Source organism: Ambystoma mexicanum, chromosome 7q (genome assembly GCF_040938575.1).
Source record: "Ambystoma mexicanum isolate Mex_15411 chromosome 7q, UKY_AmexF1_1, whole genome shotgun sequence".
Lineage (NCBI taxonomy): Eukaryota > Metazoa > Chordata > Amphibia > Caudata > Ambystomatidae > Ambystoma > Ambystoma mexicanum.
Genome location: NC_090941.1, coordinates 988,764,713 through 989,918,145, shown reverse-complemented (window position 1 = coordinate 989,918,145; position 1,153,433 = coordinate 988,764,713). Strand labels below are relative to the sequence as shown.

The window sequence follows — 1,153,433 nt, the reverse complement described above, 5'->3', positions numbered from 1 at the left end:
GGTTCACTATGGCTTTCCTCAATCAAATTCACTTTTGGTATTCCCAAATCTCAATGTCTTGTTGAACAGTTCACTGTGGACATCTCTCTGCTGGGTTCACTATTGTCAACAAACTATTCATTGGGACTTCAGACTTCGCCCTGTTTTCCTCTGTTTTTACTATGCAGGATTCACTTCCCTTAGCTTTTCAATCATCTGCTGGTCAAAGACTTTCGACTGTACAAAGGATTTTACTAGACCCCTGTATGACCACTTTGACCTCTTTCTCGCGCCTCTCCCAAGACCTTCTGGTAACTGTAGTTTCAACAATCGGGTAATCGCCCAGAGTTTCCTTTGTGAGCACCCACATGGTGCCTGACTCCTCTGTAGCTGGTTTTCCCCTCTCGTATCAACAGTTCTTTGTTTTTCACAGTTCAATTAGTCATTTGCTACTTTCCTTCAACACAGTTCAGTTTCTTATCGGATCTCCCCTTGACTCACCGTCTGTGAGGAACCGCTTGGCTTTTCTTCTCTCTGGAGTCAAGGTCGGTACCACGGAGGTAAGCGTCTCCCCCCGGCTTGGTTATCAGTGGAGGAGGGCTCTGTGTACCGTTGACATCTGCTTCTATACACACTGGCTATTGTTTGCGGTCTTACGATTCCTTCCACTGAGGTTTCATGTACATGGGTTCAACAGGACAAGGTCGCTTCTCTCCTTATCACCCACTCGATCCTCGCCGTCTTTCTCCTCCTCTTGAACTGCCATTCTGGGTTAGCTATCTCGTTATGCGGTCTGCCTTGCTTGTATTGTGCTCTCATGCCCCACCTTTAATCCCTGTGGGGAAGGGAAAGGGGAAGGGAAAGGGCCGTCAGGTGTGTGTGATTCTGGTCACTTGCCTGAATATTGCTGACCGTTGAATTGGAACATGTCAGGTAAATGGCTTTAGTGTTTGTCCATCATCTTTCGTGATGTGCAAAAGTGTTTGTGTCAGAAAAGGGGAAGGGGGGATAGAGAGGGTGAGTATCCTATGTAGTAGGATAGGGAAGAGGGGTTATGAGAAGGGGAATACCATGTCTGACCCATCAGTGTTCCTGCTCCACTCCCAAAGGAACCCCCATCCAGGTGATCCTCCCGCAATGGTCCACCCACAGCAACTGGATCCAATCGCAATAGCTGTGTCCTGGCCACCTGGATGACAGATCCCCGAGGACTAGTTAAGGAGACACCTTCAGGTTTCTCACAATTTCCTGGAGGACAAGGTCCATAAGGTCTTCAAGGCGGACAAACATGCTGGCCAACTGTGTAGAAAGTGTGCCCCTATCCACAGGAGTTCTGCCGGGACTGTCCTTCACCAGCATGCTCGGCCCGCCCTGTGACTATGAGGAAATGGCTCCCGGGTCCAGTCTCCCCCCTCGCCAGCAAATGTCCTGACGCTGGGCCTGTTGGGGTCCACCTGATATTCTATCGGAAGCAATAGTCCCTGCTCTCAGGGGATGCCTGGGTCAATCGTCTGGTGAGGTGGGTGTACAAGTTGGAATTGGTCTCCCTCCCTGTTCTGTCTGGTCCGGTCTAGATGCCCCTTCCCAGATGCACTGTCAAGAGGTTGGCCATGCAGCAGGTGTTAAAAGAACTTCGCTCCAAGTGGGTCATTCAGTGAGTGCCTCGATCGGAAAGGGGTCTGGAGTTTTACTCCATTGTCTTCCTGGTGCCCAAACCTTCATGGTCCTTCCATCTGATTAAAGACCTCAACATCTTGAACCGGCATATACTGTCTCAGAGGTTCAAGATGGAGTGTCTTCAATGGGTCATTCCTCTGGTAAGGGACTTGGATTTCCTAGTTTGCCTGGATCTTTAGGACACCTACCTGCACATTCCCATTTGGCCTGTCCATCAGAGGTTTCTCTGCTAGCTTTGCAGTGAGCAGTGATCATTTCCAGTTCCGGACCTTGTCCTTCAGTCTCAAGTCGGCCCCCCTGGGTCTTCACCAAGGTTCTGGGACCGGTCATAGCTGCTCTGCACCTCTGGGGGATTCAGGTGTTCCCATACCTCGATGACTGGCTCCTGAAGGCTCGGTCAAGGGATGTTCTACTGCCACACTTGGGTACTAACTGTGCCCTGCTGACCTTGCTGGGGTTTCTCATAAACTGGACAAATTCTCATCTTCAGCCCTTGCAGGATCTTCAGTTCATTTGGGCCAGGTTTTGGACAGCACAGGGGCGTGTTCTTCTTCCCTTTCTCAGAGCTCAGAGACTGCAGGACTTCCTGGTGCATCTTCTGGCTCAGGAGTCAGCCCCGGTCAGGGACTTTCTTCAGGCTCAGAAGGAGTACATGGCAGCGTGTGTCTTCCTCGTTCCCTGGGCTAGACTTCACCTACGTCCCCTGTTGCTCCACATCCACAGGTTCTGGAGGTAGTTGTCTCTGGACTTCGAGGCTCGTATCCTTGTGGGTCACTCAGGGACTGGCTTGGATGGTGGCTGCATCTGCCCAAACTCTTGGTGGGGTTCCCGCTTTGTCCGCCCTCTCCGATCATTGTTACCACGGATGCCAGCCTGGTGAGGTGGGGGTGCGGTGGCACTGGGACGGGAATGTCAGGAGAGGTGGTTCTGGGGGGAAGTGGCCAGGTCCTCCAACTGGAGGGAGCTCTCAGTGGCTTTCAGGGCTCTAGAGTCGTTTGGCCCAGTTTTGAAGGGGCAGGCTGTTCTCTGCTCAGACAATACTGCCACAGTGGTGTGAATCAACCTCCAGGGGAGCTCTCTGTCTCGGTCTTAGTCTTTGAGGACACTTGCTCTTCTCCTCTGTACTTGGGCAGAGTCTCATCTTCAGTCACTGTCTGCTTGTCGCATCAGGGCCCGGGACAATGTGGTGGCAGATCGCCTCAGCAGAGTGTTCCCTCTGAGAAGTGGGTGCTACAGGAGCTGGTCCTTTGGAGGATGTGCAGGGTTCTGGGGACACCTCAGTTGGATTTGTTTGCCTCTCTCCAGTCTGCAAAAGTCCCCTGGTTTTTCTCCAGGTTCCCCTCTACGCAGGCCTTGGGGTGGATGCTCTGACTTCCCCGTGGCCGTCGTGGCTCCTGTATGCTTTTCCGCCCCTCCCTCTCATTCAGAAGGTGTTGCTGCACATCCGGGACGCTCAGGCGGTGGTGATCTTTGTTGCCCTGTTTTGGTCTTGCAGGTGCTGGTTTCCCCTTCTCCTGGATTTGGCTGTGTCCCCCATGCTCCCTCTAGCTGGGAGTCTGGATGGATCCGGTGGTGGGCCCCTTAGGGGTGGAGGGTCCTAGGAACTTGCTCTCAGGGGCTTGGAAACTGAAAGGTTGCTCTTAGTTTTGGGCGGGCTCTCTGATGAGGTGGTTTCTCACATTCAGAGGGATTGGCGTCCTTCTATCTTGCGGGCTTACGAGAGCCACTGGGGACACTTCATGTCCTGGTGTCTGAGTCATGGCATACCTCCTGCTTGGGGTCGGGGGCTCCTGTGCTGCAATTTCTTCAGGATGGGTTTAACTTGGGTCTCTCTGTTGCCCCCTGCCGGCTCAGTGGGCTGCAATCCGCTCCTTTCGGGGGCCAGATGTGGGTGGCCACTCTTTGGTGGGTAGACTTCCCCAGAGTTTTTCTCTGGCCCGGCCTGTCTCTGGTTGCCCTCCTGGGATTTCCCACTGGCCCTTCAGCGTCTTTTGGCTTCTCCGTTTGAGCCTTTGCAGGAGCTTTCCATTAGGGTCCTCAGGTTGAAAGTGTTTTTTCTAGTGACTATAACTTCGGTGAGGCAGTTGGGGGAGCTTGGTGCCCTCTCCTGTGAGGCACCCTACCTGGTGGATTCCCCAATGCATTGTTTCTTAAGTGCCATCCGTCTTTTCTCCCTATGGTAGTTTCTAAGTTTCATGTTATGCATGAGATTGTTCTTCCTTCCTTCTTCCCCTCTCCCTACTCCCTGGAGGAGATTCTTTGGGCCGCTCTGGATGTGTGGCGGGTGGTTCTGCTCTGTTTGGATCACACTAGGGCTTTTCGTTCCTCTCCTAGCCTCTTTGTTACCTTTGGGGGGGGGCGGTCCTCAGGAGGAGGGCGCCTGTGCCCACCATAAGCTGTTGGCTCCGGGATGCTTTCTCTTTGGTTTACTCTTCTGTTGGGTCTCCCCTTCCATCAGGCTTGCAGAGTTGGTCCACGCGGGGGATGGCTGGCTGCGTCCTCAGCTGAAGCCTGTGGTGTTCCTGTCCAGGACAGTTGCTGCGCTGCCACCTGGTCTGATCCACACACTTTCATTAACTACTATCATTTGAATCTTCATCGCCGGTAGGCAGGTGCCTTTGGGCCGGGTGTTTTGAGTGTGGTGCTCTTGTGAAATACTTTGTTGCTACTGTCTGGGTATGTGTATTTCAAGAAATTGGTGTTGGTCGGTTTACAATTTCCATTTGCCTTCTGGTGTTTTTCTTTGTGCTCGGCCCATTCTCTCTGCCGTTGGCACACCTCATTTATAAGTGCTGTGACGAGGAAGAATGGACGTGGAGGTAATGACCATATTATTTACCGGTAATCTTCATTACTCCTAGTCCTACTCTTCCTCGTCCCGGCACGAGTTTCCCACCTCACCCATCCCTGTATTGAATGGGCCTTTTGGGCAGTGTTACGTACTGTTGGGTCTTGGGGAAGGCAGGCTGTTATGTCCGGAGGTGGGAGGCAGTGGGGGCAGAGCCTGATGGAATTAGAAGTAGAAAGAGGGCTCCTGTGCAGAGGTGGGACACCTCATTCATAGCTCTCAACCATTTGTGTTACAAAGGCGGGTGAAATGACCCGATTTTGTTTTTGTTGGGTGAGATGCCAATTGGAATGAATGGGCGTGCAGGAGGCTTGGCGGGTGAGTCAGCCCTTTACAAGGCGGGTGACACCGCCAAAAGCGTGTGAGTTGAGAGCTATGCCTCATTGATAAGTGATGGGACGAGGAAGCGTAATGAAGATTACCGGTAAGTAATCTGTGCATTCTAGGTCCACTCCTTAAGTGTCTGGTTTCATCATGAAGAGGATAGTTAACTGCGTTTAACATTGAAGCGTTACCAAAAAAAGTCTCTTCAGTAAGTTTGGCTCTTACCCACAGTCTCCGAAGTTAGCCCCCTCCCAACCTTTAAAGGGTTAGCCCTCCCCCATGAAGCTTTGCCCTAGTTACACCCTTGACATGATGTATATTCTTACAGATTGAAGAGTGTTCAAACTCAATTCTGCTTGAGATCATCGCAGAGCCACACACTAGGAAAACAGTTCAACAAATATGGCCTGTTGAGTCCGTTTGCTCCATGAAGGGGAGTGGAGTCTTGGGCAGCGCTTCTCGGCAGAAATGGCACTACTAACCGTCAATAAGGAAGGGCGGATTTTGCAGGAATTTAACTTAAATGAACTGGGGCTCGAGTTGAAGCGCAGGCGACCTATCCTACTCTCGGCAGAATGCTCCATTGTGAGGTAGGCTTTCCCTGTTGTGAATGCAAGGTGTGTTCTAAATCAATGGGGCATTTGTTGTGCGGAGAAAGGTCCATAACGCACCTATTGAATGTGCCTGGCGGCTAGATTTCCATCCTACATTCCCAATGTCCCATGCCATCCAAAAGGCAAAAAGAGTCCTGCGTTCCTCTGGAATATTCGTCTCATAAACTCCAAGAATTATTTGCTGCAAATGTCTTGAGCTTTGTGTTTTTGTGGCTGTTTGAAGTGTAAATCTCTTATTATCACAGTAAGTTTTAGAAACAAAACATAAGAAGTCTTCACGGGAGTGTATCGGGAATTTTTAAGACAGGTTTCAGTTTCTTAAAATGTCAGGTTTTTGTTTAATCTAATGCAAGGGGTCGGCCTATAAATGATTTATGAAGATGACGCTACTTTACATTCATTTTCTGCTCTGCCGCATAGTGTATAGCCGCGCAGTGACTTAATACACTCATTGCAGAGTTTATGGGACCAATGAACGGGAAAAATCAGAAGCCCGAAATGTGGTGCTTCAGAAATCATGAATCCTATATAATTAAAGGCCAGAGGTGTGTTTGTCTGATGCAGTCATGCACAGTACAGACTGCTTAATTTGCCTGTTGTCACCGCTAGAGGGAGCTGTTGCCTTAGGAAATATATAATGGTCCTACTATCCTTTCCTTACACAATTTCACCCATGTACACTGGCTTTGACACTAGTACTGTAATCAAAGGTTATGAAACCCCCCCACAAAAATAACAAATCGTGAAGAAAGTGCTACAGGTTCGCCCCAAAAAAATATATCTTCACCGATTGATTCCCCAGAGCTCTTCCACTTGGTTGGGAGAGATGGGCTTCACCCCGCTTCATCCAGTGTTGATCAGGAGGCACAAGAGGCACCTTTTAACTTTGTTTAATCAGGATCCCACCCTTCTTTGCACAGAGAAGACGCGTCAAATTCAAGGCCTACCTAATGAGCGGGAAATATATGCACTAAAAATCCATAGGTTTTAGAAGCAATTTTTGACAGATAACCCTTGAAATAAGGCATTACTGCAAAGTTCACTAAAGTACCCGGGAGCCCCCTTCCATGGCAGCAATAAATCCACTGCTGTGCCCATCATAAAATTGTGTGCCTTGTATATGCGGTTTAAGCACCTTCAATGAAAGTTTATGCCACATTAGCAATCTGGAAGGGGCACTCGCCCATTCTGGCTGTTCCGGGCACTGGCTTTATTAGCTAATGCACCGCCTGAGTTTGGAGCGACCTCCGGAGTGTCGCGCAACCAGGGCTGGTGTTTGGTGAAGAGTGGGGCAAAAAACTTGGTCAGGCTGGCTTGATATTTCTTTTCACTGCCTCAGCCGCCCCGCAAACGAGAGTCGCGAAACCTCTCCCTTTGAGCTTGTGAGGAGGATATATATGCTGATGAGGCCTCCCCCTCCCCCCCCGGATGCAGCGGGACTAAGCTAAAATCTTGCTGTTGGTCCAGTGTGCTTACCATCATAAAGATTTGTGGGGTAAATCTGGAACCAAAAGAATTATATTGGAAGGTTTCGAATTAATCTGAACCACTGGCATTGCTCTAGGCAGCAGTGCTGGTGCTTCAGTGGTTTCCATTCCATGGAGTCCACGGGAATGGGAATTTACCGCCATTGCCAGTGCCTGTAATATCCTCGTAACACTGGGATATCGGGTGCCAGTAACAGTAAGAAGAGTTTGCCGGTAACTTGCCAGTAGCATCGGTGGGTTACCGGCAAACTCCTAATGTGGGCCACAGTCTTAAATAAGTGTTGCTTTTAGTGTGATCGTCTTCACACATGCCTGTATACAAATCATATCCAAATGTTTCTTTGCTTCCTTGAGATGTTCGGAATCTTATTTTATATTGGCATGGCAGAAGCAGAATGAGACTGGGTTATGAATGCATTGGCAGTGACATGATGGCACCTTCACAGCTTGCTGGGAACACAAATCAGAATGCTACCAATCTATAAATTGTATATATAGTGGAGACTTCTCAGTAACTATAAGTACTCCCCATATATAACTCCTGAACATACCACTATCAACTGTCAACTTCTGGCCATTAACCACTTGAGAATAACCTACAAGTAACTTCTCAGGGCACCTTACTCCAGAAACCTAAATAGGACAATTGGGGTGGGGGCCACAGACAGGAGTAAGACCAGAGATCATGCAGGAAACATGATGTCCAGGTCGTTCAAGCAAGTTGCAGAGAGTCCAGGTGGCAGGGAGGTACTCTGTGTGCAGCGCAGAGCCTATAGGGGTACACATGTTGCTTTTTGCACCCTGCCAATGTTGCTGCTGAGGGGGTGATAAGAGGTGTTAATGAAAGCACTTTTCTGGTTTATGCGGGTTTGATACCCTGTGATAAATTGCATGACCTGGTCTAGGATTGCTAGAATAGTGGAAAGGCATTGGCCGTAGAGCCGCTGCAAGGGTAAGGCCTAGGGCGGTTTGCCTCTCCGGCCCCCAACCTCCCACCCCCACTCAAGACAGCCCTGCGTGTCCCTCCTCCTGCTCCCATGCACCTCCAGCACTCCTAGTGCGATGTGAAGGTCATGACCTCTTCCTCTCATCTGAAGCCCATTTTCTGTATTGTTACATCTGTTTAATCAACAGTGAAAGCAGACTACAGTTAAGAGGACGCAGCAGAACGGCTGCGAGGGGGAGTTTTATTTTTCAATTGTGTGTATTGAAACAAGGCTTTATCATTGTGTGCAGGCCGACCCTGTCTGGCAGTAAGTGCCCTAGCAGGCTTACCAACAGAGTCACCTTAGAAGAAAAGGGCCTGATTATTTACACACTTTTTTTCAATGGGATTGCGCCATTGTAAAAGGCTTTTGTAAATCAGGCGAATAGTATCTGATGGATATTGTGTCCCAGAGAAAGAAAATGCTACCATAAATCCTCTGTCATGTGCCGTAACACCTTTTGTTCAGTAACAACAGTCAAATATTGATAGGATTAAAAGACCACTGTACAGCGTATGCTGGGTTTTAACCCCAACAAATCCTTCGGAGATTTAGGGGTAACGTGTGTATTTTCAAGCACATTGGGCCAGTGTAGGATTATCCATTAGGCCAAGTAGGCACTGGCCTAAGGGCCCCACTTCTTTTAGGTGCCCCGCGACAATGGATCAAAATAAAGCGGTGCAGAAACTTAAAAACGTATTAGGAGATCATTTGTGACAGGAGGCTCTGACATTTCGAACGCATTGGGGCCTCCAGAGGGTTTAATCCGGCATTGCATTGGGCTAATAATATTGGTCAGAACTTTAAAGAATTTAAAGAACAATTTGGATGGCGTCTAGAAGCTCTCACACCAAGGAAAGCTGAGAATAATTTGCTGTAATTCACTCCCTAGACATATACCAGCTTTTGCAGCCCCGCAGCGGTGAAGCCCGTGGTGGGGCAAAGGTGCAGTGTTTGGCGCAGCGGGGGCCCAAGGCGAACCCGGGACGGCTTCGAACTCTCCCTGAAGATCTGAGGTGAGAGTAAGGCGAAGATGGAAGTAATTTAGGACTGAGTTGGAGATTGTTGGGAAGAGTGCAGCGGTTATTGTCTGGACAGTATTCCGGTACGTTAATACCTTTGGGTCCCGCTCATGGAGCCTTTGCTCACCTCGCCCTTTCCGCTGCTCCCTTTTTTGCACTCAGCATGCTTTATAAGATGCACAAGATCAATCAGTGCATAAATCCCAGCGCAGGATATTGGCTGTAAGGAGGCAGCGGCAACAGGTGCTGTTACCCAAAGTTGCCACCTCTGACTTTGCTTTTGGGTGATAACTGGGCCACCTGCTAACAAGTCCACTGATCCTGTGTGGGAGGCTCACCTGCTGATAGAAGAGATTCGCCAATTCCTGGGGGACAATCAGGACGCTCTGGGAAGGGCACCACCAGCACCGGATGATTGCCACCAGGGAGTGATGTACAGTAACTTGGGTGGATTGTTTGAGATACGCCTTCGAGTAGGTCACACAGACGGGATCCGTGAAGACTCAGCCATCAATGGAAGTATGTCCACCATTGGAGGGAATATTACATGTATGGATATTGTTAATGACAAAGCCGAAGGATAGGTTGGCACAAACGACCATTCCCCTTAAATTTTAGCTGGCACCCCCCAGCACTGAGACCCCCCCCCTGATTTTATTCTGGCCCCCACCATGCCCAGCCAGCATTCACCATTTGACCTAATATGTTTTGGGCCGGCGAAGCTGTTATTACCAGCGAGGGAGGTTGTTATCTCGGCTCTCCCTTTTAGCTGCACTCCGTCACCAAGTCTTACTTCCGTGACCTCCAGCCTGGTTCCTGATACTGCACCTGTCACTGGCTCTCACAATGACCTGTCTTCGTCTCCCCCTGTTCAATCTTCTCTGGACCTACTGGATACAGTGATCCATGATGCATCTGTACACAAACCCCTTTTTGGCTCCACTAGCAGCACTTGGAGTGAGTATCTGTCATTGTCCTCGGGGTCTAGTTCTTTTCTTTGCTCAACCCCTCTCAGGGCTCCTACGCTCCCAATTTAACACAAGCAACCATGGTATTGATACAAACATTGACCTACCCGCTGAGGACATCCATACAGTCAGTGGGTGTAAGTGTGATCAAGCGCTTGCCAAGTTGGCAGACATCAGAAAATTGCTCCCAGTCTTGATTGCGACCCAGCGGAGGGGAGGAGGGAGGCCACAGGGGGACTTTCGCAGCGCTCCAATTGACGGCAAGGGGTCCAACAATCTACCCTCGGAATGCCCTATTGAGCAGGATCATTTGAGTCCAGTAACCCGTGAAGAAAATGCTGTCTGCCATAATCTGGTACCTGCGAGATCACACTCTGTCAATGCCTCCCAGGAATGTAATGTTATGAACAGGGAGCTCAGTGGGGCGCACACACCTAAGGCAAAACCTACCTTATTGGTGGGCCATGTCTTAGGTTCTGCAGGTATACAATGTTCCAGTATGGAGGAAACGAGAGCGCATGGTCCACAGCATAGCGGGAGTACGTTTAAGTAACATGATCAAGGATGGCCCAGATGCCCCACTGTGTATCTTCATGGGGTACCTAAACTGGCGATGAATAAGTTCGGACCAAGGGATGCCCTTTTGAATAAATGTTTACACTGGTTGCGTTTTTGTTTCCAGGGAAGCCATGGTTAGATGTTGTAGAGTCTCAAGTAAGGGCAAGACCTCCCATGACACTATTAAACTGGATTTCTGGGACTGGAGAGTGGAAAATGGGGTCCTGGAACGAAGTGGGCGGGTCGGTCGGATGACCAAGAGTGGGATTCTAATCAACCTGTACCCTCCCCAGGACTTGATGGCCTATCTGAAAATACTCCATCTAACACTCCCCTAACTGGCGCATACATCATACCTTTGGGACGATGCTTATTGGGGACTAATGTGGATGGGCCCATGGAGTTTGTGGTATCTTGAATGTAATATGATTATGATTATCAAGTATATTATTGTGATAGGATGTGCTTTGATGGTCTAATGGCTGAATAAAGTTATGATGATGATGAATGATCACACCAATGCAGTACTGGTAATTATCCACTGTATTGTAAATCGAAGTTAGTGAATATTAGCAGAAGTGTGTAATCATAGGCAGAGAAGAACAGCAATATATGAAAATCAGAGTGGATTTCTTAATCCAGTAAAAATGCAGGGAAAATATGAGAGTTGGCTAATGACATCAGGCCTTTGGGGTTTTCTGGGGATGGGCTCAAAAGGAACACACTTTGCCTTTTTTCAAACTAGCAGAAATAAGGCAAGGGAGGGAATCACTGTTGCAGACGTAAGGACTTAACAGAGCAGTTATGAAGGTCATATTCTGTGACCCTGGAGTATTGCTTCATCAGGAGCACAACAGGGGGGATATATAGGGTACAATAACATGGACATGATTACAAGGATATACTTTTAAGGGTACACTTTGAAGGACATGTACTGGTCCGCACCTTTAATCTCAGTGAAATCTTCCACGAAGAACAAGGAAGAGACAACATTCTCCCCTGCAACCCCTGTGCCCACTCATCCCAGATTCAGCCACAAATGAATCAGGACTGGGCCCACCCCCCTTGCCCTCTCTGAACTGCATCCCTTGCATTCTCTCCCTACATGTAATGTACAGTGGTGTTATATAGCGCTTTTCTGCCAGTAATGTTGGCATTGCTCTGCATGGCTCTGTAAGAAAGGAGGGCAGGGTGTGTTAGTCAGGTAGCAGGAAGGCAGGTGCAAAAACCTTTGGTGTTGACGGATGCAGGCCGAAGTACCCATTACCCGTGTATCGATATGAAGTTGTTTGTGGCTGGTATCGGCTGGGCAGGTTAGCCATATGGGCAGCCCCTGTGGATTCGTGGAGTGCAAAAATTAACAACATGATTGTCTATAGAAGAAGAGTGGGGCCTGAATCTATTAAGTGTACTAGACCTAGGAGGTCATGTGTAGGAGTGTGGGAGGTGTAAGGATGCAAGATTTTACTAGTGAGGAGTTAGTTGAGGGATGAGTGGGCACGGGAGTTGCAGGGGAGAATATTGTCGCTTCCTTGTTCTTACTGGAAGATTTCACTGAGATTAAAGGTGCGGACCAGTACATGTCCTTCAAAGTGTACCCTTAAAAGTATATCCTTGTAATCATGTCCATGTTATTGTACCCTACATATCCCCTTGTTGCATAGCTCTCTGTTGCTTCACAGCTAGTTTCACGCTATATAAACCCAGCGCGCTACAATGCCTGACAAGGTAGCACAGCTGACTTATGACAGCATCTCTGGGAAGAGAAAACAAACAGTGCCTCATCAGTTTGAGAAACAGGCAGGGACACCAGCTGTATAGTATGTGTGACCCCGCTGCCAACACGAGGTGGCCAAACGGCAAGGCAGACCCCCCCAGCACCAATCCCCCTTCCGCTGCAGTGTTCTTGTGCCACTTCTCGCTTTTCCTACCTGTCTAGTACCTGCCGTGAATTCTCAGCAGCAGCCCCTGCAGTATTTGTTTTCATCCTGTCCCCATTCCCTTTGTCCATCAAAGGCAGGAGGCAGCACCTAGGCCCCTGAGCACTATCTTGAGTGTGATGACTTTTCAAGGCAGCAACCTGCGTAAGATGGCATCAGTGGGGCATTAGAGGTTGTACTCAGCATGTGATGGCAGAAGCTGGGTCAATATCATTCCCCCAGATTGCATTATTCACACCCAATTCCTAGTCAAATGAGCATTCTGGGAATTACGAATTACAAGTATACAACAAACTTTACCTTCATATAAACAGGTTGCTCCCCTCCCCTCAAGTCTGTTAAGCTGTAGCCCACTGCCGGCTGCACAAGCCCACTCACATGTAACTCCTCCAGTCTCCCCTTCCATCATAGTTCAGCATATCAGATACTTTTTATGTTGTTTCCAATAAATACAGTGCTATAAATTACCCTCGCCCATATTGCAACCCACTCAAAAGGCACTTCTATATATTTTTTAAAGAAAGAAAATCAACCAAACAAATAATCACCATTTTTAAAAAAATTATTCAATCCCCTTATAAATAAGAAACCAGATGCACAACACTCTGGCCCAGAATGGGCTCAGAGGGCAAAGCGAGCGGGGTCAAGGCTAGGCAATGCGTAGTGCTTTTACGCTTCCATGTTGTGCTCAAGCTCATTTTCATGCCCTTCCAATGGGTAGGAGGGGCGCAAAGCGGAGGTGGCATCTTTGCTTTGCTCTCCTTCTCTGTCTTGGATGATCACCAGGTTTTACCTGCATGAGATTTTTATCCTGAGGTAAAACCAAACGATTCCAATGGAATCTGCTTTGCATGTCACCTTCTAATGAGCAGGTGGATTCCATAGGAATGCATTAGTAAAGACCACCCGCAAAGCATAATTTGCAGACAGCGTTTACTTTTTTTGCAAAGAAGAGCAAGAAAGGGTAGAGTGAAGGCCATTTCACCTTGTTTTACCCTTCACAATTACACTCCACGTTGCACATATTTAAAATGGCATGCAGGGACCCAACAGCACATAAGAGCTCAAGTTGGCGGTGCCTTGCATGTGATTTGCATTTCATTTAAGGTGACCCCCAAAGAGTCTGCCTCTTGTTAATGAACTCTCTGGAAGCCTGCTTATGCACACCTGATTTCACACCTCACCGAGGAACTCTTCCACACACAGCAAGGGGCACTGAGTACGCGGGGGCTCTGGGGCCCGGGCACCCCCCAGCAGAATGAAGTAGCGGCTGAAAGCCACAGAGAAGAGACGCAGTATGGATGGCCCTTTGTTCCATCCATACTGTGTCTCTCTCTGGCGACCCGGGAGAAAGCCGGGTAAAAAACGATGTTTAAAAATTGAGGGACAGATGCAAAGCAAGAGGCTCTTGCTTTGCATCTGTCCCTCAATTTTTAAAAATCGTTTTGGGTTGGGTATACTTCTACATCTGTGCACCCCTCTTCGCAAGAGGGGTGCACAGATGTAGAGGTACACCCAACCCAAAACGATTTTTAGAAATGGAGGCACATATGCAAAGCAAGTCTGTCCCTCAATTTCTAAAAATCGTTTTGAGTTGGATGTATTTGTACATCTGTGCACCCCTCTTGGCAACAGGGCTTCTATAATTGTAATACTATGCTTTTGTTGAGGCAATGCTATTTCATCTTAGTGGGGCTGCTATACTTTTGATGGAACAGCCTAAGCACTTCTCAGTTGAGCTGCTACACTCTTATTGAAAAGGCCCCAGCACTTCTCTGCAGTTTTATTTATTTAAATTTTAATTGGTTATTTATTATGCACGTAATACCCAGAAGTTTCTAAGCGCAGAACCTGTGTTGCTCCATGTCGTCTTGCTTGAGCTATCCTCCCGAGACTCTGAAGATCTGAAGTACATTTAATAATAGAGAACCAGAACTATTGAGCAAGTCTGATATCATCTTCATCATCATCAGAATAACTCAACACTGTCGTTGTTATACAAGAGCTAATATATTTAAAGGGATGGAATTACTCAGAATGTAGCAGCAGTATTCAATAACCCAAAGTGCTTAAGCATAGTTAATGTGAAAATACTACACTTCTCACCGTTGGGACAGTACTGCCACTTCTCACAAAGGCTACTACACCTTTTATGGGGCAGCACTGATCCAGCCTACTGGACAGCTTCACTTTTAATGGCACGTCTCAATAGGGCTGATATACTTCAATAGGAAATGACCAACACTACCCCGCAGGGAATTGCATACTCTTGATGCCACCAAAGCAGCACTTCCACCCACAACAGCTGCTTTATTTTTAATGGCACAGTGCGTGTACTTCTCAGTTACTCTGCTTTACATTTAAACAGACCAAATTTTCATATCTCAGCAGGACTGCAACACTATACCATTGTGTTCTGTATGTTGAGTGCTTCTTCACCACCAATGTGGGTTCATGGCACTCTCCCACTGTCTAGATAGTAGATCTGGCTACATTCATTTGGCAACAGGCATGTCCCGAGCTGCCTGCTGTACATAAACTGCTGCTCAGAATGTTGGAAGCCGTGATGGGGCAAGGGATAGAAGCTCGATCCTGTAGGATAGCAGAATCAGCAGGGTCTTAAAACCTGCTCACTTATTCTGGAGTGAGGGGCCATGGGGCAAAATGAGCCTGATCCCACATACAGGGGGTTGTTACCCCTTTATCTCGCCTTAATGAAAGAATGAGCTCTCTCAGACACAAGTTATCACCCCTGCACACACAATGAATTAATATGGTATGGATCTATAGATCGAGAAAACTGGAGTGAGAATTCAGAGTGTTTTAACAGAAATATAATTGACTTCCCAGATGGTAGACTGTCTCCATTAATATACATGGGGTCACTGAGATGACCAAGAGTGAAACTGTACATTCAGTTGTGAGATTACCAGCAACGGGTATACTATGCTCCAAGGAGTGAGGTGCCCACTCAATATATCACACTGTTTAAAGGTGTGAGACCCATCCTGAATGCTTGCCCAAAGAGCCTTGACCAGATTTTCACACTGAAGAAGTGAACATGTGATCCGGGGTCTGCAGCCCACACACACGCATGGGATTCCCATGCACCCACTTGCGAGATTTGAACCAAATTAGTGAGATTGTGCTCCAAGGTAGGAGGCACACGTATAGTCTTTGCTCTGAGGTTTGACACACTCACAGGATGGGATGGCATTTCGTTCTCCAATCCTAGTTGTGTTGCTCTGCCTTTTGGAGGGCTGCTACAACCTGGATGATTATAGAGGGGTGGAGTAGGGGCAGTGTTGGCCTACTGGAATGCAACTGGATGGTTTAAACCTCCTTCTTACTTGACTTTAGTATATGCAGTACATGCTAGCCAATATTTCCCCTGTTCAGCGCTGCCCCCCACCCCTCTCGCAACAAGTTGGCGACAACGTGCAAATGCAGTCATATAACCGCTGGTGATGTCACTTCCTATATTTGGGCACCCCCCGGGAATTTCATAAATCGGCTCCTCTGCATACAGCTATATTACAGTATATCAAGGAGTCCTCAAAATGTAGCATGGAGTCCTTGGTACATAATGTAGGATTTAGTGCCCCAAGCGTTCATCCCCAAGCAGATCTCTTCCATGTTCTTTAGAGCTCTGCGAACTCCATTGTGTCACCCTCCGTATGTTCTCTGTATGTTTCTTGGAGCACAGTTTGTCATGCAGCTAGAAAACGGCAGCCACAATCTTCTGTTTAAAATTGTCCATGTCTCTGAACTCGACCTTTGCTAGACCTTTGCTTTGCTGGTCCAGGATGACGATCTGTGTTTCCAAAGTCTCGTCAGTGACGGGGATCAACAGACTAGACTCATCTTAAAGTTTAACATGGTTTCCTGCTGGGCCAAAATAACAAACATGGTGTCACGTTGACGTCTCCACGGACACAGGTGGGCGGGAAGGGAAGTGACGGGAGGGAAGGGAGGTGACGGGTAGGGAAGACGGAAACAAGGCAGAGTTTGTAGAAGTTGAATAAAGGAAGACTTGTATTGCAGAGCTCTGTGTCTGTGCATTATTGTAGGTGCGCCACAGTCCCATTCCAGGTCGAACCACAGCCACAACACTGGCAACGAGGCGGGCAGCCTGGTGGGACTGTCACAGAACGGAGACAATGTGGGGGCAGTCGTCAGGCGGTGACGCATGCAGGCAAGTTGTGCTTGCGCGGCAGCAGTGCTGGGGCACTGGAGCAGCCGTGTCAGGAGTAGCGGAGGGGCAGAAAGCAAGGCCCTGTCACTGCGGTCGGCGGCATCTGTACAACGGAACTACAGTGGTGGAAGAAAGCAGCGCAGGCTGCAGGGAAGTCGCGCAACAGGAGCGATGCGGCAGGCGGTGCCACGACCACGCCCTGGGTCGCAGCGGTGAGAGAGGCAGCAGCGAGGTGAATACATGACGATCCCGGCCAGCGGTGGTGACGGGAGGCAGCCACTCACGATGGGAGAGAGAGCCAAAGTTCTCCCCAAACGTGCCTGGGCCGCAGTGGTGATCGGCATACAGCAGCACGTGGAGGCCCGAAACACGGGTGAGTCACGGGTCAGGCCCCGCCCACAGGGACACACGGCAGGTGGTGCTCGTGCCTGCAGAAGGCGGCCATCATGCCTGTGAAGAAATCACAGGTGTGAGGAGACCCCACCAAGGCCCCATGAGAAGAGCTACATGCAGGAACAAAAGGGGCCTGCTTTGTGACTCTCACAATTGATGGTGCTCGTGCCTGAAGCAGGCAGCCATCTGACCAGTGTGTAAGCCTGCAGGGGACACACACACCACCCAACAAACTCCCTCTTTGGGGCAAGTGACAGGGAAGACAACATGTCAGATCAAGAAGACAATCAAGGGGCACCAGATCAGGGCAAAGGACTGTCAATATCAGGACGCCAGGACATAGACGCCAGACCAAGCGCCTTATCGACTACCAGACACCTTGGCAGCCCAAATGCCAAGGGCATTCGATGTTACCGACACTAGCAACATGGGTCCAAGGTGGACAAAATGGATACGTGACTTCGATCTATACATGGGGGCCACTGGGTCCATTGCAGACGCACAACAAATCTGCCTACTGAAACTTCCGGTGGGCTCTGCCACCCGCGACATCATTGACGAGATGCCCCCTGATTCCATAGACTCCATCCAAGACCTGAAGGATGCACTGGCCGCATACTTCACCCCACACACGAACGTGGATTATGAGAGACATTTATTTCACTGCACCAAGCAAATTTAGGGTGAGACCATGGACAACAATGTGATGCGCCTACGAACAAAAATGAAGCACTGCGATGTTGCCAACTATTCCAACACGGAAGCCCTGTGGTCTCAGATCATAGCAGGGTGCGAGTCACAGTCTTTCCGGAGTAAACTCCTATAGAAATCCCGCACACTTGAAGAGATATTAGCATTGGCCCGAGTCGAAAGAGCCAAAGATTCGCAGGTGGAGAGCTTTGGCAATTCAATATCTGACGAAAACATCCACAGACTCCAGCTCGAGAGAAAGTCAGATGAACTGTTCTGCTACAAATGCGGTTTTGAGTACCCCCATGACAGCATTTGTCCGGCCATTGGCCAACGCTCCGCCACGTGTGGCGAGGAGGGTCACTTCAAATCGGCCTGCAGGCTCTTCCGAGACCAAGGGAGGGACCGAACCAGAGACATGCCTGTCAAATCCAAAGTGAAAAGTGGAGCGTCAGCGGGAACACACCCCAGCGCAAATCCACAGGTGCCGTCAGGGAAGACAGACCCAGAACCAAGGGAGAGAGAGTCGGGAGAGGACAGACCAAGGAGAGAGAGAAGAAGGTGCGTCATGCGCGCGAGGCCGGAGCGCAGATCAAGGTACCATGTGAGGTACCTAGTAGAACAGTCTCTAACAGACTCGGACCCCAGCTCATCAAGAAGTGACCAGAAAAAGAAGGCAAATGTATATGTACTAGGAAATCCCACCGCCACCGCACACAGCCCTACCCTGATTATCAAACTAAATGAGCAACCAACCGAATTTCTGATTGATACAGGAGCCACGGTGAATGTGGTTAGTGAAAACATATTCAAAAAGCTACTACACAAGCCAAAACTTAGACCCACAACAGTGGACATATATGCCTTATGGCGCCAAGGCACCCCTCAAATGCCTGGGACAATTTTATGGTCTATGCCGATACAAAGGGCATGAGAAGAAAATACCCATCCACGTTTTAGCAACGGAAATGGATAGTGGTTACGTCCTAAGCTTCAAGGCGGCAGCGGACATGGGGCTCATCCACATTCTGTACCACATCATGGTACATAAATACATCGACCTAGTTCAGATGATCAACAACCTATACCCGTGCATTTTCAGAGGGATTGGCAAGCTGGAAAACAGACAAATAAAGCTTCACATAGACGAATCGGTGAACCCAGTGGCATAGCACTATAGGGGGATCCCTGTCAACATACAAAAGAAGGTGGAGGACGAGCTGCACAAACTACTCGAACAGGACTTTATTGAACCCACCACTGGCTCCACCACTTGGGTGTCTCCCATAGTGCCCGTTCCCAAGAAGGGGTCGGAAGCCACCCGGCTATGTGTGGACATGAGGTGCCCCAATCAAGCCATACAGAGGGAGAGACACCTGGCTCTGCGCATCACCGGCATGTTCCATCTGTTAAATGGAGCCAAGATGTTCTCTAAGCTGGACCTGCAAAAGGTATACCACTAGCTCGTATTAACCTCAGAAAGCAGGAACATTACCACTTTCGTCACACACCTGGGTCTATTCCGTTACAAGAGGTTAAGTTTTGGTGTGTCCTCGGCTGCAGAAATATTTCAAGCCGAGGTACACAATGTGATCAAGCACATACCGAAATGCCTCAACTACAGTGACGATATCTTGATTTTCGGCATGAATGTTATCAAGCACAACGAGGCACTGATGAAGGTGTGCAAAGCGCTAGAAGCCGCAAACCTCACGCTAAACCGAGAAAAGTGCAAGTTCCTTAAGAGCACTCTGAGGTTCTTTGGACATATCTTTTCAGAGACGGGGATGACACCAGATCCTGAAAAAGTGGCAGTGCTAAATGAAACATCACACCACGGCAAATGTGTCAGAACTGCGCTCTTTCCTAGGTTTGGACATATACTGTTCTCGCTACATCAAGGACTTTGCCTCTGTAAGTGAGCCACTAAGACTTCTGACCCGACAAGATACCACGTATAGTATTATATATATAGAGGACTGCCAGAAAGCCTTCAAATCATCAGGGAAAGAGTCACCAAGGCGGAAAACATGTCATGCTACGACCCAGTCCGCCAAACGGAACTAACGGTGAACGCCAGTCCCGTGGGACTGGTGGCCATTATGGCTCAGGTAGACCCCAGGGATTCGTCCCAGAAGTACGTCGTCGCATATGCAAGCAGGAGCTTATCCGCCGCCAAGCAAGCCTACTCGCAAGCCAAGAAGTAGGGTCTCTCTGTGGCATGGGCGTGCAAACATTTCCACCTCTTCTTGTATGGCAAGCCATTTCGGGTCATCACGGATCACCAAGCTCTCCTATTCCTATGTGGGAATCCACAGGCAAAAATGCCACCTTGAATAGCTAGGGGGGGATTACGGCTACAGGACTAGACCTTTGAGATTGTTCATCGGCCAGGGAAAGGGGAAAACCCTGCTGACCTTTTATCCAGAAGGCCCCGGGAGCAGACAGGCACCTTCGATACTTGATCCATCAAACCACCCGGAAGGTATCGGCACTGAAGTGATATCTCGGGAAACTGAAAATGACACTGCCTGCCAAATCATTTGTGAAGGACTCGCCTCCGGAATGTGGAGGAGGGCCAAGGAGAGAAGGAGAGCAGCCAGAGAGCAGATACACACGGAAGTAGAGCGCCTCACACAAGTGAAAGATGAACTAGCGCTGTCTGACGATCATCTCCTTCTGAAGGGCTGCAAGCTGGTGATCCCATTGTCCCTGAGGGCGAAGATCATCGAGCTAGCCCACGAGAACCACCGGGGAATGGTGTCGACTAAGTGCCTGCTCCACCAAAAGTTCTGGTTCCCTAATATGGACTCCATGGTAGAGGAATCCCTGAAGGCCTGCCCCATATGTAGCCTCATTGCTCCAAAACCACATCCGGAACCCCTGAACATGTCGGAACTCCCACAGGGAATATGGGACGCAGTGGCTGCTGACTTCTTCAGTCCCATCGAAATCGGCAAATACGTACTTGCCCATCAGTTCCCGGCCGCAGAAAGCTCGGAACCAACCTCGCTGGTGGATTGAGGAAATGGGTTAGCACAGCCCACCAGACGGCCACCCGTTGTGAAAGTCTGGTAACTGTTAAAATGGGGGGAGATGTCACGTTGATGTCTCCATGGATACGGGTGGACGGGAAGGGAAGTGACGGGAGGCAGGGGAAGTGATGGGTGGGGGAGGCGGGAAGAAGGCAGAATTTGTTAAAGTTGAGTAAAGGAAGACGTGTATTGCAGAGCTCCGTGTCTGTGCAGTATTGTAGGTGCGTCACGGCCCCATTCGAAGTCGAACCACAGCCACAACACAGGGAAACACATGAACAGTCTCATTTGAAATTGGGTGTGTGGAAATGCCTGTCTTACAAACAAATGTCTGTCACTATGTGTCTATGCATGTATTTGACTGTAGCTTAGTATGCATAATGTTTAGCCCTGGCAGAATGGAATATTCCTGTCTGTACTGGATATATTGATTTGTCATTGTTATGGATTGTGTATATTGCTATTATTGTATTATGTTATAATCCATATACAGTCTGGCATGCTCAGGTCACCCATGCCTGTCTGCCAACCTGGTGTCGGTCCCTGGTTAACCCCTGTGCACTTGACCAGCCTCCCCTCTCCAGTTAAGCCCAATCCTTGGTGCAGCCAACTTTTCATCCCTTCCGAACCTTCAGTAGGGGTCCCAGAGCCCCCTTCATGAGAACCGATGGATTTGGAATGTCCACCACACCGGCTTCCTACTCAAACAGCTGCTGAAGTCCCAGCGGGAGATCCCTGGGGTTCCTGGTCTTTGATCCTGTGTCCATGGTACCCCTCATAAAAGTTATATAGCTAACCAAGGGGTAATTTCACTGTAGCAATAATAATAACTCCCAAGGCGACATCCCATCTGTAAATGTACTGCCAGCAATGGATGCAGGGCCAGAAAGGGAGAAAAATAGTGCCCTTGAGTCCATGGTTAGAGAGAGACTGCTGAGTCATGCTGCCGAGGCGAAGCTCTGCTGGATCGTTGTCCAATTTCATTTCTTGCTCTCTTCCACCCTCTCTCTTTCTCTCCTCCCCCCTCTCTCTCTCTTTCTCTGTGTCTCTCACTTTCTCTCATTCCCCAATCTATCTCTCCTTCCCCGTCTTTTTCCCCCTCTCTATCCCCAGCGAGCACCTCAGCTTCACTGCTCCACTGGCACCCTGAGACCAGGTGCCCCACCCTGAGATCCCAAGCTCCCAAAATAGCACGACACCCTGAGTAATCACTCAGACTGTTACACCCTGGGAACCCAGCGGCCCCTGAGAAACCCAGCATCCCAGAGAAATCCAGCACACCCTGAAACTATTGTGAAGAGTCAGGAATAAAACTCAAACACAAGTTAACCATCATTTTGGTTAAAGACTTTTATTGAAAATGAAAGGGGTTTGGAAAATGCCTCTCTGAACCCGCTCTAAGAGGAATTTCCCTACCTAAACCAAGACTAAGGAGCCGTTTGCGTCAGAATGTCCAAACGAAAAAACTGTCCAGTGTCCAAAGTTCTATTCTGTCCCTCACACTATAAACAAAATTAAGTTGAATAAAGAAATGTTTTTAACTTTGGGTGTTTTAGAAAACTGCTCATAAAAAAAATGGTTCCAACAAAAAGTTCTTCAAGGATAAAGTTCCTTGCTCCAGAGGGTGGTTCCCTTCCCCTGGATTCTTCTTTACTCCTTAAGGTTTTAAAAATACCAGGTCATAGGGCTTCGCTTGGCCTACAACAACACTTGTACACACAACTGTCTGGCTTTATGGTCTTAGTTTCTTTCAGAACATCTGGTATGTCTTTCTGCAAGAGGGTGTTTATCTTTCTTTCTTGATTAATGCATTCTTTTTTCCCAGTCCCGATACTTCTTCTCAGGACTTCTCTGGGCTTAACCAATACAATCCTTTTGCGAATCCTGATCTTCCTTCTCAGGATTTCTTTGGATTTAATCAACACAATCCTTTACTTGCCTGGTATACTCTCCTGCCAGGCCTTCTTGTTCATACACATGAAATTGCCTGGTGTACTTTCCTACCAGGGCTTCTTGTTTATACACTTGAAATTGCCTGGTATACTTTCATGCCAGGGCTTCTTGTTCACACACTTCTGTTTGCCTGGTATACTTTTCGACTAGGGCTCCTGGTAGTCACACACTTGTAATTGCTTGGTATACTCTCCTGCCAGGACTTCTGTTCATTCGGTTCCTTTGTCCTTTCCACAAGGTGTTTATATATTTTGTTGGATATTGTGTCCTCTTGCAATATTACCCTTTCTGTGTTTCCCACGTATTTGCACTGTACGCATTCCCACATTTGAAGAGGGGCTGTTTGTGATTTAATTCCCCCCAATTATAATATGTCCATTCTTGTCCACTCTCTCAGTTACACAGTGCACAGTTAATTGCACTGAGGGTGCTTGCGATATGCCTCGGTGTCCCCGCTGCTTCTGGGTGGAATCGCCAGATTTTGTTGGCGTTCCTGGATTCTCTCGCAGTTCATAGACGAAGGGTTCCTGTCTACTTTCTTCCTGTGACCTCTGTTACTTCGGTTTCTCATCTCCCGCGGTTTCCAGCTGACATGTCTGCTTTCTTCTTGGCTCCAGTAAGTGAAGCGCTGCTTTCTTTCACCAGCAAATGCCCAGTAGTCCCTCGCTGGCTCCTGGCATTCCCGCAGCGTGTCCTGGTGCAGCAGCTTCTTTCTTCTCCATCTATGAGCCGCTTGGCTCCACCACACCAGTCCAAGCCTTTTTGCTTTCTGTCCCTCGTAGAGAGGTGCAACTCTCTATCTCAGCAGAACGTGACTCTCTACTCTGGCTGCCTAAATGTCCCTGGCACATGTGCAAGAGATGAGCCACTAGAGGGCTCGCTGAGCTAGCAGTCTCTTTTGCTCCACATTGCTCGATTCCTCTTCTTCATCCCAGTACTTTGAGAATTCTGGGAAAAGAAGTCCATTGTTGACAAATGACTTGGTTAAGCATTTTCACAAGTTTTTAATAGCAAGTCAGTTCTGGTTGATTTACAGGTCGATTTGAAAATGGTGGTTTCATCAGTTTTGCAAGGCAGACCAAAGTTGGAAATTTGGTCTATAGGTTTGGTGAAAAGGTTTTCCCTATTCTTCAGAGAAAAAGGAGTAGATACATGACAATAGGCCATGAGGGTTTCAGACATGGGAAGGTTATTTTCAAGGGAAATCATTCGATGAAGCCATGACATCTCCTCGGAGGCTGTCTCCTCCGATGTGATTCTCCCTCATGTAGCCACCTCCAGGGTCAGGTTCAGGTAGCGGCTGCCATCCTCTGGCCACATGGGAGGAGGTTACTCCAGGGAAATCAGTGATGACTCCACATCACACTATGTACACCCTGAAGCCTTGCGTACCCAGAGACTCTGTCCGTTCTGAGACCCGGTATACCTTGAGAAGCCTGTAGGGGTACAGTCAGACATCCTCACTCCAAACTCCGCCCCTATGTGGCCTATATGTTGGGAACCTGAGATGACGACATGTGCAGTTCCAGTCAGTGTACCAATACTGCAGAGAACCTTCGAGACAACATATCCATTAAAGAAGCCCTACCTAAATGCACAGAGACACAGTATTCTATTGGATGAAGTACCGGAAGAAATGTGTATTTAAACAAATAAAGGACCTGATGATGTCATATGAAATAAGAGTAGATGTGTCTAGAGGTTGGATGGAGAGAAGGAACGTAACAGTATTCTCTAAAAGAGCTGAAGAACAAATGGAATAGATGAGCAACATTTCAGGCTCGAGATGAAGATGCTCAGGTTACAGAAGCGCTGAAGAATATGTAAATCAGTTTACACGTGTACAGTGCTGAAACACAAGTAGGGAAAAGTATTCATAAGGCTTGCTACGTAGTGAATTAGATTGCAGCAATGCGCCAATGTATATACATAGGAATGTATATAACCTGGATGATTCCACAACGCATGAAACCCGATGAACAAGAAAAAGACTTTCAAATGAGCGGCGCAGTTGAAAATCAGAGAAGATGAGGCTGGCCCAGAACCAAGGGAAAAGACCACAGTGAAACTAAGGCCTGTCAAGAAGGCAACAACGAATGTGAGAAAGGAACACACTTCAGTTCGAAGCAGCATGAAAAAACACTAAAGTTTTCTACAGTTCATCATTTAATAGGATTAAATCAGTGGTTGAATTGTACGAAAAGAAGTAGTGGAACTATGTTCCCTGCTGGCCTGCACCCACTCCCCACAAACCCCATCACCACACCCCCTCCCACACACAATACAAACCCCCAAACACTTGCACCTGCTGTTTAAGGGAACTTTCAGCGTCATACACTGAACATGCAAGTTTTAACCTCTTCCTACACTTTTATTTTAAAATGAAACCATTCTGGAACGGTTTCTTTTTATAATAAAAGTATAGGAACAGTAAAACTTAATTTAAAAAAGTAGAGGAACACCGCTCCCGACTGCTCCCGCTCACTTTGACCACTGGATTAAATGCTGCAAAAGACTCAAAAAGAGTGTCTTCAAGTCACTTTGGCGAGACCGAAAATAGCTTGGGTCAGGCTGTGCCGAAACTAGAAGACACAGTGTGCAAAAATCCACTTGGCTTGAAAATATTGATATTATGTGTGCCCAGGAAACCTGGTTGACTACATGTCCGGTTATAGAAGGTAATAGAAGGTTTTGAGATTGCTTTTAATCCTGCAACAAAGAAAAAACTTGGCAGACCAACTGTAGGATTATTGACTTTGGTTCGAAAAAGTTCAGGCTACAGAATATTCAAATCTTGTAATCACACTCCCTATATTCAGACAACTGTGCTTCAGATTGAAAAACCTGGAAAACAGAAAAAGAATTTCCTGTATAGCCTCAATCTTTATTGGCAACATAAAGTTTCTCCTGCCTCAATCTTCATTGATCAAATAACAAATATTATTGATAACATCTATGAGGTAGATGGGGCAGCAAATATATTGTTGTGCGGCGACCTAAATATAAATTGCTTACCAGTGCCATCAAAAAAATCTAAAACTTTTTTCTTGGAAAAGGTGGCCCAATTATGATTAGGAGAAATGGAAAACAGAAACATGCACATGTTGAACGGTCACACCTACGGGGATATACCACCAAAAGTCACGTGGATGAGGTACGCACAAGAATCCATTTTGGATTATTTTTTTGTATCCGAGAGCGTGCATATCAATGTCTTGGAATTACAGGTTAATCAAATGAAAGAAAGTGACCATAATCTAGTGATGATTACTATTGCGGTTTCATCACAGAACATTTCCGATAAATGGTCTTTTGATTTAACATTGGAATCAAATCGAGTTCGGCTACGTCTTTCGGAAAAAGAGGCTCGGAGCATAACCAATGCATACCAAGAAGACAAAGATAAACTTGAATACTCCAGTATATTGGAAACATATAAGGAAAAAAAACATGGATTGAAAAACCAATGTTTTAAGAACCTGCACGCTTTTGACTTAGAAATCTCCAAACGTAAGCGTAAAATGAGAAGTGACATACGCGCGTGTAGTGGAATGTTTTCTAATGAAACTGTCAAAAAGATCAAAAACATAAAGCAAGCTTACAAAAACTGGCTTAAACAATACAAAAAAATTATGCTGCAATCTGATGCTGAACTCATGTTATCAAAACTTGGAAGTAGTAATACACGCGACTTTTGGAGTCTAATAAATAACCTATCTGGCTCTCAGAGTGCTGTACAGACTAACATGATTAGTGAGATCGCCTGGATAACCTACTATAAAAACTTGTATGGAAAAAAAGGCTCTACTATAGACTCTGGGCTGGCAAAAATGGAGCACTGGGATCTGGAGTTTCAAGAAGAAGATATTTTAGAAACAATTAACAACCTAAGTACCTCACGTGCCCCTGGGCCCGATGTTCTTACCAACTTTACCTTGAAAGAAAACCCACAAATTTGGGCGACCTTTTGTAATACCTTATTCAAGAAAATTGCGACAAGATGTGAGACACCAACATCATGGAAGAGTGCTATTATTGTTCCAGTGTTTAAAAAAGGCGACAGACTAAATCCGGCACACTATCGCCGATTGCGCTTCTCGACGTTTTAAGCAAGGTATATGCTACCATGTTAAAAGATAAATTTCTAAAATGGTCCCAACAAAATCATTTTATTGACCAAAGACAAAGTGGCTTTGTGAAAGGAGTTGGATGCAGCCTGAATCTATTCATTGTTAATACCCTGAAAATGGAGGCTATACGAACTGGGACCAAGATTTACCTGGCAGTAATTGACCTATCCCAAGCCTTCGATAGTATAGATAGGGAAATACTATGGGCAAAACTTGAAAAAACAATGTGTCCTCCAAGCCTTCTTGCTGCAGTAAAAGATCTGCACACAGAGACAAATGTCAGAATACGACTTGATTGCCAAGTGAATTTGTCTACACCAATCCTGACTTTTCGAGGTGTAAAACAAGGATGTCCACTTGCCGCCATTATTTTCAACTTCTTTCTTCATGATATTGACCAAACAATTAACGGAGAGGGATCTTTTCACCAAAAGTTAACAGGTCACATGTGAGTCATCTACTTTATGCAGATGACTTAATTTTGTTAGACCTAACTCCAATTGGTCTACAACGGAAATTAACAGCATTGGTACGTTATGTTGAAAAAAATGAACTATGCATAAATGCTGCAAAATCGGAAATCCTTGTATTAAGAGATCTGTGTGGTCAAAAAACCATCACGCAATCCACCTTTAAATGGCGTATAGGAAAAATACAACTTCACTCTATCACTGATACCAAATATCTAGGTATGAGGATTAGTTCCAGTTTGAACGTCGCTCCATGGGTCGAACAAACAAAACTGAAGAGCCGACAACTGGCTACACAGGCTATGGTTTTACATAAAAAATATGGCCGGTATTCCATGCTTCCAGTTATATCTTTTTTCAAACAAAAAGCTACCCCAGCCTTAATTTATGGGGCAGAATGTGCTTTTGGCTGTTCAGCCGATTTGTGGAACTCGATCAAAAACATCTTTTGGACTAAAGTCCTTGGTTTACCTAGAAGCACTCCCTCTGCATGTATACGGTATGAGCTGAGTTTAACATCTATCAATGCAAGAGTGACCTGGAATACATTGACCTTGTTTCGTAAAATGTCTCTTAAAGATCTCACCTTGCAGTTTAAAATTCTTTCAAATCCAGGAGAAAACAACAAAAACTCTGTACTGTATTTATGGGTGCAACGATGTAAAAACATGCCTACAGAACTAGACACAGACCTCGAAACACTACATATTAATCCTGATCATGTCAAAATCAAACTATGGAGACGTGATTGGTGTGAGACCTGTGATCTTAGACGCACCTATAAACTTATGCAAGATGCTCCTGGTGAAAAACGAGCGTTAAACGAGATACACATTCCTTGGAAACAATTTCCTGATGAAAGGAAAAGAAGACTTTATATGATGTTTCGTCTCAATATCTTTAAAACTCGCGAAAGAACTAACCATTGGGCAAAAAATGAGTCGCATTCCGATCTTTGTCGATTGTGTAACAAAACGAAAGAAACTTTACAACATCTTGTTCTATTCTGTGTGGGTCTCACTGAAGATAGAACTCGTCAATTTGGAAGTATCACGTCGGAAAGATCGACCTATCGTGTAAAAGACTGGTGGCAACTAATGTTCGATGCAACTGATCAAAGACTAATTTTGGCGCTAACTTTTTTCTTGGAAGCAATGGCCTCACGACTTGAATATCTTGAGGATGTAAGAACAAACAACTTAGAAACTTTGATCATGCCTTGTGACTAATCACTGCTCCAAGATTATGCTCATGTGGTCGTATTTGATGTATGAAGTTTGGATCGATCGATTGTGAAGTTTTGTAATCCGCTTGTGTTTGTTTGATGGTTTCTACTTTCCTTTTCTGTTTTTAAAGGTTTATTATAAACCATATAAAAAAATTTTTTTAAAAAAAGAAGACACGGTGTAGCTATACTCCCTTTATTTTCCAGACGAAGTCAACAGTTACAAGGCCAAGTTAAAAAGCCTAATTGTCTGACGGACTGAAGGAGTGTTGATGGATAGTGGGTTAATTGGAGGGGAGGCGTGATCGCGCCGAGCTTCCATGCACCTGGGATGGTAGCCTGCATGCTGCTAGCATGTGGAAGATTTTAGAGGGTTACATGGGTGCCAAACCAATCATAGTGGGCCGTGTAATTAAGAGCTCTATAGTTTGAAGAACCAATTAATTGTTGTGTACTTAGTGACGACAATGATGACCATTTATTGGGGGTGGGATTTTGATACCCACCTGACTTCACTACTTAGCTACCCAATCATAACCAGTGGCTATAATGAAAGGAAAAAATAGATGTTCACTGAGAGCCAACCACAGGTACTCATAAGTTGTGTAGTTTGCCACGTAGTATGACATCAGCAGTGACAAATGTTTGTTATAAAAGAACTGTTTTTTATGAAATGTTTCAAGATCGAGCTGTGCAGTGTCGGATGATGCCGGTTGCACTCCCTGTTTTAGACAATTGATATTAAAACAGGAAGCACTTTGCCAAACTTCCTGAGTGGTCCTGATTATTGATGTATGAGTAACTTCTGCTTCCCCATCCGCCTCTGAGTATTGCTTCATCGTCTTAAAGGGCTCTTAGGAGTAAGAGTTCAGGCCGGTCACCCTGAAATGTCCTGCTTGTAACCTGCAAGCACCTGTAACCCTGATGTCTCCTGAATAAACCTGAAACTCTAACTGAACCGTATACAAGGACTCAGTGCTTCCTTCTTGCATGCTCGGTGGCGCACTCCTTGCTAGAGGGCGGGAGACTCTATCTATCTATCTATCTGCATTCTTGTATGGCGCCACTAACCCATAGGCCTCAGGGCGCACACAAAAGGAAAAAGGAGGCAGACAACAGAAAACAATGTCAGACAGGGAAAACAAAGAGACAGGGAGACTTGGGGAACCCAAACCTCACAAAGACCAGCAGAATGAGAAAATATAGCGGAAAACTGATTTCGATACCGAGAGAGCGATGCTAAAAAAAAACAGATGAGTCCTGTCCTTTGTCAAACAGGAAGGTCTTCAGTTGCTTTTTGAAGATAGGCAGAGACTCACTATTAGCAAGGTATTTAGGGAGTACATTCCAGAGAGCTGGGGCCCAAGAATCAAAGCTAGTACCCCCAAATCTTTTCAGGATAGATGGGGGTTGAACCAGGACAGTATTGCTACTTGAGCGCGAGGAACGGATGACAGGTTTCTTTTTAATCCTAGTAGTGAGGTAAGATGGAGCTTGACCGTGAAGGCCTTTGTGGTGTAAGCGCTGTTTCACTGGCAGCCAATGAAGGCTGCGCCTGGCGTCAGAGACGTGCATGTTGCGCTTAAGGCCCATTACAGCGCGTGCTGCATTATTCTGTATAATCTGCAAAGTTTTAATGTTGGCCTGGGAGGTACCGATCATTAAACTGTTACAATAATCCAGCTTGCAGTTTACAATTGCAGCTGCAATCACTGCAAGGTTCTCTTTAGACAGATAGGGACGAATCTGCCATAAAAGCTGAATATAATAGTAACACAAGGATTTGAGGTAGTTGGCCTGACGGGTGAAGGATAGCTGCGGGTCAAAATAGACTCCCAAGGTTTTTACGGATTTAGATACAGGAATAATATGTTGACCAATCAAAAAGTTGTCATATTTTGTGTCAAGTTTCTTCAGTTTTTGCTGGGTACCTAAAACCAACAGCTTTGTTTTTGCATTGTTGAGGGCCAATGAGTTTAGCTCCATCTACTTCTGGATTTCAGCAAAGATTGAGTTAATGTACTCTACATCTTTTAGATACTCACCAGTGAGTTTAATAACAACCTGCGTGTCGTCAGCATAGTTGGCAAAATAAATGCCTAAGGCTGACAAAAGAGCACAGAGAAGACGAGAGTAAATATTAAAGAGTAGAGGCGAAAGACATGAGCCCTGTGGAACACCACATAATAGTAAAGAAGCCATGGAGTGAGCATTATCCTTAGTAACTCTCATGTTCCGTGGACCCAAAAATGATTTGAACCAGGCAGAGGCTTCAGGGGAACATTTGCCGATTGTGATTAGTCTATCCGCCAATAGTTGATGATCGACTAAATCGAACGCAGCGGATAGATCTAATAATAATAACAGGGCAGTTTGACCTTTTTCAACAAGACCAGCAATATAAAATTTTAGATCTAACAGTGCGGTCTCAGTCCCATGATTGGGGCGAAACCCAGATTGTTGTGAGGCTAGGATATCATGTTCCTCGACAAAAGTTTGGTATTGACAGTAGGCAATTTTGTCTATGATTTTCAGCATAAAGGGAACATTAGTGATTGGGCGATAATTTCCTGCTCTGCAGGATCCAGATTTTTCTCTGAAACACAATGCAAGAGAGTACTATCTGTGGCTAGGCTACTGTGGCACTGTCCGTATCTCCCATCATGGCTACCCTCTCCTGGCATATTTTCAAGCCCACATGTGATGTGGCAAATAGAAGCATAAAAGTTTGGTGTAAATGCTTGTATGCCTCCCCTTCACACTGTTCCCTATTTTGCAGTAGTAACAAGGTGTAGGAGGGCCATAGAGCATAGAAACGATCTCTGCCGGGCATTACCATCTTGTCAGTGCGTTTCATTGTACACCTGCATGAGATTTCCATGCAGGCCGCATACAACAAATGGATTCATATGGAATCTGCCACCGTTTTCAACCTGGTCAGGACCAGGCAGATTCCATAAGAATTCACTAGTAAACGCTGACTGCAAAAAGTATTTAGAGGCACGGATACATTCTGCATGAGACAGAGAAGAAAATGCCAGAGGAAAAGCAAGTTCACCTCGCTTTTACTCTTCCCTTTTTCCCTCTGACTTGTGAAGTTTTAAAATTGTTTGCATGGGACAACACAGCACGTAAGTAAATGCTAACGCTGTTGGGAACCTGCATGCACTTAACAGTTTTTGCAAAATTGGCTTTAAAGTACACCTCAAAGATTTCCTGATGCACCAGCGAATTCGTATTGAAAAATATGGAAAATTAAAGTTCAGAATGTCTCGCGTAGTGGGGCTGGTAACGGGTGTGAACATGGTGCACCAAAAGAAAGTCCCAACCAAACTGTCTCTGCTGTTTTCTGTCAGCTACAAGTTTCCCGGGATTCCTTTAGTTCAACTAATCGGTGTGTGCAAAGATACACTCCCCAAACAACAAAAAGGTTAGTTCCTGTGTTTTAGGGTTTTCCACACCCTGTTGGTATCACTAGGCAGGTCCATCTCCAGTGTGCCGGTTTCACTGCACCCCATCAAGACGTGAGGAGGAGATCTGGATTTGTTCTGCCAGGAGGGTGTCCAGCTGCTGCACCCATATCCTAGCCTCAACAAGTGCCTGGTCTTTTACTGTCTTGCAAGCTATGGAGGAGGGCCCTCTAAACTCCCTGAGGGCTAAGTCATCTAGTCCTCTTTGCCCTTACCTTCCCATATATCACTCTCAGCCCCAGCTCTGCCTTCCTCCCTGTTGGGTGCTTGGTCCTTTTGTCTGCCTCTTTCACCTGATAACCTTCAGTTCCCTTAGGTTCTCCCTTCAACTCCTTCTTATATATTTCAACCTTGTAGCCTCTCGCGCCAACTTCTGATTATTGTCTCCACCAACCTCTTACAACTTCACCATCCACATCCTGATATTCTCAACCTCTCCAGATGGTACTTCCAGATATTTACCAAGCCTTTCCTTACCGTCACCAAACTCCTCCATATCCATCCCAAACTTCTCCGTACTATCACCAACCTCCTTGTCAGTATTTTCAACCTCCTCACCGCTCTCTTCCAGATATTGCCCAACCTCTGTCACTGTACTAGCGACAACCTCTGCCTCAGTGTCAATAGACTCTGAATCTCCTTCACCAGGCTCCTGCAGAATTCTGACATTCTTTCTCTAGAAAACTCCTGATCTTCACTTTCACCAACTTCACATTTGCTGGTGCCCCCTCCCCTGCCCCTCTACCGACTCCCAGTCCACCCTTTCCTGACCTCACCGAGTCTTCTGGGACTCTGCTCTAACCTCCTCCATGAACTCATCCGGCTCACCACTCCCCTCCAAACACCTCTATCCAGATCCAACTCCTTTTCATAACATCATTGTTTGCTCTCTAATCTCCAACCCGCTTCTTCCTCCAAACATCCACACTCACTGCCTGGGGGCTCTGAATGTTATGATGCTGCCCCTCCTCTCCCTAGGTTGGGCTTTGGGTAAGTGTCTGCACCTGCATCCTGTAATTGGGGCACAGTGGGGTATATTGTTTGTTGCTTCTGGGTGCACCTGGATTCACTTTTGGATTAGGAGGCCAGGTGCATCCAAGCCTTCATCAGGCCTTTCCGCCATTGTGGTTTCCATTCCACCCTTCCTACCACGCTCTGGTGATGCCTGTGCAGGACCCTGTTCTCCTGTGTCAGTGGTTTTCTGGAAAATCTCTTGGCAAGCTTTTAATTTCCTCTGGAGGTGAAGACTGCTATCTTGCAGTGGATGTACAACATTGTATCCTTGGTGCTGACACCTCCTTTGTATCACACCTTGTTAAAGCTGAAGTCGGAAAGACCTGAACTTGCATCGTTGCATCCAACACGGTTCTCCAAAGCTTGCAGAGCATCTTGCTGGAGCTTTGAAATGACTGCCCTGGTACAGTGTGGTTTCAAGAGTATCATAACAAATCCAACCATTGGCGTGTGAATAAATTTGACATGATTTAAAGGGACGTTATTTTCCTTCCTTGTGACTTTGGATATGCCTTGCGAGAGCTGCAGGCTTTCAATTGTGGTCAGGGTCCCTATGGTGTCTTTCTGGGACTGCCCCTTGTCTTGGAATGGGGGTGCATGCAGGGTGAATGGAGGATCCTCTCCATGCTGCTCCTTGGAGCACAATGCCCTAGCTTGGGGAGGTACATAATCTCGTTGGTCACACTACCTGGAACCCCCAACAAGAGGCAGGGGATTTCAATTCAATTAAATTTTCTTTATTGCGGCATAAGCCATCAAAGTTTGCAAGCGTCAGTTAAAACACCAGTAATCAAAACAAATTTCCTAAAATAATACAATATTCCACATAAACAATTGTTAAAATTAAATAGTATATAGGATGTTTAAAAGAAGCTAAATGTGGTATCTGGGAGTGTATGCAGAAGCAGGCCTCATGGAATGTGATGAGGTAGGAGTTAATGAAAGGGACCATGAGGTTCCATGGATGTCATTGAGAGGGGACTTAGGTATAATTCATTATAATTGGTTATTTATAATGCGCTTAATACCCAGAGGTTTCTAAGCGCAGACCCGGGATCAAACCTGTGTTGCTCAGCGACGTCTTGCTTCCAAGGCGAGCGTGTTGCCCCTGAGCTATCCTCCGGAGACTTGGAGCTGAGAGAGGAACCTGAATGGATGCATTGGCCCCGCTCTCCCACTGCTTACCTCTATTGCTGTAACAAAGATAAATAAAGCATCCTGTTCTTTTGCACTTACCTGGTGTGGTCTGGTTCCTGCTCCATGTTTTTAATACAAACCCAGACACATCACTAAAACATACAACATCTTTACAAACCATAGCTGCTTAAGAAGTTTCAGGATTTTTATTTAAAACTTCATACCTATTTACCATGCGATTCCAAGAAACCTCATTATTACATTCAGGATATTTTCATCAGAAAAGGGCTCTAAGTAGTCAAAAAGCATAGGATTTCATCACGCAACCTTATTAATGTCCCTCTCGTTCTGGATCACGTGCCAGCCAGCCCCTCAAGCTTCACTTCAGCAGCCTTGACCTCTGCCTCAATATGCTCAAACCTGTGGTTCATATCAGGCCCTACTCATCTGTTGGGGCACTTCAGAAAGCTCCCTCTCACCCTCATGGACTGGGGTCACAGCTTAAAAAGCTTGTTCCTGCTACGTTTTCTTCCCACTTTTCTGCCATGCTTCCAGAAACCCACTCCTTTGGGGTGGGTGTCAAGTGCGTTCAAATGTAATACAGGGATCAGTTTCTGCACACAGATGGTAAAAGAGGGGCAGAGAGTTAATAGCTTGGTGCAGTCCGGGGGGTCCCAGAGTCATGTCTTCATCTGCCGGGTCAATGAAATCCCAGAGACAAATGTCAGCCACCGCTGCAGGCGATCTGTCACCGCTCCGGCTCCCATATTCTCTATTCTGAGCCATTCTGGGGCCTAGTTGCCACCTTCTGATGAAGGCCCAGTCCTCCTCAGGCAACAGCGCTTCAATCCAGGCACCCGTCCTCACGCTGGCACGTCTCCTGATATCTCTGCCACCACAAGTGCCAGTCAAAAAACACCAAACCAGGGAAGGTCTGAAACCTACTACGTTCTCTCCGAATCGCAAGCCATGTTGGTGATCTTGCCAATATCACGGGACTCAGAAGGTCTTTTGCCTTCATTCACTGTACAGTGGCTTCATTGGGTTTCTGGCCAGCTCCAGCGAGTCACAGTATCATTATAATTGTTCTTTTATAACGTGCTTAATACCAGGAAGTGGTTTCTAAGCAGATATAGCTCCCAGTGAGAGCCCAAGATAATGGCTGCCATCTTGGGTCTCGGTCGGCTCCAACATGCCCTCTTTGCATCATGATATAACTGGTTAAAAGTGATAATGTGTCAGCAATTGTGGACCCTCCTCCATTCTACCAAATGGACTGGGAGACCAAATGTGTGCTGTTTCAATGTACACCAACTAAAAGGGTTGCGTAATTCAAATATCTGAGGTTGACTAAATCAGATACCTAATAAACCTTCATGCAGAATTCCCTCAAAGGGGGTGCCACCTGATTGTCATCTGGAGCTAATTCCCAAGTGCCCAAGTGTCCCGTACATTTACCAGACATTTGCAGAATGCTATGATGCTATGTCCACTGCAGTACATTGGTTGCATTTTCCCTTGGCCCCATGGCTGAATTTCACATTATGCTACTTCCAGTCCTATGTTATTCCACCCATTTGCCAGTTTTGCCTTAGTCTTCTGTGTTATTACACACCTATGCTTCTTCCGTATACAGTCTCTTCTAAAGTGTTTATATGAGCCAAACAAATGTCTTGGATTTTTTGGGATGAACAGTTTTAGGACTATCCGCCATTTAACGATACCCTACTATTCTGAATTGTGCTATATGAGACAACTTTATATCATACTACAATCAGTTATTTTATAATCCATTGAGCCTCATTACGAGTGGGACGGTGCGGGTTAAATGTGGTAGTATTACCGTGTACCATTGCATTACTGCACCACCCATCCGAAAGTTGGTGGATTCAACTCCTGCTATTAGCTGGAAATCTGCCAACTTTCCACCCGATTTCGGTGGAATTACCGCCAGCGAAATGACTACGGTGATAATTCCACCAAAAATGCCCCATGGAGTTGTATGGACTCCAACTAAATGGGGACTAACACTAGCACCGCTGACTTGTAATGTGGTGGTAATAACAAGTGGCAGTAACAGTAATTCCATTTGGTGGTATCTCCGCAGATTTACTGCTCGGATACCACCAAACTTGTAATGCGGCCCATTGTCGCCAATCACTAATGGAAAACCAGCAGGACCCGTCAGCAATCAGACAAACCAGATATATGGATATTATAAAGCGCAAACCTAGGAGGGAAGCAATGAATCGCTGTGCAACAAGGGGACACAGTAATCGGATAAAGGAACATCAATACAATTAGATCGGAAATAAAGGCAGCAGTTAAAATGATAGGCCGAGAGGGGCTACAAAGGGCTAGCTGGAGGCGGGGGATACAGGTTAGTCGGGAAGAGTTCGGCCTTGTATGTGCCGGAGCAGTTCCACAGAGGTGCCTTTGTTGAAAGGATCATTTTTGCGAGTTTCCATACATGGAACCTTTCTAGCTGCACTGTTAGATCCGTGGGTCTGCATCAGACATTCTCTCCCTTGCCTTCTACTGTTATGACAAAGGAAGCAAAGGTGTATGGGGGGGGGGTCGCAGGGTGGGCTGTATTCGGTGCAGAGGCCTCGCTAGGAGGGGATGGTGTGGCTATTGCCCCGGGTCTTTTAGTTGTAGCCCCGGATGGAAGCTCAGGGGCTACCACCAAAAGGCTATAGCTAGACCCGAGTCCACACACTCCCTACATTAGCGCATCCCCGGATCTTTTCCAGACCTAGCAACACCCCTGGGGGTGCATCACATGCATGAATCGGCGTGTCATAACATTGCATGCTAACAAAACGCATTTCTTCTGAAGGAAAACAAGGCATCGCCACACTTAGATTTCACCCCTTAAACCGAGAAGGGAAGGTGTGTGGCGGGAGAACGCATAACGAGCAGAAAAAGGGACGGCCTGAGCAGCCCACTCTAGACGGACAAAGGCGGATCCACACTGTCCAGCGGTGGGCAGCCAAAACAGTCAAAGAAAAAATGTCTGTAACCATCGGCTGTTAGCACATGTTGGACTGCAATTCCCACCAGCCCTAGTCAGGATAGTCAAGGGTGAGGGGTAATGTGAGCTCCACTTAAACACATCTGGAGAGCTGCAAATTACAGGTTTAAGCTACACACTTTAGTAGGAGAGGCTGAAGACTCTGCACCTTGAAAGGCTGGGGGGTGGAGGGGGCTGGGGGGTAGTGGAGGAGGACAAGGGAGGGATACGATACCATCACATTCCTATGGAAAGCACATGAGCAGCACATCTTTCAGCAGAATCCTGCCACTGCATGACGGCGGCTAGGGATTATCAATACAAATATTTCTCTCTTAGAAAACGAAATGAGTGCAAGGGATAGTCGCCAAACAGAAGGGATTTGAGAGTTGAGACAGTGGCGTAACACAACATTTGGGGGCCCCCCCTGCAGGCCATGCTGAGGGCCCCCTGCCCCCCCCTCGGCAACAAATCATGGGTTGCGCCACACTCTGGGCCGGCCTAGATTACCACGCTTGCACAATACCCACGAAGTACTGCTGCAGGAGTATGACGAACACTGCACTAGGAGAAAGATATAAATAGGTGTTTTAATGCATGATACAGCACACTTTCTGAGAAAAAAAAATGGCTAAAAGGCCAGAGCATTTGCAATTATTTTGTAAGGTAACACCAATCTAAAAATCCAATATGTACAAATCACCAACAGTGCATAGGAACATTAATGCTTTAATTAATATAATGCTTTGCCATTAAAAATACCAAGCCACAATAAAAATATATCCAACTGGCTGCACAATGTAGACCAATCTAGACATGTAATAACAGATTACAGTAAAGCATGCCAGGCCACATTTAGACACACCTAGACTGGTTGCACCAAAATGCCAGTCGAAGCAATAACACTTATCATGGTTATTTTATCACAGATGCCCAGAAAAATATACAATGCTGCAGTAAAATATGGCTAGACTGGCAACACACGAATGCCAGTCTAGCCAGGTAATTACAATTAGCACGACTGCATTATCAGAGATGCCCAGTAAAGGAAATTCAAGCCAAACTAAGAAATTACTAGACTGGCTGCACCAAAATGCCTCTCTAGCCACTAATATAACATAGCAAGCCTGCTTAGCCTGGACATGGATGACCATTCCGATTTATCACACAATCCCCATCCCACCCGATGCCACACATCCCTTCTTCCTTGCCAAAAATCAGTTTCTCACCAAAGAATTACCTCCACGTCCCTTTTCCTTGTCCCAGTGCTTACGTATGAGGCTCCTTGCCTCATAGGTAAGTACTGGGATGAGGAAGAGTGGCACTGGGAGTAATGAAGATTGCAGGTAACTAAGACAGGAATTACCTCCATAACCCTTCACCTCATCCCAGTACTTGTGTATGAATCAAACTGCTTCATACACAAGTACTGGGACGAGGAAGAATAGGTATATGAGTAATGAAGATTACCAATAAGTAATCAAGGGAGTAAACACAAGTAGTGGTGCAGTACTATTGAGCTGGCTGGGCTTCAGCCCTCCCCCCTTGACATGTTGAACTATGTTGACTCGACCTGGCTGACCTACAGAGCTATTGCCGGACAGAACAGGACCCAGATGTTAAACGGCACCTGAGTTTCCTTTTAGCAAAGGCCCAGCAATTACTAACGTAAAGCATTTCACTGTTAGTACCTGCATTCAAATGCATAATTCTTTAGGCAATTGAAATCTTGATGTGGGTTTAGTACTTGCATGCCAGGGAGGTGATTGCAAGGGTAAAGAGGGGACAGGAGACCACTTATTCTCACAGCAGTCCATACGTGGATGCTTTCAGATTTAAAGGAGAGAGTTAACTGCTTATAACATTGAAGATGCACTAGAATAGTATCCTTAAAATGCATAAAGAAGTTAGATGCCCCACACAAATAAGTTTTCCCCTCCCACACCGCCCGTGAAGTTGGCACCTCTCCCAAGATTTGAAGGGTTAGCACGCCCCACCCCAGAAATGTAGGTTTTGTCGCACCCCTGAACACAAGCACACACACCATTCAACATACACATACATGCATATACAGCCACCCATACGTTTAAGTGGGCACTCTTTCACCATACAGGCACACCCAGGTAGCCACCCATACATTTAAGTGTGCACCCTTTCACCATACAAGCACACACATCCAGGCGTCACCCGTACATTTAGGTGTGCACCCTTTCACTATACACTCGACACGCACACCCAGCCACCCATACATTTAATTGTGCACCCTTTCACCATACACTCACACAGGCAGCCATCTATACATTTAAGTGTGCACCCGTTCACCATACACTCACGCACACAAACGTCATGGGGTTGCGGGGAGCCCTATCACTTAAAAAAGAAATGGTTTCTTTTTGAAGTCACTCCAACTTCATAAAGAAATTATTTCCGTTAAGGAGTGAATGATAATGAAAATAATTTCTTTATGAAGGCAGAGTGACTGAAAAAAAAAACGATTTCTTTTTGAAGTCATAGAGCTCCTCCACCCCATGACATGGTCATGGAAGCCTCCAGCCTAGAGGCTTCCATGTCATGGGGCGGGGGAAGCCCTCGGACTTAAAAAATAAATAGTTTATTTTTGTAGTGACTCTGCCTTCAAAAAGAACAGAAATAATTTCTTTATGAAGGCAGAGTGACAAAATATATATATATATATATATCTTTTTTTTGTCCAACACAGATCTTAAAAAACAATGTAGAATAAATGTCTAATCACATGTAAAAGAAATGCAAAATACATAATATTAGAAACATATGAAAGAGGGAATCCACTCAAAGAATTAGTATTTTGTTTTTTTAGACAAAACTAAAGTGCAAGTGCCTTAGCAGCAATATAAGAAGCAACATAAAAATGCGTGTATCAATGAAGATACTCAAGCAGCATACGACGTAAAGAGCAAGTGCATATGCATATTCAGGACCACATACTGCAAAATTAAGAACGTATGTCAATGTCTAGATCAAAGACATTTCGAGTAAAGTGCAAGTGCCTACAACAAATACAATCGTGCTTAATGAGCATCGACCGTAATAAAGTGCTAATGCATACAGCTGCCATCTAAAGTGCAAATGGATGAAATTGCCTAATTGCTAGCCCTCAATAACAGTAGATCATGATGACAAATGACAATCTACATAGAGCAACAGTGCAAATAACATCACAATGAATAATTCAAATATTCATTTCATAAAAGGGACAATACAACATAATTGTCAAAATCAATAATATATGTTCTCTGAGCCTGCAATTCTGTTGTGACAAAATACCCTGCATTCTAAAAAGAAAACAACCACAACTTCCATGATTTTAGTACGGCTATGGATGTAACAGCGCTGTGTGGGCATTTACAGATGTTAATGTCCCTGCAGTGGGCCCAACTACATAGGCTTTGGGCCCCACTTGTTAGGCAATCCTGGCTACGCCTCTCTTTACACCTCTATAAAAGTATACAATTCTTTGTCTACGTTATACTACTTCGGTATCAAAATCTAAAATGAATTTGGTCTCAAGCTGGTGCTGATGCAGAACCCGGTCTCCCCCTCTGAGGTGCTTGGCTGCATGGGCAATTCACAGAAAGTCAGTAACTGGGAATTGTTGTCATGTTGCTCCTTGAAATGCTTGGCCATAGGATACGATGGATCCAATGTTTTAATGGTTCTCAAATGCTGAAGGATCCTCATCTTTAGTTTACCTGTGGTACTGCCCACGTACCACTTGTGACAAGGACAACAAAGGACGTAGAGAACGAAAGTGGTATCACTTGTAATAAGCTGTTTAATAGCTCATGGTAAGGCTGTGTTGGGATGTGTAAAAGACTTTTGTACAATCGCATAAGGACAAACTTTGCACTTGTGGCATTTGACAAAACCAGCAGAAGGCAGAGGTAGCCAAGCAGTGCTGGTGGAAGACCTGGTAAAGGACTGCAAAAAGCTTGAGACCAACTTGTCCTTTAATGAAGGTGCCTGTCTATATGTTAAAACAGGACGTGATGAAAGAGAGGGAGATAAATCTTTGTCCATTTTAAGAATATGCCAATGCTCCTGGACAATTTTTCTCACATTGAGTGCAGAAGCGTCAAAGGTCACTATCATACGTGAGTCATCATTGATAGTGGGCTTGGTAAGTTTATTTATATTGAGTAAGGCATCCCTATGCAACAATCTAGCCTGTATGTATGCATCTTCAATGACACCCTTGGAATAACCTCTTGATAAAAAGTTATGGGAGGCTTCAGAACAACATTTGTCAAATTGTATGATGTCTGAGTAGTCCTGCGTGTAATGACGAGCCGTCATGCTGAGATGGGTAATAATAGGAATTTATTACCAAGTTACATATGTAAATAAAGACCCCCAACCTTCCTCTTGCAGCTCTCTCTCAGACTGTCCTTCTGCAGCTCCCAGCACATTCCCTTACAGAACACTGGTGTGGTGTTCTAGCATAACATTCGGCTGGTCCTTCTAAGAACAATTCGCAACACTGCGGTAACAGACAAATTCCCCATAAGGAATACTCCTCTTACAACTAAGCAGATGACTACTGGTGGCATGTAATGGGAGACCTGAGCTGGTAGGTTTTTTTATACACAGAAGTGTGTAGCCTCAAAGTGCCCAAAGTTACCATGACATCAAGGTACACAATCTCGCTTAGGCTGTGTTTTTACAAATTCACTCCATTGGTGTTAATACTTTTAACAAAATCCACACAGCCACATTCAGTTCCCTTCCAAATAATGAAAACATCATCAGTGTACCTCCACCAGGCCACAGTCTGTTCCGGGAAACTTTTCAGATACAATGTCAAACAAAAAGGTTGCCTCCCACCAACCGATCATAAGATTTGCATATGGAGGAGCAAAGATACTGCCCATGGCTGTCCCACCTAATTGATGGAAATAAACACCTTCGAAAAGAAACACATTTTTACAAAGGCAAAGTGTCAACATCTCCAAAATCATAGTACTGTGAGACAAAAAGTTAAGAGAACGTGTGTCCAGAAAATACTTGCACGCATTGATGCCCACCACATGATCTTTAGATGCACTGGCACAACATCCAGTGTGACCAAAATCAAACCCTCTTCCCATGGAACCTCATTAATGGGCCTCTTATAACTGTGCCGGTTCGGAAACAACGGTGCTGGTAAGCCTACCGGCACTGTTGTTTCTGGACCGGCACAGTACAACTCTACGGGTGCATGCAGTCCCTCCCGCCAGGGTCAGAGCTGCCGGGTGGGACAGCACCCGCTCGCAGAGTTCTCACGGAAGCACCAGCACCGTTCTTAATGGTGCCGGTGCTCCCGTATCCCCATTCCCATGGAGCCCTATGGGGACTAACAAAATTACTGGCGCCTGACTTTCCGGCCACCAGACTCGAAACAGCCCGGTGGCACCGGGAAGTCAGGCGTCAGTATTATTTTTTTAGGGCTGGTGGCAACCCGCCGGTTTTACCATCGGGGTTACCGCCGGACCCGTAATGAGGCCCAATGTGTTGAAGAAAGTTCTTGCTATCCTGTAAATAAGAGGGTAACACTGATGCACAAGAAATCAAAGTTTCATCAATAAAACATGATAGATTTTCCAACAATGATCCAGATAACATGACAGTTAGTCTCCCAGGTGGGTGGACTGTAGATTTATGGATTTTTGGCAACAAATAGATGGTAGGGATGGTGAAGAAAAAAGGAACCAAAAATGTAAATATGTCATCATCCAAAATTCCATTCTGACACCATTTGGTGACAAGTGCCCTCGATTCCAGCTGCTACTTTTTAGATATTCTGTGTCACTTTATTTGTGTTGTTGTGTTTTTTTGAAATATTGTTTATTTTATTTTATTTAGTTTAATTGTATAATAGTTCAAAACTGAACTTTTACAATACTTACAATTATTATTATTAGCACACATAATTAATTCATACAAATAACAAATTAATTCATATAAATATGTTACATATATATATATGTATATATATATATATATATATAAAATATGAAATATTACACTACTAACATTGAAAATCCAAAAGCCACGTGGTAAAATGGTCCCAGCCTTTGATCCTTTTATGGCCAATGTCCTCCCCGCAAAAAGATTTCCACAGAGAGTGCTATTCTTCTAAGAGCCACACCACAAAGGCTGAGGACCACATTTTATAAAGACCTGTTCCGGAACCCTAGCCCTTGTAAGCACCAATTGCACCTCAACAGCATCATGCTATCCGAAGAGCTGAACAATACTCTTCCAGACCCTATATAAAGTCAAAAAAACTGCCATCAATGGAAGTATTTACACAAAACACCCAAAACTCCTGACTCTTGATTGCATCCAGATTATGCACAAAATGACCCAGTGCTACCATATGAAGGGATCCCAGTATAGGGCATTCGGTCAGGACATGCTTTCGCAGTTTCCAGATTGGTCACCCGCTGGCACAATCTACAGTATATAGCTTCAGGAGGGATTTTCTTTTTTGAGCCACATATCAACAAGATTGGCAGTTGGTTAGTTCGTAATCGTAGATAGAAATCACAGGCTTTCGGATTGGGGCATAACTCCAGGTACCGTTCGGGCTTCATGTAGCAGTGTACAACTTGTGCAACACTTTTGTAACTCTTAAGGGAGGAGAGGTTGTCACAATTACAAAGCCAGTCATATTTGACCAACCTACGTGTGAAAGCTCCTTTCAGAATTTCAAATGTGGAGCATCACCTAAAATCAGGGGACCATCCCATCTCTCCACATAGCTAAAAAAATAATTGTACATAGGGAGATATACTTTTCCCACTTGCTTCCAGCTTGTAGCTTGAGCCCAAAATACCTAGAAGAGTGAAAATTGGATTAGTTTTAGCCTTCAGCATCAGGCAGCCAGTACATGTTAATAGTTGGACTTGAAGGGACAGAAGCCCCAGCTCAAGGCGTATGTATTCTACAGAGACGTCGATCTGGCCAAGCGTAGCACAGTTCTCCAAACTCGAGCCTCCACCTCCTCTAGCCATTTTAGATCTTTCATTTCCAAGGCTTCTAGTCCGTACAAAACCGTCAGACAAAGCCAGAGTCAGCACCCCTACTAGAGAGAAGCCAGAGTGGTCCCCTATAAATTTCCTGCACATGACTGATTTGTCTGGCCTTAGTTAACTTGGAGGCTATGATATCCGCATACCCAGCTAACCTAGAAATCTCAAGCCCCAGGTATTTATAGCAATCTGTACATTCGATGGTCCCCATCGAGGTAACCAGTTTCATCCTGCTAGCATTGCCTTAGTTTTACTAAGGTTTATTGATAATTTAGCTTCATTCGCGTAACTGGCCAGCTCTTCCAACATAGCCTTAATTCCAGTTAGCATGTGATCAAACATGGCTAAATCATCAGCATAGAGCATTCCGCCAATCCCCACATTACCACATTGCCTATCTTTGGGGAGCGCTCTGCCTTAGCCAACAGTCTAGCAAGTAGATTGGCTATGTAAAGAGCAGCCTGGCAAGCATGCACCCATGTCTCACCCCCTATTTATATGCATCTTCTCTGACAGGGTGCCCTGATCTCTCAACCTAATCTGAACGATGTTATTGGTATGCAGTACCACAATAACTTCCAAGAGCCAGCTTGGTCACCCCCATTTCTGCAATTTGGGTCCACATAATGCTGCGGTCCGCCCGATCAAAGGCTGATCGGATGTCCACGAAGGCAATATATATTGACGAGTTTTCAGGAGTTTTCCCCTGGGCAGTAATAAGTGTCCAGAAATCTAAGATTGTGGACAGTACTTGAACCAGGTCGGAAACCTGTCTGGCATGGATGTAGGATATTTGCCAGATTAACCCATGCCTGAAGATGTTCCAGGACATACTCTGCAAATACCTTACCCGCCACATCTAACAAGGACAACAGCCGGTAATTTTTCAGGATCGAGCAATCCCCAATTTTAAAAACTGGTACCAAAATGGCCTTCCTCCATGAGTCGGGGATAATTTTACGTTGACGGACACGTTTTGCGGACACGTCATCATGCCGTGCGGAAGCGATTGGTCACGTGACACTGTCTGAAAAGTTTGCGATGATGTCAGAAGTTTACGAATGTTGACAAACACAGAAACAGTGGAAAAAGCTGCAAAAAGAGTAAAGAAGTGTTAAAAATTATGGTAAAAGGTTGGGAAAGGCCGGGTTTTGAGGTGAAACTTGCAAAAATGTTGCTATATTGGGGTAAGTATGATATTAGTAAATTGTAGGAAATTAAGGGTGCAGTGGTAAAAACCCATGAAATTCACTGAATAAACTTTGTTAAAGGGACGTTATGGTTAAGTTGCACTAGTAAAAACCTATAAAATTCAATGGAAAACTTTGTTACAGGTACATTATCGTTACAGGTAAAACTGAAAAACCTCAGAAATTTGCCAGTTATGGTAAGCTAAGCAACCATAACTCGCACCACCACAGTGCACTGCTAAGACTAACACCCATAACATCAAAGATGACATCACAAATGCCATTGAATTGCCGTCCGCATGTTGTCCACCACCAATCAATGCATGTACGCCTGGACGTTTATGCGTATTGCAAGTACAGGCATGTGTATCTGTTCCTCTGTGTCCCGCGGACATTGCCACTGTGCAGCATATGCAAAGGAACATTAATTAGGTCGGGGCATCCACCCACGTCCTATAAGTAGCTATACAGATAAACATCTCATCTGCTGTACCTTCTAAATATCCAGCGTCTCCCTAAATTGTTGGGGCACGTGTGGCGCACTTTTAGTCAGTAGAGAAAAGGCAACGGTTGTCACGCTCACCTGATTCCCACGGAGGCGCAGGTCTGGCTTCGAGTGCTGATGCTTCTTCAATGGTGAAGCGCAGGACTCTGATGATGGACAGGAAGGGCCCCTCTACTCTGGCTTTTCTGGCTCGCAGGAATATTCCCCTGTGCGTGAAAAGGGAGTATTGCCTACTGACGGAATAATGCTCAAGCCTCCCACTCCCTTCCAACCCTCCTCGATACCCTTCCACGATTCCCTGTGAAGTGTAACCTTAGGGTCTGGAAGGATGAGTTCTCCATCATGCTTCTGATGCAGGGGCGCGTTGAAACCCAGTTACTTCACTGGATTGAGGTTTGATGGGAGTTCAAAATAAGCTTGACTATTCAGGTGAGGCGCTGTAAGAGTTCTGTTGCAAGTTCAAAAGTTCAAGCTTAATAATAATGTTCATTGTCTTATTGCAGCAAGCGCTAATGCTTATGTCTTTTTCCCCTTAGGGGCCGGGGTTCGGAATGCCGGAGATATGGCGCCGACCCGAAGTGTAAGTTCTAGATGAGCGTTCAGGTAATGTCTTTGCATTCGCTCATTCAATGTCTTTGTCTTTTTTCCCCATTGGGGCCGGGGTCCGGAATGCCAGGAAGCGGCAGGACCCGAAATGAAATGGGAATGACCCAACAGGTAAGTCTTAGAAGGAAACTGAGCTTTTCCTATTTCCCTTCCTTCTCTCACCTTGTTTTCTTGTCTTTTCTCTCTAGGCTCTGGGAAGTGGGTGCGGATCCGGATGATCGCTGCTGAAGATGGAGGCGCCCAGGAAAGGTGAGTGAAATGCAGCGCTGCAGCGATCGAAGCGAAATGCTTTTAAAATGATGTCTTCCCTTTCAGGATCGTCGGTGTGATGTCCCCATGATGCAGCTTTAGCAGGTAAGGTCTTCTTTCTCGCCAATTCTCTCTAATCTCCCTTTGCAGGCAACCCAGGATGCTGACAGGCGTGGCTGAAGTCCAGATGCAGGAGCTGACACGGTGAGCGTCCAGCTGCGAGGAGCAGAACAACGCGAAGCGTGAGTTGCTGATCGGGCGTGGTTTAAATAGCTTTGGAAGAAGTTCCAGGCATGTATCCTTCCACCGATCAGGTATGTATCCTTCCCCGACCACACCCAGGTGGAAAGTAGTCCCACAGATAAAGTAGTTCCATTCAGGCCTCAAGAGGGCCTGGATGTAGCAGCATGGTCTGCATCAGGTAAGTGCACATTAAAACACTTGAACACATGTCTAGCTTTATGAGCCTGGCGCCTAAGGCGCCAGGACAGGGGTCCAACATGAGCCTGGCGCCTAAGGCGCCAGGACTGTGTCCAAAGGGCCCCAGCTTGGGCCCGCTGGCACTTCCCTGGGGGGAATGATGCCTGCCTCTGGGGTTGCTGGGTCGGACCTGGCTCCTTGGAGGTAGGCATCATGACAGTACCCCCCCTCAAGGCCCCTCCCAAGGTTGTTCCCTCCGGGGGTTTTGGCTTGTTCGGAAATCTCCGGTGGAACCTTTGTATTAATCGAGGTGCGTGAACATGGTTACTAGGCTCCCACGATCTCTCCTGAGGTCCATATCCCTTCCAGTCAACAAGATAGAAGAGTTTTGACTTTAACACCTTGGAGTCTAAAATGTCTTTAACTTCGAATTCTAATTCCCCTTCAATTTGAACTGGGTCTGGAGGCTTGGACAGTCGGGTCCTGGTTGTACTGGCTTCAAAAGTGATGCATGAAAAACTGGATGAATACGCATGTTAGACGGTAAATCCAGTTTAAAGGCCACGGGATTGATTATAGCCTTGATGGGATAATGTCCTATGAATCTGGGATTGAAGGTTCGCGGGCCCTTGAGGGGTAAATGTTTCGTTGCTAGCCATACCTGGTCTCCTACTTGGTAAGGAGGAGTTTTACTTCGGTGCAAATCAGCATTTTCTTTATACTTTTTCTTGGCTTGCTGTAAATGAGTTGCAGCTTCTTTGAAGGCTCGGGTTATTGTGGAATGCAGATGATTTACTGCGGGCATTTCCAGGGTCAGAGGTGGATCTAGGTCAGAGGTCCGAGGATGGTGACCATACAAAGTATAAAAAGGAGTTTGTCCGGTTCCAGAATGCACTGAATTGTTGTATGCATATTCTGCGATCCAAAGGATGTCTTTCCAATTTAACTCGGATTGGTGTAACATGCACCGAAGATATTGCTCGAGAGTCTGATTGGTTCTCTCGGTTTGTCCGTCGGTCTGGGGGTGGTGGCTGGTGGATAACCGCACATCTATTTGTGCTAGTTGGCAACATTTCTTCCAAAAATGGGAGATAAATTGACTTCCTCGATCCGAGACTAATATGGAAGGAAAACCATGTATGCGAACTATATTCTCCAGAAATTCCTTGGCCAAGGTGGAAGCTGAAGGCAAACCTTTTAAAGGGATAAAGTGGGCCATTTTGGAGAATAGATCCACAATTACAAGGATAGTGTTGTAACCAGCACAAGGAGGCAGGTCAGTTATAAAGTCCCTTGACAAGGTGTGCCATGGTGCCGGTGGAATATCCAAGGGTTGAAGTAGGCCGGCTGGCCTTTTCTTTTGACCCTTGTTTTGGGCACAAATTCCGCAAGACAATACAAAAGACTTTATGTCTTTTCTCCAAGAAGGCCACCAGAAGTGGCGTTTGATTTTTTCCTCCGTTTTAGCGATACCAGGGTGTCCTTCCATTAATGATTCATGATGATGGGCAATAACAAGTTCTTGCAATTCTTTACTTGGCAGAAACAACCGCTCCTGGAAGTAGGGTAAATCATCCTTAACGGTGTATTGAGGACCCTTTTGACTCCATTCCAGTAAGGCTGAAGAGTCTAGAAGTTGTTTTACTTGCGTTTGGATGTCCTCAATAGTTTGCAATGAAGTTAGGCCTAAGATTCTTTGTTCAGGTATGATTGGCACAGGTTCTAAACTCGAATTGGGTTCTTCCATGCCAATCCGGGATAAGGCGTCCGCTTTACCATTCTTGCAGCCAGGGCGATAGGTAATTACGAAATCAAATTCCGCAAAGAATCGAGCCCATCGGAGTTGTCGTGAAGATTGAGCTTTGGCCGTCTTTAAATATTGTAAATTTCTGTGGTCCGTAATTACGGTGATGGTGTGTCTTGCACCGAGAAGGTAGTGACGCCAAGCCTTGAAAGCAGATTTAATAGCCAGTAACTCCTTGTCAGTAATTGCGTAGTTGATTTCAGGAGGAGAACATTTCCTGGACCAAAAGGCCACAGGGTGTAGTTGGTTAGTTTCTGGGTCTCTTTGCGACAGGACAGCTCCCATGGCCGAACTGGATGCGTCGGTTTCCACAATGTAAGGGAGATCTGGGTGCGGGTGCTTCAATACAGGTGCAGAGGTGAATTTGGTTTTCAGGTCCTGAAAGGCTTGTTCGGCCTCAAGAGCCCATTCAAAGCGTTTGTTTTTCTTTAGGAGAGCTGTGATGGGTTGGACTGTTCGGGAAAATTCCGGAATGAATCTTCGGTAGAAATTGGCAAAGCCGAGCATGCTCTGAACTCCCTTCACCAAGCTAGGAGATGGCCATTTGAGGATGGCGTCCACCTTTCGCGAGTCCATTCGGACTCCTTGAGGTGTCAGGATGAATCCGAGAAACTCAACTTCTGTGGTATGAAAAATGCATTTTTCGAGCTTTGCAAATAGTCTGTGCTGGCGCAATTTCTCAAGAACTGCCCTAACATGTTTTCTGTGATCGGATTCTGAAGAAGACTACACCAGGATGTCGTCAATATAAACAATGACACAGACATCGATAAGTTCCTGAAGAACATCATTCATAAAGTACTGAAAGGCGGCAGGTGCATTGCACAAACCGAAGGGCATCACCTGATATTCGAAGAGCCCAAATTTGGTGCGGAATGCAGTCTTCCATTCGTCGCCTTCTTTTATACGCACCAGGTGATAAGCTCCTCGGAGATCTAACTTGGTGTACACACAAGCGTCTTTCACCTGGTCGATAAACTCAGGGATCAGGGGCAGAGGATAACGATTCTTAATCGTTATTTGATTTAGGGCGCGATAGTCTATACATGTTCTAAGGTCGCCCTCTTTTTTCGGCACGAAGAACAGAGCTGAGGAGACAGGAGACTTGGACGGGCGAATAAAACCATTGGCTAGGTACTGATCTAAATACTGACGCAAATGCAGGTTCTCAGGTTCCGTAAGAGCATAAATCCTACTACAAGGTAGTTGAGCATTGGGTACCAGATCGATTTGGCAATCATAAGACCGATGGGGAGGTAACGTGTTAGCCTGTTCCTTCTGAAAAACGTCTTGGAATTCTTGGTATTCTGACGGTAGCTGTACAGGGGTGGATGTTGCTGAGGCTAGACCCATAACTGGATTTTTGGATAACAAGTTGGTTCACAATCAGGAAAACTTATCTTCTTTGCTCGCCAGTCGATTCTGGGATTATGTGTTTCTAACCAAGGAATTCCAAGAATTACTTGAAATTGTGGGGCCTTGATCACATCAAACACGATTGCTTCCCGATGTCCATCCTGACCCACCAGTGTCATTTCAACAGTGGAATGCGTTACAGGCCCTGAGGCTATTTCGGTTCCATCTACTGTAGTAATGACATCTTGGGTTACTTTCGGGCGGAGAGGGAGCTTAATCCTGGAAGCCAATTCACGGTCTATGTAGTTTCCAATAGCTCCACTGTCGATGTATGCTTTTACAGCATGCAACTTCTGAGGCTGTTTTGGGTCCACGAGCACCATTGGCATGACAAAATGCGAGGTCAAAGAGTTTGTTTTCAAGCTCGGCAAGCGGACCCCTACGCTTGTCGGGCTAGGTCGTTTCCTGAATCAGGTGTCAATAAATCGTTATCAGTGGCTCCAACCACCGTCTTAGGTGGTTTAACCGGACAATTTCGAAGAAAGTGACTGGAAGTCCCGCAATACAGACAAAGTTGCATTTGCCGCCTTCTCTCTCGTTCCTTCTGCGTTAATGGTCCTTTAACACCGGCGATTTGCATAGGTTCGGATACGTCGGTACTCTTGGAGTTAGCGTGGGTTTTGATCGGTACTCGGGTTTCGTACTTGAACCGATCTGCTTTTCTATTTTGAAGTCTGTGATCAAGTTGAACCACCAAGTCTATGTAGTCTGCGCAGACCTGGGGTGGATCTACTATCTGAGCTAGAACATCCTTAAGCTCTCCGCGCAGGCCTCGATGAAACAATGTGATCCTTTTGTTTTCTGGCCATCCAGTTTCCACAACCAGTCTATTAAAGGTGGCAACGTAGGACAGGAGATCCTGATTACCTTGTCGTAAGGATAGCAGTTCGTTATCAAGGGCCTGTCCTTGAGAGTGTCGAGCAAACAATCTTTCCATGCTGGCCTGGAAGCCCTGAAAATCCTGGAGAATGGGATCATCCTGATTTACCAATGGAATAGACCAATCGACAGCACTGCCACTGAGGTAAGATAGTATAAAGGCTACTTTGGTCTGGTCGTTAGGGAAGGCCCCGGGTCTGCATAGAAAGTGTAAACGACATTGGTTCATAAAGACGGCATATTTCTTGGGATCCCCCGCAAAACGTTCAGGCGGGGCCAAAAGCATGTGTCCAGGTAGATTGATTTGTACCCGGTTATTCAAACCCATTGATGTGGAAGTACCTCCAGAATTAGGTAAAGGAGTGTGCCCTGCCTGGGCCTGCAATAACCTTTTGGTCAGGTCATCAGTTCTTTCCTTGGATAGGATCAGTTCTCTTTTGAGAGCGTTGGTCTCCTGGCGGGCTGAGTGCACTTCTGCCCGTAATTCCCCCAAAAGCTGGGCCAGCTGATCTGTCTCGGAAGTCTCCATAGCGCCCGGGTGGGAAATTGTGGGTAGGCTTCGCGTTCTGTCACGCCCACCTGATTCCCACGGAGGCGCAGGTCTGGCTTCGAGTGCTGATGCTTCTTCAATGGTGAAGCGCAGGACTCTGATGATGGACAGGAAGGGCCCCTCTACTCTGGCTTTTCTGGCTCGCAGGAATATTCCCCTGTGCGTGAAAAGGGAGTATTACCTACTGACGGAATAATGCTCAAGCCTCCCACTCCCTTCCAACCCTCCTCGATACCCTTCCACGATTCCCCGTGAAGTCTCACCTTAGGGTCTGGAAGGATGAGTTCTCCATCCTGCTTCTGATGCAGGGGCGCGTTGAAACCCAGTTACTTCACTGGATTGAGGTTTGATGGGAGTTCAAAATAAGCTTGACTATTCAGGTGAGGCGCTGTAAGAGTTCTGTTGCAAGTTCAAAAGTTCAAGCTTAATAATAATGTTCATTGTCTTATTGCAGCAAGCGCTAATGCTTATGTCTTTTTCCCCTTAGGGGCCGGGGTTCGGAATGCCGGAGATATGGCTCCGACCCGAAGTGTAAGTTCTGGATGAGCATTCGGGTAATGTCTTTGCATTCGCTCATTCAATGTCTTTGTCTTTTTTCCCCATTGGGGCCGGGGTCCGGAATGCCAGGAAGCGGCAGGACCCGAAATGAAATGGGAATGACCCAACAGGTAAGTCTTAGAAGGAAACTGAGCTTTTCCTATTTCCCTTCCTTCTCTCACCTTGTTTTCTTGTCTTTTCTCTCTAGGCTCTGGGAAGTGGGTGCGGATCCGGATGATCGCTGCTGAAGATGGAGGCGCCCAGGAAAGGTGAGTGAAATGCAGCGCTGCAGCGATCGAAGCGAAATGCTTTTAAAATGATGTCTTCCCTTTCAGGATCGTCGGTGTGATGTCCCCGTGATGCAGCTTTAGCAGGTAAGGTCTTCTTTCTCGCCAATTCTCTCTTATCTCCCTTTGCAGGCAACCCAGGATGCTGACAGGCGTGGCTGAAGTCCAGATGTAGGAGCTGACACGGTGAGCGTCCAGCTGCGAGGAGCAGAACAACGCGAAGCGTGAGTTGCTGATCGGGCGTGGTTTAAATAGCTTTGGAAGAAGTTCCAGGCATGTATCCTTCCACCGATCAGGTATGTATCCTTCCCCGACCACACCCAGGTGGAAAGTAGTCCCACAGGTAAAGTAGTTCCATTCAGGCCTCAAGAGGGCCTGGATGTAGCAGCATGGTCTGCATCAGGTAAGTGCACATTAAAACACTTGAACACATGTCTAGCTTTATGAGCCTGGCGCCTAAGGCGCCAGGACAGGGGTCCAACATGAGCCTGGCGCCTAAGGCGCCAGGACTGTGTCCAAAGGGCACCAGCTTGGGCCCGCTGGCACTTCCCTGGGGGAAATGATGCCTGCCTCTGGGGTTGCTGGGTCGGACCTGGCTCCTTGGAGGTAGGCATCATGACAACGGTGTGCATAGGACACCCATGCACGTGCGCACAACATATTCCACCCAAAACACGTGCAGTGGATAGCCGTCCCAAAGGAGAACAGTGGCGACATCACCATGCGACCGCACCCACTCTGGGCGTGAGCCCTTATTTCGGGGACAGGAGCCAGACTCTCGAACAGTGAGAAAGTGCAGGGTTGAGCAAACTACGGAGTGTTTTTCAGAAAGTACACACTTACAGACACACCACAATGTGCCGTAGCACATGTATGTATGGTTTGGAACAATGCAGGCCTGCTTTCTCAGTGAAAGTTGTCCACAGCAACCCTACAAAAGGGCACACCCCAGAGGTGCTGTGCAATCTGTTTCCAGCTTTGCTGAACAAAGTAGCAGGCCACATACGTTTGCACTGTAAGTAATGCTGCACCAAATCTGATGTGCTACAGTGAGTCTGCAACTAATAGTAACCATGTTAGCCCGGCTGAGTACCCACAGTAATGGACAAAATTATGAACAGATCTTGCTGTGCCATACGCAACCACAGCTGCAATATTCCCCATTATCCCAATCGCATGGGTAGCTAGTGGCAAAGGGGAGTAAGCACACGTGCGTTTCCCCAAGGACAGCGAGGGCCATGTCCCAATGAAGCAGAAACATTCCTTCTTCCCTTTCCAGTTTTTTCTTTGCAACATGCTGTCATTGCGTACTGTTAAAAAGTTCCACACGCTTCCACCAATGACATTGAAGAGCTCTCCATGTAACAGTATCAGTTCTGTACAACACTCCTCTGCGTACACACCCCGCCAAGAAACGTTATTGTGCAATCCTTGTTGCTCCATAGTCCCATTTTATACACTAAATTTCTTTCATTGGAATGATGTACTGATATTCTTTTGATATCATGGAAGGTACATTTGCAAATAGGCCCAGAAATGCAGGCTAATGAATGTCCTTTTAGTCCTGTGTCTTTCCGCAATGCACAAATATCCATATTTTGCAGCACTTTCATTTTACTTTTGTCTTTACCTTTTACATATTGATTGAGGAACTGACATAAATATTTGAAAGCTTTGTTTGGAATGGCACACATTGATGTGCACAGCCATTTGTATACTGGACGGTGTGGTTCTGCTGAATCGAGAGGAAATTCTGAGTTTTCAGGAGATAGTTTTGTAAGCAGTGTTTCTTGTTCCATGATTGTAGTATTGATTTTCTCACACCCTAGTCCACTGCTATGGATGGCAATTCTGTTTGTTTGATTTTGTTTGCATGCTTCTTCATTAAAGTATGGCTCTGTGATTGTTGTGTGACTCCATTCACCACCACAAACATGCAAGAAATTATTTTTGTTCACATTCCGTTTATTGCTGAGTTTCTTTTGTAGTTTGGTACTTAGTTTTGTTAGTGCTTTCATCCTACTTAACACTAATATGAACAACTTCCTTTTGAGAAGGATTGCACTGTCCACAAGTGCTTGTAGAAGTAACTTTCTACGGTACGTTTTAAGGGGTGAGGATGATTTTGGTCCTCTTCTTAGTAGATTCTGAAGGATTCTGTGACGAAACATTTTTGCTCAAATACTTTTTTTTACTATGGGTTTTTCTTACACTATCAGGTTTGTTAGGAACATTGTTAGCTGTACTGGCAGCTGTTTTTTTTTACAACATTTCTGTGTTTTGTGACACTTTTTGATGGAGGAGGTACAGTTTCGGTAGTTGAGACTTCCTTTATTATGTTACCCAACTGCATTACCAAGATTCTCTACAAACTCTACAACAGGTGGATGCTTAAATTGGGCACCTTTATTTGTCTTTGCTGTAATTTTGCGTTCCTTTCTACGGAGTTGCTTTTTGGTAGGCATTCTTTGGTGTCTGTTGAGAAAAAAAATATACTTTGGTCTGTTGGCCAATGTATGTGTGTGCAGTGTGCATGTGTGCATAAATCTGATGGGGAAGCTCTTTGTCATGGTGTGTCAACGTACAGTGAACTCTAACAATAATTTGTTAAGGCATCTTTACTGTTTATTCAATGTGCTTCAGATGAGAGTACAAAGTGGCCTACTTGTGACGAGAACCATTATTAATAACCGAAATGCCAAAAACTGCTACAGCAACTTCTTTTCACAATCTAACCTTCTAAGGATTACCTATGTTATTTCAGTACCAAACACAGAGGTATTTGTCAGCCATTCTGCCTGTTATTCCTTGTTCAATAAATGGATATTTGTAGGTAGAATGGTTAACACATCAATGCTTGCTTTGGTGCCCAAAATAAACAAATAACCCACGCAGCCTCTTTAAGGAGTAGTTACAATATGAAGGTTGTACTGTTCTTACTTTTTTATGCAAGATGACCAGGTTTCGTCTGATATGTCGTCTGCAGTGTAGATGCTGTTGATTCTCAGGAGAGTAGTCTTCACTGCGAATTAAAAAAAATAAAATCAATTACTTTGTGTGTTTGCATCAGTGATGATACTGCAGATATTACTTGTGCTTCTTTCGTCAGAGGATTGAACTTTCATATTTCAACCCAGTGCACGTGCACATTTCACTTCCCTCTGTGCAGTCTTTGCAAAGTACTTGCAATATGGTACTTGAAAGTCCTTCAAAATAACTAAATCTTTTAAGGGTATGGAAATGCCTTGTTCTTCACAAAGTGTAGTATGCATCGGAGAGACGTTTGTAAGCGATAGGGCAAAGTACTAGATGGGGAAACATTTTGTACTTGTTAATGAAAAGCACGATGTCGAAAAATCGGGAGACCCTCAGAAGGAAATGTCAGCTCTACAATCGGGAGCGCTTACTATTCTCATACGATCACATTGCAAGTAGCATTACTGTAGGCCGTACAGAGTACAGAACTCCGACATTTTCACATACAACATTGAGGTCTGCCCTAAATAGGCATGCTTGCAACGTTTGTACAGGTTATGCGGAAGACAGTGAGCAGTCATGCGATTTGTGAATGACAACTCGGCAATGTTGCACTTTAAAGGGGGAGTGTTGTTATTTGTTCCCTATGGACATTTAGCTGCATTATTTCGTCTATTTTAAATCATAAGGCTTCCACATGTTCTCTGATTAAAATATACATACCTGTACTCTATACTGATGCATGTGGACATGTATGGAGCTGTACGTACAAAATCGCAATCCTTGCACAGTAGCTTGTGAAGTAGGTGCTTTGCAATGGTATGCGACTTCCATTCAGATTCATCAACAGTAATTTTGAAGTGCGCAGTGTTGATGACGGAGTTAAAATTAGCAATGTTCTATGTGATTGGTGGATGAATGTGCGACCGCTTAGTTGTGTCCAATGAGGGACTCACTTTGGTACCGCTGTAGAAAGGGTGGAAGGACTGGGTAAGAGTTGCGTGCCGCATGTAGGCAACGCTTGTCCGCTGGTAGGGCATGTCACATACGGGTTTCTACAGCAAATCCTGCATGGAAAGGCGACTGTAGGCATCAGCCAATCAGATGTTCACATTACTCTTTTGTGTCGAAAGACGGTGCGCAAACTGAAGATGGCAGAGGTGGAGAGGGTCAGGGTTTTGATGCTTGGAGACATTTTTGTGCAAGGCTTACAACCCTATGCCGAGAGTAGGCATGTGGCACACCATTTCAATGTGCGAGGAGTGGAGGTGGTGTGGAGCGCTGACACTGATGCCAATGCTGCGGCAATTCTGCAAGTTTGTAGAGACATGCGTAGAATGACCATTCCTCATGTGGTAATTTTGCACTACGGTGCTTGCTATTTGGGATACCTGACTTCACATACTTTTTTGGCAGATTTGGCACAGTTGGTTGAAGCACTCATGACCATCTTCCCAACAACAAAAGTAATTTTTTCTGCATTACTCCTGAGAGTACACTGGAACAACACTTCTGTTTTCTGTCCAGATCAAAGCATCGGGAGGTGTATCATCAATCGCGGCATGCGTGCATTCATGCTACGAGTTGGTATGTTTTTTTGTAGCCACCATAACATTGCTCCAGGCAATGGCGTGCGTGGCATGAGATGGCTGGACTTGGTACCTCTTTGTGTTACTTTACTGACAGAGCGTCCTCCAGATATACTGATCATTCATTGTGGAGGAAACAGTTTAGGCCATGTATCTGGAATTTCTTTGCAATTTGCAATGAAGGAAGGACTCGCGAAGCTCATGAACATGTTTCCAAATTGTCACATACTTTTTTCCTGTATTGCCCAAAGACAAATATGGCTGTGTTCTTTTGCATTTGGTCCACAAATGGAGAAAGCGAGATGCAATGTGAATAAGGCTGTGTGTGCATTTTTAAGAGATGTTGGCATGTCCTCTTTCCACAATGAAAACATTTTGTTTCGCAGCACTTTCATTTTCTGCAGAGATGGAGTCCATCTCACATATGCTGGCAATCAGATTTTTCTTCGCAATGTACAAAATGCATTGCAACCTCTTTTGCAATCATATTAACCTATCTGACAATCAGTTTTCCCCAATCCACTGTTTTTGACCCACACAACACACCACCAAAAGGCTCTTTTCAGAGCCGCCACTTAATCCCAACGTACACTTTATTGCGTTTGCTCTGCTTGCACCCTCCCTTTTCTCCTCTACGACTGTCTGCAAACTTTTTCACAACTCTGCAGGGTCTACGGCCGTCACTTCATAGTTCTATTGTTATACTGAGAAAGGTGACCCTGAAAAGAGCCTTTTCTGTATTTTTTGGTGTTTTTACGTTCATTGCTTAACAGCACACGGCACACTAGGAGAAGAGGCGAAAGGAGGGTAAGGAAGGGACACCAGCCATAGGGATAAAAAAGGGCAACTGAACAGAGAAAGATTTAGGGTGAGCATTATTTAGGTAAGGATCAGATCTTCTGGTGCTCGGTGACTGCAGCCTCAAAAGCACTTTGAAAACTCTCCCCCCTGCAGAATACTGCGTCACAATACGTGCACACTACTGTCACCTTTGAAAGGTAAGGGTCAACAGCATTGCGAATGGCTTGTGAGGCAGCTGGAGGTTGTCGCTCCCCCACAGGAGTGTCTCTTGTGGTGGGAGGATCGGATACCGAGGATGCTGTGGAGGATCTCAAACGACTACGCTCTTGACATGGCGCCACCTTGCGAATGTCCGCAGTGTGCAACGAAGTGAGGTGTCGCTTCATGGTTGTAGTACCAAAACTGTATGCTCCAAATCTCCCGCGACTCAACACCACCTTGCACTGGTTACACTTCACCAGGTTCGCACGTGCTTTTGGTACGTTCCCATAAACGGAAAACAACCGCCACACCCACGACTCCCGCCGAGTGCTCCTAGTACGGACTTCCTCCACTTCATTCTCTTCCTCCTCTTATTCCTCGATCTCTACATCCTCACCCATATATCTCTCTGCAGGCCTTTGGTGAGGTGGTGGTGGCGGGTTTGGGGGTGGTGCAGAGGCTAATGACCCAACAGCAGCTATGGAAGCCATACCGATTAGTTTCCTTTTGGGCACTACAGCAGTAAAGGCAACACACCTCAATCTGCTATAGCTAGAAGGACAATGAAGATGCGCTCAGGGTTGCGGCCTTTTGTAGGGGTGCAGGGGTGTGCCTCGTGACCGTCTTCATCCCTACAAAGCGGTACACAAATTTTACACGGAAAGTCCTGAGGTAGCCTATTGTTTGGGATGTGTGAAATTACATTTTTACACTCTACAATACTTTGCCTTGCGTCTACAAGTTCATTTGTATTGTTGCGGACCACCAACCGCGGAAATTAGTCCCCGCGCTCAGCGTAGGTGCGGTCACATGATGACGTCCTCAACACATCCGCCCCAGAAATGAAAGTCCCGTGGATAGCAAATGCAAAGAACCAAACGTGCGCATGCACACAAGTGTCCTATGGACAGTGTTCAGGTTCTCAAACTATTTCAAAGTGCGACACAAGTGAGATGGACAGTTAGGAACAGGTGCGATGTTCGCAATACTTACGTTTGTACTGCGCATGTGCATGCATGCTATGTTCACTGTACGGACAGTTCCAGTGTCCTTAGGACAACTTCATTTTGTTTGCCTACGAACTTGCCGGCCAACGTGCCTGTTCTACGGACGCCACCATTTTGACTGCGCCCGATACGGACCGTTATACTGTCATTCACACACTCCCATTTTCCTCATTTACACCCATTCCAGACATCTGGTGTGTTCTACGAACATGTATTATCTCGTTTCCAAGCGTTACTCCGAGGTAGTATATCCTTTGGACACCCCCTTCTGTTTATGTACGCACATTTTCAACAGATGGTGCAGTCACACATCACATCCGTCTTACTTGACATTAGACAGCACCCACATTCCATTCCTTGCGGATAGGTTGAACAGGCGCGCTGTTCGCGAACATTTTACGTCTTTTTAAAGATCTCATCTTTGATGTCCTGGGTGTTAGTCTTAGCAATGCACGGTGATGGTTGCTTAGCTTACTATAATGGGGGAATGTGCAGTGGCGTTTGGTTGCACTGTGAAGTATAACATTCCTTTAGTGAATTTTTTTTACTGAATGCACATATACATGTATGGCAGGGAAGGAAAAGAAAGGGGCTAAACAAGTGATGTCGTCATTGAGATGACATCTTTCATGGTCTGGGTGTTAGTGTTAGCAGTGCACATGGGTGGTGGCAGGGTTGGGGGCTTACTTTACCATAACTGGTGAATTTCAAGGGTTGTTCGGTTTTAATTTGAAGCATAAAGGGAAGGAGGAAAGTTTTTTTTTAGTGAAGTGTACAGGTTTTTGTTAGGGCAACTTTACCATAACATCCCCTCAACAACGTTCCTTTTGTAGTGTGTGTATATATATATATCTTTGCTTTCAAACTTTCAATAAATATGCTTAGTTTACCTTTCTTTTGGTGTGCTTCCCTGGAGTCCTTTCCTTTCAGGGTGGCATCCTGGTTTATGCCGACAACTTGGAAGAGCATGACAAAAGACTTGAGGGGGTCTTTCGGAAATTACACAAGGCAGGAATGACACTAAGCAGAGAGAAATGCAAGATTAATAGAGGCGAGATTGAGTACCTTGGGCATGTAATTTCGAGGGAGGGCATCCGTCCGAAGAAGAATTTTTCAGATGCGATTGAGAACAGTTACAGACATTTCTGGGAATGCCCGAATATTATTCATAGTTTGGTAACAATTTAGCTACACACACTGCAGATTTCTGGGAGTTCCTAAGAACAGAGGTGCATTTATTTGGAGTGATACCTGTATGGAGGAATGTGCATTTATAAAGAATTTCCTAGCAGGAGCACCGACATTGCAAAACTAAAAAAAAGGAAGGGTCACTATCATAATGACTGATGCTAGCAACATGGGCCTACGGCAGCAGTGATGACCCAAATGGAAGGTGGTAAGGAATACTTTACAGCCTTTGCCTCTAGATTGTTTAAGCCGAGAAGCACTATGCCACGATCAAAAAGGAGGCTTTGGCAGTTAAATGGCCGGCAGAAAGGTTTCAGAGCTTTGGGTGGAGATCAAATTGGAATTTCAAATGGATCATAAACTGTTGGTCGAAATAATAGCAGCAAAAGTATTGGAGAAGGTGTCCGGCAGGATTAGGTGATGGGTCTCTTGCCTGCTGGAATATGACTGTATTGTGAAGTACATACCGGATGAGGAAAATCACGCCGCCAACTCCAGGATGTCATCTATTGAAGAAAGTGAGGGCAAGGAGGTGGACCTAGAAGTGGTGCTGGAGATCGATGACAGCTCAATTCCCCAGGTGGAAATGGAGAGAGCAATGCGAGATGATGAGTAATTGAGCCAAATAATGAATGCTGTGTCAAAAAGAAGGCTCATCAAGAAGCAGGCGGAAGATCTGGGCCTCAAATGTCTATGCGATGTGAAGGATGAGCTATATATCCAGAATCGTATGCTGAGGTGAGGTGATCAAATCATTCCACCTGAGGGCGTCAGGAAACACCTGGTGGAACTTGGTCACGAGGGACATCAAGGCATTTTCAAAACCAAACAGGATTCAAAATGACTACTGGTCGCTGGCCTGTAACATCCAAATCGAGCGGGCCATCAGAAATTATATCCTTTGTCATAAAAACTATAAAACGTGCATGAGAATGAAATGTCTGATGGTAGTGACGGACATCCCACGGCAGCCGTGGGACAAGATTGGGATGAATGTGATTAGGCCAATTTGGTGTGATGGGGTGCAACAATACTGTCTAATGGTGATAGACCATCCCACTAGGTGGGCGGAAGTGCCTGTGACAACAAGTGTGACCGTGAGGAGGGTGACTGAATTTGCGGAGGAATTGTGTGGTAGAGAAGGCTACCCAGGGTCATCATTATTGATAATGGTACTCAATTCAGATCAAAGGAATTGGGTGATTTCTGCGGCACACACTCCATCACACCAGTGCTATTTATCACCCACAGACGAATGGGGTGGTGGAGCACTTTAACAGAGTGTTGAAAGAAGCGATAAAATGGGCCTGGACAAATGGGAGCGATTGGAGGACTGCTGTGAGGGAGTCTGTGATAGCACATAGATTCACACCGCACAGAGTACAGGAGTGTGATCCTTTAAGCTCAGTAGAGGAAGAAGGGTAAAACTGTTTCCACAGTGGTTGGGATGGCCTGTTTTGGCAGAAGGGAAGTTGGAGAGTGTAAGAGAGAATCTTACAAAGAGTCAGTTAAGAAACAAGGACGTGTATGACCGGAGTGGAGACAGGCTGAGAGTGCCCCCAAATGTAGGGGACATGGTAAGGATCAAACCTCCCCTAGCTCTTTGGGACTGAGTGTGTAGTGGTCCTAGTCCAGTCAGAGTGAAGGATGTTTTCAAGTTTGCTGTTAGAACTGAGGCCAACATGGTTTGAAACCTGGAGAGATTGATGGTTCAGAGAACTGGAAACTCTGACACTGTGGGGGGGTGCTTTGCATCTGGGTTGTTCCATTGGAGGTGGTGAATCTTCCTTGCCGTACACTACAGATAGAGAGCTGTCCAGCTCCAGAAGTAAAAGGTGTTGCAGAGAACACTAGCCTCAGAGATTATGTACAATGAAGTTCAGGGCCACAGGAGATGCTGTAGTAAAAAGGGGAACCAGCACCCTCCCCAGGGGCCAGCCCTTGGTGCAGTAATCACACCTAATCCCTTTCCCACACAAGTAAGTATTTATGCAAAGCACAATGAGCTCAGTCTGGAAGAAAGCCAATCACACAGAAGATTTGATGCTTGCATTTATTACTACAGTGACTAATCAGAATTAAGCAGCAGTTTTCAATAATATGGGAAGGAAAGTGCAAGCTGGATAATACAAATTGCCATTCACAGATGAATATGCAATTATTGATCTTACGCTCCTAGTAATCGTGGATGGAGATACGATTGAATCACACCCAGGACCCCCGCCACTCCATGTGCCCGGCACTCCTTAGAGAGAGGGGACTGGCCTAGCCCCCAGAGGCCTGCACCAGAGCGGGGATGTGATGCTAGGGGCCTCTGCTCTCTAGTGCTGGCTGGTCATCCAGGCGCTGTCTCTCTCTGTGCGCGCGTCTCACAAACAGCCCAGGAAGAGTCCCTCCCTCACCGGCCCAGGTAAAGTTCTCTTATTAGGGGCTGCATGTCAATCATTATGGCGTACTAGCTTTTTGAGAATCTTCTGGGCCCAACCGTTATGCGGCAAAGCATGTTTACGCCTGGAAAGTTACAACTAGAAATGGCCAGTCTTGGCTCCAAGGCCCTGTGTACGTTGTTTTGGGAAGGCTTACTGCATTCCTGTGTTATCAGTGCACCTGACTCGCAGAGCGAAGAAGACCAAGGCTGTGCCTGGCTCCTAAAGGCTGCGCAGGGCTTCTTGCAAAACTAGATGTTTATGTCTTCAAGAAAGGCCTTCGCAGTTAACCCCTCGCAAGCATGCTGGCTCACTCAGTTCAAGAGGCCTGGCTGGTTCAGCCTTTTCCTCCACGCTTTGAATAAGCTCTAAATACATGCAAGATAGCTCAGTAGGTTAACGCAAATGCAGATTACCGCAAGCGCTAGAGGCTTTTCACGACAGATGCCTTTGGGACTTTGTGACGAAGAGGGGATGTGTAGTGCCAGATCCTTGCATCTCATGCTCTCCGCACGAGACACCCTCTCTTGCAAGGTGAGGTGGGAGAATCCTGGAAGCAGGGACAACAGTTGGGTGGAGAGACAGAGCCAGAGCTGTCAGGGCTCCTTCGCTGATATATATATAGATTAAGTTGCGCTACTAAAAACCTGTGAAATTCACTAAAAAAACCTTACAAACGTGACATTATGGTCCAAAGTAAAACCGAAAAACCCCTGAAATTTGCCAGTTATGGTAGGCTAAGCAACCATACCTGCCCGCACCACTGTGCACTGGTAACACTTACACCCAGGACATGAAAGATGGCATCACAAATGTCATTGAGGACATCACTGATGACATCACATGTGTAGCCCCTTTGGTTTTGTTCACTACATTTTCCTCTAGGGAGTAACCCAGAAAAAATTACTTTTGCAGTTGGAAAGTTGTTAATGACTGCTTGCACCAACTGTTCTAAATCTTCCAGTAAAGTATGTGAACTCACGTAGCCCAAATGGCAAGCACCGTAGTCCAAAAGTACCACATGGGGACTGGTCTTCCTGCGCATGTCCCTGCAAACTTGGAGAATTGCCGCAACATTGCGATCAGTCTCAGCGCTCCACACCACCTCCACTCCTCTCACTTTGAAATTGTGTGCCACATGCCTACTTTCGGAATAGTGCTGTAAACCATGGACAAAAATATCTCCAAGCACCAAAACCCTGACTCTCTCCACCTCTGCCATCTTCAGTATTCGCACCATCTTTCGACACAAAAGAGCAATGTGAACATCTAATTGGCTGATGCCTACAGTCCCCTTTCCATGCTGGATTTGCTGTAGAACCCTGTATGTGACACGCCCTACCCGCGGGCAAGCGCTGTCTACATGTGGCATGTAACTTTTAGCCAGTCCTTCTATCCTTTCCACATTACTCGCAAATCCATTCCCTCATTGGACACAGCTAACCAGTCACACAACCATCCACCAATCATATTCAACATCTCTACATCTAACTCCGTCATCAAAATTTCGCACTTCAAATGTACTACTGATCACTCTGAATGCAAGTCGCATATCATTGCAAAGCACCTACTTCAAAAACTACTGTGCAAGTGTCGCGTATTTCTACGTACAGCTCCATGCATGCATACATGCATGAGTATAAAGTACAGGTATGCATATTTTATTCAGAGAACATGTGCAACCTTTATGAGTTCATTTAAACAAATTAATACCACTAAATCTGCATAGCCAATACATACCAACGTTTCCCCTTTAAGAGCAAGACGTCCGATTTTTCATTGACAAACCTCACTACTTCTTACTGTCTCCCACATAACCTATGCATACGTAACAACCATCCATATTTAGCCCGAAACTCGATTTTCCATTAGAAAATGTCACAATTCTTTACTGTGTACCGCCTACAATAATACTACTTCCAATGCGATCGTATGAGAAAAATAAACGCTCCCGATTGCTGTGGTGACATCTCCCTCTGAGGGTCTCCGATTTTTCTGATTCATACTTATAATATGAAAGTAGTGAAATTTTTCCCATCTACTATACTGACCTATCACTTACAAACCTCTCTGCTATGGGTAACACATCTTAAAAAAAACCAAGACATTTTCATAAACTATAAATTGAACTCATTTCCGAATCACGTTCAACTAACATACTGCAAATAACATACAAAGGTAGCACATAGTAAAGTGAAATGCACACATGCACTGTGTTGAGATATCAAAGGAGAATACTCTGACGAAAGATGCAAAATTAACGTGTACAGTAACTTCACTGCTTTAAACACACAAAATTACTAACTTCTTCTTTTTACAATCGCAGTGAAGACTACTCTCCTGAAAATCAACAGCATCTACACTGCAAACGACATATCCGAAGAAACCTGGTCATTCCGCAAAAAAAAGTAAGTACAGTACTACCTTTATATTCTTACTGGTCCTGAAAGAGACTGTGTGGGTTATTTATTTAATTTGTGCACCAAAACAAACATTGATTTCTGAACCATTCTACCCACAAATCCCCATTTATTAAACAAAGAATAACAGGCAGAATGGCTCACAAATCCCTGTGTTTTTGGAACTCAAATGACATACAGAAGCCATAGAATGTTAGTACTAGAAAACAAATAGCTGTTTCAATTTTATACCATTACGTTCACTATTAATGCTTCTCTTCACCACTAGCTCACTTTGTACTCTCATCTGAAGCACAGTGTAATGATCGTGAGGACGAATCATTCCGCTTCTACCTATTCCAAGATGGCCGCACCGGTTTATGGCCGCGGCAGCCCTAGCGGCGGTCTAGTTGTTTCCCTGCCTCGAGCCACGCAGGATGCGGAAGTCGATCTCTCTTCGGCATATCAGCCGGGAAGTCCTGGATACCGGTGCGTTGCTACTCTCATAGGAGTACACGGACGCTCAGTGAGTATAGCTCGTTCAGTCTTTACATCTCATTGTTTTCTCCTTCCTTCTATCCGTACCATGTTTTCTTCCTATTTCTGATACATCTGTTCATTCATAGAATCCGGAATACGATCGGATCAAGAGTATCGTATTGGTAACCATTAAGCCACGCCCCCACAGTCCGCGGCTAATATCGACTTTACTTCGTGCTCCCCTTAAAGGTAGATTTCTTTCTCTTACACTCAGATACTCCGACCCTTGCCACCCGACCTTCATTGATTCTTAAATTCTTTATAACTTGTTTCCGTTTCATACAAAGGAATAGTTCTTGAACGGACTCGGTTCTCAAGGTTCCTCAACTACTAACTCCGGTCTAGATGTTTGGATGGTAACTCTGTTTTCATAATCTCACCATCAGTCCTTATTGTGTTGTTTTCTCACCTTTGAATTGAACCTTGTGTTTTCACCCTTATACCTCACCAGCATTTAACCAACACCTAACGTTATTATCGGAACCCGAGGTCCTTCAGTTTCCTCCTGTCTGCCTCACCTTTACCAACGCTCCCCAGCAGCTCTTCATAGGGTTTTCTCCCCCATGAGGGTTTCCCTGGTTTTCCCACGGTCGCCAAGTACTTAACTGGGCTCCGAGGGAGATGCCAGGGGGATTCCTATTTTCTACTGGGAAATCTTTCCATTCTTTCTTGTGAAACCTGAAACTCCTTGGGAGCCACGAGTTGGACATTCATCTATTACCAGGTAGGAGAATCTACGCTTTCTATGTTGCAATGTCTGAAGACTGATGAATTGCCGGAAACGGTTTGTAGTAAACATTACAGATAGCAACGCCTGAAAACATACTTTGCTCTTTAGTCATTGCAACTGGGAGCCTAGAAGATCCTCATGATGGACTCCCAACAACAACAGCAGATCCAACAGTTGATCGCTGCTGTACAATCCTTGACCACTGAGGTTCAACAACTCCAGCAGGAAAATTCTGCCCTAAAACAGAATCAACAACAGGCAGCTCAGCAGATAGCCCAACAATTAGCACAACATACTGCTGCCTCACGGGTTCCCCATTGCTCAGAGGTCCCTCCAGGGCCTCTTCCGGGAGGCCAATTCGATGGGAATCCCCATAAGGTGAAAGAATTCATAGATTCCTGTTACGTTCAGTTTTCTTTTAAGAACGCCTTTTTCCATACCGATCGGGATCGTGTGGGTTACATGGTGTCCCAAATGACTGGACCAGCTTTAGCCTGGGCCACACCCCTAATCACCAGTAATAACCCTATATTAGACTCTCATCCGGCCTTTTGTAATAGTGTTCGTGCAATGTTTGGCCGGCAGGAGATTCGAGTAGCTTCCCAAGAACACTTGTTGGATTTAAAACAGGGAAATTCAGACATTCTGGCTTATATAACCAGATTTAAACAAATGGCCAGCGAAACTACTTGGTCCGATGACGCACAGATCACCATCTTTAGAAGAGGACTATCTGAAGAATTGAAAGATGAAATATCCAGGGTTCCTCGTTCCTCTTCTTTAACTGAGCTTATCGCACTAGTCCTTCAGATTGATTATCGAATGAAGGAACGCACCAGTGAAAAAAGGAAAGGACGGTTGCCCCGTTTTCCTCCTAATCTGCCTGCTACTCCACGGGTTCCATCCACCGAGGAACCCATGCAACTAGGTGCAACAGGCAGAGGACCTCTATCCTTTGAGGAACGGAGTCGAAGACGATCCCTTGGTTTATGTATGTATTGTGGTTCCAATACCCACACCGTACAGGAGTGTCCAATTGCACCACCAAGGAGATCGGGAAACGCAAACGCCCGACCGTAAGGGGAACCACGGTTCGGGATCCTATGGTTAAACAAGGTTCCTCACAAGTTGTCCATACATCGACTTGTAACAATCCCTCGGATACTACCATGGTGGTTGTAAAGGTATCGCTAACCTTTGGGAAACAGGTCCTACAAGATATCCCGGTCCTTATTGATAGTGGTGCAGCAGGGAATTTTATCGACGATCACTGGGCCTCTTCTCATGGTATCCCACGGTCTTCAAAGATAGAATCCATTCCCGTGGAAAGTGTTGATGGCAGTCCTTTGACATCTGGACCCATTACGGATCATACCGGTCCCCTGCTTATGTCTATCTCTTCTCATCATGAACACATAATTCTAGACATCATCCGAGCAGCACACCATCCTATTATTTTGGGCATACCATGGCTCAGGAAGCATAACCCCTTTATTAATTGGACAGCTGGGTCCTTCTTTTTGGGTTCCGAATTTTGTCTTGGCCACTGCATAAAAGATCAACAAGAGGTTCTGTTGGATACTAGTTCTTCCTCTTCTAAATTTCAGGGAATCACAACTCTCAATCAAATCACAGGGCTGCCCAACATGTACTATCAATATAAAGAAATCTTTTCCTCCTCTGAGTACTCACAGTTACCACCTCATAGACGAGACGATTGTGCCATCGATCTAATACCTGACCAACCGTTACCCTTTGGTCGAATGTACATCCTGTCTCATAACGAAAAAGAGGTGTTACGAGAGTACCTTAGAGTAAATCTTATGAATGGGTTGATTACTGAATCTACTTCACCGGCAGCTGCTTCCCTATTTTTTATATCTAAACTGAACACAACTGAACTTCGCCCTTGCATAGATTTCCGGGGCCTCAATAAAATCACTATACCAGACAAATATCCGATGCCCCTGATACCAGATATTCTGGAAGCAGTCAGGGGGGCAAGATTATACACTAAATTGGATCTCAAGGGAGCATACCATCTGATAAGAATCAAGGCCGGTGATGAATGGAAGACGGCTTTCCGGACACCGTTTGGTCATTACCAATACCATGTTATGCCGTTCGGGCTCTCTAATGCCCCGGCGATATTTCAACGCTTTATGGACCATCTCTTCGCTGATCTACTCTTACATAATGTAATAGTGTATCTGGACGATATTTTGGTCTTCTCCTATACTCTACAGGACCATGTTAAACATGTGGGAGAGGTTCTTCGTCGTCTACATCAAAATCACCTATTCTGCAAATTAGAGAAATGCTCCTTCCACCAACCACAAGTCACTTACCTGGGTTATGTTCTATCGGCAAAAGGGGTAGCTATGGACCCGGAGAAGGTTTCCGCCGTATTGGATTGGCCTGTCCCGACCTCAGGGAAAGACATCCAGCGTTTTATCGGCCTTGCCAATTTTTACCGGCGGTTTATTCCGGGATTCTCAAGCCTGACTAAACCACTGACGAATCTGTTAAAAAAGGGGGTGTCCTTTTCTTGGCCTGAGAGTACTGATCAAGCCTTTAAGAGACTTAAAGATCTGTTCACGTCCGCCCCTGTTCTGCAGACACCTGATCAGAATCGCCAGTTTATCGTGGAGACTGATGCTTCTCAATATGCTTTGGGAGCTGTTCTTCTTCAGTCTGATAATGCCGAACAGGAACATCCGGTGGCATATCTATCTAAGACCTTGGCACCTGCAGAATTAAACTACACGGTATTGGAAAAGGAGCTGTTAGCCATCAAAAGAGCATTCGAAGAGTGGAGACATTTACTACTTGGAGCTAAGTACCCGGTGGAAGTTCGAACGGACCATCACAATCTTCGTATTCTACAGTACGCCCAGACTTGCAATAGTCGTCAGGCCCGGTGGGCTCATTTTTTTTCTCCTTTTAGGATCACTTTCTCCTTCATACCTGGAAAGGATAACGTAATCGCTGACGCTTTATCACGTAAAGAACAGCTCCCTAATGATTCCTTTAGTTCTGAACCGATTTTTCCCAAGATGGCGTTAGGGTTACATACCTCCCAGGACTTCCTGACACGTCTGAGGGGTCAATCCAAATCAGTTGGAAAACCAGGCATGTCACAAGGGACACTACCCACATTGGTCAAGGAGGATGGATGCTATTTCCTAGGTCATCGGGCCTTCATTCCTACAACCTCCCTCCAGAAGGAGGTATTGGATATGTGTCACAAATCTAAGGTAGCGGGACATCGTGGAATCACCTCCACACAAGAAATGGTTTCTCGCTGGTTCTGGTGGCCGACTCAACGGGAAGACATAAAACGATACATTGGATCCTGTCCGGATTGTCTTCAGAATAAGTCTCCCCGAAGGACTCCAGCAGGACTACTGGTCAAGATGCCCATTCCATCACGTCCTTGGCAGATAATCTCAACGGATTTCATCGTGGATCTTCCCCCCTCAAAGGGGTGTTCGGCAATAATGGTGGTGATCGACTCCTTTACAAAAATGGCTCACTTCATACCTCTGGCCAGGATTCCTACAGCGGCCGTTATGGCCCGTATCTTTACCAATAACATCTTTGCGTTACATGGCCTACCGGATACAATCATATCTGATCGTGGAACACAATATACCTCCCTCTACTGGAAGCGCATCTGTCAACATCTCGGGATTTCCCGTGCCCTCAGTTCCGGTTACCACCCTCAATCCAATGGGCAGACGGAACGGCTCAACCAAACGCTAGAGGGATATCTAAGAAATTACATTTCGGCAGCTCAGGATAACTGGAAAGATCTACTTCCATTGGCAGAGTATGCTTACAATAACTCCTATCACTCCTCCATTCGCACTTCTCCTTTTTTTTGCTCCTACGGATTCAGTCCCTCAGCATTTCCGATACTAAAAAGATCGGAACACAAATTTCCTGATGTAGACCATTTAATGAATCAAATCAGACAAGGCCACAAGAGGGCTAAAGATACCCTAGTGCAAACCCAGGATAGAATGAAGAAATTTGCTGATCGTTCTCGTTCTCCTGCACCTATCATCAAATCAGGAGACAGGGTATGGTTGTCTTCACGGTTTCTCCCCAGACGCCTGGTACCGTCCAAACTGTCTCCAAGATACTTTGGTCCTTTCCGGGTGGATAAACCCATTGGCAGTGCTGCCTTTAGACTTATTCTTCCTAAAACCTGGTCCCGAATTCACCCTGTTTTTCATGTTTCTCAATTGAAACCGGACAATCGAAATTCATTTCACCCAACGATAACGACTCGTCCTCCCCCTATTTTGGCCTCATCTGGTCCTGAGTTTGAGGTGAAGGGAATTTGTGATTCCCGTATGCATCGGGGACATTTACAATATTTGATCGATTGGAAGGGTTATTCCCCTTCAGATCGTACCTGGGAGCCGGAAGACGCTGTGCATGCTCCTCGTCTCGTGAAACTATTTCACGCCAAACATCCTGACAAGCCGGGGGGAGAAGGACCTAAGAAGGGGCATACTGTAATGATCGTGAGGACGAATCATTCCGCTTCTACCTATTCCAAGATGGCCGCACCGGTTTATGGCCGCGGCAGCCCTAGCGGCGGTCTAGTTGTTTCCCTGCCTCGAGCCACGCAGGATGCGGAAGTCGATCTCTCTTCGGCATATCAGCCGGGAAGTCCTGGATACCGGTGCGTTGCTACTCTCATAGGAGTACACGGACGCTCAGTGAGTATAGCTCGTTCAGTCTTTACATCTCATTGTTTTCTCCTTCCTTCTATCCGTACCATGTTTTCTTCCTATTTCTGATACATCTGTTCATTCATAGAATCCGGAATACGATCGGATCAAGAGTATCGTATTGGTAACCATTAAGCCACGCCCCCACAGTCCGCGGCTAATATCGACTTTACTTCGTGCTCCCCTTAAAGGTAGATTTCTTTCTCTTACACTCAGATACTCCGACCCTTGCCACCCGACCTTCTTTGATTCTTAAATTCTTTATAACTTGTTTCCGTTTCATACAAAGGAATAGTTCTTGAACGGACTCGGTTCTCAAGGTTCCTCAACTACTAACTCCGGTCTAGATGTTTGGATGGTAACTCTGTTTTCATAATCTCACCATCAGTCCTTATTGTGTTGTTTTCTCACCTTTGAATTGAACCTTGTGTTTTCACCCTTATACCTCTCCAGCATTTAACCAACACCTAACGTTATTATCGGAACCCGAGGTCCTTCAGTTTCCTCCTGTCTGCCTCACCTTTACCAACGCTCCCCAGCAGCTCTTCATAGGGTTTTCTCCCCCATGAGGGTTTCCCTGGTTTTCCCACGGTCGCCAAGTACTTAACTGGGCTCCGAGGGAGATGCCAGGGGGATTCCTATTTTCTACTGGGAAATCTTTCCATTCTTTCTTGTGAAACCTGAAACTCCTTGGGAGCCACGAGTTGGACATTCATCTATTACCAGGTAGGAGAATCTACGCTTTCTATGTTGCAATGTCTGAAGACTGATGAATTGCCGGAAACGGTTTGTAGTAAACATTACACACAGTGTAGTAGTATACAAACAGAAAAATAGCCTTCCCAACTCATTGTAACAGCTCAATGCACTTTCACACACCACCACAAAGAGCTTCCCCTTCAAACTCATGCACGCATGCACACAGCACACATACATTGTACAACAGACCAAACCATGCCTTCATTTTTTTCAACAGACCCCAAAGAATGCCTACCAAAAAGCAAGTCTGTAGAAAGGAATGCAGAAATAGAGCAAATGAAAATAAAAGTGTCCAAAGTAAGCATCCTTCTGTAGCACAGTTTGTAGAGAACGTTGGAACAAAACAGCTAATACAGTCGATTTGCGAAACAAAGGAAGCTTCAACTACCGAAACTTTACCTCGTCTATCAAAATGTGGCACGAAACACAAAACGCATCACAAGAAATCGGCTACCAGTACTGCTAACAATGCTCCTATTAATCCTGGTATAGTAACAAGAACCCATAGTACAAAAAGTATTTTAGCAAAAATGTTTCGCCACAGAGTCCTTCAGAATCAAATAAAAAGAGGACCGAAACCATCCACAACCCTTAAAGCCTATCGTAGAAAAGTAATCCCACAAGCTCTCGTAGATGGTGCATTCCTTCTCAAAAGGAAGTTGTTCATATTAGTGTTAAATAGGATGAAACCACTAACAAAACTAAGTACTAAACTACAAAAGAAACTTATCAATAAACGGAATGTCAACTAAAATAACTTCTTAAATATTTGTGCAGGTGAATGTAGTCACACAACAACCACAGAACCATATTTTAATGAAGAAGCATACAAACAAAATCAAACAAACACAATTGCCATCCATAGCAGTGGACGAGGGTATGAAAAAATCAATAATACCATCATGGAACAAGAAACACTGCTTAGAAAAGTATCCCCTGAAAACTCAGAATTACCTCTCGATTCAACTGAACCAGATCGTCCAGTATACAAAAGGCCGTGCACGTCAATGTGTTACATTCCTAACAAAGCTTTCAAATCTTTACGTCAGTTCCTCAATCAGTATGTGAAAGGTAAAGACAAAATTAAAATGAAAGTACTGCAAAATATGGATATCTGTCCAGTGCGCAAATACACAGGACTACAAGGACATTCATTAGCCTGCATTTCAGGACCTATTTGCAAAAGCACCTTCCATGGTATCAAAAGGATATCGATACATCATTCACTTGTAAGAAATCTAGTGTATGAAATATATTATGCTAAAAGTCCAGCATTAGAATTAACCAATTTAAATAACACTCTTCTGCATGGTACACCAAAATACCTACAAAAAGAAATCGACCGTATCCAGAGAAACATTTTTGGAAGTGAAAGCCACTTACAAAATGCAATAGTTTTAGAACAGACTAGCAACAATTCTGCACATAACAACCTTCTATTACACACATACAAAAAAGAAATGCTAAAATTTAAAAGTGCATTGGCTGAAGTACCGAACCATGTGTGTGTGTGTTGCTGCAGAACGTTTTACAAAAGGAACACAAAAAATATAGACATAGCATACAAAATAGAAGAAAATGAAGATTCCAAATGGTTTGAATTAGCTCTCTACCTTTTAGCAGAAAACAAATACCAAATAAGTGAACCCCTAATATGTTGCAGTTACTGCACTACAAAACTGGACAACAACCAAACTCCTTCATGTGCTATCACAAATAATTTGGAATTGTTCCCACTACCAAAACCCCTGCAACAACTCAATTTGTATGAGAGCATCATAATTCAAACAGTTCACCCATTTCAAGCAATTATACGCCTTCAACCTAAAACAGCAAAATTACCTCCCTCTGAATTGGTGAAAGGCATTTGTGGCAAAGTAGTTTATTTGCCATTAGATCTAACAGAAAATGTACACACTCTAGGAGTGCAACGTTCAATAGAGCATTCTTTAATTGTCTTGGTAAATGGTGTACCAACAAAAGACAAAAAGATTTGGCAACTACTGGTGGACTTACATAAAGTTAAACAACCCTTGCAATATCTAAAAGCCAATAACAAATACTACAAGGAAATAAATATTGAAGAAAGCTTAAGGGAAACAACTGAAATAATTCAAGAGTCATCAGAAACTGGACAATTTGAACTTTTGGATCCTGCTGCAGTATCCACTCTTTTGGACCATTACACAATTCATCCATTGCATTCCAATGAAAGCATAGATGATGCACTAGAAACTTACCAAATGCTACAAACCAAAAGATCACCAATGAGCATATGGGAAAAAAGTATAGAAGCACGTGCTTTTCCACTGCTATTTCCTACACGCAAAGGCGGAAGATACGATGATAGACCCACTCAGATTACGGCATCAGAATACCGCTCATTACAAATGTATTCGCAAGATCCCAGATTTAGACAAAATGTGGAATACATTTTCCACCTACTCTTTGAAAGTGAACTAGCAACCCTATGTTACGGAGTTTCACACATTTTGAAATCTGGAACCCACTTTCAAAATATGTCAGCTATGCAATTTATACAAAAAGTACAAGAAAAAGATGAGGTTTTACAATCAAGTATAACAAATCTGTTTGCAAACATGCATGGTACAAAAGAATACGGGTTCCGACGGCACGGAGACGTACATTGTATGATCAGAAACCTTGGACCACCGACTTTGTTTGTTAGACTAAGTTGTGCAGAATATGCATTGTAATATTTACATCTGTTCCTACGCATATAAAACAACAAAACCAACATACATATATATTAACACCTGGAGAACTTTGCTCTCTAGATCCAGTTAATGTGTCAAGATATTTACATCATCGTTTCATTGCTATGCTACACTTTATTTGCAATAAAACTGTTCCTCCCCTCGGAGAAGTGCAACACTTCTTTTGGAGAAAAGAATACCAAGCGAGAGGAGCACCACATATTCACATGTTTTTATGGATCAAAGGTGCACCTAAATTTGGTCACGACAGTGATGCCACTGTTTTGCAGAAATCCCTTCACAACGGACACATAGTGACCTGCATGGACAGATTTGACAATTTCAAAGACACACATGTGGCAAATATTGTCGTCGCAAATACAAAAGCAAAGGGAAATACTACACCAAATGCCGCTTTGGTTTCCCTAGACCAGTTACAGAAACAGGTGAAGGGAACAACTTCATGACTTCAGTTCGACATAGTGTTAAAAGTAAATCACCTAACAACACATATTACATAAAAAGAACAGAAGAATCAAAATATATCAATGATTACAATGCAACCATTGCCCTCTTATGGAATGCAAACATAGATGTGCAGTACATTGTAGACAATGCCACTGCAGTTGCACGATATGTTACAGCCTACTTAACATAAGCAGAAAAAACAGAGCTTCAAGACCTCTGGAATGACTTATCATCAGACAAAACACTATCTCAGAAATTGTACAGCCTAGGCATAAAAATGCTCTCTCATAGAGAATGTGGTGCCTATGAAGCAGCGGATCGTTTAACCAGTACTGCTTTGTATAGAAAATCAGAGAACATAGTATGGCTAAGTCTTGGTCCTGCTAAATCTAGAAAAAGAGTTCTAAAATCATATGAGGACATAGAAACAATTGCCAGAAATGATCCCAACAGCCAAGACATTTTAAAAAACAATTTACTGGACACATACTATCCGAACAGGAGTAGCACTTTGGAAAGCATGTGTCTATACCACATAGCTCAAAACTTTGAATACAAAAATAATATAAAACCCGATGAAAGCAAAGGTAGATATAGAGTGACAGATTGTGAAGGCAGCTTAGTGAAACTTACCAAACGAAGCTTAATTAATCATGTCAAATTGTCATCAAAAACTCCTCAACAGAAAGAACTATATTACATGTCGCTGCTACAACTTTTTAAACCATGGAGAAAAGAGGAAGAGATACTAGATAACTATGACTGCTATGAAGATGCTTTCAAAGCAAATGAAAGCGCTATCACCGATGTGAACTTTACGCAGTACAAAACAATGTTGCACAATGAACAGCAACACGAAGAAGAACTTCAGGCCCAACTAGATAAGGACACTTCCGACAGTAGTCAACCTTCTGTAACAGGAAGCCAAGAACCACTAGGACAGCCACTAATAGCAAATGAGGCAGAATTAGCTATGACAGAATTGGAAAACACCATGTGTCACTATCAAGAAGATATAGAACACTTAACTGTACAGCAAGCAAAACTTAACAAAGATCAGTGCACCATTTTTGAAGAAGTAACAAAACAAATTGCACATGGTGTACAACACGAAAATAAAGAATGTACCTGCCAAAATTACAAACCTATACTGGTGTACGTCAGTGGTGAAGCTGGTTCAGGAAAAACATTCTTTTTTTAAAAAAACATATTTTATTGATTTTTGAACATTCGTACAATACACCAACAATTTCCCCCCACCCCCCGCTCAACACCCGGGTGGTTCATCAATCCATTCATGTCTTGCCGCTCAGCACTATGCTTTCCGGTTGTACATTCCTCACAGTGTTCCATGTAATGGACATGCTCCTCCCTCTCCCCCTTTGCCAGCAGTTCTCAGGTCACACGTTCTTCCCACTTTCCCAAAATCTTGGTAGCCTTTGCCGGGAACCCCCGTGCTGTGTAGATTCTGTGCTCTTTTGCCGCACATATGTCCATTTCATTAGCCTACTAGGCCACTGTCGGGCATTCCGGGGCTTCCCATTTCTGTGCTATGTCGCGCTTTATCAGGCCCATTGCCGTGGAGAGAAAGACACCCTCCCATTTGTTTGAGATATTTTCATCTGGGGCCCCCAGTAACATTATCCCAGGTTGTAGCTCTATCGTGCGTCCCAGAGTTCCTGTTAGTATTTGGCAGCATTGCGTCCAGAAGGTCTTGATTCTGGGCAGTCCCAGAGGAGATGAAAGAAAGTGCCCTTCTCCCCCTGGCATCTCAGACAGTTGGGGTCCTCTGCCCTTCCCAAACCGAATAGGGCCACTCGGGGGTAGTACACCCTGTGAAGTATCTTAAGCTGTACTAGTCTAATTTTGGAGTCTATTGAAATTTCGTGTGGGTGCATGAGTACTTGGATCCAGTCTTCTGGTTCAATGGTTCCCACGTCTCGTTCCCATCTATTCCTGAGGCTGACCAGTTCCACGGTGGCAAAAGCGTTAATTGCTTTATACAGAATAGTTGTGACCTTGGTGGGAATATGCTGTGTGAGTAAATTGCATTCCAGGGGTGTGTAATCTGGTGCATCGTTAAGCTCTTGCCTGTATGCATTGATGGCGTGTGTTAATTGTGTATAGTGGTAGTGTTCTGCAACCGAGATTCCGAATCTCTGCTGCAGGGTTTCAAACGGGAGGATGGAGCCATCAGCCACCATGTCACTTATTGTAGTTATCCCCGCCTCCATCCACCGGGTCCATGCAGTCAACTTCCTTACCTCCTTCAGCATATAGTTATGCCATAGTGGTTGTGCCATAGTGATCCTGTTCCCCCAGCCTATATGGGTATGTGCCTGCCTCCAGATGACCGCGACATGGGTTGACAATGTTTGTAAGGGGGGCCTGGTTAAGTTCTGGTATAGTGTTTCCAGTGGTGGGGTGTCATGGATGATGGGTTCTTCCGCTCTGATGTGTGGGAGTTCGCGATCCCCTTGGAGGAGGTCATTAACTACATTTAATTGGCAGGCCCAGTAGTAAGACTTAAGGTATGAAACTCCTATACCTCCCTCCCAGATGGATCGCTGCAGCGTGGTCAGCGCTATACGAGGCTGCCCACCCTTCCATATCAGTTTCCTAAGGAGGCTCTCCATTCTAGTAAATTCCAAATTTGGTGTGGCCAGTGGGGCATTTTGCAGTACATAAAGAAAGCGTGGAAGTGCCATCATTTTAAAGAGGGCTGCTCTACCCATGAGTGTAAGAGGGAGGAGCATCCAGTGCTGTACATCCCCAGCGAAGCCGTAAATTAGTGGATGTAGATTATGTGACACATACTCCGAGAGAACCCCAGAGACCCATATGCCCAGGTAGCGGAAGCCCTCTCTTTCTATACGATACGGAACATCCCGGGGGATTGCCAGGTCACCGCCTTTAACTGGGGAAAGGACTGATTTACCCCAGTTGACTCTGAGCCACTGAAGTCCCCAAAGGTCGTCAGCATTCGGGTTATGATTGGGCATGCATGGTCTGGGTTACTTAGATAGAGTAACAGGTCGTCTGCATATAGGGAGACCCTGTCCTCTCGTCCATCTGGCCAGCGGAATCCGGACCATGTAGTGACCTGTCTGAGCCATCGGGCGAGTGGCTCGATCACTAGGCCAAAAAGGAGGGGGGACAGAAGACAGCCCTGCCGGGTGCCTCTGCCCAACGGGAAGGTCCCGGAAGTCCAGCCATTTACCCTGGCCGCGGCCAATGGGGCCTCATATATAAGTTGGACCCTGCTAAGAAAGGCCTCACCAATGCCCATGCATCTCATTGTTGCCCAGAGGCTTTCCCACACCACCGAGTCGAACGTCTTCTCAAAATCAATTGCGAGAAGAGCAAGTGGTGTATCGAGACTTGGGGCCTTTTCCAATAGTAGGTGCCACCGGTGTAGGTTCATTCTGGTCGATCTTTGTGGCATAAAGCTGCACTGGTCTTGATGAACCAATGAGGGTATGACCAGTTGAAGCCTGTTGGCCAGTACTTTGGCCAAAATATTTGCTTCGCTGTTGATAAGCGATATCGGTCTGTACGATGTGCACCGGTCAGGGGGTTTGCCCTGTTTGGGAATAACTACACTGTTGGCCGTTCGCAGGTCCAGTGGAAGGGTGCCCTGTTCTTTGGCTGCCGGGAATAGATCATGGAGGGGGGTCGCCATCTTATTGCTGCCCAGCTTCCTCCAGGTCTCGGCCGGGAACCCATTGGGGCCCAGTGTTTTCCCGGCTTGTAGCTGGGACATGGCCTCCACGATTTCGGCTTCATCTAACTCCCTATCTAAATATGTTCTCTGCTGCTCCGATAGTTACGGGAGCACAATCTCATCCAGGAGGGATGGGTCTATCACTGACGTTGTGGTCGGCATAGAGCGTAGCATAAAAGTTGGCAAAAGCTTCCGCTATCTCTGGGTCTGTTTGGGCCGGTCCGTTGGGGTTATACGTGATCTGCCTGACGTGTCTGCGCCCTTCCTCACGTCGTTCCAGCCAGGCCAATAGTTTGCCAGCTTTATCGCTGTGTTCATAAATTCTGGTCCTTGACTCGCTGTGCACCTGTCTTGCGTTATCTAGCGCTGTATTATGGAGGGTTGCTCTAGCCTTCACGAGGGAGCGATGCGCTTCGGGGGTGGGGTCGGAAATATACCTGGTTTCCCATTTCTCTACAACTTCTTCTGCCTCCGTCACTTTCTTATGATGTTCTTTCCTTTTATTGCATGTCCAGGCAGTCATTTCCCCCCTAAGTACCGCCTTATGTGCCTCCCATAATATCACTGGGTCCTCTACAGAGCCCGTGTTTATTTCAAAGAATTTGTTGGATTTTTCTGTGATGTGTTCCACGAACTCCGGAAGGCCTAGGTAATAACTGTTTAACAGCCAAGTCTTGGGCAGTAAGGGTCTATCCGTGTGGAGCGTCATTTCCAGGGGAGAGTGGTCAGATATGCCGCGGGGAAGGAGTTCTGCCGTCTTTACTCTATATGCTTCGGGAGTTGGGAGGAAAAAAAAATCAAGTCTGGACAAGGATGCGTGGGCTCCCGAGTGGAAGGAGAAACCCTGGTCTGTGGGTTGAAGTTCTCTCCATAGATCACTTAGGCCTAGTGGTGTTGCAAAGGTCGCCAGCCGCATGGGCTTGTTTGGGTTCCGATTCCGGATGTGGGTCCGGTCTCGTGTATTACACATGACATCATTGAAGTCCACCCAGAATCCATAAATCCGGTTGATGTTGTGCCATCAGGGCCCTAACATCCCTCAGAAGACCCTCCCCCAACCCCGGTGGGGAGTATATTGCCAGAATAGCCACCATCTCCCCCCACAGTGTGCCCCTGAGCATCACGAAACGGCCACAGGGGTCCAGTTCCACTGCCGATAATATCAAAGGGAGCTGCTTGTGTAAGAGGATCAGGACTCCCCGGGATCCCATCGTGTACCCCGCATGATATGCTAGTCGGTAGTTGGTCCTACAGAAGAACCGGCAAGTTGAACCCGCTAAATGTGTCTCCGTAAGAAGAGCTATGTCAGGGGAGCGCCTGTTAAAGAATTGCATTATAAACCGGCGTTTAATACTTGAGCCCATACCATTTACGTTTCCGGTGAGGATCTTTAGGGACCTATGGCGTTCATTAGGTATCATTGGGGCCTGCACATCTCCACCGGTAGAACCATTATGGTGTTGTGTGGCCATTTCTGTCTAAAAGTCTGGGGTGTTGTGTCAGGTAGGTGTATGGTATATTTGGCCGTGGCGGTACGGCGGTCGCGCCTGGCGGGGGCATGAGTATTGAGCATAATGTGCTTCGCGGCATCTTGGTGACCATTAGCGTGGTGTAACCTCCCGGAGAATATCTAACATAAAACAACTTCCCTTCCCCCCTCCCCATACTCCTCCCCAACATGAAGTATCTGTCGCCCAAACTCTACTGGCGACTAAGAACTATGTCGCCAGATCAACTTAATGTGAACTGGTATTGACTTTCCCACCAATTTACTACTCCTTTCTGGGTCAAGCATCTTGAGTCGGGCGTGGCATCTGCCGTTGGCATGGTGCGTTGATTGTATCAGCATATGACTCATTTGATCCTTCATGCAGGGGCGAAGGCAACCCTGTGTTGGTGTCAGTCCATGAGTGGTGCATTGTCACTGGTGGTTGCCCAGAGGGAGTTTAGTTAATGAGTACATTGGTGTTTCATTCCAGTTTTTCGTTTGGCCCGTGTCCCTCTTAACCTTGCTCGGGATTGGAGCCTCCGTTCGTTTCAATCAGGTTCTCTGGCGCAGGCTGCTGAGCAGGTCTTTCTCCCCTTGGTCGAGGTCCCGGTCGTCCCCTGCGGTTTTGATTGGATCTGGACCAGTCTTCCGCGATGTGGGTCTCTGCCCAATTCCAGGATTCCTGTGGATTTGTAAAGTGGACTGTCTTGCCTTCATGTTGGATCTTTAACTGGGCTGGCAACAGTAGCCCGTATTTCACGTTCATAGAGTGAAGCTTCCTTTTTAAATGTTCAAAGGATTGTCTGGCCTTCTGGACTTCGCGAGTATAATCCGGAAAGAAGGCAATCCTGGCTCTGTTATATGTCATCTGCCCTTGTGTTCGGGCCATTTGTAGAATGGAGTCTCTATCGCAGTAATTAAGGAGCCTCGCGATGATTGTCCTCGGGGGTGCACCCGGGGTCGGGCGACCTGTAGGTATACGTTGTGCACGTTCCACTGAAAAGAAGTTCAAGAACGTCTTTGGCAGAAAAAGGTCCGCCAGCCACTCCTCCAGGAATAGTTCCATGCTGGATACCTCTGCGCGCTCCAGCAAGCCCAAAATGCGAATGTTATTGCGGCGGGACCTCCTTCTCCCTCTTCAACTCGGGCTTCCAAGACTTTCAGGCAGTTCAATGTTTGTGTGGGTTGTTGGTGCATACTGCCTAGGTCGTCCTCCACGCCAGATATCTGTTTTTCTACCTCCCCTGTCCAGGCTGAGAGTTTCTGGAGGTCATGGCCGAGCGATGGTGTCCATTTTCTGCTCCACCGAGGAGCGCAAGCTGGCGATGGCGGCCATCACATCCTTTAGCGACAGGCACTCGTCTGATGGAGGGGGGGTCACCCCCAAGTCCTCAACTGTTGGTGCTGTGTGTGTGCTTGTGGCGTATTGGTCCATGGTGCTTTGCGTCGTGGCTTTCCTGCTTTTTTCTTTGCCCATGGTGTAGCTTTTAACGGGACAGTAATTGTGGATTTTGGAGGAACACTCCTCTCTCGTGGCGCTATTTAAGCCTCCACTAATGATTGAATTGTCCTTGCTGTGTTGCTTCTGTATTGAGGTTTGGGCAGCCGCGGCCCCACAAAGGCGCAGAGAGGTTATGTTCGCTTGGACTCAGGTGTGGAGTTCCAGCGCCTGTCAGTAAGGAGCACACCTGCGTCACCGGCCCTCCACAAGCCGTCCTATTTAGCCGCCTGGCCCGTAAATCGAGTATGGGCCTGTTCCGTCCACCAGCCACGACTGTAGTGAGGGCTTGTTCGGTGCTGGCTGCGGGCAGTCGTGGCTTGTTGCCGCCAATGTCTTTGTATTGCCTAACCTGGCGTTACAGGCTGGTGGCGCGGCTAGAAATTGCGCCACCGCAGTGCAGCGCCTTGGTATTCATGTCACGGGCTAGTGTCAGCACGTCCCCCACCAAAGCTCCATGGGGAAGGCCGGAGCAACACGTGTTACCCGGCACACCGTCTGCGGCTGTTCATGGACATATATGTGCGGGTGTACTAGGGGATCGATGTGGGTCTTCCTTCCGCTGCGGCGCTATCCGTGTTTCAGCTGCCGCCCCGGGGGGCCCCCCGGCGCTCGTGACCCGGTGGTTGGTGCGGAGTGCTGGATTTGGCGGTGCCGATATACAGGGCCTTTCGGATGATTAGCCCGTTTTAGATTGTGTCTTTCTTTTTTTTTTAACTTTTATTTTTGGCGGCAAAGGTTACGTGGTACATACATCAAGGCAGCAAGCACAAGTAAGAAACAATAGGTGGAGCAGTGCATGAGCAGTTGTACAACATCACAATAATGTCAGACAATAATCATACAAGATACATATGAGTACGAGTTTATGTTGTATCAGTGGACCCTGAAGGGGTGGGGGACGATCCAGAGCCGGGTGTGTCTTCACTACGACTGTTAAGGTACGAATTGAATTCCACCCAGATATTCTTGGGTCGAGAAGTGACGGGGAGCATGGATATAAATTCCTCCTCACAGTTCCGTGCCCAAGTAAGATTGTGTCTTTCTATTCCTTCATTGTGCGTTAATTTACAGGCTACTTGTGTGTGGGCCTGCGCCAGTGTGAGGAGCCCGGTTCTTTCCCCCCAGATCGTTCCCCTCACCTCCCGGGTGGCACTTTCCAGATCACACGCGCCACCAGTGTTATTGTTTCAGCTGTGTAGGATGGGTGGCCTGTGCCCTGATCTATGTCGCCATCAAAATGCTCCTCCTCAGATGCTCCCATTGCTGTGTTGGCAGGGTTGCTGCTGGGACCACCTTCTGTGGCGGCTTACCCATCCCGGGCAGCTGCACGGTGAGTCCGCGACTCCCCCGGGTCGTCGTGCGCAGAGGTGTTGTTCTGGGGGGGGTCTCTCCCCGCCAGTCGCTGGTCTTCGGGGCAGGCCCTCCGCCGGCGCCAGCGCGCATGGGAGGAATCTGCTCCCCGTACCTGCCCAGGCTTCTTGTCAACGGGTGGCACAACGCGGCCTCTGAGATAGCCCTGATTGATGATTCGGGCCAGGCTCTGCAGTAGCACACCGCGGAGCAGGGGAGCGCCGACCCCCCTCGCCTTTTCTCGTCCCAGGGACCACTGCACCCAGGGACAGCAGCGAGTCACAACAGCGGTGTGCCTCCGAACCCCTCTGGGGCACCGGCTCGGAACCAGGCTTAGCAGGTGGGCATCGCAGGCGGCTCCCGCTTGTCTTCTATTATAATTTTAGCGCGTCCCGGAGGCAGCGGCCATCTTAGTTGAAGTCGGGCGTTCTTCTCCACTATCTTCCAATATCTCGCTCTTCACTCGGTGGATTCGCTCCCCTCTGCTGCCATATGCCACAGTGGGATTCCGCTGCACGAAAATGTCTTTTTCATAGGAATCAACTTCCCAAATCACAGGATATCTGCAGGATTTTTTGGGCAGCCACGGGAGCATTGCGTGCTCGCTGGCCACGCCCCTCAGGAAAAACATTCTTAATCAAAATCATCAGCAAGGCCCTTCAACATTTGACAAACAACAAACTGTCAGCTGTTGTAACTGCCCCCACAGGTTTAGCTGCCTACAACATAGGCAGTGTCACTTTACATCGATTACTACTCCTTCCAGTAGAACACCAAAACAAATTAGACTATTACAAACTTTCTGCAGAAGCTGCAATGGAACTACGCAGAGTATTAAAACAAATGAAAATGCTACTAATAGATTAAGGGAGAATGGTCTCCAACCTAATGTTGGCTTTGATTCACCTCAGATTGAAAGAAGTGCTTAAAACAAACTACGAAGAACTCTTTGCAAGGAAACACATTATCGTTTTCGGAGATCTTCTACAATTGACACCAGTGAAAGGTGAACCTATTTTTAAAACCTTAGGACACAAACTTTGGCAACATTTCCAATACAGAGAATTAACAGAAAACATGCGACAATCTGCACATCTCACTTACGGCAACATTTTAAAAAGTATTAGAGTTGGTGCACTATCTCAAGAAGCACAAGCAATATTGAAAAACTGGCACATTCATGCACTTTATGACGATAAAGCATGTGCTACTGATGTTACGGAACAATTAGCGCACAAAAATGTCAATTGTATGGCCTTAATGCCAACTCTGGCAAGCTGTTTCAAATTCAATGAAACAATATTAAAAAAAGAAATGCAACTAATAATGGAAATTTGCGCCACAGACAAACTAGACGTACATGGTATGACACTACCCATGTGTGAGCAAGCCACAACAAGACTAAATACCTTAGAAAATTCAATCTCCAACACAGCTGGGTTGGAGAAAATATTAAAATGATCCTTAAATTGTAGAGTAATGCTTAAGCGTAACCTTGACATGGAGCAAGGGCTAGTTAATGGGGCACTGGGTACAGTTGTTGGCTTTCAAACATACCCACGTGACAACAACATTCAGTTTGTCAATATTCGCTTTGACAAACTTTCAGAAGTGAAAAGGATAGGCCGCTCAACTGCTCGATTCCTTCTCTTCAAAGACATGTAACTCTTGCATATGCATTCACCATTCATAAATCCCAAGGTCTTACCCTAGACAAAGCACTGATAGATATTGGTAACACAGTCTTTAAAGAAGGCATGAGCTACGGAGCACTATCACACTTACGTACACTTGATGGTCTATTTCTAATCTGTCAGGAGTAGAGGATGGGGCAGACGAGGAGTGTTATATTATGCACGATGAAGTGCATTGGAGAGCTGGGGAAGCAAAGACTACATTTCCCAGCAGCATTAGCAGCCGCCTGTAGTCCTGGTTTGCGCGCGCGTTGCCAGCTGTCTCTGATTACTCACAGCTTATTAACCGGCAACAGCGCCAGACAGGTGCAGCTTATTTTGGTTTGCTAGGCGTTATGCTGTCGGAGGAAGCAGGCGTTCGGGGCGCGCACAGCACACTGTTATGTTGACGGTTGGACGACTAGCGTTTTGACAGGAGGACAGACACGCTGCTGGCTCCCCCCTTTCTGTAGAAGTTCTCATTGTCCGGGTAGTCCCGTGGGGCTCCGGACTAACGATAAGTAAAGGAGAGAACTGTGATATACTACAGTCCTTGACAGACAGACTAATGCATTGCCATGGCAGTCTAGGGAGATGGGGTTTATGTCTAGTTGTTGGGTTATAATCACCCTTGATGGAACTTGTGTAATTACAAACGTTGACTGCAAAGGGGCCAGTGCCACGAGTCATTGTTGATTAAGATACAACAGTTCCTGAAATTAGGAAGTTATGTGTGTTAGCAAAACTAGTGCTGTTAAATAGAGTCTGCTACTACATATGTTTTACGTTCTGTTACATGTCGCTTATGCTTGCCCAATCATCCTGGGAAACTTCCCATTTGTTTGCTTCATCTCGCTTATGGCAAAGTGTTCGTGATGTGTTCATGTTGAATTTCCATATACATGTATTAGGCAGGATTAGGAGGCAGGTTGATTAGGAAATATTCGCATTATGTGTGTATGTGTTAGTTCTCCAGGTGTCATGATGCCCGCTCCCGGGAAGCCGGTTCAAGCCCTGCGTCCCCGAAAGCGGACATCCAGTCCCCAAGGAAGGACCCAGCAACCCCATATAGGGGCCCTTTGGACAGTGTCCTGGCGCCTATGGCGCCAGGCATATAAAAGACATCAGTCCTGGCGCCATAGGCGCCAGGCTCATTATGGATGTGCTTGGGTGCACTTACCTGATGCAGACCATGCTGCAGGATCCCGGCCTCCTTGAGGCCTGAAAGGAACTACTTTACCTGTGGGACTAATTTACCACCCGGGCGTGGTCGGGGAAGGATACATACCTGATTGGAGGAAGGATACATACCTGGAACTTCTTCCAAGGCTATTTAAACCCCACCCGAACAGCCACACGTGCTTCGCGTTGTTCTGCATCTAGCAGCTGGACGCTCACTGTGTCTGCTCCTGCATCCTGACTTCTGCCACGCCTGCCAGCATCCTGGATCACCTGCAAAGGAAGAGAAGAAGAGAACAGAAGAAGGAAAAGTCCTTACCTGCTAAATCCGCATCCCGGGGACATCTCGCCGACAATCCTGAAAAGGAAGACTTTTATTTAAAAGCTCATCGCGTCGATCGCTGCAGCGCCGCATTCCACTCACCTTTACTGGGCGCCTCCATGTTCAGCAGCGATCATCCGGATTCGCAGTCACGCCCCAGCGCCTAGGGAGAAAATGACCAGAACAAAAGGTGAGAGAGAGAAGGGAATAAGGAAAGCTAAATCTCCATGTTAATACTTACCTGTTGATTCATTCCCTCTTCATTTCGGGTCCACGCCGCATCCTGGCATTTCCGGACCCCGGCCCCTAAGGGGAAAAAGAGACATCAGCGTTAATGAGCGAATGAAAAGACATTACCAAAAAACGCTCATTAAAGACTTACCTGATTTCTACAAGGATTTCACCTCTCATCTCGGGTCGGTGCCTGTTCCCCGGCATTCCGTACCCCGGCCCCTATGGGGAAAAAGACACTAGCATTAGTACATTAATGCATGGACACAAGGGGAACCTCTTATCAAAAAACCTACTTGGAAGCCAAGCAAGTTTGGTTCTCACCAATCCGAAAATCCAGTGAAGTAACTGGATACCAACGCGCCCCTGCATCAGAAGCAGGATGGAGAGCTCGTCCTTCCAGACCCTAAGGTGAGACGCTATGAGGAATCACAGAAGGGTTTCGAGGAGGGTGAGAGGGGAAAGTGGGAGGCTGATTGCATTACCCCGCAGACAGTTAATCCCCTATTTTCGCCTACAGAAGGCTACTTCTGCGAGCCAGACAAGCCAGATTTGGGGGCCCGGTCCAGTCCGTCTTCCGAACCCTGCGCATCACCTTAGAAGAGGTCACAGCAGCGCGAACCAGGCCTGCGCCTCCGTGGGAGTCAGGTGAGCGTTACACCAGGTATCACGTATCTGAATATGTATGGCATGGTTGTATAGGTCAGGTTTTACCCTGTGTTTCCCCAATCCTATCCAAACTAGGTATTTCCTTACCCTCTATCCGGTGTTCCTCATTCCCCCACCCTATCCACAACCTCTCCCTAATCCCTCTTCCCCCCATTGGCTGCCACGTAGTGTCCTGTGTATATCTATATCAGGTACCTGTGCCAACCACGTTGGGAGGGGTCGACTCATTCGGATTCTGTGGTTCGGGAGAGAGTGTCGAACTCTCTTCCCTTACAAAGTGTGATTGTGACATAATCAACTTTGATGCAAGTAAACTGAACGCTGATATTCCTTGCATTTTAGAATACAATAGACTGCGTTCACTGTACACCCCCCATCTGAAACCATATCTGTTCCAGAAAAAGAAGCTAAAACTTCATTAATTACCACAAGCAAAGAAGAACCTATTAGGGAAAGTAAATCAGGTGCTTCTTCAAAGAAGGAACAGAAACTCAGAAAAAGGACTCGGAGACAGAAGTAGCTGGTCCATTCAAATTTTCAAATGAAACTGGTGTAAGTTGCTATGCAAATGTAGCAATGAATATTCTATTTCAATTGCCACCAATTGTTAACAATATTTACTTACACAGTACAGACCAATTGTGTTTGCAGATGTTAGTCCTTCATAGAAAAGCAACAAACAATCCTGACAACACGTACAGTGTTCACGGAATAAGACAAGAAATGGACTACTGTGCCGGAATGGTGAGATTCACTATAAACTCACAAGAAGGTCCACATGAATTTCTAATGTACTTCATACAAGTACTGGAAAACAAAAACATACCTATAAATGATATCTTCCACATTTCATACATGTGGAAACATACATGCCCTCTCTGCAACAATGTGATACAGGAAGAAATCCCAAAATGACGATTTGTGTATGTATCTATACCTAATTGTGAATCCATTCCATTTTAGCAACTTGTACAGAATGCAAACCATGGCAGATTATGTACTATGTACAATTCAGATAATCGCTCCACCTTACTGATACAAACACATAGTAACTACATAATACTTATGCTTCTACGTTACAATGCAGATGGTACCAAAAACAACTGCAAGCTGACTGGATTCACACATGGGCAAGTGTCACTTGGAAAGAAAACCTTTACAACAATAAGTATAATCTACCAGGCAGTAGCTACAACCAATGCAGGTCACTACACTGCATACATTAAAAAGAAATGTGGATGGGTGGAATCTAATGATAGCACCATTACTCTAAAGCAGAGATTGCCAGCTAATCTTACAAATGCGTATTTAATCTTCTTAAAGCCAAAATTTAATAACTAATGTGTACTTTAACATTACCAAAAATTCAAGTAAAAGACTATAAACAGTTAGAATATGCCAACAGGTATCTAACTGGCCAAGAGTGTATAACAACCACACAGATAATTGAATACCACAGATCCGTAACAACAAATGCACAGTTAGAATACGCCAACAGGTATCTAACTGTTTTTTTTAGAAATCTGCAACAAGGCAACAGACATAATATTAATCATAAAGAACAAGGAAACACTCAAAGAAAACAAAGAAATAGTTTGTAGCATAGCAAAGAAAGGTTTTTTTTTACTCCAACAAGGATTTTATTTTCCCCAGACCCAAGGATTTGAAAAACAAACACAGAAACTGAGAAAAAAGCACAGCACACTTAATATGAGGGTAAAAAAAAGCTAAAATGTCTATTGTACAATGTAATAAGTCTTCATAAAATACAAACACTAACATGCTCTTTTCTTTTATCACAGAAATTAAAAAAGGATATTTCTGCCAAAGTACTAAAGTCATGTAAGAAATATATGGATTCTCAACAAAGTAAACAGTAAGTATAATTACACTCATGTCATACATATTCAAATCTACACGTCTAATCTATGGCAGTAATATGGTGCAGTGGCTGTAGGCTGGGCCTAGCGTCTTGGATGTATAACCTACCACCTACACCCTGCGGCCAAGCAACCAAGACTATAGGTCCTACCCACAACCATCGCAGCATATCAAAACCATGGTGCTTGTAATTTCAGTACTTATAAGTTTACTCTTGGGTGCATGGTCTGCAGCCATGCACCTAAGACGCTAGGTAGTGCACACAACCACCGCACCACAGCACACCCATGTTCACTTATAACCTCACTGCTTATGACTTCAATCTTCAGACTCTCGGTCCTGGCCAGAACCACCACAGCATATCGCACCCATTGTGGGGTCTAACTTTACTACGTATAAAGCTGGGTTTGGGAGCATGGCCTTCGGCCATGCACCCAAAACGCTAGGCCCTCCCCACAACCACCTGAATGATGTTTGATACTACGGGTGTACCTATACCTGTAATATGCTGCAGTAGTTGTGGCCACAGGCTACAGTCTTGGGTGTAAGGCCATAGATTTTTCAATATATGGGTATGCAGTATATTGATTGATTGATTGATTGATTGATTTATATGAAACCCATAGTGGCTTATAACTCCAGTGCTTATAACTTTGTTCTTGGGTGCATGGCCTTTGGCCATGCACCAAAGACTCTACGTCCTGGCCACAACTACCACACCACATCACACCCATTGTGGCTTGTAACTACACTACGTATAAATGTGCTGTTGGCAGGTCCTCCCCACAACCACCTGAGTTGTATTCGATACTACGGGTGTATCTATAGCTGTGATATGCTGCAGTGGTTGTAGCCAGGGCCTAGAGTCTTAGGTGTATGTCCATACATATTTCAATGTATGGGTGTGCAGTGGCTTATAACTCCAATGCTTATGACTTTGTGCTTGGGTGCATGGCCTTTGGCCATGCACCCAAGAATCTACACACACCCCACAACCATCTGATCGATAATCAATACTAAAGGTGTATCCATTGCTGTGACATGCTGCGGTGGTTGTGGCCAGGGCCTATATTCTTGGAAGTATGGCCTACGGCCTACGGCCTATAGCCATGCACCCAACACTCTAGGCCCTGGCCACAACCACTGCAGCATATTACACCCATGGTCGCTTATAAATCATTAGCAAACCCATTGAAGGAAACATTATAACTGTAGCATGTACTCAATTTGTACCCATGACTCTAGGCCCTGCCCACACCTACCACATACATAATCAAATGTATGGGTACGATGTATGAATGTGATATGCTGCAGTGGTTGTAGGCAGGGTCTACACTCTTGGGTGTATGGCCTACAGCCTGCAGCCATGCACCCATAAGTCTATGTTTTGCCCACAACCACCGCACTATATAAAACCCATGTTGGCTTATAACTTCAGAGCTTATAACTTTGTTCTGGGGTGCATGGCCTTTAGCCATGCACTCAAGACTGCAGACCCTCCCCACAACCACCTGAGTGATGTGCGATACTACAGGTGTTTCTATAGCTGTGATATGCTGCAGTGGTTGTGGCCAGAGGCTAGACTCTTAGCTGTATGTCCATAGATATTGCAATGTATGGGTGTGGTGTGGTGTATAGCTCCAGTGCTTATGACTTTGTTCTTGGGTGCATGGCCATTGACCATGCACCCAAGACTCTACACACTCCCCACAACCATCTGATCGATAAGCAATACTACAGGTGTATCCATTGAGGTGACATGATGCAGTGGTTGTGGCCAGGGCCTAGAGTCTTGAAAGTATGGCCTACGGCCTATGGCCATGCATCCAAGACTCTAGGCCCTGGCCACAACCACTGCAGCATGTCACACCCATGGCGACGTATAAATCAATAGCACACCCATTGAAAAAAATAATTTAACTACGGCATGTACTCAATTTCAGTGATCGCTAACACCACGCGTGTCCTTAGTACAGTTTCAAGTTGCCTGCGCACAGCATGGACCGAAGTACTACCCTTATGAGACCCCTCATTTTCTGTACTTACAAACATCCCAAACAAGGTGTGTATAGGGAATACATCATTAACAACTACCGCCTGAACAAATAGTTTTTCACCCATCTCTTACTGTCTGAACCTCCCCAGGCACTCTGACACAGCAAAACAGTTTCCGAAATAGCATTTTGCCGCTGGTCGCCGCTGCGCTGTCGGCGGATCCAAGATGTCGGGCGCATTCAAACAATCTGACGCAGAACACGGCTCACTGCAGCCAATCAGTAAAGACGTTGCGTGTCCGCGGCCATGACGGCAGCTCCTTAGCCAATTGGTATCTTGTCTGCGGAGCTAACAGGGAAGTGTGACCGCGAAGTGGACATAGATATCACTAATTTTTTTAGACCTACTTTTTGGTCATTTTAAAAGAAACTACTGCACGGATTGTCACCAAATTTACAAAAGCACACTTTCAGGACCAAGCCCCTGCCGCAAATTTGGTAAAAATCCATCCAGCGGTTTGGCCTGTAGGCGTGCGCAAAGTTTTTCCCCCATTCAGTCTATGGGAAAAAAAGATGTTTTGGGACCCCCACCTATAACTCCACCCTCTTCACCAAACATCCACAAACTTTGCAGAAATTCAGAGTGGCCCATATACTTTTTTTGCAAAGTTTGGTGAGGATTCGTCCAGGGGGAGCGGAGTTATAGGCCGCCCAAAAAGTTCTATTCCTATGGAAACAGCAATTTAACCATAACTACATATATATATATCCTACATATATACAGCCTGATTCATGGAATTATTTGTGTGAAAAATGCAGATTTGCACGCCTTTCTGCCCGAAAATCCCTGTTTGGAGCATGGGGATTTTCAAGCAGAAAGGCACGCAAATCTGCGTTTTTCACGCACATAATTCCATGACTCAGGAACTTACAGGGTAATTCATAGAATTTTGCAGAAAAGTGTCGCAAGCGGCTGGCGCAGAGTGTCCGCGTGCGATTGTCTGCGCCAGGCACGTGCGCTAAAACCGATTTCCGCGCACAGCGTATTCATGGATTTTAGGCTCCCAAACCAGCCGTGGCGCAGAGTATCGCAGCGACCCTGCAGCAGCGCCAGTAACGCCCCCAAGAACGCCCTCGCGCAAGGAAAAGCCATCAAAATCGCTAAATCATCGCAAAGGGCTGCGCTAACCCTGGACCAGTTTACAGGGCTGCCAAACAAGGAACGCAAAGCGGGTAACGTGCATATCAGGGGTACGCGTGAAGTTATACACGCGATTAGCCAGGCTGCCAGGGTACGTGTATTTCAGGGGTGCGCGGGAAGTTCAACACGCGATAGTCCAGGGAACGTGTATTACAGGGGTACGCGGGAAGTTCAACACGCGATTGTCCAGGGAACGTGTATTACAGGGGTACACGGTAAGTTCAACACGCGATTGTCCAGGGAACGTCTATTACAGGGGTACGCGGGAAGTCTTACATGCGATTAGCCAGGGCACGTGTAATACAGGGGTACGCGTGAAGTTATACACGCGATTAGCCAGGGTACGTGTATTACAGGGGTACGTGGGAATTATCACACGCGATTTGGCTGGGTACGTGTATTACAGGGGTACACGGGAAGTTCTACACGCGAATCGGCTGGGTACGTGTATTACAGGGGTGCGCGGGAATGATCACACGCGATTTGGCTTGGTACGTGTATTACAGGGGTGCGTCGTAATGATCAGACGCGATTTGGCTTGGTACGTGTATTACAGGGGTGCGTGGGAAGTTCTACACGCGATTGGGCAGGGTACGTGTATTACAGGGGTACGTGGGAATTATCACACGCGATTTGGCTGGGTACGTGTATTACAGGGGTACACGGGAAGTTCTACACGCGATTCGGCTGGGTACGTGTATTACAGGGGTGCGCGGGAATTCTCACATGCGATTTGGCCAGGTACGTGTATTACAGGGGTGTGCGGGAATTATCACACGCAATTAGGCTGGGTGGGTCCTCACAGGTGTTCCCTGTACACCCTCCACGGCCCCAGCAGGCAGCCCACAAAACAGGGGACTACCCTGCACACCTGCTCATGTCCCCCTGCACCCCCAGCCCCCAGCACTGCAGGGTCACCCTCCACCAGGCCCCCACTCATGTCTCCCACCACCCCCACCCCCCAGCAGTGCAGGGGCACCCTCCACCAGGCCCCCACTCATGTCTCCCACCACCCCCACCCCCCTGCCACCATGGGCAGCCCCCACCAGGCCCCCACTCATGTCTCCCACCACCCCCACCCCCCAGCAGTGCAGGGTCACCCTCCACCAGGCCCCCACTCATGTCTCCCACCACCCCCAGCCCCCAGCACTGCAGGGTCACCCTCCACCAGGCCCCCACTCATGTCTCCCACCACCCCCAGCCCCAGCAGTGCAGGGGCACCCTCCACCAGGCCCCCACTCATGTCGACCACCACCCCCACCCGCCTGCCACCATGGGCAGCCCCCACCAGGCCCCCACTCATGTCTCCCACCACCCCCACCCCCCAGCAGTGCAGGGTCACCCTCCACCAGGCCCCCACTCATGTCTCCCACCACCCCCACCCCACAGCAGTGCAGGGTCACCCTCCACCAGGCCCCCACTCATGTCTCCCACCACCCCCACCCCCCAGCCACCAGGGGCACCCTACACCAGGCCCCCACTCATGTCTCCCACCACCCCCACACCCCAGCAGTGCAGGGTCACCCTCCACCAGGCCCCCACTCATGTCTCCCACCACCCCCACACCCCAGCCACCAGGGGCACCCTCCACCAGGCCCCCACTCATGTCTCCCACCACCCCCACACCCCAGCAGTGCAGGGGCACCCTCCACCAGGCCCCCAACCATGTCTCCCACCACCCCCACCCCCCTGCCACCATGGGCAGCCCCCACCAGGCCCCCACTCATGTCTCCCACCACCCCCACCCCCCAGCAGTGCAGGGTCAACCACCACCAGGCCCCCACTCATGTCCCCCTGCACCCCCACCCCCCAGCAGTGCAGGGTCACCCTCCACCAGGCCCCCACTCATGTCTCCCACCACCCCCACCCCCCAGCAGTGCAGGGTCACCCTCCACCAGGCACCCACTCATGTCTCCCACCACCCCCACCCCCCAGCAGTGCAGGGGCACCCTCCACCAGGCCCCCACTCATGTCTCCCACCCCCCCCCCACTCCCCAGCAGTGCAGGGTCACCCTCCACCAGGCCCCCACTCATGTCCCCCTGCACCCCCACCCCCCAGCAGTGCAGGGTCACCCTCCACCAGGCCCCCACTCATGTCTCCCACCACCCCCACCCCCCAGCAGTGCAGGGTCACCCTCCACCAGGCCCCCACTCATGTCTCCCACCACCCCCACCCCCCAGCAGTGCAGGGTCACCCTCCACCAGGCCCCCACTCATGTCTCCCACCACCCCCACCCCCCAGCAGTGCAGGGTCACCCTCCACCAGGCCCCCACTCATGTCCCCCTGCACCCCCACCCCCCAGCAGTGCAGGGTCACCCTCCACCAGGCCCCCACTCATGTCTCCCACCAACCCCACCCCCCAGCAGTGCAGGGTCACCCTCCACCAGGCCCCCACTCATGTCTCCCACCACCCCCACCCCCCAGCAGTGCAGGGTCACCCTCCACCAGGCCCCCACTCATGTCTCCCACCACCCCCACCCCCCAGCAGTGCAGGGTCACCCTCCACCAGGCCCCCACTCATGTCTCCCACCACCCCCACCCCCCTGCCACCATGGGCAGCCCCCACCAGGCCCCCACTCATGTCTCCCACCACCCCCACCCCCCAGCAGTGCAGGGTCACCCTCCACCAGGCCCCCACTCATGTCTCCCACCACCCCCACCCCCCAGCAGTGCAGGGTCACCCTCCACCAGGCCCCCACTCATGTCCCCCTGCACCCCCAGCCCCCAGCACTGCAGGGTCACCCTCCACCAGGCCCCCACTCATGTCTCCCACCACCCCCACCCCCCAGCAGTGCAGGGTCACCCTCCACCAGGCCCCCACTCATGTCTCCCACCACCCCCACCCCCCAGCAGTGCAGGGTCACCCTCCACCAGGCCCCCACTCATGTCCCCCTGCACCCCCACCCCCCAGCAGTGCAGGGTCACCCTCCACCAGGCCCCCACTCATGTCTCCCACCACCCCCACCCCCCAGCCACCAGGGGCACCCTCCACCAGGCCCCCACTCATGTCTTCCACCACCCCCACACCCCAGCAGTGCAGGGTCACCCTCCACCAGGCCCCCACTCATGTCTCCCACCACCCCCACCCCCCAGCAGTGCAGGGTCACCCTCCACCAGGCCCCCACTCATGTCTCCCACCACCCCCACCCCCCAGCAGTGCAGGGTCACCCTCCACCAGGCCCCCACTCATGTCCCCCTGCACCCCCAGCCCCCAGCACTGCAGGGTCACCCTCCACCAGGCCCCCACTCATGTCTCCCACCACCCCCACCCCCCAGCAGTGCAGGGTCACCCTCCACCAGGCCCCCACTCATGTCTCCCACCACCCCCACCCCCCAGCAGTGCAGGGTCACCCTCCACCAGGCCCCCACTCAAGTCCCCCTGCACCCCCACCCCCCAGCAGTGCAGGGTCACCCTCCACCAGGCCCCCACTCATGTCTCCCACCACCCCCACCCCCCAGCCACCAGGGGCACCCTCCACCAGGCCCCCACTCATGTCTCCCACCACCCCCACACCCCAGCAGTGCAGGGTCACCCTCCACCAGGCCCCCACTCATGTCTCCCACCACCCCCACCCCCCAGCAGTGCAGGGTCACCCTCCACCAGGCCCCCACTCAAGTCCCCCTGCACCCCCACCCCCCAGCAGTGCAGGGTCACCCTCCACCAGGCCCCCACTCATGTCTCCCACCACCCCCACCCCCCAGCCACCAGGGGCACCCTCCACCAGGCCCCCACTCATGTCTCCCACCACCCCCACACCCCAGCAGTGCAGGGTCACCCTCCACCAGGCCCCCACTCATGTCCCCCTGCACCCCCACCCCCCAACACTGCAGGGTCACCCTCCACCAGGCCCCCACTCATGTCTCCCACCACCCCCACCCCCCAGCAGTGCAGGGTCACCCTCCACCAGGCCCCCACTCATGTCTCCCACCACCCCCACCCCCCAGCAGTGCAGGGTCACCCTCCACCAGGCCCCCACTCATGTCCCCCTGCACCCCCACCCCCCAGCAGTGCAGGGTCACCCTCCACCAGGCCCCCACTCATGTCTCCCACCACCCCCACCCCCCAGCAGTGCAGGGTCACCCTCCACCAGGCCCCCACTCATGTCTCCCACCACCCCCACCCCCCAGCAGTGCAGGGTCACCCTCCACCAGGCCCCCACTCATGTCTCCCACCACCCCCACCCCCCTGCCACCATGGCCAGCCCCCACCAGGCCCCCACTCATGTCTCCCACCACCCCCACCCCCCTGCCACCATGTGCAGCCCCCACCAGGTCCTCACAATCCCCAATCATGTGGTAATGGTCAGCCTCCACAGCCAAAAAGCCCTACCAAGTAACCCATTCACCCACATGGAAATGAAAACACATGTTACACCCCCAATGTTCATGAAGCAAATGAACCCATGTCCGTCACACACTCATTTTCAAATTGAATGGGAAAACACACAACATGACATGCATGAAACCAATGAGATGAAACCACACAGTGAACAATGGAAAAAAAAATGTATTGGACAAAAATACGAATGGTAAAGAAAGAAAAATAACTACAATGTAAATGTGAAAAAATAAGCTGCATGTCCGCATAAAAACACAAAAGTAGAAAATCAAATCCATAAAATTTTGTCCAAAGTGAAATGTAAAAACTCTCCATGCAACAAAGAACTATGTACAAAAATAACAAGGGTCCATCATCACAACTGAACTAAGGAAACCTCCTAAAAAACCTACCTAAATATCAACTATATACAAAAAGTGGAGCAGTACCGTCGACTCCAAATCATAAGAAAAAACAAAGGAAACCTAAAACTAAAGAACTATATACAAAGGCGGCGGGCAAGTCCAGCGGCTCACTCCGTGGTGTTCCGGGCCAGGGCATCATCGAACTCCTGTTCGATGTCCCGGAGGCGGTCCAGTTCCATGGCCCCGAGGGTCCGCAGGGACGACGCCGTGTCCTCTTCCAACCCCCTGCGGATTGCCTCGAGGCACTCGGCCCGCCTCAGGGCCCTCCGCATGGAGTTCTCCGCCCTGACCATTGTGAGCCGCGCCTCTTCCGCCCGCCGCCGCTCCGCACCTATGGCGTGGCCCAACCGCTGCCACACGGAAGACACTCTCTGTCCTGGGTCCTCCTGCCCTCCGGCCGATGCCTGCCCCTCCGATGTCGAAGGCCCCGAGCCTTCATGGCTCCCACCATGTTGCTGCTGCTGCTCTGCCTCTGCCCGTGCACTGCCTCCTGCTGCCTGCACATCCTCCGCCGGCTGGGGTGCAGTTGTTGATGTGGCCACCCCTGCTGGACGTCCGACTCCCGACTGTGGCAGGGATGCCTCCTCCACCAGCCTGGCCGCACTGTCAGAGGCAGCTCCACAGGGCACCCAGGTGACTGATGGGTGGGAAGATGGCACAGAGGACGACTGGCGCGTAGGGGGTCCAGTTGAGGAGGGGGTCGGAACAAGCCCCATCAGACGGAGGAATACGGTCTGGGTGACCTGTCCCAGCAGGCTGACGTGGTCAACGAGCCATTCGAGATGACGTGCAGTCTCTCCATGAAAAGACTGCAGGTCACCTCGCATGGCCCGTTGACGCAACGCCACACCAGCCAGGACAGGCTCAACCCGGACCTGGATAGCCACGTCCGCAGGCAGAGGAAGGCCAGTTGACGTCAGCTCATCCCCTGCCTGGAAACGGGTCTGGACGTAGGCATCCCTGCTGGTGCAAGATGATGCAGGGACAGGATCGGGGACAGGATTGCACACAGGCACCTCCGCGGCGGCCTGTGCTGCCTCCTGTCCCTGGTCCTGGACTGCACCACTAGCACCAGTGGGATCCCCACCTCGAGACCCCGTCTCTGGTGCTTGCACGGCCTCCTCCGCCACCAGACCCCCCACCAACCTGGATGACTCCGTGCCATCTTCCCCTGTTGGGCCCTGTGGGGTCCCAGCTGCCCCTTCTGCTGCCGAGGAGTCCAACTCCAACCTCCGCCTCTTGGACCTCCCCCCGGCAGCTGCGGCCTGGGACGCGTGACCGGACTCCTCACTCCCCGACGAGATGACAACACGGGAGGGGAGCCGGGCCTTGCGTCTCCGGCTGGCGGTCGGATCCCCGCCGCTGTGCTCCACAGCACCTTCTCCGCCCTCTTCATCAGTTGACGCTGCAGACAGGGAGAAACAAAACACAGGCATCAGGGCACTGTACAATGGACACATACACACATGACAGTTGCACATGAGTGGCATTGGCAAACCTCAGACATGTCATCACAATCCCCAGCACACATGTCATTGCAACTCGCACACATGAGCCATACCACAGCCATATCGCAACTGCCACCACCATCCATACACATACAACAGCATGAGCAGCCAAAGGTGACCCAGACATCACATGCAACACAGGAAGTGCACCACACATGTACACACACCACCACACTTGCATGCATGTGTACACCTCTGCCAAGTGTGGCACTGTTCAGACGGGCATCCATGTCACATCTGCCAATCAGGCTTACACATACCGCAGTCACATGCATCCATGTTGCATCACTGTTGCACCCTTGTCAAATACACACACATGCACATGTACACAGTGCTCATACATGCAGCCCAATACAACATTTATGCGTGACATCACGGACATGTATACTTACATACACATACATACAAACATGTGTGCACGCACAACTGCATTTGCCATGCAAGCCTATACACACAAGCACCATCCATGTCTCACACATTACAGCCCTCGCATGTGTCAGCCCCACGGCCATGTACACCCCCACCCATACTCGACCCCATACAAACAGATGTGCAACCTGCACAATACCGAATAATCACCACACGCACTGCTCACAATCAGGATGCATGTACACTCACCGCTCGACTCCAGACGGGGCTGCTTCTCCAGGACCTGGACGTGGAGCGCTGGGGATATGCGTTCCAGGACCCCCATCTGTTCTTCCGACAAGTGGCCCCGGCGCCCCTTGGCATCCGCTGCCTTCAAGAGGCGCCGGGCCTTGTTCAGGGTCCTGGACCTGAAGTCCTCCCAGCGCTTCCTGACATGTTGTAAGTCCCGGACTGCCACCCCCTCCGCGTTGATGGCAGTCACAATGTCAGTCCAGATCCAAGTCCGTCCTTCCTTGTCGGCGCGGGAACTTCCGAAGAGGGCATCATACTGCCCCAGGACTTGCTCCACCAGGACACCAACTTCGGTGGCACTGAAGCTGGTGCCCCTCTGCCTCTCTGGCCGGGGGTTGTCAGTGGTCACAGATGGTGTTTGCCCCGACATGACAACCCCAGAGGCAGGAGTGGGTGGGCAACTGGGTCCTGGGGCTGGGCTGTGGAGCGATGGAATTCCAGTCGGGAGTCTTCGGTACCAGCAGGGGTGGTCACAGCAACAGCACCCCTGGCTGATGTGCAGGCAGCAAATGGCAGTGCACGTGGGCAGCAGGCAGTCAGGCAGCAGCAGATGGTAGGTGGGAGCGTGCTCGGGGCTCTGGGGGGCAGTAGTTCGGCCTTCTGGGCAGGAGCGTGGTCTTCCGTGTGCTTACGCGTGGCCAGCTTGGTACGGAGTGATTTGGCACGTGAAAATCCTGCACGTCAGCGTGAAAATCGAGGAAAGGCCCTTAGCGCGTAAGCGCGTCAGCACGCATACGCGATTCTATTGGACCAAAGGCCCTCAGCGTGTAAGCGCGTCTGTGACGTGACCCGCACTCCCATTGAGGCTGATGTGGCTGACACCATCCATGCTCAGCCCTTGTTGGACCAGCCCATTGTGGCACCAGACCTGGCTGACTCCATGGCTGACTTCCAGGTCAGCAGGGCTACGACACGTGCGCTGGTGCACGTTGATGCCATCATGCCACGTGGATCTGGGGCAGCAAGGTCATCTGCTGCACCAAGGAGGCAGGGCGGAGAGGCTGCAGGGGCAGCTGCGGCTCCATCCACCCCAGCCCTCACACACCCAGCCAGGACAGTGTCGGTCCTAGTCCATGCTGCTGACATTCCCCCTGACACCATCACACTAGAGCCAATGCCTGCACCAACTCCCATGCTGAGTGTGCAATCCCACACTCCTGATACAGAGTCCACCAGGGCTCCTGCCCCTAGTGTCCAGAGCGGCGCAGGACACTCAGGATCACCACCACCTTCCAAGCGGAAGAGGAAGAGTGCTCGTCCGGCACAGGCTGATGCCCCAGACACGGCTACACAGTCCGGCCCGTCCAGGAAGCCCAGCTTCACGGATGACGAACTGAATGCACTTGTCGAGTATGTGTCCGGACATGACAACGAGATGGTCATTGTTGCAGGATCCAAGACCACACCTGCACAACGCCAGGCACACTGGCAGACCGTTGCGGACATCGTAAGTGCCCTTGGAATCGTGAGGCGCACAGCCAATGATTGCTATAAGCGCTGGAATGACCTAAAGCGCAGGGCAAAGAGTAAGCTGGCCTCAAGTCATGCCGCAACTCTAGTGACTGGAGGTGGGTCTCCAGTAGTAGACATGGAACTCACTCCACATGAGTCAGTCGCTGGGACCTACGTCACGGAGGAACAGATCCAAGGCGTGGGAGATCTGGCTGATTACGAGGCATTGTCCGGTGAGTGCACATGCATGTGTGTGTCATACATGTGCATGGTGTGTGTGTGAGGGCTTCTGTTTGTGTGCCAGGTGAGAGTGTGTGCGCCTGAGTCGTATGGGTCAGCCATGTGCTTCATGCAATACTTCCTGCGCAGCTGCATTTGGCCATAGCAGTATCCCTTCTGCCAACAGTAGACATCTAGCCCAACTGCACGCCAGTTGCCCTTGAAGTGTCACCTTGCCACAACATATTTGCTTATTTTTCACTGTTCATTCAGTCAGTTTGTTTGCATTCCACCACTTTCACTAGGCATGTCGCTGTCCACTAGTCACATGTCTGACATGGGTATGGTAAAGTGGAGTGACTTTGTTACCTGGATATCATTTGTACACACATGTCCCTGTGCAATTGGACCATTTCAGACTGGCAGCTCCAGGTGAAAACTCTGACCTGTTAGAATTAGAAAAGCAATTACATGCGGGAACTGGACTGAATGAATAGGTGCTGCCCTCCTCTCCATCTTCACTCAATAGCAATGGTACATGCCATCTGTGTGATGGCATGTGTGTTTCACCTGGCAATCACAGGCCAATGTGTGATGGCACTGCCAGGCAGCATGCAGAAAATGTGTTCATCTTCCATCTTGGTGTCATCAGTGTGTGCCATTTGCCTGCACTTCATACACAGTGAGGGTGCATGCATGGTAGGGTTTTAGTCATGTGGGACATGTGTCAATCAAGTACTGGTTCTCTTGCTTCTCAGCCCTCATTGTGTGCCATGGTGCTAATGCCTGTTTCCATTTCTTTGTTTTCATGTCTTTGCAGGGGAAGACGCACCTGACACTGCTGGGGTTGTGGAGATGGTGCAGACCCAGGAGGGGTCCGAGGGCCGACCAACCACCAGTGAGGGACGTGGTGTGGTGGTGGGGGAGAACCCACAAGTGCTGCAGGTCGTGCTCTCAAGGGGTGTCTCTGGCTGCACCTCCCCCGAGCTGTACTCAGGTGTTGATTCGGATGAGACCTACGTGCCGTCGCAGGTGAGTGTTCCAGGGAGGGATTCTGTTCTGTCTCACCCACCTGCACCAGGGTCAGAACCCTCCATGGGGATGTCAGTGTTGGCAGCTACGCCTTCGGTGGTTACGGATGCAGGGTCACACTCCGCCACATCTGATCCTGTTCCTGGGCCAGCAGATCAGAGGGGGAATGCAGTCCTGCAGCCTCAGGCAGTGCCGGCACAGCAAGGCGCAGTTCGCCTTGCCCCAGACAGGTGTGGTGCCCGCCGACGTGGTGGCCGTACGCCACCCGGCAATACCGCATGGGAGCAATCCATTTACGGTATGGCAACCCAACAGGCTGCATCATCCGAGATGATGGCTCAGGCCATGGATAGGGTGGCCACTTCCATTGTCCCCCCAGAAAGGCTGATGGAGCGACTAGAGCAGGCAACCGACTCCATCTGCCAGTCACACAGGGAGGACATGTTGGGGTCCAACAGGGACAGGCGGGCGGCACTGGCGACTCTGCAGGAGGCCATCTCCATTGAGTCCCAGGGCCACAGGGAAGCCCTGAGGCAGGAGCTCCTTCACCTCAGGACGACTCTTGTTGAGCTTGAGGCTTCAACACACCAAAGGACAGAACAGCAGCTGGAGCGTCTCACCCGTACGCTCTCAGCTGAGATGCAGGCAACGAGGGCGGAGGTCCGGGCATCCCGTGAGTTGTTGCATGGGGACCTCCGCACACTCATCCTCCAGAACCAGACCTACCACACCCGCATGCTTGCAGCCATGGAGGAGCAGACTAGGGCCTTGCGTGGGCTGCCTCCCATAGTGCAACCACCTCCGGATGCAGCTGCACAGGGTGATAATAGCGACAGCAGTGATACTCCCACAATAGGGTAGCCGTGTGGGCAATGAGCCCATGGAGGTGTTTTATCTTCCCAGGATCCACGCAGGTGGGTTCTGGTGTGCATCCTGTCCTCGGACCTCCTGGGTGGCCTCCCCAACCCCCCCGGGCCCATCAATGGCCATTTTTGATTGTTTCTTATTTTTATTTTTATTTTGATTTCTTTTATTCCCAATTTTTTTGGGACGATCTGTTGGCTTCCGTGGTTCCTGTGGGCATACGCTGCATTGTGGCTGGGCACATGCAGGCTTGTAATGTATTTGGTTCAGATGCTTGGGTTTGAGTCACACACACCCCTCCTGCTTCCCGTTTCCATGGGCTTGCAAAGGGTGTGCCCAAGTGACAGTGAATTACAAAGTGACGTTGGACTCCCATGAGCTGTGTGGGCAGTCTGTAGTCAATACTGTGTATACATTCCTAGTGCATATTGCTGTTGTGTTGTACACTGCATGTTGCATTGATGTGTAACTCTTCTTCTGTGTCTACCTCCCAATTTGCAGGTCCCTTCCTCATGTCCACACAAGGACCTCTAGTCTGGAGATGGGGTCCATGTTGGCAGCAGTGCACCTACAACTCTACATGGCGACAACACTGCACAGTTGGTAGTGGTGGGAGTGCAGGCATTTCCAGGTGGTGAGACTACTAATATGTAACATTTGTGATGTCATGTTAATGGTAGTACGTGCTCAAGTATGTTGTTGGTCCGGCATTGCTGTGAGCATTTCAGGTGTTGCAGGTTTCTAATAGTGCCACTGTACATAGTGAGACTGATGTCATGTTGTGGGGATTACTTTGTTTACCTGCAATTAGCATGACATGGCACGGTGTGTCGTGTGGCGGTGCTGGGGTTGGGTTGGCTGACATGGCACTGTCCTCTTGTTGCATTTTGCAAGTGGGTATTCATTTTAGCTGCTTCAATGTGTAACTTCACAAAACTGCATTGGTGGTGTCTGTGTGGGTAGGGATGCACACATTGTGACACTTCCAGGTGAACAATCTCAGGCTGACATGGTATTCCCGGTTCATTCTCCAGACATTCAGGATCAGTGTCAGGTTGAGTCATCATTGATTGTCAGATGGAATGTGCCAGGGCAGTGTGCACTCCACAGGGGTGTGATTTCTATGTGAAGTAATTAGCCACTAGCTGTGTACGGGCTGCCTCCCCCCGTGCCCTTTCCCCTCCCATGCGCAGCGGCTGTGCATGTGGTTGGGGATGTGGGGCCACCACCATGTCCACGGCCAGGCCCCGGCGTGTTGCAACGTTGTGCAGGACACATGCTGCCACTATGATCCTGCACACTACTGGGGGAGCGTATAACAGCTGCCCGCCAGAACGGTCAAGGGAGCGAAAGCGTGACTTTAGCACTCCGAATGTGCGCTCCACTATGCCCCTGGTTGTAATGTGGGCTGTGTTATATCTTACCTGGGGTGGCGTGGTGGGGTTCCGAATTGACGTCATCATGTGTGGGCTGAGAGGGTAGGCACTGTCCCCTGTGGAGGTGGTGATTGGTATCATTGGTGGGGTTGTGACCTTGCTCAGTATCCAACATGCATGCATGTGCAGTGGCATACATACTCACCAAGCAGCCATGTATCGCCATGCCGGCCAGCTTCTAGGTCCCGGCTTAGGGTGGACATTCGGTAAATGAAGCTGTCGTGGGTGGAGCCGGGATAGTTGGCATATACTGAGGTGATGATTCCCTTGGCATTACATGCTACCTGCACGTTGATGGAATGCCAGTGCTTGCGGTTCCTATAGATGTGCTCAGATGCCCTGGGGGGACGTAGAGCCACATGGGTGCAGTCGATGGCACCTAGCACTTTGGGGAATCGTGCCACAGCGTAAAAATCCAGGGCGGCAGCATGCCTTTCTGCAGGTGTTCTGGGCAGGTATATGTGCCTGCGGACTGATGGGCGTGCAGTGATGATGTTCAAGACCTGGTGTAGGCAGCGTGACTGGGTGGCCTGTGACACCCCACCCACTATGGCACTTGTCCGCTGAAATGATCCAGTGGCTAAGAAGTGCAGTACATTGAGGACCTTCTCCAGGGGGCTGAGTGCTTGGGAGCACAGGGTGGGTGATGTGAGGTCATCCTCCCACTCACTCACCAGGTCCAGTATAATGTGTGGTGGAAACCTGTACCTCCCATACACCTGGTCATCAGGCATCCCGAAAAGGCTGGTTCTGGGTGTGAATATTCTGGCCCTGACTATCCTCCTCCTCCTCCTTTGGTAGCCCACTGCCACTGCTGCTAGGAACGGTATGTTCATCCTGGCGTCTGAGCTTGTTATTGTTAAAGTCCGTAAATTTATGCTTTGCGCGTGTTCTAGGCGAACGTGTGACCCGCGCACCCCTGGAATCCAGTTCCCAGTCCAATAGCGTGTGGAAATTCACACGCACCACGGGATACAGCGTGTGACCCGCGCACCCCTGGAATCCAGTTCCCAGTCCAATAGCGTGTGGAAATTCACACGCACCACGGGATACAGCGTGTGACCCGCGCACCCCTGGAATCCAGTTCCCAGTCCAATAGCGTGTGGAAATTCACACGCACCACGGGATACAGGTTCGCTGACGTACTTGCGTGTGTAAGTGCCCGCGCACCCATTAAATACACTTTTGTCCAATTACACGCGATGACACTCTGACGTGCAGTATTTCCACGTGTGCCCCGTCATCACGTGCTGAGTGGGGAACACCCGTGCGGGTCACGTCACAGACGCGCTTACGCGCTGAGGGACTCTGGTCCAATAGCATCGCGTATGCGTGCTGACGCGCTTACGTGCTAAGGGCCTTTCCTCGGATTTCACGCTGACGTGCAGGATTTTCACGTGCCAAATCACTCCGTATCAAGCTGGCCACGCGAAAACACACGGAAGACCACGCTCCTGCCCAGAAGGCCGAGTTACTGCCCCCCAGTGCCCCGAGCAGCCTCCCACGTGCCATCTGCTGCTGCCTGCCTGCCTGCCTGCCTGCTGCCACCGTGCCCTGCCAGCCATCTGCAGGGGTCCAGTTGCTGTGTCCACCCCTGCTGGAACTGAAGACTCCCGACTGGGATTACATCGCTCCACAGCCCAGCCCCAGGACCCAGTTGCCCACCCACACCTGCCTCTGGGGTTGCCATGTCGGGCACTTCCACATCTGGCAGCAGTGGCAACCCCAGGCCAGAGGGGCAGAGGGGCACCAGCTTCACTGTCACCGAAGTTGGTGTCCTGGTGGAGCATGTCCTGGGGCAGTATGATGCCCTCTTTGGATCGTCCCGCGCCAGCAAGGAAGGACGGCAGAGGATCTGGGCCGACTGTGTGGTTGCCATCAACGCGGAGGGGGTGGCAACCCGCGACGTCCTGAAGATCAAGAAGCGCTGGGAGGACTTGAGGTCCAGGACCCTTGTGAAGGCCCGGCGCCTCGTGGAGGGGGGCCGGGGCCGCATGAGTTCCATCCAGATGAGGGTCCTGGAACGCGTACGCCCAGCGCTCCACGCCCAGATCCTTGAGAGGGAGGCCCGTCTGGAGTTGAGCGGTAAGTGTCCAAGCATTACTGTGTGAGACAGGGCATGTTGCGGTGTGCTGGTTCTATGATACTTGCCTGTATGTGTGCCATAGGCCATGTATGCATGTATGTGTGCAGGGACATCATGGTAATGCATGTGCGACCAGTGATGTGTGATCCACATGGTTGTTGCATGTGTTGAAATGCCGCATGGGGAGCCCTATGCAGATTTTGAACATGAGAGCATGCCAGTCTCTGTACCTGGACATGGGTGGGGGTGAGGGATGGGTGCTGATGCCAGGTACATATATGGTAGCCATGTCTGTGTGCCTGACCTGCGTGTCTGTGACTTGTGCATGCCATGGATGCATGACACATGTGTGTGACAATGCACAGATTCAGTGAAGCAGCCAAATTACCCTTGTATCCGCTGTGTTTGGTGTGTTTGGGGCCAGATGGATGTGACTGAGGTGAAGTGTGTGCATGTGATAGGCATGAGCCATGATGCATGTGAGTTACATATCATTGAATGTTTCAAGAGTCCATTGGACATGCATGGAAATGTCCATGGCATGCACCATGCCTGTTACTGTGTGTGTTTTGCCTGGACTGACCCATGTGTTGTGGAGGGACATGATGGAAGTGTACTTTGACAGTGGTGCTCATCTGCTATTGCTTCCTGTCTAGGGGACCATTGTACAGTGCCCTGATGCTTGTGTTCTTTGTCTCCCTCTACGCAGCGGCTAGTGAAGAAGAGGGCGGAGACGGCGCTGTGGAGCAAGGCGGCGGGGATGCCCCCACGGCTGCAGCGGAAGGGGTGGGTGAGCCCCCACAGGGGCCTGCTACGGTGGGAGACGGTGAGGAGCCATCCAGGTTGGTGGTTTGCACAGAGGAGGAGGAGGCCGCCACTTGGGCACACATGGGGCCTGGTGGGGGCATCCCTGCTGGTGCAAGTGGTGCAGTCCAGGGCCAGGGGCAGGAGGCAGCACAGGTCACCGTGGAGGGGCCTGTGCATGTCGCTGTCCCTGACCCTGTGAGTGCACCACCATGCACCAGCAGGGATGCCCCGTCCCAGGCCTGTCCGCAGGTAGAGGGGATGTCCATGTCACCTGACTCCCCTCCACCTGCGGACGTGGGAACCCCTGGCCGTGCGGAGAAGGTCCTGATTGGGGTCGCGATGCGCACGGCTGTGATTCGCGATGCCGTGCGTGCTTCCCGGGAGGAGCACGCACGTCATCACGAAGTGCACCGTGCCGACGTGGCCCAATTGGGATCGGCCATGTTCGGGGGTTTCCTGCATGTGTTGGCCAATGTGGCGGCCCTCTCCTCCTCTGTGCAGGCTATCCACCAGTCGTTCCCCTTGCCGTCTTCCAGCCCAGATGCCACCAGGGCCCCCTGTGGACCTGCCCCGACCAATGCAGCCAGCTCGGTGGGGATCCCATCCCTGCCACAGTTGGGAGTCGGAGGTCCAGCAGGGGTGGACAACACTGGACCCCAGCAGATGGAAGATGTGACAGCATCATCGGGCAGGGCACGTGCACGACGGCGTCGGTGGTTTCCATCAGCCTGGATGCCGTCGTGCTGGCAGAGGCAGTGGCGTCGGAGGCAGCAGCGGGCTCGACGTGGGAGGCATCATGGCTCGGGGCCATCAAGATCAGAGGGGCAGGCATCGGCCGGAGGGCAGGGCAACCCTGGGATGGTGGTGTCTTCCGTGTGGGAGCAGTTGGTCCAGCGGATAGGTGCGGAGCGGCAGCGGGCGGAAGAGGAGCGGCTAGCCATGGTCAGGGCGGAGTTCTCCATGCGTCGGGCGTTGAGGCGGGCTGAGTGCCTCGAGGAAGCTCGCAGGGAGTTTGAGCTGAACATGGGGTTATCCCTGCGAGACCTCGGGGCCAGGACAGAGTCCCGCCTCCAGGACATCGACATGGAGTTCGATGATGCCCTGGCCAGCAACATCAACAAGTGAGCCGCAGGACTTGCCCGCTGCCTTTGTATATAGTTATATAGTTAGTTAGTGTTAGGTTTCCTTTATTTGTTTTTATTATTTTGGACCGCTCGGACAATGGCCACTTTTTTGTATATATTTTTTTCATTAGGTAGTAGTAGGTTTCCTTTATGGTGTTGGGCTCATGGACCCTGGTACATTCCTGTATTTCGTTTGTTTTTTGAAGGAACATTTTCTTTTTTTCATTATTGTGTTCACCATGTGGAAATGGTTTTTCATTCTTTTGCTTCTACTTGATATTGCTTTGGTCAACATTTGTTTTTGGATTCCTTTTTCGTTTTTTGATTTTTACTTTTGTTCTCCAACATGGACCATTTATTTTATCATCCACATAGTTGTATGTTTGATTTGTTTACTTATTTTTAATCTTTAATACATTTTTTATTTTTACTTCCACTTGTCTTATTTTGTCTTTGGTTTCATACATGTCATGATATGGGTTTTGACATTCACTTGCAGCCATTGTGTATGTGTGTGTGACGGACATGTGTTCATTTACATACTTGCCATTGGGGTTGTGTCATGTAATTGCATTCACTATGTGGGTGGATGCAATCCTTGCCTGGGTGTTTGTGCTGGGTATGCTGCCCATCACTGCCATGATTGTGTATCGTCAGGACCTGGGGGCAGGGGGACATGGGTGGGGGCCTGGTGGAGGGTGACCCTGCACTGCTGGGGTGTGGGGGTGGTGGGTGAAATGAGTGGGGGCCTGGTGGAGGCTGCCCCTGCACTGCTGGGGTGTGGGGGTGGTGGGAGACATGAGTGGGGGCCTGGTGGAGGGTGCCCCTGGTGGCTGGGGTGTGGGGGTGGTGGGAGACATGAGTTGGACATGGGTGGGGGCCTGCTGGCAGGTGCCCCACAGTGCTGGGGGGTGGGGGTGGTGGGTGACATGAGTGGGGGCCTGGTGGAGGGTGACCCTGCACTGCTGGGGTGTGGGGGGGTGGGAGACATGAGTTGGACATGGGTGGGGGCCTGCTGGCAGGTGCCCCACAGTGCTGGGGGGTGGGGGTGGTGGGTGACATGAGTGGGGGCCTGGTGGAGGCTGCCCCTGCACTGCTGGGGTGTGGGGGTGGTGGGAGACATGAGTGGGGGCCTGGTGGAGGGTGACCCTGCACTGCTGGGGTGTGGGGGTGGTGGGAGACATGAGTGGGGGCCTGGTGGACGGTGCCCCTGCACTGCTGGGGTGTGGGGGTGGTGGGAGACATGAGTGGGGGCCTGGTGGAGGGTGCCCCTGGTGGCTTGGGGGTGGGGGTGGTGGGTGACATGAGTGGGGGCCTGGTGGAGGGTGCCCCTGCACTGCTGGGGTATGGGGGTGGTGGGAGACATGAGTGGGGGCCTGGTGGAGGGTGCCCCTGGTGGCTGGGGTGTGGGGGTGGTGGGAGACATGAGTTGGACATGGGTGGGGGCCTGCTGGCAGGTGCCCCACAGTGCTGGGGGGTGGTGGTGGTGGGTGACATGAGTGGGGGCCTGGTGGAGGGTGCCCCTGCACTGCTGGGGTGTGGGGGTGGTGGGAGACATGAGTTGGACATGGGTGGGGGCCTGCTGGCAGGTGCCCCACAGTGCTGGGGGGTGGGGGTGGTGGGTGACATGAGTGGGGGCCTGGTGGAGGCTGCCCCTGCACTGCTGGGGTGTGGGGGTGGTGGGAGACATGAGTTGGACATGGGTGGGGGCCTGCTGGCAGGTGCCCCACAGTTCTGGGGGGTGGGGGTGGTGGGTGACATGAGTGGGGGCCTGGTGGAGGGTGCCCCTGCACTGCTGGGGTGTGGGGGTGGTGGGAGACATGAGTTGGACATGGGTGGGGGCCTGCTGGCAGGTGCCCCACAGTGCTGGGGGGTGGGGATGGTGGGTGACATGAGTGGGGGCCTGGTGGAGGCTGCCCCTGCACTGCTGGGGTGTGGGGGTGGTGGGAGACATGAGTGGGGGCCTGGTGGAGGGTGACCCTGCACTGCTGGGGTGTGGGGGTGGTGGGAGACATGAGTGGGGGCCTGGTGGAGGCTGCCCCTGCACTGCTGGGGTGTGGGGGTGGTGGGAGACATGAGTGGGGGCCTGGTGGAGGGTGCCCCTGGTGGCTGGGGTGTGGGGGTGGTGGGAGACATGAGTTGGACATGGGTGGGGGCCTGCTGGCAGGTGCCCCACAGTGCTGGGGGGTGGGGGTGCAAGGGGACATGAGTTGGTGTTCATTAGTTCAAAGAGACATGTGCCTTTGCTGGGGGGCATGCCCATGTTGGGTGGGCTGCCTGCGGGACATGACCAGGGATGCAGGGTAGTCCCCTGTGGTGTGGGCTGCCTGCAGGGGCCGTGGAGGGTGTACAGGGTACACCTGGGAGGACCCACACTGTCAAATCACATGTGGAACTTCCCGCGCACCCCTGAAATACACGCGCCCAGGCTATTCGCGTGTGGAACTTCCCCTGAAATACACGCGCCCAGGCTATTCGCGTGTGGAACTTCCCGCGCACCCCTGAAATACACGCACCCAGGCTATTCGCCGCACCCCTGAAATACACGCGCCCAGGCTATTCGCGTGTGGAACTTCCCGCGCACCCCCTGAAATACACGCGCCCAGGCTATTCGCGTGTGGAACTTCCCGCGCACCCCTGAAATACACGCGCCCAGGCTATTCGCGTGTGGAACTTCCCGCGCACCCCTGAAATACACGCGCCCAGGCTATTCGCGTGTGGAACTTCCCGCGCACCCCTGGAATACACGTAGCCCGCTCCCCCAGGCCCGATCGCGTGAGGAACTTCACGCGAACCCCTGTAATACACGTAGCCCGCTCCCCCAGGCCCGATCGCGTGAGGAACTTCACGCGAACCCCTGTAATACACGTAGCCCGCTCCCCCAGGCCCGATCGCGTGTGAAACTTCACGCGAACCCCTGAAATACACGTAGCACGCTCCCCCAGGCCCGATCACGTGAGTGACTTCACGCGAACCCCTGTAATACACGTAGCCCGCTCCCCCAGACCCGATCGCGTGTGTAACTTCACGCGAACCCCTGAAATACACGTAGCACGCTCCCCCAGGCCCGATCGCGTGAGAAGCTTCACGCGAACCCCTGAAATACACGTAGCCGGCTCCCCCAGGCCCGATCGCGTGAATAACTTCACGCGAACCCCTGTGATGCACGTACCCTGCTGAAATCGCGTGTTAGACTTCCCGCGCACCCCGGTATACACGCACACGTATTTTTTGTCAGCGGGTGTCCGTGTTTGTGGGTACCCCTTTGCACGTCATTTTTCCTGGAGGGCCACAGTATGGGACATTCATCATGGCAGTATATAGGTGCTATTTGTTGGCGCACCTTTTGGCGCACATTTCTTACAGCCGCAGAGACGCTACCGCCTGCTTTCTTGTGGCGGTCGTGTTTGTGCCTGTGCGCTGGTTTGAGAGTGCGCTTTTTTCCCCTATTCTATTCCATGAATACGTGTTGTAGGCGAGCGTGTGGGCGTTCCGCGCACTTGTGCCCTGTACTTCCCCCGTGACGCCCACGTTTTGGCAAGTTGTTCCCCATTCCGAGTGATACGCCCGTGTTCCGCCTACTTTTGTTGCGTGCGCCGCGCTATGTGCGAATTTCGCTGTGGCCTGTGCGATTTTCGCTGTGTCCTGGCGCACGCTGTTAGATGGCCTGTGCGCCAACGTGCGCCGCGCACTTTTTTATCGCACATACGCTGGTTTTCTCGCGCACGGCCTTCCATGAATCGACGTGCGCTGCTTTTCGTGCGATTTTCGCAATTGCACTGCGATTTTCGCTATTCCACTGCGATTCGCACGTTTTTGCCCACTTGCGCCGCGCTAATTATTCCATGAATCGGCCTGTTAATCTTTACTTTCAATATATACGCTTAGTTTACCTTTCTGCTGGCTTCCTCCTTGCTGCACACTACAGGCATGCAGGGGGAAATATGCTCTGTGAATTTCCCTACTATGTGGGAGGAAGCCGATATCATCTCCTCCCGTATTCAGTTATGATGCAGGTGCAAGTACTTGTATCCCATTGAATTCCTGCTTGCTTTCTTTCAACATGTGGAAAAAAGCTGTAGTACTTTCGTGGGATACATTGTGATACATGCAGGGACTGCGCCAGCGCCTTTCAACTTTTTCAAATGAAATGGACCTAGAGCCTCAGGGGTGCCCCCTGAGCAGCTGCCTATATGCTGCCAGTCTTATGACAAATACTTGCACTTTGCAGCGTGCCTTTGCTGGTGCCTTCAATCCATCACCTTCCTCTGGCTTTGCAGTATCCAGCAACGTTCTATTCACCTTGTTGCCTTTTTACTCCGGTTTTAACTATATTAGCACCCTACTGACAAAGAGCACATTCTTTTTTTTCAGTGGACATTTATAGTGTAATTTTAAATGAGAGAGGTGTTTAATGAAGGTGTAAAAGTGAGGCGTGATGCTTTTGCGCCTCCATTTAACATGTCGCCTCATTTTGCAGCACTGACAAGACAGAGGAAAGGCACGGAGCCGAGATAAGAACTCTCCTGTGCTCACCTCCTCTGTCTCATGAGTGCGTGTCATTGTAGGCCTGCATGAGATGTTCATGCAGGCGTACAACGAATGGATTCCTGTGGGATCCACCTCGGTTATGCACCTGGACAAGACCAGGCGGATTCCATACGAATTCATTGTAAACTCCAACTGCAGGGTGCATTTGCATGCAGCGTTTACATTTCCATAAAATGGAGTGGAAAAATGAAAGAGTAAATGTGAGTTTGCCTTGGCTTTATTCTTTCCTTCTCCACTCCGTGTGGTTAACATTTAAAAGTGCATGCAGGGAACCCGACAGCACATAAGTGTTAACGCTGATGGTCCTCAAAAGTTCTTCTTGTTTGTTTGTTTGTTTTATTTATTTGTATAGCGCTCCAAACCCAGAGATAGAAGGGCGCTTAAAGAAGATGGTTACAAAGTGTGACAAAAGCAAATTCAATGTACAGCAGTTTACAGAGTATACCAACATAGTTAAGCAGTGGGGGTACTACAGTTTCAAGATACAACAGTTTATAGAGTTCGCAGAACAGAGTTAAGCAGAGAGAGGTTTGTTTAAGAGCCAACCTATAACGTGTTTCCTGAAGATCTGGAAGGACTCAATAGTTTTTATGTTGAGTGATAGGGTGTTCCAGAGTTGGGAGGAGAGTACTGTGAAGCCCGTCCCTCCTGCTCTTTTTAGGGAGAATCTGGGCACTGTCAAGCATAAGGTGTTGGAGGATCTAGTGCCGTGAGAGGCCATCCATGCCTGAATGACAGAGAATATTTCGTTAATCCGGGTGACGTCTGCATGGTAGTTGCCTGTGATGGTGAGGAGTATCTGGGTGTCATCTGCGTAATTCGTGTAGGTGACACCCAGACGGTCCAATTGGTCAAATAGTGGCTTTGTAAATATGTTATACAAAGTGGGGGAGACACAGGGGCCTTGAGGGACCCCGCATGAGATAGGGATGGGGTCTGCTGCAGCTGTTGTAGAGAAAATGTGCATGGTTCTGTTTGCCAGAAAGGATTGTATCCATGTGACGGCCGAGGGGGAGAAGTGAGCTGCGGTGGCTAAGTGGCTACAGAGGATATTATGGTTGACCAGGTCGAAGGCCGCTGAAAGGTCTAAAAGGAGTAGGATTGCGGCATTACCTTTGTCTTTGATTTCATCGGTTTTTTATTTTCAAAATCTGGTCACCCTATTTATTTCTCTCTCCATTATAAACTAAGCATTATGAGCCTTATACTGTGTTTCCCAGCTGTAGGCAATGGGTTCCCCAAACAAAGATGCCCCCACAATCCTCAACACATCTCCAGCCAGCCTTGGGTTTTGGCCACTGTGCATGTATATGGCTGCTGGCACTACTGCTTATTTCCCGATCAGGGCGGTAAAAGGAACTGTAACGACCCCAGAATCTCATGGCTTCCGCCCTTCCCCAACAGGGAAATGACCAACATCCCCTGGTAGGTACTGTGGGCTTGCTTATGGATTTGGCCCGCTCCGGGGAATATACACCTCATGTGAAATTTGGTTCTAAATCATGAGGTCTGTGACAGAAAGATGGGAATAATGCACTATGATATGGTTATTTATAATGCGCTTAATACCCAGAGGTTCCTGTGCGCGGAGATCGAACCTGTGTTGCTCCGTGTTGTCTTGCTTCCAAGGTGAGCACGTTGCCCCTGAGCTATCCTCCCAAACTCATTGTTAAAGATGCAGACCTTGCAGAGTCTCTGTATCAAGTGTGACATGAGGTGGGCAAACTGTGGGCACCTGGCAGACCTTCCTTGGCCACAGTGAAAAGGGTAAGATCCTATGCATGAGACCATCTTTTAGTGGTGGGACAGCAACCACTACCCCCCAGGTTACTCTTCGTTAGCTCATCTGAGTCCGCCCACCATCATTTACTTTTTAATGATAAACAGAAGTCGTATTGAAAAATTCAGGAAGCTATCAATGCCGTTCACTTCTCATTTCATCCTCAAAATGTCACGCTTGGGCTTTCTTCCCTCACTGGCATACCCAACAAGTCTTTGCAAAGCCAAATGTTTTGGCTTTTATGTAGGCATGGCATTGGCATTTTCCACCAGGCATTACCATAATCTGAACCTCTGGCATTGCTCTGGGCAACCCCGAAGACCATTTTTCGAGATTGGGGAAGATGCCCCCTCTCGGATAAGCAGCGGACCGTCAGGGAGCATCCCACAGCCAGAAAAACAGAAGAGTACTATAATGTGGCAATGATACTGTTTTATTAATAATGCTAAAATAAAACAGAGACAGTGATGGACATCAGGGGATCACCAGCTCTCTCTCGTCCTGGTATAGGCATGCCACAGAGTTTTATTTCAAAATAACGTCACAAACAAATGACATATTGTACAAACCTAGGTGGGATATGATTGGGTGAGTAGAATGCTAAGGTATGGACCCTGTACAGGGTTAGGAACCTAACTGGTCCGGCGCTATTTGGTAAGTCTCCCTGGGACCACTTACACAAGGATACATAGGAAACAGGTCATCAGGGTATTCTATGATTGGCAGGTGCAACACTTTTAAGGTGAGCGTTGGAGGTGGATGGTGATTGGACAAGGATTGCTTTCTCAGCCTTGGCACTTTGGATGGTAACCAGCACAGAGCAACAAATGAAGGTGATGGGAACGGCCCCATGGTTTTGCATGTCCCATTAAAGTGACCATTCCCTGATTCCCTAGGCCTCGAGCCAGGACAGTTAGCTTTCAACTTTGCTCCATGTTGTATCTTTCGTCCCAGTGAGATGGATGGGAACGAAGGTCGCTGTCTGCCCAGATCTGGATCTAATGAATAGGCATTCTTTACCAGCTGCAGGTCACGTGTGCAGAGACCGCATTTCGGATTATCCTGCTCAGTAATTTGTGAGGACTTTCGCTGTTTTTACCATGGGTGTAACTACCTTAATGGCCTCTGGAGACTTGTTTGGGCTACTTTCTCCTCAGTGTCAGGCGTGAGCTGATGAGAACCTGGCCTTCCTGCAATATTTGTTCCCTTGGTCCTTCAGATAGGGTTATGTCCATTTTCTGGGATCTATTTCCTGCCTGTACTTTTCCAATGCTGGTCCAAACCTGCCTTCCCTGCTAACCTTGGCAACCTACGCACATTGTTATCTGCACTGTTCATGCTTTAGCTCTTCTCGCTGGCTCAGCAAAACAGTGGGCCTCATTACGAATGTGACGCTAAGGCAACAACGGCGCCGGTAGTGCTACCTGCGCCGTTGTTACCATACAGCCACATTACGAGTTCTGCTTGCCGGTGGTGCGCTGCACGCCTGGTCAGACCAGGCGTGCAGAGCAGCACCCACGAGCAGAACTAGTGATTGCACCAGCACCGTTGTAAACTGTGCCGGTGCAACCATGCTCTCCACCCCCATTCTGCCCTATGAGGCAGAATGGGGATCGGAGCCCGCCCACACCGGCACCCGCGAATGGGCATTTACCGGCCCATTCATCTCGTAATGGGCTGGTAATGGCCCATTCGCGGGTGCCAGTGCTGGAACTCGTGATGAGGTCCAGGGTCTCTCTGCAGCTTCATGGCTTCTGGATGTTTCCCATTCACCTAACGTGACTGCGTCCTCCATCTTGGTTTACATTGCCACTCATTTCAGTTGCGTTATGTATTTAGCAAGCTTTTATATGTATTCTCGTGCGACTTACGTTTCAGCATAGAAAGGAGAGTATGTGTTTTCTATCGTAATGGATGCAAGCATGTTCTTTGTGTCTAAGTGCAATTTGACCTAGTGTTCGTGTAGCTTCATGTTTGAATGCATATGTGCTTCGTGTCTAATGCACCTACGTGTGTCGGCCTCAGCCGCGCATTTGTCTCTTTCATGGTTGCAGCTCATCCAGGGGCTCCATTGTCTGTAGATGGATTGCTTCTGTGACGTCATCCGGGTAGGGCCTGTACGGTTGTTTCAAGGAATAATGTCTGTTGCATCTGTGATACAATGGTGGTGAGGGTGCAGATGGTATGAGCGAGGTACACAGTTCATGTCTATACCATCGAGACAGGGGAAGGGCCGATGCCATGAGGGACACATTCATTTGTCTCTCTCTATATTGTTCTTTGCCTACCAAGCCACCACAGAAATGGGAAAGGTCATATTCAAATCAGGCTTGGTACCACCCTTAAAAGGGACAGTCCAGCCTGAACTGCTTGGTCACATCCCTTCAGCCCAGAGCTGCGCCGCAGGTACAGATTAATTCGAAAACTTTTTTTTCTTTTTTCTTTATTGTGATTTAGTCAATATACACAAATCTGACTTTTCACAAAACTTCTTAACATTTTGCAAACAACAATCAGATAAAAGAAGAAACAAAACAAAAACACATTTTTCCATCAAGAAATCATCGGAATGCTAAAAAATATGTTAATAAGAATAAAACAACCAGAAGAACTCTCTTAACAACAAAACAGTGGAGAATAAAACAGAAGTAAATCTATCGTTTATGTAGTGCCAGCAAATTCCACTCCCTCAATAGTTGTACAACTTCTACCATTAGGAAAACTTAATTCCCCGAAACTATTCTGTTCTAGAACAAATCTGTTTCCAACCGCCAACCCTGATGGGTATAACGCTCCAACCTTAGAGCTCTCAACTCCCAAGTCCTGGGACATCCACTCAACAAGTGGCTCAAATTCTGAGTACCTATACCCCCAGGCATCAACATTTATTTTAGCTAAATAACTAAACAACAAGCTCAAACTCTGCATCCCTCCCCACCTGTCATAGCCATACTCCAATGTAATAGTAGTTTCAGCTCATAGGTGGTGCATAAGCACCACCCAACAGTCAAACATAAGACGCGCTTTGTCTCCTTACTTAAGACGCGCTTTGTCTCCTTACTTCATCAATTTAGCAATGTCTCCTCTGTTTGTGGCCTTGCCCCTCCCACCTTCCACCCACAATGACATGCCCCTCTTCCCCCCAGACTTCACTCTCTGTGGGTCTGAATATACTAATTGCCAACCCGCCGCTATGATTCTTGGTTTCTTGGCCATGCTTAATTTTATTAACTCACCATTTCAACCACCTAACTCGCGTACCTTGATGTTTTATGAAATTCCATGAAAGGCATTCACCAAATGGGTCGTTCTGCAACTGTTCCATGCACTGGTGCACTGGCAAATGCGATAGCCTATTTGGTTACTTGTTCTCTTAAAGACTCCTCCCTGGCAGGCTCGTGCTGGCCTATAGGGCAATAGGCAATGCCCAAAGCACAGTCCCAACATGCTAGTGTGAGCCCGTCTATGGCCAGTTTGATGAGATACTTCACTGTAGTAGTTTTGAATAGTGTCACTGAACAAATATTCTTTAAAGGCTGTTGCTAGGTCTGGAAAAGATCCGGGGCTAAGCTAATATCGGGTCTGTCGGGACTAGCCCTAAGGATATATCCGGGGCAACAACCAAAAGACCCAGGACTATATCCCCCTCACGCACCTGCCCCCTAGCAACGCCTCTGGGGCCAGTTTTATTCCCCAGTCAACACTGCTCCAGGGAAGCCTTCGTTCATCCTCTGAACACAGCCTGGGGGCTGTGGGGACGAGGGGCCGCCACTGAATGACTCATCAGGTTGTTATAATATGTACATGATTTCTGAAACATCCTGCTCAATTAACACAGCGCTCCTGTCAGACCGGAAAAATAGGTCCTTAATCACCTGTTATTCTTAGCGAGGAAAAAAAGACATGTGCTGCGAGAAATGCTAGCTTGTTAGCGTTAAAACCCTGCAACATCTAACAAGTCCCCTTCATGACTCTGTGAAGCAGTCTGGGGTTGATCGTGTGCACTGGGGCTGCTTCAGCGTGTGCAACCAAGACCCCTCATGTCAGCATTTGCTTTTCAAGTGTCCTTAATGTTCATTCATCTCTGAGCGCTGCACAAGAACCCATGCAGGTCAATTTCAACACAATGCCAGGTGAAAAGGAAGTGATAGCATGCACCCAGTGATATCACATGACATGTCATCACATGGCCTTTGACCCCCAAGACGCGACAGGAAGTGATGCAATAATAGGAGCTTTGGTCCCTAGTGTCATCTCTGGGAATGACATTACAAATTAAAAAAGAACATTCAGTAAGTGTCAGTCAGTTTGATAAATTAACACCTAGCATCACAGCACAGAAAAGTAAGTTTTAGTTGCAGGTGCACTGTGTATCCTCACTGAATCATAGATGCAGACAAGATATGCCAGTGGTGCGCCAATCCGAGCCATCAGAGACTATTATAACTGTGTTAATAAGAATATCAAGGAGAGGGTTAGAACACAGGGAACATAAGTATGCTGCGCTGATCTGATTTGTTACGTGACAATGGCCCTCATTACGACCCTGGCGGAAATCGAAAAACGATGGCGGAAATGCAATACCGCCATCGAATAGCGCTCGGTGCGATTATGACCCGTCACCGTAAAGTACGATGCCATTAGCGACACCGTAGTGAACGCCAACGCTAACTGCACCAAGTACGCGCACGCGCGCCATGCCAAACGTAATTACCACCATGGCGCAACGGTACGCGAATTCCGACCCTAGCGGACATGTACCTAACGCCATCAAGCATGGCGGAAAGTACCATTCCGCCATGGTGAGAAGTACGGCATCGCGAATCAACCGTAAACGGCCCTACTGAGTGCCTGTACACCACTCCCTGGCCACATTGCACAACTCCTCGTAGGTGCAATGAAGTCACACAATGCAACCAGTGAAATGTACAAGTCACCCATGCATGCCAACGAACAAATGAATCCAGGGGCTCCAAGTGCCTTGTGAGTGGGCATCCATATCTGCCATGGCACCATTGCCGCACTGATGCAGCACAGGCATGTGAAGGTCCAAGTACAGCAACATGAGCAGAAAAATGAGACAAACAAAAACAGAATAGAAATTTACTGCACCACAAAACCACCAAGGGCCATACAGCCATTAGGTCATGACTCCAAAATACATTCCAGTATTGTGGGCTGCATCCGCAATAAATGACCAGCTTCTTCTTGTGTGACGCCCTGTTCCTTCATGGTACACAGGGGCTACATTCACGTCCAAAAAGGCAACACGGAAGCGCCTAGAACCGCAGGGCCGTCCCATTAGGTAGGCACTAGTCCAGCAGAAAGGACGATATGTTGCTCCTAGCCACTAGCACTGCGTAAGGGCATGTGGCCCATTGGCGATCGTCCCATAAGATCGTAATGGTGCTCCACTGATTGACATGAAGCAGCAGGTGTCGGGAGTAAAAGCCATCTGCAGGAGTGGCGTACAGATGGCAGCGGCAAAAGGGGAGGAGATACCTGTCACCCAAATGAAATGAAAAAGAATAGTATGGCCATCAGAACTACATTTGTATAACTCACTTCAATGATCACACTAAATCCACAGCCATATGCATGCTAGCCCACTCAAAAGGATTATACCCACCCAAAAATCACTTGCGAATCACAACCATAAAAATCGAGGTGAAAACACCATTACAAACGAGTGTTTGTGTGCATGCGTCTGTGAAGACAGAATCCATTAGATGGGATTAGTAACGTGCATAGACACAAGTGCCTGAAGGGGCGTCGAGACAGGGAGGGTTTAACAAGGGCAGAAAGACGATGGTCCCACTATAGCGCAGGGGAGGTGGATAGATTCCAAAAAGCCCTGTACATGGCAAACTCTCCATCAAATCATCTGTCCATGCATCCATACATCATTCCCTCATCCCGGTATGAAAACGCCTGATTATTTACTCACATCACATTCGAAACTTCCATGGAGTCTGTGCGTAATGCAGTCTGCAAAATCCACTGTTCTCCAGCCCGGAATTCTAGTGTTGTGAAGTAACATGTATTTGGGAACGTCCTGCCTTTTTGTCCACTACGCTATTGCGCATCCCATACTATTCATTTCAATCATAGCATTCTCGCCATGGCCCCTGTCCCAAGGACATTAAACAATAGAACGTTATATTTGCAGTCAGACCTGTGGGCGTCTCCTCGCCGCTAGCTGAAAACCGAAAGCGCTGTCCTTCGAATTCCACATTTGCAACATCACGTCGAAAAGGCATCTGTGACCGCTTGAAATCACAAAATCATCCATGTAGTGCGGCAGTGTGTGAAAATGGCAACTGGCTTCACTCACAAATGGGACGCCCTGCCCGTCGGTGAACCTCGGTACGGTGCTCGCCCAAAGGGGATTGCAGCTGGCACAGGTGGAATGAATCACCACAGGTGGAGGCTATACAGCCTGAAAACACATAAACTGCACACCCAACCCCCTCCCACAACCACACCCACTCCAAAATGCTACCGGCAGGACTAGCGATGTTGGCCCTGGGGGACCTGATAGCACTGCAAGTACTCCAACTTCAAGAAGAAGACGAACACCAACTACTACAACAACCGGCCGCACAGAGGAGACGCAGGAGGAGGAGGAGGGCAAGGCAGGGCCAGCAAGGCCCACCAGCACAGCCACTACCACCACGCAGGCAGCCCGCAATCCCACGCCTCCGAGCTCATCCGTTCAACCTCACTGATGAGCAGATCCACACCCTCTACCGTTTGGACCGGGACACCATAACCGCCATTGTGGACATGACACAGGCTGACCTTGTCAGCATGATAGATAGCCCAACCGCCATCCCACCCCTACTGAAGGTGGTGTCTGTACTCCACTTCCTGGCCACAGGCACCTACCAGCACACAGTCGGACAGTTGCATGGCATTTCACGGACACTATTGCAAGTGCTCGATGCCCTCCTGAAGCACGCAGGCGACTACATCTCTCTACCACGCTCGGAGCAGGAAATTACGAACACAAAAGTGGGATTCCATGCACTTGGCGGCATACCGGGTTGCATTGGTGCCATCGACTGCACCCATGTGGAATTGGTCGTCCCACATGCCATGGAGGCCCAGTACCGCAACCGAAAACAATATCATTCTCTTAATGTACAAATGGTGTGTGACTCCAACAGGATCATTACACATTGTTGTGCCCGATTTCCTGGATCAACCCATGATTCTATGGTCTTGAGGAACTCTACAATACCACGCTACATGGAGCGACACGCAGGGAACAGATCCTGGCTACTCGGTGAGTCTCATTTCATGCATGATAATGTGGGGTATGTGATGCGGCAATGACCTGGCAGGAAGGGGGGGGGGTGCGTACGTAGCAATGTCATTCCACAAACATCCTTTATTGTCCACATACAGGTGATGCCGGGTATCCACTGAAGAGATGGCTCCTTACACCACTCCGGAACCCACAGAACCAGCATGAGGAGAACTACAACCATGCCCACTCACGTACCCGTGTAGTCATAGAACAGGCATTCGGCCTACTGAAGACTCGTTTCCGCTGCCTCAGCAGGTCTGGCGGGGCACTCCTGTACCGCCATGTGAAGGTGGCAAAGATGGTCATGGCATGTGTCATGCTACACAACATGTGCGTACGTAGAAATGTGCCCATGCCCCCTGACGCAGAACTGCAAGCACCTGAAGATGGTCATGATGAGGGTGGGGATGTGGCAGCACCTCAAGGAGTCCGCGAGGCACAGGAGGGCCGTGAAATTCGTCAGAATCTCATAGATGCATGCTTCTAGCACTCACGCCTGGTGGCTGTTACATGGACACGGGACTTGTGGCACTGTGTGTGTCTGGAACATGCACAATATGGACTGTACGCCTATAAAGGCCTCGTACACAAAGATCAATGTCCACACATCTCATTGGATGATTGTGCAATGTTTATAGCATATGTGAAATTATGTTACACACCCCATCGACCCGCCACCCAAACAGGGGGATTGAGACAGGTCATGGATGGATCTTACTTCGACATCCCCGTCTTCTGTGTCGGAGCATGCTGCCATTAATGGAGTGTCACCTATGGTGCTGCTGCCACCAGAGGCAGTGCCTTCTGTGGCATCCATTGGGGGGACCTGTGGTGGTGCTGTTGTGGGCATGCTGGCTGCTGGGGTGCCTGTTGATGTTCCCTCCTGTGTGCTGCCACTTGATTTGTGCTGCTGCCGTGTCTTGATGCGTGCAGCTGAGGTGGAGGGTCTTTGGCCGTTGGTCTTGGCCCTCTTTGCAGGTGTGCTGGTAGGGGTGTCCTGGAGCTCGTCGTTTGAATCGGACCCTGTGGTGGAGTAAAGGAGGGCGAGCGTTATTAATGGGTCTGTTGAAATTGGAATGGCAATGTATCACATGCATTGGGGTGGTACCTTGAAACACTTGTGTATAGGCGCGTTACAAATACCATATCATATCATATCATATCATTTGGGTCGGGGCCTTGGAGGTGGTTCCATTTTTGTGTGGATTGAGGATGCAGTTGTTTTGCAGCCTGCAGTTAGGGTGTGCCTGCTGCACGTGTAGAGGGTGTTTTTAGGGTTTTTAATTATTTATGTATTTAATGTGAGTTTTAAAGTGCGCTGTCAGGCCAATGTATGTGGACGTTCTCCTGGATATGTGTTACTGTTGCACTATGTGGACACATGGTACTTCACATGATTGGACATTGTGGATTTGGCATTGTATTAGTTGGCCCACCTACCGGATTCTTCGGATGTCTGCACTCCTTTCTCCATCCCTCCGACTCCCTCTATACTCTCCATTCCAATGGTGGAGGCACAGATTTCTTCCCAGGGGGTCAACTTGATGGGTGATTCCGATCCTCCCCCGGTAGCTGTGGCAATGTTGCGATTGGCGGATAGTATGCTCCGTACGCGTATCCGCAGGTCGTCCCATCGCTTTCTGCATTGCTGTGGGTTGCGGGGTGCGGTCCCCACCGCACTTACCCGCTGTGCCACCAGGGCCCATATGGCCTTCTTGTTCGCAAGTGCCGTCCTGGTCATTTGCGTGGAGAAGACGACGGCAGCATTCTCCTGGAGGGTCTCTGTAAGCACGGTGAGTTCCTCACGGGAGAAGTGGACCTGCCGCTTGCGGTCGCACGCTTTTTTCGCTAATTTTCCCATTTCTATTGCTTTCACTGGGGTGGATGACGGGTTGGGATGTGTCTCAGGGTAGTATTTTTAATGGTTGTGTGGGAATTCTGATTTTATAGGTGTACGGCGTGCTGTTTCCCGTTCCGGGCCCATGTTTTTACTTCCGTTTCCGTATGTTTACGGTCACCGTACTTTCCGGTTGCCGCTCATTACGGTGACCGCTAAGATGGGTGGCGGAATTGCACCTAGGGCGCCGTACGACAGCGGTGAGGGGCGTTTTGGGGACATTTCCGCCATCGCGGACTTTGCACTTCCGCCATGGCGTAGTGCTCGTGCCCGATGGGTCGGAATTGGCCGCACTTTGCTCCGTCGTGCGATGGCGGAAACGCTATTTACGCTATGGCGGTCAGGTCAGTCACTTTCCGCCAGGGTCGTAATGAGGGCCAATAAGTTTTGCTGCCAAATATGAGATTGCCATGGGACAGTGCTCAAGCGCCCCAAGTGATGAAGAGGAATAAATGGTTGTGAGAATCTTTGGAATTCGGCGCTACGTGTCAGGATTTTCAATAGTCTTGATTGGTTTATATTGTTCAGACACAATAAAGAAGTCATTCTTGTTTCAGGCATTTGTCATTGGGTCTTTATTGTTGCTCGAGGTGCCGACACGTGTTTCGACCCCACAAGGGTCTTCGTCAAGGCAATGTTGTGTTTCGCAGATCCTTGGTAGGTGTGGCCGTAGCCTGGATAGGCTTCTTATAAAGTAGTACTGTATGTTAATCTGTATGGGCCGACTGGCCTAGGTAGTCTGCTCTTCGACGGTTCTGGTGTAGCGCCGAATTCCATAGATTCCCACAACCATTTTTCCCTGTTAATAAGAATGTCCAGCTTCTCGTGCCATATTTATTTAATTTAATGTATTTATTACATTTGTGTAACCCCCAAACCCAAGGGTATCACAGCGTTTGTACATGTGATCATAAGGGTAGGGGATGGGAGGGGGAGGGAGCAGCAGAGGGAATAGATTCAGGCAGGAGCTGAGGGGGCCGACATAACCCCTGTTTGTTAGTCAGTGGTGGCCTGTGATAGCCCATTAGTCATATTTGTTAAAGACCCGTGTCTTAAGTTTTCTGAAGGTCAAGTAGGCAGGTTCGTTTCGGTCAACATATAGTCAACATATGTTATATACATACTCTGACATGCTCAGGGGCTGCCGTAACATGCTTAATGCATCCTCCTATAACTCTGCAATGTTTCATATGCCAGGTCGTACGTACTTCATGTGCCAGGCAGAGTATCAGATCACAGGTAAAGGCTCACATGCACAATTGCTGCTATCACATGCCAAGGCAACATCAAACGTCCCCAGTACTGCCAGGCACAGTTATCATATCTGGATAGAAACCAGAGCTGCATTCCCATAACAGGTGGCATAGTCGCATGACCCAAAGTCAGTTTTTATGCCAGAAGTTACTAATTCACTCACATGGACCAAATCACAGTACTCCTCACCTAACATATAACTTTTTAAGGTAATGCTACAGCACTAGTCCTCACTGCAAAGGCAATTGGTATTTTCTTGCAACGTAATTCATTCTCATAATGTAATATTCAGACAGCAGTCTACTGAACTCCCAAATAACCCACAGCACTTCAAGGCCAAAACTATGGCAGTTAGGCACCATGTAAATAGCAGATACCATAATGTAAACGGTGTCAACAACCCGTTCCTAGGGCTGGAATGGGTGGTAACAGGCCGGCAGCCGAGTTAAAGGTCCAAGCAAAGCAAGGGCGTTTAACTAGGGCACCGGGACGTTACCACCCGTTTCAGCCCTTGGAATGGGTTATTAACAACATTAGCACCTGTTGCAAGGGCTGGGACAGAGCTAATACAAAGCATTCTCTTTCCGTGAATGGGTTGCCTCCCGGCATCTCTTTCACGGAAAGAAAATACTGTTCAAAGATGGCTGCCACGGAATGGGAAGACGGGGCTCTGTAAGGAGCAGCCTGCCCGAGCAGAGCTGAAGGAGCGGGCTGCCGCCGCAATTAAGTAAGTGGAGAGGGGTGAGGGGAAGTAAAAATAAAAAGGGAATGGAGGGTGGGGGAAGATGGCGAGCGAACCAGCAGCCATGTCAACATTCTGGAGCTCCTGAGTGGGAGATTTCACCACAGAAATCGGGAGAATGTAATTTTCCCATAGGATTGTATTAGGGTTATAATTATTTTTAATTGAAAAAATCGGCAGTCTCCCACCGAAATCAGGAGGGTTGGCATGAATGAACCAGATATCAGGCAGCTTGAAACGCGGACTGAGCTAGCCAGTTTCAGCCCACGTTCCTTGCCTCCTGATTGGCCGGCTGCCCCGCCAAAGGTGCTAATGTAAGTTACAGCCTCACATACCCAGGAGCTAACATCATATGCTAAGTGTACGACATTGCCCTAACACTAATTTATGGTGTAAGAAAAACGGCCCCATTGGCAAAAATGTAGCTTGTTTGCAAGAAAATCTTGAGCATTTGCAACTTGACCAATTGTGTTCATCTCACAATACACAATACACAATCTGTTCTGCGTGTCCCATATTACAGTCCTTAACGAGTGCTTGTTAAGAGACTGCTCCTTGTTGCATGGTATTTCGTGCCATTCGGTTTTAAGGGAGGGACTCAAGCTTGTTGGGAAGGCTTCCACTCTGCCACCCTCGGTTCTGGGTAATGCTGCATGGGCATCCCACAAGCGAGGCAGGGTAACTGCTGTTACCATCGGCAGCTGGGAGAGGGGCAGCCCCAACCTCCCCGTGCCTGCTCCTCTCCTCCCCCCAGCTACGGAGACACGCAGTCTCGGCAGCACAAAGCCACGGAAGGGTAAGGTGCGAACAGTCATCTCACCCTTCCTCCAAACAGCAAGGTGCTAAAGCGCCATAAGGAAAACAACCGTCAGGCAGGGCCCAGGTTCAAAAGATCTGCCCCCACCATGGTGGGGGCCAGACAGTCGGCTATCCGGCCGGGGGCTGCGACAACAGCAGCCCCCACCACATACACAACAAAGACCTAGGACCTCCCTGGGTCCTATAAATGAGAGCAGCATGCTCAGAGTAAACACAATCTGTTTGTGGACCCTGAACGGGGACCCAAGCAAACAAGAGGTTCACTGTTTACTCAGTGTCTTCCAAATCTTCTTGCTTCTTTACCACAGAACCCACCCACCCTACAAAAAGGGGAGAAGAACAAAAAGAAGTACAAGGCACTGTACGGTGCCCACAACAAGTCGTGGGACACAAGAAGGCGGCACGGGTCCGAGGGGGTAACCTCAGGACCCGGTGCCCAAAAGTATGATACCATCATGATATGTGATATTGTGATTGCCATAACTCATATCTGTACAATAAAATCCTACTGCCTTTTATTGCCAACACTTGATACAAGTTGTGAGCCTATCATTATGGGAGAGGGTTTGGGGTTCGGCCATTACTAATGCATGCATATGGGTTCAGCAGTTACTAGTGTAATCTATTCCTTTTAGTCAGAACTGCCAGTCTTTTCGCGCTTTCTTTATAGCCTAAAAGCGACTGCGTGGGCGATAGATGTCCTTTCCACCTGGTTGCCTTTTCCCAGGTGCTTGGATCATTATATCCCTCCTTACACAGCACAGAACCGTACATCACATGATGACCGGCAGATGGGAGGGTAAAAAGAAACATTGGGCCTGATTCATGGAATTTTTAAGTGACTTTGCAATGTCAACAAACACCCTGATTCACAGAGTGGTGCAAAGTGCATTTTTGTAGCGCAAAGTCACTTTGCACTGCAAAAAATGCACATTGCATCAGGCCTATAGTTTGAGAAGGACCTGACCTGGCCACGCATAGGTGGCTCCTAGACCACAGAGACTGGAGACGAACCAGAACTGAAGACATGTCCTGCGGGATGGTGGCAGACCCGGGCCAGTACACCATGAAAAGAGCAGGTCCGTAGGCAAATATGTCCTGTACACAGGCGAGCGGAAACAAGACGGAGCAGGTGAACAGTGTCAAACAGGTCTGGTACACGTGTGAGTAGAATCAAGGCAATGCAGCACGGCAGGTAACAAGCAGGTCAAGAGGCATAGCCGCAACATTTCACACTAGGCTACTGTGCCCTGAATGTTGTAGTGCTTAGTTTCCACTTCCACTCGATTTCTCCCCTGTATTCGCCTCCAGCAACATATCCCCCCTTGCCTTGCCCTCTGCCCCCACCCTCCCTGAAAAAACAAGCAGACTCTCATTGTGGGTGGACAGGCCGCAGTTGCTTTATTAGGCAGGAGGTAGCTTACATGCGTTCCGTTTTGGCAATGCAACATCAGGATTCTGCTCTGAGCTGAAAGTCCTTACACTTTCTAACGTGGAGGAGCAGCATCCAGTTTCGTGCGGAGCTGACGCCCTTACACTTTACTAACTTTCAAACATTCCCCAGTTCAGTCAACGGCTTTTTAGGTAGCCACTTCCACTTTACTACTTTTCCCAGGTGCAGGATCGTTCAGCAACACTTTACCCCTGTCGCTTTGGCCCCCTCCCCTACTCCCCTGTTGGCCAGGTGTCCTGCGCTGTTCACCTTTTCATTCACCCCAACCCATTGGTACCCCAACCCTAGTTTTCATGTACCTAACTAATTCCGTGCCCCGGAGTTCTGCAACTGTCTCGCCTCCTAACCCAGCCCCTGGTGCCTTAACCTCTGCCTCTTTTACCCAGTCTCTTGGCCTTCTACACCGTTCCCCGTTGTTGTGTGATTTACCCTCTTACATGCCCCATTCTGGTTTCCTGTCCTCATTCCCTGTTGCACTTGCCCCCTTCCCGTTTCCCCCGGTGACTTCTCCTCTTTTCCCTGGGGTTGAATGCTGGTTACCCAAATGCCCTCGATGTGGTTGCTTCCTCCCCTTGTTCTCCAGGCCAGTTATCCTCTCCTATGCTTCCTTGTGTTCCCGGGTCTCTGGACCTCTCCCCTGTCCCTTAGGTTCCTTCCTTTTTGTCTCCTCCTGCCACCCTTGGTTTCCCTGCTTTCCCTCACTCTCCTCACCCTTTGCTCGACCCATCGTAACCGACCACTAGTCCTCTACTAACTCCCCAAGTTGCTCCGCCGCTTCTTCATACCTTTTCCCTCTACCCCTTTCCCTGACTAACTGGATTCCCCTGCGCCCTGTTTCTTTGTTGCCTGCCAGCCCCTTCTGCCTGTTGCCTTGTCCCCACCATGACTCTTCGACGGCTCACGCCACCGTAGAGTTCCCCCAAATGCCTTTTTCTCTGGCTAGGTACCAGCTCCACCCCGGTCCATCTCCGTCTTCCTTGACAAGTGTCCTTGTGATGCCCCGTCCAAAAGGTGCCCTTACAGTTCAGTTTCTTTGACCCCCCCAGGCATTATCCTCACCCCATTACTTGTCACCCCATGCCGACTACCATGTAGCGGAGTTGACTTAGTTCAAATCGCATCCTGTATGTTCATACCTCTGAAGTTGGCTCGCGGCGAGTTTCTGTCGTCCTTCATTGCCCCTGTGGCTGTTTCCCACCCCGCCCTACTCCCCTTGCCAGCTATCATAGCGGCATCCACCCACACATGACCTCTTACTTCTTGCATCAAGTTCTTGGCTCTTAGTTACTACCCCCATTCCCTTCTCCCCGGTGGTTTGAAATCCTGACTTGGTCCCTTGGGGTGTAGTGCTTATAAACACCTTTTTTGGATGGGCTAACCTTCTTTCCCCTCCATCCCGCCCTTTTCGCACCTTGTGGTTCCCTCCCCATGCCCACTTTCTGGCCTCTGGCGTCGGCCAGTCTGCGTGGGGCTCGCCAGCTGCTCCTAGCTACAGGAATCTGGGGGAGAAGCGGGCCCAAGGAGACCTGCTGGGTGATGCGGCTATGGCAGCATCCTCCCAGACCTCCCTTCACTCGGTGTGTCCCTATGCTAACTGGTTCAGTGTACAGATGAGCAGGGCAAATATTCTGAAATGACAAACAAGAGGCAACTCATTGCTGAGCAGAGCTCCCTGACAGCCAGTGTCAAATTTCCACAAATATAGTCAAGATGCTGGTGCTTCGGCCACGAGGAATTGCCATGCCACGCACTTCAGCATGTAGATGGACACAGTACCCTGGATGCTGGGAGCATTTAGTATTTTGGTCCACTGACTCCTCTATCCTAGGTGTCCCCTAGAGCTAGGTGCTGGGGCACGTGCCACAACCCTTTAGAATATTTAAAGAAGGTGAGTAAGGGGCTGCCATTGACTGGCTTCCTGACATGATGATTTATTAGTGCTTTAAGTGGGGTAAGAAATCGAGAGGATTTGGGGGAGGGGTGTTAAGAGGGTGTGCGGCCTTAATGATGGGCAGGGTCTAAAGGGTGCTGTGCATGTTGGTGCAAGGTGTGAAAATGTTAATATTCTCCAGCACCAATATGCACACATTAACAATCAACTAACAAAATAGCATTAGTCTAACATCGAAAACAAACAATTTAGTGCCCAAATATATCTTCTTACAGAGTAAAAAGATATATTTGGCACTAACTCATAGATTTTTCTATCGCTTTTTTGTAGCTGAACTGCCGTCACTGGCAGGCTATCCCCAGTGGTTAATGTGTAAAAAAAAAGGGGGCGAGGGGGAGAAGTGTTACCAGCTGAAAGAATATGCATTTAAATAAGCACCAGGAGAGAAACATGCTAATGCTATATCGAAAACTCCAATTGGAGAATAAACCAAAACCTTTGGAGCTGGTGAAGAACGAGATGACAATGAACAAGATCCATGCACTAAAAGATTGGAAGCTGAGAAATATGATGTTATTGAAAGATCTAGATGCCTCGGAAGAGTCACTTGAAACAAACCCAGCCAAAATATCAAAAAAACTATTTGAAGCAGATTGGATCAGGACAGAGGACATAGCGCGATCATATAAGCTGATGAAAGACTTCCCAACGGTCCCGAAAAAACTATACGACACAAGAGGTTATCTGAAAAAGTTCCCGGACAAAAGGTTGGCCAGAACATACTTGAGATTTCGATTAAACCAACTACAAACTAACGAAATCCAATTCATAAGGAAATTGTCATCAGATAATAAATGTAGATACTGCAAATCAGAGGAGACAGTAGAAACTAGTCGACATCTTTTACTCGAATGTGAAGGTATCAGTACATCGAGAGCAGTCTATCTAGGGAAAATAATGCAATCGTTTTCCACACTGACAGAGAATAACTGGTGGCAGACCTTTAACGAAGGAGAAAATACTAAAAATGTGATTGCAGTGGCATCCTTCTTTGAAAATATCAAGCTAACAACTAAGTAAAAGTAATAGGAGGAACTTCTTTGTGGCTTAATGTGTCAAAAAATTCCATCGAAGGAGAAGACTTCATATGTGAAAATGTCTGAGTACATGAAGAGATCTAAGGGATTAAATAAATAAATAATGGAAGGAAGTCTGACAACAGAAACTGGTTAAAGACCTTGAGAACAACTAGATTCACGTAAGGAATCCAACAGGTCAGGCAGTGGTATCAACGGTAAGGGTCAAAATGGAGGACATGGAAGGGAGTTTCTTTTCGTGCTTTCTTTAGGAACACTTAATGCTGAAGGGGATCTCATTGGAATTTATGGAAACATTGGACTTTTTTTTTATTTTTACCTTTGAAAAAATTGTTTGTACAATTGAATCAAATAAAAAAAAAAATATAAATAAATAAATAAGCACCATTAGGGTGTCATTTAAATTGCATTTATTTATTTGCATTTGTTAGGCGCTTATACAACAAGTAACTGTGCTTGAAAGTGCCCACGGGGCAACAGGGAGGGAACATGGGATTGAAAAACAATATATATACTGGAGGATAAAGACAAACCTACTATGCCTTGTGAGTATTCAGAACATGCAGATGCAGAGAGAGAAGAGGGGGAAGAGGGAGTGGGGGGTAAGTGCTGGAGTGTCCATGCTCGTGGGTGAGCAGCAGATGTAAGTGCCAAGTAAGTGCTAGGAAGCGTTGAGCTGCAATAAGTAAGTGCAGGCCTACAATGGCGTAGGCCAGTGGGTGCCGAGGCAGGTGCTGTGTGTAAGCAGTAGCTGAGGTGATTGGGTGTGGGAGGCCAGGGACCCGAAGACACATATGGGCCCTCGTCACCAATCACAGTGACTGAGGTTAGCAGATGAGGGAAGAAGGAAGTGAAAAGGAAAGTCTTGATGAGTTTCCGGTATTTAAGGAGGTCCGGCTGAAGACAAAGAGGAAGGGGAAGGTTGTACCACCAGAGGGAGCTACCTGACGTAAGACATCGGCCTCCGTCCCTCTGCTTAGCGAAACATTTCACACACAGAGAGTTGGTTTCAGAGGAAGGTAGAGGTCTAGAGGGAGAATATTTAGTAATAGCAAGTTTAAGATAGCGTGGTCCCCGGTCCCAAACAGCCTTGTAGATGATGCAGAGGGATAATCCATGCAGCAACCGGGAGACAGTGAAGAGTTTTTAGGGCAGGAGAGATGCGGTCTCTGGGCTTGAGGCCAAGAATATGTCTTGCTGCCCTATTCTGGATTAGATGGAGGGGTCGTAGGGAGGAGGAAGGTAGATTTAAGAGAAGGCTATTGCAGTAGTCAAGCATAGAGAGAACCAGAGCTCTGGTAACATTAACCTCCTGGGGAAAAGTGAGAAAAGGGAGAATTCCTTTGAGAAGGAAGAGTTGAAAGTTTGACTACTTCTTGGCAATGTCCTGGCAATGTTCTGGATGTGAGGAAGATGACTCCGAGGTTTCTGGCTTCGGATGAAGGAGTAGGGGATGACCCAAAGAGGATGGCCAGAGTGAGGGGAAGGAAGAGGGAGCAGGGCTCCTAATAGGAAGGATCTCAGTCTTGTTGGCATTGGGGCAAGGATCATTGGAAGTGTACCAGGACTGAATGGCAGAAAGGCAGTCCGGGATGAAGGAAAGAGCAAGAGAGACAGCAGGAAGTTTGAAGAAGAGTTTGTCATCTGCGTAGCACTGGATGTTGGGGGAGAAGGAGGAAATTATGCATGCCAGCGGAGCAAGGTAAGTGGTAAATAGCCAGGGGGAGAGGCTGGATCCGTGGGGACACATCATAGGTGGAAAAGGAGGTAGGCTAAGAGAAAGTGCCCAGAATAAAGTGGGACGGGCGGTCAGTTAGGAAAGAGGTCAGCCAGTCCAATGCTTGCTCTGACATACCCAGGGTGTCATGGAGCCATTTTATGAGGATAGAGTGGCTGATTGTGTCAAAGGCAGAGGAGAGATCAAGTAGAATGAGGACAGCTAAAGAGTTGGAGTGAAGGGATGTGAGCAGTTCTTCACAGGTGTTCAGAAAAGCAGTTTCCGTGCCTCTGGATGCTCGGAATCCAGATTGATGGTCGTGGAGACCTCCAACAAGTTTGGTGTGTGAGGTAAGTTGGGGGAAGGCCAGCTTCTCCAGGAGTTTCCCAAGGAAGCGGGTGATAGAAATAGGGCGGCATTTAGCGGGACACGTAGGGTCTGCTGAAGGTTTTTTCAGGAGGGGGCACACAAGGTAGTGCTTGAGGGAGGAGGGGAAAGTCCAGTAGCAAAAGAGCAGTTGCAGAAATCATCAAGAGCGGGCACAAGAGCGCCTATGTTGTCCTTGATGGTTCTGGAAGAGCAAGGGGAAACCTGTTTGGAGGAGACTTTCATAGAGCGGACAACTCTGGTGACCTCATCAGATATGACAGGGGAGAAGGAGGTGAGAGAGGAAGAAGGAGGGTGGGAGGCCATAGGAGGCAAGGGTGTGGGAGAGGGGTTGGGGGAATAGGTAGCAAGGGGGCTTAGGATGTCCAGAGTTTTAGTGGTGAAGTGTATGGGCAGTGCATTGCAGAGGGCCCTGGTTCGGAAGAGGGGAAGAGGAGACTGTGGAAGGGGTGGCCAGTTCCCTGCAGATTTTAAAGAGTTCAGCCGTGTTGTTGGAAGCACCCAATACCCAAGCCTGGATGTGGGCCCTTTTCTTGGCACGGATGGAGAGTCTGTATTGCCTTTGGAGCAGGCGGCAGGCCAGTTTGTCAAAGGGTGCGCCTGAGGTTTGCCACTTCCGATTCCGCAGCTCTGCACTCACGTTTCAGGTCCGCAAGTTCAGAATCGTACGAGGAATTACGCTTAGAGGCAGGTTTCAGGCGGATCCTCATGACTGGGGCAAGAATGTCCAGAGTGTTAGTAATGGCCAGATGGAGGTTGCTGAGAGTAGAGTCAGAAGTAGAGTCACAGGTGGGGGGAGAATGGGTGATGAAGGTGGATGTGAAGGCAGCAGCTGACACCAGCTTCATCAGACGGATGTTTGTGAACGAGGTTGGCAGGGCTGGAGGAGGTGCAGTCAGAGGGTCGCGGGGACCAAAGTAAGAAGAGAGGAGAAATGCATGTTTCATATGAATCCCCTTCCAATCACCTACCACTCACAGACCGACAGGGAGAAATACCACTTCTTTTTTTTCTTTCCATGCTGGAGATTTTGAACCCGAGCCCTACCAGTGATAAGCATGTATCATATCTCACTGTTCTATTTCGCAGGTCCTGGATTTCTTTTGTTTCATTTAATAGACTGCTTGACACTAAAAGCCAAAACAGGCTTTATGTCAACCAGCCTATTCAATGAAACAAAAGAAATCCAGGACCTACAAAACAGCAGAGTAGAACCCCAACACCTACGAAAGAGCACAGTTCAATGTGACACTGGTTTGTCACCGGCAGAGCTCGGGTTCGAATCCCCAGCACAGTGGTTGTTGGGGTAGCACCCCGACTCGATTGAGGTTTTGAGAGACTGCCCAGACTCAGCTCCGGCCAGGCCCGGCCCACTTGAAGCTGTGCTTTGAGGCACATACTCCCTCCTCCACTGCTATCACTTGTCTATCCTAATCTTTCTGTCCTTTCCTGAAAACATGTTGTAACTTCTATTTTCAACTCCCGCTTTTTCAAACTTTGAACCATGTAAGGCGCTCCGAGACCCTCTTTGTATTGCCAGCATTAAACATAAAATTCAGATAAAATAAATGTAGGGAGGCAGCAGAAAAGGGCTGTCGATTTCTGAATTTCTGTCTGGCATTGTCTTTTTTACATGGGGAAAAGAGATGCAAGTGGGACTAAATAGTTTGTGTATTCATGGATTTATTTGAGCGTTTCATTAAAGTGCTACATGCTGTCATATGACTGACTCATAGCTCTATGGGGATGGATATTACATACTTGCCAACCCTACCGATTTAGATGGTAGGATACCGCTTTTAAGCAGTCCTACTGCCTACCGATTTATTGGCAACAAATACCGATTTTTTTTTATTTTTTAAAAAAGCAATTTTTAAAAAAAACTTTTTTTTGTTGCCCACGCCAGCTCAGGGGAGTCTTTCAAGGGCTCCCCGAGCTGGCATAGCGGGATAAGGCACAGCATGCAGGCTTTTGATGTAAAAGGCGCCCATGGCGGTGGGCTAAATGCACCCCTCTGCCACGGGTGCCTTTGACAAAAGGCACCATTAGCTCCCCACCATGCCAGCTCGGGGAAGTCTTTCAAGGGCTCCCCCAAGCTGGCGTGGTGGCAGAAGGCGTGGCAGGCGCCTCATTGTCATTGAACGCACCTGCAGAGGTATGCTCATTCAATGACAATGGGATGCTGACGTGCCCTATTCCTATCATTACCTCCTTGCCTGACTATTTTTGAAACTTTAAGATTCCTACAGATTTTTGGTCACAGAATGTTGGCATGTATGATATTAAAGGAGGGTGCACAGAAGACAATATCAGTTACAGGAATGTAAGTGATTCAAGCAGCAGGTGGAAGGCTGAGTCTGCCATATAACAGGAAGTATTAGATGATGTGTTCCGTGTCATGCTGCCCCCCCTCCAAGCAACTCAACCAAGCCCACGCCAGCCCCATGACTAGACCATTGTCGCATGGGGCATTTGGGCCTCAAGGGTAGCCAACAGCGGCACTAAGCAAAGGAAGCACCCGCAAGGAGGAGTGTAGCATGGGGGCACACAGAATTCGTAGTCTGTAGGCGAGGGAGGGAATTGGGGAGCCGGGTGGGAAGTGACGTGGGGAAGGGAAGGAAGTTCAGCTGAAGTTGTGTAAGGAATAAAGAAGGTGCGTGCATGACAGAGTCCGCCTCTTTATTTATTAGATGCAGTGCGGGCCGGTGGCAGAGGCAGTCCCTGTGCCCTCCGACAGTACCGAAGAGGAAGCCAACTTGAACCCTGTGAGGAAAACCCAGCACCCAGAAATGGTGGACCGGGAATTAGCCGATCTTAGCACAAATACCCATAGAACAAATACCCATAAACCGCCACGCACCCTCTGTCTGCCTCGTCAGGCCCTGCCAAGAGCCCGCCGGGAACTCTGCAAGGTTTCTGAGAGGTTTTGCAAAGTTTGCGATTTCTGCAGGCAATAAGGATCCTTTACAGTAGATGCATCTGCATCCTGGCACGTGCTTCAATTCTCCGGCTCTCAGCCATTCCTGCCCCACAGGGGACGAGCCTTCCATATGTTCAACCTCCCTGGGACATCACGTCTGAGAGAACAAAGAACAAAACAGGACCACACCACTCAACAGAGGGAGCACGTGCCCATGACGTGGATCAACGTGTCGAGCGCATTTAGCCTAAGTGAACAGGTCCTATGTGCAGCATTATGGAGCCGATACCTGCACCATAATATAACCATTGAACCGTGAACCCAGGACATCCTTGCTCATACCCACACGGGCAGCAGGCTTATCCAACATCCAGAAGGAACCAAGGCCTAACACTAATCCACATACTAGACAGCACTGTCTACCATTCAACACTGCTCGAAAGTGGCCCGGAAGTACCTTAGTCATGTCACAGACACAAAGCTTGCTCTTGTGTGTTGCAGGCCTTCGGTATGAGCGAACCATCTCCTGGAGCTTTGGGAAGGACCCTTCTCACGAAGGAGACCATCCAATCAGCTGTTATTCCACTCCCCTCACCAGTTTTCCCATTGGTAGCTGTCAGGCAGGCCGACTTGACATCTGACACACAAGTCAGCTTGTGAACGGCTATACGAATTCCACATTGCTCCACCACAGATGAGGTAGACCCTCGAAATCCAGCCGGCGGCTGCCACCCTCTTCTTTCCAGCTGCATCAATGGTAAAGTCTTGGGGTAGGAAGATCCACTGAGTACCAAAGGCAGAGATAGGCGGAGTAGTGTTTTCTCTTAAGTCTTATTTCGTTTGCCTTCAGGAAGTTCTTTTGTAGTAGTTCAAGGGCATCCTCTGTTCTCTGCACAAATATGCTCATTGTTTCAGGTGGCAGCTCACCGGGTCAAAGAGTGGAAAAGGTGAACCAGAGGTCTTTTGTTGTAAATGCACACTGTGGCTCTAGCACAGTGAATGGCTCCTCGATCTCGGGCATGATTCGGCTGCACCAATATCAGTCTCCCATTTGCCATGTTTATTCTTGAGATAGGAGAATTTCTCTGCGCCTGGCATAGATTATCGGGGCCATTGAATGCAATTTCTTTTTTGTGCTGTGAGCATTTACACTGCCTTTGCGACACACTTACTAATTTGAACATTATAGAAACATTGTTTAATGGGCAGTGCCTCCTTGTTCTTTTGGGAAGACTGCAGATTTACAATGTGCTTTAATGGACATTATGCGAACTGCCAATTGACATAATTAGGCAGAGTGGAAACTGTCTTTGTGTATTATTGTAGCAATCTCCCATGCATGCTCTGGCATGTCTAGGCGCGGAATGGCATGTGGTTAATGGCCATGTACTCCCCCCGAAGTGGGGGTGATAGCTTTTCATAGTTTTTTTGGGCGGGGGTTGATGGGAGATGGGGACTGTGCATATTGCGCAGGCCTGTTACCGGCTCGTCCTGCTCCCCCATGACACCTCAGGCCCTTGGACAAAAATAATACATATGAGACCAAAAGTAGAGAGAAATGGCCCGTAATGCAACCAGGCCAGTGCATGGGAGGGCTGCTTATTGCTCTGCCCCGCCCGCAGGCCTGGCTCATCCTTATATACAAACGGATTGGCTAAACCCATTCTCCACCCATGAAACAGCGCGTATAACAACATGAAGATACATTTTGGAGAAAAGGGGAAAGGAGTATAGCCTGGAGTTGCAAAATGCTTTCACTGTCATATCTGCGAGACAGCCTCTCGCGTTGGGGATTTGATCCAGCAGTGTCGTCACCAGTGTACTTCTCAGGAGGAGCTCATGAACTGGCATGGGCAGCCTGAGGCATCACACATTCCACAGCTCTGCAACCTCGCTTGGCAAGGGTATTCAGCTGTAGACCAGTCTCATCGCATCAGATGAGCCTCAAAGAAACCAAAAGAAAATGCAGTATCACAGTTGGTAACATACCCTTTTTTCCACTTCCCATTTTCTGTGATCCACTATAATCGCTGTCCAAAACCTTGCCTCATTGCAATCTCCGACCCACTGCCTAAAGCACACTACAATAAAACTATTCTGTTATATACATACTCAATAAGGAAGCAAAATAAAAAACAGTATTAAAAAAGGCAACTAATGTATGTCCTAACACATCTAAAGCCATTCATTCCTGAATTGCACTGCATAAACACTCCCCACTATCATCATCAGTCATTATCTAGGGTGAATCTAAAACAACAAAAACAGCCATAACTAGGCGGCCCTCCCTTTCTATCTCTGAGCACCTTTGTCACCTTAAAATCCACCACCACTTTCTTCATGTTTCTGTTATGTTTGTGTGTACTGTCCAAATCAATTTCTGTCTTAGTTTCCAGTATATAGTCAGCCACTAGTAACGCCCAGTCCTTGGGTGCACCCGCAGTCAGTGTCAGCAACAACTTGTCAGTGCTTTGCATATTTCTCCCAAATAGCATCTTGTGTGGTGAATACCTGGCCGCTGACCACTCTCTCACTCATAGTCCATGGAGAACAAATGACAGCCAGTCATCCCACTGTTTGCCTTTCACATCCACCTGCTCCTTCTTTGACTCCTGTTTCTGTTTCTTCTTCCAACAAGTCACACACTTGTCCAGGTGCTGTTGCCAGTCCTCTTTTGCCACGGGTCACCAGGCCATCCCTGTCAGGCGCTGATACCCATTTTATTGCTGTTTCTTATATTCGTATATGGCATCATTTGTTCATCCTCCCCTTGCAGGTCCACCGTGAGCTGCTCACATATTGTTTGACCCTCCTTCTTGCCCTTCTGTAGGATAATCTTCATCACTTCAATCTGTGGGCCCTCCTTCACCACATCCATTGGGACTACCTGTAACCTGCCTCTCTAGCCCTGCAGGCACCTATTTGCCAAATCTGTCATTGCACCCCTTTTTTTCAGAATGTCCTCCTGCCCCTCTGTTACACAGAGTTGCCACCCCATAGCATTCTGCGTCACCCACACCGATCCGCACAGGCGCTGGTGCTAACACCTCACATTCCTGCCCCTCTGTGTTTTCCGCCCACTCCTTGCGCTCCCTCACTAGCACTGCTTTTCTCACTGTCAGCCACGCATTATCAGCTGCATTCATAATATATATCCACCCCTGGGTGGACCTTAATTTTTCCTCCACATCCATCTTCCTTTCCACCACCCTCATTATGTCATCTGGCAACAGCGGCCATATTGTGGCCCTCACTTCCTCAGTTGTATCCCTCATGAAAGTTTGTTTAAGCATGTCTGCAAAATCCGAGGAGCTCTGATCCCTCCCTATCTTCATCACCTTTGTGACATCTTGGTGCTTCGCTTGTGGTTCAGCACGCTCTCCCCTGTCCCTTCCCTGCTGTACCCATTGTAACTGCTGTTCCTGGCCAACCCCCACCTCCCTATTCTTTTGTACCGACAGGGGGACTACATCCCAATTGTCCACCATGCTCCTCAACCTCTCCAGCACAGCCCTCAACCCCTGATTTATATGACAGGTCTATCCCCTCCTCTCACCTGGTCAGTGGACCGGCGTCCGCCATATTGTTACTGATATCGCCCTTACTGTAGGTTGACCCAAGCTTCCGACCCAACACTCCTACCCTCTGCCCTTTACAGCATCGACAATACACTGTCTCTCCACGGCCGTCGCTCTGACTGTATCACAGATGCATAAGAATGCTCTGACCCGATTGCAGTCCGATAGCTGCCCTTCCAACCCTCTACTGTACTGTACCACTGTGGCACTCTGAAGCACTGTCTCTGTATGGATCCTAGAGTCCCTGAAGACTCTAGAGTGCCCTAGTCAAGCATGCAACAGGTACACTTTTTCACCCACCTGTTGTATACCCCAGTCACGCACATCATGATGGGGAGCTCCCGGGTATCAGCACCATTATGTTACGGCTCATCCTGCTCCCCCACGACACCTCAGGCACCTAGACACAAATAATACACAAGAGACCAAAAGTAGAGAGAAATGGCCTGTAATGCAAACAGACCACTGCATGGGAGGGCTGCTTACTGCTCTGCTACTCCATCCTCCAGGCCTGGCTCATCCTTATATAGAAACTGAGAGGGCTAAACCCATTGTACACCCATGAAACAGCACATATAATAACAAAAAGGTCAATTTCGGAGAAAAAGGGGAAGGAGTATAGCCTGCAGTTGCGAATGCTTTCACTGTCATATCTGCGAAGTAGCATCTGGCCTTGGGAATTCGGTCAGCAGTGTCGTCAGCTGTGTACTTCTCAGGAGGGGCTCATGAACTTTCCCAAGCAGCCTGAGACCTCACACATTCCACAGATCTGCAACATCGCTTGGTATGGGTGTTCAGCTGTAGGCCAGTCTCATTGCATCAGATGGGCCTCAAAGAAACCAAAAGAAAATGCAGTATCAGAGTTGGTAACAAGGCCCAATCACCCCCCAGTCCCAAGAAAAGATGCCCACTGCCTTGGCTTACCGCCCTTCCCCGGTGCAAACGGCCGTTATGTCCACTTTCCGGGGTAAACCCACAAACCATGTTATCATACACGATCGATTGGGAAGCACTTAAGGTAAGTGTTACTAATATCTCATATTTCTTATTCATTGCAAAACATTACTCGAGGAGGTACACTTCAATTAAAACATCTTTTTCCTCTACTGTGAGAATTCTGAGGGCATTAAACCCCTTAGAAACGCCTCACAGGTAATCAAGGGAGGGTCATGTCCCATTACTTTGCCTGAGAGTTCACAAAATACTGAGAGAAGGAAAGATGCCACCAGGAGTAATGTAGATTACCTATGGAAAACACCACTCTTGTACTGGGACAAAGAAGATGCAACCAGAGGCACACCAGTATACTGAATGGAAATGTCCCAATAATAAGTGCAGGCAAGGTCAGGCAATTGAAGTTAAGTATGTCCAACCTGTTAAAACCTGAGGAGAGTATAAAATGGACACAACCAGAAAGCAAAGGGAGAGCGAGTTGGAAGGAGAGCTGAAACGCCTGAGTAACACAGGACAAGCTGGAGGAGGATGACAAGCTGAGACGCTGAGGGTCTGCAAGTTGAAGCAGCAATAAGCGTGGCGAGGGAGCCGTGTCTCCAAGGAGCCAGAGAAGTCCATAAAAGGGATTCGGGAGGCGTGTTATTCCCTTTTGAAGTGTTGTCAGGACACATTGACCTTGAGGTCTCCTGTTGCAGGGAGGAGCCCAGTGACACACTAACCGGCTGCCTTTAGTAAAATGGACCAAGAATAAATATGGGATTTCTGAACACTTTCAGGTAAACCAAGAGACATTATGCCCTAATAAAACACAACTATAATGCCAAACATTGTTCCCATATCCATTGGGTCTATTCTGTCTCTTCGTATCCCTCCATAGGACCTCATACAGAAGCCAAGACAGGATTCATTGAGGTCCCCATAGCCCACTGGAGAACATACCGATAAGCTCCTTCACAGCAACCACCAGACAGGATTAATTGAATACTTCCTACAATATGACTAGCACAGCTCCATGTGCTGCTCCACATGGATGTTCAGACTCAAAAAATGGGATTGAGCACCGGTAGGTAAATTGACCAACGGCGCCCAGATAGTTTTTTTTTTAACTAAGCTCTTATTAGGTGCTTAGGACTTCCAGGCACCCTATGAAGTACCCTCCACTGACACACCACATGTGTCTTCCTACAGGGTCCTCGACACAGAGCCCCAATGAAGGTGGCAATCAAGTACCCAGAGAGTGCCAAAACGTGATGCCCACAGGGAACAATCTTATTTGGACTTGTTCCTACACCGAGATCTTATGAAGTCATATCTTTCCACGTTGGCTTTTGAGAAAAAAAGAAAAAACCCTGACAAAATACTTATTTACCCAACACAGTTCTTATTCAGTGAAGACAAATGCCCCAATTCATTTGAATGCTGGTAAAGGCCTTGAATAAATGTTCCTCACTATTCTTTCCTACTTACTTTGCACTAGATTCCAGGCCAAGTTGAGAAACTAAGGACCTATGCATTCTAGGTATAGACCAGCTCTTAGAACCAAAATGAAAGGATAAATAAGACAGTATATGGGAGAATAAGAGCTTCAGAAATAAGATGAAGCACAACAAGTTCGAATTGTTCTTTTAAGATGTTTTTTCTTTGTCTTCCACACAAGCCCCATGAGTATGTTTATGTTTATGTCTAGTACTGTATATCCTGACACAAGGTTTCATGATAGGGAACCGAACCATCATTACAATTACTATTTTGGATTAATTGTCATAACCACTTATACAATATTCAAGATTGTTGATTTTATGATACAATGACTATCATTCCATCATTACAATTATTATTTTGGATTAATTGTCATAACCATTTATACAATATTCAAGATTGTTGATTTTATGATACAATGACTATCATTAAATTGTGATTGCACTTCATGTTCACATAAAAAATCTTTTGTTGAATTTCTTCTTTCCCTTTTTCTTACCTTTGTAACCCTGTTTCGTTTGGATTGGGGGTAGGGACTCATAGACCCTCACGTGTGGATCTCTAACTGAAGAGACCCGATAACACGACCAACTAATAGCCCAAATGGACGGGTCTATTTAGTGAACCACATGTTTTTCTTTCCGGGCACTCTTTCTTGTTGATGTGTTGTCAAGAGAAGGCTTGTTCCCCATGGCTAATAAGGGAGCCCAGGAACTTCTGAGGGGCAGGAGGTGAGAATCTCACCTCAGCGGGTAAAGACGTTATTTGGGAGAGCCAAAAAAACATAACCGCTCAAATGCAGTAAGAAACCTGGTATGTGTCTTACGCGAGTGAATACAAAGTAACAGAGCAAGTGCGTAAGAAAGAAAGACGTGTTTGTTGGAACGTGTGAATGCTGTTAATAGGACAATTAAGTGATACATAGTTACAGAGTTGTTGCGTGTATGAAATCACATTCATGAAAGTCTCTGTATGAATCAAAGAAGTCTCACAAGAGAAAGGAAGCTGTATGTTATGTTATGTTATTGGATTTGTACAGCGCCAAAGCCCTAGGGCGTCCAGGCGCTGAACAAGAAAGAAGTGGAGAAGCACAGATCTACGGACCAAAACTTTACATGAACAGTCTAGTCTTTAAAGATTTTCTAAAGGCCAGGGGGTTTTCCTCCCTTCTTAGTTCTTGAGGTAGCTCATTCCACGCACACTGGGAAGGAGCGTCCATTTCCAGGAGCTCTCTTAACACGATCCACTCTGAGAAGGTGGGCAGTGGTGGATTGAAGAACCCTGGTTGGCTGATGTACAATCACCTTTTCCTTGAGATACCTGGGGGCAAATCCAAAGATACATTTATGGCCGAGTGTCAACAACTTGAACGAAATCCTAGATGACCATGCAATTCCTTCCTGGCTGCAGAACTAGGTTCATGTCATGTCATATCATGGACAATGCATACAGCGGCATTTTGAATGTTCTGCAGCCTGAGGATATCTTCCTTGCTAGCACCACCCAGAAGAGAGTTACAATAGTCCAGGTGAGGGAGAATGACCGTTCTAACTAGCTTGGACCGATTGTCTTTGGAGATCATGGGAGACACCTGTCTTAGAACTCTCAAGAATTCATACTTTTTACAATGGCATCTACTTGTGCACCTGTGTTAAGGGGGCCCTTCGTGGTTGTGACTAACGTTTGCACTTTAGCGGCTACCGCTATCTGGCTACCCTTGATCTGAAAACTGGTGAAGGCCGGATAAGGGCTCTCCCTTGATTGTTTTGACCCATATATCATTAGTTCGGTCTTCCCAGCATTTAAACATAACCAGTTGGTGGTCATCCAGTTTTTTATGGTCTGATAAACCTTATTTAGCTTGTCCTGATCCTCCTTATATTTTCCGGTGATCTGCATGGACAGCTAGAAGTCATCCGCATAATTCATGAAAAAAAGTGTCCTAATCTTTCTAACTCTATGCAAAGGGGTACTATGTACTTATTAAAAAGTAATGGAGATAAACATGCCCCCTGAGGGACACCACAAACCGTGATTTCAGCCTCCGAGGAAGAGTCTCCCCAATAGACCTTAGATCTTCTGCCTTCCAAGAATGATTTCATCCAGTTTACCGCCTCATTGGAGAGGCCCCCTATGTCAACCAGTCGTTCCAGTATGATCTTGTGGTCCAGCAGATCGAAGACTGCTGATAAATCCAGTAACACCAGCAGCCCCGATCTACTTTTTTCTAACATGGTCGGCATCTAGGTCCGAAGATCAATCAATGCACTCTCAGTGCCATGGAAACATCGGAAACCTGACTGCTTATTATGCAGCGTACCAGAGGTTCCATGTAAGATTGTAGCTGGATCGTGGCCACTTTATCAAACAATTTCAGAAAGAATTAAGTGTTCATAATGGGTTCAAAGTTCGCTGTATTATTTGGATCGAGACCTACTTTCTTCAATAAAGGAGTCACCGCCACATCTTTGATTGCTTGCAGGATTATACAGTGTCTGAACGATACATTGATGATTCTACATAAGTAAGGTGCAAAAATATCCTGGTGTTTCAAGATTATCTTAGAACGGAGAAGGTCCCCCGGACAGCTTGTTGGATGCATAGCTTTCAGGATATTTTTTATTTCTACAACGGATAACTCAGAAACACTAAAAGCTTCCAAGTTGCCTTATTTTCCGTACTTTGGTCTTTAAGCCAGATGTGCTCTGCATGACTCTTGCTAGCTTTTAACTTGACCAGTTCAGGGGAGAACCATTTTTGATGGTTAGGTGTCCCTCTAGTCCTTCTAGATTTCATTGGGGCAACTCTATCTAGCAGAGTTATCATGTCCTTATCATAGTGTTCTATTAGTGTGTCAGGGTGGTCTGAATCTCTGGATTTAATCGTTAGAGCATCCATACAGTCAGATATGTCGACTACTGTGATAGCCTGGTAATTCCTACTTAAAACTTTACGCAGTGGTTCATATTGTTGCCTGGATGGGTAAGGATGCTGTATCTGACATGGGATGGCAAAGTGATCCGACCATATGCAAGGTGTAGTCGTAATCCCAACCAATGGAATGTTACTACTGGCCATCGAATCTAGGATATTCCCTTTTATGTGTGTCGTGTCGTTATTATGAATAGTAATGTTGCTATTCTTGAACAGTTTCTCCAGTTCCAGAGATTTCTTATCTTTGGGGATGCCTTTCCAAAGATGTAGGTCTCCCATTAATATTACAGCGGAATTCGATTTCTGCATAGGGTTTAAAACATTAATAATTCTTCGTTAAAATTGTTAGCTTCTCCTGGTGGCTTATAGAGGACTACGAAATGAACACTGAAATTATGATTTGGGATGATCTTGGTGTGCAGTATGTCACTCCCTTCACAGTCTATTTTAGTCTCGTACATTCTTAACACCTCTTTGCAAATAATGGCAAGGCCACCACCCAGTCCTTCTTTACAATGTTTCCCTCTATGGTGGCACCATTGGCCTCTGATAGCCAGGTCTCCGTGATGCACATGATATCTATATTATGCTCTAAAATGAAACCACGCATACCCAGAGTATGTTTTACCAGTGATCTGGTATTTAGGAGAGCTAAATTCAACAGTGCTACAGACGATAACTCAGTAGAAGGTTTGATTTCTTGAAAAGCCTTTTGTTTCATGATAATGGAGTATTGCTGTGCATCAATGGCATAAGTTTGCAATAGGAGTTGAAAGCCCAGTGGGTTGACCTTACATTGTTCATGTTCCGTACGGGGGCGACATTGTAATTTACACATGGTCTTAAAATCTTTTTTTAAACCTTGTTCCTTTAAGACGAAAGCCCCTACAACCTTGATGGGCAGAGGTCCCTCCTTGCGGGTCTCAATGGCAACCTCAGAAAAGGCCGTCATCCCCACATTGGTTATGGAGTTTGTAGGGGGGTGGGACACTGCCACAGTTTCTGTTTGTGAGTCAAGACGACTTGTGGTTTATTTGGCCGTGGACACTACAGAGTGGAAAGTATCTCTGCCCTTCATGACCTGAGTTTTGGAGAAGGACTTACTTCAAGCAGCGGCGATGGCTGCAAGCACCTCAGCAATTCCCATAACGCGGAAGGCCAGATGGCATGGGTGGCCGCACTCGCACATCACGTCACATATGCGGAAATGAAGGGGAGCTACGTTAGAAACAAAGTGTGAGCAAAAATCCCCAAAAGACTATTAAGAGTGAAAAAAAGCAAATGAATGCCACAGAACCCGTTGTTCACTTCATTTGAATGAGTCAAACTACATTAGTAATACTGAATACCGAACTGAATGAAGTAGATGAAAAATGTTATGCAATTGTTGAAACAGAACACGTTGCTCCAAATGAACACTGAAGTTAGTGAATCAAATGAAAATAACTCATTTTGAATGCCAGATTGAATGAACTATGAAAACGCAGTCCTTATTTAATACTGTATTGAGTATAACAAGAAAGCTGGACTTGGTCGAAAAGCAAAGACCAAGAGATAATGGGTGAAACAAAAGCCACATCTTTAGCAAATCACGGTGGTCAAGGATGTGAAGCTGCACTCTCAGAACTGTTCATTGCATTACATATTGAACTATGAAGGGGAGCTGAAAGCCCCTGGTTGCGTGACCTGTAATGGGTGGACCTGTGGTCTAAAACTGCGCCTTGACCAGAGAACTTCTTTTTGCCAACGAGGAAGCTTGCTGCAGTAAAATCAGGAAACCAAATACTGATAATCATCACACTTGGGGAAGGGAACCCCGAGTTGTGAAATTCCAGCCAAAAGAACAAAGCGCCAAGATATTTCCTCTTGATAGTGACACTAAGCTTGGAGAAGGGAACCCTAAGGTTTGGTATCTTGGAATGTGTTTCCATGGAATTGTGCTCAATATATTTTCTCCTCCTAGTGACACTAAGCTTGGGGAAGGGAACCCTGAAATGTGGTGTCCTGGAACTTTGTTGCCCTGGAATGGTGTTGAACTTGGAGAAGGGCCCCCTGGCCTTTATGAAACTGTATTTCTTTTAATGTTTCATGGAAGACAAATTGAACTTTGTGGTTAAATTATGAACATTGAGGAAAGGCGCTGAAGAGTAAGCTGAGCTGGAAGCAGCTCAGAACTTTATGTTGGAAACACTATTTAAGTTATGGTTGACATCCCTACACATTGTTTGTATTAGTTGTGAGGGCAAGTATAGGATTTTGACACAGACAGACATTTTAAGTTGAACATACTGCCACAGACCTTCCATAGTTTGTTTCGTTAGGTAGGGAAATCCCACCTTAGTGTAGAGCAAGTGTAAGGAACTCATGGTGGCAACAGTAAAGACAGACACAACTGATCACAGTTCAAGGGTGTTTATTAAACTGAATATGCAGGTTGGAAAAACACCTAATCTAAACCTAAAGCTAAGAAGGGAGCAAGTTACGACCATCAAATGAAAAATAAGGCAGTCCTAGTGGCGTCTTGTTAAATAAAAGGGCCTGTACTAAGAAAAACCTATTGCCAATACTTACATCTAAATACCAAAAGAGTGTGGGATAAGGTTCACAAGAAAGAAAGACATTTTCACAAATGATAAGTTAGGATGTGTAGCCAGGGGTCTCCCTTCCCCACGTTTTGAGCACGGGACAAGGTGGGACTCCTGAGCAGAGCACACTCTCGAGCTTTCCCAGCATGAGACAACAATTCCATTCTCAGCTATCAGGACCTTCGATGGTCAAGTCTCTTTTCCCTTAAAAGTCTCTTGCTTTCGAGGACCAGATGTAAACAAATAAACAAACAAAACATTTTCTCGGTTGTATTCACGTGTCGTTGGGGTGATGACTTTTCACCCCTGGATCCCCTGCTTCCGGGTCTGAGATCCTAAACTAGTTCTTAGCTATATCAGTACCTTCGGTAGTTAGATCTCCTGCTTCCGATGCTCTGATATGTTCAGCATAGCAGAATAAAATGTCCTTCCCTATGGCACATAGGGTGACGGTTCTTATGCCCTGGGTACCCCTCTTCCAGGTGCAGACCCCTCTCGAATCTTAGCCTCCCTCTGTCGGGTTCACTGTGGCTCATTCACACAACTTTAGGGTGATGGTTCTTCACCCCTGGGTCTCCCTCTGCTGAGCGTACACCCCTCTCAAATCTCAGCCTCCTTCTGTCGGGTTCACTATGGCTTTTCACTGAACACCTTCACTTGTTACATTCACAAACCTTAATGTCTTTTTAAACAGTTTACAGGGGGCATTCCTCTGTCGGGTTCACCTTTGTCAGCACACTGTTCATTTGGACTTTAGGCTTTGCCCCTTTTCCTGACTGGGCCACGCAGTGCTGCTGAAAGCCTCAGTCCGTTTTCCATGTTGATGACTTTAATGTCATCAGCATGGAAAACGGACTGAGGGGACAGCTGCACTGCCTGCGCTGGGCCGCGCAGAAAGGTACATTTCTATTTCTTTTTTTAAGAAACCATTAGTACCTGTGTAGGAAACTACACAGGTGCTGTGGTGAGGGTGAAGGAGGGAGCAGGGAAGGGAAGGGTGTGCTGACTGCCCAGGCAACTGGGAATGCAGACTTGTACCATAAAGTACAGCACGCATTCCGAGCCTCCTTATTGGCTGGTGCCCCCCTTTGGGGAGCTACTGGATATTACAGACACCAGCAATTTATACCAATTACGGCATAGTGGATAGTAACTTGCTGACAAACTGGAAACTGACATTGTGCAATAAGCAAAATCATTGGATTTCAAACTCCTGGCGACAAACATGTGATTTGATTTGATATTTTGCATTTGTAACGCGCACATGACAGAGAGAACCGTATAGAGGCGCATTTGAGAGATATGGAGAATCCAGCAACAGTGTGGAGGTCAGAAGAGAGGGATGTGCACACAGATTTGTAGCTGGTTTATCTCAGTTTATTTGTACAAAGATTATTAACTCACTGGCAATCTGTGACAACTCTGTAGCATTATGTGCAGGTTCCAGTTCTCCTGGTTGGTGCTTTGAGCACCCAAAGGGTATCTCACCTATGAGTCCCTGGAGATCTCTCTCAGGTGGCCAGGGCATGGCCATCGCCTTTGGATCCAGACCCTGGGGTGGCCCAGTGCGGGAGGATACCCTGGGTGGGGGATCTTCGGGGAGTGGGGGTGAGGCAGGCGATGGTGAGACATGGTATTCCCCCCTTTTTTCTACACCTAACCCATCCTATTCTTTAGGATTCTCCGATGCCCCAACTCCCCCCCTTTCTACACAAACACTGGGCCGAGGAAGAGGGTGATTGAGCGTAACAAAACTAACTCTTATACATTGCACTGGACATGTCCCGCTAATCGGGTCAGGCAAAATCAGGGACCTGACTTTAAGTGCATACATCTGATACCAATTAGCTTTCCTCACATGGATAAAAGGCGGAACATAGAGACACACTCTTAGCAAGGTGGAACACGAGTAAAAGCAGAACTTCCGGGGCGAAGACGATCCTACTGCAGCAAAGCGACGGACCAAGGGACGAGAGCAGCGGGTTGAGAACCCCAGGAGTTCCCTACAGGAGGTCGTTGTCTCCAAAAGGCTGTGAAAGACACGTGGAGAAGGCCACATCCCAAAGCAGAAGGCTGCCAGCGACCTTCCTGGGTGAACAGCAGAGTTGGGGAGGCGAGGCCAAGCCTGTGGTACTAACCTTGACTCGTGCATTGGAAAACTGTAAAGACAAGAAAGAAACGCACACAGCTGGTGAGTTGTCAAGCGACCTGGGAGATGGTTGTGTGTTAAGGAAAGATTGAAGTTGCAACAGTATACTGCACAATTGAAGGATGCATGCGTGTGGATGAGACGCGAAGGAAGGCAGACCTGTGGTGAATTTTAAATTACTGATAACTATGAAACCAGTGATACAGAGTAGCGGAGTGGTCCGGCAAAAGGAAGTAGCCCACTCGAAAGTCTCTGTGAAATATGTGATATCTTGTTATAAAGCAGCAAAGTGAACAAACTCTGAAGTGCACAATAGTTAAAATTAACCCCGGTAAAATGGGAAGTTAAAAGTGATTACGTTAAGATAAATATTTCTATGAACATTTGTGTTTATGGTGCTGAACTACCAAGACTAAGAGACACTGAGGCAAATAAACACTAGAGTGTGAGCTGAAGTAAAAGTCGAAGAAACGAACACAGCAAGTGAGTTGGCAAGCAACCTGAGAGACACGTGTGTGTTAAGGAAAGATTGAAGTTGCAATATTATATTTCAAGTGAAGGCTGCACGTGTGTGGATGAGACATGAAGAAAGGCAGACCTGTGAATGAACTTTGAAGTAAGGATAGCTGTGAAAACAGCGATACTGAGTAACAGAGTGGTCCGGCGAAAGGAAGTAGCCCACTCAAAATTCTCAGTGAAAGGTGAATTGTTTGTAGCGATAAAGTGAGGGATCAATAAAAGCGAAGTGATCAAAATTAACCCCGATAGAAGGGGACAGTAAAAAGCTGAACGTTGAACTTTGAGTCGAAGTGGTCCTGCGGAGGTCTGTAGAGAAGACCACACACATTCGGAAGTCTTTGACATCCGAATACAGTCTGAGCCTGACAGAGGGGACCCGAAGTTTAATAAGTTTGAAGAGGGAGCACCCTGCAAGTATTGTTGAACATTTGTTGTGAAAGGTCTGAGCCCGACAGAGGGGGACCAGCATGAACTTTTGTTTTGAAGAGGTCTGAGCCTAACACAGGGGGACCAATGTGAACTTTTGTTTTGAAGAGATCTGAGCCCGACAGAGGGGGACCAGCATGAACTTTTTGTTGAACGTTGTTTGGAAGACTGGAAAGAGAGACTTTAACGTGGAAGGCCAGACGGGCCTCAATCCCCGTTTTGACCTGTTTTTGTGTTAAAAACCAGAGCCAGAGTGTGTCATCCTGCCTACAGGGCCCCATTACCCTGTGCTGTCTAACGAGGGGAGGAGAGCTGAATCAGCCACCTTTATTCTTTACATTTGAAAACTGATTTTCCTTTACATTCATATCTCCTTTATACACTTTTGTACAAGAGATTAGGGCAGGCATTAGGTTTTGTTAGCATAGGTTATTTTGATTTGACGGACTCAACTAGGACTGTTTTATTTATTATTTGATGGTTGAGACTACTCCCATCCTAGGTATAGGACAAAGTAGGAGTTTACCCAACCCCATTGAAACTTTAATAAAGGTTTTACAAATTGTACCTTTTGTGTCAGTGTCATACTTGTGATACCATGCCTCCCCTGCAACACTCTGCTCTCATCTCCTCTAACCCCCCCACATCACACCTCCATGAACGTGGGTGTGAGCCTCGAAAAAAGACATGTGAAGGGGTACTGGGCAAAGTGTGGCTCCTATGGGAATCAATACTACATCATCTCCTGTTGCTTTAATACAGTTAAAATTGGGCGAACATCACGGTACAGATTTCTTCCTCATGGCCTGGCCTGTAGCATTGGGTTGTGTGACAGGCCCAGTATAACATCACATCTAGTAGGACTAACAGGACAGCCCTGAATCATTCCCAAATCAGAAAGAGCAACTAGTTTGAACTACCTTTGAAACTACCTGGTCCCAAGGAAACAGGGTATTCGGGACTGCATCTCCCTAGATGTATCAGGTTTAGAAATCTAAAACCCACAGTGGATTCTGCTATGTCTTTCAGGGATTCATGGAAATATGCCATATGGGCAAAAACTAGCACATCTCTATAGACCCCCTTATCCAACAGGTGTGTATTCCTGAAGGGAAAACCTAACATACACCGACTCCCCCCTACCACCGGCACAGCACCTGTGAAGGAGAACAGTGTTCTCTCTTCCCTGCAGCTGCAGCATTTAAGAAGAGAAATACTTCCCTCCCCCTTTACCAAAAGAAAACTATTTTGTAAAGATAGGAGCTAACTAGAAGTTTTCCTGTCCCTTTGGATCGCCTTTTAACCACCAGAAACTTACAAAACGACAACAAGGCGTCAAGGCAGGGGCAGGGCAGGAAACACAGTTCCTGTACTTGAAAACCATCTGAAATAAATTCAAGAATGCAGAAATCCTTTAAAAGTCATCCTTCCCATGGCTTCCGAATAGGAATAGGAAGCCAATTAACCAATCAATTCAAAGGTTTGGATCAGCCAATGGGAGAACAGCAAGGGATTATAACTAAAGCTAAGAAACACAGTCATTGGGCCTCATTACAACTCTGGCAGTAGCCGTGCCATTAAAAACGTCACGGCTGCTTCCTAAGTTGCATTTTTTTCCGGCACCCACGAAAGGGCAAGAACCGGGTCATGCCGAGCTCGGCAGACCAGGTAAATGCCCATTTGCGGGGGCCGGAATCAAGGGCGTCCCGATCCCCATCCTGCCTCATAAGGCTGAATGGGGAGCGGACGTCGGATGCACCGGCACATTCAGAGTTGTGCCGGTGCATCAGACGTGCTCTGCTCGCGGGTGCCGTTACACCCGCCAGGAAAAACCTGGCGGGTGAAACGGCACCCGCGAGCAGAGCACGTAGCATGGCGGTCCGGGAACTACGGTACCGGCATGCTTACCGGTACCGTAGTTCCCAGACTGCCATGGTTGTAATGTGGCCCAGTGTCTTTTGGGCTGAGAGCTGTAAGGAAGGCATGGTATCAACAGTAAGACAGACAAAAGTGACCACAGTTCAAGGGTGTTTATTGAACTTCAAAAAGGGTTTGAAAAATGCCTATCTAATCCTAAATCTACAGATAGGAGGAAGCTACGACCATCAAATAATAATAACGCAGTCCTAATGGTTTCTTGTCAAAAAAAGGGTCTATACTAATAAAGCTATTGCCAATCCTTACCTCTAAATACAAATAGTGTGGAAAACAATGTTATGTGAAAGAAAGAATTATTCAAGAAATGATATGTCAGGATATTCAGGCCATTGGCATCTCTTCCCCACGTTTTCAGCACGGGATAAGGCGGTACACTCGAGTTTAGCACAGTCTCTTGCTTCTTTAGCATGAGGGTGCAGTTCAAACTTTCGCATCAGGGCATTTTGTGCCCAAGTCTCTTTGTCTTCCAAAGTCTCTTCTTGCAGAGGGCCTTATGCGACAAACAAACAATGTACTCATTTTCTCAGGTGATTCACTATTCACCCCGGATTCCCCTCAGCTGGGTTCAGATCCTTTTAACACAATGTTAAATTGGTCTACCTCCGCTGGGCTCGGACCAATTTAATTCACTTTAATACAAACTCGTTTTATCCCAAAAGATTTCAATTGATCTCTCTCTGCTGTGCTCAGACCAACTATCTCTATTTTGTCATCAAGTTTCTTGCCAGTATCAACATCGAAGACTTTCGATTGTGCATGGAAATGTACTTGGCCCGTTTTAGGACCACTTTGATGTACAGTTCTTTGCCACTCTTTCACCTTTCTCAACTTTCCGTTGGATACCTTACAGAGACCTTCCAATGAGCATGCATGCAGTGCCGGACCACTCTGTCAAGGGTATTGTATCTTGGTTTCTGAGTTCAATCACTCATCTGTTGTTATGTTTTTCCTCGTGTTGATTATTACATGCGTTTCATACACTGTTCGCTTCAGTGCTCCACATACAATATTGCTGCTTGCAACCTTGGCTTCAACACAGACCGGTCTGGTATCAGTCTCCCGTACTCACCGGCTGCGTTGATTTCGCTAACGCTGCTTTTCTTGTCGGAGCCAGGGACAATACCACGGCAGCAAGCGATTCTCCCTGCCTTGATTATCGATGCAGTAGGGTCCCGGGCACCGATGACACACAATGCAGGATTATTCACCCTGGTTTCCTGGTCTTACGCTTTCTACTCTCGAGGGTTCATGAAAGTAATGGTTCCTCATCCAAAAGGTCAAGGGCACTTCACTCCTTGCAATCCCCTTCTGTTTTGCCATCTTTCTCCTTGTGTTAAACTGCCATCTTGAAACTGCTGCTTCCTCATGTGCTTTGCCTTGCTCAGAGTGTGCTCTCGTGCTACGCTTTCTATCCGTGAGGGGAAGTGTAATGGAAGTCGGGTGTGTGTGTCAGTAATTGCCTGACCCTGCCTGACCATTGTATTGGGACATGTCAGGTATACAGCTCGGGTGTTAGTCCATTTTCTCTCATAGCGAGCTGTCCGTGTGAAAGTGTTCGTGTTGTGAAAGGGTGGGGGGGCCTGGGTTCCTAAATATCCTACCTGGTAGGATGGGGTAAAGATGTTACATGGAAGGGGTAACTGCGCCTCACCATCCGGTGTCCGATGCCCACTCCCCAAAGACCCCTCACCCAGGTGATCCTGCCGCACTGGTCCACCCCCAGGAACTGGATCCAAAAGCAATGGCCGTGTCCTGGCCACCTGGATGACAGATCCCCGGGGACTAGCAGGTGAGACACTGTCAGGTTTCTCACAGAGCTGAGGAGAAGAGTTTGCTGAGAAGGCAGGGGAGTACCAGAGCAGGGGAAACCATTGCTCCCAGAAGAGGGGGGTAATCGATTGAGGGGGGAAGAGAACATTGAGCCCCAGAAGAGGGATGTACCCCCGTGAGGAAGAGGGGAGGCACTGAACCCAGAAGTGAGGTGGGCTGCAATGAGGAAGAGGTGAGCCCATGAAGGGTGGGCTACAGTGAGGAAGAGGGCAGCCGGGAGATTAGAAGAAAGATGTGTACCAGTGAAAGGTCGGTGAGCCCAAAAGATAGGTATGCTAAAGTGAAGAGAGAGAGAAAGCGAGAGAGTGAATTTGATCCCTAGGAGAGGGGACATCCAACAGTGGGGGAGAACCCCTTTGCCATGGAAGAGACAATAAGTAACAACGAAAAGGAAAGTTCTAAGAAGGGAATGTCTTTTGGGACACTTGGCAAATGAAAGAAGCCCTATTTCCTTGGAGAGGCAGAGAGGCCTTATGATCCCCAGAAGAAGTGATAAAGACTTAATGCTAGAGTTGCATAAACAGGAGAACTTCCTGTCTGCTGCTTTCTGAATGCCGGGACATGTCCAATGAGAGATGTACGTGTTAGTATCTTTACTCTCAGTCGCCCTCTTTCTTAGCCCAGTGTTTGTGTAGAAATGGGGGGAGGAGTTGGGATGTTGGAAAATCCTATAAAATAGGATAGGGTATGTGCATGAGAAAGGGGGGGATACCACGTCTCACCATCGGTTGCCTCACCCCCAATCTCCGAAGAACCCTCACCCAGGTGATCCTCCCGCACTGGTCCACCCCCAGGGACTGGATCCAAAGGGGGTGGCCGTGCCCTGGCCACCTGAAAGAGAGATCCCCGGGGACTAGCAAGTGAGACACCCTTTGGTTTCTCACACAAGCCATTAACAAAGTTATTGATGGACTTTGAGGGGGCTTTGGTAAGTCAGACATAGGAGATGGATAAGAAGACATTTTTATTAAAGGATAGACGAGGCATTAAAGGAAAGAATGCCTCTTCTATCCCTACTTCTACGATGAGTTCCCTAATCACCAATGAAAACAACAAACTAGTGCTCATTGGGATGCCTAAAAAATATCTGTCCTCTGCCCAATCTAATCTAACACTAACATCTGCCCCTACTACCTTTACAAAAGATAACACAAATTTAGCCTAGGCAAGGATTTATTCCCCCCTTTATGGTGGCTACTGGTGGCTAGTTTTCTGATCCCCACCAAAAGAGTTATTGGTGCTCTCTCAAGCCCCAGGCCTGCTACTGTAGTTCAAATGTCTTTTAGTCTTTCTCTTTGCCCGGTGATGTTTGGTTCGGTCCCCCACCCAAATGTTTTCATTCTTTCACCCAGTCAATCGGCCTGGTTAGTCCGTTCAAAGAGTTCAAACTCCAAATCTATCCGATGTCTCAGGATGTGTGCTCCCTGTTGGAGAAAACAGGCTCTGGTGGTCTGGGTTTGCTTAAACTGAAAATGTCTTTTATCCCAGCTCTGGGTATCTTGTGGTTCGCCACATTTTGAGCATTTCCCTTGCTCCCCATTACTTGGACTGCAGGATTTCTTACCCCATCGCAGGGTATCTTGTGCCTTAGCCCAGCTTGGCCACCTGGCTCTTGCACCCTGTTCGTTGATCAGTTTTCTCACCCGCATAGCATATCTTGATTCTTGGCGGGGCTATTTGGCTTCTCTGCCCTGCTTCAGGTATCAGCATTTGTCATCCCCTTTTGGGATGTGTTGATTCTCAGCCTGACATGCGCTACGTGGCTTCTTAGTCCTGCTTCGGTTGTCAGTTTCCTCACCCCCTCATGAGGTGTCTTGATCCTCAGCCTGGCGTGGGCTATGGTGCGGCCTCACTGCCCACCACCCACTACTCAATCTTGGCTGCGTACCTGCTTTTTGGTGATAGTGCGCGTTGGGGAGGTCATCTGCACCTCTGTCTCTTGTGTTGGTTCCTCCTGTCTTGTACCGAAAGTATTTCAGAACTAGTTTAGGGGGGACGCAGGTACACCACTTCTGGAGTGGCTTCATTTTGTTTTTCCCTCTGCAACCCAGAGCACCCCGGGATCCCGTCTTCCTGCAAGTAGCCGCGCTCCAGGGTCTTCCCTGTTCCTGCACCCATCATGCCATCTCATGAAAGAGAGCCATTCCCTCCTCTGTGCGGCTATGCAAGCCTGCTCCTCTTGCCTTATGGCTGGTTCTCTCTCCCTTGTCCGGGTCCCAGGACCTTTATGTTCCTCCCAGGAATACGATGGGAGAATATATTCCTTCTGCTCTTCGTGCAAGGACGGCAACAAATGCATGTTGTCAGAAATCAACACATCCACTTTTAAAAGGCCCTGTTGCTCAGTTTCCATATAACCAACACATACTTGGTATTCTGTGTTAAAGGAAGGTGGAGTAAAACCCTTGTTTGTGGACTCCTGCCCCCTCAGCGGGAGGTCACCTCAGTGAGATCCCAAGTGTAGCAGTTTCACCGCCATTCAGGAGGTGGGACAAATTTCATGGATTCGTCGCGTTTCTTGTTCCTTTCCGGTGCTCTATAGTGAAGCAAAAAAGTTGTAGGTCTAGAAACCACTACATTACCCTGGTGTTGGAGTCTTTTCTTAGACACATCCATGTTAAGGGTAATGATTGTTAACAAGGTGACATTTTCTGCCTGTCAAGTAATAACACAGACAGGGAACAGCCTATTTGATAACCAGAGCCTCCAACTCCACAGGTGCATAGGCTTGTTCGGAAGCAAACAATTTCCTACTGGTGTACAGAACCAGATGGTCTTGGCCATCAGGTAGCTTTGAAATGACGGCTCCCAGGGCTACCATTGAGGCATCAGTCTGCAAAACATCTCTGTTTAAATCAGGCATCTTTAGGATAGGTTCATCGCAAAGTATCAGTTTTAATCCGTCAAAATGTTTCTGATTGTGGTGAGTCTAGACAATCTTTTGGGTGGATGTTTTTGAACTTATCTGTACGGTTTCCCCCGATAGTTGAAAATCTAGGGATGAACCTATGATAGTAGCCTGCTAGCCCTAGGAAGGCTCAGAGTTCCCGTTTAGTTTTAGGTGAGGTGTTAATGCCACTGCCTTTACTTTCTGGGCCTGGGGTTATATGAGACCACTACCTGCAAAATAGCATAGCTATTTTACAGCATTTTGTGCTAAGTGGCATTCCTTTGGATCGGCGCAAAGCCCTGCCTTTCTTAAGACCATGGTGATTTCTTAGAGATGGTACAGATTTTCCTCACAATTACTGCTATCAATGGCAATGTCATCAAGCTAGGTCCCGGCAAAGGAAGAATAGCGTCTTAAGATCTTATCCATTAATCTTTGAAAGGTGGCTGGGGCGCCATGAAGGCCAAAGGGAAGAATGGTAAATTGTACCAACCCCTGAGGGCTGGAGGTCTTTTATTTATCAGAGGGATTCAGGGGTACCTGCCAATAACCCTTGGTTAGATCTAAGGTGGTAATGTACCCAGTGTTCCACAGCCTCTCAATTAACTCGTTAATTCTTGGCATTAGATAGTTATGGAAGGCCGAGATGGAATTCAGACTCTGGAAATGAATGGATAACCGCCAAAAAACAACAGGCTTGGACAATGATTGCAAGGGGGGTGGGGCCATTGACTCTCCCAGAGTTCTATTACTGCCAGCGCTAACATTTTCGAGCTCTCCTCCTCTATATCCTTCCAGCGCACCTCTGGGTTGCCGTAAGGTTTAAGTTTGAGTGTTTGTCCAGGAGGTATTTGTATGAAATGGAAAACATTTCTAAAATTTCTTGGCTCTTCAGATAAGACTTTGTGTCAAGTTTTCAAAAGGGATGAGGGTATCAATCCCCTCTCCTGAACCACAGAAGCTGAATAGATCAACCCTCCCACCGTGGTTGGCACGGGTGTCTGAATATTAATAATACAGGGAACCACGTGGCAGCCAATGGGGGGAAGACGGAGTTAGGGAAAGGGGATGGAATGACAAAGGAAAGTTAGGGTAGAGAAACATGCATCTCAATACAGCAAGCACTAACCAGACCTTACACCTGTAAACCTGTTCCTGTCTCACTCTCCTATAACTTGTACTCAGCACCCTACACATGTAATCCTAATGTCTATCGCACATAGTATATCCAGCAGGTTGCATATTCATAAGACTCACCCAACACTAGACAAAAGAAGATTAGCGGTCATACCTTGACTGACATAACACCCCAAACCCGTTCGTACTAGACAGAATTTGCATAAGCAAAATGGCACAGACAAGGGAATTCCCTGTAATGACATAAACATAGACACATGGCCCAAATTGGCAAGCGTAAGCCACAACGCATAAACATAATGCAATACATATAACATAAAGATTTCTCAATCACCATCCTACATGATATATGGCAAAGAACTGGCCTCTCTGGTGAACCACTCCTTTCTTTGGTCCTAGACCAGAACACCAGATTTGTACAATCCTGTAGGCATTTCTCATGCCCTGAATACTGAAATATGAATGTGCCCACACCCGCAACCACCAGCCTGTCAAAGTAGTACATATACAATGGCTATTATGTTATAGCACACTTAACTGAATGCTTGGAAGCCTCATAAGGTTGGCGAGCCTGACGACATGCAGCCATCTGTGTCTGATCGCTCGTAATCACCGCCGCGACCCAGGCTGTAGCAAATGAGAGTATACAAGCACTGTTTGCAGAGAAAAGTGAAAAGCAGCACTTAACTGAGTGCTCGGATGCCTCGTGAGGCCATCTGAGCCCGAAGGAATGGCGCGATCAACCCGGCCGCCTCCTTAGGCATAGCCGTGACCCGGGCAATCTCCAGCACGGCTCCCGGATCTCTGGAGCCTCCTACCAGCGTCCCGTGAGTGATCCTGCAACGTGCCCGCCTCTCACCACTTCGTCCTCTCGATCCGCCGCTGTCGCCACCCGTGCTCCATAACTTCAATCAACGGCACAGGAGGGCTGGCGGTTGGCGGTTATGACCCCACCCCTAGATTGCCTACAGCTGGGAACTGGCGCGCAGGCTGAACTACACGATATCCCGTTGCCTACTGGGAAATGTAGTTTTAGCCCCTCGCATTAACATTGCACGCCTTTTCTTAACCAAACCCTTATTTCTGACAGTACCTCCTTTCCCAGGGCTCTTCTCAGGGCCTACTTTTTCCAGATTTTGTGCATGAAACAGTCTTACCAGACGCGGAGCATTCACTGAACTGGCGGGTTCCCAGGAACAATCTTCCAGGCCATACCCTGCCCATTGAATCAGGTACCACAGTCCTTGCTGTCAGTGTCCGGTCAAAGGGTCGACTACAAAAGGATCGAAAGTAATAGGGTCGACGCAAAGGGCCGAAAACAAAAGGATCCATTTTTTTTTATTATATATATTTTTTGTGGTTTTCGTATAGGTAAAAAAAGTTTTTATTTTTACCACAAAAACGTTGGTTGGGAGGGGACCCCCCAAAAAAAGAAAAAATGTAATAAAAAAAAACGAACATTTTTTGATCCTTTTGTTTTCGGTCCTTTTTAATCGATCCTTTGACCATTCGATCCTTTTGAATCGATCCTTTGACCTATAACCCTTGCCGTCTTCTTCTTGAGTCCAATATTTTCTTCACCTCATATTCCACCTGACCTCCTTGCGAATAGCTGGTGGCCTCTGCACTCGTGTTCCGGGCACTGCAGGTTTAAGCAAACACACATGGAACACTGGATGTATTCGTAAAGTTTGAGGCAATCGTAATTTCATTGATACCTCTGATACACATTTCACAATTACAAGGACCAATTAAGGGCAAATTTCATGTGGACAGCCATACTTTATCCCCCACTTTATATTGGGGAGCTTGCCGTCTCTTCCTATCCGCACACAGTTTGTATTGTTCTTTTGCCTGTTCTAAATTGGCTCGAGCCTTCTGTCTGATGGTCAGAAGTAATTGTTTCCTTTCCTGGAGCACAGGAAGATTGGAAACCTCAGGTAATTGTTCAGGCAACATTTCTTGCACTTGTCCATATAAACACTCATTTGGAGCCATACCCAGGGATGCATGCTCCGTATTGTTGTACGTGAACTCAGCTAACCATAAAGCCCGTACCCATGACTCCATGCCTTCATGTATATAACAGCGCAAATATTGCTCCAGCGTCTGATTGAATCTTTCAGTCTGTCCATCCGTCTGAGGATGATAACTGGTGGACAAGGCACAATTGATTCCTAACATCTGACAGAAGGCGCGCCAGAATTTAGATGTAAATTGAGGACCTCTGTCTGATGCAATACTACGAGGTAATCCATGTAGCCTAACCACATGTTGCAAAAATAATTCTGCCAACTTTCCTGCTCCCGGAATTCCTCTACAGGGCACAAAATGAGCTTGTTTAGACAAGTAGTCCACCACCACCCATATCGTATCATACTGACCATCTGGAGGTAAATCCATAATAAAGTCCATGGATATGTGGGTCCACACTTTCTCAGGCATGGGCAAGGGTTTTAGCAAGCCTGCTTTTTTTCGTATGGTCTGTTTTACTTCGTACACATGTTTCACATCTCTGTACATACTTATTGACAACTTGTCTCAGATTTGGCCACCAAAAATATCTTTCTAACATATCCTGTGTCTTTCTACTTCCCGAATGACCCGCCAAAGGCGAATTATGACACCAATGCATTGCTTTCTTTTGTAATCCGCATGTAGGCAAATATAATCGTCCATCATAATAAGGAAGTTTCTCCCTAAAGGTTTCTAAAGGGTCCTTAACGCCCCAATCCAGATTCTTTTGTTTTCTAATTTCTTGTTTCACTTGATTCAACAATTTAGTCACTACTGCTCCTACCATTTTTTCTGCTGGAATTATGGGCTTGACCTCCGTCACTACATTATTCTCTAGATTTTGCTGGCGAGATAAGCATCAGCTTTCCCATTTCTTTTACCCGGCCGGAATGTTACCAAAAAATTTAATTAACACCAGATTTGTACAATCCTGTAGGCATTACTCAGCATGCCCTGAACACACAAATATGAATGTGCCTACACCCGCAACCACCAGCCAGTCAAAGTAGTACATATACAATAGCTATTATGTTATAGCACACTTAACTGAATGCTCGGATGCCTCATAAGGTCATCCAAGCCTGACGACATGCAGCCATGTGTGTCTGATCGCTCGATGAACCCGGCCGCCTCCTTAGTCACCTCCGCGACACAGGCAATCTCCAGCACGGCTCCCGGATCTCTGGAGCCTCCTATCAGCGTTCCTTGTGTGATCCTGCAACGTGCCCGCCTTTCACCACTTCGTCCTCTTGATCCGCCGCGCCGCCACCCGTGCTCCATAACTTCAATCAATGGCAGAGGAGCACTGGTGGTTGGCGTTTATAACCCCACCCCTAGATTGCCTACAGCTGGGAACCGGCGTGCAGGCTGAACTACACAATATCCCATTGCCTACTGGGAAATGTAGTTTTTAGCCCCTTGCATCAACATTGCATGCCTTTTCTTAACCAAACCCTTATTTCTGACACTTCGGGGAAATGGTTCTGCAAGTCTTGGAGATCCCTCTTTTGTCTATTGGTCAGATTCTCTGAGATCAAACCGAGATCATGGTCCAGCTTCACGAAAAGGTTTGCCATAGTGGCTGTACTTTGCTTAACTGGGTCTGCCTGCCTTCTTTAAGAGGTTGACATGATATACATTTGTGTTGTGCCACCTATCAGGTTGGGAAACTAGATAATTGACTGGTCTCTTCCTTTCAAGTATTTTATAAAGGCCATACCACCTCAAGACCATCTTATTTTAGCAGGTAGGTAAGGGCACCAGAACTTGATCGTGTACCAAGATTCTTTTGGCCACCGCCTGATGACCATAAGTGTTTTTCTGGTGTTGCTGCATCCTCAAGAGGTATTACTTTACAATATCCCTCACTGCCTTTATGTGCCATTTCAGCTTATGGTTAGCTTGGGATATTGGTAATGCTGCTTCCTCCCAAGTCTCCCTTCGCATATTAAGTACATCTCTGGGTTCTTGCCCATACAGGAGTTGAAACGGGGAAAGATGATTGAGTTTTTAGAATGGCAAAAAGGGCCAACGGTATCATCAAATCCCATTTTATCCCATCCGTTTCAACTAGTTTATGTAATATATAGGATATAAGGTTTGATTGAAGTGTTCTAGCAGACCATCAGTTTGCGGGTGGTAAACAGGTGTTCCCAGTGTTTTAATATTCAGCACCTCCTTCACCTCCTGCATCAGGCAGGACATAAAGGTCTTGCCCTGGTCAGTGAGAATTTCCTTCAGGAACCTTACTCGGGAGAGGAAGGGAATAAGGTGTTTAAGAATGTGTTGGCTTGTATTGTTTCTCAAGGGAAAGGCTTTTGGATAACGGGTAGAATAGTCCAGAATGACCAGTATATATAAATAAAACACTTTTAATAACTTAAATGTCACGATGGTTTAAGGCCTAAATTGCCCTATGCTAAGGTGGGATTTCCCTACCTAAAGAAACTACGGATAGTCTGAGTCAGTAAGTTCAACTTAAAAGTCTATCTGTGTCCAAAACCTATATGTGCCCTCACAACTAAAGCTAAACAATGCGTAGGGATGTCAGCACCAAATGAAATAGTGTTCCAAGTAAAGTTCTGAGCTTCATCCAGCTCTTGGCTTGCGTTTCAGCCCTTTCCCCAATTTCAAAACACTTCCACACAAAGGAACTTGGGATACCCTTCCCCAAGTTCAAAACAGTTCCACCCAAAATAGCTTGGGGTTCCAACACAATTCCAATAGGTCTCAGGGTTCCCTTCCCCAAGTTCAACACAGTTCAAAAGTGTCTTGTGGTTCCCTTCCCCAAGTTCAACCAGGGATGTCATTTCACCAAAATGCCAGGGGTAGCAGAAGTGACATCACACGACCCTTGACCCCTGATGACATCAGAGGAAGTGATGTCATTTGACTCGCCCCCAAAGTGATATTGCGTGAAGCGATGGAACACGACCATTCGCCCGTTGACAAAACAGGAAGTGGCATGACATAGCATAGTACACTACAAAAAATATGGTTACGATATCACTATAATGTGATGTACATTTCATACAAGAATGGATCGCCATATGTATCATTAAGATCAGTGTGTATTGGCCCACATTACCAAATTACTGTGAATGCAAGCAGACGCCCATGACCAAATGATAATGATGTGTTATTTTATAGCACGTACGCTTAAGCGCCTTATATAGAAAAAATATACACCAAATATCACCCAACCTGTGTTGGTATTTATCGACCTCAGAAGGATGAAATACTGAGTTGAGGTGTTTAAGAACAGACTCACCCCCTGAAGTGTGCCTGAAATAAACCTTAAATGAGTCTATCAATTATTGTATAGAATTCCAGAAAGAGGGGGGCGTGGCTACGAGGGCCATGTAGGAGGACGTGATCTGGAGGAGCTCCCGAGATCCTGAAATGATCCGGGCGTAAAAGTGCGCAACAATGGGCCGATGACTACTGAAAATATACATGTCGGTGTGTGAATGAGTGGACCACGCTTGGTGAACTTTTGGAAGGTGTAGGAGGAACGGCGACAGAGTTCTGTGCGGAAAAGACAAGGAGCGCCAGAGACAAAAGACGACACAAAATGGCCGACCAATGCCCGGAACAAAGGAAGGAGCAGGCCGCACGGTGATAGAGCGAAAGAGGCGTACTGGGTGCGCATTTGTCACTTGTGCGGAATACAGGTCCTCTGGGTCATGTCTAATAGAACGGTGAGGCCGAAGGTGAAGCAGCCCACCCTGGACGACTTCGCTAAGTCGTCCCCTGGTCAAGAAAATACCAAGAGCAAGGATAAGTCGCCTGCAGGCAGCATGACGGCAACGGGCACCAACCAAGAAGTCCTAGCTGCGATTGCAGACTTAAAGGCGGCCTGGGAAACCAAACTCGAACTAGCCGTCACTGAGCTGAAAACGGCACTGGACCTTAAGGTCGGAGAGGTGCAGGAGGAAGTTAATCTACTCCGGCAGGACGTCAGGGCCTTGGCGGAGCGTACGGAGACCCTTGAGAAGGAAGTGAGCCCGAATACCGCGGATTGTGCCTCCCATAAGGCCGAATTGCATGCCCTGATACAGAGAGTGGGCAACTTGGAGAGCAGAGCGGAGGAGGCGGAGGGACGCGCCCGACGAAACAACATCCGCATCGTGGGCCTGCCGGAGGGATTGGAGGGCCACGATCCCACGGAGTTCATTGAGTCCATGCTACTGCAAGAGATACCCGGAGGTGCCCTATCTCAAGGATTTGTGGTGGAACGGGCACATAGAGCTCTAACAAGGAGGCCGCCGCCAGGAAACCCGCCTAAACCGGTGATAGCCAAAATTCTTAATTACCGGGACCGGGAGAGGATATTGGAACACTTCCACAAGGGAGGAACGATTATACGAGGAGCGGCAAACATCACGGCCTACCCGGACTATACCCTGTCGGTGCAGCGTAGCCGCATGAACTTTGGGACGGTAAAGTGGAGACTGAGAGAGGCGGGCCACAAATACATGTTGCTGTATCCGGCAAAATTGAAAGTTATACATAAACACAAAACTTTGTTTTTTGAGACCCCGGAGGATGCCATGGGATGGCTCGATGCGCAGGGATGTCCCCAGGAGTCTGGAGTTCGGACGGAGAAAGAGCATGAAAGAGATAAGTAATGCACAAGGAGGATGCCACAAGATGGCGCGGCACGGGCCCATGGGACTTGAATATAGTCATTTGCGCAACCTTCAGCAGAGGAGGTCAGACTGTTACACTTGATGTTATGAGCACTGTAATTATTATTGAATTAATGGGAGCCTTGCAGAGCGGATCTCTTTACCCCACAGTATTCTTAGTTAAGTGTATTCTTCCTGCATCGCAGGTATTTAAACATCCTGCCAAGCTGATTGGCGCTCTGACTACTAGACCGCACATTGTTGGTTCAAGAGTCTTTTGTCTATTTTTGTTGCCTATTCTTCGTCCCAGTCCCAAAGCGGTGTGTGTAAGAGTGAATGTCAATGGGTAAATAGGGGTATGAGCTACAATAGCCCACAAAGGTCTGGGGGACATTTGAAGAGGGAAAAGGGGGTTACCACCTCTCATCTAAGGGCACCTCCTCTCCTCTTCCCAAGACTCCTCCACCCAGGTAGTCCTCCCTCGCATAACCACCACCAGGGTCTGGATGCAATGGTGATAGCCATTCCCTGGCCCCCTCAGAGGAGGATATCCGGGGAAAAGAAGTGAGGACGCCCTCCGATTCCTCACACTACATAGGTTTTAATGTTGGCCTATACTCCTGGCCAATAGAATGTATTCAGGACCTGACCATGCCTCTTTGCCACACCCTGGTGACCAGCCGTTAAGTGTGAATGAGCTAATTGAGGGTGTGTTCCCCGCTTGTTAACCCTCCCATGGCTGCTCTTGTTGGCCAATAGCTGCATCGTGCAGCACCCTCCTGGTGCGTGTCTGGCTCAGTTGCGGGGACACTGGCGTGCTTCCTTCTTCTCTGTCCACACTTTCTTTGATCTTCTACCCGCAGGTAACATTGGCGGGGCCAGGTGAAAGCTTCTTGTGATTGGTTGTCCCAGGGAGGCTTGTTCAGGGGGCTGTTTACTCATTTCTCCTTAGTGTTCAAAGGAGGTTGGGGACAGGTAAGGTCAGACTCCACGTCAGCCATTACCGAAGGGTATGTAAGACCATGGTAAACTCCAGCCCCTAGATAACCTACCAAGCTGTTAGTAGTAGGGGCTGGCCTATATCCCGATTGGGATCTCTGTCCCCTAAGCGGAAGCCACCTCCGGAGGGTTCCCACTTAGCCTGTGATCTTGGGGGTCTTATGCATAATAGCTCACCTCCCTTATCACAAAGAGAGAAGCTATTCCTTGGGGAGAGGTGACGATCTCCCTGGATTCGTCATTGTACCTTAAAGCTCTCACCCAGCCCCTTACTATTACTAAACAATCAGTGCTACCAATCTAAAGGTGAAACAGGCAAAGCCTGACAGGTATACCTTCTTCACTTCTTTTGGTAATGTGCACCGATGGCAGGCTCTACTCTTCAGGAGGGGTGTGAGCTGGTACAGATACAACATACAACAGTATAGTGGTACCAAAATAAAAGAATGTCCAACCAAAGTTATACGATAAAATCGAACTTTACTAAAATGAACAAAGAACACAACTAATTAGGAAACACAGAGAAAACAGACTTTGAGAGGAAAGGGGGCACTCTGGGTGAAGACAGATGTACAGGCAATTCATCGTAGTGGAAAATGTCAAAAGTACTTTAAAGTGTCCTGAAATGGCAAAGAGTGGGAATAATAAGACACTATGGGCCTCATTACACGGACGGCGGTAAGGGTTTACCGGTACCGGTAAGGGCACCGGTACCGGTAAACCCTTACCGCCTTACTACGAGGTCCCTTTGAGGGTAGGTACTTTAACTCCTGCTGTTTAGCAGGCGTTAAAAACCAACCCTCAAAGGGACCAGGGTGCTAATTACGGTACCGCAATTTGCAGCACCGTAATTAGTGCCTTCCCCATTCCCATAGAGCCCTATGGGGCAAAAATGGGAATGGGGAAGGGCAATGGGGGAAGGGGGAATTACCGCCCCGCCAACCTTGGAATAGGGCGGTAATTCCCCTTTCCACCAAGGCGGTGCCGGTATTTTACCGGCATGGACCAAGGTGCTAACAGCACCTTGGTCCTCCGCCTACCGTGTAATGAGGCCCTATGGCTTTTGATGGTGGATCAGGAGGACAGGACCACTGTAAATAACTTTATTGCTCATCTTGGTGGGTGGACAGCATGGAGCCGGGCTTTGCTTGGTGGTTTTCTGCAGTTGAGCCAGTGTCAAGATGTCGAGTCAGCATCGAGGCAGTCTCAAGATGGGTCTCTCAGTAGATCGAGTTTGCTTCTGAGACTTGATGTTCGAGAAGGGTAAATCGGTGGTTCCCTGCAGGCAGAATCGGCTTTTGAGTCAGTTTGATGTTATGCTTCTGTTTGGTGAGTCGGCACTCAGTATGCAGCAAGTGGTGTGCTTCCACAAAAGCGAAACAGAGGTCAGGTTACGGCGTCAATGTGCTTCACCTGGTTGAGTAGGTGTCGAGATAGCTCGAAAAAGCAGGTAAGCAGTTTGAAGTTCTTAGAATGCAAAAAGCAGCACCACAGGTCTTATAGCAGCTCGAATTGAGTTGAGTGTGGTTGAGCCAGCACAAAGATTTTGCAAGGACGTAGACAGAGTTCAGAGCTGCTTCTGGAATTCTGAGTTGCTGCAAGCCCAACCTTAAATTGCAAGGACAAGGTGAGTCCTTTGTTCCACAATTCCACTCTAGAAACCTTGTTTGGCACCCGCAGGGGTCCCGAACCTCCAGTGAGCAGGATCCTGGTTCCACTGCACTTGTAGCATTGAAGCCATGATCCTCAGCCGTTTCAGTTCGAATGTGGCCTTTAATTGGATAGGATGAAGAGCTTTCCTCTTCTTCTGAGCCTCCTGCCTTCGCCTCTACAACAGAGGACTTTGGAATAGACTATATTATATCCATGACAGGTTTCCAGATGAATGCTTTCGGTCTTGCAGATGAATCAATTAAGGGAAGGGTTTCCACAGCTTACATAGACTAAATGCTACAGCAGATGCGTCCACAGAAAGCCTGTTATTAAGAGTCCCTTCCTGACTGATGTAACAAGTATCCTTTGCCTGCTAATATCACACCCAGAGTGCCTGGTCTGCAGGAAGTGGGGAGAGGACAGAAAGTTTGGCAAACCCCAACAAAATCCAAAATGGTGGAACCCCTCTCTGACTAAACCTCTCCAATGGGCTACTCTAACTCCACCTCCTTCCTGTGTCTGCCTCACACACACACACACGCGCGCACACACACACACTCTCTAGCTTCCTATCTCTCTCTCTCTCTCTCTCTCTCTCTTGGTCTCTCTTTCTCTCTGTGAATCAGAAGAAGACAGCTGAAGTAGGGGTACTCTCTGCTCCTCCTCCCTCCCCTTTGCTACTAATGACAGGCCGCAACGATAAAAAAGAGAAAATTTAACGCAGGCTGATTTCATGTTTTAGGATTTGCTGTAATCATATCACTTGAAAGGTATTGCAGAATATTAACCCTTATCATACTGTCATGGCCACGTGCCCAGGATCACAAGAGTGGCACCATCAAGTGGAGGGAGCAGGGGGTATCTTTGGTCATGCACATCCCTTTGGGACATTTATACATGGGGGACCTAGTTGGACACAGTCCTGGCACCTCTGGCGCCAGGCACATGGAAGGATTTAAACAGGACATTTCCATTATGGGCAGAAGTGCTTAGAATAAACAGGAACTCTTTTATTATGAGTAAGAATACTCTCAAGAACTCCCATTTGTGTAACTAGTCCGGGTGTGATCTCCATCTTCATCTGCATCTGCACCTGCATCTTCTAACTTCTAGGAGTGGCAAGGTGTGGCATGCAGAATTTTGCTAAGGGGGCGTGGCCTTAAGAGCTCAGCTATAAAAGCCAGACCAACCCCAAGGCACATGCTTCGCGTTATTCTGCACCTCCGTGCAGCGTAACGCTCACCGTCGCCTGGGATTCATCTTACCTGGAATTATCCTGCCATCTGCATCCGTGCTTGTCACTGCAGAATCCTGCTCTTACCTGAACGCTTCCTCCTGGCACCGCTGCTCACCTGCAAACATCTCGCAGCGCAGACATCTTCCTCCTGGCACCGCAGCTCACCTGCAAACATCTCGGAGCGCAGACATCGTCTTCCTGACAATGCTGCTTACCGGCAAAAACCTAGAACGTAGACAGCATCATCCAGGCACCGCGGCACAACGCACTCCATCCGAACTTGCAGCACCTGCAAAGAAAAGGCAAAAAAACAAGGTTAGACACTTAACAGACATTACTTTAAGGGCTCGCTGCCATTAAAACCTTGCGCCTTCCCTAAAGCCATCACTCACCTGCTGCTGAACATTGCGGTCGCATCCATCTTCCGCTCAGCCGTGTTCTGCTCCTTCATAGCCGCTGTTAGGCCGCATTTCCACCTATTTGGGAGAAAACAGAGAGAAACATTATTGAATGCAAAACAACCACATTGAGAGCAATAACATCAAGACATTGAGAGGGAAAAGACAAACACATTGAAAGAAAGCAGAAAGAAGGGAAAAGACAAAAGACATTGAGAGAAAGCAGAAAGAGGAACTTAGTCGCAGCCAGACTGTACTAGTACTCAGGAATCAGTGAAGGAACTAGATTCCACCAACCAGCGCCCCTGCCAGAAGTAGCAGGACAGAGAGCTCATCATTCACATTAATCAGGTGAGCCTTATGGGCCGGTACATGCCCACAGAACTCGCACCTTGGGTTGAAGGGGTTGGGAGATACCACAGTCATCTACCAGCGCATTCACGTTTTCCCATAGCCACGCAGGAGCAGTGCCACCAATTGTCGCCGCCCATAGCTGATCCGCAAGGGACGAAACCAGAAGGGGAGATCCAACACCAGGGAGGGCTGCAACTGTGCCCCAATGCCTCCGCAGAGACTAGGTGAGCGTAACAGAACACAAAGCCTCAACAACTCTCTGCATGGGCGTTATGGAGACTTCTGAGACAGATCTGTTGGCCCAACTACTAGGGGAATTACGGGCTGAAGTACATGCCTCACAACAACAGACCAGTGCATTTAGGCGGGATCTTATTGTAACTTGGGAGAGGACCGATGATATAGCAAGGCAGGTGCTGCAGGCACAAGCAGGACAGGTTCCCTTGCCTGGGATAAGCCACGCTGCTCCGCCACAATTATCCACACCAGTTCAGGGAGTCCTTCCAGGGGCAGTGCCCTTAGCACCGCCGAAACGCTTCAATGGCGGCCCAAACAAGTTCACCATATTCATAAACCAATGTCATCTACATGTCTTATGCAGGCCGGGAGCCTTCCCCAATGATCAAGCCAAAGTGGCATTTGTGCTTTCATATCTAGGGGGTAATGCGGCGGACTGGTCCATACCATTAGTAACCCAAGATGATCCTCTGCTTCGGAACTTTGGGGGTTTCCAACACAAAATGGAGAAATTGTTTGCCAAGGTAATAATACAGGGCGCCTGGCTAGGTCCTGATATGCCCAGGAGGGTGAACGTATATTCAAACAAAAAATCAGGATGGGAGACCCACACTTTTGAGATTCAGGATAATTTTAGTTTAATCTCTGAATTTTGGTGATGATACATATAATATATCAATTGTTAGCATAATAAAAGACAGACGGACAGTTGTACATTTGATATGTAGGTGTACCACTAGGTACCACCCTCAAGAGTGTGGAGGGTGCAAGCTTTCTGATGGTGCAACATCTCTTGGATACACAGTTAACAAGGGTTTACAACACAAGAGTGAATGCAGCCCACGACCTCAGTTGGTCCATGGGTATTGTCATAGGAAAAAACACAACAACAGGTGTGTACAAGTATGCAAGGGGTAGAGTTGTGTCATAGATCGACACTGTAGTGTTTCGGCCACAGGGTACGAAGACTGGACGTAGGTGACTGGGATGGACTTCTTCAGGATGGAGGTGAAGGGATGAAACACTGTCTGTGGGGTATCTGTGGGATTCAATGACAGATAGTTTAGGAGGAGTGGGATCTCTAGAATTAATTGGTGATTTGCGTAACTTATTAGTGACCAATTAGTGTCAGGACAGGTGCAAAGATTAAGCACCAGTGAACAAAGCTTACCGTGAACCAACAAGCGGTGCGGCAGTAAGGGCTTCTGAGGGTCTTCGACCATGCGGGAAGTCAAGTGAAGGCAGTGGCCCAGTGGCCACTGTTGCTGATGGAATGAATCCAAAGAACCGTATCTGGAACCGTGGTCTACAGACGGCGGTAGCGTCAATCAATGGCGCCAGCAACTGGAAGGAAAAGGCAAGAGCTACTAGTGGTCTTGGTCTTGTAAAAGAAAAGGTAAACCGGTCAGGGTGGTACATATCTGATCAGGGGTGAAGGAGCCAGGAGGCCGATTCAACAGAACCAGAACGTGTGTGATGTCCGGTTCGAGTGGAGGCTATAATATCCTACATGCACCCAAGTTGACTACAAGGCAGGAGCCTCCGTGAGGTGCAATGCGTAGGAGACGCATGGAGGGAGGCATACATCATGGTTTATGGTGCCCATGTGGTTGAGCTGTGTGGTCAACGTGATCCAGAAAAAATTATTAACTGAGGGAGTGCTGGGTGAAGGTGCCTGTAGGTGCCAGCAATAGACAGGGTCACTGTGCAGCAGAAATGAGAGAGCAGTGAAATGCCACAAAGTAACAGACATGAGGATGAAGGCTGAGTGAAATTGTGTGAGGGACGTGGAGTGTCCCGGACTGGACTATGGGCCAGCGAGTAGTTATGAAATAATGTGCAATTCTTAAAAACTTACTTGGTTACCGGAGCAGAAGCGTCTAGCTGTAGCATCGCGGTGTGTGCAAATGAAAGTGAAACTTAAAAAACTGCAAATCACAGGTAGTACCCACCCACAGATCGGGGGTCAAATTGGCTGTCAGCAAGTGGGCCAATGGGAGTGCCGTGTGTTGGAGAGAGACAAGCCCTGTCAATCAACTTCTCAGGCAGTTCGGGATCTTCCAGTGGGAAGATAAGGTAACACCAGCCCACCAGGCGGCAGCAGAACAACAGCAACCACCCAACATCCTTTTTTTCGAAGAGGGGGACAACAGGGATGGCCCAAGAGGCGACCACAACAATCAGGCCAAAATATGTGGACCAGGCAATGGTATTCGAATCAGCAATGATACCAACACCAACTCCAAGAAATGATACCACGACCTCCAAAACTATACCTATCTTCAACCTCTCTACAAGAACCCTCAACCACGCAGAAGAAGCCCTGCTGGAAAGAGGCCTTTCTTTTGTCCCTGCCACAAAAGCTGATTCATTCCTAACTGAAGCAGACCTCAGGATATTTTCCGGACCATCCGCCTTAAATATTTTTTTGAGGTGTACATCCCACAGAACCCTGGACAAGACAACTCTGCTGAACCCGTACAAGAACGTACTGAAGAGAACCACACTGGCCTCAGACCCAGATCCACCTTTGTACCTCCCCCGCATACCATCCCAGGAGAGTTTGACACTTTTGAAAAAATGGTATTAAAAACAGTTACCGAAGGACTCTCACAAAATAATTTCTACCAAGACAACCTGCAACAAGAAGAAAGGAAAGCCTTGAAAGAACTCAACAGCGACTGCACCTTTACCATCAAACCCACTGATAAATATGGCGCTATCATTCTCATGAACATCAAAGACTATAATCAAGAATGTTCCAGACTCCTGGCTGACACTGCATCCTACAAAAAACTCGCCAGAGACCCAACACCAAGTAAAAAGTAAAGTAACTTCCTGGACTTACACATTTATCGCACTGGCAACATTCTCAAGACTGAGCTGTTCAGAAAACCAACAGACAGGAACACCCTTTTACACTTCACCAGCTACCACCCAGTCGGCCTCAAATACAACTTACTGTATGGTCAATTTCTCCGGGTCAGAAGAAATTGCACTGAGAGAGAGAATTTTGAGATCCATGCACATCAACTCCAACAACGTCTAACCGACAGGGGATACCCCAAAAAAGCCGTAAAAATTGCCAAAAAGAGAACTGCTAACACAGATCGTGCCATCTGCCTCACCACAAAAGAGAAGAAACCCATGGAAAGAACTGTCTATGTTACTACATTCAGTCCTCTTAGCAACCTAACCAAATGTGTGATCAACAAACACTGGCACCTTATTAAAAATGAAGGGACATTAGCTAAGAAACCGCTTTTCGCTTTTAAGAAAAACAGAAACCTCCGAGACACCTTGGTCCATACCTTTCTCGAGCCTGAAAAGGAGACTTCCACCCTATGGAACCTACCACCCGTGGTCGGCCATTTCAGCTGCGGACATTGTGTGGCCTGTAAATTCACTAAAACCAGTAAAACCTTTGACCACAATGACTTCCATTGGACCCTACAGAACCACACAAATTGTTAAAGCAAACATGTGATCTATGTCATCGAATGCCCGTGCAATTTACTATACATTGGCAAAACTATCAGGCCAATTAAACAACGCATCAGCGAACACAGGTCTTGCATCAAAAATTGCGTGGCAAACAAACCTCTAGTCGGCCATTTTCACAAAAAAAGGACACAGCAACGAACAATTCACGTGGATGGTCCTTCAGCACGTTAACCCACAGAAACGAGGGGGTGACATCAATTTGGCCCTCACGCGACTTGACAAAAGACTGAATACAGTAAAAAACGGTCTCAACATTACCGTTGAATGGAAACATTTCTGGACGTAACTGCCACCACTGTCTCCTTTCAACCCTGTGTGATTCTTTAATCCCACTCTGCACTCTTCAATAGAGGTCCATTCACTGCATTCCATGATTTAGAACCAATGTACACCGTTAGCTCTCCTCCATGTGATAACGCTAATGGTTTTGATCTCCAACGAGTTGACCATGACCATATGAATTTGACCTTTGTGTGTTGTTTGACTATGCCGAGTTTTTCCAACACTATGCCTAGACCATGTCGTGCCACCCAATGTCTAGACAATCCATGGCACAATCACTGAGTATAATATTATACAGATTCACCCTAATTGTTCGGCTTATTCTTCTATTGATTGATACAGGAACCCGATTATTAAGCAGGAATATGTACATGCTGTTTTTGAACATTGAATTGCAAACTGTCACCCTTGTCACCCTAAATATGCACATCGAATGGCTTTCAAAACGTATGCCACGCTCATCCACATTTTATGTGCTTGCATTTGCCACTCCAGCCACCACACAAGTCAGTCACTATGGACTTGCACCTGTACTGTATTTTCATAACCTTGCTCGTGTTCAGAATTGAATCACTGCACACACATCTGCACAGCCGCCACTCGTGGCATCAACATAGTCAGTCACGTCACTATTGAATGTGACTATTGAACTTGCTATGAACTTTCATTACATTGCTCCTTACAGTACTCCATGCATTCTGGTGTATTTACACCACAACCATCCAGTTCGACTACACCCGCCGGACTACATTTCCCAGCATCTTCTGCCCGGAGCCAACGTTGATTGACAGGGCTTGTCCCTCTCCAACACACGGCACTCCCATTGGCCCACTTGCTGAAAGCCGATTGGACCGCCCGATCTGGGGGCGGGTACTACCTGTGACTTGCAGTTTTTTAAGTTTCACTTTCATTTGCACACACCGCGATGCTACAGCTAGACGCTTCTGCTCCGGTAACCAAGTAAGTTTTTAAGAATTGCACATTGTTTCTCACATACTCGCTGGCCCATAGTCCAGTCCGGGACACTCCTCGTCCCTCACGCGATTTCACTCAGCCTTCAACCTCATGTCTGTCACTTTGTGGCATTTCACTGCTCTCTCATTTCTGCTGCACAGTGACCCTGACTATTGCTGGAACCTACAGGCACCTTCACCCAGCACTCCCTCAGTTAGTCATTTTTTCTGGATCACGTTGACCACACAGCTCAACCACACGGGCACCATAAACCACGATGTATGCCTCCCTCCATGCGTCTCCTACGCATTGCACCTCACGGAGGCTCCTGCCTTGTAGTCAACTTGGGCGCATATAGGCTATTATAGCCTCCACTCGAACCGGACATCACACACGTTCTGGTTCTGTTGAATCGGCCTCCTGGCTCCTTCACCCCTGGTCAGGTATGTACCACCCCTGACCGGTTAACCTTTTCTGTTACAGGACCAAGACCACTAGTAGCTCTTGCCTTTTCCTTCCAGTTGCTGGCGCCATTGATTGACACTACCGCCATCTGTAGACCCCGGTTCCAGATACGGTGCTTTGCACTAATTCCATCAGCAACAGTGGCCACTGGGCCACCGCCTTCACCTGACTTCCTGCATGGTCGCAGACCCTCAGAAGCCCTTACTGCCGCACCACTTGTCGGTTCATGGTAAGCTTTGTTCACTGGTGCTTAATCTTTGCACCTGTCCTGACACTAATTGGTCACTAATAAGTTACGCAAATCGCCAATTAATTCTAGAAATCCCACTCCTCCTAAACTATCTGTCATTGAATCCCACAGATACCCCACGGACAGTGTTTCATCCCTTCACCTCCATCCTGAAGAAGGCCATCCCAGTCACCTACATCCAGTGTTCGTACCTTGTGACCGAAACACTACAGTGTCGGTCTATGACACAACTCCACCCGTTGCATACTTGTACACACCTGTTGTTTTTTTTCCTATGACAATACCCATGGACCAACTGAGGTCCTGGGCTTCATTCACTCTTGTGTTGTAAACCCTTATTAACTGTTTATCCAAGAGATCTTGCACCATCAGAAGGCTTGCACCCTCCACACTCTTGAGGGTGGTACCTAGTGGTACACCTACATATCAAATGTACAACTGTCCGTCTGTCTGTTATTATGCTGACAATTGATATATTATATGTATCATCACCAAAATTCAGAGATTAACCTAAAATTATCCTGAATCTCAAAAGTGTGGGTCCGAAATTGTTTGCCCGACATGCTCAGGGACAAGCCCTGGACAACGAACTACTGTCACTTAGACAGGGAAATCAAGATCTATTAACTTACATTGCATCTTTCAATCGTCTTGTGGCTCAAACCAACTGGCCAGAAGAGAAAAGAACTACACTCTTTCATTGAAGGCTACGTGAGGAACTTAATGATGTGGTGGCGCAAGTTGTGAACCCACCTGAGGGGTGTATAGACTACATAGACCTCAGAGTGAAACTTGACCATAGGCTGCAGAATAGGAAAATGGATCGAGCCAGATCAGAAGGGAGGACCGTTTTTGTGCGAACCTGCGAGACCCACACCAAAACACATGAAAACTCAGAACCAATGCAAATCGGTGGGTTACGGAGTCCTCTAACCAAGGCAGAAAGAGAACAAAGACGACAACAAGAACTTTGTCTATATTGTGGGAAAGCAGGCCATTTCTTCCGAGACTGCCAAGTGAAACCTCCCAAGAAAACAGTTGGGTCGACCAATAAAAAAAATGATGAAGAAGAAGAAACGCCGGACTCGTGAAACTCTAACGCCTGACAAGCGTAGGGGTCCACTTGTCGAGAGAGAAAAAGGAATGCGCACAAACCTCACATCTAGTCCATCCGGTACTTTTGGTAAATCACAAACAGCCATCAAAAATACATGCCTTGGAGGCATACTTTGACAGTGGGGCGTAGGAAACTACATTGACCAAGATCTGGCAACACGGATAGGCCTTCCTCTTCAACAAAAGCAGAAATCGGAAAATGTCATGGCAGTGGATGGATCTCAGATATCATCCGGCCCGGTGACACAATGCACCGAGAAAGTCAAGCTTCTGTTGCAGGATGGACACCAAGAAGACATAATCTTTGATCTCATCCGTGCTCCTCAGTTCCAGATGATATTGGGGATGCCCTGGCTAGAGACCCATAATCCTAATATCGACTGGTGAAAACGGGTTCTGACCTTTCCTCAAGACTGTGCCGACACCTGTTACACCAAAGACGTCATCAACCAAAGAACCAAGAAGAGTATCGTGCTGAGCCTTACTAGCACCATACCACCTGAATATCACAGTTACCAGGATGTCTTCCAAAAAGAACAAGCTTACATCTTGCCCCCGCACAGACCCTACGATGCCAAATTGACCTCGTACCCAGAGCCCAAATTCCCTGCAGCCGGATTTATGCCTTAACAGAGCAAGAAAACCAACACCTTAAAACTTACCTGGATCAGTATCTGGCAAATGGCTTTATCCGCCCATCTAAGTCTCCTGCCTCCTCACCCCTCTTCTTTGTGCCTAAGAAGGAGGGGCACTTGAGGACCTGTATTGCCTACATAGCGATCAACCAGATTACCATAAAAGAACACTATCCCTTGCCACTTATACCCGAGCTCCTGGATCAAGTGAAACATGCCCAGATTTACACCAAGTTGGATTTGCGAGTGGCCTACCGCCTTGTAAGAGTAAAGAAAGGAGGCAAATGAAAGACGGCCTTTCACACAAAGTATGGCCTCTTCGAATACCAAGTCCTGTCTTTTGGGTTATGCAACGTCCCTGCAGAATTTCAATTCTTTATGAATGATGTACTCTGTGAGTTATTGGACATTTGCGCATTAGTCTACATAGATTACATTCTCATCTACTCCAATTCCAAGGAAGAACATGTCGGTGATGTCCGAGCAGTTTTGGAAAAGCTTCGACAACACCAATTATATGTCAAGCTGGAAAAATGTTTCTTCCATGTGACCGAAGTCGAATTTCTTGGTTTCATGCTCCCACCGCAGGGAGTGCATATGGACACACAGAAAGTTAACACAATCCTCCAGTGGCCCTCACCAACATCTACAAAAGGAGTACAAAGTGTGCTCGGCTTTGCTAATTTCTACCATCTATTCATTCCTGGGTTCTCGCAAATTGTTCATCCGATCACTTCATTGCTGAGGAAACACAAGAAATTCCATTGGTCCAAAGAAGCTGAAGAAGCCTTCCAGAAACTGAAACTAGCGTTTACCACAGCACCAGTTCTTCGACACCCCTGTCCAGACCTACCATACGTAGTAGAAACCAATGCTTCAAACAAAGCCATGGGAGTGGAGTTATCCAAAGGGACCCGGAAACTGGACAGTTACATCACGTTGCATTCAGGTCCTGCAAATTCTCGGCTCCCGAACTGAACTACGCAATCACGGATAAGAACTACTGGCAATCAAAGCTGCATTTAAGGCATGGAGACATTATCTCCTTGGGGCACGACACACGGTCACCGCCATCACGGATCACCATAAATTACAATATTTAAAGACTGCCAAAGCACAATCCTCACGCCAACTTCGTTGGGCGCTCTATTTCGCAGAATACGACTTTATCATTACCTATAGACCTGGAGTGCGGAATGGAAAAGCAGACACATTATCACACATGAGTGAGGAAAAAGAGGCCTTTACAGCATCCGATCCCATGCCCATCATTCCCGAAGAAAGAATTCAAACCACAATTGCTGTTACCACATGTGTAGATGACTTAAAAACCAGTTTACAGTCACAGATGACTCAGGTAAAACAACAGGAATGGCTTTTAAAGGTAGGCCGGTACACCATCGAGAACAATTTACCATATTTCCAAGGACGGTTATATATCCAGGACAAGAAACTGCAAACTCAAATCATAGCAAACTACCATGATTCCTTAGTGGAAGGACACCCTGGAATAGCCAAGACACAGGCTAAGGTAAAGCAAAACTATTGGTGGCCCACTTGGAGGAAAGACGTTGCCCGATTTGTTACAACCTGTGGTGTCAGTGCACAGCACAAGTCTCAGAAGCAAAAGCCTGCTGAGTTACTACGTCCGTTAATGATTCCACCCGCACCATGACATACACTATCAATGGACTTTATCATGGATCTTCATCCCTGCAATGGTAACAACACCATCTTAGTCATCGTAGATTTATTCTCGAAGATGGCCCATTTCATCCCCTTGAAAGGACTTACAACTGCATCCATTCTCGCCACTGTGTTCTTGGAACAAATTGTCCGGTTACATGGATTTGCATCAATCTGGATATCGGATTGTAGGACACAATTTGTTTCCGCCTTTTGGAGAAGGTTTTGTACGATTGTCAAACTCAACCTCTGGTTGTCCACTAGCCACCACCCTCAAACCGATGGACAAACCGAGCGCACCAATCAGACGCTAGAACAATATTTAAGATGTATGATTCAGCAATCCGAAAACTCCTGGAAAGACATACTTTGGATAGCCGAGTATGCCTACAACAATTCAGTTCATACAAGCACTGAACAAACCCCATTCTATACTCTACACGGGGGACACACACAGACATCAGTGTTTGATCCAGCTGACACGTTGGAAATGCCAGCAATAAAAACCTTACACAAATCCATCATTCAAGTTCTTGAAGAAGCAACAGAACATTTGAACAAGGCCAAAGGAAGACAAAAACTGTTTGCTGATCGGCACCGAAAAGAAGCTCCCAATTACCAGATTGGAGAAAAAGTCTGGTTAGCATCCAGACACATACCTTTGAAAGGACCACGGGCCTTCCGCCCCAGATATCTGGGCCCCTATACTATCAAAGCAATAATCAACCCTGCCGCCATGAAATTGGAGCTACCTTCGTACATGAAAATCCACCTGGTATTCCATGTTTCACTCCTTAAACCCATAAAACCAAATACACTGATTGATTCTCCACCAGAGCCCGAATTACTAAAATGGGGAACCCGAATACTAGGTTAAGTCTGTCTTGGATTCCAAGGTAGTTCGCTCCAAACTGTATTACCTAATAGACTGGAAAGGATACGGACCCCAAGACCGAACCTGGGAACCCAGCGAATATGTCCATGCCCCTTGATTGGTCAGGCAATTCCATCGTAATAGCTCCACCCAGCCAGGGCTGAGAGGAGGATCACCCTTGAGAGGGGCCTTGAGGGTGAGTGCTGTCATGGCCACTTGCCCAGGATCACAAGAGAAGTACCATCAAGTGGAGGGCGCAGGGGACATCTTGGGTCACGCACGTCCCTTTGGGACATTTATACATGGGGGGCCTGGTTGGACACAGTCCTGGTGCCTCTGGCACCAGGCTCATGGAAGGATATGAACAGGACATGTCCATTATGGGCAGAAATGCTAAGAATAAACAGGAACTCTTTTATTATGAGTAAGAATACTCTCAAGAACTCTCATTTGGGTAACTAGTCCGGGTGTGGTCTCCATCTTCATCTGCATCTGCACGTGCATCTTCTAACTTCTGGGTGTGGCATGCAGAACTTTGCTAAGGAGGCATGGCCTTAAGAGCTCAGCTGTAAAAGCCAGCCCAACTCCAAGGCTCACGCTTGGTGTTATTCTGCACCTCCGTGCAGCGTAACGCTCACTGTCGCCTGAGATTTATCTTACCTTGAATTATCCTGCTATCTGCATCCGTGCTTGTTACTGGAGAATCCTGCTCTTACCTGAACGCTTCCTCCTGGCACCGCGGCTCACCTGAAAACATCTCGGAGCACAGACATCTTCCTCCTGGCACCGCGGCTCACCTGCAAACATCTCAGAGCGTAGACAGCATCATCCAGGCACCGCGGCACGACACACTCCATCCAAACTCGCAGCACCTACAAAGAAAAGGCAAATAAACAAAGCTCAGACACTTAACAGACATTACGTTAAGGGCTTGCTGCCATTAAAACATTGCACCTTCCCTAAAGCCATCACTCACCTGCTGCTGAACATTGCGGTCACATCCATCTTCTACTCAGCCACGTTCCGCGCCTTCACAGCCATTGTTAGGCCGCATTTCCACCTATTTGGGAGAAAACAGAGAGAAACGTTATTCAATGCAAAACAACCACATTGAGAGCAATAACATCAAGACATTGATGTTGGAAAAGACAAAAGACATTGAAAGAAAGCAGAAAGAGGAACTTAGTCGCAGCCGGACTGGACTAGTACTCAGGAATCAGTGAATTAACTAGATTCCACCAACCAGCGCCCCTGCCAGAAGTAGCAGGACAGAGAGCTCATCATTCACATTAATCAGGTGAGCCTTATGGGCCGGTACGTGCCCACAGAAATCGCACCTTGGGTTGAAGGGGTTGGGAGATACCACAGTCATCTACCAGCGCATTCACGTTTTCCCATATCCACGCAGGAGCAGTGCCACCAATTGTCGCCACCCATAGCTGATCCGCAGGGGACAACCAGAAGGGGGAGATCTAACAACAGGGAGGGCGCAACCATGCCCTAACGCCTCCGCAGAGACCAGGTGAGCTTAACACATACGGCGGTATGGCTGTATCTTAAATTAGGGTATTGTGCGAGTCAAGCAGACACTGGTGGTGTATGCCTACACCCCGAATCTCACTTTCATCCAGGAGAACATATTGAAAACAGCCCAGCACTGAAAGGGTTAAATCAGAATTCAGAAGCTTGCTAGCTAGTGTGCTGCACTGTTCAAACTGATCTGGTTGATTTTTCGGTGACCTTTAAAATTACTATTAAGACCGTATTTATATAACTCTTCATGCCGATTTCTTCTGCTTTTGTGGGCTGTCGTAGGTTTGTTACTAGGCATTTCCATGGTACTTCATCTGGGAAGGATGAATGGCTGTGCTTGTCCACCAGGATTCAAATCTGAGACTGTAGATTTCACACAGATGTCTGAGGTTAGGGCTAAGTAAGTGTCACATGCGCTGGGATACAACGGAGATTCCTCCAAATCAGATAAGTCTATGTCCTCCTCCCCTTTCTCCTCACCTGTTTCTTCCAGAAGATTTCCTCGTCTGTAGGACTTGTCTCTTGGTCTTTTCTTCTTTGTGAAGAGATAAGGTCGTCCGCGGGAAGAAGCCACCCTGATTCCCTGATAAACAGGAAAACAGCCGGCCCCGTCCCGAAGATGCCAGGAAGAGAGGAAAAAAGCAGCCGCTTAGAAAAAACCTCTCGCCGGATGTTGTTGATAACAAATGCGTGCTGGAGGAGTTGACTGGAGAGTCCGGAGTGCAGGTGAAAGGCAGGAAAGTCTTTCCGAAGCTGTCAAGCTGTAGTATTTGAAGTTGTAGCATGAGAAGCCCGGGAAACCCGGGATGGAGGAAATCACACCACTGCCAGATACCGGAACGAGATCCGGAAAACAGGAAGGAATAGAGGAGCCCCGAAAGGCACGGGAAATCAATAGAATGGAGTAAACAGGCAAAAAAGGAAGGGAAGAAGCAGTAGAAAGAATCACTGCTATAGTTACTGAGTAAACTAGGTAATAGGGGAAGTACTGGAAACACAGTAGCACGGCAACAAGCGAAAGAAACAAGTTGCAACGCACAGAGCCCAGAGAGGGGCGTGGTTAAATACGGAAACAAGAGAAAAGGCTAGACCGCCAAACCAGGAAGCGGAAGGAAAAGTAACACAGAAGAAAAAGACTAGACCGCCAAACCAGGAAGTGAAAAGAAAAAACACACGGAACAACTAATGGCGCCGCCAACGCCAAGCCTTCCATAACCGCCAGCGGCCACCAAAGGACGGCGGCATGACAGTATGCCCCCTCCCAAGCGGCACGCCCCCCGGTTTACCCGGGAACAGACGGTGAAACCGCTGAATCAATGCCGGAGCGTGAACATGAGACACCGGTTCCCAGGAGTCCTCTGAGTGCGGATATCCTTTCCAGTGGATGAGATACTCCAAGCGACCCTGATGATAGCGGGAGTCCCGGATGGAGGCCACCTCATACTCATCAGAAGGAACCACTTTGGGAACCGGATCATGCGGCAAAGTGCGAAGGTAGGGATCACTCTTGTATTCCCTAAGGAGGGAGGAATGAAACACCGGATGGAGACGGTGCATATGTTTCGGCAACTGGAGACGAAAGGCCACAGGATTGATCTGGCGTAGAATAGGGAAAGGACCCAGATAGCGGGGTGAAAGTTTAGAGGGGTGTAGCCAACGAGGTAGAAACCTAGTAGACAACCAGACCTTGGTGCCCTTACGCCATGCCGGAACCGGCTGGCACTTAAGGTTGCAGTAAGATCGGTACCGGAGACTGCTAGCTCGCAAGCAACTCGTGGCAGACTTGTGAGCATCCGAGATACTGGTAAGTAGGGCATCAACAGATGGAGTTGTAGAAGGAGGAAAAGAGAGTGAAGGAATAAAGCTGGGATGGAAACCATAGGAACAAAAGAAAGGACTGAGACCAGTGGCACTGTGCTCTGCATTGTTATAGGCAAATTCTGCAGTAACCAACAGACTAACCCAATTGTCCTGTTGGGCATTAGCGAAACACCGAAGATATTGCTCCAGAGTGGCGTTCGTTCGTTCTGTCTGTCCATTGGTCTGTGGGTGGAAACCGGATGACAAAGCTCGTTCCATACCCAGTCTTTCACAAAGTTCCTTCCAGAACTTCGAGGTGTACTGAGATCCCCTGTCAGAAATAATCTTGTCTGGGGTACCATGTAAGCGGAATATTTCCCTGGCAAACACTGCCGCCATCTCGGCTGCAGTAGGAAGACCCGCCAAAGGAGTGAAATGTGCCATCTTGGTGAAGCAATCGACCGTTACCATGATGCTTGAACAACCTTCTGAAGGTGGCAGATCCACGATGAAATCTGTAGAAATAACGCACCAGGGTCTCTTCGGAAGGTCCTGTTGTTGGAGAAGCCCTATTGCCTTTTGAGTGCGGTACTTTGATCGACAACATACAGGGCATGACTCGACGTAGGTAGTAACTTCTTTGGCCATCCCAGGCCACCAGAACCTGCGAAGAAGCAACTCCAAGGTGTTCTTTACACCTCTGTGTCCCGCTGTTGGATCATCATGGCACCATTTTAATGCCGACTGACGGGAGATGCTGTCTGGTAGAAATAGTCGTTGTTGTTGAAAACATAAACCACCTTGCATGGAAAGATCCTTCGGAAGAGGGTTAGTGGACCGTGTGACCTCACGGACTCTGTCCAGAAACGAATCCACAGAACAGATCACTTTAACGTCTGGTAGCATGAGGCTGGGAAATTCCTTCAGGACCCTGTCTGGTACTGGTCTTCTGGAAAGGGCATCAGCAAGTATGTTCTTGGAACCTGGTAAGTAAGTCAGTACGAAATCATATTGGGAGAAAAAATGTGCCCAGCGAGCTTGACGCGAGTTGACGCATTCCATCTTCTGCAGAATCTTAAGATTTTTATGATCTGTTCTGATCTCAAAAGGATGAGTAGCTCCCTGTAGGAGATGTCGCCATTCTTCGCATGCGGATTTCATGGCCAGAAGTTCTTTTTCAATCACCGAATAATGTGTTTGACTGTCGTTCAGTGTTTTGGACATGTAGGCAACGGGATGTTCTAGCTCCCCGTGTTCCTGTAGGAGAGCTGCTCCAATTGCTGCAGAAGAGGCGTCGGTCTCCACAATGAATCTTAGATTCTGATCTGGTTGATGAAGTACCGGGGCAGAGCAGAATTCCTTCTTGAGAAGTTGGAAAGCCCGGTTTGCCTCAGAAGACCAGGAGAAGGGCATGGATGACTTCTTTAGCAACCTTGTAATGGGAAGAACTCGATCCGAGAATCCTTGGATGAATTTGCGATAAAAATTGGCTAGACCTAAAAACCTTTGGACGTCTTTGATGGTATGGGGTGTTGGCCATTGCAAGATGGCGTCGGTCTTAGCGGAATCCATGCGAATACCTTCTGAGGACAGGATAAAGCCAAGATAGTTGACCTCGGAGACTTGAAAAATGCACTTGTCAGCATTGGCCTTGAGCAGATTGTCTTGCAATCTTTGAAGGACTTGGTGGAGATGTTTAGCATGAAGTTGAGCGTCTTTAGAATACACCAAAATGTCGTCGAGGTAGACGACAGCAGAATGGAAAAGTAGATCGGAGAAAATGCGATCCATGAATCTCTGAAATACAGATGGAGCATTGACAAGACCAAACGGCATAACACAATATTCATAGTGACCGAAGGGAGTGCGAAAAGCCGTCTTCCATTCGTCACCGGATCGTATCCTCAAAAGGTGGTAGGCTCTTCTTAAATCGATCTTAGAGAAGATCTTCGCCCCTTGAACAGCTTCTAGGATGTCTCCGATAAGTGGCATGGGATACCTATCTCTGAGAGTAACTTGGTTAAGACCCCTATAGTCAATGCAAGGGCGAAGTTCATCTGAACCTTTCTTTGGAACAAAGAAAAGCGAAGCCCCAGCAGGAGAAAACGAAGGTCGGATCAGGCCATGATGTGTGTTTGCATCCAGGTATTCTTTAAGTGCTTTCTTTTCCTTAAGAGAAAGAGAAAACATCCTTCCAAAAGGTACAACAGCATTGGGCTGGAGAACGATCTGACAGTCCTCTGGTCTATGAGGTGGTAACTTCTGAGGACCATCGTCCGTAAATACCTCCTGGTAGCGGAGATATTCTCTGGGAATACTGTTTACCTTAAGTGCCTCTGAACTAGAGTCTAATTCCGGACAAACATGAACCGTAGTATGTTGGGTCTGTGAGGAACATGAACTACGACAAAAGGCTGATGTAAAGGACAGTTGATTCTTTGTCCAATCTATGGTCGGGTTATGCTTCCGAAGCCACGAGACTCCCAGGATCAATGGAAAATGTGCAGCTCGGATAAGGTCAAATTGAATGGTCTCGTTGTGATGTAGGATTTTCATCTGCATAGGAGGTGTAGTATGAGTGATAAGGCCCGAGCTGAGTGGTCTGCCGTCTACGCCCTCCACCTTTTGATCCTCGTCCTTTTGCAAACGGTGAATACCAACCTTTTCCGCCCAAACCAAATCCATAAAGCAACCGGCAGCACCACAGTCCAGCAGTGCCAAAACCTCATAGGACTGCTGAGAGAGGCTTAACTCCACTCCAACTACCATCAGACGGTTGTCTTCTACAGTGGATGGCGTGGGTGTGACCGATAAAGAGACGAAGGGACCAGGTAATCCCCCTCGGTAACTTGTCCCAACTAGTTCCGAGGATTGGCGTTTCCCGAACGTCTGGGAGGTACGTTAGGACAGTCTCTAAGTATATGTTGATTGGATCCACAATACATACACAGGTTGTTATCTCTGCGTCTTCTTCTTTCTTCCGGGGTGAGTGGCCCTCGGGTAGTTCCAATCTGCATTGGTTCCTCCTTTGACATACAGGTGGAAGAGGGGGGTGGTAATCCAGGATCAAGTGTAGCAGGAAATCCACGTTGTTTACGACGTTCGGACCGTCGTTCTGAGATGCGGAAGTCCAGTTGAATAACAGTAGACCACAGATCGGTTAAAGTAGCTGGTCGGTTAACCCTTGCTAATTCATCTTTGAGTTCCTCCCTTAATCCTCTCCGAAAGATGGTGTACTGAGCGTTCTCTTGCCAGCCTGCGTCAGCAGCCACCCGTTTAAAACGGGAGATGTATGTCAGCAGATCCGTACTTCCTTGTCGGATATCCAGTAGCTGTTCGCTGGCGACTGCCGCAGACTCTTGCCTTTCAAAAGCCGTTTTGAATTGGGCGGTGAAACCGGCATAATCTTGGAGTAAAGGGCTGGCACCGGTCACCAGAGGGGTAGCCCAAGAAAGGGCGTTACCCGTAAGGTTAGAAATTAGAAAACCTATACGGGCTGAGTCTGAGGCATATGTTTGTGGTCTGAAAGTGAAATAGATTATGCATGCCTCCATGAACTCTTTGAAACTAGCCGGAGAGCCATCGTATTTACCGCAGGCTAAGGGCATGGGAGGCAAATCACTCCGGGACTGTTCGAAGTGATCGACACGCTGCCTCAAAGCAGTGTTTTCGGCTTTCACAGCCTGTAATTCTAACGTCACATTCTGCATTGCAGCGAGCAACTCTTGGACCTGTTCCGGGATAGACATTGTGTTCTCTTCTTGGCGTTGCAAACTGTCACATGCGCTGGGATACAACGGAGATTCCTCCAAATCAGATAAGTCTATGTCCTCCTCCCCTTTCTCCTCACCTGTTTCTTCCAGAAGATTTCACTGTCACATGCGCTGGGATACAACAGAGATTCCTCCAAATCAGATAAGTCTATGTCCTCCTCCCCTTTCTCCTCACCTGTTTCTTCCAGAAGATTTCCTCGTCTGTAGGACTTGTCTCTTGGTCTTTTCTTCTTTGTGAAGAGATAAGGTCGTCCGCAGGAAGAAGCCACCCTGATTCCCTGATAAACAGGAAAACAGCCGGCCCCGTCCCGAAGATGCCAGGAAGAGAGGAAAAAAGCAGCCGCTTAGAAAAAACCTCTCGCCGGATGTTGTTGATAACAAATGCGTGCTGGAGGAGTTGACTGGAGAGTCCGGAGTGCAGGTGAAAGGCAGGAAAGTCTTTCCGAAGCTGTCAAGCTGTAGTATTTGAAGTTGTAGCATGAGAAGCCCGGGAAACCCGGGATGGAGGAAATCACACCACTGCCAGATACCGGAACGAGATCCGGAAAACAGGAAGGAATAGAGGAGCCCCGAAAGGCACGGGAAATCAATAGAATGGAGTAAACAGGCAAAAAAGGAAGGGAAGAAGCAGTAGAAAGAATCACTGCTATAGTTACTGAGTAAACTAGGTAATAGGGGAAGTACTGGAAACACAGTAGCACGGCAACAAGCGAAAGAAACAAGTTGCAACGCACAGAGCCCAGAGAGGGGCGTGGTTAAATACGGAAACAAGAGAAAAGGCTAGACCGCCAAACCAGGAAGCGGAAGGAAAAGTAACACAGAAGAAAAAGACTAGACCGCCAAACCAGGAAGTGAAAAGAAAAAACACACGGAACAACTAATGGCGCCGCCAACGCCAAGCCTTCCATAACCGCCAGCGGCCACCAAAGGACGGCGGCATGACAGTAAGCTATGTTACCAATTGGGTGTAATGTAATCAGTTTTATTGTGATTTAGGTTTCAAATCGGAATCTGGGAGAATTCTTGAAGCTTTAGAAGTTCAGGGAAACTCACATTGCCGTATTTCTAAGAAGATTTCTTTTTTCATGGAGATTTGGGGTTGTAAATATTAATTTGTTAGGATAGGGGGGGGGCTGTTGCTACCCATTACATGTTAAAAAGAAGAACAGGTCCTAACTGCCTCCTGCTTTTCTGAGATGAGTATTGTATCAGTTCAATAACTTTCATTGCTATCAGAAATAATCCTTCCATGCTTTGGTTTGAAATCCAGCACTGGTGAATTTAAGAAATAGGGCACAGCTCAATGAAAGCATAACCCGGTTTTTCAGCACATGGGACATTTTTAATTTAGGGACACAGCCCAATGAAAGTATGTCAAGTAAGATATATTAAGTGCATTAATACCAGGTTGGTTTCTTGGAACTAGCATCAGCTCTGAAGAGAAACGAAGGGAGGGAGTGAACCCAAGGATTAGGGGAAGGCATTTACAAAGATGGGGGCGGCAAAAGAAAAATTGTGAACCAAGTAATGGAGATGAAAAGGGAGAGTCCTCTCGGCGGCTAAAACCCAGAAGTGCATCCTCCTGCACAGGAATTAAGGAAGCAACATGTACAGATTAAAAGATGTGGAGAAGTCCTGAGAGAGATAGAATAGGAGAGTACTTAGAGAAACGTTTGATAATAAATCCTGGAGCAAGATTGCAGTACCACTGATGCCCAAGACAATGTGATGTGCACAATACAAAGTGGACAGAAAACCAATGCAAGGAAAGGAGAAGAGTGGTAATATGAAAGAATTTGGGGGAATGAGTGAGGTGATGAGTGGCCACATTCTCAATGAGCTGAAGGTGGTAAAGGTGAGAAGACAGAGAGCCTTGCCCTGGTCAAGACGACTAACCAAGAGTAGTAACAGCAGTGGGTGAAATATAGTGAACATTATGCTGGAGAGGGTCAAGTTGGTGAAAGCTGGCAAAGGCCACTTGGTTGATTTGGGGAATGACAGAAAGTTGAGATTCTAGTTTGGAACCAAGATTTGTAGCATTCGGGATAAGAGAGGGAGAGGAGGGAATTGAGGCAGACCACATGTGAAGATGCATGAGAAAGGGAGGACAGCCATGACCTTTATCTGAGCTCCATTTCAGGGAGTTAGTGCTCATCCAATCATATATCTTCAGTATTCAGCTTTGAAAGTGTATGGAGAGGTGGACAAGGCCTCATTACAAGTACTCCGGTCCGGGCTTAACACTGCCGGTATAACCATACCACTCCCGTTTCTGCGATCACCGAATTATGACCTGCAGACCCGGAAACAGCACCACCATAAACCGCCACCGCGGAGTGTAAGCACCCTTAAACTTTGCCTGCACGGAAACCCCTCCGTTACTGCCAACACTAAACACTGCGAGCATCACAAGTAGCATGGACATGGAAACACTGCCACAAAAATGGCGCTAAAACCGTGACCACGGTGGCAGTATCGCCGCCACAGCAAACATGACGTTAAACAGTAACTGGTGACCTGAATCAGGCCACAGGTACACCAAATGAGCCCAGCTGGACCAAGCAGGCCACTGTGAGCCTACAAAAGGGCCACACCCAGGCCAACTCCAAACAGAACCATGCAGGCAGCAGCTCTAGTAGCATTGGGACTGGGCCTACTCAACCAACAGGCAGCACTGCACATGATGGCAGTAATGTTGCAGAGGAGGAGGCGGAGGCGTAGGAGGCCCAGGCGGCAACTAGCTAACCCTGTACCCATGGCAAACCCCATTGTCCAGCCGGCAGCACACCGCAGGCAGCCAGCAATACCACGCATCAGGACCTCACCCTGGAACCTTACCCCAGGACAGATCCACACATTATACCAGCTGGACCATCCAACAATCCTGTACATCACCACCATGATAGAGGACGACATCAGCAGCCACATTGACATCCCCACCGCCACCCCCCCTAAAGGTTGTGTCAGTACTGCATTTTCTTGGCACCGGAACCTATCAACACACAGTTGGTGAGCTGCACGGCCTATCACAACCCTGTTTCTCTAAAATCTTGTTACAGGTACTGGATGCCCTGTTGCGCCATGTGTCTGAACAGATCGCCCTACCCCGTATCCTTCCCCAGGTCATTGCCACCAAGTTGGCCTTCCATGCCATTGCAGGCATGCCTAATTGCATAGGTACAGTCGACTGCACCCACATCGAGCTCACAGTATCACGTGCTATTGAGATGGTGTTCCGCAATAGGAAACTGTACCACTCACTGAATGCACAGATGGTATGTGATGCCGCACAAGTGATAACACATTGCTGCGCACGTTTCTCGGGCTCAACACATGACTCAATGGTACTGCGGAATTCGACATTGCCACGGTACATGGAATGCTATGCTGGACAAAGCACATGGCTATTGGGTGTGTACAGCTGCCAATGCACCGGCCCTGTGGAAGGGGTGTGTGTGTCCAGGGCAATGAGCAATGTGAGTGGGCTGCTGCGTCTGCACATGCATCACCCCCCGTCCATTCACTGAATAGACAGCAAAACCCAAACATCACAAAGCAACACATGGCAGGTTGCCACAGTGTGCCCGTACACACCCTGCCACATGACACACACAGCCAATACTGCCACTGGCCCATACACCTGTAGCCACTGCATACCTCCACCCACAATATGCAGCACTGCCCTCCCAATGCACATGATGCCTGCACATGAGACATCCTGCAATGACAACATCATCACAGTTGACTGATTGACTGCCATCTGTGCACATCACTGCACAATGCCATACTTACCAACCAATGTCACCCGCAGGGCAAAGTACACATGCACACCAATGCGTTGGTCAATGTCCAGATGCCAACGTCCACTACAATGACCAAGGAATGGTAATCACCCACCGGTCCAACCACTGCATGCCACCTTTGCATGAATGAACAATGACACAAGATTGCACTGCATCTGATGAAGACATGATACAACAAACACTGAGGTGTCCCCCACATCTACATCCCATGTAGGTGATGCTGGATATGCACTCACGCCATGGCTGATGATGCCTGTACGGAGGCCAAGGAACAGGCATGAAGATGCGTACAACAGGGCACACGTCCGCACATGTGGCTTGATTGAGAGGACATTTGGACTACTGAAGGCCCGGTTCCGCTGTTTGAGCAGATCTGGCGGAGCACTGCTGTAGAGCCCAGTGAAGACGGGTAAAATTCTGCTTGTTTGTGCCATGCTGCACAATCCGTGCCTGCGCAGGAACATTCCAATGCCCCCAGACGCAGATGATGAAGATGGGGATGGAGATGGAGATGGGGATGGGGGTGGGGATGGAGATGGGGACGGGGTGGGGATGGAGATGGGGATGGGATGGCTCCACCTCCTCCTGGTGGTGCACTAGATGGACAACGAGCACGGATGCACTGATTCGCATTTACTTCTGAGAAACTGCACATTAACAGCATTGCATGGATATGACGATGGCAGTAAGAAAATGGATGTACTGCAAATGTAATGATGGATGTTTACTCATGAATGTTTTTTCAATGATGATATAATCATAACATTACAACAGGGAAGGAGGTGCAATGGTTAGGGAAGCTGTACACCTGTGCCCACCCACCACCCAAACGTACCCACCCCCAACCAGGCCCCAACACACTAACCCCCTAATACACCTCCCCCACCACCCAAACGTACCCACCTCCAACCAGGCCCCAACCCACTAACCCCCTAATGAACCTCCCATGCCACCCAAACGTACCCACCCCCTTACACCCTTCTAGTCCACATGTGTCCTGCCGTGCCAAACACACATGCCATCATTTGCGTGTGCGCTTCGGCGCTTGTGCATCCTTGCCCGAGGGCCCTGTTTGCCGACTTGAGCGCCTCCGTGGACTGGCAGAGGTGGAGCTGGATGGGGTGGTACTAGTGGAAGGCACTGTAGCTGGCATTGGTGGCAAATGTGCAAGATATGCCTGGTGGACAATGATCATGGATTCAGCCATTCTCGAAGTGTTGTCATTGCCCTCCCGCACATGGCGTGCCAGGGTCACTATTGTGGTGGCGAAGTGTCCAATCAACCTTGAGAGGCGACGTACAGATGTGCTGTAGCTCTCTCTCTGCAGCCTGGATTCCTCAAGCTGCCTTTCCACCAGCTGGGTGAGGGTAGACTGCTGCTCCTCCATCCGCTGCATGTGGGCATTGAGCTCAGCCATTGAGGGGGTAGGTGACCTCATTGGACTGCGGAGTGATGTGGGGCTGAACTCCAGGTCATGGAACGATGCCAAGTCATCAAGGTTGGGCGCCTCCCCTGTGGCCCTAAATCAGACTGCTGTGCGGGGCACTGTTGTCGCTACCTGCTGCCTCCTCTGCAGTGCATATACTTTCTGTGGTGGGTTGGGTAGGCATGATGGGTGCCCGTGGCACCTGTGTTGCATCAGGCAGCGTGGAGATGGTGGAGATGTTGGTGCTGGTGGCCGGCACATGTGTACCAGATGCTACTGGGGGTAGACTTGCAGAACTGCTGGCAGCATCCTCCTGGGAAGAGGCGCTGGCTTGCACACGTGCAGGAGCCGATTGCCTGGGCTGTTGTGCGGTGTCACTGTCACTTGATATGGCTGTGGGGACACAGAGGGCATACAATTAGTTGTGTGGTGGTGCCTGATGGGTGCATCACATGCATCAGACAGGTTGATCAGTTAACAGTAGCATTTACATGCATGTGCTTGTCAACGGTCATGTATTGTAGTGATGTGGATCGTCATCTGGATCATGATTGTGTCCTTTGGCCCACTCATGCACTGGCTGGGGGGGTTGTTAATGGGTCCTTTGGGCCACTCATGCACTGGCTGGGGGAGGTTGTTAATGGGTCCTTTGGGACACTCATGCACTAGCTGGGGGGGGTGGTTGTTAATGGGTTCTTTGGGCCACTCATGCACTGGCTGGGGGTGGGGGGTTGTTAATGGGTCCTTTGGGCCACTCATGCACTGGCTGGGGGGGCGGGCGGTTGTTAATGGGTCCTTTGGGCCACTCATGGCCTCAACATGTACTCATATGGCATTCATATTTGTGCACTTACCAGCATCTGCAGGTGGGCTCACTCCTGCCTCAGCATCCCCGATCCCATGGATGCCCTCAAGGTGGAGGACACTGCTTCAGCGCTCCTCCCATGTTTTCAGCCTCAGTGGGGAAGGGGTCCCTCCACCTGTCCCACTGCTGCGTTGGCGGTGTGTAGAGATCAGGTTCCGCACCCTCAGCCTGAGGTCGTCCCACCTCTTGTGGCAGTCCTTGATGCTCCTCGCAGTCACGCCCACAGCGGTGCACTTGCGTGCAGCTTCCGCCCACACTTACTTCCTGCGCTGCTGTGTAGCAAGCCGTTAATCAGCACTAAACAGCATCTCAACATGCTGCACTATATGGTCGACCAAAACAGTTAACTCCGCCTCACTAAAGCGCTGTTTGCGTTGCCTCTGGGCTGGAATCCTGGCAGACATGCTGGTGGTCCTGTTTGGCTTCTCACTGTGTGGATTCTGCTTGTGCTGACTCTGGATGGCAATGGATTGTGCTTTATATGATGGCCGCCTCTCTGTTTCCGGTTTTCAAGATCATGGTATTTCCGCTTCTGTGTCTGTGGCGACGGCAGCAGACACGGTTTTTACACTACTTGTGGTGCCGCTATGTCCATTTCCGTGGGTGTTTCCGTGGCGACGGTGACACCGTTTCCATGTCCGTGTGGTGCGCGCGACTGACAGCACGTAATCGGCCGATCTTTCCGCAACCTTGCGGACGTGTAAACTTTATTACCGTTGCCGCGGAATCACCGCATTCTGGACCGGAAAACTTGTAATGAGGCCCATTGCCTCGGTGAATCAAGAATTGTGTGCCATCAGCATAAGTGAAAAAATAAAGATAAAATAAAAAAACTTTAAAAAGTGAGTGAGTAAGAAAAACTACAGGTTGGACATATAGGTTAAAAAGAAAGTAAGTGACAGTGGAACCCTGGAGAATGTCTAAATGAGATGGGGGTGAACAGAGGACTGCTTATGTTACATTGTTAAAAAAGAAGAGAATTACCTTAAGGCAGAGTCTCGAAAACCAAGGGAGTGAAGTGCAAGAAATGAGCATAGCGTAAAAAGTGAACAACAGTGTGAAAAGCTGTTTATTGGTCCAAATGCACCATAGCCAGAGCTTTGAACTGATAGGAGGCAGTGTAAATGTTGAGACTGTCGGGGTGGACACCGGCTTAGAAGGGATGAAGAAGTGAATTGGATTTCAGGAAAGCTTGAAGCTGAAAAGTACATGGTGTGTTAAACATTTTAGCAGTGACAGAAATAATAGAGATAGGTCAAAAGTTGGTAGGAACAGATGTGACATCAGATTGAAGACAGTCCTTGACCGTGAAAAATTATCCTTTGCATCGAACGTGAATTTTGCATTCAGGGTCACAGGCATAAGGGATGGAGTTGCTGTCATTGATATCTAAGGACTGGTACTTGCGTGTGCAGCAGAAGCTAGCATTTTGTATTTGTATTTGTATTTATTGTTTTATATAGCGCCTTAATCCAAGCTTTACAGTTGACAACAAGAACACATAAACATGGAACAGTAGAAGCAATAACAGTACACATGAATCAAACCAGAAAATCAGCATGTAGAACAATTTGCATGAGAAAAGGGCAAAGGAGAGGAAGAGGGTGTGGAAGAGGGAGAGAAAGTAGTGAGTAAAGTGAGTAGTAGGAGGAAGGAGAATTTAGAAGAGAAGGAGAAAGATAAAGAGAACAAAGGGAAGGGCACTAGAGGGAGGGAGAGAAGGGTGAGAGGGGGAAGGAAGTCAGGGTGGGGAATGAAGAAGGAGTGATTTCAAAGAGGAGCGGAAGGAGGAATAGGTGAGGGAGGAGTGGATAGTAAAAGGTAGGGAGTTCCAGTGTAAGGGGGCAAGGAGCTGACAAGAGCAGAAACGAGAGGAGGCACAAGGGGGTGGGGGAACAAGAGTAATAAAAGATCATCAGAACGAAGAGAGTGAGAGGGGGTGTAGAATGAGAGAAGAGAGGAGAGGTAAGGAGGAGCAAGGTCGTGAAGAGATTTCAAGACAAGACAAAGGAAGTGAAATTTAAGCTGGGAGTGGAAAGGAAGCCAACCTAAGTGGGAAAGGGAATTGGAAATGGAGTCGTGAGGGGAGAGAAGACAGAGGGTGCGGATGGCGGAGTGGTAAAGGGATTTGAAGGGGACAAGATGGGAGGCGGGGAGACCTAGGAAGAGAGAAGAACAATAGAAGAGGTGAGAAAAAATGAGGAAGGAAATTAAGAGTTTACTAGCATGAAAGGTGAGAGAAGGACGGATTTTACGGGTGTTAAAGAGATGGAAGCGACATGCCCGAGAGGTGAAGGAGATACGATGAGTAAACGAGAGGGGAGAGTCAAAGTGAATGCCAAGATTACGAGCATGGTTGGAAATAGGAAGATTAGAAGGGGGAAATAGAATAGAAGGAGGGGGAGAGGGAGGAGGAAGTGTGTTAGAAGGAAAGAACAGTCTTATCAGTGTTAAGAGAGAGATAGTGAGATGACATCCAGTTTTTAATGGCAGTAAGACAGGAAGAGAGATTGAGGGGTAGGTCAGAGGTGAAGGAAGAGAAGGAGAGGAACAGTTGGGTGTCATCAGTGTAGAAGTGGTGAGAAATCCTGAAGGAGGAGATGATAGGGGCAAGGAGTAAAGTGTAAAGAGAGAATAAGAAGGGTCCAAGAACAGAGCCTTGGGGAACGTCGTAATCAAGAGGGAAGGTAGTAGAGGTTCGTCCGCCCCAAGAAACGACAAGAGAACGGTGGGAGAGGTAAGAGGAGAGCCAGGTAAGGACAGAACCTTTGACTCCAAGGGAGGAACGAGTGTTGAGAAGTAAGGGCTGATCGACAGTGTCAAATGCAGAAGAGAGGTCAAGGAAGATGAGGATAGAGGATTGCTTAGAGTAGCGAGCAGTAAGGAGAGAGTTTAGGACACAGGTAAGAGCAGACTCAATGGAGTGTTTGGGGCGGAAGCCAGATTGAGAAGGGGGAAGGAGAGAGTGGGTAGTGACAAAAGTTGAGAGCTGAGAATAGACTAAGCGTTCGAGCATTTTAAAGAGAAAAGGTAGAAGTGAGATTGGGCGAAAGTTAGAAGCGAGAAGAGGATTAGCAGAAGGCTTCTTCAAAATAGGGATGATAGTGGCATGCTTGAAGGCAGAAGGGAAGGTGGTCGTAGAGAGACAAGTATTGAAGAAGGAGGTTAGATAGGGTATGAGAGGGGGTAAAGAAGATTTTCTTTTTCAAAGTAACACAATTTGGGTGTGGGTCCCAGAGTCCCAGACACCTGGTATACTCCCTGGCCAGGCTATCTCTTGTAGCTGTTTTATACAATGTGAGTGTGGGTCACAGACTCGCCAGACACGTGGTATACTCCGCTGCCAGGTTCTCTCTTTATCTGGTATTTCTCGTACTCACACAATTCCAATATTCAGTATTACGTTTGTCAAAGTGTTGTGTCTCAAACCCTCTTTTATTCACTTTCTTTATTATATGTCCCAGTAATACAACCTTCTTGCTCTGGGTCACCTGACTTATGTATGGCACTTATTGGTACTTGGTGGAGCTACCAACGTGTCCCAGTGAACGAGCTTCCCTTCGCAGGGCTCACTGGCTTTCTCTGGTGTTCTTTGTGCCTTTTGAGGCAAACACACAGAAGTGCCCCAGCGTCCTGCCTCCACTTATGGGGCTTACTGGCTTTGTCTGGCTGCTTCTATGTCCTTTGCAGTTCCCGCCTCACGTCTGTGACCTTCTCCGTGTTCAGGTGGCAAAGTCACTGCTTCTCGGTTCCTCCGGTCGCTAGGAAGGATCCTCTTTTCTTCCCCGGCGATCCCAGCACAGCGAAATGGCTCTTGCAGTCCTTCTTCTCTGGGCGTCTCCCCGCTCATGGCTGGGCTTCATAGGTCGGATTCCCTGGCAGTAACTAGCCGGTTGCTTCTCTGCGTTACCTTCAGCTGTTCCTTCTTTAAACTCCTGTTCCAGGAAGGGAGTTACTTGGAAGCAATCGGCTTCCTCCAAACACTAGACAGCCCCTTCTGATTCTGCGGTATTACCCAATTTCATCAATTTTAATTGTCCGAATTCGGCCAGTACCATTCGATCGATTAAAATCGATCAAATTTGGTAATCAATACCGAACATGGTGAGCGGGGGTTGCCCTCCCCATGTTCGGTATTGATGGCCTTTGGGGGCAGTGGGGGTGTCCCCTGCTTGCTGAGGATTGGAGACAGGAAAAGGTGGGAAAAAGAAAAAATAGAAAAGCAGACCCTGCAGCATCGGATGCGATGCTGCAGGGTCAGAAAGAAAGCAAAGGTAAGTGGTGGGACGGTGGGGATGCATTGGGGATTTGAGAGGCATGGGTTTGAGGATTTTGGCCACAGCAAAAATGGTTACAGCGAAATTGATTAGTCAATTCCGCCGCAAACAATCATGTCATGGCCAAATCACACAGATTCGATTCTGCTGACTATTCGGCATTACTCTGCCCCTCTTTCTCGTCTCAGTCGTTATTATTCTGTCGGTTGCAGAATAGTGGGGGATACTATCAGCAGGCTTTAAGGGTTGTTGAAGGGGGAGATCTCAATATGCCATTAAGGCATGAGGAATGGAAGGGGTATCCCTAAAAGGGAAAGGGAGATACCAGATCTCATCTAATGATGCCGGGCACTTCCCCTGAGGGTCGCCTCCCTTCATGTAATCCTCTCTAAAATAGCCGCCCGCCATGGTCAGGGTCAGGAAGCGGCTGCCGTCCCCTTGCCACATAAGGAGAAGCTACCTCTGCAAAATTAGTGATGACATCATTAGATTCATCACACTGACCGTGTACTTCTTTCCCCTTCTGTGGATCTCAGACTATATACAATACCTGCTGACCAAAATGAAGAAAGCAGTAGCCCACTTCTCCTCTAATGCTCACCCTCTTGTCTGAATTTCGTCTCCTTGTCACTTGGTTTACATTTCTGCTGTTCTTTTCTGCCTGGAGATTTGTCCCTCACAAGAAGTGAGTTTCACCCTTGGACCATTCCGCCTAGCTCTAGATTTATTACGGAAACAGTGTAGTAGCATCAGGTCATTGAGAGGTCCACATTAAGAAGGTCAGAAAGCTCCTGGCCAACCCATTACTGGGAAATATGGGACATGGCAATTTACATTTCCGGAAATTGTGTAAAATGGCCACATGGAATGTGACAAAGGGGGCGATTTACTCGTGCCCATATATTGCACACACAGGGCCACTTACACTTACACTTACGCATAAGCCATGCGCACGATGCAATATTGAATGATTTATGAATGGGTGTTAATTGTGCATGGAAATCCCAGCGGACTGTAGGAATGGCATCCCAGCCCAGAGCAGAGCTTTTTTTATTAGAAACTGCGTGGAAATTGGATGCACGCTACGTTTCCACCGGCAAATGATCATCCATGTGGAGATCAAAATGAACCGGGTACTATGGAAACTGATCCTGTGCTTAATTGGACATTGTGGAAAAGGGCAACGGATTTTAAATGTAGCATTATGGAACATGTCAGATAATGTATCCGAATCATTTCTTTTAAAGACACATACACGCGTACTTGAGAACTATTAAGAATAATATTGTATAAGATGTGTGGTGCCGTGCAGTGCCCTTAGATTTATTTTTGTTTGTGTTTAATTTCTCTGCCCATGTGCACCACCAACAGTTTGCAATCCTGGCACCGAGTGTCCTGGGTGATGTTAAGACATTAATAATGGCTGCAGTAAAATAAACAGGAGGTCAGAGTTCGTCATGGTTGTCCGCCTTTTCAGGGTCGTGCTTTTAAAGTAGCGTCGCTGAGTAATGTGGCCTCCCGCACGGGACACTTCTTCACGCCCCAGACAGCTCCCTGACACGCTCCCGTGGCTGCAAATTGCTCCGCTTGTGGGACCGCTTCGAGAAGGGGCAATACAATGTACCACATGACCGTTGAGTTTTGAATTCGTTTTTGTGGAAAACAACATTATAAAAATACAGTGCAACTAAATGTTTTTAGAAGCATATTTTAATAAGATGCGTACACTGTGCATGGTAAAAATCCAAAATGACATGGTAAATAACTAAACTAAGGACCTTGGATCCCACAGAAATGACTTAACTCCCAGCCATTAAGCTTCACAATCACATTCTGAGTTTGGTAACTGGCCTGTAAGCGAGTCTCACCCACCAAGATGCCCACACGTTTATAGGTCAATGGTCTGTCACACGAAGAAAAGTACTTCTGTTATTCAGTAGATCCACCTTTAGTTTCTGTACATGTTTAGGACTTGATTTCATTTCTAAACTGGATACTACAAATATCAAAGAAGGAGTACTTGTTTCTCACTATTAATCAGGCCTGGAATCCCGAAAAGAAAAGTATTTCTGGTACTTTTTCCATTGTGCCACAAAAAGAAGAGTGATGACAAACTATTACATATTAAAAAAATACCTTATCATGTAATGTAGTACTTCAAGATATAATAATACATTGAACGGTGTAATTGTGATATATGAAAAGAAAATGTGGATGTAAATTGGTTAAAATGCACTATAAAGGTACAAAGCTGAAAACGAGAAAACTGTAATAACCAGTTGTGTGATGAATCTGATGATCTGATCACTCCTTTCCCGGCGGGAGTCTCTCCCCATGTGGCCAGGGGACGGCAGTCGCTATGTGATCCTGACCCTGGGGACAGCTATATGGGGGAGGACTACATTTGGGGAATTGACCCTCAGGGGATGACACAACATCATTGGAGAAAGCCACATACCCCCATTCCTTTTTAGGGATGTTACCTCCATTCCTCATGCCCTGATAGCATATTGTAACACTCTCTCTCAACCACTTGCTAGGTCTACTTCAAGTATTCCCAAATATCACACAAGGAACAGCATGTTAACAACTGAGACGAGAAAGAGGGACGGAGCAATGAAGATGACTAAGACTGGTAAACCAACACAGCAGTCTAGTCTTTGGAAGTTGTTCAATCATGCCGAGAAGTTTTAATCTGCCACAGCTAACCGACAGCAGGGAGAGCTGCAGAGGCTGAGTTGTGCCACGACCTGTGCTGACCCAGTCAAAACACTGAGAGAAAACATGCGGTGGGAATCAGTGTGGAGGCGAATCTAGACAGTGCCGAGAAAAGGAGCAACATAGAAAGCCCGCCACCAGAGAATGCGAGACAGCGGGAAACGGGCACAGTAGAAAAGAACACGGCAAAGGCGCAACAGCTAACATGACACACGCAGAGCCAGCAAATTGAAAGAAACAGCAGCAGAGAAATGTGAGAGACACTTAAAGTACCCAGTAAGCCCAGTGGAGACGGACGGGTTACCCGGTTGCCTGTAAGTGTGTGCCGGTTCATGAAAGTAACACGAGAAATGCAAATTGAAGCCTGTGAAGAGATGAACACATTTGTGACCCATGCTACGACAGGATCGCTGAACCCATATTGCAGGAGAGAAAGCAAAGTAAAAGTGAATGGTATGAGGTCCCAGTTTACCTGTCCTGCAGAAGTCGAGGTCGATAAGTGGAATGTCCCTACTATTACCTCTGAAAATGTCAGATCCCAAGTGAATTGTAACACTGAAAGATTGACACCTCAGAGGGAAAAGGCGATTGGGAACAAACGAAAAACATTCAGATCGCTGATCCCATCTGGTTTGCCTCAGGACTTCTCTCTATAACTTTCTCCACTGCTACACCTTTTCCTACCAGACTGTCTGATCAGCTATCAGGATCTACAACTAATAAGGACCATTAGTTGCTGCTCTGTAGAAGACTGCACTCATCACAAACCCTCAACCGGTACTCCCCTACTACCTCAAAAACGTCCTTGTAACGCTGGAAGACTATGTTTTGAATGAAACTGTTTTGCTTGTCTGCTGGACGCTGTTCTCGCTGGCACTCACTGCTCCAAGTACTCCTGTGGCTAATGAGTTCAATTTTGTACACAATATTGCAGGTTAAGGAGTTCCAAAGCTCTACTGTAGCAACTGAGTTCTTTTTAAAATAACGTATTGTTCATTTGAGAGTTCAAAGGGAAGGCTGAATGCAGAAAAGAGTGAAGTTGATCCTCCACAGAAGTCTGTTTATGTTAGTTTTTGCTGCGGCAATTGAGTTCAACCTTTTCAATAAATTGTAACCTTAAATTGAGTTCCTTATTGCAGAACTATTCAAACTGCTCAATTGTATTAGTGGTTACAGTGTTCAACCATATACAAAAATTGGTATGTCCCATGATTCTCTTCTCTGTGCTGACCACGCCTTAATTCACTTTCACTGTTTTACAATTCACTGTGCTACCCGTGCCTCACAAGTCTTGTTTTTCACCATTCCACACTCCCCGTGCTCTGTTCCTCTCGCCACACACACCACGCAAGCTTTCACTTCTGCTACACACACCACACTGTCCGTGTCATGAACCGCCGATTACGTCCGTTCTGGACATCGTGGTCCCTGACCCATAGAGGACTGAATTCCATGATCCTTCCAACATGGCCGTTGAATACGAACTGCAGCTTACCAGCCTTTACGCGCTATGTTCAACCTCCTACAAAACAGTCACGCCCCCGCGGCTCTGCGTGTCTCAATGCTACCGCTTAGTGTACCCAGACGTGTGTTGCCGGAGTTCGCTCGGGGGCTCCTTCCGAGTCCCATTTTCCCATTTTCCCTGATTACACTCCCTTTTCCATTCCCTTTCCGTGAACTACCTCTTCCGTGCTATTCTTCCTGGATTTCTCCTGTGCTCGGGTCACAGCGTTCCGTGCCTCTGAGTTAGGATACTGTTTCCTTCCTGGTTCCCGGTCCTGGATATTTGAACGCTAATTGGCGTAGGACTTGCAATCCTCACGCTGGAATCCGAAGACCTGCACACAGGCCTGTACAAATCCTGGACCGTGCGAAAGAACACATCCAAGAAGGTCGCAAGCAAAGAATAACAGGTGAGAAGGGGAGAGACTTGTGACAAATTGAGACGCCTTAAAACCGATACAAATACAAAGATGGAAGCCGCGGTTCAAGACCTCATGCGAGGTATGCAGGAACTAACTAGTGAAGTCCAGAACCTTAAAGCAGAGAACGTTGCTTTAAATCAGCTTGTCTTATCTCGTGACTCTGCAGCCAAAGAAAGTGTCTTGTTGGGAGGAGTAGTGGACAAATACGATGGTTCTTCAAAAACCCTCTGTGCCTTCCTTGATTCATGTTTGGCACATTTTACCTTCAAGTCATACTACTCTTCCACCCCAAGAGCAAAGGTGGGATTCATGATATCACATCTCACGGGCAATGCCCTGACCTGGGCAACCCCCCTAGTCAATAAGGCGACGCACTCCTGGATGGTTATGATGGGTTCATGTTTGATCGCCCAGAACTTGTTTACAGTGCTGAAGAAACACTGCTTGAATTTCAACAAGGATCCCAGGATATGCTCACGTATGTGACCCGCTTTAAACAATTAGTAAAAGAGGCCGATTAGTCCCCAGAAGCCAGCTTCACCCTCTTCTGAAGAGGCCTAAATGAAGACATAAAGGACAAGTTAGCCAGGGTAGCCCGCCCAAGCTCCTTTCAAGCTCTCATGGACCTCTCCCTACAAATCGATTTCCGAATCCAGGAAAGAAAGGCAGAGAAGAGGAAGTCTAAGTCAACATCCCAAAAGGCTGCTACGGACCACCCATACAAACCAGAGCCCGCTACATCTCCAACCCCAGATCCAGAACCCATGCAACTAGGAGCCTTCCGAGGACCCATTACCCCATAAGAAAGGATGCGTCGGATTCATACGGGACTGTGCATGTACTGTGCCTTGGATAAACACCTTGTGAGAGAGTGCCCTATTGCTCCACCTCGGCGTTTGGGAAACGCCAGCTCCCGATCCTAAGTGGGGCACAGTTTCGGGAGAAAGATGTCTGCTCCTCACCAATTCCTTCCTTGAACTCTCCAGGACAGAACAATCTTGTGATTCTACAGGCATTCCTGTCACCTTCTAAGAAAGAATCCTACCCCATCCTGGCTTTAGTGGACTGCCGAGCCATGGGCATATTCATAGATCATGATTGGGTCATTAGTCATAACGTTCCCCACGAAACACGAGAGACAATGCAACCTGTTGAAGCCATTGATGGGAGACCCTTGTCTTCAGAACCCATAACCCACCAAACCAAAGAGATTCTTCTTTCAATAAACCACCACCAAGCGAGGATTAGATTTGACATCATAAGATCTGCCCACTATCCAATGATTCTAGGCATGCCCTGGCTGCAGAAACACAACCCCTACATCAAATGGGCAGCAGGCTCCTTGTTTCTAAGTTCAGAACATTGTATGTCCCATTGTTTGTCACCTACCACCTTACCAAGTTCCTTAGAAGACTCCCAAGAAACCCAGCAATTTCCAATAACTGTTTCTAACATTATCCAGATCCCCCAGGTTTACCAGGCATACTCAGATGTGTTCTCAACAGCTATTGTTCAGTCTTGTCCACCCCACAGACCTGAGGATTGTGCCATTGACACTGAGCCTTCAGCAGTGATTCCCTTCGGAAGGATGTTCATTCTATCCGAACCTGAAAAAAGGGCACTCCGGGAGTATCTGAACACCAACTTGGCTAATGGAACTATTTGACCTTCCAAGTCCCCAGCGTGAGCTTCCCTCTTCTTCGTTCCTAAGAAGGATTCCAAGAAGCTTAGACCATGTTTGGATTACCGTGGCCTTAACCAATTCACCCTCAAGGACCGTTACCCATTGCCTCTTATTTCGGACATCCTGGAAGCTGTGAGAGGTGCAGTCATCTTCACAAAACTAGATCTCAGGGGTGCCTACCATCTTATTCGTATAAAAGAAAGTGATGAATGGAAAACAGCCTTCAGAACACCCTTTGGCCATTTTTAATATTTGGTCATGGCCTTTGGACTTGCCAATGCCCCCGCAATTTTCCAACGTTTCATGGATCGGGTCTTTTCTGACATGTTGTTCCTCTTCGTCATTGTATACCTAGACGACATATTGATTTACTCCAAGGAACCTCGGGAACATGAAGAACACGTTAAGGCAGTTTTACAACATTTACGAGAACATAAGCTCCTGGCCAAACCTGAAAAATGCCTTTTCCATGTATCAACTGTTCACTATCTTGGATTTGTTCTTAGCCCAAAGGGGATTGGAATGGATTCTTCCAAGGTTGATTCCATCCTATCTTGGCCTGTTCCTACCACTGTGAAACAAATTCAATCCTTCCTGGGGCTCGCTAACTTTTACAGGAAGTTCATACCCGCATTTTCTGAGATTGTACATCCCATTGTCACACTATCAAAGAAAGACACCCCCTTTCGGTGGTCCTCAGCTCAAGACTCGGCGTCTCAACGGTTGAAGTCGGAGTTCACACAAGCTCCCATCCTGGCTCAACCTGACACAGACCGTCCTTTCCTTGTGGAGACTGATGCATCCAACTACGCTATCGGAGCAGTTCTGAAACAGGAACTTGATGACAAGATAGAACACCCCATTGCCTATCTCTCCCGCACCTTGACTCCCAGTGAAACTCATTATTCCGTCCTGGAGAAGGAGTTGCTAGCCATTCGACAAGCCTTCACTGACTGGCGTCATCTCCTTCTGGGAGCCAAACACCCGGTACAAGTCCGTACGGACCATCGGAATCTTCAAGTCCTACAATCCCTGGAGTGCAGAAACAGCCGTCAAGCCCGCTGGGCCTTCTTTTTTGCCCAATACCAATTTCAAATCCATCACTTTCCTGGAATACATAACATTATAGCCGATGCCTTATCCAGATGTCCTGATTATGAACCCCTTGAAGACTGGACCTTTCCCAATATCTTTCCCAACACAATATTCGTAGCTCAAGCCGTTACCCTCCTGGAGTATATTTGAGCCCAAACTCAGTCCTCCGAACTATGGAAGGAGTTTAAAAGAGACAATCGGTGGAATCTCAAGATAAAAGATGGATACCTATTCAAGGATACTCGGCTAGCCATTCCCACTCCAGGGTTGAGACAAAAGATCAAAAACCTATGCCATGATACCCTCCATTCAGGACACCGTGGAATCTCTAACACCCTCCATCTTATACAAAAACAATTCTGGTGGCCTAGGATGAAGGATGACATAAAAACTTATGTCCAGGCCTGTGCAGTCTGTAATCAGAATAAACATGACAATAGAAAACCAGCAGGTCTCCTACACCAACCAGCAATACCAACGAAACCCTGGGAAATTATTGCCACAGATTTTATCGTGGAATTACCTTCTTCCAGAGGCTACACGACTATAATGGTTACCATTGATTTGTTCACACATATGCCTCATTTTACACCTCTATACAAACTACCATCCTCATCTGAACTAGCTGGGGTTTTTGTAGAACACATATTCCGGCTTCATGGACTACCTTCCAAAATCATTTCCGACAGAGGACCCCAGTACATATCCCAGTTTTGGAAACAACTATGTCGGATATTGGGGATCCAAAGTGCCTTGTCCTCAGGCTATCATCCACAGACCAATGGAGCTACTGAATGAGTAAACCAAACCCTGGAACAGTATCTTCGCTGCTTCGCCACCAAAGTCCAGGATGATTGGTCACTCTTGATACCTGTGGCCTAATTCGCATACAATAATTCGGATCATTCAGCTATCAAGACCAGCCCTTTCTTCTGTAGCCAAGGATTTCACCCTTCAGTCCTACCATCCATTCTCTCACATCCTAACCCAGTTCCTGTGGTCGATTCATGGGTTGAAACTCTGGTCACAGCACACAAAGAAGCAAAGGAACACCTGGAAAAGGCCCCAAGAGATGTTAAACAATATGCAGACTCCAAGAGAAGGCCTGGTCCTTCCTATTCAATAGGCAATAAGGTTTGGCTATGCTCCAAACTCCTTCCTCGTCACCTACGACCAAATAAATTGGCTCACAGGTATTACGGACCTTTTTCTATAAAGGAAATTGTTAACCCAGTGGCCTTTCGACTCTGACTACCAGAGTCATGGAAAAGGATTCATCCAGTCTTCCACACTTCTCTATTAAAACCATATGTGCAGCCCTCTCGAACTGCTCCAAGATCTACTCCAGTGAGTGTCAATAACCAACTTGAATATGAGGTCTCTAGAATTTATGACTCCAGGTACCGACAAGGTCAACTACAGTATTTGGTCGAGTGGAAAGGGTATCCTCCCAGTGAGCGCACTTGGGAACCCGTCTCAAACATGAATGCCCCCCGGCTGATGCGAAGATATCATCTTATCCCACCAGGCAAACCCAGAGGTGCCAGGCTTCAGAGGAGGCATGCTGTCATGAACCGCCGATTACGTCTGTTCTGGACATCGGGGTCCCTGACCCATAGCGGACTGAATTCCGTGATCCTTCCAACATGGCCGTTGAATACGAACTGCAGTTTACCAGCCTTTACGTGCTATGTTCAACTTCCTACAAAACAGTCACGCACCCGCGGCTCTGTGCTTCTCAACGCTACCGCTTACCATTTTCCCTGATTATAATCTCTTTTCCATTCCCTTTCCTTGAACTACCTCTTACGTGCTATTCTTCCTGGATTTCTCCTGTGCTCGGTCACAGCGTTCCGTGCCTCCGAGTTAGGATACTGTTTCCTTCCTGCCTTCCTGGTTCCCGGTCCTGGATATTTGAACGCTACTTAGCGTAGGACTTGCAATCCTCACGCTGGAATCCGAAGACCTGCACATGGGCCTGTACAAATCCCGGACCGTGCGAAAGAACACATCCAAGAAGGTTGCAAGCAAAGAGAAACAGGTGAGAAGGGGAGAGACTTGTGACAGTCCGCGCCTGGTACTCCCAACACACTGCCCATTACACAGGAAACCCTAGCGCAGAGTGTCCTGATCGTCGCACGTTTTAGGGGTCCCTTCTCTAAGGTGACTCGCGCAGTTCCTTCACTGAATGCTGAAAATACATCACGCGCGCACACACTTCAAATACAGAGTTTGCCCGCTTTTGGAAGGCGATGAAAGCTTCAAGTACTGCCTTACTTGTATCCTTAACCTAACTACAGATATAGTTTTCAGCTGCTTATTTACGCAATTCTGGACACTCTCTTTAAACTCTGGTATCTAGAATCGCTTAATAACACGAATCACATAGCTCAGATTACATTCCTTCTTCACTGAGTTGGTCTGGAACTTCTTCAATTCTCTTTCCTTTACTGAAACTGGTTTTCCTCCAGAGCTTCTTAAACTGTGATTTCTCCAGATCAAAACTTGGATGGAAGGCAGTTTAGAATCTCCTTGGAGAGATTGGCTTCAGCCATTCAATTGTCAGAAAGTTGTTCTCCATTTTACCTTGGCACACTGCCGAGTTCCTACATAATCATCGAGTCACCCCACACAAAATCACACTCTCACCCTAAAATGAATTTACGCCTCCTCTTCTTCTGACAATACATCTTCTTTGCCTGTAACTTCTTCTTGATCACTGGGCCCTAAAAGTACCTCCCCCTGTCAATACCTGTCCCAGGGCCTGGTTGATTAGGATTCAGACTATGAAACCTTCTAACTAATTGGGGGGCATACACATCTTGAGGCAACTCCCAGGATCTTTCTTCGTGGCCATACCCTTTCCAATCTACCAGATGTTGTAGTCTTCCCTTTACCACTCGGAAACCCAAAATATTTTGCACCTCATACTCATTTCCAGACCCTGCTGTGCTCACTACCTGTGGAGTACCTTGTGCGCGTGTTCCCTTACTGCATGGTTTCAAATGATTGACATAGAATGTTGGATGGATCTTAAGTTGACTGGGTAATTTTAATTTCACAGTGACTGGAGATCTCACTTCCTCCACCACAAAAGGGCCAATGAAACGTGGACTAAATATATTTCCACACTTTAAAGCCAAATTCATAGTGGATAACTAAACTGTAGCTCCCATCTTTTATTCTGGGATCTCACGTCTTTACCTGTCAGCAAATCCCTTGTACCTTTCCTTACTAGCTTTCAATGCTTCTATTGCTTTCTGTAGGTGGCGACCCATCAACTCAAGCCTATTTTCCACATCCGGTACCTGAACCTGCCCCAAATGGATCTCATGCAAAAAACAAGGTTGAAACCCTTGACTGGTAAAAAAAGAGACTGAGTCGTGCAATCTTTAGAAGTGTATTTATAACTAAACTACACTAACCATATCAGGTGTACCCAGCTCTCGACTGACTTTAAATAACATTGCAAGTATTTTTCCAAATCCTGATTGATTCTCTCTATTTGCCCATTTCATCAGGATGGTAGCTTGTGGTTAATGTTAATTCCATTCCCAATGACCTACAGAAGGTGCTCCAAAACTTGGAAACAAATTGAGCTTTGCGATCTGAAATCACTTGATCAGGCAACTCATGCAAGCGAGCATTGTTTTGCAGAAATGTTTAAGCTAAAGGCTTATCCTTTAATAGGAATAAAATGTCCTGCCTTGGTTAGAACATCTACAACTACCAAGATTGTAGTACACCAGTTATCCGAAGGAAGGTCCACAATTAGATCCAAGAGTAAATGGTGTGCCAGGGACGAGGTGGGACGGGTAACGATACCAACAACCATGCTGGCTTCTTTTTTCTGATTTGTGCCTTTGCGCAGACTTCACAGGTTTTAACATAGTTCAATGACTGCACTCGCATGCCTCCCCACCAAAATCTTCTACTCACCAACTCCACAGTCTTTCGATAACCAGGATGTAAAAGGAGGGCCATGACACTGTCTTAACATTTCTTTCCCTAATTTGACAGTGCACAGATATAGTTTATCTTCAAAATAAGGAAAACCGTCCTTGATCCTTCTTCTTGGATCCTTCCTTATGCATTCTTCCAGTTCTTGTTGAGTCAATGATTCTCAGATTTGTCCCTCGAGGTGAGCTTCCTTCTCCACTTCAGCTACAATGAAATTATCCTTCTTAAGTAAAGGATCCAACTCCAAAGGACTCATCTTCTCACTTCCCGGAAGGCATCTGGATAGGGGATCTGCCTTCCCATGTTGTGCCCCAGATTTAAACATAATCACAAAGTCGTACTCAGCGAAAAACAAGGACCATCTTAGTTGTCTTGGAGTGAGTGTTTTTGCAGAGCACAGAAAGATCAAATTTCTGTGGCCTGTCAACACAGTCACCTTGAATCTGGCTCCCAGTAAGTAGTGCATCCATTCTTCAAATGCTGACTTAATCGCTAGCAATTATCTATCCGAGATGGTGTACTTCCTTTCTGCAACATTGAACTTCTTAGAGCAAAAGGCCACTGTAACTGTCCTGTAGACAGGTTCATCTGCGATTACAATACTCCAATAGGTACATCTGAGGCATCTGCCTCCACAAAGAAGCGTTGGTGCACATCGGATGTAACCAGATGGGTCCTGTAATGAAATTGGTCTTTAAAAGTGGAAAAGCCTTCTCCGCCTCAGGCCCCCACTCAAATCTAACACCTTTCTTTAAGAGCTTCGTAATGGGCGACGCAACTTGTACAAAATCTTGAATAAATCTGTGGTAAAAGATTGCAAACCCTAAAAAACTTTCATGTCCTTCACAGAAGTAGATGTATGTCACTCCCTTACCGCCCGACAATGGTAAAGTAACACTCGCGTGTGATTGAGTAATTCATATTTCACTTGCGTGAAGAGCCACCATTACCTGGACCATTGTTAAACCCTTAAAGCGCATAAACTTTACTAAGGAGTGCTCGCGTGTCTGCCATTGTGCTGAACAAACGTTATGAAATACATTGTTGAACATTTAACCTTTGAAAAACCCATTAAGAAGTGGTCGCTTGTGCCTAATTTTGATTTCTAAAGGAATACTGAAGTCTAACTCTTTATTCCCACGAACAATAACAATTCATGTAAGAAGTAAAGGGATTAACCATTGTAAACTTGCATATGCGGTTGAAGAGAAAGAGCACACATTGCCCAAGCCAAGAGTATTTCCCTATTGACACTGAAAGAAGGCTTTCTCTGAGCCAGAAAACAAAAAAGTGTCCTGACAGGTTCACTAAACATATATATAAATTTAATTTATAATAAACTTCTCAATACCAGAAATATGGCACAAGCTATCTAGTTTTCTGTGTCCACCTAAGTTTTCATAGGGATACATTTTACAAAAATCACCATTTCGTACTTCTGTTTAAGCATTATACAGAAGTGACTTTTTATTATTTCAATTATTACTCATAAGCAAGGTCTATCAATTACCAAGCACTATTAACTCAACATAAATTCCAAATCAAGCACAATATGTACAAAAAAGAACCAATAAATATCCATGTTCATGTACACAGTATTTCATACAATGCAAAAGACAGTTATATACACACATTAGAAAAAAACATTTGAAAAAACTTTTTCTCAGAATAGTCAACACTATATAAATTTTGAAGTTGATAGGCCCCCACTCAGAGGTTGAAACCATATGTCTCTGGATTATAAATGTTCAGTTCCATTGGGGGCATTTTCAATTGGTTAGCTAAACTCAAGGTCTACTAGCTAAACTCGGGGTCTACGTGTGACACCAGAATAAATCTAGAAGGTGTCATACTCGCACACGAATAAAACAGAAAGTGCGAGTAAACTACGTTTCGGCGGAGTGGGCCATTCCGCCTTCCTCAGGACCAGTAGAAGTCGTGACCCCTGAGGTACAGAAAAAATAAAAAAGGAGAAAAAGACAAGAAACATAGTCTCACTAGTAACCACAGGATCACAATCAAAATACCTCAAAATAATGTGTCCCGTGACTTTTAGGGCATGCAACTACAAGGTCCACAATGCATTGGGCTCATAAGTCTGTGAAGGCAGGGTGATGTGCATGAAACCAATCCTGCTATAAGGGGAGCCTGTGGGACATATTCACCTCTTGTGCAAAAAACAAAGAAGCATTATTTTAAAAGAACTGGATAAAAACCAATGTAAAACCATTAGTAATGTGTCATGAAGCAGACATATGTATAAAACTTTCAGAGAGCATAGCCACTAGACCATGGAGCGAGGTTAATCAAAAACCAAAAGTTACAGTTAAAAAGTAGTGCAGTGCAATCCAGTTTTGAAATATAAACACCTTGTATGTATCTGCACTAATGAGAAAAAGTGCACCAAAAAGTGTAAAACACCAAATGTGCGCACTCACGTGTCTGGGGCTCAAGCTCAGATTCGTTCCTTCACATTTACAAATTGACGTTACTGTTTCAAAGGTGAAATCAACATATGGAATTAGTGTAGGCGAACCGGCATTAGCATAGTAATCCAGAGGTTGTAAACAAAATACATATTGGCAACAACCAGTCGCTAACTCTACCTTTAAATGGGAGAAGCTGTGCAGTGGTCGCTTGGCGTCTCTCTATAGATGCAGGGCACTAGGATGTTATTCAGGAAGCCTTGCACAATTCAAAAATATGCCCGGCATGGACTGGAGCCTCCCGCTCCATTATGTTTGAAATCTACAACAGAATGGCATGGTCAAAAGTTGCCGCTTGTCCACATGAAATAAAGGGCAATGCGGAGGCTAAAACAAGGCTGCCTAGATTTGTTACCTTTGTGCTGAAACCGTGATGTGCAGGTTGTGCCTCTCTCTCTCAGAGCTAGAAACGAGTGTATCAGAGAGTCTTGCAGGCATGACCATAGTACACCTAACTAGCATGAGAGCCTCGGCAGGGACCTCGCCTTGCAACAGCGCCACAGGAGCTGTGTGGTAAGAAGTGGAATAGCAACCAAATGCTTCTAAAAACGAAAGAGGCACAAATACACAGTGATATTCATTAGACTGCAATCCCTCGTTTTCATGCACCAACAATTGAATCACATGGGCTGAAAGGAAAAACAAAATAGAGTCAGCTGTGTGCAGAAGCACATCATCTAGATGTAAAGGGTGGCAGAAATATCCTGCAGATGCACCTCAGTGTAAATCCCCACAAAAGGATACACATATCTCCACTCATGCCTACTGCAGACAATACCTTAAGGCATGTGTTATTAAAGGCGTTGCTATGCCCACCTAAAAGTAGACTCCTCATTTAAACGTTTAGTTTTATTCATGGAGTCAAGCCTATAAATCCATCTCGCCTCCTTGTACAGTAAGGTTTTTTGTGTGTTCATGCTGTTTTTCACAACATCAATCACCCACCATTTGAGGTCATCTGGAGAGTGTTGCAATTCCAAAAAGTGTGATACCATTGGGGCTGCATGGTTACGACATCTAATTCTCGAACGGTGTTCACCGATCCTTATGGAGATGGCACGAGTGGTCTGGCCTACATACCTCAAGCCACAAGGGCATTCAATGCAATAAATCACATTGCATGATTTGCAATTGGACATGAATCTAATGTCCCATTGTTTTGTACCAATCTGGAATTTTAAGGTTTTACTCGTAAATTTGCACGCCCTGCAGTTCCCGCAGGGAAAGTGTCCCACAATGGGACGTAAAACTCGTTGACTGATGTTAGTTCTGTGATCAGATTTTGCATGCACCAATTGATCTCGAAAGTTCTTTGATCTTTTAAAGGCGAACAGAGGCATTCCTAGATTGGGTAAACAGGTAGAAATCATAGGCCAATATTTCATTAGGGCCTTTTTCACTGCAAAGGATTCAGTGCTGTATGTAGTGACACAGGCAACCCTCTCTTGTGTAGGGGTTTGAATTTTGGGTGTCAATAGGCTCTCTCTTGTTGTAAACCTCGCCCTTTTAAGGGCTTTCTTTGCTAGTTTTTTAGGATATCCGCGTTCTCTTAAGTCTCCAGCTAGTTGGTCTGCATGTTTATAATAATCTGAGACTGTAGTACAGTTCCGTCGGAGTCTAAGGAACTGGCTGTATGGCAAATTTTCTTTCAGTGCCCTCGGATGAAAACTGGAGAAATGTAGAGTGGTGTTACGATCTGTAGTTTTTTTATAGAGAGAGCAAGATAGATAACCCATATTGGCAGTAATTTGTAGGTCCAGAAAATTGATTGTATGGTGGTCATACTCCATGGTGAAAGTAATAGTATTGTGTAGTCCGTTGAGATATGTTAAGAATTGCCCAAGTAGTTCTTTGTTCCCTTCCCAGATGAAAATAATATCATCTATATATCTGTACCATTTGGAAATGTGTGAAATAAAGGGATTGTTGTCACTTAGTACAAATCTGTCTTCAAAGTTAGCCATAAACAATATCGCCAAACTCGGGGCAAATGCTGCACCCATCGCCGTACCTCCAATTTGGAGGTAGAACTGGTCTGCATACTTGAAGAAATTTTTCTGTAAGGCAATGGCCATAAGTTCTACAATGAATGCTGCTGGTACTCTTTGTTGGGTGGCGTTATGGATAAGTTGCTGATGTATAATATCTATTGCTTCTTCCTGTGGTATATTAGTATAAAGTGCCTGGATGTCCATTGTCACTAATAGCTGCTGCTCGTTGTCAAAACTGGTTCCTTCAAAAATGTTAATGGTTGCAGTAGTGTCTTTAAGATATGTTCTAGTCTGCTGACTGATCGGTTGTAAAAATAGATCAACAAATTTGCATAGTGGTTCCAACAGGGAGCCACAACCTGACACAATTGGTCTCCCTGGTGGTCTAGAGGAGTGCTTGTGTATTTTGGGGAGGGCATAGAAAGAGGGGGTCCTTTTTTCCGAATGATTAAGATATTCTAATTCTTCTTGGGATATCCACCCTCTTTCTGCTCCAAGTTGTGTAGCCTCTCGGATGAGCTCCTGAATGTTTGTTGATGGATCCTTACGTAGTGGTTGATAACACTGTCTATCTTCAAGGAGGTCCAAAACCATCCTATTGTATGTTGTCTGGGAGAAGACTACTATTCCCCCTCCCTTGTCCGCTGGTTTTATCACCAGCCTTTGGTCTGCCATTAGTTCTGTCAATGCTTTTCTTTCTTCATTGGAAAGGTTATTCCTGTTGTTTGTTGCTTTACCTTTGAGTCTTTGAAGATCACCCAGAACGCATTTTTCAAATAATACAATTTCATTCGCCACTTGGTTGTCCGTCGGCGTAAAGGTCGAAGGGATCCGAAGACCTGTGTCTTGTATATTTTGTCCTTCATCTTTATCTTGGAAATAGTGTCTCAAACGGAGTTTTCTAAAAAAAGTTTTTATCTCCATTTCTGTAGTTAACCAATCCGTATGGTTCGTCGGGACAAATGAGAGCCCCATGCCCAATATTTTCATCTGGATCGAAGATAGCTCAATCCCAGAGAGATTGAAAATGGGGATATTTGATGGTTGCCTTATGTCAACTCCGGGGCAAGTCGATGGCCTATCTGTAGGGTCTATTGCGAGAAGCCCCTCCTCCACTGGCGTTGCCGTCTCCTGCCTGGCCAAGGTTCCCATCCTTGGTTGTAAAGTGTTCCTTGGGATCCGTAAAATTGACCTCTCCCTAAAAAAGGCCTTTGTCCTCTTAGTCTATATATTTGCTGTTGCTGTCCTGTTTGATACGGAATGTCACCAGAGGAGTCACTGCTTGTATCGGAGAAGGTTACCCATCTTCGGCGTCCCCTTCTATTATTTGTTGGTTGCTGTTGTCTCGGCTGATTCTTTTGTTGTAAATACTCAGCAGTTAAATATGGGTAAATAGTTTCAACTCTAAACTCTTGTATATCTTTGTTTAATTTCTTTGTTTTTTTAGTTAAAGTTGCAGTCTTAAATTCCTCAAAGATTTTTTCTATTTCCCGAATTTTCTCGTTGGCATTAATATTAAGCTGGTTCGTAGTGAATTTGAGTTCTTCTGCTTCCACTTCCCTCTGTGCCGTAATTGCTAATCTTTGTGCAGTAGAGATTGTTAAAACCATAAGATCTCTACTGCACTTAGTTGCAATTTGGCTAAAGCCTGTTTTATACAACTCGTCTTCTAGAAACAACCCTGGTTCATTCCGTACTACAAGGCCGGCTGGGATGATACTTGCTCTGAGGTATTCCCTCAAAAAATGACCGTGGAGTTCGGTCCTAAAGCCCTTTTTCTTAAGTTTTAATAATTCATCAGCATTGTTACTCACAAACACGGGGCCAGTACCATTGTTGGAATCAAAGAGGGATGGGCCTTGAATAATATTAGTGATTTCTTCTTCACTGTAACTCAAAGTGGCGCTCTCTGCCATACTCTAGTATCATATGTAAACAAAACAGAACTGAAAAGTAAAAATAAAAAATTAAAAGAATTTTTTTGGAAACCGGGGGACAAACAAAGCAGCACTAACACGCTACTGAAACCAGAAAGTGCAAAACATGTGTGTGTTCCAAAAATGAAACTAGTAGAATGTATACTAGGGAAGAAAAAAGAGAAAGAAAAGGGAACAAAAAATGAACAATGGAAGAAAACCCTAAAGACAGCCCTGGCTGTCAGAAAGATAATGCACTAGAGGGTATATCCCTACTCTGTCAAGGACCGGGAAATCACTAAACCACAAAACAAAAAAGTGTCCTGACAGGTTCACTAAACATATATATAAATTTAATTTATAATAAACTTCTCAATACCAGAAATATGGCACAAGCTATCTAGTTTTCTGTGTCCACCTAAGTTTTCATAGGGATACATTTTACAAAAATCACCATTTCGTACTTCTGTTTAAGCATTATACAGAAGTGACTTTTTATTATTTCAATTATTACTCATAAGCAAGGTCTATCAATTACCAAGCACTATTAACTCAACATAAATTCCAAATCAAGCACAATATGTACAAAAAAGAACCAATAAATATCCATGTTCATGTACACAGTATTTCATACAATGCAAAAGACAGTTATATACACACATTAGAAAAAAACATTTGAAAAAACTTTTTCTCAGAATAGTCAACACTATATAAATTTTGAAGTTGATAGGCCCCCACTCAGAGGTTGAAACCATATGTCTCTGGATTATAAATGTTCAGTTCCATTGGGGGCATTTTCAATTGGTTAGCTAAACTCAAGGTCTACTAGCTAAACTCGGGGTCTACGTGTGACACCAGAATAAATCTAGAAGGTGTCATACTCGCACACGAATAAAACAGAAAGTGCGAGTAAACTACGTTTCGGCGGAGTGGGCCATTCCGCCTTCCTCAGGACCAGTAGAAGTCGTGACCCCTGAGGTACAGAAAAAATAAAAAAGGAGAAAAAGACAAGAAACATAGTCTCACTAGTAACCACAGGATCACAATCAAAATACCTCAAAATAATGTGTCCCGTGACTTTTAGGGCATGCAACTACAAGGTCCACAATGCATTGGGCTCATAAGTCTGTGAAGGCAGGGTGATGTGCATGAAACCAATCCTGCTATAAGGGGAGCCTGTGGGACATATTCACCTCTTGTGCAGGCCACACTTTTATCAATACTGTGAGGCCAATAGAAGTTCAGTTAAGCAATATGACACGAGCGGCGGGGCATTACCGCAGCGAGGGTCATATTGCTTTTAGTACCCCGGCCCGCATTATGTGCGTGACCGGGGGACCAAAAGCATTTTTTTCTGTCCCGAAAAGCCGCGGCGTTTCGGGACAGAAAAAAAACGACCAAGCAAATGGCCGGCGGGAAAGGGAAAACGGGAGTCCGTTTTCTCTTTCCATGGCGGCCATCGAGAGCGGACGCGCTGGGAACACAAGTGTTCCCAGCGCGTCCGCTCCCCAAAAAAAAAAAAGAAACAGAAGGTTAAGAGAGTGCCACTAAGGCTTTTGGGTGATTGTTTGGCTAACAGTTGGCAGAGAAAGTGAAGGCAAAGTTGGGGAAGGGGAACTTGCTGCTCATAAAGATCGTTGAAATAGATACACCCTATATTGCCAAAGACTGTGAGAGAAAAGTGGGTTCTAAAGGCAGTCTTGGGTTGTTACTGTGGCAGACAGCCAGGAGAGGCAAAGAGGCTGCCCCTTTTGAAAAGAGTCATTTAGAGGAAGAGTGCCTTGCCGATATGAAGGTGCTGAAGTACCATTAAGTGAGTTTTGTCAAAGTCTGTCTTGAGTTTTAATACTACTGAAGAAGTTGTGTTAGATCTGATTGTCAGTGGATGCAAACTTTCAGTGACCCAAGCTAATTGGAAGGCTATGAGGCAAAGGACAATGTCCTCATAGTAAACTCTAGTAGAAGAGAAGTTGATGAAGTAGAAGTAGTAGCAGCATTGAGAAGTCATCCTGACAAATATACCTTTTGTAACGTTATAGAGTAGTGAAGCTGTGGCTATATTCATCCTGACAAATATATATCTTGATAAGTCATACCAAAGCTGTGGTTGTACCACCAAGTACTGAAGCTGTGGTTGTATCACAAAGCACTGACACTGTGATTGTGTAATCAAGTGCAGAAGCTGTGGTTATATCACAATATACTATCATAATTTGAATAGAAGATTAAGCACTGTTAACCAAGATGTGTGTTCCAAAGTTGTATTTTTTTTAACTGCATCAAGTCTTCTGGTGGTGAAAAAACATCATGGCCAGGAATAACATTTCATGCTATTCTGAGGAAGTGGAAAGTCAGTATTTCTTCAGGAAGAAGAACTTTGTTATTGGAAGTTTGGTTAACAAGATTTTACCTTGCCTTATGAGTGTCAAGAACTGAATGAAGACTTGCAATCTATGTGGATTTCCTTCTTCTTTTTTTAACTTGATGTTTTTATTGAAGAAAACCAATGTTTTTGTGTCGCGATGCCGCATTACAGGTCTTCAAGTTAAATACCCACTCAAAGGACTTTGTCTGTAACCTCTGACATCCACCCCAGTAGGTCCCTCCAGTACAATTGGACTCACGGACAGTGCTACCACAAATGTGCTTGCGAGCCCACCAGGCCACACCCCCACGGGCACGATGGCGACAGCCCAGCAAACATTTGGGAAATCTTCAGGGGGTCTTTGTGCTGCTGTAAATAGGTTCCTGTTAAACGCTATTGTTTATATCTTCCCCCAAACCTCCTCTTTGATTTCCTCTCCAGCTAACTCGTTCCAGTATTTTTTAAAAACCCTGCCTACCCGTCTTATCACTTGTGTTCAGAACCATGTAGAGCTTAGACACAATTCCTCTCTCCATCTGCGAGAGGTGTGAAGTACTTTTTCAAATGGTGTGAGTGGGCGTTTTAATTTTTCACCCCATCTGTGGTTGGTTAAGATTCCCTTTAGTCATAGGTATTCAAATCTAGCAATCTTGTCCCCCCCCCAAGCACCTCTGCCACTGCTCCATAGTCTAGGAACACCTCATCCCTGAACAACTGTCCTGCCCTCTCCAAACCTCTCTCAAACCATGCTTGTGCGTTGCGGAAGCCCTTGTCCCCCAATCCTATACCTTGGCCCTAAACCAAGGACATCGGAGAAGGCCATGAGGACAGGGTCTCTATGCGTCTTCCCCCTCTCCAGAGAGACCACAGCACTCCCAGGCAAGGGTGACCATCTTAGCCTACTTGGTATCTTCCTTTAGCGGGCCCAGAGTAAGTCCCTGGGTGTGTGTCCATATCCTCCAAATATGTCCAATATGTCCCCAGGTCATCCTGCATATGTTCCAAGATCACTCTCAGTTGGGCCGCCTTGTGATATAAAACAAAGTCTGGGAAGCTGAAGCCTCCCTCTTCCCTAGGGAGGCAGAGGGTGGATATTCTGATCCCGAGGATCTTATTCTGCCAGACAAACCTCTGCACGCTGTGGTGGAGGTCACTAAAGAAACTCTCCGGGATCCTTGTGGGTAGAGCCGAAAACAGGTATAGGATTTGTGGGAGAATTTTCATTTTTATCGCTGTCATGCGCCCGTACCAGGATATCATAGTGCCCCACTGGTTCAAGTCGGCTTTTATGGCCACCAGAAGCATCTCAAAGTTAACTGCTGTGAGTGTTGATAGGTTTCTGCCGAGCTGTACCCCCAGGTATGTGACCGCTGATTTCTCCACTCTTACCACTAACATGCCTTTGATCTAGGTCTGGGTCAATTGCACAGAGCAGCATCAGTACCAACTTAGATTTATTGATTCATAGGCCAGGGAAGGCCCCAAAGGTATCAATGAGACAGAACAGGGAGTGAGGAGGACGTGTCGACAAGGTATCCCAGTATGTCGTCCACAAATAGGGAAAGCTTGAACTCAACTTCCCCTCTCAGAATTCCCGGTATACCCTGGTGTTTTCTTATTGCTATTGCCCGGGGCTCCATCGTACATCAAAGGGGACAAGAGGCACCCCTCTCTTGTGCCTCTAGTCAGCTAGAATGGAGCTGTCAGTTCCCCATTGACCTGGACCCGTGCACATGGCGCCCTATACAGAGCACCCACCGATTTCTGGATGTTTTCCCCTATTCCCATGTACTTCCACTCCACCCTATCAATAGCCTTCTCCGGGTCCAGGGAGAGGAGGCATGCATCAAGGTTGGTCTCTTGCGCATAGTGCATTAAGTTGATCATCTACCGGATGTTGTCTGATCCCTGGCGCCCTCTAATGAAGCTGACCTGGTCGCTGTGGACATGGGATGGCATAAACCCCTCCAGCCTCTTCCCCGCTTTCTCCAGGATTTTCACATCCGTATTGAGTAGGGAGATTGGTTGGTATGATGAACACTGCGTCGGGTCTTCACCCTCTTTTGGGATTACCACTATAAAGGCCCCCATCATTGATTCCGGGAGAATCCCGCCCTCCAGAACCACATTAAAAACTCTCACGAGATATGGGGCTAGGGTGGATCGATACGTCTTAAAAAATGTAACCGAGAACCTGTATCCCCCCTGAGTCGTACCCCCTTTCATTGCCTTGATTGCCTGGGCAACCTCCTCCTCCATCACTGGGTCTTCCAGCTCAGAGGCAGTATCCGTAGCTAATCCGGGTATGCATAGCTGTGCCAAAAAATCCACTATGTGAGATTCATCTCTGCCAAATTCTGACCTATATAACAGTTTGTAATATTGTTTAAAGGCTCCCTTACTTTTCTGGGTTTCCCTGAGTTTCCAGGCCAATAACTTGTCCGCCTTGTTGCCCTTATCATAATATTTTTGTTTTAGAGACAGCAAATTCTTTTCATTCTTGCTCAACAGTAGGTCTTTTAGCTGGGCTTAATAGCTTTCTCATGTCTTTGTCTGGTCTAGGGAAATGGATCCTCCCGGGACCCGTCCAGGTTGGAGCTCGTCAATTTTGCCCCTAAGGAAATCTTCCTGTTTCTTCCCCTACCTCTTCTTTTGGGACCATATCCGTATTAAGACACCGCGAATCGTGGCCTTAAATGCATCCCATAGGGTGTGGGCACCCCCTTCCGCGTTGTCATTTAGGTCGAAGTATTGTAATATGTCAGTGAGCACTGTGCGTGCTATCCCCTTATCTTTCAGGAGGGAGTCATTACACTTCCACCTCCCTCTACATTGGAACCCCCAGCCCTCTCCCATTGTTAGGCACAGTAGATCGTGATCTGACCACGATTCTGCGTCCACTCGGGAGTCCCCCACGTGACCAGCTAGAGAGCTATCAACCAGAATGTAGAACTGCGAATAGCACGTGAAGGGGGGGCCTCACAAGATGGGGGGGGGGTCAGGGAATCCACCAAACCCAGGTTTAAGGTTTAAGTTAATGTATTGTGTTGTAATATGTGCTTTGCTCTTGAGTGGAATTCTACAGTGTAGAATTCCACTCTTGCTCTGATGACATGTTTACATCTGTTTAAGGTTCTGCATTCTATGAGCAGCCGTTATGAGTTGAAGTGGAGAGCTGAGGAGTAGGCTGAGCACTGCTGGGCTCAGGCTGGTTACTATTAAAGGATCTTCACTTACCTGCAGTGTATGACCACCTTATTACACTGCTGCCTAAGTGGTGCTGAGGGCCTGTCAGGAGGAGAGCTCTCCTGCCGACGCTGCCCGCGTTGAGCGAGTTGTTTCCGGATCGGCTGTGTGGAGGGGGCCGACCAGTTTATCCTGCTCTTTCTGCCCGTGTGCAGTTACGCGCATCTCCGGAGGGCTGCCGTGCCACAGAGGCTGGAGTTTCATTGTCTCTGAGGAGAGGAGGATCCCCCGCACGTTGGCACCGGGAGCCGACGTGCCTGCTGCCTGCGCTCCCCAGCCGGGGTTGAGCGCGGTGCCTATGCTGGAAACAGGAGTCCAGGGGCTTTCCCCACACACGTCGGCATCGGGAGCCGACGTATCTGCAGCCTGCGCTCCCCAGCCGGGGTCGAGCGCGGGGCCTCCACTGGAAACAGGAGTCCATGTGAGGAGGGAGAGGGCTCTCTGCTCACAACTGTGTACCGCTGCAGTCGGCGACCGGGAAGGGGGGGGCGGGGAGAAGCAGAACGATCAGCTCCTTGGTTTACCGGTCCCTGCTTCGATAGTGGATGTCTGTCACACCCGGAAGGAGGGGACGTGTGACGCGTGGACAGCACAGTTCATATCCTCACGCAGTCCTGTCAAGGGGGCGTTCCCTCCAGGCAAAGCCTGGGAAAGTTAACCCTGTGTGAACGCTCAAGGGGTTTTGCGACCGTGCTGAGCTCCAGGGTGCCGCAGCACTCTACTGTGTTGCTCTAAGCACTATTTTATTTATAACAGTGACATTCTGAGATTGTTTGCTTCTTGCCAAGCACGGAAAGGAGGTCATAAGGTGACATTGGCCAGATACTTACCCTTACCAAACCCTTCCTCAACATGCAGCACAACAATGCACGTCCGCCTCCTGCATTTCTGGCCAGTCCTGGTGAACCAGCGATTGTATGGGACTTTTGGGTCGACACCTTCAAGGTGTATCTCAGAGCGGCAGGTGGAGCGAAATTTACAGATAATGAGAAGGAAGCGGCTTTGCTCAATTGTTTGGGAACTGAAGGACTTAGGCTGTTCAGACATCTCCCCGGTCCCAATGTGCATGTTGCCCCCGTTGCACCCACAGAAGGCAATGAGGGGGGTGATGCTGTACCAGGAGTGGTGCTTGCTTATGAAACAGCTTTGGGCAAGTTGGAAGCACGATTTGGCAAGAAGGCCAACGTGGTACTTGGGAGATACCACTTTTTCTCGAGGGCTCTAGGCTCCAGCGAAGGCATAGATGCCTATGTGACTGCCCTGCGCACTTTGATAGCAACGTGCAAATTCACTGGTACCATTGATGAGTATATCCATGACCAAGTGATGATGCAGACGTGTGATGTGCGCGTCAGGGAAAGACTGTGGATAGAAAAGGATCCACCCCTGGAAAATGTCATTGAGATAGCCTGCGCAATTGAAGAATCCAGGAAGAGTGTGAGAGAAATGGCCGTTAAAGGGGAAGCTGTGCATGCTGTGATTCCCCGCAGGACTGTTGATGCCAGAGCGAGAAACAAGGACAGCAGGACGATGCCCTCGTCAAGGGAACTGTGCAGGAGATGCGGTTGGAGTGGACATGTGGCAGGCGCAAAATAATGTCCTGCTGCCAATGTGGAATGTAGGAGATGCAAAATTAAGGGACATTATGCCTGCATGTGCAGGGGTGTTGCATCCACTAAGGAGTCAGTGAAAATGGTGGATGCTAATGATGATGAGGAGGAGGTGACAATAGTGGGGTACATGGGTTGTTCCGACAAGGATAATGGTGGTACCTCTGAAGGATCATTGTTGAGTGTGGGAAGCTGCAAGAAGAGAGCTTGGGCAACACTCATGGTCAATGGAGTCCCCATGGAGATGATGGTGGACACGGGGTCTCCATATACAATGATATCCCCTGAACTGTATGTGTCTAAGTTTCAAAAGAAGGTGTCTGATTTGTCTGCTTCTGACATAAACCCGTGTGCTTATGGGCGAATACCCATCAAGGTTCGTGGGTTTAAGTGGGTCAATATAGAGTTTGAAGGCCGGGTGGTCAAGGGAAAGTTATATGGGGCTCACAAAGGTGACCCTGTTCTAGGGTGGGACGAACAAGCAGCTCTGGAATTGGTAATAAGACCAGGGAAGCCAGTCCCAGTGATGAGTGTGAGTGAAGGGGATGAGGGTGCTGTGTTGTCTACTGGACTCACGGCAGAGGTTCTGGAAAGCAGGTTTCCCTCAGTTTTTCCTCCAAAGTTGGGCAAATTGAAAGGTTTTGCACACAAAATAGTTCTCAAGAAAGGTTCTGTGCCTGTAGTCCATAAAGTCAGAAGGGTTCCCATTATGGCTCGTGATGCTTTAAAGTAAGAGCTTAACAAACTCAAAAAATCTGGGGTCATAGAGGAAGTGGAGTGTTCGGAATGGTTGGCCCCAGTGGTTCTGGCACGCAAAGGTGATGGGGTCAAGAAGATGTGCGTAGATCTCAGGGATCTTAATTCAAGCATATGGGTTGACGGACACCCCCTGCCCAATATCAATGAGATGCTTTCCTTAGTGTGTGGTGCATCTTGTTTTTTGACGTTTGACCTGTCATCTGCTTATCATCAGATAGACCTGCATGTTGACTCCCGTCCCCTTACGTCCTTTGTTACCCCTTTTGGTGCATTTCGTTTTTGTAGGATGCCCTTTGGGTTGGCGTCTGCTTCGGCAGTTTTTCAGAGGATAATGCAGAAACTTTTTGCAGGGATTCATGGGGTGGAATGCTTCCAAGATGACATCCTAGTGTGGGGTGAGTCTCGAGTTGAGCATGATTCTAGAGTTCTTGAGGTCATGAATGTCTTGAAGGCTATTGGTCTCACTGTCAAACTTAGTAAATGTAAAGTGGGTGTTCCCAGCGTGACCTACCTGGGGCATTCTCTGGATGCCAAGGGTATCCACCCTAAGAGTGAGTTGGTGAAGGCATTGAATGACGCATCGTCCCCAGCAAATAAAGACCAGTTAAGATCGTTCATGGGTCTTGCAGAGTATTACAGCAGGTTTGTGCCTTCTTATGCCGACAAAACTGTTGGTATGAGGTCATTACTGAGAAAGGGTGTGCATTTCGCTTGGTCGGATCGGTGTCAAGCGGAATTTCTCAGGTTGAAAGAGGAGATTGAGCAGGCCCCATCCTTGAGTTCCTTTTCTCCAGTCAGGAAAACTTTTCTTACTGTGGACGCGAGTGAGTATGGCATAGGCGCTGTGTTGGAACAAAGGGTTGGTGGTGAACTTCGGCCCATTGCCTTTGCATCTAGAATGCTCAGAGAGGGTGAGGGCAGGTATGCCGTCACAGAGAGGGAAGCTCTTGCAGCTGTGTGGGCTTCTAAATATTTTAGAACCTTTCTGTGGGGAATTGAGTACACTCTTCGTACTGACCACAAGCCCTTGGTACATGTATTGATGACGAAGGGGTTGTCTCATGCGTCTACTAGGATCATGAGGTGGATGGCTGATATGACAGTGTTCAATTTCAAGGTTGAGTATGTCCCAGGTGTGAGGAATGCGGTAGCGGATTGCCTGTCGCGTTTTCCGAGTGCTGGTAGTACTGACCAGGGTCTGGTGGGGGGCGATTGTTCCTTGGTTGCTAGTGTAGTGCCCACAGTATCGGAACCAGAATGGAGCGCAGAATGTGCGGCTGATCCTGAATTGGTTGAAATAAGGACGGCACTCAGGAGTGGTGTTGTGAGTACTGGTTTGTCCAAGCTTTATGGGCATGTGTGGCAAGAATTGTCTGAAGGTCCATGGGGCGTGGCTAGAGGTCTGAGGTTAGTTCCTCCTTGTTCCCTTAGAGGGAAGCTTGTCGGTTTGGCCCATGAGGGGCATTTGGGCAGGTCCATGACTAAGAGGAGGCTTAGAGAAGACTATTGGTGGCCCAGAATGGATGCTGATGTGGAGGATGTAGTGAAGGATTGTGCGGCGTGTTTCTCAACCTATCTATCCCGTAGAGGTGCCCCGTGAGGTATGGTCCAAAGTAGCGCTTGACATAATGGGGCCCATGGACTCTTTGGGAGGGGGTCCGAGATTTGTTGTGGTTATGGTGGACTATACGTCGAGATGGGTCGAGGCCACCGCCTTGTCTCTCTGCGGTGTTTGACAGGGAGGGTGTGCCGGCTAGCCTAGTGACCGATAACGGGACTCAGTTTGTGTCGGATTACATGCAAAAATTTCTGGATGATCTAGGTATACGTCATCATAAGGTTGCGTTGTATAATCCACAAGCCAACGGTCTGGTGGAATGAATGAATCGTTTTGTCAAGGGGGCAATTCAGTTGGCCCTTGCCAATGGTCTTCCCTGGGGAAGAGTGGTATCGGAGTCGCTCAAGGCTTACAGGCTGACTCCTTCTATTTTCACTGGTCATTCTCCTTTTGAGCTGATGCGGGGAAGGAAACCCGGCTCCAAGTTGAGGGTTCCAGCCCTGGGTGGTGGTGTCCATTCGCAGGTGGATATGCAAGGGGTTTTGGATCGAGTTTGGGGTAAGCAACAGTGTTTTTTGCGTGAGCAACTGGCATGTAGGAAGCCCCTCCCAGTGAAGATTGGTGATTGGGTTCAGATCAAGAATCCCATGTTTGTGGCCAAGGGACTCAGCAGGTATACACATCCACAAATGGTTGTCAAGTGTGGTCGTGGTTATGTAAAACTCAATGATGGGTCTACATGGAGTCTTAGGCGTGTGGTGGTGGAAGATAAGGACAAAGTGATTTCTGCCGGCAGTGTGTCGGGTGAGCCTGGTTGCGACGTATATGAGGCTGGGGTGGTGTTTGGATACCTGTTAAAATGCTCCTCTGTTGGGGAAGCTAGTGAGGGGCAAGTTGATTTGCAGCCCATGGGCAGTGGGGTAGCTTTGGATGTCCAGGAGGATGAGGAACATTCCATTCCTGTTTCTGTTCATGATCGTGATACCACCAATAGTCCGGTGGGTGAATGTGATGACGGGGTGTCTGCGTCTGCCTCTGGGGTGCCAGACTCTGTCCAGGGCTATGCTCATTCTGTCAGGGAGAGGAAGGTTCCGTCCAAGTACAAGGATTATGTTTTGGGTGCTCTAGTTCATTAGCATCGTTCTGCCTTTATTCTTCTCACTGGGGTTGGGGTATGAGTGCAGGGAGGAGATGTGTGTGAGTGTGTGTCTGTGTCCGTGTTTGTATGTGTGTATATGTGCGTGTGTGCGTGTATGTGGTTGGTGTGGATGGTTGTGTCTGTTGTTGGGTAAAGGGGGGAGAAGTGTTGTAATATGTGCTTTGCTCTTGAGTGGAATTCTACAAGGTAGAATTCCACTCTTGCTCTGATGACATGTTTACATCTGTTTAAGGTTCTGCATTCTATGAGCAGCCGTTATGAGTTGAAGTGGAGAGCTGAGGAGTAGGCTGAGCACTGCTGGGCTCAGGCTGGTTACTATTAAAGGATCTTCACTTACCTGCAGTGTATGACTCCCTTATTACATATTGCTCGCCAAGAGTGCACAGACAGTTATTTATCACCAGTGCATTTGCAGAGCAGAGCAAATACAGGTATACGGAACAATAACTCACAACCAGACACGCAGTTAGCGAAATAATGAGCACTTATATGGCTATTTATTCCTAGTTAAGCATACAAAAGCGACAAGTGATAACACAGAAATAAATCACAGAAAAGATAGTGAATTAAAGAGAATACATCACCATGGACGTAACTGAATCCCTCATCTCGCCAGAAGCGGCTGGAAGACCCCGGTAACAGCCAGGCCGAGAGCCCAACAGCCCACAGGAAGGTCGGAACAAGGCGTCCCCCCTCCGACTGAGGTCTTTGTGTTTTTTCCACCTGATCTTTCCAGAGTTCCACATATATGCCCTCCTCAAAAAGGGGTGGCAATTTCTCGAACCTTCTGACTTTAGTGCTTGTGCATTGATGAGTGACCGTTGGTTGCCGGCCGGGCCAACCCGACAGTAACCCCAAGGAGCAAAGCTTTCCTCTTCTAAAGCATCACGGAAAACAATTCCATAATTCATGTTCAACCTTGGCACGGAAATTACCTTCTTATCGGGTACCAGCCGGCACCTGTGAATCCCAGCAGCTTTCCCAGCACAGTCCCCTTGACTGAGGCCTGCATACCAGGCTCAGCAACAAATAACATTGAAAGCATGTTTTTTAGCAAAGCAAGTTCAGTTTTCACTGAGGCATGGAGTAAATATCCATTCTGGCTCTGAGTGTCCCCAGAATGCACTGCGCATCAGCGCCATGTTTTAGCTCAAGCATCACAGTTAATCTTATGGAAATTCTACGATGTAACTTCGTCTAGTGGGTGGGGGGGTCTCTGCGCTGCCACCCTCGTCCTATCTTTGGAGGGGTCCAATACAATATTAAAATATCCTCCCACCATGAGAGTGCCACCCACAAAGAGTTGCAGCTTATTCCTAACTTTCTCCTAAAAGGGGATCTGACCTTCATTTGGGCAGTAGACCCCTTCCTAGGGTTAACAGGGGTTCCCTGGATATCACCTCTAACAAACAGGTAGCGGCCCTCTGGGTCCCTAAGGGTGGCGTCCACCTTAAACCCCGGGTTGTTAGACATGATGATTGTCACTCTTCTTTTTTTTACGTGAACAAGGCTTGATATACCACCCCTATCCCACCCCCACGGAGGGTTGGCTCCTTCCTCCTCACCCAATGTGTTTCCTGTTGGAAGATCAAGTCCAGCTTAGCACGAGAGAATTCCTGGGCCAGGAGAGATCTTTTTGTTGGTGAATTAAATCCCCTAGCGTTCAACGAGCCTACCACCAGGGCTGGTAAAATATTAGCTATTTGGATTTAGGAAACAATCTCTTCCCGTGTACATTGTGAGACTCCCACAGTTGTTCCAAAATCTATCCATTTCTGCTTGAGGCCCCAAATATGGACCGTTCCATGTGCAAGAAACCACCAAAACTGTAACCCCCAACACCCCAAATCCCTCTAACTGAGCCATGAGTCCCATTTCCTGTAACCCCCACCCCCTCCACCAGTGAGGAGTGAAACTCCCAACCACTCCCCTGCTCTCTCTCCAACAACCCCCCAATTCCCTTCCCCAAAACACCGACTAGCCCCCCGACCCCCAGACATCCAGTCAGGAAATCTCACAATTTCTGGTCCCCGACCGGACCACCAACCCACCCCGTCCCCCGGTCCTCACCAATGCTCCGTTGTTTGAGTCCCACAAAACCATCCTGGTAAACATTAAATCACCTCCTCCCCCTCCCTCCCCATTATCCCCTGCACAGCCTGAAAGGTCTGTCCCCTCAGATCCCTATTTCCACCGCTCAGCATTCCACCTCCCCCGCCAGAGCTTCTCCGGAGCTTCTCTGGAGGGCTGTCTCTGTCTGTCCAGGAATGTCCACATATTCTTGGATAATATCCTCTTCCGAGACCAGTTGGGTCTGCTGGCCCATAGATTCAAATGTGAGTAAGAAGGGGAAGCCTCAACGATAACATATCCACTTTATGCCCCTTTTCTCATAAGCATTGCTTCAATGGGGCACACATCGTCCTCCTGGCCAGGGTGAACGAGGGGAGGTCCTGAAAGACCGTAATTACTGCATTATTGTAGGTAATATTGGCAGGTTTTCTGTCTTCCTCCAAGATCTTTACTTTTTCTGCATAGTAGTGGAAGCGGACCAGGACAGAGGGCAGTCCACTGGCTCTACCTCCAGCCCTGTGTGCTCTATCTATGGTGGGCTTGTTCTATGCCTCATCGCCGAACAGTAGAAGGACCACATCCTTGACAGCCCAGCAGATATCTCTTTCTGTCTCCCCCTCCACCTCTGGTTGTCCCTCTACTCCCTATTCTCAAAGTCGCCCATTTTCAGGGTCTTCTCCTCGTCCCTCGGCAGTCTGGTGTCGATCTGTGCCTCCAGTACATCCACAAGGATTGGTTGGACTCCAAACCCTGTATTCTGTCCTCCATCTTATCCAATCTTTGGTCCATCTTTTACAGTCTGTGGCCAATGTCTGCCCGCATCACCCTCATTTCTTGCATCAGTGCTGCAATGTCTCTTTTTGTGGACATGGTGTCATTTGCTTGATCCACCATTTCGCAGGGGGTCACACCTCCTGGTCTCTCTGGGTTTTCCTGGAAGTGAAATTCCTGGAGAGCCTCCTTGCAGCTCATCCAGGTGGGCCAAAGGGGTCGTGGGCGCTATCTCTCATGGAGGGTCTGGGTGCTCTCCCGCCCCTGGGTCTCAGGGCTGCTGGTGGTCTAGTCCCCCTGATCTAGGCAGTGCTCTGTGCTGCTGGTCTTCGGATTCAGGCCCTCCACCACTGGTGTGTTTAGGGCATCGCACAAAGCTCTGGTGGGGTTGGACCCAGTCACTCCAACCCAACGAGGCCCATGTGGCACCAGGCCAGTCTGGCCCACCTTCTCCTGGCCTTGGGTGGGGCGGGTATAAGTATCTGCTAGGCACATGGGGGCCCCCTTGCGACTCACCCGCTGGTTCTCTGGCTGTTCCACGGGCCAACAGGATCACAGCTTCCCGGTGTCCTCTCCTGAGAGGTTGTGCAGCTCCTTTCCCGGTCTCCACACCCCGGGGGGGCACTCCTGCCTGATCTTCAGGGACTGGGGGTTGTCCTCGGGAGCGGGGGTCTCACAGCTGGGGTGCCCGAGATTCCCCTGTGCGCCACGTCATGGGGGGTCCTTGCAGTCCCAGCTCACTTGAAACGCTGCGGGCTGGTGTAAACTCCAGCTGGAGCTAGGGAATGGCGTAGCCACACCGTCATCTCTGGACTTCCTCTATTCGGCTGTATCTTCGTCGTTCCTGGAGCTTGTAGGCTTAAACTGCGTTTGAGTGTGCCTCGGCTGCTACAGTGTGCAGTGGGGCCACCAGATCCACCAAGTGGGGGCTTGTGGGGGGACTCAGAACCCTTACTCTCCCAGTGGCAACAGAGCGACACAGAGAAGCTACCACATCTGTGTGCCCCCTAGTGGCCGACCACTTCATTTTCATTTTCTGAACTGTCAAGCTGAGATAACCTTGCATCCTGGGGAAGGGATTTCAACTAGGTTACTGAAAAGTTTTATAAGAAACTGTATCTATCTTTGTTTATGTTGTTTGAATTGCCAAATATTTGTCATTGGCCCTCATTACGACCCTTGCGGAAAGCGACTGACCGGAGCGCCACAGCGTAAATAGCGTTTCCGCCATTGTACGAAGGAGCAAAGTGCGGCCCATTCCGACCCATCGGGCACGAGCACCACGCCACGGCGGAAGTGCAAAGTCCGCGATGGCGGAAATGACCCCAAAACGGCCCACACCGCCGCCGTACGGCGCCCTAGGTGCAATACCGCCACCCCTCTTAGCGGTCACCGCAGTGTGCGCCTACCGGAAAGTACGGTGCCCGGAAATATACGGAAACGGAAGTTAAAACATGGGCCCGGAACGGGAAACATCCCGGCGTACACCTATAAAAACACCAAAACAACACAACCACTAAAATCACTACCCTGAAACACACCCCAACCCGTCAACCACCCTAGCGAAACCAAGAAAAATGGGAAAAGTAGCGAAGAAAGCGTGCGACCGCAAGCGGCAGGTCCACTTCTCCCGTGAGGAACTCACCGTGCTAACAGAGACCCTCCAGGAGAATGCAGCCGTCGTCTTCTCCACGCAAATGACCAGGACGGCACTTGCAAACAAGAAGGCCATATGGGCTCTGGTGGCACAGCGGGTAAGTGCGGTGGGGACCGCACCCCGCACCCCACAGCAATGCCGCAAGCGATGGGACGACCTGCGGATACGCGTCCGCAGCATACTCTCTGCCAACCGCAACATTGCCACAGCCACCGGGGGAGGTCCTGAATCACCCATCAAGTTGACCCCCTGGGAAGAAATCTGTGCCTCCACCATCGGAATGGAGAGCATAGAGGGAGTCGGAGGGATGGAGAAAGGAGTGCAGACATCCGAAGATTCAGGTAGGTGGGCCAGATAAAACAATGCCAAATCCACACAGTCCATCCATGTGAAGTACCATGCGTCCACATAGTGCAACAGAAACACATGTCCAGGAGAACGCCCACACACATCGGCCTGATAGCGCACGTTAAAACCCACAATAAATACATAAATAATTAAAAACCCCTAATACACGCACTACACGTGCAGCAGGCACACCCTAACTGCAGGCTGCCAAACAACTGCACCCTCACTCCACACACAAATCAAAGCACCTCCAAGACCCCGACCCAAATCACCCTCAGGTACCACCCCAATGCATGTGATACAATGCCATTCCAATTCCCACTGACCCATCAATAACCCTCGCCCTCCTTTACTCCACCACAGGGTCCGATCCAAACGACGAGCTACAGGACACCCCTACCAGCACACCTGCAAAGAGGGCCAAGACCAACGGCCAGAGACCCTCCACCTCAGCTGCACGCATCAAGACACGGCAGCAGCACAAATCAGGTGGCAGCACAGAGGAGGGAACATCAACAGGCACCCCAGCAGCCAGCATGGCCACAACACCACCACCACAGGTCCCCCCAATGGATGCCACAGAAGGCACTGCCTCTGGTGGCAGCAGCACCATAGGTGACACCCCATTGATGGCAGCATGCTCGGACACAGAAGACGGGGATGTCGAGGTCAGATCCATCCATGACCTGTCCCAATCCCCCTGTCTGTCCCCTCCCGTACAACATGAGGATACCACGCAGGTGCAGCCACAAGACGACGACTGGCCATCCCCCACAAGCCCTGTGGCAAGGCAACATGAGGACAACAGCCCCTCTGTGACACCACCGCAAATGGCCATGGCCCAGCAGAGGCAACAGTCCCTCGACAAGTTAATCGTCCAACAGCAGCAAATGGCCACACTCCTCAAGGGCCATGCCGATGAATGTGCGGGCACCAAGGCAGACATAGAAACATCAACAGAGACACTTAGGGCAGAAATGGAGAGAGGTACAGAGACGCTAAGGGCACAAATTGAGAGTAGCACCGAGAGCCTGAGAGTCCAAATGGAGAGTAGCACCGAGAGCCTGAGGGGGGAACTGCATGCGACGTCCAAAGACGTATGTGCCGAACTTGCCGCAGTGCGCCGTGTGCTCACTGAGCTCTCGCAAACCCTTAGGGACATGCATGGACGTGAGCAGGCAGACACATCATCCGTTGCAAGTTCCGTCCAGGGCAGCCCCCAACGTAGATCTGGAAGGAACCTGCGCTCCACAGGCAGGGGTGCCCCTGATACCCGCAGAGGGGGCATGCAATAGCGACAGCCCACTGACAATGAGCATCTTTGGACACTGGTGTTCGGGGGGGAGGTAGGAGGGTGGAGGGGGTGTGTTGGGCTCACTTGGGTGGCGGGTCGATAGGGTGTTCAACATGATATCACATATGCCATAAAAAGTGCACGATCAACCAATGAGAAGTGTGGACATTGATCTTTGTGTACTAGGCCATCATAGGCGTACAGTCCATATTGTGCATGTCCCAGACACACGCAGTGCCACGAGTCCCGTGTCCATGTATCAGCCACCAGGCGTGAGTGCTAGAAGCATACATCAATGAGATGCTGACGAATGTCACGGGCCTCCGGTGCCTCGCAGACTCCATGAGGTGCTGCCACATCCCCACCCTCATCATGACCATCATCAGGTGCTTGCAGTTCTGCGTCAGGGGGCATGGGCACATTTCTACGTACGCACATGTTGTGGAGCATGACACATGCCATCACCATCTTTGCAACCTTCTCATGGCGGTACAGGAGTGCCCCGCCAGACCTGCTGAGGCAGCGGAAACGGGTCTTCAGTAGGCCGAATGCCTGTTCAATGACTACACGGGTACGTGAGTGGGCATGGTTGTAGTCCTCCTCATGCTGGTCCCGTGGGTTCCGGACTGGTGTGAGGAGCCATCTCTTCAGTGGATATCCAGCATCACCTGTATGTGGACGAGAAACGTATGATGTGGAATGCCATTGATACGTACGCACACCCCCCCCCCCCCTTCCTGGCAGGTCATTGACAATTCACATACCCCACATCATCATGCATGTAATGAGACTCACCGAGTAGCCAGGATCTGTTCCCTGCGTGTCGCTCCATGTAGCGTGGTATTGTAGAGTTCCTCAAGACCATAGAATCATGGGTTGATCCAGGGAATCGGGCACAACAATGTGTAATGATCCTGTTGGAGTCACACACCATCTGTACATTCAGGGAATGAAATTGTTTTCGGTTGCGGTACTGGGCCTCCATGGCATGTGGGACGACCAATTCAACATGGGTGCAGTCGATGGCACCAATGCAACCCGGTATGCCGGCAAGTGCATGGAATCCCACTTTTGTGTTGGTTATTTCCTGCTCCGAGCGTGGTAGAGAGATGTAGTCGTCTGCGTGCTTCAGGAGGGTATCGAGCACTTGCAATAGTGTCCGTGAGAACAGTGGCTGAGAAATGCCATGCAACTGTCCGACTGTGTGCTGGTAGGTGCCTGTGGCCAGGAAGTGGAGTACAGACACCACCTTCAGTAGGGGTGGGATGGCGGTTGGGCTATCTATCATGCTGACAAGGTCAGCCTGTGTCATGTCCACAATGGCGGCTATGGTGTCCCGGTCCAGACGGTAGAGGGTGTGGATCTGCTCATCAGTGAGGTTGAACGGATGTGCTCGGAGGCGTTGAATTGCGGGCTGCCTGCGTGGTGGTAGTGGCTGTGCTGGTGGGCCTTGCTGGCCCTGCCTTGGCCTCCTCCTCCTCCTGCGTCTCCTCCGTGCGGCTGGTTGTAGTTGGTGTTCGTCTACTTCTTGGAGTCGGAGCACTTGCAGTGCTATCAGGTCCCCCAGGGCCAACATCGCGAGTCCTGCCGGTAGCATTTCGGTGTGGTTGTGGGAGGAGACTGGCTGTGCAATTTATGTGTTTTCAGGCTGTATGGCCTCCACCTGTGGTGATTGATTCCACCTGTGCAAACTGCTCTCCCCTTTGGCCGAGCACGTCCCGCGCACAACGCTGCAATTCGGGGAATTGTATCTTGCTATTGCAATCATGTATTTGTACCCGATGGCCGTGTAAGATTGGTTGATATGTTCATTCTGCTGTGGTCCCATTGTTTCACATACTATCTGTGCAGTCGCGAACAGACTTGTGAGGGGTCAGTGGGACGTAGTACTCGAGTAACGGTGGGCCCTCATGCATCACTGTACCGAGTTGCAACGACGGGCGGGGCGTCCCTTTCGTGGGTGAAGGCAGTTGCCATTTTCACACACAGCCGCACTCGATGGAATAATTAGTGATTTCAAACGGCCACAGATGCCTTTTCGACGTGATGTTGCAAATGAGGAATTCGAAGGGCGGCGCTTTCGGTTTCCAGCTAGCGGCGAGGAGATGCCCACAGGTCTGACTGCAAATGTAACGTTCTATTGTTCTATGTCCTTGAGACAGGGCCCATGGCGAGGGAGCAATGATTGATATGAATAGTTTGGGATGCGCAATAGCTACGTGGGCGATGAGGCCGTCCGTTACCAAATACATGTTACTTCACAACACTGGAATTACGGGCTGGGGCACTGTGGATTTAGCAGGCTGCATAACGCACAGACTCAATGGATGTTTCTAATGTTATGTGAGTAATTATTCAGGCATTTTGATCCCGGGATGAGGGAATGATGGATGGATGCATGGGCAGGTGATTTGATACAGAGTTTGCCATGTACAGGGCTTCTTGGGATCTATCCGCCTCCCCTACGCTATGTGATGCAGGGCTGCCATAGTGGGACCATCGTCCATCTGGCCTTGTTGAGCCCTCCCTGTCTCGAGGCGCCCTCAGACACTCGTTTGTGATGGTGTTTGCACCTCGATATAGATGGTTATGAGTCGCAAGTGGTTTTGGGGTGGTGATGTTCCTTTGGAGTGGGCTAGCATGCATATGGCTGTGGATTTCGTGTGATCATTGAAGTGAGTTGTTGGTATGTAGTTCTGATGGCCATTCTGTTCTTTTTCTTTTCTTTTGGTTGACAGGTATCTCCTCCCCTTTTGCCACTGCCATCTGTATGCCACTCCTGCAGATGGATTTTACTCCCAACACCTGCTGCTTCGTGTTAATCAGTGGAGCAGCATTACGATCTTATGGGACGATCGCCAATGGGCCACATGCCCTTACGCAGTACTGGTGGCTCGGAGCAACATTTCGGCCTTTCAGCTGGACTAGTGCCTCCCCATTGGGACGGCCCTGCGGTTCTGTGCGCTTCCATGTTGCCTTTTCGTACGTGAATGTGGCTCTGTGTACCATGGGGGAACAGGGCGACACACAGGTAGTGGCTGGTCATTTCTTGCGGAAGCAGCCCACAATGGTGATTGGTGTTTTGGAGTTCATGGCCTGATGGCTGTATGTGCTTTGTGATTTTGATGTGCATAAAATTTCTATTCTGATTTGGCCCGTGTAGCGTTTTTCTTTGCAAGTGATGTGGCATATGCCTATTTGGGGGGTGATGTATTGTGAGGAGATCTGCATTGGGTTCCAGCTTCGGGGTTTAGTTGCGTGGTACTGTGCTGTGCGCGTTTGCCTACGAAGCCCAGTGAGGTCAGGGATGGGGGCTGCCAATATGCCAGTTTGAATGTTGTCATGCTCAGGGGCGGGGGATTGGGTTTTGTGTAACAGATGCAGGTGGACTGGTTGAATGATGTGGTCTTCGGAATATTGCTGGTCACAGGTGCCTGTGTTTGCGTGCGTTTCTTGGTGGGGGACTGTGGTCATGTCCATTGGGATGGCTTCTGTATTCGTGCCATCTGTGCCCTGCAGCTCCCATTGGCCCCTGTTGTGTTTCTTTTGTTCGTTGGCATGCATGGGTGACTTGTACATTTCAATGGTTGCATTGTGGCTTCATTGCACCTACGGGGAGTTGTACTTTGTGGGCAGGGAGCGGTGTACAGGCACTCAGTGGGGCCGTTTACGGTTGATTCGCGATGCCGTACTTCTCGCCATGGCGGAATGGTACATTCCGCCATGCCTGATGGCGTTAGGTACATGTCCGCTAGGGTCGGAATTGGCGTACCGTTGCACCATGGTGGTGTTTGCGGTTTGGCATGGCGCGCGCGCGCGTGCTTGGTGCAGTTAGCGTTGGCGTTCACTACGGTGTCGCTAATGGCTTCGTACTTTGCGGTGACGGGTCATAGTCGCACCGAGCGCTATTCGATGGCGGTATTGCATTTCCGCCATCGTTTTTCGATTTCCGCCAGGGTCGTAAATGATTAAGTATTAAATGATTAAGTATTAAATGATTAAGTGTGAGGGACAGACGTCTTATGTTAGAGCATTTTCCCTTAGTTTGTCCCTCAGCAGAGTGGAGATAGTGAGGCATTTGATATTATTATTTGATAAAATGGCATGTTTTGAACAATTATCAAACAGGTGCCTGACATTGTTGACCCCTCACAATAGAGATTCTTCATGGAAATGTTAAATCAATACAGGTGCGCAAGGTTCCCTTTTTATCCGGAACAAAACACATAGGTGAGGCAGCAGGACACTGCAAATGTCTTATAAATCCATTTGCCAGGTTTTCTTCCAAATAGTCTTTTAGATATTTGCTCTCCTTCTCCGTCAAGGCATATATTCTGCTGCATGGAATTGGAGCTCTTACTTTAAGTTCTATCTTGCAGTATTAAGGGGCTGTGAGGTGGTAGTTCACGTGCTTCATGTTCATCAAAAACATTCACAAAATCGTTATAACATTCTGGTAAAACACCAACCACCACCCCACTGAGTGCCTTTCAGCTACCCAACCTGCAATGCATATCTCTGACCTAGACCCTTTTGGTGGCAACTGTTCCTAGCCTTCCTTCGAACTACACTCCTCAACACAAAAGTCAGAGTTAACATCCACTGATCTTATTGCCCAGTCATTTCTTGGATTATGCAGCGTTAACCAAAGCATCTCTAAAATGATCTGAAACTGAGCAGCATAAATCAACTCAAAAAATATTTCCTCCCAATGTTTACCCACAATTTTTAAGCCTAAGAGTGTAGTCTCCTGAGTAATGTGACCTGAAGATAACTTTGTACCATCCACAGCTCTAACCTGTTCGGAAAAGCTCTCCAACCCCACATGGATCCCCAATCTAGTAGACAAGGTCCTGTTGGGAAGGAGAGGGGGTCTTCCCACCCCCATAAGTGATTCAGAATGAGAAACAAACCATAAACCGCAAATCGAGAGAGCAGGGGGGAGTGCGGTGTACACACAAGAGAGTGTATGATCGCGTAGTGCATGCAGAAGGAGCTATATAGCAGAGACGGTGTAAACACCATTTGAGTTGTTGGCACCCATTTTTTAACATAGGCCCAACTGCGGGAAAAAAGCCCCAAATGTGTTAGGAGTAGATTTTTATGGCCCACAAAGACATTACCCCCACCACAAGTTAGCTTCAGCGGGTTGCAAGCCTGCCATTGTCTCAAAGGATGTAGGCCTTCGCACCCCGGAAAGAATGTGCTCTGCAAGGCCCGAGAAGGGGGCAGAACACCTCTTGCCAGTTACCATTCTATGATCCAGATAGCCACACGTTAGAGTTACAGTCCTCTTATGCTTTGATCGCAAGACCCCTAGATAGATACCACAGCGCCAGCCATTCCCAGGCCGCTGACCATTAAGCAGCAAGACCCTCGATCGGGCATGAAAGCAAGACTATCTAGCCTTCACATTTGGGTCACGTGATGGGTGCTGTGAGGTGCCATGGAGGGATGAAGTTATAGCTCAAAACGAGGGTGGAGCACCTTGGAGGCTGCTGGCGCACCTGGAATGAGTGAAATATGCAAGTTGGTATGACCTTGGCTCTTCCCCTGAGCCCATTTCTGTGTCTGCCAGGTGCACCATTACAGTGATAAAGTAGCATTGTTTTAGAAATAAGTAATTGCTTTTTAGGCCCTGTTTTATTGAAGATGTCGAGCCCAGCAGCACCCATGTGGACGGAGATGGACAAGAAGGCTGTGACCAATGGCCTAGTATCCCCTGTGGAGTGGGCCACCCATGTGTAGGGTCGCTCCAACCAGCTTTGCAGGTTTTTACTGTATGTAGTGACGATGCTGATGATGCCAGGCGTCCTTTTAGCTTGCTGCACATCCCCAATTTGGCAAAACGTCCGGCGGCAGCAGAGTTCTTTGCTGATTAATTTGTTTGTAGAAATAAATACTTGTTATCCTTGCAAGCGGTGACTTGGGCCTTTTTCCCTAGAGGGTTGTATTTTTTCTGGTGTGAACGTGCAGGGTGTGCCTTCATTTGGTGACCCTGATGTGATCCCAAGCACCCCCGCTTCCTGGCCTCTTCTCTGAAGGGGCTGTACCCACTTGAGGCGACCAGTCCCAGATGCTTCAGTCCCAGAGGTGTGTAGGAGCAGTTTTTACAGAATTCCTGTCTGCTCACTGAAGCACGGTGTGGCTCCGAAGGGAGTGCAGGCCATTGTTGGGACCCTGTGACAGAGAAGTTTGGGTGAACATTCATATGTGAGTATACCCTTGCAAATGATAACAAGTCGGAGGATGGTGAACGTGCATGAAAGACAGGGATTGTGCGAATGGGGGAAAGGAGTGTGTTATTGTGTAGTAAAGGAGAATTTGGGTGTTTTTATTTATTACATTTTTTAAAAATATTTATTGTTTAAGAGGAATAATAAGAAAGGAAAATCAAGGATTGTAGGGAGCATTCCTGAGTGAGGGGAGATGATGGTACCATTTACTTTGGAAATACGGAGGTGAACAAGTAGGAGCTCTTCATAATAAGAGGGCTTGAATATATTAGTATTTGTTGTTTTAGTGTTATTCTAGTGTATTGTGATTTTTATTTGAAAGATGATAAGACCCCAAGTGGGTCGTTGTTAGTATGGTATTTTAAGTACCCTGAGTGAGCGTGCTGTGGTATTGGATGTGCGTGAAGGGAAGGGGATGGGGGTGCCAGGGAGGAGCGGACCAAAAACTTGTTTTGACATTGACAAACATAAGCTTATGAGATTTGAGCATGCGATTCACCAAAATGGGAGGAGGGACTCAGCTTGTATACATGTATAGTGCCCTGCCATTGTACAAGACATGATAGAGAAATACCATAAACAATGGGTGGTAGAGACACGAGGGGGGATACCCCGCTCCTGGCCAGAGCAGGGCACCCATAATAAGGGGGTGTTAGAACACATGAGTACATTTTTAGCAGCAAAGTATAAAGGAAAACAACTGCAGCAGAGTAAGAATAATAGATAGGTCGCATTTAATGTGGGTTACACAGGCAATACAAGGCTGTAGAGTTAAAATAGGTAGGTTGCATTTCAAGTGGCTTACACAGGCATAGTAAGGCTGTAGAGTCAATATAGGTAGGTTGCATTTCAAGTGGGTTACACATGCAGCACAGGGCTGTAGAGTCAATAGGTAGGTGGTTGCATTTCAAGTGGGTTACACAGGACGCGCAGGGCTGTAAAGTCATAATAGGTAGGTTGCATTTCAAGGAGGTACACTGGCAGCACACTGGCTGTAGAGTCAAAATAGGTAGAAAGCCGGCAAGTTTGTAGGATCCCATATTATGGAAGAAAAAAAGGAGGTGTGGCATCTGTCTGCTGGAAACGCCTCACCCAGAAGGACTGGGGCCTACATCCCGGTAGCAAGGCCAGGAGACAATGCTGTGGTGATGAGGGCATTGTAGTTTCATTGGGAGTCAATGTGGATAAAAAGATTACCAGAGACTGCCCCCCGGTTAATGAGTCATAATGAGTAGGAATGTGGGTTCTATGCTTAAGAGGCTGGTATGGGTGTTAAGAGCGTTCTTACCCAATCCTAGCCCTGACAGGCCCGCACACGGATAGTCCTAGCCCTTAGTGGTTGCCCTTTGTGGGTACATGGTGCTTTCATCGACAGTCGTCATTTCGCAGTTTTTTTCCCGGAGTATCTTTTAATGAAAAGCCTCATCAAAATATGTAGGGTGGTAGACAAAGTGTACATAAAGTGTGGGAGGGGGCGTGAATAGTTAAAGAACAATAGGGGATGGGGCGCTGGCTTCACCTGCCAGCTCACCCTCACAGCGTCAACATAAAGGCAATGTCATGATGCCCGCTTCCGGGGAGCCGGTTCAAGCCCTGCGTCCCCGAAAGCGGACATCCAGTCCCCAAGGAAGGACCCAGCAACCCCATATAGGGGCCCTTTGGACAGTGTCCTGGCACCTATGGCGTCAGGCTCATAAAAGACTTCAGTCCTGGCGCCTTAGGCGCCAGGCTCATTATGGAAGTGCTTGGGTGCACTTACCTGATGCAGACCATGCTGCAGGATCCCGGCCTCCTTGAAGCCTGAAAGGAACTACTTTACCTATGGGACTAATTTACCATCCGGGCGTGGTCGGGGAAGGATACATACCTGATTGGAGGAAGGATACATACCTGGAACTTCTTCCAAGGCTATTTAAACCCCACCCGAACAGCCACACGTGCTTCGCGTTGTCCTGCATCTAGCAGCTGGACGCTCACCGTGTCTGCTCCTGCATCCTGACTTCTGCCACGCCTGCCAGCATCCTGGATCACCTGCAAAGGAAGAGAAGAAGAGAACAGAAGAAGGAAAAGTCCTTACCTGCTAAATCCGCATCCCGAAGACATCTCGCCGACAATCCTGAAAAGGAAGACTTTAATTTAAAAGCTCATTGCCTCGATCGCTGCAGCGCCGCATTCCACTCACCTTTACAGGGCGCCTCCATGTTCAGCAGCGATCATCCGGATTCGCAGTCACGCCCCAGCGCCTAGGGAGAAAAAGACCAGAACAAAAGGTGAGAGAGAGAAGGGAATAAGGAAAGCTAAATCTCCATGTTAAGACTTACCTGTTGATTCATTCCCTCTTCATTTCGGGTCCGCGCCGCATCCTGGCATTTCCGGACCCCGGCCCCTAAGGGGAAAAAGAGACATCAGCGTTAATGAGCGAACGAAAAGACATTACCAAAAAACGCTCATTAAAGACTTACCTGATTTCTACAAGGATTTCACCTCTCATCTCGGGTCGGTGCCTGTTCCCCGGCATTCCATACCCTGGCCCCTATGGGGAAAAAGACACTAGCATTAGTACATTAATGCATGGACACAAGGGGAACCTCTTAACAAAAAACTTACCTGGAAGCCAAGCAAGTTTGGTTCTCACCAATCCGAAAATCCAGTGAAGTAACTGGATACCAACGCGCCCCTGCATCAGAAGCAGGATGGAGAGCTCGTCCTTCCAGACCCTAAGAAGGATACTTCTGCGAGCCAGGCAAGCCAGATTTGGGGGCCCGGTCCAGTCCGTCTTCCGAACCCTGCGCATCACCTTAGAAGAGGTCACAGCAGCGCGAACCAGGCCAGCGCCTCCTTTGGAGTCAGGTGAGCGTAACAGAACGTGAAGCCTTCCTACAAATTCCCACCCAGGCGCTATGGAAAGTTCTGAGACTGATCAGTTGGCCCAATTACTGGGGGAATTACGGGCCGAAGTACATGCCGCTTGTCAAGAGACTAATGCCCTCAGGAGGGAATTAATAATATCAAAGGAAAGAACTGATGACCTGGCCAGACAGCTTTTGCAAGGTCAAGCTGGGCAAACTCCTCTACCCGGTTCCGGAGGGAACCCCGCTCCTGTGGTTTCCAGTAACCCTGTGCAGATGAATCTACCTGGAAACATGCCGCTGGCCCCACCCGAACGCTTTGCTGGGGACCCCAAACGATTCGCCGTATTCATGAATCAGTGTCGTTTGCACTTCCTATGCAGACCTGGGGCCTTCCCTAATGATCAGACCAAGGTAGCCTTTGTATTGTCATATCTCAGCGGCTGCGCTGCCGATTGGTCAGTTCCACTGGTTACTCAAGATGACCCGATTCTCCGTGATTTTCAAAGGTTTCAAGCAAGCATGGAAAGGTTATTTGCTCGACACTCTCAGGGGCAGGCTCTGGATGACGAACTTCTATCCCTGCGACAGGGCAACCAGGACCTCCTATCCTATATTGCAACCTTTAATAGACTAATTGTGGAAACGGGATGGCCAGAGGATAAAAGAGTCACGTTGTTTTATCGAGGCCTTCGCGGAGAACTTGAAGATGTCTTGGCCCAAGTTGAAAATCCGCCCCAAGAATGCACAGAGTATATAGACTTAGTGGTCCAATTGGATCACAGACTTCAAAACAGAAAAGCAGATCGGTCCAGGTTTGAGACCCGGGTGTTGGTCAAGACCCATGCTAATCCCAAGGGAGTTGATGTCTCTGAGCCTATGCAAATTGGAGGGGTTAAAGGACCCTTAACTCAAAAGGAACGTGAAAGGAGGCGGCAGTTAAAATTATGTCTTTATTGTGGGAATTCTGGACACTTTCTACGAGATTTCCCGGCAAAACCGCCCCGAAAGGCGGTAGGAGCCGCTGATAAAAACCATGAAGACTCTGTTTCGGGAAACGACTCCGCCTGACAAGTGTAGGGGCCCGCTTGCCGAGCTTGAAAACTAACTCTCAGACCTCACATTTCATTGTGCCAATGGTTCTCGTAGATCCAGAACAGCCTAAGCGGTTGCATGCAATAAAGGCATACATCGATAGTGGGGCTATTGGAAACTACGTGGATCGTGAATTGGTCTCTAGGATTAACCTGCCTCTCCGTCCTAAAACCAGCAAAGATGTCATCTCCACAGTCGATGGAACTGAAATTGCCTCTGGACCGGTAACACATTCCACTACTGAGGTGACTCTTATTGGTCCCGACGGCCATCGGGAGGGTGTTGTGTTTGATGTAATCAAGGCTCCACAGTTTCAGGTTATTCTTGGAATCCCTTGGTTAGAGACACATAATCCTCGAATTGATTGGCGAGCTAAGAGAATAACCTTCCCGGATTGTACACAAACCTGCTACCCAGAAAACCTGAAGATTAATCTAGCATCTGTAACCTCTGCCTCCATGCAACTGCCTCCGGAATACCAAGACTTTCAGGACGTCTTCCAAAAGGAACAGGCCAACACGTTACCTCCTCACAGATCGTACGATTGCCAAATCGATCTGGTGCCCGGTGCACAACCCCCTTGTAGCAGGATTTATGCCCTTACCGAACCTGAGAATCTGCATTTGAGACAATATTTGGATCAATACCTAGCTAATGGTTTTATTCTCCCGTCAAAGTCCCCGGCATCCTCGGCTTTGTTCTTCGTGCCCAAAAAAGAAGGCGACCTTAGAACTTGTATCGATTACCGCGCATTGAACCAGATAACGGTTAAAAACCGTTATCCTCTGCCTCTGATCCCTGAACTCCTTGACCAGGTGAAGGACGCTTGCATATACACCAAGTTAGATCTCCGGGGGGCTTATCATCTGGTACGAGTTAAAGAAGGCGACGAATGGAAAACTGCCTTCCGTACTAAATACGTATTATTCGAGTACCAGGGGATGCCTTTCGGATTGTGTAACGCGCCGGCTGCCTTCCAATACTTCATGAATGATGTCCTTCAGGAACTCATCGATGTTTGTGTTGTCGTATATATCGATGACATTCTGGTGTACTCCTCTTCGGAATCTGATCACAGAAAACAAGTCAGGGCAGTACTTGAAAAACTGCGCCAACACAAACTATTTGCTAAATTGGAGAAATGTGTTTTCCATACCACAGAAGTCGAGTTTCTAGGTTTCATCCTGACACCCAAAGGAGTCCGAATGGACTCAAGAAAAGTGGATGCCATTCTCAAATGGCCATTACCTAGCTCTGTAAAAGGGGTTCAAAGCATGCTCGGCGTTGCCAATTTCTATCGCAGGTTTATCCCAGAATTTTCACGCGTGGTACAACCCATTACTGCACTCTTGAGGAAAAATAAACTTTTTGAATGGTCTGAAGAAGCCGAGCAGGCCTTTCAGGATTTAAAAGCTAAGTTTACCTCTGCACCTATATTGAAACACCCGCATCCAGATCTCCCTTATGTCGTCGAGACTGACGCATCCAGCCTAGCCATGGGAGCTGTCCTGTCCCAAAGAGATCCCAAAACCAACCAACTGCATCCCGTAGCATTTTGGTCCAGAAAATTCTCGGCACCCGAGGTTAATTATGCAATCACGGACAAAGAACTGTTAGCCATTAAGTCAGCTTTTAAAGCCTGGTGGCATTATCTGCTTGGCGCTCGACATACCATCACAGTGATCACTGATCACCGGAATTTACAGTATTTGAAAACCGCCAAGGCTCAGTCATCACGGCAGCTCCGATGGGCTTTGTTTTTCGCTGAATTTGATTTCGTGATTACCTATCGACCTGGCTGCAAGAATGGCAAAGCAGACGCCTTATCCCGAATTGGAATGGGAGAATCTTACACAAACTCAGAACCAGTACCAATAATTCCCGAACAGAGGATTCTAGGCATGACTTCGTTACAGACGCTTGAAGACATTCAAGCCAGAGTGAAACAACTCCTGGACCCTACAACCTTACAGGAATGGATACAAAAGGGATCAGACTTTATCATAGATAATGGTTTACCTTATTTTCAAGGACGCTTATTCCTGCCACATAAGGAATTACACGAACTAGTTATTTCCGGTTATCATGATACATTAATAGAGGGACACCCCGGTATTGCCAAGACAGAGGAAAAGGTGAAACGACAATTTTGGTGGCCCTCTTGGCGAAAAGATGTTAAATCTTTTGTGATGTCCTGTGGTGTTTGCGCCCAAAATAAAAGTCAAAAGAAAAGACCAGCCGGTCTCCTTCAACCTCTAGACATACCACCAGCACCCTGGCACACCCTATCAATGGATTTTATTACGGACCTGCCTCCTTGTTCGGGGTACAATACTATTCTGGTAATTGTGGATTTGTTTTCCAAAATGGCCCACTTTATTCCTTTGAAAGGTTTACCTTCAGCTTCTGTCCTAGCCAAAGAATTCCTCGAAAATATTGTTCGGCTACATGGATTCCCATCTATACTAATCTCTGGCCGGGGAAGCCAATTCATTTCCCACTTCTGGCGCAAATGTTGTCAAATGGCGCAGATCGACGTAAGATTATCGACCAGTCACCACCCCCAGACCGATGGTCAGACCGAGAGGACAAATCAGACCCTTGAACAGTACTTACGGTGTATGTTACAGCAATCTGAAAGCAACTGGAAAGACATTCTTTGGATAGCCGAATACGCATATAATAATTCGGTTCACTCTGGAACTGGCCACAGTCCTTTTTATACTTTGTTTGGGCATCACCCTCGAACCTCAAACCTTGACTCACCTCAGAACCTCGGAATGCCTGCAGTAGAACATCTGCATTCTACAATTACCCAAGCCTTCAAAGAGGCAACTACGCATTTACAACAAGCCAAGAGAAAATACAAGGAGAATGCTGATCTACATCGGAGTGAAGCACCTCCGTATCAGATTGGGGATCAAGTGTGGTTAGCTACCAGACATCTACCACTCAAAGGGCCTCGAACTTTTAACCCAAAATATCTGGGACCTTATTCTATTACGGCAATAATTAACCCAGTGGCTGTTAAACTTGATTTACCAGCTAGTATGCGAATTCACCCTGTTTTTCATGTGTCACTTCTGAAACCAGTGGTACCCGGAACCCGACTACTCAAACCTCCAGAACCTATTCTAATAGATGGGGAGCCCGAATTCGAAGTTAAGAACATTTTAGACTCAAAAATGTTTAGGTCAAAACTGTTCTACCTAATTGATTGGAAGGGGTACGGACCTCAGGAGAGGTCGTGGGAACCCAGCGACCATGTGCATGCACCTCGATTAGTCAGGAAATTCCACCGACTCTTCCCAGACAAACCAAAACCCCTGGAGGGAACAACCTTGGGAGGGGCCTTGGGGGGGAGTGCTGTCATGATGCCCGCTTCCGGGGAGCCGGTTCAAGCCCTGCGTCCCCGAAAGCGGACATCCAGTCCCCAAGGAAGGACCCAGCAACCCCATATAGGGGCCCTTTGGACAGTGTCCTGGCGCCTATGGCGCCAGGCTCATAAAAGACATCAGTCCTGGCGCCATAGGCGCCAGGCTCATTATGGGAGTGCTTGGGTGCACTTACCTGATGCAGACCATGCTGCAGGTTCCCGGCCTCCTTGAGGCCTGAAAGGAACTACTTTACCTGTGGGACTAATTTACCATCTGGGCGTGGTCGGGGAAGGATACATACCTGATTGGAGGAAGGATACATACCTGGAACTTCTTCCAAGGCTATTTAAACCCCACCCGAACAGCCACACGTGCTTCGCGTTGTTCTGCATCTAGCAGCTGGACGCTCACCGTGTCTGCTCCTGCATCCTGACTTCTGCCACGCCTGCCAGCATCCTGGATCACCTGCAAAGGAAGAGAAGAAGAGAACAGAAGAAGGAAAAGTCCTTACCTGCTAAATCCGCATCCCGGAAGACATCTCGCCGACAATCCTGAAAAGGAAGACTTTAATTTAAAAGCTCATTGCGTCGATCGCTGCAGCGCCGCATTCCACTCACCTTTACAGGGCGCCTCCATGTTCAGCAGCGATCATCCGGATTCGCAGTCACGCCCCAGCGCCTAGGGAGAAAAAGACCAGAACAAAAGGCGAGAGAGAGAAGGGAATAAGGAAAGCTAAATCTCCATGTTAAGACTTACCTGTTGATTCATTCCCTCTTCATTTCGGGTCCGCGCCGCATCCTGGCATTTCCAGACCCCGGCCCCTAAGGGGAAAAAGAGACATCAGCGTTAATGAGCGAATGAAAAGACATTACCAAAAAACGCTCATTAAAGACTTACCTGATTTCTACAAGGATTTCACCTCTCATCTCGGGTCGGTGCCTGTTCCCCGGCATTCCGTACCCCGGCCCCTATGGGGAAAAAGACACTAGCATTAGTACATTAATGCATGGACACAAGGGGAACCTCTTATCAAAAAAGTTACCTGGAAGCCAAGCAAGTTTGGTTCTCACCAATCCGAAAATCCAGTGAAGTAACTGGATACCAACGCGCCCCTGCATCAGAAGCAGGATGGAGAGCTCGTCCTTCCAGACCCTAAGAAGAATACTTCTGTGAGCCAGGCAAGCCAGATTTGGGGGCCCGGTCCAGTCCGTCTTCCGAACCCTGCGCATCACCTTAGAAGAGGTCACAGCAGCGCAAACCAGGCCAGCGCCTCCGTGGGAGTCAGGTGAGGGTAACAGGCAAGCTGGTAGCCAATCTGCCATTCGCGGGGGCGGGAGAACACAAACACAGGTCCCCAGCAGTGCTGGGGAAACCACATCGGCCATTTTTGCGAGAAGCCAATGCTCCAGTTGCAATACAAATGGCCCACAGAGGCTTACCATGCTGGTGCAGTCGCCCATAACCCCACATGCAGAGGAGACATCGGAGCACGGAAGTTGTGCTGGAGGAAGGGCTGATGTGAGATGAATGGCCCGGACAGGGATAGTCCTAGGCCTTAATTGTGGTCCTTTGTGGTAAGCCGGCTTCACCTGCCAGCTCACCCTCACAGCGTCATCATAAAGGCAACTTTTGACACATACTGCCTATTGTTGCTGGGTTGAACTTGGGGCCCCCCTTTTTAACTTTCTCTGGCTAACCTTGTGAGAACTACAGTTCCCAAGAGTAGAACGAATTAGATCCCTTTTACATTTTATTAGGTGAAACCAGCACACCCCACCTTATGTGGAGTGCTGGGGAGATCCAATGTATCCCCTTTCTCCTTTTAACTGTAACATTTATGTTACAAGGACAAGTTTACCTTTATTGGCTGATGGCAGTGAATCTTTTCATTAATTTGGTGCACCTTTACCACGGGGTGTTTCCACAGCCCACAGTAAAGGCACCCATGGGTGTTCTTTTTGCCAAAATGGCCCTTGTCTTCTTGTTGCGCCATTTCAGTATTCCTTGTCATTTCTTGTTCCTTCCACTGACATCCAGGGTGGGAAAATCCTTTGTGTCAAATTTGTTTTTTGGCGGGCATCCCGTGAATTCCCCACCCAGGCTCCAGAGTGTCTGTGAAGGCAGGAAGCGAGGGAGGAGTTCAAAACTACTCAGCAGCCCTTTGTCTTCCAGCCTGACTGTGGGAATCCAGTTCAAACTGGGAGGAGGCTGGCCATTGAAACTCTTGACATGCAGGGCTTCTCTGGGGCTGTCGCCATAGTTCAATAGACTACTTTCTGGCCCGTGACATGCTTAGCAAGCTGAACATGTCTATCTCCTTTACAGACAGTTGGATAGTATGTGCCGCCCAGGGATGTGCGCCATCAGGGCGATGGTGATCATATGTGTACAAGTGGGGGAGGTGGTGGTTTGCAGAATTCCTGTGGATTCAGACATGTCCATGTACGGGATCACTGTGCTTCTTGAGTCTATACCCCAGATTGGCAAAGGTTGTTGGCGAGTGGCGGCTGATTTCACTTTTTGCCCTGTGGTGACCCCCAAGTTGCTGATGGGAACAACGCTGTTCCTAGATTTGCATGGTGTGGTAATGTTGGTAAAAAATATTGTTGTCTTAGGGACTGACCCTGATGGGTGCTAGTGGCCCACAGGGCTTTGTATTGATCACACAGTACCTCTGAGGGAGGTAACCGATGCAGTTGTTTGAGGACCAACCAAACGATGGTGAGATTGAATTGGCTATTTGTATTGCCTGTGAAATTATGGTACAATACCGGAAATTACAGTATCCCCTCATGGCCCTTACAGCTCCGCCTCACTTCATTGACGGAGATTTAGAGCAAGTACCCGAAAACAATTTGGACCACAAATGCCCATGGCTTAGGGCTGTTACAAAAGTGTCCCCGGTCTGAATAACACTGAAAACAGGTGCCGTTCTGCCCAAAATGCGACAGTATCCCCTATCAAGCGAGGCGGAGGAATGGATTAGGGACACCATCATTGCTGCACCGAACCAGGGGATAATAGTGCCATCCAACTCCCCTTGCAACACGGCTATCTACCCTATAATAAAAGCAAAGGGGGCAGTTGGAGGATGATCCAGGATTTGCTCCCCCTAAATGACATCATACTGCAGGAATTTCCTGTGGTTCCAAATCCTGACAAAATACTTTGTAACATCCCCAAGAAGGTGACCCATTTTACTGTGCTGGACCTCAAAAACGCTTTTTTCTCCATTCCATTGCACCTCAATGTGAGGACAGTTTTTCTGAAGTCCAACTAAGGGCTTAGTAAAACCATTCAACTGAGGCAGTACAAGTCCCCCCCCCCGCCCCTCCTAGTATAAGGCTGTACCACCTGAGTATATGGTAGCATAGACAGAGCAGATAGGCTTATCCTAGAAGAGAGAGAGGGCTGTGGAATCAGTACACAGAAATTGGAATACAAACATGATCCAAAGAAACACTTACACACCAAATCTCAGGGGAAATAAGTACTATCACAGATCATATAAACACATTATAGAAAATACACCCCTATGCTTGCAGGTACACAGACCAAAGCATATAACCTTATTTGGAACACCTAACAAGCGTTCTGGGGAAGTCAAAACCATTAGTTACTTTTGGATTACTTGCAGTAATACAAGTATAGTAGACCCTAACAGTTGTACCATGATGATCAGCAAGAAATCACAAGGTAAGTCAACTGGACAATATACTTTTCAGAATAGTGGAACTTATTCCAGGAACAGTATAAACCTATAACTCTGATTCAGGATAACACACAGTTATACTAGGGGAGTTGGACCTTGGGGTGTAATATTCAATTACACTTACTTTTCAGCTCAGTGGAACACAGTCTAAGATCCGTAAGAATGTATTACACTATTTTGGATGGCTCAAGGTCGACCAAGGTTAGCTACACCTAAACACACGTTTCAAGAATGGCAAGGTTCCAGGCAACAGTTTCTTCATGGCTGGATGGGGCTCTGTGGAGTTGGCACCCTTTTCAGGAGCCAGAAGAAGACTGAATATCGCTGGTCGGATTCTCATCATTTGCAAGGTCTAGCACTCTGGTTAGGGGACTTTTAGACTCAATTCACGTCTCTGGAGCTCCAGTAGGATGCCCACTAAGTTTCAGCAAGATTCAGAATTCAGAAGACCGTGCACCGCAAAATGGCTCAAGGTCCCAAGGTATTGGGATATTGCAGCCCCGCAAGGTTGCAGTACAACGCGGGATGGCTCAACATGCAGGTCTTCTCGAGTCTAGTGGGTATGACCAGGCTCTGGGCCGGGGTTGTAGTTTCTAGAGTCCCCAGTTTGATTGGAATGAAGGGTAACAGCAGGCTCTGGTTACACAGCAGGCTCTCCAGTCGCTGGAAATTGTCTCATTCGCGTCTTCTTCATCATCCTCTTCGGTTTTGGTTCCAGTGGTCTACCTCTTAAGCTTCCAGGATCAGACTTTTATGCAGGAACCCAGTCAATCAATCAGCCTTGCAACATTCAAACTCAGGGGGTTGGCAGTCATTTTGGAATGCCAGCCTCCCAGTTTGAACTGGACTCTCACAGTCAGGCTGGAAGACAAAGAGCTGCTGAGTAGTTTTGGACTCCTCCCTCGCTTCCTGCCTTCACAGACACTCTGGAGCCTGGGTGGGGAATTCACGGGATGCCTGCCAAAAACAAATTTGACACAAAGGATTTTCCCACCCTGGATGTCAGTGGAAGGAACAAGAAATTACAAGGAATACTGAAATGGTGCAAAAAGAAGACAAGGGTCATTTTGGCAAAAAGATCACCCATTGGTGCCTTTATTTTGGGCTGTGGAAACACCTTGTGGTAAAGGTGCACCAAATTAATAAAAATGTTCACTGCCATCAGCCATTAAAGGTAAGCATGTCTTTGTAACATAAATGTTACAGTTAAAAGGAGAAAGGGGATACATTGGATCTCCCCAGCACTCCACATAAGGTGGGGTGTGCTGGTTTCACCTAATAAAATGTAAAAGGGATCCAATTTGTTCTACTCTTGGGAACTGTAGCTCTCACAAGGTTAGCCAGAGAAAGTTAAAAAGGGGGGCCCAAGTTCAACCCAACAACAATAGGTAGTATGTGCCAAAAGTTGTTAAAGAGGATGCAAGTAAAAAGACACTATGGGGAGTCTTAAAAATGACACCCATAAAAAGTGTAAAAGACTCTGAGTGTGGAAAAAGGTTCCCGCTCACTGAGGTATAGGGGAAATGAGGTGTAGTGATGATGCTGATGATGCCAGGCGTCCTTTTAGCTTGCTGCACATCCCCAATTTGGCAAAACGTTCGGCGGCAGCAGAGTTCTTTGCTGATGAATTTGTTTGTAGAAATAAATACTTGTTATCCTTGCAAGTGGTGACTTGGGCCTTTTTCCCTAGAGGGTTGTATTTTTTCTGGTGTGAACGTGCAGGGTGTGCCTTCATTTGGTGACCCTGATGTGATCCCAGGGACCCCCGCTTCCTGGCCTCTTCTCTGAAGGGGCTGTACCCACCTACAGCAACCAGTCCCAGAGGTGTGTAGGAGCAGTTTTTACAGAATTCCTGTCTGCTCACTGAAGCACGGTGTGGCTCCGAAGGGAGTGCAGGCCATTGTTGGGACCCTGTGACAGAGAAGTTTGGGTGAACATTCATATGTGAGTATACCCTTGCAAATGATAACAAGTCAGAGAATGGTGAACGTGCATGAAAGACAGGGATTGTGCGAACGGGGAAAGGAGTGTGTGATTGTGTAGTAAAGGAGAATTTGGGTGTTTTCATTTATTACATTTTTTTAAAATATTTATTGTGTAAGAGGAATAATAAGAAAGGAAAATCAAGGATTGTAGGGAGCATTCCTGAGTGAGGGGAGATGATGGTACCATTTAATTTGGAAATACGGAGGTAAACAATTAGGAGCTCTGCATAATAAGAGGGCTCGAATATCTTAGTATTTGTTGTTTTAGTGTTATTCTAGTGTATTGTGATTTTTATTTGTAAGACGATAAGACCCCAAGTGGGTCGTTGTTAGTACAGTATTTTAAGTACCTTGAGTGATCGTGCTGTGGTATTGGATGTGCGTGAAGGGAAGGCGATGGACCTTTGACTGGGGGTGCCAGGGAGGAGCGGACCAAAAACTTGTTTTGACTTTGACAAACATAAGCTTATGAGATTTGAGCATGCTATTCACCAAAATGGGAGGAGGGACTCAGCTAGAAAACATTTATAGTGCCCTGCCATTGTACAGGACATGATAGAGAAATACCATAAACAATGGGTGGTACAGACACGAGGAGGGATGCCCCGCTCCTGGCCAGAGCAGGGCACCCATAATAAGGGCGTGTTAGAACACATTAATACATTTTTAGCAGCAAAGTATAAAGGAAAACAACAGCAGCAGAGTAAAAAGAATAGATAGGTTGCATTTCATGTGGGTTACACAGGCAATACAAGGCTGTAGAGTCAAAATAGGTAGGTTGCATTTCAAGTGGCTTGCACAGGCATAGTAAGGCTGTAGAGTCAATATAAGTAGGTTGCATTTCAAGTGGGTTACACAAGCAGCACAGGGCTGTAGAGTCAATAGGTAGGTTGCATTTCAAGTGGGTTACACAGGATGCGCAGGGCTGTAAAGTCATAATAGGTAGATTGCATTTCAAGGAGGTACACTGGCAGCACACTGGCTGTAGAGTCAAAATAGGTAGAAAGCCGGCAAGTTTGTAGGATCCCATGTTATGGAAGAAAAAAAGTAGGTGTGGCATCTGTCTGCTGGAAACGCCTCACGCAGAAAGACTGGGGGCTACATCCCTGTAGCAAGGCCAGGAGACAATGCTGTGGTGATGAGGGCATTGTAGTTTCATTGGGAGTCAATGTGGATAAAAAGATTACCAGAGACTGCCCCCCGGTTAATGAGTCATAATGAGTAGGAATGTGGGTTCTATGCTTAAGAGGCTGGTATGGGTGTTAAGAGCGTTCTTATCCAATCCTAGCCCTGACAGGCCCGCACACAGATAGTCCTGCCCTTTGTGGATACATGGTCCTTTCATCGACAGTCGTCATTTCGCAGTTTAATGAAAAGCCTCATCAAAATATATAGGGTGGTAGAGAAAGTGTATATAAAGGGTGGGCGGGCGGGAATAGTTATAGAACAATAGGGGATGGGGCGCTGGCTTCACCTGCCAGCTCACCCTCACAGCGTCAACATAAGGGCAAGCTGGTAGCCAATCTGCCATTCGCGGGGGCGGGAGCACACAAACACAGGTCCCCAGCAGTGCTGGGGAAACCACATCGGCCATTTTTGCGAGAAGCCAGTGCTCCCGTTGCAATACAAATGGCCCACAGAGGCTTACCATGCTGGTGCAGTCGCCATAACCCCACATGCAGAGGAGACATCGGAGCAAGGAAGTTGTGCTGGAGGAAGGGCTGATGTGAGATGAATGACCCGGACAGGGATAGTCCTAGGCCTTACTGGTGGCCCTTTCTGGTACTGTAACGCTCACCTGATTCTCGCAGAGGCGCCGGTCTTGACTGGGCGACTACCGTATCTTCAAAGGTGATGTGTAGCACCCGGTTGGCTCTTTGGGCTGGACCTCTGTGCACTGTATGCCTGACGTGTAGAGTAAGATGTCTGCAGATAGAAAATATGGGGTAAATGAACTGGGGTTATTGGGGTGTCCCTATCTCTTTCCTCTTCTCCTCTCCTGTAGACCCCCAAAGGTTAACGCTCTCACCGTAGGTAAGTGAATGCCGAGCTCTCCATCTGCCTCGGGGCAGGGTGCTGTAGCCAGTTTCTTCACTGGATAGGTAGCACAGGCCTCTTGACTTCAGAGGACTGCTGTCCGTCGTTTACTGCACGAACGGTAAGTTTCGAGTCATTCAAATGTCTTTTTAAAGTCTTTTGTAATGATGTCTCTTGTTTTGCAGGGTTCCGGCGATGGCGGATGACGGGCTGAAGTGAGTTGAAGATGGAGCCCGTGTGATGAATAGAAGCGCCTGGAAGCACGTGAGTAAGCGCTTGTTGCCTGTTTCACGATGCGCTCTAACTGTCTTTTTATTTTGCAGGTACGAGTTCGGAGCGGCTGCAGGGTGCCGGAATACCCACTGGATTAGATGTGGAAAGGAGTAATGGCACGTGAGTATTAAAGTTCCCCAATGTCTTTAAACGCACCTTGTTTTGTCTTTCAGATGCGGATGCAGCGCCGAAGGCCTCCGGAGCGTGCGAAGAGTTGGTAAGCTTTTGTCTTTCAGATGCCGGAATGCAGTATGAAGACCTCCGGAGCGCACGAAGAGTAGGTAAGCCTTTGCCTTTCAGATGCCGGAATGCTAACCTGTTCTTTCTTGTCTTTATAGGTGTTGCTGAAGACTGGATTCAGGATGGTAAGCCTTTTTCCTTAGGCCCAGGACTGGATGCAGAAGACACGATGAGCGTCCTGCTGCAGAGGGTGCAGAATAACGCAAAGCAAGATTCATCCACCGGGTGTGGTTTAAATAGCCTCCTGTAGTGCTTAGGTGTCTCCTTCCACAGCCACGCCTAAGTAAGAAAAGAGTTCCTGGTAAGAAAAGAGTTCCTGCCTTCCAGAAGAGTTCCAGTGTTCTAAATCTAGGGAGTGGCTCCAGCCCCACCCAACAGGAAAAGTAGTTCCAAACAGAAGAGGATCAGAGGCTCAACTGGCAGGCAAGTAAGCAGCATGGTCTGCTGCAGGTAAGTCCACCCAAGCATTATGAGCCCGGCGCTTCCAGCGCTGGGACTGGGCATATTTATGAGCCTGGTGCCACTGGCGCCAGGACTGGGTCCAAAAGGTCCCAATTGGGACTGGTTGGCACTCGGAACCTGGGTTATGGATCTGCTTCCAAGGGAGTTGGGAAAACCCTGACCTTTTGGAAGCAGAGATCATGACAGTACCCCCCCTCAAGGCCCCTCCCAAACCGGGCTTCTCCGGGGGTTTTGGCTTGTCAGGAAATGTTCGGTGAAATCTTTTGATTAGGCGAGGAGCGTGGACATATTCAGCAGGTTCCCAGGATCTCTCTTGGGGGCCGTAGCCTTTCCAGTCAATTAGGTAGAATAGTTTAGATTTGGAGATCTTGGAGTCCAGAATGCTTTTGACTTCAAACTCGAGTTCTCCATCCACTAGGATAGGTTTTGGAGATTTGGTTAGTCGGGTTTGAGGTTGCACGGGTTTTAATAGAGAGACGTGGAAGACCGGATGTATCTTCATGTGCGGAGGCAAGTCCAACTTGACCGCTACTGGGTTTACTATGGTAGTGATGGAATAGGGATCAAGGTTTCTTGGGTTGAATGTGCGTGGCCCTTTTAGAGATAGATATTTGGTGGATAACCAGACTTGATCCCCTACTTGATAGTGAGGGGCTTCCTTCCGATGTTGATCTGCTCCTTTCTTGTATTGTTCTTTAGCCCTTTGAAGGTGAGAAACAGCTTCCTTAAAGGCTTGGGTGATTGTAGAATGCAGGTAGTCTACTGCTGGTGTTTCAAGATCTTGGAGGGGATCCAACTCCGAGGTTCGAGGGTGACTGCCGTACAAAAGAAAAAACGGGGTTTTCCCAGTTCCCGAATGGACAGAGTTATTGTAGGCATACTCGGCTATCCAAAGGATATCTTTCCAAGTTTTTTCAGTTTGTTGCAGCATGCAGCATAAATACTGTTCCAGAGTTTGATTGGTCCTCTCGGTTTGTCCGTCGGTCTGAGGGTGGTGACTGGTCGATAGTCTCACATCAATTTGAGCCGACCGACAGCAACTTCGCCAAAAATGAGAAATAAATTGACTACCTCGATCCGAAATTAGAACCGAAGGAAAACCGTGCAGTCGGACGATGTTTTCGAGAAATTCTCGGGCCAGAGTTGCTGCTGTTGGCAAGCCTTTGAGCGGAATGAAATGCGCCATCTTGGAGAATAAGTCCACGATTACTAGAATCGTATTGTATCCGGAGCATGGAGGTAGATCGGTGATGAAGTCCATAGAAAGCGTATGCCAAGGGCGAGGTGGGATGTCAATAGGGCGTAAGAGGCCTGCTGGTCTTTCCTTTTGACTCTTGTTTTGGGCGCATACTCCACAGGACATTATAAAGTCTCTGATATCTTTTTTCCAAGACGGCCACCAGAAGTAGCGCTTGATCTTTTCTGAGGTCTTGGCTATACCGGGATGACCTTCCATTAAAGAGTCGTGATAACAAGAGATTACTTTTTTCTGTAAATCTGTGCTGGGTAGGTATAATCGTTCTTGGAAATACAATAAGTTGTCCTTTACTGCAAAGTCCTTTCCCTGCAGATGCCAATTCTGTATATCTGCTGGAGTTACAAGTTGCCTGGCTTTGTCCTTAACTTCCTCTATGGATTCTGTGGCGATTACACCCAGAATTCTTTGTTCGGGAATGATTGGTACAGGTTTAGGGTTGATCAAGTGTTCTTCCACTCCCATCCGAGAAAGGGCATCGGCTTTACCGTTCTTTGTACCAGGTCGATAGGTAATTATGAAGTCAAACTCGGCAAAGAATAATGCCCAACGGAGTTGTCTAGAGGATTGGGCTTTTGCGGTTTTCAAATATTGCAGGTTTCGGTGATCCGTAATCACAGTAACGGTGTGTCGGGCCCCCAGCAGATAATGCCGCCAAGCCTTAAAGGCAGACTTGATAGCCAGAAGTTCCTTGTCAGTAATCGTGTAATTGACTTCAGGAGGCGAGAATTTGCGGGACCAAAATGCCACGGGATGCAACTGATTGGTTACCGGGTCCTTTTGTGATAGAACTGCCCCCATGGCAAGGCTTGAAGCATCAGTTTCCACGATGTAGGGGAGTTCGGGGCGAGGGTGTTTTAAGATTGGTGCAGAGATAAATTTAGTCTTCAAATCCTGGAAAGCTTGTTCCGCCTCGGTAGACCATTCAAAACGTTTGTTTTTCTTTAACAAGGCAGTGATGGGCTGGACTATTCGAGAGAACTCGGGGATAAACCTGCGGTAAAAGTTAGCGAAGCCTAACATGCTTTGCACACCTTTTACGGAGGATGGTGATGGCCATTTGAGAACTGCATCGACCTTCTTTGAATCCATACGCACTCCGCCAGGTGATAATATGAATACCAAGAATTCAACTTCAGTCACGTTGAAAACACATTTTTCCAACTTAGCGAAAAGTTTGTGTTGACGCAATCTTTCGAGGACCATTTTCACGTGTTTCCGATGTTCAGATTCCGATGAAGAATAAACGAGGATGTCGTCAATGTAAACAACAACACATACATCTATGAGCTCTCTGAGGACATCGTTCATAAAATATTGAAAGGCAGCCGGGGCATTGCAAAGTCCGAAGGGCATGACCTGATATTCAAATAGCCCATACTTGGTGCGGAAGGCCGTCTTCCATTCATCGCCCTCTTTTACTCGTACCAAGTGGTAAGCTCCTCTAAGATCCAGCTTTGTATATATGCATGCTTTTCTGACTTGGTCCAGGAGTTCAGGGATCAAAGGTAACGGATATCTATTCTTAACGGTGATCTGGTTCAGGGAGCGATAATCGATACAAGTTCTAAGGTCTCCTTCCTTTTTTGGAACGAAGAACAAAGCTGAAGAAGCAGGGGACTTGGAAGGACGAATAAACCCATTTGCCAGGTATTGATCCAGGTATTGTCGAAGGTGAAGGTTCTCAGGCTCGGTGAGGGCATAAATTCTACTACAAGGAGGAGTAGATCCAGGTATCAGGTCTATCTGGCAGTCATAAGACCTATGAGGAGGTAGAGAGTTAGCCTGATCCTTCCGGAAAACATCTTGGTATTCTAGGTATTCGGGAGGTAACTGGGGAGTCTCTGAAGAAATTGCGGCCAGTGCAACACCAGGTGGAGGGTGACAAGTAGAGACACATTCTGGAAACTGGACCGTTCTTGCTCGCCAATCGATCAGAGGATTGTGTTTCTCTAACCAAGGTATTCCTAGAATAATCTGAAACTGAGGGGCCTTGATCACATCGAACACGATCTTCTCATGGTGTCCATCTTGACTTACTAGCGTCACTTCTTGAGTGGTATGCGTTACTGGCCCGGAGGCTATCTCCGTACCATCCACCGTAGTAATGACGTCCTTTACAGCCTTGGGACAAAGAGTTAGATTCATCCTCAAAACCATTTCATGATCCACATAATTGCCGATGGCACCACTGTCGACGTAAGCTTCAATTGCATGTAATCGATCCGGATTATCAGGGCTAATGAGGACCATAGGTATCCCGAAATGCGAGGTCACGGAACTGTTTTTTACGCTCGGCAAGAGGACCTCTATTCTTGTCGGGCGAGGTCGTTTCCCTGCTCAGAGTTTGTAACTTTGGTAACTGCAGCTCCTACTGCCTTCCTGGCAGGTTTCACCGGACAGTCTCGAAGAAAGTGCCCTGAGTTTCCGCAATATAGGCATAATTGCAACTGTTTCCTCCTTTCCCGCTCCCGTTGTGTTAGAGGACCTTTCAGACCCCCTATTTGCATGGGTTCCCCGGAGTCCACTCCTTTGGAAGGAGTTGGCGGTTTGGAAAATACTCGAGCATCAAACTTGGAACGATCGGCCTTCCTGTTCTGCAGCCTGTGATCTATTTGAACGACCAAGTCTATGTAATCCGAACAGTCTTGTGGGGGATTCACTACTTGGGCTAAAACGTCTTTGAGCTCTCCACGTAGACCTCTATAAAACAGCGTAATCCTTTTGACCTCAGGCCATTGAGTTTCCACTATTAGTCTATTGAAAGATGCAATATAAGCCAAAAGGTCTTGATTACCCTGTTGCAACGAAAGAAGCTCATTGTCCAAGGCCTGCCCCTGTGAATGTCTTGCGAACAGTTTTTCCATACTAAGCTGAAAGGCTTGAAAATCATGGAGAACCGGATCATCTTGATGAACTAGAGGGATCGACCAGTCTGCCGCATTGCCACTAAGGTACGAAAGTACAAAAGCTACTTTAGCTTGATCAGTTGGAAAGGCTGCTGGCCGGCATAAGAAGTGCAACCGGCACTGATTGATAAATACTGCAAACCTCTTTGGGTCACCAGAAAATCGCTCGGGCGGGGCCAGAGGTACATTCCCAGGTAGGTTGATCTGCACTGGATTCATAGAGGATGTTGAAGGAAGATTTGCCCCTGATGCGGGTAACGGGGTCTGTCCGGATTGTGACTGTAGCACTTGTCTAGCAAGATTGTCTGTTCTCTCCTTGGAAATAATTAGTTCCCTTCTTAGAGCATTCGTTTCCTGACGAGTTGCATGCACTTCTGCCCTTAGTTCCCCAAGTAACCCGGCTAGGGGGTCAGTATCCAAGGTTTCCATAGCGCCTGGGCGAGAGTTTTGCGGTAGGCTTTGCGTTCTGTAACGCTCACCTGATTCTCGCAGAGGCGCCGGTCTTGACTGGGCGACTACCGTATCTTCAAAGGTGATTTGTAGCACCCGGTTGGCTCTTTGGGCTGGACCTCTGTGCACTGTATGCCTGACGTGTAGAGTAAGATGTCTGCAGATAGAAAATATGGGGTTAATGAACTGGGGTTATTGGGGTGTCCCTATCTCTTTCCTCTTCTCCTCTCCTGTAGACCCCCAAAGGTTAACGCTCTCACCTTAGGTAAGTGAATGCCGAGCTCTCCATCTGCCTCGGGGCAGGGTGCTGTAGCCAGTTTCTTCACTGGATAGGTAGCACAGGCCTCTTGACTTCAGAGGACTGCTGTCCGTCGTTTACTGCACGAACGGTAAGTTTCGAGTCATTCAAATGTCTTTTTAAAGTCTTTTGTAATGATGTCTCTTGTTTTGCAGGGTTCCGGCGATGGCGGATGACGGGCTGAAGTGAGTTGAAGATGGAGCCCGTGTGATGAATAGAAGCGCCTGGAAGCACGTGAGTAAGCGCTTGTTGCCTGTTTCACGATGCGCTCTAACTGTCTTTTTATTTTGCAGGTACGAGTTCGGAGCGGCTGCAGGGTGCCGGAATACCCACTGGATTAGATGTGGAAAGGAGTAATGGCACGTGAGTATTAAAGTTCCCCAATGTCTTTAAACGCACCTTGTTTTGTCTTTCAGATGCGGATGCAGCGCCGAAGGCCTCCGGAGCGTGCGAAGAGTTGGTAAGCTTTTGTCTTTCAGATGCCGGAATGCAGTATGAAGACCTCCGGAGCGCACGAACAGTAGGTAAGCCTTTGCCTTTCAGATGCCGGAATGCTAACCTGTTCTTTCTTGTCTTTATAGGTGTTGCTGAAGACTGGATTCAGGATGGTAAGCCTTTTTCCTTAGGCCCAGGACTGGATGCAGAAGACACGATGAGTGTCCTGCTGCAGAGGGTGCAGAATAACGCAAAGCAAGATTCATCCACCGGGTGTGGTTTAAATAGCCTCCTGTAGTGCTTAGGTGTCTCCTTCCACAGCCACGCCTAAGTAAGAAAAGAGTTCCTGGTAAGAAAAGAGTTCCTGGTAAGAAAAGAGTTCCTGCCTTCCAGAAGAGTTCCAGTGTTCTAAATCTAGGGAGTGGCTCCAGCCCCACCCAACAGGAAAAGTAGTTCCAAACAGAAGAGGATCAGAGGCTCAACTGGCAGGCAAGTAAGCAGCATGGTCTGCTGCAGGTAAGTCCACCCAAGCATTATGAGCCCGGCGCTTCCAGCGCTGGGACTGGGCATATTTATGAGCCTGGTGCCACTGGCGCCAGGACTGGGTCCAAAAGGTCCCAATTGGGACTGGTTGGCACTCGGAACCTGGGTTATGGATCTGCTTCCAAGGGAGTTGGGAAAACCCTGACCTTTTGGAAGCAGAGATCATGACAGGTACGCCGGCTTCACCTGCCAGCTCACCCTCACAGCGTCATCATAAAGGCAACTTTTGGCACATACTGCCTATTGTTGCTGGGTTGAACTTGGGGCCCCCCGTTTTAACTTTCTCTGGCTAACTTTGTGAGAACTACAGTTCCCAAGAGTAGAACGAATTAGATCCCTTTTACATTTTATTAGGTGAAACCAGCACACCCCACCTTATGTGGAGTGCTGGGGAGATCCAATGTATCCCCTTTCTCCTTATAACTGTAACATTTATGTTACAAGGACAAGTTTACCTTTATTGGTGATGGCAGTGAACCTTTTCATTAATTTGGTGCACCTTTACCACAGGGTCTTTCCACAGCCCACAGTAAAGGCACCCATGGGTGTTCTTTTCGCCAAAATGGCCCTTGTCTTCTTTTTGCGCCATTTCAGTATTCCTTGTCATTTCTTGTTCCTTCCACTGACATCCTGGGTGGGAAAATCGTTTGTGTCAAATTTGTTTTTTGGCAGGCATCCCGTGAATTCCCCACCCAGGCTCCAGAGTGTCTGTGAAGGCAGGAAGCGAGGGAGGAGTCCAAAACTACTCAGACCTCACAACCCACTGCGGTGAAGGAGATGCAAACATTTATGCGTTTGTGTAACTAGTGTCGGGCTTGGATACTAGACTATGCGGCATACACTACACCACTTTTTCAGGGCCTCAAAGAGGCCCAAAAGACTGACAGCAAGATTGTATGGATGGAGGACATGCTCACTCAGTTTGAAGCCCTTAAAGTAGTAATATCAACAACCCCAGTGTTAGCGACCCCAGACTACACACAGGAATTTTACTTATGTTCTCACTCCAACAGTCAAAAGAGCACAATGGGCCAAAAGCCACTGGCCTACTACAGCGGTACATTAGACTCAGTAATGCAGGGACAATTTGCATGCGAGCAGGCACTTGCTGCTGCAGCGTATGCGATTGAAAAAAGCTCCACCATAGTAATGGGGTGTTCCGTCACTTTATACGTGAATCATGCAATGTTTGCTATCCTGGAAATATCAAAATCCACTCTGACTACACAAAGATCATCTGCCTATGAGATAATCTTATCCAGCCCAAACATACATATTGTAAGATGCGAAACAGTAAACCCTGCTACTTTTTTGACTGAAACATGCACAGACAAAGATATGGGCGAAAATGATTGTGTGTCATACGAGGGGGATGAGGATGAACTTCACAAAGTAAAAGACAGCCCACTTGAGGGGGGGAGAGGGCCTCTTCATTGATGGGTCAGCAACACTTGACCAGGGCATGGGCTTGAGACACACTGGGGCAGCTGTGGGGCACCTGGTGGGTGGTAAATATGAAATATTAGTGCAAACAAGATTACCCATGCACTTTTCAGCTCAGGCGGTGGAACTCATAGAAGCGCTAGAAGCGTCGCAAGGGTGCCATGTGACCATCTATTCAGATCCGGTGTACGTCACTACAACAGTGCACGCCAGTCTTGAGCGTTTGGAAAGGAGGGGCTGATGGGTCTCCAGTTCAACATGCCCCATTACTAGATAGGCTCATTTTTGTACTCCCACAACCATCCGGTGTGGTAATCGTAAAATGTGCCGCCCACACCAATAAAAAAGACAAGGGCCCTCATTACGAGTATAGAGGCAGCCATACCCTTAATAAGGGCATGGCTGTCTCCATACCGGGTTCCAGTACCGGGTTCTGTGAATGAGGAATTACCAGGTCATTCCAACATTGGAGGACCCGGTAATTCCTCATGCACAAAACCAATCCCAATTCCCATTTGAGCCCACATAGGGCTCAATGGGAATGGGGATGGAGCTAATAACGGGCCCGTTATTAGCTCCTTGGGCCCCTCGCGGGACCCGGAAAGGACGTCTGCTTTTACAAGACGTCTGTTCCGGGTCCGCTAGGGGACCTCGTAATCAGGCATCCCGTAATGAACGGTGCCGGTCCCGTACCGGCACCCTTCATTACGGGAGCACAAGCCTCGTAATGAGGCCCAGGGTCTCTTTCAGAAACGCTGCCGCAGATGCAGTCCCCAAAACAGCAGCATATCTTCCGGTACCTTAACCAGTGGAATATTCTGTGCTAAGTCTCAACATCGAGCAGCCCTCTATCCCTTACAATGGTCTACCAACTGCACAAATAATTTAGTTACGGGGCAGGCCTACGTGGAGGAAAAGCAACTATGGCTCGGGAGCATAGCTCAGGGGCAACGCACTCGCCTTGGAAGTAAGATGGCATAGAGCACCACAGGTTCGATCCCCGGGTCCGCGCTTAGAAACCTCTGGATATTAAGCACATTATAAATAACCTATCATGTCATCATGTATCATGTCATGTCATGGTTAAAACACTTAGTATGACTTATTATGGAGAAAGGACATAACAGGAAAACCAGGAAAACTGTCATGCCACACGAGTTACTGATAGTATAATTTGACCAGCTTCATCATCCGTCGAATATCTCTAAGCAGCACATCGCTGCAGACATGCAAGAAGACTGGTTTGTCCCAATTCTCTAGGAACACTTTATCAGTTTTGTTATCCGCTGCACCACATGTCAGAGTTCCAGCAAAGGGATGACACTGGGAACAATTAGAGGCCCTCTGCACCACCCTACAGGGCCATTCCGCCAGTTGCATATCGACTACGCAGATAAGGGTGAAAGGTGTAAAGGTTCATGATATTTAATTGTTGTCGTCTGTCCCTTCTCCCGATGGGTAGAGGCGGGACCTTCTGCACATCCAGATGTCAAATGTGCAGTTAAATATTTAGTGCACAAGGTTTTCCCTCGATGGGGGGTATGCTATGTATCAATGTTAATGTTAAAGATCATTTATACCGCACACTATCACCACCAGAGTGGTCGCAAAATGCTCTGGTGGAACTGAAAGGAAAGAGTGTGAGATGGGTTAGTATGGGATAGCGGGAGGCGGTAGAGCGAGAGTTGTGAGGTTCTGTTAACAGCTACAGTTCTGTTTGCACCATTGCTGAGCTTGGGTGTGATTTATGTCTCGGTAGACTCCCATGTGTTGTTGTGTGGGACTATGTGTGGTTTGTTTTGTTGGTGCAGTCTAGTGAAGTGCATGCGGATTGCTGTGCAGAGAAGAGGTTGTGTTTGTTTAGTGTTTAAGAGGTGTAAGTGGAGCTTGAGGTTTTAGGGATTTACCACCTTACTTCGGAGTACTGTGTCCAGCATCTGTGCCCTTGTTTTGTGCTGGGCATTTTGTAGCGGTTCATTCGCTCGGTTCTGTGCATGGTGGTGGCTTTCTCTGCAACTATCTAGCGGTCTGTGGGGATGAGATGGTGAAGGACTACCCCCAACCTGGATGGAGATGGGTATGGTTGAAGGGCTTGCTCAATAGGATGCTCAGGCTCCTTGGGCGGGATCCCCACCCTTCGAGGACCAGGTGCTCTAAGGCCTTCAGGGGTGCCAGTTATTTGGTAATGCTATTAAGGTCAGATAACGGCACACACTTTTTTAATTACTTATTCAAAGAAACTGCAACAATTGCTTTAAACATCGAATGTGCACCATTTTCCACTCCAGGCCAACAGAGTTGTTGAGAGCATCAACGGCCTGCTCAAGAGTAAACTCTTCAAGCTTTGCACCACGTTAAAGAAAAACTAGGTGCGCTGCTTGCCGTTAGCACTTTTCAGTTTGCGCACACAGCCCTGCAAAGACCACCATTTATCACGCAATGAGGTGGTCACTTGCCGTTGCATGCATACACCCCTGTCTCCTGCTAGAAGAGCATCAGACGCACACAGGGCAGCATATGTGTTAGGAGAAAAATTTCACAGCTACTTGACCACCCTAACATGGGCCATTAAACTTGTCTCTCAGCAGATTGCACCTCCCAATCAGAGGACACACCAGGCTGTGTGGCTGCTGCACCATCGGATTCCTCACTCAATCAACCATTACTCCCAGGTGACCTGATCTATGTGCAGAACTTACTCTGCACATGGAGCGACCCCAGGTATAATGGGCCATTTCGGATTGTCTTTTCCACCCCCCTTGCGGTCAAAGGTAAGCAGCTGTGCTATTGGATCCACCTATCTGATGTCTGGAGAGCACCTCTGAGCACACCATAGTAACTTCCTATTCCCAATAGCCCTGACTAATTGTGTGCTGGGATATATTAACTACATCCCATTTGGCCACTTGGTGCCAGTAACGTCACAGGACACCTGCACTACACAGCATGTTTGCACAGAGGGCGCTCTCTTGCACCCTCTCAAAACTCTATCTTCCTTTCCTTATCTATCTCTCTCCATCTCTCGCTCTCTTTTTCTCTCACCCTCTATCATTCCATCTTCCTGATCATATCTTTCTTTAAATAATATGATTGCTTTTCAGAAAAAGCAGAAGATGGTACCAGCCTTCTCAAAAGACTCACTATATATCAAGAAAGTTTTAATTATCATACTGTGTCTAGATTTTCGTACTCAAACTTATGTGCCTTGCATTATACAGCAGGCTTGTTTGCAACTTTTATGTTTGCATTAGGCATTTATCTAGGCAACTGTTTTTATATGGGGTCCACATATAAAAAGGGGGGTGGGGGAATGGGGATGTTTATCAAAACACCACTATTGATAATGTATATAATAATACTAGTGTTAATACGTTAGCAAACAATCACTCTGTTTCTAGGTGAGTATCCTGATGCTAGATTCTGGTGCCCTTGTCGCTTGACTAAAGATTCACTGTTGTGTTTGCCCAACAGTAACAGTACATATTTAAATTTCAATCTTTAGATTTCATGAGCCAAAAGAAGGAAGAATTAATTCATTTAATTATATCTTTATTTTCATCTGATAATCTGTGGTTCTGTACAATGTCAAATTATCTCAGTCATCCAATGTCTTGTGTTTTGTTGCACAATTCCTATTTTCTTGTTTCAAAAAAGAAACCTTGAAAATGCTTTTCAATTTGTAGGTTTTTGAGAAAAACCTCCATGTCTTGGGTTTTGTTGCACACTTTCTATTATCTAGTTTCTTTTTTTTTCCAACAAGTCTTTTTATTGGCATTTTATCAATAACAAACGCTTTATCAGGCTTTGTGAAATGTTGCTAATTAGTAAAATAACCAAAATTAACATGACCTCCACTGAGGCACAAGTAAACATGGGGGGGTATTTCGGGGTGGTCCGTGGGTAGTTGCAGACGTCTCAAATAAGCGTTATAGGGCTTTAGTTCGTGGTTGGTTTGACCGCCGTATCTGTGGGCCGAGAGGGCAATTAGTCTGTTAGTCAATTTTCGTCAGCCAGTGGAGCGCTAGTGGTTGTCTGGCCACGCCCGGAAATCTCTGCACAAAGTCAAAGAAGGGGTCTCAGATGTAGTGAAACTTGTTCCAGGTGCCCAGGCAGATGGCAGTGATTTTTTTGGCTGCGGCGACATTGCAACATTTCGCCCACCACATCGGGATCGATGGGCCTTTAGGAAGTTTCCACGGCCTGGCGATCAAGATTTTAGTTGCCGTTTATAGGTGCGTGCAGAGATCCGCTAGGTTACCAGTCATTGGGAACTGACCATCTCTCGTGTCTCCCAGTAGGATGATGCCTGAGTCCCACGGGATCGTAAGGCCTGTGATCTGTCGGATTTATTCCAGGACCTCCCTCCAGAATCTTTCCACTTTCGGGCATGTCCAAAGCAGGTGGAACAGCTGTCTCTCTGCAGCCCTTCCAGCAGTGTGGCAATATGGCAGGGTTGCATTTATGCAGCGTCTCCGGTGTCGTGTGCCACCTGTAGGACACCTTTATGGTTCCCTCTTTATTCGTCACTCATTTGGAGGCCTTGTGGGTTCTTGTCCAGTTGTGGCCCCAGCTGGTCATGTCTAGTTCCTTGCCCTGATCTCTCTCCCACCGTCTCATATAGGACTCGGGGGTCTGTCTTGTCCAGTAGCTTGTACAGGGTTGAGATCTTCCCCTTAGGTGGGGTTGCCCATGCGTCCTCATTCTGTCATGGGACAACCAGTGCCGGAGTTGGACGTAGCGGAACCTCTCGCCCTCTGGAACCTGGAACTTCTTTTTGCAGTCCTCAAACGTGAGAAGGGTGTTCCCCTCGTAGAAGTCTGCCATGTGTTTCAGACCTCCTGCCTTCCATCTGGAGAAGGCATTTTGCCCCTGACCTGGGGTGAAGTCTGGGTTCTCTAAAAACCGGAGTGAGCGGGCCTGCCATGCTTCTGCATTTCCACCTCCTGGCTGCCTGCTTCCAGCTTTCTACTGTGTTCCTAGTAGTGGTTGATAGGGGTCCAACGCCTGGGGGGAGCTTGGGCCATGTGATGTGTGGGAGGGATTCTAGCGGGTATTGGCTCCAGTCCTCCTCCAGTTTCAGCCAGCGGGGTCTGTCCGTGCCTGGATGCCAACCGAATGCTGCTGAGAGCTGGGCAGCCAGGCAGTACCTCTCGACCTCGGGGACTCCCAAGCCACCCAACCCCGGGCTCTAGAGCAAGACTCTCCTCGTTACTTGGGTTTTCTTGCCCCTCCAGACGAATTTTAGCAAGTTTGCTTGAAGTTTCTGCTTGGCTTTTTTGGGGATTGCTACTGAGAGGGCTTGACAGTGATAGATCAATCTGGGGATCAGGTTCATTTTGAGTGTTGTGATCATGCCCAGCCAGGATATTTCTTGATCTTGCCATGTCCGATTGCAGATCTTTCAGCAGGGGTGGAAATTTTAGTTAATAGGTGCATTCTGCTAGCATAGATAGGCGGACACCTAGATAGTTTAAGTGGGATCTGGGCCATGGGATGGGAAGGCTAGCTGATAGCGAGTCCAGTGTTGTTTTCGGGATATTAATGCCCAACGCTGCGGATTTCTTAAGGTTGATTGAGAATCCGGATGCTGCTTTACAACTGTTCAGCTCTTCCCAGAGCTCCGTCAGGGATGTGCCTGGCTGTGATAGCGTCAGCGGCACGTCATCGGCATACAGGGCTGTTTTATAAGTGTCGCTCTTAAATTTGAGTCCTTGGATTACAGTGTTCTGTTGGATCCTGGTGGCGAACAGCCCCATTGACAAGGCGAAGATAAGAGGTGACAGGGGGCAACCCTGATGGGTGCCTCTGGTGATCTTGATCCTGGGGGACATGGCTCCGTTGATTCTCAGATTTGTGGTTGGGTGCTGATAGTTTGCCATTGTCCATTTCCGAAACTTTGGGCCGAATCCGTAGTGCTGCAGAGTCTCGCCTATGTAGCCCCAGTCCAGCAAACCGTTCTGTTGGCCGTCTCGATGATGTTTAAGATACGCCTGATATTGTCCATGGTATTGTGGCCAGGGATGAAGCACGTTTGGTCCGGGTGGATGAGGTCCGGGAGGAGCCAGGCGAGTCTACGTGCTAATAGCTTGGAGATGATTTTGGAGTCCACATTCATCAAGGTGATGGGGCGGTGTGACGAGCAGAGTTCAGGATTTGCGCCGGGTTTCGGAATCAGGATCGTGATTGATTCCTTCATGGAGGGGGTGGTGGCACCCGTCTCCAGGAAGGAGTTGAAAAGCGAGGCTAGATGGGGGGCCACGATGTGATTATATTTCTTGTAGAATGGTGCTGGCAGTCCGTCGGGACCAGGGGTTGTGCTCATCATTGAGTGGATCACTTCCGATACCTCTTCCGGAGAGATGAGGTCCTCCAGGGTGTCAATATGCGGATGGCGGGGTGGCCCCGGGACCACTCACAGGTAGGATGCGTGCATTGCCACCTCGGTGAGCTTCCCTGACGTTATGTTTCTCAGTCATGATGGATAGCTTTTCAGGGTCTGAGCCACGGGGATCCCGTTTTGGTCACGTAGGACTGTGATGTTGTTTCTGGTGTGCACTTTCTTGAGCTTGTGCGCGAGTAGGCGGTTGGCTTTGTTGCTGTTCAGCTAGTAGTATTGTTTCGTGTATGTTAACGCTCGGTCTGCTAGGTGCATTTCCAGGATTACTTTCGCTTTGCGTAGCTCGTTTGTTGGTTGGCGTTTTTTGTGGTTTGCCTCTTCCTGTGCCACCACCAATTCCAGTTTTTCTCGTTCGCGCTGATGTCTGTGCTTGTGTGCCGCTGATCAGTTCATGGCTACTCCTCGGATCACCTACTTCATGGCATCCCAAATTGTAGCCTCCATGGGTCCCTTGCCTACGTTTTCTGTGAAGTGGTTGGTTAGTGCTTCCGCTAGTTCCTGGCTGTCTGCTATGTCCACCAGGAGGTAGTCTTGCAGCTTCCACGTCCTCTGCTTTGGCGTTGGTAGACCCTCTGTCTGGAGTTGAGCAATTACTGGGGCATGGTCGGAGATTACCCTTAGCCCTATGTGAATGTCTGCGATGCAGGTGAACAGCGCGCTTGATACGAGTAGGAGGTCTATTCTGGAGAGGCCCCTGTGTACATGTGAGAAGAAAGTGTAGTCATGGGCTTCATCATTTGCTAGCCTTCAGGCGTCAACCATTCCCGTCTCTCTCAGAAATTCTGCGAACCCCAGTGCCTTCAAGAAGTCTGTTCCAGTGGGTGGCAGGGTTTTGTCCGTGGCTGGGTCCAGGGTGAGGTTGAAGTCGCCGCTGATTAGCAGCTTTCCTTCTGTGAAGGATGTTATCACTGGGAGAATCCTGCGCAGGAAGCGCTCCTGGGCTTCATTTGGGCAATAGATCGCTATGATAGTTATTGGGAGTTCGACCAAGAGGCCCCTGATGAGTAGATACCTTCCCTCAGGATCCTGCTTGATTGTGACCTTTGACAGAGTTGCTGACTGGCTGAGCAAGATCGCTACCCCACCTCCCTTCTGTCCAGAGGATGTGAAATATCTTTTGGGAAATCTTTGGTATCTAATACGTCGCTCATCTGCGGATAGGAGGTGGGTTTCTTGAAGGCACACTACATCTGCTTCCAGTTGAGCTAGGCGGTGTTCCACGGATTTCCGTTTCCTGGGGGAGTTTAGACCCTGGACATTACAGGTGATCATAGTCAGATTCTTTCTAGGTCTACCCATTTGGGGGCAGTCTGGGTGTGGCTGGTGGGTGCTGTTGTGCTCTCTGTTCCTCCTGCCCTTATGGGCGGCCGTTGGTTATGTTGGGCCCTGTCTTGACAGTTTTTGCCCCTTTCAGAGTCCACCCCTCTTGCCCCCCCCTAGTAGAACAAAACTTGGTCATTAGGACCAGCCTTCGACCAACAGGGACTCCAGCTGGCCCAACGCATCCTGCTAAGGATCTGGCCTTTCAGCCTTTGTTGCATGGCGATGAAAGCTACGAGTAAGAGTTGAGTGTTGTCTAGCTTTGAGCATCCGACGTGTGGCCAGCGGATGTGGCCAGCGGCTGATGCTCGATGGTGCTCGTTGGGCCTGGGGGTTCGGGGCACCGGTGCTTTCCCGCTTTAGCCATCTTTACTTGGCCGTTTGCTTTTGAGTGGGGGACACCTGATTCTCTGGCGACGCCTGTCAACTCGCGACCATGAACGGTTGGAATCTTGTGGCTCTTCCTGCTCTAAGGGGGCATCCTCATTGTTGACTCCTTCACCCGCTCCAGGGTTCAGCAGTCTCTCCGCTTCGTGCACTTTGCGTAATTGGCAGACGCTCCCGTTCCATGTGAAAATTAGGGCACTGGGGAAGCCCCAGTGATGCAGTGTTCCTTTCTCTCTCAGCCATTCTGTGACTGGTTTCAATGCTTTCCTTTTCAGGAGTGTGATCAAGGCCAGATCTTGGTATAGGGAGATGGTGGCGTCTCTGAATGGTATGCGCAGGGAGTTTCTCACTTCCAACATAATTTCTTCCTTAACTTTGAAGTAGTGTAGTCTCGTGAGGAGGTCTGGCGGGGCCGACGAGTTGGATCTCATTCTAGTTCTGTGGACCCTGTCGATCACTAGGGGGGAGTCATCCGGTAGGGTCAGGATGAAGCGAAAGAGGTCGCTCACGTCGTGCTCTATGTCTGCCTCCGGGACGGATGTGGGAATTGTTACGGCGGGAGCGGTTCTCTGAGTCCTCCTGTTTGAGTTCCAGGGCTTTACCTTTGGCTTCTAATGCGGTTAACCTGTCCGCTCCCTTCTCAATCTTGAAGCTGTGCTCACATATGGTTGTTTCAACCTCCACAGTCCTCATCTCCAGTTCCCCTACTCTCGCCTCCAGGCCCGTGATGGTGCTCTTCACTTCTTCGGTGCCCCTCTGGAATTCCTTGGTTAGCGCCGCTAAAAGGTCCTGGAGGTCAGATTTTGTGACCGTCTGAGTTGGGGCTTCCCTGGCCTGGTTCCGCCTGTGTGCTCTCGGCCGTTGTTTCTCCTGACTCCAGGCGGTCCCCTCTTCTGGATCTGCCTGGTGCAGGGGTGGACAGCAGGGTTGTGATGTCTGGTCTGCTTGCTTAGTTGTCTTTTTCGCCATGGTGGGTTTCGGATTGGTGTGCTGATTGCTGCGGTTGTAGAGGAAGACGTTGGTCGGGCGTTCACTCGTTGGCTTGAGGGTGGAGGGGGCCTATGTTCGGGTTTGCTTAGCTGCCTTTGGGGGAGTGTTCTACTGGCCGGGGCTCGCTGATGTCAAGTGGCTGCTCTCTTCCTTAGGCTTCTTGGGTATGGTCCTCACACCTTCGTGTGGTGCTGGTGCAAGTGTTCTGGGCAGGCTGCCAGTGGTAGGTGAGGCGTTCCCCGGCTGTGGGCTATTTCGGCTTGTATGGGGTCTTATGACACCCTTGTGAGTTTGTATAGTGCTGGCCTGGGGCCCCTACAGTGAGGATTTGGGCAAGACCTTGCTGTGGACCTCAGCTGGGTGCGATTGAGCAGGTATGGCCCAGTGGATCGATCAACCGGGAGGTTGACCGGTCTATCGTGCTCCGTATTGCCGTTGCTTGCTTGGCGAGTTTAGGACTAACTGTTGAAGGGTAGGTTTGCGTGGTCCTGTGGTGGGGTTTCCCTCGGGGGACTTGCCGGTTCGGTAGCCGCTTGGCTTGGCTTTTGGGCTTTGGATGTGATGTGGGGCGTGGTCCCAGCACCCGGAGGCGGGCGGCTACTTCGGGGACCTCCTCTCCCTCGCTGTGGTTGTTAGGAGTTCAATGCTTTTGTAGGCTTTCCATGAGGGTTCCTAGGCTACTTCTGTTGTTTGGCAGGTCACTCTGGCGTGGGTGGAAGCCGGAGGGGTCCGTTGTGCGGGCTAATTCTCCCGCTTTAAATTGGGGTGCTACAGATAGGAGGGTGCTTCTGGCGTCTCCCTTTACTGACCGAGGATCTCCCGTCCCTCGGGCCCCAACGCTTGTGGAGTTCATATCTCGTGGGTGAGGAGAGTGTTCTCAGGCCCCGTTGTGGGGGGCCTGGGAGCGGTGTTGTTGGGGGGCCTCAGGCCGCGTTTGTTGTCTTTGCATTGTTTCAATAGTGGGGGCAGGGATGAAGAAGGTGGTGTGCTTCTGTGTGTCTGCAGAGACGGGTCGCGCTGCAGCAAGGTTCTTTGCTGGTGCTGCAGTGTGCGGGGAGCCCTGGGCCGTTCCCCACCCCTGGTCCGCTTCCTCCTCTGGTGGGACTAGGTTTGGGGAGGGGGAGTTGCGCGATTACTGCACGCTGCCGCTGAATCCCCTGCTGCACGCTGGGGTTGCTGCCCACTCTGAGGGAGGGGGACGTGTGTTGCCTGCTCTGCCGGCAGCGCAGCAGCACTGCTCCGTTTGGCGCTGGGGAGCTGTGGGTGCCACACACAGAAAGTTGGCGGTTCACCTGTTCAGGGGGCCGCCAGCTTGCTTACACCGCAGTGTGCCTCTGGAGCCGTTAGGCCGACTTCATGGAGCACCCCACCATTTTAAGATTGCTCCCTGGTACCCCCCTGCGCCTCTTTGGGTTTCAAGTTGCTTCGGGTTCCCGGCGTCGTAGAGCAACCGGGGTTACATCCCGTTGTGCCGGGTCGCTTTAGTCAGAAGGAACACCGCTTGGATAGACTGTGGGTCACCTTTCACTGGATCATAGTCATAGGCTGCGTGGCGTGAGCAATCAAGCCACGCCTCCCTCTATTATCTAGTTTCAAAAAAGAAACCTATGGTACTGAGATGAAGAAGAGGAGCAAAGAGCGAATGATGATTACTAGTGCTGCAAAGGAAACTGTGTGGTCTAGTTTCAATTACAGTCAAAGAAGCAGGATCTTTACATATAGAAATCACCTGCAGGTGAAGAGAACTGGCAAAACCACGGAAACCATGGAAGCAGAGAATGCAGCAGGCGAGGCAGAAGCAGAAGTGGAAGCGGCCGATGAGGCTGACGCTGGAAGAGGAGCCATGCATGTATGAAGCAGGAAGCGTAACGGTCATGAATGGCAGCAGGCGGAGAAGCCCAGCTGGAAGGGATAGCTATCCCTGAGCTGCAGAGAACCGGTGTTCTGGAGCACTGGGAGATCCAACAAAGACCGGTGAACTCCAGGGAAGAGCCGGGTGGACAAAGACAGCCACTGCAGAGCTTTCAAAGGCATTGTCAGACCCTGGAAGGTTTGACAGTCTACCAAAGTCCAACCCACACCGCAAATGCACCGGCACATTCAGAAACTGCATGGAGACGCCAAAAGAAGCCGGTGAGTTAGCTTAAGGGAAGAGGTAACGCTAGGGTGCTCCAAAAAGAACAGTTATAATTAAAATACAATTTTGAATACTGACTAAGCAGAAGAGATGGGATATCATTTTGGGAAACTATGTAACCCGCATTGCCACCAGCTAAGAGACTATAAAAACTGCCAAATATTATACAATCCTCCCCATAAAAGGTACTGGGGAAGAAACATGGAACAAGCATTGCCATATGCAGAAGGAAATATTAACAGTTGCTTTGAAGTGGAAGTTAATCCTGGCAGGAGAATACACGAGAAAAAGCATAGTTGTTTTGCTGAAGGAAAATTGGTTGTGGTTTTCGAGAGTTGTGGAAAGAAAGTACTCACTTTATCATACTGACAAACTATTGTTTAACAAGAGACCTTTGCTGTGCTGTCCTGACAAAAGTGTTCTACAGAAAGGATAAGTGTTACACCTCTCTGAAATAATCCTTTTAATCTTGGAAAGAGTGCTTTGGTAAAGAGACAGTAGCTTTGGATTTTCTGTGAACAAGTGGTTGGGCAAAAGAGACATTTTCTTTAACAATGCAAAGCCAAGTTGGATGAAGAAGACATTTGCCATTGAACGGAAACAGAACTCTTTCAAAAGTCTTCCTGAATTATACACTTTTGTTGAACTGAATTCAGAGAAATGTACCTTTTTTGGGCGTTGTGTATTATAGTGTGAGGATCAGATACATTTCGACACAAGATTCTTTTTCCTTTAGTTTTAGTTTGCTAGGTAGGAACCTTCTCTTTAGGGTAGGGACAGATAGGCATTCCTCCCATCCCCATAAAACCGTAATAAATATGGCAAACATTGAGAAAACTACAGCTTTGTGTGCGTCTCTTATTTCTGACCCCTTCAACCTCACAGTATAAACAAAGGTTGTCCTTCCTCCTCCTTTCCTTCTACTCTGATGTTAAGGGGGGTCTGAAACATGTAACTTGACTAGTCACCTCTGTGCCCTTGTCGCTTCTTTCCCCTACCTCAGTTCTATGTCTCTCACTCCTCCCAACTGTCCTACCTTCAGAAGTATTGTTCCTATGCTCTACTCGCCGCTCACTTAACCTGAAGTCCATTTGCAAAACCAAATTAATCAACTCTTCACAAGAAGTAGGCCTGTTTGTAATCACTGCCATAGCATCCTTTAGTTCCTCCTTCAGGCCCCTATAGAACAGTGAGGCTCTCTTTTCTTTAGGCTAACCACTCTCCAAAACCAAAGCCCTGAACTGTGTTATATACTACACTAGTTCTCTATTCCCCTCTTTAACTCCAAATGTTTTCCATCAACACTTTGCGTCAAGGTTAGCCTGTCAAGCATTTTTCCAAACTCAGCCTTGAATGCAAGCAAACTCTGCAACTCAGATCCCTTTCTCTCAATCAATCGGATAGACCAGGCTGCTGCGTCCCAAGTTAAACATGATAGAATAAATGCCACCTTTGTGGCTTCTGAGGAAAAAGCCCCAAGCCTACATAGAAAATGCAACTCACATTGCATCCAAAAGGTCTTAACTCTATTTGGTTCTCCACTAAACCTTTCAGGGGCTGTCAATTGTGTTCCAAACTTAGATGATCTGACTCCCACGAAAGGACTCTCCACACGTTTCAGGCATACTCCTGCCTTTCAGTAGTAATTTAGGAGGACCCAAGTCCACACTTAAACCTGACATCGAAGGTCCCCTGGATTCTGTGATTCTACAACTCTTTGGTACAACTCCTCCAATCTAGCACTAAGAAGGCCTGTCTCCTTTCTCGATGCCTTTAGCTCCTCTCTCATCTCACCTAACATCCTCCCTAAGGAGACCAGGGATATTTCTTTCTCAGTTTCCATTTTGACCGGGGCAAGAAGTTCAACATGCGCCTTTCATCCTGTGAGGTACCAGCTTACCTGTCCTGCAGAGGTCGAAAAGTCGAAAGCCCCAATATTCCCTCCAAAACTGTCAGACCTCAAGTGAATTGCAACACTTAAAGATTAAGAACTCAGAGAGAAAAGGGTAGTGGGAGTAAACAAAAAACATTCAGATCACTGATCCCAACTGGTTTGCCTCAGGACTTCTCTCTCTAACTTTCTCCACCGCTACACTTCTTCCTCCCAGACTGGCTGATCAGCTATCAGGATCTACAACAATTAAGAAGCATTATTTCCTGCTCTGTAGAAGACTGCACTCATCACAAAACCTCACTCGGTACTCCCCTACTACCTGAAAAGCTTCCTTGTAAAGCTGGAAGACTAAGTTGTAACTTTAAATTGTGTTCTTTATTGCAGAAATATTCACACTGCTCAATTGTCTTTGTGGCTACAGTATTCAACTATATACACAAATTGTATGGCCTGCGATTCTCTTCTCCACGCGGACCGAGCTTTAATTTACTTTTAAAGTTTTACACTCCACCACGCTACCCGAGCCTTACAAGTCTTGGTTTTACCTTTCCGCACTACCCACGCTCTGTGCCTCCTGCCGCGCACACAGCACAAGTTTTCACTTCTGCTACACACACCGCGCTACCCGCACCTGGTGCTCTGACGCACCACACGTTACCAAGGATACCCTAGCACAGAGCGGCCTGGTAGTCGCACACTTTAGTACTGCCTTACTTATATCCTTCACCTAACTGCAAATATAGTGTTCAGCTGCTTATTTACATAATTAAGTACACATTCTTTTAACTCCTGTATCTAGAATCACTTAATAACAAGAATCACTTAGCTCAGATTATGTTCTTTCTTCACTGAGTTGCTCTGGAACTCTTCTTCCTTTACTAAAATCGCTTCTCCTCAGGAGCTTCTTAAGCTGTGACCTCTCCAGATCAAAACTTGGATGAAAGGCAGTTTAGAATCTCTTGGGAGATTCTAATGGACTTCACACTGACTTCAGCCAATCAATTGTCAGTAAGGGATACTTCATCTTGTCAATTTTACCATGGCACACAGCTGGGTACATGCATAACCATAGTTAAGGAAAAATAAGAAACCCATCAATTTACCCCACACCAAATCACACTGTCACCCTACAATGAACGTAAACCTCCCTTTCTCCTTTCTCCTGACAATACGAGAAAGAGGGACAGAGAAATGAAGATGACTAAGACCGGTAAACCAACACACTGGTCTAGTCTTTGGAAGTTGTTCAATCATGCCAGGTGTTTTAATTAGCCTCAGCTGACAAACAGCAAGGAGAGCTGCAGAGGCTGAGTTGTGCCGCTACCTGTGCTGACAACGGTCAGAACGCTGAGAGAAAACACACTGTGAGAAGCGGTGTGGAGGCAAATCTGGACAGTCAATAGAAAAGCCATAATATAGAAAGTCGGCTGCCTGAGAATGCAAAACAGCGGGAACCGGGCACAGTAGAGAAGAACACAGCAGCAGCTAGCGGGATGCCCTCCGAGCCAGCAAATTGAGGGGAACGGAAGCGGGGAAACATGAGAGACACCTAAAGTTCCCGATAAGTCTAAGGAAGATGGACGGGTTACCGGGTTGCCTGAAAGTGTGTGCCGGTTCATGAAAGTAATGCGAGAGATGCAAAGTTAAGCCTGTGAAGATATTAACACATTTGTGAACCATGCTACAAGTGGGTCGCTGAACCCATATCGTAGAAGAGAAAGCAAAGTAAAAGTGAATGTTCTTGGAAAAGAGCCAGAGATCCAATGTGTGAGAGAAGAAACGAATATTGAAACAAACTTTAGCAAACAAGGCTCAATAAGCCAACATTATGCAAATATCATTTCATGGATAAAAGGAAAGTAACTGCACAAAGGTCCCAGCAGGAGAATATACCAGGCAAAGCCATGTCTGTCTAATAAGTTACAATAATAGAAGAACCTTAAGGAAGATCCGTGCCCCTGAGAGTTTGAATTATTGTAAATGTATAAAAGAGCCTGGCAGGGGAGTATACCAGGTGACCTGCAAGTCTAGGACCTGCACCCAAATTGTAATACAGTGAAAAGAGAATCCCAAGGAGGAGATATGCCCTTAGGATTTTGAACTGTCTCGAATGTGAAGAGAAACCTGTAGAAGGGAGCCATTTCCCTGAGAACTTTGAACACAGCAGGAGGAGGGAGCTATCCTCTTATCCAAGAAATTTCGTATTGGTAAAAAGGAATCTGAGAAGGGGAGCTATTCCCTTGAACTGTGAACACCCTTTCTTATCCAAGGAATTGGTTATTCTTTCTTTGAAATTTCCGTATTGGTTAAAGGGAATCTGGGGAGGGGAGCCATTCCCTGGAACTGTGAACATTGTCCATTTGGAAGCTTTTGGTTGGATTTATATCTTTATGTTGTATTTGTGCACTTTGAAAACCAGAGGCAATATCCTTTGCACCTTAGAGTTAATTTTAGAGCGTGAGGAACAGGATAGGATTTCAAACACAGGACATATTTTTGCTTTGGACATCTTAACAAAGGTCAGACCCCTTAGTTTCACCTGAGATAGTGAAATGCCTCCTAGATTAGGAAAAGTGAGACATTTTCCAACCCCTTTTTGATTTAATAAAAGGTTTGTTTATCAAAAATCATGAGTCCTCTGTGTCTGCATTTCATTCCTGGCTCCTCACAGTTGGCAAAATCAATGAGGAGATTACGCAACGAAGATAACAAGCCGTGCAATGATGATATCCGTAGAAGACTGCAGAGATGTTTTCTTGCTAAGTATTTGAAGTAATTTATAAACACTTTGAAAAGTGGGTGTGTATTTGATTTGTTGCGTGGAAGAACTGCCATTAAATTTCATTGGTGGTTCTTTTTTATGGGCACGATATAATATCTGGACATAGCAATATTTGGGTATGTGTAAAGATTGAGGAATGTGAAGGATTGATGACACCAAAGTTTGTAAAAGGACGTGGGCACATAACCATCACCACTGCAAGTGCATGGCCCAAATGGCTTTGATAAGGGAGGAGGATGGATCTGGAATTAAAGAGCGGAATAGGCCCTTCATTGTGTCAAAGAACATACAGATATGTTAATTGCAGGGACAGGGTCTTCAAAGAAGAGCTTGGAGACATCTGGTCTGAGGTGGCCATCTGGCCAATGTTCCTCAGTCCAAATAACCCATTGAGCTGTACATGGTGTGAGGGGTCAGCAATGTGAGACTCAAATCTAGGTTTAGTTTTCTCAAGGTTGGACATTTTATTTTAAACCAAAATAAACAATAAACCCTAACTAAACCTACTCTACCAGGGGATTCCCTACCTAGTCTAGGATCTAAGGGAAAACCTCCTATCATTCACAATAGTAACCCTCATACTTAACAACATAAACATTTAAAGAAACATGAAAACAACATGCATGAAAGGTTACCAAACAACCAGTGTCTTGGACGACTTCTATTAGTCCTGGGCAGATCTTGCTCCCCAGCAATGTCCCAAAGTCAATTCTTCCAAGGAAAAGAAAAATCTTGAAAAGTTCCAAAGAAATAAAAGTTCACACAAATAAAAATCCACTGGTAACAACAGTTGTTCGCTTGATGAAAAAATTCCCCTTTCCAAGTTCCACAAAGAAAACAACAGCAACAATGGAATTCCTGGATAGCCTCCTTCCAGGAAAGAATTAACAAAGTTGAAGACACAGGTACCACTTTTGCTTAACAGCTCTTCTACTTGCAACTTCTGCTTAGGGTTTGCTCTCTCACCAGCAACTCTGTTCTACTAATGAAACTGAGCAATCAGGCTCCCTTGCCCCACAGTGGACTTCTGCGTCTGTTACATTCAGCTACTACAGTTCTGACAATTGTATTGTTGACCACAGTTCTGCTGCTGCTACTGCAATTTATAGGGTTAGGCAACTCCCACACGACTTCTTCAACCTCTACAGGTTGGCAAGGCCCTCTTCTCTCTTGTGTGGCAAGAGAGGGCAGCCTCTTTGCCTTTACTTCCGTCTTGTAGCTACCCCAAAATCTGATTTTAGCATTCAGACTATTTCTTCTTGACCTAAATAGTCTTAGCTCTACAGGTTTTAAATATGTTGATTTGAACAAATACCCAGCTCTGTTCCCCAGTTTCAATGACACAGTTTCTCCAGCGGTTATCCCAAAATTGTGGTGCCACTGTTTTCAGCCTTGGATAACCTTTGTCATCCCTGTGTTAAGGTCTCTGAGGTAATAACAGCTTTAACAACTCTCAAACAACAGTGTTCAGTTCTTAGTTGAGCTAGGTATACTGTAATAGGGTTTGGTCTACTCGCTTAGGCAGTAGTGCTTCTCTGCTCAGCTTCAACCACTTGTACAACATCTTCTTTGTTATTCAGGATGTTACAAGAAGTCTGTTTTCTAATAAAAACAAAATTAAGCACACACAATTTAGTTTTACTCTTGCACTGCTACTTCAAAAGATGCACGTTCCCACCTTTCAGTCAGCTTCTAGCCTCCAAGGTAATCAGGCAACAATGTCTCAAGCGCAACTTCTTCATATGTTAAAACTGTCCTTGTAATATTTTGTGACGGTCAATTAGGATTCAGTAGATTTACGGACAGCATTCTCCGTGCTAACAGGAGCCACAGAACCGCTCGGCATAGAGTTATACTTAACAGTGGGAAAGAAAAGGCTTTCACTACACGCAAGTGTTTCAGCTTTGATATTCTCATTGCGTGTTACATTTCCCCTGTTAAAATGACTTCCAACTCCTATGAACAACTTTAGCTCGCTTGAATATGTACACCAGTTACAATAAGGCTGGCTACAGTTACCAGCCAGGTATTTTGGTTGATTTGGAGTACGGAGCTTCTCTTATCCGACTCCACAATCACTGCAACCTCGGGCTGTTTCTGCTTCCCGGCTTGGTTTCTTCTATTACTACTGCTACCGCCACTCTTGGCACCCACACCCCTGTGCTGCACAGGTGTCTCTGATCCGGCCTCAGCTTCTACTCTCCAGTTTCCATTGACTTACTTCTGCACACAAGCCTTGGGTGGATGCATGACTTCAGCTCTGCATTCACAGCAATTAGGCGCACCTGAAAAGACTGCCTGTTTCTTCCAGTCTTTTCGAATGCTGCCACAATCAAACAGGGTTTGTGAGCACAGGACCAACTCAGAGCCTGAAGGTGAAATCTGCTCTTCCTCTGCTCCGGCGTCCCTTCCAGGTCCTGCTCCAGCTTCTTCCTACTGCTCCTTCCCACAGCAGCCTTTTATGCCCTTCAGGTGGGTTAATAGGTTTCAGGTACAGGCCCTTAGAATCAATTACCTAACCCTGCCAAAAGCTATTAGGCGTGTCTGCCTGACCTGAGCTCCTGTTTGTCTCTTTAGCCCTCTTCTTCTTGATAGTACCTGAGGGATTATGGCACATGCAGTCCTTTTTTAGAAAGATTCAATTTCTCTACATCTTTAAAAGGGAAACGTAGAGCTTTTCCCCCCTCTTTGATATTATTATAAGAGGAATTAAAATGTTTAACCTTTTTACAGACAGATGAGGAAGGAAAAGCCATAGGTTTGCTTTTCTTGTTGGCATACCTTTGGCATTGTGGAGGATATGGATGTTTAGGGGTATAAAAGATAGGTTCTTTAGGTTCAACACTAAATGGAAGTACTTCTCTAGATTTGACCTTTTTATTCTTAGTAGGAGGCTGAGATATATCAAAATGGCAATAAGACAATTCCTCCTGGAAGTCTGTGGTAAGAGTATTCTTCTTCAAGGACAAACACCATGTCTCACCATGCAAAATCTCCCCACTACCCTGGGCCTTTTCTCCACCCAGGTTATCCTCCCAAAGTACACCACCCTCAGGATTGGGATCAGGAAGCCTCTTTCCTCTCCTGGCCACCTGGGATGAGATTTTAGGTAGGGTTTTATTAATGGGCTGAATAACAGTTATTGGAAGTTCTACAAACCTCTGATTTACCAAGTAAGGGAATAATTCTTTTCCCACGTTTAACAATATTTTCTTCACTTTTTAAGTTCCTTTGGGCGATGTTAAGGACCCATTCATTGAAACATGGGAATTCAGTACCCAAAACTAAGGAAAAGGGAAGATCAGCCATTAACGTCACATGTATTGAACAACCTTTTCCCAAAATGGTGACATTAAGAACAGTAAATGGAATATTTCTCAGGTTGCCCATGTACACAGTTTACTTCCCTATGACCCAAGATCTTCCAATCTTCTGGTAACAAACTAGTGTGAATAGCTGAGGTTTTACTTCCAGTGTCTAAATGGGCCGAAATGGTGCTATTTTGAAATACTACAGGTATTCTGTAGCTGGTTTTCTCCCCAGTACAAAACATTTTCTCTGGTTTCTTTCTTACCCTTATCTTATTTTTCTTCCATTTTGGAAGAGGTTTCTTTGGGCTTTCTGTTAACATTTCCCTGGGTTGAACATAGAGAATACTTGCATAAGATGGATCAGCCCTTATATCCTTATCCTGCCCACCTTGACCGGGCTCTTTTAACAATTATGTGGTAGGGAGATCAATTCTATTCGAGGGGCAATACCTCACCTGATGACCATGCTCCCTACAAGAAAAACATAATTTCTGATCCAAAGGTGGAGATAGGGATAGGATAGATGGTATATCTTCCTCAAATACCTCTTGTTCAGGGGGTCGATAATAATAGGAAACCCAAATTCCTGTCATGAGAGAACAAGTTCTTCTTCATTCTCGTCTGACAAGGAATGTGTGGACTGTGATAAAATATCTTCCTCAGACAGGGCAAACATGTCACTCACTGAGAAGGTCTGAAAAATGTTGGACTGGGATAATTTACAATTTTCTGTCTCTAAAGTTTGAAGGATTTCCATAGATAACGGTGAGACAAAAATGTTGTGATTTTCTTTATGGAGTCTTCCCTAAAGAGACCTCTATTATCTGTTTACATGTTCCGTCACTCTGTATTCTGGAGATTTATGGAGTTTTGTCTTCTTCCTGTATTACATTTGACTAATTCTGTGTGTAACTGGTTTCAGAGATTGTCTCTGTTACCCACTGTGAGTCACGTGAAAACATTTCTGGGTTCCCCCTCATCTCAAATTGTTTTTCTGGATTCTCTCTGTTTCCTTGTCTAATATCAGACTGGGGCAGATAGTTCCATGGGGTTTCATGTACCAAATGTCCAACCAGCTCACCTCTCTTAATTTGAACTACTCTGGGTGACAAATTCAAAAGGGCGATTTTTATTTCTCTCTCAGTAACAATCAGAGGTAACACCCTTAACATTGCCTTTTTCTTTATCTTCACTTATGGGCATACGATACACAGCTGAGCATGATGGAACTCCCACCATGTGCTCTAGGGAAATGATGACTTTGTCCCTACTGGGTAATTGGTCAAACCAGGGAAAGAAGAGATTATAAATATCACTCTCCACATATCTTCTAGTGGGAAGAAAGACTGGTTGGTTAGGGATTGAAAAACAAACCCCATCCAAGAAGGGGCGCCGAGGAGGGGTTCACACTTTCTTTCTAGGGGTTCCAGCCCACTGGTAGAGAATGTAACTGTTTTACATCCATCTTCAGTTATAAAAGGCATCGGTCTGTACCCTATATTGGGAGAAGTGATGTTATTCTCCGTCATCCCAGATATGTCACCATTCGCTTTAAGGGGCCACTGATTACAAGGGACTTGTCTTACTCTCCTGACACCTTTAACGGAAAAGGACTAAAAATTCCTTTCCTCCCTAGTAAGGGAGGATTTGGAACCACGATTTGAATGGGAAGTACACGTGGCACGAGTAGGAGAATTGGGCCCAGACCAACATCTCTCTGAATCTGCCTCTGTTTGATTTGAATCTATTAAATACATTGTGGAACCCCAGTTTGTATCAGCTGAGTCGCATTCCCAATTCTTCCACCATATGTGAGGGGTCAGCAATGTGAGACTCAAAACTAGGTTTAGTTTTCTCAAGGTTCGACATTTTATTTTAAACCAAAATAAACAATAAACCTTACCTAATCCTACTCTACCAGGGGATTCATTACCTAGTATAGAATCTAATAGAAAACATCCTAGCATTCACAATACTAACCCTCACATTAACCAACAAACATTTAAAGAAACATGAACACAACATAAATGAAGGTTACCAAACAACCAGTGTCTCGGATGACTTCTACTTGCTCCCCAGGAATCTCCCAAAGTCAGTTGTTCTAAGGAAAAGAAACATCTTGAAAAGTTCCAACGAAATAAAAGTTCACGCAAATAGAAATCCACTGGTAACAGTTCTTCTTCACTTGATGACAAGATTTCCCTTTCCAAATTCCACAAAGAAAACAACAGCACCAATGGGATTCCTGGATAGCCTCCTTCCAGGAAAGAATGAACAAAGCTGAAGACAAAGGTGACACTCCTGCTTAACAACTCTTCTAGTTGCAGCTTCTGCTGTGTCTTTTATATACATTTTTGCCAGGATGCTTCTGCTTAGGGTTTGCTCTCTCTCCAGCAACTCCCTTCTACTAATGAAACTGAGCGAGCAGGCTCCCTTGCCCCACAGCTGACTTCTGCTAAATTCAGCTACTACAGTTCTGACAATTGTATTGGTGGCCACAGTTCTGCTGCTGCTACTGCAACTTATAGGTTTATGCAACTTCCACACAACATCTTCGACTTGTAGGGGTTGGCAAGGCCCTCGTCTCTATAGTGTGGCAAAAGAGGGCAGCCTCTATGCCTTTCCTTCCACCTTGTAGCTACTCCAAAATCTGCTTTTGGCATTCAGACTATTTCTTCTTGGCCCTCCTCACCGCAGCAGCCTTTTTTGCTCCTCGGGTGGGTTAATTAGTTTCAGGTACAGACCCTTAAAATTAATTGCCTGATCCTGCCAAAAGCTATTAGGCTTGCCTGCCTGACCTGAGTTTCTGCATGTGTTCATTTGCCCTCTTCTTCTTCACAGTACCTCAGGGATTCTGGGGCATCAGTCCTTTGTAGAAAGTTTCAATTTCTCAACATCTTTAAAAGGGTTAAGTAGAGATTTTCCTCCTTTGATATTATCATAAGAGGAATTAAATGTTTAACCTTTTTAGAGACAGAGGGAGTAGGAAAAGTCATGGGTGCGCCGTTCCTGTTGGCATACCTTTGGCACTATGGAGGATATGGATTTCTAGGAATATAAAAGATTGGTTCTTTAGGTTCAACACTACATTGAAGTACTTCTCTATATTGTACCTTTCTATCTAGACTTGGTGGTGATGGTGACTTTGACAAACCCTTTCATTCACTCGTCATCATATTACTTTATTGCTTTTATTTCCTATGACTGTCAAAGTGTAAGGATGGTTAACATCTAATAAAAATACTGTGTATTCCTAAATACAATTGAATGAAATTTAGAGTACTTGAAACAAAGAAGTAACATGTTAACAAATAATAAGAATACGAAATGCAATCTTCCTTAGAATGCAAGTACAGGGTATTTGATTGGATTAATTACCTTGTTTGGAACTCTTCGACATCCCACCATGGCTTCCCTGGAGACAAAGGGCCAACACCCAGTGGTCCTCAGCCAGTGGAGGCTTTTGTTTAGAAGGGCATCCATTGGTTGTAATTTGTCCGTTGTTAGTTTGGGTACCCCATGGAAATAGACAGTGGCACTGCTAGGCCCTCCTTGGTCCTGGGGCTTGAAGCCACTCCTTCTGCACCATGTGCCTTGTATTATAGATTCCTCTAGGCCAGAACGATTAGTGCCCACTGAGCTTGGAGCTTGCTCCACCAAGGGAATAGGCTTGGTCCTGAGTTCGGGCACCCCTTTAGTCTCTCTGGTCATAGCGTTGTTTCCACGGGGGGGGGCAATGAGAATGGCAGGGCATGGGATCCCTGGTGCCTGGGTGAGATGGCCCGCATTCACTTCAATGTTCGTTAGGCTCATAGGAACCTGGACAATAGAGTCTTCTGGGGTGGGTTATTGGACCCCTTGCAGGCAATTGAGGCGGTGCATGGCTCCCCCTTCCCATGCGGCCTCTCTCCTCCCTTCCCCTGGGATTCCATCAGGGCTGAAATCATTTTTCTAATAACAACCAATTCCGCAAGCACTTAATTGTACTTACACCCCCCGGCTCCCCCATGTATACAATCATCCCGGTGGGTGGATCCGTGACCATCCCAGCACCAAGGTTAGGAAGGTTTTCTGTGGCGATATCAGTGCCAGGTTCAATGGCCGGTACAGTGGCTGGGTCCAAGCTAGGGATAGCAGGAGTAGGACTTTGTAGGATGCAACTACTAACGGGGGTGGCCGGGATGACCACCTCCTTAACTGTAGTACCCTGCTTCATCGGCCCAACACAAAATAGGACAGGTGGTGGATTCACTAGGGCTAAATTTGGGGGCTTGTAAGGCCGAGTGGTATCCTCTGAGATTGAAGGGGAAATAACAGGCACTCCATCCATTCTAAAGACCTTGTCAAGTGCCCGGACACAGCAATTGGTGGTCCCCTGCCGAGGTATGCGTGGGCCTGATAGTACCTGGGGCTTCTTGGTTCCTGACTGTACAGCCCACTCCAATGCATGTATCAAACAGCCCACCCAAATTGCAATCACCTCGCTCTCTGGTAGCAGTCGACTGGGGGTGGTAGTATGAGGGCCTCTCCAAGGGCCCCTTCGAAGGCATTATTTCTACCTCCAAGAAATTGATGAATCCCCTCAATCAACAGATGACCCTCTCCCGCAGGATCAGACAGCTTGTTGGGGGGTGGCTCCATTGACCCAATTGCCCCCCCAGCACAGAAACAGGGCCACTGGGAATGCCTTTAGACGTTCCTCCCTGTTGCACTTGCCTTCTTATAGCCCCGATTTTGCGCTGGGACTTGTGCACAGGGTGTGTGGGGTTGTTTTCTGTGTCCTGGGAAACAACCTGGGTGCAGAAAAGGAGCAGAGGAAAGGGGGAGGTGGGTGATGGAGACTCCATGGGTGAGTATTGCCTTGTCAGAATATAGTCCAGACAGTCCAGACGGCCCAGCCTGAGCCGGGAACCTGTTGTGGGAGGAGGTGGAGCTTTCCCCTTGCAGGGAATCCTCACAGGAGCTCGTCCCAGATAGCCCTGTGCCTCCACCTGCAGGCGCCGAACACCTGCAGTGCCAAACACTGCGCCCTTGCCCTGCTGCAGGCTTCACCACTGCAGGGCCAGTGGTTATGTCCAAGGGGACATGGCCTGGAAAGCAGGTTCCCTTCCCCAAGCTTTCAAATCTTTCAAAGTTCAGAAATAACACAATTCTTCAGGGTATAAAATGTTCCAACATAACACAATTCCTTGGAACACCTCCCAGCTCGTCAGTTTGGTTACCTTTCACCAGTTTATACAGTTCAATTGCTCAGTTTCAATTCACACAGGTTTTCCTTTATTCAATCACCAATTAGCTTTTCCTTAGGTGGCTGTATTCGTTCTGGGCACAGTTATCGGACCACACTGTCCACCTATTACAGGTCATGCAACTAACACGCCTTTCTTGAGTTTGCTTCATAGGTATTTTACCACAGTTCCAGCCTCACAATAAGGCTTGACTTATTATACTTTAGCTTGCCTTTGAAGCTTTATTGTTTCTTCCTTCACCACCATTTACTGGTTTAGTAACTTTCACTTGCAATGACCAACATAAGCCTCCCAGTACACTCTCCTGCTAAGAAACATAGTTTAAAGTTCTTTTGAACAAGCCATCATGAGCTTCCCAGTACACTCTCTTGCTAGGTAACTCAGTTTAAAGTCCTTTTGCACAAGCCATCATACGCTTCCCAGTACACTCTCCTTCTAGGAAACATATTTACTGTTTCATATCTTCTGATCACAACCTGTGATGCCCTTTTTCCAGGTTTCTCTTGCATACAGGTTTACTTTTCTCAATCATTCATTTATTTCAGTAATGTGCAATAATATTTTCTTGACTCTTGGCAATGCTCGCTCTACTCATTGGCAATGTTCATTCTAGTTATTCACTTATGCTTGCTTACTTGGCGTTGCTTACTAGCATTGTTTTCATATCAGTTTATAACCAATTCACTTCACTGGTATAAATATTTTCTCTGGTTTTATCACAGTTCATGACTTTCTGGTTGTTCTTATTCTGTAGTTTCCCCAAATTGGCTTAAATGTGGGATTTCACTTAACTACAGTCTCTTTCTTTTATCTGCTTGTCATATATAGCAAATATTCCCCTGAAACCTGTGTCGGTACGCCCCGGGGCTCCCCACGTTCCTGGGCAGACTCACTGGTGTTGCTTGGCATGCCTGACGTATAGTGTGGGTCTGCAGCACTTTGTGTCTTCGCCAATCGTTCTCTAATGCCTGTCCTCCCGCGGCTTCATTGACAACTTCTCTCTCGCCCGCCGGTTTATCCGATGCACCTCACTGCCTCTGTGACACCGGCAGCCCGTTCTCTGCTGCAGTTTGTTTGGCAGTGCTCCTCTGGCTCACACTCGGCCTCTCCAGCTGCTACTCCAGTTCAGAGGGAAGCGCCAACTTTCCTCTGCAGAGCTTTCTTGTGCCGGCCTGCTTTCCACCCGGCTTTCTGCTGCGCTTGCTCTTCATCCCTCTCCAACTTCTCTGGACTTCTTGGACTAAGACTTGCACACGACTGCTCTCTTCTTCACGTTCCTCACTTGTTTCCAGCACTGGCCTTTAAATAGCCCACCATCTGGATCAGTACAAGGCAACCATACTTTGCAGAATCAGTTCTGTAGTCTGTTGTCAGTCTTTGTTGTATCTTCCTCGTCCCAGTACCAAAGCATTGTTCGTGTTTGTGATATTTGGCTCTGGTGTGTCTCTTCCTTGTCCCAGTACCAAAGTGGAGTTTACTGGGAGATAAGTCATGCAAAAGATAGGGAAGGGACTGGTAATAACCTACAAAGGCCTGGGGGATACTGGATTCATTAGAAAAGGGAAATGGGGGATACCGTGTCTTACCCAAGGTTGCCTCATACTCACTCCCTAAGTCTACTCTACACAGCTGATCCTTCCTCGTATATCCACCCCCAGCGTCAGGATCCGATAGCGACGGCCTTTCCCTGGCCCTTGGGAGGAGAATATGTTGGGGAAAGAAGCCAGGATGCCCTCAGGTTCTTCACAATTCACAGCCCAATATTTTCTAACAGAGGATATTATAAAAATGTATACAAACCTTGGGAAAATAACAAGATAGGAAGATCATTTGGTCGTAACTTCTATTTAAGAAAAAATATTTTGTTCCCTCTCAAAATAGAAGAATCATTTAGCATAAACAAAGAACAATTAATTTTTCAAAATATCAAAATAACTATATTGTGAGTGAACCATGATATCACAATGGGCTTGGAGAACAATATAAAAGGCTGGCACAAACTGATATACACAATACTTATTCATTACTAGGAACAGCAGGGTGAACTAGTGCCATATGTTCATGCATCTGCACCATCAGCATTCTCAACACGGATCCTGTAAGGCAGGCTGCCCTGAAATCTTGCTGCTGGGTCACGCATAGTGACGGAGGTTCTGCTTCAGCTATGTAGGCCAAGCAGCAGAGTATTCTCGGCAGCAAGTGTTCTTCTCCAAAGTTGCCATTACTTCACATCAATGACACGTACACGAAGTCTAAACGTCTTCCATGCAACGAGGATCAGGATCCTGCCATCTATTGTCACCACTTTCAATTGATTCACCATCTTTTTGCCAACTTTCTCATGCATTTCCTCTTCTGTATACTCCGAAACATAAAGGAACAGTGGAATTGTGGCCATAATTATTGAGAATTGAAGGCAGAGAAAATTAACTGCGGGACAAATAAATAAATATTTAGTTATTTAACTAAAAGAAGGTATTGATTTTTTTTTTTTAAATGGCATGTATAAGAAAAGTAAGGGGAGAAGACAGACATGTTATACAAACTGTGAAGGCATCATGAAGCAAGACACGGACATCAGATTTAAAGTTCAAAACAAAATGGTTTATTAAATCATATGTAAGGATGGTAGAAGCCCTAACTTGCCCTATGCTGAGGTGGGATTTCCCTACCCGGACGAAACTAAGGAAAGTCTAAGTCAATGAGTCCAACTTAAAAGTCTATCTGTGTCCAAAACCCATCCTTGCCCTCATAACTAAAGCTACTAAAGCTAAACAACTTGTAGGAATCTTAAATGTTAAATTTGAATTTGTATATGATGTAAATAATGGATCTATATATGTGTAAAAGCAGACATTTTGAAAGGTTGAACTTTCCAGCCAAACAAAATAAAAAAACTAAAAACAAACTTGTAGGAATGTCAACCATAAAAGAAATGGTGATCAACACAAAGTTCTGAGCTTCTTCCAGCTCTAAGCTTCCCCTTCAGCTCCCCTTCCCCAAGTTCAAGAAAGTTCCACAAAAGTCTTAAGATTACCTTTCTCAAGTTCAAGGCAATACAGTTCCGCTCAATCCTTGGGGGTTCCCTTTCCCAAGTTCCAAGTAACACAGTTCAAATGTAAAGGGTCTTGAGGTCCTGTCCTCAAGACAGCATTTGTATGTAATACAATAAAGAGCAAGATGATACGTGTTGTTTACTTGCCTCCAACCCTCTCACATAGGAACTCTATAAGGTTTTCCAGCATCATTAGTCCTGAAAAAATGGACCGTCTGCTATAACTGATTTACACAAATGTATAACAAGTTTATTATTCAAATAATTCAAACTAAATTTAAAAAAAAAACACTACCCTCACCTAACACAGTGTACTAAACATTAAAAAACAAATATAAAACAATTATAAAACATCAGATAACTTATTTATACGACACAGAAGATATCACATAACACACTAAAACAACAAGCATCCCAACATGTTTCTGTTCTTAACTGCTCAGTTCAGGCGAACATTCTTCAGGGGATAAATTTAAAAGCATCCACTAATCTCTTCCACACCGTGTTGAAAGGGTAGATTCAGGCACCCAAGAGGGTAAAAGGAAAACAACCTCCAATTGTTACATCACAATCTAAAAACAAGTAAATTAATAACAACTATACTTACAATATTGAAAGACTGGGTACCATAAGTAACTATAAATCTCATTTTAGGGCTAGAAGTATCGGTATTCTTGGTCCTTCTAGAGACTGATGAAGCTTTATTCAAAGGAACAGCAAAGACTGTTCTGTTATCCCTCTTTGTTAAAAACGGACTTTCAACTCATTACATGCATGCTTGTAGTCTATTGTACTAGAGCAATTACAAATTGTGTACAAATTGTGCATATTGTTTTTTAATATTTCTAGAGGGTGAACAGAATATGCATGGAGGGTAGAATTTCCAGCTGTGGATTTTCTGAACATGCTGGTCTGAATTCTACCCTCCTCTACTCTTTTTTAGGATCATGGAATCCAATACTGCAGTCACTATATGTCTGTGTGAATACTACATTTAAGTCATTGTTATTAACGAAAATTACAAATTTGACCAACTCGTTAAATGGCGCTGACTCCATGGCCAAAGCCATCGACATTATCGCCCCACTGAAAGTGTGCAAAGGTAAACCCAGAGCTCATTTGAACTCTTGGTACACCCCCGAACTCAAGCTATTGAAGAAAAAGAACGCCAAACTAGAAACACTGTGGAAAACGACACCTTCCACTGAAAATAAAACGAATCTCATTAACACCACGTCCTTATATAAAAGTGAGATAATACTTGCTAAGAAAGAAGCCTACAACGTTAGGATAAACCAGGCAGGTTCCAGCATCAGAGAACTATTCAACATTCTAAAGGAATTAGAAAACCCTCATCCGCAAGTAGATACCTGTACGAAGGACAAACCTTGGTGCACTAGCATCCAGAATGCCCTAGCCAACAAAATCGTAGGGCTCCAAACCAAAATAGAGTCCAAACGACAACAGCTTACTTGTAGCAAGGCCACAAGCCCCAGCACTCATCCTACCACCGACACTAATTCAGGTTTCACATTCAAGTAGGTAACTATACCTGAAGTACAAAAAATGATAGCCTCTCTCAAACCTTCCAACTGTAAAGTTGTCCGGCCCAGAATATAAAAGATGCAGCCAGAGATCTATCCCCTTTCATCACTAAACTTATAAACCTATCTTTTTCTACCAACTCAGTCCCTAGTAATCTGAAACAATCTTGGGTTCTCCCACTTCTAAAAAAACAAACATTAGACCCGGCCATACCCACTAACTACAGACCGATCACCACAGTCCCATTCCTGCTAAAAATCCTAGATAGAGTTGCTTATCTACAAATTCAAGATTATCTAGAGACCAACCAACTACTAGGAATTCGTCAATCTGGCTTTAGACCCCAACATTGAACCGAAACGGCCCTTGTCGACCTCAAAAGCCAGATTGATGAACTTAAAGATAAAGGCAAGGCTGCCATCCTAATTCTGTTAGACCTCTCAGCAGCCTTCGACCTGGTTGACCACGAAATACTCTGCAACCACCTATCATCAGCAGCACACTTCTCCTCCTCTGCTGTCACGTGGATTCAATCCTTCCTCACTAACAGAACCATGAGGGTCTTCTCACCTGAAGTGGCAGCTGACCCTATCCCCATCACATGTGGTGTCCAACAAGGCTCCTGTGTTTCACCCACTTCGTATAACATATTTACAAAGCCTCTCTTTGACAAACTGGACCATCTGGGTGTCACCTACACCAATCATGCAGATGACACCCAGATACTCCTGACCTTATCAGGTAACTACAATGCCGACGTCACCCGGATCAACGACATCTTCACCATCATTCAAGCATGGATGGCCACACACGGCCTCTGCCTGAACGATAAGAAAACCGAACTCCTCCTTGTCGGCTCTCCCAACAACATGTTGAAACTCAGCCCTAATTACACTAGTATCATCATCGATGGAAACACTATTGCCATTGTTAAAAGCGTAAAAACTCTAGGTTTCTACCTTCATGCCAACACCAACCTCTCTAAACAAATCAACATGACTGCCTCAGCCACTGCCTACACAGGTAAGCTGATCAGAGCGTGTAGACCTTTCTTGTCCTCCAATAGTTGCCTCATACTGGCTAGGGCCCTTATACAGTCCAAACTGGACTAGTGCAACAGTCTTTACCTAGGTGTGAACCAATCCATAATCAACAAACTGCAGGTACTCCAAAACAACGCTTTACGAGCGGCATTAAACATTCCCAGGCGAGAGCACATCTCTACTATTAGAAAATCATACAAATGGCTCTCCATACAACAAAAAATCGACCTAAAAACGATCTGCCTCACATATAAAGCCTTGTACCACCAAGCCCCCCCTTATCTCACCAACAAGTTTACCTTGAAACCTGCCACGAGAACCACAAGATCCACTAACACCCTATGCCTAGTGGTGCCCAGATTCACCTTAAAAAGAGCTGGAGAAACTAGCTTCACGGTCCTTGCCTCCCAACTGTGGAACACTTTACCATTGAACATCAAATCCACCTCTACCTTTCAATCATTCAGAAAACACATCATCTCATGGCTACTGACTAAAAATGAACACTTCTCTCCCATACCCCCACCTTTCCTTCCTCCACTCGACATTCTTGCCCTGTATTTTAAATGTGATGTATAACTTGTAAAATGTTCCTTGAACATGTTGTAGAACCTGCAAAATGTATAAAATGTATTCTGTAACTGCCTTCCTATGCGCCCACTTAGCTCCGGGTCTGGAGCGCTATATAAATAAAATAAACAAACAAACAAACAAACAAAGAATTAATACATTATCTATATATCTAAGCCATGTTATGACTTTAGAGTTCGATAGATTAGGAGGAATATTTATCCCTATACTTGTGACTAGTAGGATTATTGAATGTGTAACATAACCCCCAGAAGCTCAGGTCGGACACATCTAATTCATATCAGTGTTCCACAGGTTTGCAACAAAAACTGACCGTTGTAAGGAAAGTAATTATTTTTCGAAAAGGATTTATTTATTGGAATTTGATAATAGAGCAGCAGCAAACATTCAAACAATGTGTAAATATAACAGGCAAAATGCAGAAACCAGCATTTATAACACCACTGATAATAAGCAATTCAAAACACATTACCATACATAAGCTAATTGAATACAGCAAACATAAGAAGATGCTTATTGTGAACCTTACAGCTGCTTAATTCTAGTAGAAAGCAATTCAGATGTCTTTTTGACAAGAATTTGGAGGGGATAGCGCGCTATATGTTTCCTCACATTTATTAGCCCATTACATGAGGATAGTGTGGCAGAAGAGATGCGCATCCAGTTGAGCGCTGCCTGTTTGTGGGCAGTGTGGCGAGTCAGAAGAAGGAGGCAGACTCTGTACTTACATTTGTGACTTGTGTTTATTTAAAATAATAAAGAAATGCCTAACATTCCCTAAACTATGGATTTCTCTGCCTAACAAAACTAACTAGGGTGCTTGTCGGTCCTAGGTAAGTCCAAAAGTAAAGTCTGTCTACAGTCCAAAACTAAGCTAACCTGACCCTACCACTAGCAAAACAACTAAACCACAGGGGAATGACTCCCTTCTCATGTGGGATGCTTCCTCAGCAGTATCCGTCAATAAAGAATGCTTAAATAGTTCTAGGGGATTACTTTTATCAAGTCGTATAGTTCACTCAATGGGGTTTTCCCCTTTTTCTCCTCTCTCTTGTCTTCACCTCTTGAGATCCTTTGCTCTTTCCACAAACTTAAAAGTCTGTCTTATTTCAATGTCCAATCTTTATCCTGATTAAGGCAACTTATGTTGTCTCACTTTTCTTAGACATTAAGAATATGTGATGAGTCCGGTGGAGTCATCACTGATTTCCCAGCGCTGACCTCCTTCCATGTAGCCAGGGGACAGCAGCCACTATCTGAACCTGACCCTGGGGGCGGCTACATGAGGGGGATCACATGGGAGAAGACCTCTGGGGAGATGTCATGGCTCCATCGGGTGAGACATGGTATCCCCCATTTTTCCGCAAAAATAACCTCCCCATATCTAATACCCTCATGGCCTACCCTTTCCCCAGATCTGTAGGCCAACCTTCCAACATTGGTCTGCCTTATGAGACTGCCTTTTCCGGTTTCACTTATCAATCACGCAGGACTGAGTTATCATTTAAAACCATTGTGATTGCTTATCCAAACCAATCATCAAAAATGAACTTTCTTTCCCAGAATTACAGAAAGACTGAGTCGCGGAAGAGGGAAGGAGGAAGAAAGATGTCAAAGTCTGGCAAGCCAACTCAACAGTCTAGTTGTTGGAGGCTGCTGCAGCAGACCGCGAAGTTTAAACGCAGAGCAGCTGAGATCCAGGAGAGCATTCTGCCCAAGCGTAGCAGGGAACAAGAGATGCTATGCGGCTGCTGTGACAGCACGAGAAAAGGTGTCATCCAAAAGTAAACTCTTGTGAAGACCGAGGAAAGAGAACCTGAAAAACCAGGACCAGACCATGGTGTGAAGCGGGCCGAGCAGGGAAGTCGAGAGAGGAGCCCTGTGCTGGTAAAGAGCATAAGAGAGGAAAGCTGAAAGGTTGGCTCACATAGCGCAGCAGTAAGGGAGAGACGCTGCACTGCTGCAGGCTCTGAAACCGGACGGAAAGCCGAGTCAAAGGAAGAAGCTGGAACCGTGACACTGCAACTAAGCATCCGCAGAGAGACTCTAACCCACTGAGAACTGTGAGCATTCCGAATCGGAGCAAGAAAGACTTGAAAGCATTCTATACCCGGCAAGCCAAGCACGGGAGCGTTGGGGCACCGGACGAAACCCTGAAAAGCCAGACCTCACTACGGAACCCATGAAAACAAGGTGGGAAGCCTGGGAGAGTTGCATAAGGGTTTGAGAAAAGGAAAGAAGGATGTACAGCAAGGAACCCCATTGTCTGTAAAAGAACTGTGGTATTTAAGGAACTTTTAAAACTGAAAAAGAACGGGAAGCTCCACAAGTCCTTGAAACAAAAAGAAAGTGTGTGAAGCCCATAAGTATTGAGAGAAAGGTGTAACAGGCAACCACAAGTGTGTGAAAACAAGAAGTCCTGGCAGGAAAGTATACCAGGCAATTTCAAGTGTGTGAAAACAAGAAGTCCTGGCAGAAAAGTAACCAGGCAATTTCAAGTGTGTGAACAAGAAGTGCTGGCAAGAAAGTATACCAGGCAATTTCAAGTGTGTGAACAAAAAGCCCTGGTAGGAAAATATACCAGCCAAATTCAAATGTGTGAACCAGAAGACCTGGTAGGAGAGTACACCAGGCAAGTGAAGGATTGTGTTGATTAGGTCCAAGGAAATCCTGAGATATTGGTTAGACCCACAGAAGTCCTGAGAAGAAGCATCGGAACTGGCAAAAGGGTTTGCATTAATCAAGAAAGAAGAAGCAGCACCATCGGGCAGAACGACATACTAAATGTTCTGAAGGAAACTGATAAAATAAAGCCAGTTTTGTGTACAAGTTTTGTTGGTGGCCAAGAGAGGTCCAAAGAACTGTTGTGTATAAAACCTCAAGGAGTAAAGAAGAATCCAGGGGAAGGCAACCACCCTCAGGAACAAGGATCTTTATCCTTGAAGAACTTTTTTGTTGGAACAATTTTCTTTATGAAAACTTTTCTCAACCACCCAAGGTTAAAGACATTTCCCAATTCACCTTATAGTTAAGTTCATAGTGTCTGTGGGGGGCAGAATAGAACATTGGACACAAGACCGTTTTCATATTTTTACATTCTGACACAGACAGACCTTTAGTTTTGGTTTAGGCAGGGAATTCCTCTTAGAGCTGGGTCAGAAAGACCTTTTCCCAACCCTTTTAATTTCAATAAAAGTCTTTAACCGAAAACATGGCTTTCTTGTGTCTGAGTTTCATTCCTGATACCTCACAAATACTTGTTCAGGCTTTTCACTGTTCTTGAAAACATGATTATTACTGGGACGAGTAGGAGCTAACCAGTACTGCTCTTCACTCTTCTTATCACTTCCTGTCTCACTGGGACAAGTATGAGTTCTCCAGTGAAGATACTCACTTTCATAGCACTCTGTGTCTAACTGGAACGAGGATGAGTTTCCCAGTGATGATTCTCACCCTTCTTATTAGCTTGTGCTTCACTGGGCAAGCATGATGAACCCAGTAAAATTTCTCACTCTTCTTGTCAAATTGTTCCTCACGGGGACGAATATGATGTACCCAGTAATGATTTTCACTCTTCTTCTCAACTTCTATTTCACTGGAATCCTTATATATTCCCCAGTGAGGTTTCTCACTCTCTTTGACAACGTGAGACCCACTGGGACGAATATGATTATGCCAATTGTTATATTCGGTGCTTTCCCTGGGTCTCCCACTCCCCCCAGTTACCTTCTTTATAAAGGGGCTGCACCACCGGTTCAGTGTTCTCACAGGGGCTGGTGCTTATTCTTGTCAGGATGGCGTATGTACTCATGACTCCCTCTCCTCTCAGTACACTCCTGTGTGCCTCTCCGTAAGCAGTATCAGTGTCGGTTAAAGACTTCCTTGTCTCTCTGTTTAGGCCACCACTTCTCCTTAGGTCTCTCATGGGACTGGGCTCCAGCTCTCTGTCTCTCCTTAGCCTCTCTCTCCAAGATGGCAACTCTGGCACCTGCACACACCAGCTTCCTGTTGGCTCAGGAAGTAGCATCTTCCTGTGTCCAAATCAGCTGAGGAACCAAGTTGACGGAACTCCCGGGATTCTCTCCCCCTTGCTCGCTCTTCTCCCAGATTTAAAACCCTGCACTGGGCATGCTCAGGTGTAGCGTAGAAGTCCTTCTTCTGTGTCTTGATAGTATTCTGTATTACGCCAGTGGTTATCTTCGTTGCAGTACTAGCAGAGACATTGTCTTCAGGTTCTATGAAAGTTTCAGCATGACAATAACATACATCTAAGGATCCTTCATGTTCTCTTTCAATAGGTTTTATCACTCCAGATTTACAGGTGGACTGGGTAGTGAGTTCCTGACGAGAACAGGAGCCCTTTTCTCCAAGGGGCCGCAGGGGAGTCTCTTCCAGTAAGATCCTGCTTGCCTCTACCCCCAGGGAGGGGAGGGTATGCATAAAGGGCCCACCTCCTTCCCCTCATAGGGAAAGGCTCCCCCCTGGAAAGGACTGATTGAATCCCACAATTCGTCACAGCAAGCAGCAATGCTAAACTAACAAACGTGCTAGCAGTTCTGCCAATAGTGAGGGGAGGGCCCAACTAGCATGATATAGGTTTAGGATATATCTCGATTTCCAGCATATCTGATTGCATTTTAGGTGCAACTAGTCAAATAGAGAGCCCACGCTCACCCAGTGCTTTTCCAAATTGCAGGTCTTTAATGGCTTTCTGTATTTCATACATAATACTGGTAGCATAGCTCCGGGGCAACGTGCTCACCTTAGAGGCAAGACGACATGGAACACCACAGGTTCGATCCCCGGTCTGCACTTAGAAACCTCTGGGTATTAAGCGTGTTATAAATAACCTATCATATCATATCATTCAGAAAAAATACACTGTTCTCATCTGGCCACAGAGCTCCTGCACTATTAGGTAGTTTTCCAACTGAGAAACAAATTTGATTTTGAGGAATACAAGGCATGGTAATAATCGCGAAAACCTAGTTAATATCCTTAAGGCAACTGTTTAAAGTGACATCTGGTTACATTACCCCATGATTTCAGATACGCCCCTATCTCTTCTAATGGTCCAAGAAAGCAGTCGGTCCGTAGGATCCCCTCTCACAGTATATAGTTACCTGATCTGCTAACTCTCAAAATCAAGTTTGGAATGCAGTGACGTCAGATGTAGTAGATGCATACTTCCAGTTGTTTCAATTTGTCCTCAAGGGTGCCGGAATCACTACGGATAACTTCCAACACGGTAAAAATGTCAGGTCACCAGCTACTAGCCAGGCATTAAAACTCATTTACCCCCTCAGTTTTACCCAAAATGTAAATGCCACGCACCTAAATCTTAACCGTGTCAACATAAACGTAACTGATAAGAGAACCCTAATTTGCCTGAAAAAAAGTGTGGGATTTCGTCCACAGGTGTCATTTTATATGCCAGTTCATTAAGGGAGTCAGGTTTAAAATGCAATGTGCAAATCTGAGGACAAGTGGGCGCAAATTCAGGACAAGGGTAAGCGGGAAATGGTCTGAGAAGGTTCTGGGTAGTATCTGGCAATAAACCACTAGTCTGAGCACTCAAATGGTTTCCAATCTAAAAAAAGAATTATGAACAGATGAATACATGTGTATGATTTGATGTTACCATGAATCTTTCACCAGAGTTCCACTAATGCCAACTGCGCCATTGAATCGATAAACAGTCCAGCATAATGGGTATATTGATATATATAAAGCAGGAAATCTGTTAGTTTGTTCTTTATACAATTCCACACTGTTCCAGCAAATCTGCACCAAATTTGGCATAGTTACATGTTAGGACCCTTCGGACATTACTGGCTACATGGCATTTGGACACCCCAACCCTTTCCCTGGATTTCAGCCCCTTCACACATGAAATGGTTTCTTGAAATCAGCGAAACATCAATATGGTCGTAGAAGGACCGTACAAAGCTCACTTTAAGCATCTCGGCGCGAAGAACATAACTCAAAGGTCCCCTTGAAAATCACATTTGAAGACCCTAGGATGCACTGTTTCCGAAATATTGGCACCACAACGCACTGAACCATGCCAGGGTGAGGCAACAGGTGGGGAGAGCACACAGAAGGTCCCCGTATACTGCAGTACGCCAACTCTCGCCTCCCCTCCATGTCTGCTCCCAAGGGGGATGTCTGCCAGCCACACGTGCCCATTCTCAGTGCATTTAACTTCAGAGTGCAAAGCACATCAAGCGATAAGCGACTCGGAACAGCGACCTACAGGATCCTTGATTTTCAACAATTGATGAGAGCGTTATCATGTCCGTCTACAGAACCCATGCGGAGTACGGCTACTTTTTGCTAGTTGTCTATATTGTTACTAGGCCTGCAGTATCAAGCATAGATTCCAATCCTGCTGATGCTGTTCCTGACACCAATGTTAACATTATTGCTAGGCCTGCAATACTAAGCACAGGTTCCCATTTTTTGTCATCTACTTGTATCACTGTTTTTGAGGACACAGATACAGCCTGCGGCTTTATATCTAATAGCAGCAGAGTAGCTTCGACTGATGGTTTTCTGTTAATGTCGCAGAGTGCAGTACAAAATGGCGACCTAAATGGTGTCCTTATAAACACATGGTCATTAGTTAAACATTTTTGCGAAATAGCTGATTATGGTGTGAAAACAACATAGACATGATTACCATCGCTGAAACCTGGCTATCTGGTACCTCTAGGCCCAGAATTTGCACTTGCTGTGCCAGATGGTTATTTGGCAATTACCAAAGACAGACTCTCTGGCAAGGGAGGTGGAGTCACCATCTTTTTTTCAAAAGAATCGTAATATTCATGAAGTTACCATTGAGGCCCCTGAGGGCTCAGAACTATTGCTGGTTAAACGTCTTGTTAACCCCTGTGTCACATGTATCTTTTTTATACTGTACAGACCCCTAATGACATGCCGCATTTTGAGACTCAGTTTATTTCTAGTCTCCTTCCAATGATTAAACCCTCGTCCAATATTTTATTGCTGGCCAATTTTAATTATTGGTTTAATGATGGTACAGATATCGCTGCTGCTTCCCTTAATCAATCATTCACTGATCTTGCGCTTCAGCAGCATGTTATGGCCTCCACCCATAGGGAGGGTCACATACTGGATTGGATCTGTACTTATGAAATAACGATTAATGATCTCACAATCTCACCCTGTCTGTGGTCGGATCATTATTTTGTTAAGTTCCGTTTGCCTACCCCTATCTTGTGTCCTGTTAATATCACTGTCACCAATCGTAAACTGTGTAAAAATGCTCCAAAATACTTTCTTTCTGCACTGCTGCACACACTGTCTGTAGTGCTCGTGTCTTTAACATCTGCTCAAGACATTGTTGACTATTATCAGCACTCACTGACTTTAGCCATAGATGTGATTACTCCTTTAAGAGGTCGTAAGAACTGCTTCACTTCATATAAACAATCTTGGTTTAAGTATGATTTACAGAAATTAAGATCTGGGAACAATGCACGTCATAAAAACTGTCTCAGATCTCTTTCCTTTGAAGACAAGGAAGTTTATCGCTCTGTTGCAAAAAGGTGCCTTACTGAACGCTAAACTGAACGCTAAAAAGGAACACTTTGAATCAGGCATCGGTGCAGCTACATCTGATTCTAAAGAACGGTTTAAAGTTCTCAAAGAACTTGAATCCCATGATGTGAAACCACAAGATTCTATCAGTAAGGGTGAAGCGTGGTGTACTGCTATACAGGATGCCTTAATGAGTATGTTTCAAACTCTTAAGCAAACTATTGCGCAAAAACAAGCTACTATCTCGACCACTGTCCGGTCACCGGAATAACCCTCTGGCTGCCTTTCCATCATTTAAATTGTTTCTAATGCTAGGGAACAGTAGGTTGCAGCTACTATCCGGCCCTCTCTGATTTCTGTGATCACCAAGTTTATCAACATTTCCTTTAACTCGGCTACTGTACCTTCTACCATCAAGCAGGTGTGGATAACACCTTTGCTTAAGAAGCCTTTCCTCGACTCTAGTGTGGCTTCTAACTACTTACCGATAACTAATGTACCTTTCCTATTAAAGATCATTGATCAAGTAACATACTTACAAATGCAGTCTTACTGGGAGCAATACAACATAGTTGGTCTTAGGCAGTTAGGCTTTAGGGGTGCGCATGGGACAGAGACTGCCATATTAGACCTTAAGTCTAACATGTTCCAGATTATGGATAAGGGTGGGGTGGCTCTGCTTATGCTTTTGGATCTTTCTGCTGTGTTTCATCTGGTCGACTATAACATATTGGTAGACTGCACTCTTCTGCAAATTTTTCCCCTGAGGCCACAGCCCGAGTTCTCTGCTTTTTGTCTGAATGTACTACAAGAGTTTTTAGAGAATCTGCAGCAGCCCTCCCACCCCCTGTTAATTTGGTGTGTTGTGTCCTGCAGGGGTCTTGTCTCTCCCCCACTTTGTATAATGTGTGCACAAAACCCATTTTTTGATATCCTTGATAAACTTGGAGTGTTATATATTAACTATGCTGACAACACCCAGATTTTGCTAAATTTTACAGGAGGATTATAAACAGGATTCAGTCAATATTAACAAGATCTTTGGATGGTAAACTCAGATGGCATTTAATGGTTTACCGCTGAATGGCTCCAAAAAGGAGCTCCTTATTCTTAGCACCCACCAAAAACTCGCAAAGCTCTCTGCTGACTTTAGCAAGTTTACCATTGCTCGTTGTGTCATTCCAGTGGCAACAAAGTTTAAAACATTGGGAATTTATCTTGATGCCTCCCATACGGTGAAAGCCTAAATGGACAATGTCGTCTCTACCACTTCATGTTTTTTTAAACTGGTGTGCTGTATTCGCCACTTCGTGTCCAAGGAGAATTGCGCTTGTCTGGCCCGAGCCATTGTTGGAGCAAAGATGGAAGAAAATATAACTAAGCTGCAGACACTTCAAAATAGCGCAGTTAGAATTGTGAACAAAATCAAACGTAGGGTTCATGTTACAGCGGATCATTGCGTGCTATACTGGGTTGCCCATGAAGGAGCGTTTTGCCTTTAGAGTTCTTACTCTTGCCCATAAATGCCTGTATGGGAAAAATATGTTGTATTTAAAATCTAGGCTGACCGTTAAATCCTGTACTCGTATATTGCGTTCCAGCAACAGCAATTTGTTGACCGTGCCTCGAGTCAAGTTTGGTAGACTGGCCTTTAACTCAATGGCTCCTAATCTTTAGAATAGCCTTCCATTAGACCCAAGAGAGATACCCTTCTTTCCTCTTTTTAAGAAGGCGCTTAAGACTCACTTCTTTAAATGAGTTGTAGCTGTATTTGCTAATACTACTTTAATGGCCTATTATTGACTACCTTTGCTTGCCGGTTCAGTTTCTGGTCTATGAATTTGCATCCTGCTCTGGAGCGTTCCTCCAGTTTTTGTTTGCTTGTTTGTTCTTGTCTCTTTTTTTATGTGCGCCTTAATGCCTATGGGCCCTTGGCGCGTTACCAATGAATAAATAAATAAATATATAAATAGTGCTGCGAGAAGACCTATTCGGGTATTTGTTCAGAGTAGTGTTAATGTTCCCGCTAATTGGGATCTCTTAACAAGTGAATTTTCGACATATAGTGAATAAGTGAAACATTCTGGGCAGTCACAATTTTGGCCGTATTAATTTAGCAATGCAATGTGGGTCTCAAATACAATGACATAGCGGCCTTCTGTCTCAATACCGGCGTGTACATGCGCGAACTGAGCAGCATAATTAATCAAGATTGAGCCTCCCTGGGAGCAAGCAGATTAGCAAGCAAACCATCTATTGTTTCCCCAGTTTTTGGCAAACAGCACCTGTTTCTGCAAAGATAGATGTGTCTCCGGCAGAAAACCAATTGAGATGTTGTGCATGTTACCGAGACGAGTATCTCTATCCAGGTCCAAGACAAGTGCAACATAATCGATGTCACCTTGCTTACATTTGGGGCACGTGCCAGATGCAGTGGGATGAAATGTAGGCATCCATGCCGACAAGTGAGTAGTGAGCCACGGTAGAATATCGGCTGTGTAAGGGAGGAACAGCTAACGAGCTAATTTTACACACGGCTGTACGGGAGAAAGCAACCATGGCAGAGGGTGAAGCAGAGGCGTTGCTAGGGGGTGGCTAAGGGGGCTATAGCCCCTGGTCTTTTGGTTGTAGCCCAATATAGAAGCTCAGGGGCTACAACCAAAAGGCTTGCTAGCCCCCAGTCCCGACAGTTCCGACACCAGCGTAGCCCCGGGTCTTTTCCAGGCCTAGCAACACCCCTGGGGTGAAGCGTACAGACCACTCATGGAAGATGAAGACATATGGGGGAACATGATGCCCATGTTAGTAGATTCACGCAGATAACAGAGGTCTTTCTAGGGCAACGAAGTGTACAAGTTACAGGTGAGTGACAGACACCCAACGTCTATGGAGGGCATTGCATGTTGGCGTATGTAGAGGAAATACTCTGTGACAACAATAGACAAAACATGGGACGGATATATGTGACTAGCAAGGGTGTTTGCTTGTTAGGATGGCATCACCAGGGAAGGTAGTTTAGAAATAGAGTTTCATGTAAGAAAAAGGGAACAGATGAGACTTGCAAGTGAGGACTGGAGTAAAGCATTCCCCATTGAAGTGGTACAAGTCTTTCCCAAAGTGTTTACCATGCACACTTGAAAAATAAATGTTGCCACTAGATGGATTGGAGCATCTGGTGAAGCCAGCTAAAGGCAAGGCAGGTGCCCACTAGCATAGGCGTAAAACTGGGTGGCGCTTGATACGCTATGTAAGAAGGGCGAATTGAAAATTGAAAGTAGCATGTGGCTTGCACCCATCATGGTCTTCCAGCATAGAAATTGAAACATATGTATATATCTTGTTTTGCATGACTTGAATAATGAAAAAGGGGTAGTTGGGCGCGCCAGCCCCAACCTAAACGAAGTACCACAATGGGCACTGCAAAGTTTTTTTACCACTCACGACTGCTCATTAGCCTACCACTATATTGATCTCCTTGAAGATGACATCATGTATTACTCTTTGGAGGTGTACTGATAACGATGGGTGCCTTTTGGATTGGAACCAGCATCTGCTGCCTTCCAACGGGTGATGGAGAACTTGTTCAAGGTTAGTGGGGAACCTCATGCTTCCAGAACGATGTCATGGTATACACTGAAAGTGAAGGGGAGTACACAAATTGATGTAGAGGGTGCTGAAGTAGCTAGAACAAGGAGGGATGGATTCCAAGATGGCTGCCGTACTGTGAAGACGCATCCTCACGCTCTCTGGCAAGGCCTACTGCAGCAGACCCTCGGGCCATCAAAAAGCAAAACAAATCGGCCCTCAGTACCACCATGTGATAGGACATGGTCTGTGAAGTGTGAAGCAAGAAGGGGTCGCTCAGCAGCTGCACGGCATTGGAGGACCCCGGGAGGGTTGTGGCATCGATAACAGAGCCTGGCAACGCGGAAGCTCGTCCTCGGCGGGCACCCACCGCAGCAGTGGCGACAGGCCTGGTGGGTAGGGGAGGGAGAGGGGCCAGAGAAGAACCTCTCTGAGATAAGTGGGAGTCCCTGACGGCACCTGACGAAGAAGCCGACGTACCAGCAGCCGAAAGCGTGAGGCAAGGGGAAAGTGCCAGACCTCGTCATCCAATCTCAGCAAGCACTGATGAGACCCGGGCCCAGGCGGTGATAACCAGTCTTGATGGACAGTAAGGTGTCGGAGCCCACCCCACAGCGCATCTAGGGAAGACCGGGGGGCCCTAGATACCAGACTTTCTGATCCGTCTCCAATCTGAATAATTGAACCTTGCTCTTGATGGGAATTCCTAGTGGATTGTCGGTATATTGGTGGGGGAGCATCCATCGTGACAGTGAGTTCCTGACAGGGTGCCCACACACACGCTCGTCACTCCCCCCATACCCCGCCTTGGGGGCTAGATCCGGGGAAGCCAGTGTGGACATGGCTAAGCAGAAGGCTCCGCCTCCCCACATTGGTCAACGCAACACATACCGAGACACCTGAGGTTTCTACTACAGCCTCCCCCTGGCAGACGCAGGGGAGCGGCCCGGGAGGAAGCAACAAACAGTATAGGAGGCCCCTGTGGAGGCCTGGGAGGAATGAGCTACACATACTACTACTACGGGAAACCAGCAAAGGAGAGAGGCAAGGAGAGGGTGAGCTGGCAGTACCAGAGGGGCTCCAAATAAACGGTACAGCTGCACATAGGTAATACAACTATTCCCCAAAACTCGAATGAAGAGAGGCGGCCCGGGCGCTTGAGGGGGTGTCCCCACACCCACCCCACACTTAGAAGAACATGTCCAAGAGCCGGCCAGATCAACAAATAAGCAGGAAGCAAAGGGCAGGGGGCAAAAAACCCTCCAAATGCCAGGGGCAAGAACCCCCGGTCAAAAATAAATCAACCATAGGCCTACAAGGGGGACAATTAGAACTCTGTTGGGGCAGTTACATGAGTATGGCTCCCCAGAAATACAGAAGCCCCACCAAAGGTGAAGAATAGGGGAAGAAATACCTACAATATGGCACTAAACAAAAAAGATCTTATGGAATGCCTAAAGGGTACGGAAGAAAGAATGGTGAACACCTTTCAGGACCGACTCATGAAAATGAAAGAGGATTTATGAATCTCCCTGCAGGAAGTGAGACATGAAATCAATGAACTGGGCACCAGAGTAGACGTAACGGAACTAGGACTCTCAAAACACTCTGAAGAGGTCAGGCAAAATAGCAAAGTTCTGGAACAGGTGGCCAATGCTACACTCAATTTGGAATTGCAAGTGGAAGACCTGAAGAACCAATCTCTTAGGTCTAATGTCCGAGTGAAGGGCATGGGCGAATCCACCTCAGATGGAGAGTTGAACAGCACGATGCAGCAGTTCTTCAGGAGCCTATTGACGGACAAACGCCCAGGGGATATAAAGATTGACCGTATACACAGAGTGGACCCTAAAAGGTCGGGCCCCAGGCTGAGACCACGCGATGTCCTGGTCACACTAGCATCATATGCCGAGAAGGAAAATATACTGCGGGCTGCGATGTCTCACGCAGACATTGCGGTAAATGGATCTTCAATCCAACTATTCCAAGACTTAGCAATAACCACATTGTAGAAACGGAGAGTGTTGAAGCCAATAACGAAAGTGCTCAGTGCCAAACAAATTCCCTACAAGTGGACCTTCCCGTTCGGGCTCCTCTTCTCATGGGAAGGCCGACAACAGAGGATGCTAACGTGAAAAAAGGGCCTGGCTGTCATGAACATGTAAGAGGGGGAAGAGCATCCTACACATAGCTCCAGAGCAGCTCCCTCCAAAAATACCAATTCCTGGGAGTGGTCGGCAATCCGAGGACGAAGAGCCAGCAGCGAAAGAAGACCACAGGGCCCCCAGGGCAAGAAGGGGGATTCCGGACTCCAAGACTGAAATCAAATCACAATCCGGGGCCCCGGCACTCGAAGGAGATACAAACTATTGAGGCAGCATGCAGGGGCATCCTTGGAACACACCAAACATGGACACTGGAGCGGGTGGTGAGATGCCACCCAGGCCAAGCCGGAGGAGGGTTGGCAGATTGTCATGGAATCATTAAAAGGGTGTAGTTTGCCCTTTGAGGAGGAAACCCCAGGGTTATACCATGTCCGACACCCCAGGTTAGTATCTGGTGAGGTTCTCTGGACCACATGCCCTGACCGTGGTAGTGGGCAGGGGAGGCGGGCGGTGACATGGGTGAGGGGAAAGCGGGTGGGGGTATAGGGAGTAGGGAGGATGGTGTGGGACAGGTGAGCAAGGAAGGGGGAAGCGTGGGGGTCAGAGAGGGTCCACACATCAGAGGAACTAGAGAATACAGTACAACAGCTAAATTACAGAGACCGACAACGGGAGGAACATATAGAAGAAAATATGGCAATCACAGTACTATCCTACAATGTTAGGGCCCTAAACTCCCCTGTCAAACGCAGGAAGGTGGAAGGGCAGGTGAAACATAGTACAGCCGACATTATAATCCTACAAAAAACCCATATAAAGAAAGAGGACAAATCAATCCCTCATTTCTATCACTTCCCACAATTATATCAGGTGAATGCACAAGGGAAAACGGCAGGGGCACTGATAGGACTTGGATGTCCTGCATCCAAAACCTAGAGAGAAGCTTTTGACAATCTCACACTCAGGGACACGTGGTGACATAAGAAGGGTAAGGGTATTTCTAAACTCTGACCTGTTGGGCAGAAGTTTAGAAGGCCACCCTCTTATAGAGCCCCAATCATGCCCTTGAGAAGTCTATGAAAACTCTCAACTAAGCCATTTGTTTATGGATGATAAGCTGATGAAAACTCATAAGTGACCCCACACTCCTTCCACGTGGCTTGCATATACTTAGACATGAAGTTGCTGCCTCTGTCAGACACACTTCTTTAAGGAATCCAACCCTAGTAAATACGCCAAGTAAAGCTTTAGCAACTTACTTGGCAGTCACTGGGGGTCATTATGAGTTTGGAGGTAGCCATGGTCCTAACAGCACCATGGCTGCCTCCAAACCCGTGTCCCGGTCCATGGTGTCGGAATGGGGACTTATCGGGACATTCCGACCCTTGCGGACCGGTAAATCCCCATTCCGAAAACCATTCCCCATTCCCATTCGAGCCCCCATAGGGCTCAATGGGAATGGGGAAGGAGTTAATAATGGGCCTGCAAATTAAGGGCCCGTTATTAGCTCCCTGGTCCTTTAACGGCTCCCGCTAAGGGCGGCTGGTAAAACCAGCCAGCCCTAGTGGGACCCGCTAAGGGACCTCGGAATGAGGTGGTAGGGGGTTAACGGCACCGGCATCCTTACCGGTGCCATTAACCCCCTACTGCCGTACTCGTAATGACCCTCACTGTCTTCAATGGGATGGCTTCAGGATATGTTGTGGCATGGTTGACCAGCACCAAGATAAACCTATTGCCAGAGGATGTCTGAGGGTCAAGGGGACCAACAATGTCAATCCCTGCCCTCTCAAAGGGCACTCCCACAACAAGGGATGGCATCAATGGAGCCTGTATTGTTGAGCCACTCCTTCCAGAGATCTGGCAAGTGGCACAACTCCTGCAATGGCCTTCTACCTAGACCCTCATTATGGGAGCAGTACAAATGCAGGGATAACCTTTGATTGGTTCTCTTGATCCCAAGGTGACCAGCAAGGGGGACTTCATGCGCCAATTGCAGGAGGAAGGGCTTGACTTGAAGGGGGACCACCAACATCATGTGGTCACTTTCAGTAGACTCTGTGGGATCACTGTACAGGAGCCCAGCTTCCCAATAAATCTTATGCTTCACAGGAGGTACACCCTCAAGCTGGGAGCAGGCCTGTCTCCTTAGGCCTTCTAAAGATGGACACTAATTTTGGCCCTTACGGAACTCTTCCCTATCAGGACCACCTTCAACAAGTACAGTTTGGAGTTCAGGATGGTCATGTGGGTTGAGTATTTCAGGCAGCACCTCTTCCTCGTCAGGTTCAGGTGCTTGGCCAACTGCCTCCACCTCAGTGGTAGGTGACTTTGGGGGAATGTTCTCTTTCCCTTTTTGGTTTTCTGTCTCCCTTCGCCTTGGGTTTCCCCTTTGGCGTTGGCTCAGCCTTGGACGTGACCAGGCCAGCTCTTGTTTGTGACCTTGTGCAGGGTGTCTCTTCTGTATCCCCACAAGACCTATGTCTCTGAGGTAATTTCCCAGCAGGACCTTTCCAGGGACTTGCTTCTGTATGCTCACAGGAATCCTCACTACTGTACCATTGATAGTTAGTTTTACAGGTATTACTTGGAACATGAGAGGGGGGCAATCAGCTAACTTGGTGGGCATCAGGGAGCTCTGGTAAGCTCCTCCTGGTTAACCAGTGTGGCATCCACCACAGTTCTACTGACTCCACTATCCCTAAGGCAGGGGTGTCTACTCCATTGATCAGGACACTGGGCCTCATTACACGGTAGGTGGTAGCCATGGCGCTATTAGCGCTATGGCTACCCCCTACCGTTGTCGGAGTCTGGGTTCCCGGAATAGAGACTTACTGGTCTATTCCGACCTTTGCGGGACCGGTAAGTCCCCATTCCGGGAACCATTCCCCATTCCCATTTGAGCCCCCATGATCCCCCATAGGAATGGGGAAGGAGCTAATAACGGTACCGCAATTTGCGGTACCGTTATTAGCTCTGAGGTCGCTCAGCGGGAACCGTCCATAACTCCTGGGCAGACCACACGTTAAGGACGGGACCCACTGAGGAACCTCGTAGTAGGGCGGAAGGGGATTACCGGCACCAATCCCCTACCGCCTACCGTGTAATGAGGCCCACTGTCTTTAAAGTAGTGCTTCGTGTTGTCAGGTATCGTAGCATAAGCTTCGGAAATTCTTGGCTCCCAGGAACCCACGGAAACTAAGACTACTTTAGATTCTATTCCACTGGAAAAAGAGTCTGAAGGGAAGGATGCCCCTGTGATAATTTCTTCCTCCTCATAGGAGGGGAAGGCCAAACTCACAGAGTGGACCACCCCCCCACCCCAAGGTTTTGACCTTACATCTGGGGTCCCCCTTCGCATGGTCACCTGCTCCACAAACCACACAAGACCCACTGGGCCTGTATACACAGGGAGGCTTATTGTTACCAGAGCTATGCTTGGGAGGATTACTCCCACTACTCTGACTATTCTTGGGGGACTTACCCTTTTAAGACTTTTTGTGGCCCTTCTGAGAGGAAGATTTTGCAGATCCCCCACCCTCCTTATCATTTTTCTTTTTTCCCTCCTTATGAGATACTCTGTGTGACACCCATGAATCTGCTGCAATGGCTAATTTCATATAATCTATCTCCTTAGAGTCAGCCAAGTGCTGTTTAACTCAGGGGAACAAGAAGCAAAAATATGTTCAAGCATGACTAAATACATCATACCGTCAAAGGTGGTGACCTTGTAACCTTCCACCCATCCAGTCAAGTTTTTAAAGAAATCAGCAACATAAGAAACCCAAGTATTACCTTCTTTCTTTTTGTAATCTCTGAATCTCTTTAAGCATTGGCAGAAGTCTTCCCAAACTTTAAGACCAGAGTTTGATTCAATTTCGCGAAGTCTTTTCTGTCAGCCTTTGACATATCCATAATAGCACTGCAGCGAGAATGGGGTAGCCGACTGAGCAGCCATGCAATCCTAACAGCATCCACTACTTCTTCTACCTCACATGCATACTCAAACGCAGTGAACCAGTCCATAATGCCATTCTTGTCGTCATATACACTAAGCAGATCTTTCAGAAATCTTGGATGAGATGAGGGGCCAGACCCTCTAGAGGAACCATTGGTGCTCTGCAGTCTAGCAAGCTCCAATTGGTGATCCCGGTCCTCTGCTTCTCTGACCTCTCCAGTTCTAGCTTAGCCATGCGGAATTCAAGCTCCTTCTGCCTAAAAAGCACCTCTTGCTTCTTCAATTCCAGCATGGCCTCAGGTTCAGAGCCGGTCAGTGAAGGATGGGACACATCATCATCATCATCATCATCATCATCATCAATAACATTGTCCCTTTCTATAACAGCACTAGTTACAACATTACTGTTACTTGGGATTGCCCCACTACCTTCTGCGCTATCATCGGAGCGCAAAGCCTGAATCCTAATTTCCTGCCAATCTATGATCCTCTGGATCCTTTCCTATCTGGTACCAGTGGCCGCCAGGCCCCTTTAGGTACAAATCTTTCTTAGTGTCTCAGATTTGGAGGCACTTAAAGCAATGTCCGTAATTGCTTCCATATTATAACTAAAGGCAGGTGACTTACAGTGAACTTTAACCTAAGGACACTGTGGGCCTAATTACGAGGAAGGCGGTAGAGGGTTAACGGCGCCGGTAGAGCTGCCGGCGCCGTTAACCCTCTACTGCCTCATTACGAGGTCTGCTCGCGGGACCCGCTAAGGACGTCTGGTAAAACCAAGCGTCCTTAGCGGCACCCGCGAGCAGACTAGGATGCTAACAACGGGCCCGTGACTAACAGGCCCGTTGTTAGCATCCTCCCCATTTCCATTGAGCCCTATGAGGGCTCAAATGGGAATGGGGATGTACTGGGTCCGGGTTCCTTGAATGGGGAAATACCAGGCCCTCCAAGGTCGAAATGGCCCGTTATTTCCCCATTCCAGGAACCCGGACCCGGTACCCGGTACCCGGTATGGGGGTAGCCATGCCGCTAAGAGCGGCATGGCTACCTCCATACTCGTAATAAGGCCCAAGTATATCACAGTTACATTACCAGTGCGCAACACTGGGTACCTCTGATCTTATCCCATTGCTGTACACCAATTTGTTTAGATGGATTTCAAACTCTGACCTGGCAGAAGTTTAGGAGGTCACCATCAGTTTAGTGAAACAGGCGAACCTTCTGGACAAGCCAGACCAATCTAGGAAACTTGGCAGGCGGTCAAGACTAAGGGCCTCATTCCGAGTTTGGAGGTAGCCATGGTGCTATTGGCGCCATGGCTGCATCCAAAATTGTGTTCAGGTCCAGTCTCGTGGAGAGGGGATTTACCGGGACATTCCGCCCTAGGCGGACCCGGTAAGTCCCCATTCCAAATGCCATTCCCCATTCCCATTTGAGCCCCCATAGGGCTCAATGGGAAGGCACTAATAACGGGCCTGCTAATTTCGGGCCCGTTATTAGCTCCAAGGTCGCTTAACGGGTCCGTAAAGAACGTGTGGTCAGACCACACGTCCTTCACAGTTCCTGCTGAGGGACCTTGGAATTGGGCGGTAAGGGATTACTGGCATCGGTCTCCTTACCGGTGCCGAGTATCCCTTACCGCCCAGCTCGGAAGGAGGTCCTAAGTCTCAGGAGGGGAGAGAGTGATCGGAAGCCCACAATGAGCACACACAGCAAAAAACACAAATTATTCTTATACAAGCGTATATGAAAAATACTATACATTTATTGTCGGCCGGACCAATAGACACAAGTGAACTTCAGTTATATAAAAACAGTTACCACACAAAACACTGTAATATATAACATATATACAATACATTTCCTAATGCGACAAAAGAGTAAAACACAGCCACAACCTGTAAAGAGAAGGGTGGGTTAACACACTAGGAGCATTAGACAATTCTTCAGAGTAGTTCCCTAACTTTCGAGTCAAACCCTAAAAAGTGGGGAGCCTTGTGCTCAAGAGTAGAGTTGTGCATAAAAACGCACAATCGTGCAGGCAGAAGAAAAAGCAGGTCTTCTGGGGAGACCTGTGGCAAGTCAGGAAGGGGCTTGAGGCGATGATGAATTGGTTGCCACTATTGGAGTACGATCTGCCCTTTGCGGCAGAGCAGTTTTCAAAAGATGAGAATAGCTAGGGAGTGCAGGCGACCCAGACAAAAGCAAATACCTTTTTAGGGATATCCGTGAGTAAAAGAGATCAGTTGTGCCAGGGGGCCACCAGTAAGTGATGCAAGTACTCACCGACTCTCAGCACCAAACAGTTTAGTTGAGGTCGCTAATAGGTTAGAATCCTCTAGTTTCACAGTGCTCAGGCTCTCAGCGACTGCGGGATAGAACAATTGTCCGTCACAAGACAGTTGCCTTTTCTCAGCTTCTGAAAGATGCAAAGAACATTCCGGTGCAGCAGGCTTCAGGGAACAAGAGAGCAGGTCAGCAAGATACCTACATTGACCGTCACCAACAGGTAGTGACGTGGGAATCACAGATGTTTTGCAGCGCTACACACTCTCCTAATTCGGGGCCCAGGGGAGCTAGTCCTGCAAAATGTGGCAGGAGAGGGCATGGGACCACACGCAAGCGATGTCCCAAGTCTCGGGTTTCAACTCAAGATGACCGCGATTCTGCGGGATACCCTGAGGTAGAGCTGGACAGTTCACTAGATGGCCCAGGAATACTTTCGAAGGGGCTTGTTCGGCAGATAAGCAAGGGATGTGAGAGCTGTTGTTCCCACTACTCCAAAGGGGTGAAACGCCTTGGCAGGCGTTCTTGATTGATGAACAAAACAGGGGTCTGACGGGCCAGTGGAGGGTGAAAGGTGCCAAACCTTCCAAAGCATCTCCGATGGTTCCACAAGTCCATTTCTTCGGTGCAGGATACTTGGCTCCCTCTGTAGTTCAGCGAGAACTCAGGGGATCGACCTGGAATGGATGCAGAGCCCCTTCTCTTATCCACGATTAGCTTTGCTTCCAATCGAAGATCTGCTCTCATGCAGGCATCCCAGTCGTGGACCACTCATGGTCCACGGTGGTCCCAGTCATTCAGGCACTCCAGCCATCCTGATACCAGCAGTGCCAGGATGTCTACTGAAAGGGGTTAGAAACCAATTAGAGATGCTACGGACACGTAAGGCAGAAAAGGCCGTACTGCTCACATGACAACGTTACTATGTTAGCGCAAATAAGGCAGGCAGGCTCTTGGCAAGGCAAGTGCGAAAGGCGGATGCAAATTGCACTTTAGCAGGCATTAAGCAGCAGGATGAGTCGATAGCAACCGACTCTGAGACAATAGAGGACTCCTTTGAAAAGTTATACGGGAAGCTGTATTCATCTGACAACCCAGACCACTCTTCAGTGAAAGACTACTTTAGTAACCTCCAGTTGCGCAAACTCACATGCACAGATAGGTATGTTGAGACGGTTATAAAAAAAACATTCCTTGCAATAAAGCTGCGGAACCAGATGGGTTTCTGGCAAACTTCTATCAAAAATACAGGCAGAAATTAAGCCCCAGACTAGTGAACCTCTTCAACTCCATAGGGCGGAAATTGTGACACGCACCATGGCAGAGGCGAAAGTGGTGGTATTCGGGAAACCCAAGAACGACCCAACGGTATGTAGTTCATACCGCCCTATAGCCCTTCTGAACTTGGATGCTAAGATCCATACGGGGTACTGGAAGCCAGAAAAATGTCTCTCCTCCCAGGCCTGATAGGTACAGATCAGTCGGGTTTCATAAAGGGTAGACAAACTTGGGACAACACCAGGTGACTGCCAGGTGATTGACACACCTGTTAGAGAAGGTGGGGGTGGCACGGGAGCAGGCACTACTAATCTTCCTCGATGCCAAAAAAGGACATTGACCGTGTGGAGTGTCAATTTCTGTTCGAGGCAATGGAGCAGATAGGAATGGGCCCGAGTTTTATATGAAAGGTAAGGGCTAATTACTCAGACCCTCCGATGTGGCTCTCAATTAATTCCCGCCTATCAGACAAAGTCCCCATCACGAGGCACTCAACAGGGTTGCCCCTTGTCGGCACTATTATATGCAATTTACTTAGAACCGCTTCTAGTATCAATCAGATGTAACTCATCAATACATGTCATAAGGTTTAGGGTGGAGGAACACAAAGTAGCAGCTTTCGCACATGACATGTTGATGACCCTGACTGGCCACGACAGTTCAATCCTGTCACTAGTATAATAGCTGGAGACCGTTGAGGAGGTCTCTGTTCTAAGGATTAACCAGACCAAGTCGGAACTTCTGTGGTTAAGGCCCCCGAATGCACTAGACATGGATGGTTCCATGTCATTTCATTGCAGGATGTTTTTTGCAGGGTTTTTTACAGTGGATTTATTTACGAAATAACATAGCAAATTTTATTTTGTTTTATTTTTGGGCGTCTTCCCCAATCCCCCATCCCCTTGAATTGTTTTGGCTATTCTCGAACACCCACACCCCATACATATATTTTTCTAACCCCCCCCCTAAAAATGTGATTAGATTTTTTAGTAAAGAATCTGCGGAAAAAAAAAACACGAAAAAACATTACGTGATGAAAGATCGTCGTACCGACAAGGATCAACCACCATCAGCGCCATCTCTTCCTTCCTCCTCTGCCCATTCCCGGGCTCCTCCAACACTTCCCCAAGGCGTACCTCTGGCCTGTACACCTCCACGGACGTCCTTCAAAGGTGGCAACCTGTTCCACATCGGTACTCCCAACTCTCTCTTTGCTGTCAAAAGAGCTTGATTTGAATGTATTTGATCTCACCGAGACTTGGTTCAGGGCCAGCTCTGTCACAAGTTTTGACACTCTTCTTCCTGCCGGCTACAAGACCCTCTCTGAACCCAGAACCAGGCGGGGGTGTCGCCCTGATTTTGTCAGAGTGGATCCCTGCTTCTGTCAGTCCAATGCAGGACTGCTCCTCCTTTGAATGTCTGGTTTACAGGCTCTGTATCTTTCCTGGCCTCTCTCTCACTGTGGTCACCATCTATAGGGCGCCTGGCCAGGTCATCCTCTTCCTCTCTGAATGGGCTGATCTCATCCTCCCTCCTTGCCTCTACCTCTCCACTTCTCCTCAGAGACCTGAACATCCACCTGGAGGCTACAAGCCCCTCTTCGGGGCTCTTTCGCAACCTCTGCCACTCTCTCTCTCTCTCTCTCTCTCTCTATTCTTCCGTCTGGGAGACTCACTCTGCAGGGCACACTCTGGATGTTCTGATCTTTTCAGACCTCCCCCTCTCTAACCCTCTCACCACTCCTCTCTCTTGGAGCAACCACATTCTTCTTTCCTCCCACCTCTATCTCTCTATCCCTCATGCCAAGCCGGCCCCAGCACTGCCACCTACCTTCTCGGTCATCATGCCCATGAAACGTGTGTCAGTTGAGGTTTTCGCTGCTACTTTCTCTCCTCCTCCTACACTTTCTGCTGACTCACACTCTGACACAACCCTCTCTAACCTTCATCTCTCTATCCCTAACATTTTGATGTCCTTGCCCCTGTCATGAGGATCCATTTGAAGCCCACTTTCAAGTGCAACTCTTGGTATGACTCTGACCTCGCCACCCTTAAATGCAAATGGTTTCTCATTACACCACTAAAACTCTGGACATCCTGTCCAGTCTCCCTTCCTCTACCTCTACTTCCTCCTCCTCCTCTAGTATACCTGGGTATCAGGTAATAATATCGTCATATATATGGTCGCCGTAAATAATATCGCCGGGAAAATGTTGTGGCGATATTATTTAGGTGACCATATATATGGGGACAGGGGCAAAAAAAAAATTTAAAGAAGAAAAAAAAGTTTGGGGGTTCCGGGGCTGCCCCCCGCATGTTCCATGCAATAATGTCGCCACAAAAAACGGCCATTTTTCGGCAATATTTTTGCATGGCGAGATTTTTGTGGCGACATTATTACATGGAACCTATACCTGACCCCTCTTTGGCCGTTTCTCCTCCTCCTTTCTCCTTTTTGCCCCTGACGATGTTTCTAGACAAGTCTAATCTATGAAAGTTCACCCTTCTCATCCAGAACCATCAAGGACCACATTGACACCCTTGTTCCAGCCTTGGCTGATTTCGGCAATCACTCTTTTGCCACTTGAACCTTCCCCTCCCCCCTTAAGCACTCCCTTGTGCACCCCCTTCTCTAGAAGCCCTCTGCCGATCCTTCCTCTTCGACTAACTATCCCCTGATCTCCATCACTCCTTTCTTGGGCAAACACCTGGAAAAGCTGTCCATCTCCCAGCTTAATCTTCATACTGAATCTGTTGGTTGTCTCCACGATCACCAGTCTGGCTTCAGAGCTGCCAGAAGCACAGAAACTGCTCTCCTGAACACCCGTGAAGACTTTCTCTCGAATCTTGATTCTAACCTTCCTTCTGTCCTCATTCTCCTTGATTTATCCTCTGCTTTCGACGTGGTCAACCATGCCATCCTGCTCAATCACCTCTGCGACAACCTGGGTATCACTGTTCAGGCCCTGGCCTGGTTGACCTACTTTCTCATTGACCAACCCTCCCAGGTCCAACTTGGGTCTTTCCTCTCTTCTACCTCTCTCTCTACTTGTGGTGTTCCCCAGGGTTCTAATTTCGCTCCCTGGCATTTCAACCACTACTTGGCACCTCTTGCCCACTGCATCGCTACTTTCTGCTCTAACTTTCAGTGTTATGCAGATGATACCCAGCTCTCCTTCAGGCTCCACTCAGCCACCTCTGCTCCTCTCATACCTGACTGTCTGGCCGCAATTCAGGGATGGTGTGCCACCAATGATCTCTGCCTTAATGCCAGTAAGACTGAGATCCTCCTAATCGGGACACCTGTTCCCTCCTTTCCTCTCTTTCTCTGGGTGCCCACCCTGGACCCTCTTCCTGCTCCTTCCTGTGAGGCTAACAATCTTGGTGTCATCTTCGACTCCACCCTCTCCCTCTCTCCTCACATCTCTGACGTCTCTAAGAAGTCTCGCTATCAGCTGCACCTCCTCAGAGGTATTCTGCCTTTTCTCAATTTCCGCCAGAACCTGACTGTCTCCAGAGCCCTGGTCCTCTCTAGGCTGGACTATTGCAACAGCCTCTTCCTTCCTCTGCCTGTCTCTACTATTCCACCTCTACAACTTATCCAGAACAGGACTGTGAACATTGTCCTTGGCCTCAAGTCCAGGGGTCGTATCTCTCCAGCTCTGAAATCTTTCCACTGGCTCCCTGTGGCTGCAAGTATCAAGTTCAAGACCCTTTGCATCGTCCACAAGGCTTTCTGGGGCCTGGGACCGTGCTACTTCCAACTTTCTCTTCTTAAACACCTTCCTTCTCGAGCCCTCCGCTCATCCACCTCCAACTCTCTGAGGGCCCGTTGCTTCTCCAAGCAGAGTGTGGGTAGTAGATCTCTTTCCTCGGCTGGGGCCACTCTCATGAACAGCATCCCTGCCTCTCTCAAACCTCAGCAGAACCACCTCCAGATCCGGAAGCAAATCAAGACCTTCCTCTTCGCTTCCGCTTTCTCTCTTCCTCTCTTCCTCTCCATTGCTGAAGTCCCTGACTGCTCTGCACACTGGTTACTTGGCCACCCACTGACACTCAGGCCCAGGCTCCTGCATGTCCATTTGCCCTTGCACTGCCTCCAGGCTCCCCCAGCACTTAAGGGTCTGTATCTGCATCTCTACAGTCCCTGTTCTCTCTGCACCTATGAGCCACTGTCCGGCAGCACTTATTGAGTTACCTGCACTCCCCCCCCTCACCCGCTTAGCAGTTCCCCACCCCACCCCGAACTTGCGTGATCTAAATGTCACAAGGCCTAGTAAGATCGGTGATGTCTTGTCTCGCCTAGAAACACCTGTGTATAGGCTCGTTATAAATGACATATCATAACATATCCTGTACAATACAGGGTTCGAAATTGCCTGGAGCTATTTAGCGCCTTGTTTTACTCTCCAAAATATGAGTGCACGGATGTCTATATATCTTATTATTTTCCCCAACACACTGAATAGAAAGGCAAAGTACTCTTGGAACTAAAAGCATTCACTCACTCTCAGTGATTATAAAAACTGGCACTTGTATGGCCGTTTATGAACTCAAATAAACATTACAAGATAAAATGCAGAATTAGAAAAAAAGTTAAATCACTGTTGGCACAGGTTTGCACCACTTCATCTCTGCCAAGAACTTCACTGGACAGCTTCCCCAACCAGGCTTGGTGCAGAGACACAGCACAACACAAGCGGACAAGTGTACTGCGTCTATTTGGCTATAAGGGAAGAACACAAACATTTACGTCTCCCCAGCCCCTTCTCGCTATAACAAATGATTGGGCTCAGACTAGCAGAAGAGACCCACACCATATAAGGTTATAAAAATGGCTCATTATAGGCAGTTTATTAATAACTAATAAACAAATAAAACACTAATACATATAAACATATATTCACAGATAAATAGATTAGAATATAAATGTCATCACCGTGATCAATACAGCAGAGGAAAACTTCATCTTGGCCACCAGATAACACTGCTTAGTCCATCAGCAGATAGGCAAAGAGATAGTTATGGTCAACGGGGTCTGAAGCGGAGCATCCTCCCTATCAGCGAGACTGCAACACCCGGGGTTGAACATCCAACAACCACCTTTCCGTAATGCCCTCTCCTTTATGGGTCACCCACCACCCCCTTCCAAATCGTGTTCTGCCCTCGGCCGAAAGGCAGACCACAAATCGAAGAAACAAAGGGTGGAAAAATCCAGTTGGAAGTGGAAAAACCCAGCACTCCTCTAATTGCATGCATTCCCAGACACCTTATCGTGCAGCTGCAGTGCACTCCAACTCCCCTTCTGTATTCGTCCTTCACTGGACAATACAATAACTATTCCCTGCAGTCAGTCTGCTTGCAAAATATCTATGTGACCTTGCTCTGTTTTCCCTGCTACTTGCACATTCTGTGAGGCCCGCGGAAGCGCAGACTTTATTACTACAATGGTAGATGAGTGTTCAAAATGGCTGCGCATCGACGCCATGTTAATGTGGCTCGCATTTTACACACTAGCATTACAACAAGATACGTTTATCGTCTCTCAGCCCCGCAGAAGCTATGTGTCTCTCTTTGACAGCCTTGTCTGATGCCCCTCAATCTAACTTACACAACTACAGGTTAGTACTTTTTCCAGAAAGGTCATCTACTGATAGCATTTCATAGAGACGCGGCCAATGTACTCTGTGGAATGCTGTGATAAGTAGACACTCTCTATTTCTCATGGGTGTCGAAAGAACCCCTTTCGGCTTCTTCAGAATTCAAAACAAACCTTGACCGCCCTGGGCAAAACAAGATGTTTTTCCACTGTCTCAGAAAATGCACACGATATTCAGAAATGATGCTTTCACTGAGAATTGGAAGCAAACGTCCACTACAGCACCCAGTATGAATGTCACATAGACTCCATATTTGAGTCAAAGATATTATATATTTTAAATACATTACATTCCACCCTTAGACATTTAGCTTCCATAGCTCAGTGGCACTAAATTGGGTTTCTGAAATCTATGAAACATTATAGCTAAGCTAGAAATTAATTGCAAACAACACAAAAAAAATCAAAATCATCAAAATGATGCAAGCAAAAGTATAACGTAGGGTTTCTCCAATAATTGCAATACATGAAAACAACCAATCCCACGAATTCCCAGTATGAAAAGATGTTACTTGCTTTGTCAAATCCTTCAAACATTTAATGTGGCTTTGTACAGACTGGGAATGGGCACTGAAGTTGAAATAGCACATTTCTTCAAATGCATTACACCCTAAATTATGTTTTAATAACAGGTAATCAACAGCAGCTCTATTCTGCAAAACTGCTTTTCTCATAACTTTGCTATCTAAAAGCAATTCTTCTAAGGCTTGAGAAGTATGATGCAACCCTTTCACTACTAAACATGCTAACTTAATAAAAAATGTATAGCCCACAGCAGCTAATCCCCAGACTCCTACCAAAGAATAAGCAAGAGCTAGTACTTCTGGTTCAGGCAATAAATGCACATTTGAATCACAATCTGGGCTTAGCCCTATAGATTAAAAAATAGATCTCTTAACTCTAGGTAATGCTGGCTGCAAAGGAAACAAGGTTAAGTCACGTTGCTGCACATGGTCCTCCAGAGATGTTAGCAGGAATGTAGGTAAACTGTCAAATCCTGAGGGCCACGTGGATTAGTATACCTCTGTCCCCAAGCACCAGTCAGAGAGGGGCAAAGTACTCGCTGACCGGTTATTGGAGCCACAGGTGGGGGGTAAACAGGAAACTCCAGGTCCCGGGTGGCTGCAAAGAAAATACCAGGTTAGCTAATGGCTGCACGGTATTCACAACAAGCATAAACAACTAATAAGAATGACCTACCCTGGAGGTGAATGATGAGTGACTTGAACCTAAGTGTATTTCCCCCAAGGCTCAGATGAGTAGTGCAGAGAGGAGAACGGGATCACGGGATCTGAAGGGAGAGGAGAGGGTTTGATTGTAGGTGCACAGTTCTTGACAGAGTTCCAAGAGTTCAAACGAAAGGTAGCTGAAGGTTTATCAAGCGCCAAATCCAAAGGTTAGTCCATAAACAATCCAAGAAAACAGTTCAAAGATCAGATAATCCAGTTATACAGGTCAGAAAAATTCCAAGCGTCAAAATTTGAGGGCAATCCAGAAGAAAAACGAAGTCCAAAATCCAAGAAATTCGATAAGCATGAAGTTCAAAACGCAGGAAATCGCTAAACGCCGAGAGATCAGCTGAGAAGCAATGTGTGCAAAGGCCAAGCCCCTTTTATTGCAGTTTCCTGATTTGTTGGCCAATCGGGGACGATTTCCTGGTCACGTGATCTTTCACTTGGTCACGTGATCCACTGTTTCATTTGGTGCCTGTTTCCTGGAAGCCATGTCACATGACCCCTTCTTCGTGACAATCTGCGTCGAGCGGAGGACCGCAGTATGGAGTGGTGATCTCCTCCGCATCTGCAGTCTCCAAGGCAATCCCCACTGCAGGCGTGGAAATCGATGCCAGGGATGCCTCAGAGTGCAGCGTCTCACTAACGATCGAGCAGAGGTGATCGCGGGAGGGATTCATATTTCTCTCCGCCGCCTGCATATCACCCGGTCGTGATTGGGTGAGTCTGAAAGCATGACAGAGCCCCTCCTTCAAAGGCACACGTCCTCGTGGGCAATGGGGATTGTTCTTATGAAACCGGGCAACCAGGAGCGGGGCATGTACTTGATCAGCAGGCTCCCAAGATCTTTCCTCTGGGCCGTAACCCAACCAGTCCACTAGATAATAAAGACGGCCCTTCGTGAGACGGGATCCAAGAATATCATTGACCTCGTACTCTTCAGAAGTACCTTTCATTACAGGGGAAGGGGGTAGGATGATACGAGTGGAGAGAGGACATAGTTTGAGAAGGGAAGTGTGGAACACAGGGTGTATTCGCCAAGTGGTTGGCAGGGAAACCTTGTAGGCTACTGGTTTGATAACTTTGGTAATACGATACGGCCCCACAAAGCGAGGAAGCAGTTTACGACAACCGGGTACAGGTAGGTGTCTGGTGGAAAGCCATACCCGATCCCCAACTGCATAAGTGGGGGCTGTAGTTTGTTTCTTATCAGCAGCCCGACACATAGAAGCCTGTGCTTCCTGAAGATGTAATGTGACCTGGCCATGGATGTCTTTGAGATGCTGTACACATGAGGAAACAGAAGGAGAGAGTAGGGGAGGTACATCTGGAATAGGAAGTATGCGAGGATGCTGCCCATACAAAGAATAGAAAGGTGAATAGCCTATGGATGAGTGGGGTGCATTATTATAGGCAAATTCAGCTACATGCAGTAGTTTGTGCCAGGATTGTTGATGTTGTAAGCAGAGACAACGGAGATATTGCTCCATGGTTTGGTTGACACGTTCGGTCTGCCTGTCAGTTTCGGGATGGTAGGAGGACGAGAAACGTGTGTCAATGCCTAGTTGTCTTGTAAGGGACTGCCAAAATCGGGAAGTAAACTGGGAGCCCCTATCAGAAATGACAATAGCAGGTAACCAAAAAAAACAAAAGACATGGCGGAAGAAGAGGTCAGCCAGGGCAGGTGCTGTAGGTAAACCGGTGCAGGGAATGAATCGGGCCATCTTCGTGAAGGAATCAATCACTACCCATATAGTATCAAACCCACTAACTTTAGGTAAGTCAGTGACGAAATCCATCGTAATTGTATGCCATGGTTTAACTGGGAGAGGCAATGGTTGTAGTAGGCCAAGAGGACGACCTTTTCTGTTTTTGCATTGGGCACAAACCGAACAGGAAGAAACATAAGCCATTGTATCTCTGTTCATGGAAGGCCACCAACACCAACGTTGGAGCAAGGCCAGTGTGCGCTTCTGGCCAGGATGACCATTTATAGGAGCATCATGAGACCATTCTAATGCGATGGAGCGAGTGTCTGGTGTTGGTAAGTATAATCTGCCCTGTATATATGGTAGGCCTTCATACAATTCTATCTCCCACTCCCGTAGTTGTTCTGGATGTAACTTGACCCATTGTTGAACTAAGGTTAGTAAGTCTTTAGGTGGTGTACAGAGACAGATGATGTGTTTGCTGTCCAGAAGTGTCTCCGGCAAGACAGGCAAAGAAACGCCCCCAGGAATGCGGGAGAGAGCGTCCGCTTTGCCGTGGGCTATGCCCGGTCGGTGTTTAATGACAAAGTCATATGCTGCAAAGAATAAATGCCAGCGGACTTGGCGGCTATTAGTGCACTTGAATGTGGCCAAATCCTGAAGATTGCGATGGTCAGTATAAACCGTGACCTGATGTTTTGCCCCAAGTAAATGGTGACGCCAGACTTGGAAGGCATCTTTAATGGATAGAAGTTCTTTCTCTGTGACTTTGTAATGGATTTCAGCCTGTGTGAATTTTCGAGAATGAAAGGCAACCGGATGTAAGAGACCTGTGGAGGGGCATGATTGAGATAAGACAGCTCCCAGAGCATAGGAAGAGGCATCGGCTTCAAGAATAAAGGGGAGATCTGGATTGGGGTGCTGTAAAATAGGGGCTGTGGTGAAAGCCGTTTTGAGAGCTGAAAAAGCTTCTTGTTGAGAAGAGGACCAAACAAACAGGGTACGGGGGCTAGTGAGTTGAGTTAATGGGGAAGCCAAGGCTGAAAACCCTGCAATGAATCGCCTGTAGAAGTTGGCGAAGCCAAGGAATGACTGCACTTCCTTGACAGTTTGAGGAATGGGCCAGTCTGCGACTGCACGGATCTTGGTTGAATTCATAGCCAGGCCGCCAGATGTGATGTGAAAACCTAGGAAGTCTACTTCCTTGGCGTGAAATAGGCATTTTTCTGGTTTAGCGTAAAGGGAGTGTGTGCGCAGCCGACTCAGGACTTCTCGTACATGAGTGACATGTTCTTGGTGTGATTGAGAAAATACCAAAATATCATCCAGATATACCACCACGTAGTTATCTATGATGTCGTGGAATATTTCATTCATAAACCTCTGGAATGTTGCGGGTGCGTTACATAGCCCAAAGGGCATGACGGTATATTCAAAGAGGCCGTATTTGGTACAAAAAGCTGTCTTCCATTCATCCCCTTTTCGGATGCGTATGAGATTATACGCTCCTCGCAGATCGAGCTTGGTAAAAATAGTGGCATGCGTGAGACGATCTAGCAGTGGAGTGATAAGGGGTATGGGGTATCTATTCTTGATCGTGATGTTGTTCAAACGGCGATAATCAATCCAGGGGCGAAGATCGCCTTCCCTCTTGGGTACAAAGAAAATAGGACTGGCTGCAGGAGACTGTGAGGGTCTGATGTGGCCTAAACGTAAAGAATGTTGTATGTACTCTTTGAGAATCAGGTTTTCAGATGCTGAAAGGGAGTAGATATGCCCGTGGGGCATGGGGGCGCCTGGTTCCAGATCAATCGGACAATCAAAGGGACGATGCGGGGGCAAGTGTTCAGATGATTTTTTATCAACCACTTCCAAGAAGTCATGATATTGTGAGGGTATCTGGGCCGAAACCAGACCTACCACATGCCTAGGAGGGTCAACCTCCATCTGTGATTCTTGTAACGACAAATGAGCTAATGCCCCAACCGCTTGTGCTGGTGTCGTTGCCTGCTCTGGGGATAACAAACAATGTTCCTGACAGTACAAGGATTCGAAAGAAATGGAGCCCAAGGACCAGTTAATGAGCGGGTTATGTGTGCATAACCAGGGGATACCAAGGATAATACCGTATTGAGGGGTAATTATCAAATCAAACCTAAGGGTTTCCTGGTGTGTGTCCTGCAGTATGAGAGTTACTGGTGCCGTCTGTTGCCTGATAGGGCCCGAAATCAACGGAGAACCATCTACCGCTTGTACAGGTTCTGGGCGCTTTTTATTTTGTAAAGGGAGATTTAGGGACGTGGCCAAAGCACTGTCAACGTAATTACCTGTTGCCCCTGAATCGATGACCAAGTGTACCTGGTGTTTAACATTGTCAGAGGAAAACAAAAGAGCCGGAAGAAACAGGGGCCGGGTTGAATCTGACAATGAAGGGGGTACGTACGATTGTACTGATAGGCTCGTCCGCGTCCCCTTATCTAAGGACGAGCCTTCGGAAAACCCGTTGTCTTTTGTTTGGGTCTTCGGGGACATTCCTTGACAAAATGACCTGACACTCCGCAGTAAAAACAAGCATTAGCCTGTCTGCGTCGTTCTCTCTCTAAGGGGGATATCAGACTGCGTATTCCCCCTATTTGCATGGGTTCGCTAGTTTGTTCTGTAGAGTTCGAGTTTAGGGAAAATACCGGATTCGTTCTCTTTGTTTCAGTGTTTCTTTCATTGAACCGGGCATCAACTTGTAGGACCAAGTCAACCAATTCAGGGTATTGAGTAGGTAAGGTAGGTATGACGGACAGGGCGTCCTTCAAACGTTCACTGAGACCTTTGTAGAACACAACTGCCTTTTTTTCTTCTGGCCAGGCAGTTTCGACAGACAGTTGGTTGAAGCGTGTTATGTATTCTATTAATGTGGTTTTTCCTTGGGTCAAATCTAGGAATTCTAGGTCCCGTGTTTGCGCTTTATGTCATGTGTCAAAAACCTTAGTCATTTCTGCCACCAGCCTATCAAAATCATACAAAACGGGACTATGATTCTCCAACAGGGGATTCGCCCACGTAGCGGCAATGCCGTTTAAATGAGACAAAGTGAAGGCCGCCTTAGTAGTCGAATCAGGGAAGGTCTGTGGCCGACATATAAAATGTAGCTTACACTGATTCAGGAAAGTGCAAAATTTACGTGGATCACCCTGGAATTTCTCGGGGGCCGCCAAGGGAAATGGGGTGGGGACGTAGACTGGGGCTGGTGCCACTGCCCCTACAGGTGGTGCAGCCTGTTCGGGTACATCTCCAAACTCCTCATCTGGTGGTAAGGCGTGTCTTTCACTTTGTAAGGCATCTAGCCGCTGATGAATAGCCGTGTTAGCGGCTGTCATGTCAGCCCTTAAGACAGTGATTGCTTGTACAAGCGCAACCACCGGATCCCCGGCGGAGGTATCCATAATCCAGTGGTAAAAGGCTTCTCAGTCTGTCAAATCCTGAGGGCCACGTGGATTAGTATACCTCCGTCCCCAAGCACCAGTCAGAGAGGGGCAAAGTACTCACTGACCGGTTATTGGAGCCACAGGTGGGGGGTAAACAGGAAACTCCAGGTCCCGGGTGGCTGCAAAGAAAATACCAGGTTAGCTAATAGCTACACGGTATTCACAACAAGCATAAACAACTAATAAGAAAGACCTACCCTGGAGGTGAATGATGAGTGACTTGAACCTAAGTGTATTTCCCCCAAGGGTTAGATGAGTAGTGCAGAGAGGAGAACGGGATCACGGTATCTGAAGGGAGAGGAGAGGGTTTGATTGTAGGTGCACAGTTCTTGACAGAGTTCCAAGAGTTCAAACGAAAGGTAGCTGAAGGTTTATCAAGCGCCAAATCCAAAGGTTAGTCCATAAACAATCCAAGAAAACAGTTCAAAGATCAGATAATCCAGTTATACAGGTCAGAAAAATTCCAAGCGTCAAAATTTGAGGGCAATCCAGAAGAAAAACGAAGTCCAAAATCCAAGAAATTCGATAAGCATGAAGTTCAAAACGCAGGAAATCGCTAAACGCCGAGAGATCAGCTGAGAAGCAATGTGTGCAAAGGCCAAGCCCCTTTTATTGCAGTTTCCTGATTTGTTGGCCAATCGGGGACGATTTCCTGGTCACGTGATCTTTCACTTGGTCACGTGATCCACTGTTTCATTTGGTGCCTGTTTCCTGGAAGCCATGTCACATGACCCCTTCTTCATGACAATCTGCGTCGAGCGGAGGACCGCAGTATGGAGTGGTGATCTCCTCCGCGCCTGCAGTCTCCAAGGCAATCCCCACTGCAGGCGTGGAAATCGATGCCAGGGATGCCTCAGAGTGCAGCGTCTCACTAACGATCGAGCAGAGGTGATCGCGGGAGGGATCCATGTTTCTCTCCGCCGCCTGCATATCACCCGGTCGTGATTGGGTGAGTCTGAAAGCATGACAGAGCCCCTCCTTCAAAGGCACACGTCCTCGTGGGCAATGGGGATTGTTCTTATGAAACCGGGCAACCAGGAGCGGGGCATGTACTTGATCAGCAGGCTCCCAAGATCTTTCCTCTGGGCTGTAACCCAACCAGTCCACTAGATAATAAAGACGGCCCTTCGTGAGACGGGATCCAAGAATATCATTGACCTCGTACTCTTCAGAAGTACCTTTCATTACAGGGGAAGGGGGTAGGATGATACGAGTGGAGAGAGGACATGGTTTGAGAAGGGAAGTGTGGAACACAGGGTGTATTCGCCAAGTGGTTGGCAGGGAAACCTTGTAGGCTACTGGTTTGATAACTTTGGTAATACGATACGGCCCCACAAAGCGAGGAAGCAGTTTACGACAACCGGGTACAGGTAGGAGTCTGGTGGAAAGCCATACCCGATCCCCAACTGCATAAGTGGGGGCTGTAGTTCGTTTCTTATCAGCAGCCCGACACATAGAAGCCTGTGCTTCCTGAAGATGTAATGTGACCTGGCCATGGATGTCTTTGAGATGCTGTACACATGAGGAAACAGAAGGAGAGAGTAGGGGAGGTACATCTGGAATAGGAAGTATGCGAGGATGCTGCCCATACAAAGAATAGAAAGGTGAATAGCCTATGGATGAGTGGGGTGCATTATTGTAGGCAAATTCAGCTACATGCAGTAGTTTGTGCCAGGATTGTTGATGTTGTAAGCAGAGACAACGGAGATATTGCTCCATGGTTTGGTTGACACGTTCGGTCTGCCTGTCAGTTTCGGGATGGTAGGAGGACGAGAAACGTGTGTCAATGCCTAGTTGTCTCGTAAGGGACTGCCAAAATCGGGAAGTAAACTGGGAGCCCCTATCAGAAATGACAATAGCAGGTAACCAAAAAAACAAAAGACATGGCGGAAGAAGAGGTCAGCCAGGGCAGGTGCTGTAGGTAAACCGGTGCAGGGAATGAATCGGGCCATCTTCGTGAAGGAATCAATCACTACCCATATAGTATCAAACCCACTAACTTTAGGTAAGTCAGTGACGAAATCCATCGTAATTGTATGCCATGGTTTAACTGGGAGAGGCAATGGTTGTAGTAGGCCTAGAGGACGACCTTTTCTGTTTTTGCATTGGGCACAAACCGAACAGGAAGAAACATAAGCCATTGTATCTCTGTTCATGGAAGGCCACCAACACCAACGTTGGAGCAAGGCCAGTGTGCGCTTCTGGCCAGGATGACCATTTATAGGAGCATCATGAGACCATTCTAATGCAATGGAGCGAGTGTCTGGTGTTGGTAAGTATAATCTGCCCTGTATATATGGTAGGCCTTCATACAATTCTATCTCCCACTCCCGTAGTTGTTCTGGATGTAACTTGACCCATTGTTGAACTAAGGTTAGTAAGTCTTTAGGTGGTGTACAGAGACAGATGATGTGTTTGCTGTCCAGAAGTGTCTCCGGCAAGACAGGCAAAGAAACGCCCCCAGGAATGCGGGAGAGAGCGTCCGCTTTGCCGTGGGCTATGCCCGGTCGGTGTTTAATGACAAAGTCATATGCTGCAAAGAATAAATGCCAGCGGACTTGGCGGCTATTAGTGCACTTGAATGTGGCCAAATCCTGAAGATTGCGATGGTCAGTATAAACCGTGACCTGATGTTTTGCCCCAAGTAAATGGTGACGCCAGACTTGGAAGGCATCTTTAATGGATAGAAGTTCTTTCTCTGTGACTTTGTAATGGATTTCAGCCTGTGTGAATTTTCGAAAATGAAAGGCAACCGGATGTAAGAGACCTGTGGAGGGGCATGATTGAGATAAGACAGCTCCCAGAGCATAGGAAGAGGCATCGGCTTCAAGAATAAAGGGGAGATCTGGATTGGGGTGCTGTAAAATAGGGGCTGTGGTGAAAGCCGTTTTGAGAGCTGAAAAAGCTTCTTGTTGAGAAGAGGACCAAACAAACGGTGTACGGGGGCTAGTGAGTTGAGTTAATGGGGAAGCCAAGGCTGAAAACCCTGCAATGAATCGCCTGTAGAAGTTGGCGAAGCCAAGGAATGACTGCACTTCCTTGACAGTTTGAGGAATGGGCCAGTCTGCGACTGCACGGATCTTGGTTGAATTCATAGCCAGGCCACAAGACGTGATGTGAAAACCTAGGAAGTCTACTTCCTTGGCGTGAAATAGGCATTTTTCTGGTTTAGCGTAAAGGGAGTGTGTGCGCAGCCGACTCAGGACTTCTCGTACATGAGTGACATGTTCTTGGTGTGATTGAGAAAATACCAAAATATCATCCAGATATACCACCACGTAGTTATCTATGATGTTGTGGAATATTTCATTCATAAACCTCTGGAATGTTGCGGGTGCGTTACATAGCCCAAAGGGCATGACGGTATATTCAAAGAGGCCGTATTTGGTACAAAAAGCTGTCTTCCATTCATCCCCTTTTCGGATGCGTATGAGATTATACGCTCCTCGCAGATCGAGCTTGGTAAAAATAGTGGCATGTGTGAGACGATCTAGCAGTGGAGTGATAAGGGGTATGGGGTATCTATTCTTGATCGTGATGTTGTTCAAACGGCGATAATCAATGCAGGGGCGAAGATCGCCTTCCCTCTTGGGTACAAAGAAAATAGGACTGGCTGCAGGAGACTGTGAGGGTCTGATGTGGCCTAAACGTAAAGAATGTTGTATGTACTCTTTGAGAATCAGGTCTTCAGATGCTGAAAGGGAGTAGATACGCCCGTGGGGCACGGGGGCGCCTGGTTCCAGATCTATCGGACAATCAAAGGGACGATGCGGGGGCAAGTGTTTAGATGATTTTTTATCAACCACTTCCAAGAAGTCATGATATTGTGAGGGTATCTGGGCCGAAACCAGACCTACCACATGCCTAGGAGGGTCAACCTCCATCTGTGATTCTTGTAACGACAAATGAGCTAATGCCCCAAGCGCTTGTGCTGGTGTCGTTGCCTGCTCTGGGGATAACAAACAATGTTCCTGACAGTACAAGGATTCGAAAGAAATGGAGCCCAAGGACCAGTTAATGAGCGGGTTATGTGTGCATAACCAGGGGATACAAAGGATAATACCGTATTGAGGGGTAGTTATCAAATCAAACCTAAAGGTTTCCTGGTGTGTGTCCTGCAGTATGAGAGTTACTGGTGCCGTCTATTGCCTGATACGGCCCGAAATCAACGGAGAACCATCTACCGCTTGTACAGGTTCTGGGCGCTTTTTATTTTGTAAAGGGAGATTTAGGGACGTGGCCAAAGCACTGTCAACGTAATTACATGTTGCCCCTGAATCGATGACCAAGTGTACCTGGTGTTTAACGTTGTCAGAGGAAAACAAAAGAGCCGGAAGAAACAGGGGCCGGGTTGAATCCGACAATGAAGGGGGTACGTACGATTGTACTGATAGGCTCGTCCGCGCCCCCTAATCTAAGGACGAGCCTTCGGAAAACCCGTTGTCTTTTGTTTGGGTCTTCGGGGACATTCCTTGACAAAATGACCTGACACTCCGCAGTAAGAACAAGCATTAGCCTGTCTGCGTCGTTCTCTCTCTAAGGGTGATATCGGACTGCGTATTCCCCCTATTTGCATGGGTTCGCTAGTTTGTTCTGTAGAGTTCGAGTTTAGGGAAAATACCGGATTCGTTCTCTTTGTTTCAGTGTTTCTTTCATTGAACCGGGCATCAACTTGTAGGACCAAGTCAACCAATTCAGGGTATTGAGTAGGTAAGGTAGGTATGACGGACAGGGCGTCCTTCAAACGTTCACTGAGACCTTTGTAGAACACAACTGCCTTTTTTACTTCTGGCCAGGCAGTTTGGACAGACAGTTGGTTGAAGCGTGTTATGTATTCTATTAATGTGGTTTTTCCTTGGGTCAAATCTAGGAATTCTAGGTCCCGTGTTTGCGCTTTATGTCATGTGTCAAAAACCTTAGTCATTTCTGCCACCAGCCTATCAAAATCATACAAAACGGGACTATTATTCTCCAACAGGGGATTCGCCCACGTAGCGGCAATGCCGTTTAAATGAGACAAAGTGAAGGCCGCCTTAGTAGTCGAATCAGGGAAGGTCTGTGGCCGACATATAAAATGTAGCTTACACTGATTCAGGAAAGTGCAAAATGTACGTGGATCACCCTGGAATTTCTCGGGGGCCGCCAAGGGAAATGGGGTGGGGACGTAGACTGGGGCTGGTGCCACTGCCCCTACAGGTGGTGCAGCCTGTTCGGGTACATCTCCAAACTCCTCATCTGGTGGTAAGGCGTGTCTTTCACTTTGTAAGGCATCTAGCCGCTGATGAATAGCCGTGTTAGCGGCTGTCATGTCAGCCCTTAAAACAGTGATTGCTTGTACAAGCGCAGCCACCGGATCCCCGGCGGAGGTATCCATAATCCAGTGGTAAAAGGCTTCTCAGTCTGTCAAATCCTGAGGGCCACGAGGATTAGTATACCTCCGTCCCCAAGCACCAGTCAGAGAGGGGCAAAGTACTCGCTGACCGGTTATTGGAGCCACAGGTGGGGGGTAAACAGGAAACTCCAGGTCCCAGGTGGCTGCAAAGAAAATACCAGGTTAGCTAATGGCTACACGGTATTCACAACAAGCATAAACAACTAATAAGAAAGACCTACCCTGGAGGTGAATGATGAGTGACTTGAACCTAAGTGTATTTCCCCCAAGGGTCAGATGAGTAGTGCAGAGAGGAGAACGGGATCACGGGATCTGAAGGGAGAGGAGAGGGTTTGATTGTAGGTGCACAGTTCTTGACAGAGTTCCAAGAGTTCAAACGAAAGGTAGCTGAAGGTTTATCAAGCACCAAATCCAAAGGTTAGTCCATAAACAATCCAAGAAAACAGTTCAAAGTTCAGATAATCCAGTTATACAGGTCAGAAAAATTCCAAGCGTCAAAATTTGAGAGCAATCCAGAAGAAAAACAAAGTCCAAAATCCAAGAAATTCAATAAGCATGAAGTTCAAAACGCAGGAAATCGCTAAACGCCGAGAGATCAGCTGAGAAGCAATGTGTGCAAAGGCCAAGCCCCTTTTATTGCAGTTTCCTGATTCGTTGGCCAATCGGGGACGATTTCCTGGTCACGTGATCTTTCACTTGGTTACGTGATCCACTGGTTCATTTGGTGCCTGTTTCCTGGAAGCCATGTCACATGACCCCTTCTTCGTGACAATCCGCGTCGAGCGGAGGACCGCAGTATGGAGTGGTGATCTCCTCCGCGCCTGCAGTCTCCAAGGCAATCCCCACTGCAGGCGTGGAAATCGATGCCAGTGATGCCTCAGAGTGCAGCGTCTCACTAACGATCGAGCAAAGGTGATCGCGGGAGGGATCCATGTTTCTCTCCGCCGCCTGCATATCACCCGGTCGTGATTGGGTGAGTCTGAAAGCATGACATAAACGTAATATTCCCGCATGAGAAAAACCATCCTACCAGAAGTTTGACATGGTTCAAATGACTAGCAGCTACAATTGTATGATTACAAATCATGGGGCCTCATTACGGGTCTGGCGGTAACCCTGCCGGTGAAACTGGCGGGGTGCCGCCAGACCCGAAAACAATTACTGGCGCCTGACTTACCAGTAACACTGAGGTGTTACAACCCCGGTGGCTGGGAAGTCAGGTGCCGTTAATTATGTTAGCCCCCATTCCCATGGAGTCCAACAGGACTCCATGGGAATGGGGATACGGGAGCACCGCCACAGTTAACAATGGTGCCGGTGCTCTCATTACAACTCTGCGACCGGTGCCGTCCCGTCCAGCAGGTCTGACCCTGGCAGGCGGAATAGCACCCGACCGCAGAGCTGTACTGTGCCGGTCCAGTAACAACAGTGCTGGTAGGCTTACCAGACCGGCACAGTCATAATGAGGCCCATGGTGTTGGTCACGTTGGTGCATGGATCACATGCACATAATTGTTGTTCAAACACAGTCTGGTTGGTTTCTTGATTTATATTCAATTGTTGACACTTGCCAACCTCCGCTGGCTGACAAGTCATTAGAAAACAAATATCTCCTTTAGTAATATTATAGGTGTGGATTTTAGCAAGATTTCTCTGTTTGTCATTGACCTAATGACAGAACTTAAAATATTAATAAACAGAGAATGATTGATGAATATCATTATCGTCCACTGAAGAGTCGATATGCATCATGCTGAAAATGTGTCTAAAATTTAAAGCAGGTGTTGGCACTGCTACCAGACATGTTGTCAATATAGCCACTCCATTATGGGAATTTGATAAGTAAAATTAAGTGATGTTTAAAATATCCCGAACCAAATAGATCCAGATATTCTCTGTTTGGGCAATTTCTATATGATTCATCCTCAGTGCTTTGCAAATTCGTTTCTTCATGCCTTCTTGGGCTGGTATGTCGGCATTGGCATCAAGTGACCCACAAATCTCATCCTCCAATCTTTTCACTTTCAAATTGATTATTTGCACAAATGTGGCATTTTGTATTTGCTTCTCCATTATGTGCTCGATTCTTCCAAATGGAAATAATCTAGACTTACACTTACACCAGCCATGCACACCAGGTACAAAATATGTAAAGCAAACCAGAAAAGGCATATCAGTGTTGATAATCATTCTCTTAAATAGCATTTTCACCTTAGCACCCACGTAGCTCCCTATGCGGGTGCTAATGGTGGCTTTTTCTTTTAGACCAAATACAAAAATAAACGTACCTTTGTGCGGCCAGGCGCCGCTCAGTGCTGCAATCTGCAAAGCTCGTTTTTCATGTTGATGATGCCACAGCAGCGCTGCCCAGCGCCGGAATGCGCAAGGTACGTTTATTTTCTTTTTTAAAACAAAAACAAAAAATGGACACCATTAGCACCTGTGTAGAGAACTACACGGGTGCTAATAGCGACATGCCCCTTGGTGCCGTGCTGACCCTTTCGGTAACAGTTCAGCCACCCTCAGTAAGGGACCCTCTCTGCACTCAAGCCGTTAATTTGGTCGATGGGTCATTACCTATAGGCAGTGGGTGGGAGCGGTGATCCTCTATTTAAAAAAAAAGTTTTACTGTTCCTATATTCTTATTTTAAAAAGAAACCTTTCCGGAATGGTTTCGTTTTAAAATAAACGTGTAGGAAGAGGTTAAAACTTGCTCTTCAGTGAACTGCACTGAACATTCCCTTAAACAGAAGGTGTGTTTGTTTGTGTTCCGAGTGAATAAAGGGCAGAGCCCCTTTAAGGAGGGGAGCAGGAAGAAAGGGGCAGAGGAGGAGGAAACACAGTTGGAAGGAGGACAAATAAAGTGAAGGTTGTAATGGAGGCTGGCTCCTGTTTAGTTATTTAGCGTGCATGGTTCTGCCCCTGAAAGAGGCCAACAACTGTCAACCAAGGGAAACGGACAGGACGCGTGCCCAGCCGTGGAGGTGAGGACAAGCCAGCACCATCAGGAACGAGGGAGGGTCAGGGGCACCCTGCAGTCAGAGGACGTGGAGAGCATGGCCCAACAGAATAGGCCATCTGGAGCGGCAACGGGAGAGGTTGACCCACAGCAGTGAAGGGCGGGTGGAGCCCCACAGGACCGCGAATGCCAGCAAGCGTGACGGAGGAGCATCAGAGCAGGACAGCCCGACAGCTGCAGCATCGCCAGTCATTGAATCAGCCCAGCAGGACGGATGGTGCGCTGTGTCCAGCATTGTTGAGGGTCTGTGAGGCCCAGCAGTGGGAGCCATGATCGGCAGATGCCACTCAGCAGAGAAGAAGGTGCGGTGGACCTGGCCCAGCAGTGCGGTGCAGATGAAGACACAGTCTGCGCACCCGCCACCGGAGGATTGGTAAACAGTATCGGGCGGGGAAGCCCAGCAACCAGGACCGCAAAAGAAGCACCAGATGTGAAGACAGCCCAGCAGCAAGAAGACGAAGAACCCAGCTGGGAACTGCTTGATGTGCCACGCAGGTGGAGCGGCGAGCGACGGAGACGTGGAGAAGTGCAACCCGCATCAAAAAGGGGCAGCTGATGTGCCCAGCCCAGCAGCAAGAAAGAGCCTAGCTGAAAAGGGGGAGAAGCGGACCCGACCCAGCGGTGGAATGTGTATGGGAGCCCAGCAGTGTTGCAGAGAAGACCTGTATCGAGCAGCCCGCACAAGGGAAAAGGACTTTGCAGTACGGGTGCCCAACAGTTGTCTGGCGAGGAGCGCCCAACCAGAAGAGGAAAGACCGTGAGAACCCCATAGTACAGCGGAACGCGAGCCCTGCAGTATGACTCAGATGGAGACGTGGCCTGCGCTCTCACCACCGAGCAGCTGGAAGGAGACTTGCGCACTACAGCAGATGTACACGGCAACTACAAGCAGACGGTAATGAGGGTTGGGATACCCTTCGCGCACGATAGCTGATTACATGAGTGCAGCGAGAGACAGCAACAGACCCCAGTGTCTGAGTAACCATTACTAGAAGGTGGGAATACACCGCACTCCGCTCACACCCAGACCATACCCTACACCAGCCATGACCACGCGCGTGGCAGCACAGCAGACAACATTAAAGCATGCCACAACATTGTATGGAACGTGGATATATAAAGTGGGAGACAAGCATACTGCGCCCAAGCCCACAACCCATATGCCGAAGCCCCGCCACGCCAGCACTACATGAAAACATTGTCAGCACAGACCAGCACGGGCGCCTGCCATCAGAGCGAGCACAACGCGTGACACACGCCGCACTCCCTAAAGGGTCACAAGCGACAGGGAGCACCACCCCACCAGCCACAGCGGTGCACGCCGTGAAGGGAGCGCAGTAGAACCCCAGCTCCACCCTACCAGCTACAGTGGAGCACACCGCAAGAGGAAGCGGTCAAGCACCACAGGCCGCCCAAGCACGCGGCGCCACATCACAACACGGCCGAGGGTCTCACAGTGCCTAAAGGTAGGCCAACAACAGACCCACCGGAGAGCCCGAAGACTAGCGAAGCCACACAGCATGGACCCAGGGACAAGCCTCAACATGCCACCTGCAATCACGGCAGGTTGGCCCACGAGAGTACTGCCAAACTACAACACTGGGCTAAGTGACCCAGAAGGGAAATCCCAACATCAGAGCCCACCTAACCGGGGCCACCACTGGCACGCACCGCCAGCATGAGACACAGGCAGGAGGAACAGGACATCCCCCGCAGAAGGTCAAAGGGCATGCGGTGACGCATCAAGCAGACAACGGTGTCCCAAGCACCCTGCAGCAGAGGCAAGAGGAACACGGAAAGCGCTCATCCCACCAATGCCAGCCGGTACAGATGCCCAAAAGTCCCAAATACCACACCAGAGCAGGTGCCACTGATAACAACACCCTGCGGCTTACCAGCCACGTGAGGCAACAAAGCTACCCCAATTGACGTAAGAACAGGCCAAGCCACCACAGCAAGGCCACCACAAAGGTGCAAGGCCAAAGCTGCTCCAACCATACCCTACAACACTGACACTGCTCAAACCTCGCCAACATGGTTGACCAAGCACAGGCAGCCGCAGATGTAGGAACACCTGCCCTAGCCAACATAGGACCCACATCACACGCCACCCTCATGCGACGGCCCAACACATTTACCCTGAACCCACATTAAGACCAGGGACAAAGATGGGAAGACTGGGTCGAGGAGTTCGAAGACTTCCTAGGAGCGATTAGGGGACAAGACTCACCCAACAAAATGTACATTTTTACCAACCTGGCAGGAAAAGAAATAATAGGCATAATAAAAAACGATTCCAGCACAAGAAAGGACCACGTACCAATGCCTTCTAGCTGCAGTCAACAACAAGCTGATTGTACACACAAACAAGGACTATGAAAGATATGCATTCAATCAACACGTGCAGCTTCCACATGAGTGGAAGGAGAGTTTGTCATCCGCCTCCAGAAGAACATAAAGTGCTGCGACTTTGCCAACTTCAATGATGAGGAGGCAATAAGGCTGAGGATCATAGAAGGGTGCACCTGGTCAACACTCATTTGGAGTAACCCATATGCAGGACCACGTGCCTGAACAAGATATGGGAGAAGCAAGGAAAGCCAAAGAAAGGACACACTATACAGATCTCATCCTAGCGACAAGGGACAAACAACCAGCGACAACCACGACAAAGGACCACAGTGAAATGACGCCACAGGCCTCCCTCTTCCACAAGTTATACTTTGAGGAATATGAACCAACGAAAGAGGCATTGATCAAGATGGAGAAAACAGAGAGTGCAGAGACATATGAAACACTGCAATGAGAAAACGCGGGGGAGACCCGCGAGCAACCGAGCAGGCCCCATCGAACCACAAAGAGACCCCAACGGCTTATTGAGCAAATGTAGCCCGGGAAGTCTCATGTTAAGTGGGGGGGGTGTTGCGAGTGAATAAAGGGCGGAGCCCCTTTAAGGAGAGGAGCGGGAAGAAAGGGGAAGGGGAGGGGCAGAGGAGGAGGAGGACACAGTTGGAAGGAGGAGAAATAAAGTGAAGGTTGTAATGGGGGCTGGCTCCTGTTTAGTTATTCAGCGTGCGTGGTGCTGCCCCTGAAAGGGGCCAACAGTTTGGGGGTTTGGATTGCACGTGGGAGGGGACATGGCAATGGGGTTTGTGGAGAGAGGGGGCAGGCCAGCAGGGAACATAGTTCCACAACTTATTTTCATACACTTCGACCACTGCCTATGATATTGCATTTACCTGCATGTGGTGTGACCCTTCTAAGCATATTGACCTTTTAAGATGTGTCATGACGTCGGCTGCCCTTTTAAGATGTTTCATGACGTCGGCAGACTCCAAGAATGGAACCCCTCACTCCATTTCTCTTTTCGGGCCTGCAGGCACAAACTGTGTGTTCACAGTCCTGCGGCCCTGGTCTGCAGACAAACACTGTGTGATCACTGTACTGCAGGTGCTGCCGACCTGGGACCCTCAAGTCAGCATGGTGCCTTGGGTCTGCCCAGGCCACTCTACAACATGGATGCTCCCAGCATCCCTGGTGCCTCTTCACCCAAGTCCATGTGACCACGGCATAGCAGGGTCCTCCCTGCAGTTCTATAGGTGCGGGTGACCCCAGCAACTAAGCAACGTGCTGACCCTCCAGCACTCATGGGGTCGGCTTGTGTGGGCACAGTGAGTCCCATAACAATGGTGACGAGGAGGAAGACCCCAGTGATACGGTGCGGTCGCCCGGGTGCCTGGTGTGCCAAGCTTAAAGAAGAATAAAGAGAGAGCGGAAAAGGCATGGCCATTGCACCGAAGCAACATCAGCTCCTGTCTGGAAGACAAAGTGTAAGGACCCCTGCTGTGTAGTCGGTCGCCCGCTGGGGAAGAGAGGTGAAGCAGCACCCAGCTGGCAACTTCACCCCGGCCGTGGCCCTCAGTCAAGAGGGTGCTTGTGTGGCCAGGGTGAAGGTATGCCTGCAGCCCCTGCGGCATCCGCCGCCACGCCATTTGGTTTGCTCCCGCCTGAGGGAGAAAGTGGTTAGCTCCATGATCGGAGCTCCAAAACAAAATAAAGAGGATGGTGAGTGCCTGGCCCGGACTCCCCCTCCTCAAGCAGCAGGGTCAGCTGAAGTTATCTGCGCTTGCCGGAGCCCCGAAGAGATCCCAGGCCAACTGGCAGTGAAAGACAATGGGCCTCATTAGGAGGCTGGCGGTAGCCGTGCCTGCACTACAGGCACGGCTGCCGCGGTATCCATTTTTTTCTGGCAACCGCGAATGGCCAATTACTGGGTCATGCCGAGTTCGGCGGACCCAGTAATTGCCCATTCGTGGGTGCCGGTAATCAGGGACTTCCTATCCCCATTCAAACCCATAGGGCTGAATGAGAATGGGGAGGGTGGTAGCACCGGTACCGTTAATAACGGTACCAGTGCTACGATCCTGTTCTGCTCACGGGTGCCGGTACGGCCACCAGGCCAGACCTATTGGCTGCAAGAGCACTCGTGAGCAGAACTCCTAGTATGGCGGTACGGTAGCAAAGGTGCCGGTAGTGATACCGGAGCCGTTGTTGCCTTACCGCCATACTTGTAATGAGGCCCAATGAGTTCCGGGTCGGAGTTTACAAAAGAAGTGTTTGCTGCACCTGAGCTGCAGTGATAATTTGTGAGCACCTTGATCGGAGCAAAGATAATAATGGGCTAAGTAAAAGGCCACAACACCATCCACCATGCCACTGTCGAAGCGAGGTGGGTCTCATCTGCCCGTCACCGGGGGGTCGGATAATTCTGCTGCATGCAGACCCCATGGCTGCCTTCGCTACTGCCGCTTCTACGGCCCCGTAACACCAGCGACTGGCACGCATCCACAGAGGAGCAGTATTCAGACCACCAGAACAGAACAACATGAAATGTGATATTCTCGACCCAGCAGGGACAAAATGCCAACAAGTGCTCCCAGAGCAACCAAGGTAACTTTACTAAAGGCTGCATGGTCCTGCACAATTTACTTCCAATACACTGCACCTAATTCGTTATAAAAGAAACAAAAAGTGTAGACCACGTTCATCTATGCTGCACGCTCACCTCTTGTGTGTTTCACAGCACATTTATCAGCAAAGCAAATGCCCAGTCCCTAGCCAGCAAGGGGGAGGTGCAGGCCACCAGCAAGGTGCTGTGCTGCTCACTAACAGATGAGACCCCCCCACCTGCAGCGGAAGCTGGCTGCCCAAGTGGAAGTGTGCCAGCTGCTGGTGACTTGTCTGGAGGAGAAGGGCAGCCAGAAGATCAGTTATGAAATTCCTTGATAAAGCCTTGGAAACCAACACCAATTACCATGGCAATAAATCCCTTCGAGCTGCAATGAGTCATCGTGTAGGTGCACTGGGGTACACAGGTAAAAAAAATGTACAGCATATATAGGATTCTGCTGGGCGACCGACATAACAGAACAAAAGAAACACGTCTGAAACACATCACACAGTATGCAGTGAACCTTCAACGAACAATGAAGATTCCCCCTGCTAATAGCGCAGGGAGCTCTTGATTCTATTAAAGACAAGGAGGCGAGCATTAAGCTTTCTCTTCTCTTTAATTCACTCTCCAGCAGTTTCAACAAATACATCATATTTCGTGAAAATATTAAAACTTTTTTTTTTTCAATAAAAACTTCAAGTCCCATCATTCCCTGTAGTTCTAGTCTCTAGTCTCTGTGCCTTAGCCCTTCCTGTTCCTGTGTTCCTCTTCTTCTTTGACTGCTTAACTGTAATCCTCTGTAACATTACCTTGCCCACGGGCCCAACAACTTCACTTTATCCTGCTTTCAGCAGGTTTCGATCTCTTGCCTCGGAACTTGCAATCTGATCGGAACCATCCAACCTCTTCGAATAGAATCATCCGTTCTTTTGGTCATCTCCTAGCGTTGGGAAGTAAACAATAGAGATATGTTAGGGCTGGGAATACACACCCTATTTCGAAGAGAAAACGGTCATCATGATTATTCACAATTCATATTTCCTTCATTACAATACTCTTCCCGTTTCTGTGTATCTGGGTCGGGAATTTAAGGCTCGCCTCCTTGTCTTTAATAGAATCAAGAGCTCCCTGCGCTATTAGCAGGGGGAATCTTCATTCTATGTCAAGACGGAGGCGAGCATTAAGCTTGTTCAAAGCTTCTTCCTACTGCACCTGCCATCGTGTTGATTGGTCTAAAATAAAACGTCCTAAATGTTTTATCACTAGCCCAATCTGCTGCCTTCATGATATCTTGTAATGATGCGCCTTGCCCTAATGCTTTAGACGCCATTGCTCCTCTGACAGAGTGTGCTCCAAATGCAGATACATCAATGCCCGCTAGGCTCATGATACCTCTGACCCATGTCGCTATTGTGGCTGATGCTACGCCTTTGTGTGGTTTTCTACGCGCTATAAGTAGTTGGGTTGTACCTACTGGTCTCATTTCCGCTGTCCTACTCTCATATTCCTTAATACATGAGGCCACGCACCATTTGGGGTAGTCCTGCATGTATGGGTATGTGATTGTAGATGAGTCTGTTTTAGTTCTCTTCGCCAGGAAGAAGGTTACTCCTTCCGGTCCATATGTTTTCCTATTTATTTCCAGTGCCTTCACGTCTGCTACTCTCCTGCACGATACCATACACAGTAATATGGCTAGTTTCCCTGATAGTTGTTCTAACGATAGGTATCTGTTGCTAGGCCAGTCTGATAGTAGTTTCAGCACCACCGATACGTCCCATAGTACTTTGTACTTAGGTTGAGGTGGCTTCCTAAATCTTATACCTTTCAGGAGTCTAATCACTGCTATGTTCTCCCCTTCTGGAGTATCATCCAGTGACATGTGACCTGCTGAAATTGCAGATCTGTAGACTCCTATGGTTCTATATGCCTTGCCGTCCTGCAGAAGCTCTGCCAGGAAGTTCAGTATTTCGACTAAAGGTGCAGAAACGGGATGAAGATCTCTCCTTCTGCACCATCACGACCACTTATTCCAAGCTGTGTTGTAGCTCCTTCTGGTTGAGGGTGCCCAAGACTCGGCGATAAGACTTGCAGCCTGCGCCGAAATGCCTGGGAGGTTCCAGCGTCTCCTGCTATCCTGCAAGCCATCAATGGCAACGTCCCCTTCACTCTCAGAGGGTGAAATGACCCAACTGGGTCCGTGAGCAGGTCCACTCCTTGTGGCAGCATTCTCAGATAGTCTACTAGCATTTCTATGAGTGTTGGGAACCAAACTTGTGATTTCCATATTGGCGCTATTAGTATCAGATTCGCCGCCTCTCTGCGAGCTTTCGCTAGCACTCTGCTCAACATTAAGAACGGCGGGAAGGCGTATAGAGTCTGTTCCCTACAGTCCTGCAGGAAGGCATCTACTCCAGCTGCTGCTGGGTCTAATCTCCAACTGAAGAACCTCGTCGTCTGTGCGTTCAGTCTGGACGCAAACAGATCTGTATGGACCGGCCCCCAACGTTCTTCCAGCTGTCAAAAAACTACTCGGTGCAGCTTCCAGTCGCTGGAGTCCGAGAGGTACCTGGAGTTCCAGTCCGCTATCACGTTCTGTGATCCTGGCAGGTATTCCGCTACTACTGAAATCCCTGATGCCAGGCAGGAGTGCCAGAAATCCTTGGCTATCTCCGCCAGAAGTTTGGATCTCGTTCCACCTAGATGATTGATGTATTTCACTGCTGAAATGTTGTCCATTTTCAACAGAATACAGGAGTTCACTTTCCCTTTCGTAAACGCCTTGATCGCAAATGACCCTGCTAGTAATTCTAGACAGTTGATGTGAAGTTTGAGTTCTTCCGAGCTCCACTTCCCTCCTGTCTGAAGGTCTCCGCAACGGGCTCCCCAGCCTGCTCTGCTGGCGTCCGACTCTATGATCAGGTCTGGACGATCGCCGAAAATGGCTCTCCCGTTCCATGCTTCCATATTTGCTAGCCACCACTCTAGCTCTGTTCTGGCCTCCTGGTCGATGTGGACCAGCTGTTGATATTGCAGACCCTGCCGAAGGTGTCTTATCTTTAGTCTCTGAAGGGCTCGATAGTGCAGGGGCCCCGGGAATATTGCTTGTATGGAGGCTGCTAGGAGGCCCACCACTCGAGCTATTGTGCGTAGTGATATAACTGCTCTGCTGAGACATGTCTTTATCTCTCTTTTTATGTCTCATATTTTTCTGTTCGGAAGCTCTAGTGTCGCTGATCTGGTGTCTATCACGAAACCTAGAAATTCTATTCTCTTGGCTGGTCTCATTTCTGATTTTTCTCGGTTCACTAAAAATCCCAGCGACGTCAGGAGATTCACTACCCAGTCGGTCTGATAGTGGAGCGTCTCCCTGCAGCTGGCAATCAGTAGGATATCGTCCAGATATATAATCATACGAATCCCCTTCTCTCTGATTGCTGCCGCTACTGGTTTCATAATTTTTGTGAAGGCCCAAGGTGCTGATGCCAGGCCAAACGGCATGGTAGCTAACTGCCATAATTGCTTGACCCAGTAAAATGCTAGGAATGGGCAGAACTCTTTTCGAACTGGTATTGTCAAATAGGCGTCTTTGAGGTCTATCCTCACTAACGAATCGTCTTGTCGGAGTGTGTCTCTGAGGTGATGAGTACCTTCCATTTTGAAGTGGTTGTAAGTTACCCATCTGTTCATGTCCTTTAGATTTATTACGGGTCTCACTTTGTCCTTTCGATGGACTAAGAACATGTTGCTCACAAATTTGGGAGGTGTCACGCAAGGTTCTATCGCTTGTTTCTCCGCTAACTGCAGCAGTTCTGTGTGCAGAAGATCTATCTCTTTTCGTGTTTTCGCTAGAGGGCGTGGTGCCTGACCCTGATAGGGAGTCTCTATAAAATCTATGAGCATGCCTTTTGCTGTCTGCAACACCCATGCATCGCCAGAAAGCGCTTGCCAGTTCTCCCAGAATATTGCTGTTCTCCCCCCAACTGGTGGATAATTTGAGACTCTCACCTGCGGGAGAATTGTGTCCTCTCCCTTGTCCTCTGCTACGTCTTCCTCTTGGGAAGCGACCCCTTGGAGGGAAGAAGGCGTCTGGCTGTCTGTTTTCCCAGTAATTACTCCTGTTTCCTTGAGGCCTCCTGAATGTTTGGTAGCGACCGGCCGCTCGGCCTCTAGACCGACCAGTCCCTCCAAAAATTTGTGTCGGGAATATCTTTTTCATGGATGCCTGGGCCTTTTCTAGGGATGTGTATGTTCCAACAAACCTCCCCATTTCTTTTCCGAAGGTTTCCCCGAATAGAAGGCCTTGTGCGGCTTCGCCCGCTTCATAGGTCTCCTAACTTCTGAATTTTTTAGCAGGAGCCCTTTCCTGCGTTCAGAAGAAATTGCGCAGTTCGCATTGCCTAGCAGACATACTGCTCTCTGGGCCCAGTTTGCCAGAACTCCTGGGTCCACTTCTTCCCCCGTGTCCTTTGCACGTTCGGCTAGATCCATGATCTTCGCTAATGGTCCCGCTATGTCAAGAAGCTTCTCCTGACAGCTTTTCCAAGAGCGGTCAATGCCCTTTCTTGGATCTTTATTCGCCTTTGATACAAATGACAGCATTTTCGGATCAAGCTCCGGAGCCTCTGCTACCTTCCCCCGTAATTCTGGTTTCGGGCACTCTGCCCTCATCATCTGCCTCACTTCTTTTTCTAAGGCCTTTCGCAATCTCTGCGTCATGTATTTCGCCACTCTTGGCGACGGTACCCATTCTGATGATCTTGGGTTTCTGGTATCCTCGGGGTTAAACATATCGGAGGTCTCCTCCTCCTCTAAATTGGTGAGCTTTCTGAGCCTCTTCCTCGGCAGAGGTTGGCTGCTCTCGTCCCCCTCGTTGTCCGCCTCTTCGGGGAAAACTCTCTCTATGTTGCCCATATTATCATCCCCTGGGTAGGGGGTCTCGAGGCTCGGCACCTATGTTTTCTTTATGAACGCTTCTCTTAGCTTACTAAAAGCGTCTCCAGCCTCCGGGGCCTCAGTATTCGCCCCCTCAGTTTGGCCCGGGGGGTCAGAAGAGTCCTTGCTCTTCCGGGCCTTGATACACCCCTTGGCGTCCTTTGCAGCGACCCTGGTGGACGTGCTGTCTCCGGTGCATTTACCTTGAGTACTCAGGTATAATTCTATGGTATGTAGCCTGTCTTGCAGGGGTCTCACACCCTGCGCTACTGCCTCTGTGAGCGAGTCTCCAAGCACTTCTTTAAAGCTGTAGGCTAAATCCTCTGGGTAGGTAGCCTCTTGCTCCTCATCACTCCACTCAAAATTACACATTACTGTGCTGTTCAGGTGCCTTCTCAATACCTTTCCAGGTGTAAGTGCACGTCCACTGCTCCACTCTATGAGGCTGCACCTGTTTGCCCTTTTTTCCTGCAGTGCAGGGTACTTCAGATATGGGCTTTCTGATTTATCAGTGAAAGAATGTGCTTTTCAGCTATCTTGCCGTGTAATCAATCCTTTCCTGAGCTTATTAGTGCTCCGAACACGAAATGCTGTGAAAAACCCTTTCAAATTCCAGATCTCACCGCGTCGTGTATATTGCTCCTCCTCCCCAAAGGTGGGGGCTCTCAGGAGCTGAGCGCTCTCGCTCTGATTGGCTCCCGTGCGCTTCACTCTTCCAGGAGGAGGGAGTCCCCCTCTCCTAGAGCGCGAGCTTCCGGGTCCTCGTGCTCTGCCCCCCCCCCCGAGGGTGGGGGCTATCTCACTCCCTAGCGCGAGCGGGAAGGCAAAACCTCCCGCTCGCGCCGCTTGCTCCACCCCCCCAAGGGTGGAGGCCGCTAGCCCTCGATCGCGCTACGGAGCACTGCGGGCTTACTTGAGGAGATCGGCAGGCCCCTACTGTGTCGGGTAATGCGGCACGGGGCCGCCGAATCTCCTCAGCCAAATATAAACTGCTACGCTGCGTGCTGCGCTCACGTCTCACAAATACTCTTATAACAATGTCTGCCTTATAAAAATGTTAACACACAATCTCACATGTATATTAAATAAACACATTCACGGAGCTCTACAATAACGTGTTACTTATCTGGAGAGCAGGAAAAGAAGAGGAGGAACACAGGACCAGGAAGGGCTAAGGTACAGAGACTAGAGACTAGAACTACATGGAATGATGGGACTTGAAGTTTTTATTGAAAAAAAAAAAAGTTTTCATATTTTCACGAAATATGATGTATTTGTTGAAACTGCTGGAGAGTGAATTAAAGAGAAGAGAAAGCTTAATGCTCGCCTCTGTCTTGACATAGAATGAATGAAAACATTTGCACAGCAGGGTAACCCCTGCCATTTCATTGGTAAAGCTAGAGTGCTCTGCACTCAGAGCTAAAGAAGGATCATAGTGCATGTCTGTCCAGAGAAGTTATGAGAGCAAGTGATCTCGGTGTGCTCCATGCCCAGAGCAAGTGCTGAAGGAAAAAAAAGGAAGGAACACACAAGTTTTGAAATGCCATCATGCACCAATGAGGACTATTCAGTCCCTGCAAACCAAGCAACAACTCCTAGGTGTCAACTGACAACTACTCAATGTTGTGCAACTAACCTGCTGACAAGTGGGCGACCCCAGCCCCTGCGCCCCTCAAGTCACTGCTAAGTGCGTTGCACTTTTAAGATCATGACACAATGCTAATAAAAGGAGCTCCTGCGCACATGTGCCTCAGAACGTCGGCAGACTCCAAGAATGGAACTCCTGTCTAGTCTTTAATTTCGGGCCTGCAGGCCCACACGTGAGATCACGGTACTGCAGGTTCTGCTGACCTGGGACCCTCAGGTTAGCATGCCAGCCTGGGTCTGCCCAGTCCACTCTACAACATGGATGCCTCCCTGGCATCCCCGCTGCCCCGGCACCCAAGTCCAAGGCATAGCAGGGTCCTCCGCGTGACTAAGCAAGGTGCTGGCCCTCCAGCACTGATGGGGCGGGCTCGTGTGAGCACCGTAACACTGCACTAGGACAGAGTCTAAAATTAAACAGACAACAAAATGTGTAATTCAGCAACATATATGAGCTTTTTGCAAAATCAATAGTATTGACAGTAATGGAATGTAAAAACACAGCAACATCTGAAATTCTGAATAACTATTCAGTAGGAAATTGGAAAACACATGACATCATAGCTCTCAACTCACACGCTTTTGGCGGGTGTCACCCGCCTTGTAAAGGGCTGACTCACCCGCCAAACCTCCTGCACGCCCATTCATTCTAATGGGCGTCTCACCCGCCCAAAAAAAAATCGGGTGATTTCACCCGCCTTTGCAACACATATGGTTGAGAGCTATGCATGACATACAGATGTGAAAACACTCTAAATGTGACCACTGGCACGTGAAAGGACATCTAACGTGTGCCAGGAAGTGGGCAGGAGCGGTTGTGAGTGGTGTAAAGGGCAGGCACATTTGTTTAGGGGTTTGTCTGGTGCATGGGAGGGGGCGTGACGTGGTGTTTGTGTGGAGCAAGGCCATGCAGCAGGGAACATAGTTCCACTACTTCTTTTCGTACTCTACCACTGGTGTCAGGTACCACTCTTACTCATAAAACGCAAGACAGCACAAAGGATGGCGATTTTTGTTTCACAATGCATAGGAAAGCGAGGGATTACGATGCTGGCTTCTCCACCAGCAAGGCATCCAGTACTGACAGCAGCTTCAGGTGGAATGTGTTGGCCCTCTAGTCCGTTAGTGCGTGGTTGCAATCAGAACAAGTTACTGTCACCTGAAGATTCCGCTTCCACAACAGAGCGCCGGTCTGCTTCTATGTCAATGATTCAGGCACTCCCTCCTCCCCCACAGAGTTGTTTGCTGATGATGGTACTCGGAGATCAAAGGTCTCGCTGATGACACACGAAAGGGAATAGTTCACGTGGCTCTGCAGTGCCACGACGACTACACTCTCTAACCTTGGCATTTAAAAAGGAGAAAAGACTCCTCCTCCAAATTACACCCCAATGGATTGTAATATCGCCGAAGATTTGAGCTTATTGCATACTGAAATGTCTATCAAAAACCTATTCGTAGAATGGCATGCTGGCATAAGCTTTTATAACAATGATGATCCAATTGCTTACCGGTAATAGTCAGAACTCTTAGTCTAGTCATGCTCATCCTCGTCACAGTACATAGACGGTATCCAACGCCCCAACAGGAACCCATTTTTTTCTTTTTCCCATAACATCCAGGCATCGTTTCCCCTGGAGTATAATACCCTCCTGTAGAGTAAAGGATCTTAAGAGGTCCAGAAGGAAGTTCCTGGGGGAAGTGCTGCTCATGGCATTCTGAGCTGGCAGGCAGAAGAGCAGCAAGCTGCCTCACAGCTCTCCACACAACCTCCTGCTTAAAAAATAGGTACTTCCTGAGCATAGAAACCAAACCACAAGAGGACATTATTACTTACATCAATAGATATAGTAGTGTATGTTGGAAGGTCATTATTATGTGTTAACAGTGTTTGTGCTAAAGTAAAATAAATGCACATAAACACAACCATCGGGCTTGGTGTTATCATTGACAGGACACTACACCTCCCCAATTTAGCATGCATCAGTTGCTTGTAGTATCCCAACCAAGATGCCAAGATCCCTCTTTGTTGTCCCATTATCTATTTGGTACCCATAGCTCTCAACTCACACGCTTTTGGCGGGTGTCACCCGCCTTCTAAACAGCTGACTCACCCGCCAAGCCTCCTGCACGCCCATTCATTTCAATGGGCCTCTCACCCGCCAAAAATAAAATCGGGTGTTTTCACCCGCCTTTGTGACACAAATGGTCGAGAGCTATGGGTACCAACACCAGAGACTAAAACCGAAACAACAGTAAGACAAATGACTCAACAGGAAAGGACATTTACAAGCCCCTAGAACCGACAGAAGTACTCTGAGCACCACTAGGGCTGACGCTGGACACAGGGGTCCACCTGCGAGACCCAGGGAGATCCTTAACATCCCCCACCGCCCGTACAGCTACAACTAGGTACCACGGGGTTGTGGAACGAACGAGATACCACCAATCACCACACAATCTGAAGTATGGACACTAGCAGGTGCGCTGGTCATGTGGATGGGGGTGAGGAGCATGCAAAGTTATTGAGGGAGCGGATGGGGGGGACAGCTAAATGCTCAAGGGGCCTCGAATGCAAAACGGGCACCTTCTGAGGCACAGGGTGCGCAAGCACCCCGTCGTGTATGATTACACGAGCCCAACTGGTCAATCCAGGGTAGAGATACCAACTAACCAATACCACTAACAATTTCCTTCTCTGCATACACCTCTCAAACTCCAAACCAAACACAACCACAAACCTCCAGCACAACAAACTGCACGAACTTCACTACACTGCAACAACAAAACAAAACACACATAGACTCGCACATCAGCACACGACGACTACCGGCCGCATACACCCCAGGCCCAGCCGACGGAACCACCGGGCTGAGGCTGCCAACAGCACATCACTGCAATCTTGCACTTTTCCAGCCTTCACCCACTAACCCACCTCTCCCTCCCTCTTTCAGAGCCGCCAGAGCGCCAGGGGACCACTCCGGTGGTGATAGTGCGCGGTACAAATGTCCTTTAACATTAACATTAACATTAACATTTGGGCAGTATACCAAAGCCCTGCGAGTGGGTTGAGAAATCAGACTCTGACCATAACGTATGATGTGTGCTGTGTCCCATCTGAAAGTTGGCAGGGGGGGAACACCTTCCATACAGCCCAACCCTCCTGTTTTTTGTTTTCTTTACGATTACATAGTAATCTTTACAAAATGTTTCTTTAAGAAAATAAAGATAAAAGAATACATACATAAAAACAAATTCTATACATAAATTAACTGTACGAAAAAGAGAAAAAAAGAAAACAAAAAGAAAAAATTACATGCTCTTTAAAACATCTTCCCAAACAGAGCAGATCCTACATAATACGTATTGGGTCATTTACACATGACAACAGATATCACATTAAAACATATACATCCTTACACATGTACCTTGTTTTTACATTCCACAAAAGTTCTTCAAAAATCTTAATACAGCCAGCTGTAATGTCACTCTTTTACCATGTAACATATCCTACCATAAAAGATTGAGATCAACACATTCCGTATTTGGTACATATTGGCTAAAGCTGTCAATTCATTATTTCCTTAGCCCATCACACTCTGTCAGAATATGTGCTAATGTTTCACAAATTTCCTTTTTTTTGCAAAATCTGCAGAGCGAAGGGATTCAATGACACCAGTTCTTATATCCGCTATTTCCCCTGTTTTAAGCACATTAAAATGGAATCTCATATATTCCTGTCTCCACACTCTATCAGGGAATTGGATGAAATACGGTTCAGGCTTCTCCATCTTTTTACAGTGGGATACTAAATGCATATACAATTTAGACTTCATAACCTTGTTAACGGTGAGATTCCAGTCAAAATGGAGCAGTAGTTTCTTAAGCTTCATTGGATTTGAAATGAGCAACTCACGAGGAACCTCCAGTTTATCGAGAACTGCATATGATTCTTCAACCATATCTTTAAGATACTTTCAAACCGGAGACCCACTTCCGATACCTTTACCCATGATTTCATATAGGGTTGTTTCTTTACAGGTAATCAGTTTCCTATAGAGTGATAATCTCCGCCATTCTATTAAGCTTCTAATTGAGAGCAGTCCAAGTTCGTAACGAATGGCTGCAAGGGGCACACATTTAGGCAAACATCTAACCACTGAATTTACCAATCTAGATTCATACTTTGCTGCTTCGCCCCTGCACCATAAGGGCGCTAGTTCCATATCATAACATAGTTGTGCACCTATTTTGTTTTTATATAGGCGTATACACGGTACTAAGGAGAATTTGCAGAATTTTAGATTAATTTTACGAAGCTGAGATATCATCGAATTAGATTTACCATCCATATATGCCCGATAGTTTATCTTTTTACTATTACTAAATACAGGATATCCCAGATTTCTTATAGCGGTGCTCGTAGGTAGTTTCTCGTGGTTTAAAAACCAAGCACATTTTTTAGGGTTTTTCTTATGTGACAAACAGAAGATCACTGTTTTTAACGCATTTATACCAATGTATTCTTTAAAAGCGGTAAGAAGGCGCTGAGGTTCTATAGGAGTATGGTCATATAATGTTACATCGTCTGCATATGCTGTCCAACGAACCTTAATACCTTCCACTTTTGGTGAATTTATCACTAGATTTTTTGAAATAGCTGCCAACATCAGAAAAGTATAGATTCAAAATAGTGGGTGCGTATATGCATCCTTGCCTTAAACCCTCTTTTACCATTATTTCTTGGGATAGTGTCCCTTCCGAGCTAAAACACACTGTTATTCTTGAGTCTTCATGCATGTTATATATGATAGATAAAAGAGGCAAAGGCATTCCTAACTTAGCCAATTTTGTCGACAGGATGTTTCTATCCACCAGATCGAATGCTGAAGTCAAGTCGATTGAAGCCACATAGATAGGAGGATTCCCAGGGGTCTGGGCATAATGTTGCATGATGTTAACCGGCAGTCAACCTGCATCTGTCCCCACATTCTTTCTGAATCCAAATTGGTATGGTGACAAAATATTAAATGTATCCATCCAGTTCCGAATATGCTCTAGAATTAGGCCTGCAAAAACGTTTGAATCGATATTCAGAAGGGCGATCAGTCTATAGCTAGTTGGCATTGAACTATCGCCCTTCTTATAAATTGGCACTACATAAGACATTCGCCAACTCGTCGGGATAGATTTTGTATTCAAAATATCTTTAAAGTAAAAAAACAAAATTTTGGCCCATAAATTTGTGTTCCCCTTCAGGACCATATTACTGAGCAGATTCGGACCTGGTGCTCTGGAAGAAGAGCTTCGCATAATAATACCTTCAATGTCGCTTACAGTAATTGGAATATTCCAAGGGGCCTTACTAGTGGTTGTTGGCAAGATCCACTTCACGATTGAGGGGCTATATAGTTTACCAAAATGTCCTTCCCATGTCTCAGAACTGATACATACTGTTTGTATTTCCATTTGAGCCGGCCCATCTTTATTAATCAGGGCCCAGAATTTACGTGTATTTGAATCAAAAAGAGATTTAAGCATGTCCTCTGCGTCCTGCTGATAGACTTTCGCTCGCAAACATCTTGCTTTTCATTTCCATTTATTTTTGATCTTATTAATTTTACAAGTATCTGAATCTCTAGAATGGTTCTGTGAAGCAATGCTCCTTTAGAGTTTGCATTGCTTCACAGAATTAATGTTTATGCCTCACTCTCCCTATAATAGTTTTCCTAATACCTAATGGACCTCTAATTACTGACTCAATATAGTTCAAAAAAGTGTCGTATGAATACGTCTTTTGTTTTTTACCAAAATCATTCTTTTCAAAATCCAGCTGAAAGAGAGTATTTATTTTTCCTATATTCGCATGATGCCAAGAGATTCTGTTTAGGGGTTTATTAAATGATAGCACAGGAGAGTACTGTCCCACCTCACACATATTAAAATCTACTTTCAGTGTCATTTTTAATATTTTATGGTAACTCTGTAGAGTTCCAACCATACTCTAGATACCGAGATCCCATGCCGTAGGCAGCGTTATCTCAGCGTCCAGAGTATGGCGCCTGTCCTATGACTCAACAGTTGACAAAAACAAATCAAAAACAATACAGAGAAATAGTAATCAATACTTAACGCTATGTTACATACGTTATATTTCTGCCGACCGCCGAACATCCAAACAGCACAGTACTTTTGGGGCGTACTTCTGGTGCACGTGCACTAGACTAAAGTAGAATGCTGGGAGATGGTGGGTGGGGCCCGGGGGAGCAGGACGGCGGCAAAAAGAAGCCTATACAGTAAAGAACGTAAATGGAGGGAACGTAAGTACAGAGTGTGAGTACAGTATCCAAACGCCAAAGTGAAGGGAAGTTAGTTCAATTACTTCAGTAAGACAGTCCTCACAGGTTTCGCTTCGTGCAAGTCCAATGCTTCCTCTTGAGCATATATGTTCCCGGAGCCAAACGAAGCAGCAATTCCAGTCAAACAGCCCAGTACTTGTGGCCGTACTTCGGGTGCGCGCCAACCCTCCTGTTTTTTGCGGGACATTCCAGAATTTTCAGGGAAAAATATTGCTATTTTTCACGTTCTCCCACCTAAAATAATTCCAGCACCAATGTATTCCTATAGGGAAAATAAAGTCTCCAGATTTCTTACACAAAATCTCCCTCCTAGGTGCATCGGAATATTGGCATGTATGACCCCAGTACCATGGTGCTGGGCCAAACGGCAGGTCTGGCAGACCAGGTGGCAAGGGGGGGTTGTGCTAGATTACCCTGGTGTCACTGTGAACCAATGTTTTACGAAAAAATAGGGGAGCCCCCAGCGTGTTCAGTGTGGGTTCGGGGCAAAATACAAAGGAAACAAAAGGGAAAATAACTCACACTGGCCCTCATTACGACCCTGGCGGAAATCGAAAAACGATGGCGGAAATGCAATACCGCCATCGAATAGCGCTCGGTGCGATTATGACCCGTCACCGTAAAGTACGATGCCATTAGCGACACCGTAGTGAACGCCAACGCTAACTGCACCAAGTACGCGCACGCGCGCCATGCCAAACCGTAATTACCACCATGGCGCAACGGTACGCGAATTCTGACCCTAGCGGACATATACCTAACGCCATCAAGCATGGCGGAAAGTACCATTCCGCCATGGTGAGAAGTACGGCATCGCGAACCAACCGTAAAAGGCCCTACTGAGTGCCTGTACACCACTCCCTGGCCACATTGCACAACTCCTCGTAGGTGCAATGAAGTCACAATGCAACCAGTGAAATGTACAAGTCACCCATGCATGCCAACGAACAAATGAATCTAGGGGCTCCAAGTGCCTTGTGAGTGGCCATCCATATTTGCCATGGCACCATTGCCGTACTGATGCAGCACAGGCATGTGAAGGTTCAAGTCCAGCAACATGAACTGAAATATGAGACAAACAAAAACAGGCCCCCCATCGCTTGACACCAGTGTAAGGCAACATTCAAAGCAGTATCCTGAGTGAGACTGCACCAGCCCTGTACTCCTGCCAGTAAACAAACCAACCATCAGCATAAGCATGTACCACACAAGTTGGCAGAGTGACTGAGCAGCCAGGCTCATCTCAAGAGGGGCCAATGGGAGCTGCAGGGCACAGATGGCACGAATACAGAAGCTATTCCTATGGACATGACCTCAGTCTCCCTCCAAGAAACGCACGCAAACACAGGCACCTGTGACCAGCCATATTCTGATAATCACATCATTCCACCAATCCACCTGGCTGACCGGCATCTGTTACACAAAAGCTAATCCCCCACCCCTGAGCATGACATCATTAAAACAGTCATAATGGCAGCCCCTATCCCTGACCTCACTGGGCTTCGTAGGCAAACGCGCCCAGTACAGTACCACGCAACTATACTCAGAAGGCGGAACCCAATGCAGATCTTCTCACAATACATCGCTCCACAAATAGGAATATGCTACATTACTTGCAAAGAATAACGCTACACGGTCAATATCATAATCAAAATTTAATGCACAACAAAATCACCAAGCCCATACAGCTATTAGGTCATGAACTCCAAAATATATTTCATTATTGTGGGCTGCATCCGCAATAAATGACCAGCTTCTGCTTGTGTGACGCCCTGTTCCTTCATGGTACACAGGGGCTACATTCACGTTCAAAAAGGCAACATGGAAGCGCCTAGAACCGCAGGGCCGTCCCATTAGGTAGGCACTAGTCCAGCTGAAAGGTCGATATGTTGCTCCTAGCCACTAGTACTGCGTAAGGGCATGTGGCCCATTGGCGATCGTCCCATAAGATCGTAATGGTGCTCCACTGATTAACACGAAGCAGCAGGTGTCGGGAGTAAAAGCCATCTGCAGGAGTGGCATACAGATGGCAGCGGCAAAAGGGGAGGAGATACCTGTCACCCAAATGAAATGAAAAAGAATAGTATGGGCATCAGAACTTCATTTGAATTACTCACTTCAATGATCACACTAAATCCACAGCCATATGCATGCTAGCCCACTCAAAAGGATTATTCCCACCCAAAATTCACTTGTGAATCATAACTATATAAATCGAGGTGAAAACACTATTACAAACGAGTGTTTGTGCGCATACGTCTGTTAAAACAGAATCCATTAGATGGGATTAGTAACGTGCATAGACACAAGTGTTTGAAGGCGCGTCGAGACAGGGAGGGTTCAACAAGGGCAGATAGACGATGGTCCCACTATGGCAGCCCTGCATCACATAGCGCAGGGGAAGTGGATAGATTCCAAAAAGCCCTGTACATGGCAAACTCTCCATTAAATCATCTGTCCATGCATCCATACATCATTCCCTCATCCCGGTATGAAAACGCCTGATTATTTACTCACATAACATGTGAAATTTCCATTGAGTCTGTGCGTAATGCAGTCTGCAAAATCCACTGTGCTCCAGCCCGGAATTCCAGTGTTGTGAAGTAACATGTATTTGGGAACGTCCTGCCTTATCGTCCACTACGCTATTGCGCATCCCATACTATTCATATCAATCATTGCATTCTCGCCATGGCCCCTGTCCGAAGGACATTAAACAATAGAACTTTATATCTGCAGTCAGACCTGTGGGCGTCTCCTCGCCGCTAGCTGAAAACCGAAAGCGCTGTCCTTCGAATTCCTCATTTGCAACATCACGTCGAAAAGGCATCTGTGACCGCTTGAAATCACAAATTCATCCATGTAGTGCGGCAGTGTGTGCAAATGGCAACTGCCTTCACTCACAAATGGGACGCCCCGCCCGTCGGTGATCCTCGGTACAGTGCTGCATGAGGGTCCACTGACCCTTCACAAGTTTGTTCGCGACTGCAAAGATAGTATGTGAAACAATGGGACCATAGCAGAATGAACATATGAACCAATATTTCACTGCCATCGGGATTAAATACATGATTGTAATAGCAAGATGCCATGCGTCGAATTGCAGCGTTGTGTGCGGGATGTGCTCGCCCAAAGGGGATTGCAGCTTGCACAGGTGGAATGAATCACCACAGGTGGAGGCTATACAGCCTGAAAACACATAAATTGCACACCCAACCCCCTCCCACAACCACACCCACTCCAAAATGCTACCGGCAGGACTAGCGATGTTGGCCCTGGGGGACCTGATAGCACTGCAAGTACTCCAACTTCAAGAAGAAGACGAACACCAACTACTACAACAACCGGCCGCACAGAGGAGACGCAGGAGGAGGAGGAGGGCAAGGCAGGGCCAGCAAGGCCCACCAGCACAGCCACTACCACCACGCAGGCAGCCCGCAATCCCACGCCTCCGAGCACATCCGTTCAACCTCACTGATGAGCAGATCCACACCCTCTACCGTTTGGACCGGGACACCATAACCGCCATTGTGGACATGACACACGCTGACCTTGTCAGCATGATAGATAGCCCAACCGCCATCCCACCCCTACTGAAGGTGGTGTCTGTACTCCACTTCCTGGCCACAGGCACCTACCAGCACACAGTCGGACAGTTGCATGGCATTTCACAGCCACTGTTCTCACGGACACTATTGCAAGTGCTCGATGCCCTCCTGAAGCACGCAGACGACTACATCTCTCTACCATGCTCGGAGCAGGAAATTACGAACACAAAAGTGGGATTCCATGCACTTGGCGGCATACCTGGTTGCATTGGTGCCATCGACTGCACCCATGTGGAATTGGTCGTCCCACATGCCATGGAGGCCCAGTACCGCAACCGAAAACAATATCATTCTCTTAATGTACAAATGGTGTGTGACTCCAACAGAATCATTACACATTGTTGTGCCCGATTTCCTGGATCAACCCATGATTCTATGGTCTTGAGGAACTCTACAATACCACGCTACATGGAGCGACACGCAGGGAACAGATCCTGGCTACTCGGTGAGTCTCATTTCATGCATGATAATGTGGGGTATGTAATGCGGCAATGACCTGGCAGGAAGGGGGGGGGTGCGTACGTAGCAATGTCATTCCACAAACATCCTTTATTGTCCACATACAGGTGATGCCGGGTATCCACTGAAGAGATGGCTCCTTACACCACTCCGGAACCCACAGAACCAGCATGAGGAGGACTACAACCATGCCCACTCACGTACCCGTGTAGTCATAGAACAGGCATTCGGCCTACTGAAGACTCGTTTCCGCTGCCTCAGCAGGTCTGGCGGGGCACTCCTGTACCGCCATGAGAAGGTTGCAAAGATGGTCATGGCATGTGTCATGCTACACAACATGTGCGTACGTAGAAATGTGCCCATGCCCCCTGACGCAGAACTGCAAGCACCTGAAGATGGTCATGATGAGGGTGGGGATGTGGCAGCACCTCAAGGAGTCCGCGAGGCAGAGGAGGGCCGTGAAATTCGTCAGATTCTCATAGATTCATGCTTCTAGCACTCACGCCTGGTGGCTGATACATGGACACGGGACTTGTGGCACTGTGTGTGTCTGGAACATGCACAATATGGACTGTACGCCTATAAAGGCCTCGTACACAAAGATCAATGTCCACACATCTCATTGGATGATTGTGCAATGTTTATAGCATATGTGAAATTATGTTACACACCCCATCGACCCGCCACCCAAGTGAGCCCAACACACCCCCTCCACCCTCCTACCTCCCCCCCGAACACCAGTGTCCAAAGATGCTCATTGTCAGTGGGCAGACGCTATTGCAAGCCCCCTCTCCGGGTGTCAGGGGCACCCCTGCCTGTGGAGCGCAGGTTCCTCCGAGATCTATGTTGGGGGCTGCCCTGGACGGAACTTGCAACGGATGATGTCTCTGCCTGCTCACGTCCATGCATGTCCCTAAGGGTTTGTGAGAGCTCAGTGAGCACACGGCGCACAGCGGCAAGTTCAGCACATACGTCTTTGGACGTTGCATGCAGTTCCCCCCTCAGGCTCTCGGTGCTTCCCTCCATTTGTGCCCTTAGTGTCTCTGTACTTCTCTCCATTTCTGCCCTAAGTGTCTCAGTTGATGTTTCTATGGCTGCCTTAGTACCCCCACATTCATCAGCATGGTCCTTGAGGAGCGTGGCCAGTTGCTGCTGTTGCACGATCACCTGGTCGAGGGACTGTTGCCTCTGCTGTGCCATGGCCATTTGCGGTGGTGTCACAGAGGGGCTGATCACCTCATGTTGCCTTGCCACAGGGCTTGTGGGGGATGGCCAGTTGTCGTCTTGTGGGTGCCCCTGCGTGGTATCCTCATGGTGTACGGGATGAAACAAACAGGGGGATTGAGACAGGTCATGGATGGATCCTACATCGACATCACCGTTTTCTGTGTCGGAGCATGCTGCCATTAATGCAGTGTCAGTGCCTTCTGTGGCATCCATTGGGGGGACCTGTGGTGGTGCTGTTGTGGGCATGCTGGCTGCTGGGGTGCCTGTTGAAGTCCCCTCCTGTGTGCTGCCACTTGATTTGTGCTGCTGCCGTGTCTTGATCCGTGCCGCTGAGGTGGAGGGTCTTTGGCCGTTGGTCTTGGCCCTCTTTGCAGGTGTGCTGGTAGGGGTGTCCTGGAGCTCGTCGTTTGAATCGGACCCTGTGGTGGAGTAAAGGAGGGCGAGCATTATTAATGGGTCTGTGGAAATTGGAATGGCAATGTATCACATGCATTGGGGTGGTACCTGAGGGTGATTTGGGTCAGGGCCTTGGAGGTGGTTTCATTTTTGTGTGGAATGAGGATGCAGTTGTTTTGCAGCCTGCAGTTAGGGTGTGCCTGCTGCACGTGTAGAGGGTGTTTTTAGGATTTTTAATTATTTATGTATTTAATGTGACTTTTAAAGTGCGCTATCAGGCCAATGTATGTGGACGTTCTCCTGGCCATGTGTTTCTGTTGCACTATGTGGACACATGGTACTTCACATGATTGGACATTGTGGATTTAGCATTGTTTTATTTGGGCCACCTACCTGATTCTTCGGATGTCTGCACTCCTTTCTCCATCCCTCCGACTCCCTCTATACTCTCCATTCCAATGGTGGAGGCACAGATTTCTTCCCAGGGGGTCAACTTGATGGGTGATTCCGATCCTCCCCCGGTAGCTGTGGCAATGTTACGGTTGGCGGATAGTATGCTCCGTACGCGTATCCGCAAGTCGTCCCATCGCTTTCTGCATTGCTGTGGGTTGCGGGGTGCGGTCCCCACCGCACTTACCCGCTGTGCCACCAGGGCCCATATGGCCTTCTTGTTCGCAAGTGCCGTCCTGGTCATTTGCGTCGAGAAGACGACGGCAGCATTCTCCTGGAGGGTCTCTGTGAGCACGGTGAGTTCCTCACGGGAGAAGTGGACCTGCCGCTTGTGGTCGCACGCTTTTTTCGCTACTTTTCCCATTTTTATTGTTTTCACTAGGGTGGATGACGGGTTGGGATGTGTCTCAGGGTAGTATTTTTAATGGTTGTGTGGGAATTCTGATTTTATAGGTGTACGGCGTGCTGTTTCCCGTTCCGGGACCATGTTTTTACTTCCGTTTCCGTATATTTACGGTCACCGTATTTTCCGATTGCCGCTCATTACGGTGACCGCTATGATGGGTGGCGGAATTGCACCTAGGGCGCCGTACGACGGCGGTGAGGGGCGTTTTGGGGACATTTCCGCCATCGCGGACTTTGCACTTCCGCCATGGCGTAGTGCTCGTGCCCGATGGGTCGGAATTAGCCGCACTTTACTCCGTCGTGCAATGGCGGAAACGCTATTTACGCTATGGCGGTCAGGTCAGTTACTTTCCGCCAGGGTCGTAACGAGGGCCACTGTAAATTGAATTAGAAATTAAAGTCTTATTTATGCTTAATTTTCCAAACCAATGTATATTCTGCTCCTAGAGAATCAGAAAATAGGAAAGTACCAGGAAAAACAAGTGGAGCGATATTGACCTTGAATTTTTAATGAAACAAGAAGAAAATTGGTTAAAATGCCCAATATACAACCAAGGGAAAAAACAGTTACAAACAATTAAATAAAGGATTTTTTGTACATAGATTATTCAGACACATAAACAGTGAATTAAACAAAACTGTAAAGGTAAGCGGTTAAAACATACACAGAGAAAATTTTGTTCAAAGCATGGCCAAAATCACATTTAGCATACAAATTGCACAGACTAGTGTAGTCTGATGTGTACAAAAGAGTAGGTACAGAGAAAAAGAAAACAAGTTATTAGGAAAAAATCAATGATTCAATGACAGAAAAGTATCTGTATTAGACTTAGTATTTTGTACTTATACAGTATATTAAGACTGTCTTTATTCAAAGGTTTCTATCCTTTATATGTATTCATGATCAAAATATGATCATGTTTTGTGGAGCTACCGTGAACCAATGCAGTGGGTCCCAATGTGCTGCAAGCGGTTCTGCCGTTTAAGAAGGAAAGTACACAGATGTGTGTCCCTGCACGGGACTCCTTGCCCTGGTGCTAGGAGCCCTGTGCCTTTATTGATGTGGCAATGCCTTCTGGCATCCCTGCATGCTTGTGTGCCTGCCTGAGGGTATTGTGATGAATTTGCCCCTTCACCCTAAGAAGGATCCCCCCATGTGAGGCTAGGGAGGTGAGCCCACTTCGCAATACCCTTCCTAGGGGTTGAGACAAGTAGGACCTCACCGGGAGGGATTCCACTTTTGGGGACAATGACTCCCATTCCTGCGAGGAACTCCCTGGAGCACCTTCCAAAATAACATCTTCAAACCTTTCTGGTGAAAATGTATGTGAAGAGAAAACCATTATGTGTTATTGCCAACCTGAAGTAGAAGAGCTCCCTTTAGATTCCCATTCTACTGGGACGAAGAAGAGGACTTACGGAGGAGAAGAGAATCCACAGGAGACAGAGAAAAAGGAACAAAGGCTTGCGCAGGGAAAGCCTCAGGGCTGCATAATTCCAAAAAAGGGAGGAGCCTGGAGACGTGGAGAAAGAGCCCACAAGTTACAAAAAGGTTTGAATACTTACTCTGGGAAGAAGCAGAGCCAAGACACGTAGCGTCCTGCAATGTAAGAGGGCGAGAAGCGACAGTCGCGCTACAACAGGAAGCTAGGAGAAGTGGAGCCGGATGCATGTCGTCCCGAAGCAGAGAGAGAGAGAGAGAGAGAAAGAGCCAGAGAGTGGTGGCGTGACCACAGTAGATTCATGGTGGACTGAAGGTCTTTGCAATATCGCTTACTGACCCGCCTATTGCCCAGAAGTGGATTGGGTGAGAAGGAGAAGAAAAAAACTCCTGTATAGTTGGTAAGCACTGACTGAAAGCATAGGGGGAAAGCTCTGACAGTAGGCCAGCCAGCATAGTGATACTTGCTGGGGGGACCTTGGCAACTCTGTTCCCCTTAGTACCCAGATCCTAGACCCAAATACCTTCTGTGCCAGCACGGTGAGTGCAAACGGCACAGTGGAAGCAGGCATCTAGTGAAAAGTGCCTTACTTTTCTTACCAGTTGTGGGCTTCTGGAAATATTGGCTCTACCATATTACCATAATAATAGCTGAGCAGCGACAAGTAGCAGTCCCGCAGTCTTTGCTGGCCGAGTGGCGTGGGTTGCTGTGTCACTGTCGCCGAGAGCATGCCAGGAAAATTGCCCAGAGTGTAGTCTTGCAGTAAGAACAGTGTTGCACTCACGGGCTGGGATTACTAAGGTACCAGCTTTTGAGCTGTTCTACTGCATGTGATAGCGGCAAATTGGACTGATTAAGTATCTAGAGTGACCTGTATAGGTGGACCTTACCTGTTCCTTCTTTTATTTTTGAATCCACTGTGAGACGGTCGACGACTGCAGGCATAGTGCCTTTGAGTCAACCATTGTTGTTGGAGTCACTATCACTGAGACTCGTTGCCCTGGGAAACTTGCCTATACATTGTGCACAGGGATGCCAAGCTGGAGCCTGTTGATGGAGAAAGAAATGGTGGGCGCTATGTCCGATGAAGGGTCTGCTAATCCAAATATGACTCTGGCGGTGCCATCTGCTGTGGCCGGTGAACTAAATTTTGATGTTACATTGGTGACAATAAAAGCCCGGGATGTTCCCAATCTATATGTCCCCACAGGTGGTAGTAGGGTCTAAGGGGAGGTGCCTTGACTTTGGCTCCAGTTTGGACACAAAATCTGACCTAATATCAGGCAACCTGTGCCCTTCCTGAGGACTCATGCTCCCTAGAGCACATAGATTTGGAGGAGTTTGCCCTTTCTCAACACAAGGACTTGATTTCTGACACTTCTATTTTGGCTCTGGTTGTGTCACGGGAACTGGCAAAACGTGTGCGGCTTTCCTTAGATTCAGCAGCCGTCTGTTTGCAAGTCTATGACCGGAAGGAAATTGTTTGTTTGTTCCCCATTCCGAAGACTCTAGCAAACGAATCATCACCCAAGGGGGTTTCGTTGGATGGTTCTTTTGATATGCCAGTGATCACTAAGCCTGCTACTTGTAAAACCTTGGATCATTCTCCAGTAACTTTTACCCTAAATGGTTTCCACCAGCAGGTACGGGGTTCGCGGGAAGTTTCACACGCGAAAGGGCCTGTGCGAGTGGGGTACGTGTAGAACTGGGGTTCGCGGGAAGTTTCACACGCGATTTCAGAAGGGTACCTGTATTACGGGGGTTCGCGGGAAGTTTCACACGCGAAAGGGCCTGTGCGAGTGGGGTACGTGTATAACTGGGGTTCGCGGGAAGTTTCACACGTGATTTCAGCAGGGTACGTGTATTACGGGGTTCGCGGGAAGTTTCACACGCGATTTCAACAGGGTACGTGTATTACGGGGGTGCGCGGGAAGTCTCACACCAGAAAGGGCCTGTGCGAGTAGGGTACGTGTATTCCTGGGGTTTGCGTGAAGTTTTACACGCGAAAGGGCAACACCCATGCGCGGTACGTCACAGACATGCTTACGTGCTAAGGGCCTTTCCTCGAATTACACGCTGACGTACACATTTTTCACGTGCCAAATCACTCCGTATCAAGCTGGCCACGCATACACACACGGAAGACCACGCTCCTGCCCTGAAGGCCATTTTCCTGCCCCCCAGAGCCCCGAGCACGCTCCCACCTGCCATCTGCTGCTGCCTGACTGTCTGCTGCCCACGTGTCCTGCTATTTGGTGCCTGCACATCAGCCATCTGCAGGGGTCCAGTTGCTGTGTCCACCCCTGCTGGAACAGAAGACTCCCGACTGGGATACCATCGCTCCACAGCCCAGCCCCAACCAAACAAATGAAACCTACCTAACTAACTACCTAAAAATATAACAATATACAAATTTGGGTGGCATTGTCCATTGACCACAAATTAAAGGAAAACATAAAGGAAACCTAACTCTAAAAACTATTTACAAGGGCAGCGGGCTAGTCCGACGCTCACTTTTGGATGTCCCGGGCAAGGGCATCATCGAACTCCTGCTCAATGTCTAGGAGGCGGTCCTCTTCCATGGCCCCGAGGGTTCGCAGGGACGACGACATGTTCTCCTCCAACTCCCTGCGAATTGCCTCGAGGCACTCGGCCCCCCTCAGGGACGTCCGCATGGAGTTCTCCGCCCTGACCATCGTGAGCCGTGCCTCTTCTGCCCGCCGCCGCTCTGCATCTATAGCATGGCCTAACCGCTGCCACACGGAAGACACTTCCAGTCCTGGGTCCTCCTGCCCTCTGGCCGATGCCTGCCCCTCCGATGTCGAAGGCCCCGAGCCATGATGGCTCCCACCTTGTTGCTGCTGCTGCTGTGCCTCTGCCTGTGCCCTGGCTATTGCTGCCTGCACATCCTCCTCCGGCTGGGGTGCAGTTGTTGAGGTGGCCACCCCTGCTGGACGTCCGACTCCCGACTGTGGCAGGGATGTGTCCTCCACCAGCCTGGCCACAGGGTCAGAAGCAGCTCCACAGGGTACCCATGTGATACATGGGTGGGAAGATGGCATGGAGGACGACTTGGGCATAGGGGGTCGGAACAAGGTCCAGAAAACAGAGGAATATGGCCCTGGTGAGCTGTCCCAGTAGGTCAACGCGGTCAACGAGCCATCCGAGAAGACGTGCAGTCTACTCATGAAAAGACTGCAGGTCAGCTCGCATGGCCTGTTAACGCAACACCACCCCACCCAGGACAGGCTCAACCCAGTCCCGGATAGCCACGTCCGCAGGGAGAGGAAGGCCAGTTGTTGTAAGCGGATCCCCTCCCTGAAAACGGGTCTGGACGTGGGCATCCCTGCTGGTGCAGGATGATGCAGTCACAGGATCGGGGACATGATTACACACAGGCACCTCCGCGGTGGCCTGTGCTGCCTCCTGTCCCTGCCCCTGCACTGCACCACTAGCACCAGTGGAATCCCCACCTCCAGACCCTGTCTCTGTCCCTTGCACGGCCTCCTCCTCCACCAAACCCCCCACCAACCTGGATGACTCCGTGCCATCTTCCTCCGTCGGACCCTGTGGGGTCTCAGCTGCCCCTTCTGCTGCCGAGGAGTCCAACTCCAACTTCTGCCTCTTGGACCTATCCTCGGCAGCTGCGGCCTAGGATGCGGCACCGGACTCCTCACTCCCCGACGAGATCACAACCAGGGAGGGGAGCTGGGCCTTACGTCTCCGGCTGGCGGTGCGATCCCTGCCGCTGTGCTCCACAGCACCCTCTCCGCCCTCTTCATCAGTTGACGCTGCAGACAGGGAGAGATAGGAGACAGGCATCAGGGCACTTTGCAATGTACTGATACACACATGACAGTTGCACATGAGGGGCATCGTTTAACTACAGACACAGCATCACACTCCACGACACACATGTCATTATAACTCACACACATGAACATTTCAACAGCAATATTGCACCAGGCAGCACCATCCATACACATACAACTGCATGAACAGCCAAAGGTGAGCCTGACATCACATGAAACACAAGGAGTGCACTAGACATGCACACATGCCACCACACTTACATGCATGTCTACATCTCCTCCAACTGTTGCAGTGATGAGATCGCCATACATGTCACATCTGCCATTCATCCTTCTACATATCAGTGTCACGTGCATCCATGTTGCATCACAGTTGCACACTTGTCAGATACACATACATGCACATGTACACAGTGCAGATACATGCATAATGAACCACCATCCATGCCACAACCATGCCAATTTACATACACAGAAATGCAAACATGTGTGCTCCCACACCTGCATTTGCCCAGCATGCTTACCAACACATACACCATCAATGTGTCTCACAACTGAGAGGACTCACATGTGGCAGCCTCACGCCCATGTTCATATACATCCCTACATGGCCCTACATAAACACATGTGGAACCTGCACACTACTGGCACACCACGACACGCACAGCGTACTATCAAGATGCATGTACACTTAACGCTCGACTCCAGACGGGTCTGCCTCTCTAGGATCTGGACGTAGAGCGCTGGGCATAAGCGTTCCAGGACCCTCTTTTGATGGTTCGACAGCTGGCCCCGGCGCCCCTTGGCATCCGCTGCCTTAGCGAGGCGCCGGGCCTTGTTGAGGGTCCTGGACCTGAAGTCCTCCCAGCGCTTCTTGACATGATGTAAGTCGCGGATTGCCACCCCCTCCGCGTTGATGGCAGTCACGATGTGCATCCAGATCCTGGTCGGTCCTTCATTGTCGGTGCGCAGACTTCCAAAGGGGGCATCATAGTCCCCCAGGACTTGCTCCACCAGGACACCAACTTCGGTGGCAGTGAAGCTGGTGGCCCTCTGCCTCTCTGGCTGGGGGTTGCCAGTGCTGCCAGATGGTGTTGAGCTGGACATGGCAACCCCAGAGGCAGGAGTGGGTGGGCAACTGGGTCCTGGGGCTGGGCAGTGGAGCGATGGAATCCCAGTCGGGAGTCTTCGGTTCCAGCAGGGGTGGTCACAGCAACTACACCCCTGGCTGACGTGCAGGCAGCAAATGGCAGGGCACATTGGCAGCAGGCAGTCAGGCAGCAGCAGATGGCAGGTGGGAGCGTGCTCGGGGCTATGGGGGGCAGTAATTCAGCCTTCTGGGCAGGAGCATGGTCTTCCGTGTGTTTTCGCGTGGCCAGCTTGATACAGAGTGATTTGGCACGTGAAAGAATTGCACATCAGCGTGTAATTCGAGGAAAGGCCCTTAGCGCGTAAGCGCATCAGCGATTTCATTGGACCAAAGGCCCTTCGCACGTAAGCGCTTCTGTGACGTGATGTGCCCCTGACGTGGGCATAGTGGATTAGCGTGCGCGTGAAAAAATGCACGTCCCCGTGTGAATGCGTGTAATCCGAGGAAAGGGCCTATGCGCGTAAGTGACGTGACGCGCGCGGGCATTTCCCTCAGCACGGGTTAAAGGTGAGCGGGGCCAGCAGTTCGCTGTATGTGCCTTTCGTGGAGACCGACGTGTGTTGCTGCTTTGTGTTGTTTCGCTCGCCATCACAACTTCACAGCTATCAGGGACGTATCCCTTCTTTTGGCGGGGTATTGGCTACGCGTGTTTTTCTGCATCGCGCTAGTCAGACGGTGAGTTGCGCATGCTATTTTTCCCACTGCGGGTGCCCCTGTGTATCGCACTGTTTTTGATGTCATATTAGCCTGCGTGTCCCACGCATACGTGTTTGTCGTGTTACTGGGTGCCACCGCGTACTGCGGGAGGTTGATTCCACGCACGTAGGCTGCAGGGTTGTGTGCACGGTTTTACTGCAGTTTTGTGGTGCCTGAGCGTTGCGTGACCCGTCACTACATCACCGGGGTCACATACAGCCTTGCAGGTGCAGGGGGGCTGTTAACATCTTGCTTCCCACCCCCTTTACCCAAATTGCCCAGGTCAATTGTGGTGTACACCTCCCATTGGCACTACTCCATCTGTGCCGGCACTACTACATCTGTGCCATGGTTGGGAGACCACCAAAGGTGAGGGGCGCCTCAGCTGGGCGTACTTCTCGTGGCGGGCGTGGTCAGGGACGTGGCCGGGGTGACCAGGGAGTAGGGGGACTCCAGGGTGTCCAGGGCGGCCGCAGAGGGGCAAGAGGCAGGGGTGCGCCGCTTGAGCACGATGTTGTGCCATGTGTCGGTGCAGTCATGCCACCACCCCCTGTGGTTCCGGGAGATGCAGCTTCTGCATCTGGCACTGGCACCCGTGTGACCCGGCAGTCCGTTCCATCGACTGCCACAGGCCCAAGGGTAGTGGTAGCTGCAGGTGCAGCTGTGGACACCGCCACCCAGGCTCAGGGTCTGCCAGCGCAGGCTGCGTTGGCACTTGAGGTGCCCTTGGAAGATTTACAACAGGCCAGGAGGGAAACCGTAGGGGCACGCAGGGCTGCCCTGACCAAGACACATGTCCCTGGGGCAGTTATGTCATCTGCTGCCCCGAACAGCCGGGTGTTGGCAAGTGCAGGGGCAGATGCACCCAACAACACCCCGGTTGTGAGTCTGCCAACCAGGACAGTTGCGGTCAATGACCCTGCCACAGCAGATGTTGCTGCGCAGGGTCCATTAGAGGGCACCCAGCTGCCACTGACAGAAGTCAGGCCTTTGGTCGTCCCTCCACCTGCCACTCCCTTGGCTCAATCCACCGAACCCACTGGCCATACTGGTCAGGGCAGCATTAGCCAGCCAGGGTCTGAGCCACAATCCAAGAGGAGGAAGGTTGCACCTGCAGCACAGGCTGGGACCCCACACACAGCCACGACCTCCTGCACGTCGAGGAAGAAGCCTTTCTGCAACCAGGAACTGGACTTCCTCGTGGGCTACGTGCGGGGCCACAGCCGTGACATGCTAGTGGGTGCCAATAGTCAGACTACAGCTGCCCAACGTGATACCCACTGGAAGCATGTTGCGGAACATGTCAGTGCATTCGGCCATGAGGTGCGCACGGCGCAAGAGTGCAAAAAGCGTTGGAATGACATCAAGCACAGCTCTAAGGCTAAGCGTGCCTCAAATTACAACTTGACTCTGGTGACTGGCGGTGGCCCTGCACCAGAGGAGGAAGTCCTCACTCCGCATGTGTCACTCGTTGCGGAGTTCATACCATCTGAATCGGTCGAAGGAGTGGGAGGGATGCCGGACTTTGATGCCCAGTCCAGTGAGTGTTGATGCGTGTTTGTTGAGGAGGTGTGTGTTTTACTTGTGGGATGTGTTGTGCATGATTGCCACTACATGTGACGCGTACATGGTTCTGATGTGCAAGTAATGCAATGCTTCCGTGATGCATGTCTGCTCTGCTGGATGGTGGACATGTGGAGCAGACGGGGACTGTCTGCATCACCACTATTGCACCCTACTCACATGCTGGTTACCAGTATGCCCCTCCGGTCCATGTTCCAGCTCACTGGCCCTTCTGCATGTAGCGTGGGGTGACCTTCCTCTCAGCCCAGGCACGATGTCATAGCATGACTGGCATGCATGTGTCCTCTGCTTGCATGCGGGTACTCCATGTAGACATGCTCCCTTGCCCCTCCACCCCCCGCTCTGCACCCCAATTCCACCTTTGCACTTGTCTGCTTCAATATTGCCGTTGGGTACTTCCCTGTTCATGCGTCCTGTGTACATGCTAACTTCCAGCGACCAATCTGCCAGACATATGCTGTGTGGTACAGCCTTCGTACTTGATGCAGGGTATCTCACTTGTACTGTGCAGAGGTCAGATGCCCCGCAGGGACATGAGTGCCCATTCATGCTCCATGTGCATTGCACGCATGCCCCTATGTGTCCGTGACTGGATGATCACTGTAATACAAGTCCTGGGTGACATACATTGCATGGCCTTTCATCAGCCTTCCCATGTCAACTGTGGCTCAGTACTGCGTTGCACACATGTTTAGGGTCTGACAATCTGTGTGGGTCACAGGCCTCAGCCTGTTTAATGGCCAAAGACTCGGTCCAACTGGTGTAGTGTCTTCTTCACACGTGGGTGGCCTCCAGACGTTTCATCATGTGTCCTGCTTACTGTCCCATCATCATTTGCAGTGTTGTCACTTGACTCACATGAAGCTGTTGATGCTAGTCAACACTGCCTGTCAATACACAGGTCTATGGTCAGCCTTTTGATACCATGCTAGGCATCCCCGCTTTTGCACTTGGGTGGAGGGGTGCTTTGCATGTAGATATGCTACCCATTGAATGCACATTGCACGTGATGCCTGAAATTGACCTTGCACTGCCTTCACATATTCTGACACACACCATGAAGTACTTGTACATGTAGGTAGTGAGTAACATACACATTTGCTGCACTGCATAGACCCACTTCAATGCAAACTGCCACCTTTCAAAGGTCTGATCACAGAAGCAATTCCAAGTTGACCCAGCATGCATGCCAGGTTCTATTTTGTGTGTCACATGTCTGCCTGATGTGTTTGTTGTCAGTGTGTGTGTGTGTTGTGTGCTTCTGACATGTGTAGTGACCTTTTTTCTCTCTATTTTTCAGATGATGACACAATGGAGCCGGAGGATGGTGTTGTCATGCCAGGCGCAGGGTTATTATCACTACATGAACCCGGCACAAGTGGGGGTCGTGGGGTGGTAGGCCACGAAAACCCCCAAGTGCTACAGTCCATCTTGTCTCTGGCTGCCTATGAGTCCAGCCCTGATGACGACTCTGACGTCCATGTCGAGTTGGATGAGCATCAGGTCCATGTGTCAGGGGTGAGTGATTCTGATGTGGACACTCCTCTGTCCGTGACACCTGCACTGAGGGGTCAGACAGTCTCGGAACCTCCGCCCGTGGTGGATCGGGACGCAGGGTCACCCTCCACACCAGTCACTGATGTGCCTGGGACATCACGTCGATGGGGGCATGTAGTCGTGCAGCCGCGGGCGGTGCCAACACGACGAGGAGACCCGGTCCTTGGGTCCCGCAGGGGTCAAGCCCAGCAAGGCGGTCGCCGCATGCAACCACAGTATACTGAGTGGGACCAAGACATGACTGCCAATTCAGAACGGCAATGAACATCGCTGAGAGCATGGAGAGTGTGGCCCGATCCGTGCTCCCCCCTGCTAGGCATGTGCTTCTCCAGCAGCAGGCGGCACGGTCCATGGCCCGCTCGCTCAGGCTGGGCATGGCGGCCTCAGACAGGGCACGCCAGGCTGAAATGTCGTCTCTGCGTGAAGCAATTGCTGCTCACGCAGAGGCACACATGGAGGCCCTGAGGGAGGAGTATGCTTCCCTCAAATCCACTCTGGGTGTCCTTCTGATGTCCCAGAGGAAGCGGTCAGAGGAGAGGTTTGCACAGCTTGAACGTACCATCTCGGCTGAGCTACAGGCTTGCCGGGAGGTGCAGCGGTTGTCCAGCCAGGCCTTGCAGGAGGAACTCCATGTTACACGTGCTACCTTGCAAGAGGAAGCACGTGTATCACGGGAGGTTCTGCATGCAGACCTATATGTCATCGCCACACAGAACCAGGCTCACTCGTCCGGCAGACTTGCTGCTGACGAGGGGCAAGCTGCGGCTAGGCGTGGCCAGGCTACTGTGCCACATCCTCCTTTCCAGGATGAGCCAGACTCGGACGACAATCTATCTCCCACATAGGTCGGGCTGTGCAGGCGTTGAGCCCATGGAGTTTTTTTTTTTTGCTCAGCATCATTGCATGTGGGTGTTGAGCAGCACCCTGTACCTCCCCCTCCTGGTTGCCTCCCCCCCACCCGGGTCGTATGGGGCCATTTTTGATTTTTCTTTTAGTTTAGTTAGTTAAGTTTCGGTTTGATAGTTAGTTTAATTAGGTAATGTAGGTTTTTCATAGTTAGTGTAATTAGTTAATATAGTTTAAAATTGCTTGTCTATTGTGCTTTCATGTGACGGTGTGGTGCTTTGTGGCTTTTGAAAGCATCCACTGCCTGTTCCAGCTGGGCCCTTCAGGCTTGTCTTGTGAATGTGTTTGCTGCTTGGGGTCCTTGACTCACATATGCCACTCCTGCTTCCCTTATCCATGGGTTCGCAAGGATGGTTCGGTGTAACAGCCTATTACACAAGGGCTTTGGACTGTCATATCTGTGGCATGTCTGCTGCTGTGGAACTTGTGTTAACACCCCTAGTGGGGATGATTGGGGTGTTATTGACCACTGTTCTGCTTTTGCTAGATGGGGTGTTTCATGATTTATGTGTACATTCATTGCTATGCATTGTGTAGTATGTTTCATATCTTTACTGTACATATGCTTGTTGCAATTCATGCCGTAGATAGTGTGTTCCACACTTTGGCTGTGAAAGACGGACTGATGGTGTGATTTCTGATGTACGTCTCTAACATGGTCCAGTGATGAGATGCCTGAAGAGACGCACACAGATGAATCTAAAGCATTAATCATGTGTTTCATGCCCTTTCTGCAGGGGGATGAGCCTCCAGACCACGTTTGCCAGCATACATGGGCCATTGGATGTCTGGAATCTGGACACGTTTGGTGGTGCCCACATGCACATGTGTGCGCAAGCAGAGGCACAGGGATTGCAATCATACATCCTAAAACTGCTGACGTGTTTCAAGGGACTCCAGGCAAGGTGAGCAGCACAGGGGGGCCACAACACAGCAAACCTTCCACCAGGACAGTTGCACATGCATGCTTAGTAGCAGCACTGAGGGTGAGCTTGGACGAATATTGGTGTTGAAGCGCACAATAGAGCTCAGATGTGTTGGTGGACTCATGGCTAGCTGATTGTAAGGTTGTCTGGGGCACCTGCAGGGGCAGTGGCACATACCCTCCGGTCCACCATGGTCCATTGAGGCACTTGTATCACCCCTGTAGCGTTCCGAGACATGGAAAGAAGCAGCTCACAGGGACAGACAGCAAGGGACAGACTCGGGTGCAGTGCATTTCGTTTCCATGTAGAATTTGAAACATGCACTGCCTACTTTATTTCGGTCATGGTGGAACACAACTTGTTCTGAAGTCATACCTTGCTATATGCGTCTGTCTGCTTACCCAGGGAACATTGCATGTTGTGTGAATCGTGACACATTGGTGTTCCATTTGCCACGCACCCACCGGCGCCTGACTTACTGAATTGACTGTGTATGAACCATCACAGGGGTAATGTTACGTATGGGTATGAAGCATCCACACCAGATTGTCTGTTTGTAGAGTAGTTTGTTACTTTGGGACATATTTGGTGGTGTGTTTGTGTGTTATGGGCACGCACAGATTATTAACTGTGGCTCTCTTTGCAGCATTGAAGTGCTCCTGTTACCGGACCTGAGAGTGCGCAGGCAGGAGGCCAGCACTCACCCCAGAGATAAGTTTCTCTTTGACTTCCATTTCAGTGAATTACTGCTATGTGCATGATGAACAAGTTTGGTATGATTGTGTACGTGTTAATGTGAGTACTACATTTTTGTGCATTCCCTACTTTCCCGTGTCAATCCTACTCCCCTCTCCTGCCCCTCATTCCGGTTATCCAGTATGCCAACACCTGTCCCGACTGCATATACCTGACCCTCCTTCTCCACCAGGGTCTCAGAGGCCTGTGTGAGTTTGAACTTGCAGGCACCCAGACCACGGTGGGGGTGGTTGGTTCATGCCACTCATGCGCCTGTACACGGGAGCTGTGACAGTACACATCTGTTTGTGGTGCATCATTCTATGTTATGTACCACACATGGTACACATCTTGTTGTGACATTGTTTTACTGTGCTACCTTGGTTGTTACGTCATTGTGGTAGTACTTGGCCTTTGTGAGGTACTGCTACTTCAAGTCATTTACTAGAGGTTGTTCTGGTTAGTTTTTCTGCCTGCAGGCTTTTTGCTTGGCTTCTGTGTTGGCCTGCTTTGAGTTCTCTTGGATGTGGTATTTTTGCAATTCAAGGTGGACTCTGAGGGTGCTGGCAACTTTTTACACACAAGGTGGGAGATGGTGACAAAGGGGAAGGGTGATCCTGTGGCCAGGTGAAATTCAAGGATGAAGGCTCCATAACCCCAGTGCAGTTGTTCAGTGGGTCATGGTGATTTGTCGGGGGGGGGTGCTTTGTTGGTGATAGTTACCTTGCCCTGCAGTGTGATGGGCACCCTAACATTGTAATTGTGGTATCCTATGTACATGATGTGTTCTGCTGATCAATGCCTGTTCATGTGTTGTGTTTACCTTTCAGGTGTGAGGGGATAGTTGTGGTTTGACATGATGGGGTGTACACATGGTGAATGTTCACATGTGATGTGTAGAGGACACTGATGGTCACTTGATTGCACATGCATATGTTGAGTGCATGCCTCTACTGACCCACACACTCGCACTATAATGCACTACATGTACAACCACCCTTCCATGTCCACGTGTACACTCTGTTTGCCTTCTGGTGCCCACTGTGTCCCTGCAGCACATGTCCTATGACCAATTGTGGATCCTGTACATGCCTAATTTGCTTTTTGATGTGGTTTGTCGCTTAGATGTGATGCTCAGGGTGTGCATCACACGCAATGGCTGTTAACTGTGCTGTGCACTCAGCAGTGTGTTGCAGGAGGTGGACACGGCACACAGAAGCTGCAGTGTTGATATTTGCAATGCACAATGTGCATGTAGACAGGCATTCATTGTTATGTTACAACTACGACTTTTGGAATGCATTTGGGTATGACTTATTTTGGGTGGGAGGTTGTTGATTAGTCATTTCATCTGATTCCATGTCAGGCATCATTGTCTGATGCCAATTTACATTTTTCACATGGCAATGTGTACCTTATTGGTACTGTGTTGGTGTATGGCTATTGCTTGCCATATCATGTTGTGGTTTGGGAGGGTTTGAATGGCATACCAGTGATAGACATGGCCTGTTTTGCAGGTGTGTGTGATTCACACCTTGCATGTGTGCCTTTTGGTCACACAGGATTGCTTGTGTTTAAGTATCTAGGGACGCACACAATGTGGCACTTCCATGGCAACAATCTCAGGGTGGCAAGGTTGTGACAGTTGACTGTCTCTTTGTCATCATCGATTGTCACCTGGTATGTGCCAGGCCTGTGTGCACTCCGCAGAGGTGGGAGTTTAGGTGAAAAATGTGGCCACAAGCTGGGTCTGGGCTTCCTCGCCATGTGCCCTATCCCCACCCATGGGCAGCGACTGTGACTGTGGTTGGGGATGTGGGGGCACCACCATGTCCACCGGTACGCCCTGCCGGGTTGCAACATTGTGCAGGACACATGCTGCCACAATGATCCTGCACACTACTGGGGGTGCATAGAGTAGCTGCCCGCCAGAGCGGTCAAGGGAGCGGAAGCATGACTTGAGCACTCCGAATGTGCGCTCCACTATGGCCCTGGTTGCAATATGGGCCGCATTGTATCTTACCTGGGGTGGTGTGGTAGGGTTCCGGATTGGCGTCATCATGTGGTTGCTCAGAGGGTAGGCACTGTCCCCTGGAGAGGTGATAATGGTTGTGATTATTGGGGTTTGTGTATTTGTGTGTGTGTGTGTGACATGCATGCATGTGCAAGGGCATTTGTACTCACCTAGGAGCCATGTGTCGCTATGCTGCCCAGCTTCCAGGGCCCGGCTCAGGGCGGACATTCTGTATATGGAACTGTCATGGGTGGAGCCAGGGTAGTTTGCATAGAGAGAGGTGATGATTCCCTTTGCATCGCATACCACCTGTACATTGATGGAATGCCAGTGCTTGCGGTTTCGGTAGATGTGATCAGTGGCCCTAGGTGGACGTAGGGGCACATGGGTGCAATCTATGGCACCGAGCACTTTGGGGACGTGTGCCACCCTGTAAAAGTCTGCCTTTCTGCAGATGTTCTGGGCATGTATATGTGCCCGCGTACTGAGGGGTGCGCTGTCATGATTGCCAAGACCTGGTGTAGGCAGCGTGACTGTGCGGCCTGTGAGAACCCCCCCACTATGGCAGTAGTCCGCTGAAATGACCCAGTGGCCAAAAAATGCAGGACATTGAGCACCTTCTCCAAGGGGCTCAATGCTTGGGAGCAAAGGGTGGGGGATGTAAGGTCATCTTCCCACTCCCTGACCAGGTCTAGGATGATACGGGGTGGAAACCTATACCTGCCGTAGACCTGGTCGTCAGGCATCCCAAAAAGGCTTGACTGTGGTGAAAAAATGCGTGCCCTGGCTATTCTCCTCCTCCTGCGGTGTCCCACGATCAGTGCTGCGACAAATGGGGCATTCATCGTAGCTGTATATACGTGTTTGTTGTTTGCACGCACTTTTATACTGTGCGCAGGGACGCTTCCGCCTGCCTTCGTGTGGTGGATGCGTTCACGCCTGTGTGCGTCTTTTGCCGTGTGTGGGTTTCCCGTATTCGAATCCATGAATACGGGTTGTTCGCGTGCTTGTGGGCGTTCCGTGTAGTTCCCTGCAGTACTTCCCCAGTTACGCCTTCATTTTCACGCGTTATTCCCCATTCCGCGTGTTACGCCCACTGTTCCGCCCACTTTTGTTGTGTGCGCTGCGCTATGCGTGCCTTTGCTGTGCGCGTAGCGCACACCGTTTAATGACGTGTGTGCCCACGTGCGACATGCACCGATTTGGCGCACAACCAGTGGGAAACAAGCGCAGTGCCTTCCTTGAATCGCACGCGTGTGCGCGCGCGTGAGCTTGCTTTCTCACGCTTGCGACACCTTGCGCCTGCTTGCGCTGGGATTTTCGGCGCACGTTTGTTCCATGAATCGGCCCCTTAAAATATATCATCTAGATGGAAATTTAATAACTTTCACAAGACCCACAGTTTATACATTCTACACAACAATTCCTACAGCATTTTTTTTACTGACAATCTTGATTGCGACACATTTGTTGCAAACAATTGGGATGCGTTCAAAGTGGCACTTCAAAGGCATATCATGGCATACTCTGGAAAAAAAAGCTGCTGAACTTTATACCCAACTTTCCACAGCTGAGAAAAAATATTACTGTGATTCCAGTGCTTCCAATCTGCGTCTGGTCATGGCATTACGATTCCAAATAAACAATGATCTAACCGATTTAGCAGCGGGCACTTTACTTAAATACAAAACTAAAGGCTACCAGACATCAAACAAGGCTGGAAAATCACTGGCTTCCTATCTCAAGACCAAGAAGAAAAGAGCTTTCATATCACATATCAAAGTTCGGCACAACCCTTACTCAACCCAACGACATTCTACACGGTTTTAAACAATTTTACACTGATCTATACACTCCTAAAAACCACTGTCCCCAAGAAAATATGAACTCTAAAGCAGACCCTCAGGGCAGGTATGTGATGGTACTTGGGGAATTGCGGGGGGAAACTGGGGCCTCGTCGCAGCGTATGCACCTCCCACGCTTACAGCGGAACTCCTCGCCGAGCTCCAAGACATAATACTAGAAGAACGAGCGGATTCATGGGCAATAGGGGGGGACTTCAACGAGGTCATGGAGATAGCTCGGGACAGAACACACGTGGGTAACAGAGTGATGGACATCCCGACCAAACTCCGCACCTTTGCAGAAGCAATGGGGCTATCCGACACATGGAGGGCAGCCCATCCAATGGACCGGGGCTACTCGTTCTATTCCAACGCACACCGGTCCCTATCCAGACTCGATTGTATCCTCACCCCTAAAAACATGGGCCATCGACTATTGTCCGCAGAATTCCTGGCGAGAGGGATTTCTGATCACTCCCCCCTGTTGGTGAAACTCAAGGGTCTAACAATAAAACAGGAACCCACCTGGCGCCTGAATGCCTATTATTTAGGGATACCCCAAATACTGGAGGGGCTCGAGAAAAAAACGTCGGAATATTTTGACCTAAACGAGGAGGCAGTGGACTGCCCAATAACAAGGTGGGAGGCATACAAAACCGTTATAAGGGGGGAGGCAATATCCTTGGTGGCAGCCCACCGCAAACAGCACAACGAGGCAATCTCCGAAGCAGAGGCCCAAGTAACTAGGCGGGAGGAGCACTTACTCGAAGAGGGGACCCAGGAGGCCCACGAGGCCTTGCTAACAGCCCAAACAATCCTGAGAGACAGGGCCTTAGATAATGCCCGAACCGCCCAATGGCTGGTCCGGAGCCAGATTTATGAGAGGGGAGACAAAGCCACTAAAACACTAGCCTGGTTGGAGCGCAGGGAGCAAAGCAAAGGACAAGTACGGGCCATCCAAACCCAGGATGGGGATTTGCTAACGGGGGACGCTGAGATAGTGCGGGCCTTTGCAAACTACTACAGAGAACTATACTCTCCACCAATACGAGAACCCCCAACAAACACCCCAAACTTTCTTGACGCGATTACGATCCCCCGCCTCTCTGAACCCCAGATAGAACAGTTAGACACAGCCATCACCGAAGACGAGGTAGGGGAAGCCCTCTCACAACTACAGACGGGAAAGACCCCTGGCCCCAACGGATTCCCGGTGGAATTGTGGAAAAGACTGAGCAGAACGACAACGAAACATATGCACACCATGTTCCTCCGCAGCAGAGAACAGGGCACCCTCCCCCCGTACCTCCGGAAAAAGACAATAGTGGTGATCCCCAAAGCGGGGAAACCCCATGAGCAATGCGCCTCCTACAGGCCCATTTCTTTAATAAATGGGGAGGCCAAAACACTAGCCAGAGTCCTCGCTAATAGACTGCTGACAGTGATTGGATCTCTAATCCACCCAGATCAGTGTGGATTTATGCCCGGTAAGTCCACACGAATGAACCTCCGCAGAGTCCAGATCGCCCTCGACCGGGCAGACCAGATCCCATCCCCGCTAGCCCTCCTTGCGGTGGACTTTGAGAAGGCTTTCGATACAGTGAGGTGGGATGCCCTGTGGGCCATAATGGAACGCATGGGCTTTGGACAACATTTCATGTCATGGGTTAAGCTCCTTTACTCCCTCCCCGAGGCCTCCGTAAGAATCAATGGAAAAACATCTGCCACATTCCCGCTGAGTAGGGGGACCAGGCAGGGATGCCCCTTCTCTCCCCTGTTGTTTCTCCTCGCCATGGAGCCTCTGGCAATCCGGCTGAGAACTGATACACAATGGACAGGATTTGCCTGGCCAAGGGGCGGGGAGGAACGGGTCTTGCTGTACGCGGATGACCTTCTGATATATCTGAGTAACCCTATAGTCTCCTGCCCGGTTGTGACCAGAACTCTGGAGGAATACCAACACTTCATGGGACTCCGGGTCAACGCACAGAAAACAATTTATTTCCCGATGCAGGGAGGGGAAGAAGCAATCCCAGATCCCTGCCCATACTCTATTTCGATACTGGGCTTTACCTACCTGGGCATACGAATTAACAGGACACAAGCGGATTTCACCAAACTGAATCTGCACCCGATAATGGAAAAATTTGAGAACGATGTCGCCCATTGGCACTCCCTCCCACTTTCATTAATCGGGAGGGCGGCACTATTCAAGATGCTGGCACTCCCGAGATTCCTGTACGTCCTCCAAAACACCTCGCTCCCCATCCCGGCCACAACATTCGCAAATATCAACCGGATCCTCCGTACACTACTCTGGGGAGGGAAACAGCCACGCATTGCTTTAAAAACGCTCTACCGCTCTGTATGGGAAGGGGGTATAGGACTGCCGAACATTCGTACATACTACTGGGCGGCACAGGCTGGGGTGACAAACAATTGGCTGCACGGGGACCCGCTGCTACCACATATCCGAGTGGAGACGGGGGACAACGGCCCCCTCTTCCCCCTGCACATACTATATGATAGCCCAAAGAACCTAAGAACAGCACTGACCGGGTCCCGTCACATCCAGCGGGTCTGGAGGGAGATACATAGATGCATCGTCTGGGAAGACAGACCAACCCTGATCCAACCCCTCTGGCATAATGCACACCTCCCCGAAATCCAAAAAATGGGCCACTTTGAAATCTGGGAGAGGAAAGGGATATCCACACTGGCGGACATTGTCCAGGAGGGGCGACTGATAGACTTTGAAACCCTGCGAACAAAACACGGGCTGTCACCCATGGACCGCTTTAGATACCTCCAACTCACACCCGCCATTAACACCCAATTCCCGAACCTGTCCGACATACCCACCTGCTCTCCCCTGGAAACAAACATACTCCCGCAACGTATCCCTCATAAGGTAACCTCCACCCTGTATCAGGCAATTAACTCCTTTGAATCTGGGGAGCTCGTCAGCCTCAGGGGTAAATGGGAACAGGACCTGGGGCCACTGGAGGCGGAAGAATGGGTGGAAGCCCTGATGTCCCCGAGGGAAATAGGTATTGATGCCAAACTCAGGCTAATACAGCTCTGAATCCTACACAGGTCCTACTACTCAAGAACGCAAATGGCCAGTTGGGGAGAGGATGGCGACACGGAATGCAGCCGATGCAAAAGGGCGGAGGGCACCTTCTACCACATGTTGTGGGAATGTGGGGTGCTGCAGGAATTTTGGACTGCATGTTTACTCCGCCTCTCCAGAATACTTGGCACCACAATCCCGAGAGACCCCAAACTTATCCTGCTGGGTATAGAAGGACAAACTGACCTTAATAAACACGAAAGAATATTTCTGGGAATAGCACTTGGAGCGGGAAAGAGACTTACGGCAGCCACATGGGGCTCGTGAGACAGGATAAGCATGGACAGATGGTCCAATGAAATGGACAGATGCGCCTCCCTTGAGAGGCGAATCTATACTGCAAGGGGATCCCCCCGTAAATTTCAGAAAATATGGGGGAAATGGGAACTCTAAATCACCAAGGCTAAGAAAAAGGGACACCCGAGACGCCCAGCGCACCTGCCGGACGGGCGGTGCGGACTCTCTGCCCGCCCACCCCCGTCGTATTACTTCATCCGTCGAAAGCCATGTTATGCACTGCTATTTATTGTGACAATGATGACAGGTCTCCTAATGTCCTTGTGTACTCATGTTGTTGTGCTACCTTTTTCCTTTTTTTGTTCTCTGTTTAACAAAACCAAATAAAAAAGAGTTATAAAAAAAAAAAAGGAAATATGAACTCCTTTCTCTGTAATATCAAAAGACACTCCTATCCCCAAATTGACTTACCACACTTAGAGGGCGACATTTCACTTCCCGAAATCACACTCGCCATGAAAGGGTTAAGCAGAGGAAAAGCCCCTGGACCTGACTGTCTTTCTACCGAATTCTTCGATTCTATGGCTCAATCCCTAACTCCTAAACTTAAACTATTGTTTTCCTATTTTATCTCACAAAACTCCTCTTCAGGATCCTTTTCTGAAGCCATACTCATCTTGTTTCCCAAACTAGACAAATATCCCACATTACCCTGTAGCTATAGACCAATCCCCCTCATCAATGTTGAATGCAAAGTTTTTGCTAAAATCCTTACCAACAGGATCAAATCATCCCTCCTGGTTATGATCAAACCAGATCAAGTCGGATACGTGAAGGGACGGAACATCTCAACTAATGCAAGATTATTATTTGACGCCTTTCATGTATTTTCCAAATACAAAAGGGACACATTGGGTTATGCCGCTATTGCCCTTGACGCTGAAAAAGCTTTCGAACGGGTCAGTTGGGACTTCATGTTCCAATCTCTTCGGTGGAATGGATGTGCAGAGTATTTTATCTCCCTGGTCAAGCTTCTATATTCATGTCCCAAATCATCCATATTAATCAACGGCCAATCTTTACCCTTCTTTCCCATAAGCAGAGGTTCTAGACAAGGTTGCCCCTTATCTCCCATCCTCTACATTCTTTCTCTGGAACCCTTACTTGAACTCATCAGATCTGACAAACTTATTCCAGCTATGCCCAGTGGGAATTCTAATTTTAAAATCGCTGCTTATGCCGATGATATTCTTATCTTAATCAAAAACCTTAAATTCCACCTCCTCACCTGCTTGATAGACTGCTTCAATTTTCCCAAGTATTAGGTTATAAACTTAACAAAGAAAAATCTGAGATCTTACCACTAAGTTCCTTTTGCATCAAACATGACCTAGACGCCTTTGGTTTCAAATGGTGCAGCGAATCAATAAAATATATAGGCATTCACTTTGCATGTTCTACAAGCGACACCATCAAATTAAATAAGCAAATATTGTTATATAGACTCAGTGAACTCACCTCATCAAAAGTAAACGGATCGCTATAGCCAAACTAAAAGCTGCGTATGAAATATGAGATGTCAGATTCCCGGACTTCAAAGCTTATCATTGTGAGTTCTCACTTAAGCAATCCCATTGCTGGTTTGCCCCCAATAATATCCTCGACATTCCCTCCTGGTGTGTCTTAGAAAAACACCTTGCTCACCCCTATGATGTAGCAGATCTCATCTATACCTTTAGTCATCTTTCTTCAGCCAGTCTGACCGTGTGAAAGCCACTATCTCTGCTCTCATGTTATTTCTCTTTCCACACACAGTTTCCCCTGTCAAAAATCTTTCTCCTTTGATATGGCACAATAAAAATATCACTATTAACAACAGAATTGTTTGCCACAAATCCTGGTTAAAATCTGGCATCAGATTCATTGAGCAAATTGTCAATGGCTCCGCCATCCCCCATTCCAACAATTAAGCAATCTCTTTTCCATCCCTATTTCGGACTTTAATTTTTATAATAATTTGGTTAATGCCTGCCTGGATGCACTTCATCATTTCTCAAACAGCGTCCTTACATCAGATGCCTCAAGACTTTTGTTATTAACCATGGTTTCCGACATTAAGGCTTCAAAGTTTTACAAGGTATTATCCTCCAATCACGTTGCATGGCCCGCTCGCTCAAAGTGGGAGGAGGACTTGGGTTGTTCTTTAAATGACCAAACATAGTCCCTTTTGTACTCTAGGATCAGGGGCATATCTACATCAGATAACATTACGCAACATCAGCTCTTCTTTATCCATCATGCTTTTATAACTCCTGCCAAACTATTCAAATCCAAGAAGGACACTGATGATAAGTGTTGGTCCTGTGGATGTGCTCCTGCCTCCTATAAACATATGTTCTTTGACTGTTCTTATGTATTTATGTTTCCTTAAGCGCATCTTTTTGGTGAATATCCCACTATCCTTTTTAAATATAGTTCTAGGAATCCAAGGGGTCATTAACACTGATTTGCATCCCTCTGCCAAAATATATGACTTGTTCATAGCCCTTGCCCTGAAGCTTATCACCTCCAACTGGAAAGATTTCCATAATCTTTCTGTCAAGGGGTGGTGGAACAATATTTGTCACGTGCACAGAATGGAGTCATGTATGGCCTCTGGTTTAGATAACATTCCCAAATTTAAAGCCAAATGGATTTCTTTGACCTGTTTTTTAAACTGCTTTAAAGCATCTTCATATGGTTTGTGAACATCAGCTCTGGATCTCTTGCCTGTTCATTTGTTTGTTTCAATACTTTATTGCATAAATAATCTGAATACCATATCATTACATTGCAATTGACACCTCCCTTCTCTGTCCCTCCCTCTAATTTTCCTCCCGATCTCGTGTTTGTTTGTAGTCGACTCTCTTGTATGTCTCCCCCATATGTCTTAAGCTTATGAACTAATATTCGATTGCAGATCTCAATATTGTTGAACCTCCCTTATAAATGATCACTTCTTGATCCTGTTTATATTTCAGCTAGTTGTTATACCATATCCTCAAATCATTAGTGTTTAACATGTTGTCCAGGCTTTAATTCATATATTTCTGTAATTGTTTCATTATGTACTATTCTTATATGTTAAAACGTAATAAAGATTATTAAACATTAAAAAAAAGAATCCTTCACAGAACTCATGAACATTTCAAACAGGCAGTTCTTCGATGTACGTGAAGGGAAAATCCTAAAAGATGTTTTCAGGCTTCCAGTCTCTACACCAATATGCGTAATTAGACTGGAATTGGGTTTAACATCCTGGTGGGACCAGTATATCTCTGGAACTATTTTGATACTCAATAGTATAGCAAAATCAGATCAGAATTCCTTAGGGTTCCATTTAAATATTCAAATAAACAAAATACTAACCCTTATTTCAAGAAGCTGAAAAAAAGATGCAATAGCTTTTCCATAATGACCGATCTCGATGACTCTGAGTCACAAATAACTCTAAAGAACAAAATCAAAAGATGGGACAGATTGATGGACTTGTCGAATCTAAGTCACCTAAAACTTTATGAAGGCAAGGAACTACAGTAATTCCCGCAGCCTAAATTAAGATCCTAAATTTCCTAGTGCCCACTATTGTGAGTGGTATTTACAATTTAGGTTAAACTGCTTGCCAACATTAGAAGTGGTCGGTCCTACATTAGGAGTACCCTATGACCGGCGAAGGTGCAGAATGTGCGACTCACATGAGACTGAGTCACTTTTTCACTTGGTAATGGAGTGCCCCACGTTGCTGAGAATTAGGATAAGGTATCTTGAAAGGTTCATCCACTCACCCTTCATGGTGCTGTTAAACGAATTGTGGCACCGACTTATGATCACCTCACAACTGCCACTACTGCTATCTTTAGTAAAGCTGTTGATTAAGATTTTTTCAGCCATTGATTTGGTCACTGAGCAAGGTATCAAGGGCTGGGCAATGGTTAGTTAAATTCAGTATTGGACTCCAAAAAGGAATGAAGATTTCCTGTTCTACTTTAGTTATTATGTTAAAAATCTGATGTGATGCTTTGGAATGTGGTAATTGGTTGAAGATTATCTGGATTATGTTCATAGTCACGGTTAAAATGGCATTCTGTAGCCAGTACAACGGTTCGAGAATTTTAACATGGTTTTCAGTTTTGTGTAAAATGTACAAATTGTATAAAAAATACACAACAAATACAAAAATACAAAAACTAACTACTTCAGCAAGCTTGACGTACGACCAGAAAGGTGTTTTAACATTGCCATTTTCACAACACACTATACCTCTGATCTAGACGAGAGTGTGTTGAATGTTGAGTTGGAAACCTCTAATTGTAAGGTTAGGAATGGCATAGGTAAAAGCAAACAGTTTATTGGTAATGATACGAGCGAGGCTGTGACTGCGAGGCTCCTCGAGGATAACATCACATTTTGTCAACCACTGATGGCGGTTCCTTTCGATTCGGTTAGCTCATCAGTGTCCTAGAGGCGCACCTCAGAGATACCCTGCAACATAGATGTTTCCCAGTTTTTCAAATCTTGGAAGAAACGTGTCAGATGCTTAGTACAATAACTCTGCCAAAAACTTCTTTAGCAAGTCAAAATTAGCCTAGGAAACAAACACAGGATGGGAAAAAGGTACCCTATGTGCTGCCCAAATTGACGGGCAGCATCACTGAGTCAAACCCGCCATTACCCCAAGTAAATACCAACTTGGACCCACGTAACAATGCACCAGGCCTCATATTGGAGCACGAAATTAGTCTACAGGGCTTTTTTCCTTTAAACCAACAATATATACTGGCTATTTTCAAAGAACTACCAAACCTTTGACTGATCATGTTATCTGATATTTTATATATTGAGTTTCTGGAAAGTGGAAGTATTGATAGGGTCAAAATTGGGTTTTCATCTAGGTTGGTACATAATATTGTGATAAATGAGATCTTGCAATTTAAGATATTGGGCTATGATTTGCAAGAGGTTGCAGAGGTGTGCCAGGGAGAGGCTGTACCCAGTAGCATCCCCTTAAACACACCTTTGATTATTAGGGAACCTTTATTGGTAAGAGTGTAAGGTATACAATCTCAGGAAAATCAGGGGGCGTTGATGAAAAAAGTGTGCTGGTTCAACCGAAAGGGTGGTTTCTTATGACTGGGCCTCTGTGGTAGGTTCCTTGCAAAACAACAATAACTTGAGGCAAAATTGAAAGGATAGATGTAGACCCTTAAAGGTTTTTTCATGGAACACCCAAGGTTTTCAGCACTTGCTAAGTAAAAATGATCCATGGTGAACATTTGATGTAATTTGCCTTCAGGAACCGTGGCTCATTGACAAACCTTTGTTGGATGGTTTTGATGTGTACTAGATCCCTGCGAATAGGGGCCGGCGGGGGGCCTTCTATATGCAATTAATGTCCACAAAGATGTAACTCTTGATTTCTTGTTAGATGATGCCCGAATATGTTGCTAGTGTAGCTGAAGTGGAGGGACCATAGACTTCAAAGTCATAGGTACCTTGTGATTATTAATGTCTACTTTAATCCTGCGGGACACGACGTAGATGTTTTTATCTCAAAACTATGCTCGCTGTTTGTAATTATTATGTCTGACGATGTGCATGTCATTATCATGGGTGATTTTAACAGAGATTGTCTTGATTCGAATATAGAAAACTTCAACAGTAAGAGCAAGTGCCTATCTAAGGCTAAGATTCAGGGTAAAAGGTTTAGGGAGGCTATGAGTGATTGGAGTCTTATGTTGGTCAACAGTAATATACTTGGTGACCTCCCCTCAACCCCAATGTGGTCTAATGGTGTGACTTTTTCAACCTTGGATTACATCTTTATTTCCTAACATCTTTTTAATCATTGCGTCAATGCAGGTTGACGAGTCCCTTAAGGGTAGTGATCACAGACCCCTAATTTTAACCATGGCTTCTGATCTAGGTCCGTTAGACCCTGACCCCCCTTCTCTTCATGAAGAGGTGGTGGAGCAGAATCATGCTCTACTCTGGAAGCGAGCTCTAGCAATACGATTTAATAATGCTATGTAAAATGAACTTATTCGAGATAGTTTTGATTCCCTGCATCCTGATGACTATGCTGTTTTTTGGCAAACAATTTTAAGGGGGTTTTCAAAACTCTTTATCAACCATGGTAATACTCTGAGTAAGCCTTTTATTCACTCATTTGAAAGACCCAGAATAAAAAGAAAGTCTTGCGAAAAGCTATTAGACTATTAAAAAAGGATGGCGCAGAAAGTATGTCTATCATTAGGAAACTTAATCAACAATATAGAAATGGCCGTAAAGTGCAATATTCTTGACTGGATAGCCTCTAGGACCATCAATATGAGCATTACCAACACAAGGTCATGTGTCTGGCCTGACCATTATTTTGTAGAAGGACTTCTTGATATAATAAGCATACCTAGGAAAATACACAGCATACCAAAATCAGTCACCAATAGGAATCTGAAAAAGATTGCCCAGAAGGACCTTCAAGAATTTAGAACATAGATAATGACTGCTCGTGGAGATCTAACAGCCTTTTTGGACAGAATGGCCCCATTGAAGACCAAGCTTGTTAGGGAGAATAAATACCAGCAGGCATGGCTCTCGCATTACTTGCTAACACTCAGGCAGTAAAAAAGACATGCCGAACGCATGTGGTAGAAAAATCGGACAGAGGCAAATAGGATGTCATGGAAAGCATTACAAAAAACGTACAAAAAGTTGATCCTGGAGGAGAAACAATCATTCTATAATAAAGAAATAGCGAATGCGCTAATGATTAAAAAGAAACTATTTGAAATATACTGCAACTTAGAAAAACCAATACTACAACCAAATATGCATACACCGTCTAGGGAAGATTGTACCCAGGTCCAACAGGCGTTTGCAAAGAAAATGAGCTCAACCAGAGAGAACATTTCATTGACTCTTGTGATCTCATTAGAACATTCTACCCGCTCTGTTAGAACGGAAGATTTAGAACACGATTTACAATTCCAGTCTGTGACACATACCGGCATGGAGGCTTTTTTGAAAACTATGAGACCGACCCAATTCCAGGGGGAGATCCTGTCCTCTAAACTGATTTTGGAAAACTCCTCAATCTGTATTCCATTCTTGGTTAGATTTGTAAACTCCTCCTTCCACCATTGTTCAGTACCAGATGCTATCAAGAAGGTGGCTATTACCCCTCTCATAAAAAAAGCAAATTGTGACACCCAAAGATCCAAATAATCTCTGCCCTATCACCAACTCATTATTTTTACTGAAGGTGATAGATAAAGTGGCATCAGTTCAGCTCCAGTAAAATCTGGAACAAGTGAACATTCTCGACCCAATGCAATTAGGTTTTCACCCCCAACATGGGACAGAAAGTGCCCTATTGGATCTCCAGTCACATATGCTGGAATATCTGGAAGGGGGTAAAGTGGGTCTCCTAACTTTATTATACTTGTCGGCAGCGTTCGGCTTGCTTGATCACGACCTGCTATTAGACACCTTTCTCTAGAAGGAGAAGTGATCAAAGAAGGCCATGGATTGGTTTTACTACTTTCTGAACAATAGAGAGTTCCGAATAAGCTGGGATGGAGCTCTTTCCGATGCGGAGGAAATACTTTATGGTGTACACAGGGTGCACGATTGTCCCAGGCTCTTTTTTTTTAACATCTTTTTATTATTTTATAACATACAGTGCAACCATCAAACATTCCCCTCCAACTCCCCTCTCCCCCCATTCCCCATCAGAGCACCGAAATTCCCTCATGTCCGTCCCTTTCCCCAAAGAAATAAAAGGGAGAAGTTTAATCATCCATGGAGATCCAACAGTTTCAACCTTTGCAGGCACCACTGTTCTCTGAATTCTCCTTTTAGGTATGTCAGCGTTTCATCCCAATCAGGTGCAAAGTTCTCCAGATTGTTGTTGACCGCATATGCGGCCCACTCCATTGCTACCAAATCCCACATTTTCCTCAGCCAATCCTGCTCCTTTGGGATCATGGGCCCCTTCCATCTCTGAGCGATGAGGGACATCGCCGCTCGCATTAACATGATCTTCACCTTTTCTTGTCCCTTCCCCGTTCCCCCACCTCCTGACCTTTGCCTCCCCATTAAGATCAGCCAGGGGTCCCGTCCCTCTCCATCTCCAAACGCCTGTTCCTGTGCCGCAATTATGATGCTCCAGAAACATCTGATTTTGGGGCAGTCCCACCATATGTGGGCTACTGTCCCTTCCTTCAGACACCCCCTCCAACATTCTTTAGACGTTGTTGGGTATATCGCGTGTAGACGGGAGGGGGTGTAGAGCCAACCAAAAATATACTTGTACCAAGCCTTTTGTAGTTGCCCCCATGTCCTCCAGGCCCTTTGTTATGGTGCTTAGATATAGATGAGATGGCCTTAGGTGGCGCGGGAGCCAGAGGACCTCCCCCAGATGATGCCGGGCCACCGCCCTGTCCATTTGAACCCACTGTTTCCTATACTCTTCTAAGAACCACTCCTTGATCACTCTCAGCTGCGCAGCTTCTTAGTACTGGTGAAAATCCGGCAACCCCAAGCCCCATCCCGCCTCGAGGCCGTCATTAAGCGTCTGGCCAGCCGTGGTCTCTTGTCCTCCCAAATGAATTCCTTCGCTGCCATGTCCAGTTCTTTAAAAAAGCTCGAGGGAACTGGGAGCGGGACAGCCTGGAAGAGATAAAGCAGCCGGGGCAGGATCACCATTTTAAGGGCTACTCCCCTCCCCAACCAAGATATTCTGAGTGCACTCCACTTCCGGAGGTCCTTTTTAATTGCTTTCATCATGGGGATGTAGTTTGCCGCGTACCACCCCTCCAGAGCCAGGGTCATTTTCACCCCCAGGTATCTTATTCCCCCAGGGCTCCACTTAAAGGAATATCCCTCCTTAAGATCTGCGGCCTCCCTGACTTCTAAAGACAGGTTCATGAGCTCTGACTTCTGCCAGTTGATGCGCAAACCCGACACCTCTGCGAATTTGGACAGAAGGTCCATACTCGCCTTAATGGACCCCCTCGGATCGGTAAGGGTAAGGAGCATGTCATCTGCGAAAACCGCCACCTTGTGCTGACCTCCTCCAAGTCGTATACCCCGTATGGGCTCTGCCTCCCGAATCGCCTGCATTAGGGGCTCCAGGATGATTGCGTAGAGCAAGGGGGAGAGCAGACACCCCTGCTTGGTACCACGCCTTAGGCTAAATGGGCTTGACGTTGCCCTGTTGACCAGGATGCATGTGGAAGGGCTTTGATAGTTGGCCTGGACCATATTTATGTAATCTTCTCCCAGTCCCATCCTCTCCATGACTTGGAACAAAAACGAACACTCTGGGGGCGTGGCCAACCGAGGGCGCCATCGGATGCCTCCTCGGTGAGCTCCGTGCTTCCTTCCCTTCCCGAGACCTCTAAACCCCCCTTAAAATATGTACCCGACTCTTTAAAACACCCTAGCGGGCGTTGGAAGTCTTGGTGAGCAGAAGATGCGAGTTGGGCGAGCATTGAAGCCCGTACAACAGAGCAAAACGAAGTTTTAAATTTGGAAGCCCGAAAACAAGATGGCGGACGGGACTGGGTGTCCTCCCTGCGAGGCCTGTCACTCAGCTGCAGGATGTGAATGAGGACATTGGTGCGGAACGAATTCAGCCGGGCAGGTCCCCTGAGGCGTCAGAACACTCGCCTTTAAGTCACTCGGATCGGGGCATGCGACTTTGATACTGGACCGAGGACTGCTGGCGCAGCGGTGCACTCGACACCCCGCCTCTATGCTTCTGCGGAGCAGTTTCTCACCACCGGACCCAGAGAGGATCTCCCAGTCGGGGAGAGGATGCAGTACTCTGGACGCATTGAGCGGCCGGCTCTCCTGAGACTGTGCGGCAGAGAGAGGCGAACGGGCGCTGGCAAGAAAGGTAACAACCAAAGCAGCTGAGCGCTGTATGGAGACCCGATTCGCTTGCAGCAGTGATTGCCCAAGATGGCGGCTCCCGAGGTCCTCGCCTGGTAAGGAGGACCGCGGGATTCCAGGAGTACAGCACCGCATGGCTGCACAGTGGAATCCAGAGTGCCGGTGATCGCCTCTTGGAACCGCGGATGACCTAACAACTCGGCGTCCGTGAAGGCAAGTTGGACGACTTGTGGACTCCTTTCCTCCCTTCCCCCCGGCCCACCGCAGCGACGAGTGCCCACACACCTTGGAGCCTGGCAGGGCTAGACCGAAGCAGCAGCTCCAGGTTGAGCGACAGAGACTGGAGGTGAGCAGACCAACTGAGGGTGGAATTGGCTACGGTGTGGGGCACCCACGCTGAAAGCGGTGGCGACCCCCACCCCTACCCGGGGGTCCCTGACAACATCCCGGGCTATGCAAGCGGGCAGGCGTGTGGCGATTCCCGTAAGAGGCCACTGGAGAGCTCCAAAAAACCAATGAAAATAATACTTTTGTGGTCCCCGTGTCACGCCACCATACCCTGATACGAAAGCTTGGTCTGACCCCGGGGGGAGAGGGGAACACATGAGGCGACACGAACAGGAGCAGGCAAAATGGCTGGCTGTAGGGGAGTCGAGGACCGTAATAAGCAGAATCTGATGCTGAGAACGGTGTGGGGAACCACAAGACGTACAACACAGTCCGAATATATGAACAGCTGCATCACAATAAAAGTGGGCAAAAGTGGACATTAATCTGCAATTTGAATTCTTGAGCTAGCTGGGGTCTGGACTGTATGCAGATTTATACGAACAACAATAATTGCCATACCTGAGTGGATCTGGTTAAATCTACACCCACATCGTGAATGCTGTATGGGACATAGAAGTACACCGGGGCCTTCATAACTCTCAAGGAAGCAAGAAGTTGATTGCCCCTTGAAGGCTTATCATTCGCGATTTTCCGGGCCACAGCTTAAGTGGCAACAAAATACTGCACGTAGCCCAGGATGTCCAAACAAATGACAAAAGGTAAAAGTCAAGGCACTGGTGATATCAAAGCCATGGTGCAGAAAGCGGCCACCCAGAAACGCAATCAACTGCAAGCAATTGCCCAAGTGCACAATCCCCCTCCGGAGGGGGCAAAAGACTCTGAAGATCCACCTATCTGGAAATCGGACCTACTAGAGTTGCTGTTGGAACTCAAAAAAGATATAAAAGAAAGCGCAACCAGGCTAGCTAAGTCCATCGCAGCCCTCAATAAAGGAGTCCTGGCTGTGGAAAAGAGAGTTGACGAAATAGAAACGGTGATAACTGAACAGGGTCATGATCACAATGTTTTGGCAAGCAGAGTCATGGAATTAGAACAGCAAATGGAGCAAATTGGTCTAGGCGAAATAACATGCAAATTCGTGGAATTCCGAAATCGATACCGGACTCTGACCTACAGCAATACGTGATTGACCTGTTCCGTCACATCTTGGACACAGAAGAAAATAAACAAATAGTGCTTGATCGGACGCACTGAGTATACTCCACATTTCAACTTACTAGGAACTTGACTCCTGATGTTCTAACCCGGATACATCTGTACACACTGAAGGAGGACATTATGCGGGCAGCTCGGAAAAAAGAACCCATTAGGATCCGCTCAGTCCTGATTCAGCTGTTTCAGGATCTGGCTCAAGCGACGCTTGCCAAGAGAAAGAAACTGATGGTAGTTACAGACTGGTTGAGGACTAAAGGCGTGCAATACCGATGGGGGCACCCAACATGCCTCCGGTTTGAATTGAAGGGCAAGCAGCCTTCTATTTCTAAAGAGGAGGAGATGGCGGACCTCATGCAAGAGGACGAAAGAGGCAATTTCACCGACAACAAGGAATCCCCATCCCGGAGCGGAGAATCAGAAGGCAGACATGGGATAGGCCAAAGGAATCTGAGACACTCCCGTCCGCGGGGACGTAACAAAGAACAGAAACCTTCTGAGCCCACCTGACAACGGCTGAACATTTGCGATGTGGGACCATCCACTTAAAATCTCAGATACGGGAGTCCTTAAAGAGAAGGATGGGCTCTGCAACTGAAAGTGCCTATGCATTGACTTTATTGCCCGAAGTAAGCTCACTTTACGCAAAAAGGAATGAATACAATGAGGTAGAGAAGAAAAGGGGGATGGGGGGAGGGAACCGGAACCCAAATTTCCCGGGTGAGTAGAACCCGGTTATTTAGTGTGAACATACTATGTTGAGACAGTTATTTGAAAATTTTAGTTTAAAAGTTGGGGGGAGAATGGGTATTCATACTTCCTATTCTTTGGTGAAGAAGTGAATGACATACATGCTATATCTACAACAGTGTTCAGTTGGATCATAAAGAAAGGGTCTAATGGCTAATATACGATAATGGTTGAATTAAGACTTGTCTCGCTGAATGTTCAGGGGCTCAACTCCCCAATTAAGCGGCAGTCCATGCTGACCAGGTTGGTTGATATGCACGCCTCGGTGGTATGGCTGCAGGAGACACATCTGCTTCCTGAAGATGAGCTGAGTCTGAGACACAGAGCCTTCCCTATACAATATCTAGCTTCTAGTGGAACTAAAAAGCGGGGAGTGGGCATTTTAATAGCAAAAAATGTACATTTTGAGAAAAGATTTGTTAAAAAAGACCCAGATGGCCGTTTCCTGATGTTGGGGGGGAAACTGATGGGCGAGCTGGTGACTTTGATCTCGATCTATGCCCCCAATATAAAACAAAACCACTTTATACTTGACTTGTTGCCCAAAATAGCACAATGGGGAATAGGGAACATTTTGATCGAAGGTGACTTTAATGGGGTGATGGATGCAACAATGGATAAGACTCTACCGGCTACCCCTAATGATCACACATGTAGACAAGCCCTGGCGAAATTTCTGAGAGAACTGCACCTTTTAGAATCCTGGCGTTTCTTTAACCCACAGAAGAGGGCATATACTCACTACTCAGCGGTACACAGGGGTTACTCCTGTGTCGATATGATACTCATCTCCGAAACAGTTGTCCCACAAGTCACTGGCTTAGAAATTGGGGTGCATTGCCTCTCGGACCATGCCTCGGTACTCCTAAATGTAGAATTGTCTTGCTCACAACAACAGTCTCGCAAACCCTGGCGACTGAATGAGGTAATATTGAAGGACCAACTGGTCCGGACAAGTATTGAACAAACCCTGCAGAACTATTTCCGGGAAAATAAGACCCCGAGGATGGATTGGTCAACCATTTGGGATGCCAGCAAGGCGGTAGTAAGGGGGGAATTTATTGCGCAAACCTCGAATTACATTAAAAGTCGGGAGACGGTAAGGCACAACATGGAAGCCAAGATACATGAGGCAGAGGTGGTCTACAAGGACAAAGGTTCACAGAAGGCTTGGCGGGATTTGAAAAAAGCCAGAGCGACCTTAGAAACTCACCTAGCAGATGACGCAGCACGCCTTTTGGTACAAACTAAACTATTTTATTACATACATGGGGGCAAAGCTAATCGGTTTCTTGCTGCTAAATTGAGACACCAGACCCTTAGGAATCGAATAACTCAACTTCGTAATGGCCACGGGGAGGTAGTGAGGGGAGAAGGAGAAATAGAGGAAGTCCTGATCTCATATTACACCAGTAACTTAAAGAAGGAAAACCTAAAAGAGGAGGAGCAGATTGCATTCCTAGACTAGATAAACTTACCACAGATTGGTGTTACGCTCACCTGGCTCCCACAGGGGCGTCGATCGGACCTGGACAGCTGCGACCTCCTCCAACGTGAAGCGTAGTGCAGAGATGACAGACTGGACTGGACCCCCTAATCTCGTCTGCTTGACCCGTAGAAGTATTCTCCTGCAAGTGGACAAAGGGATTTAGCCACCCGTGGATTTTTGTAATGGCACCCCGCTGTTCTCCCCACTAATCACCAGCGATATTCACTTTCAGTAAGCTCACCTTATGTTTGTAAATGATGAGCTCTCCATCCTGCGTGGAATGCAGGGGCGTGTAAATACCAGTTACTTCACTGGTTTAAAGGCGTTGGAAGAGTTCCGGATGAATATTGACTCCGAATGTCATGCACAACAAACCAGTCTCGCCACAATGCACCTCTTTGATTGACACCCCAGCACACACTGTTACTTTCCCCGGGTTGCCGCCCACCTCCCGAGACATATCCTCACTTAGGGTGCGAGGGAGTCGCCGTCACCAGCGAGTGCGGGTTGTGCGTAGAGGCTGGCCCGGTTTGTTGCCTCGTTTCCATTGGCAACTCCCATGGAGACTGCGCTCGAGATGGAGCACCCGATCGCGGTTACTTCCTGGTTCCGCGACGACTTCCCGATCACGTGTCCAGAGTACCGCTCACGTGATAGGGAGTCGACGTACATAAAAACCGGGAAGTTCGAGTTTCTCACCGCTTCACAGCTGTTCCACGACTCTGTTCGGCGCTTGCAGATATCCCGTTTCTTGGTTACTTCGGATTTGGACTTTGGCTTATGAATCTCGGACTGGCCTGCTTACTCCTCGATCTTGTCGCTCGGAACTGCACGGATCTCGGTATTCTGGACACTTTGCTTTGCTTAACGGATTGTTTACGGATCACCCCTTTTTTGACTCTACGATCTTCGGCCATTGGCTCTATGTGTTTTGGTTTCAAGTACCTTTCAAGTCACGACAGCGCCACAGGTACAGCCGGTACCTACCCTCTGGGACACGGCTGTCCGGATCTGCGGCACTCCCTCGCACCAGACCCAAGTTACCCCAGAATCATCCCTGCTGGGTTTAGCCTCTGGGGTCCTTGGCGTCATCAGATCCGGCGAACCATCAAACCACCTGTGGCCTCAAAGCTTGCACAGGGAGTTCATTTACTCTTCCCTGTGGGTGATTTGTGGACAGAGGCCCATTACTCTTCACTACGCGGCAAGTCACGACAGACTGTGAAGCCTTTGCGTCGTGGAGAGTATGGAGCCTACGGCTGAGGACCCCGTGGCTGCCTTGGTACAGGCACTCACACTGCTAAGAGCGGATATGGTTGCCGCTAATGCTACGATACACCAGAGGCTAGACTTAATCCAAAGCACACGATTTCCTTTGCCCGTTGATGCCGAGTTCGGGGAGGCCGCTGCTGCAGCACGGCCCCCAGCTACTCAGCCGATTATTCCCCAGCCTCCTATTGCTCCTGCAGCACCTCAGTTACCAGTACTCATGCCCACGCCTTTTCCCTTGGCCGCCCCTGAGAGGTTCCACGGTGACCCCCGAAAGTTTCGTACCTTTATAAATCAGTGTAAATTACATTTCCTCTGTAGACCTCAGGCGTTTCCTGACGCCACCACTAAAGCGGCATTCACCTTGTCCCATCTGGCCGGTACCGCAGCAGAATGGGCCAACCCCTTGTTGGAAAACGACAACCCTGCCCTGTACGACTTTGAGCTACTAGTCACAGAAATGTCCCGTGTGTTTGACACACGTCACAAAGCCCAATCTCGGGACCTCGAATTGTTAGACCTAACTCAAGGGAAGGGTACTCTCCTAGAATACATTGCCCGTTTCAACCAGCTAGCCGCTGAAACATCCTGGCCTGAACCGAAAAGGGCAGTCGTTTTCTATAGGGGGCTCAATAACACCATGAAAGATGCTATGGCCGTTGTCCCATCCTTGCCCACAACCCACACTGAGTTAGTGGACCTCGCATTGCAAATCGACGCCAGACGTTCCGAGCGTCGGTTTGAAACAGGAATCCCCATTGCCACTTCACCTTCTTCCTCCTCTGGTACAGGCATTGAACCCATGCAAATAGGTGGCATCCGCAGTCCCATCACGCAACTAGAAAGGGATCGCAGGAGAACCGACCATGCTTGTTTCTACTGCGGCCTGAATGGCCATTTTGTAAAGACATGTCCCAGACGCCCTAAGCTCAAGAATCCGGTTTTTCCGAGTGCTCGACCCTAGATCCGGGGACCGGCTCGAGCAGTACTCCCGTTTCCCCGGACAGGAACCCCGCCTTTGGTAGGATCAGGCCAGTGTTGGTACAGGCTACACTTAACCCTACACCCGATACCGCCCACGTCGTCTCGATTTACATCGATTCCGGCGCCACAGGCAACTACATCGACATAACCTTGGCCGGATCGTTAAACCTACCTCTGATCACCAAGCAACATCCGGAGCCAGTACAAGCGGTGGATGGTACAGCATTGATATCAGGCCCTATCAAGCAACAAACCGCCCCGATCACCCTCATTATACAAAACACGCATCAGGAAATCATCACCTTCGATCTGATTACAATGCCACAGTTCGGAATCATCCTGGGTCTTCCTTGGTTGCATCTACACAATCCCTTGATTGACTGGAAGTCGGGGCAGGTCCATTTTGAATCTGAGACGTGTCAGAATTTTTGTCTCACCGCTCCTGACGACACAGAATCACCTCCACGTGCCCTAGGGGCCATAGCGCAGCTCACACTGCACGGGGATGTCCCTGCGGCTCCGGAGTCTCATGTGGTGGGGGCAGTTGCCGTTGGTTTCCCTGCAGAATATGGTGACTTCCAGGAGGTCTTTGACAAGGGTTCCTCGGAGGTGCTCCCACCACACCGATCCTACGACTGCCCCATTGACCTAGTCCCTGATTCCGCAATTCCCTCAGGACGCATCTACTCCTTATCTCCTTCGGAGGAACAGGCACTAAAGGAGTACATCCATGAAGCCTTGAAGGTCGGTCATATACGTCCCTCCACCTCTCCAGCTGCCAGCCCTATATTCTTTGTCCCTAAAAAGGAGGGCGATCTGCGTCCTTGTGTGGACTACCGCCGACTAAATTCAATCACCATAAAAAATCGATACCCCATACCGTTGATTACCCCATTACTAGAGAGGCTAAGTCACGCTACCATCTTCACAAAACTCGATCTCCGCGGGGCCTATAACCTGGTCAGAATCCGCTCCGGAGACGAGTGGAAAACAGCCTTCTGTACTCGCTACGGATTGTTTGAATACGTAGTCATGCCCTTCGGGCTTTGTAACGCCCCTGCTACCTTCCAACGTTTCATGAACGAAGTGTTTCACGATTTGTTGGACGTATGCGTGGCAGTATACCTTGACGACATCCTGATATACTCGCAGGACATAAAAGAACACATAGGGCACGTCCGCGAGGTACTGTCCCGCCTCCGCCAACACTCGCTCTACGCCAAACCCGAGAAGTGCCATTTCCACACTGAAAGCGTTGAATTCCTGGGATTCCATATTACCCCTGGGGGTTTAGCCATGAACCAGTCCAAGGTCCGCGCGGTTTTGGACTGGCCGGAGCCCAGCAACATCAAGTCCCTGCAGTCTTTCCTTGGGTTCTCGAATTTCTACAGACGCTTCATCCAGGACTTCTCGTCTCTGGTAGCTCCCCTTACTGCCCTAACCAGCCCCAAATCACCCTTTGTCTGGTTGGAAGTACACCAAGCGGCTTTTGACGCCCTGAAGTCTGCATTTACAACTGCTCCTGTCCTGAAACATCCCGACCCAGAACTCCCGTTCATTGTGGAGGCTGATGCGTCCTCTTTCGCTCTTGGGGCGGTCTTGTCCCAACGATGCCCTCATTCGGGTCAATTGCATCCGGTGGCGTTTCATTCCCGAAAATTCTCTGTTACGGAACTGCATTACACCGTCACGGAGAAGGAACTGTTGGCCATCAAAGATGCCTTCTTAGTCTGGCGGCATCACTTGTTGGGGGCAAGGCACGCAGTCACGGTGTTCACCGACCACCGCAACCTCCAGGATCTGGCCTCGCTGAGGTGTATTAACAGTCGGCAGGTGCGGTGGCATTTATTCTTCGCGGCCTTTGACTTCCAGATCAAACATCGTTCCGGGCTGTCCCATGGGAAGGCGGACGCTTTGTCTCGCTCTCCGGGTGGGGTGTCCTTACCTGTTTTCCCAGAAAACCTACTAAACCAACATGTCATTTGTCTCTGCACCCCTCCTTTGTCTCTGTTAGACTCGATCCGCACATGGGTTACGCTACATCCTGATCAGGTCACCGAGTGGGATCCGGTGTTTCATGAAGGGTTGCCGTATATCCAAAACAGATTATGGTTACCTACGACCGACGCTCGCAATCTCGCCCTGGAATGGTCCCACGATAGCGCCATCAATGGTCATCCCGGACAAAAGCGCACGTTGGACATTCTCAGACGTTGGTGTTGGTGGCCCTCCATGAAACACGACGTAGAAGGGTATGTTAACACCAGTGCTATATGCGCCCAGTGTAAGCACCGCAGAGGGTGTCCGGTGGGGCTCCTGCTTCCGTTACCTGTACCCCCCAGACCCTGGCACACGGTTTCCATGGATTTTGTAACAGACCTACCCCGGACCAAGGGATTCGACACCATATGGGTGGTGGTCGACTCGTTTTCCAAAATGGCTCGCTTCATACCTTGTTCTGGTATCCCTTCTGCCCCAGCTTTGGCCGATCTCTTCTTTAAATCGGTCTTTTGTCTCTTTGGGTTACCCACGATTATAGTCTCGGATAGAGGGCCCCAATTCACTTCTCGGTTCTGGCGTGCTCTCACGGCTCTCCTGGGTATCGATTCCCGCTTTTCCTCCGCTTACCATCCGGAGTCAGACGGCCAGACTGAGAGGGTGAACCAGGCCATGGAACAGTATTTGCGTTGTCTGATTCTGCAACACCAACAATCCTGGCTGGGCTTGCTACATCTCGCTGAGTTCTCATACAACAACTCCACACATTCCTCCACTGGCTCTTCTCCCTTTTATGTTTTGTATGGTCAACACCCCCGCACCTTACCTATCCCGGACCTGGCACCCTCTGACAACCCGGCTGCTGTCGCCTGTGCCCGCGACTTGCCGGCCGTTCAGGCCCAAACACTTTCACATCTTCAGGAGGCCCGGGAAACAATGAAGGCTGCAGCGGACCGTAAGAGGGCAGTGGCGCCTTCCTATGTAGTGGGGGACAGGGTTTGGCTCTCTTCTCGTCACCTTAGGCTTCCTGGTTGTCGCAAGCTGCTTCCCCGTTTTGTGAGCCCATATAGGATTTCTGCTGTGATCAACCCTGTAGCCTATCGCCTCTCAGTCCCTGCCTCCTGGCGCATTCACCCCGTCTTCCACACCTCTTTGTTGAAACCTTGTCCGGCCCCTACTCGTCTCCGGTCTACGCCTGGCCCTATCACAGTGGGTGACTCAGTGGAGTATGAGGTTTCTGCTATATTGGGTTCTCGTGTGATTAGGGGTGGTCTCCAGTATCTCGTGGACTGGGTGGGTTTTGGCCCCGAGGAGCGTTGTTGGGTCCCTGCTGGGGATGTCCATGCCCCGAAGCTCGTTTCCCGTTTCCACCGGGATCTTCCTTCCTGCCCACGTGGTCGTGGGCCATTGAGGGGGGGCTCTGTCATGCACAACAAACCAGTCTCGCCACAATGCACCTCTTTGATTGACACCCCAGCACACACTGTTACTTTCCCCGGGTTGCCGCCCACCTCCCGAGACATATCCTCACTTAGGGTGCGAGGGAGTCGCCGTCACCAGCGAGTGCGGGTTGTGCGTAGAGGCTGGCCCGGTTTGTTGCCTCGTTTCCATTGGCAACTCCCATGGAGACTGCGCTCGAGATGGAGCACCCGATCGCGGTTACTTCCTGGTTCCGCGACGACTTCCCGATCACGTGTCCAGAGTACCGCTCACGTGATAGGGAGTCGACGTACATAAAAACCGGGAAGTTCGAGTTTCTCACCGCTTCACAGCTGTTCCACGACTCTGTTCGGCGCTTGCAGATATCCCGTTTCTTGGTTACTTCGGATTTGGACTTTGGCTTATGAATCTCGGACTGGCCTGCTTACTCCTCGATCTTGTCGCTCGGAACTGCACGGATCTCGGTATTCTGGACACTTTGCTTTGCTTAACGGATTGTTTACGGATCACCCCTTTTTTGACTCTACGATCTTCGGCCATTGGCTCTATGTGTTTTGGTTTCAAGTACCTTTCAAGTCACGACAGCGCCACAGGTACAGCCGGTACCTACCCTCTGGGACACGGCTGTCCGGATCTGCGGCACTCCCTCGCACCAGACCCAAGTTACCCCAGAATCATCCCTGCTGGGTTTAGCCTCTGGGGTCCTTGGCGTCATCAGATCCGGCGAACCATCAAACCACCTGTGGCCTCAAAGCTCGCACAGGGAGTTCATTTACTCTTCCCTGTGGGTGATTTGTGGACAGAGGCCCATTACTCTTCACTACGCGGCAAGTCACGACACCGAGGTTCCAGGCAAGAACCCGTAAGTATAAAGTTCAAAAAGTTCAATATGTCCGATGTTCACTCTTGTACCTTCCTTTCTTGTGTTGCAGCTGGGTCCAAGGGAAGATTGTCTTGTGGCAGCTGATGGTGTTCAGGTAAGTGTCTGTATTACCCAACACTGTCCGGCAAAAGATGCGTGTGTTTAAATTGCTGGTTTCACTCTCCTTACAGGTGCGGCGTAAGAAGTTGCGGTTTGTTATGGAATAATGCCTCCGGTTGTTAATCAGGTAAGTCTATGGTGGAGAGGTTGTATTTGTTGGCTCTCTCGGCTCACCTTATGTTTCTTTCGTCCCCTAGATGGTGGAATTCAGCAGAGAAAATGATGGAGGCTGCGCCGGATCGAAAAATGCTGTGAGGACTGGTGAGTATGGCGCGGCGCTGCAGCTGGCGATGCAACGTGTGTAGAATAATGTCCTTTTCAAGTTCGGAGACGTGATGGATCCGGAATTCAGGTAAGGATTGAAATAATATCTGTTTTCTAACCTTTCCTTCTTCTTTCTTCTATTGCTAGGAGCTCTGGATTCGAGACGGGCGTGGCTGGAGACTGGATGCTGACTGCAGGCACGGTGAGCGTTACGCTGCTGGATGCAGAATAACGCGAAGCATGTGCTGCTGTTCGGGCGTGGTTTAAATAGCCTCCAAAGTAGTTCCAGGTAAGAAGTCCCTAGAACCACACCCAAGTAAAAAATAGTCCCTGTAGTAATATAGTCCCATCCAGGCCTCACGTTGGCTTGGATTCATTTGCAGCATGGTCTGCACGAGGTAAGTAAAGTCTATGAGCCTGGCGCCTATGGTGCCAGGACTGATTTCTATTATGAGCCTGGCGCCTAAGGCGCCAGGACTGAACCCAGACAGCCCCCAGCCGGGGCTGCTGAGGTTTTATTAAATATCTGGATGCCTGCCCCTGGGGCTGATGGGCTTGATCCGGATGCCCGGGGATAAGCATCATGACAGCACTCCCCCCAACCCCCAAGGCCCCTCCTAATGTTGCTCTTCCCCTTGGTCCTGGTTTGTCTGGAAAGTTCCGATGGAATTTCTTCACCAACCGAGGTGCATGAACGTGGTCACTAGGTTCCCATGACCTTTCTTGTGGTCCGTAACCCTTCCAGTTCATTAAATAAAAAAGTCTTGATTTAACCATCTTAGAGTCCAGGATATTCTTTACCTCGAATTCAGGTTCTCCATCTATTAGGATGGGGTCAGGTGGTTTGGTTAATCTTGTCCCAGGTTGAACTGGTTTTAGAAGTGAAACATGAAAGACAGGATGAATCCGCATATTAGAGGGTAATACCAATTTGACGGCCACCGGGTTGATAAGGGCCTTAATGGTGTAAGGTCCCAAATATCTAGGATTGAAAGTTCGAGTTCCCTTTAGAGGTATGTGTTTTGTAGCCAGCCAAACTTGATCTCCAATCTGGTATTGTGGAGTTTCACTTCTATGTCGATCAGCATTTTTCTTGTATTTCTCCTTTGCTTATTTCAAGTGTTCTATTGCTTCCTGAAAGGCTTGTATAATAGTAGAGTGCAGATGAGTCACTGCAGGCATTTCTAAGTGTTGAGGCGAATCGAGTTCTGAGGTTCGAGGATGATGTCCACATATGGTATAAAAGGGGCTTTGTCCAGTTCCTGAATGTACGGAGTTATTGTATGCGTATTCGGAAATCCATAAAATATCTTTCCAATTGCTTTCGGTTTGGTGTAGCATACAATGTAGGTATTGTTCAAGAGTCTGGTTGGTCCTCTCCGTCTGACCTTCAGTTTTGGGGTGGTGACTGGTTGATAGCCTTACGTCGATTTGGCCAATTGACAGCATTTCTTCCAAAATTGCAAAATGAATTGACTACCTCGGTCAGAGACCAATACGGAAGGAAATCCATGGATGTGAGCAATGTTTTCGAGAAATTCCTTGGCCAAAATCGAATCGGAAGGTAATCATTTTAAAGGAATAAAGTGGGCCATTTTGGAAAAAAGATCCACAATCGACATGCCCAATGCAGATTTTGCACCCCTCACCTTTGCACCACTTCTCTTCCCAGAGGTCCGGCCCTCCCCAGATCGGTGTGTTCTTGATCTGCCAGCCGTCTGTTCTCCATGCCAGTGCCCAATGCGTCAGGCCTTGATACGTGGCCCAACTGTCTGTGTATATGTATGCAGTCTCTGTCTCTTTCACCTGTACAATCACGGAGGCCATCGCCTGCAGTTCAGCCTATTGACTGGATCCTCTCACACCTTCTCTCATCAGCAGTGTTTCTCGGTGGGGCTGGAATGCAACAGCTTGCCAGTGTCTTTGCCCTTTTCATACTTTGCGGTGCCGTCCCTGAACCATGCAGACTTTTGTTCTTCCTCTCAATGTATCATAGGCGGGTGCGACTTTGAAGGGAGATTCTGGCAGCGCCACAGGAGTGTTTGGTTCAGGCATCGCTTCCAGATCTACTGCCTCCAGCATTTGTTCTTGCAGTCTGGAAACCCCTGTGCGGCCAGCTTTCGCACGTTGCTGTAAATACCATTTATATTTGACATGAGTGGCGTCTTGTGCTCTGCCACTTTTTCCGCTTGCATGAGTGTCACGCACCCAGCCCATGATCAGAATTTCTGTACAAATTGTCACTGGTTGCTCGCCTGTGATTCTCTGAGTCTCGACTAGAGCCCAGTACACTGCAGCAACTTGTTTCTGAAGCGGAGTGTATCTTGTCATAGGATCTGTGAGCTTTCTTGACCAGAAACCTTGCGGCACTCTTTTTTGTCCTTGCTTTTGCCACAAGCTCCATACAGCAACATCATTGTAGACAAGAATTTCCAGTTCAAAAGGATCAGTTTTTGGCATGGGGCCCAGCGTGATGTAATTCTGCAAAGCGTCCTTAGCCTGCTGAAAGACAGACTGTTGCTCTAGGCCCCATGTAAAATCATGTTTCTTTCTAGTGACTTTGTAGATGGGTTTCAGTATCAGGCTTACATGAGGTATGTGATTTCTCCAAAAACCCATTAACCCAATGAATCTTTGTGCCTCTTTTTTATCTGCTGGTGGAGCCATCTGCTGAACCATGTCAATTACAGGGTCGGGAATTTTCTTAACTGACCCAGACCAGATTGCACCTAAGAATTTCACCTCTTGAGCAGGCCCCCGTACCTTTTTGGGATTTATGGCCCACCCCCGGTTTTGTTTTCTACATGTTCTTTCTCAGCACTGGTGAGCATGATGTCATCAATGTAATGAGCAACACATCATCCAACTGCACCATCTTTAAGTCTCTGGCAATCAATCCATGACACAGAGTGGGACTATGCAAATACCCCTGGGGCAATTTAGTAAAGGTAGATTGTCTGTCTCCCCAAGTGATAGCAAATTGGTCTTGTGATTCAGTGTCAATATCAATGGAGAAAAAATGCATTGGCCATGTCAAGGACCACATGCCATTCACCCACTTCTTTCGTAAGGTTCTCAATCAGAGTAATGATGTCTGGCACTGCCACAGCTAAGGGCGGCACCTTCTTATTCAAAATGCGGTAATCAGATAGGCGAGTTGAATGGACTGACTGTCGGCCTCATTATGCTAGCTTTTACCAATGACTCAATAGTTTCACCGATCTCTTTATGCCCTCCTGCCAACCTGTACTGTTTCACGCACACTGGCTCAGCAGGAGGAGTAAAATGTAAGGGGGACCATTTGGCATGCCCAACCACAACGGGGTTAACAACTCTTACATGGATTTTCCAATTGCCAAAAACAAATTCACCTAAATGTGTAGTTACACTTTTGTCCAACACATCCATGCCAGGAATATACTCTGGTATGTCTGCAATCAAGACATTTGCTATGAAAGGCAATCGCTCGCCAATTGACATTTTTACATTAAAGGCTTTTGCAACAGTTTCTGCTCCCCCATAACCATTGACTAGAACTCTGGGATCAGATAATTTACTGGGATTGCCATTCAAAATGGTTACCTCAGCTCCCGTGTCTAAAAGAGCCAAGACGTGTTTTACTTTCTCATCCAAATACAATGTAAGTGGCACAAAAGGGCGTCTGTCTCTGGGACTGGTTCTCTTTAGTAACCGTACCTCAAAGACAGAGCCAGCCCTTCAATCAAAAATGGGGTCTGGGACCTCCCACTTGTCCTTTGCCAAATCAGAGTAACCTTTTGCTCGCACTTTGGGTTTCAACACCTCTTCTTCAGAGGGTGCAGAGGGCTTAGTTTTTCCTGATCCCTGTTTTCTCAGTTTCTTCCATTTCTCAAGCAGCACAGGTGTGGGTTTACCGTCTATCTCTTCCCTTGGAATTCCCGCTTTTAGCAGGTCCACCCACATTTGTCTGCGCGTGACCTCAATGGTGTCAGTTTTCTCTTTAGACTTTGCATTTTTGCCACGCTTTTTCTCTGAAACATTATTCGCCGCCACCAGGCGTGCCGCTTTGTGCACATCCAGCCCTTCTAATTGCCCTAACAGAAGTGCCACTTCACCAATGGCTTTGCCTTGCGCTGGACCCAGCAATGAAAGCAATGCTCCCTTCATATGGCTCAGAGCATTTCTCAGCAAGCGTGCGCGCATTCCAGCTGTAAACAACTCCATGTCAGGCCCTGCAAAATTTGCACTCTACAGTGCACTCTGTAAACCCATCTCTCTAAGCTGATCTGTTGCTTCCCTTAGTGACCCCCAACCGCCCCAATTCTCTTCCATGTCCATCGGACTCGCATACAGATTTATTAGGGCAGTCTGAAGCCAATTAAACAAGGAATGCGAGCCTTGCTGCCCGAGCGTGCCGCGCAACATCTGTCCCAGCATTACATTAGTGGTGATTGAACCCATTTTTAACAGTTCTTCTGGGGTTAAGAAGATCCCATCGGCACCTGTATCCCAGCCCCTTAAAAGCCACTTCATAATCGGCTCACCTGCCCTCTGTCTAAATAGCTTAGCAATCTCTAAAAGCTCTGTCTGTGTATAATCGCGGACAATCCTAGTATTCTGAATGTTTCCACCGCCAGCTTGGCCTTTTGACTTGTTAGTGATTAACGGCCGCGCTGGATAAACACATTTCTTTGGAGCACATTCCAGCTCCTCTTCGTCAGAGCAGTCTAACTCTGCAAGCCTGACTTCAACAGATTCATTCCAGTCAAATGTTTGTTCAGTTTTCGCTGTCACTAACTTCACCCGACCATAAATTTGGGTCCCAGTTATCTTTCCTAATTAGTGCACGAATCCTTATCTTTGATGGATTGCCCCTCCGCTGTCTGCGCTTCTGCGTGGCTACACGCACAGCTAAGGAGGCACACCTGTCCTCCATCTGATCGGCCCACTTAACGGATGATTCAAGGGTCTCTCTCATAATGATTTGTTGCTCCTGGAGCAGGGAAATCTCATCAGTTAATTTGCGAATCTGCGCATCTTTAAGCAATTCATTCTCATGCAACTTCCTGAGCGCCTGCAGGAATAACCAGCCTATGTTTCCTGCTGCTTTTAACTCCCGTCTGCATTTCCCAAGTGGTAAACTCTCCAAGCACTCACTAATTACCGCCAGGGAACCATCCTTTTCAAGCATGTCCCATGCCCTCGGTGCCAAGTACCGATGCAAAATGTCTGCCACACCCGACCATGCATTTGTTGCCGGCCATCCTGGAATGTGACAGAGTGCACTATCTCCCACATTGCATTCATCCTTTGCTTGTTTCTTCCAGAAGGGCATCGTTCTCGCAAAACCCTGCTCACAGCGCCAAATGTAGTGGAAAAGGAGAACCCGCACCTCCTGGGACCAGCCCTTAGTGCAATAAAATCACTCCTAATCACCTTCCCACACAAGTAAGTTTATGCAAAAGCACGATGAACACAGTCTGGAAGAAAGCCAATCACACAGAATATATGATGCTTGTATTTATTTTCTACAGTGTCTAATGAGAACTAAGCAGCATTTTACAATAATATGGGAATGAAAGTGCAAGCTGTATAATGCCAATTGTCAGTCACAGATGAATATGCAATTATTTTGTCTTACGCTCCTCGATAATGTAGATGAAGGTACGATCGGATCACACCCGGGACCCTCGCCGCTACAGGTGCCGGCACCCCTCGAGAGAGGAGGGGAGGACTGGCCAAGCCCCGCACAGTCCTACACCAGAGCGGGGATGTGATGCTAGGAGTCTCGGCCCAGATAGTGCGCGGCTGGTCGTCCAAGCACTGTTCCTCTTCGTGCGCGCATTTCACCAACACCCCAGGATGAGTCCCTCCCTCACTGGCCCATGTATAGTTCTCTTATTAGGGGCTGCACGTCAATCACTATGATGCACCAGCTCTTCGAGAAGCTTCTAGGCTCACCCTTCTGGGCAGTAAACATGTTTTCACCTGGAAAGTTACAAGACTGGAAACAGCCAGTCTTGGCTCCCAGGCTTTGTGCACGTTGTTTTGGGAAGGCCTGACATTCCTGTGTTATCAATGCACCTGACTTGTAGAGCGAAGACGAACAAGGCTGTGCAAAGCTGTGCCTGGCTCCCAAGGGCTGCGTAGAGCCTCTTGCAAAAGCTAGATGTTTATGTCTTCAAGAAGGGCCTTCGCAGTTAACCCCTTACAAGCGTGCGGGCTCACCCAGTTCGAGGGGCCTGGCTGATTTCAGCATTTTCCTCCATACTTCGAATAAGCTCTAATACACACAAGATAGCTCAGTAGGTTAGTGCAAGTGCAGGTTACTGCAAGCGCCTAGAAGCTTATCACGACAACCTTCCATTCCTATCCCTGAGGACATCTTGCATTCTAAAGTCAATACTCCTCCCGAAGGCCAGTGCCACCCCCCCGCTTTCGTGGGTCCTGAAGTGAAGTATATCTGCATGAAGCCCCTCAGCCGCAAGTGACCCTGGTCCTTTCTTAGTAGGTGGGTCTCTTGAAGAGCAAGAATATCCGGGGTGCGCGTCTTAATGAACCTCTCAAATTTAGCCCATTTGAGGGGGGTATTGAGCCCCCTTACATTATGCGTTATCCATCTGAACCCAGTGGGGAAATTCTAACACGGCCCTGCTTTTTGCCCCCTTGCCCTTCACCCGGGAGCCTCCTCAAGGCGGGACCCGCCCTCCTCTGCCCCCCTACCACCTCTCTTCACCCCCGCTGTTGCAGTATCATGCCCTCTGCAGGCTCTGCTTGCCCGGCCGCACTGGTACTTCCCTTCCCCGCTACCCCCTCCCTCCTCGCACCCCTGCCCCCAACTTGGAGTGCACCCAGCCCCCCCCGGACTTGTCGGTCCTTACTTGATCCAACATGTTTTCTACTCCACCCTCCTTGGCTCTACTTATTGCCCATTCCCCACCACCCCCTTCGATATATCCTCCAAGGCTTAGGCCCACTAACTCAACCGGATCCATTCCCCATCTCCTTTGCCCCCTCCTGGTCATCCCTCCCCCTCCTCCCCGGGGGGTCCCTCAGTGTGGCTCTCCTCCTATTCCTTTCCCCTACCACCGACCATACCCATGGTTTAACCCTATCCCTTTGCCCTGAGATGGCTGAGGTCTCGCCCCCTGAGGCCTCCCTTTCACTTTCGAGCTCCAAGTGCAATACATTTGCCGCTTCCTGTGGCGTGGTTACCCGCCTCCGGATCCCCTCCCATTCGAACAGTAAACCGAAGGGGAAAGTCCACTTTTTTCCTTTCCTGGTTAGCTCACTCAGGACTGGGCCCATGTTCCTTCGTTTCACTATCATGCTGTTCGCCAGGTCCTGAAACAAGGAAATCTCTTGCCCCTTATAGTGTACTTGTTCACACTGCTTGGTCACCCGCAACACTGCTTATTTCTGCCCATATTTGACAAATACGGCCAGGACGTCACACGGCCTGGCGTTGGGGTCCTGGGGGGGAGGGGTCGACCGACTCTGTGCACTCTGTCCAATTCTATCGATTCTGGGCTCCCCTCACCTAAGACATCAGCAAAAACACTCTGGAGCTCCACCTTCAGTTCCCGGTCCACCACCGATTCTGGTAAAAATGGAATCCTGATGTTGACCCTTCTAGATCTATTTTCCAGGTCCTCCACTCCGCTTCCAAGTTCCGCTTCGCAATGTTCAACAGATCAATCACCTCACCTCACTGTTCGCCCTTGTGTCCTTCTCAGTTTCCTGTAGCTCTCTTTCCAGTAAGTCCGTTCTCTCCCCTAACTGGGCCATTTCTTGTTTCAGCTCTCCTAGCGCTACATTCAAATCAGATCTCATCAGCTGGAATTGGTCCTGAAAGGCTTCAGCTAAAGTCTCTCTCAAGGCCTGCATTTCCCCTCTGAGGTCATGCCTCGTCATTTGTGCCGAGTCCGCAGCCCCTTCCTGCTCCAGCCGCTCTTTTGGCTAGCCATTGCCCCCTCTATTTGGCTCCCTGGCCTCCATTGCTGGTCACAGTGTGTGGAGGGTACCTTGGGGGTCCCCTGCGGGCTGACCGGTCTTTGCCATTTTCCCCTTGGCCCTGGAGGACATCTAAATTTGTGGCAAAGCCCTACCAAGTTGTGCGCCCTCCACAGCCCTGCTTGGTGCGATCCGGCTACCTCGTGCCTGCCCTCCAGTTGGTGAGTGCACACAAGCCCGGTGGCCCTCCCCCTCTCATATCTCAGAGGAGATTCCCTTATAAGTTGCCTGTTATTAGTTGATTACCCCTGAGTGCAGGCCTTAGTCGGTCAGGCACTGGTGCCTTGACGGCTCCTTTTCTGGCTTTTCTGGGGTGATAGGTCTGGCCGCCCCCCCAGAGGTGCTCCCAGGTCAAAACCCAGTGTTTGCTGTTAATGGAGGTAACAGTTCTCGCCGCTCACCTCACTTTCATTGGTGGCGATAGCCACTTCTGGGCGCCGCTCCACAGCCTCCTGGAGCTACCCTTTCACCTGGTTACTGTGTCACAATTCTTCTTTGTTGAGGTCTCACTTAGGCTCCATGGGCGCCTCGCCTCCCACTACCGAGTTCTGGACCCTGTTGAACCTCCCCACGCAACTCACAGGCCTCAGAGGATGTACAGAACATAGCGGGCATGTCACCCCCGGGCGCCCACAGAGGCCGACACACTCTGCGCCCCTCGCTGGTCCTCGGCCCCGAATTGCAGCTCCGCGGTGGCCTGCTTCCCAGCCGGTGTAGGGCAGCGGGGGGTATGGTCCGAGGGCGCCCCGACGAACTCCTGCTGGGGCCTCCTCCTCCCCACTCCACCCAATGCCTGCTCCTGTCCCCGGGGTGCTTGCGCCTCTTACCCCCGCTCCCCGGAGGCATAGTACTGCTTCCTCGTGCGCCTCACCGCACCTAGCCTCCTCCTATGCCGAAGCCTGCCTTCAAACAGATGGAGTCTTTCCTCGAAAAGGGGGGGGGCTTTCCTTCCCCCAATGCGCTGCTTGGCCCCGCTGCACACCCCGGCCCCCGGAGCTCGCTGCCAGGCCCCCGAGTGCTCCTCCTAGCCCGCCACGCCAGGCACCTGCAGAGCCCCACTGGGGCGGGGGGTCCCGCGCCGAGTCGCTGGCTCTCCTACTGGGTTTGGCTGCATCAGCCCTGTTGCTCTCCTCCTCCCGCCGACGAGGTGCCGCTCCTGCCTGCTCTCCCCTTTGCGCCTGGGCTCCCGTGTTGTGCACCAGTCTGACAGTCCCCCGCGCCTGCAGTCTCCTCACCTCACCCGCGCCTCGGGGTCCGGGATACTGCTGTGGGGCTCCTCTCCGATCTTCCTGTCTCCGCGGCAGTGACAGCGTGCAACCGCTCTGATCTGTTCACTTTCTGGGGGGGCTCCCTGACCCAGCCCAAGGATCCCTCCAATGTTGCCCAGCGTGCTCTCCTCTCCGGCGAACTCGCTCCGATCTGGAGGCCACGCCTCCTATGGCGCAGGCCCCCTTGGGAAACCCCCCACCGCCTCCAAGGGCACCCTCGTACTCCTGCTGTGTTACACAGGATCGCAGAGGTCCAGCTCAGGCCTATTACACCTGGGGGGTGGTGGGATCTCCAGATGAGAAGCCTCGGAGCCCAGGAGCAGACGTGCGCACGTCTACTCAGTGCCGGTGGCCATCTTGGAATCCCCCGGCTCTTTTTAATCTCTACATGATATCTTTTTGTGATCAGTTCACTAGTCTGGGTGTGTATTTCACAAATTAATCGGAAGACACCCAGCTAGTGGTTGAGCTCAGTGGAGATTATGCGACAGACTCAGCTTGTTTAAATCACCTATATGACACTATAAAGGACTGGATGTGCCTTCAATCCTTCAAGACGGAGCTCATGATATTTGGCTCAGCACAGGCAAGATCCAATCTCAGTCCTAAGTATAAATCTATGCTTGTCGATGGTAACTATAAATATTCTGGAGAAAGTTAAAATCTTCGGTGTACACATAGAGGCTTCCCTTATCTCCAAGGCACATGTGGATGAAATCGCAAACAACTCCCACTACCATCTAAGGATACTTAGACGAGCTAAGCCATTTATATCTAAATAAAATGGGGAAGTGCTAGTCCGACCCATCATTATGCCCTGGCTAGACTACTGTAGTGCCTTGCTATTAGGAGCAAATAACGATTACATAAATAAGTTGCAGAAGATCCAGAATGAGGCAGTTAGGATCATATTTCACATATCAAGGAGGGAACACACTACTGGCTTTAGAAATAAATTGCACTGGCTTCCAGTCGCAGTCAGACCAAGCTTTAGGGCCTTGTCTGTGGCGCATCAGTGCCTACAGGGGAAGACCCCCAGCTACCTTAGGAAACAGGTAACTCCTTATGTACCTACCAGAGACCTAGGATCAGGCATGCAGCAGCAACTGGTGGTTCGCAGGGCAAATAAAATAAGGGGGCGTGACGTTCCTTTGATGTATTTTTTCCCAAAGTGTGGAACACGCGACCTCTGAATCTTCGCACTGAGGAAACCACGCGCTGTTCAAGAAACATCTAAAAACCTGTTTATTTGCATAATTCGGCCCTAAGTGCCTCTCCCGCTGCTCAGGTCTTGTGCTGTGGCTTTTTATTTCTGTCTCTGTCCTTGTGTTTGTGTTGCTCAGCGCCCTGATGCCTGTGGGATGTTGGTGCTATATAAATAAATAAATAGAATAAACAAATGGAATAATGATGCTATGAAAATGGTTAGCATCATGGTTCGTAGGTCTGCAACTGATTTTTGGTCATTGATCAGGTCCTTTGATTAAGACCAATCACTAGCTTCAGCCTATTTCTGCACAGATGTGGAAGGAGCATTTCACTACCTTGTATTCTTCTAATACTAATTATAGGAATGTTCCCAGTGTGTGTTTTGGTGAGGGGCATTTGACATGTTGGAAAGGCTTGCCTATTAATTGTCTATCAGTTAGGACTGCTATATGCTTTGCTAAATCATCAAGAGCTCCTGTGCCAGATGGCTCGTTTAATGCCACTTTTGAAACGGATCTGGATCTATGGGCAAACCTTTTATATGACTTGTTTTTAAAGGTTATGAATTTGCGCTTGTGGGATGTTTTTACCCATGCATCCAAGCCCTACCATAATACTGTGCAGTACTGGCATGGAAAACATCATGATGGCCAGAACTCCCCCGAGAGTGCACAGGGAAAACATGAAGAATAGGCTGCCACCCATTTTTGCCTATGTTGTGAGCACAGGAGGACACTGCCTAAAACCACCATTGGGCTACACACACAGTAGCCTGAAACCATTGGGAATGGCAATGCTGATTGCCAAAAGCAACCCAGAACTGTGGGGAATTCATTTTCTTAATGTCAAAAATGGATGCAGTACCGGTGCTCACCACTATCAGAAAGCCGGCGTTTTAAAACCACCAGACTTTTGTGTAAAACTGAACAAATGAACCGAAACCAGGCCAAGGAAAGACTTGCTAAGAGGTGGATACAATGTAAAACTATATTCTGAAATGACTTGAAGGAAGTAATTATTTAATGTATATATAAAAAATAGCTGCATGTAAATTGGATTTGAATGTAGAAAACTGGGAACTAAAGTGACATTTAGCTGAATTCTGCCTGACAACTACCCCCGACAGGAGTTGAACTGGCTCAACAACTCTTCCCAGGCCTGGCTGCATCCTGCTGGCCCCACCAAAAGGAGATCACATGGCCCTGTTGATTGAAAGGGGAGTGGCAGCTGGGGACTGCAGGGAACTGAACAATGGGCCTTCTTTGGCTCAGGCAAATGTTATATTGGGGGGGTCGTAAAATGGCTTCCTCTTGGGAGAAACCGGGAGGGGCAGTGCCTGTGAGAGCCAGCTGAGCTTGGGGGAAGTGGATAAACCAGTTATTCCACCATGTGATGTGGGAAGCCACACCCCTTTTTGACCAGGGCATAATTTTAAAAAGATGGATAATTCATAGTGCGGACTGGTCAAAATTATATAAATAATATCATTATTCTTGGGATTTTTCCGTGCACATTTTAAAAGGTGTTAGGACCCTGTGGGATGTTCTTGGGGATAGTAGTGGAAAAAGGGTTGTTACTCCAAATGTATGCATGTTAAAATCTGGAAAGGTTTAGAGGTCGTTATCTGGATGAAAAGGGGAGAATTCTGTCATCAGTGGACACGACATCGTACAAAGACAGGGATCGGATGGTTTGGTGCTACAGAAAATATGTTAACTGGACCTATAATATGAGAAAAGTGGTACATAGATAAATATGTATTTGGATCAGAAATAGATTTGTGTGCAATTTGACAAGGGGAGATTCCTCTGACCATAAAAGCTACAGCATCACTCTGACTCACATTTCCTTCCCCAATCATGGGAGAGGAAAGCTTGGCCAATGATAAGTGAGAGGGGCAGGCTTAGCTAGGCCCAGGCACACACCCATTTTCAAAACACATAAAAAGGGCCACTGAAACCCAGGTAGGAGATGCACTTTCCACTTTCTTGCGGGACGCTTTGCCGGGAGACTCCAGACTTCAAATCCATCAACTTCCAGAGACCAGAGATCCAGAGAGACCAGAGATCCATAGAGACCAGAGATCCAGAGAGACCAGAACTGTGCAGTGCTGAGAGCAGAACCAGAGACCAGACCGCTGTTCAGAACCACCCGCCGGAAGTCCCGTCCAACCTGACCAGACCTTGACGGCTTATTTCAAAAATATAGTGTGAGTACTCACTGTGCCAAAACCAATCTCTTAGTTTCAAATAATCTAATCCAAACTAGTTTAGCCTATTAGAATTGCCTCCTAGAATCGTGTCATTCTGTCATCTTTTAAACTGAAAACTGTCATCTGTCATTCTGAGCTTTAAAATTTCAAATCCGAAAAACTACTTTCACGAAATCGTCCGTATCTCCGGAACCGTCGGTGCTAGGAACGAGATTTAGCTTTCATCTTAAAGCTCCTTATAGTGCTTCCGTAATTACACTCGACGCGCGTGAGTAAATTTGCTGCGATTTGACATTTTGCACAATTTCAGCCACGTGTAAAAATCAGCAGCTTCTTGCTTTCCTTTGCTAAAATTTGTTTTAACCTGCTGGTTACACATAGAGCATTGCTAAAGTGAGCCTGAACTAATATAAACTAGATATCACCCACCCTGAACCTCTAGAGGGAATTAAAAGCATTTTTAGCACATTTCTCACTTCATTGTCATCACATTCAAAGCATTTTGGGCCGGTGTTTCAAACTTCTACCTGTTTCCTCTAAGCTTACTGGGGGGGAACTGAATTTCGTATTGTATTTGATTGCATTCCTGAGAACTGTGTGCTCTCCTTTCCATCTCCTTATATTGCATAAAGGGGGGGAGTGAATTTTCAAAGAAAAGTGATTACATTGTCTTTTATTGAAGTCAGATCAAGTTTATTTTCTCTACTGCATTTCATTCATCATTGCATTGTCCTTGAAGCCATAAAAGCATTCTCAGCCACTCTATCCTCTCTCTATCAACTTCTAAGCCATTAAAGAGTGTACCACTGTAACATTATCCACTGTTGATCAATACCATATTTATAAGTGCGATATCATTATTAATTTATTATAAAAGTGTGATATATATATATTGTTTAATTTTTCAAATAAACCTTTTAAATTTGAAAAACAAGCCTACTTCTTGGCTCATTGGGGTCAAGGGGGATTCTAAGAGAGAGGTGTTATACAAGGGTTCATCATCCAGATTATAACTTGCCATAAAAATATATAAATAAGGGTTTCCATCAGCATCCCAGACTAGGCATTGACTTAGCTGTAGTGTTGAATTGAATCCGCTTACGCACTTTATTCCGACGACATGGAAGCAAGCTACAGTTGTCCTTATTTTAAAAAAAGGAAATTGATCAGAGCTGAACTATTATAGGCCTACTTCACTTTTAGCGTTTTTTTCCTGAAAGAAATCCTGGTCTGGGCAAAAGCAGTTAATATCATTGATCCTTTTGAATCTGGTTTTAAAATATGTGTCAACACTGCCTCTAATTGCTTAATTTTGTAGTTACTTTTTAAGCAGGCTAAAGAACAAAATAGGCCACTATATGTGGCATTCTTGGACATCTCTAAGGCTTTTGATTGCGTTTGGAGAAATACTCTATGGAAAGAATGTGCGATTGTGGGTATCTGAGGGGCCTGCTTAATTTATTGATCGCTATCCATTCTGAAAATATGCTGAGGGTACGCTTGGACCAGGCAGGATCCTACTCTGAGTGGGTGCCTGTAAATCGTGAGATGCGCCTTTTTAATTTAGCCTCTACATTTCCGATTTTTATTTGGCACTTAAAGATGGCAAAGTTAATCCCCCCAAATTGGGATCTGTGGTCCTTAAAGAATGATTTGGTCAGAAATATTATTGTCCCTATGGTTCGGCCATGTGTTTTTGTCACAACCTTTACGCAAATCGGAAAAAGGATACAGACTTATAAAGGATACAAGACCAGCATCCACTTTTGGGAGCCCCTTCACTCTGGGATGTCCTGGACTATCACCAAGATGGTTCTGGGATATCTTGAACGCGATGTTTAAACAAGACTTTCCCCCCAAGAGCGCAGCCTGTAGAAAGTACACTACAACTAACAGGCCAGGGGATTAAGTGGAAAGGCAGGAGCAGCGACAACAGAGCTAAGGGAACAAAGAAAAGGATAGTTCAAGATAGCAGCCAAAGAGTTTCGCAAGTACAGTACTTGCCCACCCGCAATTACCCCCTCTTACCTGCTTAGTAAAACAGGAAGTCCCGCAACCTATGAGAGTCCAGTAAAATGGTGACTTGATGAAGGAGGAAGAAAGTCCCAGTTGAATGAAATCTGTGTAATGATCCACCTAACCCGAACGGCACGAGGGCGCAACTAATAGTGTCCAAAATAATTCCCAAGAAAATTCAGCAGAGCGTCCCCAAGTGAAAACAGCCAATCCAAAAAGTGACCACCAGAAACTGGAGAGTGTCCGTTTGATCACTTCAGTATGTAGAGCATTGTCTTTTTGTGATGCGGGCAGCGCCGTGAATCAGTCCGAAGAAAAGAGTAATATGTGAAGGTAAAGGGAGTCAGGAAAACCCATGCAAAAGTAACAGCAAAATAGAAAGAAAGAAATGTGCATGGAAATTCAGTTTAGGTTTCTTTCAATATCCGGCAGAGGGTTACACTGGAGGTTTTTTGCAAAGTCCAAAATACCACAACAAACGGGAACAGGAAGAAGACAAATCCGAAATGGGAGCCAGGAGTTCGTTTACCAGGGGGAAGCAACCGAGGGGGTCAGGAGCCAGAAATCGTAGCAGAAGACGTTCAGAATAGTCCTTTAGGCAAAACCGGGTCAGAAATAACACAGGAATCAGAATAACAGAGAGTCGAGCACTCGAACTGTATACTCAGTTTTAGGGGGCACCCGTTACAGGGACACTCCGTGCTAAGTACTGGAATCTGTTCCAGAACGCGAGGCACGTTGCGGGCATTTCACGTGACTGCGAGCAGATGGAACTCTGGACATTGTAGTGCAGCGGATTCCACGAGCTGTAAACAGTCGCCAGGGCAGTTTCCACCTGGAAGTAAACGCCCGCGAGCGTCCAGAAACAGGAATGCGGGGCATGACAGTACCCCCCCCCGCAAAGGACGACCACCCCTGCGGGCACGCAATCTTTCCAACCAAAAATCCCGCAGGAGTCTTGGTGCATGCAGATTTGAGACCAGTTCCCAAGTCCTATCTTCAGGACCGTAACCCTTCCAATCAATCAGGTAGAAATGCACTCCGCAACGCAGACGGGTGTCCAGTATAGCACGTACTTCATATTCATCTTCACCCTGTACGATGATTGGAGCAGGGGCAACAGAAAGCCGAGTGCCAGGTACAAAAGAACGGAGCAAGGATACGTGGAAAACAGGGTGAATACGCCAATGAGACAGTATGTCCAAATGGACAGTAAGAGGATTGAGACAAGAAAGTACCTTGTATGGGCCTACATAGCGAGGCACAAGCTTTCGTTTACCCCGAATATTGAGATGTTTAGTTGCCAGCCAGGCACGAAAACCCGGTGCATAGGAGGGGGCAGGTGAACGATGTTTGTCCGCTTGCGCCTTTGCCCTGAACTGTGCAGCCTGTAGATGAGACACAACTGAATCACGTATAGCAACCAGAGTGTCTCTCGTGGTTTTTGCAGCAGGGATTTGGTCCAAAGAAGGCAGAACAGGTGGAAGGACCCTTGGGTGTAAACCATACAAAGCGTAAAATGGGGAACATCCTGTTGAAGTATGTCGAGAGTTGTTATAAGCAAACTCCGCGGTTCCCAGAACGGACAACCAGTTGGTCTGATGTTGCAAGCACAGGCAACGAAGATATTGTTCCATGGTGCCATTAGTGCGTTCGGTTTGTCCGTCCGTTTGAGGATGATAGGATGAGGAAAGCCGTGCATCAATACCCAAAGAATGGGTGAAGGCTTTCCAAAACCGCGAAGTAAACTGAGTACCCCGATCAGAAATCATGATTGTAGGTAGGCCGAAGAAGCGCACCACATGATCAAAAAAAAGATTAGCCAATGATGGGGCGGTAGGTATACCTGAACATGGTATAAATCATGCCATTTTTGTGAAAACGTCCACCACTACAAGTACCGCTGACATCCCCCTAATCAAGGGCAGTTCCACCACAAAGTCGAGTGAAACCGTATGCCAGGGATGTGGTGAAAGAGGCATGTTCATTAATAGACCGAAGGGTCTCCCTGGTTGCCTCTTACATTGTACACACACCGCACACTTAGATACGTATGATGTGGTGTCCTTCTTCATACCCGGCCACCAGCACCATCGATGTAACAGATCATAGGTTTTAAGCTGACCTGGGTGCGCAGCTAACGGGGTATCATGTGCCCATTCCAAAGCCTTCCGTCTGGTTTGGTTATCAGGTAGGTATAAAAGACCACGAACATAAGGAAGACCCGTGACAATCTGGGCACCCAAGGTGTCAAGAAAAGAGGCATGATCTTTGGCCCACTGCCGAACTCGATCAAGGAGTGAGGGGGAGACTGAACAAACACAAACAACAGAATCTGAAGGCAGTATAGAGGTGACTGATTCCCGGGTGTCAAAATCGGCACCGACACGGGACAAGGCATCTGCCTTTCCATGTAGAGGTCCAGGGCAGTAAGTAACTGTGAAGTCAAATAGCGTGAAGAATAAGTGCCAACGTATTTGTCGAGCATTGGTACATTATGCATGTGAAAGAGCCTGGAGATTCCGATGGTCGGTGTACACAGTTACTGGATGTCGGGCACCCAGAAGGTGGTGTCTCCACTTCTTAAAAGCTGCCCGAATTGCTAGGAGTTCCCTCTCCATAACAGTGTAATTGCGTTCAGCCGGAGATAGTTTTCGGGAGAAATAGGCCACTGGATGCAGTTGCTGTGTAGCGGGGCAGATCTGCGACAGAATGGCCCCCACCACAATAGCGGAGGCGTCAGCTTCCACTATAAACGGAAGGGAAGGGTGTGGGTGCTGCAGAACGGGAGCAGTAGTAAAAGCCTCCTTTAATGTCTCAAAGGCCGACTGAGCTTCGCAATCCCAAAGGAATGGAACCTTCGGGCTGGTGAGACGGATCAAGGGCGCTACTATCTCAGAAAATGAGGCAATAAAGCGCCTATAAAAGTTCGAAAAACCCAGAAAAGATTGGAGTGCCTTTACAGAATCTGGGACCGGCCAGTCCATTACTGCTTCAACCTTAGACGTACACATGAGCACCCCTTTCGCAGATATCTGAAACCCCAAGAACTCGACTGACGATGTATGGAACACACATTTTTCCAATTTGGCATAGAGGGAGTGTGCACGCAAACGCTGTAGTACAGAGCGAACATGTTGGATATGTTGAGTGAGTGAATCTGAGAAGATCAAAATATCGTCCAAATAGATCACCACATAGCAATCTAGCATATCTCCAAAAATATCATTAACAAAGTGTTGAAACGTGGCTGGAGCGTTACAAAGCCCGAATGGCATGACGCAATATTCGTATAGCCCAAACTTTGTTTTGAAAGCGGTTTTCCATTCGTCCCTGCTTCGCATCCTCACCAAATTATATGCCCCTCTGAGATCTAACTTGGTGAAAATAGTAGAGGATGTCATCTTGTCCAGCAGTTCCGTTATGAGGGGCAACGGGTACTGGTTCTTGACTGTTATCTTGTTCAGGGCTCTATAATCCACGCAAGGGCGCAGGTCCCCCTCCTTTTTCGGTGCGAAAAAGATGGGAGAGGCAGCAGGGGACCGGGAAGGTCGAATGTGTCCCAGACGTAATGCCTTATCCACATACTCTTTTAGGTGCTTCTCTTCGTTCATGGTCAGGGAGTAAACACGACCGTGAGGTACCACTGCCCCAGGTACCAAATCAATGGGGCAATCATAACAACGATGTGGAGGGAGTTTTTCTGATAGCCCTTTGTCGAACACATCAGAAAGTCTTTGTATACTGCGGGTAGTTCGGGGGTTGGGTCCCTCAGCGTGGCATTAACAGAGGAGACATTAGTCACCAAAGCCAAGCAAGGAGATGAAGGCGTCCCATCGGGGTTTTGAGAGCAATGTTGGGTACAGAACGCAGAAGAAAAATGCACTGTTTGTTTGACCCAATCAATTATAGGGTTATGAGTCCGGAGCCAGGAAAGACCAAGAATGATCCCAAACTGAGGGGCTGAAATAAGGTCGAAAACTATTTGCTCAATGTGGCCTTCTGAGGTAGACATGTGAAGTGGGACTGTCTGTTCCGTTATCCATCCGGACACCAGACGAGAACCGTCTACGGCCTGTACTTCCTCAGGTCTAATTTTAGGAACCACCGGTAAGCCATGGTGTTGAGCTAATTGTATATCCATATAGGTTCCGCTAGCCCCTGAATCGATCATAACTGGACTAGTGAAGGGCTCAACACCAGGGATGACAAAACACATGGCAAGATAGATGTGTGAGGAGGAAGGACATTGGTCCGAGCCATCCATTTGGTGACTCATCCTTAGGGCTCGGTTTAAGGACGAGTCCTGCCGTTTCCCGCTGTCTTGACAGGTCTCTTAGGACATGTACGAATGAAATGGCCAGATTGACCACAATAGAAACATAGGTTGTTAACCATACGCCGTTCTCGTTCGGCTTTGGTTAAAGGGCCTCTGATTGCCCCTATTTGCATCGGCTCGGCTTCTCCTGAGGAAGTAGGTGAAATCGTTTCTGACTTGACTGAGAGGCGAAGGTCAGGAATACGCCGTTCGCCACGTCTTTGCCGCAGCCGAGCGTCGACCTGTAGGACCAAGTCCAACAATTCCGGGAAGCCGGATGGTAAAGCCGGTACTACTGATAAAGCGTCCTTTAACTCATCTGAAAGACCCTTATAGAAGACGGCTGCCTTTTTCTGTTCGGGCCAGGTGGTTTCCGCTGCTAATTGGTTAAAGCGGGCAAGGTAAGACAGAAGGTCTGATTTGCCTTGACTGATAGCAAGGAATTCGAGATCCGAGGTTTGTGCCTTGTAACGCATATCAAATACGCTATTCATAGACTGAATAAGGACATCAAAATCGTACAGGGCTGGATCATTGGCTTCGAGTAATGGGTTAGCCCAAGCCGCTGCTGTTCCTCCCAGATGTGAAAGAAGAAACGCTGCTTTGGTAACAGCGTCAGGAAATGCCAGCGGTCGACAAAGAAAATGCAGACGGCATTGGTTTTTAAAGGTCCGATATGTCTTAGGATCACCATAGAAGCGTTCCGGAGGGGCCTGTCACGACTCGCTCCCTTCGCTCCCGTTCCCACCACTTGGGGGCATGATTTGGGGTTTATTCCCTACTGGACCTTTCCTCCGAACCTTATGCTACAGTGCTGTGATGAATTGGGAGCGCTAAATCCCTATTTTCCAAGCTACTTCCCTTCCGGATCCATTCCAGGTTTTTGGCAGCCAGCATGCTTCTTTAACCAAATGACTATGCTTCCCAGAATGCCTGGCCCACTGCTCCACCTCCACCCTTGCAGGACAAGGTTGGGTGGAGGATAGGCAACACCTGTGGCTGCAGGTGCAGCAATCAGCACACCTGAGGCGTGTGCTCGTTAAGCAGCTTTAAAAGCCTCAGTCTTACTTCAATCCAGCGCTGGTCACCGTTTGCAGTGTTCCTGTTGTGACTAGTCCCGTGTTCCTTGTTCCTTGCCTTTGCACCTAGTTCCTAGTTCCTGTTTTCTTGTTCCTCCGCCCTGAATCTCGGATTCATGCGCTAATTGACTTCTGCTCCCTTCATTCCCTTTTTGTCTTCCTCTGTTTGCAGGTAGCATTTCTCAGTGCTTTCCCCTTTTAGATGCAGCCCAGTTTGTCTGTGTTCTATATTTCTTTGACTCTGTCCTTTGCTGCTGTAAACCCGTATGCCTTAGCCTTCCTCTTAGATTAGCTTCCTGTCTTTTCCTTGGAGGGGTAGGGAGAAGTTTGCATTGGTTATTTCGTTTTTCCCTGCTCCTGATCCTTACTTTCTATTGGGATCCATTCCATGTTTTCCATTGCACTACTGCATTTATTTCCCATTTGATTATTAGGTGTGGTGTGCGGTTGTAGCTAGCTCCTGTGTGAATGCTTATGTTTTCCTCACTAATTTGTAATCACTATTCCAATTTAGGTATTTAGTTTTCCTCCCATTGCTGTTATAGCCTTTCTGGGTCCCAGTTTCATCAACAGGATTCGTGGGCTAGCTGACATTCAAGAGGTTTATCTCGTCCTCGTGAGTACTGTTCTTTAGTTCCCTTATTTAATACCATCAAGAGTGTTCGTTCACAGATCCTGTCATTGCTTGCCCTCCACGTGGGTTTAGCGCTGTCAGTACCTGTAGCAGCAATTGGGGGTAAGGCGCTTGCCGACTTTCCTCGCGGTCAGGTGCTTACCCCACATCCCTTTTCATATATTGGTTTTGTTGTCACACTCTATTTACACTCCTGGGTTCTAGCATACATGAGTCGTTGTTTCTGTGTGCACGTAGTTTAATTCGAAGCTAATCACTGTGTTATTTAGTGCACATTTCCCTTGCCATATTCGCTGCCTTTGTACTCGCCTGACTAATGCTGACAGGGCCAAAGGGAATGGTCCAGGAAGCACAATGGGTGCCGAAGCAGGAGGTTGCGCCGGGGATACAGGAGGGGCTGCTCCGGCAGCAGCATCACCGAACTCCTCATCGGGGGGTAATGGCTGCACAAAACTCTGTAGCACATCCATACGTTGATGGAGAGTCACATTCGCGGATGCCATATCGGTGCGCAAGGTCGCAAGGGCTTGCATCAAAGCAGCTATTGGATCAGCTCCGGTTTCCATGACCGACAGGCAAAATTAATAGGCTCCTAAATCTGTCACAACCTTTACGCAAATCGGAAAAAGGATACAGACTTATAAAGGATACAAGACCAGCATCCACTTTTGGGAGCCCCTTCACTCTGGGATGTCCTAGACTATCACTAAGATGGTTCTGGGATATCTTGAACGCGATGTTTAAACAAGACTTTCCCCCCAAGAGCGCAGCCTGTAGAAAGTACACTACCCCTAACAGGCCAGGGGCTTAAGTGGAAAGGCAGGAGCAGCGACAACAGAGCTAAGGGAACAAAGAAAAGGATAGTTCAAGATAGCAGCCAAAGAGTTTCGCAAGTACAGTACTTGCCCACCCGCAATTACCCCCTCTTACCTGCTTAGTAAAACAGGAAGTCCCGCAACCTATGAGAGTCCAGTAAGATGGTGACTTTATGAAGGAGGAAGGAAGTCCCAGTTGAATGAAGTCTGTGTAATGATCCACCTAACCCGAACGGCACGAGGCGGCACGAGGGCGCAACTAATAGTGTCCAAAATAATTCCCAAGAAAATTCAGCAGAGCGTCCCCAAGTGAAAACAGCCAATCCAAAAAGGGACCACCAGAAACAGGAGAGCGTCCGTTTGATCGCTTCAGTATGTAGAGCGTTGTCTTTTTGTGATACGGGCAGCGCCGTGAATCAGTCCGAAGAAAAGAGTTTTGCTTGTGTGCTAAGTAATATGGGAAGGTAAAGGGAGTCAGGAAAACCCATGCAAAAGTAACAGCAAAATAGAAAGAAAGAAATGTGCATGGAAATTCAGTTTAGGTTTCTTTCAATATCCGGCAGAGGGTTACACTGGAGGTGTTTTGCAAAGTCCAAAATACCACAACAAACGGGAACAGGAGGAAGACAAATCCGAAATGGGAGCCAGGAGTTCGTTTACCAGGGGGAAGCAACCGAGGGGGTCAGGAGCCAGAAATCATAGTAGAATACGTTCAGAATAGTCCTTTAGGCAAAACCAGGTCAGAAATAACACAGGAATCAGAATAACAGAGAGTCGAGCACTCGAACTGTATACTCAGTTTTAGGAGCACCCGTCACAGGGACACTCCGTGCTAAGTACTGGAATCTGTTCCAGAACGCGAGGCACGTTGCGGGCGTTTCACGTGACCGCGAGCAGATGGAACTCTGGACATTGTAGTGCAGCGGATTCCACGAGCTGTAAACAGTCGCCAGGGCAGTTTCCACCTGGAAGTAAATGCCCACGAGCGTCCAGAAACAGGAATGCGGGGCATGACAGTTTTTAACCATAAATTGATCGTTCGTACACACATTTCCTATGTACCTTACCGAGTTTTCGTCTTTTGAACACAATGGAAATCAGGCAGCAGGGCGTGGCCATCTTGTGATAATCTTATCAGTTGACGCATCGCCCTGGGTAAACTGCCTTTGCGGCACTAAATCATACCCCCCGGCCCTGAGCCTGACATCACCAAATCATTGACATTCTCCTCCTCTCTCCGTGACGTTACTGGGCAGCGTTACCAAATGCGCCCAGTCGTCACCTACGCGACTTGACTCAGAACCCGGAAAACAACACACATGGTCTCACAACACAGCGCGTCAAAATTCGGAATATGAAACTGTACTTTAAAAGGAAACAGCAAGGCTGTACAATTGGTAAAGTACATTTATTTCACATTAAATGCTTCTAGAACATTCAGCGATTGACATATTCAATCAAAACGATGATGTGGAAGGAACATTTCACTACCTTGGATTCTTCTAATACTAATTATAGGAATGTTCCTAGTGTGTGTTTTGGTGAGGGGCATTTGACATGTTGGAAAGGCTTGCCTATTAATTGCCTATCAGTTAGGACTGCTATATGCTTTGCTAAATCATCAAGAGCTCCTGTGCCAGATGGCTCGTTTAATGCCACTTTTGAAACGGATCCGGATCTATGGGCAAACCTTATATATGACTTGTTTTTAAAGGTTATGAATTTGCACTTTATTCCGACGACATGGAAGCAAGCTACAGTTGTCCTTATTTTAAAAAAAGGAAATTGATCAGAGCTGAACTATTATAGGCCTACTTCACTTTTAGCGTTTTTTTACTGAAAGAGCTCCTGGTCTGGGCAAAAGCAGTGAATATCATTGATCCTTTTGAATCTGGTTTTAAAATAGGTGTCAACACTGCCTCTAATTGCTTAATTTTGTAGTTACTTTTTAAGCAGGCTAAAGAACTAAATAGGCCACTATATATGGCATTCTTGGACATCTCTAAGGCTTTTGATTGCGTTTGGAGAAATACTCTATGGAAAGAATGTGCGATCGTGGGTATCTGAGAGGCCTGCTTAATTTATTGATCGCTATCCATTCTGAAAATATGCTGAGGGTACGCTTGGACCAGCCAGGATCCTACTCTAAGTGGGTGCCTGTAAATCGTGGGATGCGCCTTTTTAGTTAGCCTCTACATCCGATTTTTATTTGGCACTTAAAGATGGCAAAGTTAATCCACCCAAATTGGGATCTGTGGTCGTTAAAGAATGGTTTGGTCAGAAATATTATTGTCCCTATGGTTCGGCCATGTGTTTTTAACCATAAATTGATCATTCGTACACACATTTCCTATGTACCTTACCGAGTTTTCGTCTTTTGAACACAATCGAAATCAGGCAGCAGGGCGCGGCCATCTTGTGATAATCTTATCAGTTGACGCATCGCCCTGGGTGAACTGCCTTTGCGGCACTAAATCATACCCCCCCGCCCCTGAGCCTGACATCACCAAATCATTGACATTCTCCTCCTCTCTCCGTGACGTTACTGGGCAGCGTTACCAAATGCGCCCAGTCGTCACCTACGCGACTTGACGCAGAACCCAGAAAACAACACACATGGTCTCACAACACAGCGCGTCAAAATTCGGAATATGAAACTGTACTTTAAAAGGAAACAGCAAGGCTGTACAATTGGTAAAGTACATTTATTTCACATTAAATGCTTCTAGAACATTCGGCGATTGACATATTCAATCAAAACAGAACTTTTTTTATTTTGCTCTCAATCCGCAAATGGTACACAGGGTGTTTGTTTTGGGTAAAAGAAGCACTTTGGTCGCTGGGTGAATTGCAAGGCTGGTGCATCAACTTGAAAGACCAGCACACAAAGGTTGTACTTGTGCTTCATTGCAATATGCCACACAGAAAGAACGAGTACAATGTAACCCAGCAATAAGGGTCAGCTATTGATATTTGGACTAGTTCTGGTATAAAATTGTCTAAAGTGAAACTTACATTATATTCGGCATTTCCATTCTCTTGGCGTAATGCAGACCGTAAAGCAGACTCTGTTCGTGTCAACGATTTTTCAAAAACTGAACTTATATGTAACTAAGTCCAGTTTTGCAATGGACAACCTTATCATATCTTACGTTATTACACCCCTCCTTCAATTCAATCCCTTTCGGAATGGTCCCTGTCTCTCAAGGTCAAAAAACAATAGAACCTTATACCGTGTGTTTGACGCGTGGGCCTCCTCAGCTCCCAAGCAAAAATTCAAAGCTGGTGACCTTCACTCACAATGAACATACATTATTAGTTTGCAACATCTCGTGTCAACGCATTCATGAGAACTGGAATTGTGAAGCACGGGCCCTGGAGGAAAAATTTGGGGGCTGTCACTGCTTGCTGTTCGTGGCGCTGCTGACGGGAAGGGAAAACTTGCCAATGACAGAATGCACCCTACTCCAAAATTGTAGTCGAGGAAACACAAAAACAGAGTCAAGGGGGCTCATTACACGGACGGTGGTAACCATGGCGCTATTAGTGCCATGGTTGCCGCCAGTGTTTTACCGAGTCTGCCATGGTGAATGGTGGAATTACCGCCCTTTTCCAAGGTGTGTGCGGGCGGTAATTCCCCATTCACCATGGCACTTCCCCATTCCCATTTTTGCCCCATAGGGCTCAATGGGAATGGGGAAGGCAGTAATTACGGTACCGTAATTACCTCCAAAGTCCCTTTGCGGTCCCATCCTTAATGGCTGGTAAAACCAGCCGTTAAGGTAGGGTCCCACAAAAAGACCTCGTAGTAAGGCGGTAAGGGTTTACCAGCACTGGTACCCTTACCGGTACCGGTAAACCCTTACCGCCATCCGTGTAATGAGGCCCGTGTGTCTAGGAATAGCCCCACCTCTGCTTATCACACGGCCTCCTACCCCATGGCATGTTTTCACAGTCAGTACTTCTTGCGTGCCTAGTATCTTATGTAGTCTAGGTCTCATCCCTTTTGTGTGACGAGCAGTTATTAAGCTGTTTGCGGAACTGGATGGTAAGGCAACTGCCGAAACCCAAAGATTCTTACACACTATTATCCATCGGGCCCTCCCACGATAAATGAAGGTCCCACAGTAGCTTGACGCAACTGTGAAATGTGAAAGCACAGTGTTACATTGTATGGCAATCCTAAAAATTGTACTATTTTTAAAAGAAAAGGACAAAGAGGATAGATTTCAAAAGAGAAATTGCATACTTTATTGGAACACTTTTTAAAAACATGTTTGGTAAAAATAAAAACAGATGGTAATCATTTGTACCGGGATTTGAACTGTTCAACGAGCTCTGCTTTGGGTAAACATGGCACGTTGGCAATGTTTTATGGCAATGTATGTGTGCTCTGAACAGATTTGCGTGCAATTCCATGAGTAGGCATCTCTACGACATTAATAAGATATTTAACAAAATCGAATTCCATTTCCTCATATACTGGTATGACCACCCATTTTTTGCTTCTTTTCTTAAAGGCCATGGTGTAGCGAAGCATCCCTAAGTTTCCTGCAGTCCTAGATTGTTCACGTCCTACATTCTCGTTATGCGCTAATACCGCTCGTCATGTCCTATATTTCATCCCTCTGATGCCGAAATGAAATCTCTTTGGCCTGTACTTTAGGCACATATTGTGGAACACCTCCAAAACTCCTGTGTGACAGAATTCTGTGAGTTCCTTCAGATCTCTTGATAGAGTTTTATCAAACACAATCTTCTCAAGGGCTTTGTGTGGAGGCGAAGATGGAATCAACCACTTCTTCTTCCATGCCTGCTCCGGGGACAAAGGGCCATGTTCACATTGGTGGAAATGTTGGTTTTCTGTCCAGTGGTGAACGTTGGAACAGTGGTGCATTAGTGACCGCCATTTTTCCAGTAGAATGTCCACAGACCCATCACAGGTTTTGGAGCTCCACCAAAGATGCTTGCTAAAAGACTGGGACCACTGTGAAATACTTTCCAAACTTTTTTTTTCCCTGCAGCCGAGATTTTTTTATTGATTGATTTGGCAACATGCCATACATCAAATTGATGTTCAATATTTGGAAACTGCTCTCTCATTGTCTTGGCTATAGAAACATGTCTGTCCGTGGCTATGAGGTCGATTTGCATTCCCCTCGATTGTAGATCTTCCAGTGATTTTATAAAACCAAGTTTCTCCATGGTCACTGAGGATTTGCATTCGGACACCTGCACGACCACCAAACTCACATTGTTTTTACTTTCCATGTACTGAAAGTGGTATGTGCAGTACTTAGCAGAAAATCCGGGGCTGTCACACTGTCCATTGCCGGCTAGCCTGAACCGTTTGTCGGAGAAAGTACTTTGGATAGACAATTGTTCAATTTTCCAAGCTTCACTAATGGCAGGGAATAGATAATCACGTTGATATTGGTAGTACTGCGTTTTAGAAATGAAATCTCGCAAACTGACAGAAACTGGATAACTTCCTGTTTGCAGATGACATCATTCTTATTGATTATACCCCGATAGGTCTACAGCGTGCACTTACTACTGTTAACAAGTACTGTCAGAATCTAGACTTGACCTTAAATCCCAAGAAATCAAAGATTCTGGTGGTTAATGATAAGCAATGTCGAAGATTGAAATCGTCTAAGCCAAGTCACCAACGGCTCATTTCGGGAACACAACTGGAAAGGGTTGACAAGTTTAAATACTTGGGTATAACAGTGACACCTAAACCCAGCCTTCAATCAAATTCCAAACCGGCAGGGTCTTTGGTCCTCTCTGCAATTACCCAAATTCGTTGCCTTGATGGAAAATCTGGAAAATTCTCCTTATCTCTTCCTTTACTTTATTACCATCAGAAATTAGTCCAGAAATGTATCTTTGGGGCCGAGGCATAACTGGTTATGGGAAACAGGGATCAGGTTGGGGGAACGATGTGGAGAAGGGTTTTGGGCTTACCAGATGGTGTCCCTCTGCCAGCTATTCTTTAACATTAAGGATAGGCTGAGCTTGCTTGTGTTTGTTATGCTGTTTTCTGGATCCTCCAGAGAACTCTTTTTTTTGTCCCTTTGGCAAATATTCTGATCTCAGCCTCTTGAACACTTGGGGGGTGGGTGGGTATAAAGGCTCTGAATGAAGTGGGCTTATCAGCTAATAAACTGCTTTGCACCCCCTCTAAAAGTTAAGAAAAGGGTGTTTCTTACCGACTGGATCTTGAATAGAGAAACATTAATGGTATATAAAATGTCAGCCCACTTCCAGTATGATTTGAAGGCTCTGAGTGGTATGCAATCTTTTTTGATGATACACCCTTCGAGATTCTATCGGAATATATTAATTAAAATGAAACTGGATTTATTTCCAACATTGGATATCCATGGGGCAATACGAAAGGTACACAAAGCAGAAAGACTTTGTAGGCTATGTGGCAGCGATGTCAAGATGTTGGAACACTTGGTTACTATATGCCACAAGTTGTCGAACCAACTTAATACTCTGTTTTGTAAATTTATCGAACCCGACAAGAGTGAAAATGAAGTTTTTATTTATCTATGGCAATGTTTGTTATCTAACCTCCCTACTCCACTGTGTATTGCTGCTATGAATTTCCTATCTTATTTATTTGTAGGTGAAAATTGTGCTTTGAAATGATTTTTATTTTCTTTAATGATATGTATTGTATTTTGAAAATTGGTTTTAGGCTTGTGATGATTTGTAATTAATTTTAATATAATTTTATTCAAAGTATGAAAAGTTTATTTTTTACTATATCATAATATATGCATAAATACAATAAATAAAAAATAAGAAATAGTCCAGAAGGAAAAGATACTTGTTGGGTATGTTTACCAGGGGAAAGGATAAGAATAATTCTTTGTAGAGGAAATCAAAAGAACAAACAAAAGCCCAATACAACAGTGAACGATCTGTATGAACTGATAAAAACAATCACCAGAGACTTAAGATCAACTATTCAAGAGTTGGTGAGAAACCAGCAAACCTCAGGAGAAGAGAGACATTCTCCTGACTTCAAGGTATTAAGAGAGTGGTAAGATCAGACATGCTTAGAGTTCAATGGTGGACAGTTTAATTTTTATATGTTCACTGATGGCCGACAAACACCTTGGCTGGTTTCGTTAGGTGGGGATGCCTTGTAGTATAGGGAAAGCTAGGCATTATTCCTTTTCTTTAATAAACTTAACACTGAAATGTCTAATCAGAGTCTGTGTCCTTCTTCTGATCTACCACAGTATGCACTTGAGTTGCGCGTGCAACGCATCGTCCACTTCGCTACAGTGTCTCCCTGGCACAAGAACATTCCTACCCTTCCACAATAAAGTTCATGACCTGCCTCATTTAACAATTACCACAATACAAATTCTTTGAACCTGCTTAATGGTCAGGCTGGGCCTCTTGTCGAGTATTATCATTTGTGGTGTGTTCTTCTTGATGTAGCCAGATGTTCTTCTGTTCTCTGTTAATTGGCAATGGTGTCCTGGTATACAATGTTTTTCAGTATTTCTTCCCATTCTCCTTCTAGCAGTTGTTCTCCGCCACCTTGTTCTTCGTCGTGTTTCGATGCGTCACCTGATAGTCTTCCCGGGAGAGGTTTGAAGTGTGGGGAATTCCAAGTAATTCAGGATGAGCCTCGTTGGGCAGCCACCATACTCCCCTCTTTTGCTGTAACCACCATCGGTAACGGGTAGAATGATAAGACAAATTTTCTTTGTGACCCATGTTTTTCACTAGGACTGTGGGCCTCATTACGACCCTGGCGGAAGACCATGGTGCTATTAGCACCATGGTCCATGCCGGTAAGTTACCGACTCCGCCATGGAGAAAGGGGGAATTACCACCCCATTACAAGGTTGGTGGGGCGGTAATTCCCCCTTCCTCCATGGCCCTTCCCCATTCCCATTTTTGCCCCATAGGGCTCAATGGCAATGGGGAAGGCGCTAAGTACGGTGCCGCAAATTGCGGCACCGTAATTAGCACCAAGGTCCCTTTGCGGGTCCCTACTTTAACAGCTGGTCTACACTAGCCGTTAAGGTCGGGTCCCGCAAAGTGACCTCGTAATTAGCGCTAGTAGGTTAACGGCGCTGCAGCCTTTTACGGCGCCGTTAACCCATTAGCGCCAGGGTGGTAATGAGGCCCTGTGTCTCCAATGCTGAATGCCGGTTCTTTCACCCTATCCTTCTGCTTCCCACTAGGTTACGTTCCACGCGTCTTGAGGCACATTGTTTCGTATCAATGGCAGCAGGCTTCCAACCAAGTATGGTGGGGTTCCTTGTTTGTGAAGCTCTACCTTGTAGGATGCTGGATGGTGCAACCCCTGTGGAAATATGGTTTTGAGCAGTTATTTCTGTGGAACTGGAATATTGCTCGCAATGTGTCCTCTAGGCATTTTATTTAGCATGCACATAAAGCATGCATCATTTCCATTTACTTGGTGCCAGCATGGAGTGATCTTGAGATGCCTGATATCCAAGCTGTTGAGAAACTGTTAAAACTCAACCCTTTGCAGGAATGGCCATTATCAGTTTTTCTAGATGACGAGAGTCTATGGGCAGCAAATATCTTTTCCATGCTTTAGGATCATGGCGCTTGCAGCTGTTGAGGTGACGCGCTATACTTCTGGGTAGCGGGAGAACTCATCCCAGATCTACTATGCGTAACAGAGACATGGTTTAATGAATTCTCAGATATGGAGGTTAGCAAGTTCTGAGTTGGAATGAGAATCAATAGCAGGGGTGGGAGGAGGAATGAAGGTGGCGGCAAGTGCAGCGACTGACACACGCTTCATCGGATGGATGACAGAGAAGGAAACTAGCGGGAAAAGGCATAGCCGGGGGCCATGGAGATCCAGATGGGAGGGGAGAGTGGTCAGATCAGGAGAGAGGGATAGTTAGAGGATTGGAGAGACTGAAGTCTGCTGAGATGAGCGCATCCAGGGTGTGACCAGCAGAGTGGTCTTCCAAGGTGGGTTATAGGGATGTGGTACACCCTATCTGGGGGCAAGAGGCCAACGGGGCAGCAGTCGGAGGAGTGGTGGGAGAGGGAAGGAAGATAATGTGAGATGGGAGATGCCTATCCAGAAGGAGGAGGTTGGGCTAAGAGCCCTGGGCTATGATAGTGCCATTTTGTAAGTCTTTAACGATACACCCAGAGGATGAGAAGTATGCCACAAGAGATTCCCATCTGGTTCCACCATTAATGGGCGAGGAGGAAAAGGGGGATAGGATAGAGACCGTATGGGGAGTCCATAGGTCAGGAGAAGGCACAGTCAAGAGGATGTCCGTGATAGTCTGTCTGGAGAAAGCATTGACATAGATATCAGCAATGGTCAGGCCTGGGTTGGCAGCCAGGAGTGCGTTCTTAAACTTCTTCCATCCAGACTTTGTGAGAGAGGCAGGATAGGTGATAGAATAACAGTTAGAATAGATACGGGAGACAGAGAGCACCATGTGTGCAGGGGGGTTTGTGGGGTGAGTTAGGAAGAGGGACTGAACAGTACAGGAGGAATTCACCAGGCGGCCTAGCACCCAAATCAGAAGTACAGTAAGTCAGGGGTACAATGAGCAGTAGTATCACAACATGGATGAGGTGGGCGAATGGGATGAAAGGGTCTAGATTATAACACTGTCAGAGGAATTACAGAATGCCCAGAATCAGGATTTTAAAGATGCAGCTGAGGGGCTTGGTTTGAATTCAATCAAGGGTAACACAAAGTACCCAAGTTCGAAAGCAGTTAATAAGGCAAGAAGAACCACATCTAGATTCGATTTTTAAACAGCACACTAGAAATGCAGCAGAATGCAGTTAAAAAAGGCAAAAATAATCACATCTAGATTTGTTTTCCTTTTATATAGAAACAGTAAGAGGCAGCAAATTGAGAAGGCCTGCAAGGCCCCGTAGTAAAACAGAGACCAGTCAGGTGGCAGATCGTTGGAATGGGGCGATAGGAAGCAATTTTATGCACCTATAGACTCTTAATTGGCAAATCCTTTGCCTGACCATAGTTGAATCTATTAGTCGACATGCCTGTCCATTGTAATAGTATGCATTACTCCCAGTTGCCTCCTCTTTGTCCTAGTCTTAAAGGAATATGATTGTGGGACAGTTTGTGTGTTTGAAAGAGGAAATGACTAACAATAACCTATGAAGGCCGTGGGAGGGTAGGGTTCAATCTGAGAAGGGAAAGGGGGGTACCATGTCTCACCTAAAGACATCCTCTCACCACTCCCGAAGGTCCCTCCAACCAGGTGATCCTCCCTCGATGGCCTTTCCCTGGCCACCTGAGAGGCAGATTCAAGGGAGTAGATGGGAAGATGCCCTCAGGTTCCTCACAATACCCACAAAGTTGAGAGTGGCCTGAACCAGCCCAAGGAGCTCTTTGCCTTGGGGCGCTCGCTCTCTGCCAAAACCGACACACAGGCCTGAGTAACCCACACTCAGTCTCTTTGCAATGATCTATCTGACTTTTTTGTAAAATAAAGTCAGTCATATGCATGACCACATTCGTCTGACCAATCAGAGTACTGGTACATCTGACCAGCTGATCCCTCAGTGCCCCCCCCCACCGAGCTGTGGTCTACTTTTCCCTCCTTCTCCATTAATGACATCCTAGAAGCTACCAAGCGGCTTAAATCGGCATCGTCTTTATACACGATTCTCGTAGGGATCCTTCAGGATCTCATGAATGACGCAAGTCGACCTGTGGATTTCTCAGCCAGTCAATCTTTCCTGTTCCCTGAAACTCATTCTGGTAGAACTAAAACAGTCCCTCGTTATTCCACTCATGAAAAAGCCCTTGCTTTTTTCCACTATCCTTGCTAACGTCTGCCCCATCTCCATTCTCCTATTCTTCATGAAATTATTGGAATCTTTAATCTCTCCCCTGCTTAACTCTGTCTTGGAATACTCTAAATGTCTTGATTCTTTCCAGTCTAGCTTCCATCCTGGTCGAGGCATGGAAAGCGTACTTGTCTCAGTATTGGACGATCTTACTCGGCTGGCGGACCAGGGGCACGGGGCCCTGATTCTTTTTGTCCTATCAGCGGCCTTTGACACAGTGGACCACACTGTGCTGGTGAACCTCTTCACCCATGCCAGCCTCTCGGGATAGGTCCTTTCCTGGTTCACGTCCTTCTTGATGGACAGGAGCCAGACGCTACCTCCATCTCCTTTTGCTTCCTCTTCTACTCTTCTCTCCTGTAGGGTTCCCCAGGTATTCGCCCGTCTTGTCTTCCTCTCTGTTTAACATCTACATTCAGCCTCCTGTTTTGCTCATCCACTCCCATGGTTTCCACTGCTAATCCTATGCTGATGACACACAAATCATTGTCCGATTGGATTTGGCTCAGCCGGACACAGTGGGCCTCATTCCGAGTATGGCGGTAAGGGATAGGGCCACCGGTAACGAGACCGGTGGCGGTAATCCCTTACCGAAATACTCCGAGTTCCCTTTGCGCCCTCGCCCTTAACGCCTGCTTTGAGCAGGTGTTAAAGTCGAGGGCGCAAAGGGGCCTCCAAGCCAATAACGGTGACCGTAATGAACGGTCACCGTTATTTGCATCTTCCCCATTCCCATTGAGCCCTATGGGGGCTCATTTGGGAATGGGGAAGAGCCTTGGTGAATGGGGAATTACCGCCCCGCCAACCTTGGAATGGGGCGGTAATTCCGCCATCCACCAAGGCGCTGCCGGTCCGGGTACGGCGTCAACCAAGGCGTTAATAGCGCCATTGGTTAGCGCCGTACTCGGAATGAGGCCCAGTGTCTCAGTTTAGGGGTTGCCTGGCAGTGGGTGCGCAGTAGGTGGATGCCCAGCAATTGGCTGAAGTTACATGGAGACAAGACAGAGTTACTGGTGGTTAACCCCCCGTGGCCTCTGCTCTGGCTTTCCTTCTTTCTTTCTTCACAGCCTGGTCCTCAGCTTACTGACTCTAAGAGCTTGGCCCGTGTCCATCACCAGTATCTGAGGTCAGAAACGTAGGCTTCAAATTCTTATTGTGTGTGTCTACTGCAGTCCAGAAGGCTGGCTATTTTCAGTTAATAGTTCTCCGAAAGGTCCTGCACTTTCTTCCCATCCGTCTGTGCTCTCTGGTTATTGCCTCTAATACTCTCAGCTGCCTGGAGTAGTGTAACTCTTTATTCCTTGCCCAACCTCTGTATTTACTCCACCGTCTGCAATTGCTCCAAAACCTGGAGGCCCATATTGCTACCGACACCCTGTATGGTTCCCACATCTTACCTGTGCTCCGCACGCTTCACTGGCTGCCAGTCCAACAGCTGGTCTTTTTTAAATCTCTCTGTTTTGTCCACTGGGCCTTTCTTGGCCTGGGGGCAGAATACCTAAAAGAAAAGTTTCAACCATATGTCCTGACGCTTCTGTTTGAACAGGACGGGGGCTGCTCCTTTTCCATCACAGAAGCTGGGCTGTGGAATTCATTGCCCCCTAACATTCAAGCCATAGAAGACCATCTTGTCTTCCTGCGTGCCATGAAGACTCAGTTGTTTTAGGTTACCTCTGCCTCTGTCTGTATTCTTTAATACCAAGATGCCCCCGGAGTACATGCTCTTTACAACAATCTAAATCAATCAATCAAAATCAATCATCCACTACCACTAGTTCTGTTCTTTGGGCAGAGATCCAAAATCGGCACTGACATTTTTCCAAAGGGCTTGTCCACTTTGCATGGATCAGATGTGATTTTGAGGCGCGGTCCCCGGTCGACTAAACTTAGATACACCATGCTATTAGTGTCTCTACAGCCTGTTCCAGTCCAGGGAACCACACTCTTCACAAACATAGGATTTTGTTTTGCAAACACCTTGGTGGCCGGCATGAGCTAGGTACCCTCATTAATAAGTCGGTGATGCCGGTCAGAGATCTGCTAGTGCGATTATCACAGTAGCAGACATCCATCTGATATGGCTAGTCCAGCCCTTTGCGATGGAGTAAACTGCAGAGAAGTAAACTGAGAAGATAACGTTGGGAGATCACCCATGCAATGTTTCCTTCTGCCACAGGGTTGAGCGTGAGACCCACTAGCTATTCAGGATTAGGGTGTCAGGAAAGGAAGCCGGCCGATTTCACCACACCCGGGTGGTATTCAATGGCAAAGGAAAATTCCTGAAGCTGGAGTGTCCAGGCAGAAGGTCCAACCACCCCACGGTGTGGATATGGCCTCTTTCTCCGTCTGAGAGTATCTGGAATGAGGCAAGGTGTGAGCACGGCACGTGAATGCAATGGGAATGACCTTGCCATTGGGTGACCGCTGAGTTAGTACAGCAGAAATACCACAGGGGCTGGCCTTGACCATCAGCTCAATGGATTGTTTTGGATGAATTTAGTCCAGTGTAGTGTCTGCGGCCAGAGCATTCTTTGTATTTTCTTTTTTCTTTTTAAATTTGTTTATTAAGATTTTAGACAACATAACAGCATTACAACAGCTTAAGAACTCACCGAAAAAGATGCAACCACAAATCAGAAACAACAAGCTGGAATGAATAGTGTCCCACAGGGTGACATAGTCATATAATAGAAGAAGGAGGTTGGAGAGAATAGAGCAATGATTGCTTCATTAAGCACAGAACATGATACCCAAGGCCCTCATTCTCATGGGACAGTTAAAGTCCTTATTATGGGCTTTGACAAACAACGGAAAGCCCCCCATTGTGCAAAAAAGGTACCCCTCTTGTCTTGCACAGAGAGGTCAATTTTCTCCATCAATAATAGGGACAACATCTGGGACCACCAGTCCTCTAACATGGGCAGAGCTGTCTTCCTCCTGCAGGCTTCAATAGCAGCTTTGGTCGAAAGAAGCATTGTATGGAAAATAGATACATTATAGCTCTGAACCTGCAGCTCACTACCCCTAAAGGCGCCCAAGAGACAGACCTGTGGCTCCATTGTAAGGGTTTCCCCTGTAATGAGCTCGAATATATTAAGTATATCTGTCCAACAACGGACCAGTTTGAGGCAGCTCCACCAAACGTGCAAGTAGGTCCCAGTGCCCCCACATCACCACCAACAAGTCTCATCCCTGCCCCGGGGGCCCATATGTTTTAGTCTATCAGGAGTAAGATAGTCCCTAGCCAGGAACCTGAAGCCCCTTTCTAGGGGGGGTCATCACGAGTTGGGCGGTAACCCTTAAGTCCAGCGGAAACGGTATTAGCGCCGCCAATACCGCTCCACCAGATCACAACTGTAAATCCCGCCGGCGCTATTACAGCCGGCGGTAGTACAGCCGGCTGTAATAGCGCCGGCATCCAAACGCGCTATTACAGAGCCATCACAAGTATGCTTTGGCTCTCTTAGCGCCAGAAACTCAGTGGGAAAACCACCAAAATTACCCCTGGCCAAATGCTGGAAATAAAAGAACACATGAGACAGCAATAAGGGCCCAAGTGAAAACAATGCACACCAGAGGCCTACAGAAGACCCACCCATGCACAACACACCCTTCCCAACACCATTTCACTATCAGGAGCAGGAAGGAGATAGCAATAAGGGCCCAGGTGAAAACAATGCACACCAGAGGCCTCCAGAAGACCCACCCATGCACAACACACCCTCCCCAACACCATTTGACCATCAGGAGCAGGGAGGAGTCAGCAATAAGGGCCCAGGTGAAAACAATGCACAGCAGAGGCCTATAAAATACCCACCCATGCACAATACACCCTTCCCAACACCATGTTGCCATTTGGAGCCGGGAGCCTTGATGTGAACATGCACTTGCTGCGCCTGGAGCTACAGAGGGCTGCCAACCAGCCCAGGGACCTGGGGCACAAGGGGTAGTGGGGATGAGGAGAAGGAGGAGGGGGAGGAGGAGGAGACCAGCACCAGCAAGGTGACCAGCCATCCCCAGGGTCAGGCCAACACCCTGGGCCTTGACTGCAGTGCAGCTGGTGAGTGAGTACAGGCTGGACAGGGCAACCATCACCCAGTTACTTGACACAATCCAGGCTGACATAGGGAGCCGTATAGCCATCAGCACTGCTGTGCCCCCACTTGTGAAGTTTGTGTCCGTTCTACAGTACCTCGGGACTGGCAGCATTCAACACACAGTTGCCTTGATGCATGGTATGACCCAGTCCACCTTCAGTGCAGTGCTGGGACAGGTGCTGGATGCACTGCTGCTCCATGTCAATGAGCACATTGCATTGCCAGCCACACAGGCACAGATCAACCAGCTCAAGGCACAGTTCCATGCCATTGCCCAAGTCCCCAACGTCATAACAGCTCTAGACTGCACACATGTAGCACTAGTAGCACCCCGGGAATATGAGGCAGCCTACAGGAACTGTAAGGATTACCATTCCATGAACGTGCAGATGACGTGTACCCCCGACCTAACCTTCACCCACTGCTCCACCCACTACCCAGGATCCACCCACGACTCCATGGTCCTGCGCAACAGTACCCTGCCAGCCTACATGGAGATGCACCGAGGCCAAAACACATGGATGTTGGGTGAGTACAAATGTATACTGAAATGCATACCAAATGACACCTGTTGGGGGGGGGGGGCATACACACAGGAATCCCTGCATGCCAGCAGGAGACACAGGCAGCACTAGCACAGCACCATTTCCATGCATGTGCCTCGCACGAAAACCCTTGCACATGTTCCACACAACAGAACACACCCAGTCTGAATGGCACACTCTTGTGAAAGCACAGTCACATATGGAAGCCCAACTACCACAAAGCATCTTGTGTGTGCATTGCGGCTCCTCACCCTGACACAGAAGAGATTTCCCACCAAGGCCACCAGACAGTCATGCCAATAGAATCCTAATGTAGGCGCATCCACAAAACCACAATACACGAGTAGTTGGAGTCACGAAAATCACCATCCCTGAGACAGTGACCCCTGATTGGCCAATAACATGCCTGGCCAAATGTACAGGATTGTGCCAAGTAGCAAACGAAACACCAGCCACAGCGAATGCCACAACACATGGCCTACCAAAATGTCACCTGAACATACAGATATAAGGGTACCCTCATCCAGAAATAAGGGACAGAGTACTGTGCCATTTAGACACAAGGGTGGTTCATGCAGTAAGTTCTCCACTGATTGAATACTGCACCTTGCACAGCACACACCACAATGAAAGTAGGTATATGAAATGTAGCGTACGTGTACTACATGCGTGTGACACATATAAGCATTAGCATGTTCATTGATACACTGCTGCATGTCAACCTCCGCCAATGTATGTCCCGGAAGGCGAAGGATGTATGACAACATTGCACTGAGATAGCATGGAACTTTTCAACACATACTTGATTCTGCTGCCAATGTCACTGATGTCTGCGCCTTGTACACCCACTCAACCAACCTTGGCCTAATGTCCGCATTCTCTCCCCTGCAGGTGATTCTGGATACCCGCAGTACACATGGCTCATGAACCCTGTGCATAATCAAAACACTCCAGATGAGCTGGCATACAACATTGCCCATGGGCGTACACGCATCTGTGTGAAAATGGCATTTGGATTGCTGAAGGCATGCTTCCGGTGACTAGACCGTACGGGAGGGGCATTGATGTATGCATCAGAGAAAGTTGGCAAAATGGTACTTACCTGTGCCATGCTGCACAACATTTACTGTCGCAGGCATGTGCCACTGCACCCCGATGCTGATGGCCAGCCACCTGGCGATGGGAGTGATGATGAAAATGTGCTTGAAGCCGGGGCACATGTACACAGGGATGGGATGAGGGAGGGGAGGTTTAACACATATCACTTGTAAAATAAAGAGCACTTTAACACAATCATGAATGTCCATGCTTTGTATGCATAATGAAGAGGATTTATTATTAGTTGAACAATCCCACCCACCTGTGAACTCCCCAGCACACAATCCCCCCTTCGCCCTGTGAACTCCCCAGCACACAAGCCCCCTCCCCCCTGTGAACTCCCCTAAAAAACAGTGCAAGTGGGTCCATGTGCCCAGGGCGCGGCACAACCGTGCTATTGCCATCTAGGATGGTTGTGGGTGCTTCCCACGTTCGGGTCCCTCCGGTGAGCGGTGTGGGAGATTGCACAAGGAACAGTGGTCTGGGAGAAGCCTCCAGGGATCCCTTTGTGGGTGTTGTAGAGGTAGATGGAATAGCTCTTGAGGACTGCAGCTGATGGCGGAGCAGATTGTATGCCTCCCGCATCTGCTCAGCATGTGCAGATTGGCACTCACACAACTCTCATACTCTTTGTCCAAATCCTATCAGGGCCACTGTACAGCCCTCCACCACTCTACGGGTACCTGCATTATCACGTGCCACGGTCTTGGCAGCATTGCGTATGGCACGGCTTATTGCCTTGATGTGGCGGTTGTGGTCAACAGACATGGTCTCAATTCTCAGCTGAGAAGCCTCCATCACATCCAGCCACCCCATTACAGCAGGTACTATGGCGATGGGTCTGTCAGGTGTGCTGTTGATTGGACTGACAGGTCTGTGCGGGGTGGCAGGGGTGCTGTTGGGGGACATGGCGGCGTCTATGATGGGGCGGCTTTGGTTGGAGAGGGTGCCTTCAGGGGACCCATAGGAAGGTGTGTCCACATCAGGCACGGGTGTGCAGGCACAACGTACACGCACAGGTACATGGGGAGTGTGTGCTACCACTGACACCTGCTCCGGACCCCCTTGGTGTGTGCCCATCTCATGTGTGGCACTGTGGTTGGGTAAGAACACCAGTGCAGTATGTCGTAACGCAGTGGTTGTGTGTCCCTCATCTGAGTTAGACCCATTGGTGGATCCCTCCACATCCTGAATGCCCGTGGTGGCTCCCAGCGTTTGTGGCAGTGATGCCCTGCGGCCTTGTGGGCATTGCACCGGTCTGAGTGGGGTCCGGTGGGGTGACCTAGGATGTGTCCGGCGTCTTTCCTTCTCATGCCGGTCCCTGTGCGGGGGGGGTGGTGGGGTGACCTAGGATGTATCCTGCGTCTTTCCTTCTCATGCCGGTCCCTGTGCGGGGGGGGGGTGGTGGTGCACTTCGGGACCTGCGGCTGGATGTGATACTTGTTCACCATCATCACTGCCCTGTGATTATCGCTGCGTGCCTGTGGGGTACGTAGGGTTTTGTATGAGTTGAGGGCAGCTTACATTTGTATCATGCAAATCATGCCTTACAGTGGGTTAGGGCACAGTTTTCATCATGCTTGGCCATTGCATATTACTCAGTACCCATGTTGTGATTGGTGGAACGTGCTACAGGAGAGTGACACTGCTTGGACATGTTGGTCGAACATCTTTAGATGCCTGTTGTGAATGCACAGCTCCCATGTCGCTGTGCCGGGGGGGCTTTAATACACACCCACACATCACGTGGCTGTGCCATGCCCATGAATGCCTTTCCCTTGGGGCTTAGGTTGATACATTTTTGGTAATTAGGGCACCAGGGGGTGCTAGGGTACAGTGGTACAAGGGGGCACTAATGGGTGGCTGCGGTGCGTCACACACATTGCAAACACATATTGGGATTGGAGGGGTTGGCCTAACATGATTATGCAGTTTTCAAGGTGGGTTGCACTCACCCACAGCCTCCTTAGTACCGGTGTCTGCCTCTGCTCCGCCGACTCCCACAATTGTGCCCATGTCAATCAGGGTGGTCATCTGCTCCTCCCATGGTGTCAACTCAGGTGGTGGTGGTGCTGGCCCTCCTCCAGTCACCATGTTCTCTCTCCTGTCCTGGGCCAGGAGACCACGGACACAGACCCACAAGTCATTCAGCCGCTTGCAACAATCCTCCCCAGCCCAGGGCACACGACTCACCACTGACACCTTCTGGCTCACTTGTCTCCAGATCTGTGCTCGCCGCTGTGCACTTGTCTTGCGCTGCTAGGGGCCATATAGCTCTTCTTGATGTCCCAAAACCTCCTCAACAAGTATGGAAAGCTCCTGGTCTGTGAACTTAGGTTTTCGCACCCTGTCCAAAGCGGACTTGCCCCTGGTACTTTCCTTTGACATTTGCCAAGCTTTGGAGGAGTGGATGGCTTACAGGGGCTGCGATTTTCGGCAGATTATGATTTCCAAGATGGCCACTGCTTTATTTCCCCTTCCGGCAGTGACGCATTTACCGCAGCGCTAATAGCACGCGCTACTAGTGCTGCGGCTCGGCGGTATCGCAACATGCGCTGGATTTACGGGTTCATCGCCACTTTTTCCGCTGGGCGCTATTTGCATTAATGCCATGGCCGTGCGCGCGCGCATGCCGACTCATGATCTGACGTTGTATCCGCCAGACATCGTGGCATTAGCGCAAATAGCGCTAAATGGAAAATACACCGGAATACAGCCAAGCTCGTGATGAGGCCCTACCTAGGTATTGTACACTCTGGGTGGCTTTCTTGAGCACTTTCCATGCTTCGCTCCAGCTCGAGACCAGAATGTCTGCCCCCAGTTCAACGTGCCATGCCTGGGAGTATGACAGCAGCTTAGTACAAGCTTCAGATCCCAAGACCACATATAGGCGAGATATCAAACCCTTTGAGTCACACATGGAGAAAGTCACTGTCTCAACCCCTGTATATAATCTAGCGGTGGCCGATTTATTATGTGGTTGCATTGCCCAATGCCTCCGCTGCCAGTATTGGTAGCAGTCCCCTTCATCAACCCCAACCACAAAAGGTGGCCTTACATGATTCAAAGGATCGAATCTGGCCCTGTCATATATGTGCCCTAAAAATTCACATCCCCCCGCCCACCATTTGGAGAAGGACACGCCATCATAGGCCGGCCGGAAATCCAGATTGAAATGTACCGGGGTAAGAGGGGACAAGAAGGACGGCAGACCACACCACAAGACCGCCCTATCCCATACCTGTATGCACATCTTCATAGATGGCATCTCATGCATGCTCAGAAGACTGTTAGATCTGGGGATACAGGGGCGATCAGGGGTGATACTGTAGTGGCTTATCAGCTATTTCCAACATGTATGTGATTGTAAGAGTTACATAGCATGTAACCTGGTTGGAGTAAAGTAGACACGTTAGACGGTTTTATATTAAATCTCTCTAGTCTTAAGGTTGTAGGAGACTTCCTTGAGTGCAGTGAAACGTCTTCAGTGTCAACCGTCATTCCTAAATCTTCAGTCCACATGGCAGCGAGAGTCGTGTTTCTCTAGAGCTTGTTTGGTGAAGAAGATGGCACATAAAATGTTTTAATTTGAAAGTCTGTGATAACTCTGGCAAATGTAGATTCGCACACCGATAAATCGCTCTACTGTGAGGCAGTAGAAGTGTGGGAGTTTGCTACTGACATTGGCACCTTATGCTGCAACCATTCGTCAGATGCTAAGCCTAATATATCTCGAACTTCCTGAAATGGTAGTGGAGGGCTCTGATCATAGAGGTCCATGATCCGAACATCGTGCCTCCTGTCTAAAGTGTGCCCGATTTCTCTGACAATAAGTGCTCTGATGCTGAGCCAGGGTGGGGCACAACTTGTGTCAGTGCCCGTCATTGTAAGCATCCAATGCCACTGTCTAAGCGTCAGGCCATGAATACAATGCTCTTTTATCGACCCTGAAATCCTTACCCGAGGGATCGTCAGTATTTCCTATGGGGTAAAAGGATGCATTGCGGCTAATCCCATGGAGCGCCAACTGGTTGTTTCTTCCCCATTCCGCCATCTTCCCAACCAGCATATTTGTGCAACCAGATAATATGTCCTCCAGGATGTAGCGCCTGCCCTCCGTCCGCTTTAGTGGCTTGTCAAATTATAGCTTTCAATCGTGTTTTCTTATTTCGCCATGTGAATGTCCCCAACAGTCCAAATCCCAGAACATAGAAGCTGTCGGGGTGACAGGATCATATACAATAAATTGATCAATTTGGGCATAGAGTTCATTGTTATCATGTTAATTCTGCGTAAGTGAGAGGGGAAGCATATTCCATCTAATCATGGCTTGTTTAATCCTGGTTCATAGGGTAGTGGGGGGTAATTTAAATTTGTCAATTCTTTCACATCAGTGGTTACTCTTATCCCCAAATATTTAATGGATTGCAATTGCAGCCTAAAAGGGGCCACTCCACCTGGATCTCAAGGTATGGCGGGTCGCAATGTCATCACCTCTGATTTGTACCAATTTGTACTCCCAATCGGTCCATATTCTTGCTGAATCTCATATATGTAATCGGAGCTATGCTGAGCAGCCAACTATATATAATAGAATGTCAACGGCATGTAAGGAGACGCCATGTTCCTCACCCCATCTTACAATACCCTTTATTTCACCATCCATACCAAATTTCGAGGCCAACCATTCTATGGACAATGCATATAAAAGTGTCGATATTGGGCATCCTTGACGTGTTCCTGTATATAACGGGAATTCCTCAGAGGTGAAACTATTCATAGCCACTGTTGCACTTGGGCCATTATATAATAACGCATCCATTTTAATCAAATGCTTTTCTATACCAAACTGACTAAGAAGGCGAACATGTAATCCCATTGCACTTTATCAAATGCTTTTTCAGCATCGAGGGTGAGGACAACATCCTCTGCATACGACCCGCCAGAAATGACATGTCGTAGGCGTCTCATATTATCAGAGGAATGGCGAGGCACGATAAACCCTGTTTGGTCTTGGTGTATAAGTATAGTTAGTAGTCTCTCCAGTCGTCCAGACAGACATTTGGCAAACGTATCTTAGCATCTGAATTAATAAGTGATATTGGGCACTATAAGCAACACTCCTCTGGGTCCCTACCTGATCTGTGAAAGATCACAATATTCTCCCTCATCATGGAGCTCAGGAGGCTGTCTGCCTAGACTACCTTCGTGAACGCTGCCGTTCACCATGGCACCAGTGTTTAATTTATTTATTTAATTTATTTTATTTCTTCTTTTATATAGCGCACCGAGCCCTGAGGCATCTGGGCGCATTACTTACAGGTACATATGTTACAACAATAGATCACAAGTTAGAGTAGAAAACAGAATCAACAAAATGCAGTAGAAGAGTACAGGCAAACAGTACAGAGGAGATACAGATAAACTTAAGTCTCTTGCGAGGAGAGCCAGGTTTTCACTGAATAGATGGTAGGATGCTTCTGATCTTGAGGCTAGTGGCAGAGTGTTCCCAAGTTTGGCAGCCAGTACAGGGAAACTGCTGCCTCCTGCCTTCTGGAGCTTAAACCTAGGGATCTTTAGGCAGTGTAATTGTGAGGATCTCGTTGGACGGTCTGAGGAGTTGCGGGAGAAATTGTCGGTCAGGTAACTAGGCGCAGAGCTGGCAAGGCACTTATGTGTGAGTGATAGGGTTTTAAACACACTCCTCATGGTTAACAGAGAGCCAGTGTGTGTGACATATTAGCTCAGGGATGTGGTGAACCCTAGGGATGTTCAGTGCTGATCTAAGGGCATTATTTTGGATTATTTTGAGCTTTTTTCGGTTGCGCTGGTTAGTTCCTAGGTACAGCACATTACAATAGTCTAGTTATGAAAGGACTAATGTTCTGGCTATGGATATGCAGTTATTAGTCGATAGGAATGGTCTGCAAGTGTTAATGAGCTTGCAGGTGTATGAAGTGGAGGAAGCTGTCGCATTGATTTGTCTTGTGATGGTAAGTGAAGAGTCAAGATAGATGCCTAGCGTTTTTACATGCTTGGATACCTTTATGTTATTTCCGTCAATGTTAAAGGATGTGAACTGTTCATCCAATCTGTTAAGTCTTGTTTGGGAACATAGGAGGAGTAGCTCTGTCTTCTCGTCATGAGTCCATGCTTAGCCATCCAGGCTTGTATGTGGAGATAAAAGTCATTGAGTACTTTGGAGTCAATGTTGTATTTACCGGTGATAGGAATGAGTATTAGGGTGTCATCCCCATATTTTGTGTAGGTGACACCCAAATAGTCAAGGTCGTCGAAAAGGGGCTTCGTGAACACATTGTAAAGTGTTGGAGACACACAAGAACCCTGAGGGACTCTGCATGTGACTGGTGCTGGTTCAGCTGACGCAGACGCTGCAAAGACCCTCATCGATCTGTTATCTAAGAATGACTGTATCCAAGCATTGGCTTTGTTGGAGAAGTGCGCTGCTGTTGAGAGGTGGCTGCAAAGGACTTTGTGATTTACTAAGGCAAATGCAGCCGAGAGGTCTAGTAATAGTAATAAGGCTTGTTTACCATTGTCCTTTAAGTCGTCCATTTGCTTCTTAAGGTCAATCAGGGCTGTTTCAGCTGCTCGGTCCAGGATTTTCAATAGTAATTGTACTGTTGTGATCGGTCTATAATTAGAAGGGATGTTTGGGTCTATGGTGTTTTTTTTTAGTATGGGGAGGATCCATGTGTCTTTCAGATTGGTGGGTACTACACTTGTTTCAAAAAAGGCGTTGGTTAAAGTGGTGATGAAGGGTGCCAGTTCCTTTACTATTTCTTTGATGATGGGAGCAGGGCAAGTATCTCCCTGGCATCTTGAAGGTTTCAGTTTCAAGATGATGGCCTCTACCTCTTTGATGGTGAGAGGGGAGAAGTTGAACAGAGTATGAGTGTAGAGTAGAGGGGGGAGGGGTTGTGCTGTATCAGCGGAGAGACTACGTTTATTTGGACTCTATTTTGGCTTGTAGTATCGTTATTTTGTCAAATAAAGTTTTTTAAATGTTTGTACACCATATAGTATCTTTAATACAAGTGACTGGTGAGGAAGAGGGAGATTCCAATTCTCTCAGTATGTTAAATAGTTCTTTCGTACTAGATTTGGCTTTAATAATCCACACGTTATAGGTGTCTTTTTTGGGCTGGAGAATGGCTTCTTTATAGTTAAGAGATGCCGTTAGGAAATTGTTTTTGTTATGGGCTGATGGGAAGTTCTTCCAAATGGTTTCAATAATGGATCTATAGCGGTCAATGAGTGGGCCATCTGGGCCAGCCGCCTTTCCGGGGGAAAGACCCATGATGGCCTTGGTCACCTCATCCCCTGTAATTGGAGAGTTCAGTAATATTGGATCTGTATGAGAAATTGTGGGACGTCACACTTGCTGTAAAAAGATGTGTATTTGTTTTGTATCTCTATTTGATGGGATGACATATAGTTCCTTTTAGTATTCGCGAACCAAGATTTTATGTTCCCATTGCCCATTAGTAACTCCCCCTGTTGTTTCAGATTCTTTCGATTATTTGTGCACCTTGTTGCCTTTTGAGCGCCAATGCCATCATACGAATAGGCCTGTCCACCTCCTCAAAGAAAGCCTGGGACCATTTAGGAAAGGATTTTTGCGCCCGGATTGTAGAAATGTGCTTTTTTGTGCTCTAAGAGTAATCATATGAGTCAATACAGTGGGGTATCTGTCCTCTTATGCATATGTTCGGCTGTGCGTAGCTCAGATGCCATTTGTGCTTCCCAAGGTGTCCATGTTCTGAGATTGTGAGCCCAGCTAGAAATGCAGTGCCCCCTGAGGAAGGATTTGGACTCATCCCAACATCTAAGGGAATTATATTCAGAGGTCATATTTAACTCCCAAAAGATGTCGGTGGCCTCTGCCAGACGTTCTATAAAGGTGGTGTAATGTTGCTAGGTTTAGCTTCCAAGACGGAGACCGCTCAGGTTCATCTGGAAAGGTACATTTCAATAGGACAGGGGCATGGTCGGATAGGGTCATAGGAAGAATATTACATTGATCGATCATGTGTGCGATATTAGATGGGATCAGCCAATAATATAGCCTGTCATAACTGCGATGGGGATTCGAGTAAAAAGTCCAATTTCTCTGTGACGGGGGTAGTTTTCTCCACATTGCTATTATATGCAGCTCATCATCAAAGTGATATGATATGATATGGCATTTATAACACGCCTATACACAAGTGTTTCCAGGCGCGACGAGGCAAGGTAAGGGAAACAGAGGGAAGACAGAGACAACAATCGTACTAGGCCAGGTGACATTGCGATCGCGCAAGTGCAGAGGAGGGGGCAGGGGGGAAAAGTGCAGACGGAATGGCAAGTGCAGTACATAGGATAAGAGTAAAATAGATAAGACAATAAATAAGAGTGCGGCCAGCTGGTGGCAAGTGCAAGGGTAAATGCAGACATCGGGTGTCAAGTGCTGGTAGGGGCTGAAGGGATACAAAAACTGTCCCAGAGTGCAAGGGTTGCCAGGGCGGCAGTGCAGGTGTGCAACTGGTGGGGAGGGGACCTGGGCCCGAGATCAGAGGGTAGCCAGGTAACCAGTGCAATTTCAGATTCAGCCAGGAGATCAGCAGGGGGGAGGAGGAGGGAAAGCAGAAGCAAAGAGGAGGATGGTTCTCCTCAAGTTTCTGAGAGGCACGGAGGCTGTTCCAGAGGGAGGCCCCCGCAGAAGAAAGAGATCTACCACCAACTCGCTGCTTGGAGAAGCGACTGACCCTGAGGGAGTTGGAGGCAGATGAGTGTAGAGCTCGAGAAGGAAGATATTTAGGAAGGGAGAGTTGAAGGTATAGAGGTCCCAGGCCCCAGAAGGCCTTGTGGACAATGCAGAGGGTTTTGAACGTAATCCTCGCCGCCACTAGGAGCCAGTGCAGAGATTTCAGTCCTGGAGAGATACGATCTCTGGGCTTGAGGCCAAGGACAAGTCTTGCAGTCCTGTTTTGGGTGAGTTGCCGAGGGCGGAGAGTAGAGGCAGACAGATTTAGAAAGAAGCTGATGCAGTAGTCCAGCTTCGAGAGAACCAGAGCTATGGAGACAGTGAGCTTCTGGGGGAAGGAGAGGAAAGGAAGAATACCCTTTAGGAGGAGCAGTTGGTAGTGTGACTTCTTTGAGACATCAGAGATGTGAGGTGAGAAGGAAAGTGTGGAGTCGAAGATGACCCGAGGTTTTTAGCCTCACAGGTGGGAACAGGAAGAGGGCCAAGAGAGGCCGGCCAGAGAGTGACAGGAAAGGAGGGAGCAGGTGTGCTGATGAGGAGAATCTCGGTCTTACTGGCATTAAGGCAGAGATCATTGGTGGCACACCACTCCTGGATGGCGGACAGGCAGTCAGAGATGAGAGAAGGAGAAGAGGTGGTGAAAGGGAGCCTGAAAATGAGTTGAGTGTCATCCACATAGCACTGAAGGTTGGGGCAGAGAGCTGCAATGCGGTTGGCAAGAAGTGCCAAATATTGGTTGAACAGCCAGGGAGAGAGGTTAGACCCCTGGGGAACACCACAGGTAGAGATAGAGTTGGACCTAGGAGGGTCGATCGGAGAGGAAGGAGGGCAGCCAAGCCAGGGCCTGATCGGTGATACCCAGATTATCACGGAGACGGTTGAGCAGGATGGCATGGTTGACTGTGTCAAAGGCAGAGGAGAGATCAAGTAATATGGGGACACAGGGGGTGTTTGAATCGCGGTTGGAGAGCAAGTCTTCACGGTTATTCAGGAGAGCAGTGAGCAGGTGTCCTTGCCTTGTGCTGTGGAGTAGAGGTCATGGTTTGCCTATGAGAGGGTAACGTTGAAGTCTTCACCAATTAGTGTGAAATAGTCCATGAAAGAAGCACACACCGCAAAGGCATGCATGAAGAAACCAGGAGCATCAACTGTTGGGTCATAGTTATGAGTAGCATAACATATCGTCTCTCTTTATCAGTCACTGTATTGAGAACCTTAAGGTGGAACCCTCTTATGAACTATAATGGAACCCCCTATTTTATGATAGGGTGCAGGAACCCCCTGACCCTCCCATCCCCTGTAAAGTTTCAACAACTCAGTTGTATTCAGTTGTGTTTCTTGCAGGCAAAGTATGTCACCCTGTGTAGCTCTCATATAGTTTACCAATCTGCGCCTCTTAATCAGGTCTTCCAATCCCTGTATATTAAGCATGATGCATGTGAGCGTAGTCATTAAGAGTTTGGAATATGTTTAGTGATGAATGTGAGGATGTCATCCCTTCTCCCCTAGAGGGAGACCTTTCCCATGGGTCCAGGGTGGTGCGTCCACAGTACAATAGTCCCTCTTGGAGGTGGTGCACCAAGGGAGGATCACATGGGGGAGGAACTCCCTTATGGGATTAGGGATGAGCATTCTTCAGGGGTTGTGGTGTGCCCCCGCAGTTGTACCCCTAAACACCTCTCCAATGTTTCATCCTCCTCTCCCTCGTGATAAGGCCAATGACTATTATTGTGAAGCTAGTCAATCTAATATACTTGACAGGGTTAAAACTTTAGAACATGCAGAATATCTCACATCTGACTGTCAGGTTGCTTGATTGTCGTGAAGAGTATTGAAACCTCCGTCCCCAAGTACCACAGAGAGAGAATACAAGATTACTCCCTATGCAATCATTGAGGCCACAGGTGGGTAGTTCTTGAAGCCCGGAACCACGGAAATGTTGAAACCCAAGGCAGCTGTAAAGGAAAACCTTTATTAGCAATCAACTGAGCACAGTACAAGCATACAAGCAGAATAAAGAGCAGGGCTTACCTAAGCTGATGGGTGAGGAAGCCCAGAATCCTATGATGGTTGATAATTCCGTGGAGGGGCACGTGAGCTGGTTTCCCCGATGACAGTAGGGAGAAGAACTGTAGGCTGGGTTATAACCCAACTTGCCCTCCTGTAACTTGATGAAACGAAAGGACCAAAATCCAAAGTACTTGATAACGTAATGCAGTGAAGAGGAAAAATGCCAAGTCCAATTCAGGGTAATCCAAGACAGTCCAGAAGGCGTTCCGAGTTCGAGATGATCCAGCAAACAGAGCCAAAAGACGTGAGCAAAGTAAATCTGAAAACAGTCCAAGAGTCAAGAGCCGTGAAACACAAAGTATCCAAACGCCGTACAGAGTCCTCCAAAGAACAGCTGTGAAGCGCAGACGTGCGGAAGTTCAGCGTTTAAGTAGTGGAGGCTTCCGCGCCACCTGATCCGCGAGTGAGACGGATAAACGCGTCACGTGACCCGCAGACGCGACACGTGAGTGTTGTTTTGATCTCAATGGTCTCCATGATCGCGGAATTGACTTTCTGCGCGGAGCATCCTGTAGCCGGCGCCTGCGAGCTCCCTCCTGCAGACGCCATGGCAGACGCCAGTGAAGGAACAGGGAACCCTTGAGTCTGCATATGTGGCCCTTGGGGTAAACCCGTTCACGTGACACCCGTCCACTGTGAGTGACATGTAATGGAAACCTGACTGGGGTAACTGATGCATTGTGAGTGTTGCCTGTCCTAGATAGAGTGTGAGTATTGTCTGACCTAGATGCTTGTGAAATAGTGACAGAATGAGGGGACAGCGTGACACTGACTCTTTGACATATACTGGGAAGAAGAAGTTGATCAGGAATCCAAGGATCACTAGGTAGACACCGAATGAACATTCTAGCTTCTTAAGGACTAAGAAGAAGAAGATGATCAGGAGTCCAAAGATCACTATTTTGAACCAGAATGAGTGCTCTAGTTTTCAAGCAAGCATATTGGTCAAAAGCAAGTCCCTTTCCAGATGCAGGAGTTTAAACATCAGACAGCTGAGTTGGATAGAGAGATCAATCCCAGAGGAGGAAAACGGCAAACCAGGTAGCAGCGAGAGCCAGCCGGATGGAAGCCGAAAGCAGAGGATGAGGAGAATGGAAGCAAGGTCCATGGATCCAGGACTGTTCACGTTACTATTGTTGATACCTCCAGGCACTCTAAGCACCAGTGAAGCGCCCAGCAGAGAGGACACACAGCCGGGAAGAAACAGACATCAAGGAAACCGCTGCTGACCACAACTAAGCCCCAAACGTGACAAGAGCCTCCAGAGAAGATGCAGCCGCTTGGGAAACACTGGTACCTTCCAGAGGGAAGCAAACAGGTACGCTTGTTGTCCCAGTGTTGCAGGAGGTCTGGGGGAGCAAAGTGGTGAAGGCGGAAGCCATAATAAGAAGGTCTGGGACCCTGAATGTTGATCAATGGACGTCTGGAACAGGCGCCCATTTAAAAGTCAGAAACAGAAACAAATCCAAACATCGCAATTCTGTGACCTGCACCCATATGAGAAACTGAAACAAAGCCAAACCATGTATTGCGATTCTGGGACCTGCACCCAAAAAGAGGCAGTCCATACTGGAACTGTTGTTTGGCAGGAGAATAAACCAAGCAACAGTGAATGTTATGAGTCTGGGACTCACAGTTATAAAGAGGCAGTCCTCAAGAGGACAAAGGCTTGGCAGGAGAGCATACTAAGGCAAATTGAATTTTGCAAGTCTGGAACCCGCACCCAAATGAGAAGTTACATGAAAGCATTACTGTTTGTCAGGAGAGTGAACCAAGCACTTATATAAGTCAGGGATTCACACCCAGAAGAAAATACAGTACAACAAATCCCATAGTTGGCAAAAGGAGTGTGCCATGTTGACAATAATGAATCTAGTTGAAAGGTTTACAACCCTAACTTTGGAAGCTTACAGTTTTGAAATGTCTTTGTGTCACTTTTTGCCAGAGACTGTGTACTTTTCTGTTTGTTGGATTCACAAAGAACATCTTTACTTTGGGAAGAGATCCTCCTTGTACAGTTAGTTTATGTTATTAGTGTTCGGGACAAAAGTAGGTGTTTTGAGACACAACAGGGACAGATTTTATAATTTGGACATTCTGACAGGTTCATTAATTTTCTTAGTGGCAGGGAAACCCCTCTTAGTTTTAGGGACAGTGAGGCATTTTTCCAACCCATTTTCATATAATAATGTTTCTGCCCAAAATCATGTCACCTTTGTGCCCGAGCCTTACTTCCGCACCCTCACAGTATCCTAATTGGAATGCGTTACCATCCTATTATCAATTCTACCTGATATATTGTAATGCGATATGGTATGTGTATACGGCTAGATCGGTATATCTTGTCTACATAGACCCCTATATATAGAGTAATTTCCCTCCAGCAGTGAGTAGATAACATTGCGCATCTCAACGTAAACAATTTTTGCGTCTAAGCAGCTTGCTCCATAGGCTTACGTACCATATGTATTAACTTAAAAGGCCTTCAAACATGGTCTAATCGTAGGACCCCAATAAGGAAGCATAATAACCAATGTGGGGAATATGAGGGAAACCAATCAGGCTTCACCACAGTCCCACACATAACAAAGAATGAAAAGAGAAGAAACAAATGGGAATAATTCACTCTGTATTTCATGGGGGGCAACAGATTTGCTGCCTTTTGCTGATCAGCCCCACTGTGATCTCTCAAATAGAGAAGCGCTCATCAATTAGCAGAAACGTCCTGCCATCTTGTTTTGGTCAGTGGGTCTGCCCGATGGCATGGAAGATGGGCGATGTAATTGAAGGCATGGATGTAACCTGGCAGACTAGCCCTTAATGAGGGACATGCCCATCATATCTTCAGGCTCTATCCCTGCATGGGGGTTCAAGGTACTTAACCTCTTCCAGCTTTTTTCCATCGATCTTGGAAGTCTGGGCCGCGTTGCGGGTGAAGTTCTGCATTCTTTGCATCAGCTCCCTCCGTCCCTTTTGTCATATGGTCCCCTGTGACAACATCATGCGGTTTCAGGAATCGCCATGCATCCTCTGGGGATGCAAATTAGTGCCATTGCTTTTTTCGTTGGAAGCACCATACTGCCGGGAACCTGAGATAATATTGATGGTCCGATCCTTTCAGGGCATCAATAAACAGATTAAATTCTTTGCGCCATTTAGAGACCTCCACCGAGAAATCGTTGAATATTTGTATGATCAAGCCTTCCTTCTGTATGGTTCCTTTGCTTCGATAAGCCATCCAAATGTCAAGTTTGTGTTGAAAATTCAGGTGGCGGAACATTATTGTTTGTGTGCGTTCACCTTATTTAAGTTTTGGGATTGGTGCTCTATGTACCCTTTCTATGACATATTCCTGTGCATTAGCTATGTGCAGATTGTCTTGGAGAAGGTGTATAGGAATCCTTCCATATCTGCCCCTTCCATATTTTCTGGGACGCCAACCAGATGTAGATTATTGTGTCTCAATCAATTTTCCTGATCTTCCATCTTCGCACCCAGTCTCTGTACCTCTTTGATCATGGCATCTATTTCGATGGATAAGGGTGTCTTGGTCATCCTTCAATACTCTCATTGTCGGTGGTGCGTTCGGCCTGCAGGTTAATGCGACCATAGATGGCTTTTATTTCCTTCATTATGTCCTGTACAATAATATTAGTCTCCTGGGTACGCTGATTCATAGCTTTCATTTTCAAAAGAATAGCCTGAATACGCACCTGCACGTCCATCTTGCCGTGTCGTCTGGTGGCTCTGTGTAGATTTGTTGATTTTGAACTGTGTCTATCTGTGGAGTCTGCTTCTGAGTCTGAGAACAGCCTGGGCATATCCACCTCACTGTGGCCCAGAAGTGCATGCCTCTGTGAAAAATCTCTTTCATGCAATGTTGTTATGGAGATTTCAGACACATATATATACCAGTGTTAAAATGAAGAAAATTATTTTAATTTCAAGATACTGTTTTCAGAGAGGAATATGTTATTTTGTATCAGTAGAGAAGCGCCTGCCTCAGGTAACCTTCTTATGATTTCTGATAAAGAAATAAAGGCTTCCAAATACATCACGCAGGTCTTGCAACGTTTTTGGAGATAATTTCTGGGTTTACTTCAATGCATGTCTATTGGTGCCATCGGAATTGAAGTGAACTTGGATTGACAGATGTGGTACATCATGAAAGATCCTTGAATAAAATGCTACCACTTATGATGAAATTGGAAAAATTGATAGAGCGCATGGGGGTTTCTCCTGACAGCCTGCTGGTATAAAGAATAGTTGGAAGAACCTTTTGTTTATAAGGCAGCATCAATGGTTGTCATCAGAATCCGACATGTTCTCTATGAAAATTTTTCATTGTCATTATGAGTGGTAGCCTTTTATTAACGTCTTTTCATGATGTACGACATCCAATTTAGAATTTGTGATCATAAAGCCTAAATAGATGGCCTGATGTCTCTTGTCAATGTGCCAGAGGAATTCGGACATTTTAAGCCTTAGTCTACTGAAACGCAAAACTATAGTTTTCCTCATACAAATTGATAATCCCTTGAATATGAGCAAATCGCATCCAAGCACCTTTGATCAAACAAATTAGATCATTGGTATAAGTAATTTACGTAAACTTGGTAGCACTGAATTTAGGGGAACCTATCAACCTTTTCAAACACCTTTGAAAATCTGCAATTTATAGATTAAACATGCAGGGAGCCAAGAGGCATTCCTGCTTAAGTCTTCTTACTGTGGTAACCTTCTCATAAAAAAAGCCCTTCATAGTTAAATCCAATGTGAATCACCATATCAGAGTATACTAGTATAAGTAATTTCAGTAAACCCTATGGTACACTCGCGCCACTGATGAAACTTTAACCATAAAAGGTTTCTGTTTACTTTATTAGGACTTGGAGCGGGCACCACAGCTAATCAGGTGCTTGGCTCATGGGCTGAATCCCACAATCAACATGTGTTCTAAGCAACCTGGAGGCACCTTTCACCAGCTGCACCATTTTTGCCCACCTCCCATTCCTTTTCTCTTCCTCCCTCCTGCCTCTGTCCCTTCACCCCTGATCCCTCCCCAACCTATTTACCTTTTTCTTTGTCCCGGGAGGATAGCTCAGCGGCAGCGTGCGCGTCTTGGAAGCAAGACGACATGAAGCAACACAGGTTCGATCCCCGGGTCCGCGCTTAGAAACCTCTGGGTGTTTAAGCGCGTTATAAATACGTAACTAAGACAAAAAAACTATTCCTGTAACAGCGCCTCGATGCCTGCGGGCTGTGTGAGCGCTTTATAAATGTAATGAATTAATTAATTAATTAATTTGGTGGCAGTGCCATTACCGCCACCACATCCAGGCCACCATGGAATTGCAATTTCCATCTCCACTGCAGCCATTTTATGTAAGTAGTTTGTTTGAATGAACGAGACGCAACAAGTGAGTCCTGTTTATTCAGACAAAATAGATTGCTGTCGGCACCCTGGGTTTTCAGATTACAAACCAGAGGTGCTAATAGCTGTAAAACCTGATCCGTCTAGCTGGAACGGGTGTTAACGCCACCAGGGCTCATCATTAAGGCCCTCATGCCCAATCTGCCCCGCCAGATCAGGTTTTATTGGAACTTAAATGCAGCAGTGAAGTCCAAATATACCACATAAACAAGTGCATTAATCCTACTAAATGCTGCTCCTTTGATACAATTTAAAATGAAACTTTTAAAGGTGGTTCCCAATCCCTTTCAAAAGACCAATTGATGGATAACATTAACGGTGGCCCCTCCTATGAGTTCCTGAAGCAAGACCAGATTAAAGATGTTGCTCGGTATATCAAGAACGACAATTGGCCTATAGTTATTGGGATCCTCCTTTGAAAGGTTTTATGAATAGTGTGAGGGGTCAGTAATGCGAGGCGGACAACTGCTTGTAGTTTTCTCAAACTTAGACATTTTGTTAAAGAAAATGTTTGCAAATGAAGCCTTGGTTGTCTTACTCTATGAGTGGATTCCCTACCTAGTCTAAAGGCTAAGGGAACAACAATAATAATAAAGCAATATAAGATGATAAACAAGAATTGAACAATATCTGGATGACCTTCACCTGTCCTGGGAAAATCCCTTTCCCCAGGGTTTCAAAGTCAATTCCAAATGTTCAAAGGAAAAGAAAAGTCTTGAACCAGTTCTTATCAGTTCCAAGTCAAAACAAAAGTAAATCAAACAAAAATCCACTGGTAACAATTTTCTGATTTTGGTTGAAAAGATCCCCTTTCAATTCCAGCCAAGAAAACAGCACCAATGATAATCCTGGATATCTTCTCTTCAATATTGGTTGCCACAGTTGGCTTGTGATTTGCTTGTTATTTTCTTCCCTATATCAACTTCATACACTATAGAATGTCAATTCAGGATGTTACAAGGTTTAGGCTTCAAATTGAAACCATGATTAGGCACACGCGACCACTCTTTAAGATAGATTTCCAAACTTAAAAACTTGAATGAAATTGTATACCTGCGTACGGTTAAAGAGGCAACTTCTGACATTGTTCGGGAAACATAATTTGTCACAAACAACCTTTCTTTGTGCTTGTTTCACTAGTAACTCTTGCAAGACAGTGGGCCTCATTACGAGGCCTCATTACCATTACGCCTCTGTGATTGCCAGAATCACCGTGGTATTACAACCCCGTGACCCGGTAATTCTGGAGGCGGAATTCTGTAAATCCTCATTCCCATGGAATCCCATAGGACTCCATGGGGATGGGGACCATGGAAACACTGGTTCCATCTATGACAGAGCCGGTTTTTCCATGTCCGCATGCAGGCGGGTGGTGTCACTCCTGCCAGGTCAGGATTTACCGCCACCGTTGTTTCCGGACCGGCTGACTCGTAATGAGGCCCAGTATATCTGGGTTTTCAGAATGGATTCAAACAGCATTCCTTTTCCCCAATTAAAGGTTTGCGACCACTTCGGTAGCATGAAAAAGTGTTTAACAATGAATAGATTGGTCTTTACTTTCCAAGCCAACACTCCGCGTTCCAGAACATGCACACATGTTACATTTTCATTGTAAATGGTGTACTTCAAAGTGACAAACAACTTCTACTTGCTTTCAACTCTGTGTGAGTTGCTTTGGAGCTGGTTACAGTTACCGGTAAGGCTTAATAAGAGTTTCTGAGTGCCGAGCTTCACTCAGTGGCATCAGAGACACTGTGATTGTGGGCTGCTTTGCTCTCCCAACTGCCTTGACATCTGCTACTTCTTTGGGCTCACTTGGGACCCACACCCATCTCCAGCACAGGTATCTCTTGTCCTGCCTCCTTAATTGGGAGTCTCCTTCGCTCCAGAAACCCTCGGCTTTTCTTCTGCCTCTGGCCTTGGGTTCCTACATGATAATGGCTCTGCAATCACAGTAACTCGGCTCATATGGGGAAAAATTCACTTCTACCATGTCTTCCTCTGTGCAGCCTCTGCAATATAGGTTTTGAGAACACAGGCCCTTCTCAGAACTTTAAGGTGAAATATGCGTTCTCCACATTCTGGTGTCCCTTGTCATGATGCCTACCTCCAAGGAGCCAGGTCCGACCCAGCAACCCCAGAGGCAGGCATCATTTCCCCCAGGGAAGTGCCAGCGGGCCCAAGCTGGGGCCCTTTGGACACAGTCCTGGCGCCTTAGGCGCCAGGCTCATGTTGGACCCTTGTCCTGGCGCCTTAGGCGCCAGGCTCATAAAGCTAGGCATGTGTTCAAGTGTTTTAAGGTGCACTTACCTGATGCAGACCATGCTGCTACATCCAGGCCCTCTTGAGGCCTGAATGGAACTATTTTGCCTGTGGACCTACTTTCCCCTGGGTGTGGTCGGGGAAGGATACATACCTGATCGGTGGAAGGATACATACCTGGAACTTCTTCCAAAGCTATTTAAACCACGCCCGATCAGCAACTCACGCTTTGCGTTGTTCTGCTCCTCGCAGCTGGACGCTCACCATGTCAGCTCCTGCATCTGGACTTCAGCCACGCCTGTCAGCATCCTGGTCACCTGCTAAGAGAGAATTGGAGAGAAAGAAGACCTTACCTGCTAAAGCTGCATCACAGAGACTTCACACCGACGATCCTGAAAGGGAAGACATCATTTTAAAAGCATTTCGCTTCGATCGCTGCAGCGCTGTATTTCACTCACCTTTCCTGGGCACCTCCATCTTCAGCAGCGATCATCTGGATCCGCAGCCACTTCCCAGAGCCTAGAGAGAAAAAGACAAGAACACAAGATGAGAGAAGGAAGGGAATAGGAAAAGCTCAGTTTCCTTCTAAGACTTTCCTGTTGGGTCATTCCCATTTCATTTCGGGTCCTGCCGCTTCCTGGCATTCCGGACCCCGGCCCCTATGGGGAAAAAAGACAAAGACATTGAATGAGCGAATGCAAAGACATTACCCGAACGCTCATCCAGAACTTACCTGTCATTTACTGGAACTGCACGTTTCACTTCGGGTCGGCGCCATATCTCCGGCATTCCGAACCCCGGCCCCTAAGGGGAAAAAGACATAAGCGTTAGCGCTTGCAGCAAAAAGACAATGAACATTATTATTAAGCTTGAACTTTTGAACTTGCTACAGAACTCTTACAGCGCCTTACCTGAATAGTCAAGCTTATTTGAACTCCCATCAAACCTCAATCCAGTGAAGTAACTGGGTTTTAACGCGCCCCTGCATCAGAAGCAGGATGGAGAACTCATCCTTCCAGACCCTAAGGTGAGACTTCACGGGGAATCGAGGAAGGGTATCGTGGAGTGTTGGAAGGGAGTGGGAGGCTTGAGCATTATTCCGTCAGTAGGTAATACTCCCTTTTCACGCACAGGGGAATATTCCTGCGAGCCAGTGAGTCCATCTTCAGAATCCTGCGCTTCACCATAGAAGAAGCATCAGCACTCGAAGCCAGACCTGCGCCTCCGTGGGAATAAGGTGAGCGTGACATCCCTTCTGTGCTCCCACTCCCTTGTGAATTGCGAGCCTTGTGCTTCTCCTCTACTACTGCTACTGCCAGCCTTCCAAATCCTGCTCCTGTTCCTTCCTCATCTCCTCTCCTACTGCAGTCTTTTATTCCTGACTGGTTTGACAATTGGCTTCAAGCCATCAGCCTCAATTGCTTGACTTCTGAAATGGCTGTTAGGCTTAATTGCCTGACTGCTACATCTACATGCCTCTTCAATCCTCTTCTTTGTCTCAGTCCCACTAGGATTCTGGGACATGTAATTTGTCTTATCAAAGTTAGGGTTTTCTACGTCTTACGATTACTTTTAGGGTGGAATTAATTCACTTAGTAATTTTAACTGAGGGGCTGTGGGTTTTAAATTGTTAAGAGGAAGACGGTTTAGAGAAGACAACATTTCCACAAACCTTTGTAGTATACTTTTGGAATTGAGGAGGGCGTTTAATTTTAGATACCAAAAAGAGTCTTTCTTTTGGTATAGTACACTTTGTTGTTCCAATCTTAGTGTTCATCGTGTTCACCACCTTAGGTTTAATAGGAGGTTGTTGAGAGACATTAAAATGACAATAACCTATAACCTCTTCTGGCACAGTGTTAAGAGCCTCCCTGTCAGAGGAAAAATACTGTGTCTTGTCCCACGGAATCTCCTCACTTCCCTGGCCCCTGTTTCCACACAGGTGATCCTCCCACAGTACCCCACCCCAAGGGTTGAGATCAGGAAGCGTCTGTCATCCCCGGGCCACCTGAGGGGAGACTTTAGGCAGGGTTCTAGTTTGGGATCCGCAGGATTCTTCACAATAGGGATAATGATGGTCTAAGCCCAAATATCTAGGAGGCAGCATTCCTTAATTTTATTGCCATAGAAAATATATAAAATGTCAGTCCACAAATTAGGCAGGCCCTTATGTACAAATTTAGCTGAAGCTTTTAAACATTTTAATTTGTTAACAGCATGCAATATATAGGATTTAGAAAAAGAATGAGGCCAGGCCACAAAGTCACCTGTGTGAGGAACAATGTCAGCCTTTTCATCATTCAAAAATACTTTTGTGAGGTTTGTTACCCACACCACCTCAGAAATGGGATAGATCTGGGAACAATATATGTTGGGCTCTCAACCAAACATAAGAGCCCAAAATATAACATCCCGCATAGCGGGTCTAGGTTAATGCTAGGGTCCTTGATGAACAGCACCACATCATCTGCATACAGTGATATCACTACTCGATGAGAGTTTAGTTGGACAGCACAGTGTATATGCATTTCTCTCACTCTTTCGGCCAATGGTTCTATATCCAGGGTGAACAACACGGGGGAGAGGGGGCACCCCTGTCGTGTACCCCTTCCCAATGCTATAGTCAGTGTTAACAGGCCATTCACCCTTATCTTGGCTACCGGACGTGTGTACAATAATGAGACCATGGCTATGAACTGCTCCCCCATCCCCATACAATCCAGCACGGAGATCAGAAATGGCCACTCAACCAAATCAAACGTTTTAGTGGCGTCAAGTAGAGCTGCCTCTATTGCATCCTCTTGCTGCACCGCTGTGATGAAACCAAACATCCTCCTGAGCCCATATGAGGTGGAACGCCCTGGTATAAAGCCCATTTGATCCACCCTCACCATTGTTTGCATCAGGGGTGATAATCGAGACAATAGGATTTTTGCTAAGATTTTATTATCTAGGTTGATAAGCGATATTGGGCGATAGGAGGAGCAGTCATTAAAGGGCTTATCCGGTTTTAGTAATACCACTACCATTGCTTCCCTCAAGGTTTCTGGCAGATGTTCTTCCTCCAGCTATGTTGGAACATCTTTAGCACATGGGGGGGAAGTCTATCAGTGTAATGTTTATAAAATTCCACTGTGTACCCATCAGGTCCAGGCAACTTTCCGTTTGCTAGGGATTTGATAGCATTCATCACTTCCGCAAATGTTAATGCGTGGCCCAGCTGTTCTCTTTGTTCATCCGTGCACCAGTGTAAAGCTTCTTGTTCCAGGTATGTATCTATCTCCACTTGAGACACTCGGATTTGGGAAGAATATAATTGATCGTAAAACCCATGAAATTGCTGCACTATCTCCTTGTCCTCAAATCGATCCACCCCTGTTCATCCGCTATTGCTGGAATGCTGCCCTTAAGATTGTTCATTTTAGTTGCCCTTCCCAATGTCCTTTCCGGGGTCTGCCCCTCCCCGTATTGACGTATCACCACCCTTTCTCCTATGTACTTGGCCTCCCTTTGTGCTAAAGCCTGAATATCGTGCAGCTGTTGCAGAATTTCCGCTTGTTCTTGGTTTTTTGGGGATGGCGCAGCCGTCTGCATTGTTCGAATATTGCTTTCCTTAGCAGCTAGCTCCCTTCTGATTTGCTTTAATATCCCGACTACCTGGATATGCATTCCCCACGAATCACGCACTTGAAGCATTCCCACAGTGTCCCTGCGGACGGCACTGAGCCCTCGTTAATTTCAAAAAAGGTATTTATGGCTGTCGTTAAACCCTCCCGAAACACTGTGTCCGTAAGGCCTTCAATTTTAAATCACCTGGGGAGCTTCTCCTTCACTCGGCCCAACAACTCAATAGTCAGTAGTACGGGGACATGGTCAGACAATGTGCGAGCAAGGATTTCTACCCCACCAAACCGTTCCAACAGTGATTGTGACACCAAACAAATGTCTAACCGCGATGCCGAGTTATGGGGTGTGGCGTGACAGGTATATTGCCGTCTATTCTGGTTTCTTACCCTCCCTACATCTTCAACCTCCCAAATGAGGCCCATGTCCTGTAGTTTGCTTGTCCTGCTACCCCCTGGGTGGTGACCCTCCCCTGTCCGATCATATGCAGGGTTCATGACCGCATTGAAGTCGCCTGCCCAGATTATCTCCCCTGTTGGTAGCTTCTCCAGCTGCTGTTTTATCCAATCCAGCGTGTCTGTCGTGTCTTGGCTTTGGCCATAATAATTAAAGTATAGCGTTTACCCTAAATAGTGCCCTGCACCACAAGGGCCCTACCCTCCCCGTCTTTGACAACATTGATCTGGCAAAACCCCAGCTGAGTATGAGGGTGCCCCCTCCCCTTACATACGAGGAGGATGACGAGAAATACTGGTGGCGGCCCCAACTTCTACCAAATTTGGACTCCACCTCCGATGTTAAATGGGTCTCCTGTAAAAAAACTATCCCCACCTGGTGGCGTTGCATATACAAAGGGACCTTCCGGCACTTTGACAGACAGTTTAGCCCCCTGACATGCCAGATGATAAGACTAAGGGGGTAATTACGAGGTAGGCGGTAATGGGAAAACAATGCCGGTAAGGGATAAACGACACCGCATACCGCTCTGGGCTATTACAAGTCAACAACCGGTATCCTCGCCACCACTGATACCGTGCTCCCCCGTACCGGCATGCGCGCGGGCATGCTGCCCTTCGGTCCGGCAATACTGGGATGGCACAAACAGGAGGACATAACAAGTCATGCGGACATGCAAATACCGGCATCATGAAGGCGGTAATAAGGGATACCGGGATGCCGGCATCACCGGCATCGCGAACGACCCGCAAACAGCAATGTGCAGTGTTCCCAACTGCCACAGGTGCACACAGTCAGCACAGGTGGACGCAATGGAGTCTGGCCCAGCACAAAAGCAGCACACCCACACACCACACCCCTTTCCACACCAAAATGATTCCACTTGCAGTAGCAATATTGGGGCTGGAGGACATGCTTTCATTGCTACACCAGCAACGACAACAAGAACAGGCACCTCAGAGGAGAGGCAGGGAGAGGAGGAGGGGGAGACAGGCCCAGAAAGCCCCACCAGTGCAGCCAGTGGTACCACACAGGCAGCCCCCAATCCCTCGCATCAGAGCCAGTCCATTCAACCTAACCCCTGAGCAGATCCACACCCTGTACCGTCTGGACCGGGACACCATCACCACCATTGTGGACATGATACACAACGACATTGTCAGCCTGATTGAAATATGCACCGCCATCCCACCTCTACTGAAGGTAGTGTCTGTGCTCCACTTCCTGGCCACAGGCACCTACCAGCACACAGTGGGGCACATGCATGGCATATCTGTCACAATCCCTACCCCCAACCCTCATAGGCAAGTTAGCCTACCCATTGGACCCAGGTTAGGGTCACCTATTATGGCCCCGAAGGCCTTGCCATCTCACCAAAGACTCTCCCGGAGTCAGTCCTGGCACCATAGGCAAGTCAGCCTACCCATTGGACCCAGGTTAGGGTCACCTATTATGGCCCCGAAGGCCTTGCCATCTCACCAAAGACTCTCCCGGAGTCAGTCCTGGCGCCATGGCGCCAGGCTCATACTCAATGTGAAGGTAAATTGGGGGCCAGGACTTTGTAATGGGCTTGGCCCAACATGGAGACTCCCACATAGCTCAGTTCCAAGAACTGAGCTATGTGGTCTAGTGTTTTGGGTGTGGTCGGGCCTTGGGATACCTGAGGCTATATAAGCCACGCCCAAACAGAGGAACCCGTTTCGCTCTACTCTGCGGTTAGCAGCGTGACGCTCACTGTGTTCAGCTCGGTCTCCTGGGTTCCTTAGCTGCCTTCCTGGAGCCGCGTACCTGAAAGAACAACAAGAGCATCTTTAGTATGACACTTACCTGTGAGTAGTATCCTGTTCGCAACCCGGTCCAGTGAACACAGCATCTCGGCACTACATCCTACTCCGGAACGTCGCAACCTGGAAAGAAGGGAATGAAAAAACAACATTAGTAAGCGTTTCCATATTTCAATTCAGAAAGCAGCAAGAACCATCAGACGCTTACCTGAATTCGAGTCGCTCTTGGTCAGCACCCGTTCTGGAACCTCACAACAACCTACAAAAAGAGAGGAAACACAGGTTACCACACGAAAAGTCAAGAAGGCGCCGCGCATCGTGCATTCACTCACCGCTTAGTGCTCTCTCAGTCAGCATCCATTCTGGGACATTACAGCGGCCTAGAAGAAAGAGGGAAGACACAGGTCAGCGCAAGAAAAGACAAATAGCGCCGCGCATCGCACATTCACTCACCGCCTCGTGTTCATCCCCAATCAGCACGACAATAACCTCTTCCTGCACCTAGGGGAAGAAACAGAGACATTGTCAAGGGACAGGAGAAAGAGAGAAGGACAGATTAGCAAGACTGTAAAAACAGCGCACTTACCTTAACGAACTGGAGTCACAGCAGGTCTGGACTCGAACAGGGCCCACACCAGTGAAGCAACTAGGTCGCGAAGCGCCCACACCAGCTACGCGCCCCCGCACAGAGAAGCAGGACGGAGAGCGCATCATACAAAAAGCAAGGTGAGGAGAAGGCTTAAGGGGAAGGTTTGGTCCTCAAGGGGGTGGGAGCCAAGCAACAAGAGACAATAGGGTTTTAATCCGATATTCCTGTATTGCAGGCCCAACCCTCGGCCGAACAATTCCAAGGGAGGGGTTCGAGAGTGGGAGTGGTCCAACCAGGGCTAAGTGGCGTCCCCGTGAATATCAGGTGAGCGTTACAATGTCATAACCCTTATTTTCTCACATGCTGAACCAAGTGCTGGATGCCCTCCTGAAGCACTCAAGGAACTATATATCCCTACCACGGACTGCCCAGGAGATCTTTGACATGAAAGTTGGCTTCCATGCACTGTACAGATGGTATGTGACTCAAGCAAGATCATCACACATTGTTGTGCCAGATTTCCCGGATCAACTCATGACTCAATGGTCCTGCGGAACTCCACGCTACCATGCTACATGGAGCGACATGCAGGACGACGTGCCTGGCTGTTTGGTAAGTCGCATGACAGGGACATGGCAGTGTAATGGGGGGAGAGATGCACACACCACCATGGCGTCCTTGTTGTGGTGACAGCACAATGTCCACATCGCAAAACACTGTGCCCCAAAGCATCCCAAACTGAACATGACAACCAATCCCCATAGCAATGATGGAAGCTGCACACCAATTACAACATGCCTAACTTTCAGCCAGCCCATATCCCACAACACGTCCACCACCCATCATCAGACCTCACCCTCCGTAACACAATCCAGCAACATGCTGCGAGTATGCACAATGTAAATGTCTGCAGCAATTCACAACACAGGACAAGCATCCATGAGAGTGCACAAATCAATCCCACCAAGGGAATACACTGCTTGTCACAGGGCCAACACCACAGTAGCACTGCATGTCACTATGGGAATAATAAGCGCTGAATGATAAATAATGCTGAGACTTCTGCCAATGCTGCCATTAATAATATCATACTAATCACTACACATCACATAATGATACCAAACACAGCGGTATGCATCCACAGTGCATGAACAAAAGCAAGGGAGTGGACACCCTGTTTCATCTTGAAGACGCAACCCACACCATAAGACCATGGCACAGCACACATTGTGGCAAGTTAAAATGTGTCCATACAACCAGGGACATGTGCATGTGAACAACAAATATCTGCAGGCATGTGCGATAAGCACAGGTGTCCATCAGGAATTCACTCACACATACCTTATTTTGCACCCATGCAGGTGATAGTGGCTATCCCTTGAAGACGTGGCTCCTCACCCCTGTCCGGAACCCGCAGAACAGGCACGAAGAGGACTATAATCGTTCCCATACCCGTACCCGTGTGGTGATCCAGTAGACCTTTGGCATGTTGAAGGCACGTTTTCGCTGTCTTAGCCAGTCGGGTGGGGCACTCCTGTACAGGCATGAGAAGGTGGCCAAGATCATCATGGCATGTGTCATGCTGCACAACATGTGCATCCGAAGAACGTGCCTCTGCCCTCTGACATTGAACAGCAACCACCAGGTGAGGATGAAGAAGATGAAGAAGATGGGGTTGTACATCATCCCGGTGGCGATGCACAGGAGGGACGTGATGTGCGCTAGTGTGTGATAGGCCAATATTTCTAAGACACATGGGTGCAGAGGGTGCCATGAATGTGGGACTGAGGGCACTGGGTGTGGGGGTACATCGACACTATGCACTGTAAACCAATAAATGACACATACACAATAAGGAATGTCCAGTCAAGTATTTTTTCTGGTACACAACGGGTGTATTTAACAGGAAAAAGTAAAATGTGCTCATACCCTCCACCTCACACACACCCCCCCAACTCCCCCACACACCCCCTCCCTCCACCCCCTCCCCCCACAACTCCCGCACACACCCCCTCTCCCCTCCCCCACAACTCCCCCATTCACTCCCTCCCCGTCCCCCTCCCCCTACAACTCCCCCACACATGGCATGCAATGTTATGCCACTCGAGTCTGCATAGGTGTGCACATACAGGCTGAGCCTGCAACTAATGTCCTGTGTCTGACTCTGGGGGTGGCATGTTGGGGCGGCGCATGGTGTGCACAGACCTGCGCAGGGGGCTTGTCTGTGTGGATCTTGACGAAGACCCTGTGGGCGCATGCTCTACTGTCGGGGCAGGATGCAGAGCCTCCATGGCATCTTCAATCCTGGCAAGGACCTGCCTCACTGCCGACAGCTCCTCACAGATCTTCTGGGTGCTCGACTCTATGGTCCCTTTCATGGCCGCAGTGTTGTCTCGGGCCTCCCTCCTCGTCACATTACCATCAGTGACATATTGTTTCACTAGGCTGGTCAGCTCCTGCTGGCGCGCCTCCATCTGTGACAACCTGAAATCCCCGTCCCGGACCCCTGTGGAGGTGGATGGCAGGTGTGGCAAGGGGCCCAATTCTGGTGGGTCCTGTGTGGGGCTCTAGGCCTCTGCTTCAGCCTCTCCTCCCGACTGGACCTGCGAGGTGCCATTGGGTGAGCTGATGGGTGTGTACTGTTGTGCTTGGGTGTCAGGTAAGGACAAAGGCAGTGAATATGGCAAGGGAAATGTGCACAAAATCACACAGTGAATAGCTTTGAGTCAAACAACATGCACACAGGAACCAAGACTCATGTATACTAAAACCCAGGAGTGCATACAGAGTGTGACAACAATACAAATATATGAAAAGGGATGTGGGGTAAGCACTTAGATGCTCCTTATGACTGCAAGGAAAGTCGGCAAGCTCCTTACCCACATTGCTATTACAGGTATTGACAGCGCTAAGCCCACGTAGAGGGCAAGCAATGACAGGATCTGTGATCTAACACTCTTGATGGTATTAAATAAGGAAGCTTAAAAACAGTACTCATGAGGATGAGAAATACCACTTGAATTGTCAGCAAGCCCACGAACCCTGTTGATCAAACAGGGACCCCGAAAGGCTGTAACAGCAATGGAAGGATAACTAAATACATAAGACTCAAGACAAGGGGCAAGTAGGAATAGTGATTACAGAATAGTGAGGAAAACATAGGCATTCACACAGGAGCTAGCTACAACCGCACACCACACCTAATAATCAATGGGAAACATATGGAAAGTTGCAAGGGGAAACATGGAATGGATTCCAAGAGAAGGTAAAGGAACAGGAGCAGGGAAAAACGAAATTACAAGGGCAAACTTCCTCCACCCATCCAAGGAAAAAGGCAGGAAGCTAATCTAGAAAGAGGAAAGACTAAAGTATCAAGGTTCACAACAGCAAAGGACAAAGTCAAAGAAATATAGAACACAGGCAAACTGGGCTGCACCAAAAGGGAAAGCACTGAGAAAACCTGCCTGCTAACAGAGGAAGACAGAAAGGGAATCTGGGAAGCAGAAATCAATTAAGCACATAAATTCGAAATCCAAGGATAAGGAACAAGGAATAGAAACTTGGAACTAGGCACAAGGCTAAGAATCAGGAACAAGGCACCAGTCGCAAACAGGAACACTGCATCAATGACCAGCGCTGGACTGAAGCAAACTGAGGCTTTTAAACCTGCTTAACGAGCACACGCCGCAGGTGTGCTGCTTGCTGCACCTGCAGCCACAGGTGTTGCCTATCCTTCACCCAGCCTTGTCCTGCAAGGGTGGAGATGAAGCTGCGGGCCAGGCATTCTGGGAAGCATAGTCATTTGATTAAAGCAGCATACTGGCTGCCAAAAACCTGGAATGGATCCGGAAGGGAAGTAGCTTGGAAAATAAGGATTTAGCGCTCCCAATTCATCACAGCACTGTAGCATAAAGTTCGGAAGGAAAGTCCAGTAGGGAATAATATATCACAACGGATGGGTAACCCCTATACCATGGAACTGGGGAACAACAAAATTACAAAAAAAGATCCCGTAGGGAAAAAGGGAGTTCACATGGAGGAGTACTGTATTAATTTGAGTACTCAATTATGGAAATAGAGGCGAGGAAGAAAAGGAGAGCCCAGTCATAAATATTCACATTATCATTTTTAATTAGTAATTTATTACCATTATAAAATTGCATAATATATAAACATCAAATCAACAATAAAATCGATGAATTGATTATAAAATACTTGTCAAATCTAATGCCTCAAGCCATTCAATAGCAGTTTAGTTGCCACAATTCGTAACCTCATGTTACTCAAGGTAAAGCATCGCTATCTCATTTTAAATTCCATCCAAATAGTCAAAGTGCTATGGAGAGGGCAAATAGTTAACAATTGAATAAAGTGCTAAGTGCAACCAAGTGCTAAGTGCCAAGTTGTTAACAAAGAAATAAAGTACTAAATGCAAAAAAGTAGGGAATAAACCCCAAATCATGCCCCCAAGTGGTGAGAACGGGAGCGAAGGGAGCGAATCGTGACATTGGGTGGGGCTGGGTGTGCCAGGGAATTCCATGGAGCGGTTGTCCTCCTCAGGGACACAGAACTTGCCTTGGGAAAGTAGCTCATTGCCACTCTGTGGCGCAGTGGCAGCTGCCTCCCCAACCGAACTGGTAGCTGCAGACAGGGTCCCTTCTGCCACCGGCTCTACAGCTGCGGATTCCACAGGTGTTGGAACTTTTGGAGTAGTGGATGACCTATGACGCCCCTGTTCCCTGCCATCCAGTGGTGCCTTTGTCCTCGGTTGCTGATGTGCCTTGCCAGTACCCTTGGAGGTGGAAGGCCTGTTAGTGTCTTCCCTGGACCTAGCCCACTTCGTAGGAGTGGTGGCCTGTGCTGCAGAGTCGTCTGCATCGCTGTCGTTAGCACGGCCTGAGGGGGACGGCATCAGTGATGGTTGTACATGCATCATGCATAAAATAGTATTAGTGCAGTTGTACACATTTGATGACTTACTGTTGTGGCATACAGGTTATCTGCCATTTGGTGGGGTTGCTCAGGCAAACGTTAGGTTTCCACATGTGTGAGGTGGTGCCTGCTGTGTGACATGCCTTTATGTTGTGGACTGCGTGCAGTGTGACACATGCCGTTTCCCTGTTTGTGGTGTGTGTCTCAGGTATGGCATTGGCATGCTGCATGCATGTGGATGTTTTCAGCGCTGGGGACGGCATCTAGGCAGGGATGTGTCCATGTGTGTGTAATGGGCCATGCATTGCCTCATGGCACGGGCACATTGATGGACTATCATCATACTTTGCATTACAGTGTTTTCTTAGGTCACTCACCTCCATCTGCTGATGACGAGGCTCCATGTTCCATTTCTCCGACACCTTCTATGGACTCCATACCGATTGTGCATGCACAGGTTTCTTCCCAGTGGCTGAGTTTGATCGGTGAGTTAGAGCCACCGCCAGTAGCCAGGCCCTGTCTCCAGTTGGCAGACAATATATTGCACACTGTGAGGCGCAGGTCACCCCAACGTTTTCTGACGTCCTTTACTGTACGGGGGGTGGAGCCAACCGCACTGACTTTCTGGGCCACTAGCTCCCATATCTCTTTCTTTTTGAGCTGTGCTGCTCTTTTCATGACAGAGGCAAAGACCACCTCTGCATTCTCAGCCAGATTGTCAGCGAGCATGTTAAGTTCATCCTCGGAGAACCGCTCCTTCCGCTGCCGGGGTGCCACTTTCTTTATGGCCTTTGGCATGGTGCTGGTGGTGTAGAAGATGATCTGACTGTAGGTTTGAGGCTCCAGGTCCTGTGTATCGAGGATGGCAATGGATTGTGTTTTTCAAGATGGCCACTGTGCCATTTCCCGTTCCGGCACGATGACGTTACTTCCGGTTCCAGTATTAGCGGGCCGTTATTTAGAGGTGGACAGAGGCGGAAGGGCTGTCAGCGCTTTCCATGATGCCGCTAAGGAATGTTTTTGTGACTTTTGCGGCAAGCCGGTACTGTCGATACGGCATGCCGCTATGTGCGTGCACGCATACTCGTAATCGGCCGCTGTTAGCAGCGTCATTGCTACCCGGACCCGGTATTGCCTCCATGCCGGTAAAAACTGATTTTTTACGGAAATCTCGTAATGACCCCCTAAGTGATGCCATAGGTCTTTTTTAAAGCATGTACCTCCTTGTGTGTCCGAACACTCAAATGAACTGTCCAGCCCTCCTCAAACACCTCACTAATTCAGTGGTTGGACCCTGATACTCTCAAATCCAATCTCATTCAGGTTCTAGTGTCATGCACTGTGAACGGATATGTGTCTCTGACAGATTGTCACCGATTATTCCCTCGTTGTCAGGGGGTTTTTGGTTGGAGTCCCAAAAAAGGCATTGGCCTCCTCTGGAGTGTGAAAGAAGATTGCTCACCCCTCATGTTCTATGCGCAACTTAGCTGGAAACATCATTGCGTAGCGGATACCCCCATCTCGTAGTTGTTTCTTGACTTCTGTGTATGTCCTCCTGGAAGCTTGTACCTTGTCCCAGAAGTCTGGGAAGAATTTGATTGTGTCTCCTTTGTAAGTCACCATCCCTTTCTCTCAAGCTTCGCGGAGAACTGTGTCTCTATCCCGATAGTTTAACATGTGGGCTATAATCAGATTGGGTGGTACCCGTGGGATTGGCCTCTTCCCACTTTGTATCCTGTGGCCCTCTCCACTATAAGCACCGCTGAGAATTCTTCCGATCCCAGGGCTTCCCTTAGCATCTCTTCCACGAGGGGCTCCATATTTCTCTGCTCCACCATTATGGAACTCCATGTATTCTTATATTGTTCCTACTTGATCTAGACTCCAAGTCATCCTGCTTGTCGGCAAGTTCCTTTAGCGCTCGCTTCAACATCGACATATCTCTGGCCACCGATGCAGATTCATCCACCACAGCGGACACTCTTTCCTCAACCTCGTCCAGCCTCTCTCCGTGCTTGTCTAGGCGAACCTGCATGTGGTTGAACGTGCAGGTAAGGGTGTCCGTTTTCCCGTCCAAAGACTGTATGCTATTTTGCAGCTGATTAAACATTTCCTTGATGTCCTGAAACGCCACAGCTGGGTCCTGGGGCACCGCCTGGATCCGTGCCTCTGGGGGTCCTACATTGGTTTGTTATTTCTCATTTGAGCGGGCATATCGAAGTGTAATTTGGACTGCTGTTTGCTCCCCTTGCTGGACTTGGACATCTCGTCCACCCTTGGGGCCTATTTGAACGTGGGGATTCTGTATTGTGTTTATCACTATGTCCTGGGGCGTACCCCCTATTGTATCTGATGCATGTTACTCTTGTTGACACTCCTATGGCCCGCACTGGTCAGGCCCAGAGCATGTAATCCAGAGTCATGTAATGGACGAAGGAACACCTCGTATATGGTGGTGTACTGTGCTACAAGCTGATATCGTGTCCACTGTTTCCACCAATCTGGCAGTTTTTTCCACCCCAACGTTCTTTCTACAGGCCCATTTCCGACCCCAGTCTGGATCTAGCCCAGCCTCTTTTTCATTTAGGTGTCCCGAGTTGTGAGGGGCATCCCTGATTCAGTTGGTGGGATCAGTGTGGTCCCTGTGGGTCGTTAGATTTCACTCTCCTCTCCGTTTCCCCCTCCAGGTCGCCATCTCACGTTGATGCCTTGGGAGCAGGGGTATTCCATGAGTTGCAGGGCCACACATAGACAAACTGGTGTTATATCCCTTGTGTTCACCTATTTGGTTCTTACCTCACTCCAGCGCCCTCCACATGATCTCCGTTCCAGTTCAGGGCTGGTTTTGATGATGTCTTTGATTTACCCTGGTATCCTGCATTTAGAGTGGCCCTTATCCGGGTGCTATGGTCTGCGGTGGTTAGGAAGACCCTCTGCTTATGGTCTTCTATCCTCCCCCCTCGAGTCACAGTGCTTCACACCCAATTGTTATATTGTACAAGCAGTATCCAGCCTCACCAGCCCCCTGCGTTGTTCTCCTCACCTTCAGAGATGTTGGTATGTGACTTCTCTAATGGGGAAATGGCGTCTATTCCTCCATCCCAGCACACATTGCCATGTCGCCTGCTCGAGCGGCGTGTATTGCACCGGGTCTGTTCATAGATGGTGTGATCAATGGGTTGGGAGTGGCCTTGTGGCATTTCTTCTCACAGTAGTGACCCCAACCTCACTGTTCGCCGAGCGAGGTCACGATCCAGCCAGTTCCCTCGCTTCACGGCCTCTTTCCACATTGCAATTACCTTGCAGTGCTGTCTCCGGCAAAACTTTCAGAAATGCCAATGCGGCACTGTCAAGGCGGAGTCCCCCATATCCGGGCCGATTTGCTTGCTCTGGTGTCTCCCTGTCTCCTGCGCTGGGGGGCGCCTATATTGGTAGGTCTCACTGCCGTCGCCTCTCCGGTCTGAGTGATTCAACCCTTCAGACTTCACGCTGGGGAGATACTCCTGCTCCTCCCTGCTTCAGAGTGTCTCTGCTGGCTTGCAGACGATCGGACCCTGCGTAATTTCACTGGGCTCTTCCACCTAGGTGGTGACAGCCGTTTCTAGTGAAGCCTTCTCTTACTGCCACTCCGCAGAACCCGGCCCCCGGTGCCCTCTTGCTCCTCACAATAGCTGAGCCCCGGCGTGCACCGTGTTCCAGCCTTCACTGCCAAAGGGTATGTTTCTGTCTGCATCTCGATCGACAGGTTATGCTGCTCTCTCACTCCTTGGGCCAGATCCACGAGGGCAGGCCACCCCCACACCCAGCAGCTCCTACCGCTGTTCTGTACTCTGCCGCACGTGGTTTGTTCCCGCAGGGGGTGTACTTCTAGTTCTTCTGGCCCCCTCCACCACGCCACTTGGGGGTCCGTTGGTCACTATCTGTTGTAAGCATGGAAAACCAGGTGAGGCTTCAATCAGTTAAAAAGGTATCTTTATTCACGACGGCCAAGGGCTCCCTCCGCATCCACCTCTCACAGTCTCACCAACCGCCATCCAACTCCCTGCTCACATTCTCCCTGCTCAACTCTCTTTCCAATCACAACATTCTGGGCTTCACATTCTGGAGGGACCGCAAGCCAGCATTACATATATTAACAATAAAGAATACAACGCATCCCCCCCTTTATAATCAAACAAACTATGTACAACAAAATAATTGAGAACAATAAAAACTAAACATGGGAACATCACAAATTAGTCCTAAGCATATCTAGCATAAAGCTAAATCTCCATAATTTGCTAATGACCATTTTCAGTCCATGACATAATCCTTTGACCATGATGGACGCTTCCTAATCCTACTCCTAGACATATCTGTCTCTCCGCTGACACCATCTACATCCAACTCCGCAAAGACTCTACCTTGTTCTCCGCTCCTCAAACTTCCTCACCTTCCAATCTCCTCTTCAAACAACTCACTAGCATTCCTCTTCCTTTCCTCAATACCATGCCTCTGCCTTTCCTCAACTCTGCCCTTGTCTCCCAGCCATTTCCACTTGCTTATGCGATCCAAATTCCAAACAGAACCATCCTCGACCCTGACTGCATACTTAAATACTTCCATGACTCTCACCGGCATGGAGTATTTAGACTCTCCCTTTTTCACCATCCTCCCCGTCTTTATCCTGACAAAATCACCAGGAGCAACTTTCATCCTAATGATCTCCTTGTGATCTGTATACTTACCATAATTAACCTTCACCCTCCTGTAGTTTACCCACACCTGATTCAATACAGTATTAGGCTCTCTGACCCTCATCAACTCAAATGGTGATTTTCCAATATCACCTCTGACAGAAGTTCTACTACTCCACAATTTCTCCCAAAGAGCTCTCTCAACCGACATGTTGTTACTTAAAGCTTGTTCTACAGTTTCCACAATTACCCTGTTACATCTCTCCACCAAACCATTTGTTTGGGGATGATAATTGGCCGAAAACCTCCATTCAATCCCTACTTGCCTGGCAAACCTGCTCATCTATCTGCTCCTGAACTGCACACCGTTATCACTGATTATAACTTTGGGATACCCTTCCCTTCTGAACACCTGCTGCATGAATCTGATGACTTTGTGAGTGTCAATCCTACTTACCAATTTGATCTCCATCCATCTAGAGCAATAATCCACCAGAACAATCTTCCTCTCATTCGCTATATTGTCATACGGACCCACAATATCAATACCAATTTGCTCTCATGGGTGTTCAGGCTTATGAATCTTTATGGGTGCCGTTTTTAAAACCTTGCAACTCTTATCACAATTCTGGCAGGGCCAACAACACCTCAAAAGTCTTTCCACCATGAGGTCAACTCCAGGCCACCAATACTTAGAACAAACATTTCTCTTCGTGCCTGAGGAGTATGGATGTCCTAGATGAGCTTTCTCTACTAATCCTTCACGCAAACTCTGGGGCAGTATCAGCTTATCTCCTCTTAGCAACAAACCATCCTCAAAGGAACACTCATCTCTAACTTCCCAAAATTGAATTCACCAGTCTTTTATCAGGCCACCCATTCCTAGTATAGGCAATGAGTTTACCCAATACTTCATCCTTTTTGATTTTTTCTAACCATTCCTCTCTCGACGTGATCCCCACGGCCAAAGCTACCCCTTTCACATTTTCACTTTGATCCATATCCTCTATGTTTAACGGCAACCTTGACAGAAAATCAGCTACTTGATTTTTCTTTCTCGGAACACACCTCACCTCAAAGTGATAATCCTGAAGCTTTAAACTCAACCTAGCTATCCTGGCGGATGCCCTACATATACCACGCACTGACAACACCTCCACCAATGGTTTGTGATCAGTACAAACTACAAATTTGCTTCCCCCCAAAGATACTTCCTAAAATAATTCACTGCCCATACACAGGCTAACATTTCTCTCTCAATCACTGAGTATCTGCTCTCAATTCCCGTTATGGCCCTTGACTCATGACATATCACTTTCTCACATCCACTTTCAGAAATGTGTGAAAGTACTGCCCCTAAACCAATACCACTGGCATCCACAGTCACCTTGGTTTGCCCACCAAATGCAAATCCACCCAATTCAATCGATTCGCAAATGCTCACTCCAATGCATTCTGCAGACTTCTCACACTCATTATCCCACTCGAACTTAACATCTTTCTTAAGTAATTTTCTCATGGGTTCTGTCATGCTGGCAAAGTTCGGCACAAACTTGTTGTAATAGACCTAAAAATGATCTAAGATCTTCTTTGCACTTAGGGTCAGATGACTCTTTAATGGCCTTCGTAGCCTCCAATTTCGGTCTATACCCCTTTTCACTGTCAACATGACCCAAATATTCAACTTCCGCCTTTTTAAATTTGCATTTTCTTTGCTCTACTTTCAAACCTTTTCACTCAATCTGGCCAAAACATCCTGTAATCTCTCATCATGTTCACATTCCCCCTTTCCGAACACAATGATGTCATCTTGATAAACTAATGTTTCTTTGAGCCCTTTAGGTACTTTGGCCATGACCCTCTGGAACACGGCGGGCCGCAGAGGCTAGGCCAAATGGCACCATTTTGTACCGGTACAGACCAAATGGTGTGATGAACGCAGTGAATTCTCTACAGTCCTCCGTCAGGCTAATTTGATGATATGCACTGGATAAATCTAAAGTAGTAAATGTAGCCGCTCCTTCGATACAATTTAGCATTTCTGAGATAATGGGCAGTGGATACACATCCGTACTTTGTGCATCAACCTGAGCTTGACCTGTCTCTAACTTCTTGTTTTTTATCTCTATGGAGCATAATTGAGTATGTTCTACTCTCTTAACTATAGAAATGGCCTCTGGTAATGAGGCATTGCTCACCATCCAGAGTCTGTCCTGTATCAATGAATCCTTGGTGTGTATAATTATTTGGTCTCTGATTAATTCATCCAATGTGATACCTGTGCCGAATCAGCAGGTTTGAGCTAATTTCCTCAAGGCTGACACATATTCCTCAACTGTCTCAGAGCCCTCTCGTACTCATCTACATCACCTGCTTCATCTACAGACAATTCAGGCAGTTCTCTATACTTTTGTTGCCCTTCCAGGCCCAAAGCATGTAACAGCAGCAGTTTCTTCTTTTGTGGCGAGAACCCATCTTGTTCCACTGTCTTTTTGTAATTCTTCCAGTATTCTCTCTCCATTCTGACCACACCAGGGTTGGTTTTTCCCTATTTTTTTCACTTGTTCTCTTCTCGGCAAAGTCCCATCTCCATGCTTATTGAGTGATGTCCTTGTTATGAATGAACTGGCAAACATTCAAGGAAAAGACATTTTTAAAAAACTTTTTTTTCTTTTTTCTGAACTGTGACAAGGAAGAGCTTGACTTGACTTGACTAGTGAATCACAATCACTTGAATTTCCAAAATGGTGTCACGCTATCTGACTCTTTTAGGTCCTTTTTCTAATGTTTATATGATCTGGCTTACCTCGAGTCAGTGCGCACGTGTGATCTTCCAAAAACTCATCCCTGCAAGGCTTTCCCTTGTTTGTACTGCTGCTGCCTCCATGACCACTCGTGGGCACAATGGGCACGCTCATAAACTATTAAACCGGTGTATAGGCATAGAGGAAGCTTTCAAATTTCCTTCGGATCTGCTGCTCTCGCTTAGTACGTGGGTTCCTTTTTCACTTAGCCGGGCTGTCATCGTCGCAAAATTGTTGTAAGCATGGAAAACCAGGTGATGCTTCAATCAGTTCAAAAAGTATCTTTATTCACAACGGCCCGGCGCTCCCTCCGAATCCACCTCTCATGCTCTCACCAACCGTTATCCAACTCCCCGCTCACATTCTCCCATCTCAACTCTCATTCCAATCACAGCATTCTGGGCTTCACAGTTTGGAGGGAGCGCAAGCCAGCATTACATATAATAAACAATAAAGAATGCAACACTATCCCTGCACTGAGCCACCAGATGCTGGTCTGTCTGCACTCGTTGCAGGCTGTACTCGGCCCTGGCGTATATGCGGCAGTACCTGCTTCAGGCCCAGAGTTATTTTGGGCTTCCGCATTTTGGAGTGCCTCCTCCTCCCTTGTCTCTGCGCCTCTGTGGTCCATGGCCTCCACGTGTTCTTCCTCAGTACCGATTGATTTCAGAATTTCACTCTGCATAAGGGGTGAATGTTCATAAGCACAACACTGCTTCCAAACATTAGCTTTTTATTGGGGATGCCTCTGGATATTTACTGGATTTGTATAGTTGTGTGGGAGCTCACGGGCTCGTGTCCATCTTGGCTGGGCTCTCTAGCTCCCCCTCGACCACAACAAACCTTAACTCTCCACCCAACACATTTATGGGGCCCACAATGTCAACCACAACTTTGACCGCACGTCTTCGGGGACCTCTACAGGATACACAGACTGCGGTCTGAGTACCTTACTTTTATCAATTAGAGCACACGCTGTGCAGTCTTTCACAACCAACTTGGACCTCGGACTAAACGGAGGAATTAACTTGTCCCCTCTCATAACGCCCCACGGGCCTTCCGTCAACTCACACCAAACATGCTCATACCTCTTTCCTGCTTCCTTGCAATTAATTTCAGACACTCCACCTCTCAGGCCCTTTCTGATCCATGTCAATTCAGGATCTACGGCACACTCCCTGTCCCACTCATTTATGTCTATTGTCAGGAATTGGGGCTGGGGCAGAAAAAGGTGTGCAGTTCATGTAAAGAGCTAGATTGGTAGTCAAAACTACATTTCCCAGCAGCCCTGAGCTTTGCGCACCTTATCAGCTGTGTTAATGAGGCACGGACTATTTAACATGCCGGCCGTCCGTGCTGAGGTGCGGATTATTAATGATTTCCAGCACGGGTGGTCACACCGGTTTGTTTGGAGAGTCTGGAGCCAGGAGGAATGCCGAAGGAATGCTGCAGTCTCTTCAGCCCAGGCCGCAGCAGTGAAAGTTGAAACGGCCGGGTGGGTTCTGTGCTCTACAACTTCAGGTCCAGGTTACCTCGCGGTGCCCCGGACACTCAGATAAGTGCTTGTATATTGGGTGTACAGTTGTCATGGAAACATACTGAATGTGTGCTCCTTGCACGTTTGATTCTGCAGAGATTAAGGGCTAACGCTGCACGACCTACCGCGCCTCGGTTGAGAGGCTATATTGAACGCTCATATGGCAGGCATTTGTGAATATTCATGAGACATTATGTACCATGGGGAAAGCGCGTTTAGGTGTAGAAAATGAGGTGCTAATTTGAGATTACGTCATTTCATGAGGAGATATGGAAAACCCTTGGAATGTAATGTACTGTCAAGTTTGCTTTTGTGGCTTGCCCAAAGGACCATGTGTTTGTTCTTTCATGGAGGGGAAACCCTTGTGTGTGCCATTACGCTTGCTTTTGTGTTAATATGTGTTTCACATGCTGCAAACCACTCCATGTTTTGTATTGCAACACTGCATTAAGTCTATGTAATGTGTTTTCATGTGGTATTAAAGTCCATGTTATGTGCTTTTATGCTGCACTATGTCCCATGTGATGTGCTTCCATGTGTAAATACAGAAACCATTTCTCCTAAGGGTTGCCATATTGGTTTCCTTCAGCAAGACTAGATCATTGCTCGCATTATAGCATTCTGTCCATGTTAAAGTAACTGCTTTTGTGTCCGCACACGAGGCCCAGGTTTTTCACCTTGAGCACATATTAGCCATACATTTAGGAATGTCCCTTGGCTCGCCTTTTTCTGTAAATGCTACATCAACCGCATCTGTTAGCACGCTTTGCCTCCCATCCCACAGTGCGCGGCCTGCCGGTCAGCATGTGTTCACTGACCTTTGGGTCTCTTCCATGAATAATGATTGTTAGTATCCGCGCTCTTTCCCGAAAAATAAGCATGAACTCATCTATATTTGGAGTTGTTATTTCTTGGGATGTGCGTGAGGGGGGATTTTTATCAGGCGCTCATGCATCACTTTGTAGAATATGTGTCCTGCTTTTGTTTAAAAGCCCATAAAAGGACATTATTATCGCTGCCGCAACAAGATATGTGTTGCTTTGCAAAATTCCCCACTGTATCAAGTTTGATGAAATGCCTGCTTGCACCTCTATGCTGGTCAAGGTTACATCTGTATCCCAGAACATGTTGTGACAAGCCCTGATAAGTTACAAGAATTAACAGCTGTTAGCAATGTCCGGCCTTTGTGGTTTTCACTGCAATGTCTGGGATTACAGCCAAAGGTATTTTGGCAAGGAATATGTATGTCTGGAAGTGTCTCGTATTTCTGCCAGCCATAAGGCGCAATATTACCAATTTCCTATAAAATGTACAAGCTTTGTGATGTCAGTTGCTCACTCTCGATAGCATCCCTATGATGCGTCCTGCAGTTAGCCCTTCCGCGGAAGCTTTGTCTTGATTGCAATAAATGACTGTTAAACTCAATTGTGAGTGCGTTTATTTGATGGAGACCTCCGCCTGGTGAATTTTAGCATTTACAAATTGGCGTCCCTGGGTGGGCCTCACAGCTGCAGACCTTCGCTTTGATGGGTGCCTCCCATTGAGCTTCTGTCTTCAGACGATGACTTCTTGGGCCCAAACCTCTATCGCACCTTTGATGCAAACAGCGCAGTCCTCGTCTTAAGACGGGGATCAGGAAGAAGGACAGAAGGCTGCTCTGTCGAGGACCAAAGAAATCAGACAGAGGAGGAGGTCTCCTTGGTGCAGTGAGTGAATTGTATCTGCAGAAAATTGTATTGGTGGATGGTAAGCCACAATTGGTATCAGTTTTATGGTACGTATTATATTTGATTCTGGTAAGGATATTATAATTAATAATGGGAAACTTGTGTGACCGAAACAAGAATGAGGAACCTATGCATGCGCCTCCTGATGGCACTCTGTGTTATACTATGCTAACTAACTATGGGCTGGGGGCGGTACAGTTTTGTAAAAATTGGGAGGACTACACAAAGAAATCCATCCAATTCAAATGGCCTAAAGTGGGTACTTTTGATGTTAAAACAATTGAACACCTAGAATTGGTATTGCTAAGGAAAAAGGTTTGCCCCGCCCAACACGATGCTATTCGCCAGTGGCGAACAGAAGCGATAAAACAGAAAATGTCTCAAGATAAAAAGGATAGAAAGAAACAAAAACAAACCTTACAAGAGAAGGCGAGAAGGCATGTGAATTAGATAACAAAGAGTTTGAGCACCAGCTAGATGTAGAGGATCGAGCTGCACTAATTAAGTACAGTAAAGGCATGTACCCACTCCTCCCTAAAACAGAACAAATTGCCAGCCCTAACATCGAAGCTGAATCAGGATGCAATCAGATTAACAAAGAATCTTTTGCGACTAACAGTACCCGTCATATCCCCATCCAATATTGCACCTCAAGTGCCTTCTGCACCCCCTCCTGCACTCCCACCCCCATATGGTCCCCAGACTGGCACCATGGATCCGAATAGTATTGAGGAAGAGGAAATAGGGAACTTAGAAAGATTTCCTGCCTTCACGCAGGCCGAATTTGCCTGCTTAGAAAGCATTGCACACGATTTGTTTGAGGACCCAAAGGCAGGGGTCTTGCAGAAGTTATATACCTGCCAAAAGAGGGAATTCTGACAGGTAATGAAATTACATTGTAACATTGTCACTCAGTGGTTCAGGGATGAGGCTAAGTGTCCGTGGCCCACGGGGTTGTATGAAATGTATCAGAGCATTAGCCCTGAGAGGGATCGGGCAGCCCTGTGGAACAAATACACTCAGATAATTGACCAGGTAACAAAGGCTGTGAAAAATTACGATGACCAACTAAAGGGGGAGGAACAGGAACATTTCAGAAGAACGCAGTCCTTGTGGGATGCCAAATCAACTGCAGGCGCTTTGGTTAAAAAGATACTTAAAGAAAAGGGGGAAGGGAAGTTAGAATACTGGACAGACATATGTGCCACCCATAGTGTGGCAACCCGACTGGTATGTCTTAAAGGACTTCTGAACAAAATGGGATCGGAATGTGAAGTAGGTGGGCGAGAGGATGTTTGTAAGAAAGTGAGAGATTGTAAGGTCGAGTTAGAAACTTATAATGCTCACTGGGAAACTGAAGATCTTAGGCCACGCAGATTGTTCAAAGAATTATTAGACGTGTTTCTCCCATGGACCCCAGTGATGGCACCCCTGAGGGAATGTGCGCCTATTGTTACAGCGAATGCAGACCTAGCCAAAGACCCCACTATAACTAAAACATATATCTATGTACCCTCACTAGAGCAGAATTGTTTAGTATAATAAAAAGCACCCCAGACCCTAGAACTAATGCCGCAGGATTCTACAAAGAACTGAGAGCATTATTTAAAATGTGTACCCTGACATTGCAGGACATCGATCACGTGATGTCCGCCGTAACCCCAGTTGACGTATGGGAACCTTTTAGATCTCGGGACCCCCCTGGGCATGTTATCAATTGGACCACATTAGAAAAGCAGGATACAGATTGGAAACCAACTGACCCCATTCCGGAGGACCTAAAAACACTAGGGACAAGAATACTAAAAGCACTAAGTGATGTATTGCCAGAGGTGGATGTGAATGTTGAGAAAATTGATGCTGTTATACAAAGCCCTGCAGAAACAGTTGGGGACTATTTCCTGAAATTCAAAAGTCCATTTAAGGCACACAGTGGTTAGTCTGTTAGTGACCCCACAGGTCAGAGATATTTCGCCTTGGGTTTTGTGAAGGGTTTACGTAAGGGAATTAACAAACCACTTAAATTGGGAGAAAGTACTTGGCAGGCAAGCACCCCGTCCCAGATCCTAGAGATGGCTAAATATTACGAGCGGCAGGAGGAGGAAGAAATGGAGAGTAAGAAACAGGCAGACAGAAACTTGAAAAACAAAGTGTTGATGCAGCAATTGGTACATACACCTCATAATAAACCAAAGGACCAGAGACCCCAGGTATGAAACCCCGCAGGTAACGCCCCGCAATGGACACCACCACAAATAGATCAGTGCTCATTTTGTAGGCAGACGGGACATTGGAAAAACAATTGTCCAACATTAATGGCACGGGGCGGTCAACAGGCGGGTGGGAGAGGAAGAGCTCGAGGTGGACCTCCCGTGGGGCCACCCCAAGGGCAGGGAAGGTTTGTAAACCCTGAAAATAATGTATTTTCAGCTGGCGCGGTGCAGCGACAAATGGTTGGAGTGAATGGAAACGGTTTTGCGGAAGATGAATTGAGTGGAATGATGTTCTTTGATAACACAGCAGCAATGAGTTGAAACGACCCTAGTGAACCTGAGGAGGTGGTGTCTGTTCCTATAGACCAGAAAGGACAATATGTTAAATTGCAAATAGGAAAGCACCCCACCGTTAAATGCTTGGTTGATACCGGGGAAGGTAACAGCTCGGTGACGCCAAGGTCGTCCCCTCAGTTTCACTATCGGGTGAAAATAAGGTTTCTGTAGGGTTTGGTGGGGAACCCATATGTACTCCAGTGTCCCAGAGAGTTGAGACATCCATATATGGAGTGAAATTGACAAACAAATGGTTACTGACTAACAGGTGTCCTGAGAATCTCCTTGGGTTGGATCTGTTGAAAGGTTTGAATGCAACTATTTATTGTTCCCCAACAGGCGTTCGCATGACTATATGTAAATCCAAAATTGGTGGTTGTTATCTGGCTGAGCCATTGCCACCAGAATTACAGGCACTGCCCGCAGATCTTTGGGCTGCTGGCAGTAATGATGTAGGGGTTTTGAACATTCCCCCTGTTGGGATCAAGGTAAAACATGGGGTCCCTCTACCTCAAACCCCGCAATACAGAATATCCCCAGAAGGGGAAGCAGCATTGGTCAAAATTGTACAGGACTTAATACAGCTTGGGGTTGTTGAAGAGTGTGATGACAGCCCATGTAACTCTCCGGTGCTTCCGGTTCATAAAAAAGGAGATGAAGTGACCCTGTATAGATTTAGCATTGATCTCAGAAGAATTAACAAGGTTGTGGACCCCAGGTATCCAGTTGTCCCCAGTGTAACAAGTATTCTCACTATGGTCCCCCCCAAGGCCACTTATTTTAGTGTCGTGGATTTGAAAAATGCATTTTTCTCCATACCCATAGCTGAAGAATCCAGATACCTTTTCTCCTTTGTACTTGCACAACGACAATACAGTTTTTGTCGAGCACCCCAAGGTTACACAGAAAGCCTGGCCATTTTTAGCCAAGCACAAAAACAGCAATTGGATGAGATTTTGTTACCCCCTGGCGTGATGCTCATCCAATTTGTGGATGTGATCCTCATTTGTGAAGATACTGAATTGAGTTGTAAAGAAGGTACCTTAATTGTGTCACAGCATTTGGCATACCATGGTCACAAAGTGTCATTTAAGAAAATGCCATATGTGCAGAAAAGGGTTGATTATTTGGGATATGTTCTCACTGCAGAGGGTCGATCACTGTCATCTGAAAGGGTACGGTTAATCCAGGAAATGGCCTATCCCAATACCTTTAAAGAATTGAGACGTCTGTTAGGTATCACCTCATATTGCTGTCATTGGGTCCCCGAGTTCTCCCTGCTAGCTAAGCCCCTGCTACAATGTTTTAAAACAGAAAAGGATCAGATACCCTTCACTTGCACACAAGAAATGAGAGAGGCCTACAAAGCTCTGAAAAGCGCTGTGTGCAGTGCCCCCGGGCTCGGGCACCCAATTATGGCAAGCCATTTACCCTTTTTGTACATGAGCAGAAAGGTTGTGCTCTATCTGTATTGACACAGGAACAAAATGGAAGGCAAAGGCCTTGTGCTTATTTCTCTGGCACTTTGGACAATGTGGCTGCAGCGCTCCCCCCGTGCATGCGATCAGTTGCTGCGGCAGTGGTAGCTCTTAAACAAAGCGCTGATTTAGTGTTGGGAACTGCCTAAATTGTAAGAGACCCCCATGCCGTAGATGTGTTGCTCAATAGAACTCAGACTCAGCATCTCACAGCAGCCCGTTTAACACAATATGAATTGACATTGTTTGCACCAAATGTAACTATCATGAGATGTAACACTTTAAACCCAGCTTCCCTTTTGCTCTTGCCAAGTGAGGAGGGAGATCAAGACATGCATGATTGCCTGATACGCATGATGAACAGACCCGAGTTAGGGTCGACCTAAGTGACCTTCCCCTGGAGGGAGGTGATGGGGTTCTATTTTGTGATGGATCATGTTACAAGTTTGAAAGTGGGGAGACAGTGGCTAGGTACGGGATAACAACTGAAAATGAAATTATTCATATGGAACGCATACCCGAGTTATCAGCGCAAGCTGCAGAATTAAGGGCATTAACAAAGGCTCTGGAACTAAGCAAAGATTTAGCTGTAACCATCTATACAGATTCAGCCTATGCACATGGTGTGGCCTTTAATCTTGGCCTGCTATGGAAAGAAAGAGGGTTTCTCACCTCACACGGAACCAAAATAAACATGGTAATTTGATAAGCAAATTATTGGCGGCATTGGCTGAACCCGCTCAGGTGGCTATAGTGAAGTGCTCTGCCCATAGAAAGGTGGTAGATTTTGTGGGACAGGGAAACCATTTAGCAGACCAGGTTGCTAAATATGCTGCGGAGCACTGTAAATTGCCCCTTCCAGAATGTAACATGATGCAAAGGGATGTGGAAGGGAAGAGGGATGGTGGTGAACTGGGAAGGGACCCAGAAGAAGTAATAAAATACATTCAAAAGGAAGCAGCAGATTGCGAAGTTAAAGCATGGACTAAGGACAGTAACAATGAACAGACTTCCAAGGGGGTATGGTTGGACAAGGTCAAAATGAGGTGGTTGCTCCCTGACAGTTATTTACCCATGGTAGTGGATATGGCGCACAGGAATGCCCATGTTAATGCAAGTGCAATGGAGGACATTCTGAGCAAGGTATGGAAAAAACGTAAAATTGGATCCTATTGCAGGAGGTGGGCAGCACAGTGTGCCATCTGCCTCCAGCACAATGTGGGAAAATCAGTAAAGGTGCCAGCAGGTCATAGCAGGCTCCCAACGCAGCCATTTGAGGTGGTATACATGGACTTTATACAAATGAACCCAGTTGCTAAATTGAAATATTGCCTTGTGATGAGGTGTGGGTTTTCTGGCTGGACATATGCTTACCCCCTGAGAGATAACACTGACATTTCCACAGCAAAATGTATCCTGAAGTACTGGGTGCCCCAGTCCACAGTGCCCAGCCTTTTGTATTCTGATAATGGAGTACACTTTACTGGTCAACTTGTGAAGTATGTTTGTACTGCTTTGGGTATCGATCAGAGATTCCATTCAATTTGTCATCTGAAGAGTGCCGGAATTATAGAACATTCTAATTCCGTGGTGAAAAACAAACTGGCAAAGATCTGTGCCTCCACAAACCTGAAGTGGCCAGATGCCCTTCCCTTGGCATTACTGAGCATGAGGACCACTCCAAAGGGAACGCACAAATTGTCCCCTTTTGAAATTGTAATGGGCCGCCCCCCAAGTGCCTGGTCTACCCCAAAACAAAAACTATTGGTAACATTGAGCAGCCATTGTTGAGGGATTGCTGTGCTGAACTCACGCATAAACTGTCTATTATCCATCAACAGGTGAAAGAAGCAGCTCCATCGGTCCTAGAAGGAGAGGGCCACGCTATCAGGCCTGGAGATTATGTATTGATCAAAAGGTTTGACCGGACCAACTGCTTGCAGGCCCGCTGGAAGGGACCGTACTTGGTCCTATTAGCAACACAGACTGCTGTGAAGGTTGCTGGCCATAAGACGTGGATACGCGCCAACCATCTCAAGAAGGCACCACCTCAGATAGTCCACCCCCGACCAAGGATACGGACCATTTTGTAGCCGAACCAACGGAGGACACTCCAGGGTATAATCTGCGCACTAGGAAGCAACATTGATTGCCTATGTTTGAACTCTGACACCTGGCTGAGAAAGGACTTGGTAAAGGGTTGGAACAAGCTAGGACAATTGAATACACAGAAGAAGTGGCCTCAGCAGCCCCTCCTGGGTAAGGAAGAAGCCCCACCGAGACACAGATGAAATGGCCTCAGCATCCCCTCAAGGGTAGGAAGTAGCCTCACCGAGACGTGCCAAGGTAAGGTGCCAGAAGCGGTGACAGCAGAACGGGTTATACTGTGCAACCCTTGCGATCTAGTGTATAAACGGACGGCACAGTTAGGGTAATTGTTAGGGATTTTGAACTTTTTGTTTAAATATATGTATACACTGTATGTAACGTGTGACATTTGCCAGGCAAGTTCCGGAACTCCGCCATCTGGGATCAGCCCTGTGCAAGGGAACAAAGTAGGTTGTTACAATGGATAACGAGGATGCAGGACAGAGGCGTCCACGAGTTAATAGATATGCATGCAACCCAAAGAAAAAGCTCATTTTATCCCTTGTCTGTATCTTTATAGCAGTAGGGTTCGCCATATTCTTTTGGTACCTTGAGCACCATGATATTTATGCTGCCTGTAACCTGTTGCCTGTCACGCTGCAGCCTCCTATACCAGAAGTAATAACTATTGCCCATATAGATCAGGAGTATCGAAAGAAGCACCCTAGGAATAGCATCCTGACATGGATGAATGATACGAACCAGATACTAAACAAGACCAACTGTTACATATGCGCGTATGTTCCCTATAGCCATGAAAGCGGACCCAAATGGTATGCGACTCCCGCTACGAATGACACATGTGTGCCCCTGGGAGATCTTATCTTGCGCGCCTCAAAAGATATTATCACACCTAATGCAACCCGGCTTACCTTTAGATAGGAAAAACATATTGCCCTGACACCCAATGCAACCTGGTTTCTAAAACAAAATCCACCCCTTGCCCAGAAGAAGGGATAGTACTAGATCCATACAAGTTTTATACAGTACGACGAGGAGAGAAATTACCCCCCAATACCTGTACATAATATAGTTCAACAGGCCCCCTTTTGTTATCAACGAAACAGAACGTATGATGAAAGCAAAAACACTTATCACGACGACGGCAAAGCCAGGTATACCAGCATATCTGATGTCGAACGTAAAGGTATGTTTATGGGTTTACACAACTGTCAGAACACAGTAAATATGAATCAATGGTCCGAGACCTTTCTTCCCCCAAAGGGGGCAATGTTTATTTGTGGACAGAATGCCTTTCTTTGGTTACCCCGCTTTTGGAAAGGCAGATGTACCGTTGGTTATATAATGTTAGGGTTGCATTATAAACCATTGGAGGCAGTAAACTTAAAACAAGAATCAAGGCGAACATAATTGAAGATAGGCAATTACGGGCGAAGGAAAAGAGGTGTTATCACTAAAGAAGACACCACTTGGGATAAATTCTTTGATTTCCTAAAGGGTATAGTGATGCCCATGGGGATAGTAATGAACTCCCGCAACATTAGGCACTTGGCTAGGCTAGTGGAAAAGGAACTAAATATGACTGGCGACATACTCACTGACCTTACTAAAGAAGTACAGGCAGTTAGAATGGTCGCACTACATAATTGCCTGGTATTGGATACAATGCTGGCAGAGGTAGGAGGAGCTTGTAAAATAATTGGCACTTCCTGTTGTACCTTCAAACCTGATTATAGCACCGATATCTTTAAAGGGATCGATGAAATGCATAAAATGGCAGCTCAAATACATTCTGAATTTGGCCCAGGGGATGGGACATCCTGGTTCTGGGATCTATTACGGAGCTGGGGCTGGAAGCTTCTCACCCCTCTCCTTGTCATAGGAGGATTGATAGCTGCTTGCTGCTGTTGCATTCAGTGCGTTCCCTTATGCGTATCTGTCATAGGAGATTGCTGCAGAAAAATGGTGGGGCACTGGCACCTAAACCTACTAATGCTATGGCAACCAATGAGATGATAAAATTGGAAGAGGCAATAGAAGGATTACAAAAGATTGATGTTTCTGACAATAAAAATGAAAAGAGGGAAACATTTGAGCCAAAATATGTAACGTATACCGAACAACTGATCCAACAGAGAGCCACAGTTGGGCTCTGCCCAGTGCCTGACAGAGAGCCACAGCCAGCACCTTTTAAAAGAATGATTAAATACTAGACACACCAAGTATATTGTGATATAGTCTTGCTGACGCAAAAGGGTTGTTTGTAAAAACAGAAACCATTTCTCCTAAGGGTTGCCATATTGGTTTGCTTCAGCAAGACTAGATCATTGCTTGCATTATAGCATTATGTCCATGTTAAAGTAACTGCTTTTGTGTCCGCACACGAGGCCCAGGGTTTTAGCCTTGAGCACATATTAACCATACATTTAGGAATGTCCCTTGGCTCACCTTTTTCTGTAAATGCCACATCAACATCATCTGTTAGCACTCTTTGCCTCCCATTCCACAGTGCGCAGCCTGCTGGTCAGCATGTGTTCACTGACCTTTGGGTCTCTTCCATGAATAATGATTGTTAGCATCCACGCTCTTTCCTGAAACATAAGCATAAACCCATCTATATTTGGAGTTGTTATTTCTTGGGATGTGCGTGAAGGGGGATTTTTATCAGGCGCTCATGCGTCACTCTGTAGAATATGTGTCCTGCTTTTGTTTAACAGCCCATAAAAGGAAATGATTATCGCTGCCGCAGCAAGATATGTATTGTTTTGCAAAATTCCCCACTGTATCAAGTTTGATGAAATGCCTGCTTGCACGTCAAGGTTAAATCTGTATTCCGGAACATGTTGTGACAAGCCCTGATAAGTTACAAGAATTAACAGCCATTAGCAATGTCCGGCCTTTGCAGTTTTCACCGCAATGTCTGGGATTACAGCCAAAGGTATTTTGGCAAGGAACATGTATGTCTGGAAGTGCCTCGTATTTCTGCCAGCCATAAGGCACAATATTACCAATTTCCTATAAAATATACCAGCTTTGTGATGTCAGTAGCTCACTCTCGATAGCATCCCTATGATGCGTCCTGCAGTCAGCCCTTCCGCGGAAGCTTTGTCTTGATTGCAATAAATGACTGTTAAACTCACTTGCGAGTGCGTTTATTTGATGGAGACCTCCGCCTTTAGCATTTACACATGCTATGTATTTCATGCTACATTCATGTTCCATGTTGTAGGAGTTCCACACTACTGCAGCAGGGTATGAGTTTCAGGTCAGGGTATAGTACGGGGTCAATGAAGGTTTATGGTAAGAGTAGGTCAGGAGTATTGGTAAATGTGTATGCTTGTCTTTCTCTAGACTTCTCCCAAACATATCCAACTATGCTACCCTTACCCTCTTTCTTGTTTTCTTCATTTCCCCCTACCCATCCACAACCTCTCCCTAATCCCTCTTCCCCCCATTGGCAGCCACGTGGCTACCTGTTTAACTAATTCCAGGTACCTGTGCTAACCACGGTGGGAGGGTCGATCTATTAGGTTTCTGTGGTGCGCGGGAGAGTGTCGATACACTCTCCTCCCTTGGTTCTTGACATCTATAGCAGAAAACTGTTACGCTCACCTGGTATCCACAGGTACGCCACCCAGCCGGGTACTCGCTGGTATGCTTCTCAGCTTTGCCCTGATGTGGTCTGCGGGGAAGGTTCTGCCTGAAAATACAGGAGGACTGTGTTCAGGACTAACCGACTGGGGTAAGTATCCTCCATCCACCCGCGTATGATTTCAGTCCCTCTGGTGCCCTCTCCTCACCTTGTGGTAGAATTAGGTTACTTCACTGACGCCGGCCCGTTTGATATTGTTCAGGTAGGTCTTATTGCTGTTCTTTAGTTTTGTTGCTATCCTGCATGCCTTTCTTTGTTTAAAATGTCTCTTTTTTCTCCCTTAGGTATGTGGAGCTTCAGCGCAGCAAACTGGCTTGGTTGAGCCCCGCTGGTAAATGATGGCGCATTAAGAGCGCTATGATGTGGTAAGCGCTATACGCAGCGCTGCATAGTCTTGCCTTTGCTAACCTGTGTTTTCCTTCCTTGTAGGTCGCGGTGTTCTTCAGCGCGAGTGGAATGTCCGGAGTCGTGCCAGCCGAGAGGCGACCAGCCAGGTAAGCCTTTTGAGCAGTTCGTAATTTGTAAATGTCTCTACTGCTTTCTTTAATGTTGTCTCTATCTTCCGCTTTCAGGTCGTTCTGTCCGGGAGGCGTGCAGATTCGTAGAAGCTGTTCTCAGTAGCTGCGAGTGTTTAAAGATGAAGACTGCAAGTAAGATGCTGCTGCTAATGATGTTCCTTTTGTCTCCTTGCAGGTTCTGCTTCTCCGAGGTTCGAGGGAATAGCTGGACACTGTGGGCGTCACGTTGCAAGCTGCAAAGTAATGCAAAGCGTTTTGTCTTGCTTGGGTGTGGTTTAAATAGCCCCAACAAAATAGTCCAGGTAAAGTAGTCCCTAGGCTGCCACACCCAAAACACTAGACCGCATAGCTTGGTTCTTACGAACCAAGCTATGTGGATGCCTCCATGTTGGCTGACAATACAATAAAATAGTTCCCAAGCACATTGTTTTTCATGGTGTATGAGCCTGGCGCCATAGGTGCCAGGACTGGCCCCATGAGGGCTTTTGAAGAGGATGCCAGACTCTAGAGGCCCGAGTCCTGACTCCACCTGGCCAATGGGTTTGCCAGAGGGGGTTTTGGGCTAGGGTCGTGACAAAAACACACTGGCCACTTGTGTATTCTCCTTACAATCCTCCTGCAAAGCCTTACCACCACCAAACAAACTAGGCAAACGCGATATGCAATCTGCCACAGCATTCTTAGCTCCCAGTATGTACTCTACTCTAAAATTAAACTCCTGGAAATCAGCCATCCATCTGGCAATCCTGGGAGAAACTGAAGACATGCCCTTTGTCGTCAATACGAATGTGAGTGGTTGGTGGTCCGTCCGGACCACATAAAGGATGCCCCAGAGGAACGTCCTGAAGTGCTTTGCCACCCACACAGCAGATAATGTCTCTCTCTCTCTATGATGGCATAACGTTTTTCTGCGTCCCTTATCACCCTGGTGGCAAAAGCTATGGGACAGCTTTTCCAGTTCTTCCATTGTTCCAGCACTGGCCCCAAACCCACAACACTGGCATCCACAGTCAGCACAGTATTATTACTTGGATTAAACGAACCCAGAGTAGGGGTATGGTCCACGTCGCCCTTCAAATCCACAAACTCTTTCTGACAACACTCTGTCCACTCAAATCGTGGACTTTTTTATAATAGTGCTCGCATGTTCATCGTTTTCTCTGCGTACAAGGGAATGAACCTAACATAATATTCGGTCATCCTTAGGAAAGATCTAAGCTGCTATTTGTTCACTGGGGCAGGTGCTTCTCTCATCACTGTTACTTATTCCCTTCTCATCCAATGTGTGACTCAGGTAAGTTACACTAGGTACCCCCACATGGCACTTTGACCACTTTACAGTTAAACCAATTTTCTTCACAACACGCATCACTTCAATCACTCTGGGCCTCGTCACGAGTTTGGAGGTAGCCATGCCGTTCTTAGCAGCATGGCTACCCCCAAACCAGGTACCGGGTCCCGAAAATAGGGAATTACCGGGCCATGCCGACTTTGGCGGGCCCGCTAATTCCCATTCTCGGGACCGGGACCCGGTATATCCCCATTCCCATTTGAGCACCCATAGGGCTCAATGTGAATGGGGAGGATGCTAACAACGGGCCCGTTAATGATGGGCCTGTTGTTAGCATCCTGGTCTGCTTGCGGGTGGCAGCAAGCACGTCTGTTACCTCCACCCACAAGCAGACCCGTAATGTGGCAGCCCATAATGAATGGTGCCGGTCCCTTACTAGCACCCTTCATTACGGGGCCGCCTTCCTCGTAATGAGGCCCTCTGTCATCATGTTCCTTGCGATCTATGCCCCATATTAGTATGTCGTCCTGGAAATACTCAACACATGGCACACCTCCAAATAACGTCTGCATGAGCATCTGAAATACGGCGGATGCTGATGCCAACCCAAAGGGCATGTGACAAAATCGATACGCTCTGAAAGGCGTGACAAAGGATATCATGGAACTTGACTCTTCATGCACATTTATCTGGTGGTAAGCGGAAGATAGGTCAAACGTGGAGAAACACGTTGCATTCCCTACAGATGCCAAGAGCTCGTTAATTTGGGTAAGGGATGGCGGTCGACCCATATGTTGGCGTTGAGTTCTCTTGGGTCCACACACATTCTCAGATTTCCATCGGCCTTGTGTGCCATTACCACTGGGGACAAACACTCAGAGCACTTAATCTCTTCAATTATGCCTGCATCCTTACGTTTTGTAAGTACACTTTTTAATCCATCCCTAAGCATCACAGGCACCTTCCTGACTTTGTGAGCCTTGGACACAGCACCCCTTTTTAGCACAATTTTGTGTGAAAAACTATTCGCCTTTCCAATTTCTCTGAGAATACAGTGGGAAAAGCCTCTTTAAGGTCCTTAGCAGTTAAGATCCCCCACGGTCAATGTCCCATCACCACCCTCTACACCAGTGGTCTTCAAACTTTTTTGGCCAGGGCCCCCCTGAGCAAAATTTGGGCAGGTCGGGACCCCCCAGAAATGCCAAATGGACAGTATATATTGCGCGCCGTCACCTGCTCCCATCAAAGTCGCTGGGCTCCCTCATCCCACTCCTACCCAGTCGCTGGTCTCTCCCCACCCCATCACACACCCAGGGCTCTCCCCACTCTGCTCCCATCACTATCCCATGGTTCCCGCCCATTGTGCTCCCACCATAGTCCCTCGGTTCCCCCATCCCGTTCCCAACACAGTCTGAGGGCCAGTGGCGGCTGGTGAATCTTTTTTAAGTGGAGGGGCATTAAGGGGAGGTTCGGGGGGGTTTCCCCCTGTGAATTTTTTTTTAAATAATAGGTTAAAATGTTGCATTGTAGAGCATACTTTTAACAAAAAATGGGTAAATAGCCAAACAGTTTGCAATTGTTGCTGGGAGTCCAGGGGGCAGGCATTGATATTTTATTTCTATCGCGCTCGTACACAAGTGTTTCAGAGCGTGACAAGGCAAGGGAGGGGAACAGAGGAGAATAAAACAGCGATATTACTAGGCCCAGTGACATTGAGAACGCGCAAGTGTGAGGGGAAAAGTGCATGGAAGGGGGGAGAAGTGGAAAGTGCGAAGCAGAGGAGAAACAGATAAATAACAATAAATAAATAATAAAGGCAACAAACAGTGGTAGTGCAGCCAGCAATTTGCAAGTGCTACGTTTAAGGCAGCAGACAGGGTAGGTCTGATAAGTGCAGGAAGAAAGATGGTTCTCCTCAAGTTTTAGAGTGGCAGGGCGCTGTTCCAGAGGGAGGCCCCAGCCGAAGACAGAGATCTACCCCCAGCTCGTTTCTTTGATAAACGACTGACCCTGAGGGAGTTGGAGGTAGAGGAGTGAAGAGCTCGAGAGGGGAGGTATTTGCGGAGGAATAGCTGAAGGTATTTTGGACCGAGGCCCCAGAAAGCCTTGTGCACAAGGCAGAGGGTTTTGAATGATAGATGTCCGGTAAAAAGATACCATCCCTGTCCCCTGGGCCCCACTGGTCCTAACACAATGAACATGATTATGTGTATATGCAAGGCGCTGCACATTCATACAGCAATCACTCTATCATTCACATGAGCATCCATCACCATACACTCACTCATAACGCATCCATACACATGTTTAAATAAAAACAATGAACATAAACGTACCTTCTGCATTGGCCTGTGTGCGGGTGCTGCTCCAGCTGCTCTGTCCGTATGTGCGAGGAGGCGCAGGAGCTCCCCCTCGGACATACAGACATGCAGTGCCCCAGCCAGCATTTCCAATGAGCTATGCAATGCTGGCGAAGCAAAACGCCCCAGCACTTGCATGGCTCAGTGAGCATGTGCGGCTGGGGAACTAAACTGAACTGTCAAAGGGAAACAGTGTTTACCTTTGACAGTTCAGCCAGCCCAGGAGCACTCCATTAGCTGGATAAAGCAGCTGAGGGAGTGCTCACTGTTTCACTGGGCTGGCTCCTTAGCTCCTCCATAATGGGTGAGGGGCCACTATGCAGTTAGTAATGTTGACCATTGTTGCTGAATATATCACAATTTACTTACATTTTAACACAAAGCACCCCTTTGGGTACTATTGAAACAGTGGGCTTCAAAACTACTCTGGCGGTAGCTGTGCCGGTAAAACCGGCACGGCTGCCACTGGAGTTGCATCCGGGTCTGGCACCCGCGAATGGGCAATTACTAGGTCATGCCGAGTTAGGCGGACATGATAATTGCCCTTTCGAAGGTGCCGGTAGATCCCCATTCCCATTTGAGCCCCATATGGCTCAAATGGGAAGGGGGAGCTCGGATGCACCGGCACCGTTAATAACGGTGCTGGTGCATCCGACGAGCTGAGGTCAGACCTGGCGGGGGCTGTCAAGCACCCACGAGCACAACTCTTACTATGGCGGAACGGTAGCAACGGTGCCGGTAGCTTACCAGCACCGTTGTTACTGGTCCGCCATAGTAGTAATGAGGCCCAGTCTGTGACTAAAGGAATGAATATCCATTTACAACTGTGGGCCACTTTTTCATTGTTGCCTGAGACAGTTTCATGCTTCAGCCCGCCCATGTGGGCCACCCCTGCCCATTTCTTCCAATCTAAAAAAAAAAATTAAAAAAAAACAAACAAAAAAAAAAAAAATCTTTTTTCATGCTGAGCTCTCAGGGCCCCCCTGGGATGCACCCGCGGACCCCTAGGGGGTCGCGACCCACAGTTTGAATACCACTGCTCTACACATAACACAGGAATTTGTTTCCCAGGGCGTATCTCTATTGCTAAAGCTGCTTGCTCATCCTAACACAGGACCGTGTCACCCTCATGGGCAACATAAAGCTTCCCCTCCACTGTGCACCCCTTGAACTCAATCTTGGCCCACTCGTACCCTAGCACCCTTATGGGTATGCAACCATATGCGTACGGATGTATGTCGGAGGTAATTACGGAGGACACTTCCCTACCATACCTCTTGACGTGTAGCCCTGGTGACATCATGGTGTAGGGTGACCTTGAATCCACAAGCATTTGCAGTTGAGCACCATTGACTGTCAGGGTGTCCCATGGCCCTTTCTTTTGCGCACCAACCACACTCAGCAACACTCCTTCCCGCAATCCTTCACGCAACACTCCTTCACGCACTCCTTCGCTGATATACCCGACCACACCATCTGAACCTCCTTCGGCATCCATCATCCTCATAGTTTGTCTATTCTCTGCGAGTGTTTGGCACATGTGTGCAAAGTGCCCCCTTCCTCTGCAAGTGTCCGGCAAATGCGTGCAAAGTGCCTCCTTGCCTTGCACCTCCTCCAATCCACATGCCAGGATGGGAATTCCTTAGTTCCTGTGGCATGTCCTCTCCAACCACATTTCCTGCACACTTCGCTTGTCGTGAACCACAGCGTCCTTTGTTGTCTTTACTGGACATGTTCTCTCCTCTGCTAAATCTTGCTTTTCCTTCTCCAACTCCTTAGCCATCACTGCCTGCACACCAGCTGCCTGGTTCTCCTTCTCATTCCTTTCAGTCACTTCCTGCACGCTCATTCGTGACTCTTCAATTACCCTCGCGATTTCGATCACTTTCTCCAGTGGAGGATCTCTCTCGATCCATAATCTCTCCCTCACCTTGGCATTGCTTGTCTTCATCATTACTGGATCTTTTATGTATTCTTCCAGAATGCCTGTGAACTTGCAGGTGGCGAAGAGCGTACACAGCGGTGATGTAGGCGTCTATCATCTCACCCACTCCTTGGGATCTTGAGAAGAAATGGTACCTTTCTAATACCACATTTGACCTTTTTTCTGAAATGTCCTTCGAGTTTTTTGAGTGCTGTCTCATATGCGCTCACCACAGTTTCTCCCTCACCGGCACCAGGAACACATTCGTCCTTTCCAGGCAGTTGTCTATATACGCATATCCCTTCTGTCCCCAAACAATTTAACAATGCTTCATCTTTTTCATCATCAGAGTGCTTGGCACCCCCTGTTGCCCTCAGGTACACCTTAAAAGCATCAATCCAGAGGTCCCATGCTGTGGGGGGTTCCCCCAGGCTAGGCATGAACGAAGGTGTAAGGCGGGCGTTGTTTTGCTGCATTGTGATGCTGACAGCAAATGGGAACCCCTGCAGGAGGTGGACGTTGCCTTAATTCCAAGTTCAATTTCTACTGCTATTACCTTGCACCATGAATTTAAATCGTTCTGCAGGTCCTTATGGAGATGCTCATGCTGCTACTGTGGTATATGTTCCCTTCACTCAGATTGGGATTTCCACTGCCACTCCAATTTTACCACACAATTTAATTTGCCCTGCTGATCCCTGGCGAGATGCACTGCCAAGCGTTTCCTTCCACCTGTCGTTCTTAGAGCGTGTGGATAAGGAACCAAGCTCTGTTCCTGTTGCCTTGGCGACCGCCGTGCATGAACCAACACATAGAGCCTTTCCTCTAGCCCTCCCTGAAGTGTTGCAAGTAGCATGAGGTTAATGGCACTCGCGTAGGGGAATTTACTTTAGGGGCTCGTGCTAGGGGTAACAGGGTTTTCCTCTCCTGCTTGGGTAATGGAGGTTTTCCTGTCCTGCCCCCGCACCTTTCCTCTACCCCTTTTTACGTGGGATTTGCAAGAGAGAGTCGCTGCAATCACCTTTTCTGTGTGAGGCAGAGCTTCTCCTATCCTCTTCTGTCCACACGCGGGGACGCCGGCCCCCTGCTCTCTGGGCGCCGAACCTGGAGGTGCCCAACTCCAGAGGGCAGTCTCCTGGGGAAATTCTTCACGATGGCTGCTGGGCTCACAAAGTGGATTGGTTGAACCAAATGCTGCATGCACGGTCCTGCCTGCCGGGGTTTGTCATGACTCCTATCGACTCCATCTGTTCCGTCCATTCCATCTGTTCCGTCCACTCCATCTGTTCCATCCACTCCATCAGTTCCATCCACCCCTCCCTCAGTTCCATCCACTGCATCAGTTCCATCCTCTCCATCAGTTCCATCGACTCCATCAGTTCCATCCACTCCGTCTGTTCAATCCACTTGGTTAATTCTATCCACTCTATTTGTTCTATATGGTCTTTCTGTTCTATCCACTCCAGTTGTTCTATCCACTTCACCAGTTCCATTTATTCTATCTACTCCATCTGTTCCATCCACTCCCGTTCGCCCTGTTCGTTCCATCTACTCTATATGTTCTGTCCATTCCAACTTTCTGTTCAATTCCATCAGTTCCATCTATTCCATCTGTTTCATCTGCTCCTTCTGTTGCATCCACTCTTTCAGTTCCATCCACTCGATCTGTTACATACACTCCATCTGTTCCATCTTTTTCATCTGTTCCATCTACTTCATCAGTTCCATCTATTCTACCCGTCTCATCTACTCTACTTGTTCCATTCACTTCATCTATTCTATCTATTCCATCAGACCGATCCACTCCATCTGTTATTTCCGCTCATCAACTGCATCTGTATTGTCTACCGTGGGCCAATAGAGTGCACCTTTTCATCCATTTCTTTCCATTGCCCATTTTATCTGTCACTTCATCCTTTCCACGCGTTCGATGTACTTTTCTGTTTCGTATACATGGTCTGTACTTTATATCTCGTCTGTTCGTTACATTTCATCTATTCACGATACTTCTTTTAATCCCTTCTTCCCTTTAATACAATTCATTCTTTCGTTCTGTCCACTTCTTATGTTCCAGCCACTTGTTCCGTTCTAACCCCTTGTTACATTCCATCCACTTGTTCCATTCCATCCACTTGTTCCATTCCATATGTTTCATTCGTTTCATCCCCTTCATCTGTTCTAACTACTTCCGCCGATCCGTCCACCTCCTCCGATCCATCTACTTCATCCGAACCATCCACTTTGTCCGTTCCATCTACTTTGTCCGTTCGGTCCGTTCCATTCGTTCCGTCTGCTCCATCCATTACATCCACATCATTTGCTCAGTTTACTTCATCGTTCCATCCACTTCATTCGTTCCATCCACTTCATCCGTTCCATCCGTTCTGTCCACTTCATCAGTTGCATCCACTTCATCCTTTCCGTTAATTTAATCCGTTCCGTCCATTTCATCCGTTCCGTCCGCTTTATTCGTTCCGTCGACTTCATCCATTCCGTCGACTTCATCCGTTCTTTCCACTTCATCCGTTCTGTCCACTTCATCCTTTCCGTCAGCTTCATCCTTTACAGCTACTGCATCTGATTCATCTACTTCATCTGTTTCGTTTGCTGCATCCATTTCATCCGGTTTCATCCACTGCATTCGTTTCACCCGCTGCATCTGCTTCATTCCTTTCATCTACTTCATTCCCTTCATCCACTTCATTCCTCAAAATCCCCTTTATTCATTCTATTCAGTTTATCCGTTTTTAGATTACATTAGTAGTTTTAGTTTTCATTTTCATCGATCAGGTCTCGATGATGGATTGTTATTTTTAATACAGCAACCTTGGGCTGCTGGCTGTTGATGCTGTTATACTGTTTGCGTTAAGAGTCTATTTTTAGGGAAAGAGCCACGTTTTCAGTAATTTGTGGAAAGACATGAGGTCCTCGGTGTGTCGGATGTGGAGTGGAAGTGAGTACCACAGAGTGGGGGCCAGGGCTGAGAAAGATGATCCACCTAACCTGACAGAGTTGTTTTTTGGTATCACTAGGAGGCGGGCAGAGCTTGATCTTAGAGTGCGTGGTGGATGGTAGGGTTTTAGTTTGTCTTGAAGATATTGAGGTCCGGTTTTATGCATTGCTCAGTGAGAGATGCATAAGGTTTTGAAAGTCACCCTTCGTGCAACAGGAAGCCAGTGGAGAGTTTTGAGGGCTGGGGAGATGTGATCTCTTGGGCTAAGTGCAAGTAGCAGTTTGGCTGCGACATTTTGTTCTCTTTGTAGTTTAGTCATGTGGTACGCATGGACTCCGAGGTAGAGGGGGTTAGCATAGTCCAGTCTTGACATGACAATTGATTGGACCGCAGAGAGTCTGTTGGAAAGGAGAGGTATGGAAAAATGCACCTAAGAATTTTGAGGTGGTAGTGGCAGGACTTAGGAAGTTGGTGACTTGGAGCGAGAGGGTTAGGTCAGAGTCGAGAGTGCATCCAATGTTTTTTTACTGAGTTTGAGGTTTTCGGAGAATTGCCCATGGCAGATGGCCAGGGAAGGGGGTGCGGAAGAAGTTTGGTGTTGCCACACACCATGATTTTGGTTTTGGAGGGGTTTAACAGGAGGTGGTTTGTAGTCATCCAGTGATCAATGTCAAGTAGGCGGGCAGCGAGGTCGTGCTGGCAGTTGGGATTTGAGTTAAGTAGTTTTAGAAATAGTTGGGTGTCGTCGGCGTAGTTGTAGCACAGGATATTGTGCGAGCGGATTATTCGTGGCAGGGTGGACATATAGAGGTTGAACAGGAGGGCTGATAGGCAGGCTCCTTGAGGAACTCCAGTATTGACTGGACTGGCGGGGGAAGCATAGGAGGAGAGTAGGGTTATTTGATTCCTATTGTTGAGGAAGGATGCTATCCATTTGAGAGCGTTTCCATGGATTCCTAGGGAATGGAGGCGGTCGAGGAGGATTGAGTGGTTGATTGTGTGAACGGTGGCGGATAGGTAAAAAAGGATTAATGCAGCGCATCCCGCAGAATCTGAGGTTAGGGTGGTTTTGGTTCTTTGTCGGGGTCTGAAGCCTGATTGAGCGGGGTCTAGGAGATTGTTGGCTTCAACAAAGGCATTTAGTTGGGAGTAGGCGGCGGTCAATGAGTTTAGCAAGGAACCTGGTGTTTGAGATGGGGCGGTAGTTTTTGGGGTCGAGAGGGTCAAGGGAAGGTTTTTTTAGAAGATGTTTGACATGAGCAGTTTTGAACACATCGGGAAAGATTCCTGAGGAGAGGGAGTTGTTTATGATGGTTCTTGCGTGTTCTCCTGCGCAGGTAGATGCAAATATTTCTTTGAGGGTTGTGGCTGGGCAGGGGTCTAGCGGGGAGCCGGATGGTTTGTGGGCAGAGAGAAGTTTGAGAATGTTTGAGAAATTGGTCAGTTGATATTGGAGCGAAGGAGTCAAAGGTCGGGCAGGTGTCAGTTGCAGGCGGTGGGATGGCTGGTAGGGTTGGTGGATTTTGTGGTGGGTGCAGGAGGGCCAGTTTGTTGGTTAGAGAATTTGTTCTTTCGAGAGCAGTGGTGTAGAAGTGGAGAGAGAGTGAGTCGCAGAGTGATTGTGAGGGGGTCGATTGGGCGGTGGAACATGATGGTTTGGTGATTTCGGAGATGATTTTGTGGAGTTCTTTGCTGGGGTTTTCACAGATCAGGATTCGGGCCTTGTAATTGGCTTTTTTTGCTTTCCGGATTTCGGCTTTGTACTGGCTGTAGTGCCAGACCAAGGTAGATCTGCTTAGGGTGGTTTTGTCTTTCCGCCATTTGCGTTCGAGGGATTTATATAGTTGTTTTGCGGCCTTCATTTCCGGTGCAAACTATCTAGGAAAAGGGCGATGGCGAGCTGATGGTTTGCAAGTGGGGGTGAGTGGGATTAAAGAGGTATTGAGCCATGAGTCAAAGGCGTTGGAGGTCAGGTGTTCATTGAGTGGGTGGTTAGGGGGAGGAGACTGAAGGAGCGCGTCAGCAAGGTCGGGAAGGATTTTCAGTTTCTTCCAGGATTTGCGTAGATTTGGAGGTTCTGGTTGGGTTATGGGGACGGGGGGTGGGTGAGTGAATGGTGAAAGAGACAATGAAGTGATCGGACCAGATGATAGGGGTGGAGGGTTTAGATGTATCTGGTCGTGGGAGCTGAAGATGGCGTCCAGAGTGTGACCTTTATAGTGAGTTGGCCCGTTTATGTGGGTATGGAAGTGAATCGCGTCTAGGCAGTCCACCAGAGTGTGGGTCATAGGGTTGGTGGGGATGTCAAGCCAGATGTTGAAATCTCCCAGAAGGGTGAGGGTGGGATGGTTTAATTGGAGGGTGGCTATCGAGTCGCAGAGGTTGTTGGAGAATCGTCTGTCGTAGCCAGTAGGTCGGTAGATGATTAGGAAGGTTTGGGAGAATGAGGGGAGGGGGGATAGTTTTTACGAGAAGCATTTCGCAGGAAGGGATGGTTGGCTGGTTGTCGATGATTGAGGCCGAGAAGTGTGACTTGAAGGCGATCGCTATTCCTCCTCTTCTCGAGGGTCGGTTTAGTGGGATAAGGGAGTAGTCTGGGGGGAAGGCTTCATTGGCGATAGGGGCAAAGTCGTCAGAGAACCAGTTTTCCATGATGAACAGATGGAGTAGATCGAAAACACGGTATGGAGGAAACAGATGGAGTGGATGCAATGGACGGAATAGATGAAACAGATGGAGTAGATGGAAAGGATGGAGTATATGGAAAGGATGGAGTAGATGAAAAGGATGGAGCAGAGGGATCGGATGGAGTACATGGAACGGATAGAATGGATGGAGTTGATGGATCGGATGGAGTGGATGGATCGGACGGAACGGATTGAGCATATGGAACGCATGGAGTGGATGAAACAGATAGAGTGGATGAAAAGGGAAGAGTGAATACAAGGGATATAATGAATGGAATAGATAGACTGGATGCAACGGATAGAGTGGAGGGAACAGATAGAGTGGAGGGAACCGATAGAGTGGAGGGAACAGATAGAGTGGAGGGAACAGATAGAATGGATGGATCAGATAGAGTAGTTGATCTGATGGACTGGATAGAAACGATTGAATGGATAGAATGGATGGAATGGATAGAACGGAAGGTATGGAAGGAACGCACGGAGTGGATGGAACCGATGAAGCAGCGCTTGGAACAAATGGAGTCCATGGAACAGACGGAACGGATGGAGTGCATGACACGGATGGAGTGCATAGCACGGATAGAGTCCACGGAATGGATGGAGTCCACGGAATGGATGGGGCGCACAGTATGTATGGGGCGCACGGAATGGAAGGGGCGCACGGAATGGATGGGGTGCATGGAATGGATGGGGCGCATGGAATGGATGGGGCGCACGGTACGGATGGGGCGCACGGTACGGATGGGGCGCACGGTATGGATGGGGTGCACGGTATGGATTTAGTGCACGGAATGGATTTAGTGCACAGAATGGATTTAGTGCACAGAATGGATTTAGTGCACAGAATAGATATAGTGCACGGAATAGATATAGTGCGTGGAACGGATGGAATGGTTCGAACGGATGGAGTAGACGGAACGGACAGAACAGATAGAGTACACTGAACAAATAGAGTGAAAGAAACCGAAGGACTGCATGGAATGGATCGAGTGCATAGAATGGATCGAGTGCATAGAATGGATCGAATGCATGGAATGGATGGAGTACATGGAATGGATGGAGTGGACGGAATCGGTTGGAACGGATGAAGTGGATGGAGTGGATGGAACGGACAGAGTGGATGGAACTAATGAGACTGGTGAAATTGATGAAGTGACTAAAACGCATGGAACAAATCGAATGAATAAGAAGGATGGAACAAACGCAACACACTAAACAGATGGAAAGGATGAAACGGACCAACTGATTGGATGGAGTAGTTTATGTAGATGAAGGACCGAAAGATGGCATGAATGGAAAGACCAGTAAACTAACTGATGAACCAGACAATATGTACGAACAGACAAAGCTGAATGAACAGACATAGTGAATAAAATGAATAGAAGGTACAGATGTGCGCTCGATATGAAGCACCTTACTGAAAACCACCATATCACACCACCCCGCTTACTCTCTCCTATACACCACCACTCAACTAGAACACAGCGATACTATGACACATTCGGTATAGCTGTTCTCATACTAACACCCGCCTCATACTCCTCATCATCCTAAGTAATCACTGCTAGCTAAGCACCCACCGCTAGCCTAAGCATCTCCTCAGGCCTAACGCAGCCAGAAATCAGTCTGAGTATCAACCCACCAGAATGAACACATATTCCTGACCTCCCAACCACCACACCTACCGCTATGAAGCAGCTATCATGCAAGTGCCACAACAGCTGCATACATATACGGTGCACCCACACACCCTATGACTCTCTCTCTGTCTCTCTACTGACTTGAACTACGGTTCCCAAGGGCATTCAACCTACCATCGCCTTGAGATCATACCAATGATGTATAAGGCTCTATATAAATGCAAAATAACATAACATAACATATGAATCCTCATCGACAGTGAAAGAAAGATGATACGCTTATGAAGGTGAGACTGTAGTTCATTGCTGACGAACCCCAGCGCCCTGCAGCTCTAACCCCAGGCAAAACAATTGATTCAGAATGTGGAACTTTGGACATGGGTAAAGAGCTGAGAGCTATGGTGAGTTGAGAGCTATGGAATGTGGTGAGGTCACTAAGGAAGGTTGGAGTTTTGAGTGTTGGAGTGTTCCATGTCAGTTGGAAAGGGACGCTGGTGTGCGTGGATGCCCAGTGCTTATGTCAGGAACTAGCATGCTTATGACTTACCTGGTAACCTGTTATAAACGTACCTGAAGAAGTACAAGGCACAGCATGTTAATTTACCCACAAGGCTATTTCACTTTTGGCGGGTGACTTGTCACCCGCCCTGTGAGCAGCTCTTTCACCTGCCCACCTCCCTACCCGCCCAAATCAAAAGTGGGTGTTCATATCAGCTGTGGGGCAGCAATACGCTGAGAGCTATAGTAACCCCTGCATTTGTCCATTTGTACCCATAGCCAATAAGCCAAACTTTGCTCATTTTTCCGTGTTCCCTTTATTTTCCCTTTAAGAAAATTAGCTGGAATGAGACAGTTGTTTTTTAAAATGGCAAACTTGGACGCAGTTTTATTTTCACAACAAAAGAATCACTGCACACATTTAGTGAAATTCAGTCTGTAAGTGTGGCGCTTGCTCCGTGTCCAATACACCTGCTTCCCTCTATTCCTGTAACGCTCACCTGATTCCCACGGAGGCGCTGGTCTAGGCAGGAAGGTGTCTGTGACTCGAAAGGGGAGGTGCAGGACTCGATTGGCTTCTGGGGCTGAGCCTCTTCTCACTGTGTGTCGAACTCGAAGGGTGAGATTTCTGCAGGTGAAAGAATATATGGGGTTAAAGATCTGGGCAATTGAGTGTCTTTCTCTCTCTCTCTCTCTCTCTCTCTCTTCTAAGCTTCTCCGTAGAGCCCCCAGGTCAACGTGCTCACCTTAGATAGGTGAATGCTGGACTCTCCATCTGCGTCTGGTGCAGGGTGCCGTTGCCAGTTCCTTCACTGGGTGAAACGTAGGCCTCTTAACATCAGAGGATCGCAACCGCCGTTAACAGCACGAGCAGTGAGTTTCCGGACACCTTTTAGTCCATATAGTCTTTAGGTGCGTGCACACGTAAGTATTGAACAGGGCTCGGAATAATGCTTTCTTCTATTTGTTTTGCAGGGCTCTTGTGTTAGAAGATGGAATGAAGAGAGCCAAAGCTGGAGCCAGAGCCTTGGAAAGAAGCGCTTGGAAATGCGTAAGTAAATGCAAGCGCTTTAACTGTCTCTTTCCTTCACAGCTGTGAGTTCGTGCTGAAGAGATGCTGGAAAACGCCGGAGTAGTTGCAGGCGCTCTATTGTGGCGAGCGCGATGGGCGTAAGTAAATACCTGTCTAATGTCTCTTCTTTTCTCTTTCAGATGCTGGGTTGCATTCGCGGATTGCCGGTAAGTAATAACTATGCTTTTGTCTCACCAGGCGGAGGTGCAGCGTGAAGAAATGGTCGCTGCCGATGGACCAGGTAAGGAATGCGTTGCATGTGAAGTCGCCATGCTAACCTGTTGTTTCTTGTCTTTTACAGGCGCTGCTGAAGACTGGATACTGGAATGGTAAGTATTGTTCTTGCAGGTACAGGATCGGAAGAAGAAAAGCTGGAACAGACTCGGTGAGCGTTCTGCTGCAGATGCAGAATAACGCGAAGCACGCTTCATCAATCGGGTGTGGTTTAAATAGCCTAGGAGTGATGAGGCGTCTTCCTCCACGGCCCCGCCTAGGTAAAAAAAGAGTTCCTGTTCCAGAAGAGTTCCAGTGTTGTATCCAGGGCGTGGAGCTTGCCCCACCCAGGTAAGAAAATAGTTCCGGCTTACAGAGGATTCCAAGTAGCTGGTAAGTAAGCAGCATGGTCTGCTGCAGGTAAGTCCACCCAAGCATCTTCACACATATTATGAGCCCGGCGCTTCCAGTGCCGGGACCGATGGCTTTGATGAGCCTGGCGCCAGGACAAGGTCCAAAAGGTCCCAGTGGGGACCGGCTGGTGCCTAGGCTTAGGATTAGGGGCCTGCTTCCAAGGACGTTGGGCTGGTCCTGACTCCTTGGAAGCAGTGATCATGACAGCACCCCCCCTCAAGGCCCCTCCTAAGCGTGTCTTCTCCGGGGGTTTTGGCTTGTCGGGGTGATTCAGATGGAATTTCTTGACCAGACGAGGTGCGTGGACATATTCTGAGGGTTCCCAAGACCTTTCCTGGGGGCCGTATCCTTTCCAATCAACCAGGTAATATAATTTAGATTTGGAGATTTTGGAGTCTAGGATGTTCTTTACTTCGAATTCAAGTTCTCCTTCTACCAAAACAGGTTCTGGGAGTTCAGTCAATCGGGTTTCTGGTTGTACTGGTTTTAATAAGGAGACATGAAATACTGGATGTATTTTCATATGCGCAGGTAATTCCAATTTGACAGCCACCGGAGTAACTATGGCAGAGATGAGATAGGGTCCAAGGTATCTCGGGATGAAGGTGCGGGGTCCTTTTAGAGGCAGGTGCTTAGTGGATAACCAGACCTGGTCTCCTACTGCGTAGTGGGGGGCCTCCTTACGGTGTCGATCTGCTCCTTTTTTGAATTGAGCTTTAGCTCTTTGCAGATGGGCAGTGGCTTTCTTAAAGGCACGAGTGATCTCCGAGTGCAAGTGATCCACAGCAGGTGTTTCGAATTCTTGGGGAGGATCCAGGTTAGAGGTTCTAGGATGGTGTCCGTATAATAGGAAGAAGGGAGTCTTCCCGGTTCCAGAATGAGTCGAATTTTTGTAAGCGTATTCAGCGATCCAAAGAATATCCTTCCAAGGGTTTTCAGTTTGTTGGAGCATGCAACGTAGATATTGCTCTAGAGTCTGATTTGTCCTCTCGGTTTGCCCGTCATTTTGGGGATGGTGACTGGTTGAAAGTCTTACATCAATTTGGGCTAGACGACAGCAACTTCGCCAAAAGTGGGAGATGAATTGACTTCCCCTATCGGAGACCAAAACCGAGGGAAAACCGTGTAACCGAACGATGTTTTCTAAGAATTCTCGGGCCAATATTGAAGCTGAAGGTAGGCCCTTCAGGGGAATGAAGTGAGCCATCTTCGAGAATAGATCCACGACTACTAAAATGGTATTATACCCTGAGCATGGAGGTAAGTCCGTGATGAAATCCATGGACAGGGTATGCCATGGACAGGGAGGGATGTCTAATGGGTGTAATAGGCCGGCTGGTTTCTCCTTCTGACTTTTATTCTGGGCACACACACCGCAGGAGATTACAAAGTCTCTAATATCCTTCTTCCATGATGGCCACCAGAAATGTCTTTTGATCTTTTCCATGGTTTTGGTAATGCCAGGGTGACCCTCCATTAGAGAGTCGTGATAACAGGAGATTACTTGTTTTTGTATTTTCTCACAGGGCAAGTACAATCGTCCTCGGAAATATGGTAGGTCTTGATCCACTGAGAATTCTTTTCCCTTTAATTGCCAGTCCTGCAAATCGGCCGGGGTTAGGAGTGATTTGACTGTAGTCTTGATGTCTTCAAAGGATTGAGCGCTGACCAAACCCAAAATCCTTTGTTCTGGGATTATGGGTATTGGTTCTGGATTGGTCAAATGTTCATCTACTCCCATCCGGGAGAGAGCATCTGCCTTTCCATTTTTACTGCCTGGTCGATAAGTAATTATAAAGTCAAACTCAGCCAGAAACAGAGCCCAGTGAAGCTGTCTGGAAGACTGAGCTTTGGCCATCTTCAGATATTGTAAATTGCGGTGGTCAATCATTACGGTGACTGTGTGTCTGGCTCCTAAAAGATAATGCCGCCAGGCTTTAAAGGCCGATCTGATAGCTAAAAGTTCCTTGTCTGTAATTGAATAGTTGATCTCGGGAGCCGAGAATTTGCAGGACCAAAAGGCTACAGGATGTAATTGGTGTGTGACCGGATCTCTTTGTGATAAAACTGCCCCCATAGCAAGACTAGAAGCATCCGTTTCCACGATGTAGGGGAGTTCTGGGCGAGGATGTTTTAGAACAGGTGCAGAAATGAATTTAGCTTTTAAGTCCTGAAAAGCTTGTTCTGCTTCAGTAGACCACTCAAAACGTTTGTTCTTCTTTAACAGAGCGGTGATGGGCTGGACTATCCGAGAGAATTCAGGAATGAATCTGCGGTAAAAGTTAGCGAAGCCTAACATGCTTTGAACTCCTTTTACAGAGGTTGGTGATGGCCACTTAATGATTGCATCGGCTTTCTTTGAATCCATATGGACTCCGTTAGGTGACAATATGAATCCCAGGAACTCAACTTCAGTTACGTTGAAAACGCATTTTTCAAGCTTAGCAAAAAGGTTATGTTGACACAATCTCTCGAGAACCTCTTTGACGTGTCTCTGGTGTTCCTCTTCAGATGATGAATATACGAGGATGTCATCAATGTAGACAACAACACACACATCTATGAGTTCTCTAAGGACATCGTTCATAAAATACTGGAAAGCGGCAGGAGCGTTACAAAGTCCAAACGGCATCACTTGATATTCGAACAGCCCATACTTGGTGCGGAATGCCGTCTTCCATTCATCGCCCTCTTTTATTCGTACCAAGTGGTAGGCTCCTCTGAGATCCAACTTTGTATAAATACATGCGTCTTTGACTTGGTCCAGGAGTTCAGGGATCAAAGGTAACGGGTATCTGTTTTTAACGGTGATTTGATTCAGCGCGCGGTAATCTATGCAAGTCCTAAGGTCTCCTTCCTTTTTCGGAACGAAGAACAAAGCCGAGGAAGCTGGAGATTTTGAAGGACGGATAAACCCGTTAGCTAGGTATTGGTCCAGATATTGTCTGAGGTGAAGATTCTCTGGCTCGGTGAGGGCATAAATCCTACTGCAAGGAGGAGTTGTTCCGGGTATCAGGTCTATTTGACAGTTGTAGGACCTATGAGGAGGCAGGGTGTTAGCTTGGTCCTTCCGAAAGACGTCTTGGAATTCCTGGTATTCGGGAGGTAATTTGGGAACCTCGGAAGAGATCGCTGCCAGTGAAACATCAGGCCGAGGATAACAAGTGGTAAAACATTCTGGAAACTGAACCGTCTTTGCTCGCCAATCGATCTGAGGATTGTGCTTCTCTAACCAAGGAATTCCCAGAATGATCTGGAACTGAGGGGCCTTGATCACATCGAACACGATTTTCTCCCGGTGTCCATCTTGGCTCACTAACGTCACTTCTTGGGTGGCATGCGTTACTGGTCCGGAGGCTATCTCCGTGCCATCCACTGTAGTAATGACGTCTTTTACTGCCTTAGGGACAAGAGGTAGATTCATCCTTGATACCATTTCACGGTCCACATAATTACCGATTGCTCCGCTGTCGATGTAAGCTTCAATTGCATGCAAACGATCCGGACGTTCTGGGCTAATGAGGACCATAGGCACCACGAAATGCGAGGTCACGGGACAGACTTTAACGCTCGGCAAGAGGACCTTGTAACGCTCACCTGATTCCCGTAGAGGCGCCGGTCTTGACTGGGCGTATACCGTATCTTCAAAGGTGATGTGTAACACACGGCTGGCTCTTTGGGCTGGACCTCTGTGCACTGTATGTCTGACTCGAAGGGTAAGATGTCTTAGGTAAGTGAACGCCGTGCTCTCCATCTGCCTCGGGGGAGGGTGCTGTAACCAGTTTCTTCACTGGATAAGGGGAGCAGGCCTCTTGACTTCAGAGGACTGCTGTCCGTCGTTTACTGCACGAACGGTAAGTTTCGAGTAATTCTAATGTCTTTAAAAGTCTTTAGTAATGATGTCTCTTGTTTTGCAGGGTTCCGGCGATGGCGGATGACGGGCTGAAGTGAGTTGAAGATGGAGCCCGTGTGATGAATAGAAGCGCCTGGAAGCACGTAAGTAAGCGCTTGTTGCCTGCTTCACGATGCGCTCTAACTGTCTTTTTATTTTGCAGGTACAAGTTCGGAGCGGCTGCAGGGTGCCGGAATACCCACTGGGTTAGATGTGGAAAGGAGTAATGGCACGTGAGTATTAAAGTTCCCCAATGTCTTTAAACGCACCTTGTTTTGTCTTTCAGATGCGGGATGCAGCGCCGAAGGCCTCCGGAGCGTGCGAAGAGTTGGTAAGCTTTTGTCTTTCAGATGCCGGAATGCAGTGCGAAGACCTCCGGAGCGCACGAAGAGTAGGTAAGCCTTTGTCTTTTAGATGCCGGAATGCAGCGCGAGGCGTTGGTGAAAGCCGATGGACCAGGTAAGTGAAGCGCTGTCACTGAAGACCGTAATGCTAACCTGTTCTTTCTTGTCTTTATAGGCGTTGCTGAAGACTGGATTCAGGATGGTAAGCCTTTTTCCTTAGGCCCAGGATCAGATGCAGAAGACATGATGAGCGTTCTGCTGCAGAGGATGCAGAATAACGCAAAGCAAGATTCATCCATCGGGTGTGGTTTAAATAGCCTCCTGTAGTGCTTAGGTGTCTCCTTCCACAGCCACGCCTAGGTAAGAAAAGAGTTCCTGCTTTCCAGAAGAGTTCCAGTGTTCTGAACCTAGGGAGTGGCTCCTGCCCCACCCAACAGGAAAAGTAGTTCCAAACAGAAGAGGATCAGAGGCTCAACTGGCAGGCAAGTAAGCAGCATGGTCTGCTGCAGGTAAGTCCACCCAAGCATTATGAGCCCGGCGCTTCCAGCGCTGGGACTGGGCATATTTATGAGCCTGGTGCCACTGGCGCCAGGACTGGGTCCAAAAGGTCCCAATTGGGACTGGTTGGCCCTCGGAACCTGGGTTATGGATCTGCTTCCAAGGGAGTTGGGAAAACCCTGACCTTTTGGAAGCAGAGATCATGACAGTACCCTCCCTCAAGGCCCCTCCCAAACCGGGCTTCTCCGGGGGTTTTGGCTTGTCAGGAAATGTTTGGTGAAATCTTTTGATTAGGCGAGGCGCGTGGACATATTCAGCAGGTTCCCAGGATCTCTCTTGGGGGCCGTAGCCTTTCCAGTCAATTAGGTAAAATAGTTTAGATTTGGAGATCTTGGAGTCCAGAATGCTTTTGACTTCAAACTCGAGTTCTCCATCAACTAGGATGGGTTTTGGAGATTTAGTTAGTCGGGTTTGAGGTTGCACGGGTTTTAATAGAGAGACGTGGAAGACCGGATGTATCTTCATGTGCGGGGGCAAGTCCAACTTGACCGCTACTGGGTTTACTATGGTAGTGATGGAATAGGGACCAAGGTATCTTGGGTTGAATGTGCGTGGCCCTTTTAGAGGTAGATATTTGGTGGATAACCAGACTTGATCCCCTACTTGATATTGAGGGGCTTCCTTCGGATGTTGATCTGCTCCTTTCTTGTATTGTTCTTTAGCCCTTTGAAGGTGAGAAACAGTTTCCTTAAAGGCTTGGGTGATTGTAGAATGCAGGTAGTCTACTGCTGGTGTTTCAAGATCTTGGAGGGGATCCAACTCTGAGGTTCGAGGGTGACTGCCGTATAAAAGAAAAAACGGGGTTTTCCCAGTTCCCGAATGGACAGAGTTATTGTAGGCATATTCGGCTAACCAAAGGATGTCTTTCCAAGTTTTTTCAGTTTGTTGCAGCATGCAGCGTAAATACTGTTCCAGAGTTTGATTGGTCCTCTCGGTTTGTCCGTCGGTCTGAGGGTGGTGACTGGTCGATAGTCTCACATCAATTTGAGCCGACCGACAGCAACTTCGCCAAAAATGAGAAATAAATTGACTACCTCGATCCGAAATTAGAACCGAAGGAAAACCGTGCAGTCGGACGATGTTTTCGAGAAATTCTCGGGCCAGAGTTGCTGCTGTTGGCAAGCCTTTGAGCGGAATGAAATGCGCCATCTTGGAGAATAAGTCCACGATTACTAGAATCCTATTGTATCCGGAGCATGGAGGTAGATCGGTGATGAAGTCCATAGAAAGCGTATGCCAAGGGCGAGGTGGGATGTCAATAGGGCGTAAGAGGCCTGCTGGTCTTTCCTTTTGACTCTTGTTTTGGGCGCATACTCCACAGGACATTATAAAGTCTCTGATATCTTTTTCCAAGACGGCCACCAGAAGTAGCGCTTGATCTTTTCTGAGGTCTTGGCCATACCGGGATGTCCTTCCATTAAAGAATTGTGATAACAAGAGATTACTTTTTTCTGTAAATCTGTGCTGGGCAGGTATAATCGTTCTTGGAAATACAATAAGTTGTCCTTTACTGCAAAGTCCTTTCCCTGCAGATGCCAATTCTGTATGTCTGCTGGAGTTACAAGTTGCCTGGCTTTATCCTTAACTTCCTCTATGGATTGTGTGGCGATTACACCCAGAATTCTTTGTTCGGGAATGATTGGTACAGGTTTAGGGTTGATCAAGTGTTCTTCCACTCCCATCCGAGAAAGGGCATCAGCTTTACAGTTTTTTGTACCAGGTCGATAGGTAATTATGAAGTCAAACTCGGCAAAGAATAATGCCCAACGGAGTTGTCTAGAGGATTGGGCTTTTGCGGTTTTCAAATATTGCAGGTTTCGGTGATCCGTAATCACAGTAACGGTGTGTCGGGCCCCCAGCAGATAATGCCGCGCAGCCTTAAAGGCAGACTTGATAGCCAGAAGTTCCTTGTCAGTAATCGTGTAATTGATTTCAGGAGGCGAGAATTTGCGGGACCAAAATGCCACGGGATGCAACTGATTGGTTACCGGGTCCTTTTGTGATAGAACTGCCCCCATGGCAAGGCTTGAAGCATCAGTTTCCACGATGTAGGGGAGTTCGGGGCGAGGGTGTTTTAAGATTGGTGCAGAGATAAATTTAGTCTTCAAATCCTGGAAAGCTTGTTCCGCCTCGGTAGACCATTCAAAACGTTTGTTTTTCTTTAACAAGGCAGTGATGGGCTGGACTATCCGAGAAAATTCGGGGATAAACCTGCGGTAAAAGTTAGCGAAGCCTAACATGCTTTGCACACCTTTTACGGAGGATGGTGATGGCCATTTGAGAACTGCATCGACCTTCTTTGAATCCATACGCACTCCGCTAGGTGATAATATGAATCCCAAGAATTCAACTTCAGTCACGTTGAAAACACATTTTTCCAACTTAGCGAAAAGTTTGTGTTGACGCAATCTTTCGAGGACCATTTTCACGTGTTTCCGATGTTCAGATTCCGATGAAGAATAAACGAGGATGTCGTCAATGTAAACAACAACACACACATCTATGAGCTCTCTGAGGACATCGTTCATAAAATATTGAAAGGCGGCCGGGGCATTGCAAAGTCCGAAGGGCATGACCTGATATTCAAATAGCCCATATTTGGTGCAGAAGGCCGTCTTCCATTCATCGCCTTCTTTTACTCGTACCAAGTGGTAGGCTCCTCTAAGATCCAGCTTTGTATATATGCATGCTTTTCTGACTTGGTCCAGGAGTTCAGGGATCAAAGGTAACGGATATCTATTCTTGACGGTGATCTGGTTCAGGGAGCGATAATCTATACAAGTTCTAAGGTCTCCTTCCTTTTTTGGAACGAAGAACAAAGCTGAAGAAGCAGGGGACTTGGAAGGACGAATAAACCCATTTGCCAGGTATTGATCCAGGTATTGTCGAAGGTGAAGGTTCTCAGGCTCGGTGAGGGCATAAATTCTACTACAAGGAGGAGTAGATCCAGGTATCAGGTCTATCTGGCAGTCATAAAACCTATGAGGAGGTAGAGAGTTAGCCTGATCCTTCCGGAAAACATCTTGGTATTCTAGGTATTCGGGAGGTAACTGGGGAGTCTCTGAAGAAATTGCTGCCAGTGCAACACCAGGTGGAGGGTGACAAGTAGAGACACATTCTGGAAACTGGACCGTTCTTGCTCGCCAATCGATCAGAGGATTGTGTTTCTCTAACCAAGGTATTCCTAGAATAATCTGAAACTGAGGAGCCTTGATCACATCGAACACGATCTTCTCATGGTGTCCATCTTGACTTACTAGCGTCACTTCTTGAGTGGTATGCGTTACTGGTCCGGAGGCTATCTCCGTTCCATCCACCGTAGTAATGACGTCCTTTACAGCCTTGGGACAAAGAGTTAGATTCATCCTCAAAACCATTTCATGATCCACATAATTGCCGATGGCACCGCTGTCGACGTAAGCTTCAATTGCATGTAATCGATCCGGATTATCAGGGCTAATGAGGACCATAGGTATCACGAAATGCGAGGTCACGGAACTGGTTTTCACGCTCGGCAAGAGGACCTCTATTCTTGTCGGGCGAGGTCGTTTCCCTGCTCAGAGTTTGTAACTTTGATAACTGCAGCTCCTACTGCCTTCTTGGCAGGTTTCACCGGACAGTCTCGAAGAAAGTGCCCTGAGTTTCCGCAATAGAGGCATAATTGCAACTGTTTCTCCTTTCCCGCTCCTTTTGTGTTAGAGGACCTTTCAGGCCCCCTATTTGCATGGTTTCCCCGGAGTCTACTCCTTTGGAAGGAGTTGGCTGTTTGGAAAATACTCAAGCATCAAACTTGGAACGATCGGCCTTCCTGTTCTGCAGTCTGTGATCTATTTGAACGACTAAGTCTATATAGTCCGAACAATCTTGTGGGGGATTCACTACTTGGGCTAACACATCTTTGAGCTCTCCACGTAGACCTCTATAAAACAGCGTAATCCTTTTGTCCTCAGGCCATTGAGTTTCCACTATCAGTCTGTTGAAAGACGCAATATAAGCCAAAAGGTCTTGATTACCTTGTCGCAACGAAAAAAGCTCATTGTCCAAGGCCTGCCCCTGTGAATGTCTTGCGAACAGCTTTTCCATACTGAGCTGAAAAGCTTGAAAATCATGGAGGACCGGATCATCTTGATTTACTAGAGGGATCGACCAGTCTGCCGCATTGCACTAAGGTACGAAAGCACGAAAGCTACTTTAGCTTGATCAGTTGGAAAGGCTGCTGGCCGGCATAAGAAATGCAACCGGCACTGATTGATAAATACTGCAAACCTCTTTGGGTCACCAGAAAATCGTTCGGGCGGAGCCAGAGGTACATTCCCAGGTAGGTTGATCTGCACTGGATTCATAGAGGATGTAGAAGGAAGATTTCCCCCAGATGCGGGTAACGGGGTCTGTCCGGCTTGTGACTGTAGCAATTGTCTAGCGAGATCATCTGTTCGCTCCTTGGAAATAATCAGTTCCCTTCTTAGAGCGTTCGTTTCGTGACGGGCTGCATGCACTTCTGCCCTTAGTTCCCCAAGTAACTGGGCTAGCTGGTCGGTATCCGAGGTTTCCATAGCGCCTGGACGGGAGTTTTGCGGTAGGCTTTGCGTTCTGTAACGCTCACCTGATTCCCGTAGAGGCGCCGGTCTTGACTGGGCGTATACCGTATCTTCAAAGGTGATGTGTAACACACGGCTGGCTCTTTGGGCTGGACCTCTGTGCACTGTATGTCTGACTCGAAGGGTAAGATGTCTTAGGTAAGTGAACGCCGTGCTCTCCATCTGCCTCGGGGCAGGGTGCTGTAACCAGTTTCCTCACTGGATAAGGGGAGCAGGCCTCTTGACTTCAGAGGACTGCTGTCCGTCGTTTACTGCATGAACGGTAAGTTTCGAGTAATTCTAATGTCTTTAAAAGTCTTTAGTAATGATGTCTCTTGTTTTGCAGGGTTCCGGCGGTGGCGGATGACGGGCTGAAGTGAGTTGAAGATGGAGCCTGTGTGATGAATAGAAGCGCCTGGAAGCACGTAAGTAAGCGCTTGTTGCCTGCTTCACGATGCGCTCTAACTGTCTTTTTATTTTGCAGGTACAAGTTCGGAGCGGCTGCAGGGTGCCGGAATACCCACTGGGTTAGATGTGGAAAGGAGTAATGGCACGTGAGTATTAAAGTTCCCCAATGTCTTTAAACGCACCTTGTTTTGTCTTTCAGATGCGGGATGCAGCGCCGAAGGCCTCCGGAGCGTGCGAAGAGTTGGTAAGCTTTTGTCTTTCAGATGCCGGAATGCAGTGCGAAGACCTCCGGAGCGCACGAAGAGTAGGTAAGCCTTTGTCTTTCAGATGCCGGAATGCAGCGCGAGGCGTTGGTGACAGCCGATGGACCAGGTAAGTGAAGCACTGTCACTGAAGACCGTAATGCTAACCTGTTCTTTCTTGTCTTTATAGGTGTTGCTGAAGACTGGATTCAGGATGGTAAGCCTTTTTCCTTAGGCCCAGGATCAGATGCAGAAGACACGATGAGCGTTCTGCTGCAGAGGATGCAGAATAACGCAAAGCAAGATTCATCCATCGGGTGTGGTTTAAATAGCCTCCTGTAGTGCTTAGGTGTCTCCTTCCACAGCCACGCCTAGGTAAGAAAAGAGTTCCTGCTTTCCAGAAGAGTTCCAGTGTTCTGAACCTAGGGAGTGGCTCCTGCCCCACCCAACAGGAAAAGTAGTTCCAAACAGAAGAGGATCAGAGGCTCAACTGGCAGGCAAGTAAGCAGCATGGTCTGCTGCAGGTAAGTCCACCCAAGCATTATGAGCCCGGCGCTTCCAGCGCTGGGACTGGGCATATTTATGAGCCTGGTGCCACTGGCGCCAGGACTGGGTCCAAAAGGTCCCAATTGGGACTGGTTGGCCCTCGGAACCTGGGTTATGGATCTGCTTCCAAGGGAGTTGGCAAAACCCTGACCTTTTGGAAGCAGAGATCATGACAGACCTCTACACTTGTCGGGCTAGGTCGTTTCCCTGCTCAGAATTTTGGGTACAGGTATCTGCGGCTCCTACAGCCTTCTTAGCTGGTTTCACTGGGCAGTCTCGAAGAAAGTGCCCCGAGTTTCCGCAATAGAGGCATAATTGCAGCTGTCTCCTTCTTTCCCGCTCCTTTTGAGTTTAAGGTCCTTTCATGCCCCCTAGTTGCATGGGTTCCACGGTGTCAGCTCCCCTAGTAGAGGTCTGTGGTTTAGAAAATACTCGGGTATCAAATTCGGAACGATCAGCCTTCCTGTTCTGTAATCTGTGGTCCAATTGGACAACTAAGTCAATATAGTCTGAGCATTCTTGTGGAGGATTCACAATTTGAGCTAACACATCCTTGAGCTCTTCACGCAGGCCTCTGTAGAAAAGCGTTATTCTTTTATCCTCCGGCCATTGAGTTTCCACTATAAGTCTGTTGAATGAGGCAATATAAGTCAAGAGGTCTTGATTACCCTGTCGTAACGAAAGGAGTTCATTGTCCAAGGCCTGCCCTTGGGCATGTCTTGCGAACAGTTTCTCCATGCTGGACTGGAAGGCCTGAAAATCGTGAAGGACCGGATCATCCTGAGTGACCAAAGGGATCGACCAATCTGCGGCACTGCCACTGAGATAAGAAAGCACGAAAGCCACCTTGGTCTGGTCTGTTGGAAAGGCAGCTGGGCGACATAAGAAGTGTAGGCGGCACTGGTTGATAAACACTGCAAATTTCTTTGGGTCACCAGAAAAGCGTTCGGGTGGAGCCAAAGGCACATTACCGGGTAGATTGATTTGCACTGGATTTGAGGATGCTGAAGGATAACTTACTCCTGGAGCGGGCAAAGGAGTCTGTCCTGCCTGCGTTTGTAGTAATTGCCTAGCGAGGTCCTCCGTTCGCTCCTTGGATATTATCAGCTCTCTTCTCAAAGAGTTTGTTTCCTGACGAGCTGCATGTACCTCTGCTCTTAGTTCCCCCAGCAATCGGGCCAGTTGGTCTGTGTCCGAGGTTTCCATTGCGCCTGGGTAGGAGTTTTGTGGTGGGCTTCGCGTTCTGTAACGCTCACCTGATTCCCACGGAGGCGCTGGTCTAGGCAGGAAGGTGTCTGTGACTCGAAAGGGGAGGTGCAGGACTCGATTGGCTTCTGGGGCTGAGCCTCTTCGCACTGTGTGTCGAACTCGAAGGGTGAGATTTCTGCAGGTGAAAGAATATATGGGGTTAAAGATCTGGGCAATTGAGTGTCCTTCTCTCTCTCTCTCTCTCTCTCTCTTTTCTAAGCTTCTCCGTAGAGCCCCCAGGTCAACGTGCTCACCTTAGATAGGTGAATGCTGGACTCTCCATCTGCGTCTGGTGCAGGGTGCCGTTGCCAGTTCCTTCACTGGGTGAAACGTAGGCCTCTTAACATCAGAGGATCGCAACCGCCGTTAACAGCACGAGCGGTGAGTTTCCGGACACCTTTTAGTCCATATAGTCTTTAGGTGCGTGGACACGTAAGTATTGAACAGGGCTCGGAATAATGCTTTATTCTATTTGTTTTGCAGGGCTCTTGTGTTAGAAGATGGAATGAAGAGAGCCAAGAGCCAAAGCTGGAGCCAGAGCCTTGGAAAGAAGCGCTTGGAAATGCGTAAGTAAATGCAAGCGCTTTAACTGTCTCTTTCCTTCACAGCTGTGAGTTTGTGTTGAAGAGATGCTGGAAAACGCCGGAGTAGTTGCAGGCGCTCTATTGTGGCGAGCGCGATGGGCGTAAGTAAATACCTGTCTAATGTCTCTTCTTTTCTCTTTCAGATGCTGGGTTGCAGAGTTGAAAACATCCGGAATTCGCGGATTGCCGGTAAGTAATAACTATGCTTTTGTCTCCACAGGCGGAGGTGCAGCGTGAAGAAATGGTCGCTGCCGATGGACCAGGTAAGGAATGCGTTGCATGTGAAGTCGCCGTGCTAACCTGTTGTTTCTTGTCTTTTACAGGCGCTGCTGAAGACTGGATACTGGAATGGTAAGTATTGTTCTTGCAGGTACAGGATCGGAAGAAGAAAAGCTGGAACAGACTCGGTGAGCGTTCTGCTGCGGATGCAGAATAACGCGAAGCACGCTTCATCAATCGGGTGTGGTTTAAATGGCCTAGGAGTGATGAGGCGTCTTCCTCCACGGCCCCGCCTAGGTAAGAAAAGAGTTCCTGTTCCAGAAGAGTTCCAGTGTTGTATCCAGGGCGTGGAGCTTGCCCCACCCAGGTAAGAAAATAGTTCCGGCTTACAGAGGATTCCTATGTAGCCGGTAAGTAAGCAGCATGGTCTGCTGCAGGTAAGTCAACCCAAGCATCTTCACACATATTATGAGCCCGGCGCTTCCAGTGCCGGGACCGATGGCTTTGATGAGCCTGGTGCCACCGGCGCCAGGACAAGGTCCAAAAGGTCCCAGTGGGGACCGGCTGGTGCCTAGGCTTAGGATTAGGGGCCTGCTTCCAAGGACGTTGGGCTGGTCCTGACTCCTTGGAAGCAGTGATCATGACAATTCCTTTGCATAAAGTCCAAAGTAGGCCCAACTCTCCCAACCCTTTGTGCATGAGCCTACCCTGCCCCTGCAGGTGTCCGTGGCGAACGCTGTTTCTTTTGGGGGAAGCTGAGCCCTTGTTGTTACTACCAGACGCCCCTGCCGTTAGGGTCCCAAGAGGTGCTGGTCCGAGAAGAGCGAAGACCCTTCTGGCTTCCTTCTGGCTCATTCAGAGTCTGTCTTTTGTGTTTTGTGCTTGGTCGCCCGAACATCGCCATATTCCCACCTGACCGTTCTGCGACGGCGGCGACCAGGTGTTGTCCTCCTTCTGTTCCTTTGTCGGGTGGGTGGAAAACAAAATCCTTGTCCTCTTCGGCGGCGGGGCGGGCGTCCTACTGCAGGTGCTGGATGCTTCCTGCTGTAGGACGCCCACTCATTATAAAGGGCTTACCCCGCCCCCTTCCATTGTTTGCCCTTCGCGGGATTTTGGTTGTTTTGGCGCCGATTCGCACCCGAGCCCTTCCCTCACCCCGAGGAGTGGTAGAGGAGGACCCTGCAGGGGTTACCGGGCCGCCTCCGTCATTTTCTTGGTGTTTTTTTCATTGTCAGCTTCATAACCCCTGCATTTATCCATTTGTACCCATAGCCAATAAGCCAAACTTTGCGCATTCATCCATTTCTCCTTTATTTTCCCTTTAAGAAAATTAGCTGGAATGAGACAGTTGTTTTTTTAAAATGGCAAACTTGGCTGAAGTTTCATTTTCACAACAAAAGAATAACTGCACACATTTAGTGAAATTCAGTCTGTAAGTGTGGCGCTTGCTCCGTGTCCAATACACCTGCTTCCCTCTATTCCTTTGCATAAAGTCCAAAGTAGGCCCAACTCTCCCAACCCTTTGTGCATGAGCCTACCCTGCCCCTGTAGGTGTCCGTGAGCGGGGTGAGCGCTGTTTCTTTTGGGGGAAGCTGAGCCCTTGTTGTTACTACGAGACGCCCCTGCCGTTAGGTTCCCAAGAGGCGCTGGTCCGAGAAGAGCGAAGACCCTTCTGGCTTCCTTCTGGCTCATTCAGAGTCTGTCTTTTGTGTTTTGTGCTTGGTCACCCAAACACCGCCATATTCCCACCTGACCGTCCTGCGACAGCCACGACCAGGTGTTGTCCTCCTTCTGTTCCTTTGTCGGGTGGGTGGGTGGAAAACAAAATCCTTGTCCTCTTCAGCGGCAGGGCGGGCGTCCTACTGCAGGTGCTGGATGCTTCCTGCTGTAGGACGCCCACTCATCATAAAGGGCTTACCCCGCCCCCTTCCATTGTTTGCCCTTCGCAGGCTTTTGGTTGTTTTGGCGCCGATTCGCACCCTCCCCTCACCCCGGGGAGTGGTAGAGAAGGACCCTGCAGGGATTACCGGGCCGCCTCCTTCATTTTCTTGGTGTTTTTTCGTTGTCAGCTTCATAACCCCTGCATTTGTCCATTTGTACCCATAGCCAATAAACCAAACTTTGCGCATTCTTCCATTTCCCCTTTATTTTCCCTTTAAGAAAATTAGCTGGAATGAGACAGTTGTTTTTTTAAAATGGCAAACTTGGCTGCAGATTTATTTTCACAACAAAAGAATAACTGCACACATTTAGTGAAATTCAGTCTGTAAGTGTGGCGCTTGCTCCGTGTCCAATACACCTGCTTCCCTCTATTCCTTTGCATAAAGTCCAAAGTAGGCCCAACTCTCCCAACCCTTTGTGCATGAGCCTACCCTGCCGTTTGGGGGAAACGGAGCCCTTGTTGTTACCACCAGACGCCCTGCCGTTAGGCTCCCAAGAGGCGCTGGTCCGAGAAGAGCGAAGACCCTTTCGGCTTCCAACTGGCTCATTTGGAGTCTTGTTACGGCTCCTGCACCTGCCAACATCTCTGAGGTAGCCACGCCCCCACCCTCGGCCTCCTGCCGTCCCACTCGCTCACACATATACCCAAATACACGCACCTTCAGGCGCCCATTCGGGCATCATACCCAGGGCTTTGCTCGTACACCTGGCACCTACCTTCCCTCCCGCTCCTGGCAGTTGCGATGGAGGCTCCCAGGTTGCCGAGGTGCCCTGAATGGACCTAGGAGGATCCGCTCGTCACGTGTCACGTGACTCTCCACCACTGTAATGCTTCCGTATCACGTGATTTCAGTCGTCCTCATCACGTGATACGTCTTCACTGGATAAAAGTGTCCGGAATTCAATGAGCGTCGCTTCACAGCTGTTTCCAACGGGATACTGCGACGCTCGTTTTCTTGTTCTGCTCTACGAAACTTCTGGACCACGTTTTCTGCACCACGGACTGCCTCTGTCTTGCCCTAACATTTACCTTTGGATTACCAGTTGCCGGATCACCTTTTCTACATTGGATTCCTCGTGCCCTTCGCCTCTTGTTACCACGTCCCGGAACTGTTGGGATTATTGCTGCCTGACCTTTTGGACTGTCCCTGGTTTTGTCTTACGGATTGTGTTTCTATTCCTGGATTCTTGGCCTCTGGCCTCACGCTGGGCGCTTGCCTGTCCGCTTACATACCATCTGCCCTCCACCATTTGGGGTTCCCAACGCCTGCTGGGATTACACTTCTTTGACTGACACATAGGTAAGCCAATTAGGATCCTTACCCTGTTATACTCTTGCCAATTGTTCTGTGCTTACCTATACCTATAACCTATTGCCTTGCAGCGATCGGGGGGTCCGTTTCCGGCTGTTCCCGAGTCCAGGTCAACGAACTTCTTCACCTGTGGCCTCAAAGACCGTGCAGGCAGTATTATTGGTGTTGTCTGTGCGGTACTTGGGGACGGAGGTATCCTTACTCTGCACGACCATCAAGTCTATAACAGTCTGTCTTTTGTGCTTGGTCGCCCAAACACAGCCATATTCCCGCCTGACCGTCCTGCGACAGCGACGACCAGGTGTTGTCCTCCTTTTGTTCCTTTGTGGGGTGGGTGGAAAACGAAATCCTTGTCCTCTTCGGCGGCGGGGCGGCGTCCTACTGCGGGTGCTGGATGCTTCCTGCTGTAGGACGCCTTCTCATTATAAAGGGCTTACCCCGCCCCCTTCGATTGTTTGCCCTTTGCAGGCTTTTGGTTGTTTTGGTGCCGATTCTCGCGGAGCCCTCCCCTAACCCCGAGGAGGGGAGGAGTGGTAGAGGATGACCCTGCAGGGGTTACCAGGCCGCCTCCTCCTTTTTCTTGGTGTTTTTTCGTCGTCAGCTTCAGAAAACCTCATATGTAAGATTACCTGTGAGTAATCCTACCATTGCTAACCTTCTAACATTGACCAGTTCCGTAGTCTAGAAAGTACCATCACATCTTCCCATGAAAGGAGTCCATCTCACTAGGTGAGGTTGGCTATGTTAGGGTCAGGCAAAAGGTTTAAGGTGTCTGCTTTATCATACTACGCCGTGACGTTTTTCCTGACTCTAACATGGCCGCAGCCGCCTTCAGGAATGCGCCGGCTGCTTTATTCGGATGTCTATGGAAACGGTCTAGACGCCGCACCCCTTCCTCGAAGACCTTCGCTGATTGGTGGGAAGTGAAACAGCAGGTTGCCGTGCTGGTAAAAGGGCAGCGGAAGCCCCGCCCCCCTCCGTCAGGCTAGGCGTTCGGCGTGCCTGCGTGGAGAGAGAGTGTGTGTGAGAGGTCGCGTAGGGAGGGTCCGGGAGCTGCGGAGAGAAGCGGTGCCTGAGCAGCAGCAGCCGAAGGCTAAGCAGTGCCCCCTCCTCGCCCCCCAGCCGACATAACGGACCCCGCCAGCTCCCGCCTGTAAAGACGCGCCTGAGAGCACCCTCTGGGGAGGCCACTCCCTTCCCACGTCAAATCTTTCTGACCCTCCTTATTTTAAACCCGCCGCAGAACCATGTCCGCCGGTGGAGACTTCGGGAACCCGCTGCGCAAGTTCAAGCTGGTCTTTCTAGGGGAGCAGAGCGGTGAGTACCCCGGGGTGGGGTGGCGTCTACTGTCTGTACACCCGCCGTGATCGATCCCTGTGCGGCTGTCTCCTCCACTCCTCTGCCGGCTGGGCACAGCCTCTCATCCTTCACTGTCAACTGGTGCCCTCCCCAACTCCTCCAGGCACCCGCAGCGCCCTCCCGCGGGCGGTCAGGCGACGACGCACCGAGCCGGAATGTGGGAGCCCACACCCATGCGTGTACGTTCTCCAGGCTGCCTACGGTTCTTCCTGCCTGGGCCCTTGCGGACAGAGCCTGTCCATGTTCTCCTCGGTGCTCTGGCCCACACAGCCCTGCGGGTCTCCTACTGCAAGCTCTGGCTGTGCTCCCGCCCACCCCCCCATCACCGCATTTGGCTTTCAATGCCCCACTTTTAACTTGGTATGTCGCCTGCTCCAAATCGCCCACATGCCAATACACCCCCCCCCCCGGATTTAAACGCACTGATGCCTATACCCTGGTATTTGGAGTCTCCACTCCCACCCATTCTAAAATGCCATTGAACAGCGTGGAAAGAGAGTCCAGGTATTTGTGGGGAGTTGGTGCACGGGATGCCGAAGGCCACTCGGAAAGTGTCGATGTGTGCATGCAGGATCAGCTGCCCCCACCCTCCCTGGCTGCACTGCTGGTAGCCATGGGGGGGGGGAGGTGGGGTATAGGCCTCCCCAGCACCTTTTTAAAACGCCGTGTGCAGCCTCGAGCAAGCAGCCTGTGTGATGGCCAGAGCTGATGTAATCTGACATCACTCGAGACACGGAGCTTGTAACCCTCGCTGGGTCCAGTGAAAAAGGTGTCTAGCGCCGCCCGATGCCATCTCGCCGCAAGCCCGGTAGAGCGAAACGCGGAGTTATTCTTGGCGATGGAAGGGGTGGTGCACATACATATAATAATGCACTGTTTTGATCACACTGGAGACGCCTTCAAAGGCTAAACAGGTGGGCTATTATCTAAAGCAAGGTCGGGATACCTCGTACGGCTCGTGTTGTGGGGCGGGAGACAAGTCTGCATTCTGTTCTCCTCTTTGGGCATACATTTGTGTTTAAGTGCATATTGTTGAAAACTCAGATTGGCCTGTCCTAAATGAATAGTTGCAGAGCCGCTCTCGATTCAACAGAAAAGAATCTTCATTTCTAAGATTGGTCCATTCTTCGTAAAGTAAAATGATACGTATTAAAATAGCGTACCAATAATTACATCTCCTGCCATGAAAACAATTTGGAGCAAGCACAATTGCAAATCATTAATTGAGGTTAGTTTGCGCACCTAATGGCATCTAAATTCCAAGTTCCTATTTCATTGGCCATCGTCCTTCGGAGAACACAGATTGAAGGCTGGTGTTCTCTTGATAACAGTGCATTGTTGTTGGATGTGGTCTAAGTAGTCTACCCCAGAATATGTCTCCATTTACCAAGCTAAGAATTATTGTGAATTGATCATCTCTTGGTTAACATAGGTTCTGGTAGCTTCGTTTTCTGATTTTTTAGCATCTGCCTGATTATATTCTGTTATGTTTGTATGGTCTTTGTCTTTTTTTGTAAGCACACTGAGGCCCATGGCGTGCTGTACTAGGTTTGAAATAAATCAAATCAAAGTTCAGACTGAAAGTTGTAGCTGTTGTATATAGATTCCGTCCATCTTTTTTTCTAGAACTCATGTGTTGGCCACAGTTTGTTCCGTTCGATTTAAAATGCCAGCGTGTACCTGTTACGTTTTTGTCAACAGGCACTTGTTCTGTAGCACCTTTCTTTTCCACAGTGGCGTGTGATTTTTGTCAGTGTTTTTTTTGGTGGCTATTTCTCACGTTTTTTTCTTCTTAAAATGTACGTTTACTATTCACATGCATTTATCCTTTCACAATGCACACATTGCCTTACCTGGCACACGATGTAATAAGCAGCCTGTGAAGGGGCCAGCAGGTAGCGATTCATTGAGGCGAGAGTGCCCCTTTAAGCTGCTGGTGCATTTTCTGTTTTGTTGCGGTGACGACTTTACATAGTTCTTTTGACAATGGTACATATTTACATTGTGCCTAAAACTGCTGACCCACACTTAGATTTTTTTTTTTTTGTTTACTGGTGGATGCGGTTTAACTTGTTGCACCCCACTGGTATTCTGATGTACATCTTTATATGTCCAGTCCACTCTTTTTTTTTGGATCCCACATGATTGCAATCACACCAGAAATGTATACTTGCGTTGCATCTTATCGTCTTATCGCCCCTTGCATGACATGGGTTAACTGCTCTAAGTGTGTCCTTCACACTTGCTCTTGAGTTGGTCAGTGGTGTATTTAACAGGTGCCTTGTAACAAAATAAGATGGGATCCTCCAAAAAGGTCAATGGGGCCATTTTTGTCTTTAAAAACAGCCAAACGTTCCCAACAAATAACCGGGGTATATATACAGGCAGCAGCCAGACGAGCCCCCCTTGCATTCACCGCCCAGCTCTGCAGATGAAGCCCACCGGTTGCATCTTTTTACATGCAGGTAATAATCACGGAAGATCAGTACAGAGGGCAAACACATCCCCTGCCAGTGCCTTCTCTTATATAATGATGATGATGATGATGATAATTTTATTTGATCTGTTTCTTCGGTGGAAGTGTGCTGGACAGCCTACTCAAGGATTCATACATACAGAAAGGGGCTGGGGGTCACTTATTGACAGACCTGCATACCTTGAGTGTGATCTCTAGGTGCAAAGAAGGGCATATTCCAAAAAGATATATTTGGGAGCTACTGTATTTATTTTTTAACTAACCTAAAAATACCCGCATTTGGCAGTGTGGTTTTCCTTTTTGGTCCCTGGTTCTTTCACTTCAGATTTGTGCCTGGTTTTTGTACTGCAGTGAAAAGAGGATGTTTCCACAATAGCAAGTTTGCCTTCTGATGTGCCACTATGTTATGAATTATTTATTTTTAATAGATACGGGATTGCCCAAATCAAACCTCATATCTTTCACATTAAGATGGATAGACGGGGCTGACATTTTCCTATTGTGGCTTTTATACAAGTAGTTACTTGAGCAGGTTCTGCAATTTTTTTTCTCTCCATTTTGTGCCAACACCTAATAAAAAATGACAGCCAAGCAACATATTTATATTTTATCCCCCATTAACGGATTTTGTTTTGATATTTCCTTCTGGAGGCTTACATCCCTTTGTCTACCACATTCTGGACTTACTCCATCTGTATTTTTCCAGTGCAAGCTGTCCCTGAACTGATGGATTCGACTGTCTGTTCTTACCGTGTTGTTTTACAGTCAATACGCACACACACTAATGATGTTATTGGACACTACCTGACCTAGTATTGCTTCCTTTGTGCAATGTGAATACCACTGTCTGTGTGAGTTGATTGACTGACGGGTTACCCACAAGCAGATATTAGGTGACATTGAATAGGTTCTGTGTTTTAGCTCTACAGTTGTGGCTTCAGTTTCTCTTGTTTTTTTGTCCCATAACAGTTGAAACCTTTGACATTTTTTTTTTAAATTACACTTCTATGCCTAAATGCAATACAATGCAGAAAGGTTTTCATACTGGGGAGACGTCCTAACACAAAATGTTAAAATCTTTATGATAAAGGTCCATTAACCGTCATCCCAGACTGCTCCCCTTTTGTACTTTTTTTCTTAACTTTGTTAAATATTTAACGTTTATATTGTAAAACCATACCACTAAGTTATGACTACCATGTTACATTGTAATGGGGGTACAGATAGAATGTACACTGGTTTAACAGGGACCTCAAGGCAGTGGCACATCCTGTTATTTGTGCGAAATAAACCCCGCAAATTAACACCAAAGCCCAGCAGTGTTAATCTAACCCTTTCAGGCCTATTCGCATGGAACTGCGACTGTGTTTCCACCCTTCTGGTTTTATCCCTGTTTGGTGTTGATCTGCACAGTCACATCTTACTGCTACAGGCCCGGTCGTGATGGTTTACAACGCTGCTGTCCCTGTACTCCAGTCATTCTTATGATCTGAGCGTCGTGAAAGATTCATAGCCCAAGTAAGAGAATACTTTTTACTCTGCTCTTATTGCTCTTCCCCGGTGAGGGGTGACCTCTAAAGATAGCGCTCTAGCTTGGAAGGGGGGGATACTTTCTCCCCATCTTTGAGTGCATGCTAGAGGCTTCCGCCCGAGACCTCTGCCCATCCGCCCGTGGGTCAGCAGTTGAGCTTTCAAGTGACTTGCTACTTTAACGAAAAACTGCTTATTTGTCTCAACTATTTCCATGTTGAAGTTCCTTACTGTTCACTGAAGTGCTTGTGAAGTAAGGAGTGTACTTTTTCTTGTAAGGGAACATTTTGTCAATGAAGGTATTGGCGAAGTGATCACTTGGTGGAACTTTGTCACATGTCTTGTCAGAACTTGGTCGTCTGTTAATACCCTGGTCCCAGGTTTTAGTATAAAGTGGTACACATTTGAAGTTGTAAGTGACTAGCTGAAAGGCATAGTCATTTGCCCCTTTCACATGCACACAGCGAACACATTTCATACTCGCAAAGAGTCTTTATCAAATTTTGAGGCCTGCTATCTTCACTCGCTAGAGAAAACAGGTATTCTTCTGCCTCTCATTATAGAAACTGTTGCTTATAGTGTCTCTGGGGACATTTTTTGACAAGTAAACTTTCATTTGTTTTATAAAATGAGGTTCTGAGGTGATGACTTCAGGTCAGTGGTCAGTATAGTTTTTTTGGTGCAGGTTAATGGAAGTCCTCCTCAAAAACATCTGGAGAGACACAGGTTACTGACCGCCCATTCCCTTGGCTCAGTTGGGGACACTTTATACTCACTTACACATGAACAGTATTATATGTGATGTTGCATAACTTGTTACTATGCATACTGTTTTAAGAAAAAAAGGCATTTTTGCTGTTTCCTCTCTTGCTGTTCTTTTCAATAAGCCACAGTAGTAGTGCAGTGTCACTTCTAGAATCATGGGTGGCTCAACTTCAAGACCAGAAAGGTTTGACACATACAAAATAATGAAACCTTAACTGCACAGTATGAATGTTTTGGAAAATTATGCATTTTTTAAAATTGTTATTGTTGCATACATAGTTTACAAGAAACCTTACACAACATAAATAGACATTCATTAGAGAGAACATGTTCTCACATAAAATCCAAATAAGAACTAAATCCATATTCATATAAAATATCAGAAAGAGAAAGAGAAGAGAAATATAGTTCAATCCAATTCCCCAAAAGTACACATATACCAATAAATCATTTTATACTTTCCAAATGTATCTTATCCAGTTCAAAAGTAATGGGTTTTAAAAGATTTGAGGCTAAAACCAAAGAAATACTAGTGCCCCCGCATGGCACCAAAACAGAATTCTAGACACTTCGATTTACCAACAGTTTTTTCCTTGAAACATAGGGTACGTTTATCCTCAAAATGGGGATACATGACAACCAGATGTCTCAACGTTTCAGAGGAGTCATAAACTCCACAAAACCTAAATTTGTTCTCAGATTGTTAATAAGCGTCAATGGTATAATCCCTCAAGTGCTTGATCCTCTCAAAAATAGGCAGTTGGTTTAGCCTAAAATGTATATAGGTCATACGAATGGTAAGACAACGGAAACGCTGGAGCTACAGCGGTAAACACTTTCTAGCATGGGGGAATTGAGAATACTCTCATAAGTTCTGTAAGAGGCAATGGAACCGACTGTCTCAGCCCAGCCAGTCTTAAACAGAATTTTTTTTAACTAGCCTGGTCTCTGCACAATATCTTCCTGGGTAACCCCATTGTATGCCAATACTGATCCCATCCGTTCTCTAAACTCCTGAATAGAGAACAGTTCCGGCATGCATGGCTAGATTTGAATTCTCAAACAGAATTTTTTGGGGGATCAATTATTTTTCTGTACACAGAGAGCTGCCTCCAAACATACCTGGTCTTTAGAGAAACCAGACACAGCTCATGCGTTATGACCGCGTTTGGGATGGCCACCGAGAGACCCAACACCTCCTTCCATAGCTTCCCTTGTATGATGTTTAAAGTGTGTCCCATATTGTGTATATAAAGGTCGAGGCCATACAAAATGATTGTTTCAAATTTGGCTAGATAGTAACGCCTCAAGGGTAGCAGTGAAAATGTGCCTCAAAAACTTCAGTTGTACAGTTCGTTTTTTTGTTTTTATCAAGTAAAATGCTTTTCCAAAACTCAATTCTAACCCTATTAGTGAGGTAATAGCCAAAATAGATGATGGCCTTGACCTGTTCCACATTATCCGGCCCCATAGTCTAAGCACAGAGCTGTGGCTTTGTTCTCTGAGAAAAAACCAGGACCTTAGATTTGGAAGCATTGGGCCGATGTTATTGTTCAAAGCGTATTTAAAGGACTGCATTTTTCTTAAACCTCTCGGAGTTCTATCGAGAAGGATGAAATCGGCGAAAGCCATCCACTCCAACTTAATACTCCCCAACCTAGCAGGTGCAATTGAAGGACCCTGCCACAGTCTCTCCACATTGCACACATATAGGTTGAAAACTATAGGCGCCAGTGTACACCCCTGTTTGTCTCCAATATATGTATGCATCTCTGGTAAAAGAAACTCGTATGGTGGTATGAGTGTAGTGGGCAATTGGTCGTACCAGTTTAAGAGGAATATTCATGCCAGAGCCTAGACCTTATAACACCATCAAACGCACTGGTCATGTCCAGTGATACTAAATAAACATCCCTCACTTGTGAGTGATGCACATGGTGTCTAAAGTGAGCCAGAATGGTAGCATTAAATGAGGTACCCAGTTCTTCCCGGAACCCCACCTGAAACTGGCTCAAGAGATTGTTACCTTTGATCACACGATTGAGATCTCTTAAGAGGAGGATAGAGAAAACCTTGCTAGAAGTATCTATGAATGCTATAGGTCTGTAGTTCAAATCTAGTTTATCACCTTTTTTGTGAATGGGTACAATGATAGATTGCACTCATGAGACAAGGACAGTATGGGACTGATAAAGGTGATCACACATGGGCTTGAAAAGCTCGGCCCATAAGCCTGGGGCCTCTTTAAGAATGAAGGGAGGTATGCCGTCCGGTCCAGGGACCCGTGACTGCTTGAGACGACCGATTGCCCAAACAATGTCCTCCCTATCCCAGGTACACTGACCTTCAGCAGGAATACCCAAGTCAAATCCATCCGTATCCCTGAAATTCATAGGTAGGGCGTATTTGTTAGTATAATATTCCACCTAAGTATCAGGTTCTATAGGACAATCCATACCACCTTTAACATTTCCCAGGGTCCTGTTGACCGTACACCAGAATTGTCCATCTTTCCCTTTACACAGATTTTCCAGCATAGTCTGGTGAAGTCTGTGGAATACACCCATCTTGAGAGATTTAACACATTTCTTGTCTTTGCAGAAGCTTGCCCGCCCCATACTTAAGAACATATAATGCATTATAGATTGGCTAGATGTATATATCAACAACGAAAAAAACTCAACCTTTAAGTCCTCTTTGATGTTTCTGATCAGCAAGAGATGTCTTTGGATTTTGTTGGAGATCTTGTGTTGTCTCTAGCCTCCTCATTTAATTGGCTGAAAATTGGACCTGTTATTGGGAGTAGAATTCTTCTCATCTCGGTACCTTAGTTTAATCTTGCCTCCTTAACAGCAGTGATTGTTTTTGGGTCTAATTGGTAAGGCTTTATTTGGAGATAGACTTCTCTGTTTACCCCAGATCAATGAATTAAAGAAATTATGCAATATCTTCAGGCATCCCTGGTCTTCTTTCGGGGTTGTGATCCTCATTCTTGCACGTCCAAGGGTACACTGAAACCCCCTCTTCTTTAGTCTCTTAACTCTCTTCTTGGTCATAGTTCCCCTCAATGTGAGCAGTTTAGCTATCCGTTGAGTCATAAAGGAAATTGGTTGTCCCCGTTAACCCGCTAAATAGGTCGTGGTTCTGTCTGTGCCGACTTTGTAGGTGGTACATGCAGTGGACAGGGAGGTGGAGCCAGTGACGATCACTCTGTGTTGGAGTAATTTGGTTGAATTTGTGGACACTTGTAATGAAGTGGGCTGCCTTGAGTGAGGCAGGTTCATGGCTGAATGACCAGTAATGACGTTGCCTCTGTATGAGGTCTTGGACCACTTTGTGGAAGTCATGCAGGGGATGAAGGGTTTTATTTTTGCAGAGTGTAGATCTGTAGCCTAGCAGTTTGTGCCTTTTTAGGCTTTGTGCTTTTGGAAGGAAATGCTACGGGATTTGGCTGATTTTGACAGCTGTGGGGACTCGTTCCAGGCACGTGCCATCCAGCCATTGCTGCACAAGTTATTTGGTGGTTGGACAAAAGGGGACACATTTGGTCTTGGTGGGCTTAATTTTAAGGTAGACATTGAGGTATGACGTCCTGTTTGGAGGGTGGCCCGAAATTTGCAAAAGCAAGCAATGTCCTGTGTGGCACTGACTTTAAGCTATACCTGAGTGTCAATTGATGGATGGCTATGTTGCGGTGTTTAAGGAGAGTTCCCAAGGGTTCCAGATGAAAGACAATTTGGTAGAGAATGGGAGCGTAAGAATGGAAGTTGATTGGATCTCAGTGAGTTCATCTATATGGACTAGTGCCTGCTCAATAGGTAGAATGCAAACCATATAGGATGGTTCCAGAGAAACCCCTCTTGTTGGCAATGAAGGAGAGGAGTGTTGGGTTGTCAACTGTGTGGAAGGCAGTCAAAAAGTCTAAGCTGAGTAGGAGGCAGGATTCGCCCTGTCTGTGATCCACAGCGCATCCACCACTTTGATGGTTGCAGTCTGTGCTGCATTTGGGGCAGAAGCCAGATTGATGATTGCAGAGGATGCCAAGCAATCGATTTTATTAAAAGTAATTAGATTGCAACTACTTTATTGATACGCTTCCCAATGAACTGGAGGCTCGCAATGGACCTGTAGTTGGCTATGTCCTCTGGGTCAAGTGAGTTTTTTAAAAGTTTTTTTTTTGAAGAGTTTATGAGACCAGTCTTCAACATGTCTGAAAAGGCACCTTTCCTGAGAGATGCTTCTTTCATTACAGTAGAGTGCGTTGGTCGCTGGGCCAGCAAGTTCCTTGTTGAGAGTAAGCAGTTTGCGTAAGCAGTAAGTTTAATTGAAGCAAGCATGTCTGCTTTTGAGGCATCGATGTGGCCCCTGACCTTCATTTTGTTGATGGTGTCCATTCCGTCGCATTTCTTGTTTGAAGCTGGAACCTCAAGGGCAGTAGTGGGCCGGTGTAGTGCTTGATTATGAATAAGTCGTTGCTCCTGTTGGAGGCAGCTTCAGTGGTGGCAGTGTAGTAAACTGACAGCCTCTGAGATCCTGTGGCTGTTTGGTGCACAGGGATTTGAGGGATGAGATCCTCTGGGCTTCGGTCCTTGTGCCACCTCTTTTCAGGTGATCCGATTGTGCATTTTGTTGGGCTGAGCTTGGATATATAACAGGCTGTGACAGTTGGTGCAACTATGCTTTAGAGGCGCCTGTGCATCCACTAGTACTTTGGTGAACTTTTTAAATGTATCCAGAATGTCAGAGGCATTCCATTTGGCAGGGAATGCCGTCTGTTGATTATAGTGTCTAGCAGGAACGTCTTTAAGGAGCCATCCTCAATCGCAGGGCATTTAGCCTGGCCTTTGTGGGGCAGCTTTTTGTGTTGTATGGGAAGGGGTATTGTGGTGTGGTTGGTCTAGATAGGGGGAGAGGGTTCGCCCATGAGAGGAGCAGGAAGGAGGTGAAGACTAGTTTTGAGCATGTGGTCTTTGACATGAATGGGGAAAGAGTATGATCTGTTTAAGCTCCATGGAGTGAGTCCGAGAATAGGGAGTAATGTAGGTGTTTTGCTGGTTTGGTCTGTGGGATGTTGAAGTCTCTGAGGAGGATGTTATTTGAGTAGGAGCAGAAGAGTATGTTGGAAAGATCCTCAGAGTAATATGACCGCTGTGTGCATACAATATTCACTTTGTAGCATGGTAAGGGCGGCTTGTGACCGGGCTCTCTCCACTAGTAACATAATTAAGAAAAAAGAAATGAATGACATCTAAAGTCGGCAGTTACAGCAGCACCATCTGTGTGCTGGAAGAGGCTGTGCTGAACAAGAAAAGCAAGGGCAGCATTACTACCCATTTAAAAACACAGGTGAAAAAGCTGGTAGGTTTACAGATGCCAAATGAGGTGGCTAGTGCTAACCATGCTAATGCACGGATTGGACACTATGGCCGAGGAGCCCATAGATACTCCCTTTTCAATCTTTGCCTGAGGTTTCCAACAAGAGGCAGCGCTCGGGCCTATAATGGAACCTACGAGTGAGAACGCGGCTGGGTCTATCCCCTAACTTTGGAGAACTTGTCGAAGTCTCCTGATTTAGAAGGAATAGCGGAACACATTTACGGCTCTTCACCAGCGCATAGCACCTCGTTTTATTCATCCGCTTTGTTCCCAGCTTTGTGTACCGTCTGCAGTTCAGTTGCTCTTCTCTAAGCGCTTTCATGTCTCTTGCAATCTTCAGGGAGGCAGTCTGTTCAGGTGTTGGTGATTAGTACCAATTTTGGCCTCAGGGAATTCTGGTAGCTGTAGTCAATGCTGGTAGCCAGGAACCAACACCCCTCCAATAGCACAATATAAATCCCATGGTGGGGGGTAGTGGGGGACAACCAGCATTATAGCTCTCCTAAGTGGGGCATGGGTCACCCCGGTGCTGCGCTCTGGAGCCCGGGACTCCCGCATCAATATTTAGAAAAAAGAGGGGGTGAGGTGTGCACTCTAGTTCCCAGCTTTGTGTACATTCTGCAGTTCATGGTAATTACCTCTTGGAATACCAGATATTTTAGTTCCTTTTCCCGAATTCCAGAGGGTCAGGCCTACATGATGTTACAGGAGACATGAATGACAGAGCCATATTATCTGGGTGGCTATAAGGTCAATCTGAGAAGGGCAATTGGTCGCAAAATAAGGCTCCCATCCGGTAGGCTTATAATAGGGATACAGAATCATATACCTATGAAAGACTATAAGCTGTCATCTTATAACATAACCTATTGGCAGTGACTAACTTGAAATAAGTTAAAGTTGCAATTAAGTGTTAATAATGAATGTCTACAACCCTCCTTGTAACTTATTAATGAGGGAGTGCCACTGAAATAGTGACAATACTTGATGACTGGCAGTTCAACAAGCCACACAGACACTTTATTTTGGCAGGTGATTTAAATGACCCATGTGTTGTGCCCATGCAGAACTCAAGTAAATTGGCACGTAAAAACATTAGCAGTACGTATGGTATCCAAGTGGCAGAGGTTACACAAAAAGGATTGGGAAGGCAAAGAATACAGTTGGCCAATATTTACAGGTACATATGATGTGGTATAATTGAGTAAATCATCTGAATTAGATGGCACATTACTTTATACCTCGACCAATGGCAACAGTGCCTCCTGGATTGATCACGTATTGCTTGCAGAAACATGTATGAGTTTATTTCTCATTACTAGCAAACACCCACGGTGTTAAGTGATCATGTCTTAGTACACATTTCTTTAAATTGTAATGGTAGCAGAAAGTTGTGAACTATTGTCGGAAACTGAGTCGAATATCACAACATTTAACAGCTGGATAGTCAATGACCTAGTGGTTAATGTAATGCCTAATTTTGGCGAGGTAAAAACTAGCTATTGTCGCCAGAAGTTTTCAGTTGAGAGAAAAAGGCGATTTAGAGAGGTCACAAAATCACAAATATAGACTATTGGTATCAAGGGTGCAACTATTCACCTAAATATACAATATAAGAACTGGATAAGAATATAGAAGGGCTCAGTGGTAATTGCGCAACGGAAGATTGTGTGAAGTATTGCACCATAATCATAACAAAAGGTCCTGGCTCCTAAATAAGTCCCTATGGCACTTATTCGGGACCATATGTTCAAAATAAAGTGAATCCAATTTTTTAAATTAATTGGGCTAAACATATTTGGGCTACATATGTGAAAAATATTCCAACCTCTGCCCCATGGATGACATGAGTAGTGGTGGACAGAAATCCGTTTGATATTTCAGCTGAGTACATATTGGAAGTAATTAACAGACTAAAGCCCTCAAGAACTCCTGGTCCCGATGGGTTAGCTAATATTTTAATTAAGAGTGACACTTTGGGCTGGGCTCTTATTATGCACAAGATATTTATGATCGTGGCTACAGGGGAGATTCGCCATACTTGGACTAAATCGATACTTGTTCACGTTTTTTTAAAAGGGACCCAGAGGAAGATCCAGGGAATTACCAATTAGCCATGCTTGACACAGTGGCAAATTGTCTTCTTTTTGTTGGGGAAGGTCAACATCTGGATAGACGAGATGAGAATACTCGGTGCACAGCGAACTGGCCTTGGCACCCTTGCAAATCTCTGGATATTAATGTTTCTGGTCTGTAACTCATTTACCAAGCTCTGTGTGTATGTTTATATCTTTCTATGTTTTAGAGATGTGCCTTCCATACTGTTAATAGGCATATATTGTGGGCTAAACTGAAGGGTGGCAGACTTCACCCTATGGTTTTGCATTTCGTTAAATTCATGTACAAAGATACTTCTGCTCAGGAAAGGTTAATCCAAGAAGGCGTGCTTAGTTCTACGATGAACATGAATTATGGATTAAAGCAGGGTTGCACCATGGCACAAGTATTTAACTTGTATTATGATGATCTTGGCGAAACTGACCACATTTAAAAATGTTCTGCCTCGCGTTCTTTCCCATCAATAGTGTGGTTTTCCTATGCAGATTACATTGTTAGCTTCAAACTTACTAAGATTGGACTCCAACGCATTCTTACTTCTTTAGGTTAACATGCGGACAGGAATTGTTTGAATATTAATCGCAGAAAGACGTAGATCATGGTTGTTAATATTAGTAGAAAAAGGAGCACTCATTTTACAGGAGCCTTTAGATGTCATTAAGAAATATAACTAGGTGTCCCTTTAACTGATTCGTTGAACACACTTATACTTCTAGGGCAATCATGGGGAAAGTGCAAGAGAGATTTAACACATTCAAAAAATGATTCTATTTACTGCGGATACTCTAAGGAATGACTACTAAAGGTGTGTAGCTGTAGTATTCCTTCCAGTGCGCTTTACGGCCTTGACATATTTACAAACAAGTAAACAATATGGCTGACAAAATTGGAAGGTAGACTGTGGCACCCTGCATTAAGCTTGTCTCAATCTACTCCGATTGAGGCAATTCGCAGTGAATTGGGTCTGGCATAAATGATAGTCCAGAAGAAAATAGCAACTGGAATATTTATTTTATGCTAAAAATACTCCAGGAGCAGGGGAATTCAACCTCTTTATACTCAAATTGTAGTGAATTATTGGATAAGAGAGCCCCTCACAAAGCGCTTAGAATCTGGATACAAGAAGTTACCTCGTTTTTTTAATTGATTTTGTAATAACCTATCCCTCAAATTTGGGCATTGCCATAAAGGTGATTGAACAGAAGGCCCTTGCATGGGACAGAAATAATGATTAAGTTAAATCGGAAAACTTCTTTTGCAAACTATGTTTAGCAGTTTCAAGATTAACATGCCTTGTTCCTACATTATTACAATTAATAATGCTGAAGTTAAATTTGTACAACTTCTTTTAGAACTGCCCACCATGGTTCGTCTGGGTGCATGGGCTCATATTTACCTTCATGAGACTATGTAGGATTTTAGACTGAGGCATTGCTTAATAGGGTTCCAAAAATGATGGTCTACAGAAGAAGTTATACTGGCTATATGGACATTTGATTGGATTGGTGACTGCACCTATCAAATGGAATGCCTTGCCTTTCGAGCTAAGAAACTGTCCCTCCTTGGAGTGCTTCAAGAAACTGCTTAAGACGCATCTTTTCAGATAAAGTTCATAATTAGGCCACCTCCTGCTTCCCCCTCTGCTTTCATCTCTATCGGCGCCTGTATGCCTCCGGGCCACTTTGGCTGCACTTTTAAAAATAAGGTAAAGTAAATGGGTAATCTGAAGAGTGATGGGCCTACATCTATTCTTGTGAAAATCATGTTTTAAATCAGTTTATTGTGTGTAGCAATTCTCGTTACAGATCTAGTAATGATTAAAAAAATTATTTTAGTCGATTTTACATAATGGACTATTTATTGATTGCTATTGTTGATCTGTGAATTGTTTTTAATGATCGATATAACGAATTGTTGATGTTTTGGTATTTAATACTGTCTTGTGTGTTTAAGATTTATAACCTAAGCTTTGTAACCAAAATAACACCCACAAAAAAGAAAAGTGCTTTGTGATTTTAACCCTGACCCCTTTGAATGGGGTAGGGAGAGATGAGACGTCCTTCTATGCCGTTTGTTTTCTATGTAGCCTCCCAAGGCATCGTTAACCTGCAAATATGAGACGGACATAAAGTGTAATCACTCTGCGCAAGTTGTCAACAAATGTTTGAGGCTTTTATTCGTACCGTCTCAAAACATTTACTTAAAGGTTTTAAAAACCATATAGAACTAATTTCCCGGCAAGATTCAAAACCGGCTTGGTTATCCAAACCCTCAGAGCTAAAGCAGCCTCTTTACTCTGTGCTCTCACTTTAAGGCAGTGGTTTTCAAAACTTTTTATGCAGAGCCCCCCTTGAGTAAAAGTATTGTTCAAGCCATACATGCTTATATTTTCTATTAAAAACAGTCACTGGAATCCTATTTTGAAGAACTTTCCGCCCCCTCTCCATCCTTTGCCCCCCCAAAGGGGGAACAGACCCACATTTTGAAACTGCTTTAAGGACACTGAGGAAGTGACTGTTGTATGGTGGTTGTAGATTGGTTTGTGTTTTTGTGTGGTTGTCTGTAGTTACGATTCTTTATGGAGGTGCAGGGACCAGAAGATGGAACATGTTAGGTTTTTTGTTCCCTCATTTTTTTCAAAGCTGTCCTGTGCATTTTTTATTTTTTGGGTGGTGAGGTTTAAGATGCGGAGCTGGGAGGATAGCTCATGCGCAACACGTCTTGGAAGCAAGACAACGCATAGCAACACAGGTTTGAATCCTGGTCTTGCGCTTAGACTCTGGTCTCTGGTATTAAGCGTGTTATAAAAGAACAATTAAAAATGTAGAGGGGATCTGTCATTGGGTATGGTTGACAAGTGCCCGCTCCTGGGCATGGGCCTGAAATCTCTGGGATGGGCCTGGGAGTTGAAGGCTCTTTGTGTTCCCTTCCCCTCATTCAAAGGGTCCTGCTAAAAGTTAAGTTGACTCAATCTTGTTCAATCATCCTAGTAGCCAGTCTTGGTCTGTGCCGATTGTCTGACCTGATAACCACATCATCTTTGCCTCCAAATTATTTTCTCTTGAGGATAGACCTTCTATCTCAGTAGGTGCAAGATTCAGCACTCCACCTCTCGATCTTTCAGCGTCTCATAGGTCGCCTGGGTCTGTCGGCTAATGTAGATGTAGCAGCTTCCTGGAAGGGCTCAGTACAGAAGTGGAATAGGATATGTCCCTGGTGTCTTGAACATGAAAAACCACATTCTTGAAGAAAATCTTCTATTTGACAGGGTCCCCCAGGATTAGGTTCAAGTTGAGCAGGTCTTTCCTTTTGGGACTGGAACTTTGAAGGAATTCGGGGGGCACTGGTTTCTCCCGCTCTAATCCAGTGGTCTAGACACTTAAATACTTCACATTGCTTCCTTCCATAAAGATCAGTCATCCACCATGGAACCATAACTTTGCCCTCAGTGCTCTGGAGTATTTTACTCCGTTTTTAAACTTTGAGAGTAAATGCGATTTCAAAGGAGTAAACATGAGTTTTGTTCTCCACAAGAGAGTAAAAAGTATTTGAGAATCCAGCGGACCTGTGGAAAGATAAAACTGTATGGAAATCATATGTGGCAGCGTCCACAACATGAGAGAAAAGCAGGTTTCTCAAGTGTGCAGTAGAACAAGCACCCTTTCACAAATGGAACAGATGAGCAATACACCAAGCTTCCCCTATATGCAAAGACTAGCTGCAAGAGCAGCATAAGGTTTTTTTATCGTTTTGCTCACAGAACTGGTCATCTTGAGTAGGAGCCATTCAGGCTTCCCTCACACAAACAAAAAAGGTAAATAAGGGCAACAGTAATGTAAGCTTCCATCGTGTAGATTAGGTGGAGTGGATCAATGCAAGTTAAGCAAGGGTAGAAGATACCCACATAGAGAACAGGTAAGGAATGGGTCTATAGAACAAGTGCAACATATGCTTCAGGAGTACACACTCCCCATTTTATGTAGAAAAGGTATGCCATGGACCTTGGGATGGCATTCTTTCCTCAGATGGAACAGGAATGCCATGGGTCTCCACAGTACAAGATTACCACAGAGAAGCTGGCCCCAGCAGTAGGTGTTCCACTCACAGAGAAGAAACTGTATGGGATGGAACAGTGCAAGTAGCCCCACGCTGGAGAGCTATATGAAAGGCATCAGAAATGCAGGCTATTATTGCATAGAACTGAAACAGCATAGGCTTAGCAGACCACATTCCCCACACAAAGAACTTGCCCAGCATGGGGGTAAGTGATCCAAGCTCTCCTCCCATTGAATAGGAATAGCATAACGGAAGTAGGAGCACCTCCCACACAGAACAAGAAAAGTGAATTGCCTCTGCAGTGCAAGCTCCTCACGGATAGAACTAATATAGCATTGATAGCGACTAGTTCAAATGCGAAGGCAAACTCGAATCAGAAACTTCACATAGTAGGAATTTAGCAATTAGGATTTCAACCTTGGATCAACAATTTGTGTACCATTTCCCTGCCACTCTACAGCTGGTCGGTCCACTTCCTAAAGCATGTCGCAAGGGGGTGGGGGGGTGTTGATATTATTGGCGCCTAAATCACTCAACCTGCTCATTTTTGCTCTACAAAGGTCTGCATTTTTTATATATTCTGTATATATTTAAAATTTTTAGACGTAAACCACCCTGGCCAATTACACAGTAATGCAAACATGACGTGTATTATGTCTTTTGATGTTTGATAGAATTGTCTCTTCATGATTAATGAGTCTTAATTTACTGGAACTATGGTACGCCAGTGTTGTGATATAATATCTCAGAGAGGCAAGTGCTCAATGCTCAAATCAAAATCTAATCTCCAGGTCAAATTCTGGATGGCCCGAGTTAGCCTTACATCCTGACTGAGCTAATAATAGTCGGTGCTTACAGGAATCCTGCATGAAACACTACATACAATTTGAAATACCTATGTTGATTACCACTACAGGGACAGGTTTTGCTGAGTTTTCATTTGCGAATGAAACCATTTCATTGTTTTGTAACGGTGCTTGCCCTGGCTGGAGAGCCAGGTTTTGAATGTTTTAAGTGTGGTCTTGAACATTTGTAAGCGGCTCTGACCCGTTATTGGTGTACGATCATGGACCATTGAGCAAGGGCCCAGCTGCTGCTGACATTTAAAGTACCACTGCCCGCATTGACTCCAAGTTAAGTTTTAATGAGCATTTAAACAAGATATTGAATACTAATCCATACCTGATAAAAGGTTTTAATGTGGGTAGTATTTTACAATTTTAACCAAATTAAATTATGAGAGTAAAAATTAATTTGACTCAGCAAGAGTATAAATACTATGCGACAAGAATAGACCTCATAAACAAAACAGTTGTGTAGCAAATATGTCTGGCTCCAAACAGATTACATTTCTGGAAAATGTTCTACAACACATTGTGTATTAACTCAACACACACACACACACATATATATATATATATATATATATATATATATATCTATATATTTTACATTTACGTGATCAAGCCGTTCGGAGGACCGCGAAACGCGTCGTGCTCTTCAGGTTCACCTCTCTGATGCACTTTGATTAAATACAGGACATTTGGTGCTAACTGTTTTTGCCGTCTGAGCCCTTCATTTTGCTGACTGGATTCTCCTGATTCAGCTGCTTTGTGGAGTGCAATCCATTGGTTTTGCCCTGTTCCGGGCTGAACTTTCGTTTGGAAAATATATATATAAATATGGATTATACATGCACACAACACAGGAACTCTGAAAAATACTTTTGTGCAACGCAAGTATGCATTCACTAAAAAAGCATCACTTGTTACTGCTACAATCCTAAAATGCTAGGAAAATAAATATGCATGTATAATGCCCCTCTCCAGACACAAAACACAGCAGCAGTTGAACAGAAATAAGCCATTCCTTATCTCATGGAGTGCTGTTTATGACCGGCTCCGAGACCACAGTTTAGAGAAAATTGCCTGTACATCTCCTTAGTGGTCTGCATTTTCATACGTGCAGATAAGAATCAAAACATGTGTTCTGGTTTCTGTCAAAGCACCCGCCCTTTGCAGTGACCACTGCTTTCAACTGGTGCATAAATGGGGATCAAAATTAAAATTTGATAAGCAGGAGCTAGACGCAACTTCTGGGTATCGAGCATTAACCAGTGATCATGAGCTACCACTGGGGCATCAGGAGCTAGTACATAGCGTTCTGCAAATCTAACTTCCACATAAGATGCAAACTTACCACTTTGTCCATTGTTTATAACCCCTTATGCTTTGAATGTCTCAGATGTGTCTTGATGCTTATTTAAAAATGGTCCCAAATGCATAGTTAAATACACATGGGTGTTCTGCATCAGTTGGCTTGGGAAGTCAAAAGTAGCTCCCGGTAGCTGTATGTAGCAAGCTAACCAGGTTCCTCTAAGCGACGAGCAGGAGCTAAATAGCTCCCAGCTCCCCTTAATTTTGAACCCTGTGTAAATGTACGCATAGAAAAATAAGGTGTCGTATTTGCTAGTTTTTAATGTGTAAAAAGGCCTGGTATGAAACTTATCTGGAGGCCTTATTGCTCTCTCATCCATTACTCACTAACCCTTCGAGCCAAAGGCCACCACCGATATCTGTCAAGTTTTATGGAAAACTACCTTTATGGTAGCTGCTACCCTGCCCAGAGCTACTAAGTTACTAGCCTCATCAGTCTGGAAACATTTGACTGCCTTCCCCAAGGATAAGGTGGTTCTTTGTACCCTTCTTTATCCCTAAAGAGCTCTTGTACTTTCACTTCAACCAGGTGATTTTTCTTATGTTTTTCAGAAACTCCTCTTCAGAAGCCTTGGCTCTGCACAATTTGGAAGTGAAACCAGTCCTCCCATTTTACTCCAGTGAGAGAAATGTTAAGTTGCAAGCCCCTAATGGGCATTAAGTCTTACACCCCTTCATTCCCCTCTGGCGGGTAGCATGCTATTTTGGTATCCAGTGATGTTACCGAATGGAGAACTTTTTTTACTGAAACACAAATATCGAACAAAGATCAACATTTTAATTTAAATGTTTGTGTGCGTGGTGTAAAGTGGTAGGGAGAGGGTTAGGGAGGGTTTAGAAGCACATGGGGTTTGGGGGTAACCTTCACACTTTACCCAAAAAATCAATGTTCTGTATTCTGACATTTTCATTCGGTAACATCACATAGATCCACTACTCCTTACTAATTTCTAATTGTCATTCACCAATGGCTTGCATTAAGTGCACAGTTTACGGCCTGTTTCCCTTGGGTAGGACTTAAGGGTTATTGTTCCTGAGACAGGTTTTCAGCGGACTGTCTTGGGTCCAACAAGCACCCAAAGCTACAGTTGCCTGTTGGATAATGCCTTGCATTTCACGGACCAGTCCATTGAAAAGCCTTCTCCTCCAGGGTCCTTTATGCTCATTTGGTGACGTTCCAAGGCAGAGGAAGTATGTTATTTCCAGGGCTTTACATACACATTACTGAATGGATGCCAGCTCTTGTGTAGAATGCCCTGTTTGGCCAATTGGTGTTGCAAAATCTTTTAGACTAGACGCAACCACCCTTAAGGTTCGCTATGCTTGGTTATCGACCATGATTACAGAAGAAAGGTGGGTTGGATGTATGAACAAGGAAAGGCTGCTCACAGTATTGAAAAGGAGTTTTGGTCTAGAGTCTCCTCCTTTTTAAAACTAAAAGGTCAATCAAGTGCGACCTGGTGGATGTGGATGGAAAAACACTGGCAGTGGACGCTGATGCCTAATGGGGTATGAACACAGGGACATGACTGCAAATTCAATGTAATGGCAGCATGTTTGCTGCACAAAGTCTCCAGTCCTGTCCATGCTGATACAACTCACAAGCTCAAGGAGGAAAAGAGACTTTTAGAGTACAGTAGTCTATGGTGAGTAGCATTTCCTATTTATTGCAGTTTCTGGTGCCATTTTCATAACCAAGTGGAAACGCACCTTATGCTTCCTTTACCTTTCCCTTGCTTCCATGCTCTAAACAAAGTCCTGTATGGAGACCACAAATGCAATGGGTAGTAAATGTGATCTGAATGCCAGCATGCATAGGGCTGGTGTTAGTGTTGCAAAGCAGAGGAGCCCACCATGCAGGGTTGTTACCCGTTTTTGACATGTTCTTTGTCTGAAACACCAGCTCCCTACTTTTTTTAATTGGATAATTGATGTTCATGCTGATGCGTTGTATGAAAAGTTAACCTGTGAGATCTGTTTGCTGCACACGCCCTGGGAAAACAAGTGTTAAAACCTGGCCACAACTAGGAGGCTTCTCCAGTACTTTGATGTGTGCGCCAGGGGTGTGTCCACATAGTAAACTCTGCATCCTGTCAGGAGTGACTTTTTGGTTGGGATTTTGGTTACCAAAGCAACCTTACACAAGACCTTTATACAGAAATATACAAAAGTAAATAGAAAATACACAATTCTCACTATATAAAAACGGAAGAGCACAACACATAATAAAAATTGATACAAGAATGGAATAAGTAAAACATAATCCCACATTAACCAAGACCAGAATAGGTCAATAGAAAAATCATATTCCCTTGGAGCATTTTGTTTGAAACCACTCTATTTTCCTGAAAGTAAGGACAGACTGTGACCCAATGCTGGTCATACATACTATCACAGAACCGATAGTGGATCAAGTAGGGGCCGTTAACCTTTCCAGAGTAAGATGCGTTCCTTAGAGTGAAACCGGTTGAGGCGAAAGCGTAGATAAACCTCACAAATTCTACAACACTGTAACCTCTATAGATATCGAGGGATGCATTAAAGTTTGTGTACACATTTAGCATATTCAGAATATGTACTGTGCAGACAAATTGAATCAACTGTTTCCACACAGTCTAGTCTACAATTTAGCCTTTAAATATCCAGGTCTATGTACTAATTGCTCTTCCGTTTCACCAATGTGAATCAGAATATCCTTCATTCTTTTAATAAAGGAATTGACGGAGGGAACTGTGACTTCTTTGGTGATACTCGAGTGATCCATATGTAGACTATTCAGTGGTGTGACTTATCATAGGAAATCCGCATACGCCAAGTATAATGGGCCGTGACCGAGATAAGGCAGAATTCATGCCTAATGATGCAATTAGGAATAGCGATAGTAAGGCCTAAGGCCTGTTTCCACAGTTTACCTTGTACAACCATAAGATGATCACCTATGTTTAGTAGGCAGTAATCTAATCCAAACAATATCACAGGTTCAACCTTAGCCAGATAGAAGCGCCGAATTGGTAAGACGCAAAAAATCCTGCACACTCTTCTGTACAGACTTTTGATTTGAGAGATCAAGGGAAGAGAGCCTACTCTGTAGGCCTGCCAACCAAGTAAGAAGACAGATTGCTCAGATTGTATACCAAGTACCTTAGCGAGTCCACGTGTTCCAGTCTCTCCCCGCCTAAATTCCATGTAAAGGTTTAATTATATCTCGTCCCTTGGAGAAGATAGTTTTAGATTTGCCAACATTAAGGGATACATTGTTGTAAGTACAATACTGAGCAAATAAATTTAATTTGTATTGAAGGCCCCTGGTGTTCGATTTGAAAAGGATAGTAATCGGCGAAGGCTAACCAATAAAGTCTGAGGCCACCCAATCTAGCCGCTGACCTCTCACCCCTCCACAAATATTCCACATCCCACACATAGATTATAGAGGCAACAGTACATCCTGCTTCAAACCTGCCCAAGTTTGAATATGGGTATACTGCGAACCCTCACGTGTAAGGCGCACCCTCAAAGAAGTGCCTGTATGGAGCAGCAACAAGAGCTGAACCAACATTTTGGGTACATCCCAGCTAAGGAGTTTGTTCTACAATTGGAATCTTACCACACAAAGGCACTATATAGATATTGGGATGCCATATAGTCATCCCCCACATATTTGTTATGAATATTAGATCAAAGATGTGCAAATGTAGTGGCGTTGAGTGGCGTGCCCATGTTTTTCCTACACTCAACCTGGAATTTCAAGAAAACACCCGATTGCCTAATATGATGGTCAAGGACCCTAAGGAGAATTATAGAAAACACCTTACAGGTGGAGTCAATGAGGGCTATAGTTCTGTAAATTGGCAGGGTCTTATAGATAGATATGATGATGGACTGAACCCACGACGGCGGGATAAAATGGTACACAAATATTGCATCAAAGAGGGGCTTTAAAAGGGTCGCCATAAAGGAGAGCTCTTAAGTACAAATGGCAGGATACCTACCATCCATGGTTGGATACTGTCTTGTAGTTCCATGTAACTGGTCATCTGCCATTAACTGGCTGATTAGAGCCAGACCCACCCTAACATCAAGTAAAGAGAACGGAATGTGTAACACGAGTGTTGAGTAAATGGTCTCCCAATCCGGGGTCCACACGGGTCAAAGAACCACATCTAGCTCCCAAAGTGGTACTAACAGATCGCGAAAATACCCCCCATGCCATGTATATGCTAGTTCAGTAGTGGTCAGATTCTCCAGTAGGAACATACCCCATTTGCTCAGGAACAAATCCCATTCAAAACATCTTTTCACGTTAAAGGACTGGAGGTGTGCCCCGCCATTTGAGTTGTTAAGCAATACGCCCTCTGCAAAAAGATCGAATTGAAATTCCCAGCTAGAATAATATATGCCTATTCTCCTTCGCATACCAATCCTCAGGTAGTTGCCCCAAGCAGTTGGTTACATCCACGAGACAACCTGCCAGGATTCCAATACAGATTCACCACAAGTACGCCTCCCTCCTGCCCCCGGTCCTAGTGTGAGTCATTTTCACAGCAAGGAGCCATTCTGATAAAAAAGAAAACACTGACACCAATTTGAGTCTTTGGTCAATAGTCACTGCAAGCCCTCCACTTGGACGTCCTAAACCGGAACAAACGGCTGGTCTAGTAAAGGTCTGGTAGCCATCCAAATCAAAGTGTGCAATAGACATAGTTTTCTGCAACAATACAATTGTATGCCCTTCAAGTAGCCGAGTGGGACTGGAGTGAATAGTCCAGCTGCATTTCTTTAATTTTCTATTCCTTTAGTAGTGGTGAGGTGGCAAGCAACCCAATGATATGAAGGACAAATCTTGGAAATGGCCCATCAGCGGATAGATCTGCATTAACACAGATGGTAGGTGCTATTCCTAGTTCAGGTTGCATGAGCATACAGGAGCCTCTTGTGTAAGATTGGTTGCTTTATCAGGCTACATGGAAGAGAATACTTTAGGGACCACAACACTTGGCACACCCATCCGCTGACATACATGGAACACTCGGTCCAAATTCATTCCATGTATTCAATGTGACCTCACATGCGAAAGATGGTCATCAACAATATGTGCTGGACTGTGTAGGACAGAACACAACAGAAGAAATACCTGTTTCGCATAGTATACCGGAAGATGGGTTTACCTTGAAAGTTAACTAATTGATAGTACACCATACTCCATATTGTTTAAATGTCAGTGTGTGGAAAGCTGTTTTGTGGTCCTCTGTAGTATGGTGTACACCTGAATAAGACATTGGGAATCCTCGTTTAAATTTGGATTATTCATCTTATGCTGTGAAGGGCAGCAAGGATTTGCACCCTCTAATTTAGAAATACTGGTTGCTCTGCTACTTAATGCACAGGAGAGTGCGACCTACATGTGGGATTGCCATCATTGCTTTTTTTTTAAACTTTATTTTTTAAAATTTTCGAAAATTACATCATTTCAACAAAAGTATGCAAAAGTAGCAATCTACTAATAAAGCAGTACTAAACGACACAAATGTATATAGGTATAATAGAAACACCTTACACAAGTACTAAAATACAACCAGCCATCGTCTAACAATCATATTTTGAAATGACGTAGAATCAAAATAAGCAAAAATATTATATAGAAAAACACATAACACCACACCATACAAGACCAACCACCTCGTCAATTAACCACTCTAAAGTTGACATTAAAACAAATTAGAAACTTACTTCAAATTTCAAGCATAGAACTCATTAAATGCTCCCCATTGCTCATTATAAGACTCCTCTCTATGTAATGCATGAAATTTAATCTTTTCAAACCGCGAAAGATACTGCACCTGAATTAACCATTCCTCAACACACAGCTTTTTCCTCGTTTTCCAGAGGCGCAAAATTTGCTGTCGCCACTAGAAACACTTTATTAACCCAACATAGTCGCATAACTCCGATGACGAGTGCCAATTGGAGATTTCAAAAGTACAGGTAACTGTGTTCTTGGGAAGGTTATGTTACAAATTAAGTCCACCCTATCCAAAATATCATTCCAGAAACCCCTAACCCGTAAACAATCCATCATTGTCCTAGAGCCACAGTGTCAAAGCAGGGCAAAATAATGTTGCTTTTTAGCTCTGTAGCTGGGTGGACCTGCCACACCGTTTGCTAAAGAATCTCTTTGGATGGCTTCTGAACGCAGTGTAGGTCAGTGGTATCTCTGCATGGGAAGTATGTGTTTATTTGAATCTAGTCAGTGCTTTTGCCAAGCTGTGAACATAAAAGTAAAACGGTGCAAAACCTTTTAAGGTGCAACGATGACAAATGAATCCAGCAGAAAATAGGGACTGGAATTGAGCTGTTGCAAAGAGTAGTTGGGAGATTACATCAGGGGGTCAGAATTTCAAGCTGCAAGCCAGCCATAGTCACTTGCTCCCTCAATTGTACACATACACCCAGCACACCATTTCATACTCGCCAAGGGTCATTTATCACTAGCCAATAGCTTGTGCAAATTTTGCAGCCCGATTACCTTTAAGGGTACGACGTTCATTAATCGCCTGTTTTTCTTCCCCACGGCATTTCTGCCCTAAATAAATGATTGTAAAATATGAGGGTAGGTGTTAAGGGCATCTAAGGGGCAGGGTGGGCAGTAAATAGGAAGAGGGCTTGGCGAGGCCACACCAATAAAATACCAAAAAATCAACAACAACAAAAAGAGTTTTTCAGGCAAACATTTTCAGTAAAAAATGCAGTTAAAAAGACGGATAAATGAACATAAAACGACCTTTAAGTCCTGAATGAAAGACACAAAGAAGATTAACGATTAGGCAGGGAAAGACTTGCAATGTTTTGGAGTCAGAAAAGGAATGGAAATTGGATGATTTGCTGGGTGGGTTTAGGAACCGTTGGTAAAAATTGATTTTGTGAATGAAGAGCATGTGAAAGCATTTATAAAGAGTGGTGCAACACTTTGAATGCATTTGTAAACCATGGTGAGAAAGTGAAAGAATACGAGCACCAAACGGTAAAGTGAGATGAGATGGAACGATACAAGTCTGTGTAGGAATTGAGAATGGAAGACTGATAGCTGAATTTTTGTCAGAATGAAGAAGAGTAAGATGAGAGCCATGAAGACCAACGAGGAGAGCAGAATAGTCAATCCGTAAATAAAAAAATTCGAGCTGTATTAAAAAGCTTGGTGACGTGGAATGAAAAGGGGCGAACATGACTAATATTGAGCAGAAAGAAACTATGGCAGCGGCAATGTAGGAGAACGAAAGGGAAGGATCAAAGATGTCTAGATTATGAGCAGAGGTAGAAAGAGGGAGGAAGGGGAGTGGGAGTGATGGAGGTGGGTGGAGTATTAGCTGGGAAAAATATTTCCGTTTTAAAGAGGTTGAAGTGAAGAAACTGAGGGGACATTCAGTTTTAAGCTACAGAGACAGTTGGAGACAGTGGAATGGAGTGAACCAGTGAATGAGTAAGATTTGTGTATAATCCATGTAGAAATGGCAGAAGTTATCAGAGTAGGGGGAGGAATCGTAAAGAGAATAAAAAAGGCAAAGTACAAAGCCTAGGGTTAGGTAGGATAGAAAGATAGGACTGGGACCACCCAAGAACGGAGTAGGAGAAACCAAGTGAAATAGGTGAAGAATAGAATGGTCCACTGTTTCAGTGGCTGCTGAGGGATCCAAAAGAATGATTGTAGAATTTGGCGTGGCAGGTAGAGCTTTGGAGACATGAAGAGCAGTCTGGGTAGAATGAGAGGAACAAAACCAGGTTCAAGAGGAGGTAGAAGAGAATGTTGATTCAAATATACCTGGGAGTAAACTGCACGTTCAAGTAGCTTGGAGAGAAATGGAGGAAGAGAAATTTAAGGAAGTACACATGGAGGGTGGGAATACAAATTGGTTATTTCAGTATAGGATAACCACCACGTGCAAGCACCAAGTAGGGAAATAAGACAGGAGAGGAGGGGATAAAATGAGGGTAGGCTAAAGGAAGCGGGAGGATGGAAGAGAATCAAGAGGGGCAGTAAGATGAACACTTATTTGAGAGAAGTGGTGTCTAGGTCATTAAATGAAGAAAAGGAAGGAGTGGGAAATTGAAGGGGGGGCAGTAAAAGAAAAGAGCAGATACGGTTTATCTTGGAGGTCAAATAATTAGACTGGAGAAGAGGTCAGGGTCCGGGGGGATGAAGCAAAAATATGTTTGAGTTGGAAAAGGCAACGGTGGGGGTGGTGGAAAAGGGAGAGCATGATTAGTGTTTTTAGCAGCTAATAGAAGTAAGTTGTAAGATGTATGACGAGAGGAATGAACAGTGAGGTAAGAGGGGGGAACTGGGATTTATTCCAGCTTTGTTTGGCTTTACAAGTCCGAAGTGAAAGGTTGGAGTTAGCCATGGCTGTAGGGGTTTACGGAGGAAGCGATGGGACGGGAAGGAAAAGGGAGCCGGGGATAGTGGGGACTGAGGTGTGAAAAGATTCAGCACAATTTTGGGAAAGGATAGCGAAGGTTATGAGAGAAGAGTGGGTAAAAAGATAGTTTTTAAAAAACGCACATCACAACGAGAAGGGAGAAGGGGCATAATGCAAGCGGATAGAGGAGAAAGTGGTCGGAGAAATGGATGGAGTGAGTAGTAATTGTATTGGCAGAAGGAAAGGAAGAGAAAATAAAGGTTGAGGTAGGAACCATATGTGTGGGGCTGGGGGAGGGATCAGAGTTAAATGAGTCCAGAACAAAGATAAGGCGAGATGCAGTGTAAGTAGTTCATGTTAATGGATATTTGTACCGTGCACTATCGCCACCGGAGTGGTCCCCTGGTGCTCTAGTGAGAGAAGGAACATTGAAATCACTGAAGGAAAACACAGTGGTGCGTTTTGCAGGGTCAAAGAATTGTCCAGTAGTAAAGCTGTGCAAGCCCCAAGCACTTTGCAACATTTTCTAGATCCAAGAAAGAGGTATTAAATACCTATGTAAAGTTGCATTGGTAGACTGAAGTGAGCAGCAGGTGGATGAAGACATGGGTAGAATGGGGCTGCCAATTTAATGGAGTGGAGCTGGATATACCCCACTAGTGGATTTCATGGAGTTAATTCTTGAAAGACTCTGAATCACCAATAGACCATAATGGGCGAGGAGTTGTATAATAAAGAATTGAAGGACCTGACCAGAAACCATTAAAATGAAGTGATACTGACACTAAGAACATGTCAAGATATTGTATGTAAGATTTGTTTTTGGTGAAGATTTACAGGGAGCGTTTACGCTGTGGATGAAGTTTATACTAATTTGGACTTGAATCACCAGACCGATGGGAGGGTTAAAACTGCTTTGCAGTGTAGAGAAATTATGAAGTCATGAAAGGCAGGGACAGATTTCAGACTGAGGAGTGCTTGACACAGCCTAGTGGAAGAGAGCACAGGCAGTGGTAAATGTTGTAAGAAACTATCTGGCATAGCGGATGGCCTTTAAAGGGTCTACTTAGCGGGGAATGAATTGAAGTGATGGTGGTTGACTGGTGAAACCAAGTGTATGGAGCTGAAATGCACGAAAGCCTCACGACGCCACGTGTAAAGTTTGAAAAGAAAGTATTTGTTCGGAATATTGGGTGTCCCCAAGGCCCTTGCTAACCGAGTACAAATAAAGTCAAAATGTGTGATTGTGTTGATGATTCCCATTGCATCATGAGTGTCGAACGTTTTAGTGTCTCTTAGGGCAGTATATACATACTTATCGTGGGAAGGCTATTGGGTGGCAAAAGTGCATGGTAATAATGCGCATTACTAACATAGATTTTCGGGTATTTGTAAACCTAGTGAAACCTGAAAAGTAACACCTTGTGCCTGTTCAAGGAAGAATGTTAAGAGGAACGCGTTGAATGTGAAACAATTTGGGAAGCTATATGGAGAGCTAGAAGCTATGCAGCTCATCCTGCCTAAATTGTAAATGATATAAATGAGTTAAATGCTCATGTTGCATAGTGGTGCTATGTGGTATGTAGACCATTAGTCAACATATTTCCTGCGTGTGCGTCTCCCATAGATGTGGTCATTGATGTGTTTTTTGAAAGGCGTGTCTAGCGGTCTTTAACAATGGAATGTGATACACAATGTAGTGCCACTTATTAAGTTACTGAATATAGGATGGTGTTTCATCTTGCATGTATTTAGCTCCTTATGTTATGGCGTTGAAGTGCTTTCCTTGTCAGGCAAAGGAGTGTGATATAACATGCACTAGTAGTAGGGAGGTGCAAAGCTGGCTAGTTGGGATGAGGGCAAGAGGGATAATTTAGATGCTCAGGAAGGCATGAGAAGTAAAAGGTGGAGGAGCTATATATACAATTGGACCAAATTTATTGTCGGACCAAACTGTTTTCTATAGGGTGCAGCGCCAAAGGAGAGCAAGCTGGAGAGGGGCTTTTCCTGCGCCAAGGGCCATATCTGGAATTAAACTCAACCTGTTGAGCATGTATTTTATCCGTTATTTATACTGCACCGATCACCGCCAGTGGTCTTGCAGCACCTTGCCTCATCTGAAAGATGGCATATTGTGACTCTGCCAGGGTGTCGCTAAACCTTCGTTTCTGGATTTAACATATGAGGTGACCTACATTGTTGGTTCTTTCTTGGATTAACAGACTAAATACATTTCACCCGAATTCTGTTATCAAAGTAGTATTGCTCATTGTTATTATAAATATCATACATCACAGCCCACTTTGTGCTCTGCCAGGATCTGATAGGAGGATTCTAGCTTGGGGAGGGGCAGGAGTATCATGTAGTTTTTCTTTAGTAGCTGCTTCGATTAAAAAAAAAAAAAAAAAAACTGTTTTAGTCGTCTGCTGACTTCTAGTTTTGGCTCATATGTGGCCCTTTAGCACCATGAAGCGAGGCTGCATAGTTCTGGCTCACGTTGAGCTTTTATGCAACCATTAGTTGTGAGTCCTGGGTGGGAATTTGTCATCAGTGGGGCCATGGATATAATACTTTAAAAAATGGTCACAATATCACCCCTAGCCCCTGCATGATACCTGAGAGGTATGAGCAGCAGTTTGAATCTTTCAGCAGAGACAAAAACGTTGGCATTTCGAATGCTTATTTCCCTTTGCATGGCATTGTATAAGTTATGGAGCCAGTATATTTCTCAATCTTGTGTTTAAAATATGTAACTTGGTGTGGTAAGTCTTATTACAGCCTTCTAAGAAAACTGCATATGATTGTGTTAGAGGGAGAGGCTGACACAGGCATGTTTAATACTTCCACGAGGATATAACTGTGCCTGGCCACTCGTTTGCTCCTTTGTATGCCCTCTGTAAGGGAACTAGCTCACTTCAGTCTCTGTGATGGGTGTAAAACCAATTGACTGAAACCGAGGCTAATGTAGACTTTTTCTAAGGAATATTTCTTCGGGCAACTTTTAGTTTCTTTATATATCTTAGTAAAATTGCATAGTTTTTGCATCGGCTGCACTAGCCAGTGCCTAATGGCGTATGCACTTTTTGTGCCCTTGTCTCAGTAAAAGGTAGATGCCCTTCAGGGTTTGCAGGGCTCCTTTGTCGTTCACTAGGGTGACGTTGGTGGCTGACATGTTTGACAGGAGAGCCATACCTACCCAAGCGGTTGATCCAAGCCTAGATTCATGAGGAGGCAGAGGCCTTGCTCCAATCTTTCTGGCTCTCCTTTTCCAGTTCCTCGTCAACTGGTCCTCCCCCCACCCCTTTTTTGCTCAGTTGGAGGATCCATCCTAGTCTTCTAGTTGCACAAGGCAGTAGGCCACATGCACTCCTGTGTTGGTAATCCTGCACAGCAATTTCACATGTGGCTGACAATTAGCAACTAATGGTGATTTGCGATCAGACGAGCAGTGTAATAACCGAATGTTTAATGGTGGCAGTGCGATTCCACATGGATTGTGGCACTTCCAAGCCTATGGTCTGCACAACTTGGATTTGTGTTGTGCCATCTTAGATCATCTTGAAGGTCATTACCCACGGTCCTGCCAGGACAGATCTGATCGATAATCTACCTGAGATATGTGGATAGGAAGCAACAGGTTCGTAGCCATACACGTTAGTCACTGTAGTAACTCTTGTTCTTGACGGTGTTCTAATGATGTAACACCACTATCCTATCTTCTTAGATGTAGTACGTTTTTGTTCTTCTATTTGGTTAAGGTAACATTCAATTGAAATGAAAAATTATTTTAGGCAGTTGATGTTCCATTAGTTATTAGTTCCTAACCAGTACGAGTTGTCCCAGAGAGCACGTTTTGCAGCACTGAGAAGTAAGCACCAAGTGTACTAGCGTCGCCTGTGGAAGCTGCTCCACAATCGAGTATCAGTGTTCTTGTGGGCCACGCAATTCATATGACCAAAGATCGATACATGCATGTCTGCTGGGGTTGGCTGCATACCACGGTTTATGTTAACATGTTGGTAAACATGCATGCGACCTCGGAACATTTGACTTCTGGTATGTATACATGAGCTTGTTTTACTTGATGGTATTTCAAGTGTTCTTTGGATACATTAGTCTCGGATTTAGTCCTGCGCCCCCGACATGGATCTGGGAATGCCCCCCTCCTTGTTTGGCTCGTGCTGCCATTCAAAGCCTCATCAAAGTCAAGGCAATGTGTGCTTTTGGAAGAGGCTGGCACTAACCCTGCTGTTGCCTTCACATCTAGCGCTTAGTGATGGTCTTTACATTCATTTAGCAGATATTTTGTGTCTGCTCGTGTTACTCTTGGGAGTAGTTGGGTGCGGAATGTGAAGCCAATTTCTTCTGCAGCCTCTGCTAATTTAAACATCAGTGGGGTAGATCTGTATTAAACCAGTGTGCAGCTGCGGACTGAAAAAACAAGTTCGTTTGGTTTCCATGGTAATATGACAAGAAAATGAATTAATACTCGAAGCATCCAGCATAGTTTCTGCTAATAAGCGAATATGGCAGGCCATGCATTACTGATTTGCTCCCAACAGTTTTTCTTTTGATCCGAGGTCTGTGTGCTGCAAGTACAACCATTGCAATTTTCAGTATCCACACATTGGGAATAAATGTAAAACTAATTGGTTGGCTCCCTTATATTTGCATTAATTCTGGGAATACATAGACCCGCGCAGATCTTTTGAGCTGTGCTATAATCTATTTAAGGCCACTTAAACTGTGATTTAATATTTTATAAAGCGCCAACACCTCAGAGCGCTACAATAAATATAACACACGTATAACACAACACATATAAAATACAGATAAACACACGATCAAGCAAATACATAACGAATCGGTCCATTACAATTCTAAAACTCGTGGTGGACAGGTTTCCCAATTTGTTGCAACCGCTCAGGAAGAATGGGAGATTACTACGGCCACAGCCAATGACGATACAGTCTGAGCCTTTCATATAGGACCACTCCTTGATTTGGACCCTCCGCAAAAGTCTAAGGTCCTGGGATCAGTACAGCCCCCCCCACCCCCGTATCCCCAAACTTTAGAGCGTGACAAAGCCAACATTTTGTTCAGGAGGGCTTATCTTGGCTCTGATCTTTCCAGTTTACTCAAATTCACAGTAACCAGGTTTCTTCGGTCCGCAACCAGTCCTTTTAGATATGGGTCTGCAAACTCTGCAGCCTTTCTAATGTGCATATCTCTCCTCGCCAGGGTGGGTGTCGAGTCGAATTATTCATGCATCACCTAGGTACCGACAGATTTGGACAGTTAAGGGTTTCATTAGACAGTAGCAGTACGACCACCAGATTGTAGGGCTATTCCAAGGGCGAAGCCCTGCAAAGTAGTATGGCCTACAGCGGATAACTAGTTTACAGCCAGTAGGCTGCTGGATTGCATCAGGTCGGTTTGGTAACTTACCTCTGCCTTACTGGCTTCTGCCTATATTGTACAATGGCCTGTTTGACAACCCCTGTCCACCCCCTCTGAGGGATTATCTGCTCAAAGGAGTCAACTCGGGCATGGAAGTCCATAACACGATCACATTTGGCTAGGTCACAGATAATTCTCTCCTTGATGGTTTGCCATTTTCCAGCAACATTCATTACCTTCTCTCCCAGATAAGAATTGAAGAGGGCTTCAGCAATGTTATCCATGCTCTTGGTAGGGGACTGCATTGCTTTACTCACTGCTAAAGATAAGCACTCAGTTATCCCAGTATGAAACTCGGAGATGCCATCTTCAGGCTGACTTGGGTGATCAAGTTGGAAGACCTCAGGAGGTCCTGTTTGATCACTTTGTCCTTCCATGGCAATTGTACAGTCCTTTTTATTCCAGTCCTGGGTAGTGGTCAGAGAATCTGTTAAATGACGAAGGTCATCCCTCATTAATTCCATTCTCTCATTTTGTAAGCCCTGTCTTCTTTGGGTACCTCTAGCCAGAGCATCTCTCATGAGAATGAATGAGAATAGTAAAAAAGAGCGGACAGAAAAACAACCCAATTCCCAACACCAGAGTCTAAGTTTAGTAGCTGACTATGACAAATATTGGCCAAGTCAGGCCAGCACATGTAACAGCCTATTTAGGCTGGACGCCACCGACGCGTGGCTCACACGCCGCCTCAGTTATGCACACTGGCCCAGCTCTGCTCTCCCTGGGGCAGCTGCGTAACTCCACCTGCCCATTCAGGGTTAAAAAATAGTCGCAATATTTGGCTTCTTATCTCAGCACCAGCTCCATGCTTGCTGGGAGTGGAAACTTAACTAGTATCCAGAATCCAGTAATTGGACATGCCTCCTGGTCCAGCATGCCACCGATATCCCTTGTCTGCACAAGGCACCAATCACCAGGAGCTCTGAGATGGACGGTGCACACTGGTGACTGCAAGGAAGTTGGAGGAAGGAACCCAAAGCCATCAAGTTGCACCGCCTAGCGGCTGCTTTCACTGCCCGGAGAAAGGCAAGAAATAGGTTCCCATACTTGTGGGCAAAGCACTTCTGAATGGTTTTGGTTTCCATGCAGTAAGTATGTTGACATTCAGTATTTGTCCATTAATACTGGGGTACAAATCTCAGTTTGCGTTCAAGTGGCCAGGAAGGTAGTCACTTGTCTACTGGGATCTAGCATGCTCACAGCATGCCATATCTTACCAAGACTCTTATCTCTCGCCAAATGCAAGTGGAAAATTGTGGCCTGCATTGTTAAAATGACATGCTTTTTTAAAACCAATATATCATCTAGTGACCCTTTGTCGTCCTACTAGAACTGCTTTGTTTTAGTTAAATGTAGTGCGTGTTGGTAGTGCCTATAACTTTTTTACCAGAATCCTACATGTCCATCTCTTCACCATTCTGTTTTTACACCCATCACGAGGCCGCTGTTCAAGATCCTTGACGCCTTGGGCATCTCATACATGAACTATGCTGATGACACTCAGGTGCTTATCCCCCTCTCTGGGGACTACCTGTCTGACCTGAACACGCTCAACTCCATTTACACCACGATCGAATCTTGGATGGCAGAAAACTGGTTATGCCTCAACAGCGAGAAAACCAAGCTTCTGCTGATTGGCTCCCCGTCCACCCTGGGCAAGCTGGACAAGCAATACAACTCCTTCACCATAGATAACATTCCTATCCCTGTCTCCCAAACAGTCAAGACCTTGGGTGTCTACCTGAACTTGAACATGAACAGGCAGGTCAATGCCATTGCATCCTCCTCAGCCTACCACTCCAAACTGCTCAACGCAATCAGACCGTACCTCTCCCAACAGAATTGCCTAACTATCGCCAGGGCAATCATTGGCTCAAGAGTGGACTATTGCAACGCCCTTCTAATAGGGACGTCAGGAAAAAACCTAGCTAAACTCCAACTAGTCCAAAACAATGCCCTAAGGGCCGCCACTGGACTATCACGCAGGGACCACATCTGACCTCAGGCGTCGGGTCCACTGGCTACCAGTCAAGGAAAGAATCTTGTTCAAAACCCTTGCCCTCACGCACAAATGTCTTCACGATCTGGCCCCTATATATCTCGTCCAGAGATTTTCTAAACCCTGTGCTTCCAGGCCGTCCAGAGTGGCCTACTCCAATTTACTAACTGTGCCTAAAACCCGCAGAGTGTGTGCTGGTGGCACAAGCTTTCCCACCATGGCATCCACCCTCTGGAACTCCCTTCCACTGCACATCAGACGACTCGACTCTCACACTGCCTTTCGCAAGGCCATCAAGACTAGTCTCTTCAAATAATGTGCCTGTTTTTTGTTCGCTACCCTGGACCTATGTATCTGTAACACTGTATGTATATTCTAAGAACTCTTCTGGGGCAGCTTTTTTGTAACCCTTAATCAAGCCTTCTTACGCACCGCTTATCAGCGCCTCTATGCCTTAGGGCTGCAGTGCGCTTTACAAATGTAAAAAATAATAATAAATAATAATAATCACCTCCTGTTCCTTGATAAAGATAAAAGGCCATACTTGTTTTACAGTCCTCAGATAAATATCCTTTGAGATCGCAGCTCCGTAGCTGGACATCTAACATTGTGCAGCCCAGCTGAGGTACAACGAAAGGTGTCAATTTAAGTTTGACAGCAGTTGAAGGTGATCTTTGCTATATGGCATTTTCATAGCGCTTAATGCCATTGATATGGCCTCAAAGCGCTGTGGTTGAACCATCTGGAGGACTGATGTCTGAGAATTGATGAGAGAATTTTAGAATGCGGCAAAGTCCCTGCTACCGATCCATCGAGATCTGGCTAGTGGATGGCTGCTGTGATAGGCTGTCAAGCGAGTATGCAAGTCAAGGGGACTGATTGTGTGCAGTTAGACTGAATTTTCTTCGTGTGAATCTGCTGCATTCTAATGGCAGAGGTGAAAGGCGTTATGAGTTAGAGTGGTGGATTATTGCAGATGTGAGCAGGTGGTTGGCCTTGCCCCAGGTGAGGATATGGATATTTTCTATTGATGGAGCGCGATATGTACCAGTGAGTCATGTTTGATATGTAGTTGCAATCAGGGAATGCAGATCATAATTGCGGATCAGCTGGAATCTTTCTGTGCTTGCTCGGTACTGTTTACTTGTCTCCTGACGTAGCTCCTCGATTCTTATGCTAGGTGTTTTCACACATGGTCATCTTCCTAGATAGACTTTATCTCGAGTACAGAAATGTAAGTGAAGTAAGAGAAGAGGAAATCACCAAAAATATTAGAAAATATTTCTTCTAAATAGTGAGAAAAGGTACTGCAGAGTTGAAGATTAGAAATCATCAATTTCAGATGTTTATTTTGAAGCTGCTCCTAATTTGGGAAGTGTACGAATGGAATGTTAACAGGGAGGTGTTCAGAACTCGAAGGCATTTGGATCGAATAACATGGGCTGCTGAGGGCAATCTAACTGAAGGTGCAGTGATTCGGATAAGGTGTAATGTCCTATTCAGATTTCACCTTTGTCAGGCACAAGTGTTGTCTCGCGTATCTTTTCCTTTGTACATACCAAACACTCTTGCTTCCTCTCATATATTAGAAGGTAAGCCAGGGAATCGCTGATAGACCCAGGAGCTTAACATTGTGGATGGGATGGTCCTATTGTATCATTGTATGAAACACAGGTATATAGTGTCAATGGAAGCACAGTTACTGATCCCTAAATAACAGCGCTTTGTTGCTTCAAAGCTAGGTTTTCACCATATAAAATCCAACAAACATTGATTGTTTGTCTCACCTTGGATTTTGTTTGCTGCTTATCCAAGTACAAATAATTGTCTATCTGATTAGTACCTGTAGATAGTTTTATTTTCAGCTTTCACATCTCATAAGATAGTTTTGCTTATTGTTAATTGGCTGGTGTACTGCTTGGTTGTCATAAGATTTATTTGCGAATCATTTGCTCGAGCTTTCCTCGGTTTGTGTAATCCGTGGCCACAGATTGCTGTGGTTTATTGCTGTCCCACCAACTTTGATAGCAAGGTGCATTTGCTGTATTTTGGGAAAGGGTTGGGCTTTTTGTGATTTTTAGATGCAAGTCTGAGTGGAGAATGCTGGTCGGCATCTTGCAAGCTAGATGGATAATGCACTTTGTCAAACCTCCTGGTTCCCTTTGTGGAATCTTTTAGAAGTATGCATAGCATTTCCTGGAACCCATGCCATAGATTTCAGGTGATTGATTTTTAGATGATTTGTCTTGCACTGCATTGATTTTGGTTTGTTGAGACTGTCCTCGGCTGCTTCCTGAATCTGGGCAAACCAGTTACAGCAGGGGCTAACCTGCATCCCTGCTTTATGCCTCGGATTGTGGCGCCCCTTGTGCTCATTTCTCAAACAAGCCCATATCCAACTTTTGAAGTTGTTGCGCAGTGCCAGGTTCACGATTGTTAATTGTTCTCAATTTGGAGTCTCTGTGTTTGCATGTTTCCGAAGAAGTCGTTGTGAGGGTGAGCGACTCCTTTGTGTGTCTTTGCAAGTTATGTTAGAAAGTATAGTCTTATAATTCCCCAAGTGCCTCCAGCAATTCCAATAAATGGATTTAATTTTCAGCTTTATAGAGTATACTGGTATGTGCATTAATAACTTTTGTGTTATCCAACACTGCCATTTGTGCCACCTTAATTTTCCAGCAACATTTGCAATTTTTATAGAATTGGTTCAATGGCTAAAGTCGGTGACTGATCTTTGAAGGAGTAGTGTTTAGCCATGAGTAGGGAGTCATTCTGGCAACAGGTTCGTTACTATTTTATTTTGTCAGTCGAGCTTTTGTCTTTTTATTTTATTTTTTTATATCCTAATTTCAGGCTACCTTATTCCCTACATCGTATCTGTTCATTAATGTTGCACTGTTCCTTGGTGATCTCTTCATAATATGTAACTCAGTTTTAAGTGTTTTCAAATAATATGAAAGCTCTTCAGCTTGTTGATCAGTCTTCTTAGTATTTTAGTATCTTGCCCAGAGAAGTAATTACTTGGCGTATAGTCATGACGAAGCCTTCGGCAAAGAAGCATCAACACCACTGCTACTCAACAGACCTTTGAACTCAAGAACTTGATTGAAGAGTGAACGTTTGCTTGTTTCACTGCCCGAATCGCCATACCTCATGTACACTTAGATGTTTGGGAAGTACCGTCAGTTGGTAGATGGACAGACTGGTAACAAGAACCTGGCATGATTCAGTACCCAAGGTAATCCAGTTTCATGTTGACTACTATGTGGATGGGAGAGCAGAGACTGGTTTTAATGTTTTTCTCCTGAAAACGTTCCTTGACCCTCGTGCTTTAGTTCCTTTCCTTCACATCAGCATGCCAATAAAATTTTGTTGGGAAGCTTTTGCATTGTGCTCATTCCCACCACCACCACTGTAGAGCACAGAGGCATGTCCAGATACTGGTGTATTGTGCCTATGGGTGGGCCAAATGGCCGAAATGTGCCCTGTGGAAAAGTGGGTTAATTTTGTGCAATATATACCCATTTAGCCTGCAGAGCCAAATTGGCAGTGCAGGGTTTTTCTCAACTTAAATTTCGTGTTTTTTAAAATGACATTTTATTCGGCGGGGGAGAAGGAAAATATGGGTCTTGGGCTTATGAAAAAAAAAATTCGGGAAAACTAAATGCAGTGAAAAAAATAGCAAAGCATATATAACTGCCGTGTCCGGTGAACTGGAGTTTTTTTGTTTTTTTGTTACCAATGTTTCACCAATCCTTTTGTCGCCTCAGGGGGTGAGCCAGTCTGTGTGGAAAGGTAAAGGAGAATGGTGAGCTGGTAAGAAGCCAGAGCGCACTAATAAACAAATGGAAAAGTAAGGGTGTTAAGGGAGATGGTCTGTTTTACCATTACTAATAGTACATTTTTTTAAAGTATGTATTTTTTAGTTTCATTAAACAACCAAACAATGCATGTGTGTCCAGAGACGAAAGGAAAATCGTTCATATTATTACAGGACTTGCCCTCCTACCCGCGGGAGCATACATATTATCAATACAGTAGTGTCCTTCAGAGGACTCTTAACCAGGTTTTGTCAGCAGGTGGTGTACATACAGACCGCAAATACTGGGTGGACGAGCAGGCATAGGCAAGGTTACGTATAAATGTGTCCCTATCTTGACAGTGTGCAACATCATTGAGCCAAGCGGCCACCCTCGCTCTGGCGGCACTCTCCACCAAGTCGGTGCTACCTGCCTATGGGCTAGGATCAAAAGCAATCCCACCAGCCTACTTGAATATGCTGAGGGATCTTCTGAGTGAAATCCAGCCGAGAAAACATTGTGTCCTATATCACCTGATCCATAACAGTAAGGGAGAGAATGCCAAATATTTTCCCAGAACACAGCTATTGGAGGGTAAGCCCATGCCAAATGAACAAAATCCACCCCACCCACCTGGCATCGACCACATTCTTGCGATGATTCCGGATAGTATTTATGAAGCTTGGCTGGAGTGATGGGTCTGGTGTAAACAGTTAACATTAATTAGTTTATCTGACGTTCAGCGATGCCCTCTTAGTTCGCCCCAAGATATAGGCCCAATTTTGCAGTGCTTCCCACCTGCTTCTCGAGAAAGCCCCTCTCAGGGGAATATGCTTTATAAGATGCCTGTAGATCATAGAGACCAGTTTTCCCTCTCCGGGGGCCTCAATAACTTCCTGTTACAAAGTAAATGCCGATGGTTGAGATGAGAAACCATAAGAATCGCTCCTTAAACGCATTTCTAATACAGAAGTACAAAAATAGTTCTAATGAGGAATTGACTCGCTTCTCCCAAAAGGCCTCCAGAGTCAAAGAATCCATTAGGAAAGAGGTACCCAAATGTATTCAAGAGAAGTCTATTCATAAGACTTATATAAACCCTTCAAGATTTATTCCCATCCCCTCAACATATCTAACAGGCAACAATACATTCTTGCTTACTTTCCACCCTGTATTTTTATCCCTGTTCAATATCGCACAAAGCAGTGCTGGGGCATCCACCCCTGTCTTTCTGGACATGTGGTCTACTCGGCCTCTAGGGGTACCAAAAAGATAGAAAGTGTGCCTGTGCAACCAGGTAATAACCTTCAGTATCGGGGCCCGGCCACCTCCATTCATAGGCTGCGATAGTCTATCCGATATGAGGCGTGGCCGCTTGATGGACCGGAGAAGGGCTAACAGGAGTCCCTTAAGCTGTGTGAAGAAGCGAGTTGAGAGGCGTGTGGGGCTATTCAGAAAGAGAGATTAAAAACCTGGCCAATATTACCATTTTGATTAGGGAAACTTTAAAGATCAGGGAAATTGGAAATCTGTGCACTTGTTAAATGAGTTTATCCATTGCCTTTCTGTAATTTTTCCTAAAAGGTATGCCTGTATCCCTCGTGGTTGCTATACCCAGGTATTTCATATGATCAGTCTCCCACCGCAAAACAAAATCATCCTGAAAGACCTGGTTGGCGGTTAAGTCCGATAAGTCGGATCCGACCCGCGTTAGAGGGACGGATCTGGCACCGCAGGGTTGCAGGGGAAGCAGTTAAGTAGGGGATGGGGTGATGGTGAAAGGTACATTTTGGGTTGTTTGGCTGAAGTGCAAATCAATTTGCAGCGAAATTGACTACGGTCAATTCCGCCGCAAATAATTACACTTCGGTCAAACAACCCAGAGCACCATTCAAGGCAGCTGGCCAGCGCACAATTTGCGCTACAGCTCAAGCCTGTGGAATTGCACCGGTCACCTTTGAGAATAAGGTGACCTGGTCATTTCCAAAAATGGGTTGTCTAAAAATAGCATATCCTCTGTTCTTTTTTTAAAATTTTTGTAATCAAATTTTATTGGCATTAAATGATAACAAGAGGCTTCTACAGCGTGTCAACTTTGGGCAAATGCCCATCATAACTTTACAATCCAACCATACATCCCTTGAAGTAACGAGTGCGTCAGGTCAGGAAGTTTCTCCCAACGCTCATCCCTCAGCTGATGGTCAAACATTATCAGGATTGGATCTTGTGGGTAAACCCCCTCTCCCGCCTCCCTTAACCAGCTCAGGACCTCAGACCAGAAGGCTTGAACCTTCGTGCACGACCACCACATATGCCAGTAGTCGGCTTTTTCCCCACATCCATGCCAGCACTCTGGGTCAATGTCCGGGAACATCCTTGAGAGGGTGATCGGGTCGTACTGCCATCTATGAAGGAGTTTGACAGCATGTGTTTTATATTGGCAGGAGATGGATGTCTTAAACGCCCTGCTGAAAATACGCCCCCATAGCCCGTCCCCTACTCCACAACCCAGGTCCCTCTCCCATTTCCTTCTGAGGCTTTTGGTCGTTCCCTGCCGGGGAATCATAAGGGCTCCGTAGAGGAGGGAGATGAGTCCTTTCATTTCTACGTGGGAGTCTAGGATTTTTTCGACCGGGGTGAGCTTTCTTTGTATGTAGGGCTTTAGTTTGGGTTTCATTAGGACACCCTTGAGACGTAGATATAAGAGCGGGGAGAGGGTGCCAATTCCCAAGGCTGCCTCAAGTTACTTTATGGGAATGAAGGAGTCCTCCCGCACCAGCTGACCGACTCTGGCCCGACCAGCCTCGAACCAGGGCTGGTAGTGTTCGTGACCTGGGATTTGCTCTAGAACTGGTGTGGACCAGATGTGGCTCAGGGGCGAGGGCCAGGTGGTCACCTTTTCTCTAATTCCCTTTCCTGCAAGTGCTTTCCACATGGTTCCAAGGATGGGGTGGTCCCTGATTCTTTTGGGTAGTTTTTTCAGGGGGACCCATAACCATTCCCCCACGGTGACTGGGTGTAGGTAGAAATTTTCAAGAAAAACCCATTGTTTATTGGGGTCCTCCCTGAGGTGTGGGGCCAGGGCCCGAAGCTGAGCTGCTCTATGGTATGTTCGCAGGTCTGGGAGGGCTAAGCCCCCTCTATCCTTGGGGGGGGTGAGGGTCTCGTATCCTATTCTGGGTCTCCGGCCCTGCCATATACATTTAGTTATTCGTCTTTTGGCTTCGCTAAGGTAGGATTCTGGGGCCTCCAAGGGGAGCATCTGGAAGACGTATAACACCCTGGGTAGAAGGTTCATTTTTATAGCATTAATTCTTCCCATCGATGAGATCTGTCCCTTCGCCCAGCCCTCCATGTCCCTGAAGAGTTTGTCAAACAGAGGGGGGTAGTTTGCCTGGCTGAAGTCTTCGTTTGGTCTTACTATATTGATCCCCAGATACTTTATACCCTCGGGGCAGACCTGGAGGCCCAGTGGGATCAATTCAGCTAGGTTTCTCTCTCCATCAGGAGCAAAAGGGAAGACCATGGACTTGCTCACGTTTACTCTGAAGTCCGAGAAGCGGCCAAATTGTTCTATGACCTGCAGGGCAGCGGGGACCGATCTCGTAGGTTCCCTCAAGTGTAACAAAATGTCATCTGCGTAAAGGCCCAGTTTGAACGTGCGGCCTCCTATATCTATGCCACTCACCATCTGGGAGCCTCTGATGCTTTCCGCGAAAATCTCCATGGTCATTGCGAACAGGAGTGGGGAGAGGGGACAGCCCTGTCTTCCTCTCTGTAGGGCGAAAGTACGTGACAGATGGCCATTGACTGTGACTCGGGCAGAAGGGGCCATGTATATGGCTTTGATGGCCTGTCTAATCCCCACCCTGAAACCTAGTTTCTCCAAAACCCCGTGCAGGAAACCCCAGTCCACCCGGTCGAAAGCCTTCTCGGCGTCGATGGACACCAGAACCGGGTTGTCACCCTTCCGTGCCGCCTCCCTCATGACGTGGAGGGTCTTGCGGAGGGTATCCGCCCCCTGCATCCCCTGTATAAAGCCCACCTGTCCGAGTGGATCAGCTCCGGCATGTGGCCATCTATCCTCGTGGCAATAATCCTGGTAAATAGCTTTGCATCTACATTACAGAGCGAGATCGGTCTGTAGGACCGACAGTCTGCTGGGTCCTTCCCCTCCTTTGGGATCACGGTGATCAATGCTTTACCAAATGATGGGGGTGCCCTCCCTGAGGCCATGATGTTGGAGAAAAATCTTGCCAGGAATCCTGCTAGGTGGCCCGAGAATGCCTTGTAGAAGCCCGCCGTGTACCCATCCTCCCCCGGGGCCCTTCCAAGCTTGAGGCCCGATATTGCCTTGAGTACATCCTCCTCGGTTATTGGGGCGTCCAGGGCCTCTGCCTCCGGGGTTCGCAGGGTGGGGAGGGCGACCCCACTGAGGTATGCGTCGAGCATTTCCTTCTCCCCCCCCCCCCCCCGTGACCCCCATACAGGGTTTCATAGAAGCCGGCAAAGCTCTCAGCTATGCCTTCGCGCTCTGAAGTTTCCTCCTCTTCCCCACACATAACTCTAGACACCCACCTCTCTGCCCGTTGGCCACGGAGTTTAGCCGCTAACATAGCATCTGCCTTATCTCCTTTTTCGTAATATCTTTGGCGTAAGTGTTGGAGTCCTGCCACAATCCTGCCCATCTCTAATTCCCTCAGGGCCTGCCTTTTCCCTCTTGCAATGCCCAGGTCTCTCGCCCTCTCCTCCTCCCCCTTCCCTTCGGACCTTTCCAGTATAAGGATCTGACCGAAGTCTATGAGCCACAAGCAACCTCTCCCTTTTTTTGGAGGCCCCCTCGCTAATCAGCCTGCCCCTCCAGGTTGCCTTCGCCGCCTCCCATACTATCCCTTGGTCAACTTCTCCAGTATCATTTAGCTAGAAGTATTCTCTAATCGCCTCGATCATCTCCTCTTTAAAGACCGCATCCCTTAGGAGGAAGTCATTACATCTCCACAGAGTTCCTAGGTTTTAGGCCCGTGATGCTAATGTCAGACCAGACGAGGTCGTGGTCTGACCAGCTGACTGGGCGGATCTCTGAGGCCTCTATTCTGCTCATGTGCTGGTGTCTCGTAATCAATCTCTCGTACCGTGGGCGGCTGAGTAGAAGGTGTATCCCCTCTCCATTGGGTGGAGCTCTCTCCATATATCCACCAGACCCTTCTCCCACATTAGGTCCCGAAGCCCTCCATAAGGTCGTGCCCCCCCGCCACCCGGAGGGATGGCCTCACCACTATGGTCCAGCTCCCTGTCAGCCCACCCCTCCCCCACCCCCCGAAGAGGAGGAGCCCTTCCGCTCTAGTCAACACCTCCGCAAGGGCTTCTTGGATAAATTCCAGCTGCCCTACGTTGGGGCAATATTTGGCTGCTAGGGTGATTTTCGAGTTGTGCAAGTTGCCTGACACTACCATGGCTCTCCCGTCTTCCCGCTCCCATCGGGATACCTCTGTCAGTTTGATTCCTATGCAGAATAATTCCGACACCCCCCTTCTTAACCTGGCCGGATGCCCAGAAGGTCTGGCCCACGTGAGATCCCGGGATCACCCTCTCTTCTCCCCCCCCACCCCTCTCACCGTTCTAGTTTCCTGGACAAAAAGGATATTGGTTCTTGCATTTTTCATTTCCCTCCCCAGGAGTGAGTGCTTTTTCGGGGAGTTGAGCCCCTTGACGTTGAGGGAGCCTATTCTGAGGGGCCCGGCACTTCCTCACATTCTGTGTCATTAGTTCTATGCCTTGCATTCATCTTTTCCCCAGTCATGAGGAGATTGTCCCGTTCCCTTGTTAAGCTTGGTTCGGTCTGGGCCCGCGGGCCTCTAACTACCTCACCCTACCTCCCCCCCCTCCCTTCCCCCCCTCCCCTCCCCCCTCCCAGTTCAAGACGCCTGCCAACGGGCAAGCCACCAGGGTGAGTGTCCGTACCTCGCGGGATTCTCGATGAACTCTGTGTCCCTGGCCGGGATTGCAAAACGGGTGTCCCTGTATTTTCCGATCAAAATTCACCTGGTCTTCCCCAGCTTCCGACGTGGTGGTGTTTGGTTTTCTGAATTTTCTCCTGCCCTTTGTCTTCTTCGTGGACCAAGGGCCCTCAGGTTGTCTCCGGGAATCTAGCTCCATTTGTGTACCTCCTTCGTTCCCTCCCTCCGGGGAGTCGCTCTTGAGCACTTGGAGGACTTGTGTGGCTTCTTTGCCGTTGATCACCCTGTAGTCTACACCAGCTCGCTCAAAAGAGGGGGCGAACGGGAACGACCATCTATATCTTATGTCCTGGCTGGTGAGCTACTGAGTGAGCGGGCGACAATCCCTCCTGCGGGTGAGGGTCGAGAGATCTTGGTAGATCCTAATTGTGTCCCCTTCAAAGATGAAGCTCTCGAGCCTTTTTGCCTTCTCCAGGACCTCAATTTTGTCTCTGTACCGAAGGAAGCGCACCACTATAGACCTCGGGGCCCTTCCTCCGCCCCCTCCACCTCGATGCACCCTTTCCAGCTGGACCTCCTTCCCCCCCTCCAAGGCAAAGAGTTGATCAGTCCTTGAACCTTCCTTCCCACATCGGCCGCTGTCTCCCCTCTTTGCTGGGTGACACCCATTATACGCAGGTTATTTCGGCGTTCCCTATTTTCCAAATCATCCATCTTCAAGGTTATGTCCTCATCTCTCATTTCAAGGTCCGTTAATCTCGCCTCATATTTCATGTCCAACAGGTCTGTTTGGAGGTGGTTATTTTCCATTCCCTCCATTTTTTCTTCCAAAGTTTCCACTCTTCCCCTGAGGTCCACTATGGAGGCCTGTATGTCGGTGCGAATGGCCTTAATTTCCTGAAGGATGTCCTTGAGGTCCTCCTTTGTTAATGGTGTAGGGGGCGGGTCGCTGCCTGAAGGCATGGTGGCACTGCGGGCCTCTCACAGGGCTGAAGCTGTTCGTGGACGGCAAAAGCGTTGGAGGGAAAGGATTGCCCGAGTGGTCGAGGGCCTCTCCAGGGTGTCGCTCTTCGTTGGTGACCTGTGGTGCGATGCCTCTACGAGGCCAGCCCGTGGTGCTCTCAGCGTGTGGTGGTCACCTTCTATGGAGACGGGGCGCAGAGTATGTAGGCCTTGACTTGGTGCTGCGGAAGGCCTACGGGGCCCTAAGGTTTTAGGGCTTAGGCCCACTCCGTTTTGGGGGCCTCTGCTGTGGTGGCAGGGCCCTTGAGCCGCCCTGCTCCGTTCCTTTTCTTTTCCGCCTGTTTTTGGGAGGGGGGGTTGTGTCCCAGGAAGGGGCCACAGGAGGCCGAGGGGGTGGGGGGGCAGCACAGTTTCCTCAAATGTCCCCTTCACCCCTCCGTCTCCTCACCTCTTTTCCGTGTACTTAGGGAGGCTGGGGCTCAGGGCCCGTATTCCTCCTCCTGCTGGGGTGGCCACGAAGCTGTCTCGTTGAGCCGCCTCGCCCCGGGTTAGGCTTGAGGGGACGGGTGTCCGCCTCATGTCTTAGTCTCAAGTCCTTGGAGCGTAGGCATGGGGCCCGGGCTGTATCGTGGGCGAGGGCTCTGTTCTGGAATGCGGGGATTCCCCGCGATCGGCGAATCAAAATGTCGACGTCCCCGTGAGTCCTCTGCAGAGGGCTCACAGATCTGTGTGCGGGGTGGCGGGGGACTCCCTCTCCGCTCGACTTCTTCTGAGCACCCTCGTACATGGGGGGTCGCTCCCTCTGTCGCCGGGCCCCCGCGTGCCTTCGGGCGGCGCTTGTCCTGCTACGGCACTCGCTGCGGGCACCTGGGCCTTGCTGCCCGCTCCGGGTCTCCTGGCGTGTACCGTGCGTGGAGGGGGGCCAGCCACTGTCCGGGTCGCACCCCGGTCTCAGGAGGGGGAGGCGGCAGTGCGGTCAGATGGTGTGCGCATGGGGCCCCGCTCGTCGCCAGTCCACTGGTAGCTCGTCGCCTTTGGCGGTCTTCAGGGGGGCAGGCCCTTTGGCCTCGGGCGGTGCTGAATCCGGGCACTTGATCGGGGGCTTCAGCGGGGGAGATCGCCCCAGGTGCTGGTCCTCCCTTGTTTCAATGCGAAAATCCCGGCCGGGGATTGAAAAGGCCCACTAGGCAGGAGGAGCGTGAGCCTCACACGACTTGCATGCTCTGCACCCCCTGGCGGTCTCCGCCTGTTCTTTTTTAAATGCCCCATTATTTGAGGAACTGGGTCAAAATCTATATTTAAAAAATGGTTACACTATGGGAGAGAGGGAGAGTGATGGGTGAGATGTGAAGTGATAGGCAAGAAAGCAGAGGGAGAGCAGTGGGTCAGAGGAGGAAGCGTTGCACAAGAGAGCAGAGGAAGCAGTTATGCGGTGAGCCAGAAATCTGAGAGCGAGCAGAAGTACAGAAAGTAGAGGGAGCGTGTGGTCAGTGAGCCAGAAAGCAGAGAGGAAGCTGTTGGCCAGAAAGAGGCAGTGAGCTGCAGATTGGGAAAAAGGATGAGAGAAGAGTGCGATAGAATGGGAGAAAGGATGCAAGATGCAGAAGCAGCACAAAAGAATGAAGGACTGTATATTGCGGGAGGAATTGCAGAGTGTAAAGATGTGAGTTGGGAGTAGGATTTGGAGTGGGGCAGGGGCTGGGCAGTGCAAATTGTGACTTGACAGTGTGACATAGCACGTGAGCATTTGCATGACAGAGTGAGAGGTTAAGGAATGTAAGTTGTGATGGAGTGTTGGTGAGATGTGTGCTGGTGAGAGGTGTGTGGGGGTGTTTGGGGGATTGGAGGACATAGACGGGGAATATTTTCAGCATTACAATTGATAATGATCAATTTAGTTAATACTATTAAATAGGCATGAACATTAAACCAGAAATGTAGCCAAATCAAACACTGTTCTGCCAAGCCAGAGACATATGGGACTCTTCCTATTAAATACAAAAGATGCATAATACTGATACCCTGGCTCTCTTGTAGCCTTGCACTCTGCCTATTTCCTGCAATGTGGCAATCTTACACCCTCCAGTTAATACAAAATGTCCTGCAAAAATGCCGCAATAAAGGTTTGTGCCGCAAAATTTGCCATTTCATGCTGCAAAATCCTGGAAGGTCTATTGTCCACATATAGTGAAGTAATCCATTTGAAAATGTAGCTGAAAACCTCTGTATATGCCAATGGCTCCATGGCCAACAGCAATGGCAAGAGGAGGCACCCTTGCATTCTCCACCTCCCCATTGCCAAAGTCTGTGTCCCATTCACAGCGACCCTCGCCACCAGGAAATTATTCAGAATTGCGATTAGAGATGTACACCTATTTGCCAAACCCAGCTTTCCCAAAACTGCAAAGAGAACAGACCATTCTATCATGTCAAATTCCTTCTTGGTATAGAAGAGCAGCGGCACTGCAGGCACATCTTGATTGATAACATCCAGAAGTTGGAAAAACCAGCAAAGGCCATAAGTGTTGTTTGTCTTGGGGATAAACCCAGATTGATCTGCCATGACCCAACGTTGCATATAAAGAAGAAGCTGACCAGCCAAGTGTATATTTTGTCAACGTTTTTAAGCGATTGGATGGAAGGCTACACAATCTTCTGGGGCCTTCGATCCTGGCAGGCTCCTAATAACTTTCAGTATTTCCTCGACTGTCTCATCCCGATTAAGCATATTGCATTTTTCAGGAGAGAGCCAGTATAATTCGATCTCCTCGAAGTACTGAAATTGATATGCAAAACTGAGTTGTGGACCCAGGAATGAAATGTATAGTCCCTCTGCCCAGGTTGTTGCAGCCTCCATACATCACAATGTTATAGATCCGGCAGATTTCTTGAATCTTTTTTTTTTGATAACACATTTTATTACATTTCGTGCAATAATACAACAGTTTACTAACTACAACCGTAAAGGTTTGCATACAGGTGGAAGAGCAGCGCGTAAGGACATAATTGAGCAAGTTGGAATGTAAGCAACCAGAGGGGGACACACGCCACAAGGCACATTGGCAGTGGTTACAGCGAGCATTTGCAAGTCCTGGTATTACTCGGGACGCCCCAAGGGTTGGTATTGGCACACAGTTAAACAGGAATACATGATGGTATACAATAATCCTAGTACAACAGTGTTATAATGTCTGTTCCCATTTTCCCCAGATCTTGTCTGCTTTGCCTGGGCAGCCTCTAGCTTGATAGACTCGGCGTTCCATTAGGATGACAGTATCTACATCAGTTACCCAGTGATCATATTTCGGGGTGTTTTCAGAGCCCCACAACTGCGCAATATTCCTTTTGGCAATTCCCGTGACAGTCGAGACCAGAAGTTTTTCAAAGCGTGACAGTTCCACTGTGCTGTCAATGCCCAAGAGGAAGAGTTTAGGGGTCTGTCGGGAATGAGCGACTTAAGACCTTGGAGAGCCTCGCGCTGCATTTATGCCAGAAGCGTTGAATACGTGTGCACTGCCAGAGAATGTGATAGAAGGTTCCCCCCTCCTGTTTGCAGCCTAGGCATCTGGGGTCGGTCGCTCTGTTCCAATTATACAGGGCTATTCGGGGGTAATAAATCCTATGAAGTATCTTGAGTTGAACCAGTCTGATCCGAGCAGAGATTGCACATTCTCTAGGGTACATTAGAGTCGTAATCCAGTCTTCAGGTTCTATAGGGCCAACATCACTTTCCCATTTTGTCTTCAGAGACAGAAGTTCCTTCGTGGCAAATGAGGAAATAGCACTGTACATGGTGGATGTGACTTTTTTAGTTAGACTGTCAATAACTATATTCCTTTCTATGGGCGTGCATACCGGCATATCTATCAGCTGGGCTCTGTGCATAGTGAGTGCGTGCTGTAACTGTCCGTAGTGATAATACTCCGGACACAGGGAGGTTGTGTGCTGCAACATGCTCGGGAAACAATCAGTCAATCGTTCACAATTATCTGCTGAATTAGCTGTATCCCAGCTGTAGCCCAGTTTGGCCACTTCGGAAGATTGCATAAGTTTGGGAGGTGAGCATTGTTCCAGATGGGCTGGACTGGGGTAATTTTTCTTGTCCCAGCCTAGGTGTTTGTGTACTTCTCTCCATATCCGGGCTATGTGCGATGCTATCGTGCATTCTGATCGGGTCTGTTTACAATAAAGGCTTTCAATCTGAGACATTCCATGCCTCGCAGCTAGTTCAGCTCTTATGAGGGGTTAGCGGGTCTCCGTGCAATATGTTGTTGACTGTTGCCATCTGTGTCGCCCAATAGTAGATCTGTATGTTTGGAAGTCCTATTCCTCCCTCCCAAACCGAGCGTTGTAGGGTTTTGAGGGCAATTCTCGGGTGTTTCCCACCCCATAGGAGTGTTTGTGTTGTGCCATCTATTCTGTTAAACTCTGCGGAGGGGATGTGGAGAGGGGCGTTTTGGAGGACATATAGAAATCGCGGTAAGGCCAACATCTTGAAGAGTGCCGCCCTGCCTAGCAATGTCATTGGTAGTGTATGCCAGTGGGCTGCGTCCTGCTCATATCTTTTAACTAGGGGGTGGAGATTTTGTTTAACATAGATATCTAGTCTATTGGTGATTAGGATGCCCAGGTATCGAAACTGCGTGTTTTCAACCATGTATGGGGATCCTGTCGCCGGTATGCAGTCCACACCCTTTACCTGGAACAGCACAGATTTGGACCAGTTTACTTTTAGTCCGCTAAAGGTTCTATATTCTATTAGAATTTGTGTGACCACAGAGCAGGATGTCGGTGGGTCGCCCAGATATACCAGGAGGTCGTCTGCATATAGGGATACTCTGTCTTCCCAGTTTGGCCCCCATCTGAAGCCAGACCATGTGGTAGAGTTTCTCAAGAGGACTGCCAGTGGTTCTATAATTAGCGCAAACACCATCGCCGACAGCGGGCAACCCCGTCTGGTTTCCTTCCCTAAATTGAAAGTGCGCGATGACCACCCATTTACTTTAACATCTGCAACTGGATTATTGTATAGGAGTTGTACCCATTTTATGAATGGTTCCCCGAAATGCATCCTACGCATTATGGCCCATAATGCCTCCCAATGAACTGAATCAAAAGCTTTTTCGAAGTCTACGGCCAGTAGAGCTAGTGATTGCTGCAGGGTTGGTGCTCTCTCCAGCGCCAGGTGCAGTCTACGAATATTCATTCTGGTCGACCTTTGGGGCATAAAGCCACATTGGTCCGGGTGGATTAATGACGTGATGACTTCTTGCAATCTATTGGCTAGTATTTTGGCTTCACTATTGATGAGGGATATGGGACGGTAGGAGGTACATTCTTCTGGGGGTTTATCTTTTTTGGGAATCACTATAATGGTGGCTTTGCAGAGATCTGGTGGAAGCTCGCCTTGATTTAGGGAGTGCTCAAACACGGCGAGTAAGTGGGCTGGGATATCTAGATGATTTAGCTTTTTCCAAATGTCAAGTGGGAAGCCATTCGGGCCCGGAGTTTTGCCTGTCTGGAGTTGCGCAATGGCGGTCGATATCTTGTCAGTAGGTATTTTGCTGTCTAAAGTACTGGCCTGCTCTGTGGTGAGAGTTGGAAGGGCTATATCAGCTAGTAAGGTGCTATTTATGGCGTCGGTGGGGGGGTTTATATAGGTCCTCATAGAATTCAGCAAAGCGGTCCGCAATCTCAGCATCGGTATGGACAAGGTTAGTGTTCAGAGTTCTAATGCACTTCACCTTCTGTTGTCCATCACGCTTTTCTAGCCACGCAAGCGTTCTGCCCGCTTTGTCTCCTGTTTCGTAAACCCGCGCCTTCATGGCAGCATGCGCTTTTTGGGCACAGTCTAGGCTAAGATTGTGCAACTTCTTCTGTGCCAACACCAAGTCTCTATTCGTCTCTGGAGTGTCTCTGGTGATGTGCGCCAGCTCCTTGGACATGACTTCACTTTCGATTTTGTTAAGTTTCTCTCGATGCTCCTTCTTGTGGGATGTGCAAGATATGATTGCTCCACGTAGGACCGGCTTGTATGCCTCCCATAATTTACTGGGATTATCAACTGAAGCTGCATTAAGTTCAAAGTAGTTGACAGTGGTTGTTTCAAGCAATTCTTGGAATTCCGGGAAGCCCAGGTAATTAATAGTTCAGCCTCCACGAGGGGGGCGGTCGCGGTCTCTCCGTTTCCAGTTCTAGCAACAATGGGGAGTGGTCGGAGGAAGGAAGGAAGCATTGCTTATTTTATGACTGATTTGGTTTGGCAGGAAGAAGTAGTCTATTCGTGACATCGAAGCATGGGCTCCCGAGTGGAAAGAGTATTGTCGAGACTCAGCATGTAGGGCCCTCCATGCCTCACATAGGCTTAGTGCTGACGCAAAGGAAGCCAATTTGGTCGTGGTGGAGGGGTTCCTGGCTCTCAGATGTGTGCGGTCCAGGGTATTATCCATGACCTCGTTAAAGTCTCCCCCCAGCACCCAGGTATCTGCCGTGATGGGGGACATTTCATTTAGCAGGTCATTGAGGGCTGGCAGGGAGTATACTGCCATGAGTGCTAGCGTTTGGTTCCAAAGAGTTGCTTGAATATATACAAATCGGCCTCCTATGTCTTGTATGGTATGGGTGATTGTCAGCAGAAGTCTTTTGTGAATTAGGATGAGGACTGCCCTCGCTCCCATGGAGAAGCCAGCGTGTACCGCGGTGCGGTAGTTTGATCTTTGAAAGAATTTGCATTTGTTTCCAGCTAAATGCGTTTTGGTCAGAAGGACTATATCTGGGGAATGTCTATTTAGATGTTGGAGAACCAGTCGTCTCTTGATGCTGGCGCCAAGCCCATTCACATTCCAAGTCAAAAGTTTGAGTTTTCTTTGGGACGGGGTGGTCTCAGCTGCCATTGACGTTTTGGGATTTACTTTCGCAGGTGTGTGCCCCCTGTTGCACACGCGGAGGTCCCATTGCGCTTGCTCCACTCTGCATGCTCAACAGGTCCCTGTATGCTAAACATTGAATAAAACCATAGAGTCCAACTCCCCCCTCCCCATACTCCATCCCCAACTGAAGCATCTGTCGTCCCAGTGTTAACTTCTCAACAATTTAACTGAATTCTACATCTGGTTGCCCTGAGTCTATCCGATTCTAGAGTACCGGTATGCCAGGTGGTGTGGCACAGAAAGAAACTCAGCGCAGGGAGGCGGAGCTCCGCTTTGCGTAGCTTCGGGTGCTCTTTCCGTTCAAAGCGGGGGGGGGCAACCCGTGGCCGCCAGCCAGCTTTCTTTTGTTTCTACATTCGTAACGTGCAGCATAGCGCATATGCGGCATATTAGGAGTGGTCTGGATGACTGGAGTAGTCATTATTTTTAAGCCTCTGCATTCTGTGGGTTCACAATCTGTTGTTGCGGTTATGGATCCATATCAGGTGGTCTCTCTGGATGTGGTCTGTTCTGTTCTCGTCTCCCCTTCCCACGGTGCTCCAGTCGCTGTCTGTGCCTTTCAGCCCAACTCCACGCCTCTCTAGGATCCGTGAAGTGCACGGTTGTATTTTTGTGAAATATTTTAAGTTGGGCAGGAAAGATTAGTCCATATTTCACACCCATTGATTGCAGGCGTTTCTTAAGGGGATCAAGATTGGCGTGCTTTCTGCACTTCCCTGGTGAAGTCCGGGAAGAAAGCAATTCTAGATCCATTGTACGTAACTGTTCCCTTAGATCTCGCCAATTGCATTACTGTATCTCTATCTCTGTAGTTAAGGAACCTTGCGATGACTGTACGTGGCGGTGCTCCTGGTACGATCCTGCCTGTGGGGATGCGATGGGCTTGCTCAATAGAAAAGAACTTAGAGAAGGACTGTGAATCGTATGTCTGCGAGCCAACTCTCAAGGAATAGCTCCATACAATCTCCTTCTGCTTTTTCTGGAAGGCCGAGTATGCGGACGTTGTTACGTCTCGATCTACCCTCACTGTCATCTGCTCTTGATTCCAGGAGCTTTATGCGTGCCACTTTGCCAGACATCTGACGGTTCACCCCGCAAAGATTATCTTCTGTTTCGGAGATCCGCATCTCCGCTTCTCCTGTGCGTGAGGTCAGCTTCTGCAGGTCATGCCTTAGCAAGGATACATCTGCACCTATACTGTCCATCTCTTTCTCCATGGAAGTTCTTGAACTGGCAATGGCACTCATGATGTCTCTGAGGGAGATGTTCTCCTCCATGTAGTCAGTGTCTTGTTGCAACAGCCTCTCCGGGGAAAGAGACATTGGTGTGGACACGTATTGTTCGATCCTGCTTTGCGTGGAGGTCTTCCTGGGTTTCTCTTTCCCCATATCTGGTTTTCTGGTAGGGTGACTGCGAAGATCCAGGTTGCTACTGGAGGGATATGCCAGGTGGAGGGCAGAGGGGCAAGAGTTATTGGAGGGAGGGGGAAATTTCCAGGTATGGTCCCCTCGTAACTTCAGGGCCGTGAGCCGTGGTGGTTGCCGCTTTAGTGTAACAGTGCATCACAAGGAAAGGAATGTTTCCAGGCCGTAGGCCCTCGTTTGGGTTCGTGAGGGGGAGAAGCCCACTGTTATATCTGAACCTGCCATAGGTCAAGCAAGCCGCACACCGTGTCGGTATGGGTGGTGCACCCAGCGCAGCTCGTATTGTTGAGTAGTTGCCCTTAGAACGCACACTAGGAGGAGGATAGCAGTAGTGTGCGCTGGTCTGGGCCTAGAGGGTTATCGGCAAGAGTTCACCACAGGTGGCGGAGGGACCCAGGCGGCGTCCGTGCAGGGCTCGGCTGGCGCAGTGTGATGGTTTCAATTCTCCATAATGCGGCTAGATTGGTATAGTGTTAGTTGTGGCTTGGTAACAATTATCTCAGCGGTGGTACCCCTACGGGCTAAAATGCTGATCTTGGTTTGTACTACGCCTTTGCTGGAGGTCGGAAATATGGGCGTAGTACAGCGAGTTCGCTTAGAGTGCAGTGAATGTCTGTGTGAAGCCTGGGGATGGTGCCCAAGGGAGCCGACTTCAGTCACACGTCCCCCCCGCTCCTTACCGCCAGTTCGGTCCACCACGATCAAGCCAGGGAAGTGGATAGAGTCCGCACACAGGGGATATCAGGCGCTCGGCGTCGTGCAGGAGATCCGCGGCGCCGCCGCGACTCTCCGCGGTTTGGTGGGGCCGCTTCTCCCCGCAGCCTTCAGTGAGCCACGGGCCCGGCAGCGGTGGAAGGCAGCCGCTCCGTGCGGTCGCAGTCGTGGATGGATGGAGAGCCCTCGTGCTCCCACCACGCACAGGTGCACTGCCGATCTCGGGGGAAGCGTCGGGCGGGGGGTCTCCGGTCGGGGCCCTCTCGGCTCCAGCCGAGCAGGAAATGTTGCCGGGGTCAGCACACGTGCCGCCGCTCGTACCTCCACAGCCGTCAAAGGCGCTCCTCATTCCACAGGACGGGCACGTTAGTGGAATACGGTACCCATCGTGGGTCCGCGATGTGCGGCGGCAATTTTGTTGGTCATCCGGCGCCTGGAGCCGCCGCCTTCAAAACCCTCAAGTGCGTTTTTACGCACCGATTTCCACCGGGAATTGACGTGAAGGTGCCTTGCCGGTTCCCACCGCAGGGAGGCAGTTCAGGTGGACTCTTACGAACGAAGGAAAAGCAGGATTCTTTCAGGATTTAGCTGGCGGCACGGGAGCAGTGCAGGCTCACGTCTGCATCAGCCGCCTGCTGGACACGCCTCCCGATTTCTTGAATCTCTTGACTAACTTTAGAACGTCAGTGAAGCTTGTTCCCCGACTGGTCCTACCCAGGGTTGAGGACTGTTAGTCTCCTCCACACATTAATATGGACATTTCATTTGTGCTAACCTTTACAAGATTGTAAAACCCGGGATTATCAACATTAGGGCTCTACAGAATAAACTGAGTACTGAACAGTATACAGGAATATTCCCTACATCTCCTTTGACAATTAGGGTTCTGCCCTCCTCATCTTACTACCTCCTGCAGCATGAACACCAGTGAACTATGAACCAAAATGGCACCCCCTGGACATAAGTAGAGTATGAAGAGTAGTACAAGGTGACAGCCAATGCTGCCCACTTGCCTTCTGAGGCCTTCGTTGGGTCGGACAAACAGTACATTCACTTTGTGTTTCATATATAGAAGGATCTTTTACCAGGATGATTGCCACCTCGTATATTCCAAGTGGCCACCTCGATCATTATTTAGGGTCCGATTGTAATAGCCAACATACCGGAACCCACTCTACATGTCCCCCAATAAAGTAATTTTTAGTCTGTACATACCCTCATAAGGCCTTTGGGTGTTCTTGCAGCAAAGTTCTCCAGGTCCCTGTACACTCGTGCATAGAATACAAAACAAACCAACCCTAACATTTCCCTCCGCCTACCCCCAGCCCCCTTTTCAACTCTTCGGCTAATCCGAATCCATCCGGCCAAACTTCTTCCTCAAATAAACAAACCAAAGGGGAGCATGCACGAGCTATGCTCGTTCCCCCCCTACTGCCAGCACTGACTCTTCTTCGTCTACCCATCATACTGGATCCTTCGTTCTTTGCATATCCCATACTATCGGGAGCTTGTTCCTTGTCCATGGGTTCAATGACTATTTTGGAGACGGATGCTCTCGGCACAGTCTCTAAATAAAGCCGATGGCATTGTCGTGTGTGGATGGATCTTGCCGTCCTATTGCACCGGACGTTTAGCAGGGAATAGCATGGAATAGTTGATTTGTTTTTCTCCCCGAGTGCTCGTTTAACACTCACAAATGTTCTCTTGGCTGCCTGGCCAGTCGCTGAGCAGTCCGGAAAGATTGGCATCCTATCCCTGTCATACATAGTTTCGCCTGTCAGTCTGGACATACGAAGAATTGCGTCATGATCTCAATAGTAGAAGTTCCTGGCAATAAAGGCCTTGGTTGGGAGCCAGGGATCGGGGAAGATGCCGGGATCCTGTGTGCATGCTCTACTATGAATAGGGGTGAGGGATTGTTCTTGTCAAATACCATTTTACAGCAATTTTCTACAAATTCTTCCATCGTGCCATTCACAGTGGATTCCCTCACACCAACCAGGGGTACTTTATTCGCCAGGCATGGTCATCCAAGTGTTCATTCTTCGCAACTACTTCTTTTAGGGATGCTTGGACGTTGTAGTTGCTGAGGTATCCTCCAGATACGAATTATGATGTTTGGTCTCATTAAATCTAACAACCTGCTTATCTACTCGCATTTGAAAAAAGGTTCACTTTACTTGTTAAAGCGTCCAGTTTCCCTATTCCCACCTTATGCTATATTAGGAGCACCTTAACACCATCAGCCTGAACAGCATCAAACTCCAATGTTGACTCATCACCCTCTAGTCTGTGGGTAGTTTCCCCTGGAGTTTTAAGCTTTTTAGGGACAGTGCCACTCTTGAAAGAGTTTGCGCTAATGCTTATCCCCTTTTCCCATGGTGGTGTGGTTTCGGTATTAACCGCCTAGCCTCAGCGCAAGGTTATTTCGAGTGGCAAGACCAGATGGGCGGGGTTCAGTTATATTGCTCCAATATTGCAGCTGCTGCGTTCCTCACACCCCCGATGGAGCCCGAGCGTGCATACTTTGTACTAGCCTTGCGGGCGCTGGGGAGACCCAACTTCAGGACTGGTAAGCAAAGGGGGTCTCCACCACCTTCTTGGGGTCTGGTGCCCATGACGCCAACTCTGCCTCCATACTCGGGCACCCATTCAGTTTGAGCCCACAGCTCCGCTGGCTATTGCTTTCCCACTTGACAGCTCTCCTTGGCTTTGACCGCCGGGTCTGCACTTAATGATTTTCGAGATGGGCACTGCCTCCTCCGGCCCACTCCCCCAGGCACCATCCTCCCCTCACCACCATGGCCGAGAGATGGCAGCAGCAGCCGCACCATGTGTTCAGTGCACTTCAGGCACTCCCCCCCCCAGCTTCTGCTGCAACACCATCGGGAGGCCAGACAGTGGGCCCCTTCCTGGAGCTTCCTCAGAGAACTGTCGAGGGGGTCAAGGAGGTGGAAGACCCGGGCGACCCGTAGCCTGTCACGTCTCAGGAGCTCACAGCTTAAGCTCTCCATTGCCCAGGGCCTCGACCCACTGTTGATGTGGCGGCGCTTCACACCAGTAGTCTCCATGCACCACATATGTGGTCACTGGACAGAGCCGTGCCTAGGGGTTGTCCCGATGATATCCCCCACTTTGAAGAGGTAGGTATCCCAAAGCAAGCAGGATATTCGACCGGATATTCAGGCTTGAAAGCGGAGTGCACAAGTTAGTGTCCATCTTGGACCAGCTCTCGTGTGCCCTCTCCTAATGAATCAAATTTAATGTGGATCAGAAAGTGGGGTACAATACCAGACCATAAAATAAAGACATTTATTTTTGAGAAACAATTTCTGATTGTGGTTTGTGCCATGTTTGTGCGATGGTCAAGCGGTCCCTTAATGTTCGAAGCTTCCTTCAATAGAACACTTTTAAACGTCCTGCTTGGTGAACAAGGAGGAACATTTGGGGGGGTAGCAAACCACCTGACAGAAGTGCCATTGCCATGAGTTAGCAATCCAAAGTTGTCAGGAACGTAAATGGAAGGAAGGGAAGATGGGGCTATTAATGATTCTCCAAGAGCCATACCTGCTTGCCAACTTGATGAGCATGACTGATCAATGCTTGTTGATGTGAGAAAGTGTGTGGTCTTATTTTTGACTTCACTATGCTACCACATTTTATCAATACATACACACCCATCTATAGAAGAAAACAAATCTATCCCCCGGTAAGTATCGTTCCAAGCAAGTAAAGAAACAGTCCCCAGTTGTGTCTTTTGACTTTGGACCAGGGATGGGCCCAAGAACACACAACTCCGGGATCCGCCAACCTGTCAAAGTCCACCACAAAGCCTGCCAATTAAGTGCAGGAAGCCAAAAGGTAAAGTGGGGCACGAGCAGTGTGTGCGCAAGGGAGATGTTGAAATGTATATATCATATGAATTGAAGCGGCACATTACAACCTCACATTTACGCCTCGGCCACTACAGGGTGGGGAAATGACTAAAGCAGCACTGAGCAACAGGTGCAAATTTGCCCCAGGATTGAGCACAACACACCCTCCAAGGAAGGTCCCTTCCCCATCGCCCTCGCAGGTTCTCTGTATTCCCCCCCCGCCTGTGCGCACTAGGGCTCCATACATGGTTGAGATGAAACCTTGCATCGTTGTGCCCCTGTCCAATATCTTCTCGAAGGGGGTAAGCTCTCTGCCCATCTTATCCCGTATCCTTGCATCTGTGAGCCCCCTTTTAGTTGCAAGAAGTGGAATACTGAGAGTTTGCCTATGCCCAGGGCTTCTTCTAAGTTTGCGATCAATATGAATGTATCCCTCTGGAAAAGATGCCCTATCCTCTCCAAGCCCGCTTCAAACCACTCCTGAAACCTTTCAGGATTGGGTGTGTTGTCCCCAATACCTGGTATCCACAGGTGACCCGGAGATGAGGGCCACGTGATGATCCCCTTCATATCTGCCCCCTATCTCCAAATCTCCCATATAGTTCCCAGGATGGCGTGCTCAAGTATCCACAACCATTCCCCAAGCGTGGCTGGGTTCAGAAGGGAGTTATCTATTGCCACCCATTGATCTGTCTGGTACCGCAAGTGGGGGAATCAGGACCCTAAGCTGAGTTGCCTTATGATACTCATATCTAGAAGGCCGACCCCTCCCATCTCCGTTGGTAATACCAGAGTAGACCTGGGGATGCTAGCCTTCTTCCCCTGGCAGAGGAACCTGTGTAGTGCCCCCTGTACCTCCCTAAAGAACCCTTCTGGTGTGCTTATTGGTAACATCTGGAAGAGGGATAGAACCCTTGGGAGGACCTTCATTTTAATAGTATTCAGACGACCCAGCCAGGATACCGTTAACTTTTTATCCGCTCCCTAATGCCCCATGATGAACCCGACCTGGTCCGAATTAATCGGGTTCGGCATATATCCCCCAAGTCCCTCCTTGGGAATCACTAATCAAGGCGCGGGAGAAAGATTCTGCCGCTCTGCCCGAGTCTAGTATATTATTAAACAACTTTGTCAGGAAAGGGAGAAGGGCAGGGAGAAACACTTTATAAAACCCAGAAGTGAAGCCGTCCTCTCCCAGTGCTATCCCCAGCGGTAACTGCGCCACTGCCTTTTTTGATATGATACAAATAAAATATATATCACCACCACCTTTAACTCCTCTTCCATTATGGGGGCGTCTAACGCCAAGGATTCGGTCTCAAAGTGTGGGCAGGTTAATGGCGTCCTAGTATGTTTTCACCGCCTGTGCCTCGGGGGAAACTTCGATGCATACATCTTCTCGTAGAAGGCTGCAAACGTCCCTGGGATACCCTCCCCCACCAAATCCGCTACCCCGGCCTGCCCCACTATTTCCGTGCCTCATCTTTCCGCTCGCTGACCGCGCAATTTATTTTTTTATAAAAATGGCTGCTCTATATCTGGGAGAAGGGGAACTACACTTAGTCCCTTCTCCTTCATGGTGGCTGGCGCAGGTGAGGGAGAAGGAAGCGAAACGGGGGGGGGGACAATAAGTAGAAAAGAAGGGGTGGGGGAAATGGGCTCAGGAATTGGGGCATGGGGGATTACTTACCTTACACCCGGCAGGGGAAGATGGTGGCCTCCCGCTCTGAGGAAGCTTGGAGCGGGGTCTTTGCAGCGTGGTAAAACCCCTGTTCGGAGCCTCGTCATTGGCTGGGAGGATTAAGTCACGCTCCTGCCGGGTACTAATAAACTATATTACAAGAGCACAAGGAAATTGCAGACGATTATGTTAATTGACATTAAATGTGTTTGTAAAGTATAGCAAGCAATCCAGAGGTATGAACAAGTTTTAATGTGATCACATTAGAGCAACGATGCATGTCCCTCGTGATGTAAATGCAAGGACTCCAAGCTGCTTTCTGGAGCAAATGCAGCATGCAGTTTAGTCTATGGGCTGTTTGGCAGGCTTAGTGGTTGATCTTCCATAGGTTTCTATCTTGCATTTTGATTATTCAGAGGTCTGTCTTTCGGTGCCTTCAGGGATTGAACATTATTGGCCTTACGCCGTGTCTATTTGGGTGTGTATATTTGCTTCAGAGCAAAAATGTGGTGGTTGGTAAGCCTAGGCAAATAAATGTGTCAGCTCTACGAATCGCCCACATTTCCACTGTATCAGCTGATTGGGGTTGGGTTGAACCTTTAATTTGTATGACAGATTTGGGTTACGCTTATGATAATGCTGGTGAAATGTGGTAAACATTGGGTTGAAGAGCTTAGAACCTTTTCTGACTGCACTTGTTGAAAGCAAAGTATAAAGTTAATGGAACATGCTTGAGTACAGAACCTTTCCTGTCAGTTGCTCGCATAAAACAGTGTCTAAACGTTTTGCACCTGGCTTTCCTAATATAAACCAAAAATAACTGTTTACAGCTGACAAATTATATTCTTTGAAAGAAACACTTGGTGCGAAATTCACAAATAGATATATTTTTTAATGCTCAGAGGATACATTTTTTTTTTATTGCAGTGCTTTGAGAAATTAACAGATCACCATATTAACAAAGATTGCCTGCACATTTCCAGGGGGCTGTGCTGGAGCACGAATGATGCACTGCCCAACCCCCTTGATATATTGGGGCTGGAGTAGGCGTGGTGCGCTGTGCATGCTTAGCCTTCTTACTGGAGATGGGCTATCAACATTGCAATTCAACATGTCTAAATGGTATCCCTTTAATGAGCGTAAGAGTCTACATCATAAATGCTCGACATGTGGCTGACTCGCCCCTGCTGGCCTCTCTGAGGTCAGTGACCTGCACCCATGGACGTTCCCCATTAATAAATCTCTGGATTCCTCATGGAATCAAACGCAGCAGTATGCAACCTCATGCAACCCTAATGCATGAACGACTTCCACAGCCCTATAGACTTTGATGTCCATGAATCCCATAGATTGTAACATTACAAGCCTCAATACATAATGTATCGACCTCTGATGGAAAGCAGACCCAGACCTGCCTGATATGAGACGGACTCTCCTAGTCCGACATGCAAAATTCCCCACGTCAACCGTACTAATTTGTACAACTTCAGAAGGATTAAAGGCTGCGTTGTTCTTTCCCAGGTTCAAACTTGGCACCTGCAGGGTACCCATAGATCTCTGCAGTAGATGCATTAATCTGCTGCAATCACTTGGTGCATGCTTTATCTCAGTGGCTGCCTGTGACATGGCGTTATTTTCCCTTTTGATACATTCTGCTCTACGTTCTTGAAAGGCCAAGTGGAAGATGGAATGCTTTGAAGTGCATTATCTTTTTGAATGGTAGCCAGTAGAGCATTTGTAATGCTTATATCATGTGATCTCTTTGGTTGAGTCTTGGTAATGTTCTTTCATGTTTCTTCTGAACGCTGTTTGTTTGGTATGTGTTCCGTAGTGCCAAGGTATATTCTGTTAACGTAATCTATTCTTGATTCAAATATTAGTACAGTAGCAAAAGCAAATTGGCCTGTGTGGCAAGCTGTGGGGAGGGCAATATCCTGTTTAAGCGTAGGTGGCAAAAACATTTAGGTGCTTTGTGGTTGCAGGTTTAGTCTGACCCTCAAAAATACAACTTGCTGTAGTCTATAGCCAGTGGACTCAAAGGTACTGTGGGATGTTTTTATCCACGCATCCAAGCCCTACCTCAAAACTGTGCAGTACTGACATGGAAAACATCATGATGGCCAGAGATTCCCAGAAAATGCCCAGGGAAGTGCATGAAGAATAGGCTGCCACCCATTTTGCCGATGTTATGGGCACAGAAGGGCACTGCCTAAAACCACCATTGGACTACCCACACAGTAGCCTGAAACCATTGGGAATGGCAATGCTGATTGCCAAAAGCAACCTAGAATTGTGGGGAATTCATTTTCTTAATTCCCAAAAATGGGTGCATTACCAGTACTCACCACTATCAGAAAGCCGGCGTTTTAAAACAACACCAGATTTTTTTTTGTGTAAAACTGAATAAATGAACCCAAAGCAGGCCAAAGAAAGACTTACTGAGAGGTGGATACAATGTAAAGTTATATTCTGAAGTGACTTGAAGGTTTATAACAAGACTGGCTGAGCTTGAAGAAAGTGGAAAGACTGGTTTCTGTACCATGTGACCTGAAAAGTCACACCCCTTTGGAGCCAGAATATGGTTTTAGAAAAAGATGAATAACTCATAGTACGGACTTGTCATAATTATTTAAATGATACCATAATTCTTGTGATTTTTCTGCCCACATTTTAAGAGGTTTTTAGAACCGGTGGCATGATCTGGGGGCAAGCTAGCAGTTAAGAGGGTATTACTTAAAATGTATGCATGTTAAAAGTCTGATACTTCATCAATTAATGCCTGCATGCCTTGCACACATTTGGGTAAATTTGAGTAAGAATCTGATATTGGTAACCTGACCAAAAAGTGAAATATGTTGCCATTTCTCAATGCAAGCTCTCAGGAAGAGCAGATTTGGACAGGGTATACCTCCTGTGATATGTGATGGGTGCATGTAATTTTAAACAAATGTGTACCTGTGCAAATATGTCTTTTGGGTCAAAATATAGATTGTGTGTAATTTGACAGGGGTGGGTTCTCTGTACCATAAACAGACCTCATCATGATGACACGTCATTTCATTCCCCCAATCAAGGGGAAGATGATGAAGTGGCCAATGACAAGTGGAGAGGGGTAGGGCCTAGGAAGCTAGCCTCTCCACCCATTTTCAAAACACATAAAAGCAGACAGTCAGGACAGATAGGGACATTCAATTCCATTTGCTGCGGAGCATGCTGCCGGACCATATCACATCCAGAGATCCAGACTTCAAATCCATCAATCTCCAGAGAAAGCTGTGCAGAAAGATCCAGAAGCAGTGCTGTACCCAGAGAGAGCAGAGCTGACCCAGACCACTGTTAGCAGAACCAGAGAGCTGACCCAGGTCACTGTGAAGTGCCGAGACCAGAGTCCAGTCTAAAACCTGACCAGATCCGTGGCGAGGCCCATTCTATTTCTAAATATATTGTGAGTACCTAGCAGAACTGTGCAGAACCAATCTCTTAGTTAAAATAATATAATTCAATCTATTTTAATCTAAGTAGAACTGCCTCCTAACTGTCACCTGTCATTTTGTAAAGCTGTCACCTGTCATTTCTAGTTGCTAGCTGTCACTTGTCACTTTGAACTTTAAAATTTCAAATCTGAAAAACGACCTTTACCATATCGCTCATATCTCCGTGACCGTTTGTCGTAGAGACTTGCAGTAACTTTCCTCTGAAAGCTGGGAATCTTGGCTTTTCAACGAACCGAGAACCGCATTCCTATTCCATACACTATTGCCGCAATCGCGAAAAACGCACTCGCGAATTTTGCCGCGATTTGCACATTTCTCCACGTGTGAAAACGGCAGTTTCCTTGCTTTCCTTGCTAAAAATTCGTTTGCCTCTTAAGAACCATCCCTGAATCATTGCTAGAATGAGCCTGGACTAATATTAACTAGATACCACTCACCCTGAACCTCTAGAGGGATATAAAAGCATTTTAGCATATTTTTCACTTCATTGCCAGCACATATAAAAGCATTTTAGCACATTTTCCAATATAGTGCTATCACATATAAAAGCATTTTGGGCCTGTGTTTCAAACTTCTGTAGTTTAAGCTTGCTGGGGTGAACTGAATTACATTTGATTGCATTTCTGAGAACTGTGTGCTTTCCTTCCATTTCCTTGCATTGCATAAAGGGGGGGAGGGGATTGCCAGAGAAAAGTGATTACATTGTTTTGTTGAAGTCATATTGAGTATTTCTATACTGCATTTCATTCATTCAACCTTGCATTTCCTTGAACCCTATAAAGCATTCTCTACCACATTATTCTTCTGTCCCTATTTACCAGTGTTGCTATCTTAACCATCCTATAACCACTCATCATTGATTATAAAGAAGTGTGCTAGTGCCGGACTATCCATTATTGATTACTGCTCAGATTAAGTGTGATATTCCATTATTAATTTATTATAAAGTGTGATATATATCTATTGTTTAAATTATCAAATAAACCTTTTAAACTTGCAAAACAGAACTACTTCTTGGCTCAGTGGGGTCAGGGGGATTCCAAGAGAGGGGTGTTATATAGGGGTAGTCATCCAGAACGTATGAACTGGACATAAAGATATATCAATAAGGGTTTCCATTCAGTATCCCAGACTAGGCATTGACTTAGCTGTAGTGTTGAATTAAATCCTCTTACAAATTGGGGGCTCGAGCGGGACGTTTGGGTTAGATCTATCACTTGTGCAGATTAATACAGTGTGCCAGCTGACCAGATACACATGTCCGGTCGGATCACCACGCTGTGTTACGCTGTAAAGCACTCCTCAAAGGAACGCTCTAAGGAAAAGGTCTGTTTTGCAAAAATAAAATACAAACTTCTGTAAGTCAGGAAGGAACTCAAATTCCAGAATGACGACCTTAGTAGACATGAAAATAGCCAGAGAGCACTTCTTACATAAGTTATTTGTGAGAGGTGAGTGGACTCACCAGGACCGCATGGTCTGGTTGCAGGCCATCACGCAACAGGTCACGGAAACAGGGTCAGATATATGGAGAGATCAGGGTCCCTTACATGTGGCCCTGAGTGAACTATACATGGCTCCTAAAGCTAAGGATGAACAAGACAAGATGGTTAGGATAGCGGCATACCTGTACCTATATATGGGAGACATGCAGGATAAATGTACTGAAAGCCAAGATCTGGCGAATAAGCGACAGATGGCGTTAGAGAAGGTCCAATCTGACCTGGTCTCTTCTGAGCAGAGGCTGCAGGGGAGCCAGGAGTCAGAAAATGAGAGTAGACAGCACATCATTAAAATAAAGAGGGATATGGACATCCTGCAACAGGAAAAGGCTGACCAGGATACCAGATTTCTGGCCTTGCAGAAGGAGTACCAAGAAGGTTTGGACTCCCTACTGCAGAGCCAGAAAAAGCTGGAGCAACAGTTAGACTTCAATAGGGCATGTGCTGAGCAGGTAGTCACCCTGCAAAGCCACCTAGATAGGGAGAAGGCAGAGAGCAATAAACTGATTTTGAAAGACCTGGATACCCAGGCAGAGTTTGACCAGGAGCGCCAGAAAGCTGGTGCCTTCCAAAGGCAAAGGGACGACCTGGCGGCACAGATGCAGGCTCTTAGTCAGGAAAGGGATACCTTAGGCCAGGAAGTCTGCCACTTAAAAAGGAAAATGGAAGAAAATCACCTGGCCCTCCAGGGACTGGGTGACCTCCAAAAAGAACACCATAACTTGTTAGAGCAAACCAGGAAGGTGGAGGATGCTCTGGCAAGAAAGGAGCAGGCCAATAGGGACACAGCTCAGGAGGTAACCCTCCTGCAGCAAAGACTGGCCCAGTGCTCCAGGACCAATCGGGAAACGCAGAGAGAGAATGAGGCTCTCTGCCAGCACAATGATAGGCTCCAACAACAGGTAGCGATGCAGGAGAGACTGATAGTCTAGTAAGGCCTTAACTGAGGAACTGAAGGCGCAGGCTCTTGCATTGCAACAGGGAGCAGGGGCGGATAGAGACCAGGTTCGCTGGGAAAGGGGAACTCCTGAGCATAACCTCAGGAGCCCTAGTACCAGAGGCCTTTATCTCTCTGTCCCTGGACTCTGCCACCCCCATGTCCCCTGGCGCACATGAGCACCGGGCCACAGGGATGGCAGATTACTATCCAGCCAGAAGCATGGGGCTCATAGGCCAGTACCTCCCAGGAATGGATGGGCGGGCATCCGGGTATGGGCACCCAAGCACAGTGCAATTTAGTGGGGAACCCCAGGAGAGTAGGCCCATTAAGGGCATCCTGAAAACCTCTGCCCAGTTATGTCAGTGGGGGGGGGTACCCATCAAATCCTGGCAGCAAGGAGGGATCTGAAGACTCCTCTGAGCGGTACAGGACACAGGAGACCAGGTCCCCACATTCTGCCAGCCATTCCCAGGCTCGCAGAATCCGGGAAAACCTGGAAGATCAGACAGGAACCTCTGGGAGCAGTGCCTCTGAGTCAGAGGACGAATGGACAAGGGTTACCCGAACCAAAAAGGCCAATAAGGCAAAAAGGGCCTTGATTAAGGACCCATTGAAACAGATTAAGGCAATCAGGAGTGTCATCACGCCTTATCATAAGAACGCCAAGTACTCTGTTTGGGAACACTTGGAGCTCTATGAGCAAATGATGGAGACTTTTCATTTGAAGGACAGCCAAAGCTGTATCCAATATGTAAAGTGGACATTCTCCCCAGAGTACTCCAGTTTCTTTGCAGGGCTGGAGGACCAAAATCATTCCAGGTGGTCCACCTATAGGGCGGCCATATTAAAACATTTTTCTGTTCACAGAAATCCCCAAGAGGCTCGCAAGGCAGCCTACAATTTACAATGTGGAGAGGATCAGGCCCCACAAGAATTTGTGCAGGAGTTAAAGCGTGCTTTTGCACAGACCACAAGAAGGGTGCGCACGGATAGCAGAGAATTTATTAATACGTTTTTCCATGCCTTGCCCAAATACATAATGACCCAGCTTGTGAGGGATTTTCACGAGAAAAGATCTTTAGACTGGGTCATTGAACAGGCGACCCGGATCTATGAGGTGCAGAAGCCAATAGAAAATAAAAATAATGCGCCCAAAAACCCGAAAGCCAACAACACCCCTGCTGCTGCCAAGGTGGCAGAGGTAAAGGTCACCCCCGTTGAGTTGGAGATGGGGGGCCTAAAAACCTACCTGCACCTAATAATGCTAGGCCCAGAAGGTCCTCGGGCCAGTCACAAACAGGGCGTCAAGGAGGTAGTCCCACAAATGGGGTCCCTCGCTCTCCTGATTATGTAAGTCCCCGTTACAAGGGAAGTCGACCCATCCTGGGTTATGTGTGGACTCCTCCAGCCCAAGGGGGGGGGTCCAGCCAAGCACCTAACCCAGGGAACTTCCCTCCTAACTTCCCACAGGAGGGCAGAAATTCTCCAAATCCTGGGCAGAACTTTTTCCCCAGGTATCCACCCAACTTTCAGCCCCAAAATCCTCCACCCTTCTTTCCCCAATTCCCTGAGCCCAGACAACCGAATCCGGGAGGCCAAGGGTGGAGGGGTATCCAAATCCTCCCAACCAGGGGTACTACCAAAGAAGGGATAGCTACCCTTCCCGGGATCAGCCCAGGGGAGAAAATAGAGCCCCATATCAGCCTGAGCGGGTTTCCCAGTTAGAGCGCCAGGTCCAAAATATGGCACGGTATCTGGGTCACATACTGAGGGCGCAGCAGAACCCTCAGATGGGCATGCCGGCACAGAATGCACCAAACTCTGGGCCTGGTGCTCCAGAGCAATGACGGGGGCAGCACCCCGATAACTCACCGGTTCCCAGGGAGGAGGCAGAAGGGGAAGGGGGGTGTAAAGCCTTGGAGGAAGCTTCCTTCCCAACTTGTAAACAGCCCCTGGAAAACCAGGAACCGGAAACAAAATATCCTGCCCCTGAAAGTCTGCCTCCAAAGGAGCAGAGGGGGGGGTAGGAGAAACAAAAGACCCAAACAGACTCAGTTTGAGGAGGAGGTACAGATCTTCCAATTTGAGGGAGAGGGATCCTCAGAAGATCCTGGGAAAAGGGATCTTCTCCTTCAGAGATGGGGGAACTCCTCCCAAGGAAAAATGGGCCCCAAGGGATTCCAACCCAGACTGGGGAGATATGGAGACTGAGCTACCGCCGCCCATCATCTCATCCCAGAACCCACAATACCAAAATCCTCTGGTTCAAACCCATCCTGGTGACTGCCTCCAAAAAGGGGGGGGTGGCCCGGAACCGGAGCCAGGGGAACCCACAATGGCTCTGAACTCCAGTTGCCAACTTTTTCTTTCAGATTCCCAAGGCTCTCCACAGAATTCTGCCCAAATCTCTTCGCTAGCGATGTCCAAAACCAGAAAGTTAGCCCACCAGTTGTCCAAAAATGTGCATTATCTGTGCCCCCTTGAGGAGAAGGAGGGAAGATATTATGCCCCGGTACAAGTACAGGGGCAGGGTACGATTTCAGCGCTGGTGGACACGGGATCTCAAGCTACCCTTCTGTCCAGAAGGGCCTTTGATGAACTGAATGCAGGAAGGGGAGGGAATTACCAAATGCCTCTCACCTCACTTCCTGGACAACTCCAGAACTTTGACGGGAAGGAAATTCCCGTCGAGGGGACGGCAGACTTGGACATTAAAATTGGGCGACACAAGTTGAAACACCCGGTCATAGTTGTGACTCCAGAGGGCACCCCTTGTTTACTAGGGAATGACCTCCTGAGAAGGTTGTCACCCCTAATAGATTGCGTAAACAAGGTCCTCTGGACCCAGACTAGCCGACCCATAAATTAAAACAGAGTGTCAACCATGTTAGTTTAAACGGCACCTGCCACATGGTTGAACAAAAATCTGACCAAGTAGAATTTCACTTCCAGAATAACCAAATTCCAGACGTGACAGTAATAGCAGTAGGACAACAGACTGATGATGGGGGGTCCTCTCTATTTCTGAAAATCAACCTTCCTTCCAGTTTAAGGTGGTATTCCACACTGGAAGGAAACACCCTGAAATTCTTTACTAATCCACAATCAGAAACTCCCACTCCTATAGTCCAGAAAGATGTGAAATCAGCTCAGAGCCTGGCTGATATTCAGCAAATTGGAGAGCAGTTGTTCATCCCTGTTCAGTTAAATGATGGGAAGGACTCTGTTCTCGCTCGAGTGTGTGTGAACAACGGTAAGAGCTTCATTAGCGAAGCCATGTTCCGCCAACTCCCAAAAGATCCAGCCATTCCCACCTTCAAACTGATAGACAAATGGGAAATGGACCTGGAAGCACCTAATTCCAAACATCTCCTGCCAAGCAGGTGTATGCTCAAAATCTCCATTGGCAACAAGAGCATAGTCCACAATTGTTGGGTCGTGCGAGACGTCCCTGCCGCCTTTTACTTAGGCAGTGACATTCTCAATCGCTTTGCCATTAGTTTGGACCTAATAAACTTCAAAGCCTGGTCCCGATTAGCGGATAATCCCATGGGCTTTGATCCAGAAAAAGCATTTAGGTCAGCTCAATTGCTACCTTATGCAGTTGAAATTCAGATCAAAGAGGAAGTCACCATCCCAGAAAGGACCCGACAATTCTCCCTGGAAGTGAAAGCTAAAAGAGGACAATATTTGCAAAACCCTGATGCTTACATACATCCAAACGCTTCTCTCCAACAGCAAGGGTTGGGGGTAAACCCAACTCCATTAGTCAACATAGAACATGACACCATTCTAATAGAGGTGGATAACAGCGACTTAAAGAGTATTACTCCAGCCGCAGGCACCATTATTGGAATGGCGGTTGATGACCGACATTTTTCCATTGATTTAGGTAATGAACTGTTAGGGCCAATCCCCAAGGACTGCTTAGACAGTGACAGTGAGGACAATACAACACCAGACAGGATTTTTACCCGGCATGGGGGGAACTTCCTGGTGTACACTTCTTGCCTTTATGGTAAGGAAGATGTGACTTGTGACTTCAGAAGGGATGAGGTGATTTTCCAGGTCCATGAGGGTTGCCTTTCCCACCTGAAGCCTCCAGTCCAAATCAGCACTCTGACCAGGGACTTCTCCACCCAGCTGGAGGAGGCCACAGAAATAGCCAAACCAGAAGTCTTTCCAGGCTTCAGGCAGATGGTGGAAGAGAGAGTCAACCTAGCTGATGCCTGTGTGACTCTGGAACAAAAGCAAAAGTTGAAACAAGTCTTCTTGGATTTCCAAGATCTCTTTGCGGTAGACTCATATGACTGTGGTCGCACTGACATCCACACAACAACAATCCCCACGGACCCTGGCATGACTCCTGTGTTTGTGAAGCAATATCGCTTGCCTCTCGCATCAATGGAGTCCCTTACTGAAATAATTAAGAACCTTGAGTCCCGGGGAATAATCCGTCCAGTCCACAGCACCTTCAATAATCCGGTGCTGGGAATATTGAAGCCAAACGGCCAGTGGAGACTCTGTGCCGACCTCAGGGAGCTCAACAAACGGGTCCATACTTCCCGATGGCCTCTGCCCTACATTGACCAAGGGCTGGCCCAGATCCAGGGGTCACAGGTATTCACTGCAATAGACCTGACCAATGGATACTGGACTGTGCCTGTCAGTAGGGAGGACCAATACAAGCTGGCTTTTACCTTTGGGGGCCAGCAATACACATGGACCCGGACTCCCTTCGGATACCTCAACTCCGGCAATGAATTCAACACTTTCCTACATAAGGAAAGCACCTGGTTAATTGGAAAGCCAGAGGCATGTTATGTGCTAACAAACCCTTGAAACATGGGAAGTTGATCCAAAACATTGATGATCTGGTCACCTCGAATGAGATGACCATCTATTGGAAAAAGATCAAGGGTCATTCCAAAGTAGAGGGACCAGACAAAACTGGAAATGACTTAGCTGATCAGCTGGCCAAAACCGGGGCCATCCAAGGGGATCTAATTGAGATTGAGTCCCTGTTGGGGGAAATCCAGGTCACTGCTATCACTAGGTCCCAGACAAATGCTCACAATGACCTTTCAATTGCACAATGGAGCAAGGAGACCCCTGATGCTGATTTGATTACAGCTCAGAAGGGGGATCCAATTATTGGTAAGTTTTACCAACACCTTGAGGACCCTGAGAACTTTCCCCTGACGGATACCGATTACATTGGGAAAGAGGACCTAAGGGTGTTGATGAAATGTCCAAAAATGTTCCGGATCCAAGACGGTTTGCTGGTAAGGAAAGCCAAAGCTGGCCTCGATCAGTGGGTGGTTCCTACCTCATTCCGAAGCCTGATGTTAAGTCACGCCCATGATGCGGCCACCGCCGGTCATAGGGGGTTTCACACAACATTGGAAATCTTGAGAGGTTGCATACTGGCCACACAGGGGGCAGGACCTCGACCAATACTTGAAGGGGTGTCTTGTGTGTGCGCGCAATTTCAGCCGACGTCCCTCACACACCGCGCGCCTCTCCAAAAGAGGGGGATGACACTGCCATGGTCAGATTTACAAATCGACTTTGTAGGCCCCGTGATTCGCTCTGCTAGGGGGAATAAGTACATGTTGACTGTGACATGCTTGTTTACCAAGTGGGTGGAATGTCTCCCAGCCCCAAATTGCAAGGCAGAAACTGCTGCTGCCCTGATGATTAACCACATCTTTTCCCGTTTTGGTCTACCTCAAAGGATTGAGTCAGACAGGGGTAGCCACTTCACCAGTGAAGTAATGACAAAGATGTGGGAGATACTGGGGGTCAAAAGGAAGTTGCATATTGCTTACCGGCCAGCTTCTTCTGGGGCAGTAGAGAGATATAACCGAACCATTGTGAGCATATTAAAGAAGTTTGTGGCAGATTCTGGGCCAAGTTGGGATATCCGATTACCTCTGGTCCTAATGGCCATCAGATCTACCCCTTTATCTGCAACCAAAATGTCACCATTTGAGTTGATGACTGGACGCAAGATGGTGCTTCCTCAGCATTTGCTCTACAGGACCCAAGAGCAGACACTGATAAATGCCTCCACAACTCATGAGTATGTGGAGAATTTAAGGAAACACCTTCAACATGCTTTTGCTTATGCTCAGCGGAATCTAGAAAGATCAGCTGATAGCATGAAGACCCACTATGACCTGAAGACTTCCAGGAAGGAATATCAGGTGGGAGACCGGGTCTATTTATACAATTTTCAAAGGAACCAGGCCAAACAGCGAAAAATTTTGCCTACATGAAAGGGACCCTTTGAGATTATAGACAATCTCCTGGCCTACAAGATCCGCATCCCCAAAGGCGGTTTGGCAGAGGGGGAAGACAAGTGGGTCCACATAAACCAGTTGAAGTGTTGCCATCCCAGGCGCACACTGCAACAACTGGAGGAATCCTCTGGAATCCTAGAGGGTACTGTCTCAGATTAATTCAGTTCTAACTTAAAATATCCTACATATCGCCGATCAAATTCTGAGTTTCTCAATGTGGGCGTTTTCGTTTTTGAATGCAAAAAGAAATTTGCATGTTCATATGTTTTGACTATAAATTCATATGCCACCCCACTATATCAATGGTGGGGGAAAAATGTCTCTGAATAGGTATTGCCGCTCTTCCTTTGTCGTCCTAGGAGAAAGAAAACCTCGAGACTGGCCAGGGAGGATGATCCGAAGATCGGGAGCAGAGACGCAAGGGGCCCAGGGTACCCCCCAATACTCCCATCAGGACCGGCGAGGAGAACCGATCGATTCGACCGGATGGAGGAAAAGATGCTGAACTGTGCCATCTATTGGAAGATGAGGAAACATCCCAGGTCTTGCGAGTCCCATCAGTGAAACAGAATGGCCATCGCAAGAGGGGGGCTTGTGGGATGTTTTTATCCACGCATCCAAGCCCTACCTCAAAACTGTGCAGTACTGACATGGAAAACATCATGATGGCCAGAGATTCCCAGAAAATGCCCAGGGAAGTGCATGAAGAATAGGCTGCCACCCATTTTGCCGATGTTATGGGCATAGAAGGGCACTGCCTAAAACCACCATTGGACTACCCACACAGTAGCCTGAAACCATTGGGAATGGCAATGCTGATTGCCAAAAGCAACCTAGAATTGTGGGGAATTCATTTTCTTAATTCCCAAAAATGGGTGCATTACCAGTACTCACCACTATCAGAAAGCCGGCGTTTTAAAACACCAGATTTTTTTTTTGTGTAAAACTGAATAAATGAACCCAAAGCAGGCCAAAGAAAGACTTACTGAGAGGTGGATACAATGTAAAGTTATATTCTGAAGTGACTTGAAGGTTTATAACAAGACTGGCTGAGCTTGAAGAAAGTGGAAAGACTGGTTTCTGTACCATGTGACCTGAAAAGTCACACCCCTTTGGAGCCAGACTATGGTTTTAGAAAAAGATGAATAACTCATAGTACGGACTTGTCATAATTATTTAAATGATACCATAATTCTTGTGATTTTTCTGCCCACAGAGGTTTTTAGAACCGGTGGCATGATCTGGGGGCAAGCTAGCAGTTAAGAGGGTATTACTTAAAATGTATGCATGTTAAAAGTCTGATACTTCATCAATTAATGCCTGCATGCCTTGCACACATTTGGGTAAATTTGAGTAAGAATCTGATATTGGTAACCTGACCAAAAAGTGAAATATGTTGCCATTTCTCAATGCAAGCTCTCAGGAAGAGCAGATTTGGACAGTGTATACCTCCTGTGATATGTGATGGGTGCATGTAATTTTAAACAAATGTGTACCTGTGCAATATGTCTTTTGGGTCAAAATATAGATTGTGTGTAATTTGACAGGGGTGGGTTCTCTGTACCATAAACAGACCTCATCATGATGACACTTCATTTCATTCCCCCAATCAAGGGGAAGAGGATGAAGTGGCCAATGCCAAGTGGAGAGGGGTAGGGCCTAGGAAGCTAGCCTCTCCACCCATTTTCAAAACACATAAAAGCAGACAGTCAGGACAGATAGGGACATTCAATTCCATTTGCTGCGGAGCATGCTGCCGGACCATACCACATCCAGAGATCCAGACTTCAAATCCATCAATCTCCAGAGAAAGCTGTGCAGAAAGATCCAGAAGCAGTGCTGTACCCAGAGAGAGCAGAGCTGACCCAGACCACTGTTAGCAGAACCAGAGAGCTGACCCAGGTGAAGTGCCGAGACCAGAGTCCAGTCTAAAACCTGACCAGATCCGTGGCGAGGCCCATTCTATTTCTAAATATATTGTGAGTACCTAGCAGAACTGTGCAGAACCAATCCCTTAGTTAAAATAATATAATTCAATCTATTTTAATCTAAGTAGAACTGCCTCCTGTCATTTTGTAAAGCTGTCACCTGTCATTTCTAGTTGCTAGCTGTCACTTGTCACTTTGAACTTTAAAATTTCAAATCTGAAAAACGACCTTTACCATATCGCTCATATCTCCGTGACCGTTTGTCTTAGAGACTTGCAGTAACTTTCCTCTGAAAGCTGGGAATCTTGGCTTTTCAACGAACCGAGAACCGCATTCCTATTCCATACACTATTGCCGCAATCGCGAAAAACGCACTCGCAAATTTTGCCGCGATTTGCACATTTCTCCACGTGTGAAAACAGCAGTTTCCTTGCTTTCCTTGCTAAAAATTCGTTTGCCTCTTAAGAACCATCCCTGAATCATTGCTAGTGAGCCTGGACTAATATTAACTAGATACCACTCACCCTGAACCTCTAGAGGGATATAAAAGCATTTTAGCATATTTTTCACTTCATTGCCAGCACATATAAAAGCATTTTAGCACATTTTCCAATATAGTGCTATCACATATAAAAGCATTTTGGGCCTGTGTTTCAAACTTCTGTAGTCTAAGCTTGCTGGGGTGAACTGAATTACATTTGATTGCATTTCTGAGAACTGTGTGCTTTCCTTCCATTTCCTTGCATTGCATAAAGGGGGGGAGGGGATTGCCAGAGAAAAGTGATTACATTGTTTTGTTGAAGTCATATTGAGTATTTCTATACTGCATTTCATTCATTCAACCTTGCATTTCCTTGAACCCTATAAAGCATTCTCTACCACATTATTCTTCTGTCCCTATTTACCAGTGTTGCTATCTTATCCATCCTATAACCACTCATCATTGATTATAAAGAAGTGTGCTAGTGCCGGACTATCCATTATTGATTACTGCTCAGATTAAGTGTGATATTCAATTATTAATTTATTATAAAGTGTGATATATATATCTATTGTTTAAATTATCAAATAAACCTTTTAAACTTGCAAAACAGAACTACTTCTTGGCTCAGTGGGGTCAGGGGGATTCCAAGAGAGGGGTGTTATATAGGGGTAGTCATCCAGAACGTATGAACTGGACATAAAGATATATCAATAAGGGTTTCCATTCAGTATCCCAGACTAGGCATTGACTTAGCTGTAGTGTTGAATTGAATCCTCTTACAGTACATCCCATATACGTTATTCCCAATTCTTTTTGAGTTGGGTATTTTGATTAGTGATATTTAATATTTGATGGAAGCTTAATCATCGATTTGTTGTCTTTGAAAATTGATACCCTTGTAAGTGCACATTTGGATGTCGGATCTAAAGGATTTTTGTATTTCTGACGAAAAGATGTCCTACCCATATGCTGCCAACCAGAGGTATTTCAATTTGAAAACTACTAGCCAAACCTCGTCACTCACCCACATCACTTCTCCCTTCTCCCTTTTCCCATCTCCTCCCCTTACTTTCTTCTATGCACTTAATCTATCAGAATTATCCCTGGACCTAGTATGATAGCAGTCTATCTCCTCCCACCTCCCCTTACTACCCCCCCCCAGCACTATCTGAAATGTCAGGCCTAGTACGATAGTTGCTTGTTTTGTTCCTCCCCTCACTTTCTGCACACCTCTCCCTCGCCTTTTGTTTTTCTGCGGCTCTACCAGAAATGTCGTCGGACCTATTACGGTAGTTGCCTGCCTGTTTCCATTTCCTTCCCGCTCCCTTCCTTATCTATGTCTTCGCTCTTGCACTTTCTGAAATGTTGTCAGGCCGAGTACAATAGTTAATTTCACATCCTTACTGTTCATGGACTGTTAGAATGTCATTGTATTTTCCCCATGCTCCCTCCCTTGCCTTGAAGGGCTTTGAAACACGTTGTGTATAGGCGCTATATAAATAAACGGTCATATCATAACTATCATGTATACACAGCACACCATTTCTTACCAATGGCTAGTGTCGAGTGCGCATTTTGAGTCCTGATGCCAGCTATAATCTGTTACTCCACCATAAGTTTCATTTTTCGTATAACAAGTCAATGGTACAGAGGATTGTGCGCGCTGCGATGGCAGCAACTTGTGAGTTTTATTTTATTATTGGTATTTTAGCTGCAAAAACCTATCCTGGGAAAGATATAAACCCCTCTAAATTTGTAGGGGCTGTCAAGAATCCCACGGATCCCTCACTGAAACCCTGCCTAAAGTCACCTTCCAAGTGGCCTGGGGAAGGCAGAGGCTTCCTGATGCCAACCCTGGGGATGGTGCACTGTGGGAGGAGACAAGGCCCAGGGTGGTGAGGAGATTCTGTGGGATAAGGCACAGTATTTTTCTTCTGATAGGAAGAGACTTCCTAATGTTACTAATGAGGTAATGGCGTATTGTCGTTGGAATGTTCCTGATTTCTATTTTAAAACGGTTAAACAAGTGTTGAAGGTCTGGAAGACACGAAAAAAGCCGACAGTGGAGGAGTGGATTTTGGATGTTAGAGCTTTATCAAGATTTGAAAAAACTATGTTTAGTAAACAAAAGAAGGCAGAACTTTATGATGAAATGTGGGAGAGTTTTAATGACCTTTATGGATAATGCTAGGTTGAATTATAGAGTGGAGTGAAATGGTTTACTTTCAGGTACTTTACATATAGGGGGGGGGGAATTGTGTTGTTTATGTGGTTGTTTTGTGTAGTCTTGTTTGTCTGTTATTTGTTTGATATATCTGGTTTGGTTTTAAGTTAATTTTACATTTTGATATGGTGGGATATGGGGTTATGGTATGAAATTCTGCTGTATTGCTTCCTGCCATTGTATATTTTGCAGTTCAATGACTTATGATGATGATGATACTGCTTGTTGAATATTGTTGAAAATGAGAAATAAAGAGTTGGAAAAAAAAAAACTAGAAATGACGACACAAGTCTTAACGGAACACACCTTACCAAAGGAAAGATCTTTTTGGGTATACCAAATCAAACACCCTCCTTACTCCCAAGGGTACAATGTACAGGAATTTTGCAATGTCTTTAACAAATGACCTTCCTCTATAACTAATTCTAAGAGCCCTTCTCTTAACGAGTTCAGGGAAATTAAATCTACCTGTGAAAAGAACTCCAATACCAGATCAACTAATTTTGTTGAAGGGGACTACAAGTGCCACAATCCCAGAGGTACTGGGACGAGGAAGAGGGCTTGTCAGGCATGCAGATGGAGGAGTCAGGCAATTAAGCCTAGTGGACATTGCTGTAGTCTGGCATTTGAGCTCAACGGCCCACTCCTGAAAATTAATGACCTGGGAGGCATAAAAGGCCCCCCTCAGGAAAGGAGGAGCTGGAACGAGAGCTGGAATGCAAGCTCTAGTAGTAGCATTAGAAGTAAAGAAGCACAAGTCTGGCAAATCACGAAGATGTGGGAGCACAAGAGGGATGCCGGAATGTGGAGACAGCAGATTTCAACTGCAAGTTCTGAGAGCTCTGTTCTCCCAAAATCTGAAGTGCAGAGGCTGTGCAGCAGATGTGCAGGGGAAACTGTTTTCCCAATGTGAGATTGATTGCAGAGCTGTGAATGTGTAGGAGTTGGAGGCCAGAAGCAAGAGTCAAGCAGAGGGTCTTGGGAGAAATGGGAACTCCCTATTCCAGGTGCCGGACCGCAGGCACCTGTGCAGGAGACTGGCGTGGTAGTGGAAGTCTGGAAAGCAGTGCAACCTGCAAAGCAAGTGTCTGAGAAACTGGTGAGTGAAGCATGGCATACCTTTCCGGTAACTGTATTCAACTCTGTATTGAGTCGCGTATGACTTTGTAGAAGCAGAAACTGATTGTTATATTCAAAGCACTGTTCACAATGAGAATGTAGCACTTGTGTATATTGTGAAAGTCTTAACATTTGTGTGAGAGCTAAAGTCATTGCAATCCATTGTTGAACTACTTAAAGACCTTTGCTGTCTAACTGAGTAGTCACATGTCCGTAATTAGGAAGAGGGAATGCTTTCTAAATCATTACCTAATCTTGACAATACCCAAGTATAAAGTCAGAAAACTACATCAAAAGGAGGCCACCTGTGTCTAATTGTGTTTTCAACTAAGAGACTGAATCTTATATTGTATCCATAAGTGACATTCTTTTAATTTCTTCAAAGTCATAAGCTATTGAAGAGAACAAGAATAACCCTAGAAAAGAAGCAACACCTTTTTGACCTGTGAAGTTAACACTCAAGTGGCCTAAAATGCAAGTGTACCAGTATTACCTGAAGCTGAGGGAGTGGAACCAAGGCCTTTGGGGTAATTACTTTGGGTTGGTAACTAACAGAAAGGTAAAGCAGGGGAAGGGGAAATAATTGCTTGTGAAGATAATTTTGAAAGTGTAGACAACCTGTGGTGCCAGAGAGAAGGGAGTCTTGTGGGCAGAATTGGGTTATTATGGCAGACTGACTGGAGAGGAAAAAGGCTGCCCCTTTGAGATGGTCATTAAAAGTAATAGTGCCTTGCCTACCTGAAGAGATTGAAGAGTCTTGTCAAAACCTGCCTAACAATGCAATGTACTGAGCTGTGGTAATAGTACTTAAACTGTGGCAGTATAATAAGTTGTCAGCAGATTTAACATTGAAGTGGTATGAACCTGTAACGTACTGTGGGACAAAGGTGACTGTTCTCATAGTACTAACAGTAGAAGTATGGTGGTTGAAATGGAAGCAGCAGCACAAAGAAAACATCCTGACAAACATACCAATGTAAAGTTGTAAATACCGAAGTCTTAAAGGCATGGTCTAGTAAAAAATGTTATTTAAAAAATAGATAGGCAACATAAAAAACAAAATACTAGCATTCTCTTTTTTAAAACTTCCTATGTAAAATTTTGAGCTATTCAAGCACATGGGCGCATCCATTTTGTGAAATGGATGCCCTCCTGTGCTGGCTTTTGCGGCACTAATGAAGGAAAAGCCAGCCAGCTGTAGTAAACAAAAGCTACCGCTGGGTGGCTTTCCCTTCATTAGTGCTGTACGCGGAGGACGGGGACCGGAGACCAGAGCAGGAAAGCTGCAGCTGAATCTCGGTAAGTGCTATTTATTTTTTTTAAAAAAATAAGCACTAGCTGCAGTTTTTTTTCTAAGTTTTCCGGGCTGGAGGAGCCCGGAAAAGTTAGAAATAAAACCGCAGCTTTAAAAACATTGTATTTGTTTGCGGTCGCTTTTGAAGCGACCGCAAACATAAATACAACGTTATTGTGTTGGAAAACGCTGCGGTTTTTCTTTCCGAGTTTCTCAGGCTCCTCCGAGCCGGAGGAGCCTGAGAAACTTGGAAAGAAAAACCGCAGCGTTTTCCAACACAACCGCGTTTTCTGCCTGCTGTGGCTATCACTTTGGGTCTCCGGTGCTGCCAGGGGAGCACCGGAGACCCAAAGTGATAGCCACAGCAGGCAGAAACACAACGCGGTTGTGTTTACATGCCGCGTAGTGTTTCTGCCTACAGCTGATTTCCCATTTGGGGCTCTCGGAGAGCCCCAAATGGGAAATGCTAAATGCTGCGTTGTTTCTGCCTAAATCTGCTTTCCCATTTGGGGCTCTCGGGCTCCCAGTTGGGAGCCCGAGAGCCCCAAATGGGAAAGCAGATTCAGGCAGAAACAACGCGGTTGTTTTCCGCAATGCTGCGTTGTTTCTGCCTGATTCTGCTTTCCCATTTGGGGCTCTCGGGCTCCCTGTGGGGAGCCCGAGAGCCCCAAATGGGAAAGCAGATTCAGGCAGAAACAACGCGGTTGTTTTCCGCAATGCCGTGTTTCTGCCTGAATCTGCTTTCCCATTTGGGGCTCTAGCCCCAAATGGGAAAGCAGATTCAGGCAGAAACACAACGCGGTTGTGTTGGAAAACGCTGCGGTTTTTCTTTCCGAGTGTCTCGGGCTCCTCCGCTTCAAAAGCGACCGCAAACATAAATACGATTTTAAAGCTGCGGTTTTATTTCTAAGTTTTCCGGGCTCCTCCAGCCCGGAAAACTTAGAAAACCCCCCCCCAGCTAGTGCTTATTTTTTAAAAAAAAAATAAATAGCACTTACCGACATTCAGCTGCAGCTTTCCTGCTCTGGTCTCCGGTCCCCGTCCTCCGTGCACAGAACTAATGAAGGGAAAGCCACCCAGCGGTAGCTTTTGTTTACTACTCCTTCATTAGTGCCGCAAAAGCCAGCACAGGAGGGCATCCATTTCACAAAATGGATGCGCCCATGTGCTTGCTTTTGTGAATTTTGAGCTTGAATAGCTCAAAATTTTACATAGGAAGTTTTAAAAAAGAGAATGCTAGTATTTTTTTTTTTTCATGTTGCCTATCTATTTTTTAATTTTTTTTTACTAGACCATGCCTTTAACTGTTGATTAAGAACTGTGTTGACAGTGGGGGGGATATTACACCTTCTTTTGAACGGTGGCAAGCTATCTGAAAGAGACAATTTATCATAACCAGGATTACCAGTGGAAGTTGCAAGTGGATCTTTCATCCAGGAACAACGATTTGGTACCAGTGGATTTTTGTTTGAACTTTCTCAAAACCTTCTTTTTCCTTTGCTGAACATTTTGAGTTGACTTTGATTCCTTGGGAAGGGACCTTACCCAGGATAGGAGAAGGCCATTTGGACATTGTGTTAATATTGTTTACTATATTGTGTTGCTCTGTATTTTCGGTATGTTTTAGTGTGAGAGATAGTTATCCAATGCTAGAGTGTTCCCTTGGCTGTTAGACTAGGCAGGAAATTCCTCTGTAAAGTGCGAGGTATTTTCTTTATATGATTTCCTTAATGAAATTGCATATTTTGAGAAATCTACAAGCAGTTGTCTACCTCGCATTACTGACCCCTCAGACGGCTTACACGTATGTTAGATGGTTACAGCATCAGGTGTGTATCTCGCAGGGTCTGAAAATGCTGCTCACTGAAGAGTCTTTACTTTTTGTGAATTGCAAGTGTGGGTAGAGGATATGATGCTTGTGGGTATGTCCCATAGTCTTGATGCATAGACTGCTTGTTTTCCTGGACTTCTTTTCTTGCATGGCTGCTGCTCTAGTCTGGCCATGTCCCGACAGCCAGAGAGGAGAACTTAGTCAGGAGTACATAACGTGAATTCTAACTGCTTTGTATATAATGTTTTCTTTGAAGGTGAAACCTGATTGTAGGGGGTAGCCAGTGAATTTTTATGAATGTGCTGTGGTCATATTTGCACAGACCTATTGAGGTAGGCAGCAACTTATAGGGCTCTTCTCACAGATTCTATGCTTGTTGGCGGTAGGCCGGCGAGGAGAGCTATCCCTCCATCCAGAATGAGACCGGAACCTGTATAGTGGATCTGTGGCTTGAAAGAAGGGCTTGTTTTTTTCTTCAGGATGAGCAGTTGGTACCATGTCTGTGATCTGTCCAGAATTTTAAAATGGCATGCCGGATTTTATTTTTGGAGGGCAAAAATACATTTGGCAAGGCTCGACATAAACGAGCAGAGTGCTGCACTCTGCACAGTAATTTTAAGCAGATCACTGCATGCTGTTGGCATTTTCTTAACTTTGTGTTTTGGAGGAGGGGTGGAATCTAAGCCGTGAACAGTGCCCACTTCGAGTTGATGCCCTCGAGGTCCATCTTGGTCATCCAGGTTTGGATGAGGGTATGTTCAGTATTGATGAGCAGTAATTCCTCATTGGAGTTGGGTGCCAAAAAATGATTGGAAGGTTTTTAATTGATCTTAACCACTGTCATTATCTATGCAAACTTGCCTTTAGAAGGCATCTCAATTTTGGTTCTTGCGCCATTGGAGTCAGTCCAGCCTCAACTGCTAGTCCATGTCCCCTTTACATGGAACAATAATCTATTTTTTGTTTTGGCCATGTGTCTGACACTAGTTATGCTTTAATAGTTATTTGGATGATTCGTGACACCAATGTTTGTTTTTGCTTGGGAGCTATTACGTTGTTTCAGTTTTGTTTCCCTTTATTTTCCTGAATCGAAATTTGTCATTTGCTATCCAATGAGCACTGTAAAGTCCTGGAGTGGGGTGAAAAAGCCTCTATTTTTCTAGGCCTCATTTGTCCATGCAAATTTGCTGAAATGTTTCTTATTTCTGTGGAAACAAGGTGAATTCGACTGGAAAACTGAAAATCGGGGAGGCAATGAAAATATGTATGTTTGTTTCATAAATGCAATGCCCAAAATAATTAAGATCTCAACTGTGATTGCTGTCTTTATTTTGAACATTCTTGTGCTTAGATATTGAGTTTATCTGAAATATACTTGCTTTAGACTCAGGGGCCCTTTGGTGTCTTGAACAGGGTAGCAAGTTTTTCAAAGCCATGCGTTGGGACTGTTTTGCCAAGTTCATAGAAGGATTTAAAAGCTTAAACCTTAAAATATATGGGACTCAATCCAAAGGCTAAGCAGTACATAGCATTTTTAATTGGACAGATTTGAGGTTATCTTTTAGACTCCTGGAATCATTTTGAGATTCTTTCACTATTTTTCAGAGCATTTTGAATGGTTCAACCTTTTCGGGCCATTGTTGGTATTGATATATTGTAATCGGGGCACCACTTCTGTGTCCGCCTTTAACCTATCCGTTCATTTGATTTGCCTCCTATTCCGGTTCCTCTCAATCATCATGTTTATGAAGTGGGGATTTTATTCTGCATCATAATGCGTGCGCTTCTTCCTTTCTACGCTATTCCAAGTTGGTTGGGACAGGGGGACAAGTTGTGCTACACTGGACTGCCCCCTAAAACAGGTATGTCTGTGCCACCCTAGTCTAGGTGCCTAGTGTACTCTGCCCGCCCCGCACATCTCGACTCCGCTGCCATTCTGCATCCTGCTTTGCCATGGTCTCGCACGTCTGTTTAGCCTCCTCCGCGATCTCGCCTCTGCAGCTTTTGGCTGTTTGTGAACCGTATAGCGAGCTCGCATGAATGGCAGACAGCGCAGTGTGCTCTGTTGCTCACGGCATAGGAGGAAGCATTCACTTGGTTAGTCTCTGCGGGTTTTCTGCTCTCTGCACGTCACATGGCTTAGCCCAGTACAGAGCTCCACAGCGGTTTCCATGCTAGCAACGCTTCTACTGTATGTTGATGGCTGCCGCTGCTCCTCTGCCGCATTCATTAGAATCTTTGCTGTGAGGCATTTCGGTGCTTTCGCTGTACCAGGAGATGCTTTGGGACTGAATTAATTTGTTCTCATCTGAAAAATCCGCCTCAAGTTTGTACTGCCCCTATCCTTCATTTGTTTGCCTGATAATGGTTCTCTTAATTAAATCTGAGAAACATTGCTCGGTAAAGTGAATTTTAGAATTTGACATTCCAACAATGTAGTCGATTTCGTTTAGTCCATATTTACACTCTATCTTTCTAAAAGGGACTGAACACATTGTCAGCCGTGATTGATGCACCTGTGCTGACCTTTTGGAAATCCTTTTTTTACCCGTCCCCCATATCTGACGATGCTGTAGTTTCCTTTGCTATTGGAGAGCCATATCGAATTTGCAATGTCATTTGACCGTCTCAAGGTGAAGGACTGCCATGATTCTTTTAAGGGGGATTATCTCCTGAAAAGTTATCAAGGGCTAGTGCCATTATTTTTAAGGCTCTTCTTTGATGCATTGGAACCCCCCACACCACCTTCACCTCCTTCCTACCCCATCTGACTGGAATTTCAGGTCTGCAAAACTACCCATGCTGCCCCTAATTTAAAGGTAAGCTTGCCTTGCCTAAGTTTTCTGTGCTGATGGTTATGGAACAATCGGACATGGTTTAATATAAATGCTACATGTACTCGCTCCTCCTAAACATTTAATCTGCATTAGTATAGACCCAAAACATTGTCCTCCACACATTTCTCTTCACACTCCTGTTACAGTTGTGTAGCTATACATTCTAAATATGAATCTAGCAAGCCCAAGCATCTGCACCCCCACGCCTTGTGGTGTGTGTTGTATTGCTTCAACATGCACAACTAAAAGCGTCTTGGCACTATTCGATATATGCAACATGGGTATCGCAGCCTAGTGATGCAGGGTTAGGGTATTGACCAGAAAAGATGGCTCTTGCGTCCACCCTGCCCCCCAGAAAACTAGTCTGCTGAATTCTGTTTGTAGTGACAAAGGGAGGTCATCCCAAGCTTTAGATGCGAAAACAGCAAACTAACCTCCAAATCTTCAATGCTGAAAGCTTCCGATGCAGGATGATGAACAGAGCCTGTACGGGACAATGCGGAAGGATCCTCTCCGACACACTGCTTTTGTTATATAAATGTTTGTGTAATTTTCACCAAAAATGTTACACAACCGAAGTTAGCACTTAATTTATCGATCGTGAAAGAATGAAAAGGTTAGTTTGCCTAACTCGGATTCAAACCTGCGTCCTCCTTAATCGCGCACGGATCTCAGCAATGAGCATTGTACCGCTCAGCTGTCTTGCATGCTATACTGTACTAAACCTATAGATGTAAATGAGACCGTACTTAATACTGAAAGTGTCAAATCTGCTGCGATGTTTCCGTAGATGCCTTGGACCTACATTTTGAACACACTGCAGCCAATACATTCGCTAAGCAGAGAATACTCACCATGATGGTCACAGGTGAACATGCATCATTAGCACATTTTCTACTGCGAAAAGAGTAGATTGGGGTTGGGTATATGGAAAGTGTGGGCGGGGGAACGGGCGCAGGGGGTCTCGTCGCCCTGCATTTTATGGTTAAACAGGTTAAATGATTTGATGCTTTTTAAAAATCGCTGCTAACCTTTTTCTGACATAGAACTGTGCATTCTCTTTACAAAATCGAGCTGATCTGAGTTTTGACCACAGTCGCCCACTGTGGGAAAGAAAATGTACGATTTCTGAGTCTTTCTAGATGATACAACTGTGCTTGGAGATAGCAGACACTTGTTGGGGTATAGTGAGTTCAGAGTACATAAAGATCTGGCGATTTGTGACTGGAGGGACCGGAATGATAAAAGGGCCCAGACGGAAAGTGAAGAAAGTGCCTCTCTATGTGTCTACCACATTAAGTTGGAACCATCCATTTTGGCCTGATTTTAGGACCATTTTGATCCATTCATCTTTTTTCTTCAGGATAGAGGATACCTCACTGAATTAGAAGTGTGCTTCTCCAGCATTGGATCTTTCATGGATTCACATGCTGTGAATATTTCTCCGTCTGGCTGGTAAACCTCTGTAATTTTAACTTAGCGTTTTACTATGGAAAACTACGACACTTTAGTGTGCTATGACGTTCTTTTTGGGTGCTTTAGGCCCCACCAATAGGTCGTCTGGTATAAATGGCCACGCCCCCGCGGCTTCCCTTCAGATTTCAACCATCCCCAAACTGTTGGGATCACCTTGTGTTTTGCACGTGCGTTTGGATTGTGGGCTAGGATGTCATTGGTCACCTCTTTCGGCCTTTTGCTAACTGCGGCCTGAAGGTTTACGCAGGTGATGGTCATATGGACTCTTTACTGTCTACCCCCATCACTTGGCGGATGCCTGCGAGATATGCCAGGGGTTTTCGCAGAAAATCAAGGGCTCATATGCTGGCTTAACGAGGGCACTTACCCGGCTTCTGAGGTGGGTTTGGCCCGAGGGGGGGCAGTCTTCAGGGAGAGCGGAGAAGGCCGCGGCGCATCGCCGAGCGGCATCGGCAGAACCCCCCCCCCCGCTAAAAAGCATCGGGCAACGTTGCCTGCGTTGGAGGTGGGCAAAGGCAGCAAGTCTTCGTCTAGGCCGCATCATTCGTAGGGGGCGAGTGGCTCTTAGTTGTCCAAGCATGGTCAGTCTGGTGGTAGGCCAGAGAAGTCTACGGTGTCAGAGAAAGGACTGGTGAAGCCGAAGGAGGAGTCTTCGAAGCACTCGTCGGTCCAGGGACCATCACAAGTCTTCGTCCAGCCCGGAGCCTTCGAAGCACCATTCCGGTTCATCAACCAATAAATCTGGGTCTCTGGTGAAATCGAAGCCAGGGGACGTGGTTCCAACGACGAGCTCGTCCACGGATATTCCGTTGTTGACGGTGATGATGCAATCTACGGTTCCATCGTCGACGGTGTGATCGGCGCCGTCCATGACACTGACGGACAGTGGTCCACTGCTGTTGTCGCAGATGGCTTCGGAAGGGTTGACGATGACGAGTGGGGCATGTCAGTCCGCCGCCTTTGAGTCCATGCTTCCTGAACATTTTGCAGCAGGATCCAACTACGTTTTTTGTTTCCTCAGGGATGGAGTAGGAACAGGAGCCAGTGTTTGACCAGTCGACTCTGGGCCTACAGAGTGTGAGGCCGTTGACGTCTAGTGGGGTGGGGCCTGGGCCTTTAGCTGTTGGTTAATCAGAAATCTCTGCTGTTGTTGCAGGTGCTATCTACGCTCCAGTCTTTGTAACTGGATGCAAGATTGCCACCTCCTCAGAGTCCAGTGGTGCCGGTGGTCAAGGGGTTGCCTGGTGAGGAGCCTAGGAAGTCTCCTCCGGCACAGTTGCCATTGCCGGTGGGTTTGGGCCGTCCACGGTCTCATCCTGAAGAGGGGGAGTTACCTGAATCAGACCCGGAGTGCTTTGCGGGACACCCTATCAACAGTGTCTTCGCCGACGAGGGATGACGCCTGGGACACAGACCGTGAGGTGGAGCAGCCCTGTAGTCCGGAACAACCACCTCTGCCAGATGATATTGGGGCGTTGATGTCGAAAGCTTGTCTGGAGTTTGGGCTGGCGCCTGAAGAATAAGGTAAGGACTGCTTTCTCTTTGACCATATGGGAAAGCAAAGGAAGTCTGTCTTCTCGATGCTGATTCTCGACCACGTGTGGCATGAGGCCAGTGCACGATGCACCGCGAGTTTGCAGAACCAGTGGTGAAGGGTCGCATTGAAAAGAAATTGTCTACCCCTAGATGCCTGGTGTCGCAGCACGCGCCAGAGCCAGCTGTAAGCCAACTCAAATGTGTTACACTTCTGGACAGTGAGGCCAGGAAACCGGACGCCTTTGGAAAGGTGGTCTTGACGGTAGGGGCTACTACTGTGAAGGCTGCAAATTCCTTGGCAATTATGGGCAGATATGATCGAGAAATGTGGCATTGGCTAGCCCCGATTCTTGAACATCTTCCGGAGCAACACTGAAAGGAGGCAATGCTGTTGGTTCGAGAGGGGGGGGGGGAGAGGCCGCCAACCACAGCATCAATATTGCTGTGGACCTGGCGGAGTTAGGTTTTAAGAAAATTAATAATGGGGTGGTGCTCAGACGGCAGGCCTGGCTGAAGTGTACAGACTTTCGTCCTGAGGTCCAATATAAGGTAATCGATATGCCCTGTGAGGGTGAATACTTGTTCGGCGAGAAAATTGATGAGGCCCTGAAAGGAAAGAAAGAGGATAGAGACAGCAAAATCCTTGGGTTCTTTGCAAGGTGGTCATTCTTTTCAAACTTTTCGTGGAGCCTCTGGGAATGCACGGTTTGCCTCTGCCACAGATCGAAGTTACGGGCGCTCCAGCTACATGTCTCAAGGTTATCGGCGATCAGTCCAGTCGGCTCAGAAGGGCAGGGACTTTTAAGCTCAACGAAAGAAAGGTTTGCAGTCCTCGGCGGCTAAGGGAAGGCAATCAAAAGCTCAACAATGACTGCCATATGGACAATCTGGTGGGGGGGGCAGGGTCGCAATCCATGTCGACGAGTGGCAAAGGATAACATCAGATCGCTGGGTGCTAGACACGGTGTGTCTCGGCCACTCATTGGAGGTCCGATGTCCTCCGGTCCCTATTCCGCCAGTGCATGTGGTCCAGCTGCACCTGGATGATTGGTTGGTGAGAGGTTTGTCACAGGAAAGGGCACGGGAGTCTCTCATGGCAACCATGCAGCTTTTGAGAGTTGGTGTTTCTCGGGGCGCAGTTTCTTACCCTGGACAATCTGGTAAAGCCTTCCAGCGAGCGAGTAGAAAAGTTGCGGTCCAAGGCAAGACAGTGAAAAGGGGCGCAGTAGTTTTGGTCTGAGGTTAGTCATTGTTGGGGGCAATGGCGTTGTGTGTCCCTCTTCTTCCCAATTGCCGCCTGTTCATGAGGCCGGTGCAGGAGTTCCTTGCAGACCGGTGGTCGCAAATTTGAGGATTATGGTCGGACAAGCAGGTGGTCGGCGAGGGCTTCGTGGACGCCCTTCAATGGTGGATGTGCACAACCAATCTTGTGAAGGGCATGACCGTATGGAGCCGGAGTTCCAATTCACGATTGTGGCAAACGCTTTCCAGGTAGGGTGGGGGGGGGGGGAGGGCGGCACATCGACGGATCCCAGGTTCGGGGCCTATGGTCTCGGGTGGAGACTGCGTTGCATATCAATGTGCTAGAGTTGAGGGTGGTGCACTGGGCCCTGAAGTTCTTTCTTCTGCGCATCCGTGGATCAGTGGTGAGGGTGTTAACAGACAATACATATTCTATTTAAGGAAACGGGAGTTGGGAGGGTGTGGGGGGGCCTGCATTCCAGAGTCCTGTCAAAGGAGGCGCAGGACATTTGGCATTGGTCTCTAGCTCAGGGGATCAACATTGTCGCTTTCCATTTGCCTGGGGTTCTGACTATTCAAGCGGACGTGCTCAGCAGGGACACCAGTCCGCTGCATGAGTGGAGGCTGAAGGCACAGCAGGTGGCACGAATCTTCCAGCGATGGGGTCATCCTCCGTTGGATCTGTTTACTACAAGGAAAACAAGCAGTGCCTACAGTTTGCCAGCAGAGGGGCTCATCCGGAGTCATTGGGGGACGCGTTTTCGTTAATGTGAATGGGGCTCTTTGCGTATGAGTTTCCCCAGTAATGTGAATGGGGCTCTTCGCGTATGAGTTTCCCCAGTTTCCACTCATTCAGAGGACCATCCAGTGGATTCAGAAGTACCAGTGCGGGGTGATTCTGGTTGCTCCGTTCTGGCCAAGGCAGAAGTGGTTTTCAGATTTTCATCTGGCGGTGGAAGAGCCGCTTCAGTTGGGAGCGGATCCATATCTCTTGGGACGATGGCATCACGATCCGGCGTGTCTCAGCCTAGCGGCGTGGCTCCTGATCACTCACGAGTTCGATCATCTAGGAATATCCAGGGAGTGTCGCTGGATCTTGGAGGCAGCAAGGGCTCCTTCCACAAATGTCTCGTATGGTCATAAATGGGCGAGATGCTGTACCTGGTGTAAGGGCCATCCTGAGATTGAGCCTTTGGACGTTTCCCCGGCTCAGGTTCTCAGTTTCTCCCGTACTTGTTACACCTTGCAGAAGGGGGCCTGGTGTTGTCATCCCTTAAGGTGCATTTGGCTGCGATTTCTAGGTTCACGAGAAAGCGCCATACTGCTCCTCTGTTTAGTGATCGCTTGGTGAAACATTTTCTGAAAGGGTTATTTCGGACATTTCCTCCAGTGAAGAAGTTTGCACCGGTATGGAGCCTTAATGTAGTCCTTTCAGCTTTGATGAAACCTCCTTTTGATCCCATGTCGATGGCTTCCTTGAAGTTCCTCTCGTGGAAGGTGGCTTTTCTAGTGGCTATTACCTCAGCCAGGCGTTTGTCAGAATTGCAAGCACTGGTCATTGACCCGCCTTTTCTAAGGTTTATGAAAGACTAGGTTCTCCTGGCTACTAACCCGCACTTTATCCCGAAAGTGCAGTCAGCATTTCACAAGCTTGCCTCTATTGCATTACCCTTGTTCTTTGCTAATGCATCTACGCCAGCAGAGCTCTGCATTCTCTGGATGTTAAGAGGGCACTGAAGTTTTATCTGAATCGTACACAGGACTTCAGGAAATCAAATCAGCTGTTTGTGGGCGTTTGGGCCCTCCAACAAGGGGCAGTCCATTTCCAAACAAGGACTTTCCCGCTGGGTTTCCTCTACAATTTCGTTTTGTGCTCCAAAGGCTTTCTACGCGGTCCACAATGTCGTCAGCGGTGTGGTCTGGGACACCGCTGGTGGACATTTGCCAGGCAGCCTTCTGGGCTGTGCCGCATACCTTCAGGCATTACTGTCTGGGGCAGCAACATGTGCAGGTGGGGCGGGCAGTCCTCCCAACACCTGTTTCAGTAAGGTAGGCCCCGCAGCTACTGGGTTTTTCCTATTTGGCTAGATCACTTGCTGGGTTCGTTGTCCCATGTCTGTAATAAAATGCTATTTGTTGGTTTGCCTGTGACACACCACCACACATTGGTTGTACTGCTATGTAATCTATTCACAGCATGTGAACCATTGAAAGATCCAATGCTGGAGAAGGGAATAGTTTCTTACCTGGAACTCCATTTCTCCCGTGTGTTTATCTTTCATGGATTCACATGCTCCCGCCGGCCGCCTTGCAGGCAAACCTGGGTTCGGGTTCCCTCTACTTTGGAGGTTAAAATCTGAAGGGAAACCGTGGGGGGCGGGCTATTTATACCAGACGTCCTATTGGTGGGGCCTAAAGCACCCAAAAAGAATGTCGATAGGACACGTGTCGAGGTTTTCCATAGGAAAACGCTAATTTAAAGTTAGAGGTTTCCCAGCCTGACAGGGAAGTATTCACAGCATGTGAATTCATGAAAGATACCAACGCTGAAGAAATGGAGTTACAGGTAAGAAACTACTCCCTTCCAGTTCCCTGAACGTTTAACTAGGATTTGGGTATCGACTGCATTGTTAACTTGGCCTGTTCCTTTTTCTCTTTTTATAAGGATTTTTATTAATTAAACATTGGTATTCTCTAAAAGAGATTAAGGTTTTTGGACTGTGTTGGAGCAGCGATGCACCTACGCAGTGATCATAGTTAAGAATTTGATAGTTTAAATTCGTATAAGTAAGTCTTGTTGGGCATAATACATATTTATTCCCAGATATCTGAATTTAATGGGCTTGCATTTTGTTTGAGCATGTGTGCACTGTTGGATGTTTCCTTTATGCCACCTGCAGAGAACATGCTGGACTAGATCCATTTCACACGGAGATGGATACCAACCTGAACATTTACATTTTTTCAACATATCTGATAAAGTATGGTTGCAAGCTGCTCGCCAGGCATGAAGTCACTAATCCCCTCAGTTGTCCATATGCATGAAGCACACTATTTTTCTCTAGCCAAGAGTCGGTTCTCACTAGCTAACAGTTAGTGGTGAGTAGACATTGAGGCTTGGTTCATGTGGGGTTTTAAGCCAATTTAAATTTGATTTTTTGAGTAGGCAGGCCAACAATTCTGTTGGATCCAAATTGTTGGAAATGGTGGGAAAAATATCAAACATTTCAGCATCCAGTGACCACAAAAGCATATCTGTCTTGAATGTTTGACCTAGTCTTTAAACTTGGTATCGATATATCATCACAAGCAAGTAGTGATCTGCAGAACAAAGCAATGCTAGAACGCAACGTTAGCGCATGGTGCTACATACGGAAACATCCCCACAGGGGACAACATATATGCGATCAAGCCGCGGTACTGTCTCTGGCCAAGTACATCCGAAAGTCACACCAAAGGTCCTTGGGGCGACTGACACAAGGTGACAGAGTTATATATAATTCCTCCTTGTCATTGGCCCAAATGACATCTTTTAACCATGTCTCACATGTAGGGGGCAGTTTGAGTCAATCTCATCAAAATACACATCCGTAAATTCAGTTTGAAGGTCATCACACCACCTAGAGAGAGTAGGCCTAAAATGTTGATTGTACATGGTCTGAATCTATTTGCACAACACAAATACTTTTCCTTGCTCCACGTGCTTGCAGGATGTATGACAATCATGCATGTGGCGGGGGTTGTTCCTGAAACATAGGCCTGCAGGCTTTAACAGCACCCTGCATGGGTGTGTAATATAATGCCTGCAATGACCCATCACCCAAAGCCATCTTCATGTCATCCCAGTGCACTAAACGGCCATCCCCCATCCGTATAGGTGATCAATATTAGGGATGCATGTCGCACGCCAGCCCTTTTCAATGCTTTCGTCCATAGTAGGGGGCACAGTCGATACACCCCACAGGGGGAGACACTTGTCGTAAATGGGTAACAGTTGAAGCCTAGCGTTGAGGCACGTCCACACCACCAGGTTTCACCCATCTGGTGTATTGCCGGATATCCCCCAGACACCCCCCTGCCAAGAGTGACACCAGTGGGGCTGGGCCAGCCCATGCCTGCTCAAGTTGGACATGCTGCACGGAGGTGCTATTCCCGACTAGTAGGTTGCATAATGTACCTGCCCCGCAATATAATATAATTCAAAGTCCGGAGAGTTAAAACCACCCTCACCATATGGTATGGTAAGATGCGTCCATTTAAGTCGAACTGGGCCCCCCCCCGGCCAAACATAAGAGGTGCACACAGCTGAAAATTCCTGGACAAAGCGCAGCCCGGCCAAAGTGGAATGTTATGGAACATGTACAGCAATTTGGGGACTTTCATCATTTTAATGAGTTACAACATCCCTGCTAGTGACATTGGTATTCTACCTCACCGTTGATTTTTGGTTTTCATGTCCACCATGTAAACCCCATGATTCAGTTCCCTAGTTTGCCCCATTGTCCCACTGATCACAATGCCCAAATAACCTATAGACAGTGGTGCCCATTTCAGCCACGTCTTGCATGCCGGTTTCGTCGTGCTAGCAGTCAGTGGGAATACTTCAGATGTATTGCTATTAAGGCACATGCCTGGGTGTCTGCCAAATTCCACCACAGTATTCATCATGCCAGCCGGATTATTGTCCGGGTCTCTAATAAACAACAAAATGTAATCCGCATTTAGTGATATCTCTGGCTTCCCACCTATTGGTATACCAGCGCACCTGTGCTCGGCACGCAATTTATCAGCCAGTGGCTCATTGACGAGCGTGAACGGGGCTAGCTAGCATTCCTGTCTAGTTCGGTTCTCCAATTGCAGCACCTAGGAGTCTCGACCATTAACCTGCACCCGGGTAAAGGAATGTGCATAAAGGAGCCTTACCCAGTCCCAAACCTTGTAAAATAGGAATGGCCACAATACAGAGTCAAAGGCTTTCTGCATATCTAAGGAAATTGCAATGGCCTGCCACTCGGGGGTATGTCTGCGCCATTCCATTATAAAGTTGTCTGAGATTTAATGCCGTAGAGAGGCAGGGACAAACTCTGATTGATCAGGATGGACCATGTGTGGAATTAAAGGCGAGAGTCTCAACGCCAGCACCTTAGCAACGATCTTCACATCTGTGTTTGAGAGACAGCGGCCTGTAGGAGCCGCAGTACTCCACAGCCTTATCCGGCTTAAGTAGGAGTATGATTATCGCCCCACGCTCGTTCTCGGGTGCCTCCTCCCACAGTTGTAACAAATACGGGGCTAGCACATTTAGGCATTCTTTATAAAACTTGGCCCCCAACCCATGTGGGCCCGAGGCCTTCCCTCTGGGTAAGCAGAGTACTGCTGCACGGATTTCTTCCACCATCATTGGTGATTCCATTGCATCCTGCGCCTCCCCATTAAGCAGGGTCGTCATCCGAAGTACTGCATGGTCTTGCTTTGAGTAGCAGTTCCTTTAGGCTGGTATAGCGCGCAATAAGTTATAGAAAACCTTATTAACATTGGTATGTACAGTCAAGTCATCCTCTCACCTGATAAAAGGTATGTGTTCACAGACCCAGATTTAATCAAGCATGCCAACGTTCGACCATCCCCATCAGCCTCTCCATACCTCTTGGTGAGCTGGCCGGTCCACAAACTTCAGCTCCCTCTGGGCCAAGTCCCTAAGTGTCTACGGCGGACTTAATTTCCAAATGCAAACCCCTGGATGAGCATTGCTCACATCTGTTGTAAGGCCTCCAACTCTGTCCCCTCGGACACTGTAGGACGCCAAATTCCACAGACATGGCCACCCCTCTAACATACACCGTAAAGGCCTGCCAAAGAGTTGGCAACGAAGCAACAGACCCCACGTGTCAATAAAAGAGGCCACCTGATCGTGCAAATTGAGGGAGAATGCTGCATCTAAGAGTGCGGCCGGTTTAAACCGCCAGGGCGGGCGAAACACCACATCCAATGAAAAACGCAACGTCAACAGTACCGGGGAGTGGTTGGACAGGGTGCAGGGCAGAATGGAGCATTGTGTCAGTGTTAAACAGCGAATCAGACACTAGCCACGTATCGATGCGAGAGTACATGTCATGTACAGAGGAATAAAACATACATTCCCTGTCCCTACCATGCAACGTTTGCCAGACATCCTAAGGTTTCAGTGACTGCATGTTGTGCAGGATTTCCTGTGCTGCTTTAGTCGGGATTGCAACGAGGCACCAGTGCGCTCCAGTACCGTGTCCAGTATTGTATTCAGGTCACCACCATAAACAATCTCTGCAGGCGGGGGAGTGGCACACATCGTAAACACCCTACCATAGAAGCCAGGCTCATCTACATTGGGGTATTAAGTAGGAGAATGTCTTTCTTGTGTAGGATCTCATGTACCAGCACATATCTGCCCTCCTCATCCACCCTTGTTTCTAGATACGCGAACCACAGCGTGCGGTGTATCAAAATCAGTGCGCCTCTGGCATTCGTGGAGTAAGACGTGTAATATCTCGGAGACCCCAGTTCAGTGCTAAGCCATTTCCCTTTGTCACCAGTGCATGCATTTCCTGCAGGAACAGAATCTGGGCACCTTTCCTATTAGCATATGCTATAAACCTCTGAGCCTTAATTGGGTTTCCCAGACCCCTAGTGTTCCAGCTAAGGAGCGTGACCGCCTGTATCACTCCCCTACACCTAACCTTAAGTGCTCGAGCGTACCATACCATATTGCGTCAAGGCGCAAGTATAAACCTTGTTCCGCCATGTTTTCCATCAAATGTATTTTAGATGGCCCAATAGAACAACCCACCCTTCATCCCCCCACCACCGCTCCCTAAACTGCGGCAGTGCCTACACCTCCCCACCCTCTGCTAACCCAAAACAAAACATTTGCACTCGCAAGGGGGATATCTGTTCCAACACAGGGCGGGCGACTCTCACACATCATGAATCAACTACAGTATGAATGGCGACCAATCTACAAGGATGTTACAATAGACAGAAAATAATTAGCCACAATAGAACATGAAAACCGGTCCAGTTATCAAGCAGAAATTGAGTCTTCCGGGCAAGAAGTGCCAAATGGGATATGTGTCCCTATGAAGTATACAGCTTCGTCCAGGCCAGTGAAAAAATGTGTTGAAATGTAAGCCCAGCCGGGAACCACATAGCGTAAGGGACATTCCTTTCCCTTACATCATCTTGACGCTGGTAAAAGTATGCGTCTCCTGTTGCACTGCCACAGTGAAATCTGGGTAAATATGAATACTGTGCGAAGATCCTTCAAATCCGTGGCCCGCCTAAGTATCCAGTCTCTGTAGTTCATGTTGTGTGCAATGACAGGCCGTGGATAATCATCCGGTTTAGGCGCAAGGGCTCGGTGGGTGCGTTTCACTGTGAAATGCGATGATTGCCACGCATCCCCCTGGAGTATCTGAAGTAAATCCTCTACCACCATTTCCATGATGCCTTAAAGTCCGTCCTCCGAGAAGCATATAAAGCGCAAGTTCGTGCGGGATCTCGACTCTAGGTCATCACACTTAGCTCCCACCAATTGTAGATATTTCGTCAGACCTCACAGCAGCCTGCAAAGACTGGATATCATCTTTTGCCGTACTTACTCTACTTTCAGCTTCAGCGATTCTGTGGGCCTCCTAATGGACGGTGCATTACCTGTGATGTCTAGTTTCACTGCGCCAAAGCCCTTTTTGCATGGCGTCCATGATTTGTTGCATACTCAGTTCAGTCAGTACCTGCGTAGTGGGGTTTGACAGTGTAATTGTGGCAGGGGCCACTGCGACCGTGGGGATGGCCTTTGCAAAGCAGTCCATTCCACCTTTATTTCCAGCACCCTTCATCATGCCCAGCCCCTTCCCACTGTGAGCTTGGGAGAAATCCTGAAGAGCTGTTACAGCCGGGCCCTGACACTCTGATATGACAATGGTTGCGCTGCTCCAATCCAGGCACCAGGTCACTAAGTGGTTGCAGGCCCATATGTACCCCTTGCTCCAGGGGAGCGCAGAATTTTAAGCAGGTTGCCGTTGTGGGGCTCCCCCACGCGCTCCTTCATCACAAGTTTAATGCAGCATCAATGTCCAGGCCAGCGGCTGTTCCAAATGAGTTGCTGGCCAGCGCCCCTGTTCGCTAATGGGTGCAAGGTCTGAGGCAACTTGGAAATGAGAAATAAATACAAGGGGGGTCCCTGGTGCAGCTGGGGTTCGGTCACCTAGCTGTATCTGCAGACTCCAGCCGCCTCCCATGCCGTCATTCAGCCACCGGGCCCTCGGCCAAGAGAAGGATGCACTCCAGTCAACAGCGTAGTCGAGTTGTATTAGTTTACCACGGGACTGGTGGATCCCGGCCGCCGCTAGTCTACAGCCCTCAAGGCAATAGGCCACTGCACTCCCAGCCTAGCGCAAGCTGATGGTCGCGGCCTGCCCCTCCAGAGGCTGCTCTGATCACTGCCTCTCTCCACGCCGCCACCACCTCTGATGCAGTGCGGCAGAGGTCTGGCCATCTCAGAACATGTCTGTCCCAGGAAGCCAACAGGAGTGGAAAAGCGATCACTGTGATCCAGCTCCCCTTCGTCCACAAACTGAGCCGGTATGCGTGACATAAAGGATCAGTGGCGCGGCATCAATTGCACGAATCGCCCGATCATATGCGGCGCTCAGGAGGAAGCCGCCATGCTGGCTTGGCTGCTCCACAGCACCAATCCCTTCCCTTCCTTTACTTTCAGCTTTCAACATAGATGACAGTCTGTAATATGTTCATGAAAATAATAGGTTCTCGTTCCTTTTGTGGCTTGGGTAATGTAGGGAAATCTATGCAAAGAAAAGTATGCAAAGAAGAAAAGCTGCAGCCTGCACACAGCATCTGGAAATAAAAGTGTAAGGACATGTGCAATGTTAGCAGCTCATCTACAAGAGTATATGTCAAAGTAACTGATAGGGCCAAGAAAGTAAGCCCTACCAGTTACCAGAAAGTATCCAGCAACCTTTTGTTAAAATGAAAAACAGTCCAAATTAAGATGAAAAGCGCAGCTTGTCACAGGAAAGGCAAAAACCGGATTACAGGACTGAAAAGCAGCTTTGAATAAATAAACAATTTATTTATTTCTTTTGATATTTTGTAAAATGCACCCAGCCTTAAGGTGCTACATTTCTTATGAATATTACATACCATGAGGTAAATCAAAAAGCATTGGGTGCTAGAACTGGTGGTACAGCACTTATTCTAACATGGAAGTAGAGCAAATTTGTCATAGTGCAGATCAATGAAACATTTTCCGGTGAGCGTTACAATACAATAGTTGAGCAGCACCAGTTAATACAGCAATGTGGGAGTACATTATAAATACAGGTAGGTCATTAGCGTCGGGCAAGTATAAGCATGGGTGAATTGAGTGGCACAGGAGGCTTAGAATGGGTGAGATTGCTTGTGTGAAGAGCCATGTTTTCAAGCTCTTGCGTAAGGCCCAGGAGGAGGATTCAGATCGAAGTGGTGGTGGTAGTGCATTCCAAAGTTTAGCAGCTACCACGGGAAAGCTGGAAATCTGAGATGTAAAACAAAAATGGGACAGGAGTTTACTTGCAACAAAAAGTTGTTGCTGTGTTTCGTGCAAATGTTAAAGTAAAGTGGGGAAAAAAGAAATGTCATTTTAAAAGCTGAAATTGTAAATGAAGCCAGACCCTGAAACTGTCAATGGTATTTGAATCGACAACCCCCTAGCAACAAGAGACAGGATATTGGGGTTGCTTATAAAGAAGAGTGTGAATATTGGCCTTAGAATCTCATAAAAACCTTCACTGCTGGGTTATATGCCTGGCCAAGTAACAAAAACCATTGTTGACAACTTACATCTGGCTCTGAGCTTGGGTTTAAATCCTTAAATATGCATTGTATTTACTCTGTATAGTTATCAGTAGTGGTCCTCATCTAATCTGACATTTCAATCAGCAAGTCCTTTCCTGAAGGAAGGAATTTGATATGCGTCAAAGCCAAAAGTCTGCCTTAAGTGATAGGAAGTGGCTGGAATCAACCATGGAGGCAGGCTTGAAGTCAATAAAAAAACAAACTGCCTGCTTAACTACAAAGAACATTGGCTATCGTGACCGAGCATTCACAGGTTTATACAATCCCCACCTCTGAGCTGGAAAGAACTCTAACCAGATGTTCTGTTACCTGGCGGATTCACTGGAGCTGCCATATAATTGTAAATATGAAAAGAAATGCACCATTGCAATTACTTTGTATTCATATTTCTGTGATCATTTTTAAACAGTCGTTCATTTTTAGTGTTCAGCTGGAAGAGCCATCAGCTGGATCCCAAACTATTTTTCTATGTTTATGTAAATTAGGTGAATGTGGAAATCTATGTGCAGAAACTGCGTGCATAAGTGATTCATATATCCTAGTGCGTGTGCAGCCGAGCCTGTTCTGAGATGGAAACATTGTGTGAAAGTATTGGTGAGTAAAAAGCCAAATTGTATAACTCATCCACCCTAAATTGTGTTAATCAGACTAGCATCATTTAAATTGCTTGATCAATTTGTAATATCACGTGCAATATGCTGTATTAGAAAATTACACATTTAATGCAGAAATCTCTAAGATTACAGCACATCAAATGAGAGGAGAACTGGGTTTAGAACCCAGTCCCGTTAGGCTCCCCTCATTAATATTCCTAATGCCCACAGAAGGGTTGGTTCACTGTGATGCCGCTTTTGGAACACGGTCCAATCACATACATTATTAGATTACAGGAAAGCTACACCTTCAAGGGATGATCCTTTACATTGCTGGTGTGGCTCACTGATTGACTGATGGAAAGTTCAGAAGATGATTGACTGATGGAGAGTTCAGAGGATAGAAAGGAGAATGAAACAGATTGCCTTTCTTTTTGGACCCATTTTATGGATTTCTAGCAGAGCACTCAAAGAGATGCTTCCATGGAGTTAAAGACCCAGGCCCTTTTCAGTGGAAGACATATTAGACCGGTCCCAATATAGAAGGAGGAAGACCAGACTGTGAAGGAAGCTGACCCCATCTTGTTGACTGATACCCAACAGTTCCAAGAGGGGGCACATTGAACCTGTCCTTAAGAGCGTCCCCACCTGTCTGCAACAGAAAAAACAAATTCAGATGCAAGTATAATTAATATAAAGGAACTACTCATGAGGGAAGCAATACTGTAAAGGGAATTAGATTAAAACCTTTGCCCCTTTACTTTGTAAGTACTGAGGGTGGGGTATATAAATGTACTGTATATTTATATGGCAAAAGCAGCTGAGCAGTGTGCTCCCTCCAGGCCCCCTGCCTCCACTCCTCATCTCGACTGAAACAGTAAGGTAAAGCCATCGGGTCGATGATAAAATCACTGGAAGCATTTCTTCTGCATTATGTGAAGCGCAGCATTTTAGCATAACAAATGTGCTTTTGGCATTCATTTTTTACGTTTGCGCAAAACTGTGAATTTGACCAATTGCAAAACAATTGCAGAGCAGCATAATCGCTTCTAGCAGATATGCATCCTGCTGGTACGGTTACTTAAAAGCACATCTTCCGAGAGCTTTCTGCCTGCGTCTCCTTTGTTGTGCCACTTTCCAAGATGGCAACTCCTCTACCCCCTAGTGGAACTCTCTCCTTGCTGTGACCTGGCCCCTGTGATTGGCAACTGTAATCCTTTTTACCCTATCGGGTGCACCGGGAGGTGGGAGCCGGCACCAGCATCAACGGCCCTCTTCGAAGGCCCTGTCTGGTCATGCGGCCCCTCCTTTTATTATTGCTGACAGACATGTTTTATGCTTGCTATTTCTTCCGTGCTCCCCTGAACTGTAGCATCCCTCCCAGCATTATGTGAGTGCTGATTGTTCTTTTCTTGCCTGCCTCATCTCCCCGTTATGTTCACCCTCTGCCATCTAGGCATTCTCATTGCTCGATCTCTGATACGTGTCCCCTTGTATGTACCTCATCATCTACTTATGAGATTGACTCTTTCATTTCCTGATCTCCCTCCACGTTGACATCACTTCTGTACTGCTTTGGTATAATACCGTTTGTCTCAATACTCAAATGTATGCTTTCATCCTGCATTTGTTGTGACAGCTGTTTAAAAATCGAATATAGTTGTGCCTTCATCCTGCATTATGTTCCGCTAGTTAGAAATCCAATCTACTTCCTTGCTCTCTGTATTGTCCCTGCTTCTTGCTCCCTTATAGCCCCCACTTTAGCTCACACTGCTTTTTCCCCATTCCTATTGTGTTCCTTCTGCGCCTGTGCCCTCCTGTCAGCTCCCTCCCACGTGCCACAGTTGCTCAGCCTGGTTAAGTGCACCACACTTTGTGCCCTTTCACAATGGCGCTTTCTATCTCGTGTATGTTCTCTAACTGCTTCTCTCTCCTATCGCTCACTGCTCACGAAGTCTGGCAGGAAGAAACTTAACGAGGACACATTTGGCTGCAGCCCAGGCCTTCCTATCGTTGGCACCTACGTTAGTGCATCCACCAGGAAGACTCTCAGATACCCTCTGTCATTTCCTCCCCTGACCTCTGGACGCTGCATATGGTTGCTCTGCTCTCTCCTGACTCTTCCTCACACATCAATGGTGGCACCCGCTGGGAGGTCCTTCTTGCCTTCTCCTCGACCCCCAGGGTCGTCCTAAATGTCTATCGCATTGGTAACGTCTTGGTACAAGGGCCTCAACCCAGCCGCCTTCTTTTTGATCGGCTCCTCCCTTGCCTTATCAACTTTCCACCTTCCTCCTCACTGGCTCCCTTGCCATCTGGCTACCTTGCCTGGACTCCCTTTGGCCCCTCTGCTTTCTCTTGCCTCTATTTCTCAGGCACCTGCACTGCTTACTGTGGGGACCTCAGTCTCTTGTACTCCCCCTGCCCCCCCTTGTAAGTTGTTCAAAAATGGAAATCTGCTCCATGTTGCCACGCTTGACTCCCTCTCCGCAGTCTAGCACTCTTCGGACATCTGCTACCTCCTGGTACACCTTGACCTTGATGTTCTTGCTCTCGCTGAGACCTGGTTTAAGGACAACTCTTGTCCTTGAAGGCTACAAGATCCTCTCTGAACCCAGGCCCAACAGACGACAGCCCTCTCTAACGTTCACCTCGCCATCTCCAATACCCTCGACATCCTTGCCCCTGTCACGAGGGACCGATTGAAGCCTGCCAAAAAGTTAAACTCTTGGTATGACTCTGACCTGACTGACCTTAAATGCAGGTGGAGGGCAGCAGAACAGAAATGGGCATCTTCAGGCGCACCCTCTGATGAGCTGTCCTGCCGTCTTCTGCAAAGGGAATATAGACTCTGCATCGGGTCCAAGGGAAGAGTCCATATTCAAGCCTGCATCTCTGCAGCATCCAACAAAGCCAAACTTTTCAAAGTCTGTAAAATTCTGGCCAATCCTTCTGCAGCCTCTTCATTTACTGCACCCACCCAGACCCTTTGCTCAGCCCTGGCTTCACACTTCTCCAGCATGGGGTCTGGCATGGATTCACATGCTCATGAATATTCCCCGTCGTCAGGCTGGGAATCCTCGGTAAAGAAAAAACCAGTATCAGTTTCGTTTCTGATCTGTCTTTCGTAGTAATATCCAATCACTGGTCTCTGCGTCATACTGACCACAGCCAATGACTGCCCTCTACCTAAGCACCGCCTCTGGCAGCCATCTTCAGATTTTTACCGCACGTTCATGTGTTGGGATCCTCGTGCTATTGCTCTCGAGCGTTAGTGCTATTTTTTCACGTTTTTTCTCAAAAACTTTGTTTTTTCGGTCAAAAGAGCCTCAAGCTCCACCGACTCTCCATCCGATCAACGGGGACCCGTGTCGGATTCGTCTGCACCCCTCAAGGGTGAAGATTTCGTCGAGCTACGCTTTTGGAGGACTCCAGAAGTTTCTCAGGCCCGGACATGGCCCAGGAGAAGGGATGCTCGACGCCCGGAAAGCTGTTCAGGGTCTGCCCTGGATGCCAGCTGCAGAACGTCTTTAAGGAGGACGAACACTCCTTTTGTCTCTACTGCTTACATGAGGACAAGACGCACGTGGAGAAAGACTGTGCGTTTTGCGGCAACATGTCGGAGCGGACCATGAAGGACCGCCATCAACGTCTCGCCAACTGGCTGGAAGGGAAGAGCCCGTCAGGCGAGAAGAAGAGGAAGAAATCCGAGCGGTCTTCTAAGACCTTTGAGGACGCCCCGGCGACGGGGGTCCAACACAAGGCAAAGCACCGCGAGTCCGCTGGCACCGGGAGCGCCGAACGGTCGGGCTCTACGGGCGCCAGGCAGGGCGCGCCCTCCCCGGCACCATCAACCACGAGCCAACGCTCTGGGTCGGGTAAGAGGAAGGCCGAGCACCCGGCGAAGCTCCTGGAGAGGCCCCGGTCGAGCTCGAAGGCCCCATCGGAGGGGGAGCGAGGCAGTGTCCCCCCCCTCAAGGATAAGGCGGTGAGCGCACCTAAGGTGGTGAAGGCCTTAATCCATCCGGCCAAGCCCTCTATCGAAACTGTCGCGGCGGCCCTGGCTCAGCCTGTGGGGGCTACACCAGTGGTGGCGACCTCGGGGCTCAGAGTCTCCCTGCCACCTCGGAGGGAGTCCTCTTTTGTGCCCATCGATAGGGCCCCCGTGAAATCCCCCGTGGGGAAGAAAAAGGGGGGGCAGGGCGTCGTCGTAGATTCGGCCTCAACCTCGGAGGAGGAGCTGGTCGAAGTCTTAAGCCACGGCCTCGGCGTGGAAGAAGACCGGCCCGTCGGGATGGATCCCGACGCAGGTGACAACGACATCGAGGGTACCGACGGGGCCCCTGATCGCCCGTCGGATTCCCCTCTGCCAGCGCCGCGAGACAACTCGGCGGCCATTTTGTTGGCTATACAGTCCTTATGCTCAGAGATAAGGACGAGACTACCGTTGCCGACGGAACCTCTCCCGTCGGGGGACCCAGAACCGGGACCTTCTGGTGTTCCCCCTACCAAGAAAAGAAGGATCCACCCTCCGCCTCCTTTTCAGCCGTCGCGCCCCTTCCAGCCCTCTTCCCCGTCCACCCGAGGGGATGTTACGGGGACTGACACGGCAGCGACGGGTACGGACGACGAGGTATACGACGAGGATGTACCGTCGTCGCCTCCCACCAGGGCTTCTCCGCCCGACGAGATTGGATCGTTCCACTCCATGATCACCAGGGCATCCGAGCTTTTCCAACTCTGCCCTGAGGAGAAGAAGAAGGAAGGTTTCCTTTATCAGCGGCGCGAGGCCAAGAGGAAGACGGTCCTCTCAGTGCCTCTATTGGACGACATTTGGGATGAGGGCCTCACCCTCCTCAAGAACCCTTCCACGACGCCAGCTAGAAGAGACCGGTACGAGAAGAAGTACCGGGTCCCGGACACGGCCCCCCTGTGCCTCCGGGCGCAGCCTACCCCGGACTCAGTCGTCTCCGCGGCGGCCAGGAAAAAAGCGGGGGGGTGCGGCCTCCACATCGACTTCCCCACCGGACAGCGAAGGAAAGAAATTGGACGCTATGGGACGCAGAGTCATCTCGTCTGCGGCGACGACGATTAAAGCGGCCAACGCCTTGGCTATCGTGGCCCGCTACGACAGGGAGCTCTGGTACAAACTGGCTCCCCTACTGGACTTCTTGCCGGACGACAAGAGGGCAGAGGCCCTGGAGATCCTGCAGGAAGGTGAGGTGGCTTCGGACCACGCCATTACCGTTGCGACGGACATCGCCGACACTGGGTTCCGCCAGTTGGGCAACGGCGTTTGCCTTAGGCGGCGTGGATGGCTCAAGGCTACGGACTTCCGTCAAGACGTTCAGACCAGAGTCCTGGACATGCCCTTCGATGGGAACAACCTGTTTGGGAAAACAGTGGACGATTCCCTTCAGGCCATTAAAGCGGACACCGAGACGGCCCGGGCCCTTGGAGTTCTGCAACAACGACGGACGCCCTTTCGGAGCAGCGGAGGCAAGGGCGCCTCCAAAAGTTCAGGCGGCGGTTTCTCCACCTACCGTCAAGCGGCCCGCTCGTCGGCTCAGGAGGCCTACAGAGGACGAGGCAAGTCTGGCGGACCCCGCCGTCGTCGCCAAGGAGGTCAAGGCGGCAAAGCCTCGTCGAAGCAGGATTGAACCGACCGTGGGGTCGGGCCCCCACCGAAGCACCCCGGTGGGAGGCTGGCTGGCGAGCTTCGTCAGCGTGTGGGAGTCCATCTCCACCGACCGTTGGGTGCTGGACGCCTTGGCCCGGGGCCACGCGCTCGAGTTTCAAAGAAGGTGTCCGCGCGTCCCCCCCGTGGCCAGGAAAGAACTTCACGTCCCTCAACTTCTCCTGGAGGTAAAGGCGATGCTGAGGAAGGGCGCCATCGAACTCGTCCCAAAGAGACTTCGGGGCTCCGGAGTTTACTCGAGATACTTCCTCGTGAAGAAGAAGACGGGGGGATGGCGCCCCATCCTGGACCTGCGACGTCTGAACAAGTTCATCAAGGCGCAAAAGTTCCGGATGGTCACCCTCCAGCACGTCCTGGGTCAGCTGGAGGAAGGAGACTTCCTGTCGTCGTTGGATTTGGAGGATGCCTACTTCCATATTCCCATCCTAAAGGGGCACCGAAAATTCCTCAGGTTTGTGGTCCAAGGGCGTCACTACCAGTTCAAAGCCCTCCCCTTCGGACTACGGTCGGCCCCCAGGGTATTCACCAAGTGCCTTGCACCGGTGGCGGCGCAGCTGCGCCGCGAGGGGATCCACGTCTACCCCTACCTGGACGACTGGCTCATCCGAGCCAAGACGAGGGAGCTCGCCCTGGATCACACGGCAAGGACCGTCCGACTTCTCACGGACCTGGGATTCTCCGTGAACTACGCCAAGTCTCACCTGGTACCCGCGCAAAACGCACTGTTTCTGGGAGCGAAGCTCGACACAGTGTCTCTTCTGGCCTCCCCGTCGGAGGAAAGGACCAGGTCCATCCTGGGCAAGGTACAGCGGATGTTGGTTTCCGACGCGGCCAAGGTGAGGTCCATCAAGTCCCTCCTCGGAATGATGTCTTCCTGCATCTACCTCATTCCCATGTGCAGGCTCCGGATGCGCCCGTTGCAGGAGTTCCTGGACGCGCGCTGGATCCAAACGACGGGCAGCTTCGAGGAGAGGATCACACTCGACGAGAGTTTCCGCCGAGCGGTCCGGTGGTGGGGCAACCGCACGCATCTGACGGCGGGCATGGACTTCCAGACCCCAGACCACCAGGAGACAGTGACCACCGATGCCTCCCTGGAAGGGTGGGGAGCGCACACCGAAAATCTGCACGCGAGAGGCCTTTGGCTTCCGACGGAGAAGTCCCTCCATATTAACGTCCTGGAGCTCCGTGCAGTGTTCTGGACTCTCAGGTCCTTCCTTCCGTCCCTCAAGGGCAAGGTGGTGAGGATCTTCACCGACAACGCCACCACCATGTTTTACATCAGGAAACAGGGCGGAACCAGGTCCCCAGCGCTGTCCAAGGAGGCGCAGGACCTGTGGCATTGGGCCGTCGCCCAAAGGATGTTTCTGGTGCCGTTTCATCTGGCAGGGATAAAAAACACCATCGCCGACTCACTCAGCAGGGAGCTGCGCTCGTGCCACGAGTGGGAACTACGGCAGGATCTAGTGGATCGCCTCTTCCGACGGTGGGGCACACCCCAGATCGACCTGTTCGCGACGGCGACGAACTCCAAGTGCCGGAGGTTCGCCAGCAGGTTTCCCCAGGCGAGGAGCATGGGCGATGCCTTCTCGTTTCCCTGGGAGGGCCTGTTCCTCTACGCGTTCCCTCCTTTGCCACTGCTAATCCGGCTCGTCAACCAGCTCAAGAGGTCACGGTGCAGGATGATCCTCGTCGCACCTGCGTGGCCGAGGCAGATATGGTTCCCGGACCTTCTGGACTTGTCAGCGTCCCCGCCAATCAAGCTGCCGGTGGACGCGGATCTTCTCTCCAGGGAAGGAGGCGCCATCCTCCACCACGACCCGAAATCGCTGAACTTGCAGGCCTGGCTCCTGCAGCGCTAGAGTTTGGAGGATACGACATACCGGCCGACTGCAGAGAGGTTCTTGCAAAGGCCAGGGCGTCCTCGACTCTTAAATGCTACGGACACAAATGGAAGAGGTTCTCTGTCTGGTGCCACGCACAGAAGATTAACCCTCTACGGATTACGGCTCCCCAGGTACTGCCGTACCTGCTGACGCTGGCCAAAGCTGGACTGGCACACGCGTCCATCAAGATTCATCTTGCTGCGATCTCCCGATACACCAGAACCACGGGCCGGACGTCCTTGTGGTCTCATCGTCTGGTGAAGGAGTTCATGAAGGGACTGTTCAGATCGTTCCCGCCGGTGAAGGCTCCGGCCCCGGCGTGGGAGCTCAACGTGGTGCTGACCAAGCTCATGGGACCTCCGTTCGAGCCTCTGCACTCGGCCCCGTTGAAGTTTCTGTCGTGGAAAACAGCGTTTCTTGTGGCCATCACCTCCGCACGACGGGTGGGAGAGATCCAGGCCCTTTCATGCAAGGCCCCGTACTTGACTTTTCACGACACGAGGGTAGTGCTCAGGACGCACCCCTCCTTCATGCCCAAGGTACCGTCGGACTTCCATCTCAACGAACCCTTGGTGTTACCTGTGTTCTTCCCGTCGCCTTCGTCGCCGGCTGAGAGGACTTTGCACTCGCTGGATGTGGCTAGAGCGCTGAAGTTCTACGTGGACCGCACGAAGTGTTTTCGGAAGACGTCACAACTCTTTGTGAACTTTGGACCTGTCAATCAGGGGAAGGCTCTATCGAAGGCTTCCATTTCCAGATGGCTCTCCGGCTGTATCATGTACTGTCATCGGTTGGCAAACCGACCGCTGCCTGGCCGTCCGAGAGCCCATTCCACCAGAGCGATCGCAGCTACCACGGCGTTCCTTTCTGGTGTGCCCCTGCTGGACATATGCAGGGCTGCTACGTGGAGGTCGACGCACACCTTCACGAAATTCTACTGCGTCGATCGGGATTCCAGGGAGGAGTCCAGGGTCGGCCAAGCAGTGCTGCGCAACCTGTTCGCCTGAGGTGAGCCTGGTGAGGAGGTAAGATGCTTAATGTTGAGTTGGATGTACTGCTTAATGTTGAGCCTTTGCCACCTCCCGTGGTTGTGCATGTGTGTACTGCTATGTATTCTTTATTCATGAGCATGTGAATCCATGCCAGACCCCATGCTGGAGAAGGAACAAGTTACTTACCTGTAACTGTTGTTCTCCAGCATGGGTCTGGCATGGATTCACATGCGAACCCTCCCGCCTACCCCTCTGCGGCTCTTCACTTGGTCATACTGCCACTTCACGTGCTTCCAAATCTGAAGATGGCTGCCAGAGGCGGTGCTTAGGTAGAGGGCAGTCATTGGCTGTGGTCCGTATGACGCAGAGACCAGTGATTGGATATTACTACGAAAGACAGATCAGAAACGAAACTGATACTGGTTTTTTCTTTACCGAGGATTCCCAGCCTGACGACGGGGAATATTCATGAGCATGTGAATCCATGCCAGACCCATGCTGGAGAACAACAGTTACAGGTAAGTAACTTGTTCCTTCACCACCAAAATATAGGACATCCTGTCTTCTCCCTCCTCCGCACCCACTCATGCACCATCACCTCCTGGTCCCCTATCGGCCGCCCATCCACTCCCCTTCTCTCCTCCCTCTCCCCTGTCACACATGAGGAGGTCTCTAGACCAGTCCGGTCTATAAAAGCTTCTTCCAAACAGGTGTACCCCTGCCCCTCCAAAACCATCAAGGACAACATTGACTTGCTAGCTCCAGCCTTGGCAGACATCTGCAACCTCTCCAACGCCACTGGAGTCTTCCCCACTTCTCTCAAGCATTCTTTTATGCACCCTCTGCTCAAAAAACCCTCTGCCAACCCTACTATTGCAGCAAACTTTCGCCCGATCTCCATCTCTCCTTTCCTGGTCAAACTCCTGGAGAAGTTGGATATCTCTGAGCCTTACCCTAGACACTGAATCTGTTGGTTGTCTTTATGACCATCAGTCTGGCTTTAAAGCATCCAGAGGTACTGAAACTGCTCTTCTGAACACCCATAACGGCCTGCACTCAAACCTTGACTTAACTCTCCCTCTGTCCTCATTCTTTTTGACCTTTCCTCTGTTTTCAATACGGTAAACCACAACATCCCGATCTCCCGTCTCTGTGAGACCCTGGGCCTCCCTGATCAGGCCCTGGCGTGGCTAATATCTTTTCTCTCTAACCGTCCTTCCCAGGTAGAACTCTGTTCCTCTCTCTCCTCTATCACTCTCTCTACCTGTGGTGTCCCCCAGGGATCTAATCTATCCCCCGGGTTTTTCAATGTCTACATGGCCCCTGGCCCACATGATCTCTGCCTTCACCTCCAACTTTCAGTGTTATGCGGATGACACATCTCTCTTTCAGGCTACCCTCTGCCTCTTCCTCGCTCATCATGGACTGTCTGTCCGCAATTCAGCCCTGTTGAGCTGCTAATGATCTCTGCCTTAATGCCAGTAAAACAGATTGTCCTCATTGGGACCCCTGATTCAGTTTTCCCACTTTCACTCTGGCCGCCCACCCTTGGTCCTGCGCCCTCACCCACTAGGGAGGCATACAATCTGGGGGCCATCTTTGACTCTTCTCTCCCCTTCTCTTCCCACATCTCGGACATGTCCAAAAAGTCCCACTACCCGCTGCACCTCCTCAGAGGTATTCTATCTTTTCTCACCTTCCCCCAGAGGCTCACTGTTTCCAGAGACCTGGTTCTCTCCAGACTGGGTTACTGCAACAGTCTCTCTCAATTTTCCTACCTCTACCCTCCGACCTCTTTAACTTATCCATATCAGAACCACAAGATTTATCCTTCTAAAGCCCAGGGACTGCATCTCTCCTGTGCTGAAATCCCTCCCCTGGCTCCCCGTGACTGAAAGGATCAAGTTCAAGTCCCTCTGCATAGTCCACAAGCCTTTCTGGGCCCGGGGCCCTTACTATCTACAATGCTCTCTTCCTAAATACTCTTTCCAGAGCTCTCCACTCGGCTTCCTCTAACTCTCTGCGGGTGAGCTGTTTTTCCAAACAGAGATTTGGGTAGAGCCTCGTCCTCTGCAGGTGTCTCCCTCTGGAACAGCCTACCTGCCTCTCTCCGTCTTGAGCCGGAACGCCTTAAGGTCCCTAAACTCCTCAAGACATTACTATTCTCTTTCTGTTTCTCTCTCCCTTGCTAACCTCCTTTCTCTTCTCTCCTGCTTCCCCTCCCTCATTCACTTCCCCAACCTTCAAAGTCTGCTGACTGGTCGCCTGGTGCACCATCCAGAGCCTCACAGGTCCCAGGCTCCCATCCCAGTCCTGCACTTGCCTCCGGGCCTCCGCACTCTGCCTTGCACTACTGCACCTGGAATACGTTCCATGAGTGGCAACCACTCTGTACTTAACCCTGCCCCCTGCTGGACTGGGCACACTTGTCTTCCTCCCCCCTCCCTTGCACTTCTGTCTGCACACTTGCATGACCTTGAATGTACTAAGCTTAGCATGTTTGTTTGTCCTGTCCTCCTATCTCCCCTCCCTAGCTTGGTTGTGCCTGCATGCATAGGCGCATTGATGGCAAACCATTTTGTCTTTATATGCATCTACCCACCCTCTTTGTCACGCATTTACACTAGTAGAAATGCCTCTGGCCTAATATGATAGTTATTGCTGTTAGATGATTCGGAATCTTTAAGGCCTAAGAATGACGACAATATCACCTTGTTCCCTTCCCGCCTTGACGCGCTTTGAAGCACTTAATTTGTGCATAGGCGCTTTACAAATAAACAATTGGATCTTGGGAAATTAAGTATTTCAGAAGCGTATGTGCTTCCACAATTGAGTCCTTTTTTGTGCAATGTTCAACCACAGAAGTGCAAAGGACATCTCAAATTATCAAACAAGAAACTGGTTTTGAAACCAATTATGGTTACTCGACAGGTTTTGGGCTCTTGGTTTGGTGAGAATGGACAAACTTATGGTTTCAGTACAGATGCCTCTACATGGCATAATGAAGCTTTAAAGATTGATAATAGATGTCTTAATTGGAAAAGTTGGGTTTCAAGAGGGATTTTGAAACTGGGGGATTTTTTGGATGGAACTCGGATGTTGAGTTTTGAGGAGTTAGTAGATAGATTTAATTTGAGTCTAAGAGAAATGACTAGGTATTTGAGTTTGGCAACTGGGATTAATCGGAGGATCGCTATGGCGGGAGGCTCACTTGGGAAGAAGCCTGAGGTTAGTAAATTACTGGATGGTCAAGAGTATGGTGCACGAACTTACATGAATTTCTTGCCCATGAATGCAAAACATTTGTTGGCATGGGATGGGTTGAGAGTTACTTGGTCGAATGATGTCAGTAGGCTCATCTCTGATACTGATTGGAGTGATATTTTAAAAGTGGGTGTGAATTTAGGGTAAGATATGAACTTGCGTCTGATTCGGCAGAAGATTGTTGGAAGATTGTATTGGACTCCTGTGAAAATGTTTAAGTTACAATTGAGTTTAGATGACTTGTGTTGGAGCTGTAGTGCGGATAGAGGTACTCTTTTTACATCTACTGTGGGGATGCCCAAGGGTACTGTCATTTTGGAGTGAGGTGATAGATAGAATTGATTTCATTTTTGGGATAATTTTAATCAGATCTGCAGCTAATATCTTGCTCTCATGTTGAAAGGGGTGTTCAGATTAGAAAGCATAACTTTTGGATTGATAGAGCACTGATGATTGCGATTAGATTGATTCTCAGGATCTGGAAAACTAGGAAGAAACCCAGCGTTGAGGATTGGTTGATGGATTTGAGGGTTTTATCTAGGTATGATAAGGTTTCGTTGAAAAATAGAGGCAAGGAAGATTAATATTTGTTGCTGTGGGATCGTTTGATGCCCTCTATGATTGACTTTATATTTGGTGGATAATTAGAGGGTAGGAAAGGGGGTGGGGTTTTTTTTCTTCCTTTTTGTGATGTTTGGTTTTGTCTTTGTGGTATGTTGTGTATTAGGTATAATATTTAGCGGGGTTTATTTAGATACGTTTTGCATGGTTGATTTTATTATTGGATTTGGTTTAAATGGTTTGCTCATGACTTTCATTTGAAAATGAATACTGCAATGTTAGTTTGATCCTATGTAGAACTGCTGTATTGTAAACCTAATAAACGGAAGTTAAAAAAAAAAGTTCATACCTAGAAACATAAGGCAGAGAAAAGACCACTGTCCTTTGGTCCTATTGTAGAAGGGGCTACAAAAGAGTAGTTGGGTAGTCTCTAGAAGCATGTTACCATTGCACTAGTGGTTTTTAGATTATCTCTGAATTGGCTTTGTATCGTCTAAATACTACTTTTTAAGCGCTGAGACCTGCACATAAGAGCAAATGTTGCAACATGATCCGGCTCTTGGTGCCATATGTTTCCATTACTTAGTGAATGTTTCAAATTTGGTTTATATGATTCTTGTCGTATGTAGTGCCCCATTCCCGCTTCCGCCCCCCTCCGCATTGATTGCAAAGCACCATACCAAAGGACACATTTATCTCTGCATGTACATGTGTAGTTTGTAGAATTTGCCATCAAGGCCTTTCTGAGTGCATAATCATTGCAGCCTATCGCTGTCTGTCCACTGTAATTGGTATCTAAGTGAATTTGTCTTGATCTGGCCTTTATCTTAAAGTAACATCCAATCAATATATACTTTGTGAAATACTTAAAATAAATCCTCATTCCTCAATCGTAATCGTGATTGTATGGCAGTGCTCTTCCCCAGAGCCTGGACAATAGGATAAATGCTTGACGTTATTGCTGTTGGAACAATTTTTTTGCAATTATTTTTTGTGATGAACAAATTGATTTACCGACAGTGCGTTTTGTGCTTTTAAGGAGTGCATTTTTTTTTAAACTCTATTCGCACACCCGTGACTTCCAAAATCGAAATGTTAAATTTGCACCAAACAGTGTTGGAACAGTATATATACCCAATTTGGTGGCCTGCTGCAGGAAGGGGAGGGGGAAACCCCTCTAAGTAGCGGAGCACAGTACTGCTGTATGTCTGTGCTCTGTCCAGTGGGGGTGGGAGCAGTAGTGCTGAGGAAATGGTGGAGGCAGCATCATTTCCAATGTGATGCATAGCGACCCACAGTGCTCCAGATGAGATTTGGAAGTGTGAGTATTCTGCGCTCTATTTTTTAAAGTTGGGAGTAAAATGATTTTAGGGATTAACAATGCAAGTTGAATTCCCAATGAGAGTATGTTATTGGCGAGTAATGATGTTTTACCTGGAAAACGGAAATGTTTTTCTAATGTATATTTTGAATGGATTGTCCTCCCACGTATTCCTCATCTTATGATATTCGTATCTCGCCAGCTTTGGAAAAAATGTTCTCGGCAGAAGGCGCTGTGCACGAGGTCCTGCCGTGCTGTGTCGATGTCACCATCAGTAGTAGCTTGTGCCGCGCCAGTTTGCTTCAGTTCCGTTTTTCGATTGCTTAGCTCTCGAGTAAATGGCACGCTTCGTAATTTTCTTCGAGAAAATGCTGTCTTCTTCAACCACTTCTACTCCCAAGACAGGGTTAAAAAAATACATCGACTGTGGATCGAAAATGTCGATTACATACCCTCACTGCATTTCTTTGCCTGGTTCGGACCATCGAACTGACTGTGGCTCCTGTCAGTCGATGACGGAGAAGGCTCCTCGTGAGAGAATAGGTAAACTGGCGGTGGTGCAGAAAGCGTCCAAGGCCTCTTCGAAGGCCTTGTCAAAAAAACTTAGTCGGGCGAATTGAAAGATTTGGATCGGCGTAAACATTCGAACAGCTTTCGATCACGTAGTAGATCGAGACGTTCATCATCTTCGAAGAAGATGAAGAGGAGACCCAGATCCTCTGATTCATCTACCGAATTGGTAAGATGCCCGACTAAGTCGGATTCCCGAAGGAAATGGGATGAATTTAGCAGGCAGATGGTCTTTGAGAATGCGGCCTCGACCCCATCAAAGAAACCTAGAAAGAGCCAGACCCTGGTCGCTCCGTTGGACGACGTGGGCGAGTCAAACTACTGTGGAATAATTCAGTAGTAAGATTGAACCTCAAATCTCGACCCGACGTCAAATTGTCGAAGGTTCATCGAGAATAGAGTAATTCCCCGACACTGAAGCCCTTGACGACTTCATTGGCGCTGACGGCTTCGACATCAAAGCCGAAGGAGTTTTTGACACCTTCTTCAAAGTCATCATCGATGCCTTTCGAAGACTCCTTCGAGGCAAATTCAGAAACAGGAAAGGAGATTTACTCCTTTGTTGAAATCAGACTCTTTAAAGTCTTCTATCTTTGAAGAGGAGAATGCCTCAGAAGACGTTTCTCCTTTTGGGGGACAGTTTGGTACCAGTGGGGTGCCAGAGGAGTTAATCGATCCAGAATCGAAATTGAGAGACCTGTGTGACACCATTCACTCTGCTAGTGGCATTGATACGTCACCAGAGCTAGAATGTACAAAACCTGACCCTGCAGAACATGCAGATTCAGGGTACAGGAGTTTGATGAATAGGGTTGTTGAATACATGGGCTGGGGTATATCCTCACCCACATTTGATCAAGATGATATGACTGATATCCTGGACCAGGGCCCCCAGAAGGACTGTTCTCCCCTTCCATAGGGCACTTGAGGCCAGTGGAAAAAAAACTGGGAGGCTCCTGAGACTGCTTCTGCAGTTAACAGTAATTTTCCTAAGAATTACACAGCTTCCAGTAGTGACCCTGATTACTTGGAGGCATCCCACGCCTGAAAGTCTGGTTATTCAGGCAGCAACTTCAAGACAAACAGCTTATCCATCTATCCCCCCCGGATAGAGCAGATAAGAAGGTGGATGATTGGGCCCGTAAGGTCTTTACCTTGGGTAGCATTGCTCTCAAGTCAGCAAATGTCACCTGTATCCTGGCCAGGTTCACCCATACCCTGTGGGACTGCATCACAGGGGCGACTGATCATGTTCTGGAAGCCGAGGAAAGGGAAGACTTCCTGAATATTATAAAAGATAGCAAGGAGGCAATGGGGGAATGTCTCCAATCTGGACTGGATACTGCTGATGGCATCAGTAGATCCATGCCTGCAAGCACAGTGCTACGCAGATTTGCGTGGTTGAGGATGTCTGGGTTTGCACCTCAACATGCCTTTTGATGGCTTGAGGCTGTTTGGCAGTAAAGCTGATGAAAGCTTAGAAAAACTGCAGACCTCAAGCAGCGGCTAAATATCTTAGCGCCTCTATGCGACAGCTTCAGAAACCTTGTTCGGGCTCATCTTCCTGGAGAGCTCATTCTTTTCGATACTACTCCTCTTTTGGTAGAGGAAGAGGACAGGCCATACAAAGAGGTAAAAGTAATGTCCCTCGTGTTGGACAAAGAAAAGGTGCGAAACCTGCCACAGGAATGACATCTGCAGCCACCTCCAAGTCACTCTGAGGCCTTATCACACAAGACCCCGGTGGGAGGTAGAATCTCGCAGCATCTGAAAGAATGGCGGGGCATTACTTCAGATGCTTGGGCACTGGAGACAGTATCTCAAGGTTACTGCCTTCCCTTCCTAAAAAGGCCTCGGGACCATCCACCGGGAGCCAACTCTGTCAAAATTCCAGATCCGCTCCTTGTTGAGGAAATTTTAACCCTGCTAGAGAAAGGTGCAATAGAACATGTACTGGAGAGGATCAAGGGTTGGTATTCCCCATACTTTCTCATCCCAAAGAAGGACGGAGGATTGAGACCCATCTTGGATTTAAGGAATTTGAACAAGCTCCTCAGGAGAAGGACAAGTTCAAGATGGTAACCCTTTCTCAGATCCTTCAGGCTCTCCAACTCCAAGACTGGTTGGTATCATTGGACCTTCAGGATGCTTACTTTTATGTGCCAAACCATCTCAAGTACAGAAAGTACCTGAGGTTCGCAGTTTCGAGTTCTGCCATTCGGGCTGTCCTCCGCCCGATGGTTTTCACCAAACTGATGGCGGTTGTGGCAGCGAGTCTCAGGAGAGGGGGGATTCATGTCTTCCTCTACCTGGACGATTGGTTGATCAGAGCACGTTCTCCCGAACAAGCTCAGGAACATCTAATCACCTGTCACTCCCTTCACAAACTGGGCTTCTCCCTCAATTTCAAGAAGTCCCACATGATACCATCCCAAAAGCTCCAGTTTATCGGAGCAGTCCTGGGTACTTCCTCGGGCAAAACCTTGCCTCCCGAGGTGAGAGCTCTCCACATTCTGCAGATGGTAACAAAGTTCCAAAATGCCCAACATCTTCTGAACTTCGATTTTTCTGAGGTTGCTCGGTCTCATGGCATCCTGCATCTTTCTCGTGCCAGAGGCTCGATTGAGGATGCTATCCCTTCAATGGGCTCTCTGGACTCAGTGGTCCCAATTCTCTGGGAATATGTTGATCTTCTGCAAGTTCCAAGCACAGTTGCTCAAGACCTTCTTTGGTGGGCTTACGACGACAACATTCTCGAGGGAGAATCTTTTTGGCAACCATGGCCGGAGATAACTATAGAAACGGACGCCTCACTCATGGGGTGGTGAGCCCACACCAACGATCTGACTATAAGCAGTCGTTGGTCTCCATCGGAGTCCAAACTACACATCAACCTGTTGGAGCTGAGGGCAATCAGACTAGTGCTGAAGGCCTTCCTGCCCTCTGTACAAGGAAGGAATGTCTTGATAATGACGGACAACACTGTGGCCATGTACTACCTCAACAAGAGAGAAGTAGGGTCACCACCACTGTGCAGAGAGGCAATGCAGCTCTGGGCAATACGAGAAAGAATCTCTCGATCGGCAGTTCACCTAGCCAGAGAGCAGGACACGGCGGCAGACGCGCTGAGCAGGCAGAACACAGTGCCCCACTAGTGGGAACCAGCTCAGGAATTCCTTCTAGAGATCTTCACACTTTGGGGGAACCCCTCAAGTGGACCTGTTCGCGACCAGGGTCAATCGGAAGTGCGAACAGTACTGCTCAAGGCAATGTCCTCCGATAGGAGGTCTAGGAGATGTGTTCGTGGTGGACTGGGATTTTCCAGTTCTCTACGCGTTTCCGCCAGTCCCCGTGATTCCTCACGTAATCAGGAGGTTGCGAAAGTTCAAGAGAACCATGATCCTAATTGCCCCGGATTTGGCCAGGAGGATGTGGTACCTGGACCTTCTGGACATGTCCATCTGCCCTCCAATGTGTCTTCCGCAAAAAGAGGATCTTCTCTCGCAAGAGGAAGGTCGGGTTCTCCACCCAGAGGTCAAGACACTCCAAGCATGGTTTCTGAGAGGTTGAGATAGAAGGATTGGGATCTTCTGGATGACGTAATGGAAATTTTGCTTTCGGAACAGAAGGCCAGCAACTAAATCCCTGTACCGGTGTCGTTGGAATAAATTCAGTATCTGGTGCAGGGATAAGGATGTGGACCCTTTTCAATGTGGCACCCCGATGGTGCTTTCTTTCCTATTGCATCTAGCCAATCTGGGGCTCCAGATCGGAACAGTTAAAGGATATCTGGCTGCGCTGTCCCTTTTCAAGCGCTCCTCGGAAGAGGTTTCCTACTTTAGAATTCCATTAATCATTAAATTCCTGAAAGGGCTCACTAATGTGTACCCTCTAGTCCCTATTCATGTCCCGACTTGGGATTTAAATCTTGTACTTAAATTCCTGACTTGTATACCTTTTGAGCCTCTGCATTCCTGTCCCTTGAGGCTTCCAACATTAAAAACGGTCCTTGTGGCCTTAACTTCAGCCCGCAGGGTTAGTGAGTTACAGACTCTCTCATGCAAACCTTTGTACACTTCTTTTTATAAAGACAAAGTGGTCCTTAAGGTTAAACCTTCTTTCTTACCAAAGGTAGTTTCTGACTTTCACTTGTCACAAAAAAATCATACTACCAACAATCTACCCTCATTTGGGCAAAGGGGGAAAGGTTTTATAGACTGGACCCAAAAAGGGCTCTCAGGATTTATATATCAAGAATGTCAAAATTGCGTCATGATCAACTTTTTGTGGGTTATACTGGCCATAAATTGGGATTAGCATTGACAAAACAAACCATATACCACGGGATCATTTTGGCTATAGTTGAGTGCTACAGATTGGCGGGAAAGGACCCGCCGGATGGGCTTCGAGCCCATTCCACTAGGGGTATGGCTACTTCTGCGTCTCTGAAGAGGGGAGTCCCTGCTGCAGATACTTGTTCAGCTGCAACATGGCATCAACGCATACCTTCATCAAGCATTACTGCTTAGATGCTGCTTCTTCCAATGAAGGTTCATTTGCCAAGGCGGTACTCCATTCTATCCATGAGAAAATGAATTAGTACTCCCACCTCCAAAATGATCACTGCTATGGGAGTCTATCATAAAATGAGGAATACGTGGGAGGACACAATCCATTCGAAGAAGTTGTTACTTAACCAACTATAACGTTCTTTCGACTGGATGTTCCTCCCACGTTTTCCTCATCAACCCTCCCATCCTACCCCGCAGCTTGTGGTCGAGTTTTATATGTGGATATTTAGGATTGCCATGTAGCCATTCGTTGGCCACAGCCTCTCCTATTTCTCCTAGACCCCTTGCCCTTTCCGAAAAACATATGGGACATCTGCGGGGATGCATCTGGAGCTTTTTTTGTTGCACCAAATACAATTTTCATTATAGTTTCACATGCTGCAGTGCGCACAGGCATGGCCATAGTCACTCCTCCATGCACTAACCTCTGGGTTTTTGTCTTGCTTGGGACCATTATTTTGTGGTCTGCGACCATCTTTTTGTGTCCTATCTGCATGTACCCTGGGGCATCGCATGCTAGACCACAGGTGGAGCTCTTTTATTGGGGTTGTGTGTCGGTTAGGACTCGTGTTATGTTAATTTATACTTTACACTGCTATCACCCAAGGGCAGTCTCACGTGGCTCTGCAAGAGAAGAGAGCTGGGTGTTTTAGTGGGGATAGGAAAGGTTCAGAGATGGGAGGAACTGGCATCTGTGAGCCTTGTCTTGCATGTGGGAGTTGGTTCGGGTGGCCCTGTGTGTTTGTAACTGTATGGGTAGGACTCAGTGCCTCTGTCTGCTAGTGTTTGTGTTGGGTGTTTGTTTGGTGTCTGTCGTGTGATGTTAGAGTGGGGTTTGTTGTGGTGTGCACTGGTTGGTTGTATCCATAAGGGGGTCCAGAGTCGCAGATGGATGTTAGCTATTTGAATATATAGTTGATCACTCTAGTTGTTGGGCACGGGGAGAGCAGTGCAGTGTTCTGGTCCACTTTGATTTTGCCAGAGTTATCTGTGACGGCGTCCCTTAGTGTTTCTTTTTGCTCCGCAATGTTTTTGCTATCTCGCTTTTGCGCTTGCCATTGTCTGTTGAATAACCAGGTTTTGAGTCATTTCCTGAAGGTGATGTGGTCTTAATTTCTTTGTGCATGTTGTTCCAAAGGTTAGCAATTCTGCATGAGAATGCTGTTATTCTGAATTTCCATTTTTCGTACTTTTTTGTCTTTGTCGGTCGTCGCTTGATCTTGGGTCTCTTCTAGGCTGGTAGTGGCTGATCGTGGCATGGAGGAATTCAGTTCCCTGTCTGTGTAAGGTAGGTATTCAAGTGGGTGCCTTCAGTACATTTCTAGGACCTTAAGGAAAAGTGTTAAATGACCTAGTTTAAGGCACCCAAAGCAGTCCATCTCTTCTTGGACATGGGCTCTAACAGGAAACCTCTGCAATGGTCCTTGCACACTCATACATGCTACTGGGGGGAGAGATTCCTGAGTTTACCTGTGCAGGGTTTAATTTGTATGGCAATGTAAGCCCATGCAAGGATGTCAATTCAGGGGCTGATCCTGCCGGCGCTGTTGAGGTGTCTGGGTAACACCCCATGAATCCCAGCACCGGGTCTTGTATAGTGCACCGTTGGACTTCAACGGGTTGGGTCATGTTGTGAAAGGGTCAGTGTGCCTGGCTTAACTGTTCCCCTGCTCTCGCAGGTGTGACATAGATGAAATTGGTCAGCCACAAAATGGCCAGTTAACCTGCACGTGAAAGGTAGCCATTTTAAGCCAATGAAGTTCTGCTACTGCCGCATGGCCTGGATGCAACTTGTTAATCACGTCTGCCCTCTCAAGGTGGTTCTATATTGGGGAGTGACCCCTTTGCTGCTTGGATGGAGCAGACTGCAACGACTGAAATGTGGCTCCCTCCAAAATGTTAGTCCCCACCCTTTGCAGTGGTGGACCCTTGGCTCGTAGGCCATCGTGGCAACCAGGCTTGGTTAACTCCAGCTTGCATGATATGCCTTCACCTGCCCACTAGTCAGGATCTGAAGACAAATACTTGAAACCTTGATTCACTAGAGTTTGATGACAACATATTTAAGACCTAGCATAGCCAGAAGTACCACCAATGAGGGTCTGTTTATTGCACCTGACAGACAATCCTCAGGATAATGCAGACAAGAACTTCTTGTAAGGTAGTCTAGTTTCATCGGGCTCATTAAATTTCCAGTGATGGCCCTTCTGTACGCCCCACATTCAAAGCATAGTCTTGTCAAATGAAATCTTCTGAAAGGATGATTATTCCTTTCCAACAGGCTGTCCTGGCCAAAGCACAAAAGGTATGAGCAAAACCCCATTCTGTGAAGGTAATAGAGATTTATGGACGATACCACTCCCTGTCTTCAGAGTAGGTTTGTCCCAGCCCTCAATGTTTATGGCATGAGGCAGCTGCTACCTTATATTCTCTGTAAGTACAAGGCTTCTAATGTTGTGGGAAAAATTCCAGCTCTCGGGTCAGGTAGGTCAATTAAGATAAACTGCTAGCAACCATTAACCCAAAGCTTTGGAGGTGGTCAATTATTTAAACAAATTATTTAAAAAATAATCTTCCCCGAACTGGCTCAATAAAGCCAGTCTCACTGATAGAATATTCCCAATCCTTCCTTGGAGGCTGAAAGAACACAGAATAGTCTCAATGTCCCCCAGGGGCCTAAAGTTCTATTTGACCGGACCTTTTTGCCCTTTGGGCAGACTATTGGTTACTTTTGGGGCACTAATAACTCCTATTGGCATCCAGAGGTCAGCATTCCTTAGGTTTTCTTTTAACAAGTTTAGTTGGAATTCGTGCATTCATGGATGGTGAAAGTTGGTATGGGCTTTTTTTTTTTGACTGGTTGATAAATCCGTTTTTTTGTATAGCTTAATATAGTTCTTATCCCAATAAACTAGAATAACCTATCTGGATATAAAAGTACTGCTGCGTGGTTAGTTTACAGCTTCAAAAATGTTTGATATCCTACAGGGTTTGAAATTGTTGGGAGCTATTTAACTCCTGCTTCTAGCATAGTTGTCTGGTTAGCTTGAAACCAACAGCTAACAGGAGCTACTTTTGGTTCGTAGGTCCACCTAATGCCTTAGAAACATGTAAACTTGACATACACTGATCATTTAAGAATGTTAATAAAGAACAATTAGAACACATCTTTTACACGTTTAAACCCAATGGTTACTACATAATGGGCAAAAGGTTAAAGGAGCATCCCTGGTTCCCCCGCTTACAGGGTGATGCCCGGCACCCAGGAGCTGGTTTTAGCTCCTGATCATGTAGTCTCCATTTCAAACCATGTCCTAACATCGGATATAATATGGTCATCTCTTGTGGGCAAAATGGTTACTTTGATGTGATAGGCTCTTGTTCTTCTAAAAGTCTGGACACTTCTATTGTGAGAATAACAGACTATTATAAAGGCGGTGAATATACTAGTCCACATTTTAAATGTGGAAATGGTATAATAAGGGATGCCTCGATACAATCTCTGTAAGGTAAAAACATGGTATCAAACTAGCTTTTTGTAGCTTCCAATTCAGATGTGGCATCATATTGTGTATGTTCTTGGCCTTTCACCAGTGCTTAATCTGAAGAAAAAAGTGCCAGGGCTCAAATATTTTCTAACACGTCCTTAACACCTTAGGATGGATAGCTCCCCGCCCACTGTTGCCACCTCCCATGGCTGCTGCTCATGCTGTCAACATATATGGGGTTAAAACTGCAACTCCAGCGGCTTATTGTGGTTGACCGATGTACTCACTACAGCAGATGCGTGAATCACAAATGCCAATCAACATATACATAACATACTTGTGTCTTGACATGAGGCAAATAAGTGTCTTAAACCAAAACGCCACATCATAATCAAACTGAGTCTGAGACAATAAGCGCTGGGGCTCAGACATAAGTGCCAGGGCCGAGCCCTGGCAAAAACACCCACATAAATTAAACACTGCCTTTTAGAATGTGATTTGGTTTTCACATACAGAATGACCCCCTGTATATGATTTTTGTTCCTATAGGGAAGTTAATACAAGGTGCCAATAAATTTGAATAACATTGAAATTATTGGACTGTGATAATGATTTATGGTAGCTAAAAATGTATGATTTGTAGAGGTCTTTGGCTTAATTTTACTCATATGGAGTCGATCCTTTGTCGATCAAAAGGCATTCAATCCTTTTGTTTTCGACCCTATCGCTGGCAATAGATTTCCTCAACATTAGATAACTGAATTACTCCTGATGAAAGTTCTTGAATAACTGCATTAGAACAGAAACAGGTTGAGCCTTTTATAAAAACAATGTATATATGAATATATTGTATATTTCATTGTATGAACAATTTGAACTGTTCACAACTGTATTTTTTTGTGATCATTTTGTTTTATTTGTACCTTATGTAATTTCATCAGTGTTGGTATTTTTTGATGGTCTGATTATATTCCAGAATAACATGTCCATTACGAATGATAAGATGTTGAATTAGTTTGATATGGGTAGATCTTGACTGCATCTATCTGAACTGGCCAGACTCTTAGTACTTCTTTGTCCTCCTAAGGGGATTCATGCCCACACAGTTTAAGCAAAGGCACCTCACTGGCTTTTCAGCAGCATGTACCTTTGGCTTTGATTGCCAAAGCAACCATTTGAGATGTTCTATATGCTTTTGGTTAACACTTCTGCGTAGCTCGCATTTCAGGGACAAATGCCTAGTTCTGGCACATTGTGCTGAACCTTATTTTGCTCGGTTAGGCTTAGTGGCATCCTCCCACTTCATTTTGGGAATCGTCCATAAGCATAGAGGAGATTGAACAGGATGCACAAGTGTAAAGTAAGTCACCATAGTTTTCTTAGCCTCGTTTCCTTCCACTGTGCCTTCCAAAATGTAGCGGTCAGATAATTTTGACCTATGCAGATGAAAAGCAAGCCAAAGGTGATGGCTGGTGACTTGTGGCCATCCATGCACAAATAAAACAAATATGTATTTGGTGCTACAAAACTGCTCTGTTCGCATCCCCATAAGACGGAATGTTTCATAAGTATGGAGGAAATGGGACTGGGGAGTAAGAGTACACTAGTCAGTCTGAACCATTTATTCTTCGCTTTGCCTCACTTGGTTACACCGAAGTGTAGCCCAATGAGTCCACTATTAAAGTAACCTGGGACTGGAAAGTGCCAAGTATAGAAGTGCTGAAAGCAGCAGATGGACGGTTTTCATGCTCTCTCTCCCCCTGCCTTCCCTGTTTAACCAGTGAACAGCCCTGTGTATTCCGTAAGTGACCTGCTAAAAGCCACTGTGCTATTTGCCTTCTAAAAAGAAGAGCAGTAACAATTGGGAAGGATGTGAACCTGAAAATTTGTTGGGTTGCCGTCAGGTGATGGTCAGGACAGTTGGAGATGGCATAGCTGAAGTCTGTGCTTAATTAGCCTTTAACGGTGACCTGTTTAAAAAAAAAAAACGCATTCAAGTGCTAGAAATATATTTAAAACTGAAGCTTTTCTTAGCACTGATGCTCCGAGAAAGCAAATGCACAGAATGACTTGAACTGCTAGCAAATCCAAGTAATTTAAGGTGTGAACGTATATTTGTATGGCGTTCTAGTAGCCCTGTGTGGTCAGATTATGACTTGGAATGTTGTGCAAGCCGGAGTTACTAAATAATGATCTCGACTACAATAATCTATGGTTGCTTTTTCATTTTGTTTACTTTTGTAGAGCGGTACAAATTAGTGTTCGAGTTGCTTGACAATCCTACCCAAAGATCAGTAGCATAAAATGATAAAACCTGGATAAGAAAGTACTGATACCTTCATAATCACCTGAAGTATAAGGGGCAATGGTAACGAAAGTAAAAACATTGGACGCATTGCCCAGTGACCTTTCCCTCAATAATGTGCTGCTTCATCTGTATGCGCGAGCACTATGCCTAGGAGCAGATACTGCTTCTTATTGTAAAGGATATAAAGGGATTGTGAGTTCACGCAAAGTCCTATTAGTTTGAATGGCTGCTGTAGCACATTGTTACTCGTACAGTGGATGCCCTCCATTTATTATGGCTGCTGCAGACGCTTAAGGTTAGATGTAGTGTCTTCTGCTGCAATGGTTTTTAAAGAAAACAAAACGTATTGCCGTTTCTCAATAAATGGAGCAATAAACATGCAGTCCCTTGCATGCCGTTTCTACCAAACGCATTTCTGCTGCATTAATTTGAGCTGTTTTTTGGATTGCAATGTATTTATAATTACATATATTTGCCCATGTGTGATATCATTACATTGACTCATGTATTGCTTATACCTGCACATGTCATGCAATCATTCTTTAAGGCTGCTTTTGTAAAAAGTAGGTTAGAAAAAGCATGATTGCCCTTCCCCACTAAACTTAAAACAGAATGTGTTTTGACAAAGTGTAACTGATTCAACAAACGCATACTTAACAAATCAAGATGAATTGCAATAAATTACAGCCAGAGAAGGGAAAAAAAGATATATTATTGCATATTGTATGCCCTTATTTCTATAGTGCATGTGCTAAAAATGAATTGACTGTGCTAATCTAAAGTAACTGTACTCACGCCAACATTCATAAATCAGTAATCCTAGCAGCTTTAGTTGCACAATTATGAACGTAGAAACACATTTTTCTCACAGCAGTGTTACATTTGGCAATATACGTTTCCAGTACAGTCTGCTAATTTGCCTCTTCCTTCCCTAAAATGATCTTATGCCTGTCTTGTACTAAGCTTAACTAGTTTTGACGAGTGACCTTTACTCAACAAGGACTCATCTTACTCTGAACATTCTATTTGTTTCTAGAAACATACAAATAAAATGAAGGTTTCCTTTCTCTTATGAATATGATCAAACCAACCGAAATATTTGTGAAGGGCTCATTACCTTAACTTTTGTGGGTATCGCTTTAAACAGCCAAAATTCTTTGTTCTATTTGTGGGGCTTAATCTGCATTAAAAAAAAATTATTAAACTTATCCCAAGTCATAATTCAAAATCAAATCTCAGGGCTGTTTTTCTGTTCCTTCCTTGTGACCATCAGGACTGAATTGTGCTTCATGTAGGATACTTCTCTGATGAAAGGCGTTTTGTCAACAATATTTGATTGCTTCAAACAATATTACTTGTGAAACTGAAATTATCTGAAAAGTACATTTGCAATAGTCTTAATGTGAATGAATGGGCAAGAGCTGCTGAAGGCCGGTTCCTTGTGCAGCAGTGAACTAGTCTGTGCGAGATTCAAAATGCGAAGTACGTTGCATTACTCCCTGTACCTCAGACTAGGCCGCTAACTTAAGTAGACTCTTACTTGTAATGTATGAAATGAAATAAGTCTCATCGCTGATGTTATATGGAAGACAAAACCGCTAACCTAGATGAACCTCAGTCTTTTTAATGAATGAATATACAGCACTTTTTTTCCCTCCCACGATTGATCGCAACTAATATGCTATCAGCAATCTTGTATGTCCAGTATACAAACACTTGGGTTGCCTAAAGGTTTAAAAAACTAGACGGACAATATTCCTTTTTATTCATTGGAATCCCATATTTAACATCTAAATGCCACCACATGGGTTACATTTATTCTACTGTAGAATGACTCAAGGGACTCAAGACAGTTAGCTGTTGTATCTATACTAGATCTACAAAGATCAAATAGATCACCAGTGTTAGATAAACAAATCACATGTGGCACGAAAGTTGTATCTTACAAATTAATTGGGAATGGACTAAGTAAACATGGGGCACCATTATTCTTTGATCAATTAACGCATCAACTCTTGCATTCAAATTATATAGCCAGAATTGTTGTCTTCTTGCTAATTGTAATTCTGTGTTCCCAATTCGTGAGTACTTGGTTACTTTTTCAATTGCAAACCACTTGAATTCGAAGAGATTTACTCTGTATAGCAACAATGTGATGTTATCTGCTGTCCTATGTAGGAAAGACGAGGAGGCATGTAAATGTACACATTGTTGAACGCAGATCTTGAATTAAACTCAATCTAGGTGCTCTTTTGGTGGAACATTTTGAAAGTTCAACACACTTATTGATTGATAAGACTGATGACTGCATATCAACAATATTGTTCATATTAAGAACAAAGTTCAAGATTTATTTTGGTGTCCCTGCCAGGTATATAACAGTTTGCTGGTCCAGAACCAATCTAGACTTTGCACCTGCCAATCAACTTTTGCCCACTCTTTTCTCTGCTTTGATAAGTGTAGATGGCCTATGAGCCACAGTATGCTGTTTTCATCTAGATTAAGCAATAGCACCGTCCTTGCCCAATGCATAGGTGGGAGTCCGTTTGCCTTTAGTCATGGAACACCAAGAGCCGTTTTGGGGCTGTCCATTTCGAAATTGCCCTAGAACTGGAGGCCATAACCCGCCTCCCCCATAATATACCCCATATGTTTTGTCCGGCTGGCCTATTGGGGCAACCAGTGTTTCATTAACTGCATATGGGGCATGTTTGCCTCAATAAGTAGCTCGAATTCTTATCTAGCCACTCTAATATGATGCAGTGATAGGGATCTGTGATTAGTCGCAAATGTTTAATTTATTTCAGTATTCCCAATGCTCGCCCACACAAGCTGACCCTTTATAGATGTATGGCTTTCCTATTCCAGGCACAGCCGTATTGGTCACATGTATTTATCCCTCTCATTCTGAAAATCCTTGACATTTGCCCTATAATCAAATTTACTCTCTCTATCTTCCTCAATTGAAGGTTTTTTTTTCCCTTGGCCCGATTTACTCTGGCTGATTTGCCCATGGTGCTTGTCCTATGTAGTAACTTGGTATACCTATTCCAGCTTGCTAATGAAACCCAGTAACACCACTCCACCCCCAATGTCCTTGATCTACAAAACCCTGCATGGCAACCTTAAACTCTCCACAGCCATTGGGTTTTGATGATTACTCATTTTGATTAATGACTTTAATGGGCTCTCGTCCAACATTTGAGAGCCAGACTTTTCAAACACTACATGAAGGTGCCGAAGTCTTAATTCTATCACTTAGATTCCACCCTATGGTAATCCTAAATGCAGCTTGATGGGATAATCTATCTCGGCAGCCTTTATCTCGGTTTTGAAGGACCTGCAAAATTGTTCTTGGGATGAAGCCAGGTGGCTGTCTGTATGATTGAGTACGGTGGAGGTTCGGTTTAGTGCTATACCCTCAATAAAAACGCTTCCCAGACTGAAGCGTCTCAACTCCAAAATAAGTTCCACAACACCCTATTCTGTCCCTTCTGGCAAGCGCACATGGTTTTTGTTCAGCCGTTCTTCCAAGTCATTTTAGCTGTATCCCAAACAGTGCCTTAAACTACCAACGTTTTCAGTGCACAAGGCGTCCATGTCTTCGTGGTGTACATACGCATTGATCCACCTCTTTCTCCTACTCCGTTTTTCCATTTTTGGCCTTATTAGTGTAATTTTCTGTGAGGGTATTTTCACCAGTTTGAGCAATACCATGCAGGTTTTGTTTAAGATTGAGTTTTGTAGGAAGCATGCGTTCTGCCTTGTTACCAGCCTCTACTTAAGATATCAGAATTGTGTTCTGTCATGACATGCAAAGTGTTTTGCTAGAATCTGGAATTTCAGAGAGTCTCTTGTACCCATTTTTGCCCCGAGACATACATCGCTTTTCATTGTTTTTATATTAAGAGACCACTAGCTAGCAAATACAAATGGTGGTTGTCTCTAAAGTGTCTCATTTACCCATTGTGCTAACCTCCGATGCTCGTGCCAGCGCATAATTTAACAGAAAAAGTAAAGTGCTGGAATGCCACTGGCAAGCTCTTGAAATTCTACGCATTAGATGTACAGTTTACAATTACAATAAAGTCCCTGTTCAGCTGTCTTCCAATTCCCAATGATGCCCTTTTACCTTCCGAAAATGGTTGCCTAAAGGGGACCATGAATGGTGGTGGCCTCTGATATCATATTCCCTTTATACTAGTTAGCCTCCCTACACATTCACAAGGCCACTGTGGTGGCCTCTGCAGCCTTAGGTGGTGCCATGGGTATAGGACCGACAAAGCCCCAGCCACCCTCAGAATGGAACAGGGAGCTTGTCTGAGATGCCTTGGAGGTAGTTCTGTATCTAAAGAATTTTGGTGGTGTACTGTGTCCAGGTTACCCTCTTGGCCATGCCCTCCTTTTTTTCAAATGCATGTTACTGTTCATTGTGCAAATATGATGTGGGATTGTTTTTCCTCAGTCGTAGAATTGATTTTAAAAATGCTTATAATTATTTGCAAGAGTTGTTCAATCTTGCAGCGAAACCAGTTAACCTGAAATGTTGGCGCAAGGTCTAAAATGTCTTTGTTTAACCCTTAAGTGCCAAGGACGAATATGCTTGTCCTTTTGGCATAGATTTGCCTAATAGCCTGGTACTTAAGGGGTTAAAAGCTATCTTTAAAGACCCTCTGAACTTGTAGCAGTTAGTTTAATCCCTGTGTGGAGGGAGTTTGGATTACTGTTTGGATTACTGTTTGAAGTCTAATGCCTGGCCGGTGTCATGCTCTTACGTAGAGTTAAAATCCTATTTCAGGTCGGTGCCCTTGAACTTGGATAAGCCATTGTTCATTCTTTTTCTAAAGTCCGATATGGTGGTATTTCATGTGCCCTGTTGCAATTCTCAGCTCTTATCCTTGTTGAATTTAGATCAGTCTTGCAACCCATACTGCGTGTGGGTGGGGACCATATGTGTTTGCCCTCTAAACGGGTGATTCATTGTGGGCTGTTGCCAAGAAAATACATCTGATGTCTATGTAGAGAGTAATCTACATTATTGGTTTGGAAAGTGACACACGTTTTTGCTTTTATTTGGATATCCGAGTATATAAGCAACTGATATATGTTGGCTATGTGAAGTTTGGTTACTCAAATTAAATAACTTGATTGATATTAGTGGGCGATAGCCAACCTTGGATATTTCAACTTTTGTGTCTTGTAGGACCTTACATTTCACATACCCCTTCTATGTTTTTGTATTAGAGCCATCACTTGTGTTTAGTTCCCACTATTGCTAGCAAATAATTCTATGCATTTCCAGCTGGTTACTCCCGTACATCCTTAAAGTGCAATCTTTGGTCATTTTTATCCTAAATCCACCTCTCATGTAAAATGCCCATCTCCTACAAAAATGACCCTCTCCTACAGTATTTCTACCCAACAGGCATTTGATTGCATCTATTAGAGAACTTACTGCTGCCCTCTTGTGAAATTAAAACAATATTTATATCTGAACAAAACTTGTTTCTGCAAGATCAATACCTACTGAGGAAAGTACATACTGTTTAATTTGCTCATTCCTCGTGCATAGTTCTAAGTGAATGGACTACCATGGGGGGGGGCACATCCAAACAATGCATTTTGAGAGGGAACAAGTCCTCCTGTTGACAGCTCTGTGTGTGGCTAAGATATGGAAGGAGTTCAATGTGTGATTACCTTTGGGGTAGTCTGGCGACTCGATGGTATCTAATAAGCGCTGGTTATGCAGTTGGACAATGCATGGTATTTTGTTTTGCAATGAAAGATGTATGGAATAAGGCTTTGACAGACACTTTAACCAGAGTGTCTGTGTAAGAATTGGGTGGAATCTTTATTCACTTAGAGCTTACCAGGGTGGTACTAATTTTAGATGTCATTCCTATGCATGATCTGTTACGTGGGAGGAGTCCCTCAGCGTCACAATTTCTATGTTGATTTAATGGAAAGGATCATTCAGAATTGTTCAGATAATTGCAGGGTGTGCTGGAGAAAGGGGTTTACGTATTTCTTGACCTGAGGAACAATGTTTGTGCAGTTATCAAGCTGTGCAAAGTAGACATGAATTGAAGAGGTTTGTAGAGTGATTATTACTAGTCTCCTTTAAAAATGTACAGTATTGGTCTTTTTGGACACAGATTGCTCTTAGGCTTGTGTATCTCAGGGGAGACGGTAATTTGTTATGGTACTTTTCTAGGATTTGTCGTTTCTGAGATGACTTTCAGTTTACAAATGATTACATTACCTACGTAGTCATTGCTGTATTTGAACTATACTGCATTCAGTGCTTTTTGGCTTCTACATGATGCCATTTGTCAAATGGTAATTTCAGTTGTGCAAAGAAAGAAGTTTGTAAAAGCAAACCTGGCTAATTGAATAATTAACTTGATTTGAGAATGCAAGGCTATTGTGCTTTGTGAACTGAAGAACTTGCACTTGCCATTCTCTCTTCACTCATGTGTTTATTTGTAAGGTTTCTGTTGCCCTTTTGTAAACATTTGGAATTATCACTTGGTCTTCATGGTAGTTTTGGTTGGATAATTCTGGACTGATAAGCGCTCTGTTAGATCGTTGGGAGCTTTGTAGTTGTATTTCTTTGAAATGTTCTTTTTGGACCCATGCCAAAATGTTGATGGCCCGTTTTGCAGTCTAATGAGCCATTTCATGCCTCTGCTTGGAGCAGGGAGGAGTGAATGTGTGTGTAATCTCCAACCTTTATCCATTCAGTGAAAGGCCACAGGGGAAGAGAGGTGTCTTGAGTGGTCACCAAAAAATCGAATTAATTTTAGAATCTAGCTGGTCTAAAATTAGGATTGAGGTCTAATTTCATCGGAAGAGGTTTAAGCTAGGCTGATAGTTTCCTAAATGTATCCAATATCATTGGCTTATATTCAGTGTATCTCAATTTTTCAAACTTTACCCTTGCTTGCGCTGAAACATGCGTGGGTTATGAAGGAGATGGTACACAATGCAAAGTGGAAACTAAAGTTGACTGACATAATTATAGGGTTTACAGACAGTTATGGAGCCTGACAATTGTGGAACCTGTTCGGCGTGTCCTTCTGCTAAGAAAAAACAAACGTTGACATTGAATATTTCAGTGAGAATAGTTTCACCAGCTGCAAGAATAAAAATGTCAAGTAGTTCATAGTTTCCTTGCCTTAAGATCTTTGTGGGACAGACCAGTTGGCCAATTAATTCAGTGGCCTCCACGTGATACAAGCCCCCTTGGTTACCACACTCCATAGAGCATAATCACTCAGACACAGAATTTGAACGATCCCTCCTAGCAACTTTAAAAATGGAGGTATCCTGCTTAAACAAAGCAAGACTCCTTGGTTGCGACCAGTGGTGGGTACTTCAACTGCAAAAATGTAGATCATGGCCAAATGGGCATATGGACAGGGTCTTGCTGCTGTTCTGAGCAGTTTCCATTCATTTGAATATTCAGTCCGATTAATCTGCATTCACACTGTTTAAATATGATCTTGCTAAATAACACCAACAACCAGTTCACTTTTCAGGAAGGTTTCCCATGGAACTTTGCTGCTCCATGAATTTAGTGCCGAGGAGGCAGCCCAACGTGTGCTCCAAAGTGACGAAACATGGTCTTATAGACTAGACCACCTGGTCCCACTTGATTGGGTACATGAAATGTTCTTTTTGTCTCAGCAAGTCTTTCTGTTTGATTCTATATTTTTCTTTGTTTAAACTGACAGGCATGCAATTTGATTTAAGCACATTTTCACTAATTCAAACAGTCATATTCGATTCTGATTAATTGAAAATGTTTATACTGTAGTTTTGTGTAGGTGTTTGATACCTAGGAATAGACTTCAGATTTTTTGTGGGTAGCAGGAATTATCCGATAAAGGTTTCCCGCTTTTATATTTAAGCCTTCAGGTAACCCATCCATTAAAGCAAAAATGCAGTAAATTCCTAACCATCAAGAACTCTAGATACGGTTTTGGCATTCCTACTTTAACTGCACTTGGGATTCAGATGTCCTGTTTTCCATAGGAACGCATTAAAGTCCTAGTAGCAAAAGGGTTAACTGAGGACATTTGTACTATTCCTCAGTCTACTATGCATATAGTAATATTGAAGGTTGTAGCTGCTTTTTAAGAATAACTAGGCTGATCCTAAGTGAAGCAACGGGGTCTTATGGAAATGCATGCACAGGCTCTTTATCATTGAGTTGTCATTTTTGTATCCCTTGCCCAAATGTGGCCTGGGCAGTTAGGGTTACATGGTCCCCATTGGTACAAGAACAAATAGACACTGACACCATAGGTAGTTTCAAACTGTTTATTCCATGTGTGTTTTGTACTACACTTAACTTGCAGGAGGGGATGCCAATTTACCTGAAGGGGACAGTTCGAATCCACAGGGCTAGAGAACAATGGGCAGGCTTCCTTCCCTGTGGCCTGGCATATGAGGCTGACCTGGGAGAAGGGCAGAGAACGCAGAGGCAATTAAAAAAAAATAATAATAAACATTGGAAATGACTGCTAAAGCAAAAGGAAAAAAATGGATCAGGAGGATCAGTCTGGGACCCCATGGGTGGGCTGTGCTACGTGCAGTCCTCTGGGTCTGCTTAAGCCAGGAGCAGCCCAGTCTGTGGTAGCCTGGGTCATCTGAGCAGAGAGGCCTGTGTTTTTCGTTTTTTTTTTTTAAATCTCTGCTACCGACTGAATCCTGCCAGTGGTTGAAGTCGGTCTGTCAACTTCTTGGGTAAATGGTCTGCAACTCCTATTAAGAGAAACGTTGCCTCTCACATTGCAAAAATTCCTACAAAGAGCACAAATAGTTTTTTTAAACCTTTTAAAAAAAAAAAGAAAAAAATTGATAAAATGATCTGGGTGGAAAACTGTTCTTGAATTTACTCTGAATAATCCTTGTTCTGATTGTGGCTAAGACAAACGGATCCAATTGACTTTTAAGCTGTCCATTCAGTTTAATCACCCGAGTTGGTGGTCTTTGGTAGCCTTGGTAGAAAGGTAAATTGTCTCAAATAGGGTTACATTTTATGTTCAAGAATTTAATCGAACATGTTATGCATTTATTTTAAATCCCATTACTAAACCTAGTAATTCCATATCACTTTTCTTCTGAAAAAGCCCCTTTCATGGATGGGTCATGACAGAGGTTTTTGTAGAGGTCTCTACAAAAATCTTTTGCAATTCTTGCATTTACCACTGGAAAATAACGGTACGACGGCCTTTCATCACTGGATGTTTTTCGCAGGGTTTTTTACAGCAAATTTTTTAGCGGGGGGTTAAGAAAATTATATATATGGGGTGTGGGTGTGATCAAATTCAGTAACATCTCCGGCCTCAAGACCAACCACTCCAAATCAGTGATTTTCTCCCTAACACGACAGACCACTAAATTCGTAGACGACCACGGGTTCAAGTGGGAAGGCTCCCAGGTCCGTTACCTGGGCATCCACATGTCCCTCAACCATAACGATATATATATATCGATAACTACGGCCCGACGCTGAAATCACTTGAAGAACGCATACAGAGATGGAAAACACTAACACTTTGGGGTAGAGCCTCCCTGATTAAAATGACGATTCTCCCCAAGCTTCTCTACCTATTTACAAATATACCGCTGCTTCTCCCACAGGCCTTCTTTAAAAAAGTTAAGAGCCTTATTCTAGAGCTGCTATGGGCGGTGAAACCGGCAAGAGTAGCTTACACAACCTTAATACTACCAACATCTCACGGTGGCTTCGCACTCCCTGATATGGAGAGATACTTCTGGGCAGCTCAGGCGCAATTCATGAGCCACTGGTACACCACACACTTTATTTGCCCGCATGTACAGATAGAACGAGCCCTAGCTTTACCTAACTTACTACGGGCAGTTCTCATCGGCCACATGCCAATACCCCAAAACGCAATGAATACCGTCCTCTCCACCTATGCAATCTGGAAAAAAACTAGCATGAAAATATAATGTACAAATCAGATTATCCCCTCTGCTGCCAATCAGGTTCATCCCAGGTGTCCCTCTAACAGCTGAGGTGGTGTTCACCAGTGGCTCCACAAAATTAATGTCCAATCCCATGGCAACCTTTTCCCCGAAGTTACATTCATAACTCCCTAGACAGCCAGAGAAAAGGGAGGCGACTCGTCGCGCGACATATTCATGTACTTTAGGCTACGGTACACGCTGCAGTCACTGTTCCCATCATTCCCTCAACAAACAGAGACATGGGACCTCCTACACAACACGATCCAGGCGCAAGGAGAAGGAAGGTTAACTTCTCCAGCATGGGGTCTGGCATGGATTCACATGCTCATGAATATTCCCCGTCGTCAGGCTGGGAATCCTCGGTAAAGAAAAAACCAGTATCAGTTTCGTTTCTGATCTGTCTTTCGTAGTAATAACCAATCACTGGTCTCTGCGTCATACTGACCACAGCCAATGACTGCCCTCTACCTAAGCACCGCCTCTGGCAGCCATCTTCAGATTTTTACCGCACGTTCATGTATTGGGATCCTCGTGCTATTGCTCTCGAGCGTTAGTGCTATTTTTTCGCGCTTTTTACAAAAAACTTCGATTCTTTCGGTCAAAAGAGCCTCAAGCTCCACCGATCCTACATCCGATCAACAGGGACCCGTGTCGGATTCATCTGTGCCCCTCAAGGGTGAAGATTTCGTCGAGCTACACTTCGGAGGACTCCAGAAGCTTCTCAGGCCCTGTCTCAGAGATGGCCCAGGAGAAGGGAAGCTCGACGCCCGGAAAGCTGTTCAGGGTCTGCCCTGGATGCCAGCTGCAGAACGTCTTCAAGGAGGACGAACACTCTTTCTGCCTTTACTGCCTTCATGAGGACAAAACGCACGTGGAGAAGGACTGTGCGTTTTGCGGCAACATGTCGGAACGGACCATGAAGGACCGCCATCAACGTCTCGCCAACTGGCTGGAGGGTAAGAGCCCGTCTGGCGAGAAGAAGAAGAAATCCGAGCGGTCTTCTAAGACCTTTGAGGGCGCCCCGGCGACGGGGGCCCAACATAAGGCCAAGCACCGCGAGTCCGCTGGCACCGGGAGCGCCGAACGGTCGGGCTCTACGGGCGCCAGGCAGGGCGCACCCTCCCCGGCACCATCAACCACGAGCCAACGCTCTGGGTCGGGTAAGAGGAAGGCCGAGCACCCGGCGAAGCTCCTGGAGAGGCCCCGGTCGAGCTCTAAGGCAGAGGAGGAGCGTGGCAGTGCCCCCTCCCTCAAGGATAAGGCGGTGAGCGCACCTAAGGTGGTGAAGGCCTTGATCCATCCGACCAAGCCCTCTATCGAAACGGTCGCGGCGGCCCTGGCTCAGCCTGTGGTGGCTGCACCAGTGGTGGCGACCTCAGGGCCCAGAATCTCCCTGCCTCCTCAGAGGGAGTCTTCCTTTGTGCCCATCGATAGGACCCCCGTGAAACCCTCCGTGGGGAAGAAGGGGGGGCAGGGCGTCGTCGTAGAGTCGGCCTCAACCTCAGAAGAGGAGCTGATCGAGGTCTTAAGCCACAGCCTAGGCGTGGAAGAAGGCCAGCCCGTCGGAATGGACCCCGACGCAGGTGACGACGACATCGTCGAGGATACCGACGGGGCCCCTGCTCGCCCGTCGGATTCCCCTCTGCCAGCGCCGCAAGACAACTCGGCGGCCATTTTGTTGGCCATACAGTCCTTATGCTCCGAGATAAGGACGAGGCTACCGTTACCGACGGAGGAACCTCTCCCGTCGGGGGATCCAGAACCGGGACCTTCTGGTGTTCCCCCTACCAAGAAAAGAAGGATCCATCCACCACCTCCTTTTCAACCGTCGCGCCCCTTCCAGCCCTCCTCCCCGTCCACCCGAGGGGATGATACGGGGACTGACACGGCAGCGACGGGTACGGACGACGAGGCATACGACGAGGATTTTCCGTCGTCGCCTCCCACCAGGGCCTCTCCACCTGACGAGATCGGATCTTTCCACTCCATGATCTCCAGGGCTTCCGAGCTTTTCCAACTCTGCCCTGAGGAGAAGAAAAAGGAAGGCTTCCTTTATCAGCGGCGCGAGGCCAAGAGGAAGACGGTCCTCGCAGTGCCTCTGTTGGACGACATTTGGGATGAGGGCCTTTCCCTCCTCAAGAACCCTTCCACGACGCCAGCTAGAAGAGACCGGTACGAGAAAAAGTACCGGGTCCCGGACACGGCCCCCCTATGCCTCCGGGCGCAGCCTACCCCGGACTCCGTCGTCTCCGCGGCAGCCAGGAAGAAAGCGGGGGGGGGGGGGGTGCGGCCTCCACATCGACTTCCCCGCCGGACGGCGAGGGAAAGAAATTGGATACTATGGGGCGTAGAGTCATCTCGTCGGCAGCGACGACGATTAAAGCGGCCAACGCCTTGGCTATCGTGGCCCGCTACGACAGGGAGCTCTGGTACAAGATGGCTCCCCTGCTGGATTTTCTGCCGGACGACAAGAGGGCGGAGGCCCTTGAGATCCTACAGGAAGGTGAGGTGGCCTCGGACCACGCCATCACCGTGGCGACGGACATCGCCGACACTGGATTCCGCCAGCTGGGCAACGGTGTTTGCCTTCGACGTCGTGGATGGCTCAAAGCTACGGACTTCCGGCAGGACGTCCAGACCAGAGTCCTGGACATGCCCTTCGACGGGAACAACCTGTTTGGGAAGACAGTGGACGATTCCCTTCAGGCCATCAAGGCGGATACTGAGACGGCCCGGGCCCTTGGAGTCCTGCAACGACGGACGCCCTTTCGGAGCGGCGGAGGCAAGGGCGCCTCCAAAGGTTCCGGCGGCGGTTTCGCTTCCTACCGTCAAGCGGCCCGCTCGTCATCGCAAGAGGCCTACAGAGGACGAGGCAAGTCTAGCGGACCCCGCCGTCGTCGCCAAGGAGGTCAAGGCGGCAAGGCCGCGTCCAAGCAGGATTGAACCGGCCGTGGGGTCGGGCCCCCACCGAAGCACCCCGGTGGGAGGCCGGCTGGCGGGCTTCGTCAGCGTGTGGGAGTCCATCTCCACCGACCGTTGGGTGCTGGACGCCCTGGCCCGGGGCCACGCGCTCGAGTTTCAAAGAAGGTGCCCGCGCGTCCCCCCCCGTGGCCAGGAAAGAACTTCACGTCCCTCAACTTCTCCTGGAGGTAAAGGCGATGCTCAGAAAGGGCGCCATCGAACTCGTCCCAAAGAGGCTTCGGGGCTCCGGAGTCTACTCGAGATACTTCCTCGTGAAGAAGAAGACGGGAGGATGGCGCCCCATCCTGGACCTGCGACGTCTGAACAAGTTCATCAAGGCGCAGAAGTTCCGGATGGTCACCCTCCAGCACGTCCTGGGTCAGCTGGAGGAAGGAGACTTCCTATCGTCGTTGGATTTGGAGGATGCCTACTTCCACATTCCCATCCTAAAGGGGCACCGCAAATTCCTCAGATTCGTGGTCCAAGGGCGTCATTACCAGTTCAAAGCCCTTCCCTTCGGACTACGGTCGGCACCCAGGGTATTCACCAAGTGCCTTGCACCGGTGGCGGCGCAGCTGCGCCGCGAGGGGATCCACGTCTACCCCTACCTGGACGACTGGCTCATCCGCGCCAAGACGAGGGAGCTCGCCGTGGTCCACACGGCAAGGACCGTCCAACTCCTCACGGACCTGGGATTCTCCGTGAACTACGCCAAATCCCACCTGGTGCCCGCGCAAGTCGCACTGTTTCTGGGAGCGAGGCTCGACAGTGTCCCTTCTGGCCTCCCCGTCGGAGTAGAGGACCAGGACCATCTTGGGCAAGGTGCAACGGATGTTGGTGGCCGACGCGGCCAAAGTGAGGTCCATCAAGTCCCTCCTCGGGATGATGTCTTCCTGCATCTACCTCATTCCCATGTGCAGGCTCCGGATGCGCCCGTTGCAAGAATTCCTGGATGCGCGCTGGATCCAGACGACGGGCAGCTTCGAGGAAAGGATCAAGCTCGACGAGAGTTTCCGACGAGCGATACGGTGGTGGGGCACCCGCGCGCATCTGGCGGCGGGCATGGACTTCCAGACCCCAGCCCACCAGGAGACTGTGACCACGGATGCCTCCCTGGTAGGGTGGGGAGCGCACACCGAAAATCTGCACGCAAGGGGACTCTGGCTCCCGACGGAGAAGTCCCTAAATATCAACGTCCTGGAGCTCCATGCAGTGTTTTGGGCCCTCAGGTCCTTCCTTCCGTCCCTCAAGGGCAAGGTGGTGAGGATCTTCACCGACAACACCACCACCATGTTTTACATCAGGAAACAGGGCGGAACCAGGTCCCCAGCGCTGTCCAAGGAGGCGCAGGACCTGTGGCATTGGGCCGTCGCCCAAGGGATTTTTCTGGTGCCGTTTCATCTGGCAGGGATAAAAAACACCATCGCCGACTCACTCAGCAGGGAGCTGCGCTCGTGCCACGAGTGGGAACTACGGCAGGATCTGGTGGACCGCCTCTTCCGACGGTGGGGCACACCCCAGATCGACCTGTTCGCGACGGCGACGAACACCAAGTGCCGGAGGTTCGCCAGCAGGTTTCCCCAGACGAGGAGCATGGGCGATGCTTTCTCGTTCCCCTGGGAGGGCCTGTTCCTCTACGCGTTCCCTCCCTTGCCTCTGCTAATCCGGCTCGTCAACCAGCTCAAGAGGTCACGGTGCAGGATGATCCTCGTCGCACCTGCGTGGCCGAGGCAGATATGGTTCCCGGACCTTCTGGACTTGTCAGCGTCCTCGCCGATCAAGCTGCCGGCGGACGCGGATCTACTCTCCAGGGAAGGAGGCGCCATCCTCCACCACGACCCGAAGTCGCTGAACTTGCAGGCCTGGCTCCTGCAGCACTAGAGTTTGGAGGATACGACATACCGGCCGATTGCAGAGAGGTTCTTGCAAAGGCCAGGGCGTCCTCGACTCTTAAATGCTACGGACACAAATGGAAGAGGTTCTCTGTCTGGTGCCACGCACAGAAGATTAACCCTCTACGGATTACGGCTCCCCAAGTACTGCCGTACCTGCTGACGCTGGCCAAAGCTGGTCTGGCACATGCGTCCATCAAGATTCATCTTGCTGCGATCTCCCGATACACCAGAACCACGGGCCGGACGTCCTTGTGGTCTCATCGTCTGGTGAAAGGGACTGTTCAGATCGTTCCCGCCGGTGAAGGCTCCGGCCCCGGCGTGGGAGCTCAACGTGGTGCTGACCAAGCTCATGGGACCTCCGTTCGAGCCTCTGCACTCGGCCCCGTTGAAGTTTCTATCGTGGAAAACAGCTTTTCTTGTGGCCATCACCTCCGCACGACGAGTGGGAGAGATCCAGGCCCTTTCCTGCAAGGCCCCGTACTTGACTTTCCACGACACGAGGGTAGTGCTCAGGACGCACCCCTCCTTCATGCCCAAGGTACCGTCGGACTTCCATCTCAACGAACCCTTGGTGTTACCTGTGTTCTTCCCGTCGCCTTCGTCGCCGGCTGAGAGGACTTTGCACTCGCTGGATGTAGCTAGAGCGCTGAAGTTCTACGTGGACCGCACGAAGGGTTTTCGGAAGACGTCACAACTCTTTGTGAACTTTGGACCTGTCAATCAGGGGAAGGCTCTCTCGAAGGCTTCCATCTCCAGATGGCTCTCCGGCTGTATCATGTGCTGTCACCGGTTGGCAAACCGACCGCTGCCTGGCCGTCCGAGAGCCCATTCCACCAGAGCGATCGCAGCTACCACGGCGTTCCTATCTGGTGTGCCCCTGCTGGACATATGCAGGGCTGCTACGTGGAGGTCGACGCACACCTTCACGAAGTTCTACTGCGTCGACCGGGATTCCAGGGAGGAGTCCAGGGTCGGCCAAGCAGTGCTGCGCAACCTGTTCGCCTGAGGTGAGCCTGGTGAGGAGGTAAGATGCTTAATGTTGAGTTGATGGGATGCTTAATGTTGAGCCTTTGCCACCTCCCGTGGTTGTGCATGTGTGTACTGCTATGTATTCTTTATTCATGAGCATGTGAATCCATGCCAGACCCCATGCTGGAGAAGGAACAAGTTACTTACCTGTAACTGTTGTTCTCCAGCATGGGTCTGGCATGGATTCACATGCGAACCCTCCCGCCTACCCCTCTGCGGCTCTTCACTTGGTCATACTGCCACTTCACGTGCTTCCAAATCTGAAGATGGCTGCCAGAGGCGGTGCTTAGGTAGAGGGCAGTCATTGGCTGTGGTCAGTATGACGCAGAGACCAGTGATTGGTTATTACTACGAAAGACAGATCAGAAACGAAACTGATACTGGTTTTTTCTTTACCGAGGATTCCCAGCCTGACGACGGGGAATATTCATGAGCATGTGAATCCATGCCAGACCCATGCTGGAGAACAACAGTTACAGGTAAGTAACTTGTTCCTTCACTAATATATAAATCCCTGCTAACAGATACAGTGACTATGGACACTCGAACGAAGGAGCGCTGGGAAAAGGCCACCCGAACCACGATTCCAGAAGAAGACTGGACTCGTATCCTGCGGCAAACACAGAGTGGCGATAAACACGCTTTTTAAGCAAATACAGTTCAACTTTTTACACCAAACCTACTTCACCCTGGCCAGGAAACCGACAACACCGGGAGTCACCAGCACAATGCGAGCGGTGTAACGCCCAGATGGCTGACTTCTTCCACCTCGCCTGGGACTGTCCTGTGGTCACTCAGTTTTGGTCCCAAGTCCTACAAACGGTAGCAGCAATAATAGGTGAAGAACTAGTGCCACTTCCCTTGGTGGCCCTCCTCAGTCTGACCAAATACCTGCACCCCTCAATAAGGAAACTGGCAGCTGTTCTCTGGGTTCTGGCACGCAGGAGGATCGCCATGTCATGGGGCCGCGGACCGGCACCCTCTCTGGCAGCTTGGAAAAAAGATATCCTGTACTGTCAAGACCTGGACACCGAATTCCTGCGAACGCTCCCACTACATGCACGCCCACCAGATATATGGGGCCCCTATGTGGCATACCTACTTACGACCACAGCAGACTCAGAGGAGCAAACTGCATGAAGCACTGATTCTAATATAGACTATCCCAAAGCGCTGCCATCCACGAATTGCCAAAAAGGGGAGCTTGTCACTACAAAATACTTGCGCATAATGGTGACACGGGTGGGCTGGATGGAAGAGGGGATGGGCTGAGAGGCGCTAGGGTTGCTGCTGCACCCAATTGGTGCATGTTTGTTTATGTATAAAGCCAAAAAAATAAGTTTTAAAACATTTTTTAAAAAATATATAATATATGGGGTGTGGGTTTTTGGGAATACATAAATAATTTAAGGGAATGGAGGGTTGCGGGGGAACCCCCCAAAAATAATTTGTTAAAAATGTGATGGTTTTTTCGTTAAAAAAATTGCAGTACAAGAAAACCGCAAAAAAATCTGTGACGAAATGACATGGAACCAAAAAAAATCAGGCCAGATGTAGCTCCACTTGTATCCTTGGAGCCACTCTTTACAATTTCTGATTGTGTAGCTGCGTTCTGTTCATCAGCTTTGGTTTTTACTGGGAAATTGTAGTCTTTCTGACTCTAGCATTTACTAATGCCTGCGGCTGCATATATCCTATTCGTAATGCAAGGTTCTCTTCTGGGGAAATTCAGGAAATTTACTGTAAGCACAATAAGTAATATAAGACTAGTAGGCATTATTTGTAATGCCTACTAGGAAAACGCATGCGTGGTGCTTTGCTTCGGCATTTTTTCGTTCTGGCTCTTGCACGTGCTAACTGCAGTCTCATAATCACTATGATTACGCCCCTGAAATGCCAGTTTAAACCTGAAAGACCTACACTTTAAGATTTCGTTTGTTTTGACTAGCCAGATGGGTAATTATTGCATTCTTCTAAATAGATGCATTGAGAGGGAAACCTCCTTCAAATTGGATTATACATGTGATGGCAACAATTCTAATTTACCATTCTGTTTCCCGCCGTGTAGTCTAGTTTTCATTTTATCTTATCCTACAGTCACCATGTTACTTTGTTACAAGCATCTGGTATCCAGTTCTGTGTGGCATGCCGCACAGCTCTTTTGTTGAAGATTTTCTTTATTTGAATTTTCAAAGAACAATCACTTGTCATACATTGAATATACAGTTTGAAAGCCCAGACAACATCCCTTTATCCAGCATAGTCGGTTTCTCATGCCAAGTAAAACCAGGAAATGGTAACACAATTCACCGTCTCACCCACCCCCCAGCCGCCACTAACCTTTTCTTTTCCACCCTTCAAGACAATCCTGATTGGCTCGTCACTTCGAGGAAGGATGCAAGTCTGGATTTAGCTCCAATTTATCCCTGAACTCGTGCCACACTGTGGATCGCACCTCAGTTCCTTCATCCAGACTTACCTGAACACTCCTATCCCCTCTCACCAATTTGTGCAATGCCCTGCACCAGTCTCCCATCTCGCGACCAGCCTGCGCCTTACACACCATAGCTAGTTCCCTCCTGGCCAGCAGTAGGCCCAATGCCAGAGCTCTAGCTACTTCCTTCCATAAGGGCAATAACCCCAGCAAGCAGTATTTAATTGTGAAGTGGACACGCATCCCAAACAGTTCTGGCATCCTAAAATCCCACCACCCGGTTGCACTGCCACCACATGTGTAAGAAGATCCCAACCTCCTTTTGCATCTCCATAAAACCGAGTCCCCCCCCACTGCCAACTTGACCGTATTAAGTGGTCTAACATATGCCCCAAGTACTATTTTATATTGTATCCATTGAAATTTTGCATTGCTGGAGTCTAGTTTCGCATGTCCAAGTACTCACCCATTCGCCATCTGGGAGTTGTTCCCCATGTCGGCTTCCAATTTAGATCTGAGCTTTGCTGCTGCATTATTACATTCTGCCCGCTAGCTGCATACAACTGAGTCCTCCCCCCTCCACTAGTTGCGTAAGGGTTACATTCATCCCATGAGTATGTGGAACCCTCCTTGGCTGCTCTCACTCCAGCCATCAATGTGGCAAACTGTAAGAAGTTCAGGGGAACCAAGGGATGAGCACTCTTGAATTCGGCGTATGTAATTGCCCTGTCCCCCATGTATAGATAATCTAGAATCCAACCCCGCCCCAGCCACCCGATCTCCCTCTCAACTGAGCGGCTGCCGTACTGATGGATGTGCACTTCTCGGGAGGACGCACGATTTTGCTCAAGAGAAGCTAAAATTGGTAATTGCCTGGCCATAACAAATAGCACCTCAGTTCTTTTCCAGTCATTGGATGCTGCGCATTGATGAAAAATCGTATAGTGGCAGGCCTTAATGGGTACATAATACGATCACTTCCCACATGTGAGACTTATGTCTTGCAAACCCTTTATTTCAGGAACATTCCCTGGCGCCCTTGACACCAGTGGCCACAAGCTGGGAAACCTGTTAGGATTCCCTGATGAAGACGTGGACTTAATAATTCCATCACTTCGAAACCAGTCGGAAACCGAAGACTGTTGGAGATGTGAATTTTATGAAGTGTATTAATGACTATTTAGATCCACTCCAAATGATGACATGTTCTTAAATGTTTCATGCTGCATGAAATTATTTCTGGAAAATGTTGCTTCATGTCATCTGAATGTCCTTTCACATCTAAAAGAAAAAAAAATGTTGTGGATGTATTTGTTGTATGTATGAGAATGCATGTTGAATGAATGAACTATCATTGCAGTTAACGTGTTTGGCTATCTGTAATGTTTTAAATTTTGTTTTTCCTGCAACCTGAGTATTAAGTAATATGATTGATTCACTTTTGTAAATTTTGTATCAAGGCTAATAAATATTTTTGATATGCTACATTTAAATAGTCTCCTCTGGACTTTTTTTCAGTATACTTCACTACCCACCATAACATTGAAATTACTCTTAAAAGCCAACATCTTTTATAATCTAAAGATATGTTGAAAACAAAACCTGTCCCAGTCAGCTCAAATGTGCTTCTTCAGTATGTTTGATAGGGGGTTCAGCATTTGTACGGCAAAGCTCGGCTACCTCACAGATTTGCTTGGAAGTTAGAGGAAAAAATGTGTTTCTTTTTTTAAACGCCTGTTCCTATTAGGGGGGAGGCTTTTCTACTCCATGTTCTTCCTGCTGACGGTTTACATCATTAAGCAGGTGGGTTGCGCTCATTTATCCAATACACAATAACAATCTGAAGTACTTTGGTTGGTCGTGTTTTGGGGAATCACTATTCTCCAGCTGGTCATGCCATGTAGCAAATCGGGGTTTAGAACAGCTTGGTGTTTGAACAAAATGTGGTAAGATGAACATTGTCTGGGCTCTGTGGGGGTACCCAGGGTCCCTCAAATGTTTTCAGTGAGGCCACTTTCCCGCACGTCCATACCTACTAGAATCCTAGATGTTGGTTTTCTGAATCTCTCATAGCCTTCATTCTGGGGTTTTAAACTTTTGTTGGATTGTACCAATTGTCAGCCATGAAATGTCAATTTTGCCTATTTGTCATATCCAGCAATGCGACTTCTGGAACAAGGAGTAAAGTTTAGCCTCCACTGCGCACACCATCTCGTCTTTCCAATCAGCTGCTGGTGTGAATGTCTTGCAGCACAGCATTCATGGTCGGGATAATCAATTGAAAACCTGCAAACATTGGCCATTGCCTCTCCAGAAGAAGGGGGCACCTGGAATCCAAAGTAAAACCTGCAGCTCTGTGCTTAGTTTCAGGTTGTAGGAAAAGATGTTGCGACAGTTGGCTAGGTTTAGATGTCGAAGGGGGCATGAATATGTAGAAAAGTCTGCCTGCTCTTCATGTGTATTTGGAGAAGGGGATAGATAATCCGTTCCACGAGAGTAGCCAGATTTATGTATTTGATAGAGCCAAAGGTGTGAGGGAGGGACGGAGGGAGGGTGCGTGGGTTGGTCATCTTTTTAGTTTTTGTTACAAAACTAGTGGTATAGATTAGAATGCTACTATAGTGTCACAGGACGGCAGCTGGAACGGTAAAACCGTCCTGTGCGAAGCCTTGACACCCTTGGTCCTGACTTCTGCTGTTTTTAGGCACCTCATGTACCATGTTCAGAGGTTTCCCAATACTGAGCCACAGCTGAAACCTTTTATTAGGAAACGACGGAACCTGCTGGTGGATAGCTGTCTATCCGAAATGCGTTGGCCACTTTATCCGTTTCCTTGTTTTTTATTGGTATTTGACAAGGATTATCATTAAATTGGTTCTCTATACAATAACTGTAATGTATTGTACTTGATAGCAACTAACAGTTGAATCGTTGAGTTATACGGCTTGGTGTGGACTCTCTGAGCACACAGTATTATTGCCATTTTGCTATACTCTTCTGTGTACATGAATACATTGCCCTCACATAGGTTTGGGCTCAGAGCTGACACTTGTACAATGTTCAATTGTTGTGGCTTTGATAATTGTGTGCTCTCATCAGTCACCATACCATACCCAGTTATGGCTTATTCGTTAATTAACCTTCCACTGTACGGATAGGCAACAAATAATAAATTTTGAATCTTGGGGGCAGAAGTTAAAATGTCACCTAAGTGCATGACTTTGGGACACAGCAGATTCCAGAAATGAGCATGTGACATTTGAACACTGATGAGTAGGTGCTGCAATCAGGCTTGTGCAGCTAGGGCACATGTTTGCACTATGCTTTGGGCATGGAACTTTTTGAAAGGGGGGGGCTGGGCCTAATTTGCAGACTCCCTTTTCAGAAACTGTTACCTGCATCATTTTATGGATTACAAATTTAAGCCAAGACTTTCACACCCTGGCAATCGGCCATAAATCAGACTCCTCTTTCATCTCCATGCAGTGCGCTGGGTGGTGCTAGTGACTGGGAAGGGGGGCCTGAGAAACGGAGCAAGCCGACATCCGTGCACTGTGCAGGTTGGTGTCCTAGTCCAGGAAGGTGATGTGAAGGTCGGAGAGGTACAGCTGGAAGGGAGACAACAGGCGTGTACAAACCGCACACCGCTTGCTTCAATTTGATGGTTTCTGGGAGACCTGACAGGCCGTCTGCCGCTTCCCCCATGGGTGGTCATTGGCAGTACATTTAAAATGTGAATCCACTTTTTTTTATAGTCTTGCTAAAATATTGTTGCCTTTGCATTTTGAAAGTTGCTCAGAATGCGTTTGAGTTATAATTCCATCACAAGCTCTACTAAAAGTAGTTGACATGTTTGCTGTTTTAATACTGAGTGCTAATGGATTATATATACATTTGCAGTGAATGTTATCTTTGAACAGCTTTCAAGTATTGTTTTGCTGGTCTTCTGCACGTTTTGAAAGCCCTCTGAAAAGCATTGGAAATGTACTTTGAGGTGTTCAGCTCTTGGAGCTGCAGCGTTGCAGAATTTATCCAAGCAGCCCTCGATGCGTTGCCGTCAGCCATAAAAAAAATAAATTTTCTTTTGTATTGTGGTGTTTAAATGTTTATGGGTTTATTTGTATATGGCGGTGGAACTCTTTGAAATAATTAAATTACTGTTCTTGGTAAAGTAATATTCCGTGTCCACCGCTTTACAAGGCTATGTGCACATTTTTTTACTCTGTTGGGTAACTGAGGTGATTCCAATCGCCATTTCTGTTTTTGCAGCTTGGTCGAGTTCATATTTCAGTGTAAAGCAGCAGCCTGGAAATGCCTTAGCCGCGGTGCCCGCTGGGATTTCTGAAATATCCATTAAGGGCTTTCTCGCCCCAGTAACACCTAGGTGGCTCTAGTGCCATGGTGTCTGCCTGTTACTTAGTGGCACATCAAAACCTACCAACGGAATTGTTATGGCAGTTGTTCTCAGCCGGCCCAATGGCTGTCTGAAATGGGTCACAGTCCGCGGTATGTCTGGGTCACAGGGGGGGACGACATGCTCGGAGGAAAAATAGCAACCTAAACACGTCCACAACGTCGCTGCAACAACGGAAGCAAAACGCTCACCTAATTCTCGCACTTGAACTTTTTTTAAAAACAGGTTAACATTTCTTTACTGGCTACAAAAGAAAATCAGTCGATTCATAATAATTCGCTTTTGTATAGCACTATCTTATCCCACGGTTTGTGGTGCTCTTATCGACCTCGGAAGGGTGAAAGGCTTCCGGGGTTCGAACCTGCTGTACTCGCTGCGTGCTATCTGACCGGCTAGGTTTGTGAATAGGTGTAACATTGCCAGCTTTCACTTGGACTTTTATGCTTAGTCCGTCCCTTACCCTCAAAAGAAATGACTTGTCAAAGTAAAACAGTTGCAGACAGTGCCGCCATTTTAGGTTTTTAGAGCGCAATGGAGCAGCTCGATATCTCGTCCCCTGGGGCTCCAGCGATCGTCGGAGGATCCACAAATTTAGCTCAGTGCTGCCCTAATCTTCTTCTGTGCAAATTCGTTTAACATCGTAATATGCACTGCTAAAAGGATATTTATCAGGATCTAAGCAGGAGGTCACGCTTACATGTCCGCACAGCATGGACTCTGGCCACGCTGCCCTCGCACTTAAACTTTTATAACCTTTACAATGCAATGTGATACGGTCTGCAATTATTAACTTGTTTGCTTTTGGTTATAAGGTTGTTATCGGTGTTTTTTACACGCCTGTTGACTGCCCATGCTAATCCATCTGGCCACTCCCACCAACCCACTACCTGCCACACCCTTCCCAGAAAACGCCCTCCTTCGATAGCTTTAAGCTAGCTCTTATTTAGTTGCATCTAACTTGGCGTGTGGCCCTATCTATGCCTGCTGGCGTTGTTTATAAACAGTTTTGATTTATTAGCATCTTGTATGTTCTTGCATCTGTTCCTTGCACTGAAGTCCTGTTGCAAACCAACATTGGCAAAGACAACAGTTTTGGCTTTGTGTTGGTATGCATTAGGCACTTGCCAGGCACTGACACCATGTTTCCGGTACTCTCACCATTTTATGGCCTGATAGTACCCCATATGGTAGTGCTCGGCAAATGTCTACAAAAAGTCATAACGGCTGGCTTTGCCAATGCTTGTTTCTTCTGTTAAGGGCCTAAAATGTAGGTTATCTATGGTTTTGCTTTTGATTGCCATGGCACAGAATAATTTCTGGTTGTTTGGGCAGTGCCACTGCCTGAGCTGCCGTCACTTGTCAAAAATGACAGTGCTAGTTTATCTCTGGATGCAATTTATTTTTTATTTTTTTTAATGAAAAATTCTTTTTTATTGTGGTGCAGGTCTGTACAGCATTGGAAATAAAACAGAATGCAGAACACAAGGAGCAGGGCAACAAACGAACAATGCAGTTAAACAGGTTCTCGTTAACAAATAAACATCTTGCAACCAAATTTACAGACATGTTAGTTTTATGCAACTTCCTCTTCTGCCTCCTCCTCAAACTCTCCTTCTGGATGCAATTCTTGTTTACTAGCGTTGTGCATTTTTCGCGTTGAACCTAAGGAAGCTGACAAGCTGATGGTATTTAGTTTTACTTGATGAGCAAATTTCACCCAAAATAGTAGCGGGTATTTTTGCAAAAACTGTTACTACTTTCCAAACGATTTGGGGGTAATGTTATCGGTAGTGAAACATCAGATTTTAATGGTTTATGAATCTTTGAACCAGCGTGTATTGATTACACATAAGGCTTCCAATAGTAAACCAGTTTTTTCCTGGAGCAATCTGGAGTACTACACTATGGCTAGTCGGTAGTAACCAAGCCACATAGAGTAGAGGTATGATGGGAATACTCGACCTTGGTGTAAAAGCAACATTCACAGTTCATATGTAGACCTACACTGAAAACATACACATTGCGATTCTTTAGTTTGGGCTTTAAACATTTTTAATGGGGAGATAAAATGTTGGCAAATCTGAGGACCCTGGTCAGGAAAACTATAAAACCCTTCCTCCCAAATCCTGACAGACTGGGTGATATTATGAGATACTTACTAGAGCAGGTTTCCTTGGATTTCAAGGCCAGGTGCTGACTACTACGGTGGTGATGGGTGCATTATAAATATTGGATAACTGAAGATTTCCTGAAATTACGCCATATTACTTAAAGCCGCCATGTAACAAACATGATTTCAGGGAAGATCTTATCTTTCGCAGCCAAAGACACAAAGGTGAGAGTATATAAGGCCAGCTCTTAATTGCATTTGACAAAAGGAGACAAGCCTTTATGAAGCCTTGGATGAATAATCAGTTCATGAGAGAATAAGAATAGCAGTAAGTAATATAATGAGTTTTAAGTCATGTTTTTAATGCCATATGTTAATGTACTGCGATGTGGGATGTGATCTATGCCTTAATTGGAGGTTATTTTAGTTTACAATGCAGTTGTATGATTGTTTCAGTTGATTTTTATACTTGATTTTTCATTCGATTCCTAATTTTAAATAATTATGCAATTCTTTCCAGTAACTTGTTGATGTGATTTGTACTGCACTCCACTGGCATTTTCATAGTGTTCAGGTGCAGTGGCAGATCTGAAAAGGAAGACGAGAGGTTTGTTAGTGGGAGGCGAGAGAGCGCACGCGCACACGTTTTTTGCTGTTCTGTTGGCAGCTTTTGCTTCTAGATGGTAGGGGTTGGTGGGTTGTATGGGTGGTTTTGTGTGCCTGTGGTGCATTGTTGGAGTTTGAGCATGTTGTGATTTAAGTTAAGGAGGTGTGTATTTTCTACCTAATTTTAGAGTCGTTGGTGTAGTTATTTGTGCTCATATTTGATAATTGTGTAGTGAATTTGTAAGAATGAGTTTTCGTAGGGTAATGGTAGGTGGGAGCAGATAGCGGCTTGTCCCTAAAACCCCTGTGCTTCCTCTCGTTTTTGCTTCCTACCTCCTTGCTCCCTTCCACTGGGATTCTCTTCCCCGCAACATTTGCTCTTCCTCTACATATCACATCTTCGAGGCGATTGGGTCCTCCGACTTATTCCATATCTATGCCATGTAATTACCACAGCCTTGCTGCTTCGGAAAATCTTCGGCTCCTCCGTCGATGACGTCGATACGCCGCCCTCGAGAACCTCCTCCAACGTCACTGCATGTTATAAGTAGGACGCACGACGCCCGTAGCCTCAGTTCAGTTTTTTCTGCGAACGTGTTCGCTTCGGAGATCTCGGCGCGCCTTGACTCTTTGGAGTTCATTCTTTCTCGGTTCTTCGAACCTGTTCGTATTATGTAGTATATTCTTCGTGAAGATGTCTAACTCGTCTTCCACCCCGCATCCGGGCTTTAAGAAGTGCGGGGACTGTGGGTCCAAGATGTCGGTAACGGACTCGCACGACGCCTGCCTCTGGTGCCTCGGGGAGGCCCATGACACGGATGACTGTGTCGACTGCCAGTCGCTCACGTCCAAAGCCTTGCGGGAGCGCAAGAAGTTGTTGGTAGGTAAGGTGTCCAAGCCACGGAAGCTGAGGTCTGCGGGGCTTTCGATGGATGATTCGAGGGGCTACTCTATGCATCGTCATCAGAAGTCCAGTGGGTCTCGGTCCCGGAGTCGGTCCCACCACTCTGCCTCTTCGAGGCACTCCCGGAAGCGCCGTCATCGGTCGCCTTCCCCGTCCTCATCCAAGGACTCTGCCCGTCTGCGGGTCGCTTATCCCACCAAGCATGCGATGCCGGAGGAATGGGCTTCCTTCGGGACGAAAATGTTAGAGATTCTCGAATCGCAGGGCACTGGGCCGTCCGCGCCTCCGAGTGGGGTCGGTCGTGATCGGTCGAGACACACCGCTCGTACGCCTTCGGGCTCGGGTGCTCGGCACGATTCGTGGGAGAGGTCCCGCTCGGACAAGGGGAATCGTTCTCGTCATGCCCGTTCCAGGTCCCGGTCCTCGACGCGCTCGATACCGTGTGCACCTGTGTTGTCTTAAAAAGACGTTGGGTCGTCGACGGACTCCTTTGAGGCCCCGCCTCCGAAGAAGTCTTAGACTCCATCGGCGCCCAGGCTGTCGAGGGACACGCTCGGGGCTGCGGCCTCGAGGCCTCTGTCGATGCTGCATTCAACGCCGATTCACTTGACGCCCTCGACGCCTTTCGAGGCTGTTTCGAGGGGGGTACCCCGGGGCTCAGTGGAACCCCCTGGAAAGGCTCTGGCCAAGGACAAGCATGGCTTTGTTCCACATTCTGTGCCTTCTTACTGCCACCTTGAGTTTATTTCAGAGGTGGATGAGGGCTCTGATGATGGCATGGTTCCTGATACGGTGCCAGACGAGATTCTCTCGGGCCATAGCCAAATTGAGGACCTCAGGCAGTCCCTGCACGATGCCAGTGGGCTGGACACCTCTCCGGAGGTGGAGTTTTGTAGGCCTGAGCCTGGCACTCATGCCGACTCCTCGTACCGGCGCCTTATGTCTAGGGTCACCAAGTACTTGGGATGGTCTGCTCCCCCAGGGGATTTTCTTCAGGAAGACCTTACAGATATCCTCGACCAAGGTCCACCAACTGACCCGGTACTGCCGTTCCATATGGCTCTACAGAGGAGGGTGGCGGCGGCATGGACTGCTCCGGAGAGTCTCCCAGCAGTGGGCAAGTCTTTGCCGCGTAAATACAGCCCAGCCAGTAGCGACCCCTGCTACTTGACCAAGCACCCCACTCCTGAGAGTTTGGTGGTGCAGGCGGCTACGGCCCCAGCAAAGCAGGCGTCGTATCCTACCATCCCTCCTGATAGGGACGACAAGCGTTTTGACGGCTGGGCAATGAAAGTGTTTTCTTCAGGGGGGATTGGCGCTTCAGGCGGCCAACTCCGTATGTGCCTTGTGTTTCACACACTCTGTGGAACTGTTACCTTAGCGGCTGACCATATTCCCAAAGGGGATGAACGGGATGCTTTCCTTGCCATGGTTCAGAATGGCAAGGATGCCATGTGTGAGGCCGTTCAGTCGGGTTTGGACATGGAAGATTGCGTCAGCCGGTCCATGGCGGCGAGCTGCGTAATACGCAGGTTTGCGTGGTTGCGGAAGTCGGGGTTTGCTCCTGATGTGCAGGCCCGGCTCCTCAACATGCCCTTTGACGGTGAACATCTTTTTGGCAGCAAGGCTGACGAGAGCCTTGAGAGGTTGCAGACCTCAAAAGCTGCAGCGAAGTCGTTGGGAGCTGCAGTTCGCCAACCTCTGCCTTTTCCTCCTAGGGGACAGCAATGGAGGGGAGGTTCCTTTCGTTATTACTCATCCTTTGGTAAAGCTGCCAGTCAAAAGGGCCACCGTAGGAGTGCCAGAGGTGGAAAACAAGGTACTCGAGGTGCTAAGGCCGCTCGGGCTGTTACCTCTTTGCCCTCAGGCAACGCCGCAGCCACTTCAGCTCAGTCATGAGGCCATGTCCCATGGTTCGCCGGTTGGGGGAAGGCTAGCGCAGCATCTTGTAGAGTGGCACGCCATTACTTCAGATGTGTGGGTTCTGGAGATCATAACCCACGGCTACTGTCTTCCTTTCCGGCAGAGGCCTCAAGACAATCCACCGGGGAATCTCTTTGAAGAGTCAGGATACGCTCCTTGCGCAGGAAATTCAATCCCTGCTGGAGAAAGGCGACATAGAACTGGTGCCTGTAGTGGAGAGGAACAAGGGATGGTATTCCCCTTATTTTTTGACTTCAAAGAACGAAGGGGGGGGTTGAGACCCATCATGGACTTGCGCGGTTTGAACAAACTCCTCAGGAAGGACAAGTTCAAGATGGTTACTCTCTCTCAAGTCCCCCAGGCCCTTCAACTTCAGGACCGGTTGGTGTGTCTCGACCTCAAGGACGCTTATTTTCATGTGCCGATACATCCAAAGCACAAGAAGTACCTGAGGTTCGCGGTTGGCGACTCGCACTTTCAGTTTCGGGTCCTGCCGTTCGGATTGACCTCCGCCCCGAGGGTCTTCACCAAGCTCATGTTAGTGGTGGCAGCGCACCTCAGGAAAGGGGGATTCACGTCTACCCCTACCTGGACGATTGGTTGATCAGGGGGCGCTCTCCCAAGCAAGTCCTGGATCATCTGTCAGTCACCTGCTACTCCCTCGACAAGCTGGGCTTCTCCCTCAACTTAAAGAAGTCCCATTTGACGCCAACTCAGAGGCTCCAGTACATCGGAGCAGTACTGGACACGTCCCTGGGGCAGTGTTTTCCTCCCCAGATGAGGGCTCATCACATTCAGCAGATGGTGCACAAGTTTCAGCTTGCCCAGAGTTTCCCAGCGTTAGAGTTCTTGAGATTTCTCAGCCTCATGGCATCCTGCATTCTTCTGGTGCCAGAGGCCACGTTGCGGATGATATCTTTGCAATGGGCACTCAAGCTCCAGTGGTCTCAGTCTTCCGGCAGGTTGTCGGACCCTGTTCGCGTGCCGTCCTCGGTCGCCCAGGACCTTCTGTGGTGGGCCGTCTAAGACAATCTGATGAAGGGGGCTCCATTTTGGCTACCCTGGCCGGAGGTGATGATCGTGACGGACGCATCCATCACGGGATGGGGAGCTGATGCCAACGAGTTGACAGTCAGCGGTCGTTGGTCTCTGTCGGAGTCCAGACTCCATATCAATCTGTTGGTGCTGAGGCCCGTCAGGCTAGCCCTGAAGGCTTTTCTGCTGACTGTGCGAGGGAGGAATGTCCTGATCCTGACGGACAACACGGTGGCCATGCACTACCTCAACAAAAAGGGGGGGCAGGGTCACTTCCTCTGTGCAGGGAGGTGAGCAGCTCTGGTTCTGGGCAATCCAGCAGGAAGTTTCGATCTCGGCAGTTCATCTGGCCGGAGACGAAAACGAGACGGCGGACGCTCTGAGCAGGCAGAGCGCGATCTCTCACGAGTGGGAGTTGGCTCCGGAGATTCCCCTGGAGATCTTCGCCCTTTGGGGGACCCCTCAAGTAGATCTCTTCGCCTACAGTGTCAACCGGAAGTGCGAGAGGTTCTGCTCGTGGGAATTTCCTCCAAAAGGAGCCTTAGGAGACACGTTCGTGGTGGAGTGGTCATTCCCACTGCTGTACGCGTTTCCTCCAGTCCCCGTCATCCCGCAAGTACTGCGGAGGTTCGGTTCCCGGATGATCCTCATTGCTCCGGCGTGGGCCCGGAGGACGTGGTAACCAGACCTTCTCGACTTGTCGATCTGCCCTCCACGTCGTCTTCCCTACCGAGATGATCTGCTCTCACGGGAGGGGGGGAGGGTCAGGTTCTCTATCCAGAGGTCAGATCCCTCAACCTTCACGCTTGGTTTCTGAAAGGTTGAGGTATAAGGATTGGGACCTCCCTGAAGACGTGATGGAGGTGTTGCTCTCGGCCGGCAACAAAGTCCCTGTACCGTTGGCGTAAGTTCTGCTACTGGTGCAGGGTTAAGAATGTGGATCCTTTTGCATGTTCTGTCTTTTTTGCTTTCTTTGGCCAACAGGGGCTTGCAAGTGGGTCCCGTTAAAGGTTACCTGGCGGCGCTGTCCATATTTAAGCGCTCGTCTGAAGAGTGTTCCTATTTTAAAATTCCTTTAATTTCTCAGTTTCTAAAAGGGCTCACCAATGTGTTCCCTCCGTCACCTTTCCAGGTGCCCGGTTGGGATTTGAACCTTGTTCTCAAGTTTCTGATGGGTGCTCCGTTTGAGCCTTTGCATTCATGCCCTTTGAGACTGTTCACTCTTAAAAACTGTATTTTTGGTTGCGGTCACTTCCGCTCGCAGAGTGATTGAGTTACAGGCACTTTCAGTTAAGCCACCCTTCACTGTGTTTCATAAGGACAGGGTTGTCCTTAGAGTTTGTCCTTCCTTTCTTCCGAAGGTGGTGTCGGAATTTCATTTAGGCCAGAAGGAGGTTGTTCCAGCGTTTTATCCTCCTCCACATCCTGGTAAGGGAGAGGAGAGGCTCCATAGGCTTGATCCTAGGAGAGCGTTAAGCTTTTATATTTCACGCATGTCCCGGGTCAGATTGGACGATGAACTCTTCATTGGTTACGCTTTAAAGCGTTTGGGACAATCTGTGATGAAACAACCTTTGTCTCGCTGGATTATTCTGGCTATTTCTGAGTGTTACAGCTTGGCGGGTAAGGACCCACCGGTCGGCTCGTGGGCCCATTCTACCAGGGGTATGGCTGCCTCTACTGCCCTACTGAGGGGTGTTCCTATTCGTAACATCTGTGATGCAGCCACCTGGGCGTCGGTACATACTTTTCTACGTCACTACTCCCTCGATTCCATCCGTGGGCAGGATCTGGCCTTTGGCAAGGTGGTCTTTTACTCAGAAATTTGATTGGGCATTCTAAATTTCTGTTTTTTAAATTATTTTACCACCTCCTTGCATTGGTACTGCTTTGGGAGTCTGTCATAGATATGGAATACTTCGTAGGACCCAATCCCCTCGAAGAACAAGTTACTCTCTTACCTGGTAACGTTCTTTCGATGGGATGGTCCGACGACGTATTCCATATCACTCCCTCCCTACCTTCCCCACTACAGAATTTCTTATGCAATTGCAGCGTACGTTTCCGCAAGGCTTTGTGTATCAGACTGGCAGAAGACTGGTGCCACATGTTCTGGGAAAAAACTACAACTGAGGCTACAGGCGTCGTGCGTCCTACTTATAACATCCAATGACGTTGGCCGTCGGAGGAGGTCCTCGAGGGCGGCGTATCGACGCAGACGCCGAAGATTTTCCGAAGCAGCACAGCTGTGGTGATTACATGTCATAGATATGGAATACGTCGTCGGACCATCCCATCGAAAGAACGTTACCAGGTAAGAGTAACTTGTTCTTCTATACTCGTAAAGGCTCAGCTATGTCTCTTCGAATGGATTGTGTCCTCCAACACTCGTGCAGGAGATCCTAACCCTGCTAGAGAAAGGCGCTATAGAACTGGTGCCTGTAGCGGAGAGGAACAAGGGATGGTATTCCCCTCATTTTTTGATCGCAAAGAAAGACTGGGGATTGAGACCCTTCCTGGACTTGCGTTGGTTGAACAAACTTCTCAGGAAGGACAAGGTCAAGATGGTGTCTTTCTCAAATCCCACAGGCCCTTCAACTTCAGGACTGGTTGGTGTCTCTGGACTTACAGGAGGCTTCCTTCCATGTGCCGATTCACCCCAAGCACAGAAAGTAACTGAGGTTTGCGGCTGGTGACTTGCACTTTCAGTTTCGGGTCCTGCTTTTCTAATTGAGCTCCGCCCGAGGGTCTTCACCAAGATAAGCTTGGTAGTGGCAGCGTTTCACAGGTGAAGGGGGTGGGGAGATTCACATCTCCCCCTACCTGGACGACTGGCTGATCCGTACGCGTTCTCCCGAGCAAGCATTGGATCACCTCTGTCTTACCTGCCGCTCCCTCCACAGGCTGTGCTTCTCCCTCAATTTCAAGAAGTCGCATCTGACACCTTCTCAACAGCTCCAGTACATCAGGGCTGTGTTGGACACGTCCTTGGAAGTGCTCGCCTCCCAAGGTGAGGGCTCATCACATTGTGCAGATGGACAAGTTTCAACATGGCCAGAGTCTCCCGGCTTTCGAATTCTTAAGGTTGCTCGGCCTCATGGCATCCTGCATTTTTCTGGTGCCAGAGGCCAGGATGAGATCCCTGCAATAGGTCCTCAAGATGCAGTGGTTGTAGTTCTCGGGCAAGATGTCGGATCCCGTTCAGATTTCAATCTTGGTCTCCCAGGATCTTCTGTGGTGGGCCGAGGGGAACCTGATAAAGGGGGAGCCGTTTTGGCAATCGCTTGGTATCTGAAATGAGATATAAGGATTTGGGACCTCCCGGATGAGGTGATGGAGGTGTTCGTCCAGGAGGCCAGCAACAAAATCCCTGTGCCGTTGCTGTAAGTTTTGCGACTGGTGCTGAGGACAAAATGTTGATCCTTTTCAGTGTTACATTCCAGTGGTTTTGTCTTTCTTTCTTTGGCCCACAGAGGCCTTCAAGTAGGTACCATTAAAGGTTACCTGGCGGCGCTGTCTACATTTAAGCGCTCGTCTGTAGAATGCTCTTACTGTAAGGTTCCTTTGATTTTTCAATTTCTTAAAGTACTGTGTTCCCGCCGTCCCCTTTCCAGCTACCGGTTTGGGATTTGCATTTGGTTTTGGAATTTCTAATGGGTGCTCCATTTGGACTTTTGCACTCTAGTCCCTTGAGATTATTGTCCTTCAAGACAGTGTTCTTGGTTGCGGTTACTTCCGCTCGCAGAGTGAATTGCAGGCACTTTCCTCTAAGCCGCCCTTTACTGTGTTCCACAAGGACAGGGTGGTACTAAGGGTACGTCCTTCCTTTCTACCTAAGGTAGTATCTGAATTTCATTTGAGCCAGACAGTGGTTCGTTCTTCTTTCCATCCTTCTCCTCATCCTGGTAAGGAAGAGGAGCGAATCCATAGGTTGGATCCTAGGAGAGCTCTGAGCTTTTATATTTCTAGGAGTCAGAGTGGACGATCAACTCTTTGTGGTATATGCTGGACACCGATTGGGCCAGGCTGTTACCAAACAGACCCTGTCCAGGTGGATTGTCCTCACCATTACCGATTGGCGGTTAAGGACCCTCCTGAAGGGTTGAGCTCATTCCACTAGGGGCGTGGCTACTTCCACAGCCCTCCAACGGGGAGTTCCTATTAGGAATATTTGTGATGCAGCGACATCCATGGTCAGGATATGGCCTTTAAGGCGGTTCTTTATGCCGCCATCGGATTGGGTACTCTAAATTCTTTTCTTTCCTCTATTTTCTGGTACTGCTTTGGGAGTCTGTCAAAGAGTCTGTCAAAGATGTGGAATACGTTGGAGGACACAATCCATTCTAAGAACAAGTTACTTACCAACTGGTAGCGTTCTTTTTGACTGGATGTTCCTCCAGCGTATTCCACATCGCCCTCCCAGCCTGCCCCTCTGGAGAATTTCCTATGCGATTACAGCTTAGCTTTCCCTTAGGCTATGTGCAGTCAAGCAGGCATTGGATTGGTGCCACTCGTTCTGGGGGGAAAAAAAGCAGAAACTGAGGCTACGAGAGCCGTGCATCCTATTTATAACATCCGGTGACGTTGCCCTCGACGGAGGCCTTCGAGGGACATCGACCCAATGTCCTCAACGCAGGACGCCCTCTACCGAAAAAGTTTCTGAAGTGCACAGCTGTGGACATTACATGTCAAAGATGTGGAATACGTTGGAGGAACATCCAGTCGAAAGAAAGTTACCAGTTGGTAAATAACTTGTTCTTCTGTCTTCTTAAACCAGTGACTGTTACTGCCCATCTTGCATTAAATGTACTGCTATATTTTTGGCAGTGCGTTTGGTGAAAGCACGTTATACATTTAAATAAATACAAATTGGTTGGTTTAAGCTGAGATGGCATATCCTGTGCTTAGCAATGTTTGTGAAACTTTTTTTTGTATTTGTATTGAGGTTGCATGTTTTGGGCTTTTAGGTTTGTAAATAAGAGCCATTTCGAAGGGATTGTGTACTTCGACGTATTCCACATCTTTGACAGTAATTACCACAGCTGTGCTGCTTCGGAAAACACTTTCGGCGTAGGCATCCTGCGTCGATGACATCGATACGCTGTCCCTCGAGGGCCTCCGTCGATGTCACCGGATGTTATATCTAGGACGCACGATGCCCGTAGCCTCGGTTCCGTTTTTTCCGCGAACGTGTTTGCTTCGGAATCTCGGCAGCCCTTGGTTCTTCTACTTTGAATCATGATGTCTTTTTCTTCTATCCAGAAGTCTGGCTTTAAAAAGTGTTGGGACTGTGGTTCCAAATTGTCCATCACGGACCCGCACGACGACTGCCTCTGGTGCCTCGGCGAAAGCCACGCCACCGACTGCGATGACTGCCAGTCCTTGACATCGAAGGCCTTGCGGGAGCGGAAGCAGAAATTGTCAGTAGGTTGGGTTTCTTAAACCCATAAATCGAAATCTGCCGGTCTTTCGACCGACTCGAGGGGCGACTCTCTGCGTAAGTCCAGGGGGGGGGGTGTCTCGGTCTCGGAGTGGGTCCCGCCATTCCTCCTGCCTCTTCTAGGCATTCATGGAAGCACCGTCACCGGTTGCCTTCCCAGTCCTCGTCGGAGGACTCCGCCAGACGGCTGGTGACTTGTCCCACCAAGTATTTGTCGCCTGCTGAATGGGATGCATTCCGCCAGCAGATAGCGATTTTCGAATCGCAGGGCACCGAGAGAAGCCGGCAAGGAACAAGCTAGAGCCACCACTCGCACGCCTTCGGGCTCGAGCAGTCGGCGCGATCGAGAGTCGTCAATGTCCTGATCGAACAAGGTTGATCGCCATAGCCGTGCCAGGTCTAGGTCCCGGTCCTCTATGCCGGTGAGACCGTAGGAGCCTCTGAGGCCTGCTAAGAAGGCATCAATGCCGTTGGCGCCGTGTCCGTCAAGGGACTCTCTCGAGGCTCCGGCTTCGAAGCAGTTGTCGGAGTCGGCGCCTTGGTCGACGCAGATTCCATCGGCGCCCTCAATGCCTTCTGAGGAGAATTTACTGGAGGTTACCCCTGAGGGCTGTGGAAGCTCAGAGAAAGGCTCTCAGTAAATCTGTGAGGCCTGTTTTGGAGCCCTACTGTGTTCCTCCTCCCAGGGTGGATTTGTTCCAACCCTTGGAGAATATTTCAGAGGTGGAGGAAGGGTCTGATGAGGACAGGGTTGTGCCTCCTGAGGTTCCTGATGACCTGTTGTCTGGTCATAGTCAAATGGAAGACCTCTGTCAATCTTTACCTGACGCCAGTAGTCTTGACAGCTCCCCGGAGGTTGAGTTTGGCAGGCCTGAGCCTGGTATGCATGCCGAATCCTCGTATAGGTGTCTCATGTCAAGGGTGACTGAGTACTTGGGGTGGTCTGCTCCATCTGTTGATTTTCTTCAGGATGATCTAACAGACATCCTGGACCAAGGTCCACCCACTGACCCGGTGTTGCCCTTTTGTATGGCATTGCAAAGAAGGGCGGCGGCGGCTTGGACTACTCCGGAGAGTCTCCCAGCAGTGAGTAAGTCGCTTCCAAAAAATACCACCCACCCAACCAGTGGTGAACCCTGCTACTTGTCAACGCACCCTACTCCGGAGACTGTGGCCCCAGTGAAGCAGGCTGCGTACCCTACCATCCCCCCTGATGGGGACGACAGGCACTTTGATAGTTGGCTGAAGAAGGTATTTTCTTCTGGGGTTATGGCTTTAAAGGCAGCCAACTCCGTTTGTGCCTTGGCAAGATTCACTTCCACTCTGTGGAATTGTGCATCTTTGGCGGCTGAGCATATTCCCGAAGAGGAGGTACGGGATGGTTTTCTAGCCCTTGTACAAGACGGCAAGGATGCCTTGTGTGAATCCGTTCAGTCGGGTCTGGACATGGCAGACTGTGTCAGCTGGTCCATGGCGGCAAGCATCGTGATACGCAGGTTTGCGTGGTTGAGGAAGGTCTGGGTTTGCATCTGATGTGCAATCCCGGCTCCTCAACATGCCCTTTGATGGTGTCCATCCTTTTGGCAGCAAGGCTGACGAGAACCTTGAGGGGTTGCAGACCTCCAAAGCTGCAGTGAAGTCTTTGAGCGCTGCAGTAAGTCAACACCCGCCTTTTCGTCCTAGGGGACAGCAATGGAGGGGAGGTTCCTTTTGGTACTATTCCTTTGGTAGATCGAGAGGAGCTGCCAGTCAAAGGGGCCACCATAGGAGTACCAGAGGTGGAAAGCAAGGTACTCAAGGTGCCAAAGCAGCTCGGGCAGTTGCTTCTTTGTCCTCAGGCACTGCCGCGTCCGCTCAGTCATGAGGCCATGTCCCATGGTTCGCCGGTTGGGGGCAGACTGGCGCAGCATCTTGGAGAATGGCGTGCCATTACTTCAGATGTGTGGGTTCTGGAGATCATAACCCACGGCTACTGTCTCCCCTTTCAGCAGAGGCCTCACGACAATCCACCGGGGAAGCTCTTTGAAGCGTCTGGATCCGCTCCTTGCGCAGGAAATCAAATCCCTGCTGGAGAAAGGCGCCATAGAACTGGTGCCTGTAGCGGAGAGGAACCAGGGATGGTATTCCCCTTATTTTTTTGATCCCAAAAAAAGACTGGGGATTGAGACACATCATGGACTTGCGTGGGCTGAACAAGCTCCCAGGAAGGACAAGTTCAAGATGGTGACTTTCTCAATTCCTCCATTCCCTTCAAATGCGAGATTAGTTGGCGTCTCTAGTCCTCAAGAATGCTTACTTTCATGTGCCGATTCATCCAAAGCACAGGAAGTACCTGAGGTTCACGGTTGGTGACTCGCATTTTCAGTTTTGGGTCCTGCTGTTCGGATTGACCTCCGACCCGAGGGTCTTCACCAAGCCGATGGTGTTGGCGGCAATGTATCTCAGGAAAGGGGGATTCACGTCTACCCCTACCTGGACGATTGCTTGATCAGGGCACGTTCTCCCGAGCAAGCACTGGATCATCTGTCCGTCACCTGCCACTCCCTTCACAAGCTGGGCTACTCCCTCAATTTATAGAAGTCCCATTTGACAACTACCCAGTGGCTCCAGTACATCGGAGCAGTGCTCGACACATCTCTGGGGCTGTGTTTGCCTCCCCATGTGAGGGCTCATCACATTCTGGAGACGGACAAGTTTCAACGTGCCCAGAGTCTCCAGGCGTTCGAGTTCTTGAGGTTGCTCGGCCTCATGGCATCCTGCATTTTTCTGGTGCCAGAGGCCAGGCTGCGGATGAGATCTCTGCAGTGGGCTCTCAAGATGTAGTGGTCACAATTCTCCAGCAGGATGTCGGATCCCGTTCAGATTCCGCCCTCGGTCGCACAGCATCTTTTGTGGTGGGCCGTCAAAGGCAATCTGATGAAGTGTGCTCCATTTCGGCAACCGTGGCCGGATTTGACTATCGGGACGGACGCATCCCTCACGGGTTGGGGAGCTCATGCCAACGAGTTGATGGCCAGCGGCCGTTGGTCTCTGCCGGAGTCCAGATTCCACATCAATCTGTTAGAGCTGCGGGCTGTCAGGCTAGCCTTGAAGGCTTTCCTGCCGTCTGTGCGGGGGAAGAATGTCCTGATTATGACGCACAATACAGTGGCCATGCACTACCTCAACAAAAAAGGGGGGCGCAGGGTCACACCCGTTGTGCAGGGAGGTGATGCAGCTCTGGTTCTGGGCCATTCAGCAGGAAATTCCGATCTCAGCAGTTCATCTGGCCGGAGACGAAAACGTGGCGGCGGATGCTCTGAGCAGGCAGAGCACGGTCTCTCACAAGTGGGAGTTGGCTCAGGAAGTTTTGTTGGAGATCTTCGCCCTTTGAGGAACCCTGCAAGTGGATCTCTACGCCACCAGTGTCAACCAGAAGTGTGAAAGATTCAGCTCACAGGAATTTCCTCCAAGAGGAGCCTTATGGGACTCGTTCGTAGTGGAGTGGTCCTTGCCATTGCTGTACGCATTTCCTCCAGTCCCCGTCATTCTGCAGGTGTTGCAGAGGTTACGGAGGTTCGGTTCCCGGATGATCCTCATTGCTCCGGCATGGACCAGGAGAGCGTGGTACCTGGACCTTCTCGACATGTCCATCTGCCCTCCACACCGTCTTCCCTACCGAGACGATCTGCTTTCATGGGAGGGCGGTTGGGTTCTCCATCCAGAGGTCAAGTCCCTCAGCCTTCACGCTTGGTATCTGAAAGGTTGAGGTATAAGGATTGGGACCGCCCCGAAGACGTGATGGAGGTGTTGCTTTCGGCCAGGAGGCCAGCAACGAAAACTCTGTACCGTTGCCGTTAGAGAAAGTTCTGCGACTGGTGCAGGGGACAGAATGTGGATCCTTTCCAATGTTCTATTCCTTTGGTTTTGTCTTTTTTGCTTTACTTAGCCCACAAGGGCCTGCAAGTAGGTACCATTAAGGGTTACCTGGCGGCGCTGTCTATATTTAAACACTCGTCTGAGGAATGTTCTTAGTTAAAGATCCATTTTAATCTCAGTTTCTAAAGGGGCTAACTAATGTGTTTCTGCCTTTGCCTTTCCAGGTGCAGGGATGGGATTTGAACTTGGTTTTAAAGTTCCTAATGGGAGCTCTGTTTGAGCCCTTGCATTCTTTTCCATTGCGACTGTTGTCTTTTAAAACTATATTTTTAGTTGCGGTTACTTCCGCACGCGGAGTGAGTTGCAGGCACTTTCCACCGAACCACCCTTTACTGTGTTCCATAAGGACAGGGTTGCCCTTGGGGTGCGGCCTTCTTTTCTTCCAACGGTTGTGTCGGAATTCCATCTGAGCCAAAAGATAAATCTTCCGGGGTTCTAGCCTCCTCCACATCCTGGTAAGTAAGAGGAGAGGCTCCATAGGTTGGATCCTAGGAGAGCTTTGAGTTTCTATCTCTCACGGATGTACCGGGTCAGAGTGGAGGATCAGCTCTTTATTGCTTATGCTGGAAGGCGTTTAGGTCAGGGTGTTTCCAAACAGACCTTATCCAGATGGATCATTTTGATGATCTGAGTGTTACCGTTTGGCGGGAAAGGACCCTGCAGTAGGCTTACGGGCTCATTTTACTAGGGGTTCTCTGTAGGGCCTCCACTGCCCTACAGAGGGGGTGTTCCGATTCGCAATATTTGCAAAGCAGTCATATGGGCCTCTACTTTTGTGAAACATTATTGGGCAGGATTTGGCCTTTGGTAAAACAGTCCTCTATTCTGCAATTTGATTGGGCATTCTAAATTGATGCATTTGTAAATTCTTTTCCAACCTCCATACGTTGGTACTGCTTTGGGAGTCTGTCAAAGATGTGGAATACGTCGGAAGACACAATCCCTTCGAAGAACAAGTTACTTATTTTACCTGGTAACGTTCTTTCGATGGAATATTCCTCCGACGTATTCCACTTGTACCCTGCCTGCCTGCCCCTCTACAGAATTTCTTTTGAGATTGCAGCTTACGTTTCCGCAAGGCTTTCTGTAGTCATACTGGCAGGAGATTGGTGCCACACGTTCTGGGGAAAAAAACTACAACTGAGGCTACGTGCGTCCTAGATATAACATCCGGTGACGTCGACCATCGACAGAGGCCCTCGAGGGACAGCGTATCAATGTCATCGACGCAGGCGCCTACGCCGAAAAAGTTTTCTGAAGCTGCACAGCTGTGGTCATTACTGTCAAAGATGTGGACTATGTCGGAGGAACATCCCATCGAAAGAACGTTACCAGGTAAAATAAGTAACTTGTTTGTCTTTAGTGTTTTTCTGAAGGTTCGATGTTCCATTGTGTGTATTTTCTTAGGGAGGGAGTTCCAGAGTTTTGTTGAGATGTATGAGAAGGCGTGATCTAGCAAGTTTCATTTTAGAAGATGGTTTGGTTCTCAAGACTTGGGTCATTGCTGGAACTCCAGGTTCTTTTTGGTCTATAGATGGAGATTATTTTCTTGCAGGAATGCTGCCTCTTGGCCGTGGGTTGCTCTGTGGGTTATGCAGAAGGTTTATTTATTGGTCATTTTGTTAGGCGCTTATACAAGTAGCAGAACGTTTCAAAGCGCCCACAGGGCAACAAGATGGGCACAGGGGAAGGTAAACTGTTATTTACAACAATGAAAAATAATTGAATTAATGGGACAACAAATAATGAGAATAAAGGAGGGGAGATAAACCTACTATGCCTTGTGAGTGTTCAGAACGTCCAAGTGCATAGGTAGAGGATAGGTGCTGTAGTCCTCCTGGAGAAGTGCTAAGAGGAAAGAATGTAAGTGCACCCACCCGTGAGTGCCACAAGTGAAAACATCTCTTTTCACCGGTGGCCCTTGTTAGAGATCTTGGTGCTGGTGTCATGGGTCTGTTAGCTAGTCTCGGTAGTCTATCTGTAGTGCTTTTATTGATTGTAGTTTTTTGGTAAGGTAGCCCAGCAGTCCGAGGTATGTACTGTTGGCATAGTCTATTCTTGACATGACTAGGAAGATGATGGAAAGTGTTTTGTGTGGGAATGTGTGCATAGGTGGAAGAAGCATTTCTTCACAATTGCATTGACCTGTGCTTCTAGAGTAGGGTTGTCGATTAATATTTCCAGATTTTTCACTACTTGGAGGTTTCCTCACTGGCATGTGCTGTTTGAAGGGTTGTTAGCATGATCATGCTTTTTTTGTCTGAGTTGAGCAGTTGCTGCTCAACCATTTATTTGTGTGAGGTAGTTAAGGGTTTGATCCAGCTCTCCGGTGGTGTTTATTTTGATGATTTGCATGTAATCTCCGTAGCTGTAAAGTGTGTGCATGTCTGTAAAGGAGTAGATGAGTGGGGTCATGTAAATGTTGAAGAGTGGTGGCGACGGGGTTAGGTCTTGTGCGACCCGACAGGTTGTGTGCAAGGAGCTGGGGCTCAAGGGAGGTAATCGGGTGATTTCCGTTCTTTGTCAGGAAGGACTTTATGCATAGTAGTGTGCTGTTGCTGATCCCTATTTCTTGCCTTCTTTTGATGAGGGTTGTGTGTTCGGCCGTTTCAAAGGCTGCTGAAAGGTCCACTAGTATTTGTTCTGAATTGATGTCAGAGTTCATTTTTAGGTCATCCCAGGTCAATACTAATGCTGGTTCAGTGCCTCTCAGTGGTCTGATGCTGACTTGTGCTTGGTCCAGTAGATGGTTGGTTTCCATATGTTTGTCCTCATCAGGTAATGTGTTGAATCGCTAATGTACTGCAATGGCTCGTACTGTTGGTATTTTGTATTGATGATCGTGGAAACTAACTACTGCAAGTGTGCTTTTTGATCCTGAAGAAGGTGACGGATATCTTTTTTTGACTTTTTGCTTAAGGATACCCCATGTTTAAATGTCTTTAGCAGTCCTTCGTGTTTAGTGTCTGTTTTAATTGGGCTTTGGCATGTACACATTTTATATACGTGGATGGAAATATGAATAACTATTGTGGTCTGACTTCATTGTGGGTTTAATAAAATAAATCTCCTCTTCGAATGCCTTGTGTATCATTCCATTATAGCCCCTTCTATTTTACAGTTACAAATACATAACTATGCTTGTGCTAGTTTAAAGGTGGGCTTCCTTGCTTTGTCTATGCCTCTTAGGTAGGCGGCACACCATTACCACAGAAAGATCAGTGTTACCCCATGGTTAAGCACAGTTCTTCCTTGAGGGACTGCATCAGTTTAGCTAAGGTTATTTGTTCACATTCCTGTGATTCGGTTCAGTCGTTCATCCATGTACGTATTACAAATAGTTTTCATATGTGCTAGGATTTGTGCATACACGTAGGTGTGTAGGAGTTTCGCTGGTTAGGGGATGTTTGAAATAGGTCAGTGGTTGGACTGTCTGTTTCTTCATGAATCTTTGAGGAGTGATTTAATGTGTGCCACTTTAAAACTCATCTGTACAGTTCTGGTTTCCAATGAGTGGTTCATAAGGTTTCAGAAGTATTCTACAGGTGCCTCTTTACTGAGGGTGACCTTGTATATGTCTGGTGGTCAAGGGTTTTATGGTGATCCTGCTTTGTTGCTTTCATTCACTAGTTAAATGAATTCTTCTGTCGAGATTGGTGCAAAGTAGTGTAGTCGTGTGGTTGATTCTGGAGTTGGATCACTGGCAAGGTTGTTGCTGGTGTCTGTGGGCATAATGTTGATGACTTGTTGGGTGTTTTTGAAGTGGTTTGGAAGGTCATCACCTAGTCAGAGTGAATGAATGAATTGCAGGCTGTCTGGTTTCTTAGCTCATTGGTGATTAACATGTCCTTATGGGTGTTTGCTTTTGAGGTACATTCTACTAGTGTAGCTTTTTCGCTTAGAGGATTTCTGCTTTATAGAGCCATATCTACGTGTTATGCATTTTATTCCTGTTGGTGCTAGTCTTTCCTTTATGCTCGTTTCAGTTTCCTATTTATTTTGTATAGGGCTTTGAGATGGAGTGGGACTCATCAGGCAGCTATTTTCTTTTATGAGGGGGTGAAGGGTTTCTTCGGTGCAATAGCATCAATGGCTTCTGTGATCCAGTAGTGTGTACGTTTGTATTCTGTTTGTAGTGTGTCCAGAAGGGTATTTAGTGGCTTCCAGTTTGGAGTTGAGATCTGTGGTGTTGAGGGATTTCCAGTTTCTTTTCTGTGAAGTTCTGTTTAGGTGCAGGATCTATTTTCTGGTTGGAGCATAGATTACCAATGATATAAGGTGGTTGCCCCAGAGAATTTGTTTTGGAGACGTTTCTTTTGCAGAAAATTGCATCAAGGGGTGCCCTGCTAATTGGGTAGCTTTCTTCACCAATTGTTCTAGCAGCCTCGTTTATAGTTGCGAGGACAGGGATTTGGCAGAGTTGGGAGTTTATTGCCCCGCCACCCACCAAAATATTGAAGTTTCCTACTATGACCAGTTGGTTGTGTTTTATAGCTGTTCATCATGGCATCTACAAATGCTTCTGTGAAAGACTAATTGTATGTGGGTGGTCTGTAGATGAGTAGGAATGAAAGAATGGTTTGGTTGGAAAGAGCTAAGGGTAGGGACAGTGATTCACAGTTTGATATTTAATGACAGTGCTGTTGTGATTTTTAGGTGGTCTTTGAATGCAACATCAAGGCCCTTATCTTTTTCCTTCTCTTTTGGCTTTCCTGAGTTTGAAGTTTGTTTGCAAGGGATTGGTGTGCAACTATCATGAAGTCTCATTACCCACGTTTCTTTGAGTAATATGCAGGTTCCATCTTCACTGAGGGTTGTTTCTCTGTGCTGTATTTTGACATTGATGTTGAGTTGACAAGGGTGCAGTGAGTATTGACTTTTGGGGATTGCCAGTAAGATTTATTTATTTTTTAAAATGTATTATTAATTTGCATTTTCCAACAGTACAATATGCACATACGTAGTCAATTAACTACTACCTCCCTCCACCTTTGTCTACCTCAATCATTCTACCCTCCTGGCAAGCAGCTAGACCTCCATCTTTCCAACCACTGGGGTATCTGTCTTACTGTCCTATTGTTTGTTCCTCACTGGTCTGGACGTGAGCAAGGTCTGTGTGAGTTCGACCCAGAATGTGAGGTCGAGTCTTCCTCATACTCCGTCACATCCCTTTTCCTCCATACTTGTGGGACATTCCGTCCTTTGGGGACAGGACCGGAGCATTTATGATAAAAAGCATAAAAATTGAAAACATTTTTGTCCTTCTCTTTTTACGCAGGGTCGTAACCCTGCCCTCCTGAGCTCTGCCCTGCCCATCGCCCTTCAGTCCTTTTCTCTGCACGATTGGGACTGGACATACTTGCATCTTCGGGAGTTTTTTGTTCCAATTGTCCTTCTCTGGTTATGCGGTCACGTAGTCCTCAGTCTATGGCGGAACGTCTGGGATTTGTGTCCTGTTGTTCATGCGAACGTCACTTTGCTAGGGCGGATCCCCATTCTCTCTGCTGGAGTGTCTCGGGCCGGACCACTGCTGGGATTCGTGCTTCTACTGTTAATGTTAAAGGATATTTGTACAGCGCACTATCACCACTGGAGTCGTACCCTGGCGCTCTGGCGGCTCCGAAAAAGGGAAAGGGTGGTGGGAGAGTTAATGGGAATAAGCTGGAGAAGTACAAGAGAGCAGTGATGTGCTGTTGGCAGCCTCAGCCCGGTGGATCCGTTGGCTGGGCTTTGGGTGTTTTATGGTCAGTAGTCATCATGTGCTGTTGTGCGAGTCTGTATTGTTGCAGTGTAGTGAAGTTTGTGCAGATTGTTGTGTTGTAGGCTTGTGGTTGTTTGGTTCGAATTTGAGAGGTGTATGGAGAAGGGTGAAAAAAGTTTTCGAAGGAGTTGCAAGATAAAGTTCTGGACACAGTCACAACTCTAGGCCCCTGTTAAGGGAGCTATATGTCCCGGGTTAAAAACAGAGGTTCCTCTTAGGTGTAAATCTAGTACCGACATAATCGAGGGACCTCCTTTGAAGGTCTTGTCGGTGAGGTGTATTCCTCACCCTTCCCATGCTTGACTTGAAGGTACCGACTCTGTCGGGGGCAAGGAAGGCGGTCACGCACCACAGGCCTTACAGTACCGGCTCGGCTGAGGTTCCTCCACTGGAGGCTAATTCTGGGACAGTATCGAAGATGTCCAGTAAACATCCTAGATCCGACGGCACCGGCTCAGCTGAGGATCCTTGTTTCAAGGCTAAAATGCCGCTTAAGACCTGTTTCCCCTGAGGAGACAGCTGCCTCACTTTCTCCTGTGATGCAGTTCTCCTCAAGTGTTGAGAAAATGGCGGCTCAACCTCCGTGGTCCACGGTGGCCATTTTGGATACTTCTTACACCAACGTTCATGGCGGCTGGTGCTAGGAGCATTCCTTTTGGGGCTGAGCAGTTTTTTCCACGCCATGTGGACAAGAACCTGTTCTGCCCTTCTGTGGATTGGTGTGCTCGAGCACTGCTGCCTCATTCAGTATTGCTTCCTCACCACTGATTTACGTGGACCCAGCGTGCGGTGGCCCTCCCTGGCAACCATCTTCATTGCATTTGTGGGGGGTATGCCCCTCACGAGTGGCCTCTGCCTACTCCAGCGCCTTCATTGGAGGACGTGGTCTTTGGGAGATTTCATGCACTCTAATCCATGGCCTTTTTAAAGAGCTGTACCCCAGTCCTCCGGTACCACCTTCGGCCCCGGTTGCTCCTACGCAGGTCCCGTTGGTGCCACCTTCTCCACCTGCTACACCTCTACCAGCGCTTCCTCCGCTATCCCCGATAGAGAAAACATTGGGTGCGACACTAGACAACACTTCAAAACCTGAGACAACGTGCAGCGGATGAGCCTCCTGTTCCTGTTCCACTGTATGAGGACCAGCCGAACCAGGACAGCGATGACCAGCCTCGCTCTATCGGAGCATTCCATGACCGGGTGCTGGATATGATGAATTTGCTTGATATCCCAGAACCCGAGGCCCCTGTTCCGCAGGAGGGGGGTTCTTTCAGGATCCTTTACCCTATCGCCACAAGAGCGCACCGGCCAGAAGCACGTTTGGCTGAGGCCTGTAAGGTCTGGGATAAACCTCATACTGGGCTGCATCTCAACAAGAGGATTGACTCTATACAAGCTTCACGCCCATCATCCACGGTAGTGGCAGCTGCCACTCTGCAATCCAAGGTGGCATCTGCATCCTCCACTGCAGCGGCCCAAATCCTTTCCAGAGAGGATGAACTTCTTGACGCCATTGGCAAGAAAGTCTTTTCCAATTCGGCTCTCCAACTCCCTCAAGCTAACACCAAGCTCATCCTGGCATCAGCCAATCTTAGGCTGCAGAAGGAGCTAGTGGATTTCCAGGAGTGTATCCCTGTGGACAGGCTAGACGATTTCAAAGCCGGTTTGTCGGACGCCAAAGTGCTGGATCTATTGGAATCTGCGGCACACCATGCAGATAACCTCTGCTCGAGGTGTTATGGTCAGGGTCGACATCTCCCGCCAAGCGTGGCTCCATGCGACAGTTTTCAAAAGAAGTGCTGGACATTTCAAAAGAAGTGCTGGACAAAGTTCTAGACCTTCCTTTTGATGGCTTAAAGTTGTTTCATTCCTCCACAGATGAGGAACTCACAAAGGCGAGTACTCAGACCACCAAACCCTTATCATTCCTGCCGAAAGCTCCATCTAAGGCTCCTTATGCACAGAGGTCAGGGTTCCAAACTCCTTCTCTGGGTTTAGGGGGTTTTAGGATGGCCATGTGCGTCGGTCTGAAGCCCCGGCTGGTGGGCCCCGCCGTTAGCAACAGCGTCAAGCAGGCCGGTTTTTCTCTCCCCATCAGCCTCCTCTCCAGGGGCCAGTAGTCTCTCTGCCGACAAATCAGCCAAATTGTATTTTTTTGTCAGTTGCACAAGACTCCGGTGGGAGGACTAATCTCGTGGCAGATCATCACCAAAGACCGGTGGGTTTATTCCATTGCTCGGGCGGGCTTTTGCTTCTCCCTACCCCACCTTTCAACCCTCCCAGCAGACTGGGTCGCCCTCCCTCAGAGCCGAGGTACAGAAGCTTCTACACAGCGGTGGAGCCTGTTCCCCTCAGGGAGCAAGAGGAGGTGCTATTACTTCCGTCTGTGCAGTGCCCAAACCCAACCAGGCTGGCCTGTGCACTATCCTCTATCTTTCCCAGTTCAATCTCTCTTCCCCAAGAGAAATTCAAGATGATCACGCCTTGCCAAATAAAGTCCTCTCTCAAGAAGAGCGACTGGCTCAGCGTAGTAGACCTTCAGGATGCATACATGCATATTCTGATATGGTGCCCTCATCGGAAATATCTGTGGTTCTCCCTGGGTGAAGAACACTTTCAGTTCTGTTTGCTCCCTTTTGGCCTCAGCTCGGCACTGTCTTTACGAAGAAGTCGGTCATCGCAGCTTTCCTCAGACTCCATATCTCGACTATTGGCTCCTGCGCAGTCCTTGCCCACAGACGGCCTTGGCCAATATTCAGTCTCTCATTCAGCTCCTGTTACATCTTGGGCTTTCAGTGAATTGGCAGAAATTGTCCATGACATTCTCTCAAGACTGAATTTACTGGGTTTCCGTTGGGATACTGTCAGTACCAGGGTGTTCCTAACGACGGACAGGATTGCAGCCCTATCGATCATGTTTTGGCTCTTTCTCCAGTCCTTGCACATGACGGCCTGGTGGTTCGAAAGACTTCTGGGTCTCATGGCCTCTTGCGTGCTAGATTTACCTCTGGCACATCTGGAGCACTCAGCCAGCTCTTCAGAGCAGCTGGTCTCAGGCTTTGGATCCGGATTCCAAGATGATCCTAGTCCCGTACTGCGTGACGTCTGACCTGCAATGGTGGTGTTCGACCAACAACCTTTCAGTGAGGGCCTCCTCTCGAGCCCTGCCCACAAGTGACAGTTACCACACAATCCTCCCTTCTGGGGTGGTGAGCGACGCTGTCTCTCCTCGAAGTATTCAACCTATGGATGCCTCGGGACAGGCAGTTCCACATCAATTATCTGGAACTCCTGGCTATTTTTCTGGCGCTCAGCCCTTCAGCCATTGATTGCCAACAAAGTTGTCCGTATTTGCACAGACAATTTTTTTGCAATGTTTTACATATGCAGGGTGGCACCCAGTCAACTCTGCTGGTTGACCTAGCCATACAAGTTTGGGACTGGGCATTCAACATAACGTTTGGCTCCAGGCTGTACACATTCTGGGTCTCATCAATATAACTGCAGACGCACTCAGCTGCCAGTTACGTATGGAAATTGAACAGGGATGTTCTCTCCGTTTTTCGCCAATGGGGCACTCCAGAAGTGGACTTCTTTGGGACTCTTACAAACAGAAAACTTCCACTTTATGCATCCAGAGACCGCCTTCGGGCGTCGTCCTTGGGAGACACGCTCGAGATCCAGTGGCAGAACATGAGAGCTTTTGCTTTTCCTCCATTGCCTCTGATTCATCGTTCACTCTGCAAGCTCAGGAGCACATCGAATTGCACTCTCCTCTTCATAGCTCCTTGGTGGCCAGCCAGATTCTAGATCTCGTAACTTCAGCATCTGTTGATTCTTCCTCCAATCAGATTGCTGCTGATTCCCAACCACCGCCACCAGAACGATCACCAGCTGTGGCACCCCTCCCCACAATTGTTCAATTTAGCGGCCTGGTGACTGAATTCAAATCCTTAGTGCAGTTCAATCTGTCCGAGGACAATATACGTATTATCCAGGAGACCAGGAATCCTTCCACGAGGGCTCAATATAGGAGTAAGTGGCTCCGTTTTGCCACTGGTGCTTAGCTAAAAAGCTTGACCCCAGGCATGCTACGGTTGACACTGTTCTATCTTGTGTCCCACCTCGCAGCTACAGGCATTAATGTTCTGTCTTGCAGAACCTACTTATCGGCCATTGCAGCCTACCTGTCCACGGACAACTGCTGTTTCATTGACTAACCCGGTCATTAAGACATTTTGCGGGCTGTCTTCACCTCTTCCCGCCGTTGCGCACCCCTCATCCCAAATGGGATTTGAATGTGGTCCTCACCGCGTTATGTCATAAACCATTTGAACCCATGGCTACTACCAATCTGAGATTCCTTTCTTGGAAAGTCGTCTTTCTGATCGCAATGACCTCGGCGAAGCGAGTAAGTCGGCTTCAGGCTCTTTCTGTGGAGCGTCCGTTCCTCACTTTACACAAGGACAAAGTTGTGCTTTGCACTCATCCTTCCTGCCTGAGGTGGTTACCGATTTTTCATCTGAATCAATTGATCTCCTTACCTGTCTTTTTTCCTAACCCAGCATCTGATGCCGAGAGAGTTTTACACAACTTGGACTTCAGGCGAGCCTTGAAGTTTTACTTCGATAGAATGAATGAACTCAGGTGCTCCTCAGAACTCTGTCACATTCGGAGACCCGAAGGGGAAACTGGCTTCCAAAGCAACTGTCTCCTGATGGATTGCCTCTTGTATTTCAGAGGCCTATAGCATTCAGGACCTTCAACCTCAAAGGCATCCATGCTCATCTTGCAGGTGGCAAAGCGGCTGTTGTTGCCTTTCAAAAGTATGTCACTTGGGAAACGCCAAGGCAGCTACGTGGGCTTGCCCATCAGCTTTTTGTAAGCATTACTGCTTGGGCCTGAGCTCCAGGGCCAATGCCTAATTCAGCAAGGCTGTTCTTAAGAACCTTTTCCAGTAAAGGGGTTTTCCATCCACCCGTATTACCTGTGAGGTGTGCTTGGGAATCTCCCATAAATAAGGAGGAAAGGGGACGGGATGTACTAAAAAGTATCCTCTTATTGCTTAAATGGTCTCAGACCCTGGCGCTAGAAAAGCACTGAAGGGCGATGCGTGGGGTGGAGCTCAGGAGGGCGGGGTCACAGCCGTGTGTGGTGCCCCGCGTAAAAATAAAAGAACAAAGCAAGTTTTGATGCTTTTTTACAAAGGTGCTCCGGTCCTGTCCCGAAGGACGGAATGTCCCACAAGTATGGAGGAAAGGGGACTATGACTAGGAGTAAGGTAGTCACTACGACGAGTAACTTTATTTCTACCCTTGGCCGCCTGCAGCCATACTGTGGACTCCGCCATTATCCATCCATTTTTCTAAGCCATTCCACCACGCCTCCACTGTAGGTGCTTTCCTCAATTTCCAAGCCATGGCCAGCCTTAGTTTTGCCAATATGTATACTAGGTCTTTCAGTTTCCTTGTAGATTTTGTCCTTGTAGTGTGCAGATAGAGCCCTAGTAGGCATGCACCTGGTGACTGTACCTCTAATGCAATATTTCGTCCAGCCATTATGTTTGCTATATATATCATCCCAATATTGGCGTATCTTTGGGCAAGACCATAACATGTGGCGCATCCCCGCCTCTCTATCCCCCCAATTTCAAACACCTCTGCCTTTCTTCTCCCTTAAATTGCGAGTCCTTTCTTGGGGTTAGATAGGCCATGTGCGTAATATAAAGTTGTATCAACTGTAATTTTGCATTCCTGGAAACTTTTTTATGGTACCCTAAAACTCCACTCCTTATCTGTGCATACTTTCCCCATGTCCATCTCTCATTTCTGCCAGATGGTTAATACCCTACGTGTGCGCCAGATGGTTAATACCCTACGTGTGCCCTTTGAAAGAAATAACTCATACAGTCTTGGCGTTGTGTGTCCTCCCTCAGCTATATCACACGTTGTCTATTGCCTTTTGCTTTTCTATCTGCCCAACCAATGCAGGCAATCTGTGCTGAATCCTATGTCTTATTGCGCGGTACAGTAAGAATTGTCCCTCGTGTGTGGATGTGTTTTCTACTAGAGTTTTGAAGTCTACTAAATGGTCCCCTCCTATCAGGTCTGCAATGGTCACCACCCCGACCAGTTCCCAATATCTTGTCAGCCATTACTTCTGACAGCAGAATCTGTGGTGAAACCGGATCTGTTGTTCTCAATGTTTTACAGGCTCTATGCCGGGGATTACCTTACAACCACAAATAAATGCAACAGTGGAGAAATAATTTTTCCTCCTCCACACGGCAAGAAGAATTCTACCTTTCCTATCCTTCACGCACAAAACACTCACTATCGTCGCCCTAATCATGGCAAGAATAGACTAAGCAAACAACCCCTACCTCGGAATACCAGAGTACCTCCTGAAGAAACTGCAACAGATCCAAAATGCAGCAGCAAGACTACTCCTCAAACTATCCAGAAGAGACCACATCACTCCAGCCCTAGAAACACTACACTGGCTCCCAGTGAAACATCGCATCACCTTCAAAACAATGTGCATAACGCACAGGGCAATCGGTGGACAAGGAGCAGAATTTCTACAAAAGAAAATAATCTACAAACCAACAAGACCCCTCCAATCAAGCAACGAAGTCCGCCTGGAAATCAAACCATACCTTAAGAAAAAACTTGGAGACATCTCCTTCTACCACTTAGCCGCAACAACTTGGAACAGCATCCCAAAAGAAATAAGAAACACTGAAGGTCACCTAAAATTTTGTAAATCACTAAAAACCTGGCTCTTCAACACCACTGACTCGAACTGAAAACCGAAACAGAGAAAAAGATGAGTAAACTGGAAAGGACACGGACAGCCCCAGAAATGACAGGGAAGCTCCCACGGCACCTGGAGGGGTGACACCGGATAGACTGGAACTCGGGCGACACGCACGGAGACCGAGTCAACTACTCCACCCGCCCCATAGTTACCACCAGGTACCACAGTGTTGTGGAATTGATGAGATATTGGCAATTAGCACACAACCTGACTTGTTGACATTGGCAGGTGCACTGGCCACAGGAGTATGAAGGGAGGACAGGTGAGGCTATGAGAGCCTGCTGAAGGTGGGGACCAGAGGAGTAAGGAACCTTGAATGTCAGAAGGACCCAAATCAGGACAGGCGCATCAGGGGAGACTACACAAGCCCAGCGCCTCAATTCAGGATAGAGATGCCAACTAACCAACTCCACTAACAATTTCCCCTCTGCATACACCTTAAATTCCAAACCAACACAACCAAAACCTACAGCACAACAAACCACACAAACTTCACTACATTGCAACAACAAAACAAAAAAGACACATAGACTTGCACAACAGTACACGACGACTACTGGCCGCAAACACCCCAGTCCCAGCCAACGGACCCACCGGGGTGAGGCCGCCAACAGCACATCACTGCCCTCTTGCACTTTTCCTGCTTCCTCCCACTAACTCAACCTCCCCTCCTCTTTCAGAGTCGCCAGAGCGACAGGGGACCTCTCCGGTGGTGATAGTGCGCGGTACAAATGTCCTTTAACATTAAGTTAATGAGGTAACTCATTTTCTTTTGATGCTTTGTCAAACTATTCAACATTAAAAATGACCATTTGTGGTCGTTTGTAACGGTGTGAATTGGAGAGCAGGCTGTGACAGGTGGAGCTATATGTGGTTTCTTTATCAGTGAATCGGCTGTGTAAAACAGACCCAAAAATATGACCATTGATATTTTAAGTTACTGTGAAGGTTTGACTGCCACAGAGTGCACAATTGAGACGATGCATGCTCTGTTCATCCTACAGTAATTTTCATCAGGATTTGTAACGTCAGCTGACGTGTTTTGCAATGAACGAGACCCACTGCCTCATTGATTTCAGTTTCTGCTCATCCATATACCCGAAGAGAAACTATAACCACACCACCTCATGGTGTCGGACTATATGGAAACCTTGCTGCATATGTGCAAGGTATTATCCAAGCTTGGTGACTATGCTGAGGCATTAATCCTCTGATTCTGTGGACATCATGGTCCCGACGTATGCAATGAAGAGGTGAGCGCGATTGCCTCTGATAATAAGCCCAGGCATATGGATTCAATTCTCTCCTCCAATGTTTTTTTATGAACGTTTTTTAAAACTTATTTTGTTGATTTTGCTTTCACATCTGCAAACCAGAAAAATGTGAATTTGCAAGTTGGAGGTAGTCCTTCTATCAAATTGCCTATGACGGGTGGAAAGAGTAGGTCTTGCAATCCAATGCTAATTGTCTGAGTTGCCAGGCTGATTCCACGCCACATCTTTCTTTCCTTACAACTTTCTTAGTACAGAGAAGCACTTGTACTTAGGCAAGGGTGTGGTGTAACCTAGAGCGGGTATTGTCATGGGAAAGTGTAATCTCATGATGCTTTCTGGGAAATGTGGTCTACTTATAGTAAAAACTGAGATACTGCTTTGGGAGATTTGTCGTGCCTCGAAACACTTGTGTATAGGCACGTTATAAATGCCATATATCGTAAATAATTCTCCTGTTTTTTAGTCTTTGATTTTTTGCAACATTTCTATTTAAATTCTTCACTCTTTTTGCAAGTGGGGGAGTAAAGATTTTTCAGGGAGTGTAGAAGTAATACCCATTCCCCAAAAGGGCTGTTGGTGATTATTTTTTTGTCTTCCTTCTATCAAGTCAAAATATAGTTTAACCCTTAAATTATAGCTTTTTGCATCCAAACCAATCATGCAAATTGAGAACGTTTTGGCTTTTCAGTTACGGAAGTAGCTCCTTTCTATAGCAGTGTTTTGCTGGTACTACTGGTCAGAACATAGCCTTAGAGTTGTAGGGGTGGAAGCTGGGCAGTCTCGTATGCCCATTTGCTAAATTGTTTAAGTTCAAATGTTTACTCCATACTTTTATTTGTTATGAGTGGATGCATTTCATGGCATAAGTGACTCTTGGGTTCCTTATCTGTAGGGCTGTCACTGCAGCCTATAAATAGGCAAGACACTTTTGAATTTCAGCTGGAGTTACCCCCTGACCTCCACCCACCGGCATACCAAATATGAAAGCAGTGCTCCCAACTCTGATAATGGCCGTTCCCTCTCCTCCCAAATAACATTGTAAAAGATCAGCCAGACGAAGTACCAAGGGCTTCACTGCCATCCTGTGTTTCATTGCTCTTGTCTCAACCCATGTTCATTCTCCAGCTAGTGAACAGATTCATTTATTGGCGACCAGCTCTCCACTATTGGTGGCATCTTTGTCTGTGCCTTCAGTCACTGAGATAAATAAGTGCCTCAGTGCACCCATCATGTGTGATGATCTGGACCCTCTTTGGCAGATAGGACTACATCTGCTTCTGGCTCACATTTTCATGGAATAAAGGGCAGTCCAGTTTCCAAAGCAGGCACATGAACCCACTTGTTAATAGCGTACCTTTGAACGTTTTATGCTGTTTTTTCTTCCTAATCCAAGAGTTATTGGATGTTTCAGTTTGGGGATAGTTTTTTGAAAATTGTTTGGCTCAGCCACAGCCTTGGCCGCAATCTGAATTAGTCGCGTAGCTCAGTGAGTTAAACATTTACTGCTTTCATCATCTTGCAGGTCAGGGTTTCAAACTTTCTTAATGGCCTGACAGCCAACTCATATAGGCAAGAAATGGTTCTCTAATTCCCTCAACCTTGTTTAATCGTTTGATAAATTCAAATCTTTGTCAGAATAAACTTTTACAAGATCTTTGTCACAACTTTCCACAATTGCTTAATCCATAAGTGCCCACTGGCCAAACTAAAAAACGGTCAGAAAAGTAACCATTAACAGCATTCCCCCTGTAAAGCGCCACAACCCATATTAATGCATATTGACAAATAGTAAAGCATTTGTACAATTAAAAGAAAAGTAAATTAAACCGGTTTCGTAAATTGCGCATCATGCCAGACTCCAGCCTTTAAGAGCACTACCGGGACTGAGTACTGAACCCGTGCTGCTGAGTGTAGTCTTGTTTACAAGACCAGTGTTGCCCCTGAGCTGGAAGAGTATGAGTATTTTCTGGAGAAAACTGTAAAATCCACCCCAATGGCTAACGAGAATCCACTGGCGCGCGGAAAAGAAAGCCTGTTAAATTCAACAGTTGTAGGCTTTAAAAAAAAGCATTCGCCATCACTCCACTCCACCCTAATTCTTCCCCGCTGGGGCTTAAATGTTCACCAGATCTACCTACACGTCCCAGTTCCCCTACTACACTCGGGTCATTAGTTACAACGCCCCTGGGTGAATCCCGTACATACAGCACTCCATTGCTTCCCAACTGGATTTGCACTTTGTCATACATGTGGCATTTGTTCTGTATAGAATTTTTTTTTTTTTTTAAGTTTTACTGTTTTGTATAAAGCTCCCAATATCAAGATCAGGAATTGACATAAAGTTGAAATCGTTTTTACAAAAATACTGTTGTGCTTAACTGTGTATTTTATCTGCGGCCCATTTTACAGCCAAATAAAATCCCATCGATTTTATTTTTTACTCTTTAGGTAGTATTTTTCTTGCTTCGTTTGTCCTCCAAATTGAGAGCCAGTTTCAATTACTTGTAGAAGTGCAGTCAACAAATTCCATTTTATATGCAGAGATGGAAATTACAAGTCTTCTTTCCAAGAACAGATTTATATGCTTGGCAGACCTCTACAACCGGTATTGGAATTAGTACTACACTTGTACTAAGTAATGCCACTGCCATTAGTTATTTTATTTATTATGCACCGAAAACCAAACCGGAATGATGGTACAAACACTTGACAGCACATCAAGCACCAGACAACCTATGATGATATCAGACCAGCAATTTAGTTTATTCAAATAGGAGTGCCTTCAATTTCCTGGACAAGGATGTCAAGTTCTCCTCCATTCGTCGTCTCTGAGGAAAAAGATTCCGAGCTGTGGTTGCCAGGAATGGAAAGCACCTCACATTGCCCCTGACTCGATTGGGTCTTGGGGAAAACCGTAGCTGATTGTTACTTGAACAAAATGCTTGTTTTGGCTGATAAAGAATTAATATATCTTTCAAAAACTCAGGTGATGAACCATAGACCGACTTGTGTACCAGGACACTGATCTTAAACTGTACTGTGGCCTTGACTGGAAGCCAGTGGAGGTTTCTTCGGTGCTCTGCAATGTGCTCACCACGTACACCTTTTTTACGATGCGAATAGCATAAGGCTTTATGAATACAATTCTTAGATGCGCCTCCCAGCAGGGCATTACAATAGTCGATTCTGGATAGAATCGTGGCTATAGCCAGGGTTTCCCAACTCTTCTCAGAAATCAAGGGTCTCATTTGTTTGAGTAATTAAGTTTAAGTAGTTGTGTGTTATGTACTCCACCACTGACCTGTGCTCCAGAGCTAACACAGCAGTTCAGATATGTACCCACTGTTTTTACTTTTATTTTTTGAGTCATGATGTTACAGCTTTCCAACATAAGTTGTAGATCGAGAGTCCAACTTGTACCTTGTATGAGTTGAACCAAAAAGTAACAACCCGGCTTTGGCGTTGTTGAGGCACATCCAGTGAGTGATTGGTCATCCACTGTTTTACAATCTTAAAAATGGAGTTCAGTCTATTAGAATCCAAGTCATTGTCGCCTTCAAGTTTCTGCAAAAGCAGAGTTTCATCAGCATAATTTGTGAAAGGATTACCCATACCTGCCAGCAAATCAGAGGTTTGGTATAAAGGTTAAATGGAGCCAGAGATGAATACGCTCCCTGAGGCACTCCATATGTTATAGGTGCACATTTAGACGAAGGATCTTCCAGTTGTACCACTATTAACCCTGCCTGTTTAATGACTGTATCCACATGATGGCTTTGAAAATGTAGCAACTCTTTTATGCGAGGCTAGAAGAAGATCATGGTCCAATAATACAAAAGCTGCAAAGTCAAGCTGCACCACCAATAACCACCTTTATCGACAATATCCATCATGTCTGTAGATCTAGTAATGCACTCTGTGCTTTTGTGTGCTCTAAAACCACATTGCCTTGGATGTAAGTTACTGTTTTGATCCTGGAAGCCCTGGCATTGTCTAGTAGCTATTTTATCTACTACCTTCAAAAGAAAGGATGCTTTGGTGATTGGTCTAAGGTTTGAGCTATCGCTTGGACTGAAGCTCGCCTTTTTAATGATCGGGGTGACAATATCTTCCTTGATGCTGTTGGGACAGCATTATGTTGGAAATGAGCATTAACAAGTGAGAAAGGGTCCAAAAAGGTCTCCATTATTCAAATTGACTTTAGATGGCTAAGTGTCTCCATGACAAGATTAAGATGCATATGTCTTAATCACTTCCATTAGCTGTGACACATTTATAGCCCTAAAATACCATTTCTGATCTTCCTCCCCCATCTCTCTGGGTTTGTCAGACTGGTAGTAGATGAAGTTTGGAGTGTAGGAGTCCCCTATGATGCGCAAGTACTAATCTTGTCTCTTGCACCCAAAACCTTATCTGCAAAGTCTTGTACTCCGAGACAATCTCTAGCGGGCACACAAATAAAGGGTTGGACTCTAGGTTTCTCCAGCTTCTTTAAAATCTTAGAGTTGTTTGACACCATTATCTGCTTTGGCTATTTGGTTTTCAAAAACGTGTTTTTTGGCCTCACAAAGAGCACTTTTATAGGATCTCTCAAGCTTCTTCAAAGCAGATTTGACATTCCGTTTGTCTTAGTTCATTTTAGTTCATTCAATTCCGCAGGGAACCAATCATTGTGAGAGCTTTTCTCTCACTGTAATAGTTCGTAGTGGTGCCCCCTGATGCAGTTTTTGGGTCATGTAAAGTTTAAATGTTATTACTAAAGACTCAAGGTTGTCCTCATCTGTCTCATGCTCCATCACTAGACTTAGCAATTTAGTGAAATCAGCTATGGTGATTTATTTTTAAATTCCTCATTAGTTTTCTTCAGTGGGTTAGCCTGATTTTGATGATGTATCAGATGTATTTTGAATGTGATAATGGAATGATAAGACCAAATACAAGGTTTAGTCTCTAAAATCTAAACATCGAAGTTTCGGCAGGCTATCCAGTCTAGTATTTTGCTTTTGCCTGTGTTGGATCGGTATTAAGAACTCTGGGTTAGTGCTAAAAGTAGTCATAGTAGCATCAATGCAATTTCTAGTTGGTGCTTTAATACTCTTTAGTTCTGTATATAACGCACAACAAGAAAATTATAACATTCCATTTAGGGAAACAACAATTTGTTTACAAGAATTAGACCTACCTCGCGTGTCAAAAGGAGCCCAATTTTTCATGTAGCCAGGAGAGGTAAGCTCTTAATGAAAGGACAGTATAATCTTCCCCATACCCCCGGTGGGATGAAGGAAGGGTGTGAAGGGTGATATCTTGCCTTTGAGCCCTGGCTCGAGGCCTGCTAAAGAGCATTCCTTACAAATGGTGAAAGTAAAGCAGTCAACCCCCTGCCCCCTCCGCCCAGCAGCAGACTTCAAATCTAGAAGCAGCGACTCTGGAGAATAGTAGTGTGTCTGAATATGCTACCTTTAAAGAGTTAGATTATTTGTTGTGCCAAGTTATGGCTCTGCTTTCAAATGCTATGCTCAACGGTTTTTGGTATGCTACACTGCTTTGTTATGCAATGTATGTTAGGATAAACCAAAAAAAAAGTTGCCTATTTTTCAGTCACATTTCTGATACTCAAGCGCTCCTAGATGTTTTGTGCCTTTCTGTATCATCCACTCCAATATCTATTTGGGTCTTGCTACCTTTGTGATGCTTTCTTGTGGGGTTACATCATTATTGCTTGTTATGTTAAGCTATAGCTCTGCTTTGAAATGCCATGCCTATGTTTTGGTATGTTAGACAATGTAATGCAATGTTTGTTAGGATCTATTTCTTATTCCTGACTGAAATTTCATTAAAATATGCTTTCGATGTATACCTTCCTGCTGCATTTAGGATGGTTACCCCTCTCCCCGCAACCCTCCTTGTTTGAGTTGTGTTCTGTTTATGGAAAGGGCCACAATGCCTCATTTGACTTGCAAATGAAATTTGGTAACCTGTTTAGGCATAAGGCTTTCATGCTGCCCTCTTAAAAATACAATCGCTGGAGCCCAGCTCGAAGGCTGGGAAATGCCTGTTTTTGTAGATTAACTCCCAAAAGTGCTCATCCTAAGAGTCCTACCTCACACACCACTAAATCCCAATAAAGTTCCATGCAGACTTAGAACTTCCAGAAAGCCTGGTCAAGAGCTTTGTTCCCAGATGGGCTCAGTTCAAAACTCCCTTTCATTTAAAAATGCCCATGGTTCTATCCTGCTTGCCTGACCATAGATACTGACTGTACGGGGCCTTGGTGAGTAAGTAGAACAGCTTTGGCCGTTTTTCTAGGCATGGCATCAACATGCACAGGCTCAAAGGAAGGCCCTGGGCACTGTGGTTGCTCGACAGTCTGACAACTGCTCAGCCAAAGTCTGCTCTTGTCCTTCAACATTTTACATAAAATGTCACTTGGCGTCGTACCGACTAATTATCTGCCTACCTAAATGTCGGAGGAACCATGGTGTTGGGTGGTGGGTGGTTGGGGGTAGGTGTTGGGGGTTGTCTTTGACCTTTACAACTCATCCAGAACATGACTGCAAGACTATTCCTTGGCCTCAAGCCCAGGGATCATATCTCTCCAGCTCTGAAATATCTGCACTGGCTTCCTGTGGCTGTAAGAATCAAATTCAAGACACTTTGCATCGTCCACAAGGTTTTCCCGGGCCTGGAACCGCTCTACCTCCAACTTTCTCTTCCTAAACATCTTCCTTCTCGAGCACGCAGTCATCCACCTCCAATTCTGAGGGTCAGGCGCTTTTCCAAGTAGAGAATGCGGGGCAGATCTTTACTCGGCTGGTGCTTACCTCTGGAAAGGCCTCCCTGCCTCACTCAAATTTGAGCAGAACGGTACCGGAATGAACACCAGACCTTTCTTTTCACTTGCTCTTTTCCTCTACCCTGGTCACCAGCCCACCACTGAACTCTGGCCCAGGCTCCTGCATGTCCAGTTGCCCTTGCACTGTCTCCGGGCTCCCTCAGCACTTAAGGGTCTGTATCTGTAACCCTACAGTCCCTTCTCTTTGTACTGCCCATCCTCTGGCAGCACTTAATGAGTCACTTGCACTTCTCACCCCCAGCCACCCATGGCACTTCTCCCCTCTTTTTGCGCAATCTGAATGACTAAGATTGTTTGCCCTCCTTCTGTTTCCCCCCGCCTTGTCGTGCCTAGAAACACTAGTTTACAGGTGCCTTATAAATGACCTATCATATATATCTCCCTGTTTGCTGGTACAGAGCTAGTCAAGGGTATAATAATGTTGGTCCAAAAAGAGAGCAAGTCAATAATATAATTAGGCTGCCGTTTATCTGCAAGCTGTCGTGGTCCACATCAATGAATGTATCTGATTTGTAGTTTGCTCAGAGACGCGCATGCACATGTACGCACCCGTCCTTAAGTTGAAATGGTACACTGCATTGTGGGGCATGGGTCAGTGGAACTAGAGGAAGGAAAGGGAAAAACTCCACACAGCCCACCCTTTCAGAGTGCAGGCAGAAGGGGATGGAATAGTGTCAGTTATGGTAGGTGCAGTCCAGTTGAAACTTGGTATGTCAGGCCAGTCCCTTTGCAAGACCAGTGGTGGCACAATCATCCACATATCAGGCTTGTGCCCGTAGAAGCACAATCAGTCATGTGTTGGGCCTTTGACCTGTTGAGCCTGGTGGTGTTAGTTTGTGTTATATACAAAGTCAGGATTGTTGCATAACAATTGTGATATCTATCCAGCCATTGGCATGTATATTTATACAATAGTCCCAGACGTGGGTTTGCTTTACTGATCAGGTAATGACCCAGGGCCATAATAGCAGAAGCATTAACATTGTCCATGGTGCCATTACCAGACAGTTAATGTCAGCCCATGTTAGGGAGAATTCTCTGTTAAGGCTAATTTCCCAAACCTAATGAGTCCCCCAGCAGCTTTGCTGGATTTTTGGGGTTTATTTTTTTCTCTCCTGCTAAGATTGAGACTCTTTTCCTCCCACTCTTAGACATGATTTGAGGTGTTCCTTTGACTTTGAATGTGTTTTATGGGCTATGGGGTCCTTTACCCCATAGGGCTTCATGTGTTTTTGGTATGTGGGTTACACAGCACCCTCTGTGCCGTAACCCAGGGGTGTCGTAGCGACCCCCAAACATAGACTCCATACCCTGGGACTGACTGTCTCCCAGGGCATGTAAAGTCACCATTGGCTTTACTAGTCCCAAATGATGAACAGAAACCAGTACAAACCATCATATTGTGGACGTACTGGTCGGGGCAATACGATTGCTCCGGGGTCTGTTGTTCGAGGGGGCACGTCTCCGTCCCCCCTGATCGAGTTTTGGCTGGTGGCAGTGGATACGACTTTTTATATTTGACTGCGAATATTTTCCTATGGGATTTTCCCATTGTTCGAGGCTACCCCTTTTTAATATAGCCTCGAACATACCGCCGGTTTATTAAATTAATATTAAATAACCGGTTAATAATTTTTGCCGAAACTCGGTTCCAAAATGGCGTTTGTGTTCTCTTCTGTGACTCCAACCCAAGTCGAGCCCTTTGTTCCACTTTTTGGCGGGCTTCTCCACAGAAGCCTCCAAAAGTGGTGCCACTCTGTCTGGGTACCACAGGGGGTGTAGGAGGGGGTTTAGGCACCCTGGACTGAGTTGCCTTGGCAACTCAAATCGCACTCTTGAGTGATTGGCCCAAGTGGTGAGCCGCCCGGCTCACCACTTAGCATGTTTGATTGACAACTAGGCTGAATGAATGGGGGTTTTCTGCATAAAAGCAGGGCTTTGGGGACTGGAACTTCAGAAGTCGCCACAGGACCTAAAGAATCCGAAGAGGGAGAAGCTGAGCCGAACTGTAACGACGACACCACCGGTGGAGCCCTGCTGAACTGTCTCACCACTTTTCCCGACGACAGAGGAGATCTCCAGTCCGGAGAGTCTTCTTCCTTTGACTGGTGGGGATAACCAGTTTTCCCGTCTTTTCGCCTTCCTGGATCATCTCGTGGCCGCCTTGCCCGTGCCAAGCACCCCGGCAACCGGAATACCACGTTTTTTCCACCACCGCGAATAAAAGGGTCTTACCTTTTAACCGGAGAACTCCACGGCTGGTTTCTTCCCTGGCAGTGCAACGACCTTCAGCTTTCCTCCACGTCGAGACCATCTCTTCCTCTGGACGACGCCGTGACTTGCACCTGCTGCCAGGAACAACTGCCCCCGCTGGAGGATCCTCTCCACTTTGAAGGTACTGTGTCCGCCTGGCCTCCCTCGCAACGGTCTGTGTGGGGCGACTCTTAAAGCTTCCACTTACCACTTGGGTTGGCCCTAGGCTGGTTAACTGAACTTTTCTGAGCTGACTTAATTCTTTTCTGAACTCCCTGCAAGACTTTTCAAGACTGTGTGATCTTGGGCGCATTAGTGTTCTGTTCTCTCAAAGAGGGAGCCTGGCCTCTGAACTTTTTGCTCACAAGTAGACTTGACTTTCCTGCCTTGCTGGGTGCTTCTAAAGTATTGTTTGCTTTTCCTAATTACTGCCTTTTCCCTCCCTTTTTCTTAACTTATTGGAGTGCCATCTTTAGTTAAGCGCTCACCTCTGTCTGGAAATAAGTTGTGTTAACTAAGACTTGTCTAATAAGGAATAAGGGATGTACATCTAGTAATAGTGACTGTGTTGAATTTACTTACCTCTTTTTGTACTAGTGTAAATTATAATTGTGTCTCTAAATAATGATATACTTTTACACCAAAGCTCTGGTCAGTGTTTGCTTGTACTACTGTGTCTCTGTACCTATTGTGTATACTCTGCATACTGCCTAACTCATCTTGAGGGAACTCTGACTGCTCAGCCACAGCTACCAGGTAAATCTGGGTGGTAGACTGCTACCAATTGGGTTTACTGCCAACCACCTGTAGTCCTAAATCTTTTGCAGTGGTCCCTAAGGGAACTGCACAGGTTTCTGCCTAACAGCCCACGGATGAGTGCATAGCTATACTCCTATGCCCTGTCCCTTTTCCGCCATACTTGTGGGACATTCCGTCCATTGGGATGAGACCAGAGCACATTTGAAGCATCAACAATAACTTTTTGCCCTTTTACGCAGGGTCACCGCATCTGCCCGTACCCCCACCTTCCTGAGCTCTGTCCTGCGCATCACCCTTCAGCCCTTATCTCCGCACGGTAAGGGTCATACGCACTTGCATCTTAGGGAATATATTTTTTTGTTGTTTCCTTGTCCTTCATATTCCTCTTCTGATTCCATGGTTGTCTTTCTTCCGTCTATGCCGGAGCGTCTGTGATTCGTTTCCTGTTCTTCGTGCGAATGTCGTTTCGCGAGGGCGGATCCCCACTCTGTCTGGATGCTTGAGCCCGGAACACCGCTGGGACTGGTGCTTCTACTGCGAGTCCCTCACCATCCGGGGACTCCAGCGTCGACTTGTCAGGTGGGAGGTGTTCCAGTGGATTCCTCCTCCACATTTACTGCAGTTTATTGAAGAAAAATGGAAGCAGCCGTAAAGTTCCTTCCTTTTTAGGGCACCCCGGCCAGGGGACTCCTTCCCGGGGTCTTCCAGTTCCGGGAGGGGCCCAAGTGCCTCTGGTACCAGGGAGCTCCCTGAGGTGTCCCGAAAGGGATCTAACCTGGACTCCGTAGTTTCCTCCGAAGTTCCCTGTAAGGGAGCTGCCAGGACCGGATCTTCATCTGAGGTTCCCCATCTGGTGGCTAAGTTTGAGCCCAGTATTTCTGTGGCTGTTTTCACTGAGGTAATTCCTGAGGTTTCCAAATCTGGAACTAAGTGTACCTAGACTCGTCTCGAGGTTTCTGTTAAGGCGACTAAATGCACCGGGGGTTACCCCCCGAGGAGCCCTGACTTGGGGCTATAATATACCTCCGGCAAGATGGAGGGGGCCCCCCTCTGAGGGCTCTGGCTACAGGGGGTGACCCTAAGCCTTCCCACACTCAGACCTGTGGTCGAGCCGATCTTGCTGAGGGGGCAAAGAAGGCAGTTGAACACATTAAGTCTTCAAGTACCGGCTCTGCCGAGGTTCCCTCACTGAGGACTAATTCTTCAGCAGTCTCTAAGGGGTCGCAAAAGCACTCTAGATCTGCTAGCACTGGCTCTTCTGAGGTTCTACCTCTCACACCAACATTCTGAATGGCTGGCCCTGAGGGGCCGAGCAGCTTTACCCACATTATGAGGATAAGAATCCGTTTCTCCCTCCAATGGACTAGTGTGCTTGGTTTCCGCTTCCACACAGTCCCTCTCCCTCCTACGTCCCCTCCCTTGGTATATGTGGATCCAGTTGGTAGAGGGCCGTCTTGGCAACCATCTTTTTTGCAATCCTGGGGGTATGCCCCTTCATAGCGGCCTCTACCCACTCCACTTCTTCTGAGGATGCGTTCAGACGCTTGTGCACTCTGATCCTATGAAGGCATACTTTATGGATCTATTCAAGGAAATTTATCCTAAGCCACCTGAACCGCAACCTGCTCTGGCAATTCCTCTGCAGGTCATGGTAGTGCCGCCTCCTCCCCCATTTTCAGTGAGCAGCCAACCCAAGTCTGCCCAGTGGCCCATGAGGTGCCGTGTGCTACGGATCAGGATTCTGTTCATGCTGCACTGGATGAAGATCAAGCGGACCAGGATGGCGACGACCCGCACCACTCTATTAGAGACTTTTACAACCGGGTTGTGGATATGATGGCGTTGTTAGATATTCCAATACCTGCTCGCTACAAGCTACACACGTCTGAAGATAAATCCTTCACTGCATATCCACTCCACCTATCGACGGTGATGGCAGCAGCTACGTTTCAGTCTAAGCCATCCTCTGCATCCTCCACAGCAGCGTACCAAGTCCTTTCCAAGGAGGACAAGCTTCTTGACGCCATTTTTGTATTTTCCAATCGCCCTTCAGCTGCGACAGGTTAATATCGATGTCATCCTGGCGGCTGTTAAACTCAAGCTGTTGAATGATCTTGTCGAGTTTCCAGAATGTATTCCTCACAAAGGGCTTGAAGATTTTAAGGGCGGCTTATCCGATGCCAGAGTTCTGGCTCAGGACCTGCTGAAGGCCCTGGGCCATCATGTCGACACTTCTGCTCGAGGCCTTATGGTTGGAGTTGACTTCTCCTGCCAAGTGTGGCTGCATGCTACAAAGTTCTCGAAGGAGGTTCACGACAAAGTACTTTATCTTGTCTTCGAAGGTAAGGAACTATTCCACTCCTCCACTGATGTGGAGCTTACCAAAATGAAGGCAAGCCCGTAAACGGCTAAATCTTTGTCGGTCCTTGCCAAACCCCAGCTAAAGCGCTTATACTTGGGGCGGGGGGGGGGGGTTGGGGGGGTTGGGGGGGGGGGTGGGAGGGGGTGGTGGGGGGGGCAGGGGGGGGGGTGGGGGGGGTTGGGGGGGGGTTGGGGGGGTGGGGGGGGTGGGGGGTTGGGGGGGGGGGTGGGGGGGTTGGGGGGGGTCTCAAACAAGGTCCTTCTCAGGCTTCAGAGGGTTCCAGGACCGCCGGGCAAAAGCTCCAGCTGGTGGGCCTTGCTGCAAGCAGCAAAGGCAGGGTGGCCGGTTTGTCTCTCGGTCAACGGCCTCCTCCCTCTTCAGCAACAGGTGGTCTCACTGCCGATAAACCATCTAAATGATGCTTTCCATTGGTCTCACAAGACTCCAGTGGTAGGATGTATATCGTCTCATCTGGAGGCATGGCAGACCATCACAGAAGAAGAGATGGGATCCCAAAGACTGGATATTCCTCGGAGTTCCCCCATCCATGGGCTAAAACGAAGCCTAACACTTGTGGGCCTGCTTCAACCAAGGTTTCTCACTCTGGGAATAAACGTACCGACCCTAATCTCGATATTTCCTGTCAAGTGACTAAAGGTACTGCGGTAAAACCCTAAGGATGCCCAATCGGGGGCTTTTTACAGACCAGCGGTATCGAGGAGCTCCTTTTAGGAATTCTGGCTACCAGGTGACCCCAAGCTTTACCACAATCAATTCTGTGGTCGTACCGGCCCTGCTGAGGGGCAAAGAAAGAGGGCAAAGGTCTGAAGTCTTCAAGAACCGGCACTGGCGAGGGTCCCTCAATGAGGGCTAATTCTTTTGCAGAAACCAAAAGGGCTGAAAAACTCTCCAGGTCTTGGCCCATAATACCAATGGTATTGGTTCCCTCACTGAAGGATGATAATGCTGCAGAAACCAAAAGGGCTGAAAAGTGCCCCGGGTCTACTAGTACCGGCTCTGCCGAGGTTCCCTGTCAGAGGGCTAAAACTGATCCAAAAGCCCCTGCAATCCCCGCATTTACAATGGCCTCACTAAAACCTGTGACGCAGATCACTTCAGGCAGTGACAAAATGACGCTTCAATCCACACGGTCTGAAGCAGCCATTTTGACAAGCTCTTCTACACCATCGTTCTCAACCGTTAGTAGGAATACCTTTGGGGTCAATGCCAGTCTTCCTAGTGGAGCACAGAATTGCAGATTTATCAACCACGCGCTTCTTTTCCTGAACGCCTCCCTCAGGTCAGTATTGTGGTTCCAGAGTCTCCTGGGCCTGATGGCTTCATGTGTCCTAGCCTTAGCTCTTGCAGGACTGAAGATGAGGCGCACATAGCTCATGCTGCAGGACCCAAGCTTTGGACCCAGAATCCAAAAGGGATTCCGATATCATCCTTCATAACGGCCGATCTTCAATGGTGGTCAACCACCAGAAACCTTTCAGTGGCAATCTCCTTCCAGGAGCTCTTACCACAGATTATGGGTACAACACACTCCTCCTTCCTAGGGTGGGGAGCGATGTTGGGTCACCTCGATGTGTAATCTGCGGACCACCCAGGACAGAATGTTACATATCAACAAACTGGGAGGGCACCACGCCTTCTTCGGTGGGTCTAGCTATCCAGATTTGGAAATGGACAGTCAACTCAATGTTTGGGGCTGCTTCAACCGGGGTTATTCCTGTGTTTTCCCAGTCTGGCTCTAAATGTACAGAGCCTAGTGTCCATTTTTCCTTTAAAAGTAACTTAAAGTACCGGGGCTAATCCTGAGAATCTACAAACGGGGCTATATTCAAAACCAGCAGGATTGTAGGTCTCCATTTAGGGGCTCTGGCTTTCTGATGTGATCCTAGGCTTTCACACAAACAATATTGTGGTTGTGCCCGGTCCTGCCGAGGGAGCAAAGGAGGAGGGCAAGGGCCCAAACTCTTCAAGCACCGGCCCCTGCAGAGGTTCCCTCACTTAGGGCTTTTTTCTCTGCAGAAACTAAAGGGGCTAAAAAAGCGCCCCAGGTCTGCTAGTACCGGCTCTGCCGAGGTTCCCCGTCGGAGGGCTAAAATTCATTACAAAGCTCCTACAATCCCTGTGGTGGCAGTGGCCTCACTGAAACCTGTGACGCAGATCACTTCAGGAGGTGACAAAATGGCGTTTCAATCCACGAGGTCATAATGCAGGAGGTGCGTAAGCCTTCTACAGGAGCGCAGTACAAAGGTAAATGGGTTTCTGTTGAATGTGTCTTGTCTATTATATATGAACATATCTGTCAGCCATTGCAGCTTTTCTTTCTACAGATAATTGCACTTTTTCTCTGACAAACCCAGTAGTCGAGGCATTTTGCTGGCTTCTGCCAGTCAGGGCTGCTCACCTAAAATGGGACCGAAACGTTGTCCTTACCGCTTTGGGGTCACAAGCCATTTGAATCAATGGCCACTACGGAGCTCATGTTTCTCTCTTGGAATGTGGCCGCCTTCATTGCTGTTCCTAATTTTGCACAAGGATAAGGTTGTGCTTCACACTCAACCGTCTTTGCTTCTCAAAGTTGTTTCTGAATTCCATTTAAACCAGGCAATATCTTTACCGGTTTTCTTTCCGAATCCGGTCTTCGATGCCAAGAGGGTTTTACACAACCTAGACGTCGGACGTGCTCTTAAATTTTACCTCGACAGAAGGATCGAACTTAGAAGTTCTTCAATGGTTACATTTGGTGACCCAAAAGGGAAACCAGCCTCGAAAATGTCAATCTCTTGTTAAATAGCTTCATGCATTTCAGAGGCCTACAAAACTCAAGGCCTTCAGCCCCCAAGGACATTCATGCACATCTGGTCCATAGCAAAGCAGCTGCTGTTGCCGTCAACAAATGCGTCCCTTGGGAGTCCATAGCCAAGGCTGCTACGTGGTCTTCCCCGTTGGCTTTTTGCAGACATTGTCTTGACCTGAGCTCTGGGGCTGATGCCCAATTAGGTCAGGCAGTTCTTAAGAATTTGTTCCAATAAGGGACATTTCTAGCCACCCAGGTTTCCTTTGGTCAGTGCTTGGGAATCTCCCACAAGTATGGAGGAAAGGGGATGGGACGTAGGAGTATGATAGTTTCTCACCGTACTGACTACCTTACTCCTAATCCATAGTCGCCTTTCCTCCATACGCCCGCTGCCGTCTCCATTAATAAGTATTCTCTATTTTGCTAATGGTCCTTTGATTTTGGCGATAGAAATGGACAAGTGTGATGCGCGGAGTGCAGCTCAGGAAAGGGGGGCTGCGGTCATGTACGGTGGCCCTGCGTAAAAAAGGACGTTATTTTTGATGCTTCAAAAGTGCTCCAGTCCCGTCCTAATGGACGGAATGTCCCACAAGTATAGAGGAAAGGGGACTTAGTACTTGAGTAAGGTAGTCAATACGGTGAGTAACTTTGTCATTATCACTGCGACATGCTTTCCACTATGCTAATGTTTTTTATAGTTTAGAAACCGCACAGTTGCAGTTTCTCAACTTAAAAATGCTACTAAACAAAATTGCTGCTTTGTGCATAGGGATAAGGGAAGTACATGTCCCTTCCCCCTTTTTATGGCGGCCATTGCCGCATGCGAGAAGGGGAAAGACGGCTAGAGTTTCTGCGGCTGGCAAGGTACAAGGTGGCCGCAGGTAAGTGGGACCAGGGCTGAGGTTGGGTTGGAGAGTGTGGAAGTGGTGAGGGGGCAGGGGAAGGAGGCATGGGCAAGCAAAGGCTTACTCCCCAGAGGGAAAATGATGGCCTCCTGCTTCAAAGGAGGATTGGAATGTGGGCAATACCATGATGGCTTCTGAGCTGCCCCATTTGGTTAGATGAGACTTCCTGGGCTCTAATTGCAGGTAAAACAGATGGTTCACCTGCATAATTAGCTATGAGGTCTGATATGCGCATGCTAGACTCATTGTAATACCCTTATGCATTTGTCATCTTAGTGTCTTGAATTTAGAATTGTTTGAATAGCATGTTAATATTCAATAGATTTCTATCATAGTGTCAATCTGAAGGAGTTATAGGGGTTTAATCTTACATGTTTCCTACTTAACGTGATAAATTCAGTTTTTACTCCCCCCATCTCACCAATTCCTTATATAACACCCCTAATTACAGCCCTAATAATGAAACCTAACCAACAAGCATAAGTTTTTTGATTTCACAGTCTGAGTGTTCCTCGCCGTGCCCGGCTTGCTGCAGCTCCTAGAAAGCGATCGACAGACAAGCCCATCCTCATTCTCCCACTATGTTGTACAGACTTCCTCATGGTGTAACCTTGACTGAGCCAACCCAAGGCCCAAGCCTCAGTTGTCCTATAATTGCTATTCCAGTTCTGACTAGGGTCTTTTACAATGAACTGGATCAAAGACGTCTATTAGTCCAACTAGTTGGTTGAAGTATTCGAGCCCATCTCGCAACCAAACGTGGCAACAATGGTTATATAATTATCCCTTTGAAGTGCCTCACATGCAGTTCGAACTAAGCAGTGTGCACGCATACACAAGACCAACATGCAGCCATAAGAATGCGATCATGCTCTTCCCTTTGACTTCCTTTCCCACTTGTGTTCAGTCATTCTTTATCAACCCCACTCCTCTTCCTTTCACTGACTACAGTGTGGATACCCTGGACGAGAGCACAATAAGCCATATTTTTTCAGATGAACAAAGCTCCCTGAGACTGCTAGTGGTAACTTGTTACATTATAAAAGATCCATTAAAAGTAGTATTTTGAATCGTTGCATGACTTCGATCAGCCGTATTGGTGTAACACTGATACTCAGTAGATTTTGCAGTATCAAGCGTTTAAATTCCTCTAGAAGTACTACCACCATTACTAGCATTATTTTTAAATGTTTTTATAGTTTACATATACTGAACAGCAGAAAAAAACCATAACATTTCCCCAACTCCCCCCTCCCCCCTTCGGCTTTGCAGCCCCTCCAGCTGCCCGTGGGATGTTTGCGTTGGCTTTGTGCAGCTGCGTGTGGGTGATATAAGCTCTATAACATCTTGTTCCAGGTGCTCTCTTCTATTGATCGCCCCAGGTCTTTCTCCCAGCTGATCATATATCTCTTTGATTTCGGGGTCATGTTTTTCCAGGAGCTAATATAGTGTGGAGACCTTCCCTCTGGGTGGGGCAGTTGTTAGTGTTCGCTCTAGCGCCGTTGGGTCTCTGGAGCCCCTTTCCTTGACTGTTCTTTGTGATAGACAGTGCTGTATCTGGGAATATCTGAATCGTTCCTCTTCTACGATTTTGAATTTGGTCTTGCACTCTTCAAATGTAAGTCAGTTGCCCCCTACTATGAAGTCCGAGATTGTTCGGAGGCCCCCCTCTTGCCATGCGGCAAAACTTAGAGGTCGGAGTCCTGGGGAAAAGTCTGGGTTATCCCATACCGGTGTCAGGGGGACCTAGGGTTCCTGTGCATCCCCATTTTTGTGCTTTCCAGTTTGACACTGCTGTGCGTTGCTTTTAGGGCTTATGTGCTCAGCTGTTTTTTTGGGAGCCGTATGTCTGGGAGGTCGATTAGGGGAGATTTGCACCATGCTTCTATTTGTTTCCTGTATGGTAGGTCTGATGCTTGTGTCCATGTGAATGCATGAGCTAGTTGTGCCGCCTGCCTATACCTGGTTACCTCTGGTGCTCCCAGACCTCCCGCAATGCGGCCTCGGGTCATGACTCGTTTCGCTATTCGGGCACACCCCTCCTCCCCCAGACGAATTTCAGTATGGATCGCTGCAGGCTGTTTAGTTCGCTCTCTGGGATATGGCATGGTATTTGTAACGCGCCTATACATAAGTGTTTCAAGGCGCGACGAGGCAGGGGGGGGAAGAAGGGGAGACAGACAACGATCCTACTAGGCCAGGTGTACCGGTAGTGCCAGGCAGTGGTAGATTAGTCAGGGGATCAGGTTCATTTTTATTGCTGCCACTCTGCCCAGCCAGGAGATCTCCTGCTTGTTCCACTGGTGTATGTCCTTTCTTAATTCTCTGAATAGTTGTGGGAAGTTGCTTTGGTATATCTGTGTATGACGTTTGGGGATGCGTACCCCCAGGAATTGGATTGCTCCTTCGGCCCAAGGGATAGGGAATTTGGGGGAGAGTTCCTCCTTCTGCTTCTCTGATGATTACTAGTGCGGCTGATTTGTTGTAGTTCACCTTGAATCCTGAAGCTCTTCCGAACGCTTCTAGCTCTTCTTGTAGGTGGTCTAGGGAGGTGCTTGGGTGTGTTGTTAGGACATCGTCGGCATATAGTGCCGCTTTGTATTCCCTACCCCCACTGAGATTCCTTGTATATCTGAATTTTGTCTAATCCTTCCTGCCACGGCCTCCATAGATAGTGCGAACACCATGGGAGAGAGTGGGCACCCCTGGCATGTTCCCCAGGTGATGGCTATGCTTTCCGATCTGTTCCCATTTACTTGCAGCTGGGTTGTTGGGGATTGGTAGTTCGCCATTATCCATGTTGTGAAGTTATGGCCAAACTCCATGTGTAAGAGTGTGTTCTTAATGTAGCCCCAGCTTACCAGGCCAAACGCTTTGTGCGCGTCTAGAGATATGGCCAGAAGTTCTTCCTTCTGCCGTGTGGCACTCTCGATGAGGTCATGCGTTCTTCTGATATTATGGAATGTGCTCCTCCCGGGGATGAACCCAGTTTGGTCCCCGTCTATTAGGTCTGAGAGTACCTTCACTAGTCTTGCGGCCAGGACTTTGGAGTAGATCTTCCCGTCTAGGTTCATGAGCGTTATTGGTCTGTAGGATGTTAACCGGTTTGGGTCTTTCCCCGGTTTATGGACCAATATGGTGATTGATTCCCCCATCCACTTGCTGCTGTTCCCGGATTCTAGGAATTAGTTAAATACTTGAGTGAGCTGTGGGGCTAGTGTCTGCGTAAATGATTTGAAGAATTTCGCCGTTAGCCCATCAGTGCCTGGGGTGGTGTTCTTCAGGGACTTGATGGCTTCCCCAACTTCCTCTATCGTTATTGGGGTTTCCAGGGAGTCGAGCTGGGGTTTCATGTTGGGCACTGTGAATGGTTGTAGGTATTGCCTGCTCTGGTGTTGGTCCTCAGGTTGGGTAGGCGGGCCAGTCAAGGTGGTTTTGTGATGGGCTAGGAGGGCACTCATTTTTCCCGTGTCTGTATCGGGTTATGCCGTTTTCCCCAGTGATGCAGACTATATTGTTCGTTTTGTGTATCCGCTGTAGCTTATGGGCGAGTATTCAGTTTGCCTTGTTGCTTTTGCTATAATAAAACTGCTTCGTATAAGCGAGGGCTTTGGCCAATCAGTCCGCACAGTGTATTTCTAGTGCAACTCTCACTTTCTTCAGTTCCCTCTCTAGTTTCCTAGTGTGGTGGATTTTTAGACGCTTCTCTCTCTCTGAGACTTTTAGCTCCAGGGCGGTTGCTTGGATCTTGGCGATCCGGTAGTGTTCAACTGCTGTGATTATTAATGTTCCCCTGACTATGGGTTTCATGGCTTCCTATATTATTCTGATGGCCATATCGGGGGTTGTGTTTTCCTTAAAGTAATTCATCAGTGCGTCCCTTACCTCGTCTAGGAGTATGGAGTCGTTTAGCCTCTAGTACCTCGGAGGAGATGCTGTTAGCCCACTTATTGCTGCTAGGTCTGCTGATACCGGGGCTTGGTCTGAGATCATTCTGGTGTGGATTTGTATGTTCTGCAGGCACGGGAATAGGGTCCCCGTGACTAGTAATAGGTCAATCTGAGAGTGACCTTCGTGGGCGTTAGAACAGAAGGTGTAGTCCCTGGCCCCACTGTTCGTGAGCCTCCATGCGTCTATTGTTTCCGTTTCTCGCATTAGCCTGGCGAAGGTTAGGGCTCGGGCGTAATCCAGGTTGGATGGCGGGAGGGTTTTGTCTGCTAAGGGATCTGGGACCATGTTGAAGTCTCCTCCCATGAGAAGGTGCCCTGCGGTAAATGTTACCAGTGTTGGGATTAAGTTCAGTAGGAATTTGTCCTAGTCTTTGTTGGGACAGTAAATCCCTGCTATGGTGATAGGCTGTTCTGAGATAAATCCCTTTACCAAAAGGTACCTGCCTGCTGGGTCTCTTTTTACTGTGGGGTACCGGAATGGGAAATTGTTGCTCAGTAGGATTTCTACCCTCTCTTGGAGGATCACGATATTGCCCACGAGGTTGTTGAGCCTGCTCTCTACTGATTTGCGTTTTCTCAGAGAATTGAGGCCGCCCACGTAACATGCGAGGATGCTGATGTTTCTATCCTCCTCCAGCCCTATTAGGTTCTTGCGGTTGTGCCCCTAAGGGCTTCTTTATTCTGTTTTTTCAGGCCCGTGTCTGGCGGTTCCCCTTTGGTGAGTGTGTGTGTGTGTTATGCCTGTGTTCGTCTGAATTGTAGTGCCGTATTCCTTACTAGGGGCCAACATGCCCAAATTTCCCCCCACCCCAACCTTTTCCCACTCCCCCCTCCCCAAACTCCTTGGACCAAGACCGGCCTCATCCAACGGGGTAGGCTAGCTGGACCTCATCGTCGAGTTAATAGGGGCCAACTGGACCTGAGCACAGTCAACAGGACGACTAAAAATGCACGAGGCCCGGTAGAGCGGGACCGAGTGCCTTGCATTAAGCTTTGGTATGAGGGATGCTGGGGCTGTATGTCTGCAGTGTTGGTGCACCCTCTCCTATTTCACGCTTCGCCTGTGGGGTTCCTATGATTGTCGTGGTAGTACCCTATCTGGGTGGATCGCTGCGGTGAGTGACAGGGTTTTTGGCTGTGGTCGTTATTCTTGGATCAGTCTGGTTCCGTGGTCTTCCGTGGGCCCCTGAGTCTGCGCTTCCTCGTAGCACGCGTCCAGGCTCCGTTCGAAGGTGGTTTCGTCTTGTCTGTGTGCTTCAGGTTCGGAGGCTCCACTTTCTGGCCCTTTCCCCATGAATTTTTGCGCTTCGTTGGGGGGGTGCGGATGTACCTCGAGCCCCCTCCCATGTAAAGTTCAAGGCCGTTGGGAAGCTCCATCGGTACTGCACCTTTCGTTCTATTAGCCATTCTGTAAGGTTGCGGAATGCTTTTTGCTTTTGTAGGGTCGTGATAGATCTGGCCTGGTACAGTGAGATGCTTGCCCCCTCCCCCAGCCCCCTGAAGAGGATTTGCTTGGTTGCTCTGGCCTCCCTCATGATCTCTTCCTTTATTTTGAAGAAGTGTATCCGTGCTAGGACATCAGGATGGAATGGGGAGGATTGCCTCTGGGCTGTTCGGTGGACTCGGTCGAGCTCTAGAACTATCTGGGAGGGTCAGGATGAATCTAAACAATTTTCTTGTATAGTTCTCCAGTTCTGCATCCATGATTGTTGTGGGTATTCCCTGGAGGCGGAGGATGTTCCTCCTGGAACGGTTTTCCGCGTACTCTTGCTTGAGCGCCACTTGGTCACATTTTGCCTCTAGTGCTACTATTCTGTCCAGGTTTCTTTCCAAGTCGAAACCATGGTTGCACACTGTGTTTTCCAGGTTTCCCGTGCGTTGTTCCACCTCTGCCACCCTCTTGTTGAGTGCTGTGATTTTTTCTTTGTGACCTCCTCAGTCCCCCTTAGTATCTCCTTTGTTATTGCTGCTAATAAGTCTTTGAGGTCAGATTTGGTTGCTGATTGGTCCGCTTCCTGGCCCGCATGTGTGGTGGTCATCTCTGCGGCGGGGTCCGATATATGTTTGGCTTTCTTTAGCTTTTCAGATGTGGGGCTGCTCATCAGGGCAGCAATCATTTGTTTCGATGCTCTACCACTTTCCGAAATGGTGGTTGTGTTTGTTTTGGTGCAGCCACTGGAGTGCATGTCCGCCGTTCGGGGCTGGGTTCTAGGGCTTCTGCTGCCACTGGAATTCTGTGATGATGCCTGCCTTTTTGGGTCTTTTTGGTCTTAGCACGCGGCTGGGACCTCTGTTCCGCTGCATGCTGATGCCCCCCAAACCCCCCCCCCCCCAGCTTTGCCACTAGGTCTGAGGTTGATTGATTGCGGTTGCTGACTCTTTAGCTATATGCATATTAAGGTGGTTTTTGGGGTTGCAGTATGCACTGCGTGGGTAAAAGGGGGTGCAGAATGGTGGTGGGTGCCCTTGTGCTTTGAGGAGCCTGGGGGGGGGTCTGCTTTGCTGGTGAGTTGGTGTTTTTTTCGCCCCCTTAGCGGTAGTCCAACTGTGGGGATACTTCAGTTCTGCTTCTCTGCGTGATGGCTGATGTAGAGTGCTGCCCGGTGGGGTGCTCTCACGGGGCTGTGCAGTGACTCCTTGGGCGGCTCCCACGGGGGTGTCCGTGTGCTTCGGGGATCCCGGGAGCTCTGCTTTCCTGGTGGGTTGGTGGTTCCCCCACCCCCCCCTTTAGGGGTGATAGGGCTGTAGGGTCCTTCAACTCCCCTCCTCTGTGTGTGGCTTGATGTGGAGTATTGCCCGGTGGGGTGCTCTCCCGCTCTGCCTGGTGACTCCTTGGGCGGCTCCTGAGCTTGCCGTAGGCTTCCTTGTAGTTGTGGGCCAGCCGGCGTCTTCCCAGGGCACTCATGGGGCCCTCCATCTCTCCCTTGCGATCCGCAGTTAGCTGGGCCTGTGCTGCGTGGTGGCTTTTGAGGGGCTTGCCCCTTTGAGGGCTGCAGGCCGGATAATGCCGTGTCTTGGTGGTATCCCTGTTGGGCCCCCTGTGGTACGTTAGGTGGGGGTGGGGCTTACTGCCAGCTTGTGCTTCGCTTTGCTTCTTGAAGCTGTTCCAGCTCTTGGATTGCCTCGGTCCGTTGCGCTGTCTGTCCCTCTGCTTATAGCTTTGTTATTGCCCACCCTGGGGGTGCTGATGAGTGCTGGTGCTATCACGGTCAGTTGCCGCGGCAGCCCCGTGTTGTCTGCAGCTCGAGTCGGAGCATCTCAGTGGGCTAGTGCTGGCGTTAATCTAATGATACGTGCGCTGCACTCGAGCCCCTCGGACGGGGATGACTGCTGGTGCTGTTGTGTATCTCTCCCCGGCACATCGGTCTTATGCACATTGGGCTCACTCCGCAGGCATCGCGCTCCCCAGTAGTGAAGTCGCTAGTTGCTCAGGCTGGTTGTGCTGCTTTGGAACCTCTGCGTCTTCCAACTCCCTGCAGGGCTCCGTACAGTGTGGTCCGCCATTTTTTATTTCAGCACTGGTGGACGAGCGCGGTTTCAACTCAGCAATATCAGGGAGTTGGAGCCTTTATGAGCGGGTCCAAGTGCAGCGATAAATGTGGGATCACTTCAGCTACACATGGCGTTGTTTTGTCTTAACAGGAGGTATTCGGTGCATAAAGCTGCTCGAACGACTGGTCCGGCCAGGAGCTCTCGGGGAGCCATGCTATCTGCATCGGCTCCAAGCCACGGCCCCAAATCATAGTTTCTTACACAATAAAAATGTGTGTACTGTTTGGTCATGGTAATATAACTGTTTTTCTATAACCAGACTTTACTATAATGGAGTGGGGGGCAGGATAACTAAAGTGGGAGAGGGCAGGGTGTGAGTCTCTCATGCCCCTCGATCACCCCCTAACCTCTCGTTTCCTCCCTGCCTACATTCCCCATCTATAGATCACCCCAAAACGTGGTCTTGCAGAGCTGTTATTACCATGAAATGTACTACTTCCCATAATATAACGTGCTAGCTTCTAAACGATCTTTCCGGACTGCCCTTTCTGATTGAAAAGCAGCTTGAAAAGTAACGTTCCAAAGCGCTCCCGTTTAGATTTCGTACATTACCAGCTTGGGTAATGCAGAAACTGTGCTAGGTCTGTGCGATGATTCTAGAGCAGGGTCTCCTGGGATGGACTTCCTGGAGTGATCTCCCCTCCCAAGCGCAGCTGCCACTGATGCAGGACCAGGACCTCGCCTTCAATTTGAAAAGCCTGGGATCGGTGGGCCAGAGCATCTCTGATAGTCATCTGCTCCATTGATCGACTAATAGACTGCTCAACAACCTTTTCCAGTTAACCTCCAAAGTAGAAATGACACCATCATTGAAGGGACATGGAAGTAATTTGCTCTGCTGCATGCCCTGAACATCACAAGGTTATCTCTTCCCCAGATTGCCGCTGTCCAGTCTAATTTCCCCACCACCCCCACCGAGGGCATGTCCATTGGAAGAGATGAAAATGGCAAGAATACTGAGCTGCTCTTTTGACACTTCAGCCAAAGCCTTTCTAGTCCTGCCATCTTGCTGCTAGGAATGGAGTTTTGTGATTACTTTAATTCAGTTATCTAATTAGTGGACTTGTAGCCGGGACTCATTTTTCTTCTGGGGATAGGGCAACCAAGTAATCGCACCACATGTGTAAAACAGATTGCATGAAGAATGTGATGCCCATTGCTTTACTTATCTATCAGCCTGAGTAGTGTTTCCTGGTGCTTTGTGCGAGTCAAATTTGGAAGGGTGGAAAACAAGTAGTAGTGGGTCGGCAAGTATCTTAGGTGATGTATTTTCCATCAAAACTGGATGTTTTCACACAGGTGTTTCAGTCCCAGTGAGCGCCCTGAGGGTGCAAACATGATGCGTCGGCCTGCTGCTTTATTTGGAAAAAAGGCTTTTCATTGCGTTTCCTGGCTCCAGTGGAAGGCTTCACCCACCTCACCTGAGTGCATAAATCCTCTCAGCAGTGCGGTCCACGTGAATTCCCCAAGAGTGCAGAGAGGTTTTGGCAGTTCGATAGGCTTAGTGGTCTGTGTCTAATACACTGAGGCTTTCTGGCGGTAGGTGGAAGCCGCCACTTTTACACCCCAGTCTAAAACTTGTCTGCACATTGCTGACATTATCAACAATAACAACCAGCGTTTTTGCATATTGCCTAATATTGTTGCAAAATGAAGACCAAAACGAAGCCTAAGAAAAGTAACTACAATCTACGAAATAAAAGAATTGATAGCTCTTCGAGTGAGATGACGGCACCTACTTTAGCAACCCCTTGTGAGTTGCCTCGCCCCAGTGAAGAGAATATGCAGACCGCCACCACCTTGGTAAATGGCAAAATCACATCTTATTTTCAAGCAGGCAAAACAACGAAAGAAAATGCTCCCCAGAATAATGGCAGAGGTTCTAGCCAGTTTAAACACGCGTGCTTCCTTGATTGACAAGAACTTTTGGTTTAACTTCATTACAAACAAAAATAGATGCACAAGTAACAGTCGATCAAGGGAAGCAGCATTGTATGTGTAGCATTGATAATGCTCAATTAACTCAAACTGTGCAATTGCTCTCTAATAAACCGGAGGCAGTGGGCAGGCTGAGAGCAACACTGGAGTTGTATGTTGATAATGAGGAGCCTGAAGAATCAATTCATGGAAGTGAAAGCTTACAATTTCCCACAAAAATCCTACGTGGGAGAATGAATGAGGAAATAAATGCCCAGGGGGCAGCCATACACATAATGAACTGTGTACTAAAGATTTCCTCAAATGTGGTCCCCACCAACGCAGCAAATATTGGACCATTGATGTGTGCAATCTGTTGACCAAACCAAATGTGGATATTGGTGATTGAGTTGAGGCCATTGAGAGTACAAGTTCGTATGGAATATATTTGAAGAGGAAACGGGCACAAAATGAAACGGAATGCTGACAAATCAACATGTGCTAATCCTGCTACCAATACAAATTCAGCAATGGTTGAAAGGGCTGTCGCCTACGTCCCTGTCTAATAAGCATACTTGTATAAAAACAATACAAAGAAAAAAAGGTATTCTAAGAAGGTTGGAACCCTGACCAGCTGTCTTTTGATTGACCACAGGGAAGTAAATAAATCCCTACAGCAAGAGGCTGTCAAGTTGGAGGAAACAGGATCGAACCTTCTAGTTGTGGAACAATTCTGGACAGAGGCTTCACACCAGATTAATCTGTGACGGAGCGTAATTCAGTTAAAATAGTGTCGGCAAAAGTAACAGTGGAAAAAACACAGGTAATTCCATTGTTTCATCGGACTCTAGGATTTTGAACATCAGCCTGTAATCTATAGCCGTAACTAACTAATCAAACTGTTATTTTGAATTTACAGCAAATACCACCATTGCGGGTGTTATGCACTAACGATTTAGATCGTTTAAGGGACTAGAACAAACACGTCCCGTGTACATTGCATATCTGTGTTTATAGCTGAACTGATAAAATCATATATGGACAGTTTTCTTTAACCAGGCTTTAGGTTGGCTGAAGGCATGCCAGAAATGTGTGGTACAGTGTGTTGGTGATGTAGGCAAGTCTAAAATGCCACGTTCTACTGGTACCAGCTCCAGCGAATATGACTTGCAATAGAATTAATGATTTAAAGGGGTGGACCTGGTTAGCCAAGTGTTTACCAGTGTTCCCTGAGGATAGTGAATGAATCAGTGAATTGACCCGTAACACCTGTGGGTATTCACATTTGCTAGACCAGACTGGTTCATACAATTTGCTAATAGTAGCATTTTTATGCTACAAGAAAGTTGGTTGGTCAAAGATAATGGACGGTTTGGGCATTTATCAAAATCTAGCAGTTAAGGAGCTGATTGGTGCCCCCAGGGTGGTTTACCTATTGGGATTCACCACAGTCTGAAAGCCAAGTGTCAACATCCCGCCCTATGGGAAATGTTTTAGCAGTGGAAATTCATTCTGTAAATTTGTGAACTCCTTTGTTATTAAATATATATGATCCCCCAGGCAGGAAACATACTGAAGAAATCTTTGAAAGTGCCATTGAAATTGTAACTGAGATTTGGAAACATAGCAGTCTTGATGGCCGGAGATTTTTATGTCTATTGTTAAGACACAATTTTGTTGGAAGCGATCGATTGGTTGGCTGCAAAAAGTGTACTTTTCCAAAAACGAACAAATTGACGGGACAGATTGTGGTCTAAATTTGCGTGGATAGGAAATGGCAATGTTGACGGGTCGTGTTGCCAGGGATAAACTGGGGCCGTGGTGGTAAACGGGGCACTTCTGATTACATCTATATTTGAAGTGAGATTTTGTGCTGCATTAGTCAATTGGAAATAGATAACGGACAAAGCTACCATAATGCTTTGATTGTGCAGATGCTACTGGACGTGGTCAAAAAAAAAAAAAAATTAGAAACTGTTACATACGTGGGGGGGGGGGGGGCACAGCCATTTTTAGAGGAAATAGAATTGTCTGCATTGCCTGAAATTTAGAGAGAATTGGGACTTACATAGACGGAAAATTGGAATCTGAACACCCATATTTGTTGGCCATGATGGCAAATGATATTGAGGCTTGGATATCAAAATGGATTAAAGAAACGCAAGTACTCTGTGATCAACTTACAGTAGCAAAGGATGATCCAGGCCCTGACTGGGGAAAATATCAAAATATAAAACATTTTGGGCTCCCATAGTGGTAATTTCACTAATCTTGTACCATCAATTCTATATCAGAAAGCATGTGGAGAGTACATATAACCACTACCTTTTACGATAACAGAATTGTTAAGTAGAAGGGTCCCCTATCTGAATTACCCTTTTGATCTTGAGTTTTGGCCTCAAAAGCTCTATAGCGCCACTGCCCGATGAGCTAGCAAATGTGGTCCTAAAACACTTTCCTGTCAAAAGGGCCTCAATACTATACATATTGTTCAGCAAAGTTCCAAGAAGGCTATATACTTGCATCATTGTGCCAACCAATATTGAATCAGTCTACAAAAAATGCAGTAGCATCACCCTTTCAAATGACCCTCTTTTGTCCATGTTGGACATGACAAGCAAAATATTTGCTCCCATAGTACTTCGAGCTTCAAAAGTGGGCTGATGCACTGAATATAATGGGTCCTTTTCAAACAGGATTTAGAAATGAATTAGCAACTGCACAATATCCTGTTACTGGACTCCTTGAACATAAAAGCACGAATTGAAGGAGCCCCAGCCCTCTGTGCTGTATGTAGATTTGAAGGTGGCGATAGATACCATTAACCTAACTTGGCTTTGGCAAAAATTAGGGAACTATGGCATGCCATTGTGTCTACTGAAGGTTGTCATGCAACTGTATGAGGCAACACCTGTTTCGGTCCAGTTGCAGGGTGGGCGGGGGGGGCTGGCACCAGCCAAATCCCGACAGATCTAGGTGTCACAGGGATGCGCGCTGGTCCCACTACTATTAAATTTGTATATTGATTTGTCCGATCATTTAAGAAGGGTCAACAAATGTCCTCCTAAATTGGTTGGTAAACATGTGGAATGGCTGTCTTATGCAGACAACATTGTTATTTTAGATCACCATGGTTTGAAATTGGGAGCTGGGAGCTATTTAACTCCTGCTTCTAGCATAGTAGAGCCTGGTTAGCTTGATAACAGCTAACAGGAGCTACTTTTTGCTTCTAGGTCAAACTGGTGCCTTCCAAACATATAAATGTGACATTAACTTGGAGTATTTGAGAATGTTAATAAAGAATTAGAACACATCTAATATACATTTAAACATAATGGTTCATACAAAATGGACAAAACATTTAAAGGAGCATCTTTGGTAGCTCCTAGTTCTAATGCAGTAGCTCCGCCTACAGGGTGATGGCCGACACCCAGAAGCTTGCCTGTTTAGCTCCTGCTCATCGAATCTCAATTTCGAACCATGGATCACACGTGGGTCTGCATAGGAGGGACATTGAACTTGGCAGATATACTTATGAAAATGATCTTGTTTTGAATATGGCCAAGACAAAGTACATATCCTATGGTGGAAAGAGTAGCAAGAAATCCCCCTTGCATCTTGCAGAGGTTGTTGTGGCGTGTTTGCGAATATAAATATTTAGGGTTAGAATTTGGTCACGGAAATTATACAGAGTTAATAGCTGAGAAGGGCAGAAAAGCAGCTTTATAAGGTAGTACTGGGGGTCAGAGTTTTCAGGGGATTGCTCTGCTGTATAAGCAAAGCTTTTGTCGTTAACCTATGGATTGGAAGTGTTGGCAAGGATTGATTGCCATTGACTTAAGGTGCTAGAAGGTAGATTCTGGGGGGCTATTTTAAAGCTGCCAAAATCGGTTCTGATTGAACTGTTGAGATTGGAATTTGGCTTGAGGTCTCTTCTGTTTCTTTTGCAGATAAAAGGAGGGCCTTGTACACTGTGCTCCAGATAACAATTTGGAGTGGGAGTATTTTGCGGCCTATTTTTTTAAAGTAGGGAGTAAAATGATTTTTTACGGAGTAAAAATGCAAGTCCAATTCAAGGAAATCAGACTATATCCCTTATTCTTGAATCAACAGTCAGTAATCCTACTGGTTGTTGCGACAATATCCCGCACTGTCTTGCCAACACAACACAAGACAAACTAAGACTGGCCAAAGGATATGATATTTGATGAACCGTTGAATGCTTGGTTATGGTTGTATTTGCCAATGTGTAAAGCCTTAAAGACCACATAATGTTGAAACCGGCGTCGCCTTGGCTAGGACATAGTATGGCTTTGTTAGAATAGAAATGTCATACCAATACTGACTGATCGGTTTTATTAAAATCAAGTAATATTGTTGGGATCAGCGGCCTACAAACTTTGCTATATAAATATTAATAGTATTGGGTAAAAAAACAAAATATACGCCGGTGCGGGAGACACTTGGTTTGCCCTAAACAGTAGTATTTTACTAGCTTTAACTGCCTTCCAAACCATGCGTGGGTAGGGCTGTATTTGGCAACCTGTAGTTAACAGCCATTTGGGTGTCTCTGGTCGACCTTCTTTCGTAGGATAAGGTAGACGCAGCCCCCTGGCACCAACCGCTTTATCAAGATAACAAATGTTGAGCTATAGGGAATAGGAATATGAAGCAGCTCTGGCAAAGCTCAAGGAACACTCTGGGGGGGGGGAGGAAAGCTATAGTCCTGGAGCATTATCTATTCTTATCCCGCAAGGACATGCATGTGGATAACTACACAAATGCTCTTAAAAGGACTGAATGCTGCCTGTGTGTAGCTTCACCAGAGTCGGTGACCAACCCGTAAATAACACTTCAGACCCAACCATACAGCTCAAGTTGTGGCTGGCAAAGCATACAGTGTTGCCACTGGCTTCAATACAGTTAGGCCTATGGCGAAGGGAGCAAGTTCCTGAAAATTGGGGAAGGATGGGGTCAGCAATGACAAGGACAGTACAACAAAGCAAGATGATAACTAGCGATCAAGAAATGTCATCCATAAAGTACATGCACTACAGGAGCAGTTAAGACAAGGGCAACAAGCTAAAAGGACATCAATGGCAAAGCTCATCAGAAATGTGGGTGCTGTCGATGGGAAGGACATATTGAGAAAGTACGCACAGCACTAAAAGGTGCATTAAGTTCAGTGGGAAACTGTCAGGGTGTGCAGGAAGAGATGCCAATGCACGTTAATGAGAGTTCCTGAAGGCTATTCGCCGTCACAGGACCAACAAAGGTTGACATAGAAATGGTTGACTGGAGACAAAATGATCAAAATGCTGCTGGACTCTATCTCCATATACCATGGTGAATACAGCCTTGTTCAACCACTTGAGAAGGTCAGAATTAAGGAAAAGACTTCTTTAAACCTACTGGGTACGAACAGACCCCTATTGACATATTGGGTTTCAAGTGGATCACGCTCAAGGACACAGTTTGCTAGCTGTATATGGCAAAAGGGGTTTGCAGTCATAGATTTTAAAGGAACAGGCAGCCTTAAAAGTAAAACTATGGAGAGGTGACTTGACCACCAGACATGGCGGGCGCAAACTTAAGGGTGCTCTGAATTGGCCCACCGGAGGGGACTGAAGAGAAGCAAGTTACACCGTGGAAACCAAAGCTAAAGTGCGAGCATGTGTGCTGGGGAGCTCTGCTTGGTCACCTGATGTGTATAACCGCTCCAGGAGGTGCGAATGCTTGTACCCCACGATCTGGATGATAAAGGCACTAGCTGGCCGATGGTAAGGGTGGACTGGTCGGCCTTGGTGTATTAGCACACCAGCCATACAGCATGAGCAGCGGGTCTCGCTGGAACCGTAGAGGGGCCAGATGAGCAGGACGGAGCACGCAGGCTGGGCCAACAGGAGCCAAGGCAGATCCAGAGCATAGAGGGACACCAGCCGACAGACACTGCAGAGGCGGATCGGGTGGAGTGACCGCCATGGAAATGGGGAGGCCTAGACGTGAGAGATACCGGCCCCTGGGCAAGGATCATTCTGCAAGACAGCCGGGCCCTGGGTGAAGAGACCCCACTGGGGAAAGCAGGGCATGTGAGGAGGCACATGCACCAGGAGGAGGAATCCTTCTGCGGCCACGGGGTGCTGACAAGCCGAGAAATGCTGCAGGCCTTAATGGAGGAGGAAAAGAAGCGTAACCCGCCTCCAGTTAAGAGCCCCCCGCCTCTCAGGCGGCAACACTGTGCACCTCTTGATAGATCATTTTTTATCCCTTTTGCAACCTTAAGAATGTCCTTTTTGAACATTGTTTTTTTAACTGCCTTTTCCCCAGTTCTCATTACCCAGAGTGCTGCATATATTCTCTTTGCATATTCTGTGTTCTTTCTACAAGGGTCGGTTTTTACAGGGTTTTCTAGTTGGTGGTTATTGTACATGGGGTGTTTCATTAAAGTATATCTTTTTATAGAACCTTGACTGGGCATTCGTTGTATACTTTTATACCTTTGGCCTGTTATACTTTACTGTTCGAGTTGTTACTGACAGCAAAAAAGGGGTGATAGCTGGAAGGTTTAGAATTGTTCTTAACCTCTGGCTTTGCTCTGGGCAACCGTCCAGGCCATTAGTACTTAGCCTACCAAGCCATTACAAAAGGGGAAAGACCATACGCAAATCAGACTTGGTCTCAACCCAAAAGGGGCAGTCTAGCCCAAACTGCTAGGTCACTGTGTACAGTATGCAGGACAACATGCAGTATGACAAATAAAGTACGCCCCCGTCCCACAGGGTTAACTTGTGACTATATAATTTATATGCGTCAGTATAGAGTACGACTGATACTTTTTGGGGGTTGACTGCGGATGGATACTTGTGGATTCGGTCGTGTGTTAGTGGGTTAGGTGTTAGTGTTTTGCAGAACAACTTTCTCTCTGCCTTTTTAATGTCTGTATTAATAACCTTCTTTTCATGATAGTAAGTTGTTCTCCCACATTTGTTGTATTGTTCTGTGCTGGTTTTGCATAAGTGTGTAGTTTTCTAGGCATTTATTGCTGTGAAATCTACTGTTTGGACTTGTCTTTTGTTATATTTCTGGATTCCCACTGAGTGCATTCTCCGATTAGGCTTGTGGGTGTACCTCATTTTTTGACTTATTTTGGTATGTCACTTCCTATTGCACCTTTGTTTCATCACAGGCAGATTTGGCCCCTACTGCACATATTGTATGGTATTATCCAGTGACAAGGGGCATTAGAGGTGTTTGTGCTAAAGAAAACCACCCACAGCATGCTGATGTTGCTGTCCCTTGCAAATGGAAAAACATAGTACATAGACCTGTACCCCTAAAACTTTTCCAATGGCAATAGTAAAATGGTTTAAAATGGGTGTCCAGACTAACCATGACATACAGTAATTTACTGTTGGCTATAAAGAGAATTTTGTTATTCCTCTGAACTTTCTTGGCCATTGTGTTGACTTTGTGGTGCAAATTATGCACACTCCACTAGTCATTGGCTTGTGATATTTGACTTATGGCGAGTATGAAATGGTGTGCTGTGTATGAATATAATGGAGGTGGCGAGTAACATTTTATGGCTGGCTAGTAGCAGAAGTAGACCATAAGCTGATGATGATCGAGCAAAGAATGATTTTTAAATGCCGAAGTCATATCATTGGTTTAAATGAAGAAATAGATTGGCAACATACACATGCTTGATTATGGGGTCTATATGTTGTGGTTTTGACCTGGAGTCCTGATGCCTAAACTTTGTTTATATACTAGGATGTATTCTGTCCATGTACAGACAGCCATTTACATTCTGACAGTGTTCTTTTGTATGTTTCACTTACAGCAATATGTTTGATTGTCACAAAATGTTTTGTTTCCTGTGACAAATCTGTCACATTTGTCCTGTACCAGGACATCTGACATCATGTTTTGACTTTGGTAAAATAGGTCTGTATTACACACGTCTTTAACAGTGTTTGAAAATTTGATAGTGTCATCCGAGCACACTCCACGAAACTGTGATAATTGGTGTTCATGTTGTAAATCATACATGCATATTCTAGCCTGCCACGTTAGGGTGGCACACTGTACGCTATTGTGTTGAAATGGACTGGTGTATATTTACCAACATGCAATCCAGCACCGGGATCTAAATTTAATAAATTTGGTTTCCCCCCAAAATATTTGTCAATATTTTTCAACCTTTGTTTGTCTTTTAGGGTGAGCCCCCTTTGGACAGGTCTTTTCTCTGTCTATGGCCAATTTCATTTCGAAGTCGGTGACTACATCTAATATGTAATTTGGTCATTTGTACATGTTCCATTTGCTTCATAGTGGTTGACTGTGGTGTGGTTAAGACGGGTTGATTTGACATGCACTTGTTTTTGCGATCACCCACGAGTGAAACGCCTGGTTGTAGTCCCCTTTCTATACCCACTGATGTAGAAGCAAGGGATGTTTATCCTCTAGTCCTCTTTTTATATTTATTAAAATTGAATCTGTATGTGCAACTCGAGTAGAACGCAGTAGCACGGATCGAGTGCAACGCGGAGTGTTTTTGGACTTTGGTATTGCCCGTGCAGACACTGGTGACAGGTTTGTCGTAAGGTATGTTACTCTCAAACAGTTTTCTTTCATTGGGTATGACTCTTTACTGTGTGTGCAGCAACAAATATGCGAACGCTGTGTAACGGTTTGCCACATGTATATGCTTTGATCCATAGAGGTACCCCACATTGGGGGTGCGCTATCGGCGTGAGACCGCAATCTTGGCAGATAGGACTACGGTGGATGAGTCCTGCGGGCAGAATATAACAGAATAGGAGGTACTATAATGACACTAGTACTCTGGTGATGGTGTGTAGTATTAGTCCACAATAGTTGGTGTCATACATGAGTTGTAAGTTAAGTTGTTTTGGTTCACACTTGTAGACCTCGGGGAAATAGCTGTGAGCGTAAATCTGTGGCAAGTGGTGCTTTTTCTTGGTGATGTGACATGATTTATGTGGTTACATATTGACAGACAACGTTGGTATGTTGTCTTGTTTGTATGCATTCACTGATTAGGACCAACAGCTACTTATAAGCAGTGAAGAAACCTATAGAGACTTGATATATGAAGTCTGCAGCTATTCAGGGGTGTACTGAGACACCAGCACTACGAACATTACACTAAGAGTTACGTAGTTGTGTTCCGAGAATTTTGAGGCAGGGTTGATGGCAACCTGTGGACCTTAACCAGTACATGGCGACTATGGAGTACATGTACGGGAATGTTGAGTTATTTTTTTTAGCGTTACTGACTATTCGAGGTAGTTGATGGTGATGATCCCCTTTTCTTTTCCTTGTGTGTTTAGGAGCAACCTTCTGTTTAAAATTGGAATCTTTTATGTGGCCATGGATTGCATGGTGTCAACCAAGAAAATCGTGTTTTTTCCTCTGAAGAAAGTTCGTGCAATAAGTGCTATAAAGAACTGAAACATGGCGGGATCTTTTTCTGTCTGAGTCAGAATACTCGGTGTACGAAGTGTTAAAGCCATTTGTATGTTTATTCTACAACTGTTAAATGTGGTTATATGTATGCGAGTTTAGTGATATCGTTTTTACTTCTACCATGTGTTTTCTGTTGGGTCATGTTCATGTTGAACATTTTTGAGTTTTAACTTTTTGTAAACTTCATTAACATATTTTAGTTCTGTGTATAAGTATTACGTACTTTGGTCTATTTTTTCAAGACTATGTTTGTTTATTATTTGTAATGCGCCGGAATACCCTAGGGTAACAGGGCGCAGCAGATACAGGAATATGCGAATCTTAGTTACAGAAAATACAATATAAACAAGGCATAAGCACAATGATGATGAAGGTAAGCAGGAATATATACATATATACAGTTGAACAGTTGTGTCCAGTATGTCCAAGTGACAAGAGGGAGAGGCGGAACCTGCCTCAGTATGTTTAGACCACGGCTGTCTTCAGCCAAAACGTCCTCTTGGAACGGAAGTTTTGGTAGGGTAGGTCCATTCTGAGAGTGGGTGGTAGGGAGTTCCACAGTTTAGCCACTTTCACTGGGAAGCTGTTACCTCCTATGGTGGAGCGTTTGTAGATGGGGACGGAGAGGCAGTCTCTATATGCTGTCCTAGTCGGTCTCAAGGATGTCAGTCTGTGGAATCTGTTGATCAGGTAGATAGGGGCCGCGTTATTGAGGGACTTGTGGGTGAGTGAGGCAGTTTTTAGGGAGATTTTGTCTGATAGGGGTCCAGTTGTTCTGCTGGCTGTGTGCTGTGATGTGGTCTCTTCTTGAGATGCCCAGGGCCGCTCTGAGTGCATTGTTCTGGAGGGTTTGTAACTTGCTAGTAGTGGCTTTGGAGGACCCAAGATAGAGGGCATTACAGTAGTCTAAGCGGGATAATATGAGGGCTCTGGCCAGGGCAAGGCAGCTGGTGTCGGATAGAAAAGGTTTGGCTGTACGGATCAATTTACATGTGTAAGCCGTGGAGGAGGCTAGTGAGTTCACCTGTCTGTTAAAGGTGAAGTTGGAGTCCAGGTAGAAGCCCAATGTTTTGACCTTGTGTCCCACTCTGATCGTATTGCCATTAATTATGAAGGATGAGTAAGGTGGGCTTAGTTTCTTTAGGCTGGCAGTGGTACCTAGGGTGATTAGTTTGGTTTTATCATCATTCAGGCATAGACCGTAGGTAGCCATCCATGCCTGGATGATGATGTAGACCCTATTCACCAAGGCCAAGTCCTTTCCATAATCTCCAGAAAGCGGAAGGAGGATCTGGGTATCATCTGCATAGTTAGTGTAGGTGATACCGAGATGATCCAGATCATCGAAAAGGGGCTTGGTAAATATGTTATACAGTGTATGGGAGACACAGGAGCCCTGGGGTACGCCACAGGTGATGGGTATGGGGTCTGGAGCATCTGTAGGTGAAAAAACCCTCATGGATCTGCCATCGAGGAAAGATCTGATCCATGTGATGGCCTCGGGGGAGAAGTGGGCGGCCGTGTGTAGGTGAGTGCAGAGGACCGAGTGGTCGACCAGGTCAAATGCTGCAGAGAGGTCTAGGAGGAGGAGTAGTGCTACTTGGCCATTGTCTTTAAGCAGATCGATCAGTGTTTTAAGGTCGATGAGAGCTGTCTCAGTCCCATGTTGGGGTCGGAAGCCTGATTGTCTGGCTCCTAACAGGTGGTGTTCTTCCAAGTGCTTCTGTATTTGAACATAAGCAACCTTGTCCAGGATTTTCAAGAGGAATGGTACCGTTGTTATGGGTCTGTAATTAGTGGGGGTAGCTGGGTCAAGAGGTAGGTTTTTTTAGTAGAGGTAATACCCAGGATTGTTTTAGGTTGGCTGGGATGGACCCAGTGGAGAAGGAGGCGTTGATAAGCTTTGTGATAAATGGGGAGAGGTCGCGGGCAGCGTCTTTTATGAGCTGTGGTGGACATAGGTCTCCCTGGCAGTTAGAGGGCTTCAATGACAAGATGATTTTTTCGACTTCGAGTATGGTCACTTTGCTAAAAGTGAATCGTGTATATTGTCTTTAATGTAGGTGTCCGGTGGTGTTATGGGGGTTTCTACTTTTAGAATAGAGAATAGTTCCTTCATGTTCGAACTGGCTTGGGAGATGCGGGCGTCGAAGGAGGTGCGTTTAGCTAGGATGATTTCTTTTTTGTACAGGACCGCTAGTTTGGTGAATTAGATTTTGTTGGCTACCGATGGGTCTCTTTTCCAGATGGTTTCACAATTTCTTTTTTGCTGTCTTAAGTTTTTGAGGAATGGTGTATACCAATTGTTCAGGTGTGTTTTGGGCTTGCTTGGCCTGAGTTTGAGGGCGGCGATTAGGTCCAAGGAGGTGGACATGATTTGATTGTATTCCTCAACCAGGGTTTCAGGATCCAAGTTGTCAGGGAGTGAATTGAGTGTAGGGAGTAGGTTGGGGAATAAGTCTATCCACCATGATACTCTTTTTGTTTCTCGTGAGTGTGGGTGGGGCCCTACTGGGCTGCATAGGAGGAGGTCTAGTGGTGGACAGCAGGAACGATACCAGGTGGTGGTCTGTCCAGGCTAGTGGTGAGATGTTAGTAATGTTAGCTAGGCAGTTGTAGTCGGCCACCCAGTCTATTCTGCCTTTGTCATGGGTGGGTTTAAGGCTTCTTTGAGTAAATCCTAATTCGGTGAGGGTGTTGAGCGTAGTGATGGCAGCTTGGTCTTCAGGGTCGTTGAAACCCATGTTGAAGTCTCCAAGGGTGAGCACCTGTGTGGCGTTTTTTAGGTTAGTGGATAGGATAGTGTTAAGATCAGTGCCTAATGGGCCTGGAGGGCGATAAATCACATGGATGTTAAGGTTTTGGGTATTGGTGATGGGAATTTTGGCTGAGAGTTCGCAAGAAAGGACACTGAAGGTGGTAGCTGCTCTTATTGGAAGGCTACATTTATGAATAATGGCAAGACCGTCTCCTCTAAAGTTAGGTCGGTCTTGTCTCAGGATGGTGTAATTATCAGGGACAGCTAACGTGAGCATGGGGCCTGCTGCCGGATGGAGCCAGGTCTCTGTGATAGCAAGGAGGTCCAGGTCTTCATTGGTGATTAGGTCAGCAATTTCCGTTGCGTGAGCTACTAATGATCTAGCGTTGATTAGAGCTCCCTTGATTTGGGGGCTCACTAAGGGTGTAGTGGTGGTAGAGGCCGACAATTTCTGTGAGGTTTTAGTGCTTCTCTGGTTGGTGGGATGAGGTGGATATTTGGTATGGTGGTTCAGAGATAGTTTAGGTTTGTGGTTGTTGGGGCTGGTGGGAGTGGAGCTGGGTCTCTTAGTGGTGGGCATGGAACGGGTGAGTGGCTCGTAGATTTTGGCTAATCTAGCTCTGAGTCTTGTGTTCCTGTCTATAGTGGGGCAAGAGATGCTAGTCGGTAGCGCTGGAGGTGCCATTATCATTAGCGGTGAGCTGTTGGATGAAATGGAGTTGGGTAAGGTCGCGCACATGGTAGTTGGATGTTGAGGCGGTGTGTTGGACAGTATTATGGTGATTAAGAGGAGCAGGGAGTAGGCAAGGCAATTACTGAGCAGGGGAGGCATGCTGGTTAGTTGCAAGAATGCAAAATGCATATGCAAACAGGGTTCACCTAGATGCAGAATTCACACTAGGGCTAGAAATGCATGTGCAGACACAGGGTTCACCTAGCTACAGAATTCACACTAGGGCTAAAGATGCATGTGCTGACAGGGTTCACCTAGATACAGAATTCACACTAGGGCTAAAGATGCATGTGCAGACAGGGTTCACCTAGATACAGAATTCACACTAGGGCTAGAAATGCATGTGCAGACAGGGTTCGCCTAGATACAGAATTCACACTAGGGCTAAAGATGCATGTGCAGACAGGGTTCGCCTAGATACAGAATTCACACTAGGGCTAAGGAAGCATGTGCAGACAGGGTTCACCTAGATACAGAATTCACACTAGAGCTAAAGATGCATGTGCAGACAGGGTTCACCTAGATACAGGATTCACACTAGGGCTAAGGATGCATGTGCAGACAGGGTTCACCTAGATACAGAATTCATAGTCTACTACTATACCTTAGGCAAACGTATGCAATCAATCAGATGTCAACGTGGAACATAGCATGCAAATGCATATCCGATATCATGAGGCAATTCAGACTAACCTTGGGACAAGGTAGAAGTTAGCGGCTAATGCAGGCATGAAAGCGGGGCTCATTGCAGACCAGACAGTAGCACAATTAAGCAGATGCAGATTGCATGATTGCAGATTACATGTACAGATTGCATGACTAGGCTGCGTGACCGTATGGGTGTGCACAAAGGCAGTAAGAATGGGTTTAGGCGTAATAGGGTTATGACAACGTGGTTTTCCCACGTGTGAGGCAAATGGGTTGCAAATGGAAGTGCACCCATCTAGACAATAGGCAAAGTATCTACATTACACATACAGCCAAATAGGAGGTCAATTGTTCCACATGTGGTTGTAAAGGTGGCTGCATGTAGGTTGAAATGGGAAGGGAAGTGCATTGTTCGAGAGTCAGTGTAGAGCTAGGGTTCTTACCCGCCCAACGGACGATGATTGCAGGGGAAGGGTTGCATGCAGGTTGAAGTTGTATGAGCAGTGTTTCTGGCCCTGGGCTCTGGACAGGCTCAGGACAGGACCAGCTCCTTGTTGTGTGGTCCTTAGTGTGTTGGTCTGGCGTTCGACTACGGCGAATGATTGGCTCAGATGAATGAGCACTGGCCAATGGGGTCGGGTAGCTGGATCTGGGGGCGGAACGAGTTAGGCTGTAGCACTGGGGAAGCCGGTAGAGGGATGTCCTTTTCACCAGACTGGATTTTTTAAGATTTTCTGATCTATAAAAAAAACTGTCTCCTTTATATATAAATATTTGTGGTCAACCTCTGACCGTGAGAGAGGGAGTAGCCAAAGAGGTGTTTTGCCTTTAGTAAGGTTGATGGCTAGTAGCATGCAACTTGAATCTTTGCCCCCTGGTGACTCCTTTCGAGGTTTTTTTAATGGAAGTTACCTCTCATCCCAACACTGGTCAGTCAACCAACTTGAGCAGTGTGAGACATGGTAAGCCTATTGTGGAGCGAGTTGGTCTCCATTAATAGATTGGCGTTGTTAACAGATCAGCTCTTGACAAATACTGTGTTCCAAATTGAACTGGTAGTAATGATGTGACTTGGTCTCTACCACAATTTTAGGTGCTATGTTCATGGTCATGCGAGCAGACGTTCTATCATGCAAATGACCTGCCATTTTTCCATTTGATGTGCCACCCTGCTTTAGGAGGTGGTCACTTTGAGGCTGTTGATTTCCCGTAGAGTGGCAACAATATTGCTGTGTACTTGAAGCAATGGAGCAGATGGGCCCTTGATTGTGAGTGTATATACAGTAGTGGGGTTTGCAAAACCTACTAGCCCACTAGCATTGGTGAGTAGATACTCAACCTTGCAGGCGAGTATGGGGATGTTAGAAACCTATTTTTAATTTACTTCAAACACACTTTTACAGTTAATGGCAATTACAGGTTTCACTGAGGGGCGAAGGAAGAAGCAAAGAGGAAGGTCTCGAGGTGCTTCTGGAACCAGAGATGGTTCCCCTCAACTTTCAGAGTGGTAGGGAGGCTGTTCCAGGGGGAGGCCCCAGCCGGAGACAGATCTACCCTCGGCACGTTTCATTTAAAAACAACTGACCCTGAGGGTGTTAGGAGCGAAGAGCTCGAGAGGGCAGGTATTTGCAGAGGGATAGCTGAAGGTATTTTGGACCTAGGCCCCAGAAAGCCTTGTGGACAATGCAGAGGGTTTTAACAGCATTGCAGCAAATATGAAGTGTGCTTATGGCGACATGCACTATTGTACAAAAAGCACTGGTAAATATTTTGTCACCAGTCACCAGTCACCTTGGAGCAAGTGCATTTCTTTTAGGTAGAATATGTAAACTAAGGAACTTGCCCTGCTGGTCTAGTGTGATCTTGAACGATTTGCAAGGCCTGAGTAGCTCCCGGCAGTTGACCTCGCTGACTGAGCTCAAGTCAAGTAGTGAACCCAATAAGGCTGAAATACGTCTGGTGTTGCTGATGGTACTCTTGTTCAGAGGAGAATTGGCTAGCATTTTGGTTCTGAACTACCCTTGTGGGCGTGGGGGGGACCAGACTGATATGAAAAAGGATATTTCTCCTCTATGAAGGGTGCGGTGAGCTAATATGTGGATGTAGACCCTCCTGAGTTAGACATATCACAAAGAACAGGCTATTTGAGCCATGGCCGTTCTCCGTGGGGAGGTTGGGGGGGAGGGTGGGCTCTCACACTTTTGTAAATTCAGCGTTTTTACTGATTATTCTGCCATCGCCCTCCCATGGTCAATTGTGGTGGAGCGCAGATCCTTCATTAAGAAGGCTGCCTTACAGGGAGACCTTCACCTACAACAATCGGTAAAAGCTATGTGTCCATGTACATAATTGTTAGGGGCAGAGCTGCACAAAAGCAAAGGAAAGCTGCATTTGCCGTCTAGTGGCAGGGGCATTTTAATATCTTGAGAGATTATATTGCTGCTTTTGCCCATTCCAGTCTGCATTAATGGTCTTAGATTAAATCAAAATAGATAATGGCTAAATGTATGACTTTCCCTTATACCCTCTCAACTCGCTGCCCCTCTCAGCGGTTCAGGTTGTAACTACCTATTGTATAGACATTGCAGGATATGAAAATGGGGTAAAATCCAGGCACAATTGCAGGAGTAGAGTGCAACATTATATAAGTGTGGATTAAAACTTAATTGACCACAGTGAAATACTGTCATGATTTTATGTATGCAGATCTCTGCAGAAACCGTAAAATGACGCCAAAAAAAGACCATAAGGCAAACGTGTTTAGTTGCTTCTATGCTAAGCAAAAAGATGAGCAGGATGGAGCCCAGAGCTCCCGTTTCCCAGGCAAACGGTTCTCTAGTCTACCAGCGCTGCCGGAATGCTATGCACGTGACTGTTTATCTGCTTGAGAACGGGGTGCCCGCGTGTGCCGCGGACATGGCATACAGGTGCGGGCGCTTCCACCCCCTGCTAAGTACCGAGGAGAAGCCTAGTGGTGAAATTATGAATACTGTCGCCCACAGCAGTATCAGTGTATTGGAAATACCATTGGTGTCTAAATGCTGGCGAGATGTTGATGAGAATTCCGTTTTTGTGGTTAAAAAAGCAATATATAAACGCAAACGTTGCTCTCGATTACAGTTGATGGCTGTATGAAATCCCATGTTTTGCAAGCCACAGTCGCACTTATCTCGATCAACTCTGCCCAGTTGAAAAAATGCCGTGATTACACTTGAATGTGGTTAAAGACGATTTCAAACCAAAGCGACATTGTAGCGAACGCTGAACAGTATGACATCCAAACCATGTTCCGTTTCAAAAGAAATGGCCATGTTTTGCTTGCCGCTCTTTGGCAGCCGCGGATATGTTGAGCCTGCTCTTTTACAGCATACCATTTGTCCCCCCCCCCCCCTCCCCCTATCTACACCTACACACGCCTTGTTCTGTCGTATGAAGCCATTACCCGCCCTTTGTTGGCGTGCACTGTCTGCGCTAATGCCACATTCGGAAGAAGCTGCTGTTACTCATTGCCACTTCCTGATAGAAGTGAGCGGCCTCGCTCCTGATTTGTGCGGCGAGCAGATGCCACCCTTCATGATTGTGTGCCATTTTCCTTCACTCTGCGGTATTTCTTTCTGCCTGCTCTGCTCACACTGCTGATAAATATTCATGCAGTCTTTGGTCGGTCCTCTTCATCTTCGCTCCCATGTGGGCATACAGAGTAGCCATGTCAGATTCGGGTGCTGCTGGGAGATCTCTTCTCTGCCTCCATGTAGATACGGCATTACTTTAGACTAGCGTCTACAAGGACTTATTGTGGGCATTTAGGACAAACATACTGGCCATTGGCACCCACATTTAAAACCCTTTCTCCTAATATTACTGAATCTGCAGTTTAATTTGGTTTGCTCCTAAATAACGTTGGAATGTGAAGGAGCAAGGGGATGAGATCTCAGAATATGTGCATTTGGCCCACATGAATGCAATGCTACACAAAGGCCCTCTAAAATGTAGCCGGATTTGCAGCTTCTAGGAGGACGTAGCTTCTATGATGGTGGCTTGATGTGGCGTTTTAACAACCTTCTGTTGTATTCACTTTATTTTACTATTGTATCCTACTGTATATGGCTAGAACTACAATGGTGAAGCATGCAGTATACACGCTTACCATAAATGTGTGGAGCATGCGTGGATTAACGTGAAAAACAATGCCTACCACCTGGTTGCACGCCCACCTTCTACAACTCCCCTCACCCCCTCCCCAAAAGAGACATGTTCCTGTCCCTTCTTGCACTATTTTAGTGTAAGAGCAAACTGAGTATTGAAAAAATGGATTCTGCTGCACGAGCCGGTCATGCAATCGGATGCTGATGCAAAACTCTATTCCGGCACTTGATATCTTGCATTTTTTGTATAATTGTTTAATTGCATGTTCAGTTCCCACTTTCCAGACACAGGGTTTCCTGTGGTGCTAGGGCTTGACCAGAATATTGCTTGCCTAGGAGCAATCATTAAAGCATTGGGATTGCAGTGAACATGCAAAAATTCCAAGCTCTAGCCCCCCCATACTTTTTATTTTTGTGTTACTGGGTAACCTTTTGTGTGCCCAGCTCATGCATTAACCTTGTTGTTCAATCTTTTCAGCGCCTCGCTATAGTCCGTTGATCCCTTGGGCAATCTATCTGTGCTGTTGAGAATTCTATTCAAGAAATGTTGCTATTTTGAAGCTAACCCCTTGTCTTCAGTGTCAGTCTCGCTAGACAGTGGCACTCTGTTACACTGTGAGTGAATCGCTTCACAGCAGACCAGTGTCCATGTTCTTCGGCCTCTCTGTGGCACATGGCTTTGCTGACCAAGTGCTTTTATAAAAGATCTGTAGCTGGGGGTTGGGCGGAATGCTGAGCAGATCTGCCTTTGAGTGGGTATCACCTGTTAAATCAGTCTGAGCATGAAAATCTGATTTTCTTACTAGGCTCTCCAACCTCTAAATGTGCAGGCCTGCAAAAAGGTCCTCTAATCTCGGTCTAGATTTACATGTGTATGTGAATGATACTCGGCTTGTGGCACCTCTTTGGGGAATGATTTGATATCCTACTGGTTATGACTTATTTGGTGACACGCAAGCACAAATGCATACCCCACAGGCTCAGTGGTTCGGACATAATTCCACATACTGAAAAATACTTCACTGGATCACTATCCCATAGTGTCTAACTGGATACCAGGCACAGTACTGAGAATGATCATTGCACCCTTTACCGCCGCCTTGCTTTAACGTTGACTAAACCCTGCTCTTTCCATTTGCATGATCAGAGCAACAGTTTTCCCCCAGTGCACTAGTCCAATATTTAGAAATAAGGGGTCTGCAACTTTTATTTCCAGCTGTTTTGTAGTCCAGCTGCCAAGATCTTTTACCATTGACTTTTGTTGGGGAGGAGGGAGGATTGTCCCAGACCCCCAAGCACTTTCGGATAAGGCAGAGACCTGGATGTGTGCAATAATGGAAGGGAAGGTTAGAGGGAGGAGGGGGTTGTCAGCATGTGTTCCAGTGCGGGGAAGGTAGTGCACGCTTCAGCTTTAGAGTACATTGGGAATCGGAGACGCCATTTTGAAATGGAGGCCTAGCTTTGTGCTATGATCAGGGCCGCAGGCCCGAGCCACACATACATGGAAATATGCCTGCAGGGGGATAGGGTGTAGTTCGGGCACTGGTGAGAAAGGCCAGAGCTGCAGAGATTCATAGACCCTTCATTGTCGCATGCTACCAACATTTGTATCCCAGAAGGAATGCGCCCTGAAAGGCCACAGGGGGGTTGAGAGCGCAGTGAATCCCATGCGAAAGAGGACACGAGCCTCAGACCTTCCCAGTCCCAGCTCTAAGTAATAGCACCCAGATGCCACGTCCCAAGGCCACCAGCATTCCATGCTACCTGTCAACCCCAGACCACCAACTATTAAACTGTTAGACCCCTAACCGATCAGAAAGCAGGGACCAGTTGCCTTCACCAGAGGTCACGTGATTTGTGCTGCAAGGTGCTGGGACGGGTAAAACATAACTAAAACAATGGTGGAGAGCTTTGGATGGGCGCCAACGTGTCCGGAATCAAGCTAGTGTATGTCCGATGCAATGACCCCGACGTATCCTCCTAGCCCTTGTCTGCATTACCAGGTGCACATTAGGTTAGAGATGTAGCGTGTATTGTTTTTCTTCAGCTAACAACCAATTAATTGTAACTTCATGCCTGATGATTCGCAAGGAGAAACGCATGTGGAAAAAGATGAACAGATGGGGCTGGGACCAATGGCTTTGCATCCCTTTTGGAGCAGGCAGCCTATGTATAGTGTTGCACCAACCAACCACTTGGATTTGTACCTTATGTAATTGACTTCACTGATGATGCTGTGTGCCTTTATAAAGTGCTGCTGGTGCTGAATCTTGCAGAACTTTCCCTGGAAGAAGACTGCTTTGCTGGCACATCTCTATTTTTGTGGAAATTAAAAATTGTTCTCCTTGCAAGAGGTGTGCTGGGCCCTTTTCCCTAGTACGTTTCTCATATGAGCATTGAGGGGTTTCTCTACATTTCTGGTGACCCTGATGTGATCCCAGTGACCCCTGCAAAGACAGAGGCTTCCAGACCCCATCTTTGGAGGGGCCACGCCACCGGCAGTGACCAGTCACAAGCTTGCAAACCACAGTGGTTTACAGGAGCCGCTCTAACAGAATTCCTGTCTGCTCTTTGGAGCAGGGCGCGGCTCCTAGGAGGGTGCAGGCTTAGTGGGACCCTGTGACAGAGGAGCCCGGGTGAACAACGCTGATATACCTACACCTCTTGCAAGCAACAACAATGGGGGAGGGGCAGGAGTGAGTTGGGGGTTTATAGTAAATGTGCATGAAGGGAGAGTGTGAAACGCCGCATAGCGAGGTTTGTTTTGATCATTATTGAGGAGATGAGAAGGAGGGAAATGGGGAGTGTGGGATCCTTTCCGAGTAAGGGGAGAAGGTGGCACCATTTATTTTATTGTGATGACACAAAGTAGGAGCTCCGTATGATTGGAGAGCTCGGATTCCTGTGTCCAATATATTTCGGGTGCGGAAGGAGATAAGGTAGTGGTCATTGTTTCGGCTTATTATTTTAGTTTATTGTTTTAGTGTACTGAGCTATTATTGTGAATTGGTAGAGGCCGATGGAGGGATTGTTTGAGTGAGAGTGTGAGGAGTGCAGAAGTGTCTGTGGAGGGAGGAATAGTGAACAGGGGCCGACTGGGAGGTGAGAATGGAGGACGTATAGTGACGGTTGTATGAATACTGTGCGTGACGTATAACTAGAGGTTTTTTCAAATCTATGTACTCCTACGTCCCGTCCCCTTTCCGCCATACTTGTGGGACATTCCATCCATCGGGATGGGATTGGAGCACTTTTAAAGCATCAAAACATTAACTTTTTTGTCCTTCTTTTATTTGTATGCGAGGCCACCACACGTGACCGCGGTACCGCCTTCCTGCGCTCTGCCCCGTGCATCGCCCTTCAGTCCTTCTCTGCATGGTCTGGGTCAGACGCACTTGCATCCTAGGGAAGAGTTTTCGTCTTTGTTCCATTGTCCTTCATTTTCCTGCTCCGGTTACATGGTCGTCTTTCTTCCATCTATGCTGGAGTGTCTGGGATTAGTGTCCTGTTCTTCGTACGAGCGTAGTTTTCGTGATGGTGGCTCTCCACTCTCTGCCTGGAGTACTTGGACCCGCAACACCGGTGGGACTCGTGCTTCTATTGCGACTCACTCTCCGTCCGGGCACTCCAGCATTGGCTTGTTAGGTGGAAGGTGGTGTTCCAGCGGATTCCTCCTCCACATTTGCAGCAGTTCATTGAAGAAAAAAAACAGCCAGTAACTTTGTTTCTTTTTAGGGCACCCCGGCCAGGGGACTCCTTCCCAGGGTCTTCGGGGTCCTGGAGGGGCCCAAGTGGCTCTGGTATCTGATATCTTCAAGGTATCCCGAAAGGTATCTAGATGGCACTCTGGAGTTTCCTCCGAAGTTCCCTGAAAAGGGACTGCCAGGACTGGATCTTCATCCAAGGTTCCCTTTTTGGGGGCTAAATGTATCCTAAGCCCAGTACTTCTGGGGCTTTTGTCACCAGGGTCATTCCAGAGGTTTCCACATATGTAACGAAGTGTACAGTCTCGAGGTTCTTATTAAGGTAACTAAACGTACCAGAGGTACCCCATCTTGGGGCTATATCTAAGACCAGAAAGATTGAGCGCCCCCCCTTCGAGGGCTCTGGTTTCAGGGGGTGACCCTAAGCCTTCCCACACTCAGGCCTGTGGTTGAACCGATCCTGCTGAGGGGCAAAGAATCCAGTTAAACACCTTTAAGTCTTTGAGTACCGGCTCTGCAGAAGTTCCCTCGCTGGGGGCTAATTCATCAGCAGTCTCTAAGGGGTTGCAAAAGCACTCTAGATCTTGTAGCACCGGCTCTGCAAGGTTCCTTGTCACAAGGCTAAATTGAATCATCAGTCCCATGATTCCCCTGTGGTGACCACAACCTCACTAATGGCTGTGACACAGTTCACCTCAGGCGTTAACAAAATGGCAGTCCAAACCCCGCGGCCCACGGTGGTCCATTTTGTCTACCTCTCATACCATCGTTCACAACGGCTGGTTCTGAGAGGTTTGTTTTTGGGTCTGAGCAGCCTTTTCCATGTTTTGTGGATAAGAACCCGTTCCGCCCTCCAATAGATTGGTGTGCTCAGTCTCCGCTGCCGAACAGTCTCGCTCCCTCTGACGTCCGCTCCCTTGATTTATGTGCATCCAGTTGGTGGAGGACTATCCTGGCAACCATCCTCTTTGTGGTCCTGGGGGTATGCCCCTTCAGAAAGGCCTCTACACACTCCAGCGCCTAGGCCTTCTTCTGAGGATGTTTTTTTGGCAAGTTTCAGACGCTTATGCACTCTGATCCAATGAAGTCATCCTAGTGGTTCCAGAGATTCCTGGACCTCATGGCCTCTTGTGTGTTAGCTCTACCTCTTGCACACCTTAAAATGAGGCGCACTCAGCTTGCTCTTCAGACCTGCTGGTGCCAGGCTACGGATCCAGACTCCAAGATGATTCCAGTCCCATCCTGCATGACGGCTGATCTTCAATGGTGGTCGTCAATCAGCAACCTTTTAGTTGGGACCTCCTTGGAAGCACCTTGCCCACAAGTAACGGTTACTACAGACTCCTCCCTTCAGTGTACGTTTTGTGGACGCCCCAAGACAGGCGGTCCCATATCAATTACCTAGAGCTTGTGGCAGTGCTTCTGGCTCTCAAGTCTTTTCACCCCTCTGTCAACAACAGTGTGGTTCCAATTTGCATGGACAATTCCGTAGCAATGTTCTACATCAGCAAACCGGGGGGAACCAAGTCTCCTCTGGTGGACCTAGCTATCCAATGTCTGGCTTCAAGCTGTGCACATTCCAGGTCAACTCAATTTGGCTGCAGACTCCCTTAGCTGCCAATCTGTGGCGAGTTAAGGGTCGGAGATGAACACAGGTGTTCTTGCCAAGATCTTCCAGCAATGGGGTTCTCCGACGGTGAGCCTCTTTGTAACCTCAACAAACTGGAAACTTCCTCTTCATGCTTCCAGGGACGGGCTTGGAGTGTCTTCCTTGGGGGACGCTCTCGAGATCCCTTGGGACAACATGAAGGCTTACGCTTTTCTTCCTGTAACTCTGATTCATCAGTCGCTCTGGAAATTCAGAAGTGCCTCCAAATGCACTATACTCTTCATAGCTCCTTGGTGGCCAGCCAGGTTCTGGATTTCGGAATTGCAGCACTTCAGTGTGCTCCCCGATCAGGTTTCTGCAGATTCCTGACCTCCTTCACCAGATGGATCAATCGCCAGTTTTGGTAGCCCTCTACACAATCCTTCAGCTTGGCGGCCTGGTGCCCGATTTCTGATCATTAGCAAAGTTCAACCTCTTCTGAGGATAACATGCATATAATTCAAGCGGCAAGGAAACCCTCTGAGAGCTCAATACAGGAGCAAGTGACTCCGATTTTTGTCATTGGTGTCTAGCTAAACAGCTTGATCCCAACAGGCTTCTATTGACTGTGTCATCTTACCTTGCAGCCTCTGGCATCCGTGTCTTATCATGCAGGACATTATCCGCCATTGCGGCTTATCTGTCCACTGACGGTTGCTCTTTTTCACTGGCTAACCCAGTCATCAAGAAACATTTTGCAGGTCCTCATCTTTTTCCACCGATTCGGGGCCCTCGTCCCAAATGGGTTCTGAATGTGGTCCTCACCGCCTTATGTCATAAACCTTTTGAACCTATGGCCGCTACCGAACTAAAGTACCTTTCTTGGAAGGTGGCCTTTTGGATTACAGTAACATCTGCAAGACGAATAAGTGAGCTTCAAGCTCTGTCGAACATCCTTTCCTAACTTTTTCACAAGGAAAAGGTTGTGCTTTGCACTCACCCTTCTTTGTTGCCTAAAATGGTTTCTTTTTTTAAAAAAACTTATTTTATTAGTGATCACAAAGAGAAATACAGCACCGTTCCAAACGCACCTCAATTATTCGACAAATATGCATTGTATGTTTCATTTACACATTCAATATTACAAAGACTCATCATCGGAGATCGTTGCATAAATACCCTCTGAATGGGCCCCATATGTCTTTTGGCCTACACGCCGCTGGTTGTCAGGACATATTATTCTTCTGTTTCATTAACTTATGTTAATTCTCAAAGAAATTGCTCCATGCTGGGTGGGCCTGTGTTTTTCCATTTCAATAGTATGCACTTTTTGGCCACTGTGCATGAGATATTAAACAATCTTCCGGCTTTCTCGGAGCACTTGCCAATGTCCCCAAACAAGTATTTCTGAGGAGTTAGTGCAGGGGGGAACCTGCGGTATCTCTTCTAACATTACAGCCACATCATTCCAAAATGCCGTCACAACCGGACACTCCCAGTACATGTGAAGGGCTCCGGCTCGGGGTGAATTGCACTTAGGGCAAGTATCCGAGCTTTCTGCTACAAATTTTGCTATTTTGGCCGGTGTGTAATGTAGCCTATTTAGGATTTTGAATTGGATTAACCGTAGCCCAGTGTTAAGTGAAACATTCTTAGTAAGTGAGTAATACCTGGCCCATTTCTCATCTTCGATGGGCATACGCAAGTCTTTCCCATTTTTCTTTAATGTGATTTATCACGGAGGTGTGAGCCTGCACCACCATCAGTCCTACAGATTGGAGATCCCTAGGCCACTCAGCAGTTATCAACTGCACACATGGGTGTGGAAGGGGTGCGTCCGGGAATAGCGGCCATCTCTTCTGAAATGCAGATCTCATGCGGTAGTACTGTTTTTAGCGGCTCATGCATCGCCCAGTGCCCTCAGTAATTCTCCCAGGGTTGCAGATTTCCCATTAATAAACATGTCGCCCACTTTCATCTCATAATTTGGGCCCCAAGATTCTTGTATGCTGCTGTCTTGACTGGGTGGCATGCCCGGGAAGTTCCGAAGGGGTATTTCTGGGTTGTAGGGTGTCTCCAGTTTCAACCTTTTGTATATGGCCTCCCATGCCCTTACAGTGCAGCTCACTGGGTTGTATTCGCAGGTATCCCTGTATCGTGAATCAAAAATAACTGATTGTATGTTTGTGGGGTGTGTGGTGTATTCCTCTATCCATGTATGGGGTGTTCTATCTGAAACATTGTACCAGTACTTTGCAAATTGCGCTTGGGAAACATAGTAATAAAGCTCAAAGTCGGGGGCAGCTATCCCACCCGAAGAGTATGGCTACGTCATTTTTTCCCATCCTATCCTCGCTGTCTTCCCATTCCAAAGAAATGTTACAACCATGGATCAAAGTCTGGCGAAAAAGGCCCTACCAGGCCATATGGGGACGTTGACAAAGAAGTAAAGTAACTTGGGTAAAATGGACCATCTTAAGGATGGCCACTCTCCCGTATAGTGAGACTGGAAGCCGTCCCCACATCTCAAGTTTTGTATGCATCATTTGCAATGCGTTTCGTGATTATCTGTATACAATGTGAGTTTCTCCCTGCACACAAGGACTCCTAGATATCTAATGTGCTGTTCCGACCATTTGAGTCCGTGTGTTACGTCGGGACATTTGGTAGCCGGTGTAAGTGGGAATATTTCAGATTTAGTCATGTTAACAGTGTTACCGGAATCAGTTGCAAACTCTTGTATTTCTGCCATGATAGGTGCTAAGTTTATCTCAGGTTTCCGGACATATAATAATGTATCGTTAGCATATAATATCAGCTGAGTGGATCCTTTCATTTTAATCCCCCTGTCTAAATGTCTTGACCGCACCGCAGCCGCCATTGGCTCTATAGTTAATGCGAATAATTGGGGCGAAAATGGACAGCCCTGTCTAGTGCCTCTACCCAACAGGAACAACTCGGAGATGGATCTCTAAAGTGGTTTCTGAATTCTACTCAAACCAGTCAATATCTTTACCGGTTTTCTTCCCGAACCCGGTCTACAATGCCGAGAGGGTTTTACACAACCTAGATGTCGGACGCGCTCTGAAGTTTTACCGCGACAGAACGAGCGAACTTAGAAGTCCTTCACAACTCTTGGTCACGTTTGGTGACCCAAAAGGGAAACCGGCCTCGAAAGCGTCCATCTCTCGTTGGATAGTTTCATGTATTTCCGTGGCTTACAAAACTCAAGGCCTTCAGCCCCCTAAGGTCATTCATGCACATCTGGTCCGTGGCATAGCGGCTGCTGTTGCCTTCCAAAAATACATCCCTTGGAAATCCATAGCCAAGGCTGCTACGTGGGCTTCCCCTTTGGCGATCTGCAGACATTGTCTTGACCCGAGCTCCCAGGCTGATGCCCAGCTCGGCCAGGCAGTTCTTAAGAATGTGTTACAAGGGAAATTTCCAACCACCCGTACGTATTTCCTTTGGTCAGTGCTTGGGAATCTCCCACAAGTATGGAGGAAAAGGGATGGGAAGTAGGAGTATTAGTTACTCACCGTAGTGACTACTTTACTCTAGTCCCCTTTCCTCAATACGCCTGCCTTCCCCTCTAATAATTATCCTCTATTGTTGCTAAATGGTCCTGGACCTGGCGATAGAGAACGACTGAAGGGCGATGCGCAAAGAAGAGCTCAGGAAGGCAGGGCTGCAGTCAAGTATGGTGGCCCCGTGTAAAAATAAAAGGAGGACAAAAAATTTTTTTGATGCTTTAAAAGTGCTCCGGTCCTGTTTCTGATGGACAGAATGTCCCACAAGTATGGAGGATTGGGGACTATGGACTAGGAGTAAGGTAGTCCCTACAGTGAGCAACTTTGTCAATATGGGGGTTATGACTCCGCTGGAGTATATGTATAGTGCATTTCCATTGTACAAGGATAAGCTAGAAGTACCATAAACAGTGGGTGGCAGAGACCTAAGGGGGGCATGTCCTGCCCTTGGTGGGAGCAGCGTAGGGTATTATTGCTGCCTCATCTTAAGCGGTAAAAACATTATTTTAATGTGCATTAGCACCCAGGGAAATTGGTTTCTGCGGATCGTGGGCCGAAACCTCTAATATCAGCCCGCATTTGACAGAAACCGCCGGCTACCTCCCCCAGAGCGCCATCTTCCCACCCTGCCTTTTTTCAAAAGAATGTTTTAAATTTGTTTTACTATTTCCCAACCCCCTCCGCGTCCCCGCGTAACTGTTGCGGCGGCGGGTGCCGCTGCCCCTAGCTTTTCCAGGCTGCCATGGTAATGGAAGAGGTTCATTTGGAGTCCCGTCTTCCGTTACCATGGCAGCCACCTCGGCAAAGGATTTCCCATTCAGTTGATGAAAATACTTTTTTTTTTGTTAAACACCCCGGGTTACTGCCTTGTTAACCCGGGGTGCTACAGGCTTTATCACCCTGTTCCAAGGACTGGACCTGTGGGTTAACATCCCGGTGCCCTCATTATAGGCCCTTGTTGGGCTGCTGGCCTGTTATGAACGGGGTGATAACGCCATATGAATAACTTGGTACAAAGAAATACTTATAATAAAACGTTTCGGCTTTACAATTTAAAACATATTTTTACTCGCTTATATTAATGGTTGTTTGTACTGCACACTATCACTACTGGAGTGGTCCCCTGGCGCTCTTATTGGGAATGCAACTTATATTTGTACTCCCTAAAACATCGTTTTAGTCCCATTTTTTAAAAATAGGGAGAAAATACTCTTGACTTCAAAATCTTGGAGCACTGCTTATAGCAAAGTAACATTTTTATTTTTTTGTAGCGTTTTGACATTTTCTCAAGGGCTGTCTTTTGCTGAATTGTACAACCTTGGTAGTATTCGTGAGTTCTCAACAAGCACTGTCAGGATCACAGTGGGGGCAAGGGAGCAGAGCGTTCATGATTCTTCACTTCATTCCATTGCCCCCCAAACTTGATTGTTTTTGGCCTGCCACTGGATTCCCATTAGCCCTTTGATCTTTGGCTCATTTTGGCAGTGGAGAGCCAACCCTGTATCTGTTACTATCTGATCAGTGGTAGCTGAAACCGACAATGCTGGATACTGTGCCAAAAGAAAGATTAATTGCAGAAAACTTTGATCATTCTTTCACTTTGTGCATTATCCAAAAATATTTCGATTTAAATAAGTCTTCTTGTTTTGAGTGAATTGAATATTGCGATCCTCTTTGGTGGTTAAAGTGCATAGGTTCGTTGTTACTTTACTTAATCTTATAGATCAGTATTTACTGACTTATTTGATCTGTAATCCTAATGCTTTGTTAATGACACTGGTTTTCTGATGACTATGAACCTCTCGCGCACGAGTCCTTCCCACCTAGCTACACACACCGTTCGTAACAGATCTGGTATTGGAGGTGGCCTTGCAATATTACACAAAGACCAATTAAAGTTATTAGCCATTGACACCTCCACCTGCACCACTAACTCCAAATCCCTCCTAATAAAACTCCAACTCGCACCATCCACCTTAGTTTCCTTCTCATCTACAGACCTCCCGGTTATACCAAAAACTTCGCAGACACATTTGGTGAAGCTCTGGCTGCCAATCTCCACCAACACCCAGCTCTCACTACCCTAGGAGATTTCAACATATGGTTCGATTCACCATCAAACCCCATGACCAGGTCACTTACAGACATTCTGGACCTACTCAATCTGAAAAATCACACATCCACTCCCACCCACATGAGCGGCCACACACACTCTTGAAGCAATATTCAGCACCTCAAACATATCCACCAAACCCCCGCGCCCACTGTCATGGTCTGATCACTCAGCACTTTGTTTCACCATACTGCTCAATACTATGGCCAGCGGCCAACACTCAAAACGCCCCCCACAAACTGCCCCCTCCATTTACCACTTTATTCCATAATGGGAAATCACCCCAGATCTTGAACTCTCACTCCGTAACTCCCTCAACTCACTGTTCCTAGCGGAAGGACCACCGACGATTGACTCCTTCGACTTCTGGCTTTCGAATGCCCTCAAACCCCTCACCCCTTCAAAACGTTCCGTGCAGAGATGTGCACCATTGCCGAGCTGGTTCCCTCCATTCTCAAACCCCTCAAAACTCTCAAGCACCGTCTGGAACTGGCCTGGAGAGCCGACCCTTCAGCCCCAAACAAAAATGCCCTAGCAAGGACAACCAGAACCTACAGATCAGAAATAAACTTTAAAAAAGCAAGAAATCATATTATGGTAACCAAATCCAAAATGCCTACAATCCAAGTAAGGAACTACATAAAATCATAGCAGAATTCAAATCACCATCATGTTCTCGCCTGACCATGCCAAGCCTTATGAGACACCCTCTCGTTACACTTCTACAACGAAAGACACCACGCCATCATCGCCAAATTAAAAATCCTACCACCACCGCCCACAGTGCCCCACACAACCCCACCCCAATCTCAACACTTCTTTCGACTCGCTCTCCCATCACACACCAAGAATTCTTCACTGTTGGCGGCCAGCCGCCCGTCACGCTCCCTGGAAGACCCGTGCCCACCTACATTGCTCAAGAAAATACTAAGCGCCACCTGTGCAGGCAACGTGCTCGCGCAATCCTTAACCACTCACTTCAGGAACCTTCCCGAAAGCCCTAGAAACATCTTACAACAAACCCATTGTCAAAAAACTGACGCTTGACCTTCCCCAAATTTAACGACCCATCTCCAATACACGTTTCATCGCCAAACTGATTAATCGCGCGGCTTACAAACAGGTTGGACAATTTGCTGAATCAAATAACCTCCTAGACCCAGCCCAATCAGGTTTCAGAACACAAAGGGGAACAGAAGCCTCCCTAGTTTCCATCTGGGACGGCCTAAAAAGAACAGCCGACGCAGACGGTTGTGCGGTTCTCATCCTTCTTGACCTGTCTGCAGCTTTCGATACCATTGATCACATTCTATTAGACTACAAACAGTAGGAATCAAAAACACAGCCCTGTTGTGGATCTCTTCCTTCATCTCTAACTGGTCGCAAATCATGCACCACGACCAATTCACATCCAGTCGGCAAAGGGGTTCCCCAAGGAGCATCCACGTTGCCGTTAATCTTCAATTTCTACATACAACCCATTCCCGCAATCATTCGGTCGTACAACCTTACATGCTACAACTACGCAGATGATACCCAGATCATCCTCAAAATCCAAAATTCCGAAGGATCCGGCAGCCCGGACCGATCATCATGCCTCTCTGATATTGATCACTGGGTGACGACCAACCACCTCAACCCTGAGAAAACCAAAATCCTATTCTGCGGGAAAACATCCCTCATCCCCCAACCTATCCCTTGGCCCGAATCACTAGGACAAGCACCAGCAGCCTCAAACATGGTTAACAATCTTGGATGCGAATTCGACTCTGATCTATCCCTCACCAAACGTACCACCAACGTATCCAAAACCTATTTCTTTCATTTACGTATCCTCAGGCGGATTTTCCCCTACCTCACCTATCCCCACCTTTTCTCGGCCATCAACTCCATCATCCTCTCCCGCCTTGACTATGTAAATTGCCTCTACCTAGGAGCCCCCGCATCTCAACTACGGAAACTCCAAAGAACCCAAAATGCGCCAGCACGCCTGCTCATTAACCTACCCGCCAGCCCTACTCTGAGTCCTCCACTGGCTCCCTATTGCTCGACGCACCACCTTCAATGCCATCTGTATCACCCATCGCACAACAATGGCCCTCAATTCCTACGAGACAGAATTGTCCCTTGCCAACCGTCCAGTAACCTCAGATCTCGCAATACATTTCACCTAGTGGTCCCAGTGCATAGCTCCATAAGACTTGGCGCCGCCTCCTTCTCCGTCCAGGCGCCAATCATCTGGAACTCCATCCCCCTACACATTCGCAACCTCAAAAACCACCTGAAATTCAGGAATGCCCTTACAACCTGTCTCTTCCCAATACTCTCCTAAGCCACTGCACCCCGTGAATACTCCACTAATCTCCTCCGCTTTCGATCAGAACTCAGGGGCCGGCAGCTCTTGCAGCGGTTTCACCTGACACACAACCACTCTCCGCTCAACCACACTGCTGGCTGTCTAGAACTCCAGGTAAGTCGGCAGCTTTTGTTGTGGCTTTCCTGATCCACCAACATCCCACCCACAACAACATTCCAACCTTACAAGCACCCGAGCTAAGCCAGCAGCCTTCGCTTTGGCTACACTCGCATCACACTCACTGCGCAACCCTGCCCACCAGTCCACTTGAGACAATTAACAATTAGATAAGGGCCCTGGCTAGCACACGCACATCATTAACTATTCACTGCCACTGTTAACCCGCAATGGAAGCTCCCACAACTAGCAACCCCCCCCTCCACAACCTTATTCCCCAACCTATGTCCAACCAGCCCTTGAGGACTGTTAAATTATGGATACTTACTATACAATAGGCTGTAACCTACGGCCTTTAATGCCTAGGCCCCCCCCCCCGGCCACCCCCCACACCCCCCACCTACACAAATCGATAAGTAGCCCCTCTGTTTTAGTTTTATATGGAGACCCCCCAGCACTGCGAAACCATGGCCACCTGCCGACCATAGAGGTTTCTCAATTTAGGTAAAGCCTCTCTTGGCTTACTATGACGAAACATAATGCAGGGGATACTACTTAGTCCTCTACTCAATGTGCACGGTTAGTGTAGGCTCTAGCTTGTTTAGCCTTATACTCAATTGCATTGTCAGTTGTAGGCCTCTCTCCCACTACACAGGACTCGAATCTACGGTACATATACCTCACGCCACTAGCGTGGACACAGGCTGCAGGCACGGCCAAGCATCCTTGCATGATGGAATACGCCTAAGCACATCCGGCCTAGTGCATACATAGCCATCCAGACTGAAACACCTGATGTACCTCAACACCTCTACCACTAGCATGCAGCGACCACCACCCGAAAGGAATTTGGTATAGCTGACCCACATAAACTCTCTCAACAATAGCAATCTATCCCTAACCCTCAACAGTACCACCCATGTGTCTGACCTCTCTCGGGCTGCTTAGTCGAGCCTTACCAGCCACCCAAGTCCTTGAACGGCAACATGCCCACACGCATCTCCTAAACTAACCCCCCCAGAACTCTCCAACGACATCGGTCACCAAGGGTGTTCAACCAAGGAAAAAGCGCAGTGAGGCCACACAAGTGGGGAAAGAGCGCTATATAAATAACAAAATACAATACACTTTGTCAGATCTCCAGTTTCAGTGAAGGCCTTAAGATACCTTTTGAATTCTTTTTGACGACTTTTGACATTGTTTTTTCGTGTCTGAAACCAGAACTAAGGGGTGGGGTTTCTGAATGCATTTAGTACTCTAATCCAGTTGGTTGTGCAGAGCATTGGGCTCCAAATCAAATGTAACATTTCTGGGACCAGAATGATTACCCCCTACTATCCCTGCCCCTATAGCAATCTCTTAAATAACCCTAACCAAGTCACAACATAATCCCGACATGATCAAAATGAGTTTCCAAGGAAGTTTAGTCAAGGCCGCAGTGTTTAACAGCAGGTCTTCTAGATCATTAGCCATTAATAAAATACTTGTGCTTTTGGGGGGCAGGGGCGGGGTTACAAGGCAAACCAGCAACTCTGCACGCAGTCCCGCTATAAACGACCAATGCACAACAGATTTAGGAAGTGCTGCTGACTACTGCCGCGAGATCAGACAAATGATACTTGGTGCTGGAGGAGGTGCTGCAATTTGTTGTTTCGTGTTTTTTTATGCTACCTTTTTGTAATTTTATTTAAACCTTCAATATTTTGAAGCATGCATTTGTTTTGTCAATAATGGATACTGTTTTAACATATACTTTCTTGTTTTCTTCTGTTTACCATTTTTGCTTGTAAGGGAGCAAAACGAAATCTGCTTTGGACTGTAAAGCAAATTGCTGTCATCATGGCCCATGATCCACTTTTGAACGAGTTAAAATGTCCCCAGCACTTAGCTTTACTGTAGCAAGAATACGTTGTCGCACTGCTCTGTATTAAGCCATTGGTATGCCTTTTTCCAGATATATTTGGGAAGTGCCAAAAAGTTGTATTTTGACATCTGACCATGTACTTTAAGGTCAGTGAGCATAATCTTGTTGCTTGTTCCGATTTTCCATTTCCTATTGAGTCCATTTTATACAAAGTAATGTGTAATGCAGAGCTTGGTGGAAGTCTGATCTCATCGTGCTTGGCATGATTCGATGAAAGAAGTGAAGGCTTCAGTCCTAATTGATTGGATGGATCGTTTCAGTTCCTTAATAGGAGACTCTGCCATCCTCTCTCTCAGTAACTTGCCCTGGCTCCTAATTGCTGCAGCGTTCAGGGCAGTAGCACATCACTCCATTCGTACAGAGAGACTCTTTTGTTCGTGTCAGTCACTCTTAAGTCTTGTGTGCCGAGAGCCTACTCTTAAGACTGCTTTGCTACAGACAAGGTGCATGCCAATTATGCCAATTGCTTGCCCAGCCATTTTTTTTGTGAAAAATGTTTTTGTTAAAACACCTTTTTGTACAAGTCACCAGTAGAGATTTGTTGAGTTGAAATCACTTATGCACGTTTGTCCGTTACAGAAATACAGAAACCTCAAGCTTGAGTGGTTAATGTTTCTTGACTGTAGTCTCTCTTAATGGAGGAGTTGGATTTCTCTGTGGTTTGGATTTTGATTGCATTATTGATGAAGACTGTCATGTACTATTTACTGGTTGAGATTATCCTAATTGACGTTCTCAGCATAAAGAGATTGAGGGGCTGCTTTTGTGCACACAGTGGGCCAAAGCGTCATGAGCTTTATCTAGCCCGACCTACGGGTTGGAGCGTTTTCTTTCTTGCATATTCTAAGGCAAGAAATGGTGGCTAACATTTCAACCATTTTGTCATAAAGTTTAGCACGTTCTTGCGATTCAATGATTCCAACAGGTCCGTGTACTTGATATGAATTCTCTCCATTGGTGAATCGTTTTACATGTCATGTTAAAGGATATTTATACCGTGCACTATAACCACCAGAATGGTCCCATGGCGCTCTGGCGAATCAAAGTTAAGAGGGTAGGATAGGTTAGTAGCGTGTAGCGGGATAAAGGTAGAGCGAGATTTGTGGTGTTCTGTTGGCAGCTTCAGTTCGGTGAACATGGGTGCGCTTTCTCAATCTGTGGGCTCCCATGTGCTGTTGTGTGTGACTGTGCGGTTTGTTTTGTTGCGGTGTAGTGAAGTGCTTGCGGTGCAGGAGAGTGGTTAGTTGTTTAGTGTTTGAGAGGCGTGTGCCAAGAGTTGTGGTTTTAGTGGATGGGCTAGATGGGCTTATCTCGTTCTTTCGGGCATCTGTCTTGGGTGTCTTTCTTTAGCCTTGCTGTCTGCTGGGGCATTCCTCTGTGGTTCATTCGCCTGGTTCTGCGTGAGGCGGTGGCCTGTCTCTGAGGCTGACTAGGGATCCATGGGAGGGACAGGAGGTGAGGGCCTCCCACACCAGGGTTAATATTGCTAAGGTAATCTGTTGTTTTTTGGTCATAGGAGGGCTCTGCCTAGCATCATCTTCCTGAGCCCCTAGGGGCGTGGTCCCCTCCCTACGAGTTCTAAGCGCTCCATGTCCTGTCATGTGTTGGTGTTTAATGCTCCTTCATCTCTAGCAACAGTCCCTGTCCCTTGGGTTTAGCTTAGCGAGGGGGTTTGGCTTTGGAGGTACCGTACCGCATTCATTCTGGTTCTGTGGCGAAGAGCCAGGTTTTGAGTAGTTTCCTGAATTTTAGGTGGTCCTTTTGTATTTCGCATTTCTTTTGGGAGGGTGTTCCAAGTTTTTGCTGCCAGGTGAGAGGAGGTTGTTCTCGCTAGCTTTCAGGGGGAGATACTGCAGATCCTGATGGATGAAACCACGGCTATGCATTACCTCAACAAGAGAGGTGGTGTGGGTTCTGTTTGTCCAGGGATTATTTGTGCTTTTGGTTCTGGGAGAGCAGGTCTTTTTCAGTGGCCAATCTGAAAGGGAAGAAAATCCTTGTATAACCCGTTAGGCAGAAGTCTTACTCCTAGGATGACAAATGAATTACCTTTTGATGTGGGGCTTGCCCCAGGCCGACCTTTCACTCCAATCTGAACTTTGCCTTGTGCCATAAAGTATCACAGAGAAGGTTTCGTGGGGGATGCCTTGGGTGTTGATTGGCACTTAATTTGTGCATGCTTTCCCCATATAAGAGCTTTATGAAGGAAAATCTGAGGACATTGGCTGGGACAGTACTGATGACTTATGATATGTACAATAATTACAGCATGTGTCAGGAGGTTACCACATATGTGGTGTAATGAGGTGTGTAGGGTTTTCTTGGGAGAGGGATTTACTTTTAGAGCCGATTTAGAAACTGGGATATTGTTTTACTGCATTTGAAACTTTCGTTTTTTTTTTTAAAAAAAGAGAACATTTACCTGCCTTGCACAGCACTGCGAGCAGAGTGTGGCTCTTGCTGTGCTCCTGTTGCTTCCTGGAGGAGGCGGAGCAAAGCGGCGACACGTGACTGATCACGTGACACCACCTGGCCTTATCTTCAGCCGTGAGCCACCCTTGCGGCGTTTAGCCCTGGAGGCAGTAAGGGCTGGAGCCGCTGTTGTGCTGTTAGGCTGTGTGGCTGGACAATTCAGGTAGGATCCTTCAGGCATTATTTACAGTATACCATCTTACGAACTGGAGAGTATGAGGAGCAATACACTCTTGAATACGATTCTGAAACAGGAAATTCTTATCTTTGACTATGCACAAGTCTACCTAAATGCAACATAATTGCCTGCTGAATTTAAAATCTTCTCTCTGACCGCTTTGTTGGTTCAGCCGCGAGACTGTGGGGCTTGCCCTTTGATCGCGTCCACACCCCTGAAGTGATACTAGTTAGCCATTTGGTCGGTTATAAGCAGCCTTAAGGCTAGAACTCTACATCTTACACTCATACGGAGAAGATAAGGAGGACACGTCGTTTCTTGACAGAACAACTCTAAAGTTTTTTATCTTTTTCTTTTCTCTTTGTAACCCATATGCCGTATCATAGGCAAGGTGCACAATCTAATTACAATCTTCGTGAACGCAATAGCAAGTTCTCTGACGCTCGAAGAAACAGTATAATGACTAAATTGAAATCTAAAAAGAAAACTCCCTGTAAAAGGAACCATCACAGATTTCTTTCCAACAAACATTCCTCTTGAGAAAAATTCCACAGTCATCGAAGGAGTAGATCCAGCAAACAACCCTGTTGAAATATTGCATGAAGTCACTAATTACGGCGACATAGATAACAATTCATTACTTGATCTATGTTTATCAATGCAGCGGGCTATGACACCAGCTCACCCGCGCCAATCATGCAACACTTCAGACTCCTTCCCCAAGTGCTCCATCCTTACAGGGGGCCCACGGCATAAGGTTATCTGCATCTCCCAATTTGGCCCCTTTTCAAGAGCCCTCTGTCCTCGGAAGTAATACCGAATCTAGTAGGGTTTCTACCTAGAACACTCCGGCTTTGGCCGAACTACAGTCCTCAGTGGCCTCCCTTCAGTTTGCTTTGAAAATTTTACTGAAAATGTGTGGCTGCATTCTAGAGACTACCCTTACAATCGCAGCGAAAGAAGGAACGAAAAACCCTGCTGGGTCAGAAGAAAATTCGGATCCCAGCCCTATGGACAAAGCCCTAGAGGCGCCTCTTATCGACTCAATACCCGCCTCTGAACCACCTGATGAGTCAGAAATATTCTTCTCTCGAAAACAAAGAAGATTGGCTAGAAGAGCAGCCATGAAGAAAAAGCCGTGCACAATCGCCTCACCATTGCCCGCAACGGCCTTGCCAGGAAAACCGTCAAAAAAAGTCAAAAAGAGAGCTACCAGGGCATTGAAACGCAAAGTGAAGGGTTCAGGCTCTCTCACAAGCTGGCTAATCCCTGACACTGCAGTTGATTCCATATGCATGGAGTCAAATGTGCTTGACCTCGAAACAACTCAGCTAAACAACGATGTCGAGAAGATCTCATCCACTCCCAATAAAAGTTCTAGTCAAGGTCCTGTGGCTATAAATATCCCCAATCCTCTCAGTTCTAATGAGCCTCCTCCCGTCTGATCAAATCAACAATCGCATATGCATTATTAAAAACTTGTATCAGCAGCACGAACGAAATTGGCTCACAAGATCAGCTTTTATGACTAGGCTCCACTCAGTACCTCAGCTTCGTGTCCTTAGCTCTGCGGACTTTGAATATGTGGAGCCTCTCTATGTGACCAATCCGAATGTTTCTGCTATACACTGCAAATTCCTTGCAACAGCTCAGCTAATGCGAAGTTTTAAACAGTCTTTGGACCGTGGACATTGAAATAGATGCCGACCCTGAAATGGAAGAACCCAGTTGTCCGCGTAACGTGGCTCCTCCACTGAAAAAAGTCTCCCTGAACACAGATCTACCCAAGGCAGACAAAGCTGAGATTGAGGATATACAGAGTGTCTTAAGCTGGCTGGCTGACTCTCTACCTCAAATTATAAACCAGCAATGAGATTACAGTATTGTCTCCTGGAATTGTAGAGGTTTCAGCCATCTATTATTATCACAAGGATCGGCAGATATTCTAGCAGATCATCTGAGCATATGTCTATAGGAAACGTGGCTGATCACTCCGGTGATACTTAACGGATATACACTCTACCAATCCTTAGCCAAGAAGGGCCCCAGAGGTAGACCCTTTGGAGGTTTGAAAGTGGGTGTCGGACATTCTGTCCAATCGTGCCAAATTAATACAAGCCAACCTAACATCTTAGCTGTGGAAATGGTAGTCCCTAACGAAAATGCCTTGGTAAGAATATTACTGGTAACCTTATACAATCCAATAGGTGCTGCCTCTAGAGAAGTACTACAAGAGGCAATACACGACCTACTTGGTGGATGGACTATGAAATAAGGGAACAAGTCAGTAATATTCACAGGCGACTTTAATTGTCACATGAAAGGCTCCAAAGGCACCACCCTCAACCCTCTATTACATCCAAAGGGACATATGTCCCATTGCAAAGAAGATCCAGAAGGCACAAATTGGCAAATTTCTTTCTCTGAATGGGATTTGGAACTTATCAATGGAAGAACTGTAAGCGACTATCCTGGAAAACCTACATGGCATAATGCCTCTACTAGTAGTACCCTGGACTACATCTTTGTCAGCCCTAATATAGCCAACAAAATTAAAGATATGAAGATCAGTTGGAACACTTGGAGTGACCACAGCCTCCTAAACCTTATCTTTGCGGCTGACCAGCTAAAGACGAACATTTGCCCTATGGGCAATATGGTAACGAACCAAACTGGTACGTGCATACGCTGGCACCCTAAAAATATTGAAAATGCGGCTTGTACAACACATGCTCTGTTACACTATGATATTCAAACCTTCACTGAACTGACTGCCAATGATATAGAGATATGGATTGCGGCCTTTTCATCATTCCATGCCACTACATCTTTTAGTACGATGATTCGAGATGGAAAGAAGATCTTACCCTTTGATAATCCATTCGTGATGCCAAACGAATATTAAGGGCTTCCATCCGTAAAGCACGAACTACTGCCGCTTCACCAGATTCTTTCTCTGCTCTGCGTAGAACGCTTAAAAACAAATATCATGCGTGGATTAAGACCAAGAGAAGAACAGAGAAGTTAAATCGCTGGCAACAAATGGTACAAGTAGTATGTTCCAAATAAACAAAAAACATCTGGGGCGTATTAAATGAAATGAGGGGTCCTACTGAACATACTATGGTGAACCCGATGGGTACCCTGGAATGGTCTAAATTTTTGTCTGCCCGAAATTCCCTAACAGCGGCTCAACACGACATTTGCAAAAGTCCCTTATGAAAAACCTTTCATAGTAACTATTGAGCAATTGCTCATCAAAATTAAATCATTAAAATCATCTAGAGCCCCTGGCCCTAATGGCCTTGCGAATGTGGTGCTTAAAAGCAACCCTGATTTCTGGGCCAGTCTGATTAAGATCCAATTCGACAACATATTGGAAACTGGCAACATTCCGATATCATGGCAATCCTCCATATTAATACCAGTCTTTAAGAGAGGAAACAGACTTGAACCAGGAAATTATAGGTTGTTATCCATGTTGGATTGTACAGGGAAGCTATTTGCATCAACGCTTCTTGACAAATTGAAAACTTGGGCAGACAAAACTGGAATTTTCAATCAGTTTCAAAGTGGATTTGGAAAAGGGTACACGACCTCTATGAATTTAATGACCTTCGATTTATTGAGGACCCGAGCAAAGCTCAGTGGAAAACCCCCTCTTTATAGATTTCCGTGCGGCCTTTGATACTGTCCCTCGAGACAAATTATGGTCTAAATTGAAACTATTGGGTTGCCCAGAAGAACTTCTCTATTATTTAAGAGCCCTCCATCAAAACACAACGGCCAAGCTCAGGTTGGATGTCCAAGGCCACATGACCCCTCCAGTTCCCCAAAATTGTGGAGTAAAACAAGGCTGTGTTACAGCTCCTTTCCTATATAACGTATTCACGTATGATATCCCCATAGCGGTATCAGCAGTCCACAATTGTCGTCCTCGAATTGGCTCGGAGCATTGCCCAGTACTTGCATACGCGGACGATTTGATTATAATGGACCATACATTCAGCGGCCTCTCGAGAACGGCCAACGCACTTCGGGATTACGCCCCCAAGAATGATCTGGCCATTAACACAGAAAAAACTCAGTTAATGGTATTCTCTGCAAAAACAATTTCCAGACCAAAATTAGTTATCCTGGGGACAGATAAAATACACCCCCTCATATAAATATGTAGGGGTTGAGGTCGATGTCATGGGTGAATACACTAACTGCATACGAATGCGCACCACCAGAGCTGCACAACTAACAGCGTTAATACACAGCTTTGCTATAAAAAACTGCGGCTACACTCTGTGGGGTGTGCGCCAGCTTTACCTTCAGATCTTGGTTCCCATGGTCATATATGGCCTGTAGGCATTATTGCATATTAACCTGAGCTGGCTCCAAGTTATAGAAGGTAAATTTTGGAGGCGGATACTGGGTCTTCCCCAATGCATTCCAATGGCCATATTAAGACTGGAACTAGGGCTAACTTCCCTTAAAGCTACTGTACTTAAAAGAAGAGCTGAGATTCATCATAAGATGACTAACCAATCTACGAATCCTCTCTTAAACTTACTAAATCAAGAAATCTCCAAGGAAACAACTTCTTACCATCTAAAAACAAACCTGGAAAAGTTGCATAAAGAGATAGGTTGGTTCCCTGTATCTAAGGATATACATACCACAACTAAGAAGGCCCTATCTAAACGTATAGATTTATGGGACTGGCTCGAAAATTATGACCATTTAAGTAAACTTACAAAGTACAAATTTGTGCAGTACAGACTTTACATCTACCTGAAACCACAGTTGTACCTAAACCTGAGTCCCTCTAGTAAGCTTAGACGCTTCCTTCTCTTGCTGCGCCTGGATTGTCTTCCGGTATTAGCCAATAAGTGGGTAGAGAAACATATATTACCACACGAAAGATACTGTTGTATGTGCAAGAACTCTTCCATCAACGAAACGGCTATGCACCTTTTAACAGCCTGCCCTACAATGCTCGAAATATACGAACAATGTTATGGGAAAGTGGTCCATAATCCTGCCCACATAGAAGAGCCATGGTTTTGGCATCGTAGCTTAAATTCAACGTCTATAAAAACTCAAACAGCGATGTATAGCATATGGCTGAATATCGAGAAATCTTTGGCGATAAGCATTTAGTCCTATAACCGTAAATTACGCTAATGCGAATAGGACTAGGTAGACCTAAAGTATATATCACGTCCTAAAAGACTGCTTCCTTTTATTAGGTCTATGAATTTTTGACTTTCAATCTAATGAAACTAGCTGAAAGTATATACAGCTCTTTAGACCAGGAAAGGGGAGACACTGATTAGTGTAAATCCTAAGTAATATGACTACATGATGACAAATTAACTAGATACATCATTGATAACTTGATCATAAGAACAACTTGTCTTGAACTAGAAACATATGTCTCCCCTTGTCCCGTTTGATTTTGGCTTGTTTATTTTTGTTTATTTAATATTGTTTGATTTCTTTTTATTGATGTTATATATCTGTATTTTATTCTTTAATATACATGTGTAAAGTTTATATTCTAAACTGTATCACATTATTATTAAACTTGAAACTGGGATAGCAGTCCTATATATCTGGAGGAAGGGTGTTTCAGTGGAGGGGGAGAAGGGAGAACAAGGAAGCCATTGCTATCCACCTCCTCCTCCTTCAGACACACAAGCACAGTTCTTTTAGACTTCAAAGGGCCAGAATGGGATTTTATTGAGGATGCTAGGCCTCATGATTGACTGTATTTTATAGTTCCAGAAGCCAGATTAAACATTTGGTCTCTGTAGTAGTGGCTGAGAAATCAGTGGTCTGGTTACAGCCTCAAGGAGATCTTACCAACAGTCCCATAGATCTGCAAGGGCAGTCAATGGTGGATGGCTGAGAGTGCCTTTACTTGCAGAGGACTCAATCTTTTGGTAAGCCTTTTGTGGGAAGGACAGGAAAGCAAGCCACATCAAACATCTGGATCTGAGAGGAAGTTGCATTCTTTATAGAAGTCATGTGCAAGGACTGGCTAGGTGTTGACACTGCCATCACCATGTATTGCATAAACAAGTGGGGCTGTGTTGGATCATATTGTGCCAGATGGCCATCCACCTCTGGGAATATATAATGGTCAATGAGTTGCCTGTGACGGCAGATCTGGCAGTCAAAGACCACGCAGATGCACTTGGCCACACAGGTTTATCATCGGTGGGAGTTGAATGGGGAGATTGTTGTGAAGATTCCCCCAGATTGACCGATTTATTTCTCAGACTTGGCTCGTGCTGGATCTTTTGCTTCAGTGCTGCCCATTTGCGAGTCCTGCAGAAGCACTTGTGAACCACAGAGTTTAAATTTGGTGTCAGCATTTCCTCGATTTCTGTGGATTTCTTTATTGTTAAGAAAATACAGGTGTTGGGGCAACTAATTTTGCTTGCTTAGAGGGCATGGAAGACTTGGTACCCAATCCCGTTGGACCTGTTTTTACCATTTTTGGAGGATTCCATGGAGGTGGAGGAATGATTTTCACAGGCTTGCCGCTGTTACTTCACCACAAAGTCTGGCTGTTGAGGCTGAATTGGAATCTCTTAAAAGACCCTGGGTTGATATTGCCTTGTTGCTATTCTTGCAAATCAATCTTTGCTTGTTGTTGGTGTAAATTCTTCAGGTCTTACCACAAAAGGGACATTGACAAGTTTAGTCTCAGTGGCATAGTTTGTTTCTTTGGCCAAATATGGCCTCAAAGAAGTATCATATTTTCATTCCGACTTTTGTCACCTGGCCAGCTAACACTTTTCTGTCCATGCTTTTTGTGGTTACATCATGGTACTTTAATTTTGTTCTGACGTATTTAAGCTGATGCATTCTTGTCCTCTGAGGCTGCTCACTCAAATAGATTTTCTGGTGGTAGCAGTGCTCCAGATAAGATTTTGAAATTGGAGGATATTTCTCCTTCCTTTTTAAAGTTGGGAGTAAAATTATTTTTTAGGGAGTAAAAAGTTAAGTCCCCTTCGGGAACGGTATATTTTATAAGCAAGTAAAATATGTTTCAACTGCAAAATAGAAAAATTTCGTAATAAATATTTCTTTGCATCAAGTTATTAATGCACATTAGATACATTTGTAGCTCTTCAGATCAGGCAGCAAGACTAGAAGACATTATTCCTGTGTCATTAAGTGTACTACTGGTCCAAACAGATCCATGGATCTGTGTGGATGAATACCTGGGGATGGCGTCCTATGGGTCGGTTTTCCATTTTTATTGGGAGTATTGTTCTCCCTATTTATTTTTAAAGGTGTGTTCGCCTATTTTTAGGGAGTAAATGTAGCCGATACTCCCCTTATCTGTAGGCCTGGATGGCAGTATTTTGTGCAATGGTCTCAGAGCGAGAGGCCTGTTTGTTTTTTCCTCGTTTTCTCGACAGATGACCTTGACAGATATGCTCCTCCATCTTTTTGAAGGTTGTCACTGACTGCAAAATATAAATGATCTTGTGTTCTCTTTTCACCCTCATCGCTTTAAGATTGAATTACTCTTCCATAGGCTGGACCTTAAGATGTCCTCTAATTGTAATGTTCAAAGAACCAAGGAGTTACCAGCTGGATAATCTGCAGTTTGACCTTACTGGCCTTAGAAAAGGAAGATCCATCTTTAAATTGATTATTTCGCGATGGATTGTCTTATGCATCAAAGCATGCTATGAGTTCGCAAGCAAAAGTTCCTGAAGTCTTGAGGGTCCGTTCACAAGAGCTCAGGAAGTTATGGCTGCATTGCTGAGTGGAGTTAGATCTCTGGTTATCCGTCAGTCACCAACATAGACATCCCTTCAATTGTCCTGAAGCACTTTTCAAAAGCATGGTTAGCGAGGACGCTGGAGTGGAATGCTTTGTGCTGCAAACCTTCTGGTAGATGATTTTCCTGTGATTTCCCTCCATCCTCATGTAATGCGATTGGGAGACCTTCAAACAATGAGGAATATATGGGAGGAACATTTGAATCTAGAATCACAAGTTACTGAGCTTTGCTAATGTTGTAACTGCTGGATGTTGTTCCACCCTCGGATTCATTGACCCTTGCACCTAACCTAAAGGATTGCTCGTTCAGTGTCCTGCATTGAGTTCATTTGACATGTCTAGCATGCCCCAGGATGTCACCATGGGGACAAAGGGTTAGATTGCTCATGTGGCTTCTAATCTGTACTGAGAACACGTTTCACAAATCTTGCAATCTCTGGGAGGACTGTCCCTTCACACTCCTTCAGAAATATTACTGCAGGCAAGTACATTTCTTTACTAAAAGTGTTCTCATTTCCACCTGAACCTTAAGATTTCGACCTGTTTTATATATTGTGATTTCATTCAGTATGCTTCAATTTACATAATATTTGAAATATACTGAAATTAGGAGATATTAAAAGGTATTTGTTTATGGTACTTCAATAAAAAAAAAATACTGAACACGAGAACTAAGTGCTTGCTACCAGGAGCACTAATGCATTTTGCCATGGTTCACAGAACGTAAAAGATGTTCATGACTAAAATTATTAATACATTGTTTTCTTTTTTTTAGTTGGAAAGACTTCGTTGATCACCAGATTCATGTACGACAGTTTTGACAACACCTATCAGGTATGAAACGCTATGAAACATTTTAAAGTTCATCTGAAGACCTCGCAATCGTGTGTGCGCACCAGTTTACACATTTTGTACCCAAAACTTGCTTTGTTTCGGGTCCTTGACCTCCTTTCTTTGAAACGGTCTTGTGCTATGCATAGAGGCCCCTACATTGAGAATGAGTCTAGAAACAAATGCTACTTATTTTCTTGTAGTAAATTAAAATGTTTCTTCTTTGGTAAAATGTGTCCCGCAGTAGCCAGCAAAGAAGTCGGTGGGTATTCAATTTCCAAGATATCGAGGGTTGCAGTTTAATTTTATTTTGTTATAGTCCTAGTTGGTGACATACACGTGGTCCCCTTATATGTACCACATCCGTGCACATGGCTTTTTCCATTTTGTATAGTAGGTGTTCAATGTTTTCATTCTTTAGGGCAGGAGGTAAAAATCTCACGTTGCAAACCAGCCCCAAAAAGCCACTCGCCACTTAATTTCTATAAATACACACAACACACCATTTCATATTCCCCAAGTCAATTAACACTAGCCCATGGCTAGTGGTGAGTGCAAATATTGCACCCTGCTTTAACGTATCCAACGTGCACTCATTCAGTTTAGAGTACCTGCTAGCGTTGGAAGGATCATCCCTGGTCAGTGTTGGCTGTCTAGCTCAGCTTTTTAGATTTGCTGAAGCCTGTAAAAGTGAACGTTGGAGTATGTGGTCTAAATCGAATGGCTGGGTGGGTTGAATGGTGATCTAACTAGGATTTCAAAAGTCGTGAATTTCTGTAACCTGATGCTTTACTCAGAGGCATTCCTGTGGGCAATGATTTAACCAGTTTTTCTGCGTTTACGGTTTCCTGTAAACTTTCATGTGCACTGTGCTTATTCGCTGAACATTCACTAACAAACTTAATGCAAAACAAGGCAATTGTGAGAGGTGTGTATCTCTTAATTCTTTAACATAGACGAGCCATTAAAAATAATCCTAGGAGCTGTGGTGCAACCCCTTTTGCTATGAAATGATGGCGAAGAAGTTGCAAGAATGCACCCAACTTTCCATGCATAAGTCAGTTTCCCTCTGTCATGAATGCCATTTCTCAATATGCACAAAGCATATGTTTTCATACGAACCAAGACAAGAGTGACGTGTCACTCGCTAATGGCATGTGCACATTGTGTGGCCTGTGAAATAAGGGGATTGAGGTAAACCATGATAGCAACTTCTCTCAGTAGGTTGTCTCAACTTAATACTAAGAATGCCAACAGTGCCGCTTCAAACAAAGTTCCAGCTATGAAACCATAAACTTTGGTGCTTGAAACACTGTGGTACTGGGCTTAGAATCTTTGTCTCATGACATGACAATATCCATACCCAGCCTTATATACTCCATTGAGATGCAAAATGTGCACTAATTGCCCAGTGATAATTCACTGGGCAGTGGCTATAAAAACAATATTTTGTTTGATATGATAGGTTATTTATAACGTGCTTAATACCCAGAGGTTTCTAAGCGCGGACCCGGAGATCAACCTGTGGTGCTCTGTGTCGTCTTGCTTCCAAGGCTAGCACGTTGCCCCTGAGCTATCCTCCCGAGATAATGGTTTGACCAAAGACTGAGGTAATTCAGGCCTCATTTCATCCTTGAACATAAGCTGCCTTACAGTTTCGACATTAGTTCAGCTACATAATTTGTAAAGCTCACTGAAGCCACTGGTGGTGGAAGTGTCAATACTTGATGGTTGTGTGATTTGTTAGATGATCCAGAATACAATGTAAGGATGGTAGACCCGGACCAGTGAATAGAGGCCTGCAAGGATAAAGCATGGCCATTCCTGAGCTTGAAACTGTAATGACTGCCAGCAGGTTGAGGTCAGCAAAACTCTTCTCGAAGGTCGATCTGGAAGTTGTTGATCACAGAGGTGTCCTATGGACAATACAAAGGACCTTGAAGGTTTCTTGGCGGGTCATCGGAGTGCACCAAGATGGGGCGAGATGAGTCCGAGTCGAAGTATGCCTGCCACATTATGCACACATTCTAGCAGTTGTAGGAGATAAGTCAGCAGGCTGAACGTTAAGGCATTCCTATAGTCCTAATGTGAATATGGTAGACTTCACCACTTGGTTCAGAAAATCCAGATAGAACAGCAATTGTGTTTCAGGACCTTAGTCCGAGACCAGTCCTTGTTGAATTTAACCCCCATTTTGCCCACACAGGCTATTTGAAAAGAGCAAGGGTCCAAACTATGGAGCGACCAGGTGGAGGTACAAATGTTCACCAAATCATCCTTTAATAACACTTTAATTTTGTGTGTTCAGTTTTAACCAGTTGCTCCACATTAATGACCTTTTGCCTCCATATACCCTGAAGTGATAAATACTCCCATGCAGGTGGTCTAAGCAAAACAGGATCTGGGAGCCATCTGCTAGTGGGCAAAACTCTGGTATGTCACAAGTTGGATGATTGAGAAGAATTAGAGCTGGTTGACTGTGATGAAATGACTACTGCTCTGCAGGAGTACACAGATGGGTAATATATAACTTCTACTCAACCCCACACTAATACTAAACCTGGAGTGACTCCAATCAGATGGCAAAGCCAGGCATCCCTCCTTCACCTCTGTAAGGTTGCATCGGCAGAGTACATGCTAAAATCAGGAGGGATGTGAGCTATTAGAAGTAGTCCAGAAAGCAATAGCACTTTGGTATCAAAATGTCCAACCAAAGTTCTATAGAAAAGCACTATACTTTTAACAAAAACTAACCAGAATCACTAATAAGCCCTTGTAAGAGAAGACACAGAATATGCAGGCTATGTTAATGAAAGGGGGCATTCTGGATCTGAAGAAGGGGGTTCACACGCAACAATTTCAGTAACCATGCCAAGTTCACTAAAGTGTTTTAAAGAGAGGGGGTGTCTTACTGGTCAGTCTTTCATACATGCCTGAGTGACAGGCCTACTAAAAATAGCTTACGTGCTTGTTCTTGCGGCTCTTCAGCATCTAGACAGGCTTGGAGCCACCTTTCAATGAGAAGTTGGCATCAAGATATTTTGTTCTGCTAGAGATGGTCTATTGGTGCATTTCTGTAATGGTGGTCGGCTTGAATCATGTGAAGGAACAAGCAGGCAGCCGTTTGAGTCAGCGTCTCGAGTCGGTAGTCCAAAGTGTCCAACGATGCAATACTTTTCTTCACTGGCGATATGCTCAAAGCACAGGCAGACAATGGGCCAAGCCAGTGGCTCTACAGCTTGACAATTGATTGAAAGCAGCAAGTCAGCAAGTGTCAAAGGCGGCTCTGGGCGCCTACAATGGCTCCTATTGTCTCGAGGTGTGGTATAGCCTGCCCCAACTGATCAAAGCTGGAAAATCGGATCCAAAACTGTTTCTTGTCTTTTGGTTGCTGGTAACCCTCTTCAGGAGTCTCCATAGACAAGGTAAGCAGTTTGTGTTTGCACTTGCCCGTCAAAGGTTTCCAGTGGGCACTTGCATGGGCCCTTCAGTGAGCTGGTTCCTGAATACCAGTCTCGTCCAGTAGGCCTCGTTCAGCCAGTAGATGTCGCCAAGGATCTGTGTGAAAACATTGAAGCTATTACTGTGATTTCGTTGTCTTCAAATTATTTTTTACGAATTTCAGCCAAAATAAATGCAGGGGGAGACCTCCCGCAGCACCCCCTCGCCTTTCCCCATTCATCCTCCCATCTTATTGAATACCCCAACCCCCTACTATATTTTCTCAGAAATTCACAGTGAAAACGAATTTGCAGTAATGATCTGTTATTATTATTATAGGGAAAATGCCTATTCTTTTATTGGAAGACTGTCTTCACCTCTATGAAAGACGTCTTTGGAGCAGATTGTGCCCTCAATGACATTCCAGGTGTAATCCATCAGTAGTCCAGATGATTCAATGGTGATTTTATGCTCTTCAATTTGCAGTCTTTAGCAAATTGGTTCCCTTCTAGCCTCCTGTAAGGGGTCTAAGCCTGACTGCTTCAGGCTTTTCACATACTAGAGTGCATTGACTGCAGAAGGTGGGGCCAAGCACAGGAAGCTGGGGGAATCCCTGTAAGAATCCAGGATGGATTGCTGCTTCTCTCCTTGCTACTCCTAGATCTACCCTTGTTTCCCTGTATGCCTACATCAGTGTCTGTTAATGACCACCTTGGTGTGATTTACTTTGTCCTGCCAAAGCCTGTCCTTTGACGCACAGGACCTATCTCTATGTTTTGCAGTAGGTCCTGTCTGCCTGAAAGGTGACCAGCCTTTCCTAAGGTATACACAGGCTTTTGCTGTGACTTGAGCCAACATGGTCGGTTTTGGGTGAAACTGTCCCAGACAGTGAATACACAGGAGGCCCCAACAGAACCACGGTGACAAAATGACACCAAAAGGTTTTAGCCAGTATAATTGAATAATCACAGTATCTACCAAACCATGTCAAGCCAGACAGGGCTTATATTTAGTTGTCCATATACTCCCACGGTGCCCTGGGGATGCACAGTTCTCTTTAAATTGGATTAGGACTTGGAAAAAATTGTATTTAGGAAGCAGCCACGCTGTGACACTGGTGCACCCTCTGTCACTCTAGCCCTGATAACAAAATAATCTATTTCGTCAACAGCAAGAAGGTATTGGCTGTGCATATGAGCAGCTTAGTTGTCTAAAATATATAGTTTGGTTCAGATAAACATATAATCACCCCAGGTGCAAATCCTTGTGTTGTGCCAGTGTAAGAACATTATTTGCAAGCTACTAGTCTTGTCACAAATATACTCACCCCCTCAGATAGCCACACACAATTTCTTACTAGCCAAGAGTGGTCTCACTAGCTAATGGCAAGTTGCAAGTGGACATTTTGGGGCCGGGTTGTGCATAGTGTACACCTACTTTGTGCATATCATGTACTAAGTGAGGTCTCAAAATTGCACTAGCCATTGGTGGGTAATAACACTCTTAGCGAGTATTAGATGGTGTGCTGTTTGCATGGGTAGAATTGTAATGGCGAGTGACTTTTCATGCCTGGCTAGTACCTTGTAACATTTTTACCCCTGTTCTAAACACTTGTATTCATGCACTGAAAATGTGCTCTGTGGCTTTAGCCTGAATTCTGTGATGTTCTCGACAGGAGCCTTATGTTACAGCATCATCTGAAATATATCAGCAAATTAAGTGCTTGCTGGAGACATCAGATTAACCCGGAGAGAACAAACTTTAATTTGTTCTGGGCCAAGACTGTCCTTCATAAAGCTGTGCAGTAGGGAGACCTTAAACATGAAAGTTTTGTCTATTACACAGACACTACGATTCCTGTCATTCTCTCTTCTCCACAAGACCTGTTTTAACCTCTATCTGTAGTTTTTTACTTTTTACTGCAACAGCCTCAAGGTGCTGAAAATAACAAGGGCTCTAATCTAAGATTGTACTCAGATCAGCATAAAGCACACAGGTCTGTTTTATCCTGGAAAGAAAACGCTTGGTGAGATAAATCTTGCCAGACACACATTGTCAGACTACAGGCAGATATTTGATTCTCAATCGCACCAATACAGATCAATACATTATTGAAGGCATTTGCAGCGTCTCACCTGCTTACATACATGACTAAATGGGGAATTCTGTGTGGCTAGTAGCTTTCATTGTGACGTTTTGCACCTTCTAGTGGGTTTTGATTAACCTTAGTAGAGGTCTCCACATGTTTGACCCAAGATGAGTGTCTCGACTCTAGGGAACCCATTTCCTCTCCTCGGCTTTGTCAACTATTTGTTTCTGAAACATTCATTTTCCTTGCTTTACGCATTACATGCCTCTTAAAGTCTATGGTGTTTTGGATAGTTCCCAGCTATTGTTGGTGGCACATTTGAAAGGTGATTTGAGCTATAGTTCTCCGTAGAAGGGCTCGCACACTTTTGTATGTTTTGTGAAACATGGGGACCCCTTACTCACTGTGCCTTATAAAGGCTCTGCTTTGCCTCACTGGCTCAACAAGGCTGCAACACTTTTCTGGTGTTGCTGATGATGCACACGTTCAGAGGAGAGTGACTATCAGTTTGCTGCTGGACTAGCCTTGTGAGTGGGACCAGCCAGATGCAAACCTCAAAGTGGTCTCCACACTTTTGAAAGTCTTTATCAGATTTAAAGTAATGTATGTGTCATTCAAGTCATAATTTTGTGAGAAGTATCTAGTGAGGGGTAAAATGTTCAAGTTGCAAGGTACTAGCTAGACATGAAGTACTACTACTCGTCCCCTTTGCTTGCCACATGCACACAGCACATTTCTGACTCGCCAAAAGTCCATTATCACTCGCCATTGGTGTGTGGAGAGTACAAATCTTGAGGCCTGATCTAGTGTTCTAAGCAAACTGACTGCTTTCTTAAAGCTCTGAATGAATGGCCAATATATCCTGGCTGGACTGTTCCCTGGAGCGGGTTACAGATAATGCTAGTTTCCAATTAATGTTTTACAGTAATCCCCCTATTGAAATAGCCCTTTGCAGTGTCTCCAACTTCCTAACCACCACTGCAAACCCTCCTTCAGCAGCTTTATCCATGACCTTGCAGCACTCTTGACCACTGCTGACCCCTTCTCTCTCTCAACCCTATGCCCATGATTTCCTAGAACCTGCTCTTCCACTGGATTGCCATTTACCCCTGACCTATCCTTTGCCATTGCTTGGAATATGCGATTGTCTCACCACCCTCCTCTCTGTCATCTGCTAAAGGTTCAATTCTGGGCCCTCTTTACACTCAACACCGCCTCCTTGGGCAAGGTTATATCCTGCTTTAGCTTTTCCTTTTCTCCTCTTTTCTGATGACACCCACATATTTTGCTTGCCTTACCTCACCTCCGAGCTCTGCAAGAGTCTGTCTTGTAGCCATCCAGTTGTTCATGCCCACACTAATCTTCCTGTCCCCAATGTTACTCATTTGGTCATCCATTCTGCTCCCAGACCATCTTGCCCCATCCAGTGATGCTTTCAACCTTGGGGACCTTCTTTGATGGCGATCACAGGCTTCAGCAATTCTGAACATAGAATTCAATTGTGGCTGGATTGAACCTGCTAAACACCAGGGACTCTCACCCCCTCCTCACCTACCATCTAGCCTGAACTCCCCTCCAATCTTGTAATTGGTCGACTCAATTATTGCCCCTCTCTCCCCCTTCGTGCCCTCTTCCAAATCTTTATCGTTTCTACTCACTCTACAACTGTCCCCACTCATCCCCTACCCCTCCTCCCTGTCTGGCTCACCTTGTGTAACTGCTCCCTCATTTCATTTGTATTCTCTTTTACTCTCTACACGGACTACCCCTGCACGACATCCTCAATCTCTGTGCTGCTCTACCACCCTTTGCTCTAGCAACACCCTCAGACGTTCTGTTCCATGCCCACTTTGCCAAGTCTGTAATTTCTGATCCATTTTCCTACTAGCTCCAGTTCTCACTGGAACACCCTTCCACCTCTTGGAAAACCTCTTTGCATTTATGCCCGCACTTAAAACAACCACTCCATTTCTTGAAAAATGCACCCACCCCCTCCAGGTCAACATTCTCCATTCCCGCACCCAACATCTCATTTCACCCTACAACCCCCCTTTGTTCATTGACCCATTACTATTTTTATCTGGATGGTTCTTAGAATAGGTTCTTCCTAACTCTTTGCACAACTGGTTCTTCACCAATGCGCCTATGCCAATGTAAGGTGCCATGCAACTGGATTAGTCTACCTTCCACATTCTTGTATTGTTCTGTGATGATTATTAAGGTTTACTTGATGACTTATTTCTCACTACCAGTGTTTTGCTCTGACCCATATAGCCCTCCATTGCAACTGCGCCAGGTTTGTGTGATAAAATCTAGATGAATCCTTGCTGTGCTAACTTTTTGTACTGGTTTCTGTTGGCTCCATTGTTGCATTTAACCAAAGACAAAATACATCCTGCCTGCCCCCTTCAGTCTGCTGCCCGATCTATACATTGGTTGGACCATTTTATTTAAATGTTTTTTTTGTTAAGAAACTCAGAAAAGCAATGGGATGCTGTGCATGGATGTGGCTCTATCCATTCAAGATCAACTTCTGTGATGCTGGAGTAGCTATCAAAATGCATAAACCAATGGAGTTACTAGTATCTCCTGGGTATCCGGCATCCACAGGAAGCAGCAGCTACCTGTGGGGAATGAGGTGCTTGTACAAAATCTATTATACATATGTATGTGCCTATACATGTTATGTGAAGTTGTGCAATGTTATGGTCTTATGGCGCTGAACCTGGTGTGGATGTGAATTGTGATGCCCCCAGGGCAAAACCAGACCGTAGTGTGTGGATTGGAAGTAAATCTGAAATAGGTGAGGGATGACGAGCAGGGTTGGGTAAACAGATCTATGTACAGTGGTGTAATGGGATGTATGAAAGTTGTTGCATTGAATGCAGAATACATTTTCATTTGAGGAAATGGTATTTGATCAAGAGATGGATGGAGAATAGCGCATGCTGACAAGCAAGCTTTATTGAAAGCCACATTTAGTACAGTGCAAGTATCGTACAAGCTTTAGTCTGTTCTCTGATGCATGTGGCTTTGAGGTTCTCTAGAGTGCCTTAGGGGTGTGGAACCTTCTGCACCAAAGAATCACACTGAAATTCTGACATACTAAAGTTGGAAGAGACAGGCGTCGGTGCCAAGAGTTAGCTATGCGCAGCTCAGGATGACCCAAAAGGGAGGAAAGAGGGATCTGAAATAATCTACATTAACCCCTCACTACCCCACACCCTTCCCTTGGAGCCAAACCAACTTGACTGCTATTGGAGATTAAATGAGGTTCAAGCCTGCATGAGCAATAGATGAGATGATCACGCCTTGGTGCGTACTCGCCATTGGATAGTGATCATTGACTGTGTTCTACATGCCTGTGGAGAAGGGAGTAGGCAAGTGACTTTTTATGGCATTTGGTCAGGTAAATGATCTTAAATAGAGCACTTCTGCCAATAATGTTGGCCACATTGTTACATGGCTTTGCAAGAAAAATGGGTGTTGTGGTGACTTGCCGGATAGCGAGAAAAAGGCAGTTGTGGAATACCTGTAGTGTTGAGAACGTCAGAAGTACCAGTTGACTATGTTGCAGAATGAAAATGTTCTTCGGGGGTGGGGAGGGGTATTATTTGTAGGTGTAAGTTAGCCATAGGGCCAGCTCCGGTTGCGAAACATTGATTAAAATGGTGATTGATAAAAGATGGAAAGGTTTAGAGCCTCAGTATACTAGAACTGGTGTCATTTGATAGGAGTAGTAAAGGGTAGTGCTGAAACACTTTAAGTGAATGGTTAGTCAATGGAGGAGTTGGGGGGGGGGGGGTGGAGCTTAGGGTTTTGCCACTTCCTCTGACTGTTCTAGATTTCCTGAAGGTATTGTGGTGTCGTCCAATGTTACTCATGGAATCCACACCCAAAGTTGTAGGCCATGAAAGGTAGACTATAGTGGTTTGTCACATAATGTATAGGATTGAAGATTCCAGGTTCGGATTTGATTTGAAGGTTGGTGTGTTTTTTATTTTTTTTTATTTTCCCAAATGGCACCTATACATATTGTGGAATGAGGAGCTGGGTGTGTTTTTCGCTAAAGGGGTTAAATGTTTGCTCCCCCCAAAATAGCACGTTTGCGCAAAGGAATGTGCCGTTACTTGGTATGGTGCTGTGATCAGCAACACATTTTCTTCTTAGCGTTCGGGTTCTTGCTGTTTCTTCCAGGTTGGTTAGTTGAAGAGCCATGTCTTGAGCAGCTTCCTTAATGTCAGATTTTTCACTACCAGACGGAGGTGCTTAGGTATTCAAGTATTGTGGCCACTAGAGAGAATGATATATGATATGTTATTTATAACGCGCTTAATACCGAAAGGTTTCTAAGCGCGGACCCGGGGATCGAACCTGTAGTGCTCCGTGTCGTCTTGCTTCCAAGGCGAGCACGTTGCCTCTGAGCTATCCTTCCGAGACAAAATGAGAATCCTGCTTGACGTTTCATATTCAAGTTGAGTGTTGGACGGTATTGGTCTGGACGTAGTGTGGTGCTGGAACTACCTTTTCAATCATTGCAGTCCCTGTCTGTGGTGATGCAGAGGCTTTTGAACTGAAGCCTTTTCTTGACAGGCAGTCAATGGATAATGCGTAATGTCCCTGTGGTATGTTCATACTAAATCCTCCTTTGAAATAATCTGGCTGCTGTGTATGAGACTTTTTGTAGTTTCAATATCAGGTAGTCCCAGGAGTCCATGATAAAGGCTGTTCACTTAGTCTAGTTTAGATCAGGCTTCAAAATTCACACACTCCGCTAGCTATAGGCGAGTGATGACTGACTTGTGGCGACTAAGAAATGGTGTGCTGTTTGTAAGTTGATCACTGAGGTGGTGAGTTACTTTTTATGCCTAGCTAGTATCTTGCAACTTCAAATCCTTACCCCTGGTCTAGATGGCACTAGTGATTTCACAAACCTGATTTTGTGGCTGAAAGTTATCTGTGGATGAAAGTTACCCCCTCTTGCCCCCCAAGATGAGTGTGTGCCCCCCACCCCCTGCCCGCCGTGATGCTTGTTTGTCCCCGTATCCTCCTGCCCGCCGTGATGCTTGTTTGTCCCCGTATCCTCCTGCCCCCGTGATGCTTGTGCCCCCACTCCCCTCTTGCCCAGTGATGTGCGCCCCACTCCCCTCTTGCCCAGTGATGTGCGCCCCACTCCCCTCTTGCCCAGTGATGTGCGCCCCACTCCCCTCTTGCCCAGTGATGTGCGCCCCACTCCCCTCTTGCCCAGTGATGTGCGCCCCACTCCCCTCTTGCCCAGTGATGTGCGCCCCACTCCACTCTTGCCCAGTGATGTGCGCCCCACTCCCCTCTTGCCCAGTGATGTGCGCCCCACTCCCCTCTTGCCCAGTGATGTGCGCCCCACTCCCCTCTTGCCCAGTGATGTGCGCCCCACTCCCCTCTTGCCCAGTGATGTGCGCCCCACTCCCCTCTTGCCCAGTGATGTGCGCCCCACTCCCCTCTTGCCCCGTGATGTGCGCCCCACTCCCCTCTTGCCCCGTGATGTGCGCCCCACTCCCCTCTTGCCCCGTGATGTGCGCCCCACTCCCCTCTTGCCCCGTGATGTGCGCCCCACTCCCCTCTTGCCCCGTGATGTGCGCCCCACTCCCCTCTTGCCCCGTGATGTGCGCCCCACTCCCCTCTTGCCCCGTGATGTGCGCCCCACTCCCCTCTTGCCCCGTGATGTGCGCCCCCACTCCCCTCTTGCCCCGTGATGTGCGCCCCCACTCCCCTCTTGCCCCGTGATGTGCGCCCCCACTCCCCTCTTGCCCCGTGATGTGCGCCCCCACTCCCCTCTTGTCCCGTGATGTGCGCCCCCACTCCCCTCTTGCCCCGTGATGTGCGCCCCCACTCCCCTCTTGCCCCGTGATGTGCGCCCCCACTCCCCTCTTGCCCCGTGATGTGCGCCCCCACTCCCCTCTTGCCCCGTGATGTGCGCCCCCACTCCCCTCTTGCCCCGTGATGTGCGCCCCCACTCCCCTCTTGCCCCGTGATGTGCGCCCCCACTCCCCTCTTGCCCCGTGATGTGCGCCCCCACTCCCCTCTTGCCCCGTGATGTGCGCCCCCACTCCCCTCTTGCCCCGTGATGTGCGCCCCCACTCCCCTCTTGCCCCGTGATGTGCGCCCCCACTCCCCTCTTGCCCCGTGATGTGCGCCCCCACTCCCCTCTTGCCCCGTGATGTGCGCCCCCACTCCCCTCTTGCCCCGTGATGTGCGCCCCCACTCCCCTCTTGCCCCGTGATGTGCGCCCCCACTCCCCTCTTGCCCCGTGATGTGCGCCCCCACTCCCCTCTTGCCCCGTGATGTGCCCCCCACTCCCCTCTTGCCCCGTGATGTGCCCCCCCACTCCCCTCTTGCCCCGTGATGTGCCCCCCCACTCCCCTCTGGCCCCGTGATGTGCCCCCCCACTCCCCTCTGGCCCCGTGATGTGCCCCCCCACTCCCCTCTTGCCCCGTGATGTGCCCCCCCACTCCCCTCTTGCCCCGTGATGTGCCCCCCCACTCCCCTCTTGCCCCGTAATGTGCCCCCCCACTCCCCTCTTGCCCCGTGATGTGCCCCCCCACTCCCCTCTTGCCCCGTGATGTGCCCCCCCACTCCCCTCTTGCCCCGTGATGTGCCCCCCCACTCCCCTCTTGCCCCGTGATGTGCCCCCCCACTCCCCTCTTGCCCCGTGATGTGCCCCCCCACTCCCCTCTTGCCCCGTGATGTGCCCCCCCACTCCCCTCTTGCCCCGTGATGTGCCCCCCCACTCCCCTCTTGCCCCGTGATGTGCGCCCCCACTCCCCTCTTGCCCCGTGATGTGCGCCCCCACTCCCCTCTTGCCCCGTGATGTGCGCCCCCACTCCCCTCTTGCCCCGTGATGTGCGCCCCCACTCCCCTCTTGCCCCGTGATGTGCGCCCCCACTCCCCTCTTGCCCCGTGATGTGCGCCCCCACTCCCCTCTTGCCCCGTGATGTGCGCCCCCACTCCCCTCTTGCCCCGTGATGTGCGCCCCCACTCCCCTCTTGCCCCGTGATGTGCGCCCCCACTCCCCTCTTGCCCCGTGATGTGCGCCCCCACTCCCCTCTTGCCCCGTGATGTGCGCCCCCACTCCCCTCTTGCCCCGTGATGTGCGCCCCCACTCCCCTCTTGCCCCGTGATGTGCGCCCCCACTCCCCTCTTGCCCCGTGATGTGCGCCCCCACTCCCCTCTTGCCCCGTGATGTGCGCCCCCACTCCCCTCTTGCCCCGTGATGTGCGCCCCCACTCCCCTCTTGCCCCGTGATGTGCGCCCCCACTCCCCTCTTGCCCCGTGATGTGCGCCCCCACTCCCCTCTTGCCCCGTGATGTGCGCCCCCACTCCCCTCTTGCCCCGTGATGTGCGCCCCCACTCCCCTCTTGCCCCGTGATGTGCGCCCCCACTCCCCTCTTGCCCCGTGATGTGCGCCCCCACTCCCCTCTTGCCCCGTGATGTGCGCCCCCACTCCCCTCGTGCCCCGTGATGTGCGCCCCCACTCCCCTCGTGCCCCGTGATGTGCGCCCCCACTCCCCTCGTGCCCCGTGATGTGCGCCCCCACTCCCCTCGTGCCCCGTGATGTGCCCCCACTCCCATCTTGCCCCTGTGATGCATGTGTGCACCCCACCTCCTTCTTGTTCCTCCTGCCCCCCTTTTTTATTGCTGGAGTTTTCTTGATTCACATAGGGTTCACCATCATTGACTTTTGCCAGCGCTTGGATTGACTTTTTGGACACATTGACCCTTGGGGCTTTGGGGCTTCACCCCCCTCAACTCGCATGCTGAACCTTCCCTGGATCTCCCTCTCAGGTTGGCCCTGATTCCTGCTGTGCTCATTTTCTTCGTGAATTCCTTGCGTACCGTTTTGTTCCCTTGCAACATTGTGCCTCGCTGACCTCTGCAATTGCTTTTGCTCTGCCACCCTGCTGTATTCATTTTTATTCTGTTCTCTTCTCACCAGCAGTATCTTAAATTTCGTCAGGCCTAGTATGCTAGCTGCTTGTTTTGTTCCTCTCCCCCTTTATCCTTCCCTCTCCCTAACCTTATGTAATTCTCCGGCTCTACCAGAAATGTTGTGAGGCCTAGTATGGTAGTCGTCGGTCTGTTTCCCATTTCCCTCCTATTTGTGTCTTAGCACTTGCACTATCTGAAATATTGCTAGGCCAAGTATGTTCATGGCCTCCAAGAATGTTTTGTTTTCTATTGTTCCCTCCCTTGTGGTGAACCACTTTGAAACACATTATGTATAGGCGCTATATAAATAAACAATAATTTCTGATGCTTGTTAATCTGCTTAGAATCATATGCTGTGCATATGGTCCGACATCCAGTGGTAACTGTGGAGTATTGCATCTAGTCTTTCGGCGACCGAAAGGGGACATCGGCATAGGCGTGTCTGTAACTCTATCCCTATCGTGACGTGTAGTGTACCCAAAATCCCTCAAGCGCTGAGGTCCCTTAAATTGTTTTTTTCCGACCAGATAACTGGTCGCCCTATAGCGGAGCTCTTACATAAGACATTGTTTTTTTATACCAACTTTGTCGGTATTCCCTTATAAGTCAATTCGACAGCGATAAAGAACTTTGATGAAGACTACGGGAAGTTTCTATGGCGTTGGATTTCGGCGCCTAAGATCCGGCAGCTGAGGCATCCATGTGGCCGGGCCCTCTGGCTGGCCTACACAGTAGGGAGAGTGGGGTTGGGGTTGGCCATATCTTTCGTTATGGCTTTCCTCTTTCACCCTCTTTGCCCTCTAGGTCTGGTCATCTTTGTTTATACCTTTTCTATGGAAAGGACTCCATTTAGGTAGGGTCAGATACCCGTGGAAAGAAGAGCACAAAACATGCAATTCTTGTCTCACCTTGGATCACGACGAGAAGCAGTGTGCGGCTTGTAAGCTTCTTCGGCCTAAGACCTTAAGCAGCGCCGTGTAAAGTGGTGGACCCCACCACCACCACCACCACCTCCTCAAGGGCCTGAAGAGGGGAACAGGAGTGAGGATGTAGAGGAGGATGAAGAGGATGAGGTAGTGGAAGTCCCTACTGCCAGCACTCGCCGTGACTCTTGGGTGTGGCGGTTATTTACCATTCATGGTAACGTACCCAAGGTGCGTGCGGACAGTGTCGCCTGCAAAGAGTGCAAAATGGTGCTCAGTCGCGGGAGACTTGGTTCGTAGAGCTTTGGTACGACACATATGAAGCGGCACCTAAGGTCATTCAACGGTGGGGCCATTCGCAAGGTTGTACCTTGCGAGGAGCGTAGTAGGTTGACGACCTCTACTACATCCTCCGTTTCCAATCCTGTCACCACAAGGAACACTCCTGTGGGAGAGCGTATTCCTCCAGCTGACTCGCAGGCCATTCGCAATGCTGATGACCCTTACCTTTTGAGGGTCACAGTTGTGTGTATGTACTGTGACACAGTACTCTGCAGGGGGAACAGACTTCATAGTGCTTTCGAGACTACGGTCTAAGAGAACGAGAAGACCTGCTCACTACCTAAGTAAGGCCCACCCTACATCTTCATCTTTCCACCCGCCCTTTCTTATCCCTGTGGTTGGATTCCCCCCCCCCCCTCCTTTCCCCCTCCTCTCCTAGTGTCGTGTGTAAAAAACCAAAACAAAATATAAAACAACAAAAATAAAAAAGGTTCTTTTCAGACCCGCCTTTCACAGTTTAAAAATAGAAGTGGCAAATAAATGGAGCAGGGCCCGGACATCTAAAATTTTGGGATGCTGCCCTATCATAACCATTGCACATTTCTCTGGGAGGAAGTGGTGGCTCTGAAAAGAGCCTTTTGGTGGTGTTTGTTTGTGTTTGAAAAACTTGAAATGGTCAACACCTACTGCAAAATGGATGGCTGTAATTCCAAAAAAGGTTGCAATGCATTTTGTACATTTCTCAGAAAAATCTGATTGCCAGCATAAATAAGATGGACTCCATCTCTGCGAAAAATGTATGTGCTATGAAACCTAATATTTTCATTGTGAAAAGAGGACATGCCAACATCTCTTAGAAAGGCACAAACAGCCTTATTGACATTGCGCCTCGCTTTCTCCATTCGTGGACCAAATGAAGAACGCAGCCACATTTGTCTCTGCGCAATCCGAGAAAAAATTATTTGAGAATTTGGAAACATGTCCATGACCTTCCCAAGTGCTTCTTTCATTTCAAATTGCAAAGAAATTCCAACATGTCCTAAACTATTCCCTCCACAATGAATTATCATTATGTCTGGATGATTCTCTGTCTCCAAAGTAGCACAGAGAGGTACCAAGTCCAGCCACTTCATTCCACGCACTCCATGCCAGTACACTTCCACATGTGGGTATCCAAGATCTACAGCTACTCCACAGCTTTTTGCATGCACCTTCAACCAATGTATCCATGAATCTCCCAAAATCCAGACAATCTGTTTTCTGAAACACACATCCATAGCTATCTGTTCTTCTCTCAGGAAAAAGACTTTCTGACAAACTCTCCTGACACAACACACCCACTAAACTTTACTGACCAATCCCTTGCCCTACCGCCATGTCCGCGGACATATCGTAACATGGACAGCCCTTCTACCATTTCCACTTCACTCTGTGCCATTCCCTGATCGGATACAGCTAAACAGTCACACATCCATCCATCCATCCATCCACCAATCAGATCCAAGACCTCTACATCGAACTCCATCATCATAGATCAGCACTTCAAATGTACTGTTAATCAGTCTGAGTACAAGTGTCATATCATTGGAAAGCATTAATCACTGAGTACAAGTGTCATATCATTGGAAAGCACCTACTACAAGAACTACTGTACAAGTCTTCAAGATTTCTACTTGCAGCTGCATGCATATCCATATGTATGAACACAAATTACAGGTATGCATAATTTTCTGTATAGTACATGTACAATTCTTATAAATGCATATAAACAGATTAACTGCCTTTTAACCTGTATAACCCATAAAATGAACTTACTGTCATTTTTCCCATCTGCTGTAATCAACTGTCACTTCTAAACCTGTCTATTTAATTTCTTTTTACACACATTTGCAAAGCATGTTGAACTAACATATTTAAAGTAAAATATAAAGACTGCACATAGTCAAACAAAATTGAATGCACGCACTATGTTCAGATATCTAACAATACTTCTACAAAAACATAAAAATCAATGTCTAAATTAACATCAGTGCTATAAACACACAACCTTACTAACTTCTTTCCTTTACAATTGCAGTGAAGACCACTCTTCTGAAAAGCAGCAGCAGAATCTGAAGTACAAACAACAACTCAGAAGAAACCTGCTCATTCCACACAAAAGGTAAGTTAAATACCACCATAATATTTTTACTGTTACTCAAACACACTGTGGGGTTCATTCATGGTATTTCTGCGCCAAAAAAACAGATTGTGCACCATTCTGCCCACAAATCCCCATTTGTTAAACGGGGATTTGCCGGCAGAATGGCACACACATCCCCGTTTTTCGGCGCACAAATGACATAACTCAGCCCCTAGAATGTTAGTATTGTAGAACAAAACTGTTTTAATTCTATACCATTAGATTTACTATTTGTGCTTCTCCTCACCACTAGCTTACTTTCTACTGTCATCTGAACCCTAGTATAGTAACACACAAATTCAAGAATAGCCATCCCAACTAATTGTAGTTGCCCAATGCACAATCACACACCATCACATACATCTCTACCATCCTACTCAGACACACAGCACACATACATTGCAGACCAGCCAACCCATACCTTCTTTATTTTTTTCAACAGACCTCAAAGAATGCCAACCAAAAAGAAAGTCTGCAGAAAGCAACGCAGAAGTAGAGCAAATGAAAATAGAAGTGTCCAAAATAAGCATCCATCTCTAGCAGAATTTGTACAAAAAGTTCAAACAAAACAGCTAATAGTCATTTAGCGAAACAAAACAAGCTTCAAGTACAGAAACTTTGCCTCCTCTATCAAAATGTAAAACGACACACAAAACAATTAACAAGAATTCAGCTACCACTACTGATAAAACTGCTCCTATAAATCTTCATATAGTGCCAAGTAAGCATACCAAAAAAAGTTTTTTAGCAAAAATGTTCCGCCACAGAGTCCTTCAAAATCTTATAAAAACAGGAGAGAAATCGTGCACAACCCTTAAAACTTACCGTAGAAAATTAATCTTAGAAGCTTTGATAGACAGTGCAATCCTTCTCAAGAGTTATTTATTTTAATGTTAAACAAAATGAAACCACTAACAAAACTGATTAAATTACAAAAAAGACTTCTCAATAAACGAAATGTCAACAAAAATAACTTCTTAAATATCTGTGGAGGTGAATAGAGTCGCACCACAAGCACAGAACCTTATTTTAATGAAGAAGTATACAAACAAAAGCAAACAAATACAATTGCCATACATAGCAGTGGGCGAGGTTATGAAAAAGTTAATACCATAATGGAACAAGAAATACTGCTTACAAAAATATCCCCAGATAACTCAGAATTACCACTCCATTCGACTGAACCAGAACGTCCAGTATACAAATGGCCATGCACGTCAATGTGTAAAATTCCCAAAAAATCTTTCAAGTGTTTACGCCAATTCCTCAATCAGTATGTGAAAGGCGAAGACAAAATCAAAATGAAACTACTGCAAAATATGGATACCTGTCCAGTGCGCAAATACACAGGACTACAGGGACATTCATTAGCCTGCATTTCAGGATCTATTTGCAAAACCACCTTCCATCATATCAAAATGATATCAACACATCATTCAACAATAAGAAATCTAGTCTATAAACTGTACTATGCTAAAAGTCCTGCTTTTAGCACTAGCCAATTTAAATAACATTCTTCTACATGGCACAGCCAAAGACCTACTCGAAGAAAAAATATTTTGGAAGTGAAAGCCACTTACAAAATGCAATAGCTTTACAACAGACTAGCAACAATTCTACGCATGGCAACCTTCTACTACACACATACAAAAAAGAAATACTGAAATTTAAAAGTACATCTGCTGAAGTACCAAACCATGTGTGTTGCCGCAGAACTTTTTATAAAAGTAACACAAAAACTGTAGACCTAACATACAAAATAGAAGACAATGAAGATTCTAAATGGTTTGAATTAGCTCTCTACCTTATAGCAGAAAATAAATACAAAATAACTGACCCCTTAATACTTTGCAGTTACCGCACTATAAAACTTAACAACCAAACTCCTTCACGTGCCATAACAAATAATTTGGAATTATTCCCACTACCAAAACCCCTACAACAACTCAATTTATATGCGAGCATCATAATTCAAACATTGCACCCCTTTCAAGCAATAATACGCCTTTAACCAAAAACAGCAAAAGTACCTCCCTCTGAATTGGTGAAAGGCATTCGTGGCAAAGTAATGTATTTACCATTAGATCTAAAACAAAATGTGCACACTCTGGGAGTGCAACGTCCAATAGAGCGATCTTTAATTATCTTAGTTGCTACACTTTATTTGTAATAAAACTGTTCCTCGCCTCGGAGAAGTGCAACACTTCTTTTGGAGAAAAGAATACAAAGCCAGAGGAGTACCACATATCCACATGCTTTTATGGATTAAAGATGCTCCTAAATTTGGTCAAGACAATGATGCCACTGTTACAGTTTATCGAAAAATGTCACTTGTGCAATTCCATCGGAAGCAACAAATAGTGATCTTCATGCACAAATATTACAATTTCTAAGACACACATGTGGCAAATATTGTCGTTGCAAATACAAAAACAAAGGGAAATACTACACCAAATGCTGCTTTGGTTTCCCTAGACCAGTTACAAAAACAGGTCAAGTAAACAACTTCATGTCTTCAGTTAGACATAGTGTTAAAGGTAAATCACCTAAAAATACATATTACATAAAAAGAACAGAAGAAGCAAAATATATCAATGATTACAATGCAATCATTGCCCTCTTATGGAATGCAAACATAGATGTGCAGTACATTGCAGACAATTCCAGTGCAGTTGCACGATATGTTACAGCATACTTAACCAAAGCAGAAAAAACAGAGCTTCAAGACCTCTGGAATGACCTGTCATCAAACAAAACTGTCTCAGAAATTGTACACCTTGGGCATAAAAATGCTCTCCCATAGAGAATGTGGCTCCTATGAAGCAGCAGATCGTTTAACCGGTACTGCTTTTTATGGAAAATCTGAAAATATAGTATGGCTAAGTCTTGGTCCTGCTAAATCTAGAAAGAGTTCTCAAATCATACGACGACATGGAAACAATAGCCAAAAAATGATCCCAACATCGAAGACATTTTGAAAAATAATTTGCTGGACACATACTACCTAAACAGAAGTACCACTTTGGAAACCATGTGTCTATACCACATAGCCCAAAACCTCACATACAAAAATAATATAAAACCCGATGGAAAAAAAGGTAGGTAGAGTGACAAATTGTGAAGGCAGCTTAGTAAAACTCACCAAACCAAGTTTAATAATATCAAATTGTCATTAAAGACTCAACATAAAGGACTATATTACATGTCTCTGCTACAACTCTTTAAACCATGGAGAAAAGAAGAAGAAATACTAGATAACTGACTCCTACGAAGACGCTTTCAAAGCAAATGAAAGCACTATAACCGATGTAAACTTTACACACTACAAAACAATGTTGCACAACACGAAGAACTACTCCAGGCCCAACTAGATGTGGACACTCCTGACAGTAGTCAACCTTCTGTAACAGGAAGCCAAGAACCACTGGGACAGCCACTAATAGCAAATGAGGCAGAATTATCTATGACAGAAGTAGAAAACACCATGTGTCAGTATGAAGATAAAGAAGACTTAACTATACTACAATCAAAACTAAACAATGAACAGCGTAGCAATTTTTAAGAAGTAACAAAAGAAATTGCACATGGTGTACAACATGAGAATAAAGAATGCAAAAATTACAAACCTATACTACTGTACGTCAGTGGTGAAGCTGGTTCAGGCAAAACATTCTTAATCAAAATCAGCAAGTTCCTTCAACAATTGACGACAAACTGTCAGCTGTTGTCCCTGCCCCCCCAGGTTTAGCTGCCTACAACATAGGCGGTGTCACTTTACACCGATTACTACTCCTGCCAGTAGAACACCAAGACAAATTTGACTATTACAAACTTTCTACAGAAGCTGCAATGGAACTACACAGAGTTAAAAAGAACTAAAATGCTACTAATAGATGAAGTGAGCATGGTCTCCAACCTAATGTTGGCTTTGATTCACCTCAGATTACAAGAAGTACTCAAAACAAACTACGAAGAGCTCTTTGGAGGAAAACACATTATTGTTTTAGAAGATCTTCTTCAATTGACACCAGTGAAAGGTGAACCTATTTTTAAAACCTTAGGACACAAACTCTGCCGTAAAACTGTTGGCAGAATAGGAAATGTCAACCTTTGGCAACATTTCCAATACAGAGAATTTACAGAACATGCGGCAATCTGCAGATCTCACTTATGCCAACATCTTTAAAAGTATTAGAGTTGGTATAATATCTCACGAAGCACAAGCAATATTGAAAACCCCACACATTCATGCACTTTATGGAGATAATGCATGTGCTACTGATGTTATGGAACAATTGGCGCACAAAAATGTCAATTGTATGGCTTTAATGCCAACTCTTGCAAGCTGTTTCAAATTCGATGAAACAATGTTAAATAAAGAAATGCAACCAATAATGGAAATTAGCGCCACAGACAAACTAGACGTACATGGTATGACACTACCCAAGTGAGCAAGCCACACAAGACTAAATAGTTTAGAAAATTCAATCTCCAACACAGCTGGGTTGGAAAAAATATTAAATCATCCTTAAATTGTAGAGTAATGCTTAAACGTAACCTTGACGTGGATCAAGGACTAGTTAATGGAGCACTGGGTACAGTTTTTGGCTTTCAAACATACCCACGCGACAACTTTCGGTTTGTCAATATTCTCTTTAACAAACTTTCAGAAGTGAAAAGGATAGGACACTCAACAGCTCGATTCCTTCTCTTCAAAGACATGTACGCAGAGAACAATTTTCTCTAACTTTTCCATACGCAGTCACCATTCATAAATCACAAGGTCTTACCCTAGACAAAGCATTGATAGATATTGGTAACAGTCTTTAAAGAAGGCATGAGCTACGTAGCACTATCACGCTTACGTACACTTGACGGTCTATTTCTAATCACCTTTGTATGCAAGTAATGTAAACGCTGATATTCCTTGCATTTTAGAATACAATAGACTACGTTCACTATACACACCATCTAAAAACATATCCTGTTTCACAAAAAGTAAAACGTTGTAAAAGAAAACTAATTCAAACAGAAATGAAACAGCATGTCACTGCAAATCCTCCAAAGAGAGTAAAAGAAGCTAATACTTCATCAATTACCACAACCAAAGAAGAAGATATTACTCAAAGTAACTCGGGTACTTCTTCAAAGAAACAACACACATTCCAAAAAAATGACTTGGACACAGACCTGTCTGGTCCATTTAAATTTTCAAATATAACTGGTGTAAGTTGCTACGCAAATGTAGCAATGAATATTCTATTTCAATTGTTGACAACATTTACTTACACAGTACAGACCAATTGTGTTTGCAAATGTTTGTACTTCATAGAAACGCAATAAACCATCCTGACAACACGTATAGTGTTCATGAAATAAGACAAGAATTGGACTACTGTGCTGGAAGATCCACAAGAATTTCTAATGTACTTACTACAAGTACTGGAAAACAAAAACATACCTATGAATGAAATCTTCCAGATTTCATACATGTGGAAACATACATGCACTCTCTGCAACAATGTGACACAGGAACAAATCCCTAATGAGCGCTTTGTGTATGTATCCATACCCAATTGTGAATCTGTTCCATTTCAGCAACTTATACAAAATGCAAACCATGGTAGATTATGTACTACCTGCAATTCGTATAATCGCTCCACCTTACTAATACAAAGTCATAGTAAATATGTAATACTAATACTTCTACGTTACAATGCTGATGGTACCAAAAACAACTGCAAGCTGACTGGATTCACACATGGTCAAGTATCACTTGGTAAAAAAAACTTTACCATTGGTATAATCTACCACACAGGAGCCCCAACCAATGCAGGTCACTACACTGCATGTATAAAAAAAAAGTGGATGTTTCGAATGTAATGATAGTACCATTACTCTAAAGCAGAGATTACCAGCAAATCTTACAAACGCTTACATAATCTTCCAAAATTTAATAACTAATCTGTACTTAAACATTAACAAAACGTCAATTAAAAAACTCTAAACTGTTAGAATATGCCAACAGCTATCTAACTGTCCCAAGATTCTATAACTACTAAACAGATAAATGAATACCACTAAATTATATTTAAAAAAAAACAGAATATGCCAACAGGTATCTAACTGCTCCAAATATCTGCAACAAGCCAACAGATAGAAAATTAGCCAGAAACAACAAGTGAACACTGAAAACAGACTGTAGCATAACAAAAAAAGGTTTTTTTTAATCGGACATGGATTTTTTTTATTCCCACAGACCCAATGATTTTAGCAACAAACACAAACTGAGCAAATTGCACAGTACACTGGTTTGTAATCTACTAAATATGAGGGTCAAAATAAATAAAAAATGTCTATTATTCAATGCTATAAGTCGTTCCGAACTACCAATACTAACATCTTTTCTTCTATCACAGAATTTGACAAGGTTTGGTAACTGTTCCAGTTACCAAACCAAACAGTAAGTATATTATAATAAGTACAACCACCGCAGCTTATAACTTCGGTGCTTATAAATTTGGTCTTGGCCATGCACCCTAGACTCTAGGTCCTGGCCACAACCACTACAGCATATCACTCCCATAGTGGCTTATAACTTCCGTGCTTATAAATTTGGTCTTGGCCATGCACCCTAGACTCTAGGTCCTGGCCACAACCACCACAGCATATCACACCCATAGAAGCAAACATTTTAACTATGCCATATGGGCACTTTTTATGTCTGCGAACAATATGAGTGTTCTTAGAACAGTTTCAACTTTCCTACGAACAATATGGACATGCATAGTGTCCTCAGGACACCCCTATTTTGTTGATTTACGAACATCCCAGGACACTTGATGTGTTCTTAGAACAGTTTCGACTTGCATGCGAACGATACTGACGGGGTCCCGTGTCCTTAGGACACCCCATTTTCAAGAACTACGGACATTAAGGACAGCGCTGCTGTCCGCGGTCAGAACAAACACAACAGGGGTGCCTGCCACCTAAATAAATACAACATTTGACCCATCCCTTACTCCCCCACCCTCCCCAAACAGTCTTACACGCCAACACACTTGACTAAATAGTATTTTTCCACCAAGTTTCACCATGCTGTCCGCGGATGTCCGCGGATACAAGATGGCGGGCGTGCTCAGAAAATCTGACACACCACACGCTCTCAACCACCCAATCAGCGAGCACGTCGAATGTCCGCAGACATGACGCGGATCGCCCAGTCAATCAGGACCCTGTCTGCGGAGCGAACAGGGAAGTGTGTCCATGGAGCGTACATGGATATCACTAATTTTTTTGCCTTCCGTTTTAGTCATGTAAAAAAAAAAAAATACTGGACGGATTTACACCAAATTAACAAAAGCACGCTTTCGGGACCAAGCTGCTGCCCCTGCCACAAATTTGGTGTAAATCCGTCCAGCGGTTTGGGCTGTAGGCGTGAGCAAAGTATTTTCCCATTAGGTCTATGGGAAAAAAGAAGTTTTGGGACCCCTCCTATAACTTTACCCCCCTGGACCAAACCTCACCAAACTTTGCAAAGAAAATTCAGAGTGGGCCATATACTTATTTTTGCAAAGTTTGAGGATTCGTTCAGGGGGAGCGAAGTTATAAGCCGCCCAAAAAGTGCTCTTCCTATGGAAACAGCAACTTAGCCATAGCTACACAGCCACTACTGTGGCTGTGTAATGTGTGTGTGTGTGTGTATGTATGTAGATATATATTCAGTAACTAATGGATAAATGCTTATTAGGGTGGTGTCTTTAAAATGGGCTGGAACGGTAGCCAGTGAGGAGACTAGGTGAAGGGAAGGACAGATCTATATTAGTCCCTATTGAGCAATCAATCCGGTATTTTATTGTCTGGCTCACTACTGCCTGCTCCAGAGGATAGGGTACCTAGCTCACCCTACAGGGTTATAGTGACACGTTTTCTCTTCAGCTAGCTGTCCGGGCCTCTCCCCTCCTGAAGGACTAAAGGCTTAATCAGTCTTCCAATATTTACCCAGTACTCTGCTTTTTTCATCTCTGCCAGTCGGCGTACAGTAACGTGGTCCAGGCTTGCTGCTTCTCTGGTGTCTTGATTGGTATGCTCTCGATTCTAGTTGCTCCCTGATGGTTCTTTCTGTCATATATGTATTCCTCTACATTAAACCGATCCTCTGTGGCCATCCACTGGCTAATCTCAGGGTTTGTTAGTAGGCACTGAATGAATCCTGGTAGTTAATGTTTGTCCAGTCATAGCTCTGCCCCTTCTTGATGCTTTATAAACTATAGCAGCCATCTTTAGACCAGGCAGAAGTCCCAAGTGTGGCTCCACTCTGTCTGCCTGTGGGCTCTTTGCTGGCACCCACACTGCTGGTTTTCTTTTCTTTTGTATCTTTTTACACTACATGGATCCCTGATGGCATGTGGGATCTTGTGGGGTCGTATAATATGCTGTGAATCTGTACCATGTTCCGCAATCGGGGTCTCTGTGGCGCTAGTGTTATATAGGATTATCTTTCCTCACCCAATCTTCTGTTTTGATTTCTACTAGGGTCGCCATGGATGTAGGGCACCCCATTGGGGATAGTAACACATGGGTTGCGTCCCCCTTGCCAGTGTCCCGTGAGCTATAGTGCTATTGAGTTTAGTGGTATTTGGGCTTTCTTCCTTTGACTTCATCTTGGAGATAGATCTTTAGGAACATGGCAGAGACTTTACCATACAATGCATCTTCAGAGGGGAGGTCACCAGAAGGGGGGGGTGGGATGGGAGGGGGCCCTGTGACTCCCATACTTTACCACCTCCAGAGAGCGCAGTACACTGGCAGGTAGACCCTGGTAGGCTACCTTTCCTGGGTTGTAGATTTTTGGACCAAAATGGGAAAATGCTTAGTATTTTTTCAATTCTTTGGTGCGAGGGATTACAATTATGTGTGTAGCCTTCTGTGGTGGATAGTTTGTGTAGTTTACACAGCTTGTATGGGGATTATCAGAGTTAAATAGCTTTGTAGGTGATGTATCTGATTGTGAACGTGATTTAAGCGTTAAGGGGTAGCCTATATAGGTATTTTAGGAGTCATTGGATTTATTTATTTTTTAATGAAAACCTGTCCTACTGCTCCATGGAGTACAGTTTTGAATGTAGCCAAATTGATCATAAGCTGCAGCTACCTATTAAGTTGATTTTCTACAAACGCTGTTGAGAATTTGAATGTCGGATGCAAGTAAAGGACCCGTTTAAAGCTTGTGACATATAATAATTTAACCAGATTGTATAGTTTCCTAATCCTCCTCGCTGGCAATGGTCTGAAATTAGTACTTCAGTCTTCCTGTGAGTTGGAACTAAGGAGATGGAATGAATGCACCAGGAGGTGCAAGAGTTCTGCGACAACTCCCATAAGCACGTGTATCTGTGGTTGAATAGTTTTACCAGGATGGCTTCACATTTTTAATCGGAAGGTGATTTAATTTCAAGAATAGACTTTAATATATTGGTACAGCTTAAAAGGGTTTAATGATTGATGTCGGCTGCAGCATGTGCACTTGCCAAAGGATACTGATGAGTAGGAACATTTGCTTTGGAGGAGTAAGAAATTGGGTACTAGTGAGAGCAGTCAACCTGCATATTTGCTCAGCCTCGACATTGTCTGTACATGCACATTGCTCATATCCTACTGTAGAGCCATTTGAAGAGCGGGTACCAGGATTGGACCAGCTATAGGTGAACTTGCTACCGCGTCTGTGGTGCTTGATCACATGAGTATGTTGAACCAAAGGAAAAGTAAACCATTGCGCTTTTTCGTGGATTTGAGAGGCACATCTTCGTCACTATCGGGGCATTGAGGCTGACCTCAGTCCCGCTGTGCGCACCGTCTTATGGCCCTGCGCTCAGACACCCCAATGGTAAGGCAGGGACTGTCCAAGCCTCTTTCTGAGTTTGGCAGAGGTGCGGCTTAAGTTAGTTTGGTGCATCGGTTCAAGGCCAGGTGTCTGGGATAATGCTTTCCCATGCTCCCCAAAGACTTCTAGATTGTAATGGTAGAATACAGGAAATAAATGCATGATCACTTGGTAAACTAACCATCAGCATTGTATGTCTCAACGCTGCTTGTTTACTGGTGGCAATGCCACACTACTCTAACGTAGAGTATAGTTTTGCGCATGGATTGGGGTGTATAGATTTCTTATGCTATTTGGTAATAGGCTGTGGGAAAGCCTATATTCATCTACCCAAGTATCAGTCCACCCACTAAGCTTATTTTGATGCACAGCTGAGCTGAGCTTCCCTCACAACATTTTCTATTATTTTGTGACAGTCCTACATTTTTTGTAGTCAACGTGTTTATTTGTACAAATGAAGGCATTGCATTTAGCCTAAAAGAATGGGCAGTTTGCAATTTTCTTCCACCTAGAACAATCTTGCTGATGTTTACACATTAAACTGCATTTTCTACTGTTTTCTCTTAAAAAAAGGCACACTATTCAATAATCGTTAGACTAATAGTTGATTGTGCACTTAACCTTGCAATGCTCTGTTCGTTCCTCGATCAATTAAATTACTGGGATGTACTTGTAGGTACAGTAAGGACGACAATCTTCATGTCTTTGGAAATTTGATTTATGATAATGGGAAAAGACAATGACTTGCAACTGGGCCAATATATGTTGCTTTGTTTGAACTTTAACAGTTTTACCCCCCAAGTCAGTTTTTTGGACTTGGCTCTTTGATCATAATTCAGGTAACTAAGTGCTGCAGTTACTGCCACTTGCAGTTCTTCATAGCTGGCCATATTGTTGATGCCTTAGGTACTTCACATACTTGCCCGTACTAGACACGGTGCAACTCAGTTGTTTTAGTTTAATAGTATCCCTCTATTTTGCTTCACTGCTTCAGGGCCCTGAAGCACTTGGAATTGGGGAAGCTGAAACAAAACCATATTTTAATTGGCTTCCCCAAAAAACCTCAATGCCTGTCCACGTGATATTTTTCCCAAACAACCTTGGGCCTAGTCAGACATTGTGTCACCAATGCTCGTACCAAGGTAGCCCTAAAGTATGTAGACCCACATCCTGGCCAACTTCCAGCCCATATCGGTCTTACCATGCACAGCTAAGTCAATTTAGATGGTAGGTACAAAGCAATTCTCTACCGATAGGCAAATCATCAAAGTGGTCAGTGAGTTTGTCTGGCTTCTTCACCTGCCTGAAGACTTGGATAATTATCAGAAGTCCTCTTGACACATGCTACATACACACTACCCTATACCCTTACCTTTTGAGGCATTTACAGGGAGCAGTGTTGAGGCACTAAAACTAACGCCCCATTTGTTTGTTCCATGGTACATTTTGTTTTAGCCTGGGGATATCCTGAAGCCGGATTATAAATGGAGAAACATCAAGATGCCTTGCTGTGGTCGCTAGCAACCTTATATCTGGGCATCTTACCTGGCTGGCCTACTCATGCCCATTTTCAGGCTCCTCACTGTGACTGGTTGCAACGCTCACCAAGTTCCTTTGCCAAATCGCCCCAAAGTGCTTTGAAGTTATTTCTGGGGTTTATGAATTGGTGTTTGATCTTGCTTGGCCAAATGGTGTCAGTGTATGCTGGTGTATGCTTCTTGTAAACCTGTTCATCATACATTACTTCCCTGACCTCTTACGTAGATTACGTGTCCTCTGTCGTGTCTCTAGGTAACTTTACGGGCTCTGGTTTCTGCTGTGGATAGTCACGAAAGCTTGCTACTGCACGAGTAATCCCGATTTTCCCCCCCTTCCCAGTATTCTCCTGTGTCGCCTGGGAATTCAAAAATGTGCTTAACAAATTGAGAAATATAGTGAGAGCTGACTCCAGTGATCTTTTCCATCTGTAGAGATGGTTGCACCAGTGTTAATCCGGATCTGATATTGATATTTTATTTCTATTGCGCTCGTACACAAGTGTTTCAGAGCGCGACAAGACAAGGGAGGGGAACAGGACCCCACATATGGTTTCTGCTCTCTCGCCTTTCTCCTCTTCTCCCATTAATGGTGGTACCCGTTGGGATGCCCTCCTGGCCTCCTTCATTTCCTCTAAGGTCATCATTAATGTCTACTCTAATGGAACCATCTTGGTCCAAGGCCCTCAGGCCAACCTTCATCTCTTTGATAGACGCTTTCCGCGCCTCATCAACTACCTTTCTTCTGCTGTCCCCTCCCCCCTTTCCTTGGCTACCTTGCCTTCCCCCTCCCTGCCCCCTCTCGGGTGCTTTCTACACCTCCGCAGGGCGTACCTCTGATGTGTACCCCTCCCTGGAAGTCCTTCAAGGAGAGCAACCTTCTCCACATTGCCACTCTTAACTCCCGCTCCGCTGTCAAACACTCTATCTGCCGCCTTCTTGAAGAACTTTACTTCGATGTCCTCGGTCTCACTGAGACATGGTTTACGGCCAGCTCTGTCACCAGCTTTGACACGCTCCTACCTGATGGCTACAAGATCCTCTCCGCGCCCAGGCCCAACCGATCTGGTGGGGGCGTAGCCCTTATCTTCCCTGAGTGGATTCCTGCCTCTATCTTTCCTACGCAGGCCTACTCCTCTTTTGAATGCCTCGTTTGCAGGCTCTCTTGCCTAGCCAGTCCCTTATTGTGGCTCCTATCTATCGGCCACCTGGTCAGGTTTCTTCCTCTCAGAGTGGGTGGACCTCTCCTCCTCCCTCCTGGCCTCAACCACTCAACTCCTCCTTCTCGGAGACTTCACCATCCACCTGGATGCCTCCTGCCCCCCCTCTGAACTCTTTCGCGACCTCTGCGACTCTCTCACTCACTATTCTCCCCTCTGGCCCGACTCAGTCTGCAGGGCACACTCTCGATGTTCTGATCTCTTCAGAGCTTCCCCTCTCTATCCCTCTCTCCACTCCTCTCTCCTGGAGTGACCACTTTCTCCTAGTGCCCCTCCCCCCCACCCTCCCTACCCCGCAGACCAAGCCACCTCCGTCACTGCCACCCTCTTTCTCGGTCACCCGACCCATGAAGTGTGTGTCAGTTGAGGCTTTCGCTGCCACCTTCTCACCACCTTCCCCCCCCCCCATCCCCCCGGCTCACTCTCACCCTGACACAGCCCTCTCCACTCTGCTATATCTGATACTCTTGACATCCTTGCCCCTGTCGTGAGAATCCGCCTGAAGCCCAAAGCCAAGTGCAACTCCTGGTATGACTCAGACCTCGTCAGCCTAAAACGCAAGTGCAGGGTTGCCGAGAGGAAATGGCGTTCATCCTCTGACAAACTGGCCTGCTGCAAAGGCAATACCGGCTCTCCGTCCTCACCAAGAAGAGCGCTCATATCCAAGCCGTGTCTCTGCGGCATTTAACAACTCGGCTGAACTCTCTAAAATCCTCTGCACGGCATTGGCCTCTCACTTCATTTCTAAAACTCAGGACATCCTGTCCTCACTCTCCTCCTCTCATCCCCCTCCCGCTATTCCCTGCTCTTCCTCTGGCCCTTCTGTTGCCACCCCTCCTCCCTCCTTCTCTACCTTTACCCTTTTCTCTCCAGACAAGGTTTCTAGACAAGTCCGTTCTATGAAAGTCTCGTCGAAACAGGTTCACACATGTTCCTCCAAAACTATCAAGGATCACATCGACTCCCTGGCTCCTGCCCTGGCGGATTTCTGCAATCACTCCTTCGCCACTGGAGACTTCCCTTCCCCCCCGAAGCACTCCCTTGTGCAACCTCTTAAGAAACCCTCTGCCGACCTCTCCTGCCTGGCTATCGCCCAATCTCCATAACTCCCTTCCTGGGCAAGCTCCAGGAGAAACTGGCCATCTCCCAACTCAATCTCCACACTAAATCTGTTGGTTGTCTTCATGAACATCAGTCTGGCTTCAGAGCTGCCAGAAGCACGGAAACTGCTCTCCTGAACATCTGTGAAGAACTGCTCTCCAACCTCGACTCTAACACCCCTTGCGTTCTTATCCTGCTTAATCTCTCTTCTGCCTTTGACACTGTCAACCATGCCATCCTGCTCAACTGTCTCCATGACAACCTGGGTATCAGTGGTCAGGCTCTGGCGTGGCTGACTTCTTTCCTCTCCGACCGACCCTCCCAGGTCAAACTTGGGGCCTTCCTCTCTGAGATTTTTTTCTCTACCTGTGGTGTCCCCAGGGATCTAACCTCTCTCCCTGGCTGTTCAACCAATACCTGGCACTCATTGCCCACAGCATCACTGCTCTCTGTCCCAACTTTCAGTGCTATGCGGATGATACCCAGCTCATTTTCAGGCTACCCTCGGCTGCCGCCTCCTCCTCCTCTCCTTCCCTCATCTCGGACTGTCTGTCATCCAGGATTGGTGTGCCGCCAACGACCTCTGGCTTAATGCCAGTAAGACTGAGATTCTACTCATCGGCACACCCACTCCCTCCTTCCCTGCAGCTCTCTGGCCGGCCTCTCTTGGCCCTCCTCCCTCTCCCACCTGCAAGGCAAAAAACCTTAGGGTCATCTTCGACTCTGCACTCTCCTTCTCCCCTCACATCTCTGACATCTTTAAGAGGTCACACTACCAGCTGCACCTCCTTAGAGGTATTCTTCCTTTCCTATCCTTCCCCCAGAAGCTCACTGTCTCCAGAGCCCTGTTCCTCTCCAAGCTGGACTACTGTAACAGCCTCCATCTAAATCTTCCTGCCTCCACTCTCCGCAACTTATCCAGAACAGGACTGCGAGACTTGTCTTTGGCCTCAAGCCCAGGGATCATATCTCTCCAGGACTGAAATCTCTGCACTGGCTCCCAGTGGCTGCAAGGATTACATTCAAAACCCTCTGCATTGTACACAAGGCCTTCTGGGGTCTGGGGCTGAAATACCTTCAACTCTCTCTTCCTAAATATCTTCCTTCCCGAGCTCTTGGCTCATCTGCCTCCAACTCCCTCAAGTTCAGTCGCTTCTGCAAGCAACGAGTTGGTGGCAGATCACTCTCTTCGGCAGAGGCCTCTCTGGAACAACCTTCCTGCCTCCCTGAAACTAGAGGAGAACCACCTCCGGTTCCGGAAACACCTCAAAACCTTCCTCTTTGCTTCTGCTTTCTCTCCTCCCCTCCCTTGCTGAATTCCTGACTGAAATTGCACTGGTTACCTGGCCATCCTTTCTGATCTCTGGCCCAGGCCCCGTCACCTGCCCACCTGCACTGCCTCCCTGGCAACCTCTGCACTTGGGGACCGTTTTCTGTATCCCTTCAGTCCCCTTTCCAGCACTTTGTCTGCACTTCCTTGCACTTGCCTGTTTTATGTGTTTTATTTATCTTATTTATTCCACTTCCCATGTATTGCACTTCCCCTCTCCCTTCCACCCTCGCACTTTTACTTTCCCCCCTTCCCCTGCACTTGCGCGATCTGAATGACACCTGGCCTAGTAGGATCGTTTTGTCCTCCCTTGTTCCCCCCCTTGCCTCGTTGCGCCTTGAAACACTTGTGTATAGGCGCGTTATAAATGCCATATCATACCATATCCTAGGGGAGAACAAAACGGCGATCTTACTAGGCCCAGTGACATTCAGAACGCTCAAGTGCATGGGAGAGGCAGAGGGGGAAAGTGCATGGAAGGGGGGAGAAGTGGAAAGTGCGAAGCGGAGGAGAAACAGATGAATAACAATAAATAATAAAGGCAACAAACGGTGGTAGTGCAGCCAGCAATTTGCATGTGCTGGGTTTAAGGCAGCAGTAGGGTAGGTCTGATAAGTGCAGGAAGAAAACGTGGGGGCTGTATGGGTACAGATAGACCCCAGTGGAAGGGGTGGCCTGGAGGCAGTGAGGGAGGGTGGCAGGGTACCTGGGCCCAGAGGACAGAGGGTGGGCAGGTGCACGGTGCCAAGAGAGAACAGATCAGCAGGGAAGAGGGGGAGTGAAGGCAGAAGAAAAGGGGAAGGTCTTGAGGTGCTTCTGGAACCGGAGATGGTTCTCCTTAAGTATATCAAAGACTGATCTAAGAAGAATGAAAGGCATGTTAGCACCCTGCGGGGGAGCGAGCCAATCAGGAGGCCAGGAATGCCAGCTGAAAATGATGATCTAGCTCGCATTCCAAGAAGCCTGATGGCCTGTTTGCCCACCTGCCATTTTTTTCCCCCCCACCACCTGCCATTCGTACCAGATTTATTTTTCTTCACCCGTCCCCCAAACACCACTTATCTCATTGTGGCAGCGAGTGCTGCCGCCGCAGCTGCTGCTGTTTCTGGTCTGCTCCCTGAGGCCGCCATGGAAATGGAAGAGGGGTATGAAACACCACCTTCCCAGTCCAGGAAAAGAAAATACTTTAAATAAGCCCCGTTCCAGGCTGTGGAATGGGTTCTAATAGCGTTAAGCACCCATTCAAAGGGCTTGAACGGGTGCTTAACGCTAAATTATGCTTGTCGGAGGATCTTTATTCTCAAATGGAATGCCTAATGAATGCCAAAGCTGCGGGCCTGAACTAGGAACGTTTCAACAGAAGGTAGAGATGTCCTAAAATGAACCCAGGTAATTGGAAGCAAATTCAGATTGTCAGGTGCTCAGATGCTATATTTCCTTTTAATCCTACTCTAATTTTTAAGTTTTCTTGCCAAAAACAGATCCCTTAATAGAAAAAAGACGTGGGCCTAATGGGGACATAATGTTTCAAAATGAAGAACACATTCTGACCTCTTTTGCATGGGCCGAAGCAAAGGCATATTTAGAAACGGCCTCAGTGACATGATGAAAACCTGGTGGAAATAATTGGAGGAAAATGCAAGACTGCGCTAAAAATGCATGCGTTTCAGGACTGAAAAATGCACATGCGATCTAGGGAAAATTCATGACCTGACCCAGGACTAAAGGACCAAACGCCTCAAACCCGTTTCAATGGGTTATGGTGCTTTTGTCTAATTGTAGAATGTTTAACATACAATTTGTATTTTATAAACCGAACCAGACCCTCAAATCTTAGAAATCTTGGAAATGATCTTGAAAATGATTTTCCATTTGAATAAAGAATGCTTAATATTTAATCACTGTTTGCATATTGAGCTGAATGTAAGTATGTTTTATTTAAGTTGTTTGCTTTCTTTTTTTGCGACGGCCAATCCTTCCTCCTCTCACTTGTATATGCATTTTACTGGCCCATCCCTTGCATGTCCTTCCTGCCTGCCTGCCTATGTGCTTGCGCACATGCGAGTCATTTTGCCCGCAAGCGACTTTGCTGCAAACTACTCGAGTCATTGTAAATTCTGTGAAATGATGGCAAAGAATTGACTGATTTCTCAAACTAAGAATGTCATCAAATGGAGCGATTGGTTTGTGTCATGGTCGCACTTCCTAGGAGTTTTTTCTTGCAGCCTTAGTGAACATTCACAGGCTGCTCTTACTACTTGATTACAACACATTTTTGGTCGACTCAACCTGCTTGCGCACAACTAATGTACTGGAGTGCTGCCTCCTGACTTTCAAGTTTCCAAACGTAGCTCAAAGGAGCAATGTTGGGTTATGAAGCACTACTGAGCCCGAAGTATTTGAAGAGCGCCAATTGTATTCAGACTTTCAGGAATTCTGGACATCCCATCACATCCAGCATTAGTTCTTTCCAGTTCATTGACCACAGCGACCTTCTTCAGCTGACTCCATCCCTTCTACCAAGTCAGATTCCTGGGCTCGGAAGGGGGTCTGATGTTCACTCACATCCCTGATTTTAACGTAACAAAAGAAATACCTTTGCACCAGTGTCAGTAAACCAAGGTTACATTTGGATAGACAGAATTTGCCTCCACGCTGGGAACCATGGTCTATCTAAAAGAAGTTCATATTTTACCATACAAGGAATGCCATCAACACTGGTATTTTGGTCCGTTTCCTTGTGTGTCCACAGAATGTGCTTGCATCAGATGGTCCTGTTGATGCAATAAATCTCAAGCAATGTCATGGATGCATTCCTTGTCCTTCCACAGTTTAGAATGTTGTAGACCAAAAGATTAGCGCTTATATAAAAAGGTGTGAATACTTGTAGCTGAAGACAGATGGGCTAATCAGTTTGGCACGTATGCGTGCATGTCAAGACTGGCACAACTCCAAGGCGGAACCTTCTCAAGTAGTACCGAAAATAATCTGTAGAACCTGCATTTTATTTTGCATGCTACTTTTTCATGCACCGTTCGCTTCTGCTTAACTGCCCCTTTGCGCATAGTCTCTGCTTTTCAAAATTCTTCGTAGGTTTGTGATCTCGGGTTTCTGAGGTGACCTGCTCTTTTAAGTGAGGGTGGTGCAACAGTGTTTATTTTGAGATCATTGTTGGGTTGTATGTGCCCCTACCTTCTCTCTGTGGGTCTAATTTGTTTTTCATATGGACGTTAAGAGGATGTTAACGTCGGAACACACACTATAACGGCTCCTCCGGGCCTCATTCCACCAGTGAGAGGAATTGGTGGCATAGACGGACTTGCTACTGCAAGGGACGCAAGTCATAGGGATTACGTAGTGTTAGTATGGGTGTAAAGCCCCACAAATATTGTCCGTGTTCCCACTGATGAGCTGAAATACAGAATGTTCCCAGGATCGTCTGTACAAGCCTGGCTGCTGCAGTGCTCTTTAAGTCCAGACTCATTAGTTCCCCAGGAGAAAACATCCCTCCAGCTTCAGCACACACTGTAATTACAGTGACATGTTCAAGCAATTATTTTATGTAATCAACTGCCATCCTCTATCCTCCACGGATTTCCTGTCCTAGTTTTGCAGGAGAATCGTTGACCCCCCTGGTGGTTTCTTGAAGAGGTGCTCTCCGTCTGTCGGGTGATGGCTTCATCTACACCTGCCGTCATTTGTCGAACAAAGGATCACGGTGAAGAAAATGGGAGTGCATTGAAATATTGCTTGTTCCCGACAAACGAGTTCGTACTGTGGGCTGCCGTTCTGTAATGCAAGAACAAATATGCAGCGTGTATGATATGCTATTTTGAGACTTTTCTCTGGTGGAAGTGTCAGTCTTCGTCCTATACAATGGTCGAAGTTTTTAGGGTACTTTAGGGATTCCCCCCCTTTACTCCTCCTCCAGAATCGTAGTGTATAGTGCTGAAAACTGGCAAAATGTACTGGCGGAACTGGCAGATTGTCGGTGGTGTGGATGTTACTGGGGCCGGATTGTCGGTGTGGGCGGGACTAGGGGGTCGGAGCAAAGTGTTGAATAATGTGCATACCCTGGCTATGGGATGCGGTTTGCTTAGCATTAAAACAAAGTGTATTTTGGGAACATAAGAATGACCACCAATTTATGAAACATGTCTGTGCTAGTAATTCATTCGTTCTGAGCATGCAGCGCACACTTGTTATGGTGTCCATTTACTCTGTCTGAATAGGCACCCTGTCAGTAAAATGTGTGCAAAGCATGAGACACACACAGCTTTGGACGGTTTAGAAACATTATGCATGCAGCCAAGCGGCGATAGGCAGCGAGTGACGTTACCCCCTCAAGTTGACGACGCTCAAAAGCCCCGACTATCCAGAACACAGCGTTCAGGAGACTCGCAGCAGTCATGGGCTGAGAGCTTCAACTGGGGTCGGGCTTTGGTCCTAGTGTCTACATTGAATGGCACCCCAGCAAGACCGTTTTTTTCCGGCCCAATTCCTCCCTTGGTAGTCTATTAGCAGCAGGCCAGAAATAGTAAAAAGGGGCCATGCCACAGGGTCGTGACTTTGCCCCCTGAGTGCACTGGTTATCCGAACACCCATCTTTCTACAGCTTGTTTATTTATTTGGTAATGCGCTCCAAGCCCGTAGGCAGCTGGGCGCAACAATACAAGTAGACTCGAAACTTAGTTACAGTGCCTGACACAGGCTATTACAAAACAGTGGTCACTTCCTTCAAATGATACAGGTGATACAGTACATACAGGATCAAGAGGGGTAAGCGATACAGGTGATACAGTACATATGGGATCAAGATGGGTAAGCGCAGAAGAATATCGTCTTAACAAATGTGTAACGTTTTCCACTAGGTGAGGGTGAAAATCGTTACATATCTTTGTTGTGCAGCCATTTGAGGGCGTTAGATCTAAATCTAGTATAGGGTAGAGGGCGTGTAAGGTCAGATAGGAGTATGTTCCATGATTGTGCAGCTCTAACTGGGAACCTAGATCCACCCGCCGTGGTAAGTTTGAATCTAGGGACTTCAAGTAAGAAGGTGTTGGCAGATCTCGTCAGTTGGTTAGAGGGTCTCCAGTTGATTCTTGGCGCTAGGTAGGGGGGTGCTTGATTGTTGAGGCATTTGGATGCGAGGGAAATGGTTTTAAGGAGGATTCTGTCTGTTATCTTTAGCCAGTGGGCCTCGGTCCGGTGTTTGAAGATATGTTCTCTGCGTGGGATGTTCAAAGCTGCTCTAAGAGCGTTATTTTGTAATCTCTGGAGTTTGTCAATAACCGACTTATTTGCACCTGAGTATAAGGCGTTGCAATAGTCTAGTCTGGACATGACAAAGGCATTGGCCAAGGTGAGGCAGCTGGTACTGGACAGGAAGGGTCTGGCAGCATGGAGGAGTTTACACGTGTAAGTGGTGGTTGAGGCGAGGGAGTTCACTTGCTTTTTGAGGGTGAGAGCTGAGTCGAGGTAAAAACCTAGGGTTTTAACCTCTCGCATAACCTTGATAATGTTATTATCGATGTTAAATGAGGCATAATCCGGTGTGAGTTTAGATAGGTGATGGTCTGATCCGAGGAGCAGGATTTCTGTTTTATCATTGTTCAGGCAGAGGCCATGGGTGGCCATCCATACCTGAATGAGGATGTAGATTTTATTCACCAGAGCCAGATCCACTCCATAGTTGCCCGAAAGGGGTATGAGGATCTGGGTGTCATCTGCGTAGTTGGTGTAGGTGACGCCCAGTCTATCCAACTTGTCGAACAATGGCTTGGTGAAAATGTTGTACATGGTGGGTGAGACACAGGAGCCCTGTGGGACTCCGCATGTAATTTGGATGGGATCGGCACAAGTGGAGGCGGACAACACTATCATGGTCCGGTTGGCTAGAAAGGATTGGACCCATGCTATGGCTTCTCCTGTGAAATTGGCGGCGAGCTTGAGGTGGTTGCATAAGACTGCATGATCCACCAGATCAAAATTTGCTGACAAGTCCAGTAAAAGTAGCAACGCTATTTTCCCACTAACCTTGAATTCCTCCATTTTAGTTTTAAGGTCTATCAAGGCTGTTTCAGTGCCATGGAGAGGGCGGAAGCCCGATTGGCGCGAGCCTAGTAGGTGATTAGCTTCAAAGTAATCTTGAATTTGGAGATAAGCTACTCTATCGATAATTTTTAGAAGGAAGGGTACCGTGGTGATAGGCCTATAGTTGGTCGGGATGGATGGGTCGAGGGTCTGTTTTTTTAAGAAGGGGGAGGACCCAGGATTCTTTTAGGTTGGCTGGCACTGTTGGATTTGAAGGAGGAGTTAATGAGCTTCGAGATGAATGGGGCTAAATCTCTGGCAGCGTCCTTTATTATTTGAGCTGGGCAGCTGTCGCCCTTACAGTTGGAAGGCTTCAATGAGAGGATAACCTTTTCAGTGTCGATGATGGAGATAGGTTTAAAGCTAAAAGGGGGGATAGTATAAGGTTCAGTCCCTGGAGGCGCTTGTTGATCATTAGGAGAGAGGGTGTCCTTTTTATTAGTTATTTTAAGTTGGAGCGTGGAAATATTATTCGATAGGGCATTCTGTATATTAGTGCACCATATCTTGTCCTTGGGGACCGTGTCAGTTGGTTGGATAGGCGATTCCATTTCACGGAGGATAGCAAAAAGTTCCTTGGTATTAGATTTGGCATTGGTAATTCTGTCATTGAATATTTTTTTTTTGTATTGATGATTTCTGACTTGTAATGTTTAGTGAATTGGGTTAAATTAGCTTTGTCGTCGTCAGTGGGCGAATTACGCCAGATAGTTTGGAGTTTTCGTTTCTGCTTTCTAAGGTCCTTAAGCTGGGGGGTGAACCAGGCATTAAGGTGGGCTTCTTGCTTAGCTTTGCGTAGTTTTGTTGGTGCAATAGTATCTAGTGCATGAGACATAGCTTTATTAAAGGTGTCTACTAGGGTATCTGGGTCGGTATTGTCATTCAGGCCATTGATAGTAGGCAGGAGGAGGGGGATGAGTTTTTCTGTAGTAATGTCTTTTTTACTTCTGGTAGGGAGTGGTGGTATCATTTTGTTAATTTTAGGGCTGAGTATGTCAAGTGTGGCAGTGAAGTTAATTAGGTAGTGGTCGGTCCATGGTTGGGGGGTGATGTCAGTAATGACTATGTTGCAGTTAGCTTCAGATACCCAGTCAAGGGTTCTGCCTTTAGCATGTGTGGGGGAGAGGACTTTTTGGGTAAGGCCTTGGTCATTTAGGATAGCTGTGATAGAGTGGGCATTTTTGTTGTCTGGCTCATTAAAGCCGATGTTAAAGTCGCCCAGCAACAGCGTTTGCGAGTGATTTTGGGTGTTGTTCGCTATGAGGGTGATAAGGTCATCTTCAAAGGTTCCCATGGGACCTGGGGGCTGCTTGTGTCTGGACATTATTTCCCTAGTCTGCTGGCATTATGATGATTTTCTTTTACTAACGGTTCTTGCCTGCTGCCAAGGATATTTTGGTGTCCATGCTAACCACCTGGATCCTACCAGTGCGGCTAGCCAATGCTTTAAATGGATGCAAAATGTGCGATTGGGCTCGGTTCTGGATTGGGGGCATACCCAAATGGTGCTAGGATTAACCAAATGAGGGGCAGGTTACCTAAGCAAGGGCCACCTGCCCCAAACAATACACCCGGAGTCCCTGAAACCTGTAATTTGGGATATGCACCATGGGTTCTGTTGGTCCTTTTTGCTTCCAGTCTGCAGATTGTAAATAAAGCTCCCTCTGGGATTCTTCCAAAACTGATGTGTGTAAAACGATCCCTTTCTGACTCGGAAAATAAGTAGTTCAGTGAGTGAATCATCTTCATTCTGTAAATGAATAAATGACCAGGGCCCAGTGAGCTAAGTGCTCATTTAGGGTTTCTGCCAATGTAGTGATCATTTGTAGCTTTTACCCCCTTTAAGGAAGGGATAATAGTATGTACATATTTCCCTAATTTAAAGACTGACCCCAAGGTGTTAACTGATTCCTCACCTTTTCAGTTGGCTCTAAAATCACCCCGGGGAAGTACCTGTGAGGGAGAGGACCAATAGCACCACTGTGCGCCAGGAACTGGTGGCCGAGCTTTCTCGGTTGCTGCCAAGTTTTGGCATTCTATCACATAATTCCTCAGGGCCACCGCAAATCTAGCAATTTAGACTTGCTTTAAAACCCTTTTTATTTTACTCTTTCGCTGTCGTCTGTGCCTGTTGGATATTTAGCACCAAGATGCCTTTGTGGTGAAAGTGCGCTTTATAAATCCGTTAACGTAACATAATGCTTGCATAAAAGCAAAGAGCATTTTGGGAACATAAAAATGAAAACAAAAGTTTATATGTCACATGTGTGACGGCGAGTCAAGCTTGCAGCCCCCCGTCTGAGCTTGTTACATTTATGATTACACACCATCAGTAACCTAATGGAGAAACTACGATTCATATACACGCATTTGGAGAGATTGTTGTTTTAGGAGTTGGTGCTGACTTTCCAGACTGCTTTCCTGCACGCATTTCTTTCATGGCATGTTCCTTTTGCCAGCACTATCACACTCCCAGGATGGGATTGAGGGAGCACCCATATTCAAGGACACTTTTTGGAGAGTTTTCGGGTTCTGCCCCACCTAAAGCCAGGGGTGGTCCTAAGTCTGTAAAAGACCCGGGGCTATGCTAATGTCGGAACTGTCGGGACTGGGGGGCTAGCACCAATAATTCAAACATTATCTAGTTAGCAAAATACTCGTTATAAGCTGTAAGGCAGCATACAGAGTTGGGGACATGTTAAGGGTGCCGTGAGGACGGACTAGTAATGAAATGCATCGCCAGACCCTACATCAGATGCAATTTTCGTCCTCTATTTTTGTATTAAAATTCTTTCCACTATAACGCGTAGTGTCGTAGTTTAACTACACTTTGAGACATGTGTTTTACCTACATATTGGCTATGAACATTTATATAATGTACTAGCTATGAGCAGATTGGTTGAGCACTCTGCTTCCTAGGACGGCTGTCCCAGGATTCTTTGGATTCTTCACCTTCAGCATACTGCCTTTGCTTTGCCCTCTTGCACTTTTCAGCTGAGAAGCCGGAGCATCATGTAGAACTAAGTTTGTAAGCCCTTGTTTACACAGGAAACCTGCCAACCCAACATGCCCTTCCTTAACATTTTCACCACGCTGGCTTGTTCATTTCTCGAACATCTTGTGTCTACAATCTGGGGAGAAGTCCTGCTCTAAGCGTCTGGTCGGTAACTGAATACTTGTACTGGGTTAATGTCTCAGTATACTCTTTATGAACACCAATGACCGCTTTGAGGTACCTTCAAGGCTAATCCAGGAGATGCTCAGTACCGACAAAAGTTCTTATCGGAGGGATCTCTGTGAGCCAGGGTTCTACAAGCGCTTGTCTGCACAGCTGTACATCAATGCTGCGATCTGCCAAAGATTTGATTACCAAGCCCCATCTCCCAGGTTAGATGTACCCCACTGTTAGCTAAAAAAAACTTCTGTTTATTCATACAGAAAGCAAATATGCATCAATTGCCCATAGAAAAGACCAGTTATCCAACAGAAATCACATACAAATCTCTACTAAAACCATGGATATACTAATAAATGCTTCGAAGGGATTGTGTCCTCCGACGTATTCCTTATCTTAGATAATTGGTCTCCAGCTTGCTGGCCTCAGAAATTTTTTCTCTAGAGGGTGATGGAGGTCACCATGCCCATAAAGAGCCACGCGCGGCGTCCGTTGCTCAGTTCTGTTTTTCCGCGCTTCCTGGGGCCTCGGAACATCGTTGCTCAGTTCAGTCAGATAAACCTTCTACATCTACTCGAATATACCAACTCGTTCTCGATGGCATCTTCATCGGAACCGACAACGCCGCGATCCTGCTTCAAAAAATGTTGAGACTGCGTTAAAAAAATGTCGATAACGGATCCACACAGGATCTGCTTGTCGTGCTTGGGAGCCGAGCACCATTGTTCGGTGTGTGCGGACTGCATTTCCATGACGGCGAAAGCCTTGAAGGAGCGCAAGGGGAAGCTCGAGAGAGGTAAGTTAGTCAAAACCTCCTCGAAAGTTTCTTCGGCTGAGTCGAGGCATTCGTCTCCTCGCCGTCAAACATTCCCATTCTAGATCTCGAAGTAGCTCCCACCATTCGTCGAGATCAAGACACTCAAAGAAGAAACGTCGAAGATCCCCTTCCTCGTCTTCTGTTTCCCCAGAAAAGGGTCTCCTGCCCCACAAAACACAGCTCTCAGGCTGAGAGGGAGGAATTCAGCAAGAAAATGTTAAGCGTCTTCGAGAAAGCGGCCTCTACCCCCTCGAAGACAGCTGAGGGTGATACCCCGGGTGAAAAACCCAAAAAATCAAAACGGCGCGAGTCGCTGCACCCGGCGAAACATTCCACCCGAGAGCACCACGGGCCATCGGGTAAGATCCCTTCGCATGGATCGGTGCCATCGACGCCGTTGTGGAAGGGTTCTTCGCATCGGTCGATCGACTCGACGCCATCGTCGAAGCCGACATCGACGCCAATGAGACCACGGCTACTCCACAGCCAACTGTGATTCCAAGAGCCTCCGGCACGACGCCGAGACCGTCGTCGACATCCTCGAGTAGGATCCCGATCCTCTCGAGTTCTTAGAGGCCTCTTCCAGTTTTCTCAGCGCCTTCGAAGCCTGTCACATCGGCGTCGACGACATTGACGTTTTCTCGCCCAATAATGACGAGTTTGGCTCCTTTTGCCTTAGAAATGGGTTTTACACCAGTTCAGAGGTCAGAGTACCCTGGATTATCTTCAATTTATGAAGAAGGGGAAGATTCTGACCAGGAAACCTTCGGGTTGCAGAGGACCACACTACCTGTTTCAGAGGTTTTCACCTCTGAGGAAAGAAGGTTGAAAGACCTACAGGAGTCATTACATAAGGCAAGTGGGCTGGACACTTCCCCAGAAGTGGAACTTGTCAAACCAGACCCAGAGGAACATGCCGAAACACCCTATAGAACCCTGATGGCAAGGATTATTGAATTTATGGGTTGGTCTGCGCCTTCGCCTGTTTTTCAACAGGATGACCTGACAGACTGATTGGACAAAGGTCCACAGGAGGATCCTGTGGTCCCCTTCCAAGCAGCCTTACAAAGAAAGATTTCATCTAATTGGGAAACTCCTGAAGTTATCCCTGCTGTCAATAAAAGATTGTCAGCCAAGTATAGGGTAGCTGCAGCTGACCCTGAATACTTACCAAAACACCCGATATCAGAGAGCCTGGTGGTCCAAGCATCAACTTAATCAAGCAGCAGGACCGCTTACCCTACTGTCCCACAGGATAGAGATGACAAGAGGTAAGATTCTATGGCAAAGAAAATCTTCTCTGCTTGTAGTATGGCGTTGAAGTCCATCAACGCCACCTGTACGCTCGCCAGGTTCAGTCTCACACTGTGGGAGTGTGCTTCATCAGCGGCTGACTGCATACCCGAAGGAGAGGAAAGGGAAGCCTTCCTTAACATTATTAAAGATGGCAAAGATGCCATGTGCGTGTCACTTCAAACTGGCATCGATTCCGCTGACCGTATCAGCAGGGCCATGGCGGCAAGTACAACAATCTGCAGGCATGCGTGGTTGCGAAAGTCTGGCTTTGCTCCAGATGTACAGGCCAGACTTTTGAATATGCCCTTTGACGGCTCTTCATTATTCGGAAAAAAGGCTGACAGTCTGGAAAAGTTGCAGACATCTAAAGCAGCGGCAAAATCGTTAGGAGCTGCAATCCGCCAAACTCCTTTTCGCCCCTCAGGAACCTCTGGAAGAGGAAAGTCCTTTCGCTATTATTCCGCATTCGGGAAAGGCAGAGGACAGCCGGCTCAAAGAGGCTAAAGGAGATCCACCCAAGGTCAAAAGTACTAAAGCCGCCGCAGCAGCAGCAGGTGCCTCTATACCCTCGGCATCTGCATCAGCCGCCCCCAAACCACTCTGAGGTCTTTCCACACAACACCTGTAGGGGGCAGGTTAACGCACCATCTTTCGGAATGGCGGGCTATAACGTCAGATGCTTGGGCATTGGAGACAGTTGCCCAGGGTTACTGCCTACCCTTTCTACACATCCCTCAGTCATCCACAGGGGCACAGCTCTCTAAAAGTTCCAGATCTGCTGCTCTTGCAGGAAATTCTAGACCTGCTAGAGAAAGGTGCCATAGAACCGGTACCCTTAGCGGACAGGAACAAGGGCTGGTACCCCCCCCCCCACCACCGCCTCCTACTTTCTCATACCAAAGAAGGACGGAGGACTGAGACCCATCCTGGACCTACGAGAATTGAACAAGTTCCCCAGGAAGGACAAGTTCAAGATGGTAACTCTCTCTCAGATCCTTTAGGCCCTCCAGCTCCAGGACTGGCTGGTATCTCTGGACCATCAGGATGCTTATTTCCATGTGCCAATCCATCTCAAACACAGGAAATACCTGAGGTTCGCAATTGGCGACTCTCATTATCAATTTCGAGTTCTGACATTTGGGCTGACCTCCGCCCGAGGGTCTTCACCAAGCTAATGTCGGTAGTGGCTGCGAGTCTGAGGGAAGGGATCCACGTCTACCCCTACCTGGACGATTGGCTGATCAGGGCTGTATCTTCGGAACAAGCTCAGATCCAGCTAGATTATGTCTGCCACTTCCTTCACAAACTGGACTTCTCCCTCAGTTTAAAGAAGTCACAGATGATACCATCACAGAGACTCCAGTTCATTGGAGCGGTCCTGGACACTTCCCTGGGAAAAGCCTCGCCACCAGAGGTGAGGGCTCAAGATATTCTGCAGATGGTCAACAAGTTTCAAAATGCCCACCGTCTCTCAGCCTTCGACTTTTTGAGGTTGCTAGGCCTCATGGCATCCTGCATCTTCCTTATGCCAGAGGCTCGCCTGAGAATGAGATCTCTTCAGTGGGCCCTGAGAACTCAGTGGTCGCAATTCTCAGGGAGAATGACAGATCTCCTCCGGATTCCCGACAAGGTAGCCCGCGACCTTCAATGGTGGGCCTAGCCAGAGACCATCTTGAAAGGAGAACTGTTTTGGCAACCATGGCCGGAGATAACAGTAGTCACAGACTCCTCACTCACTGGGTGGGGAGCCGATGCCAACGACTTGACCATCAGCGGTCGTTGGTCTCCATCGGAGTCCAGACTACACATCAACCTATTGGAGCTGAGAGCGATCAGACTAGCGCTGAAAGCTTTCCTGCCATCAGTACAGGGGAGAAATATCCTGATAATGACGGACAACACGGTGGCCATGCACTACCTCAACAAAAGTGGCGGCGTAGGGTCACTGCCACTGTGCAGAGAGGCAATGCAGCTCTGGTTTTGGGCAATTCAGGAAGGAATCTCTATCGGCAGTCCACCTAGCCGGAGAGAAGAACTTGACAGCGGACGCTCTGAGCAGGCAGAGCAGTCTCCGAGTGGGAGCTAGCTCAGGAAGTCTTTTAAAAAAGGTAGCAGGCGCTCCTCTCCAGAAAGAACATGGCATGATAACCTGTTCTGTGATGAGTTTGCAGCACACGCTTTTTGCTCACTGTACCTTTCACAGATGGGAAATATCCATTTGCATATCAGTCTTTGTCCCGCCCACATGGGCAGTCCAGCACCGAAATGCTATGGCAATTCTTCTCTGAACAAGAGTACCACCAGCAACCCCATACACGTGTTTCAGCCTTGTTGGGCCTCATCAGTGAGGTGAAAAACCCAGCCATAAATGTGCGCATGCAGGATTGCCAATTTGAATGAATTCCAGAACAACATGCTTAAAGTAGTGTGGACTTCGCCCATATGGAAGAGCTTCCCTCGACAGCCCAGGTGCAGGGAAAGGTGAAAGGTCCTGTCCTGGTGGCGCATGCAGGGCCTAGGTATCCTGGTTGATGTGAAGTTTTTGGAAATAGTATCATTGTGAAGTCTTTCTTTCTACTAATTGAAGCGTCGACCTGCTCCAAATTCCCATTCCCCTTTTACCTTTATCTTCCTGTCTACACCCTTCTCATAATGTGGGCCCGGGGGGTGTTGGGGACCTTGCTGCCCATGTTGCTTGTCTGTACATAAGGCGTTTATGGTGCAACTCAGTTTTGTTGGAGGCAGCCCCACTGATGCTCGCTAGTGGGCACTGGATTTCTAGTCTCAAGTCTGAGACAGTCTGCGCTTGGCTATCCATTTTAAGATGGGCTGTGCCTAGGCCCTTACTACTTTGGGGTGCTACTTGGTGGAAGGGCTCCAGAAATGGAAGCGGTCCGACTACAGTTGAGGCGAATCAGGCGGGACTGGTTCTGAAGTGGTAATATTCTGCGGCAAAGTCAGGACAGTTACCAAATGTGCAGCCTAATGTATAAAACAATGCTGCTCTTTGATGCTACTCAGCGAAAGATGTTTACGCTGTTTTCAAAGGTGCCACGCTCACGTCAGTGCTGCTTTATGTTAAAGGCATGTGAATGTGATGGTGTTCTGTGGTGAAAACACTCAGTGCTGCCCAGTGGTAAAGGCATTTGATGCTCCTCAGTGTGTCAGTGTTAAAAAAAGCACTGTGAAGGCAGTTAATTGTAAGCTTTGAATTGAGTGGGTCTTGGAGGGAGTGGTGACAATACAGTATTTAGGTGGCTCCAGTGTGCAGGAAGCTCTGTTTCGACCTGGGATGACCTGGGTTTGTTATCGTACCTGCTGACTCCTTCATGAAGTGAGACTGCATGTATGTCGCACTTATCAGGTCATGATCGAGCCTCTCTGAAAGCTCTCGAAGACTGAAAATGAACTGCATCCATGCCACGGGTCTCTTTTTAACCCATGAGTGAAAGCTCTCATCTTCTAAAAATTTCTGAAATTTGACATAGACAAACCGCTACAGGCCAGGACAAAGCTTCATAATTTTGTTGCCTTCTGTAAGCCCTAGGATTCTATTTCAGAATGTACTATATATCCAGAATGTGGGGATTAAGGCAATCGGCAAAACTAATTTAATTTTAAAAAAACGATTTCCCAGAATGCCTTTCACACTGCTGCCTCCTTACCTTTGCCGGTCATGGGTGGATGAAATAAAAATGTTTGTGGAGGCAGACTGTTGCATTTGCTTATACCTGAGGCGTACGATCATTATTCTCTTAAAATCTCAGTTTTGTTTATTGCAACGTTATTCATAGTCTCTGGCATCTAAACACTGGTCCTTATTCCAAACAGCCTTCTTTAATAAATATTGGGTGTATGGTTGAATGTACAGATCCTACCTTTTATTGTGCCTGTTCACTTGCACAGCTGAACCTCAATACACAAAATGATATGAAACAATGCTTTCTCTGTGCTTCCCTGTGCATTGGGAGGCTGTGTATGGTTCAGATTCAGTTTGCTGCATTGAGGACCCTTTCTGAAGTTGCACCAAGGCCTGTTTTCTTGGACCATTTGTGTGCCTGGGAAAGAGCCTGAGGGACATAAGGTGTATTGCACCATGTTGCCTTTGAATACGTGTTTTCTGGTGTAGGGCATGTTTGTTCAGGGTTTTAAACAGGAAGTTTTGGCAAGTGAGCTTCTCACTTCACTCAAGTCTAAATACAGCGTTCTAAAGCCAGGTTATCGCTAGTTCCAGTTCTGCAACACACTGTTTCATACTGGTATGAGCATCACGTTGTGCGCTGAGGACAGGTTTTCCTAATTTTCCAGCCAGCAGTCTCACCTCGGTAGTTTAGGTGCATTACCCTGATTTAGCGAGGGATGGTTCTCACTGTAGAATTGGGGAGGTGGTAACCGTAGTGTGGCATTGCATTAGATTGGGGATGTCTGAGCGGCATAGGCGTGTGGGGGCCCCATGGGTGTGGTGAATTGTGGCATTAAGTTGTAGCTGAAACTGCATGCTTGCGTACATCACCCTTTCCTGGCACATTAGCCGCAGGACTAGACAACACATACAAGCATTGTAAATCCTGGCCCCTGGTCCCATGAAAGATTTATACCTAGACGGACCCAGATGTGGGGTACATGCATGCTTGGATTAAATGCTTCGGTCTGAACATTGATTTATTACATACGCATGCTGTCTTGACTAAGGGCTTGGTGATGCAGCTGCCCATTGGTATCAGCTGTGATTCAGGAATGCTGCAGAGCCCATCATTGCACTCGACTTGCGTGCACACTAGCCTGTTGACCCCTGCACAATAATGTATCCAACTGCTAATTTCCAATATAACAATGGGGTAGGAATTAGAGTGAGGAAGGAAAGAAATGAGGAGGAATGGAAGAAGAGGCAAAAACAAGGAGGGTAGAAGGATGGGGGGGAAGGTTAAGAGGCAAGATGGGCGGGAGACAGGAAGGAAACAGTGTGAGAGGAAGGATGCCCTTGAAAGAGAGGGGAGAGAATGGAAGGGGAAGCAAGAAAAAAGGAACAAAAGAAAAATAGAGGAAAGAAGTGGGGGATGGAGGGATAAGGGAGTGATGGATGATGGTAGGGAAGGAGGAAGGAACTGCTTGCTCTTCCTAGCTTACTCCAGTAATATAGACCAGCAGGTTGAGAATTTGCTGGCACTGCTGCGATCTATGCATGATCTGCAGGTAGCTGGTTCAAATCATGGCAAGGTCAACTCAGCCTTTCATTAATCAGAGGTTGATAAATGAGTACCAACTACTTGGCTTGGGAATGATTGTATGTAAATATGTGCTATGTAAAGTGCTTTGGAAAACACGATAATTAAATAATCAAATGCCAGGGCCATGGAAAAGGAATGTTATCACTCATTTTCTCAAGTGTTTGCACAAAACATTCCATGTAACAAACAGCATTAACCTTCCATAAGTAGCGTTTTCTGTGACGTTTTTGAATTGACATGATTCACGTATGAGGGCCACTTTTCTTAGCTGAGGGCCACTTTTTTTGAGAGATCCGGGCCCATTTCTTGTCCCAGTCCGACCCTGGCCAGACGTGGTAATTTAATGATGGAGGCCTGAATTATATAGTCTGTGTAAGAAGCAGGTTTGAGGGAGGCAATCATTTTTAGCAGGTCCGGGGTAAAGAGAGGAGAAGCCTATTAAAGGTGATCATTCATGCTGTAGAATATCATTCACTCTTTGAAAGCTTTAACGCCAAAATACTTGCACGTCCACGCAACTCGTTGTCAAATGAAGGAAGTCACACAATTGGTGCTTGTCTCAGGGTAATTTATTTGACCGCACCAGACAACAATACAGCTGGTATATAAACTTAAAATGTTCAAGATTTAACCTTGCATTATAAGGTATTTTCTTAGTTTGGGTGCAAATATAGACCAATTGTGCGTAAAACATCAAGATTTGTAGGCCTTTCTCCCACTTGCTGCGAGAGGAGATGTTTGATACAACTAGTTAATTTATAGCTGCGATACGTCTGCGACATTGGGCTTCTGTGGTTCTTGGTCCTGCAGGTCCATTACCTCATGCAGTAGTTCAAAAGTGTCTGGCAGGGAAGGAAAGGAAGGAAACGTGTTACACACAATGGCAAATAGTGGAGATTCCCACCCCCCCTCTCTTTCAAGTTCTCCAATGATACGAATTTTCCCTCTGGGAAGAGGCCTCACCCAAGTATGAAGATTTAGCTTGCGCATAGTCTTTTATAAATTATACTTCCCTAGACATGGGCTTTTGGGAATATGAAATATTGCTAAAAGGGGATAAAAGGAACACATCCCCCTTCCACCCAAGTGTACTCGTGACAACATTTAGTGTTTGGCTGTATATGTCCTTTGCTTAACACTGCTGACCGAAAAATGCCATGGCAGCCAATGCCCTCTCCACCTGTATATGTAGACATTTGTGAATGCATTCATACCAGAATGCCAAATACTGCGCCTGAGCCGCCAGATAATATATCTTGTAGTCTTGCATGGTCAACCCTAAAAGGTCGAGCATCAGTGAGTTGAGCCCATGTGATCCTAACAAATATTTTGTTTCTACTCCGCTCAAATATGAATTTGATTTTTCATTTAGAAATTATAAGCACCTTCGAACACAAAAGCAATCGTGCACCCAAATCCATCTCTGTGCTTTTCATTTCAATACCATTCTGGCTGGCACCAACCACGAAATGTGGGACATCTGCTCGGCCATCCCACAACTTCCCTACAAAAGGAAAGTAACATTTTAGTACATCATTAATGATGACAAGCTCCCTGGCATTTAGATTTGTGAGCATTGTGACTACTTGATCTGGGAATATACAGGCCCAGACCAGCATAACTGGATTCTTTGTGCTTTAACGCAACAACACCTACCTTTCCTGAGGAGATTTCTGTGGTCTCCAGAGTTGACTAGCTGGCTGAATGCATGCTGGGGGTGCTGACGCTCAAAAGGTCCTGCTGCTTTTTGCAAATAATTTTCCTTCTGCAGGTATGTATCCGTACCTAATCATGTGATGGCAATAGGTGACAGCACAACCATTTTCACTTTACATGAGCTAAAAATGCTAGCTTTGCCAGTGCTGATTCAAAATGAACAGCGTTTTGAGTAGCAGTCTTACACACCCATGTCCTTCGGTTTGTTAACACGGCAGATGTAGGCATATTTGGTTTCACAGTACTTTATTTTCTAGTTTAGTGGCCTTATTTTAGAGCGTATATACGCATGTTCACTTGCCAAGTTTTCGTTGCCCATTTTTTTCGGTTTCAATGTTAGTTTAAATATTTCCTTTGCTAGTTTATGTACATAGACCCAGTCAGAGACGCTTGGAATTCTTGCAAGCATAAGTAAGCACTTTGCCTAAAACGCTGTCTTTATTAATTGGCATTTTCAATCTTTTCTCATCCCAGGATTAGATTATATCCTAGGCTACTCATATTGTCACCAGAAGTACAATTGTGGGCCTCAGAACCTTTGGTCAAATATATGGGTCATGTTTATTTAAATTTTCGGAAGCGTGTGTCATGACATCCAAACATGATGAATGTAAAAGTGGTGTTTTGTAGAAGGACCTCAACAAAACAGATTTGTGTTGATTGTTGAAAATGTTCAAGAATATGAAAATATTTTATTTAAAGAAAAAGGATAAGGATTTCTGAGATTCGAAGCATATTTTAGTGCGAATTAGTTCAACCAAAGCTCCGCTTGTGAAGGGTTAAAGCATACATGCTGATAGCTGAGCTAATTCTGCGGCACCCTGGTGTGCATGCTCTGCAGTGCTGTGATGGTTTTCTGTCTCTGTCGCCCAGTGGTCGAAGTGTATGAAAAGTAGTAGTGGAACGATGTTCCCTGCTGGTTTGCACCGCTCACCACAAAGCCCCTCACACGCGCCATACAAACCTCCCAAAAATGCACCTTCTGTTTAAGGACATGTTCAGTGCACTGAAGTGCACGTTTCAACTGCTTCCTACACTTTAATTTTACAAAGAAACCGTTCCGGAATTGTTTCGTTTTAAAATAAAAGTATAGGATTAGTAGAACACCGCTTCCTCCCACTTCGACCACTGATGTCGCCATATAAAACTGGAAAAAAATATTTGGCATAGAGCCAAAGATGCACTATATTCATGTCAATGGAGGTACTTTCCTACCTTCCCCTCCAAAGTCCATGGCAAACTTCCATTTTCTGCAGCAAAATAAATGCGCCACATGGGTACATGGCCACCAGAACGCGAACACCTTGAAATCAGATTAGACTTTGCGGCTGGGTATTTAAAACATCCTCCCAACTATCTAAAGAGAACTTTGCAGTCATGGCAGTTCACGGTTGAAACTACAAAGATACACCCCTCAAATGGTAACAGTCTTGGTAGTCGATATATGGACAATCTGTTGCTCAAAAATAAACTTTGCCTTACAATAACTGATCGTTTTAGGCATACTTGAGGAGAACCATCTCCGGTTCCTCAAGACCTTCCTCTTTGCTTCTGCCTTCTGTCCTCCTCTCCCCTGCTGATCTGTTATGTCTCTGCATTGTGCACCTGGTCACCCTCTGACTTTCAGGCCCAGGTACCTGCTCACCCGGCCACCCACCCACGCTGCTTCCTGGCAATCCCTTGCACCGGGGCCTGTATCTGTTACCATACAGTCCCCTTCCCCCGTCCCCACCTTTGTTTCTGCACTTATCAGACACACACTGACTGTTGCCTTAAACCTAGCACTTGCCACTTGCTGGCTGCACTACCGCGGTTTGTTGGTTTTATTATTTATTTATTTTATTTATTTGTATTCCTTTTGCTCAGCACTTTGCACTTCTCCCCCTCCTCCCATGCACTTTCCCCTTTCCCTCTCCCATGCACTTGCACGTTCTCAATGTCACTGGGCCTAGTAAGAGCCTCGTTTTGTTCTCCCTTGTTCGCCTCCCTTGCCTCGTCGCGCTCTGAAACACTTGTGTACGTGCGCGATACAAATAAAATATCAATATCAATTTTTCAGCATTTAACTAGCGTGTGCTCTTTTATAAGCACATAATGGTGCTATGAGTTGGTATCAAATGGCAATTAGATTTTTTAAATCCGATTCCTGATGGAATATTCTATCTTTCTATTTTACACCTTTAGGGTTGATGATGCCTGCGTTATATTGATTTCTTCCAAGCACCCCTAATGTTTTTAGGAAATGTGTATCTTGTAAAAGTATTTCAGCGTCTCGTTCCAAACATTGTTGAAAGATTGATTTAGGTTCCAAGTTTGATTATTGGAGGAAATCATTCCGCTCAGTTATTGTGATATAGAAAGGTTTTCCAGTAAAAAAAAAAAGTCGTGGCACCATTTTTGTTCAGCTGGTAGATGCACCGTTCACTTTTGATGGGTGAATTCTACATGCAGCAAATGCAATTAGTCAGTTTCAGTCCATAATTGATATTTAATAAAAGTAAATCTAGCCATTGATAATCTTTACATCTGGAAGTATTTTTAAGTAATACAAGAAATGTTTGTGGACTGTCTGTGTAGGATTTGTTTATTTTATATTCTGCACTGTATGGATAGATAATCTTCCTATGTTTGCAAAAGGGTTGGGTTTAAGGGTTAGGTGTAAATATAAATCCAACATCCTGGTTATGAAATCGAAAAGGGATACATACACAATCTGTGTTTTACATGATTTATATGAAAATGCAAAGATTTTTTTAAATGTCTTTAAATTAGGTCAGCTTGTTTAGCTAACCAAATGCACTATTGACTGAGAATTGTACAGGGCTTCAACATCTATGATCGGAGGGTTTAAAAATGAATGTTTCTGGGGCAGTGCTGCAATAACTTAAATGTTTTGGTGGCAGCCAGCCTACCAACATTCTGAAGGTCTATTGGTCTAAAGCCTTCAACCTGTTATGTGGTTATGAAAATTTAATTTTGAGCAAACCAGACTTTTACAGGTTCTGGAAGAGAATGTATTTGAACACTTAGGGGTGCACAGTTCTAGCCCAAATTGTTCACCAGGACATTGATCAACCTTTCATAAGTGAGGATTCCAAATTTAGACTAGTTGCACAAAGGATGTCTGTATGGGCTAATCCTGCTGCCTGTTTATCTAGAACACGGTTGTCCAACCCCAGGCCCGGATCCATGGCAGGTTTTCAGGATACCAGTCATTAATATTCATGAGATACTTTGTATGCACATTTTTCCTCATGCATATTGAGGGATATCCTGAAAGCCTGCCGTGATCCCTGCCCTCAAGGCCTGGAGTTGGACAACCCTGATCTAGAAAGAGCATCAACTATGCTAAGAGTGGAGGGTACTCAAAGACGATCCTGCAGTTGAAATGTATTGCCAAAACCTGGGACCCATTCTTCCAATGGGTTTAACCATCCTGAGACAAGGAAAGGTAGGTAGTTAGGCAGAAACATGTGCAGTTCCCTTAGGGACCACTGCAAAAAGTTTAAGACTACAGGTGTTAGCAGTAAACCCAATTGGTAGCAGTCCGCACCACCCAGATTTACCTTGTAGCTGTGACTGAGCAGTCACTCTTCTCTCAAGAAGAGTTAGGCAGTATATAGAGTATACACAATATAGTCAAAAATACAGTAGCACAAGCAAACACTGACCAGAGCTTTGGTATATAAGTATATAATTTATTTAAAAACGCACTTGTAAAAATACACTGACACTAATATGTCAAGCAAGTTCAAACAGTCACTAGAAATATATACACCTCCCTAATTATTTGACAAGTCTAGGTTAAGACACCACTTAGCAAAACAGAGGTGAGCATATAACACTAGATGGCACTCCAATAATTATTTAAAAAGGGGGAGAAAAGGCAGAAATAGGAAAAACACACAATACCAACACTTTTGAGTACCCACAGATAGTTAGAAAAGGCAGGGTCTACTGTAGAGCAAAATGTTCATAGGCCAGGCCCACTCTTGGAGAGAGCAAGGCGGAATGTGCCCAAGATCACACAGTTGAAGTACACTTTAAAAGTCTTTGCAGATAGTTCAAAAAGGAGTTGGATCAGTTCAGAAAGGTAATGTTAACGGGTCCGAGGTCACCCCCAGGATAGAGAGTCAGGATTTATGGGAGACCTTGAACAGTCTGTTGCAAGGGAGACCAGGCGGGACACATTACCTGAAGTGGCGAGAAAGCTCCAGCGTGGGCAGTTGTTCCTGGCAGCGGGTGCAAGTCAGTGCTTCGTCCAGGGGAAGAGAAGATCTCGACCTGGAGGAAAGCTGGAGGTCGTTGCACTGCCAGGGAAGAAACCAGCCATGGAGTTTCCCGGTTAAAAGGTACTAACCTTTTATTCACGGTAGTGGTGAAGCGTGGCTATCCGGCCACCGGGGTGCTTGGCACGGGCGATTCGACCATGAGACGATTCAGGAAGGCGAAAAAGGCACACTGGTTAACCCCACCAGCTCAAAGGAAGAAGACTCTCCTGAAAGAAGATCTTCTCTGTCGTTGGGAAGTGGTGAGTTCGGTTCAGCAGGGCTCCACCGGTGGGGTCGCCGTTGCAGGTCGGCTCAGCTTCTCCCTCTTCGGATTCTTTAGGTCCTGTGGCGACTTCTGAAGTTCCAGTCCCCAAAGCCCTGCTTTTATGCAGAAAACCCCCATTAATCAGTCCTAGCTGTCACTCAAACATGCTAAGTGGTGAGCCGGGCAGCTCACCACTGGGCCAATCACACAAGAGTGCAACTTGAGTTGCCGAGGCAACTCAGTCCAGGGTGCCTATTCCCCCCTCCCACACATCCTGTAGACCCAGACAGTGTGGCACCACTTTTGGAGGCTTCTGTGCAGAAGCCCGCCAGAAGTGGAACAAAGGGCTCGACTTGGGTTGGAGTTACAGAGGCGAACACGAACGCCATTTTAAAACCGAGTCCTGGCAAAAAGACCCAACCGGGGAATAAATATTAAATAAATAACCCGGCGGTATCTTTAACATTGCACCAAAAAAGTGGTGCGTTTAAAGTGAATGGGAAAATCCCATGGAAATATTCTGGTGGAATATTTCGCGTGGTAACCACTGCCACCAGCCAGAAACACGACAAGGGGGGACTGGACAGTGCCCCTTTGAAAAACAGACCCAGGGGCAATCGAAAAACCCCTACCAGTACTTCCACAATATGATGGTTTGTACTGGTTCTGTTCACAATTTAAGACTAGTAAAGACAATGGTGACTTTACATGCCCTGGGGGGGACAGTAGTCAGTCCCAGGGTATGGAGTCTGTTTGGTGGCCACTATGACACACCTGTGTTACTGCACTGAGGGTGCTGTGTAACACACTTAGCAAAAACACATGAAGCCCTATGGAGTAAAAGACCCCATAGCCCATAAAACACATTACAAAGTCAAAGGACATTCTCAAATCATGCCTAAGAGTGGAAGAAAGAGTCTCACTCTTAGCAGGAGAAAAAATTAAACTCCAAAAATCCAGCAAAGCTGCTGGGGGACTCACTAGGTTTGGGAAATTAGCCTTTTCAGAGAATTCTCCCTAACAGTAGTCAGTCAAGATTGTTTTTGTTAAATAGTAGGAACACCAGGGAATAATTTCAACCTAAAACCTATTCGATATACGCCATTTTGAACTTTCTCTTATGGTACGAATGGTTTTATTTACTGTGGCAAAGTTCTTATAATGATAAAAGGCAGGTAATTCATCTATGCTTGGAGCTTTAATGTGAAATCGAAAACCAATGTATCCTTTTTGTTTGCACGAGGAATCAATCATATTGGGTGTTGTCCTAATTATCATAAATTATAACATACAGAGAAACATTTGTTTCATTTTTACAAAGTTAATTTGCTAAGTGCTGATTGGCTGTTTATCTTCAACTGCTTTTCAAGCCAGCTGTAACTTTGGCAGTACAATTGTTTCTTCAATAAATCATTAGTCACAGAAAAAAACGATTGCCCTATGGCTGTTTTTAGCCATTTCACATTACTGTATTGTCAGAATTTTAGATATTTAATATATTATACACTGAACATTTTTATTTGGATTGCTTAAAGCTTTTACTTTTTTTGCTTGCTTACATTAATACATGTTTTAGCTTATGTTTGCTATGCTTTGGTTGTATAAAAAGTGGTTTTGCTCGCTTTTCATGTATGGATGTTTAGGCATGGCAAATTTTGCATTTTGCATTTGGCATATAACCCCTCACAAATTTTGGTTGCCTGTTGGAGTAAGTTGAAGGACTTTGATGGCTGAGTTTTTTTAAGCATGGATTCAACAGAACCACCACCTCTGGGGCCCCCCCCCACCCAATTGGGTGTATTATCAACATTGCTCGTATGACGCACATCCTTGGCGTGGTGCAAACTATGCCATTGTCAGTGCATGAAATAGTCATGTTAAACTTGCTGAGCAGGTCCCTGCCTAACAAGTCAACTGGTGAACTTTCGGAATACAGTAGAGGGGCCCGTACTAACTGCCCCCCCGCCCCGCCCCGAGCCCTGTATTTTGATACCTATTCAATGTATGGAACCATGGAGACAGTCCCAGTGAAGCCCTGTGTGTCAAGAGTTTGCCGAGAGCGGTAAATCCCCCTCACTGATTGATGATTTTATGGCACCCGAGTTGACCATAAAAATTAAGTTTATTTTCTATCTCTGCGCCCACCAAGGGTTCCTCATCAGGGTGAACTGTCGGACAAGACCGGGCATGCAAGCACTCTCTGTGGGCAGTCCTAATCTGGACAGAATAGACCCTGTTTCCCCTCTCTATATCTCCTGAACCTTAATGTACTGCACAGGGTCTTGGTCATCACCCATAGTGTTTTGCTTTATAGACTGCAAATCGGACGTGTCTGGTTAGGGGCGCCAAAGCGCGTCCCCACCTGTGCTCTGCTATTGTTGAATGACGCTCTATCATGTGCATCGTTGTCTAACCTCACTGTTGGGTATCCTGCTTTAATCCACACATCTCATGCCTGCTCTACCACTATTGACACTAACAAACCTTTCATGTCGCCAACTGCAAGGGGTATGCCTGCTGTCTGTTTCTCAAACACGTATATCCATTTCCCCGCTCCAGCTGTCAACGGCGGGATCGCTTTGATCAAATTGTTTTTGTCAATCTGTGCCCGCTACGCGTGCTGGCCTCTGCACATGCCTTTATGTATAAGAGGCATCTGTAAACCTGCTTACTCTTTTCCTACTTCCTTTATTCCTTGCTACTATCATACCATTGCACTTTCTCTCCACACACTTTCCACCCGAGGTGTGTGTTCAGGTGTTTGCTGGGCTTCCTCCTCACTGTCGTCCTCAGTCATCCAGTGCTCCACCCCTCCTCACCCCCCTAACCTAGCCCTGTCCCATACCTCACAGTTCTGTGCCCAGTGTTGGCAGCCCACCCATCCTCTTTCTTTTCTATAAGCACATCCTTTATTGATGTACTGTCCACCGTGAACAAAAAATCTCCAGCTCTCCATTCATCTAAACCACTCTTCTTTGTTTCGCTCTGCACTCTTCGTAGTCGCTCTAACTCTGCTTGGGCTGATTCTAGTGCCTTATCTAGCTCCTTCTGTCCTGCACAATCCTGGGGCGGGGCTGTTGCCACAATGGATGTATAAGAGGGCGAAGGGACAGTGGCAAGCATGGGTACATTGTTTGTGTTACTATATCAGGTCACTGAGAGCACCGCTAATGGGTATAACCCCTTGTGTTCTGTTCAGCTTCCCTCTGCTTCTGCACGCTGTGCCCACCCTCATTGGTCTCTTCTACATCCTCATTCTTCTTCCATGAGTGTAGAATTTCTTTTCGAGGGGATTGGGTCCTCCGACGTATTCCATATCTATGACAGGTAATGTCCACAGCTGTGCTGCTTTGGAAAATCTTTGGCGTCTGCGTCCTGCGTTGATGCCCCCTCCCCGAGGACCTCCTCCGACGGCCGACGTCACCCGATGTGATAAGTAGGACGCACGACGCCCATAGCCTCAGTTCTGTTTTTTCCGCGAACGTGTTCGCTTCGTGAATCTCGGTACGCCTCGACTCTTTGGAGTTTGCTGATTTTTTTCTCGGTTTGTTGAACCTGTTCGGTTTTTTGTGAAGACCTGTTTGTGGCGATGTCTACTTCGTCTTCAACCCCGCGTCCGGGCTTCAAGAAATGCGGGGACTGTGGGTCCAAGATGTTGGTCACGGACTCGCACGACGCCTGCCTCTGGTGCCTCGGGGAGGCCCACGATACGGACGACTGTGTCGACTGCCAGTCACTCACGGCCAAGGCCTTGCGGGAACGCAAGAAGAATCTGTCGGTAGGTCGGGTGTCTAAGCCCCGGAAGTCAAGGTCTACGGGGCTTTCGACGGATGACTCGAGAGGCGACTCTCCGCGTCCTTGTCGGAAGTCCAGTGGGTCTCCTTCCAGGAGTCGGTCTCGCCACTCCTCCGCTTCTTAGAGGCCTTCCCGGAAGCGCCGGCATCGGTCACCTTCCCCGTCCTCTTCTGAGGACTCCGCCCATCGGCGGGTCGCTTATCCCACCATGCAAGCGACACCGGAGGAATGGGCTTCCTTCGGGAAGCAGATGTTAGCGATTCTTGTATCGCAGGGCACCGATCCGTCCGCGCTTCCGAGTGGGGTCGGTCGGCACCGGTTGAGAGACAGCGCTCGTACGCCTTCGGGCTCGGGTGGTCGGCACGGCTCGCGGGAAAGGTCCCGCTCGGACAAGAGTAGCCATTCTCGCCATGTCCGTTCCCGGTCCTCGAGGTGCTCGAGACCGTGTGATCCTGTGCCGTCTTCGAAGAAGACATCGGCGCCTGTGGCGCCGAGGTCGTCGACGGTTTCTCTCGAGGCTCCGGCTCCGAGGGGGTCGTCGACGCTGTCGGCGCCTAGGTTGTTGAGACACGCTCGGAGCTCCGGCTTCGAGGCTTGTGTCGATGCTGGCTACGCTGCAGCTGACGTCGAAGCCGATTCTCTCGACGCCGACTCGTTAGGCGCCCTCAACGACTTTCGAGGCGGTGGTGTTGGAGGGGCCCCCATGGCACGGAGTTAGCCCCTAGAAAGGCTCTGGCTAAGGTCAGGCACAGCTTTGGTCCCCAGGGGTCTTCCTCTCACTGCCTGGAGTACATTTCAGAGGGTGATGAAGACTCTGACGGCTTGGTTCCGGTGACGGTACCAGATGAGCTTATCTCGGGCCATAGTCAGTTTGATGACCTGAGGCAGTCACTGCATGATGCCAGTGGACTGGACACCTCTCCGGAGGTGGAGTTTTGTAGGCCGGAGCCTGGCACTCATGCCGATTCTTCATATCGGCGCCTTATGTCTCAGGTCACCGAGTACTTGGGTTGGTCGGCTCTCCCAGGGGAGTTTGTTCAGGATGATCTCAGACATCCTTGATCTTGGTCCCCCCGCTGACCCGGTATTGCCGTTTCATATGGCTCTGCAGAGAAGGGTGGCAGCGGCTTGGACTGCTCCGGAGAGTCTCCCGGCAGTGGGCAAGTCTTTGTCGCGAAAATACCGTCCAGCCAGTAGCGACCCCTGCTACTTGTCCAGGCACCCCACTCTGGAGAGTTTGGTGGTGCAGGTGGCTACGGCCCCGGCAAAGCAGGCGTCGTATCCTACCATCCCTCCGGATAGGGACGACAAACGTTTTGACGGCTGGGCGAAGAAAATGTTTTCTTCAGGGGGTATGGCGCTTCAGGCGGCCAACTCCATATGTGCCTTGTCTCATTTCACACACACTCTGTGGAACTGTGTTGCATTAGTGGCTGAACATATTCCCGAAGGGGACGAACAGGATGGTTTCCTTGCTATGGTTCAGGATGGCAAGGATGCCATGTGTGAGGCCGTTCAGTCGGGTTTGGACATGGCAGATTGTGTCAGCCGGTCCATGGCGGCGAGCACTGTAATACGCAGGTTTGCGTGGTTGCGGAAGTCTGGGTTCGCTCCTGATGTGCAGTCCCGGCTCCTCAACATGCCCTTTGACGGTGAACATCTAGCCTTGAGAGGTTGCAGACCTCCAAAGCTGCAGCGAAGTCGTTGGGCGCTGCAGTTCGACAACCTCCGCCTTTTCGTCCTAGGGGACAGCAATGGAGGGGAGGTTCCTTTCGCTATTACTCGTCCTTCAGTAAAGCAAGAGGAGCTAGCAGTCAAAGAGGCCACCGTAAGAGTGCCAGAGGTGGAAAACGGGGTACTCGAGGTGCCAAGGCCGCTCGGGCAGTTGCCTCTTTGCCCTCAGGCAATGCCGCAGCCGCTACCACTCAGTCATGAGGCCAGGTCCCATGGTTTGCCGGTTGGGGGAAGGCTGGCGCAGCATCTTGTAGAGTAGCAAGCCATTCCTTCAGATGTGTGGGTTCTGGAGATCATAACCCACGGCTACTGTCTTCCCTTTCGGCAGAGGCCTCACGACAATCCACCTGGGAACCTCTCTTTGAAGAGTCCGGATCCGCTCCTTGCTCAGGAAATTCAAGCCCTGCTGGAGAAAGGCGCCATAGAACTGGCGCCTGTAGCGGAGAGGAACAAAGGATGGTATTCCCCTTATTTTTTGATTTCGAAGAAAGACGGGGGAATTGAGACCCATCATGGACTTGCGCGGTTTGAACAATCTCCTCAAGAAAGACAAGTTCAAGATGGTTACTCTCTCTCAAGTCTTCCAGGCCCTTCAACTTCAGGACTGGCTGCTGTCTCTCGACCTCAAGGACGCATCCCAAGCACAAGAAGTACCTGAGGTTCGAAGTTGGCGACTCGCACTTTGTTTCGGGTCCTGCCGTTCGGATTGACCTCCACCCGAGGGTTTTCACCAAGCTCATGGTGGTGGTGGCAGCGCATCTCAGGAAAGGGGGATTCACGTCTACCCCTACCTGGACGATTGGTTGATCAGGGGGAGCTCTCCCGAGCAAGTCCTGGATCATCTGTCCGTCACCTGCCACGCCCTTCACAAGCTGAGCTTCTCCCTCAATTTAAAGAAGTCCCATTTGACACCAACACAACGGCTCCAATACATCGGAGCAGTGCTCGACACATCCCTGGGGCAGTGTTTTCCTCCCCAGGTGCGGGCTCTTCACATTCAGCAGATGGTGCACAAGTTTCAACTTGCCCAGAATCTCCCAGCGTCTGAGTTCTTGAGATTGCTCGGCCTCATGGCATCCTGCATTCTTCTGGTGCCAGAGGCTCGTCTGCGGATGAGATCTTTGCAGTGGGCACTCGAGCTCCAGTGGTCTGTCCTCCGGCAGGCTGTCAGACCCTGTTCAGGTGCCGCCCTCGGTCGCCCAGGACCTTCTGTGGTGGGCCGTCGAAGGCAATCTGATGAAGGGGGCCCTATTTTGGCTGCCCTGGCCGGAGGTGACGATCGTGATGGACGCATCCCTCACGGGATGGGGAGCACATGCCAATGAGTTGACAGTCAGCGGTCGTTGGTCTCCGTCGGAGTCCAGACTCCATATCAATCTGTTGGAGCTGAGGGCCGTCAGGCTTGCCCTGAAGTCTTTTCTGCCGACTGTGCGAGGAAAGATTGTCCTGATTCTAACGGACAACACAGTGGCCATGCACTACCTCAAAAAGGGGGGGGGGCAGGGTCACTTCTCCTCTGTGCAGGGAGGCGATGCAGCTCGAATTCTGGGCCATCCAGCAGGAAATTTCGATCTCTGCTGTTCATCTGGCCAGAGACGACAACGAGACGGCGGACGCTCTGAGCAGGCAGAGCACGATCTCTCACGAGTGGGAGCTGGCTCAGGAGATTCTCCTGGAGATCTTCGCCCTTTGGGGGACCCCTCAAGTGGATCTCTTTGCCTCCAGTGTCAACCAGAAGTGCAAAAGGTTCTGCTCGCGGGAATTTCCTCCAAAAGGAGCCTTAGGAGATGCGTTCGTGGTGGAGTGGTCATTCCCACTGCTGTACGCGTTTCCTCCAGTCCTCGTCATCCCTCAAGTACAGCGGAGGTTACGGAGGTTCGGTTCCTGGATGATCCTCTTTGCTCCGGCGTGGGCCCGGAGGATGTGGTACCCGGACCTTCTCGACTTGTCCATCTGCCCTCCACGTCGTCTTCCCTACCGAGACGATCTGCTCTCATGGGAGGGGGGTCAGGTTCTCCATCCAGAGGTCAGATCCCTCAACCTTCACGCTTGGCTTCTGAAAGGTTGAGGTATAAGGATTGGGACCTCCCCGAAGACGTGATGGAGGTGTTGCTCTCGGCCAGGTGGCCGGCAACAAAGTCTCTGTACAGTTGCTGTTGGAGAAAGTTATGCGACTGGTGCAGAGTTAAGAATGTGGATCCTTTTGAATGTGACATTCCCATGGTTCTGTCTTTTTTGCTTTCATTTGCCCACAGGGGTTTGCAAGTTTGGACCATTAAAGGTTACCTGGCGGCGCTGTCCATATTTAAGCGCTCGTCTAAAGAATGTTCCTATTTTAAGATTCCTTTAATTTCTCAGTTTTTGAAAGGGCTCACTAATGTGTTCCCTCTGTCACCTTTTCTGGTGCCCGGTTGGGATTTGAACCTTGTTCAGTTTCTTATGGGTGCTCTGTTTGAGCCTTTGCATTCTTGCCCTTTGAGACTGTTAACTCTGAAAACTGTGTTTTTGGTTGCGGTTACTTCCGCTCGCAGAGTGAGTTACAGGCACTTTCAGTTAAGCCACCCTTCACTGTGTTTCATAAGGACAGGGTTGTCCTTGGAGTTTGTCCTTCTTTTCTTCCGAAGGTGGTTTCGGAATTTCATTTGAGCTAGAAGGTTGTTCTTCCGGGGTTCTATCCTCCTCCACATCCTGGTAAGGAAGAGGAGAGGCTCCATAGGCTTGATCCTAGGAGAGCGTTGAGCTTTTATATTTCGCGCATGTCCCGGGTCAGAGTGGACGATCAACTTTTCATTGGTTACGCTAGAAAGCGTTTGGGACAAGCTGTGACGAAACAGACTTTGTTTCGTTGGATTATTTTAGCTATCTCAGAGTGTTACCGCTTGGCGGGTAAGGACCCTCCGGCTGGCTTGCGGGCCCATTCTACCAGTGGAGTGGCTGCGTCTACTGTCCTTCAGAGGGGTGTTCCTATTCGTCACATCTGTGATGCAGCCACCTGGGCTTCAGTGCATACTTTTGTACGGCACTATTCCCTCGATTCCATCCGAGGGCAGGATCTGGCCTTGGCAAGGCAGTCCTTTATTCCGCAATTTGATTGGGCATGCTAAATTTGTGTTTCTAAATTCTTTTCCCACCTCCTTGCTTGGTACTGCTTTGGGAGTCTATAACGTTCTTTCGATGGGATGGTCCGACGACTTATTCCATATCGCTCCCTCCCTATTTTCCCCGCTGCAGAATTTCTTTTGCGATTGCAGCTTGCGTTCCGCAAGGCCTTGTGTGTCTCACTGGCAGAAAATTGGTGGCACACGTTCTGGGGGAAAAAACTACAACTGAGGCTATGGGCGTCGTGCGTCCTACTTATCACATCAGGTGACGTCGGCTGTCGGAGGAGGTCCTCGGGGACGGCGCATCGACGTAATCGACGCAGACGCCGAAGATTTTCCGAAGCAGCACAGCTGTGGACATTACCTGTCATAGATATGGAATACGTCGTCGGACCATCCCATCGTTGTAATTTGCTCCAGAATTCCCTTCTTATGGGTGCCCTGTTCTGGCCAGGATTTAGGCCCCCCCTTGTGTTGGCTAACCATTGTTTGATGCTTCTCAATCTTTTCCCGGTACAAGGGCAGGGCCTTGCACATGTGTTCTAAAGGTGTTTGCCCTCCCATTTCAGTGGAGTATGTGCTATAAAGTGTCCCTGCGCTTCCACTCGCTCGCTACAAATGTCAGTCAAAAAATCAAATTGTCATTTCCTCCTCCCCACTCAAAACATACCACTCTTTACACATTGCCCCTCCTCGGGCCTCCACCCTACACAATAAAAAAACCAACACAAACAAAAATAACAAGCTAAAAAAAACACCACTACTGTTCCCGAGCCCACTAATTATGTGGGGCTCCTATGTGTATCCTTTCTCCTCTGTTATACAATATAAGTTGTACCTCCTTCTCCCCTCACTCGGGGAGGCTCCCTTACACTGTTTTCCTTTCGCTAATAGTCTATGTAAAAATGTAATAATAAAAACACAAATTGCAACCACACCTCACCAATGGCCTCGCACTCCACGTACTCACAACCCCAAACTTTCCCATATACCCTTTCCCCTACTTGTTACCACTTGCAAGAGTATACTCGCATGCGCGTGTTCACCCAAACTCCTCCATCACAGAATTCCAACACCGGCTCGCAATCTCTCTTGAAGCACACCCATATCCAAAGAGCAGACAGGAATTATGCAGACGGCTGCTGCGAACCACTCAATAGTATGCATTTTTGGGGACTGGTCGCTGTAGTTGGGCGTGGTCCCTCCGGAGAAGCAGCCTCCGCACTTCGGGTTCAACAAATGAAGGCACGCACTGTACGCTCACAACAGATAAAATACAACCTGCTAGGGATAAAAGGCGCAAGATGTGCTTGCAAAGGTAACAAGTGTTTATTTCCACAAAACAGAAAAAATATCAGCAAAGGACTCTGCTGCACGAGAACTTTCTGAGGGTCATTGGCTTGGGTTGGGTGATGAATCATAAGCACCCACAGCGTCACTAGTGATGTCACTGTATATAGTACAATTCTACAATGCAGATTGGTGGATGCTTATAGCTTTAGGGCCACCTCCATATGGGATGCCAGGCCATTGGATCAGAATTGGTGCCACACTAATGCACACACTTCACTCGCTCCCAGACAGATCAGCAACTCCCAAGGTCTTCCACCTTGCAGGGTGCATTCTTTCCTGTGTGCGAGGGCCTGTAACTCTTTGGGACAATGGAGGATTTCATGGGCTGTGTGCATCCTGTCCAGGGATGGGGCGGGGGGTTCGCGCTCAGGCGTGGGACCTAATATTATAGCACCTAGTTCTGTTTGCAACACTTGGTCTTACGTTGCAGGGTGGCTGCCATTTGTCTAAAATGGCATTCGTATTTGTCTCTTCTATTGTTTGTAATACATGCACCACAGCGATCCTCCACCCCCCTGTGTGTGTGCGCGCGTGCGCCCTCCTCCCCCCTGCTCCTCAAATGTGTTTGCTAACGTTTGTCTTATTCGGTGTCGCCTAGGAGGGTGGGAAGACCCGGTCTCCTTCCAAACCATGCCCCACTTCAGTTCTGCTCCTAGGACCCTCTGTGGGTTTGTCCTCGAGAAATGTTACCCCGCTGACTTGGTACCTAATGCTGCCTGCTTCGGTATGTCTTCTATTTGTTTTTGCATGAGGTATTGCTTTGCTAGGAAAATCACCCATTGCAGGCTGTTTTAGGAATGGGTATGGAAGGCCCATTGAGGTCTGCACAGACTACTCCCAACACTAATGCACACATTCTCCAACATCTCCAATCTATCATTTCCAACCAATGCATCCCCCACTACAGCTGCCCAAAGGTCCCGTGTGGACACTGGTACCTCAAGTGCTCTAAACACAAACTACCTAGAAACACTCGGGTACTAAATTCCATGCATCAACAAACAGAAGCATTCCTGTATTTTCTCTTTCCGCAGTAACACACCTAGCACTCCACTCTTTCATATGTGCCAGAGTGCCAAGAGACTGTGCAAGGGAGCGGGACTTGGTACAAAACACACTAACATAACTTGGAAAACAACATTTCACAAACACTTTTGCTTTTAAGCTGAAAAAGTGAATTGTGAACATGGATGCATTATGAAATCCAAATTGAAATGGGTTTACAGAATTGGCCTAGCAAACACATCTGTTCTAAAGTTTGCATTCCACATGTCTTTCTAATATAGCAATAACTGTCTGTTACACGGGCTGGAAAGGGTGATAATGGACCAGAACCTTTAATGAGAATCCCCAGTGCCATTATCCGTTCCAGCCTGTGAAAAGGATGATTATTGCTATTAGCACCCCGGGTTGCCAATATGGAAACCTGGGATGCTAAGCGAAATGTATTTCTTTCAATGAATGGGACGCCTCGCGGCATCCCGTTCATTGAAAGAAAGTATTTTGTTAAGATGGCCACCATGGATCAGGAAGGCGCAGCTCCAGAAGGAGCCCCTCTTCCATTTCCATGGCGATCAGCAGCAGGGAGGAGCGGCGGTAACAGCAGGGGCTGCTGTAATCTGGTAAGAGGGGGGGCTTGAGGTGGCAATTGGAAGTAAAGGGAAGGGACGGTGCGGAAAGATGGGAGGGGCAGGGGAAGCAGCAGTCTGGTTGCTTGGAACGTGGGCTTTGATCATGGGATTCAGTCCGCGATCCAAGAAACCCAATTGGTTTCTCCCCTGCCCGGGTGCTAATACAATTTGCAAAATTAATCTTTTAATAATATGCAAATGCTCTCACTCTAAATAGCATAGCAGACATGGTGCAGAAAATACTACAATACCATTTCCGCTCTTCCCTAAATAGACATTAGCATTCACGCAATTAAAGCCATTCATTTCTCAGGACCAGATTGGCTTGAAGTAGGGTGGCCATGGGATGTGCCCCTTAATTTAGTAGACTTTCTCATAACAAATATTCCAATCCTAGAATTTGCTTGTGTCCACAATTTTTTGGCTTTTGCGAAAATTAGAACGATTTGACTACTAAGTGTGCCATGGCTGGTTATATCTTTTCCCAAAGATTGATTGATATGGAGTTGGACTTAAAATGCCCAGTTGGTGTAGGCATCTTAAGGAAGCATTTGATATATAGAACTGGTTAACTGTCAATTTAAATTCTTCAAATAATGGTACAAGAAGTGTCCCGACCAGAAAAAAGTTTGTGGTAGCGGACCAGGTTGATCTTGAAACACTGCATTAGCAATTAGGTGGCTTTTATATACACCAAGGGTCTGAAACCTTTGGCTTTTTAAATCGATTAGACTATAACTCCCTTCATCCAAAGCCAGCATAACAAATTGTGAATGACAATGGAATTAATAGTCCAAAACATCAGGGGAGCTGCAGGTTGCAGACCCCAAAGGCAGAATAAAATAGTGCTACTCCTACATCCTGTCGCCACTTTTCTGCATACTTTTGGGGGCATTACAACCCAGAGGATGGGACTCATTTGTCATGTTTTTATTTTTACGCAAATGCTGGCTACCCATACCCTGTCAAAGCTACACCCCTTAGTCCTTTTCTGTACACTGAGAGGACTGGATGCATGCGGAACTCCAGGCTTTCCAGTACTTTTTTCACAGTGCTTTGTTTTAAAAAAAAAAAAAAGTATTCTCTACCCTGACCATTGGGTCTCGCAGTCATTTTTTCCATCATACTATGCTGGATCAAACTCGTGTTCATCCTGCAATTGATATCAGTGCCTGAACCACAAATACTCTGCTTTGAGTGCCTAATTCCGGATTGCCACCAGAACCCTTGTCTAGATTGTGATTTCTTTTCAGTAAGTTGTTAGTAGCAGACAGTCGCATGGAGGAACTCTTTGGTCACCAAGTGCACCAACACTTTGAGGATTTTATCAAGGAAAAGTAGAGTAGAAAAGTAAGCTACTTAGTGACCTCCTGCTGTGTGGCACCAGCCTGGACCGCAGACATCCTCGGTTATCACTGCTTTCCCACGGTACCCCAGATGGGGATTAATCCAAATACTGGAGACCTCTGAAAGGCTGTCTGAGGCTAAAGTCACTGGATTCTAAACAACACACTGGCAAGGCTTAGGTTCCCATTTCAGGGTCTAGCAAGACCAGACAGCGCTCTGAGGATCACTTTGATGGCTAAATGCAAACATTGGCTCTGCCAAGGCACCTTCGAAGAGAGATAATCACCGGATATAAGGGTACCACTGGTTTTCTGCTTTCTGGCCTTTCCTTAGTCAGGGGTAATCCAACTGGGAAACTTCCTGACGAAACTTCTAATAAAACCAAACTTTGGTTTTCTTGCCTTGGGGCCCAGTGTTACGCAGTGCCTTATTTCCACCCCACAGAAAGGCGGGTCCCCTGAATTCACAGTAGCAGATATCTTGAGAACATCCACTGTCTATGGAGGTTAAGCTTCGGTCTACTGCCAACGCATCGCCAGGCAGAACTCCCTTTGCCCTGAGGGTTGAATGAAAAGCCCAGACGGGGATGACTTTCTCCCCACATCGTCACTGGGCCATTTACCCCAGGCTAGCAAAGCCATCCTGTGAACCTGATCATCAGATTCCTGATCCTGGGCGACACTTGTGCATTGGATTATTCCTCAGCAGTCCAAACGAACTAATCAGGCAGTAGATGACTCCTGCTTTGCGAGGTTCCAGATGCTTATGCATTTGGCACTACTAAAGAAATATTTCAATGGTATATTAAAAGAACTGATGCTGCAGGAGCCACAACAAATTCCTACTACAGAAACGCTCCCAGGTTCCCTCCCCACAGGCACCTTCGCAACTGCAACCCCCCTCTAGCCAATCAAAGATCATCTCCAGAAAACTTTATTAACAATCCATTTGAAGGCCACTGTCGCACTCCAGCTCTCGACGAGAGGAACTTCTCACAACTGGTCCTCACTCTAACTCATGATAAAGGAAGGATCTTTGATTGGATTTTCTCCACCAGCACATGTCCAAATATCCCCTATTGATCCACTACCTTGAACAGAGCACTCACTGATCTCCTTCACCTTGACTACTTCCTCCACCGCCAACCATAGACCATGAGACACCCACCCATCACTGCCAGACACACTCGTAAACTCACCTTAGGACAACTTGCACCCACTATCCAGGCCTCTCTTTCGAGCCAGTGCCCAACAGCGCCACCTCAAAATCATTCTATCAGCGTATAACAGTGTGCCCCTCAGCTCCCTACATAAGCATGCCCCCTCAAAACAACCTGCAAAAAAAAGCAACTTCCAGAACTGTTTCACAGAAGAACAAATCTTCGACAAACAAAAACACGCTCTTGAACATCTTTGGAGAAAAAAACTCAAAAGCCCTTGAACAAGGAAGCCTTTAGTCGCTCAGCAAAGGATTACAAAATAGCCATCTTTTCCACTAAAGCCAACATCTATAATGTTAGAATTGCTGAAGCAAGCTCCAACTCAAGAGAACTCTTCATAATTCTCAGAGCTCAAATCATCAGCCCCCCTACTGACAGCTTCCCTAAAAACAAAGCCTGGTGCTCACTCATTCAATCAGCCTAGCTACCAAGATCCACATACTCGGAGAAAAAAAGCATACTCAAAAAATCCCCCCTCCCGGGCAAGCTGCTAACCCCCTTGGAAGCGATCACCCCCACTGTCCACATCACACCACTGTTTCACTTCTCCATCGTCTCCCCGGCAGAGATCCTCACCACGTTCCAACCCCTGAAGGCTTCAAACTGCTCAGGGGACATATGCCCAGCTCATCTTGTTAAAATGTGTGCTTGAACCTCTGGCCCCCCATTGCCAGCTTTATTAATTTCTCATTCAAATCCAACACAATCCCCAGCTCTATCAAAGAAGCCTGGGTCACGCCTCGCCTGAAGAAATCCTCCCTTGACCTCCACCTTCCGACCAATTACCTGTCCATCACGATGGTACTCTACCTCCTAATAATTCTGGACCACAAGGGCTACTCTCAACTCCAAGCACATCTTGAAACCCATAATCTGTTCGGCATCCACCAGTCAGGGTTTAGACCCAGACATAGCTCTGAATCCGTCCTCCTCGACTTAGTTTCAGCTCCACCACATCAGGGACGATTGGGAACTCGCCATCCTCCTCGTATTAGATCATTCGGTGGCTTTTGACCAGGTGGACCACATAATTCTATGTCATCACCTCACTGCCACCTTCAACCTCACCCCCGAAGCAGCCAACTGGATTGAGTCCTTCCTCTCTGGACGATCCTCCAGGGTCATCGTGGGTACAGAAGCAGCTGACTCCATCCCAGTCTCCAAGGGTCCTGCCTCTATCCTACCCTGTATAACATGTACACTCGGCACCTCTTCGACCACCCAGACAGCCATGACATCCCATACACCAACTTTGCTGATGACACACTCAAACTCACTGGTAACTACGAGCTTGATTCTATGTAGCATCTTGCCATCATTAGAGTGTTCAAGTAAGAATGTGTAGTGTGCTGGAATAGAATATGGAATTTAGATCCCTAGGGAAAAGATGCAGTACTAGATCAGTTGGATCAAGTGTTTATCCAGATGTATCTGGTGGGAACTGCATAACTACATGAATAAAGAAAGGACTTTCAGCTTGCCCACCTCCTGGCAGATGTTTTCACTGGCAACAAGGATATACTGTGAGCATCCCAATGAGTAGCTCCAGTGTACGAAAAAAACACTGTTCATTCCCAGACCAGAGAGGATACTGGTCACCGGGTGCATTGAACCATTTAAGCAAGAAGCCAAAGTAACAAGTGTCTGCAAGATGAGAAAGGTTGCGCTGTCTCCTACTCTGTGCCGCACTGCCTTTCCAATTGCGTTTTTAATTGGGCTTTGGAAATGGCACAAGAACCAAACTGCATAGCGTGAGTTTCCTACAACGCAAGCCCAACCTGTGCATACAGTTTCCAGTTTCGCCTGCGCAGGACAGCATTAGAAGAAAGGAACCAAAGTACGTCAGTTTTGCTTGCCTCCATTTTGGTTGTCTTAACCATATCAACAAGTCACTCAGTTTTGAGGAAAGGACTAGTAAACGTCAGCATTGCGTGTCGCCATTTTGGTTGTACGGACAACATCAACAAAAGCAAGAGCTCAACGCTCTGTGTACCGCAAGGAATATTGCAAGCCTTAAACATTAACTCTTTTAGCGCTTGTTCGCTAAGCAGATTTATATTTAGACACCCCCCCTACATTTTATGAAGAAGAATAAAATCATGCAAATAAATATTGTGAAGCAGAAGGAATACTACAGAATAACTATTTTTTTAATCCTTTTTTTCTTTTGGGTGTAATAATTTCAGCCAGTTGGCGATATGGGCTTGCAAAGGTGTACCTCCTCCTAATTCATGGAAGTTCAAGGAGAGCTCAACATACCATTGAAAAGGTGGAATAAGCATTTCGATCACTAAGTTCTCGCCGTACATGGATGATCTTTTCTGGAGAAAGAAAGAAGTGCCTCTTAATGCACTGTTTAGGAAACTATGGCAGGAACAATTTGAGAATCTACCCTCGTTATCGGAAGAAGAATCAAAAGGGCTCACTGAATATGAGAAGTGCATAAGAATGTTGGACAAAAATTATGACAAGTCAGTAAGCATTATACTTGAGGTATCATTTTTTGCAAAAGAAAACAACAAAATGGAGACTTGTTCGAACAATACATTACAGCCCTTAGAGGGTTGGTGGCCTCATGTGAATTTGCCAGCACCGTAAACGAGAGATTAAGAAATCGATTAATGTTGGAATGCAGTGATGAAAAGGTGAGAGAAGCCTTGTGGTCCAAGAGCAATCCTTCAATTGATCAAGTGCTCAAAGTAGCAAAGTCGAGCACACACAGATGTGTAGAAAGAACTGGAAAAAAGAACTGACAAAGATGTTAAGAGACCTGAAGAAGTTATGGAAATATCAGTATGACAATCAAGAAAAACGGACAATAAGAAACGAATACAAAGACGGACGGAATAACGAATAGATTTGGCAAACCCAAAAGGCCAAGAGGATGATGACAGAAAAGATAATAGATGTTTTTGGTGTGACAGTCGATCTCATTTTGCGAGTAGAGCTAAATGCCCAGCCATCAAGGCTTTATGTAAAAGGTGTAACAGAAAAGGGCATTTTGCATCTTGTTGCAAAACCAAATCAGAAAATATTGATAGTGTTGATGAATTGAGTGAAGATATGGATGAATGTACTTGTCTGGTAGACTGCTCATAAAATGATATTGCAAATATGGGCGATGATGATGCTGACATTGAAAAGCCTATGTCCTCCAAATAAATTGAAGGAGTGCATATTAGCATGGTCATTCATTTTGGGGCAAAGTATACCCTACTTCCCATGTCTGTTTGATCACAAATGGAAAACCATTTCCCTCAATACCGTAGGCACCAGACCCATGACCTATAGTGGGAAAAGGATTGAGCTTGAGGGTTGGTTTTGGGCGACTATGAAATTTAAGGACAGATCAGCCAAAGGGAAAGTATGTGTCAAAGAAAGGTAACAATCCCCTCCTAAGTTGGTCACAAAAACGCGGATGAAACTAGACCCCAACGCAGAGGAGGCAGTTTACGCTATACAAGGTATATATGACCTGGGGCAACACCATGTCTTTCGTAAAGAATTGGGTAATCTAAAGGGTTGTGTACTTGTGCACAAAACCCTTAAGATTACCCAGTTCATAGTGCAGAAAGACTCTGCTTAGACCTGTACCTTTAGCTGTCAGAGCAGCAGTAAAGAAGGAACTAGAAACCATGGAGAGTCAAGGAGTTATTGAGGCATCTGGGTGGGTTTCTTCCCTGGTTATAGTACATAAGCCAAACGGGAAGTTAAGACTCAGTATTGATTTTAGGTCCGTGAATAGATGTGCGATACCCGACATCCCTTACCCAATATCTGAGAAATGTTAGGTACACAAGTTATGAGCACTTGAAGTCAGTGTACCACCAAACGTTTTGCCTTTTGGTTTAGTGTCCACTGCGACTCTTTTCCAGCGCATTATGTACCAACTTTATTTTCTTTTTTAAACTTTGAGTGCTTGACATTACAACAAGAAGTGAGAATGGCAGCATTTATAAGTGCAGTACATCGGTAGTTGTGCATATCGCAGCAATGGCTACAACAGCAGTCACTCAAACCCACACTGTAACAAATTCAAAACAGTAAAAAGGCTGAAAATCAAGCAGTCAGTTAAGCTCTCATGGAATAAGCAGGCCATCGGGCTGGGTTTAATAGTGCAGTCAAATATCTGACCCAATCCCAAAACTGTCCTTCGGGCAATCCCATTTCATGTGTAAGTACCCCGCCTCTTCTGAGTCACACTTCGGACAAAGGGAAGAGTAATTATGTGAAAAGAGATGCAGTCTGGCAGGAGAATATCGAAACCTGTGCAGCAGTTTGAACTGTATTAAACTGAATCGAGAGTTGAATGACACAATGCAAGTTTGTGAACACATGGATACCCAGATATATAATATAATATGCCGGTCAAGTGGCACAGCGAGTAGAGCGCTCGCTTTGACATCCGTGCAGAGCCTGCTAACGCAGGTTCGAATCCCGGCGGGGCCAAACTCAGCCTTTCATCCTTCCGAGGTCGATAAATGAGCACTACACACCGTGGGTAATAATAAGCAGCGCTCTGATACCTGAGGGTTTGTAGCGCTATATAAATGCTAAATTATTATCATCTGTACCCAAATCCCTTGCCTAGGCCTCCCAGAGCCTAAGGGTTTATTGCCACGGCTCCACAGTAGGTTGTATATTCTGGCCACTGTACACCGAGCTGAGGTTCCTTCCATGATTAGACTTAACAGCGGTCAGCGGTTCATCTGGGGATAGTGCTGGAAACCCTATCCAGGCATCCCTAACAGCACGGCGGAGCCAGTATATTGTAGCCAACCCAAGTGTTGCCTCACAGGGGGCCCAGGTAGGTCCTGTAGAATAATATAGGATCCCATGTCATAGACATCCTTCAGTGTAGTGTATCCATTCATCGGCCACCCGTACTCTGCGCTCTTATTTTAGGAAATATCGGGAGGAAATTCCATAATGGAAGATCTCCATGGAATGGGCGAGGGATATCAAACAGTATACATATCTTGCCCCCAAGCTAGTGCTGTCATGCTAATGAAGTAATTACCCCCGGGATCTCTCCATAGCGGTGGTAGCACCAACAAACGCACATCCTGAGTGCCAGTCACATGTCGCTCAATTTTTCCATGCAAGTGAGGGGTGTCCCCGTCGAACCAATAGGCTGTATATTTTGCCTGTACCGCAATGCAGTATTTTTCCAAATCTGGGGCTGCAAGGCCTCCCTGAATGTATTGTCTGGTCAGCGTGTCCCATTTTAACCAGACTGCTCCTGCATGCCACATAGTTATTAATTGCAACTTTCAATGTCTTGAGAAACACGGCTTCCGGCCATAGTGGTATATTTAAAAGTAGTATAACAATTTCGGGAGAGTGGCCATTTTGGGAATTGCTACGTGCACCGCCATACTAAGTGGGAGCTTCATCCAACTGCAGATTTTATCCATAAATTGGGGTAGATCTACACCATCGTTGCGTTTGTGTAGCTCGGCCAATTGTCGTGTCACGATGACCCCAAGGTACTTGATCTCGTCGGGGAACCAGATGAATCCCATAAGATCTTGTAGTGCCACTGGTGCATCGGTCAGTTGGAATAGGTCAGACTTAGCGCAGTAGACACAGAGCCCAGATAGAGTCCTGAAGGTGAGGAAGTGCCGCATGACCGGGCCCATGTGTGTTTTTTTTTTCTTTTCCTGTTTTCGCACAAACAATAGTGCATCATCAGCATACGATATAATCTCGGGTATACCCGAAAGTCTGATCCCTCTGTGCACATGCCGGATCCAGTCAGCCACAGGCTTCATCAGCACAGAGAATAATAGAGGCGAGAGTGAACAGCCCTGCTGGGTGCCTCTATGAATGTCATTGGGAGTTGAGAGCAGTCGATTTGTGCTGGCTGACCTTGGTCGTAGGGAGTGTGTACAGAAACCGTACCCATTTTATGAACCGAGGGCCAAAGTTGCACTTTCCCAGTACCGCCGCATAAATTGCCAAGATACGGAGTCAAAGGCTTTCTGGATATCCAGTGCCGCAGCAACAGACTGCACGCCCGGTTCCACTTGAGCAAGAATATTGAAGAGGCGACTGAAGTTGAGCGCTATGGATCAGCCGGGAACGAGGCCTGATTGATCAGGGTGGATGATGTATTCCATGTAAGGGGCCAGTCGAAGGGCTAGCACCTTTGCAAATATTTTCACATCAAGAGTTTATAAGTGAAAGGGGACAGTAGGATCCACACTGCTCAGCTGGTTTGTCAGGTTTCAACAGCACAGTAATTACTGCTTCACACAATGTTGGGGGAGGGCACTCCTAGCCTGCAAGATTCCTCCCATAGGGTGACCAGTTGGGGAACCAGACAGGATTTAAAATGTGATAAAAATGTCATAGTTCGACTGTCGGGCCCGGGGGCCTTGCCGGAGGGCAGAGCCTCAATGGCATCGGATATCTCCTCTGACATTGGGACAATCTAGAGTCTCCCTGGCCTCATTGGACAGTACACACAGTGGCAGGCCATCAAGGAACGCCTCTACATTGGAAATTGATGCTGCACCGTTGTTAGCGTAAGAACGGAACATTCTGTTCACCTCAGGGACAGTGTGGACCAGTATTCCAGAAGGATCTTGCACAAGCAGAATGCAGTGGTTGCCACCCTGCCGTTGAACGATCCTGGCCTACAGCTTGCCAGGGCGCTCCACCTCGCCATATTGCCTTGCCAATCCTGGGCTATCCAGAAATGTCAGTTCACTATCAGCATGCAACCTGAAATGTCAAGTTCGCCCTTGATGTCGCTTAATGTGGCGGCAGTGGGAGCTGATGTGTACTGCAATTCGAGTTAATGCAGAGTGGTTTTGCTGACATGGATATCCCGTCTTATCGCCCCCACTAACCCAGATTCCTTGGCCAGAGCCATGCCACAAATGTAAGCATTAAAGGCCTCCCATAGAGTTGCACACGAGTTGACTGAGCCCATGTTAACCTCAAAAATACTCCTCAACACATTTCCCCATTTCAGTTGCGAACACAGGGTCCAAGAGTGCTTGCGGTTTGAGTCTCCATGGACGTCCCACTCCAAGTGTGTCCCCCAATGTCGGTGTAACTGGGGAGTGATCAGAAAAGGTATTGGGTAATATATTATCAGCGTCGAGGTGTCTGATAAGAGCATTGGACACCAGGGAATCATGTACAATGGAATAGATAGGGGACAACAGGTTAAGCAGTCTCCAGGTGTCCACTACCCATAAGCCGCCAGACACGCTTGTATCACCTGGGCAGCTTTGGTCAATAGCTGGGCTTTGCTCCCAGATCTGTCAAAGTCTGTATCTATGATTGTATTGAAATCTCCTCCCCACAGGTTGGGTGTTAGGGGGTACAACGCCAATAGGTCGATTACCTGAGAGTAAAATTTGTGATCGTCAATGTTCGGCCCATATATATTCATCAGTAGCACGCCATGTAATGGCACGTATCGTCCCAGCGAGTCTAGGAGCGCCTTTTTGTGTATGTATTGACCTGTGGATGAGGGTCAAAACTTCACTACTTTGAGTAGAGTATGTAGTGTAATACCATTGCACGCCCCAGTTCTTTGCAAATCTCACAGCCTACTGCCAATGCATGAGTTTCCTGCAAAAACAGAATACAGACCTTATGATGCTCTGCATATAGTTGGAGCCGTCGCATTTTCACTGGGTTGCCCAGTCCCCACACGTTCCAGCTCATACATTGCAATGTCTCGGCCATCATCAGGCCAGTGTACAGCGTAGATCCTAAGCACAGACTGGGCGAATACAGAGCACCTCACTGGAGTTGTCACCAAGGAACACTGTCTTCCCCTAACAATAACGCACATGTCAAGCACATTTTGTAAAACTTTTCCAAAACTCCCCACCCCTCTTCCAATCAGGGGAATGAACACCCCGCACCCAACTACCAAACAGCATTTGCAACTTTGTATGGTTGGGTGTGCCTATTATTCGCAGGTTAACACGCCTTGATTGGGATTCCAGGTCGTAGTTCTTTCTGGTGGTTAGCACTTGCTTCGAGAGTGAGGTGACGTCGGCCTGATATCCTCTGTTGTCCCCACTCTAGTTTCCATTTCCATAATGCAGACGTCTGTTTTCTCCGTACGGGACTTCATGGAGCTGATTGTACCACTCATGTCATCCAGTTTGGTGTGTATAGCAGTGAACCCTTCTCGCATATATTCCTTCATGCATTGGAGCTCGCTAGGTTCTCCCGGTGTCTGCAGGCCCCCTTCGGCACCGTCCACCACATGCACGATCTTGGGTGCAACCTTGGCATACATGTTTATTGAACTGTTTCTTTCCTGCACGCTTAGTCATGTTGGGACGGCACTGTGCCAAGACTAGAGTAGGAAAGGTTGTGTCGTAGGTCAGCAGGGGGGGAGATGAGGGTTTATAGAACTATGCCAATGACACACAACCCTGTGTTAGTATTTCGAATGGATTGCGTTCTCCAACGTATTCCTCATCTGACATGTAATGTCCAGATCTGTGCTGTTTCGGAATTTATTTCGGCAGAGGGCGCCCTTGCGTTGCTGGCGTCGGGTCGATGTCCCTCGTCGAGGGTGATGTCATCAGATGTAGCACGCAAGGCACCCGTAGCCTCATTCGCGTTTATTCTGCAAACTTGTTTGCTTCGAGAACTCGGCGCGCCTCGTGTTTCCTATTGCATCCGGTATTATGTCGTCTTCTACCCTGACAACCCTGCGGTCTGGCTTCAATAAGTGTCGGCACTTCGAGTATAAGATGTCCATCACAGACCGGCGTCGTATTTTGCTTATGGAGCCTGGGTGAGGACTACGCTACGGACGACTGCTCGAAGTGCCAGTAGTTGACTGCCAAGGCCTTGCGGGAGCATCAGGGGAAATTGAAGGTAGGCCGTGTTTCCAAACCCTGTAAATCTAAGTCTACTGGTCGAGAGGGGACTCTCCTCATCAAAGAAGTCCAAGAGATCTAGATCCCGGAGTGGTTCACGCCACTCTTCCCCTTCGTCGATGCGGTCGAGGAAGCGGTGTCACTGTTCGCCTTCCCCATCCTTGTCGGATGACTACCTGAAAAAGGTGGCCTGCCCCACTAAATCCTCTACCCCCGAGGAATGGGAGTCTTTTCGGGAGCAAATCTTGCAGATTTTCCAGTCTCAGGGCACAGTTCCGTCTGCGCCTTCGGTAGAAGCCGGCAAGGAATGGTCTCGACCGGAAACTCGTGCGCCCTTGGTTCCGGGTAGCTGGTGCGATAAGCATCGATAGCCGTCGAGGTCCCGTTCGGGCAAGGCATCAGCGGATCGCTGAGACCTGCCAAGTCCAGATCGCGGCCTTCGTCTCCAGCGAAGCCCGTGAAGTCGTTGATGGTGTCGACGCCATCAGTGCCGTGTCCGTCGAGTGCGTCTGTCAGGTCTTTACCCCCGGTCAGGCCTTCTAAGCCGTCGGACCCTTTGTCGACGCTGTCCGAGTTGTCGAAGCCATCAGTGACTTCTGGGCAGATTTTACTGATGGAAGCCCATGTGGCTATGGATCCTCTAAGGAAGGCTTTGTCCAAGTCTGTTGAGCCTGTTCCTGATAAAAGGTGTACTCTTCTCCCCAGGAAGAAGTTTTTTCAGTTCCTTCAAAATATCTGAGGATGAGGAAAGGTCAGATGAGGAGGTTGGTCCTTTTGTTCAATAATGGGACTCCTAATTTTCCAGACTGTCTCTTTTCCGAGGAAATTAGGCTTGGCAAAAGTTCCCACGTTGAGCAATTTTGATCCAAGCACAAAGAGCGTGTTCACGACAAATGCCAGCAATCATGGTTTAGGCGCTGTACTCTCCCAGAAGATAGGGGGGGGGGGAGTACACTGGTGCCTTTACTTCAAGGGTCATTAGTGCTGAGAAGAACTACTCTACTATTGAAAAAGAGCTATTGGCAATTAAATGGGTAATTGAGATGATTTGCTCTTTTTTTTTTGTGGGGTGTGAAGTTCATTGCGAGGTCTGATCACAAACCTTTGAAGGAAATTCTTGCCACAAAAGGTTTAGATCAAGTGTAATCCAGAATTCGAAAATGGGTGGCGAGTTTGCAGGAGTACAACTGGGAGATGGAGTATCTTCCCAGCAAAAGAAACAAGGCAGCAGATTGTGTACTTTGACGAATGTGATGGAAGATGAAGGTGATGAGGAAGATGGAGGATCAGGTTTAGCATGTCAACCAAGGAGTCATTTTGGAGGATGAATGGTGTCAAGCTATGTTGACTGATGCTATGATGATTAATGTCTAGGAGAGACTAGAAGTTGGTTGAAAGGCCGATAAAATCAAAAGGAGTGTAATCCCTGATGCTATAATACATGTGTTTGATGAACTGTTAGTAAAAAATGGTTTGGTGTTGAGAGGAGACAAGCTGTTTCCACCAGTAGGAGTTGGGGGAAGAATTTTAGAGATGGCTCATGAAGGGCATTGGGGAATGTCTAAAACCAACTATTAAGGCAGGACTATTGGTGGCCTGGTATGGACGTGCAAGTTGAAACGGTGCACAGAGTGTGAAGGTACTGGCAAAGGTTATACCACAACGGTAGATACCATGATCTATATGTCTATTACTTAAATGCCTTGGAAAAGAGTAGGGTTGGACATTGTGGGACCAGTGAGGTCTCATGGAGTGCTCAAATGTCTTGGCAGACATGCTTTTATTATTGGGTGGAGATTGCTTGGGTCCAGAATGTGTGTTCTAGAGAAATCATTGTTTAATTTCCTTGGTGAAATTTTCAGAAGGGAAGGTTATCCCACCACCACTACTGTTACTGATAATGGTGTCCAGCTAATTTCGGAGGATATGGGTGTGTTTTAAAAAAAAGAATGGCATAGAACAGAAACCTAGTTCAATTTATCATCCCAAAACGAATGCAATTGTCGAGGGATTTAATAGGATGACTAAGGAGAGTATCAGGTCTGCCATTTCAGAAGGGAGTGAATGGAGAAAGGCCGCTGAAGACACAGTGGTGGCTTATAGATTTACTCCCCACACCACTACTGGAGTTTCTCCTTTTGAAAGGTTAAGGGGAAGGAAGCCAAATGCCATGGTTTGTCCATCCTGGTTAGAGAGAATGTTTGAAAAAAATTGATTTGGATCTGATCAAGAACAACATTGACATGAAGCAAGATTACCATGAATCCTGTTTTGATATCCGGAATGCTACAAAGGAATGTACAGTTAAAAGAGGATATTGGGTGCAAATTAAACTTCCATTTACTAGGATGGAAGGAGTTGTAAATTGGTCTAAACTGATAGAAGTGAATAACAGATGACATATTGCTGTAAGAGTAGCGGATGGAAGGATTTGGAATGTTAACAGTGTGTTTGGGGAAACACGCTGTTGTGCAGAGTAAGAAAGGAACTAGTGCTCAGACTAATCGTGATGAGAAAAATACCTTTGTATAAGGTTCCTATTTCGATTTGTTTGTATCGCGCTGGTCGCCCGCAGGGGCGCAACTAATACTCGAGACAGTGGGACATTTAAAGACAGGACAGGTGGTAGGCCGGGGTGAGCAAGGCAGTTATGAGAGTGCCTGTCTCATTTACTTGAAAAGGTTGCAGCGTCCTCAAGGAGAAAGATTGGACAATAGTAAATTATCATAAAGAAAAGGGTTCGTATGGGTGTAGTACTATTCCAGTTCGAGTCTGGAAGACTGTATCTTAGAGATTATGTGGAATAGCACTGAGCCGTTACATGCTAACCATTTCTTTGGTTATATGCGCAAAACATACACATTTTATCTCATAGTTTTGTCTTAGACATAGTTTCTCTATTGTGTACATGTATTTTTTAGTTTTCGCTTTTAGGTTTCCCAGGGCTTGCTTAACGATGCTTTTTCTTTCAGGTAGTTGTAGTCATATTGGGGGGAAAAGGGAGATGTGTAGCATCTTAACATCATTGGTGTTCAAGTAAGACTGTGTAGTGTGCTGGAATAAAATGTGCAATTTAGATACCCAAGGAAAAGATGTAGTACTAGGAGATCAGTTGGATCAAGTGTTTAATGCATCCAGATGTATCCGGTGGAAACAGCATTACTACATGAATGAAGTACTTAGTACTTGCTCACCTCCTGGCAGATCTTTTCACTCTATTAACATCAAACCAACCTACAGCATCATCCATGCTTGGATGGCAACCTGCCATCTCTGAATAAGGCGAGCTCCTCATTGTGGGCTTCACGCACCACCTAAAACACCTCGACCCTGCCTTTACCTCCTTCTGTATTGATGGGAACCCCGCCCCTGTATCCTCCCACGTCAAAACACTTGGGGTCTACCTCGACTCAGAACTAAACATACAGAAGCATATTAAGGCAGTTGCCTCAAGAACCGCCTACTCTACCAAACTCATTAACCTCTCCATAAGATTCCTCACCACCAGTAACTGACGCACCCGATCTAATTTGATGTTGACCCGACTAAACCTTTGGTCATTGGAAAGACTATTTGTTACATTCAGTATGTTTTTAAAAAGGCTCCTGGGCACCCAAGGCTACCATATTATAGGTGGATAATCTCCTGTATTGCAGAAGGCCCCCTCCAATGTTTTCTTCCCTCCCCTAAAGGTCTGCATGTCCATCACTTGAGGACTCAAACATGGTCTTGCTTGCCGTAATGAAACACTAGGTGAGAGTTCCAGATCTAATGCTGCATTTGATCAAGCAGTCTTCGGAAACCTGTTGATGTTTGTTTGTTTTATTATTTATAATGCGCGAGCGTACCCGGGGGTATCAGGGCGCAGCCTTTACAAGAATTTTCGAAGCTTGGTTACAGTACACGAGGAATATACATAATACAGAAATATGTACACAAATGTTATATACAATATATACAAATCAGCAGTAAGGCCAACAGGCCGTAATATGATATACAGGTAAGCAAGAGGCACACGTGGTTACAATGTGTGCGTGTAGCGCTGGACACTACCTAGTCTTAGTGGGTCTCCAGTTTCAGCCAGGAGACTAACTTGGAACGGAAGTTCTGATAAGGCAGGTCTACTCTAAGGTTTGGAGGCAGGGAGTTCCAAAGCTTGGCAGCTTTTACCGGGAAGCTGTTGCCTCCTATGGTGGCCCGTTTGTAGTGGGGAACAGAAACAATCTTTGTATGCGGTTCTGACGGGTCTTGAGGAGGATTGTTTGTAGAACCTATTGATCAGGTAGGTTGGGGCTGCGTTGTTAAGAGACTTGTGGGTGAGTGATGCCGTTTTTAAGAGAATTTGATCTATGGTGGAGAGCCAATTGTTCTGTTGGCTGAATCCTGTGATGTGTTCTCTTCTGGAAATGCCCAGAGCTGCTCTGAGAGCGTTGTTCTGAAGGGTTTGCAGTTTATTGGTGGTGGCCTTGGTGGATCCTAGGTAGAGGGCATTAAAATAGTCGAGGCGAGACAGTATGAGGGCTCTGGCGAGTGTCAGACAGCTACTATCCGACAGGAAAGGTTTGGCTGCACGGATTAATTTGCACGTGTAAGCCGTGGAGGATGCAAGGGAGCTCACTTGTCTTTTGAGGGAAAAATTGGAGTCTAGATAGAATCCCAATGTTTTGACCTCCTGTCCGACTTTGAGGTTGTTCCCGTCAATCATGAAGGAGTTATAAGCCGGGCCAAGTTTCTTTATACTGATTGTGGTGCCTAAGATGATGAGTTCTGTTTTATCATCATTCAGGCATAGTCCATGAGTAGCCATCCATGCCTGGATGATGATGTACACCCTATTTAGCAAGGCCAAATCCTTTCCATAATCTCCTGAAAGCGGAAGGAGGATCTGAGTATCATCTGCATAGTTTGTGTAGGTGATACCGAAATGATCCAAATCATCGAAAAGGGGCTTGGTAAATATGTTGTAAAATGTGGGGGAGACACAGGAGCCCTGAGGAACACCGCATGTGATGGGTATAGGGTCTGCTGCCGCCGTGGGAGAGAAGACCCTCATAGTCCTGCCGTTAAGGAAGGATGTGATCCAGGTGATGGCCTCACTGGAGAAGTGAGCTGAAGTGTGGAGGTGTGAGCAAAGGACAGAGTGATCGACCAGATCGAAGGCTGCAGATAGGTCGAGGAGGAGGAGTAGGGCGGCTTGCCCGTTGTCTCTGAGCGAGTCGATCTGCGCTTTCAAGTCAATAAGGGCGGTTTTGGTCCCGTGTTGGGGGCGAAATCCAGATTGTCTAGAGCCTAAGAGGTTGTGTTCTTCCAGGTGCTTCTGTATTTGTACATAGGCAACCTTGTCCAGAATTTTTTGTAGAAAGGGAACAGTAGTTATGGGTCGGTAGTTTGTGGGTATGACTGGGTCAAGTGTGGGTTTTTTCAGTAGAGGTAGTACCCAGGATTGTTTTAGGTTAGTAGGGATGGAGCCAGTGGCGAAGGAAGCATTGATCAGTTTTGTAATGAAAGGGGAGAGGTCGCGGGCAGCATCTTTAATGAGCTGTGCAGGGCATAGATCTCCCTGGCAATTAGACGGTTTCAGGGACAGGATAATTTTTTCGACTTCCAGTATGTTGACTTTGGCGAATTGGAAGCGGGCTAGGTCGGTGGGCATGGGTTTGTCCGGAATTTTTGAGTTGGGGGTGTCATTCAGGGATGCTCTTTTGCTGGAGATTTTACTTTGAAGAGTCGCAATCTTGTTTGCTAGGGCACTTTGAATTTCTGAACACCAGTTTTTATCTTTGGTGCACGTGTCAAGGGGTGCTATGGGGGTTTCTATTTCTTTAAGGATGGAGAAGAGTTCTTTCATGTTAGATTTAGCTTGGGATATACGAGAGTCAAAGGAGGCTCGTTTGGCCAGGTAGATTTCTTTTTTGTAGAGTGCAGCTAGTTTGGAGAGTTTTAGTTTGTTAGAGACTGAGGGGGATTTTTTCCAGATGGCCTCGCAGTTTCTTTTTTGCTGTCTTAGTTTTTTGAGGAATGGTGTGTACCATTTGTTAAGGTGCGTTTTCGGTTTACTGGATCTCAGTTTAAGGGGGGCGATGCGGTCCAGTGAGGTGGCCATAATCTTATTATATTCTTCAGCCAAGGACTCAGGGTCCAGGTTATCAGGAAGTGAGTTGAGTGTGGGGAGTAGGTTAGGGATAAGTCTTTCTACTGTTATGTTCTTCTTGTTTCTAGTGAGAGTGGGTGGGGCCTTAGTGGTAGGCGGGGGTGGAGGTCTGTCGGTGGAGAGCATGAATGATACCAAGTGGTGGTCAGTCCAGGCTTGGGGTGAGATATTTGTGATGTTCGCTAGGCAGTTGTGGTCGGCCACCCAGTCAAGTGTTCTACCTTTCGTATGCGTGGGTGAGATACATCTTTGCACAAAGCCTAGTTCAGTAAGAGTATTAGCTATGGTGCTAGCGGGATGGTCTTCTAGGTCATTGTAGCCCAAGTTAAAGTCTCCTAAGGTGAGAACTTGAGTGGAGCTTTTGAGGTTGCTGGATAGGATGGAGTTAAGGTCTTCATCGAAGGTGCCAATGGGGCCTGGCGGGCGGTAGATCAAGTAGATGTTAAGAGTTTGGGAGTTAGTGAGTGGTAATTTGACTGCTAGTGATTCGCAAGAGAGGGCATCGGTCGAAGTAGCTAGTCTCATGGTAAGACTGCACTTATGGATAAAGGCGACACCACCTCCTCTAGAATTAGGGCGGTCTTGTCTCAGGATAGAATAGTTATCTGGGACTGCCAACATAAGCATAGGGCCTGCTGCTGGGTGTAGCCAAGTCTCAGTGATGGCGAGGAAGTCAAGGTCTTCAGTGAGGATTAAGTCTGCAATTTCTGTAGCATGAGCTACTAGCGACCTGGCATTGATCAAGGCTCCCTTGATATTAGGGCTAACTGTGTTTTTAGAAGTAGTGGCTATGTTTTTTGAAGTAGTAGTATGGCGCTTGTCTTGTGTAGGTTTAGGGGTACCCTGGTTGCGGGGGTTCTGAAGGGTTTGTAGTGGGTTACTGGTTTGTGTGGAGGTAATTGGTCGCGGTGGCAACGTTCTAGAGTTGTGTAGTGGGCAGTGAGCGGGCAGGGGGTTCATGGATTTTGGCTAGTCTAGCTCTAAGTCCTAAGTTCCTTTCTGTAGTGGTGCGAGGGTGACTGGAAGGTAGCAGTACCTGAGAGTCGTTTAAATCTAGGTATGGTACTTGGTTGTTAAGCAGGTAGGTAGGGCTGGCATGTTGGGTAGGTGTGGAGCCATCTTGGTCGGAAGTGTGAAGATCAGGAAGTAAGCAGGCAGGATAGAGGTGAGTAGACACATGCTAAATGGTGGGATCGAAAGTGTTATGAAGCGCTAAATAATACCTGAATTAAGGTGGCCACACGTGGTTGGGATGGTCTATGTAGCCCCTAGATAAGGGTAGTTGATAGGGCTGTGATGGCGGGGGCGGCCTGGGTTAGGAGTGTAGGGCAGAGTTACTGATAATACGTTGAATAACACCTGGGAGGTAGGACAGATATGGCAGGATAGCTGTAGTGCCTGGGTCGGCAACTAGGTGGAGGTGGTGTAAGTTGGCTAAAGTATGAATGACGCCTAGATTAAGGCCGCATAGATTGGCCACAGTACCTGAGTACTAGCTTCGAGGTATGGCAGTTTGTCTAGAAAGCATGGATAGGCTGCTGGATTCAAGATGAGGCAAATTGGCTGGAGTGCATAAATATACAGTTGGAAGTCAATCAGGCAATCTGGTGCCACTTAGCAGGTGACATTAGGATCAGCATATTCACACAAGATGAAAATGCAGTAATTCAAGTGCAGTTCTATGCAGAACTTATTTGCAGGCAGTCTGAATGCAATTTCAGCAAATGAGGTTAGAATCAGAATAGTTGCAGCTTAGCAGCTTAATATAGTCAGATAGGCAGAAGTCATTGTAAGACTATACTGGAGGTCGTGCTAACATCTAAGTGGTAGATTTAATGTGTGTAGAGGGAGCTTCAGTGCTATGCCTATCAGATGCTAGTTATGGTTGGAACCCTTCTAAGCTAGGCAATGCAAGAAAAACACAAGTGCAATTGTGGCGCGAGGCCCAACTAGGCTAGTAAAGTGTAAGAACACACATAGGCTAAATGCAATTGTGGCGCGAGGCCCAACTAGGCTAGTAAAGTGTAAAAACACACATAGGCTAAAGCAATTGTGGCGCGAGGCCCAACTAGGCTAGTGAAGTGTAAAAACACACATAGGCTAAAGCAATTGTGGCGCGAGGCCCAACTAGGCTGGTAAAGTGTAAAAACACACATAGGCTAAATGCAATTATGGCGCGAGGCCCAGCTAGGCTAGTAAAGTGTAAAAACACACATAGGTTAAATGCAATTGTGGCGCGAGGCACTTTAGGCTAGTTAATACAGTAACACACATAGGCTAGATGCGATACACAGGGCATATCTAATGTATGTTGTGGGCAGACATAATGCTTGTGTAGTAAATAATGAAACTAAGCTATTATCAACAGGTATGAAGTACTGTAAGCGGGCTGTGCAATGATGTAATGAGTGAAGCTCCGGCTCTCGTGGGCGAGGTGGGGGCTTCCTACTCGCATACTAATCCAGTGCTGTAAAAGCACATGTGCTGCTTACAACATGTAAACGCCTATTTGCAAATGAGATGAAGCAGTTGAGTAAGTGTGTGCACAGTGAGTGAACATTTAGTGGCATTCGGTTAACAGACAGTATAATGCTAAGCGGTTTTGGTCGAGAATCATCAGTCCGAGTGTTAGCAGAGTGTGACCAAATTATGAATGGGCATATAGTCTCTATGTAGTTGCATACGCACGCTTATTGATGATAGTGGAGCAGTTTGCAGGTTACCTTATGTGGAGGCAGATCGAGACGTGCAGGGGGTCTGGCAGACACGGGCACGTAACAGGCACTAGCCTTGTTTCTGTGGGCCTTGGAAGAGGTGGGCCGGCTTCGCCTGCCGGTGCCCAATCAGAGGGAAAAAGAGCTCGGCAGCCTATCAGGATGCAGTGCCTGGTTCTAGTTAGGCACTGGAGGCACACAAAGGAGTGCAGGCGGCCATCTTGGAGCACCTTGGTACCTCGTGTACCAGACTGGCGTTAAGGTGCTGTGGCAGAATTTCTCAGCATGAAAGACGGTGGGGCAGGCTGTTCCGCATTCCGTTTGCAACGATCCAACAGCTGATAATAAAGAGGTGAAAAAACGAACGATTTTCGTGAGGAGCGCATCCGATGTCAGCGCTTACCTAAATGCTTCAGGGGTGGCATGGACTTCATGCTGGGGGCCCGCTGCTCCAGCAGAGGCGGATCCGTGACCTGGAGCTCCTGCTCCTAGGCTGGGTGGGTGGGTGGTAGTGGATCCAGGCATGAAACAGGCACTAGCCATGTTTCTGTGGGCCTTGGAAGAGGTGGGCCGGCTTCGCCTGCCGGTGCCCAATCAGAGGGAAAAAGAGCTCGGCAGCCTATCAGGATGATATAAGTTGGAAATAGAACTATCTTCCCCTCAAATTAGAAGTGCTTGGGAAACCTATTAAAAGTATGGAAGAAAGGGGCCTGGACATAGGTGTAAGAAAGTTGATCACTATAGTGAGTACTGTACTCTTAATCCAGAGTCCCCTTTCCTCCATAGGCTTTGTTAGGGAGATTTATGCAAAACCGTCTGGTGAGAGCAGTGTAACAGTTTAACCTAAAGGTTTTTGGTTTTTCAAGCCACAAGGAAAAACTAGACCTCTAATGTAGTAAAAATGGCAGCGCAGTCTGGCTTAAATAAAGGGTGTGAACTTCTGACTACATAGTGTATGCATAAACAGTGGTAGACAAAATGACCAGATATCTATTGCACCCCTTCCTTTTTTTGGAGCATTTCCTTAAAAATTATTCATGCTATATAAAGCTTTGCGCTGTCAGAGCTGCATAAGAAAAGGTTTCCATGGCCTGCTTTAGACCAGTTGCAACCCCTCCCTCCCTATATCCCCCCTTGAGACAAGACGAGTCACTGGGGTTGATCACACGGTTAGTTAGGTTCGATGGCTAGGGGTTTCATTTCTCAAAAATCATTCCCAGTTATTTGTAGGCTTCGAGCAAAGGAGCCCAATCCATTTCTCTACTTGGAGTTATCACGTGGAGGGCACCGGTTATATTTTGCATTTCGTAGAGTTCTCTGGCTTTCCGGGCCCAAGTCGGGAGGGCCTGTGACTTCCAACTGATGGTATGCAGACCCTCGCTGCTAATGGCAAGAAATGTCATGTGGGGTGCTTTCTTGCTCTTCCAGGACGAATAGTACCAGTCTAGGGTTGCGTTTTCGATTGATCACGTCCATTTTTTAATCCATGCGAGCACCGCTTTCCAATATGCCTGGGCTTTCGGACAGGCCCACCACATATGCCAGTAGTCGGCATGGGCACCACATCCTCTCCAGCATTGGGGGCTCATGTGCTCGAACATTTTGGAGAGTCTCTTGGGATCATGCTGCCATCTGTGCAGCAATTTTATACCATGCAGTTTCTACTGGGCTGAAATGGAGGTTTTGTGCCCTGATCTGCACAGCCGTGACAATAGTCTCTCTGACATCATTGAGCCCGTGTCTTTCTCCCATCTCTTTTTGAGGTTGTCTATTTTGTTGCTCAAGGTATTCGGAAGGGATGTATATAGCTGTGAGATCAGGCCTTTAGTTCCGAGGAAATCGTTCAGCGTTTTCTCCATTGACGTAAGGGCTCTTTGGATTTTCCCCTTCAATTTCTGGGTCAGTAGGGCTCCTTTGAGTTGCAGGTACATGAACACTTCCAGGGTTTCGATTTGGAGACCCGCTTCCATGTCTTGGATTGGTATGCATCCATCCTTTTTGACAAATTGTCCCACTCTCTCCAGGCCTGCTTTGTACCATTTCTGGTAGCGTTGGGGGTCCAGGATTTCATTTCTGACGGGGTGGTCCCTATGCAACTCATGGGAGACGGCCATGTCGTGAGACCCAATTTCTCCTTTGTTACACCGTAGTTGTAAGAGTGATCCCATCGCAAAGTGGTTATTACTTTCTTTGGCAATGCCTTCTTTGTGCCCCATAGCCATTCACAGAGAGTCACTGAGCGCATTAGGTAGTTTTCGATGTCTAACCATTGTTTTTCTTTGTCTCCTCTGAGGTCTGGAACCAGGAATGTCAACTGGGCCGCCCGGTAATGTGTAGAGGTCCGGGAGACCCGTTCCGCCTCTTCTTTTGGTTGGATCAGGACGTCATTGGATATTCGTTGTTTTTTTCCTTGCCATAAGAATTTAAGGAGCATGGTTTTCATGTTCGCAAAGTGGGTTCGCAGGATGTTGATCGGGAGCATCTGCTATTGGTATAAGAGTTTGGGACGCATCTTTATGGCTTTTAGGCGTCCCAGCCATGATATTGTTAATTTGGCCCATTTTTCCATGTCGTTTGCGTTTTGTTTTCTAATCGCATTGCCCAGGGGTTCGATGGACAGGGCGTTAAAGGAGTGGGGATAGGGGGCACCCTTGTCTGGTTCCTCTGGACATCTGGAATTCTTTCGAGAGTTTGCCTTTCACCGCCACCTTTGCCTTTGTATCTTTATAAATTTCCTGGATCCCACGTATGAGTCGCTCCCCAAATCCCATATTTCTGAGTGTGATCCAAAGGCAGTCCCATTCCACCCGATCAAATGCTTTCTCTGAGTCCAAGCTGAGAAGCGCATGGTCCTGTCAAGACTTTTGGAATGTGCCATGATATCCAGGGTCTTTCGCATTGCGTCTGCGCCTTGTCTGCCTTTTATAAAGCCCACCTGGTCCGGGTGGATCAGATGGGGCATTATCCCTTCCATACGCGTATCTAAGACCCTGATATATATTTTGGCACCAGTGTTCAGCAATGAAATCGGGCGGTATGATTTACATCGTGTGGGGTCTCTACCTGCCTTAGGGATTACCACTATGTCTGCTCGGGAGAATGATGGGGGCGCTTCGCCGGATTCTCGGTGTGATTGAATAGGGTGGCTAGGTGGGGGGGGGGCAGGGTTTCGGCAAAGTGCTTGTAGACGGTCATGCCATATCCATCTTTTCCTGGAGCCCCTCCTGGCGGGAGTCTCTTTATTGCAGCTTTTACCTCCTCTGGGGTGATGTCTGATTCCTGGAGTGAATCTTCTGGTCCCTTTAAGTGCATTAGTCCCGCTCTCTCGATATATGTTCCCATTTCCATCTCGTCTCTGTTGCCCTCTGATGTGTGGAGGTGTTTGTAATATTCAGCAAATATATTTGCTATTTCCTCTGGGGATTGTATTATGGCACCCTCTTCTGTTTGAATTTCATCTACCCATCTCTCTGCTTTTTGGGCTCAGTCTATTGGCCAGCATTTTGTCCGCTCTCTCTCCCTTTTCATAGAATTTTTGCTTTAGTAATCTTAATTTTCTGATTGGCTCCCTTTACCAATGCTTTAAGCTCCTCACTCTTCAGTTTGCGGGTGTCTAGATGGTCTTTGGTATAGGAGCCCAGGGCATGCAATTTTCCCTCTAGGCTTAGAATTTCCTTCCCCAGTTTTTCTTCCATTAGCCTTCGCTCTCTTTTACGCTTTGCCCCTTCCCTCATGAAGTGGCCCCTCCATACTGTCTTTCCTGCTTCCCATACTGTTAAGATGTTTACCTCGCCATTCTCATTTATTAGAAAATCTTGTATTGCGGTTTTAAGATCCTGAGCGTGGAGTTTGTCTTTCCACAAATAGTCGTTAAAGCGCCACCTGGAATTGCGGTGACCAAGTCCTTCCATTGCCAGCAATGCTGTGACCATATCATGGTCTGACCAACCTATGGGGCGGATAGCACTCTCCCCAATTCTAGATCTGGTTTCCCGGTTTACTAAGAGGTAGTCTATTCTAGTAAATGTGTCATGTACACCAGATCTGAACCTATACCCCTTTTTGACTGGGTTAATTAGTCTTCAGACATCCACCAGGTCATTTTCTATGAGGCAGGCTTGACATTTGTTGTCCTCTCTGGAGCGGTCTTTGGTTTTAAACGGTGTGGCTTGTCTATTTGTGGGTCCACCCATGTGTTCAAATCTCCCCCTATCACCACGGGGCATCTGCTATTTCCCATTATGGTGGACAGGACTTTCTCGTTGAAAACTTTTTGACCTTGGTTGGGCGTGTACACGCCTGCTAAAGTAATCTGCGTCTTTTCCAATTGCCCTTGCACCACCTGAAGCCTACCTTCCATTAGTGATTTCACGGTCTGGTTTTTCAGTCTGTGTTTGTTCAGTATCAAGCCACTCTCCCTTTCATTTGGTCTCCTGATGCCCAGAATGTCTGTCCCACTGCTCTTCCCCTTAGTGGCTTTTCCGCCCCTGATTTGAGCCTGGTCTCATTTATGAAGAGAACATCCAGGGCTGCCCTGTCAAATTCCCTCGTTACCAGTGATTTCTTGGTGGGGGAGTTTAACCCTTTGACGTTGAGAGTGGCCACTTTTAATGTTGTTCTCCCTGCCCATGAGGTGGTGGGGTTCCCCTGTTCTATGTTGGGTCCCATCTTTGTCTTACGGTCCATCCATTCTCGCCCCTTTCTTTCAGATACCTCTTTGTCCCGTGAATCACCCACCTAGTGTTGTTCGTATGCTTGTCTCCCCCTTCCCCTCCTTTATTAACTACAAACGTAACTAAATACCTTTACTCCTACGTCCCGTCCCCTTTCCTCCATACTTGTGGGGACATCTCTCCGTCCTGTGGGATGGGACCGGAGCACTTTGTAAAAAGCATCCAAATTTTTCCAAAAATGTGTCCTTCCTCTCTTTCCTGCGTGGGGCCCGGCACGCGGCCGTAACCCCGCCCACCTTGGCTCCGCCCCGCGCATCGCCCCTCAGTCCTTTTCTCCTCTCGATCGGGGCCGGACGCACTTGTATCCTCGGAAGACTTTCTTCCCTGTTTTCCTCTCTGGCTCTCGCTAGCGTTGGTCTTCTAGTCTCTGTCTTTTAAGTTAGACTTTCCAGACTGTTCTTCGTGTCATCGTCGCTTCGCGAGGGCGGAACCCCATCCTCTTTGTTTAGAGTGTTTGGGTCCGGAACACCGTTGGGACTCCTGTTTTTACTGTGACTCCCTTTCGGTCCGGGCTCTTCAACGTCGGTTGGAACGGTGGGAGGAGGTGTTCCGACGCACTCCCCCATCTCATTTTCAGGCTTTCATCGACGAGAAGAAGAAACCACCGGTAAATTCTTTATTTTTCAGAGCACCCCGGCCGGGGGGATACCTTTCCGGGTTCCTCTCGAGCCGGGAGGGGCGTTGATCGCTCTGTCACCGGGGTTCGCCCTCAGGTGCCTGTCGGGCCTAATAATTCTACCTGAGTGTTCTCTGAGGGTCTCCGTAAGGGGCATGTGTACACCGGACTAACTTCCGAGGCCCATCCTGTGGGGGCTGTGTGTAGACCCAGTTCTGCTGAGTCACAGGGTACCGGAGCTTGCTCTGAGGCCTCTTTCGGCTTCCCTCAAACAAGACCGCGGTGCGCCCTGAGGCCTTGGCTGGGCTTGTGTTTACCGAGCGGATGTTCGAGGCCCGTGCCGATAAGGCTATTACCGGGCCTAGGCCCGAGGTCCCTCGTACAGTGGCTAAGGCTACCAACAGTTCTAAGGGGCCGGGCAGGGCCCTGTCGGTGAAAGCGGTCTCTCACCGTTCCCGCTCTTGTGGTGATACCAGATCTGTTGAGGGGGCAAAGAAGGAAGGTTCTTCTTTTACCGGCAGTGCCGAGGTCCTTCCTTCGAAGGCTCAGTTGGCGGTTGGTATGTCTCAGAAACATTCCAGGCCTCACAGTACTGGCTCTGCCGAGGTTCCTTTGGTTAAGGCTAAAATTAAGACCCCTGATCCATCGACGGGGACTCCTGCCTCACCTCCTCACGTGCCGCAGTTCCCTTCAGATGAAGACAAAATGGCGGCCGTTCCCGCCACGACCACGGCGGCCATTTTAGGTACTACCCCTACAACTACGCCATCGGCCCCTGGTCTAGGGTTTCGGTCCTTCGGGTGAGCCTAAGGTCACTTGTGCGTATCCTTACCGGCCCGTTTATGATTGGAACGCCCGGATGCCTCTTCCGCACAATGTTTCGTTGCCTGCAGGGGTGGCCCCTTTGATTTATGTGGATACGTCGGCGGAGGGCCCGGCGTGGCACCCTTCTCCGTTACGTCCCTGGGTTTGTCCACCTCATGAGAGGCCTCCTCAGGTTCCGAAGCAATCTCCTGAGGACGCTTTTTTCGGTAAATTTCAAGCGCTTATGCGCACCGACCCCATGAGGGAGTATTTCAACGGGCTTTTTAAGAAAATGTGTCCACCAGCGCCCCCGGCTCCACCCGTTCCTCTGGTGGTTCCGCCGGCGCCTCCTTTGCCCGTGGTGCCTGCCCCTGCTCTTCCGCCTTTGCCACTGTTGTCCCCAGTGGACAAGGCAGTGCCTGACACGGTTTAGCAGGATCCTGACCTGTCAGATGACCCTCAAGGCGAGCAGGACGACGAGGACCTTCCCCGCTCTGTTAGAGCTTTTCATGACCGGGTACTGGACATGATGAATTTCTTAGATGTTCCAGTTCCCGAGGCACCTGCTCCACAGGAGGGCGTGCGTTCTGGGGCATTCACCCTGTCTCCTTAGGAGCGTACCAGCCTTTTCCTGCAGAAGGATGTTTTGGCCGAGGTCCGAAGAGTCTGGGAGAAGCCACACTCAGGACTTTTTGTCAATAAAAAGATTGAGGCGAGGTACAGGCTACACTCTTCGGAGGAAGTGGCCTTGTCGTCTTGTCCACCTCCCTCCTCCACAGTGGTGGCTGCGACCACGTTGCAGTCCAGACCTGCAGCATCCTCTTCCGCGACGGCTACTCCGGTCTTGGGAAGGGAGGACAAACTCCTGGACTCCCTAGGGAGGAAGATCTTTGCCAATTTGGCCTTGCAGCTCAGGCAGGCCAATGCCAAATTGATTTTGGCGTGAGCTAACATGCGGATGTGGAAAGGTCTGTCGGAGTTTGAGGAGCACATTCCGGTCGAGAAGTTGGAAGACTTCAGAGGAGGCCTTTCCGATGCCAGGGTCTTGTCCCAGCATCTCCTGGAGGCTGCGGCTCATCACGTAAACACCTCGACTCGGGGCATGATGCTCGGGGTTGATACCTCGAGGCAAGTGTGGTTGCATGCCACTAAGTTTTCGAAGGAAGTGCTAGACAAAGTATTGGACCTTCCATTCGATGGTAAGGAGCTTTTTCATTCGTCTACTGATGTAGAGCTCACCAAAACCCAAGGATAGCACTCAGACGGCTAAATCATTGTCTGTTCTGGTTAAACCTCCCTTCAAGGCTCAAAGGCCGTTGTCACAAGGGCGACCTTACTCTGGTTTTAGGGGATTCCTCGACCGTAAGAATCGCAGAGTGGATACTCCTGCGGGGGATAACCGCCGTAGACAAAAGCGTACACAGTATTTCTCCCGCTCCTCATCAGGTTCAGGTGGCACCGCCACCGATAAACCTGCCAAATGAGGTTTTTCCGTGCTCGCACGAGACCCCGGTGGGAGGACGCATTGCGTCTCATTGGGAGGCATGGCAGACCATCACAGAAGACAGATGGGTCTCGTCAGTCGCTCGGGCAGGCTTCTGCTTACCTTTACCCCCTACCCCACTCCTCAACCCTCCTTTTCAGCTGTCGGGCTCACCCTCCCTCAAGGCCGAGGTTCAGAAACTTCTGCTCCTCAGAGCTGTGGAACCCGTTCCCCTTGGGGAGCGAGGGGAGGGCCTCTACTCCCGGCTGTTTACGGTGCCCAAACCCAACCAGGCTGGCCTGCGCACCATCCTAGACCTTTCCCAGTTCAATCTTTCCTTACCCCAAGAGAAAGTCAAGATGATCACACCCGGCCAGATTCGCTCCTCGTTGCAGGCGGGCGATTGGCTCAGCGTGGTGGACCTTCAGGATGCGTACATGCATATCCTGATTTGGGCTCCACACAGGAGGTACCTTCGTTTCTCTTTGGGAGAGGAGCACTTCCAGTTTCGGGTGCTTCCTTTTGGCCTCAGCTCAGCGCCGCGTGTCTTCACGAAGATGTCGGCGATTGCGGCCTATCTTCGTCTTCAGGGTATCCATGTGTATCCTTATTTGGACGATTGGCTTCTGCGCAGCCCTTGTCCGCTGGCGGCAGCGGGCAACCTCCAGTCTCTCCTTCAGCTCCTGTTCCATCTTGGGCTGTCGGTGAACTGGCGGAAATCCTCCATGGCGGTCTCTCAGGACCTGATTTTTCTGGGTTTTTCGTTGGAACACGATCGACTGCAGAGTATACCTGACCGGGGACAGAATGGCGGATCTGTTGGCCACGTGTCAGATGTTTGCGCAGTCGGAGAGTGTCGGCCTGGTGGTTCCAGAGGCTTCTGGGCCTCATGGCCTCCTGTGTGCTGGCTCTTCCTCTTGCTCGTCTCAAAATGAGACGGACCCAGATGGCCCTTCAGAATTCATGGCGTCCAGCAGTGGACCCAGACTCCATGCGGATAATGATTCCGGATTCCATGACAGTGGACCTGGACTGGTGGTCATCTCTCAGCAGTCTGTCTGGGGGCACAGGGTTTCAGGACCCGGTCCCTATGGTGACGATCACAACGGACTCCTCCCTCCTAGGGTGGGGTGCGACGTTAGATCTCCTTCAGGTTTCGGACCTCTGGTCGCCTCAGGACAAGCTCCTGCACATAAACCATTTGGAGCTTCTGGCGATTTTCTTGGCGCTCAAGGCGTTCAGACCGGTCATTGTCAACAAAGTGGTCCGCATAAGAACGGACAATGTGGTGTCAATGTATTACATCAACAAGCAGGGGGGAACGAAGTCTCCCCCCCCTCGTGGACATGTCCATCCAGATTTGGGAGTGGGCCGTGCTTCATGGTGTCTGGCTGTTTGCAGTGCACATCCCAGGCCAGCTGAATGTCACAGCAGATGCCCTCAGCCGGTGGACAGTGGTCAGCTACGAGTGGGAGTTGAAGGCGGAGGTCCTCTCAGGGATTTTTTCGCGCTGGGGCACACCGCAGGTGGACCTCTTCGCGACGGCGGCGAACAAGAAGCTTCCTCTGTATGCCTCCAGAGGGGGGCTGGGAGCCCATGGCACATGAGAGCTTACGCCTTCCCGCCTCTGGTTCACCGGGCAATTTGGAAGTTGAAGAACTCGGTGAATTGTTCTCTTCTACTGATAGCCCCGTGGTGGCCGGCCAGGTTTTGGTTCTCAGAACTCTAACACCTGTCGGTTTATCCGCCGATCAGGTTACTGGTAACTCCCGATCTTCTCCACCAGGGGGAACAGCAGCTGTGGCACACCTCCCCACAATCGCTCAGCTTGGCGGCTTGGTGCCTGAGTTCAGGTCTTTAGAGCATCTGAATTTGTCTGCGGATAACATGCGTATTATCCAGGCAGCCAGAAAACCCTCGACCAGATCTCAGTACAAGAGTAAATGGCTCAGGTTCTGTCATTGGTGTCTAGAGAAAAAATTGGATCCAAGGGGGGCCACGGTTGACATGGTGTTGTCCTTCGTGTCCTCCCTAGCAGAGTCAGGGGTTCATGTTCTGTCATGCAGGACTTACCTTTCTACGGATCAGTGTTCGTACCCTCTGGCTAACCCAGTGGTAAAGAGGCATTTCGCTGGTTTAGCACACCTTTACCCTCCAGTTCGTAATCCGCACCCGCCATGGGACCTGAATGTTGTCCTGACGGCGCTGTGCATTAAACCCTTTGAGCCGATGGCTACTGTGGATCTCAAGTACTTGTCTTGGAAAGTGTCCTTTTTGGTCGCCGTCACATCGGCAAGGAGAGTGAGTGAGCTCCAGGCATTGTCGGTGGAGCATCCTTTCTTGGTCTTTCGAACTAATCCGGCTTTTCTGCCGAAGATAGTGACCGAATTCCATTTGAATCAATCGATCTCCCTATCAGTCTTTTTTCCGAACCCCGCCTCTGAGGCGGAGAGGGTTCTACACTGTCTTGATGTCCGAATAACTCTTTCTACCTGGATAGGACTTCCGAGCTTAGAAGTTCTTCTCAACTTTTGGTGACTTTCGGCAACCCTCAAGGCAAACAGGCGTCTAAGGCAACTATTTCTAGGTGGATTGCCGCCTGTATCACGGAGTCTTTCACTGTCCAAAAGCTGAAACCTCCTAAAGGTATTCATGCACACCTGGTGCGGGGCAAGACAGCTGCGGCTGCTTTCCAGAAGTATGTTCCCTGGGAGTCCATCGCTAGGGCAGCAACTTGGGCCTCTCCATCTGCTTTCTGTAAGCATTACTGCCTCGATATGAGTTCTAGAGCTGATGCTCAGTTTGGTCAGGCTGTGCTGAAGAACCTTTTTCAGTAAGGGGTATTTCCATCCACCCGTAGTTCCTGTAAGGAGTGCTTGGGAATCTCCCACAAGTATGGAGGAAAGGGGACCGGACGTAGGAGTATTACCAGGTTACTCACCGTAGTGACCACCTTACTCCTAGTCCATAGTCCCCTTTCCTCCATACGCCCGCTCGCCGTCCCCTCTAATAAGGTTCCTCTGTATTGGTAATGGGTCTCTGACCTGGCAAAGAAAAGGACTGAGGGGCGATGCGCGGGGCGGAGCCAAGGTGGGCGGGGTTACGGCCACATGCCGGACCCCTCGCTCGCAAGAAAGAGAGGAAGGACACATTTTTGGAAAAATTTGGATGCTTTTTACAAAGTGCTCCGGACCCGTCCCCCAGGACGGAGAGATGTCCCCACAAGTATGGATTAAAGGGGACTATGGACTAGGAGTAAGGTGGTCACTACGGTGAGTAACCTGGTAAAACTTAACTATGGCCATTGCGAATGGCCCAGGTCCTTCAGGTGAGACACCCTCTTAAAACTGAGGGCCACTGTGGTTGGAACTCCTCCCCGGCTGGGGACTCCCTTTGTCAATCACTTGCATTGTGTTTGGTATTTTATGTCCGATGCATTTTGTTCCTTGTTTTCCTTACTGTATGGCTATCATATCTATTGTGTCAGACTCCCCTTTGCTTTTTCATGTTGGTTTTGTTGGCGATGATGGACTCAGCGTGGCGCATTTCCTCCCCACCCTGCTCCTTTTCCGCCTATGCGGACGCCTTTCCCCTGATTGTGCTTGTGATGTGCAGGCCCCTGTTGGGCTTGTGGGGCCCCTGGCTTCATTTTGGTCGGTCAGATGTTTCAGACTTGTTCTGCATCGTCGGGGGTGACCACTCTGTAGTCTCAATTATACCAAAGATCAGATCGAAGGGATAGCCCGATCCTGCTCTGAGCCACTGGGTGAGGGCTTACATGCCCTCTTTCGCCCCAGTGTGAAGCTTGATAGGCCCTGGAATATTCATATTTTGGAGTCTTGAAATTCAATGTCTCGTGTCTGCTTTGCTTTGAGTAGGATTTTCTTTGAAGCGGAGGAATTTCACCACTATCGAGCATGGACCTCCTCCGAACCCCCCCCCCCCCCAATGGGCCCTCTCAGTTTGCACTTTACTGCCTCCTTCCACTTCATAGAGATGGTTTATTATGTCTTGGACCTTCCTTTCCACTTGAAGCGGGGTTTCACCCTCTTTCTTCCAGACCCAATATGTGTAGGTTTGATCTCTTCCTATTTTCCATATAATCCATCTATCCATCTTGAGGGATATTTCTTCTTAGTTCTATATCAGTCATTCTGGCATTTAGCTTCATTTCTACTAGGTCCATACTGATCTGGTTGTGTTCCAGATTCTCCACTTTTCCCTCAATGTGTTCCACCTTCCCTCTAATTTCCGAGATCGATGTCTGGATGTCCGACCTTAAGGTTCTAATTTCTGCCATAATCCCTGCTAGGTCTTTTGTGGAGGCGGTACTCATTGTGGGGTTGCTTGTGTGAGGGATCTCCTGGTCGTGTGACTGCTGTCTCCGCTATTGCTGCAGCCTATCTAAGCTTCTTCCCAAGTTGGGTCTCTTTGTCTCTTTCCCCTCCTGCTCTTTTTGTTCTGGTGGAACGAGGGGTTAACCCTCGTCTTTCAGTGTTGGCTTCCAGGCCTCACACTTGGTGAATTTTGGTGGTAGTTTTGCGAAATTATAGGGTATGGAGGTTCTCTGGCTAAGGTCTCCCAGGGGGATACTTGGTACGATTCTTCTCTGGTATATTATGTTTCTTCCCTTGCTATTGGGGGGTTGGTTTTGTATCACTGATGAGGACCTCTATGCCCCTGCGGGGCACTTAAGGATGTAGTCCCCGGAAGGGGTTTGTCGGCTCTGTATGGAGGGTTTGGATTTTACTTCTTGAAGCCTCCGGCGCCAACTGACTACTCGGTTATATTTTCTATGATGAGCTTTACCCGTTGCCAATGGGTTTTGTTTTGTATCACTTTTTGTGGGGAGCGTCTTGTGTTAAATTGCCCTTAGCCCATCACCTCCTCGTGATTACTGATCTTAACTCTCACTCAGTGGGGACTGATGGCTTTTGATCCCCTATGGCGTCTATTAAGTCTCTAAGTGTTGAGGTGGGTGCCACCTTCCTCTGTAATGGTGTATTAGCCCTTGTTTGTTGCTGGGGTTGGGGGCAGGGTTTCTCTCACCTGTAATTCCTTGTGCTCTTCTGATCACCTGCCTTGGGGGATTTTGTCGCCCGACTGCCGTTCTGGGTTTTATTCCGCGCTTGGGTCTTTATTGCTGCTGTGCTCTTCCTGCATGCTGTAAGGTGGCTCTTCCACAGGCCGTCTACCTGTTCCGCCTGGCCGCCTGTTCACAGTGGCTCCTTTGCGAGCAGCTCCGGGCTGGTGGAGGGAGATATTTGGTCTTGCCCAGCGTGTTGCATGGCCCTCCTTTGATGTCTTTAGGTCCTCTACGAGTCAGTGCGGAGCTCCGCTACTGATGAATCGGTTAGTTTGAGGCTGTTACTGGTTCGTTACACGGGGTACAGCCGAGTGGGTACGCCATCGCACGTCAACTTCTGCTCTCTCCTTTCAGGGCCACCACTGCTTTTCCACCTTTATGGCCGTCCGTTTCGGGTCGGAGTCAGGTATCCAGCGACCACGGTTCCGGGTCTTTCCGGCTGGCCAGGTAACAGCACCTCGACCCAGCCAGGGACCCGGAGAGGCTGTCCGCCTTAGAGTGCGGTGTCGGCTCTTGCCTGCTTGGGTTTGTCTTTTAGTTCTGAGTCATTAACGCTGCAGGGCTGGCAGTCAGTGGTCCAGTCCCTCGGGGGTTCCTCCTCCGTCCCACAGGCTTTTGCCCTTTCAACGCCATATGGATTCCTCTTGGTCTTTCACTCTGGCCGTTGGGAGGCCCACGCATGTCACCTTCCCTCCGCCTATTTCGTGCCTTTCAGCGTTTGGTCCGCCATACTGTTGACTGTGTGGGGGGAGGGGAGCTCCACTCTCTAGTTTCTTCTGCGTTTTACCAGAGCTCTGGGGGTTAGTTAGCATCTTTTGAGTTTTCAATGCATTAAACCATCGATTTTCTTCCCAATGTCGTGTTCGGGATTATCTCTTAATCCTCTTGTCCCCGCTGCAAGAGGAGCCGAGCTTCAGGCAGCCATTGCCTTCTGTGCCCCCTGGTGGTCACTGTTGTCCCTTTTGAAACTTAGGTATTTGAGGTTGGTGCAAGATGCCAGGGAGCTCTGTTCCAATGCCAAGGACCTGGTTGCTGTGTTTGCTGAGTCTACATTTCTGCACTGGGCCTGGCTAAGAAGCCCAAAGTAATAGGCATCCCTCCGTTTTGACCCTTTTAGGAGATACTATTGTAACCCCCTGTCTTGTCCCCAGAGGAAAAACCATAATCCCCTGTGTACAGCCTTTTCCTAAATGTTATATATGCTGAGGTCGACATATGTAAAGAGTTGTAGTATGTGTTTTAAAAGTGATTGTTGGGTTTTTAATGTTCTGGTGATTGTTTCTGATGGGCCCCGATTCACTTTTATGATGTAGAACCGTATTCTATGAAGTGTATTTAAATGGAATGTATTTTATGCTTTTTATGACTCTAACTACCGAATAAAGTTGTTTCATCATAAAACAGTAAATGATGATTAAAAATCCTCTACCCTCACATACGAACATATAGGCACAATACAGTAAAGCTGAATCCTAGATCAGAAAACGTACTGTAATAAAATATTAGTTTTCTTGAAATGCATTCAGATTAGTTCTGCCTATACACATTCAAAACTACACCTTCTGTATTGTCTTTTGTATTTGGGAATGGGTCAGTCTGTGTCATCAACACAGCAATATACTGCTCTCCTACCCCACAATCCACCACACGGACCCCCTCTACCCCCACCTCCAGCTATCATTTTGAGCTGCTGGTTTTGGGGGAGGGCGGATCCTCGTCTGTCCTCTGCTCACCCCAATAGTTTGTGATTCTTTCCAGGCCATCTGTGATGGGCTGGCTCCAAGCCTCTATTCCAGTATTGATCAGCTCCCTGCTCAGATTTTGTCTTCCCCCTTTTTTCCTTTTTTCATGCTCTGTTAACCCTTTCAAATGGATTGTGTCCGCCCACATATTCCTCATCTTTGATATCTCCAATATCCAGCTTCAGCTGCTTTGGAAAAACATTTTGGCAGAGGGCGCTGTGCATCGATGCGGTTGACTCGATGTCCCTCGAGTGCCTCCATCTCGAGGATGTCATTGAAGGTATATATAGCATGCACAGCGCCCATTGGCTTCAGTTATGTTTTACGAGTAAGATTTTGCCTCGTGAACTACGGCGCCCTTCATGTTTTTCTTCGAAAACATCAGAAATGTCTTAGTCTTCAGCTCCGACAGACCGGGTTTAAAAAATCCCAAGACTGCGTCGCTAAAATGTAGCTGATGGACTCAGATCTGGTGTGCTTGTGATGTCTTTGTGTGTGTGTGGCGCACAAGACCTCGGCCTGTCGATGTCAGTCGATGACCGGAAAAGCTCAGAGTGTAAAGGTAAATTGGCGGTAGGTAGACTCCCCAAAAAATCCACTTTGACTATTCGTCGAAAAAGCATTCTTTGATGAAGCGAGAGACGACTCTCCTCGGCAGAAGACTGAGTGGTTTAGGTCACGGAGTGGCTCTCGCCACTCCTCGTTGTCGAGGAAATCAAAGAAAAGGCATCATAAATCGCCTACTTAGTCTTCCTTGTACAACTCCTCTCCAGAGAGGACTATATCTTGCCCCACTAAGGCCCCTACTCCGACTGAATGGGAATCATTCAGGCAGGAAATGCTAAATGTTTTCGAGGGGCAAAAACCCTCTAAGCAAGTAGGCCATGCTCCTACCACACATTCTGAAGCTGGTGAGGAAAGGGCTTGAGCAAAATCCCACACGCCCTCGTCCCCGGGACAAAGGCCAGATTATTATTGAGAGCCGTTGAGACCTCGACACAATGAGATCATCTAAGAATCCTTCGAGTCATCGAAGTCCATCACAAACTAAGTAATCGATGCCAGTTGCGCCTTTGATGCCATTGACACCATCGACATCCAAGACGTCTACATCGATGCAAAAAAGTTTAGTGACGATTCCATCAGCATCTGGCTCGAAGCGATCCAAGCCATCAACGTCGTTGCCAGCAATTCAAAAATCCTTCACACCATTGCCTTGAAAGGATTTTTTCAGTCACTCACATCCGTTTATGAAGACAATGAGCCTTCAGATGATGCACCTTTTGGATTGCGATATGGGACTCCTAATGTCCCTGATAGCTGTCCCTGATAGCTGTCCCTGATAGCTGTCCCTGATAGCTGTCCCTGATAGCTGTCCCTGATAGCTGTCCCTGATAGCTGTCCCTGATAGCTGTCCCTGATAGCTGTCCCTGATAGCTGTCCCTGATAGCTGTCCCTGATAGCTGTCCCTGATAGCTGTCCCTGATAGCTGTCCCTGATAGCTGTCCCTGATAGCTGTCCCTGATAGCTGTCCCTGATAGCTGTCCCTGATAGCTTTATATTGGCAGAATCTAGTTGCAGGACCTGCCTGAAAAGTTACAGCCAGTGGGGCGGACACCTCACAAGAGTTGGATTTTGGCAAACCAGAACCAGATGATCACGCAGATGCATCTTACAGATGACAATTTGACCAGGGTCACTGATTTCATGGGATGGAGCTGGCCTGCCCTCCCATTCGAATAGGATGGCCTCACGGATATCCTGAACAAAGGTCCTTAAATGGATCCAATCCTTTTCTTTTCATGTCGCTGTACAAAAGAGAGTAAGTACCAATTGGGCAGCACTGGAATCAAGTCAAGCAGTCAATAGAAATTTGACAAAGTATGGGCCGTCAAGTAGTGACCCTAGCTACTTGTCTAAAAATCCTACCCCAAAGTCTGGTGGTGCAAGCAGCAACAGCTACCTCCAAGCAGGCTTTCTATCCGACTATCCCACCAGATCGGGATACGTTTATAGACGCCGGGTCAAGGAAAGTATTCTCAGCTGGGAGCATGGCTCTCAAATCAGCCAACTCTACATGTGCCCTTGTGAAATTCACCTACACCCTATGGTACTGTGCATCCCTGGCGGCTGAACATATTCCCAAAGGGGAAGAAAGACTGCTTTTTGGCCATTGTAAAAGATGGCAAAGTGGCCATGTGTGAGTCTCTGCAATCTGGTTTGGATTCTGCCGACAGTATCAGCAGAGCCATGGTGCCAAGCATCGTGATACGCAGCTTTGCATGGTTAAAGAAGTCTAAATTTGCACCAGACGTGCAGTCGAGATGAGTCAGAAGGCGTGTTGAGGAGTGTAATCTTTTTGGCAGCAAGGCTGATGAAAGCCCTGAGAAGCTGCAGACCTCTAAGGCGGCAGCCAAGTCTCTAGGTGCCGCTGTTGGGCAGTATTTTCACCTCAGTGGACAGTCTTGGAGGCGTAGATACTTTTGCTACTACTCAGTAGGAAGAGTGAGAGGAATGGCTAGTCAGAGAGGTCAAAGAAGTGTCCCTCGTGGTGGACGAGGGAGAGGTGCAAAGCTCGCCTAAGCTGCCACATCTTTACCATCAGCCACTGATTCAGCTGCCTCAAAACCTATGAGGTCTGGACTCCTGACACCCCGGTGGGAGGCAGACTGTTTCAGCATCTGAAAGAATGGCAGGTATTAGAAACTATAGCCCAAGGTTTCTGCCTCCCCTTCATTCAGAGACCTCAATCATCCACCGGGAAGCCCTTCGTTGAAGGTTCCAGATCCGTTCCGTTTGCAGGAAATGTTGACCCTGCTAGAGAAAGGTGTTATAGAGCCAGTACCTGTTACGGAAAGGAACAAAGGATGGTATTCTCCCTATTTCCTGATTATTCCCCCCCCCCCCCTTGATCCCCCCCCCCCACCCTCCCTACCCCACAGAAGGACAGAGGACTGATACCCATCTTGAACTTGAGATACTTGAACAAGTTCCTCAGGAAGGACACGTTCAAGATGGTCACACACTTTTTCAGATGCTTCAGGCCCTCCAGCTCCAGGAATGAACCTTAAGGGTGCTTATTTTCATGTGCCAATCCATCTCGAACACAAAGTACTTGAGGTTCGCCGTTGGCGGTTTCATAATCAGTTTCGAGCTGTGCCATTTGGGCTGACCTCCGCCCGAGGGTTTTCACCAAACTGATTGGCGGTGGTGGCAACGAGTCTAAGGAGGGGGGGATTCATGTGAACCCTACCTGGACGATTGGCTGATCAGGGCGCGTTCTCCTGGACAAACCCTGGATCATCTCAGCGTGACCTGCAACTCTCTCCCCAGACTAGGCTTCTCCCTCAATTACAAGAAGTCCCAAATTATACCATCTGAAAAGCTCCCAATTCATCAGGGTTGTACTGGATACATCCTTGGGAAAGTCCTTGCCACCCGAGATGAGTGCTCAGATGAGGGCTCATGACATTCTACAGATGGTAATTTCAGAGTGTCCAGGGTCTCACAGCCTTTGACTTCTTGAGGTTGATCGGCCTCATGGCATCCTGCATTTTCCTGGTGCCAGAGGCTCCTCTGAGAACGAGATCCCTTCAATGGGCTCTCAGGACACCATGGTCTCCATTCTCAGGAAACCTATCAGACCTACTTCAGATTCCAAACAGGGTTGCACAGGATCTCCTGTGGTGGGCCTGCGAGGGCAACATTCTGAAGGGAGAACCTTTTTGCCAACCATGGCCGGAGATAACGGTAGTGATAGATGCCTCACTCACGGGGTGGGAGCCCATGCCAACGATCTGACAGTGGTCGTTGGTCTCCATCATTCCAAACTACACATCAATGTTTTGGAGCTGAGAGCAATCAGACTGGCGCTGAAGGCTTTTATTCACTCTTTACAGGGAAAGAATGTCCTGATAATGAGGGACAAAACAGTGGCCATGTACTACCTCAACAGGAGATGAGGTGTAGGGGTCACTACCACTATGTAGAGGCAATGCAGCTCTGGTTCTGGGCAGTACAAGATGGAATCTCTCTATCGTCGGCTCACCTAGCCGGAGAAGAGAACACAGCGGTGGATGCTCTAAGCAGACAGAGCAGTCTCCCACACGTGGGAACTAGCTCAGGAAGTCCTTAAAGAGATCTTCATCTTTTGGGGAACCCCTCAAGTGTATCTATTCGCAACCAGTGTCACCAGGAAGTGCAAAGTGTAGTGCTCCAGGTTATTTCCCCCCTCTAGGAGATGCATTCGTAGTGGATTGGGAGTTTCCACTCCTGTATGCATTTCCTCCAGTCCCCATCATTCCTCACGTGATCAGGAGGTTGAGAAAGTTTGGGAAATCAATTATCCTAATTGCCCTGGATTGGACCATGAGGACGTGGTACCCGGACCTTTTGGACATGTCCATCTGCCCTCCAAATTGTTTTCCACAAAGAGCAGACCTTCTCTCACGAGAGGAGGGTCGGTTTCTCCATCCAGAGGTTCATACACTCAGCTTTCATTCATGGTTTCTGAGAGGCTGTGTTAAAAGGATTTGGACCTCCCGGATGAAGGCCAGCAACAAAGTCTTAGTACCGCTGCCATTGGAATAAATTGTGCAGCTGGTGCAGGGATAAGAATGTGGACACTTTTCTATGCAAAACACCAGAGGTGTTCTCCTTTCTGCTGCATTTGGCCAATCTGGGGCTCCAGGTTGGAACTATTAAAGGTTATTTAGCGGTGCTTTCCATCTTCAGGCGCTCGTTTGAGCGCCATTCCTATGGCGATTCAATTTCTAAAGAGACTCCCTAATGAGTTCCCTCCATCTCCTTTTCAGGTTCCGGTTTGGGACCTTAATCTTGTTTTAAAATTTCTCATGTGTGCACCATTTAAACCACTCCATTCAGGTCCCTTAAGACTACTAATATTCAGAACCATCTTGTTAGTAGTGTTAACATCAGCACGTATGGTGAGTGAGTTGCAGGCACTATCTCTACCATTTTACCTCTTTCATAAGGATAAGGCCATCGTTAAGGTCAAACCTTCATTCCTGCCTAAGATTATATCAGATTTTCATTTGGGACAAAGGATAGTATTACCTACTTTTTACTCTCAACCTCATCCTGGCAAGGAAGAGGAGAGACTACACAGACTCGACTCACAAAGGGCTCAGAGTTTCTACATTTCAAGGATGTCAAAGTTTCGGTTAGATGACCAACTGTTTATAGGATACACGGGTCATAGACACGGACAGGCTGTAACTAAACAAACGTTGTCCAGATGGATTATTTAGCCATTACTGACTTTTAAAGGCTGGCCGAGGAACATCCGCCAGAAGGCTTGCAAGCCCATTCCACTGGGGGCATGGCTACTTCTTCAGCTGATTAACAAGGGGGGGTCCTGGGAGTCCCTCTGCCAGTCATTAGTCCTGGTTACGAGAGACTTACCCAGAGTCTTCAGCTCACTATCTTTCACAGAGGAGAAATATCCAAAACATATAATTTTTTGTCCTGCCCTGGGGCAGTCTAGCACCGAAATGCTAGGCAATTCTCCTCTGAACAAGAGTAGCAACAGCATCCCCAGACACGTGTTTCAATCTGGTTGGACCTCATCAGTAGGGTGGAGCTGTGCCTCTCTAAGAATAGTGAGCAAGGGGTCCATGTCTGGTTTCCACTAGTAACTTCGGTTGAGACCCAAAGTTACTTAAATATGCAAATTAACAACGGGGGCTCCTGGGAGTCTCTCTGCCAGACATTAGTCCTGGTTACGAGAGACTTACCCAGAGTCATTCAAAACCTTCCAGCCATCACCTTTCGTTTTGCTAAAGTCACCCCGCGTGGGAGGGGTATGCCCAGACATGCGTCCCAAGTCTGCCGGGCCTAGAGACTCGAGCTACTCGTCACTGATGACGCCCAACAAGGCTGAAACATGTCTGGGGATGCTTGTGGTCTCGTGCAGAAGGGTTGTGACCTAGCAGTTCGGGCTGGACTGCCCCATTTGGAGTTGGACCAAGTCTGATTTGCATATGGTTTTTCCCCTTCTGTAATGGCTTGGCAGGCTGAAAAACATGGTCTGAAGGGTTGCCCAGAGCTGTGCCCGTGGTTATGATTTATTCAAAACTTTCCAGCCATCACCTTTTGTTTTGCTACTTCTGCTGTGCAAACTGGTGTTCCTATAAAAATATTTTTGAGGCAGCCATTTGGTCTACCATCCACATTTTTGCAAAGCATTACTGCCTTGATTCCACCTTGAGTCAGGATGTAAGCTTTGGGAAAGCAGTCGAAACAACCCGCATACTCCCTCAGCCAAAACGAATACTGCTTTGGAAGCCTATCAAAAAGGAGGAATACATCGGAGGACACAATCCATTTGAAGAACAAGTTACTTAACACTGGTAACGTTCTTTGGACTGGGTGTTCTCCCACGTATTCCTCATCGCCCCTCCAACCCTACCCCGCAGTAGAATTTCCATGTTATAGCAGTTTACGCTCCTTCAGAGTCTAGTATGGTATAGACCACATTAAGGGCGTTCCATGTAATGTCCCTGCAAAAATGACACCTAGCAAAAAAGTTGCCAAAAAATTGCTGTTTTTTTGCAAGGACATTACATTGAACAACCTTTTCCCGGCAACATTATGTATGGCAACCATATATATGGGGAACATATTACCGGATACCATTACGGCTGGTAGTTCTACTGTAAGAATGACATGAAAAAATAGAACTGAAGCCAACGGATGCTGCGCGTGCTATATATACCATCAATGACATCCTTGAGACTGAGGCGCATCGAGGCACAGCGCCCTCTACCAAAAAACATTTTCTGAAGAAGCCGGATATTGGAGATATCAAAGATGAGCAAAACGTGGGAACAACATCCAGTCAAAAGAACGTTTTGTTAGCCCCTTACTCCCTGCCCCCCCAAATAATGTTTTTTCATCAGAATTCCTTCAAAGGAATGCCTGTTGGTAAAACGAGAGGATACAGTTCAATGTAAGTTATTAAGATGACCAATATTAGGAGTCACAGCAACACAACTCCAGCTTTATTTCGAGCTTCACAAGGGGTGCACTCCAACTGATTCTCAACATCTTCAAAATAGAATCTCCTGTTGTCATCCCCACCAATATTGTAGACATTCCTACACATCCAATGGTAATTACTTTCAGTATTTATAATGCAGAACTTCTCATTTCCTTATTTACAGTGATTACATTTAAAAACCATCTTATTTTTGATCCTGAGCTTGCCATTTGTTGTCACGTCTCCATTTTTAACAATCACACATAATTTTCCAGTTCAGAAAACTGGGACTTTACTTTTAAACAATATCTCAATAACTTGGATCTTAATATATCCAATTTGGTTCCACTTAATTGTGCACATTCCTGCAATGCATGTTTCCAGTAGACCAATCAGCCACTCTTGCTCTTTCCATACATCATATGCACACTAGTCAGTCTTTGTACCTCATAACTCGAGGCACCTTACCTATCGCTGCAGTATGTACTGCTAAAAGACATGAACGCTCTAGATGATTTTTCTCCCATTCTTGCCACTTTTTGTGGCAAGCCGTACCCTATTCATGGTCTCCAATGAACTATTCAACTCCACCATTTGCCTTATGGTGCAAATCCGGTCCGCCCTGCTATGTTGTATCCAAACCATATACCTGGAGGAGAAATGGCCCACTATGTACCCTTATTTTCCAAGGGACTCCTCACTGCCTTCAAAAGATATCCACTGAAAACTCACACTTTGTGTTGATTTCAACTGTTACGTATGTGCTCTTGTTTATAAAATGCTTCATCACATACTTACTTCATCCTGCATCAGTACTCTTGGGGCCGTTGGCATCCTTGCACACTGCCAGTCTTTCTGATTACTCTACACATTCTTCAGCGATCCACCCTTGTAAATTCCTGACCATCAGTAATCACTCTTCGGTATTTCATTACCCTGCATTATGGCAGCACAAGCTACTTTAACAATCTTTCCTCCAATCCCTATAGGTACATCAACCTCTCCTATATAATCAACCCCTTTCCACCCTCAGTTCACTCTTGCAGGTCTCGAAATTGAGGGGATCTGGGAGCTATTTAGTTCCTGCTTGTAGCCTAGAAGAGCCTGGTTATCTTGACGCCAACAGCTACCAGGTGCTGCATTTGGCTCTCCCGGCCATCCAATGCCAAACACATCTTTGTCCCAATCACAGAGTTAAATTCAATCTATAAACATTAGAAGACATCTATGACATTTAAAGCACAAGGGACCATAAATAATGGGCACTACTCCTACGTCCCGTCCCCTTCCCTCCATAGTGTGGGACTTCTCTCCGTCCTGTGGGACGGGACCGGAGCACTTTGTAAAAAGCATCCAAATTTTTCCAAAAATGTGTCCTTCCTCTTTCCTGCGCGGGGCCCGGCACGCGACCGTAACCCCGCCGACCATGGCTCCGCATCGCCCCTCAGTCCTTTTCTCCGCTCGATCGGGGCCGGACGCACTTGCATCCTCGGAAGATTTTCTTCCTTGTTTTCCTCTCTGGCTCTCGCTAGCGTTCGTCTTCTAGTCCGTCTGTCTTTTAAATTGGACTTTCCATACTGTTCTTCCTGTCTTCGTCGCTTCGCGAGGGCGGATCCCCATCCTCTTTGTTTAGAGTGTTTGGGTCCGGAACACCGGACTCCTGTTTTTACTGTGACTACCTTTCGGTCCGGGCTCTTTAACGTCAGTTGGAACGGTGGGAGGAGGTGTTTCGACGCACTCCCTCCATCTCATTTTCAGGCGTTCATCGACGAGAAGAAGAAACGCCCGGTAAGTTCTTTACTTTTCAGAGCACCCCGGCCGGGGGATACCTTCCCGGGTTCCTCTCGAGCCGGGAGGGGCGTTGATCGCTCTGTCACTGGGGTCCGCCCTGAGGTGCCTGTCGGGCCTAATAATTCTACCAGAGTTTTCTCAGAGGGTCTCCGTAAGGGGCTTGTGTACACCGGAGTAACTTCCGAGGCCCCTCCTGTGGGGGCTGTGTGTAGACCCAGTTCTGCTGAGTCACAGGGTACCGGAGCTTGCTCTGAGGCCTCTTTCGGCTTCCCTCAAAAACAAGACCGGGGTGCGCCCCGAGGCCTTGGCTGGGCTTGTGTTTACCGAACGGATGTTCGAGGCCAGTGCCATTAAGGCTATTACCGGGTCTAGGCCCGAGGTCCCTCGTACAGAGGCTAAGGCTACCAACAGTTCTGAGGGGCTGGGCAGGGCCCTGTCGGTGAAAGCGGTTTCTCACCGTTCCCGCTCTTGTGGTGATACCAGATCTGTTGAGGGGGAAAAGAAGCAAGGTTCTTCTTTTACCGGCAGTGCCGAGGTCCTTCCTTCGAAGGCTCAGTTGGCGGTTGGTATGTCGCAGAAACATTCCAGGCCTCATAGTACCGGCTCTGCCGAGGTTCCTTATGTTAAGGCTAAAATTAAGACCCCTGATCCATCGCCGGGGACCCCTGCTTCACCTCCTCACGTGCCGCAGTTCCCCTCAGATGAAGACAAAATGGCGGCTGTTCCCGCCACAACCACGGCGGCCATTTTAGGTACTACCCCTACAACTACGCCATCGGCCCCTGGTGTAGGGTTCGGTCCTTTGGGTGAACCTAAGGTCACTTGTGCGTATCCTTACCGGCCCGTTTATGATTGGAACGCCCGGATGCCTCTTCCGCACAATGTTTCATTGCCTGCAGGGGCGGCCCTTTGATTTATGTGGATATGTCGGCGGAGGGCCCGACGTGGCACCCTTCTCCGTTACGTCCCTGGATTTGTCCACCTCATGAGGCCTCCTCAGGTTCCGAAGCATCTCCTGAGGACGCTTATTTCAGTAAATATCAAGCGCTTATGCGCACCGACCCCATGAGGGAGTATTTCAAAGGGCTTTTTAAGAAAATGTGTCCACCAGCGCCCCCGGCTCCACCCATTCCTCTGGTGGTTCCGCCGGCGCCTCCTTTGCCCGTGGTGCCTGCCCCTGCTCTTCCGCCTTTGCCACTGTTGTCCCCAGTGGACAAGGCAGTGCCTGACACGGTTCAGCAGGATCCTGACCTGTCAGATGACCCTCAAGGCGAGCAGGACAACGAGGACCTTCCCCGCTCTTAGAGCTTTTCATGACCGGGTACTGGACATGATGAATTTCTTAGATGTTCCGGTTCACGAGGCACCTGCTCCACAGGAGGGCGTGCTTTCTGGGGCATTCACCCTGTCTCCTTTGGAGCGTACCGGCCTTTTCATGCAGAAGGATGTTTTGGCCGAGGTCCGAAGAGTCTGGGAGAAGCCACGCTCAGGACTTTTTGTCAATAAAGATTGACGCGAGGTACAGGCTGCACTCTTCGGAGGAAGTGGCCTTGTCGTCTTGTCCGCCTCCCTCCTCCACAGTGGTGGCTGCGGCCACGTTGCAGTCCAGACCTGCAGCATCCTCTTCCGCGACGGCTACTCAGGTCTTGGGAAAGAAGGACAAGCTCCTGGACTCCCTAGGGAGGAAAATCTTTGCCAATTCGGCCTTGCAGCTCAGGCAGGCCAATGCCGAATTGATTTTGGCGGGAGCTAACATGCGGATGTGGAAAGGTCTGTCGGAGTTTGAGGAGCACATTCCGGTCGAGAAGTTGGAAGACTTCAGAGGTGGCCTTTCCGATGCCAGGGTCTTGGCCCAGGATCTCCTGGAGGCTGCGGCTCATCAAGTAGACACCTCGGCTCGGGGTTGATACCTCGAGGCAAGCGTGGTTGCATGCCACTAAGTTTTCGAAGGAAGTGCAAGACAAAGTATTGGACCTTCCATTCGATGGTAAGGAGCTTTTTCATTCTTCTACTGATGTAGAGCTCACCAAAACCAAGGATAGCACAAAGACTGCTAAATCATTGTCTGTTCTGGTTAAACCTCCCTTCAAGACTCAAAGGCCGTTGTCGCAAGGTCGACCTTCCTCTGGTTTTAGGGGATTCCTCGACCGCAAAAATCGCAGAGTGGATACTCCTGTGGGGAATAACCGCCGTAGACAAAAGCGTACGCGGTATTTCTCCCGCTCCTCAGCCTCTTCATCAGGTTCAGGTGGCATCGCCACCGATAAACCTGCCAAATGAGGGTTTTCCGCGCTCGCACGGGACCCCGGTGGGAGGGTGCATTGCGTCTCATTGGGAGGCGTGGTAGACCATCACAAAAGACAAATGGGTCTCGTCAGTCGCTTGGGCGGGCTTCCGCTTACCTTTACCCTCTACCCCACCCCTCAACCCTCCTTTTCAGCCGTTGGGCTCGCCCTCCCTCAACGCCGAGGTTCAGAAACTCCTGGACCTCAGGGCTGTGGAACCCGTTGCCTTTGGGGAGCGAGGTGAGGGCTTCTACTCCCGGCTGTTTACGGTGCCCAAACCCCCAACCAGGCTGGACTGCGCACCATCCTAGACCTTTCCCAGTTCAACCTCTTTCTACCCCAAGAGAAATTCAAGATGATCATGCCCAGCCAGATACGCTCCTCTTTGCAGATGGGCGACTGGCTCAGCGTAGTGGATCTTCAGGACGCGTACATGCATATCCTGATTTGGGCTCCACACAGGAGGTACCTCCGTTTCTCTTTGGGAGAGGAGCACTTCCAGTTTCGGGTGCTTCCTTTTGGCCTCAGCTCGGCACCGCGTGTCTTCACGAAGATGATGTCGGTGATTGCGGCCTATCTTCGTCTTCAGGGTATCCATGTGTATCCGTATTTGGACGATTGGCTTTTACGCAGCCCTTGTCCGCTGGCGGCAACGGGCAACCTCCAGTCTCTCCTTCAGCTCCTGTTCCATCTTGGGCTGTCGGTGAACTGGCGGAAATCCTCCATGATAGTCTCTCAGGACCTGATTTTTCTGGGTTTTCGTTGGAACACGATCGACTGCAGAGTATACCTGACCGGGGACAGAATGGCGGATCTGTTGGCCACGTGTCAGATGTTTGCGCAGTCGGAGAGTATGTCGGCCTGGTGGTTCCAGAGGCTTCTGGGTCTCATGGCCTCGAGTGTGCTGGCTCTTCCTCTTGCTCGTCTCAAAATGAGAAGGACCCAGATGGCCCTTCGGAATTCATGGTGTCAGGCAGTGGACCCAGACTCCATGCGGATAATGATTCCGGATTCCATGAGGGTGGACCTGGACTGGTGGTCATCTCTCAGCAATCTGTCTGGGGGCGCGGGGTTTCAGGATCCGGTCCCTATGGTGACGATCACGACGGACTCCTCCCTCCTTGGGTGGGGTGCGACGTTAGATCTCCTTCAGGTCTCGGACCTCTGGTCGCCTCAGGACAAGCTCCTGCACATAAATCATTTGGAGCTTCTGCCGATTTTCTTGGCGCTCAGGGCGTTCAGACCGGTCATTGTCAACAAAGTGGTCCGCATAAGAACAGACAATGTAGTGTCAATGTATTACATCAACAAGCAGGGGGGAACAAAGTCCCCCCCCTCGTGGACCTGTCAATCCATCCAGATTTGGGAGTGGGCCGTGCTTCATGGTGTCTGGCTGCTTGCAGTGCACATCCCGGGCCAGCTGAATGTCACAGTGGTGGACAGTGGTCAGCTACGAGTGGGAGTTGAAGGTGGAGGTCCTCTCAGGGATTTTCTCGCACTGGGGCACAACGCAGGTGGACCTCTTCGCGACGGCGGCGAACAAGAAGCTTCCTCTGTATGCCTCCAGAGGGGGGCTGGGAGCCTCCTCTCTGGGGGAATGCTCTAGAGATTCCATGGCACAACATGAGAGCTTACGCCTTCCCGCCTCTGCCTCTAGTTCACCGGGCAATTTGGAAGTTGAAGAGCCCTGTGGTGGCCGGCCAGGTTTTGGTTCTCAGAACTCTAACACCTGTCGGTTTATCCGCCGATCAGGTTAACGGTAACTCCCGATCTTCTCCACCAGGGGGAGCAGCAGCTGTGGCACCCCTCCCCACAATCGCTCAGCTTGGCGGCATGGTGCCGGAGTTCAGGTCTTTAGAGCATCTGAATTTGTCGGCGGATAACATGCGTATTATCCAGGCAGCCAGAAAACCCTCGACCAGATCTCGGTACAAGAGTAAATGGCTCCGGTTCTGTCATTGGTGTCTAGAGAAGAAATTGGATCCAAGGGGGGCCACGGTTGACAGTGTTGTCCTTCGTGTCCTCCCTAGCAGAGTCAGGGGTTCATGTTCTGTCATGCAGGACTTACCTTTCAGCCGTCTCCGCTTATCTTTCTACGGATCAGTGTTCGTTTTCTCTGACTAACCCAGTGGTAAAGAGGCATTTCGCTGGTTTAACATGCCTTTACCCTCCAGCTTGTAATCCGCACCCACCATGGGACCTGAATGTTGTCCTGATGGCGCTGTGCCATAAACCCTTTGAGCCAATGGCTACTGTGGACTTCAAGTACTTGTCTTGGAAGGTGTCCTTTTTGGTCGCCGTCACATCGGCAAGGAGAGTGAGTGAGCTCCAGGCATTGTCGGTGGAGCATCCTTTCTTGGTCTTTCACAAGGACAAGGTGAAACAAACTAATCCGGCTTTTCTGCCGAAGGTAGTGACCGAATTCAATTTGAATCAATCGATCTCCCTACCGGTCTTTTTTCCGAACCCCGCCTCTGAGTCGGAGAGGGTTCTACACTGTCTTGATGTTCGAAGAGCTCTTAAATTCTACCTGGATAGGACTTCCGATCTTAGTAGTTCTTCTCAACTTTTTGTGACTTTCGGCAACCCTCAAGGCAAGCAGGCGTCTAAGGCAACTATTTCTAGGTGGATTGCACCTGCATCATGGAGTCTTTCACTATCCAAAAGCAGAAACCTCCTAAAGGTATTCATGGACACCTGGTGCGGGGCAAGGCAGCTGCAGTTGCTTTCCAGAAGTATGTTCCCTGGGAGTCCATCGCTAGGACAGCTACTTGGGCCTCCATCTGCTTTCTGTAAGCATTACTGCCTCGATATGAGTTCTAGAGCTGATGCTCAGTTTGGTCAGGCTTTGCTGAAGAACCTTTTTCAGTAAGGGGTATTTCCATCCACCCGTAGCTCCCACAAGTATGGAGGAAAGGGGACGGGACGTAGGAGTATTACCAGGTTACTCACCATAGTGACCACCTTAATCCTAGTCCATAGTCCCCTTTCCTCCATACGCCCGCCCGCCGTCCCCTCTAATAAGGTTCCTCTGTTATTGGTAATGGGTCTCTGACCTGGCAAAGAAAAGGACTGAGGGGCGATGCGCAGGGCGGAGCCAAGGTGGGCGGGGTTACGGCCGCGTGCCGGGCCCCGCGCAGGAAAGAGAGGAAGGACACATTTTTGGAAAAATGTGGATGCTTTTTACAAAGTGCTCCGGTCCCGTCCCACAGGACGGAGAGATGTCCCACAAATATGGAGGAAAGAGGACTATGGACTAGGAGTAAGGTGGTCACTACGGTGAGTAACCTGGTAAATGTATACCTTTCCATCATATGTGGAAGTTAAATTTGCTGAATGCCATTTACTAGCTCCTTTTTACATAGGGGTCTCTCCTGGTCACTGGTTAATGCTGGATGCCCAGAAGCTACTTTTATCTCCTGTTATCAAATCTTAATTTCGAACCCTGTGGGAATGTGTATAAAACCATTAGACATTGAAAGCAAGCGTCCCCCATAAGGCAGTAACCTCCCCACAATGAGAGGCAATAAAGGACACACCCCAGAAGGGAATGAGACCAGGACCAAGTGCGGGTGATGTAAAAAGGAAATTTATCTAACCAATATAGGGCATACAAAGGACTCTGCAAGCTCCGAGAGCGCTCTGTCTGACAATAGCAAAGACAGTCATATTTATTACAAAACGTCATAAATCCTGTAAGCTAAAAAAGGGGGCCCAAAAGTCTCGGGGATTGGGTGGCGTTGACTAAGCTATAAGTGGTGCATCGATGAGCTGCTCCAGGATTGGCGGACATCTACGTGGTGCCAACGTGGGGTGGACGGGTCAGCTGGGCTCGTCGGGGTGGAGCTGCCAGGCCGGGCGCAGTCTCTGTCGATGATTGGTGGCTGCACTAACACTTTGCCCTTGTGGCCACACCCACACAAACACTCATCACATTATGACTCCAGTTGTCCTCCAAATCCTACAATAGGTTAATCTACGATCACATGAGAGACAGGAGAAGCAACATGCACTGTGAAACTTCACAAATACATCGGTGTACAGTTGCTTTTCGCCTATCGACCGAGTGTCATAAGTCCAGGTGTCTTGTCAGAGGGCACGCGGTGAGCCGCCTTGTCATTTTATTCTGTTAGATGTGGTGAGAGATTACTTTACGATATGTTAGTACAGGGGTGAATAACTGTCTCTATGGCCCATTAACTTGGGGTGAACTGGAGTACTATTGGATTAGTAAGGGCACATCTCTGGCCCCTCAAGGCGGTGGGATTTAGGACCAGGTTGTACATAATTAATTTGGCCAAACTACGGCGGCCTCTGACATGGGGGAGGTAAATACTTGAAGCGGGTCCAGCAGGAATGTGGGGAGGTGAGGCTGTGCTGTTCGAACACCAGCAAGCCCTGGCGGGCCTTGACGGGAGGTGGGGGGAGATGGTCTTGTAGCTCTAAGCGATTCGCTGTTCCTGGACTGCACAATATACCATAATGGGAGACAGTTACTACAGTTAGTAGCATTAGGGTGATAACATGTTCCTATCGTTTACAAATTTGTTTACTGCTTCATACGTAACAATGGGGGTCTGGCAGCGACACATGTATTACATAACGTTAGTTGAACACATATTGATAATTCATAGGACATACAAATGAATAACATGAGGTAGCGTCAGGTTGGATTGTAAACAAAGGATCAGAGAAGCAATATGTTTCTGTACATTCTTGTTCATAGCAAAAACCGGCTCACATTAAAAGCATAAAGAGTTATCTATAATGGACAAAAGGTACAGTTAAGTTTGCATTTCACAAGTTCTGTAGGGGCAGCTCCTACCTACTAGGAGATGTCGATACCTGCTCATGATAACTTAATTTCGACACCTACTCTTGACCTCATCAAACTCCACAGTAACACCCTTCCACTTGCCATTCTTACCAAACAATTATTCACACAATATTCAAAAAACGTATTCGTTCCATGTACTTTTACTCCTCTTCCCAATATTTGAAAAATCTGTACTTCATTCAAACACTTATAACCGGAAATGCACCCTCCTACTTCATTCGGTATTTTTTTGGAACAATCTTCCACCTTGTCTTTTTTATCCCACGCATGTTCTACTGTAAACTGAAGGTCGCTCCCCATAAAAATGTTTTATACTTTATTCACTACCCATATGTCGGCCAAAGCTTCTTTCTCAATCGTGCTGCACGTTAACTCTGTACCTCTCAATATGCATAACTCAAAACCAGTCCTGACACCCATTCTGTTGTCTGCGTAAGCACAGCACACAAGCCAGTCATTGCTTCTTTTTGTCACCCATTGTCATTCCTGACACATGAAATGTTTTGTTATTGCTGTATGCGGTACCATGGCTGCTTCCGTTTCTTCGATCAAATTTGCAGATCTTCCTAATCAAACTACTCGTATTGCCAGCCGTATGTTAATCATAAAAACTTTTTAAAAGATGATTTATTCATGGGTATAGAGTCAGGGGCAGCGCAAACACCCAGCATCTGAGCCTCATTTCAGTTGCTTCTCTCCAAACTGCCTGCCACAGTCTGCAATGAAGTTTAGTGAATGTGAGCTGCTACCCCACATTTCCCTTTAAACAACACTGTCCAACAGGTAAGGAAAGAGAAAACATTTCAAGAAAAATAAGTAAAGACGAGAACATATCAACCACAATCACCTCTGCAATTCCGTAAACCAATGAACCTGCAGAATGGGGTCTAGAATAGAGCTAGCATAATTTGCCTGAGGAAACCAGCAGAGATTCTAGACAGCCTAGGTGCAAGGTTCGCTCAATTTGACGCATTACTGATGTGGTGGCAAACCAAATGTTTACAGGATTCTCTGTGCTGGTACGCACCAGAGTATTCCACAACAAATTCAGTGGCATGTTTGGGTGCACAGGCCATGGTTGGTTGTCTCTTGGCGAACTTAGGTACCCTTTCCACATTCCATAAACTATTAGTTTTGATTGAATCCTTAAACTTGAAGAATGCAATAATCAACAGGCCGCTGAATTTAGATTCCCCATTTGAACAATGCAGGTCAACTTGACTTTAACCTGATGGACCATTAGACTGTTGCACACTACCTGCAACTCCTTGAGGGATCCTCTTCAAGGTGCAATTTTTCACCAACTACACAGACTTAAAAGGTGGCCAGGATGCCTACGAATCATTTTTTTAATTTAAAAAACGTGTTTTAAGTGTCTTTCAAATGCCCTTTGTCGAAACATCTTTATGAAACATGTTTTTCCCCATTTGTTTATTACCATTTCTTATTTTCATATTCTTTTGAGTACTCACAATCCCCCTTAGTAGCCATGGGCATCCAGCAATCGCCCATTCATAATACCAACTGCGGAAATCTTCAGGGCTGAGGGTTAACAATTCAAGAGGTGTTTGTACATGTTTTAATGATATGCTCCTACCCAGTGCTATAAGCAGATTTTGAAGTGGGTGTATTTTACTCTAGATTTCATTTTTCGGGGAGTAAAAAGTCACCTTCCAAATGAGAGTATATTGTAAGTGAATACAAATGTGACACTAAAACGGACTTTTTTTGTAATACAGATTTCTATGCACCTATCTAATCATGCACATTAAGATACATTTCCTTAACAAATCAGCCAGTAGAAGGAAGCGCAATGTGTCCTCCTTGGATAAACACATGCGTGGAGCTATTTGGGTGAAATTTGGTGGACAGGCTCTTATGCAGCCCTATTTTTGATGTGAGTATTTGCAAATTTTTAGGGAGTAAAGGTGGCTGATAGGTCCCTTATCTGTAGGGCTGCTCACTAGTGTCCAGGTAGAAGTCACTTCAGCATTTGCCTTCTGTGACTGTTGAAGGAACGATCTTGCAGTAAACAGAAGCTGTTTCTGCTGGTGTACAAAGAATTTCTTCCAAATTGAGAATTTGCTTCGTTCCTGAAAACCCAGATTATGAACGAAAAGAAAAAAATATGGATTTAGGAAAAGTCAATTTTTTAGGTTTCACATGTTGAAATGCTCTGCCATCTAATCTGGTTTGTGGGGGTAGGTATTTCACGGTTGTGCTATCCTGGATTCTCATCTTCAGAAATCGTAATTTTTCTGTAATTAAGTTCATTGCATTGCCAAAGGTTTCTGGAGAACACTTTCCATATTAAATTCCTAAGGATTCTGATCACTGTCTATTGTTAGAACTGACAAACATAACTTTAGATCACTTGGAATAAAATGGTCTTGCAACAATGTGTAATGTTTGCCAGCTGACATCTTGCAATAATTGATCAACCTGGCCAGTATGGTGTTTATTTTATTTTTTTGCATCATGGCTAATCTGGAATGCTAATTAGGAGCTTAAACGGAACTTGTTTATTAAACCACACTGTCGGATTCTAGTCAGACTAGCCACTGGTGAACCTGTTCAGGGTCTCAATTGCAGGCCACTACAAATGACTCCTAATCACACTATGGTGAAACCAAAGTGTCTTTGATGCACCCCAGGCACATGTTTGGATCTGGATCCCAACAGGAACACTTCTTGATCCACCCACCCTGAACATTGAGTTAATGTGACACTTTTTGGAATGGTTCGACATCCTCACCAAATGACTTAAAATGACTTTTTAAATCCCTTGATTCAAAATATCCTCTTGCTGGCTAGCTACCATTTCCTTGGTGACAGTACCGGTGCTGATGGCAGGGACAGTGACAAGTTGAGAGTCAACGTATGACAAATCTGGTGAGCCAGTGTATCTGCAGCTGTGACACAGTCCGCAGTCATTGCAGCACGATCTTTAATTCCAATTCGTAATTATAGTGCTGCAGCTTTACCGAGAATCTTGCTAACCTTAGTGCGACTGATGGCGCAAGGTATTCTCCATTCTTGCAGAAGAGACTTATGATCTGCAGGGTTTGAAATTCAGATTTGATGACTAAGCTAACACCAGCTTCTGGGTATCGGGTATCACCCAGAAGGCTGGAGCTACTGCTGGGGAACCGGGAGCTATTACCCATAGCACTGTAAATTGAACTTCTACATGATATGCACACTTTAACTTTTTGCCTATTATGTATGATCCATTATGTTATGTTAGCTTTTATACCGTTCACCTCACCACCGTAGTCTGACCCCACCCAGGGTGCAAAGCAAACTGTTCTTTGTGGGGTGAGAAGGAAATGAGGATAAAGGTAAGCAGGAATTGGCAAGAGCGGGCGAAAGTCTGCAATAGACCAGAACACACAGGAGACTTGGGAAGGGGAGGGCTAACATGAGGATTGAGTGGTCGCATTAGCTGGGATGCATGTAATCTACTATGGGTTTAGACCAAAACAGCCATGAAAAGAGTGAGGAGCTTTCCCTAATGGGCAAATCGATTATCTTGCCAGTTAGGAGTGCAGTGTGTTATGGATGTATGATGGCCTTTTGATGTGCTCATTATGCACTAAATATGTTTAAATGTGCACTAGATACATCCTAATTCTTCTTTAATAACATTGTCAAAGCTAATGTCATAGTCACCAGTTGGCCTGGAAAAGCGTGGTAGCTGTTGGTTTAATACTAAACTTGATCTCTGAGGCTAGAAGCACGCGCTAAATAGCTCCCAGCAATTTCGAATCATGATCTGTGTACAGAATGAAAGGTGCACCCCAAAGACAGCTTGATCTGGGGCCTCACACCCTCCCCCCGTGCCCCTCCCTATCAAGTGGTTCTGTCATTTTCTCGAAGACCGATTTTTTTTTAATTATTATTATTTTAAACCAGCCGATTTTATGCAGTTTATGCAGCCCACAAAAATCGAAAATGGACAGGACATTTTTTTCACCCCTCACAAGTTCCTGCAGCGTTTGCTCGAAATCAGGGGGTTTCACCCGCCGGACCCACCCCGCCACCTCCCGCTCCTCCACCATAACGCACACAAACACCAACACATACGCACGCATAAACGTACCCGTTCTCCATTGAGGCCACTTCCGGGTCCTGGTGTGCCTGCCAGCTCCTTTGCACACTAGTGCGCGTCACAGTGGCTGACCGTTCCATTTAGAAAGACCGCACAGTGCAGTCTTTCTAAATCTTTTTTTTTTTTTAAATAGTTTTAACAAAATTTTTTTTTCATTTAGGACCTTTCAGTTCTAAGGGCAGGGAAACATGGGCAAGACATTTTGGGTACCCTTCTACCTGGGTGAGCACAATATTGTATAGTACCTCTTGTTGCTTGTGGCTACATTCAAAATAGTTTTCCCTTCTCTTTCAAATGCTCGAAGACTGATGCTTCGATGATCATTCGCTTAAAAGGCCCACCAGAGAATGTGCTGAGTCGTAAAGAGTGAAGTTCGTCGAAGGTTGGTAGAGGGTAACTTGACAGCGACAACCAAATCCAATTTGCTCCAACACCCTGTGCCGATGTCCACAATATTTTACCATCCGACACAAATTACATTGGATGTTCTTTTCCTAGAATTGGCTGCAGCAGTTTGCCAGAGCACGAGGATTACCTTTTTGTAGGGCACAAGGACGTTTTTTTCCAGAATGTTTTGATTCTGAAACATGGTGAAGAAATTCGAAGTTCAGAAACATGTTATATCTGTTCTTCTCCATAAGCGGGTTCCTCAATAGCCTTTCTGCCAACCAACACATACTAGAAGCAAAAGCATACTGTGCTTCTTACTAACCATATCTGTGAAAGACATTTGCTGCCAACACTGACCCAAAGAACAAACTCTAAAGTCTAAACTATGTATTTATTGGGGATGTGCTATTTCGATCACACTTGCAGTGTGGCATACAGTAGCCTAGGCAGTTGGTCAAGCAGTTCCCTTAGAGTTTGAAACCGTGTACAACTGCCACATGCTGGGGTTAAACAGAACAGCAACTACGGCCAGAAGAACATGACCCATACGTTGACTGAATGAACAGCTAAGGCAGAGTATGTGATTGAGGGCTCGGAGGATGGCTTTGATGGGGTAATGATTTTGAAGATTGGGTGCTACTTCAAGGCATAGAAGATTAAACAGACTGATTTGATTGTGTATGTCATAGGAAGTTCCATTGGCGTGCAATAAGGCAAGAGAAGTGACGGGTGCAGAACCTTGTGTAGGATGAAGATTTTAGATTGTTGTAAACCATGCAGCTTCTCCCCTTTTGGCTCAACAATTCAGCTCATTAGACAACTGACACCCCTTAATCACCATGTTCAGGTTTATTCTCTAGATCCATGCATAGTCTTACTTTTTCATCTCCCACGAACCACCAAAGTTGAAACCCATTCTAAACCCTACACAGCAATTACACAGTCCTTTTGCAGCTTCTCAAGCTTATTCCCGGCCTCTTTCATTCCTACACAGGCCTATTCCTCCTTTGAATGCCTGGTCTGCAGGCTCTCTACCTCTCCTGGCCTCTCGCTAACGGTGGCCACCATCTACAGGCCACCTGGTCAGGTCGCCCTCTGCCTTTCTGAATGGGCCAACCTCTTCTCTCCTTGCCTCTACTTCTCAACTTCACCTCCTTGGAGATCTCAACATCCATCTGGATGCTTCTAATCCCTCCTCTGGGCTTTTCCTCAACACTTTCCATTCTGCCCTCTGGCCCATCACACTCTGCCAGACATACTTTGGATGTTCTCATCACCTCGGACAACATCCTCTCTAACCACTCCTCTCTTTGGACTGACCACTTTCTACACTCCTCCAATCTGAAACTCTCCATCCCTTTCTCACTTTCCCCCAGAAGCTCACCGTCTCCAGAGCCCTAGTTCTCTCTAGACTACTGCAGCAGCCTCCTTCTCAATCTGCCTAAATCTACTCTCCGCAACTAATCCAGAACAGGACTGCAAGATTTATCCTTGGCCTCAAGCCCAGGGACTGGATCTCTCCAGCCCTGAAATCTCTCCACTGGCTCCCGGTGGCTGCAAGGATCAAGTTCAAGACCCTTTGCGTTGTCCACAAGGCTTTCTGGGGCCTGGACCTGCACTACATCCAACTCTCTTCCAAAATACCTTCCTTCTCGAGCCCTTCCCTCAGCTGCCACCAACTTTCTATGGATTAGACGCTTCTCCAGGCAGAGAGTGGGGGTGATATCTCTCTCCTCTGAAGGTGCCTCCCTCTGGAATGGCCTCCCCGCCCCTCTCGAACTTGAGCTGGAGCACCTGTAGTTTCGGAAGCAGCTCAACACTTTCCTCTTCTCTCTTTCCCTGCTGACATATTAGTCTTTTGTATCGATTGGTTGCTTGGCTACCCTCAGAGTCACGCTATGTACTAGGCTCTTTCTTGATCAGTCACCCTTTCGCTGCCCCCTGGCCTACCACGCACTTGGGGGCTGTAACTGTAACCCTAAAGTGCCTTGTTCTCCTTGCACTACCCAGTGCTGCGCTGCCCTGGCTGCACTTACTCAAAGCATTGCTGCCCTGTTTTCCCTCTCCCTTGCACTCTCCCTCCCTTTCCCCTTGCACTCCTCCTTCCCGCACTTGCACAATCTGAATGACACAAGGCCTAGTAAGTTTTTTTGTCTTGTCCTTCCTCTGTCTTCCCTCCCTTTTCTTGTCGCACCTAGAAACACTTGTGTACAGGCATGTTATAAATGACTTATATCATTCACTTCCAAATACCCAAAGTAATTGTACCTGCTGTGCTACCCATGAGATGCTTTTAATGCAACCAACCTTGCCAGAAAACACCTTTGGTGCACCAGCCTACTGTGTTCATGCTCCCTGATATTACCAACAGTTGATTGGCAGCAGTGGGGTCTACTACAAGTTATTTTTCTGTTCACTTTGCATTTGTTACCTCTTTTATTTGTGGAATACACTCCTATTTTAGCACAACTTTCTTTGAAAAACAACTTTTCATTAAACTCCTGCAACTATGCTGTAGCGCATTCTCTAGACTGCCATTGCACCAATCTTAATAGTGGAGTCCCTGTATTCGCATTCTTGAAAAACATTTTTGCCACACCCATACTATTAATGGGTGTGTACTTATCACCAGAGTCCCTCACCATGTTACAGACCTCTCAAATGTTTCAGCGCAAGTATTTTCTTTTTTGGGGTCTTCACTTAACTAACACAACAACCTCCTCCTCATTCTCTGATAAACATGCAGCCTCACAGCATTGAGCAAAATGCTGCTTCCACACCCACTCATGACAAGGACAGCCCTTGGCCAATGTAGCTGACACTGCCACACCTACAATGCTTTCGTACCCATTATTAAAAATTTCCATCTATGGCCTCAAGCATTCTAAATGTTTCCCCAATCGGTTCATTTTCATCTAATGCGTGGTCCTTTTTCCATCATAGGAGCTCTTTGGCCTTCTCATGATTTGTGAACTGCGTTCTCAACCATTCATTGCATGTGTCTGCAAAGTTGCACTTGTTTGTAAATCTTGTTATTGCACTGAATACTTCAAGACCCTCCCTCTTTCTGGCTTATTGTTCCAAATGTGATCTTCTATTCTATCCACTTTTGGAACATAAAGAATATCAAACTTGGCCATCTTCCTTATCCGGCGGAGCAGAGATTGCAGCTGACCGTGATCCCCCCCCCCCCTGCCTCCCTCCTTATCCCAGCAGGACGACTTGCCTGCCCCAGTGCCCCCAGTAAGGTGGTGTTGGCAGTTTTTTTATTTCTTTTTATTTTGCCTGCCTTTCTTCTTCCCTTGCGCTCTGAACAAGTTGTCCTCTCCCGCCTCCGCCATTTCCTTGTTCCCTCCCGCCTCCCAGCCAGCCCCCTCCCTGCCTTGATTGGCCGCCGGGTGTCTGCTCGGGTGCTTTTAGCTGTCCATCCCTGGGCAGCCTCTGCCCGGCAGCCCCCCTTAGGCTAAGGGCCCCCAAGCAAAGGGCGGCTCCCTGATTAGTGGCTCCTGGTTGTCTGCAGGTGTCCGCAGGGGACACCTGCTGCCACACCGCCTTTTGTCCTGCCCCCGCCCCCTACCTTCATCCCTAGCGGACCCACTAACCTGCTGTGCTGTCTCCTGTCTTCTTATTTGCTCCATTTCAAATACCTATAATATGCACTGGCTAAGTATATAAATTGCATTGTGGAACCTAGGCCTTTCTCCCCCTATTCAGGATTCCCGCTCTCGTTTTCGCAGTGTCGTCTCTACTATTTTACTGTGCAATATGTTAGCTCTGTAAGTCTGAGTGGCGTCATCCTGTCCTATTGTGCAACTTGCCTGCCTCTCGCTCTTGTCTGCCTACTCTAGTGCCCTCCTGCAGTACCTTCACTCTCTCCTCTCCCACTTACTCTATGGTGCTCTCTGTCTCTGTCTTCTCGAACTGCTTCTCTATTGACTATCCTGCTCTCCTCACTAAATCTGGTAGGAAGAAGTTTGAAAAGGACATCCTGGTCTCCAACCCAGGCATCCCTATCACGGACACCTACACCAGTGCCGCCTCCAAGGAAACTCTCACCGGCATCCTCTGTCGTGCCTTCTCCTGACTTGTGGACCCTTCATATGGTCTCTGTGATCTCTCCTTTCTCCTCTTCTCCCATTAATGGTGGCACCCGCTGGGACGCCCTCCTGGCCCCCTTCCTTTCCTCTAAGGTCATCATTAATGTTTACTCAAATGGGACCGTCTTGGTACAAGGCCCTCAGGCCAACCTTCACCTCTTTGATGGACGCTTCCCGTGTCTCATCAACTTCCTTTCTTCTCCGGCTGTCCCCCCTCCACTTTACTTGGCTACCTTGCCCTGCCCCTCCCTCTCTGCCCCCTCTCTGGCTCCTTCTACACCTCCGCAGGGCGTACCTCTGATCTGTACCCCTACCCGGAAGTCCCTCAAGGATGGAAACCTTCTCCACACTGCCACTCTAAACTCTCGCTCTGCTGTCAAGCATTCCTCTGATATCTGCCGCCTCCTTGAAGAACTTCACCTCAATGTCCTCGGTCTCACTGAGACATGGTTCACGGCGAGCTTTGTCACCAGCTTTGACACACTCCTACCTGACGGCTACAAGATCCTCTCTGCTCCCAGGCCTTTCCGCTCTGGTGGGGGTGTTGCCCTTATCTTCCCTGAGTGGTTTCCTGCCTCTGTCATTCCTACGCAGACCTACTCCTCTCTTGAATGCCTCGTCTGCAGGCTCTCTCTCTCCCCTAGCCATTCCCTTAATGTGGCTACTATCTATCGGCCACCTGGTCAGATTTCTTCCTTCCTATCTGAGTGGGCGGACCTAGTCTCCTCACTCCTGGCCTTAACCACTCAACTCCTCCTTCTTGGAGATTTTAACATCCACCTGGATGCTTCCTGTCCCCCCCCCCTGCACTCTTTCACGACCTCTGCGACTCTCTCACTCACCATTCGCTTCTCAGGCCCGACTCATTCTGCAGGGCACACTCTCAATGCTCTGATCTCCACAGACCTTCCCCTCTGTCTCCCTCTCCACTCCTCTCTCCTGGAGTGATCACTTTCTCCTATCCTCCCACCTCACCCTTCCCACCCCTCAGGCCAAGCCACCTCCATCACTGCCACCCTCCTTCTCAGTCATCCGACCCCTGAAGCGCGTGTCAGTTGAGGGTTTCGCTTCCACCGTCTCACCCCATCCTACCCCTTTGGCTGACTCTCACCCTGACACAGCCCTCTCCATGCTCCACTCTTCTATATCTGATACTCTGGATATCCTTGCCCCTGTCATGAGAATCCGCCTGAAGCCCAAAGCCAAGTGTAACTCCTGGTATGACTCGGACCTCATCACCCTAAAATGCAAGTGCAGGGTGGCCGAGAGGGAATGGCGTGCTTCATGTTCATCCTCTGACAAACTGGCCTGCTGCCTGCTACATAGGCGATACCGGCTCTCCGTCCTCACCAAGAAGAGAGCTCATATCCAAGCCTGCATCTCTGCGGCATCAAACAACTCGGCTGGACTCTTTAAAATCTGCAAGGATCTGGCCAATCCCGCCGCAGTCTCTACCTCTCCTGTCCCCTACCAGGCTTCTCACTTCATTTCTAAAACTCAGGACGTCCTTTCCTCACTCTCCTCCTATTGCCTCCCTCCCCCTATTGCCTGCTCCTCCTCTGGCCCTTCTGCAGCCCCCTCTCGCCTTCTCTTCCTTCCCCCTTTTTCTCCGCAGATGATGTTTCTAGACAAGTCTGATCTATGAAAGTCTTGTCGAAACAGGGTCACCCCTGTTTGTCCAAAACCATCAAGGACCACATCGACTCCCTGGCTCCTGCCCTGGCTGATTTCTGCAATCACTCCTTCGTCACGGGAGTCATCCCACCCCCTCTGAAGCACTCCCTTGTGCACCCTCTTCTTAAGAAGCCCTCTGCCGACTCGCCCAATCTCCATCACTCCCTTCCTGGGCAAGCTCCTGGAGAAAACTGGCCATCTCCCAGCTAAATCTCCACACTGAATCTGTTGGTTGTCTCCATGGCTTCAGAGCTGCCAGAAGCACGGAAACTGCTCTCCAGAACATCCGTGAAGACCTGCTCTCCAACCTCGACTCCAACACCCCCTGCGTCCTCATCTTGCTTGATCTCTCTTCTGCCTTTGACACTATCAACCACGCCATCCTGCTCAACCGCCTCCGTGATAACCTGGTTATCACTGGTCAGGCTCTGGCTTGGCTGACTTTCTTCCTCTCTGATCGACCCTCCTAGCTCCAACTTGGGTCCTTCCTCTCCGATATCTTTTTCTCTACCTGCGGTGTCCCCCAGGGATCTAACCTCTCTCCCTGGCTGTTCAACCAATACGTGGCACTCCTTGCCCACAGCATCGCCGCTCTCTGCCCCAATTTTCAGTGCTATGCGGATGATACCCAGCTCATTTTCAGGCTACCCTCGGCCGCCTCCTCTCCTTACCTCATCTGTGACTGTCTGCTATCCTGGCGTGGTGTGCAGCCAATTACCTCTGCCTTAATGCCAGTAAGACTGAGATTCTTCTCATCGGCACACCCACTCCCTCCTTCCCTGCAGCTCTCTGGCCTGCCACTCTTGGCCCTCTTCCTGCTCCCACCTGTAAGGCAAAAAACCTCGGGGTCATCTTCGACTCCACACTCCTTCTGTCCTCACATCTCTAAGAAGTCCCACTACCACATGCACCTCCTCAGAGGTATTCTTCCTTTCCTCACCTTCCCCCAGAAGCTCACTGTCTCCAGAACCCTGGTTCTCTCTATGCTGGACTATTGTAACAGCCTCTATCTAAATCTGCCTGCCTCTATTCTCCGCCCTCTGCAACTTATCCAGAACAGGACTGCAAGACTTGTCCTTGGCCTCAAGCCCAGGAATCATATCTCTCCAGGACTGAAATCTCCGCACTGGCTCCCAGTGGCTTCGAGGATTAAATTCAAAACCCTTTGCATTGTCCACAAGGCCTTCTGGGGGCTGGGGCCGAAATACCTTCAACTCTCTCTTCCTAAATATCTTCCTTCCTGAGCTCTTCGCTCATCCGCAACTCCCTCAGGGTCAGTCGCTTCTCCAAGCAACGAGTTGGTGGTAGTTCTCTCTCTTCGGCAGGGGCCTTCCTCTGGAACAGCCTTCCTGGCTCCCTGAAACTTGAGGAGAACCATCTCCGGTTCTGGAAGCACCTCAAAACCTTCCTCTTTGCTTCCGCTTTCCCTCTTCCTCTCCCCTGCTGATTCCTGGCTGAAACTGCACTGGTTACATGGCCTTCCTCTCTGCACACAGGCCGGGCCCTGCCAGTTGCTCACCTGCGCTGCCTCCCTGGCAACCCTGCACTTGGAGACTGTTTCAGTATCCCTACAGTCCCCCTACCTGCACTTATGCCTGCACTTACCTTGCACTTGCCACTAGCTGGCCGTTATTTATTCTTATCCTTCTATCCCATGTACTGCACTTTCCCCTCTCCCTGCATCCTCGCACTTTTTCCCTTTCACCCTTCCCATGCGCGATCTGAATGACACCTGGCCTAGTAGTATCGTTGTCTGTCTTCCCTCTGTGCCCCCTCCCTTGCCTCGTCGCGCCTTGAACCACTTGTGTATACGCGCGTTATAAATGCCATATCATATCCCGTATAAACCGCAGGACATATTGCTACAAAACTTGATTTGCACTCTACGCCATCTTGAACCTTGCATTTGTTGAAAATTCATCCAGCTTTATATTACATAATAAAAGTGCCAGGGAATATAGCACTATTGGCATTTGTGGTTGTAAGCAGTTTGCTCTTGAATTTAAATCCGATTGCCGGTATGTTCTTGTTGGATGCCAGAATGAACATGTAGAGCCTAACCATCATCTTGGTGTCACGAACCATGTTCTGAGTTCACAGAATTTGTGCATATAATCTTTATAAAGGTACATATAGCATCTCCCTGTGCAACCCAATGGTTGGAATATGCCCTTTTAAAAGCGAACATTTAGGTCATAAGATTAGGCTGTCATGTTGTTTTGCCTTGCCTGAGAAACAGCATGACATTGGATCATGGCAAAACGCATGATCAAACACGTCGACATACCATGTGAATATTTTTGGAAAGTTTTGCGTTGTTCCCACTTGGTAGGGAAAGCGGTCTAGTATTACAGGAATGGTCTTGTAAGCAGTTGCCACTAAACTGTGGTCCCTGTGGGTGTGACTGCATTAAACGTTTGCAAAAAATATACAGCCCAATAGAATTGTCTTTGGAACATTGACTTTCTCTGCTTTGGGATGCAATGGGAAGTTCTCATATAAACCTTTGCCAACAAATGCCCAAAACAGCAAAAAACGCTAGCTATGCGAACAATAAAGTTAGACAAAAATGTGCTTGGTTGTCATTGTCCTGGGCTCTGGTCAGAAGCCATGTGTTGTGGATACTGCAGCTTGACGATGTAATTTTAGAATTGACTGAGCCTTGCTTTCATGCCCCACCCAGTCCTACATATTGAACATGGTCTGAAAATACGCATCATAGATCCTGCATACCATAAAAGCATCCCTACCATTGCTTTTTGTTCAAGGCCTTCACACATTGGTGTTATGAGTATTAGCAAGTATGCCATTTGAGGTCATATGAGAGCAGTGTGGCGGTGGCTGTTGAGGTTGTTACCTGTAGCCAGTGAATTTTATTCAGTGTTTTTAGGATTTGAATTATAACTATACTGTGTCTTCAACAGAAGTGTTTTCTTATTGGAATTTGTGAGGTTTGTTTCATAACTTAGTTTTTTGTATTAGTGAACCATTGCATCCCTGAACTAGATGTTTTATTTTGTTGAAAACATATATATGTATATTCACACCTGTGATTGATTTATTGTCGTTACATGCAATTACATAATTTATTGCCATTTCTCGGGTATAGATGTGCAGTGTGGTGGCACTCCATTACCGCTGTTAGAATTTGAATGAGTAGCAAGGATTGTCCTAAGGTTTTTACCCGCGATTGTTTCTATTTTGAATTTGTAACTTTTGGTAACATTTTGTGATGCCAAACAATGGTGAAACCACCTATCCCTAAAACAAACCATAATTATACCAAACTTACTATCTGCACCTTTCTTTTAATTATAAATTAGCATAGAATTGCTTGTCAATATTGTGCACAGAAAAATTTGTGAAGTAAACATTCTACAATGAAATCATTGGGTACTGGCTTTCCTGAGGAGCACAGCAACATGTCTCCTTCGTAAACTGTACTGTCTTAACTGGCCAATTTATATTCTAACCTTCTAGCTCTAACATAACTGTGTATTAAGAGGATTGCCATCTGTATATTCCAAGTAAACTATGCATTACCACATCTCTGATCTCAACAGGCTTATGGAGGGAGTCTGGTGGTAGGTGCATAATCGGATATATGTAGTACCCCCAACTGGACATTGCAAGTCACTGTGGCAGCCTTTTTACCCGATTTGGTCAGGGAACTCCGAGGTGACTCGCAATAGCCTTTTTACATACATAAGTGGGTATTGTATTACTTGTAACAAATACATGGGCACACACTGTCATCCCCTTAAATACCTGGCCTCTTGATCAATCGCATGCAAGCTCTTATATTTTCTGATCCATATAATCAATGTAGAATCGGCTTGGATTTAAAACTGGCAATATGCAGCTTTCCATGTTTTGCAGAAAAATAGTTTAAACATTTTAATAAAATGCATTAAGATACGTTTTCATTGTGTATGTTATGTAATAACATGCAGCTTCTTGCTCACATGTGTTTAACTTCAGCAGTGCACACATTGAACAGTTTCTTGGTAATTAATCATTAATAGTGTCAGAAAACGAACAGGCAAGGAATTTGAAAAGTTTGTAACGACTTTAACTGCTGCAGCGATATGCTGCAATTCTGACAGCTGAAGCGTAGTAACCGATTACGGATCAGTTGTGATGCCATTTTCTTATTACAGGTCAGTTGTGATGTCACAGCTAGTCTCTAATATTTCCAGGCTTTTATACAGATATGGCAGGCTGCCATGTATTATAAGAGGATAATTCACCAAAAACGAATGTTACTTTGTACTCAAGAGGTGTACCCCTCTGTGAGGACTGCATAGCCTAGAGTACGAGTGTAATCAGATTTATCGGTTGAATAATTCAGTCACAATGTAATTATTGGCTTTTGATTTTGTCATGAACCACTCCACCATATTGCACAATGCATCTAAATTACATTGAAAAAGCAAATCGTTGAGGAGTAGATGCCTGGGTTAATCATAATCATGTTGAGGACCGTTTCACACCAAAGGCGCATTTCGAATGGATTGTGTCCTCCCACGTATTCCTCATCTTGTGATAAATCGTTATCCCAGCTTCGCTGCTTCGGAAAAAAAATTCTCGGCAGAGGGCGCTGTTCTCGAGGTCGTGGCGTTGATTGTCACTCGACGTACTCCGTACTCTGTCGACGTCACCGATGGTATAAATAGCTCGAGCCGCGCCCGTTGCTTCAGTTCCGTTTTTCCGATCGCTTCGCAATCGAGAACGGCGCGCTTCTATTTTCTGTGAAGAAAATGTCATCTTCGACACCTTCGACACCCAGAACTGGGTTTAAAAAGTGTGAAGATTGTGGATCTAAGATGTCGATCACCGATCCCCACCGGATTTGTCTCTGGTGTCTCGGTTCCAGTCACCGAACCGACGACTGCGGGTCCTGCCAATCGATGACCGAAAAATCTCTTCGTGAGAGGAGAGGTAAACTGTCGGTGGGGAGGGAGGCCTCAAAAAAGGTTTCGTCAAAAAGACACAAGAAAGCGACTGATTCTGAGGAATCGGATCGCCATAGGCACTCGAAGAGATCTCGATCTAGGAGTAGATCGAGACACTCTTCGTCGTCATCGAAAAAAATGGAGACATAGATCTCCCTCCATCTTCTTCTTCAGAGTCGACCGAAGAAATTCGTTGTCCGACTAAATCGGATTCTCCCAGTAAGTGGGAAGAATTCCGCAAAAAGATGGTTTTCGAGAATGCGGCCTCGACCCCCTCGAAAGAACCTCATACCCCTAAAGTCGCTCCATTGGACGACAAAGGGAAGTCCAAGGCTACTTATGGCCAAGACCAGTAGCGTCGAGGAATACAAAAAACCTCGAGTCGACGTAAAACCGTCGCAGAATCTTAGAGTCAAGCACCTCTCCAGTGCCGGCCAAGAAACACAAGTCGTCGAAGACTTCGACAACTTCGTCGACGCCCTCGACGTCGATAATTTCGACGCCAAAGCCAAATGCGTCATCGCCATTATCGAAGTCATCTTCGAAAACTTCGAAGACTTCGAAGACACCCTCGAAAACTTCGAGGGATTTGCCATTTCCTTCGAAGCAGATGGAAGAGGAAGAAAGGAGATTCACTCCTTTGCCCAGATCAGACTTTTTCAAATCTATGTCAGCAATCTATGAAGAGTCTGCTTCAGAAGAAGACGAGGTTACTCCTTTGGGAGTTACTTATGGTACAAGACAAGTTCCTGAGGAACTTATTGACCAGGAATCTAGAATGAGAGACCTGAGTGATACTCTACATTCTGCCAGTGGAGTTGACACATCCCCAGAATTAGAGTTCGCCAAACCTGATCCTGCAGAGCATGCAGATGCTGGGTACAGGGGTCTTATGACCAGGGTAGTTGAATATATGGGTTGGGTAATACTTCACCCATTTTTGAACAAAATGACATGACGGATATCATCGTCAAGGGACCTCAGAAAGATCCTGTTCTCCCTTTTCACAGGGCCCTTCAAAGGACTGTGGAGAAAAACTGGGAGAAACCAGAAACTATTGCTGATGCAGATAGCACTTTTCCAAGAAAATATAGACCAGCTGGAACGGATCCTGAATATTTGAATAAACATCCGACTCCAGAGAGTTTAGTCATTCAGGCAGCATCTACTTCAAAACAAACTGCTTATCCAACTATCCCTCCAGATAGGATAAAAAAATGGACGCCTGGGCACGTAAAGTTTTCACGTCAGGCAGTATGGCACTTAAATCGGCAAATGTCACCTGTACCCTAGCCAGGTTTACCCATACCCTGTGGGACTGTATTTCGGCGGCGGCTGATCATATTCCGGAAGGCGAGGAAAGGGAAGGCTTCCTGAATATAGTCAAAGACGGGAAGGAGGCAATGGGGGAATGTCTCCAGTCTGGACTGGATACTGCTGATAGTATCAGCAGATCCATGGCTGCAAGCGTTGTGCTACGCAGATTTGCATGGTTGAGGAAGTTGGGATTTGCACCAGACGTGCAAGCTAGACTCCTCAACATGCCCTTTGATGGCTCGAGGCTCTTTGGCAGAAAGGCTGATGAAAGCCTAGAAAAACTTCAGACCTCGAAAGCGGCAGCTAAATCACTTAGCGCCTCTTGGGGCCGGCCTCTAAAACCCTATTCTGGCTCATCTTCCTGGAGGGGTCGTTCTTTTTGATACTGCTCCTCTTTTGGTAGAGGAAGAGGACAGGCTTCTCAAAGGGGTAAAAAACTTCCCTCGTGGAGCACGAGGAAGAGGTGCAAAATCAGCCTCAGGAGCGGCATCTGTACCCTCAGCCACTCCTGCAGCCGCCTCCAAATCCCTCTGAGACCTTGTTACACAAAACACCAGTGGGAGGCAGGATTTCTCAACATCTGAAGGAATGGCGGGGCATTACCTCAGATGCTTGGGCACTGGAAACAGTAGCCCAAGGTTACTGTCTCCCCTTTCTAAAAAGGCCTCAATCATCCACCGGGAGCCAATTCCGCCAAAATTCCGGATCCGCTCCTGTTGCAGGAAATTTTAACCCTGCTAAAGAAAGGTGCCATAGAACTGGTACCTGTAGCGGAGAGGAACAGGGGTTGGTACTCCCCATATTTTCTCATCCCAAAAAAGGACGGGAGGACTGAGACCCATCTTGGACTTGAGAAACTTGAACAAGTTCCTCAGGAAGGACAAGTTCAAGATGGTGACTTTCTCAGATCCTTCAGGCTCTCCAACTCCAAGATTGGTTGGTATCATTGGACCTTCAGGATGCTTACTTTCATGTGCCAATCCATCCAAAGCACAGAAAGTACCTGAGGTTCGCGATTGGCAATTCTCATTATCAGTTTCGAGTTCTGCCATTCGGGTTGACCTCCGCCCCGAGGATTTTCACCAAACTGTTAGCGGTTGTGGCAGCAAGTCTCAGGAGAGGAGGTATTCACATATATCCCTACCTGGACGACTGGTTGATCAGAGCAAATTCTCCAGAACAAGCTCAGGAACATCTTTCGATCACTTGCCACTTCCTCCACAAATTGGGCTTCTCCCTCAATTTCAAGAAGTCCCATATGATACCATCCCAAAAGCTCCAGTTTATCGGAGCAGTCTTGGACACTTCATCGGGAAAAGCCTCGCCTCCCAAAGTGAGCACTCTCTACATCCAGCAGATGGTAACGAAGTTTCAGAATGCCCAACATCTACCGGCCTTCGATTTTCTCAGGTTGCTCGGCCTCATGGCATCCTGCATTTTCCTAGTACCAGAGGCCAGGTTGAGAATGAGATCCCTTCAATGGGCACTCAGAACTCAGTGGTCCCAGTTCTCATGGAATATGTTGGATCTGCTGCAAGTCCCGAGCGCAGTTGCTCAGGATCTTCTATGGTGGACTTGCAACGACAACATTCTCAAGGGAGTCTTTTTGGCAACCATTGCCGGAGATAACGGTAGTGACGGACGCCTCACTCATGGGGTGGGGAGCACACACCAACGATCTGACAATCAGCGGTGGTTGGTCTCCATCGCAGTTCAAACTACACATCAACCTATTAGAGCTGAGGGCAATCGACTAGCTCGGAAGGCCTTTCTGCCCTCTCTACAGGGAAAGAATGTCCTGATAATGATGGACAATACAGTGTCCATGTACTATCTCAACAAGAGAGGAGGTGTAGGCTCACTGCCACTGTGCAGAGAGGCAATGCAGCTCTGGTTCTGGGCAATATGAGAAGGAATCTCTGTCGGCAATTCACCTAGCCGGCGAGAAGAACACAGCGGCAGATGCTCTGAGCAGGCAGAGCACGGTCTGTCACGAGTGGGAGCTGGCTCAGGAAGCCCTTCTGGAGATCTTCGCCCTTTGAGGAACCCCTCAAGTGGATCTGTTTGCCACCGCGATCAACCGGAAGTGCGATCAGTACTGCTCAAGGGAATTTCCTCAAAGAGGAGCTCTGGGAGACGCATTCGTAGTGGAGTGGAAGTTTCCACTGCTGTACGCGTTTCCCCAAGTCCCCGTGATTCCTCAAGTAATCGGGAGGTTGAGAAAGTTCAGGAAAACCATGATCCTAATTGCCCCGGATTGGGCCAGGAGAACGTGGTACCCGGACCTTCTAGACATGTCCATCTGCCCTCCAATACGTCTTCCGCAAAGAGAGGATCTTCTCTCGCAAGAGGAAGGTCTGGTTCTCCATCCAGAGGTCAAGACACTCAACCTTCACGCATGGTTTCTGAGAGGTTGAGATACAAGGATTGGGATCTTCCGGATGACGTAATGGAAATCTTGCTTTCGGCCAGAAGACCAGCAACAAAGTCTTTGTACCGATGTCGCTGGAATAGGTTGGTAACTGGTGCAAAGACAAGGATGTGGACCCTTTTCAGTGTGGCACCCCAATGGTGCTTTCCTTTCTGCTACATCTAGCTAATCTGGGGCTCCAGATGGGAACAATCAAAGGATACCTTGCTGCGCTGTCCATTTTCAAGCGCTCCTCGGAAGAGGTTTCATATTTCAAAATAGCGTTAATAATTCAATTCTTAAAGGGGCTCACTAATGTATACCCTCCAGTACCTTTTCATGTACCAACCTGGGACTTAAATTTAGTATTAAAATTCTTGACTTGCATACCTTTTGAGCCTCTGCACTCATGTCCGTTGAGGCTTTTGACTCTAAAAACTGTCCTCCTTGTGGCCCTATCATCAGCCCGAAGGGTTAGCGAACTTCAGGCTCTCTCATGCAAACCACCGTATACTATTTTTTATAAAGATAAGGTAGTCCTTAAAGTTAAACCTTCGTTTTTGCCAAAAGTAGTCTCGGACTTCCATTTTTCACAAAAAATAGTACTACCTACTTTTTATCCTCCTCATCTGGGCAAAGAAGAGGAGAGATTACACAGATTAGATCCCAAGAGGGCTCCTAGTTTTTACATCTCTAGGATGGCTAAATTGAGACAAGATGACCAACTGTTTGTGGGTTATACTGGTCAAAATTTAGGCTTATCTGTAACAAAACAGACCATTTCCTACTGGATCATATCAGCCATAGTTGAATGCTACAGATTAGCGGGAAAAGAACCACCAAATGGGCTTCGTGCCCATTCTACAAGGGGAATGGCTACTTCTGCGGCTCTAAAGAGGGGAGTCCCGGCAGCAGACATTTGTGCAGCTGCAACCTGGAAAACAATGCATACTTTTGTTAAACATTATTGTTTGGACACTGCCTCCTCTAACGAGTGTTTATTTGCAAAGGCAGTTCTGCATTCTGTCCACAAACTGAAATTGGTACTCCCACCTCCAAAAATTGATACTGCTATTGGAGCCTATCACAAGATGAGGAATACGTGGGAGGACACAATCCATTCGAAGAACAAGTTACTTACCAACTGTAACGTTCTTTCGACTGGATGTTCCTCCCACGTATTCCTCATCGACCCTCCCATCCTACCCCACAGTACAGTTTACGTTTTCTGACTTTCCTCTCACGAAGAATGTATAGTCATGGGACACGCCTGGGTGTTCCTCCTATCTATATATATCATCGGTGACGTCGACAGAGTACGGAGTACGTCGAGGGACAATCGACTCCACGACCTCGAGCACAGCGCCCTCTGCCGAGAATTTTTTTTTTCCAAAGCAGCGAAGTTGGAGATAACGATTTATCACAAGATGAGGAATATGTGGGAGGAACATCCAGTCGAAAGAACGTTACAGTTGGTAAGTAACTTGTTCTTCTGTGATTTAGTCACACCCTTGTGTTGATATTTTAATGGAGCAATTTCTTTTATACCACCCTCCTTTTTAAAAGAAGGCTTTGTGACACAAACAAGTTGGTTATTGAACTGTGAAAGATGCATCAAGAATGTCCTAAATTGAAGCAACTTTAGGGGACACATTAAGAACTCAAACTAAGGGGAACCACTTTTGAATAAACATTGACATAGTGGTGCTGGACTAAAATGTTTGATACACATTTTAATATTTCCAAAGTTTGTGTCTAGCAACAGTTTAATTATTTTTCTGTTTATTCACAGGCAACAATAGGCATCGACTTTTTATCAAAAACAATGTACTTGGAAGATCGAACAGTGAGTAAAACTATCATTTTCATTATGTGGATACATATGCAGTTGATTGTGTCCGTCTGGTACAGTTTGTCATGTAAGCCAGGCCTAAAACTTTGCTTACCTTTATTTTGGAACACTGAACTCATTGGATTTGTTGAAGCTGCTGCCACGTACGTTTGGTGTAACCACTGGCACACTTCCACATAACACAGCTCATGGCCCTCAAGATCAGGGTTCATCGATATGCGATACCTTCAATTACTCCTTACAGTGAAAGTTTCAACTCTGCAATTAAGAAATTAATGTCTTTGAAGTGCACATAAATGGCCTTGTTTTCTTTATTTAAAATACACACATTAAAACCTAATCATCCGAGTACATTTTGACCAGCTTGCCTTTCTACATTCCACTTAAGAGGAGACTGCCTGCCTTTGGTATGTCCAGGGGCAATGATTGGAAGTGTTTAGGCTCTGGGTGTGGTGAAGGGGCTATGAGTAGCAAGGAGGAAGATTTCTACAGTTTTTCCTCAAATACCTTGAGAGCTGGGACAGGGTGGGAGATAACATGGCTGCATTCAAGCCAACAGAAGTGCAGAGTACAGAGATGTCAACTCTCCAGACTTCATCTTTTTCACCCTTGTGAGAAAGGGCATTACAACACAGCCCCCATCATCACACGAGTCATGTTGAAACCCATACTTAACATGAACAAACAAGTACAATATAAAACCTATACTGACTTGTGATGATAGTCCATGTCCCCCCTACTAAAGCTTACTGAGCTATCCATATCCATAGCCCCGTCTTGGTGGGACCAAAGCTTGCACACTTAAAGCTTATTAAGAGTAGCACCTCAGTGACTTGATTGGAACTTGCAAGTCATTGGGCCTTTTTACGATCAAAGCCCCTAAAGACTAGAAGGTGCACAACCGTTTCATTTCCACAGAGACCTTTGTGCTGCTTGTTGACCCTGAAACTGAAGTTGCTAAAATGCACTGCTTAAATCAGACTGGGTCTCATTTCTTGGGGCTGTGATATTTTCTGAGATCCCCTTTTCGTGTAAAGGGCTCATTATAAAAACCCAATAACCTACCCAGCTGGAAGCTCAATCATACTCTCAGCAACATGTAATGCCTGTATTTGCTGTAAGGCAGTGCACCAATAACTCATTTGCAAACGAAAGTACAGAGAAGGAACACTACAATCAGGGAGTGGGGCAACTAATGAAAATATAAAAATTATTTCAGATGACACGCCAACACTGCAGCTAGTTTAAAGATAAAGCCAGGATCATTGGACCACGCCAGTGAAATTAGATGCACCATCCATAGTGCTCATAATATAAAGTTAAACTAATGTGATAAGAAGATGGCCCAAATTGTGATCTAAAAAAAAATCGAGCTAAATAGGGCTTAAATACTTCACTCTGGACTGAATTTGCAAGATGGTTAAGCAAGCTTTGGTTTTCATTTGGGTCAACATTTTGATATTAGTTGGACGAATAATCAAACTCTCAGGTTTGAACGTTAATTAGCTTTACTTGTCAGTGCCCAGTAGAAATGGTTACACATGTTTTTACCAATGCTATTTTACCCTTGGGCATTTTCGCCGTGGCCGTTTTTGCTGAAGTTTTTTTATTGGGGGGAGGGGGGGAGGAAATGCCCCTAAGCACCCCACCACCCCTAACCCAAACACACAACACACATACACAACATATACATATATATTTTAAAAAACGCTGTGGTGAAAATGCCTAGGTTTAAAGTTTAAAAAAAAATGTAAGCGGTAGAAAAAACATACTTTTTGCCAAGGTCATAGTGTGTCCTAATTAGATGTTTATCATTTTAATTCATACCAAGTTGAACATTCCAAGAATGTTGGATTGCCAAGTTACTTAAAAATTGAAGTGTGGTCAGTATAGATATCGCCCCCTTTCCTTTTCATTTTACCCAAATAAAGTCTCCACTTTTCTTAAACTAAGTTCTCAACTGTAAGGTGGTGTGTGTTGCTTTCTCTGTTGGTGTTTGTAATAATTGACACTTATTCCAATCATTTGTGATACTTACTAGTGCATAGTGGGCTTGCACACGAATAAAACTATTTTTTATAACTTTTCTGATTTTGTCCAGATGTGACCTTAACACCAAACAAATAAGCACATTTCAATTTGTCGTAAATGGTTCAAAATCCTAACTTTATGAATAACAATTTCAGTCACTTGAAGCTTTATCTGTTACATTTAGCTTAGTCTTAAGTGTACGCGGACACCTTTCAAATCTTCGGTTTTCACTTTAACCTCTAAACCTATCACCATAGATTAATTTAGCTCAATTCTCCTTCTGAAACGAGATGATCATAACCAACATTTTGGCACTTTGTTCAAAATGACTTTGAAGAAGACACTTTGTTAGCACTGCTCCTGCGAAATAGTTACAGATTAAATTAAACCCGTGCCTATATTTAAAGGTGTCAGCCTTCTTTAGCATGTTTCACAGATACCTATCAAATACTCATTCGACCCATAAAATGTAATTTTATTCAGATTTACATGCAGCGTGTTGAAAAGCTTAAATCTACTTTCACACCTATTTGTTCTGTTATGCGCTAACCAGAATCCTGGTTGTGCAGAAAAATGAACAGTCCATCTGGATTTCATGTACGTACTTCAAGGAGAAGAAACAGGTTTGGCAAACATGTTCTCTGTAGTCAGTCAGTTGACAATTATAGAAACACTAGTTAAATGTGACATAAATTGAACCACTGCACTCCATTTTCACTATGCAAAATTGCCTAAAACACTAAGCAACTTATTTGAAGTGTCTCCCGTTATTTTAACAAAGTAAATTTACTTTGTTACAATTACTTTGAATTATATCAATGTATTTAAGGGTTAAGGTGTTATCGGAAGCTTGGGTTATGGATGGTAGTGAAGGGGGGTGGGGAGTATGGCGGGCATGGGGGTTGAGGGGGGGCAGAATCCATAAAGAAAAATGAGGGAAATAAATGTGAATTAATTGCACGAAAAAAAATGGCCACATAGTAATTTACTTACATGTAATGACGTAGAACCCCGAAGAGCATGGCTACACATGTTGCTGTAGTTAAAGCACAGATCTTGCAGTCCTAGTTATCTACATTTGGGGAAAATGGCCAAAAAATGCAGTTCATGATGGTCATATTCAATTTTGCCATCCTAAAAGTTTCCATTGGAAATTGTTTATTGCCTTGGACCAGTGAGCATCTATAGTCTTTTTTTTAAATATTTTTTTTATAACTGTTTATTGAGTTTAAACAACATAACATAAAGGAATGAACATAAATGAGACATGAATCAGCGGCATACATATGAAAAAGGCAATTTGGCAATAATAACGGCTCGCATGGGCCCACGGAGACGAGGACCGTAAAACAGAAATAGGCCAAGGCAGGCAAACAATGCTAACAGGGCTGCTGATGCATCCCCACCCGCAGGTCTCAGCTAGCTTCGAGCCATTTACCCCGTATTTTTTCAAATTTGCGGGGACATCCCCGTGCGTTATAGATTCGGTGCTCTGAGGCTGCGCACCTGTCCAACTCATTACTCCAACGGTTCAAGCACAGTGGGTCGGCTGATCCCCAATTGGCCGCAATAAGTCTTTTGCCTGCGCCCAGCGCAATTGTCAAAAACATTTTCTCGTATTTAGACAGGTCTACTTCACCCCCAATGCCCAGGAGTAACATCCTGGGATCCGTAGGGATTGGTGTCGCCAGAGCAGCTGAGATTGTGTTAACACAGTCCACCCAGAAGGCCTGTATCACCTGGCAGTCCCATATCATATGGTGGTAGGTGGCGGGTTCATTTTTACATCGAACACATGTCCCGTCTTCTATTCCACCCCATCTGGCCATTACAGTGCGTGAGTGGTATGAGCGATGAAGGATCCTCAGCTGTGTTAGTCTAAGCTTAGATTCTATACCAATTTCTCTGGGGGACATTAATGCCTCCACCCAATCTTCAGGTACCAGGGGACCTACATCCCTTTCCCACTTTGCCTTGAGCCCATCGAGCTGCGCAGCCCCAAACGAGTTAAGGGCCTGATGAAGAGTGGAGGTGACCTTAGAAGAGATGCGGTGCGGGAGAATATTGGTCTCCATGGGAGAGCAGGGGGGTATGATTGTCGTGTCAGGGAATTGGGTGTGGATGGCATGGGACAGTTGCGCATGCCGAAACCGGTCCAGGGGTGCCAGGTCGAATTGTTCTCGCAAGGTCTCAAAACTCAGGAGGCGACCCCCTTGTATCACCTGTGCTAGTGTGTGTATTCCTTTTGCTTGCCAGTGGCCAAAGGAGCCCATTTTCACTAGTTCCGGGAGGAGTGCATTGTGCCATATGGGTTGTCAGTGTTGGCTGTCCTTTCCAGCCGATTAGTTTGTGCGTCCCGCCAGGCACGACGGATGTGGTGGGTCATTTTGGGCAGCGCCGGGAGTTGATCGTGGGTGGCGTAGAGGATTTGCAGCGGTGTTAGCGGGACCATGGTCTCCAGTTCTATACGGGTGTGTGGTAGTGTGGGGTCCGCGTGCATCCATTCATTCACTACTCCTATCTGTGTGGCCAGGTAATAGGTGCGTATGCAGGGTAAACCAATGCCCCCATCCCACACCGATCTCTGGAGCGTATCAAGGGCGATCCTGGATTGTTTCCCACCCCATAGCAGTGTGTGCAGGTTCTTGTCAATGAGTGCGAAGGTTTCACGGGGGATGGGGAGCGGGGCATTCTGGAGAACGTACAATAGTCTGGGGAGGGTCATCATTTTGAATAGCGCAGCTCGGCCCATTAGCGATAGGGGAAGTGATTGCCAATGGGGGGTGTCTCTGTTGAACCGCTCAATTACAGGTTGTAGATTAAGTCGGAGGAACCCATCGAGCGTCGGGTCAAGCCGTATACCCAGGTATTTAAAATATGATAGAGACATGGTATGGGCAGGTCTCCGGGATCGCAGACTCGCCACCCTGAATCGGGAAGAATATGGTCTTGGCATCATTAACCTTTAGGCCTGCAAAGTACTGATATTCCCTGAGAATGAGGGAGACAGCCGGGCACGAGATACTCTGGTTACTGAGGTATAGGAGCAGGTCATCCGCATAGAGCGAAAGGCGGTCTTCACCCCCACCCGGCCAAACAAAACCAGTCCAGGTGGTATTAGCTCTAAGCTCAATCGCTAGTGGTTCGATGGCCAGGAGGAAGAGGAGTGGGGAAAGTGGGCATCCCTGTCTCATGCCCGACCCAAGGGAAATGTTTTGGAGGACCTGCCGTTCACCCTCACTGTGGCCTCCGTGGATGCATATAGGAGTTTTACCCATGATATAAATTTCTGCCCCAGATTCATCCTAGCCATGATCTCCCACAGGGCATCCCACCCCACAGAGTCGAATGCCTTTTCAAAGTCCACCGCCAGGAGGGCCAGTGGGGCTGGAATTTCCTTTGCCCTGGACAGCGCCAATTGGACTCTTCGTAAGTTCATTCGAGTTGATTTATTAGGCATGAAACCACATTGGTCTGGGTGGACGAGGGTCTCAATCACCTGCAGTAGTTGGTTAGCTAGTGTTCTGGCGAGGACCTTTGCTTCGCATTAATCAGGGATATTGGACGATAGGAGGCGCATTCCTCTGGGGGTTTTCCGGGCTTGTGTATGACAACTATGCATGCCTTCCTGAGGTCTGGGGGGAGCGCTCCCAGTTCTTTGCTGCGTAGGAACATGCGATGCATATGGGTAGGTAACATGCCACCGAGGTATTTCCATGTGTCTGTCGGGAACCCATTGGGGCCCGGGGTTTTCCCGGGTTGGAGTTGTGCTAGCGCCTCTTGCACCTCGGTGTCAGTGATATCAGCATTCAGGAGATCTGATTGGTGCTGTGGAAGTATTGGGAGCTCGATTTGGTAGAGGTAGCGTGAGGGTTCAATTGGTGGATTCCTAGTGGGTGGGGTATAGAGGTTTTTGTAGTAGGTTGCGAATGCCTCGACAATATCAGTCTCAACAGTGTTCCATCTGGAGATCTGATTGCCCTTACGTGTCTTCTGCTTAGCTCGCGTCTCTCCAACTAGGCCAAAGTCTTGTTAGCCTTGTCGCCCCGTTCGTATATTTGGCTCCGGACTAATTGGTGGGCGATTCGTGCGTTGCTGAGGGCGTCTTGCGCCGTGAGCATCGGCTCCTTTGCTTCTTGGGTGTTGTGTATTAGGATTTGTCGTTCACACTCCAAGACGCATGCTTCTGCTTCTCTGACCTTCTGGACTTGGCGTTGTTGGTAGGCGGAAACCGCAGAGATAGCCTCCCCTCGGAGGACTGTTTTGTACGCCTCCCAGATCGAAATCGGGCAGTCCACGGAGCCTTCATTGAGTTCGAAATATTCTGTTGTCTTCCTTTCCAGCTCGTCAGCAATTTCAGGAAGACGGAGATGGTATGCGTTGAGGCGCCAGTTACGATCCGGGCGGCGTCAGGAGTTTTTAAACGTTAGGAGCGGGGAGTGGGCTGAAATTCCTCTTGTGGGGAATTCAGCGTCGAGAAGCCTATGGGTCATATTGCGGGGGATGAAGGCGTAATCAATCCTGGAGAACGATTTGTGGACACCCGAATAGAAGGAAAACCCTGCCTCGTCTCCATGGAGTGAGCGCCATGTGTCCGACAATCCCATGGCCTCGGCGAACGCGGCGAGCGGTGTGGAGGTGGGGCGAGTTCCAGATCTCCTATGGGTTCTATCGACTGCAATATTCATGACTTCATTAAAGTCCCCTCCAAGCACCCACGTATCAGCCTCTTCTTCCAGGAGCAAGCTCTGTAGTTCGAAAAGTAGTTCTTTCGTCAGCGTGTGGGGGGGGGGGGCATAGATCACTGCCAGGCCCCACTTCTCGCCCCAGATGTCTGCTAGCAACAGTACATAGCGGCCCCGGGGGTCCGCTCTGATCTTCCTAACCTGGAGAGGGACTCTCTTGTGAACGAGTATCATCGTGCCCCTAGCATCTTTTCGTGAATCCGGCATGGTAAACAATCGAGTAGTTGGATCTTTTGAAAAAGTTAGTGTTTGTGCCTATCAAGTGTGTTTCATTTAAGAGGGCAATGTCCGTCGAGTGTCGGTTTAGGTACTGGAGCACCAGTCTCCGTTTTATGCTGGAGCCAAGGCCGTTGACGTTCCATGACAGTATTGTCACCTTGCTGGAGTTCATCCTGTCTGCGTGAGTCCTCTTGTTGGGATGTCTGGGAGGATTAGTGGCAGTTGTGCCTTTCTTGGGAGCATATGTCGGTTTCTTCTCAGAGGAGACATCTAGGGGTTGCCTCGCATTGAAGTGCCTGACTGGCAGACAGTTGCATCCACGGTCCTGGCCAAAAACAGTGTTCGTTTACATTGCCTGTACTTGTCGGTTTCCGGCCCTCTTGTCTCGTGATTCTGTTTCCTTGAGTCCCCAAAACTCCCCCACCCCGTACTCCCCAATCCCCCCCCCCAACCCAACTGGGAGCACCTGTCGCCCAAACATTGAACTTATAACTTGGTGAACTGCCTCGGGATAACCCTGAGTGTGATAGTGCCCACGCCGCATCAGGGCGGCGGCCGCTAGTTGAGCGCTCCCATGTTATTACGTTGCAGATTAGTCCGCCCGTTGCGTGGTCCTTACCCCTTTTCGGTGAGGGTCCCCGTCACATCGTTGTCTGCGTTGTTGGGGGATTGAGGGGGCAAGGGTCGATCGGACCGGGGCCTCTGTGTGGGCGGTCCCGGTGGAGTGCGCCTCGCTCTGGAATCCGTGAGAACTTGGGTTTCCAGCCAGTACCATGCATCTTTGGGTGTGTAGAACAGATTAGTGGTGCCCTCATAGTGGACTTTAAGCGATGCCGGGAAGAATAAAGCGTATTTGATAGAGAGCGAGTGAAGTTTCTTCTTGACCGAGTCAAAGGATTGGCTGGCCTTCTGGACGTCCTTAATGTAGTTGGGGTAGAACCCGATCCTGTAGCCGTTATGTTATCGGGCCGGAGGCCCTTGCCATTTATAGGATCGCATCTCGATTATTCTGGGCGGGGCGCCCTGAGTTGGTGGACTGGTGGGGGCTCTATGCGCCCTTTCTATAGAGAAGAATTTGGACAGTTTTTTGGGGGCGAAGATATGAGCCAGCCAGTCCTCAAGAAAGAGTTCAGCGCTAGGGCCTTCCTCCCTCTCCGGTATTTCAAGGATCCTGATGTTATTGCGCCGCGCCCTCCCCTCACTGTCCTCCGCACGGTATTCCAGTTGGGCTACTTTCTGAGTGGTCGCGGTAAGTTGTTGCTCTAAACGGTGCACTGTCTCTTCTGTGTTTGAAATTCTCTGTTCCGCCTCACCAACCCTGGCCGATAGATTGCGGAGGTCTTGGCGTATAAGGGACACCTCTGTGGATAGGCCTCACATTTTGAGTTCCAGTGATGTTCTCGAGTCCCCAATCGCTTTCATGAGGTCTGTCAGAGAGATTGGGGGGTCATGGGGCTCTTCGCTGGCTCCTTCCTCTTCTGGAGTCAGTCCCCTGGCAGGGGGGGGGGGGGGCACCATGTTGTGTAGAAGTCCATTTTACTTTGAAGGGTTTGCCTTTTAGATTTTTCTTTCCCCATGTCGCAGGTGGCGTGTCGGTATGGCAGCAGGCCCGAGTATTCCACGTTGTCGGGCAAGTAGGATGGATGAGGCCTGGAGGGGCCCTGCGTGGGTCAGCTGGTTACGTCGCGGCAATACGGAGCGCCCACGGTGTGTCCACGCAAGGGCGGCGTCTAAGACAGTGAAGCGTGTTCCTCCAGAGTGTGGCCCCCTCCTTCAGGGCTGCTAGGTGCTTGGGGTGATGCCGTATTAGTAAGGGAGAGCTCACCCCCGCAGTAGTGGTGCCCTGTAGGAGCTGTTCTGCGGGTTGTCCCCCACCGCAGTCCAAGTGTGGTGAGGCCTTGCTTAGGGAGGGGGGGAAGAAAACAGTCTTTCAAGGAAGTGCGGGATCGTGCCGCTGTGTTGTTCCCTGGCGTAGCACTAGCAAGTACCTATCTCCGTCCCTTGCAGTCCCGTTCATGGGCTTCACGGGCCCTGTCGCCGGTCCAGGTGTAGGGAGGGGAAACAGGGCAAGCTCCCAGCCCCCCCCACACACACACTCCTACCTCGCTGTAGCTGGGTCGTTTGCCCTCGTGTTGTCCACCAGCAGGGGAGCGCCGCACTTGATCTTCCTAGTCGTGCCGCGACTCGACCCTGGGCGATGCAGTCTCGCTGACGGGGGAGGGGAAGGTGAGATTACTGGGAGAAGGTTGGCAGCGTGGGCCCGGGCCTGGGGCCAGCGCTCTGGGTAGCTCGCGGGTCTGTGCGTGGGGAACGGTGGAGCGTTTCCCTCGTGGTCCTCTGCAAGTTCAGGAAGGAGAGAGGGGGCTCCTCAAGGGCATTGCACCGCCAGGGGCGAGGGGGATGCGGTGTATCGACGGCAGCAGCCATTCCTATCCCGGCGCCCTGCGGTGTCTCCACGATCAGGCAGGAGGGAGGGACCACAGTTGTGACTCCGACGGTGCCGGTGGAGCGCCACAGGGGTTTCCTCCTGTCGGTCTGCCGGCGTTTCTCCGGTGCGTCCCTTTGCCCGGGCTCTTCGATGTCGGAGTGTCTTGGAGGGGGAGGGGTGGGCGGTCGCTTCCGCTCACGCTAGACTGGCCGCGGTTCACCCGCTAGTACTGGAGTCGTCCGATTCGTCCCCAAAATGCAGCGACGGCTGCACAAGTGTGTCCGCCGCTGCTCGTGAGCAGATGGGGTAATTTCATACCGCAGAAAGGGGTTATATTTTAGGATAAATGCAGCGGCCGCCGGGAGCTGAAATGTTTAGGTCCGCATGCGTCGCGCGCGCATGTGCAGTCTCATCTATAGTCCTTTTGAACTTACTCTGTCCATCTGTTAAAACAGACAATTGTAGGTTGGTATTGTTTCAGTAAAGGAATATCGCCATATTGTTTGCATCCATACACTTTGGATCAGTTCAACCTTACACGCCACAGTTACTTAATTTGGTTGGGCAGACAATTTTAAGGATGCTTCTCTATTTGGTCTTGGCCACTCTGACCTATCTGGCAGCACTTTCATTAAGCTGGACTACTTTTACTTGTATGCACTGCTTGCTCATTCAAACCCTCCCTTGGTTTTGTTTGTTTAAAGGGGCCTTACTGCTAGCACCTGAAGTGAGCTATATCAGGAGGATAACCAGGCGGGCCTGAGTTGTGCTGGACCTTTCCACCCGCATCCTCTCCTTACCCCTTCATAAATTCAAGATGGTTATGCCAGCTTTTATAGCAGAGACATTGTGCGAGGGAGACTGGATGTGCTCCCTGGATCTGAAGGAAGCGTACCTACATGTGCCGATTTGGCAGCCCCATTATTCTTTCCCTAGGTTTCAGAATGATGGGCTACCATTTTTAATACATGGTCCTCCCTTTTGGGCTAAATTCGTCCCCCAGTGTCTTTACCAGGCTCATGAATATGGTGGCTGCCCTCCTCAGAGGGCAGGGCCTCCACAGCTACCCATACCTCGACTTGCTCGTCGGGGCTACATCTCCGGAAGCGGTTCACCACTCTTCCCGTGCCCTTATGAACACACTGCTCGAACTGGGCTTATCGCTTAATCTCAAGAAGTCGCAGCTGCAGCCAACGCAGACTGACATTCTTAGGCCTCATCTGGGACACGTGCTCCGAGAAGGTATTTCTGTCGGAGGACAATATCTCGGCAATCAAGAGGGCCACCACCCACTTCTTCAGCAGAGAAGTTACCTCAGCATGGTGGTACCAGCATCTCCTGGGTCTCTTGGCAGCGGTCTTATTAGCCGTCCCACACGAGATTAAGGATGAGGAGGACTCAGCTGCACTTCGCAGGCCTCATGGAACCAGGAGCGGGGCTCTCAATTTGAGATGATCAACGTTCCTCCATCCCTCCACCCGGACCTAACATGATAGTCCAGGGACTGCAACCTACGGACGGGCAAGCTCGAGGGCTGGGGAAACCGGGAACTGGACAAAGAGTACATTAGTCACTATGATGAGTAACTTATCATTTATCTGGGAGATAGTTTGCAGTTATAGCGTACTTAGTGTCAAGGTTGGTTTTGTGGACTAATTGAATGTCGGTGTGAAGTTGGAATTAGTGTATTTGTGATCAGCTTCTGGATGCATATAAACATTTGGCCACAGGGCTTGATGATTTTTGAGGTGTCCCCACCTTTCAGATCGCTTTTTTGAGGGGAAATTACTCTTCTGAACCTGTCTCAATGTGTTTCTAGAAATTTTAGCCATTGAGCACCGCACTCCGAATTCCATGAATCATGTGCATTCTGAAAGACTTCAGGGTCACCGCTAGGTCTAGTAGGGTAAGTGCAGCATTCTCCCTAATGTACAGGCTTTTAAGTATGTCTTTGCTAGCCAGTATGGCAGTACTTTTGAAGCTGTGGTTGAGACACACCTGATAGCTAGTCATGGAAGAGGTGCCACAATCACCCAATGTTCTTCAAATTGCGAGTTAGGTATTTTGCTGCTATCCTTCTTTTGAAATATTAGAGCATGTGCCTGTAAATAGCCAATGTCTTGGCATCATTAAATGTTTTCAGTAGTGGTCAAATAATATTTCTTATTGGCATGGGTCTAGAACCAGAGGGGGACGTTGCATTGAACAGCGTTATCAACCTTATGCAGGACTGGGGGAGAGATGTACTCTTTGATTAGAAAGGTTGGGCATGGGCATTCAATGAGTCATGGGATTTAATTTTTTGTTCTGTCTTAATGTCTGATTCAGATAGTGGCCGAAGGGCAGTGAGTGAAAGGGGACAGTTACTGGGAAGGTTTGGGGAAGTGCGCAAACCCTCTTTGTCACTGAAAGATTCTTTTCTGGTAATGTAAACTTCCCTATAGTTTGAGAGAGAGATTTTATTATAGGTTTGGCTAATAAGAGTTTGTTCTTTTGACATGGAAAATAATCTGTTTTTGTTTTCAGTACTTAAGATCCTATTGGTATAAAAGTGGTGTTTGTTCCTCTTAAAAGCCTGTCTGTAAGATCACCCATGTGTAAGGCATGCCATTTTGTCCTCTGGAGTACGGTAGGTTCTCTACCCCTATTGATTCCTTCTTTCTCTTTAAATATTGGTCAGTTTTATGCTGTCATTTTCATTATCTTCCTGTTATGCAGTTTTCAGTTCTCGAGACTGACTAAAGTATGTGATCAGGTCTCTTGGGAGTGTGTGGTGGGGATTCGCAAATGACTGAAAAATATTCTTGTTCGCTAATTGGTGGGGTGTCCGTAAGGACTTTGTGTTCTGCGCCTCTTGTTTTGTCTATTAGTGGGAAGGATTATTTTCCCCAACAGTAGGCCGTGATCAGTCCAGAATTATACTGGAAAGGTAATTTGCAGGTTCCAAATATACCACCTAGTGTGCTCATGATTTTGTGAGATTTGTGTACACTTGGGAAAGAAGCACAAGGCCTCCAGCTATAGACATATAGAGGGGGAAGGAGGCACTACACTCTTAATTATAGATGCTTCAAAGTTTTAAATAATTAAATTCAGAAAATAAGGGTAAATTTAAACAGGATCTTCAGGTGCACTGTGGCAAATATCACGGGGCCACTCGGGACTATAAAGAGAACAGAGAAAAGAAAGACATGTATTGCTACCTGTCTGCCCACAGTGCACTCCAATGGGAGAAAGAAAAACCCCCAGTCTATTAGTATAGTAAGTAGTAAGCGTAGGTTGTCTAATTCACATAATTCGAAAACACTCAATGTATACTTTCAATATTATCAAGCAAAAAAACATTCAAAGAGAAGCATAAGTTTGAAAAGGAAAAACAACCTTTTACTTGTATTTTTTTAGGATTCAAGAATAGAAGTAAACAATACTCTGTATAGATATATTTAGGACAGAAGTAACTTATAATTTATGTAACACAGCAAATACACCACTTGTGTTGCCAAGAACAGTACACTGTCAAAGTTCAGAAAGACAATTCTTCCTTATAGGAACAACATAAATCACAGTGCAACTTTTTCTTAGGCTGATTATTTGTGTAGGGTCCTGTTATCTTCCAGGGCGCTGTTTTTCAGTCCATCAGTGTGAGCTCAAAAACATAACCGATTGAGGTTTGCCAATCCCAAATAGTACCAAGTCTGTGTATAATTTGATGCCAACGCATTTCGGACTATCAATCAGTCCATCTTCAGGGCAGATGATACCATTGGTTCCAGAACATAGGTTCATTCGTACATTCTAAACCTAGGGCGGAATATAAAGGGGGACCCACCATTAGGGTTATAATCAATCAAACTTTTTAAAGTGTTGTTAACCCACCTCGAGAGTTCTGTTGGTGGGATCTGTAATCCCAAGTTTAATAGCAGACCCTGCTGTTAAACGGTGACACAGCATCCGTCTCCTAGAGGGTGCCTTGATCTCACTCCTAACTGTGATCCAATCAGGAGCAGTCACTTCTAAAAAAAAAAAAAAGGGCGAACATAAATCGAATTAAGTATCTTTGAGTGTAATAGTATTAACTAACAGTAACTTGTGGATTAGTATAATCAACCTAGTGGTATTCCTGCATGTACTTTCAGCATATCATTAAGTGCGCCCTTCCCACTTGCTAATTATGTTAAGGAGAAATCTGTTTGTCATCCCATTATGCAATGTCAATCTCATCTGATAAACTGAAATGGGCGAGGTGTGCAGTCAAAAGCACCAAAGAACAATAAATAATGGACATACTTCTTCATCAATCCTACAGGTAAACTCTGTAAATATAACCCTGCTATGAGTCTCTTATTACTAAGTTTCTACCCATGATAATCTGGCGGTCCTACTTCCCTGCAAGAGGATCAAATCTTACCCATTCATAAACGTAAGGTGTCACGAACAAAGCTCCTAGCGTCCGTCGTGGGAGTAAATGTCCTCTCCCCGGACTCTGAGCTTTTTATGTAGTTAAGAAGCCATAATGGTCATGCGCAATGTGTGTAGTGCCGCGGTGTATAGCCAGCAACTACTCGCTAGCGCATGAGCGTAGCTGGTCGCATAGAAAATCTCAAAAAGAATCTAAGTAACGCATGCGCGGGCTGAGCAGGGACAACGTGTCACGCTGGCCACTGCTCTCCTACGCATGCATGTTATGTGATAGCTCGGGCAATAGACCCACATTTCTTTACAGTCGGCGAGTTCAGTCTCATGTTAACATCAACTGCACATGTGCGAGGGAGAACCCCTACGCGTACGTCTCTTGCACATGTGCGGTCACTGTTGGTTCGATCTAAGGCAGTGTCTCATCACAAGGAGGACTCTGCATTTAAGTAAATGGGTCCAATGTCAGAAAGAACATGGCTAATGTAGTGATCTAGCGGTAAGGCTGACAACTAGTATATACCTTATCCAAAATATGTTAAATCTGCAAATGCTGTTGGGCACACTGACGGAGAACAATCCCTATTTCGGTGGTCAACATATTCGAGTATGTCGCAGTCCAGCTGAGTGGGGATAACGCAGCACTAGTCTGCTCGGGTCCCCATGTCTGACAGGCTACGATATTTATGTGGTGAAACCAATGGTAGGTACCTTTTATAGGATGAAAGTTCAAATGGATGTGCTAGTAATGTGCCAACCTGCCGTCAAGTAGATTGAAGAAAAAAAGGAAAAAAGTGAAGAAGTACTCCACAATCCCAATAGACGTTCACATTCTAAGACATAATTATATGAGGCCAAAACGTGTTGGGTCCTCCTGTATCCTATGTATCAAATTCTTGCGCCTTTTTGATTACATCAGTCGTCATACTCTACAATTTGAGTGCATTTTAGACATAACACAGAAGATCAAAATCCACATTCATCCCTCTAGGGCTGAGAAAGTCTAGTGAATCAATCGACCACATTTCCCTTTGTTGAAGAATTCTTACTGTGTCACCTCCTCTAGGGTTAGGTTTGATTTGTTCCAATATTACACATTTCATTTGCGCTATTGAATGTCTAGCTTCTAGGAAATGCATAGTTACCGGTGAATTTAGATTCTCTGTTCTGATGTTTGACTTGTGCTCCGACCATCGTATTTTCGCTTTTCTGGTGGTCATGCCTACATAAAACATGCCACAAGGACATTTCAGTCCATAAATTACATTCGATGAATCACATGTACATGAGTGTTTTAAGGCGATGGTTTTTCCTGTGTCGGGGTGTCTAATGGTATTGCCTTTTATGATATTACTACAGTGCTAGCAATTTAAGCATGGGACTGTTCCTTTGTAGGTTGGTGTAGAGGTTCCTGTGGTGCCAATGTCTGCTCTCACCAGACTGCTCCGTAGTGATTTGTTGTTCCTATAGACGATTGTCGGGGGGTCAGGAAAAAGCTGTTGAAGTTTTGGGTCCATCCGTAGCATGTGCCAGTGTTTATGAATTCTTTTGATCCTTTTACTCTGCATTGAGTGTGTTGTTACGTACACTAGTTTCGAAGGGATTGTGTCCTCCGACGTATTCCTTATCTTTGCTAGATCATCTCCCAGCTTGCTGGCCTCTGAAATATTTTTCAGTAGAGGGCGCTGCGCTTCGACGTCCCTCGAGCTGACGTCCCTCGACAGCCTCTGTATCGGGACCGACGTCATCACCCGTATAAATAGACTCGCGCAGCGTCCGTTGCTCAGTTCTGTTTTTCCACGCTTCGTGGGGCCTCGCAATATCGTTGCTCAGTTCTTCAGTCAAATATACTTGATTATTCCTCGTGAATACCGACTCGTACTCGATGGCTTCCTCATCCGAACCGACGACTCCACGGTCCGGCTTCAAAAAATGTCGAGACTGTGGAAAGAAAATGTCGTTGACGGATCCTCACAGGATCTGTTTGTGGTGCCTGGGAGTCGAGCACCATTGTTCGGAGTGGGAGGACTGCATGTCCATGACGGCGAAAGCCTTGAAGGAGCGTAAGGGGAAGCTCGAGAGAGGTAAGGCAGTTAAAACTTCTTCGAAAGTTTCCTCGGCGGAGTCGAGACATTCGTCTCCTCGCCATCACAAAAGACATTCTCGTTCTAGGTCTCGAAGCAGTTCCCATCACTCTTCGAGATCTAAGCATTCAAAAAAGAGACGTCGAAGATCCCCTTCCTCGTCTTCTTCTGTTTCCCCGAAAAGGGTCTCTGCCCCACAACATCTCAGGCTGAGTGGGAGGAATTCAGGAAAAAGATGCTTAGCGTCTTCGAGAAAGCGGCCTCGACCCCCTCGAAGACTGCGGAGTGTGATAACCTGGGTGAAAGACCTGAAAAATCAAAACGCCGCGGGTCGCAGCACCCGGCGAAAGATGCCACTTGAGCGTCTCAAATCCTCGAGTAAAGGCAAAGTCGCGTCTTCGACACCGTCGTCGAAGATCCCTTTGACGCATAGATCAGCGTTTTTGACGCCGTTATCGAAGGGTTCTTCGACGCATAGGTCAGTCCAGTCGACGCCGTCTTCGACGCCGAGAAAGGACAAGCGCATGGCCATCTCAAAGCCAGTGGCCATACCCAGAGCCTCGATCACGAGAATGTCGTCGACAACCTAGAGTAGAATTCCGATACTCGAGTTCATCGAGGCCTCTACCACCTTTCTCGACGCCTTTTTCGATGGCTTTGAAGCCTTTAACGTCCGCGTCGACGACATCGATGTTTTCTCAGCCAATCATGGCGCATTTGGCCCCTTCTGCTCTGGAAATGGGATTTATACCATTTTCAAGACCTGATCACTTATCTATTTATGAAGAATGGGAGGATTCGGATCAGGAAAGACCTTTTGAGTTGCAGGGATCTCCAACTCCTGTACCAGAGGAATTTACCTCTGAGGAAGGCAGGTTGAAAGACCTCCAAGAATCCTTACAGGAAGCAAGTTGGTTGGACACTTCCCCAGAAGTGGAATTTGCCAGACCAGACTCAGGGGAAAATGCTGAAACCCCTTATAGAACCTTGATGGCAAGGATAATAGAGTTTATGGGGGTGGTCCACACCCTCACCTGCTTTTCAGCAAGATGACCTCCGACATCTTGGTCAGAGGTCCACAGGAGGATCCTGTGGTGCCATTTCATGCGGCATTACAAAGGAGAATATTGGCAAACTGGGAAACACCTGAGGTAATACCGGCGGTTAACAAAAAATTATCAGCTAAATATAGGGTGTCTCTGCTGACCCTGAATATTTATCCAAACACCCAACTCCGGAGAGTCTGGTTGTTCAGGCAGCTACTTCATAAGGTAGTAAATCTGCTTACCCTCCTGTTCCACAGGACAGGGATGATGAGAGATATGACTCTATGGCCAAAAAAGTATTTTCTGCATGTAGCATGGCGTTGAAATCCATCAATGCTACTTGTACGCTCGCAAGGTTCAGCCACACACTTTGGGAGTGTGCTTCTACAGCGGCTGACTGCCTCCCGGAGGGAGAAGAAAGGGAAGCGTTCCTAAACATCATCAAGGATGGTAAAGACGCTATGTGCGAATCCCTTCAAAATGGCATCAATTCTGCTGACCGCATCAGCAGGGCCATGGTGGCAAGTACAACAACCAGGAGATTTGCTTGGTTGCGGAAGTCTGGTTTTGCGCCAGATGTGCAATCAGACTCTTGAATATGCCCTTTGACGGCTCTTCGTTGTTTGGTAAGAAGGCGGATGACAGTTTAGAAAAGCTTCAAACATCAAAGGCAGCAGCAAAATCCCTGGGAGCTCGAATCCGTCGGACACCATATCGCCCCTCAGGAACCTCTTGGAGAGGTAAGTCCTTTCGCTTCTATTCTGTATTCGGAAGAGGCAGAGGACAGCCAGTTCAAAGGGGTCAGAAAAAACTCACCCGAGGTGGATGGGTTAAAAATACAAAAGCCGCTGCAGCAGCAGCAGGTGCCTCTTTACCCTCGGCATCTGCATCAGCCGCCTCCAAACCGAGGACTCTCCTCACAAGACACCAGTATGGGGCAGGTTAACTCAACATCTGACGGAATGGCAGGATATTACGTCAGATGCTTGGGCATTGGAGACAGTTGCCCAAGGTTACTGCCTGCCTTTTCTAGGCATCCATCAGAGTCATCCACCGGGTAACAGCTCTCTGAAAGTTCCAGATCTGCTCCTCTTGCAAGAAATTGTAGACCTGCTAGAGAAAGGTGCCATAGAACCGGTACCTGTAGCGGAGAGGAACAAGGGCTGGTACTCTCCCCCCCCCCCCCCTTCTTTCTCATACCGAAGAAAGACTGAGGACTGAGACCTATCTTGGACTTACGAGAATTGAACAAGTTCCTCAGGAAGGACAAGTTCAAGATGGTAACTCTCTCTCAGATCCTTCAGGCCCTCCAGCTCCAGGACTGGCTGGTATCTCTGGACCTCCAGGATGCTTATTTCCATGTGCCAATCCATCTCAAACACAGGAAATACCTGAGGTTCGCAATTGGCGGCTCTCATTATCAATTTCGAGTTCTGCCATTTGGGCTGACCTCCGCCCGAGGGTCTTCACCAAGCTAATGTCGGTAGTGGCTGCAAGTCTAAGGAGGGAAGGGATTCACGTCTACCCCTACCTGGACGATTGGCTGATCAGAGCTGTATCTCCGGAACAAGCTCAGATCCAGCTAGATTATGTCTGCCACTTCCTTCACAAACTGGGCTTCTCCCTCAATTTAAAGAAGTCACAGATGATACCATCACAGAGACTCCAATTCATTGGAGCGGTCCTGGATACTTCCCTGGGAAAAGCCTCGCCACCAGAGGTGAGGGCTCAAGATATTCTGCAGATGGCCACAAGTTTCAAAATGCCCAGCGTCTCCCAGCCTTCGACTTTTTGAGGTTGCTAGGCCTCATGGCATCCTGCATCTTCCTTGTGCCAAAGGCTCGCCTGAGAATGAGATCTCTTCAGTGGGCACTAAGAAATCAGTGGTCGCAATTCTCAGGGAGAATGACAGACCTCCTTCAGGTTCTGGACAAGGTGGCTCGAGACTTTCAGTGGTGGGCCTGCCAGAAAAACATCTTGAAGGGAGAACTGTTTTGGCAACCATGGCCGGAGATGACCATAGTCACAGATGCCTCACTCACAGGGTGGGGAGCCCATACCAACGACTTGACCATCAGCGATAGTTGGTCTCCATCGGAGTCCAGACTACATATCAACCTGTTAGAGCTGAGAGCAATCAGACTAGCGCTGAAGGCTTTTCTGCCATCTGTACAGGGGGAAAAATGTCCTGATAATGACGAACAACACAGTGGCCATGCACTACCTCAACAAAAGAGGCGTAGGATCACTGCCACTGTGCAGAGAGGCATTGCAGCTCTGGTTTTGGGCAATTCAAGAAGGAATCTCTCTATCAGCAGTTCACCTAGCCGGAGGGAAGAACTTGACGGCGGATGCTCTGAGCAGGCAGGGCACAGTCTCCCACGAGTGGGAACTAGCTCAGGAAGTCCTTCAGGAGATCTTCACCCTTTGGGGAACCTCTCGAGTGGATCTGTTTGCCACCAGTACCAACAGGAAGTGCGATCTGTTTTGTTCAAAGGAATTTCCCCCGAGAGGAGATCTAGGGGACGTGTTCGTAGTGGACTGGGATTTTCCACTCCTGTACGCGTTTCCACCAGTCCCTGTCATTCCTCAAATGATCAGGAGGTTGAGAAGATTCTGGAGGACCATGATCCTAATTGCCCCAGACTGGGCCAGGAGAACGTGGTACCCGGACCTTCTGGACATATCCATCTGCCCTCCAATTCGTCTTCCACTCAAGGAGAATCTTCTCACAGAAGAGAGGTCATGTTCTCCATCCAGACATCCGAACCCTCAACCTTCATGTCTGGCTTCTGAAAGGTTGAGATACAAGGATTGGGACCTCCCTGATGACGTCATGGAAGTGTTACTTTTGGCCAGAAGGCCAGCAACAAAGTCTTTATACTGCTGCCGTTGGAACAAATTTTTCAGCTGGTGTAGAGGAGAGAATATCAACCCCTTTTCATGTGGTACACCAATGGTGTTATCCTTTCTACTCTACTTGGCAAATTCAGGCCTTCATGTTGGCACTATCAAGGGCTATCTCGCAGCGCTATCGATCTTCAAGCGCACTGCAGAGGAGCCATCGTATTTCAAATTGGCCTTAGTAGTACAATTTCTAAAAGGATTAACTAATGTCTATCCTCCAAGACCGTTCCAGGTTCCTTTATGTGACTTAAATTTAGTCTTACATTTCCTGATGGGTACTCCTTTCGAACCACTCCACTCTTGTTTGCTAAGATTTCTCACCCTTAAAACTTTCTTATTAGTGGCTTTAACATCTGCTAGAAGGGTGAGCGAATTACAAGCTCTATCCTGTAAACCCCCCTCATACAATTTTTCATAAAGACAAAGTTGTCCTTCAGGTGAAGCCTAATTTCCTCCCAAATGTGGTTTCTGAATTCCACATAACTCAGAAAATTACCTTACCTTTGTTCTATCCGCCTCCCCATCCGGGGAAAGAGGAAGAAAGGCTATATAGGCTGAACCCAAGGCGGGCTTTAAGCTTTTACATCAGTAGACTTGCTAGGATTAGGCAAGCAGACCAACTGTTCGTAGGTTACTCAGTGCACAAATTGGGACTACCGATAACAAAACAAACCATTTCCAGATGGATTATTTTGGCCATTCTATTACGTTACAAACTAGCAGGGAAAGAGCCTCCTCAAAATCTTAGGGCTCATTCAACCAGGGGTATCGCAGCCTCCTCGGCCCTCCAAAGAGGGGTTCCGGTTCGGGACATATGTGCGGCTGCCACATGGTCGTCCGCACATACCTTCACAAGATTTTACAACCTGGATTCTTCCTCTAGTCAAGAGACTAGATTTGGCAAAGCCGTATTACATTCTGTTCATTCCTAAAAGGAAACGCGGCGTTTTACTTCCACCTCCAATTGCACACCACTGCTATGGGAGTCTATCAAAGATGAGGAATACGTCGGAGGATACAATCCCTTCGAAGAACAGGTTACTTCTTACCTGGTATCGTTCTTTCGATGGGATGTTCCTCTGACGTATTCCTTATCGCCCCTCCCATCCATCCCCGCAGTAATACTTCCCTTGTGGTTGCAGTTTACGCTGCTTCAAGGTCAATAACCAATTCATGTCAAACAACTGTTAACGTCAAAACGGAACTGAGCAACGGATGCTGCGCGATTCGATTTATACGCATGATGAAGTTGGCGCCGATACGGAGGCTGTCGAGGGACATCGGCTCGAGGGACGTCGACGCGCAGCACTCTCTACTGAAAAAAACATTCTGAGGCCAGCAAGCTGGGAGATGATCTATCAAAGATGAGGAATACGTCGGAGGAACATCCCATCGAAAGAACGTTACCAGGTAAGAAGTAACTTGTTCTTCTCTTGATCTTTAAGGGGTTTTGGTGTCTGCAAGGTTTCCTTATTGATGTGCTTCACTTTTTCCTTAACTTCAGAGATCAACGCTCTATTGTATCCCTTTTCAATGAACTTGGTTTCTAAGATAGATGATTGTCTTGAGTATTCAGTATTCTCAGAAATGTTCCTTTTATACCTTAAAAATTGGCTCATTGGTACACTGTCCAGTGTTCTTTGCGGGTGAAAGCTTGTAGCCAAAAGCAAGCTGTTTCTATCAGTTTGTTTTGAGAAATCCGTGTTTCCAGTTGTCCATTTTTCACATAGCTTTCGACATCCAAAAAAGTGTATTTTAGATGCGCTTGTGGATGTTGTGAATTTAATTTGTGGGTTCATATTGTTCATCATATCGAAAAATCGCTGGAGTTCATCACTCGGGCCTGTCCAAATGCCGAAGATGTCATCAATGTATCTTGTGTACATTGCCAGGTGGCGTGACCATATCGGAGATGTTAGCTCATATTCTAAAAAGAACATGAATATGTTGGGGCAGCAGGGGGCCATAGCCGCACCCATGCTGGTTCCCGATATCTGTAGGAAGTAGCGTTCACCAAACTGAAAGATGTTATTCATAAGCACCAGTTTCAATAAAGCCAGGACAAACACCGGTCTGCTTTGCAGTCCCTTGTTCTTAGTAACATCCATTCAACCGCCTCTAGACCAACTTCGTGAGTAATATCGGTGTAAAGGGACGTAACGTCCATATTAAAGAGGATATCACGATTCTCAACAAAACGTATTCCTTGTAATTTTCTCAAAAAGTCTGTTGTGTCTTTCAGGTAAGTATCTGTGTTCTGGATCAATGGTTGTAGTGTTCGATCCAGATATTGTGCAAGAGGTTCCAAGATGCTGTTAGATGCTGCAATAATTGGACGTCCAGGGGGTTTCCATACCCTCTTATGGATCTTGGGTAGGATATAGAGAACTGGTGTAATCAGGTGTTTATTATTTAGAAATCTGCGTGTTTTATCCGAAATCTTTCCCATACTTTCAGCTTCATCCAAGGTTTCTTCAATCAAAGCCATAATCTGGTTAGTGGGGTTAGAGTGCATCTCTTTGTATGTTTCACCGTCTGCCAGTTGTCTTTCAATCTCCTCAATATAATCCCTTTTGTCCATTAAGACAAGTGTCCCCCTTTATCAGCTGGTTTAAAGATTATCTCATGATTGTCCAGTAGTTTCTTGAAGGTTAGTCTTTCCCCCTTAGTAAAATTGCCATATCCGCTGCTTTTAAACTGAAGTTTCTTGAAGTCATTGAGGATGGTTTTTTCAAATGTAGATAAAATATGGTTTTGAACTGGCGGATTGAGTTGACTTAGGACTGCATTCCAAGGGTTCATCAATTTCATTGTTTTCTTGGTCCTCCACGAGATCATCAAAGAATACCTTCAGTTTCATTTTTCTTAATCTGTAGAAATCAATTTTTCTTTCAAGAGTGTGCTATTACTCTGTGGTACAAAGGACAGCCAGTTCCGGAGCAGCTTAAGTTCGCGCCTAGTCAGAGTATAGGATGATATATTGATTACTAGGTCTTTTTCTGGGTCTTCTTCCTCTGTGCGTTTCTTCTTTTGTCCCCTTCTGGTTGGTCCTTTCCTAAAAAAGGTACTCCTTCTGTTGGTAATTCTTCTGTAGTTGTCTCGTCCCGGGAGCCTGTTGGTTGGGCCACATCCGGGGTTACAGTCAGGTCCATTTCTGTACTTGAGGCATCCAAGGTTGTTTTCTGCCTGTGGCGTTGATGGTTTTGGTGTCTGTCCTTGATATGGTTTGTTTGGATAATGTCCACAGTATTCCTGCCATGTATATGCTATATCTAATTAATAGTCAAGTGTGTATCTCCTAAATTTGCGTATTTTCTTGGTCTCTAGTTCCTTTTTGTATTTTTGTAATTTCTGATTGGTGTCATCCAGTACTTCCTTAAGTTGATCTTCCGAATAGCAGAAGAAACCTTGGATGAAGCTGAAAGTAAGGGAAAGATTTCGGATAAAATGCACAGATTTCTAAATAATAAACACCCGATTGCACCAGTTCTCTATATCCTACCCAAGATCCATATGAGGTTATGGAAACCCCCTGGACGTCCAATTATTGCAGCATCTAACAGCTTCTTGGAACCTCTTGCACAATATCTGGATCGAATACTACAACCATTGATTCAGAACATGGATACTTACCTGAGAGACACAAGACTTTTTGAGAAAATTACAAGGAATAAGTTTTGTTGAGAATCGTGATTCTCTTTACTATGGACGTTACGTCCCTTTACACCAATATTACTCACGAAGTTGGTCTTGAGGCGGTTGAATGGATGTTACTAAGAACAAGTGACTGCAAAGCAGACCGGGTGTTTGTCCTGACTTTATTGAAACTGGTGCTTATGAATAACTTCTTTAAGTTTGGTGAACGCTACTTCCTACAGATATCAGGAACCAGCATGGGTGCGGCTATGGCCCCCTGTTACGCCAACATATTCATGTTCTTTCTAGAACATGTGCTAACATCTCCGATATGGTCACGCCACCTGGCAATATACACAAGATACATTGATGACATCTTTGGCATTTGGACAGGCCCGAGCGATGAACTCCAGCGATTTTTTTCCATATGAGGAACAATATGAACTCACAAATTAAATTCACAACATCCACAAGCGAATCTAAAATACACTTTTTGGATGTCGAAATCGATGTGAAAAATGGACAACTGGAAACATGGATTTGCTCCAAAAAAAAACCAATAGAAACAGCTTGCTTTTGGCTACAAGCTTTCACCCGCAAAGAACACTGGACAGTGTACCATTGAGCCAGTTTTTAAGGTATAAAAGGAACATTTCTGAGAATACTGAATACTCAAGACAATCATCTACCTTAGAAACCAAGTTCATTGAAATGGGATACAATAGAGCATTGATCTCTGAAGTTAAGGAAAAAGTGAACCACATCAATAGGGAAACCTTGCTGACACCAAAACCCCTTAAAGATCAAGAGAAACTAGTGTACGTAACACACTCAACGCAGAGTAAAAGGATCAAAAGAATTATTCATAAACACTGGCACATGCTACGGATGGACCCAAAACTTCAACAGCTTTTTCCTGACACCCCGACATTTGCCTATAGGAACAACATATCACTACGGAGCAGTCTGGTGAGAGCAGACATCGGCACCACAGGAACCACTACACCAACCTACAAAGGAACAGTCCCATTCTTAAATTGCCAGCACTGTAGTAATATCATAAAAGGCAATACCATTAGACACCCCCACACAGGAAAAACCATTGTCTTAAAACAATCATGTACATGTGATTCATCAAATGTAATTTATGGACTGAAATGTCCTTGTGGCATGTTTTATGTAGGCATGACCACCAGAAAAGCGAAAATACGATGGTCAGAGCACAAGTCAAACATCAGAACCAAGAATCTAAAGTCACCATTTCCTAGAAGCTAGACATTCAATAGCGCAAATGAAATGTGTAATATTGGAACAAATCAAACCTAACCCTAGAGGAGGTGACACAGTAAGAATTCTTCAACAAAGGGAAATGTGGTGGATTGATTCACTAGACTCTCAGCCCTAGAGGGATGAATGTGGATTTTGATCTTGTGTTATGTCTAAAATGCACTCAAAATGTACCGGAGTATAATATAATGACTGTAATCAAAAAGGCGCAAGAATTTGAGACATAGGATACAGGAGGACCCAACACGTTTTGGCCTCATATAATTATGTCTTAGAATGTGAACGTCTATTGGGATTGTGGAGTACTTCTTCACTTTTTTCCTTTTATTTCTTCAATCTACTTGACAGCAGGTTGGCACATTACTAGCACATCCATTTGAACTTACATCCTATAAGGTACCTACCATTGGTTTCACCACATAAATATCGTAGCCCGGCAGGCATGGGGACCCGAGCAGACTAGTGCTGCGTTATCCCCACTCGGCTGGACTGCGACATACTCGAATATGTTGACCACCGAAATAGGGATTGTTCTCCGTCAGTGTGCCCAACAGCATTTGCAGATTTAACATATTTTGGATAAGGTATATACTAGTTGTCAGCCTTACCGCTAGGTCACTAAATTAGCAGTTTTCTTTCTGACATTGGACCCATTTACTTAAATGCAGAGTCCTCCTTGTGATGAGACACTGCCTTAGAACGGTGACCGCACATGTGCGAGAGACGTACGCGTAGGGGTTCTCCCTCGCACATGCGCAGTTGATGTTAACATGAGACTGAACTCGCCGACTGTAAAGAGATGTGGGTCTATTGCCCGCGCTATCACATAACACGCATGCGTAGGAGAGCAGTGGCCAGCGTGACACGTTGTCCCTGCTCACCCCGCGCATGCGTTACTTAGATTATTTTTCAGATTTTCTATGCGACCAGCTACGCGCATGCGCTAGTGAGTAGTTGCTGGCTTTACACCGCAGCACTACACACATTGCGCATGCACATTGCGCAGAGAGGACATTCACTCCCACGCCGGACGCTAGGAGCTTCGTTCGTGACACCTTACGTTTATGAATGGGTAAGATTTGATCCTCTTGCAGGGAAGTAGGACCGCCAGATTATCATGGGAAGACACTTAGTAATAAGAGACTCATAGCAGGGTTATATTTACAGAGATTACCTGTACGATTGATGAAGAAGTATGTCCATTATTATTCTTTGGTGCTTTTAACTGCACACCTCACCCATTTTAGTTTGAGATGGAGATTACCATTGCATAATGGGATGACAAACAGATTTCTCCTTAACATAATTAGCAAGTGGGAAGGGCGCACTTAATGATATGCTGAAAGTACATGCAGGAATACCACTAGGTTGATTATACTAATCCACAAGTTACTGTTAGTTAATACTATTACACTCAAAGATACTTAATTCGATTTATGTTCGCCCTTTATTAGAAGTGACTGTTCCTGATTGGATCACAGTTAGGAGTGAGATCAAGGCACCCTCTAGGAGACGGATGCTGTGTCACCGTTGAACAGCAGGGTCTGCTATTAAGCTTGGGATTACAGATCCCACCAACAGAAATCTCGAGGTGGGTTAACAACACTTTAACAAGTCTTTAATGAAAACAATATTGTTGATTATAACCCGGTGGGTCCCCCTTTATATTCCGCCCTAGGTTTAGAATGTACGAATGAACCTATGTTCTGGAACCAATGGTATCATCTGCCCTGAAGATGGACTGATTGATAGTCCGAAACGCGTTGGCATCAAATTATACACATAAACTTGGTACTATTTGGGATTGGCAAAACTCAATCAGTTATGTTTTTGAACTCACACTGATGGACAGAAACACAGTGCCCTGGAGGACGACAGGACCCTACACAAATAACCAGCCAAAGAAAAAGAGTTGCACTGTGATTTATGTTGTTCCTATAAGGAAGAATTGTCTTTCTGAACTTTGACAGTGTACTTGGCAACACAAGTGGTGTATTTGCTGTGTTACATAAATTATAAGTTACTTCTGTCCTAAATATATCTATTCAGAGTATTGTTTACTTCTCTTCTTGAATCCTAAAAAATACAAGTAAAAGGTTGTTTTTCCTTTTCAAACGTATGCTTCTCTTTGAATGTGTTTTTTGCTTGATAATATTGAAAGTATACATTGAGTGTTTTCGAATTATGTGATTTAGACAACCTACGCTTACTATAGTAATAGATTGGGGGTTTTTCTTTCTCCCATTGGAGTGCACTGTGGGCAGACAGGTAGCAATACATGTCTTTTTCTTTTCTTTGTTCTCCAGCTATAGACACCCTAGTACTTGTTTATTGATATTGCTATCCAATTATTGGTATAACTGTTTTAAAACGGATCCAGTTATAATTTTGGAGCTCTCTACTCAGTTCAAGATGTTGGTCTATGAACTGAGAGTCGTTGCCTGGTGATATGGAGAATGGTCTGGGATTTAACTTAATGGCTATGTTCAAAAGAAGTGTAATGCTTGTTATTGAAGGGCATTCCTTTCTATATAATTGGTGTTGGGGGGTGGTGACTACTCCATTGCCAAATTTCCTTACCCTGTTTTTACTACTGTATTTATAAGCATCTTTGATTATGTTGTCTTATTGTGGCATTGTTTTTAGAGAATCATATTTCACCTAAGACATGCAGAGTATATCTATTTCGTGTTCTGAAGTCTCCTCCTGAAGGCTCCCCAGGGGTTGTTCAGTGAGTAAAGTTGGCTATTAATACAATACGTAGTGCAATGGGAGCAGAAACCTGCATAAAACGTTTAATAAGGGAGAGACGTTCTACTTGAACCGCTTCAGCATGCTGGGTCCTCATGCAGGTTACTTGCAAAGTTGCCCCCTCAGCCTGAACCAACGTGGTTTTCGGCAGACTCCTGTATGAGTTTTGTGGTCGAAATTGAGTGTCCGCATTGTGATTTACAGATTCTAATTGGGAGTACATTACAGGTAAGTGTTGTTTCCTTAGAGTATTTGGGTCAGGATGTTGATACTTAACACAAAGATGTTCTGTCTCCACATTAGATGTGGCACACCATCTCACTTGACATATTTAGTTAGTAAAGGGCAATGTATTCTATGTAATTAACAATGAGCTTTTATTGTTAAACAGTTTTAATTGTAAATAAATACTTCCCATTAGTATGTAAATGAGGCAATTTAGCATTCTTTTTTTGATGCAAGATGTATTTGGCCTTTGTTAGTACTCTGCCATTATTTTTCCTTTTGTTTTGGTTTGTGCCATTATTTCCCGTCCCACAGATAAGGTTGCAGCTCTGGGACACGGCGGGTCAGGAGCGTTTCCGTAGCCTCATTCCCAGTTACATCCGTGATTCTGCTGCGGCTGTAGTTGTTTACGATATCACAAGTAGGTATAATTCTACTGGGTTTGTTGACCTTGTTTTTTTTTTTCCCCCCCTCTCCTCCTCGCTATTATTTTGACTGACTTTGCTAGGTACGATTGCAATTATGGGACACAGCAGGTCAAGAGCGGTTCAGGAGCTTGATTCCTAGCTACATTCGTGACTCCACTGTTGCAGTTGTTGTTTATGATATCACAAGTGAGTGGAGGGACTTTTTGACTTTTAATTATTACCCTTCTGTAGCTGCATGTTTAATCACTGCCTCATTTGATCTTCCAGAGGGGGGTGGGGATGATGGTGCTTTAATGTGTACAGCCATGTTTGGGAAACAAATGATTTTTGCAAATCGAGTAGTGTAATTATGCACAAAGCTAGATTAAGATGGGACCAGAATGGCATTTCTCATATTTAATTATTTTGTGTTACCATGCTATTGCTGCTTTACTCCAATCTTTTTTTCTGCTATGTCTCATCCCTTTGTACAGAGCTTCCCTCTTAATTTCTGTCTGCTGCCCCCAAATACCACCCCCTTGAACGTTTCTCTGCTTGAAGCCTTTTCACTTTTTCAATTGTTTTTTTTTTAAATCTGCAGGTAATCTTGAATATACTTTTCTTTTAACATTTTAGTTGGGAAAAAAAATGAAATGCCATTTGTTTACAATCAGTTTGTCTTAATTTCTACAACTGCTTTTTCACACTGGTAGTCTTCCCCCCCTTAATTGAATTTGACTAAAGAAATACCTGCTATTTTTGCTAAGCGCTTTGTGTGATGCTGGAAATGCATCGGAGGGACAGGGTCCCCGTATCCTTGTCCTTTACTGCTTTTTATCGTGTGTTCTGTCATGTTTTCAAAGCAGTAATTCATGTGGGACTCCTGGCGGTGCAGCTCTTTTGGTTTGGTGAACAGACCTGTGGGATACCCTTATGGCACCCAAGGGTGGGGGTACAACCCTGTGCCCCTAGTGTATGTTTTTGGGCACCAGAGCAGGGTATGGGCTGGTGGCAGCTCCATGCTGAATTTGACAGGTGCTCGGAGTATCCTCCATTTTGGGATACCCAGGCCCTGCCATTGGGATCAGTTGATTCCTGATAAGAAACAAGATGCCCCCAGGGCCTCTTGCTTTCTATTGCCTGTTACCTTGTTTTCCCAAAGTCCTGGGAAGTCCTGACTCTTTCCCTTCCCTCTGACTGGCTGTTAGGTGGAAGTTCCATATATGGTGTTGTAAAGTCCAGGCCAGACTGGCTGGAGCCTTCCCAGTGACTGTATGTTGTGGGTACACCCTATGGGTGGGACCTGGGTGAATGGAGTGCGTGACAAATACGCATTCTGTGTTGTGGGTGTCTAGTATCTGGTGTTTGACACAATGACTGAGACAGCCCTGCCCGAAACTGGTATGAATGCAGTGTGGAGTGTTGAATGGCTGGGTGCTTGTCCCAATACACATAACTTGTTGCGAGTGCCTGGAGAGGAGTGAATGGCCTGAATGCACTATGCACCTGATTGGATGCCTGCCTGCATGAATGCCCTTCTGACCGATTGGTTTCCTGAGTGTGACCCAGCAGAACGAATGGGATATCAATTAGTATATCTGGGGGCCTTTCACTGCTAGAATTTGTGTTCAGAAGCTGAAGAGTAACTGGAGTGAAACTGAAGCTTAACCTTGAAGCCCTGCTGGAAGAGAAGAATTGCTGTTGCTCTCCTTCACAATCTGAAAGCTGCTGTGTCTCCAAGAACTGACCAAGAGAGGATCTGGTAAGGCACCCTCTTCCCGAGCTACGAGGGACCATCGTGCACCAGCTGATCTTTGCCAAAGCTCCCTGGTAGACAGACCGCCGACAGGCTGCCGACCGGAGACGGGGATTGCCGCTGAATCCCAAAGAGAAGCGCCGTCGCCGACTGGTGCGGCCGTGCTCCCGTTTGCCTAAGAACTTAATTTGAGCCAAGGACACTCTTCGTCTGCATCGCTGCCTGCTTTATCCTGCTGGAGAAGGCCCGACCATCGACGTGCCGAGGAGCATCCGCCGGTGGGTTTTCCGCCACCTAAAGACCACAGAGACGCCAACGACTCGATACCCTTGCTGGGCTACAGTTCTTCATCTCTTTGCGGTCCAGGACTATCGTCATTGAGGTGCCCCGCATGCCTCTTCCTTGCAGGACACCAACGCTCCGTCGTCAACGAGCACCGCTAGGAAAGAAGCTGCCACTTCACCGCCGTAGTTCAACCTGTTCTCCGTCGGACGTTCGACGACCCGTGACTCCTGCCTTAAAGGGAGGGCACTCAAGAAGGGCAGTCGATTCCCCCGACGACGAACGCTACATTCCAGGTACATTGGGCTTGTAGAACTATTGTAGAAGGAAATAAGACTCGTAGAACAATATATGGACTGGGCTTGTGATACATCTTTGCTTAACAGGTTTCCCACGTGGGGGGGATCTCCACACAGAACTGTGCCTAGTTGGTAGGGGCCTGTATTCTGCCAGTTGTTCAACTATCTTGCTTTCCTTCCTCTCTCTACTGCTGGTTTCCTCTTTATTGATCTGTGTGACATTTTGACAGTATAGTTGATGCACTCTAATGAGATCTGATATTTGTGTTACCACTGTAGAGCTGTATATATTTACCATTGTTGATTTTCTGAGCGCAAAGTGAGTTATTGTGATGGTGTACATAACCTTAAATAATTATATAAAGACTGTTTTAACCAATACAGTGTGTGGACATTCCTTTGTGGGGGTTTGGGGACTACATTATACTTAGAAACCAGCCTGCATCACCTCCTGAGAAGCTAGGCCTTGATTGCTCGACCACGTACCAATAATAGAGAATCTTGGCTCGGGTCCTCTGTCCCTCTCCCCTACCATATAGAGAGCGGAAGTACAGATGCCCCCCTCCGGTCTTTACACTTTGATATCAGACACTATAATGAAATGGGTAAAACCCCTCCACATAAGTAAGTTCCCTTTTAGCTCTGCAATGTATTCCGATACATAGTAAATTATCTTGTGTACAAAACCTATGCACTGGTCGGGGAAATTATTTGACTTGAGTTATTTGTATAGCGCAAAACGCAAGTAGGGTACCGAGCAAAACAAATTGCATATGTGCACAAGTGATATTGGCAGAGAAATTGCAGAGGGATGAATTGACATGAAGTTAAACAGTTGGAGTTGGGAGAAAAGTTTGAAGGTTTCGCCTAAAGGCTAGTAAGCAGGTGTGGCGGCATGGAATGAGGAGTCTGACCAAACAGAAGCATAGTTTTGGATATCAACTTTTATTAAATGAAAATTAAACCTTTTTAACCATAGCTAAAGGTGGTTTCCCCTACCTCAAACAAACGGAAACTTGGGCAGTCAGGAAGTCGGTGTAGTCCAAATCAAAAGTTCATCCTCCTGGTCCAAACTCCTATTCTATCCCTACTACTGAAACACAAACCCTCATCTAAGAAAAGGTCTTTCTACAGCCCAGGAGAATGACTCCCTTCTCTGGGGTTTGAGTTTCTCAAGTTGTAGCTGTCTCAACCTGTGGCAATGTTCCAACGTTCTTGATTGAAAAAAAAAACCAAGTTCCACAATACTCCAGTGGGGCTACGAGAATGATTCCCTTCTCCTAGCTTGTTCACAGTTCTTTATAAACCTCCTCAGGGCTATTTCAGTTGTAACTTCAACAGCTCTTGTAGTTCCTCCAAGGGCTTCCATCATTTTCTTTCTTCAACTAGGCCCCTCTGGGACGATGAAGAGGCTCCTTGACTTTCCAGCACCTTTCTTGTGGAACCGCCAGGGAACTGCCTCCACTGCTTCCTCTTATACTTAAAATTTCCAGTCTCACATTTTCCCGGCCCCCCTCCCAGACTTATCTTTATTCCCATTACCTTCTCTCAGGGAATGCTTCGCCGGTTTCATTAGGGGCCACGGGATCGTTCGTCCATGTTCTTCTCTTCGTAATCCTGCTTGTTTTTGTGGCCAACTGCTGTAGGCGGTCTCAGCATATGTTCCGGACCAGATGGTCCACCAGTTAGAGGTCACGCCTCTACCACAGTTTCTTACGTTTGCCTACGTGGCTCCATTGTAGGCCTATAGTAGGCAGTCTCGGCACAATTCTGGGACCGCGCGGTCCACCCACTAAAGGTTACGCCACCACCTCTGTTTCTCCACTTCAAGGGTGCTGGCTTCCAACTTCCTCGCAAGACACTTCTCGGGTGTCTGTTGTTAGCGTCTGCTGCTCAGGAGAGCTGCCTCGCTGCAGTCTCCTGAAGCCCAGTTTCAACCTCACGGTCTCCAACTGCGTCCTCTCTCCGGATTTACCTTCTGGATTCAGAACAGAACAAAGTTGGTTTAAATAGCTGGGAGTTCGACAATTTACAATGACATATGGTTTCAGACTACATCATAGGAAGAGAAGGTTTGGGGGTTGTTACCTTGTGGTCAGTGGGGGCTTAAAAGGTCAGTGTCCCGGACTAACCTGCTTGTCCCCAGGAGGTCCTCCTTCATGTTGCCACCCCTAGTGGGACTAATGGTTAGTTTCCACACCTCCCTAGCTTCATGGAAAGGGGCTCCTTTCCATGAGGCTAGGGGGGTGTGGAAGGTGGTGATAGTCTAAAGGATGCTCCTTTAGACTATCGTTGCATTGCTGGAGCCAATGCAAAGATAGTCTAAGATTAGAAGTGGGGAAAAGTACTGATTTGACTACTTCGTAAGCCTAAAGTCAGGTTCCCAGGTTTTTAATCTTCTTGGCAAATGTGATTGAAAGGACAAATAGGTGGCAGTGTAGGTTGACATGACAAGTCGTCCGTGTGTCGGTCCTAGGAGCATGTGCTCAGTTGTATTAGGGTTAAGTTGGAGGTTAAAGTCTCCTCTGGGCCAGAGAGTTTAAAGTAAAGCTGGGTATCCTCAGCATAAGAGTGGAACCCAATATTAAAGTTCTGAAAGATGGACATCAAAGGAAGAAGATAAATGTTAGAGGAAGGGTGACTGAAGAACCCTACTGAACACCACAGGTAACCTTAGAAGTGTGTAGAGGTGAAATGGACAAGTTTCACAGTTTGCGTTTTCTCTGAAAGGAAGCTACAGAATCATTCTAGTATGAGGCCTTTGGCCCCAATAATGTCTACCAGCCTTGAAAGTAGGATCAAATGGACCACTGTGTCAAACATGGCGGACTAATTTAACATGACCAATAGGGACAAATAGCCCTGGTCAGAGTATATATTATATTTTTGCATTTTTATAATAGATAATCCCATGCAGAGCCCAAGTGGTTTCAGTTCCATGTTTGGGGTGAAAAAAACTGAAATTGAGCCAGAATTAATGTGTTATATGAAGTCTGTCAATTGTTATTGCACTACCTTCTCTGTGATCTTGATCAACTAAGGTAGACTAGTTATAGGATAAATGCCCAATTCAGTAGGATCAAGAGAAGATGCCTTCAGCGGTGGTCTAGAAAGAGTGGATTGAGACCTTGAGGAACGGTCCCTTGCATCACGTTGGGGTACTAATAGCATTTTCATCTCGAGCAATGGCCGCCAGGGGTCAGGCTGAAAGGGTAGTTCATTGTCCCTTTCCATGGCAGCCATTGAGATTAATAGAAAAAAGAAAAATAAATGGCCGCCATGGAAAGGGTAGAAGGGCCTACATGTAGTCCCATCTCCCTTTCCATGGTGGCTAATCACGTGGCAGAGATGCACCAGGAACAGTCCTGTTCCCGGTGCCAGTGAGGGACCAGGCTGCAGCAGGTTAAGTGCGGAAGGGGAGGGGGCAGCACGAAATATGTGGAAAAGTGGGAGTAAAGGGGGTGCGGGAAGCGCACTATGCTGATTCCCGGCGAGGGAAGATGACAGCCTCCCCTTTCTGAGCAGGCTTGGAGCTGGGTTTTACACTGTGTGGTAAGGACCCCGTTCCAAGCCTACTCATTGGCTGAGAGGCCGCCACTCCCCCCACTCTGAGTACTAATACAGTTGTAACATCACAATGTCTGCCGTTTTAGCCAGCACAGAGCACATTTCTAGTTCTAACTCCACTTAAACAATAGCTTTTTCGATTCCTTTCTCTTAAGATAGTTTTGTAACACTTTGCAGCCATTAATTGATAACGTTGTTTATGGTAGTTTATTTTGTGAAACTGAATACTACTTTGATTGTTTGCATCACCAACTGGAAGATCTTTCCCATTCGATGAAGCACATCAGTGTGCTGCCATGTGTTGTAAGGAATACAATATAACCTAAAGTTCATGAAAAGGTTATTGTACAACACTTCTGTTACATTATAAATTCACACACACTTCGGCTTTGTTCCTCTATTTGGTCACAAAAATCCTGCCTTTGATAAGCAGGGGAGAGGAAGAGAGAAGGTAGAAGCAAAGAGGAATGGAGGGAGGGAGAGAGAGGGGGGGAGAGAGAGAGATAGAAAAAAAAAGCAGGCGGCAGAACAGTTTGTCATAGGATGCGCAGGAAGCTAGCCATTTCCTCTCTGCCACGGTGCACTTGGGTCGAAGGGTGACGGGGTCAGAGTCATACCAGGAGTTGCACTTGGCTTTGGCTTCAAGCAGATCCTCATGACTGGGGCAAGAACATCAAGAGTATCAGATAGAAGAGTGGAGCATGGAGAGGGCTGTATCAGGATGTGAGTCAGCCAGAGAGGGAGAGATTTGAGGAGATCAGAACATCCAGAGTGTGCCCTGCAGAGTGAGTCGGGCCAGAGGGGAGAATAGAAAGAGAGTTGCAGAGGTCGCGAAAGAGTCCAGAGGAGGGACAGGAAGCATCCAGGTGGATGTTAGTCTCCAAGAAGGAAGAATTGAGTGGTCGAGGCCAGGAAGGAGGAGGAGAGGTCTGCTCACTCAGCGAGGAAGGTGATCTTACCAGGTGGGCGATAGATAGTAGCCACGGTAAGAGAGTGGCCAGGAGAGAGAGAACCTGCAGACAGAGCACTTTCCTCTGATGGGTAAGACTTGTTCCATCATCTATTAACGAAGTTGACCAAAAAAGACCTTCACCCAAAGCACCCTTGCAAAACATGTTCTGCACTGCAACAGAGATTTGGAGGTACTGTGGATTCTGAGGCTTCCGAGGTAGATTGCTAAACAAAATGCTTGCCCACCCAGTGCCCAGCGGCTCAAGTAACAGCCACCAGACTCGTAGGATTTCTACTCTCGCTCCTTCCCTGGCCAAAGCCCAATTAAGGGCTTTAACCTCTCCATTCACTCCTATCCTGTAGAGTGCAGGATTCAAGAGCGTCTACTTCTTTGGCCAGTTGGTCTGTGGACCCTTGAATCCAGTTAGTGGTGGGAAAGGTGAGTTTCCTGCTTCCTCGCTCCCCTCCTTTATTCTCCTTTCCTGCATCAGGGGTCCACACCACTGTTCGGATTCTTCGTGATGCTAAAGGAAAACCAGCCTGCTCTGGGTACTATTTTGGCACTCATGCTTTAACTTCCTTTTTCATAGTGGAAAGTTCAGGATTATCCTTAAACCGATTCACTCCTCCCTAGCCCCAGGTGACTTACTTTTTTTGAAGTTTCTCATGTATGCCTAGGGTTCTCCAACAGGCCCTTGGCATCGACAGTGCTTGCGCTTTAGGGTGGGCACCAAATCGTGGCTGTACATTGTGCTCCCATTTGTACTCTCCATCTTTCTGCAATTTATGAAAATGCCAGTAGTAGCAACCCGTCTAGACCTTTTGGTTATTCATGTATGGACAATTAGCTGAACTATGCTTTGTGTCCTTCACAGCTTTTGTCTTTGCCTTTTCCACCCACTTGTTTGCCTTTTTTGTAATAACACAAGAATCATCTCGATCTAATACTCTGCTAGACTTCCTATGGCCATCATGTTTTCAAATGCGGATTCTGAAGAGATAACTTTGTTTGGTAAGTAATCATTTTAGATGAATGTCCCATATGTTGGTTGCTGAAAACATATTTCACAATCATTTTGATTTACTGATTTGAGAACTGGAATTAAACAAAATGTGTAAGCTCCTCTAAACTGATCTTATGTAATATGATCTGCTGGTGTGTAGGGAAAAGGTTACATCTTATGACATGGGATTGGGGGATTTATGACAATGGGGCACGCCAGTCCTTTTTGTTCTCTGCATATTTGGCATATTAGGGAGACTGAAAATAGAAACCTCATTGGACCAGTTACTTAGTCTGGTTTCAGAGCTGCCAGAAGCACGGAAACTGCTCTCCTGAACATCCGTGAGGACCTGCTCTCGAACCTTGACTCGAACATTCCTTGTGTTCTCATTTTGCTTGATCTCTCTTCTGCCTTTGATACTGTCACCATACCATCCTGCTCAACCGTCTCCGTGATAACCTGGGTATCACTGGTCAGGCTCTGGCATGGCTGACCTCTTTCCTCTCAAATCGACCCTCCCAGGTCCAACTGGGGTCTTTCCTGTCTGACATCTTTTTCTCTACCTGTGGTGTCCCCCAGGGTTCTAGCCTCTCTCCCTGGCTGTTCAACCAGTATCTGGCACTTCTCGCCCACCGCATCGCTGCTCTCTGCCCCAACTTTCAGTGCTATGCGGATGATACCCAGCTCATTTTCAGGCTACCCTCGGCCTCCTCTTCTCCTTCCCTCATTTCTGACTGTCTTTCTGCTATCCAGGAATGGTGTGCCGCCAACGACCTCTGCCTTAATGCCAGTAAGACCAAGATTCTACTCATCGGCACACCCACTCCCTCCTTCCCTGCTGCTCTCTGGCCGGCCTCTCTTGGCCCTCTTCCTGCTCCTACCTGCACGGCAAAAAACCTCGGGGTCATCTTCGACTCCACACTCTCCTTCTCCCCTCACATTTCTGACGTTTCTAAGAAGTCACACTACCAGCTGCACCTCCTCAGAGGTATCCTTCCTTTCCTCTCCTTCCCCCAGAAGCTCACTGTCTCCAGAGCCCTGGTTCTCTCGAAGCTGGACTACTGTAACAGCCTCTACATAAATCTGCCTGCCTCTACTCTCCGCCCTCTGCAACTCATCCAGAACAGGACTGTGAGACTTGTCCTTGGCCTCAAGCCCTGGGACCGTATCTCTCCAGGACTGAAATCGCTACACTGGCTCCCTGTGGCTGTGAGGATTAAGTTCAAAACCCTCTGCATTGTCCACAAGGCCTTCTGGGGCCTGGGGCCAAAATACCTTCAGCTCTCCCTTCCTAAATATCTTCCTTCTCGAGCACTTCATTCATCCGCCTCCAACTCCCTCAGGGTCAGCCGCTTCTCCAAGCAACGAGTTGGGGGGAGATCTCTCTCCGCAGCAGGGGCCTCCCTCTGGAACAGCCTTCCTGCCTCCCTGAAACTTGAGGAGAACCATCTCCGGTTCCGAAAGCACCTCAAAACCTTCCTCTTTGCTTCTGCTTTCTCTCCCCTGCTAAAATCACTGAAACTGTACTGAATCAGCAACTGGGCCACTCACCAATCTCGGTCCTTGGCCCAGCCACTCTCCCCTGCACTGCCTTCCTGGCAACCCCTGCACTGCGGGACTCTGTATCCCTACAGCCCCTCCTCCCTGCACTTGTCTGCACTTATCTTGCACTTGCCACCAGCTGGCCCTTATTATTTATCTTGTTCGTTACTAACCCTGTACTGCACTTTCCCCTCTCCCTTTCCCCTTGCACTTTTCCGGTCCCCCCTACCCATGCACTTGCGCGATCTGAATGACACCTGGCCTAGTAGGATCGTTGTCTGTCTCCCCTTGTTCCCCCCTCCCTGCCCCGTCGCGCCTTGAAACACTTGTGTATAGGCGCGTTACAAATGCCATATGATATCATGGGTAACAATAGCATGATCTCAACAGAACATATGACATTTGTAAATCCGCCTATAGTTGTGTTGATCCAATACTCTACCATTTATTTGTATTAGCTAAATTATCCTGACATTGTGCCTCTCATTAATGCCGGACTATGGTGTATGAGGTTCTAAATTATTTTACCTCAGTAAGTTTGAATCCTGCAGCAATTCCACTGTTTGTGAAATATTAGTCCCCACGTCAAAAGATATTACCAACAAAAGGGAAGTGTTGGGATGTATCTTATTGAAGCAGACCAGGGTGAGGTGTACCATCTAAAGAGCAGCTTGTGCACCTTTCCTTTATGCGGTGTACATACAGAAGTGTCTTTCTTCATCCAGAGGAAGCAGAGGTAACCTGTCAGCTGCAACAGTTTGCGTATACCTCTGGTTGGCTGGAATTACAGGCAAGCTTCTGACCTGATCAAAAGTCTCTACTTTATGCTCTTGGATGCTGGATGGACAGTGGGAAATCTGGTGCCTTAGTATTATTGTATTGCAGCTTTTGATATCGTGGACCATAAAATCTTATTGGACAGGGTGTATAAGATTGGTATTAGAAGTAGTGCCTGGAGATGGCTGGAATGCTTCTTACAAGCCAAGCCCAATTGTGTCCTTGCCATCTTTTTTCTCCTCTCAGAAACCCATCACTTTGGGGTTCTTCAGGTTTTGCCGACAGGAATTTATTTGGTGCAATGTGTGCTGAAAGAATTAACGAAAATATAGAGGGAGTAAGGGGAGAAAGAGGCTAGTGAGGGGGTTGGGAGAGGTATACAAATATAGGTAAGAGGGAAACATTTTTTTGATGGATTTCTTTCTGTAACAATTCTGTAGAAAAAACTCCTGTCAGCAAAACAAGTGGATCTATATGTATATGTATGATGTATGTATATACACACACTTGGCTGAACTAATTCATATGGCAGGTATAGTTTTTTTTTCATGTATGCTGATGAGAAACTGCTGATTCTTCCGGTTAATCCAGAGGAATCAGATATGGAGAAAAGCTGGATGGACTCCCAATTGTTTGCAGTTAAACAGCCAGAAAACCGATATGTTAATCTGTTCAAATACAGCAGGACAAACTTAATCCGCTGAATTGGTGCCATTAATTGGAAATAGAGAGCAGATTTGGTGATTGTCCATTGACCGGCCTTATTTGACCCCTGTCAAGAACCAACCAAATCGGCATGCAACCCTAGGCATTTGGAGTCGGATCTCTACATGACTACTCTAATCTGAGCTCAAGCTAACAAGCAGCTGTTTTTTTCAGCAGAAACGTCTGAAGGAAAGGCCAAAGTAGTCTAGAAATCTTTTCAAAGGTGCAATTGATGAATACGTTCTTGACTATTCGGTTACACTATTGTAATTCGGTCTACTGGCACCTTCCTAAAAAAGGTTAAATAAAACTTTAGTTTATCCAGAGTGCGCCAGACAGGATTCTTTAGTTTGAAATGATCTGATTATCTCTCTCCAGCATTGCAAAGCATATCGAATGTAAAGCCTTTTGTCTGGTTCATAAGGCCTATCATTAAAAGGGCATCCCTTTTTGTCGAGGCACTTGAGACGCAAAGTTCCTGACCGCCGTCTTAAATCGGCTTCTGCTGGTCTACTGACAGTCACTGGATTTAGACTTCAAAAGTGGGCCGGACATTCCATTTCTATGCAGACTGCCAAGTTATTGAATGCCTTGCCTCCACCTTGTCATTTGTTGGAAGATCTGGCCTTTAGGAAAGCTTTGAAAACATAGATTTTTCCAAGGTAATTTTCCATGTTTGCTCTGTATCTGAACTCTGCATGTATATGCTCTATTCTGTGCCTTGATGCCCCGTCAGTTGCGACATGTTGGTGCGTTTGTTGGAGCGTGTTATAAACCTAGTACATGCATTTATTTATTTGTATTCATTTATAAAGCGCTCAAATCCCAAAGGCAACTAGGCGCTGATGCATACATCTACATGTTAAACCATGAAACTACTGATGTCACAGTATTCCAATGTCGCAGTATCCAAGTCATCCTCCCAACAGAGCAAGTTGCCTTAATGTCCAGTGTACCACAAGGCAATGGGATTCTGGTTTTGGGTGGGATATGTAGACCTAAATCTTCAAATTTAGATGTCTTGCGCGCCAGTGCGTTTAACAGACATGTTTGTAATCCAGTGGTGTGAAGTTGAAGATATGAAAGTCTTTCAGATGCTTGCAAAACAAATACCAACTTACAACTAATACAATGTAACTGTTGATCTTTTCTGCATTTCCAATGCGTCTCGATCAACATTTTGGTTTGGGCCTGTGAGTGAGTCAGTCATGACCTCTTTGTCACAACTGACCTTTATATGCTACATATGAGAGATGAGTCATCTTGCAAGGATAACAATTAAATCTGTACAGAAATGAGGGTGGGGTAAAATGACTCTGCCCCCCGTATCCCAACTAGCAGTCTGTCTTTCTGTGGCCGGCTCCTCCAGGCTGATGGCAAGCAGGCGCCTTTATATACTGTTCAACTTGGTTACTGGATACTGGCATAGGTCATCCAAAACTGTCTTTCTTCTTTACAAGGGAGCTGCAGTCTTCCTTCTTGCATGGCCGGGTTCCCATTTGGGACAGGCTACTTAACATAATGCTAGCCTATGCAAAAATACATTGTAGCTCCGGTTTAGCATAATTTTCCATATTATGAACATTTATTTATAAATACACCTTCCCGCCATACTCTCCACACTCCACTCAATATAATTGTATTTTATCTGGTCCAGTAATTCTCCTTAAAACTGTTTTAACATAATTCAGCATTGTATGACAGGACAGGAAACAGCTAAGTTACGTGCTGGCCTGCCAGAGCTAGCAGTGCACCACAGCAATGCCTGTAGTCTATTTTGAGCACAGGCTGCATTCTTTCCGGGAAGGAAGGGGAGAGTATTTTTTTACTTTTTGATAAGAACTGTATAAGTGTTCAAATACTCCTGTCCTGTCCCCTTTCCTCCATACTTATGGGACATCCCTTCCTGTGGGAAGGGACTGGAGCACTTTTGTAAAAAGCATCACATTTTCGAAAAATGTGTCCTCTTTTTACGCGGGGTACCGCACGTTGTTGTGACCCCGCTCTCCTTAGTTCCGCCCTGCGCATTGCCCATCAGTCCTTTTTCTCAGCGTGGTTGTGACTGGATGGACTTGCATCTTTGGAAGATTTCCTTCCAGTGTCCTTCTCTTGCTCCAGTTTTGCAGTCGCGTAGTAGTCTGTCTATGCTGGTTAGTTTAGAATTTCCTACTTGTTCTTCGTGCGAGCGACGCTTCGCTAGGGTGGATCCCTATCCTCTTTCTTTATAGTGTTTGGGTCCGGATCACCGGTGGGACTTGTGTTTCTACTCCGATTCCCTTTCGGTCCGTGCACTTCAACGTCGTCTGGAGCAGTGGGAGGATTTATTTGCGCATTCCTCCTCCGCATTTTCAGAGTTTCATCTGCGAGAAGAAGAGATGCCTGGTAAATTCTTTAATTTTTAGGGCACCCCGACCGGTGGACTCCTTCCTAGGGTGTTCCGGTCCGGGAGGGGCTTTATAAACTCTATTACCGGGGTTTCCGCTGAGGGCCTTCCAGGCCTAAAAAAGGTACTGGAGTTTTCTCCGAGGGCTTCCGTAAGGGGCCTCCCTGCACCGGATTACAATCAGAGGCCCCTCCTGTGGGTGCTAATCGACGGCCCAGTTCTGAGACGGTGGGTACCGGAGCTTGCTTCGAGGTCTCCTTGTCTGGGGCTTCCCATACAGACACCGGGGCGTGCCCTGAGGCCTCTGTAGAGGCATTCTGTACCAAACCAAGGTTCGAGGCCCCTCTTGAGTGAGCCATTACCGACAGAACTGAGAGACCTGTTAAGGTCTTGTCTGTGCGGTGATACCGGTTCTGTTGAGGGGGCACAGAGTGAGATCGCTGACCGTAATTCCTCTGTTACTGGCTCTGCCGAGGTTCCTCTTCTAGAGGCTAATTTGGCTAATAGCATGTCTCAGAAACATCCTAGGCCACACAGTACCGGCTCTGCCGAAGTTCCTTGTGTCAAGGCCCCTGACCCGTCTGTGGAGACACCTGCCTCACACATGTGACGCAGTTCTCAGACGCTGACAAAATGGTGCCCGTTCCCGCACGAACTACGGCAGCCATTTTGGGTTCCTCCCTCACACCTACGCCATCAGATGCTGGGGGCGTGCTTTCAGGTGAACATGGTCTTCCTTGTGCAAATCCTTTTCGTCCAGTTTGACTGAAATGCTTGGATGCTATTACCACACAGTCTCGCTTCATGCTACATCTGCTCCCTTGATCTATGTTGATCCAGTTGGAGAAGGCCCTTCTTGGCAGCCATCTCCCTTATGGCTTTGGAGCTATCCGTCTCATGAGCAGCCTCTGCCCACTCCAATGCCTAAGCCTTCGGCGGAAGATGCTTTTTTTGGAAAATTTCAGGTCTTTTTAGGGAAATATGCCCTCCAGTGCCTACGGTTCCAAACGTAGCGCCGGTTGTTCCGGCAGCTGTCCCACCTCTACTGATTGGCCCACCTCCAGCCCTCACCCCCCCCCCTGTCCCTCCCTCCCCCATCTCCCCCATCTCCCTTGTCTCCAATAGACCAGTCTTCCACAAAGCCCAATGTGCCACAGGTCGATCCGGATGCGTTGGATGACAAGCAAGAGGATCAGGAAATCGCGGACTAGCCCCGCTCTGTTAGAGCGTTCCATGACTGGGTACTGGACACCCGCTCCCCAAAAGGGGGTGCTTTCTGGGGTGTTCACCTTCGCTCCTCAGGAGCGTACTGGCTTGTTCCTCCAGAGGGACGTTTTGGCCCAGGTCCGAAAGGTCTGGGATAAACCACACTCTGGACTTCACGTTAACAAGAGGATTGATGCTCGTTATAGGCTTCACACTTCAGAAGAGGTAGCCTTTGCGTCTTGCCCGCTCCCTTCCTCCACAGTGGTGGCGGCTGCCACGCTACAAACCAGACCGGCTTCTGCGTCTTCTACAGCGGTGCCCCAGCTTCTGGCCAAGGAGGACAAGTTGATTGACTCCTTGAGGGGAAAAGATCTTTGCTAATTCAGCCCTGCAGTTGCGTCAGGCGAATGCAGAGCTCATTTTAGCGGTGGCAAATGTGGAAAGGTCTATCTGAATTTGAGGAGTTCATTCCTCAACTTCCTGTGCTGCGGCTGCTTTTGTTTATTGTCTAGACCCCGAGGCCCTGTGTTAGACCACGCTCCCACTTCCTGAATCTCATTCCCTCCCGCCCCCCCCCCTTGCTCCCATTGGTCCATGGACCGTGTTGTCTCGAGTGCAGCCACAGAGCAACGCTCACCAGCTCAAGTTCCATCGGAGCAAGGTGAGTGTTGCCCCTGTGTGCTGTGGCTGCTTTTGGTTTTTGTTTATTATGTCTTGACCCCGAGGCCCCGTGTAGACCCCGCTCCCAAGCCGCACCCTCTTCCTGAATCTCCTCCCCCCCCCCCGTTCTCATTGGTCCTCTCGGCTTTCATTACCGGTCCACCGAGGGCAGCCCTCTGCCCGTGCAGCCCTGCGACTAAGGGTCCTAAGGCCAAGGGCGGCTCCAGCAGAGGCGACTCCAGCAGAGGCGACTCCAGCAGAGGCGACTCCAGCAGAGGCGGCAGTGGCGATCTATCAACCTACAAGGACCATTAAGGTAGGAGTGGCCTGGGTCAGGAGTAGAGCAACTTCCCTACCCTAGAATCCGAGCCACTTACCAAACCCACAATAAACAAGCTAATTATTCTCCACTGTATATCTCGCCCCACCCTCAACTTAGAGAAATTCAATCAGTATTTAATATTGTACCTATCTGACCGGCTAGACAGAGACCTCCCCGCCTCTATATAGACCTATACAGGTCTCTCAAATCTAGTAGGGTTTATTGTGTCCAGAGTGCATTGCATGATACCTAGATTGCATTGATAGGCCTCTCTCCCACTATTGCAGGGGTTCTATCTCCAAATTGCATTGTATGATATCTAGATGCATTGATAGGCCTCTCTCCCACTATAGCAGGGGTTCTGTCTCCAAATTGCATTGTATGATATCCAGATTGCATTGATAGGCCTCTCTCCCACTATACAGGTCTCTCCGGTTCAGAATTGGATTGTGTGGTATCTAGACAGAATTTATAGGCCTCTCTCCCACTATACAGGTCTCTCAAATCTAATAGGGGTTCTGTCTCCGAAATTGCATTCAATGATATCTAGATTGCATTGATAGGCCTCTCTCCCACTATACAGGTCTCTCAAATCTAATAGGGGTTCTGTCTCTGAAATTGTATTCAATGATATCTAGATTGCATTGATAGGCCTCTCTCCCACTATACAGGTCTCTCGATTTTTAGCAGGGGTTCTATCTCCAAATTGAATTGTATGATATCTAGATTGCATTGATAGACCTGTATAGTGGGAGAGAGGTCTCTCAAATTTAGCAGGGGTTCTGTCTCCGAAATTACATTGTATGATATGGAGATTGCATAGATAGGCCTCTCTCCCATATCCAGGTGTCTCAGGCTTATTAGGGGTTCTCTAGACTGCTCAGTACGATATTCAGATCTCATTTACAGACCTCTAGACAGGCTTCTCAAATCCCGCTGACTAATCTCACCCCTAAAGTGAGACAGAACCCACCAGTGAATACTGTGGAGTGACACCTCGATTAGAGACTCACGCCTCATAAGGCGTATGTCCTAGCTGCGCCCCTCCAAACCACCCTTCAACTAAGTAGATACCCTCCTTAAGCCCACACTGCTCGCTCACTGCAGTGAACCACGGATAGGGAGACGGACACTAAAAAGAGCCACTGAGAACACCTAATATATAACCCCTAACCACCTCTCCTACCCCTCAAGACAGCAACCGAACGAGTCGGCAACACTAGCTGGAAATATCACCCACAGACAGAGCCCTAACTGTTAGCGGACAGCCCTCCACACCCATTACTATACCACAAGACAACCAGACCGAAGCAGAACGAACTGGGCATCAGTAAACCAAGACTAAACCTCTTATAATGGCGCGCAAACGACCCATTCCGAGGGAAAGAAAAAGAGAAGAAGCAACAAACACTCCCGAACAGCAACAAAGAACCACAACTACAGAACGCAACCCCGCATTCGGGAACAAGAATCGAACCAACACTGAGAGAAGAGACAAATCCCTCTACTTAACCCCTTACCTCGCTGACAACTGGTCACCAGAGCAACCCAACGCTAGAAGCAGCAACATCAAACTACCCAACACAAACGCGCAGAAGAAGGATGAACAACACAAGAAACAACAAACGCAACCGATGCGAAAACACCTACATCACCAAAGCAAGAAGAACTTCCAATCGACACACCCAACCCATGGAAGAAGTACCTGATGAAAACAAAAACTCAAGGCAGAACCTAGAAGAAATCTTCGAAGAAGCTGACACCCCAAAACCTACACCTCCAGCAAAAGATCGACCAGGAAGGAAACCAAAACACTGATCAGAAGACTACCTCTACAAGAAAGTCCAAGCAAAGCAACACCTCCAAACTCCCCTGCAATGTTATAAACGCAAGATCCATGTCAAAACATTCAACAGAGATCTTCGACCTACTTGATGACGACATTGACATCCTGTTCATCACAGAAACATGGCTGGACGACAACTACAAAATGACACTCCAAAGCTGCCTTCCAACCGACTTAAAATGCCTTCAAATAAACAGGAAAAACAAAAAAGGAGGCGGCATCGCAATAGCATTCAAACGACACCTGAAAATAAAAACAGATGAACCGCTTAACATCCTCAACTGCGAAACCATGGTAATACGCCTAACAGCAAACCCAAAAACCAAGTCACATTCATCCTGGTATACAGACCACCGACATATGATGCAACCTTCGATAACTTCACAGAAGCCATCACCAACATAGCCATCAACCACGAACACTTAATCATCCTGGGGGACTTCAACATCTGGTTTGAAGACAGTCTCGCCAACTCCCAAAACTCACTGATTGAATAACTCACCAACATGAAACTACGACAACTAGTCAAAGGGGCAACACACTCGGCAGGACACACCCTCGATGCAATTTTCACCAAGGAAAAACTCATCACCATGGCACCGCCGATACAAATACTGTGGAGCGACCATCTCATCATCCCATTCGTGGTCACTCTGCCTACTCATATCTGCATCCAACCTGCTAAACTCACAACCACCACAAAAAGAAACTGGAAACACGTCAAAGAAAGCAACCTATTCGAACAACTGGAGTTAACCAAACCCTCAACTACGGAACTAGAGCTAGCTGACCTAGACGGGAAAGCGGAGCTACTACACAAATGGATTGCAGACACAATTGACAAGATCTCCCCAGAAAAACCATTCACCTCATCAAAAAAATAGCCATGGCAAAATGGTTCACCCCACTATTAAGCACCATGAAAAACGAAAACAAAAAGATGGAGCTGGAATGGAGGAAACCGAGACAAAAAAAACACTGTTCCAGAGACAAATACGCGCATACAAGGAGGAAATTCAAAAGGCGAAGAGAAGGCCTTATGATGATAGAATCACCAATGCCACCAACACTCAAAGAAATGTTAAACATAATTAAAGAGATGAGAAACCCACCGGGCTGTGACAACTCCCCAAACCCCTCAGAGAAACTATACAACGACCTGGCAGATCACTTAAAAAAAAATCAAAAAATCAATGACATCCGACAAACCATACAAAACATACCAACCGACCACAACATACTACCAAGCGAACCTGTCTCAGAACCTCAGCACAAACTCCAAAACTTTGCTGAAATATCAGCAGAGGCATTCGCAATGCTGGTAAAACGCAGCAAGAAAGCTGGATCGCCCATGGATCCCTGACCCCCGGAAATCTACAAATCAATCCTCGTACACGGAACGCCAGCAGAATACTACAGAAACCTTCTGAACCTATCGCTAGCAACAGGAACTGTACCGAGGACCTTCAAATCAGCATATATCAAACCACTTCTGAAAAACACAAGTGGCGACGTAGAAGACCTCCAACTACAGGCAGATTTCACACATTCCCCACCCGGCAAAACTCCTGGAAACCTACATATATAAACGAACCCAAAACCACGTAGAGAAACACCACCTGCTAGCCCAAGCTCAAGTCGGTTTCAGACCCGCAAGAGGAACGGAAACAGCACTACTCTCCCTCTGGGCGACCTAAAAACTAACGCAGACTCAAACAGAACCTCAGCCCTTATTCTACTCGACCTCGCCGCAGCCTTCGACACAGTTAGCCATGACACCCTAACCAAAAGACTAGAAGACAGGCATAACAGACACAGCACTTCTCCTGAACTAAATCATTCCTAGCAGACAGAACAGAATACGTATGGATTTAACCCTTCAAATCCACTCAAGAGAGCTAACGACTGGAGTGCCACAAGGATCCTCACTATCACCACTTTACTTCAACATCTACCAGACTATGGTTATCAGAATCTTCAAAAAGTACATCATCACATGCTACAACTACGCAGATGATAATGAAATCTACAAAATCAATGACGCCCATGCTGATCATTCAACCCTAATCGAGTGTCTAAACGAAGTCTAAAACTGGATGACTGCCAACAACCTGAAAATCAACCCAGCAAAGACAAGAAATCATGATCTTATCCAAAGACCAAGAGAACGAAACCGCCATCCCGTGGCCAATGGAAATCGGAACCCCACCACCACCATCATCTAAGGTAGTAAAAAATCTGGGGGTCCTGATGGACAACACCCTAACCTTAGAATCACAAATAAATGCAACAGTCACAAAATGCTTTTTCCTCCTCCACACGGCAAGAAGAATCCTACCTTTCCTCTCCTTCACACACAAAACACTCACCATCATCGCCCTTATCATGTCAAGAATCGACTATGCAAACAGCCTCTACCTCAGAATAACAGAATACCTCCTGAAGAAACTACAACGGATCCAAAATGCAACAGCCAGACTACTCAAACTATCAGCAAGAGAACACATTACTCCTGCTCTAAAAACACTACACTGGCTTCCAGTAAAACATTGCATCACCTTCAACACAATGTGCATAACGCACAGCTCAATCAGTGGACAAGGAGCAGAATTCCTTCAAAAGAAAATAACAATCTACAAGCCAACAAGACTCCCCAGGTCAAGCAACGAAATCCGCCTGGAACCAAAATCATACCTCAAGAAAAAACTCAAGAGGCACCTCCTACTACTTAGCTGCAAAAACTTGGAATAACATCCCAAAAGAAATAAAACACCAAAGATCACCTTAAATTTAGGAAATTACTAAAAACGTGGCTCTTCAACACCAGAGACTCAAACTGAAAATGGAAACGGAAAGAAAAAGGGATGACTAAAACTAGAGTGGACACGGACAACTCCCAGAACTGACTGGGCAGCTCCCACGGCACCCGGACCAGTGACGCTGAGTAAAGAGTGGAACTCAGGTGACACCCATGGAGATGGAGTGAACAACCCCACCCTAATCCCACACAACACCCGCACTCGCCCCTTAGTTGCCACCAGGTACCACAGTATTGTGAAATTGTTGGGATATTATCAAACGCTACAATAACTGAGCTGTGGACATTGGCAGGTGCAATGGCCGTATGAGTGGGAAGGGAAGACTAGTAGGGCTTCGAGGGAGGTGGGGCGAGGTGGGGCTAGATGTGACAGGGACCTTCAAGGCCAGACTGACCCAGATCAGGACAGAGCCGCAGGGGTGCTCCCGAACCCATCTGGGGAGATTACAGAAGCCGAAGCCCACCGCCTCAAGTCAGGATAGAGATACCAACTTGCACTAACAATTTCCGCCCTCCGCATACATCTCTCAAACTACAAACCAAACACAACCACAAACCTACTGCACAAACTTCACTACATTACAACAACAAAACAAAAAGATACATAGACTCGCACAACAGTACACAACGACTACTGACTGCAAACACCCCAGGCCCAGCCAACGGACCCATCGGGCTGAGGCCGCCAACAGCACATCACTGCTCTCTTGCACTTTTCCAGCTTCCTCCCACTAACCCCCCCCCCCCCCCCTCTCCTCTTTCAGAGCCGCCAGGGGACCACTCCGGTGGTGATGGTGCATGGTACAAATGTCTTTTAACATTAACATTCCTGTGGACAAGCTGGATGATTTTAAGGGTGGCTTGTCAGATGCTAGGGTTCTGGCACAGGATATGCTTGAGGCCGTAGCGCATCATGTTGACACCTCGGCTCGGGGCCTCATGCTTGGTGTTGACACATCTCGTCAGGCTTGGCTTCATGCCACAGTTTTCTAAGGAGGTCCAGGAGAAGATTTCGGACTTGCCTTTTGACGGCAAAGGACTGTTCCATTCTTCAATGGATGTGGAGCTAAGACTAAGGACAGCACTCAAACAGCCAAGTCCCTGTCCGTGTAGCTGCTGTTCAAAGCTCAGAGAAAATCCTCTCCGCCTCAGTCCTCCTCCTGGTTTTCGAGGATTTCTGGATCTAAGGACACGTTGTCATGATGCCTATCCCCGGGGAACCAGACCAGGTCCAGCAACCCCGGAAGCAGGCATCAAGTTATTTTGAGCAAGCCCAAAAACCCCTGCTAGGTGCTGTTTGGGTGCGGTCCTGGCGCCTATGGCGCCAGGCTCATATGGAGAGTCAGTCCTGGCGCCATAGGTGCCAGGCTCATAGAGTAGAGCTTACCTGATGCAGACCATGCTGCAGAGCTCCAAGCCAAATGAGGCTTGGAAGGGACTATTTTACCTAGGGACTATTTTTTACTCGGGAGGGGCTAGGGAGGAATACTTACCTGGGACTACTTTGGAGGCTATTTAAACCATGCCCGAAGAGCATCACATGCTTTGCGTTATTCTGCATCCAGCAGCGTAACGCTCACCGTGTCTGCAAGCCTGCATCCAGTCTTCTGCCATGCCCGCCACGAGTCTGCAGCTCCTAGAAAAAGGGAGGAACAGAAGAAGAGGTTAGAATAAGAGCAAAACCTTCGATCCTTACCTGAATTCCGGATCCACCGCGCCTTCGAGCTGGAAGAAAGAAGCATTTTACGTGCGCCGCCTCGCCTGCTGCAGCGCCGCGCTGAACTCACCGGCCTTCGCAGCATCCTCACGATCCACCGCATCCTCCTGCACATTCCCGCCGCACTCTGGCACCTAAGGGGAACACAAGAACAGCAAAGGTGAGCCAAGGGAATAAACAGAGACAATAGTAACTACCCCCATAGACTTACCTGATTACCGCCGGGGGGTACTATTCCTCTTCACGGGTCGGCGCAGTCTCCATTGCATCCTCGCCGTACCCCGGCCCCTAAGGGGAACAAAAGGACAACAAGGTGAGACTAAGGGACAAACAAGGGGAACTCTTCTCACCACATTAGACTTACCTAATTTTACCGCCGGAGGCATTATTCCCCGAACTTCATATTTTCTCTCCACACCTGAATAAGGGAGCAAGCCACAGGTTACATTCTGGCCTTATTTTATTGAACTGTGTAGGATAAGCCAAATTCTTACCTGAACTTAGTCAGCTACCACGAGGAACTCTTCGCTGGGGTCAAACTGCAAGGAATCGGACAAGAGTGAAAGTCAGACGTGAACTCTTACGAACTACATACTTTTCGGAGTCCATATTGTTCTGGAACTCACCAATTCCTTCGAGCCAGTGAAGCAACTGGTTATCAACGCGCCCCTGCACTCAATGCAGGATGGAGAGCTCATCTTTTCAAACCATCAGGTGAGACTATAAGAAGGGACATCAAAGGTGATCTGTGGGGAGAACAGCGTGGTGGGGGGGATTTACACTCGACTCCACGGGTGGTTAATTCTCTTTCTCCATTTGCAGAAGAATATTAATACGGGCCAAGCAAACAAGCTAGGTGGGCCAGTCCAGTCCATCAGCTCGGGCCTACGCGTCACATTGGTGGAGACTGCAGCTGTCCAGTTCAGATTGACGCCTCTGTGGGAGCCAGGTGAGCGTAACACACGCAGAGTCAATGCTCCATTGGGGAACTCTCGTAGGAAACTGCAGCGATGCTGATTTTTCTCTCGGTCCTCTGCTTGATCCTGAAGAGGAGTCAGTCTCTCCACCGAGAAGTCTGCAAAATGATGTTTTTCGGCGCTCGCACGAGACCCCGGTGGAAGGGCGCATTGCGTCTCACTGGGAGGCATGGAAGACCATCACCGAGGATCAGTGGGTCTTGTCCATTGCTCGGGCGGACTTCTGCTTGCCCATTCCCCCTACCTCACCCATCAATCCTCCCTTCCAGCAGTCGGGGACACCCTCCCTCAAGCCAAAGTCCAGAAGCTTCTGGATCTCAAGGTGGTGGAACTCGTTACCTTAGGGGAGGGCTTCTACTCCCATCTGTTTACTGTGCCCAAACCCAACCAGGCTGGCCTGCGCACCATCCTAGACCTTTCCCAGTTCAACCTTTCTCTTCCCCAAGAGAAATTCAAGATGATAGCGCCCTGTCAAATAAAGTCCTCTACAGAAGGGCGATTGGCTCAGCGTGGTGGACCTTCAGGATGCTTATATGCATATCCCCATTTGGAGTCTGCATCGGAAATACCTGCGGTTTTCCATGGGGGAGGAGCATTTTCAGTTTGTGTGCTCCTGTTTGGTCTCAGCTCAGCACCGCGCGTCTTTACGAAGATGTCGGTCATTGCAGCTTTTCTTCGGCTACAGGGTATCCATGTGTATCCGTATTTGGAGGACTGGCTGCTGCGCAGTCCTTGTCCACTGAAATCCTAGAGTTACCTTCAGTCTCCCCTCCAGCTCCTGTTCCACCTTGGGCTGTTGGTGAACTGGCGGAAATCCTCCATGACGGTCTCTCAGAACTTGATTTTCCTGGGTTTTCATTCGAACACGATCGATTGCAGAGTGTACCAGACTGGAGCCAGAATGGCGGATCTGTTGGCCATGTGTCAGGTGTTCATGCAGTCGGAGAGCATGTTGGCCTGGTGGTTCCAGAGGCTTCTGGGCCTCATGGCTTCGTGTGTGCTGGATCATCCTCTTGCTAGTCTCAAGATGAGGCGGGCGCAGATGGCTCTTCGGAGCTCCTGGCTTCAAGCAGTGGATCCAGATTCCAAAATATTGGTTCAACCTTTCATGAGGACGGACCTCTTGTGGTGGTCTTCTCTCAGCAATCGGTCGGTGGGCGCTCCTTTTCAGGACCCTTTCCCACTATTGACTGTCATGACGGAGTCCTCCCTTCTGGGTTAGGGTGCGACATTGGATCATCTTCAGGTTTTTGATCTTTGGTCGCCACAGAACAGACAGCTTTATATAAATTATCTGGAGCTCCTGGCGATATTCCTGGCGCTGAAAGCGTTCAAACCAGGCATTGTCAACAAGGTGGTCCGTGTCCGCACAGACAATGGGGTGTCCATGTTCTATAACAAACCGGGGGGTACCAGATGTCTCCTCTTGTGGATCTTGCCATTCAGATTTGGGAATGGGCCAGTCAGCATGGTGTCTGGCTGGTAGCAGTACACATCCCGGGCCAGCTGAAAGTCACGGCAGTTGCCCTCAGACAACGAGCAGTCGTCAGCTACGAGTGTGAACTGAATACAGAGATCCTCTTCGATATTTTTTTGCTGTTGGGGCACTCGGAAGCTTCCCCTGTATGCCTCCAGAAACTGGCTCGGAGCCTCCTCTGGGAGATGCTCTCGAAATTCCATGGCACAACATGAGGGCCTACGGTTTTCTGCCCGCCTCCCCCTCCCGCCCTGTGATCCAATGGGCGCTTTGCAAGCTAAGGAACACAGCAAAATGCTCTCTCCTGTTCATAGCCCCATGGTGGCTTGCCAGGGTTTTTTTTCGGAGCTTCAGCATCCATCGGTGTGTCTGCCGATCAAGCTTCGGCTGGTTCCCGATCTACTTCACCAGAGCAATCGGCAGTTGTGGCACCCCTGCCCACAATCGTTCAACTTGGCGGCCTCGTACCTGAGTTCAGATCTCTACAGTGTTTCAATTTGTTCACGGATAACATGCACATTATCTGGGCGGCCAGGAAACCTTTGACAAGGTCTTGGTATAAGAGTAAATGGCTACGGTTCTGCCACTGGTGTTTAGCTGGGCAGCTGGACCACAGGGAGGCTACTATCGATGTCTTTTGTCTCACATCTGGCAGAATCGAGCATTCATGTCTTGTCCTGCATGCCCTGCATTTTTGTCTCACATCTGGCAGAATCGGGCATTCATGCCCTTGTCCTGCATGTCTTGACTTGTTGGCTGTCGCCGCTCACCCGTCTACTGACCAGTGCTCCTTTTCACTGATGAATCCGGTCATTAAAAGACACTATGCGGGCCTATTACATCTTTACCCTCCTTTTTGCAGCCTGCATCCAAGGTAGGATCTGAATGGGGCCCTTACTGCCTTGTGTCATAAGCTTTTGAGCCCATGGCTACTGTCTACTTTAGGTACCTTTTGTGGAAAGTGTCTTTTTTGATTACTGTGATTTCGGCAAGGTGTGTAAGTGAGCTTCAGGCCTCGTTGGTTGAGCATCCATTCCTTATTTTTCTTAAGGATAAGGTTGTCCTGCAGATGAATCCCTCCTTTCTTCCGAAGGTGGTCTCTGATTTTGATTTGAATCAGTCAATTTCATTGCCTGTCTTCTTTTCAGACCCGACCTCGGAGGCCGAAAGTGTTCTGCACTGCCAGGATGTTAGAAGAGCCCTTAAGTTCTATCTGGACAGAATATCTGTCTTAGGAACTCTTCGCAGATTTTTGTGACCTTCGGAAATCCGCAAGGAAAACTGGCCTCGAAAGCAATCATCTCCTGATGGATTGCTGCCTGTATTTCTGAGGCGTATACCATTCAGTGTCTTCGGGCTCCAAAGGGAATTCATGCTCATCTTGTGCAGGTCAAGAGGTGGCTGCCGTTGCCTTCCAAAAATATGTTCCCTGGGCGACCATCGCGAAAGCGGCTACATGGGCCTCCCCATCGGCTTTTTGTAAGCATTACTGTCTGGACCTAAGCTCCAGGGCTGATCCTCAGTTCGGTCAAGCTGTGCTTAGGAACCTGTTTCAATAAGGAGTTTCTATCCACCTGTATTTTCTGTGAGGAGTGCTTGGGAATCTCTCGTATGTAGGAAAGGGGACGGGACGTAGGAGTATAATAAAGTTACTCACCGTAGTGACTACCTTACTCCTAGTCCATAGTCCCCTTTCCTCCATACGCCCGCCTGCCGTCCCCTCTAATAAGTTTCCTCTGCTATTGCTTAAAGGTCTCAGACCTGGTGATAGAAGAGGACTGATGTGCGATGCACTGGGCAGAGCTAAGGAGGGCAGGGTTACGGCCACGTGTGGTACCCCGTGCAAAAAGAGGACACATTTTTGAAAAATGTGATGCTTTTTACAAAAGTGCTTCGGTCCCGTCCCACAGGACGGAATCTCCCAAAAGTATGGAGGAAAGCAGACTATGGACTAGGAGTAAGGTACTCACTACGGTGAGTAACTTTATTATTTACAAATTCATTCAGCTAATGCACCTTGCATTTAAATAACTGGCTTCTTTTAATGCACCTCCCCACCTGGTCTTTTGTGGTGCCTAGAAATGGTAGCAAAAGTCTTGCCCAATTCTAAAGCGCTTGGAAATGAAGGAAGGCACTAGCTCCTTTCCAACATTCCCCCCCTTTCGTTACTTCTACAGTAACAAACTCTTCCCCATCCGACATATCTACAATCCCAGAAATATTAGTCTGTTTCGCTCTTTATTGTATGGCAAGGTGTTTTAGATCCCCCCAATTGATGCCATTATTTTGCACTATTAGGGATTATATGAACACAACATCAGAGACCTAATTGGCATGTGCAGAAGAGAACCAAGAAGAACACGATCATAGGCACCAGTAGTTTTACTGCTGCCCCCAGCCATGACGGGACCCAATAAAAGACAAGCGATAGCCAATCTGTGTTCTGAAATCCACTTCTTTCTTCATTTTAACACCTAGATTGTGCACCGCCTTGATGACGTGGGATAGTGACCCATTCTCAGCCTCCTCCATAGGTTTAAAAGTGCAGCAGCTGCTTGCACCCCAGGAGCCAAAAAAGATTAAAACGAAGAGCTCTGCTGAACGAAAAGGCTAACACTAGTCTGGTATTCCTCTGAGCAGTGCGTAACAGTCTTTTGAGACAGTTTGATCTCTTCTGTCTTCCCTGCCGTTGAAGTCGTCGTTTTTCTGGCAGCATACCAAATTCTTGTGTGGTCTGCAAGCTTCTTAATGTGCTAGAGTGGCTGTTGGTACCTCGACAGGCATTTCTTCTCCTTTCAGTTGTTTTTCCAGGATTACTAGTAGCACTGAGTGCAGGTTGGCCAGTGAATGCTTGCCTCTCCATGAGAGTGGGAGGTGCAAGTAGGCTTGTTGGCCACAAACCCAGTGGTAATCTATCACCGCTGTCGTACCTTTCGTCATATCCGGCATCACAAGAGTGTGGTTGCACTGTGTGTTTGCACCACCAGGAACTGTTCCTTCATTGAGTCCATGGCTGTATGTACTTGCACTGGCTTCTTCATTGTTGTAATCCGTGTCAGCCTTGTGATGTGTTGGGACCATATTTGCGCACACATAGTCTCTATTTGAGATATTTCTTCTTCTCCACTGTACTCGATAAGTCCACCTGCCTGGTACGTCACTGTGGTGTGCTGCCATTTATCGTTGTCATTTGAGTAACCACCCAAGGGAAAATATGGTACTTGTAGACTACTGGCAGTATTTCGTGTTGCCATCTCCTCAACTGCACGCTGTGTGCCTTGAATGTGCCCTTTATCCCCTTCATAGTGCAAGATGTACCAGGCATTGTGCTTCTGTAATTAGGACTGGATGTGGAACTAAAACCTTAGGAGCCCCCTGTTGTGTGTGGGATAAGTGCACAAACTTAACAGCTTTCATCAATTATATTCCTTCCTTTAATGTGCAAATCAGAGTACAGCTATTCAATGTTTCTAAATGCTAGATATCAGAAATAGTGTCAAAGCCCAACCCCTTATATAAATCATACGCCATTCATACTTCCCGTTTCATTTGTCTAAGAAAACTTGTAGGGCTGGCCAGCAAAAAGTGAGCCATTTTGTGTTTCCTTTTTTATAGACATTCATTTTATCATCCCCCCCCCCTTTGTGGCCATGCCATATAACAGACATACCTTCATCCACCCCAACAACCACGACCATTGTCATACAAAACAATTATACTGCTACATTTGTACAATACATAACATCTTTATTATCATTATCCCTACATAACAGAGATGTCAGTCAGCCATCTTTGCTTATTCCTGAAGAGGAGAAAAAAGGTGATCAAGAAAGAGACGGAAAGAGGGAGACACGGGACGGAAAGAGGGAGACACGGGACGGAAAGAGGGAGACACGGGACGGAAAGAGGGAGACACGGGACGGAAAGAGGGAGACACGGGACGGAAGGAAAGGGAGAGAGAGAGAGAGAGAGACACGGACGGAAAGGGGGAGAGAGAGACACGGACGGACGGGGGAGAGAGAGACACGGACGGGGGGAGAGAGAGAGACACGGACGGAAAGGGAGGGAGGGAGAGAGAGAGAGAGACACGGACGGAAAGGGAGAGAGAGACACACAGATGGACGGAAAGGGAGAGAGAGAGACACACAGATGGACGGAAAGGGAGAGAGAGAGACACACAGATGGACGGAAAGGGAGAGAGAGAGACACACAGATGGACGGAAAGGGAGAGAGAGAGACACACGGGCGGAAAGGGAGAGAGAGAGACACAGACGGGCGGAAAGGGAGAGAGAGAGACGCGGAAAGGGAGAGCAAGACGGAGAGACACGGAAAGGGAGAGAGAGAGACGGAAAGGGAGAGAGAGAGAGAGACGGACGGACGGAAACGGAAAGAGACCCTTTTTCCACCAGAGCCGATCGGGTTCTAGACCTTTGAAAAAAGATTAAAAAATAAAAACAATAAAAAATGAAAACTGAAAAAAGAATTATCTGCCTTGTACCCTTTTGAGAGCCAGCAATTGCAATAATGCAACAAAACCCCTCCTGAACTGAAGCTCATTTTCACTACATACCAACCATTCATCCACTTACTGGATGATTGTGCTAGGCACCTCACTTCAATGTAATCTGTACATCGGTTACATCTCTCAGTAACCCATCATGTGGATTAACAGTCCCTACTTTGCTGGCACATATCGCATGTTCTCAAAAAATAAAAACTGGGTCACCACTGCCATCAGGGTGCACTGTATCGCCCTGTACTGCACCATGATATCACAGGGGATGCAGATTTCCAAAATCTCCCCATTTTGTTCGCTGTCCTCAAATAACTCGGCAGTCATTTTCTTTAATTGTACTGTCGGTTTTACGCATAGGACTGTGCGCCACTCCCACCCGTCCTGGTCTGTTCCAATCAGGACTACACTTTTGTCTGACACTACTAGTCCTTGCAAATCTAATGACAATAGTCCTTGCCGCCATCTCGGGTGGCACCATGGGTTTGAAAATAAAATCTGTATTCACTTGCCAACAAGCTTTTACTAATACCTTAATACCATAAATAAAAACATATCTCTGGGACCACAGGAACCCCATGGACCACTGATTCTCTTGCCATTGCATTGATTATTACCATTGCTCGAGCTACACACATCCATGGAGTGGAACACACTACCCCTTGATCTGTGACTGATAAAGTTTTATTTAGTTTACTGAGCAGATCCCTACCCAACAGGTTTACAGGGGAACTATCTGAATATAACAAGGGGGCTCTTACCAGCTCCCCTCCCACTTTTATAGCCAGCTCAATGTATGGTGCTGTAGAAATAGCAATATTTAAATGAGACAGAGCTCTAGGAACAGGTTGCACAACGAAAAAGGTTCCTAGAAGAAACTTATTCCTCAAAAGAATCAATATATATACTTTTAATCAAGACATACTAAGAAAAAATAAATCACTCAGTTAACAATCATCACAATCACCTAAATAATTTACAAAAACATCTCTGAATCATCACATAAAACATAGGATTTCGTCAATAACAATCAAATGATGAGTTAACATAAAATTCATGATACATTTAACATGGAACTGGCACTGTATCAGTTTCTTGTTACTATTAGATTACACAAATTAATTCCCTGTATAAATCCAGAAAAGTGTCTCGACATGGTTCTGTTCTAATCTCAAAAATCCCAATTAAAACACTCAAATACTTTGTGAGAAGGAGGGTGTGTTGTAAGTGTGCAACCTGTAGGTTAAAAGAAAAGGGGACAAATGAAGAGCTAAAGCTATAGCTAAGTGGAATTTGTCATATTCCCTAAAAAGGTGAATAGGAGGACCAAACGTAAGGTTCACATTACCTTTCGTGGTGCTTGTGGGGGCTCACAACATAGGTAGATGAAGGCTGATAAATAGCTCTTAACCTGTAACCAATACACGTAAAACATATTTAAGTGTTTTTTGGATGAGCTAAAAAACAATGCAAGATAGATACAGAAAACTACTGCTGAACAGGTGGGCAAACATAAAAAAGAATCACCGTTGGCTCAGCTGTATGAAGTCTAGTTACATATAGACTAAGAAGAGAAGGGCTAAGACCCTTGGGTGGCTCCACCTCGGAAATGAGTGCCACTATCAGTTGATGTCAAACATCAATAGACCTCATGGTATTCACAGGGACAGGCAACCCCTGAAATGGAGATGAAGGGCGTTCGGCTTCTACTCATAGATGCCTACGAACAAATATAGTAAAATTTGTGAAGAAAACAGTTCGAACTGGCACCAAGCAACATCGAAATGGTGCACACTTCCCTTCACCATAGTGAAGCTTGTTGTTAAACGGTCTATAGCCATAGTGCGCCCAAAACAAAACTGAAGCCTTATCTAAACAGCATAGGACCTAGATTGTCGCCACATATTAAAGTGCCCATGAACCAAACAGAGAACATCACATTGTTAACGTGAGGCACGGTCATTGTAAAAAATGAGTGTCACTGCCTAAAAGTATTGCAGGACAATCATGCAGGTGCGTATTTATAGCTATCAGAAATGCAGCTTACCGCCTCAATTAAAAAAAAAATAATCTGATGGATCACTGGTCTAAGTGGATTCACTGCCAACAAAGTTCACCCGTTCCAATAGACCTATAGAGACAATCTGTTATGAACAAAACATGGGGGATCTCGTTAAGGCTGCTGAGAGCGCAGCAGCACATAACATGGAAATAAATGGAACTAAATGTGGCCGAATAAATCAGACCTAAAGTAGCGTAACTCAAGTAAGTCCAACGGGCTTCCGGATGGCACGTAAGTAGCCGCGTCTCGGCGAACAAGTCCTTCGTGTCTGGAGGTCGGGCGCGCGTGAGCACGTACAAGAACAGGAAGCAACTCTTGGCATTGGTAAAAAAGGGGTCGGCCATATGGGAATGGAGTCATTCTAGGCGAACAGTAGCGTAATACACCCACAGCGCTATAAAATAACATGGCTAGGATCTAGAAGGCTGAAGCTTTTGAATGTCAAATATGTAAAAAAGTATATAAAATGCATAGAATGTGCAGGAGAAGATGGAGGACAACAAAACCTGTGGAGTAGGTAATACTTTGCTGTATTTCGCAAAAAACCTTGTGCAGGAACTAATGCTAGAAGGGGGCCTTTCACTGCATATTAAGTGCTTAATCTAGTTTCTTTTCCAAAAGGTGTGCCTTGTCCCGTTCCTTGATTCGTACAATGGTGGACTATTATACTTTGTATCTCTGCCCACCCTTTGGCTGTAATCCCCACAATTTTATGTAGTGCCTTCTGGACCTCTTTTGATAGTCCCCTTTACAATAAAATAGAAAAATTGTACTGTCTCATCTCTCCACATTTCCTGTAACTTAAGAATAAACCTAACTGGGTCCTCATCACTTGTGCACTGCATTAAAGAATGTATGTCAGGGGATCATCAGGGTACATCCTTCGTAGGGCATCCCGTTCCTCTGCTCTTACCTCATTAAAGGCTGCTCCATCATGTTCATTATCTGAAAGACTTACCCCAGAGTACCCTGCCCTTGCCCATATGTCCCCAACCTGGTCCCCAAATATGGTGACCAGTAAACTCTTGATCTCCTACTGCTAAGGCTATTCCTGCTGCTTGCTGTTTGTTTTTCAAATTCATAGATCCATTTACTAGTGTCGGCTATAAACTGGGGGAGAGCTTTAATCAAATGATTTTTGTCCATGGCACATACTGCGTTATCCCTACTCCTTTATGTATGAGGCCTCTGCCTATCTATTTTGTCTACTAGCCCTTGTTTCTTCTGATCTTGTACTGCCACCATTAAATCTGGTCTATGTCTTGGTCTGTCCCTCTTCACTGCCTCTTGTGGCAGCAACGGGTTTCTCACCACCTCCTCTCCTTGATCTCCTTCTTGCCATGCCTCTTCATTATTTCTACCACCTTGATCTTCCCCTTAATTTTCCTGTGCTTGTTCTACTTGTTATCCCAGGGCCATCCATACCCTCTGCCCATCATCTTTTTCAACACAAACATGACTTATTGCCCCAGGGTTAAACCTATACAAAAAATCTCCTGTCATCCAATCCCCTATTTTCGAGTGGATTGTGTCCTCCAACGTATTCCTCAACTTCGATGTATTCCATCCAGCTTTTGCTGCTTCGGAAAAAAATTTCGGCAGAGGGCGTCGTTGTCGAGTCGATGGTCCCTCGAAGGCCTCCGTCGAGGGTGACGTCATCGGGTGTATAAGTAGCACGCGCGGCGCTTGTTGGCCTCAGTTCTGTTTTTCTGCAGTATACGTTGCTTCAGAGATTAGGCGCGCCTCGAGTTCTGTGAGAATAGCTAAATATAACGAATATGTCCTAGTCATCGACCATGACCTTGACCCTGAGATCGGGTTTCAAAAAGTGGAAGTTGTGCGGTTCAAAAATGTCGATCACAGACCCGCACCGAGAGTGTTTGTGGTGCCTCGGAGAAGGCCACGACATGGAGGCCTGTGTGACGGAGAAGGCCTTGTGAGAGAGGAAGGGAAAGCTACAGGTAGGTCGTAAATCCGACCATAAAGCCTCTAGCGTTGAGTCGAGGTCCCGTGAGAAGTCTCCTCGACGCGAAAGGCATCGGTTCAGTTCCCGAAGCGATTCCCATTGCTCGTCTTTGACGACAAAAATCGAAGAAACTACTCCACAGGTCCACCTCGGACAAATCCCCAAAAAGAATGAAATGTCCCATTAAACATTCGTCATCTGAAGAATGGGAAGCTTTCTGGGTCAAAATGATGGAGGTGTTCGAGACAGCAAAGCCTCGGTCCTCTCCTTCCTCGACACTTGCGCGCCCTCGAGCCCGGGTGAAGGATAGAGTACCTTCTAGGCCGTCGAGCGAGAAAAGCCGCTCGAGTCGAGTTGACCGCTCGAGGTCACCGACGCCGTCCGAGACCGAACACACCTCAAAGGGCAAGTCTTCGAAGAGCGCCTTGACGCCTTCGAAGCCGTCGACGACTGGTATTAAGTCGACGCCTTTGTCGACGTCGACCCTGAAGCCCTTGGCGCCGAAAGCTCCAGTTCGGCCAAATCAGCCAGAAAAAGGGAAAGAGAAGGCTACAAGACCTGTAATGCCTAATTCGAGGGGATTGGGTCCTCCGACGTATTCCATATCTGACAGGTAATGTCCACAGCTGTGCTGCTTCGGAAAATCTTTGGCGTCTGCGTCCTGCGTCGATGCGCCGCCCCCGAGGACGACCTCTGATGGCAAACGTCACCCGATGTGATAAGTAGGACGGACGCATGACGCCCATAGCCTCAGTTCCGTTTTTTCCGCTAACGTGTTCGCTTTGTGAATCTCGGTACGCCTCGACTCGTTGGAGTTTGCTGTTTTCAATTCTCGGTTCGTTGAACCTGTTCAGTTTGTTGTGAAGACCTGTTTGTGGCGATGTCTTTCTCATCTTCAACCCCGCGTCCGGGCTTCAAGAACTGCGGGGACTGTGGGTCCAAGATGTCGGTCACGGACTCGCACGACGCCTGCCTCTGGTGCCTCGGGGAGGCCCACGATACGGACGACTGTGTTGACTGCCAGTCGTCGCTCACGGCAAAGGCCTTGCGGGAACGCAAGAAGAAGCTGTCGGTAGGCCGGGTGTCTAAGCCCCAGAAGTCGAGGTCTGCGGGGCTTTCGACGGATGACTCGAGGGGTGACTCTCCGCGTCATCGTCGGAGGTCCAGTGGGTCTCCTTCCAGGAGTCGGTCTCGCCACTCCTCCGCCTCTTCGAGGCATTCCCGGAAGCGCCGGCATAGGTCGCCTTCCCCGTCCTCTTCCGAGGACTCCGCCCGTCGGCGGATCGCTTATTCCTCCATGCAAGCGACACCGGAGGAATGGGCTTCCTACGGGAAGCAGATGCTAGCGGTTCTTGAATCGCAGGGCACCGGTCCGTCCGCGCCTCCGAGTGGGGTCGGTCGGCACCGGTCGAGAGACACCGCCTGTACGCCTTCGGGCTCGGGTGGTCGGCACAGCTCGCGGGAGAGGTCCCGCTCGGACAAGGGTAGCCGTTCTCACCATGCCCGTACCAGGTCCCGGTCCTCGACGCGCTCGAGACCGCGTGATCCTGTGCCGTCTTCGAAGAAGACGTCTAGGGCTGTGGCGCCGAGGTCGTTGACGATTTCTCTCGAGGCTCCGCCTCCGAGGGGGTCGTCGACACCGTCGGCGCCTAGGTCGTCGAGAGACACGCTCGGAGCTCCGGCTTCGAGGCCTGTGTCGACGCCGCCAATGCTGGCGGCGCTGCAGCTGACGTCGACGCCATTTCGCTCGCCGCCTTTTCTGTCGACGCTGGCGCCGACTCTGGCGCCGACTCGTTCGGCGCCCTCGACGCCTTTCAAGGCGGTGGTGTCGGAGGGGCCCCGTGGCACGGGGTTTGCAGCTAGAAAGGCTATGGCTAAGGTCAGGCACTGCTTTGGTCCACAGGTCTTCCTTTCCCCGCCTGGAGTACATTTCAGAGGGTGATGAAGGCTCTGATGGGGGCTTGGTTCTGATGACCTTATCTCGGGCCATAGCCGGTTTGATGATCTGCGGCAGTCGCTGCATGATGCCAGTGGACTGGACACCTCTCCGGAGGTGGAGTTTTGTAGGCCGGAGCCTGGCACTCATGCCGATTCTTCATATCGGCGCCTTATGTCTCGGGTCACCGAGTGCTTGGGTTGGTCAGCTCCCCCAGAGGAGTTCGTTCAGGATGATCTCACGGACATCCTTGATCTCGGTCCCCCCACTGACCCGGTGTCATGATGCCTGCTCCTGGGGAGCCGGTTCAAGCCCTGCGTCCCCGAAAGCGGACATCCAGTCCCCAAGGAAGGACCCAGCAACCCCATATAGGGGCCCTTTGGACAGTGGCCTGGCGCCTATGGCGCCAGGCTCATAAAAGAAATCAGTCCTGGCGCCATAGGCGCCAGGCTCATTATGGAAGTGCTTGGGTGCACTTACCTGATGCAGACCATGCTGCAGGATCCCTGCCTCCTTGAGGCCTGAAAGGAACTACTTTACCTGTGGGACTAATTTACCATCCGGGCGTGGTCGGGGAAGGATACATACCTGATTGGAGGAAGGATACATACCTGGAACTTCTTCCAAGGCTATTTAAACCCCACCCGAACAGCCACACGTGCTTCGCGTTGTTCTGCATCTAGCAGCTGGACGCTCACCGTGTCTGCTCCTGCATCCTGACTTCTGCCACGCCTGCCAGCCTCCTGGATCTCCTGCAAAGGAAGAGAAGAAGAGAACAGAAGAAGGAAAAGTCCTTACCCGCTAAATCCGCATCCCGGAGACATCTCGCCGACAATCCTGAAAAGGAAGACTTTTATTTAAAAGCTCATCGCGTCGATCGCTGCAGCGCCGCATTCCACTCACCTTTACAGGGCGCCTCCATGTTCAGCAGCATTCATCCGGATTCGCAGTCACGCCCCAGTGCTTAGGGAGAAAAAGACCAGAACAAAAGGTGAGAGAGAGAGAGAGAAGGGAATAAGGAAAGCTAAATCTCCATGTTAATACTTACCTGTTGATTCATTCCCTCTTCATTTCGGGTCCGCGCCGCATCCTGGCATTTCCGGACCCCGGCCCCTAAGGGGAAAAAGACATCAGCGTTAATGAGCGAATGAAAAGACATGACCAAAAAACGCTCATTAAAGACTTACCTGATTTCTACAAGGATTTCACCTCTCATCTCGGGTCGGTGCCTGTGTCCCGGCCATCCGTACCCCGGCCCCTATGGGGAAAAAGACACTAGCATTAGTACATTAATGCATGGACACAAGGGGAACCTCTTATCAAAAAACTTACCTGGAAGCCAAGCAAGTTTGGTTCTCACCAATCCGAAAATCCAGTGAAGTAACTGGATACCAACGCGCCCCTGCAACAGAAGCAGGATGGAGAGCTCGTCCTTCCAGACCCTAAGGTGAGACGCTACGAGGAATCACAGAAGGGTTTCGAGGAGGGTGAGAGGGGAAAGTGGGAGGCTGATTGCTTTACCCCGCAGACAGTTAATCCCCTATTTTCACCTACAGAAGGATACTTCTGCGAGCCAGACAAGCCATATTTGAGGGCCCTGTCCAGTCCGTCTTCCAAACCCTGCGCATCACCTTAGAAGAGGTCACAGCAGCGCGAACCAGTCCAGCGCCTCCGTGGGAGTCAGGTGAGCGTTACACCCGGTTTTGCCTTTTCATATGGCTCTGCAGAGAAGGGTGGCGGGGGCTTGGACTGCTCCGGAGTGTCTCCCGGCAGTAGGCAAGTCTTTGTCGCGAAAATACCGTCCAGCCAGTAGCGACCCCTGCTACTTGTCTAGGCACCCCACTCCGGAGAGTTTGGTGGTGCAGGTGGCTACGGCCCCGGCAAAGCAGGCGTCGTATCCTACCATCCCTCCGGATAGGGACGACAAACGTTTTGACGGCTGGGCGAAGAAAGTGTTTTCTTCGGGGGGTATGGCGCTTCAGGCGGCCAACTCCATATGTGCCTTGTCTCGTTTCACACACACTCTGTGGAACTGTGCTGCATTAGTGGCTGAACATATTCCCGAAGGGGACGAACGGGATGGTTTCCTTGCTATGGTTCAGGATGGCAAGGATGCTATGTGTGAGGCCGTTCAGTCGGGTTTGGACTTGGCGGATTGTGTCAGCCGGTCCATGGCGGCGAGCACCGTAATGCGCAGGTTTGCATGGTTGCAGAAGTCTGGGTTCGCTCCTGATGTGCAGTCCCGGCTCCTCAACATGCCCTTTGACGGTGAACACCTTTTTGGCAGCAAGGCTGACGAGAGCCTTGAGAGGTTGCAGACCTCCAAAGCTGCAGCGAAGTCGTTGGGCGCTGCAGTTCGCCAACCTCTGCCTTTTCGTCCTAGGGGAAAGCAATGGAGGGGAGGTTCCTTTCGCTATTACTCGTCCTTCAGTAAAGCGAGGGGAGATAGCAGTCAGAGGCCATCGTAAGAGTGCCAGTGGTGGAAATAAAGGTACTCGAGGTGCCAAGGCCGCTCGGGCAGTTGCCTCTTTACCCTCAGGCAACGCCGCAGCCGCTACCACTCAGTCATGAGGCCAGGTCCCATGGTTCGCCGGTTCGGGGAAGGCTGGCGCAGCATCTTGTTGGCAAGCCATTACTTCGGATGTGTGGGTTCTGGAGATCATAACCCACGGCTACTGTCTTCCTTTTCGGCAGAGGCCTCACGACAATCCACCAGGGAACCTCTCTTTGAAGTGTCCGGATCCGCTCCTTGCGCAGGAAATTCAAGCCCTGCTGGAGAAAGGCGCCAAAAGAACTGGTGCCTGTAGCGGAGAGGAACAAGGGATGGTATTCCCCTTATTTTTTGGTTTCAAAGAAAGACGGGGGATTGAGACCCATCATGGACTTGCGGGGTTTGAACAAACTCCTCAGGAAGGACAAGTCCTCCAGGCCCTTCAACTTCAGGACTGGTTGGTGTCTCTCGACCTCAAGGATACTTACTTCCATGTGCCGATCCATCCCAAGCACAAGAAGTACCTGAGGTTCGTGGTTGCCGACTCGCACTTTCAGTTTCGGGTCCTGCCGTTGGGATTGACCTCCGCCCCGGGGGTTTTCACCAAGCTCATGGTGGTGGTGGCAGTGCATCTCAGGAAAGGGGGGATTCACGTCTACCCCTACCTGGACGATTGGTTGATCAGGGGGTGCTCTCCCGAGCAAGTCCTGGATCATCTGTCCGTCACCTGCCACTCCCTTCACAGGCTGGGCTTCTCCCTCAATTTTAAAAAAGTCCCATTTGACACCAACGCAGCAGCTCCAGTACATCGGAGCAGTGCTCGACACGTCCCTGGGGCAGTGTTTTCCTCCTCAGGTGAGGGCTCTTCACATTCAGCAGATGGTGCACAAGTTTGTTTGCCCAGGATCTCCCAGCGTCCGAGTTCTTGAGACTGCTTGGCCTCATGGCATCCTGCATTCTTCTGGTGCCAGAGGCTCGTCTGCGGATGAGATCTTTGCAGTGGGCATCAAGCTCCAGTAATCTGTCCTCCGGCAGGCTGTCGGACCCTGTTCAGGTGCCGTCCTCGGTGGCCTGGGACCTTCTGTTTTGGGCCGTCGAGGGCAATCTGATGAAGGGGGCCCCATTTTGGCTGCCCTGGCCGGAGGTGACGATCGTGACGGACGCATCCCTCACGGGATGGGGAGCTCATGCCAACGAGTTGACAGTCAGCGGTCGTTGGTCTCTGTCGGAGTCCAGACTCCATATCAATCTGTTGGAGCTGAGGGCCGTCAGGCTAGCCCTGAAGGCTTTTCTGCCGACTGTGCGCGGAAAGAGTGTCCTGATTCTAACGGACAACACGGTGGCCATGCACTACCTCAACAAAAAGGGGGGGGGCAGAGTAACTTCCGCTGTGCAGGGAGGCGATGCAGCTCGAATTCTGGGCCATCCAGCAGGAGGTTTCGATCTCGGCTGTTCATCTGGCCGGAGACGACGAGACGGCGGACGCTCTGAGCAGGCAGAGCTCGATCTCTCACGAGTGGGAGCTGGCTCAGGAGATTCTCCTGGAGATCTTCGCCCTTTGGGGGACCCCTCAAGTTGATCTCTCCGCCTCCAGTGTCAACCGGAAGTGCGAAAGGTTTTGCTTGCGGGAATTTCCTCCAAAAGGAGCCTTAGGAGACGACGCGTTCGCGGTGGAGTGGTCATTCCCACTGCTGTACGCGTTTCCTCCAGTCCCCGTCATCCCGCAAGTACTGCGGAGGTTCGGTTTTCGGATGATCCTCATTGCTCCGGCGTGGGCCCGGAGGACGTGGTACCCGGACCTTCTAGACTTGTCCATCTGCCCTCCACGTCGTCTTCCCTACCGAGACGATCTGCTCTCACGGGAGGGGGGGCAGGTTCTCCATCCAGAGGTCAGTTCCCTCAGTCTTCATGCTTGGCTTCTGAAAGGTTGAGGTATAAAGATTTGGGACCTCCCTGAAGAGGTGATAGAGGTGTTGCTCTCGGCCAGGCGGCCGGCAACAAAGCCTCTGTACCATTGCCGTTGGAGAAAGTTCTGCGACTGGTGCAGAGTTGAGAATGTGTATCCTTTTGAATGTGACATTCCCATGGTTCTGTCTTTTTTGCTTTCTTTGGCCCACAGGGGCTTGCAAGTGGGGACCATTAAAGGTTACCTGGCGGCGCTGTCCATCTTTAAGCGCTCGTCTGAAGAGTGTTCCTATTTTAAGATTCCTTTGATTTCGCAGTTTTTGTTAGGGCTCACTAATGTGTTCCCTCCGTCACCTTTTCTGGTGCCCGGTTCGGATCTGAACCTTGTTCTTAAGTTTCTTATGGGTGCTCCGTTTGAGCCTTTACATTCTTGCCCTTTGAGGCTGTTGACTCTGAAAACTGTGTTTTTGGTTGCGGTTACTTGCGCTCGCAGAGTGAGTGAGTTACAAGCACTTTCAGTTAAGCCACCCTTCACTGTGTTTCAGAAGGACAGGGTTGTCCTTTGAGTTCGTCCTTCTTTTCTTCCGAAGGTGGTTTCGGAATTTCATTTGAGCCAGAAGGTTGTTCTTCCGGCGTTCTATCCTCCTCCACATCCTGGTAAGGAAGAGGAGAGGCTCCATAGGCTTGATCCTAGGAGAGCGTTGAGCTTTTATATTTTGCGCATGTCCCGGGTCAGAGTGGACGATCAACCTTTCATTGGTTACGCTGGAAAGCGTTTGGGACAAGCTGTGACGAAACGGACTTTGTCTCGCTGGATTATTTTAGCTATCTCCGAGTGTTACCGCTTGGCGGGTAAGGACCCTTCGGCTGGCTTACGGGCCCATTCTACCAGGGGAGTGGCTGCGTCTACTGCCCTGCAGAGGGGAGTTCCTATTCGTCACATCTGTGATGCAGCCACCTGGGCTTCATTACATACTTTTGTACGTCACTACTCCCTCGATTCCATCAGAGGGCAAGATCTAGCCTTTGGCAAGGCAGTTCTCTATTCCGCAATTTGATTGGGCATGCTAAATTTGTATTCTAAATTCTTTCCCACCTCCTTGCTTGGTACTGCTTTGGGAGTCTGTCATAGATATGGAATACGTCGGAGGACCCAATCCCCTCGAAGAACAAGTTACTTTCTTACCTGGTAACGTTCTTTCGATGGGATGGTCCGACGACGTTCATATCGCTCCCTCCCTGCCTTCCCCGCTGCAGAATTTCTTTTGCGATTGCAGCTTGCGTTCCGCAAGGCCTTGTGTGTCTGACTGGCAGAAAACTGGTGGCACACGTTCTGCGAAAAAACTATAACTGAGGCTGCAATATGGCACCCCAAATGTCCCAGAATGTCTGATTTTCAGAAGAAAGCAGGATGAGGGATTTGGTTGAATCACAACACAATGCAAGTGGTATTGATACATCTCCTGAAAATGACTTTGGTAGGCCAGAACCAGGAGAACATGCCAATCCATACCGTCAGCTAATGACAAAGATGATAGATCATTTAGGATGAGTCAGACCTCCAGCCCAATTAATCCAAGATGATCTAACAAGACATATTGGATCATGGTCCTACTGAAGACACAATACTACCTTGTCACGTAGCCTTGCAAAATGGAGTGGCCAAAAATTGGGAGACTCTGGATTCTATTCCGCCAGTGAATAAATCCCTCACTTCAAAATACCGCCCAGCCAGTAGCGACCCCGGCTATCCGTCTAAACATCCCACTCCTGAGAGTTTGGTCCTACAGGCAGCCACAGCTTCTAACAAACTGGCATACCCTTCTATCCCTCCGGACAGGAGCGATAAGCATGTGGATGGCTGGGCACGGAAGGTATTGTCAGCTGACAGTATGACGTTAAAATCAGCCAACTCCACATGTGCCTTGGCAAAGTTTTCGTACACATTGTGGGAGTGCATTGCAATGGTGGCGGAGCACATAACCAGAAGGGGACGAAAGGGAAGGATTCCTAGCCATTGTTAGAGATGGGAAGGAGGCTATGCAGGAATCCCTTGAATCTGGATTGGACACTGTAGATAGTGTGAGCAGGTCCATGGGCACTAGCATGGTAATGCGCAGATTTGCGTGGTTGCGGAAGTCGGGCTTCGCACCAGATGTGCAGAACCGTCTTCTGAGCATGTCCTTTGACGGGTCTCACCTTTTTGGCAGCAAGGCTGATGAGAGCCTTGAGAGGTTGCAGACCTCAAAAGCTATTGCCAAGTCTTTTGGAGCTGCTATTAGGCAACCTCAGCCTTTTCGTGCACCAGGTCAATCTTGGAGGGGACGATCCTATCGTTACTACTCATATGGAAAGACGAGAGGCCTGGCCAGTCAAAGGGGCCAGAGAAAGGCCACTCGCGGTGGACGAGGAAAACGTGCAAAGCCATCTCCAGCTACAGCCTCTCTGCCATCAGCGGCTGCAGCAACCACCACAAAACCACTTTGAGGACTTGTATCACAAGACGCCTGTAGGAGGCAGGCTGTTGCAGCATCTGCAGATGTTTGGGCTCTAGAAATAATAGCCCAAGGTTACTGCCTTGCTTTTCTAACGCAACCTCAAAGCAATCCACCCTTTGATGTTTTCAGACCCGCTCCTACAGCAGGAAGTTCTAACCCTGCTGGAGAAAGGTGCTATAGAACCAGTACCAGCAGTGGAGAGGAACAAGGGATAGTACTCCACGTATCTTTTGATCTCCAAAAAGGATGGAGGACTGAGACCCATCCTGGACTTAAGAAACTTGAACAAGTTCCTCAGGAAGGACAAGTGGTTACCCTTTCTCAGATCCTTCAGGCCCTGTTGGTGTCATTGGACCTCCAGGATGCTTATTTTCATGTGCTGATTCATCTCAAGCACAGAAAATACCTGGGGTTCGTAGTTGGCGACTCACACTATCAGTTTCGAGTCCTGCCATACGGATTGATCTCCGCTCCGAGGGTCTTCACCAAACTGATGTTAGTGGTGGCAGCGCACCTCAGGAGAGGGGGGGGTTCATGTCTACCCCTACCTGGACGATTAGTTGATCAGAGCATGTTCTGCCGAACAGGCACTGGATCACCTGAAAGTCACCTGCCACTTCCTCCACAGACTGGGCTTCTCCCTCAATTTAAAGAAGTCACAAATGACACCTCAACGGCTCCAATATATAGGAGCTGTATTAGACACATCCCTGTGAAAGAGCTCGCCTCCCAGGTCGAGGGCTCAAGACATTCTTCGGATGGTTTCCAAATTCCAAAATGCCCAAAATCTTCAGGCCTACGACTTCTTAAGGTTACTGTGCCTCATGGCATCCTGCATCTTCCTGGTGCCGGAGGCATGTTTGAGAATGAGATCCCTTCAATGGGCTTTAAAGACTCAATGGTCCCAGTTCTCAGGTCACATGACGGATCGTCTCCAGATTCCGAACAAGGTTTGACAAGATCTTCTATGGTGGACTTGTTCAGAGAATATCCTGAAAGGAGAACTTTTTTGGCAACCATGGCCGGAGATCACAGTAGTGACGGACTACTCACTCATGCGGGTGGGGGGGATCTTATGCCAACGATCTGACAATCAGCGGTCATGGGTCTCCATCGGAGTCTAAACTACACATCAACCTTTTAGAGCTGAGAGCAATCAGCATAGCACTGAAAGCTTTCTTGCCATCTGTCAAGGGAAAAAAATGTCATGATAATGACGGACAACACAGTGGCCATGCATTATCTAAACAAGAGGAGGCGTAGGGTGGTGTCTACCTCTGTACAGAGAGGCAATGCAGCTCTGGTATTGGGCAATTCAAGAAGGAATCTCTTTAACATCATTTCATCTAGCCAGGGAGGAGAATATGATGGCAGATACTGAGCAGACAGAGCACAGTGTCCCACGAATGGTAACTGGCTCAGGAAGTCATTCAAGAGACCTTCGCCCTTTGGGGAACCCCTCAAGTGGACCTATTTGCGACCGGAATCCACCGGAAGTGCGAAAGTTATTATTCAAGAGAATTTCCCCCGAGAGGAGCCCTGGGGGACGTGTTCGTGGTGGAGCTTAATTTCCAACTATTGTACGTGTTCCCTCCGATTCCCATCATTCCTCGGGTCATCAGGAGAGACGCTTCGGTAGCCCAATTATCCTATTGCACCGGATTGGGCCAGGAGAACGTGGTACCCGGACCTTCTAGACATGTCCATCTGTCCCCCAATACGTCTTCCTCAGAGAGAGAACCTTCTCTCTCAAATGGAGGGTCAGGTTCTCGATCCAGAGGTCAAAACGCTCAACCTTCATGCTTGGTATCTGAAAGGCTGAGATGCAAGGATTGGAACCTTCCAGATGAAGTCATGGAGCTGTTGCTTTCGGCAGGAAGGACAGCAACAAAGTCTCTGTACCGTTGCCGTTGGAAAATGTTTTGCAACTGGTGCAGAGAAAAGAATGTTGATCCTTTTCTATGTTCTATTCCGGAAGTACTATCCTTCCTCCTGACCCTAGCACATAGTTTTACATGTTGGAACCATTAAAGGTTATCTTGCGGCACTTTCCATCTTCAAGCGCTCATCGGAAGAATGCTCCTATTTCAAAATTCCTTTGGTAGTGCAATTTTTAAAATGACTCACTAATGTTTCCTCCTTTCCCATTTTAAGTGCCAATTTGGGATCTCAATCTGGTCCTAAAATTCTTAATGTGTGCTCCTTTTGAACCTTTGCACACTTGTCCATTAAGATTACTGACATGGAAAACTGTTTTCCTAGTTGCTTTAACATCTGCAAGAAGAGTGAGCGAATTGCAGGCACTGTCTTCTGGGCCACCCTACAATGTGTTCCATAAGGACAGAGTTGTGTTGAGGGTTAAAGCCTCATTTTTACAAAAAGTGGTATCTGATTTTCATTTAAATCAGAAAATTGTTTTACCCGCATTCTATCCTCCAGCTCATCCGAGTAAGGAGGAGGAAAGATTACACAGGTTGGATCCGAAAAGAGCTTTAAGCTTTTACATCGCTATGCTTTCTAAGCTTAGAGTGGACAATCAACTGTTTATTGGCTACACAGGAAAGAGATTGGGTCAGTCAGTGACAAAGCAAACAATATCACGCTGGATTGTGCTTTGTATTTCAGAATGCTACAGATTAGCACAAAAAGACCCACCAGAAGGTCTAAGGGCTCATTTCACCAGAGGCATCGCATCTTCGACAGCCCTACAAAGAGGTCCATTTGTGAAGCAGCAACTTGGTCTTCGCTGCATACTTTTTCAAAATTCTATAGCCTGGATGCTTCCCAGTCTAAGTAGCTGAATTTTGGTAAAGCAGTAGTATATTCAGCCATCTAAGGGTATCGAAAAAATCTAATCCCTCCTCCAGAGAAATTGTCCATACTGCTTTGGGAGTCTATCTAAGATGAGGAATATGTTGGAGGACACAATCTCCTCCAAGAACAAGTTACTTAGCAACTGGTAACATTCTTTCGATTGGATGTTCCTCCAACGTATTCCTCATCGCCCTCCCAACCTACCCCTCTGTAGATTTTTCCGGGTTATTGCCACTCCAACTCTCGCAAGGCAAATACCTGTCTGCCGGCAGTCTACACAGTGAAAAATCAATAATGAAGGAGGAAAAACATAACTGAGGTCAATGGGCGCCGGGTGTACTACTTATTTATTTTATTTATTTATTGCATTTATTACTCGCCCAAACCCTTGGGTACCACGGCGATGTTACAGACAGCTTGGTTAAAACATTACTTAGAAATTGCCAATCGGGCGCAGTGCATGTGAATACAAAATAATCATACACGAAGACATTTAATGCAGGGCTTCAGTACAGTGATATTTCCTGAAGCATGGAAGGGGATTTTAGTCTTGGTTAAATAGCCACGTTTTCAGGGATTTCTTGAAGCCTGAGAACGTTTGCTCATTTTTGATGGGGAGGGGAAGAGTGTTCCAATATGTGGGTGCGAGGTATTGGAAACTACTGCCTCCTGCCTTGGTTGTCTTGTAGCGGGGGATGGCTAGGAGTAGTTGACTGTTAGATCTGAGGGGCCTCTTTGATACTTTTTTGGTGATGGCGTGGTTGAGGTAGATGGGGACACAAGAGTGGATGCATTTGAATGTGACCCTGGCTTTGATGGGGAGCCAGTGATGGTTTCTTCTAATATTTGAGATGTGATCTGACTTCCTTAATCCAAGGGCCGCCCGAAGGGCTTTATTTTGAATAAGCTGTAGTTTGTTTAGATTGGCTTTTGAGGTACCCAGGTAGAGTACGTTGCAGTAGTCGAGCCTGGATAAGATTAAAGCTCTTGCCAGCGTGATACAGTTGGTGGGTGTCAAGAATTGGCGACTGAGAGCAATACGTTTTGCGGTGTAGGAGGTAGAGGAAGAGAGGGCGTTAATGTGCTTGGTCATGGTGAGGTTGGCATCTAGGTAGACACCTAGTGTTTTTACTTGTTTGAGTACTGATATGTTTGTGCCATCGATGTTGATGGATGAGTAATCAGCATGTAATGCTTCTATTATGGATTGGGAGCCCACAATGAGAACCTCAGTCTTCTCATCATTGAGACAGAGGCTATTTAGTGCCATCCAATTTTGGATTATGGCATATATTTTGTTGATAGTGTCGGTGTCTTGAGTGTAGTCTCCCGATAAGGGGATGAGGATCTGGGTGTCGTCTGCAAAGTTGGTGTAGATGACACCCATGTCGTCTAGCGCTGAGAAGAGGAGTTTAGTGAATGCATTGTATAATGTTGGTGTGAGACAGGAACCTTGGGGGACACCAATGGGTACTATGATGGGGTTGGCGGCTTCTTTACCTATGGCGACCCAGGAGGTGCGGTCAGCAAGAAAAGATTTGATCCAGGTAGTAGCTTCGGTGGAGAAGTTGAAGTCTTCCGCTAGTGTGGCGCACAGTTTATTATGGTCTACTAAATCAAACGCTGCGGAGAGATCGAGTAGGAGGAGGATGCAGAGTTTTCCTGAGTCTCTGATGGTATCCATCTGGATTTTTAAGTCAAGGAGTGCCGTTTCTGTGCTATGGTTGGGGCGGAAGCCTGATTGCCTCGTGCCAAGGAGGTGGTTTTGTTCAAGGTGAGTTTGGACTTGGTTGTATGCTAATTTATCCAATATTTTGAGGAGAAATAGGACAGTTGTTATTGGCCTGTAATTGGTGGGCACAGTAGGGTCTAGGGTAGGTTTTTTCAGGAGAGGGGTGACCCAGGCTTCTTTGATGCTAGCTGGTACTAGGTTAGTATTGAAGGATGCGTTCACGAAGTTGGTGATAATGGGGGTGAGGGTGTGGGCGCAGGATTTGACTACTGATGCGGGGACAGAATCTCCTTTGCAGTTGGAGGCTTTAAGTTTGGCGATGGTGTCAAACACTACATTTTGGGATACTGGTGTGAAGTGGAAGGGGAGCTGGTGAATTCCTGATGTGGTCGATTTAGATTAAGGAGGGCAGGTTTGTTGGCTAGTGATTGTTTTTTGGATGTGATTTTTATTTGGAGTAGTTCAATTTTGGCTGTTAGTGCGTCTTGAATAGTGGTGCACCATTCCTTGCTGGGGATGGTTGGGTTTGTGGCTGGGGTAGGGTTTTCCAATTCTTTTAGAATGGCAAATAGTTCCTTGGTATCTGAGGTCGCATTGCTGATCCTATTATTATACGCATTAGATTTGTAGGTAATAGTAGCTGTTTTATAGGTTTTGTTTATTTCTTGGTAGGCTTTTTCTGCCTCTGCAGTAGGATGCTTTCTGTAGGCATGTTCACACGCGCGTTTGGTTCTTCTGAAGGCGATAAGATCATCATTAAACCAGAAGCTAGATCGCTTGTCTGAGCGTTTTGCCTTGGTGGTGAGCGGTGCTATAGCATTAATGGTTGCAGTGAGGCAGTTGTGATATGTCTGCTAGGAGACGGGGGTTGTCACTAGTGATCGAGGTAGAATCTAGGATTTTTGAAAGAGGAGGCATGAGGTTTTCTGGCGTGAGTTTGCGGGCGTTTCTAGTTTCATAGGTAATCATGGTTTTAGGTTTCTTTTGTGTGGGTTCGGAGGGATTGATTGTAAATACAATGTTATGGTGATCGGTCCAAGTAAGAGGGGAGATGGCCTCAATGGTTATGGGGGTATTAAGGGAGAGGATCCAGTCAAGAGTCCTGCCTTTGATATGTGTGGGTGCATTAACTAGTTGGCTGAAGCCCATGTCCTTCAGGGCGGAGTGAAGTGATTCTGCTTTGGCATCTTGGCTGTCATTGAAACCTAGGTTAAGGTCACCCAGGATGATGTATTTTGAGCTAGGTTTTATTAGTGAGCTATATACTTATACACCAGATGACGTCACCCTCGACAAAGGCCTTCGAAGGACCATCGAATCGACATCGACGCACGGCGCCCCCTGCCGAAATTTTTTTCTGAAGCAGCTGAAGCTGGATGGACTACATCTAAGATGAGGAATACATAGGAGGAACATCCAATCGAAAGAACGTTACCAGTTGGTAAGTAACTTGTTCTTCGGCACCGATACCCTTATTTCCGGTGATGCTTCTTCAGGTTCTTGTAAAAGGTTACAGGGTCAGGACCAACCTTTCCCGCAATGCTCTTAACTCATTATTTATGTCTACTTGTGGGCCCTCTGGGTCCCCCGATGCTACGGGCATATCACCGCTTGTGGATGGGTTATACAGAGGTGCAAAAGCTCTTGAGTTCCCCCCTAGTTGATAATCCTGTTGACACTCTCTACCACTGGACGCTTATAGACTGGGTTTGTATACCCTACTGCAGGTTTAGGCGTTACGGGGGTATATCCCCTTACATTGGAACTCTTTTTCACCTTCCTGTTCTTCCATATCCTTGAATAATTCCCAGAGATCTTAAAATCTTATTTTTTGGGACTTATTCCCTTTATATTTTGCTGCTACAAAGATGGACATTTTTTCTAGCATGTTTCTGTTATGGAAGCCCTGCTCTGGCCAGGAACAGGACGTCCCCCCTTCCTTTGTTTCTACTATCCATTGTTATTTTATTCTGTCACAATACAGTGGCAGAACCCAATGCATATGTTTTATTGGGGTTTCTTCCCCCATAATATCACGCGCGTCCCTAGTACTTCACTTAGACCCTATTGCATGCTTCAGCTTTTTACACAAGTAAAGATCAACTTTTTTTTTCCCCCACTCCCTTTACACTTTTTTCTCCAGCATTAGATCTTTCATGGATTCACATGCTTAGAATATTCCCCGTCGACAGACTGGAAACCCTCGGTACACTTATAAAGCCGTTTCCCATAGGAAAACGTCCGACACTTTTGTGTCCTATCTACGTCGTTTTGGGGCCGCCCACGCACGCCCCTTTAGGACGTAGCGGTATAAATGCCCCGCCCCCGTGGCTCCCTTCAGATTTCGACCGTCTCCAAAGTAGTGGGAGAACCTCGTGTAGTCTACTATTTTGTCTAGGTTGTGCTGTTGGAGTTTTGTCCTGATGTCAGGAAAGGCGCTGTTCCGCCCGTGCGCTCTGTGCGGGTTGAAGGTGTACGAGGGGGGACGAACATATGGATTGCATATATTGTCTACACCCTCATTCGGCAGACAAGTGCGACATATGTAAGGGCTTCTCCGAAGTCGGCGACTTGTGGCATGGTTAAACGATGGAGCGGGGGCATGCCCGCCTTCGGAGGTAGGCTCCACGCGCAGCGAGGCCTCAGCGTCAAAATCTTCAGAGGCCACAGCCGATCGACATCTTCGGAACCCTGGGTGAAGAAATCACGACCAGCGGAGAAGGAATCATCGAGAAGCCATTCTAAGGAATCTTCGTCAAAGAAAGCCTCGTCATCCTCATCTTCGATGAAGAAAGACAGAAAAGAAAAGTCGAAATCCTCCTCGGGCGATCATCACAGATCGACCTCGAGTCGAGAAGCGTAGGTCAAGTTCAGAAAAGGCGGGAATGCCTCAGGGACCTACACGACGACAACCGTCGTCGACGGCAGGGCAGTCGTCGACTACTTCTCTGCCACTGACACAATTGGTCTCAACTGTTCTTGGGCCGCAGACGGTGATGACGACGGGGCCAGCTTTAGTCTCGTCGACGGAGATCCCCACAAGAGGCCTGGCGACCAGAAGTATTCGACCCGGTTTTGACAGAGACCCTACTGCAGCAAGAGGCTGTGTCGGTGTCCTCTGGAGATGAGGATGTGAAAGTAGCTGGCCCTGCAGATCTTGGGTTACGAGGGATTACCAGGCATCTCTCCGGAAGCATTCCGGGGTCTACCCCTCTTCTCAATCCGCAGTCACTCTTGTCGCTGGAGTTTTTTTACACAAAAGTAAAGATCAACCCACTTTTCCCCCACCCCCTTTACACTTTTTTTTCTTTGATTTCAAACACAAACAGCAACTCATCCACCTTCCTTCCTTTTTTACCACAAAAGACAGCAGAAGAGAAAATATGAAAAATATACTAAAATCCAGGCCATATTTTATACCGAGCCACTACTATTTTTCCTTATCCTTTGTAATACCACTTTCCCGACGTTTAATATGCTGAGGATCCCATTGCTTTTATCGTCACAAAAGAATGTGTGGCATTACCTTCTCAACCTATTATGGCTGAGGATCCCTACTTCCCAGCCCTTATAAATTGGGTAATCCCTTTAATCTCAGTCTTTTATATGCTGAGGTCCCCTTTCCATTATAAAAAAGTAGAACTGAAATATGTGACTATTTCAATACATATCCCACCTCCTATCTACTGTGTTCCTTAACACATCACTTGAAATCCAATCCAATTTATCCTGTGCGATCTATTCCTTATCGCCAAAAAGCCCTATTCAATAATACATCACCAAAAGTCCTATTCCATCTATTCCATTGACCTCGTACATCATTTACATCACCATATCATGCATCCATGTTCCCATTTTGCTATCACTTGCTTACTTGCAAGAGTATACCCACATGGGCATGCTTCACTTGAGTATTTCCTCTGTTACGAAGTCTCCATGCTGGCCTGTCTTTCTGGAGCCACACCCTCCTTCAGTCAGCAGAAAGGATTTCTTTTAAAATGGCTTCTACTAAAGTCGCTCAGGATACATGGTTTTTTTTTATTTAGGGATCTGATCACTATAGATGGGCGTAGCTGACTGGCCTGGGGCATCGCAAAGTACGGGGTAAAAAACTAAGGTCACGTCAGGTCGTCACCACTGAAAGGTAGCCCAATTTACAGGGGTACCCCTTAATTATATTGGAGTACCCCTAATCATACTCACCCCTGATTAAAGTTCATCCCTCTAGAGAATTAAAGCCAAGAGTCATCTTGCAAGGATAACATTTTAATCTGATCAAAAATGAGGAGGGGGGGGGGGGGGCAAAGGACTCTGCCTTCGCACCCCCACCCGACCCGCATTCTGTCCTCCTGTGGCCAGCTCCTCCAGACTGATGACAAGCAGGCGCCTTTATATACTGTTCAACTTGGCTACTGGATACTGGCATAGCTCGGTGTCCAGTCATTTGGTCGACTACAAACTGGTCGACTGCAATTTGGTCGACGTCATTTGGTCGAAAACCAAATGGTTGAATTTTTTTTTTATTATTTATATATGTGTTTTGTGGGTTTTCGTGTAGAAAAAAGAAAGAAAAAAAAGGGGGTGGGGGGGGGGGCCCAAAAAAAGGGGTAAAAAGAAAAAAAATTCGACCATTTGGTTTTCGACCAATTTGATTCGACCAGTTGTCCAGTCGACCAATTGTTTTCGACCAAATGACTGGCAACCGCATAGCTCATCCAAAACGGTCTTTCTTTCTTACAAGGGACGCTGAAGTCTTCGTTGTTGCATGGCCGGGTTCCCATTTGGGGCAGGCTACTTAACATACTGCTAGGCTATGCAAAAATACATTGTAGCTCTGGTTTAGCATCATTTACTAATATAAACATTTATATATAAATGCACCTTCCCGCCATACTCTCCACACTCCACATAATTATATTTTATCTGGTCCGGTAGATCTCCTTAAAACTGTTTTAACATAATTCCGCATTGTATGTATGAGCCCCAGCCTGCCTGGGTTTTTTGATGGACAGGAAACAGCTGCTAAGTTGCGTGTTGGCCTGCCAGCGGTGCACCACGGCAATGCCTGTAGTCTATTTTGAGCACAGGCTGCATTGTTTCTGGGAAGTGGGGGGGGAGGATTTTTTGACTCGTGATGAGAACTACATATGTTTTAACATTTACAAATTAATTCAGCTAATGCACCTTATATTTAAATAACTGCCTTCTATTAATGCCCACCCCACCCCCGCCTGGTCTTTTGTGGTGCCTAGAAATAGTAGCAGAAATCTTGCCCAATTCTAAAGTGCTTGGAAATGAAGGACGGCACTAGTTCCTTTCCAACACGCTCTGCAGGGAAACCCATTTTTACCTGCTTCGTGATTATGGTATTGTAGCATCAGCAGCGGTACACTGGGTGGCATATTGCATACTGGCTGGTCGTTTGGAGCATCTTGGAATGAAGTGGATGTCACTGCAATCGGACTCACAAGAACCAGTCTGACACACCTGCCGTAAGGTGTTGGGTGCAGATATCCAATCTAGTGAAGGGTTTCCCCATCCTGGAGAGCCCAGTTTGGTTTCATTCACTGTCCTTTAACTCTTGTGTTTTTCCAATGCTTTCAATAAATCCTTGGAGTCGGTTTCCTTCTCAAAAGTTGCAGACCACTGACTTTCCATTTTTTACATGAAACATTGCTTTTAGTTCTCCATAGGACATGGTGGAGCAGCATAGTCAGAGGGCATTTTAAGTTAAATCTATGCTTCTCACACAAAAATGTTACAATCCTATTTAGCTTACTTTGTCTTCATTCACTTTAGAAGGTCCACTGCTGAGCTTCACTGGAAGTTTAAGGACTGCTGAACTACTCAATTTTTATTTTTTTGAATAAAGACAATTGAAGCCCCTGCCTTTCGATGAATGTATGGTGTAGCCATCTGAGGGCTGTGTGAAGTTAACAAAACAGCTGTGTAAAGCACAATATGTGCAGTAGTGATAATAATCTGTGGGAGGGTTGGCGAGACGCTTCAGTGGGGAAAAAGGTGGTTTGGCCCGAATAGGTCCTCGTGAGTTTTGCTACAGTCAACGTATGGGGCTTGAATCAATGAAATGCTAAATTAAAACATTAGCAGCCTTCCCACAGGTAAGTAAATCCATGAACCTGATAAACTTAAACTTAGGCTGAACGAATCCCACATTAGGGTGTGCTCCCCTGCAAGCCCTTTCTATCACACCTGTTGCTGCAAGTTCTCTTGGACAATTGCAGCGCCTGCAGAAAAATACAGCCGGTTTGTCTGAAAATACTTTTCTTTTTTTCCAGCTGAAAAGCAAATTTGATCTTGTGAGATTTTACCTGGCTTAATAACATGAAACATAAACCCAGAAGGACTAATCTCATTTTCACACAGGATGATGTTTGGCCATAATTGGAAGCTTATGTTTAAAAAGTATAAAAACTTCTGTTAAACTTCGATTTCCACTTTTGAGTCCACTTTTTTGAAAAGTCACATTCTTTGGATGATGATCTGCCAGTAGTGCTTGGAAGTTTCTTATTAATCATCCATGTATCTGCACCACTGTCTGAGGGTTCTCACTGCTATACCTATCTTTCCTTTTTCTTGGTTCTTCGATAGCCTTCATACATTATCAAACACAAATTTCAACAGACAATATCCCTTTGTTCCATTTAGGTTCTCGGGGTCACTGCACCCTCTTCATGTAGTTAGAACTACCCCTTTCAATGTGCATATCTGTGGTTCTCTTGCTTGTCTGCGTCGCTGTGCTAGGTGCAAGTGGTAGAACTACAACTTTCAATTTTCAGCTTACTGTTTTCTTTTTTTCCCTAGGGTCTCCACCTCTTCACTGCTGTTCTTTGTTCTGTTTGTTGGCTTTCCTTGACTGCTGCTTCTGAGCGTCTTTTTTAAGACTGTTAATTACCCCTTCGGTTTCTGAAGCACTCTAGAAAAGCAGCTTATTCCCAGCGTTCAGCTACGTTGCTTCTCACCATGACTTAATTGCTAAGCTCCTTCTCGCTTCTCAGCATTTGACAGTTCAGTAGAATCTCCAATGCCGCCCTCGATTGATATTCTTTCAGGAAGGTATTAGTCTGTGGGTCAAGCAGTCCTGTTTGTTTGCATTCCAACAAATCAAGAGGTGATAGCTGGAAGATTTTGAATTAATCCTAACCTGTGGCATAGCTCTCGACGACTCTCCAGACAATGGTTCTTAAGCCTGACCATCAATTAAAGAAAGAGGAAAGACTGTATGCAAATCAGGCTTGCTCCCAGACATGTCTGCCTGAAGCGGCATTAGTGATGTGTAGGTTGGGTGCCTGTACCCAACAGGCTTGCGACCCACGTCTGAGCATACCCATGCCATTTTGGGGTGACAAAGCTAAATAATTAATTCCAACAGCATTACAGACTACTTTTTCAGTCCTTCTGTTTTTGCTCCACTGGTAGTGTCACAGGAATATGAATATGAAAGAAATTATGATCTGCTTAAAATTTTAATGGCTGAAAATGGGCTGCTTCATCACAATATAAACAGTCCTTGATAGTATGCAGACAGGAAAGTACGTATCAAAGTTCTGAAACTCAAAGTGAAATTCCTTGCTACAAAGGCCTTTCTCCCAGGTTTTCTTCCCCAACTCTCACAGTAGGGGGGAAAAAGCATTGCACACACAAGATGTACGCAGAGCAGTGATGTTCTACCTTAACAAGACAAACCATTTCTTCGTTTCATTCACAACAGGCCAAGAGGGGGCATCCTGCTACTAAAGCCACTATATCATGATAGATTGTTAAATGTGTTCAACTGTGTTACTCGCTAGCACTTGAAACTCTATGAGTTAGCTCCAGACACAGCTCCAGTGCAGCTTTAGCCTTCATTGCTATTTTTCCGATATAGACACAGGCAACAGCAGATTTACAAGTGGGACAATCACTTCTTAAGCACTTAATTTCTTCTGTTCCTGCTACTCACCCACCACCTACTGCTTGCTAATCCATTCGTATCATGTCAATCTAAGCAGATGTACAAGCTCCAGGAGACGCATCTTTTGTAATCATCCTTCTCAATATATATTTTTATTTATTTAAGCATTATCATGGTTTACACGTAAACCTTATATGCTTCAAACAATTCAAACAAGAAAAGAAAAAAATATATAAAAGTAAAAATAAAAAGTTAAGTAAGGGAAAACAAATTAGAATTTAAATTAAGACAAAAAACAAACAGAATAATTAGGACAAAAAATTAAAAAAACAGTAATAAAGAGTTTTTAAAAAAAGAGGGTAACTTCAACATATCTGTCCATTATGTTTAGGTAGCCTCTTTCTCTGCTATCTTCAAAAAAATGTCTTTAACAAAAGATAATGCTAAAATTTCAGATGTTCTCCTTCCCTGAATCGAGTAGTCCCAAAGGTCCTCGGGTGGGGGGGGGGGGGGCGGGGGCGGTGGGGGGGGAGTGGGAGGAGGGGAGGGGAGAGTGTCATTATGTGCTGGGAGAGTGAGCTCAAATATTTCGTTCTCAAGACTCTCAATGCTCCACATTCTGTAACCAAGTGTATGAGCGTTTCCCAGGGCCCTTGACATAACAGACAAGTATAGATGCGCTACAATACTGTTTTCCGTCTCTGACTTCTCTCGTGGGGTAAAGGTTGCAGCGTAATCTCAAAGTCTTGCCTCATGCTTGGTGAGGGGTATTTAAGTATCTGGGAATTTCACCTCGTTTCCTGTTATCAAGTTATCCCTTCCTCACTTTTCATGGTATGAGTTCTTTCCCCTGTGGATATCCAGTCCAAATCAAACCGTTTTCTCTTTATAAGGGCCGTATTAGCCATCAGCTGTTCTTCACTTAATGCAAGGCTATTTTAAAATTTCAACACAAGTGTTCCTCCATTCTTTAAGGGTCTTTTCGCAATCAGTAGATGTAGCCTTATTCAAAACCTCATAACCTCCTTTTCCCGGAAGAATCGAGCACTTTCTCAAAAAGGACAGTGATTTCCATACCATAATGGAGTAGAGTGAAGTTGTGCCCGTCTCTCGTCGTATCTCCTCTATCAGAAGTGAATTGGGCATATTCAGGACCCCTCGCCAGAAGAGTCCTTCCACTTGGGACTAAACTGACCCTGTGAGTTGCAGCTGAGTTTCTGAACCATGGGTAAGGATAGGGATCACCTTTAGTCTGTAAAAGTTAATCACCGGAAGCCAGGAAAATTTACCATGCTTCCGGTTGATTATTCTTGCCTGGATTGCCAAATATTTTGATTTTGATTTGACAACAATTTCTCCTTGGGCGTCAATCATGCTGGTATTTAATGTCAGTCCTAAGTACTGCATTGACTGCACCTCAGGGATTTTTTCTCCTTTAATGTTCCAGCTTCTCTTCGTGGCTCTAGTACCTCGTGTGTCAACAATAACCATGATTTTTGATTTTACAGGATTTATAGACCATGCATTTCTTCCCACGTATGTTGAAAGGGCGTTCAGTTGTAGCTGTAGTTGGTCAAGAAGCAAAAGGTCATCCGCGTAGAGGAGTCTTCCTACTGGGGTTCCGGCAATCCTTGGCGGAAAACATCTGACATCAACAAAAACCTCCCCTACATCGAATGTATATAAGTTGTAGATTGCTGGTGCCAATCGACAACCTTGTTTGATTCCCTTGGTGGTGCGGATTTCATTTGTCACAGTTCCGACCCTATCCAACCGGACTCTTATTGTTGTACCTGAATGCAACTGCTCCACTGCCTCTCGCAGGTCAGTTGGACAGCCCCAGGATTTCAACTTCTTCCACAACAGATCTGTCAATTGCATCAAAAGCACCGGCCAAATCTATTGAGGTAATGTAGATCTTAATTTGGTCAGTTCTTTTTACCCTGCATTTCAGCAAGTTGATGAGGAACAAATTCAAAACTGTTCCCGTACCCTTTTTAAATCCTGACTGCCATTGATCCTAATGATTACTTGTCGATGACCATTTGTCTAGATGTTTCGAGAGAATTGCTGCAAATAATTTACCCACAACGTCCAAAAGGGCGATAGCTCTATAGTTAGTCGGATCTGACCTATCGCCCTTTTTGTAGACCGGCATTACAATTGATTTGGTCCAGGAGTTTAAAATTCTTTTGGTCTTTTAAATTTCCTCAAGTAATCTTACTACGAACTCTGCCCATTGTTCTGGGTTCTCTTTTAAGATTGCATTTGTAAGGCCATCAGGGCCTGCCGCCCTGGAGGAACTTGCTTTTTTTAACGTTAAGATTTCTTCTTTATCAAAATCAAACTTCCAGTTTGATTTGACAAAATTGGCATGTCGTGTCCTTCAATTTTTGAACTTAAGAATAAGGTTGCTAAATGGGTTTCCCAAGCAGAAGCTGGGACCAAGTTCTCAAGAATAGCTGCCTGAGGAACCGAAGACTTGATCAATAGCTTCCAGATCACTGTATTTTTTTAAGCCAACAGGGACATCATTCTCTTCCCTTCCAACTGAAACATCCGATTATCTGTAAAATTTTATCCAGTTCTTATGATTGCTTTTCCCGTCTTATAGCTTCTCTAGCCTCCGGTGTACCTCTTTTTGCTGTCAGACTGATCCATTTTTTAGGGTTTTTTTCTTCTCCACGATTTCCTGGTTATAGGTGTGCTGTTTCACGTAAACCTGTCTCAGGCCTGTAGATTTCTTTGTCTGAAATACCTTGAGTGCCAAGGGGTACTGTAGCAGTTGTGACTTTGTACCGTTAAATTTATCTAATGTCAACAGCCTAGTAATGTCCGTAATGGCATCAGATGTAATTCTTAGCCAATTTAGGCCTGGAGTCACCACCAAACATGCGGTATGAGGCTTTTGTACCACTTCTCGTGGCCATCCCCTCACTTCCATTCCCCACATCTCTAACAAGTTATGATCGCTGTTGACAGAAGTAACTACTTCCAAGAGGCCCATCTGTCCCAATAGTGTCTCCAAAGCAAAAACATAATCAATTATTTTTGACTGTTGGCCTCTCTTCCACGTGACCTTTGGCGGAATAGCGCCCTTTATGCTGCCATTCATTAAATTAATGTCTTTTTTCCAAAGCTACTCTTAGAGTCCTCTTAGAATTTTTGAATTCACGTTCTTTAGGGTATTAACGATCAGTTCCTTCCTGGAATTAAAACATCCCATGTTTAAATCCCCACACACCAGAATGTCCACATTCTCATAACTCACTCTAGTCTCGTCGATGCAATTCCTTCTGTAGAGTACATCTGATTAGAATCGCATGCGCCCACCTTACCTCCCCGCAAGGGCGAAGTGGAAGAGTGGTTACAAACCTTATTCAATTACAGTGCAAATAATATGCTCAGGACAGGAAAACCAATCTAAGGACGTTGACTCGTGAAGGGTTGTGGATTCCTGTACATGTAGGGTAGAGCTAGTTGGAGTAAAGCCTCTATTGACGCTCAGTTTAGCCCACAACTAGATGACTATGCGATTCTAAGCAGGCACAAGCTACAGTAAGTTGATTACTGTGTACGTTTTTGTGATACTCTTTTATTGATTAGAATAATGCCATCACTTATGCTCCCAACAACGTTCGAGAACGCCGCTTTTTTATGGTTCAGAATATCCCATTGTGATTAAAAGGGCTATGTACATTGGATTTCAAAATAGTAATTCCTGTGTCACATGCGCTTAAACAAATTCTAATGTACCGTGTGACATTTAGGCCCATAATACATGTTTGGTAGTAATCACATGATCCTATTCCTAGTATAAATGCTCTTCAGATTCATGACATTTATGGCTGGTAGTTTCTGGACCTTAGGCTTTACAATTCCACACTGTGAAATACCTCAAAGTGGCTTCCTCTGACTTCTCTTGCTTCTTTGGTTTAATTCCCTTCCACAGGAATATAAAGAATATCCCGGACTTGAATGGAACTACAAAGTCCGTTCTAGCGATACACCCATCCTTTTCTTTTTTTTAAACCAAATATGAGCAGTTTGCCATAGTTACTGATAGTGGTTTTTAAAAGTAGATCTGAACGTCTGGAGGCCCTCAGCCCTCTGTTAAATCCTAGGCAGATCAAAGTAAATGGTCTCGTTAAAATACTGTTTCTCGTGGACCAGTTGACTGAAGCTTTTCAGCTCATCCTTTTTTCTCACAATTTGTCGAGAAGCTGCTCAGTTAAAACCATTATAATGCGATCAGTTGTCTTGTGCGTGTGGGCAATAACGAAGGGCTCTTGAGTTGCATAGGAGTTTGCATGTCTGGTTTCTAACCTGCCGCCCACATTATTTTCTTTGGCCTATTCCTTTAATCTATACATTGCCTTTTCTGAATCCTAGCTTCAGTAACTCTTCTGTGCAGGATTTAAAGACACTGCAGGTGTCTGTTTATATTCCATCTTTAGTTGAGCATGTCAGGTAGGCTGGTGATTTTAGAAGTGAGAATGTAGGATCAGATATGTTTTGTTGAATTGGATTTTATACTGCGCACCTCACCACCAAAGTGGTCTAAGAGCGCCAAAAACTTTTGGGTGAGCTGTGACCCAACCCATGGTGCAAGCAGACCATGTTCTGATGGGAGAGAAGGCAATGAGGATCAAGGTTGGCAGGAATTGGGAACAGTGGGAGAAAGTCTGAGAGGGAACAGAAGGCACAGTTGACATGGGGAGGGGAAGTGGTCAAATTAACTGGGATGCATGTGCCGTAGTATAGGTTTAGACCAAAGGCAGTCATGAAAAGAATCTGGAGCTGGCAAATCAATTATCTTGTCAGTAGGAGTGCAATATGTTGTGGGTTTAATTATAAATAAGGTTATGGATGTGTGTGGTGGCCCTGATGTGCTCTTGAGTTCCTCAATGTTATGGAGGCTTAAACACCAGATATTCATATTGTGTCCCTTGTGAGGAGTCCTCGAGAGACCTGGTGCTACTAAGCCATCTGACGGAGGTGTCCGAGCCACAAGTTGGCTGTGTTGAAAGAAAAGTTGGTGGACACAAAAGGGCGAGATGACAACAAAATCTCCCTCACCTAGAGCCATACTCGGACAGCATCATGTGGTGGGAGAGAATGGGGACTGCACCATTCAGTAACAGAAAGGCCTTACCTTATCCTATGCAATGAGTATCAACAGGAAATATAAAATAATTACGTAGGGTACATCGTAGTGAGTACACGTGCGTACCACTAGATGTCACTAAAGCTAAACGTTATCCATGTATAAGGTGATTCACAAATTGACAAATGAAATAAGGTATTAATGGATGCGCAGTGGGAGAAATGGTGCAACACAATGGAGCCTAGTTTATGTATGTCATAAACTCGTGCAAAACGCCTACCCAACCAATAGTATAAGCACTGCTCAGATGTGAAAGTGGCATGGACAGAAGCGATTCCAGGAGATAGCAGTTAAGCCAATGCAAATCCTACCAATATGCCGCAAGGTTGAGTACCATACAATGGATACGGAAGCAGTAGGAGGCAAACCTAGAAACGGCTGAGGGTTCAAACCATAAGGTTAACATACTAGAAACAAAAACATACCACTTGCAAGCTTAATGCTAGAGGATAAGGTCCTCCAGACAATGATTGAGAAGCCCTTGAACGGATGTGTGTGCTGATCTCATGTAAAATGCATTCATGTATTGACCAAGCAGTCCTATTTCTAAAGCTCTAGATGTTAGATGTTCCCCTTGTCCATTAGTGCAGAGAGGACAACGCTGCTCCAAGGGTCCAGAGAAATCGTGGAATGGTGAACTTCCCCTGCCCCCATAAACCCCCCCCCCACCCTTGATGCTGGACAGCTGAGTAGTACAGCTGGCCACTTTGCTATGGTAGTGGACCGTATAATGTACCTCAGGCTCCGGGACCGCCAGTCCCAGCTGTGGCTCTGCAATGGGCTCCCTCCTAAAATTTACAGCGCTCGGCCCCAGAAAGACATCGGAATAGATCATATTTCCCCCCCCCATCCCCAGCCTTACACCAGCAACCACCTCCGACTACAGACTGCCTCTCCGCCATGGCAAGGAGACATGCCTGCACCAAGCTCCCTCATAAATGAGAGTAAGCCTTTACCAGACAATTCCCTCTCCATCCCATCACTACACTTCCCCCTCCTCGCCCCCCTCACGAATGGTCCCTCCCGCCTATACACCCCAGCCGTGCGTCACCTCAACCCTCATTGCAATCACTCAAGGAACTGCATAGAACTACCTTTCGCGAAACACTGAGGGGACAAAGAAAGTAGGCCAGGAACAGGAGGGCCTCACACAGTCTCTGCAGCGGCTGAGGAATCCCTCCTCCCCAAAGGTCTTGCAAAGGACCTCGCCCCCACGGGGCAACCCAATGGGAGCCCTCCCATCACAGCACCCCCAGGCCTCCTGAGCCATAAACTGCCATACACGCGGTTGCATCAGAGCCCACATCTAAAGCCTCACCAGTGCAATCCAGTCGATCCACTCGCTCTCACCTTGCTATACCCCGCCTAACCCCCCATGCACACGGCACTCCCCTGGAGGCACACTGCAGACCCCACTACCCCCTGGAAGAGTCTCTTCCCACAATCCTTCACTTTCATCCCTGTGAAGTGCAAGAGGGTGTCAGCGGGAGACCAGTGATGGGGAAACCTCCCTAAATGTGTAAAGGCAGCTTGCATAATTGTTGTGTGCGTAAAATGCTCTTGTTGCTAAGCCTACATAAACAGGCAAGGTAGCATAGGAAGTGTATGAATGTAATCTAGATAACATGGAATCAGCGAGGCTTCGCGAAGGGCTGCTGCAGACGTTCACGCAGCAGTAAGGAAGGCTCCACAGATTGAGCCAAATACGCTGGTGATCTTAACAAAACGCCACAATTGGATGAAAGTATGTGCTATGTCATTGTGCACAGTAAGGTATGTTTGTCTCAGATGGCATATAAATACTTAGATGAAAGTGGTCTCTTACCTTGTGCTTTGGGACATCTCTAGAGTGCTACATATCCGAGGGCCATCTTGGAATGGCTGTCTGAGTTGGTTTTACTAGGTTTTAATCAAAATTGGTCTGCAACAAAGTAGTAGTTTAGTTGAGAAATGTTTCATAGAACACAAATTGGAAATGAGCACTGCTGCAATCTTCGATATGGGAATAATATTCACCACGTGTTTTATTTTTTCTTCTATCTGTATAGAATATAATGTGGATTTACAATGTTATACCCATGTCCCGTTATATGTTATTATATACTGTGACTATAGTGAACACTTGTCCAAGCTTTGGTATGGACACTTTCCTGTTTTAACACTTTCTTTATACATTGTTCAATGTTAGATGTAAACTCTTTCCAACAAACCACAAAATGGATTGATGATGTCAGAACGGAACGAGGAAGTGATGTCATCATCATGCTAGTGGGAAATAAAACGGATCTCGCTGATAAAAGGTACATTAACAAATGAGTACTGTAAAATTGTCATCTAAGCGTGACCTAAGCTTGTCCACATGTTGACACCGGTAGATCGTTTAAGTGTCAACACAGAGTGAGCTGCCTCCTCCATTGATTAACCTCAAAATTTGCTATTCATTAGCCATTAAAATGACAGTTATGGGCTTTAATGATCACTCCCTCCTTCAATTCAGCTCACCACTAGCATTCCTACTTCAATAAAAAAGTTTAACAATGCAAGTTGGTGTTGCCTTCCTTAATGGCTTACTTCACTTGGACTATTGCCTCAGGTTGTCACGTCTTTACCAGCACAGCTTTCCTCCAGGTCTTTATCACCTAATTTGTATGACCAAGTAGCAGATCTTGGTTTAGTAGTACCTCACCGAGCCATTCTGTTAAACAATAGCCTGGATGCATTGAAGGGATGGAGGATGCCATACATAAGTGTAGCGTGTTTTTTCTGGACTAGATGGCATTTCCTTGCATTATGTATACATACATATCAGGTGCATGAACAAAAATAAACTGTGGTCCATTAGCCGCACGAGCATGGTCTTCCTTAATCGTAACAAATTGGGGTTTATACCAATGGCATGACATCTCAATGAGCTCCATTGACAAGCAATCCCTGAGGACCCAGTGCAGTCATTTCGAAAGGTCTCAAATAACGGTCATGGTGTATGTAAATATGTGTTTGTTGTGTGGGGCATTCTGTTGCTCTGCTTTTACTTTAGTGATGTGTGTCTGTCTGTGTGTGTGTGTGTCAGGCACATTGTAAATGTGATGTTTTTAATGGTATTTTTTACAGGTCAAAAATAATTTGTGTAGATGACGGAATTCATCTTGTGATGTGTTAAAACCATGGGCTTAGAATAAGAGCAACTTTCATAGTGATCACCTTTTTGCCTCTGATTTGTTGACTTATTCCACTGCAGGCAAGTGTCAATTGAAGAGGGAGAAAGGAAATCCAAAGAGCTGAATGTAATGTTCATTGAAACCAGTGCGAAAGCAGGATACAATGTAAAACAGGTAAGTTGACGCATGTAGTGCTGTTGAGGTACTTTGGTAGATCTGAAAGAAGAGGGGATTGGTTCAGTTGGTGGAAGGACAAACCAAAGTGAGATGGCAACCCAGTACCAGTGGCCTGAAAGTTCTGGGTGTAAATGAAAAATACTGCATGCAGGTGTCCCTCCTTAGTGAGGTGGTATAATCCCTATTTCTAAAGCTCTATTGTAGTGCGAAGGAAGGGCCCCCAACCCTTCTCAATCTCCCCCTTGTCCCTTAGTGCAGCGAGGAAGAAGCCGCTTCATGGGGAATGAGAGCACGGAATGGCGAACCCCAGACTCTGGACAGCTGAATAGGACAGCTGGCTACTTCGGTATGCTACTGGGCCTTTCAATGCGCCACAGGCTCCGGCATAACGATTGGCTAGTGAAAGTGAGGTATCAAAGTACAAAGTGTGCCCACAGCACTAACATGCAGCATTAGATACCTATATGCGTTTTAATCAATCATACCAACTTCCACCTTGTTGCCAGTCTGACCCTCCCTCATCCCAAATTATTTTTAATCTAGCCTTGCTTCGTTCATTCAGGCTTCATCCCTGCTGCATCATTCCCAGTTTGGCCCCTCCACCTCTGAGTGAGCCCACTGGAGTTGCTTCCTCTCTACACCGCTTTTAGAACCTAGGGTGCTGCAAATGAGGAGTACCTGGTTGTGTTTTTTTAATCAAATACATGTTCACTGCCTATACATCCACAAAAGCTATAGGCTTTGTTAATCCTAGCAGACACATTTTGTTCTGTGGTTATTAAAGAAACACAACCAATGTCATATTTTCATACGATAGATGCCTTCTGTAATGATGCAGGGCTCGAAATTGCTGGGAGTTATTTAGCTCCCGGGTAGGGCCTAGAAGAACCTAGTTGGCTTTACACCAACAGCTACCAGGAGGTACATGTATGTCCTCTTGCCAACTGGTGCCATACAAATATACTTCTCTAGCATTGGGTCTGGCATGGATTCACATGCTCATGAATATTCCCCGTCGTCAGGCTAGGAATCCTCAGTAAAAGAAAGAATCAGTTTCAGTTTCGTTTCTGAACTGTCTTTCTCCTAATAACTCATCACTGGTCTCTGGGTCATACTGCCCCCAGCCAATGACTGCCCTCTACTTAAGCACCTCCTCTGGCAGCCATCTTCAGATTTTTAGGAGTCCTTGTGCTTAGCTCTCGAGCTTTTACTGCGTATTGCGTTTTATTTTCACTCTTATTTTTTCGGTCAAATTGAGCCGCAAGCTCCAACGGTTCATCTTGTGATTAACTGGGACCCGTTTCGGAAATCTCTACGCCCCTCAAGGGCGAATTTTCATCAAATTTCACTTCTTAGCGCATTCTAGAAGATCTTTGAGTCCTACCTCTCGTGGACATGGCCGAAGACAAAGGAGACTCGACTCCTCTGTTTAGGATCTGCCCAGGATGTGGACTACAGAACGTCTTGAAGGAGGATGGGCACTCCCGGTGCCTCTACTGCCTCCACTCAGACGAATCACATGTGGAGGAGGCCTGTGCGTTCTGCAAGGACATGTCGTCCCGTACCATGAAGGACCGTCACAAGCGACTCGCTGACTAGCTGGAAACGAAGAGCCCGGCGGCAGGTGAGCCCTGCCAACGTACTTCTCCCAAGAGAAAATCTGAGCAGTCTTCTAAGACCTTTGAGGGTGCTCCAGCGACGGGGACCCAACATAAGGCAAAGCACTGCGGGTCCGTGGGCACTGAGATCGCCATTGATACGGGCTCCGCGGCTGCCAGGCCGTGTGCAGCATCGCCGATGCAGCCCTCCACGAGCCAACGCTCCGGCTCGATGAAAAGGAAGTCGGACAACCCGGGTAAGCTTCTGGAGAAGGCCAGGTCGGCTCCGATGGAGAAAGCCAAGGGGGAGCAAGGCGTTGGCCCTCCCCCCACTGTGAAGGCCTAAGATGCGCCGAAGGTCGTGAAGGCCCAGATTCACCAGGCTAAGGCTTCGATAGAGGGTGTGGTAGAATCCCTGGCGAAAACCGCTGAGGTGGCCCCAGTGGAGACGGCCCCCAAGCCAAGAGTTTCCCTGCCCACCCAGAGGGAATCCTCTTTCGTGCCCATCGAAGGGGGTGTGGGGTGTAACGAGAGTCCTGCCAGATTCTGATGTCTCCTCTGAGGACGAGCTTTCGGGCCTCAAGGCAGTTCTTGACAAAAGGTGTGTCGCGGTCAGGTCCTACGGGAAGGACCCCGACGAGGCGGATGTTGAGAGCGACATGGGAGCAGACTAGTAACGGCAGGTCGAGGAACCGGAGGACACCACGCCACTGCCGACGCTCCCGTCGCAACCGCTGCCACCACCAACGGATAGGTCGGAGGACATCTTAATAGCCCTGCACACCCTTTGCTCAGAAATAAGGACAAGGATGCCCTTACCTCTGGTGGGCGATCCAGCGGCGCTTGGACCGTCGGGGAGCCCTCCATCCAAGTGGAGGCAAGTCCACCCGCCCTGCCATCGTTCATCTCCTTCCCCTCCGCTGAGGGACGAGACGACGACGGTACAGATCTCCCGTCGCCTCCACCCCGGGCTTCACCTCCTGATGAAATTGGCTTGTTTCACGCCATGATCGCTAGGGCCTCTTAGCTTTTTCAGCTACGCTGAGAAGAGCAGGAGGAGGGATTCCTTTATCAGCAACGAGAGGCCAAGAGGAAGACCGTGCTCTCGGTCCCGCTGTTGGACGACATTTGGGACGAAGGGCTGTCCCTCTTGAAGAACCCATCCTCGGCACTGACCGGTTTCCAGACTCTGCACCTATGAGCCTCAGAGCGCAGCCGTCCCCGGACTCTGTGGTCTCCACGGCGGCCAAGAAGAAATCGGCAGGGGCAACAGCATCGACTGCCACTTACCCGCCGGTTAGCGAGGGGAAGAAGCTGGACACCATGGGACGTCGGGTCATCTAGTCGGCGGCGCCGACCATTAAGGTGGCCAACGCTTTTGCTATCGTGGCCCGCTATGATAGGGAGCTGTGGTTTAAAATCGCCCGCCTCCTGGACTTCCTCCCAGACAAGAGGGTGGAGGCCCTTGAAATCTTGCAGGAAAGCGAGGTGGCTTCGGACCACGCCATCACGGCCACGGGCAAGGTGTTGCAGGTCTTCACCGACAACACCACCACGATGTTCTACATTCGGAAGCAGGGCTGCACCAGATCCCCAGCTCTAAAAGAAAGTGCAGGACCTATGGCACTGGGCTGTCGACCAGAGGATGTTCCTGGTACCCTTTAATCTGAGCAGGAGTGGATTATTTTATCCACTCCAGACAGAGCTGTCAATCCCCCTCATTCCAAGAAATGTAAAAGGAGAATGTGTGTACCTTTTCCCAGCTCTGCATCAATATCTAGGTCCATCAGGTGGCCAGGGACTGCTTTTTCTTCTCTGTTTAGGAACGCAGGGCTTAATTGTGCAGGAAGTAAAATTTCATTGGTATTGACTGATGGTTGTATCAGAAGAATTCAACAGTGTGTTGTCCTTTTTTATAAGATGAGCCTTCCCCTTTCCAGTGGACACAATTTTAAGTTGCAAGCTTCTAGCCATGTATTGTCAGTCGCACTCAGTGCTCCACAAGTACATGGCACACCATTTCTTGCTCATTAACTGTCAATTGTCACTCAACAATTGCTAGTTCACATTTTGAGGGCTGCCCTTTCAATCATGACTGATAAGTCTAGTTTGACCGCTTCAGTTTTCACAACCTCTAGAACCCAGATTATCAGTCTTCATCAGTGCCCTTGGTTCAAGGCCATTTACTTGAACCTCAGATTTCGAAATTGTGTCCAAATGTCTGGGGAGAGTCTTTAACTTGCTGGCCTTTACTTTAGATACTTAATGTATGGCCCATGATAGACCCTTTTAATATCAAGCAAGGGTCCCTTCCTTATATCTCCTGTCCATCAGTGTGCAGTTGCACTGGCTCACCTGTCCAGATGTCCGAGAAGGTAGTTTATCTGAGAAATGTCAACTACAGCAAAGTTACTCCTCCGCACATCTTCCAGCTGTGGAGTTGTCCCCTCATAAACCTGTTTGACCTCTAAGAACAAGAAGTTCCCAGGATATGCTACCTCAGTGGACACCTTCTATTTCCTTGCAAGAACATGATCTTGTTTTTATTCCCTCCTATTTTACTAATTCCAAAGGTTCTCTGGAAATTCAGGATGAGTAGGAGTCCCTCCTTAATTCTTATAACCCCCTTCCTGTACTGACAACCCAGATTTTGGTATAGCTCTAGTCTGTCTGTTGATCCTTCCTCCCCGGCAGCTTCCAGGGAGATCAGACATATTCAGTCATAATGGAGCACATCGTGCTAGACACTTGTCGACCTTCACTGAGCTTAGTATTGGATCATAGTCATTTAGGGTTCAGTGCAACCATCTGCAAGGCTTCAATACTGCAGCAAGTGTTTGCGCTAATGCCATTGCCTGCTGGGACAAGGCGTTAACTTGTTAAATTGTTCTTTCATTGGTAGCGGAGATCAGGTCTGAATTCATTGATTTTTAATAACTGCTAGATACCTTCTGCAGAAATCAGTCCTTTTCTGTATGAATGCTCTGGTGAGGAGATCATTCGATGGTCTTCACTTGCTTCCTTTGTTGATGACTTCTCACCTGTAGTGGAACTGAAATATTCTTTCAGCACTAGCACATAAGGCTTTCAAGCCCAGTGCCACGGCATGTTTGTGTTTGGTTTCATAGTCGCCATCACATCGCGATACAATCTGCGAACTTAATTTTGGTTGTCTTGGAGCCTCATACGTTTTCATTAAGGACAAAGTGGTTCTCTGAACTCCAGAATTTGTTTTTCTCATCACAATGAGGAGTTTTATCTGCCCATGTTTTCCACCAGCACGTGTTCCAATGCTTAAGGGATTCTACACCTTCTTGATGTCCGACAGTCCTTGGAGTCCTACCTGAAAATGACGAAGGTATTAAGTCTTCTGAGCGGGGCAGTCATTACTAGGGTGGTGTCTATCGGTTTATAATGAATATGTCGACTCCAAAAAAGTCGAATGCAAAAATGTCGGGGGGAAAAAAAAGTCGAATTTTTTTTTTTTAATGGGGGTTCCCCCCCCCCCCGAACCCCCTGTTTATTTTTACTAGCTAAACCCGAAAAAGCATACAAATAAACGCATTCGATTTTATTTTTTCGACATTTTTGCATTAACTTTTTGCATTCGACATTATAACTGCACACCGTGTCTATCATTGCAAACTGGCATCTAAAGGGTTCATTTCCAGGCTGATTGTTTGGCATCCTACAGTTCTGTTACTCTATGGTCCCCTAGCCCCTAAGCAGCAGAGAAAATACCTAGATATGAGTAGGAGCGGAATTTCCCCAGGGATGGAACTTGTCTATAAAGAAAAGTAAACCCAATTCTCCAGCATGGGGTCTGGCATGGATTCACATGCTCATGAATATTCCCCGTCGTCAGGCTGGGAATCCTCGGTAAAGAAAAAACCAGTATCAGTTTCGTTTCTGATCTGTCTTTCGTAGTAGTAACCAATCACTGGTCTCTGCGTCATACTGACCACAGCCAATGACTGCCCTCTACCTAAGCCCCGCCTCTGGCAGCCATCTTCAGATTTGGAAGCACGTGCAGTGGCAGTATGACCAAGTGAAGAGCCGCAGAGGGGTAGGCGGGAGGGTTCGCATGTGAATCCATGCCAGACCCATGCTGGAGAACAAAAGTTACAGGTAAGTAACTTGTTCCTTCTCCAGCATGGGGTCTGGCATGGATTCACATGCTCATGAATAAAGAATACATAGCAGTACCCACATGCACAACCACGGGTTGCGCAGCACTGCTTGGCCGACCCTGGACGCCTCCCTAGAATCCCGATCGACGCAGTAGAATTTCGTGAAGGTGTGCGTCGACCTCCACGTAGCAGCCCTGCAAATGTCCAGCAGGGGCACACCAGATAGGAACGCCGTGGTAGCTGCGATCGCTCTGGTGGAATGGGCTCTCGGACGGCCAGGCAGCGGTCGGTTTGCCAACCGGTGACAGTACATGATACAGCCGGAGAGCCATCTGGAAATGGAAGCCTTCGAGAGAGCCTTCCCCTGATTGACAGGTCCAAAGTTCACATAGAGTTGTGACGTCTTCCGAAAACACTTCGTGCGGTCCACGTAGAACTTCAGCGCTCTAGCCACATCCAGCGAGTGCAAAGTCCTCTCAGCCGGCGACGAAGGCGACGGGAAAAACACAGCTAACACCAAGGGTTCGTTGAGATGGAAGTCCGACGGCACCTTGGGCATGAAGGAGGGGTGCGTCCTGAGCACCACCCTCGTGTCGTGAAAAGTCAAGTACGGGGCCTTGCAGGAAAGGGCCTGGATCTCTCCCACCCGTCGTGCGGAGGTGATGGCCACAAGAAACGCTGTTTTCCACGACAGGAACGTCAACGGGGCCGAGTGCAGAGGCTCGAACGGAGGTCCCATGAGCTTGGTCAGCACCACGTTGAGCTCCCACTCCGGGGCCGGAGCCTTCACCGGCGGGAACGATCTGAACAGTCCCTTCATGAACTCTTTCACCAGACGATGAGACCACAAGGACGTCCGCCCCGTGGTTCTAGTGTATCGGGAGATCGCAGCAAGATGAAACTTGATGGACGCGTGTGCCAGTCCAGCTTTGGCCAGCGTCAACAGGTACGGCAGTACTTGGGGAGCCGTAATCCTTAGAGGGTTAATCTTCTGTGCGTGGCACCAGACAGAGAACCTCTTCCATTTGTGTCCGTAGCATTTAAGAGTCGAGGACGCCCTGGCCTTTGCAAGAACCTCTCTGCAGTCGGCCGGTATGTCGTATCCTCCAAACTCTAGCGCTGCAGGAGCCAGGCCTGCAAGTTCAGCGACTTCGGGTCGTGGTGGAGGATGGCGCCTCCTTCCCTGGAGAGCAGATCCGCGTCCACTGGCAGCTTGATTGACGGGGACGCTGACAAGTCCAGAAGGTCCGGGAACCATATCTGCCTCGGCCACGCAGGTGCGACGAGGATCATCCTGCACCGTGACCTCTTGAGCTGGTTGATGAGCCGGATCAGTAGTGGCAATGGAGGGAACGCGTATAGGAACAGGCCCGCCCAGGGGAACAAGAAAGCATCGCCCATGCTCCTCGGCTGGGGAAACCTGCTGGCGAACCTCCGGCACTTGGAGTCCGTCGCTGTCGCGAACAGGTCGATCTGGGGTGTGCCCCACCGTCGGAAGAGGCGATCCACTAGATCCTGCCGTAGTTCCCACTCGTGGCACGAGCGCAGCTCCCTGCTGAGTGAGTCGGCGATGGTGTTTTTTATCCCTGCCAGATGAAACGGCACCAGAAACATCCTTTGGGCGACGGCCCAATGCCACAGGTCCTGCGCCTCCTTGGACAGCGCTGGGGACCTGGTTCCGTCCTGTTTCCTGATGTAAAACATGGTGGTGGTGTTGTCGGTGAAGATCCTCACCACCTTGCCCTTGAGGGACGGAAGGAAGGACCTGAGGGCCCAGAACACTGCACGGAGCTCCAGGACGTTGATATGGAGGGACTTCTCCGTCGGGAGCCAAAGGCCTCTCGCGTGCAGATTTTCGGTGTGCGCTCCCCACCCTTCCAGGGAGGCATCCGTGGTCTGGGGTCTGGAAGTCCATGCCCGCCGTCAGATGCGCGCGGGTGCCCCACCACCGGATCGCTCGGCGGAAACTCTCGTCGAGTGTGATCCTCTCCTCGAAGCCGCCCGTCGTTTGGATCCAGCGCACGTCCAGTAACTCCTGCAACGGGCGCATCCGGAGCCTGCACATGGGAATGAGGTAGATGCAAGAAGACATCATTCCGAGGAGGGACTTGATGGACCTCACCTTGGCCGCGTCGGAAACCAACATCCGCTGTACCTTGCCCAGGATGGACCTGGTCCTTTCCTCCGACGGGGAGGCCAGAAGGGACACTGTGACGAGCTTCGCTCCCAGAAACAGTGCGTTTTGCGCGGGTACCAGGTGGGACTTGGCGTAGTTCACGGAGAATCCCAGGTCCGTGAGAAGTTGGACGGTCCTTGCCGTGTGCTCCACGGCGAGCTCCCTCGTCTTGGCTCGGCTGAGCCAGTCGCCCAGGTAGGGGTAGACGTGGATCCCCTCTCGGCGCAGCTGCGCCGCCACTGGTGCAAGGTACTTGGTGAATACCCTGGGTGCCGACCGTAGACCGAAGGGAAGGGCTCTGAACTGGTAGTGACGCCCTTGGACCACGAACCTGAGGAATTTTCGGTGCCCCTTTAGGATGGGAATATGGAAGTAGGCATCCTCCAAATCCAACGACGACAGGAAGTCGCCTTCCTCCAGCTGACCCAGGACGTGCTGGAGGGTGACCATCCGGAACTTCTGTGCCTTGATGAACTTGTTCAGCCGTCGTAGGTCTAGGATGGGGCGCCATCCTCCCGTCTTCTTCTTCACGAGGAAGTATCTTGAGTAAACTCCGGAGCCCCGAAGCCTCCTTGGGACGAGTTCGATGGCGCCCTTCCTTAGCATCGCCCTTACCTCCCGGAGAAGCTGAGGGACGTGAAGCTCTTTCCTGGCCACAGTGGGGACGCGCGGGCACCTTCTTTGAAACTCGAGCGCGTGGCCCTGGGCTAGGGCGTCCAGCACCCAACGGTCGGTGGCGATGGACTCCCACACGCTGACGAAGCTCGCCAGCCGGCCTCCCACCGGGGTGCTTCGGTGGGGGCCCGACCCCACGGCCGGTTCAATCCTGCTTAGACGAGGCTTTGCCGCCTTGACCTCCTTGGCGACGACGGCGGGGTCCGCCTGACTTGCCTCGTCCCCTGTAAGCTTCTTGAGACGACGAACGGGCCGCTTGACGGTAGGTGGAAAATCCGCCGCCTGAACCTTTGGAGGTGCCCTTGCCTCCGCCGCTCCGAAAGGGCGGCCGCCGTTGCTGGAGAACCCCGAGAGCCCGGGCTGTCTCCGTGTCCGCTTTGATGGCTTGAAGGGAATCGTCCACTGTTTTCCCAAACAGGTTGTTCCCATCGAACGGCATGTCCAGGACTCTGGTCTGTACGTCTTGACGGAAGTCAGTAGCCTTGAGCCATCCACGCCGCCTAAGGCACACGCCGTTGCCCAACTGGCGAAATCCAGTGTCGGCGATGTCCGTCGCAATAGTGATGGCGTGGTCCGACACCACCTCACCTTCCTGCAAGATCTCCAGGGCATCCGCCCTCTTGTCGTCCGGTAGGAAGTCCAGCAGGGGAGCCAGCTTGTACCACAGCTCCCTGTCGTACCGGGCTACGATAGCCAAGGCCTTAGCCGCCTTAATCGTCGTCGCTGCAGACGAGATGACCCTGCGCCCCATCGTGTCCAATTTCTTTCCCTCGCCGTCCGGCGGGGAAGTCGACGTGGAGGCCGCAACCCCCCCCCCCCGCTTTCTTCCTGGCCGCCGCGGAGACGACGGAGTCCGGGGTAGGCTGCGCCCGGAGGCACAAGGGGGCCGCGTCCGGGACCCGGTACTTCTTCTCGTACCGGTCTCTTCTAGCCGGCGTCGTGGATGGGTTCTTGAGGAGGGCGAGGCCCTCATCCCAAATATCGTCCAGTAGAGGTACCGCGAGGACCGTCTTCCTCTTGGCCTCGCGCCGCTGATAAAGGAAACCTTCCTTCTTCTTCTCCTCCTCAGGGCAGAGCTGGAAGAGCTCGGATGCCCTGGCGATCATGGAGTGAAAAGATCCAATCTCGTCGGGCGTGGAAGCCCGGGTGGGAGGAGACGACGGCAGATCCTCGTCGTACGCCTCGTCGTCCGTACCCGTTGCGGCCGTGTCAGTCCCCGTATCATCCCCTCGAGTCGTGGACGGGGAGGAGTTCTGAACGGGGCGCGACGGCTGAAAAGGAGGTGGAGGGTGAATCCTTCTTTTCTTAGGAGGGGGGCTGCCCGAAGGGCCTGGTTCCGGGTCCCCCGACGGGAGTGGTTCCTCCACTGGTAACGGCAGTCTCGTCCTTATCTCTGAGCATAAGGACTGTATAGCCAACAAAATGGCCGCCGAGTTGTCTTGCGGCACTGGCAGAGGGGAATCCGACGGGCGGTCAGGGGCCCCGTCGGTACCCTCGACGATGTCGTCGTCTCCTGCGTCGGGATCCCTCCCGACGGGCTGGTCTTCTTCCACGCCAACGCCGTGGCTTAAGACCTCGATCAGTTCTTCCTCAGAGGTTGAGGCCGAATCCACGGCGACCTCCTGCCCCCCCATTTTCTTCTCCGTCGGAGGTTTCACGGGGGTCCTGTCGATGGGCCTAAAAGAGGACTCCCTCCGCGGTGGCAGGGAGACTCTGAGCCCCGAGGTCGCCACCACCGGCGTAGCCTCCACAGGCTGAGCCAGGGCCGCCGCGACTGTCTCGATAGAGGCCTTGGCCGGATGGATTAAGGCTTTCACCACCCTTGGTGCGCTCACCGCCTTCTCCTTGAGGGGGGGGACACTGCCTCGCTCCCCCTCCGCCTTCGAGCTCGACCGGGCCTCTCCAGGAGCTTCGCCGGGTGCTCGGCCTTCCTCTTACCCGACCCAGAGCGTTGGCTCGTGGTTGATGGTGCCGGGGAGGGTGCGCCCTGCCTGGTGCCCGTAGAGCCCGACCGTTCGGCGCTCCCGGTGCCAGCGGACTCGCGGTGCTTGGCCTTATGTTGGACCCCCGTCGCCGGGGCGTCCTCAAAGGTCTTAGAAGACCGCTCGGATTTCTTCTTCTTCTCCTCGCCGGACGGGCTCTTCCCTTCCAGCCAGTTGGCAAGACGTTGATGGCGGTCCTTCATGGTCCGCTCCGACATGTTGCCGCAAAACGCACAGTCCTTCTCCACGTGCGTCTTGTCTTCATGTAGGCAGTAAAGACAAAAGGAGTGTTCGTCTTCCTTAAAGACATTCTGCAGCTGGCATCCAGGGCAGACCCTGAACAGCTTTCCGGGCGTCGAGCTTCCCTTCTCCTGGGCCATGACCGAGATGGGCCTGAGAAACTTCTGGAGTCCTCCAAAAGCGTAGCTCGACGAATCTTCACCCTTGAGGGGCGTAGACCAATCCGACACGGGTCCCCGTTGATCGGATGGAGAGTCGGTGGAGCTTGAGGCTCTTTTGACCGAAAAAACGAAGTTTTTGAGAAAAAACGTGAAAAAATAGCACTAACGCTCGAGAGCAATAGCACGAGGATCCCAACACATGAACGTGCGGTAAAAATCATGAGCATGTGAATCCATACCAGACCCATGCTGGAGAACAACAGTTACAGGTAAGTAACTTGTTCCTTCTTGCTCATTAACTGTCAATTGTCACTCAACAATTGCTAGTTCACATTTTGAGGGCTGCCCTTTCAATCATGACTGATAAGTCTAGTTTGACCGCTTCAGTTTTCACAACCTCTAGAACCCAGATGATCAGTCTTCATCAGTGCCCTTGGTTCAAGGCCATTTACTTGAACCTCAGATTTCGAAATTGTGTCCAGATGTCTGGGGAGAGTCCTTAACTCGCTGGCCTTTACTTTAGATACTTAATGTATGGCCCATGATAGACCCTTTTAATATCAAGCAAGGGTCCCTTCCTTATATCTCCTGTCCATCAGTGTGCAGTTGCACTGGCTCACCTGTCCAGATGTCCGAGAAGGTAGTTTATCTGAGAAATGTCAACTACAGCAAAGTTACTCCTCCGCACATCTTCCAGCTGTGGAGTTGTCCCCTCATAAACCTGTTTGACCTCTAAGAACAAGAAGTTCCCAGGATATGCTACCTCAGTGGACACCTTCTATTTCCTTGCAAGAACATGATCTTGTTTTTATTCCCTCCTATTTTACTAATTCCAAAGGTTCTCTGGAAATTCAGGATGAGTAGGAGTCCCTCCTTAATTCTTATAACCCCCTTCCTGTACTGACAACCCAGATTTTGGTATAGCTCTAGTCTGTCTGTTGATCCTTCCTCCCCGGCAGCTTCCAGGGAGATCAGACATATTCAGTCATAATGGAGCACATCGTGCTAGACACTTGTCGACCTTCACTGAGCTTAGTATTGGATCATAGTCATTTAGGGTTCAGTGCAACCATCTGCAAGGCTTCAATACTGCAGCAAGTGTTTGCGCTAATGCCATTGCCTGCTGGGACAAGGCGTTAACTTGTTAAATTGTTCTTTCATTGGTAGCGGAGATCAGGTCTGAATTCATTGATTTTTAATAACTGCTAGATACCTTCTGCAGAAATCAGTCCTTTTCTGTATGAATGCTCTGGTGAGGAGATCATTCGATGGTCTTCACTTGCTTCCTTTGTTGATGACTTCTCACCTGTAGTGGAACTGAAATATTCTTTCAGCACTAGCACATAAGGCTTTCAAGCCCAGTGCCACGGCATGTTTGTGTTTGGTTTCATAGTCGCCATCACATCGCGATACAATCTGCGAACTTAATTTTGGTTGTCTTGGAGCCTCATACGTTTTCATTAAGGACAAAGTGGTTCTCTGAACTCCAGAATTTGTTTTTCTCATCACAATGAGGAGTTTTATCTGCCCATGTTTTCCACCAGCACGTGTTCCAATGCTTAAGGGATTCTACACCTTCTTGATGTCCGACAGTCCTTGGAGTGCTACCTGAAAATGACGAAGGTATTAAGTCTTCTGACCGGGGCAGTCATTACTAGGGTGGTGTCTATCGGTTTATAATGAATATGTCGACTCCTAAAAAGTCGAATGCAAAAATGTCGGGGGGAAAAAAAGTCGAATGTTTTTTTTTTTTTTAATGGGGGTTCCCCCCCCGAACCCCCTGTTTATTTTTACTAGCTAAACCCGAAAAAACATACAAATAAAAAAACACATTCCATTTTATTTTTTCGACATTTTTGCATTAACTTTTTGCATTCGACATTATAACTGCACACCGTGTCTATCATTGCAAACTGGCATCTAAAGGGTTCATTTCCAGGCTGATTGTTTGGCATCCTACAGTTCTGTTACTCTATGGTCCCCTAAGGGGCTTCATGCTAATACTGTAAAGGGCAAAGAGGTATGCCCCTCTTGATGTCATTTGTAGGGCACCCACATCAATTACCCCACTGACATTCTACAGATATTACGCTCTGGGTTCCAAAGCATATAATCAGTTTGGCTAGATTAGGAATTTTCTCCACTCCCCTTCTTGCTTGGTATTCTCCCAGAAATATGTGGGAAAGCGGCTAGGGCTTGAGAGTAAGGAATGGTTACTCACTGTAATGTCTATTTTCATCTCGTCTCCTTTGCTCAATTAAATCCTCCCTCCCGCTTTATTAAAATGTAGATCAGTTGGGTCCTGCTTGGGAGAATGGAAAGGGACAGGTAGATAAAGCTGGCGGTTACTGGGGGCAAGGGAAGTGTGACCGGACATTAGCTGTGCATGCACCCCAGTTTAGCTGTTGAAATTGCTTTTTCTATACAAAAATCTGTAACCAGCCGTCACTAGGGACAACAGCCCAGACGTATGGAGAAAAGGGGACGGAGTACAGTAGAAGAGGAGTACATTTCTTTCATGGTCATTCAGGGTTTTCTCAAAAATCCATTCAACAATCCCCAATATAATTGGGTGCTCCTATTAAGCACATGGATGGCATAAAAACTAGTGGAATGAAGTAATAGAATTAATGCATTATATTTTGTGGTACCTGGTGGGGAGACCAGCGCAGATTGCTCTATTGTGATTTTATTATAAAAGATAAATGCATAAAAGTGTTGCACAGTATGGTTTTCAATCATTTTGTTGTATAATTTGTTACCCTTATCACCAGCCAAGCTCATTTACAAACTGACATCAACCATCGCCATTCTGCACCTCTTCAACCTAAACATCAAAGTCCTGACCAACATATTTTAGCATTACAGGCACACAAGCCTCCCCTGAGGAGACTGAAACCTCAACTGCTCTCAATTCGAATCACGTAAAAACACTGTCTGGTCCCAGTTCACCTGGTCACATGGAAATTGCTGAACTGCAAAGACCTCTTTGCTCCAGCCTGCAGCTGCCGTAACTACCAGCTGCAACCTCAACATTGATGGGGATAAGGTGATAAAATAGCCTCCTTGCTCTTTTCTTTCAAACCTTCTCGAATTATCTCTGGTCAGTAGTCTGAAAAGACATATACAAGCCTCCTTAACTAGTCTTCCTGCAATTCCTGATGCCCTCTGAAAAGCTTTACTGCCTGATTGCACCAGCTGTAAGCCAAGGGGGCTGTTGAAGTATTGTGAAGGAGTGACGTAGTGGAGCCACTCCTATTCTGCCATGGGAGAGCTCCAATTAAGCCCTCAGAAGCTTTTGTCTCAATCTAACTACACATCGGAAACTGAAGCTCATTCTCTAGAGTCTCAACGCTTTCATCATCTCTTGGCTCAGTGTCTGTTTCAAGCTGTCTTTTCTTTAACACTGGTTTTCAAACTGAAAATCCATTTGGCTAGATTTCTCTCGCCGTAGGTCAATGGACTCATGCATGTTCAAATTGCTAGTCCCAATGAATAGTTCAATTGTGCTGGTAGAGTTCCCGGTTTCCAAGAGGACAGGAAGCTAATGGAGGAATGTGGGTGCTGCGCTTGTAGGTCCCTTGTTCAGCTGCACCCTGGACACTTCAGCAGGTTTTATTTTCTATCTTCTCAGAAAGGCAGGTGCAGTGATGCAACTGGCACCTGAGCTCATGGGTCCTAAAAGCAAGTCTGTAAAATGACAGTTGCGCCCCATGAATAGATGCCTTGCTGAGGAAGGAGCTTATGTGTGGCACGAATTTGCCATAAATTGCTGCAAGTGAGTGTCTCCTGCCTTAATTCCCCAGTATCCCCACAGTTCTGTTGAAAGTAGAAGTCCTAAAGTATACAACATTTTGGAAATACAAATAAAACAAAGGTCAGAACAGTGTATTCCAACTTGTCCCACACAGATTCAAACTGTGCACTTCCTCATTATCCTCAAAGAACACCTTTCAAAAGGGTATTAGGAAGACGAGACACTCAGGAAATTGACTTGCTGCATGAAGGGTTTGGGACGAAAGGCAGTTTTGAATGCCTTTCAAACTTCCACACAAACTCCTTGGGGAAAGGCAAACCAATCTGTGTGTAGAATTTTGCCCTCCCTCGTGGAAACGAATACTCACTCCTTGCTAAAGAGCAATGAAAGAAAAATGGCAAACTCCAAACCTTTTCTCAACACTCATTCAAGAACCCTGCAGCCACACCCTTACAGATACCATTCCTTAATACCAAGGGTTACATCTGGCTCTAAATCCACCACCCATCTTAAGTGCAACCATAGCCTATCCCAACCTCTCTAGGCATCTAGGACCTGCTGTACCCTCCCACCCCATCGGGCTGCTCCCAAGGGCTTAGATGACCAAACAAAGGGCATTACTATCAGCTGACTCCCACAACCTCTCCTCATAGCCATATCCCTTCCACTCTATAAGGTACTGTAATCTTCCTCTATATTCCAGCACCCCCTGAACCTCATTCCTCCTTGATTCTCGGTGACCAGAGAGGGGTAGGAGGGGGGTGAGGAGGGGCTTCATTAAACCCAATCCCTCCCTGACAGAGTTCCAAAAGACTAACATGAGAAGTCTGGTGTATCTTTAGACTTGTCGGTAGCTTTAAACTTCCTGTTATCGGTAGCTTTGTTGTACTTAACACACTCTTACCTTCTATATATATGATCGGACATGCATTTCGAAGGCCACCAATGCTGCCTTATGTCTGGTCGAATGAGTGCAAAGTCTTTCATGGACACTGAGGCCAAAAAGCTTGCAGGCTTTAGAACTATCCATGGAGAGATAGTAGCTTTAGCAGCCTTGAATCCAGGTGAGTGTCATAGGTGATGAAAAGATGGTCCGATTTCTTGAAAGGCTTTACTTTGTCCAGATAGAACTTTAAAGTTCTTGCTACGTCAAGATTGTGCAGTCTCCTCTGCCGAGGAAGTGTGAGGTCTAAGGTGGAAGACTGGCATGCCCAATCAGTTGTGATGGAAGGAGAGCAAGGATCAAGTGTATCGGAATAACCAGGAAGGTATGTTGGTAGATAACCAGACTGACTTACCCTCCTGATAATTTGGAGCCGGGTTTCGTGAACGATCTGCAAATATTCTAGACCACTTTGGTATGCTGCAAGGCTTCAATAGCTCATAGAAAGTCCCCCCTCCCTGCACCTGCTGACCACCATGGGCTCCAAAATGAAACCGTGCTGGATGGCTTGATTACAGAAAAAAGGAGACATGGAAGGTAGTACTTGGCTGAGTTTTTATTTTAAAAAAAATAAACCTCAGCAAACCAATTCGATCCACCCTACCGGCTCCTGAACTAAGAACTGTTTAGGAGCTGGTTTAGTGGAGGTTCTACCGCTCTTGGTTCACCCTTTCCTCTGCCCATTGGATGGAGGATGGTATGTTAACTTGCTGTATGTGCCCAGAATCTTGCAGAATGCATACCAAAACCCAGAAACAAACTATGACCACCTGTCTCATAACACCCGAGTTGGGAGGCCATGACAACACACCCGTTTGTAAAAATTGCTCAGCTAAACTGGTTGCTCCGAGTGCCCCCTCAATGAGTCATTTTATTTCTGCCTTGGCCAAGGTAATCGCTGCTATTAAGATTGCTGAGCAGACTTTGTCCCTGGAACGGTCGACCATTAAATCCATGGACAGTGTGCCAAGGACAGGATGGGGCCAGAAAAGAAACTAGTTAACGTTCTGGTTTCTTTCCTTCGGGCTTGGTGCTAGCAAAACAGTCACAAGTTTTAACAAAATTCAAGGTATTGATATGCTTAAGTACCCTTCAGAAGCTCCATTTTAGAAGAGCTAACGTTTTTAGATGGCAGGAATGCCCCACTAGCGGGTACTCATGACAATCCTTCAGGGCTTCTTCCCACAGACCTTTCATGGGAATTTACAATCTGGAATTAACAAAAGGGAGTCCAATCTTGAATTGTCGAATGGGCCTCCTTCCTATTTGAATCAGTTATATCCATCACTCTTACTTTGTGCTTTCTTACTCAAGGCCAGAAGGTCCTATTTTTTTATTTTTAATTTTTTACTTGTATCAGTGCAACTGTTTGCTAGACTGTTCCCCTAGGCATTCCTTTCTCATTCAGTGTAAATAAAGGATGGTTATTCTCACTGTTAAATGATCACTTCATTGTCCCACTTTATCAACCTTTTTCCCCCCCCCCAGCTTTTCCGACGTGTGGCAGCGGCCTTGCCCGGAATGGAAAGCTCGCAGGATAAAAGAGAAGACAGTATCCTTTCTTTGCATTATTTCATTTCTGGATTCATAGGTTGTATGCACTGTGATACAGCAAACTGCTTAGACGCTTCAGGCTGGCTCATTTGCTGACATTTCTGGTTTTACAGCTTGGTCCTTTGGTGATGTGCCATTGACTCCAGGCATCCATTCTTGAGGGGGGATACTTGATTTTATCCTATGGTCTTGCCAAGCTGCAAATGCGCTCTGCTTGCGATTGCCACCATTGCTTTGATGCACACTAGATACATTTTTGTAGAAACATCAACTTGCTGCAAATTAATTTATGAAATGTGTTGCCTTTGTGTATTTCTCTTGCCAAACAACATCCCTAAGTCTATCTAGTGAAAACATATGTCCGATCAAATGTGCTGGCAGACCTAGAAATCTGTCGATGGTGTTGAATATTTATCCTTAATCTTCTCTTGCTGGTCACATTTAGGCATGTTTCCTCGACCCAAGTCATTTTATGTATTTAAATGTTTACTCTGTTTGATCAGGCTGTGGAAATGTATAAAAAATCCCAGTTGACCTGTCGGTAGATCTCCCTAGTTTGCATGATGCACTCACAGTAGGCGAGCCATGCACAGTGAAACTTTTAATTGCCATTTACGCAAACAGTTTGTAGTAACTGTCAAATTGCAAACATCCTGGTACTCTCCAACAAAGTAGTGGCATGTATCTAGGAGGATAGTGAGGGCCGGCGAGGTGATTAGGCAGCAAAAGGAATGGAAATGGATGATTATGCCAAGAGTTTGTGTCATTTTAACAATGTAGGGCACTCATCAATGCAGACCACCAATTGCACATTGCATGTTAAAGTCTTATTCTTTTCAGTTACAAATTACTTCATGAGCCCTCATCTACTAAGCTAGATAACTACCCACTGACTTAATGGAACCCACTCACATCATGCACTCGTATTCCATTATCCCGCACATCGATGACATCCTATACAAACGCATTCTGTGCGACCCTAAGCAGCTGGCATTAGAACAAAACACATCTCCCTTTTGTATAGAATCAATAAGAAGGTACCTTCACCCAGCTACCCACGCAGTATTCTCCTACCTGATGCACCATACACCTTTAAACTGCATGCCGACGCACCATCATTATTTTGTACAGTATCCCATCCACCACAATACATATCCCCCTACCATGTGGAACATGCACAACCAATAGGCAACGTCTCGCAAACATTCATCACCTTGTTCATTAACACTGCAAATACAAGCAAACTTGCATACATCATGATGTCCAGCACCTTCGGATGGAAAGGTACACTGCAAGAGGTCTATGTTCCGATCATCAAAGTACATTTTCACCATAGGCAGGCCCTGGCAGTATAACAAACTAGTAAGGCTTGAACTCCAGCATCCTTGCTGCCATTGCCAGCCAACGGGGCATTTATTCATTGACTAGCAATATGGATTGCTTCTAACATTTGGGAACCGCTTTAACTGCCTTCACCGACCTGGTTGTGAGGCAGATTCCAGTGGTTGCCACACTGTTGTACGCAGCTTGGCTGGCATGCTTTCCAAAACCATGATATTCTGCACTGCTGGGCCAAACACACACCAAAGACTCCAGCAACCAGCTGCATCAGGCCTCTAACTCTTTCTCTGATGTCCCCCAGGATAACGGCTTCTCGCCACTCCTTGCATTCTCTGGTCATCTATCATGGCAACTACCTAGCTGGCAGACATGCACTTCTCCCATCAGCTTTTACTGCTGTGCTTCTTGCAAGCACTTGATGCCAGCCTGCACACCTCCAGTTTAGAAGGATACTCACTCACTGGCCCCACAGTAGTTGCTCTTCAGGACATATTCATAAGCCAGCAGCCAGTACAACATATTTTTCATCGTAGCCAAGTCATTTCTTCTCTATGCTTGCACCCGGACTCTGAGCCAAATAGCAAACTGGCCTCAGTTGGTATTTGGTAGTTAAAACTCTGAATGGCACTAGTAGGACAGAGGGTGTTTTACATTGCTGCTTTCTCTCACCAAAGCAAACATGGACCCACTTGTGTCTTCAGCCAGTCCATGCCCTTGGTTGCAAGTCACATGTTGCTTCATTCTTTTCAGTTTCAAGTCATTTCATGAACCATCCATTCGCTAAGCCGAAAACTATCAACTGACTGATGGAGCACACTCGCATTCCATGCACCTGCACATCCGTGATGCATGCACCAGCACTTCAGTGGCTGGCAGTAGAATGCCACATTGTCTCTAGCATCCAAAGCTGTACAGTGTGAGATTGTAGATAAGCAGTTGATCTGATCCAAATTGGAACATGCAAAGGCTAGTAAGAAGATTTTAGTGTTGTGCATACGGTTGATGTTTGAACCAATGGTGATTTAGAATAGTGAAGGGAATCTGAGGAAGTCGATGCATGTAGGAGCATGAGAAGTGTACACCCAAGAGTAGGGGTAATGTTACACTAGTACCGGCGTCAACACCATTTTCAGCTTCGAAAAAAAAGAACTAATGTAATGCTCCACACCAGCCTCCAGATGTAGGTCTATGCGAAGCATGTGAATCCATGCAGATACAAGCCACAGCAAGACCATTATTGCTGGAAGACACAGGGACTAATTGTGAGAGTGCATGGTGATACAAGCAGGGGATTTGCGGACTTGTGATATTTCTGTGGGTTGGAGGGAATCGATTTCCACACTTGGCACAGACCAATGCTTCCACTATTTAAGTGCATGTACAATGAGAATCTAAAGAGTGGGCACACATTTAGGCCAAGCATGGTAAAGCATGCAAGTGTAGCAAGGCGGTGCTTAAGGTTAATACAATTATGCAACGCCATCACCTGATGGTTAGCTGAATGGGATTGGTTTATACAAAGAGGAGTGTTAGGTGCACCCAATTTATGAGTGTAGCTGATACAGATTGTAGGAAAATAGTTGACATTTAAACGTCCTCTTCATGATGTGTATTTACATTTGTTTGTTGTTGCAAATTGAAGTTTATTGATTTTAAACATAGTCAAGCATCAAATGGAACAGAACACGAGGAAGGAACCCTCTACAGGTGATCATAATAACATGCCTTGTTCCCCTGTTAACTCCCCCAACCACCCCCTCAACCAATTAGACTCTTCCTTCGGCAACTGAGTGGTTCAACTGTGCTATTATGGTTCAGTCAGTGTTTGAGTGGTCTCTAAGCATTCAACTCACATCTTATAATGTTCCCTGGTGCACCCCAAAGGCATAAAGACCTCCTGGGCTGGGCCGGTCCTCTTTATGGACCTTGTGCCCTCTTCCCTCTCAGCCAAATGCATTTTGGAACTGTAACCAGTCAGTTTCTATGGATGCCCTCCCTCCATGAATCGCTGCCGTGATCTTTTCCATTAAATATATTTTGTAGGGATTGTGTCCTCTTCCTTATTGAGTCGATGTCCTTCGACGGCCACCGTATCGGCGCCCACGTCACCATGCCCATAAATAGCCACGTGCTACGTCCGTTGCTCAGTTCTGTTTTTCCGCGCTTCGTGGGGCCTCGGAACGTCGTTGCTCAGTTCAGTCAGGAAAACTATCTATTTCTACTCGAATATACCTTATCGTTCTCGATGGCTTCTTCATCAGAACCGACGACGCCACGATCTAGCTTCAAGAAATGTCGAGACTGCAGTAAAAAAATTTCAATAATGGATCCACACAGGATCTGCTTATGGTGCTTGGGATCCGAGCACCATTGTTCGGAGTGTGAGGACTGCATGTCCATGACGGCGAAAGCCTTGAAGGAGCGCAAGGGGAAGCTCGAGAGAGGTAAGTCAGCCAAAACCTCCTTGAAAGTTTCGTCGGCTGAGTCGAGGCATTCGTCTCCTCGCCGTCAAACATTCCCATTATAGATCTCGAAGCAGCTCCCACCATTCGTCGAGATCAAGACACTCAAAAAAGACACGTCGAAGGTCCCATTCCTCGTCTTCTGTGTCCCCAGAAAGAGTCTCCTGTCCCACTAAACACAGTTCTCAAGCTGAGTGGGAGGAATTCAGAAAGAAAATGTTAAGTGTCTTCGAGAACGCGGCCTCGACCCCCTCGAAGACAGCTGAGGGTGATACCCCAGGTGAAAAACCCAAAAAATCAAAACGCTGCGAGTCGCAGCACCCGGCGAAACATTCCACCCGAGAGCGCCATGAGCCATCGGGTAAGAAGGCACCGTCTTCGACGCCGTCGTCGAAGATTCCTTCGACGCACGGATCGACGCCGTTGTCGAAAGGTTCCTCGACGCATCGGTCGATCGACTCGACGCCATCGTCGACGTCGATGAAAGAGAGGACCAAGGCCACCCCACAGCCAACGGTGATTTGAAGGGCCTCCGGCACGACGCCAAGACCGTCGTCTATGCCCTCGAGTAGGATCCCGATCCTCTCGAGTTCAAGACCCCTTCCAATTTTTTAGACGCCGTTTTCGGTGCCTTCGAAGCCTGTTACATCGGCATCGACGTTTTCTCGTCCAATAATGACACGTTTGGCTCCTTCTGCCTTAGAAATGGGTTTTACTCCATTTCAGAGGTCAGCGTACCCTGGACTTTCTTCAATTTATGAAGGGGAAGATTCTGACCAGGAAACATTGTGGTTACAGAGGACCACACTGCCTATTGCAGAGGATTTCACCTCTGAGGAAAGAAGGCTGAAGGAACTACAGGAGTCACTACATGAGGCAAGTGGGCTGGACACTTCCCCAGAAGTGGAATTTGTTAAGCCAGACCCAGGGGAACATGCCGAAACACCCTATAGAACCCTGATGGCAAGAATAATTGAGTTTATGGGTTGGTCTGCGCCTTCACCTGTTTTCCAACAGGATGACCTAACAGATATAAGGCCCACAGGAGGACCCGGTGGTCCCCTTCCATGCAGCCTTACAAAGGAAAATTGCATCTAATTGGGAAACTCCCGAAGTTATCCCTCCAGTCAAAGATTGTCAACCAAGTATAGGGTAGCGGCTGTTGACCCTGAATACTTATCAAAACACCCGACCCCAGAGAGCCTGGTGGTTCAAGCGGCAACTTCATCTAGCAGTAGGACCGCTTACCCTACTGTCCCGCAGGATAGAGATGACAAGAGGTACGACTCTATGGCGAAGAAAGTCTTCTCTGCCTGTAGTATGGCGTTGAAGTCCATCAACGCCACCTGTACGCTCGCCAGGTTCAGTCACACACTATGGGAGTGTGCTTCATCAGCGGCTGACTGCATACCCGAAGGAGAGGTAACATTATTACCTTAACATTATTAAAGATGGCAAAGATGCCATGTGCGAATCACTTCAAACTGGCATCGATTCCGCTGATTCCGCTGACAGTATCAGCAGGGCCATGGCGGCAAGTACAACAATCCGCAGGCATGCGTGGTTGCGAAAGTCTGGCTTTGCTCCAGATGTACAGGCCAGACTTTTGAATATGCCCTTTGACGGCTCTTCATTATTCGGGAAAAAGGCTGATGACAGTCTGGAAAAGTTAGACTTCTAAAGCAGCAGCAAAATCTTTAGGAGCTGCTATCCGCCAAACTCCTTTTCGCCAAAGGCAGAGGACAGCCGGCTCAAAGAGGCCAAAGGAGATCCACCCGAGGTGGACGAGTCAAAAGTACTAAGGCCGCCGCCGCAGCAGGTGCCTCTTTACCCTCGGCATCTACATCAGCCGCCCCCAAACCACTCTGAGGCCTTCCCACACAATACACCTGTAGGGGGCAGGTTAACTCACCATCTGACGGAATGGCAGGCTATAACGTCAGATGCTTGGGCATTGGAAACAGTTTCCCAAGGTTACTGCCTACCCTTTCTACACATTCCTCAGTCATCCACCGGGGAACAGCTCTCTGAAAGTTCCAGATCCGCTCCTCTTGCAGGAAATTATAGACCTCCTAGAGAAAGGTGCCATAGAACCGGTACCTGTAGCGGACAGGAACAAGGGCTGGTACTCCCCCTACTTTCTCATACCAAAGAAGGACGGAGGACTGAGACCCATCCTGGACTTACGAGAATTGAACAAGTTCCTCAGGAAGGACAAGTTCAAGATGGTAACTCTCTCTCAGATCCTTCAGGCACTCCAGCTCCAGGATTGGCTGTTATCTTTGGACCTTCAGGATGCTTATTTCCATGTGCCAATCCATCTCAAACACAGGAAATACCTGAGGTTCACAATTGGCGACTCATTATCAATTTCGAGTTCTGCCATTTGGGCTGACCTCCGCCCGAGGGTCTTCACCAAGCTAATGTCGGTAGTGGCTGCGAGTCTAAGGAGGGAAGGGATCCACGTCTACCCCTACCTGGACGATTGGCTGATCAGGGCTGTATCTTCGGAACAAGCTCAGATCCAGCTAGATTATGTCTGCCACTTCCTTCACAGACTGGGCGTCTTCCCTCAATTTAAAGAAGTCACAGATGATACCATCACAGAGACTCCAGTTCATTGGAGCGGTCCTGGACACTTCCCTGGGGAAAGCCTCGCCACCAGAGGCGAGGGCTCAAGATATTCTACAGATGGTCACCAAGTTTCAAAATGCCCAACGTCTCCCAACCTTCGAATTTTTGAGGTTGCTAGGCCTCATGGCATCCTGCATCTTCCTTGTGCCAGAGGCTCGCCTGAGAATGAGATCTCTTCAGTGGGCACTGACAAGTCAGTGGTCGCAATTCTCAGGGAGAATGACAGATCTCCTCTGGATTCCGGACAAGGTAGCCCGCAACCTGCAATGGTGGGCCTATCCAGAAAACATCTTGAAAGGAGAACTGTTTTGGCAACCATGGCCGGAGATAACAGTAGTCAAAGACGCCTCACTCACAGGGTGGGGAGCCCATGCCAACGGCTTGACCATCAGCGGTCGTTGGTCTCCATCGCAGTCCAGACTACACATCAACCTATTAGAGCTGAGAGCGATCAGACTAGCGCTGAAAGCTTTCCTGCCATCAGTACAGGGGAGAAATGTCCTGATAATGACGGACAACACGGTGGCCATGCACTACCTCAACAAAAGAGGAGGCGTAGGATTACTGCCACTGTGCAGAGAGGTGATGCAGCTCTGGTTTTGGGCAATCCAAGAAGGAATCTCTCTATCGGCAGTCCACCTAGCCGGAGAGAAGAACTTGACAGCGGACGCTCTGAGCAGGCAGAGCAGTCTCCCACAAGTGGGAGCTAGCTCAGGAAGTCCTTCAAGAGATCTTCGCCCTTTGGGGAACCCCTCAGGTGGATCTGTTCGCCACAAGCACCAACAGGAAGTGCGATCTGTTCTGTTCAAGGGAATTTCCCCCGAGAGGAGCTCTAGGAGATGCGTTCGTAGTGGACTGGGAGTTTCCACTCCTGTACACCTTCCCACCAGTCCGTTATTCCTCAAATGATCAGGAGGTTGAGAAGATTCTGGAAAACCATGATCCTAATTGCCCCGGATTGGGCCAGGAGAACGTGGTACCCGGACCTTCTAGACTTGTCCATCTGTCCTCCACTCAGAGAATCTTCTCTCGCAGAAGGGAGGTCAGGTTCTCCATCCAGACACCAGAACCCTCAACCTTCACGCTTGGCTTCTGAAAGGTTGAGGTACAAGGATTGGGATCTCCCTGATGACGTCATGGAGGTGTTGCTTTCGGCCAGAAGACCGGCAACAAAGTCTTTATACCGCTGCCGTTGGAACAAATTTTGCAGCTGGTGTAGAGAAGAGAATATTGACTCTTTCATGTGGTACACCAACGGTGTTATCGTTTCTACTCTACTTAGCAAACTCAGGCCTTCAAGTGGGCACTGTAAAAGGCTATCTTGCAGCGTGTTCTATCTTCAAGCGCACTGCGGAGGAACCTTCGGATTTCAAAATTCCTCTAGTGGTACAATTTCTCAAGGGACTAACTAATGTTTACCCTCCAAAACCATTCCAGGTTCCCTTATGGGACTTAAATTTAGTCTTAAACTTCTTAATGGGCACTCCATTTGAACCACTTCACTCTTGCGCGCTGGGATTTCTCACGCTTAAAACTGTCCTATTGGTAACACTAACATCTGCTAGGAGGGTGAGCGAGCTACAAGCTCTCTCCTGTAAACCCCCACATACTATCTTCCACAAGGACAACGTTGTCCTACAGGTGAAGCCTAATTTCCTCACAAAGGTGGTTTCTGAATTTCATAGTACTCAGAAAATTACCTTGCCTTCGTTCTACCCTCCTCCCCATCCGGGGAAAGAGGAGGAAAGGCTACATAGGCTGGACCCTAGGCGAGCTCTCAGCTTTTACATCGGCAGAATGGCTAGGATCAGGCAAGCAGACCAACTGTTTGTAGGATACTCGGGTCACAAGTTGGGACTACCCATAACAAAACAAACCATCTCCAGGTGGATTATTTTGGCCATCCTGGAATGTTATAGACTAGCAGGGAAAGAGCCACCCCAAAATCTCAGGGCTCATTCAACCAGGGGTATCGCAGCCTCTTCGGCTCTCCAAAGAGGGGTACCGGTCCGGGACATATGTGCGGCTGCCACATGATCGTCCGCACATACATTCACAACATTTTACAATCTGGATTCCTCCACTGCTCAAGAGACCAGATTTGGCAAGGCCGTATTACATTCGGTCCATCCCTAAAGGGATACATAACACACTCACTTCCGCCTCCAATTACATGCCACTGCTATGGGAGTCTATCAAAGATAAGGAATACGTCGGAGGACACAATCCCTTCGAAGAACAAGTTACTTCTTACCTGGTAACGTTCTTTCGACGGGATGTTCCTCCGGCGTATTCCTTATCGCCCCTCCCAGCCATCCCTGCAGTGATAACTTCCCTTGTGGTTGCAGCTTACGCTCCTTCAAGGTCAATAACCAATTCAGGCATGACTTTTCTTATGCTACAAAACGGAACTGAGCAACGGACGCAGCGCGTGGCTATTTATGGGCATGGTGACATCGGCGCTGATAAGGTGGCCGTCGAAGGACATCGACTCGGCGGACGTCGACGCACAGCGCCCTCTACAGAAAAAAATTCCGAGGCCAGCAAGCAGGAAACGTATTATCAAAGATAAGGAATACGACGGAGGAACATCCCGTCGAAAGAACGTTACCAGGTAAGAAGTAACTTGTTCATCTTTCGCAGTGTTGGACCACTCTTTTACTTTGGGGGAGGGTCTTCCTCTTTCAGTGTCTTGCTCGACATGCACGTGCCGCCAAGAGGAGAAAATGCTCTAGTGGTGAAAGGACTTGCCACTGATCCTCCCGCTCAAACAGTACCAACATAGGGTCCAGCCTGCTTTCCCCTCCTCCCACCTCCTTAATCCATCCTAGGACGTGGGACCAATACATTTGCACCCTGGGGCATCCCCACCACATATGCCAGTAATCAGCCCCAGCACCACAGTCATGCCAACAACGAGGGTACACTGTGGGAAACATTTTAGATAAACGCATCGGATCGTACTGCCAGCAATGTAACAATTTCATATCATGCAACTTGTACTGGCACGATATGGATGTCTTGAAGGCCCTTCTACACATCAGCTGTCAGAGATTCCCCTCTTGTTCCATCTCCAAGTCCCTTTCCCATCGTGCCCTGAGCCCTTGTATAACCCCCACTTTGGATTCCAGCAAGGCCCCATAAAGACATGAGATGAGGCCTTTCTTTACCGTATGATCATCAAGATCCTTTTCGACGGGCGTGAGGTCCCTCTGGATAAGTTCCCTCCATTTTATTGCGGCGAATATCCCTTTAAGCCAGAGGTACAACAGCACTAATAGTTTGCCTGTCCCCCCAGGGCCTCTTCCAGGTACTGAATGCCTATGAACTCTTCTCCTTTCTATAGCTGGCCTGCCCTGGCAAACCCTCCTTCAAACCATGACTGGTACCGCTCAACCGCTGATATTGCATCTCTGACCGATAGGGCCCAGATATGCCTCATCGGGTAGGGCCATGTAGTAATCCTCTCCCTAATTCCTCCCATGCTCCGGACCTCCCAATGTACTCCCAGAATTGGATGGTCTCTAATTTGTTTCGGAAGTCTACCCCTTGGGACCCACAGCCATTCCCCCACCGTCGTTGGGAGCAAATGCTGGTTCTGAAAGTATGCCCATTGCTTCCCCGCATCCTCCCTAGGGTATGGGACCAGTGCCCTAAGTTGCGCCGCTCTATGGTACATCAACAGGTCTGGGAGTCCTACACCTTCCCGATCTTTGGCAATATTAAAGTCCCATATCCCACACTGGGTTTCTGACCTTGCCAGAGGAGCTTCAATCATCTAAGGCATCATCTGTGTAGTCAGAGTTTAAATTCCCTATCCCCCATCCCGCTGGGCCATCCTTGGGCGCTCCGCCAACACCTCCGTCGTCTGGGCGAACAAGAGAGGAGAGAGGAGGCAGCGCTATCTCGTCCCTCTTAGTGCAAAGGGCGGTGACAGTCGACCATTAACTGTGACCCGGGCTATCGGGCTGTGTAGAGTGTACAAATCCCTGGTTTATAGTGATAGCATCGAATGCATTTTAAAAAAAAACAAAACATGTTTATGGGGGGGGGGGGGGGGAGTCCCCCAACCCCTGTTTTTTTGGTTTGTATTCAATGCAATCACTGGATACCCAAATCCCCTTCAGCATCCCCTCCCGAACCCAAAATTATTCAATACCCCATAGAGAAAGCTCCAGTCAACTTGGTCGAAAGCCCTTTCAGCGTCCAGGTCTACTAACACCGGGTTCCACCCCCCCCCCCTCGCAGCGGACTCCATTAAGTGTAGCGTTTTGCGCATGGGTGTCAGCCCCTTGCATACCCTAGGTAAACCCTACCTGATCTGTGTGAATTCATTTGAACATGAGGCCCTTCATTCTTGTGGCGAGCACTCTGGTAAACATTTTCGAATCTACGCTAAGTAATGAGGTGGGCCGATATGACTTAAAACTCTCCGGATCTTTGCCTGTCTTCAGTATAACTGTAATGCTCTCCTGAAGGATGGGGGGCGAGGCCCCCCCTCTCCGTGTGGCCATGATATTATAGGGACGTGAGGGACCCAGCAAAGGTCTTGTAGAACCCGGCTGTGTACCCATCCTCCCCCGGTGCCTTCCTCAATGTTAGCCCCCCTATTGCTTTCAACACTTCCTCTTGGGTAATTGGACTATCCAATTCGGTGCTCTCAATATTCTGGAGGCACGGCAGGGATACCCCAGCCAGATACTGAGCCAAGTCCCCCTCTTCCATCTCTCCCTCTCTCTCTCATAGAGCTGCTCCTAGTATTTTGCAAATTTGTGTCACCTCTCCTGCCAGGTAGTGTAGACGCCTTCCTACGTCTCTAATCCCAGAAACCCAGCGCTATGCCCTCTGGCCCCAAAGTTTAGCTGCCAGAAGTGCGTCCGCCTTGTCGCCCTTCTCATAATATCTTTGTTTCAGGAACTGCAAACTTGCCAGCACCGTGCCCATCTCTAGGTCTTTCAGCTCCCAATGCTTCTCCCTGCTAACTTAAGATCTTCCTCCCTCTGCTCTGCCCCTTTCCTCCTTCCTTTTCTAAGTGACGAATCTCCCACCTGAGATTTTGGGTGAGCAAGGTCCTTATTCTCTTCGTGGAGGCTCCCTCTCGGATGAGGAGGCCCCTCCAAGTAGCTTTTGCAGCGCCCCACACTATACCCTTTTCCACCTCCCCGTGTCATTGAGTCGAAAGAACTCCTCAATGTTTTCATTTCTTCTGCAAAGACAGTGTCCTTCAGGAGGACATCATTGCACCTCCATAGGGACTCCCGGGGTCTCAAACCTGTCAGTTATGCCCATTTCTACCATATTGTGGTAGACCAGCTGATTGGGCGGTGGTCACACATGGCGGCACTACTGGCGTGCTGCTGTTGCGATTTTCACCCTCTGGGCCCGGGTTAAGGTAGCCCTGGGGTATTCTCCTCTGGGTCCCTGCCCTGGACCTCACCTCGCCATATTGAGGTTTTTCAGCCTTCTCTCACTGTCTGACTCCCACACGGGCGTATGCAGCCTGCGTGGGGTCCCTCCAGGTCCTGGTACTCCGCCGCTCCTCCTCCTCCTCCCGCCTGCTCACAGTTTAGGACGGCTGCTCAGTCGAGTGTGGCTTGAGGTACAGCAGGCCTCCAGGTCCTCCGTTGGCGCCCGGGCACTGTCCTCTACCTCCGCTCTTCTTCCGGGTTGCAGCTGCGTTTGTGCACCTAAACGTGTTGCCAGCTTGGTGGAATTCACCGTTGGCACATTGTGTGATCCTCCTCCACCGCTGACCGCGCTATCCGTCAGTTCACAGGGTGCTTTATGCGGCCGTCGCGCGGTGCTTGTGTGTTCCTGTCGGCTCCCCGGGATGTGGATTCCCAATACCTGTCTCATCGCTGGACGGAGCAGCTCCTTCACGCAGCCATCCTGGTCCGCGCCGCCTAGCGGTCTCATGCATTTACTTTTTAAAGGCTTAATCTGCAATTTCATTTTAGAAAAGTATCTCTACAAATGGTTTGACATCTGCAACAGGAAATATCTTTGTTTCCTGTTGCAGATGTCGAACCATTTGTGTCTTCATCTGCTCCCAACAGAATTCTAGAAAAATTGTATAACCCACAAAAGGGGTTTTATTCAACTTGTGAAAATGTTTGGTATGCTAATTAATGCCCAGAAATTAAATGCATGAAATGGTGCTTATGTAGAAAAGTGGGAAGTTCGAAAATGGTGTCCATCGCTACCTTGAAAATGATGGCTAATGTTTCCTCATTGCTTCTAGATGTGAACGTAAAAGATTTGACAACCAGGCTAGGAATATCTGGATCTGCCTTCCTCAGTTTCTACGTCCCGAAGTATTTGTACCAAAGTCTAATACTGAGATGTGGAATGTGATTGAAGCTAATCCATTTGATCTATGAGTGCAAAATAAAATAAAAACTAAAGCCTTTGAAGAATATCTAAATTGCTTCATCAAAATCTTTTATTAGTTTGTAGAAACCTTCAAGTTACAAATACACATTTCAACATTTCTCAATAAAAATTACCAATATGATTCTTGGGTGCCTGAAATATAAACAAAAACACTTTAAAATTAAAATAACAGTGATAACCTGTGCCAGAAGAGAACATTGCATATGAGCTCAGGACAAGTTCTTATAATCGGATGTTGAACCTATGGACATTCCTTGACGAGTTACAGTGCCTCGGTATACAGGGTAAGACACATGATGTTGAGATTAAAACAGCAAAGAAGAGCATTGCCTGCAGTCTCGGCCCACATTCTTACATCAAATCTTAACACATCATTGATAAATGTGCTGTTATACCTAGAGACATAAGATGAGGGCAATCACCATCAAAATCTTTTTCAGAGCCCTGTTTGGCTGAAGCCAAGCCCTGTGTAAGTAGCGGGCTGTTACAAAGACAACACAGATTTTCATTGGTTGTACTGTTTCCACTACGGAGCGGGCTCCCACAGCCCTCAAGACTGGTCTCGGGGATATTTGTCGTAGAGATATTGTGTAGGGCAGAGCAATAAATAAAATATCATGGTTTCAGATAATGCCCCACACATTGGACATTCCCCCCCACTCCCTTCTGCATTCTTCCATGTTTTTGTAAATGATGCTACCAGAAACATTCCCAGCCTCATCCTTGGGTACAGGGATATTTCAAATGCTGGGTTGATTAGATCTAAATAACTCCAAAATCCCTGTTCCATGCCCAAATCAATGTATTCTCGCCCACTCTTAAGGATCTGGGCTTTCGCCACTAATTGGACCCTTCATCTGTCTTTCATAGATTTTTTTCAGTACAATTAGACTAAGCTGTATGATTTTCCCAAAGCTCACCCACATCAAGTGCATACAGAGTATTGTTAACATGAAGCACCCAGTCCAGCTTTTTTCCCTCCTTCCAATGCCATTAAATACATCAGCGCTTATCGATAACTCTCTATACCCTCCTTTTGCATTAATTTCAACCAGTACAAGACCGGTTTGAGGGCCTGGTTGGCTAATACTGGTATAACATTGAGTTCTAAATATACCATCGCTGATGGGACACTTTCTGGACGTATGAGCAGTTTTTTCAAAAACTTGCATTCGCCTTTATCTGGTTTCCCTGAAGCAACAGGCCCCCATATCTCTAGCCATAAAGGGCTGCAGGGAGAGCCTGATTTTTATAAAGTTTAAGTGCTGGGGAAACTGATCAGCTCGCATGTCGTTTGTCGAAAGCTCTTCTTGCCCTGCTATATTTCCCCAGTGTTGTTGCCAACTTTTCAACCTCGGGAATCCAGCCACCAGTCTCGCTGAACCGGACTCCCAAGTAATCAAAGAACCCAACCTGCTGCAGGGCCTCGATAGTCGGGAAACTACTTTTTTGCAAACTTTGGTTTGAAAACTATTTCTTTTATTTTCTCAGTGTTAAGCTCTAACAGCAACTCTTTACTCTTTATCAAGATATTCAATGTTTGTTTCGGACCCCCTGGGGTGTAGTGGAGAGTATGACTGCATCTGCATAAAAAAGTGCAGGGTATTTCTTGTCTGGTGTTTTAGGGCAGTTGTGGCATTCCTTAATCAGGCTATCTGATTTCGTGAATGTATACATTAAAAAGAATCGTAGCCATATACATTAACCTTAAACAGGTTGGTCTCCTCACCCCCACGGCCATATCGAACTGTTGGCGAGTTTGAATAGAGCATCCCGACTATCGAGACCAACAGAGACGGTACTTTCCTTTTTAATAAAATGGTCCACAGTGCTGCTCTAGAGACAAACTTGAAAGACCTGCATAGATCTAAAAACACAGTAAATAGTTTTTGGTTTTGGAGTACTACATGATTCTTAATCAGCAGTTGGAACATAAAGCACTGGTCAATCATTCCAATTTCTTTCTAAAAGCCACCTGGAGGTTAGTAATCACATTGTTTAAATCTGCCCAGTTTTGTAAATAACCTAGAATTATCTTTGCAAATATTTTCCCTGCACCATCCAATAACGATATTCGGCGATAATTAGCAGGAATTTCTCTTCCAAACTTTTAGTATACTGGGATAGTTATCTTTGCCAGGCGCGGGGCACCTTGTTCAACGCAATAATTGTGTTAAAAACTTTACATAAAATTGGAGCCCATACTCCTACCTCATCCCTAAACAGATCTGAATGTATGTACTACTTTTACAGTAATGATCAGAGTTTCCATTGTTGGAGCTAAAACCTCATTGATCTTCGTGGCCGGTATTGGGCTCTCATCAACCGTTTTGTATAAATTGGTAAAGTGGCCTTGCCATTTATCTGCAGAAATACCGTAGTGAAATATACACTCCCCCTTCAACTCCCCGTCAGTATCCAACCTCCAAAATTGGATGTTATCGCCACTCTCAAGTGCACTGTACAGAACACTCCATTAATCCAGGGCAAATTCTCTTTTTTTTTTTAGCTGTAGTTGAACTTTTTTATTCAGACCTCAAGCAACAAAGTTTTACTTTACCCCAGAGCCTGTACTGAGGCAAATCATGAATGTTTTCCTCCTTGCATAAGTGGTTATACCAGCCTTTGGGTATGTCATGTGTGCTGTTAGATTACCCCTGAGTTTCTCAACTTCCCAAAACTTCTAGATGTGAAGATCCTTCTCTGGGAATAGTTACCAGATTATCCAAAATGGCACTATAGAGAACAGGTTTAATCTCTTGGTCCATCAAATTGGCCCATTTTATTGTTTTACGGGCATGTTCCGTGATATGGAGCTGCTGGGCAATAAATGGGTCCTTGGCGTTTCCTGGGCCCAACCATCCACCTCGCATTTTAAGTGCTAGAGGATAGTGATCACTTTCAGTTTGAGTCCAGACCCTGAAGTCACTCACCCAGGCCCAGGCCCAGTCATTAGTCAAATTAGAATGTAGTCTATTAACAAGTCTCCCCTAAATGTTTAAGTTGCCGGTTGGTCATTCTGGAATTGCCCGTTGCATGCCCTTCGATGCATATTGTGCACGGCACAGGTCCTATCTATCGCGAGAGGATGAACCTTCCTAGGTGCTACTGCCACTGATGCTGGTATATCAGACCATATCCTGGTCTGCCCATAATCCCTCTAGTAGCCCGATCAGCTCAATTTGTAATTTAAGGGCCTCTGCCTGAATAATTCTGTTACTATCCGGCCTCCTAAACATCCTAGTCAGTTATCCCCTGTAGTGTCTCCACCATTTCCCTTTCATCTGACCAGAGGGCCTATTGTAAGCATTGGGGAGGTACAACACTTTTCCCTCCCCAGTTTTCAGTGAGACGAACTGAAGGTCCAAACGGTTGGCTTGCTAGTGATCTTCCATCCCGGATTAAGGTCCACCCATATCGGAAGTCCCTTACTTGGGGCCTTTTACTGCGGGACACACGGTTTTATAACCTTGTAGTGGGACTGGAGCACATGCCCACGTTCCCTGTAGTAAAATAACCTCATACCCACGTACAAAGGGACACCATTCTGTATCGCCCAAAAGTCTGGCCAGTCCCGCTACATTCCACGATAGGAGTGCAAAATCAGGTGTTCTACGTTTATTGGCTGGGAGTCTAGGCAGTCAATCAACTGCACTCCGGTTCCCCTGAGGGACCGATCTTATCAGGGTTGACCCCTCCCTCCCTAGGCCTGATATCCCTCTCCTTACCTCCAACTCTTTTTTTTGGTCGAACTGAATACCATATCTCTAGAGAATTATAGAATGATTCAGTTGATTTTAAAACGATCTTCACTCTATTGAGGGTCAGGGGGGTTAACCTGCAGCGGTATTTCTGAGGCACTGAACAGTGTCACTTTTTATTATGGATAGGCATCCTCTGCTATGCCGGAACCAAGTACACATTTATTGATCAAGGCCACCTGGTTCTCATAGGAGCTATGTTAGTTGGGGAACATTAGTCGTGACAACGGAGGGACGGCCTTTACGTGACGTAACATACTCTTACGTCCCGTCCCCTTTCCTCCATACTGTATGGGTGTCCCTTCCCAGGGACGGGAGATGGAACCTTTTTCACCAGAAAAAACCTTCTTCCCCTTTAAACTTAGAAGCGCGCGGGGGTGTGGCCCAGGGAGCATGCACTGCCCTGACTCCGCCCTCCGGCACCACACCCCCAGTCCCCTTTCCAGTGTCAACTGGAACGGGCCGAATTCACGAGCGCTCCTGGGTTTGGCTTTGGCCATGTAATTCCACGGTCAGATACTTCTTTGTCTTCTTGGTTTGTCTTTTTGTCATCTAGGTACTCGGTCCTCAGGCGTCACGCTCCTCCCTGGCGCATGTATTTCTTCAGGTTTCAGCAGGTGTCCATCCTGCAACGGGCTCTTCCCAACTTCAGACCCCCATGCCCTCTGCCTACGTTGCCTTGGCCCAGACCACGGTTGGCAATCTTGTTCGGCATGTGACCCGCCGTCCTCGGAAGCGCTGAAGAACAGACTAACCAGGTGGAGGGAGCTCTTCCAGAAGTCGCCTCCAGAGGACCTCAAGAACTTTGTGAAGCATCGAGCCAGGCCCAAGGTAGGGCCGATATTCTCCATCGCAACGGGCGATATTCTCCATCGCACCCTGCAAGGGAGACTCCTTCCCAGGGACTCTCCCGCACGGAAGGGACCGGTCAGGTCCTTCTACCAGCACTTGCACCAAAGCTGCTGCAGCTACCGGCCTCTGGGCCGAGGGATCCTTGGATCCTCCCGGTGACAGTGTTGAGCGACCGGAAGGATCCTTTGCCAGGCCTTCACCTGAGGGGCTCTGCCCTTGTACCAGCACCATAGCTGAGGGGCTATGCCCTAATACCGGCAATACGTCCGAGGGGGCGCCTAAAGGCGGCTCTACCGATCCCCAGGTCGAGGGTATCGCACCTACCGAGCCTAGGCCCGAGGAGCAGGGTAGGCCTTGTGATCCACAAACAAGAGTCCAGGAGGTGGCTGGGCCCAGCGGGTCGAGCAACACGTGGCAGGCACGTGGCAGGCAGCCCAACAAAATGGCCACCGCACCAGAAAGAGGCACCCGTCCGACACCATTCCAGGAATTCAGCGAAGAACGAGTGTCGAGGTGGGACTGGCTTCAACCAGGTACGTGGCCTACAGCCTGCCCCTCTCACACGCAGGGCAGCTTTCCTTTGCGTCCATATGGACAGGGTATCTCAGCAGCCTCCTGCTACCCCCGTCAACACCCCCTGCCACCACTTCGTTCAGCGAGGTTATCTTCGAGGGGTTCCTCGGCCTCATGAAGTCACCTCGGATGGGCGTTATCCTCAAAGACGCCATCAGGGAAGTAATTCCTGCCATGCTAGCAGCACCAGACTCCTCCATTGTGTCCCCTGGCCCCGGTGCAGCTGCCTCCTCCGGCTGCACAGCCAACACCACAACCTCCGCCGCCTCCTCAATCTCTGGCCGCGGTCCCTGTACCCCAGCCTCCAGTGCCAACTACTCCTCCTCCACAGGATCCTCCATATCCGCAGGATACTGATGATGATGATGATGATGATGATGATGATGATGATGATGATGATGATCCAGACACGCCATCCTCAGCCAGGGCCTTCCACGAACGTATTGCTGGTCTGGCGGAGTACCTGGGCCTACCCCAACCTGGGATCGAGCAGCCGGCAGAGGGGTTCTGGCTGAAGTCCTCACACGACACCCCTCTGCCAAATCGGGGATTCCAATGCAGACCGATGTAGTCTCCCTGGCCAAGAAAGGTTGGCTCAAACACCACTCAGCCCAACCGGTCAATCGATGCCTGGACTCCAAGTACAGGCAGATGGAGGGGGATACACTCTTGCTTTCGGCCCATCCTCAGCCACACTCCTCTGTGATCGCTGCAGCATCGCTATACTCCACGCCCCAGTCGTCCTCAGCCTCTTCCTCTGCGACGCTGCTAGGCAAGGAGGAGAGGTGTATGGCAAGAAACTCTATCCCAACACCTTTACATCTACGTCAAGCCAATGCAGATGCCATGCTGGCAGCCGCCAGCCAAAGATTATGGAGGGAAATAGCGCAGCATCGAGATGTATTTAGAAATGGTTCTTTTTCCTTTGCGCGGCTAACATGTTTGGTTTTCTCTTCTGCAGGTGCAGTGTGACTCGGGAGCAGCGATCGCGTGAATAGCTTTGATGGAATGCTGGAAGACTGTTGCCTCCGGGTGAGTATTCGCTCTCCATTCTGGTATCTCTTTCTGCAGATGCAGTGGTTCCCGCGAACGACAGAAGAGAATGCCGATCAGATGGACTCAGAGGACTGCTTCTCTTATGTAAGGACACTTCCGCTGCTGTTCTGCTTGTTCTCTCTTTCCTTTTCTCCAACAGGTGCTGATGGTCCGTGGTTCCTGAGGCGTGGCTGAAGACCGGATAAACTGAAACTGAGCAGACACGGTGAGCGTTACGCTGCAGGAGTGCAGAATAATGTGAATCGTGTTCTGTCCTTTGGGTGTGGTTTATATAGCCTTGATCAAATAGTCCCAGATAAAGTAGTCCCAAGCCCAGCCACACCCTGGAAGCTAGACTGCATGGCTCAGTTCCTCCAGACTGGGCTGTGTGCCTCCATGGTCACTGAATCCTTTTTCACATGATGAAGTAATATGAGCCTGGCGCCAACGTTTTTGGGCCTTAAAGGTCCGCATGGGAGCCTGCAACTGGGGAAGGCTGGCCTGATCCTGACGTCTGGAGGCATGCATCAACCCGCCAGTCAAGAGGCCGCACCCAGTGTGGGACCTTAACATAGTCTTGGGCACCCTGGTGCACAAACCGTTCGAGCCAATGCCGTCCGTGGAGATCAGGCTGGTCACCATCAAGACTGCCTTGCTAGTCGGCCTCACCTCGGCTCGTAGAGTCAGCGAGATCCAGGCGCTGTTTGCCTCAGAGCATATACTAACTTTCACAAGGACAAAGTAGTCCTGCGGACACACCCGACATTCCTGCCCAAGGTCCCTCCTGCTTTCCACTTGAACAACGAAATCGTTCTTCCTATGTTTTTTCCCGATCCCAAGGAGGAAGCATAGAAGGTGCTGCACTGCTTGGATGTCAGGCGTACCTTGAAATTGTACTTGGACAGGACCAAGGGCTTCCGCAAATCGGACGCCCGGTTTGTCACTTTCAGAGGCTCAAGACCAGGCTATCGGGCCTCTGAGGTGTCCATATCCCGTTGGATGGTCTCTGCCATCAAAGAAGCGTATGAGGGACAGCACAAGCCGTTCCCGGCCAACATGCATGCCCACTCAGTCAGGGCCAAGGCAACGGACATCGCATTCCAGTGCCCTATCCCTTGGCAAGTTATAAGCAGGGCGGCCACTTGGGCGTCTCCCTCTGCTTTCTGCAAGCATTACTGTTTGGATGCCGGCTCTAGCTCTGATGCGGCTTTCGGACAGGCTATTCTCAGGAACCTATTTCCTTAAGGAGGGTCTCCTCTCCACCCTGGGGCTACAATCAGTTCTAATTGCCCATACAGTATGGAGGAAAGGGGACTATTGACTAAGAGTTTGTTTGTCACTACGGTGAGTAACTTATAATTTTTCTCCTGACTCTTTTAGGCCAATGTAATCTTGGGATTCTTAATTCGGTAATGTTAAGTCCAGACAGTGGGAGGGGGGACATTTTTGTTATACATACTTCTACGTCCCTTCCCCTTTCCTCCATACTTGGGGGACATTCCGTTCATAGGGTATTCTGATTCCGGGAGGGGCCCAAGTGACTCTGGTACCAGGCTTCTTCCTGAGGTGTCCTGTAAGGGATCTAACCTTGATTCCAGAGTTTTCGTGAAGGCCCCCTGTCAAGGGGTTGTCAAGACATTATATTCATCTGAGGTTCCCCATCTGGGGCTACGGTTAAGCCCAACATTTCTGGGGGTGTTTTGACCAGGGTTATTCCTGAGGTTTCCAAGTCTGGAACTAAACGTACCGAACCTACTCTCGAGATTTCCTGTACATTGACTAACGGCACCAGGTTTATCCCATAGGATCCCCAACTAGGGGCTATATTTAAAACCGGCAAGATAGAGGGCCTCCTCCAGGGGCTCTGGCTGCATGGGGTGACCCTCAGCCTTCAGTGTTGTGGTCGAACCGATCCTGCTTAGGGGCGCAAAAAAGGAGGGCAAAGACCCTAAATCTTCAACTGCCGCCCCTGCCGAGGTTCCCTCACTGAGGGCTAATTCATCTGCAGAATCCAAAGGATTTCAAAGGCGCTCTAGATCTGCCAGTACTGGCTCCACTGAGGTTCCCTGTCACAAGGCTACAATGGATAAACAAAAGCCCCTGTGGTGACAATGGCCTCACTGACACCTGTGATGCAGTTCTCCTCAGACAGTGACAAAATAGCGGTTCAACCCACACGGTTTGAGGCAGCTATTTTTACCAGCTATTTCACACCAACGTTCTCAACGGCTGGTGCAGAGGGGCCTATATTTGGGGCTGAGCCACATTTTTCACAGAATGTGGGCAATATGTAGCCTTTCCGCCCTCCAATGGATTGGCGTGCTCTGTTTCCGCTGCCACACAGTCTCGCTCCCTTCTGCGTCTGCTCCCTTCGTCTATGTGGATCCAGTTGGTAGAGGGCCATCCTCGCAACTAGCCTCTTTACAAACCTGGGGGTATGCATCTCCAGAGCGGCTTCTACCTGCAAGGCATTTGTGGGTAGAGGAATTTGTCTAGCTGTTGGTGTGTGTAGAATCAAGAGTCTCTGGCGTCTGTGCAATTGTGCTTTGTAGTTGGGTTTTGGTGTTTACACCGGATGCATATTTCCAGATGGAAGACATCCAGTTTTTATCTTATCGGGGTGTTTAAATCAATTTGAGGTTTGCACGTTGATTTGAGAGATGTAGAGTTTTGGAGTGTTAAAAAAGGTGTTTTCTCTAGCCCATTGTTAGTGTGGTTGGTCAGCATGTAGGTAGTAGTATGGTTGAGTAGGAGGTTGGTGCATTGTTAAGGGATAATTGGATGTGAAAACTAACAGGACAACACAATCCAATGTGGCGCATTCCTCCTATGAGGCCACATGCAAACACAACAGTGCACACCATTGAGATGGTGCTTGAGCATACCTAGATTTGAAATGGTATTTAAAACCATGTAAGGCCCTTTTCTTAGGGATACCGGGATGTAAACATTACGGAGGACAGGGAAGGATAATGCACTTACAAATGACACCCTAGCAGAGATGCACAATAGAATACAGCATGAATAATTATAATCTTAGAAATACCTACATTTAAGATGCACATCTTGATATGGCACAGTACAGAGCAATGTAATGTCCTTATCAGGAATACTTACTTCTCCAGCATGGGGTCTGGCATGGATTCACATGCTCATGAATATTCCCCGTCGTCAGGCTTGGAATCCTCGGTAAAGAAAAAACCAGTATCAGTTTCGTTTCTGATCTGTCCTTCGCAGTAATAACCAATCACTGGTCTCTGCGTCATACTGACCACAGCCAATGACTGCCCTCTACCTAAGCACCACCTCTGGCAGCCATCTTCAGATTTTTACCGCACGTTCATGTGTTGGGATTCTCGTGCTATTGCTCTCGAGCGTTAGTGCTATTTTTTCACGTTTTTTCTCAAAAACTTCGTTTTTTCGGTCAAAAGAGCCTCAAGCTCCACCGACTCTCCATCCGATCAACGGGGACCCGTGTCGGATTCGTCTGCGCCCCTCAAGGGTGAAGATTTCGTCGAGCTACGCTTTTGGAGGACTCCAGAAGTTTCTCAGGCCCGGACATGGCCCAGGAGAAGGGAAGCTCGACGCCCGGAAAGCTGTTCAGGGTCTGCCCTGGATGCCAGCTGCAGAACGTCTTTAAGGAGGACGAACACTCCTTTTGTCTCTACTGCTTACATGAGGACAAGACGCACGTGGAGAAGGACTGTGCGTTTTGTGGCAACATGTCGGAGCGGACCATGAAGGACCGCCATCAACGTCTCGCCAACTGGCTGGAAGGGAAGAGCCCGTCAGGCGAGAAGAAGAGGAAGAAATCCGAGCGGTCTTCTAAGACCTTTGAGGACGCCCCGGCGACGGGGGTCCAACACAAGGCAAAGCACCGCGAGTCCGCTGGCACCGGGAGCGCCGAACGGTCGGGCTCTACGGGCGCCAGGCAGGGCGCACCCTCCCCGGCACCATCAACCACGAGCCAACGCTCTGGGTCGGGTAAGAGGAAGGCCGAGCACCCGGCGAAGCTCCTGGAGAGGCCCCGGTCGAGCTCGAAGGCCCCATCGGAGTGGGAGCGAGGCAGTGTCCCCCCCCCTCAAGGATAAGGCGGGTAGCGCACCTAAGGTGGTGAAGGCCTTAATCCATCCGGCCAAGCCCTCTATCGAAACTGTCGCGGCGGCCCTGGCTCAGCCTGTGGGGGCTACACCAGTGGTGGCGACCTCGGGGCTCAGAGTCTCCCTGCCACCTCGGAGGGAGTCCTCTTTTGTGCCCATCGATAGGACCCCCGTGAAATCCCCCGTGGGGAAGAAAAAGGGGGGGCAGGGCGTCGTCGTAGATTCGGCCTCAACCTCGGAGGAGGAGCTGGTCGAAGTCTTAAGCCACGGCCTCGGCGTGGAAGAAGACCGGCCCGTCGGGATGGATCCCGACGCAGGTGACGACGACATCGTCGAGGGTACTGACGGGGCCCCTGATCGCCCGTCGGATTCCCCTCTGCCAGCGCCGCGAGACAACTCGGCGGCCATTTTGTTGGCTATACAGTCCTTATGCTCAGAGATAAGGACGAGACTACCGTTGCCGACGGAACCTCTCCCGTCGGGGGACCCAGAACCGGGACCTTCTGGTGTTCCCCCTACCAAGAAAAGAAGGATCCACCCTCCGCCTCCTTTTCAGCCGTCGCGCCCCTTCCAGCCCTCCTCCCCGTCCACCCGAGGGGATGATACGGGGACTGACACGGCAGCGACGGGTACGGACGACGAGGTATACGACGAGGATGTACCGTCGTCGCCTCCCACCAGGGCTTCTCCGCCCGACGAGATTGGATCGTTCCACTCCATGATCACCAGGGCATCCGAGCTTTTCCAACTCTGCCCTGAGGAGAAGAAGGAAGGTTTCCTTTATCAGCGGCGCGAGGCCAAGAGGAAGACGGTCCTCTCAGTGCCTCTATTGGACGACATTTGGGATGAGGGCCTCGCCCTCCTCAAGAACCCTTCCACGACGCCAGCTAGAAGAGACCGGTACGAGAAGAAGTACCGGGTCCCGGACACGGCCCCCCTGTGCCTCCGGGCGCAGCCTACCCCGGACTCCGTCGTCTCCGCGGCGGCCAGGAAAAAAGCGGGGGGGGGGGGTGCGGCCTCCACATCGACTTCCCCACCGGACGGCGAAGGAAAGAAATTGGACGCTATGGGACGCAGAGTCATCTCGTCTGCGGCGACGACGATTAAAGCGGCCAACGCCTTGGCTATCGTGGCCCGCTACGACAGGGAGCTCTGGTACAAACTGGCTCCCCTACTGGACTTCTTGCCGGACGACAAGAGGGCAGAGGCCCTGGAGATCCTGCAGGAAGGTGAGGTGGCTTCGGACCACGCCATTACCGTTGCGACGGACATCGCCGACACTGGGTTCCGCCAGTTGGGCAACGGCGTTTGCCTTAGGCGGCGTGGATGGCTCAAGGCTACGGACTTCCGTCAAGACGTTCAGACCAGAGTCCTGGACATGCCCTTCGATGGGAACAACCTGTTTGGGAAAACAGTGGACGATTCCCTTCAGGCCATTAAAGCGGACACCGAGACGGCCCGGGCCCTTGGAGTTCTGCAACAACGACGGACGCCCTTTCGGAGCAGCGGAGGCAAGGGCGCCTCCAAAAGTTCCGGCGGCGGTTTCTCCACCTACCGTCAAGCGGCCCGCTCGTCGGCTCAGGAGGCCTACAGAGGACGAGGCAAGTCTGGCGGACCCCGCCGTCGTCGCCAAGGAGGTCAAGGCGGCAAAGCCTCGTCGAAGCAGGATTGAACCGACCGTGGGGTCGGGCCCCCACCGAAGCACCCCAGTGGGAGGCCGGCTGGCGAGCTTCGTCAGCGTGTGGGAGTCCATCTCCCCCGACCGTTGGGTGCTGGACGCCTTGGCCCGGGGCCACGCGCTCGAGTTTCAAAGAAGGTGTCCGCGCGTCCCCCCCGTGGCCAGGAAAGAACTTCACGTCCCTCAACTTCTCCTGGAGGTAAAGGCGATGCTCAGGAAGGGCGCCATCGAACTCGTCCCAAAGAGACTTCGGGGCTTCGGAGTTTACTCGAGATACTTCCTCGTGAAGAAGAAGACGGGGGGATGGCGCCCCATCCTGGACCTGCGACGTCTGAACAAGTTCATCAAGGCGCAAAAGTTCCGGATGGTCACCCTCCAGCACGTCCTGGGTCAGCTGGAGGAAGGAGACTTCCTGTCGTCGTTGGATTTGGAGGATGCCTACTTCCATATTCCCATCCTAAAGGGGCACCGAAAATTCCTCAGGTTTGTGGTCCAAGGGCGTCACTACCAGTTCAAAGCCCTCCCCTTCGGACTACGGTCGGCACCCAGGGTATTCACCAAGTGCCTTGTGCACCGGTGGCGGCGCAGCTGCGCCGCGAGGGGATCCACGTCTACCCCTACCTGGACGACTGGCTCATCCGAGCCAAGACGAGGGAGCTCGCCCTGGATCACACGGCAAGGACCGTCCGACTTCTCACGGACCTGGGATTCTCCGTGAACTACGCCAAGTCTCACCTGGTACCCGCGCAAAACGCACTGTTTCTGGGAGCGAAGCTCGACACAGTGTCTCTTCTGGCCTCCCCGTCGGAGGAAAGGACCAGGTCCATCCTGGGCAAGGTACAGCGGATGTTGGTTTCCGACGCGGCCAAGGTGAGGTCCATCAAGTCCCTCCTCGGAATGATGTCTTCCTGCATCTACCTCATTCCCATGTGCAGGCTCCGGATGCGCCGTTTGCAGGAGTTCCTGGACGCGCGCTGGATCCAAACGACGGGCAGCTTCGAGGAGAGGATCACACTCGACGAGAGTTTCCGCCGAGCGGTCCGGTGGTGGGGCAACCGCACGCATCTGACGGCGGGCATGGACTTCCAGACCCCAGACCACCAGGAGACAGTGACCACCGATGCCTCCCTGGAAGGGTAGGGAGCGCACACCGAAAATCTGCACGCGAGAGGCCTTTGGCTTCCGACGGAGAAGTCCCTCCATATCAACGTCCTGGAGCTCCGTGCAGTGTTCTGGGCCCTCAGGTCCTTCCTTCCGTCCCTCAAGGGCAAGGTGGTGAGGATCTTCACCGACAACACCACCACCATGTTTTACATCAGGAAACAGGGCGGAACCCGGTCCCCAGCGCTGTCCAAGGAGGCGCAGGACCTGTGGCATTGGGCCGTCGCCCAAAGGATGTTTCTGGTGCCGTTTCATCTGGCAGGGATAAAAAACACCATCGCCGACTCACTCAGCAGGGAGCTGCGCTCGTGCCACGAGTGGGAACTACGGCAGGATCTAGTGGATCGCCTCTTCCGACGGTGGGGCACACCCCAGATCGACCTGTTCGCGACGGCGACGAACTCCAAGTGCCGGAGGTTCGCCAGCAGGTTTCCCCAGGCGAGGAGCATGGGCGATGCCTTCTCATTCCCCTGGGAGGGCCTGTTCCTCTACGCGTTCCCTCCTTTGCCACTGCTAATCCGGCTCGTCAACCAGCTCAAGAGGTCACGGTGCAGGATGATCCTCGTCGCACCTGCGTGGCCGAGGCAGATATGGTTCCCGGACCTTCTGGACTTGTCAGCGTCCCCGCCAATCAAGCTGCCGGTGGACGCGGATCTTCTCTCCAGGGAAGGAGGCGCCATCCTCCACCACGACCCGAAATCGCTGAACTTGCAGGCCTGGCTCCTGCAGCGCTAGAGTTTGGAGGATAAGACATACCGGCCGACTGCAGAGAGGTTCTTGCAAAGGCCAGGGCGTCCTCGACTCTTAAATGCTACGGACACAAATGGAAGAGGTTCTCTGTCTGGTGCCACGCACAGAAGATTAACCCTCTACGGATTACGGCTCCCCAGGTACTGCCGTACCTGCTGACGCTGGCCAAAGCTGGACTGGCACACGCGTCCATCAAGATTCATCTTGCTGCGATCTCCCGATACACCAGAACCACGGGCCGGACGTCCTTGTGGTCTCATCGTCTGGTGAAAGAGTTCATGAAGGGACTGTTCAGATCATTCCCGCCGGTGAAGGCTCCGGCCCCGGCGTGGGAGCTCAACGTGGTGCTGACCAAGCTCATGGGACCTCCGTTCGAGCCTCTGCACTCGGCCCCGTTGAAGTTTCTGTCGTGGAAAACAGCGTTTCTTGTGGCCATCACCGCCACACGACGGGTGGGAGAGATCCAGGCCCTTTCATGCAAGGCCCCGTACTTGACTTTTCACGACACGAGGGTAGTGCTCAGGACGCACCCCTCCTTCATGCCCAAGGTACCGTCGGACTTCCATCTCAACGAACCCTTGGTGTTGCCTGTGTTCTTCCCGTCGCCTTCGTCGCCGGCTGAGAGGACTTTGCACTCGCTGGATGTGGCTAGAGCGCTGAAGTTCTACGTGGACCGCACGAAGTGTTTTCGGAAGACGTCACAACTCTTTGTGAACTTTGAACCTGTCAATCAGGGGAAGGCTCTCTCGAAGGCTTCCATTTCCAGATGGCTCTCCGGCTGTATCATGTACTGTCATCGGTTGGCAAACCGACCGCTGCCTGGCCGTCCGAGAGCCCATTCCACCAGAGCGATCGCAGCTACCACGGCGTTCCTTTCTGGTGTGCCCCTGCTGGACATATGCAGGGCTGCTACGTGGAGGTCGACGCACACCTTCACGAAATTCTACTGCGTCGATCGGGATTCCAGGGAGGAGTCCAGGGTCGGCCAAGCAGTGCTGCGCAACCTGTTCGCCTGAGGTGAGCCTGGTGAGGAGGTAAGATGCTTAATGTTGAGTTTGATGTACTGCTTAATGTTGAGCCGTTGCCACCTCCCGTAGTTGTGCATGTGTGTACTGCTATGTATTCTTTATTCATGAGCATGTGAATCCATGCCAGACCCCATGCTGGAGAAGGAACAAGTTACTTACCTGTAACTGTTGTTCTCCAGCATGGGTCTGGCATGGATTCACATGCGAACCCTCCCGCCTACCCCTCTGCGGCTCTTCACTTGGTCATACTGCCACTTCACGTGCTTCCAAATCTGAAGATGGCTGCCAGAGGTGGTGCTTAGGTAGAGGGCAGTCATTGGCTGTGGTCAGTATGACGCAGAGACCAGTGATTGGTTATTACTGCGAAGGACAGATCAGAAACGAAACTGATACTGGTTTTTTCTTTACCGAGGATTCCCAGCCTGACGACGGGGAATATTCATGAGCATGTGAATCCATGCCAGACCCATGCTGGAGAACAACAGTTACAGGTAAGTAACTTGTTCCATGTGATGCATAATTAGCACAAAGAGTAAGAATTGGAGCATTTCTTGGTTGTGTTGTGGATCGAAACAGAATGGTGGGATGGTTAGAGTGTGTGGAGGGGGGGCCAAGGTATTGTACTTACCTGTTGGTGCGTGTAAAACTAAGAGCAACTTGCATTTGTATGGGTGTTTTCTAGGTGGTTTGTGAAATGCAGCCTTGTTTTGTTTCCTGGTGGAAGATTTGGGGCCATGTGTTCTGGGTTGCATGTGTGTTTGTCCAGTGGATGGTTTTAACAGTTAATTGGAGAAGTGTTAAATTGTGACTATATTGGTGTGGGTTGAGGGGTTTTGATTAGCAGTTTTGTATTGACCGATTGGTGAGCATGAGTTGGGAGAAGGTGTGAAAAGTGAGGTTGCAGGTTCCTTAGGCTCTGTGCAATCCCACGAGTCAATAGGGTTTTCCAAAACACAGACAGGAATTCATAGGATTCTCATGGTATTCCAAGGCAAGGAGAATGTTTCAACACAGGAACATGCTACACTTCTTCCTACCCCATGACCAGACATCAGCATGATGGTTCCAAAACCTATTGGGGCACATGGCATCATGAGCACTGGCAGTATACTATGAGCCTCTCAAGGTGTTCATGCCAATTGGGAGGCTCCATATGTGCTGCACTCTGCTTTACATAGCAGGGCATTGGGAGCAAATGTGAGACCTCCAGGCCAAACCTATACACATCGCAATGTGGCTCAGGAATGCTCTTTGTTGGTTGGATAGCCAGAATCATCCACACCAGTTAACAATGTCTAGAGACTCTACTCTGCCATCCGGGGAACTGCAGATTCATGAAATATAGCCAACAGGGCACATAAATTACCAGGAATTGCAGGCGATCTTTCTTAAACATTAGGCCTTCTTGCTGATTCTAAAAGGATCCAAAATTCTGATTCTCAGTGTGTGTGTGTGTGACCTTGTTTTATATAAACAAGCAAGGAGCCTTGAAATCAACCAAACTGTGTGCCCTTCCAGTACAGGGATGGGTTACAATCCGCTCATTTGCCTGCGATGGATAACCTAGAATCAGATACCATGAGCAGAATGTCTCATTCCAACCATAAATTGAACTTTACCCACAGGTTCTGGGAGAGTTTTTCTCCAGAGTCTGTTCCTCGTGCAGACCCCTATGCAACAGAGCCAAACTGTAAATGTCAACAGTAAGCCAGGGGTGGGAGGTTTCTTGGGATGCACTTTCTATCCTTTGGAATGATCTGTTATATGCATTCCCCCCTCTCTCTGATTCCCAAAATACTGCAGAAGTTTTGAATGTCCAGAAATTGTCAGATTCTCCTGATTTCTCGCTACTGTCCGGAGAGACACTGGTTTTCCGACCACGTGCATCTGGACCACTTCTCCTATCCCTTCTGCGTCTCCTTTAGCAAGGGAGAGTGGCACCCCTCACCCCTATCACTTTCCCTGGTCGCACTTCCTCCTGAAGATCTGTCTTTTGGCTATCATGTGTTATAGCCCTGCCCAACCCATTCATCACCACACGTTTCTGTGCAGAGTGAGACTTGAATCTTTTACCGCATTGGGCCATAAACCTTTTGAACCTACGGCCTCTGTGGAATTGCAGCTTTTCTCTTATAAAACTGCATTCCTGGTGGCAAGAACATCAGCCCTCAGGATCAGTTTGTTGCATTACCTCCTTCAGAGGATCCATGCCTTACCTTTCATCAAGATGGGGTGGTGCTTCAAACCCTGTATTCCTACTGAAAGTTCCCTGATTTCCACATGAATCAAGATATATCACTACTAGTATTCTTTCTTGCTGACCAGAGGGAGGCAGACAGAATTTCACACTGTCTGGATGTTCCTAAAGACCTCGCATTCTGTATCAAAATGACTAGACCTCGGTGGTCATGGGACAAACTATTTGTCACTTTTGTGAGTCTTAATCCGGGCAGCAAAAGAACTACTATAGCAATATGGATTGTGTCCTGCATCGCTCATTATGAGCTTCAAGGCGCATGATGACACCTAGGGGTTTGCATACCCACTTGACCACAGCAAAAAGCACAACAGTAGCTTGTCGGAGGAATGTTCTGTGGGAGGCAGTCTGCAAAGCAGGCTCCTGGGCCTCACCTCAGTTTTTGCAGACACTATTTGTAGTAATCTGCTTTCAGTGTGACATCATCTCTTGGAATGTTGAGGTGGAATGTTGGTGTGCAGGGTTCTGAGAGTGACGGTTGGAGTGAGAAGAGAAGAGTGAGCTGAGAGGATGGGTGTGGGGGTGAGCCCGGTGTTTTCCCTTGTCATCTTGTGTCCCCTACCATCCCTGTGTCTTGAGGAAGAGTACTGGACATGGACAATAAAGGAACCTGTAACTTACCTGAAGTACTGGAGGTCCACTTTGTTACACTGGCGACGAGGATGGGATGGTAGGTGGACTGCCTACTCGGCGCTGCTGGGGGGGGTGCAGCACCCTGGAACACCGCCCCCGTGAGGTCCCCCCACACCCAGGCGGGTCCGTCTCAATTTGGCCCGCTGTGCGCAGCTTGTGCCCCTTTTAGGTCCTCCTGCGAGGTCAAGGTCTGGAGTTCCTGACATGGTGCTAAGGGCAACGTTTAACTAATGGGCAACAAGTTGTAGCCCGGACACTTGTTTGGTGGCACAGGGTAGCGGCGCAGAAGAGGAGCCGTCCAAGGGCTGGCGTTCCCCTGACCTGGAGTGGGTTGAGCGCCGTTCCTGCCATTGTGGGGTGAGCTTGTACCGCCGTTTCTTCTTCCGGTGGAGGTTGGATTGCGGCCGCCGCGTTGAAAAGGATGTGCGCACGGATGTAAGGGGGTGGTCTGCCCCTGGATGCCGCCTTCAAGGAGCTGTATTGAAGAGTTAGTTTCTCCATGGAACTGCGGCGGCATTGCGGGGTTTGCTCTACGTGCAAGCCTGGGCGTTAATGCTGGCGTCTTCCGTGATTTTACCCTGGAGATGGGGGTGTGTGAAACTGAAACTGGTGCTGTTGCCCTCGGTGCTCGTAAAGACTAAGCACCAGCTTGGAAGGGGTTAACATGCGGCCCCGTGAAGTTGTTTGGACGGCGTCTCCGTTGGTTTGATGACGTCTTTGCAGGGAGAGGCGTTCCTGTTGGGTCACGTGCGCACTGCACGTTGATGACGTCTTTGCAGGGAGAGGCGTTCCTGTTGGGTCACGTGCGCACTGCACGTTGATGACGTCTTTGCAGGGAGAGGCGTTCCTGTTTGGTCACGTGCGCATTGCACGTTGATTTCCCTGCGTAGAAGCCTCGTACGCTGTACAGCAGAGGAGTTTAGGAACTCGATTGGTCTTCAGCGTGACAGCGGGAAGTGGAGCAACGCGCCAGAAGCAAGGAGTTTCGGGGTCTTCCCGTTCTTTATGGCTGTCGCAATCAAGACTGAGGCATGCTTTGGAACATTGGAGTGGTTTTCTCATGTTTGCCATTCCGTGCTAGGCATATGAAGTCTGTCGATGTCTGCGCTATGGGTTTTCGGAACTTACCCAATGTACAGCATGGCCATGACGTTTTTCAATTCAGGTCAGTGTGTGGGCCGTATGTGTGAGTTTGAGGTGTACTTGTTGTGGCCCATGTTAGAGGGTTAGGTGTTCCCATTTTAGCTTCCGTAGTAGGATAGGGGTGTTACTGGAGGCCGTTGTTAGTTTCCTGTGGTGTCACTGTGTTGTGGCCTTGTGGGGAATCTGTACCCTAGTATAGGGGGCTCGGGGTGGTTCCTTTTTGCAATTGAAGGGTTGGTGTGGGTGGTTTGTAATTAAATGCTCTTCGGAGGTGTACTGATTAACCACTTTTGCGATTGTAAATGCCAATGCTATATTAATGTTTCACCTGGTGGATGGAACGTTGCTGGGACTAATGTTAACCCCTAGTGGTGTAGGTTGGGGTGCGTTCTTACTTATTAAGTAAAGTGTAGGGTCTAGAATTTTCATGGACTTGAGGGTGGTGGTCCACGTGTCAACTTTCATTGAGAACACTGATTTCAAGCAAGCAACAATGACATTGTCTTTGCACATATTTTAGTGCTATTTTACATCTGAGGACTTTGCAGGGGGGGTCATCATTTAATGTAATAACATGTTTTGTGCAATGTTTTCAACATGTGTTGTGCAATGTTTTCAATCTTGAAATGTGTTTTTATGATGCCTGCATTAATGCTTATTGCTATGTCATGTTGTGTATGGTTAATGTTATCAGTGTTTGGTCCGAGAGTGCACTGTATGGGTGCGTGCAAGTGTTCTGGCGCATCTGAGGTCATGTGTTTTCAACTGCATTTGGTTCTTAGTGCCTGGCATTGTTTGTGCTAGGGTTGGTCACTATGTTTGCGTGTGTTGTTGATCTCTTGACCTTTGGTTGCATCTACCTGTGTGGTTTCAGGTTGGTTGCCATTGGAGTGAGATGTGAGTATGGTCTTTGGTGCCTGGTCTGTCCAGGGTGGGTCACTTTAGATGTTCTTGGTGCCTGGTCTTTCCAGGGTAGGTCACCTCATTACTGTAGTGATTAGTGCCTGATAATTCAGGTTTGGTCGCTTTGGCCGGTATGTTGTGGTCATTAGTGCCTGAGCGTAAATCAGGGTAAGTCACTTTTGGCGGAGTGTTATTCTCAGGGCAGTGTTCGCTGTAGTGATTCATAGCGTTGTTATCTCTGTTTTGGTCGCTATGCCTGAGTTGAGTGGAGTTTTTCTTACTGTCCATAGTGTTATCGTATTGGACGAGGTGGTGTCAATTTTGCTTTGCCAGTGTGCCTCCTGATTCCGAGTTTGGTATGTCAGGTTGTCTCCTGGTGTGTTCGAAATGGATTTTGTGGATAGAGGGAATGGTCAACGGTTGTGTGCAGAGTAGCAGCATGGTGTTGTGGTTCTTCCTCATACTGTTGTCAAAGTTGTTTAAGGTCCCTCGGTTTGTTGGGCATTTGTTGTTGCTTCCTTTGGGGGCGGTTGGTTAGCGCTTGGAGGGGCAGCTCTGAGACTTTGGGGTGGCAGACCGAAGTGGAAGGTGATTTGTGCTAAGGTGGCTAGGTTGGTTAGGCATTAGTTGTGTTAGTGTTAACTAACAATAGTTTGGCTAGGGGTGGCAGCCCTAGGTCCTGAGGGGCAGCTCGGGACTGGCGTAAGTGCTTGTTTTTTATTTTTGTGGCCTCGAGGTGTGACCGAGGGGGTGGTGTTGTCTTGTTTTGGTTGCATGCCGTTGGAAAACATTTCCTTCTTGGTCCGTTGGTGTCCAGTTAATGCTGTCCTTTTGTTGGATTTCCGTTTTGGTTTTGCCAGAGGTTCTACACATAGGCGGCCGCTGTGTTGTGGCATTTCTGGTAGCGTGGTGTCTTGGGGTGTTAAGGTCCCGTGCTGGTCACAATACCTTGTCATTCCTTTTTGTCTTCCCTGGAAAGCGTTGGCGTAGTATTTGGCTTTTGTGTTTCTAAGGGGGGGAGATGTGTAGTAATCTGCTTTCAGTGTGACATCATCTCTTGGAATGTTGAGGTGGAATGTTGGTGTGCAGGGTTCTGAGAGTGACGGTTGGAGTGAGAAGAGAAGAGTGAGCTGAGAGGATGGGTGTGGGGGTGAGCCCGGTGTTTTCCCTTGTCATCTTGTGTCCCCTACCATCCCTGTGTCTTGAGGAAGAGTACTGGACATGGACAATAAAGGAACCTGTAACTTACCTGAAGTACTGGAGGTCCACTTTGTTACACTATTCTCTGGACAGCAGCTCAAGACCGGATGCTCATTATGGGCAGGCAGTCCTCTGAAACATTTCTGCATCAGTGTTGGTTACTTCCACCTGGAGACTAGATTATTGCTTGGTACTCTTCAATAGGTATATAGGAAAGAAGATATGAATTTGAGTAAGGAAAGGTTCTCTCTCCGTAGTGACTGTACTAGTCAGAAGCACCCTTTACGCTGTACACCTGGCCTTCATCCCCCTAAAATAGGGATTATCAAGACAGATAATGGGACTAAGGGGTACAGTGTGGGAGGTGGAGTCTAGGGTGGGACCGTGCATTGCGTAATCAACCTCTATGCAAATTCTTAAAGGGGAAGCCCAGATTGCTGTGCTCAGGCTCCGATCCCGTCCCTGCTCAATGAGAACTCCTATGCGTATGAATGAAAGGGGACTTCAGACTAGGAATACAGGAGTCACCACTGTAGCATTTCTTTTTTCACTGCCACCCATAGTCAAACAGCAAGCAAAGAGGCAGTTGGGGTACATGGCACAGAGAAGATAACAGGGCTGGGTAACCATTGGAAACTGTGCAGTACCTGTGTCTAATGCTTAACTGAAGAATATATTGCTGAGGTATTTGGTGAGGCAGTTCAGTAATTACTTTGCCTGCATATGCCCATTACATACGATTGCTCTATTTTCTGTGGATGGAAGTCAAAATGTTCCACCCTCTGCTTTGGAATCGAAGGAAAAGCATCACGAGAAGAATGTGGCTTTCACCGCTGTAGCGGCGGGCTGACATGGTCGTTAACAGCCTGCTAACCCTCGCCAAGGAAGGCCCGTTACTGGTCATGTTGGGCCCCTGCCAAGCCTGATTTCACTGTTAAGTGAATGTTTTTCCCCCGACTGGGGAAAAATAGGTCAACAAAATGGCCACCATCATTGAAATGTAAAAGGGACTAGGTCCCTTTTCGGATAACTGCGGCCATAAAGATCATGTTAAATAATGGCTGCCGTCATCCGAAAAAGGGGCCTAGTCCCTTTTCTATTTTATGCCGCGGGCAGTGATTATAGTAAATAGCCCGGGAAAGACAGATTGTGATTGTTCAATCTGTCTTTCCCAGGTGCGAATGTGTTTAAAGAATCACGTAAATATTTATTTTCTCATTCGAAGCCACAACTACAGGGTTCGAAATTGAAGGCAGCTGTGAGCTAGTTAGCTCCTGCTTGTATCCCTGAAGAGCCTGGTTAGCTTAACATCAACAGTTACCAGGAGTTAATTTTGGATCTCTAAATCAACTGATGCTGAACAAACACACCTATGTGAATTTAGCTGCTTTTGGGCTTTTGGGACAATCTGTAAATAAACATTAGGATACATGTATATATTGAAAGCCATAAGGATTCATAAATAATGGACAAAATGAAATGTTTGCATCTTATTTGGAAGTTGGATTTCTGGAACACTGTGTACTAGTTTGATGTTCCCCAGTTCCCCAGTGACCAAGAGCTACTGCTCCTGGTCGCTGATTTATTTTGGATACCCAGGAGCTACTTTTATCTCCTGCTTATCCAATCTTAATTTCGATCACTGAATGTTATGTGGACTGGTAATTGTAAATCTTGCATCTGCCATGAGTAGTCCACCCATTACACCTGATCAGCCACTAGGGTTTGCTGCTGTTTTCCCAACTGTGTTGGTACTGTAGCAGCAGAAGTGGGTGAGGGTGGTAGGATGCAGCGAGCTGTGGTGCGGGGGGGCACAGGTGTGCTACATTTGCATGGGCCCTTGCACTTATGCCTTTACAAACTAGGCAATAGTTAATGTTCAACATTAAAAGTTCTAGTAAGCACGAGGATGTCTGCTATTTGATGTAATTTGGGTATTGCTTGATATCAGAAAATCCAGATTTTAAGTGTTTTGTGTGTGTGCTTTCCTTAATTATTTTTTCAGTGATCGACATAAAACTGGAAAAGCCCCAGGAACAACCAGTCAGCGAAGGAGGCTGCTCCTGCTAATACAGCTCGTGCTTATCCAAAATCTGTCTCCAGAACATCACTGCTTCTCTATTGTTTTACTCTTCATTGACTGAAGTGTGAATATCGGCTTATGCCTTCCCCTACACACCTTTTATCCCTCACCTCCACAGTAATAATGTATTGCAATCCATCATTGCTGGCTGTCTCGTGGAGATGATCTTTAAGCTTCACAAGCACAAAAAATACAAAAATGTCGGTGTCTTCATTATTTATAGGAAGAATTCCAGAAAATATTTCAACATATTGCAGTTTTGAAGTAAATGGGTACATTTTAACGTTTATGCACTTTGAAACACAAACTCGACTAGTTTTGTTTGGAATGTGAGTCGTTGTGGAGGTGTGTAGGTGCAGAAAAACACATCCATGCCACAAGCCTATGTTACCTAACTGGAAAACGTCTGAACACCAGTCAAAAACGCAGGCAAATTCTAAGTGTCCACCATCATAGGGTGGGAAGGATGCAATTCAAAATGTCGGCCTGTGCGTTTACAAGATGGTACTGAGATGATTTATTTTCTTCTCCCCCATTAGCTAGGTATCCAAACTGGCCTCTCTCCAGGTTTCATGCTTGTTTGGAGACTGCATGAACATATGTGGAAGCATTCGTAAAAATACAAAAGTGTTTATATTCAGGGAAAAAAATCATTCTTTGTTTAAGGGCAACACTAAAAATTGCGTATACTGATATATAGGTATTTTAGAGAATGGATTTGTGGATCGTTTAAGTCCATTTTTCTTCACTCCTTAGTTTTGTTTTTATGTTGCATATTTGCAATGTTCAAAATGCGGATTCAAAACTATTCTGGCCCAATACGATTTTAAATTGTTAAAGCGGGATTATACAGTGTTAGTATAGATAGATGTTTTACATTAATTAGGTATTTTTTAATTTGGGATAAAACACTTGAACATGATTTGTGTATAGTACAAGTAGAAATTCTGCATTTCAATTAACAGACTTGACTAGGAAAGGTAATTCCTTAGCATTTTGTTCTTATAAACAGTAAGGGGAATAAAAACTTCAATTGGCATTAAAGGCTAAGCAAAAAAGGCACATGGCTGCTGCTAGTGTGTCGGGAATTAATGGTGTGGTTTTATGAGCTGTTTCTTCAGGAGGTGCTGCAAATGCAGTGCTGATGTCTTTCCAGTTTTTGCCAATAATAATGAACACCTTTTCTTAAAAGCTGCTTGGGCATCACTTGTAAGTTTATTTAAAAGATAACCTTAATTACTTCTACTGGTAGTTAATGAATTTCTGTATGAAGTGAAGCAGTCCCTTATGAACAGTGTGAACCACCAGTACTTTCAGAAAAACGAGTATTGAAGCATTACATACATCAAATGACTGTATGCTTAGTAATATTGCAGACCTATGCCTTTATTTGTATGCATCTTTGTTTAGTCTTCCATCTTAATTTTGATTTTCATTTACACGTGTACATTTTGATCAACAAAAAGTTAACACGATTAGTTTTAGATTTAACTAGGTTAGTCCCTTTAAACCAGGGCTGGTTTGCTATTTATTTCTCTGCTTTTAGATTGTTTATAAATGTGTTTAACATTAAGGATACATCTATTTAACAGGTTCTGCCAAAGTTCTAAATTCTAGCCTCCAAAATTCCACTGAGCTTTGCATTAGGAAATGCACTGGTTTATCCACAGTCATGATTCGCCTTTCGATTGCTATGCATGTTCAGTAAACAGGTAATGAATGTGTTGGTTTGCAGGAAGAGTATTGCTGCATCGGCACTCAGAAAAGGGAAGTCTTTTTTTGTTGTTTTTTTAAACATTGTGAATCGCTTTTCAATGCCTTATAAGAGTGATATCCTATTCAAGTTCCCTTGTAATCGTTTTTTTTGCACAGCCTACTGTTCGTCCCAAACCCACCCCAAATTTTCCAGTCGCCGCGCTCATATTTACCAACACTATCCCAGCCTTATGTCCTGCAGCTGTGCAGTTGGAAGCATGGACACCTAAAGTTCCAGTGAAAGTTGTTTTTAAATTGAGTTCTTAGGGACCTACATTGATCTCTGCGTATGACTATGGACTTGTGAAACTGAGAGAATGGGATGTTAAGTGCTTTTATAATACACTATTGTTATTAAAGGCATTTTTTTACATTGCATGTCCTAGAATAAAAATGAATATCAATTAACTAGGATTAGGATGGAAGGGGTTTGCTAGCCTTTCTCTTTTCTGAAGGAGAGGCGGCTTACTTTTCCTGCATTGCGCACTTGTTTGTTTCTAGGTGTTTGGTCTGCACAACTGATCTGGTTTGCTTCTTTTACATCTTGTCCTCTGTAGATTCTTTGACATGGGTTCGTAAAACCGAACCTAATTGGTGTGTAAATTTTGTTCATACAGCAGATTTTTTTTTTTATATGCACAGATTTTCTGCTAGGAATAAAGTATAAATAAAAACACTAACGGAACTGATTTATTTTGTCATTATTAAGCGTGTTTTTGTGATTAAAAGAATACCCAATCCTGTGGCCTGTGATGACCGTGTACAGAAGCAAGAATGTTTCATGTGGTCTATTTTATGTTGCCTGTGTTTGTGATGGGTTTTAATAAGATACAACTATGTTCCCAGTCTGTTCACAGCATGTTCTCGACATTGACACTTCAGGAACATATATGCAACTGCAGTTCTGATTGTACGTTTAAGTACTTATGAGGCATTACAGCCTGGGGTAGAATCCTTTAAACGGTGTTACTCCTGCGTCCTCTCCCTTTTACTCCCTACTCTATGGATGCCCTGTAAGAGAGTGGACTTTAGCCATTTGTATTGGAGGGGTGCTTGTCCCTTAAGTTATTCACATGTGTGTCTTGACATGGGGCTTTACACAGCCCTGCAAACCTCCCCTACAAATCTGCCGTCACTGTAGAGTTTAAAAAAAATATATGTATTTTGCATGGTATTCCCTGAAACGTTGCCTTTTCTTTTTATTCAATTCCGCACACTCCTTGGGCACATGTCCGTTTCTGTCTCTCCCCCCCAAAGTATTTTATTGTTTTTAACTACAAAGCATTACATAACTTATTCATGTTTGTAACCGAAGTAATTCACCATGTCAATATTGCTGTGGCCTGCATCCCTCCTCCCACCCCTAACAATGTAACATGTAACAAAGGTCACAATATGCAAAAAAAGAGAAAAAAAAGTGGCTAGACACATCACATCATCACTAGGGGTGTCACGGTATTAGTTTTAGGACGGTACAATAACCTTCTTGCCAAATGACGGTATATCGTGGTTATCGCGGTATAGCAGGTGGAGTTAACTAATCTTAACAAATATTTTCTAAAAGGTCATAAATTGTCAGATTTATCATCACAAACAAAACCAGGAACCCAGGGCCAGAATTGGGCTTTTCAACATACTTTCCACTGAAATGCCACCCCTTGCTTCCACCAAACACAAAAAACACATGTGGAGAGGAGGAGGGGCAGGGGGGGGGGGCCTTGCTGCCACTGGCAAAGCAAACTGAATAGCTTTTCTTAAGTGGTCATTTTGGCTTTTAGCCCCCCCCCCACTGGCTACTGGTGAAGATGAACATGTTGCCATCTTGATAACCTGCATGCCACAGATCAATGGAGTCTGATGGTAGTCTACGCTTGTGCGCATACACACACACACGCACTCTCTCTTTACGTTACAGCCTTTAGTTTACTTGTGGGCCAAAAGGTGTTCAGTAATCACGGACATGTTACACTTTGGTATGGCAGCAGGGAATACCCACAGAGATGAGTAAATTTCGCACTGTGACTTATTATATGTAAATTTAATGATGGAACCAGGGAAATCCCCCATTGTCATATGTTTAGAAAACATTATCCATTATAAATATATAAACCCCAAACCGCCAACCCAAAGTAAACCCTTTTCCTTCTTGGCACTGTATTTATCCTTCCTATTGCTAACATATTGATTTTGTGTCAGGCACGTGTGGTTTATGGAATGGCATTAAAAACTGCTCCAACTGAAACTACTTGGCAGACGGCACATTCAACAGTGCAAGACCAAGACTGCGCAGCACTTGCTTACTGCAGCCTTTCCAAATCAGATTGAAAAGCACACTTAACGGTATGAACGGTATACCGGTATAAACAATGTGACGGTTATTATTGTTCAATTAAGTGGTTCACGGTATCTTTAACGGTATACCGTAATACCGTTACATCCCTAATCATCACGACCCTCATTCTCCCAAAACAATCACTTCAGCGTTGTTACACAGTTCAAACGGATTGAGGGTCTAAACCTTTGCAGGCATGTATAGGCCATATAATCAGATGACATAACTGCCAACAATACATTCCATTTCTTGGCAAATGGCTTAGTGCTCTCAGATAGGTTTGAGAGCATTTTTTCCATTGCTATTCTAGACCATAGCCTGGCCCACTAAGCCCTCCTTTTCCATTGTGCTGCGAAACAAGCTTGAACAAGTCGTGATGACTCGCCCACGCTTCCTGCAAAGCATATACATGACATCCACAGGGAAATCGCGCTCCTCTGTAATGTGAATGCTGCTATTTCCGCAGAATAGTGTCTGATCTTTGGGTAGTTACATCATATGTGTACAAAATAACCTGTTCTCCAGCATGGGGTCTGTCATGGATTCACATGTTAATGAATATTCCCGTCAGGCTTGGAATCCTTGGTGAAAGAATAACGTTTCACTTTCACTTATGAACTGTATTTCTCCTTCAAACCAATCGCTGTCCTCTGGGTCATACTGCCCCCATCCAATGACAGTCCTCTCCCTAAGCCCCGCCTCTGGCAGCCATCTTGAGTGTTTTTCGACGGAATTATTTTCTATTTTTGTTCCGAAAGAGCCTTGTGTGCTCTTTTTTCCATCTGCCGACTGCGTGGATCCGTTGTCGGTGAATTTCAGCGCTCCTCAAGGGCGAGGATCATCGAAGTTTCCAGAAGGCCCTCGGGCCTACTTCGCACCCTGCGCCCATGATGGAGGAGAGGAAGGAAGATCCCTCTTCAATCCCTGCTCCAAGTGCAGGCTATAGAATGTTTGTTGAGGACAAGCACCTGCAATGCCTCTACTGCCTGCATTCAGACCACAAGGAAGGCGATTGCGAGATATGCCTCGGCTTCTCAAAGAAGACGCAGAAGGATGGGTACTTTAGACTGGCTGGAGAATCCTTGCACAGCTCCGGCCAAATGGGATAGGCTGGAGAAGAACTACCAGGTGCCGGAATCCGCACCCAAGTGCCTGAGGTTGCAACCATTGACGGATTCAGTGGTTTAGGCGGCCGCGAGGAAGCAGTCAGCCAGCCCATCCTCGTTGTCTTCAGTCCCTCCGAACAGCGAGGGGGAAGAAGATGGACGCCATGGGAAGAAAGGTGATTTACACCGTGGCGTCCACCAAGGCGGCTAATGTATTGGTGATCTTAGTCGGATACGACAGGGAGCTGTGGTACAAGCTGGGTCCAATTCTGGAGTTCCTCCCATACAAGAGGATGGAGGCAATCGCACTCTTCCAGGATGGGGAGTTGGCATTGGATCACGCCATCACGGTGGCGCTGGAAATTGCCGATACAGGGTTCCAGCAGATGGGGAACTGTCTGCCTTTGTCTCCAAAGCTGGATGTAGGGCACACATTTCCGCCAGGAGGACCAGGCGAGGGAACTGGACATGCCTTTCGACAGAAATAACCTTTTTGGGAAGGTCGTCGACCAGTCCCTGCAGACCATCAGAGCTGATACGGAGACTGCCAGTTCCCTGGGCACACTCCAGCAGCACTGCTCTTCTTTTTGCTCTTCCAGAGCGAAGTCGAGCAGGTTGTCGAAAGGCTTTTCCTCATTGTACCGTCGGCATTTCAGATCCACGACTCAGGAAGCCTACAGAGGCCATTTGCAAGCCTACGGTGGACGAGGACAGCGCGCCCTCGCCCGAAAAGCAGGATGCCGGCACCAAAGTAAGCCTGAACCGGCCAGGACGTCGGGCCCAGACCTTTGCACCCCATTGGGAGGCTGGCTGACTGCATTCGTTAGTGAGTGGGAAAAGATCACCGACGGATGGGTGCTGGACGCTCTCGCCCAAGGACATACCCTGGAATTTCAGCACAGGTGTCATCGGATCCCTCCGGTGGCCCGGGAGGAGCAGCACATCCCTCAGCTCTTGGAGGAGATATGTGCCATGCTAAGAAAAGGGGTGCTGCAGCTAGTTCCCCAACAACTCTGGGGCTTCGGGGTACTTTTTAGTCAAAAAAAAGACAGCGGGCTGGAGGCCCATTATGGATCTGCGATGTCTGAACAAGTACCTCAGGTCCCAAAAGTTCAGGACGGTCGCGTTGCAGCACGTGCTCAGCTAACTGTAAAAAGGGATACTTGTTGATGTTGCTGGACCTGGAGGACTCCTACTTCCACTTCACTATTCAGAAGAAACACCAAAAGTTTCTACGCTACGTAGTGCAGATACAGCACTACCAATTCAAGGCCATTCCTTTCAGGTTGGTCGGCCCCCACTGTGTTCACAGTGCCTGACACCTGTGTCGGCCCATCTGCGTCTAAGGGGATATACGCGTTTACCTGTACTTTAACAACCGGCTCATCGGGGCCTGCTTGCGAAAGTTAGCCATCAGACACATGGAGACGACCGTCCAGCTGCTGACGGATCTGGGATTCTCCAACTATCCAAAGTCTTGCTTGACACCATTGCAGAACGCGCTGTTCCTAGGAGCCAGACTCAATACGGTCTCCTGCCTGGTGTCCCCTTCAGAGGAGACGGTAGCAACCATTCAGAGGAAAGTGCAATAACTTGTCGATGAAGACCGCCACAGTGCAAACCATCAAGTCGTTGCTCGGCATAATGATGTGCATCTACCTTATTGGCTCTACAGGTTACGGATGCGACCTCTTCAGGAGTTCCTGGATGCTCGCTTGGTACAGGTGTCCGGAAGCTTCTCAGACAAGATCCCGCTCGATGAGTTCCGTCAGGCGATAAGGTGGTGGGGCGTTCACTCCAACATCACTTGGGGCACATGGTTTCAAACCCTCCCCTCCCCATACCAGGAGGAAGTCACCATGGACGCTTCCCTGCATGCCCGAGGCCTGTGGCTGCCGGAGAAATATCTCCATATCCATATCATGGAGCTACAGGCAGTGTTCTGGGCCCTCAAGTCATTCCTTCCATCTCTAAAGGCCAAGGTGGTGAGGATCTTCAGACACAACACCACAATGTTCTACATTGGGAAGCAGGGGGGCACTCGATCCCAAGCGCTCCAAGGAGTCGCAGGGCTTGTGGCCCTGGGCCGTCGGACAAGAGATGTTCCTCGTTACTCTTCACCTGGCAGGAGTCTAGTACACCATCGCAGACTCCCCCAGCAGGCCATTGCCCTCCTGCCACTAGTGGGAACTTCAACAGGACCAGGTGGACCGCATCTTCAAGTGGGGCAGGCCCCAGATCGATCTATTTGAGACGGCGGCGAACTCCAAATGCCAGAGGTTTGCCAGCAGATTCCACCAACCGAGGAGCTTGGGGGGGGGGGGTGCTCTCCTTCCCATGGGAAAGGCCTGTTTCTGTACGTGTTTCCTCCATTGCCTCTCCTGCTAAGTCATCCCCACATGGGGGGTGCTCTGTTGCGCGGCGTCGAAAATGGCCGCTGCCTGAAAGCGATCCATCGGAAGCTCGTGAACTTCGTCCCACTGGGAAGCAGCGACGATCGTCCGCTACGCTGTCAATCAATATTTTTATTCAGTAGCGGATGGAGAACACTCTGGGCTCTGCACAGTGAGCTCCGACTGCATTCTGCGGCAAGTTGTTGGGGGCTGCAGCAGCCGCGTGGAGCTGGAGCTTCGCCCGCCTCGCAGAGATCTGGGTCCTGGGCGGCCCGCGGTTGGCAGGGCTGCCATCCATTGATGAGGACGGTCCTCGTTTGGGCCTGGGCTAGTGCTGGCGTCCCCGGCCCCTCCGGACTCCGGCGGCGCTGAGGGGGCGGGCTGGCCTCCGGCGAGAAGTCGTGGCGGATGAGCACCTCATGGTCCCAGAGGTTTGGACGGCTCCCCAGGGCCCCGCTGACCCTGAGTCGCTGCTGGATCTGAGGGCGGCCCGGGCCAGTTGGTGAGCAACCGGGAAGTTGCAGCGCTGTGGAGGCGAGGCCGTGGTGGAGGCAAGTGGAGCATATTTCATACTGGCATATTTCATACATTGGGGGTTGCCGTGAGCCCGGATCCTGCGCTCACCCTCTCTGCAGCGGGACAGTGGGGGACTCTGTGGGCTCCCCTCCCTCCCAGACAATGATACGTGCAGCCGTGCAGTGGGGGGCGGTTCGGCTCGGTTGGCTCCGCGGAATGGAGTGGTGAGCTTGGTGGACTACCGCCCCTCGTCTGTTGGGTGGTACTAGTGGCCCATCCCATTTCTGCAGAGGGTTCTGCTGTGGCTGGACGCTCTGACTCCCGGGCCGGTCTGGCTGCAGTGATTGTGTTTGCAGTTCCTTGCTGGGGCTGTAGTGAGCCAATATCCCGGCTGCTGGACTGATCAGCGCAGGTTGTTTGTACATCGGGGGGCAAGTTGTCACTAATCTGGCACGCTTGGCGGAACCTATAAGTTTGCCGGGGCCATGGGGGGGAGGGGGAGGGCTGGAGGTTCCCCTGGACTCAATAGTCCTGCAGAGTTCATGAGACCTGTTGCTTTTGAAGTCCATTTGGTCTCCTTCCTGCCTGTGCCCATGTCTGGGTAAACTCTGTGCGGGCCCTGGTCAGCATACTCCATTTCCCTTGGAATGGGTCACCAGAAACGACAGGCCAAGATGGAACAATTTGCCAGAGCGGACTGGGCCTCGTCCAGCCAGGATGGGGAGCCCAGCGATTCCCGCATTGACATTTCTGCATTAAATCAAACTCTGCTGGCCCTAAAAGGCAGTGCAGACAGTCTTGAGGCCAAAATTGATGCTTTAACTTGTAAGGTGGATGTGTCGGCGGTGCAAATTGAGAAATTGTGTGGGAGGATGTCGGAGGCGGAGTAGAGGATTGGGGAGGGTGAAGACAAGATTGCCGTTCTCCAACGAGAGGTAGCATCCCTGCAACAGACGATCAAGAAAGTTACTGCTAAAAATGATGATCTTGAAGGAAGGTGTAGGAGAAATAATATACAGATTACAGGGGTGGCCGAGAGCACGCACATTGACAAAATGCAACTTTTTGTTGAACAGCTCCTTAAAGAAGTCCTTGACAATCCACCAGTCACTAGTATGTTTATGGTTGAACGAGCCCACCGCTCGCTGGCGGTCAGGCCCCGCCCTGGGGCTTCGGAAAGGGCTGTCATTGCCCGAATTTTCAATTAAAGGGATCGAGATACCTTGCTTCGAGTGGCGAGAGAGAAGAATCTGCAATGGGGCTCATTGATAATTCGATTATTTCCTGATTTTAGTCAGCAGGTGCAGGATCGGAGAAAAACTTTTGTAAATGTTAAGGGCATTCTGAGGAAGAAGGGGATTTGCTACTAGATGATGTACCCAGCGAAACTTAGAGTGGTACAGGATGGAAAGGTCTCTGAACATTCCGGATCCTAGACCTCCTTCACCAGGGTCCTCTTGACGGAGTTAAGGCCTGAGTGGGCATGTGTTTGAGTTGTGAACATGAATTCATAAGGCAATGTTGGAATACAGCAATTAGTGCTCCTTTTATGTGGGTTACCAAAGTATAATTCAACAATGGTATCGAGTCTCTGAGTCTTAGTCGCAGTAGCCGCCAACTCACCCCGTGCCCAGCGGCTACTTGGCTGTGTTTTATTTGATGCTTGAGGGGTATAAGGTGGGGGGTGGGAATAGGGTGCTAGTAGGTTGGGGTTTCTGGCGTGCGCGGGGATCTGGGTTAGTTTTGTTAATTTGTGTTGCTGGATTGGGGTTGGGGGACGGGGGGGGGCTTCAAGTTGCTAAATGTGCAGACAATAATGTAAGAACTGGCATGGGTACTGACAATACACAATGTTCAAACCACAGCGGTCTAATTCTACAACTGGCAGTGTTCTCCCACAATCAGGGTATGAAGCAGCATAACCCATAGTGGGTCAAGTTCAGCGTGGAGGGGATATAACTATATTAACGTGGAATATACGTGGGTTCACAAATAGTAAAAAAAACATGTCTAATTACAAACTATGCAAGGAACCATCATGCAAATGTTTTGTGTATCCAGGAGACTCACTTGGCTAGAACACACAACCTCCCTAATTTAACGGGCCGGGGGATTCCTAGATATGGTTCCTCCTATTCCTCCCACTCCCGGGGGGTAGCTATATACATACATAGAACTCTTGAGTTCAAATTGCGCAAAGTGGTTTCTGACTCGGAAGGCAGATTTGTTTTGGTTGCGGGAGAAATTTCGGGGTGGCTTATACTTTTTATTAATATATATGGTCTCAATTATGACTGCCCAGAATTCTTTCAAACATGCGCAGATCACCTACGTACATTTCCTCAATATGATGTGGTATGGGCAGGTGATTTCAATGTCGCTCTTACATTGGATATGGACAGATCCTTATCAACACAAACTACGACACCTCGGATGGCTCAGAAGTGGCGGTCCATAGCGAGGGATTACTCCTTGGTTGACTCTTGGAGACTGTTACACCCCTTGGACTGAGAATTCACCTTCTATTCGGGGGTCTATGGCAGTTCATCCAGGATAGACTATATCCAATTTTCCTCGGAGATAGCTAGATCGACCCAAACAGCTCAAATCCTCCCCCGTACCCTGTCGGACCACTCCCCCGTAGTGGCCCAATTTAGTAAACCCCAAGTTCCCAAGAGCCGACTTAGACAGAGATTCAGAGCTCGGGCGCTGGAGGATAGTGCCTTTAGGGAAGATATCCGTCGAGATATAGCTGAATTCTTCCTTACAAATACCGATTCAGTGGCGGACCCTAGAGTGGTTTTGGAAACCTTTAAGGTCTATATCCGAGGGTGCTGTATGTCTAGGGAGGGGGAGAGGGTCCGTAAGTGTATACGCAGATCTATAGTGACCCTTGAGAAGGTGATCAAGGACTTGGAAAGAGAACAAACTTAGGGTGATGTCAGGAGTTACAAGCTCGGCTGAGGGTGAGGAGGGCAGAGGTTCGCACACTAATGGACAGTGAAGATTGATTTTTGGGGGACCCTATAGCGGCAGCCAGATATGCAGAGGGTGACCGCCACAGTAGGACCCTTGCTTGGGCAATTAAACTGGAACGGCGTCAAAATGCTATCCTGGAGGTGGAGACTGAAAGCGGGGATATGGTTAGGAACAATGTGGCTATCAATGAAACCTTCCGGGACTCTTATGAGAAGCTGTATTCTACACGGCTGGCGGTGGGCCATGATAGTATCACCCAATATCTGATGGGGTGGCTGGAACGGAGCACGGCGCATTATTGAATGTTCCCCCCTCTGACCAGGAGATTCTTAAGGCGATACACTCCCTCCCAAACGATAAGGCTCCGGGCATTGATTGCATCACTGCCGCGATGTACAAGGCTTATGCCGATCTCCTCATCCCACCACTGTGGAACATGTTTGAACATGCCAGGCTTGCAAGTACCCTCCCAGAGACTAGTAGGACGGCTTTGGTCACAGTTCTACTAAAACCTGGCAAGGACCCGCGCAGTTGTTCATTATATAGACCTCTATACCTGATGAACACAGATAAGATCCTGGCCAAAATCCTGACATATAGGCTCCTTCCCCATATGCCTGCCCTGGTTTTGCCGGATCAGGATGGATTCATTCCAGGTCGATCCACCCAAAATAATTTGAGGTTATTCTCAGTGATGCACAATGTCAACAGTGAAATACCTATGGCCGTCGCGTCCCTCGATGCAGAGAAGGCCTTCGACTCTGTCGAATGGCCCTTCCTGTTCGAGGTGCTCCGCCGGGCGGGATTAGGCAATACCTTTCGACAGTGAATCCGTCTGCTGTACACAGCCCCTAGGGCAGTGGTATATACTAATCAAACGCAGTTGACAGCAATATTCCCTTGTGGAACCAGGCAGGGGTGCCCCCTCTCGCCCATCCTCTTTGCTTTGGCGATTGAGCCAGTGGCCTGTGCACTGCGTGAATTTCATTCACATTGGGGTACAGGTATACATTCATGCACGTCAATTGTGTCGTTATATGCAGACATGTTGATTTACATGCAGCATCCAAGGGACAACTTAACTCCAATTATGGGGGAGATTGTGGAATTTGGGGCCCTTTCTGGTTTACGGATCAATTGGTCCAAGTCAGAAATACTTCATCTTACTGCGCATGTATCGGAGGATGATATTGGGGATGAGTGTGTATGGCGCCCGTTATGTAGGGGTTTGGGTGTCCACATCTCCCATCAAGTTGTATGAAGACAACTATTTGTCGACACTGGAAAGTATGGGACATATGGTGGATTCTTGGATGCGCCTCCCGGTTTCTCAGGCGGCCAGAGTCATGCTATCCAAGATGTTGATTCTACCGAAATTTTGTATACATTTAATAATGTGCCAATCTGGCCTCCCTCAATATTCTGGGTTTGTGTTATGAGCTTGCTGAACAGATTGATATGGGCCGGGGGGCATCCTAGGGTCTCATTAGATACACTATACCGACCATACTCGCAGGGTGGGTTCGATTTTCCTGACCTCCCCCTTTACCATATGGTTGCGCAAGCCCAGTATGCAGTTTGGTGGTGGGCCCTTTCCCTCGATCTCCCTCATACACGTTTAGAGAAGGTTATAACTTACCCGGATAGTTTAAATGGGTTATTGGGCGGAGTGCGTGCGCGTGGTGCCAGGTCGGAGATATAGCCAATAACCACGCTTAAAGCATTTGTCTGCCTGGTGGACAGGCTAGACCTCGGTCGCTGGTCCCACCGGACATGGCCATTTACTATGTCCGGGGCATTCCACTCACTCAGGAGGAAACTTTCTGTAAGCAATTTAGGACTCTGGGTATTCATACATTGGGGGACCTGGTGTTGGAGGGTAGATTCGTAACCTGGGATGAACTAAAGGAGCAGGGTGACTGGACTCCTATAACAATGTTCCTCTACTATAGACTTGGGGAAACGCTGCATTCTATTTGGCTGGCCTTCCCGGTAGCCCCGCCAATCTCCCTGGTATTGGCCTACATAACCTCTACACAACATAAGAGTAAATTGATCTCTGCGTTCTATAGAATCGTGCGGGCTAATACCCCCTCCCCTCAACCCCAGGGAACCAACACAGAAGTAGATGGGAGGAAAGTCTGGGATTCTCATTGTTGGAGGTTCAATGGGGCATAGTATGCACACAAACTAAGCACATCGCTATGAATAATAGGCTGCGTCTGATGCACTTTAAGTTGGTACACCAAAAGTATTATTCCCCAGCCCGCCTGAGTGCGTTCTACCCGGATAAGTCCCCCAGCTGTAAGCGATGTGGTAGGTCTCTGGCTGATTTTCTTCATGTTGCCTGGGTGTGCTCCCCCCCCCCCAAATACAGGCTTTATGGACTAGGATTCAGCAAACCATGGCTACTATCCTTGACACACCAATAACAGACTCCCCAGCAGTGTAGCTGTTAGCTCTGGTAGAATCCAAATCCAGGAGCGAGAGGCATCTCTTAGGCATGGCCTCGATTGTAGCAAGATCGTTAATTGCTAAAGCTTGGGTGGTGTCAAGAGCTCCAACCTTCTCAGAATGGATCTCCTCCATGTCCAGATGCGAGAGACAAGAATCACTGTATATTCAAACGCTGCCTCCAAACAGCATACCCATGGACTATTGGACCTTGTTTAGATGTTACCAGAGGGAGCAGGAAAGATCCCCGGATCCTTTGAACTATGAACAGGTGACTCAATAATGAATCTGAGGCCTTGTAGAGCCTGGTAGGTCCACGTTTGATATGAAAGTTGGACAGCTTGTTTATTTGGTAATGCGCGCCAAACCCTTAGGTAGCCGGGCGCAAAAGTGTACACAAGAAATCTTAAGCTTTGTTACAGTAATTTGGCATGAGTATATAAAAACACATGGGCAAGAATATATACAAGAGTGTAAACAAAACATATGTACAAGTATAGGGCATTTCTCCAGCATGGGGTCTGGCATGGATTCACATGCTCATGAATATTCCCCGTCGTCAGGCTGGCAATCCTCGGTAAAGAAAAAATCAGTATCAGTTTCGTTTCTGATCTGTCTTTCGTAGTAGTAACCAATCACTGATCTCTGCGTCATACTGACCACAGCCAATGACTGCCATCTCCCTAAGCCCCGCCTCTGGCAGCCATCTTCAGATTTTTACCGCACGTTCAAGTGTTGGGAGGCCTCGTGCTTAGCTCTCGAGCTTTTACTGCGTGTTTCGCGCTTTTTCAGGTGAATTTTCACATTTTTTCGGTTAATCGAGCCTCAAGCTCCACCGTTTCTACTCCCGTTAACAGGTACCCGTTGCGGGATTTTCCTACGCTCCTCAAGGGTGAAGATTTCATCGAATCAACCTCTTGGAGGATTCCAGAAGATTCGCGGCCTACTTCGAGATGGCCCAGGACGCGAGTTTGTCACCCGGACCCAAGCTGTTTTGCAGCTGCCCTGGATGCGGGCTGCAGAATGTGTTTAAGGAGGACGAACATTCGCGATGCCTCTACTGTCTTCATGGGGACAAGACTCATGTAGAGAAGGACTGCCAGTTCTGCAAGAACTTGTCGGAGCGGACCGTCGATCTCGTCTCGCCAGCTGGTTGGAGAAGGGCTCAACGGGTGAGAAGAAGAAAGGGTCCGAGCGGGTTTTAAGTCCTGTGCGGGCACCCCGGCGACGGGGGCCCAACACCAGGCCAAGCGCCGCGAGTCCGCTGGCTCCGGGAGCGCCGAAAGGTCGGGCCCTTCGGTCGCCAGGCAGGGCGCACCTTCCCCGGCACCGTCAACCAAGGGGGCCTCGAGCCAGCACTCCGGTTCGGGGAAGAGGAAGTCCGAGACCCCGGTTAAGCTTCGGGAGAAGCCCCGTGCGATCTCGGGAGAGGGGGAGAGAGACGTCGCCCCTCCCCCTAAGGAGAAGGCCCAGGACGCACCTAAGGCGGTGAAGGCCCCTACCCAGCAGGCAAAGGCCTCTATCGAGGCGATCGCGGCGACTCTGGCCAAGCCGGCAGAGACCCCGCCAGCGGAGACTGCCTCCGGGACTAGTTTTTCCCTGCCGCCAAGGAGGGAATCCTCTTTTCAGCCCATCGTCATGGCCGCCATGATGGAACAAGGGGGGGGGGGCACAGTAGCCTCTTCGAGCTCGGAGTCGGCCTCGGAGGAGGAACTGACCGAGGTCACGAATCTCGAAGTACAATTCGAGAAGGTTCGGTCCCGCAAGGAAGATCCTCGGGAGATAACCGAGGAAGACGACGATGGCGAGGAAGAGCAGCCTTCCCTTCCGGCGCAGCCGGAACCTAGGCCTCAGGATAGCTCGGCGGCCATTTTGTCTGCGATCCAGTCCTTCTGCTCTGAGATAAGGACGAGATTACCACGGCCCAGGTCGGAGGACCCGCAACCTGGCCCATCGGGAAGTCCTCAGAACAAACGACGGAGGACCCAACCCTCTCCTCTGCTCGCCCCCGTAAGGCCTGCAGTTCCCTCCTCATCCTCCCACGAGTCGGGAGATGACGGTGCGGTGGGCTCGACACGGGTTCTGAGGGCGACGACGACGGAACGGATCTCCCGTCTCCCGTTGCACGGGCATCTCCGCCCGACGAGATTGGCTCATTCCACGCCGTGATCGCCAGGGCGTCCGAATTGTTCCAGCTCTGCCCGGAGGAGCAGAAAAAGGAATGTTTCCTCTATCAGCGCCGGGAGGCCAAGAGGAAGACTGTCATCGCGGTCCCTCTAATCGATGACATCTGGGAGGAGGGCCTGTCGGTACTCAAGAACCCCTCCACGGCACCAGCCAAACGGGACCGGTACGAGAAGAAGTACCGGGTGCCCGAGACCGCTCCCCTGTGCCTTCGGTCCCAGCCAACGCCAGACTCGGTCGTCTCGGCGGCGGCGAAGAAGAAAGCGGCGGGGTCAGGAGCCTCAACGTCGAATTCCCCTCCGGACGGCGAGGGAAAGAAGATGGACGCCATGGGGCGACGGGTCATTTCGTCGGCGGCGACGGCTATCAAAGAGGCCAACGCCCTGGCGATCGTGGCCCGTTACGACAGGGAGCTCTGGTTTAAGCTGGCCCCCATATTAGACTTCCTACCGGACGACAAGAGGTCAGAGGCCCTGGAAATACTTCAAGAAGGCGAGGTGGCGTCGGACCACGCCATAACGGTGGCAACCGATATTGCCGATACCGGGTTCCGCCAGCTGGGCAACAAGTTTGCCTAAGACGACGGGGTTGGCTCCAGGCGACCGACTTCCATCAGGACGTCCAGACCAGACCCTGGCAAGAGGACACTGTATCGAATTCCTGAAGAAGTGCCCTCACATTCCACCTGTGGCCAGGAAGGGAAATCACATCCCGCAACTGCTGTTGGAAGTACGGGCGATGCTCAGGGAAGGCGCCATCGAGCCCGTCCCGAAGAGGCTTCGGGGCTCCAGGGTGTACTCAAGGTACTTCCTCGTCAGGAAGAAGACGGGCGGCTGGCGCCCCATCCTGGACCTTCGTCGTTTGAACAAATACATCAGGTCACAAAAGTTCAGGATGGTCACCCTCCAGCACGTTCCTATCGTCGCTGGACCTGGAGGATGCATACTTCCACGTTCCCATCCTCAGAAGTCACCGAAAGTTCCTCAGGTTCGTCGTCCAGGGACGCCACTACCAATTCAGAGCACTGCCGTTCGGATTGAAGTCGGCCCCCAGGGTCTTTACCAAGTGCCTGGCACCTGTGGCGGCGCGGCTGCGCCTGCAGGGGATTCACGTCTACCCCTACCTGGACGACTGGCTCATCCGCTCAAGGACGAGGGAACTCGCCGTCGAACACACTGCGAGGACCGTCCAGCTACTCACAGACCTGGGATTCGCCATAAATTACCCAAAGTCCCACCTGGTGCCGTCGCAGGTGGCCCTGTTTCTGGGAGCGAAGCTCGATACAGTGAGGCGCCTGGCGGCACCGTCTGAAGAACGGCCGAAGACCATTCTGGGCAAAGTGCAGCGCCTGCTAGCCACGGACGTGGCCAGGGTGAGGTCCATCAAGTCCCTCCTGGGGATGATGTCCTCTTGCATCTACCTGGTGCGCCTTTGCAGACTACGGATGCGCCCTCTTCAAGAATTTCTCGACACCCGTTGGATGCAAGCGACAGGGTCCCCCTCAAGGAGGTGTTCCGGCGGGCGATTCAGTGGTGGGGCGTTCGAGCGCACCTCACGGCAGGCAAGGACTTTCAGACGCCGGCGTACCAGGAGACGGTGACGACGGACGCTTCCCTGGAAGGTTGGGGCGCCCACACCGGAGATCTCCACGCAAGAGGCCTCTGGCTCCCGGAGGAGAAGCTCCTGCACATCAACATCCTGGAACTCCGAGCCGTGTTCTGGGCTCTCAAATCGTTCCTCCCGTCGCTCAAGGGCAAGGTGGTGCGGATCTTCACGGACAACACCACGACAATGTTTTACATACGGAAGCAGGGAGGTACCAGATCCCCAGCCCTATCCAAGGAGGCACAGGATCTGTGGCACTGGGCGGTCGCCCAGGGGATGTTCCTGGTTCCCTTCCACCTGGCAGGAGAAAGAAACACCATCGCCGACTCGCTCAGCAGGGAGCTGCGCCAGGATCAGGTGGATCAACTCTTCCGACGATGGGGCAAACCCCAAATCGACCTGTTCGCAACAGCGACGAACTCGAAGTGCCAGAGGTTCGCCAGCAGGTTTCCCCAGCCGAGAAGCATGGGCGATGCGTTCTTGTTCCCCTGGGACGGCCTATACCTGTATGCGTTCCCTCCGTTGCTGCTTCGACTCATCAACCAGCTCAAGAGGTCCCGGTGCAGGATGATCCTCGTTGCACCGGCGTGGCTGAGGCAGATCTGGTTCCCGGACCTTCTGGACTTGTCAACGTCCCCGCCAATCAAGCTGTCGGCGAAACACGGATCTCCTCTCCAGAGAAGGAGGCGCCATCTTTCACCACGACCCGGCGTCGCTGAACCTGCAGGCTTGGCTCCTGCAGCGCTAGAGTTTGGAGGGTACGATATACCGGCCGACTGCAGAGAGGTTCTTGCAAAGGCCAGGGCGCCCTCGACTCTCAAATGCTACGGTCACAAGTGGAAGAGGTTCTCTATCTGGTGCCGAGCACAGAAGATCAACCCCCTATGGATTACGGCCCCTCAGGTGCTGCCGTACCTGCTATCGCTGGCAAAACTGGGCTAGCCCATGCCTCCGTTAAGATTCATCTGGCGGCGATCTCCAGATATACCAGAACCACAGGACGGACGTCCCTGTGGTCCCATCGACTGGTGAAAGAGTTTATGAAAGGACTGTTCCGGTCGTTCCCGCCGGTGAAGGCCCCGGCGTGGGAACTTAACGTGGTGCTGACTAGGCTCATGGGGCCTCCATTCGAGCCGATGCACTCCGCACCGATGAAGTTTGTGTCGTGGAAGACTGCATTCCTGGTGGCCATTACCTCTGCACGACGAGTGGGAGAGATCCAGGCCCTATCCTGCAAAGCACCGTACTTGACTTTCCATGCCTCGAGGGTGGTGCTTAGGACGCACCCCTCCTTTATGCCCAAGGTGCCGTCGGACTTCCATCTTAACAAGCCCCTGGTGTTACCTGTTTTCTTCCCGTCTCCTTCGTTGCCGGCCGAGAGGGCTTTGCACTCGCTGGATGTGGCTAGAGCGCTGAAGTTCTACGTGGACCGCACAAAGAGTTTTCGGAGGACATCACAGCTGTTTGTGAACTTTGGACCTGTGAATCAAGGGAAGGCTCTCTCAAAGTCTTCTATTTCCCTCCGGCTGCATCATGCACTGCCACCGGTTGGCTAACCGACCGCTGCCAGGCCGTCCGAGAGCCCATTCGACCAGAGCGATCGCTGCTACTACGGCGTTCCTATCTGGTGTGCCCCTGCTGAACATCTGCAGGGCTGCTACATGGAGGTCGACGCACACCTTCACGAGATTCTACTGCGTCGATCAGGATTCCAGGGAGGAGTCCAGGGTCAGCCAAGCAGTGCTGCGCAACCTGTTCGCTAAAGGTGAGCCTGGTGAGGAGGTAAGAGACGCTTAATGTTGAGTTGTTGTATTGCTTAATGTTGAGCCTGTTGCCACCTCCCGTGGTTGTGCATGTGTGTACTGCTATGTATTCTTGTATTCATGAGCATGTGAATCCATGCCAGACCCCATGCTGGAGAAGGAACAAGTTACTTACCTGTAACTGTTGTTCTCCAGCATGGGTCTGGCATGGATTCACATGCGAACCCTCCCGCCTACCCCTCTGCGGCTCTTCACTTGGTCATACTGCCACTTCACGTGCTACCAAATCTGAAGATGGCTGCCAGAGGTGGGGCTTAGGGAGATGGCAGTCATTGGCTGTGGTCAGTATGACGCAGAGATCAGTTATTGGTTACTACTACGAAAGACAGATCAGAAACGAAACTGATACTGATTTTTTCTTTACCGAGGATTCCCAGCCTGACGACGGGGAATATTCATGAGCATGTGAATCCATGCCAGAACCATGCTGGAGAACAACAGTTACAGGTAAGTAACCTGTTCCATCTTGGGATGTCCAGGGCACTCTAGCAAGTTTATCTACATAGACAGATGTACAAACAGGTTTATAAGTTAGGCTCATTAGTCTAAGTTTATGGGTCGCAATGTAGGCCGGAGAGTAACCTTCCCCATTTTATTACATTTTTTGTTGTCGTTTTTTGCTCTACTGGGGAGCGAATAACGATTGTACGCAACACAATCTGATTGGTATGTATGCTCCCATTTTTGCATTGTTGTCAGAACCGCCTAACATGGAGAGTTTGTGCAACTTGAGTCAGGGGTGGGAGAAGTGTGCAGGGGTGGTGGTGGGGGGGGGAAATCAGGTCGGAGTAGGGGTTACTGTTGATTGTGTTATAATTCTTTACGTATAATTCAATAAACGTTTTTTTAAAAAAAGTCATCAACACACTCGAACAGTGCCAATGCAGGATGATACTCATCGCCCCGGTGTGGCAGAGGCAGACTTGGTATCTGGACCTTCTTACCCGTCACCGTCACCTCTGGTTTGCTGCCAGTGGTTCTGGATCTTCTCACCAGAGGCGGCGCCGCAATCCTTCACCACAACCCAGGATCGCTGAACCTAAGGGCTTGACTCCTGCAGCCCTAGAGTTTGGAGGATGAGTTTTCCTGCGGACTGTACTGAGGTCCTCGCCAAAACCAGGGTGTTGTCGACTTTGAAGTGTTACGGTCACAAGTGGAAGCGTTTCTCTACGTGGTGCTGGTCTCAGAAGATTACCCCTCTGAGAGTCACGGCCCGCAGATTCTTCCATACTTGCTTTCCTTGGCCAGGGCCGGACTGATGCACGCCTATATCAAGGTACATCTGGCGGCTATCTCCCGCTACACCAGGTCTCCAGGAAGATCTTCACTTTGGTCTCACGACTCATCAAGGGGTTCCTCAAAGGACTGTTTCAAGCTTTCCCGCCGGTGAGGGCTCCTGCCCTGGCGTGGGAACTCAACGTGGTACTGCCCAGGCTCATGGTGGCCCCCCTTTGAGGCCCCTCTCAGGTTCCTCTCGTGGACAACTGCTTTCCTTGTGGCCATCGCCTCTGCCAGGAGGGTAGGTGAGATCCAGGCCATATCCTGCAAACGGTCATATCTGACTTTCCACGAATTGAAGGTGGTGCTGCGTACGCACCCCTCTTTCATGCCAAAGGTTCCATCGGAATTCCACCTCAACAAGCCTTTGGTGCTACCTGTTTTTTCCCCAAAGCCTTCGTCACCGGATGAAAGGTCCTTGCACTCACTGGACATTGTTCGTGCCCTAAAGTTCTACGTGACGCGCACAAGTTTTTGGAAGACTTCTCAACTGTTGGTGAATTTTGGTCCTGTGAACCATGGGAAGGCCTTGTCCAAGTCTTCCATCTCGAGGTGGCTCTCCAGCTGCATCACACACTGTCATTGGTTGGCAAGCCGATCGCTGCCCGGCCGTCTGAGAGCCCACTCCACGAGAGCGATCGCAGCGACTATAGCATCCCTGTCTGGTGTGCATCTGCTGGACATTTGCAGGTCATCTACGTGGAGGTCCACGCACACTGTCACGAGATTCTACTGCGGCGACAGGGATTCCAGAGTCGGCCAAGCAGTGTTACGCAACCTGTTTGCTTAAGGTGGGTCTGTTCCAGAGGTAAGAGTTGATTGCTTCTGTTGAGCCTTGCCATCTCCTGTGGTTGTGGAATGTTGTACTGCTATGTGTTCGTTATTCATGAGCATGTGAATCCATGCCAGACCCCAAGCTGGAGAAGGAACAAGTTACTTAGCTGGAACTATTGTTCTCCATGGGTCTGGAGTGGATTCGCATGCAAACCCTCCATATGTCCCCTCTGCGGCTCTTCTTGGTCATACTGCCACTTATGTGTTTACCAAATATGAAGATGGCCGCCAGAGGAGGGGCTTAAGGAAAGGACTGTCATTGGATGGGAGGAGTATGACCCAGAGGACAGTGATTGGTTTAAAGGAGAAATACAGTTTGTAAGTGAAAGTGAAACTGGTTTTTCTTTTACAGGGTATGGACGACTGGGAATATTCATGAGCATGTGAACTGTGGTAAGCTTGAATCTAGGCAACACGAGCAAGTTTGTGTTGTTGGATCTGAGATTTTGGAGCAGGTTTCCAGGTCATCATATCCGACTAAAAAGATATTGTGGATCATGACCATTCAGGCATTTAAAGGTGATTACCAAAAGGCGGATTTCTATTCACCTTTTATGAGCAGCCAGTGGAGCTTTTATCTTGCCGTCGATATATGATCAGATTTTTTTCAGTCCCATCACTGCTCTAACCGCGCTATTTTTTGGATTTTTTAAAGTCTTGTGCAGTCACCATTGGTAATCACTACTAGGAGACTGCTACAATAGTCGATTTTTTAGCATAATGCCACTGTCTCTCAGGTTTCAGTTGCGAGAAGGGGGCCAATTTGCACTAGCAGTCTAATATAGGCTGCAGATGACACAAGCGAATTAACTTGCTCTTGCCTAGCTAGATTTTGGTTGAGACATACTCCTATCGTTTTTACCTTCCGTTTGGTTGCAAATTGATAGCCGGATCGCTCTGCTCCGTTACTAGCTGTAATAGTTGCTGTCCTCTTTTTGCATTGACCTTTCTTAATAATCTGAGTCCCTGACTTGCCTATATTGTGCTTCTACTATTTGAAGCTCTTCGTTCAATTTCTCCCCCTCCAATCGTTTTAACCAGATTAAATCCGAACCCAAAGCCAAGACCATGTCTGTTTCTGACAAGTTCTCGAGGTGGACATTCTGTCAAAGTCTTTATTTGGTTTCAGACCCGCACTCTGCCTGGACTGCCTCAGGCACAGCCACCAATGGGACACATGTTGCCTGTGATGTACCTATGCTGACTGCTTAGAGCCCTGGAAGATTTTTGTTCCCATATCTCCTCTACAGCACTTTAAAGGGTTTGCCATAAAGAAGACCTTAGCAGATAATGTAAGCTTGCATTTGCTTTCCAAGGCAGCCCTGCATGAGTATACTTCTCCAGGGAGTTTGTGGTCATGGTTCTGACCCTTTGGCAGAGAGGTGCAAGACAGAGGCCCGTTGGGATACTTCTACCAGCGCTTAACGCTGAGGGTCTTAGTTTCTCTGCTACCTAATCTAGTCCTGATGGGATGCCTTATGTGAAAATACTACCAGAGGGCCTTCCTCCTTCCTCTGAGGGAACAAGCCCTATCTTAAGGGCCAGTGCACAGAAACCAGTCATTCCTGAGTGTTCAGAGGAATCTGCGCTCAAGGGCTCTGCTCTGGAAATCAGTTATCATGCATTCCTGATGAATAGCCTAGCAGCCTAAACAATATGGCAGTATGGCATGACACGCAGGTTGAGTTGGGATTGTTCTCATGCAGCTCATTGCTGCTTGAGATGACTGCAGGGACTGAAGGTCATTGGGAACCTCTTGACTCCATCAGGCTGCCCTTCACTATGACCAGGTATGATGTTGGCCTCTGTGCAGACATCCTCACGAAAAACATAGCAGCAATCTTCCTCAGCTATGAGGTACTTCACTCCTAACTGCCCTGTGGCACATTCACCCATACTATACAGTCGGGCCCAGGGGTAGGGGTGTTGGAACAGATGTTGTGGGTCTGATGAACTCCCACCAGATGGACCTTCTGAAGTCCCTTGTATAGGGCGTTTGATTCCCCCCTCCCACCCATCCTCTTGCTGTTAAACCAGTTGTTCAATCAACATATCCACCAGTGCCCCTGCCTTGGCCAGTGGCAGCCCTCCCTCCCCACCGGTCCAACGCGTGTAGTTTCCAGAGCCAACAGTGGAGAAGCCAGCACGCATACCACATCTGACCGATCCTGGCCATGCCTGCGAAAATCAACCTCAATTCTACAAAGTTCGTACAAATGAGGAAGAATGATGCCTTCTCCGTCGGCCATGTTGCTTAATGAATGAATGATTGACTAGCATCGCCACTTTCTTCGGTATTCCTCTGTCAATTGAAACTGAGGGAAGAGGGTGTACTGACGGACATTTTGGCACTTAAATCAAATGGTTCATCTGGCAGTCCTTTACAAAAATGTGTGCGGACTGTGGTGGCGGAGAAGCATCAATCTTGCCAGGCTACAACTAAAGTAGAGGCCCAGTGCAGTTGGTTTAGATGCCCCTCAGCACTCTACTTATACACAGTCACTTTTGGTAGCAGTGGTACCGTGTGTGTCAAGCTGGCCTCTTGTCTAATGTCTTCACTTCATCTCTTTTAAGTAGGCATAATGGGTTGCTGGAGGCCTACTGCTACATTGCACCACAGGTAAGCCAATGCAGATGTTCTGTTGACAGCGGCCAATCAGCACCTCTGGTGGGAGTATGGCAGATTTTCTGCCAGAGCCTCGGATGGACAGGCAGGTATCATTCAGGTTTGCCCAAATTTGCTAGAATCCACAGTAGAGCATATTGACATGGCTTGTTGTGGTATGTGTACTGGTGTGGAAAAGTGGTCTGCCTGGATGCACGCCACACATTTGCCTCAGAACGTGCAAGAGCGGATTCTCAGCTTTTTGATAACTGATCTTTTCCACACTTTTGCTAGAGAATTTAATAAGAGGATAAACATCAGTTCCTTGATGGTTCCTTAATTGACGATTCTGGCGAAGTCAGCAAACAAATGCTTCCTGCACGGTAATAGTAGGCAGGACTCGAGATCAACACAATTTGACTTCTGTGGCTATCAAAAGGCAGCACAGCAGCCAAAAAGGGTCTCTTAAAAATGCAGTGCTACAAACCTCCCAGGTCAGCTGCTGAGGGTTTTACTAGTCCGCCTTACCCTACCTCAGATGCAAGAAAAACAATTAAATGAGCATCCAAGTTCACTAGATGCCGGTCAGAGGCAGACTGACCCGGCATGTTTGAACTTCGCGTCACCATTTTGCAAATATATGGCTCGTCACTCTGGTTTCAGTGAGATTGGACTTCCCATCACCCTCGTCCATCAGCGCACCCTCTGTTAGACATTGGAGGGTGAGGGGGGAAGCACATCTGCTGGAAATTGTGAAGTAGGTTCCAGAGAGGGGCCATGGATTCTACGCCCGCGTATTTTCTGTTCCCAAGAAAAACTAGGCAGACCTGGGATATATACTGGTCCTCTTTCCATCTTTCTCCCCCCCCTAGAATAATTCAAGACAGTGGAGCCACCATAGACCGTGAAATGTACCCACATCGAAACCGCACCATAAATACCTGTGATTTTCAATCCGATCAGTATTTTAAGTACGTGGTCCTGCACTTTGAGCTTAACTTGGCCCAAAATCATTAAGACTGTTGCGGTTACTGTGCGATCTAGGAGTCTGCATGTTTTTCCTTGTGTGGCCGATGGGCTGTTGAGAGGTTTGTCCATGGAGGATGCTTATGTAACTTTGCTGGCACTTCTCAACTTGTTTTTCGACCTGGAGTTCATGATCAACCTATTTAAATCTCCCTGGCTGAGCCTATACATTTTATAGGCTTCAGGTGGGGCTTGATGTCAGCAAGGGTATTTCCTCCATTGGAGAGGGTGGTGGATATACAAGCCACAGCATCTCATTTTCTCCACAGGCTGAGCACCTCTGTTTTGTGGTATTCAACTGCTGGGGCTTCTGGCATCATGCATGCTGTCTATGCCCTTCTACCAGACTTTGGATAAAACTAATGTTTGTTTATTGAATTTATATAGCGCTTTACAAAGTAACAACAAGATACACAATTGAAAGCATATTTACAAACGTGAAACAAACCAGAAGTACAGTATATGGAACAATTTGCTCAAGGAGAGGGGAAGGAGGAGGCGAGGGGAGGAGGAAGGTTAAGGGATATGAGAGTCAGGTTCGAGGTCAGCGGGGTGGGAGAAAGGGGGAAGCGGGGGGCAGGTGGGGGAGTACCCCAGGCGGCCTCCTATGCCTCTTGGTAGCAGTGTCTAGTGAGGTCAGTGGGAGGAGGGGAAAGGTGGGGCAGGGGTTTTGAGGGGGAGGGGGTGGTTGAGGAGAGTCAGGGAGGGGAGTGGAGAAGGATTTTCAAGGAGTAGCGGAAGGATGAGTAGGTGGGGGAGGAGCGGATGGAGAGAGGTAGGGAGTTCCAGTGGAGGGGGGGCCAAGAGTAGGAAGGAGCGGAAGCGTGAGGCGGCACAAGGGGTACAGTGAGAAGGTAGAGATCGGCGGATCAGAGAGCAGGAGGGATGGTAAAATGAGGAGGGAAGCGAGATAGGGGGGCGGGGTCATGGAGAGATTTGTAGACAAGACAGAGGAATTGAAATTTCAATTGAGAGGAAGGGAAGCCAGCCGAGTTGAGAGAGTGAGGTAGAAATAGTCACGAGGACCGAGAAGGCATAGAGTACAGATGGAGTGGTAGATGGATTTTAGGGGAGTCAGGTGAGAGACGGGGAGTCCAAAAAGAAGAGAGGAGCAGTAGAAAAGGCGGGAGGAAATTAGGAGTTTAGAGGCGTGGAAGGTGAGGGAGGAGCAGATGTTGAACAGGTGGTGCCGGCAGGTGCGAGAGGTTAGGGAGATATTGTTTGAAAAGGAAAGAGACGAGTCGAGATGGAGGCCAAGATTGCGGGCATGTGACGAGATGGGGAGATTGGAAGGGGGAAAGCGGATGAAAGGATGGGGGATGGGGAGAGTGTTAGGAGGGAAGAAAAGCACTTCAGTCTTGCCAGTATTGTATTGAGGGAAAGAAAATGGGAAGACATCCAGGTTTTTATGGCTGGGAGGCAGGAAGAAAGAGTGCGGTGGTCGTCCGAAGTGAAGGAAGAGAAGGAGAGAAAGAGTTGGGTGTCACCGGCGTAGAAGTGTTGGGAGATGCTGAAAGAAGAGATGACTTGGGCGAGAAGGGAGGTATAGAGAGAGAAAAAGGGTCCAAGTACAGAACCCTGAGGGACTCAATAACTCAGGGAGGCTGCCGGAGGTACGGCCACCACAGGATACCGTGAAGGATCGATTGGATCGTTAAGAGGATACCCAGGAGAGGACAGTGCCGTTGAAGCCAAAGGAGGGACAGAGTGCTAAGAAGTAAGGGGTGGTCTACAGTGTCAAAGGCATCGGAGAGGTCAAGGAGGATGTGAATTGAGGATTGTTTAGCGTAGCGAACAGTGAGGAGAGAATTGAGTACATAAGTGAGGGCAGTCTCAGTGGAGTGTTTAGAGTGGAAACCAGACTGAGGGGGGGGAGTGGGAGGAGACTTAAGTTGAGAGTATGCTAGGTGCTCGAGCTTTGAGATGAAGGGGAGAAGAGAGATTGGTCTGAAGTTGGAGGCGAGAAGAGGGTTAGCAGAGGGCTTCTTCAGGATAGGGATGATGGTAGCGTGTTTGAAAGCTGAGGGAAAGGTGGCAGAGGAGAGACCGATGTTAAGGAAGGTGGTTAAGTAGGAGATGAGGAGAGGGTAGACTTTGGGGATGGGATCAGAGGGGGCAGCAGTGGGGTGAGTTGTGGACAGGAGACTGGAGACACTACAACTGCAAGTAGTGCAACACTGTTTTCAACGGACATGGCCGTTGGACACTATTCCCAGCCCTTCTCATCAAGGGGTGGCGGGGTGAACAGCAATATCTTTTTGTGGGAAGGTTTTCAGAATCTTCTGCAAAGGGGGAGGCCTCTATCAAGCAGACATCTCCTATGGTGATCACTATCAACTCCCCGCTGGAGGGTTGAGAAGGTATTCTGAGAAAAGCTCAGCACATGATTTATGGTCATAGGAGGATCTCACCATAGTAACTTTCTGGAATCTATGGTGATTTTCTAAGGCCTAGTTATTCCTTCCCTAGATTCAGGACAAGATTCTGCTGCTCTGCATGGACATCACAACCTCAATTTTTTACTCCAACAAACAGGTGGGTCTGAAATCCCCAGGCTCTTGTCAGAGGGCTTTTAATTTGTGGGAGTGCCATCCAGCACATCTTTCTAATAGCTACTCACCAACCAGGCCATCAGAACAGTGAGCACAGGCTAAGCAGGCTCAACATGGAGACCCACGAGTGGCATCGCAATCCCTCCAGAGCTGTAAGCATTTTGCCATTATGTCTTTCCTCCAGTGGATCTCTGACAGAAACCACATTTTCCATATTCGCATCCTGGGTGGGCTTTGGGTTCTGTTCTCTGTGGGATGCATTTCAGATTGATTGGAACGACAGACGAGTGTGATCAGCAGATTCATGGTCTCTCACTAGTGCGCAACTATTCGTGGCACCTTATTGGCCAGTGAGGGTTTGGCTTTTGGACCGTCTTTGCCTGGCCAGAGAGGGTCTGATCTTCTTTAATCCAGCAAAAGAAGTGATGGCTGGAAGGTTTAGAATGAGTCTTAATCTCTGGCATTGCTCTGCGCAACCCTCCAAACCATCATTCTTTGCCTGCCAAGCTATTTAAAAATAAGGGGAAAGACCAGAATCTCCTGTTCCGGAAGGTCGGGATTGATTTCCATAGTTTCCTTAGATTGCTATCCTTAGCAACTTGGTTCCTGAAGAGTTGACCATGAGTCTGTCGCAGGAAAATCTGAGGATAATTCAAGTGGCTAGTAAATTCACTAGTCCCTAGTATCAAACTGGACACGCTTGTGCCACTGGGCTGTGTGAGCTGGATAATGTATTTCACTACGTATCTGCCTCAGGGTGATGTGCAGGTCAACACTTCAAGGACTTACCTACCAATAGGATTTTACAGGAATTCGTATGACATGATCTCTTCGACAAATCTCCTAGATGTATTAAAAGGGTTGATTTGTTTCTAGTGTCCGTGCCACATTGGTCTGGACCTTTATGTGGCGCTGACCGCATTAGTTCACAAGCCAATCAATGGCTTTGCATTGTTTGATATTGGTCTAGTTTCATGGAAGGTGGCACATCTAGTGACTCTCGCTTCAGTGAAGTAGGGTGAGCAAGGATCCAGTCTTTCATCTTCTGAGCCTTTCACTGTTATTCCACAACAAGGTGGTGTTGCAGGCATACGCTTTCTTCTTACCAAGAGTAGTTTATTTCCCTATTAATCTAGTTTCTCTTCCTACTTTCTTTCCTTCATCAACTAGGAGCACTGAGCTAATTCTACATGCTTGATGTCAGACAAGCTTTTAAATGTTAACTTTGTTTGAACTAAGTGTCTGATCATTTTAACTTTTGCTGGCTCTTCCCCTGGCCATAAGACTTCTATTACCTAGTGGTTGGTTTCAGCTCATGCAGCAAGATTGAAAGGCCACAGCAGTGGCTTATCAGAAGCAGGTGCCTTGTGATGTGAGCAGCAGAGTGGCTCTGGTCGGGTACAACTTTCACCCATGCAGTGTTGAGAAATCTATTCTCTTGAGGTAGTTGAACTTCTCCAGCATTGGATCTTTCATAGACTCACATTCTTAAAATAATTACCCGTCAGGCTAGGAATCCTTGATTACATATTTTCCACATTGTTAGGCTGCGGTAGTCACCTCCTTTATCCTATCTACTTAATTTCGGGGTCATTTTGTGCCTCCTCAAAAGAAATGTTGAGTGCTCAGCCCAGTTCCTTCAGGACATGCTCGGATTCTAACTGCACGTCATGCTGAGGAATCCTTCGCTTAATGAAAAGAACAAGATAGAATAGGAAATCCTAATTTACAGCAAAGGTTTTTTTCTCTGCTGATCTGATAAGTCCACAAGGGGACACTTTCTTTGCTTTTCTCTTTGAGGAGGGAATAACAAGATTAATTGGATTCTCTCCACAGTGAACCCCTCCCCCCCAGCCCCCGGGGCTCAAGCACAAAACATGTCGAGGAGACAAAACAATCTCAATCCATCTTCAAGGATAGCGCAAATTGTGGTTTAAAAAGTTAATGGAGAGGACCGGCACGAAGATGATTTTCTGCCTTCATCCCATCATATCATGGATGATTGAGATGTCAAGTTTTTAGCACAAAAACACTTGGGGATAGGCACAGGTATTTTGGCGTAATGAGGGCAAGTACGCTGCATCCTGAGGCAGTCTTTCAGGGGTGTGGGTTTGCCCTCCAAGAAAACCATACAGCTAAGTAAGAAACGGTCCAGATCTGTAGAAAAGGGGATGAAATGAGCTGGCCTGGGCTTAAGCAGTACAGACCGTTATCACTTATAATCATCTCAGTGATAATGCCAGACCAGATTTAAGAACGCCACATTGACACTATTCAACTCCAGCAATACCTGGAAGGCTCGGGTATTTTCCACCCCAGACAATCCTCCTTCAGAACGCAACATGGTACTGAAAGCACTTTGTTGGCCCCGCAGACACAGATGTTGAAAGGTCTGGAAAAAAGCAGAACAGGATTATTTATGCTCCTGGATTTATCGGCTGCTTTCGAGCTGATGCACCATGGATGCTTATTGGATGCCTTAGCGACCATCGACGACTGCTCTCACAAAACCATTGGTTGAATTCACTCCTTGAACAACAGGACCTCAAGGGTTTGTTGGGGTGATGCGAGCTCTGCACCTGAGCTAATATGCTGCAGAGTTCCGCAGGAAGCCTGTTTATCCCCAATGATGTTCAACCTTACTCCTACGTCCCTTCCCTTTTCCTCCATATTTATGGGACATTCCTCCGTCCTGTGGGACGGGACCGGAGCACTTTGTAAAAGCATCAAAAAAATGTTTGCAACAGTTTTAGTCCTTCCTCTCTTTCTGCGCGGGGTACGGCACGAGGCCATAACCCTGCCCATCTTAGCTCTGCATCGCCCATCAGTCCTTTTCTCTGCTCGTTTGGGACTGGATGCACTTGCATCTGCGAAAGAATTTCTTCCTTTTTTCCTCCTTCTGGCTCTCGCTAGCGATCACGTAGTAGTCTGTCTGTCGTTTAAACTAGACTTTCCAAATTGTAACTTGTGTCAGCGGCGCTTCGCGAGGGCGGTCCCCCATCCTCTTTGTTTAGAGTGCTTGGGTCCCAATCACCGTTGGGACTCCTGTTTCTATTGTGATTCCCTTTCGGTCCGGGCCCTTCAACGTCGGTTAGAGCGGTAGGAGGAGGCGTTTCAACGCACTCCTCGTATGCATTTTCAATCCTTCATCGACGAAAAGAAGTAACGCCCGGTGAGTAATTCACTTTTAGAGCACCCCGGCCGGGGCACTCCTTCCCGGGGTTTTGCCAAGCCGGGAGGAGCGTCGACCACTCTGTCACCAGGGCTTGCCCTGAGGTGCCTTCTTGGCCTAAAAAGTGTACCAGAGTTTTCTCCGAGGGTCTCCGTAAGGGGCCTTTGGACACTGGAGTACAATACGAGGCACCTCCTGTGGGGGCTGCGTGTAGACCTAGTTTTACTGAATTGTCGGGTACCAGAGCTTGCTCCGAGGCCATTGGCTTCCCTCAAAAGTACCTGGGTGCGCCCCGAGGCCTTGGCTGGGCTTGGTAAGACCGAACGTATGCTTGCGGCCCGCTGTGAAGAGGCTTCTACCGGACTCAGGTCTGAGGTCCCTCGTACAGAGGCTAAGGTTACCAACAGTTCTGAGAGGCCTGAGAAGGCCTCATCGGTGAAGGGTTTTTCTCACCGGTCCTGCTCTTGTGGCGACACCAGAACCGTTGAGGGGGGCAAGGGGTGAGCTTTTGAATCGAAGTTCCTCCTTTAGCAGCAGTGCCCTGGTCCTTCCTGTGAAGGCTAGTTTGGCTATTGGTATGTCGCAGAAACATTCCAGGCTGCATAGTACCGGCTCGGCCGAGGTTCCTTGTGTAAAGGCTAAAATGAAGACCCCCTGATCCATCGGCGGGGACCCCTGCTTCACTTCCACACGTGCCGCAGTTCCCCTCAGGTGATGGCAAAATGGCAGCCATTCCCGCCACAACCACGGCGGCCATTTTGGGCGCTTCCCCTACAACTATGCCATCGGCCTCAGGTGTGGGGAGCTGTTAGGGAGAATTCTCTGTTTAGGCTGAATTTCCTAACCTAGTGAGTCCCCCAGCATCTTTGCTGGATTTTTGGGGTTTATTTTTTTTCTCCTGCCAAGAGTGACACTCTTTTACCCTCACTCTTGGACATGATTTGAGTGTGTTTCTTTGGATCTAGAGGTGTTTAATGGGCTATGGGGTCTTTTACCCCATAGGGCTTCATGTGTTTTTGTGATGTTACACAGCACCCTCAGTGCAGTGACACAGGGGTGTCATAGTGACCCCTCGGTATAGACTCCATACCCTGGGACTGACTACTGTCTCCCAGGGCATGTAAAGTCACCATTGACTTTTACTAGTCTTAAATTCTGAACAGAACCAGTACAAACCATCATATTGTGGACGTACTGGCTGGGGCAATTCGATTGCCCCAGGATCTGTTAGTTGAGGGGGCACGTCTCCGTCCCCCCTGATCGAGTTTTGGCTGGTGGCAGTGGATACTACTTTTTATATTCAACCGCAAATATTTTCCTATGGGATTTCCCATTGTTTTAGGCTACTACCTTTATTTAATTATTTACGGTAGCCTCGAACATACCGCCGGTTTATTTAATGAATATTAATTCTCCGGTTGGTATTTTTTGCCAAAACTTGATTCTAAAATGGCGTTTGTGTTCTCTTCTGTGACTCCAACCCAAGTCGAGCCCTTTGTTCCACTTTTTGGCTGGCTTCTCCACAGAAGCCCTTCAAAGTGGTGCCACTCTGTCTGGGGTACTTAGGAGGGGTGGAGGGGAATTTTGTCACCCTGGACTGAGTTGCCTAGGCAACTCAAATCGCACTCCATCCCGATTGGCCCAAGTGGTGAGCCGGCCGGCTCACCACTTAGCATGTTTGAGTGACAGCTAGGCTGAGTGAATGGGGGTTTGCTGCATAAAAGCAGGGCTTTGGGGGCTGGAACTTCAGAAGTCGCCACAGGACCTAAGAATCCGACGAGGGAGAAGCTGAGCCGACCTGCCACGACACCACTACCGGTGGAGCCCTGATGGACTGCCTCACCACTTTTCCCAACGACAGAGAAGATCTCCTGCCGGAGAGGAGTCTTCTTTTGACTGGTGGGGATAACCAGTTTCACCGTCTTTTCGCTTTCCCGACGTACCTCGTGGCCGCCTTGCCTGTGCCAAGCACCCCGGCAACCGGGATACCACGTTTTACCACGACCGCGAAACAAAGGTACCACCTTTAACCGGAAAACTCTGCGGCTGGTTTCTGCCCTGGTAGTGCAACGACCTTCATCTTTCCTCCAAGTCGAGATCTTCTCTTCCCCTGGACGACAACGCAACTTGCACACACTACCAGGAACAACTGCCACCGCTGGAGGATCCTTCCCACTTAAGGTACCGTGTCCCGTCTGGCTTCCCTTGCTACAGACTGTACGGGGTAGATTTAGCCCCCGGCTTTCGAACCTGAGTTAGCCTGGGACACCCTGGCTAAACTTTCCTAAGCCTCTCTAAACTCTTTTTGAACCCTCTGCAACACTTTCTAAGCCTAGTGTAACTGTGTGATCTTGGGCGCATTTGTGCTCTGCTCTCTCTAAGAGTGGGCCCAGCCTTTGGACTTTGGCTCACCAGTGACTTTTGCTCTGCTGCCTTGCTTATAGTGTTTCTGAATCTTAGAGTGGTGTACCTTTCCATATTCTGTCTTTTTCCCTCCCTTTCTCACAAACTTATTGGAGTGCCATCTAGTTAAGCGCTCACCTCTGTATGAAAATAAGTGGTGTTTTACTGTGACTTATCTGATAAGGAAAAAGGGGTGTATATATTACAATAGTAACTGTATTTACAATAAGAGTGCTGGAGTGTTTCAAACTGTGTTTTTAAATAAATAATTATATACTTTGATAACAAAGCTCTGTTCAGTGTTTGCTTGTATTATTGTACCGGAGTGCCTATTGTGTATACTTTGCATACTGCCTAACTCTTCTTGAGGGAAGTCTGACTGCTCAGCCACAGCTACCAGGTAAATCTGGGTGGTACATACTGCTACCAAGTGGGTTTACTGCCAACACCTGTAGTCTTAAATCTTTTGCAGTGGTCCCTAAGGGAACTGCACAGGTTTCTGCCTAACAGGAGCGGTTCTGTAGGTGAACATAAGGTTCCTTGTGCGCATCCCTTTCGTCCAGTTTATGACTGGAACGCTCGGATGCCTCTTCCGCACAACATTTAGCTGCCTGTGGGTTCAGCACCCTTGATTTATGTGGACACCTTGGGGGATGGGCCTGTTTGGCAACTTTCCCCTCTGCGTCCCTGGAATTATCCTCCTCATGAGAGGCCTCCTCCGGCAGCTCCAAAGCCTTCTCCGGAGGACACCTTTTTTGTCAAGTTTCAGACGCTCATGCGTACCGACCCCATAAGGGAGTATTTGAAGGGTCTTTTTATGGAGATATGCCCGTCTGTGGCTCCGGTTCCACCCGCGCCTCCGGTGGTTCCGCCGGCACCGCTTTTGCCTGCGGTGCCTCCCCCTACCCTTCCGCCCATGCCCCCATTGTCCCTGGTGGACAAGGCGGTGCCCGACGTAGTTCAGCAAGACCCTGACCTGTCGGATGATGTGCAAGGGCGATCAGGACAGCGAAGACCAGCCCCACTCTATACGAGCGTTCGACCGTGTGCTGGACATTGTGTCTATTGGATGTTCCCATGCCCGAGGCACCCGCTCCGCAGGAGGGTGTGCTTTCGGGGGCATTCACCTTATCTCCTTCGGAGCGTACCAGCCTGTTCTTGCAGAATGACGTTTTGGCCGAGGTCCGTGGAGTCTGGGAGAAGCCACACTCTGGACTTTTTTTTCGTCAGTAAGAAAATTGATGCACGATACAGGCTGCATTCTTTGGAAGAGGTGGCCCTAGAATCTTGTCCGCCCCCCTCCTCCACGGTGGTTGCTGCAACCACTTTACAGTCCAGGCCTGCAGCATCCTCTTCTACGACGGCTACTCTGGTCCTGGGGAAAGAGGACAAGCTCCTTGACTCCCTTGGGAGGAAGATTTTTGATAATTTGGCCTTGCAGCTCTGGCAGGCCAATGCAGAACTGGTGTTAGCCGGGGCGAATATGAAAATGTGGAAAGGTCTGTCGGAGTTCGAGAAATTTGTTCCGGTCGAGAAGCTGGAGGACTTTAAGGCGGGATTGTCCGATGCCAGGGTCTTGGCCCAGGTCTGTTGGAGGCCGCGGCTCATCACGTCGACACTTCGGCTCGGGGCCTTATGCTGGGAGTTGATACCTCTCGACAGGTGTAGTTGCATGCCACCAAGTTCTCAAAGGAGGTGCAGGACAAGGTGTTGGACCTGCTGTTTGATGGTAAGGAGGTTTTCCATTCCACAACGGATGTGGAGCTGACCAAAACTAAGGACAGCATCCAGACAGCTAAGTCCTTGTCTGTCCTGGTTAAAACTCCTTTTAGAACCCAGATACCGTTGTCGCAAAGCCGGCCCTCCTCCTGGTGTCAGAGGGTTTCTAGATCGGAAATCTCGCAGAGCGGATACCCCTTTGGGTAATAACCGCCAGAGGCAGCAACGGACTCAGTTTTTCTCCCACTCCTCAGCCGCCTCCTCAGGTTCAGGTGGTAACACCACTGAAAAAAACTGCCAAATGAGGGTTCTCCGCGCTCGCACGAGACCCCGGTGGGAGGACTCACTGTGGCTCATTGGGAGGCGTGGCAGACCATCACCGAGGACCGGTGGGTCTTGTCAGTCGCTTGGGCGGGCTTACCCTTACCCCACCCTTCAACCCTCCTTTCCAGCAGTCGGGGTCGTCCTCCCTAAATGCCGAAGTTCATAAACTGCTGGACCTCAGAGCTGTGGAACCGGTTCCCCTTGGGGAACGAGGGGACGGCTTCTACTCCCGGCTGTTTACGGTGCCCAAACCCAACCAGGCTGGCCTGCACACCATCCTAGACCTTTCCCAGTTCAATCTTTTCCTACTCCAAGAGAAATTCAAGATAACGCCCAGCCAGATACGGTCCCCTTTGCAGATGGGCGATTGGCTCAGCGTGGTGGACCTTCAGGATGCGTACATGCATATTCTGATCTGGAATCCACACAGGAGATATCTCTGTTTCTCTGTGGGAGAGGAGCACTTCCAGTTTTGAGTGCTTCCTTTTGGCATCAGCTCGGCGCTGAGAGTCTTCACGAAGATGATGTCAGTGATTGCGGCCTATCTTCGTCTGCAGGGTATCCATGAGTATCCGTATCTGGACGACTGGCTCTTACGCAGCCCTTGCCCGTTGAAAGCCGTGTGCAATCTTCAGTCTCTCCTTCAGCTCCTGTTCCATCTTGGGCTGTCGGTGAACTGGCAGAAATCTTCCATGACGGTCTCGCAGGACTTGATTTTCCTGGGTTTTCGCTGGAACACGATCGACTGCAGAGTGTACCTGACCGGGGACAGAATGGCGGATCTGTTGGACACGTGTCATTTGTTTGCGCAGTCGGAGAGCATGTCGGCCTGGTGGTTCCAGAGGCTTCTGGGCCTCATGGCCTCGTGCGTATTGGCTCTGCCTCTTGCTCGCCTCAAGATGAGGCGGACTCAGATGGGTCTTCGGAGTTCTTGGCGTCAGGGTGTGGATCCGGACTCCAAGTTGATATTGATTCCGGCTTCCATGAGAGCGGACCTGGAGTGATGGTCGTCTCTCAGCAACCTGTCGGTGGGTGTGGGTTTTCAGGAACCAGACCCTATGGTAACGGTCACGACAGACTCCTCCCTTCTCGGGTGTGGTGCGACATTGGATCTTCAGGTCTCGGATCTTTGGTCGCCTCAGGACAAGTTACTCCACATAAATCATCTGGAGCGTCTGGCGATCTGCCTAGCACTCAAGGTGTTCAGACCCATCATTGCCAACAATGTGGTGTCAATGTATTACATCAACAAGCAAGGGGGCACCAAGTCTCCCCCTCTTGTGGACCTGTCCATCCAGATTTGGGAGTGGGCGGTTCGTTATGGTGTCTGGCTAGTTGCAGTACACATTCCGGGCCAGCAGAATGTCACGGCAGATGGCCTCAGTCGGCGGACGATGGTCAGCTACGAGTGGGAATTGAAGGTGGAGATCCTCTCATGGATTTTCCTGCGTTGGGGCACTCCGGAAGTGGACCTATTTGCGACCATGGCAAACAAGAAACTTCCTCTGTATGCCTCCAGAAACGGGCTGCAAGCCTCTTCTTTGGGGGATGCTCTCGAGATTCCATGGCACAACATGAGGGCCTCCGCTTTCCTGCCTCTGCCTCTGATTCATCGGAAGATTTGCAAGCTGAAGAACCCAGTGAACTGTTCTCTTCTGCTCATAGCCCCCTGGTGGCTGGCCAGGTTTTGGTTCTTGGAACTTCAACACCTGACGGTGTATCCACCGATCAGGCTACAGGTCAGTCCTGACCTGCTTCATCAGGATCAACAGCTGTGGAATCCCTCCCCACAATCATTTGGCTTGGCGGCATGGTGCCAGAGTTCAAATCATTAGAACATCTCAACCTGTCTGCTGATAACATGCACGTTAAGGCAGCCAGGAAACCCTCGACAAGGTCTCAGTATAGAAGCAAATGGCTTAGGTTCTGTCATTGATGCTTCGACAAACAGCTGGACCCAAGGGTGGCTAAGATTGACACTGTGCTGTCTTTCGTGTCTCACCTTACAGATTCGGGCATTCACGTTCTGTTTTGCAGAACTTATCTTTCGGCGGTATCCGCTTACCTATCCACGCACCAATGCTCTTACTCTCTGCCTAATCCGGTGGTTAGACATTTCGTGGGTTTGATGTGTCTTTATCCCCGGTTCTCAAACTGCACCCAGCGTGTGATCTGAATGTGGACCTTACGGCGTTGTGCCATAAACCTTTCGAACCAATGGCCACAGTGGACCTCAAGCACCTTTATGAAAGGTGTCCCTTTTGGTTGCCGTTACTTCAGCAAGGCGTGTGAGTGAACTCTAAGCTTTATCGGTGGAGCATCCCTTCTTGGTTTTCCACAAGGATGAGGTGGTCCTACGGACAAATCCTTTTTTCCTGCCGAAGGTGGTCTCTGATTTCCATCTGAACCAATCGATCTCCCTACTGGGTTTTTTTCTGAACCCTGCTTCAGAAACGAAAAGGGTTCTGCATTGTTTGGATGTGAGAAGGGCTCTTAAGTTCCATCTAGACAGAACATCTGAATTTAGGAACTCTTCCTAACTGTTGGTGACCTTTGGTAATCCACAAGGTACACCGGTCTCTAAGGTGAATATCGCCAGATGGATCGCTGCCTGTATTACGGAGTCTTACACTGTCCAAGTACTGCAGCCCCTTAAAGGTATTCATGCACACCTGGTGCGGGGCAAGGCAGCCGCAGTTGTCTTTCAAAAATATGTCCCCTGGGAGACCATCGCAAAAGCAGCTACTTGGGCCTCCCCATCGGCCGTTTGTAAATATTATTGTCTAGACTTGTGCTCCAGATCTGATGCTCAGTTTGGCCAGGCTATGCTAAAGAACCTTTTTCAATAGGGGTTTTCCAGCCACCTGTAGTTCCTGTAAGGAGTGCTTGGGAATCTCCCAGAAGTATGAAGGAAAGGGGATGGGATGTAGGAGTATAACTAGGTTACTCACTATAATGACCACCTTACTCCTAGTCCATAGTCCCCTTTCCTCCATACGCCCGCCGTCCCCTCTAATAAGGTTCCTCTATTATTGCTTAAAAGTCTGTGACCTGGCGATAGAAAAGGACTGATGGGCGATGCGTGGGGCAGAGCTAAGATGGGCGGGGTTAAGGCCTCGTGCTGTACCCCGCGTAGAAAGAGAGGAAGGACTAAAAAATTTGCAAAAATGTTTTTGGTGGCTTTTACAAAGTGCTGCGGTCCCATCCCACAGGACGGAGGAATGTCCCATAAATATGGAGGAAAGGGGACTATGGACTAGGAGTAAGGTGATCACTACGGTTAGTAACCTGGTTATTACATCAGACTCTTGTGTGCTCTTCTAACATCAATGAGTGTACATTTTACAAACTTCGTGGACAACACTCCACTTCTGATGGAGTGGAGTGCTTGTTACAAGACTGACTCAGCCAGACTCGAGCACATCTATACCATTAACTGGATGTGCAATAACTGGATGTGCTTAAGCAGCAACAAGACTGAGCTGATGACTTTCGTGTTCCAACAAGCAAGAGCTAAACTAAGTGCAACATACAAGGGCATGAGCATCGAAGGGTGCCAAATAGGTATCATGGACAAGGTCAATACCTTAAGGATCTATCTGGAGGCATCACTGAGCTCTGAAGCCCAGGTGGATGGGATAGTTGCCAACTCACACTACCATCTAAGAGTTCTATGAAACACCAAAAACATTCTGTCACCAAATAATTGTGAAACACTGGTTAGGGCTATTCTAATGCCACGTATAGACTATTGCAACAGGTTACTGATCGGAGCAAACGAAGGCTCTCTGGACAGACTCCAAGTATTACAAAATGATGTGGTGCGCATCATTTGTGATCTCCCTAAATCTGAACATGTCTCAGCCGCAAGAAAGAAGCTTCACTGGTTAGCTGTACCTCCCAGAATAAAATTCAAAGCCCTCTCCGTGACCCATAAACGTATTTATGGCAAGGTGCCTTTCTATCTTAAAGAGCACATTAATCTATACTCGCCATCCAGGCATCCCCGTTCAAGCATCTGTGGACTTCTGCAGGTGCCTAAACACAAAAGAGAACAAGGTCATGGACGTTTGTTTCCAGTCCTCACAGCTCAAGCATGGAATGCTCTCCCTTCCGATTTGAGATTGGAAGAACACTATCTTCCTTTTCGGAAAAGGCTAAAAACATTACTATTTAAATAGCCAGTATTAACTTGGCACTTCTCCTGCTTGGCTCTAGCTGGCTAGCTAGGTCTCTTTTGTGAATTTGTTGTCCTGTTTTCCCTAGTGCTTGTATGCACCCAGATGCCGGCAGGCTTTGGTGCTATATAAATATGTAAAAGCATAAAAGTAAATATCTTCTTAAGAGCACCAAACTAGATGAGGTGGGAGCTTTTCACACAATGATGGAGGGTTTTTCCTTGTTAATCCTTTGAACAAAAGATGAACTTCTCTAATATCTCTCCTAATACTAGATTGTGTGGGAGGAAAGTCTTCTAATAATGTGACACCCCTTCTTCAAACCTGCTTTAAAAGGATGTACCCCAGACAGTGCGCCAAAATCTCTCGCCAGCCAGCACCCGAATTGGTGATGGTGACAGCAGCTAAGAGAAGATCCTCAACCCATTGGATAAGTACCTATTTCCTCCTGAAAGTGAGGGTAGAAGAGTGGCTGCTTTTGGGAAAAAGATCCCAGCAAAAGGGGCTAAAACGATGAAAGCTAATTCCTTGGTAATTATGGCAAAATATGATGGGGAAAATGTGATGCCACTTGGCTCCTATATTGAAATGTCTGCTTGAAGAAAAACGGGCACTGCAAATCATGAAAAGCTTCGAACCACAATATAAACATTGCATTTGACATTGCAGAGACTGCATCTTGGCAAATGTCCAGTGGGCAGTGCTGAGGAAATGAGGATGGCCAAGTTGCACTGATTTTTGGCCATATGTGCAGGGTGAGGGACTCAAGCTGTCTTTTGTAGGAGACTATTTGGCAGGGAAAACTGATATACCTTAAAAGCTATAGAGTCGAACACAGATGGCAATATCCCTTAGTTCTTTACCATGTAAAAGAAAAAACATTATTTCTTTTGAGGTGAGACGGGGAAGGTCCTGAGCCGGAACCAGCATTGGAAGACATATCGTCATCAGACCTACCATATGCAATGCTATTGGAGGGGAATATCAAGGATACAGGAAAAGTAGAGATTACTGCTCCTCCCCCACTCCTCATCATCTGCCCAGGGAAGAGGGCAGGAGCCCTCTCCCCCTCCCTGAAGCCGCCAGCATCATCGAGGAGGTCCCTAGAGACCTGCCTGATCAGGTCCTTGAGGCCTGCCTGACCTCTCCATGCCGGGCGCAGCGCGGCGCCATAACGAGGCTGAGACCGCCTCCTACATCGATCGAGCATCCGCCGGCAGGCGGATACGCCGGCCCTCACGAAGGCCACACTAAGGCCTGTTGGGTGCCTGTTTGGAGCCATAGGAGCCAGGGCCAGGAACTCTGCCCCTACCGCTCTAGGTAAGCTAACGCTGCCACCTGACACCTGTTTCTGTGCCTGTTTACGCCTAAATCTGCCGTCTGCAATACCCTATGCCCACCTTATTCTAGGTAACCTTTGGCCTTCACTACTGCATTACTGCCAGCTACCATTGTCTCCAGCATCATGTGTCTGTGACACCCCAGGAAACCCCTGGAAATAGTAACCAAATGCATAACCCGTGTGCAGGACTGTTAGGTAATACCCCACTGTATCACTGCCAATTGAGTTATTTGAATCTCCCACTGCATTATTGCCTATTGTGTTATTTGAACCTAGGTAATACCCCATTGCATTATTGCCAATTGTGTCATTTGAATCTAGCCAATTGTCATTTGAATCTAGGTGATACTCCACTGCATCATTGCCAAATTGTGTCATTTGAATCTAGGTGTTACCCTACTGCATTATTGTCATTTGAATCTATGTGATACCCCACTGCATTATTGCCTAATTGTGTCCTTTGAATCTAGGTGATACCCTACTGCATTATTGCCAAATTGTGTCATTTGAATCTAGGTGATACCCCACTGCATTATTGCCAAATTGTGTCATTTGAATCTAGGTGATACCCCACTGCATTACTGCCAATTGTGTCATTTGAATCTAGGTGATACCCCACTGCATTACTGCCAATTGTGTCATTTGAATCTAGGTGATACCCCACTGCATTATTGCCAAATTGTGTTATTTGAATCTAGGTGATACCCCACCGTATATTCGCTGGCTACCACTATTCCTGCACATGCTCTGATTACATAGCCACCCATGTCCTCCCAGAGACTACTGAGCTCCTACCGCAACCCAAAGTTCACCCCCTGACCACAAACTGAATCTAGGCATTACTACCCTATCTGTATATTGCACCTTTACTGCCTTTGCCTGAATTGAATGACACGTATTTGCATTGCTTCTCGCCCCTGCCCACCCCATCTTCCAAATAGCACCTATATTGCTACTACCACCCCCACACAACGCCAGCGCAGTACTGTAGAAAATGCTAACCATTTTACTCATTTTCTGTGCAATGGCCACGCCCGCATCCCCAGACACTCCTATCCAGGAGACTGATTCAGGAGCCCCCCCTCCCCAGCCAGGCTCCAATCTCACCTACAACTCCTACACAACTAGGTACTATCCTGACCCTTCCTACCCAAGATATTATTGCAAGTCAGGACCCAAAACCCTTGCCTCCCACCCCTGCCCTACCACCGAAAGAAACAACAAACTTCGCGCCAGACTCTCTAAACTTTATGAGCCGCCCCGAAGATCCCTGTCTGACTCCAAATGCGAAGCCAAAAGGTCCACCAAAGGCACCACTATACCCACAACCAAGTCCAAACTTATCACGCATACAAACATCTCGGTAAAAACGAATGTACACTCCTACAAAGGAGCTCTCCTCAATACTAGATCATTGGTCGCACATGCCCTCGATATAGCAGACCTAATTATCAAAGAGAAATTAGACTTTATTGCCCTAACCGAAACGTGGCTCCACAATGCAGCAGGACCATCTCTAATGCTGGCCATCCCAGACGGCTACACTATATCTAGGCAGGACCGGGTAGGTAACCGGGGCGGTGGCATCGCCATCATATCTAAAGCAAGTTTAGCTCTCAGACTAGCCCCGACTCAAACTCTGTAGTCGTGTGAATCCCTCACTGCCAAACTCCCCATAAATCACACCCAATCCCTCACTATCCACCTGATTTACAGACCACCAGGTCCACTTGGAACATTCGAGGAAGATTTACACAACCTAATCTCTAACAATGCGAAAACCACCTCACAACTACTGCTACTAGGGGACCTCAACCTTGGGTTCAACGACCCAGCAGATTCACATGCATCTACCATAGCCAATACGATATCTTCACTCGGACTCTCTCAAAAAGTCAACCTACCCACCCACCTGAAGGGTAGAACCCTAGACTGGGTTGCTGATGCTAATTGCTCAGCGGTCATCACCGCCACCACACCACTTCCCTGGACCGACCACTCGTTGGTCTCCTTCAACCTACTGACCTCTAGATCAACTACCACAACCGTGTCACTGGCACCACCCTGCCTCACAAGAAACAAGAAAAATATCTCAATAGAAAAAATCATCCCAGCTATCCTTCCAACCTTAAACGCATTACCAGACAATCTAGATCCCAATACACTAGTTCACGAATATAATAAAATCATGCTATCTACCATGGACAAAATTGCCCCACTCAAACTTCGCACCAGCAAGCCAAAAACCCATTTAAACAAATGGTATACACCTGAACTCAAAGCCCTCCGCCTAAAAAAGCGAAAATGTGAAGCTGATTGGAAACTATGCCCCTCCAGTGAAAGGAAAGCCATCCTTGACACGATTTCTCGTCATTACAAAGCTGAAATCTGTTTAGCCAAATGGAATTCCTATAACATCCGCATTGCCAACTCCAATTCAAGTATGAAGGAGCTCTTTTCCATACTGAAGGAACTTGAGTCACCCATTGCTACACCCGACACCTGCACTAAGAACCAGACCTGGTGCACTGACATCCAACAAGCACTAGCAAATAAAATAAACACCCTACAAAACAAAATTCAAAAAGACTCACTGAACCTCACTAACCCTCCCATATCTCCGCCCATTGCCTCACCAAGTACACACATCAACTCATTCACCTTTTCTAAAACCACCACCCTGGAGGTTGAGAAAATCATCCTTTCCCTTAAACCATCAAACTGTAAAGGCGATATCTGCCCCGCGCACATAATAAAGGACGCAGCCAGAGACCTGTCGCCCTTTATCTCTAAACTCATAAATGCCTCTTTCTCCTCAGGCAGCATCCCCGCCAACTTAAAACAATCTTGGGTGCTCCCCCTCCTTAAAAAACAGACACTTGATCCCCTCATCCCCACTAACTACCGACCCATCACCACGGTACCCTTCCTACTGAAAATCTTGGACAAAGTTGCCTACGTCCAGATTCAAAAATACCTAGAACTACACAAGCTACTAGGCTCCAGACAATCAGGTTTCCGCCCACTTCACGGCACGGAAACAGCCCTTATCGATCTGAAAACCCAAATTGATGATCTTAGGGACAAGGGCAAGACAGCACTCCTCCTCTTACTCGACCTCTCCGCGGCCTTCGACCTCGTCGACCACAAGGTCCTCTGCAAACACCTTGACTCAGCTGCTCACTTCTCCCCAGAAGCTATCAAATGGATTGAGTCCTTTCTGAGCGAGAGAACCATGAGTCTTCTCCCCTTCAGCAGCAGCAGACCCCTCTCCTATTACTTGTGGAGTCCCGCAGGGCTCATGCGTCTCCCCCACTCTATATAACATCTTCACCAAACCCCTGTTCGACGATCTGGACCATCTGGGTGTCACCTACACTAACTATGCTGATGACACTCAGATTCTCCTCCCACTTTCAGGGGATCACAGTAAGGACAGAGAGTTGGTGAATAGGGTATATCTCATCATTCAGGCATGGATGGCATCGCATGGTCTATGCCTGAATGATGACAAGACAGAGCTCATCATCCTAGGTTCCCCCGCTAATATCAACAAACTAGGCCTTGAATATGCCGAATTCAACATAGATGGCAATCTCATTAGAGTATCCAGGGAAGTAAAAACCCTCGGCTTTTATCTAGATGCCACTATGTCATTCACTAAACAGGTCAACTCACTAGCATCTACCACTGCATACACCTGCAAATTAATAAGGGCAGGCAGACCATTCCTATCCAATGACAGTTGCTTGATCCTGGCAAGAGCACTCATACTATCTAGGCTCGATTATTGTAATGCCCTCTACAGTGGCGCTAACAAAGCCATTATCCACAGGCTTCAAATCCTTCAAAATAATGCCTTGAGAGCTGCCCTCGGCATTAATAAGAGAGATCATATCTCTACCACCAGACGCCAACAGAAATGGCTCTCCACAGACAACAAAATCAAACTAAAGTTGGCCTCCCTAACCCATAAAGCCCTCAACAATGCCGCCCCAAGCTACCTGATGGACAAGGTAAAGAGAAAGTCCTCCATCCGACAAACAAGAACTATCAATTCCAACCGCCTGATAATTCCCAGATTCAAACTCTCCACCATTGGTGGGAACAGTTTCCCGGTGAAAGCTGCCATGCTCTGGAATTCGCTGCCACACAACCTAAGAGCTGACCAACCATACTTAAACTTTAGAAAACACCTCATCAGTCACCTTAACTCCAATAACCCTTGTTTGTAGTTGCACTTTCTATTCCTAGGTATAGTTAGTGATACCTTGCTCGTGACTGCGCCCTCGCCTCTAACAGCCCTTACAGCACACACCTGTACACTTTCCTCCTGTATAGATATTGACCTTTTATGTATGAAGATTTGTATACATTTCCATACCTCCTATTCCTGTAATTCTGAATATTTTTTCTCAGGAGTACCCGCCTCTAACAGCCCTGTACATATTTGTATATTTGTATATTTACCCCTGCATAGATATTGACTTTGTATGTATGAAGATTTGTACATTTCTTATTCTGTAATATTGGTTATCGCTATCACTACCTCAATGTGTATATTTCTGCAACATTGTAAGCTTCGAATTATCTTCTGCCTGCGCCCTGTTGCCCCTGGGTAAGGTGCGCCATATAAATAAATAAACAAACAAACAAACTGCTCCACAGCAAGATGCAGGGGTTCTGCACAGCCAAAAGGGTCATCTGTATAACAAGCCTGACTACCAAAGCAAAGTCCTCTCCACGCAAAAGCACCCATGGTGGTGGAGGGGTTGGCGCATAACAGCATTCCTCACGGAATGGTCAAAAGTAATAACTGCCAAATGGGTGCTACAAAGTGGAAAGAAAGGACAGTCTGGACTTCAAGAAAAAACCTCCAGACATACCACTGCAAAAGCAAAACTAGGATCACCATAGTCTACTCCATGAGGAGGTTGCAAACATACTATAAAATGTTGCCATCAAGAAAACACAAATGGAACAAGGCAACCAGAATTTACTCCTGATATTTCCAAGTCACATGCTAGCAGAAAATGGAGACCAATCCTAGAGCTAGGAAAATTAAGCAGTTCATCAAAAAGCAAAAGTTCAAGATGGTGGCTCTGAGACATCACTGTTCAGGATGAGGATTTCGTAGTATCACTAGATCTACATGATATATATCCAGATACCAATTTACAAAAACAGGAAGTGCCTTTGTTTGGTGAAAGGACAGCATTACCAATTCAAAATACTGCCATTCAGGCTTTGATCTGCACCCAGAGTATTCAGAAAGTGCCTGGCTCTGGCAGCGGGCCACCTCAGGTTTAAGAGTCACTATGTCACCTTAGATGCCTCACAGCAAAATGACACTGATCAGTGTTGTAGGTCAGGCGGACAAACAGGTGGCATTTCTACCTAACATTCAGTCAAATAATAAACAAAAGGCCTATTTAGCCCTACCTAACGGAAAGCTAACTAAGTTGCCCGTTGTCAGTGCGGTAGTCAAACTCAACATAGTCTGTCCTCTGTCCAGAAAATACCCTACGCTATTCCTACCACTATGGGTTGCATCTGCAAACAAAACAAAAATGTGTTCCAGGAGAAGCTCCCTTCTCCTGCATAGGCCTTCTTATCCGTAATAGTCTGTCTTCAGAGAATTACTTGTGACTTAGTCAATCAGTTCCTGTAATTCCCGAAGGTCACTCTTCCACCTTCTCTCAGGTATCCCCTGTCTTTGTATTGTTTACAGTTCCTTGTTTCCCCTCTCTATGGTCTTAGCCTCTACTCCCCTGGATTTCCTTTGTATCAATATCTTTCTAACTTGTACTTGTTTCACAGTCTCTCATTTCATGGAGACCAGTGTCCATGGCTCCTTTTACCACTTTATCTTGTAATTCTTTCGACTTGGGGGAACCAACATGTGGGTTCCTCTGCTCCTATTTAGGCATGTCTTGGTCTTCCTATTGAGACATGTATTGCCAGTCTTGACCTTCTTCACTATTGTTACTGCTTTTGCAATCACTTGGTAGAGTGCGGGGTTCCTCTGTATTGTTTATATACTCTGCTGTTTTCACCATTACTGGGACAAGTATGAGGAGTCTTGGTGTTCGTTATGTACTTTGCTGCTTTTATAGTGACTGGAATGAGTATGATGGGTCTCGGTTTTCATTATACTCGTTGGACTAGTACAGTTACTGGGAGTATGATAAATGTTTTAGTGCCTGCCCGTGGGCCCTCTTGGTATTTCTCCCGTTCCCGTTACCTCTAGCTTGCCGGGATGGCATCCCCGGTTCTTCCTGTGGGGCCGGGTTCATGCTGTGTTTGTAAATGCTTCCAGCGTAGTCCATTTCTTCCCTGTTTCACGCTCTGTGGCTCTGTGGAGTATTCTGCTGGATGGTCTTGTCAGACCACACGGTCCACCTCCTCAAGGTCATGTCACCTCCTGTTAATGCTAGACAGACACACACATACATCGGCTCCCTGCTGGCTCCTGCACCGCTTTTCTTTATTTTCCACTGCCTCTTGAGTGAGGACGACTTGGAATGCCCTGGCTTCTCTCTCCCTGGTTCGAACTTCCCAGGCTTCACCTGCTCGGTGTACATGAATCTAATACTAGTCCTTCTTTGCTGTCTAAGCATCTGATCGGGTCCTCCCCAATGGAGGATCTTTGTTCTTCTTACTCTGGAGTATTCCTTCTTACTCAGTGGTTCCCACAATTGACAGTGTTCTCAATTTGCCATGCAGGATTGATCTGCACTACTCCTCCGCTCTTCTCAGTGGATTTATCTTGGTCTAATTTTAGAAGTTGTTACAATAGACAACAGTGGTCTGTTTAGGTTGTGTCTTTGGAAACAGTGATGGTCTGCTGGGCTCATAGGAAAGTGGGGCGGGACGTTCCTTCAAAGAACATGAGTCCTTGTCCCCAAAAGGGGAGTCTCTCCCTACGAGGTCCTGCCGACTGCCACCCCTATGGGGAATGTTGCAAAGCAGGCTCATATCCCTAGCCTCATAGAGATGCGCTCCCCTCTGGGGAGACTAGACAATATCCCATGAATCGCCAACTCGGGCAGTGACTAACAACTCCACATCAAAATTCTGGAGCTCGGAGCAGTCAGGTGGGCTCTCCGCACCCTTATTCCACTTCTCTGTGTGGGAGGCTGTTCAGGAGTTCCGAATTCCCATGGATATAACACGGCGGGGAGCATAACTCAGGGGCAATGTGTTTGGCTTGGAAGGAAGACTATGCAGAGCAACACAGGTTTGAGGTCTCCAGGGTTAAGCCTGTTCTAAAAGATTAAGTATGTATTCGATAAAAAACAAAGAGGTACTCAATCATTTGGATAGAAGCACAAACCTTATGGCAGTGGTTGATTTAACGCGGTAGAACCCTCCAGGCTTCCACTTGCTGGGGGGAATGAGAAGCAATGGTGGATGAGCTTAGCCAATGCCACGAACTGGAATTACACGACCAACAACAAACGTGAGAGGGGGACACAATTAGAACTTTGCCCCTCCAAAAAACAAAAACTGCAAGAAATTTGCCAGCAGGTTCCTACCAGGGAGTTTAGAAGCGGGAAGCGTTCTACATTCTGTGGAAGGGGATATTCGGTTATGCCTTCCCTCTTATCAGGAGAGTACTAGCCAACATCAAACTATACCCTTCTTGGACCATTCTCGTAGCTCTGTAATGGGCCAGACAGCTGTGGTGCTCCAAACTAGTCCAGCTAGCAATAGGCTAACTTGTACGTCTCCAGCCAACAGAGGACTTGTGCTACAGAAAAGCTGGTCGCATATACCACCGTGACCTGAATTTGCTGAACCGAATAGCCCGGCTCCTGACTGCTCACAATTTGGACATGTAGAAATTCCAGAAGGATGCTAGACCGCACCATCTCCACTACCAAATCGTAAACACTAAAATGGAAGCCATCCTCAGTAAAATTGCATCAAGTATTGTCATACCTGTTGTCTTTAGCAAAGAGTGGTTCTCCAGCGCCACCCCCTCCCTTCCATCCATCAGGGTAGACCTGGCAGCCATATCCAGATATGCCTAAACATCGAGGGAACAATTGCTCTTTGGTCAAAGATGAATAAACCAGTTTAAAACGGGTCTGCCAGGCGCCCTTGCACCAGTAAGGAAAGTGGCTCAGAGGTGGAGTCTTAGCCATACTCGTGAAGATACCATCTGCACCACTACACAGAACAAACCTGCAGCTTTCCGGCCTGGTTGTGTTCTTGGTAGCCAGCCATATCCTCAGCAAGGTGGTTTGCAGAGAATCAATGCTTTAGCTGACATTGAGCCTTACCAAAGGTTTTACAATGATGACGTCCTTCGGGCTCAACGAACTTGCTAACCTGTAATAATTGATTTCCACATTAAAATGTCCATTATGCTGCCAACATTCTTTGGGAATGTTACTTCTAGAGTAGAGATCGCCCTTCAGTCAATGCACACCAAGCAAGCCCTAAAATATTACATTCATAGAATAACTTTCAGGAAGACATCACAGCTTTTCATTACTTTTGGGCTCTCAAAAAGGGATCCCCTATTTCAAAAGGGCAAATAGCGAGGTGTATACCCTCGGCTGTTACTTTACATCATAAGAAGGTGAATGGACCTCTGAACAGCGGCATCCCTGCTCATTCAATGAGAACAGCTTCTGCTGCAGGTTGCCCTTGTGATAACATCTGTCGGGCGGCTAGGTGGGTGGTGCCACACACCTTGGCCAAGCGCTATTGCCTAGAAGCAATGCTCCAGCATCTGTTCCAATAAGATGGGCCTTTACTACCTACCACGTATTAGAACTGTGAAACATCTGTTGCCTTGAGGGAAGAATACACCATGGAGGTGCCTGGCTCACCTGCTCCCTGTGCAAATAGTGTACCTTTTTATTCCTTGCCACCAGTGGTCGAAGTGTACGAAAAGAAGTAGCGGAGCTATGTTCCCTACTGGTCTGCACAGCTCTCTGCAAGCCCCATCGCCACACCCCCTCCCATGCACAATATAAACCCCCAAATACATGTGCCTGCAGTCTAAGGGAATGTTCAGTGCACTGCACTGACAGTGCAAGTTTCAACTGCTTCCTACACTTTTATTTTAAAACGAAACCCTTCCGGAACGGTTTCTTTTTAAAATAAAAGTATAGGAACGGTAAAACTTAATTAAAAGAAGTAGAGGAGCACCGCTCCCGCCCACTTCGACCACTGCTTGCCACTCAAAATGCCCTCCAGAATTGACTTTGTGCCGATCTCTACTCTGCTACATAGTTATGTCCTATCTGCAGCCATAGATGATAGTGGTCTGAGATCATGTAGATCTCTCCAGGCTGGAGTTACATTAAAGGGGAGAAAATAGTGAGTCAATAATTTACTGTTATCTGATCCTCTGCTGTAGCGAGATCGAACTGTGCCTTACTGATATTGAAGGTACAGTTCTCAATTAGTTTACTTATAATGATGCTATGAAGGAGAGTTTAGGGGCTGGATAATCGGAGAGAGAAGGGTCCTGAGATCAAACAACTCGAATCATCTGCTAATTCCCAAGGCAAGAATGGCCATGGTTGCACCAAACTCATTTGCCCACAAATGCCCCAAGCTATGGAATGATCTTTCGCCTGACCTGAGGACTTGTAGCAGCTTTCTGAAATTTAAACAGGTACTTGAGACACTTTTTCTGCTAGATATCTCTGCGCACACTTGCCCTGCCTTCTCGTCCTGATCGGTTGTCTTATCTGTATGTCCTTACGCTCCTATGCCAACGGGCCTTGTCGATGCACATTACAAAATCAGACAGTCCTTTCTTGGGAATAAGGCTAGGCAGAAGGAGCTGCCTAAACTGGAAAGTTATATTGGGAAGTCTGGAACAATAAACAGCTAACCCAACTGAGGAAGGGAGGAGGGGAAATCGAGGGTTAAGGAAAGCTTGGACCACCTACTGACTCACCAAACTGAAGGAGAACTCTTTTTCACAATGCCAGTGTTTTGTGAGCAACAGGAACATGCAGGTAAATTACTTGCTCTGATGAAGAAAATAGAAAAGTGTACCTGCGAGGGTGAAGTATTAATACAAAATATGGGTACATATACATCCTTTTTCACTAAATTAACATCCAAACCATGACCAGGTGCAGGATATGGGGAACCTTGATCTTCTGTCACTTTACATTATTTTCAAAGTCAAAGATCGCAGTAAGGGGTGGGACAGAGGTTCGCATGAGGGAACCCTGTAGAACACCAGGACTTTTTAGTTTGCATCTACAACCATGTTTTAGCTCGCTGCCTTTCACAAAGAAGAAATATCCATCTGTATATGTCTGGACAAACCCACAAGGCATGCCCAGCACGGAAATGGTAGGCATTTCTCCAAAAATGGATACCATCAACAAGCCCAGACATGTTTCACCCTTGTTGGGCATCACTGAGGTGAAGCTGAGCCCTTCAAAGCACAGTAAGCGATGGGGCAACATCTGGATTGCCCTTGGTAACTAGGGGGTAAAGCCCAGGTTTTACTACGATATGGGAGCACCTCTACTTGGAACAAACATGGCTCAAATAATCGGTTCTATGAGATGTTCTGCAGCTCTGTTCTGGCACACTATACCTTTAACAAAGGAGAAATACTCATTTGCCTATTGATCAGGGCCCTTCTAAAAGGGCAGTCCAGCACCAAATGCTAGGCAAGGAATACTGTGGTGGGGTCTGCACCTGATTCGCTATGCTTAATATGGAAGTAGCTGTCTGTTAGCCGCTGCATTTGCTAATGTGTTCCCTTTCAAAATCTTTTAACTAGTTCCTGGGTAGGCCTTTTAACTATTACGATTTGTTCAGACAACATTATGGCATCTAAAAATGTAAAGACGTACTAGTTATTCTTTATTGGGGAACTTGATCTAAGAAGACTCTTTGCTTCCATAGCAGAACAGAATCATGTGACGACCTCTGTGTACCTGGAGCTGATGTACATTGTATCTGCTAATATGTATGCTTGGTAAGGGCTAGTCTGCAACCTGGGTGGAATGTACATTTGGTAACTGGGCACGTTAAACTACTGTATCGGGAGAACAAACTGCATGCCCTGCTACTAATCCAAAATAGATTGTCAGGTTTTGTAAGGGTTACATCAGGAGGTCCTGCTTGGGCTGATAGCCGCATCAGTAATTGCTACACTACACAGTTGTAGGGCTCACCATCAACTGGGCCAGGTAACAAAGGCAGAATTCAAGACTGAACAGAAGCGACTGCTCCCATTTGGTTTAACACAGAAGTGGTATCTTGGTTTTTTACTAACGGTGCAGTGATCACACGTGGTACTGCAACTTCACGTAGGCAGCCTAAAACAGTGCACTCAACTATGCTGTACCACCAATGTGGCTGCAGCAACCAATTTGAGGCAAGAGGGAAGCAATGCTTCTACTGCTCCAAGTGCTGTACTGTAGTATGCAAGTGGATGGTGTCTTTCTCCAGTGAGTGAAAACCCATCCCTCATTGGCAAACAGGGTGAATTTATTTTTGTAATTGGGTAACTGCAAAGCTGGTGCATTTAAAAAGGGCACAGTTAACTGCTGGGGAAACATTTTTAAACCTTCTCTGACCATGGTAAAGGTTTTGGTGAGTTTAGCTTTAATTCCTGCAATGGTTTGCCTAGTGTTTTGTAACCCAACATCTGTTGTCAGCAATATCCTGACATTCCCAAATATGCGCATCTGTGATGGGTCTGGGTATTACATAATTGTAATGCTTGCTTGTAAGTCTTTTTGTGACCCTTCTGAGCTTAAAGCGCCCAGTAACACTGCTGCTTGCAAGCATTCTATGATGGTGAAGAGAGGCAAATGAACGTGACCATCATTGCTTTGGGCTCTCCCTTTGTTTCGATGCTGTAGACCTGAAAGGTGCACATCGCTCATAGCATCTACCCCACCACATTACCACCGTACAGACCCAACCCAGATGACATCACAGAAGCAATAGCCCTGCATGCGATGGAACCCCTAGATGAGCTGTAATTATGAAAGTGACAAATGACATCACAGTGGAGGCCAAAACACGTAGGCGCATTAGACATGAAGCACATGCATCCAAGCATGAAGATACAAGAACACTAGGTCAAACTTCACTTGGAGACCAAGAACACCTTTACAATCACTAGGGTAGACAACATATACTCGCTCTCTCCCTCCTATGCTGAAACGCAAGTCGCACAAGAATACATATAAATGCGTGATTAGCGCCGAATGCAACAGACATGGGTGGCCACGTAAATCAAGATGGAGAGCGCAGTCACATTAGGTGAACGGGAAGTATTGAGACACCATGGTCCAGCAGAGAAATGTTGTTTTTCTGAGTTGGCAGGAGGGCCAAGCCCAAACTGCGCAGCAAGCAAGCACATAAGATGGCCAAGGTTAGCGGAGAAGGACAGGTTTGAGCCAGCAATACAGACACAAAGCAGATCCCAGATAGTGGTGAACGTTAGGCCCTTTGTGTAGCGTGTCATGCAGTAGATGGGAAGCAGAGTAACTCTTACACCAAATAAAGGAACCAACTCAGGAAGTTGGCAAAGTTTTCTGTTTTTTATATCAATTGCTCAAAACAGAGTTACAATGGATGTTGCACAAGCTCTCAGCGCATGATACAAAAAAATCAGTACTATAGTAAAAGCTTGTCATACATGATGTCATAATACGTGGCAAATGAGAGAAACCTATGAGGGGTTGTGATACATTCAAGGGGAACATCTAAATATACTTTCTATAAAGGGTTGGATTGTGATTGGCCATCTACTGTCAGGTGGACATCTTGCGCCCACCTCTAGTGTAAGTCATCATCATTAAGTAAGTACACGGAACATCATTGGCTATCAAACTATAAGGCCCTTCGTTATATGGCCCTCTACAATTGGTTGGCATGCTTGTTCCAGTCTGGAACATTCAGCTCACTAGCAGCACATAAGCTCATACCCGAAGGTGCCAGGAGGTGGACATGACTGTACCTCCCCACCCAATTAGCCCAACATCTCATCACCAATGCCTTCTGCCATTAAGATTGTCTTTGAACTTGGCCTTGCAGTATATCCTTGCCTCCTGGAATATAAGGGAGTGCAGGCACACACTTTTGTTATTCTGTAACTCCTTGCCCGCTTCTATTTCCATCCTTGGCTCACGTGACAGGAGACTCGATCTGGTCTCTTTTTCAGCGTTTCATTGTCTTAAATGAATAAAACTTGCCACTCATGGCGTTCTTTCTTGCACCTTAACGGGATGATTCAGCATCTCGCGTTCACCTTTTTCAAGAATAGATAACCAGTCTTGGTTGCTTCAGCTTTGACACCAGGCCAGACAGCCCTTCCAGACTCTTCCATGATTTCAGCTAATTCTTTGCTGTGACACAGCTCTTGGTATTCTCACCATGGGTCTGGGCTTACTAAATTTGTGACACCGATGTCCAGGTTCTATATAATGGCGGCTCCGCCTGTAGTCTCTTCACTACTCATAGCCAGCGTCTAAGATTACTTGATATACTTGCATTACAGAATCTGTACAGTTATTGAACAACTTGCACTTTCTGCAATGCTCTTCACACATGCACTCTTCTTTTCACATATGAATGTTTACTCAATTCTTTATTTTGTCAGTTTCTATAAGGGTCATACATCTTATTCAGCCAGTCTTCTCTGTGCTTAATGCTTGTCTCTTTTGGCGTCGCCAGCTTCTCTTCTTGCCCCTTTTCATGTTCCTTCAGGGCGCCCCTTAATTAGATTGTCATCTTTCCGGGAGTACATATGATGGGGTTTTCTCAGAGGGTATCTTTTCTCGAAGATTCGCTGCGGAATGGTCACAACTGCTGGTGTCAAGCATGGCACAATCTCAGGCCTCAAACATACAGGTGGGAGGGTGACGGTACTTCCTGCGAAGGCAATCGGCTGCTCCTCTACAGCAGACATAACATTATCTGAATGAACAAGGAAACAAATGTTGTAGGAAGGTCACGTTCTCATCAGCCCACACTTGATACTGAAGATAAAGTAGCTCAAACAAGTCTCCAGAGGCCAGGAAAGTAATAACACCCATAGCAGAAACAGCTAAAATTCATACATATTACTGAACAGTATAATTCAAAAGATGGTCCCCAAGCACGTCACTTGCAGTTAGCACAGAAGACCTATTCATTAGAGCCATACAAGAGCAGGCAAGAGACCTTCATTCCCAACCATCTCTTTGGACGGAAGATGCAATACAGTACTGAGTTGAAAGCCAAATGTCCTGGCTGGAGGCCTAGGGAATTGGGGAATGTTCACTTTGGTGGGACACTCAGCACCTTGGGACCGTTCTCATCGCCTTCAATTGTTGCTCATGTGCTGGTAACCGTCTGCTGGGATATAAACCACAGACAAGTGGGTGGGTTTATATCTACTTTATTCAAGTTAAACTGGAACAGACCCCCAGGACAGCTTCTTCCTCAGCCACTCTCCACCAACTGGTGTGCTTGGAACCCAAAACATATGATACATTCTATATGGAGTGTTGCCAACAGCACACTCCTTATATGGTAAACTACATCATAACACAATCCAACCTGCCAAGGCTGAGAGGCCACCCCCTTTCCAATACCTGTTCACCTTAACAGCGTTGCAGTAGCCACTCGTAATTTGCCCTGGTGACATGTTCCCCATGTATCCTTTTCGTAGATGGTCCTAGGTGGAGTCATTCAGTATCGCTTGATCAATTAGAAGAATAATCCCATATAGAAAATATACACTACCATATTACTGATTCAATCATATCGCCCCTAGTTTTTGATCAATGTATCATCTGTTTGTTACGTCGTATTAAGGTAAAACCTTGTGGCAAGTCTGTGTCCGTATGAGAAGGAGCTGGAGATCGCCTGATGTCCATGACTATCCCGGTTTTATTTGGCTATTATTAATAAAACAGTATCTTTGCCACATTATTGGACTCTTCTGTTTTTTGTCGTGGGATGCTCGCTGCATACCTGAGGGAGGGGAGGATGTCTTTCCAAACCTCAACAAATGGTGGCAGAGGATGATTCACCAACGCCTTCAGTGACTATGCCGGTTTATCCTGCAGCGCACCTGAAGGACTGTGTAGCACTCTGTTAGAACCGAATTGCCAATCTTACTTAAAACTCAGACGGTCATCTGGAACACCCTTGGAGAAATTCCGGTCCTCTTCCCCCTGTGACGCCCTGCAGTCCAGAAAAGGCAGCAGCAGATTGTGGGAAGAGGTGGCTCCGAGGGTGGCGGCTGACCAGCAGATGTAAGTATGAGAATAGTAATCTGGCAAATTTAGGGGGAGGTAAGGATTGTGTATATTTTATGAGAAAGGAGAAAACCTGTAACTAGGGCGTTACCCGGGTTGCGGAAGGTGGCACTTTATAATTATACAAAAAATAAAAAGTGATAAAAAGGAAAAGGAGAGAACATGTGACCGAGTGAGGTGCAGAAGAAGGTCCACACCCCTGATGGCCTAACGGGTTAGTTCTGAAATTTGTTAACCTTGCCATGAGGTTTTGGCAAGACAACGCCTGTGGGGAATTGTTTCATGAGTGAACTCATATGTTGTATGTGTATTGGGGTTGTTGTTAGAAATAAGTTGTAATTGCACTTTGCACTTCAGAGGATCGGCAGGAAGTGGTTGGTGGCCCAGGATGAAGGGCACTCAGACGGTCATAAACTGGTGGAAAAGATCTTGGTTCTTTGGGGTGAAAAGGTAGTGGCCAAAGAGTGGGGAGCCGGCTTCAGGGGTGTCCAGGTTGTTGAGGTTGCGAACTCGAGGTCCTCGGTTGTGGGCTTGAAGCCATGAAGAAAGGTTGTTTAAATATTGGCACTGGCTCTAGGAGCACGTGGGGATTTGGATTGGCCTGTTGGAAGGGCGGAGTTGGAAGAAGGGGTGGCGATTGTGATGCATGCTTCGAGTTCTCGTTGGGAGGCTGGAGAAGTGTTGATATTTGGAATAAATGTATTAACGATTGAGAAAGTAAAATGAGAATATTTGAGGTATAAAACAAAAAAAAACATTTGGAGGTCATGGATCGGCAGTCAAAAGAGTGAAGTACCGTCATGGGAGACACTCCCCTAATGCATGTGTGCAAGTCCCTCCCGCAGAATAAAGTTAAGATTTGCAAGTCTAATTGGCTGAAAACGAACCCCAACTACCCTCCAACCACCTGCGCCGGCAGGCGAAGCCGGCCCCCATTGAAGGCAAACACACAAGGCATCTTGCAGCATGTCGAGCGCGAAGCTACACATGTAACGCTTCCCAGACTATTCACCCCCCTCCCTAAAGGAAGGTAAGACATTGCTCCCGGCATGCACTTTCCGCACTGTATGTTGCATGATGATATGGTAACTGAAAAACTGTACTTTCACTTGTATTGTATGCAGCATATCCCTTTACCACCACCACATGCTCCCCCAGCCCCCGTGCCCTTGCTACTCGCATGCACAGGTATGTCCCCGCTCGATCCCAGACATCATGGAAAGGGTGCATCCTCCCCGTCTACCCCTGGGAAGACAACCTACTATTCAAATGCCAATGTTCACGCTGGCGCGGACTCGCTCGCATTCCAGACCTCTGCCTTGCCAGCTGCTGCTATGTACCTGCAACCGCAGCGCCCTCTGAATGCTCCATCCCACATCGCCTATCCCTCCTTGCACTGTGTGCATGGCCCGCTGTTGGGACCACAACCCACAGAATCCTGGGCACTTGCGCATGCCCACAGAATCATTACTCCTTGCACAACGAAACATGTACTAGCCACTTTCCGTGCCAGATGTGACAAACTCCCAAAAGGCACTGAGCCGCCTCACAAGCATTCCGAAGGTAAGCCCTCCACCCCATGACCCTCTGCTGCTGCCATTCCATGCCACAATAGGACCGAGAATCACCAGACAAAAGCGAGATTATACAGCAGGTCACCGGTTTAGTCATAGAAACCTTCGACTGCGCTCCTGTTTTTGCCTTATTACTAAAGCAATGCTACAATAAACAGAAAAAAGAAACCTATCCCTTAGGTTGCGCAGCATGGTTTCAACACCTAGGAACCACACCAAAACCTTTGGCCCTGCCAATGCCCCCTCTGAATCTAATGAAAGCAACCAGACGCCTTCTCTGCTCCCCCCTAAACTAACATGTAGCGACACTGCAGAGGTAGCGGATACCCATGCCATCACCTGCTCAGCAGTCGGCCACGCCCAGAGCCACATGGAAACACCAAATGGCTCTCCTCTCTTCCCCCAGCGTCCTCCCCAGCCTTGCAACTCTGGAAACCAAACCCATACCCACAGCCAATAAGTGAATTAAACCCTGCACCTCGCTAACAGCTAACACCCCAACTCTCCTGAGCACTTCTAACTCTCTCAACATGCGAGAGGAGCCAACCACAGCACATTACAGCCGCCACCCCACACCTAGACACTGACCTCTACCCACCCCCACTCTCCATAGCTCATCCAAAAAGACAACCACATTACACTGATCTGCCTCGGCAAACCGACACTAAACACTTCTTGACCTGTGCACTCATTAAAGCCCGCTCCCTACCAGCACATGCCTTGGATTTCAATGACCTCATCACCGAACACAACCTGGACGCATTAGCCATTTCGGAAACCCGGCTTCATGAGGCCTAAGGCCCAGCCCTATCTTGGCCATTGCCAACGGATGCACTATTTTCTGGAACTACAGACCCACCGCTAGAGGAGGCGGCGTTGACCTAATAGCAAGAGATTCCCTCCCATTCATGCATTTATGGCAACTCCGACCTATTATCCCTCAAGCTCGCACCATCACCCACATTCACCTTTACCATCCACCACCTCCAAGGACCAGTACAGAACTTTGAGGTAAACCTACTGCACATCCTACAAGATAACTTAAAAACCTCATCCAAAACATCTTATTAGGTGACTTTAATCCAGGCCTTCATGACCCCAACCACATTACTATTTAACGCCCTCAATACCCTAGGCTTCAGTCAATGCATCACCAACCCAACCCACACGAAGGGACACACACTCTAATCAATAGCTGACCACAACTGCAATGTCACTACCGGTGCTTACTCGCCCTGCCCCCACATTATCCATTGCTCTATCCGACAACCTATTAAAGCGAAAATCATACCCAATCTTCTACCTCCGGCAGTCACGCGAAGCTCACTGAATCTCACCAAGTTAACATTTTGCCATTACAAGAGACCCCACTTCTCCAGCCTCCCTTTACCTCTGACCCCAACTCTTTAGTCGACATATGCATAGCAACACTCTCCAAAGCAGTATACACCATGGCACCCTTTGTCGCACATAAATCAAAATCAGTCAGACATTCAAACTCATGGTTTACCCCTGAACCTCTAGATCTCGCACTCAGAAATGCCATGCCCAGCTAGCCTGGCTAAAGAACCCAAACCATACCCTCAAAGAAAAGTTCTCCAAAATGTACAAATCCGCCATAATCACTACAAAGTCTTACTACTTCAACACAAGAATCAGCAATGCTACTTCTGACACTAAAGATATCTTCAACATTTTTAGAGAACTCTATTCTCTAGCCTTAGCACCCCCCCAGCCTCATCAGACGTAAGCAGGTGCTCAAGCTGTCCTATTAGGTAAAATTGAAACAATAAATAAGAAAATTCTCCTACAACAAGCTAAATCCAAAAATGAACCAAATTGCACTCGCACCCCAATTCAGCCTCACCGACCTATCAGAATCTGAAGTCGGAAAGCTAATCAAAAGCCTGAAACCCTCAAAATGCAAATGTGACATATGTCCAGCATCCCTCATAAAGAGTGTCGACACACCAGCCCAGTCATCGTGACCTTTATAATTGCCTCCTTCACAAAAAGCAATGTTCCTTCTAGCTTCAAAGAAGCATGGGTCCTCCCTCTCCTCACAAAAACATCCCTATACCCTGATATTCCCTCAAACTACATTCCTATCACCACTGTGCCCGTCCTACTAAAATATACTGGATCGGGCAGCCTACCTGCAGGTTCAGTAGTTCCTAGAGGACAACCGAATCCTGGGGTTGTGACAATCGGACTTCTGCCCTGGGCACGGAACCAAATCCACCTTCCTTAATCTCAAAAATCAACTCTACGAGATCAGGGATGAAGGTAACGCTGCCCTGCTCCTCCTCTTGGACCTATCTGGCACATTCACCTGGTCAACCACCAAATTCTCTGCTATCACCTCACCACTCAGGCCAACCTCTCCCCTGCAGCCACTGCAAGGATCACCTTCTTCCTGGAAGCAAGAGTCATGAGGGTCTTCTCGGAGTCTGCAAATGCCTCTCCCATTCCCTGTGGGGTCCCACAAGTGTCCCGCATCTCCCCAACCCAATACAACATCTTCACCAGGCCTATATTCAACATTATGGACTTGCTCGGCATAGCCTACACCAACACTGCTGAAGACACCCAAATCTTGGTCGCACTCTCAGGCAACTACACTAACGACTCAGTCACTGGCAACATCTATTCCCCAAAACAGGCCTGGATTGCCGCCAATCACCTGTGCCTCAACTGCAACAAAACTGAAATCTTAATTGTCGGTCAACGTAACGCCCTAAAAAAAGCTCACCAACCAATACACTGCCTCCCTGATTGATGGCTGTTCAATTCCTGTCTCAACCACAGTTAAGACCCTATAGGTTTACCCCAACGCCTCTCTCAGCATGTCCAGGCAAGTGAGCACCATTGCCTCTTCAGCAGCCTACGCCACCAAGGTCCTGAATGCATCCAGAACCTTTCTATCCAAAAACTGCCTAACCATTGCCTGTACAACCATAGGTTCCAGAATCTACTACTGCAATGTTCTATTCACTGGCACATCCTTGGCTAACAACCACAAACTACAAGTCATTCAAAACAATGCCCTCAGTGCAGCCCTTAACCTCCCAAAAAGAGAACATATTACCAGAACTAGAAGAGAAGCACACTGGTTCCCCATCCAGGAGCGCATCACCTTCAAAACTTTCCATTACCTATATGTGCCTATCGCATACAGCCCCCTTACCTCACCCAACAAGTCTCAACAGCCTCCTCCTCAAGACCCACCAGGACCCCTTACGCTGATCGACTAACCGTGCCCAAAGTAAAGAAATGCAAAGCCGGCAGCTCAAGCTTCCCTCACCTCGCTGCTAAATTATGGAATTACCTCCCACCCTCCCTGAGAGGTGAAAAATCCTACTGGTCTACTGCAAAGCATTGAAAAGTCAGCTCTTCTCCAATTCTCCCTTTGGCCCACACTCCTTCCTGTCTGAGAACTAATCCCCTCTCACCTCTATACTGTGTTAATGTCACTTGAATTATTCTCATATGCATGACCCATGGAATTATAAAGCATGTTTACTTAACCTGTAACTGTAACAGTGGCTCAAGCCATTGGGCTGACTGTGTGCTATACAAATGAAATAAATAAGTATAGTGTGGGATGGGCTCATGAGACAGTGGGCCAAATGATAAAACCTTGGCCTGACCAGGGCAGTTTTCTAAAAAAAAAAAAAAACTCTGATGCAAACCAGAACTTGACAAACCTAGAGAAGGCAACATTAAAGGCATTATTATATAACAAATCCATAGTTATTCGAAAAGTGGATAAGGGGGGGAAGATGGCGATCCTCGCCAGAAAAGAGTATATTGAAGAGTGCATGAGGCAGCTGGACAATGAAATTAATTACCAAGGGTTAGAAGATAACCCGACAAAGCACCTCAAAAGGATGATCCACCTGAAGGTAACGAAGGCCCTCGAAAGAGGTTGCGTTACAAAAAAGGAAGCATAATTCTTAAAAATCGAGAGACCTAGGATGCCCCAGTTTTACATTCTCCCCAAGATCCACAAATCCCTAACAAGACCACCAGGGAGAACCATTGTTTCAGGGATTGACTCTGTGTTGGAGCCTGCTAAATGTGCAGATAACTGCATGCAACCGATGGTGAGGAAGATGACTTCTTTCATCAAAGATACCACCCAGTTGATAAAAGTGGTTAAAGGAATCACATTTGAAGCCAATCAAGAGATGCTGATTGCCTAGATGTGGTAGCCTTGTATACCAACATACCACAGAGAGCATCTTTAGAGGTATTGGAAGAACGTCTACTAACAGAGAAGATCAAGTCTCAAACTCCATCCTCATTCATCCTGTGGTGCGCAGAAGTTGAACATACGGAGAACTACTCCAATTTTTGTGGACAGTATTACAAGCAGACTCCAGGTACAGGGATGGGGGCAACTCTAGCCCCAATTATTGCAAACCTGTATATGGAGGCATTTGAAGAAAACATATCCTTTTCTCAAACATCTTCGGATGTGGCATAGATATATACATGATGTGCTGATATTATGGAGAGGAAAGAAAGAAGCCCTGCTGTTCTTTGCCTGGATCAACCAAGAGGACTGGCATCTTGATTTCACATATAATTACAGCAGGGACATCATCAGCTACTTGGATATTACCATCAAAGTTGACACTGAACAAGAAAAATTGTATGTGAAACCGTACAAAAAAAATCAACTGACTGAAATTCAATCCTCCATTATGAGTTTCCACCCGACACACATATGCAACAATTTGCCATTTGGCCAAGTCTTGCAATTAATACGGAACAAAACGGTTGGAACAGATTACAAAAAAAGGCAATGATTCTACGAAAAAGTTTACACCTAAGAGGCTACCTGCCTAATGTAACAAGAAAGGCTATGAAAAGGGTGGATAACAATAATCGGGATGCACTATTAGAGCATCAATAAAGGGCCCCCAATTAGGAGAAAGATAATTTGGTTTTTGTGAACACGTACAGCAATTTAGCAAACCACATTAAAAAAATTATTAATCAGTACTGGAAGATCTTGGAAAAGGGGAAGACCCCCCTGGAGAGACCACTAATAGCATTCAGAATGAGTAGGACTATTAAAGATCAGATCATGTGGAATGTTATAACGTGACAAACTAAGCAACAACCAACACTAACGGAGAGCTGAGGACTAGAAGCACCGAAAAGACATTACCCCTGTGGGAACTGTACGTGTTGTCCACAAACGAAAAAAGCACTGAAATAGATCTGGGACTTAACAAGTGGAAACAAGAAAGACTAACAAATTGTAACTCTAAATTAGTGGTATACATAGTCTGGTGCCCATGCAAGAAGATATACATTGGCAAAACCAAAAGGAAAGTAAAAACCTGTATAACAGAACATAAAAGTTGTATTAAATTACATGCAGCCCCACTAGTAGGGCATTGTGTGGAACTAATACACAGCGCAGATGAGTTAACGTGGTCTGTGGTATACCAGGTAAAATCCAGCAATGATGTGAATTTGGATGAAAAGAAACTGTTGAGGACAGAGAAGGAACTGATATTCCTGACCAAAAGTATGGAGTTAGGATTAAATGAGACCTGAGTAATAGAGGAACTGTGGAGTGAATAGGAGACGCCTATATTTTGAATAATGGAAGACCATCCTGCAGTAAGAAGGCTCTCTAACAAGGGAATAGAGTACTACCTCAGCATTGTGATATACGGTAGTTGAAAATATTGCATAAATCTAAGAAATATTCAGGCATAGTATACTTGAAATAAATGTAAACATTTATGACAAAAAGACAGTAACTTGGTTTGAGTAAATAAGAAAGCCTAAATACAAACAGAGTGACCTATGAAGCTGGCAGAACCATAAACTGTAATTCCATTTTTTAGCAACCCGCCTGAAGGTACGGAATGTTAACACACAAGCCTATAGAAGGCACTTGGCAACCATGACAACAAAAAGCTGTGGAAAAGAGTTGTAGTCGAGGACCTTCAGGACACGTGATGTGAAAAACATGACGCTAAGGAGGCAGCCAAGAATAAAAAAGTAAAACAACGCGGTGCGGAGCCAAGCTGTATGTGGAAGAAAGGAAATCCCAAGAGGGTTGAGAGGCTTGCGGCTCGAGCGAAGGACATTCAGTAAAGGTTTGGTACATACAGCCGGACCAACAAAGCATCTATCACTAAGGTGAGAGCATGGGAAGCTGTCGAAAATGGGAACTACACTCGGCGGGTAGAGAAAGAAAAAAGCCAGTCAATGACATTTATATTTGAGAATGAGGTTCTGGTGTGTTCTTTATCCATCTTTAGAGCGTAAGAATTTCTCGCTAACGGAGAGAGCAAAACAATGTGGAGCACCTCGAGTCAAGAGAAAGAAGAGTGCTAAACCAAGGAAAGTTGTAGTGACTGACGTTTGTATCAATTTAGGTAAATAAAAAAGCTGAGATGAAATGGATAGAAAGGCAGAGAAATGCCCCACAAAATCTGACAGATTATGGGAGAGAGTGATGAAATTCTCCTTTGTTTTTTATCTAGTATCCCCCAGCCAATGTGGCGAAGATAGAGGACTGGAAAAAGAGTAGCACACAACAGAATTCAATAGCCGGAAAAGACAGAATGGGACCACTGTGAGGGAGTAAACACTCCATGTCAGCACCTGGCTAAAACCAGAGGTAAGATCAGAAATGGAGTAGCCAACTGGCTTACTAAAACAATAGGTTTGCAGAGTGAGAAGGGGACCCATGCATGGAGAATGGCATAGCTTGGTTGCTGCGAGCAATGTATGATTATGAAGCGACTATTTAGGCGACTGATAGGAAAAATGTTAAAAGATAGTCTCAGCTAAAGAGAAGATTTGAATAATATGAAATGTCATGCTTACACCGGTCCAAAACAGAGTATGGCACAAGACAAGGTAATGGAAGGAGGTAGTACTTTCCCCTTCCCTACAATTAAGCTACATCTAAAAAAATGGTGTAATGGAGACACAAATAGACGGGTCAAAAGTAAACTAGGTCTTTGTTTTACCTACTTTTTCAGGCAGACATCTATACTGACTCTAAAGTAGAAGAATGGGGAGAGAGAAACAGGACCATCTACCCCACATGTTTAGACCAAAGGAAAAAGTCTAACAGAAGTGAACCACCACAATCTGTCATTTTCACTGTACACCCCCCATGAATTTCCCAGTTAGAATGTTGATTAGTATGAATGAGGAATGAAACATGTCGGGTATGAGTGGTATGTTGTAAAGTTGAAGGAGTACGTTTCTCAAACTATAGGTAAAAAGGGACTGGCCTGTGTCTTCCTGATTGAGAGGTTGATCAGTATTGAAAGATCTGAGGAATTAAGTTCATGTAAAATTTAAAGAAGAATGTTTGTACAGGTGATACAGATTGGCTGTGTTGCTTTTTATAATTGAATGAAGCATGTGATGGTAAAACTTTACATCGACTAATAAGAGATATCAAATGCACTTTATGGTAATGAATTTTTGTGATTTTATAATGTGTACTAAATCAAATTATATATATTTTGCATGAAGTGACCAAGATCCATTTAATGGGTGGAAGTAATGTTCCCTGGAAACTGGGATCACAGAGCAAACTAATAGGATTGCTAACGAGAGTTATATAGGTGCAAGCATAAAAAAAGCAAGGGACCCCTTAAGCATATTATAAGTTACTCACCGTAGTGACTACTTAGTCCACTTTCCTCCATACTGCATGGGTGTCCCTTCCAAGGGACGGGGGACGGAACCTTTTTCACCAGAAAAAACTTTCTTCCCCTCTAAATTTAGAGGCGCACGGGGGTGTGGCCCTGGGAGCATGCGCTGCCCTGACTCCGACCTCCCGTGCCACACTTCAGTCCCCATTGATGCGTCGAAAATAAATTTAACATTGCCTAATGACACCAGTATTATTAGGGGGGAGGATGGTGGGACGTATGGAGGAAAGGGGACTAAGAGTACGTTGGTCACTACGGTGAGTAACTTATAATTACTCTTACGTCCCGTCCCCTTTCCTCCATACTGCATGGCCGATTACAACGGAATGTAGCCCCAGGGTGGTGAGGAGACCCTCCTTAAGCAAATAGGTTCCTGAGAACTGCCTGTCCGAAAGCCGCATCAGATCTAGAGCCGACATCCAAACAGTAAGGTTTACAGTGACATTTTCAAATGTAATCATTTCGAATGCCTTAATGTCGAATGAAAAATGTCGAAAAAAAAAATATCGAATTTCTTTTATTTTTTTTAATGGGGGGGGTTCCCCTCCCGACCCCCCGTTTTTTTTTATTTGCCCTTTTTTTTTTACTAACTAAACCCCAAAAAAAACTATAAAATAAAAAAAAGATGTATTCGAAATTCTTTTTTCAAAATTTTTTTTCTCGACATTAATGCATTCGAAATTGTGCATTTGAAATTTTAACTGGATACCAAACAGTAATGCTGTAGAAAGCCGAGGGAGTGGCCCGAGTGGCTGCCCTGCTTATGACTTGCCAAGGAGCTTCTTGTTGGAATGAGATGGTCGTTGCCTTGGCCCTGACTGCGTGGGTGTGCATGTTCGCTGGAAGCAGCTCGTGCTGGCCCTCATATGCTTCTTTGATGGCCGAGACAATCCAGCGGGATATGGAGGTCTTGAAGGCCTGATAGCCTGGTCTTGCACCTCTGAAAGTGAAAACAGGGTGTCTGATTTGCAGAAGCCCTTGGTCCTGTCAAGGTAGAATTTCAGGGCACGCCTGACATCCAGGCAGTGCAGAACTGTCTGTGCCTTGTCCTTAGGATCAGCAAAAAACATAGGAAGGACTATTTCCTTGTTCAAATTGAAAGCAGACGGTACCTTAGGTAGAAATGCTGTGTGTTTCCGTAGGACTACTTTGTCCCTGTGAAAGGTAGTATATGGTTCTGAGGTGACCAGCGCCTGGATTTTGCTGACTCTGCGAGCAGAGGTGAAGCCGACTAGTAAGGCCGACTTAATGGTGACCAGCCTGATGTCTGCAGACGCCATTGGCTCAAACGGTTTGAGCGCCAGGGCTCCCAAGATTATGTTCAGGTCCCACACGGGGTGTGGCCTCTTGGTGGGCGGGTAGAGCCTTGTGAGCCCATTCAAATGTTTCTTGACAATCGGATTGGAGGAGGAGAATACGCCCTCCTCCGAGTTCCTGTAAGCCCCGATGGCTGCGAGGTAAGTGCGGCGGGTGTCAACCTGCATGCCAGAGTGGGTGAGGTGTGCCCAGAAGGAGAGCACGTCGTCCAAAGTACATGCCAGGGGGTCGATTTCATTGGAGTCTGCTCAGTGGCAGAACCTGGCCCATTTACTTTTATACTGGGCCCTGGTAGCCTTGCTGCTTACGCCCTGTATGATTTCCAGATTAGCCTGGGAGAGGCTGGGGTGCTTTAGCGTTACCTGCTCAGGAACACGCTGTGAGGGCTAGTTTGTGTCGTGGGGTGGATGACCCTGCCCCCCTGCTGTGCAAGGAATGTGCTGGGCCCGTCGGAAGGTGAATCGGTGGCATCTCTGAGAGGGTGAGCAGTTCAGAGAACCATGGCCTGGCCGGCCACCATGGAGCTATTAGAATGATGATGAGCCGGTGAGACTCCTTGATCTTGCAAATCACTCTGTGAATCAGCGGAGTGGACAGGTGAATCCGAAATGTGTCGCCCAGGGAGCTGGGGCCCTGTCCTTGCCAGGAGGCGAACTACGGGCACTTCCTGTTGTGCCAGGTGGCAGAGATCCACCTGGGGAAGACCCCATCTGTTGAAGATCTCCTGAAAACGAGGTTGTTTAACTGCAACTCGTAATTGTCCAGTCCCAACCTGCTGAGCCTGTCCGCCTCCAGGTTGGATTCCCTGGAAGGTGGACTGCCGTGAGGTAGATGGCGTTTTTCAGGGCCCACTCCCATATGCTGATTGCCAGGCTGCACAGTAGAGGGGATCTGGTGCCTCCCTGCTTGTTGACATAGTACATGCTGGTCGAGGTGCCTATCTGGATAAGGACAACCTTGCCCTGAGAAGTGGGAGGAATGCTCTGAGCGCTAGCCAGATGACGTGCAGCTCCAACCAATTGATGTATTCTTGCTCCTGTCGAGTCCAGGTGCCGTGGACCTGGACCGAGAGATCGTCCAGGGTGGCTCCCCAGCCCTCGAGCAAGGAGTCCATGGTGATTGTGGCTTGTGGGGTGGGAGGCCAGACGGGCTTGCCCGTCCATAGGTTGCAGTCCCTGGACCACTACGTGAGGTCAGGGCAGAGAGATGGAGGAAAATTGATCATCTCGGATTGAGAGCCGCGCTCCTGGTTCCATGAAGCCGCAAATTGCAGCGGAATCCTCCCCAGTCTCGCGTGTGGAACAGCTAATGGGACCGCTGCCAAGAGACCCAGGAGATGCTGGTGAGTGCTAGCCTTCCTGATGGCCGAGATCTTGTCGTCTGACGGAAACACCTTCTGGGAGCACGTGTCCCAGATGAGGCCCAAGAATGTCAGTCTGCGTGGGCTGTAGCTGCGTCTTATGGAGATTGAGCAAAAAGCCCAGATCGTGCAGTGTGTTCATAAGGGCATGGGAAGAGTGGTAAACCGCTTCTGGAGATGTAGCCCTGACGAGCCAGTTGTCGAGGTATGGGTAGATGTGAAGGCCCTGCGCTCTGAGGAGGGCAGCCACAGTATTCATGAGTCTGGTAAAGACCCTGGGGGCCGAGTTGAGGCCAAAAGGAAGGACGTTGTATTGGAAATGGTAGGCCATGATCCTCAACCAAAGGAAAGAATGATGGGGCTGCCAAATCGGGACGTGTAGATACTCGTCCTTCAGATCCAGGGAAGCACATCCTGTCTCCCTTGCAAAATGTCTCCGCTATAAAGGCTGGCGTAACCATCTTGAATTTTTGTAGAGGTAAGGAGAGTGTAAAGGAGGAGCCAAGTATCCCCACTACAGCTGCCCCATCTACATTACCTGAAACGTATGAACCAAAGTATGTGACGTATATTGAACAGTTAAACCAGCAAAGAGAAGAGCGTGGGCTCTGTGCAGTACCCAGAAGAATACCTATACCTAAGAGAATATGGGAGGTAAAGTACCCATTGAGGAAACCATACTTGCAACCAAGACAATATGATGGCCATTTGAACGAGATTCCTGATGAAACAAAGAAACTGAATGACCAGGATGAATGGTGACGTCATACAAAGCTGAATCGACACCCATATAGAAAGATAACCAGACCAGAGATGCAGACTATTTATAAAGAACAGAGAAATACCAAGGATAAGTGACATCCTGGGAAGGTGAAGAGGCTCATGCCACAAACCTGATGAAGAAACTTAGGTTAAACGTGTACAGATGCAATGTAACGCAAGCAGCAAAGTAATCATGAAGCTAGCCACGTGCTTAAATAGATTAGACCGTGGCAAGCGCCAACATATACCTATATACCTCATAGATGCATATGAATTAAGTAAAGAATGAATGTTTCCACTACGTATAAAGCAGTACTGAACAATGCACAAAGGCCTCATTTCAGTTTTGCAGTTACAAAAAGCAATTGAATTAAACAGAATACATGTCAGCTAAGGAGTTCACTGAGCCAAGAAAACCAAGGTCTTAACAAATTGAAGTTTGTGGACATTGGATACAGTTAACATGAAAGAACAGAAGCTCCTGTTCAAGAAGGTCAAGCAAAAACAAAAGACATCAGAGGACTATTGAAGAATAAAATCAAATACACAAAGGCTCAATTCATGGTGTCCAGCCATGTGATGGAAATAAGTTGGACGGATGAGAAGATCACAACTACGCACGGAAGCCGGATAGTACCCATACTCCTTAAACATTCTCAGAGAACAGTACAGACTCAAGGCCAACTTCAAAGTACTAATTGACACTGGACCATCAAGGTGATGATGGTTGTTCGGTCTGCGTGCAGCTCATGTAGGTGGAAAATTACTGACGGGGGTTAGTAGCCAACCAATTGTAAGGGACCATGTAGTTTGGGGTCCTATAGTTGAGTAGCCTATGGGACGTTGTACATTTAGTGATGTTCATAGTGGTCATTTTGAAGGGAGGGCTTAGTTGCCCCACCTGATAACTATCCTATTACCTCTCCGTTACTCCATACAGATATAGAACCTATGCTTAGTTATTCACTTAGAACCAATCCCGCTTCCTCATAATTTTCTGAGTTTGCTACGTCGGATGATGTTGGTAATGACGCAGATCAACACGTCAGCTATGACCAATTATGGGTATAAGAACCCATCTTTTTAATGAAGTAGTTAGTCAGAGTATCGAGCGATTGCTGATGTTTGTTGTACTCCCTGTTTTTAAATACTTGTATTAAAACAGAAAAACTTTTGCCAAACTATTTGTGTCATCTTGATTATTGATGTTTGATTAAAATCTGCATCCCCATCTATCTCAAGGGTACTGCTACTCATCTTAAAGGGTTGGAAGCCTCCAGTTCACTTGGTAGCAGAGATTGATGGTTTGATTAGATACCATCGCCCGTTGCCATAAGGCACTTTAGAATCTCGGCAATATCGCACAACCGTTGCCATTCGGCTGACAGGACATGAAGCTCCCCGTAGATAGTGGTTAGAATAGGAAAAATCCTTGCAAGGAAAGGTTTGACGAGCCCCCTATTTTCAGATAGAAACCCCTCCCACATCTACGAGAAGTTGATCGGAAAGCGTCACAAAGAGGCGTAACGAAGGTGGTGATCCCGAGGGTCCGAAGACAAAAAACATGTGAACAGTGTGTGAATAGACCAAAAAGTATGGCAAAGGAATTCATGCGTAGTAAATAACGGAGAGTAATGGAGGGAAACAGGATAAAATATAATGCAAGTGTAAGAGTGTAATATATATGTATACGGGAAACAAGATATGTATTGAATTAAGTGTGGCCAAGTAATATATGAAGAAAAATAGTCGTGAGTGTAGCCACGCTATGAGGATATGCCCTGTTCCTAGACTTCAAAGAGTGCTAGCAGAAGCTTTTAATTCAGAGCCCCCTTTACATGGGACATATAGGAGAAGAGATTGGTTAAAGACTTTCTTAAAGGAATTAGCTTGAGTTCCAATCAGAGCAGATCTAGAGGGTAAGACGAGTCTTAGAAGAAGATCGTGAGTAGTACGTACATGTGGTTGGTCAAGTCTGTTTTGTTTTATGTGGTTGTAAGGTGTGATGATGTCAGAGTTGAAAAAAAGAAATATTTTAAGTAATAGAAAAACGTGAAGTTAAGACGCGAACATTGATTGCTTTAAGATTAAACTTTGATGGTTGTTTTTTTTAGCAAGATTAAAGTAAAGAATTGCATTGCGACAGGATTGGAGCTTGTGATGGTTGGTGCTCGCTCATAAGTGTATGTTGATTGAGACGTAAAACTGAAAACTCTAAAGCATAAGCAAAGTAGTAGCAAAGAGAAAAGTAAAGGCTAAGAAATGGAACAAGTTACACCATTAGTGCATCTTTGCAAACAGCTACCAAAGCATGCCCTTAAACAATACAGTGCAGAATGGGTTAAAGGGACAGCAGATAAAATGTTCATGCCACAGCCACAAGGTGGGTCATTATCGAGAGCAGTTCTGCAGCATATGACGACGTATTTGCATGCTGCGTACACAGGAAAAAAAGTTAGAAAAACGCCTAGTGAGTCTAGAGCTTTGGAAAATGTAAACACGAGAAGGTGGAGCAGCCTCCTTTAGATTGGTTATGCAATATATCCAAAGAAGGGGGGTGAAGAGCCTTCTGCTGCGCCCCCCTTCTGAAATAAAATATGAGATGAAGAAAGAGGAAGGGTTATACCTATTAAGAGAACTTAAAGCAGCGACGGGATATAGCAATCCGTCATATGAGTCACCTGCTTAAAGTGATGAGGGCCCAGAGAAAGACACTGAGAAAAATATTACCTCCAAAGTCCGGAGGGACAAGGAAAGAGCGATGAGGAGAGAAGCGATCAAGCAAGCACATCTCTAGACATAGGGAGTGAAATAAAGAGATGGAAAGGAGATGAGCATACAACTGTTGAGATAGCGCTCTTACAGAATAAATGGTTGGGAGGTCAGATTTTACTTAAACTCGATGGAAAGGCATCAAAGATGTAAGACAAAAGGGAGATCAAGATGAACAAGACAGAAAAGACAGATTGGAATGATTGAAAGATGGAGTGAAAAGAAAAGATAGACAAAGACAAGAACAGTCATATCAAGATGAGCAAGCTAAAAAACAGAACAGAAGAGCAAAGAAAAACTTGATGATAAAAGAACAGCCGATGAACAGGAAAGGATAAGAGAAAAGAATAGAGACGAAGGGATGAGGAAATATGAAGGGCTATGAAAAGGAAAGAGGAAGATAGAGTAAGAGAAGAAGTGAGAAAGCGCAGAGATGTCAATGACAACATGGAACGTAAAAGAAGACAGAGGGCTCGAGATCTCGAGTATTTGGAAAGGGAAGTAAGAAATCCCAATCCAAGGATAGCATGGAAATACATAGAGGAATTATTTTCTGAGTCATTACCAGGTACGTCTAGAGTAAATCTAGAAGATGAATTTGACTCACGAAGTATTGTGGATAAGATTGATAAAGTTTACCATGAAATGCTAGCCCACAAAGAATCACAAGGGAAAGGAAAAAATGATAGTCTCGAGAGCACTCAGTTGTATGACACAAAGGAAGCCTCCTGTAGTGTGAGACATAAAGAGCTGTCTCTAGACAGACTAACATTAAATAGCGATGATGATGATTAGAGGAGTTGCATGAGTTGGGCACAAGCAGTATCAGACAAAGAAAGGGAAACCTTCCCGATGAAAAAGAGAAGTGATATATGTGGTCGAGAGGGATGTTCACCTATTGATAAGGGAGTAAAATGGCCAGATTCAGAAATACCTATGTCTAAAGCATAAGAGCAACTGACCGTCAGATGGACGTAAGGGGCAACCCCATGGCCCGAGTCGGGGGCTAGTCCACACCTTATGTAAGCAGGCTAAGATCACTGCCAGGTAGACGACGATGTGGGAATATTACTCCAGCGGTAGAAAGACAAATGATGAGAGATGAAAATGAGTTTGGAGCGTCACAGTTCCCCTTGTTGTAAAAGGGAGGGGCCAGGCCACAATATATAACCTGGCCCCAGTTGGAGAAAGAACATTTAAAATGTAAACTCCTGAATTTAACTGCCGGCGCTGGAAAATGGATACACGAGTTCAAAAAAATGACTGGAGGGAATACATTAGCTATAGGGGATATTAAAGGTCTTCTAATCGCCATACTTGGTGAGAGAGCTGATGATGTATGGACACAGGCAGGTTACCCTGGTGTGACTACACTCAACATTGCACACAATGGAGCACCCTTTAATAATTGTAGAGCAGCAATTTGGAAAGTGCTTTGAGTGCTATATTGGACACATCCGATATGGGAGCTATAATGACGAGAAAAATTAAGGAAGGAGAGGACCCGTTGCTTTACATTCAAAGTTTTGAAGACGCATGGGCGCTTGAAACACGTAAGGTTTGGTGGGAAGTCTGTACCTGTATTTTATCATATATTATGCCAATGGCTGCCAGAGCAGGTACAGACACAGCTCAAGAAATAAGTGGGGCTTGAAACCAAACAGTGGTCAGAAATCCAGTTAACCATGCACATTATTGAAGACTCCGGCAAGAAAAGAATGCAAAAAGAACGATGCACGAAAAGGTGGAGAATCAAAATTAGTTCAGAAAAGGCTATCCAAGTATGCCATTGAAGGGGCAATGTTAACTAACGTAAGCGGGTCAAATTCACAGCAGGCAGTCCACATGCCACAAGTAAATAACAAAAGACAGTTTGATCAGACAAATAATGGATATGCTCCATGAGGAAGGGAATATCGAGGGAGAGGTTGGCAAGGTAATCAAGGGTATTGGCAGAATAATCTGGAAGGGTTTCAGAATATGCAAAAACAGTAATTGGAACATGCAATATCGGCAGATGGGAAGACAACCGCTTGTATGTTGGACATGTGGAATAACAGGGCACATAGCTCGTATGTGTAGAAACCAAGAGATGGTACAGAATTATCAATTTTCGAGACGGGGAATGCCAAATCCGCCTGCATATTCGCAGCAGGGCAGAAATGGATTTGCGCAAGATCAAACAGTGCAGCAGCAAGCGCTAAGAGTGCAGCAAGGCTAAGAGTGCAGCAAGGCTTGCAATCACAGCAAGAAACAGCTGAGCCAATTACTGAAGCCGAGCCTATACACGATTGTGCAAACTATGAAGAATTCTGTGATGAGCTCCCTTGAGTAAAGGAGAAGGCGCTTGCAGGGGGAGAGATTGTCTTTATTGACGGGTCTTCAAGGATCGATCAAAATTATGGGCAAAGATATACAGGCGCTGTGGTAATGAAACATCTGGCAAATGGAGAATTTCAAGTGCTTGTTCGTACTCTATTACTATCTCATTATTCAGCACAAGCTGCAGAGTGATTGGCGTTGATACTCGCAATTGAGAATCATGTCGACAAGGAAGTAACAGTGTACAGTGACTCCGCCTATGTGACATCAACGGTGCACAGAGGATTAGTGCGCTGGAAAAGGAGGGGCTACCTCCGAGCGGACGGCACGCTAGTGCAGCATGCAGCCTTATTGGACAGGCATACTAAGGCACTATAACTCCCGGTGGGCATAGTAGTCATTAAATGCGCAGCTCACACGAAAGGGACAGATTTGTTCTGGCTTGGAAATCAAGCAGCAGACGCTGAAGCCAAGTGCATAGCAAATACAGATATAGGGATGATGAATATCGAACCATTAATGTGAATGAAAGAATGGCTGTGATGATTGTGGATGAATGATATAATTATATGTCTAAAACACAGATAGTGGAGCTTCAGGGAGATGCACCACAAGAGGAAAAGAACTTGTGGAAGCAAAGAGGGTGTTCTTTAAACCCCCTGAAGCATTGTGGCGATAAGAGAGCACTGGTAAACCAGTGATGCCTATAGCCTTATTAAGGGTGGCGATAGAACAATTACACTACCCAGCGCATACAACTAGGGAGAATCTTGCTGTAACCATTGCTGAGGATTGGTTCTTACCGAACCTATTGGAGCATGTTGCATTTTTTTTATGGTAAATTGTTTTTTTGTTTGCCAACAATTCACGGCTGGGCCTACACTGAGCATAGTGAGGGGAGTCATCGCAAGACCCATTGTCCCTTTTCAGCACTTGCATATCGACTAAGTCGACATGATATAAGTTTGCAATGGATATAGAAACCTATTAGTTGTAGTATGTCCTTTCTCTAGATGGATAGAGGCAGGTCCATGTACGCACCCAGAATCTACCTGTGCAGATAAGTTCTTAGTGTACAAAGTGTTTCCCAGATGGGGAGTGTGCGAAGTAATGAGATCAGATAATGGACTTGACTTTGTTAATACAGTTTGCGAGCAGATCACTTTGTTGCTTGGTATAATACACAAGTTTTCTTCAGCTTATCTGCAAGGAAACGGGTTCTGTGAAAAGCTCAACGGCCTGTTAAAAGAAAGAATAGCTACCTTGAAGCTTACTTTGAAAAAAAGGGTGGTTGCACTTCCTACCACTGGCATTGTATGCATTGAGGAACCAACCAGGTACTGACCACCATCTTACGCCGCACGAAATTGTGACAGGAACACGAATGAGAATACCTTTAATGCCTCCATTCCAAGTTAGAAGTGATGCTCAGCCAAAGTCAGAAATTTTAGGTCTTGAATTGCAAAACTATTTGAACTGTTTAACATCTAGTTTTTCTGTGATTTCAGGACAGTTGCAGAGACGAGGGTGTAGGGCAGTACAGAACACAGAAGGAGATGCTTCAACAACCCAAACTCCCAGATTTCTACATCCAAGAATCTACCCAGGAGATAAGGTCCTAATTTGTAACAACACAAGGAAAAAGTGGGACGAACCCTGTTTCAACGGTCCTTTTGTTGCTGAGGACGTGACGCCATCTGCTGTCAAATGGCAGGGTAGGCGAGCTTGAATCTTCCGGGGAGATTTTAAGACCCCTCTGCCTGCACCCTACGCGAAAAAGCTACAAACATCGGGAAAAACCACAGCACGTGCAGACGAAATCTATGACGAGGAAGGACGCATAACCCGACAAGTGGAAAGAAAGGAACCTACTAGTGAACTGTGGCATAATTTGGACGCTCCCTTTTTAGCTAAAATAAAAGGGTAAAAGGACACATTCAAGAACACTCTTAGTTGCAGAGTAAAAGAAGCGCTGCATTCTTAAAGGCCACAGTAGCTTATTGATTTTGGACTGAGGCATACTTAAGCCTTGATAAAAATGAGGATAGGCCAAATTTTGATTGTGGACACAGAAATTGGAAGAAGGTACGGTACCTTGATTCTTTTTACATGCAGTTTTTGTTTGGTTCTACTCATGGTGTTACCCAGTGATGACTTTTCTGGGTTTATACTTGCATATCTTGAGTGGGTGTTACGTTCTTATCCTACGTTGGTGGGGGAGAACTTGCCTCATTCCAGTATATTCAAAATCCTGACAATAAAAACATGTTAGAAGATTGCTCGTAATCATGAAGAATTTTTTAAGTTGCCCGAGTTCAGTGAGGAAAACACAAATGACCTTATCAACCGACGCAGCACATAGACTGGTCAGTGTGGTGTTTTCGTCCCATTGAAGAATACCCACATCTTGTTGGAAGACACACAGATGTGGTAACTTTCCTACGAGATCCAAGAAATACTGCGAATTTGAATGTGCTCCTGGGAGGAATTATCATCCAGGTGGCAATCTATTCTGAACTAAATGACACCGCTGTGTAGAAACTTTCCTCCAATAGACAGATTGAGGAATTGAATGAAGGACAAAACTCTTTGTTCATGCTGACAGGGAAGCAACATGTCATCTGGACGGAAGCATATTCGAGGCATTGATTTGGAACTAGTAAATGAAGCAGATTTCATAGAAGCTCACCAAGGACATTTTTCTTCACGATAAAGGAACATTTGCATTCTGATTGGTGAAAAAACTGATTGAAGAGAGAAAGATAAAGTCACTTATTAAGGATTCCAGAAAGCAGATAATTGAACAAGGATGAATACTGAAAGAAGACAACAGCTTCCAGAAACAATCTAAAAATGCAGAGCCATTAAAGTTGTTTTTCCTTCCTTAGCAGCAAATGTTCGAGATGGGAAACCAAAGTAGCAATATTGTGTTGCCCCATGAGGACAGATGTATAAATTGTCCCAGAAGCAGATGCTGCTGGCTTACTTACCACTGCATCATCTACACATCTATTCTATTCATACTCCTATTGCTTTCACTGACAATGAGAACTGTTTTTATTTTATATAGGAGCACATGACGCTAAGACTCCCGTATATGTTTCTGAGCAGAACAAAAAGGTGAGCGTGGCAACTACAAGGCAGCCTAGACCCTGCATAGTAATTCCTGTCCGCATAAATCCGCACTGATCTGGGTGGATTAGAGATTTGGTTACTCCGAGCATTCTGCATACCGGTGCAGCATGTGCCCCTATTGGACAGAGTTCTAAACGCACTACAGTTACCGGCGGCCATTGCCGTCATGAAGTGCGCAGCCCATATGAGGGCGGTAGAACTAAGCTCCCAAGCAACAAAGCTGCAGATGCAGAGGCCAAAAGAGCAGCATATTTCCCTGAAATGACAGAGTTTGACACACTACCTAACAAGCGCAGGCGAACACAACATGATACTGAGGGAATTTTTTAATTCACTGCCCTTCACCCAAATAGCAGAGTTGCAGGGGCGGACTCCACCAGAACAGCAGGAGCTGTGTAGGAGAAGTGGGGTGCTCAGTGTCCCCCATACATGCCTTATAGTGTGAGGAAAGCAAGTTATGCCCCTCACACTATTGCAGACAGCATTGGAGCAGTGCCATCATCCAACCCACACAAGTAAAGAAAGTCTTGCAGCACAGAGTGCAGAAGATTGGTTTGTTCCAAACCTGGTGGAGCATGTTGCTGCATTTGCTTTCAACTGTCTAATTTGCCAACAGTTCACAGCAGGACATACGTTATGAGTAGTGAGAGGAGCAATACCCTGGCCCACAGGGCCTTTCAGAAATCTACAGGTTGCCTTTGTTTATATGATCCAAACTTGTAACGGCTACCAATAAGTGCTGATAGTCATGTGCCCTTTCTCACACTGGATCGAGGCTGGTTCATGTACACACCCAGACTTCATCTGTGCTGCTAAATTCCTCGTAAGAGAGGTATTCCCACGATGGGGTGTGTGCGCGTCAAGTCCTCCGATCCGACAATGGACCACATTTTGTAAATTAGGTTTTCAGGCATATCACAACTCTATTGGGGATTAATCATACATTTTCTTGTGTGTGTCACCTGCATGAGAATTGAGTTTGTGAGCAGCTCCACCGCCTGGTCAAAGAGGAAATTCCAGTGGGTTGAGTTTGTGAGCGGCTCAACAGCCTGGTCAAAGAGAAAATAGCCAAGCTGAATATCACACTGAAAAAGTGGTGGCTCCATTGCTGAATCCAAGTGATTTGCCTGCAGCTGAAAGTACCGCGGGCAAATCGTTCGCATGAGAAAGGTGCGAACTACCAAACGTTTTCACCTTTCTCATTCAAACACGCATACATACTCGCACCCACACCCCCAACACACCCACACCCCCAACATAAACAACACCCATTTACCTTCATCTTCACGCTGGTTCCTGCAGCGCCAGTTCCCTTTCACTTCTGTGATCGTGAAACCGGTGCCGCAGGGTCCTTTTTTTTTATGGATGGCTGCTGGGGTGTCCCCCGCAGCACACGCTCACTATACTATAAAGTATAGTGAGCAGGGCGATGTGGAGGACAACTCCCGAAGCCCCTATTTTTTTTTTCTACAATGCTACCACCAAAGGTTCGAACTTTTGGTGTTCGAACCTTTGGTGGTAGCATTTTTAGACCAAATGGTCATTGCGATCATTTGTTTTCGGGAAAATCATCCTAAACCTCCATTGCCTACTCCTAGCACTCTTTGCCCTACAAAATGAACTCGGCGCTGATGACGATTTAACTCCTCATGAGTTGATGACAGGATGCCCCATGTGTATCCTACTTGCTCCTCCCACTAGTGTGCTCACTGATGCCCAGAATGCTGCTTTTATCTTAGGAAGAGAGATGCACGAGTACCTTACAGCTATGATGGCAAGTGTTTCTTTTATCTCCCAACTGCTTTGATTGAGGCATGGGAGGTCGAAGAAGAACGTGATGATGCAACAGCTGATCCCCAAGAACTGCTCAAGCTGCCTCCCTTGTATCCGGGGGATACTGTCCTCTTAAAGAATTTTAACATAACATGGCACAGGCCTGAAAACATCACACCAACTGCTGTAATGCTCATAGGGAAAAGATCCTGGTTCCATCTTGGAGACGTCAAATGCTGTACAGGTGAGGCTCCCCTGCCTCACATCCCAGATGAGGCAGTCCAAGAAGAAAGTAAAGAGTGCAGATGTGGTCTATGACGAGGCACAGACTAGCCGGCACAGAAAAATAGTGTAGGCACGCTGTCCCTTTCTCACCTAAAGTTACTCCCATGCATGAAAGAACAGTACTTCAGAGAAAGTGACCTTTACATACACAATAAGGGGAGCCAGCGAAAATATATTTTTGACACACTTAACCTCAGACATTCAATATTGCCTATCGAGCTTGTTATTTGTGCCTTTCTTGCGTACGCGGCCAGCAGCTTCACAGTCTTAGCCAGAAGCAAGGTGCCCGTTGCTGTTCTACCCAGTGATCCGAAGATCATGTTTATCTTTGAACGAATTCTAATAGCAGTCCTAACGCAGTTTTCTCGTAATAGTCTAATATCTAAACGCAAGGGTGAGAAGCGCAAATGAAGGCAGGGAAATGATCGTTCTCAGTAATGCAGTGGATTTTGCTAAATGTAAAATGATTGCTCATAGACATGCACGTGTGCAACACATGGCTTATGCAACAAAGACGATTGTTTCTCGCTTTCTGCTGTCTCTACCTCTTTACTCTCCTAGCATTAAAAAAGGTGATGATGTACTATGTACCTGAACAGTATATGTCAATGCAACACCCATTCCCCTACTAACCGAAGTGACAGTACCACCCAAGAGGTAAAGAGACTCAAATGAAGTACCACTGATAACTTCGAACACGTGAATGCTTATATGACTAGTTCAGCCCACGTCGCCAATAATATGTGGTACCACGTGTGGGGGGAGAGGCTTCAGGGGAGAGCTGTTATGTGTGTTAGCTCATTCAATGATAAAGAAGTAGCATTTCAAAAACAACATTAGCAGTCCTATGTAAGGGTACTTCTGTAGTGGTTGTGGTGTGCAACATATCAATTCTCACTATTATGAATGCTAACACTATAGCCATTGAAAGCATGTGTGAGGCCCTTTTGAAGACCATGCCCTGAGAACGAAATCACTCAGAGGTAACATTTTTGAAAGGTTTAGGGCCTGGTAATGTTGTCAAGTTGGGCAACAGGAGATTAAATGAGATGCCCAGGATCACACATTGGTTAAGCGGCGATGCTGGGATTCGTTCCCATTCTGCAATTTCTGCCAGTTTATTTTCCAGATCTTACCATGAACTAAAATAATCTAATTTTATACAAGCAACTTGTAAAGTATACAAGTCACATAACCCAACATGACAGTTTTTTTTAAACTACATTTTATAGAGGCGTATAATAAAAAACGGGGATGATTCCACCTACATTTCCTCTATAATCATGGAAATGATTTAAGTATCAGCATGCTAATGTGATCTTAAAAGATTTGATCTGATTTCTCTTTTGGATTTTAAAGCTTTAAATATTCCCAAAACACAGGCTTGTGACATTATTTATGTATTAACGCCCAGATAACCCTGTGCATTGTACAAAAAAAGCAACCCTTTTTTTGTGTCAAATGAACAGAGTTTAAAAGATGCTTGCCAGAGGCCTTCAATATGTGGTCTGTTTTCTTCTGTGTAGAACCCCTTCCACTCAAATGACTTGTATAAAAATCTAAGGTAAGGGGCTAAACGATGCTACAGCATGTAATAAGGGAAACCTTTCTGCAGAAGACAGCACAGTACTGTCAGTTATATAAATGATTTGACCAGGATGACTGTATCATCTGCTGATAATGCCAGGACTTGCAAATGTACGTCTTGGTTTCACACTCTTGAATTAACACTTTATGGCTGCCTGGGTTTTACAACCACTGTCTGAAGAAACCGACTTCTGATTTCTAGACCCAGCCATACTGATGCTTTTTGTTTTTATAGCAACCGCTATCTGGTGCTGGCACATTGCTGTCAATAGCGCCTAATGTGCTAAAAAACAAAGTACATAGAGATATTGGTTGATCAACTTCAGACATAGGAAAGGCTGAGTCGGCCTTTGTGGAATTTAGTTTTGTAATCTTGCATATGAACACAGATCTCAGCAATGAGTGCTTAACACACTGAGCTATGTGGCAAGAAGTGAGGGGGCGGAATGAAGAATCCCAGGGTGGTGGACTAGAGGCTTGGAGGCAACTGATCGCTGCTTTGCTCGTCCCCGGGCAAGCAGCCCAGGACGAAGGCGAATCTAAGTATGGAGAGGAGAGTCCGGGAACGGCCGAATAATGGAAGGGATAGAGGAGGGGGAGCGCAAAGTGGGCCAAGTTGGGTGGGGGAGGGGAGAAAAAAAACATATAACTGGTTATATATTTGTGTGACTAAGTAATGGTTTGTAATTGCGGAAGGTTATATGTGAAAACCAATAAAAATTGTTATATAAAAATAAAAAACAAGCTGAGCTATCTTCTTCACCATTGCAGCACTCAAATGTAACAATATGCAGTTCAACTTTGGCTGTTGCACATGATCAATAGGGTCCCCACAGAAAGGTAAAAATGCTACAGGAGCTGTGTGTGCTATTGTGGACGCACCAACTATGTATACAGTGAACAAAGAAAGTATGACAGGGTTAATTAATCGGAACAGAAAGTTCTTGTCAACAACAGACAGGCAATAGGTTTAGCCTCAGCAGCAGCCCGTAAAATATCCTAAAGTGTGCCATTTATGTTTCTCAACAATGGAAACTGGTTTCTAAAGATAATGCAGCCTCAAGGTGGGGGCCTGGGGCAAGTGCACCTTTTGCCCTCCCATAAAGACGTCTCTGCCTGGCATTTTAAAACACATCAAACCCCATGAGCCCGCTCCCAGGCGTATCTTAGTAGTACATTTCAGACTCCATCGATCACCCCTTTTACGTTCATCATGTTTGGTAAGGGGAACAGAGCTCTAAATGGACAGAAGAGGACACAGACACGGTGGACAGTTAACAAATGCCTGGTTGTTACTAATGTAAATGTCTTATTGTTAGCAGCTCAGCTGCATCCTGCATTCATATGCATACATTTTAGGCAGCGATGGGGTGTTAGTATTTGCATGCCAGGAGACTGATTGGAGAGTAGGGGCAGGAGACCATTCTCACAGAAGTGCTTAGGTGTGTAGTTTCAGATGTGAAGGGGTGAATTAACTGCTTGCAACATTGACGCTGCACTAGAATAGTCTCCTCAAAATATATAAAGAGGTTAGATGCCCCTACACACCAGTAACTATACTCCTCCCCCACAGTCTCTGAAGTTATCACCTCTCGGGAGGATAGCTCAGGGGCAACATGCTTGCCTTGGAAGCAAGACAACACTGATCAACACAGGTTCGGTCCCCGGGTCCACGCTTAGAAACCTCTGGGTATTAAGCGTGTTATAAATAACCTATCATATCTTCCAATATTTGAAGGGTTACCCCCTTGAAAATGTAGCCTAGGTCCACCCCTCATGCAGAAGAGCTGTGCATGCGCAGCACATCTCTACATCACCTCCAAGAGTCTGGGTGGTCAGGAGCTGGGTGCACATAGCCTAATTTCCTGAGTTGGGACACCCAGGCAGACTATGTGCCTCTTGTCCTAATGAATGTCTGAGTGTGTGCATTGCATGCTACAACAAAATAAATAAACGAATGGGGCAGAGAAAGAGAATTGTACATAGCAAGAGGAAGCACAGGACGCAGAGATAGTAACAGCATAATTTCAAATCAGGGTTGGGGAACAAGCCTGCTTCAACCAGATACACAAACCACTAAAGTAGCACAGAGGAAAATTGCCACCCACCATGCCTGCCAACTAGATGGACAAACTGCAATACATAATAAGATAACCATAGATGTGGAACAAAGAAACACAAAGTCTAAGAGGTAAGAAATAAAAAAGCACACTAACCCCAGAAAACCTCAACTTTCCCTATACACTTCTCACACAGAAACCCACACAACCACTTCTCCACACAGCAACCTGCACATACTTCACCAAACCGCAACAAAAGACAAAAAACACATAACCCATATCAACAGCACACGGGAACTCTCACTGATCCGAAAACCGCACTCAAGCTCAGCGCACGGTGCAAACCGAACTGCAGCTGCCAACAGAACCTCACAGCTCTCACTCTCCTACTCCCACTACACCCTACTGACCCCACTACCCACTCCTCTTTCAGATCTGCCAGAGCGCCTGGGGACCACTTCCGGTGGTGACGGTGCACAGTGCAAATACCTTAACATCAACATTAAACATATTCCCTTGCTAAACAGAATGCCATATCTGCGCATCCAGAAGTGGCGCAATAACAACGGGGGCATCGGGTATAGGGTAAGATGAGCCGGCCAAACCAAAATGATGACGGAACCTTGAGGAAGCTGCGGAGGGATTTATGTCACATCCCTGGCAATTGTATCGCAGCAATCGTGCATTGGTATTGCTTTTTTAACAATTTGTGTGGGTCTGGTTGATGTCCACTTAAACATCTGGGTTCCAGGAAACCATGCCCAATTGCACTGTTGTATAAATGTCAAATAAAGGGAGCAGGAGCTTGCTTAGTTGTTTGGTGTTCTCTGTGTAAGCCCTTCCTTATGTGCATGCCCCATTGCACGAGAGCTGCTATTTTGGTGGCTTCGAGTTGAACAGGGATGAGCAGATGCATTCCATTATCCTGGACAGTCTTTTTTTAAAATGTATTTACAAAAAACTGTTTGGTTCCATTAAAACGTGCAGCTCATAAAAAGAACTCTTGGCTCCTTGTAAAACCGTGTACCTGCTGAGTAAGACATGCGTTTGAAGGTAGACCGTAAGCTCGGGTGAGGGCAGTGGCACAGTGGGGATGAATGCCGCATAAGGATGTTTTAAACAGTACTGCCACCAGGCACTAGCAACTTTTCCAAAAGCACTCAGAACGCCAGCTTTTAGAATACATGCTTGGAACACATATCACAGCCAGGGTGGTAACACTTCTTGCTTAATGTAAAGGTTTGTTTGGTTGGTTTCTTATGTGTTTTGTGTACGTTTCCTTTCGTTATTTTAAAGCTGCATTATCGTACATTTGTTAGCTAGTGCTCAAATGAAGTGTGCTCAAGTGTCCAAAGTGCAAACTGTGCTTGTAATTCAGATTCACCTCCTAAGTGACTTCTGTGACACTGGGCCAATTCATTCATCTCATTGTGCTCCGTCTGCCAAAATTGAGATGTCACGCATGTGTTGTGTGTTGTGGAAGGCAGGACAGCAGCAGGTATACTTTTATGTCGGGGAGGGGTGTGGGGGGATGAAGGGGGGAGTGTATGGCAGGTGCAGGTCTCGTTTTGTTAGGAAGAAGGATGCAGGCATGCTTTTTGTGCTGTGTAGAGTGGGCAGGTATGACACCAGGTTTTGGAATGAGTACTCTTATAATACCCCTTTTAAATCCATATGCAAACATTATTCTTGGGAGATGCCCTAATCACCCCTTATAGTGTTTGGGGCACGCTTGATACACTTGCCTGATCCATGCAATATAGAGCCACTTTGAAACAAAGTGTTCCAGGGCTGCTTTTGGGACCCAGTCCAGCCCTGCCTATATGAAACTGCAAGTAGACCCCCTTCTGAGCCTGACAGAGGCCTTTTTCTGAGCTTGTACAATGACCCCTCTGAGCCAATGAACACGAAAGAAAGTGTAGGGAATTTCGGTTTCAGATAGTTTGTAGGACATAAGATGGAGTGAAATGTGGCTTTTAAACGTCACTTGGCATTAGGAATACACAAGAACGGTTGTAAGTATTGTGAGGAGCTGTGTGACAAAGGACATCCAGGGTCCCCTAGTTGGCATTTGTATTGACATCACAGAAAACTATCTTACAGTGAGTGAACTCATTCTTTGACACTAGAGGCAAAAGAGGAAGTCGGTCACAAAGTTACTTTTTGAACACATAATGCAGGTAACATTCCAAGACTGCCACCTAGTATCTAATATAAGTATTTTGTATTGCATGTCCATTTAGTTCTTTATTGAGTGCTCTGTTTACAGCACTTGTAACATGTAATTTTTGTTGTCATTTTTGGGGGTAACAGGGTGCCAGCGATACTTCCTGTCTGGGGTGCAATCCGGTCTCAGACTGGTCTTGTATCCACTTGCATATCAGTCTGGTCCCACCCAAAAGAGCAATCCAGCACGGAAAAGCAGAGAGAGAAAAAAAAAAAAGAAAAAAAAACACGGAAGAACGGAAAGGGGTGTATCGCTGGCTGAGAAGCAGATGTAGGTTGGGCTAGAATGGGGTATAGGTAACAAACACAGTTAACAGACCCAAAACAGTAATATTCTTTGTTCCTTTGAGGTAACAGAAGCTCTGCAGTGAATGGACAGTTAATGTGTGGAGGTAGACGTCTGGTAAAAGGTGAGCTCTTTTGCATACTGGCTTGAGGAGGGGTTCTGGCTCTAGGTCCTTTCACGCCCTCACAGGCCCAAACAGAGTTGCTCCTTGCTGATTTTGGCCAAAGTCGCCTAGCTTTAACGCCCATGGGAGAAGAGGCAGTCACAGTCTGCCAGATGGCTTCCAGACGTGCAGGTGGGTTATTGTGTATTGTTTGGTGTACAGCTTCGTTTTACAGGCAGGACCCTCAGCTGGTGCACCGGGTCCTCGGGCAAAGCAGGATGTGGCCAAGAAAAACGAAATCTGTTTTCATGGAGGCTTGCAAAAAAAAGAAAATGGAATGAAAATCTTGGCACGTTGTATGTTATTTCAGGACGCCTAATAAGTATCCCATTTGAGTGTCAACATTTCTGTTTACTTGGATATCTCTTACTGCACTGCAACATGCAATATTTGAGCGTGAGGTACGGCGTTTTACATCCCCCTATATTTCAATGAAGTACCAACATGAATAGCAGGATGTGAAAGTAAGCAGGATTTAGCTGAATGTATCACCTTCAGAAAATCATGTTTGTATAGGTTCTGGCACCCTTCATGAGAACCTTGTCTCCATCTTGTACAAGCAACCATACAGCTCTCTTGTTCTGCTCCACGCTCTTCGTCAACCTCGTACAGGCTGCTGGACCTGAGGCAAGGAGGTCCAAGCTCCCTCCATTGCAAGATCAAATGGGATGCAATTTTAGAAAGAATCCCAGTACCAGAGCAGCAGTAGCCATTGGATGCAGTCAGTTAAGATGACTTTTTAGCAGAACTGAAGATGTGCATGGCATTGTGTAATTCACAACCTGTACATGACCCTGGCAGTGGAAAATGCTTGCTGAAGATTGCTGCTCGACTTGCACGTTGACAAAAGGTAAACATTCCATGTGTAAACAAGAATTCCGTATGGAAAATAAATGACGTCCTTCTGCTGGAAAGATTGGAACTGGTGATGTGGAGGTCTGTCTCGAAATATCCCTGGATTTGAATGCCTGGACTTTTCCGACTGAGACCTTCCCTTTCCCACCGAGACGTGCCCTTTCCCACTGAGACCTTCCCTTTCCCACTGAGACCTTCCTTTTCCCACTGAGACCTTCCCTTTCCCACTGAGACCTTCCATTTCACACTGAGACCTTCCCTTTCCCACCGAGACGTGCCCTTTCCCACTGAGACCTTCCCTTTTCCACTGAGACGTGCCCTTTCCCACTGAGACCTTCCCTTTCCCACTGAGAACTTCCCTTTCCCACTGAGACATGCCCTTTCCCACTGAGACCTTCCCTTTCCTACTGAGAACTTCCCTTTCCCACTGAGACATGCCCTTTCCCACTGAGAACTTCCCTTTCCCACTGAGACGTGCCCTTTCCCACTGAGAACTTCCCTTTCCCACTGAGACATGCCCTTTCCCACTGAGAACTTCCCTTTCCCACTGAGACATGCCCTTTCCCACTGAGACCTTCCCTTTCCTACTGAGAACTTCCCTTTCCCACTGAGACATGCCCTTTCCCACTGAGACCTTCCCTTTCCCACTGAGACCTTCCTTTTCCCACTGAGACCTTCCCTTTCCCACCGAGACCTTCCATTTCACACTGAGACCTTCCCTTTCCCACCGAGACGTGCCCTTTCCCATTGAGACCTTCCCTTTTCCACTGAGACGTGCCCTTTCCCACTGAGACCTTCCCTTTCCCACTGAGACCTTCCCTTTCCCACTGAGAACTTCCCTTTCCCACTGAGACATGCCCTTTCCCACTGAGACCTTCCCTTTCCTACTGAGAACTTCCCTCCCTTTCCCACTGAGACATGCCCTTTCCCACTGAGACCTTCCCTTTCCTACTGAGAACTTCCCTTTCCCACTGAGACATGCCCTTTCCCACTGAGACCTTCCCTTTCCCACTGAGACATGCCCTTTCAACTTCCAAATGGAAATGGTAGTACAGGCCCTTACTAGTTGTCAGGGTCAGACTGGGCCATAAAATTGTCTCGGGCACCAATGAAAAAGTGGCACCCAGTTGCAAATGACAATTCATTCCTTCTGTGACAGACATTTTAATTGTGATGCAAATTGTGCATTTTAAAGAATATTTATTCAGCAACACTGGTCAAAACTATTAGCCGCATAGCGAACTAACTCATCAAACTGGCCCAAATTGGTCAAAAACAGGGCCACTTTGACCAGAAAAACTGGCCCACACCAACATTTTGTGTTTTTGGTTCGGCCACGGTCCTATTGCCCTACAGGCCAGTCCGAACCTGCATGTTGTAAAGATGCAACTTTTGAAACTATGGAAGGCAAACACTGGCCCCAACGTTGACTGGATCCAAGATCTTTCTCTTTCTGTGTGGGGGGGGTCTCCCCTTTTAGGCACAATCTTCAGCACATCCAGAGCCCTACCTGGTCTTCCTTTGAGTGATTGCTACACAAAATCCCTCCTCTGTGAGTTGTCAGCTGGTGTCTGCAGTCAGCCTTGATCCACTGTGTTTCATTGACCTGAATTCTAAAGGGTTTAAGGTTCAAGATGGGACTATAGCAATTGTATGGAATTATATGGGGAAGAGCTGGTATATGGATCTATGTTAACCATTTGGTATACCTCATTTGTTTATCTGCACTGATATATTCCTCAAATTCTGTTGGACAAAATTCTGGCAAATTTTTGACCCCACATGTATTGGTGAACAAGTTATTGTAGAGCGTAAAAATACCTAAACTGGGTTATGCAGTTCCATGTTGGCACTTAATGTTTTTTTTTTCACTTAAATGACTTAAAACATACAACAAGCATTGCCAAAGCAAGCGGTTTTGGCATATGCCAGCGCCCCAGGCACGGGTACTGGAGAGATAGCTTACTTTGCCGGAGTGGAGAGCAGCAATGCTGTGCCCGCCTCCGGTGCAACTCTAGTGAAGCCCCCTCTGCTTATATTGCTTAGGAGTGGGGGAAGTGGAGCATTACTGATCTCCCCTTCGGCCTTGAGAAGTTCTTGTCACGTGATGCAGATGTCATTTATGGGGTCCTTTCTTCGACAGCATCTTCATTAGATGAAAGGTCCCTAACAATTCTGCTTGCGGCGCATGTCAACCTGGCGGCATGACTGTGTAATATGAGCCAAGCCAGGGCTTTGCTAGGTTGCCATCGGGGTGCACCCTAGCTCTGCTGGTGTTGCTTGGATGGAACGCACCATCACTGGTCTCACCTCCTCCTACTATACCTCTGTACTGCTCACCCACCCACCCATACACTGTGCTCCCTTAGCCTCTCCTTGCCCTACTCCTTCCCCCACCTGGTGCATCCATCAAGTGCCCTTCGCAGTTCCTTCATGACAACTCTCCACCGTCTAATTGCCTCTATCTTTCGTAAAAGGCACTCTGACCATGTACACCAATTTGCTGTAATGTTATCTGCTCCTCCCACTTGGTACAACTTTCACAGTGAATTTACAACCTTCTCCACTCTCCTCATCTGGATAAGAGTAGTGACTTGACGCTTGCCATCTGCTCCCTTCCCAATATTTTCTCCTCTAAACATATTGCTATCCACCATCTAACACTTTCTTCTCATGTTTTCCTCTGATATCCTCTAACCACCTGCACACGCATCTCTGTCATTTAAAGCTCTTGACCTTGTACTATACTCTGTACCCGCTGAAACATCGTGCTTATTGGTGACTTTGCCCTTCCAAATCTCTCCGATTACCATTGCCTCCCACTTGCCATGCCTGTCTGGCCACCCCCACCATGGTTTCTAACACTTTCTTCTCATGTTTTCCTCTGATATCCTCTAACCACCTGCACACGCATCTCCGTCATTTAAAGCTCTTGACCTTGTACTATACTCTGTACCCGCTGAAACATCGTGCTTATTGGTGACTTTGCCCTTCCAAATCTCTCCGATTACCATTGCCTCCCACTTGCCATGCCTGTCTGGCCACCCCCACCATGGTTTCTAACACTTTCTTCTCATGTTTTCCTCTGATATCCTCTAACCACCTGCACACGCATCTCCGTCATTTAAAGCTCTTGACCTTATACTATACTCTGTACCCGCTGAAACATCGGTTGTGCTTATTGGTGACTTTGCCCTTCCAAATCTCTCCAATTACCATTGCCTCCCACTTGCCATGCTGTCTGGCCACCTCCTCCCCCTGGTTTTTCTGCAACCTGCCAGGCTACTGAAATAGCACCTCTCTTGATCTAGTCTTCCTCTTTCAGTTACTCTTTCCCACCAATGAGCCATCACCCTCCAACGACTTCTTCATGCACTTCTCTCTTGCTGCCATCTCTTCCCTATTGATACAAATGTAAGCTGTGCTCTTACTGATGTCAGGGCTTCTTTCAAGCCCGTTGCTCAATTCCATGCAGCTTTCCTTTGCAGATTATCAGCTCAACATTGAAGTCTCTCTTTGAGCACTATTTTCCAACTTGGTTGAAATCCTTCACTCCTCTGTCCTTTGATCATCTTAATTATGTGCCTCTTCCTTCATTGTTTGTAGACATCCTGTGGGCCGTGTCTCAATTTCGCCTTTAAGGAATCTCTCCATACGCTTTCTTCGGCTATTGACTCTGCTAAATCAAATTACTGCACCAACGTTCTTGTCTTTGACCCATCCTTGTAAAATATTAACCGTACAGGCCATGCTGTCTGCTCCAGATCCTCTTCTCTGATGTTACCCGCTACTCCTTTTCTTAAATCATCATACGCTGAGACACACTCACTACTCCATCTCTGTCCTACTGATCTCCACTTCTCCCAACCTCTGACCTATGCTCCCTCTGCAGGGCTACCTTGCTTGAATGTGCAACCCTGCGTTGAAATGCCAACCCATCCTGTGACCCAGTGAACCATCTGCATCACAGCCAATAAAGGAGAAGAAGCTCTAACACACCTGCCTTTCTGGCCCCACTCATCTCCAGAGCTCGGGGAACTCTCCAGCCTGCTGCAAGGCTGTGACCATCTTGGCCAACGTGAAATAGCCATCTTCTATAACCCAGCCAACTATGCCCATTTCCTTCATCCCTCACAACGCCAACATTTAGGAATGTGTGATTTACAACTGGGTCAATTCCTACCTGGACAATAACCACCTCTGTGACCACCCTGACCAGTCTTGGTGCCACAATAAGCACTCCAGTGAAACTACACTCACCCGTGACTCACTTCAACTCACTATTGCTAACTGCTCCAAAGTCTTCCAGCCCTCTCAAGCGCTCTGCTGCTTTCAGCACTGTCAACTATCCATCATGCTCTGTACACTCGTTGATTCCAGGACCCATCCCTTGACTTGATAACTTCCTACCCGACAGACCACTCCTATTTAATCACTATTAGTACCCGGCGAGAGACAATCTGAATGAAACAAGCATTCTGATTGGCTCTCACCAGGTCTCTACCCGGCCGGGAATCCCTCCGTTGGGATTCCACGGCCTTTGTCCGCGGCTGAGAGGCTGTCTTCGCCCCCCGCCAGGGACTCGGGTAAGTCTTTTTATTTTTTATTTTTAATTCCCTTCCCTCCCTCCCACCAGCCCCCTCAACTTACCTTCTTGGTCCTGCGTCCCCGGTGGGGGACGAGGGAAGCCTCCAGCCGTGTGGAGACTCGGAGCGGGGCCATCCCCGCTCTGTGCCTCCACACAGCTGGGGGCTTCCCTTGTCTCCCGCCGGGGACGCAGGTAAATTTTTTTTTTCCTACTCCCACCCTCCCAACCCCACTTACCTTCTTTTTGATCCTTTTTCAGGAGCGGACACGCTGGGAACACTTGTGTTCCCAGCGCGTCCCCTCTCGATGGCCACCATGGAAAGGGAAAAAGGACTCAGTTTTCCTCCTTTCCATGGCGGCGGCCATTTTTTTTTTTTTTTTTTTAGTGCCCCGGTCTCGCAATTCTTGCGGGCCGGGGTACTAATAGCAATAGAACCCTCGCGTCGGGCGCATTACTGACTCTGGCCCCCGATGCTCGGGTTCTATTGCTTAACTAGACCACTCCTATTTAATCCCATGGAATAATGGACTACCCTCTGCTCCTCCTAACACCCCCCCCATATGCTTTTCCAAATCTTGCCCTTTTTTTTTTCCATCATCACGTTCTTCACCTTTTCTCTTAGCAGACTGATCTCCTGTTGTTTCTCCTATCACCTCTTCTTCGACAATAATGAAATCCGTTTCCCCTCCCTTCATTGTGTGACTATTGATTTGAATCTCATACTGTCTCGCTGCCATCTGTTACTTGATGTCACACCACAGCCTGATGCGCAACTCTTCTAAAACTCGGGTTCTCTTCTCCTACCTCCCAATGTGCCCTTTCATGCCTTCTGCCCTCTGCCTTTTAGTTTCCACCTAACCCTCTCAACCTATCCCCAAGACTTGTAAAGTGGGGGCTCACGCCTGTCTCTAGCTCTAATCTCTGATTAGCCTATCAGTTCTCGACACCAGATTGTTTGGGGCAATCTAAACAGGGGGTTGATCAAGAGGCAGTCCAGGAAACTGGCAAAGTCTCAGTACACAGAAAGACAGTCTTCAGAACTTGACTAGGAACAGGAAGGAGGATGTCCTGTGGTACAGGTAAGGAGTCAACATGAGAACAAAGCAGGGGACTTCCGGGCTACACTCACAGCAAGAGGCTACGGAACTTGAAGCGACTGTTGAGAAGCAGCGCGAAGAGTCACTGCTGTGCTCTTATTTCACCGGGAGTTGTGGCTGTTGGGAGTGAGCATGAATCCTCGACGTGATGATGTAATACGGCTCTGGCATCCTAGTGGCTAGGCACCATGGGAATTGTAGTCCATTATGCTCCCTGGTGCAGCAGCCTCCATGGCAATCACCAGCGTGCCGTGAGGGGAGTAGCGATCCTGCGAGGGAAGCGGGGGTGAGTTCTGCCCTCTGGCCGCTGGACATGGCCGCGGCAAAACTCAATGCGACTACTACAGCCACACTCCAAAACTCCATTAGCTAGATGTTGGCTCTATCTCGCCCGGATTACATGCCTCCCCACCTGATTGTCTAGGCTGAGCTCTGCCTCCTCCCACTAATTCTTCACTGTAGCGCTTTTAATGCCACTGCCATCTCCTCCTTGTGGTCTTCTAACCCCAGTCTCTTCCCATCTCTATCCTCTTGATGTTACCTCCTCTTTGTCACTTCCAGCCTCTGATGTTGCCACATGTTATTGCTCCTTTGGTCTCACCACCTCTCCTGCTACTGAGCTCTTTCTACCTCCTTCTGTACCACGTGGTAAGGTGGCCATTTGAGTGGGCCACCTGATATGTGGATTTGCTAGGTTGCCATTGCTCCGGTTGCATAGATGGGAGTGCACCATCGCCGTCTCCTCTCTTGTGAAGTGGTTTTTCCACTCTTCTGGCCTTATGTTTCCTCCTTCTTATTTTACCGCTGCATCTTCTACTCTTTTAATTCTTACCACCTCTGCTGTCAAAGAGCACGGATAGACAGCCAGACTTTGTATCATGAAGCCCATCACGGGGAAAGGTTCCATGTCATTTCAAGGGCTGAAAACACTTAAAAGTAATTTCCATTGATGGTATTTTTACTTTTTTTTGGGTGGGGGGTCCCCCATATCTCTCTTCCACTCCCACCCCAAACACCGCCCCACCCACCTTTTACCCCTTACCCCCAAATACTTATATCATTTCGAAGTATTTCAAAGAAATAGCAGCAAAATAAATGACTTCGAAGTGTGTGTTGTCAGCAAAACCACAGAATCGCCTGCAAAATGTGAAACTGACGAACATGACACTGGGTCAGTAGGCAACAAAACTAGAAACACTTGTGTACAGGCGCGTTATAAATGCCACATCATATCATGAGCAAGAGCAGGTACACAAGGAGTCTAACTGCAAATCTGGCACAGAGAAGCATGATGTTAAATGCCCCAATAGGGTTCTCTCGCTAGCAAAATGAATAGTGCTGAGAAACGCACATCTAAAGAAAAGTACACTCACAACACTGCTTTCAGCGCTAAAGACTGTAGTGTGCGCTTCAAGGCCAGTCGTTTTCATGACCACTTTGGTTTTTGGGGAAAAGGTCAAGAAATGTCACCCTGGCTGAGGATATGCGAAGTGGATCAAACTGGACACTCCTTATGATGTGGCATTTATAAGGTGCCTGTACACAAGTGTTTCTAGGCGTGTTTCATCTAAGAGATATGTTACATAGAATGCAACCATCATGGAAAGGCACTCGTATACATATGTTTGCACAGGCCATGGCCAATCTGGAGGAGGATAGTGTGGGGGCATGAGGGGCATGGTGGGCGTGGGGGGTTTGGAGCAAAGAATGTAGATGGGCGAATAGAAAAGAGGTACAGGTCTTTGCCCCCAGAACCCCCTCTAAATCAGGGACCTGTTAAAACTGTCCTATCTGTTCATGTGACTGCACAAAAGGTGGGGCACAACTGCTCCAACCATGTTTGCAACCAGAGATCCAGAGCACATGTACATTATTCACTGGTTAACACGATGGCACTGTCTGTGCTACTCTGATAAAGCTGATCTAAATGGGACAAGGTGCTGGATCTAGGCCATCGGTAAAGGATAGATTGCCTCAATGCAATCATTAATTGTGATCAAGATGTTGCATAGACTGCAGGAGGGCATGATTCCCCGGGCTAAGGGTCTCCGAGTTTAAACCTAAGATGCTGACAACCCTCATTAACATCTGCTGATGGCGAACATTTATTCTACAAAGAAATCATTGGTGCACTCAAAAAAGGTGAGGCAAGAAGATAAGACAAGGAAATACTTCTGACCTCTTTCTTGCAGACTATACCCAAACAAGTTGATGGTTCATGACCCAACCGTCTGCCTCTTATGCATCAGCCTTTCACTGCTTTCAAACAATATGCACAACACTACCAACACAGCCAAATCCAAAGACTTCTTTAAAGGGAGGTCGATGTGTTGTCACGGTCACCAAACAGTGACACCAGTTGCCCTCCCATCTTTTAGTAGTTGGGGGAAGAATAGTGATTTGCCCATGAATAGGAGACAATCCCACACATTGGTGCGTACTAGGCACAGTGCGATACGGTTACTAATTTATGATATTGAGGCACTTCCAGCAGAAGTATACGGCTGGAACGTAGATTGCACATTGGATGATATGGGGTGAGTTGGTCCTGGATTGGTTTCGTTGAAGTCCTTGTTGCGACCCACATCACTTTGAACCGCAATCTTTATCTCTACCTGGAGCCAATGTATGTAAAGTGCAGGGGTTAAATCATCAAACTGTCTCATTAACAGCCTTATTGCCATGTTTCTGGACCCACCAAAGTATCTGCAGGAGCCATTTTGACATCCCCTATGAAGGTAATGTTCGCTAGCCCAGCTGTGATAACACCAGAGTAGTGATTACCTGGACTCTGAGAGATGGCATACCAGCAATTCATCTCAATGTTCACTTAACTAGGAAGCATTTTTTTTAAAAAAGCATCTAAAAGGATGCTCCCGTCTTTCATCAGTATCGCTTTAATTCATCTCCCATAAATGCAATTCAAAGATGTTGTCTAGGCGGTTTTTGGTATTATTAACCATTAGGTGTTGGGACAGCCATTGTTTGGTGGGGGGGCAGATGACCAATTAAGCTGCAGTGAAAGTAGGTGATGATCACTTAGTGACTGCGGAATTATCTCGAACAAAACTACTCTGTTAAGCATTGATTGTTCGACATAAATATAGTCAATGATACTTTGACTTTGGTTACGCTGCCACGTAGGATTTGGGGGGTATGTCTCGTTCTACTGAGCCATTTAAAACTCGCATATTTCGATCACTCATAAGGCGGGACCAGATGGAGCAGGCCTTCGTTTTAGTTTTGGTATCGAGAGACACACAGTCCATATTTAGATCACCCACTATGATGGTTTCAGTAATACCAGTTGTTGTAGATGTTAGGTCTAACAGCCCTGTAAGTCCCTCAAAAAAGGCCTCGTCAGATAGCCCTGCTGGATTACGATAGATATTGATAAAAGCAATTACATGGTCATTACATATAATTTTCACTAATTGCATGAAGATGTTAACATGCATCCATGCTTCAATTTTAAATCCAATTTTCTTATTAACAGCCACCATTAAACCAGACGAAGGCCGTCTACGAAGTTCCATCCTTGCAGGTAATAGTACAACATCAAAATTGTCCCATGATGGAGGATCCAAATACCAGGTCTCTTGAAGAGCAATTATAGCATAATCAGCTTGAAATTTTAGAGAAGTATGCAAGTGGGCATTACCTCGCGTGTTCCAGGAAGCTACCTTAACATGAGGTTGTGATGACGTTGATGGTTAATTCCTAGGTGTCTGCATGTCATCACGTGAACTAAAGTAAATTTGGGGTTGGTGATCAGATAGAACAGCCTCACGTTTTTCAATGCGATCTGGGTCTGGGCAAGTAAGAATCCCATATCAAATAAGGTCATCTTGGCCAGCCATATGGTGTTTAACACTATGCCGGAGGGGATCCATAATCTCACAATCGCAGTGGAGGTTTCAGTAAGATATTCAACTTGCGCGATGTCATGGGATGGTAAATCCTCCAATTCAAAGACATCGCTAAAGATATTCAAAACGCTTTGTCTATTTAAATTGTAAGTGGGGTAAGGGCCCTCACGGCATTTTAAGATTAATGTATGAGAGGCTGAGGCAAAAGGGATGGAATGGTCGGATTGCTTAATGTTAATATTTTTCAGCCCATTATTCCTTAAAGAAATGCTGTTTCTTTCCTGGCTGTATTTAGGATTTGATGGTGTTGGGCAGGAGGTTCGTATAGGTACGCTCTGGCCTTCATTAATTATTGGGTTCAAAGGATTTGCTTGTTGTACCACCGGGGATGACCAGGATACTGATTTTGGTTGAATTTCAGAGGCTGGGTTCTTTGACTGCTCATTCTTATACTGGCCACGTTCATCCATATAGGTGTCTAATGCTTTACGCAGTTCCCTCAGAATAATAGATCTTTGTAAATCTGTTTTGTTGGAATTTGTAATTTTTTAGTGATTTATCTGAGGGTGTAGTTAGTGGATTATATTTATCTGAGGGTATAGCTAATGGTTTAGATGGAATTGGTTTTTGATTTCTGTCATTGTGCCCCATTTCAAGCACTTCGACCAAATTGTCCAACGGTTCATAGACCGCAGGGTTAACAGAGGAAGACTGGCCGACAAGTATCGGTACTACATTAGCAGCAGTTGCTGGGGTAATCATTGGGGGCTCTGATTCCACAGAATGAGTCATAGTTATTTTTTTTAAAAAAGCGTTTAAAGACGCTTTTGTTATTCTTGCTGCAGGCATGTTCTTGGTTTTTTTTAAGGTTGATGCTCTTGTGATCTTCCTGACTTTTGAAGGGATTGAAGGTGCAGTGATTGTTGTGGATGCAGTACTGGTCGAAGTGGGTTGTACATTATCCATCATGGGATCAAGTACTGTTGAATCCTGTACACTCAGCCACAAATTATTTGTCGTCGGTGGTTGAGTGTAAGGCAATTTTTGAGGACTTGATGTAATTATGTGAGAAATAATGGGCACCGCAGATTGAGGGGCATCGATGGGAATGTCTGGCTCTGTAGCATTTGGTTTGCCAATTAGATCAATATATGACTTGTCGTCAAGTGAAGCAAGAACGGCTTGAGGAGCCAGTTTCACTTGTTGAGTCCATAGCAGTAAGTCATCCAACGTAGACTCTTTTTTAGTTATTTTTGCATTCAACACTTCGAACAGTTTAAACAAGGATAATAGAGTGGTATTAATTCCTGTCAAAGTAGTTTGTAACAGCAGTGGTTGGATTTCAGAAGCGTCAGCATGTGGTCTTGCCGTAGGACGGTGCAGTGTTGGGTGTACATATGATATTGCGGACAGAGAGTGAATTGATATTGGAAGCTCAGGTGAGACATTTCGTAGAGTATTTTGGGGATTTTGAATCGATATCGGAGATTCACACTGACTCGCATAAAGGGAGACCTTTGGATTGTCTGGGTCTTCTGGTGTATAGTCAGTTGACATGGTGGTTTGCTTATTACCTTCAACCACTTGGGGAGGAATAACACAGGGTGAATTTAACATTGTATTATCAGAAACATCTCGAGGGGCCATTAAACTCTCCACGGTTCTAGTAAGAGGCCGCTGAACTGGTAAGCCAGAGTTACTATATATTTGAAGGGGCTGAAGTGTCTGTACCTTCATATGATGACCATGTTTTGGAGTTGACAGACATGTGGGATTGAACGCTAGTATACAGGCTCCCCGTGAGGTACAGGGGCGTGGTGTCAGCACAATAGATTTGTACAAAGTAATTTTTTTTTGTAAGTTATTCTGATTGCCATCAAAACTATTACAAAGATTTATCGTTGGGGGCATGTCGGTTTTCAATGAGTAGAGCCGCCCACGGTTAGTCATTTTAAATGCAAAAGTTTCACTATATGGTGTAACAAAACACTTTTAGCGACTTTGTACAAGGCTCACTGCGGCCACAACCTTATAAGGCACTTACTTATAAGTTAAGCTACAGGGACCGTGCACCTCCACCGACAGCACGGCAAAGCGGGTAAGCGGTACTCTGACCAGGACTCGCCCGTCGGAAGCAGCCTTAAATCCTCAAGTAACTAATAATGCTACTTACAACAGATGGAGCATATATTATATCACACCTTTCTGGATAATACTGATAGACACATACAGCAACACGTTTCTTAACCTCAGAGCAGAATAAAATTATTTCATAAAATGCGTCATTAATGGTGGCCAAGAAACGGCTGGGATCAAACGGTCTTGCCCCGCAGTCTCCCGCTGTTTACTGAGCCTGATCACACAAAGCTCCAAAAGAGATAAGAATGAAATATAAAATTATTTGATTATGTACAATTATCCATTAAAGGCTATTGGCAACCAAGCGACGTGGCAGCACCCAAAGTGGAGAACCACAAATAGCGCGTCTTACTTAGTTCGCCAGAGTCTCTGCACACCCATGTCCCAAACAGCCGCACAACAGCCGATGGGCTTAACTCCAAAGGGCTTTACGCCGCAAGGGTGACTCAGGGGTCAATATATACACACGATATATCACGTGATCAGTCACGTGATGCTGACGAGTCCCGCCTCCTCCAGGAAGCAGGCAGGCAGGGTCCTAGCAAGAGCACAAGGCTTGCAGTGCTAAGGACAGCACGTTGTTTCCAGAAAGCGTTTAAAGCCACAAATGCAATCCTTGGCTTGGCAGCAACATCGTTTGGATTTGCGATATCAAAGGAGCAATATATACATTAAATAGTAGGAGGGACAGAGCAGATCCATGTGGGACTGCACTTTAGGCAGTCGGATTAAGAGATACAAGATAACCCTATTTGTAACCAATTGTGAAACTTTGTACAGCGCTTTGGTGAAACCACTCGGTACATTCAAATGAATAAAACTTGTGATGACTTCCCACTTTTGGTCCTGCGGAACATGGATATGTAAGCTGTCTGCCTGGCACCTTTCTGTCCCTGGTGCATGCTGGGCTCCTGGGGATCTTTCTTGTTAAACACCAATGTCCAATCAGTTGTGCTGTTTGGGATAGTGTTTGTGAGTGAGTACCTCCCTATTTAAGTAAAGCGTTGCTGTTTTGTTGCCCATTCTTAGGAGGACACACTTCTCCCCACAAACCCATGTGTGTGCCGCAGTTGGAAAATGCTAGGTGAACTGCCAGGAACTCCAAGACACTGAGAGCATCGGGACGCATCTGCTTCCTTCTAGTACTGGAGATGGGTTCTTAACCCTGTCATGGAGGCATTGGTTGTAATGGTTACTTGGAATGGATGGAATATGTACATGGCAACCATTGGACATGTTCTGTTCTACCATTGACCCTTCATGTGATTCAATTCCCCTTTTGCTTGTGACCATTATGTCGTGCCCCATGCTAGAAACTGTCTCATGCAGTCTTGCATGGGACACAACATATTCCACCTAAGTTAGTCTGGCTCTAACTGCCTCCTTAGCGGCCAAAACCTCGCTCTCTCTTTGCATGTGGCGTATCTCTCTCTTCTGTGCTAAAGTTCTCTTGCCCTCATCCAGGCCAACCTACAGCCCACTCACCTGATCCTTAGCCTAATTCCAAACCGTCTCTTCTGCTTGTCACTCCCAATCATTGCCTCACTCGACCATCTCCCAGATGTTATCTCATCCCTTTCTGTCTCTAGCCATATCATGCTCCTTCTTCTCCAGTTGGATGCCTTCCTCATTCTTCAACCCCTCAATATCTTCACTGATCTCCCTTGTACTGTTGCTCTTCTGCATCAGAGTCTCATCCCTCGCCCAGCTGCTACGTTTTACATCCAATAAAGTGATGTATAACCCTAAATGTGTCCTTCAATTTTCCCCCAGCTACATAATGAATGTTCCCATTCCATACACACTAGTAACACTGTGTTATATATTAAACCCCATATTTCACGGCCGGTTTCACCCATCTCTCTCTTCCTCCATCTTTAGGACTACATTTTAGCTCAAGATGTTAAATCCACAAAGGCACCGCTATCATCACACTTGTTCCACCTCAGGATCTAGGAAAGTACTGTTATTCAAGAAATTTCCAAGAAGAGAATGGTCTGCAGCCCATCCTGCTGTACAACTTCCTGCAAAAGGCACGGTTTATGATTGTGACCCTGGTCTGGCTTCCTCAAGCCCTTTTGTAGAATTAACTATTTGCTGTAACTGGACCTCAAAGACATGCGTTTCCATGTAAATTAAAACAAAATTAAATTGTGTTCTTAATCACACGGGGCCAGTGCCATCTGGCAAGGGTGTGAAAGCCCTGACGTATTGGTTTTTATTGATTAGTACAATGATGCGGGTAATTCCATCTCTGGAAGCGTGATCTGCTGATCAGTTTTCCTCTTTTATGAACTCCATGCCAGATAGCATAGCTTTTTCTACCAGTGGCACAGAGCCGGTTCAGAGGTGACCGGTGCCCTCACCAGAGCTGCAGTGACAGACAAGTCTCTGCACCACAGGGGCTGCATTTAAAGTAACACAGAATGCAGTCTCATGTCATCCATGTAGAGTAGGCCGATCACACTCAATATCCTCCATCACCTCTGCACACTCGTCAACGCACAGCACTACACTTCTATCACCAACCCCAACTTTAGCAGATGCTTTCTTTAAAACTGGTACAGTGTTTTCCTTTAAAGGGCCCCACCCGCGGCACACACGCGGGGGATCCTTCTAATAAAGGTGCAGTTGGGCGACAGGGGGCGAGCGGGGTCCTGGGCTGTACTATTACAATTCTTTTTATATAAACACGTGCCTTGCATGCCCCTATCAGGGGTAAGGAGGTTACATACAGCACAGAGAAGGCTAATCTTTGATGGTAGGTGCAATGCCAAAGTTGCCCAAGGCCAGGGGGAGTCTGGGTAGACAGCCCCAAGTTGGTGAGTAGTTGATTACCAGTGTTTATGTATGTCTCAGTATGGAGTGGTTAAGCCTGGCACTGGATATGTTCATATGGATGATGGTTCCACTTGGAGCAAGATTTGGTTATCAGTTCAGGATGTCCAGTGTATGTGGTGGGCTGATGATGAACCAGATGCTGTTTGTTGGGGGCAAAGAGGTGGATGCCCACTGGAAGAAGAAGTCTTCTCAAGTTTGGGTCAGTGAGTGAAGTGTAGGGTGCTGTGTGTTGGGGAGTGTGCAGAGGTGGAGGAGGATACTGAGTGTGGTCCGCCTATGTTGTTCCAGCATCATTGCAATGGCCGCTACTAGGTTCAAAGAGTGTGTGACATGTACCCTACATGGATGACATGTGAAGGAATTATGTGTTCCTTTCCTAGACTAGCCCCTCCTGCACATACCAAGCATAAATCAAGCAAACACTGGCAATGGTACATGATATGGGGAGGGGGCTAGGACGGGGAGGAAAAAAGCAGCTTGGCATAATGAAAATTACCTATAAATAATCAGGTCATTACCTCCGACCACCTTCCTCGTCCTGGTCCAAACTGCAGGCAGCATCAACATGCTTTTGGAAGCATTATAAAGGTTTAGAAGCGCAACACCAATCCAGGGAGAAAGAATTGTTTTTCTGAATAAACAAAGGGGATTAGCTCTCTTAGTCCAGCCAGCAAGGTTATATGTAAGCTGCTGGACATCGTTCAATCATTTAGTTAGAATATTTAAACAGGAGAAAGGTGATACATTGGCCCTGAAGAAGCCCTGTGTTCTGTAAGGTCGAAACACGTTTTGGCAGGAGCATATTAATCACCAATTGAAATTATATTTGAACTTGAAGAATCTGTTGAAAACTCTCATTTGCGAAAGATTGGAAAGAATACTGATACCTATTGATAAAATTGTATATTAAGGAGAGGATTGATAAATGGTATATGTGTAGTGGTTGAACCAATACCTTGTCTGTTGTTATGCAGGAGGATGTACCAATGCATCCAACGATTGCCAAAATAGTAACACACAAATCAATGCTGAAAAAATGTATATTTAATACAGTACATCAATTCATCATGGAGAAGATTCCAAAACGGCTGTACCAAAATGTTCCTCACTAACAAGGAGTCTCTAAAGTTTACAAAATGTACAGGAGGGAAGACCATGTGCCTACAGGGCAAATATTGAGCATAGGCGCCACACTCATTTCAGCCAAAGAGACAACCACCCTCTGGGCGACTCCTCTGTGGATCTCTTTTGGTAAAGCCATCCCATTCTGCTCATATGCACTCACAATGGTTTGCAAAATCCAACCACTGAGTGCCATGATTACATACCAACACCACAGGGTTTTCAAGGGGGTACAACCCTTCACCAGGCTGGACTATCATGGTGCGAGAATAGAGGCAAGCACACACCTTAGCCCCTCACAGCTCCAGAAAGCGCAGCAACCAAGAAACATGAAATCCAGCAAAATTACGACCTCTTGCGGGATTTGCCAAATCACGGTAGCCATCTTGATTGGGCAGGGCTATAGAAACCCTGCCCAACCTAAGACACGTGCTCAGCAATCTTGACGCTGCACCTGCATTTAACTGCTCTTGCATTGAAACTTACCTGAACTACGGCACAGCCCAGAATGACATCTCTCCTGGTACCTGTTAATGAGTCTTGTACTGTGCACTGTTGCCACTTGAGTGGTCTCTTGGCGCTCTGGTGGATCTGCAATGGAAGGATGGTTGTGGGGGGGCTTTGTTAGTGGGATTGAGAGGGAGAAGAGCAAGAGAGCTTTTGTGTGCTGTTGACAGCTTCAGTTCGGAGAAACCCCCAGCCACTGAGCATAGGTGTGTTTTGGAATTGGTAGCCGTCATGAGTTGTTGAGGTAGGATTGTGTGGATTAGTTTCATGTTGGGTATTGTGAACTGCGTGTCGTTTGAGGTGTGGTAGAGGTATTGTGTTTAGTTCAGAGTTTGAGGTTGAGCCTGTGAAAACAAACAAGTGACATCAGTGATCCACGTTAACAACAGGCAAGCATCACTGCAAAAGTGGTGTCTTGCTCCCAAGTCCTGGACAGAACTTCCTCAAGGAACGGTCCTGCAAGAAGAAAGGCAGAATTAAGCCCAGAACATGGAAAACAGACACAAGAATAGCATAACGAGACTGTATGGAACTATGCAACACTGCATGACGGTGCATATAAACACTGGAACACAGAAGTAAGACATTTTGGACACTTGTTTTGGGACGAGAGGACAGAAGTTGACCACAGCAGGACTGGTTTGTTAGCACTAGTGAGGAAACTAGGCTGTGTAGTTTCCTAGCATCGAAATCCTGCACCACGGTAAGCCCCACCCAGGAGGGATTAGGAGGGGATTTGGAGGGCTGGGAAGGGAGTGTGGGAGAGCAGTTATTGATGAGAACTTTTGTTTCCACACAACCTACTATCAAGGGATCCGGATAGAGATTTGCCACAACTCAATCCCTACAACACCACTCCTTCCGTTCTGCCCGTGTAAGCGCATACTTAAATGGGTGTCCAGTCATTTGGTCGACTGAAAACTGGTCGACTGCAATTTGGTCGACGCAATTTGGTCGAAAACCAAATGGTCGAATTTTTTTTTATTTATATATTTATTTTTCGGGTTTTCGTTTTGTAAAAAAAGGGGGTTTTAGAGAAAAAAAGGGGGTTGGGGTGGGATTAAAATAAAAAAAATTAAAAATTCGACCATTTGGTTTTAGACCAAATTGGTTCGACCATTTGTCTGGTCGACCAATTTTTTTCGACCAAATGTCTGGTAACCCTTAAATGCCATACATGGTCAGGGTGAGAGTGCCGGGGACAGACATTGGAGGAACCATGGGGCCCCCACAAGACTTTGGAAGATCAGCATTACAGAACATATCCATGGGTTGTGATTTACCTTGGTGACCAGGAATAAAGGCAAACAAAAAATAGTCAAAAGACCTGAATCTGGCATTTGTTGCTAATAGAGACAAACTGCATGATATGATATATTATTTATAGCATGCCTATACACAAGTGTTTCAAGGTGCGATAAGGCAAGGGAGAGGAGCAAGGGGGGACAAGACAACAATCTTACTAGGCCCAGTAACATTGAGATTGCGCAAGTGCAGGGAAGGGAAAAAGGGGAGAAGTGCCAGTGGAAGTGGAGGGGGAGAAGTGCAGGACATATGGTCGACAAAACACAAAGTAATACAAAACAAAAAGGAAGTGCGGCCAGCAAGTGGCAGTGCAAGGGTTAAGTGGCAATTGGAAAGTGCAGGTGTGCAGCTAGGGGGCAGGGACCTGGGCCCGAGGTTCTGAGGGTAGCCAGGTAACCAGTGGCGTGAGAGACAGGAGATTAGCACGGAAGAGGAAGAGAGAAGGGAGAAGCAAAGAGGAAAGTCTTGAGCAGCTTCCGGAACCTGAGATGGTTCTGCTACAGTTTTAGAGAGGCAGGGAGGCTGTTCCAGAGGGAGGTGCCAGCAGAAGAGAGAGATCTTCCCCCAACTCACATCAGGAAGGTGGTCCCGGGGACTGCAGTTATCCAAGAATACATAAGTAAGAATGATCAGAGTTTGGGCCAGTGGAACGGGGACATGAACAAAGGAAGGCGAAGGCTCCAGTGCCAGCCCTTCCAGCAAAACCCTGAGACTTCCACCTCTCCCAGTGACTCAAAATATAGGCGAAGGTACCAAACTGGCAGCAAAGTGCAAACTCAAGGCCAAGAAAGATGAAAGCTGTGCAGAACACAAGCTACGTACATTTCCATTCAGGCACTATCCCGCAACAGCCCCTATGGATTCCTAAAGACCCCGATGGCCACTAACTGGACTCGTAAGGAGTATGCAGCTAAGCCAACCTTGAAGACATCTTCACTCCAGGAATGTGAAGATACACCGTGCGGAAATGGCCATCCCATGCAGACTTCACACTCAAGGCATGTTCACAAGTTTGGTTTGTGAAACATTTCCGAATACTGCATGTTTTACTGCTTCGCCAAACTACGAGTTGCATTACCAAAACTCTTTCTTCCACCTGCTTTTGTAAGGCGGAAATTACCACCACAGAAAAGCATTACCACATGTGGTATTACTGCATACAGTACTGCAGCATGTTTCCAATAGTTTGAAATCATGCAGACCTTTCACATTACTGGATGAGTAGTGCTTGCGGAAACAGTCATTTTGGCAGCATTACCATAGGCAATGCCACCAAACCCCTTATCAGGCGCTTAAGGTCACCAGATGCCTTGATTGACTGATCTTGAAAAGTTCGGGGTCCCAGCATTACTCACCGCACCAACCTTTCTTGCATCACTTGGAACCACCAGGAAAGCGGGGGGTAGGGGAGAAGACTTAGAACCCTTTGAACAGATTACTGTCCTCCAGCCACCATCATCCCCAACAATACTCGTATGGGAAGAGTCAGAAGATCGTCCTATAGACGACTGGACCCCAGAGAGAGCAGTGGACATAAAAGGGGCTTCAAAAGAGGACACACCCAAGCCACCATGGAGACTGTGGAGGCCAGCTCTGCCTAACTGGAAGCCAAAGGTGCACCTGAGGGGGGGCTTCAGTGGCGTACAGGGATCGTAGAGGCTGATAGCGCTTCAGAGTTCTGTTTTTAACCCTGTCTCGCTGTCGCTGTATGCACTTTATTAACCCTCGGGGACGGGGAGCATGACGGGGCCTGGAGCTGCGCGTAGCAGATGAAGCCCCCGTTTAATAAGGGGAGACTGAGGCAGGTGAGGGTGTGCCCCTCGTTCTATGACGGAGTGGGGGATGGGTCGGAGAGCATGGCCTGGTGGGTGTGGCTGCAGAGGTCCATCTGATAGCCTTCATTCAATTGGGGGGACAGGTTTTTGCCTCACCTGCAGTCGTTCTGCGGTACTATATAACTCACCTGCTGTAGGCTGCTGAAGCGTCTTTACCACCCTTTTTGAAGAATGCCGCGGCAGGTGGGCCCTCACCTTGCGCCTCAGCTAAATCAGACGTTATTGGTAAGTGCTAAGGGCCCATGTCTAAATCGATACGCGGGTGACAGTGAATCCCGCTTTCACACCATGAAAAGAGAAATATATCCCTCTGCGTTCACTAGCAATGGGGGGGAGTGGGGGCTTGGAATGTTTGCGTTGTTGCCCGTAGAGTAAGCGACTCATTCTGCGTCACTCCGGATATTTAGCTCTAAAAACCAAGGAGTAGTGTGACAGGCTCGGGTGGTGGTGAGGTGAGTGGGTTCCCCCTCATGCAATACCTGCAAGTTTTGAGAGTACTGCTCTCGAAGCACGAAACAATCCCGTCATGTCCCTCATTCACTTGCAGTAACATACGCATTGAATCTACTCACGTTGGCATGCAGCGTGAGCGGGTGGGGGGGGCCTTTTAGGGAATTGCCAACATGTGCAACCTGGGACAGGGGAAGATTTGTCGATTTGCCAAGAATCACGGATGAGAATCCAGGTACCGCGGTTCCAATGTCAGCCGCTAGAACGGGTCAGAACCCGCCAGTCGTAGAATGGCAGACAGGAAAAATAGGGTGTTGCTAGTTTCTAAGAGCGTCCGTGAACATCGATTAAGAGGAACTGCCTCCGCAGTAAGATGGGAGAAATGCAA

The 1,153,433-nt window shown here is 47.4% G+C and overlaps 1 protein-coding gene across 3 annotated transcripts; it reads left to right on the top strand.

The window, feature by feature from the left end:
- The first annotated feature begins 519,615 nt into the window (after positions 1 to 519,615).
- Positions 519,616 to 1,049,719, top strand: RAB6A (RAB6A, member RAS oncogene family). Of its 3 annotated transcripts, none has more exons than XM_069640124.1 (8): positions 519,616 to 519,947; positions 765,310 to 765,368; positions 903,211 to 903,264; positions 931,551 to 931,656; positions 992,926 to 993,037; positions 993,976 to 994,069; positions 1,011,223 to 1,011,286; positions 1,047,198 to 1,049,719. In XM_069640124.1, the coding sequence occupies exons 1-8, from the start codon at positions 519,878 to 519,880 to the stop codon at positions 1,047,260 to 1,047,262; spliced, it is 624 nt and encodes a 207-aa protein (XP_069496225.1). In that variant the 5' UTR covers positions 519,616 to 519,877; the 3' UTR covers positions 1,047,263 to 1,049,719. The 3 variants fall into 3 exon arrangements, with proteins under 3 accessions (XP_069496225.1, XP_069496226.1, XP_069496227.1); XM_069640125.1 differs by lacking the exon at positions 931,551 to 931,656 and adding an exon at positions 931,358 to 931,463 and having other exon boundaries at positions 519,739 to 519,947; positions 1,047,198 to 1,047,686; XM_069640126.1 differs by lacking the exons at positions 519,616 to 519,947; positions 931,551 to 931,656 and adding exons at positions 539,084 to 539,146; positions 931,358 to 931,463.
- Positions 1,049,720 to 1,153,433: the final 103,714 nt, after the last annotated feature.

What these genes read in the sequence shown, in the direction of transcription:
- RAB6A (XM_069640124.1), top strand. Translation starts at nt 519,878, where the DNA reads ATGTCCGCCGGTGGAGACTTCGGGAACCCGCTGCGCAAGTTCAAGCTG. An exon ending in GTTTTGACAACACCTATCAG is followed by an intron (nt 765,369 to 903,210) that starts GTATGAAACGCT and finishes GTTTATTCACAG; the next exon opens with GCAACAATAGGCATCGACTT. An exon ending in TGTACTTGGAAGATCGAACA is followed by an intron (nt 903,265 to 931,550) that starts GTGAGTAAAACT and finishes TGACTTTGCTAG; the next exon opens with GTACGATTGCAATTATGGGA.